The sequence below is a fragment of the Drosophila nasuta genome, chromosome 2L, assembly GCF_023558535.2.
Source record: "Drosophila nasuta strain 15112-1781.00 chromosome 2L, ASM2355853v1, whole genome shotgun sequence".
Classification (NCBI taxonomy): Eukaryota; Metazoa; Arthropoda; class Insecta; order Diptera; family Drosophilidae; genus Drosophila; species Drosophila nasuta.
The window spans coordinates 18380213-19438452 of NC_083455.1; the positions used below are offsets into that span (position 1 = coordinate 18380213).

The 1058240-nt window shown below is 39.9% G+C and overlaps 117 protein-coding genes, 3 long non-coding RNA genes and 2 other non-coding genes across 217 annotated transcripts; 59 read left to right on the forward strand and 63 right to left on the reverse strand.

Moving 5' to 3' along the window:
* Window positions 1–44971: 44971 nt before the first annotated feature.
* LOC132798472 (T-box protein H15) lies at window positions 44972–50689 on the forward strand. Its single transcript, XM_060810337.1, has 4 exons — window positions 44972–45578; window positions 47171–47648; window positions 48563–48848; window positions 49481–50689. The coding sequence occupies exons 1-4, from the start codon at window positions 45344–45346 to the stop codon at window positions 50297–50299; spliced, it is 1818 nt and encodes a 605-aa protein (XP_060666320.1). The 5' UTR covers window positions 44972–45343; the 3' UTR covers window positions 50300–50689.
* Window positions 50690–112296: 61607 nt separating this feature from the next.
* LOC132790285 (transmembrane protein 231) lies at window positions 112297–113649 on the forward strand. The gene has a single exon (XM_060798774.1). The coding sequence runs from the start codon at window positions 112469–112471 to the stop codon at window positions 113447–113449; it is 981 nt and encodes a 326-aa protein (XP_060654757.1). The 5' UTR covers window positions 112297–112468; the 3' UTR covers window positions 113450–113649.
* Window positions 112438–114741, reverse strand: LOC132790321 (mitochondrial import inner membrane translocase subunit Tim21). Its single transcript, XM_060798815.1, has 3 exons — window positions 114503–114741; window positions 114024–114442; window positions 112438–113796 (listed from the first exon to the last, which is right to left on the reverse strand). Exons 1-3 carry the CDS (start codon window positions 114633–114635, stop codon window positions 113629–113631), a joined length of 720 nt encoding a protein of 239 aa, XP_060654798.1. The 5' UTR covers window positions 114636–114741; the 3' UTR covers window positions 112438–113628.
* A 247-nt stretch (window positions 114742–114988) lies between these two features.
* On the forward strand, window positions 114989–116521 carry LOC132790349 (thioredoxin domain-containing protein 17). The gene is made up of 3 exons (XM_060798852.1): window positions 114989–115331; window positions 115423–115504; window positions 116240–116521. Exons 1-3 carry the CDS (start codon window positions 115181–115183, stop codon window positions 116391–116393), a joined length of 387 nt encoding a protein of 128 aa, XP_060654835.1. The 5' UTR covers window positions 114989–115180; the 3' UTR covers window positions 116394–116521.
* On the reverse strand, window positions 116429–118955 carry LOC132790235 (vacuolar protein sorting-associated protein 52 homolog). Its single transcript, XM_060798704.1, has 6 exons — window positions 118056–118955; window positions 117786–118001; window positions 117571–117726; window positions 117384–117502; window positions 117205–117325; window positions 116429–117147 (listed from the first exon to the last, which is right to left on the reverse strand). Exons 1-6 carry the CDS (start codon window positions 118788–118790, stop codon window positions 116518–116520), a joined length of 1977 nt encoding a protein of 658 aa, XP_060654687.1. The 5' UTR covers window positions 118791–118955; the 3' UTR covers window positions 116429–116517.
* A 114-nt stretch (window positions 118956–119069) lies between these two features.
* On the forward strand, window positions 119070–129310 carry LOC132790226 (uncharacterized). Its single transcript, XM_060798692.1, has 7 exons — window positions 119070–119877; window positions 125830–126095; window positions 126153–126959; window positions 127032–127195; window positions 127252–128441; window positions 128503–128774; window positions 128828–129310. Exons 1-7 carry the CDS (start codon window positions 119169–119171, stop codon window positions 129233–129235), a joined length of 3816 nt encoding a protein of 1271 aa, XP_060654675.1. The 5' UTR covers window positions 119070–119168; the 3' UTR covers window positions 129236–129310.
* On the forward strand, window positions 120024–121153 carry LOC132790310 (cytochrome c oxidase assembly protein COX11, mitochondrial). Its single transcript, XM_060798805.1, has one exon. The coding sequence runs from the start codon at window positions 120291–120293 to the stop codon at window positions 121056–121058; it is 768 nt and encodes a 255-aa protein (XP_060654788.1). The 5' UTR covers window positions 120024–120290; the 3' UTR covers window positions 121059–121153.
* Window positions 121358–123727, forward strand: LOC132790250 (glycosyltransferase 25 family member). Its single transcript, XM_060798730.1, has 2 exons — window positions 121358–121810; window positions 121864–123727. The coding sequence occupies exons 1-2, from the start codon at window positions 121626–121628 to the stop codon at window positions 123518–123520; spliced, it is 1842 nt and encodes a 613-aa protein (XP_060654713.1). The 5' UTR covers window positions 121358–121625; the 3' UTR covers window positions 123521–123727.
* Window positions 123915–125532, reverse strand: LOC132790265 (ubiquinone biosynthesis monooxygenase COQ6, mitochondrial). The gene has a single exon (XM_060798753.1). The coding sequence runs from the start codon at window positions 125423–125425 to the stop codon at window positions 124022–124024; it is 1404 nt and encodes a 467-aa protein (XP_060654736.1). The 5' UTR covers window positions 125426–125532; the 3' UTR covers window positions 123915–124021.
* LOC132790332 (protein lin-54 homolog) lies at window positions 129292–130118 on the reverse strand. The gene is made up of 2 exons (XM_060798827.1): window positions 129906–130118; window positions 129292–129847 (listed from the first exon to the last, which is right to left on the reverse strand). Exons 1-2 carry the CDS (start codon window positions 130069–130071, stop codon window positions 129333–129335), a joined length of 681 nt encoding a protein of 226 aa, XP_060654810.1. The 5' UTR covers window positions 130072–130118; the 3' UTR covers window positions 129292–129332.
* A 138-nt stretch (window positions 130119–130256) lies between these two features.
* Window positions 130257–132765, reverse strand: LOC132790256 (glycoprotein endo-alpha-1,2-mannosidase). The gene is made up of 3 exons (XM_060798741.1): window positions 131602–132765; window positions 131316–131544; window positions 130257–131248 (listed from the first exon to the last, which is right to left on the reverse strand). The coding sequence occupies exons 1-3, from the start codon at window positions 132573–132575 to the stop codon at window positions 130991–130993; spliced, it is 1461 nt and encodes a 486-aa protein (XP_060654724.1). The 5' UTR covers window positions 132576–132765; the 3' UTR covers window positions 130257–130990.
* An 88-nt stretch (window positions 132766–132853) lies between these two features.
* Window positions 132854–135806, reverse strand: LOC132790274 (ATP-dependent RNA helicase WM6). The gene is made up of 8 exons (XM_060798763.1): window positions 135671–135806; window positions 135203–135448; window positions 134916–135139; window positions 134671–134854; window positions 134487–134605; window positions 133487–133618; window positions 133017–133419; window positions 132854–132956 (listed from the first exon to the last, which is right to left on the reverse strand). The coding sequence occupies exons 2-8, from the start codon at window positions 135399–135401 to the stop codon at window positions 132943–132945; spliced, it is 1275 nt and encodes a 424-aa protein (XP_060654746.1). The 5' UTR covers window positions 135402–135448; window positions 135671–135806; the 3' UTR covers window positions 132854–132942.
* A 462-nt stretch (window positions 135807–136268) lies between these two features.
* LOC132790241 (lamin Dm0) lies at window positions 136269–140283 on the forward strand. Its single transcript, XM_060798717.1, has 4 exons — window positions 136269–136408; window positions 136985–137051; window positions 137130–137612; window positions 137678–140283. Exons 3-4 carry the CDS (start codon window positions 137150–137152, stop codon window positions 139075–139077), a joined length of 1863 nt encoding a protein of 620 aa, XP_060654700.1. The 5' UTR covers window positions 136269–136408; window positions 136985–137051; window positions 137130–137149; the 3' UTR covers window positions 139078–140283.
* Window positions 140284–140867: 584 nt separating this feature from the next.
* Window positions 140868–143477, forward strand: LOC132790296 (glucosamine-6-phosphate isomerase). 2 transcript variants are annotated; one of them, XM_060798786.1, is made up of 6 exons: window positions 140868–141045; window positions 141463–141592; window positions 141661–141788; window positions 141850–142391; window positions 142594–142651; window positions 143283–143477. In XM_060798786.1, coding segments are annotated over exons 2-6 (828 nt in total). In that variant the 5' UTR covers window positions 140868–141045; window positions 141463–141494; the 3' UTR covers window positions 143285–143477. The 2 variants fall into 2 exon arrangements, with proteins under 2 accessions (XP_060654769.1, XP_060654776.1); XM_060798793.1 differs by lacking the exon at window positions 142594–142651 and having other exon boundaries at window positions 140870–141045.
* Window positions 143469–144353, reverse strand: LOC132786954 (uncharacterized). The gene has a single exon (XM_060793746.1). The coding sequence runs from the start codon at window positions 144351–144353 to the stop codon at window positions 143469–143471; it is 885 nt and encodes a 294-aa protein (XP_060649729.1).
* Window positions 144114–146860, forward strand: LOC132790341 (uncharacterized). The gene is made up of 2 exons (XM_060798839.1): window positions 144114–146327; window positions 146783–146860. The coding sequence occupies exon 1, from the start codon at window positions 145059–145061 to the stop codon at window positions 145611–145613; it is 555 nt and encodes a 184-aa protein (XP_060654822.1). The 5' UTR covers window positions 144114–145058; the 3' UTR covers window positions 145614–146327; window positions 146783–146860.
* Window positions 146861–148551: 1691 nt separating this feature from the next.
* Window positions 148552–149665, forward strand: LOC132787256 (transforming growth factor beta-1-induced transcript 1 protein-like). The gene has a single exon (XM_060794192.1). The coding sequence runs from the start codon at window positions 148747–148749 to the stop codon at window positions 149344–149346; it is 600 nt and encodes a 199-aa protein (XP_060650175.1). The 5' UTR covers window positions 148552–148746; the 3' UTR covers window positions 149347–149665.
* A 4341-nt stretch (window positions 149666–154006) lies between these two features.
* LOC132787152 (proto-oncogene tyrosine-protein kinase receptor Ret) lies at window positions 154007–169353 on the forward strand. 2 transcript variants are annotated; one of them, XM_060794068.1, is made up of 6 exons: window positions 154007–154459; window positions 163113–163903; window positions 165569–165734; window positions 165863–167571; window positions 167628–167768; window positions 167832–169353. In XM_060794068.1, exons 1-6 carry the CDS (start codon window positions 154372–154374, stop codon window positions 168699–168701), a joined length of 3765 nt encoding a protein of 1254 aa, XP_060650051.1. In that variant the 5' UTR covers window positions 154007–154371; the 3' UTR covers window positions 168702–169353. The 2 variants fall into 2 exon arrangements, with proteins under 2 accessions (XP_060650051.1, XP_060650059.1); XM_060794076.1 differs by lacking the exons at window positions 154007–154459; window positions 163113–163903 and adding an exon at window positions 165086–165477.
* LOC132787215 (probable serine/threonine-protein kinase drkD) lies at window positions 156288–159022 on the reverse strand. Of its 2 annotated transcripts, XM_060794151.1 has the most exons (7): window positions 158964–159022; window positions 158369–158425; window positions 157803–158270; window positions 157568–157747; window positions 157190–157501; window positions 156951–157127; window positions 156288–156894 (listed from the first exon to the last, which is right to left on the reverse strand). In XM_060794151.1, the coding sequence occupies exons 2-7, from the start codon at window positions 158417–158419 to the stop codon at window positions 156535–156537; spliced, it is 1548 nt and encodes a 515-aa protein (XP_060650134.1). In that variant the 5' UTR covers window positions 158420–158425; window positions 158964–159022; the 3' UTR covers window positions 156288–156534. The 2 variants fall into 2 exon arrangements, with proteins under 2 accessions (XP_060650134.1, XP_060650126.1); XM_060794143.1 differs by lacking the exon at window positions 158964–159022 and having other exon boundaries at window positions 158369–158508.
* A 646-nt stretch (window positions 169354–169999) lies between the features above and the next one.
* Window positions 170000–172723, reverse strand: LOC132787167 (protein MCM10 homolog). The gene is made up of 2 exons (XM_060794088.1): window positions 171321–172723; window positions 170000–171261 (listed from the first exon to the last, which is right to left on the reverse strand). Exons 1-2 carry the CDS (start codon window positions 172525–172527, stop codon window positions 170096–170098), a joined length of 2373 nt encoding a protein of 790 aa, XP_060650071.1. The 5' UTR covers window positions 172528–172723; the 3' UTR covers window positions 170000–170095.
* A 2062-nt stretch (window positions 172724–174785) lies between these two features.
* On the forward strand, window positions 174786–178059 carry LOC132787206 (GMP synthase [glutamine-hydrolyzing]). The gene is made up of 9 exons (XM_060794134.1): window positions 174786–174893; window positions 174970–175274; window positions 175520–175820; window positions 175896–175992; window positions 176050–176419; window positions 176683–176875; window positions 176954–177358; window positions 177419–177610; window positions 177676–178059. Exons 1-9 carry the CDS (start codon window positions 174804–174806, stop codon window positions 177775–177777), a joined length of 2055 nt encoding a protein of 684 aa, XP_060650117.1. The 5' UTR covers window positions 174786–174803; the 3' UTR covers window positions 177778–178059.
* Window positions 175309–175439, forward strand: LOC132783801 (small Cajal body-specific RNA PsiU2-38.40.4). The gene has a single exon (XR_009632216.1). It is a non-coding gene; the product is annotated as a small Cajal body-specific RNA PsiU2-38.40.4 (non-coding RNA).
* A 571-nt stretch (window positions 178060–178630) lies between the features above and the next one.
* Window positions 178631–179546, reverse strand: LOC132787240 (uncharacterized). 2 transcript variants are annotated; one of them, XM_060794181.1, is made up of 2 exons: window positions 178969–179546; window positions 178631–178899 (listed from the first exon to the last, which is right to left on the reverse strand). In XM_060794181.1, the coding sequence occupies exons 1-2, from the start codon at window positions 179377–179379 to the stop codon at window positions 178813–178815; spliced, it is 498 nt and encodes a 165-aa protein (XP_060650164.1). In that variant the 5' UTR covers window positions 179380–179546; the 3' UTR covers window positions 178631–178812. The 2 variants fall into 2 exon arrangements, with proteins under 2 accessions (XP_060650164.1, XP_060650157.1); XM_060794174.1 differs by having other exon boundaries at window positions 178631–178921; window positions 178969–179531.
* Window positions 179547–179715: 169 nt separating this feature from the next.
* Window positions 179716–183417, reverse strand: LOC132787188 (probable aconitate hydratase, mitochondrial). Its single transcript, XM_060794109.1, is given in 6 exon segments — window positions 179716–180407; window positions 180490–180993; window positions 181062–181130; window positions 181132–181458; window positions 181460–182695; window positions 183318–183417. Coding segments are annotated over 6 exon segments (2358 nt in total). The 5' UTR covers window positions 183351–183417; the 3' UTR covers window positions 179716–180218.
* A 1331-nt stretch (window positions 183418–184748) lies between these two features.
* Window positions 184749–189153, reverse strand: LOC132787178 (probable aconitate hydratase, mitochondrial). Its single transcript, XM_060794099.1, has 4 exons — window positions 188996–189153; window positions 186135–187766; window positions 185563–186066; window positions 184749–185480 (listed from the first exon to the last, which is right to left on the reverse strand). Exons 1-4 carry the CDS (start codon window positions 189026–189028, stop codon window positions 185292–185294), a joined length of 2358 nt encoding a protein of 785 aa, XP_060650082.1. The 5' UTR covers window positions 189029–189153; the 3' UTR covers window positions 184749–185291.
* Window positions 189154–189470: 317 nt separating this feature from the next.
* On the forward strand, window positions 189471–191280 carry LOC132787229 (5'-3' exonuclease PLD3). Its single transcript, XM_060794163.1, has 2 exons — window positions 189471–190863; window positions 190992–191280. Exons 1-2 carry the CDS (start codon window positions 189601–189603, stop codon window positions 191268–191270), a joined length of 1542 nt encoding a protein of 513 aa, XP_060650146.1. The 5' UTR covers window positions 189471–189600; the 3' UTR covers window positions 191271–191280.
* Window positions 191281–191335: 55 nt separating this feature from the next.
* LOC132787267 (NADH dehydrogenase [ubiquinone] 1 alpha subcomplex assembly factor 2) lies at window positions 191336–192242 on the forward strand. Its single transcript, XM_060794203.1, has one exon. It carries the CDS (start codon window positions 191420–191422, stop codon window positions 191870–191872), a length of 453 nt encoding a protein of 150 aa, XP_060650186.1. The 5' UTR covers window positions 191336–191419; the 3' UTR covers window positions 191873–192242.
* LOC132787197 (nucleolar complex protein 2 homolog) lies at window positions 192232–194719 on the reverse strand. Its single transcript, XM_060794122.1, has 2 exons — window positions 193664–194719; window positions 192232–193607 (listed from the first exon to the last, which is right to left on the reverse strand). Exons 1-2 carry the CDS (start codon window positions 194633–194635, stop codon window positions 192345–192347), a joined length of 2235 nt encoding a protein of 744 aa, XP_060650105.1. The 5' UTR covers window positions 194636–194719; the 3' UTR covers window positions 192232–192344.
* Window positions 194624–196923, forward strand: LOC132787274 (uncharacterized). Its single transcript, XR_009632525.1, has 3 exons — window positions 194624–194716; window positions 195203–196269; window positions 196342–196923. It is a non-coding gene; the product is annotated as an uncharacterized LOC132787274 (long non-coding RNA).
* A 2411-nt stretch (window positions 196924–199334) lies between these two features.
* Window positions 199335–199913, reverse strand: LOC132793723 (ATP synthase subunit g, mitochondrial). The gene is made up of 2 exons (XM_060803782.1): window positions 199758–199913; window positions 199335–199704 (listed from the first exon to the last, which is right to left on the reverse strand). The coding sequence occupies exons 1-2, from the start codon at window positions 199795–199797 to the stop codon at window positions 199427–199429; spliced, it is 318 nt and encodes a 105-aa protein (XP_060659765.1). The 5' UTR covers window positions 199798–199913; the 3' UTR covers window positions 199335–199426.
* Window positions 199914–202485: 2572 nt separating this feature from the next.
* Window positions 202486–203983, forward strand: LOC132798575 (adult cuticle protein 1). The gene is made up of 2 exons (XM_060810484.1): window positions 202486–202643; window positions 202786–203983. Exons 1-2 carry the CDS (start codon window positions 202638–202640, stop codon window positions 203206–203208), a joined length of 429 nt encoding a protein of 142 aa, XP_060666467.1. The 5' UTR covers window positions 202486–202637; the 3' UTR covers window positions 203209–203983.
* A 4187-nt stretch (window positions 203984–208170) lies between these two features.
* On the forward strand, window positions 208171–209011 carry LOC132793049 (adult cuticle protein 1-like). The gene is made up of 2 exons (XM_060802650.1): window positions 208171–208277; window positions 208340–209011. The coding sequence occupies exons 1-2, from the start codon at window positions 208272–208274 to the stop codon at window positions 208760–208762; spliced, it is 429 nt and encodes a 142-aa protein (XP_060658633.1). The 5' UTR covers window positions 208171–208271; the 3' UTR covers window positions 208763–209011.
* A 2473-nt stretch (window positions 209012–211484) lies between these two features.
* Window positions 211485–217461, forward strand: LOC132785705 (sodium- and chloride-dependent glycine transporter 1). Of its 2 annotated transcripts, none has more exons than XM_060791925.1 (11): window positions 211485–211725; window positions 213263–214282; window positions 215117–215248; window positions 215319–215497; window positions 215566–215603; window positions 215666–215786; window positions 215958–216297; window positions 216356–216507; window positions 216570–216698; window positions 216758–216964; window positions 217028–217461. In XM_060791925.1, the coding sequence occupies exons 2-11, from the start codon at window positions 213940–213942 to the stop codon at window positions 217283–217285; spliced, it is 1899 nt and encodes a 632-aa protein (XP_060647908.1). In that variant the 5' UTR covers window positions 211485–211725; window positions 213263–213939; the 3' UTR covers window positions 217286–217461. The 2 variants fall into 2 exon arrangements, with proteins under 2 accessions (XP_060647908.1, XP_060647917.1); XM_060791934.1 differs by having other exon boundaries at window positions 213559–214282.
* Window positions 217462–218601: 1140 nt separating this feature from the next.
* On the forward strand, window positions 218602–222250 carry LOC132785717 (sodium- and chloride-dependent glycine transporter 1-like). The gene is made up of 10 exons (XM_060791944.1): window positions 218602–218835; window positions 219521–219652; window positions 219720–219871; window positions 219933–220045; window positions 220104–220242; window positions 220299–220626; window positions 220683–220831; window positions 220889–221017; window positions 221320–221526; window positions 221591–222250. The coding sequence occupies exons 1-10, from the start codon at window positions 218673–218675 to the stop codon at window positions 221873–221875; spliced, it is 1797 nt and encodes a 598-aa protein (XP_060647927.1). The 5' UTR covers window positions 218602–218672; the 3' UTR covers window positions 221876–222250.
* Window positions 221872–224854, reverse strand: LOC132785729 (sodium- and chloride-dependent glycine transporter 1). Its single transcript, XM_060791957.1, has 9 exons — window positions 224583–224854; window positions 223681–223976; window positions 223574–223626; window positions 223399–223522; window positions 223005–223338; window positions 222792–222943; window positions 222605–222733; window positions 222345–222545; window positions 221872–222286 (listed from the first exon to the last, which is right to left on the reverse strand). Exons 1-9 carry the CDS (start codon window positions 224764–224766, stop codon window positions 221996–221998), a joined length of 1764 nt encoding a protein of 587 aa, XP_060647940.1. The 5' UTR covers window positions 224767–224854; the 3' UTR covers window positions 221872–221995.
* On the reverse strand, window positions 224038–224229 carry Trnay-gua (transfer RNA tyrosine (anticodon GUA)). The gene is made up of 2 exons: window positions 224193–224229; window positions 224038–224073 (listed from the first exon to the last, which is right to left on the reverse strand). It is a non-coding gene; the product is annotated as a tRNA-Tyr (tRNA).
* A 479-nt stretch (window positions 224855–225333) lies between the features above and the next one.
* On the reverse strand, window positions 225334–235103 carry LOC132783475 (thioester-containing protein 1 allele R1). The gene is made up of 16 exons (XM_060788645.1): window positions 234558–235103; window positions 231413–231590; window positions 230874–231352; window positions 229701–230031; window positions 229351–229634; window positions 229100–229211; window positions 228881–229027; window positions 228698–228821; window positions 228507–228644; window positions 228036–228443; window positions 227839–227970; window positions 227353–227771; window positions 226946–227293; window positions 226344–226877; window positions 225835–226288; window positions 225334–225778 (listed from the first exon to the last, which is right to left on the reverse strand). Exons 1-16 carry the CDS (start codon window positions 234638–234640, stop codon window positions 225552–225554), a joined length of 4398 nt encoding a protein of 1465 aa, XP_060644628.1. The 5' UTR covers window positions 234641–235103; the 3' UTR covers window positions 225334–225551.
* Window positions 228948–252601, forward strand: LOC132783476 (C3 and PZP-like alpha-2-macroglobulin domain-containing protein 8). 23 transcript variants are annotated; one of them, XM_060788648.1, is made up of 8 exons: window positions 228948–229037; window positions 237346–238653; window positions 238715–238976; window positions 239039–239306; window positions 241262–241535; window positions 250206–250384; window positions 250449–251347; window positions 251413–252601. In XM_060788648.1, exons 1-8 carry the CDS (start codon window positions 229012–229014, stop codon window positions 252505–252507), a joined length of 4311 nt encoding a protein of 1436 aa, XP_060644631.1. In that variant the 5' UTR covers window positions 228948–229011; the 3' UTR covers window positions 252508–252601. The 23 variants fall into 23 exon arrangements, with proteins under 23 accessions (XP_060644631.1, XP_060644630.1, XP_060644637.1 ...); XM_060788647.1 differs by lacking the exons at window positions 228948–229037; window positions 241262–241535 and adding exons at window positions 235957–236295; window positions 244970–245228; XM_060788654.1 differs by lacking the exons at window positions 228948–229037; window positions 241262–241535 and adding exons at window positions 235958–236295; window positions 239392–239599.
* A 45-nt stretch (window positions 252602–252646) lies between these two features.
* On the reverse strand, window positions 252647–254737 carry LOC132783478 (uncharacterized). Its single transcript, XM_060788671.1, has 2 exons — window positions 254489–254737; window positions 252647–252824 (listed from the first exon to the last, which is right to left on the reverse strand). The coding sequence occupies exons 1-2, from the start codon at window positions 254654–254656 to the stop codon at window positions 252693–252695; spliced, it is 300 nt and encodes a 99-aa protein (XP_060644654.1). The 5' UTR covers window positions 254657–254737; the 3' UTR covers window positions 252647–252692.
* A 242-nt stretch (window positions 254738–254979) lies between these two features.
* LOC132795219 (protein Wnt-4) lies at window positions 254980–365477 on the reverse strand. 3 transcript variants are annotated; one of them, XM_060805824.1, is made up of 8 exons: window positions 365286–365477; window positions 340214–340244; window positions 305887–305965; window positions 289336–289553; window positions 289090–289268; window positions 256126–256624; window positions 255833–256060; window positions 254980–255765 (listed from the first exon to the last, which is right to left on the reverse strand). In XM_060805824.1, exons 5-8 carry the CDS (start codon window positions 289101–289103, stop codon window positions 255523–255525), a joined length of 984 nt encoding a protein of 327 aa, XP_060661807.1. In that variant the 5' UTR covers window positions 289104–289268; window positions 289336–289553; window positions 305887–305965; window positions 340214–340244; window positions 365286–365477; the 3' UTR covers window positions 254980–255522. The 3 variants fall into 3 exon arrangements, with proteins under 3 accessions (XP_060661807.1, XP_060661817.1, XP_060661799.1); XM_060805834.1 differs by lacking the exons at window positions 289090–289268; window positions 289336–289553 and having other exon boundaries at window positions 365286–365473; XM_060805816.1 differs by lacking the exons at window positions 289090–289268; window positions 289336–289553; window positions 305887–305965; window positions 340214–340244; window positions 365286–365477 and adding an exon at window positions 277237–279328.
* Window positions 314507–324823, forward strand: LOC132786964 (protein wingless). The gene is made up of 5 exons (XM_060793774.1): window positions 314507–315339; window positions 317272–317534; window positions 321125–321426; window positions 322450–322883; window positions 323173–324823. Exons 1-5 carry the CDS (start codon window positions 315239–315241, stop codon window positions 323477–323479), a joined length of 1407 nt encoding a protein of 468 aa, XP_060649757.1. The 5' UTR covers window positions 314507–315238; the 3' UTR covers window positions 323480–324823.
* LOC132798422 (protein Wnt-6) lies at window positions 344383–360656 on the forward strand. Its single transcript, XM_060810277.1, has 4 exons — window positions 344383–346082; window positions 356928–357148; window positions 359345–359829; window positions 359900–360656. Exons 1-4 carry the CDS (start codon window positions 346021–346023, stop codon window positions 360359–360361), a joined length of 1230 nt encoding a protein of 409 aa, XP_060666260.1. The 5' UTR covers window positions 344383–346020; the 3' UTR covers window positions 360362–360656.
* On the reverse strand, window positions 353207–355249 carry LOC132792903 (uncharacterized). 6 transcript variants are annotated; one of them, XR_009633055.1, is made up of 7 exons: window positions 354988–355249; window positions 354818–354933; window positions 354657–354721; window positions 353807–354594; window positions 353637–353752; window positions 353486–353573; window positions 353207–353412 (listed from the first exon to the last, which is right to left on the reverse strand). It is a non-coding gene; the product is annotated as an uncharacterized LOC132792903 (long non-coding RNA). The 6 variants fall into 6 exon arrangements; XR_009633052.1 differs by having other exon boundaries at window positions 353214–353412; window positions 354657–354747; window positions 354988–355248; XR_009633054.1 differs by having other exon boundaries at window positions 353215–353412; window positions 353637–353734; window positions 354657–354763; window positions 354988–355248.
* A 19636-nt stretch (window positions 365478–385113) lies between the features above and the next one.
* Window positions 385114–403114, forward strand: LOC132793519 (protein Wnt-10b). The gene is given in 7 exon segments (XM_060803484.1): window positions 385114–386215; window positions 394021–394168; window positions 394571–394649; window positions 399912–400237; window positions 400239–400295; window positions 400697–401132; window positions 402638–403114. Coding segments are annotated over 7 exon segments (1425 nt in total). The 5' UTR covers window positions 385114–386024; the 3' UTR covers window positions 402826–403114.
* Window positions 403115–403343: 229 nt separating this feature from the next.
* LOC132788785 (neither inactivation nor afterpotential protein C) lies at window positions 403344–410964 on the forward strand. Its single transcript, XM_060796363.1, has 14 exons — window positions 403344–403479; window positions 404302–404632; window positions 404696–405559; window positions 405824–406761; window positions 406823–407115; window positions 407366–407637; window positions 407704–407990; window positions 408059–408208; window positions 408267–408364; window positions 408443–408502; window positions 409097–409284; window positions 409348–409763; window positions 410004–410289; window positions 410351–410964. Exons 2-14 carry the CDS (start codon window positions 404348–404350, stop codon window positions 410732–410734), a joined length of 4521 nt encoding a protein of 1506 aa, XP_060652346.1. The 5' UTR covers window positions 403344–403479; window positions 404302–404347; the 3' UTR covers window positions 410735–410964.
* LOC132788792 (MTOR-associated protein MEAK7) lies at window positions 410956–415548 on the reverse strand. Of its 2 annotated transcripts, none has more exons than XM_060796386.1 (8): window positions 415525–415548; window positions 413560–413784; window positions 413179–413500; window positions 412724–413097; window positions 412623–412650; window positions 412484–412562; window positions 411816–411909; window positions 410956–411536 (listed from the first exon to the last, which is right to left on the reverse strand). In XM_060796386.1, the coding sequence occupies exons 1-8, from the start codon at window positions 415531–415533 to the stop codon at window positions 411432–411434; spliced, it is 1236 nt and encodes a 411-aa protein (XP_060652369.1). In that variant the 5' UTR covers window positions 415534–415548; the 3' UTR covers window positions 410956–411431. The 2 variants fall into 2 exon arrangements, with proteins under 2 accessions (XP_060652369.1, XP_060652360.1); XM_060796377.1 differs by lacking the exon at window positions 415525–415548 and adding an exon at window positions 414756–415009.
* Window positions 415549–417806: 2258 nt separating this feature from the next.
* LOC132793090 (uncharacterized) lies at window positions 417807–418941 on the reverse strand. The gene has a single exon (XM_060802760.1). The coding sequence runs from the start codon at window positions 418912–418914 to the stop codon at window positions 417919–417921; it is 996 nt and encodes a 331-aa protein (XP_060658743.1). The 5' UTR covers window positions 418915–418941; the 3' UTR covers window positions 417807–417918.
* A 3934-nt stretch (window positions 418942–422875) lies between these two features.
* LOC132798640 (short-chain dehydrogenase/reductase family 16C member 6) lies at window positions 422876–426004 on the forward strand. Its single transcript, XM_060810576.1, has 6 exons — window positions 422876–422973; window positions 423637–423751; window positions 424120–424273; window positions 425002–425156; window positions 425214–425574; window positions 425630–426004. Exons 2-6 carry the CDS (start codon window positions 423729–423731, stop codon window positions 425891–425893), a joined length of 957 nt encoding a protein of 318 aa, XP_060666559.1. The 5' UTR covers window positions 422876–422973; window positions 423637–423728; the 3' UTR covers window positions 425894–426004.
* Window positions 426005–426143: 139 nt separating this feature from the next.
* Window positions 426144–430627, forward strand: LOC132783594 (rab3 GTPase-activating protein non-catalytic subunit). Its single transcript, XM_060788852.1, has 6 exons — window positions 426144–426279; window positions 426342–426648; window positions 426708–428813; window positions 428872–430015; window positions 430078–430275; window positions 430386–430627. The coding sequence occupies exons 1-6, from the start codon at window positions 426204–426206 to the stop codon at window positions 430560–430562; spliced, it is 4008 nt and encodes a 1335-aa protein (XP_060644835.1). The 5' UTR covers window positions 426144–426203; the 3' UTR covers window positions 430563–430627.
* Window positions 430622–434738, reverse strand: LOC132783598 (WD repeat-containing protein on Y chromosome). The gene is given in 7 exon segments (XM_060788857.1): window positions 430622–431276; window positions 431336–431536; window positions 431999–432197; window positions 432252–432694; window positions 432773–433870; window positions 434062–434327; window positions 434329–434738. Coding segments are annotated over 7 exon segments (3213 nt in total). The 5' UTR covers window positions 434680–434738.
* Window positions 434699–435597, reverse strand: LOC132783597 (large ribosomal subunit protein uL30). The gene is given in 3 exon segments (XM_060788856.1): window positions 434699–434885; window positions 434947–435471; window positions 435473–435597. Coding segments are annotated over 3 exon segments (762 nt in total). The 5' UTR covers window positions 435596–435597; the 3' UTR covers window positions 434699–434771.
* Window positions 435598–436611: 1014 nt separating this feature from the next.
* Window positions 436612–441494, forward strand: LOC132783595 (large neutral amino acids transporter small subunit 1). Its single transcript, XM_060788853.1, is given in 9 exon segments — window positions 436612–436771; window positions 437487–437616; window positions 437618–437781; window positions 438408–438603; window positions 439363–439465; window positions 439533–439800; window positions 440180–440504; window positions 440564–440688; window positions 440748–441494. Coding segments are annotated over 8 exon segments (1503 nt in total). The 5' UTR covers window positions 436612–436771; window positions 437487–437568; the 3' UTR covers window positions 441022–441494.
* On the reverse strand, window positions 441122–444174 carry LOC132783596 (PI-PLC X domain-containing protein 1). Its single transcript, XM_060788855.1, has 3 exons — window positions 442200–444174; window positions 441869–442142; window positions 441122–441807 (listed from the first exon to the last, which is right to left on the reverse strand). Exons 1-3 carry the CDS (start codon window positions 443155–443157, stop codon window positions 441570–441572), a joined length of 1470 nt encoding a protein of 489 aa, XP_060644838.1. The 5' UTR covers window positions 443158–444174; the 3' UTR covers window positions 441122–441569.
* A 1614-nt stretch (window positions 444175–445788) lies between these two features.
* On the forward strand, window positions 445789–447358 carry LOC132786958 (PI-PLC X domain-containing protein 3-like). Its single transcript, XM_060793762.1, is given in 5 exon segments — window positions 445789–446482; window positions 446485–446649; window positions 446708–446966; window positions 447035–447258; window positions 447342–447358. Coding segments are annotated over 5 exon segments (1359 nt in total).
* Window positions 447359–448234: 876 nt separating this feature from the next.
* LOC132798432 (uncharacterized) lies at window positions 448235–451394 on the reverse strand. The gene is made up of 4 exons (XM_060810286.1): window positions 451273–451394; window positions 451105–451196; window positions 450331–450619; window positions 448235–449968 (listed from the first exon to the last, which is right to left on the reverse strand). The coding sequence occupies exons 1-4, from the start codon at window positions 451278–451280 to the stop codon at window positions 448291–448293; spliced, it is 2067 nt and encodes a 688-aa protein (XP_060666269.1). The 5' UTR covers window positions 451281–451394; the 3' UTR covers window positions 448235–448290.
* A 325-nt stretch (window positions 451395–451719) lies between these two features.
* LOC132798316 (gastrula zinc finger protein xFG20-1) lies at window positions 451720–453309 on the forward strand. Its single transcript, XM_060810129.1, has 2 exons — window positions 451720–452304; window positions 452371–453309. Exons 1-2 carry the CDS (start codon window positions 451777–451779, stop codon window positions 453298–453300), a joined length of 1458 nt encoding a protein of 485 aa, XP_060666112.1. The 5' UTR covers window positions 451720–451776; the 3' UTR covers window positions 453301–453309.
* A 23-nt stretch (window positions 453310–453332) lies between these two features.
* Window positions 453333–453937, forward strand: LOC132798318 (nuclear protein 1-like). Its single transcript, XM_060810130.1, has one exon. The coding sequence runs from the start codon at window positions 453598–453600 to the stop codon at window positions 453811–453813; it is 216 nt and encodes a 71-aa protein (XP_060666113.1). The 5' UTR covers window positions 453333–453597; the 3' UTR covers window positions 453814–453937.
* Window positions 453938–454403: 466 nt separating this feature from the next.
* On the forward strand, window positions 454404–457185 carry LOC132798315 (uncharacterized). Its single transcript, XM_060810128.1, has 3 exons — window positions 454404–456047; window positions 456106–456751; window positions 456817–457185. Exons 1-3 carry the CDS (start codon window positions 455458–455460, stop codon window positions 457159–457161), a joined length of 1581 nt encoding a protein of 526 aa, XP_060666111.1. The 5' UTR covers window positions 454404–455457; the 3' UTR covers window positions 457162–457185.
* A 141-nt stretch (window positions 457186–457326) lies between these two features.
* On the reverse strand, window positions 457327–458982 carry LOC132796705 (probable serine hydrolase). 3 transcript variants are annotated; one of them, XM_060807964.1, is made up of 4 exons: window positions 458782–458981; window positions 458476–458683; window positions 458358–458393; window positions 457327–458293 (listed from the first exon to the last, which is right to left on the reverse strand). In XM_060807964.1, exons 2-4 carry the CDS (start codon window positions 458479–458481, stop codon window positions 457412–457414), a joined length of 924 nt encoding a protein of 307 aa, XP_060663947.1. In that variant the 5' UTR covers window positions 458482–458683; window positions 458782–458981; the 3' UTR covers window positions 457327–457411. The 3 variants fall into 3 exon arrangements, with proteins under 3 accessions (XP_060663947.1, XP_060663954.1, XP_060663962.1); XM_060807971.1 differs by having other exon boundaries at window positions 458476–458551; window positions 458624–458981; XM_060807979.1 differs by having other exon boundaries at window positions 457513–457674; window positions 457814–458293; window positions 458476–458982.
* A 44-nt stretch (window positions 458983–459026) lies between these two features.
* LOC132796696 (endoplasmic reticulum lectin 1) lies at window positions 459027–460896 on the forward strand. Its single transcript, XM_060807953.1, is given in 5 exon segments — window positions 459027–459272; window positions 459335–459449; window positions 459510–459697; window positions 459700–460302; window positions 460367–460896. Coding segments are annotated over 5 exon segments (1509 nt in total). The 5' UTR covers window positions 459027–459149; the 3' UTR covers window positions 460847–460896.
* A 200-nt stretch (window positions 460897–461096) lies between these two features.
* LOC132790164 (UDP-glycosyltransferase UGT5-like) lies at window positions 461097–463582 on the reverse strand. The gene is made up of 3 exons (XM_060798618.1): window positions 463529–463582; window positions 462154–463068; window positions 461097–462095 (listed from the first exon to the last, which is right to left on the reverse strand). The coding sequence occupies exons 2-3, from the start codon at window positions 462876–462878 to the stop codon at window positions 461171–461173; spliced, it is 1650 nt and encodes a 549-aa protein (XP_060654601.1). The 5' UTR covers window positions 462879–463068; window positions 463529–463582; the 3' UTR covers window positions 461097–461170.
* A 303-nt stretch (window positions 463583–463885) lies between these two features.
* On the reverse strand, window positions 463886–465183 carry LOC132790190 (UDP-glycosyltransferase UGT5-like). The gene is made up of 2 exons (XM_060798651.1): window positions 465094–465183; window positions 463886–465038 (listed from the first exon to the last, which is right to left on the reverse strand). The coding sequence occupies exons 1-2, from the start codon at window positions 465108–465110 to the stop codon at window positions 464135–464137; spliced, it is 921 nt and encodes a 306-aa protein (XP_060654634.1). The 5' UTR covers window positions 465111–465183; the 3' UTR covers window positions 463886–464134.
* LOC132790200 (UDP-glucosyltransferase 2-like) lies at window positions 465131–465794 on the reverse strand. 2 transcript variants are annotated; one of them, XM_060798670.1, is made up of 2 exons: window positions 465407–465794; window positions 465310–465348 (listed from the first exon to the last, which is right to left on the reverse strand). In XM_060798670.1, exons 1-2 carry the CDS (start codon window positions 465764–465766, stop codon window positions 465343–465345), a joined length of 366 nt encoding a protein of 121 aa, XP_060654653.1. In that variant the 5' UTR covers window positions 465767–465794; the 3' UTR covers window positions 465310–465342. The 2 variants fall into 2 exon arrangements, with proteins under 2 accessions (XP_060654646.1, XP_060654653.1); XM_060798663.1 differs by having other exon boundaries at window positions 465131–465794.
* Window positions 465795–466243: 449 nt separating this feature from the next.
* LOC132790180 (UDP-glycosyltransferase UGT5-like) lies at window positions 466244–468545 on the reverse strand. The gene is made up of 2 exons (XM_060798641.1): window positions 467358–468545; window positions 466244–467300 (listed from the first exon to the last, which is right to left on the reverse strand). The coding sequence occupies exons 1-2, from the start codon at window positions 468041–468043 to the stop codon at window positions 466397–466399; spliced, it is 1590 nt and encodes a 529-aa protein (XP_060654624.1). The 5' UTR covers window positions 468044–468545; the 3' UTR covers window positions 466244–466396.
* Window positions 468546–468783: 238 nt separating this feature from the next.
* On the reverse strand, window positions 468784–470804 carry LOC132790173 (UDP-glycosyltransferase UGT5-like). The gene is made up of 2 exons (XM_060798631.1): window positions 470067–470804; window positions 468784–470000 (listed from the first exon to the last, which is right to left on the reverse strand). Exons 1-2 carry the CDS (start codon window positions 470753–470755, stop codon window positions 469091–469093), a joined length of 1599 nt encoding a protein of 532 aa, XP_060654614.1. The 5' UTR covers window positions 470756–470804; the 3' UTR covers window positions 468784–469090.
* A 1440-nt stretch (window positions 470805–472244) lies between these two features.
* Window positions 472245–474070, reverse strand: LOC132795353 (UDP-glucosyltransferase 2). The gene has a single exon (XM_060806022.1). The coding sequence runs from the start codon at window positions 473998–474000 to the stop codon at window positions 472417–472419; it is 1584 nt and encodes a 527-aa protein (XP_060662005.1). The 5' UTR covers window positions 474001–474070; the 3' UTR covers window positions 472245–472416.
* A 562-nt stretch (window positions 474071–474632) lies between these two features.
* Window positions 474633–476778, reverse strand: LOC132795360 (cytochrome b5-related protein). The gene is made up of 4 exons (XM_060806034.1): window positions 476485–476778; window positions 476098–476428; window positions 475290–475672; window positions 474633–475228 (listed from the first exon to the last, which is right to left on the reverse strand). Exons 1-4 carry the CDS (start codon window positions 476577–476579, stop codon window positions 474715–474717), a joined length of 1323 nt encoding a protein of 440 aa, XP_060662017.1. The 5' UTR covers window positions 476580–476778; the 3' UTR covers window positions 474633–474714.
* Window positions 476779–478158: 1380 nt separating this feature from the next.
* On the forward strand, window positions 478159–480325 carry LOC132798027 (cytochrome b5-related protein). The gene is made up of 3 exons (XM_060809756.1): window positions 478159–478650; window positions 478706–479088; window positions 479170–480325. The coding sequence occupies exons 1-3, from the start codon at window positions 478237–478239 to the stop codon at window positions 479681–479683; spliced, it is 1311 nt and encodes a 436-aa protein (XP_060665739.1). The 5' UTR covers window positions 478159–478236; the 3' UTR covers window positions 479684–480325.
* Window positions 480326–480420: 95 nt separating this feature from the next.
* On the reverse strand, window positions 480421–502206 carry LOC132797846 (myosin heavy chain, muscle). 33 transcript variants are annotated; one of them, XM_060809718.1, is made up of 19 exons: window positions 502119–502195; window positions 501077–501375; window positions 500288–500431; window positions 499061–499441; window positions 498923–498986; window positions 498755–498853; window positions 498384–498487; window positions 494399–494806; window positions 493389–493559; window positions 491790–492379; window positions 488906–489023; window positions 488094–488357; window positions 486310–486519; window positions 485156–486042; window positions 484444–484522; window positions 482939–484114; window positions 481965–482870; window positions 481083–481147; window positions 480524–480615 (listed from the first exon to the last, which is right to left on the reverse strand). In XM_060809718.1, the coding sequence occupies exons 2-18, from the start codon at window positions 501278–501280 to the stop codon at window positions 481103–481105; spliced, it is 5850 nt and encodes a 1949-aa protein (XP_060665701.1). In that variant the 5' UTR covers window positions 501281–501375; window positions 502119–502195; the 3' UTR covers window positions 480524–480615; window positions 481083–481102. The 33 variants fall into 33 exon arrangements, with proteins under 33 accessions (XP_060665687.1, XP_060665684.1, XP_060665671.1 ...); XM_060809715.1 differs by lacking the exon at window positions 488906–489023 and adding an exon at window positions 489635–489752; XM_060809711.1 differs by lacking the exons at window positions 484444–484522; window positions 488906–489023; window positions 498384–498487 and adding exons at window positions 484955–485033; window positions 490528–490645; window positions 496110–496213 and having other exon boundaries at window positions 502119–502194.
* Window positions 502207–512846: 10640 nt separating this feature from the next.
* LOC132798034 (degenerin del-1) lies at window positions 512847–514763 on the forward strand. 2 transcript variants are annotated; one of them, XM_060809765.1, is made up of 8 exons: window positions 512847–513192; window positions 513256–513409; window positions 513470–513673; window positions 513727–513875; window positions 513926–514056; window positions 514115–514265; window positions 514331–514447; window positions 514563–514763. In XM_060809765.1, exons 1-8 carry the CDS (start codon window positions 512959–512961, stop codon window positions 514725–514727), a joined length of 1305 nt encoding a protein of 434 aa, XP_060665748.1. In that variant the 5' UTR covers window positions 512847–512958; the 3' UTR covers window positions 514728–514763. The 2 variants fall into 2 exon arrangements, with proteins under 2 accessions (XP_060665748.1, XP_060665749.1); XM_060809766.1 differs by having other exon boundaries at window positions 512849–513192; window positions 514334–514447.
* A 17-nt stretch (window positions 514764–514780) lies between these two features.
* LOC132798008 (protein yellow) lies at window positions 514781–518594 on the reverse strand. Of its 4 annotated transcripts, none has more exons than XM_060809739.1 (3): window positions 518502–518594; window positions 516931–517219; window positions 514781–516251 (listed from the first exon to the last, which is right to left on the reverse strand). In XM_060809739.1, exons 2-3 carry the CDS (start codon window positions 517199–517201, stop codon window positions 515152–515154), a joined length of 1371 nt encoding a protein of 456 aa, XP_060665722.1. In that variant the 5' UTR covers window positions 517202–517219; window positions 518502–518594; the 3' UTR covers window positions 514781–515151. The 4 variants fall into 4 exon arrangements, with proteins under 4 accessions (XP_060665722.1, XP_060665728.1, XP_060665732.1 ...); XM_060809745.1 differs by having other exon boundaries at window positions 516931–517215; window positions 518502–518528; XM_060809749.1 differs by lacking the exon at window positions 518502–518594 and adding an exon at window positions 518464–518493 and having other exon boundaries at window positions 516931–517215.
* A 4915-nt stretch (window positions 518595–523509) lies between these two features.
* LOC132794151 (BUB3-interacting and GLEBS motif-containing protein ZNF207) lies at window positions 523510–530093 on the reverse strand. The gene is made up of 7 exons (XM_060804420.1): window positions 529920–530093; window positions 529372–529679; window positions 529041–529314; window positions 528493–528982; window positions 527148–527519; window positions 523836–523977; window positions 523510–523776 (listed from the first exon to the last, which is right to left on the reverse strand). The coding sequence occupies exons 1-7, from the start codon at window positions 529958–529960 to the stop codon at window positions 523649–523651; spliced, it is 1755 nt and encodes a 584-aa protein (XP_060660403.1). The 5' UTR covers window positions 529961–530093; the 3' UTR covers window positions 523510–523648.
* An 85-nt stretch (window positions 530094–530178) lies between these two features.
* LOC132786975 (U6 snRNA-associated Sm-like protein LSm7) lies at window positions 530179–530828 on the forward strand. The gene is made up of 2 exons (XM_060793786.1): window positions 530179–530280; window positions 530396–530828. The coding sequence occupies exons 1-2, from the start codon at window positions 530179–530181 to the stop codon at window positions 530714–530716; spliced, it is 423 nt and encodes a 140-aa protein (XP_060649769.1). The 3' UTR covers window positions 530717–530828.
* Window positions 530760–533677, reverse strand: LOC132794141 (chitin deacetylase 1). Its single transcript, XM_060804408.1, has 4 exons — window positions 533307–533677; window positions 531753–532521; window positions 531171–531693; window positions 530760–531115 (listed from the first exon to the last, which is right to left on the reverse strand). The coding sequence occupies exons 1-4, from the start codon at window positions 533548–533550 to the stop codon at window positions 530837–530839; spliced, it is 1815 nt and encodes a 604-aa protein (XP_060660391.1). The 5' UTR covers window positions 533551–533677; the 3' UTR covers window positions 530760–530836.
* Window positions 533678–534605: 928 nt separating this feature from the next.
* Window positions 534606–539242, forward strand: LOC132794131 (structural maintenance of chromosomes protein 4). The gene is made up of 5 exons (XM_060804398.1): window positions 534606–535997; window positions 536048–536672; window positions 536730–537040; window positions 537100–538780; window positions 538841–539242. The coding sequence occupies exons 1-5, from the start codon at window positions 534883–534885 to the stop codon at window positions 539240–539242; spliced, it is 4134 nt and encodes a 1377-aa protein (XP_060660381.1). The 5' UTR covers window positions 534606–534882.
* Window positions 539243–539260: 18 nt separating this feature from the next.
* On the reverse strand, window positions 539261–540427 carry LOC132794157 (cytosolic Fe-S cluster assembly factor Nubp1 homolog). Its single transcript, XM_060804432.1, is given in 3 exon segments — window positions 539261–539740; window positions 539742–539819; window positions 539821–540427. Coding segments are annotated over 3 exon segments (1056 nt in total). The 5' UTR covers window positions 540388–540427; the 3' UTR covers window positions 539261–539329.
* A 361-nt stretch (window positions 540428–540788) lies between these two features.
* Window positions 540789–541720, reverse strand: LOC132794173 (probable proteasome subunit beta type-2). The gene is made up of 3 exons (XM_060804458.1): window positions 541538–541720; window positions 541241–541466; window positions 540789–541182 (listed from the first exon to the last, which is right to left on the reverse strand). The coding sequence occupies exons 1-3, from the start codon at window positions 541626–541628 to the stop codon at window positions 540879–540881; spliced, it is 621 nt and encodes a 206-aa protein (XP_060660441.1). The 5' UTR covers window positions 541629–541720; the 3' UTR covers window positions 540789–540878.
* A 514-nt stretch (window positions 541721–542234) lies between these two features.
* Window positions 542235–545202, forward strand: LOC132794165 (serine/threonine-protein phosphatase PP2A). Its single transcript, XM_060804444.1, has 4 exons — window positions 542235–542583; window positions 543935–544498; window positions 544561–544751; window positions 544856–545202. The coding sequence occupies exons 1-4, from the start codon at window positions 542482–542484 to the stop codon at window positions 544926–544928; spliced, it is 930 nt and encodes a 309-aa protein (XP_060660427.1). The 5' UTR covers window positions 542235–542481; the 3' UTR covers window positions 544929–545202.
* An 8724-nt stretch (window positions 545203–553926) lies between these two features.
* Window positions 553927–555120, forward strand: LOC132798890 (uncharacterized). Its single transcript, XM_060810898.1, has one exon. It carries the CDS (start codon window positions 554015–554017, stop codon window positions 554627–554629), a length of 615 nt encoding a protein of 204 aa, XP_060666881.1. The 5' UTR covers window positions 553927–554014; the 3' UTR covers window positions 554630–555120.
* Window positions 555121–559248: 4128 nt separating this feature from the next.
* LOC132790619 (kinesin-like protein CG14535) lies at window positions 559249–568380 on the reverse strand. 3 transcript variants are annotated; one of them, XM_060799225.1, is made up of 7 exons: window positions 568134–568380; window positions 566407–566854; window positions 565534–565843; window positions 564886–565167; window positions 563657–564259; window positions 561627–562722; window positions 559249–561316 (listed from the first exon to the last, which is right to left on the reverse strand). In XM_060799225.1, exons 2-7 carry the CDS (start codon window positions 566806–566808, stop codon window positions 560488–560490), a joined length of 3522 nt encoding a protein of 1173 aa, XP_060655208.1. In that variant the 5' UTR covers window positions 566809–566854; window positions 568134–568380; the 3' UTR covers window positions 559249–560487. The 3 variants fall into 3 exon arrangements, with proteins under 3 accessions (XP_060655208.1, XP_060655199.1, XP_060655189.1); XM_060799216.1 differs by having other exon boundaries at window positions 566407–566859; XM_060799206.1 differs by lacking the exon at window positions 568134–568380 and having other exon boundaries at window positions 561627–562686.
* Window positions 568381–569467: 1087 nt separating this feature from the next.
* Window positions 569468–572593, reverse strand: LOC132790630 (uncharacterized). Its single transcript, XM_060799236.1, has 3 exons — window positions 572483–572593; window positions 572166–572386; window positions 569468–570451 (listed from the first exon to the last, which is right to left on the reverse strand). The coding sequence occupies exons 1-3, from the start codon at window positions 572498–572500 to the stop codon at window positions 570100–570102; spliced, it is 591 nt and encodes a 196-aa protein (XP_060655219.1). The 5' UTR covers window positions 572501–572593; the 3' UTR covers window positions 569468–570099.
* Window positions 572594–576363: 3770 nt separating this feature from the next.
* Window positions 576364–583793, reverse strand: LOC132790635 (uncharacterized). 3 transcript variants are annotated; one of them, XM_060799250.1, is made up of 3 exons: window positions 583572–583793; window positions 582374–582712; window positions 576364–577931 (listed from the first exon to the last, which is right to left on the reverse strand). In XM_060799250.1, the coding sequence occupies exons 2-3, from the start codon at window positions 582599–582601 to the stop codon at window positions 577671–577673; spliced, it is 489 nt and encodes a 162-aa protein (XP_060655233.1). In that variant the 5' UTR covers window positions 582602–582712; window positions 583572–583793; the 3' UTR covers window positions 576364–577670. The 3 variants fall into 3 exon arrangements, with proteins under 3 accessions (XP_060655233.1, XP_060655241.1, XP_060655251.1); XM_060799258.1 differs by having other exon boundaries at window positions 583568–583793; XM_060799268.1 differs by lacking the exon at window positions 583572–583793 and adding an exon at window positions 583475–583493.
* Window positions 583794–585036: 1243 nt separating this feature from the next.
* LOC132797417 (signal transducer and transcription activator-like) lies at window positions 585037–587289 on the reverse strand. The gene has a single exon (XM_060809192.1). The coding sequence runs from the start codon at window positions 587258–587260 to the stop codon at window positions 585503–585505; it is 1758 nt and encodes a 585-aa protein (XP_060665175.1). The 5' UTR covers window positions 587261–587289; the 3' UTR covers window positions 585037–585502.
* A 732-nt stretch (window positions 587290–588021) lies between these two features.
* On the reverse strand, window positions 588022–594720 carry LOC132798407 (protein spaetzle 3). The gene is given in 6 exon segments (XM_060810258.1): window positions 588022–588553; window positions 588613–588809; window positions 588812–589094; window positions 589879–590003; window positions 590570–590700; window positions 593001–594720. Coding segments are annotated over 6 exon segments (1887 nt in total). The 5' UTR covers window positions 593995–594720; the 3' UTR covers window positions 588022–588396.
* A 3659-nt stretch (window positions 594721–598379) lies between these two features.
* Window positions 598380–602473, reverse strand: LOC132797052 (uncharacterized). Its single transcript, XM_060808489.1, has 6 exons — window positions 601748–602473; window positions 601436–601604; window positions 601208–601370; window positions 599523–599656; window positions 598793–599457; window positions 598380–598729 (listed from the first exon to the last, which is right to left on the reverse strand). The coding sequence occupies exons 1-6, from the start codon at window positions 601909–601911 to the stop codon at window positions 598459–598461; spliced, it is 1566 nt and encodes a 521-aa protein (XP_060664472.1). The 5' UTR covers window positions 601912–602473; the 3' UTR covers window positions 598380–598458.
* LOC132797059 (probable small nuclear ribonucleoprotein E) lies at window positions 599728–600228 on the reverse strand. Its single transcript, XM_060808500.1, has one exon. The coding sequence runs from the start codon at window positions 600114–600116 to the stop codon at window positions 599832–599834; it is 285 nt and encodes a 94-aa protein (XP_060664483.1). The 5' UTR covers window positions 600117–600228; the 3' UTR covers window positions 599728–599831.
* Window positions 600304–600863, forward strand: LOC132797064 (mitochondrial import inner membrane translocase subunit Tim13). Its single transcript, XM_060808515.1, is given in 3 exon segments — window positions 600304–600505; window positions 600507–600554; window positions 600629–600863. Coding segments are annotated over 3 exon segments (255 nt in total). The 5' UTR covers window positions 600304–600397; the 3' UTR covers window positions 600728–600863.
* Window positions 602474–605387: 2914 nt separating the features above from the next.
* LOC132783415 (myb-like protein P) lies at window positions 605388–725249 on the reverse strand. The gene is made up of 2 exons (XM_060788558.1): window positions 723073–725249; window positions 605388–610845 (listed from the first exon to the last, which is right to left on the reverse strand). Exons 1-2 carry the CDS (start codon window positions 724027–724029, stop codon window positions 607774–607776), a joined length of 4029 nt encoding a protein of 1342 aa, XP_060644541.1. The 5' UTR covers window positions 724030–725249; the 3' UTR covers window positions 605388–607773.
* Window positions 725250–725868: 619 nt separating this feature from the next.
* On the forward strand, window positions 725869–726936 carry LOC132785975 (NADH dehydrogenase [ubiquinone] 1 beta subcomplex subunit 10). Of its 2 annotated transcripts, XM_060792325.1 has the most exons (4): window positions 725869–725978; window positions 726071–726171; window positions 726363–726638; window positions 726704–726936. In XM_060792325.1, the coding sequence occupies exons 2-4, from the start codon at window positions 726090–726092 to the stop codon at window positions 726829–726831; spliced, it is 486 nt and encodes a 161-aa protein (XP_060648308.1). In that variant the 5' UTR covers window positions 725869–725978; window positions 726071–726089; the 3' UTR covers window positions 726832–726936. The 2 variants fall into 2 exon arrangements, with proteins under 2 accessions (XP_060648308.1, XP_060648319.1); XM_060792336.1 differs by lacking the exon at window positions 725869–725978 and having other exon boundaries at window positions 726052–726171.
* An 88-nt stretch (window positions 726937–727024) lies between these two features.
* On the reverse strand, window positions 727025–729715 carry LOC132785968 (ATP-dependent DNA helicase PIF1). Its single transcript, XM_060792312.1, has 2 exons — window positions 728652–729715; window positions 727025–728580 (listed from the first exon to the last, which is right to left on the reverse strand). The coding sequence occupies exons 1-2, from the start codon at window positions 729615–729617 to the stop codon at window positions 727552–727554; spliced, it is 1995 nt and encodes a 664-aa protein (XP_060648295.1). The 5' UTR covers window positions 729618–729715; the 3' UTR covers window positions 727025–727551.
* A 5113-nt stretch (window positions 729716–734828) lies between these two features.
* LOC132785994 (eukaryotic translation initiation factor 4E-binding protein) lies at window positions 734829–735891 on the forward strand. The gene is made up of 2 exons (XM_060792356.1): window positions 734829–735158; window positions 735372–735891. Exons 1-2 carry the CDS (start codon window positions 735005–735007, stop codon window positions 735578–735580), a joined length of 363 nt encoding a protein of 120 aa, XP_060648339.1. The 5' UTR covers window positions 734829–735004; the 3' UTR covers window positions 735581–735891.
* A 1185-nt stretch (window positions 735892–737076) lies between these two features.
* LOC132785983 (eukaryotic translation initiation factor 4E-binding protein-like) lies at window positions 737077–738068 on the forward strand. Its single transcript, XM_060792346.1, has 2 exons — window positions 737077–737408; window positions 737604–738068. Exons 1-2 carry the CDS (start codon window positions 737255–737257, stop codon window positions 737810–737812), a joined length of 363 nt encoding a protein of 120 aa, XP_060648329.1. The 5' UTR covers window positions 737077–737254; the 3' UTR covers window positions 737813–738068.
* A 3112-nt stretch (window positions 738069–741180) lies between these two features.
* Window positions 741181–748664, reverse strand: LOC132783616 (phosphatidylinositol 3-kinase regulatory subunit gamma). The gene is made up of 4 exons (XM_060788895.1): window positions 748150–748664; window positions 747740–747921; window positions 746450–747192; window positions 741181–743324 (listed from the first exon to the last, which is right to left on the reverse strand). Coding segments are annotated over exons 1-4 (1626 nt in total). The 5' UTR covers window positions 748151–748664; the 3' UTR covers window positions 741181–742624.
* Window positions 748665–749046: 382 nt separating this feature from the next.
* On the reverse strand, window positions 749047–751660 carry LOC132783617 (stress-induced-phosphoprotein 1). The gene is made up of 5 exons (XM_060788896.1): window positions 751467–751660; window positions 751104–751386; window positions 750117–750994; window positions 749820–750052; window positions 749047–749756 (listed from the first exon to the last, which is right to left on the reverse strand). Exons 1-5 carry the CDS (start codon window positions 751473–751475, stop codon window positions 749684–749686), a joined length of 1476 nt encoding a protein of 491 aa, XP_060644879.1. The 5' UTR covers window positions 751476–751660; the 3' UTR covers window positions 749047–749683.
* Window positions 751661–751918: 258 nt separating this feature from the next.
* LOC132783618 (splicing factor U2af 38 kDa subunit) lies at window positions 751919–753652 on the forward strand. The gene is made up of 2 exons (XM_060788897.1): window positions 751919–752146; window positions 752256–753652. Exons 1-2 carry the CDS (start codon window positions 752103–752105, stop codon window positions 753055–753057), a joined length of 846 nt encoding a protein of 281 aa, XP_060644880.1. The 5' UTR covers window positions 751919–752102; the 3' UTR covers window positions 753058–753652.
* A 168-nt stretch (window positions 753653–753820) lies between these two features.
* Window positions 753821–754475, reverse strand: LOC132783619 (protein PET117 homolog, mitochondrial). Its single transcript, XM_060788898.1, has 3 exons — window positions 754351–754475; window positions 754089–754204; window positions 753821–754029 (listed from the first exon to the last, which is right to left on the reverse strand). Exons 2-3 carry the CDS (start codon window positions 754178–754180, stop codon window positions 753843–753845), a joined length of 279 nt encoding a protein of 92 aa, XP_060644881.1. The 5' UTR covers window positions 754181–754204; window positions 754351–754475; the 3' UTR covers window positions 753821–753842.
* A 955-nt stretch (window positions 754476–755430) lies between these two features.
* Window positions 755431–766238, forward strand: LOC132798608 (androgen-induced gene 1 protein). The gene is given in 5 exon segments (XM_060810537.1): window positions 755431–755582; window positions 756033–756278; window positions 763794–764014; window positions 764086–764161; window positions 764163–766238. Coding segments are annotated over 4 exon segments (744 nt in total). The 5' UTR covers window positions 755431–755582; window positions 756033–756080; the 3' UTR covers window positions 764412–766238.
* Window positions 759369–761415, forward strand: LOC132790915 (protein amnionless). The gene has a single exon (XM_060799677.1). It carries the CDS (start codon window positions 759481–759483, stop codon window positions 761056–761058), a length of 1578 nt encoding a protein of 525 aa, XP_060655660.1. The 5' UTR covers window positions 759369–759480; the 3' UTR covers window positions 761059–761415.
* On the reverse strand, window positions 764791–770431 carry LOC132798572 (protein smoothened). 3 transcript variants are annotated; one of them, XM_060810485.1, is made up of 8 exons: window positions 770082–770428; window positions 769635–770019; window positions 769092–769573; window positions 768307–768927; window positions 768074–768244; window positions 765664–768006; window positions 765329–765569; window positions 764791–765097 (listed from the first exon to the last, which is right to left on the reverse strand). In XM_060810485.1, the coding sequence occupies exons 1-6, from the start codon at window positions 770087–770089 to the stop codon at window positions 766506–766508; spliced, it is 3168 nt and encodes a 1055-aa protein (XP_060666468.1). In that variant the 5' UTR covers window positions 770090–770428; the 3' UTR covers window positions 764791–765097; window positions 765329–765569; window positions 765664–766505. The 3 variants fall into 3 exon arrangements, with proteins under 3 accessions (XP_060666468.1, XP_060666476.1, XP_060666484.1); XM_060810493.1 differs by having other exon boundaries at window positions 765660–768006; XM_060810501.1 differs by lacking the exons at window positions 764791–765097; window positions 765329–765569 and having other exon boundaries at window positions 767757–768002; window positions 770082–770431.
* An 86-nt stretch (window positions 770432–770517) lies between these two features.
* LOC132798590 (uncharacterized) lies at window positions 770518–772990 on the forward strand. The gene is made up of 4 exons (XM_060810513.1): window positions 770518–770864; window positions 770962–771138; window positions 771238–772431; window positions 772505–772990. The coding sequence occupies exons 1-4, from the start codon at window positions 770663–770665 to the stop codon at window positions 772807–772809; spliced, it is 1878 nt and encodes a 625-aa protein (XP_060666496.1). The 5' UTR covers window positions 770518–770662; the 3' UTR covers window positions 772810–772990.
* Window positions 772884–773883, reverse strand: LOC132798599 (circumsporozoite protein). Its single transcript, XM_060810526.1, has one exon. The coding sequence runs from the start codon at window positions 773773–773775 to the stop codon at window positions 773005–773007; it is 771 nt and encodes a 256-aa protein (XP_060666509.1). The 5' UTR covers window positions 773776–773883; the 3' UTR covers window positions 772884–773004.
* Window positions 773884–774990: 1107 nt separating this feature from the next.
* Window positions 774991–776854, forward strand: LOC132786980 (protein mushroom body miniature). Its single transcript, XM_060793797.1, has 4 exons — window positions 774991–775990; window positions 776070–776185; window positions 776246–776515; window positions 776573–776854. Exons 1-4 carry the CDS (start codon window positions 774991–774993, stop codon window positions 776852–776854), a joined length of 1668 nt encoding a protein of 555 aa, XP_060649780.1.
* Window positions 776855–777380: 526 nt separating this feature from the next.
* LOC132788182 (tRNA-dihydrouridine(16/17) synthase [NAD(P)(+)]-like) lies at window positions 777381–808269 on the forward strand. The gene is made up of 5 exons (XM_060795517.1): window positions 777381–777518; window positions 806445–806868; window positions 806929–807373; window positions 807433–807610; window positions 807676–808269. The coding sequence occupies exons 2-5, from the start codon at window positions 806454–806456 to the stop codon at window positions 808159–808161; spliced, it is 1524 nt and encodes a 507-aa protein (XP_060651500.1). The 5' UTR covers window positions 777381–777518; window positions 806445–806453; the 3' UTR covers window positions 808162–808269.
* LOC132788171 (uncharacterized) lies at window positions 777487–780135 on the reverse strand. The gene is made up of 3 exons (XM_060795506.1): window positions 779830–780135; window positions 778574–779728; window positions 777487–778314 (listed from the first exon to the last, which is right to left on the reverse strand). The coding sequence occupies exons 1-3, from the start codon at window positions 780025–780027 to the stop codon at window positions 777652–777654; spliced, it is 2016 nt and encodes a 671-aa protein (XP_060651489.1). The 5' UTR covers window positions 780028–780135; the 3' UTR covers window positions 777487–777651.
* On the forward strand, window positions 782061–806529 carry LOC132788160 (uncharacterized). Its single transcript, XM_060795495.1, has 2 exons — window positions 782061–786287; window positions 806442–806529. The coding sequence occupies exon 1, from the start codon at window positions 783248–783250 to the stop codon at window positions 786230–786232; it is 2985 nt and encodes a 994-aa protein (XP_060651478.1). The 5' UTR covers window positions 782061–783247; the 3' UTR covers window positions 786233–786287; window positions 806442–806529.
* A 201-nt stretch (window positions 808270–808470) lies between the features above and the next one.
* On the forward strand, window positions 808471–810786 carry LOC132786890 (ribonuclease P protein subunit p30). Its single transcript, XM_060793604.1, has 6 exons — window positions 808471–808936; window positions 808998–809171; window positions 809234–809972; window positions 810029–810097; window positions 810150–810424; window positions 810480–810786. The coding sequence occupies exons 3-6, from the start codon at window positions 809694–809696 to the stop codon at window positions 810769–810771; spliced, it is 915 nt and encodes a 304-aa protein (XP_060649587.1). The 5' UTR covers window positions 808471–808936; window positions 808998–809171; window positions 809234–809693; the 3' UTR covers window positions 810772–810786.
* Window positions 810787–811415: 629 nt separating this feature from the next.
* Window positions 811416–856936, forward strand: LOC132786868 (uncharacterized). The gene is given in 18 exon segments (XM_060793582.1): window positions 811416–811500; window positions 820230–820961; window positions 821478–829894; window positions 829962–830139; window positions 831740–831827; window positions 832033–832171; window positions 833149–833411; window positions 833413–833441; window positions 833606–833695; window positions 835248–835454; window positions 836165–837287; window positions 838221–838715; window positions 847820–850184; window positions 850253–850490; window positions 850570–850768; window positions 850836–851070; window positions 851178–851847; window positions 851920–856936. Coding segments are annotated over 17 exon segments (17592 nt in total). The 5' UTR covers window positions 811416–811500; window positions 820230–820917; the 3' UTR covers window positions 854732–856936.
* LOC132786879 (uncharacterized) lies at window positions 830172–831663 on the reverse strand. Its single transcript, XM_060793592.1, is given in 3 exon segments — window positions 830172–830937; window positions 830995–831367; window positions 831369–831663. Coding segments are annotated over 3 exon segments (1332 nt in total). The 5' UTR covers window positions 831582–831663; the 3' UTR covers window positions 830172–830191.
* A 1347-nt stretch (window positions 856937–858283) lies between the features above and the next one.
* On the reverse strand, window positions 858284–861215 carry LOC132789100 (TBC1 domain family member 15). Its single transcript, XM_060796880.1, has 3 exons — window positions 860990–861215; window positions 859980–860880; window positions 858284–859920 (listed from the first exon to the last, which is right to left on the reverse strand). Exons 1-3 carry the CDS (start codon window positions 861116–861118, stop codon window positions 858797–858799), a joined length of 2154 nt encoding a protein of 717 aa, XP_060652863.1. The 5' UTR covers window positions 861119–861215; the 3' UTR covers window positions 858284–858796.
* Window positions 861216–861920: 705 nt separating this feature from the next.
* Window positions 861921–864609, forward strand: LOC132789110 (homeobox protein Mohawk). The gene is made up of 4 exons (XM_060796892.1): window positions 861921–862186; window positions 863357–863414; window positions 863496–864203; window positions 864268–864609. The coding sequence occupies exons 2-4, from the start codon at window positions 863371–863373 to the stop codon at window positions 864461–864463; spliced, it is 948 nt and encodes a 315-aa protein (XP_060652875.1). The 5' UTR covers window positions 861921–862186; window positions 863357–863370; the 3' UTR covers window positions 864464–864609.
* Window positions 864593–865636, reverse strand: LOC132789118 (large ribosomal subunit protein uL10m). The gene is made up of 2 exons (XM_060796903.1): window positions 865464–865636; window positions 864593–865362 (listed from the first exon to the last, which is right to left on the reverse strand). Exons 1-2 carry the CDS (start codon window positions 865483–865485, stop codon window positions 864641–864643), a joined length of 744 nt encoding a protein of 247 aa, XP_060652886.1. The 5' UTR covers window positions 865486–865636; the 3' UTR covers window positions 864593–864640.
* Window positions 865637–866380: 744 nt separating this feature from the next.
* On the reverse strand, window positions 866381–943287 carry LOC132786616 (protein split ends). Of its 14 annotated transcripts, none has more exons than XM_060793262.1 (12): window positions 942100–943287; window positions 941981–941995; window positions 902032–902746; window positions 884696–886236; window positions 883601–884632; window positions 882716–883530; window positions 870170–882545; window positions 869997–870103; window positions 869792–869872; window positions 869481–869664; window positions 868678–869414; window positions 866381–868606 (listed from the first exon to the last, which is right to left on the reverse strand). In XM_060793262.1, coding segments are annotated over exons 3-12 (17163 nt in total). In that variant the 5' UTR covers window positions 902034–902746; window positions 941981–941995; window positions 942100–943287; the 3' UTR covers window positions 866381–868318. The 14 variants fall into 14 exon arrangements, with proteins under 14 accessions (XP_060649245.1, XP_060649181.1, XP_060649271.1 ...); XM_060793198.1 differs by lacking the exon at window positions 902032–902746 and adding an exon at window positions 937318–937858; XM_060793288.1 differs by lacking the exons at window positions 902032–902746; window positions 941981–941995; window positions 942100–943287 and adding an exon at window positions 937318–938581 and having other exon boundaries at window positions 868678–869006; window positions 869076–869414; window positions 882716–882822; window positions 882880–883530.
* Window positions 943288–943646: 359 nt separating this feature from the next.
* LOC132786701 (uncharacterized) lies at window positions 943647–944501 on the forward strand. Its single transcript, XM_060793321.1, has 2 exons — window positions 943647–943925; window positions 943989–944501. Exons 1-2 carry the CDS (start codon window positions 943737–943739, stop codon window positions 944415–944417), a joined length of 618 nt encoding a protein of 205 aa, XP_060649304.1. The 5' UTR covers window positions 943647–943736; the 3' UTR covers window positions 944418–944501.
* A 181-nt stretch (window positions 944502–944682) lies between these two features.
* On the reverse strand, window positions 944683–946319 carry LOC132786696 (U5 small nuclear ribonucleoprotein 40 kDa protein). Its single transcript, XM_060793307.1, has 3 exons — window positions 946108–946319; window positions 945889–946018; window positions 944683–945835 (listed from the first exon to the last, which is right to left on the reverse strand). Exons 1-3 carry the CDS (start codon window positions 946213–946215, stop codon window positions 945030–945032), a joined length of 1044 nt encoding a protein of 347 aa, XP_060649290.1. The 5' UTR covers window positions 946216–946319; the 3' UTR covers window positions 944683–945029.
* Window positions 946320–946465: 146 nt separating this feature from the next.
* LOC132784517 (NADH dehydrogenase [ubiquinone] iron-sulfur protein 5) lies at window positions 946466–947229 on the reverse strand. Its single transcript, XM_060790219.1, has 3 exons — window positions 947117–947229; window positions 946703–946929; window positions 946466–946637 (listed from the first exon to the last, which is right to left on the reverse strand). The coding sequence occupies exons 2-3, from the start codon at window positions 946913–946915 to the stop codon at window positions 946545–946547; spliced, it is 306 nt and encodes a 101-aa protein (XP_060646202.1). The 5' UTR covers window positions 946916–946929; window positions 947117–947229; the 3' UTR covers window positions 946466–946544.
* A 68-nt stretch (window positions 947230–947297) lies between these two features.
* LOC132784365 (putative tRNA pseudouridine synthase Pus10) lies at window positions 947298–949026 on the forward strand. The gene is made up of 2 exons (XM_060789978.1): window positions 947298–947511; window positions 947572–949026. The coding sequence occupies exons 1-2, from the start codon at window positions 947392–947394 to the stop codon at window positions 948943–948945; spliced, it is 1494 nt and encodes a 497-aa protein (XP_060645961.1). The 5' UTR covers window positions 947298–947391; the 3' UTR covers window positions 948946–949026.
* A 292-nt stretch (window positions 949027–949318) lies between these two features.
* On the forward strand, window positions 949319–962680 carry LOC132784173 (nicotinate phosphoribosyltransferase). Of its 2 annotated transcripts, XM_060789634.1 has the most exons (12): window positions 949319–949460; window positions 950666–951041; window positions 952923–953093; window positions 953169–953295; window positions 954161–954244; window positions 954352–954479; window positions 956952–957092; window positions 957147–957318; window positions 957630–957962; window positions 959584–959849; window positions 961287–961696; window positions 961760–962680. In XM_060789634.1, exons 2-12 carry the CDS (start codon window positions 950948–950950, stop codon window positions 961835–961837), a joined length of 2004 nt encoding a protein of 667 aa, XP_060645617.1. In that variant the 5' UTR covers window positions 949319–949460; window positions 950666–950947; the 3' UTR covers window positions 961838–962680. The 2 variants fall into 2 exon arrangements, with proteins under 2 accessions (XP_060645617.1, XP_060645705.1); XM_060789722.1 differs by lacking the exon at window positions 957630–957962 and having other exon boundaries at window positions 949322–949460; window positions 961760–962092.
* Window positions 962681–962776: 96 nt separating this feature from the next.
* LOC132784287 (zinc finger protein Xfin-like) lies at window positions 962777–964980 on the forward strand. The gene is made up of 2 exons (XM_060789849.1): window positions 962777–964602; window positions 964673–964980. The coding sequence occupies exons 1-2, from the start codon at window positions 963062–963064 to the stop codon at window positions 964803–964805; spliced, it is 1674 nt and encodes a 557-aa protein (XP_060645832.1). The 5' UTR covers window positions 962777–963061; the 3' UTR covers window positions 964806–964980.
* A 144-nt stretch (window positions 964981–965124) lies between these two features.
* Window positions 965125–966760, forward strand: LOC132784440 (tubulin-specific chaperone C). Its single transcript, XM_060790099.1, has 2 exons — window positions 965125–965354; window positions 965429–966760. Exon 2 carries the CDS (start codon window positions 965451–965453, stop codon window positions 966513–966515), a length of 1065 nt encoding a protein of 354 aa, XP_060646082.1. The 5' UTR covers window positions 965125–965354; window positions 965429–965450; the 3' UTR covers window positions 966516–966760.
* A 23584-nt stretch (window positions 966761–990344) lies between these two features.
* Window positions 990345–992692, forward strand: LOC132798838 (odorant receptor 24a). Its single transcript, XM_060810826.1, has 5 exons — window positions 990345–990869; window positions 991761–992133; window positions 992189–992287; window positions 992353–992505; window positions 992572–992692. The coding sequence occupies exons 1-5, from the start codon at window positions 990349–990351 to the stop codon at window positions 992620–992622; spliced, it is 1197 nt and encodes a 398-aa protein (XP_060666809.1). The 5' UTR covers window positions 990345–990348; the 3' UTR covers window positions 992623–992692.
* On the reverse strand, window positions 990909–991565 carry LOC132798839 (uncharacterized). The gene is made up of 2 exons (XR_009633980.1): window positions 991161–991565; window positions 990909–991092 (listed from the first exon to the last, which is right to left on the reverse strand). It is a non-coding gene; the product is annotated as an uncharacterized LOC132798839 (long non-coding RNA).
* A 54406-nt stretch (window positions 992693–1047098) lies between the features above and the next one.
* On the reverse strand, window positions 1047099–1050317 carry LOC132798568 (uncharacterized). Its single transcript, XM_060810477.1, has 4 exons — window positions 1050052–1050317; window positions 1048920–1049457; window positions 1047966–1048858; window positions 1047099–1047579 (listed from the first exon to the last, which is right to left on the reverse strand). Exons 1-4 carry the CDS (start codon window positions 1050293–1050295, stop codon window positions 1047206–1047208), a joined length of 2049 nt encoding a protein of 682 aa, XP_060666460.1. The 5' UTR covers window positions 1050296–1050317; the 3' UTR covers window positions 1047099–1047205.
* Window positions 1050318–1058240: the final 7923 nt, after the last annotated feature.

The following is a 1058240-nucleotide window of genomic DNA, read 5'->3' on the forward strand; positions in this document are numbered from 1 at the left end:
GCATGATCTACAGCTCCAGCGCTCCTCCACCTCAACATCGTCATCGTCATCCACTCACACACTCAAATTCACATTCACATTCACATAACCATGTCTTACGCTCGTCATTTGCGCGATTTTTAAGCTGATGATCAGCGACAAACGATCTTTCACTCGCGTTATGATGGATTCATACCACCAACAAATTTGCCACTGATGAATGGATTTCTGTCTGTCTGGCTATCTCTCTCGCTCTCTGCCACCTTCCTCTGCTCCATCTCTCCTCTTGCTGCTGTTGCTGCTGCGGCTGCTTTAGCAACTCTCCATGTCCATGTCATTCACGCAGTTGCGCAGTCAGCCGATAAACGCCAACATGGTGCAGAGATTTTGTTCAGCTTCTGGAATGCGTAGCAAGTTGTGGCAGACACGAGACAGTCGAACCCAGAGTCGGAGTTGGAGTCGGAGTCGCCGTCGCCGTCGCAGTCAGTGCTCGAAGTCGCAGCCTTAAATCAGTCAGACAAGTCGCAACTTGAGAAACTCTTGACTCTCCTTTCGTGTGTGTAACGCATTGTAACAAATTGATTTGGCATTTGTAGCGACAGCCACAGAAGCTGACAGTGCAGAGCACTCTCTCGCATAATGTCTAAGATTAGAGGCCAAAATAAAAGCAAAAATCTTTTACAGCTAAACATCAGATATTTTAAATGATAGCTTAGCAAAGCTCTACAGCTTTCAAATAATCAATATCAATCAATTAATCTATATTGCGACCACCCAAGCACTATATCACAATGGTCATCAATTTGTTGGCAGCACCTTTGACACTTTCTCCAAGTATTTGTCTTTGATTTCTTTTGATATGCAAATTGAGGCAAAAAGCTGCACAAAGTCAAAATGCCGCCGACAATTGTCAGTGGGGCATTTCAAGCTTCGGCTGTCTGCCGCTGTCTGTCACAATTGTCCGTTATTGAAATAGGTAATTTTCCAGGTACTGCGAGTGCCTCAACTCTCAGTCTGAGTGTGAGTACATTTCCCATTCAAGACTGGCCCCAAAGGCTAATGTCGAACATCAGACGAGAAGACCGACGACTGAGCGCGTTTAATCGCCACTTTTGTCAAACGCGTCAATCAAGTTTTGATGTCTAGTTGAGCTCACCACGCCTACTACAACCGCCCATTTCCAGGGGATATCTCTTTCTCCCTACAATTCATTGTGCACATTGGTTTGAGGTATTTATAGCTTAGAACATTTTTGAGAAATTCAGTATTAATTTGTTACTGAAATATTGTATTTTTGGCATAGTTGTTAGTATTATAATTGTAATGAATAAATATATCTTTTAATACGTTAACTCTCAAAACTACATCAAACAATTATTTACAAGTACAAAGATAATCTATTTTTTTTGCCTAGTTGCTCGTATTATAATTATACTGATTAAATATACTTTTAATTATCTTTCCTTTTTAGTTACCTTTAATAATACTTATGTTACAAACATTAAAAACAAGAATAAAGATAATATTATATTTTGGCGTAATTTTTAGTATAATATTATAATTATACTAAAGAATTATAATTTTTAAAAAAGTTGCTTTTAATAAATTTTAAAACACGAAATATATGAATTATTTTATTCTGAAATTAAGTCAAAATGTTTATAGAGTATTTTAGTTACCTTTAATAATACTTATGTTACAAACATTAAAAACAAGAATAAAGATAATATTCTATTTTGGCGTAATTTTTAGTATAATATTATAATTATACTAAAGAATTATAATTTTTAAAAAAGTTGCTTTTAATAAATTTTAAAACACGAAATATATGAATTATTTTATGCTGAAATTAAGTCAAAATGTTTAGAGAGTATTCAATAATTTTTCAATAAATTTTAAAACTCGTAACTTTAGCTCCTTATAAAAAAAATAGAACAACTATTGCGAACTAAATATGTTTTTCTTCTAGATTTATTTCTAGTAAAATTTGTTACTCTTTGCAAATATTTTTCGCAAATATCTCCAAATAAATATTTTGCTGAAAGTAATTCAAAAAGTTTTCATTATCTCCTTTATCTTATTGAATTACATTACAAGCTTCAAAAAGTATTATACAAATATTTTCTTCTGATATTTAAATTCTAGTTTCACTGTGCTTTCTGCTGCCAGGCAAAACCAGAACCTGTAAAATTAGTAACGTTTCCAATTACAAACATAGCGCGGTCAATAATGCTCTATAGAGGGCATTACAACAACACTCTGAATGAGCGTGTGTGTGTTGATGAGATATACTAGAGTGTCTATGTGTTGGCGTGTAAAAAGCGCCGCGCGTTGACGTGTCAGAATTTTCATATGCATGTCAAGTGTCAAATGCTGGAAATCACTCCATAAATGGCACCGCACAGCACCACAGACGACCCCCACCCCCTCTCTCTCTCTCTCCTCACTCTTGATCTGATCTCCCCTCTCTACTTCATCGCACGCACCTACAAAACGCTGATTACAGCAACTGTTCCGCTGTTGACTGTTGATTTCGTTTGATACGTTACGTCGCTTGTCATGTCAGTTTTGACAGTTTGTTTGTTAGCCCAAAAACCGAACAACAACAACGAAAAAAAAACCCGAGCAATGATCGAAATGATGCTGGTCCAGGGTTGGAATTGAAGTCAAAGAACTGGTGACTGTTTGCTGGTAGTGGACTTTGCCCATTCGTTATGCTTAACTTCAATTAGACGAATTGAGGTTTCTCTTCACACATGCATCTGCAGGCTGGCAGAAGCAGAGTCAGAAGCAATGAAGCCTGCGCCTAGGGGCCTATCGGTTAGAGACGGCAGGAGACGCGTCCGTTACGGCATTATAATTGCCATTAGATTAGCTGTCATGTTTTAGCGCGAGATTCTTTGTTTTTCTCAGTGCTCTGCGATTTGATGACAATGACACATTTTATTTTGTTGTAGTGACACCCTGAGGTTGTGAGTGAGACTGCATATGTGTTAGAGATGGGCGTCGTGTCGTGACACGAAAATTGTAGTATGGAAGTGTATTTGAATATTATTACTTAAGAAACTAAGAACGTATGTATTAATGAACATTTGACTCTAATATTTTATATTTTATAGATTGAATTTTATAATCCATTTTTAAATATTTAAAAGTAATTTGACAGCTTAAATATAAGTAGAATAAGTAAAATAAAGTAATTATAATATAAGTTGCGATCCTTCAATAAGGTGTAAAGTAAATAGTAAATAGAAGTAAATAGTTTTTTAGACAAAATAGAGAAATAGAAAATACAATAAAACAAAATTGCTTTTTTTTTTAGCACACTCCACTTTTTATATAATTTTTGGTAAGTTAAATAAATATTACGCATTTTAGGTATTTTAGAACTTATTTCTGAACTGATTTTCAACATTTTAATCTAGAAAAAAATTAGCTGCTTATTACAAATCGTTAATATTTAATTTCATTTTTTGTATAAATATCACATCGCTCCCATCTCTAGCGAATGTTTGGCTGCTGTGGATTGGCTGCCTTTTGGCTTGATTTTGATTTGACATTGATGTGTCAGCCCGTTAAATGAGCAAATATGACAGGGCTAACGGGCTTGCTTTGTGGTTTTGTTTAAGCACCCTTAGCTCATAGCCGAGGGGTTGATTGTGCATTGTTTGCGGTTTTTTGTTTCTCGTGACTTTCTCAGGATTTGTCAGTCGTTGAGCTTGATTTGATTTGATTTGCGCAACAAAAAAGAAAACCGTAACTGAGCCTAACCTTGAAGTCAAAGTTAATTGCAGATGAAGCAAATCTTTGCTTTCTTTTACACAAAGCAGCAAGAATTAGACGACTTTGTTGAACCTTTCAATTGAGGTTAGATTGCAACTTAGGAACTACTGAAGCAAACTTTAATTTCTACATTCTTCGCATGTCCAGGTCAGTTTTAATTTAACAAGAGTGTCAAAAATAGAAATGACTTTCTTTTTTCTTATAGTTTTCCCATCACCTTTTCAATTAGTATCGTTACGTTAATTCAATATAGTTTGTTCTTCTGTTCACCATGACAACACATAATCCAGTCAGTTTAATCCTCAGTAGTTACGCAATAAGATAAATCCAGCCTAAATCAATAATTCAGCTACTCGTTAAGCTGCCACACCCAGTCCTAAAGATTGGGTCACATTTAAAGCATATTAGATAACTAGCTTGGGCGCTTGGGACATGGAAAATAAAGCGGAAAATTTCGATTTCATGGCGATAATCATGAATCGTGATTTATTTAGCGGAACAATTTGTCAGTGTGGTGGCGTCGGCATCGTCGGCGGCGTTCTGATTTTCCTCTGATAGCCACCGGCTACAATCACGTACCCTTGGCAAAGTGCCCTCAAAAAAAGGGGTGGCTCTCCCTCTCTCTCTCTTTCTCTGCACATTCACATTCGCATTCACATGCGTATTCTAGTATTCGTACTGTTGACTTGTGAGTGCTTTGCACCCAGGCGAACCACGTACAGCGAGGAAAAAGGAAAAAGGATTTTCTACTGCGCAAATTCGCGCAACTATTTGTGAAATTTCGGCAAACATAAAATGTTGTTATCTATGGTCTCATTATCATCAACATGAGGCAGGCGGCGAGGGCGAGGGTGCACCGCCCGCCCTTCTACCCCCTTCTATGCCCTTCGTCAGAGCAGAGCACCCCGGATGCAGTCAAGTTGAAAATTAATTTTGTCACAGTTGCGCATCGTCGGATAGTGTCATTATGATATCGACAAGCGACAACCCGACGACCGACGTTGCCACGAGGTTGTCTCTGTGGACGGCTACAACCACGACCACGACAACTACGTTCACAACAACGACCACGACCACACGGCCATGAGAGCCATGATAATGATGAGCCTGTCTGTCTATCTTTGGTCTGGTCTGCTCTGCTCTGGTCTGATTGTGCGAGGGTCGCAACGAGCGTTGCCAATTGCAAAGCATACGCCGTTAGTTACTTTGCTGCAAATTGAAAAGATTTTTTGTTCGAGGCATGCGTCAGGTCGCGTGATTTCGCTTTTTAAGCCAATTCGACATGCTTGCAAATTTGTTTGGCATTTAAAACTCGCTCGCACAAAAAATGTATTGAGCTCATTTTGAGTTGCGCACTTTGAGACGTGGGAATTTGTAAATTAATTTAAATGAAATTTTCATTTTATTAACTGTGCAAATTGGTGTTAAAATGTGAGCGGGAGGCGTGAGAATAAAGTTGATAATATAGGAGGAAAACTAAAAAATTGTATATGTCGTTTTCTTCTCACTTTCTTCGGAGTTAAAGCGTCTAACATCAAATGCTGTGAGCGGGGGAAAAACTAAGAAAATGTATTTATATTTTCTTCTTACTTTATCAATTTTTCTATACAATTAATCCGTCTAAAATCAAACGCTGTTGAGCGCCTTTAACAATCCATTCCCAACTCAAAACGCGTTGTCAACGGCGGCACCTTTAAGAGAGGCGCGCTCTCTCTCAAGTTAAGAACTACTTTGCACTTCAAACTAATCGCATCTAATTTGACAGATTTACATAGGGATTAGTCGAAGGCAAAGAGCAAGACGAGGTCAGAAGACCCCGGTCATGGCTAAGTACATATTGATGACTTGACACTGACTGACTGTCAAATGTCACTCACAGCCAAAGACGAAAAATCGACGCTCATACACGATACGAAAGTGAAGGATTAGAGCAAATTGGTAAGACGAGCGACCAGACGAAAAAGACCAGACCAAACCAGACGAAGCAGACTGCGTTGACAGTTGAGACGACGCTAGGGTTATATGTGTTGGCAGTAAGTGGGAGTCGAAAGGGGGGCGAGACTCGACAATACACAAGTGGGCGTTCAAGCTCGGCGTAATTCACACTTTTGTCACGGGCAGTTGGTCAGACTGCACAGAATAGAAGCAGCAGCACCAGCAGTTGAGAGTGTTGTAAGCTAGCATTGGAACGGATATTGATGACACAATGTTGCACATTAAGTCATTCAATTCGAAATGTTGCACAGCTGTGACGATTTTTAGCACCCATCAGCAGCAACAACAAATCAACGACACATCAAGCGCGAAATAAAGGGGTTGGGTTCGATGCGATACGCTCGTGTTTTAGTATTAGAGATGAGACTTAGTCGTGAGTTGAGCTACGAGAATGCTAGCTTAAAAGTACTTCTTATAATATATGTATGTTATACGGAAACACTAGTTAAAATTTATCTTCTGTTATTTTACACAACTGAATATGTACTACAATACTTTCTATTATACTATTATACTACAATTATATATTGCAATAATACTTTCTTGAATTGTAATTGTACAACTTTTACTTAATTGTAAAATTCATGTTTTCATTTGTTGAAAACCCGAAAATAATGTAAAAAAATATATTTTAATATAATGAATAATCTAACTGAATCGACAAAACGTTTAGTTGTTCTTTAATAAAATTTGTAATAAATATTGAATATAAGTTTTATATATTTTGTCTTCTTTTTACATTTTTTGTAGACGTTCGTATTATTGTGTTCTATAGATCAATTGCCAATTTTTATATCATACTTTTTCTTTTCTATTTATTTTATTTTTCTTTTCACATTCTCTATACTCGTTCCTTTCATTATGTTCTATAAATCAATTGCTCATTTTTTACCCATCTCTAGCTATTTGTCAGTTACTAAGCGAGGGCGCGCTGGCAACTTCATTACTTTGCGTCATTAGGCACTCAAATTGTTCTTGCCATAGAGTTCAACTCTTTTGTTATGTTCACGCTGAAAAAGTCAGTCAAAAAAAAGCGAAAAAAGAAAAAAGTATTGAAACGGTTGCGCTTCAATGCTAAACGGAAGTGCGCGTCTCCAGCCGCCAGTTTTGAGTTGTTCACTAGTCACTACAGTTGCGTTCGTTTATAAGGTGCGTCTCAATATAGAGTGACAAAAGGTTGCGCTTGGTCAGCTCAATCGTCGAACACCCATCATCCGCTGTTGTATGCTCGCCCGTCCCATATCGAACACTGCGCTAATATTGTCGAGTTAACTGGCGCTGAATGTAGTTATAGCGTTGTTGCTACGTCTGTTATTAGTATTGTTATTGTTGATTCTTGGCTGGTTGGTAACTCGTAATTTGCTTTTAATTTTTATGACTCTTGCACCCTTTTTTTCGCCTTTTCCATTTGCACAATGCTGTCTGTCAATGCGTTGCCATCAGAGAGTGGCGTAAATTAACAGCGTTAATGATCGATTTTATGGCAATCGATACTTTGTAACAGACGCGACGACTATTGACAGTTGGTCAATTGTGAAAAGGGTGTGAGAGGCTTGACAATAACGTATTGCTGAAAATATGGCTGTAGCTATGAAGGAAGAAGACAGCTAAATATGAATCTATGTATTTGCCAACTTATTCGTGGTTTAATTAATCGCTTAATGATCCTTTGTTTCCACTCAATTAAATCGCTATAAATAATATATAATTCTCACCTGCAATCCATATTTATTTGTGTTCTCAAGTCATTAAAAAATTTGAATTTCGTATTCAAATCAATATTTTAAATGCATTATTCAGTTATGCAAAATAAATGAATGAATTGCTGTGTAAATCATTTATCATTAGAAATCAATTAATAGATATTATTCACTTGCAAGTGTTCTTGCTGATTTATGAGTCTGCCTGCTATAACTTATTGCTTCACACAATTAAAAATATACATTGAATTTTTTGCCGCTGAATTAGAAAATTGAAATTGCCCCAAAATTAGCTTGAGTAAATTATTGACCCAGATTTTTGTAGATTGTACAACAAATTTGCCATGATAGAGTCATTAATACCCATCCTCTCTCTATTGAAAAATATTCTGCTATTGCATTTGGTATCTGCTGCTGATCTGAAAGTTGCAAATAATGCGTCGAACTAGTTCTGAACTGGATTTTCCGCATGTTGTCGTAACTCGTTCCATTAGAGTTAAACACTTCCGCAGCTTCTGTGTGCTGGCTGTGTGGCAACCGGCTTCAAATGGTGACAACTTTTGCATGTATACGACTAGCAGATACTCAGTAAATTTAGAGCAAATATAATGACAGAAAATTAACTCAAAATTCAACATTCTCCTTTAGTTGTTTCTTAGTTGCGAGGTATTTAGATTCAACTTTGTCGGCATTGAAATTCTAGAAACTTTTCAGCAACTAACGACAGTGCACGATACTCTAATTTGCAAAGACACGTACCAAACAAAAAAAAAAAGAAGTATAAATCTGAACAAGAACCAGAAGCTGCTTCGCAATTCGAGTTGCAGTCCAAGGCGAATCTGTGGTCGCCATCATTTGCATTTTGTGTGAAGGAGCAGCTGACAACTTTATTTTGTTGGCCAAAATGGCCTCAAATTACAGAGGCCAGAACCAGGCCAGAACTCTACGCTGCATAGAGAAGGCTTAGAATTGGCCAAACAGACTTTGCTATACTGTTTTTTCTCTTTTTTCTTGCATTCTCTTGTGGATTTTGTCTGTGTGGTGCAGAGTGGCGCAGGCGCATAAATAAAGTTAGCGCCCAATTTATCATATTTTCCATATCTTTGCGTTGCACAAACTGGCGCCCAGACTGCGACTCCGACTGAGATCCAGACACAGACCGAGACAGCGACTGCCACTTTGTTGGCTTGTTGAAATCATGTGCATACGCTTGTCTGGGCTTTCACAAATCGTTGCTGGCCAAAAGGAGTTGAGTTTGAGTTTGAGTCGCCACACAATGGGTGGTGGTGGGGCACTTTTAGTGAATGCCACTTAATTACACGGAAGTTTGGCTCAGCTGGCAGCACAACTGGTAGCTGCCACAGCCGATTTAATGCCAACAGCAACTGCAACTGCAGCAGTTGGCGGTTCAAGGTTGAGACGTAAACTGATATGCAGCATCCGCCACGGTAACAGATACAGTGACAGCAAACAGAAACAGAAAACTTACTCGCTGGGTGGTGATGCAAAAACTAATTGCAACAAGCTTGCACCAAGAATGCAACACACATAAAATGACACGCACATGCAACACACACACACACACAAATCCAATGAGCAGCCATCTACAGCCAATAAATCAGCAAATATTTCAGCAATAATTCAGGTATACTCGCAATGCAATCCTGGAACTCAGGTGCTAGCCTGTTGACGCTGGCATTCACGCCTTGAGCACGCGTCTTCTCACTGCACTGATCTTCTCCTGCTCTCTGGTCTCTGGTCGCTAGCTACACATAGGTAATTAACAGCGACCAGATACGTTGCACATACAATACACGCAAAAAGCTATATGCACTGAGAGAAAACTGGAAGACTTTAACCACACCCTGTCATTTAAATGTGAAAGTCAATCAAAGAGAAAATTTCATAAATAAAGATCTAGTATACAAAAATATAAATCTGATGAAACTATTAAAGTATTTAAGTCAAATTAAAGTTGTAAAAAACAAGTACATAAATCTCTTTTATTTCAATACATCTGACTTAAGAAGAAAAGTTGAAAACTTAATAAATTTGGTTTTCGTAATTGGAATAATAATTATTTGAACTAAATAAGAAAATTATGAATCGTCTCATTTTTTGATATATTTGAAATATGAGTGTTAGCAATAATTTTGAAGAAGAAAGAAGCATAAAGTTCATTTAGGTGAGGTACATAATAAAATATTTACAAAATTTTTTGTATTATAACATTAAACCTTATTAAATTTGTTAGCTATGAAAATAAGAAGCAATTTATATTCACTTTGAAGCTTACATTCCTGATCTAATTGAGGGAATTTTACTGACAAGATGTTTAAAAACTATTCTATATTTAAAGATATGAAATTTTAAATCTAACTTTATTCTTTATTTCAGGTGCTGAAGGAAGAATTTATTTTAAATGTCAATTGTACATTTAACTGATTTATTAAAACTTATCAACACTTAAGCACATTTCTGTATTTCGTGACCCACTTTTTCTCAGTGTAGAATGCCATTGCATGCGACAACTGCTAGGACATGCAGAGAGAGAGAAACCTTTTTCACATTTCGCTTCTCGCACCTTTGGCGATTAATCAAGCAAGCCATCCTCCAGCCTCAAGTTGAGCAAAACACAAAACAGAACAGTCAAAGAAGAAGAAGCCACAAAAACACAGCCAGAGCTTCAAGTTGAGCTCCAACTGTAGCTCCAGCTGTGCCTTTGACACTGGCTTAAAATGTAATGATTTAGTTGCATATTCATAATTAACGTGTTCGGCGTGGGGCAGGCGCATGAGTCATGCCACAACTGCTGCTGCTGCTGTTGCACACAACATTTTCTAAAGCCAGCGGCAAATCGCAGTCGTCGTCTCATTAACTTTCAACTTGCCAGCAAGTTGTGTGTGTGGGGCATTAGCGGCATTTTGTTTTTTTTTTTTTTTGCCAGCTTTGCAGCCTAATTGAATGTCGGCATCATTTCAAATGCCCTGCCCCATCATTCAGAGGTGGAGTTGTGCCCTAATAGCCGCGCTATCTGCCCGAAAAACCGATGCGACTCCGAGTCCAAGTCCAAGTCCAAGTACGAGTAATTCCGGTGTTAATTTGTGCGCAAGATGCCCATCAATCATGTGTGTGGTAGAGGTAGCTAAACTTTGCTGCTGCTTCTTCTGCTGCTGGGGGCACCACGAAAAAAGGAAGCGCACTTTTGTGGGCGTTGTCGGTTGAGCTTTTTGTTGTTGTGATCGACGGCGGCAAACTGAAAGATGCGCAACAAAAAACAAAAACTAAAAAAAAAAAGGAGTAGCCAGACACAAAAAGAGCAAAGGAGGCAACCACAGTCAATTGAGAAAGATCGTGAGAAATTTAGCCACAAAAAGAGGAAGATGAAAGTGAACGCAGTTTAGCTTAATTATGGAATTATGGAAGTTGGACAACTAAATGCCATAATGAGAATATTGAAAACCCAAAAAAAAAATTTTCCATTTTCAAAGCAAAAGTTTTTCCATAGAAAAAGCTTCGAATGAGGGAGTGTAAAATGTCAGCAGCTGTGATTGTGTCAATGATGTGCCACACACGCACAGAATACACAGCACAACATGCAACATACAACACACAACAGACAGCAGAACAAGACATGAAACATGCAACCAAAATAGGCACAAGCCAAAGCACATGAATGAATTGTCATATATATTGTTTGGACTAACACAATCAAGTCAAATAATTAAACGACTGTCAGAAGAACATGCGGTGTCAGACAGTCACAAGATGGAGAAGGGCGGACCACACACACTTTCTCACACACACAGAGAGACAAAGTTGACACAATGCTGCGATAAATTTGCTCATCATTCACTCATTCAGTCGGTAAGTCATTCACGATCGCTGACTATAAATAAAGCGGGCCTCATCAGTCAAACCCCCCAAAGAAAAGCTACAAATCTGAGGTGCCAATGATAGTGTTGCAGAAGGGAAAAGCTGAAGTCTAAAGGGCAGGGCGACAATTTCCATGTACGAATGCGAGTATTTCCTCATACCAACAAAACCATCGCATCCAATTTGCGGTGATCATTCATGTAATGTAACAAGATCATTTGACGTTGTGTGTGGCACACAAACGAGTAAAAGTGTCAACATTTACAAGCAGCAAATGTCAAGTTGGCTGACAGCAGCAACAACAACTTATTGCCAATTGGCAGCAACTGTTGCACACACAGAGGCAACATGCAGCAGCAGCAACAACAGAAGCAACAACTCGAATGGAATTGTTACATCAATTTTACCTTTTAATTACAGAACATTTTTAGTTTTACAACCATATGCTGCACCCACTTGCCACACAGTCTTCATCTGAGTTTTGTATTTTTTGTTCTCTCTTCTCGTTTTTTTTTGCATTTCGATGGAGTTAATTGTTTTTATGCCCGGGGTGCCACTGACTGGGGTATGTCAAACAACTGTCAGTTAGTTCGTCATCATCATCATCAGCAGTCGAAGCAGCAGCAGCAACAGTCGAAGCAACAGTTGGGCCCCGAGAATCGGTTTGTGATCGTGAGGTTTTGTGATTAATTTGCAGTCATTTTAGGCAGAGGATCGTCTTATTGTTTAAACAAAATATTGACTCATAACTTTGTTGATTAATTAAATTCACCAATAAATCAAAAGATAGAAAAAAGAGACAGCAAATGCGGGAGAGAGAGAGCACAGCAGCAGCTGCGTCAGTTCAGCTGATGAGCTTCAACACCGCTGGCAGTGTTGAAATATTGACACCACAGGTGATTTTATATGGAAGTCAATATTTTTGTTTGTTTGCCTTGTTACACAAATTAGGCACAGCGCCAGACGACGACGGTTCTCTGACCCACACACACACACAGGCTTCTTTCTCTCTCTCCTTACTCCGTCTCTCTCCTTGACTTCCTCTTACTTACTGCCGATTTCAGGTGAATAAACCAACAACGAAACATTTGCTGAGGGCGCCATACGGGCTTGAACTCAGAGTTCACTTCGACATATCACAATCAGCATGTGTAGATCGGAAGTCTATCGAATGAAGCTCATTAATTCCACTCTAACGACTGTCTCTCTCTCGTTATTGTCTTTAGAAAAATGCTTAATTTATTGTATTTTAATAAGACATTTCCTTTTAGCCCGAGTGTGAAAAAGCACACATTTGCTAAAGCAGCCAGTCAATAATTATAGTTTGTCTGTTTTGCACAAAACTCTATTTGGTGAGGGCATTAAATACCAAAACAAATATGTATTGAAAGATGAGTATTAATGGCTAATTAATAATAATAATAAATTGATATATACAAATTTGAAATATATTGATTATAAATTAAAAAAAATATGTTAATGTGCGAGGTTAGTAGCAAAGAATATATAAGTCGAGTGTACTCGACTGTGAGATACCCATTTTCAGCAATGTGAAAAACAATAAAAATTATCGTTAAATATTATCAAACTAAAATACCAAAGATATACTAAAGTTATACCAAAAATGATATTTGGAATACGGATACAGTACGTATACATTCGGTATATAAATAAAGAAAAAATACTGAAATTATACCGAAACTTATATTATATTTGGTATATGGATATACTAAGTATATATTCAAATTTTACCATATACATAATATAAATTATACGTTATTGATATATTTGTATTTTTCCGTACGTGGTATAGCAATATACTACCACATTCAAAAATACCATTTAGTAGTGTATATACCAAATTGTCAAGGAAAGCAATAAATACCTGCTTGTTTATTTCTTGAATAACTTCTACACTCTAGATAGCGGGTATAATAAATAAGAAGCACATAACATAATTTTAGTTAATTTTATTTATTTTTGCTTTGATTTTGTTCGTCTTAACATTGGCTGTAGGAAATTACATAAATCGCTAGTTCCTGGCAGAAATTAATTTGCTAGCCCAATTTTCGTCAGCTGCTGGCAACTTGTTTGGCTCCCAGCGAAACAAGCGCGGAGCAATTTTCTGGCCAATTTTAATGCATTTTTAAACACTTGACAGAGTCAACTTTGAAGTGGCCAAGACTGTTCGTTGTCAATCCACCCGCTCTGTCAGTTAGTTAGTTAGTCTCGAGTCACAATCGCAGAGAGCTAATTATCTCGCCATTTTGTATTGAAATTTTGAATAATTCAGTTGGCAAATTAGCCACGCTAGTTGACAGTGCGAGCGAGTATCAAATACACATGACAGTGTGACAAATTTCACATAAAACAATTGACAACAACAAGACGATGGGTTGCGATGGACAGCACCGACAACAGCAACAACTGTCGCTAAATAACAAACGACAGGCAGTCAACGAAAAAATATTTAATTGAATTAAATTGTTTGCTGCTGTTACCAATCGCAATTGGCCAATTTAGCCAAACAGCGCTAGACAGTCAGACAAAAAACGTAAACGCAAAGTACAAATTGTTAGCCAAATGAAAGGCCCACCGAAAATAGAAAAAAGTAGAGAGGAGGATAAAAAGAGAGAGAGACACGACACACAAAGGTGGAAAGTGGCGTCGAGTGTCGCTTTTATTGTTTACTTTCAATCACTTTTCGTCACGAAGTAACAACAACAACAGCAACAACAAGAACAACAACAGCAGCAGCCGCATAAATAAATAATGAACATGACGGCGTTGAGGGAGTTGACTAACTGTCCATAGTGAATTGGGGGGCGTGGGTGGAGGCGAAGGTAAAAGGTGGAGGCGGTGCGTCATTTGCATAGAGCAAATCACAGCAATACACTCACACTCACACACACTTTTACGCTTGAGTGACTCTGTGGACATTGTTGACAAATTGCACATAATGACATTAAATTGAAAATGATTGTGTGCAATTGTTGTTTTATTTCTATTTTGTGTTTGACTTTTTTCCTCTTTCTTTTTTAATTTCTTTAGCTATCTCGCTCATCCTCTGCATACAAATTAAAATTAATGGGCAACGCAGTGGCGCGTAAAATGCCCAACACGATACATCACAAAAGTTCAACAACAACAGCAACAACAACAACCAAACACACCCACAACAGCAACAGCAACAACACCGATGAACAACAAACAGTCCAGCCATAAACAGAAGCTGCACTTGAGATCGAAAAAAACTACCCAAGTATCTTTGCCACTTACACGAAATCATTTCACTTTGCCTAATGTGCAATTAGAAAACGCATTTTCATTAGTTTTTATCGCAAACCATTTCGAGTTTTCAGCTTCAGCTGGTCCACAACACAAAAATCTATAGCACGTGTTGTGCTCTGTGCTCTCTTTCCGATCTTATGTAAATGGATGCGATATGGTTTTCAATAAGCCATCCCGCATCTGACATCCGCAAGGTATGTTGAAAATGCGCTTAATTTCCTTATCGCTACAAAACGATTTAGTAAAGCAACAACAAGCGTTAAATCAAAATTCAAATTTTGTACAAATCCAAAAAAACCAGATGACTAAAAGCATTTGGCGTCTGTAATGATGATGATAATAATAATGAGGGGGGCGTACTTGAGTAGCTGAAATTGATTGGCCAATTGAATAATTGGCGAGAGGCTTTTTGGTTTAAAGGTTTCTCAAAACTTCAAATCTGACAACTGTTGAAGGTTCATTTGGAGTCTGTTCTAAATGTGTTTAGTAATAATAACAATGAAAACCAATTTAACGCTTAATAAATTTTGCAAAGCAAGCAAAAAATCGAAAATCTATATCATAAAATCATTATTTATTTTCATTTAATTAATTAATTATCTCGTATAAAAACCTTTTAGTTACTGAGACATTATTTAACACTAAAAAAGGCAAGAAAAGTTTGACTTACTCCTTAACTCTCTTAATATTTAAAGGAAAACTTTGATATACTTAACAAGTAAGAAAGCTACAGTCGAGTGTTCTCTGTTAGATATCCTCTACCCATTTTGTGTAAAAGCAATACAGTGCGGTAATACTCTTAAAGTATGTATACCACTTCATATACCACAATTATACTAAAACATACCGAAGCTCATACTTGGTATATCGATGTATTACTTCATTCGAAGTATACCAAAAAAAAGTCAATAACACATGCCATATTGCCAGAAGAAGCAGTTGGCGTAATTTGCCATACAGAAGTATTTTCTAAAGTATCAGATCGCAATGAAATTCTAAAAATTCTATTGTCTGTACCAAAATGCTCTTGTCATACTCTTCTACTTTATGGGCATAAAAATCGATATCGAAAATAATTACATATCGAAATACCTATTTTCACATTACTTACAAATTTGTATTATATTAAATTAATTTATTGTTTATCACTTCATTTCCTTATATACAATATAAATGTCACTATCACTACAAGTATTAATTATTTTTACTCAAAGAGACTTTATTCATATTTAATAATTTAATGGCAATACAAGTTTTACATTTTTCGTGTTATTATAGAATTAAAATAATGAGAAGTGTTATTTCTAAAATAGTGTTTAAAATAGACATCATATTGAGTTCCTTTTTTTACTGCTGGTTTACATATTAAACATATTTTCATTACCAATTTTTATTTATTTTATAATATTTATTTTTTTATTTATAATATTACATTACATTTATTGTTTTTTGGCATTATATTCAATATCGTTTCGGCATGTTTGCATAGCTGCTTGTGCGCACAAAATTTCCACATTTACTTAATAACAGTGATCTATCCATCCATCTACTCGACTCGTGTGTTCGCTTGCCATTTCCATTTCAATTTAGCAGCCAGAGTTCAATGTCTTTGCTCTCACTTGGGGCTGAAAGCAGAAAACAGCTTTCGCCACACACTCAGCTCAAAGTAGTTGGCAAATTAGCAACGGCAGCGGCAACAGCAACAGCAACAGCAGCAGCAGCAACAATCACAGCAGCAATTACAGTATAAACAACAAACAACAACAACAACAAGTCGCATTCGTATTCATATGTAGTATTATTAACGTACGCTCAATCATACGATCGTGTGAAATGATTTTGATCATTGGCCATCTATCAATATTTCAATATATGCACAACAACAACAGCAATAATAATAACAACAGTTGCTGGCAACGTTTAATTAACGTGATAAATTGTTTGTAAATTTCTTAATTATTACGTAGCCGCCGTGTGGCCAGAGTTGGAGTCTGACTCTGAGTCAGGCAAAACAATTGTTGTTGCTGTTGTTGTTGTGGTTGCTTTTGCCATTCACCTTAGCACTTGCACGCGTATTTATTTTATAATAATTTGCCAACCGCCAACTATAATTAATTTAATATGCATCGAATCGCCTCAAATTGTTTTCTCTCTCTCTCTGTGCCAACAACATTTGAATTAGTTGTCGAGTGTCGCAAATTGTTTATGAAGTGCACAACACAATAGCCGCTGCTATAAAAGCAATTTCAACAGCATCAGCAACAACAAAACAATTATTTTATAATGTTGCTATTGAGAAACTGTTAACAAGTTAATTAATAATAAAACCAAAAAACACATGCATATAGAAGACCAATAAATACAAATGCCATGTTATATGTCTGTATTGTTGAGTGTTCTCGCAAACACACACGTCATACTATGGGATCAGGCAATTAAGCTTGTGCAATGTACATTACATAAAGCCTGGCGTTTTATCTAACTGCTGCTTAATGTACAGTTCAAGATGCTTTAACTGCTGCTAAATGTACCTATTAGATGTGCTGTACAGTTAAACGGCCTGTGAGAGAGTAGAATGCAATCTCCAGAGAACATTATGTTACATTAAATAAATCGTATAAACATTTTCTCATACTTTTAAAATATCATCTTCATGAAATTTTATAACTCAACTTAATTAAAGCGTACATTTAATATCATATTGATTTATTTTTCTGATGCAAACATTTTACAACCAGTTTATTATATGCTAACTACTTAAGAAATTCGTAGCCAACAACTTCAAAGCATTTCATTTATGCTTATTTTGTCATACTTTAAATATATAATTCTTATTTCAAAAAAACAATTGGATAACATAACTTAATTAAAGCTGACATTCAGCATCTTTTATACCCGTTATCAATAGGGTAGAAAGGTATTATAGAAGGCAGAAGGAAACATATACGACCCTTAAAGTATAATCTTGCTGATCAGCTAGCACGCAGACCAAAAATAACTAGATTTGGTTTATACAATTATAACTATTGTATTTAAGATTTCTGAATTTGGTTGTGATCAGAAAAAAATTGTAGAGCTTATTTAAGAAATACAATTGTATGTATTGTATGTATATTTTTAAAGTATATTTAAAATATATGTACATTTAACTACCTTGATTACAATAAAAATGTATTTAATTTTCTGAAGTATTAGTAAATAGTTTTAGAACTTTAATTATTAAATGCTAACGACCTTAGAAAGTATTGTACAAAATAGGCAATCACTTTCTAGCATTTGATTTATGTTTCTTTTTTCATAAATCATAAACTCCGTATTACACAAAAGAACATTAAGAAATAATAAAAAACATACATTTCTACTTATCATAAAAAAACATTCAAGTTGTTTCAAGGAAATGCTCAAAGCATTCTTTTACGACTAATAAATCTCCTATTGAGCTCCAACTTGAAAGTTGCAGTAAAGAAAACTTGTAAACTATTAGAAAATCGATCAAATTAATTTCAGCATTCGAACTTGCCAGCAATTTATTCGATTTGGCCAAATTCCAAGACAAGGCCAATAAATGCAGCTGCCAAAAGTTTTCCATCGCAAGCACAGCAGTAAAATGAAATGTGTGTGTGTACGTATGTTTGTTTTATATGTAAGTATTGAAGGAACTGAAGGACTAATTAATTAAAAGGAGACAGAAGCTGGCAGCAGCTTGGAGCCAGAGCCATCCGCCCACTTGTACAGCAAACTGCCTTACTAAGCGCCTTGTGATCCTTTCTTAATTGAAAAATGTCGTCGCAAACAGCAGTCGCAAAGAGAGAGATAGAATGAGAGAGAGAGTAAGAGAAAAGGAAAGGCAATGGAAACATTGCCAAGCATTCAGTCAGCCCAACCCAAGAAAATCCTTGTTAATCCTGCACTGAAATTGGAAAAACCTGCAGAGCCACAGAAAGTCTACTTCAACACACACACACACACTTCGGTTCCCTCTCTCTCTTTCCCTACTTCTGCTTCGTATATCATTCAATTGAGTCTACTGTAGACTTTGGCTCGTAAAACATCTCTTGAGCCGCACACGCAGCACCATAAAATTTCTACGGAAATTATGTAATAAATGCAACATAAAATTTGGCTTTGCCACACTAATTGGAATGCAATGCAGCAACAATTTGTTAAATAGAAACATTACAAGAATGCTCAGATAGAAAGACTCGCTCTCAAATATTGCCCTCATATATAATCCTTTGCGCACAATATAAAGTGTCACAATATTACACTTTCACAAACAAAACAAAACGTTGCTGGAAAAACAAATCGTTAAGATTTCTGAGTCATACACAAAGCACGCATTTTCCTCTATACACAAACAAAAACGTGGCAGACTTTATGTCTTCTGCTCTCGCCAGGGGAGAGACTCAAGATACTCTTCAGTGACTGGGGGGCTACTACCCGGCTTTCATTCATAAATCGCCCAACTATATTGCCCGTAGCTTCGGTCTGAACAAAAGAGGTCGTCACACCTTTCTTTCTTTCTTTCTTTCAGTCGGTCTTCTACTTCGCTTGGTAGGGAAATCAATATCTAAACAATGCGCTCAACGATTTTTCCGGCAACGAGAAGTTTGACACTTTTTATGACTGTGAAACTTTTGTGTGTGTATTACGAGCGTATTATAAACTTTGAGCCAGCTACGACAAATGAGCCCGCCCGTGTTGGCAACTGTGGATAGTTGTGGACCGCCGCGTCGCATTGTCTACTACGATGCTGGTCATCTGTTTGCACCCATAGGAAGAGATAGAGAGAGGGAGGGGGGACTTCATTCAACTCTCATTTGCATGAAAATTTGTTGAAAACACATTTAACTGAAATCGAATGCTTTTGAAAATATGTTGAAACGGTAATTTGTTGGCCAGTTTAGATGTGTTATTAGCAGCGTTTATATACAAGTTACGCCCAAAAATCGTAGACAAAACACAACAACAACAACAACAACAACAAAAAGTATCTATAAAATATCAAGATATTCAGATACAAAAATATATCCCTGGATTTTGTTACGATTTGGTTTCGTTTGTGCTCTAATTTATGCATTCGAAATTGGGTTGGCGTTCTGCTATTCAACGGCAGTGTAATGTCTGTATTCGTTGTCTGTTTAAAGTGCAATAAGCAAGTCTAAGGCTGATCTATGAGCCAAGATATTGAAGCTCAGATTCGGCTTGAATTTAGATGACAGTGCTTAGCTTAAGCTTACACATATCTGCTCTCTTTTCTCTCTATTTTTTGTTATTTAAAATGTGTCTGGAATTACCAGATAAGATGCGAGACTTGAGGTTTTGTAGTTTGATATTATAATTTATGGTTGTTGATCAATCAAGAAGCGAATTGGAGCTGACTTTTGTTGAAGAATAACTCTAACGTATCGCATGTGATCTCTAATTGATGGCAATTCAACAAGAGCTATGCAAAAGTAGAGTATGTAAGATTCATCTATAGAATTTCATTTCGTTTTCCTGAGTCCAACTTGACTCTGTTTCCTTGTGCTAAACTTTATGAAATACGCAGGAAACGTTCGTGTTGAAAAATGTGATGTTTAATTTCGCACATTAAAATCAGAAAATTATCAGACACGAAAAGTCATAAACCGCACACCGAATGCCATCATAAAGGTACCAACAAAAACAAAATACGATGCTGAAAATAAATCGAATGCTAAATACGCTGCACAATTTTTGAAGCATTTAATTAAAAATGAAAAAATATATTGAACAAGTGAATTAAATAATTTCTTATGTATAAAATTAATCATAACTAGAGTCTTTATGATTCGATTAACAAATATAGGATTTAGTGTATTTTTAGTACTTTTCGGTATATTAATTTTGTATATTTTAAGAATACTACTGTTTTTTTCTTGCTTATACTATAAACGGGTTGCGGGTATTTTACAATCGAAAACACTCAATTAGTTATTTGTTTTAATTTAAAAACTAATGAAAACGCTACTTATAAGACAACAAAGTTGAAATGTTATATACATGAATATAATTGTTTCTTTCAAATGATTTCTAATTAAATCTAAAGGGTATATGAAATCCTCGTCAGCAACTTTCGATCGGACAGGGCGACAAAGACGGAAGCACAATGCACGAAGAGGGAAGCAAGAGAGTCTGCAAGTCTACCACACAAGCAAAAAAAAAAAGCGCAGTGAGCAAGATTAAAATCTTCTGAGAATTGTGTACAAAGCAAACAGGCAAAGAAAAAAAAAAGGTAAGTAACATAAATGAGCAAAGGGGCAGAAGATCGAAAAGGCGGCAATGGAGGCGATGCCAGAGTCAAATCGATAAATTGGCAAGAACCGATGAGAGACAGAGAGAGATACGGAAAGAAAGAGAAAGAGAGAGATGGAGATGGAGTAGGATAAGAGACGACAAGGAGAATGGCATGTAAACAAATCGATTTGTTTCATTGATGACATTCTTGCCGAGATTTTTGCAAAATGTCATAAAGTTTATGACTTAAGTCTTTTGTTTGACGCTGACTGGGACTGCGACTGTGACTTTGACTGCAGCTCGGAAGACTGGGGAAGACTGAGCCCCCAGTCTCGCACAAAAATATCATTATTAAAACTGATCGAACCGTACCCAAGAACCGGTTTCCCCTTAGCTTGAGCTTCATATCGCTGTCGTGCAGCCAGCCCATTGGAGTCGCAAGGCACCTTAACTTTATATGCAGATTTTCCCGACTTTTGCATTCACACCTACAAAAGTGTCATCCGCTTGGCATTTAGCTGCGTCGATTGTGTGCGCTTCTTTATTTATTTATATCGTGTTTTTTCTGTTTTTTGCTCGAGCGCTGAGCAACAACCACAAATTTAACGATTAAGACGTGTTAAATTGTTAACAAGCCACTTGCAGTTATTGCCAATAAGCTGCAAATTTACGAGTCTTGCGTTTTTTTTGCTATGATGTCTCTCAGCCACACAGTCTCAGTCTCGCATTCAGTTTCTGCTTTTGTCTGTGTTCTCCTCTAGACATTTGCATGAGAAAGCTCTCTAGACGTTGCAATCGACTCGAGTCTTTTGTGCTCTCTGCCCCACAGTTCAAAATGCTCAAATATTCAAATGCTCAATGAGACATCGACACAAGTGATACGAAGTGAAATTTATGCAGCTGAAGTGTGGCCTAAGTTACGGTTTTGACAGATTAAAGAATTGTTGAATAACAAACGTTTGTTGATATAGAAATTTCGGATTATAGTAAATGCACAAAAGTTGCTCTAAATAGGATCAAAGTTGAATAGCTTACTTTTGTCTGTGTAGCTTACTTTTGTCACGTAGATCGCTAAAGTTAAACAAAAACTATGAAAATTCTTTGACTAGCGGCAATTTGGCAAACAAGCAGCAATTTGTATGATTTACGAAACCAGTTTTGATAATTTAGCCATCATCAATTCGAATATGTCATTTACATATTTAGCCATTAAAATTTATCCCCTGCCCCCCTCAAGGAAAACGCAATGCCTGCGGCAATGTTAACATATGTAAAAATGCAGAGAGGGAGGGAAGGAATGAGCTAGAACTTCACTGGCTGGTTGACTGAAATTAATTTCAAAAGCCCAAAATAAATAAACAGTCACAAATTATGGCCAAATTAGCAAACAACAACCACTTGGCCATGACAAAATACCCAAGAGCAGAAAGTGAGACAGAGAGAGAGAGAGAGACAAGTGCGTATGCGTATCTATGAGATACGTGTTACATGTGTTGCATAATGCCAACACAAACACAATTACCAAGCTCTGAGCAGGGGGTTGGGGGGTGGCAAGGCAATAAATACAAGCCGCATATAAAGCGACGCGGCGGTCGCTTAATCCCAGCAAAAGGCAGCAAGGCAGCAAGTCACCCCGAAAATGTTATTTATACACCCAACAACCCATGCCACAACAACACCCACACCCACACCCTCACACCCTTCGAACAGTGTCGAGCAGCAGCAGCAGCAGCGACGACCAATTACTCAACATGATTTCAATGAAATTACCACAGAAAACAAAGCCAAACTCTGGTAGGAAGCAGAGTCAGTTACACAAAACAGAATACTACGGCATACGGTAGACACAGGGATGTGGCATTCAGATACAGATACATCTACAACAGTAGTAATAACAGCAGCAGCAACAGCAGTAACAGCAACAGCAACAGCAGCCGCAGCAACAACAACATCAATCTCAATAACAATTCATAATTCATGTTTAACATGCGCTCCCCGTTGGCTTACCCGCTGAGCAATTTTGGCACAGCAACACCCACCCCACCTTCCACCTCCCACCTTCACCCCTCCACAGTCAGCACCCTCTAGGCAGACACCCCTTTGAAGTGAAGTGCACAACAATCATACACCCCTCGGCTTGGCTTCGCATAAATTGTTGATTGTTTGTCTATGCTCGGGTGTATTTATGAGTCGAGTTGAAGTCAACTTTTTGTTGTTGTGTTTGTTGTCTCAATAACAAATGACAGCATCGGGGGTTGCCCGACGACAACAACAACAACAACAACAACAATAGCAAGTGACTCCCAAAACCTCCCCCCTCCGCCACCTGGCTGCTGTTCTGGCACTGATGATCATCCCTAATTGGTGTTGAATGGAGTTGTTTTTTCCTTCCTCTCTGTATGTGTGTGTTGCCAAGGGTGAAAGGTGGCAACCTGCAGCCGGTGGTTGAGTGGTTGACGGCTTCAGGAAGCTGCGTGTCACATGGCAAGTGTATTTTGTCTTTTTTTCTTTATTGCTTAGCGGCATTTGGGGGGTTTTGTATTAGCCAAATGCTGTGGATGGGCGTGAAACTTATTAACATAATTGAGCTGTTTGTTTATCCAACAACTGAAGCTGTCTAGATTCTTATTTTTTGCCAAGCTGACAATAAATTGTAGATAGTAAAAAAAAATTGAGGAGAAACTAAGCCACTGAATCAATTTGAGGAATTTTATAGACTTGGAATTTAATGAATCTGATGTATTAGGATTGAGAAAAGTTAAAATAATCTTGTAATAATAATAATAATAATAATAATAATAATAATAATAATAATAATAATAATAATAATAATAATAATAATAATAATAATAATAATAATAATAATAATAATAATAATAATAATAATAATAATAATAATAATAATAATAATATAATAATAATAATAATAAAAAATAATAATAATAATAATAATAATAATAATAATAATAATAATAATAATAATAATAATTTTACAAAAATATAAATTTAATTTCATCATTAATTTAATTAATATTTAGTTATTTTAGTCACACCCTTGCATAATTTTAAATGGTTTTTTAGCCCCAAAATATGATTTCATTTGCAAGTATTAACAGCAAGCAATCTATTTAAATGTTTATTGAAACTTGCGAAATGCATTGTTAAAATCATGAAAATACGCACATTTTCAATAAGTTCAAGTTGAAGTTGGCAATTTTAATGCAGAGTTTTATGTGCGACATTTATGTGTTTTCAGTGTAATTTTGTGAAATGTATAGGCACTTTAACTTACGCACAAAGGAAACTGCCAACGCCCGACGAAAGAAGGAGGACAAAAACAAGATGAATAAGAGGAAGAACACAACACAACGCAACACAAATAAATACAAGGAATGATATAGGCCGGCCAGAAAGAAATCGAATGAAATCGACAGAAATTGTAATGAGAATGAGACAAACGCCGCGGGGGAGATTATTTCTCTGAGTAAGTGTGCGATTGTTGTGTATGTGTGTGTGTGTGTGTTTGTCTTGGGGCACACAAAGCGTTGAGGAAATTAGCATACGCTTATGTTATAATTTAATTATAATTTATTGATTTTAAATGTCTCTTTTATTCAGCAGTTTTTTTTTGGCATCGGCAGCGTTGAAGTCGCTTTGTTTACGATCTGTAAAAATATGAATTTTATGGAACATTTAATTTGCCAAACTTGCCAAAGAAACCGCACAAAAGAAAGAAAAAAGCAGTGAATTATGAATGAGTGGGATAACTTTAGTATAAACACGTTAATTCTACGGGCACGCCCACAACAATCAGTGTGACCATATATACCTAGAAATTTTCTTGTGTGTGTGTGTGTGTGTGTGTCTCGTTGCCAACTGTCTGCAGAATATATAAAGTGCCAACCGCTGCCACCCAATTACCAAATGACATGACAAAACCGCTTTAAGGCGTCGCCGGATGTCCTCTCTACACTCCGCTCTCCTCATGACATCTAACAAAATTGCAAATTAGAAACAGAGCGCAAAGCAAAAGCGCGACAAAATAACACATAAAACTTAGACAAAGGCAACAAGATAACTGCCAAAATAAGGGAACAACGGAGGACGGACAAAAAAAAAAAGCAGAAGATATATAAACAAATAACATAAAATGCAAGCAATAAAAACATGAAAAAAAACTCAGTGGAAAACCATGAAAATGTAGCATAGAATGATGAAAAACAAACGAAAAGGTAGCATGACTGAAGGTTGAGCTGTAAGTAAAGATTTTTGGTTTAGCATCGAAGTCAAATACATTTTATCTACTACATTTTCGCCTTTACTTTAATAAAATTATATAGAGCTACTCAAGCACTCCCTCTTTGTAATCTCACTTTTTACAGGGTACAATAAAAAAACGTCGTTCTGCTTTTTTTTTTGTACGTTTTTGCTTATCTTTAACTGCCATCAACAAGATGGCAACTTCCGTTCGCGCGCCATAATGTTTTCTCTACATAGAAACCAACACACACACACAAACACACACAACACAACGCGAGACAAGTCACGCACACTGAGCCGCATCCTGATCCAGTTCTGGGCAAGCAAAAGCTCATGAGAAGGAGGAAGGGTGGGGGACGAAACACAAATGGTCACCAGGGCGTGTAATTGAGTGCTACAGGACCCTTTTAACATTTTTATTTGCACATTAGCGAGGGTGGAAATGGCGAAATTTGCGCCCAAAAGTGACAGCGCGTTGAATGTGGGTGGCAAAAAAGACTGCAAGAGATCTCTTCTTGTTCCTCTCTTTCTCTCAAGCAGACGTTGTTGGCAATTTTTGTATATGTGTATGTGCGGGGGCGAAGGGGAGTTCGCCACGTCCTTATTGACTTTCAGTTAGATGTCAATATGCTTGAATGTTTGCTCTTTGTGCGTTCATCTCTGAAGTCGTAGACAAATTTGTCTGCGGTTCAATATGCGACAGTTGACGTGGTGTGAGTTTGATTGGGTCAGAAATGATGTGGTTGCGGTGGTTAGAAGACATTTCAGGGTGGGTTATGCAAACATATGCTGAAAAGCAATTGAAAATTGAAAAAGCGTAGATTTCATCGGAAAAAATATAATTGCAGAGGAAAAACATATTTGCAAATAATTCATTTTTCTTGAATTAGCAGCTTAGATTGGAAAAGCAAATGAACTAAAAATTTCAAATATAACTTTATTTAAATATCCAATGAGATATTTATATAGAGAATGGGAAAAATAATAATTAGTATACATATATAACTACAGTGGCGAGCACATGTTGATACATGATTTCTAATTCTGACTTCAAGATGGAGTAAAATTCGTAAAAATGTGTAAGTCGACTTTATTTCTTTTTTTCCTAAAATCTTCATTTATTTCTACTATATATGAAAGGAACTGATATTCAAATAAGTTGTTAATATTTTGAATTACTATATTTGTATTCACATTTGCACGTTTGCGCTTTTTTCTAAATAAGCAATGAAAAAATAAAATAAATTATTTTAAATGTTAAAATAAATAAATGAAGTGGTGCTAAAGAAAAACGTTATGTAAACAAAATTTAGTTTGTTATTTTTTGTTAAATTTAAAGATGAAATTTGAGGCTTGCAGAAACTTAATTTGATTTAAAGACCAAGCTCAAGTTATTTAAGCTGTAATCCCCAAAACTCTGTATATACAACTCTGCTGAATTTTTAAGGGCATCCCTTAGCTAGTTAGCGTCCGCTAGTCCTTTCTTTCTTTTTCGGTCACAACATATTTGTAACTTATAAATCAAATTTGCTCTTCACACCACATTCCACCGCAACGCACAATATGATAAAAGCCGCAAAAACACAAGCCGCAAAAAAAAGTAACGTAAACCCCAAATACCCCAGTCTCATAATTCAAGAGAGAAGCCGCATTCACGCAGTTGGCCAAAAACCCTTTTTCATACACGGCGTATGAGTAACATGGCAAATTTCATGAATAATTCGACGCCGCAGCTGATGATAAAACATGAAAATGGGCAAACATAAATCTAGCACAAGAGATAGGCCATAAACAGGACAGCAGAGGCAGCAGACGACAAGAGTTGGAGGAAACTACTTAAATATTATACAAAATTCAACTGATATTCGTTGGCTTATTAAAGTTGCCACTTTCACTGTGTGTGTGCTGCCAACTTTCTCCCTCCCTCATTTTTGGGGGGGAAGCACAAGCGAAGGACTCGGCACTCTGTCTCTGTCCTCGAGAGTCGTTGAGCAAAGTCAACTTTCGTTTAGCTTGTAAATAGCTCGTTTTCGCAGACTCAGTAACTCGACGCCATGTTAATATATAACAATTAATCTTGACTAAAAGTATCTTCTGAGCCGCCCACAGGCGCCACAGGAGCAACGGCAGCAGCATCAGCAGCAGATCCTTGCCACAATCCTCGCTCCCCCTGCACTTGCTCTTTATGCATGGCAATGTGACTTGGACGCCACTGTTTGCCGCCATGTTGTTTTCACACTCACACACACACGCACACATACATGCACACATTTTGCACATTACAGTGTTAATGTGCCTCACTGCCGCATGTAAAAACCCAAGTAATTTGAGAGCACCACCGAAAGAGATAGAGCGAGTGAGTGTGCGAAAGGGATGGCGACTAAAGGGGCTACGCAGCTCTCCAGCTTGCCATGTTCCATTTCTCCCCCTCTGTATCTCTCCTCTCCTTTCCTTTCTCGTTGTGGGTGTGCGTGTTAATGATTTTTTGCACACAGCTTCACAACTTGACGCGTTGGCTGCCCAGCTCACACAACTCTCATCCTCGGGATGTGGAGCTGACTTGTAGAGCCACCACTTGTGGGTGGTTTATGTTATACATATACTATATATACAGCTCACAGCTTTACAGGTAGATATAAAATTATATGGGCTGGCAGGTGCAGTCAACGCTTTTGGGTTATGTCTACACGTGTGTGCTGGCTGACTGCCTGAATGGCTGGCCCATTGGTCAGCCACAGCTGATTAACAGATACAAAACATGGCATATAAGTAAATAGGGAGCAGATTTTAAGAGATCTTGTTAATATAGTTAAAAAAGACTAAGGTGTAATAAAGAATAAAAGGGATAACATTATTTTGTCATTGCAGAGTAATGTTAATTAGAAAACTTTTAGGTTATAAAAATATTGAAATACAAAACATTAAAAAAGTTTAATATGCAAATACAATAAGGAATTAAAAAGAACGATATAATTTCAGGTTGCAAAGAAATTTTAATTAAAAAAAATGTGTAGAAAATTTATTCACTACAAATAAGTTACAATAAAGAATTAGGAAGGATGGATTGCAAAATATTTTTAATTAGAATAAATATGGAACATTTTTACGCTACAAATATATGAAAGCATAAAAAATTTGTTATTGTTAATGAACATATAAAAGAAAAGAATATGGCTATAATTTTCGATTGCAAAGTTATTTTTTTAAGTTCAGTATATAACAACTTTGTACACTAAAAATTAGATTAATTGTAATCAACGTAAAAGTAATATGCATACATTTTGATGATCTTAAGCTGCAATTGTAATATTATGAAATTCTTTCTTTTCGAAATGGATTTCCTTTTCAAATGTGTCTTAAATGTATATACATATAATATGTAAATTATAGATTTAATTTAATTTTAAATATTGTAATTTAAATAAATGAAAAATAAAGTATATATAAATCGACCGCTTCCAAAATAAATTCTTTTAAAGTCAAATACAAAATGAATTGTACAATTTTTGTTCTGCTTTAAAAAGTTTATGAAATAGATTTATGACTTAAAGATCACTTACTAAACCTTATGGCTAGCTCACAATTATTATGATTATTTCACAATTTAAATGTTGAAATGTGTTTAGAATTAAATAACAGTTTTCCCCAAATTTCTAACCCAGTTAAGCAGCTAAGCCGAAACACAACGGCTATCACAAAATTTTCATCTGTGGAAATTGCCCCCCGACAAAAAAAAAGAAGAAAATGTATATAAAAGTGTTTTGTTAAACAAGAAAGTCATGTAACGGATCGCGATGTCAGCTGGCGATTGCAGCTCTGCAATGCTTCGCTAACTGCGAAACCAAGGAAATGTCAAGTGTCAATCAAAAGCGCCGCTGGAGACTCCAACTCTGACTTCGACTCAGACTCTGTCTGAGACGATGACTGTGGAGCGGGTCGCATTGCCAAATACACAATACTTGGTGCAAAGCCACATTGAAATCCTTGGCGCCAGTTTGAGTTGTTGTTGTTATTGTTGTTGTTGCTGACTCACCAGCACAAAGTTGGCGTAAAAACTGTTTATCATTTGTAAGTCAAAAGTTGATGTTGTTGGCTAATAGAGGCGTTACCAGCCGGACAGCAACACAACTCCAGCTGGACAGCACCAGGTTATTAATTACTCTATTTCCCAAACCGAAAACCGAGAAACCCAAAAATAAAAACTGAACCCAAGTGCCACCCATTTCCATAAGGGAAACCCTCGAAGAGCTATGAATGCTGCTCACTGCTTATTACAATTTAATTGTTTTACAATTTTCGGTGGCGCTTATTAGCATTTTCGTGGTACACCACACGTGGTGCAATTCCCAAAAAAAAAAAAAAAAATACGAGACTAACCTGCGCTTGGTTGACTACAACTACAACAATAAGCATTCCATAATGAATATGAAGTACTGCGTACTTGGGTACTGAGGAAACCGTTGTTGCGTCTGATTTTTTACCATAAATTATGCAGATAAGCATAAGTGCCGGGGGAGGGACAAGAAAAGTTCCATTTTGTAGTTGTTGTTATTGCGTTTAATTGTTTCTTTTTTGTTTTTGTAGTCGGAAAAAGGGCGACCATTTTTGAAAAGCGTGTGCAGGGCTAATGAACAGTTTTGTATTGTCGTTGTTTTTGTTGTACTCTGTCTGTTTGTGTAACTTAGGTGTTTTTTGGGGAGAGAGACGACACAGGTGGATGGGGCAAGGCGCGAGAGGCGTGTAATTGCCAGTTGAGCTCTGCTCGAGCAATGATATAGTTGTAACATGTCAGGTGTGTTAAAAGCTAACAGGTGACTTTTGAATACTCTAAAGAAGAAGAAGTTAGCTTTCCTACATATGAAATAAAATTACAGAATTTTAAAACTCAACAAAATAAAGCAATGTAGAAAGAAGGCTAAGCTGATTAAATTGTTATTTATAGAAATCAGATGAAAATTGTTGGTTACGTAAGAAATATTTTTATATGACAAAAATCGCATACTACAAAGGGTCTAAGCTGCTTTGACTGACAATCTGGTACGTTTAGTATTCTACAGTATTATTATTTTTAAAAAATACTAAAATATATCAAAAGCTACATTTGGTATATTATACGGTATCAATATACCAAACATGTATGATGCCGTATAATATATATATTTGGTATATTGCAAAGAATTTTAGTATATATGTATGGTATATTATACGGTATTTTAGTATTTTGTTGGTATATTGATTTGGTATATTTGTAGAATATTAACGAACTGTTCCACTGTTATTCTAAATTGGTAGTGGGTATCTCACAGTCCAGCACACTCGACTGTATTTTCTCTACATGATCTTTTGTTGACTGTGTTTTGTTTATTTCTTATATATGTAATATATAGTACTATTTTAATACATTCGTATATTTGCGCATAAATATTTACTACCCACCAACTAATATACCCTTTAAAACAACTGCTAACAGGGCATGTAAAAGCTTCACTCTTATGTAAGCAACTCAGCGCTCAAATTTAAAATTCACAGCACATTTTCTCAGCGCTGCGCTGCAAGTAACAATATTGACAAAAAACACACACACAGACACACACAGTCAAGCAACATAAACGAAGCTGCAGAAGGAGAAGTGGCTAAAAGGACGAAAAGGAGTCGCTGCTGTTGCTGCTTAAAATTCCGTGAGCATCGTTTCACAACTTTCCAACTTGCCAAAAAATCGAAAAAAAACTGTAAGAAAAAAAAAATACAAAATACGTAAGAAAAAAAACGAAACAAAACGAGAAGAGAAAAGAAGAAAAGAAAAGCAAAGGAAATGTAAGGAAAAGTGGAGGGAAAAAGCGCATAAATTGCACGTCCTGGCAGCACTTTGGCATGGGTGTGGCAAGCAGACAGTAGCAGAAAAGAGTGACAGAGAAAGAGAGAGGGAAGTGGAGAGAACGAGTGAGAGATAGCGACGAGTGAGCTCGAGCAAAATGTGCGGAAAATAAATGAAAATGCTCAAAGCTCGTTCACAAGAGTGCTTACGGCGTCCGCAAGGAGCTGTTGAAGTGGCAAATTTGCGCAAGCGACACCCGAGGCAGCCGAGGAGGAGCGCGAATGTCGAGAAGACGACAAGCGAGAGAGAAGGAGGAGGATGAAGTGAGGGGGGGACAGCAGGACAACGACTCTGCTTTGCTCTGGCTGCTGGCTGCCATCGTTACTTACAACAACTACATGCCAGTGTCAACACATACTTGGCCATTTAAGTGGGCAATGGCAAAAACGCCCCAAATACATACATACAGACAGACAGACAGAGAGACAGACAGACAGAGAGACAAACTGACAGTCAGACAATGCCGCCATATTTGTTTGACTCCTCTTCTGCACACACACACTAACATACACACATTTTTATGGCTTTGACATAAAAACCAAATGCAGACGAGCAACAGCAATGACATTTATACGGGGGCCTCCTCTCAATCGCCATCTCATTCTAACCGCTTTTGGCTTTAGTATACTACTGTCTCTACTAGTATAATTAACCCCTTTTCAGTTTCATGATTTTTCTCCGTCTCGCTTTGTGTCAAGTCGCTGAGAAAAAGGCTTTTTTAATGACTTTGGCGACAAAAAGTTTTGCAATTTTTTCGCAATTTGCCGCCACAACAATTTGCGTTTAATTAACCAAAAGTTAAAGTTTCCATTTGTAATGCGCTTAGGAAAGCTAATGAACTTGCCAAATTGTTGTCGAAAGTTTTTGTCTGGCAATAAAATTAATTTTGATGACAACAGCAGTTACTACAACAACTGCGTCTTCAGCTTGTTGTTCGCTTGCTGTCGTTTATAGCCCGAAAATAATTGAGAAACCAAGTCCAAAAATCAACTGGGCAAATGCTTAAAACGCTTAATGAGCACGCTACTACAACATTTGCCGGAAAAGTTGTGGAAACTGAGTCAAGGAAAAGCATTAAGAGCGCTCACTTAATAGCTAATAGCTGTCGACTTTATAATCTAGCAATCTGATGAAGAACTCCCCGAATATTTACATTTCGAAATTGTTACTTGATTAACTGAGGAAAAGTGCTAAGAACTCAAAGTGAATAGTGTAAGTAAAGTAATATTATTAATGCTAAATCAAGTAGTTTCATATAAAAAAAGCGGAAATTTACAGCAAACATTATTAAATCCCATTTATATATTAGCTAAATGAAACTATAATTATTGTTTTCTTAAAACAATAACAGAACAAGAATGAATGAATGCTGTATAAGCAATACAGTGCGGTCTTATTCTTAAAATATACCGTACTAATATTCCGCAAATATACCGTAATAGATTACAACGTTCAAAATATACCACAAAGTACTAAACATACCAGATTGTCAGCCAAAGCTACTAACAGTAGGATTTTTTCCCTATTCAGAACTATTACTTTTATTTGCAAAATTTATATAAAGGTAATACTTTATATAAATGAATACTCCGATACATAATAATTCTAGATTCCCTTAGAAAGCAATTTTCAATAACTATTATTGATATCATCTGTGACTATTATTTATATATGGATATGCCGAAAACTAAAATTATTTATCTAAAAAAATCAATAAAAGACTCAATTTTGTAAATGCTACAATTCGAAATGAATGATTTTTGTTGTAGAGAAAATCCCTTAAGCTTAGCCAAAACCTCAGCCAAAGTTAATTTTAAATTGAGCCGTAAAAGGATTGTTAAATCAAATTAAAGCATACAACTTAAGGGCAGATCTTACCCCTCTCAAAAATGCTACAAAACTATGCACACACACAAAAGTAGGGAAAGAGAAGCAGAGCGAGAGAGTTCGTAGATCAACTTTAATCTGAAATGCGGCGTGTAAATGATGCCATCATAATATTTTGATTTGTGAACGAAGGCAGACGCGGCACATCATCAGTTAAGGGGTTAATAAAGCGCATAAAATGCCTTGAAAACGGATTTTCCGGCCACAAAATTTCCCCTCTCTCTCTGTCTCTCTCGCGTTCTCTAATCACATCCGATTTGGCGGCAGCATAAGGTGCGCATTACTCATAATGCGAGCGTGTGATATCGAGGACAAAAGCATGCCGTGTGGACACCTCGCTTTCTCTAAACTACAGCCCCCAATCAGGAGAAGACTATAAAACCAGACTAAGAGAGAGTGAGGGAGAGAGAGAGAGAAGCCACCCTTCTCAGTGTGGCCTACTTAACTCACACCCCTCAGAACGCCAATCAGCCTAATCGCTTTCGTTGCGCCGCATGGCTTAACTTTTGCTGTATCGTTGTTGTTGTTGTTGTTGTTGTGTGTCACACAAAACTGGCTAAAAGTTTATATTGAGCGACTTTCAACTTAAATAGGAGAGCATGTGTAGCACGAGTGCGAGTGTTGCATGATAATCAGCAGCAGCAGCAACAACAACAGCAATTTCCTCATCATCATCATCATCATCATCATCATCATCATCATCATCTTCGTCTTCGTCGTTGTCAAACTCACTTTCTGTTCATCTCCACACACATACAACGTGTGTCGCCATATTTGTTTTTATTGCTCTTCCTTTGTTTATTATGTGATTTTCCTCCATATGGCCAAAAATTGTGTGTGCGTGAGTTTTCGAGTTAATCGCACAAAATTTTATGTTAATTTTCATAAATTTTATTGCCGCCCCCCCAACCCGCTGGAAGTTAACCCAACCCCACCACAAAAAAGGTCTTTTTAATTAGTTTTCCTTTTGCGTGGGATTTATTTTATGTGCGTAATAAGTTCTTTATGGCAGCAGCAGCCATTGGGAGCAAGGCGAGAGGGAGGTGCTTGTTTTTTTTTCTCTTTTTTTTAAGAGTTGTAACCCATAAAGTTGACACAACAAAATAACAAAATACTCGTGTTTTCATTTAGTGTTATACGGTCCCGTTTTTCTCTCTCTCTTCTCCCACCTCTCTAAAATTTTTTATTTGTTGTATATAGTCTTGGCATAGTACTTCTATTTGTTTAACTGCCAGCATATTTCAGTTTTGAGGGGCAGTCAAGTGTCAAATTATTTTGAAGGCGCTTTGGGAGCTGTTAACATTTAGTCTACAACCAAAATACTTTGAGTTAAAAACACATAAAAGTAGCAACAAAACAAGCGAACAGGTTTCGTGGTTGTGGTAAATGGAGAAAATGATTTAAAAGATATAGAAACACTAGAAATGAAAGTGTGAAATAAGCCTACGAAATTACAATATGATTGATCAACATATGAAAAATTTTCAACTTCTGTAACATAGAGTGTAATGTTAATGTTTCTATAAATAAATACTGCATTAGTAAGAGATTGGATTAAAAAAATAAAAATAAAGGCACAAAATGTCTTTGTAATCAAGACATGAAAAAAAATCTTAAAGTAATCCTTAATTTTAAAATATAAATTCTATATTTTTAAAAGAGTTGGATCCTTCAAATATAAGTTTAAAACATCAATATAACATATATGTGTATATGAAATATTATAGTTGGGAATTGTAAAATAAGGAAAACATTTTATAATACATTAATTCTAAATTTTTAAATTATCTTAGAAAAATTTAAGATGTAATATCAATAAACTAAAATGTATGCAAATTCAAACAAATGTTTAACATTTTTATATCTTTTTAGAATAAATTAAATAATACCCACCACATAGTGATAGATAGTAAATGCTCTACTAAGAGAACAAGATGAAATGACACACATTCGCTTATGTATGTCTGTGTGTGTGTGTGTGTGTGTGTGTGGCCAGCGAGTGGTGAGTGTCAAAGCGTCGATCGATCATCGTCAGACTGATTTTTGGCATATGTGGTAAACAGAGAAGAAGGATGATCCTCCAACCCATGCTGAACCAGATCGATCAATGACGAGCGAGGAAGCACAATAAAAATCAAAGCAGACACACATTAAACACAAATGTGATTGAATGTAAACAGAATGATTTGATTTGAATACATGATGGACGGACGCATTGTTGTTACAATCGCAACAAAAGCGACATAGTTAGAGCCATAATGAACAGCTGTAGGATCCTAGATCAGAGACAACCCAGAGACATTACCAATATGATAGATGGACGAGTTAATTTGACTGAGTGCGTGGCGAGCTCGAATTATCGAACACCGGCTAATGTAATTACAAAAACAACAAGAGACGAGAGAGATAATAAAAAAAGGGCAGCCAAGGGCAAAAGTCGAGCGCATCAACTTAATCATTTTAACTAATTGCCAGAGCGAGAGAGAAAGAGCGAAAAAAATAAAACAAAAAGCGCTTAAAAGGCTGAAGTGGGCCCAAGGGACAAAACCGAAGCAACCAATTATGTTGATGGTAAACAAATTGCGCACGTTCCACGTTGGCATAAAAATTAGTAAAAAAAAAAAAAGAAGAGAATTGGTAGCTACTTACTATATATAGTATATTATATAGCTAAAAGGACACGCCAAGCAACTGGGAAATGAAAGATCTAATTACACTAATGACAGCCAAGAGTACATGCGAGAGAAGTCCTGGCTTCTGGCTCCTGACTCCTGTCTGTTGTCCTGTGCTGTGCTGTGTGTTGCAATTAAACGTTTGAATTGTGCTGCGTGCAACAACGACATAAGGTCAGATGCGAGTCAGCTGGCAAATGAATTGCACGAGTATTGAGTGTATTCATTCATTTAATATCGAACAACTAGCAGCAGTCATTTAAACAGCTTCTGTCTTTTGTGCAACGTGTGGCACACGCAACGCTTGGCATCAGCTTTCAATTCTGTTTGCCCCTTTTTTGACAAATGAAGCAGTAAGCCAAATGCGACCATCGATCGACTTCTCAACCGTGTGGATCCGGCCCAAAGCGAAGAAGAGAACTTCCGTCACACAACTTAAGCGGATTTAAGCGCCTGTTGACGCCTCTCAAATTTCCCAAAAGCCGCTTGGACACATTGCACATTGCGACCGCACACAACGCTCCTCATTAGCCAACCAGAAAAACACTCACACACAAGGAAACTGATCCACAAAAGTGTATCCTTTGCCTGAGAATTGCATCAGCAGAAAAGGGTCAAAACCTAGAAACCCTAAACGTGCTGAATCAAACACAAAATGGGGCGTTACACAGACCTCACATGAGGTCGGAGAATGTTGTCTATAAGGATAAATCTCTCTTTGTTCCGCTCATGTGTGAAAATGCATGTCGAATGCCTGTGACATTTAACACTATTAGTTAAAACAATTGAGAGGGTTATTAGAATATGAATTGAGTATTAAATTAACATTTTAAATATTATTAAATTGAACAGATATTTATTTATTTTAATTTAAAGTTTATTATATTGAACAGATATTTATTTATTTTAAGCAAAAGATTATTTAATTGAACAGACATTTATTTATTTTAAGTAAAAGATTATTTAATTGAACAGACATTTATGTATCTTAATTTAAAGTTTGTCAAATTGAACAGACATTTATTTATTTTAATTTTAAGGTGTCAGATTCACTATTAAAATAGTTTATTCCATATTGATTTTAATATGCAATAATTTTATATAATGACAGTTAAATCTTACAAATAAATTGATGTATTCAATATTATAAAATTGAGCAGACATTTAATTATTTGAATTTAATTTTAAAATAGATTATTCAACATTGATTTAAATATGCAAATAAGTTCAGCTAATGTGAGACAAGTATTAAAAATAAATCATAAGTAAAGATGAGCTCAATATCATGTTATATCTTATGCCAATCAAAATCCATTCTTAACTTATTTTTTCCTTGCAAAATCTTCAATTAATTATGCACGTATTGTTGAATTTTATGCTGTTCCATCTCATAAATAAAACCGCACTTATAACCCATTGATAAGAAAGCAAATAAAAATCACACACAAGGCGTTCTAATTATGATTGATGTGGCACGAAAAAAAAACAAAAAAGAAAACTACATGCAAACCATATTTCTGCGGCCATAACTTCAAAATGTGCTCATAAAAACCGCATCAGTCTAGGACAATGCCAAAAGACGAAAGGAGTCTTGAGGAACTCGAAACACACAAATGCAAATCAAATATGAAATTTTTAATATTTTGTTGGCACAACACAACAAATTTCAATATAATGAAAGGAGAAAGAGGGGACACAGAACAGAACCACACAGAGCGTGGAAAATGATCTATTGCCGAGACGAGTCAAAAAAGAGACCCGAGACGAAGGACGCAGGACGAAGGCACAAGGACATGATCTGTGCCTGAGCAGATGCTGCAGCATCTCCTTGCGTCTTGTCCTTGTCCTTTACCCCTGCAATTTGAATTCAATTTAGAGCAGCGTCTGAGCTCGGTTCGGTTCGGGTTGACTTGACTTGTGCCCCATGTGACAAGAGAAGAATGAAACGAAGGCAGCGTTTGGTTTGTTTGCTTTTTGGGAAATGCATGACAAAAGGACATGTGCAACAGCCGCAGGCTGCTCTTCATTTCGTTGTTTTTTTTGGCTGCATTATGGCAGCCATTTTCAAAGTTTGCCTCACTCGACGTTGACTCTTCATTAATCAAAGAACGCTGCACGTGTGCCGGGCGCTAAGAAGTCAATTTGTATCAAGGATAATAGTAGGCAGGACTAATCCGAATGTGTAGCCTACAATTAGCTGCGGCCTCTATTATGTTGTGCAATGAATGAAAGTGAAAGATTACGGCAAGTTCTATCCGAAAAGGATCTTTTCGATCCCTCACCATTGTTTGCCATTTTAATTGCGCCAACCAAGTGCTTCCCATTTTCACACTGTTTGCCTAAGGCTGCACCTGTGTATTCACTGTACAGGACACCACACACACACTCAGTTGGTGGGTAATTCTCATGGTAATTGCAGTTGTCCTCTGCGTGTGTGTAAAGGGCGTGGTCAACCCCTCACTGTGGTGGGTGTTGCGCCTTTAGCGGCTTAAGAGTTTTGACTGCGACTTTAAACGTTGCCGCTTTGCAGTCTTAAAAAAAAGGAAATGCAGAAAAAAAAACTCCTCTAATAGACACCTAAGGCAACCGCATTCCAAGACTTCTGTGCTGTCAAATTTAGTCGGTGCAAATCTTTGAAATACGCCGTAGGAAGTAGCCACAATTCGACGAATTTGGACAACAAACGAACCGACTTGCAAAATGAGGATTATCCGCAAAACATGAATTATTTGTTTGTCAAAGCGAGTTGTATTTAATTTACATGAAATAAAATTTCATTTCATTAATACCAACACAGAGAGAGAAAAAAATCTAGATTATAAAGTAGATTACCAATCTTTATTTAAAATTTATTTCGATCTAACAAAAACAAGTCTTGAAATAAAATTTGCACATGAATATTATTATGGTAAACTTGCATTTTAAGATTAAAAATATTTTATTTTGAGATTGAAATCTTTCTTCAAGAATTTTTTATTCTATATTGGAAAGATGATTGCAAGTTTTGATTTAAGAATTTTTCGATCCTAATAAAAAAAATGCTTAAGCAAAAATTATAAATTAAATTATTATATTATATAAGCGAATTATCTATAATACAATTTTACATTAAACTAAACATCAGAAATATCTATAAAATGTAAATATTCTTTCAGCTACAGAAATTCATTTTAAACACAGTTAAAATTGTTATAAAAATCGTTACTTTTGATACAACTCTTCCCCATTTTTCTGCTCTTCTACATATGCAATCGCAGCTGTTGATCGATCCATAAAATGTCCAGCTGTTCTGCCCATGTAAATTTAGTGTTAAGGTGCATAAAAAAGGCGTGGCACATTGACGGTTATTAAACGATTAAAGGCAGCCAGTTCAGTCAGTGAAGACTACAAAAAAAAAAAACTCACTGAAGTCTGGCATAAAAAAAGCGATCACAAAAAAGATGTTTTGAGTTTCTGTAAGTGTTGTTGCATGAGGCGTGGTACAACGCCTGTTGCAATGACATAAATTTAACAATATAAAGAAAAGAGGCAGCGAAACATAAATAAATAAATACAAGCGCGAGTTGTTGTTTTTTTTATTTTGTAGTCAGAGAGAGGCCTGAAGTAATTTAACGAAATTACGCATCGTTTAAGTTGTGATTTATGTGGCATGAGAGGCACATAGAAACCGAAACCGAAACACAGAAACAACAACTCAAGCCCAAACCCTTCACCCTGCCACACATATAAATATCTGTATATGTGCAGAGTCAGAGACAGAATCTTTGCCTCGGATTGTTAATGAGTCGAATTACACACCGAAAGCGAGCAGCAAAAGGAGAAGGACGAAGAAGGAGCTCTGGCTGCCTCTGCTGCTGCTGCTGTTGTTGCTGAGTGGCCGCCGAAAGGTGTGACAATTGTTACACACAAACACACACAGTCTCACACACTCTCACATCGAGTGAGAGGAGCATGACTCTGGCAAGTTGGCAAAGATTTATGCGACTGTTAAAGGAATTCCCAGAAATTGCAGACAATTCCTTGCGGTCTCTCTCTCCTGGCTAGAGAGCACCCTTTGTCTATTGCGCTGTTTGAGGCTTTTGCAATAAGCAAATTACGAGTACCCAAAAATGAAACAAAATAAACAGCATTGTGAGCGTACTTTTAACGGAATTGCTACCGGCAGAGTTTGGCGGCAAAGAGATGAAACAACAGCAAGTTAAAAAGCGGCTCCGGTAGCCGCCAATTCCCTCGAGCAGTCGGCGCACATTTATCAAAGCACACGGCGGCGGTTTGCGGTAGGTTTTGAAGATGCACCAGACCCACAGAGTATTGTGTTTGTATGTGTGTTTGTGCCCCACAGGTTTTGCATCCCGACTCTGTTATGCATCCCTGGGGCATTAGTGGTACACATGGTTTTTTTTTTTCGGCCACAAAACGCAATGAGTTTCATTAATAAATTCCAACAAACAAACGAAAAGAGAATGTCCATGTTCTGTGGGCGTTCACAGTGCAAAGAAAATTGAATGGAAAATATTTGGTAAATATTTGCGGCCTGTGAAAAGGCTCAAAAAGGTCAAAGGACATTTCGATGATATGTGTGAAAGACCGACGGACTCATAATAAAAGATGAGCAATGATTGTCCAAAAATTGCCAGACAAAGCGGCACCAGAAATGTCAAGATTTTCTTTGAGATTGATTTCAAGAAATAGGTAGAAGATATATTGAGATTTTTACTTTAAATATAATAAATAAAATGTATACTCCTCAAAAATTATCAAATTAATATTAAGAAACTTATTTAGATTACTAGTTTTTCTCCAAGTTACGTGCTCCAAAGATTTCTATACGTTTCTTGATTTCATAATTCTAAAATGTTTGTTATTTTTCTTAAAACTTTAATATTACCATATTTTATAAAAAACCAAAATTCTTTAAAATATTTAATGAAGTATATATAAAGAATGTTTTCTCTTAGAATTGTAGGAAATTGTTGCAAATTTTGAAGTTTATTACAAGAGAACGAAACAAGAAATAAGTTGATATATTTTTGTTGATTTGATAACAACTACAATTTTATATAAATGTACAAATTTCTTACCTTATCATGTTGCGAAGTCTCTGAAACAAAAAAGACAATGTAATGCATTATTTTTTTTGGGTTAAATTAAAGTCAAAAACATTCACATCAAAAATGTATGCTAAAAATAAATATATTTTGTAACAATTTCCGGCATTTGAGCTTATCGCCCCAGTACAACAAATCGCAGCAAGTGGCACAAGCCGGAAGCACACGTGCTCCAGCTGCAGAGAGTCCAAGTGCTTGTCTAGATTTCGAAACAAAGTCAAGTACTCGCATTTAATTGTAATGAAAATCCACTCGATAAGCAAATGAGTATCAAAGAAGGGAAAAGCGGATGTGCTGCAAATTGAAAAAGCGCTATCGAAATAGATTTTTTTTGTGGGGTTCTGTTGGAATTTCTAATCGTTTTCCTCTCTTTGCCTAAGCGAAGCCATTAGCTGAACTCTAGGCGCTGATCATCAATCAAAGTTGCCGCAACGTAGGTGGTCGAATATTTGGTTATTAAATGACCAACAAATGTCGCATTGTTTATTCACGCTGTCGTTGGACCAGGACGAATGCCAAAAATCGTCCTAGCGGCAATGTTTCAAAGTGAAAGTGTTCGATTTCGCTCCACCAACAACACAAAAAAGAAAATGCCGAAAAGATCTCGTTAAAATATTAATGAGCAATTGAGCGTATTGCCGACAAAGAAGATACTTGAATGAACAACAAGGAGAAAGTCAGAGTGACTACGAAAGCGGACAGTGTGACAGTTTACAGCACTAATTAACAAGCGAAATTTTCTGTTTATTTTTACAAGTGCGCCACAAGTGGCTCTTTGGCTTGGGCCTTGTCTCTCTGTCCCTAAACTGCATCTGGTTAAGAGGAGACCAATAAATTAGGGCTGCCAGCGGCTGCTTTGCTTTTGTTTTCACAACTTGTGTTTTTCTTTCTGAGCCCCTCTTGTAACATTCTGGTGACAAACGCGACTACCACCGATGTCACAAACACACTCACACTCACAATCACACACACACATATGTATTCATGTATTCAAATGCCTGACATCCTGGCTGAAGGAAGCTGCTAAAGCGCGAACGCGGAACACACACGACGATTTTTTGAGCATTTGACGCGGCTCCTTGGCGAAAGTGTCACAGTGACAGTGTGACATGCCCACTTCCCTGCCCTACTTGACGCTGCTATGATTGTTCCTACTTTACGAGGGTTGTCAGAGCAGTAGCTACATGGAATATAAACTCCTTTTTAAAATCAGTTTTAATCTTATAAGATATTTAAAATTAAATAAAGAAAAATTATAAAATTTTAATGTTTATATTGAATTCAATAAAAATAAAAGTTAAACTAAATAAAAAATGATTATAGAAAAATTAGTGTATATTTTTTTATGGAAAATTATATCACGATTTTGTTTTATGTAATTTTCGACGTTTTAAACTCCAATCAATATCCGATTTATATTTACATTTAATAATGAAGATATTTTACTTGATTATAAAACTATTTTAGCATATTTTTGTCTACGAAAATTAAAATATTCATATTGTAAACAATTTATAAATACTCAAATTCCGTTCAAATAAAAAATTTAATTTGAATATAGAATCATTATAAGCGTGCACATTTTTCTTAAAATACAATGAATGATCTTTAAAAAAATAATTTTCAAAAAAGTAGCAAAATAGTAAAATACCTATAGAAATTTCATTATATTTTCAATTTAATTTGATTTCACACTTGTTTAGAAACTGCATTTTATTTCCCATAATGAAAGGGCCAACCCTCGTCTATTGAGTTTGTTGACTCTCTTGAGAGTGTTTTGTTAGCGCATAAAAGTGTCAAATTACTGAAATCATAGGGAGAAAGAGGGAGAGAGAGCATAGAGCACAGGGCCAGCGGATAAGCGGGATTAGTGCGCTTGTTAGTAGCAGTCACTGTAACACAGTGAGTCTTACATCAGATTCGTTTGATAATTGGCGGATCTCTGACGTGTAATGAATTCTGACGGACTGTCACTTGCAAGATTTGCTTTGCTGCATTACATACAATGTCTTTGGGTTAATTGGCACTGACAAAGGTCTTGACTTCTGTGTGTTCCAAGTGAAAGACTGAGAACTGCAATTTGTTGACACCGTCCAATCAATGCAAAGGTTTTCTGAAAGTTGCAAAACCGTTGCGTTTGCGTTTGCATTTGAGTTGTGTAATTACACAAAATGACAGCGTACTGCAGAGCAAAACGAATGGGCGTTACTCTATTTGCATGCCAGTCATGTCCGGTTTTTACTTTGTTGAGCTGCTCTTTTGGCCTTTTGGTGGTTGCTTTTGTTTCAGCCATATTCCCGACCACACTCCATATTTACTTACAACTTGAAATTATTTGTTTTGCAATACCACAGTACAAAAAACAATATGCATACTACATATACACACACACACACACACACACACAGAAATTGCTAATGTGCTGCAATCAGCATTTAGCCGACTCGTAATTAGAGGCAATGCAAACATTCACTTACAGCAGCAACTCGAGCGACAATTTCCATAGAAATTATTAATGTTTCGTAATAGTTTCGATAATATGTAGGTTATAATCAGGTTCAAAGTGAAGGGTTGTTAAAATATATTGCTATCTTATTAAAACCAATATAGAATGAGGTATTACTACAACGAATATTTTGTTCAAGTCCACTATTAAAACATTTTAACAATAATTCTGATTACGAAATTCCACGTCATATTAATAATGTATTAACCACCTCTTAAGCCGTCTTAAGTATTAAAGATAAAAAATTACAGTTCAATACAATAATTTAATATAGTTCTCCTAATTGAAATTACAATAAATCTATATAAATACAACATACTTTCAGACAATCAGCTAAACATCGACATATAAAATAAAACACTTTATAAATTTATGTATTTATATTATTCATCAAACTAAGTATTTTATGAGTCTAAACCATAAAAGCAAAAAAAAATTGAACTGTGCATTTCTTTTAACTCTAAAAACTGTTGATAATACCAAATACTATATATTCTTTAGTAACATTAAAATATTTAGAAAAATTGTATTTACATTTCATAAAAATTTTCTTTGAACCAAATGCAAATATGCTTTAATTTAAATACAGTTAAAAATACTACAAATATATCATATTTTCTATAGCGATATAAAATGCATTCAATACAAGATGAATAGCAACAAGTTGCATTTTAAACATAAGTATAACCTTGAAATTGCTCCCCAAAAAGGAGGCAAAAAAGGATGCGACGCGTGCGATGCAAATGCAATGCAACTGTTGCTAATTAGCAGACAGGCGGGCCAAAGCGTTAAAAACGCTGCGAGTATGTGAGAAATACCAAAAAAAAAATTAAAGAGACAGGGAACGGTCAAAGAAACTCACTCAAATGTACAAAACAAAGCGGAACGTGTTGGAATTGTGTGAAACGAAAGGCACTCAACGGAAAGAGGAATAGCAAGAGAAACAACATCAGCAGCAAAAACAACAATAACTACAACGACAACGACAACAGCCGCAGTGAGAGATAACAAGAGACGACAACGGCGAAAAGTTGTCTAAAAAATGAACAAGAACAACAACAACTACGGCAGCAACAGCAACAGCAAGAGGAAACATGAAAAACCGCAAGCAAAACGTTTGCACTTCATAAATGCCAGCGCATGTGCCAGAACGAGAGCGAGATAGCACCCCAGAGTGAGAGCGAACGCAACGGCAAAGCGCCGACATTTTTAATTGTAAATGAGTTATGACGACGTCGAGCAGAGGCCGCGTATGTGTGCATGTGTGTGTGTGTGTGTGTGTCTGCTGAGTGGCCGTCAACACGCAGCGACGACGCGAGAGGAGCACAGCGACGAGCGCAACTCCCACTCAAGCACTTCGCTCCGACAGCAGCGCATGCGTGCGAGTGCAATGACAGCAAGCACCACAGCACACTTAATTGCCATCACGCTCTCTCTCTCTCTCTCACCAACACACAGACACACTCGCACTCGCATACAACTTCCCCCGTTGCCGTTGCTTTTCCCAATTGAAAATGTGAGTTGAATTTTTGTTTCCAGCACAAATTCAACAGCTGCCGCACTGCTCACTCCTGTGCGTTGGCATTGCGATGTCTCTTCGATACGCTGGCTCACTCGCACTTGTGGCGAACAAGTTGGAAAACTGGTTTCCCGCTGCCATTCGTCGTTGCTGCTGTTGTGTTTGTCGCTGTCGCTGCTGCTGCCGCTGCTGCCGTTTTGCCGCCGCAGCTCGCCAAGTTCCCTCACAATTTCCAACACAGAATTCAGTTCGTCGTCGCCTGTCTTACGTTGCGCACACACTCAATCCGCGTTGCGCTGCAGTTTCACAGTTACACACAGTTACAGCTAACAGCTAGCTACAACTACAAAAGAGAACTCGCGTGACTTACACACATACACACACACACACTAACAGATTCTACTGCCTATGCGTGTGTGTTGCATTTACACCGTTACACAGTTTTATATATACACACAAAGTGTTTACTTTAGTGCGAAAAATGCTGCAAAATTCATAAGTGTCTCAAGTGCTAACAAGTGCCGCGATCCACCAAAAAAGATACAATATCCATCAGATACAAATTATCTGCTGTGTTTTTAACTCTCTCTCTCTCCAATACACACTCTCTCCAAAGCAAAAAAGCTTTGCCAAAATGCTTGTCGGCTCACATCCGTATCTATGCAATGGCGTTCTGCCGCCTGTCTCCGCTGTTGTTGCTCCCAATAGTAACAACAACAACAACAATAACAACACAGCCACGGCAACGGCAACAGCAACAACAACGACGAGTAACAAAAGTGCCGCCGGCTCAGCAACGGATTTCTCCATAGCTGCAATCATGGCACGCGAGGATGCCTCCAGTCGGGAGTCCTCAGTGCGCAGTGCAAGTAAGTTGATAAACGAAATGATAAAGGGAGGAAGCTCCAATATAAATTGTAGTTGACAACGGCAGCATATGTTTAAAGTATCTTTAGCAAACTTAAAGTACTTCTTAAAGCTTAATGCAATTAACGCACATCGATTTAGCCAGCGAAATCTTTGCTTAATTAGAGAGATCTGACGTTTTAACAGTCAGTTCTTTTTATTCACTCTATTCTATTCACACGGAATAGAAATCAAAAAGTTTCAAAGCTCATTGCGTCATGTAATTAACCCCATATTAGCAGCAATTAAACTGTAGCACCAATTATCAGCTGCTGTGCTAGCAAAGTGCCTACAACTGAAGCCGTCGGCTTGCTTGCAAATTAGTAACTGTTTAAGTCCTATTAGAATATTGCTTTGCAAAGTGCACTTGCCTTTCAGCTGCAACAAATTAAATTGTTGCCACAATTACTCAACACATATATACAGAGAGGAACACTAAAGTTGCTGTCGCTTGGCGTTGCAATAGAAGAACAAGACAATCTATAATTATAATGCACAATTAACGGTCGGTCAATCGCTGCAATCAGAGTCCAACTTGTACTCGTATATAGGAAAAACGTGTTTGCAACTAGCCGACGGCATCCGCGATTAAATATACGCCCAAGAGGGGGGGGGATAAGAAGGGTGTGGTGGGGGCTGGCACACACAACGGCAATAATATTCGAAATTCAAATCACTTATTGAACTTTTGTACTAGTTTTGCGTATTCCGATTAGTTGCAAAACACAAAAAATTTAAATATTCATTGATGGCAATCAAGCAAAACAAAAAGCAGCTAACAAAAGCTGCTAATTATGTTAATTAGCGTTCACAATTTTTATTAATTTTACGAGGCGCAAAAATCAGCGACGGCAAATGCCAATGCTTCAAATTATTTATTAAATGTATGCATAAATATATACTTTATTTATGCATTTCTTGAGGCGACTCGTTTTTTTTTTTCACTGTGTGTTGACTCAAGCTGCGACAATACACACAAAAATAAATTTGAGTTTTTGTGCCGACTTTGCATTTTAACACCCAAAGGGCAAAGGCGTCGGTCGGTCTTTCAGTCGATGCAGAGCACACTATAATATTAAAGCTTATTAATTTTAAGCAGCAACTCGAACAAAGCAAATCAGCAGCAGCTCTATAAAGTCGTTAAAACATTTATAGAAATTTTCAAACATAATATAATGACTACAATGATTATGATTGCTGTTGTGAGACACCTTGAAACGAAGCGACTCGGTTGAAGAATACGTATTGAAGAGTGCCAATTAAGCGGCAATTATTCCACTGTAAATGGAAACGTAACGGAAATTACATATGACGCCGCAGACAATGAGGCGACGACAACGTTCTGTCGTGTCGAGAAGTTTTCAATTTTCTTGTGTCTTGTGTCACTGCAAGCAACATGTTGCGAGAGAGTGCAATTAATTAGCAACATGTTGCCGAAACAAATGGACTGCAGAATTACATGTACTTTCATTCAATTTGCAGCCGCTGCATTCATTTAATTTTCAATTTACTAACTCTTGATGTTTTTTCGTTGTTTCTTTTTGCTACTTCCCAGGTCCCATTTCGGTTGAGGATGAGGTTGACGTTGATGTTGTTGACTGCAGCGATGCTGAAGAGCCGCCAACAAAGGCGCGTCGTCTTAACCACCATCATCATCATCATCACAATCACAATCACACCAGCAACAATAACAACCACAGCAACAACAACAACAACAACAACAACAGTGTGGCACACATCAATTCGAATCACAAGAGTCGCCAAAGCAACGGCGCCAACAATTCAGCGACTGAATCGCAGCTAAACACAAGCTCCACAAGCAGCCAAGGACGCTGCTCGACGCCACCGCAATCGCCGGGCACCGAGGACAGCGAGGAGCGTTTGACACCCGAACCGGTGCAGAAGGCACCAAAAATTGTTGGTTCCTGTAATTGTGATGATCTCAAGCCGGTGCAATGCCATTTGGAGACCAAAGAGCTGTGGGATCGCTTTCACGAATTGGGCACCGAGATGATCATTACCAAAACTGGAAGGTAAGCAAAATTGGCATTTACTTAAACTGAGGGGGAAGGAAAAACAGTGAAGTGGAATGCAGCAGACAATTTCTAATTATATTCCAACACATCGTGTGTGTTTAGTTATCTCTTTTTGTGCAACTGTTGTCAGCTCACATTTCACATTTCCGTTGCACTTTGCGTATCCCCCCTCGCACCTTGACTCACTTCTAAGCATAGCAAATTTTTGCAATGTCAACACAAATTTCATGCAGTCGTCACATAAAAGAAACCATTAAACTGTGTGCGGTCCCCAGGATACAGATTCTCTACCTGTGTCTCGACCGCATTTTCTGCAACATGAGGAGAGATTTCTTTTTGGTTGCTCGTTTTTCGTTTTCGTTTTGTCGTTTTCTGGGCGTAGCTCTTGTCAGCAGGATAGGGCAGGACACAATGACCACGGGTTGTCCACACCTAGCTCCCACTGACCACACACACACACACATAGCTGAACTAGTGAACTAGTTTGTGGACCCAGGAGAGGAGGACACACGCACACACTCAATCTGTGCCCTTTAATGATATTGTAAAAATCACACCTTAGAGCACACGCAGACACACAAACAGGGCGGTCCCTGGGCCATTCTTTTAAGGCCAGGTTATGTCACACGCAGGCTTAGAACGCATTAAAACCACAGGATGCCATAGCTAAAGAGTTTGTTCCCCCTTTTGTGTGCACTTGTCAAAGCAGCCAACAAAAAAATAGAGAATAATACCAGTAATAATAATATTCCCTCTTTCTAAGGGGGGGTTATAAATTAAAGTATTTACTAGAAAGTGTGTGTGGCTCTCTGACTTTAATTAATAACAAACAAGGAGAAATCTTTGTGTACAAAACGAAAATCTTATTTTTATATTTATCCCTCTCTCTCTCTTTCTCTCTCGTTTTGCAGACGCATGTTCCCCACGGTGCGCGTTTCATTCTCGGGCCCGTTGCGTCAGATACAACCTGCCGATCGTTATGCCGTGCTGCTGGACATAATACCAATGGACTCGAAACGCTATCGTTATGCATATCATCGGTCTGCGTGGCTGGTGGCTGGCAAGGCAGACCCAGCGCCTCCGGCCCGTCTCTATTCCCATCCAGACAGCCCCTTCAGCTGCGAGGCGCTGCGCAAACAAGTTATCTCCTTTGAGAAGGTCAAGCTGACTAATAACGAAATGGATAAGAACGGACAGGTGAGTTGACTTCAGGCTAAGCAAAAACAGAAAAATACAAGACAGACTTTCAGGCAGACAGCCAGATAGAAAGAGAGAGAGAAAGAGAGAGTAGAGAGTAAGGTAGATTGATATCTGAGTCTTGGCATTGAGAATCGAGATTGTAGGCGCGATAGACGCGTGTTAAATGATTGATAATTGTGCCTGGCTTAACGCTGAGCAATGCAATAAAAATGTGCATAATATGCAAGCAACAGTTGCATTTCATATGAGTAGAGAGAAGCTTTAAGTATATACTAAACTTACGTTTTTTTAAATTCATCAAAGTTTAAGCTAATTCAAATGAAAATTTGACAGTTTAGCCAATAAGTTTTTATTCATTCAAGTTCCTAATAAACTAAAAGAACTTAGGAATTTGAGTAATCTAATTTATATGTAGATCAAAGCTAATTTTAAAACAGTTTGGCGAAAACTTTTCTGCAAATATAAATAACCAAAGACAACTTAAGAATTTGACTGATCCAGTTTTATATAGATGATTATCTTATGCTAATTTAAAAGGCAGTTCAGCAAAAATATTTCTATAAATCAAAGTCCCTTTAAAACCTCAACTAACTTGAAAATTTTCCCGATTCTTTTTCCCCTCTTCACAGATTGTGCTCAACTCGATGCATCGCTATCAGCCGCGCATTCATTTGGTGCGCCTGGCACATGGCCAGAGCATTCCCAGCAATCCCAAGGAGCTGCAGGATCTGGACCACAAGACCTATGTGTTTCCGGAGACAGTATTCACGGCTGTCACCGCCTATCAGAATCAGCTGATTACCAAATTGAAAATCGACTCAAATCCGTTTGCCAAGGGTTTCCGTGACTCGTCGCGTCTCACCGACTTCGATCGCGATCCCATGGAAGCATTGCTGCTGGAGCAGCAATTGCGTTCCCCGTTGCGTCTGTTCCCCGATCCCCTGATGCAACAGTTTGCCGCCCAACAAGGTGGCGCCGATCCCGCCTCGATGGCGTTGTTCGAGAAGGCGCGTCAGCATCTGCAAATGTTTGGCGGCAATTCACCGTACGCCCAGCTCATGATGCCGCAAATGTATCAAGCTGCCGCCGCTGCACCCCCGCCACCTGGTCTGGGCGCCTTTCACATGTTCCAGCAGCAATGGCCGCAGCTAACCGCCGGCTTTTTGGCCAGCGCCAATCAGCAGGCGGCCGCCGCTCAAGCCGCTGCCCAAGCGCAGGCGCAAGCTCAGGCCGCTGCCGCAGCGATGGCGGCGAATCGCACACCACCGCCACCGCCCACAGCCTCCACCCCCTCGTCCACATCGTCGGGATCGCCGTCGCCCGATATGCGACCTCGGCAATTTCAACGCTTCAGTCCATATCAGCTGCCAGCGCAGTCAGCGCCGCCGCCGCCGCCACATGGAGCGGGATCGCCGCCAGCGGCCGCCTCTCGCAGCCCCGCCCACTAGACAAACCAGGCTGGCATTTGCCCAAAAACAGTATTAATCCAAAAAAGAAGAAGAATGCAAAAGAAAAAACTCAACAAAGTAAATGTTATAAATTATTTGTTATACACTCTATCTATCTATCTCGTTCTCTCCTCTTTTCTGTCAACTCTCGTTTCTTTTTGTTGTATAAAATTTCATTTTCGACCCATGTACAGTTAAAATGTTGCGCTAGTAAATTTTTGTGTAAATTAGTTAAAACATATTGTAAAAATGTTTCAATGTTGTTCGAAAACTCATCTCAGTGTAAAGTTTAAAGCAAAATTCTAAAAAATCAAAAACAACAAAAAAAAAAATAAATCTGCTTCATCTTTGTAAACACTAAACGTTAGTTATGCTATCTATAAATATAAATAAATTAATAATATATTCATAGTATTAACATAAATTCATAGACGCTTCAGTTAGTTTTATTTATATGAAAATTCTAATTTAAGTCGAAACAAGAAAATACAAAGAAAATTCAACTAAAATAATACATATGTATATGTTTATTCAATGTGAACAAACACACAAAAAACTATTTAAAGAAAATTTATTAAACAAAAACAAAAAAAACTACAAAACATAAAAACACAATAAAAGTATAAATATGTGAATCAAATATGTCTCGCAATGATTTTTTTATTGAGTAAAATGTGTGAGAAAGTCGAAATCAGGAAATTTCGAATCTCTCTAGGCAACCGAAAATAATCTCTACTCGGATTAACATTCTCGTTCAGCTCGTTATCCTTAAAGCCTCCACATAAATTAGAGTCCCAAAAAATGCACTTGACTTGCCAACTAGGCAAATATCCTGTGCTCCTTTTTTGCTGCTGCTGCAGTAGTGAGGGAATTTCTCACACGTCTGCACTTGTTTCGTTACACTTTTCACTCTCGCAAGCATATCCTGAGTATCCTTTTTGCCCCCATAGGCGTAATTCCTCTGTTGCAAGTGACGCGTTGCGTTCTGCAGGCAGAACAAATTGAAAGCAGACAAGAAACGATACGAAAGAGCAGCAACAGCAGCCGTCGGGGAAAAATGTTTAACGAATGCATTTTCATGGTCACTCAAAGTGAACAGAACAGTTTTTCATTACCTTCTTTTTTGTGTGTGGTTGTTGTTGTTGTTGTTGTTGTGCCTTCTCTTGGGCTTGTTCGAGTCAAAGATGGATGATCTTGTCGTTGTGTGTGGATAAGCGTAACAAAATTGTATTGAAAGTTTGTTTTTTGGGTTAACTCTTCAAGCGTAAATCAGGCCAGGCAAATCAAGAATGCGCCACAGTCAAGTTGATAAGTTTATTTCAAATAAAAAAAACTACCACCAAATACAAAGCCACTTGAGCAGGGACTAATTATAAAGAAATTAACTTTTAATGTGCACAAGGATAAACATCAACGAACAAAAACACTTCCTCTAATTATCCTACAAGTTATTCAATATACCAAAAAAATAAATGATATTATATGTGAAAGGTGCAATCGACATTTGTCTATCTGCCACCTAAACATTGTTGTAATCGTAGTCACTCGACCCCTCGAATGTTTTAGTTGCGCTTGAGCATTATTTTATCAATGTTCGCCGATCTTTTGGGTGTCTCAGTTAATTACAAACTAATCACAAAAACAAACAAAGCATTAGGCTATCACCAGACGCTGATCTTAACAGGAGCCAGCAACGAGAACAAGAACAACAAGAACAGCAACAACAACAACCAGAGGGAATATGTCAAATGTTGAGCTAATTTATAAGCAAGGCCGCCAAAGATCCATGTAGTTCCAGTGTCAAAACAAACAGCTCGACGCGGCCCCCCAAGAAATGGTAACACATTCGACTCATTTGTGTCTGAAGTGGAAGTGAGAGCGAGAGAGAGAGAGAGAAAGATATTACACACACATTCACTGGACTGGTGCGTGGTGTGGACGCTGATGTCGCTCCCTTGGCATAAATTTTCCTTCCTTTTGGCGTTTTCGTTTTAATTTGAATGTAAATGATGCTGCGACATTGCCGAAGCACACAGCACATGGAGCAGCTGTGAATATGCTTTTGTTGCTGCTGCTGGTGTCTCCTTCCCTTCCCTCTCCTCTCTCTCTCCTCTCTCTCCCAAATTCCCCAACAACAACAACTACTTGCCTCATGTACAGTGTACACCCACAAATCAGCGTTGGCAGCCAGACAGACAGACAGACAAGGGAGAACTTCCATGAGGTTAAATGTCAAAAGGCGCTACAAACAGTGACAAAATATTTAATTTTTGGGGCGTTGGTAAATATTTGTGGCACTTAATTGGCCGCCGGGTGGCGGGTTCCATTAATTTATGACACCCGAAAAATGTGTATAAGCCTTGTCAAGGTAGAAACTTAATATACTTATTTAATATGATATTGAATTGGAGAAGGCTGAACATGAAGTTCTTATTACATTGTCAAGCGATGCAACTATTTATTTAATAAGTACAAATATTAGACCATTGAATATTTATTACAATAAATTGAATTTGTAGAGATCTTAGATATAGATATTTTATATTATTTTCAAATATTTTTCCCAATTAAAAAAAGATTTTTAAAACTATTCTGTAGAATTTATTTAAATATATTTATATGTTTATATTAAAAGTTCTTTATTTTTGCGAAATTTGTTCTTGTTTCTCAAAGTCTGAAAAAATATTAAACTTTAAATTTTCTATTATCTACAGGATGTTAAGCACTTTATCTGGTGTCCCTTAGCAAAACAATGCATTGAGCATTTATTGAATTCATTTTTTATAGATCTGAAATATTATCTTCTTATCAAAATTTAATAAAATTTTAAACATTTTTAAAATTACAAAAATTGATGTAGCGTTTTATGCTAATTTTTTTCAACATTTAAAAAATTGTCTTTTAATTCTTTATAAAGAACATAACTTGCAGTAGTACTATTCTCAATTATCTTTAGTTTCATCATGTTTAGCACTCATTCTAGTGTCATCCATTTCATAAATGCAACTTATAGATTTTATTATTATTAGCATACTTATTTTATATAAATTTCAAATATTTTTTCGCAGTTTAAATTGTAAATTTAAATTTTATTTAAAAAAGTCAGAATTCTGTAGAATTTTGTTGAGTACTTCTGTTAAAACTATTGTATTTCAATATTCATAGTCAGTCAAATAATTTTTAAATATTTTTAATGACGTTTTCTAAAATATTTATTTATTCATTTTACATTTTTTAAATACTTAAATCTTGTGTATCATTTCTTTACAAATCTAAAAAAGAGTTTACTTTTTCTATGCTCAATTATGTGCAGCTTCATCATGTTAAACACTTTTGATGCTGTCCCTTGGCAGCAAGATCAAGCGATACCACTAAAAGGTGCAATGTCTGTCTCTCTGTCAGTTTGGTTCTTTTTATTGCACTTTATGCTGTTCGGATGACATTACAAAGTGAACTAGCAATCAACGCGCTGCTGCCACGCCCCAATCATTAACCCAAACATGACCAAGCAAAGAGTGTTGGCCCTAACGGTAGATGGGCAAGTATGTAGCACTTGCAACATTATGCGGCACGTGCTGCATCAACCGACACGTGTGTGTGTGTGTGTGTGAGTGTGTGGAGCCCATTGGGCTATGAGTTAGTATACGAGTGTCGCTGCTACTGAACTCCCTTTTGCTACCTCTGTTGGACTCTGGAGCTGAGGACCATGACGTTGCCCTATCGCTTGGGCAATTCCCTGATCGCCCGTCCTGGCGCCCCGTCGAGTGAAAATTTGTAGAAATTAACGTTTTTATTCTGCGCCGTGCAGTGCAATGCAGTGCGGCAAGCTTGATTGTAATTAAATGAAATTGCAGAAAAATCAATAAATAATTGGCAAACACGCAAATTGAAAAGCGCCGCCTTTGCGATGATGTGCAGTTATCGTTGATAAACTCCTCCTTTTGACCCTCTCCACTCTTCCCAAAAAAGGTCTACCAAGCAGGTCTCGAACCTAATGCTAATTGAGCTGCCTGATAATGGCTTTATAAACACACAGTCCAAACTCTCCAAGTTGAACATGTCAAAGGCCAGAAAACTGTCCTAGGCTGTCCAGCTGTCAAGCGACGGCTAAGGAGGAGACGGGTCGAAAATCAATTAGATGGCCAGAAGAAAAACTCATATATCATTAACAATTTTCATGTCATATTGCATTTACGTGTGACGTCTTGAGGCCTTTCGCCTAAGGTTCCCCACACACACACACACACACACACATTCTCGTGTATTCCCCCTTGTTGTCAATTCCCCATCAAATACGAAATGAAAGGCCAGCCAAACAAGGCTGAGACAGACGACAGACGACACATTCATCAAATATTCAAATACAACAATTTACACATGCAACCCAAAAGCCCAGAAGAAAATCAAATTAAATAAAATTTTATACGAAAATTAGGAGAAATTGCTTGTGAACGCCCCTCCACACACACTCACACACATACAAAGAAACAAACTGATAACTATAATTACATTTTAGACGAGAGGAAAAATTGATTTTTATATTACAAGTTTTGCTTGGGCATTTTATTGTCTCAACTTGGCTGGCGTGTGAGGCCGTTGAGGTCAGGCACAAAAGCTCTGCTCTCACTGCACACGGTTCAGAGGAGAGGTAAAAGGGTTCACAGCACTTCTCCAACTCCCAAAAAATAAATCCCACTCTGTCTTTTTGCTGAGCATTTAATGCTACTCTAAATGAAAACTTTTTGCCCAAATCCTTGTGGTCAACGTCTGATGAAAATATCACTTCTATCTAACTTGTGAATACCCTAAGGAATTCAATGTATAATGTAAGTTTTAAATAAGAATATACACAGTATTTTGTAGTCAATCATTTACTGCAACTCGTTGTTGCTTTGCCAATTGATTAAAAGGCTTAGCATTTGAGACAATTGGCCATTTTGGGGACTTGCTTTTGGTGTCGGCTTGGTCCAGCAGCTATGGAATTAGTGGCAAATTAGTATCTGGCACTTTGTGCACAAAATGCCGTTAAATGTTGGGTGCCTAATGTGTGAGTTTATGGCCAGCAAGAAAAGTATACGTATCTTGGAAATACCACAGGGATTAAAAGCCAATTGTCGTGGCATGCAACTATGAAATTGTGCACAAATGTGTCCGAAGAAAAAACGAACAAAGTTTCGCTAAATTGTAAATTTAAAATTCGCATTTAATTTTACTTATAAAAAGCGCATAAATTCTCAGATAGATTACGTTAAGGCTAAAATGTGGCCATAATAAATTGTTATTCATTTCGAATATGCATATATTTGTTTTTCTACATTCGGTTTGAAGTCGAAATTTATTAATTTCTATGATATACGCTGACATTTTGATGAAACGTTGCCATTGAATGCAGATAAGCATAAGATATGTGATATGTGTGTTCCGGCGGGGAAAAAAAGAAGAATCACAAAAATATCAGCAAAAACGAAACCAAAAACAGCAGCAACAAAATATTTAAAATGTTGAACACAATTTGTAAAACAAGCAAGAAAAAAATACATAAAACAAAACGTGTTATTGGACACATTTATATAGATTGTGTGTTTTCGTGAATACGATTTGAAAATCAACTCAAATTACAAGTGAGGAGCAAGTTTCGATAGGAAGTTTGGGAAGCTTATGTTCCGACTAACTGCAAATGTCCAACAAAACCAACAAAAACAACTCAAACCGAAACAGAACGATCGCATAAATATGCATAACGAAAAAAAAAAGCCAAGCATTAAAAGATACAGATACACAACACTTCATTAGCAGCAGACGACACCGCAATGAAATTGTTTGGGAGCGAGTCGAAAAGAATGTTCGTTAAATATAAAAGCTCAACGAAAGAGAAAAAATAATAATAAAATGAAATAAAAACAAAATACAACAAGGTAAGTAGTAAAAATCTGCGGGTTCGACACGAATCTCTGAAAATGTTGAATTTTAAAATATGCAAAAATCGTAAAAGAGTGAAGAAAAAACTCAGCAGCAAAGTCATAACAAAAGCTTAAGAGCCAAATGATTTATGCGTGTGAGTGTGTGTGTGTGTGTATGTGTGTGGATCCCAATGAATTGGACATAAGAATATCGTAACGAAACGCCAAGACGATGCATAAAAAATCTTTTGTTAATAATGTCTTAATAGAAAAATAGTTGCAGAGAGCATAAATAATATCGATAGTTAGAGGCAGGGCAAAAAAGAAGAAAAAAAACAGAGCAAACACAGCAAACAACAAGAACAAAAAGTTGACAAAGTCATTAAGCATTTCGCAATGTCTTCGACTTGAGTCGTGGATATATATATATACTACTTATAAATGAACTGGGCTGGGCACAACCAAAACTTGAACTTGTCTTTCTCGATGAGTTGTTGTTCTTTGCCAACGCCCACAACGACGAATATGCTACACAAACAATTTTTTATTGGATTATGACAGTTGACACTAACTATTACAGACATTTCACAAGTAACTAAGAATACGATAAATATAAATAAACTATTTATAATATTAGATGCTTAGATGAAATATTATGTGATGAATACATTTCAAAATATATAATCAAAGTTAACTTTTGGGATTGAACATTAAACTGCAAATTTCTATTAAAATGAATATACCACAAAAATTCTAAAATACGCCGAATGATATATTTGGTATGTTGATATAGTAATACATAAAAATATACCATAGAGTACAAAATATATCAGTTTGTCATTCAAAGCTAGTCAAACCTGTAGTATGTATAGTATATATTATATACTATATTTTAATTATAGTTAACTATTGGTATTGAATATTAAACTGAATATTTTAATTAAAATATAGAAAATGAATATAAGAATAAATACTAAGATATACGAAAGGATATATTTGGTATATTCATACAATACTACATTCAGAATATACCAGAATGTCAGCCAAAAGTATTTCTTCAATAACTTCTAGAATTTTTATTTAATCCAACACAAATTTTTAGGAATCACAATATAATTGTATATACTAAAAATTTGAAAATTCAACACTAAAGAAATATATAATCGTAATTAGCTTTGGCTATTGAAAATTGAGCTGCAAATTGCAATTCATCAATAAAAAAAACATTCCCAAAAATGTTTCTATCTTTTCCTCAAACTAGATGTAACTCACTCCAGAATATATGAACATGTGCATGTGGGAAGGTGTGTGAGCACATCGTTAAGCGATTTGTAATATTTCCCAGGCATTACTCAAAGTTTGGTCACAAATTCAACCACCCAAAAAGAAAAACGACTCTGCGATATATAGATGTAGGAATACAAATAAAAATTTTGCTGATGGGAAATTGTCGTGTGTGCGTGTGTGCGTGTGTGTGAGTGAGTATGTGTTTGTCTGCCTGGTTTTTCTCCCTATTTTGTGGGATGAGTTGGCCGCACAGCTCATTCGGAAAATTATTGACAAACAAATGACATTTTTGCAAGTATGTTGCACTTGTCTCATTATTGCCACATGTGTAGCGAGTGTACGTGCCCCTGGTGAGGCACTTTGATGTTGGCCTGAGTTTGGCACTTGTCATTTTTATGGCTCAACATTTTTCCGATATTCGAGCAAACGTGTGGGAAAATTATGGTCGACCGCCCCGTTTTCTGGTGGGTGTCGATATGTAATTGCTAATTTTTCGAACCGAGAGAACAAGTGTGTGTGTGTGTGTGTGTGTGTGTGTTTGTTGTCATGTGATATGTTTGGGAAAATACGGAAAAACGGAAAATTCTTTTTATCCACACAATATTTTCAAGTACAGGATATATGCCACAAGTGCTGGCCAATCCTTTAGGGGTAATTCATCGTGTACACATTGTTTTTATCTGACTGCTGCCAAGCTGTCTGGCGTGTTTTCCTCAGTTGTGGTATTTAGACTTTGAAGTTGAAGATTGCCACAGCAATGTGCAGTGCAGATGTGAACCGTTGTTGTGTTGCGACTGTTTATTAACTACTAAAAATAATGGAAACAAGTAGTAAAAAGTATAAATTTACTATGTAAACAACAATTGGGCCCCTGAATTATGAATGAATGCAGCAAAGGCAAGCGCAAAAGAGTATACTATATACTATATTTAGTATATACATATATATAGTATAGGAAATCATTAAGTAGATGTTTATGTTGTTTCGCCCGTTTCGCTTGTGTCGCTGCTTTCATGTGGTCGTCGTCACATTTCAAGCCTTTGATGAGAGCGCTCGAAGTAGGAGTAGGAGTCAATCGAAGGGGCATGCCTCTGATGTGGCAACAAATTGCGCACACACATACAAACACATACCGTAGTTAATTATGGCGAGTTATATGAGGCAATAAAATATGAAACCCCCAGGGGTGGTCTATATAACAGACTACTACTATATACAATACTCTACGATGCACGGAGAAAGTGTATTTATATAGAGCTCAACGGCAATTGCGATCATTAGACGCATAATAAAGTTATTAGCAATTTGTTACGCGTCAACAACTGAAGCAAGAAATAATGCTAAAGGTGGCCCTAAGCGACTAATATATACCTATGGATTGTCAACCATTAAATTATTGGCTTATTGGATAACAATTCTTGAGTAGAAAACAGCTGATACAATTTTTTTAAAATTACAATTTACTTTAATATATTTCTTCTATAAAATTCTGTCTTCAGCTAGACCCTTTAACACATTCGCTTTTCTATAGGGTATTAAATAGACTTGAACTCTGCATTGGACATGTTCAACGAGTCTTTTGGCTTGCGTGCTTACGCAACAACAAATAACAAATAAAATATGAACAAATAATTTGCCATGCGTAATTTGTGCAAATAATATGCGTAATTGCCTTTAAAAATGACACACAAGCGTGAAGCAGCGAAATAGGGACAAACAAATGGGGGTCAAGAGGAGAATAGTGGAGTGAGTGAGTGAGAAAGAGTCAGAAATAGAGCGAGAGGAACTGATAGCCGTGTTATAGCCGACGGCAGAACATCAAAGCGCAGTCATCGAGATGCACACACACACATACTTTTTGTTTCTTTAAACAAAATACGCGCAACTGAAAATGTTCGTTTCGTTTTTACGAGACCAGCGACAATAAAATTTAAGGCCGCTGGCGACAAAGTAAACACAACAATAAACAATTGATTAAAAAGAGGCAACAAGACGAACAATGAGTACACTAAAAAGTAAGAGATTCGTATACAAAATATTAATATTAAATTTCGAAAAATAAAACAAGTGAAGATCTCTTAAAATGAATGGATATTATATATTTTTGTATATCTTAAAGTTTTCTATTCATATTGAAATGTATAGTATAGTTAGCATACCCTAACCACACACAACTAGTGCCGAAGCCACATCAAAATGTTCTGACTTAGCAACTGATTGCTGTACGCAATGATTGACTGACTAACTGGCAAGTGCTTGATGTGTGTGTGTGTGTGAGTAAGTGTGGGAGGGCGCCAACTGGAACGGAAGTAGTTAGAGCAAATGAATACATTAGGCGCAAGACCGATTAAATAACTCAATCAGTTGAGTGCCTTTTGCAGAGTAGAGTTCCAATCTTGAAGAGTCATAAGGATAAAGACGAAAGGCACATTTAATTATCAGATCGAACTGCGAGTGACGACGACCTTGGTGCTGTTGTCAAGGCTGTGGCCATAGTCATAGTCATTAACTGCGTGTGGCAGCTCATTATGCACATTTTGGTCAAACAATGGTCGCATTGATAGGCCGGCAATGGCTTTATGGCCATCCGCTTTATGACAATATCGTCCTTCGTCCTTCGAACCGAGTTGGTAATGAGTTCTACACGCCCTCGCTCACAAACTCACAACTCACCTTGATTTTTACTAGATGACATTTGACACGCGCATTTACAAAATTAATAATGGAATCTTACAGAGTTGCACGCGTGTTGCTTTCCAATTCCTGAGAACTCTCTCTGCTCTCCATTGACTTTGACTTTCAACTTTGGACAGGACCTCGAATGGATTCTATGGCAATGGCATCTGCGGGTGTCGGCAGCGCTTGTAAAATTTTATTGATTTCTTGTTTCGTCTTTTGATTTAGTTTCAGGCACATTTAATGCATTGTTTTGCTATCCTGTTTAAGTAGTCGTCGTGCTGCTTCAGTCGGAGGACACGCGACAGGAGCTGGTGACAAGTTTTTCGCTTTTGTCACAGCCATTGGGAAAGTTTTACAATCCATATATATCGGGAGGTACAACAAACTTCTCAAGGCTGCAGTTCGAAGCACAGTGAGGGGTGTGTCAATAAAAAAATATATGTATACAGATATAACCAAAACTGCAGCAAAAATGCGACAGAAGCTTCTTAAAAGTCCTTGGAGAAAATTGTTAAGGAGTGCGTTCAACATATAAGAAAGATAATGCTAGATAAAGAAACGTAGCTCAGAATTAATTATTCATACAGAAATTTCTTTTGATCATCTTTTTTTTAACATTGATTGAATTAATATTTTTTTGATATAAATTCTTTTTAATTTATATTCCACTTGAGAAAACATTTATTTTTCCTTCTTGGAATAAGATCACATCATCTGCAACTGTCAAGAAGATTATGTTACACGTGTAAGACAAGTTGAAGTACATCATTCAATCACATTTGGGTGTATAAAATCAAAGCTACCTGCTTTTTGATTGCTCTCAAAGATCAATACCCAAAGAACGCCCCGGAATTCTGATCAGACTCTAGACTCCAGATCATTAGAGTTGATTCGGCCCACGTTGACGACGATGTCGACTACTCCATAAGTTGGGTGTGATTAATGATTTGCAACAAATAGAGGCACAAATCTGTGGCCAGCAGCATAACAATAGGGAGCCAGAAGGCACACCTATTAACACCAAAACCGTACTTGGACTGGCACCTACATTAAATATATATATAGGAGAGCAAGAGAGAGAGAGAGAAGAAAAAAAACTAGCAGAACATGCTTCCACGAACCTCAACAACAACAAGATCAGTAGAAACAACATTATTAATTACATGCATTAATTTGTGGCACAATGCGAGGAGAGGAGGGAACTGACAAGTGATGCAATGCCTAACTACAGACTCTTGGAACCAGAAATTGAGCAAAACAACAGCAAGAGAAAACCTCCGGTCAGGTTTTAGGCGCCACTGTTGATGGATTCGTGGCTGTGTCTCAGCGCCGATCTGATGTGATGCGACGGTGATGTGATGGTGATGAAGAGCCGTCTAAATTATGGAAACGCTTGTCACCCGCTGCGTGTGAGAGCCAAGCCAACAGGAGGCAACAAGAAGACCCCACAGGCTGTTGTCCGACGTTTTCATGTGAAAGAAACCTGTACGTCTATAATGTTCATATACCAAATAACTAGTAGTATATCCATACACAACACACACACACACACTCATACACTCATACAACACTCGAGGAATATATGTATCAAAATGCAGCCGCCATGTCGTTAATTTAATTTGTGCAATTTTGCAGCCAAATATTTTCCACACCGCCAAACTGCCAATAAAGCCCACGCAAGCGCAAACCTGGCAACTTGGTTGGCCAGCCAGTTACCTAGTCCCCAAATCGCAATCGCAACAACATTTTCAAGCCATACAGTCATACACACATAAATACATACATATATTTAGTGTACATCACCATCTCTTTCTGGCATAAGTTTTGGCACCGCACAAAACATGTTTTTCCAGTTTTTCTGTCAATTTTCTTTTGTGCGCGCGCAATTTTTCATAATTATACCCAGCACTTGAAAGGTGCTAAAGAATATGATGTGTGGAAAATATATATATAGAAAAATATTGTAACAGAATTGTATGACAGATAAAATGTGATAAGATTGGTGCACGATTCTAAATGAAAACAGAAATTAATATACTACACTACAGTCAATTTTAATAATAAATTGATCATTTTTAAATTTTATATAACGCAGTGTATTAAAATGAAAGGAATTAAAACAATTAAGAAGAACTCCCCCGCACCCCATTTTGAATAAAATAGCAAAATATCAAAATAGTATATCACAAAATACTGAAATATACCAAAAGTTATATTTTTGGTATATTGATATAGTACCATTCAATATACTCTAGAGTGCAGAATCCTTAATAAGTAGGCGTGTTTCTTAAATAACTTTTATACTTTTTTTTTAATTGCAACCAAATTTTCAGAAATCATAAAGTAGTGTATAGTTATTATTGTATGTACCAAAAATCGTTTAATGAAAAGGTAAACTTTTCGAAATACTTTTTAAACATATGGTATTAGAATCTTAATACTTTTAAATTCTTTATTTTGCAACTTCAATTTCTTTGATTGTAATTCATAAAAATACAAAATTTGTGGAACAAAAAACAATTATAGAATCAACATTAAACATATATTACAATCTTTAAATTCTATATTTTTTGTAACTTAAATTTCCTTCTCCTTTAACTCCCAGGGCATTTAGCTAGTTCATCAACTGCATCACTGAAATTGGCAACTTGTTTTAAAGACACTTTCGACGCTTCCTGTTGGCAGCGTTGAGCGTTGAGTACTTGAAGTGCTTTCGCTGCACTTTAGTTGCATTGTTGTTGTTGTGCGCAACGCGCACGCTGCACGCTTCATAACAAACCAACACATACAGAAGAACAACAACACATCCATAGAAATATTTAATTCACAAAAGACTTTCAAGCTGTTATTTAATTGTTGATATGGCAAAAGAGGAGACAAAGTGTTGGTCTGTGTGAAAATTGTTGATCGAATTCCTGGAATTAGCAGCAAACAGAAACAGAACGGAAGCATTTTGGCAACGTAGTCAGTTGGTTGGACAATGTTTGCTGTTGTTGCTGTTGTTATTGTCGTTATCAATATGCATTTGAATTTGAGCTGACCCAATTTGTCAGCGCTTTGCGCTCAAGTGCAGCGGATATTCCAACAATTGTGTTACAAAACCGAAAACGAATCAAATATGAAAAAACGGATAACCTGAGACGCGTTGGCGCGTCAACTTTAGAGTTTGACGCGTGCCCGAGCTGCATGACTCTCGAAAATGTGAGTGTAAAAAAGATTTGTTGGATTTTTTGTTGTTATTTGTTGCACATCATTGTTGCAACATCAGCGCGAGCGCGCGCGCGCTCTCTTCTCGAGTACCCTTCAAGTCCTCTCGATCGAGTGTCTCGAGTGCTAATAAAAACCCACTGAGTGACTGACAGTCTCAACAACAATCGTGAGTTATTGAGTCAGCTAATCTGGGCTGGGCTGGGCTGGCATGGGGCATGAGAATCGATATGGACATGAACCTTCTTTTTAGCCACAGCAGCCTCCTAAGTCTGTTAGACAGCCAGGCGGGGACGATAGCCATGAATTGTGTGTGTGTGTGTTTGTGTGTGGGGTGAATAACAAACAAGCTATTTAACACCGCGGCACACAAATGTGCTGAGCCATTCGACAATGAGACGGCACAAAAGTGCAGATCCACACGCAGTATCAAGAAAGAGAGATATACAAAGATGCGAGTCGCAGAGGTGCACAAAGTGTCGAAGATCAAAATCAGCAGCGTTCGAGAGGCGGAATTGATCGCGTCGATTAATTTGTCTTGCAGCCAAAGCTTTAACTGCCTCGCAATGTCCAGCGACTGTTTGTGGCAGCATGAGTCTGCAACATGTTGCCCGCTTTGGCTGCCTCAGCCTCAGCAAACAAATGGAATGCACTTAATCACGATTAGTTGTAATCGATAAGCATACAGCAGCCCAGCTAATAACTCGACTGACATCAGACAGTTCGTTTTCTTGTTGTTTTTTGTAGTATTTCTGTTTAGAAATCAAACAGACTAAAAATTGAGTTGAGCTTCAGTTTTTTTTTTCTTCTCTGGGAAGCAAGCAGCGAGTTGTTGTTCGGGGTGGTCCTCGTTTTGGGCATTTGCATATGAAAAGCTCCACAGTTTGCCTTAAATGGCCTCTCAATGATTTCAACATAATATTGTAAGGCATTGTCTTCACTGACTATCTATACTGAAATGGAAACGATATAAAGACTCCGACCTCCCCTGCCGCTCATACCACCAATCAATGATAAATGGCGCAATTTATTAAAATCAACAAGCCCACATTTCCACTTTCCGCACCACACACACACACACAACACTCTTCTCCTCTTCCTTCTACTACTACTACGACGACTACTTACCAAATATCCAACTCAATTCGGGCTAATAATTTTGAATTTATCAACATTTGTTAGCCACGATTATGAATGACGTGTGAGGCCAGGTAGCCAAGAAGTCGCCACAGTCTCCACACACACACACACTCACTCACACAATCAAGCAGTTTTTTATTCATTCATAAAATGTTTCGTTTACCTTGTCTCGCGCTCTCGCTCGCGCTCTGCGGGTCGTCTTTCTGAAAAACATATGCAAAAATTTGTTTTCAATTATTTCGGATGCCCAAAAACTTGTATTTCGTATAAAGGTATTTTTTTGTCGAGGTTTCTTTCTTTCCAGGCATTTAAATTGTCCGATCCCCAAAACGAAGCGTGTGGAATGTGTTGTACAACACTTTTGACAATTGCTTTTAACAATTTGTGCGTGTCGTTTATATAAATGCATTTAATTTCACACACAAACATTTTTTTGTAATAATTATTGAATACTTCACACATTGTGTGTCGAATTATTTATCAGTTTTGCACTTAAACATAAACAGTAATAAGAAAACTTTTAGCAAAGTAATTTTTTATAAACCTTGAAGAATTATTTGAAAAAATAACTTATGGGAATAAAAGATTTCCATACATATGATATATAAGATTCCTTGCTATTATTCTAGTTATATATAATATATAAAGCACATTTTTAGACTCGTCTTTTTAGCACCTGACACAACTCATCAATGAGCGTAGCACATAATCCAAGCCATGATATATACAAATATAAGCAAATATACTGAATGATATAATTGGTATATTGATATAGTATGACATTCAAAATATAGCATAGAGTGATAAATATACCAGATTGTCAGCAAACGCAGATGCCTTCTTTTACCTAATATAATACTATTTCTGAGGGAGTACAATTTATAATACCCTTCTACCCTATGGGTAGCGGGCATGACAACAATAAAAAAACGTAAAATCCCCAAAAGCGATCTACTAAATTTCATACAAGAGGCGGCGCCACGTGTGGTCCGTGTTTAACATGAAGCGAAAAATGCATTAAATCAAACTTTTAAACAAGTGCAAAAATGTCAATAAAAAAGCAGAACGAAACAAGCCAAGCCAAACGAAACGAAACGAAACGATGCAAGATCTAAAGCTAAAGCCCTTTTTTTATTCGACAGAGGAGTGTGAAGCTGGAGACTCAGCATCTTGCTGGACATGGATCGTAGTATGGACTGGCATGCTGTGCATTTAATTTTCAGCTTTTGACATATTTATGATAACTTGGGTCATTTACGTGCAACCTTTGTCTTGTTGAACACCCCAAGTTGCTTGTTGTTGTTGGCCCGAACGCCAGGTGGAAGGTGCTGCGCCAGCGCAACGTGCCTCATCTCATGCTCATTGTGGCACATTCCACACACACACACATACTAAGGGAAGACTTGGTCAGGGTAGACAGTCAGTCAGCGACGACGCCGCGGCAGGACATCGTTTAATTGCGAACAAGTTTTTTAACACGATGTTGTACAACTTTGGCTTGTTTGCATAAGTCGCAAGGCAACGCTAAAAAAGTCAGTAAAAATGAAAAGAACAGCAAACGAAGCAAACACCAACAATATAAATAAACAGTCATCATGTGTGTGTTGCTTGCAACATGTTGCCAGTTTTTTTGAGGCACGTTTATTCTGCCTGATTATCCTGGACTTCGCGAGGAGTTGCTCTGAGCTGTGAGCTGTGAGCTGCGATGGGGAGACGGTGCCTTTGTTATAATGAGTCTTAACAGCAATTTTTATTGAAGGCAGCTGCCCTTGAGCTCAATGCCCGATCCTGTCGCGCTCACCTGATCCTGGCGCATTGATAACGCGCTGAAAGCCACACCACAAATTAATTAATTTATGAGACGACGACGGCGACGTCGACGACGACGACGAGTCAGCCAGCCAAGGCGAGGCAACGCAATGCGACGCGCTTTTGTCTTGGCATTGAGAAATGCGACTCGCTGATGAGCATAAAATTGCTCCCATTTCACACACACACTGCGAGAGAGTGAGAGAACTAACCCACATTCGCATGCGGCAGTCATAAATTCCATGTACAGCAACAATAACAATGAAAATTTTCATGCTAATGAGCAACACGCTAACTGTACAAATGTCTAGTAGTAGTCGCAGTTGGAACTGCTGCAACTGCAACATGTCCCTGCCCCATGGCTATAACTATGACTATGACTGCGCCTAGGCTTCTTTTCAAGTGGCGGGGCTTACCAAATGAAGCTTGGCCTGCCTACACTGAAAGAAACGAACAGTTTCTTATATCGAGAACATTGTTCTTAAGATTTATGTTTTTAAAATAAATCCACTAATTCATTAAACATTAGTATGAAAAATGCCAAATTCTCAAAATAAAACTAAAAATACTAGATTTAGGTTACAAAATTCTGTAATTCTGTAATCGAAAATTGCTATAAACTTTTTTAGTCTAGTCGAACTGTTGCGATTCATTCTTTATTGAAGTCAAAGATAGGAGGTCCTGGGTTCAAAAGTTGCGCGAGTCGAAGATAAGTATATAGTGAATAACTAAATAACTGAATAAATAAAAAAAAATTGTAAAATAATAATGAAATAGATCGAAAACAAACAATGAAATATAATAAAATTTTTTGGAGTTTATAAAACTATACCATTTTTTTCTTCTTATTAATCAGAACTTGGTCTTATATTATATAAACGTTATTGATGTGTTTTCGAACCTTAAGATTTTCATGTTATTGACACACTTTTTTGATTAAAATTTTTAGTACTTAGACCAAAGTCTTGATTTTATAATTCTTTTTCAGTGTAGCTGCCTGACTGTTGTCCTTGCATGGCATAACTCATAATTTTCTTTACGTCTCTCTCTCTTCGCTCTTTAGATATAGTTTTCTCTCTTTTCACGCTACTTTTTTTTTATTTTTGCACGTCCATTCGTCGCATCGGCCCACACACACGGGCATGGACTTAATTTACACTTTTGTGCTGGGGCGCGTGTTTATCGCACACACAAAATCTCTAAAGTTGTGCCAAGAAGGAGATTGAGGGAGGAGGAGTAGGAGGAGGAGGAGGAGGTTCAAGTTGTGTGGTGCTATATGACTGCATTTTTATAAGCTGCCAACATGCGAAAATGGGCTTTAGCAGTTGTTATGAGTGTTAACACTCTCATGGATACCTGGCACTGGCAACAACTACAAAGAACGAAACTGAAGCTCTGGGTTCTCTGCTTTATGATTATTTTTGGACTGCTGATATAATGTTTTTTTTTTTTGTGTTTTTTTTACTGCTCTCTATGTATGTGACCGTTGTAATTTGCTGTAAATGTTGTAAAATGCCTGCCGTGTAATTTAATTAATAACAACAACAACGACAACATCGCATAAGCGACAGAAAAACGAGCAGTGAAAGTTTTGCAGTTATTAGTACGTTATAAAAATAGTTTTTTTTCTCTTTTTTTTGTTGGTTTTTTCGGAATGAAATGGATACGCTTGGCAGGAGCAGTAAAAGGGAAGTAGGATTGTGTGCTTTTATTGTCGTGCTAGCAGGCAAGCATTTTTTATTACGAGAAATGCCAACTTTAGGCAGCTAAAGCTAAAATACATAGGTGAGGTCGGTTGTAATCTTAATTTTCGTTTTCGTCGTTGCTAATTTCGAAACCATATATCATCAAGGGGCGCAGCAGCAATTCATCAAATGATCATGTGCAGCGATAATTCAGGGAATTTGCATTACTAATTTTGCAGTAAGTAATGCACTAATACGAAGAAATCGACTTACACGCGCGATATTTTATTTAATCTTTGTATCAATAAAATATGAGAAAATCAACACGCTTAAATATATAAAATTTGAAGAAGATTTCTATTAAACTTTAAATTGATATATAGTATATACAAATAATTTAATATTCATTGAAAATAATTTAAAAATAACTCTTATTATAGATCTCTAATAAGTTTAAAATGGATAACAAATAATTAAATATTCACTGCAAATGATTTATAAATTAAAAAACTTTCTAATTACTTGAATAGTGTAAAATATATATATTCATTACATTATTGTTAAAATTCCAAATAAAACGCGATCTGAATTGTTAAAATTAAAGGAGATTTCTAATTTAATTAATGAGATACATTTTTGTTTTAAATAATTTAAGAATGAATGAACTTCAAAATAGTTAGAATTTTAAACTCAACTCCTGTAAAACTTTTAATATATATGTATATATATTTTTTTTTTAACTCAAAAAAACAGATCAACTCGAAAAAGTAGAAGTTAAAGGAGATTTTTAATAAGTTTCACAAAAAATAATTTCTGAAAAAATAAATAAATTAGCTAATAAAAAAATAAATTAATATTAATCTATAAAATTAGTTTAAATTTCAAACCCAGCGTTTTAAATATATGTTTTTCTCGACATTTATAACCACTTATAAAATAAAACGCAATAATAACAAAAACATTCAAGATATTAATATCAGTTGAATTTCTTAACTAAAGAATATCTTTGATTATTCCATAATAATATCCCTAGCCTGCTCACTCTCTTAGGAAAATATCTCAAGTGGCAATATGAGGCGTTTTAGAAGTTCTTCCTCATCTACATCCTCATTTCCCATCCCGTTGAGCTTGCATGTTTGGGTCTGTTGCATTCACTGGGTACGTGCAGAAAATAACACAGCGATAATATTAAATTGCTGTCAACAGGAAAATATGTTGGTAAGTTTTTAGCTTTTTGGTATGGCCCCAATTGATTTTCTGTCAGCGCACAAAGTGCATAATGCAAAACACTTTTGCAAGTGTTGATATGTGTTATATGGTATGGTTCTGTTATCAACAATGCAAAGTCTATTAGAGAGCGACTGGACTGGCTTGCCTGACTGCCTGACTAACTGACTGACTGACTGACTGACGGAATGATGGACTGACATGCACAGAACAAGCAAACGAGAGGCGAGAGGCAAACAAATAATAATCAACGGGCCAACATCAAAGGTGAAACAATTTCAAGTTTTCATGTAATTGCCGACATGCGCATATGCCATAAAGAAAAACCCCATAGAGTGAGAACAACGACTAACAACAGCAACTACAACAAATGTAACGACGATGAGCATTCCTTTGTTTAGCCAGGGCGCCAAACTATTAACCGAATAGCAGTAAATTTGTTAATGCCTTTGTCTAAACATGTGCGTTGGCAGGTGCCTGAAATTCCATAGACCTTGGTCTTAGTTCATGGCAAAAGCAACTGAAATCAGCCAAACTACGAAAAAAAAAGGGGTTAAAATGTGTTTATTTGTTTATGGGGCAACCTCCCGCAGCTCCCGCTGTTATTACTACTACCACTTTCTTCTGCTGCCCCTTCTGTTGCTGCTGCTGCTGCTGCCAAGAATAAAGGGTTAGGCTTATAGTTAGTTGATGCCCCAGTGCGTTTGACTAATGTCTCATTTGCATGCCAAAAGCAGTTAACAAGTTTTACCAGCGCAGCGAGCAACCAAAATGATGCCTTGTCTTGCTTTTAAAAACAACTTAGTGGATAATACACCCCTAGTGTTAAGCTATCCAGCCATCCATCCAAGCACAACTGCAGCAACATATTAAACAAGAGCAACAGCAACGACACATTCATTTCCTCCTTTGGCGCGCCTCAAGTGTTGTCACCTGTCATAATAAGTGCGGAAGCAGCAAACATCCAAAGGAGACCAAATGCAACAGCGAAGAACAAATTAAAGCAAGTAAAAACGCTATAGATGAGTATGCCCGACTGTGAGATACTCGCTACCCATTTTGAGTAAAAGCAAAAGTGCTGTTTTATTCATAAAATATACCAAATAATATACCTCAAACATACAAAATTATACTGAAGGCCTTATTTGGTATATCGTGAAGTATTTCATTCAAAATATACCAAATCGTCGGCTAAAGTAGCTAAAAACCGATTGCATACAGAAGTATTTCTTAAATTCATCCTACATACAATAAACACATTTGAGCTTATTTGGTATTTCGATGAAGTACTTCATTCAAAATATACCATAGAGTACAAAGTATACCAAATTGTCAGCCAAAATAGCTACAACTCGATTGCATACAGAAGTATTTCTTAAATACATTCTACATACAATCAACACATTTAAGCTTAGTAAATTCTTGAAATAGTTTAAAGTGAAATCTTTATCAAAGTCAATGTACCCCATTTTGTAGACCATTAAGAGAATATTACTGCATTTGCTTTCAATTTATAATTCGAGTCGACGCGACTCAACGTTGCCGACGCTAGTTTTCAATTCATTTTCATAATTGCAGCAAATGTAAATTGCAATATTATTTTTTTTCTCTCTTCTTAAGTTGTTGCCTCGGCTTTAAGAAAAAAAAAACAAAAAGTGCACATTTCTTTAGCGGCATATGCGTGTTGCACTTGAATTTGTATTGTCGACTGTCGCACTTGAGTTGAACCTGAAGCGAACCTGTTTCAAGTTGATTGCTGTGGAGTGGACCGACTGTATGTAAGTAAGAAGTAAGTATGTGGAGCCCCTGAAACGGAACCGCAAATTATTTTAATTTGCGTTAAATAATGCAACGAGGTGAGAAAAAATTAAGACCATTGCTGAATGAATTGTATATGAAATGCAAAATGAACAACTCAAAAAAAAAAAGGTTGAAATATAATAATCATAATAACGTTGAGAGAGTACAAAAAACTATGGGTTATTTTGACATACGAGTCGGATGAATGAAAGGAACTTGCGCTGCTATAACATACCCTACTTTATTATTTTTATATGCTCTACCTCTGTCAATATTTTATTTAAATCATCTTAATAATCAGTTCATCTACGATTTCTGATTTAGATCTACAACAACTTTTGGTATACTAACATTTTAATGTCCTTTCTAGCAACTTAAACTTTAGTATGCCCTTTGAGGCAAAAAATCATTTGAGGTACAGGCAGAAAACATTTGGCAGTCGCGCCCGGTAACACTCATTAGCTGACAGGCAGCTTCGTATCCAGTGGTTGTCTGCCCCCTTTCATATCCTGGCACAAAGTTAAATGCGCCGACCTGTAATTTGCCTGCAATACGGCGTCGCAATAAACTCAATTTACGCTGCCTTTTGTAAAAAGACGAGTGCCACATGCCCCGAAAAGAAATATAAGTGCGAGAGTTTTGTGAGAGGAGACCGAGGAGTTGTTGCTGTCGGAGTTTGAGAGCTCCTTGTTGTAACGTGTTCATTGGGCCAAACGACTACTATCGTAATGTTTATGTGAAATGGCTGTAGGGTGCTAAAAGCGAACAACGCCAGCATCGAATGCTACAACAATGCCACGCAGTTTAGCTCTTGACATGTTTAGCAACATTGTGGCCAAACCCATTGCCCATTGCCCATGTTGCTAAAGACCAAGAAGCCAAAACCAGGCAAAACTTACGGCTTCTTTCTGTCCCTCTCTCTCTCTTTCTTAGTATGTAGTATGTCCGTATGTATTTCTGTGTTATATGGTAAGCAGATGTTGATGTTGTGCGGTAGCTACCACAACTTGTTGTTAGTGTTGCGCTTATTCACAGGCAATTTATGCATGTTTAGATCGATCATAACTCTTAATTAGCAGGCAGGTAAACCTTGTCAACTGTTGATTGACAAGACTTTTAAGGTTTCGGCAATCACCGAATCCACAACATTTTTGCGTAGGTCGCTCAAGTGAAAGGCAAAAATACTCAAAAGTATTGTGTGTTGAAATATAGAAAGCGAAAATTTAGCTGAACAAAAACCACAAAACACTTTTAGTGCTGATTGCATTAAAATTCTCGTCACATTTCATCAATCTATGTAACAAAAAATCGATTAAGGCCAAACAAAAAATTCAACAGATTAATTAAATATTACAAAGACATCAATAAAGATCTTAATAAATATCTCGGAATCGACATTATGACTAGTTTTGACCATAAATAAAACTTTATTAAATAAATACAACATTTAAATAGCAATAAAAAATGCCTACACGTGTTATTTATACAGACACACATTTATTGTGAGCTTTTTTTATAAGCCAACTAATCCAAATGTTTTCATATTCGTAAACCTCATTCTTCTCGGATTGTTGGCTGCCCTAAGGCTAACCCACACGCAGACAACCCAACCAGACACAATGGCTCCAATGACTCAAGCGATAACAAACCAACCACCCACACACAGCGTTGTATGAGTACCCGTATGGATTCGTATTCGTAGTTCGAGTGTATTCATACCTTCGTGAAGTAAAAGCCGCCTTCAATCGAGCTGACAAACGCTGATCGATCGCCTGCGAGGCATAAATCTCCCAATGCTATAAAACTCGAGGCAATTATTTTATGATAACTATAAAAAAGCATGTACAAAGAAACGAATAAAACAAAAATTTATAGAGGTAAAAAAAAGAGAGAACTTGTAAGGACAACAAGTTGTTAGAGTTTTTCATTTGATTTTATCGTTTTTTTTTTGTTTTTTGTGGTACATGAATCAATTGAATGCGCATTCAATCGTTCAATCATCAATCATAATTTTCAACGATCAACAGTTTTGTAGGCAAACGTTTTCATGTAAAGTCTTAAATATTTTCACACCTTATAAACAATGTGCAGTCACGATCACGCTCAGTTCACTTCGCCTAGAGTTCGGGTAATGCGCCCATTGTCTCTTCAACAATGGAAACTAAGCGACAGTTGAACAAGGCCCCATATAGATCATACTCATAACTCGGGTCATTTCACAATATACAGAGAAAAAATAAAACATAACAAACTATATTTCTTTCTAGCGAATTATGACGCGCATTGAATGATCGATGAATAATATGATTTTATATGATTTGTAAAAGGTCTTTCTAAGACGTCATATTCTCGATGAGTCAGTGCAGCAGTTTTTTTTTTTGTTTTTTTGGTTTAATTTCTGTTCTATGTTGGAAAGTTTTTGGATGGGATGCTGCCTGCTGCCTTTCACTTTGTCATTGACTCGAACTGCTGACGGCTTCATTAATACTCCTCTGTCAGCTGTGTCTGCTGAACTCTATCTTCATGGCTGCTGGACCACAAGTTTGTTATATGGCATAGAAATTAGCATTCTGAATGATCACGAGTCGAGTGCGCAGTTGACAGCGTTGACAAGTGAGCTGGCTTATGATTTTTGACAGCCCACAAGGCGTATACACAACATGCAATCAGACAATCTCTCAAATACTTGCTGCATACTGTAAAACTCAACTAGTTAATAAATTTAAATTATAGTTTGTTTTATGCTAATCAAACGACAAACAGAGCCACAGCAATTGCAATTGACTCAGTCATAATTGGTTAGCAATGCGAACCGTAAATCAACACTCACAAACACACACAACCCCAAGATGGTAGATGGTGAGTTCAATGGCATATAAGACCCGAAAGGAGTGTGGGAGGAGGCTGGCGGGGAGACAGAGACAGAGACAGACACGACTGACACCTACACCCGGGCGGTAGCTTGAAATTGAAGCCAGTGAAGCGACTTAAGCAGCTTCCAAAGTTGTCAGCGCAAAATAAGACAAATGTTCAAAGCGGCGACGCGGTGACCAACCGAAAAAAATGTGAGGAAAAACAAATTAAGAATGGGACCGAACGGAGACGGGTGACAAAGGAGATACCCTGGAAGTACTTTCAATAAATGTGAAATGAATGTAGAACGAAAAAACGAACACTAAAAACCAAGCTAAAAGCATTGAAATAAACTTCAGTATAAATATAAGCTATTCTGTTATACTTGATCTAAGTAAACTTCAGCATACCCCTTTCAACATTCAATTTAACAGGGTAACTACACAAGCATCTGTCTTGCATCGCTGTGTGGTCCAATTAAATATGCAACCGGGTCTGAGAGCGCGGTTCGGGGTCTGTGATCGCGTCTGCCACCAATGTGCGAATGATGCGTGAATTTGGAAACCGAGCAAATCTTGCACCAGCCGCAAGCCTGCTGTTGACTGATGAGCGCGCGTGAGGCACATTAATTGGAATTGAGCAAGCCCCAAAGCCCAAAGACAGTGCAATGCAAGCAGCAGGGCAGAGCGAGAAAGCGACTGGCGCATATTTTATCGCTATTGAAGCGTTTGGCGTTAATTAAGACAAAATCAGGCGAAATTTTTGTCACATTGCCGAGTCCCCGCATACTCGACGAACTGCCTCTGAATCTGTATTTGAATCTGTATCCGAATCCAAGTCGGATTCGCATTCACATTCGTATGTTTTCCGATTCTCAGTTCAGTTACACCGCAAAACACTGTGACCGTGATTAATTGTGCCTTGTGCTGACTGCCAAGTTCTTTTCGACATTTTTGCTTTTTCTTGCATTTTTTTTTCTGCTTCTTTTTATTACGACTACAATTCGCCTTTGCAAGCAAAGAAAATGAAAAATTAGTCAAGAAAATCTGGCGAAATAAAATGTCGTCGGCGACATTTTGCAAAGAGTTTCTTTTTATATTTTGTATTCGTCTTTTTTTGTTGGTCGTTTGCCTTGCTTTACATGTGTGCGGTCTGTCAGTGAGTCCGTAGTCCGTGTGTATTAGTGAGTGGAGGGAGAGCTCAGCACACACAGTCGATATGGTCGCCTCAGACTTTAATCGTTGTGCATTAGTCAGCTGTTTTCTTGAACTGCGAATAGTTCGAGTAGATCTGCTAAATGCGCTACTTCAACAAATTTATATACCCGCTACCCATAGGGTAAAAGGGTATTACAAGATTAAATACTTTCCATTATTCTAGTGTATCATCCTTTAAATTACATTAATATACTAAATTAATTTCACTTTTCATAAAATTTCGGCTCTTTTCTTGGAAGAAAATCAAAAACTGATATTCCAAAGTGCAGCCAAAACGTGCTGCGTTTATGTAAGAATATCAAAATAACAGAAAAACTGGACAAATCTAATGGGATTTTTGCTTGTTTCCTATCTTGTTTCCAAAAATAATGTGTCAGTGAAATGAATGAATGAATGAATATGTAAAAAATCCGTTATTTAGTGTGTTTTCTGCCTCACTGCTATTTTAATGTTCACAGCTGTATGCGCATATGTATTTTAATATTCGAAGTATGTACATATGCATGTATTTTAATACTCAATATACCAAATATAACCTTTGCTATATTTTAGTATTTTTGCGGTATATTAATTTGCACATTATAGTGCAAGTGCATTGGCAAATTCATCTAGCCGACACAGACTTGTTGCAAAAATTGTTCACCGCAAGAAATATGTTCATTTATTGTTGTTGCTATATAAAAAAGATCAAAGCATTGACAAGATGTGGTTGTTGTCGTTGTCACATCAACGCGTTGCCATCGACAACAAAAATGCAACAAACTACAAAGCCAAAGACGAAAGAGAGACAGAGACACTGGCCGGAAAAGCGGCTAATTAATGTGCTTTTAATTATAAATGTGACCGCAGAAAACTGTAAAAACATATACACAAATTATGCATGATGTATTATATGATGAATGTAGGCAGCTTAAATAGTATTCGTACTTGTATGCAAAAACCGCAAAAGCTTAGGCAGGAGAATGATATGTAAGGACAGGTAGGCAAGAGGTGTCCTGACAACCGCAACTTGAGTGGCAGCAATAAGCAAAAAGGGTTCAATTCGACTCGCACACTGAGCCCCATTGCGACATGTCAGGACAATATAACAATAACTACTCAAGACAGCCCAAAAGTAACACATTCGCATAAGGACATGCAGAGCACACAGGACACAGAAGGTATCAGGTAGAGGGGGGATAATATACATGGATATGGACATGTTGGCTTGTTAGCACACGACACGCTGTGGTCAGCAAATGAGCCCAAAACAGCTGACCAAAACTGAACCCATCTTCTCAGCTCTCCATCTCTTCAGCTCTTCATCTCTCTTGACCTCAGTCTCACCTTTGGTAATTGTCGTGTCAATTTTGGGCAAACAACTTGCCAACCTGGCTTAGTTGGATGGCCTTTCGACTACGAGACATCGTCTATGTCAAATTTTAAACATTGATTATCTGGAGACATATTCAGCAATTAGCAAATCAACTCGACTGCGGCTTGTGGCACAAGTCCGAATGGTCAGAGAGCAGCTCAAAGTGCCTCAGCTGCTCCATAAATGACAATTACCAAAAGTGTCAAAAGCATTCTTGTGGTGTGAGCGTGAGTGCGTTTGAATTTTGTTAAGTTTTAATATGACAGCAGATAGATTGGGTCCAGGAGAGACATTGAATCAGTTCAACATATGACAGCACCATATTTGATATTTAGATGAGACAGAGCTACGAATTGCTTTCAATGCAAACAAACAATAAAAATTCAAATGCCTACAAAAATTGTATATAATTTAAGTAAGGCAACCAAAACGAAAGCTTAAAGAGAAGCTTTTTTTAAGTTTTTGTTTCTAAAGATAAAAGTACAATAATTGTGTTGTACAATTATCATCACTGAATGCAAAGCACAACTGAACTCATGTCCCCTTTTGCTGCAGAGTCAGTGCAGTTAATTTGCATATACCCTTGAGTGTGACAAGTCAGCTAGAGAAATCGTCGAGCCCATCCCAATGGACATGTTTAACGGCTTCATTTCACACATCATTTAATGCAAAACAAGTTCGAGTTTTCCATTTTTCGCTTCTCGTTGTTCGTTTTTCTCTTTGTCACTCAATTTAAATTTATACAACCAAAAAAGGGAGGATACAAAAGGATTCGATTGATTTATGGCACACTCCAACCTTAAAACGAAAATACGAGTAGAACCGAGAATGAGAGAATCTTTCACTTGTCAGAGTCTCGCATACAGTTCAGTGATTTTGCATTGTGCAATTACAAAGTGTTAACTAGAAACTGTTTGTTCTTTGGCTTGCAACATATGGCAAGAAAAGCATTTGGCTGGCAAACAATTTACAATTAATTGTGTGTGTGTTGTGTGCTGTCGAGCGAACTTTGACACATGGCGCAGTTGTCAGTTGTCGGTTGCAACTTGCAAAAACTAAACTAAAACCGAAAAGAAACGAAACGAAAAGTTTCAATAATTTAGTTTTAATGTGTGTGAGTGTAAATGTGAGTGAGTGTGTAGCGGCTCTCCTGCAAATAATATACAGTAAAATTGACAACACGCAAATGGCTCATTAGCCGCACCTTGAATGGAGATAGGTGTAGCACACCACCAACAACGATCCCCACCGCGCTGCTCGAGCGTCGCAACAATTCGCACTGGCAATTAATAAACTTTACAGCTCATTATTAAGCATTATTGTCTTTCAACATAGGCAAAACTCGACAGTCCACTCGCCTCACGACTTCAACCGCAGTTTGCAGTTTGCAGTTTACAGTTTTGCCAAGTTTTACGTTCAAGTTGTTGTGGTGGCCAACGGGTTTTCTGTGTTCCTTTGGTAATTGCCGGTTTTGGGCCAAAGCGGCGACTCATATTAGTTGCAGTAATATTTAATTTTGACTCATCTTCGCGTCAATTAAAAAGTAACATGTCTGCTATCACCTCTCGATCTGGTGATGATGAGTAAATTGCATGCATGTTGATAACGCTTCAGTTGCCAACTGAATCTACTTCGCCGCTTGCAACAAAACAATGGACAGTTCCTTAATTCCATCATTGTGTGTTGCTGTTTTTAGTTTTTTGTTGCCATTGTCATTTTCATTGTCATTGTCGCTGTCTTTCAACATTGTCATTATGCAGCTCCATGTCACAGACCCGCAAGGAACACATAAGATACATTTGCCGCTTTCAACACTCTGCAAAATTTTGCTGATTTCACAAGTTCTTCTTTGATATGCCACTACTTTCGAGGATAGATTAGGTTTTTACTATTTATACCCTCTACCCATAGGCATACGCCTACTTACTACGGGTCTTAGTTGCTTTGCCTGTAAATCTGGTATAGTTTAGTACTCTACGGTACTAGTATACTACATTTGGTATATTGCATATACAGCAAAAACAGTAAAATATACTAAATACTACATATGGTATATTTCAGTATTTTTCAGGTATATTAATTTGGTATATTTTAAGAATATAAGCTGATCATCCAGTTTCTATATTTATATATCACTATATATATACAGCAAAAATACTAAAATATACTAAATACTACATTTGGTATATTTCAGTATTTTTTGAGGTATATTAATTTGGCATATTTTAGGAATGTGAGCTGATCATCCAGTTGGTTTTCAACCTTCCCTTCTCGACTAATCCAGCCAATTATCGACCTGAGGTTAACACATTTGCGTACATTAATTTTACATGAGTTGCAATTAAAATATTTGTATATTATTTAACAGCATTGTTATGGCAAAAGTCACATTCGTGGCACATGTTCTATAACAAGTTCCTCAAACAGTTTTGCGAAATGTTTTAACACATGTTCAAAGAGTTGTATCAACAACTTTTTTGATAGAAAACTCGTACAGCGGATGCAAATCTAACACCAAATGCCTTAAAGTCACGTCGACGTTGAATGTCGATTAAGAAAAAATAATGTTCAAGCACGTTAGTTAACATCGCAAATAATGTGGGCCATAACAAATATGTAAGATTATTTGTGCTACAAATTTGTTAAAGCTATTCGTGAACACACTTTACACCATACTTTAAGCAATGCCACCAAAAGTTTTGTAATGCTTTTGACTTTCATTTTGTTTTGTGCGCTCTTGTGGGTTGTCCCACTGAAACTGATTTCAGACTTGAGTGCTTTTCGGCGAGAAGAAGATTCAAGACCAAGTCAAAAATCATTGAAGCATTCATAGCGATTTACCCCGTTAATGAGACCATAGATAACAGCAAAATAAACTGTCAACTTGGCCAAACAATGCCAGGAGAGCCAAAGAAGAGGCGCGTACTGATTAAGTCAACCCTAACAAATAGAGTTGCGTACGGGTAGAAATATAGGCTGTCTCTGTCTCTGTCCCTGGGTTGAGCCCTTAGCATTATACTGCGACCGCTAACAAAGGGGTAAAATGTGCGAAATATCACAACTTGGCACTCGTTTGCCTCACAATAACAACAACAACAATGAAGACAACAGTAGCAACAACAACAATAACATTACGCCGGATTAACAACCCCTTTTGTAAAGTGACCGGGGGATTCAATGCAATGAGCGTAATTTATAAAATTGTTACGCTTAATAAATTAAAATTTCGTTTTGAAGTATTGGGCGTGAAATTGAGCTTAGCTGGGGCGTTCCTCTACGCCAGCCCTGATGCCAGGGTTGGGGGAGGTGTATTTATACCCAAACAAATTAGTTCAGAATTGGTTACGTTCATTTTAAGCTCTCACATTTAAGATGTGGCAATTTTAAACTGTAAATTTCTAGACTCGTTTACTTTGCATTTCCGTTAAACTAATGTCGATCTGTTATATATTATTTATAGAATTTTTTATTCATTGAAACAAATAAGTTTAAATTTGGTTACGTTCATTTTAAGCTCTCTTAATAAATATTTGGCAATATTTAATAATAAATATTTAGATTTATTTACTTTACAATTAACTTAAAGCAATCTGTCAAAATCATATATGTTCATATGTGTGATATATATAAATTTATAGAACTTTTCATTCATTGATTTATACTCAAAGAACTTACTTTATATTATGCTACTTCCATTTTAAGCTCTCTCATTTTAAACAGCAAATATCTAGATTTAGTTACATTAATTAAATCTGTCTAAATCATATATGTAGATATATGTGATATATATAATTTGTATAACTTTACAATCATTGATTTAAACTCAAATTACTTTATTTTATGCTACTTCCATTCTAAGCTATCTCATTTTAAACAAATATCGAAATTTTGTTACATTACATTTTCTTTAAACGAATCTGTCTGCATCCTATAAGTTTATAAGTGTCATATATATAGTATTTAGAACTTTTGAAACTACCCATGCTGTTGGATCTGAAGCTTCTGTTGGCGGCAAGCAACAAAAGCCACGATCTAACCGACACACGCAAGGCTCGTAGTTTAGGCCAATTTCTAATCAAACATTTTCTCACCTCAGTCTGAGCCGAGTTGTAGTTTTACTCTTTTGCCTTTTTTTTTGAGTGTGTGTGAGTGTTGGAGGCGTGTTCGTTGTTGAACGTTCTGTCGGCGTCGGCTGCAGCAAACAGCAACAGCAACAGCGGCATAATTTTTGTGTTCTTCGCATGTTTTTTTTTCGTTTTTTGTTTTTCTTTGCTGCAGCCGCATTTAACTTGATTCCTTCTTTTTGTTGTTGCTTTTGGACTGACATGTGAGAATTTGCCGTAAATCAACCTGTTGCCGTTGTTGTTGTTGTTGTGGCTGTGGCTGTTGCCGCACACGTTTTTCGGCGTCTGCGGCAGCAACGACGACGACCACTTGGCTTATGAAGTGCCACAGAGAAACAGGTTAATCGATTTTAAATCGGTTTTGATGTTGTTTTGATCGCTGCTTCATGCTTATAATATATGTGAGAGTGTGTGTGCCTGTGTTGGCATACCCCTGATTGTGTGTAAATATGTGTATGTGTGTGTGTGTGAGACTGCTCTAGTTTTCTAGTTTTTGACGTTTGAACTTGATTACAGGTGATTTTAATAATGATGTGTCTGCTGCATGCAACATCACAAGCATCTTCAGCGCCAACAGTTAATTAAATGGAGAAACCCGCCAACTTCACTGGGCAGATGCGTCTCTTAATCCTGAAATGCCAGCTGGCCAATTATTAAGTACGAGTAGTTGCTAAATGCGTAGCATATTCATTTGCCAAGCTAAATGAATGGGTTGTGGTGCACTTGCTCAAAACAAAATATCCTAGGAAGTTGGCAGCGAGAAACGCCAGGTTGGAAAATATGGCAGACAAAATCAAGTAAAATTGCTACACTCAAGTAGGCTCGACTGTAAGATACCCGTTACCCATTTTCATTATGACCATAATCTAAAATATACCAAATTAATTTTCCGCAAAATACTGAAATATACGTAAAGCTATATTTGGTATATCGATATAGTACTTCATTGAAAATATACCATAGAGTATAAATAATACCAAATTGTCAGTCAAAGCAACTTAGACCCGTAGCAAGTATAATTAGATAATAATAAGTATATTAATTCAGTAGAATCACCATAAAAAAAGTAAATTCAAGTAAAAAATGGTCCAAAAAACATAAAAATAGATATGAACTTAAATCAATTTATTTTCATATTACTTATTCTATAATTAACGCTATTAATCAGACATTATTCCCCTACCATTTTAGTCACAATCCGTCTAAAACTATAACAAATCAATAAGCTGACACTGGCTGCAATTGAAGTGCCATTCGTTCCACATGGTGTCCCATTCAAGTGCCCACAAGTTGCACAGTAGTACAACATAATTTTCCGCAAGATTTCAAAACAAAACGCGTAAATAAGATAAAATACCAAAGCAGCAAACAGATGAAGTAAAGTAGTACAACAAATGAGGAGGGGAGTTGGAATGGAGGGAGTCGAAACTGAAAACTACAGAAGCAAAGCGAATGAGCGAGTGATGGGGTACCCCAAGATGATTTATTTGCGAACTCGTCTGTTTGGTTCCACGCGAGTGACAAACGCAACGATGATGATGACGATGCGCTGCAATGAAGCTGGCAGTGAAGCACTTAAAAGTGCTGTAATTGCTGCCGAGCAATCCCATCGCATTGCAACGCAACCCAAACCAAACCAGACCAGACCCCAACTCGACAACTGGGGATAGCAGGAAGTGCGCGCCCGCGGAGTCCAGAGACCGCATAACACTTAAGGCAGCGTCAGCTAACAGATCAGCATGAAGTTAACAGAGCTGATACACTGTCAAAAACAGCATTATGATGATATCAGCTGTATTAAGTAAGTTGTAATCGCATATTAAAAACAAGTGAGAGCTACAGTGTGAGTGTGCTTGACTGTGAGATACCCGCTACCCATTTTATATGAGATCTAAATATTATCCACGTTATATATTTGGTATATTGGTTAATACTAAATGCAAAATATTCCAAATTGTCAGCCAAATCAACTAGAACCCCTCGTAAAAAGGCTATTTTGCCCATACAAAATTCTTATATTTATAACTTCAACTATTTAAATTCACGGTGATAAGAATATACACACTTTATAGGGTCAGAGATGCGTCCTTCCGCTTGTTGCATATATTTAAGTTATACCCTTACAATAAGTTAGACGATTTTCTTACAGTGCAGCAGATCTCTTCATGTCAAATGATGAATTACAAGCGGAAGAGAGACATTTCAGTGGCAGTGGAAATGAAACTGAGAATCTGTGGCAGGCTCAAGTGCTCTTTATTTTAGTGCTCACTGACAGCCAAGTTGGCTTCTAGTCAACACACACACACGCACACGCACAAGCTGAGAGGACTGCTCACTCAGAGAGTTAGTTGCACACACTAATTACCTAGTTAAACTGTCAAATTGACAGATGACAGTTTTGTCTGTGGCCCGCGAAATGCAAGTAACATTTTGTCTGTCAAGTTTTTGTTGTGCTGCAACATGTTGGGCATCCTTTTCCTTTGTTTTTGTCGCTTTGTATTGTGCTCGGCATATTTTGCAATATTATTTATTTGTCATGCGCTCATTTTGTCAAAATGCTGTCATAAAAATGTCGCATATCCGCTGCCAAAGCCACAAGATCATAATTAACAATTTCGACAACAGCGGCGGCAAATAGCATCAGAAGCATCTTCTGAGAAATGAAAATTTGCAAACTGAACGATGGGGGCATACACAGTATTAATGGGCGCACTTCACCTCCATACGTCTTCGTCTCTTGCATCTCCTCGTGGTCAACGTACTTGGCCATGTCTGGGCGTTTCGCCGACAAGTGCGCGCTATTTGAGTATTAATTATGCAAACGTGTGAAACATTTTAATTGGGTGCAAAGCAGCAGCAACAGCCGCAGAAACAGCCACAGCAACAGCCACAAACCGCAGCAGCAGCAGCAGCAAAGACTGTCTCAACCGAGGCGTCTAACAAGTTGCCTGCCAATGCAAATTTTCTTTCAATTATATTTCCACATTTTCAGCCTGCTTGTCATAGTTTCTTCTCTCAACGTCTCTACCCCTTTCCATGTATTTTTTTTTGCGCTCGACATGTAATTGCGCGCTTTCCTAGCCACAATTAAACTGTCATAGACATGACGCTGCATTATGACGTCGCAATTATAGCTGTCACTTTTGACAGCCAAGCTCCTACAATTGCTTATGATGAGTTTTCCAAGAGCAAAGCATCGAGTACACACATTTCTCTAAGCTCAGACCACCCACTATTCTCTAAGTAAGCTAGGAATTTTTTATTGAAGTTCTTAAAAAATGTTTACAAGCTTTTATTTTCCAAAATTTCAGCACGTTGCCAGATTGCTTAGCAGATCTTTGACATCCTTTTTTGTTCACAATTTATAGCCAGACATTAATAAGCTGTCAACACATGCGTTAGACCCCTTTAAAAAAAAATGAGAATGTGGAACCACGACAAAACCTGCGAGTCGCTGAAATTTTTGGTAGAGAATCCTGTTTTTAATTTCACTTAACAAACTGCATACGAGCTGAACCCTAATGATGGCTCATAACTTTTGGCCGGCACAAAACAATTTGACAGTTTTATATGCGCTTTTAATGCCAAAAACTTTTTCGAGGCCAAAGGCTAAAAGCAGCCAGCAGTGAGAGCGAGTAAAAGATACACATACATCGCACATACTTTTACTACTTCTTCTTGCAGCCCTAAACAACACTTCTTTGGCCCCAGGTAGAGAGAGAGAGCCCCGACGTGTCGGGCATTTGCGTATCCCATACCCTCGTTTATATATTGATCGATCGTTCGACATGCAAAAAAGCCAACTGCAAGTCCCAGTGACCGTTGCCCATCGGTGTCGATCCCCTCACTGTCCGTTGTTTGTCTGCTCGTCTGCGTTTTATTAATTTTTTGTTTGACTTTTGCTTTATGGCGTGTTCATTGTGGCACCACAGTCAAATGTCAGTACGTTGTTCAACTTATTTCTTTACTCTAAGCTCTTGGTTAGCGATGCCGCAGTGTATGATCACGATAAAAGAGAAAGAAGTGCCATTGACTTGTGCCCCATCGTGTCACGTTAGAGCTGCAGACACGCGCTCAACTCTATGCTCTCCCCATTCTGCGTTTTGGCCATTTAACTGATTACAGTGCCTTGTGTCCAGGCCCAGCAGGTGGTTTTCAATGTGCCTCAGCATCGACGCTTCGTTGTTGAAGTTGTCGAAGTCGTCGCTGCGTCTGCTTCGGCCACATTGAGCAACACTTTGTTATCGACCAAAAACAACAAATGAAAATAAAAAAAAACTAAAAACTCATCAGCAGCGACACATTCCACAAAGCTGCCAACTGTTAGCAACACCCACGCAAAAAGTGGCAACAAAAAAAAAACAAAAAACGCAGCAACAACTTATTTTGTGGCAGCAAAAGCGATAATTGTGCGTGGCCAAATGGCATTGCTAATCCCAGCTAGCCAGCCACACCCATTACGTTAATCATAATAAAAACATCAACGTTCGAAATTTACAAGTCGCCCTCGGGCTGCGGTTCCTGGTTCCTGTTACCCTCAATAACAATGAAAGACTTGTTCTCTGTAGCTGCGCGCCTAGGCGTTGTAACTGCTTAAATGCAACAATTTTATTTGCAACAGCAACTCATGCAACTAACTTCAGATGGCATGGGACAATGTAGTTACACTGAGCGAAAAAGGGTGTTTTATTTGTAGAATATTTATGAAAAAAAGTGTAATTTATATCTGAATCTATTTCATTTCTTCTGTTGAATATTTGTATAGATCTTGCCTCGATTCATTTAACTCGAATTTTTCTTTCAGTGCAATCTTTGCGCTCCTGGCAGTAGCAGTTGCAAAGCTGTCGCACCGCTTTGTAGCGTATGTCCTCTATCTCTGGCTCTTTCCCACTTTGTGTATACAGTTTGTGCGCCTCTCTGTCTGTCAGTTGGTCTGTCAGAAATTGCCAACATGCCAGAGATTACCAACTGTCAGTTGAATGTCATGCCAATGGAACATGCCGTCAACTGAAGTGTTGAACTAATTTAGCAGCTGTTGAAAAAAGCCAAACCGAGCGAGATAGCTGCACATTAAATAGAGCACACCAGTAGTGAAAGGAAGACAAGGAGAGAAAGAGAGAGTTTTGCTGCTACTGCTGCTGCTGCTACCCAGGCGTATGTGTAATGTGCAATTGCAAAAGAAATTGAAATGAAGTGAACACAAAACCAAAAAAAAAAACCCAAGTATTTATGCTCAATTCAAAAATGTATTAAAAATTGCGGCTGTGGCGCAATTAAAATGCTTCACGCGCTCGTTGCACAGTGTAGACTGGTTTAAAAACATACTCGTCGTACATATGTACTAATGATTGCAATACAATTAGCTGCACATTAAAAACATTGATAATTATGGCGTGCAAAAAAAAAAAGAGCAGCTGACGACGACGACGATGATGATGATGTTGATGTTGACCAGCGGCAACAGCCCACGCCAACATCGTGACCATCTTCTAGTCAAATGAAATCAGCGCGACGACGTATCCGTTGATGTATGTATGCCGGGCGCAGGAGGAGAAGAAGCCGCCAACTGGCCACTGGCAAAAGTGTATGTGTTGATGGTCGTGTAATTAGAAAATGTTGTGCATAATTGGAATTGTAAATGAGCTCAACTAAAATGCAACACACACACATGGACAAAAGCGTCAGCAGCTCAGGAAGTCAGCAATCTTGTTGAGCGCTTTCCAACAGTGCTTCTCTCTCTCTCTGTCTCTCTCTCTCTCTCTCTCTCTCCGATATAGTCTTGTAAGCCATGTTCGTGTTTGCGTTATTTCAAATGTAAATCTCAAGTCGTTTCAATATTTTTCACTTTTGTTTCAGTTGCGCGCTTTGCTGATTTTTATCTGCAGTTAAAAGAATTTGTTGTCTGCATTGATGTTTGCTGTATGTAAACGTTGATTTTAATGATGTGCCATGCGGCCAGTCTACTTCAATATTCCCCACAGCCCGCTGACTCATTTCAGCTAGAGATGGACCATTGAATCACGCACGATTCTTTTAAAAGTGAAACCATATCTCTTACAATAAAAAATCAATATAATTTTGTCAAATCTAGCTTGAAAATCATAAAATATCATATCACATCATATTGTATGCCTTTTCTGAATTTCTTTGCAGTTAAAAGTCGTGTCACGTGGTATCAAAAACATCACGCTTACCACACTAAATTCATTCGATACAGCCACTGCCTTTCTGGTGGATAACTCAAGCATTTTATTAGCCGTTGAATGAAATGACCAACTCCGCTTGACTAACTTGGTTAAGTTGATTGTCTGACATGACTGTGGATAGCTGCCGCTAGATACCAGATAACTGGCTATATAGCCCACAGATACAACACACAGATAATCGCGCATATGCATGATATGTATTGTATATACATACATATGTACATTTATAGCCGCCGCCCCAGCTGCTTTTTTAAGCCAGTTTTGTTTCTAGTTGCTCGACTATGAGCATTAATTCGATTTGAAATTAAACCGAACATGATTTTAAATGTTGAATTTTAACGTTTTAATCGTCGCGTTTATATTGCCATAAAATAAAACTCAAGAAGTTGCCAGCAAAAGAAAACGGTTCGGTTCGTGTTACACGCTTTTTTAAAGCACACACACTTAAAATGTTGTGCTTGATGTGTGTGGGGCGTTGTCATGACAGAAGGTTGGTAAGATGTGTGAGATGATGGGTAAATAGCTAGTAGATCAAGATGAAAATCGAGATAATAATATGGTCAATGAAACGGGTCAGCTAAGAAACAAAATACCGAAGCTCTGTTTAAATATGTGTAAGCAATTAAAACAGCAAAAAATACATAAAAAATTAAAACCTATGAGATAAATTATTGTATAATTTTCTATTTGGTTGGCAAAAACTATATCGATCAGTTGAGTCTGAAAATTGGAGATATTGAAGCAAGCTGTCGTGTGGATAGAGTGGAAAAAATTGAGATTTTTACAGGTCATAAATTATGAGACACCTGTAAAATGAGTTTAATGTCATACCAAATACCAAATGCCAAACAATATCATTCAGTGTGATGCTGGACGTTGGGGGCGCGGATCTTAAGCTATAAAGCAAAAGCCGATTTACCGATTTACCAAAACAGTTACAACACGAAGCGAACTAAACAAAATTTTATGTGCAACGAACGTTTTGTTGAACATATCATTAAAATATCAAAGTTTATCACCTTGCCACACACGGTCGACACTAGATCCAATATGCGATCGAAAAGTCACACAAACATAGACTCACACACACATACACACTCTCAACACACATGTATGGAAACGACTGTTACAGACGGACAGTCGACTTAATCCGTTCATTAGGTTTACGGGCATAAGTCCATGTTGTTTAGTGAGGCGTTAGAAGCGCTCACAACAATGGAACGGATGGGTCTCTCTTACGTCTTGGGTCTTTTGGATCTTGAGAGTCTCGCTGTGTGAATGACAATCACAATGACAATAAGAGAGAAAAGAGTTGAATGCTTGACAGCATGACAGCCTTTTCGGTTCAAGCCGCGCATAATATTTTGACATTTTTAGTGCCGCTTATGAAATGCCAAAGAATTTCAGTTGGATCAATCTCAAATTTTTTTTTTTTGACTCTTAGTTTAATTAAATTCTAATTTATTGTAATTTATCGACGTTTAAAGTGTGTTTTCATGTTTGAAAATTATATTAACGTTGTCATGATTTTAGCTGTGATAATATTTCGATCTGATTTTCATATTATAAATTTTTAGTTTCACCAACAAAACTATTTGAATTTCAAGTTTTTGTCTTTTGCTTTTCGCCTCTTTTTAAACAAATTAACACTTTATATTTTTGGATATCTTTTGGCCACATCGAGCAAATATTTGTCAATTGTGCGTAAGCGGCTTAAAGTTTATGTGAGAGCTGGCTGAGATTTTTTTTGACCAGTAAGCAGCTTAAATAAGTTTGTATTTTTTTCTCGACTTTTTTTCAGTCGCCCCACAATAGTTATCACAATATTATGACTTGATTATGTGGAAAGACTAATTTTTATTTGCCTAAGAACTTTTTTGTGTGAGTGTCACAAAACGCTGCTCTGTATTAAGTGTTAAGTTGGCACTGAAATGAACATCAAGGTCATAAGACCTTTCACTTCTCTTCGGTCAAACGGATGGCTGATGGGAGTCTCATGGCAAACAATGCGAATCGAAATGATTTGTTGTATAGATTTCGTAATTGAGCGGAACAAAGATGTTAAAGAGACAGACAAACAAATGTTTGGGAGAGACGCTTTATAACGCGTGATGGCCATAGAAATATAGTTTAATGACTTATTATACCGATTATTTTTTTATTGACTGATATTCGATTCGAAATCGTTTAGCATATGTTAAGGTACATGATTTCATAGACGGTTTTATAGATTCAAACATTTAACAATTTCGGTATATAGTAAATATTTTTATACATATTTTACATATTCAGGTTTTCATTTTATCCTTTTCGCAACTTTTTTCGAGGGTACAGGGTATAAAAATGTAGATAAGCTCCCTACATACTTTTATAACGATTTGAGGCATTCACGAAAATAAAAAGACACACACACACACATACTTTTTCCTATCGAGTGCGCTGAAAAAGTGGACCCCAAACTCTCAGAGCTGAAAGCTGAAAGTGAAGCCCAAACACAAAGTCAAGTCAAAACCAAGTGGCGGCCTGCACGCGCTCCCGGAGCCAATTAAACGCGCGTTATCTGCGCCAAATTTTAAAGCGTTGATACATAAATCCTTTCGTTAAGCCCCGCAGCGTTCTTGACAGCCAAGGCACATGCTAACATGCCATTTTCCGCACCCCAACTCTCGCTCTCGCTTAACTCAAGGACCAACGACACTGACGCAGGACTAGAAAAGCACAAAAAAACGAATCGCGAAACTTTTTCGAAAGAGTTTTTCCTCTTGGGCGTAAACGACGCGTTCCCTTAAGGATAAGCCAACAGGACGACGATGCGTAGCGAAAGCGAATCTCTCGCTCACTCTATTTCTATATCTATCTTTATGTGTATGTTTATGTATGTGTGTGTCTGGGTGTGTGTGTCTGGGTGTATTTTAAAATTCAACTGTGGCTTAGCATGCGCATCATAAAATAAATTTTAAGCGCAAGTGGCGCCATTAAGTCTGCTTTTAACTTTTTTGCACCCACTACGCGGCTGAGGCGATTTCATAGAGGATTTCCGCAAACGGGTTGACGGCTGGGAAGGGGGACGAAGTGTGTGCAGGGTAAACGGGTGCTTTGCTGTTGCCATATAATGTGTAAAAAGTTTATCAAAAAACCCTTTCCACACCCAAGGAGCGTAAACGGTATAAACATATTTATATACGTACATAGACAGCTCTTTCGTTAGGGTGCCTCAAGACGTTGTTAAAGTGTTATCGATTCAACTGTTTACAGAGTTGAAAGTTCCTTCATTTTAAAACATTTTTTGAAATACGATTAATATATTTTAAAAAATCTGCATTTGATTTTCTTAAACCCAACGAACAACCCTACTTTATGAAGAGATACATCGTTGAGCCAAACAAAATGGCGGCACAACATAAAAGCATTTCTTTTGCTTCTCTTTTTCGGCTACACTTTTTGCAGCCACAAAACTTTTCGACGCGCTCTTTTACAAATTACCAACAACTTTAGTGCTATTTTTACGATCAGAATAAGCGTTGATGTGGATAGATATCTTTAAATGTGTGAGTTTGCGTGGGTAGATAAATACAGTGACTATGTAGTATGAATGTAGACAGCGCTTGCAGTTATTTATATTGAGTATTTTCCATTTTTTTTTTTGTTTTGGTAATTTGCCCCACAGCTTATTTAACCGAAAATGCAGAAATACCAAATAATTGAATTTAAATGCTGTCCACAGCAGAAATTCATGTTTTTCTCGCTGGCTTGTGGAAAAAAAAGAGAAGAGGAAGACATTTTTGTAATTAATTTTATTTGCCAAAATGCCGGCAGCAATAACAAAGACTTACGAACGCTTTTTAAAAGGCTATTAAAAGCTCGATTTTGACATTTATATTGACAGGCAATAATAGACAACATAACTAAGGAAACCATTCGGCAATCGGCAGTCGGCAGTCGGGAGTCGGTAGTCGGGAGTCCAGTCAAGAGTGGCGGCAACTGCTATACAAATTAAAACCCTTGCGGTGCTGCAATGCAAATGCCACCGAAAAAACAAAACCAGTAGCCAAAGACCTGCAACAGGCCTCAGCTAAAACAGAGAGGCAAGCTACAGTCAGAGAGCTGGCGAGGCAGGCATAAATCTTTGGTGCGAATTTTCACCGAGGCAGCGCCAAAATGACAATTGTGTCAGCTACTGTGTGCCATGTCCATGCCCCCACAGAGTAAGCAAGTAAGCGGCGGCTTAGAAGTCGCTGCTAAAAATAAATTATTTTTCCTCAATTTCAGTTTTTGTTTTTTTGTTAGTTAAATTTGCATATTGCAATTTTTAACACCTCGGGTGGGTCATCAAGCGCAGCCTAGGCAATCATAATTAAACAACAAAAGCGTAACCAAAGCATATGTGTATGTGTGTAGCAGATGGAAGCTGCATCCAGAAGCTGCAGCCGACAATTATGCGCCCCGTCAGACCGACAGACAGATCGTAGCTTGGCCCAGAGGGGGGAGGATGAAAGAGTGAGATAGCCAGACGGGCAGACATGTTGACGTACCTTTTGGGCATAAAATTGAAATCCCGAGCAGGATGCCACGTTGCCGCCGTCGTTGTTTTGGCATTAAATTTGCCACTTCTTCGACATGCGGCAGGCAAGCCAGGCATATCAGTGAGGCAGCAACACGATGGCAACGACAACAGCAACATACAAATTTATATGGCTGCGGGGCATGTTGAAATTATGCCATCAAATTGGTATCAACAACCAGCGCAGAGAGACGAGACTTGCTCTTGCTGCTAGAGGAGTTCTCGTTCCCATTCTGGTTTCTCTCTCTCTCTCTTTCGCTCTTGTTTTTTTCGATTCCTTTAAAATGCTAGTGGGCTGCGAAGCAACAACAACTAGCGACAATTTGTGTGCGATGTGTAAAGTAAAATGTTGTCTGGGTGTGAACCTAATGCGTGTTGAATGCCGCATGCGGCATCATGCGCAAAGTTGCCCCCGAACAACAGCAGCAACAGCAACAACAACAACATCACCGCTCAAAGTGGGCTTGTAAGCAAATTAGAGCAAACTTGTGCAGCAGCAGCAGAATTTATAATTGCTTTGATATAGACGTTAAGAATTTAGATGGCGATGACCTTGCATAGCAAAATTAAGCATATTTTAGGAAATACAACAACCAGTAATTATGAAAATGTCGCTAAAAACATGCAAATGTAAGCTTGTATTATTTTTGATAAATTTTCAAATTTCAAACTCTTATTTCCATCAATTTAATCTGCACTAAAAAGTACTGCTAAACATTATCGAATTACCATATACTAAAGAAATTCCTTATATTTTAAGATGTGCATTTGCCTGAAGCTCTTGCACATATCTCAAATTTTGTTGCTTCTCCACCTCTCGTAGTTTTTTTTTTTTTTTGGATGCACGCAACAAGTAATTTCAATAAATAAACCAAAGGCTGCCCCTTCACTTTGTCGAATATTGCGAAAATTAAGAGCACAAAAAATAATTACGCACTATTGCAATAATTTCATAAAAGCGAGCGATCCACTAAAAAAAAAAAGGATCGCGCTGGTAACACGAACCTGTCGGCAATGCAAAGGAGCCAAAGAGATTCAAGCAAAACAAAAGGAAAAGAAGGAGTTGCGCCACAATCAACGCCCCACGGCCTCGGCAAAATGTAAGAACGACGGCGGCCCCAACAGAAGTTATGATGAGGCTTTGGCTGGCGGCGACGGCGGTGGCAACAACAACAATAACAACAACAACACATTCAACGGACAGAGTCGAGATCGAGCCGATGGAAATGCTGCTTGGATGCTGACCGACGTTTTGGCAATTGGCGCGGCCTTTTTAGGCCCTCAGCTTGAAAATTGGTAGGAGTTGATGCGTTGATGCAATTACACCATAATATTCACACTTTGCGAGGTGAGAAAATTGCGGGCTATTAAAAGATCATAATAACGCTGTATGCCGCACGAAGCAAGAGCAGCAACAGCAACAGCAGCCAACGTAGCAGCTGTAGATGAAGATGAAGATGCTGCAAATTGTTGCCAACTGAATCCGAGCGAATCGCTTGATGTTGCAAGAGCAACAGCAACAGCAGAAGCAAAAGCAAAAGCATTGCCGCCGACATTTATGACAGGCTATGAAATAATTTTTGCACCCTTTTCTTCCATATAAATACGTAATATTCTTCCCCCCTTGTTCTTTGTGCGAGACTCTCGAGTTTGGTTTCTTTGTTAGTTGTGGCATTTCCAATGCCGAAAAAACAACGACAATGTTGCACACATGTCAAACGTGGAGGCGCTTCACTTGATTTAGAACTGTGCCAAGTGGCGTTCGCAGAAATTGATTTTAAAATCGTTTCAAAAACTATAAAAACAAAAAACCGAAATGAGTCCCATTCGCGTTTTGCTTAATACAAAGTTGTCAAATGACACAAATCCCAGCGAATTTCATGGAAATCAACTTTAATAATTCCCATTATAGCAAATAAATCATACACCAATATACCTTTTACGACTAATCACTGGAAACCTTAGATGAGTCCCAAATTGTTGAGTCAAATCTGTGAGATCATGCAGCCCTGTTTAGAAGAACTTGAATATCTAGATCATAATTCTAATCAACAGCTTTGACAAAGGTGTCTCAATTCACAGCGTTTTACCGAGAAACCAGTTTTGCATCCCTGGCGGTTCCCTGGAGTGTAGATCGTCTTATCTAACCAGCGCTTTTAACACAATATCACATTACGATCCGTAAATCCGTAACACATTCACAACGACCTTTAATCAAATCAGCTAGTTAACGTTCATTTCAATACATTTTATGATTATTAATATTATATGTTTATATTCAGGTTGATTATCGCTTTGTTCAAAACCAAAACAGCCAACACACGCTCCCCAGTTCCATACATATATTAATCCAAACTCAGACCCAACAACAAATGTATATACGATACGTATATATATCAAAAGTCATTAGAATTGTCAACGCATAAATTAATTGCTCATAAAGTAGCTAAGTTATGATTGCTTTATACGACTATATCTGCTTTTTATTTTTTCTTGTTCTCATTTTATTAATTCGTGTGAATGGAATTTTGCCGTTTGGCGAAATCAATTGTGACATATCCGTCGATTTATATTTTATTTTGCAAATCTTTTAATTACCACGACTGTTTAATAACCTATTATTAACTCAATACGTGTGTCAAAATTGCGATTTTTATTGTTAAGCACTTCTATCAGATGATATTCGATTGCTTATTTTTTAACGAATAATAAGTATAGTATAAAAAGTGAATAACAATTTCACATAAATATGAAATTTCATAATGCATCTCCAAGTCGTCTTTCTTTCCAATGTCATTCTCATTTCTTTTGTATTAAGTATGTATACATAATTAAGTGATATAAAAAAATGAATACAAAAACCATACAGATAAGTAGACAATACAAAGTGGGAATAGAATAACAGAAAACCATCAAAAGCACACATCAAAATGTCAATATATCAACAATAATCATCACTAAGTTCAATAAAAAATTAATTCAAATTAAAACACTACTTAATGGTGATCGATAGAATATCTTATAATACTTCATTCGTTATATACTGACCCTAATTCCTCCCTATACTACAGTCCATCTATTTGATTGGAGAGAACCTATACATAAATCGAAATTACACAGTAAACGAAGAAGAACCAATCGATTTGCAGTTACATTTTTGCCATCAACACTTAATTAAAAGTGTATGTTAGATTGATATATGTATGAATAATCAAAAGAATTCATCAAGGCTCCGCATAACGAATCGGTTTAATGCAATTTCATACATCACTTCAATCAATCAATACAATACATAAAAGTTTGTACATTTTACAATCCAGAAATAATGATGTTAAAGCATTTACACACTAAAATGCTGAAATTTATGGAATGTTGATTAAGAAGTGTCTGAAATGGGCGCCAGAAAGTTCTTCAATTTGTTGCACGTTGACTGGGTAAATGTTTCAATCGTTGCGGCAAGCATTTCAACGCAAATTTACAAAATTACATTTCAATTATTTGTGCTATTTTATTGTGGAGACTTCGTCTTCATTTCTTCTGATCCTGTCTCAATGTCTGGCCGAGGGAGACAGCGATCATCACACCTACTTTCTGGCAATGATAATTGCCCATAATTCAACAGCTTTATGCTGTAGATTCGAGCTTCAGTTGAGTTTCGAATTTGTTCAAGACCTCAACATGTGTTAGCCTAGCAGTGCTGTCAGAGCAGTGCTCATGCAACACGTGCAACATGCCAACTTCTGTGTCTGACTCTGAAAAGTCTCTGATGCCTTGCCTTTTCTTGAGTCTGAGTTATCACAACGCATGCCACTCTTTGAAGCACACAAATTAGTTTCGTGCTTAATGATTGCGTAAATGGTTGATGGAATTCGTGTTGCTATTGCCCATTAACTTGGTAGTCTTCTTCTCTTCTTCTTCTCTTTAGCTAGCCATAAGTCGTAAGATCTGCATGGACCTGTGTTATTACAAGACTTAGCCAAGCGCCAAGCTGGCAATAACTTGGCAAATTAGCTAGTAGTTTTTTGATTGCAAAGTGCATGAAAGCTAAATTCATCCTATAATTAAGCAATAGAATCTTTAATTGGAAGACATTTTAAAAATCATCTCATTAGTTTCGCTTAGACTGCATGTTTTGACTCATGCTCAATTCACGCAAACTAAACGAACTGTTAATTATGGAAATCAGCAAAAGCAAAAATATGTAGTATGTGTATTCGGTGAAAACTACAATAAATAAATTAATAGCAATCCCTTACAATTTCCACTGAATTATTTTATGAAATTTTATAATGCATTCCCATAATAATTATGAACACAATGTTGCAAGGATATTATGCGAAAGTGGCAACATTAACTCAGTGGCAAAGAACGTAGCCTCAATAGTCGGTATAACCTCAATTTCATACATATGATAAAAAAAAAAAAGAAAAACAATAACGTTGCGTGCCTTGACAAACACACGAGATACCAATCATCAACATGAAAATCAACGATGGAAAAAAAACAACGACAGAAAAATAATACAAAATTTTATTAAAAAATTACAATACCCAAATGACCACGCAGCCTGTCCCTTATGAAATGATGATCTTTCGATGCGATGCGATGCGATGTGATGGGATGCGATACAATGTCGATCCCAAAATATATACAAAACAAAAACAAAATCAAGAAGAGAAAAACCTGTGCCAAGCAACTGCACATTAAATTGTGATGCATCAATAAAATTTGCCTGCAGCAAGTTCCCAAAGCCATGCTACGAAAGTGTTAACTTCGAAATATGTTGCCGCTCTATAATTATGGATGGTTTTCGGTATAATTGCGCTGGGCCTTCAGTTAAGCTTGCATGATGCAGAAGAAGGAAGACGAACTTCGACTTTGAAACCGACTGCTTCAATCAAAGCAACTGACGAGCTGCAACAGCAGCAGCGGCAGCCACAGCAACAGCAGCAGCGGCAGCCAGTGGCTGTTGTTGACGACCCTCGACACTGCCACAAAACTTCAGTATCGCTATCTGCATCTGTATCTGTATCTGTGCCTGTGTATCTGTGTCTCTGGCTGGGGCAAGTTGAGCACGGTGTTTTTGGTAGCTGCCGACGCAACAACGCTTGAAGTAGCGCAAATTCATTTATCTAAAAACCAAAAAATGAAAAGAAATGAGAACGAAAAAGAGAACAGCGAAAAGGCACGCCAAGCCACTCAAAGGTGTTGGCCCGTTTGGCCAGCTTGCTTTAAGCCAAAAACGATCCCAAAAACGAATGAGAGCCAAGACGAAATACGAACAACATTCGAGTAATTCCGGTAATTTACGGTCCCGAAAAAATAATAATAAAAAAAAGAACAAGAACCTCGTCGACGCTTATGAATCATAATCACAATTTCTTCAGTCCACTCTCTCAGCAAAGCTGTCGCTCTCTCTCTATCTCTCTCTCTCTCTCTCTCTCTGTAGAGATATCTCTCTGAACTCGACGACTGTTTTTGGATGCTGCTGATGATGATCAATGATCTGCAAAGTGTTTTTCGTTGGAGTTATGACTCTGAAGGCTTTGCTCTCGAGCTCTCGAGCCAGCCGCAGGCTAAACGTGCGCTCGCTTTAATTTTCAATATGTCTGGAGATCGGAGACGACGTCGACGACGATGACGACGACGACGACGGCCACTGGGTCAATGCTGATGGCTTTTGTTTTTATGGCAGACATGTAGGCACCTTTCAACTAATTTATAAAAAGAGATTCGTGAATCGTTTTATCTTACTTCTTTTTTTCTTCACTTTTTTGTATTTATGACCGGGTGTGTGTATTGGGTGTATATGCGTGTGTGCCACTGCCAAAAGTCGTCGTAGAAAAAAACATAATTAAATGTTTTGAATTTTGAACACAAAATTATAAAAATCACAGCTTGGCGTGTTGTAGAAAAGCTGTTCTTGGTACCCAATATAATTAAATGTTTATAATTCGAATATGCCTGGGAATCTGTTTAGTAAATTCTTGATTAAGTAGAAAAAAATCCCAAGAAAGTGGAAAAGCATAAAGTAAACTTTTAAAACATAAATGAAATATAAATATAGAACCACAAAATAAATATGCTTTTAATCAAAATTGTTTGCCACCAATCAGAAAAATGTCACGGGAGAAACTTTAAAATAAAACATTAAATAATAAATAAATTAATGCACGTGCAACCACAACAAACTCATTATTTTACATATCACACATATTTTGACATAACCATAACCAGCAGACCAAATAAATTGCCAACAACCAATCGATTTTGGTAGCTCCCTCAACTGACGAACACACACATACATATAGTATATATACATATATGTATGTATATATATATCTTTTCTGCTGCTTTTCTGACCACCATTCCCAATTCACGGTCATAAATCGCTGGCTGGCTCCAGCTTCAATAATTCAGTGCGGGAAATTTTTGTGCTGGGTGTTCAAACAAATCAAACCGCAACAGGAGAGACAAAAAAAAACGAAACGAAACGAAACGAAGTCAACAACGCAAACAAACGTAAAAATCATTGCAGCACAAATTTATGAGCCAAATAACAACGGGAGATGACAAGAGCCCAGCAGCGGTCACCACCTACAGTTCAATTTGTGCTGCCTGGTTATTGGCTGTTGTTTGCTTGCTGATGCTGATGGTGGTGGTGATGGTGGTGGAGCCATCTAGCGGGTCATGTTTTGGCCACTTGGTCAATAAGTCAGTTACAATCCAAATATTCAAATGGGAGGCATCGACTAAACAATACTTCACAAAGCTCTAAAACTATGATAAAGTAACTTAAGTTCCCTTAGGTACAATAAATTAGCAATGCTAAAATAACATACAATATCTTACACACTTTTCATTAAATATCAATTACAGGGTATTAAAGCGTCTCCCAAATATTTGCTTTGCATTTGAGTTGATGCTATGGAACGTGTATAAATAATATTCGCACGATATATGTCCCCTTGGCAGGCAGACGACGCCATCGCCATCGCCAGCTCCAACTTCATCTGCAACTCTGGCCCTTGTGGTTGCCACAATGCCACAGCGCAGGCGCGAAACAGGCGCCTCTGGGCATCAGCAGCAGCGTGTTTTTGGCCTACGTGGGCGCCGTCGCACTTTATGTGCGGAATTCCATTTCGTTGTGCAAAAAGCAAAAAAAGAAGAATTCAAAACAAAATAATAATAACAAACAAAACAAACGCAAGTCGCCATCGCCATCGTCGTCGTCGTCGCCCAACTTGATATATGCGCTGCATGCTCATAAAAATGTCAAAAATTGTGTTGCGACTCTCTACCACAGCACAGAGAGCACACAGAGTTTCCTCCTCTGCCTCTGCCTCTGCCTCTGACGCGACGCTTTGTCTACCTTGTGTTGTGTCCTGTGCTCATGGCTGCTGAGCGCATGCGCGCATATTTCGCTTTAATTGGCAAACGCAGCCCAAGCCACCAGGGCACCGCCAACGATGACGCTAAATGTGCACAGCACACGCATAGGTGGGCTTCATTCCCTCCCCTCCTTTCCCGCTCCCTAGCAACGGCAGCAGCAGCTTTGGCTTCAGCGCTGTCTTGGACGCGTTTGTTTAGCGCTTTAAGCGCATTTAATGTGACACAGAACGAAAAGGATAACGACGACAGCAGCAGCAGCAGCAGTTACAGTTGATGCTGCAGCAGCAGACAGCAGACAGCGTAGCACGTGACACAATGGGCAATGCCCAGTAAATAAAAAGAAAGAAAAAAAATGGAAAAATGCAGAGACGACGCATGCGTGCCAAAAGCAAATTTCACGCAAATCAAAATGTCATAAATTCGTGGCTTATGCCCAGTGAGAGCCTCGGGCAGATCTCTGGTTAAATTTATAATGAAAATGATACGTCTGCGCGACGCCCCGTGCAAAGTACACATACACAAATATGCAAAGGTATAACACACGCATACAAAGCGAGATAAGCAAATGCGAACGCACAAAACGAAAACCAAATGACAAGTGTTAAATTGGCGCGCGAGTTTCAACATGTCATCGGCCGGCCACTAACAAAGAGCAGCAGCAACAACAACTGACGGCGCTCTCAAGTGGGAGTAGGCATGAGCAATGGTTGTTGTACCCAAAAGAATGCAAGAATGTACAATTTTCAATGCCAGAATGTACAATTTTGTTGTACTTAAAATTGTACTATTTTAAATATGGTAGAGCGTATTTTAATATCTGCAAAAAAGTAGAATATACGTACATGTTTATATGCGTAAATGTAGTTTTTAACTTAACTCGAAAATGTACCCATCCCAAAACAATGAAAAACGAACCCCTTTTTCATATAAATGTCCCACTTTTAATACAAATGTACCAGATTTGGTACAAATGTACCCATTTAAGTGCAGATGTACCCATTTGGGTGCAGATGTACCAATTTCACGACAGCTTTAACTACAAGCCGACACGAGCACACACCAACGTAATTCTCCAAAGAATTCGAGTACTCTCTTTTACGTGTGTGTGTTCATGCGACTTGCTTGTTGACAAAAATAATTAGAAATAGACATCTCGTCACTTACCCTCAGCACATGTTGTTGTTGCTCTCAAGCCGTTGAGCTGTCGAGTTTTGCACACTCACACACACCCACACGAAACCGAACACTGCGCTTACACTCTTCTTACTTTAACCGAAATTGACACCTTCGCCTTGCGCTCGCGTACCGTAGACTGCTTGTCTCACTCTCGCATACGTGATGTATGAAATTTTAACACGGCGCCAAAAAAAAACAAAAACGCGCGCACTCCTGAAAAAAAAACTTCTGATTTGCATTGCATATTTTACTGATGAACTTTAGCAACTAAATCGACCCATTGCGACGCATTAAGCAGACTTGCAACTTAAAAAACAGATATTTTATAATATTTAAATGCAACATAATAACAGCACATAATAACAGCAGCAGCACCCACTATGCCAGCCACTCATGGCCAGCGAAGCACCTTCAACACAAAACCAAAAAACAACACTTATGCATATTATTATGCATTGCAAATATGCAATAACTATTGCACTTTATAAATTTACCACTGGATTGCACTTTTTAACTGATTTAAGCACTTTTCACAACAAAAAAAAGGACATTTTCACCCACGACAAAATTGAGCTGACGGCAGCTTGCGAATCTAATTAGACACTGAACTATCGATGATTATCGATATCTCTAATAAAATACCAATTGATCTACATCCTGGACATCCGTGACTCACGGCCTGTGAGTGCGATAATGCGAATATCGATTTCAATAAAAAGGAGACAATTGAAAAATACTTATTCGTGTTTGTGTGTATGTGTGAATGTAGCTATGCTTAAAAGTGAAATATTCTTTGTTGTTGTTCTTAGCTGCAAGAAAACATTTATATCCATTTTGGACTGCATACAACGTTTATAATGGCCGTTAAGGCTTACAGATGCCAACGATACATGTGTTTGAATACGTAAGCGTGTGTTTGTGTGTAGTGTGTGTGTGCGTATAATGGACGCCCTGCTCTTAATCGCTTCAGCAGCAACAACAACAACAACAGCAAAAGAATGGTTGGAGGGGCTAGTTGGTTTGGTCCTTAGTCCTTGTGACTGTGACTCTGACTACGACTGCGACATTCATAGTCTGACCAACGAACAGCAATTAAAACGGATTAAAAAGGCAACAAACTGATTTATGAGCCAAGAAACTCAAATAACGACAATACGAGAGCATTTCTGTGGGCGGGTTTTGAGCCAATTGGGTGGCTGGCTAACTACATAATACAGTGGAAACTCTCTCTTACTCTACTGCGGTGCAGGAACTTTCCTTACTCTCTTAGCAAAAGTCTTCTGCTTATAGAGTTGTTCGTTATTTGGAGTCTTCACTGTAGTTTAGTACAACTGTCCGTTCACTCATTCGAAATTGAAATAATTGCGCAGTGAAGCAATTTAGAAGAATCACATTCACATGCGTTGCCCGTTTGTTGTTCTTGTTGTTGTTGTTGATCTAATTGAAAAATATTAGGAGAGCACAAAACGAAATGTGGCACAAGGCATGCCACAAAACCAGAAAAGGAAAGCCACTATTGCTACTGCTACTGCTGCTGCAATTTGGCGCATAGATCTCTCTCTCTCTCTCTCTCTCTCACTCTGGGCAAAAGCTATTCATGTATTCGGAATTTATAACCGCACATAGCGCACATAAATCCCATGCAACAGCAACGACAACAACAAAATCGAACTTTATGTGTTGCAATGCCAATGGCTGCCATATGCTGCCTGCCAGCTACCCCCTCTCCCTCCCCACCTACTCCTCTCGCTCCTCACACTTCTCATCCAACCAATTGCAACACCCTCTTCTGGCACTGTCGCCAAAGCTATTGCCACCGTTAGAAATGGCTGACGACGGCATTGCCTGGAAGGAGGGGAGCGGGGGCAAAGCTGCTGCTGCTGCTGCTGTGTACAACGCTTATAATTGCCTGTTGTTGTGTGCTGTGAGCACGCATCGGTCTAACACCCCCACAAAACCCCGAATGTCCGAATAGTAGTCCCAACTCACTGCTGCGATTGTAAAATGTAAAATTCCAAATAAATGGCCACGAGGTGGCTGCAGTTGCTGTTGCTGATGCTGCTGTTGCTGCCACTTAAGCGCCACAACCACCGGCAAACGCTGCTGCTGCTGCTGCTGCTGACCATGTGTTATGGCCTAAAGTAAATCTTCATTAGATTTGCCAGAGTAACCAAAAGGCTGCTGCTGTTGCTATTGCTGTTGCTGCTGCTGCGGCACGACCATAAAAAGCAGCGGCACTCTGGACATATCGGTATTTATGGCCACTTTTGTTGTCATTTTAATTGATTTCAATTTTTGTGCATTGAAAGAGTCTCCTCTCTGCGATAAGCCTGAGTTGCAAGACAACAGCGAATCTCTCTCTCTATCTCTATGCCACTTTCAAATTACACATTTGTTTCAATTCGATTTGCCGAAATGCTTCAGCATATGCAATCAATGCGAATCTGTTTGATTTTGCAATGAGAAAAACTTATCTGTAATAAATTTATTTTAATTCGGCATATAATTGAATATATGTAACTTAATTCATTATTGAACGTCTTAAACTTTACAATATAAATGGAATTGAGGGAGCAATAAATATAAAGCTGAAAAATGTCACATTATATTATTATTATTATATATAAAGTTACGAATAATTTCTTATTCATAAAAAAGGAGAACTAGAAAAAAAGGCTTTAAAAATTATATAAAAAGATTCATTTTTTAATGAAAGCGTTATTATTATAAAATATACCAAAGAAATATAAAATACTAAAAAGTATACCAACGGCTATATTTGGGATATTGATATAGTTTAAACTTAAAATATACCAAAGAATGCAAAATATACCGGAATGCCCGCAAATAATAATTTCTTATTGTAAATATTATTAAAATGCTCAAAATGTTGTATTATTAAAAAATAGTAGAACATATTTAGTAATTTATTTAATACACTTTTTCAAAATTAATCAATATACTTTACAACCTTATTGAAAATATTTGAAAGATATTTATGATTTACTTTCAAATAAAAAACACTTAAAAGATAATTCCAATTTATTCTATATATATATAACAGAACTTTTTCTTATTTTTAAAAATTTTGTTAAATCGAATTGCTTTCAAATTTAAAGCGTTTAAATAACCACTTGAAAAGTAATTTATATTTATTCCAAATGAAGTTGCTAGCAGAAATTGTGATTATTATTAAAAAAAATCTGCTAATTGTTATTAGTGTTTGCCCATTAATCCAAACACGTTTAACAGAAATTATAACTTGTTAAGAAATTAATTTAATTCTACAAACAAGTTGAAAATTGAAATTGCAATTCAATTGTCTAACCCGAATCACAATTTGTTGAAGAAATTGCCATTTACTTATGCTGAAAATTGATTCGGGCAACAAATTAAATAAAATGTTACTCAAGTGGGCAACAGTTCAACAGAGTTCAAACAGAACAAGGCAGATTAAGAAGAGTGGAGAGGAAAGAAGAGCTCCCCAATTGAAGTAAGTAAATGACAACAGCTGGTTTCAGTCACTTTAGACTCGGAAGTAACATCCCCGAACCTCAAGCGCTCCACTCATTAGCAATTGATGAAGCGCACAAGAAGTTAACAGAGAGAACAACGGGACAGAAACAACAAAAAAAAAGTTTATGAAATTTTGTGGTTGCTACCGTTTTACCAAAAAAAATGTCTGCGGTCTGCCGTTGAAGGTGGGGAGGCAATAAAAACGGACAACCGCAACCCCTAATTGTTGTGGCCAGTAAATAAAGTATATACTGTACTATACTATACTATACTATACTATATAATGCAAAAGCGACTTGTACATAACAGTAAACTTGTGAAAGAGCAATAAAGATGATTAAAATGTAATTATGCTTAATTTTCTGACAAACACAGGGTTGAAAAAACATTCACCCAAAACTCTAGAACATTTTAATTGATGAGCTTACAGGGTTGAACTTTTTTGAACTTTTCAACAATGCCCCGAAAGTGGGGGTGTTACGTAAGAGGTGGGGGGAGGAGGGATTGTAGCGGTACCTGCACTTGAGTGCGAATTAATTTGTTTTTGAAAATTTGGCAAACTTTGTCTGCGTGTGAGAACCTTTTTTCTTTTATTTTTTTTTTTTGTATAGTATAACGATGAGAAAATATCAAATGAAAATGTAAAGAAAAACAGAGTAAATATATATTGGGATATTTTCGGAGGGGTAAAATTGCGGTTGATTAGCCTTAGCTGATTTTGTGGCGTAAAATTTGCACTTGTTACGGCAATCATTGAAATTTTGTTCCACTGGGATTTGGGCATAAGGCAAAAGCTATTTATTCCAGGGGGTTGCTTATGCCATGGGGTTGCTTGAAATGATATCTATTCGATAGCTATATTAATCACATAGAGGCATAAAATTAATGTCTTGTGTGCAAGTGTGGCAAATTGATATGTTCAAGCTGATATCAATTGCGATGTGTGTGGAGTGTAAAGAGTGGGTGGGAACTTTTTATGATTACAGCAAAGTCGCATTTCCTGAGAAGAAATACAGAAAAATCATTTATCCTAAACTAATTATTAATTATAATTTCAGCTTAATTTCACAAATTTATTTAGACAACCAAATATTACAAATTATTTAAATACATTTTACGAATATCTGAATACAAAACTCATCTCAACTGGGTCAATTTATGCTTCCGCTTTTATTTTGAAGCGCAGACACAACAACCGCTCCAATTAGCTGTTGATTTTGATAAGATTTTGTTCGTTGGTCAAAAATAAACTATCGAATTATGTTAATGACCAAGTTAATACAATAAGCCAACTTCAAACTAGGCAGTTTTATTTCTCAGCTGCACAATAGCCTGCTTCAGGCTATTGTTTCATTTTATTAATCATTTTAATTATAATTTTTTTGTTGCTTTAGAAGAAACAATGCCGAACGAGTTCCTAAAAACTAATCAATGAATTTATAATAACTGTCATAAAAGCGCCAAGTGTGGAAAACATTAAGCGCGCTAAGGAGGAACAAAAAGAAGATAAAAAATCTTTGAACAATTTGCTCAACATGACACAAAAAACGAGAAGAAGTTGAGAATGGACACGACGAGAAGATACTCCTTAAGAAGCTGACAGCGAACTTTAAAGATAATTTTAGAATATTTAATATTTGAGTTCAAAAAGTTTTTCATAAAAACCTGGAAGAGAAAAAAAAGGAAGGAATAGTCTAAGAAATATATAATAACCTCTCTCTTATAGCGAGTTAATCCCCCCTTTAGACAGCGGTTAATATGCAATGAGTATCGTCATGCCTCTCGCTGATCGAAAGACACTTAAAACAGTTGGTGTGCAGAAGCATAAAACCTCGAAATTTGTTTAATATGCTCGAGTGGCTGGCAGATTAGAGAAAAGTGTGAAGAAAAGTATCAAATAACTCAAATATTTCAAGTTGAATCATAAAAACAAATTAAAAAACACATCTTCTCGCACAATCAGCGGCGATGTCATAAACTGAACCACAATTTTTATATGCTATGTAGTTTTCTTTTTCCTTTTTTAGATGTGTGTATCAGTCTTTCATTCTTTCTTTGCTTTTTTTTTTGAAGTGGCATTCTTTGTATGCTCAAACAATAAATGAGCTGTTAAAATAAAAAAGACGACATGTGTCCTTAGGCCAACGAAATTATAACGGCATTGTTGTGTGCCCCAAAAGAATTTCAGTTGTCCCCCCACTCTGCCACCCAGAGTCGCCCAACGAGTTGGCAACTTGCTCCCGCTGTGATAACTGCGATGCGCCATCAACTGCAGGACATAATATCTAAAGTTGATATCTATAAGCAAAGCATCAAATTTGGTGAAGCTTATGCTTATTAAAAATCTTTTGAAGAAATTTAAGAAAGAAGAAAACTCTTTTGTTTTATTTTGTTATAAATAATTAAAAAAAATTTTATTCTATGAGTTCTTAATCTATTAAATTCCATTTATGTATATGTGTTTCTTTTTAATTTAACCATTATTTTGATACACTGCTAGGATGTTAAAAGTCGTTACATATAACATATATGTACATATTCTATTGAGCTTATTTCTAGAATTAAAAAAAAAATTATTGCTGTTTTATGTTTTTATTACAATTTTTATATAATATTATTAAAGCCTAATATAAGTTCTTAATCTATACACTTTAGTTTTGATGTGATATAGTTTTATTTAAAAGAACACTATATTTTATCTCTACTATATTAATTAACTGTTTTAAGATCGAAAAAATCTTAAATCAAGATTTGTGTAGGGTGTCAAAAGTAATCATCCACATGTCTGTATATTCATGCACCATTGAACTTCTATCTAGAATAAAAGGAAATCGTTTTGTTTTGTTTTCCATTCTGATTCAAATTTATTATCTATTCAGTATATTTTTAAGTGTTACTTTTTGATCTAAAAATTTACAATATTCTTCATCACCATGGTGTCAAATTTAATATTTCTGTTAGAGTACTATAGATCTTAATTCTATAATGAATGATTACTTATTTGTTTTATTAATTTAATGAGTTTCATTTAAACTTAATCTACTTTGTTGTTGTCTTTTCATTTTAAAATTCATTAATTTCTTATTTTGCTAGAGTATCAAATGTACAAAATTTAATTAATTCCATTTAAACTTAATCTAATATCTCAATCAATAGAGTTTAGCTTTGTTGTTGCATTTTCATTTTAAAATTCATTATATTCTTCCTCTGTTAGAGTGTCAAATGTAATCATTATATTCATTAGCATTTATAGGCGTCGAAATCTTTATGAATTTAGTGCCCCGTCAAAAAGTGCCTTCAATTCAATTCGAATAGCGGAATGTCTATCGACTGTCGAAGCTGCCGACACCAAAGGCAGCTCCTACTCCTCACCAACTCCAATTCCAGCTCCAACTTCAACGTCATGTCGCAGCCTATCCAATTAGCTGGGGAGCAGCATATGCGTCATGTACTCCACAATTCACGCTAATTGCAAACACACAGAGAAAGAGACAGACAGAGAGAGAGAGCGCTTGAGGTGAGTTTTCGGGTGCTATGAGCGATGGCTGTGCTACGTGCTGTGGCACGTTGGCTGCCTCCTGATCAATATGAGAACGTGTAATCGCGGTAATCAGCCAAACCCTGATTAAATGGCAGCCTGACGCGTGTGTTCCACAAATGAGTAGCGAGTACGCACAGGTAGCACTTGGATGGCTCCCTGTTTATAACGGTGTTATGTCGTTAATGTGCAATTGGCATGTTGGCAACACGATTCGACACTTACACACACACACACGCAAATACACACATCCAGCAGCCATTAGCTCAAATTGATGCTGTTAAATTGTTAATGAGACAATTTCTTAAGGCAAGCCTCACTCAATATTTCTAAGCAGCATTAGAACCAACTGGCTTAGCTTCTTTGATAATCATCAATACTTACAAACTTTATTATACTGTAATGAACATGATCATTTATTACCTCTAAATTATACAATCGTAGCCTAATAAAGATGACCATTGTTTTAATCAATGGAATTAACTGTTGTTATATTTTTTCAAAATAAATGAGAATTTCTTACCTTTAAGTTAGGAGTCAATGAAAATGATATAAGAAATTCTTATTTATATTTATTTATTTTAAGTAAATATTACCACAGTTAATTCCATTGATCAAGATTAGCATATAAAACTTAATACATTTAAAAATTTTTAATTTCATTATGAAAATAACAAAAATATTATCAAAGAATACTTCATTATTTGTAAGTATCTACATAAAACAATAAAATTTAAACTGATTTTAAAATATGTTTCAATACTCACTTTATTATTATATTTAACAAAGAATCTCAAAATTTTGTCAATGCTAAACTAATAAAAATGTTTATTATTGGCTTTAAACAAAATATAAATGTTTCTCAAAGAACTTTCAGTATTTGTAATCATATATTTTTAATTAATTTGATATTACTAGAACTGTTTTTCTTGCAGCTCATGTTTAATTGAATTTTCCTGCTCCTTTTTTCCACCTTCACGCTACACTTACATGCATCGCAGCACTTTCAAATATTTTGGACATTATTGCCACAAATTGAGGCAGCAACACCTTATTAAATGTCTTTCCCCCGCTCCCAACAAAACATTCCATGCCATGGCATCCTTTCGGAAACCGCATGCATGCGATATTTAACCTAAATGATTATGAGAATATCGTGTAAAAAATTTAATTGCAGCCTACACAAAAAATGTAATATCCAAATTGAACATTTGGTTACAATTAAGGAACTCAAATGTGTTCCGGTATTTGGTTGAAAGGCGAGAAAAGTATTAACAAAAGAAATTGAAGGTGGTGTGAAATATTAAAAAAGAAAAACCGCAAATTACATGCACATGTTAACCGAATGGAAGATACCCTGCAGCAATTCGTATTTTCTCCACCGTTTTTTTTTTAAACGAACTGACTGGAAGCTGCTGCATTCATTGGCTTGGATCCCAGGTGAGTCGTTTAGAAAGCAAAGTGGACGCGGAAGTGTCGAGCTGTCACTCTCAAACTTTAACAGGTGTGCGCTGAGGGAGGCGCGAAAAAGCGAAATGTAAATAACACAAAATGCGGATAACAAACTGTCAAAGTTTTGCGCTTATTATCAAAAGCGAAACAAATGGAAAAACGGATGAGAGAAATGCAACAACACCAGCAAGCAATTTTTTTTTACGCTTATTTTTGCATGACATTTCTGGTCTCCCCTTGCCACCCAGATTTGGACAGTTGTCGTTATCGTCTGAGCTGAGACCTGAGGGACGAAAGCATTTGTTTTTTGTTGTTCCTCTATATTCTCTCTTCCGATTTTTACTCGGTATTTTTTCCAAATACGTTGCCAACTTCAAAGATTTCTCATAAGGTTAGTTGTCATCTTTTATATAATGTGAATGTCCACAATTTTGGGTTTCTTCACTTTACAACTTTTATATTATATAAATTTTCGTAATATGCATTCAAATATGCTAAAAATAATAATTACATACAATATAATAGTTAACTTTATTAATAAAACAGCCATTCTCCAGCAGCACAATGATATTTTTAAGGAAACGCATTTCTTCAATATAAAGTTAAGTTTTTAAAATGTAAGTAGGAAATTTTACTACCTAAATTAAATAAATAATTTTCTAAAAACTACTTAGAAATTCATTATTGAAATGGTTTTAAAATAGGTCTCTGAAAACTTAAAAGCATTTAAAATTATAGATTCCATAATTAAACGCATTACAATTTTGCCATCAAGTGAATAAATTAACATTCATAAGGAAGAAAGATAAAGCTAGTCGAAAGTTGAGCAGTAAAAATATCTTTGGTTTGGCATCCACAGATCTTGGCGTTAACCCAATATGCTAAGCAATATAATTATAATGCTTTCAATAGAAGAAAGGAAACGTTTGCATGGACATTATAATAAACTTTCAACAGATATGGTGTGAATACAGTTGCCAGCGGCAGCTCAAGCAATTGGCATTTATGAAATGAAATATGAAAATTATATAAAAGCAACCCTCCACACAAACACATTCACTCACCCGCACACACACACATACACAAGAAGAGAAGGCAATAACTTTTTTCGAGCTCATCAAAAATGACTTCAACACGAGCACAAAGCAGAGACACAAAATGGCGACAAAAGCTAACACACATACACAGCAATGGAGATAAAAAGAGATAGATAGAGAGAGAGAAAGATGGAAGCTGCACACACACACACACACACACAGAGATACACACTTATATAGTGGAGACAGTACGAGAAATGAGTCCCATGTCTTTCATTAAAACTTTCGGCAAATTATCGGGTAACATATGCTTGCGGCCTGATTGTCAAATATAGTGCACACTGAGCACTACATACATACGTACATAGAAATGTGTGTACTCTCCACCCTCACCCACTTAAATCCAATCCAAGGCTACCCCATTCATTTGGTATGTGTGCGAGTGTATAACACTTTAGCGCTTGAGTATTGCAAGGGGAATATTTTCATACATGCAAGTACATAGAATATTATCTAAAGGAAGCTCAGACATGAACTTTATATAAATATTAAAGCGCAACATCAACTAACGGCTATTCATACTATGTTTTCTCTTTGATTTCCTCGGGGATTCGCCCCTTGCGCGCAACTAAGTAAAAGTGCAAAACAATGAACGATGATGTCCAAAATTTATTTCCCCGTTTTTATTTCCAGCATCCAGCTAACATCGGCTAAAATATGGCAAAAAATCAAATAAATTCGCGCAGGCGTTGTAATTTTAGAAAAACCAAAAAAAAACGAAAGGAATTCTGAGCTACTCTACAAACCCGATGCTGGGGGTTGGAAAGTCGTCATTAGTAGTGCTATGTTAATTTGGTGCGCCTAATAAACTGCTACTGAACTGCTGCTACACACCTGTGCCTCCCCCCTCGAAGCTCACTCTCTGCCTGACTGGCTCTCTCGCCTTCTCTCTCTCTCTCCCCTTGTGCGCACCCTTGTGCAAATTTGCCACTTCAACAGCTCCTTTGCGGCAAGCGAGTCACGTGCGCGTAGCGAGTGAAAGCTGAAATTTTTGTTGAAAAAGGATATATGGGCACACTGCTGGCGTTGTACTGACATCGTGCTCTGCATTTCAAATGGCTGCTGTTTGTCTGTGTGTGTGTGTAGGTGTGTGTGCTCGCCATCTTGTCTGTGCCCTCCCTCACCTCTTCTTCTTCTCCTTTTTTTTTTGGCATTTTTAAATGGCGTGGCAAGAGCGCCACAGATAAAAACTCGTGCGGAAAGCAATTGTAAAGCGAAAGAGACGTAACAACAAAAATCCCAGAGCAATGTATTGATTTTCTGTGTGTATTTCTAAAGCGTGAATGGGGAGTGAAGAGTGGGAAATGGAGAGCGGAGAGTGGCGAGTGGGGAGTGTGATACTGCATTGAATCAATCAAACGAATTTTTATGTACACTCGCGCTCCCCGTCCTTGTCTAACTGTCAAAGTGGCTCACACAAAAATGTTGTAACTGTCAAACTGCGGTTTCATTTATTTATTCATCATATTTCTTAACTGCTTTTTCTTAGTTTTGACACGGACATGTCCATCATTGTACCATAAAAGTCAGAAAGGGAACCTCACATATCACAAAATACCGGAATATTCTTCCATCAACTGTGGCAAAACTGTGACAAGTCACGCGGGTGACAATTCGAGGCACCTGTAAAAAAAATCACTAAAATAAACATACAATAAACACAAAAGAATCAAACTTGACAATTGAATGACAAATTCATAATCCTTCAAGAAAAGAATATAAACGTAAATGACAATTTATTTCAAAGAAACTAATTTCAAACGCATGCCATCGCTTAATGAATCCATAAGCAATAAAATCAAACTTAGAGACAGACATTTATATACAATGAATAAAAATACAAATACAAATTCTTTCCTTAAAGTAACTCATTAAAATAAAAATATGGTACAGTTAAGACAATTATGAAATACTATACATTTTTTTTAATTTTTTATTCAGTAATTAAAAATTAATTCTTAAGAGAAATCACTAAAATTAATAATAAACTCAATAAAAAACTAAAACCTAAGAAAATAATATGCAACTTCAAGTAGCTCATAGTCAACATTAAATTCAAAACTTAATAAATGAATTAATCATTTAATCAACTACTTCATTATAACTAACTGATCGTTAGCGAACCAATTACAGTGAACAGAGAGAAAGAATTGCGCTGAAATCAATCGCAGCTGCGAAAAAAGAAGCGTACTCAATGCATCCGCTTTTATAAGAATCGATTGCTTTATTAACAACTGCCCAACGCATTTCTGTTCCAATTGATCCTCCGCAGTCAATGCAACATCCGTTGCGTTCCGTTTCACAATACGAGCATAAACATAAGCCGATACAGGAAAAGTATTGATTGCACATAATTATAGGATATCGATATATGAGAGACGCAGCAGCCCACAACATAAAGTGAAAAGTGAGCTTGCAAAATCGCAACAAAAATTTTGCGCTTAATTAAGAGCAAGCAACTGGTTTTTTTCACCATACTTTTTTGGGGGGTTTTCGCACACCGCTTAAATGTGCAACGCATAAAAATCGGAAGTTGGAGCTTTAAATTTAATGCGCTTACCGTTTAAAAAGAGAGTGTTGAAAGCAAAGCACCGAAAATCACGCTTAAATTGCCAACAGCGAAGTGATAGGCGCACAATTTAACGTCAACAATTTATGAGCATATAATTTTTTTAATTTTTTTCTCGTATCTACTATTAAAGCGTTTAAACTCGCAAAGTGTTTGAATTTAACGACATTTAATTACTATTGCTTAACGAAAATTGCTGCGCACTTAACGAATAACAAAAATGTCGCTGCGCAAAAGCTGGTTGCTACAGCCAACAGATGGCGCCAGCCACCAACTATCGTTGCCCGGCAACCATTTGAATTAATCAAAGCATAAACACAGTGACAGGTGAAGACCTTTTTGCACTGACAGCGAAAAATTGTGGAAAATAAATATATATTATGAAATTTATACCGCTGCATACCACAAATACGGCTATAGTGTACAAGAATTCGCTATGCTCGCTGGCATCGCTGTTGGTTGTCGTCTTCATCGCCTTGTCGGTCATGCTGCCGGTTCTATTGGTCTCCCTGCTCAGCCCCTACTCGGGCATCTCGGAGTCACGTGTGCTCTACGAACAGCCCAACGTGCAGTTCAAATATCAATACGTCTTTGTAGCCAACCTGGCCACAAATGAGGCATCTTCCTCGCCTGGCTTTGTGGCCTGCAGCAGCTTTGGCAACTTTAATGCGCGCACACAAAACTATTCGGGCAACTGTGAGGCGAGTAAGTATTGGACACAAGATCTGGATCGTGATACGGTCACGGATCGTCTACACTTTCGTCTGGAACTGAGTGAGCTGCCCACCGACCTGACTAAGTTCGATCTGCTGCTCTTCTTCGAGGCTCAACTGCGACACAAGTGTGTCTTAACTCCACCAGCTGTGCTCGCCTATCAACTGCAATTGCCGCAATCAGCACGGATGCAAAACGGACACATCCTGCTCAAGGGTGAGGTGAAACTGAAGCAGTACGTGGAGTTCACCTGTCCCTTTCCGGGCCGCAACATTCAGACGCACTTTCGTCAGGTGCAGCTGGACAGCAATTCAAGTCATGCGAACATTGCGCAATACAAAATGGAATCGTTGCTCGGCCAGGTCAAGGCCAATCCTGCCTACTTTCAGCTGGTGGTGCAAGAGACGTACTTCAAGCCAACGGCGCCACGTCTTGAGCCCGGTTTAATCATCGAACTGGAAGTGGATGTGCTGCAAGTGCCTGCGCGATACCACTTGAGCATTTGGGAGCGTTTGGGACAATTCTGGTTGTATTTCGCCTCATTTTTCGGCATCTCCTTCTACATTATGAACAAGCTGAAGGATTTTCTATTCGGTCGTCATATCATACGCTCCTGGGAGATTATACCCTGGAAGAAACTCTACTGACATCAGTCGGGCGCCATACTGGAGATGGACAACTTCTCCATTGGCGAATGAAGGAATGGAGAAGACGCTTGTCATTATTTCAGTCAATGTTTAAATTAAATAACAATTATACAATGAATTTAAAAACTTGTAAGCCAGGTTCAGTGTGGGGAGTAGAAAGCGGAAGACTTCTTCTTTCTCTACTTGTCGCGACTATTCGACATGAGGGCTAAATTGCCGAAGGCTGACGCAGTTGAAGGCTCTGGTGTGGGATCATAGGCTCGGTTATCTTCCAGCACAATGGTGGTGCGAGGGTAATGATCCAATTGCACAAACAAATAGCGAAATTCCTGTTTGCCCGTCGAGTTCTACAACAACAATAAAACAAAAGATTAATATAGTATATTCAGAAGTTAGCAATGGATAGTGGACAAACTAAAAGAGATTCAAAAAAGATGCTTAAGCTTATTGACATCAATGAAGTACATACATATATTCAAATGGTCGCTATTAATTACAGCATTACTTTAGTATCTCTCCCTAGCTTGATCAAAATTTAAAACACTGTCTGAAAACTTGGATTCTTAAAACGCACCCGTCGCGACTCCAGCTGCACGGTGGCCTTATTGCGTAGTCCCTGGACATAGAATTGCATGCGCATGTGTGGTACACCGTTACGATCGAAGCTGTTGTGTGCCACATGCTGACGACGTCCACGGCGCGATGTTTCTCCGAATCCTTTGATGGGAGCACCCAGTGAATCCTGCACACGCGGATCGTCGACGACACGTTTCAGCGCAGTGGCATAAATGTTGCAGGAGCTTTCCTTGGAGAAGAGCTCACGGAAAATGGCATAAAACATAATGCCTGTAACGCCTAGACCGGCTAAAATTATAGCCGTATAACTGGCTGTCTTTGTGTTCTCTTTGATCTTCTCGCCAATGGGACGCACATCTGTGGACACATTGCTGTTACCGCGTGACTCTTGCAGAGCTCTGCCGCCACCTGAAACGCCTAAAAAAGAAAATAATAATATTTGACAATTAAAAAAAAAAAACATTTTGTGTTACGCACCGCTGGAAGAAGCTTGTTGTGTTAAATGGGCACTGGAATGCAACGCTGCCAGGCATTTCAGGCGTGCCACTGTTGGCTGCAACACCGTTCGCCTGTGCAGCAGAAAACTGCGCAGTAATATTGATTGAGACATGTCTTAAAATCAATCAAAAAAATTGATAAATTAACTGCACGTAAGCGACAAACAAATAAAATAGAAACGTAAACAGCTGATTTGATGACACTGGCGATGGCACAGCAACACGATATTTTACATAAGCGAACTATCGCTCAGCGTGTACAAGCAGTGTGACCCCCAGGGGGCAAGCTGTAACTATTTTAAAATTTAATTTGTATTTAATTGATCATTTCAAGTAATATGTAATTAATAAATAGTGATTTTTATATATTTTATAATTTAAATGATAATAGAGACAATTTTTAAGCGACTCTGTATTTTGGTATATCTAGTACTTTTTTGGTCACACTTTGACACAGGGTGTCAACGTAGTCGGCAAGTCTTGTGTCACAACAACACAACAAATTTTAGTCAAGCATACTATATAAAGAGAATCGAGTGCGTAATCTTTACGCCAGTTACTAAAAAAGTGCGCAATCACGTCACTACTAACGCTAGTTAATAAAGTCGCCAAGCGAACGTTCGCCGGCGGTGTCAACAAGTTAAAAGAATCCAAAATCATGGTAGTCACACACAATGTTAAGGGCTGGGATGAGTTCGCCAAGAAAATGGAGGAATTGGAGACCACAGATGGCAAAAATCCAGTGCATGTCTTGTTCAGCGGTGGCAAGGATGAAGCTGGCGTAAGCTGGTGCCCCTACTGTGTCAAGGGTAAATAGAAGTGTATTATCAACCGCAAAAAGCATTCAATTACCATTTGCTATAAACCGCAAATCGGTTTTTTTTAATGTTTGTTTCGCAGCTGAGCCCGTGATACACGATGCCCTGAAGAAGGCTCCGGAGAATTCTCACTTTGTGCATGTGGATGTTGGAGAGCGCGCTTAGTAAGTATTGTGATGAAATCAACAACCATACATATATATTTGTGAGTCTGTGTGTGTGCACTTCAAGCACGCCCAGAACATTCATGATAAAACGTTAGCAAAGCCGATAGCTGATCGTTTTCATAGCTGTACCCGCAACGAAAAAGGGCATTATCACTTAGTGACAATCGAAAATTTAATATTTACCAGACAGTACGAAGTGATATATGTCATTATCTTTAAAGAAGAGATGTTTCTAATCATTATTGATAAAAAGTTGTCCAGGTCATTGGTTGACCATGTTTATCACCTTCACCCAATGTCATTTCCTATGAAACCAAAATGTCATTTATCAACATTCAATTTATCCGTCCCAAACAACATCAGAATCTCAGATACTATTAGAGCTAGACTCGACAATATTGCTAAAGATCAGAAGCACTTCAAGTTTATATTTCGGTCACGATTATTTCACTTTCGAAAAACCAATAACAACAGCTGTTAACAGACTTTTTAAAATTATAGCGTTCCAGTTGGTAGCTTACTTTAATAAGCTTATTTTTAATATAATTTCTAATTTGGTTTATTAACAACCTCACGATTATGTTATATATATATTTTTTAACTATATTTTAACAGGTATTTAACAGTCGAGCACTCTTGACTGTAGAATTTACTCGTTTATTGTGTCGTTTATCTGCCCCCACTACTTTTAAAAATGTGATGTGATAATGCTGATTAAATATTTACTTTCAGCTGGAAAGACTTGAATTGCCCATTCCGCAAGGATGTCAACACCCACTTGGTGTTCTTGCCAACGTTGCTGCGCTGGAAGCAGCCACAACGTCTCGATGGCGAACGCTGTTCCAACAAGGATCTGGTCGAAATGTTGTTCGAGGATGAGGATTAAGAACAAAGTTACTTATAGTCAGATTAAAAGAGTAATTTCAGTCCATGTGTAAACGTTTCTGCAGTTCACTTTTACAAATATTTTATTTCGGAATGCACAGTAAAAACAACTTTTGAATGACGCCTTAATAGTTACTCTTGTACTTTTTAATTTCGACCATAACCACATGGATATTCGTCAACTGTGCTCGCGCATTAGGCGTTAGCAGCTTGTGGAAACGATGATAATATTGCACCAAACTGGCCAACGCCAATTGCAACAGCTGCGAACCCGTCAACAGCGATGGAAAGGATAAGAGCACTTCACGATTAAGCTCCTCCAACGATTTCTTCCAATTCGCCGAGAAGCTGGCCACCAGCCCAAGACTGCGACGCTCCTGTTTACGCAACTCCTCCGGTTGATCCTTCTCAAAATACTGTTCACATTCCTTGACAAACTGTATGATGCCACCAAAGTGTGGAGCGAGTATCTCCTCGACATATTCGGCGCTGCGTGCGTTCAACTGCTCACGGAAAGCCTCGGCCTCTTTGGAGTTGTCACGCGTATGCTCCATGAGCACGCCCAGCACGAGATCATAGTTATTAATGAGATAAATGAGCTGATCTTTGCGTGTCGCAAATATGGCTGCCATACGCAGTATAAAGCACTCTACTTCGTTTTGTAGCTCCAGTAGCAGACGGCTGACAAGCTCGTTGGGAAAGTGCTCTGAGATGCCCACAATGGCAGCGCTAAACTCGGCATAACGACGTGTTATCTAAGAGGGTAAAAGAGTTTAATATATTATAAATTAATGGGGTAGATCAATACATACATAATGTGGACCCATTTCCTTGTTGAACTTGGTGGGATCGCAGTCGTGTATGCTTTGTATATTAAGACGAAAGACGTGCTCCAAACGTGGCCAAATTACCGCTTGCAAAGAGTCCCAATATCTGACAAAGTAGATAATGTTATAACTGCAATAGATAACTATCATTAAGCGCAAATTACTTATCCAATGCGGGCACACAGCGCTTGTGGCACATGAGCTGATAGCGAAAGATCAAATGGATGCACAGAAACATGGCTATGGTATCGTAACAATCGTGAATGGAAGTCTCCAGATTTTTCTGCAAAGTACAAAGAACAATTAGCGTTTAAATATAAAACTAAGATTAGCTTATAGAGATGCACATACAATCATCAGAGTCAATGTTTTGCCCATGATTTGATTGAACAAATCCTGTGCTTGGGTGCTGCGCACCATAAAGAATTCGGTGACAAAGAGATACTCTCTACAAGCGTTGTCCACAAGCGCATATTGCTCCGACCGAAATAGGGCCTCAACTGTATACTACATAAGAAAGTGGGATTAATAAATGGACAGCTAGAAAAGGGAACTCCAAATCTTACGCGATTCTTGAGCTGCGCATGAGGCACTATTATGGGCGCCTCCAGCTGCTGGTTGAGAATATCCCCACGTTTGCCAATGGTAAAGATGGTGCTCTTGTGCTTGAGACTTGTCGTCTTGGCAAACAGACCTTTCGAGGCATTGTCCTCGATGCCCATCAAATCATCCTTGGTGCAAGATTCTTCAAACTTGAGACTAGTCAGGCGTGTTGAGTAGCTCTATAAATAAAGGGAATTAGTGGTGTAAGCTGTGTAAAGAACTCTGTTGCTCACCTTAAAATAACTATAGTAGATCTTGCTCATTGTATCGATGTATTCGCTGCAGATTTCCTGAGCAACATGCCGCTCATTGGACAGTATGAATTCGAAAAAGAACTTGTGCTTTAACATGGCATTCTGTGGTATCTGATAGTTTGTCATTGGCTTGCGAAATTTGTAGATCTGCTCCAGAAGATAGCTACGAATCTTTGACATGGCTTTCAAGCGCAATTTATGCAGCACATCGCTGACGTCATTCGTCGATTTGGACTCCTTAAAGCTGAGCTCCTTCACCAGCGACAGCTTGTGATTTAGCACATTCAGTTGAGTGCTAAATTCACGCTCTGTTACCGCTGTATCCATAATGATGTTGATCATCTCCTCAGAGACAGCCATGTCCTCAATGAATTGTGAGAGTTGTGCTTTAACGGACTGTCGATTCGTCAATTGCAATGACATGGACACCGATTTGCGTTGCAGTTGTGTTATCTCAGTGCTAATGTTGTTGAGCACACTCTGAAAACTCATTAGCATGTTCTCCATCCGCTCCAAGACATCATCGCAGTCATTGATCTGATTGTGTAGATTGGCAATGTTCTGGGACTCGGCTATGTAATCTTCAATAGACTTGTTCTCAACATCCTTGAACTCCTTTTCGATTTGACGCGAATATTGGCGCAGATCTGTGGTATTTTTCAGAATCTCACGAACTTCGTCATTATCCAACGACGCTTCTTTTAGAGCGTCCATTGCTGACCAATGTTTTTTTGGGTGCAGCTTTTTTCACTGCTGCTGTTTGACACGACTTCTATGCTTTTCCGGCACTTTAAATGACTGACGTCATTAAAACACTGTTGGCCTAATATTATTGACAGCTGTCTGGCTATTTTGTGTGTCCCAGCAAAATATTTTTTTGTAAATAAAAATATATTTGCCAAGACCGCAAACAGCTGTTGGAACTTTTCAGTACAATCGCAAGTTGTCACTATCGATTGTTCGACCTCAATAGATAACGAGTAATGGCAAAAATGGTATTTTTATAGTACTACCGTACAGTCACACTGTCATGGATGTAAACAAGTGGCAAATCATGAATGGTGCGCGGAATTCTGTCGAAAATAAGCAAAAATGTCGGAGTTTAATCGAATATTCAGTGATATAAAGTTGCGATTCGCAACAAACATTAAGTGGACGCAGGTTGAAGACTTCCTTAGTGAGTATGAGAGTGACGAGGAGACACAACGCAAAGCCAGAGAATTTTGGGTTCTGCCAATGTGCAGACAACAACCACAAGATCAAGATGATCAACTACAAGCGCTGCGGGAATTGTCCAATTGTATTCGTGCTATCAGATGCAGTGATATTGAGAATCAATCGGGCTACGACATTACCTTTGACAATTGGTCAGAAATTGTGGACATTTCACCGGGAGACTATTTGGCTTATATCTATGCTCTTGCCAGTTTGGCGACATTACCACAACACACGCTAAATGCTGCCATTGCGCCTTTAAATACTCATATCAATATTCAACTGGCGCTCAATGCGGTTAGCACATATCTGCTAACGTTGACTATTCCTGGCGCCAAAAGTTATGGCGTCTTCGATGAGGGTGTCATTGAGCATTGCCTGAAGGTTTTTCGATTGCTGGAGCAGCAAGCTTCTACAGATGTGCGGTCAAGCACTATGAGCATACTATTTTTATCCATCTGCGATGATCTGAAACTGGTATTTCGCTATGTGCACTTCAAAGATCACAGGAAACCGCGTGACGATATTATAAAATGTTTGCTACAGCTGGTGTATAACAGTTTTCGCAAGGGTTATACAAACTCATGTAAGTAATACCGCTATACCACGCACGTGTTTAGCTTATAAGTTCTTATATTCTCCGCTACTTACGGAGAGTATCTCGTAGTTGAGCGCTCTAGCATTTGAATAGCACACCATATTTTTTATTGCATTTCGTTTAAAAATTTCCTTTTATTAATATACTAATGGGAAATAAATTGAAAATCAAATATCACTAAAAGGGCGCATCTCTTATAACTTCGCAAATCACGCACATCTCTAGTAAATTATCGCCACTATGTGTGCACACTGGCTGGCTGGTGGTAGCCGGTGAAAGCTTTGCTGTCACATATGTGGACACACTGGCCCAAACAGCTGCTAAAGTTATACAAACAGTTGTGTGTTTAACTAAAACAACCATAAATTTAACTAAAAAATAGCGTAAAACTGTAGCTATCAATGCTGCGCACATTTGGCTCACTGCGCGTGCAGTGCCAACAACTTATACGAGGCACGAAATATGGTTGTCCTGTCAAACCACAACAGCAGCGACTAGAGCTGCAACCATGCCGCTTAAAAGCAACACTAGGCACTGGAAGAGGACGAGGAGGCAGCGATGCTGAAGCAGCACGTAAATTGCGAACAAAGTCAACGCTTTACTACATAACAGCTGGCGGAGTGCTAATTGTGGGTCTCAGCTACGCTGCGGTCCCTTTGTATAGTATCTTCTGCCAGGCTTACAGCTATGGAGGCACTACGTCGCAAGGTCATGATGCCGAGAAAGTGGAGCACATGCAAAAGGTAACGAATCGTGTGCTTAAAATACGCTTTAATGCCGACATTGGATCTTCGATGCGTTGGAACTTTAAGCCACAACAGTATGAGATTAAAGTGGCGCCAGGCGAGACAGCTCTGGCCTTTTACACGGCCCGGAATCCAACTGATAAGCCTGTCATAGGCATTAGCACATACAATGTGATACCATTTGAGGCTGGCGCATATTTCAACAAAATCCAATGTTTCTGCTTCGAGGAGCAAATGCTGAATCCGCACGAGGAAGTTGATATGCCTGTTTTCTTCTACATTGATCCCGAAATAACGCAGGATCCGGCGCTAGAGTTTTGTGACACCATCACACTGTCCTACACGTTCTTTGAGGCCAAGGAGGGCTTGCAGCTAAATTTCCCAAGCTATGTTAAACCGCATACTGCCAAGCAAGCGGCATAAACTGCGCTTGTTTGTATATAATATTTTTAAATAAAACTGTTGACTTTGAAGTTACCAAGTAATTGATTAAAGGGCAAATTCATTGTAATTCACAATTGATGCACTCATCAAATAATTTGAGTTAGTTTCAATACAGTTTACAAGCACTTGACAATTATGTGCGCTTACTCAAATCACTCCAAATTAAATTCTCAACTGATATTGAGAATTGAATGCGATTGCAATTGCCGTAATCGATAACTGCAACTGCAGTTTTAGAGTCATAACAAGTGCATGCCAGTTTGATGGCTATTGACAACTGGAAGCGATTGCAATTGCCGCAATCGATAGCTGCAAGGCAAACAGCTGTTACACTTTAAAGGCGATAAGTTATCGCCAGTCAGGAGCTGATTAAAAACATATGGGTTGGCGTTCATTGTACGCGACCAGAGTTTATAAATAGAATTGAAGATCCGAAGACGCTCACTATAAACAATTGTCCAGCAGCCGCCGCCGCCGCTTCCGTCGATAGTGCGTGCGACCTATTTGAACTGAACTGTGTGATGTGCTTTATGGCATGACGTGGAAATGCGTTTACTAGTGCTTGGATTGCTAGCAACTTGCGCCTTGGCCGCCGGTTTAGCCGAGGATTTGGAGTACGAGAAGCCAACAGTGCTGTTAACGTTACTTGTGCGCAACAAGGCGCACATATTACCGCTATTCCTCAGTTATGTGGAGAAACTGGATTATCCTAAGAAACGCATAGCCATTTGGTAAGCAACAAAACTGATAGATTGAGATGTCGCTCTAATAAAAGAATTGTCAGGTTGCGCTGTGATCACAGCAGCGATGAAAGCAGCCAATTGCTACAGCAATGGCTTCGCAAGTCTGGCGATCTTTATCACAGCATCAACTACGGCTTCGATGATGACGATGCCACGTCGAGTTATGAGAATGAAACCTCCATTTATGATTGGCCGGTGTCGCGTTTCAAGCATGTGATTGCACTGAAAGAGCAAGCGTTGCAATATGCACGCGATATTTGGGCCGATTACATATTCTTTTTGGACGCCGACGTGCTTCTAACATCGCCACAGGCACTGACAGCGTTAACTCGTCTCCAGTTGCCGATTGTGGCGCCCATGCTGCACTCGGAGGGACTCTACTCAAATTTCTGGTGCGGCATGACGGAGGATTATTACTATCAACGCACCGATGAGTATAAGGAGATCTATCACAGTCGCAAAGTTGGTGTCTATGAGGTGCCAGTGGTGCACACAGCTGTGCTCATCGATATGAACTATGCTGGAGCACGTTATCTCACCTTTGATCGCGAGAAACTGCAGCAAATGCAGCAAGAGTCCGAACAGCAGCCGGTTTATAATGGACCCGTCGATGACATCATTGTGTTTGCCATCTCAGCGAATACTTCAGGCGTCCCATTGCGTGTGTCCAATGAAATCGCATTTGGCTATTTAATGCAACCTCTGGAAACCACAGATTCGCTGGAACACGATCTGCAGCAGGTGATAAACTTGCGTGCCAATATGGTGCATGATTTGGGCGCTGTGCCGCCGCTACTCAAATACTTTGAACGGCTTGTGGAATTGCCAACAAAATCGAAACTCAATTTTGATGAGATTTTCATGATCAATTTGCTGCGGCGCCCGGAGCGACGTGAGAAAATGGAGCGTTTATTCGATGAAATTGGTCTGGATGTGCAGCACTTTGCTGCAGTGGATGGCAAGGAATTGAATGCACAACGTGTGCAGCAGATGGGCATTAGCTTTCTGCCCGGCTACGAGGATCCGTATCATCATCGCCCCATGACAATGGGTGAAATTGGTTGTTTTCTCAGCCATTATCGCATTTGGCAGCAGATTGTGCAGCGTCAGCTGAAGCAAGTGCTCATACTCGAGGATGATATACGCTTCGAGCCGTACTTTAGATCGAATGTACTGCGTGTACTCGAGCAGGCGGAGCAAACGCCGTACGATCTCATCTACTTGGGACGCAAGCGCTTGAAGGATGAGAATGAACCGTGGGTGGAGGGCACCGATAATCTGGTGCATGTCGGTTACTCCTATTGGACACTGGCCTATGTGATTACGCTGCAGGGCGCCGAGAAGCTGTTGGCTGTCAAGCCACTGGAGAAACTCATACCGGTCGATGAGTTCTTGCCCATCATGTTTGATCGGCATCCGCAAAAAGATTGGAGCGCAGCCTTTGAACCGCGTGATCTGATTGCATTCAGCGCTGCTCCTTTGCTGCTTTATCCCACTCACTATACTGGTGAATCGGGCTATATTTCGGATACGGAAGATTCGAAGCAAGTGGAGACAACAGCGGCGGATGCCGATGAGCCACAACCGAAGAGCGATCGTCAGCAAATCTTTGCCAATGAGCCAATGCTCGGCGAGAGCAGCCATGTGAATGCTGCGTTGCCTCAGTTGAACGCTGGCAAAATCCATCAGGAGCTCTAATTACTCTCTTTTTAATAGACATATATATGTATGTGCAAGCAATTTTCCATATAATGCCAAATTTATTAGACTAAGTGTAAGCGTAAAACTCTCTGCCAAAATGTGCCTTGTAACAATTTAGTGTTAAGACAAACGGAAATCTCCAATGACCACCAAAAATCAAACTTATTAAACTAATCAAACTACTTGACGAGCAATTAAAACTAAGATACTTGATATTCTAATTTTAATTGAAGATTGTTTAATTAGATAACGTTGAAATTAATGTACAATTTAACCAAGATCTTAAGTTAACTTTTTTCTGTTAATGATAATTTTTGTCTGCTTCACAACATTCTTTTTATTTCAAATTCCTGATAAAGAACTAAATTAACTTAAGTTTTCTCCCAATTACAAAACAATTTAATACTGCTGTACACCTTTTATTTTATTGAATATTTTAACGACTATAAAACTGTAATCACTTAAGTGCTATGCACCCCTATAAAAAAGTCAGCTTCTTTAACCCATGGCGCTCTTCATGAACAACTTCTTGATGGGCGGTAGATTCTCAGTCAGCTGCAGTCCCAGACTGCGCAACAAAACCACAGGACTCAACTGCGTGCTGTACAGCGAATGCAGTCCATGAACTCCAATCATGATGGGAACATTCCTGGCCAGACTCTTGCGTTCGTATTTAATGAGATGTTGGGAGTCGCCCAGCTTGAAGCCAGCATATGCGCCAGTGGCCAAAGTGTCCACCAGCTCACGCACATCACCAAAGCCCAAGTTGACGCCTTGGCCAGCCAGCGGATGAATGCGATGAGCAGCATCGCCTACCAAGGCGGCGCCGTTGCACACATACGACGAGGCATGCAGGAAACCCAATGGGAAGGTTGCTCTTGTGCGCTCCTGGACACCGCAAACACGCGGCGGATATTGTCGCTGATGCTGCAATCCCTGATGACCAAAGAAGGCATTCAATGCTTGCAGTGCTTTATCGGCCACATCCAGACGTGGATATTGACGGCAAAACGCCTCATTCAAGGCATCCACAAACTCCGACGGCTGCATGGCGAGCAATTGACGCGCATGCGGCACTGTTGTGGTCCAGACCAGCGAGCTTTGCTTCTCGTTCAGCGGTAACAGCGCAACCGGACCGGAGGGCAGAAAACGTTGCCAGGCTACTGAATTGTCGCAGCCCTCCTCGATGTTCAGGTCCACATTCGCCACCAGACTCATGCGATCGTAGTTAAACGCCAAGACATCGACGCCCATTTGTTTGCGCACCACAGAGTTGGCGCCATCAGCGCCAATGAGCAAATCACACGAGAAGCTGCGTCCATCCTGTAGCTGGACACGTGTATTGTGCTCACCCGATTTGCCCGGTAGACTTACGCATTGTATGCGCGCCTTGTTCAACACCTTGTAGTTGGGAGCCGCGGCACGAATGCGAGCGTAAGCCGCATCTATAATCAGATTGTTCTCAATGATGCAGGCCACATCGCTGGCAAAGTTGTCGTGCTGGAAATGAATCAAGGCATCGCTGTTGGCATCCCACACCTGCATCTGCTTGACCGGCTTGCAGCGCGCTTTCTCTATGTGTGTCCAACAATCTATCGACTTGAACAGTTCAATGGAGCTTTGACTGATGGCTGAGACACGATTGTGGAAGGGAGCGCTGGCATTGAAACCTTTGAATTCAGGTGCTGCTTCTAGGAGGAGTACTTTCTTGTCCGCCAGGGTGCGGTTCTTGCTCAATGCAGCGGCAAGCGTTGTGCCCACCATGCCGCCGCCGCCAATAATGATATCATAGTGCTCCTCAGCCGGCGTGGATGCTGTTTCTGTGGCTAGCAGGCGCTTGACAAGGCTGCGCACTGGTGTGGCTGCCACAGAGCCTCCTTTCGGCCGCAGCATTAGCAACATGTGTCGAATTTTTTTTTTAAATATTTCGAAATTTCACAATAAAAACTGGTAATATTGCCAATACTTTGTTATCGTTCGTAAGAAGTTCGTTAGAGACGGCACACTTATCGTGATTGCTGGCAAATATCGTAACAGCTCATACTGCGTATCGTTTAGTTGCGTGTTATCGATTCTACGCTACAGTTTTAGAGTCGACAACTTACTGATTTTTTTTTTAAGATGTGGTCGTGGTCTACAGTAATTTATAACTACAATAAATATATTTATGCTAAAATTATGATAAATGTGATCGTGATCGGGGCATGAAACACATTTTTTTCTACAGTTGTGCGTTAAGAACGGTCGCATCTATCGATGCCAATTTCCGTTACAAATTCTGAAAAGCAATTTTATTTGTTTTGTAGGCGCCAGTCAGATGCATCAGCGATGCTTTGAAATCTTCGATGAGATTGCCAACGAACACAATGGCGATGTGCTGGAGACGCTGATGTTAATCATGTCCCAGAGTTTTCATATGCATAGTTTTCCGGAAAATGCAAAACCCGGTGGAGCTCAAAGCATTGGTCACATTTCCGATTGGTTTATTATGCTGCTGGAAAAGTATCCCGACATAATAGCCAAAGTCCTGAGCAAATACATCGAGTGTGTGATCACGAATCCCATACGAGAGGTAAGTGAACTTTAATCAATTTATAAGCATTTGAGATAACCATTTATTATTTTATAGTGGAAAGCTGTTGATGAGAAAGTTGCCATTGGCTATGCAGCCAAATATGATGCAGCGCTCTATGCCAAATGCAATCAATCCTGCTCAGACATTTTAAAGGAATCAATTAAAGCAGACGATGCTGTGAGCATACAAATACGCACGCTGGAGCTAATCGAACGCATACTGCAGCAGGAGACGCATGTGGAGTGGAGCATCTTTCGACACGATGTGTCCACAAAGCCTAGAGAAGTGACTTTGATCGCCGAGACCATCAAAAGCCTCGATGATAGAACGTTTACGGTGCGCAGAAAAGCCAGCCAGGTGCTCAATTTATCCTTGAAGCAGGGATCACCCACCACAACGCGCATACTCAACGAATGCCTTAGTTTTGTGCAATACAGCGATGAGAGTAGTGCTTCAAACCCTCGCGCTAGGCAGCTAAGCATGGAGAAACCACCTGTGGTGCATTATGCCTACAGCTTTGAAGGATACGAGGAATTAGAGCCGCTGGTCAAGCAAACACCACAAATCATCTACGAACGTTTCGTGGACTCCAACAACGGTTTGGCCCGATGCTCCGGCATTGCGCTGTTGGAGCGTCTGGCGTTGACGAATCAACGCATCATCTATGATACGAATTTTGAACGTGAGTTTGCTTGCTTTGCCGTGGACTCGCTGTCCTCGGTACGGAAGGCAGCGCTGGAGAGTCTAGACACCATGCTGCAGTCCTATTGCAATTGCACCATACTCATTGGTCTCTATTGCCGCCTCTGGCCCTGCTTGCTTAGCGATGAGGATATGGCACTCCAAAAGCTAGCAATGCAGGTGAGTTAAAGTTGAAGCCATGACCTGAAGTCATGCTAATTCTTTCAATAATTTCCTATTTTTTTTGTACAGAGCTTCAATCGCATTGTGTTGCTGAACATCAAACCGTTGGAGTACATTAATGAGCCAAAGAATCGCTTGCCCTGGCGCATTCTAGCCACCTTGTTGGCCGTTCAGCCACGCAATTATTTGCAAGAGCGACTGACATTGCTGCTGCAGACCGAAAACTTTGTGACGTGAGTAATAAAATATTGCCCTGTCCAAATTATCGACTAATTAATTTTACTTGCAGTCCGCATCTGGTGAACACAATCATATCGTATCTGCCCACTTCAATGGCCACCGAGGCTTGGGCATTGCTTGTGTTTATTTCCAGTCGTATTACTAACAACTTGGATGCACTTATTACCACCTTTAATAGCTTGTCGTCGTACAACATGAAATCGAATCAGTTGCTTGCACTCGAACTGATTATTTATTGCCTGCGTAACTTTTCCAAGTCCGCGCTCAACAGACTCTTCACACGTCTGCTGTCCGCTTTGAGGTCGGGAAGCATCTGGTTGGCTTTAGTAACGCCAGCAGTGCATGTGCTCAATCATATCGATCGCTTGTCGCACAGTCAGGCACCGCAGGACAGCAATCTGGCGGAGAATTGGCAAGTACAGCTACTGGACGATGTCACTGAAGCCATACGGAAATCTATGAATCATTTTCAGGAGGAGCACATAGCCATGGCATCACTGCTTGGCACTTATACAGAACTCATTTCAAAGTCAGAACAACAGCGTGTAGACAATCAAATTAGCAAGTTCGTTGTCAAATATCTGCAGTTGTGCTTAAAGCTGAAAGAGTCCAGTTTCGATACGGATAACGAACGCAATCTCAACTGGATGGTTGTCATCGCTGGTCGCCTCTCCCTGCGTGATCACAGCCTGGCGCATCGATTGTCTGCCATTTATGGACAAATATTGAGTAAAAACGATCGGCCGCAATTGATAAATAGCACATTGATTGGCATGAACGATTTGGGCAAGAAATATCCATCGATTCTGGAGAGCAACATGAAGTGCATACTCGTCAAACTTTATTCAAAATTTGCCACAACTCGTGTGCGTACCTACAGATGTGTCAAGGATGTGATACTGGCAGGTAACATTAAGCTAAAGGGTCCCATACTCATCTCACTGCTGGCCGGCCTGGTTGATGAGAGTGCTGAGGTGGCACGCGAGGCGGATGCATTTTTCATACGCTATAAGAAGCTGTATGACAAGATGTTGTTCCATCACTGCATTAAGGAGTGTCCCTTTGATTTCAATGATCAAACTTTCCTAAAAGGCTCAACACGACTCGATTCCAGCTTTCAGTCGCGTCTGAAAGGCGCTGAAAGAGCGAAAAGCAGACGACTCATTTACAATCATATCATTGCCTCACTGGATGAGAATACGTTGCTGTTGTACTTTGGACAGCTTAAGCTATTGGCTGGTAAGCGACAAACAACGCACAGACTAAATTTAGTAGTTTTAATTAATATTTATTTTATCAGAGAAAACAAAAGATGCTGAATTTATCAAATCGCCGGGTGCTTTGGATGTTGTCATCGACATGTTGTTCATAATGCGTCGCATTTGTTCGTGCACCAAGGCGAAAGGACAACAACAGGGCGGCGGCCAAGCTGAAGGCGGCAGTGAGGAGGCAACTATTGAAGAGGAGCCATTACCAGCGCCTGTGGAGCAGCTGCCAACGACAAGTGCAGCAGCTACGGCGCCAGCAAAAGGTCGTGGACGCGGACGTGCTCGTGATAATGGCGAAGAACCGGTACGTTATTGTATATAATTTCTTTAAGCTCGCTTCTAATCCTCTTTATTCAGTTGAAGCAACTGGAGCGCTGTCTACGTTATGTGCCCGAGACGCACAATAATCTGAGCGGCGTGATGAATTCGGAGCAGCGTTTTCAATTTGATAAGTTCTGCCGGGCCATGACTATGCGTTTCTCCAACTACACGGATTTTGCCCAACCAGCAAAGTTCTGGCAGAAGTATAAACAGTCCAAGACCACCGGTAAACCGAAGGCTAAACGCCGCCGCCTTAATGATAGTCGCACCCTTGAGATGGACGACGATGATGAGCAGTCGGAGTCGGAGAACAGTGATGGAGATAGTGACTCCGAAATGCCGCTAGATCGTCATACATTAACAAACCCTGCAGTGGGTGACGCGCAACCTGACGCTGGCTTCGATGTATTGGCAACGGAGCTTATTTTTCAACAGCATGACTAATTATAACGCATCTATGAGACACATCCGTTTACAATGTATCTGAATATAGACTGATTTACACAAATTCAATTGCAGTTAGTTTATTATTAATAGGTTATTAAGTCTTAAAGACCTTTAAAATAGTTTGCAGATTGCGTGAAAATTCGTGGCACACTAATTGTCCCACATGCAGTTCATTGAAACCAAAGTCCTCAGCTTCTAAGGCTTGGATCACCACGCAATCGAGCAATGCCGCATTGATGGGTGGATTCAGGACGTTGACATCTCTTGGCGGTGCTGACATTGAATTAATTGTAGGCTGCACAGCTTGGGATTTCTTTGTCTGCACATTGATATTCGGCGGCGGCAGCGTAATGATGTTATCCATGTCCACCTCTGACAATTGAATGGCAGCAGTCGCCGGCAGTTGCGGCACAACAATTCTCTGTTGCTGCTGCTGTACGGTGTAAGTCACTGGGCCTGGAGCCGGCTTCAGGTGGATGTTGGTGCCTTCCTTCACCGCAGCCGCAGCTGCTTTGGCATTAAGCGACACAGCACGTTCCCGTTTCACAGTTTGTGCTGATTTCTTGGGTGGCGTTTCCGTTGCAACGCGTTCCTCCGTATTGCGACAGCCTGGAGACGAAAATGTAAGCACAGCCCTGGGAGATAAAGCTTCAACTGGGAGTCTTACCAATACACTTGCAATAGATGGAGCAGGTGGTCATCGATTGATAGCAATCGCAGTAGTTTTTAATGCATTGCGAACGCTTGCAGCAGCATCCTTTGGGATTCTGCTGCTTAACCTGTCGCTTTACGGGTTTCTTGAAGCTATTATTAAAGGATGTAGAATGCGACATTATTACAAGTTTTCTGACAGTTCCGATTACTTTGTGTTATTTTTACGTCAAATGACAAAATGACAGGTAACAACAAAGGAAATAGGATACAATTGCCAGTTGACAAAGTGAAAACGGAAAACATCGCTTGTCAAATTTCCGTTTGTCTCTTTAATTAATAAAACCAACATAAATTGTCGCGTAATGACTTTTCAATAACCGTTACGGAAGTGTTGAGAAATGCTCGTTAAAAAAAACATTTAAACCGTTTTGTTTTTTTTGCTTGTGCCTTTGATCAATATATAATAAATGTTTTGTAGCACTATTTAATCTATTAAAGCTTAGATAAAGTAATTACAATTTGTTATATGTTGTACTTGTAATAAAGATAAAATTTGTTAAGTACCTTTCGTTTAACAAGTGGTAATATTCACGTTTTAACAAATTATTTAGTTGTTGCTACATTCTTGCTCTATATAAACTCGAATATGTATGTAATATGTATACATAATATGGCATGGCATGATATTGTTGTTGTTTCCGTTATTTTCAATACTTATCGAAAAGCTAAAAAAATGTTTAATAATCTGGCTCTGAAGCCCTAGTTAAGAAAAAGTTAATTGCATTTAGTTTTGTTGTTTTTTTTTAGTATACTAGTGTTAACACTACCTAAGAGTATATATTGCTTGCACTTTACATAGTTTTTTTTGTTTTGTTTGGCAGATACATAGATAATTGTATTGTTTGCTATATAGGCAGATTATGAGTATGAGAAGACTGGACTTATTTAACAGTTTTTAAGAAAGTAATTTCGTGGCATGCAATTTTCGATTTGCTTTTAAAGTAAACGCACACACTTTGCCCACATCCTCGGGGTAAGGCAACAGTTTGATTCTCGTCGATATGAATTCCCCCCGATCAGATCAATTCACTCATCCCCTCAACATATTGTATTGTTGAGCAGCTCATAACAGTTTTGAGCAACTCCAGCTGCCTCCTGACGTGTCTTTAAGAAGTTGCCCACCCAATGTGCGGTTAAATCCAAATACTTGGTCTTCGATCCCGGATTGTAATCGAGGAAACCAGCACGTGGCACCACCTCCTCAATCTGACTGCCGTCGGGCCAATTATTATAGCTGGCAATGCTGATGAAGCCCACATGATTGAGTATTGCTGTACGCCAAGCAACGCCATAATACTATAAATAAAAAAACGAACAATTATTAAATTAAAGTTCTGGTGAATGAGGCAGTTGCTCCACTTACGCGTCCGTTGCTGCGATGTCGTTGTATGTCGCCGTGCCGCGGAAATTTATTACGCTCCGCAAAGCCGGGACCAACTGTCGGCACAAACAGCATCTTGTAGGACAGTGCATACGACTTGAGATATGACCAATTCTTCCAGGTGCTGGCAAAGACGGCTCCATTGCTGGGCAGCTTGCTATAGAAGCCATCGAAGCATAGACGTCGCAGCACATCCGCATGGCTTTTAAGTCTGTGTAAGAAATAAAGTATTTTAATTACAGTTGATATATAGATTGTCAATACTCACCTGATGTGTCCTATGAAGAAAGCATCCAGCACACTCCGCAGTCCACCTGCATCCTCTTTTCCCGGCGGCTTCGACAGCGCTGTGATGTGACACATCTGACGACCCAAACTCTCACTCAGCTTGTAGGCATTGCTGACATAGAGGACAGGCATCAATGCGGCACGAGATTGGCTCCATACGCGATAGAACCCAGGCAACTCCACATATGTGGCTATATCCTGCAGCTGTTGACGCAAATACTCCACGGTTCGATTCCCAGCCACGCTTAGCTCAAAGGTGACGCTCAGATTGTGCTGCGGGGCCAGCTCAATGATTTGATGGAGCAGCGCTGGATCTGTGGGCTTGCTATAGCTCAGGATGAGCACTCCAATGCCACAGCTGCGTATGTTCTCAAAGTGCTGACCCAGAAGCTTGGCACTTGGCTTATACAGCCCTAGTGCTGGGTAGAAGGCGGTGTTTAGAATCTTCACGGGCTTTGGCGTGGTCAACGGCAGTGCCACCTCATTGGGATGCTCGGGTGCTGGCAATGGTGGCTTCTTGGACTTGTACCACGGTACGGGAGCTGTGTAGAAAATGTGCACAGCTGTCGCCAGTGCATCCAACGTTGTGCGTGCCTGTTCCGCTTCAGCGTCGCGTTGCTGTTGTTGCTTCAGCTGCTGCAGGCGATTCTGCATAATGCGTGACTTGATCTTTTGCTCATCGTATTTCTCCGGCACTATGACACCATGTTCACGTTGAGGTTGCAGCAATGCTGCCGCTACATCCCGCGGTTGCTGTTGTTGCTGCTGCTCCGATTGCGGTTGATAGGCACGTGCTATGAAGCGTTCGTCCAGCAAACGCTCCACATTCGAGCCACTCGTCGCCGACGAGGAACCCAGCAAAATGATGCAGGTAATTACGATGAGAGCCACAATGGTCACCAACAACAGTATCTTGACCTTGCGTCGCGTTTTCACATATTTTTTGAGCAGCATTTTGTTTTCGTTAATATTTTTCACATTGTTGTGCCTTCTTATCGTTGCGTCTGCTCTGCTTCAGCTTCTTTGCTACTGTCCACCCCCCAAAACAGAAAAAGGAAACCCCAACCCCGTCCCGGGTTAGTCTACAACATGCCCAGCAATTGCCGGAAACTCGGAATGCTTTGCGCATGTCCCAAAACGGACGTGCAGACTTCCAAAAAAAATAACCCCTTTTTCCTTTACATAACAAAACATCATATTTTGTGGGTTTGTCTTTGTACGTCAACATTATGGGTTTTTGGATTGTATTTTATTTAGTTATAAAGTAGAGTTTATAAAAATGTATGAATGCATTCTTGTCATATGCATATATTTTCAATTCTTAGCGTCCCTCGACTAAAAAAGAAAAACATTCTCGTTAGCTTAGAGTTAATTAAATTTAGCGTAAGAACTTACTGTATGTAGAGAGATCAATTTCTTCGGGCAATTCGCTGATGTTGACATCAAAACGATCCTGCACCTCATTCAGTGTCTTGGCATCGTTCTCATCGGAGACAAAGGTAATGGCCAGGCCTTTGGTACCGAAACGTCCAGCACGTGCCACTCGATGCAGATAGGTATCCGAATCCTCGGGCATGTCGTAGTTGAACACAATATTGACACGCTCAATATCCATGCCGCGACCAAAAAGATTTGTGGCCACCAAAATGCGCTTCTGGAAATCCTTGAATTGCTGATAACGATTCAAACGCTCATCCTGATTCATGCCACGATGAATGCCAATCGCAGGGAAATTCTGCTCAGTCAGCAGTTGTGCAAGTGCCACACAACGTTGCACCGACTTGACAAATATGACAACCTACAAAAAGAGAAAATATCTTAGTATAACAATCATCAAATTAATTCACATCGTGTGCAAGTGTTACTTGATTGAATTCGAGCACATCGAGCAGTTCGAACAGCTTCTTGTTCTTCTCGTTCTCCTTGAGGTTGACATAATGCTGCTGCAGGCCGTGCAACGTTAGTTTGGCTTCATCGTCCACATACACTTCCATGGGCTATTTTAAAAATATTACGAAATTTATGTGATATTTTATAGGAAACATAATTAAAATTGACATGATTGCAAAAGAAATGCAACTTAAGCTAAGGTACGCCTACAAATTCTACATACGGCCACGCTATTTTTTAACCATCATCATCAACTATTCTCGTATCGTATTTAATGTTGTTGTTTGGATGTCATTGTGCGGCGTGCTGCACTGCTGTGTGTGCCCCATTATCGTCAATATGCCCCCAAAGGCTGTGCGGCAAGTAGCAATCGCTCCATGCGGACATCAGACGTTTTTTCGGAGTATCGTTTTGAGTGTGTGTGACTTGAGGTTCAGTTGCTTATCATTGTGTGTTGATTGCGATTCCTTTTTGCATTTTCTTTCTTTGTTATAGCAGGTTGTTTTATATATTGCGAATGTATTTAACACGTTTAACCATTTAGAAAATGGTTTTAAGAGGTTATGTACGAGATTTTGATTTTTTTTTATTCGCATAAAGCGTGTTCTACGTTTGTAGTGTTCGCGTTTAACCATTTAGAAAATGGTTCTGGCAGTGACTGAATGAGGATTTTCATATATTTGTTATGCACGTTAAAGTGCCCAAGCATCGTTTACAATTAACGCGTTTAACCATTTTGGAATATGGTGTTTTGGAATTCAACGAGCAGGAAATCGATATCGTTTAATGAGTAATGGACATTTAAATTGAATTGATTCGCGTTCAACCATTTTGAAGGGAATATAGTGTGATGACAGCTGCTTTTGAAATTGATTACGATTGGCGGCGTGCGACGCGATTTGGTAACAGATTTATTATAGCTAATGGTCGTAAGAGTAGTGGTAGTAGTAGTAGTAGTGCGACGAAGATATTTACATCTTGCATAAACTTTTTGCAAACAGGACGTATCTCTTTGCTCAAAGTAGCCGAGAACATCATAACTTGTTTGCCGTGTGGTGTGCTACGGAAAATCTCCTGCACATCGCGACGCATGTCTGCAAAAAAGAATATAATATATTATTATTTGTGACTTTGAAATCATTGCAATAGATAAGCGTACCCAGTTGCTCCAACATCTTGTCGCATTCGTCCAGAACAAAGTGCTTCAAGTGCTTCAGGTTTAACTTCTTGTTGCGAATCAATGCCAAAATGCGTCCTGGTGTGCCGACAACAATGTGCGGCGTACCGTTCTTCAACGTCTCTTCGTCCTTTTGAATCGCCAGACCGCCAAAGAACACAGCAACCTAAAAGAACCTTAATTAGTAACTAATTCTAAAAACAGAACTGTTTCTATAGCAAACCTACCTTGACTGTTGGCATATATTTGGAGAAGCGCTCGTACTCCTTGCTAATTTGGAATGCCAGCTCGCGAGTGTGGCACATGACCAAGACGTGACAAGTGTTATTATCGGAGGGTTCCAGTTGCTGCAATGTCGCAAGCACAAACACCGCAGTTTTGCCCATACCGGACTTGGCCTGGCATAAAATATCCATGCCAAGAACAGCTTGAGGAATGCACTCATGCTGAACTGTAAATGAAGTATTTCATCATAAATAATTGTGCGTACACAACTGTACACAATTTCACTTACCTTCGGATGGATGCTCGAAACCGCAGTCAACAATTGCACGCAATATTTCCGGTTTCAGCAAAAAGTCACGGAAGCCCGAACTGTGTATGGAGACATAAGTTCCCTTAACGTCTTTCTTTGGTGCCTCTTGCGTCTCAACCGCAGTGGTCTCGTTCTGCTCCTCATCCTCGTAATCGAGAAGATCGTCATTATCGGCCATTTTTTGTTCTTTTGTCTGTGTTTTCTACGCAGATGAAAATTACAATTCTGGGCGAAAAGAAAAATGGCTTTTTGTAAAATTACAGGCGTTTGTATGTGTGTGTGTCATAAATGCCGCGTTTTTATGCGCCAAACCGGCGTATGTTTTCCGCCATCTTGTTTTTCACCACCGTGAATCTTGGATACACTTCGTAATTGCACAACTACACGAAATTGCATTTGCATTTCTTTGTTTTCGTACAAATTGTAGTAGTCTTTCACACTGCTTACCTTTTGCAAGAATTCTTTATTATTGTTTAAAGAAAATTACTGTCGCTTTACAACGATCAGAGAAAAAACGAGCCAACGTTAATGTGACGACGAAATTGCACAGCGTGACCGCAAGTGACTTTACAAAATATGCTGTTTATACGACTTGATTTAAATTATGCTTGATATGGTCACACTAAAATCGTAATTTTTTACGGCCCGTTAAGTAGTCTTTTCGATCTCCAATATTCGATAAGGTTAAAAAAAAGAATACGAAATTGTAAAATAGCGTTGAGGTAAATTAAAATTGCAACCTAAAATTACAACCTATAACTTATGTCCGATAGTTACATTTTGGAAGCTAAATATATATGTAAATTATAAGGTTAGCACAGAGATGTTATATTTTCTTTTTGTATTAACAGGGCTAAGAATTTATTTTAATTACTTACTAGTTTTAAAAATAATCAATCAAACAGCTATGCAAGCGCGTATAGTTTGTAACATGTTGTAACTTAACAAGGTGTAACCATTTTATTATTATTATTTTTTTTTGTATTTTAAGTTACCACCAGACCTGTAACCATTTTACATTTTGTTGTCGTAAAATAGTGCATTTTGTATCAAAACTTGCGGTAACACTGTGCACGCGAAGCATCAGTTTTACTCAAGAGAAAAATTTAACGTCGGCCGCGTTTTTCGTCGGTAATAAAGAATTTTTGGATATAGTGGAGTTTTCGATAAAATATTAGTGCAAACGTAAGTTTTCTAAATAACTACAGCTATAGCTTTTTCGCGAAATATATTGAAAATGTGCAAGTGGCCCTGTTTCCCTCCCAAAAAGAAAAGGTCTCAATGACAAGTCTCCCCCCTGCAGCCTGTAATAAAATGCCGAGATGAAATGGCAAATTGTGAATTAAAATCGCCATATTGTGCAATTGCAAGCGCCAAATTTCAATGCAACTAATGCCATGCATTGCTTATAAAGAGCTGTGTTATGGTATACAGCATAATTTCTATACATTTCGTTGCCGCACCCGCCTATATTTGTTACCCTACGCCTCCCATAAACAAAACGCCGCACAAAAAAGTCACTCGAATTGTTTTTTCATTCGTTCGCTTTAGTACAGTCGCTTGAGTGAAAATCTGTGTGGTAACGTGTTTGTGCTCTGAGAGCGCGAATGAGTGAGTGAGCGAGAGTGCTGCAGAGTAAACTCGTTTCGCTTTCGTTTTGTGTTTGCCTCGCTCTCTTCCGCATGTTTCAAGTTTGAGTAGTTTTTGTTATTTTTTTTGTATTTCATTTCAACATTTCTGTTCTGTTTGGAATTTTATCAGGCCCAAAAGCAAAACGATTGCGCGCAAAAATATCTCGAGCTGAGAGAGCATATTAAAACGTATTAAGGTCAGTTAAAAATGAGTTAAATATTTATTAGCTGACTTGAAATTAATTTATGTATATTTATTTTGTCGTCATAAACAGAAAGCTGCAAAACAAGAAAAATGTCAACTAAATCCCGACGCGCTGGCACCGCGACGCCGCAGCCCGGCAGCACTTCGACCCCGCTGCCACCAACTGCTCCGCCGCAACATCAATCGTCGCAGTCGCAATCTCAACAGGCAAATAGCCCATTGAGCCCCACGCGCCATTCGCGCCTCGTGGAGAAGGTCGAGCTGCAGAATCTGAACGATCGTCTGGCCTGTTACATCGATCGTGTGCGCAACTTGGAGACGGAGAACTCGCGCCTCAGCATCGAGGTGCAGACAACACGTGACACCGTCACCCGTGAGACGACCAACATTAAGAACATTTATGAGACGGAACTGATCGAGGCACGTCGGCTGCTCGACGAAACTTCACGGGAACGCGCCAAACTCGAGATCGATACGAAACGCTTGTGGGAGGAGAACGAAGAGTTGACTGCGCGTCTGGACAAAAAGACCAAGGAATGCAGCGCTGCTGAGGGTGAGTTTTATTACTAACATAAATCATGGCATTCCCAATAAACAACCCTCTTTCCGTCCCTCCAGCTAATGCCCGCATTTATGAGTCGCGCGCCAATGAGCTAAGCAATAAATTCAATCAAGCCAATACGGATCGCAAAAAGGCTGTCGATGAGTTGAACGAGGTGCTCAAGGAGCTGGACCGTTTGCGCAAGCAGCTGGATGATACACGCAAGAATCTCGAGCAAGAGACACTGGCACGCGTTGATCTCGAGAACAACATACAGAGTCTGCGCGAAGAGCTCTCTCTGAAGGATCAAGTGCATGTCCAGGAGATTAACGAATCGCGTCGCATTCGCCAAACCGAATACAGTGAGATTGATGGACGTCTGTCCTCGGAATATGAGGCTAAACTGCAACAATCGTTGCACGAATTGCGCAGTCAATACGAGGAGCAGATGCGCAACAATCGCGATGACATTGAATCGCTGTATGAGGCCAAGATACGTAGTCTGCAGGATGCCGCTTCGCGTACTCACAACTCGACACACAAGTCTATCGAGGAGCTGCGCAATTCACGCATTCGCATCGAGGGCTTGAATGCCAAGATCAACGACTTGGAGTCCACTAATGCTGTGTTGAATGCGCGCATTCGCGAGCTGGAACAGCAGTTGGACAATGATCGCGAACGTCACGGCCATGACATTGCACTGCTCGAGAAGGAGCTGCATCGTTTGCGCGAAGAGATGGCACTGCAGCTGCAAGAATACCAGGATCTGATGGACATTAAAGTCTCACTCGATCTCGAGATTGCTGCCTACGACAAGCTGCTGGTGGGCGAGGAGGCGCGTTTGAATATTACGCCAGCTAACACTGCGACTGTACAGTCGTTCAGCCAATCGTTGCGCAGCTCACGCGCCACACCCTCGCGCCGCACCCCGTCTGGGGCACTGAAGCGTAAGCGCGCCGTTGTCGATGAGTCGGAAGATCGCAGTCTCTCCGACTTCTATATCACTTCCAGTGCCAAGAGCAATGTGGAAATCAAAGAGATCGATCCAGAGGGCAACTACGTTAAGCTGTACAACAAGGGCAACGAGGAGGTTGCCATTGGTGGCTGGCAGCTGCAGCGCTCGCTCAACGAAGGTGGCCCAGCCACCACATACAAGTTCCACCGTTCGGTGAAAATCGAACCAAATGCCACTGTCACCGTTTGGTCCTCGGACTCGAGGGCCACACACGAGCCGCCATCGAACATTGTGATGAAGCAGCAGAAATGGATGGTGGGCGACATCACAAAGACGGTGCTCTTGAATGCCGATGGCGAATCGGTGGCCAACTATGAGCGATTGAAGCGTACGGTCTCCACACATGTGTCCTCCTCGCGTCTCAGTCGTCGACGCAGCATTAGCGCTGTTGATGGCAACGAGCAGCTGTATCATCAACAGGGTGAACCCAATCGGACCGATGAGAAGTGCTCGCTTATGTAAGAGAACGGAGAGAGAAGAGCGCTCTACGATAATAATTAAAAAAACAGCAGCCAGATTAACACATAGAGAACAACAACCGACAGTTAAAAGTATCCAGCGTTAAGGTTAAGCAATCCAATTTTTGTGGCTACCCTAAGCAGAAGACTTAATTTATTTATAGTTTGTCAACCCACCCTGCCATTGGAGGCAGTTTAACGATTTACATGTATTTCAAAATTTCTTTCACGTTTCATTTCTTTTTCCCTTGTTCCGTTTCGTGTTCTTTTCAAAATGACAAATATCAAAAACAAAAAAAATTTATTAACTATTAACGTTACGTGTTTCACATTCAAAATCAAAGATATTCACTTCCAAATTCATACCTGCTAAAACTTATAATAATAAGCTTGTACACTTTATTTGGTATGTTTATAATTATAATGTGTTCCTTCATACACTCTACGATTATACAACCACATAGAATTTACAAAAAAAAAAAAACTACATTTTCCGTTCTTTTTACTTTGTCCGTTCAAAATGCTTTGGAAATGCTGAAAAAGAAAACGCAGCATTTTCGATGCATTTGTGTGACCCCAATTATATCAACCAACAAATAAAAAAACAAAAGAGAAAATACATTTATATATATAGAAATATAGTTTTGTAAGCAGAATTAAACATACGACGAGAGCTCATGTTAAACTAAACAATAAAATACAACTTAAACTACACAAAAACACCCACATGTAAGCTCCTTAACCATACCGCGTATGTATAATAAAATTAAGTCTATATTTTGTACCAAGCAGAGAATATAAAAATACAATTCTATATAACAACAACTATATCAGCAGCAAACAATTTGGAAAAAAGAAAAAGATTTCCTCAAAGCACGCGCATAAATGTTTTTAGAGGAGAAGCCTGCAATATATTTTTAAAACGATTCATATTCTTAGGACAAATCTCCGTTCTCTTCTCCGACGTTGGCTGGTGCTCGTTAGAATTTTTTTTTTTATATTTGGACAACATTTTTCAGGGCGCTGAACCGGTTTTTCCCTGTAACCCAACTAGAAAGCAACTCAACAAGAGCAACGATACAAAGTGTTTTATTGCGTGGGTGTGGTCATGTCCAGAACTAAACTAAACTATAAACAAAATATGAAATTAAATTTTATAATTAAGAATGTAATTGCTAAATAAATAATAAAAACAACATGTTTCATAAAATTGGGTAGTGTATTTATTAAAAGTATTCCGATATTGTGCTTTACGTGCTTACGTGTTTGTTCTCTCTCACTCTTCTATGTTGAGTTATTTTTGGACTTTATTTATTCTGTGAGTCCGTGCGTGTGTGTGTATGTGCTTGTGACTTTTGAATTCCGCTCAATTATGCTCTTGACCGGTTGTAAACAGTCTGGCAACGCCGCAGCGGCATAATTCACTCAAACAGGCCACTCACTGTGTGATTGACTCAAACGGATAGCGGCAAGTTCATTCAACCAGTTGTCGCGCTGCATGTGTTGTTTTTTTTGTGTTTTAATCAACTGTGTGGTTCTGTTGTGGTTGCAGCTAAACTGTCACTTTAACTGATAATGTAGGTTTAATCGTTGTATTGGCAAATATGCGCGCGATAACGTTAAAGTATATCAAGGTTACAATTGTACACAAGCGTTAACTAGTATGCTTGGCATTGGCTGCAGCTCTGCTTATTATTACTCTCTTTATCGCAACAAAGAGCGCGACAAGAGCTAATCGCGTTTTGTGCATACATATAGTATAGTGTATATAAATTGGCAGCCAAATTAAAGCGTCATCCACAGCTCGTCGTCTCGCCAGTCTCGAACTCAACGCGAACGCTCCAAGTTGACCGCTAGCAATTTTTTTTGCTCTCCAGCTGCGCGATATTCACTGCCTTTTGTTGTTGTAGTTGTTGCTGCGGCTGCAGTCTGTTCGTTAAGTATTGTCAAGCGCTTCGTTAACATTGCTAAGGTGAGTAACTTGACGACCGTCAAGCGTCCTCCTTCAAGTACGAAGCTGCGAACTGTAGAGAGCGAAAGTGATGTAGCTGTCAGCTATGTACAGTGCACATTCGACATGAGGGTCAATTGAAACTAATTAACGAAAAGTGAAAAAGTAAATTCATGTTTTATTAATTCCAACTTGGAACTAAATTCAAACTTAAATTATTAATAGTCAATATACATATTAAATCACAATTTCAATGATGAATTAGTACTTGTCGTACATAATTATTAGCTTATTGATTAACCATATCGAGCGTGCACTGTTAATGTACTGAACTTTTATCAATGGATTGCCACCCATTGTGTTGTGTTTACGAGCCAGCTAGAAATATAAACACTATTCTGCTTGATCTAATCAGACCTTATCTACAATCTTTTTCAGTACTGTAATACATTTAAATTCCAAATTTCAATATGCGTTTAATCATTTTGGAGACGAGCGATTCGGTTGGCAAGTGGGCTGCCAAGTATGTGGCCAAGCGCATTAATGACTTCAATCCGGGACCGAATAAGTGAGCTCATTTCATTCCACTTCAGATATGGCTTATCTACAATAATTGTAATTACTTTCGTTTGGCAGATACTTTGTGCTGGGCTTGCCCACGGGCAGCACACCATTGGGCATGTACAGGGAACTGATTGAGTTCCACAAGCAGGGAAAGGTATCCTTCCAATATGTCAAAACCTTCAACATGGACGAATATGTGGGTAAGTAGTTTAACCTTTTCTCCCTTTTAAATTTGAAACTAATCATCAAGTTTATTTGCAGGACTTCCGCGCGATCATCACGAGAGCTATCACTACTTCATGTGGCACAACTTCTTCAAGCACATCGACATTGAGCCCGCAAATGTTCATATCTTGGATGGCAATGCACCCGATTTAGTCGCCGAGTGCAATAAATTCGAGGAACAGATCAAGGAAGCCGGCGGCGTCGAGTTGTTCATTGGTGGCATTGGACCCGATGGTCACATAGCATTCAATGAGCCTGGTTCATCGCTGGTCTCTCGCACACGTGTCAAAACTCTGGCCCAGGATACACTCGAGGCGAATGCGCGCTTCTTTGACAACGATATGAGCAAAGTGCCCAAGCAGGCGCTTACTGTGGGCGTTGGCACTGTGATGGACTCGAATGAGGTGATGATTCTGATCACTGGCGCCCACAAAGCCTTCGCTCTGTACAAAGCCATCGAGGAGGGCGTCAATCATATGTGGACAGTTAGTGCATTCCAACAGCATGCGAATACACTGATGATCTGTGATGAGGATGCCACGCTGGAGCTGCGTGTCAAGACGGTTAAATACTTCAAGGTAGCTACGCGGGCTTAGTTGATTGTTCAGGCTTATGAGACCTACGGTTTAGGGTTAAGATTTAGCTTGTAGAGGTGCTGGATTAGTTGGCTGTATTACTAACCTATTAGATGGTAGCGCGGTACACTTACAACATGGTTTATATGGTTTGGTGTTAAGGATTGCAGACCATCTGGCTAATTCTTGAATAATAATTTCGCAGGGCATTCTAAGAGATACAAACGAAGGCGACTCTCAGGAAGGTTACACGAACTTCAAATGTAATGTATAACCAAAGATGGTTGTGTCCCCTATTCTAGATAGTTTAATGTTTAAGAGAGTTATAGCTTAATTATATTCATAGTCAGAAATCAATATTTCAATGTAAGAATGTTTATGTTCTGACGGCGTTATAGAATTATGTATATACAAGCATATAAAACTGTAATGCAACTTTAATCTATTTGAGTTCATTTTCAGATGGTTAAAGCAAATGAAACTTAAGAAATTCAAGAAAATTCAAGAACTGCAATCAAGACTAATTGTATCACTTATCGATTTGACCATCCTAAAAGTAAAAGAACTGTTTTTGTTAAATCAAAAAAGAGCAATTAAGTATATTTTTTTGTTATTATTTTTATTTGTTATTACTTGTAGTGTATAAAAAAATGAAAATTGTGACTAAATACTAAAATATGCTTAAAACTAGATTGTTATGAAAATCTGCTTATCAGACTGTTAAGTTGATTAACAGCAGGAAGCAAATATTGAGAGCACTCGTAGCTTATATTAAGTGAAATGATTTGTATCAGAGTTAGTTTACTCATTCGTCAAGTGATTCTTATACTATGTAATGTTAACCACATTTTGTAGACTATTTATTCGATGTTAATAATTTTGTTTCGTTTGCAGAGCCTTATGGATGTTCATGCCAAGCTAATTGAACAGCAAAAGACGTAGCGCAAGGATGTGATGTGTGCTCTCAAGCAGGACGGATGATGGCTGTATGATGATATACTTATCTTACTTTAGGAAACACTGTGCATTGTATATGTTTTGTTAATGTGTGTGTATAAAGAGAAAGAAACTTCCTCCTTCTTAATAACAGCCATTCTCGAGTATTTGTTTCTCCGCATAGGCAAGCTCCTCGGGATTCTGAATGAGATGGAACAGTTGCTTGGCATAGATTACCGAGCGCACTGACTCCTCCAGAATGTAAGCTGTTTTCTCCGCTGCCAGACGCGCCTTCTCCTTGGCAAATATTTCCTTGGCACGCTCCGTTAGTGTTTGCATCACAGTGGGATTCACATTGAAGATGCGTTCGGCGGCCACGATGATGCCCTCGCAGACTGAAGGTGTGTTGATCATCTCCTGTGTAACGTTCTCACGCACCAGCTGCTGCAGCACATTGCGTCGCACTCCGGTGAGGTAGCTGCGCTTCACACGGTGACGTCCAATGTGATGGCGCAGATTCCTAAAGTTGGAGACGGTGGTGGTGCCCCAGTAGACGCTGCGATTGACTTTGCTGCGCAGTACTTTGCGTTCACGCTGCGATTCTCTGAACAATTGGCGCTTCACATGCTTCATTGCTCTGCCCTCGACAGTGAGACGCTCGGGACGCAGGCAATAGTCCACTTGTTGCCACAGTCTTTGGCGATCGGTCATCGGGAAGGTGGGCAGCCAATTGAGATGATGTGCCATGCCATTGATCACATACAGTTGGCGAATGCACTCGTTGAGGAAACTGCGCTTTGTCGGGCTCTTGTAGTCTGGTGGATTGCTGACGATGTAGTGATCGTGTTTGTAGACCACATAGTAACCATGAATGCCGTCGATGTGACCCGGGAATGGGGGAAATGTCATCAATTGCTGCTCCTGCAGCTGCTGGTCCGTGTAATGTACTGGCGAGTTGAAGATGAAGATCTGATTCTGAGCATCGATGGGAGACTTCACCACTGAAACTTGCTCCATTGAGTTGTCCATGATGATTTTAATGGATTTGATTGTGTTGAAAGTGTTGGTGATGTATTATAACAAAGTGTTGCTGACAAAGTCAAGATGGCACAGTTGTAACGCTCAAGATTCAGATGTAACTGATAATTTGAACAAATTAGTGTTGCTGACGAAGTCAAGATGACACAGTTGTAACGATGTTGTAACTCTGAAGATTCAGAAGCGACTGATAATTCGAAGGACATCGCAGTGAGTTTAAATACAGTTTGCGGTACGTGGATTAGCCTACAATCATTACCTGATAATTTGCATCAACAAATCCGAGCGCGCATGAGCCTGTCGTAACCTGCAAGGATAGGTAAGGCCATGCTCACTTCTACCCAAGCAGGTCAATAAAAGGGTCGCTAGAAATCAGTGTTCGGATGTGCGTTCGTTCGGTCGGTCGCTCGGTTTTCCAAGTAGGCCTTTTCCCTGGACTACATAAGTAGCAGGCAGGTAAATCGAGGGAACTTATTTTATGGCAAAACTTTACACCAAAAATTTGACAACGCATTTTCGCGAATGCCTTCCAAGGATCGTGACGTTAATCCACGGAGAGCAGATGTTAGAGTCGATGCCTGATTTATACCTGTTGACATATAAGATGGAGTGCAAATGAGTTGCAGCTGTCAGATCTCACTGAACTATTAAAGCATACACACGCATACTACGAGAGTAAACATAGAATCGAGCATTATGGGAGTCTCTGAAAGTAAAATGTCGCCTGAAAAGCCTTTGGCTGTTGTCAATCCAATGCCAGTAATTGATCTAACAGATGGCGACGATGCCAACGAGACGCAGAATCAGGAAGAACCCAAGACAAATGTATCGCTTCAACTCTTTCACTATCGCCAGCAAATGGGACTTAAGCAGCAGTCGGCTATTAAATGGGCCTCATCCAAATTGCTGCTCACCGAGGAGCTGCTCAAGCAGCAAAAGCAACCGCAACAGAATGTGACACTATCGCTGGATGACTTTGATTCGGATACCGAATGGGCTGAGCAACAATTGGCCCTGCTTACAGATGACGATGATGATGATGATAATACCGAGAATCGAGCTCCGTTGGCTGCACCATTGAATAGTGAACTGAATAATCTGATGAACTATCGGGTCAAGCTACGCAATACCATATTGCATTTGGCCCAAGAGAAGCTGCGGAAACGTGAAAAGACAAAGGTTAAGCGTTTGAAACGCCGTACGCTCATCTCCTCCAAGAAGCCCAGCAACAAAGACAAGTATCGGGATTAGTTATAGCCTACTTATATATATAATGTAAATGTAGTTAAGATATAGTTTTAGTTTTAATATTAGTCTATGTATTTGTTTTTGTTTCTCAACGCAATTAAACTGTCCTCTTGACACTGATTACACAAAAAATATATTGCCATCGCATTTGTCATTTGACCAACTTCCAAACACAGAAAGTTCAATGTGCCCCGTGTCGTTGTCCCTGGGCAACCGCTTAACCCCTATTGCATAATTAATGTCCCCAATTGGTAAATGTAATTGCGGATTTCCACTGCATCCCGACTTCGTTTGGTGTTGCGAGCCGTCAAGGACCAATGTCCTTTGCACACTCACACACACACACATACCGATTGACTGACATTTCTGGCTCCGCATGCTGGTGATGTTTTTTTATTTCTTTGAGGGTTAAAAATACTACTCGAAATACTTGGGACTGTGAATTGGGTGAAGGTGCTTGGCACATAAAGTTTTGAATTTTGCTGAGTAAAATGTGTTCCTTGTTAAAAGTTCTAAATACTTTCTCTTATTACAAATACTGTTCTTATTATAGAAAATTAGTCCAACTTTTTGAAGCTTTTTTTGTGTTTTATAATGTTCTAGTTCCCAATTCGCAAAAATTTCACTTGTACTTTTTATTGCATCAAACGACACACTCATTTTTTTAGTGTTAAAAAATAATTGGCAAGACCATATTTTCTTTTAAAAATATTACAGGTCAGTGCTTAATTTATTTCTATTTGAAGTTTTATAACACACACTTAACTTTTTATTTTTTTTTTACTTTTTACTTTAATAAACTTGTAATTTTGTTGTGTATTGGAGTGAAAGTCTTCATCAAAACATTTTTCGCTTTATGTTTGTCTTTTTAAAATATAGGTGATATTAAATAATAATTATAAATAATCTCTCGAATTGAACATCCACAGACGATCGTTCTTTTGTCATTACTTTAATATTCGAATTTTTAATTTTAATTTAGATTTTTAATCTTTTAGAAGTATTTCCTATGTTGAACCTACTTTAATGTTAGAGTTTTTCAAAAAGATTTTTATTCTACTAAAAATTATTGTTTTATTTTTGTATCGCCAAATGTATAACTTACATAAAATACATAAATATTTCACAGCAATATCTTAGTCACTTCTTCTGTTCTTTTACTTAATTTACAGGGAATCTCAGCTTTAAATATATATATTCCAGTTTTCAACATCATAATTTATAGCTGCAACTTTCCGCAATGCAATAGACCAGATTAGTCATACAAGAAATCGCATAAATAAATTGGCTTTAAAGAAAACTTGGAAATGAAAAGTCAGCAAAGATGCGTTTAAATTTTAAGGGTAGCTTTATAACACAATGTGGAGGCATCTAGATCTTAGAGCAAATTCTAAAACATGTAAGTAGTAAATTTCATAAAAATATTTAATTAAAGCATAAATACTTGTGGCTTCCGGCTGCACGGCAATTAAGAGGCGGCGCATTCGTATTTGTGGTCCAAGCCAGTTCAAGTAAGTAGCAATGCTCCCATGCTCCATCCAACAACCACTTGTCAGCGTGGAATGCGCCACATCTCTGCCACGCAGCTTGTTGTTGTTGATGGCTGCTTGGACGTTACGGAGAAGGCAGGCATTGTTTTTGGCTGACACTCATAATGCCAACAACTGAGGAAGGAGTGTGGAGTGGAGAGGAGTGTGCCATTGTGGATTGCTGTGTTGTACATGTCACCATTTCATTTGCTGTTGCTGTTGCTTCGAGGAATTCAAAATTACCAAGGGGGATGCAATAGAAGGAGGAATAGGAAATGGTATTGGGAGGCAAACGACCCGCTTGAGAGCTTGTTATGCAAGTTGAAAGGGAATTTGTGTCAGGCTGCACTCGCCTGGCGTCTGCTTCTGCTTCTGTCTGCGTATGCGGTGAGAGTGCGTGAGCGGATCGTGATGAGGAGCAGCTGCTGTGTGCTGTGAGAGCACAATTCTAATTATTTTATTAAAAGCATTTCATTTACAAAATATTTAATGCACGCCATAATTGCAGCGACGTTTTTCTAATTGCTTGCAAACACGTTTCTGGGACAAGTTCAAAGGATGCCATCGAGGTGGTCCTCCAGCTGCTCACAATTTAGCCCCTCGAGGGATTTTAACGGCAATTTGCATAGATTAGTGCTTAGAAAGTACCTAAAGAGGTATCAGTGACATAAACGTTTACTTACCTAAATCGTGAATCCAAATTTTATGGATTTGGAAAACATAATTTTATTTAATCTTTGACTGAAGTAACATCTGTCGCCAATTTACACTTTTATATACCTACTAGGTAGCTTTAAAAAAAAAAACCCAATAGTAATCCCATTTTTATGATGAGTTCTTTACCTGTTGGCGCGCTTCCTTACTTAGCTTAGTTTATCCTGCCAAATTCAAAACCTTCGCTAAATTTTACGGTTTATGGGTTTTCTTAGCTTACCTGTCAGATGTCCTCCATTTTGTTTCGGATTTTCGTGTAAGGAAATTTTGTAAAACTACTGCAGATTGTATAAACAATTCTTTTATTTCTTGAATCTATTTCTCTAAATGCAAATGTCTATTATGTACAATTTCATAAAAATATCACCTATAAAAAAATGTGTACCTTATTTTCTATGCGTACGAAATTCGTACTACGAATCGCTTACCACAATACCCATATTGTAAAATGTTCTTAAGATACTTTACAAAGCTTTCATAGAAACAGTGAAAATAAGAAAATTAACTAATAGGTATATTATTTCCCCAAAATTTCCATTTAAGTTATCACATACAATACAATGGATCATAACAATAATAGATTATTTATGTGCTAAGCGTGCTTTGCAAAATGTTCCTACACTTTTGTTGTAAGCCTTAGCAGCCTGTGATTATTCACAGACTAAATGTCAATCGGAGCTGAAGGTGTAAATGCGATATCGTATCATTTAGTTTTTGAGTCTCACAAAATTAACACGTCTTTCTGTTCCGTTTTCCGAATTTATTTCTATATATATGAATATATATTTTAAAATATCAAAATTGGAAAAAACAACTAAAACCTAAGAATAATCGTAATACAGTCCTCTATTCATCTATATATCCGATTCAATTGTGTGCATGTGTGTGTGTGAATGTCTGATCAACTGAGCATTCCGAGCAATCTGCAGAAAATGAGCAACGCGATGAGCGAGGAGAAGGAGAAGAACATTGTGTGCCACAAATGCAACGAGGCAATAACGAAGCGTGTGATCACCGCATTGGGCAAGACATGGCATCCGGAGCACTTCTTGTGTCGCCACTGCGATGAGCAGATCGAGGATGCCACCTTCAACATCCAGGACGGCGAACCGGTCTGCTCCAAGTGCTTTGTGGAGCGATACACGAGCACTTGTGCCGGCTGCAAAAAGCCCATCATGGAGCGGACCATCTGTGCCATGGGCGAGAACTGGCACGAATGCTGCTTTGTTTGCGATGGAGCCTGCAAGAAGCCGCTCTCGAATTGCCCGTTCTACGAGCGCGATGGCAAGGCCTACTGCAAGCAGGACTACGAAGATCTATTTGCAGTGCGTTGTGCCAAATGCGAGAAGCCAATCACGGACAGCGCCATCGTGGCCATGAATGCCAAATGGCATCGCGATTGCTTCCGCTGCAATCGCTGCGAGAATCCAATTACCTCGGCCACCTTCACCATCGAGGGCGACAAGCCCGTTTGTCCCGAATGCACTTGCTAGATGAAAGCGAAGGATCTGCAAATGGATGCCCTAGTATACAGAATGATTAATAAATTATGATTTGTTTATGCATCTATAGTTTGAAAGTGGAGCGACAACATAAAAACGAACAAGAAATAGTATCTGTGCCCATGCCATTGAAATTATAAATGTAACTGAGAGACCCTCAATCTGAATCTCAATTTAGTATTGTAACCATAATATACACAATAACACACACGCACACTGACATTCCCGCTCTTCCCCATTCAGCTAACTACTTATCTATATACAACCATCCATCCACCTCCTTAAATATACGCAACTTGTACCGATTCAAGTTATTCGTATTAATTCTTTTAAGAATTGTAGTAGAGATAAAAACTAGATAAGCTAATGTTGTTTAGCATCAAATTCTCAATTAATTATAGTTGTCAAAATTCACATTTTCCGATTGCTCTAGCTTCAAAAAAGATTAATAATAAGCTGCAGATTAGTAAGTTTTTTGGAAGTTGTCTGCTTAGCAAGATTTATTTGAATTCGTTAAATAAGATTAATACGGTTGCAAATGTTTATTTGAATACCAACAAACGTTACACAACTAATTCAAAACAAAAGTAATAATGATCATAATAATTAGTGATATTTCATTATTCTAAAATATAAAATATAAAATATAAAATAAATATGTACAAACCGATAGATGTTTTTCATATAATTAAAGTGACAGAGATTGCTAGATAAATAGTAAACAATTGAGAGATAAGCAACCCTTTAAAGATGTTCAAATGAAGCTGCATTTCCCTCAACAGAAGCACACAGAGAAACAGAGTATGAGATCATATTTCAGATAAAAGGGAGAGAAAGAGATAGTAACGGGAGGAAAGTACAGATTCACACAATCAAATCGATTATCTCTTTTAGTCGAAAGCAATTTTCGCACTCATATTCGAAGCAATATATTCATACTATATGTTGGCTATCAGTGCGCGTTGGGATAAGGATTAGCAGGCTGATAAGCAAACAGAGTCATCAGCATGGGGCACAGCAACAGAGCAACAGTGTGACTAAAGAAGCGGAAAATGCACTGGGGTTGTTTTTCCAACCGATGAAAATTCGCTGCTTCACACACGAAGTGAATGATGACGATAACAAGCGCAAAACGAACAGAACCCGACGACAAAGTCGACGAGCGACAAAAGTTTTGGGCTTTGTGGCTTTTCAGTTGGCTCGCTGCCGGTTTCAGTTTCATTGGTAAAGCGAAGCGCATGGAAAGCGGTTCCCAAAGCAGCTCGAATGCAATTACCAAGCGTACTAACTAACAAACTATCGTAACGTGGTTAAGGCATCGTACATTGCCAATTTTTGCGAAGTGCCGTTGAATTTTCTCGAGTGCAACGAAAAACCTCGCTAATTAATTGCAATGCAAAGACTATGGAAAACAATAAACAAATGTTGCAAGCCAACTGAATACAACAATTACTAAAGACACTGCAGCTGCAGGCGATAAATTGCAACAAACTGTAGTCGAAAAGACGTATGAGACACATTATCTGAATCTACGATCTGAATATCTGACTAATTTATAGCACAGTAGTGGATTTAATTTAAAAAAGAGTGTAAAAAACAAGCGTAACTAATTTGTAAAAACATAAAATTATTGAAAAGAAATTTATGATACAAAAAAATATGATTAATAACATTGAAGTGAGTGCGAATTCAACATTCATATTTAATTGCAAAAATTTAAGCAATTAAAAATTGTGCTTAGTGTGAAATTGAAAAGAAAAATTAATTAATTTTGATCATAATTGAATATATGTATAATCAAATTAATTTGCAAATTTGTGTCTTTTATACGCATTCTTATCATATTTCATTTAAACATAAACAAAATATTTAAAGATTTTATTAAATGGGGGAAATTTAAAAATGTGTTTTATTGCCTAAAAATATTTGTTTTGGATTTTAAATTGATTTAAAATTAAACTAAAATTCACATACTCTATAGATTATTTTAATGATAGTAGTGCAATTAGTTTTCGACGCAGCTTGTCATCCTTATCAAGAATACATTGATGACAACATATATGGTACATCGTTTGTACATACATAGAAGGTGATGAGGTCATGGGCGCTGAAATTTTAAATACGTGTAATTATATTACTAAATTCAATTAATAATAATCACATGTAATATTCAAGTTTTTCAAAATTATCTTTATTGATTAATGGCGCTTTAATTGAAACTATTTTAAAGCTATTGTTATTTATAATGTAACCTCTAATTGCATTAGTTATTTGTAGAACAAACAAATCCATGTAAATTCCAAAGTTGAATAAAATAAATATAAGCTTAAGCTCTTTAGCTGCCGTTCGCAATTTCCAATGCGAATGCGAATGCGAAGTGCAAATATTGTAGTTCAACACAATAATTAAATGACTGAGTGACACTTGATTAATGACTTTACCAATGAACAATCGTCTTAGCCAATTTGCATATTGCAATCTAGATGCAAATGTTATTACAAAATGTCCCACACAGTTGCCAAGGAATATTGATCATTTAATTTGCGTATATTCCAAATGAGTTTCTTTTGTTTTACGAACATTACGCATACGCAACATATGGAACAATTAGCCAAAAATATTTAAGAATTTTTGAACCCTTTTTCTTGGAAATCCACGACTAGAAAACGAAAAAAATCAAACAAGCAAGCATGGTAGAAGGGTTGCGGATACCCTGTAAAAATGTTAGGTATGTCTAAAAATAAAGTTAAATATGATTTCCATATCAAAAACGATAAAATTTTTAATTATATTACATTGATTGCTATAGATATTTGATAAGGCAATTAATTTAATTCAATCGCACATAGCTTGAAATATATATATATATGAATATCTGAAATACCTCATAGCCACGCTCTAGAAATTAATGAAGCAGCCCAATTTTTAAAGCTTCCAAATTTTCAAAAGCAGAACATCAATTTTTGTTTTTGGCGGCTGTGACGATGCGACTGCGAATTGGCAGCGATGGAAGCAGCAACAACGACAACGACAACGACGACTGCGATTCCCAGAAGCTTCAAGTTCATACAACTTGAAGCAGTCGTGCTTTGACTTTGGCCAGCGACGGTTGTCGGCTTTGTTGGCTGTCGTTCGGTTGGTTGTGGGTTGTTGGCTGTCGGATGAACATTTTTGCGGTTTATGGCGTTGCCTTTTTGGGGCGCAACAGGACGCACCTTAAAAACCAAACAAACGATTTCGTCGCGCTGCTATTTCTAACCTTTAATTGGGAAAATATAAAAGCGAAAGAGTAACAAAAAAAAAACAACACCAAACTATCAACTCGTAACTCGCAGTCAAAGCCAGTTGGAAGTCAGAGTCGAAGTTGAAGTCCACTTTGCAATTGGCAAGTGGCAAAGTGGTAAAGTGGCAAGTGGCAAATGGCTTTTGGTGCTTATAGAAGCCGGCTTTGTGTCAGTGTTGTGCACAGTGTGTCAAATGTGTTGAACTTTAAAGTGGCCCCAGGTACTGAATGAAGTGCTTGACACAACCACAACAACAACAACAACAAGAACAGCAGCCATAGACGGCAGTCGGTATTGTCAGTGTGTCAACCTGCCAGTCAGTGAGATAGACAGACAATTTGTATAAAATTTGTTTATCATGTTGTTTGACTTTGTGGCTCTTTTGAATTACGCTTCGCTATCTGCATATACATATATGTATGTATATGTATGCTATATGCCTTCCAGTTTTATTCTTTATCACACCTACTTTGAATGGCTTCACAGAACAACAATTGCCTACTGCTTCTCCAAACAAAAGAACAAACTCATTCTGCAAACCGAAAGCTTCATAAAGCACTTCACGATCAAACTCGTGATGATCCGCTTTTAAGATCACATTTCGACAATTATTGTTTAATAGGGTTTCCAATTGAGAAAAACAATTAAAAAGTATCCAAAATTGTAGCTGTTCAATGAGTTGGCAAAACGATTAAATACTGCGAGTACTCGTATTATTTCCAGGGGGCTTGCCACCAAAAGTCCAACAAAATCCATATAAATAATACTCGCTCACAACAACTGCCAAATCGATTGCCAAAAATAGCAAAAGAACCTTTCGAAATAAAAACACAAAATTGATCAAAAAATATTGCGAGACGGCACAAACAAACAAACAAAAAAACAAATCGAATTTATTATTAAAAATAATAATGATAAATAAATTCGGGGCTCATTTTTAATTGCAATAATCAGAAATTGTACGGAGAGTCCCTTGAGCTCGTTGGAGCTTTGCGTGGCCTTAGGTCTATGATAAATTGGGTTCAACAGCTCCACATAGAAGGGCAACGTAGACGAGGCGTCATTCGACTAACTGATACCCCCTTTTGATAATAGTGCTCTACTTCTACTTATAGAGCACTATAATTTATTAAAGTTATCAACTAAGATAAAAGTACAACTATTTTTGTTGATGTATATTTTATGCATTCGGGTATACCTCACATTTCGCATAGTTAAAGGGTATTCGAATATTTAGACCGATTGCAGACGTAGTTTATTATTATGAACTGGTGTTGTAACAATGCCTTTTATTTATTTAACAAAATATTCGATACATTTTTCTGTTGCCTTTATCATGAGCGTTGTGTTGTCTTTTTTTTGCACATTAATTGATAAATGTTCTCTTTATCAAATTGTGATCAAAAGTAATTAAGCGTCTGGAACGTGCAACAGCCGCAAAGCAAAAGCAAAAACAATGTGAAAAGTGCGTAAAAAGTGCGAGAGAAAAAGAAGCAGCAGATAATTGTCAATAGAATTAACAATTACAATTATAAAGTGAACAAACAATTTTGCTGAGTGGCGGCGAAGCAAACATTTAGACATAGCAAACTCAGACGAAGAATCCAAAAACAGCAACAACAACAACAACTGATAAGAACAAAAGCAGCAGCAGCAACAGCGGCTGAGGAGAAACTTCGTTTTGCTATTTGCGGAAGCAGCGCAGCGAAGCTGAAGCAGCGCAGCATTTAAAATGGCGTCGAAGTGCAGCAGCAGCAGATGTACCGTTACTGTGGCCGCCATTGTTGTCGCAGTCACACTGAGGCTGCACATCTGTTTGGGTAAGTTAACGAAGAGCCGACGCATGGCAACATTTTATTCTTTTCCGTTCTTGCTTTTATTCCTTCTTGTAATTGGATTACAAATATTTGATCATCACATGCAAATGTAAACAATTAGATGACGGCACTTGTCACACTGCCAACAAGTTGGGAATTCAAAGCAGCAACTGAGCTCTCTAACATATGCCAGATAACCTTCTATAAACATACACATATGTATATCCATATATGTGTACTCACATACGTATTTATCTGGCAATCTTAACTTGTGCGAGGCAATTGGCTTCAGTACTTTGAGCTCACAAACTGTCGCTTTGAGAGCTTAAAATGCGCAGCACAGACCAGATAAGCAGCTCCAAAGAAAGCTTTGCGAGAAGTTGAAAAGGAGATGGAGGAAGATAAAGCAAGAGAGTGCGAGGGGATAATCGAAATTTGATTTTCGGACTGTTTATTGGATGAACTGAGAATGGCAAGATTCGTAAAAATAAGTTATTGTGTGAAAGTCGATGACAGTTGGAAAAAAATAGAGGCAGAAGCTGATCAGAAATGAAGAAAAAATTATAAAATCAATTAGTAAAAGAAGTCAGCGAAATAAGCTAGTTGAAGAGAACAAGATTAAATAAGAAAGTATCCCATCAAATTAAGAGTAACCGAAAGTCAAGGTTATGACGATCAATAATCGGTTGATGGAAAGAAAACAAAGAGTGTTCACAAGAAGAGCAAAAGATTAAGAGATTTGTGGTAATCACAAGCGATAAACAGAATAAGTGCAGGAGCAGACACAAAGAAAATAAAAGTGAGATAGGATCAGTGAAAGAGTGCACCGAAAACACAATTATCGGACAATTATGAAAATTGATTGTTTTATTGCCTGAGGGTCGTATAATGGCAGTCGAGCAATGACACGATGTGCATACAAATTGCCGGCTAGGTGGCAAGCAGTCTGTAGATGGCAGCCAATGGTGCTTATCGCTGCGGTACTTCCCCACGTTGAAGAGGGGGAGTCTTCGGCAAACAGACGATCATAAAATCAATTACACTCATTTGCATCGAATCTCTCAGATACGCAGCGTGGGAATGCCATTGAAGATATAAATTCGAAAAAAAAACCAAAATATACAGAATACCTGAACCCGATTATATTATAGACTTCTGTTGTTTATTGTGGTTTGTGCCACATCAAATACGTGTCTCCGACTTGGCACCAAACAGGTGTGAGTTTGAGAGTCTTTTAGTTAACGGACAGCTCTGACAACGTAGAAGTAAACGAAGAGGAAAGCATTTGATGTCCAGCTGACGGGGTCAATGTGTGTGTTGATGAACACACCCAAAAATTATTACACCACGCAGACATATCAAATGTTGAATTCGCTTCGGGGGTTGGATCAGCTAGCTGACCTCAGTCATCCCTCTACCCTTCCCCTCTTTCGCTCTCTCTCTCTCTCTTTATCTTTGCTATATATTTAACTCGTCGTTTGCTTATACTATTTGCATTTTCTCCAGAGTCCAGAGTCGCGGTCTCTACTCTCTCCGTTTCTCAATTCAAAGGTATCGAAATGACAGACAGAGAGCGCAGCTGCTGCCCAATTTAAAATCGTATAAAATGATAGGAATTTATGTGAAATCAATTAAGTCAATAGGTGTACGTGCTCCCCAAGACCCCACAAATCACCAATCCTCACCAGCGTTTATTGTGCTTTTAATTTTCGCATTCTACAAGCATTTAAGTGGCCGTGGATGCTTGGCACTTGGCCCGGCTTCAGCTTCGACTTGCTTCGCCTTTTAAATTAGAGAACGAGTAGACGACTTTGATTAAATTGTTGTAAGTTTTGGTCATTTATTGTGCAAGCAAGTGTTTGACATATAGCTTAATCATGATCGCTTTTCGCTAAACACACTCGCGACTTGTGAATTGTATTAAGATATTTTGGAAAAACTCTATATTTGTCGCACATTAAACATAAAATTCTTAAGTATGATATTAATACAAATAACACGATGAATTGAATCGTGTTGCATTAAAAAATTATTAAAAGTATAAAATATAGAAAAATAAAATTTTAAAGTTTCAGCTCTTAGTTGGGGGCTTGATCTGCAAAGTCTTCATCTGATATGTCTTGCAATAAGTTTATCATATTATTGTTTGCGACATAAGAATTCGGATCAATGCTGAGAACTGCAACCAATGCTTTCATTGTGGGCCTCACGATCGGATTCATATCCCAACATTGCTCAATCATAGCTTTGATGTGCCCAGTTTCGTCTTCGACATGGTCAATTGAAGGTCGTTCATTTTGTTTTACTCTGTTTATAATAGCTTCAGGTCCGAATTGGTATAAGTGTGCAAACGGTTTCCTTTGGATCATTATTTCCCAGCATAGAATGCCAAAGCTGAATACATCACATTTCTCAGTGCTCAGCTCATGCTCAGATACCTATAATGGAAACTTACAATCTTAATAATTAATTTAAAATAGTTTTGTTAGTTTACCTCTGGCGCCATGTACGGGGCCGTGCCAACACAATGGATCGATAATGTGGCCAATGATCTTGCAGTGCCAAAGTCGCATAATTTCAATGTGCGATAGTCATTATAAAGTAGCAAGTTTTGCGGCTTAAGATCACGATGGATAACAATTGGTTGCTGTTGATGCAAAAAAGCAACACCCTGGAATATCCATAGAGTTAAACTCGAAGCAATATGATGTAACATATAGGGATGCAATTTACCTTGGCACATTGCAGCATCCAATTGAGCTTGCCCTTATTAGAGACAGTTCTGTTGCCATGGTGTAAAAAATGGTCAAGGGTGCCACCATCAGCATATTCCATAGCAATAATTATTCTCCTCTCATTATCCATTGTGGTGCCGTAGAATCTCATGATATTTTCATGTTTCGAAAGTCTCAAATATCTAACCTCTCGCTGATTGACCTCATTGTTATTGGAGTTAAGAAATCTCTTAATGGCAATTTCTCGAGTGCCATTTTGTGTCATCCACCTAGCTTTGTAGACGATTCCAAAACTGCCCATGCCAAGTATCTGTAATCATAATAATAATAACAAAAATAATATTAACAATAAGAATAATAATAATATACGGCTTACCTCGCCCAATTCCAAGTTGTTCCAAGAAACATTTTCCTTTAAACTGTTTTGATAAATAATTTCCAGAATATTTGCAATGACAATCATTTTCGGTGGTTGTTCGCAACAGCACAGTTTAATTAAAGCGTCTATCATATCTTTGTCATTTTCCATATCGTTATTGCTCTTCGCAACTAGAATCTAAAAGTAAACAATTTCCAATGTGAAATATGTAGTGGAAATTTTCTTAACTTACCTCCCAAAGTAATATTCCAAAGCTACGGATATCCTTCGATTCATCGTGCGACAAAGTCGCCTTGCTAAAATCAAATATCTTAACTGTGTTGAAATTGTCGCATAGTAGCAAATGACGTGCCCTTAGATCATTGTGCACAATTTTGGGATTCATCCCATGCATGTAAATTAGAGCCCTGGCACATTGCACCATCCAGCTTAGCTTTAAGGAATATTTATTTTGGTTTTTCACATTACAAAGGTAATTGTAAACAGTTCCGCGATCAGCATATTCATAGATAAAGAATAAATTGGCATTTTCGTCCTCCTCCCTACGAATCAATTTCACAATATTCACATGATCAAGCGAATTGTGGATTGTGAATTCTCTTTCGGCACGATTATCGGGGGAAAAGATTCGGGTTCTCAGTAATTTCCCTCCATATTCGTCCTCCACAATTATCTTATTGGTTTTCTTGCGAAATTGAGCCTTAAACGAAACGAAGTTATTATGTCAATACATTATTATCTACCATTTGGTGTGTAGATGTTAAGACTCTCGTTCTTCGCTATCATAATTTTTTTTACCTGATCTTCCTCCATCAACTCCAATGAATCATAATGAATTTCGCGAATCATTATCTACTTGGGGTTAAATAAAAGGAGTACAAAGTTATCAGTTTGATTTTGTTGTTGCTCTTTCTGATGAAATACATTTTAAATGTTGGTTTAAGTTTGACGAATTTCTCAAATTTTAGCAATCTTAGAAGAAATACATTTAATTATATTCTAATATGTATACATTATACAATATATTTTAGACATTCACAAACGAAATATACTTTATTTGACTTCCAATAAGTTTTCTTTAAATAGGTTTTTCAGATATTCAATTTTTGTGTGCAAATTAATAATTAATGAAATTACTTTGATAAGATTTTAAAAGCCTTAAAAGCGTTGAGAATTTTAAATCAAATAAATTTTAATTATTAAATCATACGAATTATACAATTATTTAATTATCTATTTAGCATATGTCTGCAAAGACATTCTTATACAGAAATAGCTTTTAATGGATTTCACATTGAGACATAGCAAATTATAATACAGTGCACTTATTTTCACTAAATAATTTAGAAACATTAACAATAACTATTAAAAACAGCTTTCCCATAGTATTTACTTTGTCGATTTTATCACTTGAAGATAAGACAGTTTTACGTTTGAACCCTTCAAAATGCGAAGACAGACTGTTATAGAAACGACGATAAAGTCAGTTCCTAAGCCGAAGATACTGCAATATTTATCGCCTTGATATTCAATGTGTAACAGCTTGACTTATCGATGAATGATCAGATACTTTTCTTTGGGTTACCTTTATAACGTCATGACTTCATATCAAAGTGTCTCTTAAAACTCTGCATTAAAACAAATTACAGCTGTGTTTGTTAGAAACAAGTTCAGTTATTAGTGGCGTTGTCTGACACACCCTGCAATGCTTCATAAAAATGCATTTAGTCTGTCGCTACGCATTTTATTCCTTTGAATCTTAGAATACTTCCATTTCAGATATCCTTTAGAGTCACCGACTTTACGAGTGTCTTTCCTTAAGCATCAGCAATCTACAGTCTAATATAATTTAACTGCATGCGTATTGCGATTAATTGATTGCTGAAATATATTCTGCCAAGAGGCCTTAAGACTCTACAGCTACAGAGTGTCTACCAGTTATGCATTTTGGTTTTTTTTTTCGCATTCCCGCTTTTTATGGTTTGCATGTGTATCATGTACAGCCCTCGGCATAAGATTAGAAACTCTTGATGTTTTTTTGTAACCTTCGCAAAGGAAGTACACTGAATATCTCACTCCCAGAGAAACTGTGTTTAACTAATTGTAGGCTCCATTAATTAGTCGCAATTAGCATAAAATACTCAGTCGCTGACTTTGACAAATGTGTTTAGAGCTCTACTGACAGTTAACAATTAGAGAGCAGGCAATCGATCACCTTTAGGAGCAATGTGCGCCTACTCAAAGTGTCAAATGTGTGAATACAACGGTGTGAATATTTATAGTATTCACATGCATAATACGCAAAGTGTTTCGAGTTCATTTGCATTTGCCTAGCAATTCAATTATGTTGTACTACCAAATATACTTTTCACAGCACACTGCTATTTTACCGTGAATCTTCTACAAAATGGTATTGAATTTTTTCACTTTAAGCTAAACAGCATTAAAAGAACTTTAAAATCGTTCAGTAGTATCGTTTTTCAATCATTTTCAAACTAAAATTAAAAGGAGGTAAATTCATGTATCCATTTTTGATTTTCTTATATAGTTCCCCTTAAAATAATTATAAAGACAATAACTGAAGAAAGGAAATATTAAATAATCGCTCATTGCATTTGGCTGCTCTCTTATTTGTTATTCAATTTGTTATCCCAGACTGGCAAAAAGAAGAAAAGAAAACTTGGCACACTGTTGGTCATAGGAACAAAGATATGCATTGTTGCTAGATATAGTGAAAGTGCGGAGTTGGAGAGAAACCAAGAGCGGATTGAGCGTAGCCAGATTTCGGCAATGCCAAGGCAAACAACGCAGTTACAAAGGAAATGCCAGACAGTTGAAGTTAATGCTGCGGTGTAAGGGTCGTATGAGTAATGAAAAAACACAATGCGCACATAGAGAAGGCGAAAAAAAAACAACTGTGACAAAGATAAAGTTTTCATTACGCTGTCTGCGTAGACAGCGAAAAACAAAAAGAATGAGAAACAAAATGACGGGAAATATAAAAACTAATGTCGGATGCTGAGCACATGACTCACGGCAACGTTCTGAGGTCGAAGGGGGCGCAATGCCTGCCAGGAGGGAAGGAGGAAGCGGGGTTGTGTTGGGTCAACAAACAGAATAAACAAAATCAACAACTGTCGACCTAATTCGATGCAAAGTCAATTAATTCGAGCAGATTAATTAGTTAAGTCAAAAAAAAAAACAAAACTAGTTGACATCGTCCCCGACACAAGCATCGAGCCGCACCTCAATTACACAGTTTTCAGTATCCTGTTTACCAAAACCCCTCCCCCCAAACTCCCCCGCCATTAGAGCTGGCCAAGTTCAGGTACGAGCCGTAATGGTGTCCGGACATTTGTTGACTATGCTGTCATTAGCGTTTTAGCCGTCCAATCACCCCAAAAAAAAAAGAGCGAGAAAAAAACTCGCCCTTTGACTTTTTAATGCGCCATTTGTCGACCTTTTTAATTGTCCTCGTGATAGATAGCCTTGTCTTCGCTGCACATTTATAACGTACACCATTTTGTTTTTTTCTTTTTGGTTTAATGCTCGCTTCTTGTTAACGTCTGTTGACTTGTGGTAACACCTCCCCAGACACAATCAATCCACCTGCCCAGGGGAGACTTCCGCAACGAGTTCAAGTTCCGTTTTTTCAAGCAATCACTAGTTAAGCACTTGCTTTAGCTGGTCAAGCTCGTTTACTTGGGAGATAAGCTGCAATCAGCTTAACTGCAGATTGCCGCAATATGAGTATTTAAACGTATACTTAATGCGACGTCCTGCTTAAGTGCCAATAAGTGGCTTATCCTTTGGTTAATTTCACGCACTTTAATCACGCTTATGTTAAGGAAATTTAAAAACATTTTGTCGCCTTCCTTGTGATGTCAACAGGAACCGTTGCTAATTGGATGTGTGTTTGATCATTATGTTAAAAGTAAATCCTTGGAGGCAACTAACAATCTAATATAAGTATAATATTTAACCATATACGTGCATGCATTCGTACGAATAGAAATATGAGTGCTCGCACTATGAATTATGAATGCATTCATTACAATTGTGTTGACGCTCAGGCATGCGAAATATGCTGATAAAATATGTAGTAGATGATACTCGCATGTTTGCGAGTTTGGGGGCGACACAGACACGCATTTATAATGACATTTTAAATGCTTGGGGCTTCCCCACTCCCCGTTAGTGAGTTTCCCATTCTCCTAAGCCCTCCATGTTCGTGTCCTTGGTCGGAAACGAGCTCAAATCCACCCACAAAATATTAATGCTGTCAGCGTTTCCTTCTTTTTTTTACGGAATTATGCGTAAGTGTGTGCTGCGAGGGGTCGGGTTCCGGATCTGAAGGAGTATTATGGTAACTGCCTCTGGGATAAGGCGGCGCCAGCGAAGTTTATGTGCCGAAGCATGACAAAGTGTTAAGTCCTTGACTCTAAAGGCAAAGAGCAGAGAGAACTTAACAGTCAGTCAATCAATACATTGAAAGACAATTTCAAGTAACTAGATATCGTTTTCAATTGGCCATCTTGACATAGTTTCAAATTGGATATTATGGGAAAAGTTGCAGCTATCAATGTTTGCAATGTAGTTTACAATGTAAATATTATTCATATTATTAATTTAAGTGTGAAGTTCAATATACAATTATAATAAAAAAAAGAAATTGAAAGCGTTCAGTAATTACAATCGAATGAAAATAAAGAGAGTACAAATTTAATATAGATTACGCTGCGTATCCCATTTCGATGACTCAAATTTCATGACCTAAAATCAGTGGCAAGCAGAGGGAATTGTTATAATTAGCCCCCTATTGAAGGCACTTACCAGTCCATTAAGCAGTTTAACCCCCTCGTTCACTCAAGTCTGTTCCAAATTTCCCTGGCAAAACATTTGTTACCAATTATGCATTCAATTGTATGCTATAGTATGTATTTTTCCGCTTTCATATTTCGTGAGGAGGGGTTTTTGTTTGGTTTTGTTATCACAAAATCAATACGCGATGACGCGGTCACTTCAATGGACGTTTACGTTTGTCCCCAAGCGGAGGGAGAAAGTGCGATGCGGAGGCGACGGGGGCTCGATAACCCATATGCTAATAACTAATATCTGTATTATATTTATTTATGGCTTGTATTAGACTTGGGCGTATGCAAGCACACGTTCGAACAAAACACAACAACAAGCGGCATCATTAGTGGGAAAAAAGAATCTTATCAAATTACGCATACGTCGTGTTGAATGAGCCAAATCGAATGTTGGATTTAAAGCTGTCCAGCATTGAGTCCCTGCCACTCTATTGAGGTCAGAGCGAGCTTATTAAACGACATTCATAATTTTATTGGTTTTGATGAGGATAAGCATGATGATGATGATGATAATGAGGGAGGAGGATGGAGAGAAAGAGATGGGCGAATACTTACTGAGTCATTGACAGACCCACCACAAATACGTGGTCAAATCATTCAGGGGTGGACAGCGTTGAAAAAGTGTTCGACTACTTTGTCTAAAGATGTCTTCTGCTTTTCCTTTGCAGCATTCGATGTTTATTTTCCCACCACATCCGTGAAATTCAAACTGCCACTCAACGAGGAGTCCGAGAGCATTTTCTCCAAGATACCACTGGCCCAGTTTCAAGTGTTGCGGCTCGACAACAATCAGCCAGCCACCGACTACATCTACAGTCTGGAGGATAATCCGCTGCTGCGTTTGAACACCAGCTCTGGCGAGGTTTATATGCGCAACGATTACCAAGCCATCAACGAGAGTGTCAAGTACGTGCTGACCGCATTTCCACGCAGCCAGAACGAGACTGAAGCTGACCAACTGTTGCAGCAGGTGGCACATTTGACACTCGAACTAGAGCCGCAGCCATTGAACGACTATTGCGCCGAATTGGAGCACATTTGCTTTTGGACTTCCGCCCATTACACCATCGCCGAGTCAAGCAGTCCGCTGGCCAAGAGCGACAGCGAATCCTTTCAGCCGGTGCTGGTTGGAGCGTTGAATTCGCGTGCCGCTAAATATTTGTGTGCACATCACAGCATCGAGTATGCATTGAAAGCGGGCAGCGCGCACTTTCTGCTCAAGCAGAATCGTCTTTATACGAAACAATCGCTGGATCATGATGAGCTCAATGGGCTGCAGGCGTTGGCAGGAGTTTTGCAGGCCACCGTCAGCTGCACTGTGAAGATATCTGCACAGGAGCAGCGACAATTCTGGCGTAGCTACAATGTGACGTTGCTGGATCGCAACGACAATGGACCGCGTCTGCAGGAGCGGCAGCCACACTTTAACTTTTACCTGGAGCAGCCCTACTTCAAGATGGTAAGCGTTCCAGACGCGGCCCAGACTGATTGTCTGGTCAATGTCTGCGTTGGGTGCGGGCTTATTGAATTCACGTTTGATAAACGTTTGCGAGACACGCAACATCAACCCCAGTGCCACAAAAGCAACACTGTGCTACACAGACAGGAGTCGAACTTTCTTGTTATTAGACTTCGCGTCATAATTGTGTCGGTGTCTGACTTGATGTTGTGCAGTGTAATTTGACCATTATCACGTCTGGCTGAGAGTTCGCCTCCGTTTCCGTTTTCGTCATTAAAAACGCGTAACGTTTTAACGAAGTTCCTTTTTTTTTTTTTTGATTGCCGAACGAAACGAAATGTGAAGGGTGTCAAGTGACTGCTGTGACTGCTGAAGTTGCCTCTTAAAGTTTACCAGCAAATGAAAGCTTTAAGCGCAACTTGGCCTGGCAAATTATGTTGTCATGTTTTGCGGCTGGAGACCCGTGCCAAGCCTATCTAACATCCCTGAGGTGCGCTAGGAGCCACTAGAACTATGTCATTTAGTTGTTAGTTAGTTGCAAGTAATTGCTCCACATGTACTACGAATATCTATAAAAAAAGAAAATGACTACGAAAAGTTGCCACTAAAGTTTAGCCATTACAATTAGTCGTCGGTAATATGTATTTAAATTAACAAAATAATAATAGTAGCCGCGTACTCGTCTGCCTAAATTACTGCACAACAATGAACCGAGGTGTGTTTCAGGTGACTCCAACAGTAATTGCTGTCAGGCGACTGGAATTTGTGTCAAAATATCATCAACTAAAACGCTTTAATATCGTTTGACAGCAATGGAAAGTCGGCGAGTTAGCTTGTCAAGAAATTATGTTTATTGGAGCTATCAAAAAAATTGTTATGACAGCTACATTTATCTATAAAAGTTAAATATTTAATGCAGAGATTTAAATTACCACTATTAAGACTAATTACATACCAATATCAATTCTAATTGGATTTACTACTCACAAACTTCTTTGTTAAATTATGGCATTAAATCGGAAGCAAACGAATTAGTTTATCAAAATAGCATGTTTATTAAAGAGTGTTCTAACAAATTGTAATTTATCAAAAACTTTAATTTAACGCAAAAATTCACTTTCAACTACGAATTCCAACTGGAGTTTAATTTGAAAGTCGATTACCTTTTTCCCACCCACTTGTTGATTTTGCAAACTATTAATCGCTTTGCTATCGATATGTGCACGCGCTGCATCTAAGTATGTACATAACAGCTGTTATTCGCACACTGGCATCGATATTTTTAGTGCAATTGCAATTTCTACACGATCATGACCTCAGGATACTTGCAATGCAATTTAAAAGCTGAAAAATTAAAGCATCGCTTAGTGGAAATGAAATGGTTTTATAATTGATAAAAGTCCACGCTCCAGGGAATAATTCCAACTATCACAAATGTCAGCTCCCAAAGGCTTTGGGCTGCTTTGCCCCATTTGCTGACCTTGTGCACAACGTGATAAACAAGAACCTTAATTATCAATTGGCCAGAGCGAAGCTCCTTGGAGAGCAGCAGCACTCAATTTGTGGTGCTGGAGGTCAGTGGGAGCGGTCCACGTAGTTTTTAATTAGTGTTGGTCAGTTAATGCGAATGCTAATGAAGTTAACCCCTTGACTGTTTGCTTACAGGATGAGCCGGTGGGCGAGAAAATCATCTATCTGGATAAGGACACGCTGGCAGCAAATGCGCATCTCGCTTACACCATACTAAATGATGCACTTGGACTTGTACGCCCGGATTGCCACGCCTTCGAGGCGGATCACACAGGCAGGCCACACACCATTGTTAGCTGTCGTAAGTACATATTTGCCTGAATTGTTTTACAATATAATTTCTATAATTGCAACTACATTTGCGATAATTACATAAAATTGTATGCAGCATTTTAGCTAATTACTTTTTACTTTTCTTATTCCATGCAGAGCTGCGATTTTCTAGAAGCGGTGTGCTACGTCAAACTCCTTACTGCGTCGACTTAATGGCCAGAGATTTGACCATACAGGCGAAAAATGTAACAACAACGGCCACAGCTCACGTCTGTCTGCACGTGGACACTGATCAGTTGCATGAGAGCGATCAGCCGCGGCCACAGGCGTTGCCATTGCGTCAGCGCCAGCATCGTATCTTCGATTCTACTGGCGAAGTGCTGCATTCGGATTTGGCCGGAAGACGCCGTATAAGCATTGACTATGAGAAAGATGTATTCGTGCATCGCTCGGCAGCTTCCTATTATCGAGTGGCACAGCCCGAAAGCTTTCTGGAACTGATGCGGCAGCGTTCTTGGCGCTTTGCGCTCGTCGAGGATCGCAGCAATGCTTTTGGCATCACTGAGGTGGCGGGCATTCTGTATGTGCGTGATGGCTTGGCACTGGAGCGTGCACCGGAAACAATTTACTTTCTGAATGTAACATGGCAGGATCCGGATAAGCAGGCGCATGTCTTTGTCGTCAATGTACATTTGATCGAGGGTCGACCAGCGAATGCCAGCTGCGAGGTGCGACTCAAGTCACGCTCTCAGACCTGTGCCCAAGTCAAGTATCGCAAGCAGTGCGGCAACTTTTGCGGTGTGGCCACTAATGGTGGTCCCTGTATGTGGCGCGGTTCCAGCTCGGCAATGTTTGGACGCAACTATGGCAGCTGTGTGCCCGATGCACGCTACTGTCCGGATCAGGTGTGTGATGCACTCGAAGAGCTGAATCCGTTTGCGTGTCCACAGGACTGCACGCGTTCCGATTACATTATGGGACCGCATACCAGCAATGGACGTGGCATACTTAGTGGATCGGGCACCTGTATCTGCGAGGATAATGGCAAATGCTCCTGTGGGCCACTGCCCGACGAGGATGAGATGAAGCCGAAACGTCAACGTAAGCGCAAGAATGAAACGGAAACGGAATCATTTAGTGCAATGCCTGCGCAGGAGCAAGATCAGAGCGCATTGACGGAGGGTGTGCTGCATGTGGCGGGTATGGAATGCAATCGATACTGCATACTTGTGGTGATCAGTTGCCCGCTGCTCTTTGTGTTGCTACTGCTGTGCCTGCTGCTTTCGCAGCGCAAGTTGTGGCAACGACGCCTTGGCAAACAGTCTGCAACGCCGGCGTCCAAACAAGTGCTGCCTCATAGTCTGGATGCCTTGGGTGGCGATTTGCCGCTGATGCCGCTGCAGAGTGGTTTCAAGTTCGAGAGTGCCGATGCTAAGTGGGAGTTTCCCAGGGAACAATTGCAGCTGGACACTGTGCTGGGCGAGGGCGAGTTTGGTCAAGTGCTAAAGGGTTATGCCACGCAAATAGCTGGCTTACCAGGAGTCACCACTGTGGCCGTCAAGATGCTGAAGAAGGGCGCCAATTCGGTGGAGTACATGGCTCTCCTCTCGGAATTTCAGCTTTTGCAAGAGGTCTCACATCCGAATGTTATTAAGCTGCTGGGCGCCTGCACACAATCTGATGCGCCTCTGCTTATCATTGAGTATGCTCGCTATGGCTCACTTCGCAGTTATCTACGTCTTAGCCGGAAAATCGAGTGCGCTGGCGTTGATTTCAGCGATGGCGTTGAGCCCGTTAATGTCAAGATGATGCTTACATTTGCCTGGCAAATCTGCAAGGGCATGAGCTACCTAACTGAGCTTAAGGTAGGGTATACATTTTAACCTATCATCATACATAAACTAATCAATTTGCCTTGCAGCTAGTACATCGCGATTTGGCTGCCCGCAATGTGCTGCTAGCTGATGGCAAAATCTGCAAGATATCCGACTTTGGACTGACACGCGATGTCTACGAGGACGATGCCTATTTAAAGCGTTCGCGTGATCGAGTACCCGTCAAGGTGAGCCATTAGTTATTTACCCTTTTTTGATGTTTTTAATATTTCATTAACTTCTCATTACAGTGGATGGCACCTGAATCGCTGGCAGATCATGTGTACACCAGCAAATCAGATGTTTGGGCATTTGGTGTGCTGTGCTGGGAGCTAATTACATTGGGTGCCTCTCCATATCCTGGCATAGCACCACAGAATCTCTGGTCTCTTCTAAAAACGGGTTATCGCATGGAGCGGCCAGAGAACTGCTCTGAGGCAGTGTATTCTGTGGTGCGCACTTGCTGGGCAGATGAGGCCAATGCACGTCCCTCTTTCAAGTATCTGGCTGCTGAATTTGAGAAGTTGCTGGGCAACAATGCCAAATACATTGAGCTGGAGACGAATGCCGTATCCAATCCGTTCTACTGCAGTGACGAAGCTGCTCTAATGCCCACGATTGACCAAATCGAGCAATTGGGCGAACCCGAGTCGCTTCAACATTTGTGGTCGCCACCAAAGATGAACCTCTACGATATGCAGGATCAGAGCACCAGTCGTGATGACTCCACAACAGGCATTCAGACGCCATCAGTAGCAGCCATGGTGGTGCCTCCTGGCTACGATTTGCCACGTCCTTTGATCGATGCCAGAACGACAGAGCAAGTGCTGCGATACGAGAACGATCTACGGTTTCCTCTCAACATACGCAAATCGAGCTGTGCGCCAAGTTACAGCAACATGACCAACGGCAGCCCGGCTACAGCGTTGCCCCACTATGCAGTGCCTGTGAAACGTGGTCGTTCCTATTTAGACATGACCAACAATACGCTGATCCCCGATAATCTCGACAATCGCGATTTTGAGAAGCATCTCTCCAAGACTATCTCATTTCGTTTCTCCAGTTTGCTTAATCTCAAGGAGCCCGAATCACCGAATGAACATGCTGAGGATGCTGTTTAAGCCCTGAGAAGGCTTCTTTTTTCTTCAACATTATAAACTGCGCCTGGTTTTTTAGTTCAAATTGTTTGTTAATTAGTTTTAGAATTATGCTGATGCCAAAAATAACTCGAATACTCTGTTCCACATTCCACTTTGACAATCTAGCCAAGAGATGCATTCCAAGAGTTAAGGATATTGCTGTCTACCAATTACTTAAATAACCTTAATGTCTAGAAACACATTCCCCAAATATGAAAGAACATTCTCAATTTTATAGTAAATCACAACTCCAATTTCCAATCGAAATATTTCATCTTTAAACTTTTGCTATCTATAATCTGTATTTACATGCCATTGTCATAATTTTAAATGCCTTTGAGAGAATTTTAGCTTTAAGCAAGAGTAATGTAAACCTTGCAAATAATTTCTAGTCCTAGCCTTATTTACTATACATAGTATATATAATATATGTGTCGACATTTCTATTCTTTATTTTAGTCTCGATTAATCTGGGCACAATGACAATTTCGAGTATTTTTCGCACTTGTCTCATAAATTAGATTAAGCATAACCATTGTACTTATTGATGTATATGCCAAAAAATAGACTGTATATAAATATATTCACTTGCTAACGTACAGATACAGATATACAAATAAATTTATATGCTACCTTAAAACTTCCCCGAGTATTATTATTCTTGAACGCCAATCAATTATACCAGTTATTTTTCTTGGTCTATAGCTCAAGAAAAATAGGTGATATTCACAAATTGCAGGATAAGTCAAGAACGATAAGGACGATTTGAATGTTCTTTGGTAAGATTATAGTCCTCATCAATACGCTTCGTTTGGCACAGCACACGCAATGATCAAACAGGATATGGATCAGATATGCGCATTTGTTCTCGTAAATTGGTTATTTGCAGGACATTCGTCCTTTTAAGTATGCCAATCAATTTATATTGATAAGAGCTACCTTTATGATAAAGATCATCATGATCGTCCTTCAAATGGCCGAGTTAGGGCGGATTCTTGGATTTTTAGCCTTTTTTCTATACCAACCCCCTTGAACAAATTTAAGACGAATTTTTTGGGATATCCTTAAAGTACTTAAATGTCACTCGACTATACTAGTTACCCCGATATCAAAAATTGACTTCCTGTCGAGAGTCACAAAAGGATGATCGCAAGGTCAATTTTGCATATCCTTTGATATGATGAAATCATTTTACAACTTTTTTTTACAACTTTAGCATTAAAAATCTTTTATATTCCAGTAAATTTAACTATTGTTCAAAGAATGCAAAACTTTTCACATACAATTTAAAGAATAAAAATTGAATCTATATATAATTCTTAAATATCTTACATTAAAAAGTATTGTCTAACAAAAACCAGTCAAATTGCTATTGATTACTCCTCGTCGGGAACAAGTAGATTAAGATTAGCAGTGCTGGACAGGCTGCCCATGAAGGTTTCCTCATCGCCACGTACCGATAGCGATTCACGGCCTGTGCAAACTTTGCGTTCTCGTATCATGGCTGTGCGCTCCCAGCGAGAACCTTTGCAACTGCTGCAGCTCTGCTTGGGAAGCTTAAAGACAGTGGTGGTGCGATTACCGCAGTCCTTGCATTGAAAGAAGCGCTTCTGTGCATCAACCACCTTCAACGGATGCTTCTCCGCCTTGCAACGTTCCGCAGCTGAGAAGGCTGTGTACTTGCAACGCTGACAGATGACGGCCTTGCAGGCCATCTTGTAGGTGTTTAGCATTTTCTCCTCCATTGCTTCTTTGCGTTCCAGCTTGTTGAAATAGTCGTCCTGCGCCTCCTGCTCTCGCATCTCCACCAGATTAGAGTGCGATGATGTGGCTGCCATAATGCGTTCAATTCGCGATTTACGCATCAGTTCCCGTTCCTCTTCCTCCAATTTCTGACGTTTTGCACTGCTAGAAAACTTGTCGTTGAGGTCATCGATGGCTCGACGTTTACCCGTCTCTGTGCCCCGCGTAGAATTCGGATTTACCTTCTCCAGTGGCTTCTTCTTTAGCAGCGCTGCTGCTCTCAGTTTGGCGCTCTGCGCCTGCCTTGCCCCCACATTTAAATCGAAGCTGAAATTCTCGCTGCCTGAGAGTTTGGGCGTTACGCTGGCGTCGAAAGAGAATCCACGATTCTTAAACTTGTCCGGCACGCTCTGCGGTGTGCTGGGTGCTTCAATTGACTTTGGCATGGGCGTCGATGGCGCCGTAGTCTTAGTTTCAGTCTCCTTTTTTGATGCCTGCTCAAATCGTTCGTTTTCGGCACGCAGCAAACGCAAACGCTCCAGGTCCTGATGCCGCTGCTTGCTGGATGCCTCCACATTGCCAGCCAGCCGGGAGACGGGTCCGCCACGCTCAGCATAGGGCACATCAGCTGGCTTGTAGGCCTTGGGCCTCGAGGCATGATCAACGCTGTGAGCAAACGGCGAGACGTCATAGCCAGCCAGCTTGCTAAGACGATCGCGCTCTTTGTTTATGAGCTTTGCGCTCTTACGAGCCGGCACCGCCGAGAAAGATTGTCCACCATTAAATACTTCGCTTTTGCCTGCAAAGTGTTGTAAACATGAGTACGCTGAGCATTAAATACGTAGAATCATAACTCACCCAACACTTTATTTCGCAGCTCGTTTAGACCGCGTCCTGATGTCGCCGACTGCAGCTCCGAGCGCCTGGACATCTTGCCATACTCCTGCTTCACATGGTAGACACAATAGTCGCAATCGGTCAGGTTCACCAGCGAAGTGCACTTCTCACCATTCTTTTTTGTTGCACGACACGTGCCCAAATCCTTGGACTGGCCCAATATCATCACTTTTTGTGAAGTGTCAATTGATAGACAGGCGACATCTTTGCTGCCTGCTCGCTTCTCAAATATGGTTGGATTAAGCACAGCTAAGCACATGCCTTCAGCAGTTTTCCAAAGCGTTTTGTGTGCTTCTTTGAAAAGAAATACTGTTGCTGTCTTGACCTCGCCGCGCAGATCCGATAGCGTCCACATGGAGTAGGGATCGCCTTTCTTTGTGTTACGTATCGGTTGCTTTGTTACCAAGGCCCCAGCAATAACCCAATCTTTGGCCAAATCACCACGTTCTATGTGAAAAGCGAGACCAGAGAAAGGAACCGCCTTGCGACCATTCATACGCTCTTGCAGCAATGAACTGGAGATCAGTGGATTAATCATGCGCAGCCCGAACACAGGATCTGTGTAGGTTGTGGCAACAGCAGTTTGTTGCAACGGTTGTTGGCTTGGTGTTTTAGCTGCGGCTGGCGGTGGCTTTTGGAAGGACTGACTAGTAAGGGATTTCCTTTGAATGGGATTGTGGGGATTTTTTAGGCGCAGCGCCTCCGGCTGTGGAGTTGAAGTGACCAGCTTTGTGGTTGACCGCAACGATTGATCGACCTCACGTGCCACTTTGCTTTCGTGTGCATTCTCACGTTGGTCTTTTAATTTTTTATTTATGTCACTGCCATATTCATTGTACTTTCGCTCCAAGAAGTTCTTGACTTCTTCGTCGTCAGATGAATCGAGTTCCGGCTCTGTTGGTTTTATTTTATCTCCATCGTTAGACTTACTTGATTTAATTGCCACCTCGTAGCTAAATGCGTTGGCAAAGCTGCTGTCTTCGCGCAGCTTGGGTACAGCATTAGTCAAAGTGGGTGGCTTTGATCGAGTTGGTGCAGTTGCTGAGATTGCATTTTCCGTGTTGTCACCATCATCGTTTTCAGCTTGTCCCAGCAGTTTTTCAAGTGCCAATATTTCATCCTCATCTTCTATGCTAATATCTGACTGGGACACATTTGCGGGACCCATTGTTTATGTTTTAATACAGAAAATTTATTATTTTTCACGTTTCGTCCGAAATAGCGCGCACACAATTTTTTTTTGGCGGGCTCAGCTCGTATGTAGGGAGAACACTTATTGCTGCATTATCCAGCACTAACATTGCGGCTATCGGTTATCGCGTGACTTATCGGTAGCAACGCAGCTGTATATTATTCAATAAGTGTTGAAAAGCTGCATTTGCTATGCGTTCGCTCATTTAGTTCATAATTTATGAATAACTCAATCGACTGCTCTTCTGACTGTAATTTATAATTTTAATTTTTCCAAATGAAAAATATCAATTGTAATTAAAAATAAAAATTATCGTGTTGGTTAATTTCTAAATACATTCATGTAGTTTCAGAAATGAGCTAAATGAACATTAACGCCTTGTTCAATTGAACTGAACGATTCATTTCGTTTTGGTACGTGACCCAACACTTGGTTATTCGTCAATATGTCATCTTTCGGCTTTTATTCACGAAAAGTTTAGTAGCAGAGCACCGTAATAATTTAATTTTATGCTCTGGGTAGTGCTAAAAACTCAGCTATTCGCCCGTATAAGCGACAACAAGAACACGGGACGTCTGTCAAACACCCACGCGCTTGCTGCAACGGCTCTCCGAACGCCCTAAAAATTGTCAAATATTTGCGGTTGGACGGAGACACGGACGCGGTGCCGATTTGCCAAAAAAAAACGAAAGAGTGAGCTGAAGACAAAGCTGCTGCTTACACCGGGCCCCAAAAAATACACAAGAAGAAGCGTGTATTTAGTGTTTAAGGAATAAAGTACTTTTGCTTCGACCGGCAATTAGTTAACAGGTAAGAAATGCTCAATTAACCAAGCCGCGAATGATGTCTACATTTTTTTCGTTTTGCTGTTTCGCGTTCGCAAATAAATGTGTGCTCTGTTCTGATCGACTTTTGTATTCACTTCCACAAACCGCATGCAATACACACATACATAAACATAATCGCTCTTGTGTGTTTTGTTTTTTTGTGGTTAGAGAATCTTGAAACAAATCCATTCCCCGGCCCCACGTGTTTCATCTCCAACATGCATATTAATTTACATTATTCGTTGTTTTTGTTGTTTCATGTTGATAGCCTTTTGCCTTATGTGTGTTGTTTGTTGTTGTTGTTTTGGCCTTATCGCAGTGCAACGGTGGCTGGAGAAACGGTCACACTGTCACGGTCGTCAAAGATTTCACAAAATGCACCAATAACAATAACAACACCAGTAGCAACAACAACTGTCAATTTCCGTTGCATTTTGCACTTTTCGTTTTAAGCATTTTCGCATTCCACGGCATTTTTGCATCGCCTGCGCGTTGTTTTGAGTTTTCATTCGCCTGCTGTTGACTGTCGCTGCTCTCCTTGCTCTTCCACATACGTATGCTACCATACACACACACATGCATACATCATCTGCTCTCTCATGCTCTTTCTGCATGTCATCCGTCGCGGTCAGTAGCCGGCCCCCCGACCCCCACCCCCGTCAAATCACGTACACACACACATAAGAATACTATTAAAGATGTGGCCAAGTGTGTGTAGTTTTTTATTTAGAAAAGTCGAAATCAGTATTTAGTTTTTTTTGTTTTTGTATCGACCAATGTCGAGCTCACCCCACCCCCAGCTTACACCCAAAGCAAAGCGCTTATTCACTCACCACTCAATGGTAATGAAAAAATATATGCTTAAGAAATAGGAAGGCATCGCCTTTTAGCCTTCTCTTCGCTTCTCGCTTTCCTTCTGCCTTTATTCATATTTTTTTGCTGCTGATCAAAAATGGAAATGTGTTTCGTTATCTATCGTAGAGAAATTGTCACAAGAAAAATACACGAGAATAGGACGCACTGCGTCGGCCTGACAAATTTGTCTGCATGTTGTTGAATGTTTCTACGTGTGATCCACAAGATTTTGCCGGTATGTGTTTCTCACTTGATACCTCACTTCTTACCAGTTTTAACAGAGTTGCTGTTGTTGCTCATTGCATATTTGATACCGCTTGAAATTCAGTTTTCGACCTTGATGCACCTGCTTCAATTACACAAATACATATAAATATACTGAGTCAGATCTGGCATTATAATTGGCATATAAAGAGGCTTCCAAATCGGCTGCACATTGGTAGTTTTAGTTAGTCGCTTCGTAAGATTGCATGACGTTTAAATAATAAATCCCTGTTCTCTCTCTCTCTGTCTTTCCATTTTTGTGTGTCCTTCTCGCACACACGAACGCAGTGCTGCAACGATAAAGATATGAGTTCAAATCTATTTCAAACGACAGCGGAGAATGGACTGCGACATGATAAAATTGTTATACTCGATGCTGGCGCACAGTATGGCAAGGTAAGTGCGATAATCGATAGCCATAACAATCGATATATTAATTTGAATTTGTTTTCAATCGCATCACATAACTTAGGTCATAGATCGCAAGGTGCGTGAACTTCTGGTGGAATCAGATATTCTGCCTTTGGATACGCCAGCGTCAACAATACGTGATAGCGGCTACCGCGGCATCATCATATCCGGCGGACCCAATTCAGTGTACGCTGAGGATGCGCCTACGTATGATCCCGATCTGTTTAAACTGAAAATTCCGATGCTAGGCATTTGCTATGGCATGCAATTAATCAACAAAGAGTTTGGCGGCAGTGTCCTCAAGACGGATATACGCGAGGATGGTCAACAGAATATCGAGATTGAAACATCGTGCCCATTGTTTAGGTAAGTCGACGTCAGGCTATAGTCTATCTAATGTTAGGCAGCAACAAGAAAGCGTGCTAGTTATGAGTTCTGCTTGCTTGCTGATACAATGCTGCCAGAACAAAATGTCAAGAACAGTTCAGTTTAGCGTAGTCTATAAACTGATCTACACGTGACATTACATTGACAATAAGCGCTATGATCCAATGAAATTAATTATTCTGCTCACATCGTAAATTGTATCTGTTGTCCATTGTCTATTGCAGTCGCCTTAGTCGTACACAGTCGGTGTTACTCACCCATGGCGACAGTGTGGAACGAGTGGGCGAGAAACTGAAAGTGGGCGGCTGGTCAACGAATCGGATTGTAACTGCCATTTACAATGAGGTCTTACGCATCTATGGTGTGCAATTTCATCCAGAAGTCGATCTCACCATTAATGGCAAACAGATTCTCTCCAATTTTCTCTATGAGATTTGTGAATTGACCGCCAACTTCACTATGGGCAGTCGAAAAGAGGATTGCATACGTTATATTCGCGACAAAGTGGGCAACAACAAAGTCTTGGTAGGTGTCTTAAATGATTCTGCCAACATACCTATTCAATGGCTTATCGGATTATTTTTTTTTTAATAATATTAGTTGCTAGTCAGTGGCGGTGTCGACTCGACTGTTTGTGCTGCGCTGCTTCGACGTGCTGTGGATCCCAGCCAGATAATTGCTGTGCATGTGGATAATGGTGAGTTTTAATATATAGAAATTTTAAATCGTGAAACTTACATTTATACATTTGCAGGTTTCATGCGAAAGAACGAAAGCGAAAAAGTGGAGCGATCGTTGCGAGAGATTGGCATTGATTTGATAGTACGCAAGGAAGGCTACACGTTCCTCAAGGGCACCACGCAAGTAAAGCGAGCTGGACAGTATTCTGTCATTGAAACGCCCATGTTATGCCAGACCTATAATCCGGAAGAGAAGCGAAAAATTATCGGTGATATATTCGTAAAGGTGACCAACGATGTGGTCGCCGAACTAAAGCTAAAGCCAGAGGAGGTATTGCTGGCACAAGGAACACTCCGGCCCGATTTAATTGAGTCCGCATCCAATATGGTCAGCAAAAATGCCGAAGCCATCAAGACGCATCACAATGACACGGATCTGATTCGGTAAATAGCATTAATTATCAAATGAATTTGGTTTTAGTTTTATATTTTGTTTTATGCTTTGGGAATATTGTTAGAAATTCACATGGAACATATTCCTGGAGCAAAACACTTAAAAGAAATTGAACCTACAACAAGTTGTAGGTAAGTTTCTGGCATTCACCCTTGTTAAATGGATTATTAAAGACTCCTCTAATCTTCTTATTTGTTACTCTTTAACATTCAGTTTGCAACTTGCCTCTAAAAAATGTTTTAAATCTTTGCAGGGAGTTGCGCAGTGCTGGACGCGTTGTGGAGCCACTATGTGACTTTCACAAGGACGAAGTACGCGACTTGGGCAATGATCTTGGCCTGCCAGCGGATTTGGTCGAACGACAACCTTTTCCAGGCCCAGGGCTTGCCATTCGCGTACTGTGCGCCGAGGAAGCGTACATGGAAAAGGATTACTCCGAGACACAGGCATGTAACAATCAGCAGAACTTCTATCCACACGCAGAATGCATTCACAATTAATTATACTTCTTTATTGGTCCATAGGTCATAGCACGGGTTATTGTGGACTACAAGAATAAACTGCAAAAGAATCATGCGCTCATAAATCGAGTGACAGGCGCCACCAGCGAAGCTGAGCAAAAGGAGCTGCTGCGCATCTCTGCCAATTCAGATATTCAGGCCACGCTGTTGCCGGTGCGTTCGGTTGGTGTGCAAGGTGATAAGCGCACGTACAGCTACGTTGTGGGTTTGTCAACGACGACCCAGGAGCCCAACTGGTCGGATCTGTTATTTTTGGCTAAGATTATACCGCGCATATTGCATAACGTGAATCGGGTTTGTTACATCTTTGGCGAACCTGTGCAATATCTGGTGACGGATATAACGCACACAACGCTTAACACTAGGGTTCTGCGGCAACTGCGAGAAGCGGATGCCATTGCCAACGAGGTGGGTTTCTGTTTTCCATTTCAATTGCTTAAACTCCAATTAATTTATTTATAATTTTAGATTATAATGCAAGCGGGACTGTACAGAAAAATCTCACAAATGCCCGTTATTCTCATACCCGTGCACTTTGATCGTGATCCCATAAATCGTACGCCTTCCTGTAGAAGATCGGTGGTGTTGCGTCCATTCATAACGAACGATTTCATGACTGGAGTGCCAGCTGTGCCCGGTTCAGTTCAACTGCCATTGCAAGTAAGACCTAGCTGTAATTGAGAAACATGAGAATTGTTTTAACTTCTATTTGGGTTACACAACAGGTTCTAAATCAAATTGTGTGCGATATATCGAAATTGGTTGGAATCTCGAGGGTACTGTACGACTTGACAGCCAAGCCGCCCGGCACCACTGAGTGGGAATGATGCGTTCAAACCAAAACTTACAACAGCCATTTCATAGAAATAGAAATATGTAGAAACAATAAACTACTGCATGGTAAACAATACAGAGACGCATGGGACAATAGCAGATGTCGCTGCCGCTGCTGCAACTGCTGCTGCTGCTGCTCATCTAATCTTGGGACAGCCAACAGCTATAGTGCTAAACTGAGAGCAACTAAGCGTAAATACAATTAGAGTGCCGCTTTAACAAAACATAAACAAAAAAAATAAGAAAAAACAAAATAATAACAACCAACAAAATAACAAATACAATTCAGGTTTATAATATCGATTAATGTTTGTAATGAGAATAGCGCGAAATGATGGTAAACAAAGAAAATACAAAAAACAAAAATAAGAGAAATAACACCACATGGCAAATTTATTGCTGTAAACATATAACATGTTCTATGCGACGTGTTCGCTTTGTTCCTTTTATGAAAAGGAAACTACAACATAAAAACAACAAACAACACACGTAACAGAAACATACAATTTATTTACGCATTTTTAGTTATTATACATAATTATCTATATATATATATTTATATGAATATATAAATGATATATATAAATATATAATATATATATACAGATATTAAACTAATGCAAAAACCATGTTCTGAACGTTGTATATTTGCATCAAAACTGTTTTCGAAGAGATCGTGTTTGCAAAACAGGAAATTGTAAGAAGTATGAAATAAAAAAGAAAAACTATTATAAGCTAAAATTATGAATTGTTATATAAAAAAACGTTTTACTATTTAAATGGCAAAAAAAACCACAGCAAAACAAATTATTATGATTAAAAAAAAAGCAAAACAAAAAAGAAATGTAATAAAATCGAAAAAGGCTATATGTAAATATATTGTCGAATTTTATGAAGGCACAAAATGTTCATTGTTCATCCTTCCTTTAAGTGGACGCACTTCTTTCCTGTAAATTTCAACCTAGCAAACGCTTCCGGCGACAGCGTGAAAGTTCTGCGTCGACGATTTCTTAAGTTTTCTAGCACCTTCAGTTTGTCTGAAAACGATATGCGACTTTTGAGTTTATCACGACCCAATCGCATACACTTGGCGGCCAAACTTTCTTGAGTAACTCCTTCAAATTTATCCACCGGAATCTAACCGAACTATTAGTAATATGTTAATATATTGTTTATTTACTTACTGAAGACATGGATTCGGGTAATTCCTTATCCTTTCTGTCGAACATATGCTTGAATAGAAATTGCAACTTATTCGAATAGCTAAGCCTTGGCGGCAATTCATTAAATTGATTACTGTAGTTGGCCTCCTGCTCATGAAGTTGTTCTAGCTTTACGCGATAGCTCAGTGTATGAATCAATCGCTTCCATCTATCGACATTCGGATATGGATGCCTTGGACCGACCATTGCGTTGGCAATCTCTTCCCACATCTCTTCTTTTAGTGCAAAATTAAAGAAGTCTTTGTGGTTCTCCATCCAAAGGCACTCACGACGTTTGTACAAATCGATGAGCTTCCCATACATTTCATGCCTTCGCTTAGTGCGCAAAGATTGCTCGTTTTTCAAAGGGTGCTGCACATTTTTACTGTCCATAATTGCCGGGGGATATATAATTTTATATATTTGTTAAACGAAACACACATTTAATTTTCGGAAATGTCTGTTTTAAAATAAATGTAGCACGACTCGATTTTGACATTTTATTTGTTTAATATCGCTTGTAATATATATATATAAATTTTAATATTTCATAATCGTGCTTGTCCGATACATACATAAATTATGCAATGCCACTTTGAAATTTAAGTAAAAGTAAATTGATTTGATTTTTTTCATACATACTTATAGTACTATACATTTTATTTATTTATTTATTATATTAAATCTAATATTAAATACTACATTTAATATAAAAGAGAGCTCTGGTGACTGGGGCCTTCGTCTTGAAAAAAATATCTGTACTTATCATAAATTAAGTTTAGTTTTGATTATAAAATTGACATTTTCATTACGTTTTCCTATGAAGGAGTTTGTAAGAGGTGGGATGGGACCTGGGGACGAAACTCGAAAACCCTAATGATCTTTAATTTTAAACAAGTATCAATGAGTGGGCATGGAGGCTGTGTTGTGCCGGTTATAGGTGTCCGTGACTATCAAGTTTATTCAGCAAAAAAAAAATTCGTAAGAAAACAATAGTCAACTAAATAGTTGAAGCAATTTAAAATAAGATTTTTGGTATATTATATAATTTGGTGTATATAAAGCTATTTCGCTTACATCGTTAACTATTAGCACTTTGACACTTATTAAAATCATTAAAAAAAATAAAATAAAATAAAAGAATACCATAATTAGATTGTCGGTTATTTGTGTGAACACACTGGGTGCGGGTGTGTGTATGTCTTGTCTGTCGGGAGAGGGAAGTAAGTAACTTATTTGGTCAACTCCTTGATGCGGTTGAGGGCGCTGCCAGCCTTGAACCAACTAATCTGCAGGTCATTGAGCGTATGATTCAGCTTGATCTTCTCGACCTTGTCGCCGTTCTTGATCTCGCATTCGACTTGCTTGCCAGGTGCCAGGCCATTCAGGTTGAGCAGTGAAATCTTGCTCGTGGGTTGAATCTGACAATAAACATTGATTTGATTAGCGTCAATTAAATTGATAAGAGTGCACTACGCGCACGGTCAGTTTTGAATTGTTTACCTTATCGTAATCAGCGGCATTGGCGAAGGTCAGGGGCAACAGACCCTGCTTCTTCAGGTTCGTCTCGTGGATGCGAGCAAATGACTTCACAATGATGGCGCGACCGCCCAAATGACGTGGCTCCAGAGCGGCATGCTCGCGAGACGAGCCCTCACCGTAGTTCTCATCACCGACAGCGACCCACTTGATGTTGTTGGCCTTGTAGTCACGAGCGACCTCAGGCACATTGCCCCAGCTGCCAGTGCGCTGGTTCTTGATGTTGTTCATCTCGTTGTTCTCGGAGTTGGTTGCGGCAATGAACATGTTGTTGGAGATGTTGTCCAAATGGCCACGGAACTTCAGCCAGGGGCCAGCGGCCGTGATATGATCGGTGGTGCACTTGCCCTTGATCTTAATGAGCACAGTCAAGTCGGTCAGATCCTTACCATCCCACTTGTCAAAAGGTTCCAGCAACTGCAGACGGGTCGACTTGGGATCAACAGCCAACTTAACGTTGTCACCGTTCTGAAAGATAAACAAAGCGAAACCAATTTTAGTGCTATCAAGATTCAAGCAATAAACAAAATACTTACAGCTGGTGGAGCAATGTAGGTGTCGTCGCAGGGCACGAAACCACGGGCGGGCAGGTCATCACCGAAGGGGAGCCTTCAACTTGAACTTTTTGCCATCGGAACCAGTAAGATCATCCGTCAACGGATTAAAGTCCAAGCGACCGGCAATCGACAGAGCTGTGACGAGTTCAGGGCTGGTGACGAAGCAATGAGTAGCGGGATTGGCGTCATTGCGACCGGTGAAGTTACGATTGTATGAGGTGACAATGGTGTTCTTATCGCCCTTCTTCACATCCTTACGATCCCACTGACCGATGCAGGGACCACAAGCGTTAGCCAGCACAGTGCCGCCAAACTTATCGAAGACCTCCGAGATGCCATCACGTTCGATGGTGGCACGAATCTGCTCCGATCCGGGGGGTGACATTGAAGGGAATCTTCGACTTCAGACCGTGGCTCATGGCATCCTTAGCAATGCTGGCACAGCGACCCATATCCTCGTACGAAGAGTTGGTGCAAGAGCCAATCAGACCGACTCTGATATCCAATGGGTAACCGTTCTTCTTGGAGTTGGCGCCCAGCTTGCTGATGGGATGACCCAAATCGGGTGTGAAGGGACCATTGACATGGGGTTCCAGTGTATCCAGATTGATTTCAATCAAGTCATCGTACTCGCAGTTGCTGTCAGCGGAAAGTAATTTGGTCTGATACTTCTGAGCCTCGGCAGCAATGTCGCTGCGTCCAGTCGACTTCAGGTAATCGACCATGCGCTGGTTGAAGGGGAACAAGGAGCTTGTGTTACCAATCTCAGCACCCATGTTGCAAATAGTGGCCATGCCCGTGCAGGAGATGGAGTCAATGCCCTTGCCGTGGTACTCAATGATGGCACCAGTGCCGCCCCTAACAGTCAGAATATCGGCCACCTTCAAGATGACGTCTTTAGGCGAAGTCCAGCCGCTGATCTTGCCAGTGAGGTTGACACCAATCACTTTCGGGCACTTCAGCTCCCAGGGAATGCCAGCCATGGCGTCGACGGCATCAGCGCCGCCCACACCAATGCAAAGGCTACCAAGACCACCGCCATTGGTCGAGTGCGAGTCAGTGCCGATCATCAGCAGACCGGGGAAGGCATAATTCTCCAAGATGATTTGATGGATGATGCCACTGCCTGGCTTCCAGAAGCCCAGACCGTACTTGGCACAGGTGGATTCCAAAAAGTCGTAGACCTCCCGATTCGAATCCTTGGCACGTGCCAAATCCTTGGGGCCATTAATCTGGGCTTCAATCATGTGATCGCAGTGCACCGAGGATGGAACAGCGACCTTCTTTCGACCCGAAGAAATAAACTGCAGCAGAGCCATTTGAGCAGTAGCATCGTGCATAGCCACACGATCGGGACGCAGACTCAGATAGGATGTGCCGCGCACAATATCCTGATTGGCTGGATCATCCAAATGCGAGTAGAGAATCTTCTCGGACAGTGTCAGAGGGCGGTTAAGGCAGCTTTTCACGACGTCGAGACGCTTGCTCATCTTATCATATGGCAGATAGAAGTCCAAATCGAGTTTGGACAACGCCACCTTAGAGGCGGTGTAGCAGGAAGCATGGAACTGACGCACCATCGGATCCACGACATTTTTGCCCAGTTTGCTTACCTGAAAAAAAGTTTAATCAATTAGTAATAATTAAAAAAAATGGATAAGCATTGCTGGTCGATGGGTCGAATAGCACTAACAGCGCGAATGCACATAAAACACATTTCACAATACTTCAAAGTTCAATCATTTGACTATCGCTAATTTTATAATTTAGCCTTTTGATTGCTTTGACAACAATAAACCACTTGATTTGCATATCATGTACACTAATAGATATAGAAGTTACAAACAACAACATATTTCTTCAAACAAGTGGAAAAATACGTATGGAACTTGAAGAGCGTATTAACAAAGTGACACCAGATAAGATCAAGTATACGACTAAGATATATGTATGGCTACCTAGCTTCTTATCAGTTCCATTGAGTAACAAGATGTAAATATTTAATAAATATTTAAATAACACGTTGTAAATTTTGTATCAATTGTTGTTCTGTTCTTGCAAACATACAACAAGCACTTGGACCACTACTATTTTCATTAATAAAAATATGTGTGTAAATATTTAAATAGCACGTCGTACATTGTGTAGCAATTGTTGTTTCATATGTTCTTCCAAACATACAACAAACATTATTACAACAAATATACAACAAATATTATTTAGAATTGTGCTAACCTGTGCCTGTGCGTTCATAAATCTCACTGCCATATTTACGCGATTTTTGAATATTGAATTGATATTGAACGTTTGTTAAATTTTACTAAACTATCACCAAGTCGTACATCAAAATTTTCAGCCCTCTAGCTGGAACATTTTAAAACAGACTGAGCGCAAATCGCAGAACGCTGCTGTTTTATATGCTGTGTAGAAATTTCGTAGAAATTTCCGTTAAGTAGAACCTTCCGCCGTATTATTCCTTAAACGGGTGAGTGTAAGAGAGGGACGACTAATGGAGCCGCATCATTGATCATGCGCCAATGATTCTAAAAAGGTGGCCGTATTTTGGCTAATATTTCGGTATATTTTTCGAATAAAATAGCGAAATCAGCTGCAAATTTTGGCGCCTTAAATTTATTTCAAATTGTTTTGCTATTGTTAACAAAATCAATTGAAATTAACAGAGGCATACGAAAATGTTAAAAAAAAATCGACAAGACGATCAATTTGAAAACTGTGTACATAAATGTAATCGTTACAGAGCAAGTTTTTTATTATAATGTAAAACAGTAATAAGTAGAGTCAATTGATGAAAAATAAATAAAATTGATTTATACTTTTGATATTCTTCTTCTTCCTGCCTGAGTTTGTTTGCTTTTTTACCCTTAAACAGATGTTCGCGTAATTGAGTTTTGGTGTTAAACACTTGTATCAATGAAGCAGATGGACTTGGTCCAAATAGAGTATTAGCAGTGAGGGTGATTTCGTATCAGTGATGCGCAGTCAATGTCGCTATAAATGGCAACGTGATAAGATGAAAATCCATCACTTCATTTTACTACATTTAAAATAAATGCCGAATGTCCGCAGTATCTAGTGCGTCAAGTACAGACATGCTGGAATGCGATTCACCGCAGACTTTGAAAAGGATTCTGTACCAGAGAGGCGAAGAACTACAAAAAAGGCAATAATTTCAATTGTCTATAAGTATTTAAAAAGGCGAAGGGACAAAAATCTTGCAAAATGTCTGGACAGTGGCAATGAATACAAAACAAGTGGTAATACGTCCAAATTTGTATGTCGGGCGACATTATCGCCGACAATAGATGACACTATCGATGGCTTAAAATTGACTATAGTCGAATATCGATTGTGCTCACTATCAATAGTTCGTTCCCCCTATTTATCGCGCTTCCATCTATCGACATTCAAATTTGGATGCCTTGGACCTTCCATTGCGTTGGCAATCTCTTCCCACATCTCTTCATTTACTGCAAAATTAAAGTCCTTGTGGTTTAAAATCGATTATCCATACATTTGAAGCTTTCGCTAAGTCCGCAGAGATTGCTAATTTTTCAAAAAATGTGCACCACATTTTTATTGTTCATAATTCCCGGATATACAATTTAAGCTGTTTGTTGAACTGTTTTAAAATAAATGTAGTACGAATCGATTTTGACATTTTATTTGTTTAATATCGCTAACAATCTATATGTAATTTTAAATATTTCATAATTGATACAATTAATTTAAACAAATGTTAATTGAATAATGGGAGGGGCGAGGTAGGATCGTGCTTGCCACTTATTGTCCGCTTCAGAAATGATGCAATGCCACTTTGAAAATTAAGTAAAATAACTAGAGTTGATTTGTTTTTTTTTCATACATACTCGTAGTACTATCAATTTTATTCGCATGGTCAGCAAACAAATTCGCAAGAAAACAAAATTCATCTATATAGTCGAAGCAATTTAAAATAAGATTTTTCGTATATAATGTATAATGTTGTATATAAAACTGTTTCGCTTACATCGTTAACTATTAGCACTTTGACACTGATTAAAATCATTAAAAAAAACGAAATAAAAGAACAATACCATAATTAGATTGCTTGCGTTTTAAGTCGGTTATTTGTATAAGTATCTATGTGTGAGTGAGCGTGCTGGGTGCGGGTGTGTGTATGTCTGTCTGTCGGAAGAGGGGGTAAGTAACTTATTTGGCCAACTCCTTCATACGGTTGAGGGCACTGCCAGCCTTGAACCAACCAATCTGCAGGTCATTGAGCGTATGGTTTAGCTTGATCTTCTCGACCTTGTCGCCGTTCTTGATCTCGCATTCGACTTGCTTGCCAGGTGCCAGGCCATTCAGGTTGAGCAGTGAAATCTTGCTCGTGGGTTGAATCTGACAATAAACATTGATTTGATTAGCGTCAATTAAATTGATAAGAGTGCACTACGCGCACGGTCAGTTTTGAATTGTTTACCTTATCGTAATCAGCGGCATTGGCGAAGGTCAGGGGCAACAGACCCTGCTTCTTCAGGTTCGTCTCGTGGATGCGAGCAAATGACTTCACAATGATGGCGCGACCGCCCAAATGACGTGGCTCCAGAGCGGCATGCTCGCGAGACGAGCCCTCACCGTAGTTCTCATCACCGACAGCGACCCACTTGATGTTGTTGGCCTTGTAGTCACGAGCGACCTCAGGCACATTGCCCCAGCTGCCAGTGCGCTGGTTCTTGATGTTGTTCATTTCGTTGTTTTCGGAGTTGGTGGCGCCAATGAACATGTTGTTGGAGATGTTGTCCAAATGGCCACGGAACTTCAGCCAGGGACCAGCGGCCGAGATGTGATCGGTGGTGCACTTGCCCTTGACCTTAATGAGCACAGTCAAGTCGGTCAGATCTTTACCATTCCACTTGTCGAAGGGTTCCAACAACTGCAGACGGGTCGAATTGGGATCAACAGCCACCTTAACGTTGTCGCCGCTCTGAAAGGTCAACAAAATAAAACCAATGTAATTGCTGTGATAATGCTAACAACAAGCAAAAAACTTACAGTTGGTGGAGCAGTGTAGGTGTCCTGGCCGGGGTCGAAACCACGGGCGGGCAGCTCATCGCCGAAGGGAGCCTTCAACTTGAACTTCTTGCCATCGGCACCGGTGAGCTCGTCCGTCAACGGATTAAAGTCCAAACGACCGGCAATCGACAGAGCTGTGACCAGTTCGGGGCTGGTAACGAAGCAATGAGTAGCGGGATTGGCGTCATTGCGACCGGTGAAGTTACGATTGTACGAGGTGACAATGGTGTTCTTATCGCCCTTCTTCACATCCTTACGATCCCACTGACCGATGCAGGGACCACAAGCGTTGGCCAGCACAGTGCCGCCAAACTTATCGAAGACCTCAGAAATGCCATCACGTTCGATGGTGGCACGAATCTGCTCCGATCCGGGGGTGACATTGAAGGGAATCTTCGACTTCAGACCGTGGCTCATGGCATCCTTAGCAATGCTGGCACAGCGACCCATATCCTCGTACGAGGAGTTGGTGCAAGAGCCAATCAGACCAACTCTGATGTCCAATGGGTAACCGTTCTTCTTGGAGTTGGCGCCCAGTTTGCTGATGGGATGACCCAAATCGGGTGTGAAGGGGCCATTGACATGGGGTTCCAGTGTATCTAAATTGATTTCAATCAATTCATCGTACTCGGAGTTGCTGTCAGCAGACAGCAACTTGCTCTGGTACTTCTGTGCCTCGGCGGCAATACCGCTGCGTCCAGTCGACTTCAGGTAATCGGCCATGCGCTGGTTGAAGGGGAACAGAGATGTAGTGGCACCGATCTCAGCACCCATGTTGCAGATGGTGGCCATGCCCGTGCAAGAGATGGAGTCAACACCCTTGCCGTGGTACTCAATGATGGCACCAGTGCCGCCCTTAACAGTCAGAATATCGGCCACCTTCAAGATGACGTCCTTAGGCGAAGTCCAGCCGCTAATCTTGCCAGTGAGGTTGACACCAATAACCTTGGGGCACTTCAGCTCCCAGGGGATGTCAGCCATGACGTCGACGGCATCAGCGCCGCCCACACCAATGCAAAGGCCACCAAGACCACCGCCATTGGGCGTGTGCGAGTCAGTACCTATCATCAGCAGACCGGGGAAGGCATAATTCTCCAAGATGATTTGATGGATGATGCCACTGCCTGGCTTCCAGAAGCCCAGACCGTACTTGGCACAGGTGGATGCCAAAAAGTCGTAGACCTCACGATTCAGATCCTTGGCACGAGCCAAATCCTTGGGACCACCAATCTGTGCCTCAATCAAGTGATCACAGTGCACCGTGGATGGAACGGCGACCTTCTTCAGACCCGAAGAAATGAACTGCAGCAGAGCCATCTGAGCAGTGGCATCCTGCATAGCCACACGATCGGGACGCAGACGCAGATAGGATGTGCCGCGCACAATATCCTGATTGGCTGGATCATCCAAATGGGAGTACAGAACCTTCTCGGACAATGTCAGAGGGCGGTTAAGGCGGCTTTTCACGATGTCGAGACGCTTGCTTAGCTTATCGTAGGGCAGATAGACGTCCGAATCGAATTTGGACAACGCCACCTTGGAGGCGGTGTAGCAGGAAGCATGGAACTGACGCACCATGGGATCCACGACATTTTTGCCCAGTTTGCACACCTGAAAAAGAGTTTAATCAATTAGTAATCTTAAAAAAGAAATATAGATAAACAATGCTGGTGGCTGGGTCGAATACCCACGCTAAAAGTCAACAAACTTTGTGCAACAACATTTAAACAGCTGTTTGCAGGTTTTAGCACTAACATACTATGTTAACTTGATGTTACTTATCAGCGGGAATGCACATACAATACATTTCATAATAAATCACAGTTCAATCATTTGGCCATCGCTAATTTTATAGTTAAACCTTGTGATTGCTTAGACAACAATAAACCACTTGATTAACATATCATGTACACTTATATAGTATTAATTGATTTGATTGATAGGCGATAAGATTGCACATTGGGAGCAGGGCAAACTGTCGTTAATCAATGGAGCAAAAGCAGAAGGCATGCATAAAGTAGTATATGCAAATTGTAGTGAAGCAGCGCAGTATAACAGTATTACACCTCGTGATCAACATCGGTTTTGAAACATAACAACAATAGCAAAATAAAAATGAATTACGTCAAGAGGTCAATTAACTCGTTGCAGTTGCGTGGCAAACAATTCAAGCCCCTTAATGATATTTTTAAAGTTACTAACAAACAACAACATATTTAATCGCACAAGTGGAAAAATACGTGTTACACTTGAAGAGCATGCGAATATTTTATATAAGAGTATTATTAATTAAGCGCATTATCAAAGTGTCACAAGATAAGAACAAATAAACGACAAAGATATATGGCTGCCTAGATTCATAGTAGCTTCGTTAAATAACGAGATGCTTATGTAAATATTTAAATAGCACGTTGTACATTTTGTAGCAATTGTTGTTATATTCTTTTTGCAGGCTATTATTATTCCAAACAAACAACAAGCACTTGTTTCGCTACTAATTTCAATAATAAAAATAAAAGCACTAGAACAAACTCGGTTAGGTAACAACTTTTCGATTCGTCTTTTTTAGGTTAGAAAAGCGCATCGCGAAAATTCCAAAAATTACAGTTGGGAAATGGTCCTACCCATTTGTATATGGAAATTTAACATTTTGCAACTGCACACACTGAATTAATATGTTGTTATTGGAGTTAAGTTGCGTTATCAGCAAATAAAATTTGTTCTTCTATATGTATCATATGCGAGTCTGCCTGTCTGTTATACGTATATGAATGTGTGGGTTGGTGGATGCACTGACTCCCGCTGTGAATTTAGTTATTATTTAGCATGGCATCACGTACCTGTGCCTGTGCGTTTATTAATCTCACTGCCATATTTACGCGTTTTTTATTGCAGTATTTTAACTTTGTATGCAACTTTTATTAAACTATCACCAAGTCGTACATCAAAATTTTCAGCCCTCTCAGCCGGAAGATTTTAACACAGACTGAGCGCAAATCGCTGAACGCTGCTGCTTAAGCGGTGAGGGTGATTTCGTATCAGTGATGCGCAGCATTGTCGCTGTGAATGGCAACATGTGAAAAGATGAAAATCAATCACTACATTTTACTACATTCAATAAAAGCGTTATTAATTCAAGAAATCAAGTTTAAAATACCGTTAGAATTATCTAAAGTGATATTTAATTGGGAAAAACATTGAATATATTATCACAGTGACGTGTCTGCACGTTCACGCTGTCATTCAGAACTAAGCGATATGGAATCGAGCTATCGATAACAAGAAACGTTGTTTGACAACACTGTGCAACTGTTTTGTTTGCATGGGAGATGGGCGGGCGCAACCATTTGTCACAACTGTGCGAATAATAGATCAGTTTTTTCAGTAAAACCCATCGGAAACTAAATAGAAATGCACAGTTGTTTTGCTGTTTTCACCTTAAGCTATGTCGGATCGTCGTCAACGTGGTTGCATCATGCCAGACACTGCCGTGGATTATCAGGCAGTGCCGTTACATTCAGCCGACGCAACGGAAATTCTCCATGCAAATTCAAATGCAACAACAACGAATGTATCATGTTGCAGACATCCGATGGCAGCAGCTGGGAATGAAGAACGCGCCCTATGCTGTGGACATGGCTACATTATACCAGTGCTGATACTTTTTGTGCTCGTGCTCATTGTTCTTCTGTTGCCTTGGGAGACGCTAAATCGCATGCCAGAGGAAAACACCCCCGTCGAACTTCCGTTGCCTTGTCAACTGCAATTGGTGGAAACGCTGCCACTGGGTCTCAACTATACGCCCGATAGTCCAAAATTCCTCAGCACATTCGAGGCGTGGCAACTACTTCTAAACACGGCAAAGGCTACCGTTGACATTGCTGCTCCATTTTGGACGCTGCGAGGCCTGGACTTTAACGATTCTAGCACTCAGCCGGGCGAGGAGCTCTTTCAGCGTTTGCTCTCGAACGGAGATGCAGGCAAGCCAAGGTTACGCATACGTATTGCGTTGAACAAGAGTGCAGATAGCTTTTGGCATGCGGATGCTCGCATCTTTGGCAACTATGGCGCCGCTCAAGTGGTGGCCATTAGATTGCCCGGCGAAGGAGCACTGCATTCGAAGCTCTGGATTGTGGATGACCAGCACTTTTATTTGGGAAGTGCCAACATGGATTGGCGCTCACTGACACATGTCAAAGAGCTGGGTGTGCTTGCCCAGAATTGTCCACAGTTGACGCGCGACTTATCCAAGATCTTCAAGGCCTATTGGCAGATTGGGAGCGCAAAAGATGCATCCATTCCCAGCCAATGGTCATGGCACTATCACACCAATTACAATCTCCGCCGACCTATGTTGATACGTGGCAATCGCAACTATACAATGAGTGCATTCATATCCACCTCGCCACCTTTGCTTACCGCCCAAGGACGCACTCCTGATTTAGATGCCATACTACATTTTATCGAATCGGCCAATGAGTTCATCTACATTGCTGTCATGGACTATTATCCCTTGATAGTTTATAGTACGCATGTCCAGTATTGGCCACCGATTGATAATGCGCTGCGCAAAGCAGCCGTGGAGCGGGGTGTGGCGGTCAAGCTGCTGGTTTCGTGGTGGAAGCACTCGGATCCCAACGAGGACAACTATCTGCGCTCGCTGCAGGAGTTGTCCACCTCCAACAACAACCAAGTAGATATACAAATTGTAAGTACTACTAAAGTTTTTTTTCGCACACTTCCATAATATTATTATATTTTACAATTTGTATGATAAATCTAATACTCATATTATTGATGTGCATATTATATATATATAATACATTTACCTTACAGCGCCGTTTTGTAGTGCCTTCCGATGAGCAGCAATTGAAAATACCCTTTGGCCGGGTTAATCACAACGCCTATATGGTCACCGAACGTATTGCCTATATTGGCACCTCTAATTGGTCTGGTGAATACTTCACACACACGGCTGGCGTTGGTCTCGTGTTGTCCGATGTGGATTTTGAAAATAATACACAGCAAACGCTACGCTCGGATCTTTTTAATGTCTTCGAACGAGATTGGCACAGTCCATACGCTGTGCCCTTGAAACACAATTTACAGCTTTGAATTTGTAAATTTTTTCCGCTTTCATTTTGTCACACCATTCACTCTGTTGTTATCGTTTTACAACACTGTCTCGCGCGCACAGCTGTCGAATGTCATAATAAAAGTTCGATTTTAACCTCAAATAATAATAAATAAACATTGAAATTATTATGGCGAATAAGCCGACGCGTGATATTTTGGGCATTATTTGGCAAAACTTTTGGAAATCGCTGCGTCCGCGACAATTTCGCGGCAATCTCATTGGCGAGGATTACTTTGGCAACAAGTACTATGAGATTCCAGCAAATCCAGCGATTGGCAAACGCAAACCATCTCGTTATTTCGAGCCAGCTGACAAGGAGGCATTTGATCAGGAATTGACGGCTGAATGGGAGGCATGGCTGCGTGGACGTCGTGAGGATCCTCCAACGCGTGAGGAACTGGTGAAGAATCTGCAAATCATGGAGATGAAGAAACAGAATGCCGCCCAGCTGGACGCTCACTACGCCAAGGGCAAGGACGCGGGTGCGCTGCCTAAGCAGGTGGAGGGCGATACCATTGGCACGTTTCCCAAGTACAAGGATTACGATCTGATACCAGGGAAGCATAGCATTAAGAAATAAATATGTTATTGTTAATGTGATTTTTTTGCTTGAATTAATTTGTAAATAATCTGGCACCATAATGTGCATAAGTTATGTTATAAACAATTACATGGTAATGATCATATTTGGATATTTGTTTTCCTCAACTATAATGATTTAAGAGTATAAATTAATAAATTATAGATTATTGTTGAGCAAAAACAAAATAAAACTCAAGAAAAAATGTTTACGCAGAAGTTACAATTCAAAATACAAAAAATGTGTGTTAAGCTGCACACAGAAGTCGTAATGTATTGTAACATATTTCATAAACTATGATCTATGAAACTATGAATTCTTGAAATTATCGATGAAGAGAAATAAAAAAAACATGATTATTTTGGTTTAAGTCTATTATGATTTCTTTATTAAAAAATCAAATCATTTTCGATTCCTGGTAAATCTACGTATTGCTAGTTGATGTGGTTATACTAGAATAACATCAGTGTTTTCACCAATCATCCAAATCCAAATCCTTAACAATATCCACAGCAGTTGCAGCTTCATCGTAATCATCACCTGCGACAGCAGATTCTTGCGACTTTTCGCTCTTGCGCTTCTTTTTGTCCTCCTTACGTTTGGGTTGTTTCGGCTGTGGTTGCACCTCCTCCTCTACTTCCTCGTCGTCGTCATCTTTGGGTATATCCATTGCCTCATCTTCAGAGTCTGATGGGAACAACTCCACTTCGCCCTGCTCGTTGCGAACTGGCACACCAGACTTAGCCGCCGGTTTCTTCAGCTTGGGTATATCGTAGTCTGCATTAATATCATCTGTTTGCGCCGCCTGGCGTCGCTTCTTGGTCTCGTGTGTCTTCAGCCAGCTTGCATAGTAGATATCTAATGGGGTGCGTTTGTTGCGCACCTGTTGCTCCCAGGCCTGCACCGCTTGAGCGTTCTTCAGATCAAAGTTGACACTGCTCTTGCTGCGCTGCTGCTCAATGAAACGGCTGCTCTCCTGAATCTTGTCTAGCAGTTGCTTCAGCTTCCGCGTGTAGTTGGCATTGCGGCACTCCTTGAGATACGCTTTGAGAGCCACCACAACTGGTACCACAAGATCGCTGAAAGCCAAGGTGGCAGACTCGTGAGCTAGATATTCCAACAGCAGGCCACACACTTGCTCCACAACTTCATCCCGAAAACCATTCTCCGCCAGCTGTGCTTTGTTCAGACGCAAAATGCAAGTGAATTGCAGCGGCTTCATGGATACCGAGGTGTGTTTGCGATTGAAGGTATTGCTGCGCAAAACTTCCACAATTAGTGGCAAGATCGGAATATAGGTGTTTGTCTCCTTGGCCAGCGAGATGAGTGACTGCAGACAATGGAAACGCAGTGGGAAATACTGCGCTGTTGGTATCAAGCGGATGACACCCGTTGTGATAGTAACAAGTGGATAAACCAGCGGCTGCAGCTGTGGCTTATTTGTGCTGGCTCCAAGTAAATCCGCCCACAGACGCAACGAATTGATGTACTGCCAATTGTACACTGCTTGGAAGCTATCCTTCTTCTTGAGGATGACGGCATTACGCAAATGAATGGCCAGCTGACGTATGTAGAGGAAAGCGTGCTGATAGCTGACGTTCAAGTCCAGTGCAAACATCTCCACAAGCGAGCGACGCATGAAATTGATGCCTGGCAACGTGTTGGGCGAGACAAACTTTGAATTCCGGACGTAAGCGAGATACATGGCTTTCAGCACATGGTTCAGCATAGTGGCCTAGAAGAGAATTTAGTTAAACAGCTGCAGGGATCAAAACTAAGCTCAAAACTCACCTGCTGCTTGCGTGTAATCTTGAGGATGCACAAGAAGGACAACACACGCACCGTCTCATCGCCAGTGGCCCAGAGCACAATCAGACGCTTCAGTATGGTTTTGCCGAGCGCAGTAAAAGGTGCCACCATGCCGGCCATTTGATGCAGATGCTTGAGCAGCACATTAAGAATATTTGAGCTGGATATTTGCTCCACCAGGCGTATCAAATCAGAGAGATAGTAACGCAGACATCCACGCACCTTCACCCACTTTTTGTGCTTGTGTAGCGGCAGACTGCTGTTTGGTTTCACACCCAGCACATTGATGATTGCCGGCTGTAGATGTATCACACACAATTGGATAACACCATTGAAGGCGGCCGCCCCGACTACCTTATATGCAGCCGTATTCGCCTTTTCGCCTTCATTGTCCGCACTGATGCTAGCCAGAGCTGAGTTGAAGGCTTGAATCACCTGACGCACTGTTTCAATTGGCACAGTGGGCTTGCTCAGCTGCAGTTCCCATTGTCGCAAGAGATTAAGCGTGATTTTCTGCACGCCTCCGGCTGCCACGTCTTCATCATCATCATCGCCTTCGAAATCACTCTCGTCACTGGCTACCTCCAGATCATTGCTGGGCTTGTGATATTTCTCTTCATCCTCTTCACTTTCTGCACCATCGTCTTTTTGCTCTGCCTCATTTTGGTCTTCTTCGTCGTCATCGCTGTCCATCAAATTGAAATTCAAGAGTTCCTTGTCGTTCTTTTTAAGAAAGTCATAGAACTCGGGATCTATGTCCTTTAGGCCCTCCAAATCCTTTTTGTGTGACTTCTTTGCCGCCTTCTGCTTCTTCGGTCGCTTTTCCTCATCTTTGACGGCTTTCTTTGCCACTTTTGGCAATTTGGGCTTTTCTGACACTTTCTTCTTTTTGATGGCAGCGTTTTTGGGTTTCTTACTGTCTAGACTTTTAACTTTTTTCGTTGCTAACTTCATTTTTATTTATCAAAATGAAAAATTCACAAATAACTAAATTCAATGCGCACTCAACACGTGCCGCCTAACACAGAACTAGAGGTGAGCTATCGTAACTCTACTGAAGCTAAAAAACATCGTTGCCAATATCGATGCATTGATGTTTGGTATTTTGTAGTATTTTATATAAAAAAACTGTATATTTCGCCGGTTACAGTGTCACAATGTATGAAGTTATCTTTTTTAACATATTATTTGTTTTTAAAACCACCGGTGTTAGTAATATTTGTATAAGAATATCAAAAACCTCGATATCCAGCCAGAAAGCCGTTGGAATTGCAGGGCTGCAATTTAACAGAGCTCTGTTATGTTAAGTACTGTGGCGGTCGATCGATAAATCGGTCTTTTCATTTGGCGGCAATTGAGATCGAATTTCAAATTTGCATTTCTTTAATGTACTTAGCTTTTGATCAACAGATAATAATATTGTCAGCAAGATCAATGATAAGTGTAGATAGAATAAGACTATACATTAAAATACAACTTAATTATAGCTTTTCATCTTTCTCGGGCTGTAACCTTTCTAAGTGCGCGGCAATTAATCAGTTCATAACGTGGATCAAGCGATGCAATGATTAGAGGGGCGTTAACTAAAAAGGAAAAAAAAACAATCTCTACTATCATTTCTCGGTTGCAGTTACGCCTGCAAACGTGGGCCACACATCTGGCTGGCTCAACTTGTTGCCAACTGCCGTTACAAGCTACAACTCTGTTGTTGTCACACAAAGACTGAAATCGAGAGTAAGGCTTAAGTGGAGCAGGGGCTGTTTGCCTTGATCGCCGGCACTTGCAATTATTAATAGAAAAATTCACGTAATGTTGAACGAACGACAAAAATAAAAAAACAACTGGATACCAGGTTAAATAATTGTATGCAAACACTTTGGGAGTAACAGATCCGTCTCAACACCTACGTGGCCCCCCTCAGTAGAGAGAAAGAGAGATTGGCTCTCCTATATGTCCAGACATCCCCTAGGCTCAGCTAGTTACGAAATTGTCGAGTGCAAATGGACTTAAATGTAACGCCAAGTCGATGCATTTGCGAGCATGATAAGCGGAAAGTCGACTGGTCGGTCAGTCGATTCAATAAAAGTGTCAAACAAACGATCGTCTCTGGGGCCTGCCAATCGGTTGCCCCCCGCCCACCACAAACTCAGTCTCGGACCCAGAGTCTCGGCATCAGCACCTCAGTCCAGGTGTAACGCAGGGGCACGCAGGGCGCTGGCTTGGAATGAGCAAACAAATAAACGGCTAACCGCGAACAGTGAACAGTGAACAGCGAACTGCAGTAGCCAAGTAGACAAGAGTCGACGCCGACGTCGTTGTTGTTACCGTGTCATGTTGGCAGCCAAGCCCAATAGCAATTGGCCATAAATCTTGCCTGGCCAGTTGAGTTGCCTGTTGGCTGCCATTCACTTTTATTCGCATACGGTTTTATTCTTCGCTTGCTGCGTGACGCACGACGCAGTTCATAGATGGAGTCGATTGCCGAAGTCAATGCAACGCAAATGATTTCCTCCTCACCCAACGAAACAAGTTCAAGTTTACGCACTGCAAAACGGAAAATTCAACGAAAAGGCTTCCTGCTCTACTCGGTTCATTGGACGCACATTGCAAACGCACTTTTCAGGTTTTAGTTTTATTTTTATTTTTTTGTTTCTTTGCAGAATGTGGCCCACTGAATGTGGCCAGCAAGATTAACACAAGCCAAGGCCACAGCATTCAGAGTATTCATTTGGGCCAACGCACAACAAACGCATTGCACTTTGCAGGCTGCCGGTTTCTCGATCTTGTTTTTGGCCATTATGCAGCTTGGCTTTTGTTTTTTTGCTTGTCTACATTACATGTTTATGTTTATGCTCATGTGCTCATGATAGCGCGTGGGCGACTCAATGAATTACTGAATAAGGTTAATGGACTAACTGATCCAAATACGGGAATTGAGTGTTATACGAGGCAAGACCAAATATATGACTTGTCGTATTTCAATTACTTGATTTTATGGCACATTATTGAGTCGTAGAGCGGTTATAACTGCGGCTTAAGTGACTAATTTAACACGACATTATGATCGAGGCAGGATTAAGCTTAAAGCAAATCGAAATAATTTCAATAAAATCCAGTCTAGTGAAAGAATTTAAATGGTATAATTATACTTTAAGCAACTATTATTAAAAGTATTACCAGAAAATAATCATTTTATTTTATTATACCATTAATATTTTTTGTATAAAAATATTTATTGGAAATATCCCATTCAAAATAATGATTAAAAACATATAAAAATTAATAATTTATTTCTAAAAAATAGTATTAATTAATAAACTACGGCATAATAATTTAATGAAATTATTGATTAAGTTTACTTTAAAGATAAATGTATATATATTACTACAGTTTTCAAATGAATTGTATAGCATTAGAAAAGTATAACTAGAAAAATGGTAGAATTAATCTATGAATATTATATTAGTATTGAAATGATTTCGTAGCAATTCTAGAATTATTAAACTAGAAAACTTATTAAACTCTTTAAAATAAACCTGTTGTTGTAAATTGTCGAATTATTGCCAAAGAAATATTTCATTATTAAAAATATTAATAGAAGAATAGTTGAATTATTTTATACTAGAAGCAGATCTATAAAAAAATATTACTAGATCAAATGCAGAATTAGTGCACAACAATTAATGGCCAGTCTCGTTTTATACACATATTTTTCTTGAATCCGTTTGCGCAATTTGAATACAAATCTCTCGGATTATTATAATAACAATCAAAATAGAGGTGAGCTGGTAAAAGTGACCACCAGTTACATATAGTGACACTCCCCTCAACTTGTCGTTGAACTCCATCGAATAGCAAACTAACTTTTATGGCCGTGGCAACCACCTGTGGATCAAACTGCAGTATGCTGTTTATGGACGGTAAAACTTGTTGCACTCCCCCAATAAAAAGATTTGTGGCATTCGCATATTTCATAAGTGCACCACCCCTCCTCCTTCCCCTGTTTGCGTTGCAAGTCGACCAAGTCAATGCAATTGGCATCCCAATTCCAATTCCAATCCCAATGCGAATGCGAAAGCCACTTGAAACTGTTTGCTGAAGCGTGTGCACTTGGGGCATGTCATAAGCATTTAAATTGGCCATAGAACGTGTTAAGTGCGCAAGAATCGCTTGTGATCGTTGTGACAGTTGTCAAGTGAGTTGGCCATTATTGAGTGGCTAATTATTGAGTTAACTTAATGGCTATTAGCAGTGCTCAGCATCATAAATATAATTGGATTAATTACGCCCCGATCTGATCGATTGTAGAAATCTTAAATGAGAATCAATAATTGAAAGTGCTCAAAAGCTGCTCGAAAGCGAGAGATATCCTATAAAATTAGATATAATTCCAGTTTTATACTTCGATGCGAGTAATTTAATTATTCGAGACTTGCCAGGAAGCACAATTGTAATAAATATTTCATTACAAGCAACTCCCACTTTTTATACGCCCCTTTTTAAAGGGTATTATTATTTGATTATTGCTTATTTAAGTTGCAGTTGCTGCAATAGCTCGGAGGCCACCCACTTGAATTGTTGCAATTAAATAAATGCGAATGCATTTAATTCGATTATTTGCAAACATTAAAATCACGTATACGCAGCGTATAAGTTACTTAGCTACCCTACAAACAGTAATACTTGTACTCTATGACTTTGATTTATGAACATATACCTCAAGTAATCGTTCTCTACGTGTAGGGTATGAGGTAATGAGGACCGTGGCAAGGTGGCGACGGTGGCGTGTGGGTGAATGAGGCGTTGCACAAATCGTTAGGCATTCAATGGTAATGCTATTGCTTTGTTGCCACATACTCTGGCGGCGGTGGTCGCAAGTGGCAAGTTGCAACAATCAAAGAGTCTGGTCTCGGACTGGGTTGGAATTCAATTTCCAGCATGGCCAACATTGATTATGCCAGATTAAGAGCAGACCAAAAGTACAGCACAAAATAATTCCGCCTTCATTCCAACGCTGGGCCCATATAATTAGTTTCATTCTTTTTATGCGATTTTAAATATGAAATTCACATTTTATCGAACCTGCTTCATGCCATTGGTGGGCGTTGAACATTTGCAGTGAATGATAAGGACTTTGTCTGCCATACTTTGTTGGCTGGCATGATGCAATCGCTGCACAAGATTGCCACAAACGTGGCTAACTGGCTTTTGGGGATTGAATTTGGGTGGTGTATGGTGCTGCTGTTGTTGTTGTTGCTGTTGTTATTAAAATGCCATAAAAATTGGGGCAAGCATTAAAGTATATCTCGGTGTGTAGCGCATAGCGTTCGTTGTGGCCGAGTCTAGACTCGCGACATGTGCATTGTTTGGAATTATGCAACTTTGTCGCTGCTCGCTCGGTGTCAAGCTGATTTACGCCGCCACTTCGTTGACCACAAGGGGCAGACACAGTTGGGTTAACGCCTTGCCGCTTGGACGCCTCCTGCAGCATGTCACGTATCATTTGACCATACAGCTGAGCTCAAAGCCGAGTTGAACTGTGTCCAAGATCAATGCCAGCCCAGCTTAGATTTGCATGTCCGTTCCTTAAGTTGCCACGTTGCAATTGGAATTTAAAGGCGCGGCCAGAAAACTTATTAAATGGGCGGAACGATTTGAACTTATGATCCGTGAATTGCTGCAGCTTTATTTATGCATGTTATGAATGTACAAATTTGAGACTGCTTTCGTTCTCTGTTGCTATGTTTAGACTTTATAGCCGACGAGGTGTCGACGACCAATTACCTCGCCCATGAAGAACCAGGTGATCACCTCAATGGTGACCAGCGTATTGAGCCAAGCCTCGGAGACAGTTGTCGAGCGCAGTCGATTGCCCGACGACTTCAAGTCCTTCTTCATGCTCTTCGCTGATTTGGCAGCCTGCTCTCGAAAATGCTTGAAATCAGCTGGAGTCGGTGGTGTTAGCTCCACCTTGGCGTAGTACATGAACTCATCAAAGAGCGGACGTGCTTGAGCCTTGGCAGCTGCGAATAATAATTATTGAATTATTATAAACATAAAATTATCGTCTACTTACCATTGATAAATGTGGTGATCTTTGTGCCTATCGAAGCCATTTTAAAGAATCCCAGAAAATCCCAGAGTTTAACAAATTTGTGTGCTACACGTTGAAATTATTTTTGGCAAGTGAAAATGAGAAGTGTTCGACAGGGCTGACAAGTTTTCAGGGTTACACAACACACACATACATATGGCAACAATGGAATGCTTGGAATGAAACAATATTCAAGGCATACAATTTGTTTGCCATTTTTTGCTTAATATTATAAAAATACTAATAAACAAGTTGCTAGTATGATTAAAAAGTTAAAAAAAAAATTAATCCAAAGTAATACGCCTAACATTTGCAACAATTCCAACATAACTTGTTTGAACATGTCCAGCTTGATACAAGAACAAGACCTGCAATCAATGTAAATGTGTCGAAAATTTGCATAATCGTCCAAAGCTGACGGCTTTGTTGTTGCTGCCTGCCAGTTTCATGCGGCTCTGAGCCAATTAGCCGATTTTGGGGCGATAACTGACCGATCATTACAATGTAGGCAAGATAGTTATTAGTTAAGCGCTTCATGCTCATAATCTCCACCCACTTTTTTCGAAAAACAAAAAATAAAAAATAGAAAACAAAACCATAGCAAAGCTTAAAACAATGCATAGGTTGGATGATCACGATTAGGGCGATGTGAACCAATAATTATTATGGGATCGAGCAGGTCTATTTCATCATAAGTTTGCTTGTTTTCAAAATAATCTATTGATTATATTATTACCTTTAAATGGTACAGTCAAATGAAATAAAAAACTGATTTAATTGCAATTAGTCTGCTTGACTTTCACTGGGTGAATTCTTTACACCCGGAACACAGAGAGCTAAAGGGTATGACTAAAGGTATAATGCATGAAAATTCCCTTAAAATGTTTATAGATGGTTTTTGGAATATACATATTTTTTAAATTATATTATTATTATAACTAACTAAATTAAAAATGCTTTTTCTTGGTAATATATTTTCGAAATATTTCATTTATTATATTGGGAAAAATGTGAATTATCGCAAGAAAAAATTAAATATTATGAATTCATTGTTAGTAAAATGCAAACACAGGATCTGAAATAAACTTATTTGTGTATTTGTTTTTCATTTTCCAAGCTTTTATGATTCCAGAATGGGTTACCGAGTGTAGTAAAATCGGAGCCAAACAATCATTCATAGTTATTGTTTACCAAGTTTATGAATATTGAAATTGTTATGGTATTTTCCGTAATAGTGCAAGTTTATGGCATTTTGAAAACACGTTATGGCCCTCTGCATTGCACTATAAATTGTGATTTATGCTTGTATTTTTTACCAAGCACCTTTACTTGGTTCTGGTTGTTTAATAGCATTGCGAATTCATTTAAAGTTTTAAATTGTCTATGACTTCTTGACCCTCGTTAGAAAACGGAGCCCGTGTTAAATTGCGATTTGCATCTTGTGTCAATCTCTCGAGTTGAAGTTGAAGTTGCAATTGGCTTGCATAGTATTGTTGGTAGTACAATAAGTGACCAAATATGGAAATGTGGTTCACCAATTTGATTTGCGATTTTGCATTTTTATTGTTTTTGCCTAACACTGCTGACAGCGTTTGATTATATTTATTTTTGGGCGTTGCCCATACATACACATACCTTCCTACTTTGAGCTTTGTTGTAACTGCAATTGTTAAATTGAGAACACTGAGAAAAATTCAAATGCAAACAAATAAAATAAAATTGCAAAATGAAGTGGAACATGGGAATAATAGAATTAATCGATATCAATGACACATTCCTGTGATGACACAAGCTTGAATCGATAGGAAACCGAGCTTGCCAAACTTGAGTTATCGGTTTCGATAACGATAAGAAATGCACAAGGTAAATTAAAATTGAAGACAATTGTTTTTGTAGCAGTGCAAGCACGCGACCATTTGCGCTTTAAATCGAAATCGAAATTGCTACATTGTAGTGCGATATGTGTATAATTAAAATTATTCTGACAATCACAATAGCAACGCTTACTATGCAGTCGAGCTAAACATTGGACTTCACTTAAGCACGGTTGTGGAGACAGGGACGGAGGGTGGGGCGTAAGTGCTGCAGGTCTCTGCTTATGGGTTTTAAATGTGTTTGCGGCTTTATCAATATAATTTCGATTGCTGGTTGTTGTTGCTGCAATTTTCGTGTTGTCGATTGGCTTTGCCGATAGTTTTCAGTGTGTATGTGTGTGTGTTTGTTTTGTTTGCTTGGTTTGCTTGTGTATTTCCTTCGGCTCTAAATTCTTTGCTTATTGCAATTTGCGCAACAATGCGGCCTCGCCCGCACACGCCTGACCCACCAAACGCCACCACCAGATGCTCCAGAGAGACGCCGACACCACCAGCCAGCAGATCTCAGCCGGACGATTTGCCGCTGACGTTGACTGCGACTGCGCAGCTGGGCAGTGAAAGGCTAGCACCAAAGGCATGGCAAGGCAACGCAAGGCAAGGCAACGCCAGGCAGAGCACTTGGCCAGAGATCTGCTCCAATTCTGCAGCAGCGACGTCGGCTGAGCCTCGCAGCCATTGGCTTGTGCCTGACTTTGGTTGGGCGTCGTCGTAGTTGTCGGCGTCGATGTTTCGAGTCTAGTTTTTGTGTGTTTATTCGAATTTGATATATATTTTCTTGAGTGCATTTGTTGTTGTTGTTGCTGCTTGTAGTATTGTGGTGTGGGGCAGGTTTTGTTTTTTTCTGCTGAAACGAAGTGCAGGCCAATTTTTTAGTATAAATGTGGCCACAATTTGGTAGTCGAAATCAGAATCAACTCGTTCGCTGAGCATTCAACAACTCTTCCTTCTACTCCTTCAACCTCCTTCTCAAACACTCAACAATATCAACATGAAGGTAAAGAAAACACACATCAAGAACACTGTCTGCACATCAGCAACACTGTTTTTTTTGTTGTGCACCTCTCCAACACTGTTAACTCACCACCACCACCACCCACAAACTCACCACACCATCTGTCTCTCTTCAACACTTGCAGTTCGCCGTTGCCGTAGTCATGTTCGTGTGCGCCGTTGCCGGTGCTCAGGCGTCGTGGGCTGCCATTGCTCCCGGTGTTTCCTATGTGAACTCCGTTGCCCATGGCCCAGCTGGTCTGTGGAACGGTGCCTGGAATGGTGCCTGGAACGGTGCCTGGAATGGCGCCTGGAACAACGGCTGGGCTGCACCTGCTGCCGTTGCCGTTCACGCCAGCGCTCCCTGGGGTCTGACCGCTCCCGGCTGGCACGGTGGTGTTCCCGGCATTGCCCTCGCTCAGGGTCCCGGTGCCGCCGCCCTTGGCCCCCATGGCCATGAGGGTGTCTACGTTGCCAAGACCCGTGGTGCCATCCACACCGCTCCCCTTGCCGGTCACATCAACTCGGCCACTTCCGTGAACGTGGCCCCAGCTCCCGGTACTCTGTAAATTTGAACTACCAAAACTACCGAACTACCGATATGCCAAAATGGATGTGGGGAGCAGGACGATGATGATGACGATATCGAGGGAGCAGCGAACACAACTGGCGCACCAATTTGTTGTTTGTCTCTGGCTGTCTATCTATCTATCCATCCTACTTCTCTATGTCCACGACTTTCAACGACTCTACTTGGATACTCTATCACCACCACCCATCACCACAACAACAACCACCCCAAAACATTATTGTTAAGAACACACCGATCTTAGTCCCGTTATGAACCAAGGAGTATCGCTTCGGCGATACATCCATCTCGTTCGCACACACACAAAACACACTCACTCACGCGCACATTTGAGTTAGTTCTGTGTTCAGCAAATAAGTCCAACAACAACATCAACAACAACAATTACAACAACTACAACCAACAAATAACAGCATGTTAATTTCTTATTACTTGAGAACTTTCAAACCACAACCAGCTTTTCCGCCTTTCCTTCTACATCTATCGATCTGTCTGTCTACTATATTCTTCTCCTTCCATCTAGCTATCTCTCTTTGCAACAATATACTTTCAATCTATCACCAAACTCTTCTTCTATCTATCTCTCTTCCACTTCTGAGTGCAGCACTTAAGCTGTGTGCACTATAGATGGTGTATATATACACATATGTACATAATACATATACATACATATACAAACCTTACTCTAGTAATTCGCAACAATTGTAAAATTGACAAAAAAATGTTTTAAATAAACTCGTTTTTATTTACTCGAATACTTTATTCTTTTATTGGAAAAGGGGGAAATGAAAGTACCAAATGGGATTGGAAATACTTTATTATAGTATTTACTACCTTGTATAAAATACTTGTAATTTTTCTTTTAAAAATAGCTAAATTTTATGATAATAATGGTGTAGCAATTTGAAATTAAAGATTGGTATTATACATATTTGTATTTTATACATATTTTAAATTAAATCATATCTATAATCTTTGCGACAGAGTCTACTAGTTATACACACTACCCATAGGGTAGAAGGGTATTATAACTTTGTGCCGGCAGGAAATGTAGGTAACAGGTAGAAGGAGACATCTCCGACCCTATAAAGTATATATATTCTTGATCAGCATCAACAGCCGAGACGATCTAGCCATGTCCGTCTGTGTGTCTGTCCGTCCGTCCATATGAACACCTATATCTCAGAGACTATAAGAGATAGAGAATTATAATAGATAATTTTTTTCGACAGCATTTGTTATGTTTGCACGCAGATCAAGTTTGTTTCAAATTTTGCCACGCCCACTTCCGCCCCCGCATATCAATAAAATCGAATAACAAGCGTAATTTTCAAGCTACAGCTGAGAATTTTGGTATACAATAATAATGGTAAACAATAATAAAAAATATACTGTTTGGTATATTTTTAATATATTTGTATTTCGGTATATTTTGAAAAAAATACCGCAATGTTTTGCTTTTATTCAAAATGGGTAGCGGGTATCTCACAGTCGAGCACTCTCGACTGTAACTTTCTTACTTGTTTTAAAGTTAGATGTATTTTTGCTCTTTAAGAACTAGAATTTTTTAAAGATACGATTTACAAATAGACTTTGTATATTTAGTAATTTAACTTATTTTCTAAAAAACATTATAAGGTAACCATACTTTTTTTTATTATTTTTTTTTATACGATTTTAAATCCAGTTTGTTAAGTCAACACTATTGAAGATTAAAATGAAAAGATAAGGACTACTGTTTTATCGATAAAAAGACAATAGGAAATCACTAGTTGTAGATAAACTAAAGTAATTGTTGAAATACTTTAGCATAAGTCGAGATGAATAATAAAAATAATGTAGTTTTTTTTTATATAATTGGGTCGACCTTGGGGTGCTAGAACTGTTTATAAACAATGTATATCTGTGTAACCTTGAAGACATTATAGATTGTTTAATTGATTTCATATCGAAATGAATGTCTTTGCAGTAACTTAAGTAATTAGATCAAACGTATACTTAGTAGTTAATAGTTTTGTGAATTGACTAATGCAAGGTATGTTTGGACACTTTGCTATAAACTGCCACTGATCGGTAGTCAAGAGCGGGCCAATGTTCATTTGAGCCACATTTCGTAGCGTACTTAATTGACCTGAAAGGCGTTGCCATGCGACTTGAATAGATTGCGACCACACGGCGTATGCTTAATTATGCAAACGCTTAAAGCTAATTATAGAGCAGAATATGGTTTGTTTATTAGTCAGTGCTCACCACCTGCGATCCGATCGAACTATATATGTCTCTATATAGCAGTATTACTGATTATTTATGGCAGCAGCTACTCGTAATTACAGTTTATCATCGTCTCTAGAATTCAACTTGAACTCTTTCAAAGCTATCGTTGCAAATTTTGTTGCGCGTTGGCGTTGGCGTTGTTGCCAACAACAAAACAACAAGTTGATACCACATATAAAGTTGCATGGCATTTTTTGGTGCAACGACACCTGACGGGTTTCGCTTTAATGGCTCTCTTTATATCTGCATCTAAGGGGGAAGAGGGGGCAATTCGGGGGCATTGAAACTGGTTCGCAATGCGGCTGCAATTGGCAAGGTTTCTCGGTTTTTTGTCCATTTGCATAATTGAATTGTTGTTTTTTTTACCATGATTTTTTTAAATATGTATATCTATATTTTTTTGTTTTGGTTTGCTTTTAGCGTGTGCGGGTGTCTCGCTTTTGTAGTGCGGCGTGAGTTAATTGTATCACCTAATGGTCTTCGTCGTCGATTCGTTGCAAGTTGCAATCTGAACCCGGCTGCAACTTTTAGACGCCCACGCGCCGGCTTCGCATGAAATGGCAAAGCCAAAATGCAAGGGAATGGCTTGGCTCTGGGTGGGTGTTATGTAAAACCATTTGAATTCGATCCATTTAACAATCAGCGACAAAGTAATTAAAAATACAACGAGGAAATAATCATGGTAGAGTGCAGACAATCCTAAATGCATTTAATGTTTCTATTCCTGGATTAGATGATGTTGCAATGCAAATGACGCAAGGAATGCTTTGCTTAAGGCAGAGTCTCTTTCCATGGACTTTTCTTTATTTAAAGGATTTATATAGATTAATTTTGTAAGTAAACATTTTGAAAGTTGACAAAGTTACACATAATTCAAAGCTTTGTAAATAAATACAAATGTTGATAACAATTGGGTAAAAACATATGCGAAATCCGACAAAAACTTTATGGTAAATTAACTGTTTTTGTCATTCTATGTTAAATTGAGCTTCAGACATCATAATTTAATGAAAGAAATATTTGGGTTTTTGGTATTTAAAAATTTTTTAATTTATGACAGTTTATAATTTACTGTTCAAATATTTAGTTAGAGTTATTTTTGATATAATAGTAAACAAGGTTGTTACAATTCTATTCAAATATGATACATATGAAGGTCAAGACATTATTAAGTATACGCATGACCTCGTCACAGCTTTTATTCTATTTCATGCATGATAGTTTATAAACTACACTTCAATTTGTTTTCTTTTATAAATATATTAAAGTGTCATATTTTTGAATGGAAATACGCATTACAATTTTACTCTAAAGAATGTAACAATTAGGGCTCTATAAAGTATACACAAGATTAAACTTCTCGCTATTTTATATTCTATTACCTTGCGGGTTGTTTACTTCCCAACTTCTTTATTTCTGTATATTCTATTAAAGTGCCATAATTTGGAATTGATAGAAAAACAAAGTGATACAACTTCCGTAAAAAGAATGTAACAGTTAGAATTACATCAAGTATACGCAAGATAGATCGGTACATTAAGTTTAACTCCACTCCGTATTCTACTCTATAGTAAGTAGTTTGCTCCCCATTCAATTAATTTCTATGTATTGTCCTATTTTTTGTGATGCAGTGTCAGTCAAAGCAATGTAACAATTATGATTATATCAAGTATACGCACGATCAATCTGTATTTTAAGCTTAACTCTACTCCGTATTTTACTCTATAGCACGTTGTTTACTCCCCATTCTATTAATTCCTCTGTACTGTCATATTTTTGAATTGTGATGCAGTTTCAGTCAATGCAATGTAACAATTAGGATTATATCACGTATACGCACGATCAACTCTGTATTCTGCTCTTTAGTAAGTAGTTTGCTCCCCATTCTATTAATTCCTCTGTACTGTCATATTTTTGAATTGTGATGCAGTTTCAGTCAAAGCAATGCAACAGTTAGGACTGTATCAAGTATACGCACGATTGACAGCAATGACGCTGTCAATCACTCGCGCCCTTGACAAGTTAATCATGAATTCTATGATTTATTGAGCATTTCAATTGAAATATTTAGAATGCAATGAATGACAGCAAAAGGGTTGAATGAGTTGATAAGTTTGTTTTTTTTTTTCGATTGTAAATCAATTAGCAGTACAGCATGTTCAGGATACGAATGCAAACCATAAATGGATCACAAGACAGTCACATTATATGCTAATGAATTGCGAATAACAATAATGGCGTTAACCACAACAATTAAGTAATTATTAAAACAGCCAACGCTGTCGCAGAGTGACGCAGCGTGGAAAGCGGCAACTTACCGGAACTGCAACTAAAAAGTGGGTTGGGTCTCTCTCAGTCTCATTCGGTCTGGGTCTAGATCGTTGCATTTGATCGATCGATCGACTGACTGACTGGCTAGGTATTGAGTGTGAATATGAGTTCACTTGTTGTTAGTACACTCATGCTGCCCACCTACAGAAACAGCAGCAGCATGTCATTATTTCTGTAATCACATGTATGCAAAAGATATATATCTAACAACATATTCACATCGTATGTATATAGCAAATATGTACATACATATGTAATTCTGTGTGTGAACTCGAACTCTCACTTGGCGTATGAACTTTTGCTGACCATTGCCGCTGTGGTTATTGGCTCAGCTCTTGGCTTGATCGACTGGCTATAAAACTGGCGACAGAATCAACAAGAGATCAGTTCAGAACAAGAGTTCAACAAGAGCACACACAACAAACCAAAACCATCAACATGAAAGTAAGTCCCTAACAAGGATTTCAGCAAGGATTCCAAGCTCACTCTCCCTTTTTTCTCTGCAGTTCGCTATCGCAGTCATCTTCACTCTGGCCCTCGCCATGGGAGCTCAGTCCTCGGTGATTCCTCTGATCTCTCAGCTGGCTGGCCATGGTCTGTCCTACACCGCCGTCTCGGGTCCCGCTGTTGCCGCTCCCTGGGTGGCACCCGCTGCCCACTGGCCCGCTGCCGTCTCTGTTGGTGCCTGGCCTTCAGCAGTTGCTGCTCACGCTCCTGCTGTTGTTGCTGCTCACGGTGCTGCTGTTGTGGCTGCCCACGCTCCCGCTGTGGTTGCTGCCCATGCTGCTCCCGCTGTTGTTGTTGCTCCCGTTGCCCATGAGGGTGTCTACACCGCCCAGACTCGTGGCGCTGTTCACACAGCTCCTCTGTCTGGCCACATCCAGTCGGTGGCTTCCATCAACGCTGCCCCCGCCCCCGGCACCATCTAAGAAGTTTCTACTCAGGACTCAGGATTTACGATATTGACCATGGAACTGCCAAAAGCTGATGCCAAAGGACATCACAACGATTTGATTACCATACTATGAATACGCATTGAAATGTTGTAAATACCCACATATCTACATATGTTATATAAACAGGGCACTCGCACCAGCCATTCCTAAAAATTTCCTTTCGACTCGCACTCGCAACTCTGATATTTATTGCAAAAAAATTAAAACATTTTCGTAACAAAATTCCCAAAACTGTGTAAATGATTTTATTTCTTAGACAATAAATCAACGTAAAAAAGTTAAAAACAAAAGTTTCTCAATTGAAAATACTGAATATACAAAAAATGTTGCAATTATCTGCAATGTGCAGTTAAATTAAAAATATTTAAAATTTTTTTTTATTTTTAATGGATGCACATCAACAATTGAAAGCCCAAACAATTGTGCAATATTCTTAGTTAACTGTAAATGTTATGCAAGTAAACTGCATTTAACGATTTGAGTACAATTTTCTGTAATTAAATGCAGTTGCAATTATCGACATTGTACTGTAGTATTCTAATATTTTATATTGCCGAACTAGAGCAACCTTTGTGCTTTGTTCGTAGATTCGCGTGCATTTTATTGGATTGATTAGAGCTGTAAGTGCAGGAATTTGTATAGTCATTAAGTCTACTTAGACTGTCGGCTGCCTTGAAGGTCTTGACTTTAATTGCGTGTTTCTACGTTAAAAACATAATTACTAGAGCATTACGCTCAGAGCTAGTGACAGTTTGCTTTTAAATTAAGCTATTATACGAGTATGCGGGGAATTATGAATGTGTAACAGATAACCTAGGTAGATCATTATTCGAGATTTTAAATACTGCTGATTGTTTCTCAAATTGAGCTTAGACTTTGACAATGAATTGATTCTATACGAAATTGGAATGTGTATAAGGTAAATTACCTATATTGAATACTCTTTACACATTTTTGTAGTTTATTACAGTACTACAAAAACTTCATCAATTCGTTAATTAAATAATTTTGTACTCTTTCATTTTAACAGAATATAAATTTTAAGTTTCTTTAATTTTACATTCTACAATTAAATATTTAACTTTACTCAACATTTTACTCCATATAATATATTTTGTCTTTTTGTTTTGTTTCTACACCGTGTGGTATTACCTGTCGTATACTTAATATTATGTTTTATTCTTGAATATTGTATGTTTTTTGGTAAACCAATTTTCATTGACTTATTTAACCATATACTTCTAGTATCATTATAAAGCAAAAATATGATATATATAAATCTATATTCATATTTTACCGTTGGGGTGTCTGATTAAAATTGATTAAAAACCACAAAATGCAAAAATAAGTAACAAATATTACAAAAATAAACTAAAATCTTTAAAATTAAATTTTATATTTGCAGTTCACTATGAGTATTATATTATATGCTATTAGAGATGGGCTACAGAGCATACTCCAGTTTTAACAGTTCGTGTATGTAAAACCCAGTAATTAAAATTGAATTAGTTATACTAGGTTATACTATGATTTATTTACTGTAGTACTATTTAACTCTCAGATCTCCTCATGTGTAAATTTCATAAGAAACGGTGTATTAAAAATTGCAATTAGAGCGAAGTCGAGTGCCAAGTTCATGCGCATGCGCATAGTTTTTGCAAAGGGGCGTTATGAGTACAACAACTATGTTACTATAGCCCGTCGTATAGCCGGAATACTACTACAACTCGGCACTCACCCCTCCTATATGAATATTTGATCTGTTTGCTGTGAAACACTCGACGCTTTTGCGACTGAGGCGTGATTTGTTTGCATGTGAATATTTCTTCGGTTGGTCGTATCGGGTCGTTTGGGGGCTATCGGTTACAACTGTACAAAGTTGCGGGTTTTTTTTTTTCTATTTTGCCGCATTTGGTGGTGTTGAATGATAAGCTGCAGCTCACTGTATCGAGTTGCGTGTGGAAAATGCGCCAACTGCTTTGATTTATGGCCCGCCTCTGGGGCCAAGAGTCAATCGGATTTAATTGCGGTTCGTCAGCAGCTGCAACTTATGGCGTTGTCTATATTTTTCTCCCTCTCCATATTGGGAGCAGGTCCTAAAATGGACAGCTATCGCTTACAAAGTGAAAAGATTGCAGCTTCGATACAACGAACGAAAACTACACTTAACACAATAGTAGTAAAATTAAGTACTTTTTGTGAATGGTTAAAGAAAATAATAGTTAAATTTACTGCTATTTGTGAGTAGTAGTAGATAGTTATAACTAATGTAAGTTATTTAATAGTACTTATTTTTATTAGTAGTTTATTCATTTTATTATGCACTACATTTTTTGTTAATTTGTGACCATTTACATTTGAATACTCTTAAACTACGATTACTACAATTGCCTTTACTACATACTATAACAACAACTACTAATGCAGCAACCTGGCTTTGCATTTCTTTCTCTTCATTTCTTCCTCTCACTGCAAATTCGCACAGCGAGAGAGCGAGAGCGACAGTGACAAAGAGATAATAGCACACTTGGCACGCGGGACTTGCTTGCGTTATTCGGTTTCTTTTTTTGGATTCGGATTCGCTGTCTCTGTCGTTGGCGCTCGGAGTGTAACGGCGACTTGCTGGCTCTGACTGTGGCTGGTGGCTGTTGGCTCTGTCTCTGCTGTCGCTGGCAGCGGCAGTTAGTCGTCGGTAAAGACGCGCTGGCAGCGTGTCTTGTAAATTGAAACGCAATCGACAGTCGGCAAACGTACGCTCAATCGATTTGGGCAGATTCACGTCGGTTCGGCATGATTTGAGTGAGAAGAGGGCGGTGCAGTTTCGTGTTATTTGCAAATTGTCGCCGGGTTTGCAATTGCAATTACAGTGTGTCGTTGTTGTTATTGTCATTGCTGCTGCTGATTGTTTGCTGTGGAAAGAGTGTGCAAATGAAAGTGTAAGATGCGATTAACGGCTTCCGATAGTGCTTTTCCCTTTCCATTGCAGCATTTGATTATGGAACGTGTTTAGCAACGAAAAAAAGAAAAGAATTGGCAGACGTTAAACATTTTGGCAATAGCTAAATACTTCTTATATGCGCACATTCCTTGGCATTCTTTCTTCGTTCTTTGTTGGCTCGAGTATTTCTGCAATAAATTTATTGCGCACACTGCTCAATGTTTATAAACACAAACAGCGCAAAAAATGCCGATTGATTTTGCTTGATGGCAAATTGAACACGTTTTACCGCAAAATGTATTTTGTGCATTCATAATTTCCACTCGTGCCTTGCACTCACTGAAAATAAATTGACGTCATCTCCCACACACAGACATACACACGCACACAAACGAACACACGCAGTCATGATTTGAGTGGAACTGAAGCGATTCAAATTACACAACGGTGTTCAAAACAAAGAACAGCTGATTGGCGCCGCTCCCATTTACATACAAACATATGTACATACATGCATGCTCACGACTCGCGAGTATACAAAAGCAACCACCAAATAAATCAAATAACAAAAACAACATTCACACAGTTCTCCTGCTCTGCGCTTTGCGCTAATTTGTTGTTACATTTTAACTTGTTGAAATGCCTCGCTCTCTCTGTCTTTCTGATACTCTCTCACAGTGTGTTGTTTATTTCGCGTAGTGAATGTCAAGTGTATTTATGGCTAGAGAGTGAGAGAGTAAGCGAGTGCGAGATAGTACGACTAGTGCATCAGCTGGCTGCCTGCCCGCTCTGTCGTCGCGTCGTCCATTGCCCTCGTCGCAATGCGTCGCGTCGTCCGTCCGCCATCATATTATTGAAATTCACGCGGGTTTTGCTTTGTTTTTAATTTTATATGCATTTCTGTTTTTATTATTTATTTTGTATTTAAATAGATTCTTTCTTTGTTGATACAACAATGAAAAATGATTAAGACCACATTTGTATGGCTGTACTACTACATAGAACTCTACTCTATAACTTTTACTTATTTGCGCTAACTTAAATGCATTGTGTTGTATTTACAATTATAGTGAATAGTGTGTGAGTGAATGAATGTGGGGGGTATTCACTCAATAACTTTACTCACACATGCATAGGGAAAGCACATAAAAGCATTGAAGAAGAATCAACAACATAAGCTCTATTATCGCCACTGCACAGTGGTGTTGACTGTGCTTGTAATTAGCGAAATTGATTATTTTTTTTAGAAGCTCATTAAAGTGTAAGAATTGAATATTTTATATATTATTAAAAATTATTTCTTTTTATTTGCATCAAAAAACTAGACAAACCCCAAATGCAAATTTAAGCGTCACTTAAACTTCAAGCTAACCATTAATTATTATTTTCGTAATGATATGTTGACAACATTCGTTCATTGTTTACCTATTAACTTGATGTCAATTACCTTTGCTTCAGTGTGCGTGCTTTATACCTACTACGTACTACGTATATTTAATTAAATCCGTTTTTTTTTTTCAAAATATTTTGCTTAGTGGCAAAAGTAGCGGCGACTGCGGCAGCGACTTCGACTGCGACTGCGAAAGCGGCAGAGGCGTAAGGCAGGAACAGCAATCAGAATCACAATCATCGCAAATCGCATCATTTGCTTTCGAGCATCGGAATCGTTTGGGTGTTGTTGTGTTTGCTGTGTGTGTTGTGCTTGACCGTTAATCGTGAGTAGAGAATTTTCGACGTCATCCCCCCCGCTGCACCGCGCGTTCGTTAAAAAACTGCTGAAGTGCACAAAGAGAGGAGAACAATTAAACAATAATAAACTTTGTATTAGCAGCAGCAGTAACTCCGTGCGTGATTCTTCGACTTTAACTTTATTGTCGACGACCCGGGCAATTTTATACTTACAAACATTCGCGGGATGACCCACAAAAAGATATAGCTGTTAACTGGGTCAGCAGCAGCGAAATTGAGTGCAATTTTGGTAAACGAAACGAAATGAACTTGAAACAAATAGCAAAGCTTCCCTCAACAAACAAGTGCAATTGACGCGTGAGTTTTCTATTGGCCTCGTCAGCCATTCAAGAGGCCTTTTTTAGCCACTTCAAATCGCGAGACAAACAACAATAATATTGTGCGTGTGCAACTTCAAATGACGAACTGACTTCCACTGATTAATTGAGTTGGTGATAGTGTGTGTGTGTGTGTGTGTGACAGCATGAAAGGCATCTGTGGTGATGCCAAGCAGCAGCTAAACAATTGCATGCTGCTAGACGACACTGAAAATGCCCCAGTAAATGGATTAGTAAATGGAAATGGATGTGGAATTGCTGCGTCACCTGCGAATCGCGGCGGACGCAAGTTTCGATCGCGTCAAGTGCAGAGTTTGGCCATCCGGAATACGAGCTCATATGATACCATGGAGCGACCCTTTCGACCCGATAATCTACGCGGCCGCTGGTCGAAAACTGCCGATTTCTATTTTGCCACCTCGAGTTACGCCTTCAGTACAATGGCCTTCTCCGATGTGTCTGTCTGGGCACTAATGATGGGCGGTTGGAGTAAGTATTCCATAACTAATGTATGTTTATACCTCATAGACAGATCGACGACATTGTCGACGAATTGGTGTCAGTTTAGTGTCATATTTATATTGAAAATAGTCGTCGCGCTTCATAGATTTCTTATCAAGGGAATTCAATTACGTTTAAATTCAATTGGGGTTATCACTTTAATGCTCTGCAAAATATTTCAAATCCAAGCTAGTTCATTGTTCAAATTAAAATTATTGTTATTGTCGACTTTAGTTCGCAAAAAACTCCAATATTACCTTCAATGAGATAAGATTAGTGCGTTTATTATTTGAACTTAATTTAAAAATTTTCGTAATTAAATATTCTCAAGAAATAATGAAATAAGGAATTCTGATGAATATTAATTAATGGAAATTTATGTGAAAACAGAAATGTGAAATGTAAATCTTGACAAATTTCTATTACTAGAATAATAATATCATTTTTAAATAATACTGATTAAATATTGACCTATTTATTTCAAAATATTGTTCAAGTTATATGAAATTCCAAGAAAATCTTATTTAAATAACGAAACTGATTAATTTTAATCACATGGGGTATGAGTAACAAAGCTATAATTGATGTGAAACAAGCCTTGAATATTTACAAGTTTTATAGAAATAGCGATAGTAGTTGGTGTAATTAAAGAAAAGTATTTATTTCCTTTGTTCGTACAAAGTGGCGTATGAGTAATTAATTAGCACAGATATCGAGTTGTCCTTTGCTCATGACTAACAACTTTTAAAACAGAAGTTTCTCTAGTGTCTCATATCTAGTTTATTTGTTTTTATAGTATATAATACTTACTATTTTCTTTAGAGTTCTATCTGACTACTTATGTGCTGGCTGTTTGCTTCTACTCGCTGCCCATTTTCCTGATACAAACATTTTTGGGCCAATTCTCCACATCGGGTGCGATATCAGCGTTTCGCGTATCGCCTATATTTAAAGGTCAGTTGGCACATATAATATAGCTACCCATATATATGAGTATTTTATCTTGGCGTAACTCGTTTGACAGGCATTGGATATTCGATATTGTTGCTCAACCTGGGCACACTCACCTACTACAGCGTTAATGCGGCAGTGCCGTTGATTTATGCCGTCAACACGTTGCACGATGTGTTGCCCTGGATGAGTTGCAACAACACATGGAATTCGCCCAACTGTTCCACACACAACAGTTACGATGTGGATGAAGTGAGTGCCCGCAAATTAATTAACACATCCACACTTTATTTAATTCTCTTTATTATTTCATTTTGTAGGACGATCAAAAGCCGCACTCAACTGTCGAGTACTTTCAGTGAGTTTCTGTTCGACATTCATTGGAATTTTAATTAAATAAATAATGTTTTATTGTTTCAGCTCCATGATAGGCTCTATTAGGGATGGCTCCGGTGCATGGTCGTTGTCCTGGTCCATGGTGTTGGCAATTGTGGGCATTTGGGTTGTGGTTCTTCTGCTGCTGCTCAACCGTGTTTCCATTGTAAGTTTAAACAATTAGCTAATCTAGAGTGATGATAATCTACCTAGAACACTTTGTTGTGACTGATCTATCAACAAACAGCTTAAACGATAAAAGCTAGGAGTCTGTGATTTTTGGCTAGTGCACTAAGGCTGGGCTTAGTAATATTTCATTTCTATAAATTAATTGCAGATAGGCAAAGTGATGCGTTGTGCTTGCGTGCTAATGTTCAGCTTCTTCTTGGCCGTGTTTGTTTATCTGGTGATACACGAGCAGTTTGGCTGGCAGACATTTATGGACTATCTGCATCCCACCATAGACAGCTGGATCGCCATTCGCTCCTCATTGGGCATGGCCATATTGCAGGCCAGCATGGTATTGGGTCCTGGTTGGGGCAGTGTCATCACTCTGGGCAGCTTCAATCGCTTTCGCAGCGATGCTGCTCGTCTCAGCATTTGGGTGTGCATCAGCCATGTGCTCATCACTGTGATGGCCACGATCTGTGCTCATGTGGCCAACGATCACTTCGAACGTAAGTAGAAAAGATAACACATTTTGTATTCCATTTAATTTGTATTATTTGTTTGTAGTTCATGTGGCCATGTGGCATGTGGAGAAGAAGCATTCAATGCAGTTCCTTTTTTTGTCCTTTGCCTATCTCTTTGGCAGCTTCACAACGTTGCCCAAACTCTGGTCTTTTCTCTTCTTCACCATCATCTTTCTAGCCGAGATGTGTGCGTTGGTAAGTGCAAAGTTCTTTGTATTAAAATGTATATATCTTTATTGACTTTAATGATCGTTCAGGTCATTCTGATGATGTCTCTTTTGACGTCGATCTTTGATGAGTTCGAGCAACTGCGCCACCTCAAGCGACGCATTACAATCGGACTCTCGCTGTGTCTCATGATCAGCTCCCTTTATTTTTGCACTCAAGTAAGTAGACTATACGATTTTTAAAAGTTCATTCGGTTAATGCGTTGTTTACTTTTCAGCTGGGCTTTAGCCAGGTGAGCGCCTTATCCTACATGGCGCTCTTCACGCAGGTTGTCTTCTCGGCACTCTTGATACTGATGGCAACCTGGATTTATGGCCGTGTGCGTTTCCAATGCGATCTGCAGTTCATGCTGGGCAAAACGATCTCAAGTGGCGAAATCTTCTTCATACGCATTATAGCTCCCTGCTTTATAGCACTTGCATTGGTAATTAACTCAACTATATTATTGTTTTTATACAATAATTGTCACTTGCTTTACTCTCAACAGTATCAGACTATCTATATGTTGTATGTGAATGGCGCAGACGACGTACTCATTTGGATTAGTCAAGGCTTCAGCTATCTGATTGTCATCGCCTATATGATCTTCAAGTTGACGCAGACAAATGGAACATTGCGACAGCGGGTGAGACAATGCTTTGCACCGCACGATTGGCATCCGGTAAATCCCGACAATCGTGCATTCTACGAGGAGATCATGGGCACCTCGGAAATGCTCGTCATCGACAATGGGAATGCGGCATAAATCCCACACGCATTACAAACACTGCATACTTCTAGTGCCTAATATGATATATAGATTGACGATTATAGAGATTTTGATTTGTTTTTAAAATGTACTTAAGTCAAGGACCCGCATCATCGGGTCGAACTGAACTCATTGTGTGAATAACCCCAGAACACCTAAAACAAAAAAACAAATACACGAGGAATATAGGCAAGCGTTTCTTCAAAAAATGTACTGATATTTTTCAAATCTAGTTATATAGAGAACAATAAACTGGTGATATTTGTAGTTGCATATGAATAAATAAACTAAAAGCTTTTGAACAATTTTAAGACAAAGTGTTGTTCACTTGGCGTATGAGTAATATTAAGACAATTTCAAATATGAAAAGCTTCAAGAGAATTTATAATAATACATTTAAATAGGGTTTCATTTTATTTGCGCGCCAAAACCTGCACACAATTTGTAATTAATTTGCATACTTTTTGGCTTGATCCGACAATTATTGAAATAGATATTTGCTGTATATAATATGTAATATAATGAATGGGGGATTCTATTTTTGCGATAAGCCAATAAAAACATGCACATGAACAGCAGCAACAGCAGCAACAGCAGCAAGCCAATGTAAAGTGAAAAATTTTATTATTCATTAAACGGTTTCGGGAAGAGCGAATACACTCATTGCACTCAATCTCTTTGCATTCGAATATGCGAACATACCCAATACGAGTGATTTAATTTAGTGTTTCGAATGTGCTTCTAATCATTACAATGTCATGTGGTGTGCGGTTTAGCTGGTTGTAATTTCAATACACAAAAAAGTAATAATAATTATAATAATAAGAATAATACAAATACGTGTCTCTGTCGACCGTCGACTGTCGACACAGTCTGTCTGCTGTCTGAAACTTGGCAATCTGTTGTGCTCAGAGAAGAGCAACAGCAAGAGCAAGAGCTGTGAGTACACGCGTGTGTGTAGACATTGTATATAAATACAGAGACAACGTTGATAATGAAAAGCCTCTATCCATTTTATTCTATGCTACTATATTCCATTTCCATTTCCATCGGCAGCACGGATGCACGGCTCTCGGATGCCTCTCAGTCACAGTCAGTTTGCCGGCATCGTGTCTTTTAATTAGAACGTCAATTTAAACCTAAACGGACATACGCGTATCTATTGCAAACTCAAATAAAACAAAAGCCTACGAAAAAAAACCCAAAGACAAACAAAAAAAAACAACACAATTCTAAGAAGAATATTTGAGAGGAATTGAAAATAATACCAAGTGCGCGTAATTAATTTTTTTCGTGTTAGTCGAAAGCAGAAACGTCGACATTTCCGACGTTCTTTATCAAAGCTGATTTTTAAAAACAATCTACTATATAATTCTGAGTCATCATGGTCTATGAATCGTCCTATGAGACTGGGCGCAAGCCATTCAAACCCGATTTGCAGCGCGGAAAATGGGAAAAGCCCACGGATTTCATTTTCGCCTGCTGTGGCTTAGCCCTCAAGCTGGATATATTTGTGATCTCCTATTGGCTCTATTTCGACATGGGATGTAAGTTATCTATATATACATACATACATACATACATGCAAATAATACACAAGTATATGTAGTTGCTGATTAGAGCACGAGAACAAGAGCTTCGACAGCTGATAAGCTAATCAAATTGCTTATTAATTGAAAGCAATGCATCATAATTTTGTAAAAAGAAATAAGCGTATTCAATTGAAATTGCATTTCAAGTTCAAGTCAAGTCAGGGGGAAAAACGGAAACCAAAATATATAATACTTTTAAGAAAAGATATATACCACATTTTCGAGTACTTTTTTCTCTCGTACAAAATTACATGCATTTAAAGCTTATGGTAATTAGAATTAATATAATACAGAATGCTTGTTATTTTAGTATATTTGTAAAAAAACCATGCAAAAAAGTGGAATAAATATCTTGAAAGCTAGAATAGTTTCTCTATCCTATTATTTGAATTTAGGGGGCGTTTTGTTGAAATTCAAAACTATTTGCAAAACAAAAATGTTTGCTGATAAACCGATTTCTATTTCTATGGGATTATGTTAATAATGTGTTTCTAATATGCTAACCTTGAGTTGAGCAGCTGAGAGATTAGAATGAAATGTGATAAGTTGTGTTAATGCTGAATAAATTTCAATTGGCTTGCGATTAAGTGAATATTGTGTGCATGCATTTGATATGACAGTTAATTTCATGTTCTTTCAGTATTTGGCATATTACCCTATTACTTCTATATGGCCATCTATATGGTTCCGCTGCTGGTGATCCACTCGTTTATGGGTCAATTCTCTAGCAGCGGATTCATCTCCGCCTTTCGTCTGTCGCCGTTCTTTAAAGGTAATTACTGCACACTTGATGTAAATATGATTACTAAGTACTCATACATATGAGTTTTTGCTTCAAGGCATGGGCTATATAAGTATCTTCCTGAGTGTTGCGGCTCTGTTGTATTATGCCATCTTTGCCGTTGTGCCACTTATATACATTTTGCACTCACTGCGTCCCACCTTGCCTTGGAGCTGTGAGGCAATGGCGCATATGAAGAATGTGACCACGGTAAGTGTGTAAATCATTTGCTACTATAAAATTTGGAATATGTAATTATTTTCTATACTAGATGTGCAATTTCAATCAAAGTGACGCGGATGTTATTAGCTCGCTTGCGGAAAATAGCTCCGAAGTTATGGTTGAATACGCTGAAGTGCACATACCTTCAGTGTTGTTCTTTAAGTAAGTCAACTGTCCACAACTAAGAATCTTAATTATTTGAAATTTTGTACTTTGCTAGGCAACATTTTCAAGCGAACGTCACCTCACTGATGATCGAAGAAGAATCCGTAACTATGTCTTGGACAATGGTGGGACTTTCGATTATCATCTGGGGAGTGATTGCTGGCATTTTCAAATACTGTTCAGATGCTGCCACGGTGTGTAGTTATTAAAGAGTATCTACTATAAAGTGTATAATATTACTTTTATTTAGTTTGGCAAACTGCTGCGGTACATGATATTGACTACTTTGGGCATTATGTCACTTTGTCTGGTGCGTTTTCTATTTCTGCCCGGCGCTTTGGATGGCCTGGTGCACTATGTGAAGCCTCACCGGGATGGAATGGTTGGAGGCACTTTTACAATGGTCATTGTGGTGCTGCAGGCTTTTGGATCTGGCTGGGGCAGCGTCATGTCTCTGGCCAGCTTCAATGACTTCAAAACCAATATTATGGGCTACAGTTGGGTTATTGCTTTTGGCCAGACACTTGCCTACATTCTCTTTGGAATGGTCAGCTTCATTTTGCAACATTATTTTCAATGTAAGTCTGATTAATGATTAATTAATACATTAATAATGAGTACATGCATTTCATAGCAATAAGTGTCCGCACTTACGATCTATTTGTCGAAGCCAATTGGGTGTTATACTTATCGAGTGCCAGTGCCATGGCCGAAATGGAGTTTGCCAACTTATGGACCATTCTCTACTACTCAATGCTGTTGATTGCCTCACTGGTTGTGATAGTATGTTATTTCCATTTAATTGTTACTTGTTTGACTGAGTGTTTAACTTACTTGCAGATCACACAAATCTTTACTGTTCTCACGAGTCTATTTGATGAGTTTGAGATGCTGCGAGCGCAAAAGGAGAGAACTACGTTTATTTTCATTGGTTTACTGGCTTTCTTTTCATTGCCATTTTGCACAAATGTAAGTGAAACTGTCTCAAGTGAGAGTAATTTTGATGTTCCTATTTTGTTTAATATTATTTTATTTAAATATCATCTTTAATTCTTTTGCATTTGAAAATTGTCTTCAAAACTTGTTTTCCCCTTAAAATTTCTTTCCTGTTTATGGGGCATATTTGAAATTTAAAAATTTAGCATATTAATCGTTCTCATATGTTTAAAATTGTATATGTATTTCTTTTGTACTGTTTTATGTCAATATTTTTGAATATTGATTAATAATTTAACTCTGTTATTAATAATTATGATGATTTTTCATTGCAGCACGGTGTTTTGTTCTTTTCCGCCGTGTCCGTTGACTCGTTAGTCACTTACAGCGTTATGCACTTTATGTTGATAATGGCAGTGCTTTGGATCTATGGTCGAGAGCGATTCCAGCGAGACATTGAGTTTATGCTGGGCCAACCTTTTGCCTCGTGGAAGATCTTCATATTGCGATTTATTGCTCCGTTCTTTCTTTTCTACACTTTGGTTTGAACACGACAAAAATTTCAACTGATTTCGGATTAAATAATAAGAAATTTATCGATTATAGCTCATGGGATTGTGGATGGCATTCGTGGAGCATTTTTACGTAACAACACCACTTTTGATCATCAGCTTTATTCTGGTCATTCTGCCAATATTATTCATACCGGGCTATGGCATCTATATCACTTATGAGAATACTGGAACATTTTATAATCGCATTAGACGCGCTTGTCGCCCAACCGATTGGTATCCGGTTGAAATGGAAAATCGCCAACAATACGAGGAAACGTTGGGAAACTCTGATATAACACATCAACTATATGAAGTAACCGAGGAGGAAGTTAATTAATTTCTATGTACATACACAGCAAATTGCATTTGCTTTACTTTCTGTATAAAATGACATTATACTCGTATCAATACTAAAATTTACAAACAAAAAAAAGCGAGAGTAAAGACATCATTTGCTCTATGCTTCAGTGTCTGACATGAATGCTGGCATTTTGCGTTCTCGTCTAAATTGATCGTAATCGGCCCGATCATCTGGATCTGCCGGTGTCCAATCGAGGGGCTTCAGTCGCTTCTTGAGGCTGTCTTTCATAGTATCCCGTTTGATAATCATAATGTAGACAACATATAGGGGTATCAATATAATCGAGGATACAAAACTCAGCCAGCCAATTGCAACTGCCCAGGTGGGATACTCGATGCCATTATACGTGATTTTGCGTAAAAAAATAATGCTCGTGAAGAGTACAAACTGCAAATGGGGGAAAATCAAATTACATCAAGCAGGGGGAAGATTCTGTTGCTCTTACGGTTAAAACTATGGGCGTTATGTACTTCCACGCTATTTTCCAGAAGAGCGCAGGACGCTTGCCCAGCATGAACTCGACATCGGTCATAAAATTATCGATGCCATAGATAAAGGCTACCATAATGACTTCCACCAGGCAGACAACAATGATGGCCAAGGCTGAGGAATACCAGTCGAACAGCTGCAAAATAAACATGCCAGCCTAGAGAAGAGACAGAGGTTAGGATTTTCTGCACTAGATATTGAATTATAGGCACTCACATTGGTACACATAATGGTTGACATGCTGAAGAAGAATATACATAGAATAAGAGTCACCTTCCATTTGTGGTTTCGCAGCACCTCCACCTCATCCAGTATCGAGGTGGTGATGGCCTCCAGCTGGACAAACTGCAAAAAGGAATGGAATGTATTAAACACTCTCAGTGTCTTAGTCCTGCCCACCCACCACACTGTCAATGCCCAGTATAAAGAGCATGACGAAGAATAAAACACCCCAAAGTTGGGGCAAGGGCAGCATGGAGATGGCCTGCGGATACGTGACAAAGGCAAGTCCAGCGCCTGAGGTGGCAACTGTAGCCACCGGAATGCCAGATTGCTCTAAATAGTAAGGAAGTTAATGATTATCTTATAGAATTGAATGTTTAACTGCTCTGATCACCTGAGAGAAAGCCGAGAACAGAGAAGACCACAAAGCCGGCATAAATACTTGTGAATACATTCACCGATACGACGAGAAACGAATCAAATTTCGCACTATTGCGAAAGTTATTGAAACTGGCCATGTTGACAATGCCGCCCCAACCGGGTCCAAGTCCGAAGAACATCTGTATGGCCGCATCGGACCACACCTTCAGATCGTAGAGACGATCCCACTGTGGATATATGAAGAACTTGATGCCACTGGCAGCTCCAGGCAAAGTGACGCCACGTATGAAGAGTATGGTCAAGAGCAGATACGGAAACGGAGCAGTAAAATAGACAACTTTGCCAACCTGTCGAGAAAATGTATAATCAATAAAGTGTTGAAATAGAATTTCAAGTATACGACTTGCCGATTTGATACCGCGCACCACGCAGAGATAGATGATGAGCCAGGTGATGAATAAGCTGAGCAGTTGCCCCCACACCATTGTCCCTAATTCTGCGATGCTGCTCGAGATACGAAGCACTTCAAGACTGGTGGAGGTGAGGATAAGTGTTAAAGAATTTTGTGAGCCATCAACTTACTGAAAAAACTCATCCGAAGACGTCTTCAGGGTTTCTCCCACGTGATTGTGCAGCTGCAAGAGAAGAAAGACGTTTATAAATTTGTAATACTTAAGGTGCAAACTCACATCCTCAATGGCCGTGCAGTTGGGCGTGTTCCAGTGATGATCGCAAGTGGACCAGGGCACAGTCTTCCAAAAGCAATAGTAGAGCATGCGTATGGGATACGAGATGATGACGGAGTAGTAGCACACACAGTAGGCATTCACCACAACCATGCAGTAGCCGGTGCCCTTGAGGATGGGCACCAGACGGAACATGCCCGTGCAGCCGGTGCCCGAGAATTGGCCAATTAGCACCTCCATGTAGAAGAGGGGAATGCCGCATAGAATGACCATCAGCATGTAGGGCACCAGGAAAGCGCCTGCAACAAATAGAAATTTAAAAAAGTGCAAAACATGTGTATCAGCAGCAAAAAGTTCAAGTCCTTCGAGCCGGATTTGAACCAGCGACCTATGGATTTCAACATATCGCGATTCAATAAACTGATGGTGTACAAGAGCGAGCGCTGTCTAGGCCAGGGGTATTGTTTTGGTCTAGAGTCCTGCCACTGCCCGCAACCCACCGAGCTTCGAAAACTCTACAGTCCACCGCTCTACCAACTGAGCTATCGAAGGCATTCGCTGGCCGCCAGCCAAAGTGCCATCAAGTGCTGAAAGCCCAAATGCCAATTGCCACACAGCTTTCACTCGAAAGCTATTTTAAGCTTTAAATAGACATTGCATTGCCCACATACAAACAATGAATGCTGACTCGACGCGTGACGTCACAGCATGCGCTATTTATGGAAAACTAAAGAGAAAGAGAAGCAGACAAAAACACGCACATAGCAGACAAACATGTGCTGTGCTTGGCAGTGGCTTAATTAATGAGCAATCAACTGTTTGCCATCTCGACTTCAGCATACCCTGTGTGCAATCGTGTAGTTCCCTTCTAAGTGATCTACCCTATTAGTTGTCGCTGAACTTACCGCCTCCACTGCGATAGCAGAGATAGGGAAACCGCCAAACATTGCCAATGCCAATCGCATAGCCAATCAGCGAGAGCACAAATTCAGCTTTCGAATTCCATTGTCCACGATTCGTATCACGACGAATCCTTTTCTCTTTACGTGGTGGTCGCGGTGGTGGTTGCGGTTGTGGTTGTGGTTTCATTACAACTAATGAATTTTGTTAAAAAACGGTTTTCTGATCATACAAAAATTTACACATAAAACTCATGAATATTTAGCTGACATAGAATGCCTTGCTGTTGTCAACTTAAAAACTAATAATTTTACTTGCTAAGGCATTTTCATTTCTACGATATACCCAGCGCGAAGTTTTTATTATTAATTTGGCTAAAGTGTTGTTGTTACTTTAGTGAAATGAATCAACAGTCACGGATTCTAGAATTGTGTAACAGAAAAAACTGAACAAGTCATGTTTTTCTTCTTTTCAAATAATATAATTATTTAATTTGCAATTCATTTTTCCATATAAAGGAACCGAAGAAAATAGTCGAAAGTCAAGAACTTATTCTCTTTAAGGTATTTATATACTTTGCTTCATGGTATTACCTACCTGTTATTAAAAGCCTTAACTAACTCATATTACGAATGTATGAATTTTCTTCTTTCTTGTTATACTTAAACTGAGAACTAGAAATAAAATCTTCAACAAATAATTTTTATTTATATTCACATCAAACTCATTACCATTTTTATTCAATATAAGCTTTAACGCTTCCGTTTTTCAAAAAAATACTCAGGAATGTTCCATTTTGTTGTTCGGGTTTAGTAAATGTTAAATACATATTTTATTGGCAACTTTTAGCATCGTTAAAGTTAATTGATTTAGTTCTAGCTTATGATTAAGATGAGTGGGTTTTGTATTGTTAAAGCTTCGTTTTGATGCAGTTCAACTTGGTTCGCTGCACTTCTCGTTCTCCCTTTCCGCTGTTAGCGGTAAAGTCGCTGAGTGATGGCAAATGATAGCAAAGTCAGCAAAGATGTGGCTATTAAATGCTGTTCAGCTGCACTGCGACCTGCCAAAAGAACATTCTCCTCATCAGGTCGACGGGATGCGCGTTTCTCCGCCTTCTCGCAGATGTCCCCACAATTGGCGTGCTCGCAAATATCGCAGATGTTTGACTTGGGGGCCCGATAGAACTGCCGGGCACGACGAGCTAAAAGATAAGGATTTAAGTTAGCGATTAGCTCGGTTACAGCTTTCAGGACTCACCATTGTCGTAGTAGTCGTACATAACGACAGGCACCGGCCGATGCTTGGTCACTTTCACGGTTTTATAGGCATGCAACGTGGGGCAGACTTCACGTCTGTCCAGGTAATCAAAGTAGATTACCACCTTGGTGTCGCGCTGTTGCGTCTCCACCTTCTTGATGCGCTCACTCGACTCCAGTGTTGGCAGCGTATCGGTGTCGATGACAAAGCCACTGGGCAGATAGACCTCCATTATGGCCATGTTAGAGCGCTCTGCATCGCCGGGAACGGCCACGAAGCTGGCGCAGGCTGAGAGATGCAGATAATCGGCATGGGAATTCCGATTGACAGTGGGATCGAGCACAAAGCGCGGCCAGGCGCTGGTCACATTCGTGTTGTACTTGTAGCTGATTTGGGCCAAGGCCATGCCACGTCCTGTGGCCGAGACGCTCACGTTCTTCACATTGCTAGGCAGCTGTAAAGGAGATGTTAAAACACTGCTCACGGTTGAAAATGTAGCGTAGACTTACCTCAACACTTTGCAGTGCTAGGGAGTTCTCGGCATTCACATTGAGTATGGTTTCGGCACCTTCGCCGTAGCGGAAACCAAGCTGAACATTGTTGCCCTGGCTGGAAAATCGCTCGGCAAACATGAGCAGCGCCTGCAGACCGACAACAGTGTCCTGGGAGCCAACAAAGCCGCCGTTCGCATTGCGCTGATCCATCAGCCAGTTGAGCACGGGCAGCGCATCTCCCACCAGATTGTTCTCAAGCAATGCCAGTGCAGCATAAGCTGAGATCTCAATATTGACACTGCGTGTGGCATTGTACCAAGGCGATGGCTGCTCATTGGCCGGCGCCGTTTTGTTCCACCATTTGCGTCCCTCGGCATTGGTGGCCTGTGAATCGAGACGCTGTAGGAATGCTGCCTTAGAGTTGTGATTGGCACGGGAGAGCACATAGGTGCCCAAAGCCATGGCATGCAGATTGCTAGAGATGTCCAGACCACGCGTAATAAAGTCCAAGGCCTTGTTGATGTTGTTACGATACTCGGCATGGACATCCTGTAAAAGGAAGTCAACGATTAAGCTAACTTCTGTGTAGTTAGACTCTTCCTAAAACTGCAGCTCACCACATTCTCCACCATGGCTAGAGTGACAAAGGCCGTCAAACTGATGCCGCCATCGTCGAACTGCTCAAAGATATCGCCGCGATCCTCGTAGCCACCATTGCTGGATTGAACGCTGGCCAAATAAGCCAATGCTGACTGCAGCACGTGCTCATCCACCTGAATGTAAGGCGCCGCCTGACGCAGTGATCGTGCCACATAGGCAGTCAGCCAAGTGGAGCTCTGCTTTGCTGACAAACCAAAGGCACTGAAGGCACCATTCTCATGACGATAGTAGAGCAGACGCTGGTAGCCCAAAGCCAGATTGCTGAGAGCACTCTGCTCTATCTCTGGCGTAAGTTGTCGCAGACGCTTAAGGTGAATTGATTAGTTTCAAAGATGTGCTTAGCAGGAAAACTCTTTCTACTTACACCCAGATAACGCAGCACCATTATGTTGGGCACAAACTTCACCATAGTCTGCTCGCCACAACCCGTTGGCAATTGGATGAGATCCTGCAGATTACCCACAATGCTGCCCATCAGATCTCCCACAGCCTTGACCTCAATGCTTGTGGAGTCAGCGATGGCATTGCGCGGCACCTTGATGGTGATATTCTGTCTGCGCTGCGCATTCGAGTTGAGCTCGAAGAGGAAGCCACGATTCACACGTTCTGTGGCACCAGGATGTTCCACGAGCAGCGTGTTCTCCACAGTGTCGCCAGCTTGGGAAGTGGTTGCTACTGCCTTAACTGGCAGCGAGCCAACACGTCGAGGAATCACAATGAAGGAGACTGAACGAGCTGATTTGGCAGGCACCTGAATAGTGCGGCGACTATACAACTCCACAACTGAGAGAACAATAAGAGAAATTAGGTGGTACTCTTCTAGGTAAGATATACCTAATCTTTGACTTACCCGGCTTGTTCGTCTGCCTCGTGTCGAGTTGTGGAAAATGAAAGTCTTGCGCGGAATTGTAGAGGGTCACATCTACGCTCAAGTCGCTATCCCGATTGTTGTGCACCACAAAAGGCAGTGCAATGAGTTCGTCTACAAAGCAGGAATATTATTTCCGTAATACAATAAATAAATTATATCTCCTAAGCATTACTTACCCTTCCTGATAGAATAGGGCAGCTCTGTTGCTATATAGAATTCTTTGTAGGCCTCCAGCTTGCTGTTTGGCGCATTCAGTCCCAGGCCATTCACAGGATCCAGCGCGAAAGCAGACATCACCCAGGAAGTCATTTCACTAGGAATGCGACGATGAATCGTATTGCGACCATCGCTGCTGGCCGAGATGTTGAGGAAGAGCCAAGTGTCGGCTGGATTACGCATGACATGTACTCGAGGATTGTGCCAATAGGGTTTGGGGGTGTACGAGAAGGCATAGCGACCTTTGCCAGGTGGTAAAGTGTTAACCTCGATCCTATGAGCTGGTCCAATGTCCGTTTTACGCACCGCTGTGAGTTTGTCATCCTCGACAGAGCTCTCTCGGTCAATGCTAGGAGTGGTTTCTGCCTCTATAAGATTAGTTTCGGAATTAATAATTAACTACAGTACTCTTAAAGTCTTCAATCCCTTACCTTTCTCCACAAAGTAATCAGTATTGGACATGGTGATGACACCCGATTCCTTGCCTGGTGAGCCAACTGGCGTGTTGACATCACTGAGCTCGTAGGCGTGCAGCGCATCCATCAGACGTTCATGGGTGAGGTCATTACCTAATAACCAATTTGTTGAGTAATTCAATAATTTAACTGTGTACTCAACTTACCCCTGTGCATAGCAGCCATGTTTTGATCGACCACCATTAGACCCACATAGGAGTAAGGTTTGGTGCTGATGCCGATGTCAATGTCTTGGCCAGGAGGTGCTCTGATAGGCGCCTCAATTTGCACCTGGTATGCAGATAAACTAGTTTAAAGACAGCACCGAGATGAAGAAAGAAGTAACTTACAGCATTCAACAGGTTCTCCTCGAATCGTATCACTTGCTCGTCGTAGACAAATTCACCGTTGACCACCATGTAAACGAGAAGTTTGGCACGGGGCATCATAGCAAAAGATGCCAGGAATTTGATGGTGTGGAATGTATTATCAGCCACCTGAAGCGAGGTAAGTGAAATAATTGAATAGAGCTAGAAATTAGTTAGAATATGTGTGTGCTATGTACTTACGTCCACAGTGCGGGATAGGATAATGTCACCACGTCCAACTATCTGATACATAAAGTACTTCATGGGTGCATTGGATTGCACTGCTACGGCAATTTCCTGATTGACAATGGGTCTAGATAAAAGGGAGAGTATTAGTTAGATTCGCTGTACTTTTTTGTATCAATGGATTCAAAAGTAGTTACAAAGATCTTTAAATTCTTAGTTTAAAGGATCGACTGATACAATTTATTTACTTTATTGAGTAAACTTACTTGTCATTGAGCACCTTGGCTGAAATGTAGTTGTTAGAGTGCAAATGCTTGCGTGGTACCTTGCCCACATCGCTAATCACGCCCAGATAGTCCACAATAATGGAATGATACTCGTCTCTGTCTCCCTCTGGCACTGTGAATTTCATCTGGAACTCTCCGCGTGCATCCAGGCGATAGACAGTGCGATTGTACATCTCACTGCTGCCATAGACATTAGTCAAGTAAGCTGTGATCTCAGGATTAAATTCCTTCAACAAGCTGCCATCGTTGCGTAGGATGCGAGCCTAGAACAGAGAAAATAAATCAATTATAATTCAAGAGTGGGAGAGAAGATTGTCTGTGGTACTTACGGTAGCTTCAAAGGGCACACCGGGTATATAGTAGCTGGGCAGCTTGACGGGTTCTACACGGAAGTGATTCAGATATAGTGTAAGCACCGTGGAATAGTTTTGCACCGATCCCGTGGATCGCTCTTCGACCAGAGCATCCAACAGATATTGACGCTCGTAGTCTTGCTTCAAGCGCAACTCCTGCTCGATGTCAAACTCGAAGTAGGCGTTGCCATCGATGGGCACCACTTTGCGGGTGATGAGATCATTCACGAAAGGCTGCAGCGAACCAAAGAATGTGGGATAAATGGACAGCGTTGCCTCACCCACAATGGGCTGACCATAAGCATAGCTGCAAAAGGATAAAGAACATGAAAGAACTCGCTTATAAGAGAAGTTCAGAATATCATTTTTATACCCGCTACCCATAGGGTAGAAGGAGGCATCTCCGACCCTATAAAGTATATATATTCTTGATCAATGTCAACAGCCGAGACGATATAGCCGTGTCCGTCTGTACGTCTATCCGTATGAACACCTAAATCTCAGAGACTATAGGAGATAGAGCTATAATTTTTTTTCGATTGCATTTGTTATGTTTGCACGCAGATCGTTTGTTTCAAATTTTTGCCACGCCCACTTCCGCTCCCGCAAATCAAAAAAATCGAATAACAAGCGCAATTTTAAAGCTAGAATTTTGCGAATTTTGGTATATACTATAATTACAATACTATAGTAGTTATGATTTCTGAAAATTTGGTGGCGATCAGATAAAAATTGTGGAAGTTATTAAAGAAATACTTTTGTATGGACAAAAACGCCTACTTACTAGGGCTCTTAGTTGCTTTGGCCGATAATCTGGTACATTGTGCCGTCTGTGGTATATTTTGAATGATGTCCTGTATCGATATACCAAACATACCATTTGGTATATTTTTAGTATTTTTTTAGTATTTTCGGTATATTTTGAAAATAATACCGCAATATTTGGCCCTTATTAAAAATGGATAGCGGATATCTCACAGTCGAGCACACTCGACTGTAACTTTCTTACTTGTTTTGTGTTTCAATATGATCTATGCATTATTAATTTTCGGGCTCGTATCTTCGATAAGCAAAGGTGGAAATACAAGCTCGTATTGTATTTTAACTTAATACCGTTCTCGTTTTATAGTTGTTTTATATTTTACTTACTGCGCTCTTACTGTGGCTGCAATCTTGCCATCCTTGTAGATGGCCTTGCGCGGTGTGTCAATGTCCACCACAAACTTGGGCAAAATGTGATCCAGCACCTCGAAGGTTTGTCGATGCTGCTGCTCAGCGACATCCACAACAATTGACCAATCCCCAAAGCGAGGATAATCCGCCAACTGCAGCTCATTGGAATAGATGGCATTGGTTAGACGAATATCCTTGTAGCTGCGTATAAGATTATTGCCCGAGTCCCTGATCTCCAGATGAACACGTCCATAGCCGCGAGCTGGCTTCAGATTCGGATCGAGCAAAAGCACACGATAGTGAACCAGATCTCCGGGTTTATAGATAGCTTTGTCGGTTTGCACTAGCACCGTGTGCTGTTTATTCTCAAAGTGCAGCTGCGTTTCATTTGTGAAAATAATGCCGCTCAGACCCTCGGCAGTTAGACGATATCGATCTGCTTTCAGAGCGGGAATCTGCGTGGGAAAAGCAATTTAAATCGGCGACCAATGGGTGTGTTGATATTGTAAGCAAACCTCAAAGTGCAGCAACTGGGTGGAGAAGGGTCGCAGCTCAACGGTCTTGAAATCTGTGTAGCTGCTGCCCAGGATGCCCACCTTGATGCGGGCGGACTCCACGGCCTTGTGGATGCTGACTGCCACATGGAACTGCGAGTTGGGTCGCAGACTGTTTGGCGCAATTATGGAGTACAGCCTGCACATGAAAAAAACAACAAAAACAAACGCAAAACAAAATGAAAAAAATCAAAAAACAAACCGTGTAAAACAAAAACAATAAAGTGTACTTAATAGCAGCACAATGAAATACAAAGACAATGTTTCGGGTTTCTGGGTATTACACCTATGCTGACATGGTGTCTGAATCTCTATTTCGTTTTCTATTCATTCACGCGCTTAACGGAAGATCAACAATGCGAGTACGTCGACGACGTACACAACGACTCACTACACAAGGGGTAATGTACTTTATAGACTTTGTCTCGCTACGTTTCGGGTCTCTGTCTCAGTTTTGGGTTCGAGCTGGGGTCAGAGTCTTGGAGAGACCGCAATTCGGTTTGATTCATGTCGGAAATGGCATAAGCTACAATCTTTGCTGGATGGTCTAGTAGGGGCGGCCAAGTGAGGCGTTGCGGTAGCTTATTGTTATTGTGGTTTTCCCCACGAATACAACTGCATCGTTTGGCGAATTTGTAATAACAATTACGATTGACAATTGCAGCTGTCGTAAGCTGAGTCAGCTCTTCTTTAACTAAACTCGTAGTAGACTACTCCAACTACTGATTTATGAGATTTGCAGATTTATTGTTGTGCAGAAAATTTGAATATTTTAAAGTCAGACCGCAGCCTTGTACTTCATTTCATTTCCGCCAAGAGATCATTGGAAAGGCAACTCTGCTTTGCAAGAACAAAATGAATATGCACAAATTCATAAACTAGATAAATCAAAGATATAAAAGGAAACCCATATTAAATTAAACTCATAAGAGTTTAAATGCAAAGCTATGTTCAACCAATAAATCATTTAACTTTTTTAACTAACTTCATAGTATCTAAAATATTTCCCGAATTAAGAGCAAGGCAAAAAAAAAGAACTAAGTATGTACATTATAAAGGTCAGTCGAGAGGAAGGGCTCACAAATATGTAATAACCAAAACTTATGTAATCTTCAAACAGTTTGTTGTTTATGGTAGTTTGCCTTTTATATTAAGTGTTCCATATTTGGCCACATTTCACCCATGATTGACAAGCGTCTGTCGAAAGCGAAAGAGTATTCCTGTTTCGGTGCACGACTTGCATAATTTCTACAAATTTGGCTCGTCGCTTGTTTTGGCTTTGATTCCCAGCTTAAAACTGAGCTCCAAGAAGTGAGCAGCGAGAAAGGGGTGGCGAAAGGGGAGGGGCACTAAATAAGTACTTGTTTTCTACAGTTTCGGGTGCTGCTCTCTGCATTGCAAAACGTATAGTAAGCGTACAGTAAAGTGTCTAACTGTGTCGACTTCTCTCTGTCGACGTGTCTGTTGTCTGCTCTCTGGTCGAGAACTCGCTGGTTTATGTCTGGTTGGTTAGTTGGTTGTTGTTTGGGGTAAGGCACAGTTTTGAGCTTGTTCTAATTCCGTTTGCTGCCGCCTAACCTGTTCCCACATTTTCTTTTGTGTTTATGTCACGTTTGTTTGGCCAAAACAGGTTACTAACTTTTAGCCGGTTAAATTGCAAAAACGATTTCGCTTTTTATTCGAAAATTGGCCATAAAACTGCAGCAGCAGCAACAGCAGCGTGTCTGGTTGCAACCAAAAGAGATCGGAAAAGTTTTGCGCATGATTGCTGCGCATTCACTTCATGGTGTTAAGTGTCGGCAATAGTTTACAACACTTGAATTAATAGAATTAACATAAATAATAAATACACAAGTATGTACATATTGCCTTGAAGAACTGCACCATATATGGTCAGTGAATGAACTTGAATACACATTGCTTGTACTCATTCAATTCGAAAATATTTAAGAGCTTGTGCCATAAAAAGAGTTGGGAGAGTGAGAGAGAATCGATACATTCGGACGATCAGCAGGAAAACAAGCTTGACGCCAACGTAGGTATCTCATTAATTACAAATCAATCAGAATTCTGCGAATCGTATTCGTAGATGTATTTCGAGTATATTCGCTTCGCTCTGCGACACTTAACTGGTCAACTTGACAGCCACTCAAGGTGAGGCATAGGAAATCAGACACTAAATAAATAGCTGTTGTGTCACCCAAGCAAACAGTAGGGTGATTCATAAATTCTACGTAAAGTAATTGCAATTGACATAATTAGTTGAACTTAATTTAGTCGCTTAACTTGAACTTGAGTTAAGGCATTTCAAAGTGATTACGAATTTCGACAACTGCGAACATTGCATCACCCCAATGTGTATGTGAGTGTGAGTGACCAAGAAACAAGAAGTCAATGTGTGCGTAGGTCGTCGTCTGAAATCTCGCCAACCTCAGCTCAGATAAAAAGTTATTTCATTCATTTTTTATGAGTTTCTTGCTTTATTTATACCCTGTGCACAAACAGGTTGCTCGATAAGGGGGAACGCCTCTGCTTTATCACATTTCAATGTATACATCTTGTTGTGAGATGTGTTCTGAATGTTAGAGGGTATTTACTCGTTGTGCACGCCTTTCTTGGGGCTTTTGTTTTTTGGCTTAACATATAACAGGTCGAATGGAAGCTGTGGTATTGTTGTTGCATGCTAATTTCTTGATTACACCTTGTAAATTATACGGCACATGGATGGGATGGATAATGAGTATTCGAGTTCGAGGGTTCGAGTGTTTGACTGTTTCATCTGCCGGCAAAAAGACAACCCAAAAAAAAAACAGAGTCAAACCCAAACCCATTTGCTGCGTGTCAAAGCAAACATCCAATTCGGTTCGTTGCTTAAGTCTTTTGTTTTCATATTTCGACTCAGTTAAGTAGCGTGATGTCATTTTATTCCCCGTTTTTTTGTTTCTTACTCTCATGTTTTTATTTCATTTTTACAATTTTTGTGCAACTCGTCACCTGTGTGTTTGTCACACTCGTCTACTTATTAGTGTGGGAGTTCGATAAATGTGCATATGCCATACTAACGAATGTATCTGTAATAATGTTTGTGTGAGTGATATTTACTAACCCCTGAGCAGCTGTGTGAGTTGGCAATAGAAAAAGTAAACAACTCAGTAGTGTAAGCACCCAGTTGACTCTCATTTTGCGCATTTATTATCACTGTTTTTGTTGTTAACTTTAATTAAGTATAAACACGTTTATCAATTAAATAGTCGACTATTATGTTTTGTTAGAGATTCGCAGCAGCACACATCATACACAAGTTGAATGGTTTTTTTTTGGCTGGTTGGCTTTTAGCCTTTTCGTGTGTGGGTCGACTGACCGCGCAGCTTGCCCCGTGCACTCTGCACCAATGTATTAATATTAAGGCTTAAAGCTCGTTGCGTCGCGTCTCGCCTCGTCTTGACTTGGCTTTGCTTGTGTTTTTTGTTGTTGCTTCACTTGTTTTCGAACAGCACCAAGCACCAAAACGATTGCGCCAGCTTTAAACAGACGCTGATCTGCGCGTTTTTAGAGCGTTTTGCTCACGTTTTTTTATATATTTCACTTTCGTTTCGATGCGCGTCCACCTGTTTTGCGATTCGCGCTCTGTTCGCTGTTGCCCGGTTGTAAGCTCGCGTTCAACTGATTTTTCTGTCAGCGCTTTGCTTTTGCATTAGTCGCGATTCAAGCTGACCGCTCAACCGGTAACAGCATTGCCAAAGCTTTGGCTTGGGGCCTAGCTTTGAGTGTGAGGTTCTTGTCCTAGCTAATGAAACGGTTTTGCATAGTCGTTTATACCCGTTAGGCTGGAAAGAATTTGTTTCTTTGCACCATAGATTGCAAATAACTCGCGAGGATTTTCGAGTTTTAAAAAAGCATGCAGTTCCCTTCTCTCTCTGAGAAAGTAGGAGTAGGAAAGTAGTAAGGAAAGTAGTGAATTTAATATAAACCTTAAGTACAACAATCAACTATAATTTGAATACTTAATTAGTTAATGAGTAAAAGTTCGATTATTATTATTGAATTTGTATGTAATATTGAACCAATTGTATATTAAACATATATGTACTTAAACCCTACGCATTTTTAAATTTAAGGGCTGTCAATAATGTAAGGCTGTCACAAATTAATTACAAATTATCTCGCTTAACCTTAAACCTTTCAAGCTGGAAATTTGACTCATTAGCGTCGGCCAAAAAAACAAACAAAAAGTGAAAACAAATTATCTCAGTTCTATAGAACTCTATCATCAGTGACGTACGAGCAGGCATCGATCGGGTTTCGGTATTTTCGGTGTATTTATTAAAGCTGGCAAAATTAACAGCGGGGAATTTCTCAGAGCAATTGTTTCACGTGAATGGAGATGTGCCGATTGGACAGTGTGTAGCATAGCGGTTATAACCGATTGCCTGATTACCCGTTTGGTCGATTGCTCTTCGGGCAGCACTGCAAATAGTATTAAAGCACGGTGCTCATTGAGACAAGCTCAGTGTGGATCCGAACAGCGATCGGTTCGCATCAAAACGTCTCTTGTGGTCGCCTGAACAGTTCAAGCCAAGCTTTACTTTGCTGTGCGGTGGTTTTTGTCTGTGTGTGTGCATGTTTGTGTGCTGATAGTGAAATAATAACTGTGAATCATTGATACTAGTTTAAATTATATTGACAAAGTCCCTTTGTTTTGATTGTTTTGCTTATATTTTAATTGCGTGGGCTCGTGTTTCCCGAAAAGATTTGCATTTTGCAAAACAATTCGCGAATATGACGCGTAGTTTTGCTATTTGTTTGTGTGTGCTTCAATTGGGGCTGCTCATAAATGCCACTGGGTAAGTACTAAATTTCGTTCTAGCTAACTGACTGACCATCGGTAATATACATATAGTCAAGGTTATCAGTCGTACAGCCAACCAGCAGTGCAACAAACAATTAACTAATTTAGACTTAGAACAAGTTCATCTTAGGATTATCAATTTTATTGCTAATTCTAAGAATACAAGATGCTGCACATATATAATATAAATGTGAATATGTATTTGTGTTGGCGTATGTATTTGGGGGAACAGAGATAACGAGCCCCTTACGAATCGAGTAATAAGAAAGGAGACAATGAAAGATAAACATTTCTTTTTATTGTTTTTCTCTCCTATTTTTGTCAAACCGGTCGAATAGTAATAAACCGAAGTATGCATACATTGTCAATCTATGTATGACGATTCCTCTGCTCTTTCGTTACGTTTCTCTTATCGCTCCGCATGTCTGGGAGAGATACATTAAAAACCTTTTCATTATGCTTACATTTCGGGCAATACCAGAAACAAAACCCCCTTCATCTCGCCTCTGCTTTATCTTCTAATGTGATTTGTGAGCGTTACGCTAATTAAATATTTGTGTTATGTAATTTTGTTAATTTATTTTAATTGAATTGCACAGAGATGAAAGAGAGGTAGAAAGCGAGTGCGAGAGATGATTAGAACACACAAGAGAATGATGGATGGATGATCGTTAGAATTTTAATAGTATTAATAAATGTACCTACGTATACATACATGAAAGCGGCATTAGATTCATAGGTTTCGCTGATTGATTAGCATTGAAAAATCCGGTTTTAGCACACCAAATTGCAATTGCTAATGCAAAGTACATAATATCAACAAATAATACAAATAATTTGATTACACATTATAAATTCAGTGGAATTGATTTGAATTAATAATTTTAAGTTATTTTGATAAACATCCCGAAAAATCAGGTTTTGTCTAATCGTAAATATTAAAACTGCAATCAAGATGCACATAAATTAATATAATACGTCATTTAATGGGAATATCAATTAACTCAATTGTTTGAAACTGATGAATATATTTAATATATTGCAGTCGGTACACCGTTATCGCTCCTGGAACTCTACGCTCCAACTACAAGTATAATGTAGCGGTGTCTGTGCATGACGTTGACGTGAAGAGTGTTATCAAAGTCGGCATTAATGGACCATCCTACAATGAGACAAAGCAGGTGGAGGTGGAGCCCAAGTCGACGGTTAATGTGGAGTTCGATGTACCGCATTTGTCGAGCGGTGATTACAATCTGACAGCAGTTGGCATTGAGGGTCTTATCTTTGAGAACTCAACGAAATTGACTCAGGCCGATCACAAGCCATCGGTGTATATACAGACCGATAAGGCAACGTACAAGCCCGCAGATCTAGTTCATTTCCGAGTGCTCTTCCTTGATGAGAATACACGTCCGGCTGTCATCGATAAACCGATCAGCATTATCATCAACGATGGAGCCCAAAATCGCATCAAACAAGTGTTGGATGTGAAGCCCACCAAAGGCGTCTATGCTGGAGAGCTTCAGCTGTCGGAACAACCCGTGCTGGGCAATTGGAATATTGTCGTCAAGGTTGGAGAGGATGATGTGAAAGAGACAAAGTCTTTCGAGGTGGCCAAATATGTGCTGCCCAAGTTTGAGGTAGCTGTGGAGTCAACCAAGGATATTGCCAAGCAGGATGGTGTCATTAAGGCAACAATTCGGGCTAAATACACGTATGGTAAGCCTGTCAAGGGCAAGGCCACAGTTTCCCTAGCACCCAACTATAGTTTCTATGGATCAAGTCGCGACAACGAGCAGATGAAAACTATCGATGTCGATGGCAAGGGACATGTGGAATTCGACATCTCGGACTTGAAACTGCCCACTCATTATACGCCCCCATTAAAAATCTTTGCCGAGGTAACCGAAGATCTGACTGGCAACAAACAAAACGCTTCTACTGTTGTCAATCTGCACTCGCAACGATATAATCTGGAGGCCCTGGATAATAGTGTGCGCTACAAACCAGGCGTTCCATTTACCTACCAGATGGTGGTAAAGAACTTGGATGGTTCACCTGTTCGAGATGCCACCAAGAAGGCAAAACTCTCCTTGGAGCCACCGCATAGATATTACCACTTTTCAAGCTCTTTCTCAACTTCGGAGCCTGATGCTGAGACCATTGAGTTTGAGGCACCCATCGACGAGCATGGCATTGCCTCATTCAATATCACTTTGCCCGAGAATACTGATCGTTATTTCAGCTTGAAGGGATCCTATGCAGACTCTACTTCGCAGCTGGGTTCACTCAATAAATTCCAGCCAGCTATCGATTCAAACGATCCACTAAGCATCAAGATCAAAACCAAATCGTAAGTGATTGAAAATAATTGAATCTAGTTGAAAATGTAAGACATTGGTTTCACTCTACAGGCCGAAATTGGGAAAACCTCTCTCGATTGATGTGAAATCTGACAAACCTATTCCATACTTCGTTTATACGATAGTCGCCAGAGGCAATATTGTGAAGGCTGAGTATGTCGAGGTGGCCGATGAGAGCAAGAGCCATACGATTAAGTTAGTCCCTACCTTCGAAATGGTCCCTCAGTTCACGATCTATGTGCACTATGTGGTCGACAATGAATTGCGATTCCAAGAGCATAATGTAAACGTTGACAGAGAATTTGAGAACTCGGTAAATAGTTGACGACACTTTCACGTATTTCATATTTTGTATAATGGCATTTCGTACTACAGATTGAAATCTCTGCTCCTTTGGAGGCAAAGCCAAGTGAAGAGGTGAAGCTTAAGGTGAAAACGGATGCCGACTCATATGTTGGTCTGCTGGGTGTCGATCAGAGTGTACTGCTGCTTAAATCTGGCAATGATTTGTCCCGTGACGATATTTTCAACGGCATCAGCAACTTCAAGACATCCACACCCTGGCAACGAGGTTATGGTCGCTATCCAGGAGAAACCTCTGGGCTAGTGACTCTCACTAATGCTGATTATCCCTATAATACCGGTAAGTGAATTTTATTTTATTGCTCAAGGTCAGTTTAAAGGAAACAATGAGATGATTGGGGAAATGAGAATAAATAAGTTTAAAGTGTATTTGAAAGGGTCGTTTCGCCAGCGGCCAATAGCTCGAGTGAAAACATTGGTTGCTGCACGATTTTCAGAACGAAGTGGTTTTGCCGACGATTTGGAAGATTATTATGATGATGAGCCTGGTTATTATGTAAAAGAGAGAACTGAAAATGTGCCATTGATACGTAAGAATTTCGAAGAGATCTGGATATGGCAATCGAATATGAGGTGGGTTTTGGGCCGATATTCTAACGCCTGATGCTCGCATATTCATTTTAGAGTACTTTATAAAAATACCTTCTATGTTAGCATTACATTGATTACACCATAATATATAAAATAAGGTTAAAGGTATATTTTTTTTAGACGACTACAATTATGTGACTTATTATGTATCTGAAGCAGAGCCTTTTGTTCCTGAACTGGAAATTCTAGATCGAGAGCAGCTTACTGAATCCTGAATATTTCAGTGAAAGTTCAATTTCTAAAACCTTCAAGTGTGTGATAATTTGTTTTATGTTACTGTTTAGATATTGTGTTTTTTTCTGGTGTTTAACTCATCAATACTAAAGTCACTCACTTGACTTAGAAATTATTATAGTAGACCTCAGAGAAGCAATAAGTAATTAAATGAATTAAAATTGAATTTGAGACAATAGTTTCGCTTGCGGCCAATAGCTAGATATGCAGCTCGAGTGAAAACATTTGTCGCAGCGCTATTTTTCGTTTTGAAAGATGATTATGATGATGAACGCAGTTATTATGTAAAAGAGAGAACTAACAATGTGCCATTGATACGTAATAATTTCGAAGAGACCTGCTATGGCAGTCGAATATGAGGTGGGTTTTGGGCCGATATTCTAACGTCTGATGCTCGCATATTCATTTTAAAGTTATTGCGAAAAATAACTTCTATATTAGCATTACATTTAACACCATAATATATAAAATAAGGTTAAAGGTATATTTTTTTTAGACGACTACAATTATGTGACTTATTATATATCTGAAGCAAAGCCTTTTGTCCCTGAACTAGAATTTTAAGATCAAGAGCAGCTTGCTGAATCCTGAATATTTCACAATGTCGAAAGTGCAATTTCTAAACTCTTAAATGTGTGATAATTTCTTTTCTGTTATGATACTCTTTAGATATTGTGTTGTTTTCTGTAACTCATCATTTCTAGTAAGAATATTAAAGCCACTCACTTGAGGTAGATAGAGGTAGATATTATAATAGTAGACCTCAGAGAAGCCGTAAGTAAATACATAAATTAAATTGGAATTTGAGAAAATAGTTTGGCTTGCGGCCAAAAGATGGATTTGCAGCTCCAACGATCACATTTGTTAATATGCGAATTTTAGCGTTACGTTCTGTTGATGACGAAGTAATGTATGAAGAAACAAGTTCTTACGATATTGAAGAAGACAGCGATTATGGTGAAACAGAGACAACTGAAAAGCTGCCATTGATACGTAATAATTTCGAAGAGATCTGGATATGGCACTCGTTGAATATGAGGTGGGTTCTGGATACCCTAACGTCTGATGCTTGCATATTATTAATTAGAGTACTTGAGTTTGCATTGATACTACCATAATATGGTCCACACTTTGGTATACTAAGGTTAAGGGTATTTCTTCTTCAGAATTCTACGACTATGTGGCCTATTATCTATCTGAAGGAGAGCTTTCTGTTCCTGAACTGGAATTTCGAGTTCGGGAGCAGTTTCCTGAATCCTGGATATTTCACAATGTTGAAAAGTATGCATTTTCTAAACCCTTTAAATGTATGATGACTTGGTTTCTGTTACGGTTTAGTTATTGTAAATTTTTCTGGTGTATAAACTATCTATACTAGTACGAATACTAAAACCACTCACTTGTCTTCAGGAAAAACTATTTATAGTAGACCTCAGAGACCTTACAGACGGCGCTGGCCGAATCAGCGTAGGAGGACCGGAGGTTTTTATCGGCCAGGCTCGTCCAGGAGATCTTCTGGGCGTTGGGGAAGTAGCTCAAGGAGTTCTTATTCACCCGTTTCATATTCATTTAGAGCGCAATCATATTCTGCTCCAAGAAAGCCGCAATTCTCTTCTGTTCCGGTTGTTGTTCCTCTAGTTCGTAAAGAATTTCTGGAAGCTTGGATATTTATTAACGACATAAAGTAATTCTGTACACTTACATTTTTCTATTGCTTTTGGACTAACAACTTAATGCGATACAATGCTATGGAATAAGAGTCGAACTAATACATTTGATTATATTTTGCGATTATACATTGTGGGACTCATGTATAGTTTAAATATTTAAGTAATTATCATTTATCGAATTGAAAGCAGAATATTTATTTAAGAATTATTTAAGTTAGAACAATAGTTATATTTATTTTTCTATTATTAGAAGTTAAGACTGATGAAGAAGAATTTAATGGACCAATACCATATGGTCCCGGGATAGTGTTGAACTTTGCAGTTGCGACGATTCCACCAACAATTTATACATCAAGGCGTCCGACATATGCAGTTGTTCCTAGTATTTCAAACATTCCTACTATTCTTAAAGTTCGTAAAGAGTTTCCAGAAACATGGGTCCATCTTGACAATATTACGTAATTGCAAATACCTTTTGTTTATCAAAGACATTTAGTGCTAATTGTTGAAAAACTAACCAAATTAAGATTCTCTTTACGCAATGTGCTTTGATACTAACTAAACAACTTGAATTTTCAGTGTTCATTTTCATTCTGTTGTTATTTAATATTTTTCATCTTAAGCTTTTGAAATTACAATAGTTTCATTGAGAAAAATATTCCTCATATTGGAAAAGGTAATTATCGATCACACTTCAATAAAGTTCGCAAAGAATTTCCGGAAATATGAGTAGATTATAACAAAATAATGTAATTGGGGTAATCTTTCAGAACTGAGCAAAATAAGCAGATATTATTATATATAAGATAAATTTTAGTTTCATATATCTGAGGAAAAGTTTTTAATTATTTTTATTACCAATCAAATTTTAACTCAACACCAAATTTATTTAGGTTATATAAATTATCCAGAGGGAGCACTACCACTCTTTAGTCCTGATACAAGTAGTATTGTGCTATATTCATTGGCTTCGGGGCCAGAATATTATGAAAATGCTGGGACTGCAGCTGCTCCTCAAGTTCGTAAAGAGTTCCCAGAGACGTGGATATATCTAAACAAAACTACGTAATTCCCATTAAATTATTTTCTTTCAACAATATTTAAGAGTTTGTGGGTTAACAGCTAACTGGATGGTAATACTAAAGCTTAATGAAAATCGCTTTGATACTAACTAACTTTCAAGCAACCATTTTCCAACTTTCCAACGAATATTATAATTCATTTAATGTTACGAGTATATTGTATTATTAGTTGAATTTTTTTAGAAGGAGTCTCAACTGAGGAATGGGATGAAGAAATAATGTACCATATTGAAGATAGGGCTATGTTCGGATGCTCTGGAGATTCTTTTGGACGCCCCATGTTTAGTTCTTCCGTTCGAAAAGAATTTCCGGAAACATGGATGTTTATTAATAACTTGACGTAATTTCGAATACTCTCTATTTATCCAACAGAAATCGAATGCAATTGCGTTCACAATTAACCACGTCTTGTAGCATTCAAATTTGTGTATATTCATAAGTAGAAGAGGGCTTCAATACAAGTTACCTCCTGTGAGCAAATCTGAACTAATTTTTCCCATTCACTCATAAAAAGTACCTAAATAACTACGAACGCGTATAGTTGTTATATGTTTTTTATTGTCTATGATATTTACGCAGTTATCTAAGCTACAATTGTTAACATAGGTAACTTGTGTAACGAAGAAGTTTACAAAATGAATTTTTGGTTGGCACTTTAAATCATTCGCACTAAAATATCTCTTTTTGGAATTTAAATTCCCAAAGTTAAATTTTAACTTGCATTTTAACGGCAAATCATTTAACTTCTTATCTTATTTGAGTAAAAAATAAAAAATTGAAAAAATACTACGTTGGGTGTCAAATAAGATTCTCAAATAATTTATCTATTAACATACATTTAATTACTCATATCCCACTATTATTAATTCTAATTTGAAAATCGAGAAGTTGTTAACAAAAACTTAGAGGATCAAATTAGAAAAAAGTTTGCAAAAAATGATATATTTATTTGATTTTCAAGCTATTAAAATCAAATATTCGTGCCTAGATTTTTCACCAAGATATGCGCATCGGCAGAGTTTTCCTGCTCCAATGTATAAACGACCTTCGTATATAACTCTCGATGTGATGCAAGAAGTTGGATCATTTGTTCCTCCCCGCACCAGTCTCACAGATTCGAAGAGAATTTCCAGAGACTTGGATTTTCCTTCATAATATGACGTAATTTTGTTTTTGTAACTATGTAACAGTGTAAAGCAATGGGTTATGGATAAAATGTACCCGGATTAATTTACTTTACTTTATTCAACTCGATAACAAATTGTTTAAGATGGTTTTCTGATTTTTATAACAGAAACTAGCACTTCAAAATGTTTGCACAATGCACTTTCATTTCATTTGAGTAGATTCGGTAAGAAAATACTATTACTAATTTTCTGATTATTAATTCAAATATTTATGCATAGATTTGCGAAGACACCAGGTTAGGCTACTATTTCGAGTATCTGAGAATTCGAATAGCCTGCTGTTATTCTAAATTATCTAAATTATGTATTATTTAACTTTTTAGCTTATCTTATAAGTCTAAAAAATAGACTATTGACTATTCTATAAAACCACTTACTTGTCTTCAGGTAGATGTAGTCAAAGACAGCGTAAGTTAGGAAGATGCGGAAAATTTTATGGTGGACGCACCAGTGGAAGACTTCCGGATAGGAGCTCTGATTTAAATGATGACGAATATGATCCGGTTGTTGTTCCCTCAATTCGTAAAGAATTTCCTGAAACATGGGTGGTTTATAACAAAATAATGTAATTGCGAAAGTTTTTAATTTAAAATGAAGATATCGAATGCAATTATACTATCAACTAATTGTGCATGGAATGTGCATTGAAACTAATAATTTTAGAGACCTAGCAAGAATCTTTTTTGAGTAAATTCGTATTTCAAAATAATTCAACACATTTTTGAACTAATTTATAGTATTAGTATGTTAACAAATTTTTCAGAAATGAGTGAAAGATTTATATGTTTACTTCGAAATGAGTATTAAATCAAGATAAAATTTATACTGGAAAATATTGGGACTGCAGCTGCTCCTCTAGTCCGTAAAGAGTTTTCATGTTATTCAAATCAATATTCATAACTAGGTTTTCCACCAAGATATGTGTATCGGCAGAATTTTTTTAGCTTAGAAAATACTATTACTAATCTTCTGATTATCAATCCAAATATTTATGCATAGATTTTGCCAAGACACCAGGTTAGGCGGCTGTTTTGAGTAACTGAGAATTCAACTAGCCTGCTGTTATTCTAAATTATGGGATCATTCAAAATAATTGTATATATATATATATATATATATATATATATATATATATATATATATGTATATATATATATATATATATATATATAAAAATAGACTATTGTCTATTCTACAAAACCACTTACTTGTCTTCAGGTAAATGTTATTATCGTATTCGTAAAGGATGGCCTAAGTTAGGAAGTTGCGGAATTTCTTATCGTCCACGCAACAAGGGATTTATTCGACGTCCGAAAGGGGGCTCTGATTTAAATTTATACATTTCCTATGGAATCAAAGGTATCCAATATGATCCGGTTGTTGTTCCCTCAATTCGTAAACATTTTCCGGAAACATGGGTTGTTTATAACAAAATAATGTAAATGTGCAAAAGTTTTTAATTTAAAATGAAAATATCGAATGCGATTGTACTATCAATTAACTGTGCATGGAATGTGCATTGAAACTAATAATACATAATAGAGACCTAGCAAGAATCTTTTTGAGTAAATTCATATTTCAAAATAATTTCAATACATTTGTGAACTAATCTATAGTATTAGTATGTTAACAAATCTTTCAGAACTGAGTGCAAGATTTATATGTGTACTTCGAATTGAGTATTAAATTAATTAAGAATTAAATTAACATAAAATTTATTCAGGAAAATGTTGTGACTGTAGCTGCTCCTCAAGTCCGTAAAGAGTTTCCAGAGGCTTGGAATATCTTGGCAAAACTACGTAATTCCCACCCCATTATATTCCATTTACGAAATTTAGGAGTGTTGGGTTAATAGTTTACCGAATGGTTATACTTAAGTTTTATTGAAAACTGATAGCTACTAGCTAGGAACAATTTTCTTTTTATAATAATTTAATATTACCAGCATATCTTACACTGCAATCTTCTAGGTGACTCTATTGATGAATTGGACGGATTAATGTTTGATGTCGAAGATAGGGTTTTTCAAATCTCCGGAGAATCTTCTGGACCTCTCATTTTTATTTCTCACATTCGAAAAGAATTTCCAGAAACATGGATGTTTATTAATAACATGACGTAATTGTGAATATTCTCTAACAATACTAGTTTTAAAACATATACATATATATATACAAACTACCTCATAAAAAAGTACTTATGTTAAGTATCTTCGAGCACAATTGTTATATATGTATTATATATAAGATTTACACACATCTCTAATCTACAATTGGCTTATGTGATATACGAGGAGTTCTAAATGAGAAACTCTTTCCTTTTTGTTATATAGTATTCTAACTATACTAATCTATAATATTATTATTAGCAAGGAAAAATTATTAGTGAACATACTAAATACGGGAAGATTTTTCTGAAATTTCTTTTCACATTATATTATATTATTATACACAATAGCACTATTCATATTATATTATAGAATTACAAATTTATGGGAGATTAAAAACATACGGAATCATCCAATTCCCCTTGAATTTAATCTCATTAATCGTTATTCGGTACTAACTAAACTAATTATTATCCCCCAGTCACACACTATTGGGGGTGGGAACCTATGCCTATGCCTTTGTTGGTGGGAGGTTTGGGAGCTCCCGTCTATCAGTTAATGGCAGCTTCACCAGCTTCCGGATTCGCTGGAAATGTGGTACCACAATCTCTTGGGGTTTATCCACATCGAGATCCCATCCCCCAAATCCGTAAAGAGTTCCCCGAAACATGGTTATTTTTTGACAAAAAAATGTAATTTTTAATGTTTAATTTATTTTTTCTAATGATATTACTTTGGGTAAACTAACTATGATAATGTCATATGGAATAAGCGTCAAAAATAACACAATTTATGTATACCATTACTTTTAAATGAATCTCCGAGAAGTCTGAACTAACTATTGTTTATTTTTTTACGCAGATGCGTTAATTCAACTCGAACTCGCACTCGATAGTTTTGGAGTTGATAATAGAGAACTCATCAACTTCGCGCAAAATTTACAAATTCGAAAAGAGTTTCCCGAAATTTGGATATTTGAACACATCGCGAAGTACGAGAATAACAGAGTTTGAATTAATGTTTTGGTGGATTTTAGGTTTATCACATATTATTTTATTCTTTACCCTCCCAAAGTTGTAAGGTTCTTGACCTTCTATTTCTTCCATTAATCGATTTTTTCTATTTGGTACATTCTGTAACGTCTCTAATTCTGTTTAAAGGTAGATGGTTTTCTTTATGTTATTTTTTTAAATTTTCTAATAATATAATTACAAGTAACTATTTGTGTTGAAAAGTGAATAAGCATTGACTCATGAGTTAGCTCCACACCTATAATTATCAGTTTTGCAGTTGTTCACAGTTTTGAAATAGATTATTTGTAATATATACTAATTGACCTCAGGGGGTTAGGGATCAAAATTCACCTGGACTTTTCACGGAATTAATATCTTTCGACCACTATCTTTGATTAATTTTTATACTATTTAAGTTTAAATGTTAAAAATATATGTAGACCTACATATGTCTACATGTGGAAATTCTAAGAATTATTTTATTGCAAAGTTTTTGAGTCGGATTCATCAAATTTCTCCCAAATTAATTCAAAAATCTTTTTTGTTCGCCATGACAAACTTTTTTTTATTTCTATAGAGGAGTATTTCTGGGAAGATGAACCTTTTTTAAGGTCTGCGGGAGCTGAGTATATAACCACTTCTTTGATATTTAGCACAGTTGCTCCTGCTTCTTTTATTGAAAATGTTTCAATACCAAAAGTCCGTAAAGAGTTCTCCGAAACTTGGATATTTTTTGATAACAAAATGTAATTGAGTTTTCGAATTTTCTTTTAAGTTTCTAATATTTAATACTATACATTTGTATATATAGCCTATATAAGTACGTCCTTTTATATATACCACCCGATGTGATGCAAAATGTTGGGTCATTTGTTCTTCCCGCAGTTGCTTCACAGATTCGAAAAGAAGAAGATTTTGTTATTGCTATTTATCAGTTAAAGGCAATGAGTTAATGAATGGAATGTTAAAATGAATCTTCCAGTATGACTACTATAAATAATTATTCTATTCCAAACCATTTTTAAGTCAATTTTAACTTGCACCCTAAAGACTTTAATTTGATACGATCACATTTAGCCAGATTACCTTATGATTATTACTACTATTACTACTATTGGAATCAACTAATTTACTCCAAGTCAACTTTAATTTTCTGCTTACCAAATATGTTTGCATAGATTTACGATGACATCGGTTTAGACCTTGCGGCTATTTGGAGTATATCGGAAGTCCACTAGTCCGCCGGTATTCTTTTTGAGAAATTCAGTATCATTTGATACTCCCGCTGTTGTTCCGCAGATTCGAAAAGAATTTCCAGAGAATTGGATTTTCGCTAGCAACTTACCGTAATTCATGCAATTGATACTTATCAAACTTACTAATGGGTTGAAGGGTCAAAGTGAGATGTATTTATGGATAACTCTTGAAACTAAATACTACTAATATTGCAGAAATAAATTAATTTTCCTCTATAAAGTCATATTTGATACTGCACATAGTATCAGTTGCAATTCATCTATATTTTTTAAATAATTTTAGACATCGAACCTGAGAGAGGAATAAATAAATTGGGTATTCAATAAATTTTACAAATGCTCAGAGTCATCTGAATGCAAATTAAGATACATTTCTTTACACAGGTGTCATTGTTGATGAAGACGATGTTGTACGAGTATTCACTAGCTCTGTATTAGAAAGCCCTGAAGTTGGTAATAGATTCCAATTCGTCTCCCGGGAAAATATTCAAATTCGAGAAGAGTTCCCAGAAAATTGGATATTTGAGAACATTGAAAAGTATGAGAATCAAAAAGATTGACTTTTAATTTTGGGCACTTTGGTTGCTTTTCAGCTTTCAGCTTCTACTTCGAAACATTAATTTTTACTGATAATACTTTGAAAACAAAAAACTTATATATCAAATTGTGTAATTATAACATCACTATCTTATAAATTTGAGATCTTTTTTTATTACCATTATTTTACGAGTAACTGGTGTATATCACGCACATTATCATTATCCGAATAAAATTTAAGATACGTTTCTTTACACAGATTTCATTGTTGAAGAAGAAGATTTTGAAGACGAAAGTGCTGAAGAAGATGAGGTTCAATACAATAGACTTGTTTCTGATACTTCTGCAAGTGCTGAAGAAGAGGATTTTGAGTACAATAGTTCTGATAGTCCTAAAGTTGCCAGTAATATTCAAATTCGAAAAGAGTTCCCAGAAAATTGGATATTTGAGAACATTGAAAAGTATGAGTTTTTATTTTGGGCACTTTGGTTGCTTTTTATTGGTCAGCTTTCAGCTTCTACTTCGAATCATTAATTTTTACTGATAATACTTTGAGTCCAAAAAACCTGTATATCAAATTGTGCAACTATAACATCTCCATCTTATAAATTTGAGACCTTTTTTATCACCATTCTTTTAACTGGTGTAGATCACGCAAATTATCATCAAATTGGAAATTAATATTCTAATGCATTGTTCTATTTAAATAAAATATTTGTGCATAGGATTTCCAAGATATCTAGTTCACGACGTTTCGATTGTTCCACGTACTTCGATAGGGCTACCTGGCCGACCTGGTCCACCTAGTATACGTGGTCCAGGTGGCCCTCGTGGTCCACTGGGGCCACCTGGATCATTTGCTTCACCAGTAGTCGTTCCGCAGATTCGAAAAGAATTCTCAGAGACTTGGATTTTCCTTAATAATTTGACGTAATTCTTACTACACACTTTTTGCTTAAATACCATGTTCTGGGATATTTAACAAAATGCACTCTTTAGCACTAACTGCAACTAATATAACATTTATTGTGTTTAAATTCTTTAAGTAAATAACATTAAATCCATGGAAACGGGTGTAGTTCCCATTATGAAAGTCAGTGGGGATGCTGTGAATCCCAATAAAAAACGCAAAACAACATTGAGACCAAGTGTAACTGAAAGTTTGCCCGATGCGGATAAGTATGAGTACCCAAAGATTGCTGGCTCTAGCATACGCGAGATATTTCTTGAAACTTGGATATATTTTGGAAATTATACAAAAATGTACAAAGGCTCGAACCCGTAACTCGTATTAACACCCAGTAATCGTAATCGTACTCGTACTTATATTATATTATATTATAATTGCATGCTTTTGGTTTGATGTAGTGCTGTAGATTTGGTAATGGCATTTTGTACATAAATTCATTGTATCCTTGCATGGTTCTATGTGTAGCTAAATGTTTGGTTTTATCTCTAACTATCGAGGCCTCTAACTGATCTACCTTATATTTCCAACACAGCACGGATGCCGATGGCTTTACTTTGGCAAGAAAGATACCAGACACCATAACGACATGGGTTGTTACTGGCTTCTCATTGAGTCCTAATAAAGGTTTGGCTTTGACTGAAAATCCAAGCAAGATTCGTGTATTCCAGCCGTTCTTCGTCTCCACAAATTTGCCCTATTCAATCAAGCGTGGTAAGTGCATCGCAAATTTATATTACTTCAAGAACACAAACCATAATATACTTCTGTTCTATAGGCGAGGTCTTTGCGGTCCCCGTTGTTATCTTCAACTATTTGGACAAGAGCCTCGATGCTGAAATCACAATGGATAACGCCGACAAAGAATTTGAATTTACCGAAGCCACAAACGAGGTGGAAGAGAAGTCCATTGATGAAGTGAGCCGCGTGAAGCGAGTGACTGTGCCATCCAACAGTGGCCAGAGCGTCTCCTTTATGATACGCCCCAAGAAGGTGGGAACCATAACCCTGAAGATCACAGCTATTTCTCCGCTAGCGGGAGATACGATTCATCAAAAATTGAAGGTCGATCCGGAGGGAATTACGAAATACGAAAATAGAGCTGTCTTTATAAATCTGCCAAAGGAGGGCGAATTTAGTCAAGAGCTCAAGGTTGATATACCCAAAGAAGCTGTACCAGATTCCGGATTCATTGAATTCTCAGTAGTCGGTGATCTCTTGGGTCCCACTATCAAGAATCTGCAGAATTTGGTGCGCATGCCTTACGGCTGTGGTGAACAGAACATGGTCAATTTTGTGCCAAACATTTTGGTCATCAAATATCTGGAGGTGACGAATCGTAAGTTGCCCAGCGTTGTGGAGCGTGCCCAGAAGTTCCTTGAAATTGGATACCAACGTGAATTGACCTACAAGCACGATGATGGCTCTTACAGTGCGTTTGGCAAGTCTGACAAGTCTGGCAGCACCTGGCTAACTGCCTATGTGATGAGGTCCTTCCATCAGGCCGCCAAATACACAAATGTCGATCCCAAGATTATCATGGACGGTCTCGACTTCTTGGCCTCCAAGCAGAAGGACAATGGCGAGTTTCCTGAAGTGGGAAAAGTGGTTGACTTTTCCCATCAAAATGCTCTAGGACTCACATCATTTGTGGTTATTGCCTTCTTTGAGAACGAGGTATGTTCGAGTCGACCTAAAGAATTTATCTGACTTTAATTAAATTTGCTTGTGTTTATTTACAGGAAGTTATTTCGAAATACAAGGAGAACATCGACAAGGCGTTGCAATATATCGCTGAGGAGGTGGACAAGTCAGACGATCAATATTCCCTGTCGATTGCAGCTGTTGCCCTTCAACTAGCCAAGCACCCTCAGGCAAAGAAGGTACTTGCCAAGCTAAAGACACTAGCCAAGGAGCAAGATGGTCGCACCTGGTGGTCCAAGACTCCCAAGAGCGAGGACTCTCAAAAGGAATCCTATTACCATCCAAGCAGCAATGATGTTGAGATCACTTCTTACGTGTTGCTGGCTCTTTTGGAAGAGGAATCAGCTGAGGCTGCAGTGCCAATTATCAAGTGGTTGATTGGTCAGCGCAGCAGCGTAGGTGGTTACGCATCTTCACAGGATACCGTCCTTGGTCTGCAGGCGTTGACCAAGTTCGCCTATAAGACTGGCTCTGGCAGTGGAAACATTGACATTGATTTCACATCCTCGGACAATGCTGGCAACGAAAAGAAGGATACCATTCCAGTGAAACCTGAGAATGCATTGGTGCTGCAGAGTCATGTGCTGCCGATGAACGCTAGCAAGATCGATTTCACCGCCAAGGGTCAAGGATCTGCAATGGTTCAACTCTCCTATCGTTACAATGTGGCTGAGAAGGACAAGAAGCCCAGCTTCAAGGTAACACCCACTGTAAAGGACACTCCACTGCAGCAGTTGACACTTGAAGTTTGTGCGGAATATGTGCCTCTCGAGGATTCAAAGAAGGACTCCAACATGGCTGTTATGGAAGTTGCTTTGCCCTCCGGCTTCGTTAGTGACTCTGATAGCTTCGGCGCGATTGAAGATATTGATCGTGTAAAGCGTATTGAGACAAAGAATTCCGACTCCACGGTGATTATTTACTTCGATAGCTTGACCCCTGGCGATGTTAAGTGCCTTGATGTTGAGGGCATTCGGGCTCACTCTGTGGCCAAGCAGAAGCCAGCCGCCGTTAGATTGTATGACTACTACGATACGGATCGTAGTTCTACTGAATACTACCAAGTCAAGTCCTCGCTCTGCGACATTTGTGAGGGCTCCGACTGTGGCGAAGGATGTAAATCGGAGAAGTAAGCCTCAGAAGAGTTGCTCCGCTATTATTATAAAAATTATAAAGCTCAATCAAAATAAAAATGCAATATATTTGTATACTTCATGTTTAATTCAATTAATTGTATAAATTTATGGCAGTTTGTTACCAGCATCAATTAATCTGAAAAATGTAAATTAGTTGTTTGTATTTGGGAAGGAGGTAGGACTTACGCTTGGACATTTGTTATCAAGAGCTCCGTTAACCATCCCTCTCGACTGACGATCCTTATAAAGTTTTGCAACTGCTTGGGATTTACCATTATATGCATCTCTTTTTGTCCATTGTGCCATAAATTATACTACATTTAATCCAAAGAACTTCATTTAGTCAAAAATAGTATTTCAAAGTATATTCGAATAGTATTAAATGATTTTAAGGACAAAGGAGATGTCACCTTATTTTCGAATAAGAACATTTTTTTTGAAGCTATAACTTGGCGAAATCCTTAAGGATCTCGAAAGGACCTACCTTTTTGTAATCAGAGGAAGCAGTACTGTCGATTTGCATTTAAAGATTTTTATCATCCTTCCAAAAAATATATCTTCAATTTTTTCAAGGGGGTAGTATAGAAAAAAAGCAAAAAAATCTAAATATCCTCTGTATCTCAGACATTTGAAGGACGATCGTGATGTCCTTTGGTACAAGGACAGCCCTAATTAATACAAACTTATTGCTATATTCAAAAGGACGAATGTCCTGCAAAATACAAAGTTACAAAGACTTTGTTCTAAACAAAAAATAGCTTATATCTTAGCCGTATCCTGTCTGATCCTTACGAATCATGTGTCAGACAAAGGACCTAGATGAGGCCTATCATCGTGCCAAAGGACATTCAAATCGTCTCTGTAGTTCTACAGATATTCTAGAATTTGTAATTTTTGCATCTTTTCTTCGGCCCCGAGACCGAAAAATTACAAGTGTTTGATTCTTAGATGACCGCATATTTTTCTGATGCAGATCAATAGAGGTGATTCTTGTGATCCTAGCAATATGTATCCTTTGAAAATATGGCAGGATATGAGCGTGATATAGCTTGTTTTTGAAAAAGGACATTCGTTTTCTAGCTATAACTTGGCGAAATCCTTAAGGATCTCGCAAGGACTTACATTTTCGTAATCAGGGGAAGTAGTGCTATCGATTTGCATTTAAAGATTTTTATCATCCTTCCAAAAATTCCACAAACAAATTTTTCAAGGGGGTAGTATAGAAAATTGGCCAAAAAATCGAAAAACCCACTGTATCTCAGACATTTGAAGGACGATCGTAATGTCCTTTGGTACAAGGATAGTTTTAACTAATACAAACTGATTGTTATATTTAAAAGGACGAATGTCCTGCAAGATTCAAAGTTACAAGGACTTTTTTCTAAACAACAAATAGCTTATATCTTGGCCATATCCTGTTTGATCCGTACGAATCATGTGCCAAACAAAGGCCCTAGATGAGGCCTATCATCTTGCCAAAGGACATTCAAATCGTCCTGGTAGTTCTCGAGATATCCTACATATTGTAATTTTCGCATGTTTTCTTCGGCCCCGCTATCGAAAAATTACAAGTGTTTGATTCTTAGATGACCCCACATTTTTTTTATATTAATCGATAGGTTTCGTCATGTCGATCCTAGCGCACCTTTTCTTAGTATAATGCGCAAGGATTTGGCCAAAGGAGCAGATTTTTTGTTATTAAATTGCAAGGACGCGTTTTTAGAGTACGTAAAAGTATGCAATATAGTATTAAACTGTTTTGCATTTGCCACGGCCTAAAAGTATGCAATAAATAAAATGGGGCAGCTTTTTATTGTTGAGCCTTAAAGTATGCAATAACTTAAGCTGTCTGGTGTACAATATTTTCCCTTCTAAAGTTAGAACAAATTCGTGATTCAGCTTAAAAGTATGCAGCAAAATATTTTCATTATTCTTCGCTTACGAAAGTATGCAACAGTTCAAATTACTAAAAACTTACCAAATCTGTATTTTTTAACAAACTGTTGATTATGTTTCGTTGCTGAGGATTAGTTACGTAAACTTTGTAAACTGCGAAGTTATCGTAACGTGTGGGTTTTTGAAAACCGTTTGGCATTGAAGCGCCGGTTTGAACTATCAACATAATTATTACAAAAACGAAACGCATTTCTGTTGAAATGTTTTACTCAATTACTTTAAATTCACGACACCATTCACCTTATATATGGTAGCAAAACAAAAGACGTATTGTCTTTTGACAGCTGTTTTTTTTTTAATTGATTGAAACATTTGCATTTATGTGAAACTTTTTATTTTATTTCATTTTCATATATTTGTTTTTTTGTTTTGTTTTTTTTTTTTATTTTTGTTTTTTTTTTTGGTTTGTTTTATGTTTAAATACTTATTAAAATTGTTTTGTTGCGGTGTGTTAGCTTCTGCATTTTGTTCTTGTTCGTATGTGTGATGGTGTCTGTGTGTGTGTGTGTGTGATTATTTTTTTTTTTATATTTTTTACTAAATGTAATTTTTGCAATTTTTTTGTGAATTTTCTTCGTGGATGCGACGGCAGCTAACTGTTACTATAATATGTAAGTATTTATAATATACTCGTAGATGTAAGTAGTTGTATCTATGCATGTATGAATGTGTGTCAGTGTGTGTGTGTGTGTGTATGCGTGTGAGAGTGTGTCAATGTTTGGGTGAGGAGTGTCTATGATGTTGTTGTTGGCCTTAGCTTAGCCTTCATTCTGAGCGTTTTATCATATCATTTTCATGTTTGCTTATCATTTCATTAAAATTGTAAGTTAGGAATGGAAAAAAAATACAAATATAAGCAATAATCGAAAAGAACTTTACAAATTACATTTAAAAAGTACAAAGAGAGCAGCGTTCTATGTGTTGCCTTTATCGATAAGGAGTGAGTGAGTGAGTGAGGGGGATAGTGATAGTGATAGTGATAGCAGTAGAAATAGATACTTAGTTAGACTGAGACAGAAGGGGATTTCAGGTAGGTGATAAAATGCACCCGCCCACTTATTTACAAAAGTATTTATCCTCATAGTGCTGGCAAAAGTCGCAGACCAGCTGACAGCAACGTCCATTGTTGAATCGACAGCGACACTTCTCCACCTGCTTGAAGACGCGCGTGACATAGCCACGCCCACAGCACAAGTTCGCGCAGTTGTCGGGATGCAGACACTGGCGATCCTTGGTGACCGCGCAGAACGGTGGCGATGTCTCCAGATAATACAGTGTTGTGTACTTCGATTGCTGCTGCTGCTCAAAAATATAAAGTTAGAAGAAAGACTTTTTTTGGAGCAGATCAAGAATATGATGGACTTACTTGCTTGCGTCGCTGCTTGGGCTTTTTCATGCGACTCGCTGGCGCTTGGCGCATGGTGCGCTGATTGGGGGCTTTTCGTATGGCTTGATTATATTTCTGGCGCAGCAGCGTGGCCGTAGCATTGAAGTCTGCCATTTTCTTCCAGCAGGTCTTCATCGAACAGGAGCCCGAGACGCCGTGACACTTGCACTTGTCCTTCATCAGCGTGGAGACGGCTTCGATGCCAACCTATACACATTAATAAACACATTTATTACAGCCATCTATTTGGAAATTCTTTTAATATTACTCACCTCAGAGTCATGTCGCAATATTTCAGTGACTTCGTCCCCATCGCCGCCGCGTAACTCAAGAAAACTGCGCGTTACTCGTTTGCCATGCTTCAGATTATCATTGCAGCCGCCCCACTGAAAGTCCTGATCGGCACGGTTCTGTTTGCGTGGCCCGCAGCTGCATTTAGTCATCCGTCCCTCGGCACAAGCACGGGCAATTGAGTGTGTCATGGCTGCCGCTGTCAGAGCGTGCACGAATGCCGTCTCCTTGTAGAGCTTCTTGAATATGTTGCGTTTGCCACGCGTCTCGATGGAACAGTTCCAGCGATCGTAGCGAAACTGATCCTCACAGTGTTGGGTGGCCAATTTGCGTGCCTCATTGAGAGTGCCGGGCAAACCTGTCTCCTTGCGACACTGATGATTCTGCCGTCGTGTGGCTGGCATATAGCGACAAGGGCCACCCACCTGTCCTTGTGATGTGAATACAGCCATGACAGTGTGCTCCGAAATGTAGTGTTCACTGCAAAAAAAAAGGAGTGAAGTCAAACAATTAGTTCAATAATTCAAAAATGGAAAAAGCATACGGTTGTTGTCAACACTAAACGTAACTTCTCTCCAAACGACAATTGATTAGCGTATTCTGCATGGTTTGTGACTCGGCTAAGCTAAGCGAGCCGTCACAAACCAGTATTGTGTCAACCAGTTTACAATATAGCAGCGAGCTTTTTGTCGCACACTCCAAATAGTTTGAATTGAATTTGTGTACGTTTTAATGCGAACTCGTTTAATATTAGAAATGCGTATATTAAAAATAGTACCATCAATTTAAGGGCCTACATTTTATTGTGTGGGAAACTGTGGTGCCATTGCAACATCATTAATTGGAATTTGTACAGCTGATAAGTCATAGGCATGAAACTAGTTGTCGCGGTTGATGTCGCATAACTTGGCCAAGCCCAAGAAAGTTGCGCTTATCAGTTGGCCCGCTATGCAGTTTCTGGGAATTGCCCACAATTACCACAGAATTTTTCAGAATCTTTTAGTCAACTATTTATTTGGGTCTTTCATACACACATATGTATGTATGTATGTATGAGGACGTAATATACTTAGATTTTATAATGACGCCGCTTTGCCGCGCTTCCTGTCCAGCTTTCGGGCATAACATGCAGACTCTATCTCTATCTCTCGTTTCTGATGCGTAGGAAATCTTAAATTCTCATAAAATTTAAGTGCACCGTAAATTGGCGTATGAATAACGATCAGAGAGTATTTCTAGTCTATTTCCGTCTCCGTTCCCCCCGTTTCCTTTAGTGTTCCGCTCTTTGGGTCAACGTCATCGATTGCCTGAGGTTCTTCCCATTTCAATTATGCTAAATTCATTTGATTTCAACTTTTTTTTGCCTCGTTTTCATAATTTTTGTTCTTTTTGCTGCGCGCGTTTCTAATGCGAAATTAATTTGCCAGATTTTCGCAATTAATGAATTAATCAAGTGGCTGCAACAAATGTTTACAACTTGTGTTCGAGTTCGCACCACACGAAATTTGTTTGGATTTTGGCCCAAGACCAGACGAATTTTTATCTATTTATCTCCCGCTGCTTTATTTCGATATTTGACGTAGTTTTCGATTTGATTAAATTATCATTTCCATTGGCCAATTGAATTACCTATACCTGATCCACTTGCCAACATTCCGCTTGGCCACATTTAATTGGCCCCCGCTCAACTCAGCTGCTGGGTGGCCTCTTTATGTAAGCGGAAATTTTGCTCAGTCAGTCAGTCAGTCTATAAGAAGGCAAGAAGAAGTGCGAAAAACATTTGACGGCTGTCAAAGTCGCAAATGCGGCAGCCACACTCCATATAGGAAGTTTCTGGAAAACTTATTTATGTGCTAGTGAAATAAGAGTCTCTTAACCTAAAGATTGCAAACTATATACTAAAGAAGCTCATTTTGCAATCTGCAAGAAATGAGCTTTTCAAACTAAAATTTATTCTTGAATATTATGCACAAGTGTGAGATTGTATATGAGAAATTGACTGAAATGATGGCCATAAAATGCTGAATATATAGTACCATGTGATCGGCAATTGCTTGCGGCATAAATTAAAAGTGCTGTAACAATTTGATGGGTATTTAAGTGAGTGCTAAAATTATGAAATATTCCGCATGTTAAAAAATGAAACGAATGCTGCTTATATTGAATGTGTTTTGATGTTATGTTCAGTATTTATTATTTTATTAACTCGCTAAGCCTTTGATGATCTATTGCAACTTGTCTCCATCAATCAATATTTGTATATTTATCAATTCAAATTTGACGCTAGAGCCTCAGCCAGAGCCAGAGCTAGAGCAACAGCAACAACAAATGGCAAGAACAACAATGGAACAAAGTCTTAAATTACGGCTTAAGGCTCATGTAAGTCGTCGGTAAGCTTACCCATTGGTGTTATTGTTGCTATTGTTGCTGTTGCTGTTGCTGCAAGTGCAATGCAAAGCGCATTAGTCAAAACCCACACATGAGAAGCTGCCTCCCCATTCTCCATTCCCCCCTCAATGACTCCCCGCCCCGCCCCGGCCACGCTCATGTTACCCACTTCAAGTTGGTTAATGTGTGTCGCCTTATGCCATGGAACATGTGGAATTACCAGCTCAGCTTCTGCTCCAAGAGTGCGGGGGGCAGGGGTGTGTCACTTAATCCTTTTGACAAAACGTTTACATGCGAAATGAAATACAATTAGCCATGTAGGTGGGCGTGGCTGGGAGAAGGCGAGTGGAGAAGGACAAAAGACAGACTCTGTGTGGATTTGTGTGCACTTTAATTTCACAAATTTAGCTGCCAGCAATTTGTATCTTTGAGATACAAAGTAGTTGAAAGCTATTAAAACAGCCGCAGAGCAAAACAAACTGTAAAAACGTTGTTGTTGTTGTCGTGGTTGTTGTTGTTGTTGTTGCTGTTGCTGAGGCAGGCCAAACAACAAATTGATAGGCAGACAGACAGACGGATGTGTGCCAGCAAACATGCGAGAGTCAGAGGAAAGGGCAACACGAGAGTGAGGGGAGGGAGGGAGAGAGCGATGCGAGAGTGCCATAAAACAAAAGTGTTGATGGATATTTTCCTCGTGCGCTGACTGACTGACGACAACGGCATTGAAGTCGTACCTAGCTGCTCTTGTTGTGATACCCTGTAATCACAGCAACAATTAGTGGGGTGTATACACTGTGTTATATGCTGCTGTAGGGTATCTGCAAGTCAAACACTAACAGACAAATTAATTGACTACTTTTAGTCATAGTTGCTGCTGCTTCTGTTTCTGTTGCTGCTGCCGTTTGAGTGCTTCGCATTTGTACAGATTCATCAAATTTTCAGAAACGTAAAATATTCAACACTCACACATAGACAGACACACTCACACTGAGACACATACACTCGCAGACACACATGCATGTTGTATATGAAAAAAAAATCCCTTTGTGCCGTGGCAAAAGCATTTTATGGACTTACAGTTTAAGTCGCCCCAGCAGCCAAAGAGCATAGCAAATGTACAACAGCCACAGCAGCAGCAACATCATCTACTGCAACTGCAACACAACTGCATCAACAGCAGCAGCATCAGAAAGCGATTTGAAAGCAGTTCGAAATTGAAATCGACACAGACCTATAAAATCTTTTTTTAAGTAGCATAAGCATATGAACTGCATCTCTCTCTCTCTCTCTCTTTCTCCCTTTCACTCTCTCTCTCTCTAGCTATCTTTAATTCTTTTCTTCATTTTTTATGGACTTTTTACCATTTGCATTTTATTGCCAAAACATAAATGCAGCTGATAGCAGCAGCTTCTGAACTCCATGCGCATTGCACTTTATTTATAAAACGTTGCACGGGCTACCGATTTGTGGCTATGAGATGCGTTTATATGCCATGCTTATGGCCATGGCTATGACTATGGATATGGATGTGGATGTGGATGTGGATATATATTAGTGGAATATGTGCATCTGTTGGTTTTTGTTTGTTTGCTTTGACCATTCCCTGTCACATAATTTAAAAGCAAAATTTCAATTAAAAAAGCCGAGTGCAATCAATGCAAGTCCAACTCCAACTCCAATCTTGCAACTGCAACTCTTGAGGCAGCCGAAGTTGCATATTGGAAAATTGAAACTTAATCGCATTGTTTTGCAATGGCAAATCGCAAAATGCCTCAAAGGCGCATGGGAAATTGGCAGACACAGTCCAAGAAGATATGCCACACAAATATATGCATAAAGTTGAATCGAGACAAGTCCAAACAACAAATCGAATCGTCTCGAAGAGTCGCCAAACTGAATTGACTGAGTTGCTTACGATATTCGTCGCTTGGTCTTCCGTTTAATTGATGCCTGCCTATGGGCGATGGCGCTGCAGAATCCATTAATTTCGAATGGAGGCTAATGAGGCGTCTGTCTGCTGCTGCTGCTGCTTTCGTTGCTTGAGCAATTTCTGTCAATCGTTATATTATACATACGTTGCTTTATAGATATTAATGAGTCCGGGTTAGTTGTTCATTTTTTATAGCGTAATTATGCCACTAACGAACTGATTGTCGATTCAAATTGAGACTGCTGTGCTTTTGTCCTTGAACAGCCAATTAATAAGTGATATTTGTAAGTGATCTAATTTTCATTTTCAACAAAAATAAAGTAAATAATGTCGCTACGAATATTCAGCTATTTGTTGATGATGTAAAATGGTTTGCATACATTAAAATGAATAACAATTTGTTTTCTTTAGCCACTAAAAAAGCTACATTTCAAAAGAAAGATTGGTTAAAGTTTGAAATTGCAAAATAAAATAAAAATTGTTGTTCGAATTTTCAAACAAATTTTTGCTTGCATAAAAAAGTAACCACTGAAAAGTTTAGTATCAAATTAAAGATTGGTTAAATGTGAATTAGTAGTACTTTAGTAAATAATCTTCATCAATTTTTTGTTTTCGTAAAACTCCTTTGTATAAATAAAAAAGTAACAGCAATAAAAACTAATTGAAAATTGAAATTTAGAAAGTTTTTTCCTAATTCACAAATAAGTAAAAAGATTGAATTTTAATTTACAAAATTGAGTATTTTACGATTTACAATTTAAATGTAGAAAGTTTTATTCATAACTCACAAGTTAAATTTGAAAATAAAAATGAAGTTTTATTTGTAAAATAACAAAATGAAAAAGTAAAAAAAATGCTCTTTATAAATTCACAAAGAAGGAAAAGATTTGCCAGAGTAGGGAACAAAATACTCGCAATCTTAAAAGCAATTCCTGCGACACAAGCTGTCGCTGTGTCAAGACAATGTCAAGGTATAAGATATATATATTTTAAAACTCGTCTGTCAGCTGCTCTCTTGTTGCTTGTTGCTGCCTTAAAAGCTTCTACCGAAGTGTGATTCAATAATATGTTTAATTTTAATCGCATTCAGTGCCCTCGTTTCGTGTTGCCAGTAATTGCCAGTGCAAAATGTCGTTGCTCATTGTGAAAGCATTTGGTGCATTCATCATTTGTTTGGGCAATCCCCAAGCCTCGAGCCACGAACCACGAACCTCGAGCAGCTTAAGAACAGCTTCCATTCAGAGCTCCCCAAGCTACCTTTGTTTTCGATGCTCCCCTTTGCTCTGTTTTCCAGTATATTTTATGAGCCAGCTACAGCAACACTTTGAAACGCGTTGTAAATATGCGCTTAAGCTGTTAAATTGCAAGCCGGCAACAGCAACAGCAACAGCAGCCACATCGCGGCAGTGGGAGCAACAGTCGCTGACAGGCCAAAAATTGCAAGCGCGAAACCGCAAGACAAACGTCCACCCCCCACGCAGAGAGGGGGAAGGGAGGAAGGGGGAGCCAGAGCAACCCCACATTGCGTTTATGAGGGAGGTTGTTGTTGCTGCTAAATGCTGATGTATGAGCTGCTGCTGCTGCTGCTGCTGTTGCTGCTATTATTATTGTTGTTGTCGCTGCCCGATTTCGACAGCGTTAAAACATAAAATATGCTACCACTCATAGTCGTTTCCGCCCTTGTTCCCGCCCCCGCTCTCGCTCTCGCTCCAAAGCAGCCCATGAATAATGTTGCAGCGGTCTGGGGGGCAGCAGCAGCAGTCGGTGGTTGTTTGGTTACTGCTGCTGCTGCTGCAGCGGCGCTTCATCATAAAAAGCGCATCCTTTGCCACCGGGTTTGGTCGAGTCCAGAGCGCAAAGTTGCGCTCAAGATTATGGTCATCAATTTTGGCATCAAGCAACGACGACAAACAGTTGTAACCGTAAACATTGTCAGCTGCTGCCCAACGGAACGCAAAGCAACACAACGCAGCGCGACGCACTTTCCTTCCCTTTCCCGATGACAACACCAACAACAAATGTGCCCCTCGAGAGTTTGCCAAAAGCACAAAAAGCGGTACAGAATGAGAAGAGGTTGGAGTGGGGCGGGACGGGGGCAGCTGTAAGCGGGGGAAGAGGAAAACGTTAAGGCATTTTTATGGGCTGGCTCATAAAATTTGTGCATGGGATTTGGTTGAACAGTAAGTAGACAATAAAATGACGTCGCCTTCGCTTTTGGTTTTTTTTTTATTTTTGGGTTTCCTTTTTGCCGAATTTTTAATAAAAGCTGTGGCAAATGATTAAAACCAGCAACAGCAACGGGAACAGCAGCAGCAGCAGCGATGGCAACAATATCGACTGCGCAGTAGCAACAGTAGCAATCAATTTATGCCCACCCAAGCAGACAACTGCGCTGACAACAACGAGGGTCGCTTCAGCACTTGTGCACAGTTTTTCTAACGCTCAAAATTGCGGCTCGCGTTGTTGTTGTTGTTGTTGTTGTTCATTGCCATGAATTTATTTTCGTTTTTAAGCATTTTTACAGCTTACTTAGGCATTGTTGTTATGGTATCGCTGCTGCTGTTGTTGCTGCTGCTGCTGCTGCTGCTGCGGTTGCAACCTCGTCGTTTATTTACTCAAAACGCTTCTTGCGGCAAAACAAATCCAAAATGCAAGCAACGTTAAAGTTTATCATTAAGCTGGCACATCCAAAAACGAAAAAAAAAAAATGCCATGTTGCTGCTTCCTCTGATGCGGATGCTGATGTGCTGCTGATGCGTTGCCGCTGATGTTGCTGATGTGCTGCTGCTGATGCTGCTACTGCTACTGCTGCGTGCGCGCCATAAAAATGCAATAAAAATCTTTACGACATTTTTCGCCCAGCAACCCCCTCATCACATCACATATCACACAAAACACAGCACATCACAGCATTTGTACACTTCACACCTTGGCAAGAACGCATCATCTTTGGGCGCTTCCTTCCTGCCCTCAAGTTGCTGTTGCTCTGGCTGCTTCTCTGGCTGCTGCTGTGCTGCAATTGCTGCTAACAGCGCCGCATCTGGCGAGTGAATTTAATGCCGACCACTGCCCGTCCCCATTCCCAATTCTATTCCCATTTGCAGCCCCCCAAGTTCTGAGTCTACCTCTGTATTTAACGCCATTACCGTAGCTCATTTGCCACGCCCACGACGACTACCGTGTTGCAGCAGCAGCAGCAGCAACAGCAGCAGCTGTTGCAGTAGTTATTGCTGCTGATCTCCCGCTGCTTGTGTCATCAGCAAACGTTTTGTTTGTGCTGCATAAATTCGCTAGATTGTTATGCTTTTTATTCGATTTTCATGCATTTGACAGCTTCATTTTCATCCTCCATAAAAATTGAATTGCAATTGCCAACAGCAGCAGCAACATCTGCAGTTAATATGGATAGCTTTGATGGCTTAGCTTAGCGTTGTAGCAATTTTCATTACTAGCTTTCAATTAAATAAAATGCAATTGATTGCTACTACAAAAGAGAATAAAAGATTGCTGTTCTTCTAAATATTTTTACTAAGAAACTCACTAACAACAATATGCGCTGTTTACTTGTGGAATTCTTTTGGCCACACGCAGCCTTATCAAGAAAATATAGATACATGTACATACATACATATATTAAGCTGCTTCTTTACCCTTTTCTTTGCCAGTCGATGTCTCTAGCAACACTTCTTTTTTGAGACAGGTGTCTTACATTTAGCAGCAGCAGCAGCAGCATTTAAGTTGCTTTCTTTCTTAGTGTTTTGCTTCTTTGAAAGTGCCAACAATTAGTTTCATTATATAATGCAGTCTTACTCTACACTTTTCAATGGGTTTGCCCTTTGGTTATTTCAATGCTTCCGCTTTGTTGCGACTGCTTGTGGTTGTTGGTGTTGCTATTGTTGCACAGCAGCAACATTCATTAGCCTTTATTGCCTGCTGCTGCGGCTGCTGCTGCTGTTGCTGCTCTTGCATTTGGAATACATTGCCAAACTATTTTTCAGCTAATATTAGCCATTGTTGTTGGCTGCTCTTGGTGTTGCTGCTGCTGCGCACTCGTATTTGTTTCTGCTTCAGCGGCATTCCGGCAATTTGTCTGCATTTCATTTTCCAGCAACCGCATTTCGTTTGCTCGTTTTTGCTGTTCGCTGCTGCGTTATATGCTTTCCTATAATTCTGTGGTTTGCCCTCTGTCTCTTCTTGTGGCTCGAAATATTTATCAGGTAATTTCTGAATGAGGAAGTTCTCGTCAGTATCTCTAATAAGCAGAGAGAATGCCTCTACTCCTGATTCTCCTCCTCCTTCTCCTTCTCCTCCTTCAACTGCTGCTGTTGCTGTTGTGATTTAATATTGTCAGTGAGCATTTCAGTTATTTATGAGACCTTCCACGGCCACTTGACATTTTCGTAGGGCTCTCTGCGCATTTTTCAAACGTATTTATAGAAATGTCATAACATTTTTAATGCTGCTGCTGCTGCTGTTGAAGCTGTGGCTGCGCTTATACAAGCATAAGCAATTAAATTAAACTGTTGGAATTTGGAATTCGCCCTCCCATAAATTTGTCTGCTTTTTCTGCCCCAAACTTATGTCGAGAAGTAACTCATCAAAATCGACAACGCATACAATTTAAATTCATTTTCAGTGCGAGTTTTCTTTTTATTAATGATTAATTTGGTTGCTCTCAACCAAGAACTTGGCCAAGACAAAGAGATTGAGAGAGAGAGAGAGAGAGAGAGAGAGAGAGAATAAATGATAAAGAGAATGAAACTGAGATAAGAAGAGCGTGAGTGAGAGCAGCATTAAAATTAAACAACAGCATCAACATCAACATTAACATTAACGCAAAACGCAATCAACATTAAAAGTTTTTGCTGCTCTCGCTGGGTTTATGCGTGCTATATCCCTTCCCCCCTCCCGTTCTATACACGATAGGAGGCGGGGGTTGGTATGTAAGCATTTTAAGCGCACTTTTATTTGCCTTCATAAAAAGCCCGGCTACGTTGTATGGGCCAGCGATAAGAAGGCCAAAATGCGTTTCGCATAAAATGCGTTTTTATGACCATGACGAAAATGCGAAACGCACCCAAACCCAAATACGAGTATGTACGAAAGCGGATCCCGACGAAAAACCAAAAAGGCAGTTTCAGCTCTGAAGCTGAGATGAGTGTTAGATGTATGTACATGTGTACATAGTAGGTGGTAGGTAAGCAAGTCATCACTCCATTGCCAATACAACACACATCATCAGACCGGGGTCGACGTCGGTTGATGATGTATTAATGGACGGTCACGTAGCGCACTTAAGCGAGGAAGATGTGTAAAAGCAACCCTCGCAAAAGCAAAAAAGCTGGCCATACACTCGTAAAGGCGGTCGCTGTGGCCTTGTCGATGCCATCATCCATCGAGTAGTAGTCAGAATGTGTGTGCTCAGTGCGAAAGCGTGTGGCAAGTATGAATATATATGAATACAAGTACAAGTACTCGCTATACTCGCACTTGTGGCTGCTGTTGCCGCTGTTGCAAGTTGAACGAGAGAGCCAACAGGCTCTTCAGCTCTTCAGCTGCTCATTGAGTGCTAATTAGGCAAATGCCCGCCTCACAAATTGGGGCCAAGTTGGCGCCACATGCACATTGAATACATTCATATGACTAGCTGCTACACCCACACATCAGCTGATCTCTCAGTGTGCGAGTGTGTGCGTGTATGCGTGTGTGTGAGTTTGAGTGCTTTATTTTCTAAACAAATCAAATGCCTGGCAATGCGAACAGCATTCAATCAGCCAAGTTGATGCTACCGTGAGGTGATAAAACAAGTTCATGCTGCTCTTTCGATTGCTGCCACTTTAGCTGCTGTTTTTTCCCTTTCCCTTTCTCTTTCCTCTGCCTTTTTTATAAACCAAATTATTGGCTAATTAGTTAAAGACTAAAACTCCAGAGTTTACATATTTCATATCATTAAATTTAAGAACTGCGCGAATGAAATTCAACTCCACCCCAAAGAAAATAAACTAAATATGCATTTGTAAACATTTTCAACAACTTCATTGACTTTTTGTTTGGAATCTTCTCGCATTAATTGTATATTAATTATGAACTCAACAACTCTCAGATTTCTTTTGATCTTCTACGCTCCACTCTCTACTCTCTCGGATATTCCCTTCAAGTTTTTGTAAAGTGCTTGTGCAATATTATTACAGATCCATTGTCTGTTTGGATATGCATTCCATTCGCATCAATATTCATTTTGTAATTGTTGAAACTCTAAATAGAATAGAGATAGAATTTCTCTAAGCAATAAACTCTTCTATTGAATTGATGTTGAGGAAAGTACTTTAGCAGAGATATAATGAGTAAGTTTATTATTATAGTTGGGCTAAATAAAAAGGTCTTAAACAGTGTATAAACTGATTACATAAATTGACAAAATAATGTATTGATTTGTATCACAAAAAATGTTGATGCATTATTTTATAATTCATTTTAAGATAACGAAGGCAAAGAATTATTTCTTGACTTCTAATGTAAAGCAATATTTGTAGTGTAAAATTCTTAGAGGAATTTTGAATGTATTAAATCAAGATACCAAATATTGCCTTTGGTCTATATTAAGTATTTCTGCGAGCAGAATCTTCTGCAGCTTTCTATTTTGTTTTATTAATGAATTCTGCTCTAAAATGTAAAATATTGGAAGGGTTTTTCAAATAAATATTCTAAAATTTCAAGCTTTAAAATGTATTCAATATTTTTGTAAATTTATTTTATAAATAAGTATGGATATAATTCTTTTCCTACACCTGTGCAGCAAAGTAAATATGATAAGTTAATAACTCATCATTGAGCGAATGCCACAGCTGTGTGGCAAAGTGAAAGAGAGAGATGGAGAGACTGCAATGTGTTGGCCTCCCCAATCCGTTAGCTACTTCCGTTTGTTGTACGCCGCATTTCGACACACGCGAACGATTTAAGCCAAACAAATGGCCAAACAACCGAAAAATGCAAGCCAATTTGAATGTGGCACGCCGAGGGCTCTTTCGGTGAGCCGCAGTGACTTGCAACAGCATGTTGCTAGAGCAACAGCAACAGCAACAGCCACAGCAATAACGAAGAGACCACAGTTGACTCTCTGCTAGGTTTGTATTTGTGCTGCGCCTGTCAACGCCAAGATGCGCTTAAGCATTATTAATTGTTTATGAAATGAACTGCGCCGGCCACTAAACAAATGATAATGAGCAGCGAAATATGCAAAACTTTTGCCTAAGCAAAGCTGCACAACATCGCAACGATCTGTAGCAGCCACAACGAGAGGAGATGGAGGAGAGAGGAAGTAAGACTGACTGTTGCAAGCACATTCACATGCCTCGTCTGCGCATCGACTGTGGCAACCGAAAACAGTCAGCAGGCAATTTTGCATAATTTCCGAAACACATGTTGCCTTCAATCATGCGCGAAGCTGCCACAGCAACAGCTACTGCCACAGGCTGTGGCAAGGGCAGCAAGAGCAGGGCTGTGGCAGGGGCAGAGAAGGAGTCAGAGTCACACAGCCAGCAAATGGTTAGTGTGAGCCCTCGGGGCACATAGACAAATTGACTAACTGACTAAACTGACTGAGGCCCACAACTCGAACTGTTCTGCTGCTGCTGCTGCTGCTGCTGTTGCTCATGTGGCATGCGGCATGTGGCATGTAGCATGGGGGCCTGCGACTGGGAGTGGGACTGAGTCTGGCACCGCCTCGGTCCGGTCGACTGGCAGCTGAAAATCAAGTGAAAATGTAGCGGAAAACATTTTAATACTAATTACAAAGAATTTGTGCCGCCGTCGTTTGGCACTTTTCCTTTTTATTTTCCTTGCTCTCTCTCTCTCTATCAGTCTCTCACATGAGTTTACTCTGCCCCAGCGGCATAGTAACTGCTACAGAGTACTTGCAACACTCGATTAAAATATAATTGAACTCGGACACACTCGGAGTGTTAAGTGAGCACAATTAATTCCAATGCTGATAAGAGTCTCGCAATTAAATTCGCAATCAGTTTGCATAGTGTATAGAAATTCGCCTTAGTGTATGCAAAAAAGTTGCAGCTTAATTTTGTGTGTGCTCTACTCTGAGTTCACTCTCACTTTCGGGGCATGCAACGCTCCCCCTTTTTTTCGATTTCCGAAAATAAATACTTGCTGCAGGACGACGATGTTGTTGTCGATGGTGACTCTGACTGCATTTTAATTGGAAAAGAGCGCTCAGCCAGTCGCAGGCCCAGGCTGTGAACTAGAGTCAACTAGAGAGCTGCGGCAGTCAGTATCAGCTGCTCGCTGGCGGCGTTTTTACTTTAATCAAATCGCTTTATGACAGCTCAAGAAATGCCGACAGCAAATGACACACAAGACACATAAACGTCATTAAGTAAACATACAACTAAAAGACTCGATGCGATCCCCAATGGCAGCAAATGGAATTGGAGTCGGGTGTCGTGAGTGGGAGGAGGAGGAGTTGGAAGGGAACTTAGTTGATGCCATGCGGGTGGCAGGTGAGTCGCTTTAGCTTGACATTAAACGCGTGTTAATTTCAGTTAATTTGGGGCGTGATTCCTTCTTCTCTCATTTTTTTTTTGGTTGAGTGTGGCAACTGAAACTACGTCCCATGGCTTTTGTGTCCATCCATCAACACGCGCTGCATGCTCCGACAGCAAAACGCTTCACTGCATTTGTCAATCAGCGCTTGCTGCAGACTGAGTGAAAGAGAGAGTGAGAGAGACGAGGGGAGGAGGGAGGGAGGTAATGGCATCGTTTGTGGCATTTTCATGCTTGTGCTGCAGCCTCAAGGTCCATTTCCATCACTTGTCTCGCGCTTTTAGACTGATCTGTTGCGGCGCCTTTTTGCTCTTGAATTTCGCCACAACCGACGGGGGAATAGATACAGATAGAGATAGGGAGAGAAAGAGGAAGAGAGCGCAATAGTTGGGGACAGCGACTGTGACTAGAGTGAAGTGCAGAGTCGTGTTGTTGTGCTAGATGATCTAGAAAGTTGCACTCGTCTTCAAGTGGGTGTTGTCCCAGTTGCAACATGCGGCAGTCAATCGAAGCTGCATAGAGAGAAATCTGAGTAAAGACTACGGAAAATCTGAGGGATGCATAAATATTTATCAATCTACATTCGCTTTCGTTTCGCTAATTAACTTTTGCTTCATTTTATATCACAGAATCTCTTTCATTTTTTTTGTTCATTCTCCACACTCATCATTTATCTTTTTTGATTCATTGTGTATCAGCATCCTTTTGATTTACATTCTGCACTCTCAGCAATTGTGTGTGTTGTTCGTGTTGTAACCAATTGCTGCAGTCATTTCATCTTTGGCCGACAACACATCGACGATGACAACAAATTGAATTAAAATACCGAAAATGTTTTTCTTACTTTTCGGCTTTTTTGTGGCGGCATCTTCTCTCTTCTCTTCTCTTTTCTTTTCTTCATTTCCATAATTGTTGTTTTCTTTTTTTTTTGTTCCTTTTATTTATTTGGTTTTGGTGGTCTGCTATTTGTAGCTTTGTGTTGCCGCCGTCTGTTGTTGTTGTTGTTGTTGCCAGCTGTGTTTTCAGGGTCAAATTGCCAATTTATATCGATCTGCAGACTCAGACGAGTCTCAGCCACGCCCCATAAGAGAAGAGAGAGAGAGAGCAATGCACATTAACACCTACGCAACTTCAGTTGACACAGCAAAGTGTGAAGTGTAAAGTGAGGGGAAAACAAAGTCAGTGTTGAAAAGGGGGAAAACAAAGTGACTAACGCTCAAAGCATCAATTAGGCCTTAAAGATCTGTCGAATGCTTCAAAAGACGCGTCGCGTCGCGTCGCGTCTCTTGACTCTTGTCGCTAATTTGCGCAAATTATGTGCGCGCCTCTTAAAGTACCGCAAGCCGAGAGTGTTGAGCCGTGACAACAACGTTCCACACACACAGAGGCAGACAGTGCAACAATGCCACAGTTCAACTTGGAAAAGAGTCAGCTCAAGCTGAAGCCCAAGACCGAGCCCAGCCGAAAGTCCAATTATGTCAACAGGCAACAGCAAGAGCAATAGCAACCGCAACAGGCGCAACATCAAAGCCTAGCCAGGTGCCACACAGCCTGCCCCAAGTGTCGTTGCCGACAAAGCAGCAGGCAGGCAACGACAACAACAGCATTGACAGCAACAACAGCAACTGTTGCTTGAAGCAAAGCCAAGAACCTGGCCAAGAGTCTTGCGCTTTTTTTTGCCTGCTTGCCTGCTTTATTGTTTTGTAGGTTAAACCGTTTAACAGGATGTGACTGCAATTTAACTGTTAGCTGCGTGTGGCAAACGCTGCTGTTGCTGTTGCTATTGCTGTGGCTGCTGCTGCGGCTCACTAAACTCCAACTTCCCCCCTTTATCCCTTGCTCTGCTCACACATTTGCTGCACGCTCGCTTTGATCTCTTTGATGTGTGTGCGTGTCTCCGCGTGCCGTGTGTGTGTCTGTGTGTGTGGAACCGCCTCAAGGTCCGCTAGAACTTCAAGGTCCCAATGTTGTATGTGCCACATCTGTGCGTGAGCGTATGCGAGGGGATATGTTTGTCTTTGATGCAACTTCCTCAATGCGCTGCCAAAACAGACGCAAACGCAACTTTGGACCACGGCAGCAGCAACATCAGCGAAGACATTGCATGAGATCAAAGGCAACACCAGCAGCAACAGCAGAAATGAAAGCAGCAACAGCAGCAGTCGAAGATGCAACTAAAAGATACCAGAGCTAAAATCTAATTTACACTCAAAAAAATCCATGGGAAATACAGTTTTGCCTTTTCAAAGAATCTTTCCTAAAGACAACTCTATCAAAAAATAGAAAATTAAATCAGTTACTGCCCATCAATCTTTACTTTTGCAATTCTGCAATTGATGTTCAGCAATCAACCATAAATTGCATCGAGTTGAGAGACAAATTAATTTACTTCATGGCAACAGTTCAGAGTCTATTAAAGTGTGTCTTCGTTAGATTTAAATCAGACATATTCAATCGCTTTTTAAATGCAGATAATATTTAAATTCCAATATTCTATTACAATAAATAAAAAATTTGTATTTCTCTTCGTTTTCTTTCTCTCAGTGCAATCGTTTCTTTGCAGCTGCCTTTTGGCTCATTGAAGTTTGTTTTACTTTTGACACCTTTAAAGATCTTTCAACATTGTTGTTTGATTTTCATTTTGGCCGAATGCAACGCTTGAATTGCTCTGACTTCGCTTCAACTCCAACTCCAACTCCAGCTCCAGCTTCATTTCCATCTATCGAGCGGAGTTTTATGGTTTGATTTTTTCTTCTTTTAGATTTGCTTAAGTCATTTTTGGGTTTTTACGCACTTTGCCACATTAATTACATGAAAATGCATTTTATGTCATGGGAACATTCAACAAATTTTCCCCGTTTTCATTGTGTGTGTGTGTTCAGGAATGCAACCCTCGGGCAACGTCAGTTGCTTGTCTTCAGCTTCAGCTTCAACTTCAACTACAGCTTCAGTTTGAGTTTGAGTTTGAGTTTGTGTTTGAGTTGCGTTTTTATTAGATTCATCATAGCCAATTTATGATGCGATCTCTTTGGGCTTCCAGCTGCTTTTTCTATTCACTGTTCACTGTTTTTCTTGATTTTATTTTCTTTTTCGTTTTCGTTTTCGTATTTTTTTTTGTTATTATTTTTATGGCACAGCTTTGGCCAGGGCACAACAAAGGACGCTGCATAAAAGAATCTAACCCAAACGGGGAAAAACTGAAAACCCCAGTTTATCATTAAGACAAAAAACCACGAGCAACGGAAACGTCTACAGGCAGCTGCTGAAGGCGAGAGACGAGAGACGAGGAGCGGATGACGAGGGGAGTTGTGGGAGGGGCAGCTGTTAGAAATGAAGGCAACGGCATCATAAAACGCAGCCATCAAAACGACAAAATTAAAAAGTTCAAATGGCAAATGGCAGGCAAATTGTTAGCTCGAAAACGGCTAGAAAAGCAAATCATGTGAACAGAAATCAACGACACCGAACCAACGAATGCTCTACTAATTGAAGGCAGCGAATGAAATTTTGAGGAAAAGTCTGTGAAATGTATATAAAAAATATAGTAAGAGCAAAATTAATTGTACATATCAAATTGGTAAACAAATGCAACAAATATATTTTATTCGATTATTTGCATTCTAAAACCTTTCAGAATCACAGTGGACTTTTTGAAAAATTGTTGCTCCAATGAGAAAACATAGTCACAGTAATTATTCAATATCTTTTAAAAATTTCTTTTTAATTCTATATATATTTCTTTTGTCAAAGGTTATAGAATTAGTATTATACTTAAATTCATATTATGTTTAATATAATATAGTACGCAATTCAATGCGATTTTGAAAGCATTATAATATTGATGACATTCCGATAAATAAAAAAAATGTTAATCACTTTAAATGTTAAGAAACATTTACTATAAGATAGTTATCTATTCTAACTTCACTCGCTAGTTGTTCTCTAATTTTAGCACCTTTCTCTCAAGCGTGTCGAACCACTTGACCATATCGTCATGCTCGAAGCACTACCAAAAAAATGCGAATACGAAGTGTGGGAGAGCAAAAGGGAATCAAATTAAATAAAAGACCACAATAATACAGTAAAGGCAAAACTTTATGCCTGCAATTTCATTTTGCAAGCGCCACACAGAAGTCATACCAAGTCCAAGCTGAAGCTAAAGCTAAAGCTGAAACCGAATCTGAAACTGAAGCTGAAGCTGTGGAGTTCCAGAGCTGTGCCTCCCTAGCGACGTCTTCATTGTCATCGCTGAGACAAATACATTTTTTCGGTGGTGCCACATGGCGATGACTGCAGCAGAAGATTTCCCGCATTTGGTTTTTTTGTGCTTCGTCGCAGGGATATTTTTAATTTTGTGGCAAAACGAAATAAAAGAAAAAATGAAAACAAAACCAAAAACTTTGCACATAATCGTTATCGTCAATTTGGGTTTGGCAGGAGGAGGAAGGGAATGGAAAATCTGACACAACCAAGACACACTCATAATTTGCGGCCTGTGTGTGTGCAACAAAAGCTTTTCTTTCTGTGTGGAAATTAACATTTTTATGTTTCCGCTAGGACGCCAGACACTATATAGTAGAGATACAGATACGCAGCAGTTACAAGATACAAGAAGCAGCACTACAACTACAAAGAGATACAAAGCAAAGCGAGGAGAGATATACTCCCAAAAAGAAACTCGCATAGTTAACTTTAAGTTGTTCTTTTGTTCCAAGAGGCCATGACGACAAGACAAGACAAGACAAGACAAGAGAATACAAGCCAGGACAGGACGACCCAGAGGCAACAGAGGCAACCCGGTAAGTAAGTAAGTTTTAATTACTGTTTGACAAATATTTAACATGACAGTAGAGGCAATGAGGGAAGGGATAAGGAGGGTAGACTTACGCACAATTAAGCAGATTTTTGCCGCTTGTAAGGCAAATGAAATCACAGCAGGCAAAAGGATTGACTGAACGAATTGTGAGCTCTGTTTGTGGCATGGGGTTGGCTCCTTTTGGGGTGGCCTTCGCTTTCTGTGTGTGTGTGTGTGTGTGTGTGTCTGTGTTACCCTGTAACAACATCATTTTGCGCCGTATAATGTCATAAATGTCTGTTAACAAAACAACAGACGTCACACAGCCGCAGAAAGAGACAAAGACAAACCGAGCGAGCAAAGGAGAGAGAGAGAGAGAGAGAATGCGAGACTCTGTCAAACATTATTACATTATTTGCCTTTTGCTGAAATTGAAACCAACCCTGCCCAACTCTCAAGCTCTTCACTCCACACACACAGCAAACTCTAGTCAAATTTTCAGTTTGGTTTTTTTTATTTGACTTGGCTACTGGTGGCGTTGCCTTCTTGTGTTACAGGCACACAACCCCGGACCCGGAGATTAATTGCGACTGGCAAAGGAGAGAGGAGGCAACAACATGATGGCTTTGTCTATTGAGTGCCCTGATGGCAATTATTAAATTTTCATTACATCCCCTAATCAGCTTTTCTGCATATTGATTCGTGTAAACAGGCCTTGTCCTCGGTCCTGGTCTTTGGTCTGTGCGTGTCACATTTGCCTCAACTTGTATTTACATTTGCCACACAACACTGAGATTGCATTGGCAAGCGAATTGTTTAAGCAGGTGTTGAAGTAGTCATATATCCAACTGGGCAGCACACTCAACTCGAACTCGAACTCAACATCGAACTCGAGGCCTGAAGGGGTCTATGCAAATACGCAGAAGTGCATCAGAAGAGCTGGACAAGAGCTTAATGCCAAAGTCTGCTTGGGAACAGCATGAACTTTAAACAGACAGCAAGAGACAGAGACGGAGACGGAGAGAGTGAGAGAAGAGATTCCATGAATTCAAGAAGCTTCAAACTGCGATCAATGGCAAATGCATTGCGCTATGCCAATTAGGGTCGCATCTCTTTGCCGGGGATCCCTCGTAACTTGGCCATCGGACTTCTGTGTGTGTGTGCTGCCAATTTGTGCTGACATTTCAAATCAATAAAGTGGCACATTGCAACTGCTCAACTGCTCAGGTAACAAAGACAACACACAACACACACAAGGAGCGAACTGAGGAGCAGCTAGCTCATCATAGCCAAATGGCTCCCGGTAAATAAGCCGATTAATTGTAATCAAACGGGCCTAGTAGAAAGTGGACAATGGACAAAAGCCAGTCTAATGGTTTGCGTCTCTATCGATTTGTCTGGCTCATCGTCAACCCGGCTGGGTCAATGTATGAGAGAAACTGAAACACTTTCTACCCCAATGCGACACAAGCAGAATTGCAACAAAATTAACAAGGAATCAAGCTCCCATTTGAGTGTTGTGCTATAAAAAAAAAGAATAAAACGAACAATTGCGAGGCAGGACTAGGGTGAAACAATTGCAACTGGAGATGGCTCAACTGCTGTTAAAAAATTAAGTTGGGAGTCGGTTGCTTTTCTAATGACAAATAATAACCGAGCGTTGCCGTGTGGCATGAAGAACTCCCCTTTTTTTTTTGATTTGTGGTCATCGTTGACGTTGCCTTTGGCTGTGGGCTGGCAAATGAATGTGAAGTGTAAGTAAAATTTACGTGGCAGCCGCCGCAGTGCTGCTAATAATCATAAAAAACCAACAACGCCGCCGACTTGCACATTTTTTGACAACTGGCTGAAGCCATCGAGTAAACAACCTGCTCAGTCTTTTAGTCTTTCAAGCGATCCTTGCAATAAAAATGCAAACGGTTTTTTAGCTGACAGCCACAAAAGGCCCGGCAAGTATAAATAATTGTAGTTTATTGTTGAAACTCGCCTCTGGGGCATGCAACAACAGACTGAATGAATGAGCAACTGCGTTGCTTTCGCAGTTGCTGTTGTTGCATACTTCGAGTACTCGCTTTTCGGATGGTCTTCTGCTGAGAATCTTTTGCACAGTTTTCACAATTATTTATTTGATTCTGAGGCAGATTGATCTGTCGTGACTGCTCCTCAAATGTAAACAATCATAAGTGCATAAGCATTTGCCATCATTAAAGTGTATAAATGTTTGGCAAACATCCGCGAAAATTCATTGGAAGCAAGTCTTTTTCTCATGAATTCGCAAATAAGCTAAAGACAACAGCAATTGTTATAGAAACAAAGAAATAATAAGAATTCTTAAAAATAGATTTTATGTTGCCAATAAATTAAAGTCTAGACTCTAGTGTTATGCAGAGTTTGCGATGATTTATATTTCACTCACTAAATTAACACTAAAAATTAATATACGATGTTTCCAAGGCTTTTTTCGGTATGTAAAAATAGCAAGTGGAATTATTTGTAAACATTAAATTGGATTCTATTCTAATCTTGTTTGCTTTCAACGATTTGTTTTTAAGTAACCTTTAGCATGAATAAATATAATTTTAAAACTCTTCAAGTGCTCATAAAAACTTTACTACTACAAGTAAGAAAGTCGAGTATGCACGACTGTGAGATACGCGCTTCAAATTTTTGATGAAAGCAAAACATTGCGGTATTATTCTTAAAATATACCGAATATACCAATGGCTATATTTGGTATATCGATATACCATTATGTACTATTGAGTGCCAAATATACTATAGCCAACCAAAGCAACTAAAAATCGACTGCAACAGCAAATATATATGTATATATACATTATAGGATCGGAAAAGTTTCCTTATGCATGTCACATATATTTCATATAGGCACAATAGCATAATACCCTTCTACATTATGGCTGCGGGTATAATAAAATGAATTATTTACGTTTTAGATTCGAATTAAAAATGTAGTTAAAGGAAAGTGTTTCGCAAGTTAAATCTTGGGCATTAAATCTTGTTTTTTATGGCAGCAAAGGTCGCAAGTGACTAGCAGGGTCAAGTCAGCAGAAGATAGATGAGCAAGCGAGGGAGCTGAAGCTGAAGATACACATGTAAATATATAGCTTGTTGTAATTGCAGAGTAAAAGTTGATTTGTGGATGGCTCAATCTGAAGCGCTTACAGCAACAACATCAAGTCAATGACAATTGGCCTCCGTCTCAGTAGAATGCCATAAAAAATGCATTCGATGTCTCCCCCAAGCCAGCCTCGATTCGACTGCTTTTAATAGGACAAAAGAATTTGACGAGCTGCAAGTTGAGCATCTTCATCATTCAATTGATGATAAGATTTCACTTGTGGCATGCCGTCCAATTAAGTGAACGGTTTGTATACGAAATGCAATAGCTGTTGAATTACTCACTAAGGGCTATCCAGTCCGCCTCCTCCTCCGCCTCCGCCTGCTCCAGCAGTTGCCACGCCTCCTGCGACGCCAGTTTGAAGCATAGTGCTGCCATAGCCTCCGACGCCAACGCCACCTGGCATTCCGCTCGACATTCCCTGCATGCCTTGCAATCCTTTGCTGTTCACAATGATGCCCAGATTGGCCAATCCAGCCAATGCATGTCCATGCGAGTGTCCGCCACCTTGTCCTTGTCCTCCCTGCATGCCCATGCCGTGGCCCACATGTTGGCCTACGCCATGTGGCATCCCATGTCCCACCATGCCGTGTCCCATGCCATGTCCCATGCCCATGCCGATGCCCAGGCCGTGACCCATGCCATTGCCGGCTGCTGGTGCGCTCGCCGTGCTGCTGCCCAGGCCCGCCAGGCCGCCCAATTGATTGATCATCGCTCCGCCGCCGACGCCGCCGCCGCCAGCAACTCCTCCGCCTGCTGCTCCTGGTCCAACTCCAACGCCTGCTCCCAATTGGCCAGTGCTGGTGAGGAGCGTGTTAAGCAACGTGCTGTTCAAGCTTGGATTGCTGTTGTGCAGTTGCTGTTGCTGATGCGGATGCTGATGTTGTTGCTGCTGCTGCTGCTGGTTGTTGTTGTTGTTGATGTTGCTACTGTGCTGCTGCTGTTGCACACTTGGATCACTCTCGATGCTCGGCAGCAACAGCTGCTGCTCCTGGCAACGTCCCAGCCGACAGAGCAACTGCAGCAGCAGCAAAGCGTTCACAAATATCGTTTGCATATTGTTATTTTTATTTTCTTATTTATCAGTTTAGAGCGGAGATTTTTCTAAATGATTTTCTTTTTTGTTTTTATTTTGGTTGCTGCTAAAGTCTATTTTTTTGGCGTAATTTGTTGATGTTGTAATTTGTTGTTGTAAGTACTCGTACTTTGTAGTTAATAAATTACTAAATGCTAAGTTCTAATTAATTAAATATTTATTTATTTATATGTATATGCTCAAAAGTTATTTAATTATTATTATTATTATTAATATTAATTACTGGGGACTGTTTTGGCGTATCAAAAAATTTACTTGTAAATGCTTTATTGAGATTATGTATGATTTGATAATCGCGTTATATATTTCGATTTATATATTTGTTTTGTGTGTGTTGAATTTAGCTCTTTTCCAATTGGTTTTCTTTTTTTTGCTTTTCCTGAACTTATTTGGATTGCCTAATACTTTTCGTTTGATTTGCGCGCATTTATTATTCTTGGCTTCTACATTTTGTTTTTTCCAAAAATATTTCTTTGCATTCAAAACTTTTTCATCAAATTTTCACGTGAGCACTTCAAACGCTTTTCTCTTGTTTTCCTTTTATATTTTTTTGTTGTTTCTTTTCACTTTATCGAATGTTGATTTATTTGGTTTAAAACAGCAGCCGCCGCCGCCTCCTGGCCAATCCAGTTGGCTTCCTGGAAACGTTTAGAGCTGCTGAGTTGCCGCTGTTGTTGCTGCTGTTGCTGCTGCTGCTGCTGAGGGCGCAACATCAAAAGGCCAACGATTCCAGACACCAGATACTCGACGGACTTGTGCTTGTAGATATATCCACTGATCGAGCGCAACGAAACCCGTTTGAACAGACGACGCGCCGCGTCCGCCTCAATGTCTCACGCCGATCCATCCATCTAAACAGGCTTAAAGGTTCCCCTCGTTTGCTCTTATTGTTCTAGTTGTTGCTGTTGCAGTTGCTGTTGTTGTTCGCTTTTCAGGCAGATAAAAAGAGCGCCGACTGCGTCTTTAATATGAGTAACAAAAAATTGTCGATTTTAACGGGGGCCGGCCGGCCGGCCACGTATCATAAGCGCCTTTGACTTGGGGATCGAACGCGCGACGGATTCGATCTCGACCAGGAAATAAACCAGAAGTAAAACGTTTCCGATTTCAGGGGCAGCACGACAAAAAATTCACGCGAACTTCTGAGGAGAATTCGTCTTCGTATCTTCGAAGTTTTTTGGTGTAACTCACAAAATTGCGAATGCGCTTTCAAATGCGTTTTTTTGTTTGAGTGTGCGGCACACACGTGCGTTCCACAGCTCGTTCGGAACTCGACTGACGACTGCGACGATTGCGGCAGCAGCAGGCGGCAGCAGCCTTCGTGTGCCTCGTGTGCGTTTCGTTCTCGTGTCTCGTGTATTTTTGTGCCTTGTGTTCGTTGCCTGCCTCTGATAGGCACATAATGTTTGGAGTTGTCGTTGCTGTTGTTGTTGTTGTTGTTGTTGCGCATGCTGAAGATATTTGCTGCTGCGCAGCTAGAGTCCGTGGTAGGCTGTCGGAGTCTCCTCTTGCGATACGCAAAAGATACAAATGTATCTGTGGCCAGCATGTTCATTAATAATCACGACAACTTGTCAATTGCTTGCATACTTTTGACATCCATTTGTCTAATCATTATTTATCAGCGCACATGCTCAACTGACACATTTAAAACAGCGAAATACACTAATATGCATACCAAATGATGCACTTCAAAGTGAGATTAATGTGGATGAGTTTGCAGTTTGATTTGTATGTGTTTAATTATGCAATTTGTGCCTTATTTATTTAAAGTATTTAATCTGTGTGTGTTGAAATTTGAATCTTTTTTTCCACCTTATTTTGTGGCTAATTTGTATTTTTATCTAGGCGCGTAATTGTGGCTTTGGCTGCAGCTACTGCACATCCCTCGGCTAGGCATTGCCTATGTTTATCCATAGATAAACGCATAGCTGTTGTTTGCTTGGTTTATCCACCCATCCGTCCATCCATCCATCAGTCACTCAATCTCCGTATGTGTGTTGCTTACACACATTTCTCTTTGGGCAAATCCCATCACAGTCCAAGTCTGAGTATTGCCAACAACTACTTTTCCACTTGTTGTCAGCGCGGCTCTACTATATGCTATTTACCTTTTGTTCTCTCTCTCTCTCTCTCTCTCTCTTCTGCGTCAACAGCATTCCCATTTCCCATACCCAAAAGGGCAAGGCACTCTACACTCTGCACTCTTCTCTAGAGGTTGGACATGGGATGTGTTTTATGGGACTGCAAATGAGGCAAAAATTGCAGTTACAACTTTTGACCCAAAACCGTAAGCGCATTCCGTATGCCAGTCAATATTTGCTCAAGGTAATTACAAAAACAACAAGCAAGAAGAAGCACTTGTAGTAGAGGAAGAGCTATAAGAAGCAGAAGTAGAAGAGGAGATAGAGATGGAGATGGATGAGGCAGAAATCATAGTCGCGTCGTTCGTCGATCATTCGGCTTGTTTATTTGTCCAAACATTTGTCAATTTCATTGAGCTCTGACCAGGCACATTTCCTCATGGCCCGATCATCATCATCATCATCATTATCATCATCATCACATGCTGACTGAAGCGTCGGCAAACGCTTTGATCGACAGCGTTGACTGCGACGTTTCAGTTTGGGTTCAATTAAGATTCACTTTAACATTGATATCACATGTGTATAGAAGAAGTCTAGTGCGATTACGCTTGCTACTCAGATACATTTTGTACTCGCACTCAAAACACGACATGATTGTGCGTTCTCTGGCGTTTATCTAATTTACTTTTACTTACACTCAATGCCTCCCTCGAGCACTACACGAAAATGTCGACTGCTGGGCGCCCCGCTGATAACTATCCAACAAAAAGATGGAATGGGTAGACTCAAAGACTTCTTTTAGTCAGCTTTTATTGGCTTGACAATGAGCCCGTGTCTTTCTCTCTCTCTCTATCTCACTCTTTCACACACATCTCTCTCTCTCTTTCTCTTTGCTTTTGAAGGTGAATTGTGAATGCTCCTCAAGTGTTTTCTTTTTACTTAAGCGCACTTTCAAAGCTCTACCCTGTGGCCACATACGATTGTGATTGCGGCCTAATGATTTTCAATGAGCTCAAAGCTTAAACCGCTGATAGGGAAATTAAATGAAGTATGATCATAATGCCTGTATTTGTGTTTCTTATTGTGGTTGTGGTTGACTCAAGTGCCAATAGCTCAATGAGCAGATAAGCACCTAAACACATCATCTTCGTCTTCATCTTCATCTTGGCATCTTCAGTGTGCCCCGCAGCTCGTTTATTTTTATAGTTTTCCTGGCGTTTAACGATTGTTCACATCTATGTCAGCCGAATAATATGCTTAAACCTGATGATCTCTAATACTTTGACATGATTCCAAAATAGATACAACATCTGTATCGAGTGCCAAGTTGCACTCGAGATACTTTTAACAACTTAACAATCAGTTTTTAGTGGTTTCTCTTTTGAAAATGTATTTACATTATTTGAGCTATTTATTGCATACTTTATGGTGCAAAAGCAGAAAAACTAAGATATCAAATTGATAAGCCTAATAATGACAATTTTTCTATAAAACATAAGCTATAATAACAAACTAGTTCTGCATTAAACACTAGCCATACATTTCAATTCAATTCCCAATTAAAGCAAAACTATGCGATGCATCGCGATGTAATCAATCAAATATACTAAAACACTATATAAAAAAGTACTGAAATATACCATAATGTATATTTGGTATAATGATATAACAAGTGTTGACACGGTCAAACAGATGGACAGATGAACATGTCTATATCATCTTCTTTACATCTAAAATAAATATTTCATAAATAATCTTTTGCCCAAAATTGGCTTATTTTAAACATTGGCATTCATTTTGAAAATATTGTTCGTTTTAAATATTGTCCCCTATTTCAAAAGTCACCCTTTTGTCTAAACTGCCCCGAAGTAAATGCAACTGCAATTATGAAAATGCCTGCGCAACCTTTATAAGCTCGACGTCGATTACCGAATGTTAAATGTAGCGTAAAATTGCAATGTCCAAAATGTTGTCATGCTAATCACGCCTTGACAACTGCTCAAACTGCCCTCTCAAACCCCGAAAAACAGAACAGATCGCTTCAGTTCAATGTGGTTCTAATGCGTCAATGGTATGCCAGCGAACCGTTTAACTCCACCTAACTTTTCAATTTTTTGGCTAATTGTCGCCAACTGTCGAGTGGCCTTTGAAGTGGCCAACGTTTGCTTCCCCGCCCCTCCATGTTCCCCTCTGCGCACTCCAAATGTGTCCACTTGAATTGAAAATTTGAAAATGTTGTAGCACATTTCCTGTGTTTGCTGTCGAAAGTAGCAGAAGAAAAAGTTTTCTTTGCGTATTGTTTATGAAAAGGCAATTTTTTTGGTTAAAAAACTGAGAGATGCGAGAGATGCTAAAGAAAAGCAACACAAATCAAACACTGGCCAAGTCTAAACATTTTTACAGACACCTGCCACTAATGACGTCTTGTTTTGCTGTCGGCTGTCGGTTCTCAAAATGCTCTGTAGAACTAAGAAGCAAAGGAGTATGCTCAACTTGAAAGTGAGTAGAGAGAAGATGTTGATATCTTACTCTAAATCTTTTACAGGGTATCAAAGTCTCCTCCAATTTAGTTTATTACCTGTTGTTTTGCTTGCTGTCTTACTCAGTTTGCTGGCCTGAATCGCTCAATCATGTGAAGTGGTCAACATCTATTCTTAGTTCTTAATTGGCGACTAGGCGCCTCCTGATGTTCCCATTATGATGCGTTCCGCTTTCAATGCTCCCGATGGTGCTCCCGATGCTGCCATCTTTTAATTTATATAGTTTATGTATAGATATTCATGATTACACGAAACGCGCGCGCAGTCACATCAAAGCAGAAGGAGCCACATTAATGCCTGCGACCAACTTCAAAGGGAGCTCCATTGGCGACGGCTTCCTCCTGAGTACGCCCAGGTACGATAATACATCCGACTACTGAATGCTGAATAGAGTGAATAGTGAGTACTGAGTACTGAGTGAATAGTTGTTCTATGCCACACACGTTGTGAGGCAAGTACTGATGCTGCTGCTGCTGCCGCTTGTTGCGGGTCGTCGCGTTGCATGCGACATTAACTTCAGTTCCTGATGCCGTTCTGTTCAGTTCAGTTAAGTTTTTTTTGCTCTCGAAATTAATTTCATAGCCAATTGCTTTGTGCGCCATAAAATGCCATTAAATGGCCGGCAGGTTCTTTCTTCTATACACCACAATCATTTCATCCACGTCTTCTTCATCTTTTTGTAATATTTGTTTTGTTGGTTTCTTTCCTCTCGGCGTTTTTATGGCCCTGGCTCAATTGGGAACGTCGACGATGGCGAAGAAGAAGAAGAATTTTTAAGGCACTCGCTGCAATTAGTGCGTCATTTATATTTTGCAATTCAAAAACTATGTGGGAACACAACTATGGGCTCTGGCAGCTTCCTGCTCCCGCTCCCGCTCCCGCTCTCTCTGTACTTTAATACCAACTCCAATATCAATTCCAATTTCAAATTCCCATCTCCCATTCCCTTCTCCGCATCTGCATCTCTGCATCTACAATAAGCCCGCATCGCTGCGACGGCTGCTGTCAAACTTATGACAAGTTATGAGCGGCAGCAGCATAAACAAAACACATTCAATCCCACTCATCATTCGGGGCATATGAAAATGATCTTCTACTGCGGCAGCAGCAGCTTAATTGTGCCACAATTCTGTGGCAAGCACAACGGGGGTCACAACTCGCATAGCTCTCTTTAGCTCTGCAATGTCTGCTAAGCAGCCGATAAGCCGCGAAGCACTTTAAGCTGCTTATGAACGTTGGCTGGCTGCAACTTTATGCGCAAGGATTTTCACCTGCAAAACACTTTCGATTCGGGAGAAAGTTCAACTCGATGCCAGAGACTAGACTTAATGCCACCAAAAGGGTTTCAATAGTCTAATTTCAAAATTACAATTTCTTTTTTTGCCAGGCGTTAGACAACCCGAAAAGTATGCTACAGGAAATGCTTAGATTTGGCGAGTTTACTTTGCACGCAAACAGCATCAAAGCAATTCAATAAACGCAAACATTTCTTAAAGCCTTCCCCTCAGGGTTTACCGTTTGTGTGTGTGTCCCGTTCCTAAGGTCAGCTTGTTTATGCGCCAAATATCCATAAATAGTTTTACGCTTTTACGAGTGCGTCGGCAAGGATACGGACACGGCATGTGTATGAGGATAAAGCAGGCACAGGTCCACTTAAGGTAGCAGCAGTGGAATGGCAGCTAGACACATTTGGCTAAAACTTTTGGCTCCTTTCAACACTTAGCGAGTGCGAGTGTATATCGACGAGCTCTGGGAACAAAGGGAACCAACAAAGGCGCCTGCCATCTCGAGAGTACTCGCACAGTTAGCAATTTAATCAGCCCCGCGCCGATGGCTGAGTGTGGCCGGGTGGGGTGGGGTGGAGGGTGTTTGCTGGGCAGGAGCACGGCTGCCAATGATGTTGTCAAATGGCTGCGCCTCTCCCACCTCTGAACACTCCTCTGGAGTCCACCCAAAACAGTTTGTGTGTTTAATGTGGCGCAAGCGAAAAATTTGCTCAGCTATACTTTTGCCTCATTGCCCGACGCCAACAGAATTTGTAATGCGTCCTATAATATTGTTTAAATGTTGTTGAATTTTGATTCAATTAAAGCGGATTTCAAGTATCACAGGCTACGCTTAATTAGCACTGCTTTACGAACCCAAACTGAACAACAAGCGAATCGTCGTGGCCTGCGGGGAAATGTGAAACAAAAAACCGAGTTGAGAGCCAGCAGGCGCGTGCAACACTCAATTAATAAGGGTTTCGAAAAACGAGAGCAGTCATATTAGGGTCGATGGTTCAAAAAACAATAAGCCTCCATCAACAAATATTGGAAATAATTTCAAATCCACTTAAAAAGGCTTTAAGCATATTTATTGAAATGTGCCAAGAAGTTTAGTAATGCTAATTAAAACTGATAGTAAAAATTATAAATTTTGTACCAAGTGGAATCATTCTTTTTAAATTAACGTGAATTACTGAAATAAATTATCGGTTGCATTCTTTCACACTGCAATTGGAATCCAAATGGAGTTTATATCATGAAAATTGCAGCATACTTTTGAGCTGCGCATACAAATTAAGCAGCTGCTTTGATAACTGTGTAGATGGCGCCAGCAATCTTAACAGAGTATACAGGCAACGTTAACGGCAAAGGTTTGTGACTCTGCTAAGCTGTTGTATATTAACGCTGCAATAACAGAACTGCTCCGCACTTAACAGATGTACAAGTGGTAGAAATGCCGCCACTAGATGGCGTTAAAATCATTTTTAATTTTTTTTTAGGTTTTCTTGCTTGAAGAGCAAAACGAGAAATCTAAATTAAATACAATAAATAATATGGTAAGAAAGGGAAATTTGAACACGCATGAGAAAGTGCAAGTAAGTAAATACTACGCACAATTGGATAATTAAATATTTGCAGCACGACAACACTAACAAATGCAACAATGGAAATTTCTAGAAGTTTTGTATTGCTGCTTACAAATGTTGCAGGTCTCGGCAGTGCGTCGCAATTTCGTTGCCGCTCTGTTTCTATTCAACAATCTGTTCATGGCACCATCACCCATTTCAAGCGCACTTCGGACCACAACGCTAATAATGACGACGCTGCTGCTGATGATGATGACGATGACGATGAGGATGACTGAAGTTGAAGGATGCGTGCGCCATAATAAGCCAAGCCACAGCTATAGCTAAACCTACAGCTTGTATGTGTGTCCTTGTGGATGCTGCATGCAAAATGCGAAATGCCTGCAGGGTCTGCCAATGCAGCAAGCACAAAACTCATAGCCACAGCCACAGCAGCAGCCACAGCCAATTCGGTTGGTGGCTTGTGGGAATGAGAGATGCAGAGATGCTGAGATGGGAAGGGGGAGAGTGGGAGAGATCGGGTAGCAAGTGCAACGCTGACTGCGCCCCGGTACACTTGACGCAATCTTAATAACCATGAAGCAGCGTGGCTAATTAGCACAAAAAGCTTGGCAATAACCATGCTCAATGAGGCAGGGCACCAACTGGGAACTAAACAACAATGCTGCCTCGGCGAGGGCGTGCAACACGCGTCGTATGCTCAACGAGCAGCGAGAGCTGTGAGCAGTGAGCAGCCTGTACCCCTGTGTGTGTGTTGCCAGGGGGGTTGACGAGAGTGAGAGCGAGCTAGAGAGAGAGAGAGAGAGAGCGATAGCGAGATGCCTGGCAATCTGCTGCACTTGAGCGCAACGGTCGCAGTACCTTCAACCACTCCCCTTCCCTTTCCCCTTACTCCACTCAACACTGCGCTGCGTGTTGATTTTTGGTTCTGCTTTCGGTTTACATATCAAAACAATTAGCTTTTTTTTTGCAGGGGGCCGGGGGAGTGCGAGTTGGTTGCTGCTTAGAGTGCATTTTGTGCGTGGTTGCTGGTGCTGTGTTGCCCCCAAGGCCACGCTCTGCCGCTCTGCTGATGAATTGTCCAGGTCGCTCGACTGTTCTCTGAATTTGTGTTTGCACAATCCAGCCGCAAGTTGCTCTCCAGCCTCCTTCCCTCCTTCGCTCTTCCCCTGCTGACTGACATCTCCCCTCTACCAATTGTTGCTCAATTGTTTACGTGATGTTTCGCTTAAATTAGAAACAGTGGCAGTCAGTTTCTGCAAAGGGAAAGCTTGTTCACGTCCAGTTATTGTACATTGCGTATACGCCCGTTGAGCCCGCTGCTACTGCTGCTCTTTTCAACTAGAAAACAAGTGTAACTTTTAGCCAGTTTCACCCTTACACATGGTCTTCAATTGCTAACTGGCAACTGCGAGTCCTCTGGCCTCAAGCGTGTTGGCGTGCACTTCCCTTGGTCCATTAATTGGTGCACATATTGCCAATTAAGTTGTTCGTGAAAAACGGAAAATTAATTTGGATTTGCTTCAGTTTCAGCTACAGCTACAGCTACAGATTCGTATTCCGTATTCCGTATTCCGATTCGAATCCAGTGTTGTTGCTGCAATGGCAATGTTTGTTGGCACAACGTCGGGGGTCGAATGGCGGGGTCGAGATGCGGTAATTGAAAACTGGGCCCATTCCGGAGGCAGCGCCATAAATTTTCTGACAGCGACGCAGCAAAAGCAAAAGCAAAAGCAAAAGCAACGCAACGAAACGCTAATGGTAATGGCTGATTGGAAACTCGTTTCGAGCATTAACATAATCGCTTTAAAATTGAAACTGAAACTAAAATGCAGTTAACAACAACAACAATAACCACAAGAAACGCACACACATTTGTTAAGCGATAGCGGACTATTGTTTTTGTTATTTCCCCTCACTCCTGCTGCTGCTGCTGTTTTGTTTTTTTTCCTTTTTGACCATATTCAAAACTGAAAGCTCAACGAGGGCAACTTTAGAAGTTGGAAAATCTATTTAGGCAAAAGATTCCTCTAAGATGGTATTTAATAACTTGTGAGACGACCCTCGTTTGATTTCTGTTTTGCATTCATATTAACATATCAACATTTGTTAAATGACGTTTGACTTTTGTGTGACAACGCGATATTAATTCGAAGTGGTCCCTCGCTGGCTGCTCACTGGCTCATTGGCTGGCTGCCTCCGTTTTTGGCCAAATAATTTATTTAAATAACTCAATTAAGCATAAAAAAACGCAACTGGTGGGCAACTCTTTGGAGCCCTGGAATTCCCAATGAAATGCCATGATATGTGGCTAAATAACAATAACTGTCAACCAACATTTTTTAATTAGCAGCCGAAGCGCTCGATATGTTCGATATGAAAAATAATCGAATAAAATATGCAACTTAACTAAATAAATAAATACAACGAACGAAAACAAAACCAAACACACAACACAACACTGAGAACTCAAAAAAAAAAAAAAAACGGGGGAGAGGCCAATCGACAACGATGAAGATGACGACGCCTCAAGGTGTGTCCAAATCAAAGGTTGTCGAAATAGAAACCAAGGAGAGCTTATCAACATATAGAACAAATTAGATACAACAATGATAATAATTAGGGTCATATGGTAAAGATACCAAGCACGATCATTTCTGTCTGGCAATCAGATAAATAAGTTTTAGTTTTTTGGAAATTATGCAAAAAGAAATATGAAAGTAATATGTAAAACATAAATCATTTGTAAATTTGTTGAAGGGTTAAGGGTTAGGCTAAAATCAACCAGAAATTTAAAATTGAAAAATCCAGCTATCTTATTAGACATCTAAAAAGAAGCAAATTAAAGTGTAATGCTGGAAATTATTTAAAAAGGAAGAGAAAACATATCTAATTTGTCGAATTCTATTAAACTACCAATTGTGAATTTGTTGATAAGGAGTGAGAATAGGCAATAATAAATCTATTCGCTGATCTTGATTGATTCATTGAAGGAAATTTGAAACGTCAGGAAAATATCATAAGACATATGACAAGCAGTGAAATAAAGTATCTTTTTGAAAATTAGGCAAAATAAGTGAAAAACTAAATGAATGTAAAACATCAATAATTTGTCGAATTTTGAATTTGTTGAATTAGAAAATAAATGTAAGAAGACATTAAACCTATTTGTTTATTTTGTAATTTTATGGAAGAAATTTAAAATATGGAAAGCCAAGAAATTGTAAGACTCCTATTCACCCCTTTGTTGATCTGTTGATTTATATGAAGGTAATTTAAAATTGAATGGAAACCTAAGCTATGTCATAAGATATCGAACATTAGCAGGGCATTAGCTGATTATATGTGGCCTAAGCCTTATTTGTTAAGCTCATTTTAAAGATATGCTAACGATTATGGTCTTAAGGTAATCGTCAGCTTCATAACATTTCGAGCAGAGTTTAAAAAATTGCTTATTAATATGAAATAAATGCTTTGGGCCACCAACGATAGACGATAAACGGGACTAAAAGTTTTTGGCATTTACATCTAATGAATATGCAAAAATTGTATCGACATACCGCGCAGTCAGCATTTGTTAGATTGAGATACACTCTCATATGTTATGTGTATGCATTTGTGTGGGCTCGTTAATATAAACGGTTTGCATATATTTTGTGGGCCTCTTGAGCTGCTTGGCTTCGACTTCGACTTCGACTTCAGCTTCGACTTGGGCGAAGTGGGCACAAAATGAGCGTAGCTGTTGAAATAAAAACATTTGGCATTTTATTTGATTTCGGATTATTAAGTTGTATGCATTTCATTACCTGACTCTGACTCTCGGGGGCAGTTTTATAGGGCCAAGAGATAGATACACAGAGAGTGAGACTCTGAAGTAGCCAGCAGCATTTTTGCTGTTGCTTTTGCTGACATTTTTGTGTTTTATGAATCAATTTGTGTGTTTTTATGACTTAATTTAGAGAAGTTGTTGTGAGTGCTTATGGATTTTTAATTAGAACTGAGGAATTTCAGAGTTACTGCAACGCTGCGAATGAGAAATTGCTTATTATATTGGGGAAAACATTTCAAAATAAAAATTATTTAAAATGTCAGCGTCGTTAATATTTGTACTTCAATCTAACATCAATCGGAATTTCCAGGAATTTTTATTCATTTATTTAATATATATGAGAATTAGAAATTGTTTATTAAATTGCGTAAAACACTTAAAAATAAAAATTGTTTAAAATGTCATCTTTTCCTTTCAAACTCCAACAGGAATTTCCAGCATTTATTTATTATATATTTTGATTTTTGCATATTTACGTCACCGAACTGAACTGAAGTGAACTTTAACAAACGTTTAGACGAGTGACTAGAGTATTGCCATTTGAGCTTAATTAAATTTATGGAGATTTTAGCTTGGCTGAAATATGTTTTTTTTGTTGTTGTTGTTGGTCTACTCAAATTCCCACACACAGCGCTAAGAGGGGGATATCCAATGAGCAAGACATTGGAAATAAATATTAAATGAAGACGAAAAAAACGTTAGTTTAATCAAGTTATTAACTCGTGAAATATCAACACATATGAGAGAGTAGAGCCCAAAAAAAAAAGATTAAATTATAAATATTAAATGACATAGAAACGAAGAGGCAAAAGAGGAAAAACAAATCGACAGCAAATAAATATATGCGATATGAAGATATTAAGACATGAATAATTAATATCACTGATGAAAACTTAATGAAGAAATAGAAACGCACAAAGACACAGAGACGGAGACAGACAAATAAATAAAGAGCGGAATCTCCGAGACAATTTGAAATATATTTGTCATAGTTTCAACGACGACGACGCAAAATGCTAAAAACCAGAGGCTACACAGATGATCAGAGCTCAACAGCTGAACAGCTGAACAGATGAGCAGATGAACCAAGAGCTGTGGACCACACACCGTTTTAACACAGCTCGAGAAGCTCGCGAGTCTCCCCAACCAGAGTAGCAAGTTTTTTGTTTTTCTGTGTGTGTTTGGCCAATTAATTTATTATTGGCAACTTGAAAATTTATCGAACCACATGCTGGAAAAGCAAAGCACAAACACAGCAAAGGAAAAAAACGCAGCAGCAATTTGTAGATCATAAAATTGGTTGACTGCTGCCGACGACTAGAGCATAACCCCTCGGACCTAGAGCTTGGCTGTAACTTATACAAATTTGACATTTTTACAACTGTGCCGATGATACGCATTGATAGTGGAGTGAAGAGGGGAAACTGCTTCTTGAACTCATTGATCAGCCGCATACGAGTTCAATCCATTAAAGGCGCAAAGCACAAAAAAATGCTGCCTCTAATCAGCCGGCCAAATAACAACTTAATTAAAGGCCCTAAAAGCCAACACACAGTCCTGCCACATCTGTCTTTATCTCCCTCTCTCTCTCGCTCGACTGTCTCTGTCTCGCTGTCTGTGTGGGGTGCACCAAAAAAAGCATTTCCAATTTACACTTTGCTGCTAATTTGCGTTGACGCTTTTAGAACCGCCCGGGGCGCTCCACAACTTCAGCTCATCATCACAATACCTCCGATACCCCCTTTCCTCTTGCCACTTGCTCTTACTCCTTCGATGCCATCCTTTGCGTTGCATTCCACAATGTTGTCCTCGCCATGTCCAAGTGTCTATCTGTCTCTCTGTCTGTCCGTCTGTCTGTGTGTGTTTTATTATTATGATGCATGCGGCGGCGACGTCGTCGTCATCATCGTCATCGTCATCCTCATCGACGTCTCCACGTTGCCATTGACATGTACCTTGTGCTCGTGCCCCATCCTTAGTCGGAGTTTGCTGTCGTCGCTGTTATTGTTGCTGTTGTTGTGTTGTTGTCATTCAGCGTCATCGTCAGCGTTGAAATTGTTCATTTCGAAAATGCCTCAATAACAATAACAATTGTCGTAAAACTGCATAGGATACTCTTCTCTGGCCAAGCACAGAGCTTTCAGTCTGTCTCTGTGTGTATGTGTATGTGTGTGTGTGTGTGACTGAGATTGTGTGTGATTATCTATAAAAGGATTTTGAGCAGATTAATTGCGCGTGATTGAAGCGCGCTGCTTATGTTGTTTGCACAGTGGCACCCATACAATTATAATTGGCCTGCAGCCAAAAGCTATTTGCTACGACACTCAAACTCTAGGGTTGTCGATTGTTGAAAGCAAACTAAATTTAGTTTCAGTTCTGGGCTTAAGTTAAAGATAATGCAACTTTAAAATGGAATGTGACATTGTTGTGCAATTCTGTTTATTGCTGATGAATAAGCTGAGGTAGAAAAACAATTGCTAGAAGAAGTTGAATGAATTGTCAGACAAATTATTGAATGAAAATTAGTTAAAACATACAGAAACTCTGTTCCTTTCCATATTTGACTAATAATAATAAATTATATAATTATAATAAATTACTAATGCCTATTAGTGGTGAAAATACTTTTTAAGCTTAAAATGATCAATTGATTTTATCAAAATTCCCATATATTTTATATAAATATATGCGATTTGATACAATTTTTACTGTCAATAATTTGCCTTCCTAATTTGTTAATATTAGAAATAATGCCCAATCAATTTAAAAGTTTAAATCTTTCTAAAATCACTGGGTATCAATTTTAACTCTTGCTTTCTATGCTTCTATTGCAACTTTCTTCTACCATTTTTATTCGCTAATTTGATAGTTGTATCTCATTTGATCCATTGACAACCACTGTGCCCCTTTGGGCGCTCTCTCTCTTTCTCTCACTCATTCTCAGTCTGAGTCTCGTGGTCTTTGGCCATATGTACACTCAACTGAATGTCGTATGTTTATATATACTACACTCGCATCGCATTGCCATATAAGTTTGTTGTCTGTATGCAGGAGAGTACGCGAAGGGGGGCTGGAGGGAGGACGGGGAGGGGCAGTGTCTGTCTCTGTGAGCACGGCAGTAATATGAGCAGTAATAAAATTTGAATTTATGACGAGATTCCATTAAAGCTTCTTCACCACACTCATCACACACACACACACACACACACATACACATACGCCAGGAGCAAGAGGGTAGTAGCGATGAAGAGGGGGAGGGAAGGGGGAGGGGAGAGCAAGGGAGAGCGATACAATATTTGCCTTTAGTGCCTCCACAATGCGCGATAAACAACTCGCTGAGGGGGGAAACAAGCTAAAACAAATTCACCAAGCAAAAACAACAACAAAAGAGAAAAGTAAAACGCAAAAGCAAAAACAATCAAATGCAAAGAAGCTGCCACAGATGTAGCTGAAGCAGAAGTTGAAGCTGATGCTGAAGCTGGACTGCAACAAAATGCTCGTAATAATGTGATTTGATGCGGAATCCCCCAGCCTCCCCCTTGGCCGCTTACTACCGTTGTGGTCCCCCCCTTTCCCCACCCTCCTGCTGATCACATCATTTGCACGGCAGCTGGACAACAACTTTGTCTGGACAAGTTGCCAGATATACTCAGCAAATACATTCAATAACTGTCCCACTCTCGGTCACAGTCGCGCTCCTTGCTGAGTGTGGAGGGGAAAGGAGAGAGAGAGAGAGAGGGGCAACTTTTATATGACTTCCATTTCATTACGCGTAAACGAATTGAAATGAATTTTTATTGCGCAACAACAAAACGAGCAGACAGCATTTCGATTGCTCTTGATGTTGGCTGCTGCCTTGGCATTGTTGTTGTTGTTGCTGCTTCTTCTCTTATCTTTTGTTTAATGTAAAAACTTTGTTCAATTGAGCTGCGAAATTAGTCGTCGATTAATAATTTTGCACGTTTCGATTAAGTAGTCGACAAATTTCAAATTATTACCTCACTTTTTATTCATATTTATTTTCGTTTTTCCTTTTTTTTTCGGTGAAGCAATTAGCATGCGTTAATTAAATAATCACAGTCATAAATACCAACAGCTTCAAGATATCAAGCGAGTTATGTTTTTTTATTTTGTATTTTTTTTTTTTATTTTCAACTCCCACGCTAAGATAAGGAGTCGAGGGTCTAGAGAGGAGCTCCCACGCTACAGAACTGGAGTAATTGTCATTAAACATTGGCAGTTGAAACGATACTCGAGCGTTTGCCGCACAAACGCTTTTCCAGGAATTTCACTCGTTTGTTGGAAATGTGGAAAAATGAAAAATAAGTCAACAAGAAACATTCGAATTGTGGCTCCTTTTGCGGCAACATCGCTTTCCCATCGAAATCAACTATATGAGTAAAAAGAGAGTATATACTGACTGGCAAACAATAACAACAACAAATTGTTTAACAACAAAATATAAATCTTAATTGAATTGTGATACTCTTCTGACAGAATGTCTGTCACACTCCAAACTGAAACTCAAAGTCGCACTCGCACTCTCTATGAGAAGGAAAGATAGCCCGATAGCAGCAGCAATATCCCAGGTGGAGCTCTGGACGGAGGGGCGAAGGGGGAACCGCGGTGCATTGTTTTGAAAGTGGGTGTGTTCTCCACAATCGCAACCAGCCACAACATTGACTTTTGAGTACCTCAAAGAAGACACACGCATATCTCTAGCTGTATCTAGTAACTGCTATCTGACTTTTTTTTGTGTTTTATGAATGCTTGCATTTTCAGTTTTCAGTTTTATGACCAGAGTACACATGTCTTTATTAATAACCATTATTGGTTGCGCACACAACTCGATTGTTGTTATAAACACAAGAAAGTTGCAAGTGGCTGAAGCATGCAACATGCAGCCATAAATTACTAATTGCTCGACGATTGTGCGAAATGCGTTTGCAATCGCTATGGGAAAAGACAATATTTAGATAGCGCAAGCTAAAGGCTTGTCAAAGTGCAAAAAAGCAAAATTTAAATCAATACTTAATTGAGCAGGAAATGCAAGTGAAAGTTTCTTAAAATACAAACTGTTATCTATAGTTGAATACATTATTTATTTTCTATTTTTATGCACATTCATTGCAAAATCTAAATTACATAAATTTAAGCTGCAACACATAATATAATTTGCTTTCATTTCGTTTTCCACTTGTTTAGGTATCCTCTCGAGTGTTTTCATCTTAATGCGAAAAATGAGTAAAGTAGAAAGGAAAATGTCAAGTTTTGTGTGTTGCACAAAGCATTACGGAAATCGCCTACGGCTTATGCCTTATGAAATAGTTCAATTTCGAGTACCTCAAGCCCTAAGAACTGGCCCTAGATCAAAACAGCACTAAATAGAGTACAATGGAAATAGAGGATGTTGCTTGAAGGTGGAGGAGAGGGAGGATTGAGGACCTGCTGCCAATAACATGCAAAAAGATTTGGATTTAAATTAAGCTAAATCCGCTGAAGCGCACAGAGATCAAGAGAAGAGAGGGAACATATGTGTGTGTGTGTTGCGCTAATAGACAACAACAAAAAGGTAAAAGATATACATATGCAGATACGGATGCTGTTACAGATACAGATGCAGATACACAGATGATACTTCTTGGCTGCATAAAACGGGTACCGCTTAAGTGCCACACAGTACAAGTACCTACAACAACAGAGCAGCAGAGCAGATACGAAACAGTTTTGCTCTTTGCTGGACAGCGACAAGTGCCGGGGCTAAAACTGAGACTGAGCGATGACCATAAAGTAGGCTAAAACCCACTTGGATGCAGCAGCTCGTTGCTGTTGCTGTTGTTGCTGCCGCTTAATTTGCATAAAACTTCACATACACGTTGCAGCAAGCAGCAAGCAGCGAGTCGCGTGAATGAGAACTGGCAGCTGCGAGATGCGGCGCGCGCACGCCAGGCGCAACTTCCTGGAAAAGGACCGCCAAAGTTGTTGCCGCTTCTGCGTCTCGCTCTTTTTCTCATTTCTCTCTCGTTGTTGTTGTACCTGCCGCGTGTGAAAAAAAACAAAACTCCGTCCCAGGTGAAGCTGGCCGAGTACCAGTTTTGTGCTGAGCCGACTTTTAGTTTTACCAACTGCAATCGATACTTTTGCCTAGCAGCAACAACAGCAGCAGCATCAGCACGATGAGAGACAAACTCAGAATCAAACGCAAAACACAAATCGACGAACTTGTTCTGTACGTTTGTGTGTCTTTCGTATATGTCATTGGCTAAACGGAGGCAAGGCTCTTAGCTCATTAAATCTAATATCTTGCTTATCTTTATGCATCTCAATCTTTAGTTGAGCAACATTGTCAACTCTGTAGCTGGCCATTTTTATGAATGAGTCGCAACGAAATAGAAACTCAAGAAGAACAACACACAACGATCGATCGTAATAGCGGCGATCTTCACTTAAAGATAACCCAAAAAGGGAGAGAGATGTACATACCTAGAGAAAGAGAGGGGAATGCGTGTGTTCGCCCTACTATCAATCTCTGCGCAATTCTTAAATCTTTTTCATCAAAGTTAATCATTGGAAAATCACATCCTGCTGTTCAGTCAGTCAACGATCCTTCTCACACATGTGCAGAGATTAGTGCAAATTTCATTTCGAGTGCTGCCAAGCGTATTATGCATGTGATGAGTAAAAGTATCTCTTGAAATGGTATTTCCTGGATCAACTTGAGCATCAACAGAAACAACAACAACACCAACAAAGAGAACAACCACACGTAAAGTGCTTAGGCAAATTTGCATAGGCATAGAGTCTGAGGTTTAAGGATACGCATATATTTGGAGTTCTTCCCCCAAAATTAAACGCTACGTTACGGTTCGCCACTTGACAGCTGTCAAAAGGCCAGGCAAATATTTTGTCAGCCAAAAAAAAACACACACACACCGAGCAAGCTAAGGGGAAGAAACACACACATACAAAAAAAAGGGATGCCTAATTAAGCCATTAACGGCAAAAGTAAAAAAGTGCATTCGCCGTGATGTTGTTTTAACAAATTCCCAAAAAATAGAAACGGAAAAATTGTTGGATCTTTAATTGTTTGTGTTTAGATTTGAGGAAAACTCACGAGAGAACGCGCGCGCGCGCCACATCACATCTTAACCCTATATTCTGTAGCCTTTGGGCTAGGCTTCTTTACATTTTTCCGGTCTGAAATCGGGGCCAGGTAGTTGAAGGTTGGGAAAAGGTTAAGAATGCCATTGTTTGCATTTGGATCAGTGTGCTGCACGCGTTCATAAAACGCATCAGCGAATTGAGAATTGGAATTGAGAAATGTATTGGACAAACAGTCGGCAAAACGCTAAAATCTCTGTTTTGGCTCTGTTTGCTCACATTCATGGGAATATGGGCAGCAGCCACAGCAACAGCGGCAGCAAGTGCCGACGCCAGCTCTTAGACTCTTAGAGTATACACTGCGATGGCCCATTGAACATTCCATTCGATCCTCAGCGAGCCCAATCCACTTGCCACTTGCCACCAACATAGCAAGCAAGCAACATAGCACGTTGTGCTGTGCACTTTACGATATTTGATTTCCTCATTTACGGATTTAATTTTCTTTTAAATTTACCGATCGATGCAACTCACTCTCGACTATCGCCTCTACCCGTTCCTCCTTCTGCTGCTGCAGTCATCCTCCCAAGGCAAGTTCCCCTGTCCTTGTCCCTGTCGATGTTTGCTTAGTTTTGGATGTTTTATCGCTTGATTGGTTTGGTTTGCTTTGCCTTGGTTTGCTTTGGTTTGCTGCTTGGCTGCTGTTGACCCGAGGGCACATTGCCATGTCCATGAATTAAGTTGTGTGCCACACTTGGAGCACTTAGCTGGCCATGTATTATGCATCTAGACGTGAGCTACAAACCCGCTCTTCAAAAATACCAATTTCTGTGTATGCAATAATCTTACACTATACGCTCTTGAAGATCCTAAATAGCCACGACTTCATCATTCATTTGTTTACCTCCCTCAAAGTCGTCAAATATTTGTAAAGTTCAATGGCCAAAATTTTGCACTGATCTTTAAGTTATTGACCTCAGTTTGTTGATTCCTTTGGCAACCTTTCTCAACAAACTCTGTGCAAACTAATTAATTAACGATCGATCGCCGTCGTCATTCTCGCTCTACCCCGTTGATCTTCACTCATTGATCCACACTCATCACACAGCATGAGATCGTTTCAAATGTTGCTCTCTCTCCCCCCAATTCTCGCATGCAGGTTCCCTTTCAATATACATAACCTCAATTTGTCGCCACATGTCACACCAAAAAAAAAAGAAGCAACACAACGAACGAACGAACGATGAAGATTCCGTTTCGCTTTAGGCGCCACCAGCTGCTGAAAAGCCCATACCCCGTCCCTTTCCCTTTTCCAGTGCGCGCTCTCTCATGTAAACGCTGTTGATGACATCTTTGGCACTGGCTGCCGCCTGGCGTTTCATTTAATTGAGTTCACAGCCCAAAAACAATAACAATAAAAATTAATTCAAAAGCAACAAACACCCTTGGATCCAACAACAGCAACAACAACAACAACAATGAAATTTTGGAACCTTTTAACCTTTTTCCCCGTGTCGCAGTCCCCGAGGTTCGGATCACATTTAATAGCCAAGAGGCCAAAAAGACGAGGCAGCGCTGAAGACCGCAGAGACCACTCCTTGATCTTCGATCTTCAATTCGTTGTCTTTGCTGTTGCTGTTGTTGTTGGCGCTACGCCGACGCGGACGCCGACAGCAGCTGCCGTTTCAGTTTTTGGGTTGTCAATTCAATTAAAGCCTAGCCAACGCACACGAAATTTGAAAAACAAAAAAAAAAAACAATATAATATAAAAACTGAAAAACTCTGAAGAAACCGAAACGTAGATCGTCTCAATTAGAACCTCTTAGGAGCGTGTGCGTGTGCCACACAAACAAATTAAGAGAATATTAACCAAAATATAAAAGAAATGTTACAAAAAAATTAGCTGAAAACATTCTTGTGGTCTACACTCTTGTCTCTTGGGACGGACAGTCAGAAAGAGAGTGTGAGCGAGTGAGACTTTGGGTTACTTGTAGCTTGTAGCTCCTAATGAAGCCAATCAACATCAACGCCTGCTGACTTGTTGATCTTTTGTCCATTGAATGGTGCAATTAATGCATTTGTAGATTTATTAATACGGGGCTGCACTTTGTCGATTGTTGATCGCTGATCGGTGTGATGGTCGATCGCTGATCGCACGATGAAGATATTTCCTTTCTCACACTTTCCACAAAAAAAGAGCCAAACGAAAAAGAAAAGAAGTATTGTAGATGGAGGCAACAAATACAAAAACAACAACAACAACAAAAAAGCGGCATGAAAAAGCATTCAGCATACAAAACATGACACGATGACAAGCAAAAAGAAGCGCCAGGCCACGGACAGCCCAAGATCACAGATCGAGCATTAAAACTCAGTCAGTTCAGAGATCGCACCGTACTGTTCTGTTCTGGGTTGGGTTGGGTTTTTGGTTCTGTTTGATTCGGTTCAGTTGACCAATGGAACAGGTAAGACAGAGAGCCAAAGACAGAGAGAGAGAGAGAGAGAGAGAGAACGAGAAGAGCTGGGTCAGAAACGATCGTGTGATCAGTTCAGTGAGATCGTGTGGAGTTAATGCGAGTATTAAAACCTTTTAATAAAAATCTTTAATGAATCAATGAAGTCAGCTCTCGAATGAATGAAGCTGAATCTCCGGCTGCAGTCAAGATCGAGGAGAGAGATCGCGCTGCACAATGTAGCTGGTAGATGGTAGGTGCTGATTAGGCGCATTAATCGATTTAAGCCACAATCATTTTTCCCCCAAGCATCGCCCAAATCCCAAATGGAATGTGGGAGCCTCAGCATCAGCATCAACTTCAGCTTCAGTTTGCGGCCTCAACTTACTTAGTTGTTTGGCGTCTGAGCTTATCAAAAGGCATTCTTTTTGAATAAAAATTAAATGAATTAAATTAAAGGCATGCAACGGTCTCACAGCCTGACAAGCTGGCAACTAAAAAGCTGCAATAAAATTGTTTTTAATCTTATCTGGCCAAGTGGACAGCCGGAGAGCCTTTTAGTCCAAGTCCAAGTCGAAGTCGAAGTCCGTGTCCCAAAACGCAGTCCTCTGGCTCTTGCTTTCTCACTCTTATTTTCACCCCAAATGAACATAAAACCCACTAAATATGCTCGACTTATGGCGCATTATTCGCTGTTGCAGCAGCTGCCCAACTGTTCCGCATTGCATGCAAAATACACTGTGAGAAATATTTAAATATAAAATCATTAAGCCAATTTATTAGTTCAACATTAAATTTACTTACGTTAACAATGAAAGTATAGCAATTCATTTAAAAGTTAAAACTGTTTGGAAAAGATCCTCTCTTAGTTTATTTTTTTTCCCATTTTAGTTTACGCCTCGTTTCTGGCAGTGTAGTAGGAATTGCTGATAATGCAGTCATATCAGTTAAAGTCGCTGCCATTTAGTTTTTAATACTCATTAGCTGACTTCGGTGCACTTTTTTGTGGCATATGCCGGAACTTGCTGGAACACACAGAACGGAAAGGTATAGACACAAAAAAAGGAACAGATCGGAACGCAACGGAAGCACTGGCCACTTGACGAGCAGCTGGCAATTTGCGATTACCTCTCGTATGTGTCTCTCTCATCCTCAAATGTTAACATATAGGTCCATTTATCTAGTCGGGGCGACGACAGCTCAAAGAATGCCATACACAACGGGCAGTCGCTTGGTCAGGTTTGGGTTCACTCTCAGTCTCAGTCGCAGTCTCAGCATAAGCATCAGCATCGGGTGCTGGGTGGTCGCTCAGTTGGCTGCTGCTCTGTCGCTCTGTCTGTCGGTCTGTTTGTTGCGCTGCTGTGCGGTTGGTCCGACATAGAGATACTACATACTAAAGACTACCACTGCCCATCGTTGTCCATACGCATATGTTGATGATGAGCAACAGCAGCTCTCGCTCTCAATCTCAATCTTGCAGCTACTGCCACACGCGGCATGCGGTCGTCAGTGGACGACTCAAAGAAGTGCTGGTCAAATTGCAGCACCAACAGAGGCAACAGCAGCAGCAGCAGCATCATCGGCAGCAGCAAATGAAGTGATAAAGCTGCGCACGCCAGGGGATCCCAGCTAGTGATGTGCACGTGACACGAAGCGATAGTCCTCAACCTCTTCAATCTTCGTTTCATTGCAAGATATTTTCCCTAAGGAGGAATTTAGTCTTCAAGTCATTTCTGATGTTTGATACTACTCAGCAAAGACTTGAATACACATATCGTAATATCGTACATGTAAACTATCGTCAGTCGTGCCTCTACACGCGCTCATCTCTAGTTCGAATCGCTGGTCGTTGATGGTCGTCTTGTGCGACATTCCCACCGTGGACCTTCGATAATGTTAATATGCCGCCTCATGTTGCGGCATTTGAATAAAAATTGTGTCATGTCAACGCAGCATCAGTTGCTTCTCTTATCACAGAGCAAAAGAGAGAAACAGATACAGAGAGAAAGAGGCAGCAGACAATTGTGGTGCGACAACTGTGGATCGCTTTGGTGGGTCCAACAATTATCAACGCTGTCTTCGTTTGGGCCAGGCTAATATGTGTAAACCATGTTAGTTACGCTTGAACAATAATGAAGACATTATTAACTTGTATTTTGGTTGAACGGTGAGCACAGCCTCTCGCTCTATCTCCCTTGTGTTTCCTGCCGCAGCTGACAGGCATTTTCACTTACTTACTTTCCTACTACTTTCACACACAACACTGCACCACACACGCATTCACTAGGAAACTCCTTATCGAAACTGAGGCTGAGGTTGCTGCTGCTTCAGCTTCAGCTTCTGTGGCCATTCTTTAGCTGTCAGTTGGGCCTCTGCCTGCGGTCCTGGTCTTCATTTTCATCGTCTTCAACGTGTGCGATTGAACAGTTAGTTCCTTTGTCGGTGATTTGCGTCGGCACATCCTTTTTTGTGCCCTCCCTTTTTCAATGAGGGTGGCCCTTGCACAATTACAACTGCAACTACAACTACAATTGCCACTGCCACTGCCAATTGCAATTGGCAACAATAAATATTTTTTAAATGTTTTGCGCCACGAGTGGCCTCTCTTGCCTTTTTTTTTTCCATGCAACCGAGAAGTCTTTTGTTTTCTTCCCGTTCACTTTACTCAGATTATCAGCCAAATCCATCCATAACCTCGCTCAATTCCAATTCAGAAATGTTTTGCATATCGCAGCGGCCCATTAGCCAACCTAACCAGATGATATTCTTTGTTCCACATGGCCCTCTCTCCCTCTCTCTTGCTGCTCACTTTATTTATATTCCTACTCCATTTCAATGTCAATTCACATTTTCATTTTCAGTTTCAAGAAATGGAAATCGCATTCGTTTGGCATAAAGTGGCCACGCGTTGTCTGGCAATTGATTACGGCAGCTAATGGCCCGTGTGTCTGCCTCGAAGTCTGTGCACAATTCGCAGTTGCTGCTTCCCCATTTGTGGCCAAACATCAAATGTGGGGTCGGCTGTTGACGTGGCCCAGAAACCAGATATGAGCTAATATCATTACGAGCATGAATCGCAAATGTGCAGAGATGCTTTTGAGTTGCGAAATAAGTAATGAAAGTACTTTGTTTGATTGAAAATGGAAAGAAACCGGAAAAGTGATCAAAAAAGTGATATAATGCGGCAGGTTTAAGTTGGAGTGAAGTGAATTAATCTATGATTTACTTTATAATTTAAGTGTAGTCTTAAAAAAAACGTAGAAAATGAATTTAAAATCAGTTTAAAATATGATTAACATAAATTTGATTATTGTCAATTATAATCAAAATGTATGTTGTTGATAAAATACGATTAATATAATTTGATTTCACAACTTCCCTGTGTTCAGTTTAATTGATATTTGATTGAATTGATGATCGGTTTCATATAATTATTCCCAGGAGTGTCTTTCGATCATCGCTCACAAATCCATTAGATGAATCAAAAGCGATTTCTCAGCAAAAATATAAGCGAACAATAAGCACACAATAGCAACAACAGAATGTCGCTATAGAATGTGGAACCCTCGTTAAAAAATGAATGAAAGCTTATTAAAAATATTTCTTTATTATTGAGCAAAAAAAAAGCTGAGGAGCGAAAACCAAACTTGGAATCAGTCAAGAACAAAAAAACACTGAAAAATCCCCAGCAACAAAAAAATTATATTAAAAAAGTAAAAAAAAACAGGCGTACAAATGTTAAACATTTGCCACGATGCCATGACGAGAGTTGACTGCAAAGATCGCTCCCGAAACTGAATCAACACACTGACTGACTGACTGACTGACGGATGGACGGACAAACTGTCCGTCCGGTAGTCATTCAATGCGATCCGCTGATGATGATAATGACAATGACAATGACGAAAGGCATGAGTAAGGCCCCGATTTTCGGTGGATCTGCAATGCAAAACTTTCCGAAATGCCAGAGAAATCCTTAACGAAAGAAATAAATCTCGAAAAGCTTTCTAGTTTTTGCTCACAACTGTGTCTCCGGAGAATTGCACGCTTTCCAGTTTCCAGTTCTTTTCATTCTGTACCTCAAAATTCACTGGCGACAAAAACTATGCCCAAAGCAAAGCAGGACTGTCAACCAACCAAAATGTGATGCGTACACAAAAATGCCTAAGGCAACATTTTTTCTTGTTTTATTGTTGTTGCTTACTTCAATCTGATGTTTTTTTTTTGCTGTCTACGTTCTTATATTTTTTTGTAGTTTACTGTTTGTTTTTTGTTGCTCGTTTTTGGCTATACAAAACTGTCACAAGAAGAGAAATTTTTTCGGGGTTTTGTGGCGTTTTTTGTTGCGCCCATCGCATATTTAAAATTATGGCCCAAGTTGTGAGTTGGTCTTGAACTTGGACACTGCGTCTCAGCCATGGCCATTTAAAACGTCTTCGAAATTAATATTGGAAGCAAAAACTGTGAAATGCTGTGAAAAGAACGCCAAAGCGAATCCCAAAACTGAAACAACGACCGACACAAAAAGCAATTTTTGCTCAAATCTCGCGAGCACCAACAAAAAAATGAAGCACCATGATGATCATTGTGAAAATAATAATGAGGAGCGTGATGGCAATGACGACGATGACGATGATGATGAGGATCATGGAGTTGCCGAGTGTACGCAAGACAAGCGAATGACGAATAGCCCATGGGCCCTCGGAACGAATGGGAAATTTACGGAATCCGCGACGTTCCACAATTCTGCAAGACGACAATTAAGCACGAACTTAGCCAAGGGCCAAAAGGAATTCTCAACTGGAGAGAGACTAAAACAAAAAACCTAAGAAACTAAAAATCAAAATCAACCGACAAAACTCCCACGGGCCACCCAGTGCTACAATTTTCACTCTTTCCGACACTTTCCCAGCCACACCCAGTCACAGTCCCTGAAGAAAACAGAACCGAGCCACACCAAACCGTACCCAAAAGAAACCTCTCCAAGTGTGCTAGAGTCGTAGTCGTGGGCAAAGTCAACAGCAACAACATCAGCACTAAACAAAGAGCCAAACACAAAGCAAAGACAAAAGATCGGGAAAAAGAAACTATAAAATTCTGTAGCCAAATGAAATATTTTTATGTGCCTGTCCATCCGTCACAAATTATATAATTATCACCTGTATATTGGATAGGCCGCTTATCGTTGCTGTGAATCTGCCGCTGCCGCTGCCGCTGCCGCAGTCGACGTCGATGTCGCTGCTGCTCGAAATTTTCGATTTGTGACGCTTAATGTCTTAATTTTGTTAGTGTATCGCGTCTATCTTGAATGGGTTGGACTACATAGAGCAGCCAGCACCCATGCGACCAGGTGTAGTAGTAGATATCGGGCAACTGTTCATCGTGGTGTCCTCTCTTTGGGTTTTCAGCTTGTCTGACCCCTTATCTCTTTCCACGAAATGCCACCCAAAATGCTCATCTTTATATGCGCCGACGAAGACGAAGACGACGACGACGACGAGGTCGCAGTCGCTGTCAATGGGGAGCAGAGAAAGTGACGCTGCAATGCAGAGCACAACTTTCATTCAAGAGAAAAGATCAGCAGCTACCGCAGCAACAACAACTATAATATGATGTCCAGCATTGAACTATCTTTAGGGATGCTTGACTTGAGATAGGAATTGCTGAAATGTTCTCAAGCAATTTGGACATGGGAATATTTTCACAGATAAATTGCCTACCATTTCCTTATTTTAGATTCTCTATTCAAAATTCTATTGACAACTAGCTTATTAGAATATGATATTGATATGATCATTTTTACCATTATTTTAAACGATATCGCTATGAATTTATTTAACCAACTTCCTTATAGTAAATTTATGTGATAACTTTCAAGATGGGAAACTTTTATGGCTTTGCAACAAAATTTAAATATCGAATAAACACCTATTTTATATGCTATTTATAATGTCCAATAAAAAAACATAAAATCTGTTGAATCTTCTAATTTAAAAGCTGTATAAATTCAGAAACTAAAGTATGTAAGCTTTAAACTCTTTCTAGAGTATTTCAAAATGTTATTTTGAAAGTCCATGACACTTTAAATTCGCACTAAATAGGGCTTAATTAATTATAAAATTAGCAACTGCTAAGTAAGTCAACACACTTTACTAACTTTTAGTTGAATCATTTAGTCGCTGACTAGCACGGACCACGCCCATGTCATTCGTCAACGGCTTTGATTGCCACACCACGCCATCCGTTGGCCAGATCTCGGACATTGAACATTGGGCTTGGTGTCCACTTCGTAGCTTCTTGATGTTCATGTGTGATTGTCTGTCATCTCTCGAACTGGGCGTGGCACTCATCAACTTGTCTTGTCTGTTTTCTGTTTTTATTTTTTTGCTATTGGCGCCATTTTGAAGGCAATTAATTTAAATTTTTCTGCGCGTTAATTGCACAATGACAAAGCTGTTGATGTCGTCGTCGTCGACGACGTTCGTTTATTCGTTTAGTCGGTAGCCAACGGCAGCAGCCACCGCCTCATCTTCATTATTTGCTGTTTAAACAACAGTTAAAGACAAGTTGCTGCCGTTGTCGCCGCCTTGGCATGCCAAAAGCACACAATAACTGGCAACTAGACGCTGTAAACTGCCGACTTAGTAGCAGCATCCAAAAAACACACACCGACACACACACAAAATACTAATAATAATATGACTATGAAAAGATTTATAGCCGTTGCTGAAATACTCTTACTAAGAAGGGAATCGGGCTGACTATTAACTATCTAATGAGCAGATAAATCATTCCAATAAAGAGATTTTGTGAATGGCCAAAAATCAAATATATTAACTGTTTTCCATAGTATAACAAACTTCAATTAAAAAAGTTAATTTCTAGTATTGTTGAAACTTTTCCCTTTTGCCAAAAATGTCAAATATTTGATGCAAAATTTGTGATAAAATAGAAGACATGTTTCACAACTTACCCACACCCAAAATATGTATCAATATTTTTCTGATGTTATCACTCTGGAATGCTGTTGTGGCCATTGATTGATTCAGCATCTAAAAATAATCAATAATGAAAGGAAATTATTAATGCAAGATGAAAATAGTTAATGATAACAATTATTCTGTTACTTTTTAGACATATATACATGCATAAAAATAAACTTAATGTTGTTCTACTATGTACATTTTATAGGTTTTAATAAAAAAATCAATTTTGTATTCACGAAATCATTCTCTTTAATCATTACTTTTTTGGCTTACAGACTGCTTTTAATATTCTAGCAACTTTTTCAGCAAAGAAAGTGTGTAAAAACACCAAACAGCACGGGAACAACAATAGCAACAACAAAGCTTTCTGGTGTTGGCCAAAAGCCACTCAGCGTCGTCTTAGCCATGTGATAGCGGCGGCGAATGTTTGTCTATTTGTTTATGGCCTTAAGCCAAGCAAGCCTGTCAATAAGTGTGGGAAAAGCCAACAAAGCTAGACGCGCCTCACGATCGTCACGAGATCACACAATTGATCACACACTCCAAATGAATAAAGAGCGCGGCGGAGAAGGAGATAGTAAGTGAATCAGACGGAGAGAGAGAGAATGAATAGACTGTTAATAGACCACCCAAAAAGGGGCTTTGACTTCCTGGAAATAGGACTATAGCTCAATTCAGTCCTATATGTAATTAGATGGCCATGGCTAATTAATATGTGGCCGCTTTTTGGCACAATTGTTGCGCTACCGAACAACTCAAACAGTTCCAGGAAGATTACACAAACACTCACACTCACATACAGACAGATCAAATAATTAAGTTGTTTTCGGGGTCATTATTTTTCACGGCTTTTGTCGGCACAAGTCACACAACAACAACAACAGGAATGAGGAGAATTGGAGGGAGCAGCTGGCCACTCAAAATCGATTTCAGGATCCTTTAGGCGCATCGAATGTGGCGTTTACAGTGATTTTTTGATCGAACGTCCTTCTACGTGGCTCGCATTGTATTGCGATGTGTGGCGGCCCGGGTCAAAGGTCGGGCAGCTGATGGCCTGCAAACATCGCCGAGCTGTGGCAATTGTGGCGTCGGATTCGGAGTCGGCGGCGTCTTCGAGACGCGTCGAATTTGTTTGGCGCCAAAAAGTGGGAAAAATAACAAGAGATTATCTGATTCGCACTCCATAAACTGCGCAACTTAATGTGCCCCCCGAAAATTAATAAGCATCGAGGAAATGCAGGAAATGCAGCCACACACAGAGCACAGAGAGTCTAATAAAAAGAGATCCAAAAAAGTGGCGCCTAATTCGTTGGGGAGTCGCCGCCTTTTGTAGTTGTTGTCTGACGCAATAATTAAGTCATTTAAATTATTAGATGACAACAATGCAACAACAACAACACACAATGAGTACAAACAAACACACAAACACAAGACGAAGCCGCCTCGAGAAACTCATTGATGACTTTTGACTATTTTTGGCCAAATAGAAATCCTCGTGGCAGAGAGATTTTTCCGAATGTTTTCTTTGGCGACGTCGCAGGTTTTTCACACGTTTACGTTTTTTCCTACACTCACGACACGGCGACAACTTGACGCACGACACTCAACGAAAAGAGCGAGCGAGTGAGTCAGAGAGAGAGAGAGAGAGAGATTTGGGCATCAGTTAATAAGTTTCCACATTTTATGCAAGTGTCGTTAAAATGTTTTCATTACGCGTATTTTTCTTTTGAGGCATCTGGAAATTTTACACGCTTAAGTGGCTGCCCGAGGGGAAAACTCAATTGCAACTCTCATTCACATTCCCATTCCCGTTCCCGTACACGTGCCTTTTAAACCATTCGCATCGAAGATCCGGTTCCGGCGTGCATTGACTTTTGCCAGACACTAGACACACTATAAATCCGGGTATATTATGCTAAACAACACAATCGTCCTTAAGTAGGGCTCTTCACTAAGCCCCTGTTTGGTTACTTTACTTTAGTCCTACTCATCGTTATATCCTTGACGTCTGTTCATCTTTGGTTGTTCACTGGCGTGTGACTGCTAGCAACTGATCAATATGCAGTGCCAATGAATTTTGAGAGCAATTTGTCATGCGAGTGGCATAAGTTTATGTATCGAATTACGCAAACTTAAGTATCCGATCATGGTGGACAAATGTTTCTTAAATGTTTACAAGTACAAGGTAATTTAAGGACATCTTAAAATTAGCGTATATAATATAGGATTCATATGCATTAAATTAAAATACGGTAATCATAAGAAGTATCTGTATATCTTTAGAATGTAGATGCGTTATGTTATTTTACCCGCTACACATAGGGTAGAAGGGTATTATAACTTCGCGAATCCAGCAAATGTGTGTAACAGGCAGGAGGAGGCATCTCCGACCCTATAAAGAATATATATATTCTTGATCATGGTGTATATTGCATGTAATACTATACCAATGTATCAAATATAGAAGTTGGTATTTTTCGTTATCTTATGTTATATTAATTTAGTTTGGTGTCTCACAGTCGAGCATACTCTACTGTAGCTTTCTTAGTTGTTTAGCGTGACCCAGAATAACAAAGAATTTACATCTTTTTATTTAAATTACGCTTGTCTTAGATAATGTTTTGTTGTATTTTGATTAATTTCATGTAAAGCGCAAATGGTTTTTGTTTAACATTTATTGTATTGATTTTTCTCAAATATAATACGTTCTTTAAATTACAAAATTATATTTTATAAAAAGAAATCATAATTACTACATTGTATTATTGTTATAATCAAGTTCAACTCAGGTCTTTTCTAAAGTTAATCTTTAACAATGATGATAAATGCTCATTAATTTAAACAAAAATAAAACTAAAATACAATATTATTTAAGTTTGCCCTAAAGTTTTATGTCCTTTTAATCTTAATTTTCCTAAGACTTTTACTACCTCTATTTCCTTTTAACATTCGCCAGTCTCGTTACCAATGAATGTCACCAAACAAAATGGCTTTCACTCAGCTGCCACCACCGAACACTTCGCTGCCCCTAGCATCGCCATATTCCCTACAATCATTCACTCTTTTCACTATGGCTGCTGCAGTTCGCACTTCCGGAAGCGGAGACCGCCAGCGTTGTTACAGTTGATGATAATGCATTATGCATTCCGATTCGGGCATTTTTAATTGTTATTAGAAAATGTAAAAAGCAGGCCAAAACAAAAAGAGAAAAACTCGAAAAAAAAGAAAAGCACTTTAACTATGCAGCGAGATAAAGAGAACTTTAACACCTCTGCATTCACCTTTACCACCTTTGCCTTTACTTTTACCCTCGATCCACAGCAGCACAAAAACGTAGCCAAGCATGCGAAGATAATTTCAACATTTTAAAGGCACTTAACAGCTCCAACAAGAGCAAACGAGAAAAAGAGAGAGAGAGCGTAGGTGAGAGCGAAAGAGATCGACTACAACAACTAGGCAAAAAAATGCGCGTTCATAATTTTTTGAAACATATTTTTTTTGTGGCACGGGAAATATAAATTGTCCGGTCGAGTCTCTAAAAAAAAAATTCTACACTGTCATCAAAGCGTAACTAAACGCCCATTTTTCTCAGCTGCGATCCGAGAGAAGTTGAAAACATGGAGCGGGTTTTTGGCCGCCGTCCATTTTCGGTAGTTATTAGTGGCATATTTTGGCCTAAAGTGCGTGAACCATGTCGAAAAAGTGGCCGAGCAACAAAATTTATTGTTTAGAGTAGTGAAGTTAACAACAAAATGGACCTCCCCATGAGTCCGCAGTCCGCAGCCAGCAGACACGCAACACACATTCGGCGAGGCAGGCAACACACAAAATATTAACGCCTCGAGCAAACTACAACACCAACAACAACAACCACGAAAGCAGTTGATCAGTGGTAACTGTTGTTTTTGGTAGAGAAGCAGCAGCAGCAGCAGAGGCAGAAGAAGTCAAGCCAAACCTCTTACCTTATTGGCCAAGTCGACCACCATCATCGTCAAATGCATGGCCAGAGAGGGAGCGAGGCAGAGGCAGAAGCAGTGGCAGAGACAGAGTCTGCGGCAGCATCGAGCCTGATGATGATGGCGTTGATTATGGCTTATTTTCAAATCTCTTTTCATACCTCCTTTCTACTTCTTGGAAGTGGCCAAAGCACAATTATGTGGAGTCATCAATGGCAGCAGCAGCAGCCAGCTAAAGATGAGCAACAGCAATTCGAATGGGAGCAGCAAGCAGCTGTGTTGCAGTTTGGTGGGTGTGGATCACCATCACACACTCTACGCTATTCTACTACAATTTTCCCCCCAAGATTCCTCAGATTAGAGTGCAAGGCAATGCAAACACAATCAGGAAGGTCAGTCAAATCAAAGCTTTTAATATCGGGAATTTGCCACAAAGTGGCAACTATAAAAATTAATTTTATTTGCCTTGATTATACACACAAGACTTTCGCTCAAGTTGTCATTTTCTAACCAATTTATAGAACAAGATCTCATCTTGTGCCACAAAACTCTAAAATTACATTGCAAAAAGAATCATTAAATCGGAGATTACCGGGCATAAGCTACGCTTATCTGCGCCAATGATCGTGCTGATCTATAGAATAGGCCCAACAAAACAACAACATTTACAATATGCCAGCCATAATCGCCTCATGTCATGTCCATTACAGATTGCTTACTCCCACTCCCAAATCTCAACTCTACAGCTGCTCTCGCTCCAAGACCGAGAGAGAGAAAGATCTGGGATCTTGAATCGAAGCGTAAAATCGAGTGCAATAAAATGTTTAGCCCCGACCAGCGTTGCTCAGCAAGTGCCCAACTGTTTTGAATCAACAAAATTGGCTGAGGCAACAAAGAGGCGACACGCTCGCTAAACGGCAAACAGATCGAAGACGAAGGCGAAGCGAGTAGAAGAGAGGAAAAATACTGGACGCGAGCTGTCCATGATCGTAGCAATCATTGGCAACAGCAGCAGCAGCAGGAGAAGCACCAGGTTCAGGCCAAGTTCTGGCAGCGCAACTAGCTGCATTTTTGCACGGCGCATTAGCAGTCAGCTACAAGAACAGCAACAACAACGGCAAGTCGAGTCAAGCATAACAAACATTATGGGCGAAGTCGTGGCAGGGACTCGAAGTGTTGCAAATTTTTATTTGGAAGCAATTTTCACACCCTGTGCGACATCGAGAAGAACGACAACAGGACAACAGGAACCATCGCATCCCAAATTGACCCCTGCAGGACACACAAACGCACACACAGACACACACACACACACACAACTCTGTTGACAGGACACAGCGTGGCGAATGCAACTGTTGACAACTTCATGGAGCGCTCGACAGTTTTGTGTGAGTTGTGTGAGTTTGCAAATGATGCCAAATGATTGCAGACCATATAAATTTCGATTGTAACTGATTAGCAACTGCGAGGAGAGTTACCTGCAACGTGCAACATGCAACTTCCAACGTGGTGGCATGAACACGCCTACCCCCAGCAGATAGCAGCAGCAGTCAGTTGTCCAGAGTCAGCGTTTTAGTTGCGCTTACCCAGCGATTATTTGCAATTATGAGCTGAGATTTTACAGTTTTAAGCGACGCCTACAGAGGAAATTCTTCTTCTATCTCCTTGCCACTCCCCCCTTGCACGTTGCACATTGCGCTGGGAATATTTTCTAACACTTTTCCCTTAATAGTTTTGACTTTGCGACTTGTTTCATAATCACCTGCAATCTGGTCAAAAACCGTCAACTGACCTTGTACAGCAAAAATAACCCAAGGACAGTTTGCTGCCGTTTAGCCGACAGCTCTGGGACATGGATATTATGATGTGACCTTCAGGTGGCTAGAAGAGAGCCTCGGGGGGTTTTGTGGGCGCTGGTGTGTGGTTGCCCTATGTTTTGGCTATTGTGTGGCGTTGCTTTGGTTTTGCTTTTCAGCTGCTGTGTTGCGTTTTTGCTGCCTGTGACCTTACAACATTTTTGATGGATTGGTTCCCATTCGCATTCCCAAAAACAATTCCAAGCACCACCAAAACAAACAAGCACTGAGACAAGGTCATTGGCTGAAATCGAATTCGCCACGTCTCGTTTGCGGAGCTGCGTCTGCGGCTAACCATATCGCATGGTAATACCAATTTATATAGCCTTCATTATGGCCAAATTAAAACAGCTCATCAGCCATTACTCACACAACAGAATAGCGCGCCTTTATGAGCCCCGCGAGTACAAACTGAGTTCTGAGCTCAAGACGACGATGTATGTTAGACTACCTACAGCGGTTTTATGATTTGTTTACTTGCTGCTGATGTTGCTGTTGCTCTTGCTGCTGCTGCTGCAACATGGCTCATCAGCTTGAGAAGACTGTGTTCTCATCATTTGGATTTTCCGCAGCAATAAAATTAATAAGAACGCGCTAATTTTGCAGCTTCGGCCCCTGCTCCGCCTGCCCGCCCGTCTGTGCCTAAGCCTAAGCAAATAGATTGATCGCGCACACACATCTAACTCTTTCTCTCGGTCCCAATGCCAGACTGTGCCAATATTTGCACAGGCTGTGGCTCAGAGACCTCAGGCCTCATTCCTCAGCTGCATCGCCATTTTGTGTGTGACGTCCAGGCGCGCTTTAATGACATTTACGATCAGCCCGCGGAGCATCTCAGCAACAGAAACAGCGACAGCGACAACGACAGCAACAGGAACAGGCCTTAAGTCCTCAAATAATGGCCCATTAATAGACTGACATAATCTTTAAAAATACATTCAATTCATTGAGAATGCAACGACAGCAACAACAACAACAATGCGAACAACAATTCGTTAGAATGCAATGGCAATATAGGAAATGAAATGCCACTGAAGACGCGGGATCTTCGTCACAGGCTGAGCGCCTTAGGTGCAAGGGAGCAAGCGCATGACCGAAATGTAGTCGACAGACGACTTGTCCAATTAGTTGGCGCAGCCAAGGTAGATATGCTCTGTGTCTGTATATGTATGTGTGAGTTTATGTGAGCGTACAGCGTATGTGTTTGTTCTGTTGAGTACATAAGCAGCGAGCACTCCGAACAAAATCGACTCCGAATAGCTGAAGCGAGCGTCAAGTCTACTTATGAATGAAAATTACAGGCACAACTACGAGACGATTATGAATTAACTTTTAAATTACATACAATAAACAACTCATTTTAAGAGTAGTAAAATAACTTATTTATTTATTTGAGTTTGTAATAATAAATTTGTTTTGATTTTGTATATACTGAAGATGAAATACTAATCGAGACCATAATATTTATTTTAAAAATGAAAACATGATTATTGTTTGATATTTAGGAATTTTGCGTTAAATGAAACAAACTTATTTTTCCGACATGTCCTCATTTATAAATATTCTCTAATAACAAAAGAAACTTTATCTTAGTGAGGATAAGAAACAATGAATTAATAGAATTAAATATTAAATGGTATACAATATATAATCATATTGCCGATTTCCTTAGTGCCAATCTGAATAGATCACACAACACATGGTGCTCAAAATGCGATAAACTTTTGCTTCAGTACAGCCAAAAAACCAAAGAGCAAAGTGCTCTGCAAATAAAGTGAGTAAATACTGCCCAAAGCTGTTGATATGGTAATAAACCGTTATTGAATTTTGTGTGAAATTGTGCAAAATGTGTGTAATTAAATGCTGTTAGTGCAGCACTATAAATTACAAACTACTATTAAAATAAATTCCATCAATCGGACATAACGATCGCCTCGCAGTAATACCGAAAAACTGCAGTCGCAACATTTACCAATATTTCCGCCATTTCTTATTGGGCCCAGGCCAGCATACCGTCTATATACCTCACACACACTCATACACACGTATCTATCTACACGCACACAATCGCATAACCACACAGAGAGTCGACACACACATACATACACAAGCAAACAATCTCACTTGGCAGCTGCTCCAAGCGTTTGTCTCTCATTGTGGCATGGCAGCTAGCTGCACTGCTCACACGCACGTAAAAGCAAGCGAGTGCGAGAACAGGCAGCAAATTGCTCCTCCTCCACGATCGTTAATCGTTTCGACGAGCAGCAGAGCTACGGCAATAGCAAATGCGACCCAACAGCAACGGTTTGTTGGAAAAACCTAGTGAAACTGGAATGCGAAGCATATGCAATACAACTATTTTAATGATAAACATATCAGAATATACTTGAATTTAGTGAAATTATTTACTATTTTAATAAAAAATTGATTAATGTAGAAATATATGTTCTCTTTTTTAAATTTTAATTTATAGAATTAAGAAAGTAAAAAAATATAAATACAAAATAATTATAAATCCAATAATTGGCTTGCATTTCATAGAAATTTCATATTTATTTATATTTACTAACGGCAATAGCTAATATCCCGCAGAATTTTCCCACTGGGTCTAACAAACTATGTGCACACGAAGCAAGGCAGCTCGGCAACTCGTGTAACGACGACGACGTCGGCGACGACTGCGACTGTCATGTCGATGCTCGAGCCTCTAATTTGGAGTCTCTGGTTGGTTGTCTTCGATCCGCATGTTGGCAGCGAGTCTCGTCCGTCAGTGTCTCTCATTCGCCTCTCGTATTCGCTGTCGTCAACACACACGCGCACGCAACGACTACGACAACTACAACTGCAACGACAACGACAGCAGCGACAGCTGAACAGGTTTAAATCTATTTGTCGAGTCGACTCGAGTCTTGATCGTTCCCAGGTAAAAGAACGCGCCGTGTGTTTCAGTTAAGCGTTGGCACTGAACCGGGTAACAATCTTTCACTCCTCCGCTCCGACTTCGTATATGATATTGTACAATCACAATACACACACAAAAACACATATCGTATCGCGTAAACTGTCTCTACTATGTAGAGCAAATGGAAAGTGTTTAAGTTCTTTATCCACAAAAATTTTCATTCATAAAACTGTTTCAAGTTTTTTTTGCTACAAGTGAAACAGAGCAATAAAATAAAAACAAAAATTTTCGAAATATTTAAAAATCAATGAAAGTAAACAAATAACCGTGTGATCGCAATATAAGTAAATAACAAAATTGAAGCCAATAAAATGCAAAACAAATTGAAATCGATAAAAGTGCGCATGCTAATGATGATTATGCCCAATTTATAGTGCGCTAATTGAACGTGAAATTGCCATAAAAAATATTTAGCTAGGGATACCAAACTAAATAAACCAAACAATTGACAAGCGAATCAAGCTAAATAAATACCATTGTGACTGACGCTAACTGCTCAGTTTCAGCCACATAACAACAGCATCAATAAAAATATAAAAAGCAACATAGTGAAAACATCTTAGCCATGGATTTAAGTTACATATTCATCTTCTGCCTGCTGGCGCTATGCAGCGCCGACGCCGAAAGCAAACAGAAATCGGGCAGAGGCCGAGGCTCAATGTGGTGGTAAGTACGACAACATAACGAACTCAAGTAGCTGAGGAGGAAAAGCGAGAGCGGGGTTCTATGTTAGGTGGGTTAGCAGGCCAGGCCTGGGGGACATGGGTGACATTGAAAATGCTAGATGATAAACCGCCCACGCAACATTTGCATAAATCAACAAATTCGTATGGGGGGACACACAGTTCAAACAATTAGCGAGCGAGCGAGAAGAACAAGCGCAAACAGGCGATGCGACGGGGCTGAGGCTGAGAGTGGAGAGAGATCCGAAAGCCGAAAGACCAAAAGTCACAGTCAACAATAACAGCAAACTTTGAGGCACGCGCCGTGACAACAGCAACACCAGCAACAGCCAAAAACTACAACAAGAACAACAATAACTTCATGAGCAACCGTTAAGAAAGCCACGAAAATTAACGCAAGATTTTGTGTAAAATGTTCCCAGCTAAAGGTCTTGACTTTAAAATGCCCAAAAAAAAATGTGGTTGTAGCCACTGCTAGATTGTTTTTATTATTGTTGTTGTTTTTGCTGTTGCACGCACAATGCGGAAGCCACAAAACGCAGCAGCCGCAACTTTGATGAAAGCAATTAAAAATTCTAAGCGCGCATTCAGCTTTTACCCAAGGGGAGGAACAAAAGCAATCTTTATGTCTATGTGTGTGTGTGTGTGTGGCAGAGATAGTGACACACTTATTGTAGTTGCCAAGAAGTTGAGCTTTAAGTGTGTTAGGAAAACGTTTTGGGAACTGCAACTGCAACAGAAGCTCAAGCTGTTGCTCTTTACTAAACAAGTTCGTTGCCTAAGTCTTTTGTTTTTAAAGCAGCAACAAAGAAATAAAAAACAATAATGTTTAAAATGTAATTGAAAATGTGGTTAGTGCCCTAATAACTTTTTATATCGGCATAAATTTGTGGCTCAAATTGTTGCCTGCTGCCGTCGCATAAATCTTCTGCCATCGATTTTAATCCGCCTGGGAATTGAACGGTGGAATCGCAACGCAATCGCAATCGCTGTTGCCGTCGCTTACTGTTGCTGTTGTTGTTGCGTATTTTATTATTACTTTTTATTGAAACAATTTCGTACGTTTTTTTTTACGAAGTTCAACGAGTTGTTTCTGTTTTTTTTTTTTTAGTCTCTCTCCCCATACATTACGCAATTGCCAATTGTTAACAGAAGTAAAAAAATAACATCAACACAAGTAAAACAATGAGCTACAAAATATGAACTTTCCCACCGCAATCAACGGAGCAATTGAATTGGCAATTAATTTGCATACAGCTCCGCTGTCAATAAACATTTGTTTATGCGCGTATTTATTTATTGCTGTTTAACAGTAATTTGTAACGAGAGCAATAACAGTTTAACAGTCGCACTCAGTATTCGTGTTTCTATTATAAATAAAAACATTTTCAAGCAAGGCCGTCGCTGTCACACACACACACACACACACACATAAGAAAGATGACAGTAAATGGAAGCGAGAGCCGACAAGTGTCATCAAATATTTGTCAGTGTATGTGCTTGCATGTGTGTGTGTGTGGCATGCATGAGTAACGCCGGCAATTGACGTGCTTAACAAAAAGGAAAAGCCGCAAGTGAAAAACCAAGAATAACAACGACAAGCGACACAAGACTCAACTCAAGTCAAGTGGAAATAAACATAATGCCAAAAAAATACAAAAACAACAAATACCCATAGAAAAACTTGTTGTAATGGAAATGTTGTTGATCCGTCTTTTGGTCTTTTTTTGTTTTTGTTTTGGGGTTTTTAGTTGTGCGTGTCGTCCAGCTGCCATAAGATTCCCGCTCTCAATTTGTAATTAGGCGCAAAAAACCAAGTGAAGCATTAAATAGTCTTGACACGCCTCGCCCCTCCACACACAAATATTTCCTGTCATATTAATTCATATGCATTTCTTCAATTGTCTTTTTGCAGGGGTATTGCCAAGGTCGGCGAACCGAACAACTTTTCACCCATTAGCACCGGCATCATGTACATCGATCCCGCCATTCATTCGACGCTGCGTCGCAAACAACGGCGCCTGGTGCGCGACAATCCCGGAGTGCTGGGCGCTCTGGTCAAGGGCGCCAATTTGGCGATTAGCGAGTGCCAGCATCAATTCCGCAATCGTCGCTGGAACTGCTCGACGCGCAATTTTCTGCGTGGCAAGAATCTATTTGGCAAAATCGTTGATCGAGGTAAGTTCTGGGGATATGAAACTCGCATTCAATTGCAATCTTGACATTGCATCAGGCAATTAAAGACACTCCAATTGAATCCTTTGCTCAAGTGAGCATTTCCCAAGTGAAATATGATATGTGATCGTTGTTGTATCGTTGACGAAACGAAAATATTGTTGTCAACGCCTCTTTGCAGGAGCAGCTAGCAAAACAATTTGTTTGGGTTTTCTTTTGGGTACTCTCCTGCTCTTATTTATGTTGTGAAATGTCACTACGAGTGTGTGTGTGTGTTGTCTTAGTAATACGATCGGGCTACTTGCCACATGTGGCAGCAACTGCAGCTTGGCCACTTTCGCTGCCGCCTGTCAACGAGTTGGAACAATGGAGTCGCCTTGTTTGGCTGTCTTGCTGCACTTGCTCCACTTGCATTTCAGCATGTTTATGCTAATTGGCGCAGGTTGGCAGCACCAAGACTCTCAAGTCCCAGTCTCAGTCCCAGCATCTCCTCAACTCGCATTCAAATCAATCAAAAGTGCTTGTTTGTTCGCCTGCTGTGACAGTTGCCAGTTTCGCAGATCCCAGGCGACCTGAACACAACACAATCCAACACTTTTAGCTCCCCGGTGACAGTCGTCAGACGCGTGAGTCGCTCGTCTTAGTCTCAGCTTCAGTTTCTCAGTCCCTGTTGTCAACAATAATTTTCATATAAATGTAAACAGCGTTGCGATGTTGTCCTGCAGTTTCAGTCGAATTTCGCCTGCCGTTTTATTAGCTACTGTCCTGGCTACTACCTGGCAATCACTTTCCTACCGTATATGTATATATTCTATGTATGTATATTCATTGTGGGCGTGCGCTGCGACGCGTGCGTTTGTCTCTTTAGAACCTTTCACTCAACGGCAGCTGACTTTTATAGCCGAGGCTCTTGACCTTATCAACAAGCAGCGGCAGCGTCAACGGACAGCGACAACGACTAACATCCTTTTTATGAGTTGCACTCTCTTGACATTTTATGGATTGTTGGGATTATTCGACTGGTGACAGCTTTTTATCGCTGCACTTTCATCGCTCTCCTTTTTTTTATACATACATATATTTTAATGTGCCCTTGGCCCCAATTAACACCTAGGCCATTAACACTTGGGGTTGCGTCTGTTTGTTACAGTGGCTGTCAAACTGTGCACTCATCGGTGTGCATGTGTGTGTGTGTGCAAGTATGTGTTAATACCCTGGAGACAAGAGCAGACAACGTATCAGGCATTGTCCAAGTCCAGTCAGTCACTCAGTCAGTCAGTGAGTTAGTCAGTCAGCAGGGGCACTTCTCAAACTCTGTTCTTCTTCTCCTCTCTATTCTATTTCAATTTCAATTTTCGTGCTGAGGGCAAGACAACTCAACTAACTTGTTTTCTAATTGGTGACACCTTGTCAATTTGGCATGCCACACGCTTTAATAGGCTCTGACTCCGATTAGTGTGTGTGCCCAGGGGTTTCTATTTCTCTTCTTCTCATCTCTCATCTCTCGACTCCTGTTGCTCTTCTTGGGCTCATTTTTTTTTGCGCATTCTAATCATGAAGGATGACGAATGGACACACAGCAGCCACCCCAAAGGACTCCTGACTGCCTGTGGCTTTTATATCAATGTCTAAACTATTCTTGGAAACCCCTTAAAAGATCCTTTTGGGCTAAGCTGCTTACCTCAACTGAACCAAATAGCTACCTGAAGATTGAGATTATGCCAACTCGGTGGCAGCTTCTGCTCTCAATTTCATCAGTCGCTTGCCACGCCCAGCAGCAGCGGAAATCCGTTTAGCAATTACCCAAACGAAAAAAAAGAGTCCTCGATAATAAAGGACAAGTTTGGTGGGGAACGAGTGAGCGGGACGAGAGATTCGAAAGCTACTCAGATTACATACGTAAATACATTTTGTGGGCGTTGTTCCTGTTGTTGTTGTATTTGTTGTTGTTGCCCCATTGCACATATATTTGTTTGTTTGGCTGGGCAAATTAAAGAGTACCTGCGACACACCCATTATCCATATCCAATGTGAATGAGTCCCATATGAGTCCACTCATTCTCTTTCACCACTTAATTGCTCAGTGTTCGCTGTTTTTATTGTCTTTTGTTCGACGTTGGTTTCTGCGAAACATTTGCCATGCTATTTACACGGCGTAAAAAATACAAAAAACCCACAAAAAGAGAACACCACCAAACACACACTTGGCAGGCAATGTAACGCGAATTCTTGCTAAGCTAATCACCAAAAGTCAGAGTCAAGTTGTTGTTGTTGTTGTTGTTGTTGTCGCTGTTGTTGCGCATGCGCCGAACAGCCGACCGCCTTCTCTTATCACAGATTAAACATCGCACATATTTACCTTTTACGTGAAATTATTTAAAGAAAACAAAACCGAAATGAAAACGAAACCAACGCACACATACACATACACACAGTTGAAACAAACAAACATTAACCGGGAATTGAACATAGCATAGCCAAAATAAAATAAAAATAAAAAACAAAATAGAAGGAAATTCCGGGAAATCGGGAATTCAAAAGCGGCAAAATTAGGCGGAAGTTGAATTGAGAGAGAGAGAGAGTGAGAGCACACACAACTCTCAGTTCACAGTTCACAGCTCGCTGTTGCTTGTCAATCGTCACCTGCCACAGAGACTGACAGTCAATCACAGCCGCATCAATCAACAGTTGCAGTCAAACACGATTGTTGCTAAACTTGTCGATAAAATCTGCTATGCAGCATATCTCTAACATATACTTTAAAGATCGTTACATAGAATTACTTAAACAGTTGTTAGTAATAAAAAAAAGAGTGCATTACATATTTCCATATCAAATTGCACTTCGAAGATTGCTCAACATTCCTCAAGAAATTCCAAATAGTTGTTGTTTGTCTGACGAGGACTACAACGACTACTACTCATAAATATTGAGTATGAATATGAGTGTACAAGCAGAAGCTACCTGACTGCGCGTTCATGTGTCATCTAGATACTGCTCGCATATGAATTTATGTATTTGTATCTGTTTCTGTTTCTGTATCTGTATCTTGCTCTTGAGTTGCAGCTCGCAAGCCACTTGAAAAATTATCTGCAACATGTAAATTCAATTTTCATTGTTCTTTATCTGTGATGGGGTTCTCCTTTTGCTCTCGAAATCGAAACGGAGGCAGTTACTAAAAGTAGAAAAAAAATAATAAAAACAGAAGAAGAAAACAACTACAGAAACTACAAGCAAAAAGTAAGGGCCACTCGACTGGGTTTTGTAGATGGAGCCAAGTGTTAAGTTGGAATTTATAGTTGAGCGTTTAATCTGTGTCAGTTTCTGCGTCAGTTTTCTGCAGTGAGGCCGCCAAGGTCCGGTGATAACTTGAAGTGTCATAATTGACCAGACTTTGGAAGACAAGTGCCATTATTCATAAGAAGGCAGGAATTTAACCCACGTCGCAGTCACAGTCGCAATCACTTGAACAAGATTGAGATCTTGTCTTTGGGGGGTCGTCGTCATGGGCTCCACACCAAAGTGGAACACCCAGAAGGCTGAAATAACAAAGTTTCTCATTCTCTCTCTCTCTTTCTATCTTTGTTTTTTAGGCTGCCGCGAGACGGGCTTCATCTATGCCATCACAAGTGCTGCTGTGACCCATTCGATAGCACGAGCCTGCAGCGAGGGCAGCATCGAGTCCTGCACCTGTGATTACAGCCACCAGACTCGCTCGCCACAGGCCAATCATCAGGCGGGCAGCGTTGCCGGCGTACGCGATTGGGAGTGGGGCGGCTGCTCCGATAACATTGGCTTCGGCTTCAAGTTCTCGCGCGAGTTCGTGGACACTGGCGAGCGTGGTCGCAATCTGCGCGAAAAGATGAATCTGCACAACAATGAGGCGGGCCGAGCGGTAAGTAAACCAATCGAGTTTCTATCCACGATTTATATATCTAATGCCTGTCGCTTTGGTTGGCTCACAATTTACGACTTGCCTAATAAAAATCAACGAGTTGCTTTATTTTTTGTTGCCTTCCCGATTTCCGCCCCAATTGGCGACTCTTTAACTTGTTTAGCAAGAAGAGGAGAGTCTTGGTAACCAGACGTCTTCTCTATGCACTCGTTTGCGCCCATGTAGCTCGTATATTAAAATCGTTGACAGCCAAACACAGCTGCTGCTGCCGCACAGTGGTTGTTATCGTTCAATTTATTAATTAAACTCACCGAAACTACCGCTTCGATAATTCTCGATTAATTATGAGTTCAACTAGCTAGCGATAAAAAATTGCCATCGTTATCACCCCATTTATTGACTTGGCCAAAAATTCCCAGCATAAATCTTCAGTTAATTTCCACACACACTCGCACATACATACATATATTTTATGAGTGGAAAGAGTGCAACCCACTGTGCGCCATGTTGTTGTCAGCTCCTCCTGTGCTAGCCATAGAAAGTAGCACACACAGAGCCAGAGCCTCCTCCAGCTAGTCGAGAGCTGAGCTCTGGAGCGCCACATCTTTGGGGCCACCATCTGTGTTATTATTTTATTACTTGTTATGGGGGCAACATTCATGATGATCATCATGTGCTTGGCTTGGCTCTTGAGGCTGGCGGTTGCCAGGGCCCCCAACTGCGTTGATTTCTTACTTTTGGTCAGGCCAATTACAACAACAGCAGCAACAAGCATCGGCAGCAGCAGCAGCAGCAATAACATGCAACATGCGCACAGCACAGCACAGCACAGCAAGTTGCAACAACATTTATTGATTTTTAATAACTGCAACATCGTGGCAGGCGGGCCGCCAATCGAAGCGAGCAAAAAACGGCAAAATAATTAAGTGAAAAAGATATTGGAGGAGCTGCTGCAGTACCTAATAAAGTCATACTAATGAATACCCCTCTCTTCTCTCTTCCTCTCTCTATCTCGTTTTGCAGCACGTTCAAGCGGAGATGCGTCAAGAGTGCAAATGCCACGGCATGTCCGGTTCGTGTACAGTGAAAACTTGTTGGATGCGTCTTGCCAATTTCCGTGTCATAGGCGACAATCTCAAGGCGCGCTTCGATGGCGCCACACGCGTCCAGGTCAGCAACAGTCTACGCCAGAGCAGCAACGCGGTGCCCGTGGTCAGTCCGAATGCGGCGGGCTCCAACAGCATTGTGGGTGGCGTGGCCAACAGCGGCAACGGACTGCCTTCGGCCGTGAATGGCTACGACGATGAGGAACGCATGCTGAACGATCATATGCCCGAGCTGCTGCTGGACAACAGCAAACAGCATCATCCCAATATGCCATCGCCCAACAGTTTGCCCGTTGCGGGCGCTCGATCACGCGGTCATGGTCGCGGTCGCCAGGGACGCAAGCACAATAGGTAAGCATCCTTAAGATATATTTGATATCCGTTTCCAAATAGAACAGACAATATCGATTTAGTTTGAAATACATATAATGAACCACACCGAATGTGCAGACAAAAAAAAGACAGTTAAGATCAAGTGTGACCATACAACAAAATGAAGGACATTTCAAACTAAATACGGTCACGTTTGTTATGCTAATCATGGGCACACTTACAACAAGATACAAATCTAGTTCTAGTAAAAGCTGTAATTCGGAACTTTAACTAACATATATTCTTTATTTTTTTCTCTCCATGGCAGATATCACTTCCAATTGAATCCACACAATCCGGAACACAAGCCGCCGGGTCCCAAGGACATTGTGTACCTGGAGCCTTCGCCCAGTTTCTGTGAGAAGAATCTGCGACAGGGCATTTTGGGCACACATGGCAGACAGTGCAATGACACCTCGCTGGGCGTCGATGGTTGCGATCTGATGTGCTGTGGGCGTGGCTATCGCACACAGGAAGTTGTTGTTGTCGAGCGCTGTGCTTGCACCTTCCACTGGTGTTGTGAGGTCAAGTGCAAGCTGTGTAGAACCAAGAAGATCATACACACGTGTCTGTAAGAGCAACTACTAAGCTCCCCCCTCCACGCCCTACTCCCCTCCCTCGTCCCCACAAAACTGTGTATGTGTTATGTATTGTCTACGCTTAGCCTTTGTTATTAGAAGTTAAGAGCCTAGACTAAAGCCTAGTTAAAGTCCATGACCCGCATACGAATATATATATATAACATATATTATATCAATATCAGCCTTCACTCACCACTTTTAGCAGTATTACACACACACATATATATACATATATATAAATATATACATACATACTATGTAGCGAGGACACGACTAAAGTGTACAACTTCGTTTTGCCCAGTTTTTAGTTCTATAATTTCCAGCACATTTTTGTAAATTACGTTGCTGTTCTATAAGTCGATAAGTCGAGTACTTAATTGTAGTTTTAGTTTATTTAGTCTTAGGTTTTTACAATTTTACAATGCGCGTTTACTACATTATTCTCTTCCCACTTTTTCCCCCTCTTTAAACGAAACGAAATCATTTTACGAAATCATTGAAAACAAGACTGAAATTCATTTGCGCGCAGCTCAAACTCTATCTATCCCTCTCACTTTATCTCACTCTCTCCCTCTCTTTCTGTCCAAGTGCAACAATAGCAACTGCTTCTCTAGTTATTATTGTTGTTGTTTAGTTGACAGCGACTTTGATGCTGACAGCGCTGCTTGCATTTCGCTTTGCCCCAGTTGCAAAGCAAATGTTAAGCATACGCCGTGTGTGCTCCCCCACTCCCTTTTCACTTTTCTCCTTCTCCATCTCCCACATGGAAAGCGGAACAAGTTTGACACGTGAACCCATCCGAATCGATTTTCCAAACAAATTTTTGTGTACATAAATAAGTTTATGCTAGTTTAATGAGTGTGTTTAGTGCGTAAGTTAGCCTCTAAGTAAGTTCAACAAAATGCACGATAGATGGCGCCACACACACATGCACAAAACGAAAACAATTCTGAGAAATTTTTGAAATTTACGCACAAGGCTTTGCAATGAAGAAGAATTCTGCATTTATTCACAAAATATTTTGTTTGCTTCCCTCCACAAATTAAATTAAATGTTGCCTTTCGGTTGTGCGTTCTAGGTATTACTAATAATAATTAATTAAGTAACCGATAATAATAACTATAATGAATGAATAATTATAAATTAGCACACTAATTCAATTATTTTTAATTAATTTATATTAGCACTTAGGCAAACATACCATTTTGTAAAGTATTAAAAAAAAAGATTTGAAATGATGACAAAACAACAACAACAACAACGACAACAACAACAAGTATTGCGCATGCAATACACAAATCAATAAAAAATTAAAACAACAACAAGAAAAACTTATATACGAATAACAACAACAGTGTGGAATTTATTTGAGCAATTATTTGGTTCAAGTGTGCGGCAATTAGTTGTGGCAACTAAAGCCGGACACGGGGCAGCTGAGGCAGGGGAAGAAGCGAATGTCGCTTGGGTCATGGTTGCTTTTCAGGTATTTCAATATTTGATTTAAGCAGCTCGGTGGCAGTTTCCCAAGCGCATTTTTTGTGTTGCGCATGTCAGACTGACCAGCAACAACAACAACAACAAGTAACGAGCGAGCAACAACAACAGAAAAAAACGACAGTTGCATCTTTTGTATATCGTCTTCTATAGCGTCTTCGTCGTCGTCGTCTTCAGCTTCAGCTTCAGCTTTGCCCCTGACAATGCGAACGACAATTCCGCGCTGTCAGCGTCCAGCACCGAATGGCTTTCAACTTTCAGCGACAATCAGCAGCCACAGCAACTGCAACAGCAGGAGCAACAGGACAGCTGCACAAAGGGGAGAAGTAAGGGGGCGGTGAGCATATTGGACATGCAATTGCCTTGGCAACAACTATGCAACTGACAGCGACAGATCTAGACGAGGCGGCTTTGGCATCGGCATTGGCTTCGTTCGGAATCGGAATTGGAATCGGCTGCGATCAGCCACAAGCACAAGCCCCAAGCAAGAGCAACAGTTGCCTGTTGCCAGCTTTGTGACTCGGCTTACATTGATCCTGATTCCAGCTACTGATCTGCCAGCATCGAGTAGATGTTACAGTCTGTATCTGTATCTGTACGAGTATGTGTGTAAAAAGTGATCGTGCTACATGTGTCCGCTTCAGTTGACAGTTTTGCTTCGCTCTTTTTGATACGTTGCAGCAATTCCGTATCATTAAATGGGTGGGAAAAAAAAGTAAACAGAACCGAAACATCCGGAGTGCGATGCGCAATGTGACGAGGAAGTTATCCTAGATTTTTCCGATTAACAATCAACACAAAAGTATGTTAACATATGGAGTTATTTTTGGACTAAAGTTTTTCGACCATATGAATAATTAACGCAATAAACATCAAGATCCTATATGAAAACAAACCTCTGATTAATTATAGTTATCTTTTAATAATTATATAGTTACACAAATTACTTAATCATTAAAAAAGCAGTTCGAGAAGGTAGAACTATAATTTTTTTTTTGTTAGTAGATCGCTGGCAATTTGTTTTTGTTAACTGAAACATACAGATAAGAAACCAGCATATACTCCACTAGATTTGGTTTGTTTTTCTGTTGTTTTTATAAACAATGAGCTTTTTATAGACAGCTTTTAATATTAATAAATTTACACAAATTACACAAATGTTATTGAATCTAAAAACTTCTTATGTTATAAGTAGAAAAATTTGTTTTATTCTGATCGCTGCAATTCAATAAAATAAATAGGTACGCTTTATTACTTAAACATTTTATGTAACTCTAAAATTGACTTTCCCATTTTGCAATATCTCAACTCCTGCCAGTTCCCTTTGACTCACTCCATTATGTCATTTGTAATTAGAGCACAGCTTCAAATATCTGGCAAATGATTCACAGCCTCAACACACATAACAAAGAGCACACACTCAAGCCCAGCAAGTGAGTGTATGAATGGTGTGGAAGGCGAGTGCGAGGGGAATTATTGTGGCTTGACCATTATCCATTAACATTAACATTACCATTACCTATTGCCCATTACCCATTATCCATTATAACCCCACGGGGCACATAGCATGACTGTAGTTGGCTGAACTCAACCGAGAGAGAACCGAATGATGAGAGGAGGCATTGTCTGAGTCTGTGGATGCCGCAAATATGGCACAGCGAGGCGACAATTGTTGTCTCCAAAGAGTCGTCTGCGTTTGCGTCGACGGTCTGACATTGCTCCTAATCAATAAAACTAACGAGCGGATTAAGATTATGTTGCACTCGACGGCGGGCCCACTGAGGCGGCCAAAAGCGGCGCACGCGCATCCCAAAATGGTCTGGCGGCCTAATGAATTGCAACTGCAACTGCAACTGCTTGGCAACAGGCAGCAGCAGCAGCGACGACGGCGGCGGCAACAGAAGGAGGCAACGTGCAGCATACGAAATCAAAATGCAGCAACAGCAGAAGCAGCAGCAGCAGCATCTCTTGTGTTTAGTTTGTTGTGGATGTGACAATGACAGTTGTTGTTCGTCATGTTTGGAGCATGTTGCTCGCTTTGACTCGACTCAACTCAACTCGACTTGCCTCAAAACGCAACTGGAGTCGCCTCTTTGTGTTGTAATTGCAGACGCCACACGTTTGCGCCGCTGTTTGATTTGGCAAATGCAACGGTTCGACATGGATATCGATCCATGAGCCAAGCAGGCAGTCAGTCTGGCAGTCAACAAGCCAGGCAGCGAGGCATTCAGGCAGCTTCTCAAGATCGCTTTTGCACCACACAATCTCACTTGTCATGCGACTCACGCGCCACTCTTGGCATGACAAAACTTTCAGCATTGCCACACTCCCTTTGCCCCCGCTTCTTCCCCAACTACTCCACCTCTGGCCCACAAAACAAAAGACATACAACTGGCAAAAGGGCCGAAAAATTTTCGACACACTGGCCCCGAAGTTGTTGGAGTTCGTGTTAATTAAGTGGCAATTGTTGTGCTCGAGGCGTGAACCGTGAGAATTTAATGGATTAGACAAATATCCAGTAAGTACACTGAGCAAAACAATTTGCTTGGCAACCAATTTGCACAAAAATTCAATTAAACTTAAAATAATATCATACATTTTTCACGCATATTTAACATACGTTTGGTGGTGCGTTTAATTAAATATATTTCACACAAAGCAAAAAATTTGATTCTTCAAAATGATATTATAATCCGAAATATATAATCAAATTCAATGAATTTAGAAAACTAAAATAGTGGAGCAAATTTATTTATAATATTTACATGCATTTTTATCTTGTATTGTAAAAATCGTCATTAAGCTGCAGTTCACTTAAATAGAATAAAAAACAAAATAGTAGTTAAAAATTTAATGTTAGTTGTGTTTGGGAATTCAATAAATTTATATGGTATTGAAAATATAAACAGTATTTTAGAGACAAAATATAATTTAATAAAAAGACCTCAGGAAATATTTAAAAAAAAATTTTTAATTCAGTTCTGTATAATACATTTATTTGTTGATAAAAATAAAAACAGTATTTTATAGATAAAATATATTAAAAGCTCAAGAAGAATTGAACCATCTCCTTTTGTATAGAATTTCAAGAAATGTAGTAGATGAAACTATAAACAGTATTTTGATGAAATATGATCAAATGAATTATATTTGTGACACTTATGAAGATCTTAAAAATCGATTCAAATTCTTTGACACTTTTGTCAAGTGTAGCTTTAGCTGTAGCCTACTCGCTTTGGAGTGCTGCTGCCTGTGCGTATGGCTATCAATCATCAGCTTGCTCTGCTGTGTAGCTGCTGCTGCTGTTAACTGTTTACAACTGGCGACAAGTTGAACTACCAGGAAGCAATGACCAAGCAGAGACCACCGACCAAGAAACGGAGACCCTCTGAGACCACAGAGACTAGACTAGATAGAGAGAGAGAATGAGCGAGAGCGAGAGATATAGAGCCACCTTGTGGCACCTCCCTTCGTCCCTCTGCTGCTGAATGACTGACTAACTGACTCGACCGCCTTGCCATGGTCATGTAATTAACAGCACGCAAAAAGTGTTGCCAACACATACATGGACATTGGCACATCCAATGGGGGACCCCATATCACAATGCATGCCACATTGTGCTTGCCACAGTGCGCGACACGCATGTAAACATTACCATTTTTGGCTAAAGACGCGACAGCTGCCGAGGGCCAAGAGAGCGACGGGGGCGAACGATTCGAAACACGGATGCGGAGGGGAGTGAATGGACTGAGCTTGCTGGGTGGCCAAGTGATCATAATTGAGTTACAATCGGGTTCAAAGTCAAATCGAACAAGTACTCGACTTTCATTTAGTCTCGTTTCTGTCTTTTTCTTTTTGCCTAATTAGTTTTAGTTTTTTGCTTTTTCTCTGCTGCTGAGTGTGTCTGTGTTTTTTTTCGAGTATTTCTTGTGGCTGCGGCAAAAGGTTTCCCATCATTTGGCTTCCATTATGCAGCGTTCGCGGCCACCGAATTCCAAAGGTGCGCGCGCAATGGGCGTCAGGTTTGTCCATATAACTCAGTGAGGAGAAGGGGAAGTGGTAGGATCAGTGGTTATGTTTGGTATGTCTGCGCCTGGGTGCCCACTACAAAATCACAACGGATGCGAAAGCTTTCAGCTCGAATTGTTGTTGTTGTTGTTGTTGTTGTTGTGTGGATGAGACTCGCTTTAACTGCTCAGCGATCATCTCATCGGGGCGCTTTTGTGTCCATAGTGCGTCCTCCTCTCTTTCTTCCTCCCTCTCCGTTCTCCAGTCTTTGGCTTGTCGACATCAACGCCGTCCTTTGTTTGCTTGCCCTTTAAACGAACCACGAACCCGTCGATCTGCCTTCTGCGTTGACCCCGCTTGCCCTTCCTAGGGACAGCGCAAGGAGTTGGATTTTTGGTTTTGCTTTATTATGCGTTGTAGTTGCATTTTGTTTGTTTTTGTGGCCTTGCCAAAAAAAAACAAACGAAGAGGAGGGAAACTTTGAGGTCATCGTTATGATTTCATAATGTCATTTGTAATGCTATCAGCGTTAGGGGAATAAATGAACCCATTTGATGTCTCATTTAGTAGACAATAAATTCATATGCTTAAGAAAAATTAAAGTAGTAACACAGAATAAAAATAATTAATTTGTAGTCAAAGAATTCCTAATGAATTTATTTCTAAAATGAGCAGCAATTTGTGGTCAATATTAAATTTGAATGTGTCCCTTGTCCCCTTTCCCAGGTTATTAATTTATAAAGTTAAGAAATGAAACTGAATTTAGATAATCCCGAAATATATTCTAGGAGAATTTTCTCATAAAATAAGAAACTTTCATATATTTCGTTGTGAAACATTAACTAATTAGCTCTCTTATATTTTACTAAAATCAAGTCTACCTTATGAGAATGATTTCAGCTTATCTTTACTTAACTTGACAGAACCGATAATGATCTTGTGCTGGGGACACGCCCCGAAAAAATAATAATCATAAAAGAAAAAAACTTGACTACAGGAAGTTTTACATATCTCAAACAAAAAGCTCTCTCATATCAGGCACTTGCCCGAAGATCCATTCGACAACTTCCTTTCCTTTTGCTTGGGGCACTCCACTGCGAGGCACTTGAGACAGTTTTTTGCACTTGTTGGCTGCACACACACACACACACACACACACACACACATACATATGGGAAGGTAGAGACTGCGGTGGCGGCAGAGTTTGTGGCGGTGTTCGGATATTCTTCGGCTTGGTGCACCTTGATTGTGAGAAAGATAACAACAACGCGAGGAGACAACAACAACAACAGCAACGTCAAACAATGAGAAGGCCGCAGGAATTTGCGCGCTGAGATTAAGCCAGTTATGGCGAAGACAACGAGAGAGGAAGGTGAACGGCAAAGAGAGCCAAAGGCGAGGCATGAACAGGTGCTGAGCAAATGGCAAACTATGCCACAAGGTATTGGGGCAATTAGTGCTCAACTAATTGATTTAAGGCATTTCCTTTGCTGCCTCGACCAACGCTAGTCCAATGCATTTGGGTTGCCATTGGCAATGGGACAACGCGGAGACAACGCAGAGACTACGGAGACAATGGGACACGGACATCGAGTTGCGATTTCCGCATGAGACAAAAGTCGTCGCCTTGTCTCCCGCTCAACTGTTTGGCTCAAGAGCGCGGCATCTCTGGCATTTGGCAAGTCGCTTTTTTTGTCGCAGCTGTGCTGATTTCCTCTCTCTCTCTCTGCTTCTCTCTATATCTCCCTCTCTCCCTGTCTCTTTCTCGCAGTAAGTCTCTTTCAAGCAATTAAAAGCAGCCGCAGCACTGATTGCAACAATTTCAAGCTAAATGAACAGAGGCAAACGATCAGCTATCTTGCTAGCCAGGCTCAGACTCGGACCTGGACTGTGGCATCATCCTGTTGCAGCCACAGATGCAACAAGTTGCAAACTGCAAACTGCAAGCTGCAAGTATTTAGTTTCAATTTGTTGCTTTGTTAGTGCGGGTTTTCAGATTTTTCATTTCAAGTCGCTGCTTCAGTGCACTCTCTAGACTCCTGTCTCCAACTCTTCACTTCACATTTGCCCCCCAATTCCCCCTTGCTTCACCGCTCCATTCGACTGATTAATTTTTGCGCTATTTACACGCTCGTTGGGCAGCTTCAGTTGCTCTGCTCTACACTCTGTGCTGGCTTTAATTTTCAAAATTAGTCACGCGATTTTTATGTACTCCATAAGGAGGCGTTCAGCTTGGAAATAGGCACGAGTAACAACAGCACCAAGGGGCGGGCGGGGAGAAGTAAGGGGAAAGGTAAGAAGGAGAGGCAAGCAGTTAACTAGTCGAGTCCGGGGTTCAGTCGTATGACAAATGATTTTATTAGCTTAGTTGAGTTAATCAATGTTGATGGTATTTATTAATTATGTTGTGTGTGCGAATGTGTGTGTGTGTGTTGTGTTATTCGATACTCGTTGAAGGAACGCACATGAAGTTCAAGTTGAATGCAGCCAGCTGAAAGGAAGGAAGTGCCCTGCTACATGCAACAATGCGCAGAGAGTTGAAATCTCTCTCTCTCTCTCTTTCTCACTCTTTCAGTTTCTACAAATATTTGTTTGGCGGCGGCGCAACAAATTCGTATGCCAAATTCAAGGCAATGGCAAATTACACGCGCCAACAAAATTGAGTTCAATAATAAGCATGAAGAGCAACAGATTCTCAAAGTTGGAGAGTCTCAGGAGCTGAACAGAACTGAACTGAACTGGACACCAAACCAAGCAAAAGCCGACACAGTCACGAAACGTCTTCATTCGCTGGCCATGCCAGACCTCCGGATGCGTCTGCCAGCCCCATCCAGATAGTAGTCATCAAAGCACACACACACACACTAACACACACAGACACACACAACACTCAGTTAGTTGGCCAGCGAGTAAAAGATACAGATACAGCGCCCTGGGCGTTGATTGGCCATGCAAAAGAAGCTGAAACAGACTCGGGCCTCGGCTCCAGGTAGTCCACGGGCATTCACGGCCAGTCACGGGTGGCATATGCTAAACCTGTAGTTGAAGCCAACACACACACACAACAACAACAAAAGCAAAAAACTGAAGCTCAGTCGCCCCCGCAACGTCCATCGTCCATCGTCTGAGTCTCAGTCTCAGTTCCAGTCTCAATCCCAATCCAAGTCTTGCATCTCCATCTCCATCTCCGTTTCAGTCTCAGTTCCAATGCCAATTTAACACACTTTGGCGCGTGAATTAAGGCCAATTTGGGAATTAAGTAATCTGGCGCTGGCCTTTGTTGTTGCCTTGTGTCTTAAGCCGATGCAGCTTTCGAGGATGAGCAGCACTAATGTTTATTAGTGACACTTTGCAAATTGCAGCAAATATTGAAATTAATGCTGCAGTTTTAAGTGTAGTAATAAGAATAATAACTAAATAAAAAGGTAATGTTTCTGATAATATTTTCTTAAATATTTCCAATTAAATAAGTTCTCTAAATGACTTGCGATTAGAGTCTATCAAAGAAATGTATCATCATATTTTACACTAAATTCGATTGTTCTGTTATCACTTCCTTGCTATTACTTGCTTAGTAAGATCTCATAGGAATTACACAAAAAGATTATATTAAAAACGAACATTTCCTATGCTTAGATCTCTAAGTACATTCCTTGCATACCTATTTCCTTCATCATATAGTTCAGTATGATCATTCAGTACTATCATTCGATAGTTCAGTAAATTTTTTATTTTGGCGATAAGAATAGAATTGAAATTAAAGCATAAATTTACATTATTATAAATCTAACAATTATTCAGATAACTTATGCTTATATAATTCTATAAATTACATTCCTTTATCACTTTTCTTAGCATCCTTATTTCCCTCATCATATTCTTACATTTAATTCGATTGTTCTGTCATCAATTGATTCGTATTATTTTCGAAAGCAGCTTGATTGGTAATGCTCTTAAAATGATCACCCGATATCAGCACATGCAGCTCTTCAACAAAATTTGAGACTACCATAATCAAAGCCCTTGTCAAACTAAATCTATAGCTGACTTCATTCGCTGACGATTGACAAAGTGCAACAAGCCAATAGCCCAAAAATAAGCAGAACCAGGGAAACTGTTAATGAGAAATGTCAGTTGTCGGTTTTAGGTTTTTAGGTTTTGTTTTATCTGAACGGAAGGGCTGAATTCTCCCTGTGAATGGGGCTGGCAAAGCTCATTTCGCTAATCGCATCAATAAAGCTTATCAAGCTCAGCAACCGTGGAGCAGCAGCAGCAGCAGAAGAGTCAAATTAAAGCCCTCAATGTCGCGATTGTCAGCGTTGTTGTCGACTGCCCGAGAAATGCGCTTAAGCGTGTTGATCGATAAATTGGCACTGCGAACAAAATGCGAATGAAGTCATCTGCCAGACAGATCAAACCCCTTCTCCCTTCCGCTCGCTCTCCCCTATTCGGCTCGAGTTCAAGTTCCAGTTGCAAAACGCTTTGTCAACCGATTTCGTATGTAGTTCGAAGCCTAAGCCGACATTGGATCGAACGAAGGATCGCCCTAGACCGATCGGGCCCTCGATCGCTCTCGCTTTTCGTTTGCCAGCCTTCTTCAGGCAACCGACAGTTGAGCGACATTAATGCCCACTGGCAGTCGCCCTGCACAAATTAGCAAAAAACTACAAAATAAAAGTTATCCAACTGCCGCTTTAAGCTTTTCAGCACATTCTTTTTTCTTTTTTTGTATTTTGTATTTTATGATTAAATTCATGTGGAGTTTATGGGCTATCTCGGCGATCGCTTATAATCGCTTATGTTTCTATGATTCAGCAGCCAGATTTTTGGTAGCCATCCATCCAGTTTCATTTCGCTTGGGTTCTCTTATAATCATTGAGTTTCTGTTTGTGTGTGTTTGTGCCCTTTTGTGATATGTCGACTTTGGCTTTTGTTTGTTTGCGGTCGCCGCATCATAATATTTTTGCGCATGGCAGATCTAATCTTTCTCCAAGTCTGCGGACTGCGCAGCAAAGGGTTCATCTGCGCATTTTTTCGACATTTTTATGGGGAAATTGTAACCCAATCTGCGCGGCCAAAGCGACGACCACAGAAACCTCGCATTGCATTTTGTCCTAACGTTGACGGTTTTTGCGGTTTTTCACAATATGCGCATTTCAGACCAAATCTAGACTGACAAATGCAATCGATAAAACGTGAAATCGATGATGAAAGCGAACTTGTTTTTGTCCCTTCGGTTGCACATTCCATAAAACACATCAGTAATTATATAGGTTAAAAAGAAAAAGCAGGAACAGTAAATTATGTAATGAAATCAAATTTTTAAAGATATTTGCTATCTTATAAAAGGTGATTTAAAATCTTGTAACATTTTTTAAAATTTAATTTTGTAGACTTCATTTGTTCTTTATTTTATATTTGTGAATAAACTACTTAACTTTTATATTTTCTTTATATCAAATGTGAATCCTCAATCCGCTCTTTATTTTCAATTTTCAATTGCTTACGTATAAACTCCTTAGACTCTTCTCCAAATCAAAGTTCAATCCTTTGCCCCACTGCGCATGCGTCACAATGGCCAAAAATAACGACGTCATCGCGGCAGCCAAGACGTTGACTCATTTCGATATGATTTCAAAGATTCACGAAATACTCATAAGCATTCCACGTGCCGCTGCCCTTGAATGTTGCCACAGACTTCTGACTAATACTTCCTTCCGTTGCTCGCAGCTGTAACTAATTGCCCCACGAAGTAGAGCAAACCCTCAAAAAAGCCAAAAAAAAATGAGAAAAACAAAAGCTACGAAAAAGAAGCAGCTAAGTTTGTAGCTTTCAAAAGAGCCGCAAACACATGTACAACTCAAATGGCAACATGCCACACGCACCAGGAGAACAACAACAACAACAACAACAACAGCAGCAGCAACAACAGCAACAGCATCAACTGTGTGTCTTTAAATTCAAGTCCAATTCGAGATCAAGTCGAGACGCGCTCCTAAAAAAGGCAAAGGCCGCCGTGCGATCAACTCAACTCAGCTGAGCTCAGCTCTGATCTTCGCTTGAAGACCGACCGCAAAGCCGCAACAGAAGCTCGAAAATTTTTGGTAATAGTTTGTTGTTGCTGCTGTTGTTATTGTTGTTGTTGTACGCTATTGTTGCCTGCGCATGCTGACGTTTAGTCATACAATATTCCATTTTATTTGAAAATAAATGCCTCGACACAGCAGCAGCAGCCTCAGCAGAAGACTCCCCAAAATCCCAAGCATCAACTTGTGGGTCATCGCAGCGATGATTTTCACACAACCTTCAGCTGAAGCTCAACCTGAGGATTGAAGCTGTGCCGAGTTTCCGGCACAAAGAGTTTTGTTTTACTTTTTTGGGGAGCAACTCGTAGTTTTGCGTGTGGTCCCTCCCCAGTGAACAGCTCCCGGCCAGAAACTCAATTAAGTCGCCCCGTTAGACACGCGGCGTGTCAAAACAAACGTTTTGCCAAATATCACAAAACGAAGAAGCAGAGAAATAACAGCAACAACAACAACAACAGAATGAACTCAAAGCCCAGGCGCAAGCCCAAAAGTCAAAGCAATCCCAAACACAAAAGAAAAAAAAAAAACAGTTCAATCCCAAGTGGTGGGTTTCAGTAAAAATGTTGTTGATCTTCAAATGGGAAGCATGGGGCATGATGGGGCATGGGGCATGGGGCATGGGGCATGCGGCACAAGTCGATTTCGTTTTCGATTTCAGTCTGCTGTGGGGCCTTTGATGTCATAATTCATGTATATTAACTCATAAATAAACGAATGCAACTCGAATATGCTACGAGTATTTGCGTAGCAGTTCGTTTTGCAGTCTTGTAGAGAGGTCCAGTTCCAATCGCCGCTGTCTGTGGCACGTCTGTGTGAGTCTGTGTCTGTTTGCCACAGCACAGACTTTTGCTCTAGTGCGCTGCTGTTGTGGTTGCTGCTTTGGCTGCCGCTGCTGCTGCTGCTGCTGCTGGCAATGGGTATTTAGTGCACTTAATCTACGCCAAAATACCAACTAAGCGAGATAAATAGCTGCGAAATAAGAATCCATAAAACTAAGCACAAAACTAAAAGAGAGTCCAGTTCAACAGAGACTGGATTGAGTCTGTGGCGCTCCATTCCATTCCATTCCAATCCAGTGCATTGCATTGCTCGTTGTTGCTGTTGCTGTGTTGCACATTGGCCAGTGAAAATGGCTATAAAATCGGCACGACTTTTCAATAAATGTTGACAACGGCGGCGGCAACGGCAACGGCAACGGGCAAATGCAATGCGCCAAGTTTTATGATATCCTGAAGGAAGTGAAATATGATATTATGAATCGCTGGGCCAGCTGGCGACAGTTTCCCGATGTGTACGCGGGAGGGTTACCTCAAAAACACAGCCTGTGGCTGCTGCGGTTGTTGTGGTGCTGTGGCGGCTCCATCTTCCAAGTCGCAAAAGCTTCATCAACTGAAGCGAGCCCTCAGCTTGTGGCCTGTGACTTTGTGGTTGCTTAACTTGAAACCTGTTGCTCTCATTGTTGTTGTTGTGTATGTCGCCAATGTTGTATTATGAGTTTGCGGTTTGTCATGTTAAAGTTAAATGCATGCAGCACATGCCCTGCATTCAGCGACTGAGTGCCATTGACAGGCAACAGCAACAAAAACAAAAACAACTAAAACAAAAATAAATAACAACAACAGAAAGTCACTTAAAGTGGCCGCAAACTGCCTTAAGTCAGTTTTTAGTCATTGTGGTGTTAAATCAGGTCACTTAATTACTACAAAATTAATTCAATTAATTATCAACTATGCAACACAAGAGGTAAGCTTAATGCAGCGGATTAACATTGCTTAAATTGTTGTTAATGTCGAAACATCCTACTACACAAAGAGCTAAGAAAAAATGCAAACTTAACTTGAACTATATGCAAAGTAGATGCTACAATTAATTCACAAAACAATCAAGACTCTGGGGAATAGTATGACCATGGAAAAGCATACAACCAAAAACAAAAAAGGAAACAATAAGCGACCATGGGTGACCAGCTGGTGAGTAATAATAACAATCTGGCCATGGAGTGCAAATTAGTGTTGACAGCAAAGACAAATTAAAATTCAAGTAAACATGAATGGCAACAGCGTGATAAAGAAAATTTATATAGCGGAGATATAAGTGATGAATAATGTTCAAGGGAAATAAATTTTGATTAGAAATAGTAGCAAAGAAATTTGCCCCTTTTCTATGACTATTTGGAATAGAATGCGGCACTTCCGGCATTTATTTTTGTCCCAAAAGAATTCTTGTTTGCCTTTCAATTTGCAGTCGAGTGTGGTTCAATCAGGGACTTGTTAATTTCGTTGTAGAAACTAATCAATCAACAATTTAAGCACTTAACAACTCAAAGTGACTTAATTACATGGGGATGACCCATTTTAAGCACGTGACACATCACAAGAAAATCCATTAATTAGTACTGTTATAAATGTAGACGAAACAGAAGAAAATCAAATCCATTCAGACTCAGATTGATGACTGTCAAACGCTCAATCAATTAGCATTGCAATAAAAAGTCACCCAAAATATCACATGAATGAACTCGACAACTTTCGCCTTGATGTCGAATCTTGTGAATTCTCGTAATTCATTTAAGTGATTAGATCAATGCAGCAGGTGATGCTTGATACTCGTGCCTGGCAACAACACCGCGTCGTATGCGCAATATTTATATTAAGTATATACAATCCACACCCACCACAACTCACATGGCGCATACGCAATATCAACTTTTGTGGAGGTACACATAAATTTGTTAACAATTGCCAAGCAGCCAAAGTTGCTATAAATTTGTAAGTTTTGCTTTTGAAATGCCCAAAAATACCAAATCGAATTGCAACCTCAGCCTCGAGGCGTATCGTAAATTTGCGTTTTAATGAACTTCGCTGCATAAATATTAAAATAAATTTTTCGGCATTGCCAATACTACAACTAAACGCGCCAACTAATGCTGCATAAACAAATCGTTAACAATAATTATAATTGCCATTTGGGCCTCATAATTTGTGGGCGCCAGGCAGGAAAAGCGCTGCCTCCAACTAAAAACAAATTATGAGCTGACAAAATATAAACAGAGTATAACAGAGCAAGCAGCACACGCCGTAGAAGAAGAGGGTGTCTGAAATATCAAGCAGAAGGGATGACGAAATGGGAAGAGAGACAGTTGAATGGGGGAAAAAGATTCTCAATCAGATCAAAGCCATTCATATCAACTAGATTCTCTTCAATGCGTGACATTTATCGCTTTTCACTGTAGCTTACAAAAAATTCTCATAAAAATGAATTTATTATTAATTTTAGCTGCATATTTCGCGATGCATTCAACCAATTTATAGCGTCTTTATCCCGAATGCCTGTGACATATTTAAAGTTAACGCCAGGTCAGGCAAATTTTTATTAATTTTATGCCAATCGACGCTGTGGTGGGTGCAAAAAAGTAATTTGTTTTAATTTGTTTAATCGCTTAATCCGGGCCAAGACGTTGCCAATGACCAAGGCACAAAACTAAAGGAGAAGGCAACTTCGGAGTCGGAGTTGCAAGTTGAAGGGGTGAAGAGCGTGCACAAACCTGTTCAGCAAATTAAATGAAGAAGCCCCCCAGCAGACGATCGATACGAATGGGGGGAGAATCTCTGGTGGTCCTGATCCAAGGCAGTCTCGGGCAGCCAGCGAGGCTGTGAGGCAGGCAGCAACGTGCGGCCTTTTGTTTTTGATCGGTTTTTTGTTTTGTTTTTTTTGCTTTTGCTGACTCGTCCGACAGTCGCAGGCAGCACTAAGGCCAATTTATGATGAGCTGCGCAGAAATTTGCGAATTTTTGTCCATGCTCGGAATTGGTTTGCTGCTTGGCTTAATTAAACTTTGGCACTTTTCAGTCAGCCAGTTTAGCTTTCTTTTGGCTGCGTTAATTTATTGTGGCCACTAAAAAATTATGCTGAAATTCATAGAGTTGAAGCTTGAACTTGAAGTCCACCATTCAGCAGCATCACCATCACCATCAGCAACAGCAGCATCTTCTCCCCCCCTTCCGACTGTCTGTGTGAGTGAGCAGCCGCGCAGCTGACAAAATGAGCATAAATCTCTTTTAGCACGCCGCCGTTGACTGTCCGTTTCAACACGCCTGTCATCACACACACACACACACACACACATACCACTCTTACACACATGCGCAAATGCTGAGCTTGAGGAGACGGCGAGCTGCTGACTAGTAAATCAACTGAATCGCTCGTAAAAAGTCGCGCAGTTGTTTTGAATGTTGTTTTTGTGGCTTTTGTATTTTGTTGCTCTGTATTTTATTTTTAATTGTTTAAGCAACAATGGGTGCTAAAGCAGATAAATAAATAATAATAAAAGCCCGAATAATATATAAACTAAGTTTTTATTCTTCCCTTTTTTGTGTTTTTTTTTCGAGAATCATTTCCTGCGCACTTTCTACAAGAAACATAACTAAAAATCCAATTAATTTAATAAGATTTTATAGCTGCCGACGCTGCGCACAATACACAATAAAAAGCAATTGAATTATGAAGAGAGAACATTGCGTAAATAATTAAAATGTGCCGAGAAATTAACAATGTTGTGTATTTCTGCTGCTGCTGCAGCAGTTTGTATGTATTAAATTTTATGCGTTTTTAATTACAATCAAAAAATTGCTGAGAAAGTTCTACTGGCAATCTTAGCGTGAGAGACGCCTCCAACTTATTGTCTAACTTGCAACAAGAAGTGTTGCATATTTCCGGGCTGTTATAGATCATTATACTAAATAAATTGTTCTTTTAAAATGATATTAGATTAATTATATTATTTTATTATTCTTAAGAAGCATGCGAAGAAAATTATTTTTCATAGTGTAAACTTAAAATTGAACTACATTCGAATTGTTCGATTAAACGAAACTTTCAAGGAAATTCCACATAAAAACCTTTTTTGTTTAATTATTTTTGCGAATCGTAAATTGGTCAGCTTTAAAAATTGAGATTTCAGACTAATTGTGATCAAAGAGTTTTAATTTGAACTCAACTTTCAGAAGGAAAATGTTCAATATCTAAATAACGGAAAACATAGTAGCGAAATTCTGTGTGATCTCCTAAAATTCGAGGAAAAATATCATTCGCAATGATAGAAGTTTTTAGAGATTGATTCTTTATAACTAAGGTATTTACCTGAAGAGATCAAAGGAAGATGCATTGCCAACTGTAAAGAAACATGATGAATTCATTAATACGGGTAATTTTAGAAACAGAAAACTTTCAGTTAAAGAGAAAATAATGATAATATAATATTTTACATATTTTTTATATTGAAACTTAAAAGTGTACATCATATGAATTTTTCGATCAAAGTACTTGTACATAAAAAACTTTCTTGCTTAATTATTTTTGTAAATTGTAAATTATCTTGCTTTAAATTAAAAATATAAAAGAAAGTGTATTCATTGCTCGACTAGCTTAATTTGTTTTCTTAGTATTTTTATTTCACAATTAAATTAAATTATACTGCTACTTAGTTTTATTATTCTCCATAAATATGGCACACCACAATGCGGATAAGATATTATCCCCACAGTAGTTTGCCATAACGGAGAGTAAACACTCTCATTTCTAACTGTTATTTTGTATTAGATCGCAATGTGCCTCAGAAGTAGATTTGAAGTAGGGCAGCACATCGAATGCGCTCCACTTCTTCCAATGCCATTTTCCAATTACGTTAATTGCTCATAACATGACGTTTTTGTTTGTTGTTCTTCTTTGGGTTTTGTGAGGAGCTTTGTGGCACAATATGAAATCGTTTCCCCGAAATACAAACACAACCAGAGCACCCCCTCACACTCACACACACACACACACACACGCACACTCTGATAGATGCAGATATCCATAGAGAAATGATGTGGATCGCTTGTGGTTTATTTTAGCTGACTTTAAGTTTATGAAGAATTACGAGGAAGGCACTTAAATGAATTGTTGCTGCGTATGCTGCGCGTATGGTCTGGTCCATAAAAATTTTATGACCCATTGATAGTGCGAACAAATCTACAAACCAAAATCCCCCTTCCACTCTCCACCTCCCACTCATATTGTGTCGATCTGCAAGCGATACCTGGTTACCCTTTTGGCCGCCCACTTTGCTGCTTGAGACAGGTGAAGCATGTTTGACAGTTGATTTTGAATTTGATTGAAGCCAAGTGCAATTGTTCGACCGATCGAGGGGTAGTCTGAGTACGAAAGAGTGATAGAGAGAGAGTATCTACATTGTTTATGGCATTTCACAAGCGTTGCGTTTGGCATCCATTAATCATGACCAGATACTGCGATGCCTTTCGATGCCTTTCGGATTTTTATTGTTTTTTAAGCAAGCAGCAAACCAAGACGGCACGAAGCGATACGGTGGTGGGCAACATTTTCAGCGCTTTTCCAGGTTCGTCAGTGTCTATTTTCATTTAATAGACATATTTGCTTGCCTCGGAAAGTTTTGCGCTTTGTTTATTTGTTGAATCAGCGCCGTCAAACCCATAACAACAACACCAACAACAATACTAACAGCTACACATTTACACACACACAAACGATCACATTTATGTCAGTGTTGGTAATGTGTTAACAGAGCAGATAACTCGCAAGCACAAACATTTTGACAACTTGTGAACTTTAGAACGCCAGCCCCAAAAAAAAAAGTAATATCGTTTGCATACGCACAGTGGTACGAATGTAGCCTAATAAACCATAAATACCACTCACTAAATAAAAATAAGCAGCAGCAACAACAATAACAACAATAACAAAACACATCAACGGCAATCACACAAAATGATGCTGAAATCTCTTAGCCACTCACAAAATTCAACGAAAAATAACTTTGAAATGTTCTATAAACAAACAAAATATAAAAAAAAGATCGCCAAGGCATCAAGCGTCTAACAAGCACCGATTAGCCCATATACGTAATGCCAGAGAGCTGGAAAGCTGGAGTGTCTATAAAGCTAATCGAGATCATCGAGCCAAGGCCTATGCGTCGAGTCAGCAAGTGGGTTGCTCTAAAAGTTATCCATAAGAATGGGCAGGCATAAAAAAAGTTAATAAATATGAAAAAGGATTGGAAATTAAAGGAAATAAGCTTCATTAAATCGATACACATTTGAAATAATATACGTTTCTTAAGTCGCTGAACTCCAATTTAGTTCTCTTGTGTTTTCAATTGAAAGATAAAGCAATCCCTAAGAATAGCTTTTCAATTAAGTGTTTTTTCAATACCAAATATGTATAATATTTTATCATTAATTTAATGATCAAATGTAAATCGTTTTAATTGTCAAATTACCATAAATTAAATCGAATCCAAACTGAAGACTTAATTTGGTTCAAATGTAAATCAAAATGAATACCTCAGGATTAGTAATACATTCCAGTGATTTTTCAAGCAAATATTTATAATTATTAGGAAATAAAATAGATTATAAAATTAATAATATATTTCTTTATTTTGTAAGAAGTCACATCAACTCAAAAAAGGAATTCACATAAAATGCAAAAAAGGAGTACATCATTGATTGAAAAGTAGATTGATTTTTTAAATTAATATTTTAACTCATTAACTTAGCCCTAATTTAGTTTCCTCACTTTGAAAACTGAAATAGAAGAGCACTCATTATTCGAGAAAGATTCATTTTTGTCACAAGTTGAGATGCGTTTGGTATACAACAGCTTAAGTAAAAGGGCAAATGGAGGAGGTGAGGGCGGTTTGTTATGTGACTGAGGCGCCGTCCGCCCGTCAGCAGCACGAGATTAACACGCCATGCTCTAAATTCTGCTGTCTGTTGACTGACTAAGCTTTTGGTAGCAAAATGCTGCTGCTTCTGCTGCCGCTTCTGCTGCTGCCTCCAGCTTCGACTTTTGCTGCTGACGCAGACGCCTGAGACTTAAGAGTCGAGAGTCGGAGCGAGCTCGGCGAAATGAAATCTGTTTTATTGTATTTGAGAATGATTAGCCCGGCCAGATACGAAAGCGAGGCGTTATTACGCGAACGTGTGTGTGCCCAGTTGGATATGAAGATCGAGAGATGGCGATGTTGATGAGGCGATGCCGATGTGAACCATTGTGGAATGGAATGGACTGACTGTAAGCAAAGCAGAGTAGAGCAGAGGCAACTGTGAAGTATAATACACAAAAGAGTACAAAGTGGCACAGTTTTTACGAGCCTGCGACTTTTGGGTCGACAATTTGTTACCTGCTGCTCGTTGCCCCGGCTGGCCTAGCCCAACACAACGCCACACAACACAACAGAGAGCAAAGTCGGAGACATCATCAACATGGCCAGAGACAAAGTCGCTAACCTTTTTTGGGGTTTTATCGCCGGGCCAGAGAAATACACACATAAAAAACACAACACAGATGACAAGTTTGTCGCGTGTAAACAATTTGCGGCTGCCCGAAAAAGGCGGTGCGGGTGGCGGTGGTGCAGCAGCGTGCGAGCGTGAGACAGAGAGAGAGAAAAAGAGAGCAACAAGAAGTGGGGGAAGAGCGATATCAGTGAGACGGATATCAAGAGATCTAATAATGCCTTTGGTAGGTTGGTAGGTAGGCGGTGTAGGAGTTAACAGTGAGTGCCAATAGTATTGGAACGTAGCAAATGTTGAGGTAGGCACTTATGCTAATAATTAAAATTGTAATCTTTGCTTAGAAATCACCAGTAAATTTACAAGTTTAAGCATGACTCGCTATTCGCGATATCTGCATCCTAATAAATTAAACATTATCTCATTGCTAATGTGCAATTTAGTATTTGGTACGCATACAATTGGCGGCAACTGTATGCCCAGTGGGCAGAACACACAGACAAACGCAAGACATCTACACATATCTACAGATACATTAGAAAATATCTCAAAAAATCAACAAATAACAGCGACGTCGACGGCGACAGCGACGTCGTCATTATTGTTGCTGTTGTTGTTGTTGTTGTTGGTTTTGCTGCCAATGTTTTGTTGCGGTTGTTGTTGTAGAGCGCACAGTACGCGCATGAGTGAAATAAATTTTCACGCTTCTAAACAGAGCGGCGAGAAGAACAAGAGCAAAAGCAAAAGCAACCGCAGCAGCAGCAGCGTCGGCGGCAGCTAAAGAGACTTTTTGACTGCGACAACAACAATAACAACAACAACAATAATCAGAGCAACATCAACAGAACGAAACGCGTCCGCGTCCGAGTCCATTCATAGCCTATAGCCGGCATTTTATTTTTTGTGTTGTGTTGTGTTGTGCTGTGCTCCCGATGCCAAACGCAGACGCAGATCAGTCAAGAGTCAGAGCAGAGCCAGAAGCGTCGATCGTCGTCGTCGTCGTTGTAGTCGCAGTCGCAGTCCGGACGGAGACGTTGACGTAGTCGGGAGACCGAAGATCGCTGATCGCAGAACGGAGACGGAAGACACACAAACACACACACACACACACACACCGTATTAGATGATTATTGCGAAGCGTTTTTCGCCAAACAAACACGAAAAGTGTGCGCCACTATTTTCAAATCCCGCAGAGCGTCGCGAGCTGTGGCCGGCAACGGAACAGAACACGAGAGTTTCGATACACCAAACAACAACAAAAAAAATACTTAACAAAAACCCGAAATTCACAGCAAACAGTGCAACAACAGTCAAGCAACACCAGCAACAACAACTACAACAAGATCGCGAGTGTGTGTTCCCCGTGAGTTCGTTCAACATCGCCGTTGCGTCGCTTTTTGCTGCTTTTGTGCATTTTTGTCGGGTTCCCAGGGCCGAGGAGCATGGGAAAAACTGGCTAAGGATACGCTAAAACCAGCAAAAAGAACAAGAACCACAAAGTACGAAAAATAAAATACAAAAAAAGAAAAAAAAAGAAAAAATGAAAGAAACACACACTAAAACAGTCTGAATCTGAAACTGGAAGCTGAGCTTCATCTTTTTAGCCAGAGCCTGCGCTTTGATTAAAGCGCGCGTTTAATTTCATTTTTTACGCTACTCCAAGAAGAAGAACTTGGTACCCCACACGTCTCTCCCTCTGTGCAAAAAAATTCTCCCTCCCTCGTGCTACCCTCGCGTCGCCGATCACCGATCACCGCGTCGTCCACGTCTGATCGTACATACGAATATATATATATATGTATATATTTTTTGGATGGGGCTCCACCCTTCCAACTATTTTTCAACATTTTGCGCTTTGATTCGCTGTTTCACATTTTGGGCCCTGGCTGGCTAACTGTGGCCGATTCGCTCTTTTTTGGCCTGGACAACACAACAACGGCAACAACGTCGTCGTGGCTGCCTCGACTCGGCTCCTTGGGCGCTGCTCAGTACGCCGCCAGCTTTCTCCGTGTGCGTACGAGATCACGCAGCAGCAACGTACTTATAAAATAAATAAATAATAAAAATAAAAGTGAAAGAATCCGCGAGAGATCATCTTCGTCGTCGCCATTAACTCGTTGTGATCTTTGTGATCGTCTCATGTTGATTGTTGATCGCGGTGGATCGTCGTCTTCGCGATGTGTGTGTTGTCGCCTGAATACGTCAAGTGCGCCTGTCTCACCTCCAGCTTCACTTTATGCTCACTTCACGCCACATCGAACTGAAAGTTAACTTAACTCAAACTCAAACTCAAATTCAACTCAACGCTTGATTAATTCGCGCGTCAGAAACTGAAACTTTTGTTGGTTGATTTCGTTGGTGGGGTTTGTGGGCCTTTTTTTTTATTTTACTTTAATTTCGTTTTGCGAAATATTCAAATAAGCAAATCTCGTGCTCGCGCACTCTCATCGTGGCCGCAATAAAAAGCCTTTAACTACCTGCCCAAATACTGAAATAATATAACAACAACAACTAAGCTACAACAACAACAACAACAGCAGCTGCAAAACGCCAACTAAAACATAAAAACAACAACAACAACATTCGAGAGACTGGGACACAATTGTTTGTTGCCGCTATTCGCGGCTTCGGACCGATATGCGGTTATTCATGGTAATTGCAATTTTAATATTTGCAATGCCAATGACGGGATTCGGCTGGTGAGTTTACAATTTGAGTCTTAATCATAAAATCGCATGTAAAATGTAGTGTAAGATCAATAACATAAAATACAATATATTCTTAACGAATTCCTAACTAGATGATTTTTACTAAGAAATTATAAATAGAATCCAAAAATATAAAATTATGATGCCTATCAATGAGTATCGATATTTTTGTCTAAAATGATTTTATTATTTTTTTATTCTTCCAAATGAATATATTTATGCTGCACAAATATAAATTTGAATGCCCCTAACAACAGTCCAGAATTGGATTCGTTGTTTTAGCGGACTTGTATTTGTTCTAATATTTGTAAAAGGAAGATGAGCTAATAAGAGATAAAATGGTTATTTCTGAATGATTCACCACACACAATACATCACAAATTATTTGTTTAGCAAGTATGAATGAAACCCACAAGCAGTTTAATTATTTAACGATTAGGAGCACAAAATAGGTAAACTTGGCTATATGAATTTAGTAAATGATCTAATAAATATTTATATTATGATACTCGACCAAAGCAATGGCAAAAATACTCTCTGATTATACTTGAAGCCACTTTCCCAGGTCCCAACGACTTGAGATCAGCCTTATTTATATAGATTGGCAAGCGACAAACCCGTTCAAGTAAAATTTATGTTGCTGTGCGTTTATCGTTGCGTTGCGTTGCGTTTGCGTTGATTTCAATGCCAAAAAACCCATTACAAACGCTGCTCTACAGTGTGTCAGATCTCATCAATATATGAGCTTGAGAGATTGGCGTAACCGTTTCCGGTTTGGGGTATGGGTCGCTGACGACAACAAAAAAGCAAAATCGAACCAGAAAAGCATACATAGAAAATTGCAATGCAATAAGTGGGAAATTGCAAGCGACATAAGTTCTACGGAGGTTTTGAGGTGAGTCAAAGCCAAAGCTAACAACAAAATTCGGGCAGAGCCAATCGAGCGGACGATGTCGTCTGCGAGGGACCTTCAAAATGTGACGTTTGATTTAGATTTAATTACATGGCAATTTTTGTAGGGGACGTGCAAAACGTGGCCAAAAATACGCAAAAACCCAAAATGCGAAAAAGTGCAGCCAAAATAAATAAAGAAATTTAAGAGACACCCCTCCACCACCATCACGACGGGAGGCGCTGCATTTGAATTTATGCGCGAAATTACAGGCCAAGATAAATAAAATAAAATAAAAAAAGCGCATGTTTGGGAACCGACATCAAATAGAATGAAAAGTGTCGCAAACGATGCAATCGCTGACGGGGAGAGCAGAGGCGCATACATAAGTTATACACGCTGCCAAAAGTATTTGCCAGCAGCAAAGTGGCATCAATGAATCTGCTGCAACTGAAACAGCAACAGCAACAGCAACAGCAAACAGCCAAACGGTCGAGGTAGAAAAATTGTCGCTGTCAGCGCCAACGAAATTTGCAATGTCTTGACTTTTGCCAGGCGCATTTGTCATCCGTTTTCCCTCACGCCAAAGCATGAGCAGAAAGAGGAGGAGGAGGATGAACGGAGGAACATTTCATAGGGGGCAGATGCTTTCGTTTATTAGGGGGCGTGGCGTGGCAGGGTGGCGTAGGCGTCGCGTGGCGTAGACTGCATGACGGGTCCCCCAGCAAGCCAGCAAAAGCAAACAGTTTTGCATTAATTTTATTTGAGTTTTGTGCAACTGGGCGAGGCAGCCGCAGTCGCAACCGCCACCAAAAGAGGCCACCTGCAACATTAAAGATCAGAAGAGGGGCGGAAAACGAGAGAGAGAGAGTTGCCTCTATCGACTGGGGAGCGCATTAAATTCAATTGAAAGCTTTTGCAATAAATTAATTAAATAATTAGAGCTCAAGTTCAGTTTCGCGAGCTGTCGACGCGTTTGATGTCGCCCCCAATCATGATGATAATGATGATGACAATCATCTCGTTGCCATCAAATACACAAACACACACACACAAAACAAAAAAGTCGCAATCGAACGAATGCGCCATTTTTACGCTTCATCTGTGCCGTTCAAGGGCGCCAGACTAAACCAACGAATGCGTTGACAACAAGCGGTCCGTGACGACAGAGTGACGGACTGGCCAGAGCAAAAATAAAAGGGTGTTAAAGATGTTGGGGGAATCAGTTAAAGGGGCCAACGATAAATCACCCAGATAGACTATAAAGTTGTTTGCATAATAGAGTTTACTTATTGATCAGCATTTTGTCATAGGATGTAAAATAATTTAGAAAAAATAGCTACAGTCGAGTTTACTCGTCTGTGAGATATCCGATACCCATTTTTATTAAAAACATATTATACAAATATACCAAAAATATACCTCACAACATAAATATACCGACTACTTTGTTTGGTATTTTAAAATAGTCCTAAATTAAAAATATACCATATAGTACTCAATATACCATAATTAAATAATCCGATTGCCATTTTCAGGAATCATAAAAATTATAATTTTTATTGTCTTTACCAAAATTCAAGAATCTAAGCCTTAAAATTACCTTTTTTATTTTTATTTTAATCGATTTGTGGGCGTGGTAAACATTTGAAACAAAATTAATGCCTATATCGATTCGGCTATTGATTTTGATCAAGAATATACATACTTTATGGAGATGTATCTTTCTGCCTGTTACACATAGTTCTGGCAGGTACAACGTTATAATACTCTTCTACAACATGGGTAGTGGTTATAAATATATATGATACAATAAAATTAAAGAATATTTTATTGTTATATTTTAAATTCAAAAATGTATATATGTATTTTTTTCTCATTCTTCGGGGTTTTGCAAAATATACCAATAATCAACTCAGATATTTCAGTATGTGTGTTGTTGTTTTCCAGCCGAATGCAGTTCATCAAATGATTATATTGCGATGCTAATCAATGAGTTTTTCTGAGCAGACGCTCGATGTGCCGTTAAATGAATGGAAATTCCATTGGCCAGCAGCAGTCGAAACCAATTACAGAGAACTTACAACAAATTGCTGCAAATGCGCTTTGCTGATGTGTCTGGAATTTAATTAAAAACAGAAACATCGCCACATCGTTCGGTTGTCTCATAATGATGAAAATCGCAAAATTATGATCTATTCCTTACAATTTGATTTCAAATTAAATGAGCTCATTTCCGTCAACGAATCATTTGACATTTGCAGCAATGCTCTGATCTGCATCTATTTTGATAGCCGTTTCCTGTTTTTCATTCATTCATTCATTCGAAGACACTTTGATTGGGAGGTTCTCATTCATTCAGAGGGTTCATTCATAGTATTTTTGTTTTTGGCACTCACAGCATGTGAAATGGCAATTAAAACCCGCCAGGCTTTAATGGGTTAAGCAGCACACACACACATACACACAGAGACACACAGTGTGTCAGTGGCACTTAGTCTCAAGCTGTGTGTTGGATGCGTTTGTTGTTCCAACATCGACTCGCTCTGGGAGGCAACATCAACAACATTGCGCATACGCCGCGTGCTCGTTCTTGTTCTCATTTTCTCTCTCTCTCTCTCTCTCTCTCTCTCTCTCTCTCTCTCTCTCAATGCGTGTGTGTGTGTCAGTAGAGCAAAGCCATCCACAAAATTGGCACAGTTTATGAGCCACAAAAAAAATACACCCCCAATATGATTAGGTTAGCCATACTACATGGGGCTAACAAGCGTACAAAACTCGGCCAATTGCCAAAATTTAATGCAGACGACTTGATTATGATGCCGTGAAGAGAGACTGACAGCCAAACCAACAGCGAGGGGCATCGACAACTTTCGTCACTTGGCAAACGCAGAACTGAGAAACGGATGCCTCTCAACAATAGTAGCTACTATTATTACGTTTGTAGTTACCCAACGAAAGTTGCAGCTGGGTACATTTGGCACGGGTTTCTAGTCGCTTTTACCTCGCAACCAACAAGATTTTTAATTAAAAGTCATGCGATTTGTTTATTTTGTTAATTTGTCTTTGCGCCTCTTGTCACATTGTCAGTTGCGTGTCTCACTCGCTGCATCATAATTAAAACGCATGACCAAGAACAATTGAGACATGGGTCAAGTTGAAGGACTGCCATCTGACAAGCCAACAGAAGGGTCTAGGTCTAGGTGTAGGCCCTAAACAATTCTTCTTGTCATCGAGCGAAAGAGTGTGAGAGTGACTCACAAGTGAGCAGAGAGAAAGGGGTTTAAAATAAACTCAGATAATCAAAGACAATTCAAGGAAGTGATTGAACTTTTAGAGAAAGATTGAAGCGACTTAAACTTGGGGAATCCTATGACCATTAAAAAACCACACAGATTCTCTGCGCTGTCATAAATATTTCATATAAAAAATCTCACTCCCTGCTTTCAACGCTTTCAGCACACATTTATCTAATGTCACATAAATTTGTGGCATAGCTTGAAGGAAGCCCAGATTTCTCACAGAGCTTCACAGCCCAAGACTTGCAACAAAACTGGACATGGTCATGTCCACGTCAACGTTGCAACGGTGTGGCAACGCCTATTTGAGCTATAATTAAGTTAAACGTTGTCGCAATTTGCGCGCCAGCCACCAAAAGATTGATGTCGTCTTTGTCTTCAACCACATCCATGGCTTTGCCTTGGACTTTGGGGTCCTGAAATTGTCGGCTGGATGTCAGATGTGTCGCCCATCTTCAGGTTTGCAGCTTGTTAAAAGACCTGACAACAAAGACAAAGGCCAAATAGTAAATATGCCTGAATTATTAGCTAGCCAGCCGGCAATTGGACATGCACATGCCCCAGAGCCTGGGAACATACGCTCTGCATTCCACAAGTGTCAAACAGGATGCACATTATCATTATTACCATCATTATGATCATAAGTTTAGCTGGCTTAATAATGAACTTATCTGTTCTTTTTTTTTTGGCTTGATGGCGGCGCTAACATGTTAATTTCCTAATTGCCAAATGACAAACACTTTGGAGCGGAGTGGAGCGAAGGTGCCAAAAAGCAGCGTGTCGCACGCTGAACGCCCACACACGATGTGGCTGCCACACCCATCATCAAAGCAAAAAAAAACCTGGTCTGGCTCTAAGTCATGTCAACACCTTTTAGGTGCAAGCTGCTGCTGTTAGCTGGCTAATCAATTGTCAACGCTGCCGCCCACATCAAACGCCAGCCTACCGCGTTCGCGTTCTCCTTAACGTTCCCTTCTATTCCCCGTCTCCCTACTCCCACTCCTTCGTTGCTTTGTCCAGTTTTCTGTGTGTGTGCACAAGAGATCAGCACTTGCGCTGAGGCATTCTGCGGACAAATATTTGTGCGCGTAAATTGAAAACTGACCAGCCACAACAGCACTTGACTTGTCTTGGCCCAAACGGCGGATCTGCGGCGGCCAGGCGGCCAACTGCAGATCGGAGCCGTAGTCGGAGTCGAAGTCGGAGAGGCAGCCAGCCATTCATTCACTTGTCACCGCTTTGTTTAAATACTTTGCCACTCGCATGTTGACAAGTGGTTTAAGTCGTTGATTTGTTTACACTGCAACGCACTCAGTGGCGCAGTGGCAGCTGACACGGGGGTATGTGTGGCAGGGATGCCAACTGGCAACGGGCAACTGGCAACGTCGACAGCAACTCACGAAAATGAGTCAATCAATCGAAGTTGCATCCATTGTGACTGTCTATTTACATAGAAAACAAGGCGGAAAGTAAAAACGTTAATAGGACAACGACTTAAACATACTCTGCCTCATACAATAAACCTCTTAATTATGCCATCAATAAGATGCGTATTAAGTAATCTCTTACAGCAAATTTAATGTAGTCTTTGCCACACTTAATCGACCAGTCGAGACGCCCTTGTGGCATTAGTGTATAGCACACAGCTGAGAGCACTGGACTGTGATCAGATTGGCGTGGCATGGGTTGGGTATGGGAAATTTCAACCACTTGTCAGTGGCTACCACCAAACCGGGCACTTTGATCAAAGAAAAAAATCACTGAAAATCCATTGAGGCCTATAACGACACCCGAACAACAAAAGCAACACAGCAACAGCAACAACAACAACATCAACACTAACACCAACAACTGCAATAGGGCACACTCTTGGATGTTGATGTTGGAGTCGCTTCTTTTCTTTCGTTTGTGTGAAAGCAAAATAAAGATACGTCGCGGCCAAGTGTTGCCAGTTGCCAGTTTGCCAGTTGCCTGGACTGGGACCTGGGACTGGCAGACTGAAGTTGTTTTTGCCGTTTCAAGTTGCCGACAGCTGCGCTGCTGGCGTCGCTGCTGCTGCTGCTGTCTCAGTTGCTGCCTCGACTTCTGCTGCTGCTGCTGTTGTTGCTGCCAAGCAAACTTCAACTTCAAAAACCAAAAAGTGTCGAACAGACGGGGAACGGACGACGACTGCGAGAGTCCGCCACATCTTGGCATCGGCAGCATCATCGTCATATCATCGGCCTCGGCTATTTTCCGCTTAACCAAAAACTCCCCGTGTTTGCTGTTGTTGCTCTTGTTGTTGTTGTTGTTGCTGTTGTTGGTGCTGGCTGCTGGCAACTTGTGTGGTTACGCGCTCTGCACGCTTGAAAGGTGTTTGAGTTGGAGTTCTTTAGATCTCTCCAGTCATCTGCGCATCGACTTCGAGATCCGAATCATTGCGATCTCATCATCATCATCTTAATCATCATCATCACCATCATCGTTCGCCAGTGAACTTCAATTGTTTTTAGTTCGCCTTATTGTTGTTGCTTTCGTTGTTGCTGTTTACAAGCGCGTCTATCATTTATGCTCTTGCTGTTTGACTTTTGGCGGTCTCACATATTGGTAGAGTTGTTGCTGAGGTGTGCGAGTTTGTGTGTTGTGTGTGTGTCTGTTTGCTCTATTTGTTTTCTAAAGATTTCGTAGCTATTAAGTTGTCATAATCTCTTAGCTCGCATCGAGATCGAGTGATCGCCACAGGGCCACAACAACCAAAGTAACAAACCAAGACAGAAAGATACCATGACAGAGAGAGATAGAAAGGCAACGAAGCAAGGGCATGGCCACCAGGTGGCCAGAGTGCGATCCAGGTGGGCAAATTGGAGCATCGAAATATTTTGAATTGGAAATGGGATGGTATAATAAAAAAAAAATGGATTCAATTATTGTTGGTCACAAATGTATTAGCATTGAGACAAATTTCACTGAAATTTTTATTAGAATATTTCCCATAAATGCAAAATATTCACATATTTACACAATCTTGCTTGTCTTCATATGACATTCAACAACTCGTTAGTGGATTTCGAAAATATATCAAATTTGGTACTCACGCCTCACACAAAACACAGATATCTGCAAGCGAGCAGCGTAAAGAGAAATTGTAGTACTGAAAAATAGAATAAAAACTAATTTAATACGAATATTTCATTACCAATAAAACACTAATAAATCACTCTTACTTATCATATACACTAGAACCGAATTCACAGTCACAATTGGCATTACAAAGCTTAATATAAATCCAGGTATATATATATACTTTAAACTCTAGTCAGAAAAATTAGAAAATAAGGAAACTTTACATAGTTAGAAACAGTATTCGAAACTTACTTTTAAGACACCAATTAACATCAAGATACCCGACATAAAATGTACCATTGACAAACCAACAAGCATCAAGTGATAGATACGTTTGTATTTCAAACTTTCTATATCCCATTGAATAACTGGGATAAAAATTAAAGGTCAAATCAAACAAATTTATCACATATTTTACTTACTACTTAGTGTTCCCAGGATAATTAGCAGAACCACACCATGGACAATTGTCCAAATACTAAAGAATATAGCCTGACGTCGCAGTGTAAAACCGGCGCATTCCATGTTAAGTTTAGATAACGAAGTAGGTCAGGAATAAATTTCTGACAGTACAATTTTAATTTCATTCTCGATTTACACGGACTATAATTTAATTTTTTTTTTTAATCAATTCAATCGCACCAATATCGATTTTGGGATATAATACAGAAACTTTTCAAACGCAGCAAAACGAATGATATACGAAAATGTTGCCACGTTTTATAGATATTTAGTTTTTGATGGATCTAAACTAGTTCAATATTGTAGTTAATGAGCTGTACTAAGCGAATCATTTTTCTGATTTATAACGAAGCATTAAAAAACTCAACTGTTCTAAATTAATCAGATCATTTTTATTACGTATAAATTAACGATCGCGAATGTCAGGTTAATTTTCTAAGATTGATTATCATATACTACATTTAATTTTAAATATAATGATTTTGCACTCAAAAATACAAAAAAATGTACTGTCAAATAAAATTTAATTGCAAATGCAAATTAATCAGACCAAGTGGAATTTTCATTTATGAAGCAATCTTGAAAATTGCACCAGGTTTGATAAGTTGCTTATAAAAAGTTTATGCTATTATTATTTAGCAAAAATTTGTCAAATTTTCAAAATTTTATGCAGGGTCCACGACGTTTTGATTTCGTTTCATTGTAGTACTATATCTCACTGCAAATACTATGAAGACAACTTGACATACTGAAAACAATTAAAAAACCCATAATAATCAGTGTGATATTCAATTTCCAACATCAACATACTAATCAAATACACCAACGGATAATTATGTAGAGCTCCCAGAGGAAATAATGTACTCAGAGCGACACTAAACAAAAATTGATTCTTTAAATTCTGTTCCGAGATATTGCTGCGAATAAGAAGAACCGAAGCATTTGATAATGTGATGTGAATCAACACTTACTGACAGAAAACTTATTAACATAATTATCCCTGCAGCCACATGGATTACAGATAACAGAAAGCAAAAGCCCTTATACAGATTAGCTTTGCAAGGTTCATCGTATTTGCATTCTGTAACTAGATTTTTAAATAAATATGTCTTTTTGCTGTGGAGCAATTCTAATGACTTACATGCTGAATACCCAAAGCCACCGAAAAAAATTATGGAATGTAAAATAGTCCAAGCACAGAATATCTTAATTTTAGTTCGAAGACTGCAGCAAAGCTGATCCAGCCAAGCCAATGATTGACAATTGCACATAATGATTTCGATCTATCAAATTTATTAGAATCAACTCTTAAAAGTGGATTTTCATAAAAAATTTTATAAAAGAAATGTAATCTTTTTATAGAATCACAGTGTACTGAGTGTTTAAATATAGTTTATATTATCAGAGACACTTGAAAACCCCATAAGAAAAAGGTTAATAGGCTTGCCCAATATCAAGATATTGCTCTTTAACCAAAGGTAGATAAGCGCCGTGATATCCAATGCAAACTCGATGACCAATTTTATGGGATTGGCTTGTTCCTTATCAGTTAACAGTTTTTTGTAATCGATGAATAACGATTTGACTGTGTTGTCGAAGTCAGCTGAGTCAGCTGTTGTAGAGCGTTGCAAATTGCTAAAAATAACACAAATTCCATGTAAATACACATAGACGTGAGAAGTGAGAGGTGGAAGAGGAGATGGTCAGACTGACACAAATCAAGTAAAACTATGGCCGCACATCAATCACAAAAACCTGAGACTGCTCAGTGTGGCAGTAGCCACATTGGAGCCCAATAAAATGCCAGGGATGCCATTATTTACCTCGCACTTTCCGTCCCCGAAAATCATAAACTTGCACTAAACACACTCGTAGTACGTACTTTAACAGAGAATTGTGCAAAGTTCACGAGCGAAGCAAATTTCACGCGAATGTGCAATGTGAAGAGCGAACAGAGCAAGCGAAAAATGTAAAGAAATACATATGGAGATGTATGTACATAAAGTATAACAATAACAACAAAAATGCGAACGAAAAACAATTGAGCTATTAAAAAGTCATAAATCTGAAATGGAAAAACATAAATCAGCGCCAAAGGCGCGCACACAAAAACAATTTAAACGCCGCCGCCACCGCCCAGTGGCTCGACACACACACACACGCGCACACACACTCAAATACTATATATAATGTATAGAGATGTAGTGGTGGGGAAGTGGGGGTCAACTTGAATCCGAACCCGAATCCCTGGGCAATCGGTAATTTGCCCTGGAGCAACGCATGCTCAACGGCTGATGTTGCAGTTGCAGTTGCTGCTGCTGCTGCAGTTGCTGTTGCTGCACCCACATTGTACGCTGGCAATAATAATTATTAATTTTCCAGCTAAATTAAATTTTAACGCTGCAGCTGAAATGAAAACGAAAATTGCATCGATTGAGAAAATTGCTAAAAAGTCAAGTGGGTGTTGCAAGCAACAGTCTCTCTGCAAGCGTATGCGTGTGTGTGTGTGAATGTGTGCTGTGTGTATTTACGTAGTGGCAAATTTTATTGAGCTCCGCCGCGTTGCTTTTGCTTTTAATAATAAACAAAACAATTGGCAACTCTGTGGCATTGTGTGAGTGTCTCTGCTGGAAGTATGTGTGTTTGAAAAGAGAGTACAGTGTGTGTGTCTATGCATGCCACATTAAGCACTGCGCCATATTGCGTATACGCCGCATCGGCTGCGCCAACTGAGAATATTTAGTTCAACTGCCGAGAACCATTTAGACGCCGTGTTTTCCTTTTTCAATGCAAATAAACGAAACACTGTTTGCTGCTCTTTGACTTGGCTGCACCACAGCATAAATAAATGCAACTATTTTGAATGCACTTATCCGCTGAGTGAAGCGTCTACTTCCACATTTCGGGCGCCAAGCAGCTGCTAAACAACACGCTATGTCAATACGACAAGCATAATAAATAAATCAATGGTGTTAAGCGTTGCAGCAATTAAGGAAATCAGATGTATTTTTAAAAAAAAATTTTATTTATAGAATATTTGCAGACTCTCGATTTTAATGAAATTCTTGCATTTTATTCTAGGGCCGAGGGCACAAACATATTACTCGATCCAAATCTAATGTGCAAAAAGACACGTCGTCTACGTGGCAAACTGGCCGAAATCTGCCGCCACGATTCGGCGCTGCTCAAAGAGATCATCAATGGGATTAATCTGGGATTCCGCGAATGCGAATTTCAATTTCGTAATCGCCGCTGGAACTGCACAGTGTTGCGCAAGAGCATGAGGAAAATTTTAATGCGCGGTAAGTGCGACTAAAGACCAAATGTATCTACTGCAAGTAGAAACAGATACCTGCTCTACCTTACCTACTTACTATATATGCATATGCTTCACATTAACCACCAACAACATCAACAACAACACCAACAACGACAGTGACAACGACAGCAACAACTACATTAACTGACGACAAAGGCCAAACGGCGCTGCTTTATTATGCAGCTCAACTTGGCAGCCTGTCAACACTTTGCTGACTCAGACCGAGAGGCAACTGCGATCAGTGTTGTCACTTTAGCGATAAAAAAGTTCAAATTAAGAAAATATAAAATCGAAAAATAGCTTGGCTTAACACCGAAGTTGTAGTTTAGTTATGGAAATCGCATTTAAATATTACACTAAATTTGGAACTACAAAAAAATGAATAAGTTCATTATTTGTTTGACCACGTTAACAATTTTAGCGAATTATTTGCTCTCATTGATTTTTGTATATAAGATTATTATTATACTTAAAACTCGATACTGTCCTATTATTTTGATGTGCACCATACATCAGAGAAAAAAAAGAAACATATTTGGCTTAGGCTTTGGAAAATTGTCAGAAATCCTGGTGAGAACAAAAACCAGCTAAACTTGAACAACTCTGAGTGGGACTCGCAACTGAACACCAGCTGGAGCTGCCTTGCACTGCTGCCTAATTACAGCTAAAGTTGCAGCGTCTTCGTGGCTGGCAAAAAAATCAAAAAAAAAAAAAAACCCAATGGCAAAGGCCCAAGTCCATGCCCAAAGGCAAACTGTCAGGCGGCAGGCGACCGCATCATCCATCAAATTGCATAATAAAAATGTTGCGCCCGCTGATGAATAGCGCCTGAAATGAGCCTACAAAGCTGTCAATTTTAATAAATTATTGCCCGAAATGGTCAAAGGTATAGCCCCAGTGCTCAGCTCCTTGCTGCTGTTGTGTTTGCCCCTCAATCTGCACTTAATGACAACAATGCGCAAACAAAACACATACCAAATTATGTGCAATAAATTCCACACACACATGTTGCACACTTCACACACACTTTTGTGGATTAAAAGTGCGGCCCTGTCACTTGTCAAGCTGTCAGTTATTGAGGAAGATCTGGCAAAGAGAGAGTGAGAGAGAGATAGCGAGAGGAAGAGGGAAGGAGAGACTTCCAACAGCTGTCTTTCGTCTCCAAAGCAAGGCTGTGCTGGCCATGTAATGATGCCCTTCCATTTTTGGGGTGGTGACTGTCCACAAAACCAAAAAAGACGAATCACCTGTCCCAGCTCAATCTACACTTCCTTCTCACTTCAGTTCTCACCATTCTGAACATTGGACACAACTCGCTCGCATTACGAGCGCATGCAAATCGTTGCGATTACAAGTGCGATTTTCGATTTCATTAAAACGTGACTGCAGAGTGCAGTGTCGATGTCGATGTCGATGACAGGGCAAACTTGGAGTCATTCGTTACTGATTTGCATAGAGTTCGAGCACAATCAGCGATCGTTTATCGTGGCAATAATAAATCATTTTGTCACCTAAGCTGGCAAATTGACATCAATCATGCGACGACGCGTGTTGACAACAGCTAATCACCATCGATTATACATAAATCGATATCGATATCGCTATTGCCATCGGCATCAGCATCGCCATCGCCATCTCCGGACAGATAATCCGCTCATTTTAAAGCCCTACTCTAACTCAATTGTCAATTAATGGCCATGCTTTATGGGCTACTTACAGGCAATAGCTGTAAATGTAAATATCACTTAAGTTTACAAACTGGTTTACGTGATAATTAACAGCTAAATGGACTGTAAATACTTAAGCTCAAGTTAAATCCCATACTTAAACAGATTTAATTGCTTGCAAAAAGTTTCTGCAATCTCAGAGTAGGTAAAGCTTGAAAATTATAATTTTTATCGAAGTGCTTGTCAAAAACTGATTCCATTTTAACTAGAAGAATATTGATAGGAAACATATTGACCCATTTTCGATAAACTATGATTAATGCATAATATATATATATATATTCTATTATTTTACCAGATTAGAACAAATTTTCATTAGATACTGAACTAAACTTAATGTTCTTCATTTCACTTTGCAACAATTGGACGATATATTAAAATATGTATTTAAATTTAAATTCGAATATCGTATTTACTTTCTTTAATTAAATCCTCCTTTCTAACTTCCACAGACTCCAGAGAAACGGGCTTTGTGAATGCCATCACAGCAGCGGGCGTCACCTATGCGGTAACCAAGGCTTGCAACATGGGGCAGTTAGTCGAGTGCTCCTGCGATAAATCGCACATGCGCCGCAATGGCGGGCAACCTCAAATGGTGAATGCGGCAACCGCCGAAGAGGCGTTGGAGCGACAACAGCTGCGCCAACAGTTGCCACCGCAACGTGCTGACAACGAGAACAGCCAAAATAACAGCAACATGACGGACATTATGCTGGGCAGGCAACGCAATAGAAATAGGCCAGGTGGCCGGCGAGGGCGACGCAAATTTTGGGACAACATCAAGTTCCCACAGGGCGAATGGGAATGGGGCGGCTGCAGTGACAATGTGAACTTTGGGCTGCGACATTCGCGTGCCTTTCTCGATGCCAAGCAACGGCAGCGTCGCAGCGATCTCGGCACCTTGGTCAAACTGCACAACAATAATGCCGGACGATTGGTAAGCAGCAGCAGCAGCATTTAACAGCTAAGTCAAGCCTCACTTTCAATTCTCTATTATGTATTCTTAGGCTATACGCGATTCAATGCGTTTGGAGTGTAAATGTCATGGCTTGTCCGGATCGTGCACGGTGAAAACCTGTTGGCTAAAGATGCCGCCATTTCGTGAGATATCAGCACGACTGCTCGACAGATACGATGGGGCACGCAAGGTGGCGCTACGTAATGACGGCAACAGTTTTATGCCCGAGACACCGCACACGAAGCCTGCAAACAAATATCAACTGGTCTATGCGGATGATTCGGCAGACTTTTGCACGGCGAACCCAAAGACTGGGGCCTTGGGCACACAGGACAGGGAATGCAATGCCACGTCGACGGGTCCAGATGGCTGCGATCATTTATGCTGCAGTCGAGGGTATAAGCATCGTGTTGTCACCGAGTGGACCAACTGCAATTGTGTCTTTAAATGGTGCTGTGAGGTGACGTGTAAGAAGTGCAAGGAGCATCGTGCGGTTAACACCTGTCTCTAGATGAGGTGCGGGGTCGTTGGGTTTGGGTTCGGCATAGTCATGAACATTATTTAAAAGCTTTCCATTTCGCGTGATAAACAACAGTTTAAAAACACACAACGTTTTGCTGCAGTCCATTTTTTAAGTATTAACTAACACTAGTAAAACAGGGTAAAACACATACACATACATACACAACACAAAAATACAAAAATCAAGTTGATTTTAGCCCGGCTTTAGGTCGTTCTAGTTGTAAATAAGTATCATCCGTAGTATGAACCATGTAAGCTTGTAAATAGTTGTAATAAAAAGAAGAAAAAGAACACTCAAAACTTTTTATTGTTTCCACAGCTACCGATAGACAGCTTGATATAGCAGTTAGTTTATATGTTTTCAATTAATTGCAACAAATTGAATATCAAACAGGTAAAATGAAATTAAATAATCTTTGACTTTATGCTAAACGGAAATGTATCTCAATCGCTTTGCCCATTGATTGAAATCTGCATAAATGATTAAACGTAATTTAATGAAGACAACAGCAAAAACCGATTGAGAAACAAGTTCAGCCAGCAAACATAAATATAGCTTTGTAGCTGTATCTCTATCTCTATCTGTGCCTGCAGCCATTCACGAGTAAGTATTGTCAACTATAAGTGGCGCGTATCTGTAGCTGTAGCTGTATCTGTATCTGGCAAATACAGCTAGAGTGGAGCTCAATGACTTTCCCATAAATTAACACAATTTTATTGTTGTCGACACGAGATAAAAATCTACAGAAATTTGCCTAAACAGCAACAAAACTGAAACCGAAAATCGCATTCGAACAAAACTGAAAATTGATTTGCCTTTGTGCATAAATTATCATCGATTGTCGACTGTCGACAGTCGACTGCCGATTGTAGATCGTTGATTTGAATGCATAAATTAAAAAATCAAATAGATGTCGCTAAATGCATGTAATTAAAACTATCATACAACGATTTTATGAAATAATCCCCAACAGAAGCCAATGACTCGTATTCAAAACGTAAACAACTTTTAATCAATTCACGATTTGAGTGATTTGAATGACTTCTATCAAATAGTAGTTAATGAATTTTCATTTTGTATTAATAATAGTTAATGCTGTTAAACCATCGCAACTTCAAGTGTAATTAGTCGAGTTGTTGTTCAGCTTAATAGTGTTACAACTAATAGCCAAACCATAATTCAATCTCAAACTAAAGCGATTTTTAAGTAGAGCAACTAATTAGACTTCTATTGATAAGAAACTCTACAGCTCATGCATATGCAAAGTCTTCAACTCTATCGACTTCAAAACAATTTCAATTGGATTATCTGAGCTTAGCATTCTCGGCAACAATCTCAGCTTAGCTTTGATATTCGAGGAACGCAATGAAATGCCTCAAGCAGATGCCCAACATGCCCAAATTCCATTCCATTACCTACTCTGTCTACTGACTGGGCCAGGTCAATCTCAGAGAGAGACAGAAAGAGAGAGAGAGAGAGAGAGACCAACAAGAGAGGCAAGCCCATGCGACGATAAGATACAACAGCAACGGCAGCAGAAACATCAGCAGCATCTTTAGCTCTACAGCAACAACTAATTAACAATCGCATTCATTTTATTTATCGTACAAATGCAAACCGCTTGACTTCCAAAACTGTATCTGCATGCATTTATATAAAGACTCGAATGTGTCGTCTTCTCTCCCTTGGCTTGCTGGGTTTCTCTGTGTTCCACAGTCGAGTTGAGTGTTCAGAGCTCTCAGATCGCAGCTCTCAGCCACCGATGTGGACAACAGATCGACGCGTCGTCGATCGCATCGAACGATCGCATCGCATCGCATCGGCATCGGCATGGTCTTCACTTCGTACACTTGACTGAACAAAATGTATAGTATGGTGAGATACTCGTCTCGGTGGGGCATTCAGATTCAGATTCAGTGGCTTTATCTTGGGCGCGTTAATGAGATTTGCTTGTATCTGGAGCCATTCGGTAGATGCATATCAGTGGGTTTCAATTAATTGTGGCGACGCTTATTAGTCATCCATCTAACAAACTAAACTCTGGGCACTGGCGCTGAAGCTGGCGCTCTGAAAATCTCACTATCTCTCAACATAAGTATCGCTGTATCAACTCTCCTAGTGTTATGCCATTGACCCCAAACTGACCTTGGCCAGTTGGGCATTTCTGACTCTGTGTCTGTCTGGCTGTCTGTCTGTGTGTGTGTGTGCGCGCCAGTTCCTGGCTGCCTTCACAGCTGCCTTATAAATGTGCATTTTATGTTAATAAAAATGCATTTTTATGCCGTTTCTAGATCAAAGTTCTTTTCAGCGGTATTTTCTTTCAAGTGGCGCTTAAAATGGCGCCAGATACTCGATGCTTCTATATACAAGATATATTGATAAGTGCGAAAGAACTTTCCCATGCGATTTTCGGCAAAACTAATGGCTTAATTTGCAGACTGTTACTCCTACTGCATTGACTTTGCAGAACCTTCCTATCCCAGATATCAGAACGCTTGATCACTGCAAACAATTTTAGCCAAATTGCAAGTCAAAGTCCGTACATAAAACAGAAAAAGGATAGAAAGAGCAAGAGCTAGTAAGACTCAGACCAAGCGAGAGCGAGCGAGAGAGTGAAACACAGACGGGGCGCTAAAAGAACAACTATTAAAACCGCTCGACCGACGCGTCGTCTTTCAGTGTTCGGTTTGGGCCGAGAACAAAACCTGAAACATGAAATTCCTGCGTAATTTGTAAGGAAAGGCGTGAAGAACACCAACGAAGGCAACACCTTAATTAATGTTATTAAAATGGAACGAACGACCGACGGACCAACGATTGGACCTGGACCTCAAACTCAAACTCAAACTAAAACCGAACCCCGAGACCTGCGTCTTTTTCAACTTGCGACTGAGATCCATTGGACACTGCTGCAGCAGGTCCAGGCGCAAAAAAATAAAGAAGGCAGACACACACTCACACTTGCACATAGAGACAGAAGAAGAATGTGGCAAAAGGGAAAAAGGGTCGGAGCCGAGGTCCGCTTGATCGGTTCGTTTTTGGGCTGGTTTGACTTGGCCGGCCTGGCTTGGCTTGGTTTGGCTGGCTGGTCTCACTCCTCAATCGCTTTGGCCATGCACGTTCCGGTTGAAAAACCGAATTGGAATGGGCAAATGGCAATGGGAAATGGCCTGTTGTCTTCATTTGGGGCTTGGCCTGGACTAAACGCATGGTAAAAGTGATTGGAAAGTGGCCAAAAAGTGTTGTTGCTTCTGGGGCTGGCCACTCTTCAAATGAGCTGCAATTTCTTAGTTTATTATACAGAGTGCTGTGCTCGCCATAAGTAATTGCTTTATTCCCTATGAATGGAAACTGTTGAGAGTCCATTAAAAACACACAAATTTAATTATATCAGAACTCCAACCTTCTGAATTTTTAAAAGAGTTGTAAAAATTTGTAGGGTGATTCCTTCACAATATTTATCATTTTGAACGCCTATTAACTGTACGTTTTTCAAAGGACTTTATTCCTTTTTCAGATATTTTATTTTAAGTATTTTATTTTATGTAATTAAAATTTTTTTAATTGAAAGAAAAATTTATTTTGAGTAACTAACTCTCTATGTTATAGTGTCATTTGGATTTCATATTTCGTATAACATTAAATATTGTAATAATGTTATCATATTATTGTCTTCACTTTAATGCCTGCCTCATGACTTATTAGGTCCTTTAATTTTTTTTATTAAATTTTATTACTAAGTAAAGACATCTGAAACTGCAGTTTTTGAAATATATGAATACAAAGTGAATACAACAACGCATCATATATACACAGTAAGGGACGAACAACGAAACTTTTGTGCTGTGAGATGCCGCTTGCAGTTAGTTCCCAGCCCATTCTAGGCTGACAAGAGATTTATCACTGGGCACTGAGCGTGGAGCGCTGACTACTTGACATATTCATTAAATTTGCCACATTGTTGCAGCAGCAGCAACAGCAATGCCAGACAGTGAGATACAGAGAGATGGTAGAGAGATGGGCATCATTTTGACACCTTAATGCGGTAATTAGGGTTTTCTCAGCATTAAGCCAGACAGCAGTAACACCCTGGTCATGCCCCGTCGTCCCGTCTCGAGTTGTTGAACCATCCTTAAAAGCCGATCATCATGAGCAAATATTAACACAGCGCAAAGACCAAAGGCGCAATCGCGATGGGCAGCCACAAAACCAGAGAACTAAACAACGAATGGCCAAATGGTCATGCTATGTGTGTCTGTCTGTATGCGTGTCTGTGCCGTTAACGGTTTACGCCGAATTGGCTTAAATTATTAAAAGATTACAGCCAAAGATCATCAACGCCGAACATGCACGGCGATCTCTCAGCACCACAGACAGAGAGAGATCCTTGCTTGGCGATTTGGGTGTGAAGATTATGACACAGCACAAAATAAAACACCAACTCAAATGAGAGAAAAGAGAGTAGCGGGAACAAGACAGAGAGAAAGAGAGAGAGAGAGAGAGAGAGAGTAAGCGAAGGAGGTGGAGACGAGTCAAAGGACCAGCAGGCGCAGCAATTAATTTCAAATTTTTAACATCTCTTCACAATGCACACGAATGAACAAGACGAAACAAACGAAACAGCAATCGAAGGCAAAGCAGCAACAACAACGCAGACAGCTGGGCAAGTGTGTGAACGAGATGGCAAACAGAATGAGACAAAGAAAAAAGGAAATTGCAGACAAATTAAGATAAATGAATTGTTTAATTGTTGCATGTGGCGTTCATTTTTATTGTGGGTAACTGCTAATTTACCTTGTAAAGTGACTGCGAAAAGGGTTATAAACAAATTATACGCATAAAACACATAAATATATGGACATATAAATTATAGTGAGTGTGTATGTGCTATTACTCTTTTCACTTACCTTACTTATACAATTTTATGGGAAATTTTTACGAAGAAGAAGAAGAATATCGCTTCTTAAATTTGCACACAACATTCACTGCACTTTCAACTTTGACACTTCACTTTCACTGCACTTTTGAGCTTTAGCACACTTTTTATGCACTGCGCAATTAAATTTCACTGCTCATCACTTGCAAAAAAAGAAAGAAAAAAATTTGGAGACGCTCAGCAAAAAGCGCTCCCCCACATACACTAGCACTTTATCTCTTGCGCACACACACACACGGCCATCCTATGCATTTAACAACAACTTGTGCATAGACAATTCTCCACATTCACTGAACTCTCCCGCTTACTTTGCACGACAATAGCGACTGTCGACTTTCAAGTCTCCAAATTTTTTCCGGCTGCTTGCAATTTTTTCACTTTGCTTTTACACGTGGTAAACGAATTGAATTTTAACAATTAACGACTAAACGCGATAGTTGTTTTGTGTACCTATTAGCAAATGCATATATTAATTATTTATATTGCACATTTAAAACGAAAATAACTTTCTAATTAGACACGCGGACCCCGCTTACAAATGCATCGAGGTGTTACTAGTGAAACTAATAATCAGAATAGTCGATAGCATATTGATTATTGATTATTATCGATTATTGAAAGTCGATTACCTATTAGCTGAAAATAATAGCCAAAATAATCATAATAAACTGTTTAATATTGTTATACAAAGAAGTGACGTACTTAAATGTATTTATGTGTGAGCATGCATTATTTATGCATTTAAAATATTCTAATTGTCAATGCAGTAAAACAGCTGGTGGTCAGCGCTGGTCGCCAAGAAGTGTGACCACACTGATGAAAAAGCTTTAAGCTCAGCTTGAAATGTTATTAGTTTCGCATTAACACCCATACAAATACCAATATAAATGGACTCACACATATACACTGCGATCTCTGGGCTCATCAATCAACGTCCTGATGTCTAAATAATACACACACAGCCACAGCCGCCAAACGAAAAAGCAATCTGCCATAAAGGACTACCACACTAATTAATACTGCCGCCCTGATCTGACTGATGGGCCCAAAACAGTTTCGTGTTGCAGCCACACACAAACAAACATCAACAATACCTACAACAACAATAACAACAACAGTGTTCTAAGCTAAATAAAGTTATTAAGCAGTCAAGGGCCAAAAGGGAAATGTTTTGCCAAAAAGAGCATGAGATAAAAGCACAAAATGAAACGAAAAGAAGAAAAAGCCCAAAACGCAGCATGTGTTAAAATAATATAGAGAGTGCGTGTGCTCAACAGACCCCCCGAATGGAGGAGCCAACAGACCCACAAGGATGGACAGATCAGATCAGACCAAGACCAAGAGAGCAGAGAAGTTAATAAAAAACACATAATTGCGTATGTTTGGACCAGGCACACATGAGTTCCGTGCCAACTTGAAGTCGCAGGTACCGCTTTTTCGGCCCCGTTAATGCCCACACTCCACAACTGCCGAACTTCATCTTTAGCTTCAACTCCAACTCCAACTCCAACTCCAACTTCATCTCCTCCAGGTTGAGCATCCTCAGCTCGCCGCGTGCTCAAGTGCGAAGTTCTGCGCAAACGCCAAGCGCCTGTGAAAATATGATTTTTGTTGCCATTTCGTGTTTTGCCACTTTGGAGGTCTTCATCATTTTTTGCCTTTCCTCTCTGCCAACTCTGCTGTGTGCATGTGAGTGTGTGTTTTTTGTGTTCTCATAAAACTGACCCCATGGGCAGTGAAATTAAGTTGATTTTTAATGCAGTCATGGTGGGTAGCCAGCAAGGTGGTTTCATTCCGAAGGCTCAAAGACACCCAAATTTCTGGTATTTTCATTGATTCCACAACTGAGTCGGTTAAATGTACTCGACTTTTTAATTTATCCAAAGAAATATCTTTTGTTTTGCAGTTGTAATTCAGTTTTAAGAGAATAATTAAGAATTTATTTACATTTATTCCAATTTCATTTAAATTTATAAATTAGATTAAATTTACTTCAATGTGCTTATGAAATTTATCATAAAAAATAAACATTTTCTTAGTTCTTAAAATGTTTCCAAATATCCAATAAGTAAATTTCTTCTTTTTTTTGGGGACTATCAATTTCTCTACGCTTTATTTGAAAAATAATTATTTTTAGTAATAACAATATTACAATATTATTAATATATAAAATGTACAAATTTATAATACTTTATAATCGCTAAATCCACTTAAAATAAAGATGTTTTAATTAATACCTTAGAACTTGTTCATTCTAAGTGGTTTGAATAGGATCATTAATATTGTCAATTTACTGTTGATATAATTATGATTAGCATTATTATCGTTATTATTAGTCATAATTCTTTTGGCTATGCGTTCCGTCATATCTACAAAAGTCCAGAATTATTAACTGTAATGTCTTTTGCATGAAGGCAACCCACGCTGGCATTCCGGCTGCTCATCTTGTGACGAACACCACGAGGTTCTACTCGTCTAAGCCTACTCTGTCTAGCTAACTTGCCGGCTCAGTTCAGGGCTGGGGTGGGTCTTTGGCTTCGACTGGGTAGTAAGTCATCATAAATTAAAGTGTAGACAGAGTGTAATACTAGGGGAGAGGGACAGTACTCATCTCGCATTATCTCAAACGCTCGCACATTCAGTGCCCAATTAGAATTAAAAGTTTAACACATTATTGTTTTCTTCTCCATGATATACAGTAATTTAATAAACATACTTCATTTTGTTTATAAAAATTATCTCTAGTTAACAATAGTGCTTGATTTATTGAGCCTTTATTTATCGTTACGTTAGTTTGTTTTACTTAAACGGTTGTCTTCATGACTTAATAATACGAAAGATAGAGAACCAACACGGAACACACGGAATTGAGAACCTCACAATCACAACCCCAATCAACTATAATATAGACACGGCTATGCCGTACTTACGCACTTTCCATCGATGTTAGCAGGCCTGATAACTGATGAATCCGTCGTAGCATATATGCTTGTTGATGTTAGCTGTTAAAGATGATAAAGGGTTATGGTTATCAGGCTTTCAAATCCCTATGAACCCCATGTTGGCTGTACAAAAGTCGAAAAATGAGTTAGTCGATTTTTGACAAGTACTAATACAAATTCAATTTAATTATTCAATTTAGCAAACCATGTTGGCACTCTTAGTGCATTTTGCGAACGAAAACAATCCAATGCAGATGGTGCCGGCGTGTTTTTTGTGGAGCCGTAGATCTCTCGCCGGAAGATCTACGCTCCTTTGAACGTCTCTAGTATCGCCTTCGCTGAGCCGCTATCGAATACCGTTTGATAATCTGCAGCGAAGATTTGCTGCCGCAAGATTATCGCCTTATTCCCACTCTAGCTGGCTGTTCGCAGCGAGGTTCGCTGCCTTCACCAATTCTCCCTTAGGCTTGCAGGTTAGGGTGAATATCCGCGTGCGCTTCACTAGTGGCACCTGTTCAACAGGTGGGGAAGGCGAGGACCGCAATGTGCAACACCTATTACACTCTATGGAGGGTCTAGCGTGTGCAATTGCCAGCGGTATGACCAATAAGCTGCATAAAATAACATTTTTACCGCAAGGTCTAATCAGATTGACACTACTTACCAATCAGTGGCAAAGAGAAAATTTAGCAATTCTAAATTCTCTAAAAGAGCCGGCCAATCCAAGTTGGGACAAAGAAAATCTCGAATGCCCAAAAGTGTTGGCATTCCTTTCTCGGTTGCAGTATTATTTTATATTTATTTTTGCAATTTTTCTTTGCAAATTTTTGGTCTGATGTATTAATGTTCTCAGTGAAAAAAGTGCATAAGTGAAGATGGCTGCCCTTAGTGAGTGCTCAAAGCATCTCTGTGTGGATCAATGCAATACTTACTCCCCGTTCGATAGACTCAACAGTTGAGCTATGCTAAGTGGAGTTGCCAACTTAATTAAGGCTTTGGCGCATCAGCTGATGCTTTGATTTGTGACAATCAGATGTTTATTTGCAACTTTGCAACTTTAATTTGCAACTTTAATTTAGACAACTACCTCACAACAGCAGATTTTAATCGAGAGTTCAATCGAAGACGTAAAATCTGAAAGAAGGTAGTTACTCTTTGAATTCCCACAAGTCTTTAGCATGAAATTGACCAATTTCCTTGCCCTCTAAATTTTCTAATAGGTATAAGGCCTGTCCAATTTTTCGTTTTACTCGTGCCTTAAGGCCGACTGGTGCAAGCTTAGCGTTGAAATTGTGTGCCATATTGCTCAGTGCCCAGTTACGCTTAATTACTGTCTGGCCAACTTCAAAGGTTCGTTGTTTAGTACGAAAGTTATACGATCTCTGATTCTTTTCATATGCCTTTTTCAGATATTTGTGAATATCAGCACGGATTTTAGAAAATTTGTCAGCACGATCGAGTCGAGCAGTTCCTTCACTTAAGAGATTCAAATTTTTAAGTACTGTGTAGTCTTTACCATGCGTCATCATATGTTGTCCAAATACAACATAGTACGGTGACGCGCCTATCGATTGATGTATGTTATTGCGTAGAGCACAATTGATACTGCTAACATATATATCCCATTCTCGCTGGTCTGAACGAATAAATGATCTTAACGCCGCATTAATGGATCTATTGACTCTTTCAGCTGCATTACTTTGAGGGAATATGCTCCAGTGAACATGTGTTTGATACCATACGAAGACAAAAATGCAGCGAATTCTCGGCTTTTAAACTGAGTGCCGTTGTCGCTGATTATGAACTCTGGTGTGCCAAAACAGTTAAATACAGTGTTGCGCAAGTGATCAATGATTATTAAAGTCGAAAATTTCTTAACTGGTATAAGAAATGTGAATTTTGAAAGATGATCTAGGATGATAAAAATTCCAATATTACCAAGTTTTGAGCGTGGAAACGGACCTATGAAATCTATGTAGAGTCTTTGAAATACTCGCTCACTAATTGTTTGAATACCCATTGGCGGCTTTAGATTTTGTGTCGGGTATTTTGAGGTTTGACATATTTCGCATTTGCTAATAAAGTCTCGCACTTCCACTACCATTCGTGGCCAATAAAAATGCCTACGAATGCGTTCTAGACACTTCGCTGTGCCGCAATGTGCTGACGTTGGGGTACAATGAGCTGAAACTATCACCGAATTTCTGAGAGATGTAGGGACGTACAGTTTCCAGCCATCGCCAATATCTTCGCTGACGTCGGAAGGCAATACTGCTCTGTAATATAAATATCCGTCTATGATTTTGAAATCCGGAAGATTGGATTTGCTCATCTTCTCTTTTAACTCGACATAATCACTTTCGAGAAATGCATCCGAGTTTAAATCTATCTCTGGTAGTATTTCGAGCTCAACAACATCTACATTTTCTTCGAATGCTCTGGAAAGAGTGTCAGCGACTACATTTTGACTGCCCTTTCGATGTTCGATCTGAAAATCCATTCCTTGTAGCTTTAACGCCCACCGAGCAAGTCTGCCATGAAGGTCTGTTTGATTCATCAACCATTTCAGACTTGCATGATCGGTTATAACTTTGAATGATTGGCCTTCTATATACATACGGAATCGCTTAATGGCTAATACAACTGCCAAGCATTCTAATTCCGTTGTAGAATAATTTCGTTGTGCTTTGTTCAACTTTTTCGACATATATGCAATGGGTAGTTCGTTGCCTTCTGCATCAAGTTGAGCTAATACGGCGCCGATGCCATATGTTGAAGCGTCACATTGCACTATGAATGGCAACTCATAGTTGGGATGACGCAAAAACGGAGCAGCACATAGTCTATGTTTTATTGCTTCGAACGCATGTTGGGCCTCTTCATTCCATTCAAATTTCTTTCCTTTTAGCAGCTCTGTTAGTTCAAAGATGACCGTTGAGTACTGGGGAATAAAACGCTGGTACCAACCAGTCATGCCCAGGAATCGTCTCAGTTGGCGTCTGGACTGTGGCACCGGAAATTCGGAAACGGCTTGCACTTTCATTGGATTTACTCGAAGTGTGCCTTCTCCTACTACATGGCCTAAGTAATCTACTTCTCGTATTCCAAACTGACTTTTGGTAACATTTATTGTTAGTCCCGCTTTTCGTAATCTATTTGCCACTTCGGTCAGATGCAGTAAGTGGTCTTCAAAGTTAGAGGACATGACCAATAGATCATCTAGGTATACGAATACGTGTTCCTTCATGTCATAGGGAATTACTTGATCCATAAGACGACACATTGTATGAGGTGAGTTACACAAGCCAAATGGCATCCGAGTAAACTGATACAAGGGTCTATTTGGTACCGTAAAAGCAGTTTTGGTCGCGCTTCTTTGTCTAGAGAAATTTGCCAAAAGGCATCTTTTAAATCGATTTTGGAAATGCACTTAACAGATGGCAATCGACTTAGAAGACCTTCTAAGCTAGGCATGGGATATGCGTCCTTCTTCGTCACTGCGTTTAGCTTTCGAGAATCAAGACATAGACGATCTTTGCCAGGTTTAACAATCAAAACCACAGGCGAGGACCATGCAGAGTTCGAAGCTTCTTCTATTACTCCTAAACGTAACATGCGGTCAATCTCGGCACAAAGTCGCTTTTCTTTAGCTGGAGATATGGGATAGTATCTTTGTTTAATGGGAGTACTATCTCCTGTGTCTATAGAATGTTCAAGAAGTGTTGTTTTTCCTAAGCCGTCCCTTTCGCATGACGGAAAAAATCAACAACTGCTTGTAATCTGCGTTTTGCATTACTGTAAGAGACAATTTGGGTATCGTTTCATTTTCAATTTCAGATTCAGTTACTGCATTAACATAACTAACAGAAATTCCAAATTTATTCCAAAAGTCAATTCCGCAAATAACATCTTGCGTGATGGCGCTAACAATTAGGAACTCAAACGATTGCTTTGTCGAATTATATTCGATTGGAAGATTAATGGTACCAGCGACCTTTTGAGGTTGTCCATCAGCAGTTTTAACAAATCCTTTGGATTTAAGATAGTTAATATTATTTTCAAGAATGTACTTTGCTAAGTTTCCTCCGATCACGCTTTTATTTGCTCCGCTATCGAGCAAGGCCAAACAACGCTGATCGAGAATGTTGAGGTAAGTAAAGGGTCGTATATCGTTGTCTTTATTTACGATAGCTGATATCCTATAAGAATTTAGTACACGCTTTTTCGACCAAAATGTATGCATACGATGAGCAGCACGCGATTTTGGAGATGTGTGTATTTTTCTTAATCGCAAATGATAAGGTATAAAATGTCGATGAATTTGTAAGTCAGGTAAGTTATTCGATATAGCAGGTGGTTGAGAATACTCTAGAGAATTTGGTTCTATTTTTAATTGCGGATATCCGCTTTTGGTGGTAAGCGAATACCCTTCTGCGAGTTTTCCTGTTTGGTTTTACATTTTGTACAGTTTGGTTTATATGTGTCAAGTTTTCCACATCCATAACAAAATATGCGACGTGATTTCAGGCAATCCTGGTAACGATGACCAATTTCATCGCAATTCCAGCATTTGAAATTATCAGAATACTTCATAGCATTTACATCTGCTGATTCTGAGTTTTCATCTTCAGAGCCTAACTCCAGGTCTTTTTCTAAAGCAATCTCATGAATAACTCGGTTGGGGTTATTCGATCGATTTTGATGTTTAGGCAGTTGGGAGTAGAATTCTTCATGTTTGTGACATTCTCTACGAAGGATAGCTAAATTTGAAATTGGAACATGTAACAGTTCATGTCGAAGATCTGGTTTCAAATTCTGTTTAACATAAGAGACCAATTCGGTATCGGATAGACGAGAATTAAGCGTATCTGCTATGTTCAACATAGCATCCAAATATTCATCGAAAGGTTCATTAAACTTTTGTTTCCTGCGCCGTAAGCTATCTTTTATGTCTTCATCGGTTCTTTGATTTTGGTATCTTTCGCATAAACGAGAACAAAGATTATACCAATTCCTATGATGAGAGCTACGATGAAATCTCCAATAGAAGGTTAACGCTGGACCTGAGAATAGTAAGTGAGCAAACTGATACAACGTATCAAAGTTTCCGCTCAAACAACGAGAGGTCAAGCAATTTATTCGATATATAAAGTCGTCGATTGGTATATCAGTTGGTGTACCACTGAACTTAAGATGCCAATTAACAATGGTACTAGAAATTCGGTCAGGCCGATCGAGACTACCAGATATATTTCCTGATTGCCCCAATCCTTCGTTATTCTGATCTGGAATTTCGTTATCCCATTCCAATTGCGGTTCCTCGGAACGAACTATTGGCGGTTGGGCGGCAATATTTAAGTTTCTAAAGGCAAATTCAACCTGATCAGCGATAGTAGCGACTAGTTCCGCTCGAAAGTTATCGAGTGAAGAAGTGATAAGTCCTTGAACTCGTTGTTCAGACACAGCTGGAACGGGTGTGGTTGTACTTCCTGTTGATGCTCGGGGTAAGCGACTTTCTCGCGCAGCATTTTGATGCTGCCTGGAAGTAGGTACATTTTGTTCTAAGCTTGCCCTATGTTGCCAAGAAGGAGATTGTGCGGCATTTCTCATGAGATTCTCTCTCTGATTAGCTCTTGTTTTTGGTCGATCTCGCGGTTTAGTGCCAGCGGCTCCCGAGGCATCGCGTGAAATTGGGGTGCTGCAACTGTATGAAGCATGCTTAACCCTTCAGATTGTTCTGAGCCAAAAATATCTCCTATCCTGCACGGCTTTTGCAAGTTGGACAAGTTTCGCTAGTATTGAGCCAATTGGATATACATTCGGAGTGAAAGTTATGACTACAAGGAGTTTTTACTAATTCAAATTCAGACGATTTTAAATCATTGCAAATTTTGCAAAGAATTAATGAACTAGCTGATGCGAGGTTTTCGTGGCTGCGAGTAACCGGCATAATGAATTTAAGTATGAATGTGAACTAGTACGGTATTCGATATTGACAAGGTAATTGACAAAAATAGGTTTACGATATGCGATAATATAGTGTTCAAGTTTTAAGTTTTAAGTTTGGGACTTACCCTTCAATGCGATTTTAAGACAATGCGAAGTGTGTACTGAGAGTCTGAATCTACTTTAATTAGTAACGTATTTGATGAGTGTTTGTGATTGAAAGAGGAACAGATCGATATTAACCAATACTGAACAATTCTCGATTTCAATACCACAACACAATATTGTGTACTGGGCCTAACAATGATTCGGTAGAGAATCGAAATTCATCCAATTCTACAAAAATTTCCTTAATCACATTATTGGCCAGAAAATTGTATTTAGCAGGTTTAATTCATTGATAACACTATCAATTAATGAATCCGCTATGTATGTTCTTTTCGCCTGGTCTGCTTCCGACTTTCTCATCAGTAAACAGCCAATCCAGAAGGCAGAAAATTCATACATCTATGTTTTCAATAAAAAGAATGAATATTTTGATGACGAAATTTTTATTTTGGGCACATTTTCCATAGGCCTCACGAGTTGGGCGCCATTTAATTATGTGACGAACACCACGAGGTTCTACTCGTCTAAGCCTACTCTGTCTAGCTAACTTGCCGGCTCAGTTCAGGGCTGGGGTGGGTCTTTGGCTTCGACTGGGTAGTAAGTCATCATAAATTAAAGTGTAGACAGAGTGTAATACTAGGGGAGAGGGACAGTACTCATCTCGCATTATCTCAAACGCTCGCACATTCAGTGCCCAATTAGAATTAAAAGTTTAACACATTATTGTTTTCTTCTCCATGATATACAGTAATTTAATAAACATACTTCATTTTGTTTATAAAAATTATCTCTAGTTAACAATAGTGCTTGATTTATTGAGCCTTTATTTATCGTTACGTTAGTTTGTTTTACTTAAACGGTTGTCTTCATGACTTAATAATACGAAAGATAGAGAACCAACACGGAACACACGGAATTGAGAACCTCACAATCACAACCCCAATCAACTATAATATAGACACGGCTATGCCGTACTTACGCACTTTCCATCGATGTTAGCAGGCCTGATAACTGATGAATCCGTCGTAGCATATATGCTTGTTGATGTTAGCTGTTAAAGATGATAAAGGGTTATGGTTATCAGGCTTTCAAATCCCTATGAACCCCATGTTGGCTGTACAAAAAGTCGAAAAAATGAGTTAGTCGATTTTTGACAAGTACTAATACAAATTCAATTTAATTATTCAATTTAGCAAACCATGTTGGCACTCTTAGTGCATTTTGCGAACGAAAACAATCCAATGCAGATGGTGCCGGCGTGTTTTTTTTTTGTGGAGCCGTAGATCTCTCGCCGGAAGATCTACGCTCCTTTGAACGTCTCTAGTATCGCCTTCGCTGAGCCGCTATCGAATACCGTTTGATAATCTGCAGCGAAGATTTGCTGCCGCAAGATTATCGCCTTATTCCCACTCTAGCTGGCTGTTCGCAGCGAGGTTCGCTGCCTTCACCAATTCTCCCTTAGGCTTGCAGGTTAGGGTGAATATCCGCGTGCGCTTCACTAGTGGCACCTGTTCAACAGGTGGGGGGGGAAGGCGAGGACCGCAATGTGCAACACCTATTACACTCTATGGAGGGTCTAGCGTGTGCAATTGCCAGCGGTATGACCAATAAGCTGCATAAAATAACATTTTACCGCAAGGTCTAATCAGATTGACACTACTTACCAATCAGTGGCAAAGAGAAAATTTAGCAATTCTAAATTCTCTAAAAGAGCCGGCCAATCCAAGTTGGGACAAAGAAAATCTCGAATGCCCAAAAGTGTTGGCATTCCTTTCTCGGTTGCAGTATTATTTTATATTTATTTTTGCAATTTTTCTTTGCAAATTTTTGGTCTGATGTATTAATGTTCTCAGTGAAAAAAAGTGCATAAGTGAAGATGGCTGCCCTTAGTGAGTGCTCAAAGCATCTCTGTGTGGATCAATGCAATACTTACTCCCCGTTCGATAGACTCAACAGTTGAGCTATGCTAAGTGGAGTTGCCAACTTAATTAAGGCTTTGGCGCATCAGCTGATGCTTTGATTTGTGACAATCAGATGTTTATTTGCAACTTTGCAACTTTAATTTGCAACTTTAATTTAGACAACTACCTCACAATCTCTTGTCCAAAACTATCGAATACTTCCGCGCTTGCTCACTCTGCCCACGTTCCACGTTCCCAGAACGTTGCCCATAATAAATTTAAACTTGTCTACACCTATTTTTACAAACATTTAAAAATTATTACACTGACTTTTTCATTATGCTACGAAAGCGACCAGCGCGAGACCACAAGAGACCAAACAAGCGACGCAGACTCCAGCCAACCACAAAACTCCAAGACCAAGTCCAGTCGAAGAGTCAGTCTCAGAGTCCGAGTCAGTCTCAGGCCTCTTCCCGTTCAGATCAGTTCAGTCCAGTCCACTCCAGGCCGGCCTGATGACCTTAAATTAAATGTGCAGCACATGAATTATGTAAGCTGTTTAATAAAGTGATTCCATTTGCATGCAAGAGCCCCGCACGCATGCTCAGCGGGCAGTCCCTCCAGGAGTTGGAGCTGGAGATGAAGGAGATGGAGGGGGAGGAGGAGAAGGAGCTAAAGTTGGAGCTGGACCCAGGCCAACAACTTACTCACAGCGCTGTTGCTGGAGCCCCAAGCGGAGGCATCGCGCAGCGCGCGCTGATTGTCGCTTAATAAAAATGGTTATTGTGTTTCTGCCCGGCTTGGCCTGGAAGCGCAAGAGGAAAAGGAAAAGGAGGAGTACAAGATAGTGACGAGGTGTGTGGGGCATGTGGTGTGCGGAGATTGCAACGGCTATTTATGTGTGGCTTTTGTAAGAATTATTAATGTAAATCTTTCATAATTTTCTTAAGCTGTGCGCGTGCGCAACCAAAGAGCCCCGGGGGGAAACTTTGGGCCTGGACCTGAATTCGAACCTGGGACTGTGGGGCATTTTTACAATGATTTATGGCGCCATCTGGCAAGGTTGTGTGGCATCCTGAAAGCTGCACCCAAAAGCTTAAGCTCCGCACTGCCTTGTTGAAGCTTTGAGCTTTGAGCTTTTCACGCTCTTTTGCTGTTGTTCTCATTGTGCGCCTCTCTTAATGTTCATTCTCTGTGCGTTGGCTCCACCCACACAGAAAAAGCATTCATTTTGTGTGTCGGCGCATGCGTCATGCCCCAAAGGGGGATGCCAACAAAATGAAGTTGCAAGGAACCAAAAAATGTGTGTGTGTGTGTTTGTGTCGTAGCAAACTGATTGCAACTTGACAGCAAATCAAAGCTCAAGTCGCTGTGAGCGCCATATGCTGTGTTGCAACCTGCAACGTGCGCCTTTTTGCCCCAATGAGAATGTGCCACACAGCTCCTTGTCTCCCATGCTGCCACAACCGAAAGGCAATGGCATGCCAAAAAGGTACGCCAACTGTTGCCCGTCAACTGCAACTTGTTGGGCTGCATTCGTCATTTACCACAGCGCCACATCAACGTCATAAACAACAATAAAAGCAAGAGCAAGAGCAAAAGCAAAAGCAACAACAACTGCAACTCCATCTTCAACTTCAACTTCTACTTCAACTGCAACAGATGCAACAGACAGGCAGACAGCTCCACTCCGGGCTCCACTTCGAGTGCTTCTTCTGGTTGGCTGACAGCCACTGCAAACTCAAGATGGCCGCCAGAGCCAACGAACAACGAGCGACTGTTGGGCAACTCTTGATGATCTCCTCATGGCAGAAGGGTTGCAGCTTTATGAACCTGCGATTTTTCACAGCTTGATTGATTGTGTTGTGTATGAGTCGACTTTTAATATTTAACATCGCATTAAATTGGATTTCAACTAACTAAAAATTTAAAGTTTATATATTTAACTAAAAGCTTATCCTATTTTCCACTTTAGTTGTTTAGATTTTGGAAATTTATCAACCAGTTAAATTACACTTAAAATTTCTAGTTTGAAGCTTCTATTAAAAAACAATTTAAATGTTTCCAAATAAAAGCTTAAACACTCATCGACAAACATTTATTTGCCTAGTTTATTGAGTAAAAGCTACACTGACTCATAAAAATATTGAATGTTTACCTAGATGATTATACAAGCTTTGCTATAGCTTGCGCATATGCTTAAGTGAAATGAAATCGTTGAATTTTAATCTAACTATGATCTAATATCCTATTTATACAGAATCTTTGTGAATCAGTCTGATTCATTGATGAATAAACATATGCTTAATTTATGCAAGCTAAAATTATTTGCTACTAATCTGAAAATCGTACTCATTCAACTATTTAACTATAGTAAAGAATAAAACCTTAAAGTTTCAGGTTCAATTCTAATTTAAATATTTTAATTGATCTTATTAAATATGAATTAATAACATCGCCAATCCTCAAAGTGATAAGATGCTTACTCTCATTCCCACAAGAAGTAAGACGCTTTTAACCAGTTAAATTATTTTAGAAAAGCAATTAATAAAATGAATTTTTAGTTGTCGATTGCTTTCAAGAGCTTAGTCTTACACAAGTACATTTTCCCATTACCTATATTAAAAGCTTCAGTATATCGGTATTTTAATAAACTTAAAAGCTCGATAATTGTATTCTTATATTTGCTAAAGCTCAACAATTTAAAAATTATATCATTGTTATGTGTTTCAAGAACTATGTTTTCAGAAAAGCTTTCATTACTCCAAATTCAATATTTTAATCAAATAAACATGAAGAGTAATTGTTTTCTCACATTACTTAAAATTCAACAATTAAAACAAGTAAAGCTATAGAAACTCGACTAACAAATTCTTTAAAAACCTGGAAACTTTTTGTCTGTCCTTTCGAGCTTAAGAGTTTTCGCAAGTACTTGAACTTTGCCCAGTCCTCAAATGTTCCGGTTTGCTGCTGAGTTTAGCTTGGTCTTGTTGTGCGCGCTGTGTGTGTGCTGCGGTTTGTAAACCACTTGAAACAATTTTTTAATTGTAATTTGCGCAAAGCAACGCCCCCTAGAGGGCAGAAGATAGCTAGCTGAGTGGAGTGTAGTGGAGTGGAGTGGAGTGAAGTTGCATAGTTTAGACGGAGGCATTGCTGGGATGCCAGCCGCGGCTGCGACGTTGCCAGGAATTTTCATAGAATGGCGCGTCCGGCATGCAGACGCTTTGTGCCAACAGCTGGGCGAGATTTGTAGGTGGGCCAAAAAAGCTGGCAATTGCCAAGCTGCCCAAGCTGCCAAACTGCCAACAACCAACAGCAAACAGGCAACGGAAAACAGTCAACAACGAAAACAACCAACAGCGATGAAGCGATGCCTCTTTAATGTGCAGCTTTTTGAGGCTTCTTTAAATTTCATCGCTGAGTCTGTCGCTGAGTTGCTGCGACGCCCTGTCGTTGTGGTTTATTTTTTTGTAGGCCTGGTCGAAGTGCAATTAAAAATGAAAAATTTTCCCACACATTTGGTCAACTGAACCCCGACTGAACGATAAGGACAAGCAGCATGAGCATGAGCAGCAAACCGATTGCAAAACCCATCCAAAAAAAACAAAAACCGAAGCGAAAACTCCAGAGTTCGAGAGCTCTTGCACTGATTTCTTTTTCATGTCAGAGCAATGCAAACTGCGTCCACTGATTGGAGGCCAACGGAATTTTTCCCATACTGCCGAAGCTGAAGCGGAGTTGCGACTTCACTTCACTCCACCTGAAACGCATCGAATTGGTAGCCCTTTGGGTTTGAGTTCGGGGTTTTTGGGGCTTGGACTTGGGCTTGGGCTTGGGCTTGGACTTGGGCTTGGGTTTACCTTGTGCCACTTTGGCCCAGTGGAATGCGTCGAGTTATGTTTGCTATGTCGTCAGGTTGGCCTCCACCTTGCCCCCCCCCCCATCTTCTCTGGCTGCTGCTGCTCCTCCTTCTACTTGGCTTGGCTCGCCTTGCACTTTGATTAATTTTCGCTTAATTTTTATTTTTATTTCTTACTTTTCGCAAATATTTGCTGTGCAAAATTTGCGTCATTTTGAAATGTTTGTCGGGATTTATGAACGTCGTCGTTGAGTTAATTAAATTCAGCAACAACAAAACCGAAAATTAACTAAATTACGTCTCTCTCTCTTTCGCTCTCTCACACACACACACTTGCTTTCTATCTCTCTTCATCTCTGTCGTTTCTGTAACCCTCGGCAACGCCATCAAAATGCTTGTTTTTCGTCATTTTTTTTTTTTTTCATTTTAATGAGCATAAATTGTTTTGGACTTTAAGGCACACCTGCAAAATGGCAGTGGAGCTCTTGAAAAACTTTTGGAAAACTCTATGCAAAGCAAAAGAAAAGCCACGAAAATGTTTCAGCGGTGAGGCGTGGGAATTTTCATCTTATGCAAATCATTTAGATTAATCTATTGTGATATCCATTACAACATGCCTGTGACAACCCTCAACCCCTGCACTAATTAAGGGCACAATTTTTGGATTGTGCTGCGAGAGGAGTTGACTATGCACATACCCTGCAATTTTATTGGATGCGGAGTTAAATATATCTTTAAATGTGAGGGTCATTTCTTGGGATTGAGCTGATTCTGTTTCCCAAAGAGAACTATGCCATACATCTAATTTATTTATATTTTATGAAAAAAAAGTTAAAGTTAATAATAATAATTCTTTCAGGCAAAATATCTCAATTATTTACTTTTTATATAATTCTAATAAGATGACAAATTCAGTTTATTTTCAGCAATTATTTCATTGGAATTTTCTTTCAAATAAAATTAAGTTAAATATCACATTTATTTATTTTGTATACAATTCTTATTAAGAATCAAATTAATTTTAATGTAAGCTGTATTTTTATTATCATCAGTATCATTATAGATCAAATATATTCACCATTTGAGCATCGTCTTGTAAATTTGGGAACCACGTTGAATTAGGAATATTCTTTTCCGAACAATCGAGTACTATAAAAATAGAAGACACGTTTAAATGATATTCTACTTCATTAAAATCATTGATATAAAATTTTGCATTATATTTAGCTAATATTCCCCTTTACATACCCTATAATCAATGCCTAGACAATAGCAACCCCTTCAACAAACAGAGATATCAACATCAACACTTGCCCCGGTTCAACAAAATATGTTAATATCTGTGCAATTGATCTGATTTTAATTTCAATGGCATCTCCCCCGTCTCCGCCCCGTTGGGCAACCCTTGGGCTGTTGTGGCTGCTATGCTAAACGAGCTGGGAATCCCTTACAGTTCACTGCACATTTTTCATGCTCAACAGCAACAACAACAGCGCGACAGCAAAAAACAACAACCACAACCCTTTAGCGATTGCAGTTGCAGTTCCAGTTACATTTTCAGCTGTCTGAGAGCCTGAATCCCAACTCTGTGCTCTGGGTCTTCGTCTCCGTCTGGTTGGTTAATCCTTTTGGTAATTTATGCGCACTCCTCTTGCTGCCACTTACCAAACTAATCATCAACATCATGATGCTGCTGCTGCTGTCCCTGCCCCGCCATGTCACGTGTCCGTCTGCTCTCTCTCTCTCTCTCTCTCTCTCTCTCTCTCTCTGTTTTTCATCCGCTATCATTATTGCTTCTTTGGCTGCTGCTGCTGCTTGTCGTCGTGGTTGTATTGTTTATTGTGACAATTCTTGTCAACAGCGCAGCAAATGTCAACGGCACATTGATGAATGTGCCGCCAGAGCCACAGTCACAGGCAGAGGCACAGCCAAAGGCACAGAGTCGGAGATCAGAGCACAGCACAGAATGAGAAGCAGTCTACAGCCAGGTGATGGTGATTCATGGCAATTGCATGCGGTAAAGAGATGCTCAAATTTGTTGTGGTTGTTATTATTGTCGTTCTTGTTGTTGTTGCTACTACTCAATGATGGTTTGTTTGGTTGAAAATACAATGCCAAAACTGGTTAATGCAAGTGCTAATAAAAATAGCTACTAACAGAAGCAAACGACAGCGATATGTATAATTTAATTAATGATGGAAAGAACCTCCCACAATTATTGTATTCATAATATAAATAAACAATAAGAAACAAATTGAAAAAATAAATAACAGAATATTTACTAACTCTGAGACAGACAATTTAAGCTAGAATGTAAAAAATAATTAGTGTAAATGAAATTTTTATGATACAAAGTTTTTTTTAAAATAAGAATTATGTATCGTGTTTTAAAAATGCAATAATTTTCCATATTGGATTTAAATGAATGAATTGTAAATTAACCAATATTGTGAAAGATATATAAAAAGTTTAAAAACTGATATGTATATGTACATACATATATCCACAAAAAGAGAAATACATAGATATTTAAATATTTCAAAAGAAATATAAAATATTTCTGAATTTAGAACCCATAATGATTGAAATATGAAATAGTTTTAATAGATTTGAAAGAATTCTGATAGATATTTAAAATTTTAATGTTAATGTGATAAAAATAATGCATCATGCTTCGTATTGAGAGTATAAAATATTATAATTATTATTATATATTTATAATAATAATAATATTATACTTTTATAAGCAAACTTTAAATAAAAAGTTCCCTTGGTAAGTGTATTTTCCAATAAATAAAAAAATACTTGCTGAATCATTGTAAAGTCTAGATAAACATGTAGAAAACAATTTTGAAATAAGTTCAAACAAATATTGAAATTTCATAATATTTAATAAACTAACCTTATTTTCATATAATGCTAAAGTGATGCCACAAATTTGCACAATTAAAACTAGTTGCACTTAGCCCCATTTGCCGTATGTTGCCACAGTGGCACATATGTTGCCACAATTTGTAGCAACTGCAGCTGGCAACAAGTGTTGTAGCTGTCGGAGTCCTTTGAAGTGTAACAAGTGTAGCGCAAGTGAAAAGTCAAAGAGGGTTAAGTTCAGCATTCACACACATATAAACCCACACACACACACTCGCACATACACGACCCACATTCGAGGTCGTTTGTCTTCTAAGAAACTAGGAAGTAGACGCGAATCAATTGCTTTATCCTTCTCACTTTGTTGTTGCAAGGATGCCGCCGCCGCTATGTAAATTAGCATATTTCAAAGACAACAACAACAACAAGAACAAAAACAATAGCAACAGCAACAAAAACAAAGGCAACGAATGCAATAATTGGAGTCCTTGAGTTGCGCCAGTTTCACTTCTATGCTTCTGGCTCTTGTTCCTGTTGTTGTTGCAGCCGCTTAAATCCTTTGATGTTCAACAGAAGTGGCACTCGGTCGCGTGTCCTTGTGTCCTTGCCCCCCTGCAGCAGCAGAGACAACAACAACAATGCCACTTAATCAGTTTTCATTTTTATTTCGCCCTTTGCCAAAGCTCTTCCTTAAAGCGCCTTTAAACAAACATTTTTGGGGTACATCAGGTGTCGAAGGGGTCACTAAAACCTTAATCATTCACAAATGCATTTTGTGATAATTAGGCCGCAAGTGCAACAAAAGTCAATGGGTGCGAGAGACCTGAGAGATCCCTTCGTTATATCGCATGCGATAAATGCACACGAAATCGCTTCGGCTAGCCCTGCCTCAATGTGGCTGGCTGTGTGTGCCCTTTGATGTATTGTACTTTCGCCAGCCAGTCGCTGCGCAGCCCGCAGGAGCACACACACACACACTCGCACACACACTCACAGGACACGCAGCCACCCCAAGGACGGGTGTACGTCAGTCAAGGCACGCGCATAACGACATCATCTTCATCTCCATCAACAACATTGTTGTCATCATCCTCATCATCATCATCATCGTTCATCGTCATCATCATCCTGATGCTGGTCGCTGCAAGGATAACAAGGCACACACACACACACATACACGTACACAGGACTCTGGCTTCAAGCGTTTTCAGCAGCTTCTGTTTCAATTTTGTGATTTTAATTTGCATTTAGAGGCTGTCGCACTCGGCTCTCGCTTCATAGTCATTCGACGCGTTTCGGTGACAGGACGTCTCGTGTCCTGTGTCTAGCCACTGTGTCTTCCGTCAATTCGGTGAAATTAATTTGATTTGGAGCAAACTAATAAAACAACTCATAAAATGTGAAACAATTAAAAAAAAAAAGTATTTTAATTAAAACAACTAGTTTAAACTTTTAAATTTTCGTTTTGGAATTATGAATTGAAAATTCAACAAACCATATTAAAAGCAGAGGAAATGTAAAGTTTTGAAACATTATCAAATTTATATAAAAATATATTCATATAAGTAATTTTATATAAAACAGAGAGTGAAATATTATATAATAGAATGAGAATAAAAAATGACTACAAATTAATATATTCAATATACCATAAATATATAACATAAAAAGTCAGTTTCAAAAAAGTCCTCAAAATCCAGTAAATTTAATTAAATCATCATCATTAAATTCAATAATAAACTCATCAAGTAAAATAAATAAACAGGAAAACAGGAAAAAAATGGCATCCAAAAAATTAATTTTAAAAATATTCAAAATGATTTAAACAATTTGATGTACTAAATATTTTTAATACATTTTTATAATACAAAAATTTTCAAAAAGAACAAACAAATAATATTGATGAAAAAAAAGAGAATACAAAAATTATTTGAATATATTGTAAAATTTATGAAAATATTAAAGGATGGAAGACAATATTTTGAATACATTTCAATAATACAAAATTAAAAAGAATAAAATGTATGAAAATGTGGAAAATAACATCAGTTTTTAAATTAAATAAATTATATTAAGAATATAAAAATTAAAAATATAAAATACAACAAATATGTTAAATATATTAAAAATGAAATAAAACGACAAATAAAATATTAAATAAAAACACAAATAAAATACACAAGGATGCTAGACAAGAAACCATTTGAAAAACTTAACAAAATAAATTAAACAAAGTTAAAAATTGTTATAATTTCATACAAAATATAAAAATAGTTTAAAAACATGCAAAAGTTAGAAACTTATCAAGTCTCTGTTGGCAATAAATGTTCAACGTAAAATTTAGTTATACAGCTACAAGTTTCCATTCATCAAGAAAGTGACTACGAAGAATATAACAAAAGCCTACAGCGAGCAAGAAAAGCCACCCAGAAGTAAACGACTTATGCCATAAAAAAGTAAAGAAAATAAAAAAAAATTATATGAAAGAGAAAAACAAAAAAAAGCAGCCAACTTGCCAACTGTGTGTGGACCAATCAGACCAGACTCTGGGCCAACAATCGCAGTAAAAACGATTGTAAATAAAAAGCACAACAACAAAAAGTAAACAAAAAGAAGGTAACAAACAAATATTACAAGAAGCAGGCACACACAAAACAAAAAAAGGGAGTTCCAGCCGGCCAGTAGCCAGAGAGCCAAAGCCCAAAGCTGAACGATCAATGTTTATTGGCGCTTTGGTCACGATCGAATCGCCAGTTGAGCTGAGAATGTAGCTCAGAGACATAGAAAGGCAAAACAAACGAAAACAGATCGACAATTGCAGCAAAGAAAATTGTGCAAAATGTGTGCAAAAATTTAGCAACCAAAAAAAATTAACAAATTAAATAAATTCAGCTTAAATGAGAAAATGTAAAGTGCGGTGCGAAAAGTGTTTTGCGAAAGTCTCTTCTCAATGTGTACTACAAAATGTTTGCTGTTGCTTGGCCTCAGCAAGCCAGCAACAACAAAAGAACTTGCCAACTAATTTGTAACAAGCAAAAAACAACCGACAACAGCAATGAGCAACAATTAAAAATTAGGCTTCAATTGTATGAAAATTTATGCAAATCAAAAACGAGCGATGGCTGCGTGGCAAGCAACAACAACAACAACACAGACGTGCAACCAAAACAACAACAACAACAACAGTGGAGGAAACAACATTGTTGCCACACAACCACCGTCGCGTCATTGCCATTTGCATTTAATTGTTGTGATTATCTTGGCCTGCTGCACACGCTGGTAAGTGTTGTAGTCTTGTGTGTATCTTATAGATACATCCAATGTATCCATCTACTACGAACCAGGTGTATCCATCAACACGCTCTCCGGCGTATGTAAAGCAAAATTCAAAAGGTGTAAATCGCCTGTCAACAAATTAACTCAAGCGTTGCCTTTTGTTGATGTGCTCGCTGTTGTTGCTGCTGTTGTCAGTGGCAAGTTAATTAATTAAACGACAAACCACAACAACTACAACAACAACAATCGTTGAGCAGCAGCAACACACAGCAGCAATAACAACGACAACAACAGCACTTCATGCTGTTGAGTCAACAGATTAATCAATTCCAAGACTTACACGTCGCCTCAACTCCGGAAAACTGTCAGCCAAAAGTGTTGGCATAATTAATATTGATCTAGCATTAAGATTGATCAATTTTAACCTAGCGAACTTCTCAGTTTGCCTGTTCACCTTGCAATTTGTTGTGATTCGCTTTTAGAAAGTTCATTTAACAATTGTGTAAGATCGTTTTTAATTTGAGAATTTATTTAAAAAACAATAAATATAAAATGGGTCTTAGTAATATATATTTCGGTTTTATACAGCTGAATTTTGTCAACGAATTTCTAAATTCGAAAAATTTTTGGACCATTTATACTTATTAATATAAGTAAATAGATTTTCCATCTCTTTATGGACACACATTTTTATAAAGAAGCGTATTTACTTTTCAAATTGCATTATTTATTTAAAGTAAAATTAAAACAGAACTAAAACATTACTGAAATATATATTATATTAATAATCATAATAATAAGGAAATACATTTCCATTATATAAACAAGTCAGAAAGCTAAGATCGAGTGTGCTCGACTGGGAGATAGCCACCATCTTCAACAAAATCATATTCTACAAATATACTATAAAATATTACCACGGAAATACAAAAATATATCGAAAGCTTCATTTGGTATATTTATATAGTACTATAATCAAAATATACCATAGAGTACTAAGCATTCCAGATTGTTAGTCAAAGCACAAAAGTATTTCTTAAATAACTTTTACAATTTTTATAATTTTAAAATTTTAATTTATTTTAAATAATTTGTTTTAAATAAAATAATAATCAATATACATTTTAATATTATTTTTATTTGTTTAAATTATTGTTTGTTATATTAATACTTTAAGTTATTATTGAATACCGAAACACAATTTGCATATTTTTATTTTTAAGCTCTCAACACTTATTTTATAGTCTGTTATTAAAATCATAAGCATGAACATCTATTGCCTGTCAATTGCCTTGATAGTTGTCTTCAATCACCTGCATTATTGAAATACAACAAAGTTCGCCAGCAATTTCTTAAAATAGTTTTGTTCAGTCAACAATGTACTACCAATTTCTATGCGTTTGCCAGCAACTATAAAAAAAATGGCAACTCAACTGGCTGGCTTTAGACCAAATTGCGAATTACCTGGCTGGCAAACAACAGACCAACAGACAACGCCATTTTAAACAGTTCATGGCCACATTGCTGAGCTGGTTGGAGTATCCAACCAGAGCTAACTTGCAACTGCCTGGCGACTGGCAAGTTGCAACAGCTTCGCTTGCATAGTTTGCCAGCTCCCTTTTGGCTGCTGTGTTGTTGTTCACTGGGCATATCCTCTGCATCTGCATCGCCATCGCCTTCGCCTTTGCCTCACTTTTGTGGCAAGTTGCAACTGCAGAGCAGCCTACACAATTGAGTTGATTTCAATTGCAGGGTGGTCCCTGGCACTGAGGCCTTATAATGCGCCTGGCGCTGTCAATCCGGCCTCCATCTCCGTCTCCGTCTCCAACTACAGCGTAGTCTGTGCGCAGTCAGGCGGACGAGAGTGCTGTCTGCCCATGTCCAAGTTCCAGGTGCGGCTGACTGACTGCCTGACTGCCTGGTTGGTTGATTCGTTGGTTCGTTGGTTGCTCGCTTTTGCCCTGCCTAGTAGTAGTTGCAGCTTGTTAATCTCGTTGCTGTTCTTGTCGTAGTTGTTGTTGTTGTTGCTGTTGCTGTTGTCAACAAGCAAAAAAGTATGTTGACAACCCCAAGCTGCAACAACAAGGAGAGCGATGCAGTCAACTCGAGACTGCAGCAATGCAAGTTGAAGAGCAGCCTGCAATTCGTTGTCGTCGTTGTCTTCCTCGTTGTTGCAACGTCATAATTGCAGCGCATAATGAGGCAACTGCAACTGCAGCATGCCACAATTTTTCGTTTGAAATGCAAATGAAGCACACACACACGCACACATGTTACACACCTGCCACGCCCCTCAAATGAGGCTGGTGTGGCAAGTGCAGTGCATAATGTGCAGCAGCCAAATCCTAATTGGGTGCAGCAACACACACAGTTGAAGTGTCGTTTCGCCACTGCAACACATGGCGTATGCGCAACGACTTGACTTCACTTTGCTGCTGCTACTTTAGCTGCCTGCTTCAGCATCTCTTAAGCACACCATCGCAATATGCAGCCACATTTACCTCTGGCAGCTCATTTAATTACTTGTTAAATTTGTTGCATTTCCTTATCGCACGCCAAGCAACGGCAATAAACTCAACTCGATCGGTAATCAACGATCGACGATCCTCAATCGGCGAGAAAGTTGCCTCCTTGCCAAGCACTTTGATTCTTCGCTTAACAGCTGTAATATGTTAGATAAGCGTCGATAGAAGTGTAGATTAGCAATCAGGAGTTGGTAATAAATGCAATTTGAGTGGAAATTCCACAGATATCCAGAATAATTTCAGATAATAATTCAGAAAGCATAATATGCGCTTTAATTGTTAATGAAACCCCGAATGACTTTAGAGGAAGTTCACATAATTGTTAGCAGCCAAAAAATCATTAATTGGAATATTGAAACATAAATTAAGAAAAGGAGTTTTATAGAATTACCCCTTTGATACATTAGAGAAGTTGAGATAATTTTTATAAGAAACAAAGGAAGAAGATTTTAAAGGTAATAAATAAAAAATCATTTCCGCTTTAACAACATTTTTTCTTATATACATTATATTATATTATATTTATTTCAATTAAGAAAAAAAAAACAGTGCGGTATAGCTAAATAATATACTGCATAAATACTAAAATATACCAAGGGATATATATGGTATATCGATGTAGAACTACTCTCCAAATTTGTAATTTGCAATACAAAAGAATTTCTTCAATAACTTATACAAATTTTATTCGATCGCAATCCCGGAACCATAAATACTATAATTATTGTATTTACTAAAATATTATAATTATTGTGTTTACCAAAATACTATAATTATTGTATTTGCTAAAATTCGTGACTCTGTATACAAAATTAAAATACCTTTCTACACTTTGGTTGGCGGGTATTTAAATATATGAAACTAAATAGATTCCACTTAATAAATATAGATTAAAAAAAATAATAATTTTAATAAATAATAATGAACAATGTCAATGAAAGCAGCGTTCTTGATCTTTCGTTTGAATTAAACTAACATAAAGTAGGTTTTTGAACTAATTTATTATTTACTCATTAAATATATTTAGTATCACAAGTGAACACTAAATTGCTTTTGAAAATTTCTCAACTTCGCAAAATGGTTTCAATTCCCTTTGGCAATCGATATCACAAAGTCGCAGCTCTATCGCAAGCAACAAATCAAGCAAACAAAACTGCAATTTAAAGAGCCGCAAAACTTGTGAATTAAAAAAAAAGGAAGAAAAAATCGAAAAGAGGGTAAAACAAACTTCTTGGCAAAATGCATTTTAATTGGTCGAAAGATATGCAATGCAGGGCATCGCATCGCATCGCATCGCATCGAGAGCCATCTGCCAGACGTCTTTCAGATAAAGAATTTAAACTGATGCACATTTTGTTAACAGCTTTATAAAGCGTATGGCTTTTAGTTGCCTTCTCGCTCGCTGTTATAGTTGTTGCTGTTTGCCAGTGAATTCAATAAAACTGATAAGGCAACAAAGTCAAGGAACCGACGACGATGACGGCGACGACTTCGACGCTGAGTCATGCAGTAGAGCAACCTGAACATGAGATCAAGTCTTCGATCGGATCCTTGGATGCGATGTCGAAGCTGTGCGTATTTCACGCGATGCGATAGCAGACGCAATTGAACCGCTTATAAAATTTATCGATCTGTTAGCCATGGCTTAAAATGTAGCCAACACACCAAGGATGTTGGCTTATCAGCCACACAAAAGTGTTGCCACGATAAATGCAGAAATCAAAAGTATATACATATGTGCGATGTCTGCAAAAAAAATTTCAATTTAATTTTCATAATTTTAGTTTCTCACGCTCAGAGAGTTCTATTGAAATGCCATAAAAAGATTGAAATGTGTGGCAAAAACGCTTTAGACTTTAGGCTTTAAGAGGCGCCGCCAAAAGTCGCTCTCAAGTCAGACTCCAATTCTGACTCTTTGCGGCTGTCAAACGGTAGCCCGTGCATAAATCAAGGATTTTTGTCGGTTTATGCCCCCGTCCAAGTCCACAAACTATATCAAATCAGTTAGCTATCTAAGCCAGTTAGGCATAAACATTGTTTCCCACACACACACACACACACATACATGCACGCACATACACACACATACTCAGAGAGTCAGTTGGATAACTTTGGGCTACGGTCGACGAGACGAGACGAGACGAGATACATTCCATGCCAGGCTGGCCCGGAGCCACGGCAACAGCTAGGAATGCTTTTGATCTGTGGCGACCATTCAAAATATATATATATATATGTAGATGTATACAGGGTGCCCACTGTATACTATTGTAGCATTCAATTTCCATAGCTCACTGTAATTAAATGAATTTATCACATTCTCTTTTTTTTGCTGTTGCTGCTGCTTTTTACTTTTTGCGTACGCTTTAAATAATACTCGCAATAAAATGCGCAAATGTTGTGTTGTGATTCACATGGAAAGGAAATGCCTAAAACTTGGCCAAGCGCATTCAGCAAACAATTCAAGCGTTCAGCTTTAAGCTTCATCTCATGAGCATTTATCATTTAATAGCCACCACTTCAACAACAACTATTCGTCTCTCATTTAATTGCTTTCACTTATAGCTATACTGAAATTTCTGCCGAATTCGCAATTGCTTAAGCAAACATACAATATTAGAAAAATAAGTAAAGTAGCTAAATGAGTCATGAAATTAGTGAGTTTTTTCAAAATAAAAGTTTATAATTTGAAATTTCTTCAATTGATTTGATAAACTGAAGGCAATAAGTTCTTAATGAAAAGATCACGTATAGGAAGAATTCACCATAATTCTATTAAAACTCAATATTACTCGATTATAGAATGAGCATCTATTAAAAGTTTCCAACGTTTATTATTTTAAATTCAACAAAAGTAAAAAAGATACAGTAAAGTGTGCTCGACTATAAGATACTCTGTACCCATTTTGTTTTTTAATTTTAAAATAAATCAAATTAATATAACGAAAAAATTCTAAAAATATACCAGACGCTATATATAATATATATCGATATAGTACATCACTCAAAATATACCATAGAATACAAAATACACCAGATTTGATGGGTTTTTTCCTATACAAAACTATTTCTCAAAAAAAGATTGTAATTTACTCTTGACTTGTTTTATAGTTCTATTCAACAACACTGAATTCTTAAAATAATATAATATCGAAAAGTAAATCAAAAACTTATATTCAAAGATCTTTAATGATTTTAATAAATATTATATTATCTGTCATTGCTAAAGTTAGTTTTTTAATCGTATTTAGTTGCAATGTTTTTCAAATAAGACCACAAATTAGATTTCGTTCATGATTCCGAAGAATGTAATCGGAAATATTTTTTTGCATTTGTACTCGAAAATTTATTTAGCTACTTAGATTAAAAGATTTATGAAAGCCGTTAATATTGTCGGCATAAACTGGGCAAAAACTCAGTCGCAACTTGCACCTCATTAACATGGCTAAAGAGTGTCGCAACATCAGCAGCTCCATCAACAAACTGCAGCTGTTGTGATAGGAGTTTGGGAGCAGGTTGTGAGCTGAGTGATCAGTTGATCAGTTGTTCAGCGTGCAGCCATGGCAGGCTCTATGGAGTGAATGCTGCGTGAATGGCATACCAAATGATGGGCTGAAGCTCCAACTACAGCTACAACTACACAGTTGAAGATGTTGATGAGAGATCCTCAGATGTGTCTGTCGTTGGAGTTGCAGTTGAGGACGTGTGTGAAAATGGCACGTTTCTACATTTGAGTATTTTTTACATGCGCTACGTGCCCCAATTAACAACCCTCTCCTCTCCACACAACACTTCGCAACAGTCGACAAACACGCAACAGGGATTTAACATTAAGAAAGAATACATTGCAGACGCCATCGTGGAGCGCATCACGTATACGCGCGGTATGCCAGGCTGCGATCTGCGTGTCATAGATCAACGCGATGCGATGTGCGAAGCGATGCGATGCGATTGTAGATGTGCAAGTGTGTGTCTGTGTGTGTGTGGATGAAGTTGTTCAACGTCAACGTCAACTGCCACTCGCAGCAACACTCTCAGCTCAGCTCAGCTCAGCTCAGCTCGGTATCTGTATCTGTGGCGCAAGATCAGAACACCTCTACGCTGACCTTGACTGCGAGTGGTGCGCTCTAAATGAGTTCAATGAGAGCCACAATGAACCACACTGAACCACACTGAGCCACACTGAAACCACACTGAGCCACTCTGTGAGTTCTTTGACAGCAATCGTCGCTAGCTTGGCAAATTTGTTGTTCTCTTGTGAGTCATAGACCAAAGATTTGAGACGAGATTTATGACATTGCTGGAATTTAATTTAGCTACTGTCCGTCTGTCTATTTGTTTAGGAGCTTTGTCTTCGCGCTTGCTGATTAAATCAGCCACAAAACTCAAATTAAATTTCACATAAACAAATAAAATGAAATTAAATTAAATTTGTTGCCAAGCATTTTGTTTTCTACTTTTTTTTAATTTAATTTTTGTTTTTTGTGTGTGCTATGTGTCTTGTCTGCGGTTTTTTGGCGCTCAAGGTTAATGGCGAAGTTGTCATTGTTGTTGCTATTTCTGTTCGCTGTTCGCTGTGTGTGGGGCAACTCGCTTGGATACAGTTTCGGAATTGAAATTGAAATTGGGAATTCGGTTTCGTATACGTATTCGAATTTAATTATTAGCTGCGGTCACTGTAATCATAGCGCTAGCTGAAGAGCTGAGCTGCAGATTTAAAGCTTATATTTTGATACTATCGAATGGAATTTTGCATATATATTTTATTTTTTTTGGATGACTTAAATACAACATTATAAGACAATTCTTGTATAATATTTTTGTAGTTAATGAACAAAAACTTTATGAGCAGAGTCCTTTCCCATTACATAAATAGACTTAAGTTTTTATTATATATAGACATAAAAATATAACCCTAAAATTATGACAGCCCTTTGTTATCATACATTTATATTAGATCTGTTAATACACATTAAATGCGGAAAATTAATATGTATTTGTATATTAATATATAAATATCTCATTTTAGTAGTACATTTTTCCATTCACATACTTTTTCTGCAAAAAGCTGTAAAGATGGAAAAATTGTATTAATTTCTTACAATATTTTCATCATCTTTTTTTAATCAAATTTGTTTCCACATCTATTAAATATATTTTATTTAGTGAGAATCAGCGAAGATAGAACATTTATATTACTTGCCTAATAACATTTAGAAAATGTTTTAAATATGTTAAAACCTCAATTACGTCTCTCGAATAAATGTCCATTCTATTTCGCAGGTTGTATGGCTTGCCGGATGGACGTGCCACATGCCGCTCAGTGCCTGGTCTGACCAAGGATCAGGTGGAGCTGTGCTACAAGGCAAGTGATGTGACTGCCGCGGCACTGGAAGGTCTCGACATGGCTATCCGAGAATGCCAGATACAGGTACATAAAAGCAAGCGAGCGGTTGAGTCGATAAATTTCTATATTGTTATCAATTGAGTGCATGTTTTATACCAATTTACATTCTACATTCTACTGCGAGTAGCATTACCAGATTTGCAACATTTGTTGCTGTTTTTATTTTTTTTACTTTTGTTAATTACTCTTCTAAAACTTTATCTGAAATGGCTTTTGTTTGTGCCATTAAGAAGCAAAACGATCTGAAATTGCCATCAAACAGTCGCCAAATTGATGCGATGTTGTTGTTGAGTGGCATTTCTGGTTCGTCAGTCAATGAAATAAGTGTAATTGTAGAATTTCAAGATTTGTTTTGCATCACTAACTAATCATTTCTTCTTCGCTTCTTTTACTATTTTCTGTTGACGTCTTTTTATGCTGATGTAGTTTCAGTGGCATCGCTGGAATTGCTCATCGCTGAGCACCAAGAGTCGCAATCCGCATGCATCGAATCTGCTCAAGAAAGGTGAGTTCCCCACACCAAGTTGCAAAGTTCCCAAGTAGCCTGGCCGAAAGCCATTAAGCTGACACTAAAATGTGCAGTAAGTGTGGCTCAGCTTTCACGCAAAACAAAATCGCTTTATGACCAACTAACGACAACAACAGCAACGGCAACAACAGCAACAAACTGTCAACGAGTTTGCGGTTATTCGTAGAGCAACGGCAAGCGGCCCACACGCAAACCGCTAGGCAAAAAAGTAAAAACCTTAAAGATAAACGATCTAACGACTTGCCGCAGTTGAATTACTCTTTCCACATTATAAACTCAGGAGATTCTCATCATGTTCTATACATAACTGTTTAAGGAATCGGGTCAATCAGTACAATTGGGAAAGAAAGCAAAAAAAGAATTTTGAGAATAGGATTTAAGAAGTATATGCAACTAAATAATTATTATATTAATAATTTTTATATCATAAATAAATTACATATTTATTAAATCATAGTATATTCTTATAAGATCCTTTAATATTTTCCATATTTTAAAATACTTTTTTGAATATTTATATTTTACAAGATTTAAATATGACATTTTTTAAACAAATTAACAATAACACCAAAGAAAAACAATGGAAATAACATAATATCATAATGTTTATGGTAAATATTTATTTAAAATCTAATTTTAAATAAATAATGTATGTTAATGTACTATTACAAAGGGACCTGCCTCTTTTTCTTTCGTACTTCATCGCATATTTCCTACACCCTTTGGCAAGGGTATTCAAAAAATATCTAATTAAAAGTGCGCAGTACTTTGTATGCTCCCTCTCAACCCTATTTCCCTCTTCGATCTGCCGGACAGTGTCCGAAGCTATTAGCCGTCGCATTATTAGACACGCCATGGAAACAAAACCACAGCAGCGTCTCAAGGCAGACGAAGCTGTGCTGCACCATGTACAATGTAGATGACTGACTCTCTAATGCCCCGGTCCAGTTGACGTGGTGGCTAGAGATCATGTTTCTAAGTCGTTGCAGCTAGTAAGAGTGTCGCTTTGGGGGACTTGTACTGAACGCACCTTTGTCACAGCCTAGTGCATCTCTAGTCCGTTCAGCAGTCCATCAGTCCAGCACAGTTCGTCAGTGCGGCAGCGCGAACTTTGACTTTGATATCTTAATCTGTTGTCGAGGCATTATATTACACACGACGATTCCCGACATCTAGGCGTGTGCCTTATGATGCTGTTCCAGCTGAGCGTCAACAAAGAGTTGCCGCTTTGTTAGCCGCTTTTGTTAGCCAGGTAGCAAGTAGCGGTAACTCAGTGATCATAGGCGCCGATCGTAGGACTAACAACGGTATCAAGCGACTACTGTTATGTAGCTCAGTTATAGTTCAAGTTATTGATATCTCTTATATATAATACAAGAGAGTAAGCCAAAACTTCTATATACTCGAAATTCCTGAAGCCATTTCAAAACGATATTCCTGGTATTCATGTATTCAAAGTGAAGCAGGACAGCAGCGTCTTTAGCATATAACTAAACCAATTGCTCAGGTGGCAATCAAGCGTTGCCTTTGGGGCTCAAGTCTGGCATGTTTGGGGCGCGTTCCCAAGCGCTTCATTAGTTAAATTATGCGTCATCCAATTGCTGTAAAAATGCCAAAACAATGGGGCGAATGGTCGACGACGACGACGACGACGAGTCAAAAGAGTCCAATGATCAAAATGGCGGCATGCAATGCAGATGCAAACGATATCTGCCCACAGTGGCAATGTTGAAAAGATTTCTCACAAATTTCAATGCGACTGCAATAACAAAGAGAGAGTTGAAGAGAGAGAAACGCAAAGAGACAGGCAAACAAGAGGAGAAGTCGATGATGATGAAGAAGAAGAAGAGTTGCCTGGGAGACCGACGAGTAAAAGGGAAAGGCTAACCTCAAGTCAAGTCAAGTTGACTCGAGTCCGGCGTAATTTATTTGCATTCATCGTATAAATTATATTGTAAGCAAACCACTTCATTCAATTTCAATTTAAAAAATTGTTATCTCTCTTGACGGATGCTGCCGCGGCCACTGACAACGTACTGCAAAACGACAGCGAGACATTTTCAAGAGACAAACAAAAACACAACCGAATCACTTGAGAGCCGACATAGCTTCTCAGTGGCTGCATAAGCCAAAGCTGAGTTGGCGAAGGATGCGGACCAGTAGATATGCTGGGAAACCTTGCCCATAGCCAGCAATAATGCAACATAACAAAAACAGAATTAAATTGGCAGGGAGTGCATAGACGCAACACAGAGTTATAGATAATTGAAACCCAAGATTTTACAAATTCCTTAAAAAAACCTCTAAGTGAAGAGCTTAAAAACGATGGGTGTTTTAATAGATTAGTCAGTTATTGGGAATAAACTTAAGATAATTTATTTTTAACTGACTTTAACTACTTTTTTTTTAACTACTTTAATAAAATAATATTTTGTGCGAGCTATAAAGTAATCTGGTTAATCTATTATGAATCGAAGCTTTGATTGAGTTTTATTTAGAAAGCAAGACTATCAGGATAAAATATCATTTAATAAGAAACATACTATGCTAGAAAGTGACAAAACTAAATAAAATATAATTCTTTTAAAGCTATAAACAATATTATATAAATTAGATCATTTATTTGTCTGCTTTTAAAGTGTCTCAGAGCTACAATATCCGCATACAACTTATATGATTTTAGTATCTATAATATTTTGAAGCTTTTGTAATCTATCATAACAGAAATTTCAGATACACTTAAGGGAACTTTAAAACTTCTCTATAGAGCAATCGTCGGTTTGTGGGAATGCATGCAAATGGCGAAAAAAAAATACCATGTCATTACAGCATATCTACACATAATTTGCATTTGGCCATAATCTTGTTGCTGCCATCAAGTGCGGAATAAACTTGATCGGTCCAAATGCGCGTACACAAAATGAGCCAGGTTAAAGTTAAAGCCACAGCTAAAGTTAACAACATTGGCCAATATAACAATGCCAAACCATAAATCTCCAAATGCATGCCACACCAGCAGCAGCAGCAGCAACAGCAGCCGTAGCACTTCCAAGTAACTTCTCTCTTGCTGTCGTCGCTCGTCTCTCGACTCTTGGCTCTCAGGTCTCGACTAGCCTTCAGGCCTAACCAATATGGTAAACCCAAGCTTATGTCAGTGACATGTCTGCTGATCTGTCCGCCCGTCCGTCCGTCCGTCTGTCTGTCTGTCTGTTTTGTCAACCCGCCCGTTCGTGTGTCCATTAAATAAGGAAGGAAACAGCGAACTGAACTCTGCACATAACGAGAGTCAATATTGACAGGCAACAGGCAGCAGCGGCAGCAACGCGTGCAACGTTTTGGTCGACTTGGGGCGACATATAAGGGCAGAGGCAACCTGAGCAACCAACAGCAGCCCCCAAAAACGCAAACGAAGGGGGAGGAGGAGCGAGGGAGGAGGAGATCAATGATCGGCCAAGTGAAACGAAACAAATCAAGTCAGAGAGCAACAACTGACTGACAATCGAATCGGCGCACGGACAGGTCAACTATTTTGCATACATCTACTATAACTTATGGAACTGGTCGCAGATCTCTCCGAGATCGTCCGTTGATCGGTCTGGTGCGCCGCTCTCTTCTCGCTACTTCGCCATGCATTATTGTCAATCAACTGGGTCGATGGAAGCGGGCGATGGAAGAGTCAGGCGGCAGCCATGTACAAAAAGTAGTAAAAGGATTACGTACGATCGTCGTCAGCGATCGACCTTTATCTTAGTCTCGGTTCAAGCAAATGCATGTGACAACAAGCGAGCGACGTATGTCGCAAACAATTACTTGGGATTGCAACACACAAGACAGCAGACAGCAGGAAGAGGGATAGGGAGAGAGTCAGGGAATCGAAATGGGAGTGGGGAATGGGAATGGGACAGAGGAAAACAGAGACAGGTCGTTGTTGTTATGTATTGTATGGGGCCAGTAGAGCGATCGCTTTGAGTCGATCGGTTGCCAATTTATGCGCAGTAAGAAGCACGTCACATGGCCCCAAGGCATTGTCAAATGTAACTCTCTGGCAATGATGTGATTTGGATTTGCAAATGGCCTGTGGGGGGAAACACAAAGCGTGCATAAATCAAGACTCCAATCGAACGATCACAGATCACAGAGATCTCGCCACAGATCGCGAATGCGAATGGCATGAGATTGCTGCAAGGCTGTGACTGTGACTGAGACTTGAAAATGCGACTCGAGACTGTGGAGAACACTGTAAAGGGGAGAGAGACTTGCGACTGGAGTGGAGTGGAGTGGAGCGTGGTGACTTGGCGTGGCATGGCATTGCTACTGTGCGCATTGATGCATTGATTGATGGCGTCTTAATCGTCAATCAAATGCGCGCTACACTTTTGCATTGCATCGCATCACATTGAAAACGATCGATTGGCTTTTGTAAGACGACAACGACAACTTGTCACAACATTGACATTTGCATTCGTGCGCATCCTGAGTGACAGACTACGAACGAGTTGACCATCTGACTGATTGTTTGACAGCTTCGCACACACAAACATCGAGCAACAGCTACAGCTACATCTCAACCCCATCGCCATCCAACGATCAACGATCCTCCTCCCGTGATGCAAACCTGTCACATTGACATATGTACTGTTGCCGCCGCATTGCATTTGCCTTGGCTATGCGATTTAGCTTCTCGTTTTTCCTTATTTGTTTTTTGCTTTTGTCTTATGCAAAGTGGCGCTGACAATTTGCATGTCAATCGATTGACAAATGTTGCCAACTTTGGCAACGCTCAATGGCGTTCCATGTCGATCATGATTAACGTCAATTTTGACAGCCGTTTGACAGCTATTGCATAAGTCGTCAACTAACCCACCTGGGTGGGTGTGGTCTCTCTTTCAACCTCTCTCGAATTTTGCATCATTAAAACTTGTCTGAACGTTCGATCAATTCAATCGCTTCGATCGCTCGATCGGTCGATCGATCGATTATCCACTGCTGAAAAAGCTGCTGAGTGCTCTGCCCACTTTTGGGGCTTGGCGGCTTGTCCAGGCTCATGTCAAAGCCGGCAGAATGTGCCGCACAATTCCCCATGGGCAATTCGCTTGGGCATTCAGTGTTAAAAATAACGCCGCATAACTTTTGCCGATAGCCATAGAGCTTTACGCCTCCCTTGGGGTAACACAATCACACACACATTCACTATAGTATATAGTTTCACAACTCTAATTCCATTTTGTGCTCCTTTAGGGTATCGAGAGAGCGCTTTTGCCTTTGCCATCTCGGCGGCTGGTGTGGCACACAGTGTTGCACGAGCCTGCAGTCAAGGACGCTTGATGTCCTGCGGTTGTGATCCCACAATTAATCGTAAAACGCTCAACAAGAACCTTCGCCAGTCGCTGGACAAGGAAAAGAAACAGTTTCTGCAATATCTCGAAACGAATCAAATTCTGACACCTGAGGAGGAAAAGAAATATGAACGCTCTAAGATCGCAAGTCGCTGGAAATGGGGCGGTTGCTCCCACAACATGGACTTTGGTGTAGAGTACTCGAAACTCTTTCTCGACTGCCGCGAAAAAAGCTGGCGACATTCAATCGAAAATCAATCTACACAACAATCATGCCGGCAGAGTGGTGAGTAAATAGAAGGAATGCAACTTAAATTATTCTATTTAAAAAAGTAAACATTTTTTAGTAGAAACTGTACATTATGCATAAAAGAAAACATTAATTTCCAATTTAATAAAATAAAATTCATTGAACGAAAGGCAATTGAATGGTTTCATCACCTAGGAATTCATTTTGATAATTATTTACCAGCAATTCAAATTGGAGAAGGCTTAAATTTAAAATTAAAAAAAAAAAAGATTTTTGTTTATAAAATAAAAGCAATTTTGAACTTAAAAAAATAAACTTAAAGATTTTAATATTTTTCTCATTGTAATTTAATTCAATTGCTTCTTTAAATTATACTCGATTGATCGAATGATTGTCAATTACTTTTCCCTAATTGGCTTTCTATTTTTGCTTACTAGGCCGTTTCCAACAACATGGAGTTTCGTTGTAAATGCCACGGCATGTCTGGCAGTTGCCAGCTGAAGACCTGCTGGAAATCAGCACCAGATTTTCACATTGTCGGCAAAGTGCTGAAGCATCAGTTCCGCAAGGCCATTCTAGTGGATCAATCGAATCTTGGCAATGGCGAGCCAGTTGTGGTCTTAAAGCGATCACGCAATAAGAAATCAAATGGTGGCAATGGAGCTGGTGTCAGCTCGGATTTGGTGGCCGCCGATGCTTCGGGCATTCTGGAGGGTCGAGAGACGCAACGCGATCTGGATGCCGAGCGAGGCACGCGACAGACGAGCTCTGATAAGAATGCCGCCCGCATGGCACGAAAACTGGAGACGTCGCTCTTCTACTATCAGCGATCGCCGAACTTTTGCGAACGGGATCTAGGTGCCGATATACAGGGTAAGTTTAAGGTGTAATTAGATCATCCAAAAATGTTGGCAATCAGAAAATTATAATAATAGCAAGCGAACATGATCAAAATTCTGCCAACATATCACAATTAACAAAACTGTTTTGGTATTCTTATCAATGCCGTCAATATTTCAAAATAAGATATGAATCGAATTAATATTAATCAGAACTGCAAAAGGAAATACCACAAATAAATTGGCTAATTATGAAAAATTGCAAGAATTCGGTCACACTGTAACAAGAGTCGAACTAATTAAAAATGATTTATTGGCATGGGGCTAAGCGATAAATTTGATTTGCCTCTAATAAATAAATCACAAATGCAAATTAACAGCAGCCAGGTAGCAACAAAAACAACCACAGCAACAATAACAACAAACGACGATTACAACAACAGCGATAACAGCAACAACAACTACAAAAACTGCAAAAAAAAAGCCATTTATTAACGGAGCTACCAAACATGCCACATAACTCAAAATGCGCGACGACAAAAGTCGAGAGTTGCGCATGCGCACGGCACGTACTCAACAGCAATACACCAGCAACCAGAAACAACAACAACAACCAGCAGCCACAGCAACAACAACAACGTAGCAAACCGGCAACGTGAACGTCTAACTGCCACTTGCAATTTTCGTTAGCCATTTTGTGGCGACTACTCGACGATGTTGTTGTTACTGCTGCTCGATGTTATGGTTGCTCGTTGTTGTCCGTTGCTGTTGTTGTTGTTGTGGTTGCCGCTGTTGACACATTTGCAAATTATCAAAAGCCGCTGCGACTGCGGGCCAGTTTAAAGTGTTAATTACGACGCAAATTTATAATTAATCGTTGACGCGGGCTACCGGGCGGATGATTGTTGCTGCTGTTGTCGTTCGTTCGTTCCCTGCCCACAACGCCACACAGCACATCCACCTCTTTTTGCCGCCTTCCTCTAGACCGTGCCCCCATTCAACAGGGGCTTGATTCATGCGCCGTGTCTAAGCAAATGATGGCAATTAACGTTGGCAATTAACATCTAACAATTATGATACTTTGCTTATAGTTGCACATAATTGTTTATTTATGGTTTTTTAATGGCCGCAACGTGAGTTCTCTCGCCTCGCTTCACGACGTGAGACCGCTTGCTATCGATAGTCAACACACAGACATTTTAATTTAATTAAGGAATATTTGAACTATCGATTGATTAATTGCTTGCTTCGGGCTATTATTCAATGTCAACGCTTCAATGCATTTGAATGAGACAAAAACTTTTAAAGCTAAGAAAAGAAGAGTGAGTTGTATAAACTTTTTGAAATATGATAATTTTTAAGATAGTAAGTAATAAATTGGTTGCATAAGTGAACATAGAACTTCGAGGTACATCGGTTAATCTAATCTGCTTAATATTCAAAATATGAAATTTGGCAATGACGCACAAATTTAAATTTGGCAGTATTGCATCGCTTTAATGTGCAGCTAACCAACACTTTAAACATCTTTCATTGCAGGCACTGTGGGTCGGAAGTGCAATCGAAATACAACAACCAGCGATGGCTGCGCCTCATTATGCTGTGGGCGTGGTCACAGCCAAGTTAAGGAACGACGAGCGGAACGCTGTCGTTGTAAATTTCAATGGTGCTGTAGTGTGGAATGCGACGAATGCCATGTGGAGGAATGGATAAGTGTGTGCAATTGAGCAACTGAGAACTGGATAAAAGACTTCTTCTCTTCAAATTAACAACGGCGGCAGTTACAATTTAAAATTAAACAACAGTATTAAAATATAATTAATTAACAACAAAAACAAAAGAAATTATTTAGTTTAAACAAATATTTCATATTGAATAGGACTACAAATAACTTGTCAACAGCTTATTGATTGATTGATTCATGATGTGTGAGTGTGTACATTATATATATGTTTAGTTTAGCAATCGATTCCCAATTTTCGAATACTTGTAAATACGAAAAAATAAGAAAAACAATTGGTCTGTCAATCAGCTGACTTTTATTTCATTTTTCCCTCATGATCCCCCAGTTTGTTTTGGACTCGCTGGGCACGTGAATGCCACTAATTCAATTAGCTAGGCTAATTAGTTACCCAAGGTGTCTATTTTAGCATACCCCTCTCTGGAGAGAAGGTCTAGACATGACTCGACGACCTTGCGGGGCTTCTGCAGTCTAGTAAAAAGTCCACGAGCCCATTTGCACAACTTTCAGTTGGCTTTCTGCAGCGATTCGTGCTGCAAGCGTGCGGTCGGTTCGGTATAACAACATTCAGGCAACGGAGAAGGGATTAAAAGGATAACCAAGAACTGTTTTGTGGATTTACAATTGTTACAGAGCAAAGGTCGGTACGAAAAGGATAATACTAAGTTGTTGCTGCAAAAAGCACTAATAAAATACCGAACTCTTCATAAACTCTTGCTATAGAGGGTGATGCATAATACGGTATCCTTGGTTGAGTGCAGTCAAGTTTATAATCGTCAAATCACAATAGAAATTATGAATAATTATAGATGGATATCAAAAACGCAGAATCAAAATGTGTTATAATATTATTAAGATAACGGACAATTTTTGGCTCTAATAAGGTTTGTTTAATAAAACAAAAAACCAAAACAATGTTCGCACCCGAAAAAGTTTCAGATATTTACTGATAATATAGAGAAAAAGAAATACAAAAAAATTAAATCAAAAACATGGTAATAAAAAATAATTAATACCAAGAGCAAATAGTTGATAGGTTTCAAGCTTTCTTAAACTAGGAAAACAAAATTTTATTTAAGATAGTCAAATCAATAATTGTTTTATAGTGTACACACAAGAATCTTGTTCACAATTAGTTTTTAGAAGCCAATTTCTTTATGAACTATACATTTTCCAAACTAAACTTAAGCGTCTATTTTTAGGTGTGAAATACTGACACATTAGTCTTCGGGTGGTATAAGAAGAGAACAAGAAAACTAAAGTCTTTCACGGTCCCATAATTTTAATATATTCACAAACCATTAGCCCCTCAACCTTCCTAGTGTTGAACCTAATTGGGTGAAGCCATTGCAAAGCACTTGACAGCTATGTTATGCAATTCTTGCTTTGCTAATGCGATTTGCAGCAATTACAGTGCAAAATAAAATAATTATATTACATTAAAAACAATAAAATACAATAGCTGATAGACTATAATATCCTGTGAGTGTCCTACGGAGTGTATCAATATGTATTTGCCGTACTCGCAATTGCCGGATCCTACGGATAAATTCGAGATCTACGAGGAGATTGCACAGGGTGTCAATGCCAAGGTCTTTCGAGCCAAAGAGCTGGACAATGATCGCATTGTAGCATTGAAGATACAGCATTACGATGAAGATCATCAGGTGTCCATCGAGGAGGAGTATCGCACGTTGCGCGACTATTGTGCACATCCCAATCTGCCCGAATTCTATGGCGTCTACAAGCTATCGAAGCCCAATGGACCCGACGAGATCTGGTTTGTCATGGAGGTCAGTAACCAAAGTCAACTGTCTATCAACTCTCTCAACTCCATATCTTGTATCTTTTTGCAGTACTGCTCTGGCGGCACTGCCGTGGACATGGTCAATCGACTGTTGAAGCTAGATCGGCGCATGCGAGAGGAGCACATCGCCTACATCATTCGCGAGATTTGTCGTGCAGCCATCGAGCTAAATCGCAATCATGTGCTACATCGTGATATACGCGGTGATAACATACTGCTGACCAAGAATGGACGCGTCAAACTCTGCGACTTTGGACTCTCACGGCAGGTGGACTCGACGCTGGGCAAGCGAGGCACCTGCATTGGTTCACCCTGTTGGATGGCACCCGAGGTGGTGGCCGCCATGGAGTCCCGTGAACCGGACATTACGGTGCGTGCCGATGTCTGGGCCTTAGGTATTACCACCATAGAATTGGCCGATGGCAAACCCCCGTTTGCGGACATGCATCCGACAAGAGCCATGTTCGCCATTGTGCGCAATCCGCCACCCACTTTGACACGCCCCACAAACTGGTCGCAGCAGATCAATGACTTTATTTCCGAGTGCCTGGAGAAGAATGCCGAGAATCGTCCGATGATGGTGGAAATGGTGGAACATCCCTTCCTCACGGAACTTATTGAGAACGAAGACGAAATGCGTTCGGATTTGTCTGAAATGCTGGAGTTGGCTCGGGATGTGAAGACGCTGTACAAGGAGCCCGAATTGTTTGTGGATCGCGGCTACATTAAACGCTTTGAGGAAAAACCGGAACGCATGTATCCCGAGGATTTGGCTGCGCTCGAGAATCCAGTGGATGAGAGTGTGCTCGACTCGCTGCGCAACCGCATGGAGATGGGCGAATCGTATAGCTTTATTGGTGACATTTTGCTCTCGCTCAACTCCAACGAGATCAAGGAGGAGTTTAGCTCTGAGGTGGGTAAAAGTAAAGGAGATCTTGAGGCCTTATTAAATAATTTCCCAGTTTAATATACGATCGATAACTAATTGCATCTTTATTATGCATTTATCTTTTCATTATACATTTATATTTGACTCCAACCTTCTAAGAATTTCTAGACAGCGCTTTATAGGCTCTACTTATCCCAAAAATATTCCTTTTTTTGTTTCAAATTTCTATCTCCTGCAAACAGCCTAAATTATATTATTGATCTAATGCAATCTGCTTTTACTTCACAGTTCCATGACAAGTACAGATTCAAGTCGCGCTCGGAAAATCAGCCGCACATCTTTTCAGTGGCAGACATTGCCTACCAGGACATGCTGCATCATCGCGAGCCACAGCATGTGGTCTTCTCCGGCGAGAGCTATGCCGGCAAATCGACTAATGCCCGACTGCTGATCAAGCATCTGTGCTATCTGGGCGATGGCAATCGTGGCGCCACCGGACGTGTCGAGAGCTCCATTAAGGCCATCCTGATGTTGGTAAACGCCGGCACACCAGTCAACAACGACTCCACACGCTGTGTGCTGCAGTATTGTCTGACCTTTGGCAAGACGGGCAAGATGAGCGGCGCCGTCTTCAATATGTACATGCTGGAAAAACTGCGCGTAGCCACCACCGATGGCAGTCAGCATAATTTCCACATTTTTTACTACTTCTATGACTTCATCAATCAGCAGAATCAACTGAAGGAATACAATCTGAAGACGGATCGCAATTATCGCTATCTGCGTATTCCTCCAGATGTGCCACCATCCAAGCTGAAGTATCGTCGCGATGATCCCGAAGGCAATGTGGAGCGTTTCAGGGAGTTTGAGAACATACTGCGCGATCTGGACTTTAATCACAAGCAATTAGAAACGGTCCGCAAAGTTCTCTCTGCCATTCTCAATATTGGCAACATTCGCTTCCGTCAATCAGGCAAATATGCCGAGGTCGAGAACACGGATATTGTGTCGCGTATTGCGGATTTGTTGCGCGTGGATGAAAAGAAATTTATGTGGTCACTGACCAACTTCATCATGGTCAAGGGCGGTATTGCCGAGCGACGTCAGTACACCACAGAGGAGGCTAGAGATGCTCGCGATGCGGTGGCGTCGACCATTTACTCGCGTCTCGTTGACTTTATCATCAATCGCATCAACATGAACATGTCCTTCCCACGCGCCGTCTTGTAAGTCCATCTCCTTTTAATTCTGTCTTTTGGAATTGCAATCAATATATTTTTTTTTTAGTGGCGACACCAATGCCATTATTGTCCATGACATGTATGGCTTCGAGTGCTTCCATCGCAATGGGCTCGAGCAGTTGATCATCAATACGCTGAATGAACAGATGCAGTATCATTATAATCAACGCATCTTCATCAGCGAAATGCTTGAAATGGAAGCTGAGGATATTGATACCATCAATCTCAATTTTTACGACAACAAGACGGCGCTCGACAATCTGCTGACCAAGCCCGATGGGCTCTTTTACATTATTGACGATGCGTCGCGTTCCTGCCAGGATCAGGACTTAATTATGGGTAAGTTTCTTCAAGGGATTATTCAGGGTATTGTCCAAGATTGAAGTTTATTCTAAGGTTATGTTAATGATTGTGAAATGCATACACACCTAGAAAGTACATTTTTTATACCAAATCAAAAGAACAAGGCGATAAGGGTATTTTCTCCGTCTGTCTGTCAGTCCGAGAAAATAATTAGCTAAATATTTAATATTTTAAAAGAATGGGGCTACTGAAGTTGTTCTTCTTCTAAATTATATTTCTTTACTAGATCGCGTGTCGGAAAAGCACAGCCAGTTTGTGAAGAAGCACACTGCCACGGAGATATCGGTGGCCCATTATACGGGCCGCATCATCTATGATACGCGCGCCTTCACCGACATCAATCGCGACTTTGTGCCGCCCGAGATGATCGAAACGTTCCGCTCCTCGCTGGACGAGAGCATCATGCTCATGTTTACCAATCAACTGACCAAGGCTGGCAATCTAACCATGCCCTTTGAGGCCGTTCAACACAAGGACGAAACTGAACGCAAATCCTACGTGAGTTCCGCATTTCATTGACTCATTTATCTGGTTCTCCCTTAATTTTCTTTGATGCCATTACAGAACTTAAATACACTGAGTGCTGGCTGCATCTCGCAGGTGAATAATCTGCGCACCATGGCCGCCAATTTCCGTTACACCTGCCTTTCGCTGCTCAAAATGCTTAGCCAGAATGCAAATCTTGGCGTGCATTTTGTACGCTGCATTCGCGCTGATCTGGAGTACAAGCCGCGTGCCTTCCACTCCGATGTTGTGCAGCAGCAGATGAAAGCGCTGGGTGTGCTGGACACGGTAATCGCACGGCAACGTGGCTACTCTACACGGCTTCCCTTCGAGGAGTTCCTGAAGCGGTAAGCTTAATTCATTTCTCATTAAAGTATATCCGATTATTCCTTGAACCGATAAATTCCTCTTTTAGATATCAGTTTTTGGCCTTTGACTTCGATGAACCTGTCGAGATGACTAAGGACAATTGCCGACTGCTCTTCTTGCGCTTAAAAATGGAAGGTTGGGCGCTGGGCAAGAACAAGGTCTTTCTACGCTACTACAACGATGAATATCTAGCTAGGTAAGTTCAGAAGACTCCTCCTCTTAAACTATCGATAAAACTTTACGTTTACTTACAGGCAATATGAGCTGCAGGTGAAGAAGGTCATCAAGGTGCAGTCCATGATGCGTGCGCTGCTCGCACGTAAACGCGTCAAGGGCGGCAAAGTGTTCAAACGTAAGTGGCATTACCTATCACCTAAGGATCACTAACTCAAACTAACCTTCGTCCTTTTTCTCTTCCCTTCTCGGTTAGTGGGCAAGAAAGGACAGGCAGCAGGACAACATGACGAGGCCGCTTGTAAAATACAAAAAGGTAAAAAAACACAAGTCGATAGGCTTAGGGAATACGATGAGGAGCACATCGACATTAGTGAAACACCCTCGGAAGCGGATGAAATGTTTCTGGAGGCGCGCATGGACGAAGCACTTGCTGCGGTGCGCATCTCAAAAATCGAAGAGGCCTCCAATGATGAATAGTACCCTTTAAATAATCACACTATATAGGGAGGCTTAGACAACGCCTCCTTAATACTACTACTACTACTAATACTACTACAACAACTATCAATAAAATATATCGCAAGTAACCGAGCCACAAGTCTACATTCATGTGGTTTAGGGTCTTCTTCTGTACAACTTAAGCCGCTTAAATGGGGCAACTACAACCCCCCTTATCCACCCCCTTCTGCTGCAACCAATCAATCAGCTTAACAACACCTGAGACAATCGACTTGACAGAACCGCCTCCCCACTGTCGTCCCTCCCCCCTTCCACAGCGAGATGAATTATAAGTGCTGCATAGAAAATAAATGAAAATTTAATTAAATTAAGGTGACTCCTCCCCCGTCATACTGACCGCAATTCTAACCCGCTCCCTATCTCTTTCTCCATCTCTCTCCTTCTCTAGCTTTTCGTGGGTTCCGTGAACGCGTACGCTTGCCCCCTCTGGTGAATGAGAAATCCGGACAGCTGAACGAGAACACCGCGGACTTTATACGTCCCTTTGCCAAGAAGTGGCGTGAGAAGTCCATCTTCCAGGTGCTTCTGCACTATCGTGCCGCACGCTTTCAGGATTTTGTCAATCTCTCGCAACAGGTAAGCGAATATTTATCAACTTCAACTCCAACTTTAGGCTATTTCTTTACTTTCTCTTGATAGGTTCACATCTACAATCAACGCATGGTCGCTGGCCTCAACAAGTGCACTCGGGCCGTGCCCTTTGAGCGCATCAATATGCGTGAGGTGAACTCCTCGCAGTTGGGACCGCTGCCCGTGCCCATCAAGAAGATGCCCTTCCGCCTGGATCAGATTCCCTTCTACGATACACAATATATGGTTGATCCAGCCAACTCTATATCGCGTCAAACATTCCCCAATCATTTGCTGCAGCAGCAATTCGAGGAGGACGAACCCTGGGACAGTCCGTTACAACGCAATCCCTCGATGACGTCGTGTCTGCTCACCTACAATGCGTATAAGAAGGAGCAGGCTTGCCAGACCAACTGGGATCGCATGGGTGAGAGCGATAACATCTACAATCAGAGCTTCTTTCGCGATCCACAGCAGCTGAGAAGGTGAGTTAGTTATAATGCACACATTTTTCACTTAGGGATAACATCGAGAAAATATCGCTTACCTTACTTAGCACCTACTTCCAACTACTATTACTAAACATCTAGGGAAAATGCGTAGAAAGAATAGAAAAAAGCCTTCGTATCACTTAGTGGATTGTCAATTCGGTTTAAGTTGTGGCCTTTAAGTGGCGATCGCTTTTAATTTAAATCTCTGAAATCTTTGCCTTCATACTTCAACAGAAATCAAATGCAACGCAATATGAATGCGTACAACAATGCTTACAACAGCTACAACAGCAACTATCAGAGCAACAACAATAATTGGGGAGTACATCGTTCCGGATCCCGTCGCAACTCGCTTAAGGGCTACGCGGCGCCACCGCCGCCACCACCGCCAATGCCCTCATCGAACTATTACAATCGCAATAATCCCAGTCAGCAGCAGCGCAACTATCAGCAACGCTCCTCGTATCCACCCAGCGATCCGGTGCGTGAACTGCAAAACATGGCACGACATGAAGGCGATGTAAATGAGATCAATTTTATTCATTCAATCCATTTTCAAGTAATTCCCATTTCCTGAACAGAGTTCGGAGGATGCTCCATTCAATTTCAAGGCCATGCTGCGCAAGACAAACTATCCACGCGGCTCCGAGACGAGCACTTATGATTTCCACAATCGCCACGACGCGGACCACGATCAGCATCAGCACACATTCCAGGCGCCCAAGTTGCGTTCCACGGGGCGTCGCTTCGACGATGATGATCAGCATAACGGTGGCAGTGGTGGCAACTATGGTGTGGCACGCAACTTTGGCCAGCGGGCACCGCCATTGCATCAGATGCCGGCGAGCGTGGGACGCAGCTTTGAGGATAACAGCAATGCACGTTCCTTCGAGGAGGCTGGCTCCTATGTGGAGGAGGAAATTGCACCTGGCGTCACACTCTCCGGTTATGCTGTGGACATTTAATGTGCCACATCGATAAAGTCGAATTGTTAATTGTTGCGGATCCCACCACATCATTAAAGTGCCTTAAATACTAAGTAATTTAATCATACATAATCAATTAGCTTAACAATTGTAGCGTAATAAATTTGAGTTCAGCAATAAACAATAGATGCGATTTATTTAAGACGCGGAGAAAGTAAAGTGAAAATTTACGAGTAATACAGTTTACATTAAATTGCTTTTGGAAAAGATGTTCGGTTTGTTTCATTCACTTTTTGTATGTAGTCCTAAAACGCAACAACAATACTCTCAGTATTACATAGACACTATGCATAATACTTATGGATCTATATACATATATACGATACGCATCCATATATATATATATATATGTATATACATATGTTATAATATGTATTTTTCTTTTTCGTTTGTATATGTAAAAACTTTAATAGCTACCCAAAAATTTGTAGGAATGGCATAGAGAAACACTGATGTGTTTCCTCACAGGACCTTTGTGTGTGTGTAATAATATTAGAATAACATAATAATCATCATCATAGTTGCTTCGACAACGAACAAGAAGAAATAGGATTCTAAGGCTAAAGTAGATATATGTTGTAAAGGTTTCATTTAACATCACACCCAATAGAGACATAGTACTATAAATTCTTGAACATGATAAAGCCAAGCCCATCCACAACTTTAGCATCCGCCATCAATCATCCATTCCAGGCTCACGAAGTCCATCCGAGTGCATTTGCTTGCCAGCTATCTCGAGCATGGCACGATCCTCCAAATTGCCATCCAGCACAGAGCGTTTCTAAAGTTTTTGAAGTGAATACAATCAGTAGAGTAAACAAATAGTCCAAACAAGGCTGCCTAAGCTAACTACATTGTGAAATAAACAAATGCCAAAGTGTAATTTCAATGTGCAGATGAAAGTGTGAAAAAGAGTGAAGTGCGATTTGAACGTGCAGTGAAATAAATGTATAATTTGTAGAGCAAATAATAGATTAGTGCAGCTTAAAGTTTGCATTCTAATTCCTGTCAGGTATTTCTAATGTGTCCAGTGTTTAAATGAAAAGCAAAGCGCACTCACCTGACCCTCACCACCGCCTTCCTCATCGTCCTTGACTGGCAAATCGCCCACAGCCCAGACCTCCATGTTGCGTATTTTGAATTGTTTGCGTTTGCTATAAATATAAACAATGAGAAAATATATATTAGATGCAAGTTAATAAAATAAATACAAAATTCATATAATAGATTACATTTGAAGGGGTATTAATAGTACAATGGCGATAATTGTAAAGAATGGTTCTAGGGTTTAATTCTATTTTAATATATAAAAGTCACAACGATTGTGCCATATATTGGACGAACTGATGAATACCGCAACTTTGTTGTGATTTTGTTAAGCTAACAAAAGGCGCATTGCGACGCAATTTTAAATGTGCAAATATATACAATGCATTTAAGTTAATCCACTAAGAGCACATAAATTTCAATTTGTGATTGTCATACAATTTTATGCAATTATCTTGAAAGTCCAATGAAATTGTACTGTTAGTACTGCCAAACATTGCTTCATTTCAATAGCAATTTCATTTAACAGAAACTTTTTCGGGCGTAAATTAAATCATTTTCTAATTCAATGAATGTTGTAGTAAAGAAGTAGATTGTAATAGATTTCATTTTGAAATCAAATCCATTGCTTCTATCGACAGCTTGATAATTAAAAGGAAAACTTTCACAGCTGTCACGCACCTTAACTGCACATAGTCGCCATATGTGGTACAGCTTTCCACGCTCTGTCCCTCGCCGAACATGCAGTCCAACCACAGACCTTTAATAAACGAAATAGTTTGAGCAAATGCCATACTAAATGCTAAGCAATGTCACTTACCCCAATACTCAAATTGGCCGCCCATGCCCTGCAAATAGATTGGATAATTATAGCATTAATCAATACATATATTGAGTATATGGTAAGTGGACAGTACTCACCAGGCCATTGGGCATGGTCTGTTGATTCAAATTCAGATACTGGTAATGATCGTTGTAACCCGTGGAACTAAAGCAGCGCATGGCTGGACTCAGTGTGTATAGCAATGAGCTATCATTGCCAGCAAATTGTGGACGCAATGCCCACGATTCAGGAGCATAGCCACCAAATATGTATTGATCCTCGTCCTCGATGAAGAAGAGCGTGGGACCCTTGTCCAACATTTTGCCCAGCATTGTAGAGAAGCTTTCGCCATGGATTTTTGATGAGAATAAGAAACGCCATTTGTGACGCATTTCACGCGGCAGCTGTGCATTGATATAGAGCACATGTGGCAGCTCAATGATGGGCCTATAGTGACTGTTCTGCGGTGCATCTACAAGATACGTAGCGTATGTTTGTTTAATAAATAGAGATTTACGATTGTTTTGACTAAGAGATTAATAATCAAACATACCGCACAGCTGTGGCAGAATGCAAATCTCAATTTCCTTAACCAGCGAACGCTTGCTGCTGCTGCCACCGTGACGTGTATAAAGCTGAACGAATACCTCGCGCCACAGCTGCAGAAATTGTGGGGTGACATGCAGCCAACGCTCGAGTGTCTCATTGGGCATGGTGTGCTCCAAATCTTTGCTCAAATTACGCATCAAACCCTTGGCAAAGGTGCAGGCCGAACGTTCCGTGGTTATAAAGCCCAGATCTTGCCACTCCTTAATGCTCGAACCCTTCGATGTGGTCTCCAGATGCACATAACTCTTAATAACCGAGTGTATATACTGCCAAAGTATTCAATAAGAGTTAATGAAGTTAGCTAATCAGTTATTTGAAAACTCACCTGCTCCAGCTGCTTGATATTGAAATTGTCGCTGGCATTGCGATTCAGCGAGGAGAGCAGAAATTGCATTTTCGTTTCAATGCTGCCACGCTCCATGATATAGTAGGGTTCACCGAACTTCTTTAAGGGTATATTGATGCATTGCTGGCCCGGCTTCTGCGGTATAAACAGAAACTGAGCCGTGCTTTCCGCCAACGAGCGTTCGATGGTTTGCGACCATGATTCCTGTTAAAAAACAAATCAAAACAAGTTAGAATGTCACATGCAAGCTTTGACTGTAATAGACCCTTCTTTTTTATTGGTATACAATTTAAGCTTTATAGTTTATATCTTAATCTTCAATATCTTCAATATTTTGTTTCCCGATTTTTATGAAATTTAGAAAATTAAATTGAAATGCCACAAATTTATCGAATACTGCTAATATAAGATATCTTTCAAAATATTGGCTTCGGGTGTTACTATGAAATTTATAAATTAAAAACTACACAAAAAATGTAAATATTCAGGTTTCTATAAATTCCGGTTTAGAGTTTCTGAAATAATTTAAAATATATTTGTATACTAGGTATATAAAAGTCTAAATACGTCGAAAATGTCTTCTGCGATTTCAACAAACCGAATAGACCCCTTTTCACTGAAGTTAAGGGTATTATAAAAGCACAGTGAAATAATTATGCGATCGTTTGCAAAAATTCTTCGTACTGACTTGTATTGTTTATTATCAATTCAATTCAATTTCAATTCATTTCGTTGCCATAATTATGAGCAAAGCCAAGCACCCTTGGAAATCACGACTAATTCGTTAGCAAGCAAATTAAAACGGAACCAAAAACAAACAAAACAACCAAACCAAACGCAAAACAGTCGCAAATGCGCAAAGCAAACAAATTAGACAGCGGCCACACCAGAATAACACATTCGTTGACAATCAATGCAAACTTTGGTTTTTCGTTTGTGATAATGCTGATAAGACATACTACAAATAGTATGACGATGACATGTCATGTGTAACTTTCACCTCAGGTATAGTTCGAGATAGTGCTCGAAATACATCAAGTCGCATGACACTGAAAACGTTTCACGCTGCTGCAGCCTTGAACTTGTGACCGGGAGGGAGTCGCAATGCAGTCTGCTGCATTGATTTTTGTTGTGTTGTGACAAGTGCATTGACCCAAGTAAAGCTTACTACGTACCACCAAACGATCCGAGGTTAATTTCTCCAATGCACCGCCGGAGGCATTGCGATATGCTGTCTCTAGAAAGCGCAACTCTTCCGATGTATACACATTGTCCGATTCCTTTTTGCCACTTGCATTGCCCATTCTACTTCACTGGCTTTTGGTATTTTTTGAATATATACAACGTGTAAACACACGTCTGACGCTTGTGATTTTTAAATTGAAAATAATGCAAACACAACAATAGAGACGCAAGCAAGCACACACAGCTGTTGTGCAGTGTGACCGCAATTCTCTAACTACGAATTACGCTGCGCATTCAATTCGCCGCAGAGCATCTTTGTGGCGTTAGTATTGTCTGCTCTGCTGGGTCAACAGATGGCGCCAGTGTAATATGTACGATGACCATTAGATGTCGCTAATAGTCGGCATTAAAAACAGTTTTTGCACTCCAAACTGCACTCTCAACCTTACGTTTGTTAATTCACATTTTCAAAGTATTCGAATAGCAATAAAAAGATTTTTTAAAATTGTCATATAGAAAAATTCGTGTATCTAAAGCTATTAATAAATAATTGGTTTACCAAATCTCTGTCTCTAAGTCAAATCTCGCTAAGCAGTTTTCGAATTCGACTGCTTGCAAGCAGTATATATTTATAAGCGCTTGCCAACGGCGTCAACTTTTAATTGAAATCAATTCCGACGAACAATATTAATCAATGATTTTTTATTCAATCGAGTTTTTAATTAATATTAATATTCTAGTACTTGTATAGCTACTTACTTTGGTCATAGAGCACCATCTGTTCTATAGACAATTAAACAAACGCACAACTAAACACTTTACTTCACAAACACAAAACAAAAAAAATGCATACGCTTGTATGCGTGATCCTCCAAGTGTTGGAGCTCCACTTTCGCACCATTTCAATTCACTTACAAACACACACACACACAAATGAAGTATGCACTCACGGTTAAAAGAACTTTACGCGCGCGCTTAGCGAATGAAAAAATAAATAAAAAGCATCGCACTTCAGTAATGCATGCAAATTGTTATTTATTGACGCTGCGACAACACGCCAATCGCATTTTTAATTACTCTCACACTTTTTTTTAGCAATTAAAGTCAATTTTATTAAAATTTACACCGCGAAATGCAGAAATAAAAAATCACGCGCGCACGCTGCAAAACTCTGCACAATACTGAATAAATTCGCCGCGACAGGCGACAATCGAAATTAGATCAGGCAAAAATTCACACGCACAATCGACGAGCTTAATAACCGCAGCTGCGAATTCGCCGCAAGCAGTTATGATTATTTCTTTTAACGGCGCGTTTGATATTGATTTTAAAATTTTTGGAAGGAAATTTAGGCTGCTTTAAATAAATATTTATTTATATATTTAAAAAAATGTGTAACACCGGTAATAAGAAGTACTCTTTAAATATTATATATAAAATATTGTCCATGTTAGCAAATAAATAAACAACAGACTAAGCAAGTCAGAATGTTTAGCATAATAATGCCACATTGGTTGCCTAAAATGGAAATTGGAAATTCGGCTAGCTAGTAAAATATATTCATAATGCTAATGTGTTCAACGGTGCGCAGTTGACATTATAATTAATGAACTTCAAATCGAAGTGTAGCGGACCGATGAAAGCCCATCAAGAAAGAACAATGGGCATTTGAGCATTGCATTATATGTTTATATACAATAGTAATTCTCATTCTGTTTCGATTTTCGGTACTCCACTAAAAGCAAAAGCAGTTTAGCTGCATAGCTTTAAGACTGTGCTTCTCAACTTTGCTGCTGCATATTAATATTAATGGTTTATTATTATGACCCGGTGCCTTAGTAGCTATAACCTGGACAATCTGCAGTTCGTATATAATACACATTCAGTACATTTAGGGTCTTGCCGTAACTTTGTTCACGCCGTGATTGCTTCACTGCACTGATGCCTGGCGTGACGATTTCAATTCTTGAATACCCTCTTAATCATAAATTGGGAAGAGTGAACCATTTCAACTATTGTATCTTATATGTTAAATATTCGAGTCAATTCTAAAGAAAATACAAAGAAACACAAGAAACTTAAATATTAAATAATATATTTTTTAAAATTTATTTTTATATTTTTATTCTAGAGATATCTTTTAGTCGAACCTTTATCAACTACAGCTAACTTAGCTGTTTTATTATTATGTATATTGCGGCACACGACGCTGCAACAAATGACTCGTTAGGAGAGTGAAAAAAGGAGAAGTTGGGAGGAAAGTTGGTGGAGAAAGTTGGTGGAAACAACTGTCGATGCTTGAGGAATTTGAGAATATGTTGGTGGGCTAAAATTTGCATTACGAGTTGCTTGGCCAACTTGGTTTTTATGTTTGCCCTCGTAATTAGTCGCACGTCAGCGCCACCTGGCGACGAGAAGAGTGTAACGAACGGCATTGCTCGACATTCCTTGAAAGCAGACCCCTATGTTAATAATAACGGTAGTAAGAACCCCTTTACCCCAATTACAACTAACCACAATTTAGCCTCAGTCTTGGAGTTCACTTCACGGACGCGTGCAAAATTCCATTGAAAAACGGAGTTAAACTTTTTACTTTATCTGCACTCCAACTGCAATTTATTTAGTTAAAGTTTCCATTTTTTTTTTTACTCAACTTCATATTGCATGCAAAACGTTTTGGTAATATATTTCATGTTGTATTTACATGTGTGTTTTGTATGCGGAAATAAAGTTGGACTTGTGTGCTGAAAAGTGACACGAAGTACTAACAGTTAAGGACTTTAAAGATGTGTTCCCTTGTTGATACTTATTAAATGTATAATAAATAAATTGAAGAATATGGAAATTTAATATTTGGAAATTTAAGTTTTGTTTTTGAAATAACCTTAATTGTAATCTTTCTTAAAACAGAAAAATTATTCTAAAGGAAAATAATTATTCTTAAATTTGTATATGGAATAATTCAGAGTTAAATGATTTTAAAAACTGTTACTTATTGTTTTCAAAATAAATCACTGTTTTCTTGCATTTTATTCAATTGTTTAATCGTAGCTTTTTATTAATGCAAAAAATTAATTCAATTATTTCATTATATCAAAGTTTATCAATATTTCAAATATATACAAAATATACACAAGCTTAGTTTGAAGCACTTCAGAAGATTGCAGAGCGACATCGACGCAATCCCACTTTATCCACCTCAGAGCGCTCCACGCCATAACCATGCCACAAAGTATCCGGGGGTTTATTCCACCTGACAAAGTAGGTTTTGTGCACAGCTGCCAATTGAGCTTTTGGTCTGCTGGAGGAACGTCGCCGGAAGGGCCAAAGGAACCAGTCCAAAGGTCCGCGACTTACTTGGAGAGCATCAGCCACAACAGGAAGAGGAGGCGGCGGAGATTGAAACGTGTCCAGCTGCAGCTGCAAAGATGCGTCCGGAAGTTGTCTCAAAGGTTGCGGCTGCTCCACAATCACAGACTCAGGCGAGGGTCTAGTTAATGGACTAGATATTGCCTGCAATTGCTGCTGATGCTGTGCGGAAATGATGCGAGTTTGCGAGTCAAAGATCTCCACATCGTGATCATCACTCGAGTGCCAAGTGCTATTGGGAAGCTCCGCCTCTAGTTCCTCGAGTATGGGCGAAACGCGACTGCCTCGATTGCATTTGAAGCAACGCGGCAACTTGGCACCAAACTTGCTCTGCACATCGGGCGGCTTTGGAGGCGTTTTGGGCACCTGACGATACTGCTCCTCGTGCGGCATCTTGACCAGTATGAAGTGATCGTTGAGCAGACACACATCCGACACCTTTTCGCACTTTTGTTCGGCGCCAAAGAAGGCGTCCAAATCGACACTTTGCGGATAGATGCGATATTCCTCGTTTGTCAAGGCAAACGGGTTTTGCCTTTGTTGCAACTGCAAGAAGCTGGGTGACTTTTGCAACGTCTGCAAGGTGCTGCTGCCACATTTCACAATACCGTTGGACGCAGCTGGACGCTCCACAATGGACGTCCTGTTCCCACAGATGCTGCGATTTTTCATGAAACTCCAGTGACCATGACGCTGCTCAAAGATTCGGGCAAAGATTTTGGCTGTCTGGCGATTACATGGTTGACACTGTTGTGGTATCAATGCCGTTGACAACGACATGCTGATGTGGCCAGTGAATCATAGAATCTGTTATTATTTGGGAAATATAAGTATAAGCCTTATTAACTGACAGTTTTCGCTTAGGCGAATTGTTTTGGTAAGAGATGGAAATTCGTAATATATTTAATATTTTATTTATATTTGCCCAATTATTGAATGTCCAAAGCTAGTTTTAAATCATTGAGGAGACTGACAACTTGTTAATGGTGGTGCTGACAATTTAATGACACAATGTCATACAATTTAAATTTGAATACAAATTTTAAATATTCTTTAGATAATCTTTTAATTAGTTTTATTCTTGCATAATTTAATTTCAGTGTACAAAATTGATTAAGTTTTAATAATAAAATGTCAGTGGCAAGACTGACAACTCGCTAACAAGGTGCTGCCAACTTAATGACACAATTACACACAATTTATGGGCTGGCCCTAAAGGTTAAATGAAATCGAAACTGCTATTGAAAAACTGTTGCACATGTCTTAATTCGATTGTAAATTGTACGTGCGATTCGTTCGTGTACTGCATTCTCTCTCTGCTCCCCGCAAGGCAATTGAATTCGAATTCAATCAAATTGCTTGATGCAATTTTCGTGTCATAGATTGTCTGAATTGTGAACTTGACGCTGTTTCGACATTGCAACCGACTGACTACACACATTATTTTTACTATCCTCTGACTTTTGACACTGCACTTGGGCCGGAGGTTCGAGGCATGTGGCAACTGCAGACTGGCGCCAAAGGCAGCCAAGGCAAAGTAAGTTGATGTTCGGATGGGGAGGACAACGCTTCCGCATCAACCAATGCCACAACAACGGCAACAGCAACAGCAACAATAATAATAAATGTATTTGATGCGGCATTGGCAACACGAAAGTTTTATTTATTATTTTGACAGGTAAACAAATCACGAGCTCAACACAAACACAAAGGCCACACACACACATTCGCACTCACGTTTTCATTTTTGACGTTCGAAATTCTTGTTTGCGCCGCTTACGAAGTTGCTCGTCGCTCGACTCACCAATGACAACTGAAGCCGACTTTTAGGCTGCGCTCCTCACACAGCTCACAACTTACGTCATCGTAGCGGACAACGTAACGTAAGATAAAACGTAACGTGCATGTTTTGAATGCGGCGACTGCTTTTAGTGCTGTTTTTGTTGTTGCTGCTGCTGATTTTGTGTTTTGTGTTTTTTCATTTGCATTTTCATTATTGGTTGTTAGTTGTTGCTTGTTTGTTTGTTGCATGCCCCGCATTGCCGGCAGACGATTGACAATTAACACACATACATTTGCATACATTTTGATGGGCACGTAAATGTAAGTGTATGTGTGTGTGTGTGTGTCGAAATGTGTGTGTGTACATTAATAACGTAAAAGGACAGTTGACAGCATTTAGTCAGTGGAGTTGGAAATACTTAATGTGTTAATGCACACATGAAGTCAAGGTCAGCAGAAGGCTTAGAAAGCGTGCTAGCCAAATACTCTATACATGGAAAATAAAAATGGAATTTTTATTTAAGCTTGAACTATAAATTTAAAAATTCCATGCTTGAAATAGTTAAATTCAGCTTAAGTTAGTGGATAAACATATTAAAGTCAAAATACAAATCATATAAATCTAAATTTATTTAACCTTTAAATAGTATTCTTAATATATTTTAATAAATTACTTTAATTCAAGTAAATGAAAATACTATAATAATCTTAAAAAATAAACGATGTTTATAATATAAACTTTATATTAATGATTCATTTTCAGTAAGTTCGTCAAAAATCATAATTTATGATACAAAAATTGAAATCACAAATAAAGATTATTAATGGTATATTATCAAATATAGAAAACCTTATCTTTTTGTTCAATATTTATTAATTACACTTTATTGTACAAGTCACAAATTTTCTGAATATGTATATATTACAATTTATTATACAGCTTTCATTAAATTCTACTTTCTATAAGAACATCATACTCTCCCTTTAGATTCAATCCATTTCGGATCGAAGTGCTCGCATTATGTCTACTTATCAACCATCTCCAATGCTTATCAGTTATCATTGTGCATGATAAATCCCGAAGTCAATCTACCCCCAAAATTCGTAACTCCATTGGAGCCCCAAACTCGCATTCATAATTGAGTTTGCTTTTGTCATTATTGATTGTTAATGCACGCAAATAATAGAGTCCTGTCACAGTCACAGGATATATATATGCATGTATATGGATGTACAACAGCGATAAGAACGGGGCGTGCTAGCAATAAAGACTGAGCATTAATTCAGCAGTTGCGTTATAAATCCCATTTGGGGAATACGAATGTTTCCATTACGTAGTCAAAGTCAGCGAGAAAGGGGAGATTTGTATTTCCGGTTCAGTTCTGATTGATTCAAGACAAATTAACCAAAAAGAGAAACAAACAATAGCAACAGACAGAGACAGAGAATGTTTGCTTTGATTTGTGACTAACAAAAACTGAAAGCAAAGTTGACTTGACAATTTACATAAATGCCATATTCTGATTTATATGAATAGATTTGTTATAATTGCTATACATGCTGAACTGTTGATTATTATTGTACTGATGGCAGATCTTAAAGCCATTGAAATAGAAAATCCATAATATATTTTTAGCTTTACTCGTATATTAACAGTGATATGTTAACTTGCGAAAGTATATAAAGAATATTACTATCACAACTTAGCTATTACTTCTTTAAACTGTATTATGCTTTCATTTTTTATATAACATTTTTAAGAGGTAAGTGAAAGTGACATAAAACGGACGAAGGAGTTTTTGAATTTTGAATTTGCTTATTAAAATTTTAATATATTTTTTAGGTCTCTTTTTCAACGTCTTAGCAAGTATAAATTTTATAGTTTTTTGTAAACAATCTACAGGGTATCAGCTCGTCTCTTTCGCTGTGTACTCTCACTTGAGTACTTGTGCACTTGCACTTATTACTTTTGTCACGTCACTTAATTAACAATCTGCAAATTTGTGCCTCCAACAGCTGATGATCAGCTCGACAGCAACAGCAACAGCAATAGCAACGGCAACTGAAGCAGGCAAACATCATCCAAATTGACACCAATTATGTCGGCTGTGAACGGGTCGTCGATCGGGTATATGCACGTACTCGAAATTGGCGAACATTGACGACGAACAGCCCTTTACTGACCTTCTCCAACAGAGCGAACCGATAAAACATACTATAAACACTTGAAGTGGCTTTTGTTTTAGTCTTTTATGAGCGAAAGGCTGTGAAAGAGAGCGAGATAAAGTGAAGGACACATGCCACAGAACCAGAGCTGCAACTGAGAAACAACAAAGGGAATGCAGCTCATTAGCAAGATGTTGATAAACAGTGAAGCCTGGCTAAGGTGAACTCAAAGATGCGAAATACTATTGAGATACAACAACAATCAATAATTTGATAGATTTAAAATGAGAGACAGTATTCAAATGTTGTAATCAATTTGATTTATTATGTTTAACTTTTTGCCCTGCTTTATAAGTTGACTGCAGAGTTGTTTGGCTGCTCATTATGTTTGTCATTTGCTGAACTTGAACTTGGACGCAAATCTGTTTGCTTAGTCATCGGCAATTGGTCCAAGCTTTGTCTTTGTAGACTGAAACGGTAAATCATGCGGTCACAAAGACAATAAGGTGTTAATGATGCGACGACAAGCTGTCTCTCTGTCTGTTGTTTTGTTTTTCTTCTCTTTTTCTTGTGTCGAACTTGAAGGTCGTTTGCTGGTTTTGCATTTGTTTTGAACTCTGGCGTCCTTCACAAGGATCAAGCAAGAAGCTTAAGCACTCACTCTGGCTCTTTGTCTCTCTCATTTGCTCTTTTTATCACTCTCTCTCTCTCTCTCTGACTATCTTTGCTGTTGCCTGCGCTTGGCACAGAGACTTCGTCGGTTTGCGGCGCACGCAGCTCAACTTAGTTGTTGGCGAGCAGCGAAGCGTTGCGGTTGCACAGCGTCTCCTAAATTTCAAAGTATATTCAGCTGAAAGCGCAGTGCAACAGCAGAGATTGCAACAACAAAAAGTAATTGTTTAGCCATCGTGTGGTATACTTAATAAACATACGCCGCGTGTGCTCAGCGAAAAGTATTGAAACGCACCTCGTATTTACCAATTGGCTGCAAATATCTATTGCAACACAAGAGAATCGCCAAAGCAGAGCAGTGCAAACGCAAAGAGAGACGACAATGTCTGCTTGCAACATGCCACATGCCGCATGCCGCAGTCGTTTATGGGTCTTCCGACGTCTCGTCTGGCCTGGCTCATTGATTGTCTAACAGCAAAAAGACCCCACTGAGATTTGTAGAGTGTGTGTGTGTTTTTTTGGCATAGCGTAATAGTTGCCCCATTGTGTGTGTGTGTGTGTGCCACATTGAAGTGCAGCGAAAACGAAAGTGGAAATGTTGCATTTCAGCTGCGGCTGTCGTCGCTCCCTCTCTCTCACTCTCTCTATGTTTTCTGCCGGTTGTAAAACCGAAAAGCGTTTGCAAACTACACTCGAAAAATTGGCTGAAAAGCAAAAGAAAATGCAAAGAAAACGACGCAAATACGGAAGAAAATATTGTTACTACGAAGTTACAGCACAAGCAGCTAATATTTTTTGTATTTGTCGTGACTGCAAGCAAGACACTAAAAAACAATTTGATTACAATCAAAATAAAAGATTTTCCATTAAACACTTTTGCAGCGTGCCGATTTTGGTTGAACTTAAGGCCAAGTGGAGTCATTCGATTCTTTTAAGCACACAAACAAAGGAGCCCCTTACAAATTGTTGTCATCATGATTGAACGTGAAATTATACAGTAAGTATTCAACACTTGTAATAATACTTAATACGTGTTTAGATTAAATACTACGAAGTGCTTTAGCGTATTCAGCATATTCATTAGTCAAAGTTCTAGCAGCGACCCAAAACTGGGCCAAGAGTTATCGCCAAAGTCCGCAGCTTGGCGATTGGAGATGTAGCTTGAGTTGCGTTGCATATGGATTGCATTATCATTAACATTGTTGTCATTGTCGTTATGCTCGATATGCTGATGCAAAGTCCGATGACCACTTGAACACTGCGCATACAAATAGATAAATTACACTTGTGCATTAACCATATTTGTTTGACTTTATTCAAGGGAATTGTTTTTGCTCATAAGTGATTCCTTTTCGTTATTTTCAGCACCACAACTGCCTCCAAGCGCATCTTTGCTGTGGTCCAAGATCTTTTGCAATTCGTTGTGCTCTTTGCTCGTGTGCTGTTGGAGCTGATTTTGTTGCTGGCTCAAACGTTTTTGCCCAAAAAGCAAAAGGATATCAGCGGTGAGGTTGTACTGGTAAGTGAATACATTTGCACTACAGTGCACTCTCGATACGGTGAACCAAAAGTTTTGGATAAAATCTCATATTCTGTAAGGTTATTAATATACAATAGAATGTCGTTAGTGTCTAGTTTTAATAATTTTCAAGTTGTAGGACAGAATAGCATGAAGGTAGACAGAAAAACAAATCTTGAAAAATACACTGAATGAAGCCCGAATCAGTGTTAATATATTATATATAATATATGTAAAATCCCGGAACTAAAATACCGTAATGTATTTCAGAAATTGAATTTTATTTTCGTTTTCATTTTACTGAATATGTGAAGTCTGCCCATTTTACTATTTTTATTATTAGCATTTGTTTTAATCAGTTGTACTTAGTTTATTAAATACTGCTTATGAAACACCTAATCACCGATTCGAATTGAATTGATTTGAGACAGCTAATAAACAGCACTATGAGCGAAAACACTGATCAATAGATTAAAATTGAAAGAGAAGATTCGATTTAATATACATTAAAGATCAGCTTGATGTAAGTTTAAACATCAGAAAGTTTTGTGTCCTTAGCTTTTATAGTCGGGAAGTTCTATATGCTTAAATGGATTAAGAGATAGGCAGTTACTTGAAGAATAAAGACAGATGGAAAAACAAGCAAACAAACCAGAAGGCGTTTAATGAATTAGACAGACTATCAGTTCTCATTTACTCGTCTTTTTCTGACTTATCTTCTTACCCAGATAACTGGCACTGGTCATGGCATTGGCCGGGAGCTAGCCTTGCATTATGCCAGCTGTGGCTGCACAGTGGTCTGCGTGGATATCAACGAACAGAACAATCTGGAAACTGTGCAGCAGATCAAGAATTTAAATCGTGGTGCAGTGCACAGTTTCAGGTAAGCCTTAAAGATAATTCAATTACAAGCATACCTAATGAAAACTATTTTTGACAGCTGCGATGTGTCGAAGCGAGAGCAGGTTTTGGCTCTAGCGGATCGCGTTCTGGCCGAGGTGGGTCCTGTGTCCGTGTTGGTCAACAATGTGGGCATTATGCCAACGCATCCGCTGCCTCAGCAATCGGCTGAGGAAATCCAGCGTGTCTTCGATGTGAATGTCTTCTCGCAGTTCTGGACTATTCAGGCATTTCTGGGTCAGATGAAGGAGCTGGGACGCGGCCACATTGTCTGTCTGTCCTCCATTGCCGGACTGATTGGATTGTCCAATCTGGTGCCGTATTGTGCCACCAAATATGCAGTGCGTGGCTTGATGGAGGCGCTGCACGAGGAGATACGCGAGGGGCCATACAAGGATCTGGTAATAAATTTTGAATTCACCCGTCGAATGCATATTTAACAATTTTCTTTTGCAGATAAAAACAACCACAATTTTTCCGTACATGACAAACACGGGTCTCTGCAAGAATCCCAAAGTCAAGTTTCCATCGCTGTTGGGCCTTTTGGATCCCAAGGAAGTGGCCAAACAGATTGTGGCAGCGCATCGTGCCGATTGCCTGGAAGTAACCATTCCCAGCACGCTGCTATACATTAACAACTGGACTCGGCTGCTGCCTAGTAAATGTGGCATTATGCTTAAAGATTATATTGATAGCGGTGTGGAGTCCGATTTGATTTAATTTGTATATAGTATATTTCTATTCAATTTGTGAATGAATGTGTAAGTGTAAATTTGTATCGTAAATTATGGAATATTAAAGTTATTATTGGTCGCCAAAGGAGTTAATAAACTCGCTGTGTCGTAATTTAAATTGATATTATGTTCGCGCCTGTTGATTCAAATTCGGCGCACAGATTTAATTTATCGAAATAGCTTTCGATAAGCTTGGGATAAAAGCTGGCCACACACTTGTTTACATGTTGCTCTAGCAACTTGCGACAGTCTGGCAACGCCGCAAGCTCACAGCTGTGTGATGACAACAAAGAAAAATGGCTTGCGAAGTGAAAAGTTTTGGAAATATTTTAGATTTTCGGAAGGTGCAAGAATACTTCGGACTTGGTCACGGTAAAATATAGAAAATAAATGTCCAATAAAGGTATTTCTTAAAGACTCTCATACCAATGCAGATGATAACTGGCTTAATGCCGTCAACTATGCAATGTCGCCCACTGGCGAAACAATTGCGCTGGCTCAAGGCGAAAAATTGGCTTTTCTCTCCACCTACTGGGACAGCAATGCCCAGGAGAACACATATGCGCTCACCTGGTGCGGCGAACTTGAGAACACGAATCAGATTGTGACCAGTTTACTGTGTTTGCCCATGACGCACTTGGTGCGCTCCACAGACGTTGATTGGACTTGTGTTGCCGTTGGACTTACCTCTGGAATGGTGCTCTTCTATACGGATACTGGCGTTAAGCTGTTCTCTCAATGGTAACATTAATTCTTAATCAAGTGAACTATTAAATTGTATACCTGTTCAATCCCGGCAGTTGTCAGGAGGACGCCGTGCTGGGCATCAAACTATTGTCGCCGCCACGTCACTCGGAGGCAGATGCTTTGCTCTACTTCATCTACAGCAGTTGTATGTGTTTCATCAATGGGCAGGACATATTGCCCATACTGGCCAATTGTCGCCACAATATGCAACGTGGCGCCTTAGAGCGTACTGGAGTTCAAATTGCCGACGTTGTCGCATTCCACAAATACAAGTTTAAACGGCAGCGCGAGAGCATTATCAACGATGCTGCCATAGTGACAAATCAACGAACGCCCAGCTACGATTTCATTGTACAACAAAGCATCTCCCATGGATACTTTGCCAAGGTGCAATCGATACCAGTGCGCAGCTCCCAAGTGTTGGCAGCGGGCGCTGAACCTTACCTTGGTTTCTTTGAGGCCGAGGAGGGCTACAAGACGGTCTCTATTGGTGAAGTGGCCAAAGATGTGATAGGCATGGCCTACAAGAATCTGCTAGGCGGTTTATTTCGACGCTCGCCGGAGGAAGCGCCGTCGGAACAGCTGCCACCCATGCCCAGAAAGGAGGCGCCGATGCGCACCCGGTGTCGGCTCTACGATGGCAAACGTGATGGGCTCAGCATGATCATAGCACCAGGTGCCAAGCTGGCTGCTGTCACAGATAATCTGGATCGTGTAATGCTGGTGGACACTCAACAAGCGATTATATTGCGTGTATGGAAAGGCTATCGTGATGCACAGTGTGCCTTTGTGCCCATCAAGGAGCGTTCGGTGCGCGGCATAAAGTCGCATCATCGCAAGGCGCTATTTCTGGTCATCTATGCGCCGCGTCTCGGTTGCCTGGACATTTGGGCGCTTCAGAATGGACCCAAAGTGGCTGCGTTTACTGTGTGCAAAAGTGGTCAACTGATCTACAACAATCACAGCCCGTTGGGCACGCCGGGTAACCAATCGCGCAAAGCGCCAGCTATTAATCATTGCCTATTTCTCGATCCCAGCAATGGAAGCCTTAAAGAAGTCATTATTCCATTTCATTATGCACTAAGTGAAACCAATTCGCAGACATCGCGGGACATTGAAATGTTGCGACAGCTCCGCAACCAGTTGCGTGCTTTGGCGCATTCTTCAAGCGAGGATCGATTGCAGCAATTTGCTGCCATTGCTCGGCTGGCTGGCAAGCTGGAAACGTTGGAGGTGCGGCAGCAGTGCCTGGAGATGCTGCTGAAGAGTAAACGCCTGCAACCGGAGCTGTTCCAAAGTATTGTGAATGCCTTTGCTGAGAGCAAACCGGTTGATGAAGCATCGGAAGAGTTTCAGCATCAAATTGGCAACTACAAACGCTTGACCGATCTCTACCTGACACTGAGCAACTATCAGCAGCCAAGCAGTGATAACATCACGCCCTTTGAGCTCTTGGAGCTCTCTGATGCGGATCTGGTGACCATCAATCAGTTGGTCATCTTGCTGGACGCAGGCAGCGAGAAGCCAGCGCCGCCTCGCGAAGTCACCTTTAATCTACAGGGGAGTCACAACATCGAAGAGTTTATCGCGTATTTGAGCATCTTTAACATCGATGCCCCAGATTGCGTCACATTACTAGCGGAGAAGCAGGACAAATATGGCTGCGTGAGCAACGATCTCTTTGGTAGATTCTTTGCGCATGGCATGTGTCTGGAGCAGTTCAAGCAGTGGGCCACAGATGCCTGCATTCCCAGCAAGGATTTGCTGACACTAGTCATCTACTTCTGGCTAGACAAGCCCTTTGAGTACACCAACTGTGATGAAGTTGTGGAGGATATGTCCCGCATTGCTGCTATGCTTCGCATTATTTGCGAACTGGCCGGCGAACACATCAATGACTATGCCTATAATGCCATTTCGCCCTGGTGGCAACAGGTGCGTGAACTGCTGCTGGAAAGCAAACAATTTGCTGGGTTGCTGGTGGCAATTGTCTGCAAGACGGTTGCCATACAATTATGGCGCGGTCGCAGAGATGGCTCCTGCGAAGAAAGCGCAGCGGAGGACGAGGAACGCTGGGAAACCATATCACACGATGAGGCACAGTGGGGACTGCTCATCGGCAAGCTGGAAGATGTGTCTGTTTTGGGAGCCATATTATCGTAAGACATTCTATGCCTTTCTTTGTAGTTTGTTTATTTAAGAGCTGTTTATTTTCAGACAACCAAAGATTTGTCGCGCACCTGTGGGCGCAGAGTTGACTTACGAGCCTCCCGATTGCAGCCTCAAGAACATACTCAGTGGTGGCAAAGGCATTGTGACGGAACTCACGGCCAAGTGGCTGAACTACAGTCGCATACACCCATCGCTTATTGTGGAGTTTACGCCGCCAGAGAATGAAACGGACGATGAGCAACCAGAGGGCAGCACTAAGGCAAAGCCAAAATTAAAAGAAAAAGCCAAGAAAAAGGAGCAGCCACCAGCAGAGGAGCCAGAGGAAAGCGAGGAAATCGAACCAGAACCGGGCAAACCTTGCGAGCCCCTCGAACCTGTCTTGGAACGCTTGGCACTGCTGCGTGCTCACTTTCCCTTCAGCCTGGAGTCGGGTGTGCTCCTCAGCGTGATGGCCTGGCAGCACATGGTACACTGGAGCAAACAGTTGGCCTCGCTGGAACGCATGCGTGCAGCTCTACTCTGTCTAGCACAATTCCGGCAAGCGGATTGGGCTCTCAAACATGGCATCTGCTGCATGTTGTGGCAGGCAACGCTCAAGTATCCGCTACAAGCAGCAGCAAAGTTAATGCAAAAGGTGGGCCGACTACCGGTGGATAAAATGTGCCAGCAGGATTTGGACATGTCTGCTGGACTGGTGCCGGACTTTCTGGAATTATGCCTTGAGTTCTTGCAGCATTTTACCACCTCGTTGGAACATGGAAAGAGAGATCTGCGCTTCGAGCAGGCCCTAAGCGAGGGTCAGCTGCCAGTCCAGTTTCTGGCACTGCAACAGCACAATGCACTGCCCGAGCTGCTGCAGCTTCACACACAACTGTGCGGCGTGTTGCATTTCATAGCCACGTTTCAGCTGCGTTTTCCGCGTCCAGTCACCACGTTGTTTGATGCACTGTCCAATCAGGCGCTGCTTGCGGACATTAACAAGGAGCTGCCTTATGTGCTGCCGCCACCTGATTTGGTGTTGCAGGAGAAGCGCACGCAATTCTTGTGCAACACTGTGGCAGCCACAATGGATCTGATACGTGAGGATTTGGAACAGTTGTACATACTCGATCATGTGTTTTACATGGCCAAGATATGCGAATTGGCCGACAGCTGGAAGCTGGACAAGCTGCCCATACTACGCAAACAGGTGAGTTAGAACTTTCAAGCTACATAAACAGATGGTCGATTGATAATTGATGATCTTTTAAGGTGGTGGAGCTGTATGCCTTTGGTTACGATGCGGAGGCGCAAGTGCTGCTGCATGATATCAGCGAGGATGAGGAGCTGGGACGCCTCCTGCTGGAGATTGCCGGTCGACGTCTTAATCTGTTTGCCGATGGCTCGCAGACAGCATTCCTCAAGATTGCCTCGGTGGGTCATCAGCTGCTCGCCTATTTGGATAACCTGGTAAGTGCCTGCAGCGTTTACTATCCACAAAACTGATTCAACAGCACAATGCAAACACAACCCATCATCATCATCATCATCAACCACATCATCATTTGTTGTAACTGCAGAAGGAGCCGTTGACAGACGAGAGCATAGCTATCAATGCCAACAGCCCCGATGAAATTGATATCGCTGCACTGGACAAGCTGCTTGCCCATGCCTACAAATGCCTGTCGAAGCGTGAGAGCAGATTACTGATTACCGCCGCCCAGATGTACAATGCGGTGCGCATGCTGCACTCCTAGAATGGATTCACTTTATAATTGCACGCGACACACAAAGAAATAATAAACAAGTTTTAGTATTAGGACGGTTTGGTTTTGGATTTGCGTGGCTTATGCTGACTGGAGGAGGAGGCAGCTCCAGCTTTGTAGCGCACTTGTGGCTGCTGTGGCTGCAACGGTTGCGGTTCTCTTATATTAATTGCGGACGTATTGGGATCGACTTTTCCCTCAACGGGCATGTAATGTTTCAAATAATTCTCGGCCTTCACCTGCCCAATAATAGGCGGCGTAGGCAGATTGTCCATCATCGTCGAGGGATGCACACGCAGATGCGTGTAGACTGGAATATAAAGCTGCGTTGTGTCCAGTTCGATGCGCTGCTCGATGGCACTGCGACCGGGCAGTGTAAAGTGATTGCCCAGAATGGGTTCTCTGAGCGGCTTGTCGAACATGCTCTTCAAATCGTTGGCCGTGCTCTCCTCCATCTCACGATCATCCTCTCGCTTCTCGCTGACTCGGGCGCGTTTGACCGGCGTGTGGTACTGTACGCCCGTAATGACCTTAAGCGTTGTGGAGCTGGCAACCTTCTTGATGTCTGGCGGCAGACGATAGGCGCGATTATCCTCACCGGCGCGCTCGAAGGGCGACAGCTTCGACCACGGCAGCACTGTGCCCAAGGTACCCAGGTAACGACCGCCTTGGGTCCACAAGCGACACGAGTAGTCGTGACTGCCACTATGAAGAGGATTAAAAATTGAAAGAGAAAAAAAATTTATAGTGACAGCTTCGCTTACGTGAATATTATCTTGGGCAAATTGATGAAACCAATGGAATTGATGGCCTTCAAATGTCCCTTATAGGAACTGACCAGCATCGGCTCCGGTTGATTTCTCACTATGCGCTTCGCTCTGGGCATAAAGACTTCCTTGCGCAGAAAAATGAACTCCAGTCGTAGTCTCGGCATGCACACGTGAATCTTCTCTGCCTCTGGTACACTGCAGAGAAGTCGCAGAATGATGTTTGAATGTCTGTCTTTATTAAGTCTCTCCTGCCTCAACTCTGTCTGCTTTGTGTTCTAATTATGAGTTATTTATTATTATAGTTTTTGGCAAAGTTTGCTGAGCTCGGAAATTCGGCTAGACACGCAAAGTGCCTGTCGGCCTTAAGGGTTGTTGGTTTGTTGTGTAGGCGGATGGATGACACGTATACAAGCTAATATACACATGTATGATAATGAGTCGTGTCGTTAGAACCAATTTCTGTGGTTTCTTTATGCCTGCCATTGAAGCGTGTGACCTTACAGTGAACTACCGCTAACGAAGTTGCAGAAATTCTAGAGTGAGTTTACAAATTCCTTAAGATAGACAAATGAATAAGTTGACTTTTACTTCAGTCTGATATATGACAAATGTATTATACCCTACAAGGACCAATAATAATAATGCCTCGCTACTCACCAATAATTGACAATGTGCCAGACCTTGATGTATCCGAAGGCTGTACCAGTATATAAAAAACGATTCTTGCGATCCGTAGCCATGGTGAGCACGCAATCGCCCAACTTGTGCACCGCATAGAACTGACTGAGGATGCCGCCATGCTGATGATGCGAATACACCTGAATAATACCCGTATCCAACGAGATAAAGACACTCCCTGCAAACAGTTGAATAAATAAAGGAAACTAAAATGATAAAGAACCAGATCTACCGTGATCCTTGGTCATGGGACGCTTCTGCAGAAAGAGCACCGCCTGCACAGAGACAGGTATATTGCTGCCGTAATCTTTAATCTCATCGGGTTTGTTGAAGCTACCACCAACCGTCGTCATGCGTGACATACGCGCGATTGCCGACAACGAGGACATGCGTTTGCTGCGTCGCTCATGCTTCTCCTCATCCCGACTGAGTTTTAGCTCAATAAAGCGCTTGGGATCCATGACATTGTAGCGTCGATATGGCTGACCTGTCTCCAGTTTCCAGAAGATAATCTCACCAGAATAGGTGGCCGTAACAACGCCCTCGCCCAACTTAACATCGGCGCAAGTGATGTCGTCTGTGTGAAACTTGGACCACTTCTTGGGATCGCCATACTCACGACCCACAACATCATTGAACTCGGTAACCTGTCGATCCCAGCCCATCGCGAGTATGCTAGGGAAATAAGTACCAGTAAATAAGGAAAAAGATGCGTTTCACTACCTTTACGAAGGTATTTTCAAGTTCACGCACCGATCTACAACCCAAATAACTGCTGTGACCTCCTGATCCGGCTGTATGCTCATGTTTCGTATCACCACTGAATTGTTGTAGTTCCAAATCTTAAGCGAACCATCCCGAGCACCCGTCAACAGAAACTGTTCCAGCGGATCAAAGCAGGCAGCCGTGATCTCAATATCAATGGTCTCACCGTAGATCATCTTCGTATGACAATTCTTCATGATGATCTTGCGCCTGCCACTCCACGGATCCCAGACAATAATATAGCTATCCAAACCACAAGTAACAATGTTCCGAAACAGACGATTATAAAGCACCACAGAGACGGGAGCAGCATGCGTATTGCCATCGGTGAGATCGACACGAACCCGCGGACAGCACTTGATCGAGATGAGCTTGCGACCCGCAACCATCAATTCCCGCAGATGCGAATGATAATAGTACTTGATGTCCATTTCGCTGTGGTGAATGATGCGCACCAGATCGCCATAGGTTTGAAGCAATGTGTGCTCTTGCAAATCCCACACCTTGATGATCTTGTGATAGTCAACACTGTATACTTTGTTCTCTTCCGGCTGCACAAAGACCGCTACGATGCCACCATTGTGGCCAGTGAGTATAGCCGATGGTTCCGATGAAACATAAACATCCCAGATGCGTACAAAAGTATCTGGGCCACCTGTGACTAAAATATTCTTAATTTCCGACACATAGAAGACGGTGACACCCAAAGGAATGCGAAAATTATTGCGATCATCGTTGCTGACCATGATAAGGCCAGGACAACGACCGCGATACTTCTTCGTGTTGCGATACTCCGCCGAAGCGAACAGAGTGTTCATGTGCAGCGAGTAGTAGACACATGAGATAAGCTCATTGTGCAGATTAATGTATTCCCGCGGCACCAACAACGGAATGCGACCACGTAACACATCTGCCCAGACGAGCTCGATCAAAGCAGCGCCCGGTTTGGCTTGGAATGGACCACGCAAATAAGGAGAATAGGACAAGATGCGCACATTGCCCGCATAATCACCCAGCACCAATTTGGAGTGCACTTTGCCATTGTTGTAGAAGGCATAGCTCATGCAGTAGACGGCATATGGCAGACTACGAATGACCATGCGCAGCGTGAACGTGGAGGCAATTGTCTCATGGAACCTCAACTCACGTTCGGTGGACGAGGTGCAAACGATGCTGACGTCGGACAGCGCTTGAAGTGCCAATATCCAAGTAGGCATCTTCAAAAGTGAACTGCAACAGCAGGAGTTTAAGCGTTATAGTTGCTCCTATTCATTTACTTACTGCTCTCGGAGACCGCACTGCGCAGCGGTTCCATGTGTGCGCTCCAGAAGCGCAGCTGTCCCTCATGACTGGCCGTCACCCACATGCCCGAATTCTCAGGCGAATCTTCGCCACCAAACGAATAGTTTGTGGTCTCTGTAATCTCCTCAAGCGGCGTCTGATCGGACTTCACCTTGAGCAATGCCAGACAACAGACTGCGGATCTGTGTTCGGTTTTTCGTACCGATGGCGCCGTTGAAATCGGCATAATGAGTGCTTCCTTTTTGACTGCTGGGATCCTCCTCTTGAAAACCAAAGATCAAATACGAAACAAACTCATTCCAATCGATCATGAAATCCCGATTCTGATTAATCTTAAGAAATAAACGATTATAGGTGTAATCACTAAACGTGACGTCCACATCCTCAAGCAATCTTCGCAATTCGGCGAAACCCACAACTTGATTTGGACTTGCATTAAAGGATTCGTGCAATTTCTCGAGTTGTGCCTTTGAAATCAAATCATGCAAACGCTCTGTTTGCTCAGGACTAATTTCGTTGGTAGCTGTGGAGGAGATGGTTTGGTATTCGACGTTGGCATTGCTGTCGCCGCTGGCAAAATAGATGCCCGACATAATGATCAGTGATGTGTCTTTTTTTGAGTTTATACATACAACTATTTATTTAAGTTTTTTAGGAAAATTAAAGTCTACTAGGGTTGAAATTTTTACAGGCAACGCGCAATGACATCGTTGATGCCATTGCCACGATCTCCATATTCGCCGCCACGCTTGAAGGAGACGGATACCTTTTTCTTCCAACCATCGCGAGGACTTGATAGCTAAAAAGTTAAAGTTTAAAATGAGCTCTACATATTGAAATATAGCATTTAGTTAACTTACAGAAAAGGCACACAGAAAATCATTGACTGCCGCGAAATTTGGTCCAACTGTGCAGATTTCATGTATGATATCTTCCAGGCAAATGATGCCCTTCTCGCCCAGTTGCTCCTCTACCATGGTGTTCGACTGTATGGCCGTCTTTTTGCCATCAATGCTAGCAAAACCCTTCTTAAATAGCAACTCTCGAATAGTGCTCAATGATGGATGACCAAACACAACAAATGGTTCGATGACGCGCAACAGCAGCTGATTCTCTTTGTTGTTCTCTAAGAAGACGGCGTTGTGACGCCTTGGCATACGCAAGGTGCGAAAGATGTTTGCGGTGGTTTTGTCGTAAATCATCTTGCCCGCATGACGCATAACCAACAGCAGTCTGGGATTTGTTTCCGCTGCCGCTTCGGCGCTCTGTTCGGTGACATTTGTGCGTAGAATTGTCCGCCGGATGCGATTGGATGTGCGCTCCGCTTTCAAGTAACCCATGACAAAGGATTCAGCGCGGCGAAACTTGTGGTGTGCCTTGGTTTTTTACAATGCGTTTGATACGATCATTACGCTTTTGGTCTAGCACAGATTTGTCCTGTTGAATGCGACGCTTGCGGTGCTTGAGCACTGAGACTGTTTTTCCAGGCAATTTATTGGGACACTGCATATCTGTGCAGTAAAGCATTAAATTAGTAAGCTTTCTCTTGTGATTTAGTAGTTTTTGTGCACTTACTTGTCAGACATTGTGATTAAATAGTTGTTTTCTTTAAAATGAAAACGCGGAACACGTGCAAACACAATCAAAACAAAAACTAAAGGGCTGCCAACTCGCTTTCAACACCAACAGATGCGTCGCTGTTATCGACTAATCGAAAGTCAATAATAAATATCAAATTTTGCGGTTTATTCAATAGTTTTATTTTGGTTTCTTACCGTTAATTTGCTTGTGGATTATAAAAATATGAAAAACTAATATCTATAGCACAAATTTTATTGGTCTACAACAAACTGGTAACATTTACGCGCCTTTTTGCAAGCGTTTTATAAACATATCAATATACCAAATTAAGTGTTACCAGATGATACTTCTTAGGATTTTTGCATTGTGGCCCTTATATGTAGATTTAGAAAATTATTACTTCGGTCACACGCCACGCAACCTAGTAGAAAAGCTCTTTTTCAGAAGAAAGTAGGTGAATGTTGGAGTGAAAGAGGAAAGGAAGGAAGTAGAGCCAAATTGAATGACATGTTTATTTTTGCAATCAGGTGTCTGCACATTTTGTTTAAAATTAAATTGATCTCCACCAATGGCCAAAAATAGTTTTGGCATTGATTTGAAATGCGGAACAATTTCCGGTTTTGCGCACTGGCAATTTGTCATTCACTCATTTTGATAAGGTAGTTCCCGCTCTCAGTGGAAGAGACACGCAGCAGTCTTATCAACGTGACACGAACGCAGTGCGTAAATTAATGCCATTAAATAATCAAGATTGATAACTTGTTGTCAGGCTTATCATTAATCAAGTTTGTCGTAAATTAGACAACATAAGAATTACATTTATCGTTTTTTGCTACTACTTTATTTTATAAAAATAATATTCAGCTGCTTTATGCTTCGTGAATGTTTTCGTGCTCGTGCTTCACGTTCGCCCATCACTACTACGATTCTCATACAATAATTGTTGTGTGGGGGGGGAACTGGGGGTTGTTTGGCTTGCTTGGCAAAAACGCCGGTCGCGCTCTCTCTGCTGTAACAACTTGTGGTGGTCTCCGCCGAAAACAGTCTCAACGCGTTCCTCGAGTCGGTTGTGAGTGTCGCGGAGTCAACTTTCAATTTATGCTGGTAAAGTAAATAAAACGAAAAATTACTATGGAATAGTGACGACATTGTAGGATACGCATAAAGAGAATAAAAAAAGGCGCGTGGAGGCAGTAATTTAATGTGAAAAATCTACATTTATCTAAAATTGTGTGCCTTAACAACTGCCAAAAAAGCTAAAGTTCAACAATGTGCGAGCGTTGGCAAATAAACAGCAACTTACAACATAATAAACAATATTTTTTGGGGGCTAACCATAATATTGGTTGGCTACAGAAGCATAAATGCACAGTGCTTATGTGGATAAATAAATTACCAAGAAAAATAAAAGTGGCACGCGACACTTCTGACACAGGTTTCACATTGCATCAAAATTGCGCGATTATTTTACATGTGTTTCACACACACATACTCAAACACTAGTGCGGGTATTTATGAGTATGCATATGTGTGTGTGTGTTTTTTGAGTTAACCAAACTGATTTTAGCTTAAATTCTAGAAAATTGAAGTGCTGTAGACAAGGCTAACTTCAATTTAACTTGCTGCTAGTTCTCTTAGCTTGTGTGCAGTTTTTCAATTAACTTCAACTACTTATCAGTTATACTTGGTTTCTGCTATCGCTCGACCTTCTTTAACGAGATGATAATGGGCTTGCCTGTCGAATCTTGTCTATATTGATAGTAAAAAAAAAGTACCTCTATATAAATTGTTTAATTTATGGATTTCCTCTTCTTTAAAGTGGCAATGTCAGCGTCGCATAATTAAATAAACCAACCAAGAATTATTCGAAGAAGTCACAAATAATATTATATCGCTTAACAATGCCCGATCGCTATGCTAATGGTGTGACCAACAGCTTGGTCGAGCCCCCCTGTTGCCAATGGAGCTGATCGAGACGCTGTCGAGCAGGACGATAATGACAAGATTGTGCTAAAACGGAAGCTTACGCTTATCAATGGAGTTGCCATTATCGTTGGCACAATTATCGGATCGGGCATTTTTATAGCGCCCACCGGAGTTTTCTTCTACACCGAGTGAGTAAAGACGTTTTTGGATGTCTCGAAACAGGTTTTTGAAACTGCATTCAAAACCAGTATTAATAATTTATCATCAATTGATTGTGAAACGTTTGAGATGACGATAAATTAACGAGTACGATATCATACTATATAGTTCTATATTCCTTTTGGTTCAATAAACAGAACGGGTGACCCACCCACTGAATGGGTCAATATCACTATAATTAATAGTAAATTGAACAACACACTAATTGATGCGAATTGCGAAAAACAATCTTTCTCAACTTGTTCTGCCGGATGAGTAATAAGAAAATAAAGCCTGCTGCCAATTGGGCGCCCTTGATGATGATGATGATGATGTGAAGAAATTGCCGGCAATAATTGCATCAGCTTTTTAAGTCGCCAGATACAATTACAGCAGAAAACCATCCGAAAATAAACAATTATCATCGATAGACACACACAAAATCACAATCATTCACACTATGGGAATGTCTCCACTTGAGCCACTTGGAGCCAAAAAGTGACCGCTACTCTGCCCATTGTCCAACCACTTGCTTATTTAGTTGTACCGCATTCCCTAACACACATCGTCCGTCTCTTCTTGCCCCCCTCCTTCTGACGCTCTTTCTTTTCTGTAGATCTGTCGGAAGTTCGCTCTTTGTTTGGTCGGCCTGCGGTATTCTTTCGACTATTGGCGCTCTCTGCTACGCTGAATTGGGCACAAGCATCACCAGATCCGGTGGCGATTATGCCTACTTGTTGGTGGCATTTGGGCCACTTGTTGGATTTTTACGCCTATGGATTGCATTGCTAATTATCAGACCCACTACTCAGGTGAGCCAACTATAGTATATAGCTATTGCCCACATGTTTTATTGTTTTATTGGTATAAACAACGAGCATATGCCTTTTATTGATTGTTTTACTGCTGCAAATCAATTGATTAAAGTGCTCTATTCTGTCAGAATTTAATTCAATTTGCTGAAAGTAAATGTATTTATGTCGCATAGAATATAGCTTAAGTGTTGTAAATCAATTATTGAAATGCAAAACTCAAAGCAGATTTAATTAAATATGTTTTGAATTTCAATTGGTTCAACTTTCTTTAAAGCATATATGTACATACATATATTGACAATTTGAAGATTGCAAAACAATCATAATTTAATTCAGTTTGTTGAGCATTTAAAGCAGCTCAACTTTCTCCATCGAAAGTAAAGTCAGATGCATTCAACTGGAATCCAGAATTCTAGTAATCAGCTAAGTTGCTAAGCAAGAAAGCAGTCGTGACGCATATTTATTGCTCTACCTGTTTGCTGTTGTGATATTAATTAGTTAAATTCTTTTTTAAATACTGTATCTTTCGTGAGAAAAGAGCAATACACTCCGTTTATAAGTAAACTTACTCAAGCATACAAAATATGCGAGTTCTCAATTTAGCATTTGCAGCTCAAGTTTATTTCCGATAGCGATTTCATTCTCCCACAAATCAATGAAAACAGATTTAATTGCTTGGAAATTTGTTTATTGAACAGACGTGCTCAAAATAGCATTCCAAAGTAAATATAATAATGAATTATTTTCCATTTCCAGACAATTGTGGCGCTAACCTTCGCACATTATGCGGTCAAGCCCTTCTTCGAGGATTGCGATCCGCCCCAGAATGCTGTAAAGTTGCTGGCAGCTGTTTGCCTCTGTAAGTAAACTATTTTAAACTTAGTATATTGATAATCTAGTAACTCCTTTAATTGTACTTTTTATAGGTTTACTAACGGCAATTAATTGCTTGTCGGTCAAGGTGTCGATGAAGGTGCAGGATATTTTTACAGTGGGCAAATTGCTGGCCTTGGTCATGATAATACTCGCTGGCATCTACTATATGGCCACTGGCAAGCTGGACAACTTTTCCAACCCATGGGAGGGTAACTACAGTGCCCGCAATATTGGCTATGCTTTCTACTCTGGCCTATTTGCCTTTGGCGGATGGAATTACTTGAACTTTGTCACTGAAGAGCTTCAGGATCCCTACAAGTGAGCTTAATACAAAGTGGCATGAATCACATTGAATGGGTGAATGCGTATATAGGGGAAAAGCGTATACAAAAAAGAAGCCTGTCAAGAAGACAAATAGCTGGTTGAAGTTTTGCTGAAAGCGTTGTGCGTCATGCGCAGGCGACAGCAACAAGTTGCGAGTCGCCCACTTGTTGAGCGTCCTTGAAGCGAGTGGGTGACTGGTCTGGTGTGACTGTGGAGGCGAATGCTGAGTTTGCTTTCGCCCCCTAATGAATTCAATTTACACATCAGATGCAGCAATCAATTTAAGTGCCGACGCTGCTTTAATTTCTATCCCAAAGCGTACGAAACGTGTCTAATGTTTTACATATTTTTTTCGCTTTCTTTTCCTGTCTAGAAATCTGCCACGCGCCATTTGGATTGCTATGCCCCTGGTTACGGGCATCTATGTGCTCGTCAATCTCGCCTACTTTGCTGTGGTCTCCAAGCCCGAGATGCTCAGTTCGTTGGCCGTCGCAGTTACCTTTGGCAATAAGGTATTTGGACCACTCGCTTTCATGGTGCCCATATTCGTTGCATTGAGCACCTTCGGCGGTGTCAACGGCGTGCTCTTCACTTCGGCTCGCCTTTTTGCTACTGGTGCTCAGGAGGGTCATTTGCCCAAGTTCTTCCAGTTGTTCCATGTCAAGCAACAGACGCCCATTCCATCACTTATATTTACAGTGAGTTGTCAGTCGAATTAATTGCTTAAATGCTTGCTAAATTCAACTGTTTATTGCAGTGCCTGATGTCGTTATTCATGCTCTTGACGGATAATGTCTACGAGCTGATCAACTACTTTAGCTCGGTGCTCTGGCTATCGGTGGTCGCCAGCATAGCGGGCATGTTATGGCTGCGGCACAAGAAGTGAGTAGCACAGTTATACCCTTTTAAATTCGTAACTAAATCGTTTAATTCTTTTGCAGACCAAATCTTCCACGACCCATCAAAGTGCATTTGGCATTGCCCATCATCTTTATGACCTGTTGCGTAACCTTGGTGCTCTTGCCCAATTTCGAGGAGCCCTTCAATCTGTTCGTTGGCATTGCCATCACACTCGCCGGCATTCCATTTTATTATGTGTGCATCGCCTGGAAAGATAAGCCTCGTTGCTATGGTCGCCTCTCGAATGGCATGGTGAATCTGTGTCGTGCCATCTTCAATACAACCATCATCGAGTCAAATGAATCGCTTAAGTAAATGTAAACGCACGACTCGAAGCAGCAGCATTTAGTTGGTTGGATCACTCAAATTAGATATTCTTTGCGAAGCATGTTTTTGTATGATATTTTGCGATAAGACGATAGATAGCATTTCTCAAATCCACAATGGAAACGTAAGGTATACAAGTAATTGTATATTAGCCATAGTTTATATTTTGTATTATCATGGTATTTATTGTAGCGATCGGCAGTCGCTGGCCTAGCTCTTAAGTTGTTGCTAATTTGATGCAGTTTTTTGAGTTTTTCATACACACAAAAAGTATATATGTATGCATCGACTTGCCTCAGTTGTGACACTTTTAGGGAAAATAAAGCATAAGCAAAACATAGTTCTAAGCTACAAACGAAAGTATCTTTATCCAAGTTCTGATGAACACAATCTACATATAAATGTTGTATGGAGCTTATTCAGATGAATTTATAAATGTTATTAAATGCAAAACCAATTTATGAATTGTGTGAGTCATAACTTCAACTTTCATTGATGTAAGCGTCCGATTGGCTTGTCAAAGAATTAAATTGTCTCTAGTAGACAATCTTGCGTCTATTGACATCGATGGCAGTCTCCATCAGCGTTGTGCCTCGTATAAAGTCAGCTGCAACAATATTGGCATTGTTGCCCAGTTCATCACGATACAGCTGTGAAATGCGCCAGTTAACATTGTCGGACATCTTTCGCAGTCCTCCATGTTTGTCCAGGATAACACCCCAAGTCTCGGGCGTAAGCTCGGCCATATCAACTACAGGACGACTTGAAAAGCGACTGCAAAAACGAATAATTAATTACTGGAGTATTGAGCATTTTTGTCTACTAATCTACTCACGATATGTCGTAGCTGTTGATGAAACGCAAATGGGTTTCGAGACTTGACCAGGTCTGGACATTACCCCAACGTTGTTCCACGCCGCCGAACAGCAGCTGTGGAAATTCCTGCACCATTTGATCCTTCTCGTAGGCGAGTATAACATTCTGCTGCCGCTTCCAGATGTCGTTCAAAGTAGAGCGCCAGGTGAGAGATGGATGCACAACTACATCACCGAACTGATCCCTTAAGTAGCTGACCAGCAGCCGATGCACGCCCAGATTCTTGCCAAAGCCTGCAAACGCAACGGATTAGCCTGGGAATGCAGCTTCAATGACTTTTATCAACTTACCCACTGGAAACTCTTTGAGGCCAAAGATCACAATCTCATTGGTTTCCAGCACAAATTCCTTGACCTGTTGAATCACCTCCTGCAATGGTCGTTGTTTCGTTATACCATGGTAGATGAAAAACTTCTCCTCCGATGGACGATAGTAGCCCACGCGAATGTCCAGATAACGTGCTCCATGCATCAACTGGCCTCGTATATCATCGTCTTGGGTGAGCGCGTATTTTGTGACGATACTTTCGCGCAGCAACGGATCGAAATTGGGACGATAAGAGCCAGAGTCATGTGTGCCAGGTATGAATAGATCTCGCAGACGCAGCTCACCCAGCTTGTCGCGCATCTCAGTCATCCAGCGTGGATAGGCGCGCACACATGTCTTGGCGAGAATCTTCCCAGAGGCATCGATATAACTAGCCCAGTAGCCATAACAAGAACTCTGTGTCGTCACATTGCGGGAGAGCGCGTAATCGAAGGGCACTCCCGTGGTGAACCATTGTGCCGCCAGACTAGGCTTAATGGCAGCCACAATGGGCGTGTCGCCGCCATTGGCTACCCAGAAGACGTTGCTCTTGCTAGGCTCTGGACTAGAAGAAGAGCTTGCAGGGGTTGTATAGCCATTGATGGGCACATAGGCCACATTCTCTTCTTCGTCAGAGCCGCTGCCTTCATCGATGTTGGTTTGAAACGAAGCCAAAGGTGTACCAAGTGTCGTGGCACGTTGTTCAAAGCTAAGTGGATCCTCTGCAGTCAAGAGGACATTGTCGCCTTCGCGTGATGGCGCATTCTTCCACGAGACCTCCAGAAAACGTTTGCGTGCGCTAATTGTAAGCCAGAGTTTGAGTTGTTGAGCATCTGTTGGAGGTTGTGATGAGCCTACAATATGCACTGCATCATCCGCCTCTGCCAGAGCATGGCCAGAGATGCTTAGCAGTGCCAGGAGAATGAAGGCGAATTGCAACATTTCAGACAAAATGTCTTTTTCGTTGAATTAATGCTAATTTGCTATGATTGCGTTTAAGGTTAATCAGCGTGTCGTCACTTTAACACTTGTTGAGACGAGACGACGAGCAATTGTGTGCAACACAACCCGGCAGCGCCTGACAACTGAGATCAACTGTTTGCCACAAGCTCTATGCTGCGATTACTTATTTCGAAAAGAGGCGACTTCTAAGTATCTAAGTATATGCATACATACATACATGTATGTATGTACATATGTATTTTAGTGTGCCTGCCACCTCCAAGTGCTGCCGATCATGTCGTATGCGTAACAATAGCTTCGTAAACAATAGAACAAATCAACTTTCCCGTCTCGATTTATGCTCAAGTTGAATGCCTCTCGTTACTGACACAAAACTAGAAATGCGTAATTCCTATTATGTTTAAATTTTGAATTTATTTATTCGTTATATTTTAAATAAATACAGCGGAAGTTTAAACGCGTTGCAACGTTGCCAATACTCAATTAGTTCAAGCTCAGAAATAGCAATGAAATTGTAACAAGTTTTGTCGATTAGATGATATACTAGTTAGCACTACTACCGATGATAATGATGCTGATGTCGATGTTCATGCTGATATGGCATGAGAACAACACGAGCAGAACAAAGACAGACATCAAAGTCTCACACGAATTCCTATAATTTAGTTGTGTGTACGCAAACTAAATACAATCAGATAAACAACAAATTGACGCTATAATTGTTTGATTGTTTTGCATTTGATCATAAATATTGATAGGCAATTGTGCCAATTCTTGTGAATTGTGCTAATTAAATTCTCCTATTCGAATGTGCTAATTAAATAAGTGTATAACAAGTTCACTACGCAGTATTAATTCTCACTTTTTGATATATTTATCACTTTTGCAACTTTTTTTTGTTATCTCTTTTTTTGTATTGTTTAATATTTCTGATGACTAATAAGCGGGCAACTCGCGTGTCCAACGTTCAAGACCCGGCTTTGTTCTGCGACTGAATCAAAGTTTAGCTGAGCAATGGTTTCATGGCTTGCTGTGCGATGGGGCAATAACTTTCTGTTTGCTTTTAGCGTTGATATGTGAAATCAAGCTTGAAATAGTACAATGATGTAAATTATTCAAGTGTGTAATTTTTATTAGTTCTCATCTTTACCTTTTTGATATGACCTATGCTTGGGAATAAATTTGAAAAATAACGAATTTGAACGTACAAATTACTGTGGCAGTTGGTAAAGCAAGCTTTGCGACAGTTGGCAATGCTAAAATGTTTTAGTTTTGTGTGAATGACAAAAAAGCCTAATCTTGGCGGGCGTTCAAATGAGTTTGATTTTATGAATAGCATGGGCTTAACATGTATTTATTTCAATGTATATAAGTATAAACTAAAATAAAAAATAAAAATGAAATAACAGGATTTCATGATTTCATAATTGAGTACTAGCCCAATTGTTGTTTTGGTTACGAAACTTAGGTTACATTCTAAGATTCTACTTCATTTGCAGAAATACCAAATTAAACGATAAAGGTTTTTGCTATTGAACTTGAGCATAAATCGGAAAGTTGACGTGTTGTTCTGATTACGAAGCGCTTATTACGCATGCGCCATGTGCGCAGACCACGCTTATGGCAAACAGTCGAACTCAGCTGCCAGACTTTGCGGATTGTTTAGTCTCGACATGTGCTACGTCGAGCTTATCCAACTTTAACTTAATCAGAGCAAATTAACCCAAAAAGACATTTTGTCAAAAATGTTGCAATTTGCCTTCATCCTCATGGCACTACGCAGCATCTTTGGCCATGCATAGGTTGACCATATATTTATTGTAATGTATGTAATATAAAGCCCATACAAAAGTATTTTGTAATGAAAATAAATTCGACAATTTTTATCTGATCGCAACCAAATTTTCAGGAATCTAGCTTTAAAATTACGCTTGTTAGTCGATTTTTGTTGATTTGCGGGGTGGAAGTGGGCGTGGCAAAAATTTGAAACAAACTTGATCTGCGTGCAAACATAACAAATGCTGCCGAAAAAATTATAGCCCTATTTCTTATAGTCTTATAGGATGACGGACATGGCTATATCGCCTCGGCTGTTGACGCTGATCAAGAATATATATAGAGGTAGAAGAAGACATATCCGATATGTCTTCTTCTACCTGTTAAATACATTTCCTGTCGGCATAAAGTTATAATACCCTTCTACCCTATGGGTAGCGGGTATAATACTATAAAAGTAAAATAGAGGATTTCATGAATTTCAAGTTCGTAATTAAGGGTTAGACCAATTGTTGTTTTGATTTCGAAGCTAAGCTTACTCTAAGATTCTGCTTTATTTGTAGAAACACCAAATTGAAAGATAAATGTGAATTACGCACTTCTTAGTTTGTGAAGAGCAATAATCGAGACCGGAAAATTGATGTGTTGTTTTGATTACGAAGCGTTGGTTACGCATACGCCATGTACTGAGCCCATGACAAACAGTTGAGCTCAGCTACCAGACAGTGTGTGTTGCTTGCAAACAATTGTCGGAAAGATTTAACAACTCGTTACTCCCTTATTAAAGTTCAACTTTATTAGAGCAAATTAATCCAAAAGGACATTTTGTCAGAAATGTGGCATTTGGCCTTCCGCTTCCTGGCACTTTTAAGCATCTCAGGCCATGCTCTGGCAAAGGAGGATGCAGTGCATAATGTAGGGGCATCACAATCTCCACCAGATGCTCAACAACTCAAACTCTGGCTCACAATTAGCGCACGCAAACGTTTACTGGAAGTCTCATGGAAAAATGCGCCATTACGCGAAGGCGACATTGTCATCTTGACTGAAGAAGATCCACTTAGCTTTCAACAGCGTGCCAATCATAGTAGTTCTGACGATGGTTATACAACCTCTCCAAGCACTGTTTCTAGCTCAGAGTCTACTCTATTATGGGTAGCAAATGGCGGTGCCACGGGTATTAAGGGTCACATCAAGCCTAGAAAGAAGGCACAATGGTTTACCACAGGAGTGACCTTCAATTACACGCTCTACCGCAATGTGACGACACAGAGTTCTTGTTATGGCTACTGGGCTAGTTATATCGATGCCACGGGAAGTATTCTCGCCAAGACATGTGTGCGTGCCTATCCACGCTGGATGACCGAGATGCGCGACAAGCTGGGTGAGCTGCGTCTGCGAGATCTATTCATACCTGGCACACATGACTCTGGCTCTTATCGTCCCAATTTTGATCCGTTAAAGAATGAAAGTATCGTTACAAAATACACGCTCACCCAAGACGACGACATACATGGCCAGTTAGTGCACGTTATCTGGACATTCGCGTGGGCTATTTTCGTTCGTTGGAGAAAAAGTTTTTCATCTACCATGGAACAAAAGGACAACCTTTGCAAGAGGTCATTCAAATGGTCAAGGAATTTGTTCTGAAAACCAATGAGATTGTGATCTTTGGTCTCAAAGAGTTTCCAGTGGGTAAGTTGACAAAAGGAATTTGAAGCTGCATTCCCAGGCTAATCCGTTGCGTTTGCAGACTTTGGCGAGAATCTGGATGACCATAAGCTGTTGGTCGAGTATTTAAAGGAACACTTCGGTGATGTCATTGTGAAACATCCTCTCACCTGGAATTCTACGTTGAACGACATCTGGAAGCAGCACCAGAATGTTATACTCGCCTACGATAAGGACGAAATAGTGAAGAATTATTCACAGTTCGTCTTCCAAGCCGTTGAGCAGAATTGGGGCAATGCACAGACCTGGGAAAAGTTGGAAGACTATTTGAATACCACTTAGTGAGTGAGACAATACAGATGAAATAGCTATAATAATATTTCAATAACTAATATTTATTATTTCGCAGTCGCATTTTAGAAGTTCCAGTGGCTGATATGGCCGAACTTACGCCTCGCGATCGCTCAACAATGTTGTTTGACACACTTGGAGGACTTCGTCAGATGGCCGACAATGTTAATTGCCGCATCTCGCAACTCTATGGAGGTGAATTGGGTGAAATTGCCAATATTGTGGCTGCGGATTTTATACGCGGCACAACTCTAATGGACACAGCCATCGATATTAATCTACGTAAATGGAATTTCCTTCGGGAAAATCCGGGTTTAAAGTACGAACCAACAAGTCTATCCTTAAAAGTAATATCAATAATTAAGGAAGTAGAAACAAGTAAGAAAGTTACAGTCGAGTGTGCTCGACTGTGAGATACCCGCTACCCATTTTGAATAAAAGCAAAATAGTGCGGTATTATTTTTAAAATATACCGAAAATACTACAAAAAATACTAAAAATATACCGATATGGTACCACACTGAAAATATACCATAGACGGCACAATATACCAGATTGTCGGATAAAGCAACTCAGACCCCCAGTAAGAAGGCGTTATTGCCCATACAAAAGTATTTATTTAATACCTGCCACAATTTTTATCTGATCGCAATCAAATTTTCAGGAATCATAACTACTATAGTTGTTATTGTATATACCAAAATTCGCAGCTCAAGCTTTAAAATAACGCTTGCCATTCGATTTTTTTGATTTGCGGGGGCGTGGCAAAAATTTGAAACAAACTTGATCTGCGTGCAAACATAACAAATGCTGTCAAAAAAAAAGTTATAGCTCTATCTCTTATAGTATCTGAGATCTAGGTGTTCATACGGACAGAAGGACAGACACACAGACGGACAGACACACAGACGGACAGACACACAGACGGACAGACGGACATGGCTAGATCGTCTCGGCTGTTGACGCTGATCAAGAATATATATACTTTATAGGGTCGGAGATACCTCCTTCTACCTGTTACATACATTTCCTGTCGGGACAAAGTTAAAATACCCTTCTACCCTATGGGTAGCGGGTATAAAAATAAAAAAAGCAGGAAAGAGCAAGAGCAAAGAGAAAGAGAAGATGAAGAATTTTAATATTACTTCACTTTTGTAGACATTACTTTTCAAATAGTCTTTAAACCACTTTTAATATATTTTACGATTCTTATTGAGTGATTTTTTAATAAACTAATAAATTTCCCACCGCATATTGTTGAAATTCTTTATAAACTTTTATTGGGAACATATTATACAAATATACATAAATGGTTTATAGTGTTACTGTTTCCATGTAGCGTTCAAAGGATTGTGTGAGCAATGTGTGATCTGGAGCCAGATGCGTGTCTGCCATTACGGCCAGTCGATATTTGTCGCCAAAGCGATGCAGATTCAATGATAAGCAAGTCTTTGATTGCGGCGGTCTAAAGAGAAGCACATCCTGCACCTGTTGCCCCCAGGCAGCCTTAAACTGTGTGTCTGCCGCACCGTAAATCTCTGTGATGGTCACAGGGAAATTGTACGAGAAAAAGTTGATGAAAATCTTTGTGAGCACATGCGGCAACAGCGCCGTCAGCAAACTGTACTTGGTCTGGCCAATGGAGGCCAAATAGATCATGATTTGTTGTCGCCTTATGCGCTCCACAATCTCGTGCAGTTGATGCGCCTTCAGTGAGTCTGGTGCGCCGAGTGGGAGCTGCAGAAAGACGACGCCACCAATGTGATCCGATTTGTCACCACTGCGATCCGTAAAGTAGCCCTTAGAGATAGTGCGACAAGTGGTATTCAATAGAGCTGGCACAGCAGCCGTATCGGCGAATGTCTCGAAGTAATCGTGGACTGCACCCGCCAGGCAGGCCAAGCTAAAGTCGGACTCACGCAGTTTTTGCCCAAACATATGCTGATGACGTTCGCGCAGCAAGGCGCCATCGATGGAGCGACTAAACGAGACAATCTTGCGTCCAGCATAGGACTTCTTGTGCAGAATATTTAGTTCCTTTGTGGGCTGCACAAAGAGCACCTCAAAGATATTGCGCGGCGCCTTGAACAGCTCATAGCAGATCTTGACTAGCTCAAGCTGAGCGTAGATCAAGAGCGGCACATAGAGATGCAATCGAGCACAGTAGGTGCTGCTGAATGAGGTCTGACCACGAAGCACAACATCGCGGAATGCCAACAGCTCGCAATAGCAATTGTATGGCACAAGGATCACATGGTGCAACAGCATTTGCCACACAAATCGTGTCCAGGCCTTTGCCATATTCATCGGTTGTAGACTATGTCCGAGAGCGGATCGTGCCACCGTCCAGTTGAGATTACGTTGCTCCAGTTCACGCAACAGCAGCAGATATATTGTCTGTAGTTGTCCGACCCTATTTCGATATCCAGGCGAACGACGATTGAGCTTGCGACGCATGGAACGAGTGCGCCAATAGTTTAAACTTACATTGACCAAGACGATGAGCGCCAGAGACAGCAGCTGACTGAGATTACGTGCATCTGGATGCGCCTTCACATCATCAGGTGTGTCCAGCGATTCGAATTCATAGATAAACTCCTGCCAGCGACAACTGATCAAGTGGAGCACATGTTGCAGCAGCTTACTGATGTGCTCTGGCTGGCGTACAAAGTGCGACAACTGATTGCTGGGCGTGGTTAGACCATCCTGTAGATTCAAGATGGACTTGCGTTCGGTGTCCTGCAGCAGCAGCATTTCGCTCACATGCAAGTCCTCCTCCTCGGCAATGATCAAATGATGCACCTTCACAAGTACATAGTAGGGTTGAGTGGCCTCTGAGTTGGGTATGACTGTCACCTGCCATTGGGGCAAATCCGAGGGAATATACTTGGCAGCCAGCTCGCTGACATACTCCTGGATGTTGGATTCGTGGACGGGGCGACCTCGATACTTGTCTGTGCCAAGCAGTACATGGTTATTGATGTTGAAGCCACTAAAATGGAGGAGTTGGACTGGTTAAATAAAGGAAATTACTTGGTAATTTTAAAATTTGTAAACTTTTTCTTTATGGTCTTGTTTTTAACGATTATAATTAATTTCAAGTGGATTAATCAATTTCAGGCCATAATCATAATTTTTAGTCTACAAAAAAAACAATTATTTTTATTTTTGATTATGATATGAAAAAATGAGTAACAAAGACTCTAACCAAGATCCTACAAAATCATAATTTAATTGGAGAGTTTATTATGCCTTTAGCATATTTTAAAGAAATATATAGTATAAGCAGACTGATTCATACTACTAGAAAAAAGAAATATCAATACTCTCCTCTGCTTGGCAACATTTACTCACCTGCTGTCATTGACCCAGGCATACTGACCCCAGCACGTGACCAGCTTCTGACGCAGTTTCGGGAACTTCAGCATACCCGTCTTATCCTTTAGATCAATTAACTGCTGAGCATAAGCACGCTTGATCCGTTCAAAGTCACAGCTTCCCTCCACCTGGAGCAGAAAGTGAAAAATGCCTGCATTCTTGGGGGTATCGATTAGGGTGCGAATCTTCTTTGACTTTGATATGGTTAGATTGGGATACTTGATACTAAGCACATAATTGGCCAGTTCGTTGGCAAAGTGTGCGCCTGCAACGAAAAAAAGTCGAAAATGATGATGATACCACAACAAATACTGATACTGATAAGCACTTGACACTACGACAATTTCAATGGGCATTAATCGAAACCCACGGAGCGGCCTTATCAATGGCAACGTTTTTATGAGTAATTCACTTGGTCAAGGTTCAGTTTTCGTAGCTCGTCTGGGTCTGGGTTCCGCAAAGGTGCAACAGGTAATCAGTAAAGGCATCATATAGTATTGTTATTATTTTCTTTTTATAAACAATGCTTATCAATGGGTAGAATTGTGTGTGCGTATGTGTGCGCATAAAGCCTCTCAAGCGAATCGTATAATGAGTGCGAAAGCATCCTTTGGCTTTGGCTGTGGCTGACTGCGCGGTTAGTCAACCCATGCCTCGTTTATTTATAGTCGGCCTCTTTGATCTGTATCATTTATTGACCTATCAATAGCATCGTATCTGGGATGGGATGGTAGGATCGATTTTACTTACACATAAATGACAGCAGCAACAATGGCAGCAGCATCAGTGTCACAACGAAGCACGCCAATGTCTTCAGGAATGATAAAAACTCTTGCCAAATACTGCAAAGTATTCACTATTAATATTTATATTATGTACGTATGTGCATTATTCCGGTTTGCTGGAGATCTTTGATACCTTTCCATGATTGATACTATATTTGCTGTTTATTATTATATGTTCTATATATGTATTTGCGTCTATAAGTTCACATTCGTATTTCACTTTTGTCTATCACTTGGCACGCCCGTTCGATTCTGTGTACTAAACACGACTGATCTTTCAGCTCGTCAAAGCTTTGATGAAGTTGCAAATTCTCTTATCAGCACTTTGATTATAGTGCTCCTGTCGCTAGGAAGATGAAATAGCAGAAGGATGAAGAATTAAATTTTATAATTTAAATAATTATGTATATATTTAGAAAAAAACTTCTTTAAATTTAATGTAATCTTTAACTACAATAAATTAAGACAAACGATTGAATCATTTACACTGTTTGAATGTGGCGCGCATTAATAGCCGTTTACACGCGAATGGTAAATGCAAGCTGTGGCCACACTGTGTCAACAGCTGTTGTGTATACAAACAACTTGTCGGCTTCTTACAATTGTATCTTTTGTTATTGTTGTTTATTAACGCGAAATGACTGCAATGCTGCAATCACCCATTGTGCAGCCCACGCTGCATCAACCACTTCACTCAAAAGTGTCAAATTATTTAAATAATCAACGTCGCACGGGACAATTTTGCGATCTTTTGCTCGAACTTGATTCGGATGATGCGAACTGCACTTGTAGTGTTCACTTTTGTGTTGTGGCTGCGCAAAGTCAGTTGATTGGACTGAAGCAGCAGAAGCAACAACAATTTTCGATACACAATCCATTAAAGGTTACCATACGCAACTTTAATTGCACCATTTGCTTGCACACCATCGTGGATTTTTTCTATGAGGACATCGTATCTGTGTCCAAGGAACATGAATCCCACTTTCGTGAGCTGGCCAAAATTCTTGAAGTGACGGAGCTGTTAAACTTGTATCAAATGGAAGAGTTTAGCGAAGTTAGTACTTGCATTGAGCCAAACACAGCTGGAGTTGGGGATGTCGAGAATAATGTGGAACCAGCTCAAAAGGCGGATGTTGTCTTTGAAAACCAACAGAGCTACTTCAAGGTAAGATACCTTTATTAATATGTATTTCATTCATTCATCTCATTAATTATTGACTCTTCCATGCAGTTGAAGAATCCACGTGCTGTTAAGTCCAGCAGTAAGATCAATTACTGTATTGGCTGCGATTTTAAATGCTATCAGGTGCAAAAGATGATCGATCACATGACCAGCTGCGAGCCATCGCATCTCACGTGCTCCCTCTGTGAAGTTGGATTCTTGGACTTTCGCGAATACGATGCACATTTGCGACGACATGGCTCAGATCTGCGCAAACCTTTCTTCTGCCTTCAGTGCGATAATCGCTTCAGCACTCGAGCAGCTTTACTCATTCATCAACCAAAACACTCGACGGAAACTCCTCACGCCTGCACACACTGTGGTAAGTCGTTCAAATGGAAGCAGGGCTTGAACAATCATATGTTGGTACACAATCCTGAGAAGCAGATGCTCTGCGACGTCTGTGGCTACAGCACCACACACATGAAGGCGCTCAAGAGTCACAAGCTGTTGCACACCGGAGAATTCTTTGTCTGCAGTGTGCCCGGCTGTAAGCATCGAGCAAATCGCAAGGAGAACATGAAGCTACACATTGAAACGCACAAGCAGGGTCGCGATTTCATTTGTGAAATATGTGGCTGCAAATTCAGCCAGAGTAAGAATCTCAAGCGACATGCACTGAAGCACACGGAGGGCGGCTTAAATCGCTACAAATGTCAGTTGTGTGGTTTCAGCAGCCATCGCTCAGACAAGATGAAGGAGCATGTGCAGCGCGTTCACACAGAGAAGGCTGTGCAATTAGAACTGTCGGAGACTGTAGACAGCTCATTTGAGAACAAAATGCCAGATGATTTTGATTTGCCACTGTTGGTGGATACGGCGAAAATTGTCAATGGCAAAGAGACGAAGAAAAGATCACGCAAAGTCGCAGCTGAAGTGAAGCCGGCATCGATTGTCAAACGCCTAAAGACACTGCTGCCAAAGGAAACTGTTGACTAAGAAGAAAAACTGTTAGTTACCATTAAAGATTTTCATGGACTTGATTATTTGACTAAGAATTGTCAAACTAATTAATGCTCTACTTGCAAATCGAAATAAAATTACGCAGCTGAGCACTTGTTTTTGAGAGTGCAGAGTGAAACACAGCTACTTGATGAATGTGATTGCTGTAGGAGCTTTCCTCTCGCACGCTGCAACGAAATTACAGTCATTATTGTGTCAGACATCGAGTCGTAGAGACGTAGAATTCACAAAGCAAAAGCATTTCTTGGGAACATCCGAAGAACTTTATCTATAATGTCTGAGGCACATTTTGACGAATATGAACACTATAATTTCGATCATGACAAGCACATATTCTCGGGTCACAGCGGCAAGCAGCGATCGAAGAAAGAAGCCAGCGTTCATACAAATCATTTTGATCCCTCGGGTCATTCTAGAAAGATTTTAACCAAGCTGATAAACACCAACAACAACAAAAAAAGCTTCCAAAAATTACATTTTGATGAATGAAAAGTGAAAAGTAACAGTAGAAAGTAAATGCATTACGTTCAACAAATTTAGTAACTATTTGTAGATACTGTATGTAAAAATAAAAAGAAATTAAAAAACCAATTATAATGATTTGTACACCTCAAATATAGTGAAAAGAAAATATTTTGTTTTATAGCGGAGATCATAGATTTGGTTGCTTAATCCTCTATACATTAAGAAACTTACCTGTTAAACTACAATCTGCAGCAGTCTATAATTATAGAGTACTCTTTTGAATGTGTAGAATATTTAATAGAAAACAGGTTCACCCTAATACTTGTAGTCTTTTTTTTCAATTGCTTTATATTATGTGGATGTTTATATTTGGTAAACAATGAACGAGTAGTTGATCAGGTGTTTTGTCTATGCATTAATAATTATTATTATTAACAACATTCTACATTTAATGTGATGCATTTCAGATGCCTAAATAAAAGTTGAAAGCTTTATGCCAATTTCACAATGCGAAATTCCGTACAGTTTACATATATTTATTTAGATTTATTATTTATCAATTTATTACTAACATTTCGCTAATACGAATTTATAGCTTTTATTTACACCTTCTTGTTAAACCTTACAACTTAATAGCTAATACGCTTTTAATGCTGCTACTGTGTTAATTGGTAGTAGGAATAAACGAATAGTAGTAGATTACCAAGTTTAAAATTTAGTATTATTTAAATGATCTACCATTTCGATATCTAAATAATTATAACTTCTCATTCATCTGTTTTCTACAATTTCAGAAAATTTTATATTCTCTAAAGCAGGGAAGAAACCTTTTATTACTTTCCCTTAGGTAAACAATTTATCGTTGTGGGTGGCTTTGGATCACTTGCAGCATTTTGTTGACACCAAAAGCTAACATCTTGATATTTCACTATTTTTATTGGTGGCAGATTTCTTTCTCCCGCCTTAATGAAATGCCCACGCTTCTAGTTTTTCTAGGCGTTGTATATAAATATAATATAACATGTATCGTGACAATGTGCATGGCACACGCCATGCCCCGAGATTAGGGTTGGGCTTGGCGCACGGCTAGGCTCATTGATATTAGGGCTTCCGCTAAATGCTCGGCAGATTGATATTAATATTCTATTTCTTTCCCTCTCTCTATCTCTTTCCCTCTCTGAAGGAGATCATGTTGCTCACTTTCACCGCGAAAAATAAAAAAGAATTTGAGATAAACAAGTGAAGGCACATGGTGAATTTTTGAGAAATGGAATGAATGGATCGATGTGAGTAAGCGAGATGGAAATAGAGATGGAGATACTTGTTAATTGGTAGTGCATTCGGTGTCGAATGAACCGTTAAATTGAAACTGGAGCAGTGGCCCAATATCGAAGTCTATGCGCTGTCCATAGATTAGCACCTTTTGGCGCTTGCTCGAGTCGAGACGTAGATGTTCTAGATACTGTATCTTTTGGCCCTGAGAAGATACATTTCTCTGGTGTTTAGCACCAATCACTCGATAGCATTTCAATTGACTTTTTCTGGACAATCACATGCGGTTCTATGCTCAGTTTGGAAGTGGATGCCCAGCCGAACGGCAGCTGTGCTCTTTGCGAAAAATAGGTTAACAATACCGATAACGTGCAACTAAAAGGATACTCAGCAATCATGTTAGCATACTCCGATATGTCGACAAAACCGCAACGAAAGCGTCTAACTGGCATCTGGGCATTTGTCTTGGCCCTGCTGCTCTTCGCATTCACACTCGTTGGCGTTGCCATTCTGGAAGCTGGTCGTACACATTCCCAGATGGAACATGAACCGAGTGTCGCGAATGTGTTTCTTGTAAGTCGCCTGTGGTCGCACTTTAGAACACCGGCCAATGAAACAGACGATGCGGTGACAGCCACAGTAGAGCGCATAGCGAGAGAAGCAACTAATGCCACACACAGCAATAACTACTACGAGGAGCAAAATGCTGTTGTGGTCAATTCAGAGAGTGCACAACCCATACTTGCCCAACGACAGGATGCATTTGGTCCGCCAGAAAGCAGATTGGATTCGTACGAGGCGGATCCGGTTTACGATACTGCTGAAGATTATGAACAGACGCCCGACGAGGGCAGAGCATCCCAGGCACGTCCCTATGACTCGTACTACGGCCAATGGGGCTACAACTCCAAGACACCAGCTCCAGCTACCGCAGCTGCAGCCTCAAGTGTCTACAACAATCGCAAGTTGCCGCCAACTTCCAATCGGTAAGAAATGATATGACGACAAAATCTGTAAAGACAACTAATAATTTCTTATTTACAGTTCTCCATATTCATCCTACGAAGACGATGTATATGACTATCCCATGGGCTACCAGCCTCGTCCACTAGCTGAGGGCGCTGCGAAGCAAGCAGTCGCTTCGCAAAACACTGCAATGACCCAGGCACCAGTATCTACGGAATCAACGCTGGTGGTCTTCTTGAAGAGTTTAAAGCAAATCTGGGATCTGTATCAGGCATTGACGAGTGCTTGGGGTGCTGTATCGCAGCGTCATCAAGACAATAGCGAGAAGCTGAAGAAGGAGCGCTTGGAAAAGCAGCGACTGCGCCAACAGCAGCAACAAAAGTTGAAGGCCAACTCTAAGAAACCGGCTCGCAACGAGGGCGATAAGAATAAGAAGCCTAAAACAACCACATCTACGACAACAACCACAAGCACATCCACGACAACAGAGTCTGACGAATCCGAAGAGCAGGCAACAGCAGCACCTGCCAAGTCCGAGCCGGCAAAGGGTGCTAAGGGAGACGATGCCGCTGAGAATTCGGTGCGTGGATTGCGTCAGAAACGTGAACCGCAAGAGGAGAACACAGATGTGGGCGAGGGACGTTATATCAAGGGTGATCCGCTCAAGGGCTACTACGATTTCGTCATCACAGAGGGCTCCTATAAGTTCTGGGCCGTCTTCCAGGTAAACTAGGCTTATTTAGCTAAGTTTTCTATTGATAATAACTGCATTATCGTCTTTCTTCTCAGGTTGGCACTGCGCTGTTGATCATCTACTCGACTTTCGCTGCCATCTACTACTCCAAGGTGAATCCATTGACCAGTGATTACGATTACCAAGATTACCTGGGCGCTGGTCGTTCGATGACTGGCGGCGATGATGATTTTGTCGACGACAGTGATACTCCAGTCCAGGCAACTTCACCCACATCTCGTATCATGGACTGGATACCACGCACAGCGCATTCTCTGAAATTTATTTTAGATGCCATTGATAAAATACCATTAGATCATGACCAAAAAGCGGAGAAGGGTTGGTCAACGGGGAGCAGCGATGAGACTGTGTCGTCAGTAGAGTCAACAGGGGATAACTAATTTTAAATATTTATGAAAATAAAATCTCGTGAAACAAAATCCGATTGCTGCATTTTGTTAATATAAAATGAGGAAAATCTAAAAGTTTTATAACAATAATTAAATTATTAATATTTACGTTGGAAGAGTTAGAATAGCTACTGAATTGTCGTAGTTTCTTATTTTGCAATTAATATATGATTGATTTATTTAGTTAAAATTGTATTTACAATGGAAATCACACATTTGAATTAAGTTTTACGAGATATTTTTAGAGCTTACTATTAGTTGTATGACCAGGATCTTCCCATCTACTGGGTGGTCTATACTTGTTTATAAATGGTACTATCCAAGCAGCCAACTGCTCTGGATTCTCGATATGTGCATGATGTGATCCCTTGGCCAAATGGTATTCAAAGTTGGGATTATTAGCGCGCAAGATGTCAAGAACTGGAATGTTCTCGTCATTCAGCAAATTCGAGCCATCCGCCTTGATCACCAGGTAAGGAACATTCTTAATGCGTTTGTACAGCTCTAAAGTTATATTATACTCAATTGTATAAGTAGTTATGTGTGAAGGTCGAAGATCTCTCGATAAGTAAAACTTGTTGGATTCTTGTGCAGCAGGCACCAGGCATCGATCAAGTAGATCTTGGGCATCCGCCTCACTGACCAAAGGAGCTGTTGGCCAGCGCATTTTTTGCAGTTGCTCTGCCGTAAGCAATTGGACAGCTCGCGGTGGCCTTAACATGCTCTCCACCGACTTGACCAATACTTTGATATAATACTCATTTGACTTCAAGCGTATGTTTAGCATATCAATAGCAATCAGCATATCCACATGATCTCCTGGATGTAAGGCAACATATAAATTACAGACGACGCTGCCTAATGAGTGACCCATTAGCGAAACACGCTTCCATTTAAAATGCAACACTACACGACGTATGACGCTGACCCAATCCTCAAGAGAATACTGCATGCCGTCCGGATAAGGTGAGGAACGTCCATGACCGGGCTGCTCAATGCAAAGCACGCCTAAGTGCTGGGGCAACAGAGGCAGGAGGCGGGCAAAGGTGCCCAGGTTATCCAGAAGGCCGTGAACGGTAAGCAGGGGCCGAACTTGACGATTGCCATACCAACGGCAAGATAGCTGCGGGTCATAAAAAACTCATGATGTTGGTTGACCAAAAGAGAATATTTGAGTTACAGCTTACTTGACCCCAAGGCACAGCTATCTCAATGTCTTCAAACTGTAAGTAGGAAATGTGATGGCATTACATTTACCATTATCAAATATTTTGTTAATTAAATTTATGAATTATGAATATTTACCTCCATATTGAAGACGCACGAGCTCTCGATTAGCTCAAAGTTTAATCTGAGCAGTTTTTGATAGTGTTCTTAGACCCTTCATTTATGAAATAGCCGAATAAGAGTCTAGTATTAAATCAGCAACTATTGTAAATCGGTCGCTACCTACACGAATTGATTATAGAATTTTTATTTTGCCCTTCAATTCTATAATAGCAATAAGTTTCGTCTGTATTTTCCAACATATTAATTTAAATTTTAGAAGTAGATTGGATCTCGATATTTTCCAGACCAAAAATGATTGGTGTATTATAGTCACAACTTAACTGTAGTTTTCTTATTTGTTTATTAATTAATAAATTTAGTTAGTTAGGCTTATTGCTTAACTTTATTTAGAACTTCGAGCTTAACAAATTCACGCAATATATTATTAATTTTCTTGTAAAGCAAATTATTGATAATAAATTAAAACATAAAAAAATAACAAATATAAATTTCAAACGAACTGAACTCAATGATTGGCATTCAGCATATAACGCGTGCATTAGTGACATTCACAGCAATTCAGCAGCTGATTTGCAGCTGTTTATTATTTTTTAGACGACGTGTATTTTGCATTTGTTATTAAAATAAATTTGTGAAAAATACTTCTACACGAATTTACCTGCAATTTCACTGCACAAATAACGAACAAAATGAGGTGCTTAATGTTGATATTTGGCTTAATTTTCGTGGCGACGGCGCACGAAGCCAAAGACTTTGACGATTCGGTGCTTTACAAAATTGACTTCGAAATACCCGATTTGTTGGGCCAACCGGTGAGTAAAGGCATTTACATTAGCTAATTTATCTTAATTGCAATAATATATGACTGCTGCAGGAGCTAAATAATCAGCTGCGGTCGTTCTACACACTGGACAAAGAGAAGTATGAATGCTTAATTCCCACTTTGGAGACGCCCAAAGAGGAGGAGAAATCCAATCAGCCAGAGCTGTGTAAGTTTTTTGCTGCACTATCATAACTGACGCTGCTAATGACTTTTCTATCTGCCACAGCACCAATTGGCATTCTACAGCCGATATTCTCGGGACCCACCTGCTCCTATCGCATCGAAGCCTATTGGTCATATGAGATATGTCATGGCCATCATGTGCGGCAGTATCATGAGGAGCGTGAGGGTAAAAATGTGAAATTCCAAGAGTATTATTTGGGCAAATGGAGTGAGGAAAAGACTGAGCTGGCAAAAAAAAAGAATGGGAGGCCGAACGCAAGGCTGGCGGTGGCAAGCCCAAGTACAAGACGCTGAAAATTGACAATACTCGTTATCCATATTTCGAAATGGAATTCAACGATGGCACCATGTGCGACATTATTGAGGCACCGCGCACAACAATGGTGCGCTATGTGTGCTACCCACATGGCAAGGATGATATTTATTCGTTTAAAGAGACTTCGTCATGCAATTATGAAGCCATCATTCTGACATCGTCGTTGTGCAGTATTCCTGCCTTTCATGCCGAGGAAACTAAGGAGATTTCAATTAAATGCTTCAATTCACCAACGGAGACGCACAAACCTTTGAGTATGCTGCGTCAAGAGCTCAAGGAATGGACGGATAGTGAAAGTGATTTACTCATTTCAAAGGAGAACAAAATGCCATCCAAATTGTGGACAAAGTCGGATGTAGAGAATATTATCTTAGAGATGATGGCCAATGACGAAATTGATAGTCAAACCGCATATCAACAGCTTGTCTTATCTCGAAATACACAAGGAACAACACCAGCACCTTTAAATGATATGACACCGCTTATTGAATTCATATCCGGCAAAAACTGTCTAACTGGCGTAAGTAAATAATTATATACTCTGTGTGGTACCTAACTAATTAATTATTAATTGGCGTTTGCAGGGCACTGGTTGGTGGAAATATGAATTCTGTTATGGTCGACATGTACGTCAATTTCATAAGGACAAAAACAGCGAAGTCGAACTGTTTCTGGGCTACTATTCAGAAGAACTGCATCGAGCTTGGTATGCTACCCAACCTGAGAAGGGGGCCCGACAAGCGGTCTCTTCGTCATTGTGGCATCACTACTCAAAGGGTACACACTGCGATCAGACTGGATTGCCGCGTGAAGTGAACGTTAAACTCACCTGCACTCCAGTTACGTCCAGCGGCACTGCAGTGTCTATGTATTTGATGGAGCCAAAGACATGCCATTATATTTTGGTAGTGGAATCGCCCATTATTTGTGGTCTTATGCAGTATGCAGATGAAAATGATCTAGTTAGTCTGGAACATTTACAAAAGATTTTGACTGTAGACAAATCAACGACACCACCCACAACAGCTCGGACTGCAGAATCCGAGGAGCAGATACGGTCTTAGATTCCATGGGGTAGTAAATTAATAAATAATATAAATACACATTAAATATGCTTTTGCTTGCATTCCTTTTTTTAAAAATATCTTTGTCTTATACAATTTTCTTTTCTAGTCTTTTGTTGAAACGTCGACGTTTTTGTGTTAATGGCAATAATAATAGCAGTTGCACAAACCACTTACTACGGGCTTGAACCTAGTGATGACTTTTGATAACGGTTGCCAGGGCTGGCAAACATATAAAATAAGTATTCGATCCGTATACAAATTTATTTATTGACTAATTTTACATCGTCTTTATTGCTATTCGTAAATATTTAACAGCTAAATTTAATTCTTCTTGACTTTCGATTTTTGCGCATTCTTCTTAGCGCAGCGTTTACCAAAGCATTTCCGACAAACGCACTTGAACAGAGCAATGTTTATGGCGATAACAATGCCAAGAGCCAACCCAAGTAGCACGTAGAGATCCAGGTTGTTGCTCTCAATGGCGTTCATTCTGACCAGAGGACTCTGCATATGGGCGGCACCATGATGACGCAGCACGTAGTTTGTCCAGTAGATAACCGATTCCCGCGCAGTCATGGGACGGTCGCGATAGAGCTTGGAGAACTGCTGCAGTTTCTTAGCGAAGCTCGGATTTTGTAGCACCTCCTCGAGGGCGGCCTTAAACTCAGCTGGTTCGAGTGAAAGCAAATCCACACGAAGTCCGTAACCCGATCGAACTAGCTTGTCAGCATTACCGGGCTGATCGGCAAACACGGGCAATGCCAGCATTGGTACTGCGTGATACTGTGCCTCGGCCACGCCTCCCTTGCCGGCGTGCGTAATGAAGAGCTTGATCTTTGGATGGGCAAGAATATCGTCTTGAGGCATCCACTTTTTGTAGAGTATGTTGGCAGACTTGCCGGGCGTATTCTTCAAATCATCCCATTTCCAAATAACGTTCTGCTTGAGGCCCGACAACACCTTGAAGATCTTCTGAATGGTCGACTGCTTAACGTGGTCACCTTTAAGGTTGCTGCCCAGACTGAAGAGTATTGCACCATGTTTGGAATTGTCTAGGAACTCCTTAATATCTTGCGGCAAAGCATCTGGCTTTTCCTTAATTTGGATTCCACCAATCTCTACAACGCCGGGCACATTTGGTCTAATGGGACCTTCGCTGATGCCATGACTATTGCAGAATATCAAAGACACGTTCTTCCTGGCATCCGCATAGCTAGGCATCGTTGGATCGTTTCCGAATAGACGACTGTAAAGTAAAGAATTCATTGTACCAAAAATGTTCACAACTTAACTTTGTAACTTACGTGTAGAATCCGGAATTTTTGTACTCGAGGAACGTTGCAAAGACACGGAAACCTAGTGTGGACAATAAGTTGGTCAAACGCTGTTTGAAGTTCATAGGCTGACCAGGCGTGACGGCAACATTCATAGTGGGCACCGATGAAGTTAGAATTGGATTGCCAATCACATTATCAACTTGCTCCATTGGTGGTCCAGACCAGCTGACAATGAGGGGGCAGTTGAATTTGGCACCCAGACCAACCTGGTACATGTTGAAAAAGAAGCCCACAAAGACGGCATCGAATTTGTTGCCCTTATTTTTGTATAGCTCCGTGAAACGTTCATCTTCCAGGACATCCACCTGCTTATTGATAAGCATACTAAGCGAACCGAACATTGTCTTCAAGGTGGTAAACATCGATGGTTTCTCCTTGGCCATAACGGCCATGCCATCATTAAGCGTCTTCTCCTCACTTTCGCTCAGAGGTATCAAAATGTGTTTGATGCTCTTGTGGGTGACCTTTGCTGGCATTGAAGATACCACCGTCACATTGTGTCCCTCCTCGGCCAGTGCCTTCATCACAGACATGTGAATAATAAGATGCGATGGACTGTGACTTGTAAACACGCCCAAGATGTTGGCACCATTCACTGTCGGTGCATGCAGCGTTGCCATCAACGCAACGAGCAGCACGCCGACAGCCGAGCAGGAAATGAGGGAGCGACCTTGTTTCATCATGTTAACCATGTTGCGTCGATTGCAAAGTAAAACTGAGTTGTTTGTTGGTAGCCCAACAGTTTATATATACTTGTTGCAGTTATCAGTTGCCGGTTTCATCAGCAATGTCTGGTATGAAAGATAAGCCCTGATACGCAGTGATAAGAGTCGTCCAACCGAAGGCATACACGCGGATTGTCGATAGAACTGGTTGTACGCACTGCAAATGTTATTGATACTATTAATTTCATAGATAGTAGGCTAACAAACATTTTGGGTTGTTAGGCAAGTTGTATTTCGAAAGGAATGGATTAGTGCAGTCATTTGTGTTCAACATTATTGAATGTACTTAAAGTCTGGTGAAATTCTCTATGCCTATTGATCAAAGACAAGGTGCTAGATATGCAAACACTTCGCACATAAGGTCGAAATGTCAGCGAAATATTTACACGTAATGCAATGGACTTTGCCTGCAACTATTGAGTTGATCGTTTTTTTAGAACAATTACGATTACGATAGTTTGTATATTCGTATATTCAGCTGATACCCGATTAGCTCACCCGGCCATATATGTATTTCAATGTTTTTTTTAGGGAACAACAACAATGGAGACATTAAGAATTCATATTAAATACTATGAAAGCACTTTGGAAAACAAAACAAAACTAAAAAAACAAACCAGAACCAATTGGCGTTCGACACACGCAATTCCAAAGGCAGCGAGATACTGGGCTTTAAATATATTAGAGAATTTAACGACAAAAGATGCGAGCGTGACCACAATGAGAGAAGTACACTGAAAGAAATGCTGGTCAAAAACACTAGCATGAGAATCTCATTCGTTGCCGTTATCAGACTGATGACCGATTACTCTGATATCTAAGGTAGGTCAAGTTAATTGGATGATGGGGTAGAGTAGTTAAATTTTATATAAAAAATGTTGGTTCTTTAGTAATATATTGTTAAAAAACATGTTATAAATAATTACAATAGTTAGTTTTAAACATTTTTCTGTTTAAATTAATTTATAGATTACATCATTTTGGCTCAGTGTTGCACATTTCAGAGAGCGGAGGAAGAGAGTAACAATCAGCACAAACATTTTATTTATAGTCAACGCGAGAATTGGAAACTTGTTGATGTTTTACATATGTATATGTATGTATAATCGTCGTATGTATGTGGGCTTGTTCAACTTGAATTTGTAATCATATAAATCGTTTAGTGTTTAATGACATTTACACTCCCCAACACGTCGAATGCGTAACGCGTGCCAAGTTGACAATTATTCTCTTTTGACCTTGGATTGCGTTTTCAATAGGATTGTGTTGACTAGAAATCGTAGCAGAAATTCGAATATGATCATCGAACAGGCGAAGATGAGCAGAAGAATGGCATAAACATCGAGATTGTATCGTGCCAAAAAGCCGAGTTTTACAATAGGACTCCGCAGATGGTAAGCTCCTTTATGACGCATCACATACTCCGTCCAATAGATCACAGATTGGCGAGCTGTCAGCGGTCGATCCCGATAGAGATCTGAGAACTTGCGGACATTATTGCGATATACGGGATTATTGAGCACCTCTTGAATGCCCTTCTCCAGACTCTCCTTGTTGAGCGTAAGCAGATCCATACTGATTCCAAAGCCTGATGCCATCATTAGTTGAGCGTTGCCGGGCTGATCTCCAAAGACAGGTAACGCCAGCATTGGTACAGCATGGTACTGGGCCTCAGCCACGCCTCCTTTGCCAGCGTGAGTTATGAACAATTTGGTATTTGGATGCGCTAGTATGTCATCCTGGGGCAGCCAGTTCTGGAAGTATATGTTAGATTCGTTGCCTGGCTTGGGTTCCTGGTCATCCCACGTCCAGATGTCACGCAATGGTTGACGAGAGAGCACTTGGTAAATGGTTTCAATGAGTTGGGGATCAAAGTACTTGAGTTTGACATTGGTGCCCAGGCTGAAGAAGATGGCTCCATTAGTTGCGTTATTAAGGAATCCGGCAAGATCTACTGGCAAAGGATCAGGCTTTTCCTTGATGTGTGTTCCGCCAATCTCAATGGACTGCGGCACTGTGGGACGCACAGGACCTTCACTATGCGAAAGATAATTGTAGAAAAGCAAGGAGAGTCGCTGTTTCACCTCATCGTAGCTGGGCATATTGGAGTCATTGCCAAAGGCCCGCCTGTAATTCAAGATATGGAAATCAGATTAATGTGTAGAGATTTGATTTTACGTACTCATAGAAAGAATTCATTTTGTACTCCAATGCTAAGCCTAACGATTTGAATACAAGCCATTTGCCAAAGAGAAGCTGTGTGTTGGATTTTCTGGGTCGGCCGCCATGGTTATGCCTGGCACATAGGAAGGATCGTAGATATTGCCAACGCTGTCGTCAACAAATGTAATGGGACCTCCAGCCCAGCTGAGGACTGCTGGCACATCTAATTTGGAAGCAATGCCCAACTGAAATTCATTTCCCAGATAACCTAGAACTAGCAGATCGTATTTGATCTGAGGATTTTCGTAGATGGCTTTTATTTTAGGATCTACCACAAAGTCATATCCCATGCCTAGTATGGTGCCTGCATTTATCACGGAATTGTATATGTCTGTCATCATGTTAAGTTTCTCTCTTGATAATTTCTCCAGACCCTCGTTCATGGCCTTAAGACGTTCGCCAATCGCTGGAGCATAAATAAATGTCATATTCTCGTGCGCTATTTTCGGTTTCAATGTTGTCACAATGATTAAGTTGTGTCCTTGGTCTGCCAGCGTCTTCATCATCATTGACATGTGCACAATTAAATGCGAAGGGCTGAAGGTGCTGAATAATGCCAGAATGTTGGCACTCCAAACCGGCGTCGCAACAAAGGCGAGCACAGACAGCAAAGTTAGCGATCTGTTCACCATTTCAATAACAATTGAATATAGACGGCTACTTTCACGAGAATCGACTGAACTCCGATGCAATGCGAAAGATGTGAGCGTGACCACAATGAGAGGATGAGGCGAGCGCATTGTGAGTGAGTGGCACTCTCTCCGTTCCGATGATCGAAAGCCCTCAGTGCATTTTCGCTCTCTTACAATGCGCTCTCTACCAAAACTCTCCACGGCAAGGCCGAGCGCCTTAAGGGGAAGGACAAAAATGTTATGGTGGCGCTGATAGATCAAAACCCTTATTCCTCTTGATTTTTGAATAAAAACATACACTAAGCCCTCTGAGGCCGTAGATGGTTTTTGGGAAAAGCGGCTGAAAGCACTGAAAGAGAGTGCCACTCAATAACAATGCTCTCGCCTCACACAATATATTACCCTAATAATTGCTATAGATTATTTTATTTTTTTTTTCTGTTTAAATTCATTTAAAGATTACGTCATTTTGGCTCAGTGCTGCACATTGCAGGGAGCGGAGACTGAAAGTAACAATCAGCACAAACTTTTTATTAATATTCAGCGTGAGAATTGAAAATGATGTTTAGCATATATGTATGTATAATCGTCGTTGTATATATGTATGTATAACGCGTATCAAAGTGACAATTAGTTAATTTTGGTCTTGAATTGCGTTTTCAATAGGATTGTGTTGACTATAAATCGTAGCAGAAATACGAATATGATCATCGAACAGACGAAGATGAGCAGAAGAATGGCATAAACATCGAGATTGTATCGTGCCATAAAGCTAAGTTTTACAATAGGACTCCGCAGATGGTAAGCTCCTTTATGACGCATCACATACTCCGTCCAATAGATCACAGATTGGCGAGCTGTCAGCGGTCGATCCCGATAGAGATCTGAGAACTTGCGGACATTATTGCGATATACGGGATTATTGAGCACCTCTTGAATGCCCTTCTCCAGACTCTCCTTGTTGAGCGTAAGCAGATCCATACTGATTCCAAAGCCTGATGCCATCATTAGCTGTGCGTTGCCAGGCTGATCAGCAAAGACCGGCAACGCCAGCATTGGTACTCCATGGTACTGGGCCTCAGCCACGCCTCCTTTGCCAGCGTGTGTGATAAAGAGCTTGGTGTTGGGATGAGCGAGAATGTCATCCTGGGGCAGCCAGTTGTGAAAGTATATGTTGGATGCGTTGCCTGGCTTAGGCACCTGGTCATCCCACTTCCAGATGACACGAAGGTGCTGGTGGGACAGCACTTGGTAGATGGTTTCTAGGAGTTGAGGCTCGAAGAATGTGAGCTTGATATTGGTGCCTAGGCTAAAGAAGATCGCTCCGTCAGTAGCGTTGTCCAGAAAGTATGCAAGCTCTTGGGGCAAGGAATCAGGCTGTTCCTTGATCTGTATTCCTCCAATCTCAATGGACTGCGGCACTGTGGGACGCACAGGACCTTCGCTTTGCGAATGATAATTGTAGAAGAGCAGGGAGACTTTTTCCTTTGCCTCATCATAGCTGATCATACTTGAATCATTGCCAAAAGCGTGTCTAATATGAAAAATCAAAATTTTAGATGAAATCATTTTGATAATTAATATTTCTTACTTGTACAAGAACGTCATAACAAAGTCGTTGCCAATGCTAAAAATCTTCAACATTGTCCAGCTAAAAAGGTTGTGCATACGCCACCATAGCCCTGTTGATTGCGTTGTTGTTTCTGTTACAAAGCTGACGATGGGCACATAGGAAGGATCGTAGACGTTGCCAACGGTATCGTCGACAAATGCTAGAGGTAAGCCAACCCAACTAAGGATTGCCGGTACTTGCAGCTTCGCAGCAATGCCCAATTGAAAGTCATTGAATAAATAGCCGAGCACCAAGAGATCATAATTAACATGGGGATTTTCATAAATATCTTTTACTTGAGAATGCAGCACAAAGTCATACTGTATGCCCAAGATACTGTAGATCAATGTTAATGTATTAAAGATGGCTTGAATGAAGTGTGACTTCCTTTTCATTGAGTTCTCTACAAACTCATTCACTCCTCTCATGCGTTCTTCACTTGCTGGCGCCAAGATTAATGTAATGTTGTCATGTGGCGCTAGTTTGGGTTTACAATTTGTCACTATTGTTACATTATGTCCTTGATCTGCCAGTGATTTCATGATCGACATGTGTACAAGCAAATGCGATGGACTAAAGGTGCTGAATAATCCCAGAATATTGGCTCCCCAAACGGGAGACAAGAAGACGAACACAGAAAGTGACAGCAGCAATTTATTCACCATTTCAAAAGTCGCGCAATACTCAACTGAACTACAAATTCACATAGGCAAGCTCAATGAGTGGCGTCGAGAGCGAAAAGTTTAGTGCATTGGCCTTTCATGATTGTAAAATGAATTTAAATAACTTAATACTATTTTAAGTAACAAGTTAGGCAATTCAATTTCAATTATGAATGGCAGAGTTCAAAGTGGATTTTTAGTATGCACACGCGTCTGTTTATGCTTCAATTATTGTTAAACTTGTCAAGATCACAATGTCAATGATATTCTAAATGCTGTTCAATGAATTCTATTCATATTTCATTGCTTATTGAGCAAACTCGCGATTGAAAGATAATTACACTAACAAAATATTCATGTAGCGAAACTTAACCATAAGCTTTTCGCTCTGTAAATTATAAGACTTTGAAATGTAAAAGATCATGTAAGCTCACTTTGTATAATGGATAACATGCTCAACAAAGGCGAGACAATCTCACAAGTAATAATATGGTATGTGAGTGATGTAGATCACAAGTATTATGAAAAATATCAAAAGGTAATAATTACTATTATAATCATGATAGGAAATGAAATTAACGGAACATGATTAAAGACCAGTCATATTGTTCGTGTATTGGGGTAGGTTTAAAAAAAAACCTAAAAATACTACAGCTGTTGTTATGAGTTGTTATGATAATAATTGTATATATACTAGTAAACATATAACTGTACATTTGTATACGTGTTTATTATACTAATATCGTCATATACTATGTTTAATTAAATTCTTTGTGTTTTTTTGTAGCCTCAATTGTTTACTGTAGGTAGACAATAGATACTATACAGAGACAATGACAGGCAGATAGAAAGAGTCAGTCGGTGTATTAAAAACTTGTTTGATACATATATGTACTTATATAAAATTTGTGTCTTGTCATCATTCTATATATATATATAATATATCTCGAATTGTAATCTTCCAAATACTCTACTATACTCGTGCAATACCCAACATATCGTATGCGTAATATTGTTTATAGCAATTGGATTACGTAATTACCTAACCAATTAATTTCGCTTGACCTTGGCTTTGGTTTGCTGACGTGCTCGAAGAGTTTTGATCACTAATCGTAGCACTATTAGGAAAATTATAAAAGCGCTCAACAAAATCAGTAGAATAATGGCATAAACATCGAGATTGTATCGTGCCACAAAGCCAAGTTTTACAATAGGACTCTGCAGATGGTAAGCTCCTTTATGACGCATCACATACTCCGTCCAGTAGATCACAGATTGGCGAGCTGTCAGCGGTCGATCGCGATAGAGATCCGAGAACTTGCGGACATTATTGCGATACACGGGGTTTTGCAGGACTTCCTGGATGCCGTTCTCCAAGCTCTCCTCGGTGAGCCTGAGAAGATCCATGCTGATGCCAAAGCCTGACGCCACCATTAGTTGAGCGTTGCCGGGCTGATCTCCAAAGACAGGTAACGCCAGCATTGGCACAGCGTGGTACTGGGCCTCAGCGACGCCTCCTTTGCCAGCGTGTGTGATAAAAAGCTTGGTATTGGGATGCGCTAGTATGTCATCCTGAGGCAGCCAGTTGTGGAAGTATATGTTAGATGCGTTGCCTGGCTTGGGTTCCTGGTCATCCCACTTCCAGATGACACGCAATGGCTGACGAGAGAGCACTTGGTAGATCGTTTCAATGAGTTGGGGATCAAAGTACTTGAGCTTGACATTGGTGCCCAGGCTGAAGAAGATCGTTCCATCAGTTGCGTTGTTGAGGAACCCGGCAAGATCTAGTGGCAAGGGATCAGGCTTTTCCTTGATTTGTATTCCTCCAATCTCAATGGACTGCGGCACTGTGGGACGCACAGGACCTTCACTATGTGAATGGTAATTATAGAAGAGCAATGAGACTCGCTGTTTCACCTCATCGTAACTGGGCATGCTAGAGTCATTGCCAAAGGCCTGCCTGAAATTCAAGACAGGGAAATCAGATTAATTTGAAGAGATTTTATTTACTGTGTAAATTACGTACTCGTAGAAGGCATTCATTTTGTACTCCACTCCCAAGCCTAACGCTTTGAATACAAGCCAGCTCCCAAAGTTGCGTATACGCCATGAGAAGCTGTGTGTTGGATTTTCTGGGTCGGCCGCCATGGTTATGCTTGGCACATAGGAAGGATCGTAGATGTTTCCAACGCTGTCGTCGACAAATGTGAAGGGTACGCCAACCCAGCTTATGATTGCTGGCACATCTAATTTGGCAGCAATGCCCAACTGGAATTCGTTCATCAGGTAGCCAAGAATTAGCAGATCATACTTGACCTGCGGATTCTCATAGATGGCTTTCACTTTAGGATCTACCACGAAGTCATATCCAATGCCTAACATGGAACCTGAATTTGTCAGAGAATTTATCATGGCTTGCACCATGTGGAGTTTCTCCTTTGATGATTTCTCCATGTACTCGTTCATGCCCTTAAGACGCTCTTCAGACGCCGGCGCATGAATAAAAGTCATATTCTCGTGCGGCGCTATTTTCGGTTTCAATGTTGTCACTATGGTTAAGTTGTGTCCTTGATCTGCCAGCGTCTTCATCATTGACATGTGCACAATTAAATGCGAAGGACTGAAGGTGCTGAATAATGCCAGAATATTGGCACTCCAAACCGGCGTCGCCACAAAGGCGAGCACAAACAGCAACGTTAGCGATTTGTTCACCATTTCAATTACAATTGAATGTGAACGGTTAATTTCACGACAATCAACTGAGCTCCGATGTGATGGAGCAACTGAATTTATTGTCTCTGAGAGAGCAGATATGAGTGCGATAGCCTCTCTGTATAAACAAAGTTGCTGCGGCGAGATGACGCCGCAATTTTGATCATAAACTGGTAGAACTTATAATTTCTTTGCCACGCGATTGATAAGCAATACTACGAGTATGCCAAGATAACCCCTTGCTTTGAAATGATCGCCTTAAATATACCCAAATACATGTTGGTAGTTATTCATCCGAACCTATTAAACTTTACAGGTTAATAGTCACTTTGATGTTATCGCAATTAAGTGTTGTAATACAAAACGAGTATATACTGTTGAAGTTTCTTACTCTTAATATTGATGCCGTTCCTTTCCATCTGTTTCAAGCACGGCAATATTGTCAATATACCCTTTTCGATTATTAGCACTAAGTAAACTTAAATAAGACCTTGTGATAAGCTGAGAGCACTGGCTAGACACGATTTGCAGAGGTCATTGAATACCTGCAATCATTTAGCTTCCTAATGTTGTGACGTATACTTGAAGATAAATGTAGTATTGAGAAACCTGCATCATAATGATTTACCGAAAATGAGAAGCAAACCTGATTGAATTGTGTTAGTAGTTTGATGCAATTTAAAACGTATAACAAAAGCTTTATAGAGCAATGTCGTCGCCCAGAGGAAAATTGCAACTCACTTGACCAATCATAGATTGCTAGACAACCTCAACATGAACATGAAGATGACGTGACATATATCAACAAATGTCACCCTTTAATCCAAAAAGTGTCAAGAAATTTTCATGATATTTCCTTGGAATTGCTACTTAAAGCACCTGAAATACCAGGCGATCATAATAAATTAGTAAGTGAATTCTCCCTGCAGTAATTTAGAACACTCTGATCTGTTCATATGGGAACCACGTTGTGCAATTGACTTCCAGCATTATTGCTAGCTGCTGATTTATGTTCTCCTGGTATTTTGCTTAATGATTTGACACTTTTTTTCTGTCCGCGACGACTAAAATTGTCCAAGAACAACTATCTAAGCAATGAGCTTTCATTTAACCTCTTTTTAAATTTATATTAAAAACGTACTTAATACTCCACCGCAATATTCGATTGCATACTTTTAGGGGCATGCGTGCAAATTATAAAAACAAAATGAAAATCAGTCATAGTTGCCAATATCAATACAAACTCTATTGATTGACATCGAAAACACATCTTCTGGATCCAAGGGAAATATGGGAAATTTTCAAATTACAATATAACACGATAGTTACAAACACGATTTGAATGCTTTTGGAAAACGTGCATAAATATTATTTTATCCTTCACTCACCTTTTTCTTTAGGTTGAGTGACAAAAATCAAACGCCATTTTCTTATTATATTGTTTTTTTTTATTTATTCAATTAATACTCCTTAAAGCAGAGTGTTCTCCTAAAATTAAATACTGTATTCAAATTAGTTAATTAAATTAGTTGATTTTATTTTTTGTTTTTAATTTTTAGTAACAAGTTTAAAATGAACAACAATGAACTTATCTAAATATGGCATTAAATAACATTACGAGTTGGCTTACAACTTAATTTCTTTTTTTTTATAGATAAGCTTATCTATTGCTTCTTCACCTTCTTGCTCGATTTCTTCGATTTGCTAGCTAGCTTGCGGACGATAAAGCGAACAATGACGAAATTGAGAAGGAGAAGAAGAGTTAATACTGTCGCCACCAGAATATAGATATCTATATTTAAGTATTCCACCCAATTCAAGTGCACCGATGGACTCTGCAAGTGGGGAGCACCGTGATGCCTCAGCACATAGTTGGTCCAGTAGAGCACCGTCTGGCGGGCACTTAGTGGCCTGTCCCGATACAATTGCGAGAATCCTCCAATTGCCTTTTTGTACTTCTCATTGCCAAGCACTTCATTGATGCTTGCGCTGAAGTTTTCCTCGGTGAGTTGCAGCAGATCTTGGGCAATGCCATAGCCAGACTTTTGCATGTTATCCGCATTCGCTGGCTGATCCCCAAAGATGGGCAGCGCCACCATTGGCACGCCATGGTATTGCGCCTCAGTGATGCCTCCTTTGCCGGCGTGGGTGATAAACAGCTTTATCTTGGGATGGGCGAGAATATCGTCCTGTGGCAGCCACTTCTTGTAGAGAATATTTGCAGATTTGCCAGGTGTGTTGTCCAAATCCTCCCACTTCCAGACCACGCGTTGCTTCAACGAGGAAAGCACCTTGAACATGGATTGCACTAGCTCGGGTTTCACTACCGAACTCTTGATGTTCGAACCAAGAGAGAGTAAAACACCGCCATGCTCTGCGCCATCCAAAAACTGAGCAATATCCTCGGGCAAGGGATCAGGCTTTTCCTTGATCTGAATGCCGCCAATTTCTGCATGTGCCGGCACAAGAGGACGGATTGGTCCTTCGCTGATCAGATGACAGTTGGTAAAGACCATCGAGATGTTGCGTCTTAATTGTTCAATGGACGGCAAGTTGGGTTCGTTGCCAAAGAGCTGCTTATAATGACGTTCAGCGCGTTGATTGAAGATGACGCCAATAACACGGAAAAATATGTTCTTCACGAAATTCTCCAGACGTTTACCGAATGCTACCTTCTCGCCCCGTTTCATAACGGTGCCTAAAATGGGCACATATGAAATCTCACTGGGATTTCCGACATATTCGTCGACGACAAACATGGGAGCCGACATCCAGGCAACAATTACTGGGACCTGTAGTTTATGGGCCACGCCCAGTTGGAAGTCGTTCATAAAGAATCCCATGAACATCAAATCGAATTTGGTTTCGTAAATGCGTTGAAAACGTGGATCCGTAAGTAAATCCACCTGTGACTCAACCATAGCACTCATGCCGTTCAGCAGACGGATCATGGTGTCGTATATGGAGTTCTTTTGGTTAGCCATCTCAGTCATTTGATTCTCCATAATGGCCTCCTTTTCATCCGAAGGTGGCACCACAATCAAATGGATCGATTTGTGCATCACTTTGGGCTTCATCATCGACACGACGGTGATATTGTGTCCCTCCTCGGCAAGTGCCTTCATCATGGACATGTGTAGTATCAAATGCGATTGACTGTGACTGCTAAACAGACCCAGAATATTAGCACCGTAAGTGGCGGGTGTCACTGCCAACAGTAAAACGAATAGAAACCGAAAGCCACCCATGTTGTTTGGCTAGTTAACGACTGTTTCACGCGACGTTTAATTGCCAACTGCTCGAACGTTTATGATCAATATGCGAAAGCAGCGAATCTATTTATATAACCGGTCTCTTATCGATCGTTATGGGCGCTCGCTTATCAGCCATATATCCGACTGTCTGCTACCGCGTAATCACGAAACTGTTATACAAGTGTCCAGATGTTAAAAATTTCTAGATAAGCACATTTTTAGTTGGTATGTCGCTGGGAGACTTGTGATGTCAACGCTGAACTGAAATCCGTTTTTGAGATTATAAAATTATTTTTATTGATTAGGTATGTTGAAATTCTAGGGTACATTGAATAACACACTAACAAGTACTCATTTGTGTCGCGTCACAATGATGCAGCAGAAAACTTCATTCTCTCTCCGAAAGCAAGTTTCCTTAATTATGTTTTTTGTTGTTTAAGCTCTCTCTTTGTGAATCATTCATCGGTTGTATGATGTAACAATTTAGTACATTTTGTTTGTTCAAATAACATGGGAAGAGAAACTTCCAGAGCAGCGTAAACTGAGTGCAAAACTCTTGTCTCTTATCATACATAAAGAGTAATCACTTTTTTGTTGATAGCAAATAAAAGAGAGATTGTGTAGCATTAAACTGGTTATAAATTTATACACACACTCTGTATTTATAAACACTTAAGAGCCCAATGACCAATCATAAACCCTGTTTATTTAAAGACTCTTGTTACTGCCTGGAGCAATGGGGTTTACTTCAGTGCGTAGCAGCTGTTGATTTTGACCCTTGATGTGACCCCAGTGATTAATTTCCCTCAGCTCACACTTGAACTCCCTGAGGGTCTGTTGTAGCTCCGGATAAAGCTGCTTAAGCACGCCATGATCCAAAGTGGGGAACATATGATGCAGTGCATGCTCGCCAAAGTGTGTGAGCACCAAAAGATCTGACCACTTGATGTCCCCGCGATCGATGATCGTGTCCAGCTGAAAGAGTCCCCAATCGCGATCAGGACGAGTTGCGTCGCCATCATGGTAGATGCGTGGATCATGATGCGCCGCTGTTAGACCAATGAAGCCAAACAGGAAGCTGCATATGGCCACAATAGTGAGCCATCTGGCGAGCACAGCTCCCAGGCTCAAGTTGGTGGACAAAAAGAGGAAACTGGGCAAAACGAAAGCCAAGAGATCATGCCAGTACATCACATTGCGTTTGCACAGCGAGATGATCAATCTGTGGTATGAAGAAATAGGAATTAGAATAGAAGATATACAAAATAGCATAACCTACTAACCGCTGTATAATCTGCACGAAACACAGCGCCGTGTAAACAATGGGAGAGATCAGAATGGAGATGATGCGATGCAGTTTGCTGGCATATTCTTTGCTGGGCACAAAGCAGAGGAGGGGCTCAAAGAGAGACATCTCGAGATCATGCAGCGAATTGGGATAAACATGATGGGAGAGCGCATGTGAGACGCGCCAACTGTTGAAGTTCATCAAAGAAAGATTAAAGAAATACATGCGCCAGTTGTCACGTTGATGGAAGTAATTGTGAGACGAGGTCGCCAGCCAGCAAAGCGATAATCCAGCAAAGGCACTTAACACCAGCGAATCCAGTACTGCAGCCGCCCAGCTGAACAGGAAAACAGCGAACAAAATACCAGTGTGAAGGAGCTAGAAGAAAATATATTTCAATTTTTGCAATGCAAATTTAAATTTTGTTGTCGACTATAAAAATTTAGTAGTACAAGCTGAAGGTCTAAGTTGAGCTAGCATATATTATTGAACTATTGAATTGAATTCCAAGAAAGAACAAAGTTCGCAATTCTTACTGAATCGTCGTACTTCCTTATATCAAGTTTAAAATCTCAATTCAATGATTAACAGTGATAAGACTCAACCTTGGCCTTAAAAAAAGAGTAACAGTATATTTATCTTAGGCAATCTAATAATCTGTATTAAAAAAATTAGTACTTTTCAATGCTAATCAAATATATTAATAAAGTGAAACCTCAACTAGTTTAAAGAATTTAGCATAATACATTCGTCTGTACATCTGCGTTACCTTAATCCATATCATCGCTAAAGTAAATACTTACATCGGTCTTCCGCGATGGTTGATAGTTGAGGGAGTGCAGCTTCTGCCTCACTCGCCGCTTCAACACTTTGTAGAAACCATCTTCGTGCAGCGTAAACTTGTAGTTCCTAGGCTTCGAAGCCGGACGCACCTCAAATTTGCTTAGCATGCGTGCGGCATGCTCCTCAATGTGATGCGACTCAAAGGGCTCGGTGATATCGGTGCCCTTGGTGGCTTCAATCCAAAAGGCGCCGCCCGGATGTCGTTTGGCAAAGTCCGACAAATCATAGAGTTTATCTTTGATGCGCCACAGTCCCTCGGCCTCATCGTCTTCATGTTTACCCTCCAGCCAGCTGAAAGCGTATACAAGTGGTTACAAATATTTGCGAGTTGGCTGCTCTTAACTGACCTCTCATTGCTAATGAGTATGCTCCGGCGATAGGTTGGATAAGTTCGCGATATGCCCGACACTCGCCACTCTTCCAACTCCACATTGGGTGCCATCGTTAATAAAATTGCTATCAATTAACCCTATTAATCGCTGAGCTTTAATTGCCCATAAGCTGTGTACATTCGAAGTCCAAAGCCAAATCCGAAAATAGACACTGTCGACCACTTGAGAGATATGTGGAGCCCAAATCCGTTGGCCCAGCTGCTTTGTTTACGTGTGGCGCACTAAAGTCACAACTGAAGCGACGCTTCGCTTGTGCATTGTTGTTATTAAATGCGATTAATTACGAGCGTGAAAGCTTTTCATGTTCGTATCAAAACACTAGAAGCTTTCGAGCTTTTCATTGTGATCGCATTTCAGTACTCAATCGTGCCTTTATCATGCTCCGACACCCCAGACATGTAGTGAACAAACTGAAAATGGGCCACAGTGAAACCACAGCTGAAATGCACTTAAAACACGAGACGAATCTTTTATGGATGCGTAAATAAAACAAACTAGTTTTCATCAGACAGGAAAAGCTTTCATTTTCTGACCTTAAAATCTGAACTATTACTGCTCGTAATTGTTACGCATTAAATAGACTTTAGAGCTCTATTAAAACTACAGCGTGGCAGAGGTCACAATTGCAATTCAAATGAGTCTTATCACATTCAAACTCATTCAAGAGAATTCACAAGTAAATGGGTGCCCAACAGTAGCACAGCTGTATCAAAATTGAGTAGGCAAATGGTCTTCAAATAACCTTCAGTAAATGGATCCCAATGCTGTTCTAAAAAAGTCCCCTTATGTGGTCACACTTATAAACATAAATATGATAACAGTATATGCCACCATACAACATCGTCAGACAGCAAATGTTATCTTGTCAAGACAAGCTAATCTAACAAGCTCCTTAATACCCTTTCCAGTTCCTGATAATATGGTATAAACGAGGTTCCATTTTAAAAAATGTTTTTTGAATATTTATATTACGAATTTACTTAATATTTTTATATTATTATGATGATTACATTTATTTGAAGATTTAATCCTAATAATTATTTGGCATGACTCTTAAAAAAGAAAAGTTCTTTTAGATTAACCCATTATAAATCGACCAACTAGTCGTATACATTTTATTTGAATACCCTTCCACTTAATAAGTATTTGAATAAATCTAATGAGTGTTGATAATCCATAAACCAATTTCACTTGAGGTAATCACTTTTCATAATCATGAAATGAAATACTAAAATATAAATAGCTGCCTTCGCATCACTACCCTATATTATTGGTTTTTGTGACAAGTGTTCATTGTTGACCGCCAAGGTTTGACCCTCGGAAACTTTTTGGTAGCTGCTTATCAGCCACACACCCCCCTTGTAAGCACCATAGTGGGCGTCTCTGTTTCTGGTAGTCGAAGTGATACGATACCACGAGAACGCGAGACACGTGCGATAACATAACTTTGTCTGGGATCGATTCACTTTGCTGGGTTTCTGCCACTGGGACCAAGTGGACAGATGCGACTGGCTGGACAGACTGAGCTGATAGGGCGGCTCGTCTTTGTTATCAACGTGGAAATGTTTTTATTTATTTATGTGAATATTATGTGAGATTTCAGATTTATTAAAATAGTTGAGACTGCGCGATTTGCAGGTCAGTTCGACTCGGAGTTAGCTCCAGTTAGGATCGCCTAGTGTTTCTCTTGCTCTATAATTTGGAAGGATGGTGATTGAAAAGTGGAAGGAGTGTGGCATTGCCACCAAATTTCCCACTTACCGCAACTCGCCGCTGGTGACGGTGCACAGCTGGCAGAAGGGCAAGCGACAGGATGACGAGGCCGAAGGATTGTGGCGCATACACGATGGCATCTATGACTTTACGGAGTTTATTGATAAACATCCCGGTGGTCCCTTTTGGATACGTGAAACCAAGGGCACGGACATCACCGAGGCGTTTGAGGCTCACCATTTGACCTCCACGCCAGAGAAGATGATCAGCAAGTACAAGGTGCGGGATGCTGCAAAGCCAAGGATCTACACGCTAACGCTGCACGAGGATGGCTTCTACAAGACGCTGAAGGAACGTGTGAAGCAGCAGCTCAAGACCATTGACAAGCGTCCAAAGCGCAAGAGCGATGTGAGTAAAATACAAATAAAACCGAAACTGATTAACTGATAAACTGAATTGTTAGCTAATCCATCTGGGCATCTTGCTGTCCACTTACCTCTTCGCTGTGGCCAGCGTCAAGTACAACAGTCTGTTGGCTTTGGTTCTGGCTGGCGTGGCGCTCTGCTGGACGGTGATTGTGTCTCACAACTATTTCCATCGTCGCGACAACTGGCAGATGTACACCTTCAATCTGGGCCTGATGAACTTCTGCGCATGGCGTATCTCACATGCCATGTCACATCACATCTATCCGAATTCCTACTACGATCTGGAGCTGAGCATGTTTGAACCGTTGCTCTGCTGGGTGCCCAATCCACACATCAAGAGCAAAGCATTGCGCTATGTCTCGTGGATCACAGAGCCACTGGCCTATGCCATTGCCTTCTTCCTGCAAGTGCTCACGCGGTAAGTAGCTGAACAGCAGCCAAATAATCTTGATCAGTCAATCAAAACTCACACAATCAACACAAATATGTATTCGTTTAGCATCTACTACTCGTTGCGTCACACGAATATTATGTATTGGCACGATCTTTTGCCCCTCACAATACCGCTAGTCATGTATTTGGGATCGTCTGGATCGGCGGGCTTGTTGTTCTGTGTGCGCCAATGGCTGGCGATGACGTCGATTGCCAGCTTTTCGTTTTGTGTAATCGGCTTGAATGCCGCTCATCATGACCCAGAGATCTATCACGAGGGCGACAAGAACCGTGAGGATCGCGATTGGGGCTTGTTCCAGGTGGACACTATTATCGATCGCGGCGACTTGAAGTGGTCACAGTTCCTGGTGCTCACACACTTTGGTGATCATGTGCTGCATCATTTGTTCCCCACACTCGATCATGGCCTGCTCCCTGCTCTCTATCCGGTGCTCTACGAGACGCTGGATCAATTCAAGGGTGAACTGCGCGAATGCAATCACATCGAACACATGATTGGCCAGCACAAGCAACTCCTGCGCATACATTCCAATCCTAGAGCTCCGGGTGAGGGCAAATAATTTAGCTTTAAAACTACAGCTCTATATTATAGCAAACTTTTGTATATAACAGAAATAAATATTTCATTTTTAGCAAAACATTATTTTAATAAAACACAATTTCTTTTTTAAATTGATTTACATTTATTTTGTTCCTTTTTTGTATACTTTTTTAATGTAGTTTTGATCTTTTCTTATAATGTGTTGATAAAATAAAAAATATTAACATAAGCATAAGCGCCATGTGATGCGAGTGTGTATGCTGTCTGTCTGTAGGTCTATATTCGATCTATTCGTACTGGTGTTCGGATATACAATAGTTTATATAAGACACACAATTCGATAACTAGATTATATTCAGGTGCGACATTTCCTCCCGGACACTTCACAGTGGACCTATTTGACGGGGCTCATATTTGTTGATGTTGTAATGCATGGTTTTTCATTGTTGAATGCGTTTTTTGTGTGTTTGTTTAGAAAGTTGTATAAAAATATATAAATACAATAACAGGACGTGAGAAGTGTCCCAAAGCAAATGTCGCGCTTACAAAGCTGCCACCAACTCCCTCACAAGAAACTTATGTATGTCGATCGTTGTAGTATTCTTGTCGATGTTTCTTGATCTTATTGCTATCGGGCATAACACCAACATTGTTTTGATTGGCTTCCGATAAAAAGAATTATCATACAAGTAGTAAGTATTTTTTCATGATGTTCTTTTTGCCTAAGTGCATAGTGCGTCTCCCGTCGTTTCGATATATATTTTGTTATAGTTTTATTATTTTGTTTAAATTAAGAAATTAATTTAAAATCATAAACATAATCATTATGAAATATCATTTAAAATAAATTAAAAAATGAAATGGCATTTAGAATTCGTTTTCAGGAGCAAGGTCGAATCTTGGTGGGAAAGCCAATCCGTCGAATTGTGGCCTAACGGATGTCGCACGGGGCTGTGGAAGAGAATAGAAAAGTTCCAGATAAGTATATTGCATAAATTATTTAATAAATGTGATTCTAAATGATCTATGTGATGATTGACGATGATAATGATTGACCATAACCATGCGTTGAGACGATGGACGATTGATTTTTTTTTTCTCAAGACAACAACTGAGAATGAGAGGGGAAAGAGCGAATATAGTCGCACGTTTTGTAGTGCACACATTGCCGGAGGGGAAATAATATACGAGTGAGCGAGAGCGCAACAAATGACGTAACGTAAGTGTTTGCTCACGAAGGGGAATGTATGAGAGAGCGACAAAAAAAGAGAGAACGCAACTAGTTGAACGACTGTACGATTTGGGGAATGTCTGTGTATGTGTGACACAACAACACAACAAGACAACAAGACAACGGGAGCGTAAACGTAAACGAGAACGTTATCGATAACGATTACATCATGGTTATCGCCACTTACAAATGTTATCAAGAAAGTTTCTACTGCTCCAGCGCGCTCTTGCGGCCACCTCGCGACGCTGCAGGCTGCAGTACACATGTACAAATACATATATCAATAATATAGTGGAAGAATAGTTTTCTATATTGTATGCAGAATGGTTGTAGAGAAAGCAAAGTCGATTGATTTGATTTGATTGATCATTTTCTTTTTTTGATTGTGCTTACTGTTGTGATCTTCAAAAGTTATTACAAAATTGTAAAAATGAACGCATTTTTGGTTGGTACTTGATATCGCTGAACGATGATCGATGATTCTTTCTTCTTTCTTTCTTTCATTCTTTCTTCTTGAATTTCATATGATGTTTAATATTTTTTATTTTTAATCGGTTTACTTCGCCCATGTGCGTAAATGGGGATATGTTGTTGTTGGGTCGCCTCTAATTACAATTCTCTGTTCTACCGAATGTCGTATGATGCATCTATATTATTATAATTGTATATTAATTCTTATAAGCTATAATTCTCTTTGCATGTTTTTGTTCTCTCATTATTATTACAAATATAATTGAAACCATTTTCAGATTTTTTCAGCTTTTTTTTTGTTTTTTTTTGGTTTGATTCGGTTGTGCCTCAACTTTTAGATTTAATTCTGTTGTTGTTTGTTGTTTTTGTAGAGATGATTTAATAGTGAAGAAGCAGAACGCGACCCGCAATATGAAAGGGAAGAATATATATATTTGTATATACATCTCAATTATTAAACTCTAATCTGGAGAGATATCGGAATACTAAATAATGGTAGCATTATGTTTTACTGCTGCATGAGTAGTGCAGACGAGAGAGAGAGATATATAGATGGGGCTAGGTATGGGATGGGAATAGAAGGAGTTTAGACACTTACCGCTGGGCTGGCACCACGACCGACAGAACCGGCACGTCCCTTGGCGCGGAATTTGCTAATGGCCTGTTCAGCCAGATCGGCACGCTCCTCAGCTTCCTCGAGCTCCTGCTGGGCCTTGCGGAATTTGGCCAAGTTGAGGGCAGCGATTTCCTCAGCCTCCTCAATCTGCCTCTTGTATGTCTTGATCTTCTGTTGCAGCTTGTCAACCAGATCCTGCATGCGCTCGTGGTTCTTGCGGTCCTCCTCAGACTGGAAGCTCAACTCCTTGATGCGACGCTCGGACTTGCGCAAGTTCTTCTGGGCATCGGCGTGTCTCCTCTGCTCACCATCCAGCTCGTTCTCGAGCTCGCGGACGCGCTGCTCCAACTTCTGGATAGCCTTCTTGCCACCCTTAAGAGCGTTGGCCTCAGCCTCATCCAGACGGACCTGCAGTTCCTTGATCTGCTGCTCAAGGGCCTTCCTCAATTTCTCCTGGGTCTGGGCATGATCCTGCTCAGCGCGGAGCTCATCAGCCAGGCGGGCGGCATCAACCATAGCCTTCTTGGCCTTCTCCTCGGAGTTCTTGGCTTCGTTGAGGAGCTCATCCAGGTCAGAGTGCAGAGTCTGGAGCTCAGACTCCAACTTCCTCTTGGCAGCGGAGATGGAAGCGTTCTGGGCGGAAACTTCGTTCAACTGTTCGTGGGCATCGGCCAGTTCCTGCTCGGCCTGGCGACGGCCGCGGTCGGCCTGCTCCAGCAGAGTGCGGGACTCCTCGAGTTCGTTCTGCAGAGCGTTGGCACGACGCTCAGAGATACCCAGCTGTTCACGGGCATCGTCACGGGCTCTCTGTTCTTCCTCAAGGGCGGTCTGGATGTCCTTGAGCTGCTGTTGGTAGCGCTTGATGTTCTTCTGGGCCTCGGCGTTAGCCTATTAGATAAATAAAAGAGTTTCAATTAGTTGCTGGCCATAATAGCAGTTTCAATAGGGTAGCCTACCTTGTTGGCATGATCCAGAGCAATCTCCAATTCGTTGATGTCGGCTTCCAACTTCTTCTTCATGCGGAGGGCCTCAGCCTTACCCTTGGCCTCAGCCTCAAGGGAGGCTTGCATGGAGTCGAGAGCGCGCTGGTGGTTCTTGCGGGTGTTCTCGAATTCCTCTTCCTTCTCCTGGATGCGGCGGTCGATTTCCTGGCGCACCTGGGACAGCTCCAGCTGGGCGCGGAGCACCTTGTTCTCCTCCTGTTCAAGAGCAGCCTCAGCTTCCTCAAGAGCAGCCTGGAGCTCGTCCTTTTCGGCTTCCAGGCGCTTGCGGGCCTTCTCGATCTCATGGATGTTGCGGCCACCCTCACCGATCTGGTCGAGCAGATCCTTGACTTCATCAGCCAAGTTCTTGTTCTCACGACGGACAGCCTCCAGCTGCTCCTGGCCTTCCTCGTAGGCGCCCTTAAGACGGAACAACTCGGTGGAGTAGTTGCGGCACTCCTTCTGGGAGGCATCGAGCTCAGCAGCCAAATCGTCGACCTTGAGCTTCCATTCGCCAATGATCTTGTCGAATGCCTTCTGCTTCTTCTCGGCGGCGTTGGCAATGGCGTTGGCACGGTCGACCTCCAGCTGCAAGTCCTCGACTTCGGTGGACAGACGCTGCTTGGTCTTCTCCAGGCCAATGCACTTCTGGTTGAGCGACTCAATGGTCTCCTCAGCCTCAGCAAGGCGGGCCTGCAGCTTCCTCTTGGCTTCCTCCAACTCCTCAGAGCGGGCAACACCATCGGATTCGTACTTGCTGCGCCAGACCTGAGCCTCGGCGTTGGCCTTGCTGAGTTGACGCTGCAAATCAGCCTTGCCCTCAGCCTCCTCCTCAACCTGCTCGCGCAAGTTGTCGAGGTCGTGCTCCAAGTTGCGGAACTTGCCCAAAAGGGTGGCACGCTCGCGCGACTCTTCGTCGGCCAGACGCTTGGTATCCTCCAGCTGGGTGGTCAAGGAGATCTTGATCTTGGACAGCTGAGACACCTGGGACTCGGCTTCCTCCAATTGGCGGAGCAGGTCGGAGTTCTCAATGGACAGCTTCTTCTTGCTGGCATCGAAATCGTTCAGAGTCCTGTTGGTCTCATCCAATTTCGATTGGACCTCGTTGAGGGTGTGCTGCAGCTGCTTGGCGATCTTCTCCTGGGCGGCCTGTTTTCATTAATAGAGGAAAACAGATTAGCAAACAAACACTCGACTGCGTGATTATCTATTTTGGGTTGTGTGGCATTTTGTTTTGTGTAAAAGCTGTACAGAATTAGTAAATTGACAAGGAGTGGGCACATTAAAAGCATACTCAAAAATTGTGGGTCGTTTTAGCGGTGTGGATTTCTTATTCTTTTTTTTTCGTTTTTACTACCAAAAGAGAAAACTATATACAAACAAATCGGCGGAGATAATAATAAACGATTCAGCAAATATAATTTACAGCAGCAGATCGCAGATGAACGAAGTAGAAAATCATATATTGTATTGTATACCTTCTCGTTGGTAATGTGGTCAACGCCGGCGCGCAGATCGTTCAGCTGGCCGTAGTACTCGTTCTTCTCCTTCTCAGCCCTGGTTTAGATAGAGAGTAGAGTAGAGATACGTGTGTGGTTAGTTAAAGGGGGTTACAGTCTGTATGGGGAGAACAGCAATTGTGACTAGCTTTATTGGCAAAAAGGCGAGAAGCGAGAGCTGGGCGAGCGATCGAGTCCAAGTCCACAGATGTTTCCTCTTCTGCTAGAGATATTTCTATTCGAATATTATTTTAATATTGGGGTACCATCAGTAGAAAAAGACAGACACAGAGAGAGATAGAGTGAGACACGCACACAATTTGTACTCTTGTTGTGGTGTGTGTGACGTGTGAGCAAGAGTTTCAAGTGTGTGTGTGTTTGATTGTTGTAAGTTTTGTGGTACATGCGTTGTGAGGTGTCTATGTGTGACCCATATGTGCGACTAGTCGGGGATCCCAACTATACGCCGCATATGTGGCTGACATATTACCTTATCGCGTGCCAACTGATCGCAGGCGGTACGAGTTTGATTCAACTCGTTGTGGCAAGTCTGACGATCGTGCTCAGCCCTAGATGGCAAAAAATAAATTAAATATTATTTCGTTTGACGCTCTTGATTGACGTGGCAAATTTGGCTCCTGTAAAAAGCTGGCAAAGATCTACGAAAATTCGATTAGACTGAGATACTTACTTGGCCTTCAGCTTGTTGAGCTGATCAACCTGCTCAGCCATCTCGGCGACGGCATCGTTGTGCTTTTTGCGCAGGTTAGCCAGGGTGGATTCGTGCTGGATGTTGGCCTCCTCAAGATCGCGACGCAGCTTGCTCAGCTCAGCCTCACGCTTCTTGTTGAGCTCAATCTGGGCAGAGGTGGCACCGCCAGCCTCTTCCAGACGCTCACCCAATTCCTCGAGCTCACGAGCCAAATCGGCGCGCTGCTTCTCGGCCTTGGCGCGGGCTTGACGCTCGGCCTCGACCTCCTCCTCGAGCTCCTCGATGCGGGCCTGCAGTTCCTTGATCTGGCGCTGGTGCTTGCCAACAACGACCTGCTCGTCTTCGAGCTTGGCGGTGATGGAGGACAGTTCCTTGTCCTTGCGCTGGATGGTCTGCTCCAACTCCTTCTTGTTGCGCTCCAGATCGGCAACAGCCTCCTGGGTCAGCTTGAGGTCACCCTCAACCTTGCGCTTGGACTTCTCAACATCACCGCGCACCTTCTTCTCACGCTCCAGAGAATCCTCGAGTTCGTCGAGGGTCTGCTCGAGCTTAGCCTTAACCTTGTTCAAGTGGTTGATCTTGTCCTCGGCGGCCTGCAGTTCCTCACCAGTCTTCTGGTTGCTCTCGCCCTGCATCTTCTTCTCCTTGTTCAACTTGTTGATGAGCTCATCCTGGTGGGCGATCTCGTCGTTCAAGTTGCGGATCTGGTGATCCTTGGTGGCCTTATCTTGCTCGGCCTTCTGGATGTTCAGCTCCAGATCCTCGATGTCCTTCTTCAGGCCAGAGATCTCCTGGTCGGCCTTCTTCTTCTGCTGGAACAGCTGGTTGCGGGCATCTTCCTCCTGAGTCAGGCGCTCTTGGATGTCCTACAAATGCAAAAGATGCAAACAAAATTCGATTAAATATAAAATATGGAATATATGCATATATATTCCGATGTTTCGATGAGCTCAAGTGGGTGTTGATCAATCATTCAGCTAATTTTAGCTAGGCACATCATTAGCTCGCGGATATTCTCGAAATAGCCGAGCAATTGATCCACTTGATTGCACATGATACATATTTTTTTCGCTGTGCGCTCAGATGAATAGTAGGTGATTTAATATGTATATATGTGGGTTGGGAATACTTACGCGCAGCTGGTTCTCGAGGTCGTTCTTCTGGGCCTGCAACTTAGCGTTGCGTTCCTGGAAGTCCTGCAGCTGACCCTTCTCGCCGGACAGAGAGTCCAACAGAGCGGTCTTCTCAGCCAACAACTTGGCGTTCAGAGCCTCCAATTCCTTGCGCACTTTCACTTCAGCGGCATGCAGTTCCTCAGCCTTCTTGGCCTTCTCTTCCAGACGCTGTAAGTCATTAGAAACATTCGTAGGATTACTAACTGCACTACCGCTCTCCACTGGCTGTGATTGCGGTGCTGCTGGTTCGACACTTGGTTCTGCTGCTGGAGCTTCTGCTGCTGCTGGTGGCTCTGCAGCCGGAGGAGCTGCCTCTTCAGCAGCAGCCGCTGGCTCACTGGGCGTTGTTGCCTCGGCAGCCTTTTTCGTTTTTTTGGCTTTCTTCTCGTCAGCCATTTTATTTAAATTCTAATCACAAAACTTAAACTCGAACTCGATTGAATTAATAATTGGATAAAATGCTTTTGCTTGCAGCAAGCAAAACAATTCGATTTGCAATTTGAATTGTGATTTCGATTGTTCGTATTATTCGTTAAGATTGGATAAACACGCGGCAGACCAGACGATTGGTCAAACACAACTGGAATGGCTGCTGCGAATGCACTGTGCACGATCGTTTGCCTTTTGGCTATGAAATTAGCAGCACACAGCACAACGCCCCAAAGTGGCAGGCAGCTGTTTGCTGCCCTGGCATATGTAATTGCTTCACATTCTTCGTGATTCGTTTTTTGGTTTTTTTTTTGCTTTGCCTTCATAATTCATAATGTGTAATTTAGAATTCGCATTGGTTGCTATCATTTCGCACTTGTGCGGTCAGCAGCAGGTGTATTCTATATTTGCGCTCTCGCTTGCACACGTCAAGCATTTCAATTAACACACACTCAAACAAATACACTCGATAATCTTTATGGATGTGGATGTGTTGCGTTAGCTGCTGGTTATTATTACTCATCATTCGAATTGAGCTGAACCAATGCGGCGTATGCGTATTAATCATACGCCCTGCTATACACCTCTCATTGCTTCACTTCAAGGCGCCGCCTGCCTTTTTATTATTTAATTAGCAAAGCTAATTGGCAACTGCTTCACACACACATACAGAGTGAGCGCAGCTACATTGTGCCGAGAATAGCCATCGAGATGGAGCTATAGATACAGTACCCAATATATGTACATATGGCATACGTGTAGTATACGCACTTTTACAATATGTATTTATGGATACGTTTGAGATTTTGAGGCGCAAGTGCGCAGTTGCCGAAGTGCTTATGTTTTCCAGTTAAATGCCTATGCTATGTATCTTCTTTTTTTTAGAGCGCAACCGACGAAATTCGATTAACACAGCATCTATTTTTGGTAGCTCGCAATTGCGATCAGGAATGATGATCATTAAGATCGATAGTGAAGAGGATGCGTAAGTGTTAAAGCATTCGTGCTGTAATCGTGGGCGTGGCTATTTTTGATCGCAATGATCAGCCAATGCGCTGAGGCATTAAGCATTTGTGGGGGGCTTAATTAAACCTAAAGAATTTTGTTGCTTGTCGCGTTAGTTGTACAAAATTATTGTCAAAATGCAGCAGCAGCTGCTTTCGCCTATCCAATTATGCACGTCTACGTCTACAATGGTGTGGTCCCAGGGCTACGCGTGATTTGCCAGCAACAACTGTTCTGTTCTTGTTTTGAGCATCGCCAAGTTCAAACATCAGACCAGCAGTTCGCATAAACAATGTATGTATACTCACGGCAATCTCATCCTCAATACGGCTGACGTTGAGCAGAGGCTTGATCTTCTGCCACAGTTTGTACCAGGGCCAGGTACGCAGCTGCAGGTATTTGCGCAGATTGCGCTGGACGACCTTGAGGGCAACACGCTGCTCCTGCAGCTTCTTGAAGCCCTTACGGGCCAGGTAACCACGAGCCCAGGCTTGCATCCAGGACATGATCTTGCCCAAACGCTCATCACGGAACTCTTCCATCTGACCCAGGACACCGGCACGGAAGAACACCTATTTATGCGGCAAGTGCAAAGTTGTGGGTAGGCAAATAGTTGGGGAAAAAATAGGTTAATTTTCGAGTCTCGTAAAAATATCGCGTGCAGCAAGCAATCGGATTTTGTCCAGTAAGACAATCCATTATATCATCTTTTTTTATTCTTTTTTGCTTAAGCAACAGCGATTCTTCAAAAACACTTTTCGACAGGTTGAACTGGGATAGAATAAAGGATGGATTTTGGTACAAACAAAAAGAAAAACATAAAAAAATCATTTAACGTAACAAGACAAACAACATATAGATGCATGATGGATTCGGTCAAAGATGAGACACATACTGATCTTATAACTAACATTGAGAGTGATATGTGTAAGTGTGAGTGTGCGAGCTGCCTTTTGTGGCAAGCCTCTGGACATCCAGTGATCCTGAGCCATGTACTAATAGCTGAAGGTTCACCTGGATGTCAAAAGAGCTTGCCAGTTTAGGCAAAGTGCATTTGATGATTTTGGCATGCTTGAGATGTTGAATGGATAGCTAGTTAAGTATATTGTCTCTGATATACCTTTGTGTTACCCAAACGGTATTGATCTTCGGGCAGATCGATAAACTTAATGATAATTTCAGTGGCCTTTTTGTCTTTGTCAACGCCAACCAATAGCTTGGGGCACATGATTTTGTAGCTGTTTGGGTTTGAATGGTTGTTTGAATGGTTTTTGTATTAATTGTCAAGTGTTACAGAACTTGGTTGTTTTTTGGTTTAGTTTAGTGCATATCTAGATAACGATTAGTATTCAACTACGACTAGTAGGTAATGTAATATAGTATTATAGTTACGTCTATGTAAGTTAATACTACAAATCATAATAGTATACCAATCTCAGGGGGGAATTGTGGATTTATGGGGGGAGAGATGTGCATGTGCTTGTGTTTGGTTGCTTCGACCTTTTCTGTAAAGGTTTCATAGCATGGTGCACCCCTTTTTTATGGATATGTTGGTTGTGGTACGTATGTTTCACCAACTCCAAAAAAAAGAGAGAAAAAGAGTAGAGAAGTAGATTCAGTCATGCGCACGGAACACACAGATCATGAACCATGAGCTTTCTGCCCAGTTTTTTAAGGTCCCAGATCTGTTTTATGTTTCCTGTGTGTGTGTGTGTTGTGTGTGTTTTGTAAAAAAAGTAATGTTTGTCTGGACATCTGTGTTGGAGCCATAGACGAGAGTGTTTTTGTTGAAGTTTTTGTAAAGAGAGCGTAAATGTATGTTGTATATAGGGAAAGAAATGTTTCGTGCCTTTGTGTTACCCAAACGGTACTGATCTTCATCTAACTCGGTCGATTCGATGAGGATTTTCGTGCATTTCTTGGGATCCTCAATACCCTTGATACCCTTAGGGTTCAGGATTTGGTAGCTATATGTTGTCGGTCACATTTAACATATATTGTGTGTATATATTCAATAAAAGTAAATATGGAAAAAAACGTAACGATGTGTTTAACTACGATTTGCCAATATACGAGACAATATGTGATATATATAAAGTATGTATATTATGTTAGTATAACTAGCTTACATCTAGGGTTACATACAGTTGACCTTGAAATTCAAATACCAAAAATAACTACGATAAACTCAAACCCATGCTTAAGAATACGGGTTTATAGACTACCAGATAAATACGATCATTATTTATCTTTATTTACGGGGTTTCTTGTACGTGTGCATGTGTGGATGTGTGAGAGTGTGTGTGTGAGAGAGAGAGTGAGTGGTTGAGGGAAATTGCATCTCATATTGGAGTGAGGGGGGTTCGGGGGAAACAATCAATTAATAATTGTGCTGAATAGCGCCCCTGACAAAGTTTTGTTTCTCTTTTTCTGAAGGGCGCCCGAAATAATGAACTTCTGCGTTCAGTTGGCAGAATTCTCAAAATGTATTGTATAAAAATATAATAAGAGAGATAGATAGAGAGAGAAATAGAAAGAGAAAAATATATACTGTATACGGATACGAGTTCTGTGTGGAATCCGTCAAGTGTACGGGAGATAGATATATAGAGAGAGAGAAAGAGTCGGCAAAATACTACTTGGAGGAGTAGAAAGAGGTACGCAAAATGCATAATTCAATAAATATTTGTTGGGAATGGAGAACTATGGAATATATATTCGTTTTGTGGAACGCGACTATGCCTTAGTGTGTCCTATACGATACATATCGGGATCCAATGCGGTGGATTCCAATATGAGTGAGCCACACTTCTTGGGATCCTCAACGCCAACAATACCACCTGGGTTCAGAATTTGATAGCTGCAAATGTTCAAAATGTTCATTTACACATCGATCGATCATCAAAACTTTATAGTGTGTGTACACTTGCGACCACATTTCGATTTTGTTAAAAATCGTATTTAGTTTTGTGTTGAATGTTTTGTTGTTCTTGTTTTGTGTGTATATTGGTTGTGTTTTGTGGGTGTGAAACTGAAGGTTGCCTTTCGCTTTGGCGTTTTTGTGGGCACCTTTCGTTTTGCGTATTTGGATTATTGACTACACAGAAAAAATAAATCAAAATATAATTCTCATATGTATAAATTGAGCCATCCACTCAATGAAGAATTTCGAAATTGAAATAGCCGAATAAGCGAAATAAATATTTGCATAAGGAAGAATTAGAGAATTTAATCATGCCTTGGTATGACCCAGACGGTAGAGATCCTCATTCAATTCGGTTGTCTCAATCAGAATCTTGGATGCTTTCTTGGGATCATCAAGACCCTTAATGCCGCGAGGGTTCAGAATCTGGTACCTGTTACATAAGATGTAAAACACAAAAACATGTATTCCTGATGCATATTGCCACACATAATCAACATCATTATCATCATCATCATCATCATCATGCTACACTAAACACTGAGAGAGAGAGAGAGAGACAGCTGAAGACAGCACTGGTTCTGGTTCTGGTTCTGGAACTGGTTCAATGGAGTTGGAGAATACAAACAAGTGAGGAATGCGTACTGAATACAATAATACAACATTTGGAGTTTTTGGAAAGTGACTACACTAAAGATGAGTTGGAAGTATGCGTGCCTTGGTGTTACCAATGCGATACAAGTCTGCGTCCAGTCCAACGGCTTCCAAACATTTGGTGGCAGCGTTCTTTGGCAGTTTTTCGGCTGCCATGACAGCTGGTGCCAGAATCATATAACTAGAGTAGTATTAATTGCAATAGAATTGTTAATTATTGTTGTACTACAATAAAATATTCACTAAATAATTGAGTTATTGTTGCTTTCTCCATTTTGTGTATGTACAGACTTTTGTGCTATGCTAAGATCTAAAGAGTTTATAGTATAGTATAGTTATGTCTAAGTATATATAGTATCTATAGTATATATATGTGCTAGAGTTTGTAGTAAATTTGTACAAGTGTTGGCTCATGTTGTGTACTTACCGCATCTTGAAATCGGGGTAGACCATTCTGTTGGGGAAACCTTTACGGCAAATACGGATACCTTCAAGCACACCGTTACAAGTCAGCTGGTGCATGACCAAGTGGGCATCAACCACGCCAGGTTGTTTCATCTCGTTGGGAATGATGCAACGGACGAAGTGAGGCTGTGTCGAACGCAGAGTGGTCATCAAGCTGTTCAACTGCTCCTTGTAGGCCGACGAGACGGTAGCGAAGCCACCACCCTTCTTGCCACGACCGCCCTTAGCCTGTTCACCGCCACCGGACTGACCAGCATGATCAGCGAAGATTTCGATGAGCAGCTTGTTCTGCGACTTCTTGAACTGGTCGACAACAGTGTCGTTCAGAGGATCCTTGTTCTTCTCCAACCAACCGGTGATGTTATAGGCGACAACACCAGCATAATGGCCAATGGCAAAGTGAGCAGCCTGCTGGCCGGGCTTTGGTGGCTTGGGCTTCTGGAATGGAGCTGACTTGCCCAAATGGGTGTTGGTCAACTTCTCCGAGAAGGTCTGATCGGTGGCCTTGGGGAACATAGACTCTTCTTCCAGGATGGACAAGATACCCATAGGCTAGAATAACACAAATATCACAAGTTAGTATCGCTCGTCTTACGTCGAGAGCTGCCAAGAAACAACGTGGTAGTAAAAAGCACGCATTAGACTGTAGAAGTAGTCGAGATAAGCGAAACATAACGCCATAATACTAAGACTAAACAAGCAAGAAAACATTACTAGACACATTAGTACTACGTATAACTTACCCGGCACGTTAGTTGATTTATGGCATTAGATCGATTAAAATATGCTGTTTTGTTGCTTTTAGAGAGGCGATCTTATGACTAGGTTAAAAGTGCAAAAAAATAAAAGTATTTTATAGAATACTGATTTGTGAAGATCTATGCAGCAATTGTGTATTATAGTTATTATTATTGTATTGGCGGTCAGTTGGCTATCTGTTCTCTGAGATAGTTGTGGCCCTGTACCTTTTCAATCAAATCAATACACAATTGCAGATCCATGCCGAAATCAATGAAGGTCCATTCGATGCCCTCGCGTTGATATTCTTCTTGTTCCAAAACAAACATGTGATGGTTGAAGAATTGTTGCAGTTTTTCGTTAGTGAAATTGATGCACAATTGTTCGAAACCGTTGTACTAGATTTTTTTTTAGGAAACGGAACAATGTTTAACATAAAATAGATGGGTTAGTCAATAGATTTGGATGAGATTCAGATGTGTGTGTATATATGTTTTGTCGTGTTAGTTACCCCCTTTTGGACGTGTGTAATTTAACACGTTTTCTCAGGTGCTTGTCGACACATATAAATTGATTTTTTTTCTTTGTGGGTGTGGTGTATAGAAGGTGAGAGGTAGTTACGCTTCTGGGCGCACTTGACCTCGAGGAAAAGGCTGTAAAATATATATATTGTATATGATATAATAGTCTTAAGTATATGCACTCGAATGGTGTCATCAGTTCTAGATGAGTTACCAAAGGAGTCGGAACAACAACTTAAACATTTAAAGGAGCAAAGTGCAAATAGACGTTGGAGCGTTGGATTGGAAAACCGTTGACGAACCTTTTCAATCAAATCAATACAGGCCAACAAGTCCATACCGAAATCGATGAAGGCCCACTCAATACCTTCCTTCTTGTATTCTTCTTGCTCCAAAACGAACATGTGATGGTTGAAGAATTGTTGCAACTTCTCGTTGGTGAAGTTAATACACAGTTGCTCGAAACCGTTGTACTAATCATTGTTCAAGTGAACGAGGGGAGGACGTGAAGGAGAGGTTAAACATTGTGCCACGTAACAAATACAAGTTGTGCAGTGATGGTGCTGGGGTCATTTTTGTACCTATTTCTCATGTACACATATAGTACATATAGTGCATGGGGGTGCGGAAGGAATAAATTGTTACCTGTCACCTGGTTGACATTATATCCTATACTGTATATAGATCGGTGCTAGAAACACACACAACAAACAATCAAAATACGGTGCAGTTTTGTACATTGAACAAAGAGAGATTCACACAAAAAAAATTAAAACGGCTTAAGCACCTTTTCAATCAGTTCGATACAGGCCAGCAAGTCCATACCGAAATCGATAAAGTCCCAATGAATACCCTCTCTGGTGTATTCTTCTTGTTCCAAGACGAACATGACATGGTTAAAGAATTGTTGCAATTTCTCATTGGTGAAGTTAATACACAATTGTTCGAAGCCGTTGTACTATAGATTTTTTTTTGGGGGGTGAAGTATTTACATATTATACAGAAGTTTCAATTTCATTTCGTGTGTGCGTGTGTGTGTGGAATGTGTGTGCGAAGAGTAAGTGCACGTAGAATGTATCTGAGAAATCAGATATTAAAAAAAAACCCAAGTTATCCCTTTTCCTAACTGTTGAGAGAGTTGTGTTAGCAAAGTCGACCACAATGCATCAGCCCAACCAGAAGCTAAACTGTGCATTGTTTGGCCACAGCACTGCTCAACAGCCAGACAGCAAGAGGAGAAGAGATCACTCCCCACTCTTGATGCACAGCTGATGAGCCGGCCAAGTCCGTGTTCAGTTCGCGGCATACTCACGTCGAAGATTTCAAAACCAGCAATATCCAGCACACCAATGAAATGCTGACGCTTCTGCTTGGTATCCAGAGTCTCGTTACACTTCTTGACCAGCCATTTGAAGAGACGATCGAAGACACCCTTGCACAGAGCACCGATGGAGTTGGTGACCTGCTGGACGTTACGGCCCTGGGTGACGAACTCGTTACCGACCTTGATGCGGGGCTTGAGCAAGTTCTTGTACAGCTCAGCGGTGTCGCAGCCGAACAGCTTAGACACACGGCCACCCTCCTCTTCACCGTCCTGCTCAGCCTGCTCCTCGCGACCACGTTGCTTGAACTTCATGCCACCCATGTGCATGACAGCGGCGGTGATGCGGTACACATCCTCCTTCTCCTGCTTGGTGAAGCCCAAGATGTCGAAGGCTTGCTACAATTTGCGCGAATCGATTAAGAAAATGATGACAAATTAATATGTGTTGCATTTACTCGTTCTTTTTGTTGCGGTTAATGGAAGGTTTTTTTTTTGTAGCATTATTTTTGTGGGTATTACAGCGTTTTTTACTTTCTAGTTTTGTTTGTTGAGTGTAGCTTAAAAGTCTAAGAACAATGCAGCATGCTGTGGTAACAAAAAAATGTAACTAGTTTAAGTATATCCAAAAATATTACTTGCAGCATCAGTATAGAAGCGCTTAATTAGTAAACCTACAAGAATTTACCAAATATATAACATGATAATGAATCAGTTTTTTTCGGAGGATTTTCGGTTGTCGGGTAGCTTAACTATTCCGGAATCGATAGACAGCGTTGACTTATATTTTAACAAGACCAGTAGATGGTGGGGTAAAAATAATGCGTGCTGTGGTTTTTTTTTTGTTTTTGTGGGGGGATTTCTTAACCTGAACGGCATTCAAGTCGGTATGGGGCCGTTGATATAAAAGTGCTGTACAAACTTATAGAAGAACTACATACAAAGGGAATAGAGAGAGAAAGAGTATATATATGTATATCTCTAAAAAAAACCAAAAAAAAATTGTTTGAGCGATTTGTACACAAGTCTCACGTAATTGGCTTTCTGGTACAAATCGAGCTAAACCGGGAGAATTATAGATAAACACACACAATTATCATATCGTAGTTACAACTAAGATATAAAGTATATAGACTAAATTGCATACACATTCCAGCAAGCTAAACACAATTCTATTAGATCAGTCCATTCGAAGAAAAATCCACAACATCGTGACGTCGTTTTAAAGTCGTCGACCGGCATTGCAAGCATTCGTATTAAATACAGTTACAGATAGGTATATAGATCTGCTACGTATAATAGTACGACTAGTTTTTGGTTTTGTCTCACTTGATCGATGCTTTCAATGAAACAAAACCGGGATTCACACACATTTTGGGAAAATATCGTCATTCGTCATACAAATCTTACGTTAAACTTTTGGGCATTCCATTCAAAAAAAAAAAAATTATTTATAAGAGAGACTAAGTACTGGCGATAAAGAAAGACGAAGTACTTTGTCTAGAACTTGGAACTGGAACTGGAAACTGGGTAACCAAAAACACATATATAAAATATAGTATCTGTGGGCGTGTTGGTGAGATTTAAAAGTAGAGCGGTGTTTGATACGGTTTCTTTTTTTTTGTAATTGTCGTTCAGACAGGAACCGGAAACATAAATAACGTATACGTCGCCAACAGCAGCTAAGCTGTCTGTCACTTACATCTGCAAGCTGGAATTCCTCAGAGTCATCAATACTGGGCACAGTAACCTTGCCCTGGGATACGTTAAAGTAGTCGTAAATGTTATCAGAGAGGAAGCACATTTCTACATATAGTCGGAGAGAAGGTTTTTTTTCGGTTTAGCGCAAAAAAATCACGAAACAAACTTATCGACTAAAGTCTGATGTGGTTTTGTGGACGGAGAGGGATACGATGTGTTTGTTCTTCTTCTTTTGCTTGTGTGTTTTTTGTTTTCATTTGTTCTGGGTGTGTGCGTGTGGCGTGTGCTGTGGTGTGCCATGTGAGTGCTCGGTATAGATTTGTGTGTGTGTGTATGTGTGTGAGTGTCTAATTGTCGATTTGTGCAATATACGAGAAAAGAGTATAGATAAAATTTTACTGTTTTTATTTTGGAGCCAGGAGCGGGCTTCTCTCAAGAACCTATGGCATTTCAATACTCAAAACATACTCGTGTTGCAACTACCCGGTGTCAAGTATGAATACGATTCGATAATTTCGGTAAGCTAGGTCTACAGAGACCTCCTGCTCCCAGCGGTTTGGGATTGTTGCAAGGTACGGTTAAGTTAACGAGGTGAAGGTGCAAAATTACAAAAGATCACAAAAGATTGAGAGAGAGAGAGAGAGAGAAATAGAATTACAAAAAGAGAAATTGAGAAACGCAAAGAGAGAGTGCGAGATATAGAAAGCGTAGAGTAACTCAAGATAATTCCGGAATAACACAGTTTGAAAATTAACACATTGTAATTACATATATACAATATTCAGATCTACGTTTACTTATTTTGGTGTTTTTTTTTAAATCGGAAGTCAGAGCGTGTTCGGATCAATAAACAACTTCAAATAATGGTGTACATAAAAAAAGTAGAATATATATAAAAAGATTTTCATAAATATTTTACAATAGTTGAGATATAGTTGGGGGGAATTTCGGTTTATTGTGAACAGATTTTGGATCACCTGCAGCACAACTTACATCGGTTAACTCAAATTCTTCACCATCGTTGACACCGGGTATCCGTGTTTTACCCTGACAAATGCCAGGATAATCACCAATATGTTGGGTAAGAAATACCATCTCTAGTTATTGATGGAGTTTTGCATTAAGTTATGTTCGTAATACTCCAATAATTCAATTGTTTTTTGGGTAGAATGAGTAAGGACCTGCCTATAATCACTTGCTAACTAAATACATTTTATAAGTTTTTAGTTGTTAATCCGGGTTAGGGTTAGGGTTTTAATTTGCGATTAGCTTTTGATATTTGCTTTCGGCATTTTTGAAGCATTATGAATTTTGGGTAGAGAGAAAGACATATTTATTGATATAGATATTACGAGACGGACGTGACAAGTTAACACATTGATAGATCGAATGTATGTATGTTTGATAGAGGACGCGGAATAAAAGTATCTACAACATTGAAGACACGACACATTGAAATGATAGTTGAAGCAGTGTTTGCTCCCGAAAGAGTTAACATTATTTAGATTGAGGTTAGGACACAGATGTTGTTGTTGCATGAGCACACATAGATAGATAAGTAACCATGTCTTGTATGGCCTTACATCCACGGCGACCCATTCTTCGGCATCATTAACACTTGGTATGGTCGTTTTGCCTTGTGATACAATGCGATAATCGTAAATGTTGTTCGATAGCAGACAGTAGTCTTTATATACGTATAGCAAGTACAAATATATATAGTGCATATCGATTAATCGAACAACAGTTGACGATTGTGGGGAGTACATATATTGAGAGGGTAGAGAATTTCAAAATTTAATATGGGTTGGCAATAGGTACGTTTGTTAATTTGGAATGGTATGAGTTAAACAGGTACATGAGAAGGGAGTGGGGGAACTGACGAGGGGTAGGGGAGGGGGGATTATGAAAAGCCTTCGACAAATTCCAATAATCCGTATCTTGGGATGGTTTTGTTGGCAATTTGGAATGATTGTCAGCTACACAGCTAGCCATTGAAAGCGATTGTTGATTGATTGTGATATTGTATGTATAGGCTGGCCTACGTAAACGCTACGATATACGTGTGAATAATTACGATAACGTTAACGATTACGATGAACGGCTACAGCTATACGGCAGCTATAAGCTAGCAAAAAAATAGAGTTAACCAACTATAATATATAAAATTACTCATTTTAAAATTTAGATATTACGAAAGTCTAGTGGTAAGTTCAACAAATACAATGAACAAGAAACACAGTTTTAGATCAAATAAGTGATAAGGGGCAATTACATCAGTGAGGATGAATTCCTCAGAATCGTCGATGCTGGGCACAGTAACCTTGCCCTGGGAGACAATGTGGTAATCGTAGATGTTATCGGTCAAACCACAGATTTCTAAACGGATTTGTTGAAAAAGTAAATTATATAGATATGAATTCGTTTTGTATTGTTAATCCTTTCCTTCGAATGTGTCTATGTGTGTGTGTGTGTGTGAGTGAAAGTGTATGTGATTGAGTGTGAATTGAGTGTATTCAGATGTTGAACCTAAACCACTGCTAGAAAAATATTTGTAGATCGAGACAAGTGTTGAAACTCGCTCGGGGAAAGAGAGAGAGAGAGAGGTGATCGATGGATTGGATGATAATGCTGGCGATTGTATACCTTTAACACCAGCGACGGCACCAGACATGATCTGGTAGAAGATGTGGTAGGAGCGCTCCAGAGATTGCTGAGAGATGACACGAGCCTTCTCCAACAGATCTGTTAGAAGAGAGCATTTCGTAAGTATCTAGCAAATGTTTCAAGTGTGGATGGGTTAGGGAAACTTACAGGTCTCAATATCAGCACCAGCCAGTTTACCGGTGGGGCCGAAGTGAATACGGATGAATTTACCCTATTCAGAGAGAGAATAAGAGAATTGCTTTAGTATTAAGAATCATAAAAAGAGAGCACAAGTGTAATACTTACGAAACGAGAGGAGTTATCGTTACGCACGGTCTTGGCGTTACCGAAGGCCTCAAGCACAGGGTTAGTTTGCACAACCTGATCCTCAAGGGAGCCCTTGTTCTTCTGGGACTCATCCTTCTTGGTCGAAGCGCCGACAGTGGCGAAGTACGCAATGACCTTCTTCGTGTTCTCAGTCTTACCAGCACCAGACTCACCGGTAATCAACATGGATTGATTCACGTGGTTGGTCAACATGTCGACGTAGGCACCGTCAGAGATGGCGAAAATATGGGGTGGCACCTCATTACGGCGCTTGCCACGGTACATCTTAGCGCAACGGTTGGTATAGACGGGGTAGCGCTTGTAAGGATTGATGGCAACGCAGAAAAGACCGGAGTAGGTCTGCCATGTTTAGCGTTGGGAGTAGAAGAAAATACACTTGAAAAGTTAATAACATTTTTCCAGTTGGTGATTCGAATTTGTTAGTTCTACAATTAGTGGAGATTGTCTCTAAAACATTTGGTATTCAAATTTGTTGATCTTAACGCTGTTTACTTTGTCAGTAGTTTCAGCGAGTTGCATAGATCGTTGCTTTAGAGACATCACCATAAGACAGTTTAGTAACAGTTTTGTTTGTTTTTCTTGTCAATATTTCTTTTTTTTTTTTTGTTTTGTTTTTCTTGTGGGTCAACCAGTTTTTGGTGTTCGTTTCTGATGTGGGTAACAACTAACTACAATGTTTTTGTACTTGTTTCAAGTTGTATTTTGTTGCTGGAGAGGGGGAGATGATGATGATCTTTGTGGCATCCTTTGTGTGTGTGTTGTTGTGTGTGCGGTGTGTTTGCAATAAAAAACCGTTTTCTTTCCAGTGTCACGTTCATCTGACTGGACGGCCAAAAGTTGTGTTTTCTTTTGTTCAGTAGAAGCTTGTTTTAGTGCGTACAAAATACATTTGATGTGTGTGTTAGCCATGGTTAAAAGTAAGAGCTGAATTCGTGTTTCTTTTTTGTGTAATTTGGATTTGTAGTTTCCAAAGTTTCATTATGATAAGTGTTAGCTAGACTACTCAAAAATAAATATGCATTAGATGTGTGTAAAGCCATTTTGTTTTTACTCGAATTTAATTTTGAAAATATTCTTAAAGTGTTTTTAGATGAGTTGGGGTAAGCGTTTTTTTTTTTTAGAAACATAGAACGTTGGTTGCAAAACGGGGAATGCCATTGCCATACCGGTACGGCAATTACTTACATAGATGAGCTTGTTGTAGTATCTCTGCCTCAAGTTATGGAGCACAGAGGCATCGTTAAGGTATGTCAAGTTAGACATATCCTCAGCTTTTTCGTATTTCGGAGGGTTCACCTGCTGGAGCTGATCTTTCTTGAAGTCTTTGGTCTATTTGTTGTTTTTGTTGTGTGTCATTTTTCAGTTCGTTTTCAGTTGACCCATTTATCAATATCGTATTTTTTTTTATCGTAACCCATTTTGTCGTTTTTATTATTGTTGGTTAGACGTTAGAGTTTTTGATTTGTTTTTGAGAGAAAAGAGACCGAAAGAGAAGAGAACCCATACATTAGTGAGTTGTTGACTGAGTACACTTACATAGATGAGCTTAGCATAATAACGTTGGCGCAAATTGTGCAGCACGCAAGGTGTGTTCAGCACGGTCATGTCGGCCATATCTTCAATTTTTTCGAATTTTGGTGGATTCACTTTCTCCACCTTCTCGGATTTGAAATCTTTTACCTAGTCATATAGAGTATGTTTGTGAAGTTTGATCGTGTTTTTTTTTTTTTTTCTTGAACTCTATAAAAGTGCATCAACATTTCAAAGTTTCCCCCATTGGAATCTACAAAATGCAAACACCATCAACTATCGCATTGTTGATTGCAATTTGTAGTACCAAAAATTCATCAGCAAAGGCTAGCTAATGTTGATCATTTTATAGTTGCCATCACGGGTTTCGTTTTGAAATGTTCTAGCTAGGTATGAATATTCTGTGTTGAAGTTTCGTTGTTGTGTTTGGCGACGTTGCATTACCTCTCCACCAGGCAGACCGACGGAGACGATATCACCCTTGGTAGCCTTGATGTCACCAAGGAGATAACCCTCCTTCTCGTCGGGCACCCAACAGTTCTTCTTCGAATCATAGGGTTTCGATTGATCGATACGTCTTTGTTCCAAAGACACGAACAGGTATGGGGTGGGATCCTCATCCTCCTGGCTAGCGGCTGGCTTCGGCATCTTGATTAAATTTCGCTTTTAAACTTAAAAACTCGAGAAATAAATTTGGGACTTTTAAAATTCTTTGTTAATCGCGTCGTGAGCCCAAAACTTCCCTGTAATTAGAGAAAAGAAATAATATTGATCAGTATATTGATTTCGTTGAGAAGAGGCCACTAAAACTTTTGGATATTCTCGTTTGCTTTATTTTTATTTATTTTTGTTTTTTAGATTTTATGATTTTGACCCATTTTCGAGATCAACAGCAACAGCAGCCACAGCAGAAGCATTCACATCGTTGTATTTGTATATGAATGTGTGTGAGTTTTCATCTTTTTCCCGATTATTTGCTTTCCAAATATGAGCATAAATTGGGAAATTCCATGTGAACTTCGAAAACACGTAACCGGATATTCCGAATTTCGAGCAGCTCCCCGATTCAGTTAATTAATTAGGCCTTGTTGTTGTGTTCCTATAAACACACAACAAGAACAACAACAAGTGACTTGTGTGGGTTGTCGCCTAAATATAGATCAGTGCCATAGACTCGCACATATATCGCGCCTCACATATATAGATCTTGCGTGTCCGCGTCGCCTCTCGAATACATACATATATACGAATGTGTATGTGGGGCGTTGCTATTATTACGTAATTTCGATTTTTCCTCAGCTTTTCCTATTTTCTTTCGTATTTTATTTATTTGAAATACCAAGTGATATTTTTTGAAGAAGAAGGCAAGTTAATTGGATTACATAACGTACGAAAAACGGGATTAATGCCGCTATTTTAATTCCGATTTTTGAATTTTGAATGATTTTTGCACTCCCTCTATTATTTATGAATAAAAATCACTCACACAATCACTTCGGAAAGCGATTTCGATTTCGGTTTCGATTTCGTTCTGTCGGCTTGGAACTTCTTCCCACGCTTTCAAAACTTGAAGACGAGCGATCGATGTACCAAAAGACACGAGTTGCGAGATTGCAATGATCGCATTTGACACGATTCTAAAGGCGATGCGATATTTTTTGTGTCGACAATCGGCAAATGGAATCGGTCGGTCGAAAAAGAAAACAACGGACACTACACGATCTTTCGACGAATGCGTTATTTTTAAAATTCTCGAAATTATTTCGAATTTAAACACACGTCTGAAGATGTATATGTATGCATAGGAGGCAGATATCGTATATATGTTGTATGTGTATTCGGTATTGGATTGTTGATGAGGAGCTTTTTCGTTTTCCTACATAATATATATACTGACTGCCGCATGCCGTTTCTAATACATTTTCATTTTCGTATTCTCCGTCTCTCTCCTTCTAATGGGTATGGGTTATTTTTAAAACATATTCGAAATATTTGGCTATATGTATCTGTAATCTGTGTAGAAATCGTTGCGACTTGTCTGTGCTCTTGGGCACACGCATATCTGAGGCACAGGTATTCATGTATGAAGTCATCTAAATAGTAATTCGAAATACCGTCTATGGAAATGCTAAAAGTTGATCAAGTAATTTGGCATGTTGTTATCTCTTTCTAGGAAATATATACAATACTGTGATAATAAATTTCACGTATTTCATATTCGATTGATCGTAAAGATCTGTATATCAATAGTCAATTAAAGTTCTTATGTTTTCTACTAGTATTATAGGAATTAATATTACTTAAATTTTCTTTTTACTTTATCCCTCTTTTAATAGTAACTTGGTTATGGTTCTTAATTGGGATCTATAAAGAAGGAATAACATATTATACAAGACGTGTATTATGCGTTTGCTCGATTCGAAACGATTTCTCATAGGTTAGATGAAGTAATGCAGAGGAATCTTTGGAGTTCGAGAGTTAAGAGTCGGCATAGGGATGAGTTAATTATAATCCAGTTGAAGGCGTTTCGTATCAGTTGTCATTAATCCAAAGTAGACAAGCGTATTATTATTTAGCAGTAGAATATCGCGATTCACTTTTCATTTATGCACTTTTTCCCGATTATAGTTTTGCAATTGGGCTGAGATCCTTTGACAGGATAAGCCTCAAGACATATAGTAAATTCACACACACATACACATATATGATTTCTTATCGAGAACGATTTGAATTGGGTAATTGTTTCAAATGTTTCAGATATATATATAAATTATTTCTTTGCCTTTTGCTCGACAAAAAGGTCAAATAGTTGTACTGTCTCTTTTACACTGTTGCTAATGCTATTCGATGCTGATTCGATGTTGCTGCTGCTGTTCGCTGTTGCTGCTGATGCCGCTTGAGGAATATCCAAAAAATTAGATAGCACAGCAAAGGTGTTGCACTTACGCGCTCGAAAGCCGTTCTGAACCGTGCAACCGGTAAACTTGCCTTTTATACGTGGCAATTTGATACCCATAATCTGTGCCGCACGATCGTGAAAAAAGCTCTCAATTCCGATCGTCCGTCGTGTATGTGTGTGCGTATCATCGAATGCGTGTGAGTGTGTGTGCGTGAGGGGCTAGTGTTCGGCATGTGCTGGGCATCATCTATTGCTGTTTTTCGCTACGTCTCGGTTTTTCTTGCTCCCTTTTTCGGTCTATCAGACAGCGGTTGGGGTTGGTCCGTCGCAGCCTCCTCGTGTTTGTTGCTGTTGTTGTTTCTTCTAGCAAGTGGGCAATACATGCCTTATGTCTGTGTGTGAGTGAGTAAGCTATGATGCAATCGTGGCAGTAGCATTGCGACCAGGATCGCACATGAGCGATCAAGAGAGAGAGAGAGCGAAAGCTCTTTGCACGATGATTGCGTGAGCAATGCGCTCTCTCACCACAAACACACTCACACACAGCTGATCAGCGTCAGTTGCGTGTGTGTTTGTGTGTGAGTCAAATTCATTTCAATGACAAATTTTGCATTTGTGAAAATCCTTGTGTATATTTTATTGTGTAGTATTTCGACTACTTATCATTCTCTCCCTATCTGTGCTCTCTTTGCGCTTGTTCCCTTTCCCTGTCTCCTTTTTCATCGAGATCGAGCTTTCACCAATTCTTTTCTCTACACATGCGAGTCGCTATTTGTTTGTTCTTGTGTGTTCAGTGATCATTTTTCGAATCTTTTGTTTTATTGTATTCTTTTCTGGTCACCTCAATGCCAATTTGATCTGCCACCGGTTTGGAGGTGTCTCTATCGAGAGCAGGGATCAGGTGTAGCATTGATCACAAAGCTCTCGACGTAAATTGTTTCATAAATGATCAAAATTATCCAAAACATAAATAGTTGCAATAGGAATCTATTCTAGGATCATTTCAAAACAAGTTCATTTAATGAGAGAAATGAGAAAATGTTGTTTGGCGTCAACTTTCTGCTGGCATTTTTACAAATCGCAAAAAAATAAAAGTCGAGAATCTTGTGAACTTCAAAAACATTGATCGCCCTGATAGACACACACACACACACATACACACACACACATGCAGCATAAATGGCCACAGACGCCACATCAATCGCAATCGCAAATGCTATCGCAGATACAGATACAGATGCAATTACTTATAGATACAATTGTCTACATGAACTAAGATACTGAGAAGAAGAGTCGAAATCAAATAAATGCTGTCGGCGTCCTTCAGAGCAATGCAATGCATTTTATTCAATGCTAAGCGAGAATCCACGAATATCTCATAGAATGCAGTATGTATTATAGTACTCAAAGAGCATTCGTAGTGTACTGCACTGCTCGACATTGTTCATAAGAATGCGAGTCCTTTCAACGCACCCACAATGTGTCAGATTCTTGAGTCTTTCACCAAAATGACTCAAAATACTTTTCATAAATGATTTGAATATTAAAATTAACAAAGAAAATGCAACAACAAAAAATCAACAAAAATAAAATTTTAGAAAATACAAAAACATAACGAAAAGAAATCAACGACGAGAAAATTCTCAACAAAATCAAATGCCAAGACAAACAATTTTCAAATTTTCTAGCTTATTTATAGTTATAAATTTTGATTCGCTTTCGCCACAACGTGCCTAAAAGCCTTCTTTCATTATATTTGTGTTGGCTCATCATGCGTTTGAGAGAAAAAGGGGCTTCTTTGGTTCTTCTATTACTCTCATATGGTACCCCAAAAAGATTATAGTAGAATGCCCCTTTATAGGACGCCACTGGTCCGCCACCACCGCCAACGCTTCTTGGATGGAATCTTAAAAAAAATCTTTATAAACGAAAAACCAAACATATTCAAGAGGCCAGCGGATCGGCCATCCACATAATATGCTTTTGCGTGTGGTGTTTTTTTCGCACATCGCACATAAGATAAAATGATCATAATTTTTCGTTTTTTTTATACACACGTACACACATATATAGATATTTATATTATATGTATATTTTTTTCGGTAATTTTTTTGTATTTGTTTCCTTAGCATTTCTAGTTGTGTTTGTTGAAACACAATCTGCGACATTGTCAGAAATAATTTTACGCAATTTTCACAAAAACAAATCAAACAGCAAGAGACAAGAGCAAGAAAAATACAAAACAACAACAAACCGCTGAAGAAGAACGTCAACATCGACTATTGGGAACATCAACACAATTTCAAATAAAATTTGCAAAGATTTTTAAATCAGAACGATAATCTTTTTGCTACATAAAAAAAGAAAAACATTTTATGAGTTTTGACACACGATTTTATCCAAGTAGATATCTACAATAATAATAATAAATTTACGGGTACACATGCCGTATACACAATATTCATCTTAATAGCTATACAAATGAAAAACAAATTACGCATACCACCCGTGGACTGAACTATTCTAAAGCATATCATATATTAGCTGTAAATTGAAGTTGAATATTTACACAAATCAATTAAGCATAGATCAAAGCTGTCTGCCCTTGAATTTAAACCTTATTGTAATCGATTTATAAAGGAGAACAAATAAAGCACATAGTTGGGACAACTAAATTATGAGCATGGGAATTGGTTGTGTTAGTTAAACGCTATTTTGGCTGGGCTAGATAGGAAAGCAGATCCCACAAAAGCGAACAAATGGATTCGCCTGTCCCCAATTGTCTTGCTGCTTATTGTTATTGTTCTGTAAAAGAGAGAGACAACATTTGTGGTTTTGAGTCATTGACGCAAAGCAATTTTTGCATTTTAGTGTCAAGATATTTTGGCATGCGCATCACAAATGGGGCGGGACAGCCACAAAAGGGGGGCCGAGATGCAGGGACGGTGGCACATGCGAGGCAGCAACAATTATTGCAAGCAATGGGCTATTTCAGCGGAACGGCCGTCCATCAAATGACCGCACCTGCATTGCACTGCCAACGAGAGAAAAAAGAGAAATTGAAGAGAGAGATCAACAGAGAATTGAGGGATGAAAGATGACTTTGAATGGAATGACAGATCAGATCGCGGTGTTGGGCTCAATCACAAGTAATGCTAGAGCTCTGGTTTTTAGCTTATTCTGCAGTTCAGCCAGCAATTGGTGCAGAAAATATTTGAGATGAACGGCAACCGTGACCAAAATACATACATATTCTATAGATAACTCTCGTCTAAATGCATTGGAACTTATCCAAATCGTCGATATAAAAATATCCATCGTCAGGCACGATGTTGTTGTCGCCATCGCCATCGTTGTCGTCGATGTCTTCGTTGTTGTTGTTGTTGTTGTTGTTGTTGTCATCGTTCGTTCACGTCGTGCACTCGGCCACATCTGCATCTCTCGTGCGCCTCCCGTGTGCATAGCCAGTGTTGTCCCTCCACCCCTCCTCTCAGCGCCATCCGCAACGCAAATTCCCCATCATCAAACTTTGTGCCTTAGCTTCGAGGCAGATTCGTTACCAGGTAGCCGATGTCTTGCTCCTCGGCTCGCGTAAATATCTCTAAGTGTGACAAATGAATGAACACTTCCTGAATTACGGCATGGCATTATTATATAAGATCTGGTATTGTCAACATGACAGATACGACTGCGCGCATCTTTTAAATTCTTTGGGAGAATTCGCCTTGCAGTAATCCATCCAAATGGAGACCTCAAATTTGCACTTGCAACTGTCAATCAACCAGATGCATATCAATCACATTTGCTCTGACAATTTATGGCAATGATCCAGTTTCATAAATACAATGTTGTAGACCTAAGTGTATTATAGCATATATGTTACAAAGAATCCAAAGAACAATATTTCATTTCTTTGATTTTTGCACTCCAGGTGCTTTAAATCAACATTATTATACATTCTTGCAGAATAATGTAAATAAATAGCAACAAAATGGGCTACGAAGAGTACAAAATTTAAAATCTTAAATAGTAATAAATATTTTTTTTAATAAGTCAAAAATGTTTAGCGAAACAATTAAGAAAGCTACAGTCAAGCGGGCTCGACTGTGAGATACCCGCTACCCATTTTGAATAAAAGCATAATAATGCAATATTATTTTTAAAATATACAAAATGAATATACCGCAAAAAATATTTACAACTACAATATACTAAATTATATGTTTGGTATCTCGTTGAAGTGCATTCTACATTAAAACAAGTAAGAAAGTTACACTCGAGTGTGCTCGACTGTGAGATACCCGCTACCCATTTTTAATAAAGGCAAAATATTGCGGTATCATTTTCAAAATATACCGAAAATACTAAAAAAATACTAAAAATATACCAAATGATATGTTTGGTATATCGATATAGTACACCAATGTACCAGATTGTCGGCCAAAGCAACTCAGACCCATAATAAGTAGGCGTTTTTGCCCATACAAAAGTATTTCTTTAATAACTTCCACAATTTGTATCTGATCATAACTACTATAGTAATTATTGTATATACCAAAATTGGTAAATCTAGCTTTAAAATTGGGCTTGTTATGCGATTTTTTTGATTTGCGGGGGCGGAAGTGGGCGTGGCAAAAATTTGAAACAAACTTGATCTGAGTGCAAACATAACAAATGCTGTCGAAAAATATAGCTCTATCTCTTATATTCTCTGAAATCCAGTGTTTCATACGGACAGACGGACAGACGGACAGACACACAGACGGACAGACGGACATGGCTATATCGTCTCGTCTGTTGACGCTGATCAAGAATATATATACTTTATAGGGTCGGAGATGCCTCCTTCTGCCTGTTGCATACATTTCCTGCCGGCACAAAGTTATAATACCCTTCTACCCTATGGGTAGCGGGTATAAATATACCATATTATGCAAAATATGCCAGATTGTCAGACATAGCAACTAAGACCCGTAGTTAGTACCCGTTTTTTCCCATACAACATTTTTATTATTCTTAAATAAATGCGAGCAAACATTACAATTGCTGCCAAAACGAATTATAGTTTTATCTCTTATAGTCTCTAAGATCTAGTTGTTCATACGGACAGACGGACATGCTGACATGGCTATATCGTTTTGGCTTTGACGCTGATCAATAATAAATATACTTTGTGGGGTCGCCCTTCTGTCCGTTACTTAGATTTCCTGCCGGCACCCAGTTGTAAAAATTAATTTACCGTACTTAATATTTAATATTAAGTTCCTAAAAAAATAGCCAACAAAAATTTCTTGATCTGCAAGTTTAATTGTGAAATAAATTAAAAAATTGGTAATATTCATTCGAAATTTGGAATACAGTTAATACACTGTTGATAACAAAAACGTTAATTTAAATTTTTTTTGTGTTTTTGCTTTTTAATATTTTCATCATAATAATCAGTTTCATGCCAAACGTTTAATGTTTCCCTGTTGTTTGATAACTCCAGGATTCTAAAGTTTTGACCTTATTAATATTTAATAATTTACATATTTTCGTTTAAAACAAAAACAAATGACATATTTCCTCTCCAATAAAAGAAATTCATATAATTTCCTAGACTATGCTTCTAATTACTATATCCTCAATAGCTATTCAAAATATAAAATAAAAGAAATAGTATATTTGAAAAAATGCTAATGTCTGCTCATAGTTCATTTTCTACAAATGTAAATTTTAAAACAAAATGTATTGTTTTTATATATTTTGAACTCACATATTTATGTGTAGGATAAATTCCCTTAATAAAAAATTTAATTCCAATAAATTCAAATTCCAATAACTAATAAGCCTTTTTTAAATATCACAATTTGAAATTAAAAGAAATACAACTTACCCAATAAGCCTGACTTGAAATCGTGTCTGCAATGCCTTGCAAAATTGGGCTATCATTACACTAAAAAAAAAAAGAAACTACTCATCCATTTTATTGATGTAAAATGTTGCTCATAGGTAGGTATTACAATGGCATAAGGCGCTTATGCATTTGATAATGTATTGATTAATTGCCTTGGCTCAATTGGGAATCGCACACGCGTAATTCAAATATATTTCCATAGGCACATAGCTTCTTAATTAGCCAATAAAAGCGAATCATTTCGACTTAGTCATTGATGTGTAGAGCATTAACAATATTTTGGTAAGCATTTGTCACCCAATTAAATTGGCTGCACTCAGCCCAGTCAGCAGGCAACTCATCCACTAACACAAAATACAAACAGATGAAATATATGCAATGTAAATATGTAAAAACGCATAACTCAAGTGCATCCAAATGCAATAATCAATGTAGATTTGCGTATAGAAGTACTTTATTCAGACGCCCAGACTTTTATTAATGATGAGTGAAAATGCAAAATGGAAATGTTTCTCAACTTGCCACAGTTTCAGCCTCCTAATTGCCACCCCATTTGGCATCCTTATGCCACACAGCCCCCCCTTGGCGACGCCTCTGGGCGCAATTGATTAATCATATGCGAAATGCTATAGACAGCATTGAAATGACTCAGTACAGCGCACATAGACATAGAGCAACCATATGTGTGTGTGTGTGTGTGGGCTCAGTTGTACACGATGATGTACGTCTATATGCCTGAAAAATTGTAAAAATATTTTACCAAATTTATTAGTGACATGCTAAAAATATACGCAAAACATTTTTCAGACTCCCAACAGGTAAAAAGGCAGACCCGATACGGTCGGACATAGGCGAACATAATAGACACTATATGGGTCATATTTTTGGGAACTGAGCCGATTCAATTCAATTCGATTCAAATCGATTCGATTTAGTTCGCTTCGCTAACACCAGAAGCTGGCCATGTGTGAAACTGCCCCAGTCGAGGAATAATAAGCAACAACACAACATCGACAAGTACATAGACCATGAGATATATAGAAAAAGATAGTGAGAGAAAGACAGAAAGATAGAGAGAGAGAGAGAGAGAGAGAGAGAGAGAGAGGGAAAGCGTGTGAGGCCATATACTTTGGCAATAATATATGCATACATAAGTATATGCAGGCTAGAGCTACTAAATCTAAAAAACATTCATATGCGTTTAATATAGCCGCTGCTTTGGTCTAAATTTAAAACAAAAGCTATTTAGTTGCGAAGAAGCGAAGAACTTCACACAAATGAAATTTTTCGCTGTGCAGCAGCCAAACGCCAAACGGACTGACGATGTTGTGGCCTGTGGCTATTTCAAAATACACTCGTCTATCTATACAGAAAGAAGAAAAAAACTAAATCTTAAATTTACTAGGCACACACACACAGAGTGACAGAGAGACACGAATTCGTTGGCTGTATCCTGAGCACAGCACGCATACGCCGTGTGGTACAACACAACACAGCACAGCGACGAGGTCCGTCAATGTATCTCGCATGCTGCAGCTGTATGCGAAAAGTAAAGCAAACTCTTGCTCCCGCTTGCTTGTCGTAATAGTCAGCACATCAGCCACAACTACATCGACATCTATAGCATCAGCAGCTGAAGCAGAAGCAGAAGCCGAAGCAGAGGCAGAGGCAGCAGCATCCATGTCCACAGCCACGTCCACATCCTCGTCCCGTTAATGTTGTCTGTTGTTGGATTTTTCATCTCGAAAACGTTTCAATTTGTCTATTTTTAGTCGCAAGTTTCTTTTTGTTTATTAGTTTTGTGCCTTCTGGCTCTCTATCTATCTATGTGTGTGTGTGGACTGTATATAGACAATACTATATAGCGAAGTATTCATGTACATGTTTGTAAAAAATTTTTTTGTATAGCTAGTGGGTCGCAATCGAGTCGAGTCGAGTCGATCCGACTGATGTTTCTGCTCTCTACTTTTGCTCTACTCTGCTCTGCTCTGATTTAACGTCACAACTATGGAATGCCTTGGCCATAGGGCTTCTTCTTCGACTGGATATATCTGTGAATGCGCACGCATTGTTTGGCTTGTCTTTCATTTGTTTTTCCCACAAATTGTTATTGCTGCAAAGCTCAAGGTAGATACATACAGCACTCACCTCCGCCTCCACCTCCACTTCCTCGTACTTTTCTACTCTGATACGTTCATATACATAACGTGTGTGTATATAGCCGTATCTGTGGCATTTATCTAACATCTACTTAGCATTCAAACAGCTTAACAGATATAAGGTCAATACATCTATATCTATAGCCGTGTCATAACTTATTGACTGTGCGCCTTTACGTAAGCTAAGCAGCCATAGGTATTATATGAGTTTAAGCTATATGATTTTAGATAATTCAAAATTCTAAACGAATATTCTAGAATTGAAAAAAAAAAGAAATAATTTGAATGGCTAGAAATATCATTTTTTTTCATTGAAGAATGTTTCGAAGAAAACAGTCCAGAATAAAGCAGGAAGAACACAAAATAATTATGAACTATAAATACCATAAGCAAGATTAAAAAAATAAGAAAATGAAAAATTCACAACGATTACTAAGAATTTATAATTGTAGTTGAGCTAAAATACAAATGAATGAGAATAATTTTTACAAGTTAATATGACAACTTTGAAAGAAAGAAAATCTATGTCCCGAAATTTAAATAAGTTTTTGTATTTTAAGTAACTTACTGAAAACTAAAGTCAAACACTGTCTATTTATTTATTCGAAAAGGTTAGATATAATTAAAATTAACATTATTACTAAAGCACTGGCTGAAAAGGACTTCGGTTTATCATTGACTTTTATTTCGCAATGTGCAGGAATAATAAAAAATCCTACATTTACTCCAACATTTACTCCAAATGGAAATATTTAAATATCTTCAATGACACAACGAAACTTTACCAAACTTTTTCGCGCATGCAGACGCTCAGTAAACACATAAAGCCATAAAATGTCTACTAAAATCGCAGATTTGAGATCTACAGGCTATAACGAGCTTGCAATCGCAAATCGGATATCAATTATACATACATATAAGCGTGTCCATAAACAATTATTAGTATGTATAAAAGTGTAGTGATAATTTAACGCTTCAATGTGTGGTAAACTGTGTTGGATAAACGGCTAAACGTATCGCAAACAAAGTCATAATTCAGAGAGCACCCATACACCTGTTTTGATACGGCGATTTGTACAGTTGCAGTTACACTCCATGAATATACTACGAGTATCTGGTTGTAAACAACTTGTATCTGTATCTGTAATTGTATCTATATCTGACTCGTTTACTCTCTCTGCTTTGATACCCGGAACTTTATCGAGTTTGTCGTTCTACTCGTAACACGGGACATAAATCAATATTAGCTTATCGTTAGCAAGTGTGGGAATTTGTGCAGACCCCAAAGATATTGCCATTGTGACCAGAGGGTTTTGGCTAGTCCAAAAATGTCACTGACATTCATTTGGATATCACTTGTCAGCGATTAAAGATGGGCTATTGGGGGGAACTCAAATCCTGGGTCCTACGAGATCCTGCCAAATTAATACGCTACCTTGTGCTCTTTGTGTGCAGCATTGTGGTTATTGTGCAGCTCTACGAATGCTTCTCCAAGCTATCGGATCCACCCATATCAACACATTCCTACTACAATGTGAATGAGACTATTGAAATGCCTGCGATTACGATCTGTCGTGAACCGCCTTATAAGGAGGACACTTTGACTGTGAGTTGTGTGTTTCAATGTGATTTCTCAACTGTGATTTAAGTTATATGTGATTGTTTATAGAATTTATCGAACGGCGGCTGTCCACATCCTAAATATGCAACCTGCTGGATGAATTATCCATATGATGAGCTGCCACTTGAAGAATTTTTCATGAACAGCACCTTCGAACAGGATCAAACCTTCTATTCATATGGACTTAACGGTGATCCGATTAGTAAGTCTAACTCCTGAAATTGACAGCAAGTGTATAAAAACTTTAATCCCTTAAACTTAGATGTGGATATCGATAGCAGCTTGCACTTTTACATGGGCAGATGCTACACTTTGCGACCAAAGATAGCCATGAAAAGGGTCAGCAAGCAAGTGGGATACTCCATAGTGCTGGAGCACAATCTATTCCAATCGCTGAGTGACATAGATTTGATCTCCGGTGCAGGCTGGCACGTTTTTATACATGACAAACGAGAGAATTTTACGGGTGGGTAAAAAATCGCTAAAATTAGTTCAATTATAAAGTATACACTTTCATAGAGATCAACATGAAGGGCTCGGGACGTGTGGAATACGTGTTTGTGAATATCAGAGAAGAGATCGAGGTCAAGCTGCAGAGTCAGATCTTCTCGAATGTGGAGAAACGCGATGAAGCCTGTTCAACGCAAGATGGTTACAGTGATCTTAAGGTAAGTATTATTCACTAGTGAAAGCATATGTATAATGAATTTATCTACAGTGTGGCGAAGTTTGCATTTGGAAAGATCTGACAGATGAGGTAAATTGCTCAGGTCCTTGGATGCATGATATAGATCAAGAACCTTGCAGCAACAGCGATTCCATGCGCACTCTCATCTCGGATTACAGAGCGTAAGGGCTTTTCAAATAACCTCGCCATCGTATGTGCTCTAATTACATCTTTTTACAGTGTCTATGAAGGCGACGATGACTACAACTGCAATTGTTTGCAGCCCTGCGAGTCTCGCATCTATACGACCTATATACAAAGTCGAAAGACGTTTGACCAACCTGAACCACGAACCCTTATCTACATTTACTACACAACCAAGTTGATATCGGTATGCCTATAGAGAGAGATGCTAAAAGGAGTTAACTTCTCAACTTTTTTCCTTCACTGTTCTAGCAGATGATTGAAGAACGTCCCAGCTATGATACCACACAGTTTATAGCCGATGTTGGCGGTTCATTGGGCTTTCTTCTGGGACTCTCTGTGCTGGGATTAATTGGCATATTGGAGCATGTAAGTATAATGCGGGAAAGGGGCTAACTTATAGACTAATTATAATACAGTCTGAGATTTTGAGTACTCACACATCTGTTCCTCTTCTTCATTGCGTTTACTTTTATCTTTGCAGCTGACGCTGTTCTTCTGTGGCGACTGCATCAAGCGTCTGCAGCAGAAGAACGAGAAACGCGCCCAAGCTGAAAATTCTGAAGATGCGCATTCACAGTCCAGTGATGAGACGCTAGACGTGGATTCTGTATACATTGTGGACAAGGAGACGCTGAACAAATATTGACAGCCAGCTGGCTTGGTTTGCCAATTAGTAATAGATTGAAATGCCGCACTGTGTCTAAATAAATTGCTTATATTTATTCAATATTACGCACTATGCAACTATAACTAATTATTTACGGGCACGAAATGAAAAGCACACAAAATAAAACCAATTTTCAACACAGCACGATACGAAACCGCCAAAACTGCGCATTAATTAAAGCTGCTGAGTAAGTGTTGTAAAGTTCTTCAATTAACTGTCGAAGCTGCTGATTGAGTGTTGTAAAATTCTTCAATCAATTATCGACAGCTCAAGATCGATCGGCGCAAATAAATCGATCGGTTATCGAACTTCAACCGCAACTTTTCAACGTTCTTGCATTAATTGATTGTTGATCTTATGTAACTAATACTAAGTTAAATAATAGATGGAGTGGAAATGGATCTTAGAGCAGCCTGGATCGCAGGAGTAGACAGCAAGAGAGCAGCATGGCACCCAGACTGTACGTCGTGGCTCCCGCACTGCTTTTGGATGTCTTTAACCCTGGCAATGGCTTGAGGATGTCGTCTATTCGGCTGATGATCTCTGGTAGTTTGCTGGCCACTACATTGCAGGAAGTTCCAGCGATGACATCTTTGACGCTGGCCGTCAGGATGCGGAAGTTAATGCTGCCGGGATACAACTCATCGTAGATGAAGACCTGCAGCTGATTGGACAACACCCAGAGGCGACGTTCATCATCCACCTTGACATCGCTAGGGAAGACCAAGTCATTGGTGCTCGTATAAACGCGATCCTGGGACTTGTAGCTGTTCGATGTTTGCCAGCAGCCGACAGAATTTTGATTGGGCAGTGCATAGAATAAAACTCCCGTCTCTGCGTCCAAGCACTGAGCACCAGCCTGGGCATTGAGGCCACGCGAACCCAGCACCTTGAACTCACGATAAATGTCGGATGAAGTGGCCAGCGTCTTGTTGCGCAGCACCGAGGTGCTGACAGAGAACTCCATCGTAGAGCTCAGCGGATGGAAGTAGAGAGTGGCAAGGCCATTAGACTGCGGCTTAGACAACGCGAGTCCGTACAAGCCATCGTCCCACTGGAATTCAATGCCTTGAATGCTAAAGTTGCCCGACATCGGATCCGGATGGAAGAAATGATGTTGTACACGCCAAGATTCCCGCTCTTTCCACGAATAGACCACTAGACCAGGAGCTCCCAGATCAGCCAAATAAGCAAAGGTATTCTCACAATCACCATCATCCACAGCCAGATTGGCAAAGAACGAGCTCTGCTTGGTCTGGCCCTCAGGCAGCACATGACGACGCAGCAGATTATCATTGTGCAGATCGTAGACCGACAGCTGAGCCGGACCATAGAGTTTGGTCTTCTCCAGCACACCCGAAATACGTGAATCGAGCACCCAAAGACGGCCACAGCGATCGGCACGCACTCGGAAGGGGGAGACGAGCTCGGGATCCGCTTCAGTCAGACTGTGGGCCACCCAGCTGGGGAATGGCGTCAACACGGGCATCGTTGTAGAGTTGTCTGTGGATTGAACGATAAAAGTGTAAACAATTTAATGACTATCAAGGTGAGTGCTCTGCTAAATCAAACGCTTAATTAGCTGATGCTAATTGGCAAAACGAATCTCAATGCTTGGGTGCTTTGGATGAATCATAGGACAAGTTTGACAAATTTGGAGTTCAATCAGCTTGCAACTTTATAGGTGTTGTAACCAGACAGCTGTTATTAAATGCAACGCCAGGTAAACATTTTTATTTGAATTACTTATTCAATTTAAAAACGTAGAAAATAAAAGTATAAGATATATTCTCAGAAATCTGTGCATATCTACTAGACTTACTTAGTATCTTTCTCTATATATCTGTCGATAAATCTTTAACTTGTGTGTGAAATGTGCACAATTTGTTTATTATGTTGTTGTGGTTGGTTCTTTAGCTTGTTAATGACGCAAGCGAGCGGAAATATTGGCATTAATAGCGGCCAAGTGCGAACGAAACCAAACTGAATTGTTTGGATTTAAGATTCAAGATACACAAAGCTATCAGATACCCCGCTAGCTAGCTGACTACGAGAATTCTACATAGATATATTCCACGTGCAAAACATGACAATGCAACTGTCGAGTTCGCAGCATAAACAAAACTGCAATTATATTCAAATTGCAATCGTGCCACCAAGGTTAACTGTGAATGCAACTTACCATTCAGATCAAAGTAGGCCAATGAGGCGGGAACACCTTCGCGCCATCTGGGCAGCGTTACGAACATTCGATTGCGATGAATCTCCAGGCCAAATGGCAGCACATTGGCCGGCTTAAAAGCACCTTTCTCAATGGCAGACCAGCGCTGCTCGGGACTATCGTATTTGAAATCCATTTCCCGCCATCCGTAGGCAACACGCAGATTATCTTTGCCGGCAACGAGGCCCACACAGAGCACAAGTGCTGCAGCCAAAGCCCAGCCAGCTGTCATTATAATTCTCTTGTCTAGCTGCAAATAAATGAGAAGATTAGTCTTGCAATAGCTGTGGGCCGTAAGCTGCTTCCGTTGAGCTGTGACCTTGACATGACCATAAACTAGCCAAGCTATAGATCAAACCTAAACACAAAATCTATTTTGATACTGAAGATTCAACTACAAAACCAAATCGAATTTAAGCCGCGCCTCCATTTTGAAAGTTGTTTGGCTGCTGGCCAAATACAAAGCACTCGAAAAACATTTGTAGACAAGAGTGAGCGACTCATATAAATAGATTATTAATTCACTGCATTGCGAATAGTGTGTGAGTTATTCAATAGCTTGTCAGCTTCAACAATTACCGGCCATAAAACATTATAACATACTTAAGTGTCTTTTATCATCATCATCATCGTCGCCACCATCACGATCTGTATCACAATTAGTTTAGCTATAGCTAAGCTATAGTGCACGTCTAAGGTCTTTTGCACGTAATGTAGGCTAAGTATAATATATAGACGTGTGTTTTTTGTTTCAGTTAGGTCACTCAAAAATCTCAACGCTTGTCTCACATCTCTTGCCAGGGCCATTGGCATCGAAATAAGTTAGATATATGTTATATAGTGTGTCTGCCAGCGGGCACTTGAATTAACAACTCAGCTCAACTCAACTCAAAATGAAGCCCGCACTTCAATTTGCTCGTCGTAATATTTCTTTTATTTATCGTGCGCACGTTCTGGACACATTTTTATTTCGTCTTTCACTTCAAATTTATTACAGGCCTGTTTTTGCGCTTGTTTTATGGTGTGTTTCGCCTTTTCAGGCCTTTTTTTGTTTGGTTGGTAATGTATTCATTTATTACTGGGAACATTTCAAGTTTTTGCTTTTGGGCCTTTAGTTTTAATTAAGTTGATAGCCGCTTTTATACATTTGTAATGGGCCAAGTTCTTTTCGCTGTTGTTGCTGTGCGAATCCATTTTAGATTGTCTTTCAATTAGTCACAGGCAACTTTTTGGTCAATTACCTAACCTATTTCGTTGGCCTTATTGGCTGCTGCTGCTCAACGGCGCAAAACTGTTCATTGACTAGTGACGGTGACAATTGAAAGTGAAGGCGTCGCAAGAGTTGCGGCAGTTACAGTTATTTTGGGGCGTGGCAGAGTTCGAGTTCGAATGTTATGCAAACGTAGGCGAGTTTGTGTCTTAAGTCTTTTGTTTTGCTAGCAAATATTTTGCTATGAATTTGCTTTACTTCAAAAAATTGAACTGTTGCTTAACTCGTTTTCTTGGCCAGCACTTTTCAAGTCGATACGCACCTTTAAAACACGAATAAAATAACAAAACACAACCGTCGCCAGCGAGGCTCAAAACGAAACTAAAAGTCAACACAGCAAATTGCTCACCATTAAAAGCCGAACGTACCCGAAACCGATCTTTGAATCCAGTGGCTCGAGCATGTCACTGAGCATTGAGCGGGGAGCGTGAGCGTTAGCGTTAGTGTTGTCTTTATAATTCCACTGAACTTGAATTAGTCAGTCCATCATAATTGCTGTAAAGCGTCCCCGCTCTCTTTTAACGCCGGGAATTACAGACCTGGTTTAGCGCATATTAAAATCGCAATTTGTAATAGTTCTCCCACGCCAACTCACACTTTTTAAAGACTAATGGTAATAGTATCTGCGGTGGGTGGTTAAAAGCTGAAAGATATCGGCCCTGCAATCGACAAGCCCCTGAATTTAGACCCACACTCCACTCTGCAAAAAGGCCTATTGAAAAGACTCTGACGTAGCGGCAACTCACTCTTCGGACTTATCCATGCGTCATAAACAATCAAGTCTTGGGTTTTTTTTTATTTTATTTCATTTATGAATTCCAGTCTGCCAGTCATTCTGAGCGTAAGATCTATTAAAAGAAAGCTTCAATGAATAGATATGATGCTAGATTGTTCCTTTAGAAATAAACTTAAACACGTTGACACATTTCTATGTAGTATATTTTATTTATTTAAATTCAATAAATTAATTTAAAATGAAGAGAACAATCAAAACATTAAACTAGAAATATTATCAGTATGTGATTTGGTTTTGTTTTTTTTTTTACGTTTAAAAGAATTTTAAACAATTGCTTATATAACTTGTTTGTTTGTAGTTTAGGTTTAAAATGTGTTATGTGTGTGTGTTGTCTTGTGTATAATTTCCTTTGCTTTCAATTCTATATGTATTTTTTTTTTATTTTTTGGTTTTTCAGTAGAAACATTTCTTGTATAAACACTAATTGTAGTATTTTGGTTTTTATATACTTTACAACATTAAAAACTTTTAACATATGCATTTCTTAAAGTTTTGTTTTTGATTTTATGCATTTGCACTAAATATTAATTTGCATTAGCTAAGTATTTGTGTAATTAATTTTATTAGCAAAAAAGTAAGAAAGAAAAAAACAATTCGAAAAGTTCTTAGTTAGTAAATGCAACGCAAAAGAAATGGAGAAAAACTATCAAAGCAATTAAATTTATCTTAATTTCATTTTTTCCTTTTTTGTATTATAATAAAGCGATTCCTTGAGTCCGACTGGAGAGAGGGTTCAATAATCATCTTTGGCAAAGGATAAACTAAACTTATTGATTTACTGAACACACCTCACTCTGTCGACTCTTAAAGCATTTATAATATATATATTTTCGAATATTATATCTGGGATAAAAAAATAAACAAATTCGAAAAATGTAATTTTTAATTCACAATTAACACTAAACACAACTCGAAGGGGAATTAATGGAAAAAACAAACTTCTTGATTTTGGCGTCTTCGATGCTTAACTTTGTTGTGGGCGTGGTCGCCTTCTTCGAATCCTGCAGTGCGGCAACTATTAATGTATGTGTTAATGGATGTACATATGTGTGTGTGTGTTTCAGACAGAAAGAGATAGACATGTGTATGTGTGTGTATGTCGATATACGATAGATACGAGTTAATTATTGTATTGGGCGCAAGACAAGGACCGAAAAGTCCAACAGTTGTTGTTGGCAACTGTGATGTGCTTATTATTTTTTTGTTGGCGTTCGCAGCGGGGGTTGGCCAGAGGGTTGTGATGTCTTAAAGGGGGGTGGTTGGGGTAAGCACATCGCCTGCGTCGTAAGATGGGACAGGAAGAAACGGGAGGAGAGAAGGACATGCAAAGTAGAGTAAAATACACATCGATTCGATATTGGTGTATTAAGAAAGAGAGAGAGAGAGAGGGAGACAGGACGCAGGGAACTTTTCGCTCAGCAAAATTAATGTGACACGCTTTCGCCTGGACGAGACAGACATTTACGAATACAATGAATCTAATTGTGAGTATCAGTTGTGTGAGTGTGTGTGTGTGAGTGTCATATGAGTGGTCAAGATCCGTACATGATCCAGCTACTCGCGTGTCGCCCAGCGCAAGGACAGACTTTGGTGGCTATTTGACAAGTCGACAGATATCAAAATAAAATAAATAAATGAAAATACACCTATGGAAACCATTTAGGCTTTCGATACGTTACGTTCTGCAAAAACAACGCGTGCAACTTACTAATTAGTTATTGTATATTGTTAGGTATGGTACAGTTATAGATCAAAAATCAAATCAATACAGCATGGAGTGTGGACCGTCACCAAGAATAGTAGATCAAAGAACTTTGTGAGTGTGTGTATCGAAAGTCAATTAACTAAACATTTTTTGTATATTTAAACTACGTGTACTAAAAAGAAGGCAAACCAAAATGGCGTCCATTTAAATGTAGAATATATTTACAGTTAGCTTTCACAATTCGATTGTTAAAATCGCACTTAACTAGTAGAATTATGAGTACGTATTATATGCGTTTATAAATTGTTTATAGCCACCAAGAAAAACAAAAAAATGAGCGAAGTTTTGTCTGTCCTGCATTGAGGTACTCTCGTCTGAAGCACGCCGTTATAACATCCCATTACGCCCATCAGCCGAGCCGAGGGCGCAGACGAAGAACGGATGCGGCGAATATGCCAGACTCGAGAGTCCAACATCAATTTTGCGCTAAACCGAGCAGGAGATGCCGTTGAACTTTGGCTTAACACCTGGCACAGTTCTTTCACTTGTCATTGCTTGCGATTAGTACTATATATAATATACATGATAGGTATTAGGCATATAGATACGAGTAGATAGACAAATATATATATAAGACAATATATATGTATGTTAAGTATGTGATGTACATATGTATGTGTTTGGTTTCTTTGTTAGATTTGTTAATTGGGTCGGGGAATCGTTCGTTGGTTGCTTGGGTTGTGCTACAATTCGACTAGTCTATAGGCTACACTGGGTTTGTTCTCTTCAGACCCTCGCCAGGTTACAATACAAACAAAACTATGGTGTGAAACAACTTAAGCTACAGATTTTTAGGTATATATGTTCTATGTAAGTATGTAGGCTAGCTATTAGCCAATAACAAACAAAGCCTGAGCCTAATTGTGTTAGACTTTGTTTTTTTTTTTCTATATTTTTGTTGCTAGGAAGCTGATTGTTTTGAGTATATTAACCAATGGAAGAGCGCTACATTAACAGAGGATTCAACTATATATGAATTTATATTTAAGTATCAATCAGAAGGAATTATGTATTTACTAACATGTGCGGTACTCTCAACTGAAAGCGTTCATTTATAAGGTCTATTATGTGTAACTAGTTTCTTTTTAGTTTAGTACAAAATACCATAACCAAATTGATCAAATTGATAGTTAACAGTTATAATAATAATAATAGTACATGTGATTTGTATAATAATAAAAGAAAATGATGTAGATACCTGATACTGATACTGCGGGATGTTCCCATTGACAGATGCTGATCAAAATGATAATAAAACGTACACCAAAAGAATTGTATTTTATAAAATGTTGAGTTAACTTACGAGTGTGCTTTTTTGTCGGGCTGATAACGAACGAACGAGTAACGAGTAGCGATTAACGAGTAAGTGAAATATGACGCTTTTTTTTTTGTTTTTTTGATTCGTTGAGGGAGAACATTGGGAGGAGAGAAAAACGCACATAGATGCTGTTATATAGACTACATATATGCATATTGTATATTGTATAACAGTTTAACAGTTTGTGGAGCATTGCAAAATGGACACAAAAGAAAGACTAAAAAGCTACGCACAGATAAAATACGAATTCACATAATAATACAATATATGTATGCTATATAGTTGATATATATTTATACGTGGTTGCCCGATTCTTACCCAAAGCGTATAGTAATCATTTCTTTCTGACACTGAAGACGTGGTGAATTGGAGAAAGAGTAGAAAGGTATAGAGAGAGAGAATAGAACAACGTACGTACGTGTTGTTGTTTTGCTTTGCTTTGGTTAGAAAATGGACAGGGCGTACTTTAATGTGAGTGATTGGCCCCAGAGCTCTAAATAAAATTAAAAAAAAAAAAAAAAAAACATAATAAACAGAAAATTGTAATGGAAAAAAGAATGTAAACAAAAAAACAATATTATTTGCGGTATATATTAGTTAGTTATGAATTATTTTTACTAGTTTTGTACAATTACTGATATATATCTAGGAATATATTTATATATATGTATATAGTATTAAGATAGATATAGCGAAAAAGGAGAGATAAGACGCTACAGAGCAAAGAGAACGCCAGATGAGAAGCGATGCGAGGGGAAGAGGGGAGACGCTTAGCAGCAATACATACAGGATGTACGTATGCTTTGTTATTGTAATGATTAGAGCAGTGTCTGTGTTATGCAAGAAGGCAGAGAATGCACAATACACACAAGTATAAAAAACAGAGTCGATTGAAGTTAGTCAAAACACATAAAAGACAAATAGATTTATAGAAAGCGCGAAGGGAAAGATGGGGGAGGAGAGTGTAAAGAATTTGTCTGTCAAATAAAACCAAAAGCAAAGATTGGGTGCATATTGAAATGAACTTTAAATATACTCGATTAACATAACTACGCATCGCTGTTAGTGAGTGTGACCTGTGTGTGTGTGTGTGTGATCGGTGAGTGTGGGTTGGTGTGTGTGTGTGTGTGTGTGTCTCAAAAACTGTTATACATTGAAAGAATAGCTTTTAGAGAATTGCGTAGCTTGAGTATGAAAACTTGCTTGCAGTTGTTGTTGTGATTGCATTTTGCTTGCAACTGGATGCTGATGTTCTGGTTGTTATAGTAGTTTCCTTTCTTATTTGGATTGGTGTTGATTTGTCGACGCTTATTGCAGCAGCCTGTGGTCTCTCTCTCTTTCTCTTCCTGTTTATCAATCGTGAAAGAGCAGCGGCAACGGCAGACCCACCAGCGAAGGCTGCGTCTGAGGATGCGGATGCGGATGAGGCAGTGCCGTCAATGTGGCCCGCTGAAACGTGGCTCGTGGTTGCGGCTGTGGATGCGTCTGCTGCGGGGGCGCCTGCAATAGTCCCGGCGCGGCAGGCAGGCATCATCTGAAGCGCGGCTGCATCATCTGCAGCATATTCGGATGACCAGGCAGCATCACACCCATCCCCGGCATTGGCATCGCTCCGGCATGCAATCCCGGCAGTCCAATCGCCTGCATGGGCAGCAAGCCTGTAAAATACCAGTTTATTATTACAAGTTTCCGTGCAACTCAAATTTGAAATACTCACCTGCTGGCATGCCGGGCAATGGGCCAGGACGCAACATATTGCTGCCGATGAGGGCGCCATGTGGTCCAATGGCAACGGCGCCAGTTCGCAGCTGCATCGGTTGCATGGGTTGCATCAGCTGCATGGGCGTGGGCAGTGGCATCTGCATCGAGGATTGGCGTTCAGAAAGAAATGTAGAAGAGAGAGCATGGAAGAGAGCAAAGGATTAATCGTTTTAGTATCACTTAGGGAGGTCATATAAAATGTGTATATCGAAGCCATTGTACACAAAATTAGCTAATATGTTATTATGTTTATCTTTTTGTTTTTGGTTTTGGTTTTTCTTTGTTGGTATTAAGAATATTAATAATAAGTTGGTTTTGCGTACTTATTTCATTAAATGGATAAATTGATGTACTGTGTTCTTGTTGGTTGTGTCTGTATTGTGTGTGTGTGTTTGTGTTTTATTGTTGTCGAAACTTTTGCATCGCATTACAATGTTACAATGAGGTATATATATATATATATATATATATAGTATATATAGAGAGACATATAGTATAAAGAGAGCAACTTATCTCTTTTTTTGTTTTTGGTATTTAAATTACAAAACTATCATAAGAAATAAATAAATATAAATATTGTAAATAAATGTAGATATTATGTAGAGAAATTAAATTGTTGTTGGTTTAAAAAGAAACGTACTTACAATTCGAAAACTGAACTGACGACGGATGGGGGAGAGTTGCGGAGGAGATCGATAAAATATACACGATCTCGACCTCTAAAACACTATTTGCAAAAAAGTTCTTAAAGTGTTTTGTTTTGCATTTTGCGCATTTCATTAAAATCAACTTAAAACAAATTAATTATTAATGATAGATTGAAATTCAATACATACTTATTACTTGTCTTGAGATTGGCAAAAAATTCGGGGAAAAAAATGTGTTTACTAACCGGGCAGGCAAAGTTCCAATTATTCTTTCACAAAATTTCGAATCACTTAATTTTGGTTCATACTTAGCTATATTAAGATGGGCGTGGTCGCCAAGAGGCGTGAATATATTAATCATAATTATAGATAGATATATTGCTGTGAGGTAAGGTTAGTAGTGCTATTAGAATAGAGCTAAGAAAGACAATCGAAAACAATTGTATTTCAGCTCTATATTTATCGACAGTTAGAAAGAGGCGAACACGCTAAGAATGGAGCTAATAATTCCCAAATATATGTATGTATAGTAGACTAAAGCTCACGCCACCAAGTGGAATTTTAGTGTTTTTCATTGTTGCTTGGCAAATGATACCAGATCGATATTAAGTGTGAGTGTATGTATGTGTTTGTATGTGTTATATTCATAGAAAATAACTTAAGATGTTAGTCAAGAATTTCCATAGAGGTAGTAGAACACGTAAGTAGTTGTATTATATAGTTAGGTATGATATGGTATGTATAGCGAGAGAGGGATGCTCGAGCACAGAAACTTTGGATTAAAACATATATATTGTATTTATAAAATGATAAGTTATAGTTGAGGTAATTTGTGGAATACGATGTACAATTTACAGATATAGTAGAGAACATTTAGATAAGATAGATTTGAGTTTGTGGATGTGTGTGTTGGTGTCTCTGTTGTATGTGTGTGAGTATGTGTGTGTGGGTTTTAAGAGATATTAATAGTCATATACAAATAGATATATATATATAATTATATTATATATGTATGTAGTCAATGCTTTGTAGTGGTGTAGTTTTCGTGTGTGGATATGAATTAATCAATCAACCAACCAATCAATCAATCAATCAATCATTAACCAACCAACGCAGCAACCATTACGACAAGTTCAAAGTAATTTTAATAGAATTAATTATACAAAATGTACTTACATGGCTTGCATTAGTTAACAACTCTCGACATTACGTTACGTCAACGCGCTTACGTTTGACGTAAGCGTGAATGCGCTTGCAAGGCAAAGTACGTACTATGGCAACTTTTCTTTTTTTTTCTTGTGTGTTGTTCTTTGCATTACCATTATCACTATTATTCATATATGGCATATATTCAATTATCGATCACAGCGATCAGAGGGATACGAAATACGGGATATGGGAAAAGTTGGGACTGGTGAATTATGGAATGAATTAGGTTAGTAAAATGTATTATAAGAATGCATGTTGTGGATGGTTTTTTTGGTGGGTGGTGTTGTTGGTGGTTGGCTTTTTTTTTTTTTGTATTGAGGAACTTGCTTAGACTACTACGAGTAATACTTGCATAGTAAGAAGAGTACAGTAAATGGTACGTAGTACGAGTACGATTACGATTACGAGTATTGTATACATATCAATATTATAATGAAATTTTGGCATTTACTTATCTTTCGTAATTTGCGCTTGCATATTTGGGCTACTTTTGGTTTTTTAGTTTTGTTGTTGTCTTTTTTTTTATATAGATATATGGAAAGTGAAGTGTACAAAAATACATACTGTAGTATTTAACTGTTTTCTCGGCCCTGCAACTGGCAACTTGTTTATCAACACTCAACTGTACTGCACTGCAATTGTAATGTTAACTTTTAATTTTGTTACTGCAACATATTAGATTCAATTCAGTTTGGTTTCATTTTTTTTTGTTTTGCTTAGAATATACATTAAATAGTAGATGGGACATTGTGCTAGAGCTGGTCTATATCTTTTATGGTGTATGAATAATAAGAAGTTAAAAAACCTTAATGATGGCAAAAATAAAGAATAGCCCCAAGTACCTAAAATGGTTTGCATACGATAAAAAAAAACAACTGACAGATAGCAGCTGCGAATATTGATCCCAAAATAGTTAATGAAAGTAAGATGGGAATTAAGATTAAACTATGGAGAGTGAATTAATGAATGATGCCCCCAAAAATATATCTACCCCCTATAATACATTTACAACTAGTTGTTGTTGTCGCTCAGCTGTTAAGTCGCGTTCATTGATGATAAAGAAGCTCTAAGCTAAGTTTAGATATCTACAAATGAATGACATTTTTTTTTGCTTATGATCATTGAATGAATTAAGACAGATGAGATCTACACTGGGATTATGGATATAAAAAGATAACTAATGTGGATGCTAGTCCCTAAAATTTAGCCCCAAAAACATTCTGAATGATTTGGTTTTTTTTGATAATAAGAGTTGGGCACGTTATCACATTAACGTGTTGACACAACGATTTCGATAAACTCTGATTGAGATTCAGCATTGAGGAATTTTAGACAAATTGTCGTTGTTGTTGTAGTTGGGAGTTGTTGGCAGCGAACGCTGTGCAGCACTGTGGCCACTGTTAGACACTTACCATGCCCAGGCCAGCGGCAGCGGCAGCAGCCGCCGCTGCAGCTGCACCAGGATTGCCTGGCTGACGCACCGCCTGAAGGCGTTGCAGCATCACGGCACGATTCAGCTCCTCCAGTTGCTTGGCTTGTTGCTGCTGCACTTGCTGCTGTTGTTGCTGCTGCACATGCTGTTGCTGTTGTTGCTGCTGGTGCTGTTGTTGTTGCTGCTGCTGTGCCGCCTGCACTTGTGCCTGCTGCTGCTGCTGGGCTGCAACAACTTGCGCCACCTGAGCTGCCTGAACTTGAGCCTGCATGTGTTGAGCATGCGCGGCTTGGACTTGAGCCACCTGTGCAGCCTGTGCGTGCGCCTGCGCCACGGCCACCAGAGCGGCGGTCTGTAAATAGATTGATTGTTTGGGGTAGTGTTTTGTCTTTATAGCAAATATAAACAAAAGGTTCTCGAAGGAATGTGGAATGTCGACTGTGATTGCAGTCTCTCACTCTCTCTCTCTCATTTATTGTAGACCCTTCACTTTTAAACAAAAGTGAAACGGAGTCTATTCAGTTTGTAATATCTTTGCAAATTCGAAATGCGCACTCGCCGAAGCAACTGCAGCAAAGTGACCTTTTGTGTTTTTGCTGTTTGTTGAAAATCATAAATGACTCGTGAGAGTTTATGTTTTTGTGATAAATTGAAAGCCGTCGTTCAGTTTTTGTTGCCATTAATTTGTTTGTTTAATTAAAAAATTGTACAGACATATATCATACTATATGCTAAGGTTTATCTTTTTTTATGTTTTTGTTTTATATGTTTTTCATTATCTCTTTTTTTTTGTTTTGTTTTGTTTTTTTGTATAACTCCGTAATAATCCATTTTGTCGGCCGTTTTGTGGTCGCGTGCACGCATTCTTCGAAATTGCAAAAATAATTGAACCAAAAGTCTCTTCGGTACAAAATGTAATATTCAAAAATAAAAACTACAGTATGTCCAGCTTTTTTTTTGATCGCGTGGATAAAAATGGAATTCATAAAAATGCGAAACAACAGCGCGTTGCAAACCACGACACAGTCTCTGTATAAAAAATTGGCAGATCTCTGAATCTGAATTGTTTTCATAATAAATTTGCAGTTGCAAGCAACTACTGCTCTTGCAACTGCAACAGCGTATTAGTTATTGTTGTTGTGTTTGTCTGTATTCTGAATAATAAGATTTATGTATGTGCAATTGAGTAAGGTTTTTTTTTTGTCTTTTTGTACAAGTCGAAAGTCAAAAGTCCAGTTGTCAGTTGCTGTGTCTGTGCGTTGGCGTCGTCATGTGTCTGCTCATTTATATTGACTATGGTTTCTATAACTATGATAAGAACTCACTTCCTGTGCCTTGGAGATCGCTGTGCTCACAGCGATTGCGTTCGCAGCGGCGGCCGCAGCGCTGCCTGTTGGCGAGATGCCCGACAACGACGGCGGAGGCGGTGTTGATGGCATCGATGAGGCAGCACTGCCTCCTCCGCCTGATCCACCACCACCAGCATTATTATTTCCACCACCATTATTACTCCGCGGACTGTTCGTTTTGGGCCCTGCAGCGATGGTTGCCAATGCGATCGCTAGACGCGCTTGGTACTTGGGTTGACGGGCACGCAATTCCTCTAAACTTGCGTCCTCGGCCGGATGCATAATCTTTGTGCTAACGGCGGCCACTACGCCGCTGCCTCCTGCCGAATTCCCGCTCGCATTCGTCGTACTTGATAGCCGTCCCTGTTGATGAGGATCTGGTGCAGACAGCGGCGTCGCATTTGACGTTGCACCGCCGCCAACACCAGCATTATTGGTTGTGGGTGGAGCACTTATGGTGGCGTTGCTGCAAAGCAAACAATTTTAATTACAATCATTCATAGTAAAGTATATTATCTTCATACCTATAAGCCGGAAACGTGGGTTTCTGATGAGCCATGGCTGCGGCATGCTGCTGTTGTTGCTGATGTTGATGCACCGCGGCGGCAGCTGCGGCCGCTGATGTGGTAGCCATGGCTGGGAATATGGGACGCGGTGGCATCATGTGAGGCATCATTGGCATTGGGTATGGAGGTAAGGGCGGCATATGCTGCATCATGCCCATGCCATACTGACCCAGCATGTGTGGTGGCATCATGTTGGGAGGCATCATCATGGGCGGCGGCACTGACATGGGATCTGTATGGGAAACATTATAAGTAAGCTGCACTAATACTAGTAAAATTTGTTGCTCACATTCCACTTTCTTCTTCGCCGCTGGCTCATCGTCATCTGAATCGGACTTGCCGCCATTCTTTTGCCGCTCATGATCTCGCAAGTCCTCCGCTGGAATGCCATCCATGCCAAAGATTTCGATCTCAATGTTGGAGCGGTTGGGCAGCGAATTTGGCACCTTGTCCACCGTCTCTTTGTGCACCTGCATGCAATGAATAGAGAGTCCGGGTCCCGTGTACAGTTTCTTGTGGCATATATGACATTTGAAGTGTTTCGCCTTCTGATGTTGCACCAGAATTTTCTCATCATCGAACTCTCGATTGCAGTACCTAAATAGTTGCGTTTTGGGTTAAGGAAAGAACCAAAAGATGCGACAAATACACGCACACACACATAAACTCGACGTTATATAAATGTACAAATGTGTAGGTGTGTTTAGATGTATGTGTGTGACTATGTGAACGTGAGTAGATACAAATTGTAATGAGTCTCGCACGCAAAGGTGACGGCGGCGGCGCTTGCAAAGAATTTTTTTTTTCTTTTTCATTTGTTTTGTTTAAAAAGGATACCAGCACCAGGGTTTCGATGCCTTCTTCTTTTTGCGACCCATTGTCTGAACTTTGTTTTAATCACACGCACTTAGCGGGGCGTACAATATAAAACTATAAAAATACAACTTTTCTTTTGCAAAAAAAAATAACACACAGTTCTCCAAGCGTCGTGTCGGTATCGTGAGAAAACAAAATGGAGTGTGCAGCGTGACCACAAGTCAAATTCCAAAAAAGATACCATAATTGCGACAAACGGGCACACTGAATGCGATTTATCATGTCATCGATAACCTATCGTTTTGGCAGCGAGCAGACGATACTACGAAGCGATACTATCTGCAAAGAGTTTCGTGTCTTATCGATAATCAAGCGTTGTGCAGTGTGTCGTTTTGTGAAACCGGCAAATCGCTATTGTGAAAATGGCTGATAAAAAAGGTAAATTTAAGAATATTAAATTCATTTAAGCGCATGTTCACTTATAAAACGTCAACTAGACAGGTGGCAACAATGATGGAAACAAGGAGAAACGCCGCAAAGAGTCCATTCTGGATCTGTCCAAATATCTGGAAAAACAAATCCGCGTCAAATTCGCAGGCGGCCGCGAGGCATCTGGAATATTGAAAGGTTACGATGCGCTGCTTAATCTGGTGCTGGACAATACTGTGGAGTACTTGCGAGACTCTGACGAACCCTACAAACTGACAGAAGACTCGACACGTAGTTTGGGACTTGTTGTTTGCCGCGGCACTGCCTTGGTTTTAATTTGTCCGCAGGACGGCGTCGAAAGCATTGCGAATCCGTTTATAACGCAATAGAGTCGGAAGTGGAGATGCCCCCGCCTAGGTTAAGGTACAAAGATTTCGAGAACTCGGTTTGCATATTAATTAAAATACAATACAATATATAAATAGAACTTACAAAACTAAACTATGTAGCTATTCTAGACCAAACTCATTGCGTATCCAAGGATACTGTGCCGGGCACTCCATACACGTGTAGAAATAGCGATCCTCCTGCAGCACACGACTGCGCACTTTGCACACATTGGGCATTTGACACACCTGTTCATGCGGCTCCAGTTGCTTGGGCAGACAACGCCACGGCTCGAATTGATGAAGCTGATTACTGGGTGTCGGTTGACGCATCCATTGAATAGCCTGCTGATTGGTCACAAAGTACACATCCGGCAACTTCTGCATATCATCCAAGAAACGCTAAAGAAGCAGCATTTAATTCACAAGCTCGGAAGAATTGTCGTTCTTTGCTCACCAGAAAGGCATTCAGATAGTCCGTCTTCTTGAACCAAGTGGAGTGGAAATACAGTCCAAATGGTGCACGATTGCTCAGATAATGACGCTTGAAATTGTATGTCAGCATGCGATAGATGTCCTCGCCTGTTAAATGCGGTGGACAGCTGTCAACCATGTTGCAAGTGAATTCCCCAGTCTCCAATTGATTCATGACAAGCTCCCAGATGCCAGGATAACTGCGTGTTGGGCAATTTTGATTGGCACCCAGGCAACTGTGGGGCATCTTATAGTCGAGGGTGTATGGCCATAGCGGTGGATTCGAGTGTGGCGCTACCATGGAGGCATCGTAGACAAAACCAAACTCCTTCATCATCAGAAACTGACGATTCCAACCGACGCGCAGGAAGGGTACACGTATGCCACGTATCTCCTCCATGCGCACGCCTGCAAACTTGTTGATTATGTTCGCCTGGCCCACCATCTCATCAAACCAATCTTCAATGGTGGCATTCTTTGACCACCACAATTCCGGGCCGCGATGTCTAACAAAAAGAAGTCAAAAATTGTAATATACAATGAGAGTTGTGAGGGCAAAACCTACGTCACCGAGTGCACGGCAATCTCATGACCATCGTTCCACAATTTCTGCACATATTGATAGTTTGTGAATGGATGCGACACATAGAAGGTGCTCCTGATAGGACAACCATTGGGGTTACGACGATTTGGCGTGAAGAGCACCTTGGAAAACAGCTCCCAGTTGTCATGATTGATGGCATCATCGAACGTCAGAAGTATCATCTGCGGCACAGTGTGGGCCTGGAGATTGCCCGGTATCTGCGTGCCATCCTTGGAGCAGTGGCAATGCGGCAACTGGCACTTGCGTGGATCACACGAGCCCGCTGCATTGGGATCATGCTGCATATCACACCAGCCCTCATCGGAGCCATCAGGGCAATCCACAGAGCCATCGCAGAAATAATCCTGTGGCAGACAAGTCCCATCGGCGCAACCTAGCTGCGTGTGATCCGCACAATCGGCCATTTCAAGCAACGGCTTGGGTGCTGGCGTCTCCGCTGTAATGTCACAATTGTCCACGTTGTTTTTGAAATCGCAAATCTGACGCACAACATCGAAGAGCAAACCCTCAGAGCACTTGAATTCAAAGACTTCGCCATCGAGGCAGAGGAAATACTTGGCACACTCGCTGTTTGTCCAAATCTTGTGCACCGGACGTTGAGCATTGCGATAGAAGCGGGCGTCTTGCATGCAATTCACCGACGTTGAGCTGGAGCGACGATGACGATGATGACTGTGTGTGTGATTGCTAGTTGTGATCGCCTCCAACTGTTGTTGCCTGGTGGCATTGTCTGCAATGCAGGTCGTGAGACAGTTTTGTTCATTTATTCATATGTCTGTAATTTGCTGGCAATACTAATTAATACGTTGACCCAAAAATGACGACGACGACTGCTCACGTTCAAGCACTGGACTGGTCTGAGCTAAGCTGACTTTTTGGGCTGCTCGATGTTGCAACACCTGCCTCGATCACGCAGTCCAAGTGGCAGTGGCGCCACGCCACGTCAAGGGGGAAGCTATTGACAGGCGCCCGCTATTAGTTTTTAAATATCATTTAAGCTGCTCCCAGAAAATGTTGTCTACGCCTCTGGGTGGCATGCCACTTTGGCTGGCAGACAAGTCAATTGCGTTTGCAACACGATTTCGCAGTAGCAAACTCTAGAGCAGATCAAACTCGTAACTCTCTGGATTGGGCAAGCGAATGCGTGTGTGTAAAATGCAAGATGCGATCGAGATCTCGAAGATTTTTCATTGCACTCGTCTGTGTTTTTGTTTGTTTGTGTGTATATTTGGAGTGGCAGCTGCAGCGTTTAGAAAGTAACTTTGTGGCATGTTGTGGAGCTGTGTTGAAGGGAGGTCAGGAAAATTTCAGCAACTGTCGTTTGGGGTTCAATGCACAGTCGCTTGGCCCCTTGCTAGTTTTTTGGTATTATATAACAAACAGATCAACAACTTTCACACCCAAAGCGCACACCAAAGACACGCATACACACACATACACACACACTTGATCGTAGCGAATCGAAAAAAGTCAGGTAGTAAAATTGGGTGTCAAACAAAAGCGAGGAGAAATTACCAATGCTTGTGGCATCCGACAGCGTCGACGACATAATCACTAGCGTCGCCAACATGGCAACAACAACAAACAGGGCCAATGGGGGGCGTCTGCTACTAGCCTCTATTGCCTTTAGCCATGTGTGGCAGCTGCCTCTATAACGGTATTGTTTGTAATCCTCTGCAGCAACACTGGCAGCGGCGGAAGCGACGACCTTGACTGTGAAACAAGTTTGGCCATTTGAATTTTCCCTGGAGCCAAACATTTTCAACTGATTTCCAGTTTGCTTGTAAAAATAACCGGCGCGAACACGATTTGTTACTTCTTTTTGGTTTTTTGTTTTGTTGTGGCACTTTTGCAGTGATCGTTGCCGAAGACGGAGACAGACTAAAGTTGATGGAGCGCCCGACTTGGACATTTATACTGCAATATAAAGCGAATATCTTGTGCCCGGCAAGCGAGGGAGAAAGCTCTCTCAATGAGAGCAGGCTAAACTGTTGCATTTATTGCTCTTTTTTTAATAGTTGCTTTCAATTAAACAAAAAATAAATAAGCATTAAACGTGTTCTTATTTCTGGTTATTGAGTAGCTAATTCGATAAAAACTTTTGCATTTAGCTCAATGGCAGTATTTAAAATGAAACGTAATGTATTGCTTTTAATAATATCACTATATTTATAATATAGTTATATTTTCTAGTGGCGTTCAAATAAAGAATAAATAAAACCCGCGATGTTAAGTAAATACATAATTTATATATACATATATGTATATATATGCTTTAAAGACAATGTTTACTATTCATGTACCATAGTAATATTGTAAATAAACGTGGTTACCTTAAGACATATTATTAATACAAAAAAAAAAAACTTTAAAGTTTCGGTAAATTTGAAGAATAGCGAGCAAGACACATACATTTCAAATGATGTAGTTATTTAATAATTTCATTTATTAAACAATAAATAATTATCTTAAGTAACATGGTTCCTCGCCATAAATTATATACATTTCAACAAAATTATAATTATATTGAATATAATATATTATTTGCAATATTAATACATACGATAAAATTTTTTTTTTATTCTCAGTATTTTTTGAATTTCATAAATATATTTAATAAATAACACAAATTATTGCTCAGAACCATTCAAATATTTAAAAGATTTTTACAATTCCAAACTTTTAGATTGCCCCTCGCACCGACTCAAGCAATTAATATAGTATTTTCACAAAATAGGCAACGTAATCTCATATTTACGTTTAAAAAACAAAGTTACCAGCAAACAACAATTAATATGTTTAGTATAATTTTTTGACTCGAAGGCAACCAGTTGAATTACTTCAATGCTCTGCTGTATATTTGAATTTAGCTTTTAAATTTGAGACCTGCAACGGTTTTTCATAAAGTGGCGCTGCCAACTTGTTGAAAACTAGGTGAGTTTTAGTACCAACGCGCGTCGCCAGTGGCGCGTACCAGCGCATGCAACCGTGCACAAGCGTCATATTTTATTTTAGCGCCAGGAAACCAAGAGCTGTTTTAAGGATTTTAAATATACACTTGTGAAATAGCAGTTTCCATCTTGTTGTGGAGATGCGCCCCAGTCTGGGAACACCACAATCGCGTGGCGGTGCACGCAAAGTGCCCGGCGGTCAAATGACACAACTCCAGATGCAAAAGGCTCAACAAGAGGCCGCCGACGCCGCCGCCTTGGATGCCTTGGACGAGGCTCTGATTTTCGACGATGAAGAGGGCGGCACTCGCATTGGCGACATCTACATACCGCCCCCCGTGCCGCCGCACTGCTCCATGGAGAGCGTTGGTCCGCGTCTGATTATCAAACGTATAGTCAACTACAATTTCAAGAGCTATGCTGGCGAAGTGGATTTAGGTCCATTTCATCACTCGTTCACCGCCATCATTGGTCCCAATGGCAGCGGCAAGAGCAATGTCATCGACTCCATGATGTTCGTCTTTGGCTGTCGTGCGAATCGCATTCGTTGCAAGAAACTCTCGACGCTCATTCACAACTCCAAGAATCATCCCAATCTCAACAGCTGCTCGGTTGCTGTACACTTTGAGCTGGTCGAGGACAAGTCTGATGGTTCCGCCGTAGTTGTGCCAAACTCGCAGTTCATTGTGCAACGCACAGCGATGTCGGATAACTCTTCGTACTATCAGATTGACAAACAGCGGGCACAGCTGAAAGATGTGGCCAAGTTGCTGAAGAAGCATCACATCGACCTCGAACACAATCGTTTCCTTATACTCCAAGGCGAGGTGGAGTCCATTGCCATGATGAAGCCCAAAGGACTCGCCGAAAACGAAACTGGGATGCTCGAATATCTGGAGGACATCATTGGCACACAACGCTACATTCGTCCGCTGCAGCAGATCAATCAGCGTGTGGATCAGTTGACCGATGATCGTACAGAGAAGCACAATCGTTGCAAGCTCGCCGAGCGGGAGATGAAGGATCTGGAGCAGCCGTACAACGAAGCCGTAGAGTATTTGCGCAAGGAGAACGATTTGACGCGCACCAAGAACTGGGTGACCCAGAAGTACATTAGCATTAAGAAACAGAAGCTGGAGCAGTACACCAAGGAGCACGAGACCTGCTCCGAGGAGCTAAAAACGCACGATGAAGGCACCGAAGCCCTAAAAAAAGAACGTGGCGAGAAAGAGTTGATAATACGCAAGGAGATTGAGTAAGTACGCAATAGACTATCTTTATGCTCTGGCTAACAATTTGTTTCAGAGCTTATGAAGCACTCGTGAAACAGCGTGAAGATATCAAGAAGCAACTGGTGGCCTCGGAGCGCAGCTACACCGAAGTCCAGAGCGCCATGGAGAATACGAACAAACAGCGCAAGAAGGATAAAACACAAATCGAGAAGAATCAACAGGAGCTCGACGAGCTGCACAAATTGCCAGAGAAGAATCAGCAGGAGATCAAAGACTCGGAACGTAAAATGGAACGTTTGGATCAGGAGAAACAGAAGGTCAGCGAGCAGTTGGAGCAGAAGTTGGCCGAACTCAAAGAGCTCTCAGAGCCTTTAACAGAGCAGCGTCTGAAGTACAGCGATGAGCTGATTGGCCTTAAGGAGGCGGTCAATGTGGCCAAGGAGAAGCTGACGCTGCATGAATCGCAGCTTAAGATACTCAAGCAGGTGGAGACAACAGAGGCGCGTAAATTTGAGACTCTTAAGAGCTCATTTGAGGAATCTGAGAGAAATCTTGCGGATATGCGCGGCAAATTAGAAGAATTGCAAGTCAATATGCCTGAGATACAGCAGGAGATGGCGACTAAGGCGGGTGAGATCGATAAGCTCTGCAAAGAGGAGCGCAACATGGCGCTGCAATGTCGCAAACTACGTGATGAGGTAATCAACTTAACCCCCTAAAGAAACACACGTATTTATACTTAATTTCTGTGGTAGATCAATGAACGCTCCTCCAATATGCAAGCCCAACGTTCCAATGATGCTGTGCTCAATTTTCTGATGCGTATGAAAGCAGAGGGCAAAATACCGGGTATCCTGGGACGCCTGGGTGACTTGGGTGGCATTGATGCTAAGTATGACATTGCCATTTCGACGGCATGTGGTCGTCTTGACAACATTGTGACCGACAACTACGATACGGCAACAGCAGCCATCAAAGCGCTGAAGCAGCACAATGTGGGACGCGCCAACTTTATACCCTTGAATCGCATGGAGCACTGGCGCAACAAGGCGTATCCCATACAAACGTAAGCAAGGATTACTTCTTTTAAAAGTAATCAATTAATCAATTGTGGTTCTTTTGAAGTCCTGGCAACGTGCCGCGTCTTTATGACTTGGTCCGCGTGGAGGATGAGCGCGTGAAGACCGCTTTCTATATGGCTTTGCGCAACACGCTGGTTGCCGACGATCTGGAGCAGGGCACTCGTATTGCCTATGGCCGAGAACGTTTTCGTGTCGTGACGCTGCGTGGCGAAATCATTGAACAGACTGGCACAATGTCGGGCGGTGGCAATCGTCCGATACGCGGCAAAATGGGCACCGAAGTGCGCACCAAGACAGCTCAATCAGCAGACAATTCGCATTGCTCGCAAAAGGATCTGGAGGATATGCAACAGCAGGCGGAGGAGCTGCAGTCGCGCATCAACTATTGCCAGGAACAACAGGGACGCTTGGAGCGCGAGCAGCAAATGCTGCAAAAGAATCTGGAACGTGGCGAGTCGGAAAAAAAGCGTCTTGCTGTGAGCATCAAATCGCTAGAACAACAAATGGCCAGCAACGTAAAGCAAGTGGAGGCGCAGCGCAAAAAGATGCTGGCCACCACAACCGATGAAGCCGCTGTCAAGGAACACGAGTCCCACATTGAAGAGGCGAAGCAAGAGCTGACTGAATCCGAGGAGAAGGAGAAGGCGATGAGTGACAAGATTAAGAAAGTACAGGACGAATACGATGCGTTGCGTTCGGATAATGTGAAACCACTGGAGGCACAGCTCAAGAAGACAAAGAATCAGTATGAGAAGCTGGCAGCCAACATACGTACGCTAACTGTAGCCTTGACCACGGCTCAGCGCAGCATCGAGCGGCTGGAGAAGAACAATGGCAATCTGCAGGAGAATATCAAACAGGCCGAGGATAAGTTGCGTTCACTGAGCGAGGAGCGTACACAATGCCAGGAGCGCAAGGAGGAGCTCGAGAAGCAGGTGGCCGAGGCCGAGGAAGCTATTGACAGCGCCAAGTCTCAATCGTCGGACATTAAAAAGGAGATCGATGAGTTGAACAAGCAGGAGAATCAACGCAACATGGAGCGCATCGAATTGGATACCAAAATGCAGGCAGCCGCAGCTAAAATGAACGAAGTCAAGTCCGATATACCGCGTTGGCAGCAGCAGCTTAAACCTCTCAAGCTCAACGAGATTCCAGGCGACACAGAACCGCCGGCACCGCTTAAAACACTTAGCGAGGAGGAGTTGGAGGCGGAGAGCTTGGAGGATATGCAGTATAAACAAACTCTTCTCGAGGAGCAGCTGAAAAAGAAACCGAATTTGGGCTTTATCAAGGAGTTCACGGACAAGCGTCTGGTGTACTTGGATCGCGTGCGTGTCCTCGAGGACATCACATCGAAGCGTAACGAGATGCGTGACAAATATGAAGAGGTGCGCAAACGTCGCTACACTGAATTTATGGAGGGATTCAACATCATCACACGCAAACTGAAGGAAATGTATCGCATGATTACATTGGGCGGCGATGCAGATCTTGAGCTTGTGGACTCCATGGATCCCTTCACCGAGGGTGTGCAGTTCACAGTGCGTCCGCCGAAGAAGAGCTGGAAATACATCTCGAATTTGTCGGGCGGCGAGAAGACGCTCTCGTCGCTGGCTTTGGTCTTTGCCTTGCATTATTACAAGCCATCGCCTTTGTACTTTATGGATGAGATTGATGCGGCGCTGGACTTTAAGAACGTATCCATTGTTGGCCATTACATAAAGGTACGAGACTTTACTCTCTTAAATTAATGTAAACTAAAACCTTTGACTTTTCTTTTGCAGGAACGCACCAAGAACGCTCAGTTTATTATTGTGTCGCTGCGCGTCAACATGTTTGAGTTATCCAACTATTTGGTGGGCATCTACAAGGTGGATGACTGCACGGATTCGGTTACTCTGAAGAATCGTCCACCCAAACCGCTGCCGCCAGCATCGCAGATGCTGTCTTCACAGCGTGAAGACACTGTGCGCATTACCATCAACGGAGGAGAGAATCAAACGCAACAAGTGCGGCAGGAATTGCTCACAGAGATTTCGAGACTGTGCGGCAGAGAGACAACATTCGCCCCGCCACTCGAGAGCACAGTGTTCTCTCAAATTTTAAATGCAGCCGGCAACGATGCGACCAACAGAGCCAGCTTGCAGAGTCCGCCTCGCTCGCCAGCTATGAATGTCTCGTCTTAAAGCGACCCTCGATCGTCATTAAAATACAAATTTACTTTTAATAGTACAAAATCATCCCATAATAAACGTTAACAATAATAATAAAACCTAAAAGCTAGACATGATTTTACTGCAAATGTTTGCCAATGCCTCCGTCGTCTCATTACGCATGGCCGTGATATCCTCGCCTGCGTCGCAAGCTCGCGTCACCATTGGATCTAGAGGCAATGAGCCCAGAAGTGGCACCTCCATCTCAGCGCACATCGCTGCAGCGCCTCCAGTTTTAGCCGGAAAGATGTCGGAGCTGTTGCCACAGTGGCCACAGCGAAAGCTAGCCATATTCTCGACCACACCCAGAATGGGAATACGTTGCTTCTTGCAGAAATTTATCTCTTTGCGCACATCCAACAATGCAACCTCTTGTGGCGTCGTTACAATGATGGCACTCAGCGATTCCGGAGCATCATCGTCTCGTAGATAGCTAACCACGGACAAATGCTCATCCGATGTACCTGGGGGGAGTGTCCAGCAGCAGCAGATCCAAGTTACCCCAGTCCACCTCACTCAGGAATTGACGAATCATGCCATTCTTTTTTGGGACCACGCCAAATGATGGCATCGTCCACAGAGCCAAGCAGAAAACCAATGGACATAAGGCAGACGTTGTCATCGATGCCCACCGGCGACCAACCGGAGCCCGACTGATGTACATTTTCGCCTAGCGCGCCCAGTAGACGTGGTTGCGATGGTCCACATATATCAATGTCCAGCACACCGAAATTGTTGTCTGGACAACTACGGGCCAGGTAGCGTGTCAGCAGCGTGGTCACTGTGCTCTTGCCTACACCTCCTTTGCCGGACAGTATGAGCAGCTTGTGCTTTACATCCTTCATGGCGGCTGCAACCAAAGCTTTGCCTGGATCCTCTAGTTTCTTGTTCGGATCACTGCATATACTCTGGTTGGGGCAGCCAGCGCAGGCGCTGACCCGACCGGCCTGTTCGCTCTCCACACCGGGACAGTGCTCTGGTGGTGGCGCTTCCATGTTTATTTTGTGTATTTTAAATTCACGTTGTGAAATCCAAAACAATAAATGCAAATCAACAATTGCGCTGATAAGACGTCCGATATGCGTCAGAGTATTTAGTGAATGGCACTCGACTGGCATTCGGAGACATTGATCGATTATCTATCGCAAATATCGATTATGAAAATCATTTTAATTCAATTCCTTTAATGAACGTATTTGCAAAAATTTGTTTGTGGCTCTACATTCATTGCAAATAATAAAAAAATTTGGGAGTCACATTTTGTAAAAAAAAATATTTAACTGTTTAAGATATTCCAATCAAAAATGTGCCTAGGCGTTAAAATGTATATTTTCAAAATTATGCTTACGGTCACATGCAAGACAAGTTTATTGCTAATGTAAAATTCCTCATTAGGTTTAACAACTTTTTTCATTTGGCCTTAGAAACCTTATAATAGTCGATTGTTACTGCAATAATAGTTCTGGCCAAAATTAGTATTTTAAATTCACCAGCACAATTGGAAATAATTATATCAATATTTTGTTATACCAAAAATCCATATATTTAGTTTTATTTCTTCGCAATGTTGCATTTAAAATGCTATAAAATTAGATCCATGGTTAAACTCTTAACTAGCGGCATTATAATCAGCCAAACTCTTGGCGCTGATTGGATCCAATTGGCGCACGCCGGAGCTATCGACGACCGCAACACTGAAGTTCTTCAAGTTTACAATCAAACGCTTCTGAATTTCCAAAACACACTTCTTCAGCACATCATATGCCTCCTCCTGTGTGATGTTGGGATGCCAATAGCGATCGAATATGCTGGAGCAGAACATGCTGCCGTAGCCATGACCGGCATAATTTAGGGACTGAGCAGACGCCAGATAATCAATGAAAGTCAGCTCGGGGCCTTCGACAGGGTCGTAACTAGAAGTGTATAAATCAAAACATTTGTCTATTGCGAATTGTGGTTATAATTACTTACCCAGCGACAAACATAAACACTTGGTATCTTGTGCGACTGCGAAGACTTTCGGCCAAATTCTTGCGCGTAAAATGTGCCGCAGAACGAGGACTTAGGTCGTAACCATTGCGCATCTTGTACAGTGCAATGTTCTTGGCAATGAACTCGGTAAATTGTTCAGTGTCGCCGGATTCGCCAACTGTTGAAATCAACAAGTTATCCGCAACCTTATGGATCTTGTTCTCATCTAAAACAGTTAGAGGAAAAATGCTAAGTTACTCTGTTGAACCCGGTCTAAGTCAGATTCCACACATTTACCTTCTTTCATCACTATTACAGAATTTGCGTGAGTTGTGTCTGCTGCTAGCATAACAAAATCAGGTCCCTTAATACCAAGAAGAGTTTCCATTTTCAAACAGTGTTATTTATTTTACTTTTGCTGGTTGTTAGGATGACTTGATTAAATTTCTAGCTGTAGCTGTCTCACGGCTTACTGTGGCGGTCGGGCGATAGATTTTTGATAGCTTTTCGATTTTGCGTCAATGCAACCATGGGTAATATTGATAGTTGTTCAACGATGTATTGGGTAGGGTTGCCCCAATAAAAATATTGCCGCTATTTAAATATGCCTGCTCATTATGCTATTACAAATATTAACGCGATTATTTATTATTCATATTTTATATAATCAATACTGATTTGCTTAGGGAAAGAAACGGTGTGACCATTTCATGTTATTTCTATATTCGCGGAATGAAGTTAAGTGAGTTATTTAACAAATAGGAGGTTATTCCCTCCCATGATTAAAATTATTGTCTAAGGTGACTCAAATTAAAAACAAACAACACAAAATAAAAAGGCTTTGTATTTTGGAAAAATTCCTATTAGTAATAAAATGTGACCGGCCCAGTTATTTCGTATTTCTGTGGATATATATATTTCTGTAGTGTATATCGTGTATTTTTTTATGTAGTGGTATATTTTAAAAATCGATTTACGGTCACACTGTACCCATCTCTACATTTTAGTCTTTCCTTCGTATTTTACTTCGTGTCGTCGTCGCTTTTGTGAACAAAAAAATACGAGAAAAGTTGTAAAAGCAACGAGATTTTGCTTCAGTATTTTGAGCAAAATTTCAAGAAAATAGTGCAACACATAGCTAGCAACTCACTGCAACTTATTTTTTTGTACCCCCGTCGTATACAAAAGCCGTCAAAATTGAGTCGACAAAGATTGACGAGACTTTTCCTTCCACAACTGCTATGGAGGATAAAGCAACAACAAAAGATCTAGATCAATGGATTGAGCAGTTGAACGAATGCAATCAATTGACAGAAACACAAGTTCGCACCCTCTGCGATAAGGTAAGGAGTCGCCAGCTTCGCCCTTATTCCCCATAAAATAAGATTTAAAAATAATTTCCATCATCATCGCGCTTGTGTGTGTCTCTCGGCTCTGCTTGGGCACTATAATTTTGCAAATGGTTGCGTGCTATATGCTCTCGCTCACTCCCATTAGGCCTCAGCTTTAGCTCATGAATCATGATGCGCTGCTTTTGCTTACTCGCAGTAGCGGCTATGGCGTCGCCATATTGGAATATTGGTAAATTCCAACAGCCAAGCGCCGCTATGCCCGCCGTCTGTGCAAGTGAGATGCCAATAAGCATTGCGTGAACGCGTGAATGAGACAACTACTGGATGCTTGCGCTCGATGCCTAGGCGAAAGATAATTTTCGTTTCGTTTTTTTATGTGTAAATTTTATTTTCTATAGAGTTTTGTTTATTTATTGATAATGGCAAACGTGCATTGTCGTTCTCGTTGAAATCAAAATTGCAACAACCTTGCTATGTCTCGTCTGTCCCACCCTGCGTCATAAGTCGTATTTTCTTTGCTAAGTAAATATTACTTAATGGTTTTGTGTGTTGGTGTGTGCTTAGAATATGTATCTATGTATGCACCGTGCCCAAATACACTTGTGCGTATGTGTTTGTGTGTGTATGTCGGAGAGGAGTGCATATGTATGTGTGTGCGTGTGTTTGTGTTTTTTCTTCTTTCCAACAATATTGGATTCAATTAAACAAATTAACGAAAAGCTCACGCGTATAGATATTTCACACCAAAGCGCATCGATATCAATTATTTTCAATTTGCTGATTTCGCCGTTATTGTGGCCGCTTTTTTGCTCATTGATTGCGGTGCCTATATAGAAGTGGGGTTATGTTTGCGTCACCCAAATATTTTGTTGTGCCCAATAAGTTCTATTCCGTCTGCCTTAATGAAACCCAAGGGTGACGGGAAACAAGGGAGAGAAATGTCTTCTTGATGCCAAAAACTATAGCTATATAGGATTGTATGGCGGAAACGGCCGCAGACGCCATCGAGACAAGGTAAAAGTTGCAAAAAAAAAAAAAATTAAATTGGCTCATATAAATCGTTGTTGTCTTCAATCCGGACCCGGAAGTTTGTTTGTCCGCCTGTCATGTCGCCTTCATACAATTATGCTATAAACGATAATTGTGAATTAGTTTTCTAAATATGTATTTTGCAAAAACCAGAAAAAATCTCTCGTTTTAGTGCCGCCATCTATTGTGTTTTTTCTTTCTCGATACTTCGTTGCTTTAGGTTCGATAATTAGCATAATCGATTTATCGAGCAGAATTGTTTTGTTTACAAAATAAATTAATGCATATATTTCGTAAATTTTCTTCATTTTAGGCAAAGGAAATTCTCTCGAAGGAATCCAATGTGCAGGAGGTGAAATGCCCCGTCACAGTTTGCGGCGATGTGCACGGCCAGTTTCACGATTTGATGGAACTGTTCCGGATAGGCGGCAAGTCGCCCGATACAAATTATTTGTTCATGGGCGATTATGTTGATCGTGGCTACTATTCGGTGGAGACGGTCACGCTGCTGGTGTCGCTCAAAGTGCGCTATCGGGAGCGCATCACCATCCTGCGTGGCAATCACGAATCCCGTCAGATCACACAGGTCTATGGGTTCTATGATGAGTGCCTGCGAAAGTATGGCAACGCGAATGTGTGGAAGTATTTTACCGATTTGTTCGACTACTTGCCGTTAACGGCGCTGGTGGACGGCCAAATCTTTTGCCTACACGGAGGATTGAGTCCTTCGATTGATAGCTTGGATCATATACGTGCATTGGATCGCTTGCAGGAGGTGCCCCACGAGGGACCCATGTGCGATCTGCTGTGGTCCGATCCTGATGACAGGGGTGGCTGGGGCATTTCCCCACGCGGAGCTGGCTACACCTTTGGACAGGTAAGCTGTCATTTCGAATTTATAATGCCCAGTTCTAATATGTAATGTATTTTGTTTGACAGGATATATCAGAAACGTTTAACAACACAAACGGCTTGACTTTGGTCTCGCGTGCACATCAGCTGGTGATGGAAGGCTACAACTGGTGTCATGATCGCAATGTTGTCACAATATTCTCAGCGCCAAACTATTGCTACAGATGTGGTAATCAAGCGGCTCTCATGGAACTGGATGATTCACTTAAATTTTCATTGTAAGTATTCCATACGCAATGATTCACACTCATTGTATTTTATTGATAACAGTACTAATCAATGCATTCTCTCTCGCACTTTTTGCTATCTGTGCCACTTGCAGCCTACAATTTGACCCAGCACCGCGACGCGGAGAGCCCCACGTAACGCGAAGAACACCAGATTATTTCCTTTAAGCTGTTTGCTCTCGGCACACGTGCAGCTTAAACATTTATACACACACATATTACATCGCATTATAACAACAACAGAAAAAATATAAACAAAACGCAAAACAGCAAAAAAATACATAAAAAAACAAAAAACAATAACCTGTAACAATTTCGATGCATTTTGTGTTGTACAATTGAGAAGCAGCTGCAGTTGCCACAAAGAAAAAAACAAAACTAAACAAAAAACAGAAACAGAAATATGAATGAAAAAAGATAACAAAATTCTTCTGCGCAAAAATTGTAAATGCATTGAATGTTGTTGAACGTGGGTCGAAAGACGCGCAACGGGGGGTGCCGAGTGTGAAGAGCAGAAGCGGGATTAGAAGGAGCAGCAGTAGCAGGCAGAAGCAGAAGAGCAGCAGCAGAGGGAGAAAGAGCGGGGCGGATAATACAATCCAATCAAACCTACCAACCAACCAACCAAGCAAGCAACAACAAAACACAACAACCAACAACAACTACAACTACTTAGCTAAATTTGTTAATTTATAAAATAACGAACTAAGCGTCGCGAGCAGCAAAAGCCAGAAATATGATGGATGGATATGGAAGGATGATGGAATAAATAGAATTGGAATGGAGTATAGAACGAAACACGGAACCCAACCGAATGAAGTCGAGTCCAGCAGCAGAGCCGAGCCAAGCCGGGATGTGGGTTGGGCACACGTTTTTTTGTCATTGACGTACAATGGACAGACAGAGGACTTTAGTAGGAGGACAAGAACATCAAAGCAAGCATCGCGGGGGACAGAGCAGAACAGAAACAGAACGGAGAACAGAGAGAAGGAGATGATAGCGGGGACAGCTGGGCGGGTTCAGCGATTCAAATAAAATAAAAAAAATTATTAAGGAATACAAACAAAAAGAAATTTAATATTACTGATTACAATTAAAAAAAGAAAAATTATTTAAAAAAAATTATACAAAAAAAGAGAACAAAACAAAAAAAAGTAAATTCATTCAGAGAATGTTCCTGTCTTCACTTTTGCTTTCAAATCATCAAATTTCATATGAATGCTTTTTGCAAACGTAATTAAAAAAAAAAAACGACGAAAAGAAAACAACCATTTAACAAACCAAGTTCACATTTTTTAAATTTCGAGGTGAAAGTGAATACAGGCACAGACCTGATTATAAATTAAGTTCATATGTAACTTTAATAATAATAAAAAGGAAAAAAAAACAAACACAAACAACGGTGAATGCGTGTAAACAGGAAGCTGCCAAATGACAAAAAGACAACGACAGCGACAGCAACAACAAACGATAAAAACTTGCAGACGAAGAGAACATGGCTTAAAGAGAGCGCGGCCCTTAAGAGAGCTTGCGATTGTTGCGCGCTCTCTGCGAAAGTGCCTCATATTCGATGTTGGCAATGCTGCGAGAGTTCAGAGAGCGCCTGAAGGGATTGCCAGTGAGTGGGCGAGCGTGAGAGCGCACACAGCTCAACCTGAAGAAGGTAAGGCGTCCTTAATTGAGACCTAGGACTTGCTCTAGCAGTAGAAGCCAAAAGTCAAAGCTGGCTAAAATAAATCTGAAATCTGAGTACAAGTATTTGTCAAAATTTTTGACACTTGAGCGAACACACACACACACACAGTTTGATACACCTAAGGACACACACACACATATGGGCACACACTTTTGAGGTATGTAGGTTGAAAATGTTTTTTTTGTTGGGGAGCAAAATTCACATTTGAAAACATGTTGGGAGCCCTTTTCCCCCCGAAAAAACTTGAAAGCTACACCTACTGAGACTTGCCATCTATCATGGCCCCAAGCTTATGGACTCGGGGAGGTAATTGTCGCTGTCGGAGGGAGGTTGGGGGCTGCTGTGTTTTTGGGGGTACATGATTGAGGGGAGGGGGCAGGGAGGTATGTTGGGGAATCGTTGTCGTGTTGGCAGCGACGTCGTCGGCGACAGCAACTGCGATGCGATGTATGCGACATGGAAAATCCATTATCACGAAGTGAATTTTTACTGAAAAATTTACATACCCGCGAGCTCCCGCAACTGTTCCCCACCCCCTCGCCGCCCCCTCGACTCGGTTGCCTGCCGCCCGCATACATATAAATGTGAAAATAAATCCTGAGTGCGTGTTCGGATGCTCAGTGAAGGATGCTGAATAAATAGCAGCAGCAGTCACAACAATAATAATAACAACAAGATACGAGGCGAAAAAAAAATTCAGAATTATTGGCTAGAAATAAGTAGAGCTCTATTTGATGGGCATTATTAAGTGCATATTCCAAGTTTGCTAGGTAGATTGTATTTAATTAAAGGCATAAATTCAAATGCTCCCTCCCTTCCATAGATGGGATGTGTTGGGGGAGCTGGGGGGAGCATAAAAACCAAAAAGTGAGAGACGACGATGTCGGTTCCGGAGCCGAAATATTAAAAATTTAAATGAACTGCTCACTTTTTACGATTTTGTCCTTAGTTTATGACTCTGGGATGTGGATGGATGTGATGGCATGGGATAGAGCTGAGCGAGGGGCGGGGCGGAGCGGGGCGAGGCAACTGAGGGGGCAGTCATTGAGGCCTGCCTAAACAAACGTTTTGTATTTTTATCGTCTCGTTTTGCGGGGGTTTCGGGTTCCACACCGTATGATATGACAGCATTTGGGCAGGGATCGGGGGACAGCGCGGGGGAAAGCAAGTAGTGCATGGGAGTGTGGGGAACGTATTTGGCCCGCCTGCAAGTATCTTTTACGATGCAAATTTGTTGCTATAAAATTGAAGAGTGTAGCCGCTGCTCTGCTCCTTGCCTAAATAAACTTTGCAGACTACAATGATGATGATGATGAGTTGCCTCGTCGCTTGTCTGCCAAACCAGAAGAGATTCAGCCTGATGATGATGCCTGCCTGGGAACACTGAACGCTGAACACTGAAAGCCAACGCCACGTGCCGCCTGTGCAAAAGGTTGAAAGGTCAGGCACGACACACAGCAAGCATCTTCCTTAGACGAATTGTGCTTTTTGGGTTTGGGTTTCGGTTTGAGCTTGGGCTCAGAATTGGGTTTGAGCTGCGGACGGAGTACGGAGTATGGAGTTGGGCATGGATGCCAAATCAACAAAAATCGATTGACGCTAAATACCCAAGTTGCTCAGGAGTTAACTCAACTTGGCATCGTACAACGTGCATAAAGAAAGTTTTTTGGGCCTCTGCTTTTATTTATTTTTGTTTTTCTCCTCCTCCTTCTTGTTCTCATTCTCATTCTTTTTCTTCTACTTTATTTTTTATACTTATAAATCCCCAACGAATTGTGCACTGTCTCAGGGACTTTTTTTTTGTTGGCTCCTTCTACTCGTATCTTCGATATATTTAAATTCTTTTTCAGCCACATACCCTCCAGCTATGCTCTGCAAGCAGAGTAGCTAACGAGGCACATCAGCTGCCCGACTTTGTGTGTAACCACTGCGACGATGGCAGAGATTATTTGAACTCATTAAAACTCCTGTTTAAATGTCTGAGGAATTTGGAAAGGTATTTTAATCAGGGCGCGAGATAGGAATGTCCCTTTAAAATTTTGCTCTGACGGTTATTTTTAAGAGAAGTTGACAAATTTAAATGAACACCACATGTTAATGTGATAAAAAGGAGTTACTTATTTTTTTTGTAAAAGGGAAATCTTAAAACTCTAGCCAATCATTACAGAGTTAATTCTCATAAAAGTTGACATATTTAAAACGAAAACAATTTTCTAATTTTGGGGTTTGCTTGCACAATATCTTGCCCATTATTTCACTACAGCAGATAAACCATTTTATCTTTTTGAGATACTGCAATGAATGTGCTAATTTGGATAGAATTGATAAGATTATGAGCAGCCGAAACCAATTGTAAGATAATATTATGTGGAGCTTTGAAGAAATTGCAAAATATCTTTAAGAATTTCCAACGCTTTGAGTTGACTTTTAAATGTATCATATTCATTCAGTTAATTCTTTAGCTAACAACAAAGTTTGGCAACTTTAAGGCAACAATTTAAGTAGCTAATTCGTTAATTAATTAGAGCTTATTAAGCACTTCAAAACAGAAGAGGGACTGCAAAGATAGCTTTCAGTTAAGAAGTGCAGTGTCTCGAAGATTGAGATAATGTAGTGCAAGGCTTTTCTTTTTCTTATCACAATGCTTTGCTCGTTTGTAGTTTGATTTCTTTTGATTTCATTTTTGTGTTTTCGTTTTGTTTTTTTCACCTGTTAAATTAGCTGAGATTTGGGGAGCAGGGCATTTGTAAATTCCCTCTCTCTCTCTCTCTCTCTCGCTCTCTGTCTGCCGCTGTCTCTATCTCTAGCCTCTATTGTTGGTAGTGCCAGGGAGAGCGACGAGCTTCGAGCTTCGAGAGGCGAGTCGAGAATCGAGTCGAGAGTTTTGGGCTTGTTTTGTTTTTGTGTTTACTTTGTCGTTTGTTGTTGGCCTTTTTGCTGCGGGCATTGACTGACTTCCTTCCGCTGGATGGCAATGTGGATGTGGCAGTGGCAGTGGCACTGTCGCTGTCGCTGTGGATGTGCCACTGGATGTGGCATGTGGCATGTGGATGTGGCGCCTCCGTCGGAGCAGTTTTGTGCGTGTTTCGCTTTTGTACGTTTTCTATTGCCGCTTCCTTCCGATATTCTTTGTATTGTTGCTGCTGTTGCCTTTGCTGTTGCTGTTGTTGCATGCCTCTCGCTTTTCCTTTACAACATTTTCTTTTTTTTTTTTTGTTCACGTTTTTTGTTCCCCATTCGTCCGTTTGTTCGTTGCTTTCGTTGTCGTTTTTCTTTATTTCGCAGTGAATTTGGTTGTCTCGCACGTGAGCAGCATAATGAAATTTGCTCTGACGACCACTCCCAATTCTCTATATATGTGTGTGTGTGTGCCCAGCTGCTTAGCTTAATCTTATGTGTGGCCGCCTTAAAGAGATGATGATGCCCCGTGTCGATTTAATGTGCTGAGAAATCTCAGCTTCCGCCCTCTTCTCTTGTCTTATTTGCATGCGCTGCGCCTAAAAGGTGACAACACAAAATGTTCAATGTGGCAACAGCACAAAGTTGAGACTTTTGGCTGCTCGCGTGGTCCATTGCCTTCAGCCCCGCCCCCTTTTTATTTGCCCAAACCAAATTGCAGCCAATGCTCGCTTCACACTTTTGACTGAGGCTTGAGCTCAAGCTCTGGCCGCCTTCGCTTGTGTGTGTGTGCTGTCTGTGTGTGTGAGTGCCATGCACTGTATATGTGTGTGTGTGTGTGTGTGTGTGTGTTGGGTGTTATTCGTGGGCCTCTGTGGCTGTGCTTTCAAGTGGAAAATTACTTTCGCAGCTTTATGATGCGGAAATTATATGAAAATCATGGCGAATTTGCCTCTCTTGCAAGCGAAGGAATGCCAGCCAGGACATCAGGACATGGACGAGGACAACGACAACGGCAACGACAAGGAATAAGGATGGCGAGGTCCTTTCACACACAGAGTTGTACACTACATATCTGCATACTCGACTCTCGTGTATAACTGCGACTGCGACTTAAACTTATGCCAGGCTACAGGCTACGAGTATTTCGCTATCTGTGCGGTCCGATCAAGGCGACACAGTCACAGTGCTGGGCGAGGATGCCACGCCCATGCTACACCGCCACCGCACTATGGTCCAGCCGACCACTTTATTTGGCATTAATCAATTTTTTAAAAGTTAATATATCATCGAGGTTTTGATCGCATTCTACAAGAAACAGTCTGACCATCAATGTTGCATACCAAGAATTTGCATAGGTGGCGCCACTTTCGCGAAATCAGCTGTTAAAGTAAGCTGTTTGTCAACAAAAGCACGTGCAGTGGAAAAGTGCATTTCTACGTGCAGTTTTCAATATTCAATAATTTCAAAGAAAACATTAATTTGACTAAAATTTGTGATGAATTCGAATAATTGGGGTTTGTACTACGTGTTTTGTAATGTGAAATGTCTCAAGTCGTTGTGATGTCTTAGTAGTGATGTGTAAAAGTTTGTCTTCAAGCAAGTGCAAATTTGCACTTAAGTCTCATTTTCCAGAAGCTGAACAAAGTGTCTTTCGACCTCGTTTGACCTTGAAACGTATTGTGTGTCGTAGATAAATTAATTCTTGATCAATTGTATATAGTCTCCACATCCACATGTGACCACAGTTCGTGAAATTTGCATTTATAGACCATAACCTCAATTGCAAAAATACAGAGTTATAAGTTATATGAAAATCAATGTTGAGAAAAAAAAGCAAAGTTGATTTTTTTTTGTTAACTATTATGGAATGGCTATAGGTAGTAATTGATATGAGTACGTAAACAGTAATTTTATCTAATAAAAATGGAAAATATTGGTCAAATCATTGCATGAAATATGAGACATCTTAAGACCGTTTCAATGAGCAAAACATGGCTCTGCTGATATTAGCGATCTTGAATGGGAACTCTATATAGTAAAGCAAATTGAATTAAACTCGCCAAGTGGAATTTAATAGTTGGCGATAAGATTTTTGGCTACGTAAGGCGACCGCAGAGAATGTGTTTAGTTTTGCTGAGCATGATAATGCTGAAAATTATAATAATTTTGATTTTACAGATATATATAGCCTTATAATCAATAAATATGTTTTAATTAGAGGTAAACGCTTAACAAAAAATGATTTTCCATTGTGTCTTAACCTTTTAATAATATGGAGCGTATGTCAAGGAGCAATTTTGTTAAGCCAGCAAAAAACTTTATTTTTTATGATCAGAAGTTAAAATAATGAAAATTTAATGATATAACACTCCAAATTTAGGTCAAAGTTAATAAAATTTTTAATTTTTAAAATCATCCGCATATGAAAAAAAAAAATTTTTTAAAAAAAAAATTATTTCTCGTAGGCGTGGACACGCCTACTTTTCCAAATTTATTCTAAGGACCTTCCTTAGTTAAAATAAAAAAACCGCATCAAAAAATCTTATCTAGTTCAGGAGTTATTAATAAATGCCACAAAAAGTGGTCGGCTGGACCATAGTGCACCGCCAAGTCGCAGCATATAATGAAACGAATGTTCGCACAGTTCGCACCCAGCTGCTAGCTTCACATTTCCCTCCTCCTCCTCTTCCTCCTCCACAATGCTGAGACTACATCTCCATTTGCCTCGTTCTCTGATTCTATGTCGCCTCTCCTTCCTCTTTACTTGCCTCGCCAGTGGCAGCTGCTGACTGGCTCCATTTCCATTTGAATTAGCATAAAACGAGGCGGCTTACGTCTGTCTATTGTGCGCGGGGGATTGAGCGTGGAGTCAACTGCCGCATTGCTTTGCCCAGATATCATCTGTTGCTGCTGCTGAAGCAGCTACAACTACAGTTTCTATTGCTGCTACTGCTGCTGTGGCTGCTGCCGTGTGGCGACACCAACAACAGCAACAACAACAGCAACGACTTCGTTATCTTTTTAACTTGGCGCTGTCGTTTATTTAACTGATAATGATTTGATGGCAGCTGGCTAAGCTTTCGACAAAGCCCTCTTCCTTTTTGCTCATCTCTCGCTAACATCGACGCCATTTGCTGAGGTCAATTACACGCTTTCGATTAAATTTGCCATGGCTGTTTGTTGTTCTTCTTGGGTGTTGACAAGGAACAGCTGCCCGTAGCTGCTTCTGCTGCTGCTGCTGCGATGTCTGCTGACTTGCCACATCCCCTCCTTCCACACACACACACACACCAAGACACACACACATGCTTGCCTAGGTATGTGGCACAAATAAAGTTGAATTATTATTTTTCTTTATGCCCAGAGTGTGGGGTGGATGGAAGTGCGTGCTCGGCATGCTCAAGTGTTGCCATTGCCATTGCTTCAGAGCTTCAGCCACATCCATTGCATATCCGCATCGTTATCCATGGAAGCGCCATTCCACGCCAGCCACTGGAATGACACGAAAAGCTCTTAAGGAATCTAGGTTTTCGATTAAACGCACCCAACCTAAACCCCAATTCTGCCCAATTCAAAAAAAAGAAGCCTCCCCTACTCTGTTCACTAAATGCCAATACTATTTACAAAGGTGCTTCACCATTTTTTCTTTTATGAATTCCTTAATATTTACAGCAAAGCGGCAAGCAAAAAGTGAGAGTGAGGAGAAGTGTGTGTGTGTGTGTGTGGGTTATTCAAGGATTAGAAAAGGTTCACTTACTTTTATGTTTTTATTTAAAGCGAGCACTGCAATTTCCAAGGAATTATTTAGGGAAAGCAAATACAAACAACGCATCTTTTTTTTTTTTTGGCGTTGGCTTTGTTAAAGGGTTGAGCGGGTCTTAAGGGCTTTAACAGCTTATTAGTCTGGCGACCTTATAAAGGTGTTAAACTTTGGGATTTACTTTTCATTTTCAACTTTGTTGCTCAACAATTCTTCTTTCACAATTTTTAAGCTGTGCCAATCTCTGAATTTCTTATGAGATTTATGAGATTCATAATTGTAGTTGGACGTGAAATTCTTTAACTGCTGTAATTTAATTTGACCCTTGTTTCTTTAATTTAATTTTAAGTTTCGTGCTCTTTGTTTTGCTGTGAAATAATCAACCAGGTTGTGAATGCATTGCTGAAGATATTCATTGATTCATTGATTATAATTATTATTTTATTGTAATAATGAATAAATTTACTTATAGCAATGAGTGACTAAGGTTTTCAGGCTCTTTCTGAGGATTTATTATCTGTGTTTTTTCCTTAAGATCAATAGCTATAAAAGTAGTCGTCAAATATTTCAGATCTATTTTAAAGTTACTCAAACTTTCTTTTATCGATTTAACGTTATTTACACATTAGAAAAAGTAATGTCTATTTTTCATATAACACTTCAGCTAAAACTGAATTTTAAACAACACTAATTCACAAATGCAAAACGAATTGCAGTTTCACTCGAAAACTTTAACTAACATGCATATAGTTTTTGCGTTGATTTATGAGTATTATTTAATGGCAAATATAGGAGAAAAGTTTAGCTCTATTTCAAATGCTTCGAATACTGTTATATCTGACTTACTTTTAGAACTTAATCAATTCGAAAAGTCAAAATTCCTGAACCGGCTTCGTTATGAGCGAACCGTTGTCAAGCTCTGGACTTCGCATCATCTACAACAGTCTGCTGTTGGTCACCTCGGGATTGACGGCCAGAAAGCTGTCGATGCTTAAGCATCCCTTTGCCTTTGGTGCCTGTGTTGTGGGTGGAGCAGTCGCTGTGCTCGGCCTGCTGCGTGGCTTCTATGGCAACGATCGTGATCCGGAGCAGTTCCAAATGCTGCGCGATGTGAGTCACGGTGTTCTGGAGCTGGTGCCGCTGCCGCTGGTCAACATGGAGTTATATACGATACGACTGGGCGTGGGACCTTTGGTCATCGGTCATGGCATCTTTGTGCTCCCGCTGCTGATCGATCTGCACTGCTCCGTGGTGAAGGAACGCAAGAATTGTTGGTTCGCCGAGACGCTGCGTGATCTGCTGCTGCTGGGCAACATTGTGTCACTCGGCTATCTGGCTGTGAGAGAGTCGAGTACGCTCTACATGCGCATGGCCTTCACCATGGTGGTGATCAAGTATACGCCAGTTGTGCTCGACAACATCCATGACAATACGGGCGAGGATATGCTGGTCTATGGCAGTGCATTGTTCTTCTATTTGCTTGGCCGTGCAGACGTCTTGACTGCCGATTAAATCGTGCTCATGTCTTGTGGTTAACCCGCCTCCTACTCCTACTCCTACTTCAAAAGGTGGCTTTAAGGCTTCGACCAGTCATTTCAATTCCCCGAACTCACCGGTTTCGTATTGGGTTTCATTAGACGCCTTGCAAGTCAATTGCTGTTCATGTTTTCGTAATTGCCAGCGCCCCTAATCAGCTGCCAACTTCGCTTCGCTTCTCACTCTCCAGTCCTTGACCTGGTCCTTGGTTTCTGGTCCCCTTGCTGCACTTGTTTGGCTTTCTGGCTGGTGTGTCATTGTGATTACCATAGCAGAAATTTCAGCTGCAATTCCAGCTAATTTTGAAACAATTTGCGTTTTTTTTTAGGGAGACAAATTCCAAATTATTTCCTAAATTCTTTTACTAATTAACGAGTGTTTATACTTATTTGGAAGCTACATTTATGGTTATAAATATAGAAATTATGATTCGAATTGAATAAAGAAGTGAAGCATTATTAATAAGAGATTTTAGATTTTAAATTTTTACATATTTGGAAGTTATTTTAAAGCACAAAAATATATAAATTATGATTCAAATTGTTCAAGTGAAGCATTAAGAAAGATGGACTGTGAGATACCCGCTACACATTTTGAATAAAAGCAAAATAGTGCGGTATTATATTTAAAATATGTCACAAAAATACTAAAAATATACCAACGACTATTTTAGGTGTGTTAATATTGTACTAAAATATACTATAAAGCGCAAACTATATTAGATATAGTGAGTTGCGAGTATAAAAACTCATTTTAGCAATATTATTAATTAGTTGTATTCCTTATTTTGCGCATATTGGGAAACATAGGAAATATATACTTGATACTTTATGTGATTTAGTTTTAAATAAGACCAAATTTAAAATATATTCCCTCGAAAGATTTCTATTGTATTGTATTAAATTTATCTGAGGCAAATAAGTTGTGCTTAAAAAACAACTATGCTAAAGTAGAGGGAATTTATTTCGCTTTTCAGTTTAACAAACTGCACAACTTTTTGCTATTTATGTATTTTCAAAATCTACATAAAACCCGGGCAACTCTTAACTTCACTATAAATAGCTCAAGACCGTAAATGAAACTTGCAATGTTTAACTAATTATTGACAGTTTTGTATTTCTCTCCAGTGCATGCTCTGAGCAAACAAAATACCCTGGAAGAAATGTCTATAAAGAGTGTACTTGCAATGTAAATAATGTATTCAAAGGGTTTTCTGGGTCTAGGGTATTTTCGAGTAAACAACATTTACATGTGAAAGGAGTGAAGTGGCAATTGGAGTCCGCAAAAGGATGCTGCCCAAAAGTGTCAATTTGTGTGTGGCACTAATTAAAGCAGCGTCTGGCTGGAAAAGGTATAGACAAATGTGAAGTAGACAAATACAAATATATATAGTTGTAGTTATATATCTCGGGAATGCGGGCTTGTTAACAATATATGTTTGAATTAACCGCCGCTGTCAAATGACAAACTCTAATTGCAAGTGGAACATATATTTTAATGAGTACACACATAGATATATCTATATATGTACATATGTGGTAGATATATGCTGCAACCTATATACATTTATGTATGTGCATATATAATATTTTGTGGCACGTTCCCGACTCTGCAGGGTGTCCCCCCTCTACCCCCTTCTCCCTTGTCGTTTGCTTTATTCAACTTGACAAGTGAAGTGAGTGTGAATATTTTTTTTTTAGGTCATGCCAAAGCACTGGACGGTACCTGGTGAATGAAAATGGATAAAAAAAAAACAACAAAAACAAACACAAATGGGGAAAAAACGAAGAAAAAATGGGAAAATTAAGCGAGCGAGCGAGAAGTTAGGCGGGTGCAAAAGAAATATGGTTCGAATCCTTTTGCCATCCTGTTTTGAGGGAAATTGCAGTCAGCATTTATTTCCGCAACTTGATGAAAAATTCGAAAATAATTTGCGAGCCATAATTAAAAGGTGACAGTGCTGTCCTCGTGCCTCGAAACAGTTATCCTTTCTAGCGTTATCCTTCTCCCAGTTATCCGAGCTGAGAAAGTAATGGGTATGAAGGGGGTGGGGTGGGGAGGGGCGGTAAAAGGGTCATAAACAATCCGCTTAGACGCGTTTTCGATTTTCGCCTCAATTGGCAACATATGGCAACGCTGCCGTAGCTGAAGAAAATGAAGGCAAGAAGTCTTTACTTTGTCGTCGTCGACGTCGTCGTTTGGGGGCGTAGGGGCGGGGCAGCATTTGCATTTGTGACTGCCAACTGCCAACTGCCAACTGGCAACTGCGAATTGCGAAAATGCGAAAATTTAAAGTTTTCCTGATAAGAGGGTTGTAAAAGCACAAAAAGAAACGACAGCAACGACGACGACGACGACGACGGCGACGTTTTTCTTTTCACGTAGTACACGAAAAGGGCGGCAGACAAAAGACGAAGCCAGCAAACAAGAAAAATCGCTGCGGGGTGGCGAGCCTGGCCATGGAAGGGGTGTGTGCCTAGGAGGAGGGTGGAGGGTGGGAGTAAGCTCTACTTATACGAGTATTCGCATTGTACCATAGCGCGGCATTCGCCAGAAGGTGCCAACACATTTTATTGCTCCATACTCTCACCACGTGGTCAACACAACTATCGCATCGCGTTTGACTAGACGCAATTCCAATTGGAAGGGCGTTGCAATTGGATTAACTACTTAGCCATAAATTAAAGGCTGACAATATTAATTGTTAGTGTTCATTACTAAATGAAAGCTGCTGCTGTTGCTGTTTTAAGTGACTTCCAATTACTCGTCCTGATTAAGCCAAAAATAACTATGAAATCCGATCTGATTTTATTTAATTGCAGCGAAAATTTATGTTTACAATTAATTGCTACGAGTTATTTGTTTATATTGCAAATTGTAAACGAGCTACAATTTTAAATATGTTTTGTTTTCATTAGGCAACTATTTCTCTAGTTTTGTTGAATTGTACACAGAGAGAAAAAGTCTAAATTTAAAGGCAAAAAAAAGATTTTTTCGATTTTACAATCTTGAAATACGATTTTTTTGTTAAAGAAATCTTAGATCAAAATTTTTATGTTTAATTTCAAATTTTAAGAATACAAAAATTTTATTTTTAGATTGAAATCTTAATTCAAAAATGTTTTATTTTAGATTAAAAAGTAGATTGCAAATCTCGATTTACGATGTTGGCACTCTTTAAAAATAAAGAAACAATATAGATATATTTATATTTATATTTTTCAGCATCGAATAAATCTTAAATCAAGATTTGCAATCATACTTTTTACCATTTCGTCTAAAGAATTATTCAAATTTAGTTCAATATTATTTCTGTTTATGTGATTATTAGCAAAGTTGAGCATTAAAAAAAAATCTTTGTAGTTTCGTTATGTCCATTATAAAAACTATTTATAAGTTTTGTTTGCTTGTTTTGAATACTTATCCTTTTTAAGTCGCATTGCAGTCATAAAAGCAACTCACCTTCAAGTCATAAAATCAACTCGATTAAAACTTGGCTCTAGAGTATTCGGTTCTTCGATGTTTCGACGCAAAAAGAAGCTGCCAGGTTTTCTAGCCTGTTTTATTGTTGAACTTTCGTCTTCTCCTCCCACTGTTGTTCCACTTACGAGCAGTCCAGGGGGTTGTAGGCACTTTGAGATATATGTCCTGGCATCGCACATGTCTCTATCTATAAAACGTCAACTTTATTTGGCCAACTGATGCACACTCCTTACACACACACGCACACACGCGCATATGTTTGTGTGATTCCCACACCTAGAGCACACAGATACACACATACAGAGAATGTTGCAATAAAACCAGCTGTCAATTTGTTTATATTATAAAAAATAATTAGTCTGTATTTCAGCGTCGAAGTCGACGAATCATCATCATCATACACATATATGATATTGTATGTATGTATGTATATGAGTGTGTGTGTTGTTATGTTGTATCTTTGTTGTTGTTGAAAGAATTGAGGGCGTAAACGGGGGGCTGGGTGTAGAGAGGGGGTAGCGGGTAGCGGTTTGTGATTAAAGTATAGCCTTGGTGATTACTACGCTTGATAATTGGAATAATACGAAATACATAATAATGCAATACAATTAGTGTTGATTTTTCATTCTCATCTTTTTTTTTGTTTGCTTTCGCTTTTTCATTTCATTTTTTTTTTTCATTTTCATTGTGGTTTAATTTAATATTCATTTATGTTTATGTTTTTTTTTCTTATGTGTGATGAATGCGACTAAAAAGGCAATGAAGGAATGTATTATTATTATTATTAAATGAGAAAACAATTGAAAATGACAATGATAATAATAATAATGATAACTCGCTGATTGATGCAAAAATTTAGCTATTATTGTATGAGAGAAACGCGCAAAAAACTGTTGCATACCTTGAGGCGTCTGTCGTCTGGCAATACGCGGCGTATGCATAATTTGTATTTGTATTTGCTGTATGTATGCATAATAATAAGAATACATAATGCGTATGTATTTAATGTATGTATATGTATATATATATATATAAGTACTCGTAATGCGTGTGTATTAGTTTATTCATTAGTTTAGTTTAGCTTCATAAAATTTGCATCTGCTCCTTAGACAATATCTCTCTCTGATAAATATACATATAATATATATATCGTTTTCTTGTTGTTTTTTTTTGTATTTTTTTGTTGAATTTTTTACGTTTCGTTCGTTTGTTTTGGTAACATAGTTTTATTAGGCAAAAATGGCAACAAAATTGTATGTTTAACATTTGTCTACATCGAAAAAACCGTTTATAGTCAGTGGTTCTTGTTCTTCATGCTCTTCTTGCAGTTGTCCCTTCGTTTTTTGTGTTTGTGTGTGTGTATTTGTGTGTTTCTTTTAGTAGATGTATAACTTTAGCTAACTAACAATTAATTTAAACATTTTGTAACTTATAATTGGCAATAAAGTGTTTGAATAAGCAAACATTTAACATTTAGCATACAATTTTCCATCTTCTCCTATTCTCTTGATTTCGTTTTCGTTCTCGTTCTCGAATAACCCAAAATAAACAATAAATAGCTTCTTTTTGTTGTTGTTGTTGTAATATTAATGTATATATATGCATGTATATATAGATGTATGTATGTATATATGATATATATATGTATATAATGCATCTCTTCTTCTCTTAACTTCCATTTTGTTTATCATATTTTTTCGCTTGTAAAGACATAGTGATTGTGGCCTGATTAAGTTGGAATATGATTTAAATATTTATGTATATATATATAGATACAATGGGGACACTCGTGTGCATCATTAAATTCTGCCGCTCTTAATTGTTACGAATTGATATCAGTGTTAAAAACTTGAGTTCGTCACTGGAGTGCCCCCGTCATAAAATTGTATTTCTCATTATGCTAGCTGGCAACTTAAGATGCTTAAAGCCCCGTTTGAACTTATGCGTGTATTAGTGAGTGAATGAGTGAGTGATTGAGTGAATGAGTGAATGAGTGTTGTGAATGGCGTCTCATTGATAGCATAGGTATATAAGGTATAATTAGGTAGTTGGGTTAGATTAGATTCGATTACCGATTCTTCGACTTTTGCGAATCGATTTAAAATTGATTTTTGTTTTTGTGGCTGCCGGCGCCAAGTAAAAGTTAATCAGTCGCTGTCAATATATATGTATGTGTATAGTTGAGATCCACCAAAGCAAGTGTGTTCTCCATATGTGATCATGATGTGTGTGTGTGTGTTTGTGTTTGTAAATCTCTTTGGCCATTTGAATGCTGGACTAGCTCTAGTTACTCTTCCTCTCTCTCTGTCTATCTTTTGGTGGGTGCGAACTTCGTCTTCTCGCTGCCAAACTTAGAAATCACTGATCTCGCCCTCAGTCTCGGGATAGGTGCAGGAGAAGGGATTGAGGAGCCAATTGCAGAGTCCTTTGTTGCCACCGCCGCTGCCATCGTGACGCGTTCGCTTCTTGCCCTGCCTCTGATAGTTGCCACCTTGGCTGCCACCCGATATGGTGATGCGATGTCGCTGATTCTTCGACATGCCCGAGGCAAAGCTGCTCTCATCCGAGTCGCGTACCGTCGCCACACTGTGATAACCGCTCTCCGCTCGCCTCGAGATCCCCGAATGCTTCGATGTGCGCGGCGTCGACGAATCGTGGCCACTGTCATAAGCCTCCGAGCTGGTGTTTAACGGCAGCAGCGGCAGTCGTGATTGCGCCGACAGTGGCAAGATGTTGGTGATCTCGTTGAGTTTGTGCTGTGCATCCTCGAGGGAGTTACGTCTACCGCCCGCCGTTGCCATCGACTTCTCCTCCAGCTCACTGATGTCGTCGTGCTGCGGCGCAAAGCGTTTCTCGCTCTTGGGCAAACTGGGATCCGAGGCGCCGTCCGGTTGACGCAGCAGCGCATAGTCATCCATGCCCGCAATCTCCATGATGCCATTCAAGCTGGGCAGCGAGCCCTGACTGGGACTGTGCGATGGCTGCTTGGGCGGACTGGGCGTGAGGCGATAGGCGGGCTCACTGCAGACGCTGCTCTGTCCGACGTTGAAGCGAAAGGCGGGCTCACTGAACACGCTCCCGACATCGGTGCGATAGAGTGCCGCCGAGGGCGTCACCTCGGCCATGGCCAGCTGGGAGGTGAAGATCTCATGTAGACGCGCCAGCTGATCGAATTGATGTCTGCCAAAGGGAAGAGAGGAAAAACATATAGAGAATGTTAGTTTGTAGAAAGAACAATTTGACCTAGATTTCAATTTTTAAGTTTCTTTACCAAATTCTAGAAACAATATTTCAGCATCAATACAAGACGTATGATTAAATAAATATGTAAGTAATACTTTTACCTCATACTCTTAGGGTATTAACAAAAGCACCTCATAGAAATAAATAATATTAAATCAAGTGTGTTTGGCTGAACTATTTCCTATGGCTATTGCTTTGCAATCAGAGTAAGTTCTTTCTTTATTTAGGGATTTATTTGGTTGCTTACCTCGCGCGTTCGCCACACTCGCTAAAGGACTCACAGGCCATGTTGAAGCTGGACACAAAGCTCAAGTTGTCGCAGTGACTCAAAGCCGCCAAGGGATGCGCTTGATCCTTCTCCTTGTCCCGCTCCCTTTCCCTGGCCATCGTGCGTGCGATTTCCTCCTCCGTCACCTGCAGTCCACAGTCAATGCTGCGCTGCGACGGATGCTGCGAGCTGCTGCGACTAGCAGCCAGCTCCGCCTCCTGAAGCTGCTCGCGCGACACATGACGCGACAGCATGCGATGCAGACTGTCGTGGGAAATGTCCCTGGAGCCCACCAAGGGGTCATCGAGCAACGGCAACGCTGGCGGCACTTCTGACGGTCCACTGTCCTGATCATCGCCATCCTGTGGCACATCCTGGCTGCCCATGAGGAGCGGCAGACTATCAAACTCCGCTTCCGCTTGAAAAGCAGTTCGCTCCGCTGGCAAATCGAGGGATTTTTGCTTTAGTTGCGATAGCTTCAAGTGCAGCGCTGTTGGCGAATTGCTGGCGGACGCTGTGTTCTGGAAGACTTGCGTGGTCTGATTCTCCACCCACTGACGTATCATGGTCTTCTTGTGCGCATCCATGAAGCCATAGCCCTGTGTCTGGTTGGCCGTCGGCAGATTGCCCGCAGTGAGTGAACGACACGACTGAGATGACTTCGGGCCATCCACCCAGGTCTCACACTGCTTCACGTGGTTCACCTCACGCATCAGATGCCTCGCTTCCGCCACTTTGGCGCGCGAGACACGCGGTCCATCGATCCACTGTTCCTCGGTAATCTTTCGCATGCCCGCCTCGAGCTGTTCCAGTGCTGCACCTGGCGTCGAACCGTGTGGACGCCTCAGTGGCGATCCCTTTGGCGTGGGCATATTGGATGCCTTGGAGCACATGTGACGCGGCAGCGGCGAGCCTGGTGGCACCTGTTCATGCACCAAGCTACTGTGTGCTGCCATGGCGGAGGTGGTGGCAGCATTGCCAGAATTATTATGGCGCTTTAGGCTACCAGTGGAGCTCAGCGTGGCCTGCTGCTTTTTGGCTGGAGAGGAATGCGAAGGCAGGTAAGAGAATGTACCTATGATTGGGGTGAAATGTGGGTAGAAATATGTTTAGTTATGATTATTGTATGATTCCTCTAGAAGGTTTTAGTCAGTTCGCTTAGTCAGCAATGAGATGAAAAATACACCCTTAGGAAGAAGGGTGAAAGTATTGTATCGTTTTAAAAGGGTTTTTATTAGTCTAGTTAGTCCTTAGGGTGCGAAGGAGGCTGTACTTAATGTTATTATATTCCTCATTGAAGAGAATAACTCATCAGATAGTTTTAAGGCATACCCTTATAAAAATATCCCATAAACTGTAAACAATCTAGGCTAACTGCGTATCCTGCTACTCTATTATTACCATTTCCACAGCCTTGAACTTATCTTGATGAAATTTGTTATAAATTATGTTCTTTTGATAAAGGCAATAAATGTGTCAAAGCCAAACAAATTGGATAACTATTGCATACAATAATTTGTAAGAAAATTGAGATAGTTAAGAGAAGTGTAAATAATAGATATGCCTTTTATAGTTTGTTGTACTGTTCTGAAACCACGTTGCCTTTCACTCATTCAACAAAAAGCCTTTGCAACTTGGGTGTTCAAAAGACTAGTGAAGCGTAGACAATGTCTGGTTAAAGTCAAGGCAAGCGAGCTGTGAAGCGTATTCCTCAATGAATCGATCGCATTCGCATGTTGTTGTCCTTGTGCAGCTGGCAAGGACTGTGTGAAGAATACCCTGCGGTGCATAGACCTAATGAGTTCAGGAATTTCAATTAAAATCTCATAAGCAATTCCCATCAATCGCATGTTCTGCTTTTCATCTTGGCAGCTTCACTGTTTTCTGTCTTTTCCGTTGACCTTTTCTTTTGTCTTTTGCGTTTTTCCTCTGTTGTACTGTGTCTCGGGTTAATGAATTGGGGGGAGTGCGTTGATGTTGATGTCGTTGTTGTTGTTGGTTGTACTTACCCTTTTCGAGGGCGGCCTTCTTCATCAATGGACTGGCACAGTTGGATTTGGGTTGTGCTTGAACTGGTGGCTTCTCTGCCCCGCTGCCCTTGAGCGCCTTGCTTAGCAATCCGCGATTGTCGCCGGCACTCAACGATGGCAAATAGACAGGCGGATGTTCGCCGTCGGTGGCATCATCATGGGGTCCCATGTATATGACTGTGTCTGCTGAGATCTCCGAGCTTGATGGATCCGCCCCCGAACCAGCTGAAGAGCCACCCGCTCCAGGATTCATGCCCTGAGCGAGACCAACAGCAAGGGGCATGGGAACACGATGTTTGCGACGCCGTAGGCGATGGATGCGCGAAGCAATCTGGATGGTGGAGAGTGCATCCTGATAGCTTTGCGCGTGCAGCACATGTGCGACAATTGCCACATGGCAGGTAATGGGCGCCAGGCAATCCTTCAGCAGAGGCGTCAGCGGGTGGTCCTTGTGTGGCGGATGCCTCTGGCCACTCAATATGGCCAGCAGTATGTTGCCAATTCCCGAGAGCGGCAGACCCCCGTTGCGATTGGCACAGCCGCCCAAGTCGATGATATGTAAACGGCTGCGACCGCCAGCAACTACAAGAGTGTGTGAGTGGAGTGAGTTGAGAGTGAGTGTCGAGAGTGTCAAGAGTGTGTGAGGGGGAAGTAAAATGGGAGAAAGGGGAGAGAAATGCGACACTTTAATGGCCTGGCGTCTAGTGAAACATTTAGCGTGCCACTTGAGTGGCAACAACAATGTACAGAACTGCGACTATGATTGCACTGAGAGAAAAGTTGGGAACGAAAATTAGAAGGGCTAAAAAGAAAACTAACAAACAAAACTAAATAAAAATAAATAGACGAATTTGGTATAGCTTAAATTTCAAATGTAAATTTCAGATCGAATTTCTTTATCAATAATAGGAAAGCATGAGATTGCGTCCGATACAATTTCATATATTTAATTTAACAGAAATCAAAATAATACAAAAATTATATCAATAGCAAAATAACGTTAAATGTGAGATACTTTATTCATTTTATTGATGACTAATTTATCTTTAAACACAAATCGGGAAAATATATTAAAGTTGAATCTAAACAAAAAAAACATTAAATTGTACATGCCTTTTTCTCTCTGTGTGCAATTGACATTGTTAAAGGGAGTGAGACGTGATGTAGAATAAAGAGAAGGAGCAGGAGTAAAGGAAGCTATGACTTACCACCCCCCTTGCGGGACAAGCTGTATTGGTAGACGTGCAGCGTAAAGATGAGGGCGGACTCCAGCGTCGTCGATGAGCTCGAGCTCGTTGCAGAGTTGGAATTGGTTGTGGAACTGGAGCTGGAGCTGGAGGCAGCGGCAGCGGAGTTGCCGGAACTTTTTAAGCGTCCGGCGAGGGCCGAGTCGAGGAAGAGGGCCGCACGCTCGGCGGTGGGTGCACGTAGTTCCGTTGGGCCACCAAGGAAGTCGTCACGCAAATAAATCCCCGGGGAGTCGTCAGATTCTGTGTCGGCGTCATGGAGTGAATGAAAAGGGCATTAGGTTTTATGTGCGAATAAATGCCACTCTATGTAGTTAGCAACCATTGGAGCAGGCAGCAAGCAGCAGGCAGCAGGCAACGTTCAGCCTTGGAGTATGGAGCCAGCAGGTTAACTTTATTCAAATTGGGGGTCGCAGCCCCTGACTATCATCAGCCTCATCGCCATGCTCATCATCATCATCAACATCGCTGTGCAGCGCCATCATCAGCTGGCCCAGGGGCAACATTACACGGGACCCACGCCCACATTTTTATAACCCTGGCAACGCCCCCTCGCTCTACTTGCCCCTCAGGCAGCAAACAGGTGGCGCTTGCTTCCTTAATGCTTACCAGCGGCATGCGAGATGAGCAAATCCGTGGAGAGAGCATCCGGTTTGGTCGCGCTAACGCCAACGGCACTCACACGCACCGAGAACCGTGCTCCGCTCTTCTGTCGTCGCTCCTGGATGCCCTTGTACAGCCAGGCGATGGCACACGGCGCTGCCCCTAAAGCGCACATCCCCGAAGATGAAGATCCCAGATCGCCCAGCACCGTCTGCGGTTGCCCAGTCCCCGGGTAGCCCATGGCCAGCAGACAGCCATCGGAGCCCTCGAGTACCGCAGGTATAACCTCGCTCAAAGCTGCCGCACACACGTCCGACTGTAGGGGAAGAAATTGTATATATGTACATAGGATATATAGTGCATAATAGAGGCTTGAATCGTAACGATATTTCGAAGTTTCAAATTAAGAATTAATCAACAAATTATACTAGATAAGCATTGTATACCAAAGATCCAAATGTAACTTATGATATAAGACCATGTATTATCTTCTAGTTATACCATAGGGTTCTTTTTTTCTCGATCATATTAAGACCTCTAATTTGGAGAATGTTTATTGAGAAATCTATCAATTGTATGTCAATTATTTTCTTTATGATTTTTAACTACCAAACTTCATCAAATAGGGAAAAGTCTTAATAATCTTAACCACCTAATGTTTCTATCCAATTTCTTATATTTTCTTTTGACTTATAATAATAATAATAATAATTTATTTCTTAACTTTCATTGGCATCTATTAAATTGTATTCTTCCGTAATAGTGACATCAACTATTCCATATTATGGTAAGGAATATTTTAAGTGCTTTACTGTTTTTTATTCCTATAAATATTTCCTATCTAACTCTCTTCTTTCTATGTTTGCAGCTTGCACTCACCTGTTTATCCTCTGCACTGAACAAATTATCGAATGCAAACATCTTGGGTGCGGCAACCATAGGAGCCCTTTCTTGGGCTTGTGGAACGCAGACGTTCTTGGGATCTGTGAGGGTCACCTGGCGCTTCTTCTTGTCCAGCGCCATAAAATGGGGTTCCCCCGAGTTCGTGATGGAGTTGGAAATGGAGGACGCCTTGTCCGCGACCCGTAGCATGACTTTCACTTTGCCCACGCCGTAGCATTCGCGACTGGCGAGTCGTCTGGCCAGGCCAGGGGGCATTGGGGGAGGGGCACGCTGCAGTGCACCACAGAAGCCTCCATTGCGAGGTATGCTGTTGGTGGCGCCACTGCTGCTGATGTTGGTGTTCATGGCTGGATGTCGTCCGCGGTTATCTGTGTCCATGGTTATGGAGTTTGTTTCTATGATGGAAGCACTTTGGGTTCCTTTACTATCCTGGCGAGATGACAGAAGACAAAGACAGAGTGAGTATAAATCCTCAATCCTTATGAGAAGAACATAAACATCTTCTCCACTTTGTATGTTTTATGCTCGTTTGCCAAGGATTTTATGGTCAGCATTCGCAGTGGCTGTCATAAATTGTGATTTTTGGCAAAAGGACGGCAAGGCAAAGGATGCAAAGGGACGAAGCTGTTGGCAAGCCAAGGAGGGGCTATAACACTTTCTCTTTATGGTTATTACCATCTGTTTATTGGGCATATGCTTCAGCCATGCACTATTTACCATTCACCATTCACTATCATCACACACTCATATGATTCACTGAGTCTGAGTACTTTTATTCACTTGTAGCATCGTCCATTAAATGCGGCAATTTGCTTTCAGTTCAGTTTTCTTCAGTTCGTGTTTCAATTTCGCATATTTGAGTTATTTTCGAGATGATTTTAAATTATTTTTCAGTTCTTTTTAAAAGGTTTATTTGCCAGTTAGTTTTAAGTTGACAAGTGTATTATTTATGTGGGAAAGAAATAAATACGAGTTTCAATTTCGCATTTTTGAATTAGATTCAACATAATTTTGAGTTTATTTGAAGATGGGTTTTTTTACAAATTAGTTTTAAGTGAGAGATGATAAATTTATTAATTATGTTTGAATTTCAATTCAGCATATTGGCGTTATTTTTAAGTTGTTTGTTAAGTACATTTTGAAGATTATATTTTAATGCTTTATTTGCCAATTAGTTTTAAGTGAGAGATGAGAAATTTATTATTTATTTGGGGAATGGAGACCTTTCTTTCTTCTCGGTTCTTCTTGGGGGACCTTGCGACTTGATCATCATTCAAATGGGGGAACGTGACATTTTTTGCAACGTCTTTTCATTAATATTGTCCCTTTTTTTTTTGGTGGCACGTCTAGGACGACAACGACACTGCATGACTGGCAACTTCAGGCTTAAGCTGAACTTCATTTTTCAGACTGCGCGCACCTGCCACATGCCACATGCCACCAACTTCCTTGGCGTCCACCTTTTGAGCTTTGGCTTTTCACACAAATCGATTGGCAATGCCTTCTAATTGTACGCAACGGCAACAACAACGATGGCGAACTGAATGATGTGGTGTGTGCAAGGGTGGGGAAGGGAAAGGAAGAGGTGGTTGGGGGGAGAATGCCATGGCATTGTATGGGCAACAATATTAGCACAACACAAGAACGAACACACACACACACAGTCACACACTTGTATAGAGAGCGTAAGACACACAACAAACCCTTTTTTTATGACTGGCAATTTCTGGTTGTTGTTGATTTCATCTTTGGCTGCGACGCTTTGGCTTCTTCTTCGATTTGCTTATTCATGATTTATATATTTCATTCAGTGTGCTCGATTCACGATTCTTCAAAATTCAGCCTGCGCTTGAACGACAAAAAACACACACAATTTCATTTTGTTCTCAAAGCACAACAACTCGCGACGCGAACGCCGAACGCCATTCGACGCGTGCCGTCAACGTTGGCATTACAATCGCAACTGAAACGCAGCGCGGCGCCCAACACCAAACTTCCCATTCGAAAGAGAACGTTGAACATTTGCTCTTTGCTGTCACACACGTCGCATGCGCAACTCAAAGTGAGAGAACGAAAGAGTGAGAGCGCCCACTTGCTTTAGTTTATGCTGGCAGTGCTGTGGCATTGTTGGGGTTGGACTTTCGCTTTTGGGCTGCTAAGAGAGCCGACGGAGCGAGCAAGTGCAAGCCAGAACAGAACAACAGACGGCCGCTGTGCGCTCTCTTCCATACTGCCTAGTGCCGTTAGAAAGCGCAGGTAAACAAAATCAGCGAGGCTAAAACAAAAGGAACAACGCAAATGATGTTTATATTGTAGACATCAAAATGCTAAAAAAAACACACACACCGACTCACACACACATTGGGGAAAGAGGAGCAAAAAGCACGCACACAGACACTCACTGACGATAGTTGAGAAGCTGAAGCGTCACTTAAGTGCCGCATGGGCAACGGGTAGAGGGAGGCAGAGGCCCCAAAATGCAAACGACGTGTTTTAAGTTCGCTTACATTTGACAGCCGAGTAGAGTCCGTTGAGTGTGTGTATTTAAAAGCATCTATCTGCGAGTGGATAGAAAGGGGCGAAGGGGGAAGAAGGGACAGCGGGGATTTGGGTGGGCTTTGAACAGGAAGCAATAAGGGGAGTCCTAAAGCAGTTAAAAGTGTTGTTATTGCTGCCGACTCTGACAATATGTCTCAATTAAAGTTGCGCAACTGAAGCCTGCTCTTAACTGCACTTCAAAGTGTTTTTCCTAAATGTCCAAAACTCTGCAAAACACTTAAATGTCTGTGTCCTATAAACTGCTTTTAAATACATCATCATCATTACAATTTTATTATGCTTATATTTGATAATCTCACCACATCATCAAATATTTTATGATAGCTCCAAGAGTTCGTATTGCGTATTCCACAGTTTGGCAAGCACTGTTAACTGTGAGAAATTCCGTTATTTTTGTACACCGTATGGCAACGCTTTGAATTTTGAAAGTATTTGAGGTTATGTAAGGATAGTCAAACAGCTAATATTTATGTTAAGTTGTTAAACTTTTTATTTCACTTTTTCCATTCATTTTATACACATATACAATATATACTTGAGTATCATTCTTCTTTTTTGTTTCGTTTTGTAAATTTTTTTGTTCGTTTTTCGTGTGTTCGCATTATTTGCACACAATTATCCTCGTGCTCAACAACAACAAAAATGTACTGAAAGTAGTTTGTTAGGTATTTGCCTAGTTGAAATGCATTTGCGATGAATGTATCGTGTGTACGAGCATATATAGTATCATATATATATAGTATATATAGTCGAATATGTGAGATATATAGTCGATAAATCTTGGTATATAACGCATGTGCTTAAACAACTATGTACTTAAGATTACACAAACAAATTGAAACAAACAGCCTATTGGAGAATGTTTAGAGGTAAAAATTACATAAGAAACAACAACAATAATGAGGGGAGTAATGTTTGGGGGATAATGTTCGTAGATCGTAAACTTTGTCACACGTTAAATCGTTTTTTTTTCTTTCTACTTCTTGAAATGAAACCAAAAACAAAAATAAAAGAGATGAACAAAAACCATGATGTGTAGCTTGTTTTTCAATGGGAATAACCATGATATATGGACTGGCTGAGGAGGATTCCACAAGTCCAACGCCCAACTTAGTGGGAAGGCGCACCATACGAGCTGCTGGGCGCCGAGGGAGCTGGCGGAGCGGCAGGAGCACCGTATTCCGAGGGAGGAGCAATGCTGTTGGGATATGGGCCAGTCTCCTCCTTCTGGGTCTTGTAGCGAATGAAGTAGACCTCCGGTTTGCTGGGCTGCGTGGGCGCTGGCGTTGGGATGACAATCTCGGGCTGCTCCTCTGGTTTCTTGACCAGCACATAGACCAAAGTCTTCTCCTCGTTCTGGGGGAACTGAGGAATTATGGGTGCAGTTGGTGCAGGTGGCGACGGCGCCTTGATGAACACAATCTTGTAATGCTTCTGTGGTGGCGGCACATACAGAGGTTTCCTATCATCGTTGTGATCATCATAATTGGGAATAGAGAGAAAGGAGAAGGGTTTTATATAACATATGCAAATGTGAATACAACAAACAAAATGCTTATGGCCAAGACCAAAGGCCCGACCCATAGAAAACTTGTTTATCGGCTGGCTAATAACGACCTGTCACAATTACCGCCCACAGCGCTCTAACGATTACCACAAGCGCAAAAATCCCTCTAGACTCTTATATAAAGTGGTGTGTACTCTCTATGGTAATTGTGTGTTCCTGTCCCCGAAGCGAAGCTAAAGTTAAAGCCGCCTGCACAGTGCACGAGTGCAATAATTAGCTTTGGAAATGCCTCGAATAAAGTAAAGTAAAGTAAAGTAAACTTAGGTAACATTGTAGTCACGCTTTAGCTGTCTTCATCACCATATCTTTCCACCGGTAATTAAGATTACCCGACTCTCACTCACCCGACTCTCCCTTGCTAAAGAAGAAGAAGAAGAAAGACGAAGACGCTACACAAATGACAAAACTAAGCAAGTGACTACTATTAAATACTGCGCTCAACACGTGAGTGCAACAGAGACAACTGGGGGTATTAAATAATTTACGAAGTGCCCGCCTGACAAATACCGCACATTAAATTTGGAATCGAAATGGAAATTACATTTGTAATTGAAATTGAAATTGAAATTCAAATAAAACCCCTTCACTGGAAGTTTGTCTGTCCGCAAATGATAATGCAAAAAACGCAATGTGGCAATCATCTGGTTGTGGATGGGGCCCTGAGCCAGATTAGATGATTAAAGTTGGGTGTTTTGCAACTGAGATATTAACAAAGTACTAACTACTTATGTATGTATTCAAAAACTGAAAAAACAGAAAAAAACTCCATCTGTGTCACAGCAGCGAACCCCATGAATTGTGGGAGAATTTTCGCAACACGACAACTCATTTTGGAATAACATATAATGGTAAACCAAGCGAAATGAGTGGCATCGTTATTAAAGCGAAGTGGATTATTTGGATAACTAGTTATCTTGCAGATTATCATTATGCAGAAGCGGTACATCTATTATTAAAATGGCACAAACATAATTAAAGACTTGCCAAAGGTGAGAAATTATAAACAAAAAACTCTTTTGATTCTATGGATGAATTGCATAAATTTAAGATTTAATAAATGCTATGGGGTAATATATAGGAAATTAAAAAATAAATTGCAGATAATGAAGGATTATTGAAATTGATGAGGTAAATGATGCTATGGAGATGTTTCAAGATGAAATAATAAATATTTTCATTGGAATTTAGACAAATAGTTAACCAAAAATATTCGATCCTTTTAAAGAAGCTGTATTGAAAAATGCTATGGAATATTCCAAATTTGGTTTAACTATGAGTCAAAGAATTTTAAAGACTTGCGAGTTTTTAGGAAATAAATGAATAAAGTATCCTTCGCTTCTTTTGAAAATGTTTTTAAAAAGCAGGTTTCATAAATGATATGGAATTACAACATTTTTGAAGTCGAATCTTTAAATGGGATATAAACAATTTACTTTGCAAAATATTTTAAGTGAGAAATCTAAATTCCCCAAAAACTGTGTCTAAATGAGGATTATATAAGTAGTGGTTATAATTCAAAAAACTCCCAAAATGTTATATAATTGTGCAATGATCGCTTCTACGATAGTTTCGAGCTATACTCGAGGTTAATTGGGATCGCTTGTCTCACCTGGGAGCCTGGTACTCTGGCTCTGGTGGTGGCACATGCACATAGACGTGCTTGTGCACCACTGGCGGCTGCTGAGGTGGTCCATATTGGGGTGCTGGGGCACCGTAGCCCCCGCTTGGTCCACTTGGCTGATAGCTGCTCGAGGGAGGAGCGCTGTAAGTGTCACGAGGTGGTTCGGGGCGAGCGGCAACCAACGCTGCGCTGGCCAAGACGAGCACGATCTGCATCAGAACAGACAAGAACAGAACAGAACAATATAACATCATATATTATATCACAGAGTCACGAGGGAGAAACACAAAACACACAGAACATACCACACAACTGGACTGCATAATGCTTAGTGATAGATCGAGTATAAGTATATATATCTATATATTGTATATCCGTTTAATGTTGGGAGTTCGTTCGTTCGACGCGGAACCTCTTACTCTTACTGCATGCCACAACGATTGTTGCAGTTTCTTTTATACGCGCCGCCGCTCTGTGGCGAGAAATAAAAATTAAGTAAAATTCAGCAGCGACGCCGGCGACAGCCGCAGCGCAAGCAGACGACGAAGCAGCGCAGCAAGCAGTTGGTAAAGAGCGCATAACCATGAAGAAATTGAAATGTATAAAACGGCAGCAGCAATAACAACAAGCCCAACTCTGCAACAATAACAAAACAGCGTAAAACAACAAGAGCACAAGCAGCAACAGCAGCAAACAACAACAAAACAGCAGCAACAGCAACCGCGGCAACAGCTCAGCCACCGCAACAATAACAATAACAAAAACACACGCAAAAGAGCAGCTGGCAAGTCATCTGGGTCTTGGGGGAAACTGAAGCTCAAGCCGAAGACGAAGCTGAAGACGAAGACGAAGTCACAGCAAAAGCCGAAGCCGAAGCTGAAGCTGAAGATCACGTTGGCGCTGCTCCTAGCTGCGACTGCGACGCCAACAGCTGCAGCAGCAGCAGCAGTGACAGAGACGTCGACTGCGACAGCAACATCAACTGACCGTTTCTTCTTCGTTTTGTTTTTTCCTTTTCAATTTTAACTGATTCGATACCCTTGCTCTACTCGTCATAGACTCAATTGTGATTAGAAAGAGGCATCTTCGATTTATATTAATTACACTTCAATATAAACTAAGCCTTGCTTTATGTGGGTCAATAGTTTAGTAGATCAATTTGTTAAAAAGCGAATTTTTATTGGCATGCTTTCATATAATATTTTACTGCGTTACTGAGTAATGTAAAAAGAGTTGTTACAAGTGCAAGTATTTTTTACATTCACCAGGAAGTGTTCATCCCAAGTTGTCTTGCAAAATTCAAGAGTATCTTGAAAGCTGCTTGATGATTACACCATTTAGATGTACTTCTCGCTCTTTGGTTTCTGTCTTTGTTTTGATTTTATGTTACTTGTGGTATTGTATTTGTATTTGTTATATTATTACGAGCAAGTATTTTGATCATTTGGGTTTTTGGAGGATCGCATCATCGTCGGACTGACTGTTCGGATCGTGTGGCACGATTCACTTTCAATTTCAATGAATGTGGACGTCGGAGTCGTTTTGTATCTCTACTTGTCGATGTGGATGTGTTGGTGTTGCTCTTTATTGTGGATTCACACTCTGGAAAGGGGGGCAACTGGACTCGACTCTCGATTGTAACTGGACTGTTGTTGCTATTATTTCATTTCTTCATGCACTCCAATCTTTTGTTATTCCATCTCTTTCTGTCACTCTCTCTCTCTCTCCCTGTCACTCTTTCACTCGCTTTGGTTTGTGCAAGCTAGCTAATAATGAGCTTCACGGTCTTGTTGGGATACCATCGTCATCGTCATTTCCATCTTCATTTCCATTTTTTGACATAATGCAATAGTTGGCTATGAATTTCTTTAATTTAGTTTTGTATGCTCTTGCTGTTGTTGTTGTTGCTGTGTGGCTTATTCAATAATTTGGAGCCCGGCAATGACATTATTTCGACTCGTACTCCCTTCCTGCTTCCCCTCCTTTACAAAAATATGATTGGCTAAAAGTAACTTTTGTTTATTTGCTTTTTGTCGTTAAGTGGCTTTTCCTTCTCTCACTTATTTTTTTTGCTGTTGTTGTTAGTAGTTAGTTGTTGTATTTTTGTTTGCTGTCACGATCGGTCTATTGACTGCCTGGGAACTACCTTGGATTTTGGCAGACGTCTTTCGCCCCCAAGGCGTTATCCATTTCGATATGCACATAATCGATAAAATGCAATCGATCGATTTGGTAGCCACTCCTGAAAATGGGAGGGGGGCACAAGGAGGCGGTTGCCAGCCGGAATTTAATGAAATCAGCATTTTGCATTTCGGCTTGAGGCGGGAAACGAGGACGACACTGCAACTGGAACTTGCAACTTGCAACTTGCAACTGTGGTAACGTGCAGGTTGCCACATGCAACAGCAAGTGGCAACCGTCACTTTTCCTCGATGGCATCATTTATAATGCCGTTAGCCAAATGGCAAGTGTTTTGGCCATGTTTATTTCAGTTGTGATGTTGCTTGTTGATTTTGTTGTTCATCTGCGGCGCGCGCGCGTTTCGCATTTCCTCAATTTCCAACTCTCGAAATCCTCGTCATCATCATCATCAGCAGCAGCCACAACATCAGCAACAGCAGCAACAGCAGCATAGCGAATGAAGATGCTTTGGTTAGGTATAGGTATATAAAATATGTTGATTGTTCCTAGGTCAGGCGGGGCAATTCCCCCTTTGCCATTGGCGCTTTCTTGAATACTCCCAAGCAGCTGCAGGCTCTGCTGCCACAAGCCGCAAGTGCCACAAACACGTTGCAAGCTGCAAGCTAACATAATTGATGAGACGGATATGGTTATTGAAATATTAGTACAAGCATCCGAACATGGTTAAACATTAATGGAGACACATAAGTATATTTTTAGATGTAGATAAAAATAAAGACATCATAATTACATGCATATCAAAAAAACATATAGTAAAAAGATAGTTCAATTATACACATTTATTTTCTAAATTAATAGAGACTTAAGTATATTTTTAAGCAAATATAATAGCAAATATAATAAAATGATTAAGAAACACAAATAAAATAAATACATAGTTAAATTATTCCTATTTTATTGACAATATTTTTAAATGCGCTATAAATAAAGTCATTACATATGAAAAATTAATAAATGGCTATTAAAAATATGTTTATTAATTGAGTGATAACTATAGTATTTTCATAATAACATAATCGATAATTAATTTATAACCACATATTCATTTTAATCATATCTTTAATCATATTTCATTTAAGTATTTAGCAATTATCTTTTGATTCACTCAAAGTAATCCTCAGCTTGCGTCGCGACGCGTTCCCGAAAACCATTTCTCATCTTTTTCATGGCGTTGAATCTTTCTGCTTTCTCCCATTGCAGAAGCAACATCATTTGGTTCGACACCTTGGCAAGCGCAGATACTAATTATTATTAAGTATCTTTCATGGGCTTTATGTAACAAACAGCAAAAGCAACACCAAAAGCAACCACAACAGAGCCGCGAAACCATTTAAATAATATCGTATTTACATAAAAATTAAAAAACAATTAAAATGCGTTTACACACAACAAAAAAAAAAATATATAATGAAGAAGCGGCCGAAGGCAACGGAACTTTTGGAGTTTTGGGACCGTTGAAGAGAGTGGAAGGCACTTGTGTAAGTAAATTCAGATACAGTGACAGCCGAGCTGAGCTGCAGATACAGATACTGTATCTGTATCTGTATCTGTATCTGGATGCTAATGGGCTCGTCTCGTCTTGTCTCGTCTGATGTCGGTTGTGAGGTGGGTGCGTTGGCAATCGCCACTTGTTAGTTTTAATTTGTCAAGAGTTGCACTTGAAGACGTCGCCGTGTGGAGTAAAGAAAGTAAATTGAGTCTTGGGAAGCATTGTGACCTGTATCTGCTTCTACTCAGCATTGTAGCTGCGTATCTCACAGATACACATGCTCGAATTTATATCTCTCTATGTGTGTGTGATGATGATGATGTAAAATGCCATTACATGTGTGCATTACATAAGACTTTTCCTCCCCGTTGCTTTTTGTAACTCCCCTCTCTCTCTCACTCTCTCTCTTTCTTTCTTTCAGGCGTATCAAGAGCCGAAGATCTAATTAACAAGAGGAGACCCGAAAAAAGCCAAAAAAATAAAAATAAAGGTAAGTAGTATATACAATTGTTGGCATTGCATTGAAAATGATTTTTTATTGTTTTTGATCAGAAGTAATAACGATAAAGATAACGTAAGTTAACAACAATTAAATGTACATTTTGTAGTTGTATCGCGAATATAAACGGGGCTGCATCGTTATCCCAAAAATGTATATATCTCTCTATATATATCTATAGGTATATGTGTATATATATTTGTGTGTATATATCGTATATAGCTAAATGAAAAACAGACAAAACTTGCGCTGCGTGGAGGCCAAAACCAAATTATATTGTTCCACTGCTTCTTCCCTCCAGCCTCATGTTGTTGTTGCTGTTGTTGTGGTTGTAGATTGTAGTTGTAGTTGTACTTGTAGCGGAAGAAGAAGAAGAAGAAGAAGCAGCAGCAGAAGCGCCGCCGTCGGTCGGCATTTTAATTTGTGGTAGTTGGTGAGTAAGTAATATACTCGTAATTTATATTTATTTGCCCAGCCTTGGGGCCCATTAAAACTCCAGTTTTATGCTTTCAGGGACGGGGTTTACATATTTACAATTGACTTTTTGTTTTAAACCATGGCAACACAAGAAGCACGGCAGCCACAATACACAAAGACCATAACACGAAAGACTACCACATTTATATACTTCATATAGTACAACAAAGTGCAACAAAAAAGATGACAACAACACAAGGGAAGTCAGAACATTGCGACTGAGTCTACGCGACCCTGTGTAACCCTGTACCCAAGTCCTTACAGTCCAAGTCCAAGTTCAATTTCGATTGTATTCCTAGATCTCCCTTTTCGTTTACAATATACATAAATATTTACTTAGCTTTTCATTTGTTTACTGTCCACATACTTATATTACTCACGTTAAATTTGGGTACAGGGTTTCAAAAAAAAAAAGAAAAAAAAATTTCGATTATCTTACATCGTTAATAGGAATAAACTGGGAGGTACATACATATATCATAATTTGATTCAATTTTTCGCATTTTCTTTTTGATTTTTTTGTTCGTTTTTTTTCTACTTTTTGTTCGAATATAATCGTAAAAGTTAAAAATTATTGTTCTAATATAGGAACCGTTAAGTCCTTTAAGTTCAGTGTTGCAAAGCGCATTAAAAACCGTTGAGTTCTATATCGTTCTTGAAGAAATGCAAGCAAATCCATTAAAATTGAGGAATACTTTAAAGTTGTTAGCATCTTGAAAAGTTCGGATTAGTAAGCAACCCGAGTTTATGAATGAATGTGACTGCATATCGAAATGGTTTTGCAGCATTCCTGTCTTTGGCTTTCTTGAGGGGTCTTGGGGGGTCGTCACGTAGTTTGGGTTTGGGTTCCGTTTCGTTTGGTTCCGTTGTTGGGGGTCTTTAGTAGCGTCCGTAGGCACCCTCGGTATCTAGAGCGCCCATTGCCCCCCAATTTCTGGAGCCAGGCGGCATTCGAGGCACGCTGCTGACCGTTCAACGGATTGTTGGCCTCGTTGTGCAGACGCATTTGGTGTTGCTGAAGCGGTTGCTGCTGTTGCTGCTGCTGCTGTTGTTGGTTTTGTGGATCCTCATTGCTCAACTCCAAAATCTGCAAACAAACAACAAAAAAAAGAGAGTTAAACTTGCAATTGTTATTGTTGTTATGGTTGTTATTATTATTATCATCGCAGCGTTATTATTGTTGTTTACATCAAGCGTAACGGATCTCTGAGATTGTGAGTTTGTTAGTTATTTCAAAAATCTGTTGAAATCTTGACTCGTATATTTATACAGCGCAACCAGACGCCCCCAACACCAGCAACCAACGCCAGCAACATTAACACCATCACCATCAGCAGCAGCTGCGACGTGTGGGAAGTTTGGTCACAGCTTTTTTTGGCGGATCATTAAATCGAATGAACTTTACTCTCAGAGCTCTCAGATCTGTAACGTTGTCTGAGGCTCAAGCTAAACCTCGACTTCGACTTCGACTTCGTCTTGGAGTTGAAGTTGCTGTTGTTGTTGTTGGAGGCTGTCTTCATACATCGCATCGCATATGAAACTAGTTGCTGCTGTGAGCTGTGTGTTGATGATGACTGAAAATGTGTTAATGGGGGGGTATTGTCGTGTAATTATCAGACGCTAGTCGTCTGTCCCCCTCCCCCTACACTGTTGGTCTCCCACTCTATCTCTCCCTTTTGGGGAGGTCTACTCCCTCTCGGACTCTTTTGTTTTTTGGCGAACGATGTGTGAACGCAAGAAAAACCTAAAACAATTTCGCGCCAAGTAATTATATTATTGCTAATTTAAAAGATTGTTGCTTTGCCTTGCTTTGCTTTTCGTTTGCTTTGTATATTTATCCAGCTATCCATCTCGCTTCAACTTGTTGTCATCTCCAGTTGTTTAGTTATTAATAACTTTTTTAGCTGAGACTGCAGATATTTTGGATTGCATTTAAACGTTCAGACACAAGGAAACAAACGATGCTGTTATCGCATGACATCTGGTTAGGAGGGCTAAATGTCTCCCTTCTTGCCACACTTCCCCCTCTGGCTGTTGCTGCCACTGCCACCCCGAGACAGCGATGTGGCAAGCGTCCTCACAAATTTGGACAGTTTAATTTGAGAGTTGGCGCTAAGTGCAAAGTTATGTGATTGTACAAGGAAGGGTCTTTTTATTATTTGTGTGAATTGTTTTGTGGATATTCGTAGTGGATGGGCAACGGACGTTTGGGGGGGTAGTGAATGATTTAACGAGGGTTGCTTGCCGCACTTGCCACACTTGCCACTTGCCACACGTCTGGCCATAAACACTCTCTCAACTATGTGCGCATAAACAATTACGTATCAATATTGTATAAGGGCATCATTGACTCCGGCTAATCGGCTGGGATGCCATCAATAATAATAATATTGTAATGCTAAGGTCAGACACCAATGAATATCGTTGAGTGTGTGTGTGTGCGAAATGCTTTATTCAATTTATTAATAAATTCACCGTGAAGCTGTATGAAATTCCATCGAATCATCGTGGCACAATTTGGGAAAATTAAGCGTATAGTAGTTTCATTTTTTTTCTCTCATTTTTTTTTTTTGCTAACTGTCTGACCTCAGATTTGTATTACTTTTTGTCTGGCTTATGTTTGTAGAGCTTGTGGAGTTATTTTTAGCCATGTTAATTTGATTTTTGATTGCTACCATGAGCATTTCTGCCCAAATTATGATCATTGCAATTGGGCCTACATCAAATTTAGATGTGTTTATTTATTTTTTATCCGAATCATCAATTTTCATCTATAAACACTGACTTTGAATTAACAAATTCATTTTGTATTATTCACAATTGATTGTTTTCTTGGAGAAACGCTTTGAATCGACGTATTCAATTTCGTATTAATTATAATATTTAAATAAATTAATTTTGCTATGAATTATTTCTTAATTATTTATTTTTATTTTGCAAATATGAAATTGGTATTAAGAAATTATATTTTTTTGTAATTTTAATTTGTTTAATTGATTATTATTTTTGTCTTTTGCAAAAACTGACTTTGAATTCAGAAATTACATTTTTTATAATTATCATTAGCAAATCCATTTATTTATTATTTATATTTATTTATTGTCTTCTGCACAAACTTTTCAATTAACTTATTAAATTTTGTATTTATAGAAACCTGTGACCTTACTCGAAAGTATTTCCCTGGCGGAAAGTTCTCATCCTACTTTGGCGCTGCGCTTCGTGACTGGCGCCGGGAAAATTGTTTTTCCCGTCACTAAGAGAAGTGAAGTGAAGTGAAGTCATGTGACATCCCCTGGCTAATTAACAATAAGCTGTGCTGTTTGCCGAGTCATGATCTCAGGTTCAATGCATTATTACTATCAAACTGACAAGTGGAATTTTCGTATTATTTTTCTGCGTGACGTCGCCAAGTCAAAGTCAACCTTCGTCAGCGGTCGACGTTGACGTCGACGTCAGCATCAGCAGCAACGCCAACGCCAACGTCGACGTCAACTTTGACGCGAACAACGTTCGCCGCAGCAGCAGTAACAACAGCAAAAACAACAGCAGCAACTTCGCCGTCATCGTTTGCTATTTTGACATTTGATTTTCCCTCCCCCTATGCAGCACATTTGTTTGATATTGCTTTTCGTTTTTCTTTTCCTTTCTTTTTTCTCTGCTTCTTTTCTTTTCTTTTTCTTCTTCTGTCAATGCCACTGGCGTCGCTGTTGCCTGTGTTGTCTCTCTTTTGGCCAAAAGCATCTTTTGTGGACGTCGCAAGTCGCACGTCAGAGGTTTATCGATTTCCAAGTGCCATAACATGACTCAGATTCAAATTTAGACTTCAACTTGGACTCAAGCGAAATGCGAGAGATGGCAAAAAATCAGAGGTTGAGATGCAGATAGTTATAAGTAAAGATTGAAGCAGAGATGAAGGTAAAAAAGTATATGTAAATGCAATTGTAAAATGTGTAGAGACAGCGACAGAGTATGAGAAGCAAGAGACAAAGAGTCTGAACTAAAGGTTAAGGCAAAGGTCAGCGAATACATTAAATTATAAGCTGAAGAAGAGGTCAGCTTAGATACGGTAATTAAACAGGAGCACTTTAGTTTAGATTTTCTCCATTATTTGAATCATACGAATACATTCTACGATCGTGGAAAGAAGACCTAGAGCTGTCTCACAACATTTGAAATTGAGGTAGCCAACGACAAAGTGAAAGATACTCTGCAACTTGTCATAGAACTAGTTATAGATGCAGTGTAAGAACCAAGGACAAACTGAGTGTCCAACTCAAAAAGACAATCTCGCTGAAAGACTCATCGAACCAGAAGCAGACTTAACTGTTAGATGTAGACGTAGATTTGGATTTAGCAGACTTGGCAACAAATTAATGACAATATTTGTTTAGTTTTTGTAGTTTCAGATTCAGAGGCCAGAGACCATAAGATGGCAAGAAGGCAAGAAGACAAGGCTTCAGACTGTGTGCAACTCATAACAGTGTGTAGCAAATGGTGGCAGTTGCAATTGCGATTGCAGTTGCAGTTGCAGCTGTGTCTAAAATCGAGTGGCAAAATAATATGAAGCGCGGCACCATCGAAATATCCACATTGAACATCCACATCCAACATCCATTAAATTGCCCCCCCTGGTTAAGCAGCATTTTTGTCTTTTGGTTGCGAAAAAGAACAGGAAACACCGCATAGTGCAACAAAAAAAGAAGAGGTAAAAAAAAACATAATAATACATACCAAAAAAAGAAGTAAGTATAAGTATGAGCATAATAAAATTGTGCAAAGATGAGAGCTTGAAGCTTGGCAGCAGGTTGGTCATTGCAATGGATTGGATTGTAGCCGAGCAGGCTCTGAGCAGCAGCGTGGTTGCAGTTGCAGTTTACAGGTTGCAGGTTGAAAATTCCATGTTGTGCAGACCTCGGATGACGCCGATGCGACCGTTAAGACCGGCCAGAAAAGAAGGCAAAAGTGCAAGCGCAAAAAAAACCAAAACTTGCGAAATATGTAAAATATTTTTGAAACGGTTGCAGACGCGCAACCTCAACAGCAACAATTGCAAGTAATGTGGTCAGAAGACTAAGGAAGACTTGTCTTGATATTGGTAAGGTATTGGAGTAAGTAACCCTATAGCCATATAGCCATAGCTATGCTCATTGGCCTGCCATTGATGGACCATGACGTAACTCTCTGCAAAACGTCGACAACAACAACAGCAACAACAACTGAGTGAGCAAAACAAAAACACGTTGAAAAATAAAACCTCAATAATTGGCGACATAATTGCAACTTAATACCACGCTTTGCCTCTTTTCATTTAGTTAATTATATCGCAAAAATAACGCACCAAAAACGTTGAGGGCACACACACATCGACATCTGCAGACATCGAGATATGATATGTGGGTAATGGTCTTTCAACAGGCTATCCACTTACTGAAGAACGTCGAGGGGAAATCGTAAGGGGGGGAGAAGACCCCATTGACTTCGTCTTCGACTTCATCTTCGACTACATCTTCGACTTCTTCTTCGACTTACCTGCAGCATGAGCTCACGCAACTTATCCAATTCATCGCCATGCGACCTTGTGGGCAGGTATCGACTCTCGCAAGGCTGCAGCGGCGTCGCCACCAGGAGCAGCACCATCAGCAGCAGCAACAGCATTGGCAGCGGCAACTGCAGTGTCTGCGGCAATTGCAACTGCAACCTGTGTCTTGCCTGCGTCTCTGTGCTCTGAGTCAAACTCTGATTCCTGCTGCTTGTCATTCTGCCTATAGTTGTTGGTGTTGTTGTTGTTTGCTGTTGTGGTTGCTGTGGTGTGATGTTGCGCTGCTGCTGCTGCTTGGGTCACAGGTGCTGCTGGCGGCTTTTTATTGCCTGCAATCATATAAGAAAGTGTGTGAACTTTTAAATGACTTAAGAGAACTGCAAGTAAGCATCACGAGTGTATCGAGAAAAGTACAGTACTACCTGACTAAAAGGTATGGTTAAGACTGCTAATTATTAAAGACAGTCAATTTAATATTTAGTGTTTGAAATATTATATAAAAATTAAGTATCTTTTTAAACTATTTAAGTTTTTGTACAACTTTTGATATTATCATTATTACTATTTTTATTATCAACTTTTACAATATATTGAAGAGTTTAACTTCTACTTTGACTATACCTTTTTAATAGGAAAATTCTTTGTATGTACAAATTTATTATTTTGGTTAATTTTAAATAAAACTTGAAGATTTGAATAGAATTTATATAGTGCCTTATGTACCAAATAAACTTTATTATATCAACCAATAACAAATTAAATATTGAATGATTATTATATTAACAAATTTCAAGAAATATTTCTTTAAATCACATTCTAAAATATTTCACCATCACGTAACAAGCTCTCCTCCCAAACATATTATCATCCCACTATCTAATATGAATGAAAAAATCTGCATAATATTAAACAATTTTCACCATAGCGCATATAGATTGTGATAGAAAGAGTTCTGCCTGAAGAGGTGGCTTAGCTTTAAAACTCGTAAATAGTTGAAAAAGGTAATTCAATTAATTAGTAATTTGCTAATGGCACATAAACAATATTAATGCAAAGTGGTTTTACAACCGAGGATTACGTGTTGACGCAACTTTTTTAAGGGGGGACAGAGGCGGGGGGTCAGTTTGCTGTGTGTTGGTGTTGCAATCCTGCCTCCAGCCTCTTTCACACGGATGCTGACTCACTCACTGGCAATAAAAACGGAGTGTACACGGAATTAGTTGTAGTCGCTGAATTGGGTTGGGTTTTAGCTTTTAACTGCGTCACGATTCTCTCCACTTATTATTATCTAATTTTTTTCGTTGTATTATTTTGCACTTTTTTCTTGCTTGCTGTTTTTATTTTATTTTTTTTTTTGTGTGCGCCGAGCTGAGCTGGTGCGATGTGCTGGACCAGGATAACAATGTAGCTTTAAGCAAAGCTGCGTGCAGACATTTGTATTTATAGCCAAAAAGCCAAAGCATCGGTCGAGATTTTAGTGGCACTTTGGCCGTGATGACACAGAACACACAGCACAGAGCAAAGGATATATGTAGAGGAGAGATGAGAGGGCTGGCCTTATGACGTCCAGCAGATGCGCTACGTATAAGTCTTTACTCAGCCTTGAGGCTGGAGCAGTCGGCAATGCCCCAAAGAATTCCTTTACATTTCACATTATGCGCGCGCAGAGGCGACAACAGCAAAACCGAAAGCAACAGCAACAACAATAACCACAACAACTGCCATATCATTGTCATAATACTAACATACATTCTTCGAGTGTATAAAAGTGAGTATGTGAGTGTGAGTGTGTGTGTGTGTTGTCTGTGCTGTGGGCGTCATTCTGGCACGCCCCAATAGAATCTGGTGAAATGTTTTCGCTTAGCAAATTTCATGGTTAACTTTTAGTAGCTTGTTCATGTTCTTGTTCTTGTTGTTGTTGTTGGTAACACTCTCGTTCTCGTTGTCGTCATGGCTGCACAAGTTGTTGACATTGCCGGGCGTCAATAATGTATCTCTAGTTCCAGTTCACTAACTAACCAACTGGCCAACAAGCTGCTGGCTCTCATGTCTTTACGCTCTACCCATGTTTGTTGCCTCCAAATGGAACCATTTGTATACCGCGCACGACCAAAAGCCCCCAAATTTTTGATATAGCGCACTTTTGTGTGGCCATTGCTGTGATTGAATACGTGTCGTGCATAGCAACTCCAAGTCAAGGGTTTTTTTTATAACCATATACGACTGACAGTCGCACATCGAACCCAGAAACTGAAACATTGATACGAGATAGAGACTGCGACTGAGACTGATATAGAGACAGATACTGAGACAAGAGTCATAGTCAAAGTTGGAGTCGGAGAGCTGGAGATGTGTAAGCATCTGGGTTATGCGTACGAATGAATTCATTTCGAAGCGCAGTCGAATAAACGCTTTATGAAGCAGCTTCAAAACAAAGCCATAAACCTTCACAAGATATCATAAGATACAGAAATATTAAGTATGTCCTTGCGCTGCTTTATTCTTATTTCTCTGGAGTACATTCATTAGTTAGTCGATAGATATGGAAATAAAAAAATAGTTGTGTAACATATTATAATTATGTACGGATTAATTGTGTAATTAAAGAAAATTTAAATCAAACGCCTACTTCAAAAATTCATTAAATGCAGGTCTTAAACAAATTAAATTAACAATATTCTTGTCAAATTTTAAATCAAATACGAATGTTCAAAAGCAGTAACAATTATGCATTCAAATTAAAATTAAAATTCACTTCAATTAAATTTCAAAAATACTTGATCGCAAGTTTTGAGCGTTTTCAATTAACTTAACTTTTTTGTTTATCAATTAACTTAACATTTTTCTTCCTTTGATATTTTTGTATGTATTAACATATTTATCCATACTTTTATCTTGTCATAATTCTTGTAACATATTCTTCAATTCAAATCTTCTCAAAAAAAAATCTTCACTTGGTCTCTTAAACTGGGAAGTACCGAGTTATGTTTAAAAATATAATTTCTTCCACTAGTTGAAAGTAAGTTCACATTATTTATATATCTGTAACCATGTGTTTAACGAGGTCAAAGAATTTAATATTATTTCTTTCATTGTTATTTGTAAATTAATATTTTATATTAAGTGAAGTTCTCTGAGCTATCCAGATTTTCAGGATTTTCCATTCCCATGATCGCATCGAACAGTTTCTGTTCGTCTGTTTTAGGAGCACGTTTTTTAATAGAGCGCAAGTTCCTATTGCCAGGCACGTCCACATGGATTGTGCTGGGCACATAACCGTTTGTGCGAGTTGATCTCAGAGCTGACTGCGAATAAAACTGACCAAAGGCATCATCACGATCCAAACTCTCTCCCTTGTTGTCGATCCGAAACAGGAAGCGCAGCATTGGCAGATCACGTATGCGATCGGCGAGTTTGATGATGCGCAAATCTTGGGCAGCCCATGGCGAGAGCATCGTTACGGATTGCTGCTCATTCACATAGGCAATGGAGATGCCACCTAATTTGCTCTCGGAGAAGCGCAACAGGAATGTTCCAGGTTCAGCGCAAAGTAACTCAAACTGAGTCCTGTGCTTGGTGATGAAGCCCGTGATAAGATTTGCCTTCCACAAGGGCATCAGATGGTCCTTGATCAGTTTCATGACGGAGTAGAACCACTCCCAGAAGGTGAATGTGCGTTCCGGCAACGGGTTTTTGCAGAACTCATTCCATGTTATGTATGCGAAGCGTCTACCCATGAGTTTTTCATGTAGAAACGCCAAGTTGTCTGCGGTTAATTGACGCTGTGTGCAGGCTGTAAATTTCATGTTGAGCACAGCAGATAACTCCAACCAGGTGGCATAGTGGCTGACCACAAAGGGATCGCGCAGAACATTCGCGAATGCATTGTCCCATATGATGGTTGCCCAAGATTTTGGCTCCTGTCTGCTATGCACAATCACCACCACGGGCAGTGAAAATGACCAGGTGCAAACATAGTTGCCATTCAATTTATACGTTGCATAGAAGAACAGCGTGAACTTTTCGTCCATAACACTGTTGGTGTTCTTCTTATCGGTCTTCGATCGCGTGATCTTCTTGAGCAGCATATTATTAAAGTTGGCGCAGAATATTTGCTTTGTCGTTTGATATTCCATGATGCTTGAATTGTTCTGCAGCTCTCCTGACCCCATTTGGCTTAAACGGCACTTGATCACATCCAAGTGGGGGTCTTGACAGTCCACAAAATGTTTTGCCTGCCACTCAGAAAAAATGTTACACACGATTGTGAGCGGATTCAAGCTATCGGCCGGTTGGGAGCCCAGAAGCCAGCGCACTGTGACTGCAAAGCGTGTATTTGTCATCATCACTTGTGGCGGCTGTTTAACCACAATCAATGCTGATCCTAGAAGATACTTTTGTGCCAGCTGCATTCGCTCGCGAAGTTCAGCGATTTCTTCATCTTCTTTTGGAATGCCCTCGATAGCAGCCAGTAATTGATTGATAAAGTTTTCCAGCAACTCGAAGCAACGTTGTATCTCATCCAGATTATCTTCATTGAACTGTGCTCCATTTGCCGCCAGCGCCTGTTGACGACGCCAGTTTCTTAGCTCCGTGATGATCATCTCCTGCAGACGCTCATAGTACAAAAAGCTGCGCTCCACGAGGCACAACTTATTCGCCTTATCTTCTGTAAAAAGTGTGATGGCTGTGGCATCGTCGAGGTTTTCCTTTAGCTTTTGTTGTTGCTCGGTGATTGTGGTGGTAAAGTTCGAGAGGCTTTGCACAATCTGACGATGGATATCAGTAAGCTCTAACTTGTCCGACGGACCAGAAGCCGAATCAAAAAAATCACTTTCAGCCATGTGACTGGTATTCACACCTTCAGGATTATTCATTTTTTAATGGCAAACAAGTTTATACGGGGATCCCAACTATTCCTGCTGCACGCTAAATGCGCAGTTCCGAAGAAAGCTCAAGAATTACAAGGAACTTATCGATACTTTCAGTTTAGATTACTAGCAGTAGATCACAATATCGATTGCTACTAAATCAGTGTACCTATTGCCCAAATTAATCTATCGAAACCTTTTGCAATACTGTGAATAAATAATATGAATACATTCTAAACTTTTTTTTATTTTTCCCTCAGTGCAAAACCAACGAATTAGGATGCCACGCAGTCGGAGCGAGACAACTTCATCTGATTGCGCGCGAAAGCTTTCAGTTGAAGACGGAAGCTGTCTGTTTGCCCAACAAAAGCTCGTTGCTACAAAGGTTGGCTGAAGCTTGCTGAATCCAAGGTAAACGGTGAGTTTTGCATTGAAGCACTGCAGTGCTTGTTCGAGGTTCGTTTCCCGGATAAATTATAAATTGTACATCTCAATGGGATGTAAATTAAATCAGGTAAACAATTAATTGTATTAATTGATCTTACACTTGACTTTCATAAATAAATAAGTTGCTATCATTATTATTCGTCAAGCACAAAATTAGGTGCCATAAACAAAGTTATAGAATGTAGCTCTCATGGTGCTTGCCAAAATTTTGATGACTTATGCAAGTCCATAATAAAGTTATGGGCGTGGCAATTAAGTCGTTAACTTAGCTTTAGCAATTAACCTTGACAAGTTATTATCGAAATGACTTTGTTTTGCACATTTTTATTATAATCTTTATTCAGTTGAATCGCTTTACAATTACAATTAAAATTACAAATACGAATACAATTACAATACAACAACAAATGAAGGTTGAAAATATAGCATACGATGTGGGTAGATGGGATATGGCTCGCATAAAAGTTACAACTTAAATTTGGGGCTTAACTAGAGCTGAGCTACGAGCTATGAGTAATGGTTAATGGTTATGTCTACCTTAAGAACAACTAAAATACATTCAGTGGCATTCAACGTACTTTTCGCTAGAAATCTTTATCGTTATCGTTATCGCTATCAATATCGTTTTTAATTCGAATTCTTTTTCTCCTCCCTTATGTTCGCATTCGCATTCGGGTCAATCATTGGCCAAATGCCTAGGGATTACATCTACAAACACAGCACGAAGGAAACAGGAACCAATCCATGAAAATGCCTTTGCAATCGTTATCGGGATCATAGGCGAGCAATCGATGCCATTTATACTTCTGTTCGCAGCCACATTCGCCCTCGCAGCGTGAAGTTTGTGTATTGCTAAAAGGCGGAATTTCATCAATTATTATCTGACAATCAATTGGAGAAGATTTACTCACCTGCAAACCTCCTGATGAATTGCCTGCTCAAAGTGCTGCGTGTTGACAATCGCCCGGATCTTGCCAGCTGAATTCGATGCCCAGTAGGGAGTTACAATTTCGATTTTCGACTCACAAGCATCGAGTCGTCCTGTGCCAGAATTGGCATTCGCATTACCCGGCGGGGCATTATTGCTTGCTCTGCTTGTCCCACCCCCCCTCCGACGCTGCCCCTATTCCGATTGCTTGCCCCACCGGCGGCTGCTTGACGCTTCTTTCGCAGCTCCCCGAAGTAACTGTCCCCTGCTTCGCCCGCTGTGGCTGCATACGCTCCGGGTGGTATGAAGATGTCCGGCTCGTCAATAAAGCGACGCTTTCGCACCTTCGCCTGTCCGCCACCTCCTCCTCCTCCGCCACCGCCGCCTTCCATGTTCATCTCAAAGTCTCCATACATGCGTCGCATCAGCGCTTTGTTGTCGTCTATGAATCTTTCGATCTTGTCACTGTGAGTAGAAAATGAGATGTTCGTTATAAACATTTGTACACATGTAAGTAATACTCATAATTTTTTTATAAATTTAATTGGGTTTACCAAATCAGCATTTTAATTAAGTTTTTAAATCTTATATTATTTTTCAATATTTGATTTTAAAATTATTATATGAACACTTCTTTCTTAAATACTTTTCCAAATACATAAATTAATTTAAAAAAATCTTCAATTCTTATTTATTCATAAATTTATTTTAAATTTTGTTCTTCAGTTTAATTTATTATTATTATCCATTTTAAAATTTCTACAAATGTCAACTGCTATTCTTCAATTTTGTTTAAATTATCCATCAATGAAGATACACCTTTAAATTGATTTATAATGACTAATAAACACATAATAGAATAGCACGTTTAAACTAGATAGAAAAATCTCAGATTTATCAATAACCAATATCAACTAATATAATTTGCATTCCAATATAATTAAATGTATCATAAACAAGACAGAGTTTTTTGTTCTCTCTTTCAAAATATATATCTGACTAATGCTGCGGTTATCACTGAGGCAATCAGCTGTAAATTTATTATCGCGAATTTAGTTATTAAAACATTCCGCTCTAATTAAGAATAAGCAAGTCATTTTTTTCCAGTTGTGAAATTGTGAAACTCCACTTTGCCCACATATGAATCAGATTTTACCATAAAATGTTATGGCTTTTCAGAAATCCAACAAACTACCGCTTCTAAACATGAAGGACAGCTGGGGATTTATAAAATGAATACGATACTCACATGGGATAACTATTGCCAGCCGTGGGGCAGAACAGCTGATGATATCGCTTGATGCAGGGCACGCCCTTGATCACATCGCCTCTCACGTCCAGGCCGAGAGCCACCGACAGCGCCGTCCACCAGATCTGGAGAAGTGAGATAGAGAGAGAGAGAGAGAAACAGGGAAAGAGATAGAGTGGGAGAGATAATTGGTATTAGCATTGGAATGGCGCCCATAACAATTTATAGCAGGGTGTGAAAATGACTCAAAGTAAGACATAAAATGGAGAAGAAGAAAAAACAAAAACAACTCACAACGGAGCGACGACCAGCACACTGTTCTACACCTCCCTCCCCCTTAAGCTGGTTGGTATGCTTTGCGTTGTAGTCTCTTAGCAGCTGAGTATGATGATGATCATCATCACACCTCTTAACGAAACGAACTCGCACGACCTTCGTGAGCCAGCCAAAAAGTCAACAACAACAACAACAACCACAGCCGCAAGAAGAGAAACACACGCACAACACAAACACACACACACACACACAGACAGAAGAGATCGTCAAAGTTATTTCCGCAAATGAGCAAACTCGATCGATCGATCGATCGATATACTCGATATACCCGTAATCGCTTATGACGTGAAGTGGAGGGGGGAGGCGGAGTTGAAGTAAACACACGCGTGCCCGAGTGAGTCGGGGGAGTACTTACCGGAATCTGCAAGAACGAGCCATTATTCGATTTTGGATAGGAAAACAAAGGCACCACCGGCACACTACCGTTCTTCAGATAGATGGGACCCTGTATTGGAGTTACAGTGGGCATCGGACTCTTTGACTTGTCTGCAAAATGAGAAAAAAAAACAGAAACAAGAAAGATAAGCAAAATATGCAAATTGAAAACTGGAGCTATGTGAATGATTCATGGCGAGACAAGGACAGGATAACGTGCAGAGTCTGATTAGTGTGGGCATTAATCAACTGGGTTAAACCCAAGCAAACTCAAAAGAAATAAATAAAATGCAAAAATTGCAATTCTGCATACAAAATCGAAGTGCAGTTGACATATCAATTTCATGAAATGAAATGCATGCTTGGCATTTGTAATGCCCGGATCTGAACTTAACGGAACTGAACTGAACTGGATTTGCATGTAAAGAGGTCTGAGATGATCTTGTCAACTTTCCCTTTCCCTTTTTTGTGGAATGCAATTGAAATGCGACAGGATTTGTCAATGGGAACAGTTGCATAGAATTTGTGAGAGTCCGTTAAGTTTTGTTTATTGAGTTACATCGTTCAGTTAAGTTTCGTTAAGTTTGAGTCTGAGTCTGAGTTCGTGTCTGTCTTCTGTCTGTCCGCGTTGAACGAGACTGCGCACTTCGTAACTGTTTCAGTTACATTACATGATGGACTCGTTTTAAGCTCACGTCTTCACTTGCTGTTGTGCTCACACATGCACACAGAGGTGAAACCAAAAGTCTTGAACAATGCGATCATATGTACTTGATCTTATATATATTACTGTTCGTATGTGTGTGTGTGCGTGTGCTCTCAGTGTGGTGCACGTCTTCTTCTTCGACTTCGTCTGTGGCTGCGACTTCGGCGGCATTTAAACGCAAGTGGTTGAATGGGGCCCGACTTCTTGCATAATACTATATGTAGCTTACTATATGTATATATAAACCCACACACACACACCAACACAACACCTCCCCCTTGCTGTCCAAGTACTCCTCTAGTCCTACGCCCCTGCAATCGCCCCCAACCCCTTGTGCTAGCACTTGAGACTTGAAGTCGGACTTGGCAGGTTGCTACAATTGAGATGAGATGCGATGAGATGAGCGCCGCTGAGATGAGTTAAGATGAGTTGGAGATGAAGTGAAACAAAGAGGCGCCACGCGAAACGAACAAAGCCAAAGCCAAAGTCGAGCCACAGAGCCAAAAAGTGAATTATCAAATGCGCTGACAGTTTTGTGTCTTGGACGAGGGCAGGAACTGTCGCTATCGCTAACGTTTCGTGGCTTGTGTTACTTTTCGAGTTGGTATTGCTGTTGATGTTGTTGTTGCTGTTTATTAGAAGACGAGGAACGACAGCGACAACAACAACAACAACAGCAACAACTGATACATAAATCGTGTTGCGTGTTAGTCAGAGACAGCTATAAAAGTCAAACACTGGCCATTACTGTCTCTACTGGCCATAGGCGACCTTGTCGCCAGGTTTGTAGACCTTTGACCTTGCTCCGTCTCTACTTGTAGTATTTGTATTTATTTCTAAACTATCGCTCTCACTGTTGTTACCATTGTTGTTGCAGTTGTTGTTGTTGGCGCTAAACAGCAATGTGCAGAAGTTGCTCTCAATTGGAAAGATACACAGAAAACACGCAGTAAACAACATGCAAACAACACACAAGCAATAGCAAGAGGAAGGTGCCATAACAACAGCAACAACAACAACTACAACATCGACAACAATCAGTTATACCATGACTTTGGGATTTCAAATAGGAATTGATGATAGAGTATCGCAATATTGCGTATACGCAGAATACGTATACGTATTACAGTTGAGCTAATAAGCTAGATATCTTCTTGTTTTTTTCTCTACTATATATTCGTAGTTAATCTATCATTATTTATCATTAAGTCAGTGTTAAAGTATTTATTTCAAAATGTAGAAATTTGGTTTAACTGAAACACAATTTCCTCCAAGAGTATTTGAACTTGAGCATGCTGAATACCATTAGCTTTTAATATAAATCTAATCTATTTATTTCCAGATAACTTTGTCAAGAATAATGATAACTTTTATATCTTTATTAGTATATTTAAATCTGCATTCGATTTCATCGAAGTTCTCTAGAAATTTAACAAGTTTAAGCAATATTGCTAATTGTTTTATTTAAACCGAAAGTTACTCTGTGTATGTATTATAAATCAAAAGCTTCAAAGTTGTACTTTAAATTAGTTTGCACATTAAATAAATACTATAAACATGAAATCAAAAGACAATCAAATATTTTATTGCCCTTTAAAAACAAGTTACTAATTTTTCTAACTCCTTTAAATACAGCTAATTAAAATCAACTTTTCAGTTTCGAATTTTGTTCAGCACTTTGCCAAAATAAGTTATTCATGCTTACCTTTATTGTGACCCTCGGCATCGTAGTACTCGCCGTCATCCTCTTCGTCCTCCTCTTCGCCCTCTTCCACATCGTAGTCGAGCACGGCGTGCACTTGAGTCCTGGAGCCTTGACCCGCCTGAACGCGGGTGAAGCCAGGAGCACGCTCTGGATAATTGTCGGGTGGAGCAACGCCATAAGTGGAGGCTGGCGTCTCCGTCTTACTTCCTGCTCCAGCTCCAGCTCCGCCTGCTTGTCTGCCACGTTGCGGTGGTAAAGGCGGCGGCTGCTGTTGCTGATGCGGTGGCTGCAGCTGTGCTGGTTGCTGTTGTGGATGCGATGGCTGCTGCTGTCTGCTGCCATAGCCCGTAATACTAAAGCTGCCGCTGTTCTTGGTGAACGTTGTGGTTGCTGTGGCACTCGCCGTGCCATGGGCATTGTAGTATTGCTTCTGCTGTTTCACCGGAAGCGCTGGCGCCTGGCCAGGATAGCGAGTGTAGGAGCCCTCGGCAGGACCCCGTCCAGCTGATTGTGTCAGCTGTAGCGTGCTCTGAGTCTGGCCAGAACTGCTGCTGGCACTGGAGCTGTGAAACGAAACCGTATTCTCGTTGGTCTCCACCTGCGTCTGTTGTGTGTGCTGCTGTTGGCTCTGCTGTGTCTGCTGCTGCTGAATGTGATACACGGAGTTGCGAGTGGCGCCACTTGGTGGCAAGTAAGCGTTGTTCTGCTTGCGTCTGCCATAAGGATAACCCTGCTGTGACTGTTGCTGTTGTTCCTGCTGCTGTTGCTGTTGCTGCTGTTGCTGTTGATGCAGTGCTGGGGCAGCGTAGGGATTGTTCTTGTAGTAGTCGGGCGCCGCATCAGCGGGCGACTGCGGCTGCTGATGATCCGCGGGTGAGTAGAGCAAGTTATTCGTATTACTGGCCAGCTGATGGATCGGATGCAGCGGGGCCAGAGTGGCGCCCCATGGCTGGGCGAGGGCTCCAAACGGAAGCGAGAAGTTGGCCAAAGCCATGCCCGAATGTGTGAGTAGAAATGTGAGTCAAGTGACGAGATGAGTCGAGGTGAGACCAGAGTCGAGTTTGATTACGTAAAGTTAATTGAAGTATTTCGTCAGTGCATGATACAAATGACTTAGGCAACAAACTTGCTGCATATCAATATCGAACAGCAATTTTTCGAAGCTGCCATAAATCGACAACAAATTAGAACAAGAACTTGAACTAGAACCAGAATTAGAACTAGAATTGGAATTGGTATTGGTATTAGAACTAGAACCGGAGTCGGAGTCTGAGTCTGAGCTGATGAGTTTACGTGATTTTGAGGCGTTTTGTGGAGCGCGCGCGCTTAAAATGATTTATGCAAAAGCAAATTAGTAGCAACGACGACGACGACGACGACGACGGCGACAATAGCACAATTTCAATCGCACACACTCGCACTCGCACACACACTTTAGCACACACACACACGACACGAAATCAAATCGAACGTCTCTTGCGAGTTATGTAGTATACAATAAATATGTGCAAATGTTGTTGTTATTATAAAGTTATCTTCACTGCTGTTGTTGTTGTTGTTGTTGTGGCAGTGGTTGTTGCTGCCTTTAGTCGTATGTAGTTGAGAGTGCCGTGAGCTGTATCGTGTTAATAACTTTGCACGGCAGTTGGCACAACTCGGACTCCGCGACTCTTGTGCTAAAAAACCATTCACGACAAGCTGACAATCGAGACTGAGCCGTTCTCGGCGTGCGCCTTTAAAAAACTTAATGGGAAAAATGTTTCAACAAGCCTCAATACTCAAAACTGACTTGAGTAAAAAAAAAACACATGCGAGTATATAAAACACAAAAAAAATAAAACAACAGTTGCTGTTGCTCCCAGCTGCTGCTGCTGCTGACGCTCAAAGAGTGAGCGGCACTCAGTTAAGTTCAGTTCAGCGTAAGTTTTTTTGAATGGTAAATCGAAAAATAAAACAAAACCGGAAAAATATGCACATTAATCAATACGAACTTTGCATGCTCTTCCATTTAAAATGTTCTTAAAATCAATTAATTAAATTGAGTTCTTAAAGTTGTTATTCAACAACTGAAAATGATTCTATAACTAGTAATACATTTCAATTAGAATTTATTCTCTTCAACTGAAGTCTGGACAAGTTTAAGGGCTACTCTTGCTGGGAGAGAGAGCATTTATGACCTAGGTCAATGGATGGGTCGACTCGACGCTGCAGTTTCTGTTCCATTTGGCGACTTGTTTGTTTCATTTTCGAAAAGCGCATATTAATCACCAAACAAAATCGTCGTCGTCGTCTTGAAGGCAATGAAAAGCAAAAGTATTTTTAAAGTGGGCTTTAAAAACAGGTTGTGAAGAGCAGTCTGAGTTACACTTGCGATCCGCTTAAGAGACAAAACAGAGAGTAAGCGAGAGCGTTGTGTCAGGTATGCTCTTTTTTCCGCTGCTCTCTTTTGAGAACTTTAAAGTTGGGTGCTAGTCATTACACATTCTTCAGAGGGGTGATGTGGAGGGGATGGAGGGGATGGTGCTGTGATTTCACAGTAATGTCGCTGTAATGCCGAGTGCATTTGGCGATGAGCTGTTGTGTCGCTAATGATGATCGCTTCGCTGATAATAATGATGATGATCATCTCTAGATGAGGGCGTAGACTGATGCTGCGACTGCGCTACGATTGCGATTGCGTCGCTATCTACGTCACAAGCAGCTAAAAGCAGCTCGTTTTGGGTTCACTTTGCATATTAGCACCTCTTAACTGGATCATTGCTCCCCTTCCCCTGTTCCGTTTCCCCTTCCCCTTTGCAGCTCTAGCTGTCGGGGCGAGCTCAACTTGTTGCGAATCGAGACAGTTTCGTGCGTATTCGCATTCACAGTCGCATTCGTATTCGATTTCAGTCGTTTACGGAAACGGATATTGCAACAGCTGACGACGTGCTTCTGATGGTGATTGAGATCTTTGCACATGAATGTGTCAGGGAAATACGCCCTATAGCTCCTGTTTTGTGATTCACTCGTCATGATTTATGCAATTCGGAAAATCTGCTCATTTAATATGTGTTGATTGATTTCAATAATATGTACAACACAGTATTGGAATGTCAGCGCTTTCCGTTTAGAAAGGTCTCTGCATGCCACCTACAAGGGTAAGCCAACTACTATATATACATATAGATATATATGTAAATAACCTAAACTGTAGCAAATGGGTTGGCCAGCTGTCCAGTTGACCAGACCACGCCATGGCCATATCGCCACATCGATATATAGCGAGCAGGCTTTTGTTTTATGACAGACAGACAGACGGGCGGACGGACGGACGGACGGACAACGCTGCTGACCAAGCCCAACAAATATCGCACATTTGTTGCAACCAGGGTTGGTTCATGATCCATTTCAATGGTCAGCAGTCGCCAGTCGCCCGTCGCCAGCCATTTGCTGTGTGACTTATAACAATTAATTCAATTCATTTAATTCGCTTTGAAGCATCTTTTTATGATCGCATTCCGAACTTCAGCTTACTCATCATTCGTGCAGTACAAGTTGTCGTTTTTTTATTTTGCAATTTAGTTTTTTATAGTTTCATGGCTATTAAGGAGTCGGATGACTAAACTGCTGATTGTTTGTTATTTTGCAACCCTACAATACTTCTATGCAGTGTGTTGTACTTATGTTTTTATTTTTTGCATACAGTCGAATCACAAGAACTAGTTTAGCTGCGGCTACTCGAGCACATAGTTTACCCCAACAACAACAACATCGAAATCTATATCCACGTCCACAGATCAAGATCAAGAGCGAGAACACAAAAGTGACAAAAGCAACAAGCGCCAATCAAGTGGTTGGTCTTTGGATTTTTTTTTTTTATTTGCCTTTTACTTTTTATGAAACACTTCTTGGCAATTGTCTGAACTTATCTAATCCACTCGACAATTAACGAAATCAACGGACGAATATCACACACAAATAATCTTTAAATGACATTCTTCTAGCGCCTGCCGCGACTTGGGCGCCCTCAGGCCTTTGCAGCTTGCTCAACAAACAAACAAGCGATCGATCGATCGATCGATTGGACTGATCGACAGACTGGCAGATGGAGGGACAGACGGACCGACAGTTCAACTGATCAACATTGGCAAAAACACAGAGGGAGAAAAAAATGAAAAAACGTCGCCTGTCAAAAAATTTAAATACAAGTACAAAAACAATAAACACAACAAATAAATCTGCCTTATCGAAATGTGCTCTCAAGCATTGGCCTTAAGTCGTTAACAAAATTTAACTGCCAATCTTTTGTGCAGTCACAATAAAATATAAAATCAAATCAAATTAAATACGAGTAAAGTAAAACGCCAAACATCAAGTGTTTGTTGTTTGATGCCATTGTCTCTCTATACACAACATCACATAGCTCGCATTTCAATTCCTTAACCAATTCAGATTCCTGAACTGAAATGACAATACTAAGTAGTGAAATAATACTCTAATATACTTCAATACGATCAGCTCATGGATGCCATAGTCGTTGATCGATTCGATCAGCATAAGAAAAAAAATCGCTTTAATTAGAACCAATTTAGAGCGTGGACCAATTTATCAGAAGCATTTTGAAAAGTAGTTGAAAACCAGTTGAGATCAACTTCAGCGCCATGTGCACAAACAGACAGACGGATAGAGTATAGACGGGGGAGTCACAGGTGTTGAGAGAGGGGTGCGGTTGCTGCTCTGGCCTTTTTACTCCACTATAACTCAGCTATTGTCATTATTATTACGGACCTATTATTGCTGTTGTCGTTGTTGTTGTTATTATTGTTGTTGCTGAACCGCGAACCGAACTCAATTCAAATTGCCTTTTACGCATTTGTTTTTCTTTGTCAATTGTCTGTGGTCCATTATACGAGGTGTGGAACCCAACACCCAGGTTCAAGTGCACACACCACTCGCATTGTTCCTTATTTACAATCACAACTACTATATAAGGCAGTTCAAGTGAGAATAGTTCAAAGAGAAGTTTAACAAAAAACTATTGAACTCTCAAGTATTTCCAAATAAATCTAAGATTTCGAATATCTTATGCTATGATGCGATCAATGAGGAATAAACTACAAAAATATTCATGATCTATATTTATATTCTACAAATAGTTTCCGATGTATGTCGAGCAACTATTGAAGCAACCCTGGGAAGTCACCGCCCAATACACTCTCGCAGCTTTACTAAGAAACATGGCAACGAGTTAATTATTTTGGTTCTTGCCAACCAAAATTTTCATTTCTATAGCGATCATTAATTACCTTTCCATTTCAGGTTGTGTTGTGTTACCTTGGTGTGAGATGTCGACGCTCAATTCCATTCGTGGCGTTCTAAGAACAGGGATTACAATGTGCGTTGTGTTTAAGGAAGTGATTTTAATTGGAATACGAGTGTGAGTATCTCTAAATGCTATCTTAGAAGTTTAAGGGGTATCTTAGTATCTATCATACTTTGTCTTGCTGGGCACACCCGGCGGTTGTCCATTTCCATTTCCGGCCAGGCTTTGGCTTTGATTGTGACTGTGGGTGGCTGCCAGAGTGTACACCTCATAATCACTGATCGTAAAGTTGTAATCGCCAAAGAGCGTCAGATGTGCGGCACTGGGGCCATCGTAGGAGTGCGGCAAATTCGAGTACGAGTCCGTGTTCACGTTACAGTTGCTCGATATCAGCAGATCAGCGCCAGCACCAAATATGGGACCGCAACTGTCGTTAGATGTGCAAATTGTGATTAATATGGGCTTGGACAAACATTGTTTCTTTACTTACTCTGGATGATAACAAATCGCATACGGCTTCTTAACAATATCAAATTTGACCGGTTGCTCGCCATTTGGGGGATTCAGCATGAAGAGAAACGCACGTTCCGAGTGCAAATAGCCACCCTTGCGACTGGTCTTTGCCCAGGCCACATCTGTGTAGCCGCCGCTGATCTCTCCATGTGCTCCCACACCGATTACCATGCAAGGTGCCACACCATCGCAATAGCGATGAAATGAACTCGATCCATGGCCATGTGTTGAGGCTCGGTAGACGAGACGCCAGCTCTGCTTGGGCACACCATACCAGCCATTGAGCACGCTTTGCAAAGCTAGCTTATCGTTTCGCAGGATTTGTGAGCCCGGAAACATATTGACGGTGAGTCGTGGTTGCAGTCGCTTGTCATTGTCCACCAGCTTATTGGGATGCAGGGCAGCATAGCGATAGCGTTCCAAGGATAGCTCCATAGGCACAGCCCCAGTTGGTTCCACTTCTTCGGCAAACACTTGGCTATCGATAAGTAGCAAGCGCACATGACCCATGACGCCACTTAAGTGCTGACAGACCCTTGCACGCTCCTCCTCGGTCCAGTGAGCGGTTGGCTGGGTGACTCCGGCCTGGTACTTGGCCCAGGCTAAAACACAACGCCAGACTTCTTCCTCCTCCAAGCAAAACTGAGTTGACAGAAAAAAAAGATTATAAGAAATACTAGATGGAAGTGCTGTTATGAATGCTTTACATAATCCGATGATATGATCTTAATCAATGCATCCTTGGTGAGCGTAAGAAACGAATTGGTTTTAACACATTCCCCAGCATTCTCGCCAATATAGATGATGCAGCGTTCCATAAACGAAGCCGCGCACTTGGCACCTGCAATAACAAGAAATGGAATTTACCAAGAGTAAAAGCTGCATTGCACTGCTCCCATTGAAAGTCGACGGTTTCATATAAAATTTGTTGCATTTTATTGTGGATAAGCTTTCGGTACGATTTACAAGTAATCCCTTAATAATAACTAGAGGCAGTTTGATGTGGAGTGTAGTTTTTAATCCTTGGAGGGGCTGACATTCTGTATGAGTGTGATGTTGTCGCCCTTAAGCATGATGCGGCCTAGATTCTTGCGTTGACGCGTCTTCACATACACTTCCTCAGCATCATCCAGCACCAAGTTCATGTACTCGTCGAATCCCACAATGTGGCCCTCGATGCGCAGCGAGATGTTCTCGTATAGCCAGACTTGAACGCGGGAGCGACTTTGCAGGTAACGGAAGATCAGGTTGATGGGCTGTACCATCACCTTTTGCACCTTAGGGTTGCCCTTGAAAGACATTTTGCTGGTCTTTTTTCAATTGAATGTATCTTTCGTTGATTTTATTTTTAATTGGCGAAAACGTTTCTGTTTTTTTCTGACGCCGGCCGCCTCTAATGTGACCGCAAACTAGTTTTTAAAAATAAACTATTTTACCTTGTAAAATATACTAAAACTAGCATGGTCACGCTGATAGCTAGCAATGCTATCGATTATATTCGTCGTTATCGAAAGTTCACTACCGACCGGTTGCGTCAGAAGTACGAGAATTTATATTTCCTTCTCAACATAAACAAATCATCATGTCGCACGGCACCGTTGATAAAGGTGAATTGATGGACCAGGTGAAGCAGCAGATTGCTGTTGCAAACGCCCAGGAATTGCTCACACAAATGACCACAAAATGTTTTAAAAAAGTGTGTTGGCAAGCCCGGAACTTCACTGGATGCCTCCGAGCAGGTGAGCTTAATCAACAACTGTATAGTACATTTCGGAAGTTTAATATATGATAAACACTTGCTTTTCGTGGATAGAAATGCGTATCCTTGTGTATGGATCGTTTTATGGATTCATGGAATCTTATCTCCAGAACCTATGGCCAGAGGTTGCAACGCGAACAATCGAAAATGTGAGCTACATTCTACACTGCCACTTGTGAATTAGGCTGAAAGTGGCGTGTTTTGACTAATCGTTGTAGTTAGTACTACTTAGTTCTACTTGTTAAAAAATAAATCATTTAAAACAAATTTTTCATACATAATTGTCGTTTTGCTTGACTAAAACGTGCAAAAACGATTAATAAAGTGCCGATAACATTGTTTTGCAGATTAAAATATACCAACACGATTTTGTGCAATGTAAAGTTAAAAATACCAAAAAAATGGTACGTGATATTAAAAATCCCGAGTGGCAACTCTATCGATAGTTATAATATCGCACGCGCTGTCTCGCGAACAGCTGAATGGCAAAAGTATGCTATAAATTTATCGAAATGGCGCGGAATTTAAATCGATTGATTAAAATTCACATAAATATAGAATTTAATTTAACTTAATATTTCTTATTTTGTTTCGATAAAACGAATACGAGTAATGTTTCTTGAATTAACTTACCAGCTTTCTCATGAATATCCATAACAGCAGTCAAAAATGTGCAAGCATTATCCACAGATAACGTGGAAATAACATGATCTTCACAAGCGGCGCGCAATTCAAAAACACCCATATCTTGAGCTAGTGTTAACATCTCGAAAACACGAAAATCTTGCAACATCAGCTGTAAATGATATTCAAATTAATGAAGAACACTATACACGTAATTTCTCAATGTTATTAACTTACTTTTGCAGTATAGACATATAGTATGAATTGGCGAAATAGTTCAGCATTAACATGTGGCAAGCGAATCGCAGTAGGTGTCCCAGTTCCAGGTGCTGCAGGTGAAACTGTGCAGCCGGGAATGGGTATCCGGCAGACTTCACCACGTTTAGCAGTCTTAAAGCTCTTGCAACTAGAGTTAAATCAATCTCTAATTAAGTGCTCAATCGCAACAAATGAGCAGCACGTGCTGATGCCACAAATGCCAACGGCAGGTGCGAGTCGATACCATAAATGGACAAGAAGTCCAATCGGGTTTTGGGATAATTAACTTACCGTGCCATAAGGATGCTTCGGTGTGCGTAGATTTTCTCATCATCACGGCCACATATAAAAACGACATCAGCACTGTCCTGATCTTCGCACAATCGTTGCAGGTCCTCAATTAGTTGTGGAAGTCCAGCCAAAGCTGGATCACTGTGTGGTGCACGTGTACTCATTGTTGTTGTATCTTTTTCAGCTTCGTTTGGTTTTGTTTATTTTGTTTCAAGTGAATGTGTGCAAATATTTTTCTCTGTTTTGTTTATGTTTTCACTTCCACGTTCCGCTCAGATCGAATCGTTTCGTTTTGGGAGCGTGGCCAAAGAGCGCAGAACCGGTTTCTGCTGAAAATGCTGAGCCAACACACAAAAACCCACGCCACGAACTAAAAAAAAGAGTCTGGAAAATAATTACCTAGTACTTTGCAAAGATATCTTGGGTTTTTATTCAACAAAACCGATTTCTTCACTTAACGAAAAACATAGTTTAACTTCTAAATCATTCAAATTGAATCAAAATTCCACTTATTTGTTGCAATTAACTTGTAGCAGGTCTTTTTCATTGATGCGCACACGCCGCGACTCGATTATCTCGCACTCGTGTAGTCATCGAGACTGAAGAAGAAGCCCCTGCTGCAGAGTGAGTGTGCCAGGTAGCCTGGCCCTCGCCCTCTTTTACCGGATTCTGTTGTTGTGATTGCGTTCTCTTCGGCTTTTGCAAGAGCGGCAGAGAAATGGCCAACATCTGAGCAGCAAGCGAACCAACTCTTTTCGATGTCGGTTACCTGAGAAATGGTTTCATTCAATTTTGCATTCCAACAATTTTAAAATAAATACATTATTGTGATAGCAGAAGAACTTAGTTGTCATGGCTTTTCTCCTAGTACATATAAATTTTTGTCTATTTTTATAAATAAAATACATAAATAAACCTTATTGTGATTCTATTCGGATAAATTTATAATTTAAAAATACAATTATTGTAATTCATTTTGTTTGAGTATTTAGCGATAATTTATGAACAATAACAAACAATAACAGCCAATATTCAGAACTAATAATAACAACAATTTACTGTGCATTTGTTATAAACAAATTAATTGAGTGCAATAATTGCAATATGTATGTCAAGTCATGATAAAACAGAGAAAAAAAACTAAAGAATGTTAGAATAATAAAAGAAATTTAAAACCAACCCATCTAAAAGGCAAAAACCTTTTTGTTGTGGTAAGTATCAAAAAGGATACGCTATGTCCTTATAAAGGTAAGTAAGGTCGGTTTGTATATATTAGAGTTATCCTTGTGTCAAAGGACATCACTATCATCCTTACAATGGTTGATTTACGACAGATTATTTTAATTTTTTGCATTTTGGTTTTATTTTGAATTTTGAAATTGGCGCTCAACAAAAATGATTTTTTATAGCATACTTTAAGGTTGTGCCAAGGATATTTTGTACGAAAACAAGCTTTATCTCGGGCATATCCTGCCGGATTTTCAAAGGACACATATTGCTAGAATCGCAAGGACCAACTCTACCGATTGGCATCCTTAAAATATGGGGTCATCTAAGAATCCAACACTTGTATTTTTTTGGTCCGCAGCTCATCCTTAAAATATGGGGTCATCTAAGAATCCAACACTTGTATTTTTTTGGTCCGCAGCTCATGAAAAAAACGAAAAATTTGCCAAGTGCAGGATATCTCGAGAACTACAAGGACGATTCGAATGTCCTTTGGTGGGATGATAGAGCTCATGAATATTTTTCGTTTGACACAGGACTCGCAAGGATCAGACAGGATATGGCCGAGATATAAGCTATTTTCTGTATTTAAAAATGTCCTTGTAACTTGGCTGTTTGCAGGACATTCGTCCTTTTTAATATGTCAATCGGTTTGTAGTGATAAGAGCTATCCTTGTGCCAAAGGACATCACGATCGTCCTTCAAATGGCTGAGATACGATGGATATTTTGAAAATTGGGCATTTTTTCTATACCTACCCCTTAAAAAAATTTCGGTCAATTTTTTTTGTAATAACATAAAGATCCTTCAATGCCAATCGATTGTACTTTTTGTTCTGAATACAAAACAGTATATCATTACCAGATCCTTAAGGATTTAGGCGAGAAATGTCTAAAAAACAAATGTCCTTTTCCGAATATAGGCTATATCTTGGATATTTTTTGCCGCACTTTCAAAGGACACATATTGCTAGGATCACAAGGATCAGCTCTATCGATCGGCATCAAAACAATATGGGGTCAACTAAGGATCCAACAATTGTAATATTTTGGCAGGCCCCATCATTTAACAAGGAAAAATTGACAGCCTAAAAGTATGCAGAGGAAATTTTTCATTTTTGTTTATGCAAAAGTTTGTGTCTCCGCTAAATTTCCATTATTACCAGCGGCCTAAAAGTATGCTTTGGCCCGTATTGATATTAAACTTCAATTGAAAATTTATTTTACGCTGCCTAAAAGTACTCCATGGTTTTTGGCTATTAACGCAACCAAAAGTATGCACCTGAAAACATTCTGTACAATTGAGTTGCAATTGCAAAAATGCAAATACAAAATCGTTAATGACTGAAATACTTAATATCCACACAAAATCAAAAATTCACTATTTTGAATTATTTTTTTAAATATTTATTATGCATAATATTTACCGTTTGTTTTATTGTTTTTAATCTTGACTTTACATATGTAATAATTTTTCGTTTGTTGTTTTATTTTTTGTATAAGTTATGTTTTATTTTATTTGTTTCTGCACTACTTAAATATGAAACGTTGAAGTCAAATTTGTTTGCTTTATCCATTAACTGTTTAATTTGATTAAACTTTTTATTCGCTTTGTGGGTGCATTTTACTTCCGTTTTTCCATTTTCTTCAACTACTTTACTTGTAATCTACCCAATTTGCTCCACAATTTGTACATTTTTTTGCATTCTGAATGTCACATAAATAAATAATAATAATAATCATAATAATATTTGACAAGACGCGGATTTGTTTTTGTTTTGTTTTATGTTTTGTTATTTATGTATATGCATGCTTAGTTGTTAATAACTAATGCCTTTATTTTTTTGCTGCTTAGCCTTTGCACATTTAAATTTCAATAAATCGTAACAGTTTTAAGTCGTTTTTTAAGCAAATATCTCAATTGTATATATAGTTTAATATATATGTTGTTGGTTGTTTTATATTTTCTTAAACTGTGCATAGATCTTTGGGCAACTCTTGTAGGCGGTTTTTTTTTGTTGTTTTTGTTTTTTATAAAATTCGTTAATATATTTATTTGTTTAATAAAATGATTGTTTTATTTTAGATCTCTTTGGGTTATTAGCAAAAATGATACAAAAACTGCAAATTCTGTTCGTCGTTTGTCTCTGCTCTGATCTGATCAACTATTTTCATTTGTAAAATTTGGCCATTAATATAAAATTGCTGAAAACCGTTTTGATTAACCATCATATTTTTGTTTTTTCTTTTTTTGTTTAATAAAAATGTATATTTCTTTTTTCAATATTTTCATTGTATAGATTTGTTCTCGTTCTTGTTCTGGTACTGTTTCTTTCTGGTTCTGGGGTTGGGAGAAATTCTCATAAATGAAACACAAAATCGACACAAAATGAATGTATAATACGAATTGTATATTGTTTTAAATATTTTTATTTTTATTTACTTTTGCATAGCAATTTGTAATTTGCTCTTTTTTTTGTTTGTTTGTTTGTTTGTTGTTGTTTTTTGTTTGCTGTTGCATATAATTTTTATAACTTTTTAAATTTGAATAACAATTGTTTATGTTTTTGTTTTACTTAATTTCTCACAATGTAACTCGTTTATCTTTAAATGTATGTATACATATGCTTTTATATATTTAATTCATATTGGTTTTTTGTTTGTTTTTGGTTTTTTAATTGGTAATTTATACAATTTTACACATTTTCCGCTGGCGACTCTTAGGGGCTAATTAAATTTTGGTTTGAAGTTGGGTTTTTTAGTTGGGGGTGTTTGTTTTTGTTGTTTGCTAATTTCGAAAATCACGTAAGAGAATAAAGGAAATGGGACTTACATTTCCCTGTTTCTTTTAGAAAGTACAAAACACACAGGCATAAATAATTTATGAAATATGTTTAACAAAAGTTTATAGATTTTTGAAATCTGTGCGCGCTTTCGCTTGGCTCTTGGCTTGGGGGTTTTCTATCTATCGATCGATTCTTTCGTCATCTGCTCACCATATTCTCCATTCTTAGTTTATTTTGTATTCCTTTAGGTATACCAAAGAATATAATTCTATAATTCACAAAATGTTGGCAACGAAATGAAAAAGTACTTTACGATATACATATATATAAATACGAGTATACGCTATCGATGATTATCGACAGAAATGATATTTACAAAAATTCAATTACGAGTATTTGCCATTCACATAGTACAAAGACAAAGAAAGTTCTTATATTTGTTTTCTACAAGCTAGATCATCTTCTTCATTCTTCCATTCCTTTTAATATTTGCAATTTCCATGACATTTGTTTTTGTTGTGTTGTTGTTTATAAACTATTTAACTAAATGCCTACAAAAAGCAAAGCTTACATGTGAAACAGAAAACTACAGTTAATTAAATTGTTCAATTAGAAGCTACAATAAATATTAATGTATCGTTATATGTTTGTTTGTTTGTATTTATGTATGTACGTGTACATATGTAAATATGCTTAAAGACGAGCGCAGAATTCTTCAAAATCGCTCGTACGATTTGTATATATAGCAGATATATATATAAGTATAAATTTTGTTTTGTTTTTTTGCTTTCTGTTTAGTTGTATTGTATAAATTTGTTCAATTTAACGCGGCAACTTTTCAGTGTTGTAAAATATTTATAGTACGTGTAAGTTTTCTTAGATTTGTTTTAGCAATTCGTTTTCTTATCGTTTATCTTGTTTATCTGGTTATTTACTCAGTGGTGGGTTCATTTTGTGTGTGTGTATTTTCCTCTCCTCTTCACTTCTTCGCTCTCGCTACGGTCTTTCTTTTACTTCTCGTTCTGTTTTAGCTTCCAACTTAGAGTTAGAATTAAACTAAAATAAAATAGCTACGATTACAAGTTAAGCATTAAACGTACTAATTAAATTTGAGGGGAAGTTTTTGGGAGTTGGGATCAATTGGGTCCGAAAAAAAACCCTTAACCGCTGTGCGGACTTTTTCACGAATCAGACAGAAATTGAAATAAGTTTTCTTTATGTTTTTTATGTTGAATAATTTGCTAAAAATTTTGCAAGCCTCGCTTTGAGTTAGTATCTCTTTTAAATGTCTTCAAAGTTTCCGTTCCTTTTTTTTTGTTATCTTAAAATGTACACATAATCACTAATTAGATTTAGCCATTAGAATTAGCATTAGAATTAGCTTTAGAATTAGTTTAAGAATTAGAGTAAATTATAAAATAATAATTCAAACACACGCATAAATTGTGGTCTCTCAAATATACAAAATCAATTTGTTTATACTCCATTTTGTTTTGTTTTTGTTTGTTTTTTTTTTTTTTTTAAAGCTTTGGTTTCAATGTTGATAATTTCTGCAGCAAAGTTGAAGGATTACAGAAAATAAGTATAGATAAGAAATAAGAAATAGAAATAGAACAGCGATTTGGAAGCCTAACAAATTTTGTGTTATACGTGAGATCAAAACAAGCTAAAATTGTTGGTAGAAAAGTTTCGAAAAGTATACCCCGTCATTTTCCAGGGTATTTTCAATGTGCGTTAAGCGTTGAGCATACAATAGCTGTGGGAAGAGAGAGGGGACTTTGGGGGCAGGAGGCGGAGGCAGGCAGGTCAGGGGCAGACTTAAAGCTAAACAGCGAAACTTCTAGCAAGTTTCCTGCATGCGTATATACGTGTGTACGTGTGTGTAAAAGAGACGACTATACGATCTATTGGCTAACTGTTTGTTGATTGCAATGCGATCAAGGCTGCGTGAGAAGAGTGTGGACATGCTGTGGGAAGGGGTGAGAGAAGGGGTGTGTGGGCTGCTGGCTTGTGCTTAGACAATCTCCTTTTTGATTTGTAATTCGCAGTTCGTTGTTGTTGTTGGGCTTATTGCTGTTGCTGTTGTTGTTGGTAATAATGTTGTTGATGCTGCTGCTGCAGTTGCTGTGGCTGTTGCTGTTACAGTTGTTGTCAGCATTGACGTCGGCGTTGGCGGCGTCTGCTTCTTGCTCGCCTTTGTCGCCATTAAAACTGGCGTCGGCAAATTCGGCGTCTCTGTCGGCGTCGCTGCTGTCGGCTCGCGTCGCGGGCGTCGCTGCTGCTGTTGTTGTTGTTGCTGCAGCTGCTGTTGCTGCTGTTGTCGCTGCTGCAGCGGCATCTCGTCATCGTCGGATTCATCGTCCGATTGTCGCTGCCGCTGTCGCTTCTTCTGCTGCTGTTGCTGCTGCTCTTCATCGTCCTCCTCCTCCTCCACCTCTTCATCCTCCTCGCCCTCCGCTTCCGTCTCCTCATTGTTGTTGTTGTTGCTGCTGCTGCTGGCAATCTTGGCCAGCGCATGGCAGGCGGACATCTGCGCCTTCTTCATGGATGACGCATCGCTGCTGTTGCTGCTGTCAAACAACTGTCCGGCAGTTGCTGCCGAATCTGGCGAGATGGGCGTGGTCGCTGTGGGCGGCGTTCCCAGCGCTTGGCTATGCGGCGCCTGAGCTGATCGCTCCCCATGCTGCTCCTCCTCTGGCTCCTCCTCATCCATGTCCAACTCATCGTCCATCTCCTCCTCCTCTTCCTCCTCGCTTTGCTCCTCGGTGGAGCGACTGACGCCACTTGGACTCGGGCTCTTGGCGTGTCCATTCAACTGCTGCTGCTTCTCCTCCTCCGCTTCTTCGTCCTGTTGCAGCTTTAGACGCTTGCTAGCCGGCGGCTGTTGCTCCTGCTGCTGGTCCTCCTCCTCCTCCTCATCCTTGAGAGGCGTGGGACTGCGTCGCAAGCCATTTGACTTGAGCTCGCCATTGTTGTTGTTGTTGTTGTTATTATTGTTGATGTGGTTGTTGTGATTATTGTTGTTGTTGTTGGCCTGATCCTGCGTGAGCGTCTCATTGCTGTCCGCTTCCGGCGAGCCAGCCAACATCATTTCCTCCTCCTCCTCTTCGTCCTCCTCATCTTCCTCCGCCTCCCCTTCCTCGTCCATCTCCCGCCGCAGCACCGTCTGTGTCTGCTTCAATGGCACCACTCGCAGCTTGTCCATTGCCTCCAGCTGTCGCCGGCAACGTTGCAACTGATCGCGCAGCTCCACAATGTGCGCCTCCTGTTTGTGAAAGAGTTCGCGCAGCTGCACATTGTTGTAGCGATACTGTTGGTTCTCCTGCAGCAATCGCTGCAACAGATGCAGCACACGCTCCCGATCCTTGGGCCGAGTGTCGCGCAACGCCTCGACAGCCAACTCCCACGGCGGCAACATGGCGCTGCTGTCTGGCTCCCCGTTGAGACTGTCGTCATCCGTGTCCGTGGACAACTCAAATTCGCTGCCCAAATGTGGTTTGCCATGCCCATGTCCATTGGGTTGCTGCTGCAGCTGCAATGGTTGCTGTTGCAAGTGCAATGGTTGCTGTTGTTGCTTGGCGTGTGGTGAACTGACCACATTGGAGGAGTGCGTGCTCAGGTTGAGACCGGAAGACTGTGTGGGCGAGTAGCCAGCTGAGGACGAAGGCGTCTTGTAGTAGACGCCACTCTGAGGTGGCTGCAACACATCCCTAGTGGCTGCTGCTCCTGTTCCGGCGGCTGCTGCTGTTGCGGGCTGTTGACTCATCAGGTTCTTGTTGATGCGTATGCGACTCGGTTCGCTGTGATTGCTGTGGTGACTGCTGTGATGGTTGCTGCTCGTCGGCAGCAGCTTGGCATGCTGATTGACGGTGGCAATGATGTGTGTGTTGCTGTTGCTGTGGTTGCTATGGTTGCTGTTGCTGTTGTTGTGCTGTGGCGGTGGTGTTGGTGGTGTCATCATTGTGGGCGTCGTTGTCGGCGTGGGCGTGGCACTTGGCGTCGGCGTCAACGTTGGCGTGGGCGTGTGAGTGGGCGTGGTTGTCGTCGTGGGCAACATTGGCACCGGCGATGTCGAGGAGGTAATCTCATTGCTGCCGCCCGCCGAGAACTCCTCGACGGAACTGGCGCGTGGCACGTGGCGCGCTCCATGTGGCGCTATCTGGCTGCTGGGCGGGGCGGCGGAGGCGACGACGGCGGGGGGTGGAGGCAGCGTTGGCTTGTTGGGCATCGGCGAGCTGCTGTTCGAGCTGTGGCTGCTGTGGTTGCTGTGGTTGCTGCTGCTGCTGCCATTGCTCTGCGACTCCGCCGAGTTTGGCGGCGGCGTCGAAGCGCGCTCCTGTTTGATGTGCAGTTGCAGCTCGCCACGCTGCTGTTGCTCCTGTTGCTGCTGCTGTTGCTGCTCCTGCTGCCGCAGACGCTGCTGTCGCTCCAGTTCACGCTCCAGCTCCCGCTCCTTGTCGCGCTCCTTGCTCAGTATGCTCTTTCGCGGCGCCAGCGCCACATTCGGCTGATAGGTGCGCTCGAAACGCTCGCGATCCGTGCTGCGCACCACACGCTCCGGATTCTGCAGCTCCGGCGGTTCCTGGCAGGCGTAGGGCAACGTTGAGAGCGCATTGTACGCACTGTGCCACACCGCTGGCGTTGGCTTGCCACCTGATCTCCAGGGTTGGAACGCACTGCTGGCCACCACACGTTCTCGCTCCCGTTCCCGCTCGCGCTCTCGTTCGCGTTCTCGCTCCCGATCCCGCTCGCGTTCACGCTCCAGATGCTGCTGCTGTATGCAGTGATACATCAGGTGGTAGCCCTGGATGTCCAGCGGATGCAGTGCACTCAACGCAGCCGCCTTGTGCTTCTTGCTGGGATTCTCCAGCAGCTCGGCGGCGGCCACAACCGCAGCGGCAGCGCCGCGTTGATGGTGATGCTGATGCGCATGATGTGGATGCTGATGGGGATGATGCGGATGCTGGTGCTGATGCTGATGGTGTGCGTGATGCTTGAGGCTGGCGGGCAGCGTCTGATGCGATGGCGGCGGCGGCGCCACCAAACCCAGTGGCAGCAATACGTCCTCCATCATAATTTCCGCCTGCTGCAAGAAGAGACAGAGAAAGAGAGAGAGAAAGAGAGGGAGTTAGTGAGCTGTGTCTGTGGTTATTAGAAAATTGATCGGCCATAAAAATAGATGCTGCAAAACCAGTAGCCCCTGCCATTAATTTGAATTGCCAGCCTCGTCACCATCCCAGTTCCCATTCCCCTCCCCTCCTCAGTCATTGCTTCGTGTCGCGTCGCCAGCGTCGTTTTCGAGTGGCTAATTATAAACAAACAAGTGCCCGGTAGGATCACATCGCATCGCAATGGATCGCTCGCATCTATGCCCCCTTTTCCCCCAACCCCCCACCCCCCACACATCGACGAGCTGCTCCTTCGATTGCCACTTTGCAGGCTGCGATCCATTCGATTCCTCCGCAGTCAAAACGCCCCGCGGTTATGGCGCCAATTGTCATTGAGACAGCCAGCCAAGCAGCCACAACACTGAGCGAAAACTCGGGGTAGCTTTAACTTTACATGAATTTCGATTTTATTCTTAAGATTTTATGTTGTTCAAAACGCAGAAATATAGACAAAAGTTGATTGATCTTTCATATTAATAAATACTTTTCACAACTAGACAAAAAAGATAATTAAAGAAGACTTCGTTTAAGAGAGGGAACCGTATAAAACTTTTCACTATAATCTATTAATTACAGTTTTTATCTGACATATATGCTTTACTTATATTCTAAGTAAGCCGATTATAATGTATTGAAAGTTTAAGTCCATTCTTTAATATTATTTTTTTTTTAGAACTCGAACAAAGCATAGTCATATCTGATTCCATTATTTTTTTGTAAGCAGTCAAAAGTTCTTTAATTCTTTATGAAAAAACTTAAGTTGTTAAAATCTTTATAATTATTTATTCAATAGAAATTCAAATGAATTGTTAAACAAAATTAGTTAGGTTAATCTTCCTAATTTTCTTTGAATCATGATATCTTTGTATAAGCGGATAATAATTGATAATTTTGCTGATCAGGTGATATGATTAGAAAGATATTTGATCACACTCTTATAGAGTTATTTATGTCTATATTATATTAAACTCAGCTTTTTATTGTGCTGATCACAATTTTATAAAATTATTGATGTCTAGGTTATATTTAATTCTGCTTTTTCATTCAAACATCAAAAGTAAACTCATATTTCATTCATTTCTTAGCTGAGTTTATTTTTCTATACTATAACTATACTTTTTAAGAGTTGAAAATTTCCCCAAGTGTAGGCGACTGTCAGACAACTGGTAGCATCTTTGACTGCATATTTTGCATTATCATCAGCGACATAGCTGGAGACATGAAGCATGCACAGCAGAGGAGGGAGAAGAGTAGCAGAGAGGGGGAGAAAAAGGAGGTAGAAGCAGGCGTCGACTGGTTCTGGTTTTGACTGCGGCTTGGGCTTTTGAGTTTGGTTTTGGTTGAGGTTTTGGCTGCAGTTGCAGTTGTTGTAGTTGTGGCCATGGTTTGCTTTCCTTTCGGTGTCTTGTCTTTGGCTTCGACTTCGACTGCGACTACGACTTTGGCTTTGGGTTGCGTGTTTACCTAGCTGTTAAAATGATTGGCACCGCGGCCAATTATGGTCCCCGATGACTGCGCCATAAAGTGATTTTGAATGGAGGCGGCGCCACTGCCACTGCCACTGCCAACTTGCAACTTGCACCTTGCAACTGCCACTGCAACAGCGAGTCGTCGCAGTGGCAGGTTGCCACTCGGTGAACCCCTCGTCGACTTGCGACTTGCGTCTTTATGATGATGCCCCATTGCTGAAGGTGTCACTGCGGCAGTTCAAGCAAATGGACATCGAACGATGCCAATAAGCACTCGCTGTCTTTGCACTCAGAGAAGCAATCGGTGGAGAGGAACTATTTTTTCTTGCTTGTCTGTGTCTGCTGCTTGTTGAGGCCATCAAATCTACAAGGCAGCTAATCGCTGCTTAAGCTGATGAGATGCTATTAGCTGCAGCTCATTAGAATAGCCAAATAGTCGAAGAGCGAACGGAAAACGATTACAATCATTCGATATGAATGATGATTTGATTATCGAAGCGACGACCATGGCCCGCTTGATTGTTTCGCTGACGAATATATCAAGTTGGCTAAACGTTAAGTAATTGAGAGATTAGTTGGATTAGCTGCGATAAGATCTTTTGCTAAATATAAGAACTCTTATTGGGTGAGCAGTGATGATCTTGAGATGATCTTTAGCTAAACACTTCTAATATGTTTGCTGTCAACTATATATAAAACTTTGATTCATTGATTTCGAGTATAATTATTGTTATAGAACTTAGCAGAACTATATCATTAATTAGATAAGTTATAGCAGAGAAATTAAGATTAACGCATAATATTTGAATAAGCTAATTGCTCACACTTAGGCATTAAAATATTGCTTCACAAGTTATTTAAATCTCTGATTTTATTATTGTCAAATATACTGTCGAAACTAAGCTGACTTATTTTACTATCGATATAACTATCGATTGATTAATTCAGCTCTTACCTTTGTATCGATACATTTAGATACGAAAGAATTCTCAATATATGTGCTTTCTATTCATTAAATACTATCTGTGAACTAGTTGCTTCGTTCGAAGCTCGCCAACATGAATTGCTTTCGATAGTAAGCCATAAGCTGAGCAGAGTATACCATAAGCTAGAAAGCCACAAAGTATGCAACATAAATTTGGTGATCAACAGCGCCAAAATAAAAGCAGAAAACAAGCGCGGAGGCAGTGAATCGAGGGGCGGAGATACGGAAAGAGGTGAAGGCAACCGCGCACTAACAATGCAAACAACAAGAAGCAAACAAACAATGCAGTTAACTGAACGCTTGGTCGTAACTTGGCCAAAACGATGGGTAAACAAGTTGGCCAAAACGTTGATGGCGACACGGCGGCGACTAGACTGCGTTATGCTCAAAAATGTTGAACAGAGATTAAGCCAGGCAGCTGCCGGATTGAGCACGAAGCGGAGGAGAAGGAGTAGATAGGGGAGAGGAGAGAGGAGAGGAAAGGCGAAGCTTGGAGGCAGTAGACCAGAGCAACACACTTAAGCCAAGCTGGCGACGATGTTGGTAAACAAGGAGTCCAAAATGGGTGGGGATTGTGCCACGCTGAGGGGGTCATGGAAGACAAAAGCCAGAGATATAGACGCAGCGATAACAAAACTGGAAGCTAGTCACACACACAGACACTGGAAGAATATAGAGATGAAGAGCGAGAGAGCGGGAGAGCAGCACACAAATGAACCATTAAACAGCAAAATCATAAAAATCAAGAGCCATAAAGAAGTCGTCGAAGGAGCGCCAGTCTCGCATCCCAGTCTCTAAGCTTACACACAGTCTCCCAGCTCTAGAGCAGCTCTCCATCTGTAACTCCAATCCCCAATCCGCAATCCGCAATCCCCATTTCCCAGTTCATGGTGCACACAGTATTTTGCCAATCGCCATCGGCATGGCCATCGCAGCAGGAGCAGAAGACGCCGTCGGTTTTTAACTGTACGCAGATGGCAGCCAGCGATAGAGATAGATGTTGCAGCCAGTCGCCAGTCTGCCACAGCAAACAGAGTGAGAGAGGGGGGAGAGGAGGTAGAGAAGTGGGAGCAGGCAGAGCCACCGATAGCCTCGACTTCAGTTGAGTTGAGTTCGAGTCGCGTTTTCTTTGGCGTACGCCTCTCGTCGTCTCGCTGACGGCGCAGTGACAAATTGCCAAAGACTAAAGGCAGAGCAGCATGTGGCAGAGTTGCAACAGTCGGGGGCGGGGGCGGGGACGGATCTGGGTGCGGGTGCCGATCGGTGTACAGTCAGCGGTGTCTCTGCCTCAACTGCATCTGCTGTTGCTGCTTAAGTCCAAGGTCTTTTGCCATAACTCAACACCCAAAGATGATGTGCAGCAGACACTGCAGAGCCACATCGTGAGAGTCAAGCTACCAAACAGATCGAAGCTTGAATACTCTCGATAAGTCAAGGAAAGCTCAGCTTGCAGGTACTTCAAAAAGATATGTGAGCATGTTAAAGTAATTATAATTTTGGAAATATTAAACAGTTCTGATTAAGATTTAAATAGTTGGGCAAATTCAACTATTTTAAAAGTTGCAAATGTTGTAAAAGATATAAATATAAATTGAATATAATTTTATAAAACTACTCAGTTCTTATTAAAATTTTTATAGCTGAGCAAAATAGTTGCTGAATAGATTACTCTGCTTGCATTGATCATCTACAGATTATGTTAAATATAATGTTTGAAGCAATTCCTCTACTATAGGCAAAGGCAAAACTTCTTTGAATAACTTTGTCATTTCTATCTAATGTTCGGTTTGCTTTAAATTAACAAAACAAGTGTCAATTTAGATCTGATACTAGGAATTTTAAAAATATTTATATAGAAAAATAGATTCTCAGATTTTGCTATATTTTAAAGAACGGTACAGAATTTTAAAAGTATATATTTTATAGAAAAATAGTTTCTGAGATAGAATGGTAAAAAGTCACATATAATTTGAATATCTAGTGTTATTCCTAAAACTTCAAACTCTAAAAAATATTTCAAGTAAACTAATCAAATATAAAAAAAATAATCAAATATTACATTTTATCATATATAATATTCATTTTATTATGAAAACAAATCAAAAATGTAATTGATATTATGAATTTTTTGAAATATTGCATAATTTACCTTGAAATATATTTAATAGGGTGCTAAGTCTCAAGATATTGCACACCCAATAATTTTGCGATTACAATCTTTGGAATTGAGCTCAATCGTACAACCCAAAATGAGACTTATTTATGTAGTTGCTGTTCAAGTACGTATTTAAAGTTGAAGTCGTATAAGTTGGCCACACCTTAGCCTAGGTGATGAGCAAGTTGTGTTGTCCCCAATTGCAAGTGTAAAATAAAATAATTGCGCCCAAGTGGCGACTGCAACCAGATGAGAGACCCGAACGAAAACCAAGCAACCCAACAACCGAGAAGAAGCAACAACTAAGACGAAAATAAAAACAAAAACAAAAGCCTTGGCAGGCGACATGACTTTAGTTGACGATAAGATCATGGCAAATATTGGAGAGGAGAGGCGACAGAGTGGAGAGAGAGAGATGAAGTCAACGATGGCGTTGACAATGAAGCTTCAAACACACACACACACACACATGCATGGGTGTGTGTGTAAGCGGGGCTTGGCAACAAGCAAAACGAGAAGAAGAAATTGCCATTGATTTAGACTGGCAATTATGCAGGCAGGGATCGCGCTGCATCGATGCGGATGGGACAACTCTGGGATCGGGGATCGACATTGTCGCATGTTGTGTTGCTTGTTGCCTGTTGCTTGTCCCGCTCGCTTGCCAATTGATGAGGATGTGGCTCCAATGGAAATGGAGCAGCGACCCATATGCAACTTAGCAAGCAGCCAGACTTTGCGCACACACTGCGAAAGTCAGATTCAGATTCAGATTCAGCGTCAGAGTCGAAGAGTCAACTGCTGCTGTCAGCTTCATCTGCATTTCTTGGCGTCCGTTTTTCCAGCGTTCACCACCTCTCCCACCTTCGCTCCCCCCATCTATAGCCTACTATATTGTATAGTAGTAGTCTGTGTCTGGCGCGGGCCGTAAACTTGTTTGCCAGTCGCTGCAACATTGCCATCCTCAAGAAGTCGCGACATTTACAATTTTAATTCGTGTTGTTGTTGCTGATCTTGTCGCTGCAGGCAGCTAGAAAGAGTCAGCGAACGAAGGAGCGGGAGAGGCAGAGAGAAAGAGAGCGGGAAGGGAGGAAGCTCGTCAAAATGTAAAGACAGATCTAAAATAAAACTGCTGCTGTTGGCTGCTTGGCGGACAAAAGCTTTGACCATGTCTGTTAAATACCGTGTAAAATGTTTGCAGTATTTGCAAATAAATGCTGCATTAAATACGGAATGCTAATTAAGTGTTATTTATGTGGTATATTTTTTTAGAATATAGTAAATATTATTTGTTAATGGTATATGTTTTGTATAATGCAAATAAATTCTGCGTTAAATACCGACTATGGTATATTTTTTTTATATTATGATGCATTAAATACGGAATGTTAATTGTGCGTTATTTGTAGATGTATGGTATATAGTTTTTATAATATGGTAAACATAACATTATATGGTATATATTTTATATAAAGCAAATAAATTCTGCATTAAATACCGAATTGTAATTGAGACAATGGTATATTTTTTATATTATGATGCATTAAATACGGAATGCTAATTAAGAGTATAGTATATTTTATATATTATATTATAGCATATATTTTATATTATGCAATTAAATTCCACATTAAATACGGAATGCTTATTGAGAGTTATTTATTTTATATATTTTATATTATAGGTACAAATTTATATCGTTATGAGGGAGCTTTCAGTTTTTATGCCGTATTAAAAGTTAATGTACATTTTTTATTATTCCTACCTTTAATTGTTATATTAATTTCATTAAAAAAGTGTCTTTAAAACTTTTTCTCATTCTCTATAGTTTGTCGCCCAGTTTTATTCATGTTTTATAAACACATTTTCCCAGCTTAATTTGAGTTTTCTTTAACTAAGGCAACTGCAAATTGCCAAGCCATTTGCTCATTTGCTTTATGGCACCTGCGGAACATGTGAAATGTAAATAGACGCCGCTGTTATTATTATTCATTCTCATTTGTAACATAAGTAGTAAATTTTTACGTAGTGCCTCAGTCATCCTTATCCGAATAGCTAGATTAATGACTGATTTAATTATAGAGGCGAGCGAAACGAGAGCGTAATAAAACTATAAAAAGAAAAAAAAAAACGGCGAGCGAAGAAACTAAACTCAATTAAACTAAAACTGTAAAGCAAAAGAAGACGCATAAAACGAAAAAAAAAGAAAAGAAAAGAAAAGAAAAGAGGGAGGGAAAATGCATCGTCGGCGAACGCATTTAGAAAAATATTTAAATCAACTTTAATGAAGTTGAAAACAAATTCCATTGCCGTTCATTCTATGGCTCGCTGGCTGCATTTTTGTTTATGTTTTGGAGCCACTGCATAATTAATGAGCTGGCCAAGACGCTGACGACGATGTTGATGCAGTGGAGGGGGAAGCGGAGAGGAGAGGAGAGAAGAGAAGAGGAAGTAAAGTGGGGGACAGCTGGTAAGCTGAAATTGAAACCGCGCGTAAAATAAATAAAAAGCTAATGTGTGTTGCGCACTAAATCATAGCTGCGGGATCCCCCCCTTCACCCTCCTCCCTCTCCCTTCCCCTCCCCGCTTGCCAGTTTTAGTGTCCAATTAGCGTGCGACGTTTTGAATGATGTCCGACAGTCAGACAATGCGCAGTCGCAACCGCGTTGCAACTTGCAAGGGTTGCATATGCGTCTAGCTACGGTTCTGAGTGCCCCTTCCCCCCTGCCTACTCCCCTTTCCAGCCTGCTCTCCCCCCTTTATGTTAATCTGTGCCGCGCTGCAACAAATTGTGGCCGCATTGCATTGGCCATTTTTTATGACAAGCTGCCGCGTAATATTTCTGAAATTTACGACTGTTCGCATTTATCCAGTGTCTTGACCTGCTCCTCTCTGCACCCCTCTGCTCCTATCTCCCCTCTCTTTGCTTTGCCTGCCATGATCTACCTTTTGTTGCAGCAGCAGCTGTGCTAATCAAGCGACTCCTTTGTCTGCTTTTCGCTTGGCTTTGCTAAAAATCAAAATTTATTGTCATTAATCATGGATTCAGCTTTGACTTCGACTTCGACTTCGCAGCCTCAGCTTCAGTTTCAGCTTCCACTTCGACATCGACATCGGCATCGAACGTCGACATCAAGCATTTTGCTGTTGGGCTCCACCAGAACTGCATTGTCATTATCATTGGTCATGGCTTTGATGGGCCAATGCCACTGCCACTGCCACTGCCACCGCTATTGGCTCAGTCACTGCCACTGCCACTGCCATTGAGATTGTGGCTTTTATTGATCGGCAACATGTTGCCGCAACATGGCAATTAAGGCTGGCTACCCAAGAAAAGCAACAACAACAACAGCAACAACAACAACAGCGGCAGCCGCCTAGGCGATCAAGCTTCACAATTTATTTGTTGCAGTCGCAACATTGTAGTTAATCTACCCTAACATTAAAGGTATCATTACATTGTCGCAAACTCTGCTTACTTATGCTATTGTAAAATTGCTTCCAGCACATGCCTCAGTTTTAATTTCCTCTTTTTGCATTTTGCCATTTATAAGTTGGCAGAAATGCTTAAATATTAACTGAATAGGATTGTGTGAAGCAGACATCATTTAACGATGATTAAGAGAAGTTTCTGGCAAATATCAATCTAAAATTCCTTAGCTTAATTATTTAGGATAAAACAATCAATTACCTTATCAAAAATTATAAATTTAAAATAATGTAATTGATTAATTTTTTTGTTCGACTATTTTGGATAAAATTATGTTAGGTATTTTGAGTTTTCTTTACAAGTTTCTATGCTTTTCGCCAAGTTCTTCTCAGTTTGAAATTCTATGGAAAAAATATTTTTGATAAGACCAGCAAAAAATTGTTTTAAATATGCTTAAATATTTCCTGAAGAGGATTGTCATTTTAAGATTATTTAAGAGGATTACTAAGAGAAGTTTCTGGCATATTAATATGAAAAATTCTTTTGTATAAAAATTTACATTAAACTACAACAAAATTTAAGCAATAATTTTGATAAAATTTGTTTTTTATATACTCAAGTATTACTTGCTTTACTTGTGTAAAGCAGACAGTATTTAACGAATATTTGAGATGACTTTTTGGCAACTTTCAATGAACAATTCTTTATTAATTATATTTTAAATGAAATTCTTAAAAATTGCTTTGCTTGTGCAGAATATATATGAAATTTACTGTGCGTTATATGGCATTTTATGTGAAATTAAATGAGAATAAATTTAAATCTCTAACATGTTTTATTATACATTTGTCTAATAAATGTCTCACTAGAAACTGTTGTGCTATTAATTAGCTATTCAAACTTTTTAGCCTAGAGTAAAGTGCAAGTCCATCACTTCTTCGAAAGTCTTTAGAAGACACTGAGATTGCTCTACTCCTTTATTATTTATTTTTTTTAACATTCCCATTTTTTAGCCAGCTTTTTTGTTCTTGTTGTGGCACAACGTATATGGCCAAGATAAATGTTGACTTTTGTCAGTTTTGGCTTCGACTGCAGCAGAAGCAGCAGCAGCTTCATTATGGGCCATTTGTTTGCTGCATAATTGGCCCGACAATTGGGCTGGCAAAATTTATGATTTGCAGAGAAAAAGCGTAAAGTAGAGAATGGAGAGGGGGCATGCAACTAGATGTGGTGGCGGTGGCAATTTGAAACGGTAAATGGCCAAGCAGCAGCAAAAGCAGCAGCAAGAAAAGCAGCAGCGAGTTAGCTTTGATAACTTCTACTTCGATACAGTTGTTGTTCTTTTGGCCTAATGAAAATCTTTGGGGCCTGGCATAGAGATCAGACTGGCATATCGTAGATGACGCCACGCCCACTGCCCATCAAATGTGGCAGGGGCGTCGCCAGCTGTGACTGCAGATGGAGACGGAGACTGAAAACTGTGTCCGTTGTTGCAGTTGTTGTTGTTGTTGTTGTTGCCTCGACCATGTCATGTCATTTAAATTAAAAAGTTTAAGCACAGCACAAAATTAGAGAAAAAGCCTGGGAATGCAAGCGTATGCCACGCCCCCCTCCACAAATGGGCTGACAACGTCAGTTGTGTTCTGTTGCCTTGAGTGGCAGAGAAGAGAAGAGAAGGGGGAAGAGAGACAGTTGTGTAGTATAGTATATGCTATAGATTCTTGAGTTTCGACTAAGTCAAACTTGTCAGAACATATGAGATGCACTTGACAGACAGACAGAGAGAGAGAGAGAGTGAGTGATAGCAAGAGAGATAGAGATAGAGAGGCAGGAGGACAGCTCAAGAGCTCTTGCAGTGTTTGTCAAACTGTCAGGTTTTTGGCTTGGAAGCCTGCACTTGAAGGTGTTTGGCATTTAGCATCTCATTGTTCGACTCCAAAACGCACCGCAGTTGACCACTTGACCCGATACAGCAATCACCACAGCAGCAGCAGCAGCCACAGCAACAACAACAACAACAACAGCAGCACAGTTGTTTGTACAGTTAGAATGCTTGAATGGCTTTTGCTTTGGACAGCGGAACTTTGCACAAAAATGCCATAAAGCGAACGGTTTTTTGTTGCGGCGATTTATGAAAATGTTCGAACCGCGCAACGTGTGTTGTCCTTCTTTAGAGAGAGAGAGAGATTTTCCAATGCGATTTATTTGCACAGCCAACCCAATGCCCGTAGATGGTCACAATAGATCGTTGGCGGCCTCTAAAACTTTATGATCAGTGCCGGATTTAGAGGCAAACAGCTGATTCACAATTGATCCGCAGATCCAAACATGTGGGCAAAGCAACATCCTCCACTTCGTGGCATCTTAATTGTGCACTCTCAGCTTAATTAGAAGAGGGGGGCAGTCAGAGGTGGCATGCAACGGTCAAGCATAGCTTGTCCAAAAACCATAAAGTCTCGCATTTAAATCTCACTCGAGTTGATGCTGCTGCGGGTTTCTATCTTTGCATTTGGGGCGTGCCAAGCAGCAGCAGCTGTTGTTGTTGTTGTTGTTGTTGCGTCATTTTGCGGCAACTGGAATCTCATTTTATGGCTCGCTTCGACTGCAATGTCATTGAACCTGCTAGCAAGTGATGTCGCAATATAAAACCCTACAGGCCACAGCTAAGGAGTGCAGAACAGAAACCGAATAAAATGAAATAAAATAAGAAGAAAACCCAGGCAAATTCTGTTCCCTCTCTTTTCGCTAGCTATCTCTGTCTTTCGCTCGCAGCCACCAAAAACATTAATGCGAAATTTTTGTGCGGCAACCGCTGCGACACCCCATTCTTCTTCTTCTACTGAGCTACCCTACACTCTTGCTGTACAAGCAAGAGGTATAGCCGGAGGGCAAGCATGTGATGGCATTTCCATATCACTGGAAAATTGGGGGGAAATTTCAAAATATATATTTAGCGATGTAATGTGAGATTCACGAAATTCTTTAAGGAAACTTTAGTATTTTTATATCTTAGACTTTAATTTAAGTTACCCTTAAGTTGAAGGTGAAATCAAGGGATTCAATATTGAGAAAGGTTTAAGCATTAATTGTGCTTCAATATTGTGCTGTTTAGAAATCTCTAATTTTCAATCTGTTTTTATAGTCAACAATCTTTCCGTAAGCTAAGCATTAATTTATATATAATTATTATAAGAATCAATAATCTGTTCTTCAATCTTTTCGCTAGCATATATAATTATTATATCAAATTAAATGAACGATGTATTGCAGCATTCTTAAAAGACAAATTTACATAGGTTTTTTATTAGTTAAAATAAATTATCAATAAGCGAGGTATAGAAATAGGTTTAGCAAGTTAATATCTGTTACTTAATCTTCCTATAAAATAAAGTATTAATAACCCAGATGTAGAAATATATCTTTCAACCTAATCTCTCCCCTTAAAAGTTATCTAGGGTATCTCGAATGCAACTCTATTGTTCTTACGCTTTGCTGCGTCTTTTGTTGTTGCTGCGGCGAGCAACGAACCGAAAGTCAAGTTTAATTCATTAATAATAGGGCAACACACAATAAGAGGGAGTGTGGCAAGTGGAGTGGGGAGTGGGGAGAAATGGGGTGGAGGCGACGCGCTGCAAGAGTTGATGTTCCTAAGCAGCGCGCCCAAAAGTATGCAATGCAATTAATATGCCCCTTGTTTGCTATGACTGGCCCCCTAAGCAGAAGCAGCAGCAGCAGCGACGCTTTTCTGCTCAAACAATGGCTCGGAAAACTCCACAATTTCCCACATTTCCGTCATGTTCATTCTTTTTGGCGGAGGAGCTTTTAGGGGGCGGTTTGGGTTACCCTTGAAACGAACGACATGCACAATGCGCACTTCACAATATCCTTCGGCTTTACTTGCTTCTTATCGCTGCCACATGCCACATGCCTTATGCCACACTATAGCCATAGCGAGAAACCCTTCTTAAACCAAAACTCTCTCTTCTTTTCTCCCGCTCCTGCTCTCTCCTTCCCTCTCACTCATCTCCTAAGCCGCAACTTTTGCTGTTTTTCTGCTTCTGCTTCTGTGCTGCTGTTGTTTTTCCCTCATGATTTTTCTGCTCAGTTGTCTAATTAAATTTTTCCAGGCGCATGCAATTTGCTGGCATTTAAAGGCAACCCTATGCATAGCCACGCCCACGCCTCTTAACCAGCGTGCCCACCCTCGACCGCCCCCTCAACCCCTTCATGCTGCATCCCATCCACTTGAAACAGCATTGTGGCTTGCAAATATACGCGTATTAAAAAAATATGTGCTGCAATTCTTTTCATTCGTTATACCCTGTAAATTGGATAGGAACTGCCTATGGCTATAATCGAATTTTATACCTTCTACACTGTATAAAATATTTATAAACTAGATCATATAGTTGAAAGCAGAATTGCTGATGAAAACCTGCATTTACAAATTATGAAAATGAAAAAAATATATGACCAACCATATTCATTAGGAATAAAATAAATACATATATGAAAAACATATAATAACATATCATAATTGCAAAGAATTTTATTACTATTATCTATTATAACGGCAGAATTCAATTGAAAGATATTCAAATAAATATAGAATATATGAGAGATAAACTCTTTCCTACCTATCCTTGTTATACACAAAAACACATTTTAATATTTTCTGCACTTCAGTTTACAGAGTAACTGCGCGTCGTTCATTAACAGCCGCTACCTATTTCTGTTTGTTTATTTTCTCGTATTTTTTTTGTGTGTGTTGGAATGTATTTGCATTGCCTGCAATCCTTCACTTGGTTTTTGTTTTCTCTCTCCTGATTTTCTGCCGCATTTTGTACTGAATCCTTGCGGGATTTGAAATGAAAGTTTGCACTAGAGTGGAACAGCGTGAAGAAGAAGCAGCAGCAGCATCAACAGCCAGAGATGAAGAAGAAGAGGCAACGCCAACAAAAACACACACACACACACATACACAAATATGTTGAGCCGAGAGTTGCAAAAATAAAAAATAAGAGAAAAAAAAAGTAATAAAGTCATTTAGATTTACCAGTGCTTGGGGTAGATACGGCAACAGCCCAGCAGCAACGTCAGCTCCCCTTCCCCTCTCCACCTCTTCCCAACACTCCCCTTCTCCCATACTCCCTTCCTCCATGCCTCGCCCCTTATTACTGTGGTAGTAAGTAGGCGCTCAGGGAGTTGCCACAGTTTGGCAGTCACTGGCACCTGGCAGCAGCAGCAGCAGCAGCGTTTTTAGCTTGATGTTAATGAACTCGGTCGCATTAAAAAAATATTATTTATTTTTTTTTTCCTGCTTGCACCACCCCCAAAACATTCACCGCCCACCGCACTCGAGTTGATTTTCCGTCTGTCGAGAGGTTTATGCAATTTCGCTTCACATTTCTGGCACTTCATTTGATGGTTGGAGTTGGTTGGAGTCCTGAGCCCTGAGCCCAGAGCCCTGAGAGTCAGTCCTGGCTATCCTGAAGCGAAAGCCCAGCCTATCCAGCCTGGCACGCTCATTAGCACGGCTCAGTAGAGCAGCGAGCAGTAACAGTTCACCTCCTTTCATCCTCTCGCTTCGTTCCCTTATCAAATTTGCCCCGCAGCAGCGCACAGTTTGCAGTTAGCGAGAAAAGGATTCGGTTTCAAGTTTTGCGCAATGATTTCACAATTTTCTGTTTTCTGCTTTTATTTTTATTTTGTTTTTGTTTTTTAGATGCTTTTTTAATTGGGTTCCACTGTACGTTCGAGTGCGACTCTCTTGAGTGCCTCTTCCATGGAAATCAGTTGCGATTTTTTTGCTCTTGTTCTTGTTGTTGTTTATTTTCGTATTGTGTGAGTTTAAATTAAGGCTCAGGGAAATTCAAGTGTTTGCTCTAATTGAAAGCCACGCTGATGCTGATGATGATGACGATGATGATGATGATGATGATATGCTCACAGTATAATAAGCACACAGAATGCAACATAACATCGCATAACCCAACATATCTATGGATTCTATATCAAAACAGTTGCCAGCAGTTGGCAGAACTCTGGCACTGAGTTAATTTACTTAATTTAGTTAAGTAATTCCTCATTCGCTCAATTAAACTAGTGTGTGTGTGTTTTCTGCTCCATTAAATGCGCGCCAGCCAACAGAACTTTAAGCAGCCGGCTGTCTTTGCTTTTACCCTGTACTTCTGAAGTTCAGAGTGTAGAGTAGTACTTTAGTTTTGAATGCAATATTTATTGGATGATCAGTGAATTCTTTAAGTATATTTGACTGTTCGATAAACTGTTGATCTGCATCTTTATCATCTCTTCATAATCCATTTTGTTATCCATTTTAAACTTATGTGTGGCTAATGGGCTGATTTTAATTATTATTTTACTTTAATTAATCTGATTTATTCTCTGAAATCTTTATCTATTTTTTTCTGTATATCTATATTTATATTTTTATTTCATTTATTCTTTGAATTCTTTGTCTTTTTTTTATGATATATCAATTCAAATTTTAAGCATAATTTGTAGGATTTCGTTTAGGTTTTATATCTCCATTTTGTATCTTTTTTCTATTTTAGTCTAAGTTTCAAGTCAAAACTAAGAATTTTCAGTAAAATTTTTAGCATATAGTACCATCTCAAACCACAATTTTGTCATACAGGGCATCTCTATGTCGAGCAGTCTTCAACTGAGACTGTGCGACTTGTCATCGTTTTAGGGTTCTATTTACTTAGAATGTTACATGGCTGAGGCACATCAGCATTTGATGTCAAGAGGAATGCTGTCTGCTCTTGTCAGTGTATGCATATAATATATAGGCATATATAGAAATGTGTGTTGAAGTGTGTGTGTGTGTGTGTGTGTGTGTGTTTGTGTTTGTATGTGCAGCAGCAACTTGCAACGTTGCAACACAAAGGCAAGTGTCTGTTAGGGGCGTTGCTTTTGGTGTTGTTGTTGCTGCTGAAGTTGTTTTGATGTTGTTGTTGTTGCTGCTGCTATTCGCATACACAAATTAGTTTTAATTATAGCGCAAATGCGAATGTCTGAATGAGAGAAATTAATTTCTCAATTGCATTTTGCCACGCATTTTATTATCGGCGTTGGAGGCGGCAACCAAAACGAACGCCAAACAGAAGAAGGAAGCAACGCTAACGGGGGCGGGATGCAGGTACTTGAGACTTGCAACAGAAGAGGGGAAAGCATGCAGCATAAAGGGGGAGTTGCAGCATAATCTGTGGGTCTTTAGCAGCAGCAAACTGTAGAGCGAAGAAGCGTCGGCTTATTTGGTGTCTGTAATTTGAAACGCTTCTCTGACTCGGAAAAACTGTAGCAGCAAAAGCTGAGACAGAGGCAACACAACATTTGGTTTCAAAGTTTTTCAACTTTTGTTGTGTTGTTTTATTTTGCTACTAGCCAAAAGCGCCGCTAAATGTCTGCTGAATATTTCAAATCCACACGCAGCCAAAGCCAAAGCCAAAGTTGCAGTTGCAGTTCGACGCGTCGCTGCATTTCCGCTGCGCCGGCGGCAATGCTGGAGAATAGCAGACGAGACTCTGACTCTGACTCCGACTCCGACTCCGACGACGACCATTATAAATGATGGTTATTTTATAATTGTGGAGTTGGCAGGCTGCAAGCTGTGAGCTGTGAGCGAGAGAGTTGCCAGTAGTTTGGCCAGCGCATCCGCCGCAGAGTCAAAAACGCATTTCGTGGCCATTTTTAATAGTCACAGGCAGCAACTTGCAACGACGGCAACGCAAGCAGCGACTGCAACTGCAGCAGCAACTGCTGCGACGCTGAAGCCGTAAATCCATCAAAGAGTTAATTGCCACGTTTGCCGCGATTGCAACTTCAACTGACAACTGGCAGCAGCCGTAGTTGCAGCAGCAGCAGCAGCAGCAGCAGCAGTAGCCAAAAGCCTGGCGGCAAAGATGCGCCACAGTCTGTGGCATGTAGCACAGCGAAGCGCAGCGCTGAATCTGCGTTGGCGGCACAGCGATGTCCGTTGATTGATTGTGGGAGGTGGGTTGACTGGGCCCACTCATCAGTCAGTCAATCCCAAATGCATCACAGTCTCTCTCTCTCGCTCTCTCTCTCTATGTTGAAAAATTGGCCCCGAAAAAAAATTACATCGTTTAGTCGCAGTCGCAGCAAAGCAGAAAGTCAGGCAGAAGGCTGGACAGTTTAAGTGCTGTTGCAGCGTTTTGATTGAGCGATTGGCACGTGACAAATATCGTGACTAAACGAACGTTTTGTAGTCCATTTGACAGAAGACAAAAAAGAATGGAAAAAATCCTAAACAGAAAGTCAAAATGATCAAATGCTGCACATCAATCGCAACTAAACGTTCTTTAAAAATGACTTAAGTGAGAGATTATACAAATTGCTATGCATAAAACTAAAGTGCAAAGTTGATTAATAACTATTTGGAGAGCGATAAATAAGGCGGAATAATAGATGTTATAGTTAAACTATCTATTGATTGTAAATTTAGATTTATTGCGAATTATTTACTTTATTTGAAGTTATTTGGAGTGGAATAAAAAATGTTTTAGTTAACTATCTCTTTATAATTTAGATTGATTGTGAATTATTTACTTTACAAGTTCTATGAAGTTAAAATCGAAATTTTAGAAGCATAACTTTCTCTACAATTGCAATTGCTCATAATCAAATTGATTGCAGTTGCATTGTTATCAATAGCTTGGCAGCTGGTCCATTATTTGCGCCTTTATATTTCACTTTCCCTGCAGGACAATTGCCATTTATATTCATTCCTTTCGTTTCTTTTCTCGGTCATCAACTGCAGCCCTTTCTCATATTTTCTTTCGATATCTTTCTTTCTGCTGCTGCTCTCTATTGATGGCACTGCCACTTGGCAATTGTATTTTTGTGGCGCTGCCCCGTCACACACTGCGTATGAGTTATGCGCCAAGCAGCAGAAGCGGCAGCGGCAGCGGCATTTCATGCGTCAAATGGGGCATGGCATAGAAAATGTTTCTTTGGCTCACATCGCTTCGCATCGCAATGCATCGCAATGCCAATTTTGAATTTGCATTTTCGCATTTTGGACTTTGGGCCCATAAAAAGAACACTTACTGCTGCTTAGTCTATGATTCTGACGAGTGAGGGGGCGAGGGGAGTACGCATATTTGTGGCACCTTCGCTTTGCAATAATATTTAATGTTTATTGGCAACGCGAGTGGCGCCAAGCCGAAATGCTCAATCGACTGCCTGCAATGGACACAGTGCATAAACTGTTGCCCCCTCTCCCTATTTCCCCACTCTTTTGGAGAGGGGGCAGCACTTGCTTGCTTGCACCAGCTGTGCTTAGTCGAGGCTGTCGGCTTTTGTTATTTTGCTGAAGTAATTGAAACCTTTTTTGCCGCAAAAGAGTTTTCGGTGCCACTACAAAGGACTCTCTTAATGCCCCTCCATTTCCTCCAACCCCTTTCCCTTTCACTCGCCCATGCTCAAGTGGCCTTTTGTTACCACTGTTGCTGTTGTTGTTTTTGCCTAGAACGTAATTCAAGCCGTGGTCTTTACACTCCCGAGGGGAGGTCATTGACAGGCAGCGCCAACGCTTTGATGTGCTGCCTGTTTATAATTTAAATACTTTACTTGCAGAGCAGAGAGAAAAAAAAAACAGCGAAGCTGCAGAAAAACAAAAAGCCAGGAGAGGGAGCAAAGCGAACACAACAAACAAGTGAGGGGTAAATCAAACTAAATTATTTCACTTTTGTTGTTGACTTTTGCCTGTAATGTCATGCGGTGCGGCTTTTGCCTTTGAAGTGCGTGGTCAACAACGGCAAAGCAGGAGGCGAAGTAGGAGGGGCAATGATATTTGATATGTGTCCAGTGCAGGCTAAACCATGTGTGATTAACAACTGTTTGAGCCGTGACTGCTAAAAGGGTCAGCAGCCAACAGCCAACAACCAGCAGAAGGCATCGAACATCAGCGGTCACATCGCGAAAAGTTCAATAACTTGGCCAACAAAGCGGCAACGCGGCAGACAAATGCCCCAAACATGGTCAACAGGAGACAGGGCCACAAAACCAAAGCCAAACCCAAAGACAAACCGAAAGCCAAACTGAAAACGCAAACCGAAAACAAAAGCAAACCAAACCAAACAAAAAGAAAAGCAAAGGCAATGCGAACCCAAAACTAGGTGTGTCTGGGCGCAAAGGCCACTCCATAACTGGAATGTGGCTCAGTTGTGGCTGCCACAGACGTGCGTTCCAAAAAGGGCGCAACAACGTCGACGACGATAGCAACGTGGAAGACGTGGACTTGGACGTCGACGACGTTTCCTTCCTTGTTGCTGAGTCAGACCTTGAAATGCCGCAGATGTCTGAAAGGCAGTGCCGACGCAGTCTCAGCCTCAGCTCCAGTCCCAGTCTCCGACTTGAGGTTTTACAGCTCCGGCACCGCCGTCTCCTCCAAGGCAAACCAGATTAAACAGCAAATCAGGTTTTCAGGCAACGTCCTCGAGAAAACCAAAGCGACCAAACAGAGAAAAAAAAAAACCAAACGAATGTAAAATGGTCAAGACAAAGTCGTAAAGGCGCAGTCCAAAATGAACAAAAACAAAAAGAAAAGAAATCACAAACATATATAACAAGTTGAAATGGCTTTGAGAAAAGCTGATCAACTTTTAGATGCCCTTTAATTCATGTAAGTGAATGGGAATGTTTAAGAATTACTTCATAGAAATTGAGATTAAAAATGTTAATGAATTACTTCATAGAAATTGAGATTACAGAATGACTTTAGTATATTATACTAAACCGAAATCAAAATTCGATAAATCTCTTTATACTTAAGCAAAACATTTGAATTTGAGGAATATGTAATACCAAAAGTTTCGTGCAGAATGTAAAACGAATTATATTTCGATCATAAAGTAACATTTTGATAGATTATCCTAAAAAGAAAAGTTTTATTACTGTATATTTGGTATTTTATATATACCATAAGTAAACTCTTCATTATATAAATCTCGCTATAAGCAAAACATATCAAAAATAAACAATTGAAGAGTCTTTTCGTATAGAACTTAAAACTATTTTTGTCTATGATCATTTATATTAAAAGTGGTTGTTTGGTAATATAACTATTATCGACACTCAGCAATATAAATACATAAAACAGTTTACTTTTAGATACCATAAGCTTTAGAATTTCTCATTTAAATTCTCGAATTTGATGAGAGAAATGTAATTTCTTAATATTCAAAATGAACTTTAGACCCCAAAGTTGTGTCAATAAAAAATCATATAAAATAATAAATCCTATTTTAGCCATTGCCAACTGCAAATGGGGGGGATACACTTTCAATTTTGGCGCATTGAGGGTATTAAAGATTGACCAAGAGGAGCCAAAGACAAAACGAGTTCTGCAGCAACAGCTCTTGGCCATGGCTTAAAGCTGCTTTGCGTGTCAGCAGAACTCGGATTCAGACAACGATGTCTGCGGAGTCTGCCCCATCTCCTGTTGCAGCAACGCAGCTTAAGCATTTCCATTTCCAGCTGCAACTTGGTTGCTTTTATTGTTGTTGTTGTTGTTGCTGTTGCTCCTCCATCGTCATCCACATTCACATCCACATCCACATCCAATGTTGGCCATGTCGAAATAATAAATGCATTTGGAATTAGAGACTCTTATGCCAATTACAACAAAATGGTTTCAGGCCGCATTATCCTCAAGTTATGACAGTCGACAACGGTGCCACACACTCACACATACACATACATACACACACACACACATATGTTTGTTGAAGTTTTTAGTGATTTTATGGCTAACTGTGACTGTCAAACTGTTGCAGAGGCGATGTTTGATATGCAGTTCGTTTGCTTGCATCTTCCCCCCCTAATTACGCTAAGTGCAAAATGCTTTAGGGGGGTTCAGCTACAACAACAGCCACGACAACTGCAATAGCAACCATAACAACAACAACAACAGCAGCAGCTAGAACAAGTGCAATGAGAGCTGTGGCAACAAATCTGCACGAGAGTTTTTCAAATGTCCCAGCAGTGCGTGAAAATGAAAAATTATGAAAAATCATATACACACAGCACAGTATATATATATATATATATATGTATGTGTGTGCAGCATACAGTGGAGTGCGCTCTCTTTAGCTCTCACTCCAGTTTGGTTTACTCCACTCTCCACTCTCCACTCTACTCCAGGCGAGAGTTCAACGTTCTTTGCACAACATTGTGTTTTGTGCTTTCCGCTTATTTTGCTTTACCTCACTCTCTCACTCCCCTTCCCCCCATCCTCTTCTGCTGCCTGCCTTGTGCGTCGGCACACGCGCTGCACCTTTAAGTGTGTCTCCCCGCTCCGCCCTTGCCAGCGGCACAGTTACAGGGCCAGCGCAGGAAACCAACTGCAGCAGCAACAGCAAAAGCAGCAGCAGCAAAACGGCAAACGGCAAAAACAACATAAAAGACAATTTTTTTTATTCACTTCACTTCTTTTCTCTTCTCTTCTGCCTTGCGCTTATTTATGTGGCATTGCATTTGTATCTGCCCATCGCTCTCTCCCTCTCTTTCGCAGTTTCTATTTGTCTGTTGCAGCTGCTTTGGCAGCAGCGCTGTCTGCGTTGGCGTCTCGTCGCTGCCCTTTAACTTTGACTCTTTTTTTTCTCCTTCTCCTTCTTCTTCTTTTTTTGTTGTTCCCGTTAGCAGCCACACCTCGGACTTCGCATCTAAATCAGACCCCAATCGCAACAGCACCTGATGATGATGGTGATGCACACACACACATACACACACACACACCACTTGATGCGATCGAGTCGCTGAAGCACATCGGGAATATATGCATACGTATCTATCATTAGCACCTCTCCATAATAAGCATCATTGGATTTCTATTATGCATAAATTACGCTTTTATTATCGCCAGCTGCCTTTTGATAGCAATTGATATCAAAGTGCAAGATGCATCATAATTCGAAATAAGCAACTGTTTCCGTTTCGCAATTAAATATAAACATCAAGTTTGTGTTCTAAGCAATTGCAATTACTCTGATGTTCTTTATTAAATTTGCTTAAGTTTCCTTTCATGAAATGCATCTAAATTTAATGAGATTCATTTACCTATTTTATTAAATTTCATTTTTCAAATTATTTGTTCTCCAAATTTAATGAGATTTATTTACTTATTTTATAATTATATTCGGTTTCATTATTTGTTCTCCAAATTTAATGATATGTATTTACTTATTTTTCAATTATTTTACATTTAATTACCTTTAATTCTATGTTCTCCAAACAGCATTTAATTGAATGTAATTATACAGTAGATGGATTTATTGTTAATCTCACGTTTCCCTTTCAAGCGCTTCGATCAATAAATCATGCTATAGATCGATTCGATCTGCGACCGATTATGAAAATTCGAGTCATAAACATTCATTAGCAGATTTGAAAGGCCATTAAAACGCGCATTTAACTAACGACATTAGCAATCTGAAAAGTGTTTAAAGGAACTTGGTAGCCAGAAATTAACTTAGATCAGATTGAAGTACGAGTTGGTACTTAATATATACAACACTGGACACTGAAAACATGACAAGCTTCTTAGCTGGTCATAAACTCAGTTTATGGCTAAGAAACTTCATAAAGTTTATGGTCAGTTAACTCTTAACAGCTTTAAGGCTTGTCAAAGAATCTTAAAGAATGCCAGAATGGAATAATCTAAACATTAAATTAAATACTGTATGAAAATAATAATAATAATAATGAGAAAACGAGCTGTGGAATCAAGAGATTTGAAGTCGCTAATTCGGTTTTAATGAGATGCCAAGTTGTCACTACAAATTACGCGAGTCTATTAATAAAGAATAAATTCATTTGCCACAAAATGAAGACACACACACACACAAACAAACGCACACACGCTCGATCTCCAAATGGAGCACTAAACTCGAAATGATATTTTATTTTTGGGCAGACAAGTTTCAGCTTCTTTTTTTCTCTTGTCTCTTGTCTGGCCATGTGGGAGGCTGATTAGCATACATGTTGTCGAAAAAAAAAAAACAAATCTGAAATCCAAAATCAGAAATCCAAAAAACGAGCACAAATCAAAATCTGTGGACACTTTGCAGAGGTGTTCCCCCGATTCCCGATTGAGAAGAATGGGCCCCGAGATCGGCGGCCTGCATTTTTGACACATATCATTTCTGATTTAACGATCGAAAATGAAATGCATATATCATGCAAGATCTAAATTTATACATTCAGTTTTCAGATTTCAAAAAAAAAAACATTACCAAGTGACCCACACGATGATGAGTCGACGAGTTGACATTTGTAGCCATCGCATTTTCGACTCTATAATTTATGGGCAGTTTGGTAGGCGGCAGTGGGCCCTCTTGCGGCTTTAACGTTGACACGTTTCTTGGAATGAATTGGGTCAGCTAGGCAGCTAGGCAGCCAGGCAACCTCAGCAGTTCAGACCCCCGGCCACACATCAAAAGAGCCTCCTCCCAGGCAAAAACCCGGGCGACGACCTACTTCCGCGAAACTCTGGATCTAAGAAACCGCCTACAAATCTCAGCCCCAACCCTGCGAAAAAGAAGAAGAAGCTGCTGCTGCTCTAACTACCCTTTGCCTTCGGCTTCGGCTTCAGCTTCAGCTTTAGCTTTTGCAGAGACAAATAAGACAACAAAAACCTGGCGCTGTAATTCAATCGACAACTGGCCTGGGCTATGAATGAATGGGCTGCCTCTGTCCTCGAATTCCAGGAAAACTCTCAAGTCTCATCTCTCTCTCTTTTACTCTGAATCTCTGTCTCGCTTTGTGCGTAGCCTTGTTGTTGTTGTCGCTATTATTATTATTATTGTTATGATTGTTATTGCTGTTGTTGCTTTGTTTTTGCTGTGCCAGCAGCAAGCGCGCCAAGAAATTCAATTCACAACGGCATCCAAGACAAAACACAAAAAGCGAATACGACAAAATGCCGCGCTCCATCCAGACTATAGTACTCTTCTATATATACAGACCTTAGACACCGAAAACAACAAAAGACGAAAACAATTCCCGGAATTTTTGCTCTCTGAACGAAGCAGCCCAAAGATGAAGCTCAAGTCACAGTCACAGACTTGAAGCCATCGAATAACCGAATTTGAAATCTCTCTCGCAAGCAAAAAACCCAGACGCAGACGTTTCGAGTACTACGATTGTCATTAGAGACGTTCCCCCCTCCCCATTCATCCCCTTCGTTTACCCCTCGTTCAACACCTTTTCTCATCTCCTTCAGTTTGGAATGCGGAGCAACGTTTTCGAAAATAGCAGCAGTCAACGGTCTAGGTTGCTCTAGGTATTTTTTTGGGGTATTGCGAAACAGACAAAAGGTTCGGCTTTTCTGGGAAATTATAAGATTGGGGATGCAAGAGGAGAGAAACTATAATAATTATTATATCATAATAAAGAGGAGAGAAACTTGTGAGGTAGTTGTCTAAATTAAAGTTGCAAATTAAAGTTGCAAAGTTGCAAATAAACATCTGATTGTCACAAATCAAAGCATCAGCTGATGCGCCAAAGCCTTAATTAAGTTGGCAACTCCACTTAGCATAGCTCAACTGTTGAGTCTATCGAACGGGGAGTAAGTATTGCATTGATCCACACAGAGATGCTTTGAGCACTCACTAAGGGCAGCCATCTTCACTTATGCACTTTTTTTTCACTGAGAACATTAATACATCAGACCAAAAGTTTGCAAAGAAAAATTGCAAAAATAAATATAAAATAATACTGCAACCGAGAAAGGAATGCCAACACTTTTGGGCATTCGAGATTTTCTTTTGTCCCAACTTGGATTGGCCGGCTCTTTTAGAGAATTTAGAATTGCTAAATTTTCTCTTTGCCACTGATTGGTAAGTAGTGTCAATCTGATTAGACCTTGCGGTAAAAATGTTATTTTATGCAGCTTATTGGTCATACCGCTGGCAATTGCACACGCTAGACCCTCCATAGAGTGTAATAGGTGTTGCACATTGCGGTCCTCGCCTTCCCCCCCCACCTGTTGAACAGGTGCCACTAGTGAAGCGCACGCGGATATTCACCCTAACCTGCAAGCCTAAGGGAGAATTGGTGAAGGCAGCGAACCTCGCTGCGAACAGCCAGCTAGAGTGGGAATAAGGCGATAATCTTGCGGCAGCGAATCTTCGCTGCAGATTATCAAACGGTATTCGATAGCGGCTCAGCGAAGGCGATACTAGAGACGTTCAAAGGAGCGTAGATCTTCCGGCGAGAGATCTACGGCTCCACAAAAAACACGCCGGCACCATCTGCATTGGATTGTTTTCGTTCGCAAAATGCACTAAGAGTGCCAACATGGTTTGCTAAATTGAATAATTAAATTGAATTTGTATTAGTACTTGTCAAAAATCGACTAACTCATTTTTCGACTTTTGTACAGCCAACATGGGGTTCATAGGGATTTGAAAGCCTGATAACCATAACCCTTTATCATCTTTAACAGCTAACATCAACAAGCATATATGCTACGACGGATTCATCAGTTATCAGGCCTGCTAACATCGATGGAAAGTGCGTAAGTACGGCATAGCCGTGTCTATATTATAGTTGATTGGGGTTGTGATTGTGAGGTTCTCAATTCCGTGTGTTCCGTGTTGGTTCTCTATCTTTCGTATTATTAAGTCATGAAGACAACCGTTTAAGTAAAACAAACTAACGTAACGATAAATAAAGGCTCAATAAATCAAGCACTATTGTTAACTAGAGATAATTTTATAAACAAAATGAAGTATGTTTATTAAATTACTGTATATCATGGAGAAGAAAACAATAATGTGTTAAACTTTTAATTCTAATTGGGCACTGAATGTGCGAGCGTCTGAGATAATGCGAGATGAGTACTGTCCCTCTCCCCTAGTATTACACTCTGTCTACACTTTAATTTATGATGACTTACTACCCAGTCGAAGCCAAAGACCCACCCCAGCCCTGAACTGAGCCGGCAAGTTAGCTAGACAGAGTAGGCTTAGACGAGTAGAACCTCGTGGTGTTCGTCACATAATTAAATGGCGCCCAACTCGTGAGGCCTATGGAAAATGTGCCCCAAAACAATAATTTCCTCATCAAACTATTCATTCTTTTTATTGAAAACATAGATGTATGAATTTTCTGCCTTCTGGATTGGCTGTTTACTGATGAGAACGTCGGAAGCAGACCAGGCGAAAAGAACATACATAGCGGATTCATTAATTGATAGTGTTATCAATGAATTAAACCTGCTAAATACAATTTTCTGGCCAATAATGTGATTAAGGAAATTTTTGTAGAATTGGATGAATTTCGATTCTCTACCGAATCATTGTTAGGCCCAGTATACAATATTGTGTTGTGGTATTGAAATCGAGAATTGTTCAGTATTGGTTAATATCGATCTGTTCCTCTTTCAATCACAAACACTCATCAAATACGTTACTAATTAAAGTAGATTCAGCCTCTTAGTACTCACTTCGCATTATCTTAAAATCGCATTGAAGGGTAAGTCCCAAACTTAAAAACTTAAAACTTGAACACTATATTATCGCATATCGTAAACTTATTTTTGTCAATTACCTTGTCAATATCGAATACCGTACTAGTTCACATTCATATTTTAATTCATCATGCCGGTTACTCGCAGCGACGAAAACCTCGCATCAGCTAGTTCACTAATTCTTTGCAAAATTTGCAATGATTTAAAATCGTCTGAATTTGAATTAGTAAAACCCCTTGTAGTCATAACTTTCACCCGAATGTATATCCAATTGGCTCAATACTAGCGAAACTTGTCCAACTTGCAAAAAGCCGTGCAGGATAGGAGATATTTTTGGCTCAGAACAATCTGAAGGGTTAAGCATGCTTCATACAGTTGCAGCACCCCCAGTTTCACGCGAAGCCTCGGGAGCCGCTGGTACTAAACCACGAGATCGACCAAAAACAAGAGCTAATCAGAGAGAGAATCTCATGAGAAATGCCGCACAATCTCCTTCTTGGCAACACAGGGCAAGCTTAGAACAAAATGTACCTACTTCCAGGCAGCATCAAAATGCTGCGCGAGAAAGTCGCTTACCCCGAGCATCAACAGGAAGTACAACCACACCCGTTCCAGCTGTGTCTGAACAACGAGTTCAAGGACTTATCACTTCTTCACTCGATAACTTTCGAGCTGAACTAGTCGCTACTATCGCTGATCAGGTTGAATTAGCCTTCAGAAACTTAAATATTGCCGCCCAACCGCCAATAGTTCGTTCCGAGGAACCGCAATTGGAATGGGATAACGAAATTCCAGATCAGAATAACGAAGGATTGGGGCAATCAGGAAATATATCTGGTAGTCTCGATCGGCCTGACCGAATTTCTAGTACCATTGTTAATTGGCATCTTAAGTTCAGTGGTACACCAACTGATATACCAATCGACGACTTTATATATCGAATAAATTGCTTGACCTCTCGTTGTTTGAGCGGAAACTTTGATACGTTGTATCAGTTTGCTCACTTACTATTCTCAGGTCCAGCGTTAACCTTCTATTGAGATTTCATCGTAGCTCTCATCATAGGAATTGGTATAATCTTTGTTCTCGTTTATGCGAAAGATACCAAAATCAAAGAACCGATGAAGACATAAAAGATAGCTTACGGCGCAGGAAACAAAAGTTTAATGAACCTTTCGATGAATATTTGGATGCTATGTTGAACATAGCAGATACGCTTAATTCTCGTCTATCCGATACCGAATTGGTCTCTTATGTTAAACAGAATTTGAAACCAGATCTTCGACATGAACTGTTACATGTTCCAATTTCAAATTTAGCTATCCTTCGTAGAGAATGTCACAAACATGAAGAATTCTACTCCCAACTGCCTAAACATCAAAATCGATCGAATAACCCCAACCGAGTTATTCATGAGATTGCTTTAGAAAAAGACCTGAGTTAGGCTCTGAAGATGAAAACTCAGAATCAGCAGATGTAAATGCTATGAAGTATTCTGATAATTTCAAATGCTGGAATTGCGATGAAATTGGTCATCGTTACCAGGATTGCCTGAAATCACGTCGCATATTTTGTTATGGATGTGGAAAACTTGACACATATAAACCAAACTGTACAAAATGTAAAACCAAACAGGAAAACTCGCAGAAGGGTATTCGCTTACCACCAAAAGCGGATATCCGCAATTAAAAATAGAACCAAATTCTCTAGAGTATTCTCAACCACCTGCTATATCGAATAACTTACCTGACTTACAAATTCATCGACATTTTATACCTTATCATTTGCGATTAAGAAAAATACACACATCTCCAAAATCGCGTGCTGCTCATCGTATGCATACATTTTGGTCGAAAAAGCGTGTACTAAATTCTTATAGGATATCAGCTATCGTAAATAAAGACAACGATATACGACCCTTTACTTACCTCAACATTCTCGATCAGCGTTGTTTGGCCTTGCTCGATAGCGGAGCAAATAAAAGCGTGATCGGAGGAAACTTAGCAAAGTACATTCTTGAAAATAATATTAACTATCTTAAATCCAAAGGATTTGTTAAAACTGCTGATGGACAACCTCAAAAGGTCGCTGGTACCATTAATCTTCCAATCGAATATAATTCGACAAAGCAATCGTTTGAGTTCCTAATTGTTAGCGCCATCACGCAAGATGTTATTTGCGGAATTGACTTTTGGAATAAATTTGGAATTTCTGTTAGTTATGTTAATGCAGTAACTGAATCTGAAATTGAAAATGAAACGATACCCAAATTGTCTCTTACAGTAATGCAAAACGCAGATTACAAGCAGTTGTTGATTTTTTCCGTCATGCGAAAGGGACGGCTTAGGAAAAACAACACTTCTTGAACATTCTATAGACACAGGAGATAGTACTCCCATTAAACAAAGATACTATCCCATATCTCCAGCTAAAGAAAAGCGACTTTGTGCCGAGATTGACCGCATGTTACGTTTAGGAGTAATAGAAGAAGCTTCGAACTCTGCATGGTCCTCGCCTGTGGTTTTGATTGTTAAACCTGGCAAAGATCGTCTATGTCTTGATTCTCGAAAGCTAAATGCAGTGACGAAGAAGGACGCATATCCCATGCCTAGCTTAGAAGGTCTTCTAAGTCGATTGCCATCTGTTAAGTGCATTTCCAAAATCGATTTAAAAGATGCCTTTTGGCAAATTTCTCTAGACAAAGAAGCGCGACCAAAAACTGCTTTTACGGTACCAAATAGACCCTTGTATCAGTTTACTCGGATGCCATTTGGCTTGTGTAACTCACCTCATACAATGTGTCGTCTTATGGATCAAGTAATTCCCTATGACATGAAGGAACACGTATTCGTATACCTAGATGATCTATTGGTCATGTCCTCTAACTTTGAAGACCACTTACTGCATCTGACCGAAGTGGCAAATAGATTACGAAAAGCGGGACTAACAATAAATGTTACCAAAAGTCAGTTTGGAATACGAGAAGTAGATTACTTAGGCCATGTAGTAGGAGAAGGCACACTTCGAGTAAATCCAATGAAAGTGCAAGCCGTTTCCGAATTTCCGGTGCCACAGTCCAGACGCCAACTGAGACGATTCCTGGGCATGACTGGTTGGTACCAGCGTTTTATTCCCCAGTACTCAACGGTCATCTTTGAACTAACAGAGCTGCTAAAAGGAAAGAAATTTGAATGGAATGAAGAGGCCCAACATGCGTTCGAAGCAATAAAACATAGACTATGTGCTGCCCGTTTTGCGTCATCCCAACTATGAGTTGCCATTCTTAGTGCAATGTGACGCTTCAACATATGGCATCGGCGCCGTATTAGCTCAACTTGATGCAGAAGGCAACGAACTACCCATTGCATATATGTCGAAAAAGTTGAACAAAGCACAACGAAATTATTCTACAACGGAATTAGAATGCTTGGCAGTTGTATTAGCCATTAAGCGATTCCGTATGTATATAGAAGGCCAATCATTCAAAGTTATAACCGATCATGCAAGTCTGAAATGGTTGATGAATCAAACAGACCTTCATGGCAGACTTGCTCGGTGGGCGTTAAAGCTACAAGGAATGGATTTTCAGATCGAACATCGAAAGGGCAGTCAAAATGTAGTCGCTGACACTCTTTCCAGAGCATTCGAAGAAAATGTAGATGTTGTTGAGCTCGAAATACTACCAGAGATAGATTTAAACTCGGATGCATTTCTCGAAAGTGATTATGTCGAGTTAAAAGAGAAGATGAGCAAATCCAATCTTCCGGATTTCAAAATCATAGACGGATATTTATATTACAGAGCAGTATTGCCTTCCGACGTCAGCGAAGATATTGGCGATGGCTGGAAACTGTACGTCCCTACATCTCTCAGAAATTCGGTGATAGTTTCAGCTCATTGTACCCCAACGTCAGCACATTGCGGCACAGCGAAGTAGTCTAGAACGCATTCGTAGGCATTTTTATTGGCCACGAATGGTAGTGGAAGTGCGAGACTTTATTAGCAAATGCAAAATATGTCAAACCTCAAAATACCCGACACAAAATCTAAAGCCGCCAATGGGTATTCAAACAATTAGTGAGCGAGTATTTCAAAGACTCTACATAGATTTCATAGGTCCGTTTCCACGCTCAAAACTTGGTAATATTGGAATTTTTATCATCCTAGATCATCTTTCAAAATTCACATTTCTTATACCAGTTAAGAAATTTTCGACTTTAATAATCATTGATCACTTGCGCAACACTGTATTTAACTGTTTTGGCACACCAGAGTTCATAATCAGCGACAACGGCACTCAGTTTAAAAGCCGAGAATTCGCTGCATTTTTGTCTTCGTATGGTATCAAACACATGTTCACTGGAGCATATTCCCTCAAAGTAATGCAGCTGAAAGAGTCAATAGATCCATTAATGCGGCGTTAAGATCATTTATTCGTTCTGACCAGCGAGAATGGGATATATATGTTAGCAGTATCAATTGTGCTCTACGCAATAACATACATCAATCGATAGGCGCGTCACCGTACTATGTTGTATTTGGACAACATATGATGACGCATGGTAAAGACTACACAGTACTTAAAAATTTGAATCTCTTAAGTGAAGGAACTGCTCGATTCGATCGTGCTGACAAATTTTCTAAAATCCGTGCTGATATTCACAAATATCTGAAAAAGGCATATGAAAAGAATCAGAGATCGTATAACTTTCGTACTAAACAACGAACCTTTGAAGTTGGCCAGACAGTAATTAAGCGTAACTGGGCACTGAGCAATATGGCAAACAATTTCAACGCTAAGCTTGCACCAGTCGGCCTTAAGGCACGAGTAAAGCGAAAAATTGGACAGGCCTTATACCTATTAGAAAATTTAGAGGGCAAGGAAATTGGTCAATTTCATGCTAAAGACTTGTGGGAATTCAAAGAGTAACTACCTTCTTTCAGATTTTACGTCTTCGATTGAACTCTCGATTAAAATCTGCTGTTGTGAGGTAGTTGTCTAAATTAAAGTTGCAAATTAAAGTTGCAAAGTTGCAAATAAACATCTGATTGTCACAAATCAAAGCATCAGCTGATGCGCCAAAGCCTTAATTAAGTTGGCAACTCCACTTAGCATAGCTCAACTGTTGAGTCTATCGAACGGGGAGTAAGTATTGCATTGATCCACACAGAGATGCTTTGAGCACTCACTAAGGGCAGCCATCTTCACTTATGCACTTTTTTCACTGAGAACATTAATACATCAGACCAAAAGTTTGCAAAGAAAAATTGCAAAAATAAATATAAAATAATACTGCAACCGAGAAAGGAATGCCAACACTTTTGGGCATTCGAGATTTTCTTTGTCCCAACTTGATTGGCCGGCTCTTTTAGAGAATTTAGAATTGCTAAATTTTCTCTTTGCCACTGATTGGTAAGTAGTGTCAATCTGATTAGACCTTGCGGTAAAAATGTTATTTTATGCAGCTTATTGGTCATACCGCTGGCAATTGCACACGCTAGACCCTCCATAGAGTGTAATAGGTGTTGCACATTGCGGTCCTCGCCTTCCCCACCTGTTGAACAGGTGCCACTAGTGAAGCGCACGCGGATATTCACCCTAACCTGCAAGCCTAAGGGAGAATTGGTGAAGGCAGCGAACCTCGCTGCGAACAGCCAGCTAGAGTGGGAATAAGGCGATAATCTTGCGGCAGCGAATCTTCGCTGCAGATTATCAAACGGTATTCGATAGCGGCTCAGCGAAGGCGATACTAGAGACGTTCAAAGGAGCGTAGATCTTCCGGCGAGAGATCTACGGCTCCACAAAAAACACGCCGGCACCATCTGCATTGGATTGTTTTCGTTCGCAAAATGCACTAAGAGTGCCAACATGGTTTGCTAAATTGAATAATTAAATTGAATTTGTATTAGTACTTGTCAAAAATCGACTAACTCATTTTTTCGACTTTTGTACAGCCAACATGGGGTTCATAGGGATTTGAAAGCCTGATAACCATAACCCTTTATCATCTTTAACAGCTAACATCAACAAGCATATATGCTACGACGGATTCATCAGTTATCAGGCCTGCTAACATCGATGGAAAGTGCGTAAGTACGGCATAGCCGTGTCTATATTATAGTTGATTGGGGTTGTGATTGTGAGGTTCTCAATTCCGTGTGTTCCGTGTTGGTTCTCTATCTTTCGTATTATTAAGTCATGAAGACAACCGTTTAAGTAAAACAAACTAACGTAACGATAAATAAAGGCTCAATAAATCAAGCACTATTGTTAACTAGAGATAATTTTTATAAACAAAATGAAGTATGTTTATTAAATTACTGTATATCATGGAGAAGAAAACAATAATGTGTTAAACTTTTAATTCTAATTGGGCACTGAATGTGCGAGCGTCTGAGATAATGCGAGATGAGTACTGTCCCTCTCCCCTAGTATTACACTCTGTCTACACTTTAATTTATGATGACTTACTACCCAGTCGAAGCCAAAGACCCACCCCAGCCCTGAACTGAGCCGGCAAGTTAGCTAGACAGAGTAGGCTTAGACGAGTAGAACCTCGTGGTGTTCGTCACAAACTATAATAATTATTATATCATAATAATTATCTAGCTTAGCAATACATGAAATTATCAAATCAACATATAGTTGACTAAGCTAGAGAACCAAGTAGAACAATTTAAATGCAATATTTCAATCTTTATCTTTAGAAGGTCTCAGGAAAGAAAGCTTCTAATTGAATTTATTGTTATAAAAATTGTTTCTCAAAATTTACATTATGTTAAAGATTTATTTTTAGTTTCATTAAGCACAAAATTGTATGCATTATTTTCATTCTACAAATCTACAACTTTTACTTTCCGTACTTTCTTTTTTAGTTTCATTAAGCACAAAATTGTATGCATTATTTCCATACTAGAAATCTACTTATGTATAAGTTCTACATTTGTTTAAAATTACAAAAATGAAAAATGAATTAATTAAACGAATTCTAATAATAATCTTAGTATATTCATATACTAAATGCGGACTTTCATTCATTTATTCAAATTCATTTTCGCTTCATTTCTCAAAAAGCGCATCAAATCTTCGCCTATAGCCAAAGTTAACATATCGCCTGCTTTATATGGCCAAAATATTCACACAATTTTAATGACAGTTTCTGGCAATGTGTTAACGTTAGGCGGCTACCAACAAAACCAAAAAAAAAAACACGTTCGAGGAGGTCTCTGCTCTGTGTCCGTTGCAAGTGGAGCAACAGCAGTTGACCGGTCACGTGTGGCGTTCTTTTTGCTTTTGCATTTATTTTTGTGGCTTTTGCATTCTTCATCACGATGCGACACATTCCACAGCACACAGCACAGCACAGAGCGAGTGTGTCCAGTAAATTCCGCCTACTGTCAGTCGCTTCGTTGAGCTTTTCAAGCAAAGCTCATTTGCAAATTAAACGTGCGCCGTGAAAAATCGCCGCATGAGATGATTGCGACGGCGACGATGGTAACGATGACAAGCGGCGGCGACAAAGTCACACAAAGCTGACAACGGGACAGACAGAAGAGGGACAAACAGACAGTGGGACAGACAGACAGACAGGCTGACTGGACAGTCAACTTATTATGATCATCATAATGATAATGACGACGACGATGACGATGACGAGATGACGCTGTGCGTTGCCTGTCCGCTGTTTGGTTGCCGGCTTGTTGTTTTTCGCTCTATAGTGTGTTGTCTGTTTTCTGCCTGTCGCTGCTCATTCATCACGTCCGAGTCAAAGCGACATCTGCACTTGGACTTGGGCCTAGACCTGGCGATATAAACTATCTGACTGTGTGTGGTCTCTTCAGTGTCTTTGCTCTTCTTTTGCGACGCTTCTGGCCGGATAGATGGACGAGCAGACAGACAGACAGACAGACGGACGCATAAAAAACGCAAACGTCGTCAACAACAACAACATCCACAACAGCAACAACATGGAAAAAAGTGTGAATTAGAAAAGGCACTCAAGCTTAAATGCCGAGCTGATAAAAAGCGCAGACCACACACAAAGCAGCAGCAACAACAACAACAAAGCTTCTAGCGAATCAATTGCCATCGCCGTTTGTCATTGTCATTGCGCATATAAAGCAAGCGCAACAATGTTGCGGCAACATGCGTCGCTAGCAACATGGAAATGAATTTACACTGTTGCTGCATCATTTCAACATTGTTGAGAAGCGTTGCTGTTGTTGTTGTTGCTGGGTTTGTTTCTTTGCTACGCTTCATCAATAAAAATAGCTTTTAATGCGCCGACGCCACAGTCGTTGTTGTCGTCACACCAGACAAACTGTCTGTGCCACACTCACTTACACACACACTCGCACACTCAATTTATACGTATGTCATTTGTGACTGCCGTCGGCATTTTTGTGTGGGCTGCTAATATATGTATGTGTGTGTGGACTGCTGCCTTCTGGCGTCTGTGTCTCAGAGTTTTGTGTCTTTGCCGCCGAGGTCAAGATGAAGTCATGCTTCAAACACGCTCTGTTCACTCTCCGAGTGGCCTAGCAACAATTAGATGTGCGTGGCAAACACTTTTGTCAACACCCACCAATCGTTTTTAGTCTTTTTCTTCATTTGCTGAGCGCCCATCAAAGGCAGCAGCAGCAAAGCTGCTCCAATTTACCACCCGAAAAAAGAAAAAAACAAGACCATAGCGAAAAGTTGAGCCAGGGCGTGGCATGTCAGTGGTCGGCGCTTGCCTTTGATGCTGATTGAAGTTGTCAGTTGGTGCCGCTGACGCTGCTGCCACACACTGCCACGCCCCCTACGGCGTCCCTCTTTCTCGGACTATCGAGCGACATGTAATATAAACAAATTGCAAAGCAAAAAAAAAATACCACCCCACCAAAAAAAAAGCGTATCGCTAAATGAAAGGAATAAGAGTGCGCATAGATTGTTGTGGATGGGCAGAGGGAGGGAGGAAGGAAGGGAAGGTGGAGAGCACAGCGGGGCAAACAAAGCCAAACACACAAAGGCATGCGAAATGGGCATGTCAGTCAGTCAGTTCAGCAGTCAGTCAGTCAGTCAGTCACTCAACTGAACTCAGATCAACTTCGTTTGAAGCGGCGGCCACTGCCCACTGACCAGGCGCAACGCCCCCGCGCCAATGTTTTGCAGCTCCATCGCCTTGCTCCGCCTCCCCATCCCCCTCTCCACCCTCTTTCCACTTCGCCTTCTTTGCTCAGCCTTTTCACAAGTATTTTGGCATGCACAAAGCGCAAAGCACAAACAAAAGAGAGATGTATGCATATGTGTGTGTGTGTGTGTGTGTGTGTGTGTGTGAGTGTGTGAGTGTCGAGCGGTCACTGCTCGAGTGCTGATGATGTTGATGTTGTGGTTGCTGTTGCTGTTGCTGGCCTGGTAATTAAATATGCGGTCTTCATCTATAGATCAGCATTACTTTAATCACTTATGCAACTAAGTGCGTTCACACATTAAATAATCACATACGCACAACTACTTTGAAGTCCCAACTCTTTGCTGAAGTAATAAAAGCTAATGAATAAGTTAATAATAAGTTAATCGCCTTAAATAATAAATATTTAGTATTCAATTAACTCTTTGAAAGTTTGCTGGAGTAATAACAGCAAAAGAATTAATCAGCTAATCATTACTTCTTATAATAAGTAAAAAGAAAAACTGCTTAATTCCAGAATAAAATCTTGAATCAAGATTATAAAATATCAAAACTGACCTCTGAAGGTTTATTCTTAAATTCTACAATAGTGCTAGATTGTCCAATCTTAAAAATGCAAGGTTATAATCTTGTTTTAAGAACCAAGTAGGAAACATTTTAAATCAATATCAAATGTTCTAAAATTTAGATTATTTAAAGTAAATACAAGAATAAAATGGATTTATGTGACTTTTTTTTTTGTCTAGATCTTTTCTCTCTGTATACTTATACTGTATACTTTCAATTTCTATTCGTAAACATATTTCAATTCATATTCATTTAAACACATTACTTATTCTACATTCAAAATGCAGTATATTTTAAATTAAAAGTCAAAAGCATTAGATAAGTTTAATTGTTGTATAAATAATGTGCTTCATATCAGCAGCAAAACGGATTCTTAAAGTGTCATAGTCACTCTAAATTTGTATTCTGAATAAATATATTTCAAGGTAAAACTTTCTTCTATTCTAAATCAATGTATTCGAAACCAAAGTTATATTTTATTAAAAATAAACGAAAATGTTAAACAAATATGTACATTACACCATAAATAAGTGTATTTCTTTAACATTTACTTATTTTTATTACTACCAAACCAACAAAAAAGTTATTTCCCTCTGCTTAAATTTTGTTGGCCTGCTGTTTGTGTTATCTCTTTGCAATTTGAAACAAAGTTTTGCCAAAAATAAATGTTTGTCAGTTGCAACTTGCAACACACAGCACACAACAATGACAGCGACAAGCAACAAACCATCCGCATGTCAAGAGCTGGCAAATTTGTTGCCAGCAACAATGTTGACAAGTGTCAGCAACAAAAGCAGCGGGCGTGACGACAGCAGCAGACAAAATAATAACAATGCTAAAACTGCGCCAGACTTTTGTTGCACATTCTGTGATGCGTTTTTTGTTTAATTGACAGCGAAGTATTGCAGACGGAAAAGCGTTTAAAAATTTTTACCGAGCAAAACGTGACAACAACAATAACAACAACAACGAAAGTTTCAGCAAATGTTGACAGAGGATGTTGGCATCGTTAAAACTAAGTCAGGCAGCCAGCGAGGCAAATAGCTAGTCCAAGTTAAAGCCAACAAAGACATTAACATAAACAGCAACTACAAAATAGTAATAGCAACTACAGCAGAAGCAGCAGCCACTACAACAACAACAACAACAACAACAAGAGCGGCAGCAACTGTTGCTGTCTCTTGTGAGCGCACTTGCCGTCAGTTGTTGCTGCTGCCTTATTTGGCAATCGCATTTGGCGGCTGAGCAATTAAAATTACATACATTTAAAGCTCGGCGTCTTTTGTCGGCCTCTTAAGAACAAGACGAACAACAATAAGAGAAACAAAGAGACAGCGCACGATTTTCCATTTAATTAATTTATAGTTGGTTCAAAATATAATTGCCACTGGCACGATGTTGATGGAAATGCTTCAAGTTGTTTGCCAGACTGCACTTATTATTGTTGTTGTCACTGTGGTTGTTGCTTGCAATTGCTGCTGCTGCTGTGTGTGGGCTGTGGCCACTTTGCATGCAATGTCAACGACTCAACAGCAACAACAACAACAACAACGAGTCGACGACGCGTGGGTCACACCCACATGATACCACATTGGAATCACGATAATTAGACTGATGTTTAACATGCAGATCCAGCAATGATCCACAATCTCGCACCCTCACACATTTACCCCTTACATTTCCCCGCCTCTAATTCGTAGCTTACCCCGATTCCCTTTCCCTTCCCTCTTGACAGGTTGTATTTTTGGTTCGCCTGCGACCTTCGTTTTGTGGCATGTTGTACAGTTTGAAAGGGCAACGGGTTGCGGCTTACCTGCAATGACAAAAGATTGAAGCAAATTATAGTTTAATTATAAATGTTGTTAACCATTTTGCATTGTGCATTAGTCAGACATTCAGACATTCAGCGTCAGCGTCAGAGTCTGAGTGAGAATAGCTGGCAAACAATACGAGTTGCAACAATCATGCAAATTGTTCACAAATCGAGAAACTAAAATACATAATTTGTGTGGCAACCAGCAAATAGCAACAATAAGAACAACAGCAACCATAACAAGCGAGAAACAATTAGTTGGCAATGTTATGTGTATATTGTTCGACGTATGAGATACCCTAGGAAAAGTTTATAAAGCTCAAAATTAAATTCTAATATAGTACACTCTTTTTATAGAAAATATATTGTTTAATTTATGAGAAGAACTATTACAAAACCAAAAAACAAAAACTAAAATGATTTTAAAGACAAATTTTAGGGAGTTTGAAAACACAGAAATCATACTTTAAATAAAACATTTCTTAACAATCTTTTTTTAAAGGGTTTGGGACAATTGAATTTAATTGAAATATATAGAAATAACTTTATCACAAAATTGAACCGAAAATATTTTTAAAGTCTTTGTTAATTTAAGAACTTTAAAATACTTTGTTTCAACCTTTTTATTTGTGGTTTTGCTAGAGTTAAACTTATAAAAGGTGTGTAGTTAAATTTTCGAGAAAAAAACGTAATAGGAAAATAAAAATAAAAATAGGAATAGAAAAAAATTATTATAGCTTAGATTTTTTTTATATTCTTCATTTATTTACAATCTATCTATCTAAAGGTAATAAGTAAGTTTTATGACGAAGTTAAAGCTTAGATGCAAAATAAAACATAGTTCTGAAAATACAGATATGCTATTGCAAAAACAAATTTAATTTACTATCTTTATTTAAACATTTGCAGCGCTAAAGATTTGAAGGTTTAAGCACTGCTTAATTTACTTGTAATTTACCCACATCTAATTTGGAACTTATTTCGTAGTTAATTTTGAATTCTTTTTTAAAACTAAGGCGGAGTTCTTGATATAGTTCTTTTGGTCGTATTTCGTACTTCGTTCTACAATTGTGATTGTCGAGACCCCCAGAAAGACGCACGCCTCGAAAACAATCAGAACCAATTAACCGAAAATTGAACAATCGAGCAATGAGGCAAACGCTGAATTGGTTTGGGCCGCGAACTTTGTGCGGCTCGATACCCAGCTAATTGCCCCATCGACAACACAGCAACGAAAAGAACTGAAACTGTTTGTAGACAGTTTGACGACGACTTCGTAGACGATGCAGTTAGTCATTGGCTATGCAGAGCGAACTGTGTGTTGAGTGTGTGTGTGTGTGTGTGTGTGTGCCTGGGACTGACCTCGGCATAACCCAGTTAAAGAGACAGACAGATAGATGATAGCCAGGAGGTAGACGGAGGGCGAGGGAAGGCAGAGAAACTGACACACATGCGAGTCCAATGCCAGGCCATGCCATGGCGAAGACTAGTCTCTAGTCTCTGGTCTTTAGTCTGCACAGTCTACCATACACACAGTCTTTGGCTCTTTTGTTAGTTTTTCATTGCATTTTCTTTTCTTAGTTATTTTTTTTTTTAGTTTTTCAGTTTTTTGGGGCCTGTGGCGCGCCCCCGTTGCGCTTGGGCGCATTTCTTGACTTTGAGTTTGAGTTTTGGAGCTTTTGGTTTCCTGCCTCCTCTGCGTGGGCGTCTGTCAAACATTTTTTGGGGCTTGGCTGCCCCCTCCAGTTGAAGTTGAAGTTGCAGTTGCAGTTGCACTGCGACGTCGTGCACTCTAACTGTTTCTGCTGTTGCTCGTGCCAAAAACAAAACAAAAACCAACCAAAAGAAGGCAGCTACAACAACTCGTAGACAATTATAATTTGACGTTTTGATTTGGCGGCGTGGTGCAGAGCACATGTGGCTATTGGACTGCTTTGACTTTGCATTTGGCTTTGGCTTTGAATTTCGATTTGGTTGCACAGTTTGGCTTGTGGCACGATTGCAGTTGTTGTCGTTGTTGTTGGTTTTTTGCGGCTTGCAATTCATGTCATTGACAGCTGGGGCAGCAAGCAGTAGGCAACTTGCCAGTCAGTCGTCTGACTACAAAAATATTTGTTTGTTATTCTCCAATTGCACCGCAAGCTACAATATACTATATATGAGATTATTTTTGAGCATAGCCAAAATCATTTAAAACTCAAAAAGGATAAACATTAAAAGCATAAGCAAATGATAAGCAAAGAAGTGCTTAAATAATTCCAAGTGTTCTGTCAATTTGTTTAAGAAGAAGTTTGCCACAGCATTCACTTTGCCTTAAAGATATTCATCTCAAAAATGCCAAAATTAATAATATGAAAACATTCATTCTGCCGCTGCTGCTGCTGCTGTTTATTGGCCCTAGTCCAAATTGGCAACCGAACTGTGCTCGAGAATTGCCGTTGTCGTTGCTGCTGACAGTTGCAAATGTTGCACGAAATGCTGAATGCTGAATGCAGCAAGCAAATGTGCCCCAAAACAAAGCGCAACCAAACCAAACCACACACATAAGATACTATGTTAGAATACACTCTCACACACACACATACACACACACTTATGGTATACACCCTCTCAGCACATCCTCAGTTGGTGCTGTTCTGTGTTTTTGTGTCTAAACTTCCGCATTTTGGGGGCGATGCAAAAGAAGAAGTGGAGGAAGTCAAAGCCGTTGCCATTTATGCTGCCTGCTTGGCTGGCCACAGATTTTTGCAAATGATATAACTTCAGCCAATATTTACATATGTTTGTATTAATATACATATACAAAAGTACGTGACATGCACTGTGAGAAATTTCTGAAGAAAGAATTTCTTGAAGGGAAGAAAATATTGATTCATCTTTCAACTTAAGACTTCAACTTTAGTTGCATCAACTGTTGATGAAGAAATGCTGTCTCATTAAATAAAATATCTAGATATATTGTAGCTCTAGATTATAAAAGATATTATTGATAAAGGAAAATATAAATTCATCTTTCAACTTAAGACTTCAACTTAAGTTGCATTAACTGTTGATGAGAAATGCTGTCTAATAAAATAAAATATCTAGATATATTTTTTGCTCTAGATTATAAACGATTTTTTCACAATTCATCTAAATAAGAAAGAAATAGATAAAGAATACCCATAAATGCTTGATATTTATTTCTAAATATTACACAAATTCATTCTATATTTTATACCGGATAATTTGGTTGCGAAGAGATCAAATTTTAAGTAATTCTTTTGTATAGAGAAAAACACTTTCTTACTATGGGTCTTATTAGCTTTGGCTGACAATCTGGTATATTTCGCTCTCTACTGTATAATTTAAATGTAATATTATACCAATATACCAAATATAACCTTCGGTATATTTTAGTATTTTCTTCGGTATATTAAGTTGGTATATTTTTAGAATAATACCGCACTGTTTTTCTTTTATTCAAAATGGGTAGCCAGTATCTCATAAATAATATTCCAGCTCTAATATTTTGAAATCCGTTTTCCAATCAATTTCACTTTAATTAGCATAAATAATAATAACATCCTTTTGAATTTTCTGCGAGTGCATAGAAAGCTCTGCATCAACTAAATGTTCCAATGTCTGTGCTACAATTGCACAAGCGGTCCACACACACTCGCCACAACTGGGGGATTAGGACAACAGCAAAGAGATGGAGCGCAAGAGGGAAGGGGAGGGGGAGGGAGAGACACTTTATAAGCAAAAGCAAAAACAAGTCGTGTTGCAGCCACGACGAGTAAAATCCATTCCAAGAAATGAAAAATTACACTGGGGAGTTAATTTTTGTTCGAAATTAGCTGCCAGCGATGGCTGAGATCTGCATGCAGATGGAAGAGTTGCAGTTGCATGTGGCAATGGCTGTGGATGTGGATGTGGCATGTTGCGTAGTGGGTGCGAGTGGCGCGGCGATGGGGGCAGAAGGAATGGAACGAAAGGCGATCAAGATGACGGATACAAATGTGCGATTCAAATGAGAAACAACAGCGCATACACATCGCTGGCATTAGAGCCAAAAAGGGGGACACAATTCATGTGTCACACACACACACACACACACACACACACAACGCTGGTGGCAAGTGCAACAGCAAAAGCAAACTACTGCCAACCCATTTCACTGTGCACTTCAGGTCATTTCAAAGTACTGCCCTCTCCTCTCCCCCTCTCACACTCTCTTAGAATGATGACAAGTTTGTTGCGGTGATCAAATGTCGGTCAACTTCAAAGCCAAAGTGCCGAGCACTTGTCTTGACCACATGCAAATGAGTTGCCCACAAAGCTTATTAATAATTATGACAATGCAGCGTACTTTACATTATCATACCCTCTACACAACTAGTTAATAGGGTGTGCTTAAAAAATGTACAGAAATTTAAAATACAATTTAATTGAAAATTAAGTGACATTTCTTATATAATTTTATTAAGAATTCAGTGAAAGCTAGAATCAAATTGTATTAGACATTTAGTGCAATTCATCATAAAATTTGATTTGAAATGTAGCAGATAAATAAATGTTCTTAGAAATTTAGTGGAATCTATAATAAAACTAAAGAGAAATTTGTTGGAATTTATAGTACAAATTGAATTAGATATTTTTAATAAAATATTTTTAGAAATAAGGTGGAATTTATAATAAAAATTTAGTTTGAAATGTTGTGTAATTTATAATAAAACCTTATAAGAAATTTAGTGGAGTTTAATAATAAACTGTTTGATGTTTAGAAATTGAGTGGAATGTATGATAATAAAAATTCAGAAGAATATTTAAATGAACCTTTAGAAAGCTGTGAATATTCCAAGCAGCGAAATATTGGTTATATATATTTTTTGCCTTTTGAAAAATATTCTGTAATTTATGGTAGATAGTTAAAATTGTATAACAATAAATGCAAACTTTAAGAAAGGAAACTGGATTTATTTATCATACAACAATGAAATATAATAATTATATTTCTGTCTTTCTCAAAATATTTACATGCTTAATAGTTCTATGCTTCAATAGTTGGATATATTATTAAACTATAAATATATTTATGAAATTTTTCTAGTATACTCTGGTATTTTTATAACTTGTAATATTTCAACCCCGACAGGTTTCATATAAATAATATAAACTTTAAATTAGAGCTCGCTTTGCTGCCAGTTTTGCAGGATATTTGGCGAGTCAATCAACTTACTGCCAAGTCTAATAATTTTCTATTGATGTTTGGCTTTGTTCTCAGGAATGTCAGAGCAGCCACAATGGCGACACTGTTCACTTTAAGCACTAAGCTGTTGTTGTTGTTGTCGTTGTTGTTGCTGTTGCTGCTGCCCACGATCTGAGCGAGAACTTGGGCCACGTTGTGACTGGCGATTGTCACACGACAATGTGCCACCATCGCCGTTGTTGCCACAAACTGTTGTTATTGCTATGGTTGCTGTTGCTGCTGCTGTCTTTGTCGCTGTCGTTGTCTTGACCGCTTTTGATCGTGACCACCATTGTGGTTGCCGCCTCGTAAACACGCCAAGTTAGGTTTTCAGCTCACTTTGGCCAAGTTTATGCGATGTTGCATTTATAAAGTTTTCAGCGCTTATTTACGATCATTTCGGCGTCCCGGTCTCTCTCTCTCTCTCTCTCTCTCTATGACACGTACACCGCAAGCTTGCATACAACTGTTTATGGGCGCCCCCGCATTGTTATCGATTGCAGATCTTTTTGTAGATCTAATGTTGTGCGGGTCGCTCGACCAAAACGCTACAGCAACAGCTAGAGATAAAGATGAAGATGAAGAGAACCGAGTTGGGTTCAAAGCGCAGCCAAGCGCTACTTCACCTGTCACTAGTTCTTGAAGGGTACTTCAATTTCGATTCGCACTAGCTAACTGATTATGGTAACTATGCGGATTAGCATTGAATATGAAGTTTGGTGCTAAAGAGAGCTTAAGCAAAGAACTGAAACGCGTAACTGAAAAAACAGTAAATCTTTTCAGGAATTAGAAGCTTCGCTTTTGAAAAGTTCTTAATTTGAAGTGACGGATTTGTTTATTAATATATGTAAGCATGCACTTTTCATAACCTACCATAAGGTAGTTATATCAATATACCAAAAGTATACCTTAGTATATGCTTAGAATGTCTGTGGTATATTATTTGATATATTTTAAGAATTATACCATTACGTAGACATATTAATATACCAAATATATCCGTTGGTGTATGCTTAGTATGTCTGTGGTATATTATTTGGTATATTTTTAAAATTATATCATTACGTAGATATATCAATATACCAAATGTATGAGTCGGTATATTTTAGGTATTTCAATGGTATATTGTTCGGTAATTTTTTAAATAAGCGAGCTTCCAATAGTCGGGCACACTCGACTGTAGCTTACTTAATTGTTTATAATATAAGCGATGAAAGAAATCAAACTAAGTTAATAGTAAGACTAATTTGTGGCAAGTTAGTCTTTAGTCTTTAGAAAGTGTGAAACAGAGAAAGACAATTCTAAGTAATTCGAAAATACGATCCTAGATGATAATAATACGATTTTTAAATGTGTTTTGCTAATGAGCTTTTTGCCGCGCAATGAGCTTGACCTCTTTGATGTAACCCATGCAGTAAAGGGTATTAAATTACATTTAATAGATGCACATTTGCCATCCATCCTTGCATGCCATTGTTTAAGCTGTTGGATTAGCTGCCAAAGACTTTACAAGTCATTTGGTTGTTAGGACAACGCCCAAATACCTTTTGTTGTGTGCTTATTATTATGCAGCTGTCAACGGTGGACTGACTGCTTGCTAAGCGGCTTAAAGCCGCTGCCCCCATTCACATTCACACATTTCCATTCACTCTCGATCTAGCATAGAGCACACCACACATACACATATATGTAGTAGTTAGGGTGGGTCTTGGGTAGTTAGAGGCTCTTGGCTTGGCCAAGAGCAGAACAATTGACTTCTAAGGCAACCATAAATGGCTAATTAAAATGTACAGTTGCACTGTGGGCGGCGGAGGGGGGCGCGGCCAAGCTCAGTGCCAACTGAACAACTTAATTAATGCTATTTATCGATGCGGAATATCTGCACTTGCCACTTGCCACTCCGACTCACTGTTGTTGCTGCCACTGCTGCGGAAATGCTAATTAAAGTAAATAATAAAGAACAGAACTGAGAGCTGAGAGCGACTGCGAGTGCAACAAGGAGCGGCAGCAGGAAAAGTCAGTTGCATCTTCTTCTTTGGCTGCTGCTGCTGCTGATGCACTTTTGCCTGCGGTGGCGGCGTCCTCTGTGATTAGCCAAGAGACGAGAGAGAGAGAAAGAGATCTTGGCAGGCGACTTGCAAGTTGCAACTTGCAGCTCACCTGCCGCGTCACATACTCGTAGTCATCATTAGATGGCCTCACGGTGGGCGTGTCCTTTGTGCCTGCGGCGCTTGGCAGCGATTATGCATCGATTTTAATGAACGGCGTCGTGAACTTTACAACTTCTACTTGAGGAGATCTCTCTCGGATGCTTCTGTGGCCAGCAGCAAGATGTGTCTAGGCCATATGATTTGAATGCCGCCTTGGCGCCAGCTGCAAAGGATGCGCCAGCAGCGCAGCTGGCGCCAATCGTTGACTTGGCTAAGACCAAAGCTTGAAAGCCGCAGCAACAGGCGGAAATCGCCTGTCAAATGGGCCAAGTTAAGAGATCTCAGCACAATTGTTGGAATTGTCGCCGCGCACAAACAGGAAGCGCCGCACATTGATCGGCTATCGAATTCCTAAAAAACATTGTCTCAAGCTGTTTACATTTTAATTGGTTCAGCTAGCCAGCTAGCCACAAGCGTGTGAAAAAAGCCAATTGGCGAAATGTACTAATTAAAATAATTGAGTTTTGGCTGCGGCAACAATTGTGCTTACAGCTGCCAATCAAGTGGCAGTGATGAACTGTAAGTAAGTAGAATCTGCCACGAGTTGCCAGTGATTGCTGTGGCAACCAGCAACGAGCTGCAAGTGGCAGCTAAGCGCTGCTAAATGCCTGCCTCGAGCCTCGAGCCTGTTGTCTGTTGTCTGTTGCCTGTTGCAAGAACAGTTCAACAGTTTGCTCCAGTTGGAACATTGTTATCATTATGCCAGATTATTATCAGTCTGCGAGTTTCAGCGAGTCTCGCTTTGGTGCCTGGCATAATTACTTTTTATTGCCGCGTCCAGCAAATACAAAACGAAGAAGAAGAGCAGCGCGGCGCGGCGCGCGTTGCACAAATTAGCCCTTGCAGGCAACAAGGAGGAGCTGCTGCTGCTGCTGTTAGATGGAGTTACAGTTGCAGTTGCAGTTCGCGCTGCTAATCCGCAGCAAGCACCTTGCTCTCGAACAAGGAAGTAAAATGGTCAAGTCGCAACTCGATCACCTTCTCCTCCACCTCCTCCTCCTCCTCCTTCGCCTTCTGCATCTTTCTCCTATTTTTGCTGCTGATTCTTCCTATTCTCCTGCCCATTTAATACTTGGCAATTTAATATGAAATTGTTGGCCAACTTTGGCCACTGCCACTGCCATTGCCACCATTGCTGCTGCTGCTGTTGTTGCTGCTGTTGCCACTGCAACTGTTGCTGCTGCTGGGTGCTGATAGCCTTGTCTAAGTGCTGGCATCAGTGGGCCAGTCCATGCTGGTCATTTACTGGCTCTGCCTGCTGCCTGCTGCTTGCAACCTGCAACTGTGCCCACTCGATGTCGATGATGTTGTTGACGTTGCAACTGCAACTGCAACTGTTGCTGCTGCTGCTGCTGCCTCAATGGCTGCCTACTTTAGCTGCTAGATAATTTCAATCATTAATTTTGATTATGAACAAGCGTGGAGCCACATGCCAGGCCAGGGGAGGCACTTTCATTCCATAGCATAGCAACCCATCCCAGCAACAGGCAGAGTCTTTGAGCCTGAGCCTCAGCCTCAGCCTTAGCTTGTGCCATGCCACACGATGCCACGCACGAGCTTTACGGGTTGGTGTTGGTGTTGCAACTGTTTCTAATAGCAATCACAGTGGTTATGACATTGTTAAAATAGACTTGGACTGTCTGCTTTTATTACTCATATGAACACATTCTTTTATAGTGTTGTTGACATTAAGTCAATTATTCTGACATTCATATGATACTGAAAAAAAAATATACACTTTAATTTCACAATTATTACTTGTTAGAAGAAACTGAAATCAAAATTTGACATTTTAATCTTTATTAATACATTGATATGATTTTCTAACCAATGGAAATTTCTAATGTCCAGAATTAAATTAAAAAGTTGTTAAAAAATACTGAAATCATAATTTAACATTACAATCTTTATAGATATTCTTTTCAGGCTTATCTATCTAACGATTATTCTTCACAACTAGTACACTATTCTCTTTAATTTGAAATCTCGTTCTAATCATTGATTGTCATTCTTGCCCCACTGTGCACTGTGGTCCGAAATGAGTTCATGAGGAGGTTGCAGGCAGGCAGCAGGCAGCAGGCGATATCGATGGCAAACTGGGCATCGCCTGCTGCTCGTTTGCAAAGTGAACGACACGTTGTTGCAACAGCAGCAACAGAGGCAGCAGCAGCAGCGAAATGTGTTGAAAGAACAGGCGACTAAGTGAGTGGGAAAAGGTAGAGGGGCGAGGCGAAGGAGGCAGACAGCAGAGGCAGGCAGCTAGTTGGCCACTTGGAGAGATGCTGATAACCTGGCCGGTTTGTTAGCCACGACGACGAACAGGTGGCGTAGTCTCCACCTGCTGCTCTTTCAGCCCGTCTGCCAACGCCACATTTATTGCCATGGCAATGACTTGGCTGCAATACGCGTGACACGCACCGACAACGTGAGCAAGGGATGTTCTATGTTTTATCCTCAAATCCATTGCTAAGGGTAGCTGCCTCCATCACTTCTTCTCCTCTCTACTCGACAAACTCGAATCAAAAGTCGTTCTGTTTGCTTATCACAGTGAGAGCGAAAGAGAGAGACAGAAAGAGCGACAGGCACTTGCCCAATGCGTTGATTGTTTTGTTTACAAGCCGCAGGCGAACCACGCAATACGCTTAGTTGTCCATGATAAGGCGCCAGCCTTCTCACCCCCCCCTCGTTGAGTGCGCGACTGCGGCGGCAACCTTTGCAACCTTATCACATAATACCCCACACAACGAACGTCAAATTTATTGATTAGCCAATGTATTATTTGTTGCTAGTTTTTTTTTCTAAACACCAGTTGATTGTGCCAAGATTCTCCATGGTGAAATCAACTGCAGCAAAACAGCAACAGCAACAACAACAACAACAGCAACTCAGACAACATATTGTTATCTGTTTTGCAGTCTTCTTGGCCATGGCCAAGTAGCGGTTTTCTGGGACGCGACTCGAGGCTACGTTGGCGTCCATTTGCCAGAGATTTTGTCTGCTTTATTATAGAAATTTGTCGTAATTCACAGTGGCCACTTAAGATAAACCGAAAGGTAGGCGCACATCCAAAAGTGGGCGTGTCCATTGCCATGGTCAACATGAAAATGAAGAAGTTGCCGCAGAAGCAGCAGCTACTGAAGTAACCGCTACTGACATGATCAAGCCATGGAAGAAGTTTGGAGGGAAAATAAAAAGAGTGCTGGGAATACAAAAGTTCAAAAACTCTATCTCTCTCTCTCTCTCTCTCTCCCAGCAGGAATACTTTCCTTCTCTCCCCCACTTCTACTGATGATGCTGCAAATAATCTCGAGTGAAGTCAGGCCATAATGAATTTGCGTTTGGGGAATTAGTCATGGCAGCACTAGAAATTAAAAGCAGTCGAAAAGGATTCAACAACAACAACACAACGCCACACTTTAAAAAATAACACCCACACACAAAATACACCCTGCAAAAAGTGAGATGGAGATAGAGAATAAGAGAGAGCGAGAGATATTGCTTGGGACAGCAGCTTCCCAAGGGCCAGCGCGACACTAAAAGCAACGCTGATTACCCAAAGGTAAAGTCTATAAGGATGGCAACGGCATGACAATAATGCAAACAACAATTTTGCAAAAATAAAAGTGATATTGCTATAGCTCAACTGCTAAATACTCACGACATTAGAATGATTACATTTTTGTAATTAGTAGTGGAATTAAAATTTAAAAAAATGATCAAAGTTTAATTTAAAAACAAATAAATGTAAGAATAATACAAAATTAATTAGAAAGTATAATCGAAATCTTTTTAACTCGTGAAATTTAATTACAAAAATAAATAAATATAAAAATGATATACATTTTTTAATGAAAATTCAATTAAAAATGTGAAAATAATGGAATTTTATTAAGAAAATGTAAAAATTATAAAAATTTTGATAAAACAGTTTTTATCGAATTTCTTAAAATGGGAATTCTTAATAAGGAAATTAAGAATTATTGAGAATTAAGTATATATGTGAAATCAAATTCATTCATTTGCGTTTTTAATGTTATGACTGCAAACTCCTTATTGTCAACTAGCTGCAGGGTATCGGAACTAGCAGCGACAATGCGAAAGGAATAACGATGACTATGGCTATGACGATGACGCGAGGAGAACGACGTAGAGCAATGGCAGTAGACAAATAAAAATTCCACTCAAGTAGATGAAAATAGAACGGAAGTGGGTGGCGCTGGGAGGCGACGGCGACGACGACTGAGAAGGAAGCGAAAGCTGTGAAATGGGAACACGAGCATGAAAATGTAAAGTTGCCAGGCGGAATAATACGAGTGCAAGAACTGGCTGTGGAAATAGAAGTAGAGAGAAGAACCCGAGGAAGAGGAAGAATAGCACAAAACTGGCAACAGAAAGAGCCAACAAAAACATCGAAAACCAACCCAAAAAAAAAGCAGAACAAACTGAAAAGAAGCAGGCAAATAAAGCGGCCAAAGCTATAGACAGACAGACAGAGAGACAGACAGAGGAACGGAGAGACAAACAGCGAGTGAGACAGACAAGAGACAGTCAGCAGAACAGTTAGAAACCGAGCTGAGAAGAAGAAGCTGAAGCTGAAGAAGAAGACAGCAGACATTGACGCAGATGTGGATATATTGCCACAGCAGCAGAGACCCCAAGCACAGGCCAGACTTCACAACTCACGCTCTTGCTCTTGCTTCCCCCTTTTCTCCACAACATCCTGACTGACAGACAGACTGTTAGACAGACAACGGGGCGTATGATGGTTGTTGGTTGGAAGGGGGCATTCATTGCAAGTCAGCTTCTTTCCAAGAATTTCAGCTTTTCCCTTCTGTCGCTGCTTATAAAACCATAGAAAATGCCAATGATTGTGGCAAGGCAGCAGCAGGAAGAGGGAGAAGGGAAGAGGGGCAGGGCAGCCAGCTATGGGCTGGGTGGCAAAGTGGAAACAAAGGGAAGCGAACTTTAAGTGAAGCGAAGGGAACGAGCGCGAAGGGCGTGTGGCATGGAATTTGTAAAGAGCCGAAGCCGCATGAAAAACTTTTTGCGCTTTTCGGTTTCAAGTTGCTCACAGAGAGACGACTTTTGGAATAGTGACAGGCTTGAGGAAGGCAAGCCCCAAGAGGGGCGGAGGGGGTTGACAGTACGCAATGTACACAACTTTTGGCCGCGGGGAGAATGAAGTGGAGAGGCCGAAAAACTTTAATAGAGCAAAAGGGAAAAACGAATAGGAAAATGCGAATTGCGGCTCACAGCGGGATACCCTAAAGAGATTTTCCTTTACTTTTGTTAGAATTGTTGTTGTGACATTGCCATGAAAAGCAATTAGAGCTGACGACTGTCGAGGGTTCGCCCCAGTCACACACACACACACACACACACATATGCATATTCCAAGCTTATATTAAAGGCTAACTGCTCCATCAAACTCATTGCAATTGCGCGTAAAGTTTTCAATTCTCTTTCCTTTCCTAGAGTTTTCTTTTTTTTATTAGGCACCAGAAATAAAATAAAATAAAAGAAAAGAAAGAGTTAAGCAAAGTTTTCTAATTAATATCATTTCCGTTTAAAGTTACCAAAAGTCTTCTCATTAACGATAGACTAACATTAACGCATTTACTTTTTGGCTAAAGTTTCGATTACTTTTCATGCACTCTCTCTCAAATAGTATTTGTTTTGCCTCGAATTAATCTCTTAGTTAATAGAACTTTTAGATACATTTGCTTTGTGTAGGAGTTGACATTAGAACAGTGTAGAACAATGTTAAATGTCAATCTTAAATATTAAATTGATTTAAACTTATTTCATAAGTAGATTTTATTTGCCATTGTGTAAATGCTTTCTTTTAAGTAAGCTTGATGTTGATACTTTTTGCCTTTGTTGCTCATAATTATCACACGTTTGTATCTATCTCACGGTACATTTAAATTGAGAGAGAATAAGAAGAGATGAGTGACCAGACCTAGCAATGCATCCGAGGCCAAAGAAAGCCTCAGTTCTAAAACTGAGAAGCAGAACTAGGATCTACGAACACAGCCGATAGTCACACCTTAATTCCGCATACCAAACATTCCACTGCATTTCATATTCCCTGACTTAAAATAAAATTTGTAGATAAGAGATTTTCTCCTTTTTGAAATCTGACATTATTTGTTGTTAGTAAAGTTTATCAATAAACTATTCATGTTAACTATTGCTTTGTCTACAAACTTTAAATGCATTTCTTTATAGAAATCGGCTTAATATTTTGCTTGATTTATGTTAGAGCTGTCTGCTTCATAAAAAATAAAAAAGATAACTTGAAAACATGTCCCTATTGTAGTCAATATGTAAGAGAGAACTGCACTGCTTAAAGCGAAGTAAAACAAAACGCTTTGTTTCGTCGCCAAGCTTGACATTAAAATGCTTCTTGGCTGCAGTTGTGTTGTAGTTGCATTAAAATGCATTTGCCTTTAACCAGCAGCCAGTATTCAGTACACAGTACTCGGTACTCAGTACTCAGTAAGCAGTATTCAGTAACGAGTCGCCAGTAAGCAGTAAAACAAACCAGTGTATGGCAACAGCAACAACAACCCAACGAACTGTGCGCAACGCAAGCAATGCCAGAAGCAGGACGAAGTCTATTTGGCGAAATTACTTTCATTGCACGGCACTTTCAAGTGGGTGTAACTACGTGTGTGTGTGCCGCTGTATATATGTGTGTGTGTGTGTGTGTTTGTATAGAAGGGCTGGCATAGTGTGGGGGGAAGAACTCTGCTGCACTGGCAAGCTGAAGAGTCCTTGAGCGTCTGATTTTGTGTATAGACGCGGACGCTATTTGTTTTGCCGAGTGCCGTGTGACGACGACGCTGCAACACTCCCCTTCCCCCTCCCCCAATCTGGGCGTGGCAAGCGGACAGTACACTCGCACATGTGTGGATGTGTGTGCAAGCAAAATAAATTACGCAAAAAGGAAACAAGACGAGGGGCCTCAGCACCTACAATCTCCAACCTTCCAAACACTTTTCCCTTGCCCAGGGAGCAAAAAAAAAGTAGGAAAAAAAGAAAATGTGGTACAATTTTGTGCTTGCTTTTCACTCTTTTTTTGCACTCACTATCTCTCTCTCTCTGTCTCTCTTCTTTCAGCTGTTGCTATCTCAGTCTCTGGAGGGAAATGCAAAGCTTTAAGTATAAACACAAAAGCGCAAAAAAAAAAGTGAAAAACGTCATGAATGTTGCAGCAGGCCACAGAAGCGAAAAAACCTAGTGAAAATGAAGTAGGCATGGCCAGCATCAAGGATGTTGCAGCAGTAGCAGCAGACTGCCTGCTGCCTAATGAGCAGAATGGACCAGTCAGTCGTCTGATGAATCCTTCAGCAAATGCGCCTTGTCTCCCCTCTCCTTGCGCTGTGTTGGATGATTAATGCAGTCACATGTCGAGCGATGGCGCGCTCTTGCCTGCCAGTGACATCAACTGAAGTGGAAGTCCGGCGATGACGAGCTTGATGTTGAAGTTGATGGGAATGGGAATGGCAATGGGAAATAGAGGTGGAAGTGACAGTGAAGTCGGAGACGGAGACGTTGTTGGACTAACCTGAGTCCGAGTTCGAGTCAACTTCAGACGCCCGTTTTCATTTCCATGTCATTGTCATAACAAACAGCAACAGCAACAGCAACATCAACTGCAACAGCAACAAGAACTACAACTACTCAAAATCAGAGCTGACTTTGTTGCCACCATTTGGGGCAGAGAGGGAGACAGAGCGGGACACAGGCAGTCGCATTCATTATTAGCCATTGCCAGCTGAGATTTCCCTTTGCTTGGCTCCTCCTGGTGTCAGTTGCTCTGTCTTCTCCGTTTTCGTATCTTTTTTTTTTGTGTAAGTCAAGCGAAATGAAATGTGAAAAACGTGCCCAGACCTTTAGCTGTGACATTTTCCCTTTTTCCGCCTCAAACCTCACTTCACTTCTCGAATGAAACAGTTACTTCCTTTCTATTCCCTAGCCTGGCATCATCAACTTTTTGCATACCGTCTAAGCTGCTTCAAATGCTCTTTGGGTATATCAGCAATAATTCTTGGAAAAATATTGCCAAAGTTACTGCTTTAAGTATTGTTGTATGATACTTTTTGGCTGAAAACTTTATTCACATTTGAGAAATTTTATTCAAATGGCTGTTTTAGGGATTTTTTTTGTTCAAGTACTTTTTAAAAATATTCATGTGTTGCTAATATTTTATTTGAGTAGCTAAAAATAAACTTTGGCTGAAGTTCTTTGAACATTTGTTAAGCAAAAGGTATATTTAATGTCTATTTATACAATGTAATAATACATTTGATGAGAGAATTTCGAAGTGTACAAAATGAAACAGTTTTACATTGAAGCAGCTTTGATTTAACTAAACAACATTTCAATCAATAATATTTCTAGAATATAGACAATTAATTTTTTATTTATATAGACAATTCGAATGAGATTTAATAAATCAAAAATCTATTTAAAGCTAAATATATTTTCTAAATTATTATACAACATCTTCTTCAAAACTTTCTATTTATTTGCGCCTAAGCGTAAATATTTAATGCAATTGCGCAGTAACTCAAAGTCGTTCCATTCGCAAAAAAAAAATGCTAAATGCCACTTTTGCGGTTGTTGCCAAAGTAACTTGGCAATTCGCAGGCAACGTTAGCTATCGCTATGGAGGGAGGGGAAAGAAGCATGGGAAGTAGGATAAGAGTAGGAAATATGTTCGCTGCTGACGCGGCGGTGGATTAGCTGAAAGTTGCTGCCTGTTCATGTTGTCAACTAGGCGCAGGATTTGCGCTTAAGTAGTTCTTTGGTAAGGGAATGAGGCGTGTATATGCTTGTGTGTGTGTGTGTGCGTCTGACTTGGTCGACAACTTTAAGCAGCTGTCAGAAATATTGCGCATACGCCACGCTTAACATGCGATAAATATTTGTCTGCGTTGTCTACGATTCCAAAGCTGTGAACGCGACACGCAAACTCACACTCAAGCAAACACACACACACACACACACATAAATACGTTGGCCAAATTGACCTTGAGGCGCACGCTACGTATACGTAACGCAACGCTCAACTCGTGTGATTTGAGCAATCAGACAGTGCGTCAGTCAGTCAGTCACTCAAGTAGTCAGTCAGTGTGTTTGCCTGTCAGTCATCCAGCTTTAAACAGCAACAACAATAAATTTGTGCGTTCGCCTTAAAGCCAGAAAAGAAAAAAGCACAACATCAAATCCCAGACAATTATAAACAAAATGGAAAGCAGCAGCGAGCAAGAGAGTGCGAGAGACAGAGAGCGTAATCAATAAATTATACACACATACACACACACAGACACAGAGAGTTGGCCAAATGGCAACCACGTGCTGGCATTTTGGTAGCCGAGCCTGCGGGAAGGACGAACAGAAGAGGCGACTTCGCATAGCCAAACAAATTTCATTTGCCGTCGACGTCGCCGACGAAACAATTTTGCCACGTGCAAAGCACAGAACAAATACACACACACTCACACACATACACAGACAGTGAGGGGGAGGTAAGTTGGCTAAGTGAGGAGGAGAGGAAGGGCAAAGGCAACTGAGGCAAATGGCAGACACGTTCCAAACTTATGTAACACGTGCGTGACGCTGGCGACGTCTGCCAAACCCAAAAGCCAAATGAGACGCAAGATAAGAGAGAGCGAAAGAGAAAGACGTAGCATGTGCGAAAGAGAAAGAGTCGAGGAGAGAAAGGAGGTAGCAGTAGACATCATCCTCATCGTCAAAGGCTCATTGAATATGCAAATTGTGCCGAAATAATCCACCAGGGGCGGCACTTGCGAAACTTAACTGAGCGAAGACGCCAGGCTGGAGAAACAGACAAAAAGGGGGCAGGGGGAGTGTAGAGGCAGCACATACAGGTGTCTATGTGTGTAAGCCCAAAGACAGACAACGCACAGTGGCAAGCAAACGAAAGAAAACTTCAAATCAATCGAAGCCAAACAATTTGCAATGAAAGGAAAATGAATTTAAAATGAAAATCTGCTGCGAAAAATTTTAAATATCGTTAACAATCACTTTCGAACCACTGTGCAAAGGGACTTAACTGTCTAACTGGCTGACAGACAAATGTCAGAGAGTCAAGGCGACAACGACGGCGACGTCGACGGTTGATGATTAGTGCCGACTGCGCAGCAGAGCAAAAGGATGCGTAGGGAGAAAAGGGAGAGACTTGAGACTGCAGACTTGAGCACAGCGGAAGCGACGGCTGTCAAGTCAAGAGGAACAACACAAGATGCTGGCAAATCGAAAGCCGGAGATGGCAACGGATATGCAGACGGAGACAGCGACAGACAACAGACAACAGAGCGATGGAGACAAGCGACAGACGACAAACGACAAACGACAAGATACAAGCGAATGACGTAAACCCCAAAAAGACGCCCAGGGCGGGGAGGAAAGCTGATTGAGGTGGAACAAAGAGTGTGTGTGTGTGTGTGTGTGCGGTGTTTCGCGACAAGCACCGCAAGCAAAGCGAACACCAAAAAGCGAAAGGGATACACACATTAATGTTTGCAGGCATAATCAACCAAAGCCCGCAAACGCAATTGCCTTCAGCTAAAAAGTGTGAGCAAGAGTGTGCGAGTGTGTGTGTGTGTATATGTGTGTCTGTGGCGTGAGCTTGTGGTTAGTTCACGAGTTAACTGCGCGTCGCACTCAGCGCGTGCGAAAGTTAAGCCAAACTTTTGACACTTGCCCACGTCGACAACGTCGCTTTTTGGGTTATTTTTTGCCTTTGCCCGCAGGACATGGCGGCGGCTGCTGACGTGACAGGAAACCCTCGCAACTTCCCACATACCATCCTTTCACAACTTCAACTGCCTGCCATCCTGCATGGAAAAACACTCGAAGAAAATGCTTTCTAAGTAGGCCGCAAAAACCAAAGCGAACAACTTGGGCGTTAAGTGGAGTAAGACAACGCCCATAAGTAGGCTACATTTTAGGCTACGATGCAAATGTTTGATGCGCAGAGCGAAAGTCATTAAATAAATTGATGCAGAAGAGCATAGCTAGTGTTGGCTTATAGATAGGAATATACTTGTTATTGAATATATGTAGATACGGTACAGAATTTCTTTATAAGGTTGCCCTGCTTCTTAAACTAAAGGATTTTTCCTTTCTTCTTTGAAGCAGTGAGGTTTTCTACATAGTAAAAATCCACTTTTTATACCCGCTACCCATAGGGTAGAAGGGTATTATAACTTTGTGCCGGCAGGAAATGTATGTAACAGGTAGAAGGAGGCATCTCCGACCCTATAAAGTATATATATTCTTGATCAGCGTCAACAGCCGAGACGATATAGCCATGTCCGTCTGTCCGTCTGTCCGTCTGTGTGTCTGTCCGTCTGTCCGTCCGTCCGTATGAAACACTGGATCTCAGAGACTATAAGAGATAGAGCTATAATTTTTTTTCGACAGCATTTGTTATGTTTGCACGCAGATCAAGTTTGTTTCAAATTTTTGCCACGCCCACTTCCGCCCCCGAAAATCAAAAAAATCGAATAACAAGTGTAATTTTAAAGCTAGAGTTACGAATTTTGGTATATACAATAATTACTATAGTAGTTATGATTCCTGTTGCGATCAGAAGAAAATTGTGGAAGTTATTAAAGAAATACTTTTGTATGGGCAAAAACGCCTACTTACTATGGGTCTGAGTTGCTTTGGCCGACAATCTGGTACATTGTGCCGTCTATGGTATATTTTGAATGGTGTACTATATCGATATACCAAATATACCATTTGGTATATTTTTAGTATTTTTTAGTATTTTCGGTATATTTTGAAAATGATACCGCAATATTTTGCCTTTATTAAAAATGGGTAGCGGGTATCTCACAGTCGAGCACACTCGACTGTAACTTTCTTACTTGTTTCAATAGGTATAGTGTTTTGTTATATAAAAATAAAATAAATCAGTTTTCACAAAATTATGTTACATGCATTTTCGGCACTTTTCGTGAAACTGCTATTTCAGTGTGCATAAATACGAGAACAACAGAAATCCAGAAGTGTGAAATAATAAACAATAAATAAATTTAATTATAAAGAAGTCTAGAGTAGAAATCATATGCTTTGGCTGCCTTTAATTAAAGAACAAACAAAAATTTCATCATATTTAAATGGAATGAATAAAGCAGAATAAACTGCAAATTCATTTTACATTTCGCTAAGCTTTAATCCTCTATATTCTCTTCGTTTCAAAATAATTCCCTTATTACTATTATTATCATGCCCATTCTTAAGCAGAATCCCAAACAAATGTTGTTTTCCCCAGACAAACACAATTCTTTACAGTCATCTTGCTAATTAGAAGTGACATTTCTGCACTTTTGTGCAAATATTTAACACTTATATTTATAGCATTGTAATAACACTTAACTAGATATAGGCGAGATCTATTTCCATTGTCAATAGAATAATAAACATCATTGAGAGCGGGATAGGAGGCACTAATTCCAAATATAATTCAATTTTCAACTGGCACACGCACACGAACTGCTGCTAAGTGGCAAAGTAAAGTATCAAATGGCATTGCGCATACGACCTGTTAGCCAAACATTTCGAGTTCATTAGCTGTCGTCAGCTGAGAGTTGGGCAACAGTTGCTACTATGAATACCAAAATATTCCGAGTTAGTTAACATTGTTCTTGTTGTTGTTGAGAACTGTAAATTTAGTGAATTTTTTAGTAAATTTAGCGTTGCGTCACTTGAATGCGACCAGGCAACAAAACTTTATACATTTTTCAATATTTATTAAATTCCAGCAACGCAAAAAAATGTTAGTCGTCGCATAATTGTGTCTGTGTGTGTGTGTGTTTGCAAAGCCCGAGGGAGCAAAGAGAGAGAGAGAGAGCTTAGTCAACATAGCAACGTAAAAATATGAAACGCACATGGCACATAAATTCCCAGCTTAGACGACGACATCGTCGACCGCCTCCCCCACTTGCCACCTTCGCCTTCTCCTTGTTGTCGTCGTCGTTGTTGTCGTTGTTGTCGGCAACGTGCCAAAAAGGAAGCAAAAGCTGCAACACAAAACCAGTCAGAGGAAAATTTCAAGCGGAGCGAAGAGAAAAGAGCTGCTGGCATGTGGCAAGAATAAAAACCAAAGCAGACAAAAGCAACACAAAAAAACGCACCAAAAAAAAATGAAAAAGGAAAAACAAAAACAAACTTCTGGCCAAAACGAGCGCACGAGCCAAACACCAACACAGCTGAAGCGATCAGAAGTAGGAGTAAAAATTGAAGGAGAAGCAGCGAGAGCGAAAGAGAGAGAGAGGAGGTCAGGAAGCGGGCACAATGCGGGCCACGCTGTGTGAGCAAAAGTCCTCGTCTCCGTCTCCGTCTCCGACTCGTGACTGGCAACTTTATGCGCCAAAAGCAACACCAACAAAAAATAAAAGAAAAAGAAAAACGAAAAACGAGCAAAAAGGAAAAACCCAGCAAACAATTCACGAACCAAAAATCCACACGGACCAAAGCAGACAGCCGTCTGCTGCTGTCGCCGTCGCTGCCTCAGCTGCTCAGCACAGTAACGACAATAAAACGAAATGAATGGAAAAAGACTTGTATATATACAGCACACACACACAGCAGCAAAAGTATATACTATATAAGCACACAATGTCTATATACAAAAACACAGCGTGTATATAAAAGCGAAGGAAGGGAATATTTTTTGGGTACATAATCCGAAAAAAAAGAATAAAAGCGGGCGCGCCATCTGGCGGTGGCAAGCGGCACTCTAGACAGCTGTGAAAGCGAAAGAGAGAAAGACCGAGAGAGGAGAGCGAGAAGAAAAGTGCAGAGCGGGAAAGCGAGAGAGAGAGAGAGAGTGAGAAGCGAAGAGAGTGCGCGCGCAAATGTTGGCAAAAAGAATAAAAATAAAAATAAAACTAAAAGAAATAAAAATAAAAATGACATAAAAACTGGTTCATGTCTAACCAAATTGTAGAGCAAGCTAGAGAGGGCAGTAAGAGGGGAGAGAGGGGAGAGAGTTTCTAGCCAGTTGAGGATTGTTAGTTGTTGCGGGGTTTTGGGTTTATCGGTTGCGCTGTGGCTGCGGCTGCGGCGACTGTTTGCTGTTTATAACGAGCGACGACGACGACGACGACGATGACGTTGTTGTTGCTGCTGCTGCTGCTTTTCCTGTGCTCTGTCTGCCATTTTGTTAGCAGTGTGTGTGTGTGTGTATATGTGTCTGCGAGTTAACGATGAGCCTGAGCCCAGCCAGCCAAAGCAGTAAACGTTTGTCGCTCTGACGTTTACGCCAGCGACCTAAAAATCAGTTACTCTTGTCGGGGAGTGAGCACACAAGTGTGCGTGTGCGTGTGTGTGTGAGAGTGTGTGTGTTTGTACGGCAAAAAGGAGTGTCTGCTCTAGAGACGAGACAACAACAGCAGCAACAGCAACGGCAACAGCAAAGGCAGCAAAGTAACAGCAGCTGCGCCAAAAAGTGTAGCATACATTTTAGGGCAAAGCATATACTACATGAAAATACACATAGCATATAGACACGTGGATGTGTGAGTGGGATTGTGCTTTTCGGCATGTGTTGCAGAGTATGTGTACTATGTGCCATTTAATAGCCGGCAGACAGACAGCCACTGAGCCACATAGACAAACAGAGACCAGAGACAGTCGTAAAAGCAAAAAAGAAAACAAGAACACGAGTAGCAGAAGCAACATTTTAATGGCCAATCCCGAACTGAACTCAGCATCCATTACCTGTGAGAGGAGGAGGAGGAGGAGTAGAGACTGCGACGATATATAGCAGAAGTAAGGCAACACCCAAGGGCCGTAAGACAGCATTTAAAGGCAACGCCTTAAAGTCGCGCCAGCAATAAAACGAAAGAGGAAAAAAGCATTGCCTACTTATGAGCGCACAAGATGCACTGCACCGCTAAAGTGCCCCCCTCAACAACAAATGTGTATGCGAGTGCCACCATTATATAGGTTATGTAAGTGGCATGCGGTTGTGCTAAAAGTGGAGCACTGAGCTGAGTAGTGAGTGTGCAACGGCAACGGCAACGGCAACCAACCTACGACAATGCAGTGCGCATTTGGCCTGTTAATTGGGCGTGGATGTGACCGCAAAAGCGTGGGCTGTGGCGAGAAGGAGGACGAGGAGGAGGGGGCATGCAGCATGGCAGACATGCTGGCGGCCAATCAGCCAATCTTCCACATGATGACGACAATAATGATGATGATGATGATGATGATTGTTGCTGCCGCTGCTGCTGTTGCTGCTGTCGTCGTCTGATCGATGGCGTTGTGGTCACGCGAATGGCAACCGCAGCGACATCAACTGGGGGCGACCTACATTCAATTTGCTGGCGACCGCAAAACGCGTCTGACAGATGACGATTAACATTTATGTGTGTGTGTGCAGAATAATGATTACGTTGCTGATGACGTTTCAACTGCCGGACAACGAGACATAAAACCGGACAGCAACAACACGAACTGCAGGGCATGGATGACATCTCGACGTACCCCAAGTGAACGACAACAACGGAAATATGATTTGACGGTGCATCTGCATCTGGGGTAGGTTCACAATGCTGCCCCATTGTTGGGGGCAGTGTCAGTGGGTCAGGTGGGGTCTATGTCGATGTCGCTGTCGCTTGGAAAATTGTCGTGGGTGCCGCTTTGTTGTTCAGTTCAGTTCAGTTCAGTTCAGTTCAGTTCTTTCACTCTTTATCTCTAGGCATTTGTTCCAGCTTTTTCCTCTATACGCTTAAAAGCAACGCAAACAAATGCGCCACAAAAGCTTTACAAAGTGAAATGACATTTTGCAAATTCTTTTCACTATTTGCTTTAAATATAACCGATTTAACTGCGCAAACATTAATCGAAAATGACGATTTATCAGTCTGAAATTTAAAGCCAGCTGCCAGACGCTTAATTATCGCTCGCTGCTTGTTAATTGTCCAGACGTGCTTGTGGATAATTTGGCCATCACATTTTCATGTCTGATTGATACCAATTTGAAAGCAGTGCACAAACATCGCGTATACGCAATGTGGTCGCCTTTAGTTGCGTTTATAATGTGAGATGACAACAACGAGAGAAATGTGCACATCTTGTGAGCGAAGAATCCATGCTTTGATCTTCAGATGAGAGAACCGCAAAAGTTGTCAGAGCTTCGTCATTTGTCTGTCAGTCAGTAGCGTCCCATTTCAGTTTGTGCTTGACTCTGTCGACCAGTTTTATGTGGTTGTGTTCTGCATGTGTGTGTGTGTGGCAAATGTATTTGCTTTGCTTTCGCTTCAACTCAGTTTCTCGACCATACAAAGTTGTTAGTTACAATTCGGTTTTTAGCACGCCCCGTGCACCGCACACCACACCGCATCGTACCACCGCACCACCCCGCACCGCACCACATCGCAGCACCCGCATGACCTGATTCAGCACTTCTTTTGCATTTGGTTTGGGGCAGAGAAGTGAACGCTGAAGGTCGCTGGCTTGTAATGAGAAACCAGCAGCCTGAAACCAACTTGCCTGGGCTTGGGCCCAAGAGTCCTAGTCCCACTTTGTAGCAACCACACACACACACACACACACATATACACATTCACTCACACAGTTGCAGAGTGAACCACACTTGTACATCCGAGTATTCGAGGCTCTTTGCAGCCGCTGGCTAAATGGAGACCCAAGCACCACATTTTTGACGAGGACCACATAATGGAGAGCAATGCGCATACAACTACAACTACAGCTACATCTACAAATGCAAATACAAATACATTTGTATATACGTATGTGTGCTGAGTGCTCGACTATTTACAATGGAATTGCAGTCGCTTTTGTTGTGACATCAGCGCAAAATGCTTGCAACATTCTTTGCCTCCCCCTCTCTCCCTCCCTCCCACTTTCGTCCTGCTCCAGTCTTGTTCCAGTTTAATCTTTATCATCGATGACACAATGATTGCCAGCAGTCACTGTGTTTTTTTTCCTCTCCCTATCTTTATTTTTTTTTATGTGTGCACACACTTTTCAAAATGGCGACGCAGTCCATCGTCATCGCCATTATATCTCCTCCCCTCTGCTGTTCAGCTTCCTCTTCAATATTCCTCAATTTGGTTTTTTTTTGCAACTTTATTTGCGAGCCACCCGCTGGCTGTGTGTGTGTGTGTGTTCAACGCTCGCTTCGCTGGCCGCGTAATTCAAGCGGAACGCGTCGCTAGCAACCATAAAAGCCAAGTGCAGAGCAGAAACAACAGAACAGCATACAGACAACAACGCAACAAAATCTATATAGTTGAGTGTGATCGACTGCGAGATGTCTGCTAGTTATTAGTTTCTAAATAGTAATGAAATTTTCAGAACTTTTTCAATATGTGTTTACTATACCAATCTCAGCTCAGTCTCTAGCTCATAATAGAAAAAAACTTGACATATATATAAAGAAAATAAAGAATACTATAACTAAATCTGATAGTTACAGCTTTCATCATCTCTGAAATAAGAATGCCTGATTATTATATTTCTTATTTTAGGTACCAAATAGTAATACCAATTGTAATGAAATTTTTAGAACTTCTTAAACATGTGATTATTATGCTGTGTTATAACTCCCTAACTCACAACAAAATAACCTTACAATATATATAAAAAAAAAAAGAATATTAAAGTCTGATAAGAAGCAAAAACAGAAATAGAATATTATACCAAAAGTTATCTGTTTAATATAAGGATAACGATTCTAGTCTCTAGCCTTTAATAAATAATTGAAAAATATATAACGAAATGCCGAAATTTAATGGTTTCAGTTCTTAACATAAGAATATATAAAGTACTTGTCTATTAATTCTAAGTACCAAGAGCTTAGCTTCTTGTTTATATTAAATAACTCAAAAACACATATAAGGTAATCCAAAAGAATATTATCCTCAAATGTGTCGAAACTGGTTTTCTACATCTACTTTCGAACTTCATTCCTTTTTCTTCCATTCCCTTGCCACTAAATTATCATACCCGGCTGTCACTTGAGTGTAGCGGGTATCAGAAAAAAGAAAATGAGAATAGCGACAAGCGAAAAATAAAAATGGTCCCAAATGGCGTCCGAGCAGCGACAACAACAAGAACAACAACAAGGGCGAAAATGGCTGGCGCTTTTACATTTTGTTATTATTATTATTTTCTGTTGCTGTCCTTTCTTTTTGTCGTTGTCGTTGTTGTTGTTGTCCTTTCGTCCCGCCATGTCATAAAAACATGCCTCATCCACAGCACAGCCTCGCCCCGCCCAGCGCCCTTATGCCGCCCACATTTGGTAGCGAACTGCGTCGCGTCTGAGTTTTCATTTATTTTGCCGTCTTTTTCGTCTCTCTGCTTTGGCCGACATAATTTGCTAACTGAAATGGAAAACATTTTCGACAGACGCTCCCGGGCGTCGGTGTCGCGCAGGACGTGGCAGACACGCGCACCAATACACACACAAAACAGTAGCACACACACACACACACACAGACAAAGAGAAAGAGAAAGAGAGAGAATTTGACACACAGACAGGCTACAACAGCAAACAGGCTGGACACAGACAGGAAAAAGGATGTCGTCGCCGACATTGTGCTATATATGTATATATGTGTTTGCCTCTGTTTCTCCCTCTCTCTCTCTCTCTCTCTTTCTGCCCCTTAGCTGTTGCTGGGTCAGCCCATTGTCCATTGTGGCCCCAACTGTTTCGCTGCTTATCGATGTTGCCGGCACAGGACATAACCTGCTTCCCAGTCACACTTATGAAGTCCTGACCACCAGCTCAGTCCACAACTCATCCCAGTTTCCAGTCCTTTCACTGCTCGTTCTTACGTTCATTTTGTTTGTCTGTTTGTTAGTTTGATTCCTTTTATGCTATTAAAAGCAAATGCTTGTTGTTGTTGTCCTCCGTTCCTGTCGTTGCTGTTGCTGCTGTGTCCTTCACGACATGTCATAAAAGCGAACAACGACAACGACAACAAAACACGAAACTTGCATGCTCTCTTGGCATATTCGAGAAGAAATTCTCAAAGAATTCTTTAATAAAGATTATGTAGATGCTCAACAAGAAAAACTAAAGCTAATGCAACATTTTCTTCAAAGTATTACAGATAAAAAAATAAATTATTTGAAAAGAAGAAAAGAAATTCTGTCAAAATCTATGAAAGACAAGGAACTTTTAGTTAAAAAGCAATCCATGTTAGTGATGTGTTAAATATATTAAAAAAAAGTAATATGAGCTCAAAAAATACAATCAAATTAAAGTCAATCAATTAAACACAAAAAAGAAACGAAGATTAAAATAATTATTTGCTATAAGTGATAACAATTTAAGATTTGTTGAAATAGAAATAGATTTTAAAGATTATTGTTGTAATTAAATTGTGAAACTCTTAAGTCTGAATAATTATGATTAATTTCAAATATTTTATAACAAAAAATTTTAAGAAAATTACATTTTAAATAATTTTGATTAACTTCAAATGTTTAGTATAGAAATAGTATTTAGAAACTTTCCATTTTCAATGATTATGATTAACTTTAAATCTTTAATCTTTTATTAACTATAATTACTATGATTTAATCATTTAATAAAAAACCATCTGATAACATAACCCATGGCAAAGTATATGTTGCCCTCAGTCAGCTTATACTCTATTATATTATAATACCAGCGAAAATGGCTGCGTGTGGAAATGGTTTATGGTCTGGGCCTGGGTCTAGGTCTGGGTCTGGGTCTGGGTCTGGTTCAGCGACTGAGACTGAGACTGAAAATGTTTCTGTGGAAATGAGAATGGAAATGGGTCTACTATGGCTGAGACTGGGATTGGGACTGGGACTGGGACTGAGAATGCGGTCTTGGGTTGGGCTCTGACGCCGAGTCTGAGTTCGTTGTTGTTATGTTGGGGCTTGGGTTCTTGGGCTGTCTGGACGCCACATCCACCAAATGTAACGACAGTTTTTTTTTGCTGTTGTGTTGTCCTTTGAATGGCGTGCCAGGCGAAAGAGGAGGCGGGCATTCATTGTGTCGCTGCCCCAATGCCCTTTCCTTGTGTACTTGTTGTACTACATATATTTTTAGGCGCAAATGAATGTCTAGCCAGGGACAAGCCAGGGACTAATTCAGTGGCGGAGTTGGAGGCAAATCTCATTACCAGCCATTGCGTAATCACATCCTTACGAATTCCCTCAACTGGACGACATTTTTTTATATTGCGCGTGCGACCCACAAAAAAAAAACAACAGAAGAAGAAAGGAAAAAAACGTAAATAAAACAAAATGTGCCAAATTATTTGCGAGCAAATATTTCGTGTGAAATTAACGTCAAGTCGCTAATATTCCGCAATTTGGGATCTACAAAGCACCACAGCATGAAAAGCAACAACAACAAAGCAATGCTAAACGGGCGGGGGCTCCTAACTAATTAAAACTCATTCGAGTTGGGTTGTTAATGAGGGCGCAAGGAAAAACAGTGTGCACACGTGAGAAGTTCTCGCTCCCTCTCTTTCTACCTCTCTATTGCCAGCTCTTTCGCTCCTGCCAAAGATAAAAGTAACGAGCATAATCCCCAGACAAACTATGGAAATAAGTTGCGTATGTTTTGTTTAAAGTTTTTGGTTTTCACTGTGCTTCAAATATTATGAAAATTAGCTAAACGGGTTTTCCATGCGAAAGCGGAAATTAGAATAGATTCAAAGAGCTGGTTGCATTGGCATGGGAAAATTCATAAAGGAAAAGGACAGTTAAATTTGCTAGTCTGACTTATCTTCTTATTATAATATTCTACGAATGAAATGAAGACAAGTAACTTATAATTATCTGCAATTCTTCTTGATAGAATTAATAGAATAAGGAAAACTGTCATAAACCAAATGATATTGACATTAAATATATCTTACTTCTTTCTCGAAGATTCTAATAACAATTATATAACCATTAAGGAAGTAGTTTGATAAATATACCTTTTAGTTATCCGTTAGCTTATTGCCATACTCAAATTAAAATAAACTAGGAAAGCTACAGACGAATGTGCTCGACTGTGAGATACCCACATATACTGAATATACTCTTCGGTATATTTGAGTACTTTTGGTATAATTTTAAGAATACCGGACTTGTTGCTTTTTGTACAAAATGGGTTGAAGTATTTTGAAGTATTGTACTAGAAATGTACCATATGATAAAGGTAAAAATATACCAGATTTGTAGAGATAGCAACTTTTTTCCGACACTAAGTTATACCCTTCTACCCATAGGATAAAAACTATATTTTGCTTATCTAATTTTCTAATAAGCTAAACTCCTGACGTTTACTTTACGTAGAGTTTCAAATAATTTACATTAAAATTATATATTCTTTTTTTATCCTGATTATTATTTTATTATTTATACTTCTTTATAGATAAAATATATTTTAGCTAGATATTATTCTTTATTTAATATTATAATAAATTCTTTAGGCTTAATATTGTCTTTTATTTTATTATTATTCTAATATAATATTTTTAATTTTTTTATATTACAGTTTCTAACGTTTTTCGTAACAATATTTTATTATTTTGTATTTCTCCGTTATTCTAATCGAGTTACAAGCTCCGTTATTTCTTTTGTATTTCCTCCAGTTTTGTGGCACTCAAAACATAAATCTCTATGCTAACTAGTAAAAAACAGACAGACTTGAGCAGCATCTACTTGAGGAGCAAGAGCAACCTCTTTGCAGCTCTCTCATATGGCACTGACAAGGGCCCATAACTCTAACTCTAACAGAAATCAGCTTTTCATGGCCGCCAGGCTTGTGAGATGCGCCTGCAGACAAATGCGATAGATGCAACTGCAACTGCCACTGCCACTACAACTGGCAACTGGCAACTTGCAACTTGCAACTTGCAACTTGTAGTTGAAAACAAGGTCTGAGCCGTCAACAGCGACCCAAAGGAAGTCGAGGTCTTCCACGTTGTTGTTGCTGTTTGGCTTTGGCTTTATCTTTGGCACAAGGTTTGCCTTGCAACTCTTGCAACGCGGTGGCAGTGGCCGCTGTTGCTGTTGCTGTTGCTGCTTTGGGTGTCTATTTGGCGCTGTGTGTTCAACTGTCGGCGTCGCCAGGTGATGAATGGTAATGAAAATGTTGCTGTGGCAGTTGTTGCAACGCCGCTTTGTCTGCCACGCCGTCAGCTCAGCCAACTGCCTCAATAAAAACTAATGCAGTGGCAGTTGTTGTTGTTGCTGTTGTTGCCCATGTTGTTGCTGTTGTCGGCCCGACCGATAATCATCTGCTGCGGTTGTGGCCATGGCTGCTTTTCGCCGCCGTTGTTGTTGTTGGCTTGGCCCACTTGTTGCCACCGTCAAGTAGCAGAAAAACATAAAATTTTATGCATTCGTATTTCTTGTGAAGCGCAGCGCGCACCCCTCACCTGCCCCCCTCGTTTCCCCTCCCGTTGCGGCTTCTCCAAACAATTGTCGGTTTTCTCTAACGTTTTTTTTTTATTTTTTGCTGTTGTTGTTGCTGTTTTGTTTTTGTTGCTTGTTCGCTGCTTGGCTTCGTTCGTTTTGATTAATCTGACATTGTAATGCAAAAATCCATTTGGCAGCTACAAAACAAGTTATTACCAAACGCGTCGAGGGTGCGGAGGTGGAGGCGTAGGGGGCGGGGCACTGAAACACAACAAGGCTCGTGTTCAACCCAGTTAAAAGGCCAAACTTGACCTAGCCATGGAATTTAGACATCGCTCTTGCAGTTGGTTGTTGTTGTTGTTCGAATAACAACAACAACAATCAAAAATCACAGCTGCCTGGTCGAAAAAGAGTTATGGGCAAGTAGACGCCTTCGAATTTCTTTTGGCTGGCGACGCCCACGTTCCTCTCTCTGTGGCATGCGGCATGTGGCATGCTCCTTGGTGGCACGAGAGCGAAATAGGCAATAAAATTGCGGAAATGATTTCAACAAATTGATAGGAATCGCGCCAAAGCCGGACAAGCTAGCCAACTGCTGTTACTGTTGTTGCTGTTGCTGTTGACCAACAACTGGCCAGCTCAACTAAGTAATTGCTGGGCGCGTCCCCAAGAAAAAGAAAAACGTGCACAGAAATCGCACGAGAAACGCTAGAGAAACGCAAGCAAAACGCGCGCACGCTTTGCAATGTGCGTGACCCGACCAAGGACACAAAAGCCAAATAAGTTGTTGTTGTTGTTGTTATTATTGTGGTTGTTGTTGCTAATGCTGTCGCTGCTAGCAAATTGAGTTGACACCACCCGAGAACGACAAAAAGTCAGCTAATAATTTATGATTATGGCTGGCAAACTGGAGTGACATTTACTTCAAAAATAGTTTTACTCTTGTGTTCTTGTTATTATAATTATGGTGGGATGTCTTCATTGAAACGAAACGACGTCAAGAAGTTTTCGAAAAGTTAAAGAATAAATAATTGCTGGGTAGGGATATAGAAATGTGCTCATAAGAAATGCAAAACCAAATGGAATATGAATGGAGAATATAGTTAATGAATACATATAAACAGTAAAAGTTAAGCGGAACCAATAAGCATTTAAATTAAGTTTCCCAGAACAAATTAATATCATAACTATTAATATAACTATAGTAATTTACGAAGAGCGGTCTTTAATTTTAATTATAAAACAAAAGAACTTCTAATAGATTTTACTATGTTAAAATTTGAGCAGAAAATCGAGGAAGCAACTATTCGTTGACTGAACGAAATATTTGCATTATACTTAAAGTAAAGAGCAAGTAAAATATTGCTATATGAAGTTGGGTATAAGTTCTTCACATTTAACGCAAATTTCCTTATAAGCAAGTTCCACTGTACTTCCGCAAATTTCGCATCAAATTGACCCGAGTGCTTCAGCTGCCTACAAATGAGGCTGGAATACGTTTTAGCATTTTTTAGGACAAGTGACAAAAGTCAGCCCCCGAAAACTAATGGGCGCCAAAGACATTAAAGTTCAGTGCACAAAACCAACCACAAACTACTTAGATAGACCCCAATTGAGCAGAACCCAGAAACCAAAAACCCACGCAAAAACACACACAAAAAAAAACCCTTATCTTAATTATGCTGTGAGAGTCGTGTGCTTAAAGCTGAGAGTGAAGCTTTAATGTGCTTGAACAAGAAACAACCGAAAAGGAAGACGAGGAAGAAGGGAACGTAAAGCATGTCTGCCAACGCCTACAGTGCCACGCCCAAAAGAAAGAAAGGCGACAACAACGAGGACTACGACGACATAAACTTGGAATGTTGAATGTGAATGTGCCTCAAACTTTTTTGCTGACATGACTGTCACTAATGCCAAACACGCGCCAAAGTTTCAGACACAGACGCACACAAACACACACACACACACACACACACACACACACACACAGTGATATATAGCCATGCATACAAGCACAGAAAACGACCGACATTTGGCACAGAAAAGCACACAACAAAGTTTTAGATGAACACACACTCAAACACACACACACACAAACTCATGTCCGCACACAGACATAAAACTGTGTCGCAGAGCGTGCAAGACAGGGACAAAGCAAGAAAGAGAGAGTGTGGAAAAGAGACGCAAAGCGGGGCAGAGCAAGCGCGTCTAGTAATGCAGGCAAAGGCAGACAGCGTCAGACACACACACAAACAGACGTACACTCAGTTACTGAACACACGCACACTCAGCAAAGAAAAGCAACCCACCGACCGACCGAACGACACACTTACGAAGCCCAGCCGAACACTCAGCTTACGACTCGTCGTCCCCAAAAATACAAAAACAAAAAAAGAAGCAATTTCCCTTGGCTGTGTCGACGTCGTCGCCGTCGTTGTTGTTGTTGTCGTTGTCTCGGCAGACGCTGCCCAGCCACCCAATTAAGTAAGCCATGAGTTGACCCAGCCCACAGTACAACCTCCCACCTCCGTCTCTCGCTCTCTCTCTCACCCACTCTCTCTCTGTACTTTCCCTGCCCGCCCTCTGTTGGCTGTCTGTAGCAACTCCATAGCCCAGCAACGCACACAACCTACAGCAACAAAATTTGTCTGAGGACGTGACGCTTTTGGCACACGCTATCTCCGTCTCTCTTGCACGCACACACAACCAGTGCTTGGCAGCCCAACCCACCCTGTGCACACGCAAACCGAACCCAACCCAAGCCACCCTGTGCCCCACCATACTCAACAACAGTCAGACGCCAGGGCAGACAAAATAAAGAAAGAATCGTTAAAAGTTCTGCGATGTCTGTGTGTGTTCGCACACACAAATACTCACTCACGCTTGAAGTGCGTGCTGGCTGTCTGTGTGTGTATGAGTTGGTGTGTAAAAGTTTTTGCCTGCTTTTGCGTCTTTGCGACTTTCTCGCAATGACATTTTGTTGTCATATTTTGTTTATCAGCATCACAACGGGGAGTGCATGGGTTTTGTCTCAAGGGTGTTTGAATATTTGCTATAGTTACTGCTCTACGGTATACCCTGTAATCGATGTTGTTATACAACATTTTCCCTACGATTATTATTATTCAACTTGGTTTACAGGGTAATTCGTCGCATATCATTGTCCATCATTTTTGTTCGTAATTTGTTTGCTCCAGTGCCCGAAGCCCTGAAGCTGGGCTTCATCTACTCCAGTTGCCGCCTTCAATGTTTCCTGCGTTTCATATTAAATTTATCGATGGATGGCAAGGAGAGAGACGAGAAGAAAGAGAAGGCAAGTTTGCTGCTTTACATATTTGACTGCTGACCTGCTGGCAGAATTGTTGCCATCTCGCTCTCTCTTTCTCACCCTAGCTGCTGTCTCATGTTTCCAATGCTGAAATGGTGTCAGTATATTTTTTTTTTGCGCTAGCTTTTCAATTTGAAGACATTAAATGGATAGACTCAAGTTTAATAAGCCCACGTGCGTTGTTGTTGATTTGTTGTTGTTTGTTGCTAGTTGTTTTTTGTTGTCACTTTGGCAATTACAAATGTTGTCTGAGTGTCTATTTGCTTTTAAGTCTCCAGTCGACAACGACACGTGTTGCTGTCAACTCTTTTATTTTTTGCGGCGCAGCTTAATGATTTACGGTCACACATAAACACACTCACACACACACACACGCATGAAAACAGGTGCCAAAAGAGAGAAACAACAACAACGAGTCGAGTCGAGTCGAGTCGAAAACTAGTTGGCCAACAAAATAAACTGAATTCAATTCAAAACTTTGTACATTGTACATAAGCTGCTCTAATTGTTTATAATCTGACATAAAAAAGCGAAGAGGAAAAAAAGAGATACAAAATTTGAAATACATTTCGATTGGCGTTCCGGCTTGTTATAGGTATTATTTATGAATTGCGTTGTTATTGTTGTTGTCCGCTGATGTCTGTGGGCAACATCAATTTTTTTTTGGGCATATTACGCGATTGCGCAACATTTGTTTTCGAAGGCGGGGACGAATCCGTGTAAAATCTATATAAAGATGCGATTCGTGTAATGGTGCTCTCGATCAATTTGCTATGCTATGGTATTTATCATTTAATAATATTTACAACAATGTTCAATGGAATTGCTATTTGTAGCCTAAGAATCCAAATAATTGTGATGTAATTGCAGCGAGAGAACGAATCAAAACAATAACAAGACATAATAATATTTGAAGTAGCATCTTTAAATAGAAAATACCTCAATAAATCCCAAATGTAAACAAAAGTGATTATAGCATACCAAAAGTTAGGGTAACCCACAGTCGATCATAGACAATTGGCATATAGATTACAGTTGCTTTTAACGGTTCGCCACACAAATGAACTTGATTCAAACTCACCTGCAAAAGAGAAATAGATGAGGGAGAAATATAAGTAAAAAGCGAAACAAATTTTTAGCTACATACAATATATAAAAGAAAAGTTATAATGCCAACAAACAAGAAATTTCATTTCAATACACAAAACACACATTACACACTTAAATTTCTGGTATTCTCTAATTTTGTTTTTGAGATATTTCTTATTGCGCCAAAAGCAATTTTAATTGCAGCATTGCCTGCAATTAATTTGTCAATAAAATTCATTTGGCTTTTAGTGAAAGAGAAGCTAAACACACGCAAAAATTGCATTAGCCTCTGTCCCAACAAAAATGGGAATGAATTGAAGTGCGGGAAAGTGGAAACAAGTGTTGGCAGAATGGGCAAAGAAAAAAAAAACTAACGAAAAGGGACTGAGAGAGAAATGATCTTTGCATGCGCTTCGCTGGGCCGCGGCCCGCTTGACTTTAGTGCCAAGATTTATGTTGTACCGCATGCCAGCAACGTCAGCCAAAACGCCCCGCCTCCCGCCCCTCTCTCTCTCTCTGCACTCCCGCTGCCAACAGATTGTTTGACTCGTGGCCTGGCAAATTATTTTACAATTTTTGTTGCAATTTCTATAATACTTTTTTTAGTTTTGCGAGCAGCTCTTTGACGTTGGGCGTTGATATTTCTAAAAGTGTTTCGGGCCAACTACCCCATCTATAATGTATCTCCATCTCTGTCTCGCTCACCTACACACACACACACACCTTTCTCTTTCATTCTTGAAATATTGCTTGTGCCTTTTTTGCCATAGTGTAAAATGCAAATAAACAGTGTCGAAAAATGGGCGAAGAACATAATGTAAAGTCTCAACACACTTTATAGGGCAGCGAATAAGGAAATCATAATTTAAGCCACGAAACTATAAAAGAAAATATATATTTGTATACAAAGATATTTTATTTATTTAAAGCAGACTGTATAAAATTGTCAGCTGTATATAAAATACAATGTGTGCTTGCATATTTTATATAGAAACGAATAAATATGGCACACAATTGACGAAAAAGAACAAATATTATGCCAGATGTGTCTAGCAGGTGCGAAACCAAATTAAAACAAGTCTTACAAAAATTATAAATTAAGACAAATAATAAAATGAAATGCCAAAAAATGAAAATAAAAAAAATAAAGAAGATAAAGAAAAAAATCCTTGAACTTCTGAAATATTTTTTATGACAATCAAAATGTTGAAAGAACTTGTATAAATATCTTAAATTAGTTAAGTCAAGAAACAAATCCTTGAACTTATATTGAATTATTATGATAAACAAATATTTAAAACAACTTGTATAAATATGACAATCTTAAATTAGTTAAGTAAAGAAGCCAATCCTTTATTATGAAAAAATATATTTAAAGAATTTAAAGTATTTTTATACCCGCTACCCATAGGGTAGAAGGGTATTATAACTTTGTGCCGGCAGGAAATGTATGTAACAGGTTGAAGGAGGCATCTCCGACCCTATAAAGTATATATATTCTTGATCAGCGTCAACAGCCGAGACGATATAGCCATGTCCGTCTGTCCGTCTGTGTGTCTGTGTGTCTGTCCGTCTGTCCGTATGAACACCTAGATCTCAAAAACTATAAGAGATAGAGCTATAATTTTTTTTCGACAGCATTTGTTATGTTTGCACGCAGATCAAGTTTGTTTCAAATTTTTGCCACGCCCACTTCCGCCCCCGAAAATCAAAAAAATCGAATAACAAGCGTAATTTTAAAGCTAGAGTTACGAATTTTGGTATATACAATACTTACTATAGTAGTTATGATTCCTGAACATTTGGTTGCGATCAGATAAAAATTGTCGAAGTTATTAAAGAAATTCTTTTGTATGGGCAAAAACGCCTACTTACTGGAGGTCTTAGTTACTTTGTCTGACAATCTGGTATATTGTGCCGTCTATGGTATATTTTGAATGCGGTACTATATCGATATACCACATATACCATTTGGTAAATTTTTTTAGTATTTTTGTAGTATATTTGGTATATTTTGAGAAATATACCGCAAAATATATTGCTTTTATTCAAAATGTGTAGCGGGTATCTCACAGTCGAGTACACTCGACTGTAGCTTTCTTACTTGTTATTATAATAATTTGCCTCCACTTTTGAATGCCCATTTTTCATTATTTGCATGTCATTTTACACCAAAAAACCTCCTTTGAAATCAAATATGGTTTGTTATTTCTGTAATTTCTAATTAAATTTCGTCACATTTTGCGCTGCACCTCAATTATTTGATGTTATAGCAGTCCATAATTAGCAGTCTAGTTAGTTAATTGGACGCCTCCTATACAGATTTAATGTCTACATTAAAGTTGTATTTTTGTTTAGAGCTCTGGGAGGGAGAAATTCACATAGTTTGTGGAAGGGGACACCACATAAATTATGGCTTGCAATAATATGCAAATTGCGTTGACTTCTTTGATGGGCAAAACGCAATAAATTAACACAATAAATTCATTGAAAAAAGAAAATAGTACAAAAATGTCAAACAAGCGCGGGGAGGGGGGAGGTGTTGAGAGAAGAGAGAGAGGGGGATAGGCAATTGGCGACAGTTTTGTTTGTGTCGCCAGTCGCTGGGCGAGACATTGTCATTGTTATTCGCGTTGCTGTTGTTGTGGTTGTTGTGGTTGCTGTTGTTGTCGATTGTCCTTTGCGTGCGACGCGTCGACGTCGACGTCGGCGACAGCGTCAAAATGGCGTCGCCAATATGTCGCCCCGGCATTGGAATATGGCGACAGCGTCTATCCCAAACTCCGGACAAACTATTTTCCGCGCCGCCTGCCTCACAACAGCCACGCCTTGTAGTTGCTGCTGCTGCCCCGAGTTGCTGGGCGCGTTAATTGCCCCCTTTGAGCTGACTGACAGCAACGATAAACGAGCAAACAGTTGGGAATGGTACATGGGGCATGCGGCATGTGGCATGCGGCATGCGGCATGTTGTAAGTTGTATGTCTCTCTGTGTCTGTGTCTGTGAGTGTGTGTTGGGGGAGCCTTTTGTGCGCCGCAACATACACACACTAATGCCTCTCTAATGTTGCTCAAATTTGTGGGCAACAACAACGCGATCATCATCATCAACATCATCGTGATCATTATCATCTTCAACCTCAGCGGCCTCGAGTTCACTGCGTTTGTTTTTTTGTTGCCATTTTTAATTTAGCAAATGTTGTAAATTTACGCTAATTTATTGCGTGTCGCCTGTGCCGCCAGTCGTGGCATCCACACAGCCGCCACACAGGGACATTAGTCACTTGCTTGGTGGCCAGCTAATTGCCCCAAAAAGACGAAAAAAAAACACAAAACAAGTGAATGAGAGAGAAAGACAACAAAGAAATGCAGAGACAGTCACGAGTGGCCAAGCAGACAGTGAGGCAGCCAGGACATCTTAATCGCCATTAAAAAATACAGTTTTTGATTTACAGTTCAAAGGAGGCGAGTGTGAACATAATTTCACAATGTTGCAGTCTAGATAAATTATAAGCTCAACTCGGATTCGGGTTACAACTAAGAGAGAGAGAGAGAGAGAGAGAAAGGCAATCGAGGTAGCTGTGGCTAGTTGAAACAGTTGTCTCTGCATGATAACAATAAATCACGCGCTGCAGCAACAACTGCAATTCTGCAACTGCGCGACAGGTGCAACTTTTCCCATCTCTCTCTCTCGCTCACTCTGCTTCCATCTTCCTTCTCTGTCGCTGCTCTTCTTTACGGTCCATGCAAAGTGAGCTAATTATGAGCATGATGCAGTGACAAAAACAGCGCAGCAGTCAACATCAACATCAGCATCAACAACAGGAACTTTGGCCACAGGCCACAGCGCATGAAGTAAATTGAGGGAGTCTCTGCATCAAGAAATATATGTATTAAAGCGAGATGCCTAGCTAGATAGCGAATAGCGGATAGCGGGACAGCATTTAGTTGGATGAGCAGGCAACACAACAACAGCAGAGCAACAGAGTTGCCAGGCAAACATTCAGCGCAGACCACATCAAAGTAACTCTGCCACGAAAATGACTTCTAATTACAACTTGCGCTTGGCAGCATTTTCCCCCGTTGTTGTCAACAATGTCCGTGGTTCGTTGTAACCCCCTCACCCCCTTTTTGCGAGTTGGTCTCTTGTCTTGCATAATTTATTGTAATGAGTTCGCGATGCCCGCGAGATACGCAATGTGGCCAAAAGACATTGGCCCCCGAGGGGATCGACAAATGAGGCTACGGTGGGTGAGCTGGCCAAAGCAACGCTTTTCCCAGACTGAATATCGGTTTTGATAAACTTCAAATTAATCGATGGCTCAATTGAAAATTATAAAACTATAGCAAACTCTCATATACACTAAAAATAGTAGATAATTTGCATAAAATGTAGATAATAGCAAAATTTAGAATTTTAAAAGTGAAGTTCATTCTCAAATAAACTAAATGTTGTAGTTAGTTCTTGAACTATGAATGGGCATTAGATACTAAGATCGATATATATCGATATAAATTTATATAGTAAACTTATTAAAAATAATCAGAATTATAAAAGTGAAGCAAATTCTCAAATTAATTAAATGTTTTACTTAATTCGTTGACTATCAATTGACATTATTTATCAATATAAAATACAATATATTTATATACATCACTTTAAAAGAACTACCGATTAATCGATGTGCAATACTATCGATATAAAAATATATTAAAAACAATCAAGTTAAATTAAAATCAATCAATAAAAGAAATATGCAAATAATGTTGATCGATATTTAAAAAAAAAATTTAACTTTCAATGTAAAAATTCTCTACTTTCAGTTTTCGATTTCTGCTACCCATTGCCCTTTGCTGTCGCGAACGCGTCGACAATTATAAATTTGCATTTTGACTTGACTTTTCATACGCAAATTTCGTGCATCCACAAGAGCTCTCCCCTCTGTTTCTCCCCATCGCAACTCCCACTACATTTTATCTGTCGCTTTTTACTCCCCTTTTCTTTTTTGTTGGGCACCATTGTAATTTATGATTGCGTTGTCCCATTTGAAAGTCTTCCTTGCCGCAGAATGCCCTTAAAATAAAGTCATGTGATTAATTTAAATTAATGCGTCTCGTTCGCATTGCGCGATGGAAAAAAAACGCAGCAGAACCTTTTTGCAATACAGCAAACAGCAAACAGCAAAAAAAAAAACGACGCATAAAATTTTTCATCAAGTGGCAAAAATCGTGAAAAACCCATGGCAACAAAAAAGAAGAAAAACAAATAAACGTCAAATAGGAAATGCACACACAAAAAAAGAAAAACAAACAACGAAAAGCGAAAAAAAAGAGAAAAAAAATTGGAAAATGTGGCGCAGAAAATGTGCAATTATTGTGCGCCGCGAATTGCAATTGAAAAGCTCGCAAGGAAAAATTCTTAACGCCACTCAAAACAAACATCAAATGCAAAAGTCAGATCTCGCCCCCGCTCCCTTCCTCCCACCCTATTCAATCCCCTTTGCAGTCGCAGATTGTTTTGTTAGTTCAGCAACTGCACTGAAATATTAATTAGCGCCCAAGTCAAATAAAAAACGCAGCGCACTAAAAATAGCAAAAAAAATCAACGCCAGCAAATTGCTTCTCTATATATTTTTTTTGGGGTGCATAAAAAAATGATGAGAAGGTCGCTGAGGGAGCAAGAAGAGACGGAGGCGGAATAAAACTATTCTATGGCAAATTCTATCAGGCTGAGTTCCCCAAAAAAAAAAAACAGACATAACAAACGTTGGCATGTTGAGTTGAACAACGACAGCCGCAACAAAAGTTGCAACAACAACAACAACAGCAGCAAGGACATCGCAGCCCGCAGCAATTAAGGACACCGGCAAACTGGGAATGTGATGCAAAGCATGCGCCCAGCCTACATAGCTGGAAAATCTGTGAAAATCTGTGTGTGTGTGTGTCTGCCATAACAACAGCAGAAGCAGAAGCAAAAGCAGCAGCAAAACTTGGCCAGCAAACCCATCACCGTCATGTTCCAAATCCTGTGACTGGGCCAAGTATCCGAAGGGAGCGAAGGACGTGGATGTGGATGTGGCACTAGTGAATCGCCACAAACTGGGTCAAAATTATAAACACGTTATCATCATGCAAATGGCACAGGGACATGCTAGCAAAAAGTGGGCCACAGCACAGCGGAGAAAGCAGAGCAAAGAGAGAGAGAGAGAGAGAGAGATAGAGTTAGACAGAGCGAGAATAAACAGACAGCGGCTGGCATAGAAATTATCCTAGCCAGGCGTAGAACACATCACAAATGGTCGCTTGAGCTGCACCCATGTTGTCTGTGGCACTGAGTTATCTGTTTCATTCTCGTTGTTGTTGTTGTTGTTGCTGCTGCCAGGCCGCAGGACATGCCAAACTGTGGCATGTACCTCCTCACACACACACACACACACACACACCCACACAGAGGCAAACATATCATCGTCTGCTCCCATTGACAATTCCCATGTGTGTCCAATTTGGCTTGACTTTAGTCGAGAGTCTACTCCAAATTTTTTTTGGTAGAGGGAAAGCTCTTCAATAATTATGCGATTTTAAGGATTTGAAGATTTTATAGGAGACTTTAGGAGCCTTTGTGCACATTGCTGTATGATAAATATTTATGGAACTTTTTGCTGTTAATTAATTGCATTACAAAATTGAAGTTATGCCTAGATCGTGTTCTAAGCATTCCTAAGATATATTATGCATACAAATAAATTTGCTTTCGATTAGATACAAATTGTAGAAGTTAAGCAAGAAATTCTTTTGTCTCAGATTGTCAGCCAAGGCTAGTATATTTGGTACTATATAGTATATTTTGACTGTACGCTCACAATCCGGTATATTTTGTACTCTATAGTATATTTTGACTGTACGCTGACAATCTGGTATATTTTGTACTATATATTAAATGCTGTATAATATATCAATATACCAAATATAGCACTTGACATGTTTTAGTATTTTTGTGGTATATTAATTTGGAATAATTTAAGAATAATACTGCACTATTTTCGTTTTATTCAAAATGGGTAGCGGGTATCTCACAGTCGAGCAGTCCATAAATTACAACAATTAATTAAAAATTGAGTATGAGTGATTAATATGCAACAGATAATAGAATTTGATAGGATTTATAACTCCTTTAAACTATTCCGTAATTTTTTAGTTTTTATTCATAAAAATTACGAAGTTATTTAAAGTATCTGTAAGTTTCAAATAGCCCATTAAATAAAAAAACAGATAATTCAATTGAATTTAAAATTTAACTTAACTTTTTAATTTGTATTCACTATTTTCTTACAATTTTCGATTAAAGTTTGTTTCACTTTCTCGCAATAATATTAAATTTTTGGCAGCTCGTTAAACTTTCCCAATCATTGAGCAGACCTTGAAATCAGTTTTGTAGCTGCCAGACACAAATATATCAAGCACTGAATAAGGGGGGCGTGGTCGCAACCAATGCGCTTCGCTGCCCAACAAAAGACAATAGCAACAACAACAACAACGAGAATGGCAAACGGACAAGAGAGCAATTTGATTGATGTAAATGGCCGCACAATTCGCACAATAAAACAAGTTGTAATTGCAGCTGACGGCAATTCAGATGCAAGATACATTTCTATCTCTATATCTGCATCTGTGTATCTAAGTATATCTAGAGCTCTAGAGCTGTGGATTTACTGCTCCATGGCTCTGACTCAGACTGCAGATTGCGTGTGTGTCCAAGTCCAAGTCCAAGAGCAAGAGCTCGAGTCCAAGTGCAAGTTCGCGTCGCTGATACTGATGCCTCACTGTAATTATAAAACAACAAAAACTACAAAAACAAAAAAAATGTACAAATTGCGTGAGCCAGAGGTTTCGGAAACTGAAACCGGCCACTCAGCTGCGGGATTAAGCATTTTTCCGTTGAACTAATTGCAAATGCAGACTTTAATTAAATGATTAAAATCGTTTTGGTCAGACGCAGCAAACGAATAGAAGAGAAAGAGAGAGAAAGAAATAGAGACAGAGACTGACCATCATGCAGTCATTCATTTATGCACACACACACACAAACAGTTCTTGGAAAATTCTCACACAATTTTCGCGCGCGCTTTTCACGTCAAAACGGAAATGGTAAACTGTACACAAATTGGCCACAGTAAACACAGGAGATGCAGTTGCAGTTGCAATGAGTCTGCTGCTGTTGCTGCTGTTGCAATTGATGCGCATTCGTCACAGCAATGTCCAAGATTGTGGCACATTCTCATCAGCATGTAGGGAAAACGCTGCTGGAAAAGCTAATCAACCAAGTAGCCGCAAAAGCTTCTGCAGCGCATTCTGATGTCTGGACGAATATGGACCTGAAGTGGAAATTCAAATATTTGCGACATGCGATGTGGCATTGAGGATCGGTCATTGGGCATTCGTCGTCAATCGATTGCAATATCTTCAGTATGTTCTCTCTACAAATATATATATTTATATATATAGGTATATCACGTAAATTGCTGCTCTCCTGTCGAGTTGTTTAATTGCCAGCTCACGTTTTGGCTTTGGCTTTTGACTTGATTGCTGCTCTGCTCTGCCTGTCGCATTGACATTTGCGCTCTGCATTCTGCCAGACAAATCGCTCAGACAGCAACAGCCGCAGCAACAACAACAACAACAACAACCACAACAACAATAGCCAAAAGAGCAACAACAACAGCAACAGCAGCATCGACAGCACGAGCAACTGCAACAATGGCATTGAGTCAGATAATCAACAACGACGGGCAACTCCAAAGGTAATGCCAATGCAAATGCCAATGCGGTGCACACACACACACACACACTCATACATGAAGACTTATGCTAAGTCTATGCCATAACTATGAAGAGGCCAATTAGAGATGACAGCGTGACTCACACTAAACTACGAAAAGAAGCAGCAGATATTTGGACATAAAACTAAGAAAATATGCATATAAAAAAACAACAAATATATTAATCAAATTAAGATATATAAACTTCACAGTTTAGAGTTTAAAATGCATAGCATTTATCGCTTAAGTTAAAACAAATAATTAGTTAAATGATCATTCTTCAGTGAAGAATCTTCACACACTAAAAACTATGAACCCTTTGAAGTCCGAATTAAATTACAGTTTTTGGTGACGGATTAGAAACAATATGACAATAAATATAATAATATTAATTTTAAACGACTTTTCTAATGTCAAATTTAGTCCAAAATAAACAATTAACTATACGAGATAAAGAATACAAAACAGAAAAAGAATAAATTAATTTAAATATAAATATTTACAAACAAAAATTAAAAAAAAAATTCAATAAAATAAAATAAGAAAGAATATACTTAAATAAAGTTAAAATTTAAATAACAAAAATTTATAAAAAAAAAAAAAACATAAATAACGAAAATTAATAAAAAAAAAAAAAAAAAAAAAAAAAAAAAAAATAAAAATAAAACATATAGTAATTGTGAACCTTTTCCAATCGTTGCATAAACAAATAAAAAAATACAAAGAAAACAATTAAATGACGAAAATAAAAAACAGAAAATGAATAAAAAAATTATAATTTAAAAAGAAAATATAAATAAAACAAAAAAAAGAATTAAATATATAGTAATTGTGAACCTTTTTTAATCGTTGCATAAACAAATCAAAAAATAAAAATACAAAATTAAATAACAAAAATAAAAATGGAAATAAAAAAGGAAATAAATAAAACAAATACTATAAAAGAAAAGATAAATAAAGCAAAAAGAAAAGTATTAAATATATAGTAATTGTGAACCTTTCTTTTAACTTTTGTATATAGCCAATTGGTCTCGCACAGGTTAAATAAAATAATCAGCAACAGCAACAAAGTAAAGTTAAATTAATCGATATATCGCCACGGCGATAGTAATGCCAATACGCTCATCTCTAGCGCTGGCATAGATGTTTTTGCTTGGCATCGATGCTTGCCGCCGCTTTGGGCTCTTTGGGGACGAGTTATGTATGCTCATGCTCAGTCTCATGCTCAGGCTCAAGCCCAAGCTCGAGTTCGAGTTCGAGTTTGAGCCACAGCACGTGTTGTTGGCCTTGGCTGTGGATGTGGCAATAGCGAAGACAACGACAACTATCGACGACTATCGCGACGCCTGCAGCTTGGTGGGTGGGCCAACGTCAAGCCTCGTCGTCGCCGTTGTCGTTGTCTTCGTTGCCGAAACGTGTTTAGTTTTTAATTGCAAATCAGCTAATAGCAAGTGCACCAAGACTCCCAAGATTTTTAGGGGGCGGAAAGGGGTGAAGACAGTCTAGGCGAGGGCATAACTGTGTAAAAGCCGCAAAACGCGCATTGCAACGCTCTCTGCAACATTGAAAACAAAGTTCAAACAAAGCGAGCAGACACGCCCTTCTTTGCCTGCTCCTCCTCCTCCTTTGGCACCCGCCGCCTCGGTTTATGCCTAACCACTGACTGACTGACTGACTGACTGAGTGAGTGAATGACTGACAGACGAGGCATGGCACATCAATTCCACATGAGTTGAGGCCGCGCCGCGTCCGCATTGCATGCCGCCTCATCCGCCACCTCCATCTCCTCCTTCACCACAACCTGCTCCTCCTCCTCCGCCTTCTTGCAGGCGGTTGCCACAATTTTTTATGACCACCGTCGACGACTACGACGATGTCGTGGTCTCTGTTTGCATTTTTACATTGTTGCAGTTGCAACAGAAGTTGTTCCTATTGTTGTTGTTGTTGTTGTTGCTTTTTCCGTTGCCGTTGCCGCTTTAAATGTAGCGTGCAAAACTTCAGTTTTAATTGCCAACGCATGCATTGGGCCGCCACCTGGCCAAGTTCTGAACTGTTGCTGCTGTTGCTTTGCTTTGCTTTGTATTTCGCTCTTCCTCCCTCCCCCTCAATGTTTGTTCTTGTTGCTGCAGATTTTTTCCATAAATTTTGTCAAACACAAACACACACACGAATACATACGCAGACTGTCACCTGGCGCTGCGTGGGCGGAGACGCGTGTCGTTGTCACAGGTTTTCTGTGCAAGCAGCTGCAGGTGCCAACAAGGCCAAAAGCGTCCCACTATTTCCCTCTCTCTCGCTCTCTCTTCCGCTCTTACTCTCTGCCTAATGCCCATTATCACTGCATGGGTATACAAATAAATACATGTGTATATTTCGCATTTCATGCAGTTCCTTAAACAAAAATCATAAATTTCCGTTGGCGTGCCGACAAAACGAAACGTATACGTAATAAAAAAACTGCACTAAAGCCATATCGCTGACAGCATAATAAATAAAAAATAAAAAAAAAATAAATAAAATATAACTAAAACGAAAATTTAAGAAATTGTAATCAAATAAATGCAAGGCAACAATAAAAGTAAGTATACAAAAATACTAATAATAATAATAAACGAAAATCATAAATAAAAATTATACTAATAAAAATATTAAAAATTGAAATAATAAAAAATATAAAAATATATTAATAAAAAATTAAAAAATACATTATACTTCAAAAAATTTCAACATTATTGGATAAACAAAAAACTGAAAATAAATTAACATTAATAAAAAAGTTATTGTCAGTATATTTATTTAGTATTAACAGTATTTCATTTAATATTCGAATAAAATAGTAAACAAAAACAGTCGACTGTTTTGCTACCCATTTTTAATAAAAGCAGCAAATCAGTGCGGTATATATCCAAAAATATACTATTAATTTGGTATATTTTAGGATATATACCATATACCATAAAAATACTGAAACATACCAACAAGGTTTTGTTTTTGATACCTTTTTTGACCTTTCAAAATATACCATAGAGTTTAAAATATACCAGTTTTTCAGCCAAAGTATCTAAAATCCTTAATAAGTAGAAGTTTTTCCCCACACAAAAGTATTTCTTAAATAAATAAAAAAAAGAAACTAAATTATAACACAATAAACTACCAAAATACTATACAAACTACATTTATTATTTGTCTAGACAAAGTTATACTATATTATGGTATTTATTTAATTGCTCTTCACAGCGTGCACTATCTGCACTCATCTCTCCTTATTTATGTCTCTCCAAACAAAGTTTAGGCAAGTTCTCAACGATAGACGCTCTTTCAAGAACCGCTTAGCTGAGTTTTTTATCATTATTATGACTCGTAGGACAGACGCTCTTGAGTGCTCATTAGAGATTAGATGTGTCAACTCATGCTGCGCACATGTATTCAACTTCATATTCGCAATCGCAATCGTATTCATATACGTATTCGCGCATTCATAATAATGAGTATAAATACACAGATGATAAGCCCAATGATTACCCCTAACGACAATATTACTTATTATGGAGTTTTTGTGTTTGTTATGTGTTGTTTATAGACAGCACGATCCACAATTATATCAGCAATTATGCACAGGTGATGGCTTTGATGACTGCACAAAGTGACTGGCTGATTGCCTGATTGACTGACTGACTGACTGACTGGCTGATTGACTGACTGACTGTTTGTTTGTTTGTTTTTCGTTGTTATACGCATTGTGTGTGTTTTTGTGTTTGGCTTACTTTGACTTTTTGTACCTTGGTTTACATTGGTTTGATTTGATTGCCTGCTTTGTTGGTCTGTTTGTCGCTTTAGCTTTGGCTTTGACTTTACACCTGTTTGCACAGGTAACAAACACATTGCACACCGGACGCGGTATCCGCAAAAGCAAAAGCAAAGCAAAGCAGCGCATTTGCATTTGCTTCACTGACACCTTTACCATTTTACCAAGTCGAAAGTCCTTTTTCGCCCACCAACTGCAGTTTTTTGCCTCAGCTCAAAGGCTCAAAGCAAGTGCCTCGCAGCTGTTGTTGTTTCACTGCTCTCTTTCAGTTTTTCCTTTAGCGATTTTCCTTTGACGATAAACTGCTTAAGCTTTTCCCTGGCGCCTTTTGCGCTGCAGTTTGTAAATTCCTTTATATTTGTATATGTGTGTGTGTTTATAAATGTTTGTGGGGGGAAATTGATCAATTGAAATAAACACAATTAAATGTGTAAATGCTGAAAATTATATGACAAATTTCTTTGCATAGAATATAATTAAATTTACAAATAGTTTGATACATTAATTTATTATCTACACATCAAAATTGAATTTATTTCATTTATTACAACATTTATTAAAGCAAAATAAATCAATTCATGTAATCATTGTGTTTTTAAAGTGCGCTTCTAACGCAAAGCTTATTCAACTTGATAAAGTCTTAAGTAAATATTTTGAAAATGCATTTTGCCGTAACACTTTCGACTGCTTTTAAGTTCAGTTCAATGCTCAAATGGCTCAAGAGTTGTGTGGCTTATTACAATAACTATTACTCAATGTTCTTCTCGATGCTGACTCAGCGCCAGCAGCAACAACAAACACAGCAACAACAACAACAACAGCGATTGGTGAAAAGTTCGTTGTCAAACATTTGCATTTCGCTTGAATTTCTGATTGCAGCAAGCGACAAGAGTGGAGAGTGCAGAGCGGAGAGTGCAGAGTGGAGAGTGGAGAGTCGAGAGCGCCAAGCAGCCAACGAGTGAAGAGTGGAGAGTGAAGAACGAAGAGAAGAGAAGCGGGGCGCCGCTGGCCACTGGCAAATTGCAGACGGCAAATTAATGCCAGCGCATTTATTTTTGTCACAAATGCAAACAACAGCAACGGCAACAGCAAGAACAACAACAACAACAACAACAACTGCAGCAGCAACAACAACAACAACAGCAACAACAACGATGTTGGCGTCTGGCGCTGCCAAAAGCGAAAGCAGCGCCAAGAAATAAATAACGCAAATAAATAAGAAAAGTGCCCCAGGGCACAAATAAACACAAACACACACATAGAGCAAGAGTTAGAGACAGCGAGAGTGTGAAAGAGAGATAGCGCAAGCAAAGAGGCAATGAGCAACAGCGGGAGATGCGTCAATGTTGCAGCTGCCTGCCAGCATCCATCCCGTTGGCAACATGCAACATGCAGCAAAACGGCGGGCGCAAAGGGCCATCAAATGATGAAAAATGTTTACAAAAGATTTTTAGGCTTGCGTCCACGCCCACAACGGAGGCGCGAATTGCGAAGTGCTTTGCTCGCTGCGCTGCACCAAATGACACTGCGATGCAATGCGATGCGATGCCAGGCAGCACATTTGCCAATTAATTTGAAGTTGTTGCACCCTTCCCCCTCTCACTTGTGTTGCACAGTTACTGCTGCTGTCAGTTAATGCTCAACTCTTGCTGTTGCTGTTGTTGTTGTTGTTACTCTTGCTGCAGGGGCATGAAATGTTGAACAAATAAATAAAGCAACAGCTACAGCTACAGCTACGGCAGCAGCAACAATAATAATATGTGGCACTGTGGAAAGAGTTCGACGGAAGAGGAAAGAGAGACAGAGAGAGGGATCGGGGTGGCAGCTTTGACAAGCCAATGCCATGACAAAAAACCCTCGGCAATGCTAAAAGCCACAGCAACAACCCCATTTAAAACACACACTGCCACACTGCCACTGCCACATTGCCCCTTGCCACCAACAAAATAAAAACACTCGCCGCAATCTGTAAATTGCAAAAGTTGCACGCGTTTCCCTTCATTTTGCATACGTTTCATATTCATGTCGTGGAGCCGCAGCAGCAACAGCAACAGCAGCAACAACATTGAGTTCGTTGGCCGCCCACTTGATGCCACGCCCCTTTGGTTTGCTGACAGTGTTAGCCCAGACATGGCGACGCTACCGACGACGACGCTGACGCTGACGAGTTGTGTGTGTTTACAGTTAGAACGAACGCCGGCAAATTGAATGTGCGTAAGTTGCACAAAAAGGGGGGCAAAAACAAATTGCAATTTCAAATTGCACCAGCAACAGCAGCAGCAGCAACAACAATAACTGTGTGGAGGCCATTGCAATTTTCAAATTAAACAAAAAAGAAAAACAACAACACTAACATCAAATGGTGAAACGACAACAATGGGAAATTGCTAAGTTTGCTGTCATATCAATTAGCATATTAAGCTGAGCAAGTCAAAACATTGTCTAGACAAAAGCGCCATCTAGCGCCCAGTTTGACCTGCTGCTCGCTCTTCACATTTCGATCGTTTATCGATTAACCATTTGCACCCGTTCGCTTGACGTCACAGCCCCATTGTTATCGACGTGTGTTGATTGATTATCGCATTAGAAAAAAGAAGAAAAAAAGAAGAAGAAGAAGTCATACACACAGTGTGAAAGAATTGCAGATAAGTAATTAATTAGTTGCTAATTTTATTATTATGCAAATTGAAAACAATTTTATATTGATTGAAATTGTTCAGCTTAATAAACACATTTTTAATGCTCTAAATTTCATAAGCATTTATGGCAAGCTGTTATTACTATTAAGGCTAAATTCGGAAAGTTCTCAGTTAGTATTCTATTAAATTTCTTGCTCTTCTCTCACCTAAAAATACTAATTTATATTCTGATCGCCTTTGTCTGGCAAATTAACCTAGCTTCGAGCTGTGAAGCATGTCACATAATTGGAGTTTTGTCATTAGTGCTCTCAGTTCCCTTTCGCAAAGTTTAATCTCTGTCTCACTTCCACCAGAGAAAAAAAAAGAAACAAAACAAAATAAAAACATTCTGATTGTTGGCCACGCGTTTGTTGCATGTCTGCAGCCATTTGAATTTTGGCTTTTTTGGATACATGTCACTCATTAGCGCTATTGTTAGCACCTGAGCCTGCGGCGCATTTTTTGGTCGGTGTTAATGGCGGAAAAGTACTCCGAAAAACTCAACTCGAAATGACAGACACAAAAATATAATAATAATAATAATAGAAAAATGGCAATAATTATGCGGACTGGTCTACTAGTGAGTGAGAATTGACCTTGAACGTTCAGCAGTCGCTCTATGCTTTTTGTTTATCGGTCAACGTGTCGTATGCGCTACGTATTTTGCACCGTACTCACATCTAATCTCAAGAAATTCAAAACAAAAAATGCAGTGAAAGTATGTACAATGTATATAAGTGAGCAGGACAACTATAGTTGGTTTCTCAGTCAGTGTTGTGTAATGTCGTGTTGTGTTATCGTCGTTGTCGTTGTTGTTGTCCCTTTCGTTAGCTTTGTCTGCGCGCTGCGTTTTTGTGTGTTGTGTCTGTTCCTTGTCGCTGTCAGAGTTTTGCCTTTTTGTCGGTTGATGTTTATTTTAAAAGCTCTACATCATATTCGAAAATAAATTAGCAAAGCAAACAAGCAAAAATAAAACGTGAAACAAAAACACGTCGAAACACAAAATTGTCGAAAGGCAGCTCATTGTGTTACTCGGTCTGGTCTCTCTCTCTTTCGCTCTCTCTCTCACTCTCTCTCTCTCTCAGTTTTGTAGTCTTCTCCCGGTCGTCTCACACATTCTTTTGTTTATTTTTGCACTTTGATGGAAAACTGCGCGAAAAGAGGAGGCAACAAATCAAAAATTTCAGTCGAGTTGTCGATTGTCGATCTTGCGATCTGATCAGACAACGCGGCAGACAAACAGACATTTAGATAGACAGAAGCGAGATAGACAGAGGGAGAGACAGATGCTTTGATGTTTACATATCCGTCTGTTTGTCCAACTGTCTCTGCTTGTCTATCGAATTCAACTATCGAACACTCTGCTCAACTGTATCTGTTCGTATAATTTTTTTTTGTTTTATGTTTGTATCTGTGAGCATTACGCGCAATAGTTTAGCAAACATTTCTAGCGTCTGGGCAGCGGTTATTCAATGGCAAATTTATGGGCTAGACGTGCTGCTGAATTAGCTGACTGTCTGACTTTACGTACCTCTCTCTCTCTCTCTCTCTACAAAGCACTCCCCTCCTCCTCCCACACCTTTTGCTCATTTGACACTGCCTCCACTCCACTTTGCTTTATGCCCCCAAGCAGAATACTTGCACGCGCGCAATTTTTATGCCCTATCAATGGGAATTGCTCTGAGAGAGTTGCATAGACTATGATCGTTTTTAAACAATAAAACTTAAACTCATTCTAGTAAAGAATTTAATGCTTAACTGTGCTTTAAAACCAATAAGTTATCTCTTTAAACTATAAAATATATAAATAAATGTATATAAAGAGATCTTAAGATTAGTTCAACTTAAATTACTTATTTCATAAGTTTCATATTTTTATCGAAATGAATTTCTTATCTCGCCTCATTAATACCTCTTAAATATTTCACATTGTTCGCTAGTTTTCTTTCTGTATTTGTAATTCCATTAATATCATTATACAGATATGGCGTTGTCTCCGCTTAATAGCCGCACATAAACTTGATTACTCTGAAGTTTATAGCATTAATTTCGCAGGTTGTCCAAAATAGTCACAGTGCCTATGTTTATCTCGTTATAAACTTTGGCACAAATAATCCCAAAAGTTTCAGTTGAATCGTAAAAGGTGAAAGTGTTGGCTTTTAACCATTTATAGTATTGTATTTTTCTAGTGTATCGCGTTTCGTATTTCCTAATTACTTTGTGTAGAGCATTGCTGTAGTCGTTGGTTTATTGTCTGGTCTTTTTATTTCATTACGGCGCTGTTACTTGTCACAGTTTGATTGATGATGAACTGAACTTGAAACTGTTATTGCAAAAATCAATGAATGCTTTGATTTTCACAGCAGCAGCAAGCGAAACTCAAACGAGTTCGAGTTCGAGTCCGAGACAAGTTGAGTTGCGGCGTCGCGTCGCGTCGCTTCGAATTGAGTTGAGTTGAGTTTGCGTCTTAAGATCAGCAACGAGAATAGAACTGTATATTAGATGAATGTACTATGAAGCTGTGGCAACGCTTTTGCCACAATGCGAAGGCCATATATCAAGCTGAAGTTGAATGAGAGATTGACTGACTGAAGCCAGACGAGAGGCAACAGCTGTCAGTCCGTCGGTCCGACTGATAATTGTAACGCTAATTTTGCGGCCAACCTAACAGACGTATCTATGAGTATCTCTGCGTATCTGTGCGCTTCATATCTGTATCTGTATCTGTATCTGAATCTGCATTTGTTGTGGCTGATTTTGATGTGTCTTTGCTTTTGCTTTGATTTGTTAATTGCATTCTGTGATACTTGTTTCTTTATTCACTTGTTTGTTCAAGTGCACAAGCTACAACTTGTGATTGACACTCTGAATTATAGTTGTAGTTGTTGTTAGTGTTATTGTTGCTGTGGTTGCTATTGCGAATGCAAATATTTTAATTAACTATATGCCATTTGCAATGTGCGGAAACTCAAATCAATGTCATGCCTGCAATTGCGAATTGCGTATTGTGCACATTAAAATGATATTTTGAACCTTAGATATGGTCCGCTTTGGGTTTTGGTTTGCTTGGTTTCTCTGCCACGTGACAGCCGCACAATTTCGCATGCCACATGCGGCAAGCATAATAAATAAACAATGAAACACCGGCCAAGCGAAACAAGTCAACTTCCAAGTCAAGACAAGTCCAAATCAGAGTCCAACTCTAACTACAAATTCGTCGTCAGTTTTGCTGTGTTTCTGTCGCGAATATCGTCGTCACCTTCTGTTGATGTGTGCAAAACTTTGTCGCTTCGCGCACCGCGGCCAATGACCAGACAATGACCCAACACAGCGAACGCCATTAGCATTATCATCGGGTCCGGGCCAGTCGACAGACAGACAAAGCCAGCTACAACCACAGCAACAACAACTACAACAACAATAACAAACGGCGTCGGCGACAACGGAGCGGCAATAAAAATTATTAACATTTAAACGCTGCTTTGAAAGAGCCACACGCAGCGACCGCCAAACGCCGCCGTCAATTGACCAAGCTCCACGGCACGCACAGTGGTTGAAACATCAGCGAAAATCAACCATTTAATTTGCAACATTTCTATTTCCATGCAACAGACTAATTTCCGGTTCTAAAATTATAACTAGAGACTATTTAAAGTGACCTCATTCAATACACAAAAAATAAATTACATTGATTGATCAGTTGCGGCTGCTTTTCAGTGTCTCATAAACAATAAATTCAAATCAATTGAGAATTAAACGTAAATACTTGCAATTCTTAATGTATAGATTACATACGACTTTATTAGGTTAGACAACAAGCTTAGCTTTTAATTAAAGGCGGCTTTGTGAAAGATAGCTTAGAGAATGTCTATATTGAATCGAATAATAAATAAGAATTTCTTTGCAAACAAAAATTATGATATATTTAAAGTGCTCATATTGTAATAAATTAATCTGAATATAAATTTACATGATTAGATTGAAATATTAAATCTGATATTTATGCAATATTATCATCATATAGAAATAAATTAATTTGAATAGAGAATTAAAAAAAAATTGTATTAGATTTAAATATTGAATCTGATATTTAAATATTTTTCCTGAATTCATTTTAACTATTTTAATTATTGAAAATTAAAAATTATTATTGAAAATGATTATAATTATATAATTATAATTAATTATAATTAAAATTTAATAACTTCAAAATATTTTGCCAATTTACAGCAACTATTTTTGAAGAATTTATTTATTTTTTATATTTGAGTTACTAACAAACTAAATGAAATATTTTCCAAGAATTAATTACTAATGCAATAAATAAATTTATGAGAACAAAGAAACTTATGTAATTTAAAAAATTGTCACTAACTTTTTATCATTTAAATTATTTTTAGTATTTACATGTGTCGCAGTTAATATTCCTCTTATCAGAATCACTATCTGCTTTTAATAAACTTGAACGATCAATCAATGACTTGTGATCAATTATCAATAAATATCGCTAAATTTTAAGACACCTGTAGTTATTGTTTCGCTAATTAACACCACTGTGCCACGACACTGTCATCGTAATCATGATGTTGATGATCATCAGCAGAAACCATCAACGCTGAGGTACTTTAAGACACATGCGACTAGCCGCGGGCAAAGCTCAGTCGAAAGCAACAACAACATTTGGGTTACTAAAACAGCAAAACGACACCGAAGAGTGAGAAAAAGAGTAGGAGAGAGAGAGAGAGAGAGAGAGAGAGAGAGAGACAAACTAAACCGAACCGAAGTGAACTGAAAACCGAATAGCCGAAAAACGAAAAAACGAAAACCGAAGCCAAAAAGCGGAACTTGTAATTTCAATTCGTGTATTTCACGTTTAGCGAGGTGTTGCTCTCGCTGTTGTTGCTCTAAGTGTTGCCATTGTTGTTGTTGTTGTTGTTGTTGCTGGCTTAATGAGCTAGCAGCTTTTTTTCTACTCTTTTCTGCTAGTCTCACGGCCCAATTGCAAACTAATTGCAAACGCAAAAGCTTCAGCTTCAAGCAGGGGTTAAGAGAAAGAGAGGGGAAGACAGGGGGGAGGGAGGGAGAGCAGATCTGAGCTGACAGCTGAGATGCACTTGAGCGCAAATAATGGCACACGACATGGCCCGGTGATTTGTAGATGTGGTCGCCCCGCCGTCTTTTTCGGCCTGTGGTCAAGTTGCAACAGCAACAACAACAGCAACAACAGCAACAGCAGCAGCGGCAACAGCATCAGGCGCACATGTTGCCAATTTGAATTAGAATATTAAACGTCAAGCGTGTGTTTTGGGGCGTGGCAACAATGTGACAGCTTTTATCTTGTCTCACGTTCATTTTTAATGTCAACATAACAATTTCTGCTTATCTAATTGCAAACATTTTCATGCAGCAACTTGCAGTTCGCTCCATCGCCGGCCAGCAAGGCAGATGAGCAGGTGTTTTGCACTAAGTGCCAGGCATGTCACAGACCAAAAAAGACACAAGGCAGAAGACGACACAAGAAAAAAAGCAAGCCATCGTTGAGGATGCAACGTCGTTGCAAACGTCGCCAGTCTAACGTCTTAGCTGGCGACTTTTATCTTTCACTTCGTCTTCGTCGTCGTCGTCGTCGTCGTCGTCGGGCAGAAAACAAAGTTTGCCTTAATTTGACTAGACTTACGCATTTAGAACCGGAAATGTACGAGGCAACTGTCATTTTGTGCAAATGACACAAAAGACGACAGGCACAGGCACAACGGCGACATCGCGGACAGCAAGAGACAGCCAAAAGCAGTTGCTCCAACGACTGAGATGAATGGCTCTGCATGCAGCTGCCCGCTAAGGGGAGAATCTACTCTACCTGGAACTTGAACTTGGACTCGTACTTCTTTTTGTATTCTTATACATACTTGTAACTGCTTTGGGATTAACTCTTGGACTGCGTTAAGCTGATTGCAACAATTGTCTACATACCTGCAATTGAAAAAGAAGACAAGAAGAATTAAGATTTAGTCGCTTGTTGTGAATACATTAATGTGTTAGGTACTACTTAGCGTATGCTTAATCAGATATTAAGTATACGAAGCAACAATGCTTAAGAAGCATGCAAAATATGGAATAATTTATAAAAATACGTATCGTATTTTAAAACTAAGAAATGAAATGATAAATGCAATAATAGTATAATAAATACATAAATCAAATAGAATATTAATATAAATAATACCATGGAATATACATGAAAAGTATATGTATAATAAGTATTACATGAAATAAAATATTGAATATTATAAAACATTAAACGAAATAATAGTATAATTAATAAAGTAAATTAAAAAAATAAATTAAATGCAATATTGAATAAAATATAAAACAAAATAGAGTATTAAATGAAATAATAATATAATTTATAAATTAGTACAGTATTTTATAATTCTAATATTAAAAAATAAAATAAAATACAAAAATATATAGTATAATAAAAATAAAAATAATAAAAATATAAATAAAATAACATAATAAAAAAAAATATATTAAATGAAATATAATATTATATATGAAATAAAACATTCTATGAAGTAAACTATTTTATAAAATAAAATTGTATGTGAGATGAAATATAATATTTTACATGAAATAAAATATATCATGAAATAAATTATTAATGGCATAAATAATAATATATTTCGTAAAATTTCATTCATTACTTAAGCTTGCGATAATTCAACACTCATTCTGACTTTTCAACAAACGCGACGCAATTCAAAATTCGATAACAAAAATCAAAAAACTGCTTAAACATCACACTTCAGATGCAATTGGCAATTGTAAGGTGAAAGCTACTGGAAATGTCCATTGATAAGGCGCTTAAGTGATACTCTGCAGCACTTTATTCTTCCGCCCATTGATCTTTAATGCGCAGTTCTCCCCTTCCTGGAATTCCCCTAACTGCGACCCTTTCCCCTTGACACGCATAATTAGATTTTGACTGCGGCTGGCTGTCAGCGTGCCATGACAAAGATGCCAACAAAAGTCAAAAGAGGAGCCATGATGTTTATGTTAATGTTGATGTTGATGCTGATGATGATGCGGTCCATTTGGCAGCTCGGAGAGTGTCAACTGATGACATCTCCCGTTGACCTTCAAGCGGGCGGCATTTCTCAATGAAATGTGGATCATTAAGCTAGAAGCTTAACAAATTTGTTACGTCTGTCGTAAGTCTTGTGAGCAGCAGAAAACAACTCAAGTGAATCTTATCAACAGCAAAGAGCAGCAACAGCAACAACAGCAACAACAAATGAGCACATACTCAAAGATACGACGTTCAAATTTCTTATCAAGCGAAACAACACAAAATGACAAAATAAAAGCAAAGAAAATAATAATAATAAAACAAAAAAGAAACCAACAAAATATTAGACAAGAAACTTAGAAAATAAAACAAAAAATGGAAGAAAAAATTGGCGACGATGTCGCGACGACCAGACAAAAATAAAATTCAGCGATAAGCAAAACCAAATGAAATAAAACAGCCGCAAAAATACAACAACAACAAGAGTAGAATACAATAATAATAATAACAATAAGTAGACCCCAAACGGAACAGCAGCGCAAAGCAAATAGAAATGCTCTAATTGCGAGTCAACGCGACTCGCAGATACGCTGCTTATTTAGCTGGAAATTTAACTAAATAGCACAGTTTTAAAAGTAAAAAAATATAAGCTTGAATAATAAAGAAATTTACATAATTAAATTTAAATTATATTTAATATTATTTCTGAAGAAAAAAAGGAATTATATTAAGTAATAATGCTCGAAAAAAAAGATAAAGAGCAAAAAGGCAACGACAGTAGCGCAGCAACAAAAAAAAAATGTATAAAAATCATTGGCGCTTGGCCAATTGTCAGCAGCAGCAACAACAACAACAACAACAACAACAGAACTGTCGACAGCAGAGTGGAAAAAAAATAAATAAAATATATATCAATGTGTATAATATTCATAAATGTATATACTAACAAATAAGCAAGAGCGAGTGTGTGTGTGTGTGTGCAAAATTCAAATAGAGCAAAGCAAATGAGACGCAAAAACGCCGCAGACAGAACAACGCAGCGTATCTTGCTCTCTCGCTCTCTCTCGTAGTGTTCTTTTTTTGGAGGAAGGGGAACTGAAAAACCCAGCGAAATGTTTTAATTAAAATTGTCTTAATTTATAATTTATGTTGGCGGCATTAATTCGCAGGCAGTCCGATTGACGCGACGCCACTAATTCACAGCTGGCCCGAAGTATCTGATAGATACACAAGATACAATTCAACTCAAACTATTCAAATTTACGCCGCACTCGAATTGAATTACTATCGATACTTGTACTATCATTACTTGTAAGTTTTATTGAATTTTACACAGCTGCAATCCATCTAACTTAACTGAAGGATCACAAAATGTTGATTAAAATTAAATTATGAATCATTTTATGAATTTTGTCGACCAACTTTGAATTAAGTTGCTGTGACTCACAAGCATTTCATAAAATGGAAAACACAGCTACCAAAGATTAAGAACATGTTAGCTGAAAATATGCGATGATTGAAAAGCTCTTTGGGCAAAATTTTTGCCTCTATTAGCTGTTGACAGAAAAGTCATAAGACAAAAACTTATCAATCTTTTAGTTTACGAGAAAGAGAGCAAAAACACATTCACTTTAAAATCTTCCCGTTGCTCAGCATGAACTGAAAATTGGCTATAAATTGTTTGGAAAACTCAATTTTGTCGTCAACAAGAAGATGAAGAAGAAGTAGTGGAAGAAAATGCAATGAATGCATGATTTCTGTTCTGTCACGTGCCCATTCCTCTAATAATCTTTCGCAAAGTTGAAGTTGTAACTGGAGTTGCAGCTGAAGTTGAAATGGAATGTGCGCCCCTACGCAAAAGTGCCACCATCTAACCTTATACACTTCCATAGCAAAAAGAAAAGGATTTCAGTGCACGCTGGCGTCCCTAATGAAAACGAAGCCAGGACAGACAGAAAGACAGACAAGGGAAAGGAGAAAGAGCTAAAGGAACAGCAGAGCAGCATCGTTCGCTCGTTTGGTTGAGTACAACGCACTGACAATGAGAGGACGACATGTTGCCCCCCAATTTGGTGAGAAGAAGAGCGAGAACGCATTGTCATTGAAAGGAACTTGAGCGGCGAGTAGGAAGCAAAAACAACACAATGAAAAACTTGGCTGCTGAGCCATCTAACAAAAGGAAGAAGCAGCAGTAGCGACTGAAGGCGGCCAGGGGCAGCGACCGCAGCAGCAGGTTCGGTAAACGAGTTCAGCAAAAAGACGATGAGGAAAACAACGACAAGGAAGGCGACAGCAACGATGGCGACGTCATCGTGTCCTGTGCTTGGCTAAAGTCTTTAACCTTTCAAGGATTTTCTAGACATTGCCAAGTCGCATTTATTGAACATTGGTCTAACACACACAACTCTGGCACAAATGTTAGCTTGTTAGCTTGTTAGCAGCAGCCTGAGAAAAGGGGATCGTCGTTTCGTTCGTTTTCTGTGTGCAGATCTCATATCTCTGGATAAATGCTGTGACGAGTGCAAAAATCTAATAAATTCAGACTTTGCCAAAGGGGATGATGCGAAAAACGAGAGAGAATACGCATAAGTGTCCCGCACAAAAGTTGATGAACTTTAAGCTAAACTGAGGGCAAACTGACAGCAAGAAAATGAGACACCAAAGACAGACAGTCATAGAGGGGAACGATTCCATGGAGATGGAGATGGCGATGAAGATGGTGAGATGGGCAACTGCGTAACGCACGAAAGGTAGTTTGAGCTACCTGAAAGACGTGGAAGAGGAAGAAGAAGAAGGAACTCCTACCCTAACACACAAATGATAATAACAATGAGAATGCCCTAAGCCAAGTGCGAGCAGCAGCGAGTCTATAAAGAAATCATATAATATATAAATGGCAAAGCTGTTCGCGAGGGAGGCACTTAAAGTCAACAATAAGTCGACAATTGCGTCTTTTAGAATATTCATAATCTTTGTCAAATGTAAACGAAAAGCGACATAAGATTATTATCTTTAATCTGAAGGAAATGATTTAAACATATCATTTAAGATTATTTTTAATCTTAGGGAACTAAACTTTTTAAGCTTCATATTATTTAAGAATATTATTTTTAATCATACGGAAACATTTAATACATTCTTTAGCATTATTATCGTTAATCTTTAGTTATTCTTATTCAGGATTATTATCTTCAATCTTACGAAAATAGTTAAAACTGTTGAAACTATATTTTATTTGCGATTATAATCTTAAATCTTATTGAAATAATTTAAAATGTTTCGGCTTTTTTTTTAGATTATCCTAGATGATTAATTTCAACTGTCTAAACTACATACTATTAAAGATTGTTATCTGTAATTTTACATAACATTTAGAATTATTATACTCAATCTTTATTTACATAATAAAAAGTCAATTTAATATAAGAATTCAAAATATTAAACTACAATTATTAAATATGTATATAATAAATAAATATTTTTAATTTTAAGGAAATAATTAAAACTCTTTATGAATATTATAATTAATCTTGCGGATAGAGATTAATCTTGAGAATTTTCTTTAGCCTACATATCATTTATAATTATTACCGTTAAACTTCATTAAAATAAACAATGAACACACTAATAATTTAAGAATTCTGAATGTTAAATTAGAAATATATTATATAAAAAATAAGTTAGTGAATTGAAAGTTAATGTACATATAAACTTACATCTCTCACTTCGACTAAAAGAATTTATTCAATTTTATACAATCTAAGCACTATCTAAGCAATTAATGTTTAATCACTTCTCAAACAGCCCTCTTTCATTAATAGCAAAGCTATAGCGCATCCATATAAAACTACACATGTGCACACACTTATATATATATACTATCTATACCGTATATAGTAGTATATATAATAGATCCAAGCAACCCCCAGTATTCCAAGGTGTTGCTTTGTCCTGATGCTACGCATTTTGCCAAACTGAAAAGCAACGCAATTTACTTTTGTCTTTTGGGGTTGGCTTTTGTGGCTTTTGTGTGCAGCAGAAAAAAAATGAAAATAAAAAGGAGGAAAAGAAATGAGAAGAGGAGGGAAGGGAAGGGGAAAGGATACACGCACTCGTTATATTCGTACTTGGTACACGTTTGTTTACCAGGGGTTGTCCTAGTCATTGTTGTTGTTGTTGTTCTTGTTGTTGCTGTTGTTATTCCATCTCAAATGGTTCGCTTAGCTTGCCTTAGGTCAGGCGAAGTAGAGAGCGGAGAGTGGAGAGTGGGAAGACACGCACTTTCGTCAATATTTGCGATGCGTTTGCAATTAAAAATTTAAAAAGCTGCTAAGCAAAAAGCAGATAAAACCATCATTAAAAATTAGCATTGCCCCAGGGGAAGTGCATTGCATTGCAGAGAGGGTCGCAATGCATTGATGATGAACACAGAACAGAAGGAGCACAAACAGAAGAAGAAGAAGCAGAAGGAGAAGAAGTCGTATGGGTTAATTGCCTTTTTTGCCAAAGATTAATGCTCGACGATAGAGCGCTGCAAATTGCTGCAGATAAAGGATGAAATATACGATACGGCAAATGCAGTACTGAATTTTGTCATAAAAGAAAAAAGGAGGTAAACGCTACAAAAAAGCAAGTGTAACTTGTAATATTACGTATACGTAATACAGTTATTAAAAGAACTTGTTACGTGCCGCTCTTTATTAGTATTCCATACCACTTCTATACAGAGTAGATAGATAGATAGAATGTTTTCGTATGTTTTGCTCTCACAGGCTTTTCAAATTTTTGTATTTTCGCCATTTTACACATAAATTTGATTTATTTGCTGCCTATTTTTAACGTCGTGCCAAAGGCGACGAAGACTTCGGCTAATTGTTGCTGACATGGCTAAGAAAAGCCAACACACAACCGAATGGGAAAAACAACGCCAACTGGACTGTACTTATAACTAAGAATAGAGATATTCCTCTAAAAAAAAAAGAGGCGCGCAAAAAGCTCTCTAAAGGGTGAGAGCAAGATGTCTCTAATTATAGAATTATATTTTATTGACAGTGTTTTAACACTTTAAATAAATATGATTTCAATAATTTCAATTATTTGCCTCTTACCAACCTTATCGAACTAATATGCCCCAAAATTTGTAGCGCAACTTGAGAAATTCCCATAAATTTGAAATATTTTGCTTGTTTGCACTTTCGGCATATTTTTTCGAAAAAAAATTATTTCACTTTGTTGTTATATATTTTGTGCGAGCTCAAAATTGTTTGTCGTTTGTCGTCGACGTCGACGTCGACGTGGACCACGCCCACATCAATTTCTCTGCTGTCTGTGAGTTCTTTTTTGTTGTTCGCTGTTTTTTTTTGTTGCCTCTTCTCATTGCAATTTTTGTACACACAATTTTTTTAATGAACAAAATATTTGCGCTCAAAAAGAGAAAAACCGCCATGCGGGAAAAATAATAATTTTTCAAACGAATTTCATGAGAATTTTTCTGCATAAGACATGAGGCATGAGGCATGAGTTGTTGTTGTTGGTATTGGTAATTTCTGTTGGCAACTTTAACAAACATCCCGGCAAAAGATTTTGGCAAGGTTGCCGCCTGCCTCGTTGAGTCATTCAATGAAATGAATGACAACAATGTGCTACAGCCGCCATAATTAAGTTGAGAAAACGCGGTAATCTCTGTGGCAGGAATGGAAAATTGCTTGCGCCTCGTTGTTTGTTTATTTGCTTGGCTTTTTAGTGGGTCAAATGCGTTGTGTTTCCAACCTTAGCTTACTGTCAATGGACAAAACCACTTAAAATGCTTCGACCAAAATAAAAACAACAACAACAGCAAAAACAAAAAGAATACTTGCACAAAAATTGCATAACTCGCGACAAACAAACAGCTGCAAGCCAAATGGCAACAGTGTGCAACGTGGTGGCAGGCAAGTGGGGCAGCAAGTGGGGCAGCAGACAGACAGATTTCCATGTTGCCTTTTTAAGGTCATGGCGCAGCAAGCAGCAACTGCAATTGGCATAATTGAGCTTCGCAGCAAAGCAAGTAGGCGGCAACACATGGTTGAAATGGCAATGGCAACAAGTTGTTGCCAGCAAATGTTGCATGCAACATTTATTTATTTCAATTGTAATCAAAAATTTATTAGAAATGTTTTCAACAAATAGTTAACGACAAAAAAACATTTTAGCAACCGTTGATAAACCGGCTCAAAGCGGTTCAAATAAATTTTGCCAATTGCGTTTCGGAAATCAAGTTCAAAACTGCAATTGATGACGACAACGAAGAAGATAATAACGATAACGATAATGATGATGATAATAATAATGTCGAGGACTTTTTCGTGGGAACAAAAATGCGATAGCAACAGTTGACGCATTGGTCGTTGGCTTGTCGCTTGCATAATGCCAACAACAAGGGCTCTCAGGGCAGACGTGTTGTTGGTTGCAGGCAATTAGACGACAACAGCAACGACGACGACGACGACAGACAACACATGGCCAACAACATCAGCAGCAATCTTGAGAGTTGCCTGTCACGTGTAAAAAGTCAATAGATTGCACAATGCGGCGTCAAGTGCGCGAGACAGAGAGAGAGAGAGAGAGAAAGAGAGAGAGACAAGAGAAAGAGAAACAGGGGCCATAAAGAGGTCGCTCGCTTTTGCTTTACTTTGCTTTGCTTTGGCTGCGTCAATATTTCCGTAAACAACAGGCAGGCGAGCAGAAGAGAGTAAGCGAAAGAGAGAGACAGAGAGAGTAAGCAAGTGAGAGAGAGAGAAAGAAGTGAGACAAAGCGAGAAGGTGTGAGTCGAGACACTTGAGAGAGAGACAGACAAACATTTCATTAATTACAACAACAAAGAAATGTTAAATGCACGTTACATTATAATTACACAAAATACCCCCTAATGCCCCCTCGAAGCCCCCTCCCCCAAATCCCCTTTATCCCCCACAGTTTTCTGTGGTATCGTCTTCGTCGCGTTGTCAGCTTCTAATATTTCATTAGCCGGGTCGCGTGCCTCCTCCTGGCTGACTTGAAGCCGCGTCATCAACGTCACTGCGAAAGAGACACACAGAGAGAGCAAGAAAGAGAGAGGTGGAGGGTGGGAGAGGGGCTGGCTGCTCTAGGGTTTGGGGCCAGCCATGTTGAGGTTATGTGCGCGCAATTTGCGTGTGCCAATTAAAACAACAACAACAACAATAGCAATGCAGAGGTACGCGAGGCTTCTCGACATAACAAGAGGCAGGGAATTGATCAGAGAGTGGGCGGGAAGGCGTAGAGAAGGGGATTGCTGACGAGGAGGAGGCGGAGGAGGAGGAGGAGGAGGAGGAGGTCTAGTGCATTTGGAGGTTGGGCTGACAACAATGCAACTGGCCGCAGTGAGCGCATTTTATAGTTCAGTGCCTGCGACAACAACAGCCACAGTGGGTAAGGCAAAACCCTAAGAATCAGTTCAAACTAAACACGAATCGCAGATGCACTGCAGTCAGTTCTAAGCTATAGACTATACATATAATAATCGGTAATAATAATTCCACAACTTTATCTTCATTTACTTAATCACATTAGTAGGTGAAGTGCTGCATTAAGTATAATGTTCTATACTAATATTAATTGTTAAAAAGCTTGATAAATTTATGAATATAATGAAATGTTTGTTACTAATATTAACTGTTAAATATTTTCCTAAATTTATGAATATAATGAAATATTTCTTACTAATATTAACTGTTGAAAATCTTGCTAAATTTACGAACTTAATGAAATGTTAGTTGCCAATATTAATTGTTAAATATTTTCCTAAATTTATGAACATAATGATATATTTCTTATTAATATTATTATTTAAAAATGTTCCTAAATTTATAAAGATAATGAAATATTTGTTAACTGTTAAAAATCCTCCAAAATTTATGAAGATAATGTTGCAATTATTAACTGTTGAAAATCTTTTTAATTTATGCATATTTTAAAAATACTTTTCCCCCTTAAAAATCGAATATTGTGTACCCCACAGTAATTCCCATGTAATTGATCAGTTTAATATAAAACATGTTGTATTGTAAAAATTGTTTTTATATTATTCTAATGAAGAACTTTAATTGATTATCAGTTTATATCAGTTTATAGCGGCAACATTCACATTAACAGCTGTCATTTAACAGCTGTTAAACGTATGTTAAAAAAGCTTTACATATTTTAATATGCAATTTATACTTTTAAGCTACATTAAGAACATTAATAAAGAATGCCATAAGGAAGATTTAAACATAATTATGAAAGTCATCATAAATATATTCCTTTAATCGACACTTTTTATGAATAATAAGCGGAAAATATTATCATCATTGCAAATAAAAGGAAAATAATTATTATCTGTGTCTTCATTAATTTCATTTAATTAACAATATTAAGCATTGAATTATTGAAATTATTATCAATTTATAAAGTTAAACCTTATGCTAATTATTTGTGCAATAAGTTAAAGCAGAGATTTAGTTTTCTAAAGCTTATTTGCTTGTTAGCACACATCTTGTGCAATTTCCGACCGAAATTAATCATTTCATTTTATGCCCAATTATTATTTTGCTTATATTTGTTGAATTGTTGCTGCTGTTGCTGATTCAAACATGAATCGCATTCTTCAGCAAAGCCAAATCGAGGCGAACTGTCGCTATGCCCCAAATGTGTGTGCTTAAGTCGTTGCATTAACTAATGCAAATGTTTGTTAGTGTATCAAGCGGCAGCGTCATTGCTGTTGTCTTCGGGGCATTACATTTTGTGGCATCTACGGCGTCACCCGTAACAACAACAGCAACAAGAACAACAGCAACAGTAACATGACGGCACACTATGCAAATATGTGTACAACTGAGTGTGTGTGTTGCTGTGTGTGTGTGTTGGTGTGACGACAATATCATTTACAACAGGCAAATGCCGTTGACGTGTTGCCTGAGAGGCGGCTGGCTGGCTGGCTGCGGGTGGTGTTGCAGCCGCTTTGGGGGCAGTTGTTGCTACTGCAAGCAGTGGTTGCTGTTGTTATTGTTGCTACTGTTGTTGTTGCTGCTGTTGTTGCTGCTGTTGCATTTGCCGCCATGTCGCGCGAAATTTACAATTGACGTCGTTGTCGACGTTGCTGTTGTTGTTTTAGTTATTGTCTGTTTTTTGTTTTGGTTTTACTTTTTGTTGTTGTTTTTTGCTCTGCTCTCCCATAGCTAGACACACGGCTCAATGTTCACTCATGCGCAGTGACAGGCGGCTGCAGCAACAACAACAATAACAACAACAACAATAGCTGCCACATTTGACGTGTAAAACGTCTAGAATTTCTCTTGACGGCTTTTGGTTCGATGCTCAACACGAGTAGCCGTTTGAAATTCAAAACACCCACCCAACAAAAAAAAAAACCTACCTACGACAACAGCAACATCAACATTAACAATAGCAACACAGCTGCACACGCAAATCCGGCACAATTTTTTTAGGGAACAACAACATCGATTGCCACGTGTGAGATTTTCAAGCTAAACACACGACATTATCAAGATTTGATTTGCCCAAAACAGTTTTGAAAAGAAAAGGCAGTTTCGAAGTGGTTTCGGGGTCAGATTGGTGCGTGAGCTTGGCTATCTCTAAATGGCCCATAAAATGCATGTGTCAGTTCTCGTCTTACAACTGCTGTCAATCAATTTGCAATTTGCCTCTTGACAAGTGCAACAGCAGTGTGTAACCAAACCCAATTGCAAACTGAAACCACACCACATACATACATATATACACACACTCACACACACACACACAACTGAGGCAATCGTTACACTTTTGACAAGGTTGCAGCTCTGTTGCTGCTGCAGACACAAATGCTTTGTGGCATTTTCCTCAAAAATTTGATCACTTATCTAGATATTATTGTCAAAAATAATGGCACCAGCAATTGAATCAAGCAATTTAACTATGATTTAAATTCAATTTATGCAAGTGTTTGGCAAAATTGTCTGGCTTTAAATGATAATAAAAAGTTGAACAGACAATTACAATTTTGATTGGAAGAAATTTTATTATTTCAGTGTTGGCAATCAATCAGAAATTATTTGCCAATTCTAACAAACTTAGTGAAGCACTTGATAACTTGAAAATATATTAATAATGAGTAGAGGAAAAGGAAAGTTTATTTTCCTATAATGTAGTAGAGCATAAAAAATATATTTATTTTGATTTGATAATATAACAAATAAATTCATAATCAGCATAAATTATTTTGAATTCTAAAAACTTATTGAAACACTTGAAAACTTGAAAATATATTAATAATGAGTAGAGGAAAAGGAAAGTTTATTTTCCTATAATGTAGTAGAGCATAAAAAATATATTTATTTTGATTTGATAATATAACAAATAAATTCATAATCAGCATAAATTATTTTGAATTCTAAAAACTTATTGAAACACTTGAAAACTTGAAAATATATTAATAATGAGTAGAAAAAAAGGAAAGTTTATTTTCCTATAATGTAGAGCATAAATAATGTATTATTTTTTGTATAATTTTGTGTTTCCTTTTTCATTTGATATAATAAATAAATTCATAATCAACATACATTATTTTAAACTCTAACTTGAAAACTTAAGAATCAAGTCAATTAGTTTCAAGATCTTGAAAATTGAATAGTAAATACAGTTAGAAGTTGTGTAAAAGGAGTATTTAATTCCCTATTCTGTAGTTTAGATCTAATATATAAAAAAATTAAAATAAAAAAATAAAATAAATAAAATAAAATATAAATGGAAACAGCAAAATTTCCAATATATTTAAAAATTCTGTTTATTCTTAAAGATAAATTCTATTTGCCATTTTTTTGCATTCTTCTTCTTTTGCGGATCTTTGAATTTGTAAGCATATATATTTTTATTTATTTACTATGCGAAAAATTGCAAAAAAAAAATATTTGAAAGATATTCGATTATCATTAAAAACTTTGTAGAAATACTTTCATGTTTCTCTTCTGTCACTCTCAATTTCTTTCTCAGTCTCTTTCTCTGTTTCTCTGTTACAAGGTCATTAAATTATCAATGCTTTAATCAAAGTCGCCTCTCTCCTCATGCTTCACTCTGTTTTTTTTTGCAAAAAAAAATGAAATAATCACAATAAAAATGTGGTTCCATTGTGGGCGCAATTCCGATTGTTGTTGTTGTTGCTTCTTTTATTGCTACCACAACTCTTATCGAATAGAAAAGCAATTAGCGGCTGAATGAAATAAAAGAGGAGAAATATGTATGGTATGTAGGTAAGTATGCACATTTATTGTGCCCCCTTTGGTCTTTGGTTTATGTGATTGTATTTTCTTCTCCTTCTACTGATTCTTCTTCTCTTTTTTTGCCAATTGAAGAAAATTGAATGGGAAATCGAAATTCATATCATTTAATGGCAAATTATTAACAATTATCAAGTGTATTATTGTGTGTTGTGCATCTGTTGTGATTTCATGGACTTCATGGTCGATGCTCTTCTCAATTGCCTGCCCAATTAGCGATGATTGTCAAGAGGAGGGCTGCTTGATAAGCAATTTGATAAGTTTAAGACGACGTTGGAGGAGTCGTTGCACGTTGCAAGTTGCACGTTGCGAGTGGCGAGTGGCGAGTTTCCGCCTAGACGAACGAACGACCGTTAAGCAAATAGGAAGGAAATCAACAAGGTCCGAAAGCAGACAGAACTAGAACCTGAAGCCTGAAGAGGAAAGGGAAGAGAGCGAAAGCTGGCTGAACCAGTGAAGCAAGTCGCCATCGTCATAGACCGTCACCTGTGCCAGGTGTAAGCTGTCAGATGTTGCACACCGAGGGGGCAGAGAGGCAGAGGCAGAGGCAGAGGCAGCAACAGCAGAAGGAATAACGTCTGACGGAAACGTTGGCCAGCGAGAAACATGGGAAATGACACTAGGAAATCGCTTGTAAACAACTCGCTCAATGTGTGTGACTCTGAGTGTAGAATGGCCAACATTATTATCATCATTATCATCGTCATCAACATCGTCATCATCATCGTGGGTTGCGTAGTGAAATGTTGCAGAGCTCAACTCTAGATTTGCGATGCTATCGCTTTAATCGTGTGGCATGCAAATTCAGTCACGTCTCTCGCGGAAGACGACGCTTAGACGTGGTGCTGTAGCTGAAGGTGCTGCCCGGATAGATATGGATAAATGTATATAAGTACTATATGTATACCGAAGCTGTGCTCTCGACAACATTCACATGCGATAAGAAACAATGTATTGATAAGAAAAAGAGAGAGAGAGAGCGAGAGAGAAGCATAAATAGAGGTAGGCAGCGATAAGAAGCGAATGCGCAAAGCGACCTCACAAGTAGTACTTTATATTATTATTATTCTAGCAGAAATCTTATATTGCGAGTTATATGAATTCGCCTTATCACCAACCAGCTTCAATTCAATTATCAATTATATATACTACACGATTTAGTTGAGACATTTGTAACACATTTTAAGTTTGCTGGCAACACGAAAAATCAACAACAACAACAACAATAGCAGCAACAACAATGAAAACAAGGTCATTGCCTATTAGCAAAATAAGTAAAAATAAATAAAAATTCCAAAGTACAATGTCAGCAGCAAAGACGACTACGCAATGCCCTACTTATCTACAAAATATTCTAAGCAAATGAATTTCAAGAATAAAGCAACAACAAAACGTTGTTTAGAACTTTTGAAAGAGCAACAGAAATACGATTAAAGAGAAAATTTGTAGTAATGATAATACAATAATGTGAATATATAGTATTTTTGAATAAAATAAAAAAAATAATTATTAAATTCTTTTCGCTCGATTAAAGAGAAAATTTTTAGTAATCATAATGCAATATGAATATACATATATTTTTAAATGAAATAAAAAATAATAATTAAAAAATTATTTTCTCTCGATTAAAAAGAAAATTTGTAGTAATGATAATATATAATACTATATTTTTGAATGAAATAAAAAAATAATTGATTTTTAAATTCTTTTCTCTCGATTAAAGAGAAAATTATTAGTAATCATAATACATTATGAATATATAATATTCTTAAATGAAATAATTAAAAAAATTCTGTTCTCTCGAATTAAAATAAAATTTGTAATAATGATAATATATAATAATGTTAATATATATTATTTTTAAAAGAAACATAAAAAGAATTTCAAAATTGTTTTTATCTTTCACAACATATAATAATTTTCAATAAAAGGGAAAACAATTTCTAAGCATTTTGCAACAAATATCAATTAAAATTATATATGTATAATAGATATTATACATATTATACAGTAGGTTATCTCTCAGTCAATCAATTTACAGACATAATGGCTTAATTAAGGCTTAGCTTTAAGCCAGCTATCAAGTGAGATTGTAATCAGTTAAGGGTAACTTGCTTGTTGATCAATTGTAAATCGAAAAATAAATCTCTCGACTCGCCTAACGATACCAATAATAACTGCAACAATATTGATCGGAATCGTTGGCAAAATATTTACATAATAATTTTCACCTTTGCTCAACCAGAAACAACAACAACACCAAAATCATCAAATGTTGAAACACGTTTCGATTATTTAAATATTTTCACTAATTTGTGTGTGTGCTAAAAAAAAACAAATAACATTTCTCAAGTCAATTGAACAACGATACACAGCAATAACAATAACAACAACAACAGCAACAACAACAAGAGCATGCCAATATCATTAGCAACAAAAGATCGAACGTTCAAATTTAATCGTTGGGCTTAATTAAAATAAACATGAGAATGATTTTTAAACATTTGCTAAGTGGGCAGCAAAGGAGACGCAACTCAGGGCGTGGAGCGAGACTCTGAAAGACGGGTCTCAGAATCTGAGTCTGCGTCTGCGTCTCCGTCTCAGACTTAGTCTGAGTCTGAGTCTGGATCCAGTCTCCCCAGAGGGGCCACCAATGAAACTGTGCAACAACAAGCAAACTATTTAGATTCGAGATCAGCGATAAACGACGCATAAAACTTGCTCGGCGACAGCGAAGCAAAATATAAAAAAAGCTGAGGTTCAGCCACGTAGTACAACACACCTGTCCCAACAACAGCAACAACTACAGCAACAACAACTACAACAACAACAACGATAGCGAGTACTTTGAGAAGAACAACAACTTATGCAAAAAGTACTCGAAGAGTCGTAGCTAGACCTGGCCACACCTTGACAGACTTCGCCTTCGCCTAACTCTCCCTCTCTCTCTCTCTCTCTGTGTCTACGTTTAAGTATTTCGCATTAGCAAAAATAAAAACAAAAACATATACATATATATAAAACTGCACGGTGAACATCATCACATGACATGATGATGCGGCGAGGAGGTTTCGGTCTCGAGACTTGCCAGCGGGCTTTTTAATAGATCAGCAGCAATAAGATTGTGGGATCAAGGGAAGCGACTGCGGGGAGAGGGAGGGGCTGCTTGGCTAGCTAGCTAGCTGGCTGGCTGGCTGGCTTATCGCGCTTATCACATCGCCAACTGTCAGCTCTCCCAACAACAAGAGCTCAACGAAGCAAATCCCTGGGGTTAATAATCATCATATACACATACAATATTCACATATACACTAACATACACACATATATATAACTATATATATATTTAATTAGAACGGCAGTCATTGGACTTGGGAGCCAAAGTTCTGGGAAGGGGGATAACAAAAGATTAGATCTACTATGGGCAAATATTGCATGAAAAATTATAGAACCGCAAAAAATCCTATGCAAATCCGATAAATATTTCGAAACTAAACTACGTCATATATATTCGATTTTAATAATTATTATAATTGGAACTGAAATTTGAGAACACATAGATAGGAAAGGTGATTAACCAAATTTGAAAATATTATATAAAAATGTTAAAACTGCGTCAGCGAAATAATTATATTTAAGCAAAGTTATATTCAGGACTTATTCGTAGATCGATTTCAAATTAGTTTGAAAAATTTCGTTATTTGCCAACTTCAGCAATATTTTCTTAAAGTCCAAGGAAGTTGAAATTGGTGCTCATCATGACAGTCCAATTAGCTGATCACATTGCTGATCACTAATCAAATTATACGCCAAGCATTATATTATTAATGAGAGAGAAAGACCCAGTGCTAAGAGAGGGACACGAGTTTGCTTCATAACGTGTTGTTTCCTCTGCGTATTCTTCTTCTTCTTGTTTTGTTGAATTGTAAGATTCTGTTGTTATCAGTTGAAGTCTTCATGGATTGTTCGATTAGAGTTTAGCCCTGACCAAATGAGGGGTTTTTTTCTCATTTCTTTTGTTTTCTTAATTTTTTAATTTTTTTTATTATTTTTGGCAATTCACGAAACGTGGTCAAAGAAAACTTTGTGCCGACTTTATCAGGCTGAAACTGGGCAGATAAGATAAACAGCGAATGTCCAATGAATTACAACAACTTGCTAACTTTTATGGGACGTGCTAAGCGTTAAATTTTTCGATTTGTAATTTCATGCATACAACCAGAAAAACACGATGACTGACAAACAAAAAAGCAAGCAAAGCTGCGCGAAATCGAGACTTACTATATGTTGACTATATATTCATATATACATAAATATATTTAAAGCAGAGATATTTGCAAAAGATTATAGTCTTTTATGTAAATTTTCGTTAATTTTATGAGCGATAAGCACACGAAAAACTCGTTGATACAGTTTTGTTTCGTTTTCGTTTTCGAAAACAAAAACATGAAATTCCATAGGCAAAAAAAAAACAAAACCAAAAACAAAAAGCAAAATCAAAAACAATAACAACAAAGACACTGCGACTACGACATTTGCGATTCGAAATTATTCTACTTGCAGATCTCGAATGCGTTATGTAAGCAGCTGATACTGCTTTGCTGTGAGCGAGAGTGAGATGGCGGGATCATGCGCAGAGCAGACAGCGAAAGTCAACAGGCGAGGGCTGCCAACTTGATTAGTCACAAAATAGGCGCCGATCACCAAAGGCAAAAACAATAAAACCAAAATCAAAAAACAAAATGTGCTCCGAGACAACTCTTCGAAGGGCAGGCAGAAAAATACACAATACACACACACACTCGCACACAAAAGGTCTGCCGACGAATGCTCAGTCAAAGTCTGCGCCTCGTGACAACGTCGTTGTTGTTTTTGTCGTCGTCGTCTATCACGTTCATTGGCATTTCAAAGCTTGTTTGTTTGCATGCTGCGCCTGTGTGTGGGGCTCTCTTTCTGAGCTTCGCCCCTCTCACGCAAACTCTCTGTCTACTGCTATTTGCTATTGCTATTGCTGCTTCTGCCTTCGCGTCTGCTGCTGCTTGTTATTGTTATATCTATGTATACGTACATACTCACATCCATATACATACATATACATTTTTATGTTTGATTGTGTACTCCTTGTTTTTTTTTTGCACAACAAGCACCGCTGGCGTTTGCGACTGCGCGGCGCCCAAAGAGAGTGGAGAGAGAGAGAGTACACAAGGCGCAGCAGCAGCAACAACAGAAAGACGACGCGTCGTCAACCGGTTTTTGCGATTTATATTTGCCCTTGCTCCCTGATCAGCCACCTCTCCTCCCCTCTCTCCCCAACCAACTGCTGATCAACCATGCCCTCACGCCCTTTGCTGCTTATTATACTATAACATATTTGCTGAATATTTAACATTGAAGCTGGTGCGATTTTTTGTAGCAGCAAAAAATTGAAAGGCTGCTGCTGCTGCTGGCGCCGCAGCCAGCGTCGCTGCGACTGCGCAAGCAATACAAAATGACAGGCGAAAACAAGAGAAGATAAATTGGTGCGCAAAATGTTGAAAAGCTGTCGATGACATGTCGAATTCCGATAGCGATTTATAAATAACTACTACTACTACGATTAAGCGCTGTCGTAGAGTAAATTATCGATACTTTTGATCGATTTCAACTAATTAATGTGGATCACAAAAATGCTTAAAAATAATTAACGCCACGCTTCTTCTTCTTCTGCTTGCTAGTTTGCCAGCAAACAGACGTCAGCAGAGACAAGCTGTCGTCGCTGTCGCAGCGCCGCTTCTTTAGCCACGGCCACAGCAACAGCCACAGCAGACGCGCTGGCAGCGAATTGCACTGGCACGCACGCAACTAAAAAACAAAGTCTACAAAAAAAAATGCAGAACAAAAAACGCTTTGGGCCAAACACAAAAAAACGTTGGTTTTTATTGTAACCAACAAAAAAAAAACAAAAATCGAGTGCGCTGTTTAAGCATAAAATTAAGTAGTTTAAATAAAAAAACAACAAACAGCTAAAAGAAAAACGCCAGTTGAGGGCGTGAAAGAGATGGCAAGCGCAATATTGAAAAAATATGAAATTTTAATCCATAGATATTATAATTTTAAATGCTTGTCTGCTGCGCATTTTTTATGACAGCGCTGCCTACTGCGACGCCGACACCGACGCTTTAGTCGCTGTCAATGGCGATGCCCCGCAAGTAATCTCACTCTATCTATCCATCTCACTCTGACAACCGCTATATGCGTATTTGACTTGCCTTTTTGTACTTTTATGAGATTTTAACGGGGCACAAAAAGCAAAGAGCAAAGCAAAGCGACGAAATGTCGTTAAAGAAGATCGAATTGAATGTGAATGCGAAATGCGCGAAATGTGAATGAGAATCCAGCAACAACAATAACACAAATGTAATAACAACAACAGCAAAGACAACCAAATATGGCGCCGCCTCAGCTGCCGCTGTCGGCGTCGCTAGTGGGCGCTGCGCTGCTGCAGTAGCTTTAAGCTTAAGGTGTGAAGAAGCCGACGGCGCCATTTATTTCGTGTGATGTGTGTCAAAAAGCAATGAGGGGGGCAGAAGAGAGCATAAACTGGGAAGCAGCGGGATGCCAACTTGCCAAACGAAGCGAAATTTCTTACGCATTATTTCATTACCTATGCATATGTGTTTGTTGTTTTATGTATTTACTATATGCACATGTATGGTTAATAAGCGTATCGAACACATTTTAAAACGCAGTTAAATCTAAAAAAGTAATAAATTGCTTAAATTACATACACAAACATGCATATGGATATAAATATAAATTTCTTGTAACTTGTCAAATTCAACAACTTCATTAAAGGAAGTTGAAGAGGGAATTTGAAAACTTAGAATATGCTTGGCTGCATATAATGTCTGTTACGCATATTTAGAATTAAGTGTGACCAAAGTAATAGTTTAAGATGTATAGAATCATTCATTAAATTCTTTCCGGCAATACAATAATCAGAAGTTAATTAAAATATTCAAATTAGAAGCCTCCAAGTTTAAGCTGTGATCATAGTAAAATCTTTCATCAAATAACTTGTCTTAAAATCGAAATAAAGAAGTCTTACCTTGCGTTTCTTGTGATCCAATTCACACTGCGCCTTGTGCATCTCCTTGAGCTCCACCTCCTTAAGCTGATCCAAGATGCGTTGATATTTCTCGCGATTCTCCACATCCAACGCCACATGCAGATAATCATGCCAATTGCGCGAATCGAAGCCCCAATGACAGGTGCGATTCTCCGACTTGCGATGCACATGACCCACAAATTTCTGGGGTGAAAACCAACCATCACACTCCAGGCACTTGATGCACGTGGGCTTCTGATACGAATACATATCCGGCGTACAGATGCCCTCGCATTTGCCAAAGCACTTGTGATAGACCTGAAAGCTCAACGCACCCTTTGGCAAACACTCCACGGACACATAACTGTTGCGATCCGAATTCTGCAGCATGGCGGCACACAAACGTTCTGCATCCGTGCGTGTGATCAAGCCACTCGCCTTGACATCTGATGGCAGAATTTTGGCAGCCTTAAATTCGACAAGCTGATCAGGTGTGCATTGTGAACAATAGATGCCCAGCTCATCGAAGATCCGATTGATTTCCTCCAGTGTAAAATCGTTCAACACATTGTTGAGGAATTGCGGCAAACACAAACGCATCTCACCGCCCAGTGAGAAGCAACCGATTGTTTTGCCCTCCAAGCGTGTCTCGTACAATTCGCCGCATCCCGAATCTGGTTGCGATAGTATCGGTTGCGATAGTTCAGGTGGCAGCGGCAGCGGCGCTGCATAGATTTGTGTGCGTTCGCTGCTGCCGTTGCCCACGCCTCCTGGTTGAGCACCGACCCCTCGAACGGCGGGCTGCTGATGATGATGACTGTGGAGTTCATGGGGCTCGGGGGAGCTGAGTATTTCCTTTTTGATTAGGGCCACCGCCGGTCCTTGCAAACTTTTTGTTGCGCTGGTTTGATACTTTTTCAGCACGCTGCTGATCATTGGCGTCACGTATTCGGTCATCGTATATCGGGTTATCGATAGACAGCGCACTACTATCTTGTTGTTGTTGTTATTGCAGTCACTCTTTTATGCTTTTTGCTTTCTTTACTCTTTTGTGGTTCTATTAGTGTGATGTGGTTGTTGTTGTTGGCGACAACATGTTTGGGTTCTCAATTATGCTGCTTATTAAGAAGAATACATATTAACAATTTTTTGGCACTTTTGTCATCTTTGATTTTCGCACATTTGCCGACGGCGATGCGCTGGGGCTGCTGCTGCGCTCTTTCTCTCTTAAGCGTGAGAGCTTTTTATTCTCGACTGTTAGGCGCGCGTGTTGCGCTCTGCCCGCGTCGGCGTTGGCGTCGACGTTGACGTTGCAACAGCAAAACGTATTTGTAAATTTGTCTTTCTTTCTATGCACTTATTAAATTGGTTGCCATAAATTAATTGCCACTTTTTGGTGCACAACAAATAGAATTTCCTCGCATTTGAATTTCTCGCAATTCGCAATTCTTAACGGTGCAAAAGCCAGCCACACGACGACGATGGCGACGGCGACGACGTCAGAGAGACGGCGGCAAACGAGACGAAACCGACGAGACGTCGCTGCGGCTGCGGCTGAAGACGAAGGCCGGCAGCAGACGCACACAAACACACACGCAGACAGACGCACACCGGCCGGACACCAACACACGCACACGTATACGCACAGTCAGTCGCACGCACACTAATGCAAGGCACGCCACGCACACACGAGCACTTGCATTCACGCACACAGATACAGCATGGACTGAGTGAAGGAGGAAGGGAGACAGACAGACGCAAGCAAAAAAAAACGCCGCCGCTGCCTGACAAATTCTTAATGCGGCTGCTGCTGCCGCCTTGTTTGTGCACTATTTATAAACTCTTTTTTGTATTGCTTTTATTCTTATTTGCGCTTCTTTTAATAATATGCTTGTTGTGCTTGCAAATATTTTTGCATTCTTAACGATTTGTCGTTATTATTGAATATTTTTATTTCGAATTTCGCTCTTTATACTCTTTAAACACTCACACACACGATATACACGGCGTTTTGTTTCTGCTTTTTTCTTATTTTGAATGATTTTGTTGTTGTCGTTTTTGTTGTTTTGTGCTTCTGAATGGGAAGGCGAACTTTGACGTAGCGACGACGCGTTCGCACGTGCGAGCTTTCTGACGACCGCCACACAACTGTTCGAATAAAACGTCCGTTCGTAGCGGCAAATCAAAAGAGAATGACTTTGGGTTCTCTTTCAAAAATATAAACTTTCAGATACGGCGCGTTGTTCGTTCATACGGTACGAATGCGTATTCTCGCTCTATCTCGCTCTCCGCCATGCTCTCGCTGCCACAGACCAAAGCCAACCACCATTTGGCGCTCTGTGGCGCTTTATGGTGTCTCTCTTTCATTGCTTTTTTGTTTTTGCACGAGAATCCTCACTGGATTAAAAGCATAAGTGGCGAGAGAAACATTGCCAAAAGGAAAAAACAAAACTCGTCCAGTTTTATTGCCGGAACGATATAGCGAGATCAGAGTGGAACATTAAGATATTTCAATAATTTAATGAAAAAAATAATTGCAATAAGTAAGATTTAATCTCTAATATAACTAAATCCCTATTTTGTATTCACAAAAATTTAATGTGCAGTATATTGCATAAATTGAAGCAACTTTGGCGCTGACCCTCGCTACCTACATGTTGCTGCAACATGTAGCTATGCTGCTTCGATTAGCGTAACTGTCGCTATCGCTGTTGTGCAAATCGATAATTAAAATCGATGTTGTGCGCAATAATTCTCTCCCGCTAAGTTGGCTGCACGCAAAACGGAGCACAATGAGTTGCCACCTATTTGACATACTAAACGTTTCTGCTCTTTACACACTATATATTCCATCTCTTTTCACAGCCATCAGCTGTTTGTTGTTTTTAGCTGCTGGTTGAATTCGGGTAAAATACAAATTTTAATTTAAAATTGCATTTAAAGTAGACAAAAGCAGTAATTCATATAATTCAGCTACTGTTCTTGTGTTCGTTTACAGTACGCAGTCAAGCTAAAAGATGCCGGAACCGCGCAGTCCAATGGCGAGCTTCGCACAATCTGTGCAAAATGCAATCGATGGTCCTGTCACTTGGTTCCGTGGTAAGCAGCGAATGCACTTTGATGGCGCAACCAAAGTCGAGATGGTTGAACACTGCTATGTTCCCAACAGCTAATACCAGCCTGTAATTGCAATTGTTGTCGGTGGCTTTGCAGTTAAAAACCAATTTGCAATTACATAATGACATAACCTCAAATTGGCTAAAGCGGTTGTTTGTGTTTTTTGTTTACAGAGACAATTGTCGAGCCGAATCAACAGAAATACAATTGGTATCATCAACGCTTCCGCCGCGTGCCCACCATTGATCAGTGCTACACGGACGATGCCGTCTGCCGCTTTGAGGCCGATCAGCAATTCCGTCGGGATCGCATGGTAGACAACGAAGTTGTCAACATATTGAGACAACGCTTCGAGGATTGTATGTTGTACGAGGCACCCGATCACATGGCCAAGTGCAGGCCCCTGCTGGAGATCTACGAGAAGGCTGCCGAGAACTGGTTCATTAAGTGTAAGACCGCAAATCCGCTCAATTACTCCATTCCCATCGCTCTAATGCTCATCCTCTTATTTCAGATGGAGATCTCGGTGGTTATGCCAATGCCAAGACCGCGTACATGAAGCAGAAGCATCGTTTGATCTGGGAGCGTCGTCATGGCCCAGTGGGCAGCGGCAAGAAGGAAGATGAACATGCTGCTCATTAATCCCAGCTCTGCTACAATTCAAATTATTCACTATTGAAGGATTTACAAAATATATCTACACACAAGCTATAGAAACATTAAAGGATGTGCATGTCGCCTAGTAAATTGCGTCAGCTGGCGCTTTTTTTAATACATTATTAGTTTAGTTACATTCTTAAATCTTAAATATAATAATTGTAAAGTCGACAAGGGTCTGAACTTTGAGGCGTCGTTTTGAAGCCTCAAAATGCAAAGCCTTGTTATCAGTCGTTAAAGTCAAGAGCTGGTTCAAGGCAACTCCATAAGAAAAGATTTCTATAAGAGAGCCTTGACAGCCTTTAGAAGAAACCTTCAGAGAGGAACAACTCCAAATAAAGAGCCTTGTGTTCAGTTGTTATAGAAGAGAGACATCTCAAGGCAATCTTCAAGTGGAGAGCCAAAAGGCAGCCTCAGAACTTAAGGAATATAAACTTAAAAAAGTAAGCATTCCTTAAATAGTGGCTTGTTTTGTAAGCTGTCTTTACACAAAATTTGTTTGTCGTCATTACATCGAAATATAAAAAGTTCATATCAGGCTAGTTTTGTTAGCAGTCCTTACTGAACAAGTGGATAGTATTGTCAGCAGTTCTAACTTAACAGGTTGGTAGTCTAGTGGCTAGTATTGTTAGCTGTCCTTACATCTAAATTATTAGCAGTCCTTACATCGAAATAATTGTCTAAAGTTCAGGCTAAAGTTCCTAACTAGCTTATAGAGACGAGCGGTTTGTTCATGAGGCTTTTCTTGAGCTTGGCCAGCGCACTTGTTGCTGAGCCGTCGCCTGGTTTCTTGTCCTTGTTCCTCGGTCCCAACGGAATCATGTTGGTGTCAATGAGACGACGTCGGAAGTTCTTGTAGAATTGCAACACCTGAGGATTGGCCCACACCTGCTTGGCATCAAAGTCCAGAATGCGCACCGATTGCAGCGACTTGGCACGCGACAATGCCACATAAGCCTGCCCGGCTTCAAATACTTTCGATAGAGACATCTCCACGCAGTCCAGTGTCAAGCCCTGACTCTTGTGTATGGAGAAGGCCCAGGCAAGTTTCAGAGGCACCTGGCGACGTGTCATGACGCCGCCGGTGGCCGTCTTAATGGTCCATTTCTCATGCTTGCAGGCGTACTCCTGATTGTTCTTGAAACGGACCACCGGCAAACCCTTCTCGATGCGCACCACAACGCCACGGGCGCCGTTGACCAGCCCATTGGTTATGTTGATATTCTTGAGCAGCATCACCTGCGCATTGATCTTGAGAAACAGTTGCGATGGCGCTTGAATTTGCTGGTCGAGTGTTTTGCTCATGCTGCCATCGGAATCTTCAGCACGAAACAAAACTTTGTCGCCCTGCAGATTTTCTAGTTTGGATTCATTAATCGAGTTGGCATCGTTGGTGTGGGAACAGAGCTGTGTGGCCAGAATGCCATTGCCCTCGATCTTTTGCTTTGAGGTGGACACCAGACGTGTCGAGATGTCCTCGTTGACGTGGCCAATGCGCAGATGATTGAGTATTTTAACAAACTCTGGATCGGATTGACGATGCACCTGCTTCAGCTCAAAGACACACTGAATGCAGCTCTCCCAGGCGCTCGACTGAAAGCAGAAACGTTGGGCACCCGACTCGCTGCCCTTAACCACCGGCGGCAGCTGCAGAAAGTCACCGCAGAGTATCAATTGAATGCCGCCAAAGGGACGATCATTGCGTCGTATGTGACGCGCCACAGCCTCGATTTTCTGTAAGTAATTAAAGAAGGAATGGGACATCAGATGACACAACCTTAAACCAATTGAACTGTCCGACTTACCTCAAAAAACTGCCCGTCCACCATGGAGATCTCATCGATGATCAAGCGTTTGCACTTGCGCCACGTTTGACCGCTTGCTGGGCGCGAGGCGAGCTCCAGGCAACGCTTCATGGTAGCATCGCCGCCTCCAATGCCCGCAAAGGCGTGCAGCGTGGTGCCACCAATCAGGCAGGCTGCCACGCCCGTGGAGGCGGTGGCCACGGTGCCATCGGGTGGCAGTGCTGAGATTATTTTGCGCAGCAAAAAACTTTTGCCCGTGCCCGCGGAGCCGGTAAAGAAAACATTTTTGCCAGCGGTGCAAGCGCGCAGCACTTCCATTTGCTCGGCGCTCAGACGCAGTGCATCCTCCGAGTCTGCAGTGGGAGTGGCAGCCAGTGGAGATTCCTGATACAGTTTTTTGGCAGCGGGCGGATTAACATCGCCACCTTTGAGCTCCTCGAAGCGACGCTTTTTAGCTGCTTGCGGCGATGGTGTTGTTGTTGTGCTACGCTGTATTAAACCCGCTTTTTTGCGCGCCAAAACCATTTCCGCCGTCGTCACGGGTGAGATCTCCTCAAAGCTGCTGGGTTTGCCCGACAACAGATGTTCACGCAGCTTCTTTTGCATCGCTGCCTCATCCTGTGAAGCGTTGCCTTCGTTGCCATTCATTTTGATAAAAAGAATGCGTAGGAAATACATCAAAGGTCCTGGCGGTGCATTGGACAAGTAGAGCGCACATTGCTCCGCTTTGAAGTTGAAGGTTGCCTTGCCCTCGGACATAAACTTCTTGTGCACCATAATGTCCTTTAACTTGAATTTGAGGGGTTTCAATTTTTCGGGCGTCACTTCCACAAACATTTCACGCAACTCGTTGCGCACCAAACGTAGCGTGGCCGTTTTGTATGCCAGCTTGCGTCCCGTAATTCCCACGCCATTGGTCCATTGTATGTTAACTGCGCACGTTAGCACAGCATCGTTGAGATCCATTTTCTTTTTAATTTATAATTAATTAATTTTTTTTTTTAAAACTTTCAATCCCTGGACTCGCGTAGTCTGAGTGTGTGCACACCTCCCGCCAAAAAAAAAAAACTAGAATGACTGCTGCTCGATCGATAAACAACACGCCCCGGTCACACTAAACGTCTATCAACATTCTCGATAGGCAGCAGCAGCAATAGTTAATAGTTTTGTATGTCGGTAGATGGCGTTAGACTTACGCGCGCTTGGTTCGTTTAAAATTATCTCACGCTGGGGCAAGAAATTCACGTTGAATTCAAGTTTCTTTAGCATTAACATATCATTGCACCGTAAAAGAATTGTATTGTTTACTTCATAGGTTTATTTGTTATTAATAATTATTAAACAATTACCGAAACACTTTTGTTTGTAGTTGAGAAGCAGGCAACGGCATATGAATAGTGTTGCCTGCCCACAGATGGCGCTGGCTTATCGCGGGCATTGTTTATTTGAATTGAGCTCACGTTGCCGAGCCACTCATTTTTGTTTGACAGTTCTCGTTCGAATTTAAACCACTTCTATTGAATTGTCTATGTGTTATTAATAATTAAAACTTGCGTACATTGGCACTGACAGTTTAAACAAATTCCGATACGCGTTTGTTTGCTTAAAGTTTGCAGTTATTCTTATCACCAAACAATTAGAGTAATGTGAGATACAAGAAGAACTTTGCTTCACAAGAATTGTAAAGGTAACAAACCAGGAACCTTGTTAAGCAGAACTTATGTAAAGATGTCAAAACATGTGGGGGGAAACCACATATTACATGAGTGCACTTCACTCTCCAATTAAATCCATAAATATCGGATGATAAGAATTGACCTTTTCCACAACATTTGTTTTGCCTTTTTTTTTCCTGGAATTTGACGATCATCAAGATTAATTTAGGATAAGCTTGAGCAATAACGGGGGGCTGGTGGAACTATTTGTTTGTTCAAGATATCGTCGTCATCGATTGTATTATTGCCATCAAAAAAACAGACCAAGTTCATGAACCTCTCGCTCCCGCATTTCTCGTGTGGCTGAAAGTGGGAAGTTCATTGTTCGTCGTGAAGGTTTCAAGTTCGATTCAAGAAATTTCCATAGATTCTGTTTCATTTTATTTGTTTGTTTGTAGCTTTCTTTGCATCATACTCCCCCATGCATTATTGATGTGTCGCAATGCAAACATTAAAAAACGAAACTGAAAGCGAACAGATATGCTTAACTTTTTCTCATTTTTTTTATCAAAACAATCGCATCGATTTGTGGTGTATATAAAAGAAAAAGAAAAATTGTGCACTTCCCTTATCAGTTTTGACTATTGAACTTTCGCGGATGTCTTTACTTTTATTTTAGTCTAGTCATTATGTAGATTGGGGGAATGACTTGCGTTTGCGACATGCAGTCTGGATGACATAAAAAGGGCGACAGGATCGAGACTTTTAAAAGGTTGCAAATACTTTCCAAGTCCAAGGTTGAGATCTGCATCTGTGATTACGACGAGCCGCTGATTTATGAAGGTCTATGAAATTGCGACTTTTGTTTATGTTAGATATATTCTATTTTGTTTATTTTTGCATCACGTTGGTTGTTTTTCATATTTTCAATAAACAAAGTCAACTGATTCGCTTATTTTTCCTTTTTGTGCCTTTTGGCTATGGCATTATTGCGGCGGCTTTCGGGGCCGGCGTCATCTTAAATCACATACAAACAAATAAATATATGTTTTTTTTTGGGGGTTCCAATACAGATTCACTTGAGTATGTATGTGGGTCATCGACGCGTCGACGAAGAAGTTCAACAAAATGTGTTGTTTATAATACCCTGTAATTATAAAATAGTCTACCATTGATAAGAAAGTCGCAACATCAAATTAAAATTATCTGCATGGACTAATAAACCGGTATAAACATAATCTCTTCCCAGAAAGATTTGGGTTTCTTTAGTCATAATTTTTAGTTGCTTCTTTAATTCAACAAAAATAAAACATACAAATGCACAATGATTCAGTTCAAATTTGTATTTAAATATAGCAAAGAATATAGCATATCAAATCTTGAATTTTTGTTAAAATAAGCTGTCGCATCATTATAAAGATATAGTATAATAGATATAGGCACATAGTATTCTGGCTGCATTGTTTATAAACAAATTATCAGTCTGGCAAAAATTACAAATATGACAAATGTGAATGGAATGAATAGACGGAATTCGTCTGAATTGATAAGTGCCACAAATGCTGGGAAAAATGATAAACGTATCAATAAAGCAAAAACAAAGACATTATTCAAAATCAAAACAAATAGATTGGGAATCACGACAATTCTAGGGTATTTCATAGATCGTTACTCAGTGACAACTTGTTGATTAGCTTGTTTTATTCTGGTTTTTGCCTGAGAGCTGAGAGCGCTCTGCGCTTCATTCATAACAAACTATCAACGCATTGAATAGAAACGACTAAAATTAAAGATGCTAATATTATAAAAACAGATAGACAGACATTTAAATATATATAGAGACGGATAGATAGTACTTTTTAGAGCTGCCGCAACTGAAATGTGCAATTTCATCAGCCATGCCGAATTCACGAAAAACACATTTCGATTCGAGTGTCTGGCATCTTAAGGGACAGGGGGGTGGGGTGCGCGTGTTTTTTGTTTGAGGGACGCTGCAGACGACGTTACCTGTGTCCCCATTTATAGAATCGTACAACAAGTATTTCCCAAGACGCATTTCCCTTTTTTTTACAGCCACTGCGCAAGTACAAACAAAAAAGCGAAATTAAATCCAAACTGGTTTACTCTCAATCTGTAGAGAGGGGTTGATAAGTCGCATAAGGAAATAGAACAACAGAGAAAGAGAAAGAGTGCGAGAGAGTGTGCGCGAGAGAGGGAAAATTAACGCATAAGCAACCTGCACCCGCATAGCACGTAGGGCTGTTTTATGCTGTGGGCTACGTGCTAGATGACACGGCAAAACAGTTGCCCGTTGTTCTACGCCAACTATGCTCATGCTCTGCCTGTCTTTGGGCTTGTTTATCACCTGATTTTTCGGGGTCAGCACTTAAGCATACGCACATTTAGAGATATGGATATTCCCCGTGCTCGATTTACCAGAGAATTAGGTTAATTGCAGAGGTGTAAATGCAATGCATATTATATCCAATTGTTTTTAATAAATCTTAAATTTATGAAGAGGAAACGATGTACTTAATATAAATATTGATTCGAATGTAATGTGTTTAAAATCTTACATCTTTTATTTATAAAATGGAAGCGATAAATACTTTATTATAAATATAATAATAATGAGGAGGAAACGATGTACTTAATATAAATATACATATGTAATGTGTTTAAAATTTTACATCTTACATCTATAATTTATGAAAAAGAAGCGATATATGTGTACTTTATTATAAATATAATAATAATGAGGAGGAAACGATGTACTTATTATAATTATTGATTCAAAATGTAATGCGCTTAAAATCTTTATATACTTTATTATAAATAATATATATATTATTATATAATAATAATAAATAGTGATTTGAGTCTAAATACTAGCTTATGAAATCATATTGCTTGTTTTTTATTAATCTTATCCAGTAACGTGACAATTGATTGTTTTTACAATTTAAAAATAGGCATGAAAATTCATTTTCATATTGTGATTCACAGCATTATTCAAACGGAATCTTATCGATATTATTATGAAATATTTTAAATGTAATACTTAAACCAAAAAAATGGCATTAATTTTTTGATTTATTTTGTTTGCATTTAAAGTTAACTTATAATGGATTCCTTGAGTACTTTTTTCTATTTTATTTTTAGAAAAATTAGTAACATTCATAAGAAATTATAAAAATGATGAAAAATTCTGTTGTTATAGAAAAACAGCTAAGAAAACAAAAGCTTCCACGAATTGTTGCTGTCAAATAATTCATAGCAAACACGACTGCATGTCAATATTTTCTTTATGGATGGAAAACTTTAGTTCTTATATGTATAGTTCTATGCACTTAATTAGCTGTCCACGGGATCATCACGCATCCATCGAAATCAAGGCCATGCAAAAAGTGTCGATGCCACAGATCTGTCCGATGTTTATAATAAATTAAAGCACGTGGCATTAGTTTTGTCCTTGTTCCATAGATATTCTTAGCGTCAGCAGCTGAGTTCGTGGGCGTTACGTGTGACATCTATTGTCCCACATCGACAACGACAAAGCTAGCTATAGATCTTTAAGGGGGTCTCACACGTGGCGCTATTACAGCAAAAAGATCCCATCAAGATCAACAAGATCAGCAATTAAAACACTATGGCCAATGGCCAAAAGCTGCAAACTACGTCGAATTTCGAATTCCCACGTAAATCGCAAACATTTTACATGCGTCTCTTCTCTACACTTCTCTACACTCGCAGCTTTGTAGAGAACGCCCCAAGTGTCGTCAATAGCGCCCCCGCACGTTGTGATCAATGTGGAGACTCGTGCCGTACAATTTAATTGATATGCTCACTCCATACGTCAGCAGCAATTAGCCGGCGAGCAGCAGGCAACGTGTCTTTATGCTAATAAATCGTTTATTCGTTTGCCGCATAATTTTTGCGAGCATGCAAATTTTTTATTGAGTCATCCATCCAATGTTCTGCTGCAGCAGGGCAGCTATCGATATCAGGCATTATCGATCGATAGACACATTTTATGGATCTTGTTGTTTGTCTCCCAAGTATTTCTAAATAACTCTTGTTTACCAATAAATACACCAGCGATAAAGGTAAACACAATATTAGAACCGGTCAACAAAAACCCGCTCCCGCTACCGCCGCTCAAGGCTGATATCGTCTCATTTCCCCCACAACAACATCAAATGACTCGAACGGTCTGGGGCTGCAACCGCGAAAGATATAGAAAACAAACACAACAACAATAACAGCAAAGTATGTGGTGAAGAACAAGCACAGTTGTCGTTTTGTACTACGCAAAAATTCAGTAGAAAAACAAAACAAGCAAAAAACCAAAAACATCAGCCGACCGCTACCCCAACTAAATACAGAGAAAGAGAGAGAGCACAAAAGCGGAGAGAGCATTCGTACGTGCAGGTGTATGTGTGTGTTGTTGTTTTGCTTGCCCACACTGAGTGAGAGAAAAGAGGAAGAGCGCTCAGTATAAATAGAGCTGCTCATTGTCGTTGGGTGTCAATTGGACTCGCTAAGCGAAACCGAGAACGTGGTGAACAACACAAAAAAAAAGCAAAACAGCTGATAAGCCAACAACGCAATTTAACTCGCGCAATCCAAACAAAAATCGTTCGATTTACAAGTGCAATAATTTTACAAAAGTAAAGCAAACAATTTTCATAAACCAAAATGTCTGCATCACCTACTGCTCGTCAAGCCCTCAATCATGTGCTGCCCATGGCCATGACCAAGACCAAGAAGATTGTTATTACGGACCCCATTCAAATGCCCGAGGTCTACTCATCGACTCCCGGTGGCACTCTCTACTCCACGACACCTGGCGGTAAGTTCACGAAACACGCCTCTCACACATTGTGTGAATCAGTCAGCAAAATTTCCTATTGATAACAGTCAAGTCTAAGCGAGAGCGATCACTTGTGAGTCACGCTGCCATGTGCTCGCTTATCACCTGGACTGTGATTGCGACTGCAATTGCGACTGATGCAACCCTCAATGACATTGACTAATAGTTGTATTTCATTTCTTTCGCTTGCAGGCACTAAACTTATCTATGAGCGCACTTTCATGAAGAATCTGCGTGGTTCACCCTTGAGCCAAACGCCACCCAACAATATCCCCAGCTGCCTGCTGCGTGGCACACCCCGAACACCCTTCAGGAAGTGTGTCCCCATGCCCACCGAATTGGTGAAGAAGACGCAATCGCTAAAGATTGAGGAACAGGAACAGTTCCAGCTTGAACTGTAACCGAGATAGCGAAAAGCATTTCCCAATTCCAAGCAGCAAACTGCCAAAACTCATTTGCCATACTGCGACATCACTTTATTTATCAGACACCATCAACCTAGTTGTATTATTAGTGATAATTCTCAATCCCTCACATTTTACCAATTTATCACTAAATTACTCATTTAACTATTAAGTTTGTAGTTCTTCCCGTTGATAGAGGCGATTGTTTTAGTTTTTAGTCATATTGACTGGATGTGTTCTTTGTATTTTATATTATACTATTATAGTTCTTAAGAAAAACTCAAATAAACAATACTACTTAAATTAAATACACGTTTTGATTATATTCATGTTATATATTATCAGCTAATGAACCTTGAAACGTTCTCTAATAAGTTATCAAAAGAAACTGCTTAAATGATTGCCACTTTACCTTGGCTCAAATCTATATGAAAGCATATTTTTGGGGGTTTGTTGAACTTCTGGAAATACCGGCCGGTTTTGTCAATAGAGAGAGAGAGAGGGAGAGAGTAGAGAAAATAAAATGCGTTTTCAAAAAACTGCGCAATTTGCATTCTATTCTTTTCAATTTCAACGTCTTTCCCCTTTGCAATAAACTGGTTTATGGAATATTCTACTCCATAATTTGTAAGATTAAATGCAGATAAAAACAACGTAGTCTGAAATATTCAATTTAAGTAGTTTTAAATATTATGAAAAGAAAGAACAGGATCAGGTCCATATGCAGACATTAAAGTAAATGACCGATTATCAAAGAAATTGGCGAAAACTTAAGAAATTATCTTTCAGGGACATTCTATTAAATGACATTAAAATATATGACCGTATATCAAATCAATCGCAGAGAAAACTTAAACAATTATGCGGTTTATCTCTCAGGGTCGAGAGATTAAATGCGCAAGAATAGATTGCCTTGCCTTTCTCTCCTTCTATTGGCAAAACTTTCCTATCTTTCTTTAGAAATGTTCAAGAACAAACAATTCGACTAGGCAAAATAAAAATGTTTTACAACATTCTCCTATTAAGGGCTTGAGTAATCAGTAAATAATGCAGACTAAACAAATTAATCACATTTGTGATGCACGAGAAATATTAGAAAATACGACAAACACGGAAAAACATTTAGAAGTTCAAGTAGTTGAGAATTTGTAACCTTAGATAGGAAGGGATTAAGCTAATAATATATATTCTAGTCGCGATCCAGATGTTGTTTACATTGATAAACACATCCATAAATACGTACTTATTATTGTCCCTTTGTAAATTGAGCTTATTGATAGTACAGGCGCACCAATCAATTGGCTCAGTGAGAGCGCGAGCGAAAGAGAGAGATAGAGAGAGAGTCCAACGGTGAGAGCGCATTGCAGTTACGCCATCGTGACACACGTGTGCTTGTATATGTATGTGTGAGTGCCCCTTTTGTTTTGTTTACGCTTCGAACGTCAGCAAGAGGAAGAGCGCGCAGTATAAATAGAGCTGCTCATTGTCATTGACTATCATATTGGACTCGCCCAGCGAACCGAGAACGTGGTGAATAAACGCCAGAAACAGCTGATAAGCGAACAACGCAATTTAACTCGCGCAACCAAAACAAAAGTCGTTCGATTGCGTCTTACAAGTGCAATAATTTTACAAAGTAAAAAGTTATAAAACTCAAAAAATAAAGCAAAGATGTCTGCATCACCTACTGCTCGTCAAGCCCTCAATCACGTGCTGCCCATGGCCATGGCCAAGACCAAGAAGATTGTTGTAACGGACCCCATTCAAATGCCCGAGGTCTACTCATCGACTCCCGGTGGCACTCTCTACTCCACGACACCTGGCGGTAAGTAGCCGAATTATTTTGGCACATTGTGAATCAGTCACACAATGTGTGATAACTGACTGTCTAGCCGAGCATTGTTATGTGACTCACCTGCTTGCGCAGCTGTCTTATCACCTGGACTGCGACTGCGTCTGATGCAAGAATTTCATTCGGCTCTTTGACTAATAGTTTAATTTCGTCACTTTTGTTGTGCAGGCACCAAATTAATCTATGAACGCACCTTCATGAAGAATCTGCGGGGTTCTCCGATGAGTCAAACGCCACCCAACAATATCCCCAGCTGCCTGCTGCGTGGCACACCCCGCTCTCCCTTCAGGAAGTGTGTTCCCGTGCCCACCGAATTGGAGAAGAAGACGCAATCGCTGAAGATCGAGGAACAAGAACAGTTCCAGTTGGAACTGTAAATGTGCCAGCGAAAAGCTTCAAAATTCCAAGCAGCTACTGCCAAATCTTCTCATATACTTTAGTTGTAGACTGATCTTAGCCGTATAGTTCATCACATAGTCGTTAAGTTTTTTAATTTTGTATATAGAGGCGATTACTGATTTAGTCCGTCTTCAGTCATATTGATTGTATCATGCTCTCATCAATTGTATTTTATACCGTAAATTTAGCACTTAAACAACACTGACAATAAACAGTAAATAATATTCATAATTATCGGAACCGATCAACTTTGCTTTGATTATTTTTCTTTATCAGCTCGAGATACTTTCTAACGAATCGAGTTATCACCAAAAAAACAAGAAAGTGAAAAAAAAAATAAACAAAAAGCTTTCAAATCACCTTGGCAATGTGCTCCATTTGTGTATTTTTGGGGTTTGTTGAACTGCCTGGAATTACCGGCCGGCACATGTCTGCTTTGGCGCCTATTATTAAGCACAAAATAATAACAAATACAATAACTAACGCTAGTGGGCGGGGGAGGGGCGACTTTGCAAATATGCGCGTGGCAGTTGCTTGGCTCATAACCCACATTCTACATACACTCATATTTATTTACATAAATATAAGAACACTTATACAGATTTATGCGAAACGTGCGAGTGTGTGCACACCCATTTATTTATATATAATACATACAAACATACGAAAATACATACTCACAGTTAAGAAACCGGCAGCGTGAACACAAAAAATAGATTTTAAACAACTGCGCAGTTTGCGAGAATCGCCCCCCTCAGCGAACGCGTTTCGCATCACGCATTTTCTCTTACCGGCGCACATGGGACGCCCAAAGCAAAGCAAAACCGAAGCCGAAGTCGTCTAATGCGCATAATGCAAAATCCTAACAATGTGTCAACAATTTGTCAACTTACACACGCCCGCATACTCAAATGTATTGTACAGTCAAACAATAAACAAAATTCTAAATTCTTACAGAAACTTGCTTGATGTATTCCACTGATTACACTTTCTTCTTTAATTATATATTTCGAAATTGCGAATTCGAAAAATAAATAACGGCATTTCATTCAAGCTGTTGGCAGTTCGAAAAATACCGAAATACTTTTGCTTTTAGTATTTTAATACCAAAATGTTTATTCGCTGCTTCTCTCACACTGTGCTATGATTTGTTAATTGAAAACTCAACGTGCTGCTGGTAATCTGCCTATATAACCGTTCGCAATCTTTAACGAAGTAAAATTTAAATGGTTTTTTTCACTTCAAACATTTTATTGTTAACTTTATTGCTACGAACTTTCAAAGCGAAGCGCACGCAAAAAAAAGTATTGCATACTTTTGAGTGTCAGCTGAAATGGTAAGAAAAGGCATTTGCCCGCGAAAGTTTAAAAAATGAGACTATTAAAATGAATACGACACAAACTAAATTATACATATATCACAACCAAAAGCAAAAGGAGAAACTAGTTTTATAGTGCTAAATTGTGTTGTTTTGAGATCGCCTGAATAAAACGAATTTACTTAAATAATATACTTTGTCGGTTCCAATTTTAGATTTTAAAAATATTTCAGAATAGTTAATTTGCCCAATAAGCAAAATAGAATCACGTGATAAGAACAGTTGGGGTATTGTTGTAAAATATCTGATGAATAATCCAAAATTTGATAAATTAAAGCATACCTTGAAAATGATTGCAGACAACAAATTCTTCACACTGAAGATTCCTCCAATCTGAATATATTCCAACTAAAATTAATGAATTAAATTTAAAAGATGATTCAGCCATATGTATGCTATGGAATACACTAACATTTATGCTGGCATTCTTTTAGCTATGAGAATGATGATAATGATGGATTTGGATAGCATGAGCTGATCTCGTGTGCGATTCGGTTTAGAGTTTTTTAATGTTTTTGTTGTCATTCATTTGGGAACAGAGGGCGCGTGATATCCATTGGATTCACTGACTCGGATCGCGTTTCGTTGAGCTAAGCAGAAGCTCAAGCTCAGCTCATCGGACTGAAGTGCGACCGCTTGCTTCCATTGAAAGAAGAAACCCGCTAAAACGAAGTCCACATGGAAGAGTAGAAGAAGTGTATGGCGAATTCTGTTTATATGCTCTTTTATTTTTTCATTTCATTTTCTTTTTTTCATATAGATTTTCTTTTCTTTTTTCTTTTAGTTGTTTCTGTTTCGTTTTCGTTTTCATATTCTTTTTCCATTTGTTATTTACGAACATTCGTTTGCTTGTTGTTTTTTGTTTTGCTTTTTTAGACACAAATACAAATAGATACATACATATTTAAATTGTTCTCTCTAAAATCTACTACAAAAAATTGTTGTTTCTTATTTCTTGTTTTGTTGAACCAATTTTTGTGGCAGGTTAGCTCTTAAGATACTAAAACATACGGCATATCTATCTATGAATATACGTACATATAATATATATATATTTCATATAAAAAATACAACAAATTTGCAATTCGTTATCAATTTGTCGGCTTAGCACAGCGCCTATAATGTTTTTTTGCTTGCCCATTGGGATTTATTTGTTTATCGTTCACATTATGTTCTTCTCCAACTTTCCATCTAACATTTAATTATGGCAAAAAACGTCATCTCGTTTTTCTTCTTCTTCAGTTTCACAAAATGTAAAATACAAAGTTCATTTTTTTGTTTGTTTTGTTTCGTTTTTTTTTGTTGTTGCTTTTTTTTTAGTTATTTGAAAACGCATTTTACATACTAAATGTTTAAAACTTATAAAATACTACAACGTACGAGATCCGACGAAATCTCATAGCATTAGAAATAAAAAAAATTATTATTATAAACAGATGAAATTATGCATTACATGTTAAATAAATTAAATTACAGTATTACGAATACATATACATATTTAATATATAAAAAAATAATAATAATATATTGTGAGTGTTGCTGTTGTTGTTTCTTGTTGTAGGTGTTGTTGGTTTTGGTTTTTTTTGTTTTTTCTGTTGTGTTGTGTATGTTGTTGTCGTGTGTATAAAACAAATTGCCTGATTCTGAAGAAAATGTTGTAACAGGAAACGTGCACCGCAAAAGTAAATTCATTTTCATTTACATTTTGCGCGCACACCGAAAACTGTTTGCCCTTTCCAAAATATATTCACACTCTTCTTTCCAACAATGACGGGATTTCACATTTCTATTACTTTCAACTGTTAAACAAACACAAATTGCACAAAACTTAATAGTTAATTGATTTTGGAAAGAGCATGTAAAAAACGCATAGCAGGTGGGTTAAATATGCATAAATATATTACAAACTGAAGCTTCTCTTTGTTTTTTGCATATTGCAGCAGATTTCGATTATGGTTTTTTTTTTAATTCTTTTTTTTTTTTCTTTTTGTGGAGCATTTTTTAATGACCATCTTGCATTTTTTGTATAAATAACAAATGTAAAAAGTTTGTTTTCTTTTTTTCATTTTCTTTTTGCCGATTGCACTTTTGTAGCTGCACGTGTGTGTGTGTGTTAGTGTACGTGTTGGTGTGTGTGTGTCTGTATTTGAAGTTGTATTTTAAGGTATGCTGTCGTAAATGTTAAGTTTTTAAGTAATATAAAACACACAAAAGGCTATAGAACTATATGAGATGGTTTACAAAAAGAACCACGCACAAAAAAAAAAACTAAACAAAAAATGATTATGATTATGATAAAGTAGCAACAGACAACTAACTGATCACATCGAGTAAACGTACCATACGTATTTTGTAAATTGTACTTAAAAACTATTTCAAAATCATTTAGACTCCGTAATATAACAACAAATAATTTGGTGGTCGGATTGGATTATCAAAATCTGCAAATATCGGCTGACCGATCGACCGAATTTCAAAAAAAGTAAACCTATATTTATATAGATATAGATATATATATATATATGTTTTGTATATATACATAAATAAATATATACATGCATATATATTTATTTACTATGAACACGACAAAGAGTTTTTCATCTTTTTGTTTTTGTTTCCAGTTAAAGTTTTTAGTATTTAGTTTTCTTTCTTTTTTGTTATCAGATCCGATTTTCTTTTCAATCGGCAGCTGTAAAGGACGCGCAGCGTGCAAAGCTTAACCGATTTGAATGGGGAATAATTAATGTTATTTTTTTAATATACGATTAGTTGCCTATTATGTGGACCGTGCCACTTAATTTACATTAGCAGTTGGCCTGACGTTATCACTTATCAAGCGAAATGCATTTGTTAATTGTTACCAACAAAAAAGAAAAATTGAAAAAAAAACGGAAAAAACGGAAAACACGTACACATATACATTATGGAGATATATAGATAGAAACACACAGATATAGTATACAAATATATATATATATATATATATATGTATATATATGTGTGTTATAAACAACATCAACATGATCACCAAATTACTTGTTACTGTTTCGTTTTTTAACGGTATTTTGTTTTTTTTTATCGCACGGGTCGATGGGACAGTTGAACTGTTCGCCATATCAAACCCCGAGCTTGGCCACTGCCATCACACAAAGAATTGTTGCATTATACGATTAAGAGAGATACGACACATTATATAGAGGGACACTGTGTTGGGGGTTGTGTTTTGGGGGTGGGGGGAAGATAGCGGGAATCAGTTGCATCGCAGATGATGAATCCTACATATGAGAGAATATAATTAGCTGAGCCTGAGGTTTATGGCCATGGACTTGAAGCACAGGGAGATTTTGTTTTGCAGTTTTGCCTGCATGCACATGCATCAATCAATCAATCAATCAATCAATGAATCAATCGCCTATTGCGATGTGCTAAAATTGGAAGGCGATGTGGACGCTGGCGGTGTTTCGGTTTCGCTGCTACCCAGCGATGCATCCACCGTGTCATGGCCGCTATGATGGTGATGATCGCGCACTCTTGTCATTGGTATGGGCGCACTACTTGGCATAGCCATCGCTGCCGCTTGCAACGATGTCACTGCTGGCGGCGGCATTAGCTCCGTGGATTCCTGTGCCAGCCGCTCCTGTTCCTGTTCCAGCTCCAGCTCCTCCTGCATCTGTGCGAGAATATGCTGTTTATTCTGCACCCAATACAAGACGGGTGTGCGCAGCACTGTGGTCAGTGTATCGTTGTGCTCCTCCAGCGAATTGCTCGCATAATGCTCGACGAGTTTCTTCAGCGATGAATAGATATTGTATGGCGCCGCAAAGCCAAAGCCCGTCTCCGTCTCATAGATGATGCAGTGATGAATGCCCGCCTTGCACACAATCGAGAGCGCATAGTGTCCGGCATCGCGTGCTCGTATCAGGAATGTGCCAGTCGGTGCCTCCTTCAGCAGCTCCTCGGCATCGCGTCGCTTGGCATCCTTGAGGAACCAGAGCGCCTCGTTGCGATGCGGCTGATTGGAGGCCTTCTCAAAGTATTGCTTCCACTGATCGAAGCCCATCTCTAGTATAACATTCAGATCGTCTTCCGTTAGACCAAAGCCTTTCAGGCGCCTGCAAAGACGAGCAAGTGCGAAATGATATTTTTAGTCAAAAGATATTATTGCAATCAAGCAAGCAACCAAAGTGTTACTGCTACTGCGATAGCTACGTGCTCTTTGTCGTCGTGCTGTCTACAAATAAAAATATATAACAAAAAAAAAATAACAACAACTCGATTCCAGACTAAGCGGCTAGGCGACTCTAGACTAATAGGTAATTTCATCATCCCGCTGACGAAGGGAACCGAGGTGCTGATGGTGGTGTGAGTTTTGACTCAACCCCCCTCATTTTTTGCCATTTGTTCACAAGAAAATGAAATAAATGCATATAGAAATATATATGTATATATACACAATGAATATCTTTCTATATGTATAACTTATAAAAAAATTCTCTTATCAGCCTTTGTGATGTCATCACAGTCTTGCTGGCGATTTTGGATCAAGACAAGCGACTTTTTTTTTTTTGCAAAACTCAACCACCAATGGAATAGATAAAGCAATGCGCCATTGCTCAATCGACACCCCACATATGTCTTTATTCTCTATGAATATGTGCGCCAATAAAAGGGAAGGCATTATAATACTCTTCTACATCCATACATATGCATATATATATACCATATATATGTGCAATCTTATCGAACCACTCGAATCGAATGACTATAACATTCGATTGCAGACCACAAATGATGATGCACTTTAAAAAGAGGACGTTTGATAAAAAACTATAATAACTTCCTTTCAACCACAAATATAATATATATGTGTATATATGCAGTTCTCTACACATTAATCGAATGATTATAATTGCTGTCTGAATGTGATGGCAAGAAAGCTATTTTCAGCATTATTATATGCGCTCTTATCGTTTTTGATAATAATCAAACATTTATAACAGAATAAGTGTAGCTCAAGGCTGAATATATAAGACGACAAATAAATGTGCCAAGCCTAGAGGATGTTTAGTTCACAGATAAAACTATTTAACTACTATATTTTGCAATCCTTACTCAATCCTCAATCCTTACTCAGTCTTATCGTTTCGAATATTTAAGGAATATTACTCAGCAAATAGAATTCAACTTAAATCTGTAAAACAAAACTCTATACTGTACTATAGTTTCTTAAAGAAATTCCTTGACGAAAACTGATTAATCAATATATATTATATAAGTGTAAGTGTCGACAGCAGAACTGCATTTGATAATAGTTCTACTTAAAGATCTTTTTGGTGATACTAAAGCTGTTCAGTTAATTCTCCCACTTAATTGTGATTGAAGCGAGAAGCGCACATGGGATTGCGATTCGCACATTTAACGACCTCTCCAATGTGTTATCTGTCGCGGCCAGCAAAACTATTGCATGATTTTAATCGCTTTCCACGGACGACCTAGGTCTCATATACCCAAACTGCTTATGACGCAGGAATTCATAGAGTACAAGAGAGAAAGAGAGTGAGAGAGAGAGGGAACATGAACGGGAATTGGAGAATGTCCAAATAGAAGAATGAGAAACCACATGCCGCGAATCATGTATGCCACCATAATTGAGATGGGCTCGCTTAATCTTAATTAAAATAAAGACATTAAAAGAGCACAACAAAAAATGAAAAAAAAGAAACAAAAGGTTTGCGAATATAAAATAAAGAAATGTCAAGCAAAAGGAAAAAGCAACAACAAAAAGTAGAAAAAAATTCATTTTTTTTTTTAAATACTCGGCAAACAATAATGCCCGTCAGCCAGATAACGATAGTGCCTCCTTATCTGGAGCTCCCAACAGAGGTATACTACGCACAGTGCGGAACATGACAATAGAAACCCCCCAAAAAACAAAAAAACTCAACTCAACTCAACTCTACTCGCAGAGCAGCTGCGTTTAATACAATCATCGATGACAAAACCTCTTTTAAAATACAATGTAGCAAAGTGTAAAGCAAATTTCTTGTTGCTAGGCAAAAATTAAAAAAAATAAAATAAAACGTCGACGTATTAAATTGCAAAGATTCCCACAAAAGATAAGCGAAATGTGTAATAAGACTGATAAATGTAAAAACGAGGTTCGGGTTTTCCTAGAGCTTTACGACACTCAGTAACTAATCATTTTGAAACAGATAAAATTGTAGATAGTGCAAAAAAAAAATCGCCATACAAACACATACAATAGAAGATGCGTTCCTAATATGGTTCAAGGTTCGACTAATTACCATAATCTTCATCATCATTATCGATGACGAACGCTAATAAGAAAATGTCACTAGACTTGCATTTATATAAATTTCAATTGATTCTCCGAGATTGTATAATAAGTGTCATTTATTTTTGAAATTCAGTTCAAGTATTTGAATTATAGTTTGAGAACAAAAATAAGGAAGAATTGTACATGCATAATTCTTATGCAATATGAAAATCGCTTGACCATATAATTGAACGTTTATTTTTAAAATTGTCAACTTCAAGTTAAAGTAATTGAATTACAATTTGACAACCAAAATAAGGAAGAATTTGGCCTGCATAATTCTTATGCAATACGCAAGTCGCAAGTTGGTACCCTGCCTCAATTCTATAAGCCATAAGTTGATCATCATCAATTGTCGGGCCAGTCAGAAGATTTGGTTTCACAAAAACACATTACATGACGGGCACGTAGGCCACAGTCAGCGTGGCGAATTGAAAGCCGAAGCCAGACGAGCGGTTCTAAAATGCGGCAAAAGGCATTATTTCTATTATATAGTACACTATATGTACAATATATATTTAAGTATATACGTATATATATTATATATGAAGTTTTATCGGTCAAACGAAGTAGCAGCCAGCAGCTCATGAATGCAGCCGAACCGCGTGCAAAATGAGCCAGAACTCTGCGGGGCATTAAAATTCCTTGGCTGGCATAAAAATTGCATGAAGCAAATGAATGTTTGTCTAACTGACTAAATGACTGACTGACTGACTGAGTGATCAACTGACTGACTCTTCAGCTTGGAGTGCTGCTCGTCTGCTGACTCGACGCTAATCAGTTTTGGCACTTCAAATACTATATACAATATAGTATATGTGCAATGTAAATGACGTCAGTTCGATATGGAACTACTTAACAAAAAAAAAAAAATTAAATTAAATAAGAAAAGACACTCACTCAATGTGCTTGTCCTTGCGCAATTGCAATTCCTGTAGCTCCGGCTTGGTCGCATTAATTTGTCGCTCCAGCAACTGTTCCTCCTCCTTACGCGTCTTAATGTACAAATTCAGAGTTTCCATTTTATTGTGCATGCCCTCGAGATGGCATTTCAGTTTCGCCAGATTATCCTGCATATGTTCGTGCTCCTCCTCCCACTTGGCGATGTTGCAGCCACCCACATTGTTGACACCACCACCACCCACAATACTGCCGGTGGTGCCACCAGTCGTTGAACCCGTCGTCGTTGTGCCACCGCCAATATTCACCGGCTTGATCATGAACGATTCAATCAATGCAATTTGACTGCGAAACATTTTCTCGGCATTGCAGAACACGCTCTGATGCAACTTCTTTTCGACCAGCTCTTCGCGTATCTCATTGAATGCGGTCTTCTTCTGGTCGAGCGCCTGTTCGCGTTGCAACAGCAGTTGGGAACAGCGTATAAATTCATCGCTTAGCAAGCGTATATCACCCTGAGGCTGTGCTTCATCATCGTCATAGGGACAATAGATGGGATTGCTGAGCGTTATGTCCAGCGTTTTATTGTACATTTTCAGTGAGTTGACTGTGTAATAGTTGATCATTTCCACAACCGAATTGAATGGATATTTCTCCACGAAATAATAGTTGCCATTCATGTGGCATATTTTGATCAGTTTCTCGTTGCCATCCTTCATCAGGGTCAATGTGTATTCACCTTTCTGCAAGTGCAAGACAGACGGGAAAAATATATATGTAATTGTTAATCGTTATTTTTAATTTTGTTGATTTTTATATTCGCTACAACCGAATATTGGATTGAATGGGTATTCCAAACTAAGATCCAATAGGAAAAGTACATAGTAATACCTATTTCTGACAGTATTTAAAGAAAGTATCAAATGTGTTTCAACAATTGTTCACCATTCTTAAGAAACAAAATCGAAAAGTAGACTGTTCAATTTCGGTCTTCGGTTTAGTTAATAAATGTCTTCGGATAATTTCATTGTGATCGAATAATAAGCTTTAAAGTTATTGAAGTTAAATGCAATATTAAAGTTATAATGCAGTATTAATTGTAATGTAAATGATACAAGTGCTGTCAATTTTAGATCTTGGCAAATAGGAATAAAGGCGAATTTACAATGTTAAGCTAGGTAACTCACAGTCGAGCATTCTTGACTGCAGCTTTCTTACTGGCATTTAATTTTGTTGTTGTTTTCTGGCAATAAGTAAATAGAGCTGCTGTGTGTAGTTAATTTTAATTACCTTGGCTTGCGCATCGCGCACTAAAAAACTGCCGTCCGGCTTGCCGTCCAACACATTTTTGGCCGCTTCTCGAGTGATGTTGCCCCAGTACCACGGTGCCGTGCGTAACAAATCCTTTTTTGGATCATGCACTGGTGGTGCCAGCGGGCTCATCGTTGAATAGTGCAGCGGCGAAGGAAGCACTAAAGAGAGAGATAGCAACAACAAAAATCATATTTATACATTAGTTTTAGTGTTTGCTGCTTAACACACACACACACACACATGTAACGCACATACATATGCATGTATTAGTGTAGCGGCTTTTGCTTGTTGCCAAGCGCCCCCGAAACGCATTTCAAATACGAATACGATTGGAAGCAAAGTAGCGACAATTTTTTTCTCTTTTTTGATCATTTTGCCATACTCACTTTTGGATGTGCTTCAATTCCAAAGAAAATATTAGCTGAAGTATTTCCTTAACTCGCACCGAAATACAACAAAATATTGTTGAGGTATTTTATTTTATTTTTGTTGTTTTCTATATATTACTTATTTTCACGCTTACAATTTACCGAGCACCATCTTTCTATTCTCAATTTTGCGATTCAACTGAGAAACTCGGAGCACACACACACTTGTATCACACTTGTATACTCGCATACAATACACCTATATAAATCATACACACACACACACAGTAGCATACATGTAGAGTAACTATAGTTAAAACAATTAACAGCAGCGTGCTGGAATCTCTCGGTTATTTAGGGAAGCGTACACAAATGCTGTATTTTCGTTGCAATATACTTTTGAAATTAATCACTGCAATTGTTTTGTGGTTTACTAATGTAGTAGTTAATAAGCAAATCACACAATCAGCACACCATTTCTTTTTTATGTGGATGAAATCGTCCTCAACACTGCGCTAGCAACTGGCACTGAATAGCATGTTGCTGTAATTTCACGCTGCGCAACACTATCGCTGAAATTTACTAAAAAATGCCATAGCTTTGCAATGCCGCAAAACAGAGTTGCATTTTATAAGGTATTTTGAAGACTTGGTTTCCGCAATTTTTGTTAACGGTCGCATTTTCATCTAAATAAAAAATAATAATAAATATTTTAAACTAATTTAAAAAAAAATAGACAATCAAGCTACTATAGCATAGGATTTTATGCACCCAAAAATTCAAAAAATAATCTATTAGGTCAAGCAGATGCTGGCAATACTGTTGTACATACGAATTGCGCGACCTTGAGCATGCCAAAAATTTTATATTATTCAAGTCCACAAATAAAAAGATATACATATAAATAAGATCCAATTTGTTTCAATTTTAAAAAGTATTGTTTACTTTGGAACGTACTGTTATTAACATTATAATGAGGGTTTTAATGATCTAGTGCCGTTCTTGTAAAGCACATTGGAAATAAAAGTCAATAGTAATGTATTATAAATGGGGAAGCGAGTTTGAGGTTGCTGTTGGCAAAAATATAAAATCAAATATATATATTCTAATATACAATTACCGTTTTCGACTTGCATTTATTTTACATTTGAAAAACTTATTTATAGAGCTAAGCTACAGCGAATTATGTAGATTGAAAAATGTGGACCATAGCTTTATCTTTAAGAGCTGTGATCTCAACTTCATAAAAATATCTGCGTAAGTCAACTAGGCAGACGAGTTGAATCGAGTTTCAATCTTGCGTTCTTTAGTGAGCTTGTAGTCGAGTTTTAGCGTTTAGCGTTTTGCAATATCCAATATATAGTTTCTTATTTTCTTTTGGAAATGTTAACGTTATCTCTTTTTGTTGCATAGTTTTTCTTTTGAGGCTGCGCAGCGCGGCTTAGTAGTTCAATTAGTTAATCTTATATGCATATATTGTTGGTTGTGTGTTTGTTTTGTCTCCTGAATGTTAATGGTGTGTTTTATAATGGATAAGGCTTGTGTGTTAGTTCTAATGTATCTGTATGATGCCCGATTCCAACAGCTTCATTATCTTATCGGCAATAGCTGGATTTTGTAAATGTCTGCAAAACAATTAAATTAATTAATAAAAAGATCGAAAATTATAGTAATTAAAATGAACTTACTCTTTGACAGCGTTTGGATCGTTTTGCATCTGCTCGAGAATCATACGCATGGCTGGGTCTTTAAGTATTTGCTGTATCTCTGGATCGGACATGGCATTCTTGAGCACCTCTTGTGGATTGCGTTGGAAGTTCATGGAGCATTGACGATAGCCATCAATTGCCTCGGCATTGTTAGGATCCAACTCAAGTGCTTTCTGATAAGCCGTAGAAGCCTTTGAGGTTTGTTGCATACCCTAAAATCAAACAGAAACAATAATTAATAGAATTCTCGTATAGTGCAAAACTTAAGGCACTTGCCTGCAGAATTTTGCCCTTTCGTATGTAACCCTTGATGAATTTCTCGTCCAGCTTGATGCAAGTCTCGCAATCCTTTAGACCGAGATCAAAGGCAGCTAATTTCGTGTAGCAGGCCGCACGATTGCTGTACAATTTAGGATCATCGGGATTGCGCTTAATGGCCTCCGTATAATGCTTCACAGCATTGCTATAATCGCCTTTCTTGAAATACTCATTGCCCTTTTCCTTCTCCTCCTCGGCCTTGGCTGGATCAATGTAGGCGCGACGTTCCTCCTCCTTGATTTTCGCTTCCACTTCGCTCAACGAAGTCTTAATCTCAGGCGTACGATGCTCCGACATAGCCTTCTCGTAGTAGAACTTAGCCTGTTTATAATTCTCCAGTTTGCGATACGTATTACCTATGCGTGCCAACGATTTGGCAATCAATTTGAAGTCAGCACGATTCTCACGTCCGACTTCGATACCCTTTTCACACTGCTTAATACAAGCATCGTACTCCTTGCGCTCAAAATACACAGCTGCGATATTGTTGTGAAACGTAATGTCAGTCGGATCGTGTTCAATGGCAGCGTTATAATGTTTAAGGGCAGTTTCAAATTCCTTTTTTTTGTACGCGGCATTGCCCAGTTCCTTCTCCTGCTTGGCAAAGTACTTTTTGCGATCTTCCTCGTTCATTTCTTCGGGCTTGGGTTCAGCGGGCTTAGCGGGCTCAGCTGGTGCTGCTTTAGGAGTTGGTTTGGAAGCTGACTCAGCTGAACCGGGCTGTGGATCTACATCCATGGGAAATTCACCTTGTGATTGCATATAGTTCAGCACTGAGGCTGTGATCTCCTGACGTCCTTGCAACAGTATGGCATTCTGCGGATCGTACTTCAAACCTGTTAAAAAGATATATGAACATACACACAAACAAACACACGCACAAAGATACATGCATTAGTGAGGTTATGTCTGGCTGCAGTGGAGTCAAAGGTGCTTCATGCTTACCCTCATTGTACGCCTCAAAGGCCTTCATGTAATCACGCAGCCCAGCGGCTGCCGCTCCCTTGCGTGAATAACCTTTGGGCCAGCTGGGGTTCAGTGCAATGGTCTTCTCCGCATCCTCCAGAGCATCCTTGTACTTTCCGGCCTTGGCAAAGGCGGCAGACCGATTGCTATAGAGCACATGATTCTTGCCATCCAAGGCAATGGCTTCTGTGTAGGCGGCCACAGCCTCATCAAACTTTTCGGCATTCAGAGCTGTGTTGCCCCTTTCTTTCAGTTCGTTCACCTGCAACAAACACAGCGTGCAATACAAATGCGTTTATATTTTCTTTATGCACTTATTTTTTAGTTACTTTTGTCACTCACCTTATCCATATTATTAGCGTTTCAATGTCTGATCTTTAACTAAATTAAATAATTGAATATTGCAATAAACACACGCCGCACGTTACTAAGCAAAGGTTTTCTTTCGGGAACCTAAAATTGCAATAATGCCGCTGTCGGACTTTTCTAGAAATACATGAGTTGTGTTCTCGCGTGTGCTCTCTTTCTCTCACGCTCTCGTGTCAAAATGACAAACTGCGCGCGTTGCCAGTGCGATATTTTCTGTAATTAGCGTTGCCACACTGTTTTCACTGTTAAATAAATGTGCAAGACAACTCGTATTTAATTTGCTACAAATTGTAGCCTACAATTTGTTTACTAGCAAACATATAATGCAAAAGATAATAAATGAAAATTTGTAAAGATTAGACTTTGATACAACCGGCTTGCGGCATAAAACAAGTTGGCATCACCGACAAAAATTACATTTGATTATTCTCGCCTGGCAACGTCGTTTGCAAATACGACAGACGCTGCTTTTTGCGTGCGCCTGGTAGGAAAAATATATGTTTCAATTTTGTCAAAATATTGAGAAACGGCGTATAACCAATTTTGTGGCGCAACGGCTCGAATCACAGTTAATCCCAACACACAGCAGTTGATTGCAGCAGCAGCGTAATGGCCGAGTATTTGGCATCAATTTTTGGCACAGAAAAGGACAAGTAAGTACAACAAAAAAAAGACGAAAAAAAACACATGCTATGACTACGATTAGACACTTCGGCACTTTTCCGTCTGAAAACATTGATACGTTTTTGTGTTCTTTCACAGAGTCAACTGCTCGTTTTATTTTAAAATTGGCGCCTGCCGGCATGGCGATCGCTGCTCTCGCATACACAATAAGCCGACATTTTCGCAAACGGTGCTGCTGCAGAACCTCTACGTTAATCCCCAAAATTCAGCCAAATCGGCGGATGGCTCACATTTGGTTGCGAACGTCTCCGATGAGGAAATGCAGGAGCATTATGACAACTTCTTCGAGGACGTCTTCGTCGAGTGCGAGGACAAGTATGGCGAAATCGAAGAGATGAATGTCTGCGACAATTTGGGCGATCATTTAGTGGGCAATGTGTACATCAAATTCCGCAATGAAGCCGATGCCGACAAGGCGGCGAATGATTTAAACAATCGCTGGTTTGGCGGTCGCCCCGTCTACTCGGAACTGTCGCCAGTCACCGATTTCCGTGAGGCCTGCTGCAGACAATATGAGATGGGCGAATGCACACGCTCCGGCTTCTGCAATTTCATGCACCTTAAGCCCATTTCCCGGGAGTTGCGACGATACTTGTATTCGCGCCGGCGACGTAATCGCTCAAGGTCTCGTTCCGGTGGCCCAAGGCGTCGGTCGCGCAGCCGCTCGCGTTCGCCACGACGACGACGTGAGGATCGTGGCATTGGCGGCGGTACAGATCGTGGTGAGCGCGGCATTGTCGGTGGCACAGATCGTGGTGGGGAGCGTGGCATTGGCGGCGGGACGGATCGAGGCGATCGCAATAATGATCGTGATGGCAACGATCGGGATCGACGCAAAGGAGGTGGTGGAGGAGGCGGTGGCGGCGGCGGAAGATATTAAAGTGGCTATTCTGACTATTGGAATTGCATTCAATTTTGGATGGTTTTTCCAAGCGAGAGAAACGGACAAAACAAAATTGTGTGTGTACGCCAAGCAGCAAACGTGTATTTCTCACTCGCCTCATCTTTTGATTTTGTTTTTTATATATATATTAATATATTATATGATTTAGAGAAAGAAAGAAGGGGTGTCCTCCACACCACATCATATATTTGTATTGTACAAACCACCCGAAAAAATACACTATGTGAGTTACTTTATCGAGCGCCCATTAGAATTGTAATTACTTATACACACATTCGTAATAATAAAATTGAGTAATAATTATACAGATTTACACCTAAAAGATACATCTTCGAAAGCAATAGATACTCGATTGTAAGATACCTTAAAATTAAGTGTGACCGAACAGTCAAATGTTTTGCAACTGTAAAACTTTTGCTTTCTTTTGATTATTTAACTTATAACTTAATTTTTGTAGTGGACTATTTAACATCTGTGTATATACAGTTCAGTAAACTCACCTGCAACGAACATATTTAACCTTGCAAACTGTTGCATCTAAGTTAATCAAAAAGAAATTTGGCAGCGTTAGCTGAATTTAAAGGTAGATTTTTGATTGATACTACGGCATTAACTTTATATAAACAGTGCTCTCTTCTGCATCTTTAACAATCTTAAAAAAGGCAGTCATCAAATATGAAGTTTCTTTCAGTAATTAGCTTACACCTCTAATACTAAAATTTACATTCAACTACATATATGAAAGCTAAATAACTTTATTCTTATTCTGGGGGCTGTACAACAATCGAGTCAAGTTTTTCGGGTTTCTTGGGACCATCCTCTGTCTTGGATTCCATCGCTTTCAGCTGCTTTGTTATGTCAATCTGCTGTTGCAGTGTATATCTGTTTTCATGTTTGCGTCGTTGCTGCTGTTCCACATCGCGTATTACACCTTGATGTAGCTTTAGTCTGTCAAGAATTTAGTTTAGCTGAGTATTTTCATAGAAGACAAAGAGCAGAAATCTTACCGGTCTTCGGACTGTTTATAATGGACATAACCTATAATGGCACTAGAAATACCAATTGCTACTCCCAATGTAACTTTAGCCGGCAACGACATGATTTGGATTTAGCTAAACATAAACTGCAAATTTTATTATTTAATTTAATTTTATTGCATTTGGAATTTGGTTGTAATTGCCGGCTGTTACGACACAGCAAACAAAACCAATGAGAAATTGGAAACAAAACAAATAGCGAACAATTATTGTTGTGTCGATGTCAACGAACCTTTTGATAAGCCCTCTATGATGTGCTACGATTTGTAAGTCGTGCATATATGTTTTATTGTTATTATTTTATGAAGTTATTTCATAAAATTGTAAATTTAATATAAACAAAACAATAGAGGTGGATAAAATTCCGTTGAGCTATCGATGATGCATCGATTTTAATTTTCTCATTTTTATGATCGATTTTTTATTGCAAAAAGCTAAATGTCTTTAGTAGTTATATAATTATTTTATTTATTATGAAATAGATTATACTTTAAGACAAATAAATAAGTCTTTGTTTTCACAAGAGTATAAAATATATTTTTCTACGCCGTGACTTGACTTTATGATTTTTCGGTATATTTGCAAATCGCATATTAAATTAGAGTCATTTGGAAAAAATATTCACGTAAAAAAGTAATATATTTTGCACTCTATATTACCATCTTCTACTGATGAGATTTCCGTTGCAATATAAATATTTTTCAAATATTTAAAGATGACGAGAAACTGTTTCTGTTACTTTTCCGTATTTTATACCAAGAAGTATTTTTTATGTCATTGAGTGTTGCTGCCAGGGTTGCGATACAACCTAGTTGCTATTTAAGTGTTCGATTAGTATTTCGCAATGTAGGCGCGCAACTTACCAATTCAAAAATGCATTTGTTTGTGCTCATTGTTATCTTTCTAATCTATCATTTTGACGCAGTGTATGTTGTTGGCGTTTTGTTTGTTTATCGCTATCCTTCATTCAGCCAGAATGACGCAGTTGCATAGTCCAATAGTAAAATCAGTTTATATCTTAATACTACACACATAGCTGTTTTGGTTATCCAGCAACAAGAAAAACGTTGACCTGCTGCCACAGTAACGTCTGGGCCCTAAAGGCCTCAAACCTCGGACCTGCCACACGCAGCTGAAATTCTGGACATGCGCATCAAGTTGCACACAATGCGAAGAAGCAACAGCACAAGTACCACATACGAATGTACGGTTGTGTGTGAGCGTGTGTGTGTGTGTGTGTGTGGACGAAAGTAAAAGCGACAACCAGAGCAGCCAATGCGGCGTATGAGCAATATTATTTATCCAGTGCGACTCCAGTTTTCCATACGCCAAGTTGTGCGCGCCAGCAAACGGTGCTGACGGATCAAAAAAAATCAAAAAAAAAGAAAAGAAAAATAACATTAACCAAAAAGGGACAACAAAAAATACAGAAAACTACTCGTAATATAGAGCAAAATTTTTGACGTGCGTTCCAGCTTGCGATTTGTTTAAAAATATACACAAAACAATCAACAATTGCGTCGACCCAGCGCAATAAAAACTATTAACATATTAACATATGTAAATTATAAACACGGACCCCAGGCGCCAGGCAAACTTCAATTTGTGGGCTTCCTTTCGTTTGCATTTCCATTGCCGATTTCAATTCATATTTCATTAGCTAGTTTATTTGAAATATTTATGTCAGTGGCGCAAATATTGATTTCAATTTTTATGAGCGCTTTTTATGTTCGCTCTCGCCCGTGGGAGTCTTTAAGTGGGTGCTAAGTCTACGACTTTCGTGACACCTTCACAACAACGAAAAGGTCGCTTTAGGCCTCTTGAGACTTATACCTTGCGATATAACATACATAGCAGATACCTTTCTAGCTTTGTATCCTTGTTGCCATTACAAATTGAAAGTTTGCTTTGCAGTGTACTCGGACCAATAAAGAAAAGACTTTTTTACTGTGACCAAGCAAGATGACCAAAGTGGAGCTATATAAATCTCGTGTCTTTGTTACAATTATACATCTGTGTGCATTGGGACAATTTGCCTATGGCTTGTACTACAGCAGCTTCGAGGTACAGCGCAGCTATAAGCTCAAGACCAGCGTCAGTCGTCGCCTGGTTCCCGAAACATTTCCCCAGAAGCTGCGACTCCTCAGCTATTGGTCGCTGGTAAGTGCAGAAAACGCAAAAAAGCAATCTACATATACAGAACATTAACGTAGCTCGTCGTATATCATGGTCATTATAATATGACGGAAATGCGGCCGCAGCCGCAATCGTTTCAAGTGTGTTCCAGTTCCATAAAAAAACGTAAAGAGAAAATTAAACATTGGTTGGTTATTATTGTCTCCCATTTATGTGTGCCATATGTTTATGTATATACTTTTTATCTTTCCGTTTTTTTGGCTGGGGGTCAACAACTGCCGCCTGCTGCATCCGCGTATCTTTTTGCAGATACATTTTTGAATTCCATTCCATTCAACCATTATCTCATTCATTTGTTGTCGTTGCAAAGTGTGCTGTGTGTGTGTGTGTGTGTTTGTTTGTGTTTGGCACGGAAAATAATTCGCCGTATTTATTTGCTCAGAGTGGTGAGAAAAACCTCTTTTGCTTTATTGAATTGTAAAGCTGGGCCACAAATCAAAAAAACACAAAAGGCCGAATTTTTATTGGTGCTGATAGATGCCAGATTATCTTATTGGCGTGAATGTAAATATGCCATACGGTGTGTGTGAGCAGAGGGAGAAGAATTTCAGGTCTAGCCTCCTCTGGAGGCAACACTTGTCTATGGCATTGCTGGCAAACTCATTTACATGTCGTAAAATATTCTCAGAATTCGATCATCAATTATGGATTTTCACGCACAGTTGGCAACAGCAGCACATAAGACGCTTGTTCATCGCGGCTCATAAGAGAAGGCGTCTGCTGCCTTTTCTCTGGTATGCATAATTCATGTTAGAATTATTCCATAATATTCTTCAAAACATACTCTCTTGATTAACTTGCTGGCTTGACAAAAGTTATCATCCTTGCATAGGCAATTTGAGCGAGAGCATTTCTCTGTCCAAAGTGACATTGAGATTGATGCATTCGACAGTTTGATGTAGTATTGAATGCTAAAGACTATTTCAATTAGTGTAGAATATATGCATGATTTATTGGTAAACTGAAAGCCTGTCAATCTAAAACATTTATAGAGAAATTTTGTATATCGTTAGGAAATTATAGTAAGTATAGTCAAACAACCACATTATTTCATTCCGTTAATTCTTGCCCAAGTGAACATTAATCTTGGTGCTCAATCTAATTATTGTTGAAAGAACGTAAAACATATAAAACTAGTAAAAAAGCTATAGTCGAGTGTGCTGGAGTTTTCAGTGAGAAACTTGTTAACCATTGCGGCATTCATTTTAAAATATACCAAATTAATATACAACAAAATACTAAAAATAAACCGAAAGATATATTTGGTATATTGACATATTTGGTATATATAGTACTACATTCAAAATATACCGAATTGTCAACAACTAAAACCCGTAGTAAGTAGCGTTTTTGCCCATACAAAAGTATTTTTTAAATACCTTGAACAATTTTTATCTGATCTCTGATCTGATAATTAGAAATCTTAAATACTATAGTTATTATTACAATATGTACTGACTTCTTCTGCCTGCTACATACATTAAATGCAGTCAGAAAGTTAAAATTCCCGATGGGAGCGGATATAAAAATGATTAAATATAAAAGTGCTCATAAAAATTTCTTAACATGTTTACTGACTAGAAGAGTACTTTTTTAAACTTGAAATTCTGGGAAGAAATAAGTAAATAAACTATATTCTATTTATAAGTGAAATAAAATAAATTTGTAGTTTAAAATAAACCATAACAGGAAAATGTTATAAATTAAAATTAGTTGTCTATAGCATCATAAATTATACATATATGCACCAATCATTTTTTACTTTAAACAATAGCTAGGGAAAACTACTTTAAATTCCGGCCTTTAGATGTGGAACAACACTCTCACTATTTATAGTTTGTTTCCTCGAAAGAAAAACATTGTAAAGTACTTGGTACTTTTACTTGAATTCTATCTGCACATTTAGTTCAATTTGCAGGCAACTTTGATGACCTTGCGTGCCCTTGATTTATAATCTCGATACAATTAAATACTTTTGATCTTGGCGTAAAGTGCTTTATATCTTTCTTGCCTTTACTATACTTGTATACATATATAGTATCTAAACGTGGGACATGAGTGCCGTTAATGCTGTAGATGCTAGATGCTATATGTTAGTTCTATAAGTTTTGTTTTTTAGCAAATATCTTTCATGTGGATTATCCATGGAATACCATGACCAGGTCATGCACACGCACCATTACCATCCGGTTGTGTTGTGTTTTTTTCGGCTGTTTGGCATTCCAATGGCTTCCGTCAAATCCGCGCGCCTCCGTAACGCGAATTGTTTATGTATGAAAATGAAAATAAACGTTTTTCCCGTTTTTCGCCAAACAATTGCATTGTAATAGTACACAAGACTTGATTTGATTATTCAATGATCGGCATATGCTTCAATCGCCCCCTACAGATATATTCACTTATGTGTATTTCACGATTTGTCTGCTCTGGAATATGTATATATATAGTACTATATATGCTATATAGTATGTTGCGTTGGAGGCGCACGTTCGTCTTCCGTCGTTGATTTTGAGCAATTTATTACTTGCAAATTTATTAGCCAGATTTATGGAGCAGTTTGTACTGAAATCTTTTTTTCTTTCGCTAATCTGCCAACACCGAATACTTTCTTAGCTATCCGAAAGAAAAGTGTATATTTTTATTTACTCAACACTTCTCATTTCAATTCACACTATTTTTTGGCATAACATACAATTAATGTTGTGGTTACGCGTCAATCGCAGAAATTATTAAACATTCTTTAGCATTTAATAGGGATCACTTAATGCCTGATTCATTCTGATATACTTTCAATATTGTGATTAATGTTTGAGTGTCAAAAATGGTCATAAATATTTATTTATTACGAATTTCCGTAATAACTATAAGTACAGAAATTTTATAATTCTATTTTTCCTTCTTCTGGCAAATCGCACCACATATTGATTATACTCTACCTCAGGATTGTTTTTGCTGCTTGGCATTGAGCAACTCATTGGGCATTTGTTTAGTTCTGTCTCTGCCATTTGCTTAATTTATTTGCTTCTATATTTTTTTTTAGCTTATTTTGTATTGCTTTCTCCTCGCCTCATTTGATAATTATCTGAAAACGCCCCCAAAAAAATTACAGAGCAACTGAAAATTGTCGCTGTTCATTCTTCAGTCTGTAAATTGCTGAGCTGTCATTATGTTGCAGCCGAAACACATCTCTAGTTTGTTGTTAATCTTGCTGCTGCTGCTGGAGGCGGATACAACCTCGATTAAATGGCATAGTGCTGGCGCTCCATTTGGCAATCCAGCTGCCTGGCTGGACAATTATTTGCCCTGTGTGCACGACTTGGTTGTGTTTCCGGGCAATTATCCGGCCGTGTTGCCGCTGCCGGCGGACATCTCGGTGCAAGGATTTCAGCTGCCACGAGATGGAGCCATGTTCTTGGCATCAGATGCTACCATTAATCTGGTGACTCCAAAGGAAAGTGGCAGAGGTCTAAATCCAAACTGCGAAAGCAGTGAGAAACGCGCCTACTTAGGAGCACCGAAGACGAGCAAATGGTTTGATCCCAACAGCTGGAGCGTCAACTCAGTAGTAGGGAGCAACAGCGATAGTGGAAGTGCTCCTTATATCCCTGAGCTGGAGCGCGTACCCTGCGATGATGAGTTAGTGGTGATACCCGCCAACAATGCTCCAATCTCTTTTGATCTGGAGCATGTTCACACGTTGCGTTTGGGGCAGCTGATAATGTCGGGATCATCGCTTTCTCGCACTTATCTGCAGGAGTTAATGAGTCGCGAAGTCGGTCAGCTGTTGTTTCACAATGCTGAAGGCGTGCAAGTGGATTATTATCGCGGTGAAGTCTGCGGTTGCCATAGCCAGCCCGATTTCCTAATTCAACCCGTCTGCGAGAATGTCGAGTGTCCGGTACCACATTGTGAGTCACCCATTCGACCCTTGGGCTCGTGTTGTTTGCTCTGCGGTGCCCAATTGTTGGCACCTGTCGCCAATTGCTTGGAGGAGCAGCGCAAGCAAGTGTTCGATTACTTCAATGCCGCCATACTTAAGGAGGATCGTCAGGATGAGCTGCAGCTGCATGTGAGTCATGTCAACAATCGTCTGCAGGTGATTCTCTTGGATCGGGACAGTTACAGTGAACGTAGCACAGCGCTAATGCATTGCCTGCAGCTGGAGTCCACCTCGAGTAGGGTGTGGAAAAAGATGCCGCAGGTCGAAGTGCGTTATGCGGGTCGTCCATATAATCCCAATATTAGCTTCGGCTCCGTCCTGCTCATACTCTTCTGTGTAGTGCTGGTGGCCATTGTGACGGTCATTATCTTGGCCCACTTTATGCCCGAGAATCCGCATCTGCGACGTATTCCACAGTGGATCAATGATCCACGTCGCGGCAATTGGCTCTTAGCTTTGCGCAGGAATCTGATATTTAATCGATTTGATGAGGCAGCTGTTTCTGGCCCTGGCTCTGGTGTGGAGCGTTTGGCAGTGATTGGCTATGATGCCGAGAGTGGTGAGGTGCGCGAACGTTCCTTCAATAATCCCATGTTTGAGCAGGAAGAGGTGGAGGCGGAAGCAACGACTGCCGCAACAACTCCTGCTACAATCAAACCGGATATAGAAGGTGTGGGTGTCTTGTCGCCCAATGTGGAAACGGGCGAACTGGACAGCTGTAGCGTGGAGGAGCAGGAGCTTACAGAAATCCATTTGGAGTCCTCGGAAGCGGAAAGCGATGAGGAGGCGGAAACCAAAGAATAAATAAATCTAATGCATATTTCATATTTATATTTCCCTTGCTTACGCACACAATAAGGTATCTAATGTAACTCGATTATACTATTCAACAAACAAATAGTGCGGCTCATTTAGCTATTTTCCCGCTAGATCAGAGCAAACATACAAGCTTATACTGATGATATACATATGTAAATGTTATCTTACTGTTGACTTCATTTTAAAGAACTGTTAGGGAAACCACAAATATCAAATCGCAGTTTACTTCAATCCTTAAAATTCTTTAGTTAGTTCCTTAAAACCTGGGCAAAACATAAGATATTACGAATATTCTAGCTTTTTATAACATTTGGCAGCTGGCAAAGATTCTCAATAATTGGCAGCACTACAAAGGAACGGTCCTTTTGATTTATGTCAATAATAAATGGTATCGATTCCAATTTGAGTACAGTAGACTACAAGCAAATATCACGTTCGATTCGTGGTGCACTTTAAAGCTTTTAATTATGCTGTTATCTCTATTGTGGAATGAGGATGGGAACATTATTTATATTTAGCGCTGCGTCAATGTGCAAGGCTATGGCCCTTGACCTTCGCAGCATTTTAAATTAAATCGATAGTTCGCATTAGTTGTGTGTGGTGAGCGACAAAGTTGATAGCTTTTGTGCTATTCATAGCATGTCCACCTGTCACCAAACACACGCACGCACAAACAGACACACATGCAACCAGATTACGGGTCAACGCTGCTGTTGTAATATTGGGCGAAAGTGTTTCAATTTTTAATGCACTCCCCAAATGCATTTGCCGGCTATATGTAGCATTTATATGTATATATACTTATATATAATGTACTGTTGCATTATCAACAATCACCTAATCTCAAGCTCGAAGCGTCTTGTCACGGTGATAAGCAGTCTTTATCAAACGCGACCCAAGCAAAAACCGGTGTGGCTGGCCACAAACATTTAAACATGTATTAATGTATGTGTAATGCACATATAAACTACTATGTATGTATAAACTTAGATTGTGCGCAACCGCCTGTTAATCAGTACGAAGTGGACTTTTGTGCGTTAAACATGGCAAGAACGAAGTCGAAGAACAAGGGCTCCACGGCGCCTGGTTTTAATCGTGCTGTGCAACTTTTGCTGCACATAACGGCAGTTATTCAGTTTAACTATGGCGTCGTCTATTTCCACAATTTGGAGTTGCCATCATCAACTTTCCATCCGTTTGCTGGCAAATTTAAGTTTTTAACATTTTTGTGTGCGGTAAGTGAACCAATCGAAATTGTGCAGCCCTAGAAGATTATCGATAAGTGTTGCCTATCTATTGCTCTCGATTGGCGCACATTCACCAAATTTTTAAAAGTATGATAAGAAAGCAGCATCAAAATGGTCGCTAAAGTTTGTTTTTAGAATTTAGAACGAACTCAGTAAGTTGAAAAAGTTCCTCTCAAATTTTAAATAAAGTTAGATTATGCTAAATATGATCGGGATAGCTAATAAATTTAAATGTTTTTATTAATTATTTATAATAGCTTCAAAATAAAATCTAGGATAATACATAGTGTACACAGGGCAAATGAATTTTTCAGTCTCAAAACTTAATATTTAAAAAGTTGTTCTGGTTGGAGCTTTATTTACACCTATCCATTTTTGGTTTTGTTTGTTCTTAACTTCCTGTACAGTGAGTGTCAAAACTATGCTACCTTATATGAGATAGTATGCCATATAAAGCCGGGAACGCAGGCGTCAAGCGACGCTGTTTGATTTCTACCACTCTAAAATCATCCCTTCTACCACAAGCATCAATATAAACTATGTTTTGTCGATAAGTCTTCTAGTATATTTAGTATTTTTAATTTGTTCACTTATGCATATACATATATTTATTTGATTTGTTGACTTCGCGATACTTTTGCACCCTCAATTTATTTATCATTGAAGTAGCCAATTGTGTTTTTTAGTAATCAATCAACACCAGTGCTTTGCTGCTGATTATGTCAATAACCCACTGCTGCTAATCTAAATAGGGCTAATCATGAATCACAGCCATTCTAACAAAATCATTTGTAATCATTTCACGCAAACAGCAATTTTGAATTCATGGCGTCGAAAGCTAATGTGGACAGTGTGCCCAAAACCTAAAAGCGGACAGGGTACAAAATCACTGCAGTGAACTATCGATAATTAATTGATTGAAGACCACGGTCACACTGCTTCCAAACCGTCTTCAGTTTCACTTTTATGCTGGCCGGCTGCTGCTGTTCTGTCGTTGCCGTGAAAAAATCAATTACCATACTATATTGAAAATGGCCACAGGCGCTGCAACGCACTCGCTATTGAACAGTGTCTTTGGCGCCCTACGGACGCTACTCCACTTAACAGCGGCGGTTCAATTCACGTATGGCATCTATTATGATTACACATACGTTGAGTTTCCAAACTCTGATCCAAATTCGAAATTAATTCATCATCCGTTTGGGGGGAAAATTCAAATATTTAACTTTCTTGGATGCGGTAAGCACTTGAAACGAACTTTTGGTAACTAGTCTGTTGTACTTAGTAGTATCAGTCTTAATCGTTACAAGTACATCGTGATAACCGGTTTCAGCTTCAATGATTTAGCGGTTTGCAATCAATTCCACTTCAATTATCAAACACTCTTCCACCCTCCCCAAATAATCTAACAACCCGTTGTTAAACACACGCACACACGAAACTCTCTATTTAACCGCCATTTGCCTATTACAGATAATTCAGGCGCTTTATTACATTGTCTCCCTCGTCAATGATTTTGTGGGTACAAATGAATTGGTGCCAAAACGTCCACCAGCAATACGCAAGTTCAAGGACTGGCTGATGTCTACCCTTGCATTCCCCGTGGCCATCAATGTAGGCGTCACCTTCTGGACTTTATATGCCATCGATCGTGAACTTGTCTTTCCCAAAGTCTTAGACCCCGTCTTCCCCAGGTGAGTCTAATTTTGCTGATTACCTTTTTGACATTAGCAATTACTCTTGAAATTTCTCTTTTCTTTCGCAGTTGGCTGAATCATGTTCTGCATACAAATATTGTTGTCTTCATTGTGCTGGAAATGTTTACCTCATATCGTGCGTACCCCCTCGCGCAGCAATGGCTTGACTGGTTTGGGCATCTTTATGGTTAGCTATCTGGTTTGGATTCACATCATCAAGCACTATTCTAATGTCTGGGTCTATCCGGTGCTGGAAGTCCTGCAGCTGCCACAGCGTATTGTCTTCTTTGTCGCCGTGCTTGGATTCACCTTTGCCCTTTATTTGCTCGGCGAATTCTTGAACAATGTGGTGTGGGCCAAGGAGGTGAAGCTGTCGCAACGCAAGTCCAAGTAGGCTGTGTGAATGTCTTTTAAGTCTGTAGTCAATAGAATTGTCTGTGTGTGCTCGGTCTGTTTAACTAGCAACTACTTAAATCAGCAAAAGATGTCGCTTATAAATATATATTTTACACAACAATCTATTTAAATTATATAGTTGATCTAATCCTAAAAGAATGAAAATTAAAAACAACAAATTAATAATGAATAGTAATTGGCTTGAATAGCAATAAATATACAAAACTTTTGTAGCATTTCAATTAGATTGCACTTGCAATTTGTCGAACAACGTTTGGTTCTCAATTAGATGAGCATAATTAACGTTTCAAGTATTTCAATTGCATAATTCATATCAATCAAAGCACAGCAACAAACACCAACAAAAACCACTGTAATACCTGTACATTTCGATTTTAGAGTCATTGCAATTCTACAATTATTATTACAATTACAATAAAAATTAAAAGAAATCTAACTTATTAGAAACAATCGATTTTAACTTTTCAAAATGGCGCCAACGGTTATCACAATCTAAGCTAATCGATTAGCAATTCCAATTAGCAAAATCTTAAAGCAGCTGCATTTGCATATTGTGAGTGGGAGGCTGTGGTTGGTCTGCCACACCCATTGGTAACTTGTCTCGAAAGCTTCCAAAATGCAACTCTGCGTTGTCAATCAGCTGTTGGGCCATCTTGTTGTGATCTACGCGCCCAAGCAAAGGGAGTGAGAAGAATATTTAATGATACTTGCTGTGAAGAAAGTGCGTATCAAAGGTAAACCAGCTGCCTCATTACCCCTCGTGCCTCTTCCGCACCGGACATTGTGTGTGTGTGTTTTGTTTTTAGCAGCCAAGTGTAACTTTTCAACTTCTGTGGAAAATGATCTAATGCTGGCGAGTTCAACGCATCTGCTGTTGATGCCCCTGTTGCTTACCTGCTGTTTTACCACCGAAACGCCCTCGTTCTGGGCTAAGGCGTTGTCATGCTACCTGCTCTATAAGTCCAGAGGTTATTTCCCAAACCTGTACTGACCTTTTTTGGACTATCATCTTTCTTCATTGTTTTAATATGGTTTCGTTGAATTAAGCTATTTTCAGCTTAAACTGCAACTTTTGAATATTGTTTGTTGCTTTAGCGAATGCTTTACTACTCCACACTGTTCTATTTTTATACACCTATTCAGGGGATATTATAAAAAAATGTATATAACTTGTAGTTTCATACGGGTTCACTTTGAGTTCTAGGGCAAACAAATACATACATACATACCATAAAGGGTGATACTTTTCCTAAAAATATAATTCTGCATAATTTTATAGTTTTTAATGAAGATATTTGATAAACTTTTTCCTCTATGACATTTTGAGTCATTAGTTTATAAGTTCCTCTATGGGACATTTAAAACCAGGTTAAGCATAACACATTTCCACAATGATTAATTTGTTTTGCTTGATCTTGAGAATAATTGATGTTTTAATAGTTTGCTTTCGACAATAACAAACTTCATTGTATTTTATCACCAAGACATCATTTATAGTTGAGATGAAATTTAATTTGTTTATTTTGCTTGTTAGACAAATGAAAATAAACGCAACGGAATTAGAACTTGTGCTGATTTGTGATATATCTGTAATGTAAACAACATGTAGCTATAATTGAGATTTCCCTCTTGGTTCTAAAAATACAACATTTTAGTTGGGGATGTTTAAAATAGGATTTAAAATCGGTTTATTAGTTACAAAAATCTTAATTGTAATCATTTTTTTAGGCACTTTTTTGTAACACAATTCGTTTCAGTTTTCGTTTTTTGTTTGTGTGAGTTTGCCCAATAGGGCAACTTATTTGTACATTTAAAACAACATACATAGATGCTAAAGATTCACTAGTCTAGACTGTCAATATAGCGACAATATATAGTATATATAAAATGGGTAACACACAGACAAAAGCTTAAAGATACTAGTTTTCGTTTGAGATTTGTAAACACTTTTCAAAAACTTAATGGCTATGAGTATTCGTTAATTCGTAATTCGATGTTGTAGTGGAAGAGTAGAGTTTTTGAAACTTAAGTAAATGCATTTCGTTAAGTGGGATGCAAGTTGTTGCTCTCTCTATTTAGAGGGCAGTAGCAGCATTTTAAGCTTGTCCGATTCGCTCATAATCGTTGGTTCCTTCTGATGTCGTGGTCCAAGCAGCGATTGCATTTCCGTAGCTTCCTCCGACAGCAGTTCATTGCGCTGACGACTTGCCGCATTGAGCAATCGCATCGCCTGCTGCAGTTCATCGTTTCCATAGCTGGGCAACGTGTGTGTGGCAATGTCGAAGGGATTGGCCTGTATGCCCACATCACAGCTAGTCTTGCTGTTGCGTGAATTTGGTTTGCCTGTTGAGAGTCCCGAGTACGAGCTGTGCAACATGATGTCGAGTGGAATATCGAGTTCAGCCGAGGAGCAGCTCAATGAGTCACCGTTGACATCAATTGCAGCAGCCAATTGTCGTGCATATTTGTGCTTGAAATCACTATTCGAATCCATATCGAGATCGAGATCCAACTCCAAGCCGCCGTGTTTGTGAGACTTGTTGGTAGATTCCTTATTGCGTGACTTGCGACTACGCTGCGAGTTGCGAGAATGACGATTGGATTCCCCAGACTTTTGCATGTGCTTCAGAAAATGTTCTAATGCCGCCGCCTTGTTGCCATTGTTGGGCAGCTCTTGGATTTTTGGCCCAGCATCGACATCATCATCATCGTCATCGTCGTCGCTTAACTCCTGCTTGACCACCACATTGAGATCTTGTATCTTGAACGAGGCACGCGAATTTTCTTCCTCGTCTGAGGACGTGGTCATGCCTTGATTCTGCAGAAATGGCAATATAAACTGTCCATTCTTTTGTATGAATTCGTTGATGATTGTGGGGTCGAGGCCCCCATTGCGACGCCGACTGCTGTTGTGCTGCTTTTTGGTGCTCTGGGCAAACATGCCCACTTTGTGACTAGCATTTGGATACGTGGTCTTCTTCAGCGCAATCACTTGCGACTCCACCGAGGTGCTGCTCTCCCGTCGTCCACGTCCACCGGCGCTGCTGTATTTGGTGCGTCCGCTGCTGGCCGCAATGAAATCGCGACGCCGTTGTGTGCGCTTATTGCTGCTCGAGGCGTAACCACCATGTTTGCCATGTTGTCGCGAACGTGAAGCAACTTTAGTTTTCATTTCGGCAATCTTCACTGAGACCTGCGAGTCGACTGAGTTGCGACGCGATTCCACAGACACGTGACGCACGCTCACACTAATCTCCGAGTCCAGCGAGTTCTTGCGTCCAGCCTGGCCTTGACTGGAGGAGTTTGTGTTGCCTGTTGTGACGCCAGTCAGGGCCATGCGACGTTTCACACATTGCGGCAAATAATGCACCCAAGTGGAGCTTATCTCGTTCGTTTCGGACGAGTTCAAATCGTTCACATCGAAATTTAGGCCCACTGGATCGGTGTGCGTGTTGTAGAGAGTTATAGATAGTCGGCCCTTGTCCTCAAAGTCCTTGCGCTTGGCCCAAGTCTGTGCAATGACCTTGTGTTTGGGCATCTTGACTTCCTCGACGACCTCCTTGCCACACTTTCTAGAAAACAATCCATTTCAATGTTACAGAGCATACAACTGCCATCAGGGAAAGCATATGTACATACTTTTTGATGTAACGCTTCCAGGTCTCAATGGAGGACGGAGTCCAGCACCACGTGGACATTAAAATGCCCGAACTGAATAGGCAAAGCAAGTGCAGCTGAAGCACGCCGACGCTGGGACGATTCTCGATCTTACACACGCTGTTCTCATCAAACACCGAGGTGATGCGACAACTGCAAAGGGAAGAATTATTCATTAGAAGATTGCAAGTGGATTGTAGTTCGCTTCTACTTACATTATGTACTGCCTAAGGCTTTCGGCCCATTCGGTAGAGTGGCGAAACTCCGTCACATGACAGGCGATGGCAACGAGAATGAAAATTAATGTTAACAACGCACAGACGCCCATGCGCATAATAATTAAATGGATTTTATTGCTAGCCGATGTGGATTTAATGTCGTTGGCAAAATGCTTTAGGCCAAACAGCATTATCATGCCACGCGTTATGAAATAGCCACCAATTAGAATGACGCCGCATAGAGGTCCAAGCAGCAAACCGGCACGCATCGAATGATTTGTGTAGCCAACAAAACAGATGCCCACAATGCCGCTGCCATCAACCTCACTCAACGCCATCGTTGTGATCGTTAGCACCAAGGGCAGCGACCAAGCCACCAGATGAAAGTATGAACCCTTCTTGTCGATGCGATCTTGCACATGGCCCATGGCCCGCCAATGCCACGCATAGGTGAGGAATACAAACCACACCATGCCGGCAGTCAAAAAGTAGTATACAAGCACAAATATCACAATACAGGAGAGATTCTCGCCGGCCGTGGGCTCCGAGTGACGCAGTGTGCCATCCTTGCGACAGACGATATCCTCGCGAGAACCCGACGTGAACTGCACAAGCCAACTGCAACGGTATAATAAATAGTTTATTAATGAAAGAGTGTTAGTAATCTAAAACGTATAATAAAAATTACATGAATATGTTTGTAATGTTCAAAGAAACAATGAATTATATTAAGCAATTAAAAAAGTTCAGTAATAATTATAGTATTCTAATATTTAACTCACCCAAAACAGGAGATAAGAAAGCACAGATTGATGTAGAATACAATGACAGCTGGATATTTGTTGGCATTCTGCCAGTCAATGAGAAAAGTTGCGACCACAAACAGATTCGACAGCAGGCATAAAGTTCCACCATATCCAATGAGCTTGTGAATCTGTCTATGCTCATCGTCCGTGTACAACGGATCCTTGCATTGCACGCCGCAGCCCTCAATGCCGGGATAATAGCTCGCCGCGTTGTCGGCGGGCACCAAAGGTGCCAAACATTTGCCCGTTACATTGAATTTCATTTCGCGGGCATCATTACTGCACTTCATGGGAAACAAGGTTTCGTTGCAGCGCAGAAATTTCGGGAAAAATGTTGTGTTGTACAGCATGCGGCAGGGCTCGAGGGTAATCTTGCACATTTCATACGAAGGCAGGTAGACCATGTCCTGACCATTGATTACCTCGCACTTGGGCTTGAAAACAGCGCACAAAAATGGCTGCCAAGGCAACACATCAGTTAGACAAACGGATAAATATGGTAATTGGTCGATTGCTTACCTGTATAACAGCCCAGCACTTGGGCACATGTCTTAGCGCATAGTAGCCACTCAAGGCCTCATCCAACTCCTTCTCCTGGCGATAGTCCGTCAAGCCCAGACTGGTAAAGCCGTAGGGCAACTTGGAACCCAAGCAAGTGTTGTGTGTCGCATTGACTTCGAGGCATCGTGAACGACGCACACAGTGTATGTGCCGGCTGTCGAGATCAATCAGCCATGGCTTGTCGTCCTTGCCCTTTTTGCCATACAGTCGATAATTTGTTGTGCCATTGATTGCTTCTAGATCGCCTTGAGTTGAGCTCGCTGGCGTGGAGCTAGAGGCGGGCGTGGCAAAGAGGGCAGCGGGCAGAATGAAGAGCAACAGGCAGCTAGCAATGAAAGTGCTCCTAGCGAAAAACAAAAAGATATCAATTAACATTTAAATGAGTTACGTTTTTTGCATACTTACGGCATCATAATGTTGTTGTGAGGTGAATATGCCGCGATCGCTATTAATATGTTATAGTATTAAACGCAGGCTTTGTGAATATTAATGTCGAAGATGGGAAGACAGAGACGCAATGCAAGCGCCTTCTTTGGTACTAACAAAATCTCACAGTCAATGCATTTTGCTGTCGTTTTTGTGTATTGCTGCCTAATGCTGCTGCTGCAGCGTATGCAAATTTCAAATGTATTCGAAGCACTTAATTCACAAAAATTAAAAAAATATAAAAACTAAAAATACAAAATGCAGAACGCGCGCACACAACGAACGAAAAAGCAATTGCAGCAACAAATGAGCGTTTTGTGATTGTTGTTTGCAGACCACCCACACGGCAGTTATCGTTAATCGTGTACATCGACCATCTATCGAAATGCAACCAGTCGCGGTTAATGGTTATCGATGTCTGGCGTTTCTTTACAACCCTGGCCGCAGTTTGGCTTGTGCAAATTTTTATGAAAAAGAAAAAGAAGAAGGGCTTGGGAATTTAAATTAAACTTGTGCGTCTATTTTGTACAAACAAAGCGGCCAAATTCTCAATTGAAGCCATGGATGCCACAGCTCCAGCCATAGCATCGCATGCTCCAAGCGAGACAAAATTACAAATACTACAACAACCCCCGGCGACCGCGGCGGCCGCTGCGGCAAATGAAAATGGTGTACAAACAACAGCAGCAAAAAAATCGGAAACACAAACAGCAAATTTAGTTGGAAGTGGAACTGCTGGGCCTGTGACTGGAGCTTCTTCTGGTAAGTATATACGAGATTAAGATAGAGGGAGCGGTATAAATGTTATTGTTTTGGGTTTCATTTACAACAACAATTTTTGTTTACTTACCTCCCGCAGCAATGCATTCCAATGTTGAGGCTGGAGGAGAAAAAGCGCAAGAGGCGCAGAAAAATGCGAAACTAAAAACAGAGCTAGCGCCCACTGAAAAGGTATTGATTACCATATGCAGTGCGGACCGCAAGAATAAAAAGACCTTCATGTCCTTGCCCAGCCGCAAGGATGTGATTGAAAAAGGTAAGTAAAACAAAGTTTTGTTTTTAATGTCCAGTTAAACACAATTCACGTTATTCACTCTTAAATATGTGCTAATTTATGTTCCAACTTTTCTTACAGCACACAAATTTGGACTATCGGGCAGCACAATTGTGCTGGAGAGTAATGGCTGTGAGATCTGCGAGGATGAAGTGCTACTCTTTGCAGCCAAAGAAAAAATCTTGTTAATGCTGCTCGCCGAAAGCGACGAATATGTCATATTACCTCCACCCTCGCCATTGAATCGATCTGAACGCGCTGGCAGCTCCATTGATCCCAGCTTTGTTTCGAATGCCAACGATTCTACAGTGTCTAACGATGAGACACTGTCGCTTGCCAGCGTTACACCCAGCAACTCAAAGACATCGACAACGGCTCAATTCAAAGAGTTTGCGATACCTTGGACAAAGGTACCTAATGACATTATGAAGCTGTTGCGCGGTAAGACCAGTTTGGGCAAGCGTCTCAATACGCTGGCCAATCTGCTGGTAGATGCACTGAGAGAGCGTTCCGCTCACATACCTATACGCGTATTTCGTGAGGTTGCCCAGCAGGCGGCGCAGAAGTACCCGGACTCGTTACTGGAAAAAGATCGTGAGGGTCAACAGATTGCTACTTCGCCACAAGCGCTCATCTCAAAGATGATCAATCGTAACAATGCGCTCAATCGTCCACAAAAGCGTGCGAGCTCTGGCAGCTCTGACATACACATCAGCAACAGCAGTAAGAAACGCAAATCTACCAATGCAGGAGGCGGAGGAAGTGGATTGGCGTCCAATGGCAATGCCAAGTCAGCTGCACTCAATCGTGACCTGGAGGAGAAAAAGGAATTACTCATTGCCAGCTATCGTGGCAGTTCCAAAGTGGAGTTGGCCACCATTGCCGAATATATGAAGGAATGTTTTCCATTGCAGCGTGCATTCTTCAACAATAGCGAAAAGATACCCGATATTACGGCTATCAAGGCCAACTGGCCGTATATTTTTAACAAAGAGCAATTGTATCAGCATTTTGAGTTGCTTATGTCAATTGATCCTCGTTTGTTGGAGCAACGTTTTGCGAGTGAACGGGAGCGCATCTTTAAGTTTTTTAAGACGTCCAAAAATAAGAAAGTCAATGCACTGGAGGAGAATAATGCGAATCTGGTGCGTGGTTTGGCCTATCATTTCAATGAGGATCCCGATTACATATTCAAGCACTTCGAAAATGGACCCTTGCCCAAGGATGTGCTGCAGCACATCAATCCAACCAATGCACCCTGGGTGGCTCTAGTCAGTGAGTGATCGGAATGCTTTTACTTTATCACTCTTTATTCATATATTAATTTTGTGCTATCATCGTATTTTAGATACACCAGCTGCTGCTGGAGGCACTTCAGAGGCAACCTCAGAGGCAATGGTGTACATTGAGGGGCAAATAATGAGTACATTTGCTGCCACAGATGCCGATTTACCCGACATCATTGCGCAATTGCTCTGCTACTATTATACCTTCAACATGATGTACCCCAAGGAAGCCAATCAAACACTCGAATTTATTGTCGTCTATTTTGTGCAGCATGCGCCGGAACAGGCGCGTAACTCCAAAAAGAGCATCACATCCAACAGTAAATTCAATCAACTAATTGCCAAACTGGCCAATGCGAATGGTTGAGACCAGACACCAGTCTAATTCTCATCTAACTGCATCGTATCGAATCAATCGTCGTCTCTAATAACAAAATACTGTTTTTAGTTTACAATATTTATTATTTTTGCAAAGAGAAAAACAATTTCACTTATACTCTCCCCCTATGTCTAAGTTCTGATTTACATTAAAGTGTGTAGTACTTATATATGTATGTTATATTTAATTTCGAAACTTATTGTTTGGATTTATGGCATAGTTGTTCCTCAAATCGTTGATCATGAAGTCCATATCTTCTCCTTTATCATATGCACGATTCGCTACTCGTGTAAGCTTCCTGCGCATAACATTACGTTGTTTATCGTTTAGTTGCCGCTGATCTGTGATGTTTATCATAGACTTTTGTTTTTCAGAGTCGTTGGGCGTCGTCTGCGCGAAAGGCTTCCCTTTGGCATAAGGCTTTCCGTGAGCGTTGAACTTCCCGTTTGCGTTCGGCTTTCCCTGAGCTTTGAACTTCCCTTTGGCATTAGTCTTTCCGTGAGCGTTGAACTTCCCGTTGGCCTTCTGCTTCCGCTGAGCGTTGATCTTCTCCTTGATATTGGGATTTTCCTGGGCGTTGGATTTCGCCTTCGCCTTGGATGAGCCATCAGCGTTGTCGTTATCATTGAAGCTTTCCCAAGTGGTTGTTTGATTACGCTGTGCTTCGATAACATTGCGCCTGTGATTCTTCTCGCGTTCTTTCAGGATATCCTTAGCCTGCTGACTGTCCATATTAAAGCGATCTGCACTGCGCGCTTCCTGTTCATCGCCTACAATGTCGTTCTTCACGTGCTGCCAGGGTTTCGCCTCCTCGGGCACTGGAGGTGGTGCTGCGCGCACATATGGCGTGGGCCTGAACTTTTGTTGGCCCCATGTTTTGGAGCGTTCTTTTATTTGATTTTTGTGTCTGTTAAAGTCACGCTGCGGATTGTAATTATTTTTTCTATACGACATTTTCGCCGTTTATTTATAGCCTCTTTCCACCTCTCGGTTTTCTTTGGTTTTCTTTGGTTTTTTCACGTTCAGGCCGAATGTTACGTTCGCCCCATGTAAAAACCCATAAGAAAAAAAAGTCGGTTTTTCTACGTTCGCGAGCTACGTAGAAATAGCGAACGCACTTTTTGGGTAATTATGCGATATTTTGATCGATATGACAACGAAAAAGAGCTCACCACTAACAAAACAGCTGACATTAAAGTGCGCCAAGGTATGAAAATAGAAAAATAAAAATTTTATTTTGCTTTTTAAAGCAAATTTTTTATATTTTAGATGAGCCAAAAAACTCGAAAGCCGTCAATATCGTGGAGTGGCATCCACAAGGCTATGTTGTTCGAGTTATGGGAGGAGAAATGTAGTGCCTTTTTTGGCCAATCCACAAAGGCGCTCCACAAGGATGCCAAACTCCTCCCTATTAATTCGAAAATTATCTTCAAAAAATGATTCGTTGTTTCCAGGAACATCGCGCTCCTAAAAACACCCATGCCGTTGCTAAAAAGTAAATGTATTTATGTAAATATTACATTGCTGCCAGCAATGGCCTATACTCTATACTTCGCTAATTTTCCCTCCACTTCGTTAAAATCCTCATAAAAATTCTGCAATTTAATAAAATTTTCCATCTTCAAATGCGCGTGCTGTTTTTTGAAATGTTCGCCAACTCGTGATTTGAACAGCTGATATTTCAGAGCGGCCATATTGAGAAATTTACCGTTGCCCATATTTTTCGGTTCGTGCAGATGGAAACCCCGAAACGGGACTTTAAAAAACGTAGAAAAACTGAGTGAGGTGGAAAGAGGCTATTATTTACTTTGCCTGTCGATGTTTCGATATTTAAACCTTTCGATAATGCGACATGCGCTATTTAGATACTTTTCGATAAATGCTGCTACATGAGAGGTAGTCCGTAAATAAAATTTTTTAAATATGCTTTGTGAAATGAATGAAACCTTTTCAAAACGCGATATTAAAAAATAAACTTTTAGAGTTATATAGAATATATATATAAAACAATTATCTCAATTACAAACATTATTTTTAATTATTTAATATCCATTATCGAAAGATTTTTGATAGGCAATGTTAACCTGCCGCTTTTATCGATATACATATTCGCTTGAAACACGTGCGAGCGGAATAAATAGTTGTTTTTTGACCCAAGGCGCTTAAGAAATGCAAGACGGCAGAGAAAGACGTTCCAGCGGCAATTGGCAAAATAATTCCGGCTCCCAAAGCTACCATTACTTAAATAATAGTGGCGAGCAGTTAAACAGAAGCTGGTCGGATGCGAATCGAGGCAATAATCAACGCGGTCAGCAGCAGCATCAACAGGGACCCAACTTTGGTCAAGCGAATCACGACTTTCCCAAATTTCGCGATCCCAGCCAGCAGAAACAACAGCACAATCGATTTACACAAAACCAGCAATCGGATCGAGGAGCCGGCGGTGGCGGTGGTAATAACAACAATGATGAACGCAAGCATCGTCGGGGTGGCAATCAAAAACGTGGTGGTCGCAATGGCGGGGCTGGTGATAACGGCGGTAATGGCGGTGGTGGCCGTCGCCGACGTAACGGCGGTGGTCGCGGTGGCGGTGGCCGTAATAATCGATCTGGCGGCCGCGGCGATCGATCTGGTGGCGGTGGTCGCAACGATGGCGATCGACGCGATGGTGGCACTGCAAACGGACCTTGGTATGATGAGCCAATGGAAAGTGACATTTTTTATTTTACAAATGGCCATATAAATAAAATGGACCAAATGGAGCCACTGCCATCAATATCTCCGGCACCTGCAGAAGCGGCACATGTGCCAACTGCAGAGGCAGCTCCAGCACCAAGTGTTGAAGCTCCCAGTGAATCGACGCCAGTCAAGCCAGCAATACCACCCGCCGCCCTAATTAATGTGGCCAATATCAAGAAGGAGAAGAAAGATTCATTACCTAAAGCAGCGGTTACAAAGCCAGCGGAAAGCAGCGAAGAGAGTTCATCGAGCAGCTCGGATGAAAGCACTGAAGATGGGGAAATTGTCACCAAACAGAAGGCAGCTGCAACTGTCTCAACGATTAAGAGCAAGCCTGCTTCATCGTCCTCTTCCTCCTCCGAAGATTCATCCAAGGAGGACACGCCGCCGCCTGTTAAAACCAAAACTGCCAAGGAAGCGACAAAGTCGAGTAAAAAAATTGAAAAAAGTCCCATCGGAAGAAGACGTTGTCTGCATTGGCAATCAGTCCAATAAATTCACAATATCAGATGAGGATAACGGCGAGGAGGAGACGGAGGACTCAGATGCAAAAAGCGATGCAGAAGTCAAGAAGGATCCTGCGAACAGAAAGGGCGGCTTGTTGTGCTTGCTCTGCGATAAAAAAGTAGGTACTACTAAAAAAGCGAGTTCTTAATCATTGCTAATGTTCACTTTGTTATTGCAGGGACACAGCTCGTTTGAGTGTCAAATGATTTGCAGAAATTGCTCGGGACCGTATCATAGTCTAAAGAATTGCCCACATCCGCCTAACCTCAACATTGCTGTGCAGGCATTTATGGAATTTACAATGCAGCAAATGGCCGCCTTTAACATGGACAAACGTTTTGCATTTCCAGCTGGCGTTGTAGCTGCTGCAGCACCAGCCGTTGTGCCACCTGTGGCACCTCCTACTCCAGTTAAGTCCAAGAAAGAAAAGGAGAAACGTGCTGCTGCAGTGGCTGCTGCTGCTAAAAAATTAAAGAAAACTCCAAAAAAGAAAATTAAAATGGAGGCTAAAGAAAGCGATGATGATGATGATGATGACGACGATGCAGATGATGCTTCAGAAGATGCAAGCAGCGATAACGTAACAAGCAGTGATTCCAGCAGTGAGCCACAGCAGCCGGCAGTAAAGGCGAAACGTAAGCGAAACACAGCGAAAGCAGTACCCACTATAAATCCAGCAGCGGCAGCCGCAGCCGCGGCAGCTTTTCCATTTCCCTTGCTGGCAGCTGGTGCACCATATAACTCCATGATGTATCCATATGCAGCGCCGTTCAATTTCCCTAAATAGATTTACGAATAAAATTTTTGTTTGTATATAAACAAAACAATTACTAATATAAAACTAAGTGACGACTGCACTTGCAATTCATTAAAATCTGTAGAGATTTCTACAAACATTTTATTTTAAATGTTTATATCTTTTCATACATAAATATAGTTTTGTTTTGTATGTATTTAAGAAATAAGTCATATTAAAATTTGTGCGACAACTGGAGTTAAAATCATTTTATTATTTTGATGGTGAAATTGTTCAAAATATGACCGTTAATTCAAAATTAAAGGTAATACTATATTATTTTCTTTATAAAAGTGTTGAAATGCGTAAAAATGCACTTATGCATATGTGAAAATAGGCAGATAATAATTTAAAGTTTACATTTTCTTTAAAATTGTCATCTAGTTTTTCTAATAATTCAAATTAACAATTTAAAAGTTGGCGCCAATTTAAGCGTTACCAAAATTTTAAATAAGGCGCATTTTGAGCAGATTGTATTTTTTTGAAATACTGTATGTGGTCACACTGCAGACCAGCTGTTGCTCGTTCACCATGCTGCAGCAGTTCGCAGCTTGTTTTGTGTTTACAACGCTCTAAACGTGTGTTTCAAGTGAAAATTGAAAAAAAAAAACAAACGGTTAACATTCGTTCTAAATATTTATCGCACACTCATACAGTAAGTGGATACTACATATATATTTACTTACAATTTGTACTATAACACACACACTACAAAACCTGTGGATTCTGTATATGTTCCTCCTGATTGGGCGGGTAAAAAATTGCGAATTGGGAGGGAATTTCACACGCTAATTTGAGCATAGAGAACGCCGTTCGCGATCACGGTCACTTCCGCAGCTAGTCGGATGCGACATGCCGCGTGGATCGATGCCAGGCTTGAGCAGCGACTGCTGCAGCTCCCAAATGATTTCGCTAGCCAGCACATTGACAGCCAGCATCAAAGCCGTCTCAAAGTTGAGAGGATTGACCGCAAAACTCAATATGCCAACGGCAATTTGCTTGTAAAGGAAGTCTTTGTCCAGTTCGAGCAGCTCCTCACGTACCTCCATGATGCGATTCTCAAAGTGACACTGTATGGCGGCAAACACTTGTTTATCCAAGCCGACCAAAAGTTCGCGTTTAAACTTGACCAAATAGTGTTCAATGAACACCACTTGACTGCGATTCAGATGCGGCAAGTGAACTTTCTCCTGCACGACCTGGTCACCAATTTGACTGACCACCAGCGAGGTAAGCGATCCCGCTGGCGTTGGACGGCGATCGGTGCAGGGACGCACATCGACAAACGGATGGATCTCGTAGCTGCCCATGCCAATGGTGCAGGCAACTCCGCTGAATGAGACGTGCGAGACACGTGAATTATTCTTGGGTTGCATGGGAATCTTCACTGTAGTCGAGGGTATCTCCATGGCCTTGTTATCACGAGCAAAGCCAATGATTTGAACCGATTTCTGTGGGAGAAAGAAGTGAGATTTAATGTCAGTGCATAGTCAAGGGGATAAAGTTATTGCCAGAATTCTCAGGATTAAATTTGGAAAGATATTAGGGAACTTATTTGGTAAGAAACTCTGAATTCTCAAGAAAACTTTAAAGCGCTTTCAATTATTATACACGCTTAGTTTAGTTTTTTTACCGCATTTGGGTATTTTCTAAGATTGCGATTGATTACTACTGTTATTATCTAAAAGTATTCATCAGATGAGTACTTACATAATTCACATATTTCTTGGCATCGCACATAAAGTTCATGATGCGACTGATGAGCACAGACATCGCACACTCATCGTCACTCAAATCGATGTTAAAGTCCTGTAATATGTGATTGAGAATATATTGGGCAGCCTTATAGATGGGATCATTGGTAGCGAAGGTAACAGGAGCATGTCCATCCAAGGCAATGGCTGCGTTAAGGGCATAGCAAAGTTCGCTGTCCAGCAGACCATCAAAGGTAGCCTGGAACTCGTCACAGAACGAAGGTTGTGTGCGCTTGGACACAGGGGGTTTCCTTGATTTCTTGCCCTTAGAACGCTTAGGCTTACGGGCTTTGGCCACCTGGCGTGAACGATCCTTAATGCTATTCTGAATGGCTTCCCATTTGGCGCGATATCGCTCCTTGTGGCTCTCAATGAAACTCTCGCGTTCCGTTTCCATTTCACTGAGCAACAAATCGATACGTCGCTGATTCTCAATGCGTTCATTGAGACGCTTGTGCCAGGATTGTATTTGGCCTTCGGTGTGCTTCATTAGTCGCTGTTTGTGCAGATTGCGCATGTTCTTGTTATAGCGATCCTTCTTGAACTGAAACAGTTTCTTCAACTTGATCAAATGCTTGCGCTGCAAATCCTGATGCAGTCCAATGTGCGTCTGCACACGCATATTTGTGAGCATCTTGCGATGCTCCAACAGCATCTGTTGCATGGCCGCCATATTCTCCAGCCGCTTGAACTTCTCCTCGGTGATGTTGTATAGTTGCACTTTGCGCATGTGTCGCTCCTCGTCCAGACGTTGCTTTCGCGCCAGGACCTCTTCCTTGGTGTGATGCCGTCCTGCCGGATTCAGATCATCGCGTCGAGAAATGCTTTCAGCATTGGCAATCAGCAAACGATCATGACGCTCGGCTTCGCGTTGCCTGTATGCCTGCAGCACATAGTACAGCTGCGATTTGTGCAGATCCTCGCGATACTGATTAAAGTCCTTCAGGTTGCAAATGACCTCGTTCTCATCTGTGATCTCGCCATTCTCGCGCAGTCGCTTTAAATTACGTTCGTTCGAGTAAAAGGTCTTCAAATTCGAGTCATGCAACGGATTGTACTCTGGGATGTGCACCGTCATTGAAGAGTCAAATTCTTGCATGCTGCATTTGAACTAGAAAGGGAAGCGACGTTAATAATACTCAATAAACAGCAATATCGTTATCATCATATTTGTACAATTTTGAATTTATTTTTATGTTTTGTACCACTTACCGTATTGCCAATCTTATCCTTTGAGAATATCACCTGATTGCCGGGACACTTGAGCATGGGCAGCTTACAATTGAGCGGTATTAGCTCCCAGCCTGGCAAACTATTTATGGGTAATCCAGTCTTGTAACTAGGTTGCTTGGACGTCACTTGGCCAACAACCACTTTGTTGCGGCGCGGCAACGATAAAATATCAATCATTTTTGCGATATATGTATGTTTAATACTTCTATTGATTTGAAATAGAAAAAAGATTTTTTTATGTAAAATGCTTACATACTTATTATATTCGAAAACGACTAAATGTAATATTCTGAAATACTAAAACTCGTAAAGTTTGTGTCTTAGCCTACTGTGACAGCTTTTCAACTCTCTCTTACTCTCAGTTAAAGTTTTTTTGTTGTCGCAAAGCTTTTTCTCTCTTCGAGTTGAAAACTCGACAGCTTCCGTTGTCCTTTTTACTTGTTACTTTTGCTCTTGCTTGTTTATATTGTTGTTCTTTATGTGTCCGCTGCTTATCAAAGCTTTCCCTGTTGTCACTTCGTTTAGCTGTTGTCTTTCTCTCTCTCTCTCTCTCTCTCTCCCTCTCTTTTGTGACTTGCCTTTGTTCTTGTTGTTATCGTTGCCAAGGGGCACATTGAACCGGAAACTACAGAAAATGCAATTTATTTCGAAGCATAATTCAATCTACATAGTATACAGGTAAACAGGACTTTCTAAGCCTTTTTTCAATTTACCGAATGCGATTTAATTTCTTGTTACATGACTTTTTGTTTTCATTTTGCAATTTAGAATTGAAACGAAGTTGTTTTTAGGTTTACTCTCATTATCTGCATCTAATTTATGACTTATGGGAACCTGATAAAACAATATTTATTGTGTCGTTATTCCTAATCGATAAAATTGTAATAAGGACTGGATGAAGGAATATTTGGTTTAAAAAGAACCAAAATGGTTTACAAAAATAAAATTAATTCAGTTGATATATTTCTGTTTATTTCCGAATGATTCATACAATTTTGCTTCGTTTGCGTTCCACTGTTTAAGATGGTCTCCCGCTCCTTAAGTTTATCTTATGCAAAATAAACAAACTTTGTCATTTTATTGATACATAATTTTTGTATGTTTGTTGTTGGAATTTGCGTTACGATTTTACGATGTGATTCACCCGCAATCCGCAACCGCAGAACCTATTGGCAGAGTTATCTTCTGGCTCCTGGCTGCCATTAGACGCGCTTGATTTGATATTGGCAGAAAGATTCCAGCAGCGGCAGCAGCGAGTTATGTAAGTCGTCGTCTTGGGGGCGTCCTCGTTGTTCTGCATTCGCCGTAGTTGCGGCATCATCAGAGTGTGTGGCATCAACATGAATATTTGCCAATAGGTCGGTCAGCAGTCGACTAAGTCGGCCAGTCTGGCGTCGTGAAGTCTGTCGTCTGCGGCATTTCTGCTGCTCACGGGTGCCATGTAAATAAAATCACATCAAGTGCTGAAAGTACTTACTGCTCGCACGTGCTCCAAATACGCTCTCGAGTGTGCTTTCCATTTCAGCTAACATCCCAAACATGGATGGCCTCACCTCAAAGGCAATGCGATATAAATAAAAAATGATGCCTAGCATCCTGTACACAAAATCAAAAAAAAAAAAGAATAAATGGAATGTGAAGTGAAAGGTGCGTGCCAATTTCTGGTGATAAGTTCTTACCTAGCCTGGCCCATTTCCTCTTATATAATAGTTACTTCCTGTTGCCAGCTAGTTAATCAGCGATGACAGCGTGAGTCGTGTTAATGCGTCGTGAACTGATTGCGTATACGACAAGTTGGTCGCTGAACCAATAGAGCTACTTTGTCTTAAATCGTTTTTGAGAGAATCCAACAAAAAATACTGCTGCTCATAATCATTTTTAAAATTGTAAAACCATTTCTTTTCAAATCTTTGACCTTGAGATTAAGTTGAGTTTATTAAAAAATGTTAATATCTTATGTGAAATAAGTTAATTTTATAGATTTAGATCCTTACAAAAATAACTCTTTCCCAAAAAGTATTTACATTGCTTTCTAAAAATTATTTTTAAGTCAAATTTCTACTATCCTTCTCTATCTCTACTCAAAATTATTACATTACATTATTTTTTAAATTATATATTCTAATCGAAAACTTATTTCATAGCAAGTTTTTCACTATGTTTAGCAAATTAAATCAGTGCATCTCTAAGTTGAGTGATTTTCACGCGTTCATCTCAAATTCATAGGTTATTTTTTCCCATTCCACAATTGACAGAGCAACTCCCACTCTAAACTCCAAAATCTACCCCAAAAAGCATGCCACACATTCACATATCAGGATAGTTAGTTTACACTGAGTAAATGAATGTGTGTGTGTTTGTGTTATGGCGCTCCAGACCGGTCTTTAAGCTTCAAACGTTTTACCGGCAACCAGACAGCTGTGACAAGTCGCTCTCTCACACTCGTACTCTCTTTCGCTCTGTCTCTCTTTCTTTCTGCACACTTCCCACTCTCCATTTGCTTTCAATTGTGAAAAGCTTTTCGCTTTCAACTTCAATCGCTTGAATCGCACTTGTGCTTTCAATTGCATCAGGCTGTCGTTTTGGCTTTGCCAGAGCTTTGCACACAGAGCATTACTCAGTTGCTTCGCGTCCGTCTGACGAGTTGGTTCGTTGTGTTTTTGGTGAAACGCCACTTGTGCGTTACGGTTTTGCTCCCCGCTCTATTTCTGTCTCGCTTGCTCGTTCGTTCTCTGACTGTATTTCTCGCTCTCGCTGTTGTGACTGTTGTCTGTGTGTTTCTGTGCGTGTGCGTACGTGTGTGTGTATATGTGGGGGAGCAAACAACAACAACCACAACGACAACAACAGCACGCAGAAGAGGAAGAAAAGCAAAAGCAGTTGGCAAAGGGAATCATAGAGCAAAGCATTCATATGAATTGGGGGTGGGCGGCGAACAAGCAAAACGACAACCCTGTAAGCACCACCACCCCCTCGGAACGTGCATAAAAGCGTGATTCTTAACTGCGCCATTCACACAAACACACATGCACACACGCATACTTACACGCACACACTTATAAGCGCGAGCATATTCACAAGTGACAACAAACAAACAAACAACCAACAATAACAAAAAAAAAAAAGAAACAAGAAAAGGTGACAACAGACAACGACAACGAAGTGAACAACGCGCAGGATAATTGCACGCGGATTACATAAACAGCACTCGTCGCGCCTGTGGGCGTGGCATTCAAAAGCAAGCAAACAAACCAAAAGCCACAAAAACAACAACAACAACTACAATTGGAATAACAATAGCAGCAACAAGAGCAGCTGTAATGTGCCATTGCCAGCAAACGAGATTAATTCACATCATTCACTCATCAATTTCATCATTATTATCATCATTAACACAATGCGCAACGCGTCCAGAGCGACGCCACTAGCAGCAGCAGCGACGCCGCATCAGCAGCAGAAGCAGCAGCAGCAGCAGGAGCAGGATCACATCATCACCATCAGCACTGCCAGCTTAAGCGAGCAGTCACAGGAGGCGCCACTCAAACATTATCAAACACCAGCAACTGTAGAGGGCGCTGCAACTGGAACGGGAGCAGGAACTATTATCGGAGCGACAAACGTACAGCAATCGATAACACAGGGATCACAACAACAATCGTCGGACTCCACAACGAAACGATCTGGTGGCGCCCTCTGTCGTCTCAGTCAGCTAGTCAGCTATCAGAATAACATTGCCGATGTGCAGCATCGACGGGGACGTCGTCTGCATGGACTGCAGTTGCCGCTGCATCCGTTGCAGCTTTTCGGCTGGCTTGTGCTGCTGCTCTTCGGTGTGGCCAGCTATTGGGTATTAATACCAGCATTTCATGCACCCATTCAAGGACCCCTCTATGGTCTAATCTCGGGCCTGTACGTGGTGCATATTGCCGCCCATTTGACCGCTCTGCTGACCGATCCCGCCGACAAAGAGTTGCGTCGCGTGCATCGCAACGATCGCATTGTGCCCGAATTCGATCGCAGCAAACACGGTCACGTCATCGAGAACGGACGGTGTCATTTGTGCAACATTCGCACCTCGACGCCGCGCACCAAACACTGCTCCGTGTGCAACAAGTGTGTGGGGAAGTTTGATCATCATTGCAAGTGGCTGAATCACTGCATCGGCTCGCGCAACTATGTCGCCTTCCTAATGTGCGTCGTCAGCGCTGTGGTGGCCACGCTGGTCATTGTGGCCGCCGTCATTGGCCAAATTGTGCTGTACTATGTGCAACCCGATTGGCTCAGCTTCTATTGGTGCAACAGTCGCTTGGAGTCGACGGAGTTGGAGTCCAGTGACTACATCAATCTCACGCTAAGTCTGAGCAATGGCACCATGATGCTCTTGGAGCAGGAGACGGAGGAGCAACAGCTCTATGTGGACACACAACTGGATAATCTAACGGTGTCCACGTTGCCCACGCTGTTGGACAACTTTACGGCGCTTCTGGAGCAGACAACGACAACACCGACAACGACAACGTCGCTGGTGAATCACACACAGGTGACACCGCTTGTCGCTGGCATCGGGGTCCATGAGACCATCTATCTACTGCTCCTGGGCGTGCTGGGTTTGCTGGCCGCCATCAGTGCCGGACTGCTGCTGCATCTGTGCTTCTTTCACATCTACATCTCGTTCCTGGGACTCACGACGTACGAGTACATTCGCAATCATCGACAGGCGCAGGAGGCGAAAGCCAAACAGCTGCTCGAGCAGGGCAAAAATGGTGGTGTACACTTCAATCCGCAGTTGCCCACACTGCAACATCCGTCCAAGCTGCCTGCTGCAGGAACTCAGCTCTACTGCTGCTCCAGCGTTCCGCATCCCAATCAACAACAGCAGCAGCAGCCGCTGCCCGATGCAGCGGGAGAAGCAGGAGTAGCACATCAGCTGCATTGTTGTGCCAGCTCGAGGGAATTCCATCAGCAGGCACGCCAAGCGGTCTATGTGTGCTCGCTGCTGCAGGAGCGACGCCACGATCATCTCCAGCAGCAACTGGATGCAGTGGATGCTGCGCATGAGGCGTCCTCGTTGCGTGCCTCGTTCCACTGCTGCTCGAGCTATGCGGCCAGCGCCATGCAGCGACGTGTGAGCACGGCGGCTAGCGCGAAGGCGGCGCTTGAGCCGCGACAGCGTGCCGCAAGGGGCGTGGCAGGCAGCGCCGCTGCCTATTTGCAGTACACGGAACAGTGCACGCTCTGCACGTTTCAGTTGCGGAGTCCGTTGCGCGGGGGTCGCGGAAGTGCAGCGGGCAGCAGCAGCACACGGACTCTAGCCAGCCAAACGGCCACGCCCTCGGCCTCGTCGTCGGCATCGGCCGCTGGGAATATATCGAAGCATCAGCGCTGGCGTCGAAAATGGAATTGTTGCGCCAATGTGCCCGACAGTCCGGATGTGCCCAACGATCTGCTCGCTGCGTTGTCGTATCGCGAGCACGCCGCCACCGTCAGTGGCAAGATCAATGCCAGCGAGCTGCCCGTGCAGTTCATACGCAGCCTCGAGGTGCCACATGGCAGCGGTGGCAACGAGTTGCCGCTGCCCCTGAAGACGCCGCGCAGCTCCCGCTTGCGGCACATGCTGCGACTGCTGGGACGCTATCGTCGGACACGTTGTCAACGGGGCGGAGCTCATGGGAATCACGGTGTGGCAGCGGCGGAGCAGCATGTGGCCGCCATCAAGCAGAATCAGATACGTCCGTTGCAGTTGCAGGCGGGACGTGGCTACGATGCGGGCTACGATGCCTCGACGACGACGCCTCCACCGCAAAGTTCGCCGAGTCGCAACAGCAGCGACAGCATCAGCAACAGCAGCGAGCTGAGCACTGATCACGGCGGGAAGGAACTAATGCTACTGCCCACCAGCGTGATTCGCGACGATTGTGTCACGACCAGCTATCAATTGACGCTGCCACCCGCATTGCCGCCCCCCACGCGTCGCAAGATGCCCAATGCCAGCGAACTGGCTGAGCTCGCCGAAACGTTGGGCTTTGTCACCTCGCATTCACCGTCATCGGCATCGTCGCATTCCTCGTCCAATTGCAGTCGCCAACTGCCGGGATTGGGCAACGTCTATCGACGTCAGCGGCGCAAGCATTTCCTGCGCACACGATCGCCCACCTTGTCGCCCATCCATGAGTCGGGACTGTCGAATCCCACATCGCCGCAGCCGTTGCGTCACAGCCTCGTCAGCGGCAGCGCCAACAGTGTGGCCAAGTGTTCGCCGGATGTGGCACGTTCCTCGGCGTCGCTGGTGCAGAATCTTTGCGGTCTCGCCGGAGAAGCGTTGCGCAAGACCGCCTCGAATAGTTCGCTGCAGAGCATCAGCTCGAACTCGAGCAGCACCTAAGTAGAAGATGGTGGATTGTAGACAGTTCCTTGCATGGTTTCTGCTTAGTCCATAGGTTAGTCATTAAAAGATGCAAAAAGAGGAAACTCCGTTTAAATCCCAGTCCAGTTTCCAATTATGGGAATAATACGCATTCAATCCGTCGGTTACCAAATTCAAATTCAAAGTTTGAGGCTTTATTTCACTGTAAATGCCCCCAAATTGTCTAGGCGCTATAAGTACGATATTATTATATTATTATTAAATACGCAGTAAAAGCTAAAACTAGTTCTATTATTTAACTAATTCTTGTTGAACTTTGATGTCGATTTTTTGGGCATTGCTTTTGATGTGGTTTCCTAATGAAATTCCAAATTAGTTCACTGAATTCTTGCTCATTTATTTAAAACTTCTCTATTAGAAAATTATTTCTTAGCTAGAACTTTATGAAATTACTTGCAGAACGAAAGATTTCATTTTTTGTTGAATTTTTAAATATGCAGTAAAAGCCAAAATAATTCATAATATTTCATTTTTAACTAAAGTTAATTGCATTTTTTTATTTATAATTATTAAACATTTATTTGGTGCAAAGTCATGGAAGAAAGATTTGATTTGATGTATGCAGAAAAGACAATTTATATTCATCGATTTTCTCTCATTGCTTTTGATGTGGTTTTCTGATGAAATTTCAAATAATAAATGAAATTTGTTTCCTCACTGCAAAGTCAAAAAATAACTCTTTGAATATTGTTCAGAGCGAAGGATATAATGTTACTTTCTATTATTAAAGTTAAACTTATTTCATCTTCCTAATCTTCGACGCAGCATTTGCTATTTGATGTGGTTTCCTAATGAAAATTCCAAGTTATTGATTGAATAAATTTCTCTATTATTTAATAACTTAATATTTGAGGCTCAGTTATTTTCGTCTTAAAAATTGTACTTAACAACTCCTGACTGCTTTGGATTTCCCACCGTTTTACTCTTTTAATTTTATTAGAGTTAATATCTTTATTTTTTCTCTTCTTGAAAAAAATCTGCGGAAATGTCTCAAAATGTAAGGAAATTCTATATTTATGTTGGTTGGATAAACATGTTTCTTTTGAATCCTTAAAGTTTAGTTTAAACTCTTGCTTCTCTGCTTGTGCTAACAATCTCTTGGAGCAATCTATCAGAATGCAAACCTTGTATTTATTATGCAAAATGCTTAGTATAGCAATCTTATGCAAATTGCTATGAGTAATAACTTTGTCCGTCTATCCATCGACAATTCCAATCCAATTCCATTGCTGTTGATTTGTGTGCGATTCATATTTTTGTGGCATTAGTAGAGGAGAGAAGACACTTGTTCGCACTCGTTCGCAATTGCTTTGAATGCGACGAAACGCATTCAACTGTATTGAAAAGGTTTCGCTGCCTTCTCCACTACGCTCACAAATGTGTGCTATACAATGCGCATATATTTTTAGTGATTTGCACCTGAATCTCGCCTCCCACATCACTCACCTCTCGCAATAGAGAGAAGACAACACTTAACCGCACACAAATACAAACACAATCACAATACGCTTTTCAACTAAATATCGTGAGTTGTATCTGTTGGATGGCTTCGCTTCGCATTCAAATTCGCATTCGCGTTAAATATGCAACAGCCTGTCATGTACAATTGATTGCAAGGGGGAGGAGAAGTATGACTAGAGAGGAGGAGGAAGTGGCATGCGGGGAATATGCAATTGTATTCACTCACTCTGCTAGTCGATATTGATTTTCATTTTGAAAACTGTTAGCTGGGGCGTCGCTGATTACGGTTACAAGTATCTCTTTAGTTCTAGCTTCCACACACAGCGCAAAATTATGAAGCACTTACCGAATTTCATTTGATTTGAAATATAAGCGAAAAAAATGGTATAATGAATAATGAAAGGGTTTTTTATTTAGTATTTATATTTATTATTATTATTATTTAGAGGTTAGTTATAATTAAAATTAATACTAACACTATTGGTAAAGCATTATTTAGTATTTATATTTATTTAACTTCAATAATTATAAATATAATATTTCCACATTCCTTTTTTAATCTTTTTTACAATTTAAATTTTATTTTAAATTCTTGTTTAATTTTTTATTTTATTTTAATTTTGTAAATTTTTTTGTTAATTTACTAAAGATTGCTTTGACTGAGAATAATTACGAAAATAATATTTTTACATTTTAAATTCTTGTTACATTTTTTATTTTAGTTTTATTTTTCTACAATTCTTTGTTAATTCACTAAAGTTTGACTGCAATTAAAATGATTAATTATTAAAATAATACTTTCACGTTTCTTATTTTTACTTATTTTTACTTAAATTTTATTTTAATTTCTTGTTACATTTATTTTGATTCTACTTTGCATGATGTTTATTTTGAAATTAAATTAAAAATATATTTTGTTTTAGATGTTTTATGGTTATATTAATATTAAAATTATTTGTTTTCATTTTTTTTATTTATTATTTATTTTATTTTATTATTATTTTCTTTTCTTTTTATATATATTTTCATTTCATATTATTTTTCATTCACTTCATTTTAGTTAATCATAATTTTTCATGTTTATTTTTGTTTTATTTTTTATTACTTAATATTCTCTTTTAGTTTTATTTATTTCTTTTTGTTATTTTCAATTTTCTACGCAGTCTATACTTGAAAAAAAAAAAAAAATGTTTAAAGTGATTTTTGGTTGCTTGATTTAATTTCCCCATTTTATTTCCCCATTTTACTCTCTGTGTAGCTGCCGATGTCGATGTCGATGTATCTGTATCTATATCTCTGCGTCTATGTTGGAACAGAGCTCCATCTTGTTGTGACTTTGCAACATTTGCGCAAACAAAAGCCACATACACAGACACACATAAAGGCACCAAACACACACACCCACACATGTGCTGCAGTTGCAAAATGGTTACGCAAATGTTTTCATTCAAATTCAATTCAAATGCACTGGCAAAAGTTGGCAAAGCTCCCTCTAACAATGCCCCGAAATGTGTGGGCAGCTATTGCGTAATACCCACTGAGCATAAACATGTGTGTATGTTAAGAGTGAAAGAGAGAGAGAGAGAGAGACAGTAGAAGAGAGAGTGGGAAAGACACTTTACAAACTTGACAAGGCTAATGAAAAAAGTTCAACTCCATAGTTCGGCATTTTCACATAGGACACAAAACAGGAATAGAACTCGTAATGGGAAAAAGAAGTAGGAAGGGGGAAAAAGAGTGGGGAGAGGCAATAGAGGAATAGGGAGCGGAAAAGGGGGACAGGAAATAGGGAAATTCCTGGCTAACATTAAATATGCCTCAACATGAATTATTAATTCCGCAGCTGAAAATGGAAATGATGCGTCAAAAAATGTGATTGAGTCGGGACTGGCAACGCGACTGACACGTACATACGTCAGACAGACAGAAAGAGAGAGAAGAAGAGAAGGAGGAGAGCGGGTACACGAAAAGAATGGATTGCTGCAGATACTCGTCAAGACAGTTAGAGAGACAGTCATAATGCACACAAGAGAAGAAGGCAGAAGAAGAAAGTGTAGAGTGTAGAGTGAGGCAGACAAACAACACTCCAATCTACTCTTAAAGTCGACAGCTCATGCCATTGAGACTGACAGCAGCAGCACTGCAAGATTGGTTGGCATACTCACTCGATCCCTCAGCAATTGTAGCAACTTCGAAACTGATTTGCAACAGCAACAATTTGATGTATGTGCTTTGCAGTGCTCAGATTCTAATACACTAAAAGGGTATTAGCACCGAAAGCAACTCGAATTGTCGACAAATTAAGTTATCAAGGAACTTATTTCATTGTCTAGATATGATATATGGGTAATTCTTCCTTTTTTCTTCCTTTTCTAAACTGAAAAAACACATACCAAAACATTTTTTCCTTTTTTGAGTAAAGATGAATCTTTTAGCTCTTGATTAGAACTTTAAATAGAGCTACAAATGATTTTGGAACTATTTTTCTGTTAAAAGTTAATTGCGAAAATGAACGAAGAATATCCTTTACTTATTATTAACATGATTTTTACTGAAAATAGTTTTGAAAAAGAAATAACTAAGTTTATTATCACCTTAGCAACTATACTCTTTAAATCTCTTCAAGACATTTTTTTTAAATACTTTGACTTTATTAAGATGTTATATTTTATTTCAATTTTGATTATAAATGCATAAATTAAAAAAAAATTCATAATTTCAGATTTTAAAAAGGAATACTATATTCACTTCAATTAGTTGAAAGATAGTGCAAGTTTTCCACTCTTACGTTTAAGCATAGATAAGTAATTGTTGACAAACAAAACTTTCAAATGTATCACTATCAAATTTATAGCTGAAAATTCCAAGAATTGTCTCTTATCATACTACGAATCTGTTGCAATCTCTTCGAGTGTGTGTCTCAGATTTTATCTACCTTTCTCTCTCAGTCAAACGATAATTATAATTCTTCACTCTGCCCTGCCTTCCCTGTCTCTGTCAGCAATTTATAGCAATTGTTTGTTCTATTAGTCTGAATATAGATGCCCAAATTGTAAACGTAATCACTTTGCGGCAGCTGGTCACATTGTATCCAATTGTGCCACAACTGACAGGTTAATTAAAGTTGCTAAGCTGGGTCACTTTACTCTAACACACACACACACACATGGCTATATGATTGCTATATATAGTTGCATTGTTGTTGTGTCAGCCATAAATGTTATTTTACCTCATCCTCTTGCTCTTTTCTCCGTGTGTGCTGCAAAAACATGTCGACTCCTAGACTAAGTCGTGTCTCTCGCACTCTAATTTCGACTTCAGTGCAACAACTGACATGTATTTTCATTCTATCGTCTCGTGTGACATGAATAGAAAATTGCAAAAATGGGAAAAATGGGTAGAATATATGGGAAAAAGTCGACTCGCAACAATAATATTAAATGGAGTTTGAATTGAAGTTCTGTTGACTGCACTTCAACTGGCAAAACTCACAAATGTGTGTTGTCCGTGTCTGTGCAAAAAGTCGAGCAAATTTCCACTGCACTTGCTCATTTCCGGTTGGAGTATGAAAAAGAGAAACAAAAAGAGCACAACAAAAAAAAAGTGTTGCATACTTTTTAGCGCACATCTTCCTACTTTCCCTGTGCTAAAATGCTTAATTTGATGGCTCTTGGCATTAACAATTTAGCGCTGCACCTGCTGCCACTCACACTCACACACACTAACACAAACACCTTCACACACACACGTATACACATTTTATGGTGTTGCTGCTTCATTATATTTAACTTGCTGTCAAGTTGTTTATACCTTCACATTTAGGGCCAAGCGAAGAGCTCATTAACTTGGCTTGTCGTTCGTTCGGTTTGGCAAACATTGTTGCAGCTTAAGCCAAATTTTTTATCGCCATTATAATTGCATTAAATCATCTGTAAAATTAACAACAAACAAGTCTAGAGAAGGATTTACAATGTTGCAAAGCTACTATGTTGGTTCTTAAATGAAGTGTGAAGAATTAGTAAACCAGAGTATAGAACTTATTCTAAACGAATATTCTTATAACTTAGTTATAATTTCGTTAACTTAGAATCTCTTAATGCACAACAATTTTCTCATTAATTGTATTTTTATACCCGCTACCCATAGGGTAGAAGGGTATTATAACTTTGTGCCGGCAGGAAATGTATGTAACAGGTAGAAGGAGGCATCTCCGACCCTATAAAGTATATATATTCTTGATCAGCGTCAACAGCCGAGACGATCTAGCCATGTCCGTCTGTCCGTCTGTGTGTCTGTCCGTCTGTCCGTCCGTCCGTATGAACACCTAGATCTCAGAGACTATAAGAGATAGAGCTATAATTTTTTTTTTCGACAGCATTTGTTATGTTTGCACGCAGATCAAGTTTGTTTCAAATTTTTGCCACGCCCACTTCCGCCCCCGTAAATCAAATAAATCGAATAACAAGCGTAATTGTAAAGCTAGAATTACGAATTTTGGTATATACAATAATTACTATAGTATTTATGATTCCTGAAAATTTGGTTGCGATCAGATAATAATTGTCGAAGTTATTAAAGAAATACTTTTGTATGGGCAAAAACGCCTACTTACTAGGGGTCTTAGTTGCTTTGGCTGACAATCTGGTATATTGTGCCGTCTATGGTATATTTTGAATGCGGTACTATATCAATATACCAAATATACCATTTAGTATATTCTTAGTATTTTTTAGTATATTTGTAGTATATTCGGTATATTTTGAGAATAATACCGCAAAATATATTGCTTTTAATCAAATTGGGTAGCGGGTATCTCACAGTCGAGTACACTCGACTGTAACTTTCTTACTTGTTTAAATTTAACCAATATTATTGATAATTTAATAGTATTTTTGTAGAATGAGCCAGAGACTTAGGAAAAGCATACATATATTCTGAAAAGTTATTATTGTAAACATTGTTGTTAAACACTTCTGAAAAATGTTTTTTTATAAAACTTTATTATTAAAACACTTCTCTAAAGACCTGAAGAGGTTTTCATTGTGAAACTTTTATGTATTTAGTTAAACTTAATTATTTTAAATTCGAAACCATTCTTTAAATATTTGAATTGATTCTTCAGCGTATTTTAATGACAGAAAAATAGTAAATTTTTATAGTTTAAGAAATTTATATTTCATTTTCTTTGTACCTTTAATAGTGTATTCTTCTTAAAGTTTTTCTTAAATTAATTTAAAGACCTTTACTTGGCATTTTCTTGTGCACTTATTTGAGGTGTTCTTCTATTTTCTATTGAAATTCTTTACCCAAAGTTTTTCGAGTACAGCAAAAGGTAAAACGTAGTATCATAGTTAAATAAATAGAAAGTTGTTCTTGTTGAGGACTCGCCCATTTCTAGCGTTCTAGCAATCCTCCAGAGTTATCATCATGCAATCGGCATTCAAGGCTGCTTAACGCTTGCTTTGTGTGTGTGAGTGTGTGTGTATGTGTGTGGCACCTGCCACACTTTGCAGTCTAATGCTGCTGCAACCTGCGTCGCTTTTCAAGGCTGCGCTTTAAATATATCCTGTTAAATTTTGAACTGTCAAGTTTGTGTTGCTCCTCCCTTGACCTTAGTTTGCCTCAAAGTCTGACCGCTCACATGTGTGAAAAATGCACTGGGGCGATTTGTGACTACACTTGACTGCCAAAGGGGCGTGGCTTTGGGAAGGGAAATGCCAAGGTTCTCTGTCTCTCTCTTACCTGGGTTTGGCTTCTCACACTTCAGTTGTTGCTTTATTTTTGTTTTTGTCTGCCGTGTGAATTGTGGCAAAAATTCCACTTTAATTACATGTCCAAGCTGAAGTCGATGTCCATGTCATGTGTGTGTGCACGGCCATTAAACTCGGCGCATATATTCCTTTTTCCTTTTTTTTTGTCTTATTTTTTTGTGCTCCTGCCACTCTCGAGTTGAGCCTAGCCTAGCAACGCCCTCGAGTAACTCAAGTTGATTCGATGTCTTCTCGTTAAAGTTTGTTTATGGCTCCAAAGCGAGCGCCTCCCTCACTCCACCTCCCCCCCCTTGACTGACCCATGGCAACAGTTAGTTGTTGTCATGAGCAATTGTTGTCTGTATGTTTTGTGTTGCAGCCGCATCAATTATAAATTTAACGTTGCGCCTTCATTTGCAATGGACACGCAACGAAGAGCCCGCCCCCTTCTCACAGACAAGAAATCTACATAAATCGCAGAGGGGCGTAACGAGGGGAGCATAACGATTGGGGCGTGTCAATCGCCTTGCAAAGCTTGCAAAGTCTCGAAAGTCTGCCCAAAAAAAGATGAACTACCTGCTTGAGTGTTCGCTGTCTATCTATCAATAAACAGTGCGAGGGGAGGGAAGGGGAAAGGAAGGCCTTTAGGTGCGCCACATAATACAATTTCCATTACCAGGTTACCAAGTGGAAGAGTGGAGGGTAAGAGGGGGGCTTGTGTGGAGTACTGCACCCATTTGACGGCGCTTGAATTATGATTGATTTCCCTGGAAATTGGGCGTCGCTGTCAACGGCCAGACAGACAAGACAGAGAGAGAGAGAGGGAGAGAGAGATACTGCCACGCCTCTGTCTACGCCTACTTGAAGCACAGACAACTCACATGATAGCTCGGCTCCTGCTGTGGCATAAATAGGGAATCGAGACTGCAATTGTTTTTGCTCCGAGTCCTTTTAGTCCTGTTCCTCCAACTCCTAGCTCCAGCTTCTAATTCAACTAAGGACCCCAACTCCAGGTTTAACTGGTTGTCATTAGCAATCGCCGTTTGGGCGTTTCTATTAGTTTGGCTAGCTAACCTGTAACAGGATACGTCAAAGGTCCTGTTTCAGCTCCGCTTTGTTTGCGGCTCGTTTTTGTTTTATTCTCTTTCGGAGGAAGAAAGGAAGGAAGGAAACATGCCACGACAATTTTTTGCTTTGCTTTTTCTACTTTTCGTTCACCCATTTTTATTTCGGTTGGTTCAATGAACTCTTCACTCTTTGTCCTGACTGCAACAGGCTCTTCAGCATTTAATATGATTTTTCAATTTAGTTAATGACTTTGCTTTGAAACTGGATTGGGTTTGATTTGTTCTATTTCGAAGCCTACTGAAAACAAAACACCAAGTGAATGAGACTGCAAAATATGCAAGCGAGGCAAGAGTTTGAGAAACAATGAAAATAAATTTAAATATTAAAAACAAAATAAAGTGCAGCTAATTAAACATTAATTGTAATTAGAGTAAAGCAAACTTTAAACATATATTTTGGTAACGAAAAGTTAAGCTACAAAAATTGCATATATTGTAATGCAAAATTAAAGCAGAAATAAACAAAAAAATATATACAAATAAATGTAAAACAATAGCCAAGTCAAGGCAATAACAATTTCAGTCCAAAAACTGTGCAAATTAAATAGAGATTATAGTATAGAAATATCCCTGCAGTTGTGTTGAAAACAAAAAAATCTATAAAAATGTCGTCAATTTGGGTAAAATTTGATTATAGAGCTGTGCCAAGCCAAGAACGTCAGACTGCAGGGGTAAATACATAAATATATATATTTTTAGTATAAGGAGGCTAAAATTAGATTTGTAGTTGAAAGCAGCAAAGTTTGACTATTCATTTTTTGGTATATTACATGTGCTTTGATATTTTTGTCTGGTATTTTTAAGTAAAACGAATGAAATAAAAGCAAAACATAAAAAGGTTAGCCCACAAAACTGTGTCATAAAAACAATTATTGGCCACCAGGTGACGACACAATGAGTTCAGTTTGTGTCATGAAACTTGATTCTCGTGTGGCCTTTTTTCCCCTTTCATTCTGTTTTTCAGTGGCATTTTAAATATTTAGTAAGCCAACTCAGTTGTTGTTGTTGTTGTTGTTGTTGTTGGTAGTTGACTCACGTTCACGTTCATATGTGTTGACACGACCATTGAAGGCAGAAAAAGAGAGTGACCCAACCCAGTAAAACTCAACTCAACTCGACCCGTTGTGGTCATCATGGTCAACATTAAGGGGCGTCATCATGTCGGTTGTCATTTGCGTTTAACTCAACTCAGTTTAGCTCATCGTCTCATCGTATATTCCTATGTGACTGTTTGGCCCTTGTGTGTTTGCACAAGGATTGTGGCCTCGATTAACGACTAAAACAGCAGCCAGCTTTTGATTGAACTTTATGCGCACTGTGGCAACTTTATAGCAGATAACAGAGTAGTGCTCAGTGCTCAGTGGTCAGTGTTGTTGCAATAGTAAACAAGGCGTGGCAAGTCAAACACCAAAGTTCAACGTAGCAGATAAAACATTGTTATAGGTTTGGGTCTGAAAGATGGTATCTGAGCATCGAAGTAGGTAGCGAAATCTGAAAGTGATCCAGGCAGCTATAAAATGTAATTAACACACTCTTTAAAAGCATAACAAAAGTCCAACATTGCTTTGATTGACAATCTGGTATATTTCAATGTAGAAATATACCAAATATAGCATTCGGTACTATAGTTAATATTTAGTAAATTAATTTAGTAAACTTTTAGAATAGTTTAGACATGTTTAGCTTTGCTTTAAAAGAAGCTAGATCTATCTCTCTAGTCTTAGATAATCTAACAATTTGATTTGCTGAAGCATAATAGAAATTTAACGGCAGAAAATCGTTTATTATTATGCGTTTTGTTATATTAAATTATTGCACAATCTTGTATTTTATGTTATATACCAAATATAGATTTCGGTATTCAGTATTTTTGGGTTTTGCTTTTATTAAAAAGAGGTAACATCTATCTCACAATAGAGCTCTACTATACTATAGCTTTCTTATTAGTTTCTTGCTGAAATACAAGACAAATTTTATATCAGAAATTTGTTTAAGGTGATTCTTTTGCAGCTTAGAAGAAAGCTGGGATTGTAATAAGGACAACTGATAAATAGAATTAAACAATCGGCTTTAAAATTACTTCCGCATTTAAAATGCTTTAAGTAATTTTTAAAATGAATTAGATTACTACAACATTCAAAGATAATCTTAAAATGTTATTTACTTAAATAAAAGAGAAATTCAAAGGCAAAAAATAGTTCATTGTTTATACTTTTTGTTAATTAAATTACTGTACAAGCCATTGAAGCTTTAGATTAGAATGTTGAGCAACTAAAAATAGTAAATAATCGAACATTAAATTAATTGCATTTCCCATATTAGTAAAAAGACAATTCTTTTCGACAATCGCTTGTCACTAAAATTGATTGCCTCCTTATTCAAAAGTACTATCTCTGTACATCTGATTAATGAGTTAGTTCAATCATGAAATCAGCAAGGACATGTCGTCAGTCAGTGAGTCATTGCGATTGTCCAGCTCAAGGCTTATAATTTCGATTAGTAATAATATATCATGGAAACTAATAAATAGCCAATCGATAAGTCGTTTGTCTCGCATATTTCGGAAACATTGAAGCAACATTAACGTCAGCTCTAATTCGATTTGAAATATTCATAAATATTGTTGCGTATACGCAGCGAATGCCGAATGAAAACAGCCGAAGCATACACAAGTAAATATCGATAAGGGAGGAGGGGTGGAAGAGACGTCATCTGGAGGAAAACTTAACTCGCATATGTATTATTTATGCAAATACATTGCGTAAATTAACAAAGTAAATTGTTGTTTGGCATTTTATATTTCCTGTTTGCCTTTCGTCGTTGGTCGTTTGGCATTTGAAGCGACGCGACATCATGTGTTTGTCCCGGCCAAACAAATCACACAAATGTGACAGCACACACACACACATGCACTCTGACACACATACACTCACACATGTACACATTTGGAGCCTTAAGCCGAACACTCGGCAATAAAACGTCGGGGATTTATGGGTACGTGTCATTTGGCTTGTTTGTCCCTCGTTCCTTGTTCCTTCCCCCTAAGTATGCAACATTATATCAGCTACAGTACATATGTATTTGTATATTGTACACACACCTTTCGATTCACACACACACACACTCGTATCGAACACTCACACACATTTACTGCTGCAAGGCAGCAAAATAACAAATAAACAAATCCAACAACTAAACTTCGTTTGCTCCTCACCTCCGATTTTTTTTTCCTTTTCTTTTTCTTGTCGTGCTCGCAACTCGCATTCATTCAGCATTCGCTTCAACAGGCTAACAAAGTAAACGACGCCTTTTGGCTAGGCAACGATTTCCACTTAAAGATACATCACGATATAAGAAGTACATTAGCTTGCTGCCAAAGAAAGTCGCAAGCAGCGTCATAAATTCTTTATCTTTTCTTTAAAGGAAGTTCTTTAGCATGCTAATGGAACTCAATAAATTGACTAAATTTAGTCGCTGTATACAGTTTATAAAAGTTACAAGTATAAGAAATTAAATCAGATATAATGAAAAATTTAGTATATATTTATGAAATACCAAACCAATAAAAATATACTAAATGCTAGCTCAGCATTTGTTATTTATATGAATGAGAGTTTAACATTAATCAGGTTAAATTCTACTTCATCGATGTTTAGAAATTAAAATATATTAAAGAAGAATGTTCTCAAAAAATTCATAAGTTTAGAAAAAAAGGAAACAAATTTAATAAGGTAAGAATAAACCAGCCTGAAGATAATAAAACAAAATAGTACTTGAAGAATATTGAATGCTTTATAGATAAAAATGGTATACAAACATTTTAAGAATATCTTATTTGACAAATATTTAGATTTAATAAATTTATAATTAAAAAACCTAAGGATAATAAATTAAAATGAATAAAAAATACAATAGATTTGTAGGGCTAAAAATAAGAATGAATATAGTAAAGTAAAGTAAATATATTTCAAATGTAGAAAGATAGATATTGCATGATGTATAGCACAGTAGATAAACCAATATTGAATTTTGTGTTTAGTTACGTAAAATTAACCTTTAATTAGCTCCTTTTCAGTTTTATAGAGTATTTCTAAGTCAGCTTCACTGCACATTAGTTTTGGATTTCTTAAGCTGTCAACTCAAGAAGTGCAGCAATAAAATGCGCATTAAGAAGCTGCAACTTGAACACCTCGCAGCACTTGGCTCTCTCTTTCACTTGTCTCTTGGCTCGAGAATTTTAAGCACTGATTTATCCTTCATATCCCTAACTCTTCGCAATTCTCTATCCCTTGCTATGCCTCTGTGGGTGTTGCATGAAGTCAATCAGTGGATTTCACGTTCAATTTGCTTGTTGGCCTCATCTGGCGTTGTTCTCGTTGACGTTGACGTTGTCTGGGGCCTCATACGAGAAAGTACAAATATAATTAAGTGCCAGCCAGCCAGACACACTCACACTCACTCACACACACTCGCAAACACTTAACTCACACACTCACACACACACAGCCTTGGTCACATGTGAGTGGTTGGAGATTGATGCTGGCCATGGCAGTTGCTTCATTATCGCCTCTCTTCTTCTTCTCCGTCTTCGTCCTCGGCTCAGTCTCAAGGCTCAAGTTTGCGCAATGCTTCATTTTATTTCCATTTTAATACCCGGCACCAGAAAATTATGCAAGGGTATAATGAGCAACGAGTGTTGCCTTCAGAATTACGTGTATTTCACTAATATTTTATCTGTCTGGCTGTCTGTCCGTCACTTTGAACGCTTAAATCTCAGAGCCTATGAAAGCTACACACACCAAAAATTGTCACAATACTCTAGGAATATCTTACGTAGTAAAGCATGTTTTATATTTTGCCACGCCCTTTAACGCCCACCAAAAATCTATAATGTTGAATTGGAATAAATACAGCTAACGGGTATTTCTCAGTCGAATACTCTCCTCTTTAGCTAACTCGATTTTTTTGTTATATATTTGTTTACTTGTGTTTTTTTTCCTGTGCTGATGATTTCGGCCTGCTAACTTTGAGCTGACAGCGCGGCTCGACCAACAAGCATCATTAGTCCTAATGAGCTGTGTAATAAAATTTCATCAGAAGTGTGCAAACAAAGTTGGGAACCGCGCTCGAAGGGGAAGCAAAGAAGTCGCGGCTGCGTCTGCAGATTCCCGAAAAGTCTTGGCGCCCAAAATAATTAATAAACCAATTTTAATTGCCAGCACTGAAGGTGGAAAGAGAGAGAGTGAGGCTGAAGCAACTGTCATTTCAATCAATACACGTTGATTACGTGTTCACTCCCCCGACAAAAAATGCAGTTAGGCTGCTGATGCTGTCTGCATTGCAAGAATTGCCACGCCCTATAAAAAAAGAAGAAAAGTCGCCAAATTGTCCCCCAGTTTTGCAAGTTCTTGTTGTCATTCGCCATTGTCCTTGAGCCCTGAGCACAATGCGGCCTTTGATTATGGTTTATTGCGTCAGCGGCGCTTGCAGGAATTACTTCTTCTTGCCACTCCCCACTTGCCACTCGCTTGCTTGCCACTTGGCAGTGCGCCCTGACTTTGACCTCGTTGCATAACACACATCGCACAACACATAACACATAGAGACATATGTATATAACAAAAGGCAAACGCGACCACGCCCAGCAAAATGCAGTGCACACAATGCTTTAGCCCCTTTTTTGCTTCTTCTTCAACTTAACCTCATTAACTAAAGTTTCAAATTCCTTTCAGCGCATTCTAAGGCAGATTTTAGATAGTATACACTTGCCCCAAGGTGGCTTCAGCGTTGCATAAAGAACTCCTAGTTGCAACAAGAGAAGTTGCCTCTTAAAGGGAAACCCTTTGTAAAGAAGCTTAAAGGCAAATTGAGTTGAATGCAATGAAAGAGCATCTCAGATTACCAAGTTTCTATTTAATTATTTATTCCACTTCTTTGGGTATAGTCTGTAGAAAACTTTCAAGAATATTTCTATTTAATAATCATCATTCCAAATTATTACCTTTAATATTTTTTTTTTGGATTTTATCGAAAAACTGTTCTTTATTTTAAACATAACTACATACTTACTAGGATAATAAATTATTACTCTAAAGGAAATAAAAAGAAAAAGTCATTTATGACCAAATAAAAATTAATTTGTAAGAGAAAGGAAAGAAAATATTTATCGTCTAACTAAAATTTAATAAGAAAGAAAACTGACAGATAGAAAATAAATTGAATGCAATAAAAGAGCATATCAGATTACTTAATTTTCAAATTTATTCATTCCAATTTTTAAGGAATAGTCTGGTAAACATACTTTTTAAGTAATTGAATATAGGAATTAAATTCAACTTTAAATTATAGCTTTAATCAATGCTGAATAACGACAATAAAAGTGCCTCAAAGCGTTGCAATAAAACTGCCCCCTAAAGGTTCTCAGAATAAAGCAATTGTTGTGTAATATAATGCTATGGTCAAGCTATTATCTCAATCAATAGTTGTGCAAAGCTGCAAAGCTACGACGCAAATTGATAATCCTTTTGGAAAATGTTCAATTACTGAATGTCCTTCGCTTCGCTTAGCATTCGTTGTTGCATTCGCATTCAGTGAACAGCTTGTTTGCAACACGCGGCACAACAATAAAGCTCTGATTGGGTTGCAGACGACAAACAAGAGCAACAAAAAAGTGGAAATTAAATGGAAATGAAAATGAAAATGGAATTTTCATAAGTATAAGTATCTTGTTGTGGTCGAATGGAGCAAGTTAATCTACTTTGGGGTAGAGCGCTCTCTTTTTTAATAGGTTAATCGCAATTTCCACCTTCGTGTAAGTGCAATACAATGAATTAATGGACATTTCTGGTTGCTGGTTGCTGGTTGCTCTGTTGTGGTAGCACGCAAAGAGCTTTTTCTTTCGTTTTTCGCATTTTTCTGTTTTCTGTTTTTTTGTGTTTTTTTTTTCTGTTGCCCTGTTTTTCCATTAACATTTGGTTGACTGGCCAAGCACGCCAACGCCTGGGGAATTGCAACGCGGCACTTGAAATGTCATTGCGTTTGCAGGCTGTAAAACAAGTAAAAGTTTTTACTACTATATATGTATAATTTTTGCATTTTGTTATTGCTTTTGTTGGTTACATTTCATTATTTGACTTCAGCCTTCAGACTTCGGCCCACAGCGCGTATGCGTAATGCCTGACTTTATATACGTACGTATTGTTTGTGTGCTTGCAAGCGTATGAGCGTATGTGTATGCGTGTGTGTGTGTGTGTGTGTGTGTTGGACTGAAATGAGGTCATATTTTGGCGCCGGCATCGCCATCTTTGGAATGTCTGACAGATCCACGCAGAAAAACAGATACGTATAAGCATAAAGCCAGAACCGACAATAAAACAGCAGCAGCTGAAGCAGCTGCGAGTCACAAATTGCGGGTAATTGTGGATAGCAATGTAGTGCGGAGGAAGGAGGAAAGAGGGAAGGGGAATCTTGGCTTAAGGATTGTAACAACGTCTCATTGGGACGCTCTCTTCTACCCTCGACGGTCCCATAAGTAAACCGCAAAAATATGTCAAAGTTGAAATGCCAAGCAGCCAGTGACTCTCGACTCTCGACTCACGACTCTCCATGACTCTGACTCTGCTTCTGCTTCAGCGTCTGTCTCTGCCTCCACGATTACGATTCCAACTCTGTGTCTTGGGCTTGGGCTTCGGTGTCGGCTGTGGCAAGTGCTCATGGTTGTGGCTTGAAAGGATTTAACGCCTCGTTGAATGCAATCCAGTTAATTCACATTTTCTGCGCATTGGCAATTCCTTTATATTTCTACTTATATTTCATTTTTTTTTATTGAGCTTCAAAGTTTCTGCTAGTGTTTGGGCTTTAACATGCGGGGCGTGGCCGCAACAAACACATTTTGCTGACTGGGCAATACTTTCGCCTGCAGCAAATAGATATCAATACCCTCTGGGTTTAAAGTCGACGAGTATATAAAGCAAATGAAATGTATTTTACAATTTTCACTTATTATTAATTGAATTTAAACTTTTGATTTAATATTTCTTACCTAAACACATTTTTTTTTAGTAAAAGAAATAGCTCTAAAAAAAAAACTATAAATATACCATCTCAATTTTACTTTCAAAATTAAATTCAATTTATAGTTTTATTACGTTAAAAGATATTTAAGGATAAAGGATATTAAAATTACTATTTTGAATTAATATTTTAATTCACAATATTCACTATTTTACCATACATTTAAATTAATATAAGTTAGTCCAATTTAATTTCTAAATTATATTTTGAAAAATTAAAGTAGTACAATTTATTAGTTTGTTTAATTTAAGAAAGTTTGTATATATTCATTAAAGAACTAAAGTTTTCACACATCTGATAATTCTTGCAAAGCTTAATGAGTTTAGTTCATTCATTCGATCATAACTTGTTCTAAATTTATTTCCTCCTCAAATTGCAGTTTAGTTCATTCATTTGATCATAACTGGTTCCACATAACAAGTTCATTCATTCGCTCATAACTAGTTCCACATTTAATTCGTCCTCAAATTGCAGTTTAGTTCATTCATTCGCTCATTAGTAGTTCCACGTACCTAGTTCATTCATTCGCTCATAACTAGTTCCACATATAGTTCCTCCTCAAAGTGCAGTTCAGCTCCACTCAACTCCAGTGCATTTTGCAAGGGAACCGATTTGTCGGGTTTTCTTGCCAGCCCTGGTTTGTTGATTGTTCCCTTTGCGTTTTTCAATTTTTCCTTTTGCATTTTTTATGTGGCGACCAGAGAGTGCTGGAAGGTGACCATTAAATAAACAGCATTGGACCGCTGCGATTAGCCAGTGAAACCATTTTGAAAATTGGAAAATGGACGCGTGCCGCAGCAATGGCAAAATGAAAATTGCTTGCAGCGTGGTCAAGCGCATGGCCAGGGACGGGCGGAGAGGCAGAGGCCAGAGTTTGCAACTGCAACAACGCATGCAACAACGTGCTGCAAGGGAATTTGAAGTGTATTATCCATTGCTTCAAGCTTGAGTGCCCGTCTGTGTAGTCCATTTGTTATCTATTGCTTTGGCGAGTGAAAGCCACACCAAAAACGAAGAGCCAGCAAAATGTGGCAAACCTTGGCACGCTCTTGGCTCTTGGCTGCTTGTACACTTGATATTGATTCGGCTTAATTAGTGCGGAAATTATTAATTATCTGTTTTTGCTGTTTCTGCCAGACATGCGAAACGAACAACGAAAACATTGCTTAAATCAGTTTTGTAGCCACAATTGCAAACAACTTCCTTTTTCGTTTTTTTTTTGTGTTTTGAGGAGGATGAGGGTGAAGTTCAGAAAAGTTACTGCCATGATTTGGAGACATTATCTGCGGTCTTTCAATTACTCGAGAGTACTTTTGGCCACTTTGTGGTAAGTAGTTTTATACGCTACACTCTCAAGTGGATGTTGTACTTTTCAGATGCAGAAAACGTTGAATTTATTAAAGAGAAAAGTACTAATTTTCAAACATGTTAGAAATAATCTACGAACATTCTGTTGAGAAAATTAATTTGGGAGTAAGTATGAAAGTCATTCTATGAAGTGCACATTAAATATTAATGTACTGTGATGTTAACTTTATCAAAAAAAATAAATAAAAAAAAAAGGTAGAATATGGTAGAAAAGTTAGTAATTGTTCCAAATATTATTTCCCACAAAAAAGCAATAACTGCGAATTATAAATAATTTTAAACGAAATGATATTCCTGCAAATAAAATCTCATTTTACATAAAGTAAGAAAGTAAATTAAAGTAAAACTTTTCAATAGAATTTCTTGCTTCAAAATACTGCTGTGTTTAAATATTGATGGTTACTTGAACTGCATTTTATTGCATGGAAAAGTCATAAGTTAATAAATAATACTCATATTAAATTCAACTTAGATCAAAGTTGACACACAAAATTTCGTCTATAAATACTATTTGATTTTAATTAAAGCTTGCTATGCGGTAGACAAAGTACTCTCATGACTTTTACACTTTGAAGCAATTGACAAATAAACAAAAACAAGAAATTGCTGAAATTTGCTACGGCAATTTGATTAAAACGCTTTGCTGCTCTAATTACTAATAAAAGGCGACTAGCAATCTGCATATTTGAGAAACTGCAATTAAATGAAAGCTTTAAAGTGTGAGAGAGACAAACACATTTGCTGAAATTTATATAAAGCATTTTCTGTTTGGTGCCGAAAGAGCATTTGTATTAAATGCAGACTCGAAAAAGGGAATTTCTGCTGCTTTTACAACATTGTTTTACTTGCTGCCTCTGGTTGCAGTTGCTTGTTCGCTTTCTCGCTCCGACAACTGGCTTCTTTTTGCACAATTTGCAAAAGTTTTTAATTGCAAAATGCGCATTTCTCTGCGGCAGTAAAGTTGCCTTGTCTGGCCAGATAGAGAGAGAGAGAGAGTCGTGTAGTTGTGTGCCTCCTCGGTAAGTTGCTTGTAATTTGGCCATAATTATGACACAAGCAACATCTGTCATGGCTGCGCCACGCCCCCTTCATGCTATTGTAATACGCCTTCATTTGATTCTTATACAATTTACGTTCTCACAAAACTTTTCACTACATTTTCTTAACTTTAATTACTGGCAGACATTGGCAACCCAAATAAATAAAAATAAAATAAGAAAACTTTTGCACATCAGCAAAAGCAGCAAGAAGAAGATGAAGAAGAGGAACATGACTTCTTGCAATTACAACAATTGCACAAGAGAAAAGGGTGGAACGCCATTGATAAAAATTGCATGCCATTTCCGGTCAGTAAACTTTCAATGTAAAAAGTTTTCGTTTGTTTGTTTGTGTGCACGTCGCACGGCAAATCAGATTTACAATCGAGCCAAGTTATGCAAGTTCTTGTTGCACAGGTAAAACTTCTCTTTCTCCCTCTCTCTCTCTCTCACACTCTTTCACTATTCCCATTTTTCATAAGTATTTTAAGCCGCTTTAACGAACTTTGCGCAGATTGAAAATCATATTGAAAATGCAATTAAGCTGCGTAACTTCCCAAGTAACTCAATTAGTCGAGTCATTGTTATAGCTGCCGCACTGTTGCAATTGGACTTTAAGCGCTTTTTTTACGCTGCTTTGCACGAAAAGCGAAACCCATCGCGTGGAAAGTGAAATGCAGTCATGTACTGTAAAGGCCTGTAATCCACACACTTACTCACACAACTTGTATATGTGTGCGTGTGTGTTTGCAGGCCGCCATAGATGCGTGTAATTGGAGCATGCTGAAAGTGAAACGCCCACAACTCACACACAACTCATTCTATATGGCTACTCGCATATAAATTTGTTTAGCTTTGAGCTGCCGCACGACTGCGCCCAGTTTTTTTTTTTTTTGGCTAATGTGTCGCTAATTAGCTTACCACAGCAGGTGGTCCCTGCTGGTCAAGCTAAAACAAAAATGGCCCACAATTTGAAGCAACAATTTTTTGCATTAATCAAAATGGCGACGTGGACTGCAAACCGTTGCGAAGCAGTTGACAAAAAAGGATCGATGGCGTTAATCGATTGTTACTGTTTGCGATAAAAATATCAAAAAAGAGTTGTAGATTACAAATGTCCGAAAATATATGTATAATTAATTTGTTTAACTTTTATTGAAGAGCTAATTTATCAAATAGCGACAAAAACACCACAAAACAGTTGCAAAACTGTGAACAAGTAATGATCGATGACGATTGTCGATTACTACAACTGCTTCCGATAAAAGTTGAATATGTGGCAACGCTAAACTGATTATTTCAAATATTTAAACAGCTGTGAAATGTATTGCTATTAATTTTGTCTTTGCAGCAGCTACGTGAAATGGTGAACGAACATCGCGAAGCTAACAACAAACTAGCTGGCTATGAGTTCTATCATCGCGTGCTCGGCTCACCGCGCTACATTGTCGCACCGATGGTGGATCAAAGTGAGCTCGCGTGGCGCATGCTCTGTCGCCGTTATGGTGCTCAGCTTTGCTACTCACCGATGTTCCATGCGAATCTGTTCGCCAACGACCTCAAGTACCGAAAGGATGCTCTGCAAACCTGCACCGAGGACAGGCCATTGATAATACAGTTCTGTGGTAATGATCCACAGCAGATATTGGAGGCAGCGCTGGCGGCACAGGATTACTGCGATGCAGTGGATATTAATCTGGGCTGTCCGCAAGCGATTGCCAAGCGTGGACATTACGGCTCCTTCTTGCAGGATGAGTGGGAGTTGCTGACACAGATTGGTAAGTCTTTCGCATTCCCAACCCAAGTGAATTTGGTATTAATCCCTGCCTGCATTTTAGTGCGCACGCTGCACGAGAAGCTATCGGTGCCGGTGACCTGCAAAATACGTCGTTTCGAGGATCGCGAAAAGACAATTAACTATGCCAAAATGCTCGAGGCTGCCGGCTGTCAACTGCTGACGGTGCACGGCAGGACGCGGGAACAAAAGGGTCCGCTAACGGGCATTGCAGACTGGAGCTACATTAAGGATGTGCGGCAGCAGGTCAAGATACCCATGTTTGCCAATGGTAACATTTTGGGGCTAGACGATGTGCATCGTTGTTTGGAAGAGACGGGCGTCGATGGCGTCATGACAGCCGAAGGGAATTTGCACAATCCCGCACTGTTCAAGGGCATCGCACCTCCTGTTTGGCAAATGGCCACCGAATACTTGGAATTTGTGCATCTGTATCCCTGTCCGACATCCTATATACGCGGCCATCTCTTCAAGCTCTTTCATCATATGTAAGTTCGACAACTTATAAAGTAAATTAAGTTATTTGAAAGGCTTGTTTTGTTGTCAGCATGAATGTTAAACAAAACTCGGAATTACGGGAGCAACTAGCGACGGCGAATCAGCTGGAACAATTCCAAAGTGTGGTGGCCAAAATCAGGGACAAATATGAACCGTATCAGTCGGGCAAAGTTACTTACGAACCGGAAGAAATGGAGATCAACATGAGCGCTGACGGCTCTGAGGAGGTGAGTTTTCATTAAAAAATAAGAGTCATTTGCAGACTGTTACTGATGTGTTTCTTGTCTTTCAGCTGCCCGCGTTGCCTCCTTGGCTCTGCCAGCCGTATATACGCGCTTCGCCGGAATCGCATCGCCAGAAAATCGCCGAGAAGGAACGTGATGCCAGTGATCCGAATCGCGCTAAGCGACAGTATTTCGATAATGCCGGCAACGAAATCTCGCGAAAACGCATGAAGAAGCTGCGAAGGCGCCAGCGGCGACCGAACAAAACGGAGGCACAAATTCAGCTACGGCATGAACGACATTTGGAGTACTGCACACAATGCGCCAATCCGTTGGGTTCCAAATGCGAGTTTCGATTGTGTCGCATCTGCTGTCGCGATAAGTGTTATGCTGAGGACTCCGATTGTCCGGGTCATGGCATATTGATAAAGTCACGCCGTGCAAAGGCCAAGAAATTTGAGGAGCATTCCAAGCAACAAAATAATAATGGGACACCGACGGAGGAAACTTCGCTAAGCATTGAGAATGTAGCTTTAGGTGGGAATATTTCTTGATATTTTCATTTTGTACATTTGCGAAAATTTGTATCATCTACAAATATGGGAAAATACTTTTTTCTGTTGTTCCTATGCTCTTCTGTGCAAATAAACAAAAATCTTATTACAAAACTTTGAATTTGCGCCAATATTGAATTAACAGCGCTCTTTTAAGCAGTGTCATAACATTAACAGCTGATGCGCATAACAGCAATCATTGCTGAGCAACTGAACTGGTTTAAATGAGCAAATAGAGCGTAGATGGCGGCAACTCTGTAAGCAGATATCAATGCGAACACTATCGTGTTATCGATATTTTTTGTGTTTGTTGATAGCAGTCGTCGATATTATCCCAGCACTAGTCTAGCAAGCAATAAACAAAATAGACTAATTTCGTCAATTATTTAGCAATATCTCTATTACAAGGCTTAAAAAACAAATCGCAATGGCACAACGGCAGCTGACTATTGCCAAGTGACACAAACATGCAGCCGTAATTGCTGTCAAGCAAACCACGCATCAAGAAGCATTGAACGTGCTGTCAGTGCGAAGAAATCTGTACTTGCCTTTGTTTTTGGCAGTCGAGTTTGTGAATTATTGCCCATATGGATGAGAATAAGACTTTTAGATGCGACGTGGATGGATGCGGCAAAGCGTTCTGGTTCAAAGCCGCATTACAACGCCATCGGAAAACGCACATTGTTGAGCCACCCGATACCCCAGTTGTGACTTGGGGTTGCAGTGATTGTCCTAAATTCTTTTGCAATGTGGAATCGTTGCGACGACATTTCAAGTATAAATAGTAATCTTACAAGAGGCTTGCAAGTGGTAATTTTTTTTTTATTCTATTGCAGAACAACACACGGCAATGTTGTCCTCTATCCTTGCGATTTCGAGGGATGCAATCAAATGTTTCAGCGCAAGGACAATCTAGTTCGACACGCAAGGTCGCACAAGGATGGAAAGAACTGTTGTGACATTTGCGGTAGATCATTTGCTCGCAAGGATGCCCTAACAAGGCATAAAAAGTTAGTGTTGACATCAGATTGTTTTTAATCAATGTATAAAACTTATCTTTTCATTTATATAGAGTTCATACTAAAAAGAAAAATGTTAAAATCGAAAGAAACTGAAAGTTGTGGCACAACTGGATCTCCTGTTTCCGCTATTGAAATTAATGCAACTATTGCCATGCAACTAAGGTCACTATGAATTTTTAATGCGTTTATGGACCAGCGCATTCAAGGGCTTTCACCACATGATGACAAATCCTTCACGCAGACAAGTACGTGAGAAATTATTACATCAAGAGTGTTTTAATATGTAAATTGTATAAAAACTAGAAAAAGGCAATCAATTAAGAATAAATTATTCGATTAGTACAATATAAACACAACATGCAATTCAAAAGATGCCGCTTACTACTTGTAAGTATGACCAGTCTTCATATGGCCTACTCAATGTCGAATAGTATATTTTCGATATAAACATGCGGTCTCATTGTCGTGCACGTTTTGTTGCCGCTTTGCAAGATAATAATAATAATAATAATGGAGCAAACACAAGCTTTTTACGACTTTTGCATACCGCACAACAAAGATGACAAGATTATGAGAGCTACGCTATCGGAATTAGTTGACCTTGGCTATAAGACAATAGCCATTGACCAAACCTTCGATCACAGTAAAAAGGAGGCGGCAAAACGTGGAACCGAAATATTTCCTGAACCGCAAAGCATTCAACATTTGCGCAAGGAATTCGACAGCAAATTAAAGATACTGCAACGGATAACGATCGTGTACGTGGATGTTAATGTCGCGCACGCAATGGTAATAATGTTGTTTTCAGTTAAAATTTAGTTAAATAACTATACTTCAATCTATAGAGCGTCTCGATGAATCTGCGAAAGTTTAATTTGATTGCTGGACAACCAAAAACAGATGCTGCCTTGACAGTGAGTTATTATGATAAATCATGTGGAACACCATTCAAATGTCTTCTTGCAGCATTGTTGCACCTCGTTTAATGGCGACATTATCACATTCGATTCGTTGGCCGGCTCTCGTTTGTTAGTCAATCGCAAAGCCTATCAAATTGCCATCAGACGTGGGATATTTTTCGAGCTCAAGTATTCGCCAGCCATCACAGACTCAAACTATCGAAAGGACATGATTAAGGTGGCCCAAAACTATTGCACCAAAGGAAAGTCGAAGAACATTATCTTCAGCAGCGGCGCAGCCAACGAATTCCAAGTCAGAAGTCCTTGCGATGTTGCCAATCTGTAAGTTGTGCTATCCCATCACTTTCCTTAATTTTTATTGAGAACTCCATTGTAGTGCCTTTATTTTTGGTCTCTCGGAGGATCAAGGCAAGAATGCCGTCAATCGCTTTTGCCGTCAGCTTTTTTTGCGAGCCGAATCGCGCCGTTTGGGCAAAACAATCATGTTTGTCAAAGGCAACGGACCAATTGTATTTTCGGATAGCTCTTCGGATGACAACGAAAGTGCTGCAGAGGATGATGAAATGGATAGCATGGAAACTGGGGATGCCGAAATTGAAGACTTCCAAAACGAAGTAGAAAGTGAAAACAGTCAAGATAGAGATAGAAAAAGAATAAAACTGGCGTAGCCAAATCAAAATGCATTATTTTTTAAAGTCCTAACATTTGGTGTGGGATTACATATTTATTTTATTTAATGCCAGTTTGGCTATAATCGGCGATATATGTATGTTTGCAAATTCATTCGTTATTTAAAAAATTGTTTATTTCGAACATCTGTTTAGCAGTGTGACCGCAAGCTATATTTTTAAAATGTACGACAAACTACCACCAGACTTAACTTTAATTAGTATATTGGTACATTTGTCCAACGCTCATTAAAAAAGCAAAGTTGTTTTTCTGAAAATACAGAATTCGAATAAAATATTTTTTCTTAAGTTTTAAGTGTGTTTCTCCCATTTCTTTGCAAAAATGTAGAATGTTTCGATGACTTAAGAAAATTAAGTAGTTGCGGTCACGCTGTTATTCCGTTCATTTGCTAGATTGTTCGTCGCCGAAACCAGTTCTTCTTGCTCAGCAGATGTAAACAAAGTGTTTGCTGTGAGTAATTAGTGTTTGTTAAGTATTACGGACCACCTTAGTAATCTTAAATGAAAATCTATTTCATGAACAACTACTAAATTATTAGCTAGATTGTTCTTGTAACAATTAGATCTATCGTTCTAGTTGCGTTGTATCCGATATGCGGTTCCGGGCGATAACTCATTCGATAGGATATTTTTCGATAAGTCCGTTCAACTGAACTTGTTCTGAACGAAGCGAACACAACTCTAAACAAAATGGAGGTCTTTGATGTGGTGCGTACATGTCTGACAAAGTGCTGCTAAATAATTTGCGTAAAACGGTGAAAATAAATAGAATTATTAAACAAAAGTTGGAACAAAATGCCAATGAAGTTGCCGGCAACAATTTGCGCTAAAAATCCAACAAAAATTGAGCGTATTTCAAGTGTTATATGATTTTCCAAAAACCAAAAAAAAAACCAGACACTTGAGCGAAGAAAAAAATGTGAAAGAAGTAGAGAGCGAGAGTACAAGACGACGACGGCGGCGACAACGCAAACGACGAGAAAAACGGCAAAAGAAATATGTATTTCGCGACGACCGCAGCAGCAGTAGCGGCGGCAGCAGCCAATGTTCAATTGTTTTTTCCGAATTATGGCCAAGTGCATATGTGTATATATAATATGGGAATGTACGTGTGTGTGTATTAATTAATTGGCGTAGCTAGACAAACTGTATGATATAAATCGAAAAGTAAAACGAGAATTGTGATTTGAAATGTAAAGTCGCCTCTTACACATACAGATTTTTCGTTACCTTTACGTATAATTAAAAATGGACCTCGCGCTGTCTGTACATTTATAATTTATGCATTTCATTTGCTATCTGTGCTCGTGTTAGTGTGTGTGATGCTCGATTTTCGCTTGATAATGATGTTTGATTGTAATCATGATTGTTGTTGCTGCCTCCCTCTGTCTTTTTTTTTCTTGTCTGCTTTATGGTTGTTTTCGCTGACTAAATAATTATTGTGAGGGTGGCGGCGCTTAAGTAGAGTTTTTTCGGCTTTTATATGATAATTTTCAATTGTGGTAAATTCTTCAATATAAATAAATAAAATAGCAGCAGATATGCAGAAAATATGTGTGTCTGTGTGTGTATGTGAGTGCAATACAATGTCTTATATTTGTTGTTGTATATTGTAATTATATTCGCCGAGGCGAGTTCGCCATTTATATTTTCTTTTTCTTTGTGTCCGCCTGTTTCTTTTCGACATTTGCCGTGTGATGTTGTTGTTATTGTTGGTATCCGCTTTGATTTTGCAATGCTTTAAAAAAGAAAAAGAAAAGCAACAATAAAAAGAAAAAACATTTTTCGCAGGCCAGCATACAATTTTTTTTTTGTGTATGTATTGGTTGCGCTTGTTGGCAGCGTTGCGTTGTGTGCAGCGTTGCCACACAATCGTACAAATTCGCATGCAGATGCACTGCACACACCTGTGCAAAGCTCTCCAACAACAAAAATGTTCGTTCAGTTTGCAGCGCGCCCCCGCAGTGTGACCATTTGTTCCTATTGCTGGTGCTGCTGCTGCTCTTCTTCGCCTCTATTCATAATGAGTGCGTATGTGTCTTTGCATTAGTGAGTGTATACATCTTCACTGATTTACGCGTTTAACGGTATCCATTTAACACATGCATACTTTTACAAATATACATTTCAGTGTGTGTTTAGTGCGATGCTGCTGCTGTTCCGGCAATGACAGTGCACAATTGTTGTTGTAGTTGTAGCGGATCCATTGCCTAGGAAAAGCGCATACATTGTCTTTAGCTCAGAGCCATTTGATTTGTCTCGTCTCTGTCGCTGCCTGTCATCTGTCTGCCTCCTTTGCACACATTCATACTCACACATGCATAGACAGCAGCCACACGTTTTTCTAGCCGGGGCACTCGCTGCTGTCTCTCTCTCTCTCTGTCTTCCGTCTCGAACTACGCGCAATTGATGAGAGCGTAAATTTCATGCTGCTCTCGGCGCCATCAACGACGACGACAGCAGCGGCAGGCAGAGCAGAGACAGCAAAAGCAGCAGCAGTCGCAGTCTCGTCGTCTGCGGCGGCTGTAACATTTTTTTTATTTCATGACTTCTTTTTAGTTGCTTCTCTGCCTCATTCCACTGAGTGGCTGCCTGCCACACGGTTGCTGCTTTTCCAATTACACTACACACACACTTTAAACGTTTTCACGTCTTGCAGTGTCTACACTTTTTTTTTAGCAATATCTATCGATTTCTTTGTTTGGGTGACAGCCCTGGTTTACCTTCCCCTTCTTCCAATCAACTCTAGGCATATATCATGTTTAATTGTAATTATCGCGTGTGAGTGAATGTGTATGTGAGAGTATCTTGTTTGTGCGAGTGTGAGTGTTTGAGCTATTCGCTCAAGTCACAGAGGAGAAAGAGCAGAAAGAAGAAGAAACAGATGAAGCAATGGGCAGCAGCCTCAATCGTCAGTCATTGCGCTTTTATAGTTTTTGAGTGTGTGTTTTTTTTCAGTGATGCAGTGTGGCATTCATTTGCCGTTTTTGCTACTTCTGGCGTTTCTGTTGTTGTTGCTGCAATTGTGCTACAATTATTATTTCGCATGTGTTGCGCCGTCGTGTATCTACACTCAAATTAGCATTGTTGTTCTTATTGTCGTCGTTGCCATTCGCACTCGCATTCGCCGCCGCCGTACGTCATTGTTCGTCATCATTCACAATTCAAAGTTGTCGCCGCTGCTGCGCTGCATGCATAAAAACTATCGATAGGTTCTGGTTCGCTTCGTTCAGTCAATCGGCAAATAAATAAAATGAAAACACAAGAAGCGACTGCATAATCACTAAAAAAAAATGTCTAAAATCTGTGTGCGTGTATGTGAGTGTGACTGTGGTTGCGCGAGTGTGAATGTGAGTGTGCAATAAAAAATAAACACTTAAAAAGTCAAACGGATTAGCAGCCCCCACCAACAGTAATGCGAGAGAAAGAGAGGTGAGTTCGAACAGCACATTAATTGTAATATATAGATATAGTAAATAGTGTGTACACACTGGACACGTAGTTGTTAATTAAGTGCGGTGCGCGGCAATGAAACTGTTAAAATGTGAATACGAATGCTATGCACAGACGAATCGTGAAATTGCGAGAAATTTACAACAATGGCAAGGCAGAAAATGCTTTTTAGAAATAATTATGTATCTTTAACCAAAAGCAGATACACACACACAGACAAGCAAAGCACGCCAGCAGTCACTCAGCCAGCAAATAAAAATGAACGAGCACACACACGTACACGTTCAAACGAATTGAGCGAAAAACGAACTCACACACATACAGACAAACCCGAAATAATTTCAATCAACTCTTTGCTTGCTTGTACGAAATAAGAAAAAATGAAATAAACGTCACACGCGCCCCCAAACAACGTGTCGTCCCCCTCTCCCCCACCACCACCAAAAACAACATCAACATACGAAGTCTCTGTCTAAATGAGAGAGAGAGAGCGAGCGAGAGTGTAAGTGAGAGAGACCGGGCGGAGGCCGGCCAAGCATTTGAGTTTTGGGCTTTTGTCTGTGTCTTTGGGTGTTGTTATTGGAGCTGCGGCGAAAAATTAAAGTAATAAAACTACAACGCGCTTTACGTGACGTGCAAATGAGACCGACGACAACAGTACACAATCGCATACAAACACACAAAACTGAAGCAAACAATTCATCGAAGCGAACACACATACACACAGATAGACACACTCGCACTCACACTTACACTCATGCATGACCGGTCGTCGTCGTTCCGCGAGAGCCAAAAACAGCGCAAATGGGGAGAGCGCGAATGCGACGGATGAAAAGCAACAGCAACAGAGCAGCAAACAGTAAGGAGAGAGGGAGAAACGGGCAACAGTGGCGGCGATCCAAAGCCAAAGCATATCATCCATCCAGAAACCGAATCAAAACCGACCAAACAACAAGCAAAAACATATGAACGACGACGACCCCAACGCACAAACACACACACACCAAATCACACGCATATATACGCGCATACTACGACAGGCAAATGCTCGCACACAAACACACACACGCGCGCGTAAATACAGCCCATGCCCAACGCACACATACACTTGCAGAAACGATATGCGAATGCGAATAAAATAGCAACAACAAAAGCAAACAACATACCAATGGCAGCCGCAGCAGGGCAACAACTATGCGGCGAATTTGCACGAATCATGCGAATCTCCAATACACACGCACACACTCTGAAAAGCAAATACGCGCATACACATGCATACTTAATACATGTTTTGTACTTGTCGCCGTTGCCCGTCTTCGTCGTCATCATCATCATTGTCGTTGCTGGCCGGCCATTCTCGCCTTCATCATCATCATCGTCATCGCCATCATGGCTCTGCCTGCTATACGCGCTTTGATGTTGTTGTTGTATCTACGCGACGCTTTGTTGATGTTGTCGCTCGTTACATTTTAACTGTGTCTGTATGTGTGTGTGTGTTTCTGTGTGTCGCAAGACACTTTCAGATTTCGCTTTTCCCCCATGGAGATAAGTACATATACTTTGCTTTGCTCCCCCTACTTCCAACTGTCTTTAACTACTCTAATACTAATAAGCAGCGTCCGTAGCAGAAGCAGTCGCAACAACGACAACTTGAAAAAGTTATCATCATGTCTATTTTGCCATGCTTTTCGCTCAGTTCATTCGCTTTTTTGTTTTGACTGCTCTTGTCAATTGGTCGTCTCTTTTCGACGCTCTTTCTATACGAAAAGTCGCCGACGTCGCAGTTGCCGTCGCCTGTCTGACGTTCAGATGCCGTCGACGTCGCTGTCGCCGTCGACTCCAACATTGTCGGCCATCTGTCTAACATGACGCTGCTGGCGTCGCTGCCTTGCCTCAGTTACAGTCTCTGCCGCCAAAGGCCGGCACACACATTGTTGTTGTTGCTCTGCTGCTCCCACTCCCACTTCGACCGCTCTCTCTCGTCTCTGGCCGCCCCCTTTGTCATGCCATCTCTGCGGGCAGCACGTGATATACTCGCTTTTGCTTTTGTCATTTTGCTTTTGGTTGGCTCTTTAGCGCACGCTACGCTTTCGACCGCACGTTTTTGTTGTTTTACGTTCTTTTTCGTTTCTTTTATTTTTTTTCACTTGTTGGGCTGTTTTTTCTTTTTCTTCTTTGTGCTGTCTTCTTTTTACTCGCTATTGCGCTGTGCACTCTCTTGCAGCCGGCGCTGAACTCGCTCTCCCGCTCTCGTTTGTTAGCGGCTCTCGTTCTCTCTATAAGGTCGTAAAACGCTCTCTCGTTATCTTTCGCTCTCAGCTAAGCAGCGGCTGTTTGCAAGTTTGTTTCACCTCTGCGATGTGTCTGTGTATGTGTGTGTGCGATTGTTGTTGTTGTTGTTGTTGTTATTGCACACACAATGGCACTATCCGGTTTAGGTCCAGGTGCAAATTTTATACAACAGTTTAACTCGATAATCGGGTCAGGCTATGGCTTGCTATTTGTTCTTCTACACGTTTTTTTTTCTTTAAATTTTTCGGCAATTCTAGCGGGAAACATGGCGTCAGTTTTTGTCACTGTTGTCACATGTTCTTGTTTTCTTCTTCCTTTGGGCAGTAATTGCAACGTCAACAACAGCGGATTTCAGTGTTGCCAACCATTCAAAATGCTGAGACGTCTTGAAATTTATGTATTTGTTGCTCTTTGGCTTTTCCGAAAACTGAAGCTCTTACTTTACCTATTTTATTACCATTTTTATACTCCCAACAAATTGCTTAGAAGGGTATATTAGTTGCACCAAATCTGCATGCATCGAAAAATAACTAATTGTGAGGTCATATTCTAAATGGGTGCTGATAAATATCGCATGATCAACTTATTCAAGAAACAGTTGAGCAATAAAAAAGGGCATGTGCACCAATTAGTTGCTGTTTAATGCTTAAATATAGAACTTTTCCAAGCACATTCCGAATGGTTGCTGATAATGATTTTATTTCGATCAGATAATAAATACACTTGGACAATCAACGTATTTTCTGTAGCTACAATTAAGTGCAGCTTGACTAATTTAGTTATTTTGGTCACACAAAGATTTGTTGATGTTGGTAAAAACAGTTAGCGGGTATCTCAGAGTCGGGCACATTCGACTGTAGCTTTCTCACTTATTTTTTTTATGTGTGTGGTGCGCTCACAGCACCCATCAACATCATCTGCCGCTTTTGCCGTTTGTTGGTCGCTGTTGCTTTTCTTACAAAAACCAACTGTACCATCTCAGCCGACACACGACGGCCAAAAGCCACTTGACTACTTGACTTGATTGCCATTAGAGCGCAATGTGTACACACTGACAAACACATACAAATGTACAAACACATGTAACTCGCATTTCTTTCTATTCTTCTTGAGTGACACTCCGCACTACACACAACATTCCATTTCCATCATCTCCATTCCCAATTCCCGTTCCCGTTCCGTTTCTTTATTATTTATTGTGGGTCAAATGTTAGTTACATTTCACAACGAATTCCTCCAACCACAATCAAAAGCAAAGCTCAACTGCCGAAAAAAAAGACAAACGCTAAAGCAAAAGCAACTATTTTTGGTTTTTTATTTTGGGAAAAAAGGTTAATGAACTTTTGTTGCTCACGGCTCTCTCATTGTTGTTACAGCCGTTGCAAAATGTTTAATCATATTCTGCTATTGTTAGTAGTTGATGTTGTATAGTTGAAGTTTGATGCGATTTTCTTTCATTTGGTTTTTCTTTTTGCTGTCTTCTTCTTAAGCGATGGAACTTTTGTAGTTGCTTAGCTCTTTGATCATATAGTTTTTGCTACAAATTCGCGATTACTTCTCACTTGTTTGACTTGTGTACTTTTGTTATCGATACTCCAAGAACATTTGCCTATCGTTCCTTGAGCACTTACAAAAACTGTGTGGGGCAACGACAACACTTGCTCTTTTTCTCGGCACGTCTCGCGACGGGCATCAACTGAATTTCATGGCCCATAAAATGTTGTCGCACAATAAGAAAAAATACATACACACATATATATTAAAAGAGACAAACCAAAACCGAAACCTAATGCTGTTGCTGCTGCTGCTGTGTCTCGCGACATCGTCGTTGTCGGGTCACAGCGACGAGGGCGACGGCGGCAGTGGCAGCGACGTTGTCGTCACCAAGTTGGACACACAGAAATTTGCTTGTCTATTATCACCTTTAATCGATTTTTCGCTTATTTAAAACAAAAGTACAGTTGCGCCCATTGCCAATATACAAACGTATATATCTGAGTACATATAATTTCACAATTTTTCAGATGCTTGCGCCTTTGTTGTCGTAATTTTTGCTGTTGTTGTTGTTGCTTTACATATTACTCTGGGTATTGCTTTAAGTTTATTGTTTTTGCAATTACTTGGCTGCGACTGCGACGCCGCCAAATGAAGAAGAAAAACACAAAAAAAAAAGAAATATAAACGTAAACTCAATGACATGAACCGGGCATATCTACATACAAACATACATACATACGTGCATATGTATGTACAAAAACTCATACGAACAAAGCTAGATACAAACTTTGCCCACACACAGCACACAAACACACTCATACAGTTACAATTATAGCGCAAATACCTCGACTAATAATAATGGAAAAAAGCTGAAACTAAATAAATAAATAGCTGAAATTGCAAAAGCAAAATGTAATTGATTACAGACAACAACAACAACGAGACAATCGTAATAATAACAATAACAACGACAGCTACGACGACGTCGACTAAATGATTGCCCAATGAGAGCGAGCGCGAGAGAAGTAAAAGACAGAAGAAGGTGGGGGACAGACTATGGGAGAGAGAGCGTATGGGGGATGGGGAGGGAGGTATTGCTCTAAGCTCGCTTAGCGCTCATGTCATGCACTCCACATAAGTTTTGGCTACATGTGTGTGTCTGTGTGTGTGTGTGGTTTAGTGTGCGGCTGTGGTTGGCTGACTGCCTGTCTGCCAGACGAAAGATGTTTGTGTGAGTGTGTGACTTACTAACTGCATATCTAACATTATCTCTACGTATGTATTTCGCTCACTGTCTCTGTATACTTGTCATACACTTTCCATTTGCGCACACACACACCTTGACTTCACTGAGCTGCTGTTTGCAACATTTGCATAGCTTTTTGCCCACCCGCATCATTTCAGTTATTTTTACCATTTACTTTGCCGCTACTTTAGATTTTTTGGACTAACGCGCAGCAGACAATGCGAAAAATCGATAGAGTTACCATTGTTTTTTTTTGTGTGTTCTCCTTTGCAAAGATGTCGCCACCATCCACCAACACCCCCTTATCATTACCCATCACCGACATGAGCAAAGCCCTAAGAAATCCCAGACTGAATCTAAAAAAAAGGGGTTCGACCATATCTATACATACAAAAACAACAAGCAGGCAGGTTTAATTCACGGCTCATTAATTGGTTACACTTTTCTTTAGACCTTTTCCTACACATTTTTCGCTCATTTTTATGGGGGATGGTGTTATGCTTTAAGTACAGCCTAGTTCAAAAGCTTTCACACACAGCTATCAAAAGATACACTTGGAAACTACGCGCAAAGAAATGAAGCTTTATTTTAATGTAATTAAATAAAGTTGATGAAATCGGTTAGCCAACACTCAAATGTTTAAGGGGTCAAACTGTACGTTATATGTGTAAATACAGAAATTCATAAGCGTATAGCTTTTCCCCTTAAAAGTTGATGTGATTACACCAACCACTTGTGATTAATTCTTAACTATAATGAAGATTAATTTTGATATATGTATTATCAATTAAAAACTAATTCATATTTTTCTGTTTTTCTTTATCTTTACAGAATCGACACTTGAAATACGCTCAATATTTTTGATTAGTTTACCGTTGTGCACAAAAGCTTTAATGTGCTTTTTTGTGAACTTTAATGTGCTTAATGAAAATGTTTTCTCTTTTTGCAGCTGTAAGCAAATGTTTAACAGCGAATATGTCAAAGGTCGGCCATGAAGTGTGCAAAATCAACAACAAACAAACAACATCAACAAATGTGCAAACATTTTAAAAGAAAATAACGATAGAACGTTCCAATAATATTTAATTTGCACATGAGCTGTAATTAAGTTTAGTAGTTAGAACAAACAAAAACAAAATCACCAATCAAAATCAACAGAAATCAAATACATAAGATACTATATAACATCCAACAACAATTGCAAATTGACCAAAACGCAAAGAGCCGCGTTCATCGAATTTGACAGAGTTATTTTTGAGGGATTCGCGGACAGTGCGCGCATCCTTCCAGCACTGCGCCGTGGTTAAATGAGTCAACGTTGCGGCAGAACACAAGCTGCTGCGAATCGAAGACTGAGACCATAAACGACGAATCCCAACCAGTCGACTACAGCAGTCGTCAGTCGACAACGTCTCTCATCCCCCTGTGCAACACCTTTTTGCTGAGGCGCGCACAGTGCAACAGAAGCATCAGGCGTTGTGGCAACAACACAAACAAGAACAACAGCAATTTTGACAACGGCCACGCGCAGAGAGCAGCATCAAAATTAAGCCAATCGACGAGCTAACCTAAAACGCAGCGTCGCGTCCATCGACGCGGAACGGACATTTCTGTGTGCGCTGCGTTTCAAAAATCTGATGGATGGAAATGCACAAAATATGTTTCACGGAAATCATCAAGGGTGAGTTTAATATTATACCTCTTCGACTTTCTGCTCCTCGTTACATGGTTATTCTTTCTCCCTTTGCATTCGACTTGACTCTTGTCGGGGAAAATCCAATAAAATTATTACACGAAAAATCAACTTGGTTGGCAGAAGGTTATTACTGTAGCGCTTTATGTGGATATTTCCCATTTAATTGACTAAGGGATTTCTTAAGCGAAATACTCGTTTCTTTATCTTAAAACCGTTTTTAATAGTTCCCAGAATATGCTGAGTTTGATAAGAAAAATTTTTATGTTTCGGCTTATTAAGTTTCCAGTTTAAGATATCAACAATTTCAAAATATATAATGGAATAGTTTAACAGGAGCATGCAAAATATAAAAACTAAATTTATTGATTTGAGAAATATAAATTACAGGTCAAGTTAAAAAGAACCTCCCGTATGTGGAAACTGATTATTATTCCTCAATGCATCTAATTTGCAAACATTTATTTAAAATACTTACACATTCTATCTTAATTGTGCTTACAGAGATCCCTATTACCGTTATGATGCGGCCGCCGCAGCAGCAGCCGCCGCGGCGGCAAATCCTCGGGCCATGGGCCCACCCGGCGGCTATCCGCCGCGTCATCGAGCGCCGCATCCGCTACAGCAACAGCCACAATATCCATCGTACCAGCCAACGGCGGAGAACCTCTATGGTTTGGGCGCCACGGATCAGCATGCCGCCATGGGCGTCGGCATGGGTGATCTAAGTGGATGGGGTGCGGCACCCTCCGTGTCTGTGCCCGGCCAGGCGGCAGCCTACCCGGGCGCTGGGTTAGGAGCCTATGGACATCCGCAGGCGGCGCCGCCGACGCAGCAGCAGCGTCAGAGCAACGCCAGTGCCTATCGCCAGCATATGCCCGCCTATGGACAGCAGGAGCAACAGAAATTGGCGCCCTACGGCGCACAACAGAGCATGATGGGTGGCCTGGGTGCCAGTGGCTACGGCAGCCTGGCGCCCCAGCAGCAGCAACAGCAACAACAGCCACCCACGCCACAGCAACAGCAGCAACAACAACAGCAGCAGCAGCAGAGCCAGCAGCAGGCTCGTCTGCCGCAGCACTATCCCCAGGCGCCCGGACAGCATCCGCTGTATCCGGGAGCGCCGGCGCAAGCTGGCCAGCCGGCAGCACCGCAAGCGTATGCGCACAGTCCCTACGGCAGTCCGATGCAACATCAGCCGGGTCGCGGGGCACCGCAGCATGTGGGCTACGGCGTGGGCCATGCGGCGCTCGATCAGGCCAGCGCCTATGGGCAGCATGTGGTGCCCGGTGCGGCGCCACCGTCGCATCATCTGACCGCGCAGCAGCAGCAGGCTGCGCAGTTGGTGGGTGCACATCCCAGCGCACACATTGCCTCAGCCCAACAGCAGCAGCAGCAGTTGCAGTCGCAGCAGCAGGCACAGCAGCAAGCCCAGCAGCAGCAACAACAGCAACAGCAGCAGCAACAACAACAACAGCAGCCCAATCATGTCAGCCTGATGCAGCAGCAGCAGCTGCCAGGCGCAGGATTGCCGCCGCCGCACATGGGCATGCCGCCCAGCTACGGCAGCCACCATCAGCAACAGGCACAGCAGCAAGTGCAACAACAGCAGCAACAAGTGCAGCAACAACAGCAAGCGCAACAGCAGCAGGCGCAGCAGCAACAACAGCAGAGTGCACCGCCCTATGTGTCCAGCAGCAAGCATCAGGCGGCGGCACAGCTCAACTCCTCACCACAGTATCGTGCACCATTCCCACAGCTCTCCCCGCAGATGTCGCCACGTCCGCCGACCATGTCGCCGCATCCACAGATGTCGCCACGGCCGGTCGGTGTCTCGCCAGCGAAGCCGCCGCAAACGGCGCAACAAGCGCAGCAGCAACAGGTGCAACAGCAGCAGCAGCAGGTGAACTCACCCAGCCAGCACAGCATACAGGGCATGGTGGGTCTGCCCTCGCCACGCCCTCCACCCACGAGTGCAACGTCCGGCTCCAAGGTGCCAGTGAGCGTGGCCCCTGGCGTTGGAGTTGGAGTGCCGCCTGTCGTGAATACGCTGCAAGCACTCGAACAAATGGTAATGCCGTCACAAGCACACGGACTGCCGCCCATGGATTATCCTTCGTCGTATCGCAGCGCCGCTGTGATGGGACCGCGCATGCCCGCCTCACCCTCGCCCCAGCATCATCAGCAGTGGGGAGCGCCGCACATGGCCGCCATGCAGCAGCAGCAGGCGCCACAGCAGCCGCCACCACAACAACAACAACAGCAGCAGCAGCAACAACAGCAGCAGCAACAACAACAGCAGCAGCAACAGCAAGCGCAGCAACAACAGCAGCAAGCGCAAGCGAATGCGCTGCTACAACAACAACAACAGGCGGCAGCAGCGGCCGCGGCAGCTGCAGCAGCAGCACAGCAACATCAACAGCATCAGCTGAGCATGTACGGCCAGAGCATGGGACAACAACAGGTGCCAGTGCCGGTGCCGGTGCCAGTTGCAGTGCCGCCGCAGCAACAACAACAGCAGCAACAGGCGCAAGCAGCAGCCACAGTGCAGCAGCCAGTGCAACAGCAGCCACCGACACCAGTTGCTGTGCCTGTGCAGCAGCAGCAGTTGCAATCACAGCAGCAGCAACAACAATTGAATGAGCAACTGCAGCATTCCATCAATGATATTGTTGGAGGCAACAGTCAGCAGCAAGCGCAGATGTCTGCGCAAATGTCATCGTCGCCGTTGCATCAACAGAGTCTGCCAAGCATGCATCATCTAAGTGCAGCGCATCACCAGCAGCAGCCCTCAATGGAGGCCAACACAGCGGTTGCAGTATCACAGCAGCAGCAACAGCCGACACATCAGCAATTGCAGCAACATCAGTCGCCCATACATCAACAGCAATCGCCGCTGCAGCAGCAACATCAACAGCAGCAACAACAGTTGCCAAGCTATGCGCAGTCGAACAACCAACAACAACAGCAACAACAACAACAACAACATCAGCAATTCGATGCATTTGCCAATATACTCGGTGAGACGCAGCAACAACAACAGCAACCAGCTGCTGCAGCTGCAACTCAGCAAATCTTGTCACCAGCGCATGTCAGTTCTCCAATACCGCAGCAAATGCAACAGCAACAACAGCTACAGCAGCAGCAACAGCAGGCAAGCGTGCAACAGCAACAACAGCAGCAGCAACAAGCATCTGTGCAGCAGCAGCAACCACAATTGCAGCAACCAGCGACGCCAACGCCGTCAACATCGTCGCATCATCTGAGCAGTATACTCAACGAAACGGCCAACTCGAATGATTCATCCACACTCGCGGTGGCTGCCAACGACAGCAACAACAGTAGCAGCAACAGCAGCACTAACAGCATCGTCAACAATCAGCCCACCTCAGTGCACGACAGCAACTCACAGAGCAGCATCAACAGCAATAATCAACAACCGTTGCTCTCTGGCATGGATGCGGTGGCCAGCAGCATGCTCAACAGCAATTCAGAGTCCGCACACACCACACATCATGTAAGTGGCGTCGATGTGGGACTCTTTGACAACAACTCGATGAGCTCGACGAGTGCAGCGGCTGTGCAGGCTGCCTCTAATGCCGCCTCAGCAGCAGCTGCTTTGCTCGACAGCAATTCGCAATCCTCGAATGCGGAGTTTGAGAAGAGTGTCTGCGAGCCGGAGGCACCAAACGCTGGCGAGCTGTGTGCGCAGCTGGCGCAGGATGAGAACAGCAGCGTATCCAAGACGCAGACGGAAACACTGAACGAATCGACGTTGCCAGTGCATGAAGACAACGATTCCAGTCACAAGCAGCAGCAGCAGCAACAACAGCAGCTGAACACAGAGGAACTCTTGGAGCAGACGCAGCAAACGCTGAGTGAACTTTCTGCCGTCGCTGGCGAAGAGAACAAGTCCGTCGATGACATGTGCGTCGACGAGAAGGCAGCACAGCAGCAAACACAGTCGCAATCGCAGCAAATGGATCCATCGCTGACGCAGCCAACGCAGCTGGGTCAACAGACGCCAGTTGGCATGGGCATGCAGCCGATGCCGCCTCATCCCATGGCCGGCTATGATGCCCAGCAAGCGGGAGGTGCCGCAGGACCTCAGGGACCAGCCTCGCATATGCCACCATCAATGATGCCACCCTATCCGGGAGCAGCTGGTGGCATGTATCCTCCGTATCCGATGCTGCATCAACAGGAGATTGCAGCGCTGCAACAACAAATACAGGAATTGTACTGCATGCCGCCCGGTCATGAGCATCAGCATCAGGAGAAACTAATGCGACTGCAGGAGCGACTCAATCTGCTGCAGCAGCACGAGCTGGCAGAACAGTGTGCCGGCGGACCGCAGTGTTTGCTCTACCAGAACATGCCGCCAATGTATGGCAACAGTGCGATGCACAACCAGATGGTCGAGAGCCCGCAGGTCTCTAGCACAACGGGACGTGGTCGGGGCAAGGGCGCCAACAAGCCGCGCAAGCCACGCGCCAAAAAGGGCGACAAGTCGCAACAGCAGCAGCAACAACAGGAGTTGATGGATATCAGTGGCAATGTTGTTGTGGCGGCAGCAAGCGCCAGCAGCAGCAGCAGTGGCATACCCACCACTCAGTTGCCAGTGTCCGAGGATTGTGTGACTCAAGGTGCGGGAGATACGAGCGTGGTGGGTCTGCTGGAGTACAGCGAGGGTATGGGTGATTTGTCGCAGGATGTGCACTCGGCCAATGAGCTGGACACCTCCACCGATGGCAGCGGCAAAAAGAAGAAGCCGCGCAAGCCACGCACTCCGAAGGATCCCAACAAGCCACCTAGAGATCGCACGCCCAAAGTGAAGAAGCCACGTGATCCCAACGATCCCAATTCAACCGAGTCGCCAGCAGCTCGCAAGCGTCCCAGTACAAGCAAACGGCGCAAGCAGTTTGGCGATGAGGCGTCGGAGCAAACCGGCGAGGGCAGCGAACAGGAGGACAACAAACCGCTGCTGCCCAAATCGGGCAGTGGTGGTGACGGCGAAGCTGAGACCAGCGGTGGTGCTGGTGCCGGTGTCGATGGTGAATCACCTGACTACGATGATATACCCGTCTCGAAGATACCCCGGAGCGCCAACGAGGATGACAAGGATGCCGAGGCCGGCGATGAGACCGTGGACTCGGTGCCCGACTCTGCTGGCGATGCAGCAAGCACACCCAGTCGTCGGGATCGCAAGCGTTCGACGGCACGCAGTCGTCGCAATGCCACCTCTGAGGAGGGCGGTAGTGCACGTCGCAATCGTGGATCGCTCAGCGCCAAGGCATTGAAGAAACGACGCAATCGCGGACGTATTGTTCCCGAGTCAGATGGCGAGGATGATACCATGGATCGTACGCCACCGCCATCACCTCCACCCGACTCTGAACTTGACTCGAATAAGCGACGTTCCTCTCGGAATACGCAACGCAAGAAGTACATTGATGATGTGATGCTGCGCTTCTCTGACGATGAGAACTCGCTGCTAGTCGCCTCACCCGTGAAGAAGGAGAAGAAGTCGTCATCATCTGCGAATGGTGCCAACTCGAATGCCGGCAGTGATGTGGAGAAGGCTGAGCCACAATCTGGCGCAGAGGGCGAGGCTGGCAGCTCAGCTGGTGAGGAAAAACCCTCGCTGGCCAACGAAGACAACAACAGTCAGACTGAAGCCAGCTCTAGTACAGCAGCTGCAGAGAAGGCCGAACGCCAAAGCGCCGCCAACGAGGCAGCCGCAGCAGCTGCAATGTCCTCTAAGCCCAACTATGTTTACATCAACACTGGCGACGAAGACAGCATGGTTGTGCAATTCGTACTCGCTCTGCGCATGGGCAAACGCGAGTTAATACCAGAACAGCCAAAAGCAAAGACGCCTGAACCTAAGGCTGAAGGTGAAGAGCCTGAGGCAGAAGCAGATAAGTCCGAAAAGGATGCTGCGGAGAAAACCGAAGAGAAGGAAAAATCTGATGCAGAGGATGTTATCAAATCAGATGAGGCCAAGGAGCCAACAGCTGAGGCCAAAACTGAAGAGAAGAAATCTGAAACCGAAGAGAAAATGGAAGTAGAGGAAAAACTTGAGGAGACAAAGCCGGAGGAGTCCGATAAAGCTCCAGAAGCCTCAGAAAAGAAAGACGAAACTAAAATGGATGTAGACGAACCTGCCGTCGAGAAGGCGGAGAAATCAGAAGAAACTGAGACCGACAAGGTAGAGAAGTCGGAAACTGAGGAGGAACAAAAGGAGGCCAAGACTGATGAGGAAGAAACCCCAGCTGAGCCAAAGACCGAAGATGACACTAAAGAGGAAAAAGATACTGAGAAAGAAAAAGAGATCGAGAAAGAAGAACAGCCCGAAGAAGCAGCTGCTGAGAAAATGGAAGTAGATGCCGAAGTCAAGGAGGGCGAAGATGAGGCAACTAAAGAAGAAAAGCCTAAAGAGGCCTCAGATGCAGAAGCCACAGACGAAGCAAAGGCAGAGAAAGATGGCGAGGCAGAGAAACCCGCAACAGAGGAAACCGCCACCGAAGGAGATGATAAGGACAAAGCCAAGACTGAGTCCGATGAGCCTAAGGGAGATAAACCGGAGCCGGTGTTTATCGATGTGGAGGAGTACTTTGTCAAATATCGCAACTTCAGCTATCTGCATTGCGAGTGGCGCACTGAGGAGGAGCTGCTTAAGGGCGATCGTCGTGTGGCTGCCAAAATTCGACGCTTCCAGCAGAAGCAGGCACAGCAGATGAACATCTTCGAGAACATCGAAGAGGAGCCGTTCAACCCCGACTTTGTGGAGGTCGACCGTGTGCTGGACATGTCCGTGCACACAGATGAGAACAGCGGTGAGACCACTAAGCACTATTTGGTCAAGTGGAAGTCCTTGCCGTACGAGGATTGCACCTGGGAGCTGGAGGAAGATGTCGATAACGACAAGATTGAGCAGTATTTGCGCTTCAACAAAATACCGCTGCGTTGCGAGTGGAAGAGCCGCAAGCGTCCACACCCGGAGCAGTGGAAGAAACTGGAAAAGACGCCCATTTACAAGAGCGGCAACAGTTTGCGCCCATATCAGCTGGAGGGTCTCAATTGGTTGAAGTTCTCCTGGTACAATTCACATAATTGCATCTTGGCCGATGAAATGGGTCTGGGCAAGACCATACAGAGTTTAACGTTTGTGCACTCGGTGTACGAATATGGCATTCGAGGTCCGTTCCTTGTCATTGCTCCACTCTCCACCATACCCAATTGGCAGCGTGAGTTCGAGGGCTGGACTGACATGAATGTGGTTGTCTATCACGGTTCCGTGACCAGCAAACAGATGATACAAGACTATGAATTCTACTACAAAACAGACAGTGGCAAGGTGCTCAAGGAGCCCATCAAATTCAATGTGCTTATCACCACATTCGAAATGATTGTCACCGATTACATGGATCTGCGTACCTTCAACTGGCGACTTTGCGTAATTGATGAGGCGCATCGCCTCAAGAATCGCAACTGCAAACTGCTCGAGGGTCTTCGTCAACTGAATCTTGAGCATCGCGTGCTACTCTCGGGTACACCGCTGCAGAACAACATTAGTGAACTTTTCTCACTGCTAAATTTCTTGGAGCCCAGTCAGTTCTCTTCTCAGGAGGAGTTCATGTCTGAATTTGGTAGTCTGCGCACCGAGGAGGAAGTCAATAAGCTGCAGGTGCTGCTCAAGCCCATGATGTTGCGTCGTCTCAAGGACGATGTGGAGAAGTCCCTCGCACCCAAAGAGGAAACTATTATTGAAGTGGAGCTAACAAACATTCAAAAGAAATACTATCGCGGCATTCTGGAACAGAATTTCAGTTTCCTCAAGAAGGGAACAACATCGGCGAATATTCCCAACTTGATGAACACCATGATGGAGTTGCGGAAGTGCTGCATTCATCCGTACCTCCTCAATGGAGCCGAGGAACAAATTCAATACGACTTTAAGGCACAGCATGGCGAGGATCCCGAATCCTATTACAAGAATTTGATTCTGTCCGCCGGTAAAATGGTCTTGATTGACAAACTGCTGCCCAAGCTGAAGGCAAACGGACATCGTGTGCTTATCTTCAGTCAGATGGTGCGCTGCTTAGACATACTTGAGGATTATCTTGTGTATCGCAAGTATCCGTTTGAACGCATCGATGGGCGCATTCGTGGTAATCTGCGACAGGAGGCCATCGATCGATACTCCAAGCCCGGCTCTGATCGTTTTGTGTTTCTGCTCTGCACGAAGGCTGGAGGATTGGGCATAAATTTAACCGCTGCTGATACGGTCATTATCTATGATTCCGATTGGAATCCACAGAACGATCTGCAGGCGCAGGCTCGTTGCCATCGTATTGGCCAACGTAAGATGGTCAAGATCTATCGTCTATTGTGCCGCAACACCTACGAACGCGAAATGTTTGACAAGGCATCGATGAAACTGGGTCTGGACAAAGCTGTGTTGCAGTCAATGAACACGCAGGGCTCCAAGGATGGCAACAACAAGCAGTTATCCAAGAAGGAAATCGAAGATTTGCTCAAAAAGGGCGCCTATGGCGCAGTCATGGACGATGACAATGCAGGCGATAAGTTCTGCGAGGAAGATATTGATTCGATTCTGAAGCGTCGCACCCAGGTTATTACCATGGAGTCGGAGAAGGGTTCCACTTTCTCGAAAGCCTCGTTTGCCGCCTCTGGCAATCGATCCGACATCACCATCGATGATCCCGATTTCTGGACCAAATGGGCTAAGCGTGTCGACATTGATCCCGATGCATGTGAACGCGATGAGACCGAAGATTTGGTGCTGTCCGAACCACGACGACGCACGCAGATTAAGCGCTACGGTCACGAGGATGTGATGGAGATAAACTCAGAGGATTCCTCGAACGAAAACAGTGACGAGGAAGGCGGTATAGGTAGGCTCTGTAAGAATTGTAAGCTCTCTGAAGAATTATTAATACTAATTATTGAATTTTGCTTTAGGTCTACGATCGCGTCGGCGCAAGGAGAAGCGCAATCGCAACCAAGAAAAGAAGGGACACGAAGAGTATATACCACGGGAGCGCGACGCTTTGGCTGCTTTGGGTCTGGAGGAGATTCAATACGGCAATTGGGCCAAATCAGAGTGCTTCAAGGTGGAGAAAGGTCTACTCTCTTACGGGTAAGTTTGCTTGCAACTTGAAACTGCAATTCAAATTTTAATTTAAAACCAATTATTCATCCCGATATCGGCATCGGCGCATCACATTGTTGAGCTTCATATTAAGGATGTAAATCTTGCGCTGCAACATCTTTTCCTCTTTCTCGAGATACAGTGCCTCTTCCTTTTTCTCAATATACTCGGTGACGCTCGGTGCCTCAAACTCGTCCAACTGGCCACGCAGCTCGGACAAAATAACGTTGTCCTTGTCATTGTTGGCCTGCACAATGGCAACCTCTTTCTCAAGCTTGGAGATCGTGCGTGTAATTTCTTCAGTACGATTGAGAACATTGCGCATTTCCGTTTCCAGATTCATCATGGCCTGCTTTTCCTCGGTCATTGCCAACGATGTTTTGCCAGTGATGCCTTTCAACCCCGCCATATGCGTGTTCTTCTCCTCGAGTTCGTTGATCAACTCGTTGCGTTTGATGATTAATTTCTCAAAGTCGACGGCTGTCAGGATACCACTAAGATCCGCCTTGGTGATTAGATCCGCACGATGCTGCTGACACGTCTCCTGCAGCGATACAATCGTCAGTCGCATTGTGCCAAGCAAAGCTCGAGCGTTTTTGAACCAATTGGCTGTAAACTTGCGCAGTTTGCGCTCTATTTGCCGCTCGGTGGCGCTCTCGAGAAACGCTTTGTCGTTATCGTCTCGCAGAAAGTGCAGCATGAAGTTCTTTTCGGTCTCAATCGTTTCCTCACTGCGATATCGCAATTCTTCGATCTTCGCACGCAACTGTTTTACCTCCACAGAAGCTGCAAGCAAAGGAGATCATTAAGTTTTGTACGATTAATCTGAACATCTGTGCTTACCGTTCCTTTCAATATCCGTGACTCGCTTCTCCACCTCGGAGGTTGCCTTCTCGGCCAGCTCGGCCTTGGCCTTGTAGTTGAGCTTGTACTCCATGGGCTTGCGTCGTTCACCCACGGTGCTGCTAGCCATGTGTATTGACATGGAAATGGAACGCTTAGAACTAGAATGACGACTCGAATGTTGTAGATTATCCTGAGGGATCTTGCTTTTGCTGTGCAACTTCTTTAGGATGGAAGTACGACGATGACGCAATCCCACCAACAATTTGGGGTCATTCTTCTCCAGAAAATCAACCATTATATGATTCTCAAGCTTATAAATGGCCAACTCCTTTTGCACCGTCTCAATGGTCTGCAACATTTCGAGGGCATCCCAAACTGTGCAAGCGACTGCGACGTTCGTCATCCGGGAGGTGGGCAAATTCATCCAAGTAGAACTTGTAGGCAATGCTCATTATATCCAATTCTGGATATTGATCTTCATTTATCGTATGCACTGATCTCTTGGCATTCACATTTAATTGCGTATTTGTGGTTGACTTGATGTCGGAACGTGTAGAGAAAGCTGCTTCCGATGCGCTATGCATTTTTGGGCTGTAATTATGTATCCTTTGCTTCAGGTTAAAATAAGGAAAAAAAGTGTATTAGAAATATATTATTTTGTAATTGTTTAATAACTTATTATGAATTATAATTGAAAGCCAACTAAGCTAATTTAATTTTTATTCACTCATATAAATTGCAGTTGGGGACGCTGGTCAGAATTGCTGGAGATGGGACAATTCAAGCGTGGCTGGCGTGACATTGACGTCGAGGACTGCGCACGCATCATTGTGAGTGAAGGAATCCATGATATACAAATATATATATTAGTTTTATACACTACTATGATGACCATCATGCTAATATTGAGAAAACTTTAGGTTTTCGCTGAGTAAAAACACAACTTCTCAACTTGCTGAGTTCCAAACTAAGACAAATTTAAATACTTGATGCTTAGAAGTGTTCGAAAATTAACGAATAATGTTCTCCTTACAGCTGCTGTACTGCCTGCAAGTGTACAAGGGTGACGAGAAGATCAAGACGTTCATTTGGGATTTGATTACGCCCACAGAGGATGGCGAGGTGCAGAAGATCAGCAGGGATCATAGTGGTCTACACAATTTGGTGCCGCGAGGTAGGAATGCCAAAGGTATGGTAAAAGATACATTCACGCACTCCAACTGCTGCACGGACGTAGAGAGTTATTTACAAGAAAACCAAATACAAAACGAGCTGCCTTGAACTAGAAATTACTATTTCGTATTGTACAAAGAACTTACTAGAACATACTCTGTCGGGGGTTGGACTACATATCTCAAATCTATTGATCTAAATCTATCTTCTAAAGATATATAATTATATCCATAATATAAATGTCATTCTACTCGTTGAGAGTAGACGATTCTCGCTCTGGCAGCTATTTAATGTAATATATTCGTTTGTTATGGGTTCCTCAATAGCCAATTATAAGTCTGTTCAAATGCCAAAAGTGTAACTACTCGAAAATAGAATTTTACTACCAATTACTGACTGACGTGAAGAGACTTGACTTGACTTGTCTTAACTTGACTGACGTACGCCAGACGGAAACAAAACTGGTAAATAATGAAGAAAAGTGTGTGTATGTTTTGTTGCCATGCAATTGTATGCCTTTTACTATAACCTTTTATAATTTATATAATCATTAAATATATATATTTATATATCATACCCATGTACATATATTAACTAACATGTATCATAATCTAATCATAGCAAATTATCATTTATTAATGCAATATATTTTTCATTACTAAACAAATGTGGGCTTGCAAAAAAAAAAGAATATGTGAAACAATTAAATTGTTGCATTAAGAATAGATTATTGCAAGTCCATTTCTACTTCGTTCAATAATCCAACTTGTATATCATATAATAATAATTTGTACATCAATAATCTGTATATAATTAGAACACTGATTAGTTAACTCATAACCCTAGCTCAGCTCATTATCATGCTTCCCAATCATTCCTGGCAGCTAAGCTTGTCCAACTTCGTTTGGCACAGCTCGCTGTTGGGTTGTAATAGAATTGTAGTTAAATTTGTTTTCCTGGTTTGTAACACATTTACAGGACGCAATGGTGGCAAGTCCAACAAGGAGATGACTGGCAGTTCAACGCCAGCTCCTGGCACCGCCTCGGGCAGCAACAGTGGCAACACAACTCCGGCTCACAAGTCCAGCGCTCTCGAGGGTCCTGGCGATGGCAAGGAGGGCGGCATTAGCGCCAGTGCTGTGGCCGCTGCCGTTGTGACGGCACCGATAAGCATCCACGATCCGAATCATTGGAGCAAGAAGGAGAAGTACGATGCGGATGCGTATCTGGAGGGCGCCTACAAAAAAGCATTTGGGCAGACACGCGAATAAGTGAGTCGTGTGGAATCGAATTTGTTTAAACTAACATTCGTTGCATTTAAGTCAGGCTGACCATTGCTAACATCAAATTCTTCGTCTCTTTTCCTTTCTTTCCCCCTCTTCTCTTCTTTTTTTTTCTTTAATTTATATTTTTTATTTTTGTTGTGATTTCACAGGGTTCTGCTGCGTGTTCGGATGCTCTACTATATTCAGCACGAGGTCATTGGCGAGTTTGTGCAGCAGATCAAGGATAATACGCCCATCAGGTAGGCGTTGAATGTCAATATCTCATACATCATCATCGTCACGTCATCATTATGATTATGATTGTTGTCGTTGATTGATTGACTGATTGTTTGTTGTTGCTCTCGCTATTTATTCGGCGAGCGCTTTCAGATGCATTCGTTATTTATTATCATTATTCATGATATATATTTATTTATTTTTTTTATTATCCATTTTTATTTATTGCTCTTATTTGGTTTGCCATGTTTTATAGTCGTTAATTAATTGTACCTACTACTAAAACAAAAAATGCCAATTTGTTTGTATCTCTTGCTAATTAATAACAAAATAACTAAATATTTAAACTCACAATTTATAGATTTGCAATTGATAATGTACGTTTCCTGATCAGTTGCAGTTTTATCTGTTGTGTGATTAATTTCGCTTTGAGAGCTAGCGAGTTTGACTCGCTACTCGTTACTAACTTTGCTCCTATCTCTCTCGCTCCTAACTCCTTACTTTTTACTCGCTCAGTGTGCTTAGACGAATAGACTATTACTCTATCTCTCTACAAAAGTTTGTTTAATAACTGCAACTTTTTAACTACTTACGATTCACATTAACATTTACCCAAAGCATTTTCGTAATCCTCTATCAAAGTACAAGTACCACAATGTTCATCAATTTTCTCTCGCTGTGTTTTGTTTAATAATTTTTGACGAATATTCTAATTGCTAATTTGAATACGAATATATATGTATATGTACAATATATGCGAACATATATACCAATATATGTACAAACACATTCACTCACAACCTTTTTGGAAACTACAACAACAACAACAACTACAACAACAACCACCTACAACCAACAACAACAACTGCAGCAGTATGAAATCAAAGCAACTAGCACTCAATCTGGAAAGGTAATATCTATCCACACCCATCTCGCTCGCTACTTCGTTCGCTCGCTCGCACGCACGCACGATCGCCCCGCCACGCCACGCCCACCATAAAACAAACGCCCATCAGCAGCGAATAGGCGACTAGGGATATTGATTTGATAATCATGCCCTCAATTATCAATCATTCCATTCATCTTCGATCGATCCAAATTATAAACACAACACAAAGGAAAAAAAAACGAAATTACAAAAAACCAGCAGAAGAAAAACGATTTTCCAAATTCCAAATTCTCGATATCTCCGATTCTCGAGTTTAACCAAATATATATTTTCTTAACATAATATTTTTCAGTTGCATTCGTAGTTTTGTGTAATATCTGTAAACTGTAGCACAAATTGGCAATTAACAACAAAACCAACACAAAAACTTTACAAATTTTATGATTTGTTTATTATTATTTACAAATTTTCATTTATGCTTTTCTTTTAATTTCTTACATTTTTTTTATTTCAAACAAAAACAATGCATAGAATTTGTTGAAAGAACAAAACCAGCAAATAATTTTGTGTTCTTATTCGAAAAAACCAAAAAATAAACTCATTCTCAATCTTCTTCCCTCTCTTTCATCCATATAATCTCTCTCTTTCTCTAAATAAATATATATCAATGTGTGTATATCATGTAGCGAGCTCCCCATTCGCCCGCCGCCAACGCCCGATCAAGTGCCATCCTCATGGTGGAATCCCATTTGTTGTGATAAGAGTCTATTGGTTGGAACCTACAAGCATGGCTGTGAAATGTATCGTCAAATGCGCGCCGATCCTAATCTGTGCTTTGTCACTCACGTGGGCGCCGGTGCCGGTGACGATTTGGCCGTCACGAATTTGCCGATGTAAGTTTGCCCCACCCATCATAAGGAACAAAATTTAAACAAACAAAAAAAACTACCCACATTATTCCACATTCCCTCTCCCCGTCCCTCATCCATTTTAGCTATAGCCCAAGTGTTTAGGTTAAACCATTTGCCATCTCGTAATACCACATAAGCCACAAGTACTAACCATATATAACATAAATAGTCAAGTATTTAATGAGACCAGTCGCTGTCCACAAATGGTTAGGAGTGGCCAAGGTAGCACCAAGAATTGGGAATGTTCTTATTTTGAGCATTCATTTTGCATATATAGCATTTATTATACTATTAACACCACATCTAGAAAAGTGCAGTGTGACCGTATACTGAAAAAGGATTAAGGAAAAAATGATCAGCATTTTTTATTACTGAAGGGAAAATTATACAATCCGTCGTCCGATCCGAAAATAATCCAAAAATTAATACTTAAAGTATTCGAAATTTGTACCACGGTCACACTGAACATACATTTGCTTGGATCCATTAGTTGCCTCCCATAAATATGTGTGAACGTGTACATCTCCTTTTTTTTGCCAGTGTAATCACAACATTGTTGCTGTTGTTGTTCGCGGCATGTGATGAGAGAAGCCCATTTGACCCCGTTGTCATTGTCAAGTTGCATTTTAAGCGCAGAAAAAGAACTAACGCATGCTGTTTTTTTTCTCTCTCTTTGCTTGTTGGACTTGCAGAAATGAGGACGATGCAAATTCCAAGCACGATGACGGCGATGAGGTGGACGATGATGGCACCACCACGACAAAAGACTCGGACTCCACCAAGCTAACTGCGGGCGATAACAAGGACTCACTAGATCCAGAGCGTCCCAGTTCGTCGGGTAAGAGCGAAAAGAGCGAAATCAGCGGCGCCGCCAAAAATGGCAAAAATTCAAATTCAAATCAAAATCCAAATCAAAAAGCCAACGAGGAAGCCGTCACGGGCGAGGGCAATGGCAGCGCCGTCGAGGCGGACGCCCAAGCAGCGTCAGCTGGCAACGAAGCGCTAACCGAATCGGCACAAAATCCAGAAAAAGACAATGCTAAAATTGATCAAGAAAATGAAAATAAGGATCATAAAAATGATAAAGTGAAAGACGACGCACAACCGCCCGCCAACGAGGCATTAGCTGCTGCCGATGCCGATGCAGATGCCACCAAAGGCGCCAGCGATGCAAAAGCCGAAGCTGTCGTTGATGCCGACTCCTCGAGCACAACGCCAGGCGGAGGCACTGATGCTGATGCGTCGGCAACTGTTGAGGCGTCTACGGCAGCTAATGTCGCGTCCGCGTCCGGGTCGCCGTCAACCACAACCACAACAAGCGCGGTGGACATTGAAATGGATGAGGCTAAGAGCAAAGCCCAAACGGCCAAGGCCGCTGCGCCAGCTGATGGCGATGCCGATGATGCCGCTGCCATTGCTCCGGTCGAGACCGGGTCAGACTCATGCACTAACAACGCCACCACCACAAACATCAAACCAACCACCACCACCACCACTACTACTACTACTATTATTACCACCATTACCAATCCATCATCCACCACAACAACAACAACTTCGACTACTGCAACGACCCCTGCGGGGAGCGGGGAGTCGTCGACGGGTCAAAACTCCGAAAATGCTAACTCCAACTCAAATTTAGGCTTGGACGAGGAAGAGTCCGTTGCGGGCAGCTATCCACCCACTCTGGTGGCCGTCGAAGATGCCACTCTCTGGCCATCCATGCAGGATCTCAACACACGACTGCGACGTGTCATCACCGCCTATCAGCGCAACTACAAGAAGGAGGAGCTCAAGCAACAGCAAAAGGCCAAGGTAAGTGTCAAAGTGCCATCAACTCAACTGCACCAATCTCCCATCCCATTCCATTCCATTCACAACAACATCCGATCACAACAGTTTATCTGTATTATACATACATCATTTTATCAGCATCGATTCTCGATAAGTTGTTCCGATTTTGGGTTAATTCGAACAGTGTGTGTGATCACTGAGACCTCACATATAATCTGGAATTTAACTGTTATCGTTTCTTTTTGTATGTTATACCTTGCACACCACAAAATCCTAGCAAGAATGATGGAAATTGTTTCTCATTTTACCATTTTAGTTGACAAATAAATCGTAAATCCATAGCAGATTTATTCAGGACTGTTTTTGCAACTATATATTGATAGTCTCTTTAATTCTTTTATTATCGATCGCGTGATCGATAACCCTTTCATATGTGTTTTCCACCATTCTTGCAAGATCCACCAAATTTGTCGTTCCACACTTTGTTTTTGATTGTCCTTATTGTTTCGTATTTTGAACATAACACTAACTAAATTCACCAAAAGAATAAGGTGTTTAACCTTTCAAAATTTGTAGAGTATGTAGTTTTGTTGCTTAGCTGTTGGCCGTAGTTAACTACTTGGCTTAGATTGTACATGTAGTAAAAAAGTAGAAATGCGACTGAGGACAACTGACGATTGACTTTCAAGAACGAACGAACGAACTGAACCGAAGGACAAACCAACAGCTGATTAACAAAACTACCTGCGAAAGACTCAGGAAATATCCCCCCAAGCAAATGCCGAAGCAGTTGTCTGTCTATATATCTATCTATCCATATCTCTCACACACTCGATTTCTCTCTCACACTCTCACCCACTCATTCTGTCATGCTGTTTAAATGTGCTGTTCTAACCGAGTTCTTACCACAACAAAAACACCCAAAATCCTCCCACTCTCTCTGAATCCCAACAGCTACAGGCGCTGGTCTCATCGACACCGCCGCTGTCGGTGCCCACCACACCGACCCTGCAATCGATGCAAATGCAGATGCAGAGCGCTGGCGGCAATGTTGGCAATCTCGGCGTCGGCAATGTGTCGGCCCAAGGCGGCAGCAGCGGCGGATCAGTTAGCCAACTGCAGCAGCAACTCGACTCGAGCAATCGCAGCCTGCAGGCGCTGATGCAATCGCAAGGTGCCAGCACCTCGGCAGCCGCCGCCGCAGCGGCCACGGGTGCCGCATCCTCGATGCAACACGGATTGAGCCAGCATCAACAGCAGCAGCAGCAACAACAGCAGCAACAGCAACAACAACAGCAGGTGGGAACTGTCAGTGGATCAACAGTGCCGGCAATGCCAACGGCTGCTGATATTAGCCTGATGCTGAGCATCCTCAACACCACCGACGTCAGTCAATTGGCCAATTTGGATATCAACAAACTGGCCATGTATTTGGTCAGCATGAATAATGTACGTGAATCGCCCAACAACAACAATCTGATGAGTACAAACTCTATCTCTATAATATGCATTTAAAAAAACAAAACTTTACAAAACACTATCCAAAAACATAACCCTCCTCCAACTACCCCTCAAACTCCCGATAAAACATAACCTAGCTATTCGGCAAAAACAATAAGCAGAACTTAACACACCCTCGAGTCGATGCCAGTGGCATCGTTAATAGACCATGACCACCCAACAAACCACTTAAACTCCCCCCAAAACATTGACAATAACTTACCACAAACACTTACCACACAAAAGTTGCGTTGAGAACTAACCCCCTATATAAAGTGTACAAATTGCATACTAACCTGCATGATTTTAAGTATTTTAAATCGAAATCTATATTTATTATGTTTATTTCAATATTTTTTACTATTTACATTATACAAATATTTATTATTTATCTTCAACTATATACGAAATAATAGGCAATGGAGAGACATTTTCTATAACATTTAATATTTATAGATTCCATAAATTTTTATTCTTACCAAATATCTACAGCTGGTTTGCGAAAAATCTCGAAATAATTTCTTTGGCCAACTCTTTCGTTTCTTACCTCATTTCCCTTAACTTTAGTATCCGTTATGTCTCGCTTTTCATATGAGGGGGTGTGAGTTGATCATTCAGTAAGGGTGTCAAGGCTAAAGATCCGGAACCGGTTTTCGAATGCAACCCTTAAATTTTAAGTGCTAATTGAGTCAAATTCGACAAAGCAAACCGAGTTAATCTTGATATAATGCTTTTGGCTTATTTGCCCATTGTCTGATGTTGTCTCTTTCCCTTACACACTGTCTACTTGGCCATTTTCGATATGTATCGATAGACTCCCGACTCCTTTCGCTTTGTGGTGGAGTGTGCGAAAAGCTAAAAAGAGGGAATCTGGCAAATGAAAAGGAAAAAAGATAAATAAATAAAATAAGTTACACCCACCGTGTGAGGTGGCAATGGCGGTGGTAGATGTCGTTGTCTATGTGTGTGTGTGTATGTGTACTTCCGAATGTTCAGACAAAAGCAACGATGACAAAACGAGACGAACGACAAAACGAGGCGAGAGCGACGACAACGACACGGGGCAAAAATACAAATACAAATACACTTATGCTTAATTTATGCAAAATAAAAGAAATACACATAGAGTTGCTGTTGCTGCTGCTGCCGCTGACTCGTCGTGTTTGCCGAACTGACTTCGCCCCAAAAATGTGGTGCACACGAGATGCTCTTGCTATGCTCTGCTCTGGCCGCGAATGAGCAGCCAAAACGAGCCAACGAGAAAATGTCAAACCACTTTGCACACTCAGCAACAACAACAGCAGCATCAGCAGCCTCCCCAAAAAGGTTGTTTGTTGGTGTTGCCACCTATCCCCAGAAAACAAAAAGAAGACGGAGGTGGAGAAGAAGGCGCAAAACACAGTGAAGCCACCGCCATGTTGGCCATTTTATGCTCTTGGGTCAAATTATGAGATTCCGACTTGTCGAGATGTGGAAGTCAATTGTAGAACCTGACGCGCATTTTACTGTAGCAGCAGCAGCATCAACAGCGACCATGTCGACGCCATTATCAAAAGGCAAAACGAACGCCAGCGCCATCAATCAAGCGAAAGCAGCAACAACAACCAGCAAAGAGCAGCGCAGTCGACGTCGAAACAGCAGCAGCAGCAGCAAGAAGAGCAGCAAAACAGTCACACAGGCAAAACGCAAAGCCAAAGCCGCATTATGGCAAATGTGCGCCATGTTGTTGTTGTTGCTGTCGCTGCTGCTGTTGCTGTTGTATTGACGAAGTTCTTCTTTGGTGACGATGATTGTTGCCGCGACGGTGGCGACTGCGGCGTTGGCGTTGGTCTCTGACTCGACGCTGTGTGCTTGTTGTTGGGCATATTGGGTATCGGTAACGGGTGGTTGTTGTTATTATTATTGCTGGCTGTACTTGTGTGTGCGCCATGCTGTTGTGTGTATTAGTTTTCCATGAGTGTTGTGTATCTATGTATTTTGTATGCTGGTGTGTGTGTGTGTGTGTGTGAGTTTGTAATTTTACATTTTGCTGGATTTATCCAATGTTTAATTTTTTTGCTTCATGCGCCCACCCAAAAGCCAAGCAGCCGCTCTCAATGCGCTGTCTTTCTCGTTGCTTTTGTTGTTGCCTCGGCTCTCACGGGGCAAGCTCAGCTCGTTGAGCGAGACGCGATGGCGATGGCGATGTCGAATCTATATGTGACTCCGCTGTGGTGACCTGTTCCGTTTCGTTCCCTTTCCTGTCGTTTCTTTTTCGCCCGCGGCACGTCAATAAAGCCAAAGCCTAATTGTGCTCATTTGAGCTCATCGTTATAGTTGTTCTTGTTGTAGTTGCTGCCTGCTCCTTTGCTTTTGCTCTACTGTTCGCTTTTCTCTACTTGCAGCAGCCTACAAGAATTTCGATACCCGCTAAGCATGAGGTTGAGGGGTATCTTCACTTAATAATAAGTAAGATGTAAAACATTCGTTACCATATGCATTTATTCTTAATTACTCTACATTATATATTTGTAGGTTTTTTTTAATTTCGAAAGGAATTTGAACTCTAGTACTGACTATTCATTAAGTATACTAATGTACCTTATGAGGTCACATGTGTCTAGTGCATTATATTTTCAATAAACATAAAAAACCTCTTTCGTATGTAAAGAGGTTCATGAAAGTATATTCGATAAATATTCTGTCTGCCCATTTTGAATGATTATGAAGAGGGTATCTCACAGCAGGGCTCATTCGCGCTTAGCTTTGTGACTTGCTTTTTATTCCCTTTTTGCATTTTTGCAACGTGAATTTAGAACACAGACAGGCATAGAGTTAGCTTACCCATACATATATATATATATATATATATATATATATATATATATATATATATGTGTGTGTATGTCGTTGTTCTCTATGTGTGCGTCTGTGTGTGTGAGTTTGGCATTCTTTTTGCGCCATCTTTGGGGTCTCGGCGATTTGCTTGGATGCTCACATGGCTGGCTGGCTGACCGCTATTCGATTTATTATTTTATTAGCATTCGGTTGTTCCCGTGTATTGCATTGCACAGTGGTGCAATTACCATTTGTACGACGTGTTATGCAAAACGTATCGTTTACTCGTTGTCAGCACTGTGCGCGTGCGATGCGGAGTCTCACGTGTTGCTGTGTAGCTGTTGCATTTTGTGGCAGCTGCCGCCGCGTCGGCGCATTCGTTTCACACCTGTCATCCATCCAGAAACAATTCGTATCATTTACAAAACCTGCCCAGTGTGCAATGGTCACTTCATCGATATATATGAAGTGCATTCATACATATAGACAGACAATGTATGAATGTATTAGTGGGGGGCTACGTGTCTTAAATGAGTAGCTGCTTTTTCTTGTCTTGTTGTCTACCTGCCTTTTGATTTAGTTTTGCGTTACGCTTTAGTCAAATTTACGAGCATACATGCACACACATAGGAGAATCGTCACACATGTACACAGCATGTGAATGTGTGTGTATGGTACATTTACGCATACTAGCGCAATCGTAACCTCTCACGTGCAGTTGTATTTACTTGAGCTCTCTTTCTCTCTCACCAACTGATCATGTGTGAGTGTGTTTGGTCATATGCATTTGCTGAAGATGTGTCGCTGTCGCCGTCGATTGGCAGCTTGCTTTTGTTGTGCTGAGAGGCTGCTGCTGTGTTCAATAGTGTTGGTATTGGTGGTGGGATTGTTCGTTCGATGCGAGTTGTATAGATGTATCTGTATCTGTATCTTACAGATTGATTAATAATCTCGTTTTTATACAGCGACGGTGCTACGTGCTTATCGCACTTTACTGCATTTTCTATCTTTCGCATTTACTTGCCCAACAATCTGCGCATTACGTACATACAAACATACAAATGCACACATGTTCTTTATGTAGATTATAGTTATAGTCAAAGGTCGCATTAATTAAACAATCAGTTGGTGTGCTCTAATAATAATGGTCAAGAACTTGTGCCCTGCTGAGCTTTTTTGCATTGTTCACACAATGCCCCCATTGTCCTTTCGCATAAAAGACAAATTCGCTTCGTCTCTCTAATATCCTCTGTATATGTGTATTTGTATGTATGTTCACATTTTATACCTGAATTTTAATCCATTTCTCAGGGCTCTAGCCTCTAAGCGCATGGCTGGCTATTATTTTATGTTATCCCTTTTACGCTATGTGTCGCAGTCGTTGCTCTGCTGCGGCTGCTGCTGCCGCTGTCGCTGCTGCTTATGCCGTCTTGTCGTCAACAGTTTTTGTGGTACATTTGTTTCATTGCTTGGCTTTTTTGCCGTGTATGTCATGTATATCCCCCCTTTCGTTTCCCTGCCTCCCTCGCACTCACGTGTGCGAGTGAATATATGCGAACGAGTATGCGTACATCTATGTGTCAGTGTGCGGATGTGTGTGTGTAGAGCCTGATGCCTGCCTTTGCCTTTTGCTTACATTACACACAGTTGACACAATGTGCGCTGCCTCCTCATTCTCATTCTTCTTCTTTTTCAACTCGTCCATCCAGTGCACAGTACAACACTCCTCGCACACAGACACACACACACTCAGACTTAGTCTCAATATAATATGTGTGCTCTCATTCGCTCTCGCTGGCTTCGCTCTCGCATCCATTGCGCTCTCATTTGCTTTCTCGCTCTCGCTCTCAGTTTTGGCTGCTTTGGCACTGCAAGTGACGCTTTGCTTGGCTTGGCTTGCCATGCCTTCTTTGCCGCTCATTCACCTCTGAGGACAGGCTGTGACTGCCTTTCTGCCTGCCTGCCTGCCTTGTTCGCTTGCTTACTTGCCTGTGTGCCCATCTCATTCATATTCACATTCACCCAAAACGGCGTTTGGCTTAATCTCACGATTGTTTGGTTTCGTTTGGTTTGGTTTTTCTGCTCTGCTCTGACTCTGACTCGACTCTGGCTACAGCCACAGCTATGGCTATAGCTATATTTTAGCTATGGCTATGGCTATGGCTCTGCTTTGCTCCCTCGCTCAATAGTAGTTGCTTTTCTGACGACCGACCTCTCCCCCGTGTTCTGTGTGTTCGTCGCTGTCGCTGTGTTGCTGTTGCTGGCTGATTCGCATTCGATTTTAGCTGCTAGTGCCGCTCTGCCGCTGCCGCCGTCGCTGCTTCCGTGCGCGCGTATACGTCCCCGTTGTGGTCTCGACTGTTTCTCACTGTATACATGCATGAGTGTTTATCTGTATGTGTGTGTGTGAGGAGTGTTTCTTGTATTTAGTCCGCAATGCGCTCGCTCATTATTTGTTTGAGCGCCGCGGTGTAAAGTTGTAAAAAGTCCAAGTGCTTGAGCAGCAAACGCATCCATATCCAAACATCGTTGACGTCGACGTCGTTGTCGTCGTCGTTTCGTCGGGGTTTTCGTATCGGCATCGTCGGCATTGGTATCGGTATCGGTATCGGCGTGACCCGTCTCTTCTCTATGCATGTCGTCTCCCTCTATCACCCTCTGCATATGTAGTGTATGTTTGTTAGTGTTGGTGTGTGTGAGTGTGGAAGAAATAATAATAATCAAACGAATGGAAAAATGTAATTGCTGAGGCAAAAGTAGACGACGAGACGAGACGAGTGCGAGTTGCGAGTGTGGCGAGTGCAGACGTCGTTGACGAAACACAACGCGACAACATCAACAACAACAACAAGCAACGTGCAAATGGCAAAATGTGTCGCCGTCGTCGTCGCAATGAATGATAATTAGTGCTTAATTAAAATCAATAATGCGGCAATCGAAATCCAATTCAATAATATATATTTGTGATATCTACCAAGTGTTTGTGTATGTAATATATGCATTGTAAATTGCATATCTTTGAATCGATGTTAGTTTCGATTGTTTAGTGTTTGTGTGTGTGCCTATGATCTAGCAACAAAATGGAGGTTATTAAACCCATGGATTTTAGCAGTTTCTCTGCATTCTGCGAGCATCTCAATAAATCATCAACAGCCGCTGCTGCCGCAGCAGCCGCCGCATCAGTGGCGCCCACTTTAAACAATGGCATTTATTTGGAGGTAAAAACGATAGCAACAACAATCAGAACGATGACGATACCAATAATATCAACTAAACTAAACTCAACTGAACTGAAATGACAATGACAATTTAAATTGTATCGAGAATTTGCAAATCTTAATTAAAATGAAGGCAAATGCGAATGCGACAGACATCAACGAATGTGAATGCAAAAGAAGAAACACAAAACAGAACACAAGAAGTAGAAATAAAAGTAACATCTCTGCACACACAACTTCAAAGCAGTAACCACACGAGGTAGATAATGGCAAGAGGTGGACGGGGGCAAAACAAGAGAGTGGCAACCAGTCGAGCTGCACAGTTAAAGCGAAATACAAAACAATAAATTTATGCCTATAGATTTCACATGTACTACGTACTGAACGTTGCCACTTACACGGCAAGAAGCAAGGCATGTGTAACTTATTCACTCACTCACTTTACTCGGCGACTCTCTCAGCAAAGCGACGCACTCACACATGCATGCAAACAAACAAATATACACGGTAACCAGTTGTCTCAGTTCGATGTGTTTGTGTGAGTGAGCGAGCGCTCATTTAAATTCGTTTTTCCGCCTGGTCTTCTACCCCATTTCCATGCCATACCATTCCATTTCTTTGGACAGTTGCCGCTCTGCCAGCGACTGCTTTGCTACTTACTAATAATCATAATCAATCGCTCGCACTTGTATCGTTGTTGTTGTTTGTATCGTGCAAAATGCACGAAGAGGGCGCTGCCTGCCTGCCAATGGCGAAGGCGTCGCGTGTCTTGTGCGCGAGAGAGAAAGATAGTAGCTGGAGTATGTCAAATGAGGGGGGATAGAGAGGTAGAGAGGAGGAAGTGTAAGAGGTCGTTCGTCGTTCATTCGTTGCTCGCTCTTTATCTTGCTCGCTTTGTCGTTTGTTTTTGTTTGCTGCTATACCCCCTCACCATCTTGGGTTTTTTTTTATTTTTTTTTTTGGATATCGTTTGCTTGTTTGAAATTTGTATATCAAAAGCCGTTAGTCTCACATACTAGAAAGAAGTACACGAGTACATAAGCTGCAGCAGCGCTGCCAACCTGCGCCAATTGGCATCCTTGAGGGCAAAGCCGGAGACAGTGCTGCCAACTGCAAACTGAGAGCAGCAACAGCAGCCCCCAAAGGCAGCATTTGACTTGACTTGCATGTGCATAGTCATCATAGAGACAGTTATTTTTGTTGTTGTTTTGATTTGCATTCACATTCACAACCCGAATCATATACAAAATAGCAGCCAAGTATGTGTATGATTTTTGCAACCACCTGGCAACTCTCTGTCTGAGGAGTCGCCTACTGGTAGCCTAGCCACCCACCATTATTATTATTATTATCATAACTAACTACCAAAGGGGAGGAGGGCGGTAAGTCAAAGCTCACCCACGAAATGTGTGTTTGCTTTGAGTGTGTGTATGAAGAGAGCTTCTTGCTCTGTACCGTGCAATTGGTCTCGCAGGATTCATTTGTTTGACTCCGGCATTGGGACTACCAATGGTGGGGTTGGGGCTGCCATTGCCTCCTCGGCTTGCGCTCATTGTCGCGGTGGCCTGGCCTGGCATTTGCCCTCTTTGATACTCTTCTGCTCGTCTCGTCACGTTATTAGGGGTGTAAAATGGATTTTTTACTTTTATTATTATGATTTTATTGTATTTCCAGTTTCACAGTTTTCAGGCTCTCGCTCGTATTTAGTCGTCGTCGCCATTGTCTCTCAGTTTTGCCCCTTTGCTTTGCGTTCGCCATTCGCATTTTGTACTTTTCGCAAAAATTGTAATTCAAAAGGCAGGCAGGCAGAGACAGAAAAGCAGGAGGAAAGGCGGGCAGACGGACTGAGACCACCAACTAACCCCCTACTAAAAGCAGCACCCACCCCTGCTATGCATCCCGTCCATGGTGTTGATATTAAGGGGCCGTTGCTTTTAATTTCTCTTCTCTTCACTCTCTCGAAACAAATTGTGCACATATTCGTAATGAATTTGCGTTGCGTTCCACATTTTTTTTCGATTTTCGGTAATCAAATTGAATGGCCATAAAACATAAGCATACATTTATTATATATTATGTATACTATATAATAAGATTCTTATGTACAGCTCTGTAACTTTTAAGTCGTGTTGAATTATTTATTTATTAGTTATTATAGGAGAAAGAGAGACGAAACCTTAGGTCTTATCTTATCGTCCCATGCGTTGGGTATATGTCATGAATGGGTAACGATTGTAAAGTAGCTAAGATTATACTTCAAGTCTGATGATGTCTCTTTAATCTATTAACAAGCCACTCACTACAAACAATCGATGTGAGTCACACTAAACCAAATGAGAAAAGAATTTATGAAAATAAAATAGAAAAATTAAATTTGATTAGCTGCGGTTATTACTACAACAGGGGTTGTAATAAAATTGTGCTAGATATGCAGTTGGTGAAATACGCCATTTATTAAATGCAAGCATATAATGTGATAAAAGCAGTTTGAAACGTATTACGTGAGATACGAAGAGCAAATTAAGTAAGTTTAGTTTATGGCATAAAATGAAAATATTTCAGGTCGTTAGGGATATTAAACTTGGAAATGTAATTACTTAATTCGTATATTACAAATATTCATCCCAAATATATATTTAATTCTATCATTTAGTTTTTATAAATAAATTAAGAAATTAAAACAATATTATTTATTTTTAATTATGTTTATCATTTTAATACGTCTTAACAGAATTTTCTAACCTATCCTCGCTTTCTATTGTGAAATACGCAATTTACTAGATACTAATATAAACACTGCGATAAGAAGCAATTATGAATCACATTACATGACTGAAAACCAATCATAACAAAATATCCCCAGTCTCAAATCTCAATTCCCTACACATCACTTTGCATTTTATTTTACTTGACTGTACTTTAACAATGTTATCAGGCTCTACTCAAGAGACTGATGATATTATTTAATGCTTCGTGATGCCCTACTTATGCAATGAATTTACTTTTCCCCTTTTACAGAAAATGGAACGCCAGGGCAAGATGGAACTGGCGGCCAAGGAGCGAGAGTCTCAACGCCTGCAGCTGATACCCAAAAAGTGGAATCGTCGCGAGGAATACGAATTCCTGCGTGTGCTCACTGGCTATGGGGTCGATATGCAACTTAGCACGCCTATGGGCTCCAACAATAACAACAGCAGTCAACAGACACCAGACTGGACCAAATTCAAGCAAATGGCACATCTAGAACGCAAGAGCGACGAAACCCTCAGTGACTACTACAAGGTCTTTGTGGCCATGTGCCGACGACAGGCAGGCCTCAAGCTCGCTGAAAACGAGCGTGGCTTGGAGGGCATCATCGAGGAAGTGGAGAAGGAGCATGCCAAACTCATACTTGATCGTCTAGAGCTGCTGGCCAAGCTGCGTGAAGTAGCGCGCAATCCACAGCTCGAGGAGCGTCTAAAACTCTGTGGCATGAATGCAGATACACCTGACTGGTGGGAACCGGGACGCCATGACAAGGAATTGATCGCTGCCGTGCTGAAGCATGGCTTATATCGCTCGGAGACCTTTATCTTCAACGACCCGAACTTTAGTTTCTCCGAGTCAGAGAAGCGTTTCATACGCGAACTCGAGGCTCAACTGCAGCGCACCATCAAACTAGAAGCATTCAATGCAGAGGCCGAAAAGGCGGCGGTAGCAGCTGCGGCTGCAGAGAAAGCAGCTGCAGCGGAAAAGGCCGAAAATGCGGCTGCTGTGAAGCACGAGGTTATCGACCTGGATGATGAGCTGCTCACCAAGGAGAGCGTTATCAAGAAGGAGTCGCCTGTGAAGGCTGAAGTCAAGCCAGAAGAAATCGCTGAGAATACAAAGTCTGAGACGGAAGACAGCAGCACCGAGCAGGAGAAGAGCAAGGTGACTGAGAAAGTCGAGGAATCTGCAGAAGCTGTAACCGCTGAGAGCGCAGAAAAAGAAGCCTCCAGCGAAGACAAGCCGAGCAATGAAGCCGCTAAGGAATTACCCGCTGAAAAGGTCGACGCTGAAGTCGAGGAAGTTAAGACGAAAGACAGCGAGGAGAAAATGGAAGTAGACGAACCCATTGCGGAGAATGGCAATGAGAAGGAAGCTGCAACAGAGGGAGAAACCCCAAGCTCAACCGAAAGCGACAAACCCGCAACTAAAACAGAGGCTGAAGAGGAGTCTGCAACGGAGGAGAAAAAATCCACCGAACAGGCGGAAGAAACCAAAATGGATACAGAGACTACCGTCGAGAAGTCAGCAGAGTCTGATGAGAAAGAAGCAGTCGAAGCGACCGCTGAAAAGGAAGAAGCAACTCCCGTTAAAGCTGAGGCAGCTGGTGAAGAAACCGCAGCAGTTGAGGCAGTCAAGGAAGCTGCTGCAGAGCCCGAGAAGGCAGCAACTCCCGCCCCTGAAGTCGTTGAGGCCAAGAAGACCGAAGTTGTCGACGAAGTCACAGATCTGACAGAAGATGACAAGCCGGCTCCCGAGGAGAAGCCCACTCTCAACGCAGAGAAGCAGCCTAGTGAGCAAGAGATACTCGATCTGGTTGCTGCACCCACCGATCCCGACGACGACGAGGTTATGAAGGAAAAAGAAAAAGCCGTCGAGGAAGAGTGCAAGAAGCAGGCAGCCGAACTAAAAGCTCGCTTCCCCGACCTTGAGGTCATACAGCCGGCAGCTATTAAACAACAGAAGCTCGAAAAGCCAAAGCTGGAGATGTGCATGATCCGTTGGTTCAAGGACTTTGCCCTCGAGCGTCGCATCGCACACATCGTCTGCTGCGTGGAGAGCAACAAGTGGCCGGTGGACAAGCACTATAGCGCTTTTGCCGGTTTAAAGGGTGCCACCGATCTCAACATTGCATTGCACGAATCGATACCACACCTGAACAGCATTGAGCGTCGCTCGACGACACCCGATGTCATCACCATCACCACTGATCAGGGTGTAACGAAACACCTGCAGGCCTCCCAAATGCAACAGGTGGCCAGCAATGCTGCCGTCGGATCGGCAAACAATGTTGTCTCGGCGAACGTGATGCCCACGGTCAAGACACCCACAGTGGTGCCGACAGCGACATCGTTGCCGGGTCTGGATGCCAACAGCATCAATGCAGCGGTTGCTGCTGCTGTGGCAGCTGCTGCCAGTGGCGGCAATGCCACCTCGTTGTCCGCTTTATTGCCGGGCATGTCGCTGAGTGCGGCAACCGGGGGCACTGGAGCAAGCGGTGTGAATGCCGCGGGATTGAATGTGCCCAGTGGTGTTGGAGGCGTCTCGACTGCAGGCAAAAAGCGCAAGCGACACATTGCCATCGATGTGGAGACGGAGCGTGCCAAATTGCACGCGTTGCTCAACAGCTCATCAAGTAAGCGCTTCAGAAAACTGTTTTCAATGTATTAAGATTACTAATTAATTTCCTTATTCACTTTGCAGTGGCTCCTAAAGACTGGGAAAGTGAGATTGCCAACATGGAGGCGTTGACTGGTTCCTCAGGACGTCGTGGTGGCTCAGCGGCAGCTTCGTCTGCAGCCCTGAGTGGCATGCAACCGCCACCAGCGCATCAGCATCCCTCACTCTCCCGGCAATCCTCCGGGCAGTTCAATAAACCCGCTGTGCCGGCTCTTAAAACGCCGCCACCGTCAATGGGCGCACCCATGGACCTGTCATCCAGGTGCGTAATAACAAGCAAAACATGCAATCTAACTAGTTGTGGGCATAACTAATTCATATTCTGGACTTTTTCGCAGCAGCTTGCCCAAAATGAACATGACAGAGATGCTTAAAACGGCGTCCAGCGCCGGAGCTATCGATCTTAGTGAAGTGCAGGACTTCTCGATGCCCTCGAAGAAGTCGAGCGTGCATGCCGCGCTTAGCTCAGCCTTCCCCTCGATGGGCAGCAAGAGCAAGCTGGACGATACGCTCAACAAACTAATGAAAAAGAACAACTGCGTAAGCTTAAGAGAATCTCATTAACTAACACTAGCAATAGTAACCAATATAATTCCCACCACAACAGACTATTGAGGAGCCTGTAATTGGCAAGGAGAAGAAGCGCAAGAAGCTGGACGAGATTGTGCTCGGTCTTTCGGCGGCCAAGGAGCAAAAGACCTTCCCGGATCCCTCGCTGCCATCCTCAAAGAAGCCACAAATCCCACCGAGTGTGTCGGTGACGCCGGCTAATCTGCAAGCGCCAAGCCAGCAGCAGTCGAACCAGAAACCCTTTACCATCACTGTTACGACAGTGCCCGGAAGTGAGTTTGAGTCTCTGCGCTTTCATTTCTAATCCCCCAAGCTGAAGCTATCCACAACACGCACTAAACGACGTTCTGTCTCTCTATATCTTCTCTCTTCCCTACAGAATCCAAGAGCGGCAACCAAGGCAGCGGAAGCGGCGCTGGTGCAATCAGCAGCTCGACGGGCAGCGGCCTAAGCGCCCTGCAGAACATGACCATGGGCGGCTTGTCCAGCAAGGACAGTCTGAATGCCCTGTTGGCCCAGACAATGGCCAGCGATCCGCAATCGTTCCTCAAGCAACAGCAAAAGATGATGCAATATCTGCCGCCAGCGCAACGCAAGGCTTACGAAAACATGCTGGCCGAAATGGAGCAGGCCATGAAGCTCAGCTCCAAGTTCAACGCACCACACGACGTCAACAAGGTCAACAAATGGCTGTCGGACATGAGCAGCCCACTCGGCGATCAGCTCAGCATTGACTACGTTGGTGCAGCCGGCGGCAGCGCGAGCAGCAGCAACAGTCGACGAGGCAATCGACAACAGAGCAGCAGCTCCAGCGCCCAACAGCAGGCGGCAGCGCTGCAGAAACAACAGCAGCAGCAACAACAACAGCAGCAACAACAACAGCAGCAGCAACAACAACAGCAACAACAACAGCAGCAGCAACAACAGCAGCAATCAATGAGCGGACCCCTCGGCCTAACAGGCGAGGAGCCAGTTCCGGTGATCAACAAGCAGACGGGCAAGCGTCTGGGTGGCAACAAGGCGCCTCAACTTAAGCGTCTGATGACCTGGTAAGTGTCCCTTATTAGGGTTTATACATGAAGCTATACGTTACACACGAAACTAACCCCACCGCTTTGCAGGCTCACGGAGAACCCCAACTATGAAGTGGATCCCAAGTGGCTGGAGCAAATGCAGAACCCCATGTCGGCACCTTCGCCCAAGCCCAGCGTCAGCAACATGGACAACAGCGGCAGCTACGGCGCCAGCAAATCGCATGGCGGTCGTCCCTCCTCCAACTCCAGCAATGCCTCTTCCAGCAGTCACACCCAGCAACAGCAACAACCGAGTGCAGCCCAATCGCCAGCTGGCGGCAATTCGAGTGGCTCGTCGAAGAAATCGTCGCGTCAATCGCAATCGGCTGCAGCATTGGATCAGGCAGCGTTGCAGTTTGGTTCGCTGGCCGGTCTCAATCCCAGTTTGTTGGCCAATCTCCCAGGACTCGGAGCATTCGATCCGAAGAATCCGCTGGCCGCCTTCGATCCCAAGAATCCGTTGCTCTCAATGGCGCCATTTGGTGGCATGCCTGGCATGGGCAGTCTACCCGGTCTGGGCAATCTCAACAATATGAATCTGTTTGCCAGCCTGGCGGGCATGGGCGGACTGGGCAATCTGGCCGGCATGGATGCTCAGTCGCTGGCTGCGCTCATGGCTGCTGCGGGACCAACGCTCGGCGGCCTCACGGGCAGCTCGGGCGCGGGCACCGGCAAGAGCCAATCGCAGTCCAGCGCTGGCAACTCCGCCTCCGCCTCATCTTCCTCCTCGGCCGCCAACAAGAAGAAGCAACAGCAGCAGAACGAGGCCGCTCAGTTGGCTGCAGCAGCAGCCGCCGCAGCGGTGGTGAACAGCGGTGCTGGTGGCAACTCGAGCGGTGGCAAGAATGCTGCCGCTAATGCTGCTTCTGCCGCACAACTGGCTGCCGGTTTTCCGTTCCTCTTCCCCAATCCGTCGATACTGTATCCGCCCATGAGTCTGGGCGGTCTCAACCCGTATTCCCTGGGCTCTAGCGGCTTGGGATCTGCGTACGATCAATTGGCACAGCAATATAATCTGCTCAATGGCGTGACCACATCATCGGCCGCACTCACCGGAACCACGCAGTCCTCCAAGTCGCATCAGTCGCAGTCCTCGAAGTCGAGCAGTTCGCGTGGCGCCGCCAATGCGGCTGCGAACTCGGCAGCCAATCTGATGAACGCTATGGCGAGCATGAGCGGCGGCACGGTAACGACACCCTCCACCAGCAGCAGCTCCAGTCGCAGTCGCGGCCAGAGCAACAGCCAACGCAATTCGTCCGCCTCTGCGACGCCCAGTGCCGCCGACATGGCTCAGCTGTCCAGTCTGCTGATGCCCGGTGCTGATCCTCATCTGCTGGAATCGCTCAGTCGCATGAGCAGCATGGATCTGGCGCAGGCAACGCGACTAATGAGCTCCCTTGGTATGCCACCGTTGCCCACGCCTAGCAGTTCCAACAGCAATAGCAGCAGCAGCTCCAGCGCCGCCAGCAAACGTGCTGCGGCAGCCGCTGCTGCGAATGAAGCCTCTGCGAAGGAGCAACAAAAGTGGCTAGAGAGTCTGGCACGCAGCGCGTTGCCCACGGATCTGGCTGCGCTGCAGGCCTTCTCACAGGGCAAAATGCCGTCGACCAGCTCGGCTAGCGGCAGCTCGAATAGCGCCAGTTCCTCAGCGGCCAGCAAGAGCTCGAAAGCGATGGCAGCAGCGGCTGCTGCTGCGGCACAATTGCCGCAAATACCCGGCATGTCCAGTGACTTCTCGCAGGCGCTGCTCGCCGAGATGGCTGCCCAGGCGATGGCAGCCGCAGGCGGGTCGTTGCCGCTCAGTGGTCCCGGCTCACTGGCCAGCTTGGCTGGCTTGACAGGAGGCGCCTCCAGTTCAGCGGGTGGCAGCAGCAGCAGTGGCAGTAGCTCAGCGGCGAAGCGACAACGCGAACAGGATGCGTTCAAGCAGCAGATGGACTTCTACACCAAGTCGCTGGGACTGGGATCGGGCATCTCGCTGATACCTACATCTTCGGCCAGCAGTAGTCTTAATGCCGCAGCTGCCTACGCAGCAGCTCTCGATGCCGAGCAACTGCAGCAGCAGCAACAACAGCAGCAGCACAAATCGAAGCGAGCTCGCAGCGAAATGCATCCGACAAAGGATGAGTTGGCTGCTGCCGCCTTGGCTGCAGGATTGCCGTTGAATCTGGGCGCAAGCATGAGCACCATCGAGAAGAGTCTGCGTGGCGTCGGCTCCTCGAGCAGCTCCTCAACACCAGCGCCGACGCCAACGCCGGAGCAGGACAAGGTGACACTAACGCCACTCAACAGCGGGTCGAATGCCGCCTCCAATGCGGCAATCGCTGCTAATTTGCCCTCGCAGACAACCATCACGATTGCGCCGCCCATCAGCAGCGGAGCGAGCACCAGCAGTGAACGTTCCGAGCGCAGCGAGTCGCGCATCTCGCTGACCATCACAAATGCCGCCGATGCCGCAAAGTTGCCGCCACCCTACGAGGAGGCCGACGAGCTGATCATTCAGCCCATACTGAAGAAGCCAACGGCGCCGAGCAGCAGCCATGGCGGCAGCGTTGAGGATCTCGATGCCAGCGGTGGCGGTAATGCAGTGGCCAACTTGAGTGGTTCCAGCAGCAGCAGCTCATCGGTTGCAGCAGCAGCTGCTGCAGCGGCCGCAGCAGCGGCAGCTGAAGAGAATCGTCGCTCATCGAATCGTTTGAAGCGCCCGCGTTCGGGCACCGAACATGGTGGCGCCTCAGCGGCTGAGCAACCGCCGGAAAAGCGTCGTGAGCTGCGCTCCACACGCCACACACGGCAATCGGCTGATGCGGCAACGCTTAATCTGTCAACGGGCAGCGAGTCAGAGGAGCGGAATGAATGAGTAAAACGATGCTCCTAGCCAGACGACAGCGCCCCAGCGGCGGGCGTTCGAACCAGACAAGGCCAGAACAACAACAATAAGAAGCATATGAAGATGATGACGAAGACGAAGACGAATATGAACCAAAAGCAGAAGCAAACGGCGGCCAATAACGCAAGCAGTAGGCACCGCACCAGAAACGCAAATCGAGGTGCAACCGCAACAGCATCCAAACTGAAATCAAGGCTAAATGTAACGAGTACGCGCACTAGAACGAGAGCGAGTGCCACAACGAGCACGAGCATGCTAACGAGAGCGAGTAAAGGTAGTCGACGGAGAACAAGTTCTAGTAAACGAACGAGAACGAGTGCGAGAAGTACGCGAACTCGCGCTAGATTGAGTAGTAGATCCCTTAAGCTTAAAGTTGTGTAAAGTATAAGTAAATAACCCCATTACATATATAAATATTTATATATATAGTATATACTATATGCATCTATATATATATACACATTTATATATAGATACGTTTGTATGTAGCGAGTAGGAGGACTCAGATATTGCTGCTGTGCCAAGCTGCAGCTTCTGTTTGTGTGGTGGCGACTCGCTTCTCACTCTCTCACTTCGGGATCCTATTGTGCGTTCAACAACGAGCACTGCTGCAACTACGCTCGCTGCTGCAACGACACCGAGGAACATGGAGATCGAGAGAGAGTAGCGAGAGAAATCTCCAGCAGGAGCAGGCAACTGGCCAATGTATGTGATCCTCGGCTGAACGGAGAACCTAACACAGCGGGAAGCAACATTAGACTGAAGCCCCGCAACTGCTGCAACTAATTGCGGGACATTCAGACTAATGATGCTGCCACACCACGGTTCCCTATATTATATATTAAAAAAGCGCTTATAATTTAATTGTAGTTGCGAGGCAGCGAGAGAGGAGAGGCTGCTGTACTCGCTGCCCCGCAGAGAGGAAAAGGAAGAAGACGCAGAGTAATCGGTTTAAATTATTGCAAATTATTATTGTAATCGATAAGCAAAATGGCAAAAAAGCAGAATGTTTCAACAACAACAAACTATCTTACAACAGTTTCAAATCCACACACCATACACACATAGATACATACACTCATATACACACACACCTATTATTATGTATACACATATATAGATATATAGGATTAATTGGGTTCAAAGCTGTCGTCCTTCACAAGAGTTAATCTTAATCATAAAACGAAATGAAAATGAAAACAAAAACAACCTGTACATATTTTAGTATCTTTAAAAGACTCGTGTCACTTAAACGTTCTCGTCGATCACATCAGATCTTGGATCGCATCATGAATTCTCTCTCCATCTGTTTTGAATACTTATCTATTATTTTTATTATGCATATATATATATATACATATATATATGATTGTGTGTGTATGTCTAACCCTCCTTCAACTACACAGCACCCGATCTTTAAATCATCTTCGTGTATCCTCCGCACCCTTTTGTCGTCCTGCCTATGTTATAATTGTGTACTCGCGCAAGTCCTATATCTATATATATATATATATACATATACATACATACCTTTATATATATATATATATATGTATACATATACAATATACTGACATTATCATTGTCAAGATCGCTTTTAATTTCTAATTTTAATTATGTAATTAGTGAACAATTTATATTATTGCATAAGTTTTAATTTGTATTTTGTATGTTTTTAACAATTGAAAATGATTTTTGTGTACTTGGAACGTAAAAAAAACCAACCAACCAACAAACTAATCAGTAAACAAAATTATAACAACAAGAAACAAATCACACAAATGTTTATTGAAAGAGAAAGAAAATAGAATTTTTTTTAAAAATTAAATCAATAATTTTATGTATGTATATGCAATTGGCGCGATTATTAGACAGCAAAAACTGGCTCCCAAAAACAAAAGCATAAATATATAAATATATATATATTGAATAATACATAAACTATATAAATCAAAATGGAAATACTATTTTGTTTGCACTTTGATCCACTCAACAAAAAACAACAAACAAAAGAATAAAAACATTAACAGTTGCACCAACAGACAAGAGAAAATAACAATTTAAATTAGAGATGCTAAGTATAAATCTTAATTAAAGTATGATAATTACAACACAACTACAGCAACAACAACAAGATAAATATATGAAAAATAAATTTCCAAAATTACAACAAAACATTGCTTTTATTTCCATGATTTTTTCAGCAAATCGAAAGGATTTGTGTTTTTAGAAAGCAAATAAAAAGTGTTGTCAAATGACATTCAAATATTTCAAGAAAATTACAAAAAAAAAAGTGAAAAATTTTTAAGGGGTATGCATGAAAATTTTTCAAAAGCTGCTCAAATGCTAAATATCTCGGCCATTTGAAGAACAATCGAAATGTCCTTTGGCATAATGATAGGTCTGATCAATAGAAATACAACGAACTAATAAAAAGGACGAATATCCTGTAAAAAACGAAGTTACAAGGACTTTTTTGTATCGAGAAAATAGATTATATCTCTCGCATATCCTTTCGGATCCTTGCGAGTCCTGTGTTAAACGAAGTATCTTGGTAAGGGCTACCTTCTTACCAAAGGACATCCAAATTGTCCTTGTGGTTCTCGAGTTATCCTGCAATTTGTGATTTCGGCTCGATTCCTTTGGCCCTCGGACTGAAAAATTACAAGTGTTTGATTCCTAGATGACCCCATGTTTTTTTGATGCCAATCGATAGAATTGGTCCTCGCGATTATAACAATGTAAGTCCTTTAAAAATGTGGCAGGGTATGGCCAAGATATAGGCTAATTTCGAAAAAGGATATTCGCTTTTAGCCCTAACTCTTCTATGTCCTTAAGGATCCTGCAAGGATAAGTATTTTTGTAACCAGGACATCTAGTTCTATCGACTGGCGTTCAAGGATTTTAAGGATATTACAAAAAAAATAGCTTGAAAATTTTTCAAGGGGTAGGTATGGAAAAATTGGCAAAAAATCAGGAAACCCGCCGTATCTCGGCCATTTAAAGGACTAGCGGGATGTCCTTTGGCATAAGGATAATTGTAATCAGTAAAACCCGATTAGCAAAATCAAAAGAACGAATATCCTTAAAACAACCAAGTTACAAGGACTTTTTTGTTTATAAAAAATTGCGTATATCTCGGCCGTATCCTGTCAGATCCTTGCAAGTCCTGTGTCAAACGAAGTATCTTGGTAAGGGCTACCTTCCTACCAAAGGACATCCAAATTGTCCTTGTGGTTCTCGAGTTATCCTGCAATTTGTGATTTCGGCTCGATTCCTTTGGCCCTCGGACTGAAAAATTACAAGTGTTTGATTCCTAGATGACCCCATGTTTTTTTGATGCCAATCGATAGAGTTGCTCCTCGCGATCATAACTATGTAAGTCCTTTGAAAATTAAGTCGGATTTACCCGAGCTATAGCTTATTTTTAAAAACCCAAAATCACTTGGTGGACTACCAGGCGAACATAAATCAGCGATACAGAAAGTCACTTACGTGATTGTGCAATAAATATACGAAATATAAATTTATGTTTAGATTTATTCACAGTAATTGAGTTAAACTTAATTAGAGGCAACTGAAGCTGCTTTTAGCATTGTGATAACCCAAGTTTTTCGATAAAATTGACAATAAACAAAGTTAATTCTAATTGATACGTGCGCCGAATTTGCTTCGCTTTTGAAATATCGTTGAAAACGCAGTTTCTTATCAGATTTGTTTTTTGGGACCGACTGCTTAAGCCAATGGGGGGTTGGAAGGGCAAGGTGCATGGTTCAATGGAAAATCGAACTTACAATAAATACAAAAAGTACAAATATGTATAATATACAATGTATAAATCTGTCTGTTATTAGCATTTAAAGCACTTCACCAGCAATGCCCCCCCCTGCCATGCGAAGAGGGATGTTGCCTTAACGCGATAGTAAACTTTGAGTCTTAATAGCTACAGCTAAATAATTTGCGCATGTTTTGCCGTAGGCTTCAGCTTCAATTCTAGTTGTTTTTTTGGCCTAGTTCCTGGCTGCCACTATTGAACTATATATAATTCATGAACATGGATCGCTCGAGTGCCTCCTCGAATAGTGCTTGATTGCGCAACTTCTCCTCGGGCGTCATATCACGCAGTTCGTCGAAACCATCATCCGAATAAGCAGGTTCCTCACCCTCACCATCAGCAGGCGCCTCGCCAGCCGCAGGTGGCAGCAAAGGCTCGCCAATAATGTGACGAATGTCGTTGGGTAATGCCTCAGATGCCTTCAGCTGCAGGTAGATGGCCTCAGCCGTTTCCAGCGTACGCTTTAAATCGATGGTGCCGGTTAGTTCGTTGATATGCTTCAATATATCGGTGAATTCGTAATTGCGTTCGATAATCACACTAGTCTCCTGATCCAGTATAGCTACGGAGACGAGCAGATGAAAGTTGGCACAAGGCAATCGTGTCCACAAGCATTCCCATAGCTTGAGCACATCGTCGTTGTCAAATTCTCGCTTGTACCACACGAGTAGCCAGCGGAAGCAGAAGTACATGTTGTCCGAGTCGTGGCTGCACATGTAATTGAAAAGCGGCGCATTGGCCACCTCAAGAAGGCGTCGTAGCTGGGCAAACTGAGTCTTCATGCCAGCTTGATCCATGTCAAAGTTGGTTAAGACCATGTTCATGAAGCCAACAAAACACCAGAAGGCATCAACCTCATTCACCTGAATCTCCAGTATGGGCGCTAGTAAATCGGACATGCCTTGCACATAACCCAGATCAAAGTTATACATCACATAGGTCATTAGTATGCCTTGTAGCAGCGCCAGATTGGGATTATCCTCGCCGGCGAAAAACTGTTGTGTGCGATCGGTGCGCTTCACATCCTTCTCGATTTGGCACTTGCGATCACGATATCCGCCAAAGTTAGCCTCTTGCGATTGAGTCATTGCAAGCCACTGGGCCTTCATTTTGTAGTATTCCATGGATTTTTGTTTGCGTCGCTCGATGCGTTCCAGTTGTGTGTCAGACCATTGATAATAGTTCAGCAAATACTTCCAGACCTCGGCACGCAAGCTCGGCACAATGCCGCCACGGAAAATAAGCTCCTTGATGCGCTCACTGTCCAGAATGCGGCCATCGGGTGTTTGAAACTCCAGCCACTGTGTTTCATTTAGCGGAAGACCTAGAAATGGAAAATTCGAATGAGTCACGGCACCACATTAAAGTGTAATCTCTACTTACCGCGATAGACATTCTGTCGAGCTGGTAAATTGTTAACAATCTTTTCGTCCTGCGCATTCAAGTTTTCCAGTTCGCTATCCGCTGGCGATTTGTCAGCGCTTTCGCCGCGACTCTGACTGTTAGAGGAGCAAGCGCTATTTGTGCTGCCGCTCAGCTTGATGAACTGATAGTTGTCTGGCGACGTCTGACGATCGCCTTGTATCAATGTGCTGGGTCTGTTCTTTGGCGATCGTTGAAACGCCGATGGCTGCACATAGTCCGGTATGGTGCCCAGAAAGCCAGCCAGCTTGTTGGGCAACCAGCTTTCCCGGGGTAGCTGACTTGCCTTAATCTCGCCGATATCCAGTTCAGCAAATGTTTTTTTGAGCTTTTGATTTTCCGTATTCAATATGGCATACTCCTCGCCGCCGCCGCTGCGACTCGTCTCTGAACTCTCGATGAAATGCTGCTGCCGCATAGAGCGCACAAAGAGATCAGCATTGCCGTGCTGAAAGAAAAACTCACAATGCACGCCATTGTCTGATTTCCGCAGGAATCGTATTATCTGGCCTCGATGTCGCACTTCAACCGCCGCCAAATCATCTAAAAGAGCGCGCATAATTCGATTTCGTGAAATTCCAGAATTCCCATTGCTGCCCACTACATCCAAGGGCTTCGTATTGAAAGCATTACATTCGGACGTGGTGCGAGTGCGTCCCGATATTCTATCGACCAACGCCCAGTCGCCCTGATCCTGACTATCGTCGGCAATCATTATGCTATCGTTTGGCTGCCATTCCAAGTACAGACGACGTCTGGGCAGATTGTACTCCACCAGGGACAAGGAGCCGCTGGTATTCATTTCGGCCATGTGCTCGGCATTTGCCTTCTTTAGCAGCACGCCATCGTGAGTGCACAAAATCTGTAGAAATAGTTGAAAATATAAGGAAGGGAACGTAAATATACAACATGAGTCAGTATGTACTATGAACAAAGAAATATTTTTACAGCGAGCAACATTTTTAACTTACGTTACCAGTTCCCTGGGGCAACTCAGACTCCGATCCACCGTTAACTGGCAAATCAACGCCCACTTGGGATTCGGTCAGCACGCCCAGCTGAATTTGCTGGCAGCGCTCATAGCGCACCGATTCGTTCATAGCAATCAGCCGTATTGTTTTTTCCGACGCAACAATAAAATTTTCAGCGAATTATTACGTTCTAGATATAAACAATTGAATTTTCTCCTCAATTAGGTGTGTACACACTTTCGATACGAAGCTGCCAACTTGCGTCAAACAGAATATACCGATTAATGACGAGTGCATTTCATAAACAAATAAATTGCAATTTTAAAACTTTAAGCAATTTCGAGTTTTGAAAACATTTATTACTTAATGTGCTGCGTTATAAATGTACAATTTACTATGTTGGCAATTTTTCAATCAATTTGAAAATGTAACGGACAAATTAGGAATTTTATTTTCATCTACTGCGCGTTTTCCAATTGAACTGTGGTTGCAATTTAACTATGGTTCATACAAAATGTATTAAATTTAGTACATTAAACGGTAGTCTCAAAAGGAGCAATAATCAATTAATGCGCTATCCATTTGTCAACCAATTTAAAAATGTAACGCCCAAATTTAACGATTGATTTTCGTTTTCATTCGAAATGCACTTTCCAATTGGCTTATGTTCATGTAAAAATTCTGATACGACTTGCGACACAATTTAAATTTAATTGCATCATGGCCACCGACCGAGGAGCAAGCGACCAATTGATCGAGAGCGAAAGTATATGCACTCCTCTTACGTGGGCATATGACACTTAACCGTTAAAGATGGCTGCATTTAGGTAGTGTATGCCGGAACTGTCACGTTCGTTGATTATTTGAAAATAGGCAGCATTATATATATGTAGCATACGTATTTTTTTTCTCGCATTTTGTAAATAGATTAAAAGTGCCCCATTCGTGTGATAAGTGCGAGTTTTCAATTCGTTTTCGTTTTTCCGATGTCGATGCCGAAGGAAAATCGGCACGACGAACGAGCGATTCGAAAACATCTTTGTCAGTTTTGAAAAATGGACGAGCATTTAGTTTGCAGTTCGCGACTACGTCGATCGGAAACGTTTCGATTTGTCTCATTCGTGTTTTTTTAGGTGTCTTGTGTGTGATAAAAAGAAAAACATTTTTTCACTACAGACTGAAACCGTATATTTACAGGTGGGTGAACATTTATCCATGGTGAGGAACTCACTTTGACCCACTGTGTCATTCAAATATTTGGCAAAAGTTCTTGTTTTTGAAATGCCATTGGAGTAGCGAAATCTCTCAATTGTGAGGAAAAGAAAAACACAGATGAATTAAATAACGATAAACAAGTCCATTGTTCTTGTGCTGTTATGTTCGGATTATATAATTTTAGATGTTTAGCGCAAAACACTAAAAATACTCTGTCAACAAGAAATGCATTAACTATTAAATATTTCTACTTTACTGCATTAAATATCAGCGCCAATTAAAAAAAAAAGGGTCAAACTGTGAATATCTGCTGTGTTCTTGATTTTGAAATTAGCTGAGCAGCGTAAACAGATTTTTAGGTATAAATAAATGTGTGTATATATAATATTCACACATCCATACATATTTGTATATTGGAAAAACATGGTCATTGTGTTTTATCAATGAAATGTCGGACAATGGGATAAATCCCAGACGTGAGTTATTTAGAAATATATTTTTGAGAACGTAGCATTATAAATTGTTTAATTCCTTGTCTCTACTTTAAAAAAAGTGATAGTTCTATTAAAAAAAAATTCGAAATTAATTTGTCCAATTAAATAATGTAATAATTAATTTTAAATCCTGAGCTAATAACTAACTGTCTATCAATATATGTATATATATATAAATGTGTATATATTACCATGTTGACATTTCGACTTGATGCCCTTTACAATTCCATCTGATATGCTGACCAAATTTACATTTGATCGTGTGATATCTAACGCCAGTTTCTCCCCCTCTCCTCACTCACACATCCACATAAGAGGCACCTCTCTCTCTATCACTATCCTCACTTCGCTCTCTTTCTGTGTGTGTGACACAGCCGAATTGTTTTTCATTTATCGGATAAAAACAACGGCAACAGAGCAAAAAACATGAATATTTTTCGGCGTTCTCAGTTCGTGGACAAAAATAGCGCCACCCACGTATAAAAAGTTTTGAAACTGTATTTTGCCTTACAGCGCCTACGAATGAATGCGAGTATTTTTCGGCCGATTGGCTTAATTAGGATGAGCAATAACAGTCCGAGCGAGGGGCTGCTGCACACGATCTACTAAATTCCATTTAATGTGTGTATTTATTTATTTATTTTTACTTACCAACCAGTTCGTTGCTGCAGCATGGAGAAATCGTGTCGCCCCAAACGCAATCGTCGTCACAGCAGGTGAGTGCGACATCGAAGAGAATCACACACAATGCTCCGATTCTCTTGTAACCCAATTAATTATGATCTCTTCTTGTTTAGACGCGCATGGCCACCAGAAGATGATCTGCATCACACGCGCGCCACGAAGCGACTGTTTACACCGGATATTAAACGCATGCTCAAGGATTGGCTGATACGACGCCGCGAGAATCCTTATCCGAGCAGGGAGGAGAAGAAGCAGTTGGCTGGCGAGACGGGTTTAACGTATACACAGATTTGCAATTGGTTTGCCAACTGGCGACGCAAGTTGAAGAACTCGGAGCGTGAGAAGGCCAAAAAGTCATGGGGTCATCTGATCAAGAATTATAATCACAATGCCCGAGGGAATGTGGAGCAGTTTAGCATCTCGTCCGAGGATAGCATTTGGGAGGAAGACATGCGACCATGTGTTGCTGATGATGATGATGAGAATGAGTATGACGATGAGTTGTCCAGTCGCAGCACAGGCAGCGATGGCAATGGCAATAATGCCAACACGACAACGCCATACAAGCCCAATTTCTATGTGGAGTCTGCCATGGAATCGCACACAGATCAGAGTCATAATCAGAGCGTCGATCGGTTGCCCATGGCCAAGTACAAGCAGCAGATGATGGAGAAATATCTGCGTGACAGTGGCATGCAGCAAAGTGGGACTGCTGGAGCTGATAGCAATGGTGGTGGCGCACAGCTGAACAAGTGGCTGGAGAGTGCGGCCAGGTTCACACCAGACAGGCACAACTATCACATTGAATGGAATATGAGCAGGTACTCTTTTTATGCAGCAACTATTCTATATATCCATTCTAACAACGTCTTGTTTGGTTTGCAGGCACAAATGTGGGGGGCAGGAGCGTCCTGTTCAGCACCAGCTGCTGTTCACCAACGATGCCACAGCAGCAGCGGCTCGTGGCGAGCGTTGGCTTCTGCATCACAAGGACGAACTGGATGCGGCTGAGGCACTGGCCAATTTGGCTTTTAACTGCAGACAACGCTGGCATCACATGGCAACCACGATCAGCTCCTAGACACGACTAAGGCAGGCGACTGGGCCACTGACGCCATCAGCATTCCAGCAGAAGATTCGGGCCGGTTGGAAAAGTGCAATCTAGTCATAGAAGCAGTTTAAGATTCTATTTTAGTATGAAAGACAAATATTATTTGCTGTTATTATTATTATTAAATAAAAAGAAAACAATTACAAGTTACGTCGCCTCCTCCGTCGAGGATGATTCGCCCTTGGCGTGCACGTCCAGCACTTTAACCAGATTGCATTGATGCGCCTGCAACTGTTGCACCACAGTACCGGCGGCTTGATTCAACGTCTGCACTAGCTGCGCTTGCGCAACTTGCAGACTGGGCATCTTTGCAAAGTCCATCAGATCATTGCGACTGAGCAACTTGCTTTCCACAATGCCACCCAACAACACCATTTGCGGCACTTTGCGTGTGATGCGCAGCAGAGCACCAATCTGCTGCGGATTAGGCGAGAACACAATACAGTGATTCGAGTGAAACAGCGGCAGAATGGCCTCATACGCTGTGCCGGTGACAGCCTGTCCAATGATCTTACGACCGTAACTCTTCAAATGCATGTTCTGTTTATGCAACTGGACGCGAACACGAAATATCTCGTCAGCGTTGATGGAGTTCAAGTGAAAGACGGCCGCGAGTCGCGAGTGATTCAGCCAGTTGAGCACTTCACGGGCCACAATCGCATTGTAGGGGTTTTCCAGCTGTGTTCCTGTGCGTTGGGCTCGTGATTGAAAGCAGGTTATTGCCTTCGGAGGCTCCGGGTATTTAGGTTGTGTTACTGCAATGACTCGTGCACGTTCATAATGCGGCTCCTTGGGTCGCTGAATATTGATCTTGCCGCGATAGCGCAGAAACTGCAACAATGGCGAACGGGCCGATGTCAATGGCAAGCCTGTAAAGGCAAAGGCGTCGTTAGGTAAATAAATCAATTGTATAACCACAGAGCACAGCTGTTTTGCTGCTAAGGAAATCAGTTGTAGCACGTGCACTCACTTTGTTGTATAAGGTTGGACATTTCGACGGACAGTTGCGGTTTACTTGCTTCACTCTTAATTCACTAATGCTCTTGTTTTTGCAATTATAATTTACTAATTGATTCCCATAAATATTTGTTAAATTCCGACAGCCGGCCAGTGTGACTGCAATAGAATTTGTCAAATCTTAGAGGTGTGAGAACAGCGATGACACTATCGGTGTATCAATGTTTTTACATTTTTATAAACATCGATATTTCTTGACGGACATAGGATTTTTTCCTGGTATATTTTCTCTAGTATTTTTGTACTTTGTAAGATGGCGGGCCAAAATGTTAAGCGATAAGACAACCGCAATTATAGTGGTTTTTATATTATGGCATATCTAAAAACGTATTTTAAGCAAAATAAAAAACAATGAACTTTATATATTTAGGTCAGGAAGCATTGCCATTAAAACAAGAGTTTAAAACATCCCACCACATTTATAAAACCTTTCTTTAGCCCGTTGTTGCTTGCTTGATTTGGAAATACAAAAACTTTCAGACATAATGCATAGGTATAGAATTTATTTAATTACAGGTATAACATTAACATCTATATATATTTATATATATATATATTTATGTGTGTTTTGTGTGTGTTTATATATATAGGCTGTAATTAGCTAATAGGGGTTACCTGGGACTGTCTTTGATCAGTCAAGAACTATTGTGATTGAACTGAGAAAGGAAAGAAAATATTGGGTTCAGTGCGAAATGAAACAAATCGTTTAACAGAAAAAGTTTATTGAATTTGTTTATTAATTCACTTAGAAATAAGTGTAATTTAATCGGGTTCTTCATCAATTAATTAACTTAAAAATAACTAAAAATGTCTTAAAACAATAGCGTTTCATCTGTTCTTCATCTTCTTGTGTTACTGACAAAATGTTTGTTTTTGTTTTTTTTTTTAATTCAGAACTCTTCTCATATCATCATCATACTCGTTATCTTTATCGTGTTATATAATGTACAGTTTTAGTTTTAAAACATACAACTAAATACGCGCTAAACACTAATTAAACTGTATTTACATGTACATGAATTATCCGTTTCGACGCTAAATAATTTAAATATTTTACAGTTTCGTCACATCATTTACAAGTGGGGCGTGAAAACGTTTAAGTTTTTAAGTTTAAGGAGTGTACAGAGGGTTTTTCATTTCATTTCATTAATTCTTTTTATAATTTATATATATGTATAGGTATCGTATATTGAGTGTCTGTATATTGTGTATGTGTATGTGTCAGCATCAGGCTTAAAATATGCGTGTATAATTGTTTACATATATAAATACGCTCCCAAGCTATTCACAATTTACAAAGTTTCATTCTCGAAAAAAATTAAACAAGTTAAATAATAAGAACAGTGTTGCAAAACAACGTCTGCTTGAAATAGTTGCGTGTTCAGTGTTGTGGCAGTGGTGGTGTTGTTGTTGTTGTAGTTGTAGTCACTGTGATTGATGGTCAAGCAAACAGGTAAAAGAAATGAACAGAGAAACAACGCAAGGACAACAACAAGAGTGTAAAGACTTGTGTTGATTTGCGGAGGAGGAAAAAGTAACGAAAAACTTGTATCTAAGGATTACAAAATATTTGGCTTAACGTATTTGTTTATCATAATTAAATAGATGTTTAATATGTAATTTATATGTAGGTATGTATGCGTGTGTATGTATGTGTTTCTAATGTATGTATGTATTGTAATTGTAGAAAAAAAGCCTCTGGGCGCATCTTTAAACCTAATTGTGCTTCTTAATACACAGTAGTTGGCGACAGGTGGCGCTCATGGCGTTCTTCGGGTCAATGCAGCGACGATGGCGCGCCACATGGAGCCGAGGAACAAATTGAAAATAATAGCGAAAATTCTCTTTTGCTCTTTACTTAATTAGCGTTTCGAAACTTTGTAAACTGCGAGCAGTAATTTGCGTATACATGTGTATGTGTGTTGGTGTATGTGAGTGTGTTGGATTATTAACCAATCAAAAACTTAAACGTGTTTTGTTTGCTTTCTTCTTTAGGGGATAGTAGGTATATATGTATGTATGCTTGTATGTATGTATGTATGGTAGTAGTAGTACAGTAAACAGTTAGGTTTTTAAGCTTTTCTTTCACATTTCCTTTTGTTTTTGTTTTCTTTCATTTTCGTTTTACATTAAGCAAAAATAAAAACTTTCTTGAGATCAAACTTAACGATACTTTGCAAGCTTTCAAAAAGTCGGGTAAATTATTATAATGTTAATTACAGAAACCAAATTTCGACAGATAATTTTCAGTTAGCATTTGCGTTTTTCTTTTTGTTTGTTTACGTTTTACATATGTATCTTAAAAGGGGAATAGGGGACTCTGTTTACGTGTGGTTTTTGTAGATTTTTAGAATTACGGATTTACATTGGATCGTGTGTGTTTTTGTTTGCCATTAATCATTTGATCATTAACTGTATGAGCTTGGCCTCAAATGTTATCAATTTCTTAATCATTTCTTGCATTTATTTAATTCAATAAAGTTTGCATTTTCTTCTTCTCTTTAACTTCTTTACTTGTTTGCGTTTTTCTTTTGTTTTGCTTTTGTTTAAACTTTTTTTTTACTTTTACTTTCTTTCTTCGTTTAATCACTATTTAAAATTACTTAAAATACTAGAAGAGCGTAACTTGTTTTGCTTGTTGTTGTTGTGGTTGGTTGTTGTAGTTGGTAGTTGATGTATTATTGGTTGGTATTTTGTTTACTTTACATGTGGTGTTGTCTCTCAGTTAGCACTGAAATTGTTATATCCAAAAATGTTAAGTGTCATATTCCTGGGGGTTGTGTAGAGCTAGTTGAAGCCTCCGCCTGGTTAAACGGTGGCAATTACAATCAATAGATGTGCCAATTCGGCAACACGATTCTTGAGATCGGGCGCAGCGCGTTCCAGATTCTCGTTGGCAAAGTCGCAGGCTGGGAAAATGTGGACCACATAGGCAGCCTGTTCGCTACCCGGCACTGGAATGTTCACAATGCCTGCGGCCATCTTTTGTTGCAAGTAGGTGATGAAGCCAGTTTGCAGATTACGCGAATGCTGCAACACATCCGCATGATCGCGACCACAAGGCAACGCAAGAAGCATACAGTGCTCCGATTCCACCTGTAAGTCGAAAATAGAGTTAATTATGAAACTCTTTGTAGTAATATAGTAAGCTTAGTATCTTTACATACCTGCATCTTCTTGGCAACACCCTCCAGTTGCGTCTGCTCCAGACGCATGCGCTGTGCAATGCGCAACAGGGGCGTTGTGCTCTCCGCCAAACTAGGCAACGAGGCCCGTGCCACATTGGGATTGCCATGCACAAAGTGCATTTGAACCGCCGCCTGATCCGTCTTCAGCGCCAACAGACCCTGCCACATTACCGGATAGCGTTGCAACAGCGTTACAAGTGAATCTCCTGGTGGTGGGCCAATGGCTGGTGGCTGCTGCTGGGCTGGCGGCATCTCCTGCATGTTTTCATGCATCACAGACGCAGACAAATGCTCCTGCTGTTGCTTGGCTGTTGTGTAGGATGGGCGAGAGTAAGTCATGGCAATTGCTTGCTGCTGCTGGTCAGTGGAGTACTCACCAACTGCTGCTGCAATGGTGAGCCGTTCGTTCTCACGCTCGCGTTGTTCACGCTCACGCTCCAGTTGCTTGGCCTGGCTGGCATGCAGACTGTGTGGTGGTCCCGGTTGCACCGATACCGACACCGAGGCGCCGCCACTGATGTAGGGACTCACACTCGGCACTGATGGCGGTGGCGGTGGCACCACAACGCTTATCGAGGCAGCTGCACGATGTGCTGGCGGTGGCTCCAGCTGGATGCCAGCGCTCTCGTAGTAGCCGCCACGTGTCGCCATATCGCTGAAGTGGGCGTGTGGAATGCGTGCGTTATGCACATAAACTTGCGCCATTTGCGGCGAGTCTACAATTGAGAAATTATACAATTTAGTAAGGATTGCGCTTTCGGAATATTCTCCACTGAACTTACCTGCTGCTGTGCGATCTTGTGGACTCTGCAGGCTGTGCGGCACGGCAATAGTGCGCGGTGGTCCGCTGCCAGGGCGACGCAACTCCAGCGGTGGACTGGCTTTGTCGTCGTAGTCGCTGCTGTTGCGTATCAAGTGGTGTTGATAGAACATGGCTGCTGCCACGCCACGATACGCTGTATCATTCTGCAAAGGGACAATTAAAGATCAATTAGTAATTTTGCAAAAAAATAGAGTTTTTTTTAGTGTGTGAGTTGAGGGGCGACTTGGGTTACGCTACTTCAAAGTTCCGCATGTAAAACTTGTGCATTACCGGTGTTATGGGCGATGCCTGCTGATGCGCTGGCGGCGGACTCTGAGTACGTCGACCGCTGACATATGCGCCCAGATCATGCTGCGTCCATTTTTTGAGGTGGGTGACAAGTTAGCAAGTTTAATGTTAGTACAAGTTGCGAGTTTAAGATGGTCATTAAATGTTAAAATGCTGCATGTAGAACTAGTTGAATGTGTAGACTTACCATGCTTGCGTCGAAGGGCGGCACGCCTTGCATGCCAGGTGGCAGCACCAGCGGCGAAACACGCGGCTGTCCCTGCGGACTGATGTTGGGTATCGCTGTGCGCAGCACTGGAAAGTTGAGAAAGTAATTAGTAAACATGAAGTCCCTGTGTGATTGTGTGCTGTTTATTTTACCTGCTGCTTGATTGGGCTGCGGCTGTCCGGGTTTCATGGGAGGTGGACTGCCTACGCTTCCGGGCAGCATTTGACCCGCTGCCTGTAGGTTGTGCACCACAGGATTGGGCTTGCCGGGTGGCGGCGATGGCGTCAACTGATGCTGCTGTGGCTGCAGATGTGCTGCTGGCTTCGGTTGCAACAACAGCGATGGATGCGACAAGAACAAACTATGCGGCGGCAACTGGACAGGTGGCGAAGTCTTCTGCTGCTGTTGCACAGGCTGTTTGTAGAGCTGCTGTGGCTGCGGTTGCGGCTGCTGTGGTGGCGGGGCATAGCCGAAGTTGGGCTTGCTCAGCTGCTGCTGCTGCTGTGTTGGCACTGGCTGTTGCTGCTGCTGTTGCGGTGGCAACACCGAGGCCTTCGAGCTCACCACATGCAGTATTTGCGTGTGGGGTGTTGGTGCAGCTGAAGATGTTGCTTGTTTGATGACCAGTGTCTGCTGTTGTTGTTGTTGCTGCTGCTGTTGCAGTGGCACTGCATTTGGCTGCTGCTGCTGTTGTTGTATTCTGGGCGAGTGCTGCGAATGCGCTGTTGGTGGTGGTATGTTGACCAGTAGATGCTGTTGTTGCTGCTGTTGTTGGCCCAACATGTGACGTGCAATAATGTTAGGCTGCAGCAGCTGCTGATTGCCGGCAGCATCCGTGAGCAACATATGCCCGGGATGCGGCTGCTGCTGCTTGCTGGGTGTCAGCGGTTGGTGCTGTTGCTGTTGTTGCTGCTGCTGCTGTTGGAGATTCTTTTCGCGATTGAGCACATGGGCCTTCAGCGGTTGCGGCCCACGCACATTGCTGTGCTGAGCATGGTGCAACACGGTTGGCAGCGGATTCTGCTGCAATACCAATGGTTGCTTATTGGCCAGCACATGTTGCTGTTGCGGCATCTGTGGCTGCTGCTGCTGTTGTTGCTGTATGACCATTGCCGGTTGCGTCGGATTCACATTGCTCTTGACCAGCACACTGACTGGTTTATTAATCAGTGTGGCTGCCGCTTCCTGCACTTGCAACGGTACTGGCTTGCTCAAGGGTGTTATGGGCGTGGCAGGCGCTATAATTGTGGCGCTGATTTGTAGTTGATGCTGCTGCTGTTGTTGCTGCTGTTGCTGTTGCTGATGCTGCTGTTGCAGCGGCGCCACATCGTTGCCACTGTTTGCAGGCGCTGCAGCATTGGCTGCTGGCAGATTGCCCTCCTTGCCCTGGGGCATGCCTGCTTGTATGACTCCAGTGACGGGATCGATCAATGCCTTGCTGACAGCATCTGCTGCACCGCCAGTGATCTTCTGTGTGGCCGCAGGAGCAGCTGTCTGATGCATGGGCGGCATGGATGAGTTGATGGCCTGATACGATTCGATCTCGGCGGCTGCAATTGCCTTCTTCTTGGGATGCTGCGGCGTTGGCTTGGAGACGACAACAGGCGGCGCTGGTGGAGGCGGTGTTGGTTCCACAGGTGCTGGTGCCGGTTGTGGAGCTGGTGCTGGCGCTGCTGCTTCCTTTACCTCCAACACGTGCGGCATCTGTTGTTGTGGCGGTTGCTGCGGCTGCTGTGGTTGCTGTGGCATTTGTTGTGGCTGCTGCTGCTGTTGAGGCTGCATCGATGGGGCCGGCGCCTCAACAACAATTGGCGTTGGCGCTGGAGCTGCTGCAGTTGTTGGAGGTGGCAGCAACACTGGTGTGACATCCTCTTGCATGCTCGCTGGCGGATCACAGATTGTTTTGCGGTCTTTAGAGCGCCTTGGTCTGCCCACAGCATTCGGTGCTTGCGCTGTGTCTGCTTTCTTGGCCTGCGCATTGCGACCAGAGCGACGTGGTGGTGTTTGCGCGCCCTTGGGCAATTGTTGTTGCTGCTGTTGTTGCAATTGCTGCTGCAACAGTTGTTGCTGCTGTGTGTTGGTGTTGCGCACCACATCCTCAATGATGTCATCCACAGTGCTTCGATCTTCTTTCTCCTGCAAACGTCGCGACTTGCGAGTATTCGTCGACTCTGAGCTGTCTGTGTTGGGTTCCAACTGGGGCTGTTGCGGCTGTGGTGGCTCTTGCTGTTGTTGTTGTTGCTGCGGCTGCTGCTGCTGTGGTTGCGGTTCCAGTTCGCTGCTATTCTTCACCTTGTTGATGGTGAGAATTAGACGCGGACGCGTATCGTCGGCAGCTGCTGCTGCTGTTACCGTAACCGGAGGCACCTTCACCTTGGGCTCTGCATCGTTGGCATCGTCGTGGAACTCATAAATGTCCTGACTGGAGCCACTTGCCTGGGTCAACGCTTGGTTGCGCGCCTTCTTCTCAGCCGCTGTGGGCACAGGCAGCACATTGGGTGTTGCTGGTGTGATCAGCTCCTTCTGCTGCTGTTGCTGAGCAAGTTGTTGTTGTTGTTGCTGCTGTTGGGCAATTTGCTGTTGCTGCAACTGTTGCTGCTGCAGCAAAAGATTACGTGGTGGACGTCCCTTGCGACCACGAGTAACGGGCACCGTTGCCGGCTTTCGCAGTCGCGTGTGCACTCCATTGTCACCAGGTGAAAGCAGCACACTTGGATCTGTTGCTTGTGGCAACGGCAAGCTAGCTGCTTGCTTCTTGCCACCTCGTGGCTGTCGGCCACGTTTTGCACCTGTTCCACGTGTGCTGGGCGGTCGACCAACCGTCCCCGTCGTCTTCACTGGCAACTGTCGCGTTTCGGTCTCATCCTCTGTATCATGATCATTGGCCAAGGCGGCTGCCGCGGCCGCTGCTGCTGCAGCTGACACTGCTGCTGTTGGGGATTCGCTGACTGCTGCTGATGCTGCTGGCATAACATTTGCTGTTGCCGCCTCAGGTGCTGATGTTGGCTGCACCTCAATCGCCGATACTGGCGGTTGTTGCTGTTGCACTGAGCCACGCTTGTCCTCCTTGGCAGCGGCTGCTGCAACTGGATCCAGCTTCTTGATGACACTGTCAATGTTCACCTCCTTGGCAGACCAATAATCGCTGTCTACCTCCTTCGAGTCCTGCTCGATGAGCTCATCCTGCTTCGGCTGCGATATCTTGATCACATTCTCCTCCGTCAGCAGCGATGTTGCAGCTGCTGCTGCTGCCGCTGCTCCAGCTGCCTTCGAGGCCTGCGGTGAGCTGGCCAAGCTGATGGTTGGCGTTGGCGTGCGTATCACAGATACACTTTCTGAGGTCTTCACCGGCAACACGACTGGTGTCTCGACAACGTTTGTCGCCTCCTTGGGTGGTGGATAGTGAATGGCTGCCGTTGGTGCGGGAACAATTTGCTGCTGCACAATAATCTTTTGCGCTGGTGGCGCGCTCTGTATAACATTGAGCGATTGTTGGTGCTGCTGCTGCAAGTGTTGCTGTGGTTGCTGCTGTTGTGTGGAAGCACGCACCAATATGGTCGGGGGATGAGGCGGCTGTTGTTGTTGCTGCTGTGCCTGTGGACTGTGTGAACTGTGCGCTGGAACATTGCTGCCTGGCGAGCTCAGCTGCTGTTGCATGTTACGTGGTAGCTGTTGATGTTGCTGCTGTTGTGGCTGCTGTTGCGTAAACATGGGAGGAGGTGGCGTGAGATGCGTCAGAGGCTGTTGTTGTTGTCGCTGCAGTTTCTGTATATGCAGTTGGTGTTGCTGCTGTTGGGCCTGCTGTTGTTGTAACTGCTGCATTTGCTGCTGCTGGTGTTGTTGCTGCATCAAGTGCTGCGTCTGCTGCTGCATTGGATGAGTCAGTCCACCCGGTGACAAAGGTGGATGCTGCATTTGCTGTGGTAAGTGCTGAGTATGTGGCATCTGCAGCTGCAACTGTTGCATGTTATGCTGCTGTTGCTGTTGTTGTTGCTGCTGCCGCTGTGCAGGTTTGCGATCTACAACCTGCTGATGCTGTATATACTTTTGCACTTGTGGCGCATGTTGCTGCTGCTGCTGTTGTTGCTGATGTGCTGTCATCTTCGGCATTATTTGCGGCGAATGCTGCTGCTGCTGTTGATGATGTTGTTGCTGCTGCGCATTCACATGCAGATTCTTGTGTGGCGGCAAACTACCCATTGGCGGCGAGCTGGCAACCTGCGATTGCGTCGCCTGCTGGGGCTGCACGGTGACCACTTTGCTGATGATGGTCGGATGATGCGACACCGGCAATGGCGGCATCTTCTGCAATGGCAGCGGCATCGGCAGCAATTGGGGTCCTTGTGGAGCAACTGAACTCGATTGCAGCTCAATGACAGACTTTGGCATGCTGTGTGAGGCTTGCTGCTGTTGTTGCTGTGGTGGTAGAGCAGCCCGAGGCATGTAGCTGTTGGGTGTTGGCAACTTTCCAGCTGTTGTGGGTGAGGTTGTTGTTGTCGATGCAACGCCGCGTGATGTGGGACTGGGCAATGGACTCATGTTGCCTGTGGGCGATGTCAACAACGGATGCTGTTGTTGCTGCAGCTGAGGTTGTTGCTGTGGTGGTACCACAGTTCTGACTGTTGGGCTGAGTTGGCGATTAGGCGTACCACGTCCCGGGGACAACAACGGACTATGCGGCGACGGCGCTCGCATACCCACCATAAAAGAGGCACCACCTGGAGCAACCTGTTGAGCTTGATGTTGCTGGTGTTGTTGCTGCTGCTGTTGATGCGGCGATAATATCAAGTGTGGCACCACAAAGTGCGGCGTCTGCTCCGGTATCGATATGGTTGGCGGTTGCATGATCAACGACTGCGTGCGCTGTGGCGGCAACTGATGCAACGGTTGCTGTTGTGCTGGAGCCGGCGCTTGCTTGGGTGTCGATGCCTGAGGCATGATCTTCTGTGTGGTTGTCGGACTGCCAAACGATATCGAGGTAGAGCTGGTGTTGCTGGTTGCCGTCGAGCAGTTGGCCATCACATTCGACAGGTCCAAATTGATGACTGGCGTCGTCGGTCTGCCTGCAGTTGGCACCGCAGCAACGGCAGCAATTGTTGTCGTTGTTGTTGGTGTGCCAGGCACTGGGAGCACCGTCTGCACGGGCTGCACCAACGGCTGCTGCAGCTTGCTGATAGTTGGTGGCTCGATTTTCAGTGGTTGCTTTGCCGAGGTATTCAACACCGTTGGAGCAGGAGCTGTTGTTGCTGCTGCAATTGGCAACTTGGTAATGACCGAGGGTTGAGGCGATGCTGGTGTCTGTGCTGCGACTGAGTCAATGGACTTGTTGCTTGCCATTGGCGAAGATTTCTCCGAAGAGCCGCTGCTGTGCTGCGTGGCAGTTTCATCAATCTTGAGACTAGGTCCACTGCTATCGGCTTCGTCGGGATTTTCCTCAGTGTCCGTATCGATTTGCAGATCCCTTTCGGACTGCGGTGTATCCGCCTTGATGTCCATGTCTTCGTTGCGCAGACTTTGCACCGCCTTGTTCACTTCCTCAGCATCAAGTACCACGCCTACCGAGACCACAACTGGCTCTGGTTCGGGCTCAGGTTCCGGCTCGGGTTCGTTGACGACTTCTTCGACTGCCGATTCAATTGCTTTGGCTGCGAGTGCTGCTTCCTCATCGGGCTCGGCGACAACCACTTCCGTGACGGCTGCGGTCATATCATCCATGCCGTCAAGCGAGTAATCTGCCGTGGATGAGGTTCCAAAGCTTTCACCCAGCAATGCAGACACGGCGCTCTCAGTCTCCTCCTGCGAGATGGTTACACGCGACTTGCTGTCCTCCATCTTGTCCATAGACTTGATGGCACCAGGTGGAGAGGCCACTGGAATCTTAGGCTCATCTGCCAGTGCATCCAAGAGCGCGTTATTGAACTCTGCAGAGATTGATTGCACGGCTGACTCACTGATCTTGTCATCGAGTTGACCATCAAATCCAGGTATAAAGATCTCCTTCTTTTTGTTCAATCCAGCACTGGTTGGTGAGGTGTTCTCCTGCGCAGCCTTTGCCTCGGCCGCTGCTGCGGATGTGGACGATGTGGGCGTGGTTACCAATGGAGCTACAGTACTGCTCACGGGGGTTTCTGCAGATTGTGTCGACAGCATGGAGCTGTTACCCTGGCCAATTGTTGGCGTCTTAGGTATAGGACTGATTAGACGTGGCTTCTCGCGAGTTGGCGACAACGCATCCGACAAGCGATGCTTGTCTGACAGGCTGGAGCTAGCCGAGGGTTTAATCACAGGCACCAAGATGGGCTCCTCATCGTCATCGCCAAGCAGGCAAGGCAGGCTAGGCGATGGCTTACAAACCGGCGAGCTGCGTTTCGACTCCTTCTCGAGCTGTTCCCCAGCATGCTTGCTGGCTGCCTGCACGTTGATGGTTAGCGAAGTCACCGAAGAGGCAGCGGCACCTGTTGTGGATGCTGTTGGACAGACAGACTCGCGGCGCAACTGCAATTGTTGCTGCTTGTCGAGTTTCTCCTGCTTTTCTTCCTTGGAGCGCTTCTTCTTTTTCTTCTTATCCCGACTCTTGTGCGCCACCGTAGATGTTGTCTCCTTGGACTCAAGCTTGTCGTTTGGCGGCAACGGTGGCTGATGTGGCTGCTGTTGTTGTTCAACGGAGTTATTATCCTCGTTGTCGGAGAAGCGGAACACGTCCGTCATGTCGCTGCGATATGTGGTTGCAGTTGAGGGCGTTGCATCCTCGGGCAGCTTCTGGGTGTCAAAGTCATCCATCAGCTGTGCCTCCAGTGCACGTCCTGCCTCATCCATATCGACACTGTTGTCGTCATCCAGCTTACTGGCAGCTTGTTGCTGCTGCTGCTGTTGTTGTTGCTGCTGTTGATGTTGCTGCTGCTGCTCGCGTGCAGATTTCTCACGTCGCTTCTTCTCGCGCTTCTCCTTGCGATGTCGCTCTCGCTCACTGCGCTCCAGCTCCAAGTCTTCTTGCTGCTGTTGTTGCTGCTGCTGTTGCTGGTGAGATTGCTGTTGCGATTGCAGCTGCTGCGCTGGCTCCTTGTTGCTGCTAAGCTGACTAAGCGGAGGTTCTTGCTTGTAGGTTTGCAGGGCAGCCGAGACCATAGGTCCTGTGGTGGACAGCTGTACTTTGGCCGCCGGGTCTTGCTGCTCGTCTGTCAGCTGAGACTCCTCCTCTTCCTCCTCCTCGTCAGAGATGATGCCAAAGATGTCCTCCATCTTATCCTCGCTGCTGCGCTTCGTTGGCTCCCGAGCGGGCGTGCTCAACGTGGGCGTTGGCGGTGAGGCATTCGATGTATTGGCATTGTACAGCCTTGATGAGGTGTCCAGGCTCTTTGATTTCTTCGACTTCTTCAGCCGATGACGCTCTTCCTTGGAGAGTTTTTCGCTCAGCTGCTCCACTGAGCCACTGGCATTGGTTTCGCTGAGATTGCGCAGCTTCTCCCGCTTCTTTTCTTTGCGCTCCTTGTGCTTGCGTCGCTCGCTGGCAGCATTTGGTGTTGTCACTGCATCTAACGTGGCAGCCATCACAACATGTTGTTGCTGTTGCTGTGGCTGCTGCATCTGCTGTTGTGGTTGCTGTTGGTCTGTCTTGAGCTCATCGAAGCTATCGAATTTGTTGGGTTTACAGTCGGATATATCAAAGATGCTGCTGCTGCCGCCGGCACTGGATGTCGCCACAGTCGACACTGCATCGGTTGAGGTCTTGAGACGCTTCTTGCTCTTCTTATGCTTCTTGCGGGTCTCCGGTGAATACTCCTTGATTTTGGCAGCGGCATCGCTATCAACGTAGTTTGAGTAGCTGGCGTTGAAGTACTTGAATTCCTTCTTCAGCTCGGTTTTGATCTTGCGTTCCTCGTTGGAAGAGTGCGAATCGTGTCGTAGCTTGGCAAACTTGGGTAGCTCAGTATCCGATAGTTGTTCCTGCTTGATTTCCGGCTCCTGCTTAATGCTGCTGCTGTTAGCATTGGCAATCATCTCGGGAGCTGGCAGCGATTGCGATTCTGAATCGGAAGCAATGCGAGTTGAGTGGCAATTCCTTTTGATGGAATGGCTGAGGACATTGCGACGTATTTCATCCTCGGAGCTGTCGTCGCCATCACACAAATTTCTCAGGTGTTGCATCTGTTGACGCATGCGTTTCGCATTGAATGCTGCTGTCTTAGCATCCACTTCGGCATCCGAATCGGAGAAGATACGACTGTGCGACAACTTGCGGTAACCTTCGTCATCCTCGTTGCCATCGTCGCTGCTGCTTAAGCCGTGATTGCGCCCATGGAAGCTGCTGCTGCCGCTATTGCGATGATGATGACGATCCTCAAACTCGGTATCACTGTCACCGTCATAGCTAGTGGAACGCTTCTTCTTGGCGCGCGACTGCTTCAGTTGCGAGAACTTCGCCTTGATCTTCTTCTCTTCGGCCTGGCGTTGCATGTTTTTGCAGCTGCGAGCCTTCACTTTGTCGTACATGGACACGTTGGGACAGTCGTCGGGTATGTCAAAGATGGAATGCTTCTTGGAGGCATCATCGGTGTCATCCGAGTCCGCCGAGCTGAGCATCATTTTGCGTGGATGCGTGGAAGTCTCGTCAGATCCCCGAGAGGATTTGCGCTCAACGCTGCGACGATGATGGTGATGATGCTGTTGCGACTGCTGCTGCTGTTGTTGCTGATGATGATGTTGCAACTGCTTGCTGCTCGAGGTGTTGTTGGTATTCGTGGAGCTCAGCTCACCAGCAGAGCTGCCAGCTGCCGAAACGCGTCTGTGGGGATTGTGAGAGGACTCTTCATCTGTGTTTGTCGACTCGGCCACCGAGTGTCGTTTCTTCTCGCGATGATGATGATGATCCCGCTTGCTCTTATGACGCGACGACGAGGAACTACTGCCGTGATGATGATGCTCGCGTTGCTTGGGCAATGATTGTTGCTGCTGAGATGGCTGCTGTGATTGTTGCTGTTGTTCCTCTTCGCTCGTGTTGAGCGTGTGCAACTGTTGCTGCTGCTTGGATGCAGCTGCACTTGCAGCTGATGCGGATGTGTCCAACTCAGCATTGGCCAACTCACTACTCGAAGCTTTGCTGTGATGCTTCTCACGGCGATGATGCTTAGAGCTGCTGCTGCCATGCGACTTGGAGCTGCTGCTTTTCTCCTCCTTGCAACCGCCTCCGCTGCTGCTGCTGCTCTTGTGCTCCTTTGAGTCACGACGGTCGCCAAGACGCTGCTGATTGGCATTCTGATTGCTGTTCTCCATGCGTATACGCTTCACATAATCCTCATGATTCTGGCCCGTGCGATCGCTGCTGTGATTGCTGTCCTGTGAGCTGAGTCGTCGCTTGTGCAGCCGTGGAATTGGCACAGGAGAATTGCGCGACGACTTTCGAGAGCGCTCTTTGTTGCTGCTGCCTTCGACACCAGCATTGGCGGCAGTTGCAGCCGTTGTTGGAGTCGTATCGCCAACAACGGTGGCGGCGTTCTCCTTGTTGTTCTGCCGTTCACAGTCGCTGGGAGTGCTGGCAGTATTGTGAGCATAGAAGCTGCTCGCTTCAGAGCTGGCATCGGACTTGTTTTTGTGATAAGCGGACATGTCACGCATGCGCGCCAGTCGAGCCTCCTGCTCACGTTGCTGCTCCTTTTCACGCTGTTCTCGCTCGCGTTCTTCTCGTTCCTTTTGCTCACGCTCTCGTTCGCGTTCTCGCTCTCGTTCCTCTTGCGCTTTTCGCTCGCGTTCACGCTGCTCTCGCTCTCGTTCGCGCTCTTTTTCCTTTTCCTCTTTGGCCTTGCGCTCTTCGCGTCCTCGCTCCTCCTGCACTTTGCGCTCCTTCTCCTCGCGCTCCTGTTGTTTTCGCTGTTCCTTTTCGCGCTTTTCACGCTCTTGTCTTTCCTTGTGTTGCGCCTTCTCCTTTTCCCGCTCCTGACGCTGCTGCTCCTTGTCGATTTTCTCAACTGGATCGTCCGACTCGCTGGAATCATCGTCCACTTTTGGCGTTGCCGACTTAGAGGACTGTGACGTGACGGAGTTTTTGCGTTTATCGGAGCTGGAACTTGAGGAGGAGGACGAGCACTTTTTGGAGGACTTTTTGTCGGCATCGGAGCGATTGTTGTGCTTGCTGCTGCTGCCATGCGTCTTGTCGCTGCTGCTCTTTTTCGATGAGGATGTGGAAGATGTCGAGTTGGTGGCACTTTTGCTGCCAGCTTTGGTCTCCATATCATCCATTGAGTTGTTTGGCGGTTGCTTTTGTACGTGTGTGGTTGTTGCTGAGGAACTGTTACCGTTAGAGGAGGTAGAGCTGCCACTGCTTGTAGTGTTGCTGCTGCCTGTGGTGCCCACGTTGGTGCTGCCAGGCACTGAGGCCGACTTCTGCAGCGTACGTGGCTCGATTGCAGCGCCAGCTGGCACGCTGAGGCTCTTATTAAGCTGCTGCTGCTGCTGATGTTGCTGCTGCGGATTGCCCGTTGACACTGGTGGCTTCGTCTTCTGCACCTCTGGGGGCGGTGGTGGTGCTGGCTGCACCGCTGGCGGCGGCGCTGCCGTGTTTGGCAATGGCGGGTGTGAGGGAAATGGATATTGCAGACCTTTGGTGGCTCCGGCACTGCTGCCCGATGTGGCGGCAACTGTGGCTGCCGCCGTCGGTACTGTTGTTGTTGTCGCTGTAACGCTTGTACCAACACTTGACTTGGCCAGTTGGCCAAGATTGCTGGCCGCAGCGGCATTAACCACACTGGGCGATGGCGACGGACTGTTGTAGGGCGACATCGATGCCTGAGGCGAGTTCATGGGCGACAAGCTACTCAGACGTTGCAATAGGCCGGTCGTCTTGCAGCTGCTGCTGCTGCCACTGCCACTTGCATTGCTGCTGCTGCAGTTGCCAATGATGGGCGTCGTCTTGGTGGCCGCCAAATTGGGCAATGCAGGCGAAGTGTTGCCACTGCAGAGACCATGTCGTGCACTGCCAGCGATGGCGGAACCACTGCCAAAGTCTGTCATTGCAGGCTCGTACCATTGATTCTTCTTCAGTCGCTGGAAGTCATCGTCGAACACGGATTTCTTGGCCAGCAGTGACTTGACAATGTCCGACGGCTGCAGCTCATCAATGTCGAGGAACTTGTGACGGGAATTGCTTGTCGAACTGGACACAGTGCCGCTGGAACTGTTGCTATTCCCTGAGCCCGTCTGATGCGCCGAGCTCAAGCCACTGAGGTTAGTCGTGTGCATCGAGAGCTGCCACGACGGCGTGTTCGATTGACTGCCGCTGCTGTGGCTGTGACCATGACTGTGACCGTGACCATGACTATGACTGTGGCCATGGCTGGGATTTGTGTTGTTGCTGCTGCTGCCACCGGACCAGCGCTCGTAGTTCTCCTCAAAGTTCCGCAGTCGCTCATCGAGCGACGGACTGCCGCCTGTCTGACCGCCAGGCACATCCGAGTCACTTGAGTTGGAGCTGAGGGAGCGTGGACGCGCAGGACTTTGCATGAGACCAACCGACAGCGATTGCTGTTGTTGCTGCTGCTGAGGCTGGTGATGTTGTTGCTGCTGCTGTTGGTGGTGGTGGTGATGATGATGATTGGAGCGCCAGTAGCGAGAGGAGGGACTGGGCAGAAACGCCGAACTGGACGCAGTCGCTGAGCCGCTCATTGTAGCGGCGCCTGCACTTAGACTAGAGTTGTTATTGTTGTTGTTGTTGCTGCTGCTGCTGTTGTTGTTGGTGTTTAGCAAATTGACCGTCGTCGTCAGCTGTTGCAGATAACTACAGACGCCGCTAGTCAAGCTGCCGCTGCCAGCATTGCCCAAAGCATTCCGCTGTTGTTGAAAGAACAGCACACCAAATTTGGGCAACGGCAGCCACATGATGTCGCGCACTCGCTCTCGCGCCCGCTCCCTGGGAGGAGGCAGACGACGCGGCTCTGTGGGCAGCACCTCGGGTCGCTCATCGCACAGCGGCGTGCCAGGACGTGAACCGTCGGCGCTCTCGCCACCGCTGGCCTCGTGTGAGTGATGGGAATGTAGCTGATGGCCGCGTCCCCGCGACGCATGATGATGATAGTCATCGTTGGGCGTCGGTGCGGCCAGTGTGGGCGTCAGAGCACCACTGCTGCTGCTGTTCGAGGTGGCGGTGGCTGTGGAGTTCGATTGCGACAGCGGTTGCTGCAACTGTTGCAGCTGCTGCAGTGAGCCAGTGACACGACGTCGCTTCGCCGCCAGCGAGGCATTCATCAGATGCTGCTGATCCATACTGCTCGCTCCAACCAGACCGTGGCGAAATGCCGATGAATTGGACAGCGCTGACAAAGCGCCCACATCGATGGAGGGCCGGCGACAATTAATCATCATGTTGTGATGCTGTGTCGGCGGCGGCGCCACCGCTGCAAATTTGCCAGCCTCGGAGACGCGTCGGATTTCGCTTTTGCGATTCAATGGATCGTGTATGACATCACAGTTGGACAGCGGATTCGGCTTGTTGCTGTGGCCAGAGGACGATAAATCGTTGCTCGTATCCATCAGCTGCGACTGCAAACAAAAAAAATAATGGGGAAGCCATGAGTTGAGCTCAAGTTTATTAAGAAATCCGACAAGCAATAGGATTGATTTCCTTTATCGATTATCTTTTGAAAACAATATAAAAGAGAATTCAACTTTCTAACTTAATTTGCCCAATTAATAAAATTCGGTGCACTTACCGCACTAGCGTTGGAATGATGATGATGATGGTAATCCATTTTGATGCGTTTGCGCGGACTGACCACGCCCTCATCACCACTGGACGGGCATTCCTCGAGTTGTTGTTCTGGCAATTGGAAACGTTGATTGTGCACATGATGGCGCAAATCTACAGATGTCTTACCACAACGTCGCCGACTGTTGCTGCTGCTACCATTTCCGCTGTTGTTCAGCGTCACCTCGAGCGTTTCACTGTTGCTGTTGCTGCAATTAACGGCCGGTCCTAGACGTGCTATCACTGGTGAATCGGAACGCAACCCCATACTGCCAGCATCATCGTCCTGTGCCTGACTGTTGTTGCTATTGTTGCCACCACTGCTGCTGTTGTTGCCCGAGTACTCGTCAAAGTTGCGAAAACGTCGACCCACATCGTTAAAGTCAAAGTCGATGGTGTGTCGTGCATTGCGCGCCATACGCATCCTTGCCTGCACCATTGCAGCCGGCGACATAGGCATCGAACTCTGTCCCACCACCGATGGCAGCGTTGTCGACGTCGATCCACTGTTGCTTACAATTGCCGAGGCAATGCTTGGCGCGGGCATTGCGTTGCTGGACGAGCTGCTGCCGCTGCTGTTGTTGACGGGTGTGCCACTGTTGCCGTTGTTGTTGCCAGTAGTACTGCCAGCTCCGCTGCTACTCCCTGGTGTGCTGCTGCCGGGTGAGCAGCCATCATTGGAGTTCTGATGCCGGCTAAAGGAGGAGGCGCGCGAACGTGACTGTGACGATTCATAGCGATTAAAGCGTGACGCGGATGTCGATGACGTTGAGGAGTTGCCTGCAAAGAAACATAATTGATATAAATAAGAGACTTTTCTCTTAGCAACTCAAGTAAGCTTTATACATACCCGCATTTGGTTGCTGCGCCGTCTGTTGTTGTTGTTGCTGTTGCGGCTGCTGTTGTTGCGGCTGTTGTTGCTGCTGCTGTTGTTGCTGCTGCTGCTGTTGCTTCTCCTGCTTGTCATAGAAGGCATCCTGGCATTCGCGCGAGGCAAAGTCTACTTGCAGCTTGCGACCACGCATGATCGTGCCACGCATATCCTTGACCGCAGCCTGCGCATTCTGCACCTGATCGTACAACACCAGTGCCAACTGGCGACTACGATCGATGCTCACTTTGGTCACTGTGCCGAAGCGCGTGAACTGCGATTGCAGAAATGATTCGGATACCTTTTCGCCAACGCCATCAATCCAGACGCAATTCGTTGGCATTGATTTGCCAAAGCCAAGCTTAATCCGATTGCTGCCCAAATGTTCGCCATCCATTTTACGCATGGCCTTCACCACGGACACAATATCGGAATACTGACAAAAGGCATACGCGTTGAGTCCTTGCTTCTTGATGTCGATCTCAATGATCTCGCCAAAGCTCTCAAAGTGGACGCGCAGCTCACTGGCCGTAATGTCCTTCTCCAGGTTGCCAATGAAGAGCGTACGCGTCGATTTCGGATGATATTCATCGAGCTCAGCTTCATATGGCCGAAACTCATTGTCCTCGACATCGTAGCCCTGATAGGGTTCCACTTCGATTTTACAGCCAAAGAAATGTTTGTCGTGTGAGACCTCGAGCGCTTTTTCCACATCGTCCGGTTTCTTAAAACAGACGAGCGCATAGCGTTCCGAGTTCTGACCCACGACCTTCACCCACGTGACCTTGCCGTGCTTTTTGTACTCGTGAAAGAGACCATCCTTAAGGGATGTGTCCGAGGAACGTGCGGGCAGGTTGCGTACTCGTATCGCCAGCGGTCGATTATCTTCGGAATGCACCACCGGATTAGCGGTCAAGCAGCCGCTGCTGCTACTGCTGCTCGAACTACTACTGCTGCTGCTGCTCGAACCGCAGCCACCGCCGACATTGCCACTGGGATTTGAAGAGTTGCCTACGTAGAAGATGGGATTGTTAGTTGCGTTATGAGCGAGTAAATAGTTAAAGTGGTACTTACTGGTAACTGCTACGCAGGACTGCAGGCTGCGTGAGCTGCGCGATGAGGTGGATACACCACCGCCAGCGCCTCCACTGCTGCCTCCAGCACCAGCGACACCGCCGCCAACGACAACATCAGCACAATTGCCCGAAATTGGGCTGGACGCGTGCGAATGCGACGATGAGTGCGACGACGCCGACGATGAGCTGTGCGAGCTGCTGTAACTGCTCGGCGAACGCGAATGCGAGCGACTCGACGATGTGGTGCTCCGGCCATGTAAATGATGACGCGGCGCTCGACCACCACCGCCGACCATTTGCGGCGTCGCATTCCCATTATCGACGGCTGCTGCCAAGGCGGCGGCCACATTTAAAATGTCGCCGCTTCCGCTAACTCCGCTTGCTCCACTTGCTCCTCCTACACCGCTGTTGCTGTTGTTGCCACTTGAAGCTGTTGCTGCTGCTGTTGCAGCAATTGGCATCGTTGGAGTGGCCGTGTTTATTGTATTATTTAAACTATTACTACTAAAACTATTGTTTGTGATTGTACTTGTCGTCGTCGCTGCTGCTGCCGCCGCCGCTGCCTGTGCAACACTACTTCCGCCACCGCTTCCTGGGCCGCCACCCGGCGACTCGGAGCCACTGCGTCCTGTGGCCGATTTGAGCAGCTTATTCAGTTTACTGACGCCAGCAACGTTTCTACTGCTGCTGCTGTTGCTGCTACTACTACTGTTGTTGTTATTGTTGTTGTGTTGCAGGTGGATTTTGCGTAACGATGTTTCATCCGTAGCACTGCCCGCATACGCAACACTGCGATGCATGGCGGTTGTTGTTGTGGTGGTGCTTGAGGATGCTGATGCCGCTGCTGCTGCCGCCGCAGCCGCTGCCACCGCCGCGATCGTGGTGTGCGTATGCGGCGATTGCGAGTGGGCGGGTGATGTTGCAACTGCTGCGGTTGCTGTTGTGTACGAGGCGGATGTGTTGTAGTGATGATGATGTGGATGCGAATGCGGATGATGATTGATCGGTGAGCTGCTCATTATTATGCCGCCAGCTGCTGAGACGCCGGCATTGCCACTGCCACCAGGACTTTTCAGATGCGCTGTCGTCGCAGCAGCAGAATCGTACCATGACTGCGGTACGCGTGTGTTTTGGTTAATGTTGTTGTTGTGCTGCTGCTGCTGCCCTGGAGAGGCTTGCTGCTGCTGCTGTGGCGTTGTTGTCGCTGCTGTTGACAGTGCACCGCCAGCTCCTGCTGCACCAGCTGCTGATGCTGTTGCCGCTGTTGTCGTCGTTGTCGTCGTGTTGCTGCTGTTGCTGCTTGTCGCTGACGCACCAACTGCTGCTGCTGCTGTTGTGGCTGCTGCTGCTGAACCATTCCTATACAAGCGATCTCGAGCGCGTGATCTTTCGCTGCTGTTGCTATTGTTGTTACTGCTGCTGGTGACAGTTGCTGCTGCTGCTGCGGCGACTGCGTTGCTGGTGGCTTGTTGGTAAACTAGACGGCTGCGATCGTAGTAGTTCCTTTCGAAGCTGTTTGTCGGTGGTTCTTCTGTAGACCTGCAATAGAATAAATACAATTCGATTTAGTACAACAAAAACCACAAAACAGTTGGCAGCACTTTGTGTTAGTTTTTGGTTATCGATATGCTGTTGATTACATGTATCGTTGGTTATATCATTATCGTTATTATATTTATTCTGATTATTGATTGGCCCCCACCCACCTCCGCATAATACGTTTGTTTTTACACAGAAGAAAACCTTGTCAATTTGCGGCTGCAACTGCTGTTGCTGCTGCTGTTGCTTCTACTTCGGCTACTGCTCCGGCTGCTAGTCGAGTTCGAGAAGGAGTTCATCCGGTTGAGGATCGATTTTAGCCTCGCGCCAAATGGGCGCCTTTTGTTTTCTAACATGGAGGCAACGATCGTTGCTGCATCTGCCGACAACCCATGGAATAATTATTTTATTTTAATTTTTGTATTTTTTGAGCACACGAGACACAAGAGCGAAAAATTTCACCGGCGAAAAAAATAAACGGCGCCAAATTCAACGTCTGCCGACGTCGTCGTCGTCTGTTTACGCGGCAGAACTTGGCGAGTGTTTTAACTTTTTTCTCTTTTTTTCAATTCGTTTTTTTTTCTTCTTTTTTTGCGGACACACTCAAACACACACGTACACACGCATACACATAAACATGAGCCGGTGCCGGGTACAACACAGAAGAGGAAGACTGCTGCTTCGGAGAGCGAAAGAAAAAGAGACTGCTGATGCTAGGAAAGGCAAACCGGTTTCGTATTATTTATTTACACACACACACACACTAGTTTTAAATTCGCTTTGCTTCAATAACTATTTTAGTTTTGCAACACATCAAAATATAATATGTTTGGTTTTCGTTTTTCTGATTTTCTACAGTTTTTCGTCAATCGTTTTGCCGCCGCTTCTACTTGGTGATCTGCTTTCATGCCGTGATCAGGGTGACCGCAAGTGCTCATTTCAAAATATACTATTTAAAGCCGCACAAATATACCGCTTCGCATAACCAACCACGAGCATCGGCGAGCAATGTTGCCAGACCGTTAAGGCATTGTCGCATGCTACTTAACAGCTCTGTAAACGTTGGTATATTTATGCTTACATTTGCTTGGCATTTGCCACTCGCATATAAATAAACTGCTGCTATTAAATACAAGTTTTATTGTATACAAATCAACGTGAAACAATTAAAACAGCAAACACAACTAAACAAGAACCAATAACAGCACGCTGTTAATTCAACAGACTGTTAATGTTATTGCAGCGCCTATCTCACTGGTATTATTAGGGTGGACACAAAACGACTGTTCACACACGCAGTCAAACACAAAAAAAAAAAGTAACGACGCATTTCCCAGGTAAAAATTAGATGTCGCGTCTACCTGAATGAAAATCAACCCTGTCATAAATTAACTTGCGACGCAAAAGAAGGAAGGCACCCAAATGACAGGCCTATATTTTCACACAAGGGAAAACGGGCGCGACCTTAACTAAAGTTGTCTCTATTGTTTCCCTTTGAAGGGAAAACGTTTTCTAACTACACCAGAAAAAAAATAAAGCAGCAATAACAGTGGGTATTATTAAAAATGACACACACATTTACATAAGTACGTGTGTGAGTGTATCGAACCGCCCTTGTGACCTTAGCGATCGATTTGCAGCGAAAGCGTTCAATGGCATCACAGTCGGCTTATGACACAGTTCGATAATCTGCTGCGGCTGCATTTATTTATACCCAACTGGAAGACATCACTGCGATCACTTACAGTTCACACACACACATGCATATGCTACTGTGCATTTACATGGAAATCATGGCGTAATGTAATTAGAAATTTCCCATAGAATTGTCATTAAAACTGAAGGGCAACAACGCAACTGCGGCGACGTGTGAAAAATGCTGTCAACAAAATGAGCAATTTACTAAGGCTACTTCGCATACATTTAGCACGTCGAACAATAGTTTAGGTCATCGTAAAGCAAAGTGCAATAGCAGAAAATATCATGCAATTATTTCTATTTAAAAATCGCATTATTAGGAACAAATTTCAGTATTGAACGCTAAAGGGTATAGAAATCTTTTGAAATTAATGACTAAATGGATACATTTTTCTTTCTGAAAAATAATATCGTTTAAGGCAATTTAAATATGTCTGTTCTAATGTCGATTTCACTAGAATACATTATAAATATTATATATTAAATTACTTATATTTAAGATCTAACAACGGAGTCAAATGTTTAGAACTTCTAAAAATATATATTATTATAATAATGAGTGTTATCTACTATACAGATTTTCATAGAATTCATTAGATATACTGAGAATATTAAAGATATTCAGCTTTATTTGAAATTGGTAAATATGGAACTGCTTTAAATATCCTTGACTTGAATTTAAATGTAATTTATTTGAAACAAAACGCGTACTTCAATCGCAGCTGCAAAATTTCTGAGAATACTCAGTTGTTTGATGAAAAGATTAAAGAGAATGCCATCATCTATAATAATCAAGGGATTAATATTTTATCCTTTTTAAAGTGATTATTTCTGGGTGAAATTGCTTTTGTCTTTTGTGAGGAGAATACAATTTGTTGTGTTAAAGTTAAGTAAATATCCTGGCTTACTGTTTCGCCAAATGCAATTTTGTATTTGTATTCCGCAAACACACACACACACACATATGCACAGATAAGCACTCTCGCACACACACACACACACACACACACACACATACATTTGATGAATTGAAGCCCCATCCGAAAGATTTTTAAAGCCGCATTAAGCGCTTTAAGCGCGCCAGGACTAACAAAAGGGGAGCGAAGAGGGGAAGGTGCTTAAAACATGCCCATGTATAACATACACGGGATATAGTATTATATAGATATATATATGGTTTAAATGTATGCATAAAGCTGCAGTTTCCAGTTTCAGAAACTGCTGGAAATCATCATATGTGTGTGTGTGTGTGTGTGTGAGTGGGTGGGGGAGAGTGTTTACTTGTGTGTGTGTGCGTGTGTTGCAGGCAACCTGAGAATGAGTCAGGCGGTTGGGCAGCTATACATGGTAAATAGCCATTCACATATACACATGTATGTAGTTAGTTACAGACGTGAGTCCATATACTCAGCTATATGCTAGATATATATTCTATATACCAAAAGCAATTGCATTCACAGAGCTCAGGCTGTGGCTGTGGCAACTGCCGCTTGCCCCTTGGTGTTGCTGCTGCTGCCACTTGCCCGGCATGCGCAGTGAGGCGGGCGAAAAATCAATTCAGCTAAAAGTGCGCCCGGTTAGGGAAGTGCAGGGCCAGGCCAAAGCACAGTGTCGGAGGAGGCTAGGACAGCACCGCAGAGCAGAGCAGAAGAGAACAGAACAGAGCAGAGCTGCGGCAGCTCTCCAACACAATGGCAACATTTGTTGCGCCGCAGCAGAAGCAGAGCAAAGTAATCCCCGAGTTCTAGAGACGATTTCCCGGCATCCTCCTGCTCTCCTGCTGTTGGGAATGAAGCTCAGGACATTGCCGTAAATTGCATTACTGCGACGCCCGACAGTGAGTGAATGTGTGGGTTTTAAGGGGGGAGGGACACTCTTATGTAATACATAGAAAGAGAGAGAGAGAGCAACAACGACAACATCACAGGACAAGGCTTGGTCCTGGGCTAAAAAGATTTGCGGCTGCTGCTGCTGCCAACTCAGCGAACGTCCTTGTTTGAGGTTATTTCTGTGTATAACTGAGTATTGTGCATGTGTGTGTGTGTGTGTTTGGGTGTGTGTTTGTATATGTGTACAACTTTTTTGCAACTTGAAATTCCTGAAATCCCTTTTAGCCTTTCATTCAATCATTGCTGAGGCTGACGGCAATGGCAACGACAACGACAACGACAACAACAACAGCAGCGACAGTAACAACGACAACACCAACAACGACAACGACGGCGGCCCCATTGGATATCAAATGCGGGAGCTTCGCTTCGGACTGCAGCAGTCAAAGTAATTTGAGGACTCTGCCACAGCCCGTGGGGCGTGAAATTTATCAACATCAAGCAAAAAAAGGGAACAAGAACAACACAACAGCAGCAACAACAGCAACAGCAGCTACATACAGCAACCGCTTCTGGCAAGTTGAAGGACACGGGAATGACAGCCGCCTTCAGGACATTGCAGGCAACGAACGTACGTAACGTAAACACGAAATACGAGACTTATAAATAAGCAGCGCTCAGGCTCAGGCTCACATCCATTCACACCAATCAAACCCTCTTTTGGCCAGAGATATTAGAGATATTTCAGTCTGTATCGCAGGCATATCAATCATCTGCAATCGTGCTTAGAATCTTTTAATGATCTGATAAGGCATTGTTACAAGTATTTTCGCAAATTGTGTGAGATATTTTTAAGCAGCGGAAAGAGGAGGATTCTAGAAAATATGATTCTCTGAATATAATATAATAGAAATATCCAAATTCATGTGAAATCCATTTTCAGAAATATTCTTAAACATTTTGATATTAGCCAAAATTCTTTTCATCGATTCTTTTCAACTATTCTTCAACGTTTTCTTAGTTTCCCTGGTATTTCAATAATATACGTCCTTGATCATATTAAAAATATTGAAGACAATTTCCCTCAATTCTTTTTCAACTATTTGCTTAAAAGTTTTGCTGACTTACTGTATTTAAAAAAGATGTTACTCTTATAATATTGAAAGCTTTCAGTTATTTTGTTTGATGTTTAGTTTTTCCAGTGTTTAATTAAGGGACAGTTTAAATATTATTTCAAATCTAGAGCTATCTTCTTTTGTTTCATATTTAACTCTTGCATAAACCGAAATGTTTACGAGCTTCAAATAACTTTATTAAATGTTGTTACACCTTATAAATCTCTATACGATAAATTTAGTAACAAAGATATTAGTTATTTACTCTTTATGGTATTTCCTTTTCTACTCTAATAGATTTTGTGGAATCTTATATTGATAAAGCATTCAAATTCAATCATGTGAAGTCAGAATGCATAGTAAACTGAAACACAATATGGTTGTATTTCAGGAAAATATTGAAAATAATAGCTACTATTTCAGTTATGTTTTTAATACTAATCATGCCCAATCATAATATAATTTCTTTGCAAATTAGAACTATAATTTCAGTTTTTCTTTCAACCTTTCACAGATTTTCCTGACTCAAATTACTTTGCTTTAAGCATAAACAAATTTACAGTTACAGTCGCAATGAATACTCAACACTGATTTCGACAGCAACTGTCTGTCTATATGTATCTGTATCTGTGCTTGCTGCTGGTTTCGAGGCTTTTAGGCCAACTTCTGATATAAACAATAAAATTTCAGCCCGGCAAAGAACTGACAGCATTGAAATGAGTTTTACTTGAAATTTGCATTTTACATAATATTATGCGCATTTAAAGCAATGAAATTCGATGTAAAGCTCTGCTGCTTCTGCTTCTTCTTCTGCTGCTGCTGCTGCTGTCGACGCTGGCAGCGGCTTTAAAAAATTACATAAAACCTGCAACGACGACGATGTCGATGTCGATGTCGAGTGGGTGGCTCAACGAGCCCTGGGCGGCGGCCTAAAGAATGCAACGCTGCAGCAACTAGGAACAACAGCAAAAAAAAAATAAAATGCAGCCAGCTTTTTGCAGCAGCTCTTTTGGGTCTTGTTGCTGCTCTCTTATTAACTTAAATGCTGGCGACCTCAATTAAAGCTGTGGAGATGTGCGTTGCGTATGCAGATGGGACACAGCGGGGCAGCTATGGCCGCGGAGGGGGGGAAGGAATGACAAAGTCAGAGGGCAAAGTTGAATAAAAGTTGAAGCTACAACGACAACGACGACGACAACGACGACAACAAAAAAATGACGCAGCGCTGCCTGGCGAAGAAGTGAAGGCAAGTGACGCAACCGGAAGCAGATGAGGCGTTCTCTGTATGTGTGTGCGTGTGTGTGTGTGTGTGACTAAGTGGGCTGTGACTGGGCGTAGCAGAAGGAGCTGCCTCTCATCCTGGGCCCGGCTTTGTCGCGCTATTGAATGAAACTTGTGTCTACGATGAGGCGACGAAATGGGCGGAGGGAGGCGGGGCAGGAACATGCACATGGACAGGAAACAATTTTCTGTTGTTGTGACGCTGACAGCAGCTTCGCTGTCGACGTAGCAGTCGCAGCTGACGTCGCACGAAATAAAAAACAAGCGCATGCGCTGTAATATTATGTATACGCACACGAGACCATATACAGTCATATATATAGGTATGTTGGTACATAGTTAGCTAAGTGGTATGCTTGTGTTTGTTGTATATAACATTTGCCACCCACAGCCGCGGGGCAACAACAACAACAACAATAAGAACAACCACGATACCAATGACAACAATAACAATGAACGACGCTACATAAATTGCAGCGGGCAAAACGACGAAAATAGACGGCAGAAAATTACTAAAAATTTGTGCAGGCAACTAAGCAACAACAACAACAACGACAACACTAGGGACAACAACATCGGCAACAACGACAACACTAGAGACAACGACGACGATGAGAACAATAACATTGCGGCCCATGAGAGAGGCCAACATCAGGAACTGCCGCAGCAGCTACTAAAATGAGGTCGTGGAAATGGAAAATGAAAGCAGTTCGAGCCAACGGCTAAAGGCAAGCATTCGCCTCCTCCGCTCCTTCCTCCACCTCCTGCTTCTGCTCCTCTCCTGCAGCTAATGCCGGCAAAATGAACTCCACGTAGTCACACAGGGCAGGCAAATGTTTGTTCTGTGCAAAATCTAATGAAGCTTTTGGGGGCGCTCTTGGCAACAACAACAACAACAACAACAACAACAAAAACAATAACACTGACATGTCTCTCATTGTTATTGTTGTTGTTGCTGCATTACATTTTATGTATCATATGCAACTTGGGAGTGGCTTTAAAATACACAGATGCACAGCGCATCACAGAGAGAGTGAGAGAGAGAGAAAAGTTCTGGATGGATGGACGAACAAGAGTCGAGGACAATGGCAAACATTTTCATTGCCTACTTTTCAGCGTGTGTTGGGCTAAATAAATATTAAGAGCAGCAACAACAACAACAACAACAACAACAACAAGAACAACAGACACAAAGACCACTCCCAAATACGCACTTTATGTATGCATATATGTTTTATATATATACATATATATAAATACAAAAGTATATAAGTTAAAGAGCAGCATTTACATTTAATGGAAGGCCATTAACAATGGATTACAGACATTATGTGGTAGATTCCTCATTCGTATATCCTTCCTGTCTGCATTGCAATGGGCTAAAAACATGTACTTCAACTTGCTGCAAATATCTGTGGCAGACAGATAAACGAAACTGCGAAGGTAGAAAGCACATTGCTTTATGAATAATGTTTATAATATTAAAGATATTCAAAGCAGAAAAGTTTAGCCTAACGAGTTTGACATTAAAGAGAAAAATTGATTAATAAAGAACTTTTATCTCTTTAAATAAAAAACTTGATTAGCATGGCTAATTGTGTAGAAATTCCAACTAATATTCTATAGACTGATTAACTTTGATATCACAGTAAAGCAACTATTAGATTGAAGCGTATAACGTTTCAGAACAAGAGCAAATTGACAATGCAGCTTTCATGAGCTTTAAAACAAAGTAAAGCTCTTAAATAAGTATATTAATTTGACAAGATTATTAGATTTTTGTATATTACACTTGAAACGTATTTATTTATTATTGTTTATAGCATTGAATTAAATTCTAGTGCAAAACTGTAATGTCAATGCCTGAAATTAAGTATATGGCATGAGCTTTTACAGCTTTCAGAAGCTTTAATGTGCTTTCAAGTATAATTTACATTGTACAACATTTAAGACAATTAAAATCCTTTCAAAGCGTAGAAAGCGCATTAAACTAATGCACTTTGTATGTTCTTTCTTATTTGGTTTGAATATTAAAATTAGCAATAATGTTTGTTGATAATAAATACAGTTCACTCTCTATTCACATTACGCTCTTAAGCATAATCTGATAATGTGCAATTTTTCACATATTCAAAGCCCTTTCAGTTTACAGAAAAAAATTCAATCGATGTCCCTAAATTATACCATTACTAATACATAAGTTCATCTAACTTTCTATTACATAGAAAATATCAAGAGCAAAAAATGTATTTAATAAAGTATAAATCCCTAAAGAATTCCACACTCGTTGTGTAATATATTCCTCGCATAAACTGCTTCGCTTAAAGTTGTTATTCGTGTAAAAATGAATTAATTAAGAGTACAGCAAATGGGATTAGTTCGACCTAAACTAAGCTGGGCCCAGCTGACTAATTGGATATGCTGTAATGGACATGGCTAACAGCAAATGCTGAGGATGAGCTGCAAGGATATCAAAGGAGGGGACTTAACGTGAACCGATTATGAGCATTGAAAGCAATTCGCTCCAAATGCAAATGCAAATGTCAAATGCAAAATTGAATTTGCAGAACGCAACGTAACGCAATGAAATGAAATGAAATGATGGCCATGGCCGCGTGGCACGTTTAATCCTGCCAAAGGCAGGAAAAGCATTTAGTGATTTATTGCAAGCTGATTTTAGTCAGCAGGAGAGAGAGAGAGAGAGAGAGAGAGAGAGAGAGAGAGAGAGAGAGAGTTTGTAAATTTTGTTAACCGCATTTAAAATGTGAAATTCAATTTGGCTGGCAAACTGTGCGTAACTCGATGCAAATCAAGTGGAGGACGGACAGAGAGACAGACAGACGGCAGGCAGGGAATGCAATTACAAGCAGATACATAGTCAGCGAAAGAGAGAAAGATATAGAGAGAAAAAGAGAGGCAAACACAGGTGCATAATCAGCTTTGGCACAGCGTTGTTGACAATTTAATTAGAATTGATTTTCCGTTCGATATTTTCCAGGGAAATGCACACAGCCACATGTGGGGAAGTGGGCGTGGATGAGAAGGCGGCGGCGGCAACTGTTATATAATAACACACACACACACACACACAGCTATACATATATGCATTCATGTGTGTTTGTCATTTAATTGCATGGCAACAACATTTCACTTGCATTGCTCTGCTCTCCTTCTCCCCTCTTTTTCTCTCTCTCCTTCCCTCGTTTCTCCAATTTAATGAGCAATATTTTGAGCTGCAAGATTGCTCTGCCTCCCTCCTTCTCCTTCCTTCTTCCTTGCTTCCTTCCTTTGGGCAAAACCGCAGCGCAATGAAGCATTCCACATGAAGATTGATTATGGCCCAAGTTTTAATGCGTTTTGCCATTTATTTCAATGCAACGCAACGAAACGCAAAAGGATGCGCCACGCCACGCCCCTTTCTCCATGGACGCTGCAGATACTTTTCTCTCCGAAAGAGAGAAAGCAAGATAGAGCATGCGAGCGAGAGTGAGATAGCCATGTGATATATGAGCGTAGATAAACATCCATAAGCATCGATATGCTACACTGAAGACATTGATTACATTCAACGTGGAAGGGGTCGAGGGGGAAAGGAATTTGAAAGGATATTGAGATTGGGATATTGCATTGAATGGGACACTTGCAATCCCAATTCATATCCACTTACGTGCACTCGCAACAACGATAATAATAACATCGATTGTAATGAATAGAGGAGACGTAACACATTCCAAGAAGAACTTATTCAACAGCAGCAGAAATGTCTATAAGGAAATAAGAGACTTGAGGAAAGGAATAGAGAATTATATTTTGAAATTTTCAATTTAAATCTTAGCTTCAAACAAGAATTTCAAAGAACAGTTTTTGTTCTAAAAAAAAATGCAGCCTAAAAGAGCAAAAATTTCAATAAACGATAAAGTTCCATTTCCATTTCTATTCCCAACTTTAAACTTTCAATTAAAATTTCATCTTCACACAGAAATTTTTAATAAAAGTTCTATATCCCAAAAAAAAAAAATGCAGCCCAAAAATTGAATGGGCAAGAGTTTCACATATGAAACACTTTCATTTCCAATTTTCATTTTACTACATTAAAAATAATGTTTTATTTTTGTTATTTAAAAATTTTTCTTTCCAACTTCAATTTAGTTATTTTAAATAACAATTAACGCCTCCTTCTTAAATCCTTAATAAATTATCGTATATATTTTTAGCATAAATAAGTCATACATACAATATTTATGTGGAAATCTTTCTTCTGTTTTCCTGTAAATATTGATATTGCAGCAATAGCAAAAGTAGGATACAAAGTAAACCACTTTTTGTTCTTTTCATTTCTGCTAACAAAGTAATAAAAGCAATTGCCAAACATTCTAGAGTTTATTTAATTTTGACAAGATTTCCCCTTTTGCAATTTTTCAATTTCCTTTTGAGAACTTTGTCTATTGTTTATTCAAAAAGTAAAGTGATTTCCTCCCCAAATGATTTATATGCAAGTTATTGAAATGAATTATTCCATGGGCAAAGAGTTGTAACCAAAAAGCAGAGGAGTATACAAAAATTCAAACATGAATATATACCCCACTAAAGATTGCACAAATTCCCAAAATAGACGGGAGGCGAGGGCGCATTATAACCATAAAGCAGCCAGGGGGCAGTGGGTAATGGGCGATGGGCAATGGGCTAAAATGGGCGTCTGTTAACCACAAAATTGTGGCCTACCCGCTGGCCCAGCTCTCAGAGAGAGAGAGAGCACACACAGAGGCTTGGCAGCTGCCAAAAATTAAAAAAGAAAATAAATAAATAAATAAAAAGGCCAGGCGAAAAAAATACAGCAAACATGAAGAAATTTTGTTGGATATACACATACATATATATATTTTTTTGGGCATGTATTTATGGCCATTACTCAATGCCCCAGCAGTCATAAAAGTTTCAAATGCATTTTTACGACACCAGCACAAAACATGGCAAGTGCGCTCTCCCGCCAGCAACAACAACAACAACGAAAACCGCAGGCTAAATGAAAATTGTCCCCTGCAGCAATTTCCCTTCCAAATTTGCCGAACACCATTTGCATTTGGTTGGGCGTGGCACTTGTGTCCGAAAGAAAAAACATGCATTTCATTTGTATTTTCTTATGGCTAATTGAATGTTGCAAATACAACACACGCGTCGTATGCGCAACTTTCAAACGAAATGTCACGCATACGACATGTTGTCCCTTTTTTCCTTTTTTTGTTTTGTGTGTTTCTGCTCCGCTATAAATAACTGAGCAGATCAACTGGCAACTGGCAACTGGCAGCTACATAGCAGCTGTCCATTCGCTTGTCCATTAGCCGCGCATCATTGAAATTGACATTTAGCCGCGCTGCAGTCGAATTTGCTTGCAATCTATTTCCACAGAGTGCCACATTTAGTCAAATCAATTTCCAATGCAGCGTGCACTGCAATAAAACGAGCAACAAATAAACAACTGCGATCTCTGCATAAGATGTGAAATAATTTATGATGGCTGTATTTTTAGTTTCTGCAAATCAAATTTGAATTCGTTTTAAACTTGTTTTTTTTCTCACTTCAATACACAGTCAATTTTTATTAACTTTAATCAGTTTAGCTATTTGTAAATAAGTTGATGGAAATTGTACGAATTATCTACTAAATTGTCTACTTAGAATTTCCGTCGTTACATTAAAATGATTTTAGATTGCAAGTCGCATTTTGAAGACAATTATAATATTTTTATTTCTTTGTTTATTGGTGTCAGTTATTATTAACTTTACTCAGTTTACCTATTTGTAAACAACTTGAATGGAATGTTACTATATTATCTACTAAATTGTCTACTTAGTTATTGTTTCCTTAGTTTGCAAAGCTTAATTTTAAAGATATTTATAATCTTAGGATTTTTTTGTTTTATAGCAGTAAAAAGATCAAATAAATGAATTTAGTTATTTGTAAATTAGAATGAAATGTTGTAAGCTATATTTTGAATTTAAGAAATACTTTCCTAAATATTCTATATAGAATTTTATAATGTATTATAAATCTGAATTTAATAAATATTCTCCTAAATATTCTTTATAGAACTTCATTTTTTTATTATAAGTTTGAATTTCAGAAACATACTTCCTATTATTGTATTCTACATAGAATTTCATTCCTTATTATAAGTTTCTTCTCTAGTTTCAATCTTTTGAATTAATTAAGTTCATAGAATTTCATTCCGTATTATAATTTTCGTTAAGATGTTTTTCACTCTTTGAAACAAATTAACTGCTTGTCATCAAAATTCATTAGATATTCATTTATATTTCACAATTCTGCTGCTCATATATTATTTCCCTGATGCATTTTAGTTGCCAGTCTGTTTGCGCATAAATTTCTCTCAGTGTTTACACTTGACATTTTCAGGTTAATGCAATTTTCAAATGCAGCCACACACACACACACACACACACACACACACACACACACACACACACATTTCTTGTTTTGCTGTTAAATTGTTAATGCAACTGTTATTTGCAGCAGTTGTTTTTTTGTTGTTGTTGCTGAGCATTTTAATTAGGTTCAGAGTGAATAGCATATTACATAAGTCAGTCGCGGTGTTGTTGCCCCTGTTTCCTTGGCGTACCACACGTCGTATGTGTGTTACAGCTCCACCAAAGAGAGAGACCTCAGCACTGAGCTCTCAGCCCACAGCTCCAGACGCAGTCAACGCCCACACATTTGTCTGCCACCAACACCAAGTTGAGTTGTCTTGAGTCTTTGACGTTGTCGAAGTCGAAGTCGATGTTGTGGCGCCCGCCTAGTGTGAACAAATAAATAGCAGCAGTATTTTTTTTTTGGCTTGCGCACTTGTCAATTATTCACATTCATTCAGTCACTCACTCATTCATTCATTCATTTGCATACGCACATTGCGTAAAGTCCGTTGATGTGACTGCACTTTAAACGTTTTGCCATTAAATGGGCCAAGAGAGACGACAGCTGCCACCTGCCACCAGCTGCCACTTGGCGCGCCACTTGTGTCGACCCCACAGTAACAACAGCAGTTGCAACTTTCCGTAACTTGCAACGTGGAAACATGGAAACCAAATCGAGTCTCACGCACTCCAACAGATGCGAGTTAGTGGGCGCATTTTGAATAAATTGAACGTACAAAATTCAATACGATTTGCTCAACACACACACCCACACACACGCACATACATACTCACAACAATTCATTCACACACTCACACTCATAACTCTTAAGTACACTAACAAAATAAAAAAATTAAGAAGCTGTGCTTTAAGCTTGCCCTCAAGGCTTCAAAGCGAACGCAATCGCATTACAACAACTTGTCGTTTTATTGACAACAACTTTTTGTTGTTAGCATATCAAAATATTATTACTATTTATTGAAAGAGCAGCCGATGATCAAGCCAGCTGCCTACGGCTGATGATTGGAAATAAACGTAGTATTTATAGATCAACAAACGTTGTGACACTGAACTCAACACACAAATCTATTATTAAGCTCCATTTGATAACTGATTACGAATGCGAGAGAGCGTTAAGCTCCATTGAGGTTATTAGAAATAATAAATATTTTAATAATAGGAAATAATCGAGAGGGGTCAGCATATAGAATGTAGATGAAAGACAGAGATGGGTAGAAGAAATATGAACTGCAATAAAAAATATAAATAGTTTTACTTCCTTGAAAAATTATCTTTGTATAGAACAAAATATACTTAATAAAATCTAGTCACAACGGAGAAATGTTATAGCATAAAAGATGCATAAGTATTTATAAAAGTATTTTAATCTAAGCATCTTCCATAACATAAAATAATTTTCAAATCGGATCTTAGTTGCTTTTCCTGAATATATATCTATGGTATATATTGAGAATATAATACTACATCGATATACCAATTTGGTATATTTTGAACTCTATAGTTTTTAATCTATTTTAGTATTTTTGTGGTATATTGATTTGGTATATTTCATGAAAATATATCTATGGTATATTTAGAATAGAATACTACATCGATATACCAATTTGGTATATTTTGAACTCTATGGTATATTTAGAGTGTTGTAGTAAATCAATATACCACTTATAGCTTTAGATATATTTTAGTATTTTTGTGGTATATTAATTTGGTATATTTCATGCATATTACTGAACTGATTTGCTTTTATTCAAAATGAAAAGCGAGTATATCACAGTCGAGCACACTCAACTGTAGCTTTCTTACTTTTTTCGAATGAGATGCACTTTATACTTGACTGAAATTTGTTAAAGAAAACATTTTCCATTATTTTTGCATTTTATGCACTGATTTCATTTACTTCAAACACAAATAATTCATTAATTAAGTAGTCTCAACATAATGCAGACATTTTCAGCTCTCTTTGAAAAAAGTTGAAGGATATCTTTTGGTATTTTGCCATCTTGAAACTTTTGCCTTTGATGGAACTGCAATAATTACGCATCTCTTCATTAGGAGGAAGAAACTCTAGTCGTATTCATTTCATTTCGTTTTTTTTTTTTGTTTAAATTACTCGGCGCAATCCATCAGGCTCATTTCATTTATTTTGTCAAGAAGAACTGCAGCTGCAACTGAAAAACTTTTGCCGCAAATTCAACAGAAGACTAATGAGCTTGGCGAGGGAGAGAACGAGAGAGAGACAAAGAAGGGAAGACGAGTGACGAGAGAGAGAGGTGCATGGCGTCTAATTAATGCGCTGATATTAATCATGAGGCCATATGCAATGTGTTGCATTGAAATACAAAACGAACAATGAACGTAGAAAGAGACAGAAAGAGAGAAGAGAGAGAGAGGCAGACTTTGAGGAGGCGCCTCCGGGTTTGTCTGGGCATTATTATCAATTGAGCAACACATTAAAAAAAGGGGCAAAATGTCAACTTGACAACTGACTGCGAAATTTCATAATGCAAATAAAGTTAATGATGATGCCAATGATGTGGGAAATGCTCCCGTTGCTGCTGCTGCTCCACCTCTCAGGGATCAGGCTATCGATTGAACACTAATAAGCTGGGCGTGGCAGCCGCCCATGGGACACAGACACAATTCCATGCGCTTCGTTAGCTGTCAGTTGGCAATTGGCAAAAAGGCAGAAACCAGAAACGAGAAAAGGGAGTGAAGTGGATTGATTGTGGCGAAACCCAAATGCCACGCAAATTGGCTTAGAGAGCCTCGACACACAGGATGAGCCCAAAAGGAAGTGCACTGATTGGCCTGCCTGTCCAATGCCTTGGGGGATGCACTTGCTGAGATTGCTCAGGTGATGCTCAGCACACACACACGCACGCAAACGGAAAACATGCTGACCAATGGTGCGTATGATTAATATCTTCCTGTCCAGCATTCAACAAAGCTCTGACTGTAAGCTATTCAAGCTGGGCTTGTCTGTCTTTGAATAGTGTAAATTTAAATAATTCGATTGAAAAATTCGATATCTTGAGGTCTTTGTAACAGATCTCTAAAATATACTGAATTTTTTTTGTATATTTAATTTTGTCAACTAATCTTAGACTTCTGTCAAATGTTTTGACTTTTGTTTCCAAAACTTTAACAACCATTTTAATAAAAGCAAAGAAAGGAATATTTTTCCATAAAACTTAATACTAATATTAGAGATTTCGAGACTTTTTTTTTAGCCCTAAAATCAGAATTTCTACATTTTCTCAACTGACAATTTCTCCTAAAGAAAATAAATATTTCTTCACGTTCGAAGACAATTATTACACTCATTCCTTAACAGTGCCTGTCGTCATTTGCCGTCCAATCTATGCCGAGCTTATAGACTACAATGGTAATTAAAAGAAAACATTTGGTTCTTTAAAACTTACATCACAAATATTCAATTCAAATTTCAATATTGCCTCAGTTTCTTTATCTTTTTACTTGTTTATGCTTTTTGTTTTATTTTATGCTCTTGATGTCTATTGTTTTATCTCTTGGGCTTCTTGCTTCTGCTGTTGCTGCTGCTTCTTCGTGAGTTTCTTTATTTGGTTTTCTTTTGTTTGTTTCAATTTGCAATCACTTCTGTATGTTTTGTTTTTTTTGTTTGCAATGTTTGTTTAACACTTGCCACACGTTTATTTCAATTTTCATTTATCTTTTGCATTATTTTTTGTTAATTAACTTGTTGTGTTGTTGTTTTAAACAATGTACAACGTTTTTTTCTTCGGTTTTCGCATTTGAATTCTTACGTCGCGGCTGCCTTAGCCGAGACAGAGATGCAGCGAAAGAGAGAGAAAGAGAGGGAGATATTGCGATAACGATCGCGATAACGTGATATCGATCGAACAACTGATAAGATACAATTCAATGCACGGTCATCGATATTGTCGTTGTTGTTGTTGCACTTAATGTTGCTGTTGCAGTTGCACTTAATGTTGCTCTCGTTGTTGTTTCTGGTTGCTGCTGCTGCTGTCTGCAATTTGTTTGTTGTTGCTGTTGCTCTGGTCGCATTGCCTGGCTGCGATTGTTGTTGTTGTTGGTGTTGCTTTGTTCTTGTTGTGGCTCCATTTTAATAAAATTTTCTGTATGTGTTTTTATCACCTGCAAAAGATACACACAAAGATCTGTGAGTGAGGCACAATGCAGCGTGTGGAAGTGGAATTGGAGTGGAGTGGAGTGTGTGGGGGAAGTAAAAGAAGGTTGAAGGTGAGATGTGTAAACTTTGAACCGATCTCTTTTTTTTTTTTTAGAACAATAGCCACAGCGCAACAGTCAACAGAACAGAATATTGTCAAGTCTATTGACCCAACGAGCAGCAAATAAAAATGAAATAAAAGACAAACAGACAAGATGAAGAGCAAAGACCACAAACATAAAGATGGGCACAGATCTTTCTATATAAATCAGTTGCGAGAAGACGCCTTGAAAACTAAACTCATTTGGCTAATTTATTGAATTATGCTAATTCAGTGCACACAAAGAGCCGGCAACTGAAATTGTTTGCACACTTTTATGACTGGGGCGTTGTTGACTTTTTTATTTTTTGATTTTTGTTATTTGTATTTGATTTCCTCATTATAACCAGTTTCAAGAATCGATCGATCGGTTTTTTCTGTGTCCAAAGTGGGTCACAGTTTTCGACACAACACCAACCGCAACCATTAACGATTAACGATCAACGATCAACAATCAAACTAGCCATCAACTTTTGGCGCGCACTGTGCCCCGCGTCCACAGTTCAAAGGAGGCAACAAAACAGCTGATCACAGTGGCAAGTGCAATAAAAGTCAATGAATTGAGCTCAATTGAAAGCAATTGAGGCACAAGAGAGCTGGAGCATAATCTGTGCGACGTTGCACATACGACACGTTGCACAGCCATGCACAATGATAACCAGCACTAGTCTTTACTGCTATCGTACTTTATTACTCTTCATCGCAATTGTAGCGTGCTTAATAAAGCCATAATGCACACCACCTCATTTCTTTCTTCACTTTAGACTAAATATAGTCAAGAGTTCGTGGTTCATTTATCTATTTGAAAAAAGAAAACTACGGTCGAGTGTGCTTGACGGTATATTTGGTATATCAAAATAGTACTATATTAAAAATATACTAATTAGTACATAATATTCCAGATTGACTGACATGGCTATAAAATATACTAAAAATAATAAATTACAAAAATACTCAAAATATACCAAATGTTATATTTGGTATATTAATATAGTACTATATTAAAAATATACCATAGAGTACATAATATTCCAGATTGACTGGAAAAATGTAAAATGTAACATTTGGTATATTGATATATATATACTATATTCAAAAATATACCATTGGCTGATCAAGAATATATATATATAAATACTTTATAAGGTTAGGGAGATGCATCACATATCCTGGAGGCACAAAGCTATACCCTTTTACCTTATGGATACCGGGTTTGAAAATAATAAATATCAACATATGATAAAAAAAATTACAACTATATTTAAGGCTATCTACACATACGACTCTCGTTATTGCCCTTCGAAAAAGGAAATAATATTGTTCTGACTGCCAATTTTTAAAAATAAATTTCACAATTTAAACAAAATACAACATAATTAATATTCACATATTTTTCGAGACGTTGACACATTTGTATGTCAAAGGAAATTTCAGAAATTCGAGCAAACAATTTGTCACTTATGATTTGAAAAACTAATATGGGAAATCTTTTGAAGAAAATACAAACAAGAAAAGGACAAGGTAAAATCACCAACCAAAATGTCACTTCTAAGGTAAGAATTGAAAATGTTTTGTACTCTTCGATTTGATGGGTTGAAGAGGGACTTTTTTTTATTATTATTATTAATTTATTAATTTATTATTAATAAACAATTTCTGTCGAAGGAAAAAACTGAGCTGAAGAATATTCGGAAAAAAACTAATTTAATTAGAAACTTAGCTCACATTTTAGAATCAAGGATTAAAGCATTAAAATAATGCTTTAAATCATCTTGCCCAAAAAAATAAATAAATATTATATTTTGCATTGGCAAGCAATGATTAATTTGAAAATAATATAATTTATTAAAATAAAATCTCTAAATTGATCTCTTCTAGTTTCTGTATATCTTCCAATATCGCACTTATCTACAATTCTTTGTAGAGCATCTGCTTGTCGATCTGTGATAAATGTCGCAGCTGTTGTTGTTCTCACATATAGAGATCAATTCATGCTATGGCGTGTAGCGGACTTTATCTCTACGACAGTTTGTGTTTTTGTGTTGATTATTCATGCCATGTGTGAATGTGAATATGAATATGTATGAATATGTATCGTATATGGCACATATCGTAGATATTTGTAGTGTGCTTAGACGTTATTTTATTTGATTTACTCATCGCTTGTCTAATTTGAAAAGTCAGCGAAGCAAGACAGAACAAAAAAACAAAATGAAATAAAAACTTGTCGCAAAGGTCAACTTGATTAGCGTGTCTGCAGCAGTGTTTTGTGGCAACAACCGACGACGACGGCAATTGACAAATTTCATGGACGATCGATTCGTGGAGGAAGGGAGAGGGAACGGTGTGGATGGAAGAGGCAGGTGGGGAATGTGTGTTTGTAACTTAGTTAAACATGCAGACTTACACATGTACAGCGTAAATTATATAACTAACATATTAACTATATCTATTTTCATGTCTGCCTCAATAATCCAGGACTTGAGGCAGTCATATGCGACCTTCGTTAGAATACACACCTGCAAGTAGAAAGAAGGAGAAAACAAAAAAATTAATATCACTTGGCTTTCAAAACATTTGTCATTATAATTATGTATTATTTTATTTATAAATATATATATTTTTGGGGGTTACTTCTATGAATGTTTAATGAGCTGTGTTGACATTTGAATACCAAAAAAAAAGCACTCACAATCAGCAGCAAGTAGGAAGCTGTCTCACGCACGCACACTCCACTCACACACACGCACTCACACATAAACAATAGCACACACATACACACACTTTGGCAGTGCCCCACCCAAAAAAGCGGCAACACTTTTTGTCTATTTGCAAAGTGCAAAAGTTCAAAATGTTAAAAAAGCTACAAAGAAACGGCAAAGACGAGAGAAAAAAAAACAGAGAAGAAAACGCTCAAAAACAGACAAAAATAAATTATATTCGCTTGTTTATTATGTGTAGGCAAAAAGAAAACCAAAGTGAGACAAAATGAAAAAAAGCTGAAAATAATAATGAGTAGACACAGCAAAAATGAAACCAAATTTTGAGAAAAAAGGAATTAAGAAAAATGTTTAAAAAGTTAAAAATAAATGGAAACCTTTTCAAAGGAATACAAATTCTTAGTTTCTCAATGGTTTTAAAAGTAAGCCAAGCCTAAGATTTAAGCTTGTTTAAATTGTTAATTATCTCTGAGTTGTTAAACATGATTTAAGCTCATCTCGAAACTAATTTAGGCTCATTCAATTATGTCAAACAAATAAATATCTCAACTATTTCATCGCCACAATAAAATTTCAAGCCATAAACCTTATCCGAGTAATAAATCGCATACCAAAATAAAATGAAAATAAAAAAAAATGTAGTTCACGCTAAAGGAGTGTTGGTAAACAATATATGCGTAATGTTGTTGTTGTTGTGTTGGATAACATACCGAGTCATGCATATCGATCAATATGCTCATCGTATTAAGCAAATAAATCGATAGACCTTTGTTGACGCTAAGCGGCGAAGAAGAGGAGAACATCGAGAGCTAACGATAATATCGGCAGTGTAAACATCGTGAAAAAGTCATTATTGCTAGACAACAAGAAATGTAAATTGACAGACGAAAAAGCTTAGATGTTACAAAGGGGAAAACAGAAAAGAGATGGTAAAGAATTGCTGGTAAAAAATAAATAAAATAAAATCTCTGAGAGAGACCGGCAAAAGTTTAATGATGATGACGCAGATTTGACTGCCAAAAAAAAAAATAAATAAAATAAGTTAACACTCGCATACATAAGCAACTGTTTGTGCGTATTGGTGTGTTGTCTGTGATTATATAAATAAAATAAATAAAAAGCCGCATTGGAGACTCAGAGAGCGCGATATGTTTGCCATGACCAGACAACGAGACAACGTTGACGCTGACTTCCATGACAATCGGCCGGCATTCACTTGGCTGTCTCTCCCTCTCTATCACTCTTGCCATATGTTGCTGTCACTGTCTCACCACTTTATGGTTGGGCTGTAATCTTCTTTTTTTTTTATATGCGCTTTACTTTGTTTTCTTTGCGATTCCATTTTCTTGTTGTTTGCCAAAAGTTTATTGATCTCTCTGCTCTGACATTGCGTGGCAGCCGCAGTAGCAGCAGCGGTGAAGAGGGGTAAGGGAAGGGGGTTTCACTATGCTGTAGAACCCCGTCTGCGATTTCCCCCCTCCCCACCACCACCACAACAACTTTCGCATTTTCTTTGTTAAATTTACGAGCAATACAAGAAATCATGTCAAATATTCCAAGGGCAATGCCAAAAATACGAATAACAAAAATAAAAAAGCCAAGAGAATGAATAATAAAAAAAAAACGAGAATTTCACGCAATCGTTAATGGCAATCTGTGGAAAAAGAGGAGAAGGCGGGGTCAACGGGGGGCCGGCCTGCCTGCCTGTGAAGCATTGCATATGGCACACAGCAGCAACAACAACAAATCATAAATAGACAATTTAAGAACGGTCCGAAAATTTATGACAGCGTAAACAAAACAGAGAAAATATCTTGAAAAAAAGCATAACCAACAGCTGTTGTTGTCCATAAAATAAATACAAATAAAAAAAAAACACGAAGGAAAAAAACACATTTAAAAATAATATTACAAATAATGAAAGATCGACAATGGGATAAACGACTCGTTAGCCAGAGAGTTCTATAACAAAACACATCACATCACATACAATGACCCACTAATCAGCGCAGCATCCTTAAAAGCAACTTCCAGAGACCAAAAGCAACACAACATTTACAAAAATAACAAATAACAAAAAGCGACAAATATGCAAATGAAGTTCAGGTCGGGTCAGAGGAGAAATCATAAAAGAAATTCAAATAAAACAATTCGAAATGCTTCAGGCACTTTACATACGACTCAACAGCAGATGCCCTGTAATCAAGATAAGATATTTATGAAAGTTGCAGATGGTAACTATGAGATTTTATAAGACTCAAAACAAAAGAAGCGCTTCTTGAATAACTCGTATAATCTTTAAGAAACCTTTTGGAGTATACAGTCGGTAATCTATTCTTTTTCAATTAGTTAAGAAAAGATTCTTTGGGTCTTAAGTTTGTCTTAATTTAGAATACAAAGAGAGTATGGAAAATTTTGAAATAATTGAATGGGAGATTATTAAATGATATATGAACGAAAAGCATATTTTTGGGAAGCTTTCCGATTCATAGATTTATGTGTTATTAATTATTATTTTCGAAAATAATTATACTAAAGTTTCGTCTATCAAGCAGCTTTCAGACTTCTTATGTTTACAGGGTATGCAAATATACTAATGCAAACATGAAAACATTAAATGCATGCGTCGCGGTCAGCAACGACGCTGACGTCGACGTCTCTGTCGCCGTCAACCGCTGCATTAGTCAGCAAGAAATGAAAAAGAGAGCGGCCGGCCGCCCAAAAAGAAACTTGCAAGAGACCAAACAAAGTCATTGACACCAAAAGCACACACAACACACAAAAAAAAAACCAATAACAATAACAAAAGCAAAAGCAAAAAAAAAAAAATAAAACTTTAAAAGATGCAAATGATTTCAATTTTAATGTGAAAACTTAGCTAGCGCTCAACAAGCTGTCTCGCTCGCACTCACGCAGCGCAAACTATGCAAAAATGTGAGGAATAAAAGTTCAATTTCCGCATAGAAGGAGAGCGCTGTAATTAGAAAAGCGCCACCTGTCGGCCTCACGAAGTGTACCTCACGTCGTTAAAGCTGCTTTCTGTATTTGTTATTGTTGTTGCTGCAAAGTTCGTGACAAGCTTCAAAGCGAACAACTACAAAAACGAGGAGTGCAACGACGCTTCCCCTTCCCACCCACCGTTGCCCCATCTGTTTCACTCTCCTTTAACGCCTCCTTCGCTGCTGCTGTTGTTGTTGCTGCAAAACGCAAATTGAAAACTAGTTAAATGTTCGCACACATCTTTTTATTTTTCGTTGGAATCGTTGAACTTTTCGGCTAGTCAAATGCACCACGCCCACACTGCACACACACAACTATGGTTGGTGATCTGGTCGACGCACTGCAAATTGCATATTCAATGACTCTACTGTTGTTGTTGTTGTCAAATGCATTAGCATTTCTCAGTCGTTGTTGCTGTTGACAAAATTACCGCTTTTTGGCGCAATGAAGAAAGCAGCACGACAAACAACAATAATGACAACAATTCAGACTATAATTTGGCACAGCTCAACTTGGAATTAACTTGCAAAGGTGGAGAACAAAAGTTCCTTAGATGTGTATAACTATAAAGCGAATTATTTCTACACTATTATTAGGCATTATAATAAAAACAAATAAATAAACCTTTATCCTTCTTTGAACATTGAGAACTTGTTAAATAAACAAAAAATTCAAAGAAATATAAAAACATAATTTTTTTTCAAATATTTTGTAATTGGGAAACTAATACTTAAAAAAAAATAGATGAAATTTTTAATAATTAATTAATTTTTAATTTCCGAAATGTTAAAATTTCTAAATAATTAGGATATAAATAATTGTATTAATTTTGGGAAAATTATGAGATATAATTTAGGGAAATGTTAGCATAAATCCTCGCCTGATTTAAGAGAGATGTACCTAAAATATTGGTACATCTCTTTTAAATAAGAAAAAGAATTGGAATTTGAGAAAAACAGAAACTCTAAATTATAATTCGATATGTATTATACAAAATTTATTTATTTTACTATATTAAATTTAGTATTAAATAATAAATTGATACTATTTGAGTATTTAATACTAGATTAAATATAGTAAAATACTCAATTTGTATTAATATAGTATTAAATACTCAATTCGTATTAATCTAGTATTAAATACTGAATATTACTATACAGTAAACATAGTACTGGTTGCTGGGTTCTCCTTCGACTAAAATACTAAAAATAAAACCGAATTGTTATATCAGAAAAGAGCATGAAAACTTCGTTGCATCTTCTTCAACTGTAGTTTAGATTTAATAAAAAATGTTCGCATTTATTTTTTTAGTTTGTTGCTTATGCAATTTCCAAGTGTATGTGGCATGCAGCGCCATGTCGCGTGCAGCCAACAGCAGAAACAGCAACAGCAAGGCAAACACAACAACAACAACTTCAACGTGAGTTTTGGGTGAAATTGGGTTTAGTGTTCAATTTAACACCCACGTTCTAGTTTGGGTTTGTTGGCCCCAGCAAAAAGAAAAAAAAACTGAGAAACATTTGCAATTGTTGTTGTTTCGCGTTTTGTTGCAGCAATTGCTGTCGCAGCTGCAGCAATAACAACAACAACAACAACAACAACATCAACAGCAGCCGTTGCTAACCGAATGCAATCTTGTTTAATTATGCATTCCACATTGGATTTGTTCTGTTCTCTGTTCACTGTGTTCTGTGTTCGTTTCGGTTCTCTTTTATCCGCTTAACTGTTATATGAAAACAGCAACAGCAACAACAACAACGATAAAAAGCAGCTGACAACGCCCCCATGAAAACAGCAACAGCAGCAACAGCAACAACAACGAAAATTAACTGTCAGAAGCAGCAACAAACAAACTGACAACAGCTGACAATGAACAGCAGCATTTCTTTATAGTTTCCCATTAATTGATATTGATAAACCAATTTTGGTCATAAGCCCCCCTCAAGGGTCGGATCGATCCACTAAAAGTCTCCATCGTCGTTCCATTTCCTTCATTGCTGCAGTCGCCCACTTCAGCAATCAACTCGAACTCGAATAGAATGAGAAATCATTGAAGCAATTCATAGACAGACAGACAGACAGACAGAGAGAGATATAGAGAGAGAGCCCACGTCTTGGAAATTAACATAAATACAAGTATGTTGCATAGATTGCTTTTTATAGATATATAATAGATTGTCAGCCAGACACGCATAATTAACAAAGCACACAACACAACTCAGGCCTCAGACCTCAGATACCAGGTGGGTTGGGTCTCTGTGTCTCTCTCCTTTTTTCTGTTTTTGTTTTTTGGGGGGCTGGTACCTCAACTTCAAAACTTTAAAATAAAAAAAGACGCATTTGCTGCGTGGGCTTCAAGCCTCTATTCCAATATTGACTCTAGGGTCAGGTCAACGCCCTTCTTTTTATTTGCATATTTTTATTATTCTCAACATTGTTTGTTGTTGCATTGCTTGGCTGCGTCGAGTCTTTTATGAAGCCTAATTAAAATTGTTTAAAAGCTTGTTAAATTTCGTCATAAAACACAACATTTTACTATAAATACTTATCAGCATTCACTTTTTATACACATACAATAATATATTTAATTGTTTATGTATATTTTTAGTTCAATTATTTGTTATCAATCTGTCTCGGGAATTTCTGAACGAACTTGATCATCAGATATGGGTGCTTCTAACGGAAATTGGGTTTGTTTTTCGATGAAATATTTATTTAATTGAATACGGTATTTCCCAAAAAAGAAATAAACAAAACGGAATTACATTTTTTCATGTTATACAAATTTTACCAAATTTTGATTTACATTACTTAGAAAAATGTATAGAACATTAATCATAATTTTTAGTTTGGGAAACTTTTTAAATTTTAGTATTCAACTATGAAGTGAATTTTTTTTTTTTTAAGTTTTATCAGGAATTTCTATGAAACATTAATGTGTTCATCTGAATAGAAATTTGTTATATTTTTTTCGATAAGAAATTGATTGGTTTTGTTTTATGCAAAATATGATATTTGTTTTTTAATATTAGAGGTCGTTATTTCTCTAGAACTTATTTTTGTATTTCTTAGAATGCCAAAAAAAAAAAAAATGTCAGCACAGTTATAGCAAGCGAATAACTTGTAGTTTCCTATAATGTTCATTATTATATTTAAAAATCATCTTATTAATAATAGAGTTGTACTCGTTATTAAAATGAAGTAAATAAAGAAATAGATAATTTAAAAATTTCGTTTACAAAAAGTAAGCTCACATAAGCTCAAAAATTTCGTTTATCTTGTCTCATCTCAGTTGTCGTTGTTTTTTATTTTGTTTTCAGTGTTTTTCTCTTTTATTTTTCGAATGCGGTGGCGGTGGCTGGTTTCTCGCTTCTCTGTTGAGCGCACAATTAGTTCAATGCTCATCATTGCCAACGCCAGCCGTCATAACAATTTGCTTCGAAATGAACACAACAAAAGCAACAAATTATTATGGTTATTATTATTATTATTAGGATTTTTATTTTGCTGCTTGTTTTTATTTATTTATGTTTTTTTTTTTGTTTTCTGTTTTTTTCTCTTTTTCGATTGTAACTGCTTTTTGCTTGATGAATCATAATTATTATTATTGTTGTTTTAACTGCACAACAAAAGCAGCAACAACATTTGCGATCTGCAACTGAGTGCAACGCACTCAAGTGTCCAAGTCGATTTTATGTGTTGTGTGTGTGGCACGCTTGTCTAGCGAGGGATAACAGCAGAGGGGGTGAGGAGGGGGACTTGACGCAGCTTCTCATCGGGTGAAAGCTACGAAAACAAAACTAATACTACTACAGTAAACACTTTGATGGCAATTAAAGAGCTGCCACCAACTGCAATTTCATTTAGCTTTGATCACTGTGATCAACGTGTTGCAGCAGCAACAAAACGGGGCAGAGCCTGGGGGCATAATTGATTGGGTGGTGGGAGGGCGGTGCTGTCAAGGCGTCTGTGATTAGCAGCAGAGTTGAGTTCATTGGGTCACTGTGCTGCCAAAACAAATGGCAAATGATAGTGAAATCCTGGCATTGAAATAATGCCCAGAAATTAGTTAAATTTTAGTATAGTTATAATAAAGAAAATGTAGGGAAACTCTAAAGGTAAGTAAATGCATCTTTTAGATACCAGCGAGCACGAAAATAATTAAAGAATTAAATGGTAATGCTTTTCACTCAGCAAGTTAAATAAATAATGGCATGAAATTACAGAAACAATACAATAAGTTAATTAAAATGTTGGCAGTAGATTTTCAGTATTCCCACTATTTACTTTTTATATCCACTATCTATAGGGTAGAAGGGTATAATAACTTTGTGTCGAGAGAAAATGATTGTAACAAGCAGAAGAAGCAGAAGTTTTTTGATTGCACTTGTTATACTAATGTACCAAATATACCAAACATACAGTTAAGTATTTTTTCATTAAATAAATTTGATATAAAATGTATATACTTTTGATATCAAGGAATATACCAAATATATCAAACATACAGTTAAGTATTTTTTCATTAAATAAATTTGGTATAAAATGTATATACTTTTGATCTCAAGGAATATAACTGAGAAATGAAAAATATACCAAATATACCTAGCATGAATTTAAGTATTTTTTTCAATATATTAATTTGGTACCAAGTATAATTATACTTGTAATACCAATATACAAAATATACTAATCATAAATAAAAGTATTTGTTCGGTATATTAATTTGGTATATACTTTATACCAAGCATACTTATACTTGTAATACCAATATACAAAATATACCAATCATAAACCAGAGTATTTTTTTTTTGGTATATTCATTTGGTATAAAGCATACATATGTATGCACATATTATTGTAGCCTCTGAGCTACAAGAGATATAACTATAATATTACCAAATATACCAAACCCTCATTTAAGTATTTTTTCGGTATATTAATTTGGTATAACGCATGCTATTGATCTAGACTATAAAAGATAAAGCGATCTTTTTTCACAGCTCTTGTTATACCAATATACCTAACAAACATTTGCGTATTTTTTGGTATAATATCATGATAATATCGAAGCTTTCTTACTTATTTTGGTTAAACTATTGATAAAAAGTTAGTAGTTGCTTAAACTCTAATAAACTGCACTAAAGACTTAAGTTTTCATGGGGAGAAAAACAATAGAAATTTGTTAGACATAAACTATGCTTTTTGGGCATCAATCAAATAAATTGTACAATAAACTGAATAAAGCACAAAATGACAATTGAATCTGAAACAAAAATGGAAAGCCAGGTAGGCAGGCAGACCAAAAATATCAACACTTGGTCAGGCCAACCTGATGACCGGCTAAAACAAATACGAGAAGTTGAACAACAACAACAAAAAAGCGTCACAAGACAGAAATGGCAAATGGATGTTGGCCAAGTCTTCAAGTTGCAAGATTTATGTGGGAATGGAAATAATATTGGGGGAATGGGAATGGGCTGGGAATGGAGGAGCTGCTGCTGTTGCTGTTGCTGCTGCCATTGATTGCAATTGGCCACCCTTTTTGGCCAGGCCAACAAACCAAACCAAGCCTAAAAAAAAAAAAACAGCGAATCGCACAAATAAATTGAATAAGTCATAAGTTATTCTGTAGTTGTTTGTTTGTTTGTTTGTTGAGGTATTGTGTTGTGGTTGTTGTTTGCTGTTATTGCTCCTATTCGTAGTGGAACCGGTTCGACGCGTTGCAATCACTGCAGCAGGTGGCAAGCTGCCCCAACTTCAACTCCAACTCCAACTCCAACTGCAAATGGCCAGTGGCCAATGGCCCCCGCTGCAATGGACAATGGAATGAATGTGAAGTGTTGCTGTTGTTGTTGGTGTTGCTGTTGTTGGTGGGATGTATTGGGGCATGACTTGATGAGTTGCCAACCGGTTATGCAAATTAGAAGCAGAACCAGCAACAACAATAATGACAACAACATTGTTGCATATCATGCATTTTAAATGCTCTGCAAAGTAGCAACGACACAATGAAGGGGCAAACGCACACACACACACACACACACACAGTCTCAATTGAATGCTGCAATTTTTTATTTTTGGCAAGCGGAAATTGCCGGTGCACGAGGCGGGTGGGGAAAGAATGAGAGGGGGCATGCCACAACGACAACCAGAATCAACAACAATTAAATTTGATTAACGAAAAATAAAATTAAAGTGTTTTTGCCCTGCTTCAAACCGAAAAAAGGCATAAATTATGCTGGTGGTGCCACTTGAGAGAGAGAGAGGCACAAACACAATTTGCTGCAAGTAGGTAGACAGAGCCTTGGGAACAAACTGAAGATGTTGACGTTGCTGTGGTTGTTGTTGTGGTTACTCAAGTGGTTCCTCTCTGCTGCTACTCGAAGCGAAATTAAAGAAAATATCATAAAAAACAACAACGAAGGAGGGTTTCAAGGTTAAAAAAAATATTGCCTTAAAATCGGTAGGATCTACAACAACAACAACAACAACAAGAGAAACTACTCAGAAAACCTTGGAGAGGCTTCCTTGAAGTGTTGTGTGTTCGTATGTAAGATCGCTTGGTACAAATTTAATGAGCTCAACTCATGGAAATATAGACAACAACAAAGATAACAACAGTGTGCGGCAGAGAAGAAGCAAAAGGCAAGACAAAGGCATAAATGTCGCTTAAGCTGCAAACTGGTTTTTGGATACAACTACAATAACAACAACAAAAGCGACTCCCAGACTGCGCAGCGCAGGCTGCTGACTGCGCAGTCGACGCAGCTCTTGATGCTGTTCGTTCTTATTGTTGTTGTTGTTGTCGTTGTTGTTGTTACTCAGCGACCGGTTTCTTTCAGAAGGCAACTCTTTATAACTTGAATAACATTTTCTGCCGCTGCTTTGGCTGTGGCTGCTAAACAACGCACAACAGGTACATTTGTTGTAGTTGTAGGCATACATATACAATAAATACATAGCCATGATATGCATATACTTATGCATGTACCATCTACTACAACGACATGTAATTGTGTTTGTGTGTTGGTGTGGGGGTCTGCTGTTGTTATATGAGTGAGTTCCTCTTTCGTTAATTCTCTCGCACTCGCACTCACGTCTTCTTTGCGCCTGCTGCTGCTTGCCTTTTGTGTTTCTGTCTGTCTGCTTTGGTCGTTTCTCGATGTCTCGGTTTCTTTTGTGTGCAAAGAACAACAACTACAACAACGAGAACAACAGAAGAAGCAGCAGCAGCTCCTTTTGCATGTGTTGGTAGAAAGCCAAAAAGAATAACTCAGGCAAACAACATTTGAGAATTTGCTTTGTCATGTGTGCGCTGCCAGTGGCCCCTGTTTGTTCTCATCTATATATACTCACGCACACACAGTTATGTGTATTTATATACACACATGGGTATATAAGGCTGTTATGATGATGATGATGATGCGCATAATGCTTGTTTGTTATGCTGATTTGTGCCTTTTATGAACACGAGCAGCAAAGCAAAGTAAGCAGCACCACAAAAAGCTTGTTCTCATCAACTCAAAAGCAGCCATTGTTGAGGATACCCTGTAAACGTGTTGCAAGCGGTAATAAACGTGAACAGCACACACACATCAAATGACATTAACCATCATAAATGTCATATTTTTTCGTTTGTTGTTTAATAGAAATGCTCATAAATGTTAACCACTTTGGGACTTTTGGGATACTTCAAATGAGCTCAAGAGCTCATGGCAAATGGTCTTTTAATCGAGAGCAAAAGATTCTTTTTGGTTTTTTAATTGCTTTGTTTGACTTCTATAGAATTAGCATGTTTGCTTATAGCTAACAGTGCTCTAACAGAGCAAGAAAAACACAGCAAGGTTAGCTGTTAAGCTTTACTGTTATCTAACAGTAGTATTAACAGAAAACATGAGGTATTCTGGTACATTTGAATACTAGAATGTTAATTTACACACGTTAAATTTATGAAAATAACAGTATTATTTTTAATGTATTATAGTATTATAATTAATTTTGTAATTGTATTATATATATTTGTACTTTATTTTTATTACGATCTGAAAAATCTATTATTCTCCGTAATTTAATTTGGTTTTGAAAAGGTGAACTAAATAAATTTGGTATTCCAAGAAAAAACAAACTTAAACTGTGCAATGGAAAAATATTGTTTTTATTAGATTTCTAATTTCAAAACAAGTAATTTTTTTTTTTTTGGAACTTGATCAATTTCATTATAGACAAGCTTAATGGCATGTTATCTCTCTCCCTCTCTCTCGGTATTTTCCAGGAAAGTGCCTAAGGTCAGCGTGGGTCAAAGCTAGATGCTGATAGGGTCACATTAGCTAATTAATGCCGACTTTATAATAAATTACCATTAGTAACGCATCAAGTTCGCTTCAATTAGGGGAAATTCAAGTGTACTCGCAAATGTGTATCTTTAATTTAAGAAATAGAATCGAAATGGTGCTTGGCACCGTCAGTTACCAGTTTTGGTCTTAGCCACAGCAAAACAATAAGAGAGAAAAACAAACAAGGCACTACGAAAATAGAATGTACAACAAAAAAAAAGTTAAAAACAAAACGAAAAAAATAACTAAGCAAAAATTAATTGAGATAGAAGCTGAAAATGAACCCGAAGCCGACCTCAAGAAGGCGTCGCAATGCTTTCACTTGAACGAATTTGGGGATTGGATCGACAGCCAGTTAATAACTAGTTAAATAGCCAGTTACTTCTTGAGTTCAATGTTGTAGAAAGAGATGGAGTGTTATAATTTAAGGGGAATAAATTGAGCATGGTAATTAAGCGGCGGCATTAAAGGAAAGAAAGAGACGAGAAATGTTTAAGAATTTTAAGAAATTACTTCACATTCACTTTTATGAATTCCTAAATATAAGAATGTTGAATAATTTTAATAAATAAAACCTGAAGAAAAGGGAATTTTTTCTTATTATTTTAAGAATACAATTCGTGTAAATGAATAACAATATTTTTTTTATAAGGAATTTTATAAGAACAAATTGAGAATGATATATGAGCCCCATAAAAAACAATATGACAAACACAAAAAAATATTTAAGAATTTTAAGAAATTGATTCACATTCACTTGTATGAATAATTTTAAGAAATAAAATCCAAAGAAAATTTTGACCTATTATTTTAAGAACACAATTTTTGTAAATGAATAATACTTTTATAAAGAATTTCATAATTGCTTTTGATTTATATTTGTTATCCTCATTTCCAGTTAAACTAAAAAGAAAACCCACATATGATATCATAATTGCAATTATTATAGGGGTAATACAAGCCCCTATATATTGTAACAACTACAGAGTTGTAACTAAATGTGGAATAACAAGAGACTCAAAGATTACGCACTAGCAAGTGACCCCAACTGATGACTCAAAACTAGAAGATGTCTATGTCTAACTATTATTATCTGGACAACACAAAAAAGCCTCGTAAAATTTGTCCCACATTCAATTCTGTAATCTCTACATCAAGAAATTTGCCCAACAACAAGAGAACTGTCAGAGTGCTTATAAACTGAAACTGTCGAGAGGTCTGACTATATACGATTTCAGTTTTTCCATAGAGAGACAGAGTAGAGATATGCAAACATATGCCGCAGTAAATCCGCATAACGTCCAGAGAGCTCTCCCTTGACTCCCTCTCGGTTATCTAATCGCTGCTGGCATAACAAAAACGCATTTGGTAATCAAATATGTATGTGTGTGTGTGTGTGTGTGTGTGCACATTTTAACATTTTACCACCATAGACTAAGTCAATGTGTAATCAGAAAGTGGCAAGACGACACAAGGCGGGGGCGAAATCGGGCATATTGTGTATTGGATTAGAACGTAGCTCTTATCTAAGATAAGATAACCACAGTCGCAGTCATAATATGATACGACTAAAAAAAAAAAAAGCCAAAAACAAAGACAGCAAACGTACTTCGCTTTTGGCTTGGACAGTCAAATCCATTCAAAGGTTGAAGGCTTTGCAATTATCGTTAAGGCCAACTGGCCCAGTAACAATTATGACTGTGTGAGAGTTGAGACTGCTCGACTGGGTTGTATGCTGCAAAAAAAAGATTTCAACTATTTATAGTTGTATTACTGCAATATTGGGTAAAATCCGAAGAAAATTATTTCAGATTTCAGCTATAATAAACATTAATTGCTTATTAAATAAGTTCTACGTTTTTAAGTGAATCGTTCTGAAATTTTCAGAATACAAATACAACAGAAAATATCAGAATTTTATTAATAAACCACATTGCTGTTCAATATATTTCTTGAACTACCAATAGATGTTGTATTACTTCTTTATTTGGTCAAATCTGAACCTTAAAAAAAACCTCTCTACAACTTGGTAAATAAATTCTACATTTTTAAATGAATTGTTCTGAAATTTTCAGAATACAAATTTAACAGAAAATATCAGAATTTTATTAGTAAACCACATTGCTGTTGAATATATTTCTTTAACTATCCATAGATGTTGTATTACTTCTTTATTTTTATTTTATAAAATAGGAATGAACCTTAAAAAAAAAAATTTCAGATTCAGATTTCATAAATAAAATAGGAATAGGAACCTTAAAAAAAAAAACCTCTCTCTACATTTTACTTAATAAATTCTACATTTTTAAGTGAATCATTCTTAAATTTTCAGAATACCAAAAAAGCAAACAGATTAAACGAATTTTATTAATAAACACCACATTTCTGTTCAATATATTTCTTGAAATATAACAAAATATGTATTTAAAGATCTGCTGAAGTGATTTCAGTATATGGAAAATTATATGCTTTCAAAGAACATGCTGATTTTGCAGCTGTTTTACGTTTTGCGTTATCGGGTACTCTAAAGCGACAAAGCGCATTTAGCAATCGATCCACTTAGTCATAATTCCCTTGACTCGACTTGAATCCTTATCAAGAACACAACGTTGCGTTGGCATTTAATGTTGCTATTGTTTTATATATTTTATCAAAATGGCACACATATTGTGTACGTGTGTGTGGAACGATTTATGAGTCTGAATTCCAAACACCCAAACACCGAAAAAAAACAAAAAAAGGCCCGGGTCCGCAATTAGACAACAACAAATACCGGACAGATAAAGCCTCATAAAGAAGAAAAATAAAAACAACAAATGAAAACTGATAAGTGGCCACATGGCATGTGAAAGAGACAAGAAGAAGAGCACGAAGGGTATGTGTAATCACAGAACCCAAACCACCCAACAAACTAAACCACCCTCCTCAATGGATCTGTGTTTAGGCCATATGCGAATGGAAAAAACAATCGTTGCCAATTGACGTCAAAGATCTGGGCAAATAGCAGCAGCAGGCAACGCATGCACAGCGGGCAAATGAAAATTAACGCATATATGGCAAAATCTCACACACACACAAACGAAGCCCCTATGCCCGCCCCCAACCACCCAGCAGAAAAAAAGAGGCCCCGAAATCAATAAAAACACACGCTGAGATGCGCAGACAATGTGCGGGCCAACAACAACGTAATGGAATGGAATGAAATGGAATGGAACGGGAGGTACAAGTCAGCACTATACTCTATTATATAGTAGACTATATATGCATACATATTAGACAAACACACACACACAATGCAACGATTTAGGTTAATGAGTATTTGCATTATTAAAGCTATTTCGCTACTTCGCAATGGGGAGAAACCTTATCGAGGGACACGTGCAAATGACACAAAGAACACGCTGTATAGATATAGCGATGAGATAACTGAACAATCGTAATAACTGCAGTGCAATATGATATGCAAGAAATTACTAATCTAGAAATACTTAGGTAGATTGCAATCAGAACAAAAGCTTGATATATATTTATATTATTTAAGAATCCCTGAACTCTAGAACTTTTAAATCGAAATCTATACATTATTTACGTGGACACATATTTATATTATTTAAAAATCCCAGAATTCTTAAATTTTTGAAATTGAATTCCAAACTTATAAAAATGGGACACTCTAAAGTTTTTATTCTTTAATTTAAAACTAAGAAAAGTAACAAAGCTAAACAAAGCAAATAAATAACTTAGATAAAAATGAAACTACTATAAAAGTTATAGCTAAAAGAAGCCATAAAGTTTATATTCTATAATTTCAAAATCAGACAAGTAATAAAGTTAATGAAGCAAATAAATAAATCAGAAAAAATAAAACTTCTTCAGATCATAGTAACAAATAGCAAAAGTAAAAAATTAAATATTCGAATAAATATTTTTACTGAAGTAAATCTGCAATTTGAAACACAAAATTCCAAAGCCAAAATTCTAGTTTCAGTTTCTTCGTTTCTTCAGATGCCTTCATAAAATTTTGGCTCTTAAGATCAAAATTACAAATTGTGAATTTTCCGATGAATTTTTTAATTTGAATTGTGGAAAATTAAATATTCTAACAACTGTTTTTGCTGAAGTAAATCTGCAATTTGAAACACAAAATTGTAAAGCCAAAAATCTAGTTTCAGTTTCTTCAGATGCCTTCATAAGACTTTGGCTCTTTAAAGTTGATTTTTGATGCCCATTCACAGTGTTTATGTGCAGCCTTTGAGCATTACAAATGTGGATGCATCCGCCGCTCATAAATTTCCGACTTTTTGGCAAACAGCAAATCATTTTCGACTTGTTTTCCCGACACAAAACAAAATGCATCTCAAGGGGCGGTGCAAGGCTGCCCCTTTGTATACGCAGAAAACATCTTTTTGTTTTTGGCAGCCAAAAATTATTGAAAAATATTGCAAAATTTGTTTGGCCCATTGCAAAAGCCATGAAATATTGCACACATGGCCAGCTTTCAGTTTCAGATCATTTTCAATTTACATATAAGCGAAAACACATGAAGAATAATTCTCCTAGATATAGATATACACATCATTGATATATAGTCGTATTTACCCGCACCATATGAAATAGATTTTATTTCTTTGACCGCATTACGAAATACACACACATACCTGCAATGGAAAGAAATTGAAATAGATAGTTAGTGTTATGATCAATCATTGATATAAAGCGAACACAAAAAAAAAACATGTGGCACATTAATTTGTTTTTTTTTTGGAATTTCATTAAAATGAAATGTAATTGCAGAAGAGAAATGAAATTCCAAAAATGCTGTTATTATAAATTACTTTTTATTATAAATAGGTTTGAAGTATACATCAAAATATTTGAATTCGAATATATACTTCAGTTTCAGGTAATTTATTTAATTTGTTTGCTTAACTTCCATTATCAAAATGTTGTTACAAAAATTTCTTTTGTTTATTTATTCAAAGTATACAAAAATCGAAATCTGTCTCAGATATTTAATTTCTCTGCGTTGTATAATTTCCTTTAGCAATTACTTGAATTACAATTTAAATAATTTATGATTCTTAAGTTTTCCAGCACTTCTAAGAACTGTTAACATATTCCGGGCAAAATCCCAAACCTCTTTTCACTTAAACTTTATTTTCTGCCTTCGCCTAAAATACTTTGTAAGGTCATTAGGGGAAGCGGCAACAAAGAACGCGGCTTGTTTCAATCATCGGTTACAAAAGAGTCAAGTCGCAAGTCGCTTTATCTTCACGCCACATTTGGCTAGAGTTCCCTCCCAAAAGAGGCGGCCAACTTCTTTGTGCCTACAACTATATCTCTATATCTTCTCTGGCTGCAAAATTAAAATGAATAAAGAAGAGGAGCAGCAGCAGCAGCAGCCACTGAATGGTTGAGCATTGTCTTTGGACGCTTTTCGCAAATGTTGTTTTATATAATGCGGAATATTGTGAGAGATACTTGTAGTTGTTTGTATAGTACTATATATGTACATATGTTATGGTAAATATGGTATATGTATACGACGTTAAGGGCAAGCCTTTCAAGCGTCTCGCTTGTGGTTTGAAGACGATGACGGAGGCAACGACAACGACAACAGCAAAGGCAAACCACGAGGGACAAGGTTGCGAAAATATCAAATTACGTAGAATGAGACAAGGAGAGGATAGAGAGAAGGGTATGAAGACAGGCAGGCAGCAAGCGGGGTCATAAATGTCACAGGCTGCAGCCATAAGGGTTAAACTAGAAGTATATATTGCGCATACGCCACGTAGCACAGACGGCAAACAATTAAGCGACCTCATTTGCGGAGCACAAGCACATGCAACCGCAACGACAACAAACAGCAACAACAACAACAACAACAGTTTGGGGAGACATTTAGACGCATTTGAGTGACAGCTGCACTTAAAGAGCAAAAAACAAAACAGATAAAAAAAAAAAATAAAGAGCAGCAATATAAAATAAGCAAAAGTATGCGACAGATGAGTAAGCTCAACAAAAATATACTAACATTGCAATGCATTGCAGTGTTCAGTATATTTAAATACTATGGAATAAATTGGTATTAAAAAATTGTTTTAAAAATATACTAGTTATTAGTAACCTCGACAAATTTCAGTATATTTATATACTGCAATAAAGAATTGTGGTATTAAAAATATACTATAATTTACTTGTTGCAGTTTTTTAGTTTCAACAATAGAAGTAGTGATATTCCAAAGCAAAATTTTATTGGAGGACTTTCGAGCGTGAGGTTTAATTTTTCAGTATATTTTGTATACTATATCTTACAGTAAATATGTAGAATGCTCAAAAAGTTCGGGATTTGTTTTAAGTTTTTGGAAATTAGAGAATTCGCATTAGAAATAGAGAGATTCTAGAACATGTCCAAGTAACCTTTGGTCAATAGGAATGTTGTCAGCCGCTTTCGAGAGTTTTTGAAGCATTCGTCTTACTTGTTACATACAATGTGAGTAAGTTATTGCACTCTGCTTGGTTAGCGAGTGCAACAAATATGCAATGAAGATGGAGGCAAAGCGTTGACGTTGACAGTTCACGAACTCGTCGAGCGTTCGCTGAGCTCATTCTTAAGCTACAGATACAAAGATACAGATACACGATACGTTTGGCCAGCTGCGCAGGCATATATTATATAGACAACAATGAAAACTAGTTGCAACTAGTGCAACGTGCAACAACGTTGCAGCATTGCGAAGCCAACTCGTTTTTCTTTTTCTTTTTGTTGTTGTATTTTGTTTTTTTGCGCGCGCTCTAGAGATGCAACACTCGATGGGGGCATGAAGCAGAAGGCGTTGCCCAAGACCAAAGCCACATTCTGTTGCAGTGGGTGTTTGTTGCCTATGCGTGTGTGTTTGTGTGTGTGTGGGTGAGAGCTGTGAGAAAGAATGCCACAAAAGCGGCCTTTAAGCCACAGCAGCAGAGACCAAGCGACCGCAGCAGCTGCAAAGTATCTGATAGATACTTTTTAAGGCCCGCATAAGCCGCCTTCAGTGCTAAGCGCAAAGCTCATTAAATTGATTGACTGCTCGCTATTCTCTATTCGCTCTGATTTCTGATTATATGTGATCTATGTATATGCATCGCAGCAGTGGGAAAACATTTTCACTGGAAAATAAAACAGCATTTTCAACGTCCGTCACCTCTCGAAATGCGATCAGAGCAAGTCGAATTAGCTGACGCAGATATCGATTTCAAAAGAACCTCAGCTGCTCTTCTCCTTATTTTATTTTATTTTTTTTGCCTTAAGTCTCGAATTCCATTTGTGTTTGCAGCAGTTGTGGAAAAACAAAAAGGAAATCCATATTGTGTCTAGCAGGCAGCTGCCTGATTGATTTCATTAGGTGGAAATAATGACATGTTTTTGATGTATTGTTTTTCATGCTAAATATTTGTATCTTTCATAATTAAGACGTTTTTATTTTTAGAAATTGCAGCAAAAATAGTTTTTTTTTTTAATTGGTAACTTAATTATACCCGCTTACTATAGGGTAAAAGGGTATTATAACTTTATTCTATAGAGCATATATATTCTTGATCAACGTTAACAGCCGAGACGATATAGCCATGGCTGTGATCAGAAATACTTTCGTATGTGCAAGAACTTTATGGTATATTGACAATATAGTGTTATATCGATATACCATGAATAGCCTTTGGTATATTTTGGAATTGTTTGGTATATTTTAAAATGAATTAATTATTTACATAGCCATGTGTGCGAATCTTGTATATTTTACACCATATGGTATATTTTAAATATAGTAATATATCGATATAACAAAAGTAGTCTCTGGTATATTTTAATTTTTTGGTATATTTGGTATCATTTAAAATTAATTCAATATTTAGTACTATATCAGTATACCAAATATACACGTTGGTATATTTTTAGTATTTAGCGGTATATTAAGTTAGTATGTTTTAAAATTAATACTGCACCGGATATCTCACAGTCAAGATCACTTGACTGTAGCTTTCCGACTTGTTTTTCAAATACCATTAAAAATAGATATTCATTAATATTTTGAAGACCACGTCAATCTTTGCAAAAGTCGCAGCTAATTAAGCAAACTATTTTAAGGAAATTGCACACAACAAAATGGGCTTATTTTTGGTCAAGAATTAAGCAGCCAAGTGAATGCAAATAAAAGCCATGGTCAACACAGAGCTGGTCGAGGGGGTCAAGTCTAGAGTCTAGACAAATATCGAATCAGATTTGCAGCAACAATAACAGTATATTTTTAGTGTGTGGGAGGTGCAGCTCAATAACTGTCTGATGGGGAGACAAATTTCCGCCACGTAGAAAGTTGGCAAACTACAAAGTGCGATTGCGATTCATGAGTCAGAGTTTTGCTCATTTAACGGCAATTAGTGCAAAGTACCAAAGGTGGCACAGCGACAAATAAAAAACAACAAAAAACAACAGCTGCTTGTTGTTGTGCGCGGAAACTCTCAAGTTCATTTGCATAACTTAACCTACGATTTATTTTGCATACGCGGTACGCACACACACAAGCAAAACAAACGCAGCTATATAAATCAAAATGTAGTCAGAACAAGGAAGGTTAGACTGGAATTATGGCAGCCAACGAACGTTTCATTCATTGAATGCAAATGCAGAAAAATACATATGGAAATTGTACATAGGAATACCCCTTTTTTTTTTGTATACAACCAACTCTCTCTATGTGTGTGTGAGTGTGTTTGTGTCGACACAGCTGCCTCTTGTCTAGAAGTCTTCGCATTTTGCCCCCCCTCTATATTCGGCGAGTTGTGCGGATTTTCTTGGGCATGTCGCAGACAAAATAAATAGAAGGAAGAAAAAAAATGTTTATAAAAAAAAGGGGAGGAAACTCGCATTTGAATGTCAAGTTTTGTTTGTGTTGCGCTTAAAGATGCAAGACGCAGAAGCGTTGCTTTAAAAAGACGCGACGAGCCCACAAATTTGCCCACAGGATGCAAAACAAGAGAGAAGAGAGTGAAAGAGAGGCAGATGCAGCTCTCAAGGTCTAAAGCCAAGTCCAGCCATACATCATCATCGTGATTAGCATGCTCATTATGCTCATTGTCTGCACTGTGATTCATTGCGACACAACACACACACACATCGCAGGAAGCTCCTCATGTGCTGCTCTCTCCCTCTCTCTCGATATATATTTGTATCTTTAGCTGAGCTGGACAGCAGTTTTATTATAAGTAGCCGCTGGCTAGCTGGGCTGGCATTGTTCTGCCTCATGAAAGCGAAAGGCTTAATGAATAAGAAAGCAACTCAGTCTAGAACTGGACTATGGAACAAACAACCACGTCGTCTATTCAAAGAGCGTCTGACAGCAAGGGGCAGATCACCACATCATCATCATTATCATCATCATCAGCGGCTCAAAGGGGAGTACTTTTTTCTTTCTTTGCAGGAAATGACCAGGCGACAGGCAGAGTCAATTGAATTGCTGACTCATCCGTCGTCACCTGACACTAGAGATGGCACTTGAGAGATGAGCAATAAAAGCTCTAAAAGTTAAAAGCGCAATTAAATTACGTATGAAAAATGTATATTGCAACATCTACATAGATGATGCAGTTATAAACTACTACATTTAGATAGATTTATTACGATTTTCTAAATGTATAATTTGCAGTGAACTTTGAAATAGCAGTGCGACAGAAACAAAACTTCATAAAGGTTTTTTTTTTGCTTATTCCTTTCCGTAAATGGAAGATAGAGTTGTATATTATAAAGTTATTAATGTATAAAGTTTGCACTCTTTTTTCTAAATTAACTCATGTTTTCTTGTAAAATTTGTTTTGCTATTATTCTAATACAGTTTGCTCATTATCATCATTATTTAACAACATAAAATAGAAGTGTAAAGATAATTTTTAGATTACTTTTGCTGTCAACTATACATTAATTCTAAGACGCAGATAATCTATATTAAAAATTTTTGCTCAATAAAAATAACATTTTAATAAACAAGAATTTGTATGCATTTTAATTTTTTTCGAAAGAGATTTTTTAAATTTGAATTTTTTTTGAGAAAATATAACAAAATAAATAGATCTAATTTTTTTATTTATAAAATAATTTCCAGTTTTAAATTTCTTTACTAGATTTGCTGTTGTTACCTACTGTAAATTTAAGACACAAATATTATTTTTATTAGAATTTATGCTCAATAAAAAACATTTTTATACAATCAAAAAATTCTATAGATTCCTATTTATATTTTTTTAAAAGAACTTTCCAGTTTTTAAACTTTTTTTTAATAAAGTACAACAAGCAAATAGATTTATATTTTTTTTTCATTTCAAAAGTTCATAGTTGTTATAATTTTTTTCTTAATCAAATTCAAGAAAACATTCATGAGTACTATTAATTTTTAGTTTTTAATTTATTTGCTACATTTGTATATATTCTTGCTCTCGTCTTCTTTTAAATGTGTTCAATTACAGGACAGGACAAAAATTTTACAACTTTTGGCAATTTTTTTTTAACTTATTTTGAATTTATGATTTAGCTGTTTTTTTGTTTGTCATCACTAGCAAAAGTCGTGAATTGCAATATTCGTCAATTTGACGCCATTCAAAAGCAGACAGCGCGCATCCTGTCCAGCCCAACAGCCCAACAGCTCAGCTAGACAGGCTTTGGCTTTGGCATGAAACAATTGGCCAACAGCAAGTGCAGCTCGTCAGCCACATTTGGCATTTTGTGGGTCTCTCTCTCTCTCTCTCTCTCAAAGGTTTTGCACAAGAGCGTGTGCCCAAAAAAAAAAAAAAAAAAAAAAACGAAGCCAATGAGTGCAATGAACTCGACCATTGGCCAAGCCAAGTGACTGCATAAAAAAAGCTGAATGTAAAGTGAGCTAAAGATCGGGAGAAACATTATGCGGGTCGTCCGCCCTCAACTAATCAAAATCAATTAGCAATAGGGCGCGAATACGGAGCTTAAGCAGACCAAACTAGTAAATCCAACATATATACCATACTATATACTGAATATACTATATATTAGTATCTAAACAATGTATCTGAATTGCGCGCAATGATGAACAATGTTCACGTACAAAGTTGCAAAGGGCACGTGATGGGCCTGTCAATTAATTGACCAGCGATCTGATGGGGAAACTTGTCAGCGTATGAAAATAATTTTCAGTTTTGATAATTGCGAGCGAAGGGGGTTTTTTGTGGTTTTTATTTTTTATTTATTTCGACGTTTTTATTAATATTACAGTGACAGCGACAGAGGAAGATACAAATGTATCTATAAATAATTGCACGCTGATTGTATATCGAATTTTTGTTGCTACCACAACGGAAGTCCGAAGGGTGTGCGTGTGTGTGTGTGTGTGTACGTGAAATAAAAAAATCAAAGTAATTTTCAACAATAATTACTTAAATTATTGTCAATTATTGCAATTGCAGTTACGGGGGCGTCACACGAGTCGTATACGTGTTTTCTTTTTTGGGTTGCAATCAACAGCTACCCTGTTTTGAAGGCTATTGAAAAAGAGTTTCACTAAATTACTATTAATTTTATATTTTTTTTTAAATATAAATATTAGAGCTACAACTATTAACTATTAAAATATGATAAATTTCGTAATGAAAACTTTCTTTCTTTTCACATTTCTTTGTTAACAGGGTATCTGTTAGTTGGTCAGCTGCTTGTGGCATTTTTATTAACGTTGATTGTTGCAATTTCGTTGCTCATCGTATATATTTTATAATTGAACAAAATATAATAACAATATAAAGCGTGGCGTGTGTTTTACGCTTTACGTAACATTTTTGCTGTCGTTTTTGTTTTTTTTTTGTTTTATTTTATTATTTGATTGTTCTTCTCAGTTCAGCGTGCACTTGTCAGCTGTTTTTTATTCCAGCTCTCTCACTCACACTCCCACTTCTCTCTCTCTCTCTTTCTGTCATTCCAAAAAAAGGGGCCGCATATAAGATTAATTTTTAATTATTATTTTTAATTGCAACACTAATTGCAAATGGAAGGGAAAATAAAGGAAAAATGCGAATTGTAAATTGTTTGTTGAATATGAAACGAGGCAAATGCAATGAAATATGCAAATTGCTTGCACGCATCGCAAACAAAGAGTGCAAGTGAGAGATAGATGCAATGAGAGAAAGAGATGCAATATCTCACACATGTGTAAGGCACATGCGTTAGTTAGTTAGTTGGAAATGAAAATTGCCTGGGAAGTATCTTGCTGAGAAGTGAGTCAGTGTATTTCATATAGCACACACAATTATTAGAGTGGGAAGGGGATGGAAATAGAAATGGAAATGGAAATAGAAAACCGTTGCAAAACGCATATATAATCGATTATCGATTTCCTAATGAGAATTGATTGTTTTCATTAGTTATTCCATACTTTCAATTGCACAAAGCGAATAGAGTAAGCACAAAACACGAGACAAAGAGAAAGGCAAAGGGAATTATTGAGTTGTAAACAACAAACTAACTTATATACAATTGGACTTTCGATTATTTAGTTTGAATTGTAGTTCTCTATTTGAATTGTATTTCTTGCAAATTAAATGCAACATTTTAGCTTATCGATAGTATGACAAAGCGATTATTTTGTATAGTCATTGAATATAATAGTTTTCGACAGTTTTTTTTTGCAATAAATTGGTAATGTTCTTTATTTTATAGATAGAATTATGTATAGTATATATATTTATTGATAGTAAATTAGTAATCGATTTTAATAACTTTAGCTCGATAATTTTGTATAGTCATCATGAATATAACAATTTCAGACAGTCTGTGCAGTTCGTAAAGTTCTTTATATAATCGATAGTAACATGAATAGCTATTCCTAAGTTACTTATCGATAGTAAATAACTTATCGGTTTTAATAACTTTAGATCACAACTTGAACTTTTTACTAAAATGTATGAGACTTTCGACAAAATGTTGAAAATACTTGTAAGTCTTTGTCAAATAAAGACAACATAATTTTTATCGAAATTATTAATCTAAATAGCTACCATTAAGAGGGTTTCTATGTGTGTGTATGATCAGAGTATTTTCCCTGCTGATTTTCTCTTTTTCACTTGAGTTATCTATGCCACACACAACTTGACATTTTGCGAATACTTGGCCCCGAAACAAATTCTCTTGCCTGGCTTTGATCTCTCCACTTGAACGCTTTTGTTTCGCATTGTCCAAAACAAAAACAACAGCAAAACAAAAAAAAATGAATAACTGAAAATAGGGGGGAAGACAAAAAAATAATAATAAAATAAAAACTCAATGGGGCTCTCTGGCTAATCTGGCTAAAAGCAGCAGCAGCAGAAGCAGACGCCATTGACGATGAGATTTACTTGTTCAGCTATTTATTTATTTATTTTGTTTATATTTATTACGAGGAGCCGCCATTAAGCGGCTGCTTCCTGCATCCACAATCCAAGACAGATCTCTGACGATGGATGGATAGTAGATAGAGAAAGAGGGATGGATGTGTATGCTATGCTCATAAAGCAAAAGTCCAATTGATTAAAGTAACAACACACAAATTGCTGCTGGCCATGCGGACTTTGAATTGTAGCTGTGTGCGTGCGTGTGTGTGCATGACTCATTTGCAATTAAACGACAAAGGCAGGCAGCGGCAGCAGCAGCAGCGACAGCAGCAGAAATACACAACTCTCACACACACACACACACACACACATACACATAAACCCTAGCACACAATCGCACACAAACACATGTGCAAAATTCAAGAGACGCAAAAATGCCAGCATAAAAATAAAGTAAACGCTGCGCCAAAAAAAGAAAACCTACAAAAGCAGCCGCAGCCGCAGTCGCAGCAGCTGTTGGCAGCGACAGCGGCAGCGACCACAAAAGCAAAACTGCTACAGCGACAACGATGTGAGCGACAGAGCGCGAAAGAGCGACAGAGAGAGAGACAGAGAGAGAGAGCGCTTGTCGTGTACGTCGTCGCTGCAAAATTCAAATTGGCTCAGACGAGCGGCGGCGGCGACGTCGACGTTAACAGCGACAGCGACTGATGTTTACACAACGTGCGGCGTATTCGCAAAGTTGCTCGCAAACAACAAAAGCAACAACAACCACGACCGACGACGACGACAACGGCCGCTGCTTGTATTTTTCTTTTGCCGCTGCTGATATTTCTGCTTCTCTTCTTCTTCATCTTCTGCTTTTTTTTTTGCTGCTTTTTGTAGTCGCCTCTAATTGAAAACAAGCAAAGACGGCCAAGTCTCTGCTTGTGCATGTGTGCGTGTTGTGTGTTTGTGCAAAAGAAACAAGAAAAACAAGCAGCAAGCGAGCGTCTACAGCTGGCGCTGTCGTCGTTGCTGCTGCTGCGGTTAGATGCGACGTCGTTGTTTTCCAGCGTTGCCAAACTTCACTTCAGTCAGCGCATTTGTCGCTGTAGCTTTGCAGCAGCAACAGCAGCCGAGCAACATAGTAGTTGTTGTAGATCTCGCTCTTGCTATGTGAGTGTGTGTGTGTATGTCTGATTGGTTGTGTGCTCGTATATATTTTTGTATCTTTGTAGCTTTGAAGCCATACATTGTGCATTCACATTTGCAGCAGGACACAAAGGCTAATTTATGCCTGCTCCAAAGAGCATTATTATGTATGCATCTTGTAGTTGGTGTGGTATGCGTGAGTGTGTGTGTGTGAGCACCTGATCGATACTTAATGATAGGCCCAAAGCATTAAACCGGTTCTTGAGTGCCTGGCAAACGTCACAAGCGACATAATCCCCAACAAAACGAAGAAAAATAAAATACACAAATAGTAAATACAACAAGACAACAACATCAACTGGTTTCATTGGTAACAGGTAATAATACACATATACGACGGACTATTTGGTATAATAATCGATTTGTGCCTTGGTCTTCATGATAATCTTTTTTTTTTTAGTCTCTCTTTCTCTGCATCGCCGCCTGCTGCTTCTTTAGCACCTTTTGTCAACGTGTATAAGAGTGTGAAATGCGGCAACGTCGCCTGACTGCTGCCTGTGAAAGCCTTCCTTCCACCCTGCTTCCCTTTTGCGACAGCTCAACTCAACTCAAGTGTGAAATTATTTCGGAATTTTCTAATTTCCCATACGAAATACAAAATTGAGTTATCGCATCGCCAGGCGGCAGACAAAACACAAAACAAAAAAAAAACAGAAAACAGCAAACAGCAAACAGCGACGCGTTGTCACGTTCCCTCTTCTTCTATCTCCAAAAAGCCCCACTCTATATGGCATATAGCATTACGAAACTACAGTGACAACAACAAAAACAATGGCAAATGTGCAATGCAAGGCACAAAAATGTAAAACAATAACAATGCAAATAATAATCAAATAATTGCACGACTTGCAAAACAAAAAGCAGTTGTCGAACAACAACAACAACATCTAAAACAACCGCTAGCTAGCAGCACTCGAGGCGTTCCTGAACGTACTCATAGATACCTTTTTGCACATGTGTGTGTGCAGATACAATAACTCATTCGCCCCACACAAAAGGCAACAACTCAATTTTAAAACTCGGAAATATTTTTCTGCTTTGCTTTTTTTTTTTTGTATATAATATATATTAATTATTCTTATCAGCTGTGCACAAAAATTGACCGCGACAGGGAAAACAACAATAAGAAAAACAACACAAATTCTGGCTGTAAATGGAAAAAAAGAAATTTAGTTGTTGTAGATATGAGTCAAGAGTTGTCGTCTCCCAAGGGAGAAATTAACAACAATAACAATGCCATGAGTAACTCCATGTGTGTGCTCTATTAGTAATTAACTACCACATTAAGTGCACAATGCATTACTATAAATAACTTCCTTTTTTATAATGAACTACTACACGTTGAGGTGTTAGATCACCAAAGTTTATGTCTAGCAAAAACAAAAACAATTATAAGTGAATTTATTACGAGTCTATAAATAAGGGTTGAAATATTGCAACATACTCTATAAATATTAATGTAAAGTATTATATATATTATTATTATATATTAGGTAGTTAAGTATTATATTTGATATACTTGTTTTTCTCCCATATTCTATAATAAAAATTAATAACTTTATTTCAAAGTTTAAAGTCTGAAAGATTTATTCTTTATCCATTTTAGCAACGTCTTTCGTTTTTTTCTTTTATTCCTCATTATTTCAGCAACCAAATTTAAACATTATAAGTCACACAGTGCCCAAGATATTATGCCAAATAAAATAGCAGACACATAGTTTTTGTTAATTTATTGTATTTTTATCGCCTAGTGTCATAAAATGCTTTTTGCAGCTGACATACCAGATTTTTAACAACAAAAACCATAAGTTTTCAATATGAGAGATTAAATGGAATTCTTTATTTTTTTTTTGGTAGCGTTTCAAAAACATAACCTATGACAATTTTGATTCCTGCTGAGTGATATATGCGCAAAGAATTTATGAGACTTCCAAGATTAAATAATATAATTATTTAAGTTTTCCATTTGCCAGTTGCACTTGTAGTTTTTACATAACTTGGGTAAGGACGGACAGGCAGGTGAAAAGATAACTAAAACGTTAGAATTTCTTCCCTGTCAGACAATTTACACACACAAAAATAGCAACAAATTAAAAGCGCACACACACACCGATACAGATACAACATTCACTCACGGATACAGATACAGATACATATGGCATAATAAAAATGGAATCTATCTTGCGTGTGAGCAATTACAATTTGTGGGGCGCATTGCTCTCTGTTCAGTTCAGTTCTGTTCAGTTCGGTTCTATTCTGTTTCTGTTTCGGTTTCTACATTTATTCCATTCCATTCTCTTCTCTACAGTTCGCATTCACATTTTCTCTATCTCTTTCTGTTCTATTCTGCGCTGTTTCACACTCTATCTAATCTACTTTTTTGGCTTTGCCCCACAGAACTCGCGACGCTGTCAATGCCAAAAGAACATTGAAAAAAAAAAACAAAATAATACAAAAACACACACAGCAGAGAAAAAAGAAAAACAACAACTATGAGTAGACTCGATGTGTAGTATATGCATTAACAACAATAACAATAACAGCAACAATAAATGTAACATGACATTGAAACAAGTCAAATGCTTTTGCGCTGAAACAAAAATTTGATACCTCAATGCTGATATTCTTGTTGTTTTTATTGTTGTAACTATTTTCAAGTTTTCTTTCTGGCATTTCGTGTGTTAAAAAAGCGAAACACGAAATCAATTTGATTGAAATTGAAAACAGAATCCGCAAACGGGGAAGCACAAATCGACAATATCTCTTCTCTTTTTAGGCCTAAGAAAGAAACAAAACCAATCAAGCACAATGCCAAATCCATAAAAAGAACTGTTTAAATTCGTATATTTTGCCGTATTATAACGTAAGCAAAAACCAAAAAAAAAGCGTGTTGAAAGATTTGACTGGTAAACACATTGTACAAATCCACTTGAAAGCTGCCACAAATTCGAGAGGTGCCCCTGCAACACGACGTTGAGCAATTCTACAGCGGCAGAATTGAGTAAACTAAAAAAAAAAAAGAAAAGTTTGATTTTTGGGCGTTGTAAGTTTGTTATACTACAAAAAAAAGTCTATAAATTGCAACTGAGTTTAGTTTACACAAGAATTTTTAAAAGTCTAGCTAAACTAAATGTCTAAAAAACTAGTAAGAAAGCGAGTGTGGACGACAGAATCAATACAATAATCAATACACCGGAAAAATATTGAAGTAAAGACAAAGTGCTATATTCGGTATATTTATATAGCATTGCATTTAAAATATATCATACTTCTTAAAATATTTCAAAATAATATACATAAAAACACCTTTAAAATACCAATAGTTACAGTTGGTATATTTATATACAACTACCCTCAAAATAAACCATGGAGTGCAAAATATACTGAATTGTCAGTCGTTTTTTTAAAATACCAATGGTATATTTATATACCACTACCCTCAAAATGAACCATTGAGTGCAAAATATACCGAATTGTTAGACAAAGGAAACTAATACTCGTACAAAAGTATTTCATTAATTTCCTGGAATCATAAAAAATTATAGTTATTATTGTTTTTACCAATCATCGCGACATTATTTATAACTATCTATTTGAAAAACAGCATCAAAAACACAGAAAAATATACATTTAAAAGATACTACATTTCTCTTGCTTTTGCTTATCAAATCTAGTGCTTTCAACATCCTTTTGTTTTGATTTTCAACAGCAGCGAAATGCCAAGTGTTCACGTCACTGATCTTTCACTTTTCTAATTTGTACAATCTCCATGGAATTCGCTTTATTCTATGCGGTGGGGATAAAGCATTTTGGGCCACATGCGTCATCATCAACACTCACAGCTGGCTTTAATGGTTTATTCGGACGAAATGTATCCCGCAGATACAGAGTGAGTCTAGTGCGTAATTTATCTATGCACATTTTGGCCAGCCATCATTTGTTGTTGTTGTTGTTTCTCTCGCGTTCAATGCGCGGTTCATTGTCAATGTCAAAAAGCTGTTGACTGGTTTTTTATGTTGGCTTTTTTCAAACATTTTGTTTTTTTTTTTTGAGCTGTGCTTTGACGATTGTCTTGTAATTAACCGAGACAAAACTACCAAAGAGAGTGGCGCAGTTGTTGTTTGCGGTTGTTTTGGGCTCTGGCTCTGGCTCTGCTGACATTGATGCGGGTTTAATGCACCTCAACTCAACTCAACTCAAGTCTCAAGTATCTTGTGCGCTCATGGGCCGCTTTAATGACTTGGCCAGAAAAAAAACAACAAACATACACAACAAACATACATTTTGGCCACAATGTATAGGCCCGGCTAATGAAGCAATTAGGCGTCGACTTTTGCACCAAACCAAAAAAAAAAGAAAAAAACAGAAAAAATACACTAAACAAGACGAGACATGAAGGAAAATAAATAAATAAATGTATAGAGCAGCGGCGAGCAGCAAAACTTGTTTGGCCAAGAGAACAACAAATGAAAGGCAGACAGAGGCGTCTAAGCAGACACACACACACACACATACGATTCTTTGGGCCCAAAAACAACTACAACAGAAAAATATTGTACAAAATTACGTAATAACGCAAAATAGACGTCAACAACAGCGCCACATGTCCGTCGTCTAGGTCCAACACACAACGTTTGTGTCTCTCTTCGTTTTTGGTTTTTTGGGCTGAGGCTGATTTTTCTGTACACGTCGCCAGTTGGCTCACACACACAGGTAGAGAAGATGCGGTCCAAGCTACAACAAGATACAAGTCAAGGTAAAAACGTTACGCACAAGTATCTCACAGATGCACACACACACACACAGATGCTAAGCTGCATCTGCATCTACTTAAAATACTTTTCGGGAAGAAAAAAAAAAACGAAAAGACGACGTGTCAGAGATCTATGACGGATAAAATTGAACGAACTGCGTGACTCGCCAGTGGGCGCAGAGAGCACTCTCCAGTCATACTCATAGTCATAGTCACTGACTGTCACACAAAGTCAACGTCAGACCCACGCTCTGCATCTTTCAGATACACATGGCTCTAGCTGACGTCTCTCAGAGCTTTGTGTCAACCGTTAGCTTGAATTTAGGGCCTACGCAGCTCTGCTCTTGCTGCAGCTGCCAAGCAAACGCATTTGCATTTCTCAGATACATTTGGAAGCAGCTATCTCTGACGGTTCCGCGTATGGAAAATTCCAGGTATCTGCAAGATACACGACCACCAAGTAAATGGAGCTTTTCTAGGCGCTTCTTGTGGGCAATTTGAACTTCGGTCGAGAACTAGATTTTATTTTGAATAGAATTAGTTAGAATAGAAGGGAAGGATGTTCATTCTATAATATCTATTAAAAGTTTAAGAAATCTGTCGGAAGCTTAATTAAGCAAACATTTCCGTTGACTTCCAATTAGAAACCACGTAAATAAAATATGCAAAAAGGTGAATGGAATATTTTAGAAAAAAGATAAAGGTACTGCACTTTGACGTGTTGTATCGCAAAATACTTTCACAAGGAATTTACTCGAGCTTAATCAACTGTATGTATGACGAATTGTTTGAAATTTATTAAAACTTGAATGGAATATTTTTTTAAAAATAGATAAAGAAACTACACTTCAGTGTCTAGTGTCATGCTTTTAATGAGTGAATTTATCTCAAAGTCCGAAATAAATTGGGAGTTTCAGGTTAAAGTATGATACAACTGAGATATTACTTAAACACTTTTATAAAAAGTTGAATTGTATTATTTAGATCCAGAATAGGAAACAACTGGAAAGAATTCCTTGAAGTCTGGAAACAATAGAAGTTTCTTTTGTTCTCTCGGGTATCTGTAACTGGAACTTACCTTTTCAAAGTATCGCGTAGTAGTTTCTGGCTATGGTTATTGTTAGTGTTGCTGTTGTTATTGTTGTTGTTGTTGCTGCTGCTACTATCCACGGCTATTTGTTGTTGTTGCTGCTGCGTAGTTTCGGCTAATTTTCCAAAACAAATGTTACGGCTGCTGTCGCGTACCATGTTTCGATAACTCACGATCTATTGAGCATTTCCCGTATGCCGTCGTTGTGGAGGCGCATAATTTTAAATGGGCGCGCTCCTCCCATTGATTGAATATCCCGCTTTCAAGATTTAACTCTCTCTCTTTCTTTTCTTTTTTCTCTTTCTCTCGGTTCACTCGCACATTTTTCGAGATACTTTCAATTTGCACTAGATCTCTTGATTTCTTAATTTTTCATTGCATTTTTGCTTGCTTTGCTTTTTCCTTTTTTTGCATTTACTTTTTGCTCACAGTGAAAACACACGACGATCGATTCAATCAATCGATTCGATACATCGATTCGAATTATTTTCTTTTTTTTTACTTTTTCATTTATTTTAGTATTGGGGGGCTGTAAATAGATTGAGGGGGAAGAACGTTTGGGGACATGAAGGGGAGTGATTGAAGATTAGCATATTATTAGATTAACATTTCTTTTTCTTCGAAGAGCAGACACAGCATTTTGCACTTTTCTTTTCTCATTTCTCATTCAACTTAATTTTTGCCACACATATATGATTTACCATATTATTTCGCTGTTATTATTATTATCATTATTATTATTATTTATGTTATAATACATATTTGTTGCTTTCTTTGAGTGCACCAAGAGAAGAAGGCGAACGACAAAGCTGATGCCAATTTATGTTAATTTAGTACTAAAAATATACACAACAAATGTTTTAATTTAATTCAACTAGAGAGCAATTTAAATTTATTGAAATTTCAATGGGACGCTCAACAACAATGTATGTGAATCTTTCGGTGTGTGTATGTGTGTGTGTATCTATGAGATACGCAAGATCTTTGCGCTCAATTTAAAAGGCAAGGCAAAGCAAGTCGCTGCTGCCTGGACAACAAGGGAAGAAGAAGGCATATTATTTTATATAGCAAGGGACTGCTGAGCGCATTTCCTCTACAACAACGAAGAACAGAAGGTGGAAATGCGAGCAGCGACGTCGACAGCACGTTATTATAATCCAGTCAACGTTACAAGCCAGGCAATGGCAACCAGGCAGCCGAACCGGGGCCGGGTCCAAGCAAGAACCAACAACATCGCCATCAATCCACAAAACCGGCCAACAACAACAATATACAAAAAAAAACATTTATATATATATGTATATATACATATATATATGTACATATAAGAAAAGCAGCCAGCCAAGCCAAGCGGGGCGCATGTTAAAAATTCCAAAAAGCAGCAACATGGAAATACAAGAACAACATTCATGCTTTGCTGCTGCTGCTGCTGCTGGCTCGCTGCCTTTTGTTGATGGCGTGAAATTTGGCAACAGCGTACAGTGTTTGCTGACTCCCTCTGACTAATGCGCTTAATCGCACTCTCTCGCTCACACTCGCTATCCCCTGTCTGGTTCACACTGCGTAGCGTGAGAGAAGTTTGGCAACATTGCCTCGCTGCTGAGTATGTTTGCTTATAATTGACGTTTGCACTGAACTGCTGCGCTGCTGCCTGCCTTTGCTGCTGCTGCTGCCGCTGTCTGACGTGGTTGTTATAGCTACTCATACACACACATACAATCTCACATATACACATTGAGTAAAGTGGGGTGCCTGTGGTGAGAGCGAGATAGAGCGACAGGTTTTAATGGCCCGTTGTTGCTGCTTCAGCGCACACACAGCATTAAAATACACGTTTAAGCATACATACATGGACATACATACATCCATATAGATGCCAGTAGTATGCTTGTGTGTGTACGCTATGTACTTTTATGTACATAAAGAATTTATAGCTGGTACTTTTTGAGTGCTGCTTGCTCTGCTGCTGCCTCTGCCTGGGCATGGCATGGAAAAACGAGTATCTTCTGTGAGTTTGTTTTTGCCGTTCGTCATTGTTGTTGTTCGCAGTCGCTGCCGTCGTTGCTGCTGCTGTTGTGTATTTATAAATGGTCATGTGCATGTGTACTTATGTACGTATGCGTGTGTATGTGTCGAGAGGGGTGCTTCGGGAACTCGCGTTGTTATTTCACGTTTTTCAGCCATTTCGTCCCCCTTCCCAATGTGCCATGCCTTTTGCCAGCGATGACGACGTTGTGATATGGCCATACATAAAATGTAGTTTTGTCGCTCTGCCTAACCATTGTTGTTTTTGTTGCTGCCATTTGCTACACTTATAGGGCCCTTTTGTGTGTTGTTGGGGCGCAGCAGGAAATCACAACTACACGCAAAATGGAGCCCATAAAAATAATCAAATACATATGTACGTATGTATGTACAACCCATATATGAGTGTCTGTGTTTGCTGCCTGTACAAAACGCGCAGTCGCTAGCGGGCGTTTGGACTGGCGCTCTCCTCTTTCTATCTCTTTTGCAAGCATATACACAACGCTATCTCTCTTTCATTCCCACACACACAGAGAGGCCCCCGAGTTGGAGAGCTTAAGCGGCAGGCAGCCATTGCTGCTGCTGCTTCTGTCGCTGCTGCCGTCGTTTGGGGCTGCCAATCGATCGTGAAAGTTTTTGGTGCTGCCTGCCTGGCTGTACTTAAACATTGCTGCTGCGCATCAGTCGCTTTGTATGCTTGGTGGGGTGCGGTTCAATTCGCTTCATTATTTTTTTGTTGTTGCTGCTGCTTGCGTTTTTCCTTTTTTTGCCCCCCTTTTTGTCGACGTGTGCAAAAAACAAACTAAAATCTCTACCTCATTTTGCTCAAAAAGTAAACTAAACTAAAACGAAAACAAAATACAGTATATTTTATGCTGCTTGAAATTTGTGCGTTTTTTCTATCCTTTTCGTTGGTCTCTTCTACTTGTACATTGGAGGTGCTGGCGGCCATTTTGTTTTTTTGTGGTGGTGGCCATTGGAAACGTATTTGGTTTAAATATTACAACAACTGCTACGACATTTATGGCTAAAAGCTATGACCATTTATAGAGATAGCGTTTATTTTTCCTTTTTTTTTGCAAAAAAATCCCATTAAAAGAGGCGGCTAGAATTCGAAATTCATTAATATGCTAGCGCAGCTGTCGCTTTAGCAGTAGAAGAAGCAGAAACCAAACCAGTTTTATGCTTCTTCTTCATTGTCGTTTTTGTAGTCAGCAAACTATGCAGTCATTTTTGTAGCGCTGCTACGTGACCACACACCAATATACTCGCACACATACACATTTACACATACAGCGACCGCATTTGCAATATACAGGAGTAGGGGGAATTGACGAAGTGGGGCGGTGGCGGATGCCACCACACGCCGCGTCGCTTCAACTTTGTAGTTTTTGTCGTACAACGACGTAGTTTCTAGCAGCTCACACACACACATACATGCGCACGCGCACGCACACGAAACGGGTTAAATAAAGTTTTTTTTACCGCATCGTGCTGCTCGCTTGCACACATACACAAACACGACGACCATTATTATTTTGATATTGGCCTCTCGCTTGCACGCGCGCGTTCTCGTTTCGTGCAGCTGAATCGATTTTTCAACGACAAGCGACAAACGAGCGACGACGACGACAAACGACGATGATGACGACGACGCTACAAAACGCGACACGACAATTTCTCTCCATGTTCAAGCAACGCCATCTCACTTACTCACACGCGACAAGCTTTGAAGATTTCCTTTCTTGCTCACACCTTAGCTGTTTTGCTTTATTTGCGTTGTTCGTTTTGTATGCGGCTGCTGCTGCTGCTACTGCTGTTGTTGTTGGAGCTCAAACTAATACACACGTACACATATATACAAATCATATACACTCATACACACTCAAGTGCACACAGGCCAGCGCCATGTTACTTTTCTTTGTTGTTTTTTTTTTTTGTTGAGGGGAGCTGTCAGCCTGGATTTTTGCTACAACACATTTCAACGACGCCGCCGTTGCTCTGTCGCTGCGCTGCTTGTAGCCGCTGCTTGCGTCGCTGTCGTCGCTTGCCTCGTTATTATATTTTTTTCAGCCCGTTGCACGTCATCCGTTCGTCGCCTTATGTGCTTTGAATTTCTGATGAAATTCTTTGCTTTCGAGTTAATTGCTGTTGTTGCTGCTGCTTCTGTGCGGTGGCAGCGACGCCAGCAGTGAGCTCCCCAGCTCAGTCTCCAAAACGTTGTGCCATTTTTCTTTGTGCTGCGCAGCTTTGTAGATCGGAGACTCTGCAAAATCAACGACACACACACAACAACGAAGCGAGTCCTGGGCGTTTACACAAACACACACACACATTCATACATACGAATTTTGTATTTGTATGTATTAAATTATGTACTTTAAATTTAGTTTGCTCTTTGTTTTTGTAGCTGCAAAATTGGCATCAACTTTGTGGGCCGCCTTTAACCATTCATTGCAAACATTTTAAAACATTGATTTTGTTTTTATTTTAAACACTTTGCAACACTTTCTAATTTGCAGGGGCCAAATCACTATTTTTTGTTTTAATTTTATTTTTTATATTTTCTTATTTATCATCACAATTTTATATTTTCTCATTCCAGTAGTTTTATTTTTTTCCTTACCAATTGCGTTGAGAGCTGCAAAGAAATGAAATGAATTAGAAATGTATAGATAAAAAATGCTATTAGCGCTGTTTAATAATTAATACAAATATCGAATGTTATATATTTATACTACTTACACCATTGAAGCGAATGCTTCCATCTGCTGATCGTCGGTTAATTCCAATCCGTTTGATGCTTTATTCGAAATTTCAGCATATTTCTCCAAGAAAATTCCTTTTTGTTGTAGTTCGATTTGTTTTTCTTATTTTTCACGATCCGGGAGTCAAATATTTATTATATATATATATTTTATAATTTAATTCACTTTGCTGCAATTTTTTTATTAGTGAATTTTATTCAACAACAAAAAACCATCACAAATTAAATTTTTTATGAATTTTTTTTATTTCAAATTTTTCGCAAAAAACAATAAAAAATTTGCTTCTCAATTTGTATCATAATTAAAAATTTTGTATTTAGATTGCATTTGAAATACTTTTTTTTGGCTTTGCAATTTTCCTTACGTATTGTTTTTGTTTGTATTTGATTGTATTTGTTATTTGTATTTACATTTCTTGTTGTTGCTGTATTTGCATTTGTATTTGTGTAATTAATGCGTTTCCCACATAAACACAATCGCCCACACACACAACATACACTCTCTCACACACGTATACGCGTACACACACACAGCGACAACCGCGCGCGTACGCTTCGCTCTTCGCTCCGACGACGATAAACCGCCGCACACACACTCTCACATATGCATTTACACAATTTGCATAAATAGAAGAGACAGAGAAGCACGGCGAAGCGGTGCGAGGGGAACTGCAGTGGGGGGTGTGTTTAATTTGCCGTTATTTAACTTTTAATCAAATTATATTTACGATTAACATATATATTTGTGTTTAGATATTTTTTGTTATACTTTTGCGTGTGTTCGGCGTCTTGAATATTATTATCAATTATACTTGTAATTTGGATTTCAGTTTAATTACATATCTGACGCGCGCGCAGCGACAAACGAACCAACCACGACAAAAATTCAACTGAAACTGAAAGAATTAGCGGGTTGCCAGATTTGAATCGCGATTGAAGCATTTCTCTGAAATATGGCAACTCCCGCACTTTATCAGGTCAAAAATTGTGTTATTTCGTTGGTGCCAACGTTGGCAGCACCACAATAGTGCTGTAAAATTCATGTAGCTACCAGAAGTCTGCTGATTGTGACGTCAGTATTGCTTTGATTGAAAAAGTTAGCATTTAAATTTTGTTCAAATAAGTAAATACATTTATTTATATTATTTTAAAGAATGTGACATAATAAGATATGTTACCATTTATTAACGAGTTGTTACTTATCTTATTGGATGTTTAATAAAAATCTAGCTCGTCAGTAACCCAAAGGACATTAATTTTTATTTTATTCAAGAATATTTACTACTAAGCAGGTCAAATGATGTTTTTAGGTATTAATAAATCTTATTGATTGTTTAACAAATTTTCCGACTCAATAAGTTTTTCAATTACAAACAAATATATCTTATTGCCATTTATAACTTTTATAATTGCAAATAAAAATTTCAAAGTGGACGCCGATACGCCAAATGAGCTGCCAACTCGGCCGTTTACAATATGCTGGTATTTAAATACTGACAAGGGCTAGGAGACGTACTGTCAACTGCCTCTCATTCATTCTTACATGTTGTCAGGTTGGCAGTAAACAAAAGAGAATTACGATTATTACAAATATTTATGCGGTGGCACAAAAACAATGAGCAATCTTAAGCAAGATCTCGATGAATATTTACTGCTGCAAAGCGATCAGAAAAAGAATTTCAATGTGAAACTGCCACAGCTCAAAGTGCCCTCCGGCCTCTCACAAATCTTCTCGCGCTCCGATGAGACACCCGAAGCAAACAGTTGGCTCAAGGACACACAGGATTCCTGCTGTCCCAAGCTGGTAAATTTACAACAGCTCTTAATATATATTAATATATTCATTGCATTTTCCATTTATCAACAGTCACGACTGCAACGCATTGTGGGCTTTGTAGCCTGTCTCGGCATGGGCTGCCTTTGCATGACACTCTCCACACTTTACATACCCGTCCTGATGCTGAAACCCAAATTTGCGCTGCTTTTCACATTGGGCAGTCTCTTCTTCATCATTAGCTTTTGCTTTCTCGTCGGCTTTCAGACGTTCTTCAGGCAAATGTTCTCCAAACCGCGACTCCTCTCATCCATCTCCTACAGCGGTTGTCTGATAACAACGCTATACTTCGCCCTGGTGGCAAAAAGCACCGCGTTTACAGTGCTGTTCGCGGTGGCCCAGATTATCACGCTGCTCTTCATGCTGCTGGGAATGGTGCCCGGTGGAGCGACGGGTCTCAAGTTCTTTGGGCAGCTGTTCAAGAGCAGCGTTTCAGCGTCGTCCAGTGCGCTTCCCGTTTAACATCCACGAATCACTTGCAAATTATACAAATTATTTATTAAACGTTAATAAACAACTTTTATGTGATACTTGGCTGATCTTCAATTCAATCACTTTCAGTTATGACACAAGCCATAGCATGTAATTTAAATATTGCTTATCGCAGACATGAATCATTACTGACTTACTATTTTTCCTCAACGATAATTAATTTTAAGTAATTTATTTTTGAGCAAAAAATAAATAGGAATCATTACGTCTTATGTATAAAAATTCTTTGTCATGATTGTATTTTAATTTTCAATATATTTGTAGACTAATAATTTGATTTGAGTAACAAAAATGCAACTAATATTTATCATAAATTAAAGAGTCAACTGAAATATATTGGTGTAATGCAAAATCGAGTACCCTTATTTATTCCTCAATATTGTTTTCAGCGAAAATATAAAAATTATAATAATAAATGTTAAGAAAAATTAATTAATATAATTATAAATTTTAAATCAAAAAGCCTGATTTTGGTCTAGATAATTTTGGTTGAAGACGGTTTCAAGTGTCTGATTTTCGTTATTTAATTAAAACAATTGTTATTATTATTTTCGATTCCCTATTTATTTGTGCCACACTCGGCTAATCTTCAATTTCACCCAGATACAGCGTCTTATCGCTAGAGGCGGACAATATTAAAGGCTCTCGAGGACTAAAATCGACGTCGTTTACGCTGCCATTGTGTCCCGGCAGCTTATAAAGAATACGCCTCGTATTCACATCCCAAACGTAGACATGACGATCCGCTGATCCAGCGCTGATTTTATCGCCACCCGGTGACCAGGCGCAACGCAAAAGATTCTTCTCAAAGTTATGCTGATGTCCCTGGAAGACTTTGACGCAGCGTTCCCCTGGGGCATAAGGACGCACATCCCACACACGCAACGTGTTGTCCATGGCATTGGTCAAAACAAAGTCACCTTCAGGGGAAAGCGCCACACTTGTAATGGTGTCTGTGTGGCCACGCAGATGATGCAACACCTGATTTTTGCGTATATCCCAAATCTTGAGCTCATTATCAATGCCGCCGCTGATTACTTGTTCGCTAGTGTCGCCGAAACAAACCGCTGTCAGCTGATAAGGTGACTCGAGAACATGGGCCGCCTGCTTTTTGCGGGCATCCCAAATGCGAATGGTTCGATCATCGCTGCCGGAGCACAGCAGTTGCTGACCACGTCGCGAACCCTGTACACTGTTCACAAAGTTTGTGTGTCCTTTGAGACGTCGCACACGTTGCCCGCTAACAATGTCCCAAATGGCGAGCGTTTTGTCTGTGGAGCAGGTGAAAATATGGGAACCATCGGGTGTAAAGTGCGCTTCCATCACAGCGCCACTGTGTCCCGACATGGCCATAATGTTCTCGCAGTCGCCATAAACCTGCCAGATGTCTAAAGAGTATGTAAATTAAGTTGGTAATCAAAAGAAAACTGAAATCTCTTACAAAGTTGTCTATCGAAGCCCGAGGAGAGCAGCATTTCGCCTTCAGGATGAAATTCTGTGGTAAATATTTCGCCCTCATGTCCCTCTAGTTGCATTATGGGCGCCTGCAGGTTGGAAGTACGTCGCACGCCCTAAAAATTATAAAATTTACATCTTATTAATAAAAATGCTCCACAATAATTTTGTTGCTGCTTCTTCTTCTTGTGCATGTTTTGCTTACCGACTCGAGCAGCGCCTTGTCGCGATTTGTGTAGGCCACAATTTCGCTCTTGCTGCGCTTGGACTCCTGCGCCAGCACCACACTAGTATTGGGACGTTTTGTGCCCATTTTATTGATAAAATTCTATTTATTTATTAAACGTACACCGGAGCAGCCAATTTTTCAGCCGCAAAAACAAAACGTTGGTGCTGCCAACTAGGTATGTAGATGTATGTTGCTAAAATGCATGAAAGTTGGACCATTGTCCAACACTACATGAACAAACGATTTTTTGTAGCATTCGATGGCAGCGATAGTGCTAGCCCGTCAATAATAGTGAAGGTGTTATCGATGTTTCTCCACTTTTAAACAAGACCTCTTTGTAAATTGTACATAATTGTTTATTTTAACGACATTTCGGCTATACATATGCAATTTTTTCCCAATATGGTAGCTTCCTAGAAAGCATCCACCCGTGGCGCCTCAGCATACAAATTCTCCTTCTTGCGTTCACCAGTCAACCATTGCCTGAAGCGCTCGTTTCGCATGGCCTGCAAATGCAACAAATAACATTTAATAAAACGACCAATGAAGGACGCTGGATTTGCAAACTTACGTGGAAACGTTTCAGCTGCTTATCCATGCTCACGCACTCCTGGAAGTCGCCAATAAGATCGGCGCATTGCTTCTTGCCGCGTTCCAAGCCATATGCCTCCAGGCAATCCATCATTTTCATTTCGAATTGGCCGCATTTGTCGTAGGTTTGATGGTTGATCAGACAACCGGTCAAATCGGTCAATGGCAGGCGCAGGAACGGCGACAATGACATTTTGTTGTTGTTAGCTGCAAAAATACAAATACAAAATATTTATATTATTCCAATTGGAATCGTGTAGTGTCTTCGCTGTGACGTAACAATAACAACGCTGTTATTTAAATTTTGTAGCCTACAGCAAACAGCTGCTGTTGCTTAGAGTACACCTGTTGTCTAGTTACGGACATATGAAGAGTTTTAGGAGTTGTAATTTACCTTAAATTCCAATCCAAGTGAAAAATAAGAATCTTTGAGAATCTATATGAACGACAGCTAGAGACGGGGAAAAACACCGATGATGCAATCGATGTATCGATGTTTTATAGTTTTCCGAATCATCGAAAGCAAGAAATATCAATTGCTAGTATTTTAATACCAAGTCGAGTGCAAGTGTTGGCAAACTTTGTGTTGACTGCACGTTTTGTTTACAATTGCAGCGCATTCCACAACGTTGCTGCATTTAAATTAATTGAATTAATTTGTAAAAGAAAATGAAAAATCAAGAACTAATTGATTATCTAGAGAGCTGCGGCGTTTGTCGCGTGTGTCAGTTGCGCTACCTAAAGGCGCGCGGCACTGAATACCGCGACATGCAGAAAACCTTTCAGCGCGTGAGCAGAGAACATATTGAGACTTGCTTCCTGAGCGGCTATTCAACTATTTAATTACAGCTGGATGTAAAAGTGCCTGCAGATGGTATAAAGGATGAACCAGCCGATGAGCAGCCCACCAAAAAGCCACGTCTGGACATTTGTTCCACTTGCCTGGGACTTTTTTCCGAGGACTTCCAGCAACAATTGATCGATGGCATTTTGCACTCGGATTTTGCCAAATACGACAGCGCAGGAATCGTTTTAGCTTTCAGTTTGCCAATGGCGCTACAGCTGCGTCAGCTCTCCATGTGGTTTGCTTTGCAGCGCAAATTTGGCGCCGCGGTGGACAACAACTTTGCACCTGATGTATCCATCAAGGAGGCTGTAAAACTCATATTACATCCTATTGTTTGCACGCAGTTGGACAAGGAATACGATGCCAATGGGCTAATGATTAACATTGAGTTGCGGCATAGCACAGAGGAGGTGGATGTGGCCAAGCTGGTGGAGCTAAATAAGGCAGCATTTCCCGCAAAGGCGGCACATCAGAAACGCATCGAAATCTCGCGAGGTCTGCTCGAAAAACAGTACCAACCAGCACGTCTCAAAGCTGAGCTCTTTGAGAAGTTCCTGCCAATACCTCCGGCGCCTGTTACGGATCCTCTGGAACTGCAGTCCATAGATCTATTGGGTCCTTTGGTTTGTGTGGCGGGACGCTATCGCAAGCTGAGCCGCGAACTCTCGCATACGCCTTGGGTGCTGGATGGGAAACGCATCATGGAGGACAGCATTGAGGAGATTATCATACGCAATGTAGGAGGCCACTTTAGTGAGACGCCGGAGAAGATTACGTTCATGTCCAGCGGTCGTGAGGATGTCGATGTGCGTTGTTTGGGCAAAGGACGTCCATTTGTCTTGGAAATTCAAAATGCACGTTGTGGCAGCTTGACCCAAGCACAAGCATTGGCTATGGAGCAAGCTGTGGATGCCACGGGCACGGTGTCCATACACAATCTGCAGGTGGTGCCGCGTGAAGAATTGACGCACATTAAGACGGGTGAGGAGCAGAAGCGTAAATATTATCGTGCTCTCTGTGTGCTTGAACAGCCGGCGACGTTGGACATACTACAGAAATTGCAAATCTCGGAGAGCTTTGACATACAACAAAAGACGCCCATACGTGTGTTGCATCGTCGACCCCTGCATACGCGTCCTCGAACTATATTCGAGGTAAAGGCACGCGTGCAGCGCGAGAATCCGCGTTTGTTGGTCATTGATGTTGTGAGTCAAGCGGGCACTTATATCAAGGAGCTGGTGCATGGTGAATTTGGACGCACGGCGCCTTCGATAGCTTCGATAATAGGCCAGCCCATTGACATCTTGGCATTGGATGTGGTGGGCATTGACTTGGATTGGCCGGCCGATGTAAATAATGCAGCTGCTGTTGAATAATCGTTACCTTTTTGAATTTAAAGCTTGTACAACACTGGAAATCAGCTATCAGAGGAATAGGACTACAATTCCAGACAATAGCGAATTGGAATTGCTACATAGAATGTTATATGCTTTACAATAAATATTTGTAAATATTAAAAGCCATTTTATTACCTATTTAAATGCTGTAGGAAAGGTTGAACAAAAGCTACTTATCAATATTACCGTTTTGCAACACTTCTGTAACAGATGGAGCAATATATTTGTTCAATAATATTGCAATTGTGACGTCATGCCCAGAGTGAGAGAGCAGAGCGCAAGAGCTGCGCACTCGCATATAACCTGTGGAGGCGAGCATTGCAAACAAGTTGGCAGCACCGCGCTCTTATCAGCTGAGAGCGCTTTGCAAAGAGTCGCACACTGATATTATAGTTTAGTTGTGTTATTTAAAATTTGTTAAATAAAATTCTTAACGTGCGGCATATGCAACATATTCTAAAGCATATTACTAACTAAGTGCGGCTATTTAAAGTGTAAGCATGCAGCAGCATTTTGAATGTCGTCGGGTCTATGTTGTGAAATTAACGAGCGAACTATGTATGTAAACTGTGTTGTAGTAAAGAATTTTTGTGGATTTTATGAATTGAAACGTGTGCAAAAAGTGAAAGTGAAGTGCTGCAACAATAGCAGATTGCAACAGTAGGGCATTGTATAGGAAGTACACATTTTGTCCTGACATGTCTTGTCTTGTCTTGAGCGCAGCGTCGTTTCGCCTGCTTCGCCTCATTTTTTTTTGGGGTGTCGACCGCCGACCTTCAGGCAACCTTCACTAATGCCTAATGCTGCGCTGTCGCTGCTCAGCGGGCGTCTGTGTGCAACATGTTGAGGCCAACGACGACATCGGCTCACGTGTGTAATCAATATAATCAGCAAAGCAGTAGCAACAGTAGCAGCAGCAGCCGAAATAAACAAATCCCAATGCATAGCCAAACTCAATGAAACACACACATACACACTATTCTGCACTAATGCACTCATACACTCACATATATGAGGGCTCTCTTTTGGCGCTCTTCGCCCATGCCCCCGCATTAGCAAATTTGCCCGCCAGCTGGCGCTGCTAAGTAACAACAATCAACAAATTCTCCCAGCAAACAAATTTCCTACAATCATCACAACGCATAAAACGCGCGCTGTGCTCTGTCGCTGCTCTGCTCCAATCGTGCCATCTCACTCGCACGCACTGACTCGCCTCGTTCAGTTGTCTCTGCTCGCGACTCAATTTCGAATTTCAATTTCCATTCAGTTCAGTTGAGCTTGAAACGCTTAGCGGAAAAGTTTTGCCAGCGCGCGCGATAAAAATCTCAAATATCAGCACAACAATAACAACTGCTCCAATATATATATACACAATATATATATACAGCATTATCGGTAGCGTACTGACCCAGTGCCGCCTTCTAGCCAATAAGTGATAAACCCCATTGATGATAACTGACAAAACAAAAGGCATTCAAAGCACGTTGAAGACACAGAAAGAGAGACAGAAAGAGGGAGAAAAATTCAAGTGTTTATGTTTTACATTGCTTACTAGAAGTTTACTATAAAGATATGCAAAGAATTTGATTCAGGGTGTGATCTAAAAACGATTTTTGCTTACGTCATACACCGTCAACAAATTGTAATGTTAATTAACAAAACAAAAAACAACACTAATTTAAACATTTGAATCTTACAGATACAAATACAAATACAAAGAGATACAGCTGAAAAACAAAAAACAAAACATACACACACACATATGAATTAAAAAACAAACATATAATAAGAACAACAAGTTCAACGGCTTTTCGGATTCAATTGCTGCAATATAATAACTTAATTTATTTATTTGGCACGTTCTGTGTGTGTGAACGACCTACAAACGTGTCAATAAGAGACTCGCAACAACAACAACTAAGACAACAACAAATATTATTAATCGAGTAAGAACAATAATAGCAACAACGAATTTGTGATCATGAATGACCGTGAAATGAGCTGCAATTCGGGTGGACAATTTATGGATCGCGGACGAATGAATCAGAATGGCGTTGTCCAGCCCCTGCTCACTGGTGAGTCCAATTTCGCTTTCATCATCATCACTGCAATTCATCATCATAAATCGAGTTATAAAAATATTATGTGACTTTGTGTGTGTGCATATAAATAGGCTAAAGTTAATCTTGAGGGCAGTGCAAAACAGAAGTCAGAAGCCAATTATAGTAAATGTAGTCAATTGATTAGCAAATATGGCTTGCTGGATGTACACATAAATGAGAAATATAATATAAAGTAAGATATGGTTTAATATTCAGTTGGGTGTACAATATAGAGTACATCAATATAAAAATTACATTACTGTTGTAGAGTTTATATTTAAGACTAAATTCAAAATTTATGTTACATATGTTATATACATTTAATTATACTTTTTTTGTTAATACTCTAATCTTATCTAATTTTTTTGCATAAATAATTTATTAAATGTATTATTTCATTTATTAAATTTATAAATCAGTTGTATAAGAAATTAAATGAAATAATACATCAATTAAATTTATATGTATATGTATTTATTAAAAAATCAGTTAGTATTAACCCAGAATATAATATAGTATTTTAGAATAATTTTATTGAATTTATTTTTGGATATATTCTATTCGATTACGAAAAAATATTTACTTTAATTTATTTTTTCTATGAAAGTTTTTCAATTTATTAAATTTTAATATGTTTAATTTGTTTAATACTATTACGAATAAGAATGTTATAATTAGATTACATTTTTGAATTTCTTATATTCTCTTTTATATCATTACAATAGTTACTTTAATTTGTTTTTTGTATGACATTATAAATTTTTGTTTTTTTATTTATAACCACAAAAAAAATATTAAAAATAAGAATGCTATTATTAGATACATCTATTTTAATACATTTTGCCATACAGTTTTATTATAGTTTTATGCTCAATTTCGCAAATATTCTTTCTACAATACAACAATTCTATTATTGTCGCATCATTTCCTATAAGAAACTTAATTTCCTATACAAATTTATTATCTTTTTATTATTACTAATAGATATGGGTTATATTTAACTTCGAGAAATTTCTTATATCTAATAAATAAACTTTTTTTTTGCGCATTCAACAATTTCATGCAATTGTTCAATGTCAATTATGAAAGTCATTACTATAATATCTGCTCTGTTGATTAAAGTAGATTATGATTACGCAAGTTTCTGTGCTGAAAGTCGAGTAGTCTACAATTATCAAATAAAAACTATCAAAGGATTTTCCACAATATTTTTGGAGTACTTAGTATAAAGTTTAATATTAATACGATAAGAAAGTTTGCAGCGTTATAATTAAATTTAAATAAAATTTCAATAGCAAACAAAAATATATACAAAGTAGGTCGTCATCCTGATAGTGCGAAGTATAATAAACATAGATTTGTTTTTGTGTGAAAAACAAAATATTTATACAAAAATTATATTAATATTTCTCTCCTTATAAACTCTCAAATGATTTTGCACTAGTTTCTTGCACAATTTTCTTCCATATGGCAGCGTCAGTCGGTCCAAAATAGTCGAAACTTTTTTGCATGACATTTACATTTTTAGTTGTCTCTATTTCTGTTTAACCGCACGAATGCAAATAGACGATCTCTGAGGCTTTAGTAATTACAAATTTAGATAAGAATTTAACAGCGTTGACTTTCTGCTGTTTGTTTTGCCAAATACAACGAGTGTGTGTGCAATTATGCACATGTCTGGGGAACTTTGACCATATCTTATCGGTCGGTCGGACGTGTAGTCAATCTAAAAATGGATCTCTTCATTATCATCATATCACGATCATTAATTATGGTGGCTAATCATGTCTATCACTCGTGCTTATCGTGTTTATCATTCGTTTTTTTTTTCTGTATATATTTGATCAACCGCAGATTTATATCAAATTACAATGGCCTATGCCTACTGGAAGTCGGGCAAAACGGACGATCAGGCTGTATTCGATTTGTTCTTTCGCAACAATCCATTCCATGGTGAATTCACCATATTTGCCGGACTCGAGGAGTGCCTCAAGTTCCTCGACAGCTTTCATTACTCCCAAAGCGGTAACTATATTATTCACTGATAATGCAAATACAATTTATTTATTTATCTACTCAACTCTTTTATGATTATTGCAGATATTGACTATTTGAGGCAAACATTGCCCGAAGGCATCGAGAATGAGTTCTTTGAATATTTGGGCAATTTGACAGCGCATGATGTGACACTTTATGCTATCGACGAAGGCACAGTTGCGTTTCCACGGTAAGTTGACAGTTAACAGCAATGTTAACTTACTGTTAGTGAAGAGTTAACAATTGAATGTTCACCTAAATGTGTAGTAACTTGCGTTTCTATGGTATGTTAACAGCTAACAGTAATGTTAACTAGTTGCTAGAGGAAAATTAACAGTTAAATGTTAAGATCAATGTTAACTAGCTGTTCGTTAAGAGTTAACAGTTGAATGATAACCCAGTTGTGTAGTAACTTGCATTTACACGTTAAGTTAACAGCTAAGAACAATGTTAACTAGCTGTTAGTGAAGAGTTAACATTTGAATGTTAGCCTAGCTAAGTTAACAGTTCACAGCAATGTCAACTATCTGTTGGATAAGAGTTAACAGTTGAATGTTAACCTAGCTGTAAAGCAACTTACGTTTCCACGATAAATTAACAGCTAACAGCAATGTTAACTGGCTGTTAGTGAAGAGTTAATAGTTCAATGTTAGCCTAGCTAAGTTAAATGTTAACATAAGTGTTAACTAGCTGTTCCTTAAGAGTCAACAGTTGAATGTTAACCTAGTTGTGTAGTAACTTGCATTTCCACATTAAATTAAGCTAACAGCAATGTTAACTAGCTGCTAGTGAAAAATTATCAGTTAAATGTTAACATATTTTTAACTAAAGGTTCGTTAAGAGTAAACGGTTGTATGTTAACCTGTGTAGTCCACGTTAAATTAGCAGCTAACAACAATGTTAACTAGCTGTTCGTTAAGAGTTAACAGTTTACATATTAAACTGTTAGTTAAGTTAACAGCTAACAGCAATGTTAACAAACCGTTAGCTAACACTCAACATTTGAATGGTATGTAACTACAACTTCGTTTAACGTTTTGATCATCCCCTGACAGCGTGCCCATCATCAAGATCGAGGGACCTTTAATTATCGTACAGCTGCTGGAAACGACGCTGTTGACGCTCGTGAACTATGCCAGGTGAGCGATAAAGCATTATGCCAATAACCCTAATAATAATGACCAATAAAATGCTAACGTATTCTCTTTTTCTTTCGTTCCTTCGTTTGCTTGCTTGTTTTGCACAGTTTAATGGCGACGAATGCAGCGCGATATCGCATGGTAGCTGGGAAACATGTCAAACTCTTGGAGTTTGGACTGCGTCGAGCGCAGGGACCCGATGGCGGTTTATCCGCATCAAAGTATTCATACACAGGTACACAATAATGAAAAAAAAATGTTCACACCAGAGATAGAGAGAGAGAAGCGGTGTTGGAGGTGACAACTAAGGTCATACGTGTGCGATATTTCCTCGTTGCTTTAGCCAAATTGCATGCGCCTGGGCCATAATCAATTAAAAAACAAACCCGAAAACGCCGTGAAAATAGCGCCTACCAGAGAAACCTTAAAGGCATTGATCGATGCAGTTGGATTTTCAGCTGTTTTTTTTTCGGGGTAGTCATCAATTTCATATTGTTTGTCTGGTCTTTTATGATGTGCTTGCATGCAAAGCACGTGTCACTGTCACTCGATGTGGCTCCTACCTTGTTACGCCAAACTTCTTTTCTCCCCGAATTCTCTTGCCCATTTCTCCACTTCTCTGTAAAGTTCAAGAACTCTCCATGTTCATGTGTTAAAAGTGGGTGGCACACGCAATGTGAGTCTCCAAAAAAAAAAAAAAAATAAACACAAGTCAAACTTTTTTGCCGCCTGCTTCAGTTCCAATCCCAAGTTCCATGCTCCATGTGTGGGTCGGTATCGGTGCCAACCAGCGGCTGGCACCTTGTTTTCAATTGGCGCTCACACATCGTAACTTTTGTTACCTTTTCCGCTTCCTAGACAGCCAGAGAAACAAGGAGAAAGAGAATGAGAGAGAGGACGAGAGCGAGAGCTGCGCTTAAACTTTGTAATGCGTTTAATTATACATAGGATCAGGGTTTTATTTTTTTTTTTTATTCACTCAATTCTCAATCGATTGGGTCGCGTGCGGCGTCGTGACTCACGCGCGCTTCCCTCTCAAGGTCCCTAAAGGCTTCCTTCCGCTTCTTCGACACAGCGGTGCAGCCATGACACAGTGGTGTCATCATCGACATCGACATCGTCAGTCCCCATGCCTCTCAATTTTAATTTGCCTAATGGCAACTGCAATGTTAATGGTTATTGCTAAATAGCAATCGCTTTTGAAACATAATGCACCAATTTAAATAATCACAGGAGTTGTAAAAAGCTGTAAAAAAAGCAGCAAAATTAACATTTTTTTAAATGTTACTAAAGTAGTAAAATGTTAAGGACTCCGGGATTTTAATGCCACAGCGCAATGTTAGTAGAGAAACTATAATAGCGGTGAATTTATATTGGATTTTGAATAAACCAATAGTTTAGAATGTTAAAAAATTTGATTTTCGGCATTTTGAATTTTATATGAATTATTCTAAATTCAAGCAGTCACTTCAAATTATTATATATTAAAATTTGTATTTTATTTAAATCAACAATCTAATCCAAAATTAATGCAATTTTAATGTAATATCAAAGTAAAAGATCTTCAGATTGTTTGTTAAATATTATTCAAAGGCAAATGCTAATAAAATTTAACATTTTATATCAATGAAGCAATTTTTCGAGGCATACGTTTACTTAAATAGTATAAATGGGAAATAAGAAAGTAATGTTAAACTATTTCCGAAGCTTAACAGATTTTAACATTAGTTTTTGTTATATTTAGAAATCTCTATTTTAATAATGATAAAGTAAAAAAACCAAAGCAAACATTTTTATATTTTGAGTAAAGATGATTCTTATAAATAGGAACAGAAAACGTTAAGAAAAGAAAAATATAGTGCCAATCGAGAGCTATAGAAATATGCATTGCTATTTTTTTGATTGTCTCTCATTTTATGTTTTTCACTGTTAATAGTGTCGTGACAAATTCCGCCAGAGAATAAACTGCTTTTGCAAACTTTTTCTACTCAAACTGGAACATAATGAATGTTTGTTAACAAGAAAGTATTTACAGAAAACGTAATTTAACAGGATTTCCCACTGTTCATTTAACAGCATTTACAAGACTGTTATTAATGTGTGGCTATTATGTTTAACAGTCTGCTTACTAACAGCAACATAACAGAAAGCATTTGAGACGACACATAACTAACAGTCTTGTAAAGTGACTGCTAAATTAACAGTGAAAACATCTGCTAAATAACAGTAACACATTAATAGCAGTCCGTTGACGTATACTTAATATTTTATGCCATCTGTGCTGATTTCGACACAAATTACTACTTTTTAAACCAACTTATACGTAATAATTGGAAATCTATCTCTTTCCACTTTTAAATTCACTGTTAAATTAGCAGGGAAATTCTGTTAAATAACAGCAGCAACTTAATAGCAGTCTGTTAACGTATACGTAATGTTTTGTGTAATTTTTTTGTGCTGATTTCAACACAAATCTTTTAAACCAACTTATACGTAATAATTGGAACTCTATTTCTTTACACCTTTAAAGTGACTGTTAAATTAACAGTGAAACATCTGATAAATAACAGCAATACATTAATAGAAGTCTGTTAACGTATACTTAATATTTTGTGTCATATTTCTGTGCTGATTTCGACACAAATTACTGTTTTTTTGAAACCAACTTGTACGTAATAATTGAAACTCTATTTCTTGCTACTTCTAGGTGGCTTTGATGGCACCTCCAATGTGTTGGCTGGCAAGCTGTTCAACATCCCAGTGAAAGGCACGCATGCTCATGCGTACATCACCAGTTTCAGCAGCGTGGGCGAGTTGAAGACGCGTCTGCTCAAGCACAAGCAAACGGGTAAAACTATACATCATTAAAAGCAGTGATAAATATTAATACTTCACTTTGTAGGTGTAATGGAGGATCTGCTGGAGCATGCGATCAAGCATCGTCAGATGCTGTCGCATGTGCTGGACGTGTCCACGGAGGAGTCAAGCGAAGGGGAGCTGGCTGCGATGGTCTCCTATGCGATTGCATTCCCGGATGGATTTATGGCACTTGTCGACACGTACGATGTTAAGAGGTATTTCGCTTTTAGGCAGATTCTCTCGGAACGGTTTTGGTTATTCAAGTATTATTCAGTTGTGCGTTTCAATCGTTTGTTACTTTCGTTTCATTTCGTTACGTTTTGTTATTATTTTATGTTACAATCTCTCTTATCAAAAAAGTACAGCAGCAGCAGTGCACGAATTTCAGCAAATAATCGAGCTCAAGCTAGTCGTAAACATTGTGTGTGTCGTCTCCTTTCTTTTGCTCCCCCTCTGCCCTCGTCCGCTCTCTACTCCCGATCGATTTATGAGTTCGTCATGTAATAATTGAAAGTATTCCCAACAGCCGAGATACAGAACAGAACACACAAGTCCCCAATGATACCAAATCAAGAACTTCTAGTCAGCTAACGAATGGCGTTGCTCCTCTGACGCCCCCAACCACGCCCAGCAACGGCACAAATGGTCATCACCAAGAGAAACAACAACAACATTCGCCAAAGCTCAATGGACACACAAATGGTCTAAGCAAAAGTGTAGCGAAAACAGCTGAAAAAGAGCAACAACAACAACAAGCAACAAGTGTAAAAGATCTCTCAACAACTGCAACAACTACAGTGATAACCACAGTGAACAACACTTCAACGTACCTTCCAAAATATGTCGAGAAGTCATTCAGGTAAATGTCACGTACCAAAAGCAAATTTACAATGGGATAAACAAACTAAAAAACAACAACAAATTTCATTTGCCATTCGTCTTGGTTTCGTTGATATAATTTTATTTTTTTTTTACTATACTAATGCTCTCTAATATTTAAAATTCACTCCACATGTTTTTTTATTTTTATGATTTTTTTTGGGGGGCCAGCATGAGTGCCCCGCCTCCTTTTACTCCTCCTCTACCACACTCACGCATTTTCCGCATTTCGGGATCGTTTTCCGATCCACAATCATCATCGATCCAATATCATGCGCTATAACAAACGAAAAATACTTGCTGCTAAATTCAAAATAATTATTATGCATTCGACATGTGCATATACAACATTTATTTACTATATATGATATATGTTTGTATGTATGTGTATATGTGCTCTCTATTGGAACTAAAGTCCAGGCTAAACATAAAAAAAAAAACACTTAATAATCAATCAAGGTATTGTCAGCTCATTTAGGGAGACTCGAAACAAAACCAGGTGAAGTGCATTCCTATTTTATTTCTTTCTTTCTTTCTTAATTTTTATTCCCATTCGATTTATTTGCTGAATATTTTCCACGTCTTTTGCTCTCTCTTTGCTTTCCAATACTAACCAACTCGAAACTGGCTCATTTTTCATTTCAATACTTTAATTTCTCTCGTCTGGTCGTGAATTGTGTGACATTTTTAACGAATTAACCGAATATTGCAACATAAACATAAAGAAAAGAAAAACGAAAAAAGAAAAGAAATTATTCCATCTAACATAGTAAAAATGACTTCCCGGCACTATTTTGGCAGAGGTATGTAAAACACGTCTTCAAACTACAACAAACAAAACAGAAACATTTATACGAAAGTAAAGAAAACAGAGAAAAACATTTTCATATACCACCCACGTTTAACATATTTTAGGAATACGAGAGAAAGCAGTTGAATGAAATACTCAAACTCTGAACACACACTGAATCTCCTCTCACCCTAATCTTTTATTATGTGTCTAGTGTATTTGTCATATCTTTTAATTTTTTTTATTATTTATTGTCATTTTCGATTTCCCCACTCCAAAAAAAAAGAGAAACTATTTCATTTGTGTGTGTGTTTAATTGTTAATTGATTTTTCGTGTGTTTCGTTTTGATTGTATTACGAATATTTAGTATCTACTATAATTACTCATAATTAGTTTCGATTTTCCAAATAAAAAAAACAAAAACAAAGCGTCCGAGAGAGCACACTGCATGGCTTTCAGTAACTGAAGCTTGAATTGTGATCTCCAAAAAATAAAAATAAAAAAGAAAATGCGAGCGCTGCCAGCAAAAAATAGAAATAAAGTCTTAGATTATAGTCAACACACAATAATGCATAAACTATAGAATTTAAGAATATATTGATGGCACCTCAAAGCGCACTCTTTGCATTCTGCACTTTGACAAGCTTTGAACTTAGTTAGCAACAAAACTTATTGAATTGAATTGAAAACCAAACCCAACAAAAAAAAATGCAGCACTTGAAGCTTCTTTAGTCACCTTGTTTTAATGCACGCTCACTTTGCTCTCTCTCTCTCTTTCTCTCTCTCCTTCCTTTCTCTGGATTTCTTTAGGAGTGGCTTGCTTAACTTTAGTGCTGTGGCTTTGGCCCTCAACGATCTGGGATATCATGCTCTGGGCATTCGCATCGATTCTGGAGATTTGGCTTATTTGTCTTGCCTCGCACGTGAAGCATTCGAAAAGGTTGCGGAACGCTTTAAGGTGCCGTGGTTCAACAAACTGACGATCGTCGCTTCGAATGACATCAACGAGGACACCATTCTCAGCCTGAATGAACAGGGACACAAGATCGATTGCTTTGGCATTGGCACGCACTTGGGTAAGTTCGGAAATTTCCTAATAATATAATATGGGTAAGGTTCTATGCAAAATTCCTAGATCTCAGAAGAGTAAAACAAGCAAGAAAGCTACAATGGACTGTGAGATATCCTCTATCCATTTTCTATAAAATTCTATTCTATTCTAAAAATATACCAAATGAATATATCGAAAAAATACTACAATGTACCAATATAGACTTTGGCATATTTGAGTATATTTTGGTATATTTACATATTTGAATATACACATCTTTGAATATATTATAGATCAGCTCTAATTTAATTATAGAAAACCCCTTTCCAAATTTAATAAATTTATATGATAGATCAATTGTATGTATTCAAACTATAGTATATTTAATATACCCTAGAGGAATCTGCTTGTTACATACATTTCCTATGACACAATGTTATAATACCATTTTACCTTTTGTCTAGCGGGTATAAATATTGTTTAAAAATTTAACAGAATGTAATTTGATTTCTAGCTTAACCAAGTTTTTCGAATTTTTCAAAATTATAGATCAATTCAAATTAAATTTAAAAAACACATTTCCAAATTTAATAAAAATATATGTTAGATCAATAGCTTTAAATAAATTTAAAAATATTTATATAATATAATATATATATAATATATAAAAATTATATTATATTTTACATAAATGATCAAAAAAAGCTTTGACAAAAAAATCAGTTAAATTATTTCACTCTTACTCAAAGAAAATTTGAAATTCTTTATTCAATCTTCGCTTTTTATGGCTTAGTGATAGCTTTTGCAGCTATAATATATATACTATTATTATATATAAGAATAAAGCATTTTGTCCAATACTATGCAGATTTCACATTTTAATAAATAAGCAAAAATTCTTATTTTATATATTGTATGTATTTTAACTTAAAATAAGTATTTTATAATATGTTTAATTTAAATATTAATTTTAAATATTTTATAATAGTTTTAAAAATTCTTATATATATATATTTGTTTTATATAATGTATGGGATATAATTTTTAACATAAAATAAATATTTTATAATAGTTTTAACTATTTAACTATTATAAAATATAATTTTATAATAAAATAAATATTTTATAACAGTTTTAATTAGTTAACTATTATAAAATATTTAAAATAAATACATATTTTATAATAGTTTTAACTATTTAATTATTATTTTATAATAGTTTTAACTATTCAATCATTATAAAATATTTTACAATATTTTTAACTATTATAAAATATTTATTTTAAATTTTTTTAGCTATTTAACTATTATAAAATATTTATTTTATGTTAATAAGAAAAAGATTTAATTTCAAATTCTGTTAGACGAAGTTTGCTTTAAAAGAGTTCATATTAAGTAAGAAGTACTCTATGAAGATAATATAAATTGATACAAAATATCTCACTCCCCCTCTCCCTCTCCAGTCACTTGCCAACGTCAGCCTGCCTTGGGCTGTGTCTACAAGCTGGTGGAGATCAATGGCCAGGCACGCATTAAGCTCAGCCAAGATGTGGAGAAGGTGACGATGCCGGGAAATAAGAATGCATATCGATTGTACAGCGCCGATGGACACGCCTTGATCGATCTGCTGCAGAAGGATTCAGAGCTGCCGCCAGCTGTGGGTCAGAAGGTGTTGTGTCGCCATCCGTTCCAGGAGTCGAAGCGTGCCTATGTGATACCATCGCATGTGGAGTCGCTCTACAAGATCTACTGGCAATCGGGCAAGATATGCCAAATGTTGCCAACGCTGGAGCAAGTGCGTGAGAAGGTTCAAATCTCGTTGAAGACACTGCGAAATGATCACAAGCGAACGTTGAATCCAACGCCATATAAAGTAAGATTGATAAATTCATATTTTGTAGAAATATAATTAATTTCTTAACCCCCTTTTTTGCAGGTGGCTGTCAGCGATAATTTGTACAACTTTATACACGATCTGTGGCTGCAGAATGCGCCCATCGGGGAGCTCTCATGATCTATATAAGCAGCCAGTGTCGGGCGCTGCTTTCGAAAGTAATTCCGCAAAAAATTCTACGCCTCAAACCCCCCCCAGAAACATAATGAATTGGTTTTTTTGCAAAATTTAGTCATTTGCTGGTCATATGAATTAAAGAATTAATTGGAAACCAGACAATTTGTTAATCTTCTTGTCAAAAAACAAATATTGTATGTGTATCATATAATGTGCACAACTCAAATTAATCTACTTAAAACCAAAAAAATAGACAGCTTATATATACTTACATAGAAGAATATAAACCTAATATTCAATATTATTAAATATTATTAACGATTATTATGTACGCACATCATATTCAGGAATGTGTCATGTGCCTTACACAACAACAAAACAAAACAAAAAGAAAAGAAAAGAAAAGAGGAAAACAAAAAGAAAAACCAATATCGAAAACTGTAACCAAATACTTAAGAGCGAAAGAGAGAGAGCGAGTGTGGTGAGAGACGAAAGCGAAATGTATTTAATATTTATAGTCATTAAGTGTTGTATGTTGCTAACCAAAATCAAGTAGAAAACATAAATGATACAAATCAATTGTAAACCAAAAAACACAAAAACTAAAACTAAAATACGATATACGAAAGAATCGAAACAGTTTGAAGTACAAATGATTGCTAATTAGGTAATTAGTAGAGTTTTGCATGTATAGTCGGCACACATCAATGCACACATATTTTACATACAATCCTAAATGCTTATATACTAGACTATATAAATAATAATCGAGTGTAAATATGTTCAATATTAATTTAAAACTGTAAGCAGCAAAGCAATACACAAACACACACCAAACACTCACAAGTTTATTAAATGAGCGCTTCAACAAAAAACAAATTGTGTTGTTACTAAAAAAAAAATGAATTAGATGCTTTGCAGAGGAACTAAATTGGCTATTTCAAATAAATGCGTTTGGCGCGCAATTTATATTTATAATTACTGACGCCATCTATTGATTTCACTTGTTCATAAGCGCCATCTGTGGATTCAACCGGTTTAAAACGGTTATTAGTACTTGCGATGGTATTTTCTAGTACATCAGCAGATTTTGGTATTTTGTACTGTTTGCCAACACTCCCGTGCAGACAGCTGTTCCTCTGCGTAAATTGTTTATGTTGGCTTTGAATTTTGGTGTATTTATGTTTTATGATAAAAACGCGTTATTTGTAAACAAACTGCACAGCCATGAGTGCAATATTGGATATAAGCTGCATAAAAGTAGAGCCGCGGCAAGAGGAGGAGACGGAACCAAGTTATGGCATAGAAATAGATATTGGACCAGTGAAAATTGAACCCGGGACGTCCAAAGAAGTCTTGAGCACTGCCAAAACGAAACCCAATCAGTGCCCTCATTGTCCACGATTTTTTGAGATGCGCGCCGAACTTGAGATACACCTGCAAATCCACACCAGCAATCTGCTATACAAGTGCAGCTACTGTCCCAACAGTTTCTCCCACAAATCCGTCTACACGATGCATATGTTTGGTCATACTGGCGAGTTTCCCTATCAGTGCACCCAGTGCGAAAGCGGATTTATTCGACAACAAGAATTCAAGAAGCATATGCAGATGCACAAGCGTAAATCCAGACTGCAGACACCACCAAGTCCCGTGAAGAAGGCTTCCCTCAAGCAAGTTCCCAGTACAAAGAAGTTGAACTTTACATTAAAGTGTCCTCATTGTCCACGCTCTCTCAAGAATAACGAGGAGCTCGCAAAGCATTTGCAAACTCACGGCGATGGACGAACACGCAAGGAAAGCTATTCGTGGCGCAATTCCCTGCATTGTCCACACTGTCCACGCGACTGCATGAGCAGCCAAGAGCTGGCTCAGCATCTGCAAACTCACAGGCAGAGAGGGCACAATAAGACGTTCCAGTGTCCGCGCTGTCCACGCAGTTTTAAGAGTCCCGATGAGTTGGCCATTCATCTGCAGATTCACAGTGATAGATTGTCGCACAAGTGTCCGTATTGTCCCAGCAGCTTCTCGCATAAAACGATTTATTTGGCACATCTTTGCGAACACACAGGCGCCTTTCCTTACAAGTGCTACAAGTGCACGCAGGGATTCATGAAGAAATACGAGCTAAAGAAGCACTTTATGAGTCATTATGAAGTAAATAGCAAAGAGAGGCAAATTATTGACAGTTGCATTAAAATGAGACAGAGAAACCAGGAGCTAGAGAAGCGAATGCTGGAGATGGAAGACCAGAAGAAGCGAAAGATGGAGAACCAAGAGTTGGGGCGAAAATCTAATTATCGCAGTAAATTACATAATAAATCAGAGCTTATAGACTTGAGATGCATCAAAAAAGAGCAGATAGAGGAGGATACGCCTTTTAAAGCTGCCGAAAACACAGAAAAGCAAGCAGAAGCTATGGAGGAAGTAACAAAAGACAAGGTGCAAAGTGCTTTAAAGTATGATGAGACTAAAAAGCAGCTGGGGAATCAACCTGATGGAAATGAACAACTCACGGAGGATCCTCTAAAAGTAGATTCTTTGAAAGAAGAGTCTGGCAAAGACGAACCTCTGAAGGAAGTACCTTGTAAAGCAGAACCGCTGGAACAAGATTCTCTATCTGAAGATCCTCTGAAAGAAGGAACTTGGCAGGAACTACCTCTAAATGAAGAATCTATAAAGCCACAACTTTTGGAGCAAGAATGTCTTGAAAAAGAAGCCTGCATACAGAAAGCTCCAGGAGAACAACCGTTAAGGCAACATGAAAAGTAAGCATTTAATTCCATCTAAACTGTAACCAAGTCTTAATAGCGTCTTTTTTTAACTCTTTTTTCACAGCTACAATTTACACTCTAGTCGACAGATGCGTCGGCGTCCTTACAAATGCGAGCTCTGCTCTATGAGTTTCACCAAGCTCAACAATCTCAATGTGCATCGCCGCAAGCACTCAAAAAATAAAATACAAGTATAGCTTTCAATTGATGTGCTTCATTTTTGAATTTGGCGCCTATTCGTAGCTTGTTTTCCGTTCACCAAACTGTTTCAATCGAGTTGGCAGTCTGTGAATAGTGGGTACGACCGTTGCAATTCAAATAAACTTAATTAACTAACAACTGTCAGCGAAATAAAATGCAAATATAAATTTCATAAATACTTTAACATAGTTTCAATGCTTCTAGTGTATTTAAATATGTCGCCCGTAGTTGATTTTCTTCTGGAGTTGAGCACAGCTGTTCCTGCTTCTTCTTCTCGTTACAGCCATTCACTTGTGTAATGTGAGCACACAGCTGTGTAGAGTATTTGCGGTGAGTTGGCAGCTTGACATTAACCAGTTGTTCGCAATAAATTGGTTTGTTTTGTTTCTTATAAGCTAAAGGAAATAAAAGTTTCTGCAGTTCATTGTGTTATTTTGGGTACTAACGAAGATACCCCATATAATTTAGCCAACACAGTCACATTTACAACAATTAGAGCTGCAGCTGCGCGCAGTTGGTGACGAGATTTTACATTTGGAGCAACGGTTTGTCACACACACATACACACTCCCCAAATACTAATACAAAAATGAATTGATTTTTAACACATTTCTTGTAGTTGTTTTAAAAGTCACAACAAAATGGATAATGAAAGTGACAATAACGATGTGCTGGATGCGAGTGCACGCAAAGATTTCATGCTGGAGCGCCTGAACAAACGCAACAAGGATCGTCAAAACTATTTGGACGTGAAGTTGGAGCAGCGCAACAAGGAGACGCTGCACAACGAAGGAGTCGACTTCTTTGCCCAGACCTTTGGCCAACGCTCCTATGACATTGAACAGCGTATTCAGCGCCTGCAGCTGGAAAGCGGCGATGCACCGCCGCCTGATCTCGCCCAGCACTTTGCTGAGATTACGATGCAAATTCAGGAGTTGCAACGCTATTTGACCACATCGACGATGTTTCTGTCAGATTTCAAGATCAAATCGTGTCAGCACATGCTAAATGCACTGACATCGGCCAGCGATGAGGCCCGACAGCGACTGCTGCCCAAAAAGAAGTTTGGCTTCAGTGGAAAGAAGCTGGCAGCGAAACAACAACAGAAGCCACTGCAACCCAAAGTAGATGTAGTGGACAAGTCACCGGCAAAGTCATTCAACTGGACAATTGCCAACGAATCCAACGCACACATTGTACTCCATGGCGCTCAGGTCAATGGCCTCGATATAACCATTTCCAATGTGCACAAGTGCTTCATTGAGCTGCAAGGACATCCCGGCTCGGTGCAGATCTCGAATGCTAGTCAATGTACGCTGTTGTGTGGGCCGGTGGCACGTTCGTTCTTTGCCGAGCAGCTCGAACGTTGCACGGTTGCCATCGCTTGCCAGCAGCTGCGTCTGCATTCATCGCATGCCACACGCATCTATTTGCATGTCACGTGTCGCGCCATCATCGAGGATTGCCGGCGCATCGACATCGATGTCTACAACTATGATTATCCCGAATTGGAGGCGGATTACGCTGCCTCTAGGTTGAATAAGTCGCAGAATAATTACACAGATGTGGCAGACTTTAATTGGCTGTCGCCGGATGTGGCGTCGCCCAATTGGACGCTGCTCAAAGATCATGCGGCGCCTAATTGGAGTGCGTTGCGTCGTGATTTTTTGAGCAGTGTGTCAAAGGATGATGCTGCATTGATATAGTGTCGGTTTGGGCAGAGGAGGAGAACGGGGACGAGGAGGAAGCGACGTCGATTTAGGCTGCTCCTGCTGTGCATGCTGCTCGCCTACGCTTTGCCCTTGGGTTGGCTGCTCCTGGAGCTGCTGTTGCCGCCGCTGCCCAACAAATTGATGTGCATATAAAATACTATATACAGCCTAATAATAATGATAGTAACAATACTTTACATAAGCTCAATAAATAACCGCAGCTAATATAGCATATAAAAGGAAGTTAGATGAATTGAAGTAGTACATATCAGAGAATTAAGCACACATGACAGATACAGCATAAATAGAATTGAGTTCTTAACAGCTTCCGAACGTATGGAAATTAAGTAACTAAACTGTAAGCAGCGAACAGTAACAGAAACTGTAAACAACGAGCTGTAACAGAAACTGTAAGCTGACTTTGAACTCCTGTTCTTCATTAGTAGAGGCAGCTAAATAACAGCGCTGTTAAGTTTTGCATTGACTTAACATTAACTTCCATGTTTATTTTCCGATCGCCAGAAAATTTGAGAAAACGATTCTTGAAGAAAATGAAAAGTAGTTTTTAAATTGAGATTTCCCAGTTAATACATAGGCTTAACTAAATTCAAAAATCAACTTTAACTTCACAGTTCAACTACAAGTCAACAAGCTTGGTGTCACTAGTGCTTATAATCGCTGAGATATAAGTTCTCATATTACAGGACAATCAGACGGACACATGTATCATATAGTAGATTGTGATTGCCGGCGGGTAATGGGAGAAGTTGAAGATGGGGAAATCGGCTCATCAGTCGAAAAGTTGACATGTCTATTTGGCTGGAACATAATCAGTGGCTTGCCAAAATTGCTCTGCGGCAACACACACACAAATTACAGCTGCAACTAAAGATGGAACAGGAGACGTCTCCGTCTCAGAATCTCCACCTTTTCCTTCGCCGCTAACTAATGTCTGATGTTCTTTGGCAGGCCTCATGCAAGTTTCATGTGACGCTACTTGCTACTCTTTCCAGCTTAGCGACACTAGCGACTGGACAGCAATTTTGGTAGTTTCTTGACTAAATTATTTATGAGACTTCAACGCATGAAAACATTGAACTATCTGGGGAAAGTCAAGTTGCCCTTCCTTAACAGTGCAACGCAGAATGAATCACAGATTGGCGTGCGTTTAACATGCTTATGTTAAGCCTAACATTGGTGTATTCTATAACATTTTATTTGTAGCACATTTTTTTTCAACTTTATATTTTTATTTAATATTTTTCCCATTTTTCATTCGTCTTTTCTTTATTATTTTGTATAAAGGGAATTCAAATTGAGTTATGATAAGTAGAAGCTGAATTCAAAATTAAATTCAGATTTATATTATTTAAAAAAAGTACATATTAATAAAATGTATATCTACTAATCATATTTATTTATTATTTTTTCTTTACAACTTAAATCTTAAAAAAATACGATTAAAATATGTTCCTTGTTTTCTGTTCTTGCGAGTGTTCACCGTATGTTTTCAGCTTAAGGGAAAGGGTATAAGGCAGGCGACATGCTGCGATAGACAAATTGACTGTTTGTGACTGTTGCTGTCATTGTCAACATGGTCGACTGTCAAAATAATTAACGAATTGAAGTAACATGCCAACTTGTGGAACAGAGAGGGGGCAAGGGATAGGGTAGGCGGGGTAACGGACACCGCTGAGACACTGTGGGCCATCGTATTAGCGAGGTAATTGAACTGCAAATTATACAACAACATAATATTGTGTAGTAACTGTTTGTACATGTATGTATGTGTGTCTGGTGTTTGTGTGGTTATGTAATGAGCTGTCAGTGTTACAACAGTTGTTCTCATTAGCTACACTCACTGACAAACATACAGTTAACTCTGCATACACTATTGCCGTCTTTTTTCTGACTAACCAAAAACACCGATATGAAACAGAAGCAAAAGAAAGAAAGGTACGCAAGGAAAGGAATAAAAGCAAAGTGTGATACAGGTTTGGAAGGTGTTGAAACATGCTGTGGTTGCTGTGGTCAACAGCACAAGACAAAAGAGATAGATAACAAACACAACGAAAGAAACGGCAACTGGGATGTAAACATTTTGAAACCCTCAATTAAAGGGTATAAGGGCATGCACGTGGTTTTGAGACTTGGGCATGAATTGCATGCTACTCGAAGATTGCCGGTTAATGTTGCCTATTGCTGTTCTCTTCTTACCCACCCTACACTGCCAATTAAATGCAATGCAAGAAAACTACAAAGAAGAAGAAGAAGAAGAAGAAGCAGTGGAAACTGCTGCTGTTATTGTTGCTGCCTGCTGTTGCTGTTTCGTGCCATGTGCTAATCAAAATTGTGGTTACAGCAGTTCTGGGATTACAACCAAACACAGTCGTGACTGACACAAAATTGTTGTCGCTTTAAGACACCAAAAATGTTCACAACTTCTTCAAATTTAAATGCATTTAATTGACTTGGTGGCCAACAGTTTAGAGCTGCCTCAATAAAAGCAGTTCCTCTACAACTGTAAGTCAAAAGAAAGATTTAAAGTGGCTTAATAACAGCAGTGTCATTGCAACTGTAGGCAAGCTTACAGCGACTTAAAAAAACAGTAGGCAGGTTTGCAGCGGCTTTGAGAGCACAATGTTTTCAAAACTGTAGGTAGCTTATAGCTGCAGTATCATTGCAACTGTAGGAAACTGTTTACAGCAACTTAATAAAAGCAGTGCTACTACAACTGTAGGAAGGTTTAAAGCGATTTTATTGCAACTGTATGGTAGTTTAGACACTGTAAGTTTTAAAATATCGATGCCAAAAATGTAACGGTCAATCGAACTCTTTATGAAACCACTGAATAGAGTCATCTTAATAATTAATGTGCGCAAATGAATATGTGGGATACAAACGCCAACAACAATTAGCTTTCAATGTGTGTGTGTTTTGCTTGCTATTGTATTTACTAGAGAAATTTGGCTTTGACTTTCAGGCATAGCTTTTGCTTGTAGTTGGCAACGTGTGTGCAATTTGCGGTTGCCTCCCCTCTTTTCCCACCCATGTCGCGCTGTCACAGCACGCAGCTCATCTCATGCTGACAGCCCAATTAAGTTGCGTTTGCGACGTCGACTGCGTCAATTTTGTGCCTTACGTCGGGATCAAGTGCAGGCTGCGACATCAACATTAGTGTACTACGGTCGTTGGTCATTATCCAGTTTTCGACTCGTATTCCACCAATCCTCTCAATTCTCATTTCCATTAAGTATGCCGTTGCCTGGAACTGAGATGCATTCGTTTCGCGCACTGTGAATTATAGCATCGCGTTGCCAAGTGCAGTGGCTAAAGTAACAGAAGATGAACAATTATTAGCAGATGGGACTGCCAACTTGCTGCAGAGTGGCCGTCTAATTTCCGTTTATTTAAATTAGTTGCGATAAGCCATCAAATTTAATTGGCCTACCACTTAGCCAATGTCACACGCATACTCTCACACATACTCTCACCTGCTATGTGGTCGCACATTTGCATAGCTCACAATTAGGTTTCTCATTATCGCAGATAATATTCGCCGCATTTGCGATAAGCATACACACAACACACGCATACATACATGCATGTCGACTTAGAGTACGTGTATGTGTGTAATTGCCATTCATCTTTTCACATACATACATATATAGCGTAAGCTCGCAAATTGCATTGAGCTAAGCTTTAACGGTTTCAATTACTGTCCTGCGAAATCAACCACTTTCCTCCCTCCCTTCTCTATCCATAATTTCGACAAATGCTTTTGTGCAGAGAACAATATATACATACATATATATGATGAACAATATAGCCCACATAAATGACCTCGATGCATAAATGCATAAAATGGTCACACTTGCTGCATTTAAGAGGTTCAATTAAATCGATAAGATGCCGTTGCTTTGCAACTTTAGATGGCGTCTGGGTACTTGAGCACTGTCAAGTCTACAAAAGAAAACAAGTGCGGGACCAAAAGCTGCTGCGTAGATCGCTCTCTCCAAAGAACTATTGTTGTTGCGCTTTTATGCATACGTAATACGAGAATGTCAAATGTGCTTGTCTAGTTTGCATTGGCAGCTCGTACGATCAACGCGTCTTTTTTCTGTGGCAAAACGTTTACAAAAAAATGTTTTGATAACACGTTCGAAAGAAAATAAAGCAACGAGAAGTGTTGATTAATTAATCGAATTACAATCACAATGCAGTGCAATTAAAACGTCAGCACTGCAGCGCAGCTGGCTTCATTTTTTTTGGTCATGAAACTTCATTTTGGAGTGAGTGAGACAGCGCAATCAATAGCACTCTGTGGGTGCCGTGTGTGTGTTTGTGTGTGTGTGCAGCTCAAATTGTAATTAATGATGCAAGACAGACGTCGAAGCCGGGGCTTTTCAACCGCAGTCGGAAGCGCCGCAGCAGCAGTAGCAGCAGCTACCGAAATCTCAGTGCTGAGCTTTAGCAAAGCCTTACGTGTGAGAGTGCGAAGGAGAGCGAGTAAGTGAAGGTAGGCACTGACAGAGCGGTGTTGCTGTTTCAGTTTGTTTGCTTTAATCATCGACGCGTCGCGCGTTTAAAAGACAACACAAAAAAAAAAACGAAAGTAAAAGCAAAAAACGCGTTGTTTGGGCTCTCGTGCGTTTCGCGTAAATAAATGAAAAGTTCGTTTAATTCTCGGCGATTCTTTATATTGCGTGCACACAAGAAGTCGAAGGCTGAGGAGAGTGGTGGATTGGAGGGGTGGTGCTGCGATGGGGTATCGTTTACTTTGGAAATGAAAAATTATGATTACATCAACAATAATCGAAATGCGCTTGTAAGCTTCGCATTCTGCTTCCTTGCTTCCTTCATTCCTTGTCCGTCGTCTGCTCGCTCTGTGTGTGTTCATGGTTATTCCGTTTTCTTTTTATACCCGTCACTAAGTGGCATGTAGCGCATTATAAGTTGGTGTCGATTCAAAATGTGAAATTTATTTGTAGTTGCTTTGCTGGACTACCGGGTATTTAATAGTCAGACACATTGGACTGCAGTTTTCTTACTTGTTCCGTTCTGTTTTTGGCTCTTCCGCTGCTATCTTTTGCTGTTGGTTGCTGCGCCGACGTCTCTGTCGGCGTCGTTTTTTGCTGTTCGCGTTTTTGGCAATTTTTCTTCGTTGCTTTCGTTGGGTTCGCGTTGCTGACTTGCAATGCTTCTCATGCGTGCAATGGCAGCTTGGCCTGGGTAGCACCTCTCCCTTTTTCTCACTCCCCACACTGTGGGCACAGTGTGCAGTTTTTGTGTGAAAATGTAAACAGAGAAATGGTATGTTAACGAACTAGTTGTAATTCTGTTAGATTGTGTTAACAGAGATCAAAGCTGTAATAATGATATCTGTTAAATCGGAAGTGCAAATAATTCGTTTGTAGTGCGTAAGTGAATAAAACGGTAATACGGTATAAATATAGCCTGCAATAATAAACAACGCTTAAAATGGTAACATAGTGCATAGTGTGATATATAAAAGAAGATAATCAAGATCAAAATTAAATTGGAAATTTATCTAAGGTGAGTTTTAAAAAGCATTTTTTAAAAATGTATACTTTTTTATTTTGTTTCACTTTAATTATTATTATTTCTTAAAATTCTTTTAAATTAATTGAACTTGACATATATAAATATTAGCATTGATCTCCATTTCATTTATTAATTAATGCCACATAAAGTCGTTTTTGATCCATAGTGCATATTAAAGGATGATTTTGATGGGTTGTAGGGGCAATAGGGGAAGCAGTGTAAACGTTCAATATTTGTGCTCAAAGTGAAAATACAATGCAAAGGCAGCGGTAGAGCCCAAGAAGCGTTCAGCCAAAAATATTTCAATGCAAAATCGAAAATATATAGTACACGAGACACAACACGTTTCCCCCACTCTTTCCCTTTGCACGGTTATTATCTCCATTGTCTCCCATGCCGCTGTTACTGCTTCGCCATGCATAAATCAGCGTCGTCTGGAGCGACAATTCCCAAGCAGCAGACGACGACGTCGACACAAAACACAACATTCTTTTTTCTCCATGTATTTTTTTTTTGGGTTTTTTTATGCTGCGTCCGTAGACACTGCAGAACCTCCAACATCTGCTGCCCCCGCTCGCTGTTGGGGACACTTCCATCCTCATCCTCTTCGCCCACCTCCCCTTGCACACTCTTCTAGCCCTTCCAGTGCATTTGGCATTATGCTTTGCGTATTGTCGCTTTATGAAGTCATCTTGGCGGAACGCTCCAAAAATTTATGACCAACTACACTTTATTTCTGTCACTTTTTGGCCAACTCGAAGATATGCAGTGACAGTTTTTGGCATCTTCTGCTTATGCTACTCCTCCTACTTCTGCTGTTAACTGCCACAAAATGTTGTTAGCTGAAAATTTTATGCAGAACGCTAGATAAGCTGTAGCATAATCGCTTTACACAATTATCTGTCACTAAGTATTATACAGTATTAGGTTGCTTTATAAAAATTAAGTTTTGTATTTAAAGTGGCTACAAACTGGCAACTCTATTTGTAACAAAAAGATTATTTTAATATCGCAGATATAAAAATTTTGTAATTTTAAAAGCCATTTGCTTCAATATTGCTTTGAAAAATATGCAGCTTTATTTTCAGTCGGAACTCGACTTGCAATTTTATTTAAAGTTGATTTTTCCATATGAAATGTTTTCAATGAAATTCAAGATAAACTTAATACAATAGAAATCATATGTATCTTTTAAAGCTATTCTTAAAGCAAATCCACTGAAGCATATTCATATTGTCTGTGGCCAGGTGGAGATTGAAATTTTTTCAGGGTCGTTACATGGAGTCAGACTATAGAGAGGGTCTTTTGCTTGAGGTCCAACAATGCGTTGCAAATGTGGCGACCATTTTCATAGCATACTTTAGCGGGCAGCGAGGCATTTTGAAGCACTTGCAGCAATTGTCAGGCCAATTACGGGCCGCAATTATGTCATATGAGAACATAAAAGCGGATCGCATATACACGGAATGCCTTTTATGAGTGTTTGTTTGTGACTGCGTGTGCGAGTGTATGTGTGTGTGTGTGTGTGTGTACAGCAAACGACCCTTTAACCATAAAACTCTTAGCTGGGGATTTAAGGCAGACCCTCGATTTCGTCAGGGGATTTCGTGGCCAAGATGCGTCTGTCTCGATCTGAGACACACGAGAGATGAGCTCGAGAGGATAGAGAGAGCTGCGACACGCGGGACGAATAGAGACCGAGTACAGAGAACTGGCCCGAAAGTTATCAGCCTGTTAATTGCTTAACTTTTTCACTTCAACTTTTTCGGGGGCAAGAAACAGAACCTGAAATGTGGGCGAGGAAATAAGAGTGAAGTTGGAGCCGAAAGCGGCCGAAAGATAAAAACCAAAAAGCGCAAAAACAAAAAAACAAGAGGAATAAAAACGTCGAAAGAGAAAACCATGCAAATATGCCTCACTGAGTTTCTGGCCGAGACAGAGGACAACGACAACCACGACGATGAAGCAGAAACAGAAGCAGAAGCTGAAGCTGAAGCTGAAGTTGTGGCTGAGGGGGTCGAGGCCAATGGGTCGGTCATAAAGTGTTTGCAGTTTTATTTTTCTTCGTTTGGCCTTTCAAATTTAAATGACAAATGGAGGCGACAGCAGTCAGAAGGCGCAACTGCAAGTGTCCTCTGTTTGTCCTGCAACTCTTTGACCCTTTGCCCTGACATTTTGCTTATCTCGCGTACATGTCATAACAGAGTCAAGTCCAACAAAACCAAAAAACGAAACGAAAAAAAATGAACGAAAGAATGATAATGCTTATAAGGGAAGTTGCCAAACTTTGGCCTCTAATCTTGACAGGCACCTAAGTAGCCTCTGCTACTACTTTCTCCTTTCTCTTTCCCTCACCCCATTCCCATTTGCTCTGATCTGTATAATTACGGTTCTATGACAGCGACAGAAGCAGACAAACTCTGTTCCCATAAAAAGGGAAAGAAAGTAAAAGGGAACTTAAAAAATCAATGCGGCACACTAAACTCTCATTACTCATATGGAACATACCGAATTGAGGTCGTGGTCCTGGTGTTCCTGAAGCTCCTGGCTCAGCTCAGCTGCGATAGGTCAGGTAAGGTGAGATGGCGGCCATAAAAACCACATTAAAAGCATTTAAAAGTTGGCTAATCGGTAGCGGGCCACCGGCAAAGTTGGCTTAATGTTTTATGGCCCTAACCGTTGCTTCGCGTTTATTTTTTTTATTGGTCCTTTGCAAATTGATTAAAAGATCAATGATTATATGCCTTTTAATGGCTCATTGCATTTAATTTAATTCTTTTTCTTTAGTTACCAGACTGCGATTTAACAGTTCGTAATATCGTACAGTCGTTTTCACTTGATACTTATTTAATTGAGATTGCACAAAATTGTGTGAGAAATTCAAGTGGCAAATTACTTTAAGTTGACTTCTAAATGAACTCTCTCAAATTACTTGCAAACACATAATAATTAATGTTTTCTAGCTTCACTAAATGACAGCTTCAGTGACATTAAAAAATAAGAAAATACATAAAAATCTGCTGATTAATGAAAAGAGCAGAAGGGATGATTTCGTTGAAGTGGCCCTGAATATTATTTCATGGCTCATAGGCAGTCTAAGTCGCATTCGCATTCGCATTCACAACTCTGGCTACTGTCAAATGTCAAGTGTAGCAACTTCTTATGAATCAGCAGTCTATGCCGCAGTGAAGCAGATACACTGAGGCGTCAACCTCATACTCCATTAACATTATCCAGTCCTCGAGTTGAGTCGAGTTTGGGGTTAAGCAAGTTGGAAAAGTTTTAAGTCGAGTTTTTTTCTGCGCAGATTGATGCAGTGTATGGGAGTGTATTCATTTCATGGCAAAGCACTTGAGGCAATCTCAACCGCAATGGGGCATACTTCATTTATAAATTACGCAAGCATTAAATGCGCAGATAGAACCATTCAATGTGCGGCTGCAACATCCTCCCCTCCATGTCCCCCCTCCCATCTCTCCTAGTCAGCAATTGATGCGCCACATAAATCTTCAAGTATGTGAGTGCCTGCCGACCTGTTCAGGACTGCTATTTATCATTTAAGGCCAGGACAGACAGCTCTCGTCAGATAGACAGACAGACAGTCAGACAGTCGCATAGACTGTAGAGAGGCAGTCGAATAGACAGTTAGTCAGGCAGTCAGTCGGAGAGTCAATCATTCAGTCAGTTGAGCTATTGCAATTTTGTTACAATTTTTCTTCTTTGAGCGCCGCTGGGCACTTCAACGTTTTTTTTTTATGCGCGAGGGTCGTTTATACAATTGATTGTAGATAACAATAATAATTATGATTTGCCACTTAGCGAAGCTGTTTATTTTTTGTGCATTCCCTAGATTGTAATTTATGATTGTGATTGCTTAACTACTAATGTGAAATGTATCTATAAAGCTTAAGAGATTAAAACTGTTCACATTATAATAATTTTATTTAGTAATCACGAGTGCCAAAATAACCTTTCAGATTTTAATATTTTTAAAGAATAGTCATGAATAACGTTAGCTTAAATTAAAATGAATGCAATAAGAACTTTAAAGTAATAATATTAGTTCAAATTTATTGAATTGATCTAAATGATTCTAAATTGTAAATGAAATATTATAAATTTATAATTGAATAATCTAGTTATTTGTCGATCGACCCGCGTGTCATGAATACTTTGGAAAAGGATTGCTCACAATGACGGCAGGTGTTCATTTTGAAGATGGTGCGAGTAAAGAGTCCAGTTGCATGGGGGGGTGTTTTGTGATTTTAATGCCGATTGGCAGACAGGCGGCATAATGCCCAAGGAGCCTGGAGCCTGGAATCTGCACAGTTATCCCTCTGAGTGTGTGTCTGCTTGTGTGTGTCTGCGTTATCCTGGGCAGGACTCGTAATGGACTTGGCACTTTGCAACTTGGCCATTGAAAATGTGTGTGTAAGTAGTTTAAATCGCATTCGCCACGACTGCGCTGCTGCACTAGGATGGGGACACAGTCACAGCCTGATGCTTACACTTGAATAAATACCAGTTGGATGAAGAAGAAGCAGCAGCAGCAGCAACAGAACCGGATGATGATGACGGCATCGCACACTTCGCACTCCTTCTCAGCGCTGTTGTTGTTGTCGTTGTCGTTGTCCTTGTAGTCGTCATCATTGCGATTGCAAATAAATAAGAATAAGAAAGCGTTGCAAGGATGATGCTGACAACGTGCAACGAGTACAACGAGTGTAGGAGAACAAAGTTGTCAGTAGCCAGGTGGAGGAGGTGGGAAGGAGGGAACAACTCACTGAGGGATTGGGATACGAATGGTTTTTAAGTTTCTTGTTACAAAATTGCAGCAGCAAGCGAAAGCTGGAACTTTTGTGTGAAAAGTGCAAAAATGAAGTGCAGATGCTTATCAAGAACTATCCCACGGGGAAAGCGAATGCGGATTTCACAGAATCACCCGTTGTACTGTGATTGAAGCGACACCTGCTATCAACGGACAGGTGTCAAAAAGATAGAAAGGAAGCATGCGAAAGAGAGAGAGGGAGTGGGAGAGGGAGACAAATGCTCGCAGATTTACACACTGCACTGCGCTTCATTATTGCCTGCTTCTCGTTCTCTTCCTCGGTCGTGTTTGCGATTATATTGCGTGTTACGTTACGTAACGCTTAACGCTTAACGTAAACGTAATCCACAGTCAGCGAGCAGAAGAAGAGTGAGACCCGGAAAAGACTCGCTCATAATCAAGTGTCTCGTCTAGTTGTGTATGTGTGTGTGTTTTTCTGATGTATGACTGTCATTTTTACTTGTACCTGCGATAAGCTCGGCTAACAAGCGTTGCGTTTAACAAGCGAGTTACTTACATTTGGCATATTAAAACTCGTTAGCTCGCATCCTCAGCTAAATCTGTGTATACCCTAAAAAATGTGTGGATTGGCGAGCATTGAGCATGTTGTTGTATAGAACTAAATTTATTTCAATAATATTATTTTCAACACGCCTCTTGTAATCATTCATGCGTATTTTATTTCCTTATTTACTTGAAACTCGATATGCGACTGTGAGCCAATGAAAGCTCACAAATTCAACAATTTTTGGTTTAATTAAAATTGTTTTCTAGAACATAATAAAAGGAAATAGGGAAAAAAATACACAAACAAACATTGTATTTGAATTGTTGCATTGTATGCCTTGAAAAAGCTGACTAGTTATTCTGCATGCCAGACTCTTTTATTTCCCGGATAAAAATGTATTTGATTTTTTTACGAAATTTTATTTGCTGGTATTTACAAAAGTAAATTACGTTTTATTGCACACAATTCCAAATAAAAACTAAATAAATGGAATATGAACAAGTGTGTGCTTCAAACAAGAGGTGCTTCAATTGCAAAAATTGTGCATCAATCAAGGGGATAATCTATGGGCTTAGTTTGAGCTAGAGAGATGAGAAGCTAAAAATACAGTTTATTAGAAAATCCATTCTGTTTAAGATTTTCAATTTAGTTTTGTTTGCATATAGAGAATGTCGCAAGTCGATCAGTTATTATGGCTAAAATACTGTTTATTATTACTGAAAAACATTTTTATACCCGCTATTCATAGATATTATAACTTACTACGGATATTAGTGGCTTTGGCTGACAATCTGGTATATTTAGAACTAGATTCTAAATACTACAATATATAAATATGTCAAATATAACCTTTGGTTATATATTCTTTAGAAAGTATTTTTGCAGTGTATTAATTTGGTATTTTTAAAAATTAATACAGCACTGTTTTGCTTTGATTAAAAATGGGTAGCGGGTATTTCATAGTCGAGTACACTCAACTGTAATTTTCTTTTTTAATTTCATTTCATTTTGATTTTAATTTGTTTGTAGAGAATATCGCAAGTCGATCAGTTGTTTTGACGTTCAGTTAACTGCGCAAAAGTTTTGCCAAAGCAAAAATGCTGCTAAATGGTTTATGCACACATGGAAAATTAAGAAAAAATGAGGAAAATAAATATACAAAAAAAAACGAAAACATTCATGGGTGGGAGAAAATTAATGTAACATGTAATGATTGCAAAAGTTACGAGTATAAAACGTAAATTAAGTTCAACGAATGAAGAGCTACGACTGAGCTGCGACTGCGAACAGTACGCTACAGTAAAGTATAGTAAATAGAAAACGCGAATAATGTAATGAAAATGCTTGAATTTCCCATGTGCTGCTGTGGGCATTAAAACTCAGTCCACAGTTCACAGTTCGTTCCATAGTGAATGAGCGTTTCCCTGGGAAGCAGCTTCTCATGTTTGTTTGCAATGTTGTTTTGCAACTTTTATGCAGAAAGCAGCAGCAAAGCCATAAGAAGAGGCAAGGACGAGCCTGAAGGACGAGAAAGAAATGAAACAAGCAGCAACTGTTTGCAAAACTATGAAATTAACTGCTTATTAAGGCAAAGGGACGGGTGGAGGGGTAGATGGGAACAGGTTCGGGTGCAGGGAGAAGGAAGAAGGGAGAAGGGGCAGTGGCAGAGGCAGGGGCAACTTGTGGTTGTACATCTGTGAGTTACGAGGTTGCGACTACTTTAAGTCGTCAAGTGAAAGTTTTACCAAATGGCATGGAAAATGTTTCGAGAGATATGAGAACCGGCATCATTAATTATTTTGCTCATTAGTGTTGCAATGTGCGTGCCTCAGTATGGGTGTAAGCGTACATGTGTATGCGTGTGCGTGTGTATTTATGCTTGTCAGCATCACAAAGAAAATGCCAAGGGGCAACAACAACAGTTTGGCTTCAAAATGATACTAATATGCATGCAATACCAACAGAAACTCGATATACCATAAATTGAAAGCCCTATAACCCAGACAACTTTATGCTTGACAATGTCGATAAAGCATGTATCTCTTACAACATAAATCCAAAATGATCTGCAATGTGCAATTAAAATGAAAATATGTTTTAGGTTTTTGCTTGGCTTTAATTTGAAATTTAAATGTGGAAATTGCCAATCAGAAAAATTATACAAAAATAGTTTGTCTTTAGTTTTGAGCGTAAAGTTGTTTTTAATTAATAGTAGAACTAAAGTTTTCATAAAAAGAATCAAATATCAATTTGAAAGGTGCAATTAAATGTAATACATGAAACAGTTAGAGAAAATTAACTTCAATTATATATAATTGTGTGCAATTAGCTTACTTGTACAAATAAACAAAGACAATGCAATTATCGACAATTTTCTTACATATAAATAATGTTATTATAAACTATATATATTCTTGACCAGCGTCAACAGCCAAGACGAAATAGTCATGTCTGTCTGCCCATCTGTCTGTCTGTATTGAACACTGGTTCTCAAAGATTATAAGAGATAGAGCTATAATAATATTATTCCTGAGAATTTGATTGCAACCGGATAAAAATTAAAGAACTTATTTACGTCTACGGCAATCTGGTATATTTTGACGTCATGATATATTTTGAATGTAAAACTCCATAAATATACCAAATATGACTTTGGAATGTTTAATTACATTTGCCGTATATTATTGGGTATATTTTAAGAATAATACCGCACTGTTTTGCTTTTTTTCGAAAGCGATAGCGAGTATCTCATAGTCGAGCACATTCGATTGTAGCTTTCTTACTTGTTTTTACTGATTCACTTCGTCTTATTGCTCACTTATAATTTCTCCGCTTTGTATGATACTTTTGTTTTGACCTACTTTATCAAACCTAAATAGACAAATTCTCTTTAATTTTGAAGTGTGCTATAAGCGAACATATTTTTAATATTCAACATCATGATCGATGTGCATAAAGCACTTTCAATTTATGTGAATGTGCAACGGAAGTAATGCGTATCAAATGCAGCAAAAGCGGCAAAAATTGCTAAGCAATTGAGAGATGGAAAATAAGGATACTGAAGAACGACATGTTGAAAGATATTGACATATTTGAGTTGAAACTAACTGCAACTGCAACTTAAACTGCAGCTGCAACTGCTCCAACATGGCTTCAACCTCAGCTTCATCATCAACTTTTGCCTTCATCTTCATCGGCATTCTCCTGTGCATATACATTTTTCTTCTACTTCCACCGCGTCTTCGTTTTCGTTTTCGTCTTCATCTGCGTCTTCAGCGTCGTCACGTCGCATGTGGAAAAAATTGCGTTCAAAGTCAAATCTACACAATGGCTGGAAATGGGTTGAAATGTGTGCTTAAACATTTTATTTATCACGCAAAATGCTCGCAATGCTTGCCATCTATCTTATCCATACGTTCTCTGAGTGTGCTACAGCAAAGGGGTGTGTGTATTTGTGTGTGTTTGTGTGTGTTTGTGTCATTCTTGTTGTTGCTCAGCAGCCAAAAAGCATGCAATCGTGTTTTTGATACCCTCTATCCATATGATATGTAAGCAAGGGGATTCAAAGATCCTTTGATAAAAATAATAAATTTATAGACAATTTGTAAATCAATTATTTTTCTACACAAAATGTTTCTTGTCAATTTTGTAAATATTTTAAAATAATAAGTTGACTTTGTTATATATTTATCATATAAATTTCAATTTCATTAAAGCTACAAGAAAACTGATTTGTACTAATTGTTTTCGAAGTTTATCAAATTAAATTCAGTAATTTAGTAAAATATAAAAAAAAGTGTAAATAATTGAATTAGAAACTAAATATTCACAGGGCATCTTCTAGTTACACTCGCTGCTCAATATTTGTCAGCATTCTCGTTGTTTTTCCCTTGCTGGTTGCAAAATATGTATGCAGACAGCGCGCATTGAAAGTTTTCAATGATTTTCGAGTCGCATTTATCGCAATTGTCTGCTTTTTTACACTCTACAAGATATGCACTGCAAATTGTTTGTTGTTGCAGTTGCAGTTGCATTTGCAGTTGTAGTTGTAGTTGTTGTGCCATTTTCTGTTGAAGGGCGTAATGGAAAGTACTCAAAAGTAAGGCAAGTTTTGAAGTGTGGCCAAAGATTCATCAGTTTACAGCAGATTTAAAGTTAAGGCAAAGTACTCAATAATACTTGGATATAATAGCTTTAAGTGCATTAAATCATTTGGTCGGCAAATTGATTTATTTTGCCCGATGCAAGGTCTAAGTCAATGTAACTGGGCCAAGCTTGCCACACACATACACACTCACACACACTCACGCACAGTGAATGGCTGCAGGCCATTCTCAACACTTGCAACATGTTGTGCGTGCCTTTTTAATTAACATAAAAATCTAATTTGCAGCACTTTTGACTTGTGTATGTGTTGTGTGTGTATGTGTGTTGGGGGCGTGCGTGTGCTCATGTGGGTGTGGTCGCCGTGTTATGAAAACAACTTAACCTTATGGCCAACGATGTGTGCCATAATATGCTACCTAGGTGCGTGTGTATGAGGTTATGTGTGTGTGTGTGTGTGTGTGTGAGCCTCTGGCATTGGCTTTGGCAAGGACAACTGCTTCAAACACCTGGCCAGGATGGCCACATACGGTGACAGCATCATCGTCGTCGCCGTCATCGTCGTCCTCGACACATTAGCGACATTTACACGTCGCAGCAATTTCAAACAGCAGACGACATCGTTTCCCTTGATTTTTCCCCTCAGGCTTCGTCTCCTTTTGGCGCCATTAGACGCGTGGCACCCCTGACTGTTTTCCTGGCTGGCTGGCTGACTGGGAAGTCAGTCATAATCATTTTCATTGTCGACATTTTGCGACACATGACAAGCTCACGAAAAATGTGAAAAACTCTTCACGTGTTCCCTTTCCCCGCTCCCTCCATCTCTTGTTTTTTGGCTGCTCAATTTGAGAGGCTTCTATGCGAAGCTCATTAGACGCAATTAGTAGCCGTGTCGCTGACGCTGTCTGGTGAAATGGGTAATGTTATTCCCAACTTGCGGCTACTCATTTAAATTGCTTATTTACAGCAATGCAAATTTGATTGCCTTTAAATTAAAAATGTTGAAACAACAACCAAAGCACTGACAACAAGTGTAACAGCACAAGCAACAGAAGCGGGCAAATAACAAACATTGGGGCAATGGGCAATGGGCACTTGTCGTTGGGCAAACATTTGCTAAATGGCCAACAGTCTGACAACAACAGCATAAAGCGCATAAAAGAAATTGAGTATCAAAAACGAAAAACAAAAATTTACAAATCGAGGACAACGAATGTGAAATGCGCTTGTGAAAGATTTTTTTTAGTATATACATATGTATGTATATTTTGTAAATAATGCAACAGGCTGACAGCTCTAGAAACATAATAAAATGCCAAGGCTAGCACTATTGTAATGAGAAGAATTAAGTACTATTAAGATATCTGTAGAACTATGCTGAAAGAAATATTAGTTAATCTATGTTTGGAGGTAAATGGGGACATGCGCCTACAATAAAAAACAAATGTTTTTTTCCTTTGAAGTAATTTCAGAAACTACAAAACTATAAAATATGTTTTATTGTAAAAAACCCAGGCTTTATTATTTAATAAAATCATTGAAGAACTTGCTTTATAAATAGTGTAAGGACTTTGGCTATAATTAGATCTTCTCTCTTCCCTTTTAGTCTCAAATTTTGTTAATTTAGGTGCACTATTTGAAATAAATACAATTCCACAAAACTTCAATTCAGCTGTAGTCAAAAGTCAGCTAAAATTATTCTACATTAATGTAAGTTTAGAAAATAAATGTGCTGACAGTTGTATTTATTTTCTAAACTTACATTAATGTAGAATAATTTGTTATATTTTACATTTTATGAAATCTTAGCTATGTATCTTGTTATATTTAAATACAATTATCAATACAATAATTAATTAAGAAAAAACTTTATATAATTATGTCATTGTTAGATGAAGGGCATCCTTGTTTACTTTTGTAATCCCTAATCCACTTTTGTAAATGAATTAAGGAAGGAAATTAGGGAATTTATATACTTGAGTACAACTCATAAAACTCCTATTCACCGTTGAAGCTAACGAACTTCTTTGAACATAGTGCAAGCAGTTGGACATTGAGCTGAACTGCATGAGTTGCGACCGCATTTGCTGTTGTCCGCTGTTCAAATTTCATGCAAATTTAGTCATTTGCCGCAAAATGTACACTCACCCAGTGCACACCCACACCTACACACACACACACACACAGATAGTATCAAACATTGCGTGTGTGTGTGTGTTGCAGATACGCCTTCCCGTTGAGCCGCGTCGAGCTGAGTTCTGGTTGCCACTTCAACTTGCATTTGCATTTAAATCTCATTAGTTTTTAATGGTTTTAGGTTACAAATTTGGTTCAACCTATTTTTTTTTTTTTTGGTAATATTTATTTATTTATTTTGTTGTTTTTCCCGCGTTTGGCTTCTATTGCAGGCGGCATGGCAAGTGACAACTTTGTGCGATTTCCGGCGGAAACAGCATGGTCGCTGTTTTCACACACACACACGCACCAACACATATAAAGGCACAAACCAAACGCGTAATTTGACAACCGCAAAATGCGTTTTAAATGTGTCACCACGCCCACCATTTCAACCCATGCGGCAGAGGCAGGAGTAGAGGCAAGGACGCTGTCTAACAAGCTGGGCGCAATGTTTTCGCTTGCCATTTGCCATTTGCCGTTTGGCTGTGTTTATTTAATGAAATGCATATTAAACATATGTTTCGAGAAAAAATAGCACAAAATATGTTGCATACTTATTTGGAGGTTGTTGCTAGAATCAGTTGTTTTTGCTGCTCTTGGAATACCCTACAGAAAAGAAGGTTATGAATAGTTCATGGGATATAGTATTCTTTTTGATTCTAATTATTAACTATACAAAATAAAATAGTAAAAGAAAATACTACCACAACATCATAGTTTAAAATACATATTATGGATTCTTTCTCAAAACCTCACTATAAGAAATAAGAAAATTATAAAAACTGGATTGAATTTTATAAGAATTGAGCTGAATTTTATATAAACATACATATTATACAAATTTTTTATAAATTTAGGTTATGAAAACATTTTCTTTAGGGTTATTTGTAGTTCAATTTTGTGTTTTATTTTTATTCACGTTAAATTTTTGTTCACGTTAAATGAAGTCATTAATACTGAACTCAATATTTTTTTGCTGATGCGAAAATTACCTCTAGAAAATGTTAAACTACATTAGTTGTAGTTGATATTCTAGCAATAAGTTTTTATACAGGGTATTTACCTATCGATCACTGCAGAAATATGTGGCAGTCCATGCATAATTGCTGCTGCTGCTGCTGTTGTTGTTGTTGTTTTGCTGTTTGCTGTTTTGCACTTGACGTCTAATGACGTTCTGTTCACATTTGCTTGTTGACCTGTTGTGCGTGTGTGTGTGTGAGTATTTTTTGTGCCGCTGTTGTTGTTGTTGTTATTGTTGTTATGGCAGCAATGTGATGTCTGGTTGTCTGGTTTGGCTGTCAGTTGTTGGTTGAATTTATTGTGCCGCTGTAGATGATGCCAAAAATGTGATATATTCATCTCATGTGGTCAAGTTAAAAGTGCCCACAGAGCGTTTAAAAAAATTGCATGTTTTAGTATTTTTTGTTATCCACTAAACAATATATTTTCAGTATATGTTTATTCAAAATAAAGTGGTTATGAGTCGAATGTGCATTAGATTGAATCCTTGTTTGTTTTATCGCCACATATTTCAGGTGTATTCATGCGATATGCTTTAAGTGAATATGCAAAATTGTTTGTGAAACTTATTTGCATGTGCCTCACTCTATCTCTCTCTCTCTCTCTCTTTCTCTTTTTGTCTTCATTTATCTTACTCTATCTATCTGTCTGGGAATTGCCTCTTATTCGCTCTGGCGTTATCTGATGCACCTCACTTCACTTGGAACGGAACGAGGCCTATTATTAAGGCCAGCATATAGCGTTCATTAATGGCGGCTGTGAATGCGTCCGTTTAAATTTTCAATTCGCATGCAATGACTTAATTGTTCATAATTTTGTTATCTGATTAACACAAATTCCGCTTAACGATAATGACTTTATGCAGTTTATGGCCAGCGCGTGCCACGCGGTCCACAGCGCGAAACAAACCCAATCGCCAAAACGACATGCGACAAACAAGGACAAACGAGACACGGGACACTGAGCACTGAACACTGGACAAATGCGACAAACGTTGATGATGACGACGAGGCAACGTTGCCACTTGCAGCTCAGCTTAACCATTATCAACTGCATGTCACAGTAGATATATACGCTGCATATATAGTAAAATATATATATATATAAATATATTTATACCCGCTAACCAAAGGGCAGAAGGGTATTATAACTTTGCGCCTGTGGGAAATGTATGCAATAGGCAGAAGGAGGCATCTTCGAGCCTATAAAGAATATATATCATTTATGGTATTCTTGATCAGAGTGTACAGCCGAGATGCTTTAGCAATGCCCGTCTGTCTGTCTGTCCGTCCGTCCGTATGAACACCTAGATCTTAGAGATTCTAAGAGATATAGATATAATTTTTTATTGATAGCATTTTTTACGTTTGCCCTCGCAATTCAAAAAAAATTGAAGCTAGTGAGTGATTTTTGGTGTGTACAATAATAATTACAGTATTTATGACTTCTCAAAATTTGCTTGTTCGAATAAAAATTGTCGAACTTCTGTACGAAATACTTTTGTATATCCACAAAAATGTTTACAACAATCCGGTCTTAGTTGCTTTGGCTGACAATCTGGTATATTGTGTGCACTATGGTATATTTTATGCACTTTGGTATATTTTGTACACTGTGGTATATTTTAAATGTAAAACTATATTGATATACCAAATATGACCTTCAGTATATTCTATTCGGTATATTATTTTGGTATATTTTTAAAATATGGTATTATTGATAGCAGATATCTCATAGTCGAGCACACTCGACTGTAGCTTTCTTACTTGTTTGTTTCATATATGCATCTTTGCATATTCAACATATATTCGCCCATTCATGTATAGTTTATTGTGCTTGTGGATTGCCGGGCGGCTCTCTCCAGAGGCCATTGCATTTTATCGCCGTCCTGCGCTGATTAAATATCAACGTAATTTATTATTCAAATTAAGTTTATCGGCGAACAAAGGCGTCCCACGTCCCTCACACCTTCACACACGGCAGCAGCTCAGCCGAATCGCTGTTTGTTTTTATTGTGAGTGATAGAAACAGAGAGAGAGAGCGAGGGAGAGAAGAGCATACAATAAATTTGATAGCCTATTCAGGCGTGTGTTTAGTTGTGCGTGACATATTACTAATACTGAAACATGCTGAAATTAGCCAAAACACACAACGAGAGCTGCGTGTTATCAAAAATGCATTTGGTATTATAAATGCAACCAATTTTGAGCTTGCGGCGCTCTTTAAAAAGCCTTCAAATCTATGCAAAATATTATAAATGGTTATGTTTATCGATCTAATGCAAAATTGACAAATGTGTGGTTTAATTGAACAATGGAATTAATGTTTTGCCTGACGGCGGTATATTTTTGAAAAGGTATGTTCATCTTGTTGAAATAGTTTGTTTACATTGATTTCAGCTACGTCTTTAAATTATTGGTTTATTGAATTAAAATTAATGTTAGTGAAACTAAATATCAATTCTGTAGTCTCATCGTATTTTAAAGTTTACTAAAATTAATTTTACTCTATATAATTGATATAGTATATTAAAGTGAAAATGGTCTAAGGTGTTAACTCATCAATGTAGTTTAGTTTAAAATGTTTTCCAAATAAATTTTATAAAAATATGGAAAATTATTTCAAAATATATTCATATTTTAAACAAATCTAGATTTATTTCTATACGATTTTCATTAAATTTAAAAATACTGCTTTCATTTTTATTACTAAATAACACCAATTATAATATGTATAATAGATGGTAAAAAGTACGAACAAGCTTAATACATTATCGAATTAAAATATCAAATTTGAAATCTAAACAATTTTTTAACAATCGTATAATAAAGTCCCCAGTTATGCACGCTACACGCAATCAGATCTGTTTACTTTGATTATGTGTACTATATACTTGTTACATGCGAGTGCAATTTAATGTTATCTTGTAAGAATGTTAAAGCATTATATAGTGAAAATCGCAGTCAAAACTCGCATAGAGTTGTTTTCGATTGGCGGCCTTGCTGAGAGCTGAGTCATTGAGTTGACAACTGGTTTAATATTCAATTATAAATTCATATGGCCATCGACCGTTAAAGCTTAGCACACTTACCTGTGCCAGGCCACGCCTACATGTACACTACCGCCCCTTTTTGCCTCCCTCTCGCTTGGTCGGTCGTTGTGTTGCCATTTTGTTGTCGAGGCAGATTTGTGGCACGCTCGAAACGTGTTCAATAATTTTGTAAATAATTTTGTGTGGCACGACTTTGCATCGCGTTTGCCTCTCCCCCTGTCTAGTGTGTTGCATGCCACACACACAAAAAAGTAACGCCCATTGTTCCTTTTTTTTTGTGTTCATCGCTCCTGGTTTTTTCCTTTATTATGTTTTTTTAGTCATGTGGCCTACAAATCGAGTCATCAATGTTGGTTGTCGCTGCCAGGCCATAAGTTTTGTTCAGGTCGAGTTTTTGGCATTTTTTATTTCGCTCCTCTTTCAATTTTTTTTTTTTGTGTTGTGGTTGTCCTGTTTGTTGCCTCACACGGCTTGGGGCACATTAAACTCATTGTGTTTATGGCATAAATTTGCATGTTTTCCACGTAAATTTTTCAATTTGAATAGGCGACCGCGCGTATTCGTCGATTCTCCCCGCCCTCTCCCCCACCACTCAACTGTGTGTTGTTGTTGTTTGGGCTTTGTCGGACATAGCCTTTGTAGGGACTCTATATTTTGGTTGGTTCTTTTGAATGCGGCATGTGGTTTGCTTGGGAGACTAAACTGTCATTTAGACTATCCGAAATTCTGTCAACTTTGATTATAATGCTGAACGGATTACCGAAAGCGAAAATGAAATTGTCGGAGTCTCTTTTATTTACATATTTCTTTCAATGTTTATTAATTTGTTATTAAGTATATATCTTTTGTTTAAAGTTCATCTCATCCCACCTCCCTCTTCCCTACACGTATATATAATTTGTATAAAGATCATTCTCTTTTTGCCCTTCAAATTTGTCAATTCCTTGAAGCTATCTTCATGCGCAATGCATAGACTAATCTATAATATATGTAGCTTTATCGAATACCCGTCCCAAAATGATCTAATTTATAGTGTATGGCTGTGCTTATAGCCTCTGTTTATGTCGTCTATTCGTTTTTATTTATATTTATCGCTTTGGGTCCCCCAAGAACATCAAATGCCATACACAAAAATTTGCAGTTCTTTTTATTTGGTTAACAATGTTCCGTCCCCCATCTCTCTCTGTCACTCTCTCTCTGTCTCTTTACTTTTATTACTATATGAGTAGGTGTGTAAGTGTGTTCACATGCTCATGTGTGTGAATGTGTGTGTGTATAAGTGTCAAAGGCATGTGTTTAGCATGCCTCATTTGAGCACAAATACACCTGCAGCCATCAATTATGCAAAGAGCTGGTCCGTTCTGGGTTCTAGCAAGTTCGAGTTGGGTCAGAGATTGGGCCTAGTCCGGTCTGCTGCTCTGGCGCAAACACAGCAAACACAGCAGGCGCCGTCAACGCCATTTCCCGGCCACGCCCGCCTTTTCCGCCTTTCCCCAAAAGAGGCCTTTAGGCATGCAGAGCCAGGTCGACGTACGAGAGACGAACGAACGGCTAAATTAATTTATTGGCCTCCTCGCATACACCAAATAACTGCAGTTTGCATAATCATGCCAGCGAACACACATATATACTTACCATATACAGTCACACACACACTCGCAGTTGGATAGCTTATAAAATATTTATTCAAACTGCAAGTTTGGTTGGTAACACTTGCAACTGAGATGCAGCCACAGTCGGAACCAAAGCTAAAGCTAAAGCCATAGCCAGAGGCTCCAAAGCCTCGTGCCTACTCTCGAGTCAATTTGTTTACCTGTCATCCATTTTACCCCATAATAAGCATATACAAAGAACATAGAGAACGGAGAACAGAGAGAGAGAGAGAAAGTGGCTGAGAGGAACTACAGTATTTGTGTGGTCTAGCCAAAGTTTTAGCTAGTTTAGTTAGTTAATTTAAGGAAAATTCAAATATATTTTAAGAAGACAAAGACACACCTTGCATATACGCAATGCGCCGTTGATGCTACCAAAATGCGTATACGTAATATGCATTAAGGTTTTGTTTGCCATTAAAATAGTTAGAGGGAGATACAAGAGAGATTAAAGAATAATCTGAATAGCAAATCAATAGTATAAATAAGCTTGCACTATGATTTATATTCATATAACGTTTAAAATAGTTAAAGAGAGGTAGAAGAGTGATTATAATCCGAATAGCAAATCAATAGTATAAATTAGCTTCCACTATATGATTTATATGCATATAATGTTTCTCGCTTAATACAAAACTGAGCAACTACATACAAATTATTATTATTCTTGAGAACTTGCAGGCGTGTTTGACAAAACTTTAGTTTAATTATATTAATACATAATCACGAGCACGATGACGCCTACTGCTAAACGTTGCCTAATTGTGGGTTAAAGCTCAGGGCTCTTGATTCTTTTTGGTCGAGTGAAACTTATTGAACAACGCCCAGCTCATCAATTATGATTGTCGTACACTACACACATTGAAGGTATAAAAGCGAAGGACTTAAAATGCTGCCCAGAGTCAAAGACGGCAAGCAAGATGTGGCCACGCTTTCTGAGCAGCTCGTATCCAATGGAGCGACATTATTTTCTGTTGCCCAAGTTTGCGCTCAGCTTGATTGGCTTCTATCCGGAACAGAAGCGCACTTGGGCGCTCCGTGCCTGGAGTTTCTTTAACTTCTTCATACTCACCTACGGCTGTTATGCCGAGGCGCATTATGGTATTCATCAGATACCGATAAACATTGCCTTGGCTTTGGATGCACTTTGTCCGGTGGCTTCGAGCATTTTGTCCTTGCTCAAGATGGTGGCAATTTGGTGGTATCAGGATGAGTTCAAGTGGTTGATCCAAAGGATTCGTAAGCTCACAGAACAACAGAGATCAGAGCGTAAATTGAACTACAAGCGACGCTTCTATACGATGGCCACCAGGTTGACCACGCTGCTGCTCTGCTGTGGCTTCTGCACCAGCACTTCGTACTCGGTGCGGCATCTGTTGGATAACATGTTAAGGCGGTCGCATGGCAAGGATTGGATTTATGAGACGCCGTTTAAGATGATGTGAGTTGCAGTTGAATACAGAGAAAAATGTGAAGAAAATAGTAGAATAGGAAATCTTATTATGTTGCGGATAAGAAACATTCTCAATTCAAGTATATGTTCTTAATTAAAAAATGGAATAAGCCAACATTAAATCCAGACAGGAAAACTCCTAAATTATGATCAAACATTCTTAATTTGAGACTTTGATTTCCCAATAATTTTTGTATTTTCTTATATTTAGCTGCGATTAACATTGTTATATATATGCACATATATTTGGTAGTTTATTTTGTTTTTAAAGTGACTTACTATTTTTATTCTTGGTTTTGCACTTTTATTTTGAAATCGTGCACCAAATCTGTTTTTTTACGGCTCACGTTTTGAAAATACGAGTCAAGCTTTTGACTTTGATAAATATTCAATCTTCTATCAAGAATTCGAATCCCATAACGGTGCTTAAAGATTGTAATACTTTTTCCAGAATTTTAAAAGATTTTCTTAAGATCGAAAAGTTTAGAAACTATAGATATTCTTTGTTGTTTTTTCCTAAATCGAGACTGTAATTTTAGAAAAAATGTTTAGTTTTGAACCAGGAAATTTAATTTTTGTTTTAATTTTGTATTTTTCGTTTCACCACATTTATTGATTGTATTTATTGTTGTTCAAATAACGAATTTTTGATTCAAGATTTTTGTTTTTCATGGCTTACTTTTAGAAAAGAAAAACCAAACTTGATAAATTTTCAACGAAAATAATTAATTTCAAAGCGATAACTCAAGAATAGTCTCAAGAATCGTCTCGAGAATTTCATTAATTTTCGAAAAGATTGCAAACTAAATTTTATTGTATAGTTATTAGACCATTTTTCTCTGTGTAGTTCAAGTATTGTTAATAATGCGTGGCTTGCAGCTTTCCAGATGCCTTATTGCGCCTGCCTTTGTATCCGCTGATCTATATGCTTGTCCACTGGCATGGCTATATTACTGTGGTGTGCTTTGTCGGTGCCGATGGCTTCTTTTTGGGCTTCTGTTTGTATCTGACAGTGTTGTTGTACTCACTGCGCGACGATGTCTGCGATTTGTTGGCCCTAAAGGAGAATGCTCCGATGCCAACTCCCCAGCAGGAGCTGCGCATTGTGCGTCGCATGGAACAGCTGGTGGATCGTCACAATGAGATTGCCGAGTTGACGGAGCGCTTGTCGGGCATCATGGTCGAGATTACGCTGGGACACTTTGTCACCTCCAGTCTGATTATTGGCACCAGCGTCGTGGACATGCTGCTGGTGGGCAAATTCAAGCTTAACTTTCCGTTCTTTAATGTTCCCTTTCTCTTAGTAGTTCTCGGGCGTGGGCATCATTGTATATTTGGTCTACACGTGCGCTGTGGGCACTGAAATCTTTTTATACTGTCTGGGCGGTACCTACATTATGGAAGCGGTGCGTGCCTTTAACTCCTCCTCAATTGCATTGTTCGAAATCATCTCTCTCTCTTTGTTCTGTAGTGTTTGGAGCTATCGAGAAGCACTTTCAGCAGCCATTGGCATGGACACAGCGTGCGTGTGCAGAAGATGACGCTTCTCATGATTGCCAGAGCTCAGCGCGTGCTCATCATTAAGATACCTTTCTTTTCGCCATCCCTGGAAACACTCACTTCGGTAGGGCTTCCATTTTGCAGTTGCTTTTGTTTTTTGTTTGTATTATAGTATTTATTTATTTGACAGATTTTACGCTTTACGGGTTCACTCATTGCGTTGGCCAAGTCGGTGATTTAGAAACAGAGCCAAATTATTGTTATCATATTTTGTTGTGTTTAGAATGAAATTGATGAACAGTGAAATAAAAAAATACATATAAAATATATGCGGCACTTAGGAATGTGTCCTTTATTGGCTTGCAGCTGGTAGTTAAGACTTTTTAGAGTCACGATTTTTTTACACAATATTGCAAGTGTATTTGAGATAATATTTTGGCGTGAGATTTTCAGTTCTTGTTTTTCACCATTTGAAGTAATTTATTTTGATTTAATAGTTGAGTTTGGTGCCAGGTTTAAATTGTTTTACTACTAATCAAAATAAATTGAAGAAAATTACATTTTTTTTTGCTTTGGTTATTAGTTGTTTGTTGTTTTTCTACTTGTGAATCTCTTTTTTTTATTTTTGAGTTTTTCAGATACTTTACAAAAAATTGATGAGATACCCGCTACCCATTATTATTAAAATATACCAAATGAATGTACTGCAAATGTACAAAAATATACCAAATAAAAATAAAATAAACAAAACAATACGGTATTATTCTTAAAATATACCAGATAATGTACCACAAAATACTATGATATATATATTTGGTATATATACCAGATTGTTAGCAGCTAAGACCCCATTGCAGTATACGTAATTTGCATATGAACTTGTTTTTAAATAATTTCTACAATTTTTATCCAATGGGTAGCGGATAAAAAAATTAAAATGCAATGTTATAAGTCTAAGCTTTATTGTAGCAAAATAAATATATATATACTTATACAAAACTTGTCATTTGAAAAACTAGAAACGAATGTATCAAAATGCTTACCGGTTTTAGTTTCCCTATTTGTTGTGATCTCGATCTCCGTCATTCTATTAAAATATGTTGTTTCATATTTTCAGCACACATGTCTTTATAAATATTTTTCTGTTAATTTCCATGTTGCTTCGTTAATTGCACTTGTTCCTCTGCTGTTTGTGTTCTGCACTTTTGCCTCTTTCTTATTACTTTTGCTCTGTTGTTGTTCTCTTTTCCCATTGACCTTTCAGCTGCTGCTGCTGCTGTTGCTGTTTCGGTTGCTGTTTGGATTAAAAGCCGTTCTGTTTAACAGCTCTGGCAAATTGGTTTCTTTTGCCGGAACTCATCATGTCTGACACTCGCATGCACCCATGAACTTACTGCGCTCCCCATTTCACCTCGTTCACCCCCTCTCTCACTCCCTTGCATATTTTCCATTCACTTTTGCCGCTGCAATGCATCGAACTGTGCATTTCTGTTGCCTACTTTTCAGCTGTTGCTGTTGCTGCTCCAGCTGCAGTTCATTTTCATGCAAACACACACATACACTCGCACACCTTAATGACATCCGTTGTGCCCCTCTCGCTTGCCAGTTGCTCTTCATATCCCGTCTGTTGCATTTGTTTGTTGCTCTTGCCCTCTCTCAAAGAGCAGCTCCACTTGAGTTGCTCGTGCGCTTTGCCTTTTGGCATTGTTCATGCACAAATTCTTTTGGTTCTCACTCGCTGTTGTTGCTGATGTTGTTGTGGCTTAATGTTGTAGTCCTTGAAATCCTTTAGCCCACACGCACCATAAGCGCGCCTATCTGCCACGCAATCTCTGGTGTGCTCTTCGTTTATCTCTCTCTCTCTCTCTGTCTCTATCGCTTTCTCTCTCTTGACTTATGTCTGTCCGTCTTTGTTTCGTTTTGGCATTTGTTTGTTTATTTTCGCTGGCGCCTCCTTTTGTCAAAAGTGCTTTTGCTTGTAATGTGTTCGACGATGGACCGCAAAGCGGCTGCCATAAGGAGTTCCCCTCTTTCCCTTTTCCCCTCTCTCTCTCTTGACCCCTTGTATTGTCCATAGAGCTACGCCTTACTTTACTTGGCAGCCCTTTAGTGTGTTCGGTTTCTGAGCTTCTGTTTCAGTTCATTTTTCCCTTTCTTGTGTTTGTTGCTTGTTATTTTTATTTCGTTTCATTCAGCTGGCTCTTGGACTGCTTCTTCTTATTTTGCTTGTTGTTGGCATTCGTTTTCACATTTTTATGTGCATTTATTTTGCCATTTTGTATACTGTATGCATACGTGTGTGTGTGAGTGTATGTGTGTGTGTGTGTGTGGATGTAAACTCACTCCATACGCAATTTTTGCACTCAAGTTTACCTACTTTTTATGGTAAACATCCCAAGGTTGCTTGTTTATTCTAGCAAAAATGTATTTAGGTGCGCTTAACTACATGTCCGTCTGCACATGTGTGTGTGTATTTGTGTGTGTGAGTGTGTGTGAGTGAGTGAGTATTATTGCGAGCGGGTCAAAGCGGTTAGGGCCACGCTTTAACCCATTGACATTCGCAGAAGGAGCTACAAACACATTAATGTTACGACAAGTGCAAACCAAAAGTAAAAACGAAAGCACAAATAAGTTGTCAAAATACTTCGAACTGAGCTTCAAGCACAGACAATTTGTTGGAGGCTTCCTTCCAATTTTCGCTGTTACTCAATAAAATATTACATTTAATTCACTGCCAAATGAATTAAAACAAAAACAACAAGTAAAGCAAGACGAGGCCAAGCCATATGAAAATATGTCAAACGAGGCGCATAAAACGTGCCACATAAACACACACACACACACGCACTCATTTCCAGGTGCGAATAATTAAAGGCCAAATAAAAAAACAAAAACAAAAACAAAAATAACGTCTGAGAAAAAATGTCATGTGGAATTATACAAAATTGTTTGAAAAACTGAATTTGAAATACTCTTTAAATTTGGTATTTTCTACCCTTTATATCTTGTATTTTTTAAATCAGACTTTAATTGATTGATTAGAAACAGGTAATTTTTATTAAAGTCACGGGAATTTATTAATATTTCTTTATTCTATTTCAATTACCTTAAAAGCTCTAAGAGTTTTATGTTTGTTAAGATTTTCTATAATGTTTTCTTAAGTCAGTTTTTTGATATATCATCTTAATCTAGCTAAGGGTTCAAAAAATTTATATTTAGTATACTATTTTATATATTGTCTCAAAAGTCCTAAAATATTTCATGTTGTCATCTTCGTGTATTTTTGTTCCTAATTTGAGAGCAATAATTTCATTTAATAGTCGAAAGTTAAGGAGCATGACAAGCTCTTGCTTCGGTGGTACCAAAATAATTTCAAATGTCATTTTTACCTACACGACTAATTAAATTTCGCATTTTATGAGTTGGCAAAGAAAAGCTGTGGGAGGAGGAGAAAAAACCGGGAGAAGTGAAAAGTAAATAAAAACAGGAAGCGATGCTGAATTAACGAAAACAAACACGAGCAGCTGTAAAACTGCGGGCGAGTGAATCCAAGAGACAAGATGAGACAAGAGGCGAGAAACGAGAGAAGAGAGAGCAACGAACGAGATGAGACGAGACGAGACGAGACAGAAGCGACGAGTGAATGAATTGTCAAGTGAGCGTCATGCTTTAGCTGGCAGCGCTGTCAACGTCGTCGTCGACGTTGTCGTCACATGAGCGAAATTTTAAGCAGGCGCCAAAGTCTTTGGCCAATTTTTCGAAACCATAGACACGTGCTCGTCGGCGGGGGCAAACAAAAAACGGGGAACGATCCATTAAAATTCCGTTGGGGCATTGCAAAATAAATCCACTTGCAAGTGGCGCAAGACACAAAACCAAAAACAACAAGAACCACCCAAAAAAAACGAAAAAAAAACAAAAAAACTCGTCATCGTCAGCATTTTGGCGTCAAATGCCAATCGCATGTGATTCCTAGTTACCATCTTCCCCTACCCTTCTCCTGGCTACCCCTTCTCATCAACGCTTTTGGCCTTGTGATATGCGAAATAGCAAACGAATGTATTTTCCTTTCTTTTTTTTTTGTTGTGTGTGCGCTGTTTTTTGCCGCTTTCTTCACTCATCTCTCTGATGTTTACGGCCTAAAAGTATGCATTGAAATTCAACACGCAGCGTGGGAGATGTTGCGACTGTGTTTTTGGGATTGTCGACGGTTTGAGGGCGTCGTCCCTATAGGTGTAACGGTGAGAGTGTGTAGATAAATGCTGTGAGTGTCTGTCTGTGTGTGAGGGGAAGTTAAGAGCCGCTTAAAATTAGCGTAAGATCTGTGCGTGTTTAAAGCGACATGTGAACTGCGAATCAGAGACGAGATGAATTGCAAAATGCGAAAATAATTGGTATTTTACTGCAGCCAATTCTTGTCTAGGTGTGCGACTTGGAGATTCTTTTATCTTTCAAATTATTTAATCTGATTGTGGGCAATAAAGCTTCAACAATTCGTTACAATCAAATTAAAATTGTAGGGAAACTTTACAAATATTTCAAATAATTGCTGTAAAAACATAATAAATTGATTGTAGTGAAACAAAGAAAGTTATTCTTCAATCGAATCTCTTACAATGTGAATAATATGAATTTGATTGAGTTTAATTTTATTTATTTTCTATTTGTGTTTCACTGTTTATCATGACTTTTACTAATTCCTTTGTAAAATAAGTTACACGAATAATTAAATGAGTGAGAAAACTTATTTATTATAGTTTTTGCCATTCTAATTAAATTAAATTGTATATTTCTATATGATGTAATTTGATTCTAACAGAGTTGTATTGAGAAAAAGTATATAATATAGTTGCGTTCAGTTGCATGTTGTGTCGTGCGGATAACTTAAAAGACACTTCAAAAAGGATTCTATCCAACTATCGATACTAATTGACAGTGTGCCCAGAAGAACAAGCACTATATTATAAAATATATATAACTCTTATATATATATTTACGATCGTAAAGGTTAACATTACGCCCTCTCACATTTTATTTCCATTTGATTAAAAATACTTGTTACATTTGAATTTTAGTTTAATTTTAAATTAACATATTTCTCTTCGTTTCTTTTTGTAGGTAATCGTACAACTCTATCTCTAATTGAAACCTTTCATTTGCACTATTTCTTCGAAAGTGAAAAGCGTATGTATGCTAATACCTTGCACTAAATGCTAGTTAGTTAAATAGTTAGTTGGTGTATCTATTGCTGTGCTGCTGATAGCTAGATCATTGCCTACGAGTTGCTGTACTTAAGTGTTGTTGAAGTCTTTATTACGTATACGCCGAGTGTAGAAGCTAACAGACTACGCGCAATTAGAGACAACAACAGCAGCAACAACAATTGCCTCTTCTTTTACTCCACTTTGTGTGTGTGCGTGTGTTGCCCGCTGGCACATAATCTGCATACAAATGCGTTGATTTGCCTAATCGACGCCTATTTGTACGGTCCAAAAAGCGTCGAGGAAACTTTTGCGCCATGTTTAGATGTGAAATTATCAAAACGAGAGCGCGCGCAACGCTATATTGTATGGTTAGGAGCGGGGGGTTGGAAGAGGGAAGTAAGCGGTAGGCAGAAAACGAAACGGAAAATAAGCCGGCGTTTAATTTTTGGAAGCGAGCGTGCAACACGCATTAAAATTAAAAGCGAACAAACAGCGAAGACGCCACACACACACAGAGAGAAAGAGAGAGAGAGAGAGAAAACAGGGCCAAGAAGGCGTCGCTGGCAACGTGAAGCGTACGTGCTGCAGAGATCGTTACGGCCAGCAACAAAAGCTGCATGACAAAGGGGACAGGAAGGGAAATGAAACTAGAAAGGAAAGAGAAAGAGAAAGCGTCGCTAGTCTCGACAATGTTTTGCATTTGCATGAAAATGTTTTGCATGTCAGTCTTATTCTTTTTTCGTTTTTCGTTTTCATTTGCGGGAGTTATGGTTAATTTGCCAGGCAATGTTTGACTGTTAAATACTCTGTAAAATGGCAAGGTAGATGATGAATGTTTAGAAGAAATATAAAAAGAAATGGAGAAGGATATACTTAAGTTTTCCGACATATTCTGGTATTACTCTTAATATTTGTAAATAGAATTTGAAAATTTAGTTTCTATAGCATATACCTTTTGTGTGGCATATTGAATAACTGAGTATCTTCAGTCTTCAAGCAGTCAAAATCAATTGACAAACGTTGTCTGCCAACTCTCTGCTTGGCTTGCCCCTGGCGCAAGGACATTGCCACACATATGGCATCTAATGATATAGATGCTCGCATTCTCATTGTCTTCGATATGTCTGCGGCACGTGCGACGTCGTGCGTTGCTCCAGCTGCTCCAGCTGCTGCGGCTGTCTGCTCCGCCCATTTTGGGAAATGTGTTGTACAATTGAAGAAAAAACGAATCCTTTCTGGAATCGCGTCTGTTTGAAATTCCTTCTTTTTTGTTTGAATGCTTTTGCTTTTGCTTTTGAGCTGTCGCATTGACGCTTCAACGCTGCAAAAGCCGCGTCGACGTCGTTTGAGAGATAAACGACGCTTGGGGAACCATTTTCATTTGCTGCCCCTAACATTTGCGCATTTCCGTTTCCGCTCCGCCTGCTCAGTCGCTGACTTCCGCTGCGATTTTGCCTTCGACGCTCTGCTCTGCTTTCAGTCGCTTTCTTTCCGCCGCTAATCGCCAGGCGACGATTCACATTGTTATTGTTGTTGCCGGCGGAACACAAATTACAGCTTCGAGTCAAGGCGGTAATTACTATTTTATGCGAGGAGAATTGATTTGTCGAAGAGTTAGTTGGAATATATACCAAGATTTATATATATAGATAAAAAAATCTGAAATGTTTTCATAAAAGTGATGAGAAAAAGAAATGTGACTTTCAGCGTAGATAATGATTAGCATAAATATGTTTTCTTGAACAATAATATAAAACAAAGAAATTAATGAAATAAATCAATAACTTCATTGCATAACATTTACCTATACGACTTAGATAAATTATTTATTAATTAAATACTTACTTTTTTAAACATAAAAGCTGAGATTTAATACAAAAATGAAATCTAAAGGAACATAACTTAATTCTAAAGGAACTTTGGTATATTTTTTTATTTTTGGTACTCAACTCGATTTATATACATCAATATACCAAGAATATCCTTCGGTATATTTTTGAATTTTTGGCATATAATCTGAAGGAACTCAACTCTATTTTTGATATATAATCTAAAGGAACTCAACTCCATTTTATACATCAAAATACCAAGTATATCCTTCGGTATATTTTTGGTATAAAAACTAAGGGAACTCAACTTGATTTTTATACATTAATATACTTAGTATATCCTTCGGTATATTTTCGTATTTTTGGTATATAATCTAAAGGAACTCAACTCTATTTTATACATCAATATACCAAGTATATCCTTTAGTATATATTTTTGTATTTTTGGTATAACAACTAAGGGAACTCATCTCGATTTTTATACATTAATATACCAAGTATATCCTACGGTATATTTTTGTATCTTTGGCATATAATCTAAAGGAACTCAACTCTATTTTTATACATCAATATACAAAATACAACTATCTGTATATTTTAGTATTTTTGAGATATAAATTCGGTATATTAAAAAAAATACCTCAATGTTTTGCTTTTATTGAAAAGGAGTATCATGTAACTTTCTTCCTTGTTTATTATAATACATCCTACTATTATATTTATATTTGAATATACTTTTTTTTCTATACAAATCATGAGATAGAACAAGAACAAAATTCAGTTAAAGTTCATAAAACTCACTTTGACTCTTAGAACTTTTGAAGCCACTCGTGCTGTTTAATTGTTTTCGCTTGCTGTCACAACGCAGCGCATAAATTGAATGTTCTCTCTATCTCTCTCCACTTTGGCACATCTCTCATCACAATTCTCAAATGCATTAAGCGATAATCGAATTGGTGCTTGGCAACGCGAATTATGCGTGGCTTGTGTTGACCAGCGCGGACTATCTATTCTCTCTTCTCATCCTGTAGCTCGTTCGTTCTTGCGTAATTTATTGGCTATCCGCGACACTCTAACAGCAGCCTCTAAATATGGAAAATCAGAGGCGCAATTAAAAGCTGCACATGGCATAATTTAGCGACACCTCTGGCCAGAGTTCAGCGCACACATAAATCCAGTGCAGCGCTCACTATGAGCTGGAGCATGGCGATATATTTCTACTCAGCCCGAAATGGCTGAGGCGATAATTTGCAATTTGTGTGTGTATGGCAGCGAACACAAAAATGGTTTATATAAATTGCACTCGCGTTTAGCTGGAAGAGAAACAGGGAGGAACAGAGGAAAATGAGCGCAACAGGATACAGGATGCAGGCTGCAGGACTGCAATTGGGCAATTTTCACTCGCCAGCTTGGCAGTCGACATTATTCTATGGTTGACCGTTTTTTTTGGGGTTCGTATCGCTTTGCGGCTTGTTGCAGCAACAAATCTGTTGGCCCTGTTGACTCCACTTGACTTGGCCTTGTCGCCTGGTTCTGGATCAGTTGTTGTTGTTGTTGCTTGGCCTGTCTTTAACCGGTTTTTGGCCGCCGCCGCCGCCATTACGTTAAATATTTTATGAACCATTAAAAGTTTTGCAAATTTTATGGCCGCTTTGCATATAAACATACCCGAGCATAAAATGGAGCGCCAAGAGTGCGCGTCAAGCTGCCGGCATAGCTCGCTTTCAATACACGACAGTTCTCTCTCTCTCTTTCTTTTTATATCCCTCTCTGTCTTTCTCTCTGTCACTGCCTGCAGGCTACAAGTTGGCTACAGGCTGTGCTCCAGTATGTCACGACTTGTGCAAATGACTGGGCCATCAGAGAGTGCCAAAGGAGCTCATAAAACATCCTTGGTAAATGTATGCATACATACACACACATATGTATGTAAATATATATGCTCGAATATATATGTTGTAAGTATTTTTGACAACAAAGTGAAATGTCGAAAGTTTGCCCAAAAAGCAACGAATGAAAGTTGCAAAGAAAGAAACGGAAGCTGTCGATGGCATTGTAACGATGTCAAAGGCAATAAACGTTCACAATAACAACCATCTACAACAGAAGCAGTAGCAACAGCAGTAACAACAACAACAGCAGCAACAACATCAAGAGCAACAACAACACAAAGCAGATCTCTGCGTTTATGCAAAAATCAACTCATGAAATTGGGTCAAAATAGCGTGAATACGAGTTATAACTATACGCAGATTGAACACAAATTCAGGCTTCATGTTGCACCATGAATTGAAAAATATGTATGTGTGAGCTTGTGGAGAAAATAGGAAAAAACGAGATTGAGCAAAATTGAAAAGGAAAATCTGAAATGAAATAGCAAGTAATCTAGTCGGATTGACAACAATAGCAGCTTGCCATTTTTGAGTGGCAAACTTTTATTGTTAACATATTTTGTTTTAAAGAAATATATATATAAAATGACGTCAGGAAATTATATGAAGCAGAAGTTGGTTAGCAACTTCATTGGCTTGTCAAACTTTTCATCAATTTAAATGCGTGCGAGTCTCTCAAGTAGCAAAACAACTTCATTTGACACATGTTGATAAATAGTTGCAATAACAAGTATTATATTATTTATGGTTGACAAAGGAATGCCTGCAATTTTAATATGACCCTTGGCCCATTTGATTTTGCCTTTGACTTCTCCACTATGAATGATCAACGGTTTGTCCTTTTCCTGCCGCAAACTTGCGGCTATGTAAACACTTGAAAATTTGCACAAAACATTTTACAGATTTGTGTGTAGGCATAACAACAACAACAACAACAGCAACAAAAACTAGAGCGATAACAAGAGCAACAACAAATATGAAGCATGCCTTGAGGCAAAAGTTTTATAGTCGCCTTCGGGAAGTAAAAGTTGTGCTTTGCTTTTGGTTTGGGCAAACAAACCGAAAGTCGCCAGAGGCAAGAGGAGCGAGAGCAAAAGGGGTAAACTGAAAGGTGGACAGGTGAACAGGTAAACAGTTGAGCAGGTGACAGGCGACAGGTGTAAAACTAACTGAGTGACTGACTCGACTGACTGACTGGCTGACTCGACTGTGTGTCACACATGCAGATGCAATGCCAGAGAGTGTTACAAGGCCGCCGGCAGACAACAACACACAAAAAGTAGAATGAGGTGGAGGCGGAGGAGGAGGAGACAGCTGGTTGGTAAAGTTTAAAGCCGTGAGAAAGTTTTAATTAACAAAATTAATGTTATGGCATCGTTGCAATACACACACATACACCCACACACACACACACACATACAGACAAATGCAATCAGGCAGCCGCCTCTGTTGGTAACTAAAATATGCCGCGCCTGAATGTTTATGCATGAGCATTGACGATGAGGCGCCGCATGAATTCTATCTTTCTATTTTGTTGAGCTCTTCGCTGTGCTTTACTCGGTGCTGTGCCTCTCATTAAAAACATTACAACAACGAGCAGCAACAACAACTACCCAAACTACAACAACGACTACAAACAACTGCAACTGAAACTGTAGCCCTGCAGTGTGCAACTAGCAACAGCTGCGCGTCTCACGCTGCGTATGCTTAATTTCTGTGCAATTTTTTAGCTGCAGGTGGCGTATGTGAAATGTGAGGAGGCGTGGCTCGTCTGATGTGGTGTGGTGTGCTGTGGTGGTGGAAAAAGAAAAGAAACCGTTCGTTGCCAGAAACGTGCGTAAGCCTTCAACAACGTCGACTATTGCTCATTTATTTTGTTTCAACATTCGCACTTGCAGCGTAAAAGTGGCAAGCGAAATACCTACATAAACAACTAAGAGAACACTTGCTGACGCATGCTCGACTATTAGATACCCTCGCTGACTGCATAAATAAGCCACACATTTGCAATGCAAAGCCAGGGTATGTGAAAAAAGCGAATGCAAATTAATGTTGCCTACTTTTGTGCGCACATTTAATGAGCAGCAAGTGAAAGCTGCGTTTGCATCTTGCTTCAGTGTTCGTCGTCGGCCAAATTGATGACGCTATGTGGATGAATTTACCTTCAATGTCAGCTTTGAGATGCTTGCACAGCTGCAACAGCATCTAAAGTAAATGACAAATAAATGAAGGCAACTTCGAGTGAAAATGTTGGCAAATGTTTAACAAAATAATTGAAATATTCAAGGAATTCATATGCTAAATGAACAATGATTTAAACATCAGTTTGCTTTCAGTTGCATTAACTTGCCATTTATAATTGATATTATTGTTATTAATTAACAATAGAATTTAATTCAACTCAAGCTCGTTGTGCAACTACAACAATGCAATGTACCATTAAGGGGTTAGTAATAGATAAGTCTGTAAGATGCTTGAATATATAAATTATGTTTAATGAGCGTTAAATTAGAGTTTTATCTGAACATCACAAGCCTGGTTTAAAATTCAAAATTTTTTAATAAGCTGCTACTAAAATCGAGCTCAAGTCTCTAATATAAAACAATGAACAGAGTTAAAATATCTAATAATGGGCTAGTTTATAGATTAAGCTCAATGGTATATTCAATAAGCGTAAAATTAGAGTCTTTATCAACAAATCGCAAGCATATTTCGAAATTACTAATTTCTTAGTGAAATTTGATCTGAAGTCTTTAATATAAAACAATGAAGATAAAATGCAGCACAATATTAGCGTCAATAATACATTTTCATGACAAAGGACATATATTAATAGATTATCTATATATTGTATTTAATGTGCGTTAAATTAGAGTTTTTACTGCACAGCTAAAGTTGCTTGATGAACTTCGATGGAAAATTGAGGCTGACAGACAATGCGAGTGAAATGAAAATGATAATTTGATTAAGCTGTAAGCTTGGGTTGCATCATTGGCTCCCGGTTTGCACATGAGAGGAGATATTCTTCTGCTCACTTTTCTGCCAATTGCAATTCAACTTTACTTCTACGCCTGGCCACGCCCACTTAATGCGTATCAGCATCATTCTCGTCGTCATCAGGATTCGTGTAACGTCATTGTAAATGTAAATGTACAACTCGACGCATTAATTATGCAACGAGTGCTTGAACATGCATATATGCAGATATGTGTGTGTGTGTGTATTTAAGTAGGATGGTTTTGGTATCCCACAGCTACAGCTTCAGATCTTTTCACAGAGCATTTATGTGTATTAAATACTTTTAAATGCATGATTCCATGGCCCATGATTATAGCGCCCTGCTCAAGTGGATAACATTTCAATTAAATTGCAGGCTTTTCAAGTTTCCGCGAAACTTGAACTTTAAATGCGCTCGACACATCAAGTATACGCCAGTTTGTACGAGTCAAAGCGAACATCAGCGATAATTTAAAGCTTGACACTGTGCTCGTTGAAAGTTAGTTGAGTTTTTATACCCGCCACCCATAGCATAGAAGGGTATTAACATTGTGTTTGCAGGAAATGTATGTAACAGGCAAAAGTAGGTATTTTCGATATTCTTTATCAGCATCTCTTCATTTTTATATGTCCATATTTTTTTTTTCTCACTAACTTCCGCCTCCGCAAACGTAAATTTGAACTTACAGTATAGAATAATAACTGTAGTCTATATAATTCCTGGAACAACAGACGTATACTTGATGTGTTGCGATGCGATAAAAATTATATAATCTAGTATTTAAAAAATTCTTTTACTTGGGAAAAAAACGGGTCTTAGTTGCTTTAGCTGACAATCTGGTATGTTTTGTATTTTATGGTATAATGTTGTACTATATAAACATACCAAATACAGTATTTTGTATATTGTATATTTTCAAAATTATACCACACTGCTTTGCTTTAATTCAAAATGTGTAGCAAGTATCTCAAAATCAAGAACTTTAGTTTTCTTACTCGTTGTCAAGTGTTACAGCATGAGTAAAGATTTAAAGAAAAATGGCAACGTTTAATTTTGAGGCAGTTATTATTGCGTTTCCCTCTATAGGATATCCGATCATCAAGCAGTCTTCCTTTTGAGTGCCTTGCGTACACATTGTTTATTGTTTTTAAAGCCGAAGCAGCGATTGCTCTGTCTGCTTCAGCTGGAGTCTCTTACTTTGTGGCCCTCTTTCACTCTTGGTTCGGCTGGCCGCAGCAGCTGTCGCATTAACCAGCGGCCATTTTGCTGCTGCTACTGTTGCTGCCGGCCTGTCCGCCATTGTCTGTGGCAATGGCAATGGCAATGGCGTCCGTCTGCTTGTTATTAAAATACATAAATAATAAGCGGCATGTCAGCAGCGGCTTTTGTTGTTGCTTTCGATGTTGCTGTTGTTGTTGCTGTACAGGGCGAGTAGTTACTGCTTTTGGTTACTGCCTGCCACGGTTGCCAGTTGTTGCTCTTGTTGTATAGTATATTGTTATAGCCCCGTCAGGCACTTAAGCGGCCGCATACGCATCCACATCCACATCCACATCCACATCGACGTCGACATTCGCGTGGCCAACATCCGCAGGCCGCCGGTTTCGGTTTGGTTTGCTCTGACTCTCTTGAGCTGCTCCTTTTGAGTGGTCTGTTGGTCAGCAGCTTATTGCCAGCCTCATTTTAAAGACTGCCAAATTAGCTACAGATAATATGTACATACTTGCTCTTGCTCTATAAAAAGAGTAAGTACTTGAAATGTAAACGAAAGTATGTAAATTTCACTTATTGTTGTCTCTGGCAAGCTGATTGATCGCCTTAAGGTATTTGGCTTATTGGCATTAAAACAATTTATTCCTTGCATCTTAAATGGGACTTACGAAAAAATTGCCTTGCTATATTTAAACGTTAATCAATGACCGACTGGCCAATTGGCTGATTGATTGAGTCATTGCAATTTATGTAATATAAGGAAAGCAATTAATTGATATTAATAATTTAAGATTCTTTTCTTGGCTTTATTCTTTGTAACTTAAGTAGGACTTAATATGAAATTTATAGACTATTTATATTTTCAAGAAAGATCTGCTGAGCGACCAACTAATTGAATAAAGAAAGGGGATTTAAGGAACATAAACAAAACAATGTTTAAAAATGAATTAATTGTTTCATCGATTCATATTCAAATTCTTTACGAGACTTTTGTGCATGAAAAGATCTCTTTATAATAATTTGGTATAGTGACAAAAATTAGCTCTAAACTCAAGATTTTGGCTTTAGTACTAAGAATTTTTATCTAAAAAGTGCGTCAAGAACATACAAATCTTAATGTTAGAAAAAACCTTTAGAGAAATTTCTATGGATTACAGAATTTTGAAGCTTAAATCTGATATTTTTAGTCAAATTTTAAGATATTTGCATTTTAAGACAATGGTCTTAGTTCTAAGAATATGTTTTTATATTTGATTTGGTCTTTTTCAGTATAGATCAAATTCTATAAAATATTAAAAAGCAAATTTCATATTTTTCTCGATTTTTTTTTTTTCAAAATTATGGCAACCGTATTTTCTTAAATATTCTTTATTTGTAGTATGCAAATATTTATTGAAATTGTTTACATATTATTTGTTTTTATATTGCTGCAGTTTCGAATGCATTTTTTACGATTGCTTAAACAAGAGCAACCAGCAGGCGTTAATCATATTCAAGTCTTTATAATGGCTTCTCGATTGTAAACAATGCCCATGCCAGATGCTCGTAAGCTGCAAGCAAGTATTATATCTATATATATATGAATGTATATGGTAAGTAGAGTACAGCCCCTGGTGTGATAGTAGCCTTATTTCCATGGTCAATGTTTTAATGTCCGCCAGCAATAAAATATATTTGTTTTAATTTTCACATTCTCACTTGATGCTCATCATTATAATCTGCATACGTTGAAAGGGTGTTTATGTTTATCCCTTAACTGGAATTCTTTTGTTAGCTTCTCTAAAGTTTCTTTTCATTCTACAGGATATTCAGAAAGCCCATCAGCGGTTTGTGCAATATGCTTTTGCAATCTTACTGGTTTTATTATAGTCATGGGCAATTTTTAATTTGTGCCTGAGTCGGGTTCAGCGTTTGCTGTTTTTCCATTTATTTGCCCAGGCTTTCTCTGCGCTTCGTTTGTCCCTGGAGAGATAGAGAGAAAGAGAGAGAGAGTGGTGTGTGTGTGTGTGCAGTTTTATAACTAGCATATTAAGCCAGCGATTTCAATGTGTAATGCTCGCTGAATATTCTGCAGCACATGCAGCAATAAAACAACAACAAATTGTAAATATGCACGACAATCGCGTGCTCTATAATTGCAATTATATGGTATGTAATTCTTAAAATAATTTATAAATAATATTTACTTTACAATCTTTATATTTTCTAATTACATGACTTCAACAAATATTTTAGCATTGAGACTGCCCCAAGAGCTAATTGATTATAGGGTATTAAAATATATATATTTTACTAAAGAGTAATGTACGGTTTTTTTTTTATGGCTGCTGTTGCATTTAATTTTATTGCACTTGTTCTTGTTCGCAATGTTGTTGCTCTTGTTTTTATGGGCGAAGTGCAAAAATCAATTGAAAAGCTTTTTATTTTCGAAGTATTTCAAATGTAAAATGATTTAAATGAAAGCCGCGACCATTTTGCATATTTTGATGGCCTCATTTCTTTTTTTTTGCGTTCATTTTTTGGAGGGCAGCAACAGATCTCGAGCAAGGTCGAGCGGGGAGTGTGTGTGAGTGTTAGAGGAGCTGGAGAACTTGCTGACAGGGTCGTTCTCGGCACATAATCGACATGTACATCAAATTTATGTGGCAGCAGTTGTAAGCGGCAGACATGACCATAAAATGGCTTACCAACTAGGAAACTAACTGTGAGTGGGCCTCCAGAAACAGAACAGAACAGAACTTTGAACGAGGTCCGACCCGGGGGTCATAACATTTAAAGTCAAATTACGGCAAATGGTCGCAAAGTGTGTGATTTAAATGCACTTGGGCGACACTTTAAGACGCTCAATTGCTCGCTTTATTGTGCGGCCATAAAAAGGCAATGCCTGGAGTGTTTGGAGCACTGCTCCAAGAAGACAGAGGAGAGAGAGAGAGAGATAGAGGCTGGAGAGAGAATGAGTGCGTTGTGGCCCCCGAAAAGCCGAGCAATTGTCGCCTGAGTCACGTTTGTCACATAAACTCAACGCTCGACTGACGGCGGTCAACGGAACAAGTGAAAAACTATTATTATTTGGCTGCAGCACCCTCTACTCAGTAACCCCCCTTTCTCACTCTCTCTCTCTCTCTGCTCTCTCATCCTTCCAAACTCTCCCACTCAAGCACTCAGCACCTCCTTGGCTAAAGTGAGTGTTTTGGCCCTCAGTTCGTAAATCCATCAGCTTTATGTTTTTTGTTCAAATTTTATGGGCGCCTGTTCAAGTTTCTCTTTTTTTTTCTTTTTTTGAGACAGCACCAAATGAGGAAGGCGGCTGGGCTTGTAGAGCGAGGGGAAGGCGGTGTAGCTTGAGGGGGGCGAATTTCTTTGACGACGCTGCAGTTTTTTAGAACTTGAGTCAGCTGAGGCAACCGAGGCTGAGGTTGAGGCTGCGCTCTCAGCACAAAAATTAATTTGATATTCTCGCTGACAGACTGGCACATAATAACAAAAAAAAAAAACAAAATCCCACATTCGGGTTAGCCGAGCTCATCAGACGCGGCGAAATTTACTCAATTAAATTTCGATGCAGAGATGAGCGAATTCAATACGGTAAAACAAATTATAAATTAACTTGAATGTTATAAGATTATTCTATTTATAAGTGTCTGACAAATTTTTTTCTGCATTCAAATTAATTTATATTAAAACATTTTTTTTTTACAGAATACAAAAATGTGCTTTGATGGTTAAGTTAAAAAAGGTGAGTTAATTTTATGATGAACGTGTTAAGGTGTCATATAATAATAACGTACATAGAATAAATACTGCAGTATTTATGATTTTTAAATATTTTGTTGCGATCGGATAAAAATTGTCGAAGCAACTTAAGAAAAATTTTGAATGACAAAAAAAGGCCACTGTAATTGGATCTTAGTTGCTTTGGCTGACAATCTAATATATTTAGAATTCTATTTTATATTTTGATTGTAGAATTATATTGATATACCATATAATCCAGCTCAGTATATTTTAGGTATATTTGTGGAATGTATTTTATATTTTTTAAGTGGAAACAATTGGGTATACCAAATATAGCTTTCGGCATATTTCACTATATTTAGGTATATTTTCGGTATATTTTCAGAATATGGTTTTATTGAAAATGCGGTTTCTATTTTCTATTTCGACTATATCAGCATTCCAAAAATAGCCTTCAGTATATTTTAGTATATTTTCGGTATAATTGAGGCAATTTGTGCATACTTCACTGGAGCCCTCTTATTGAATTTAAGGCACATGATTTGCTAAGTAAATATGAATATTAAAAAAATTTATTTTATATTTATTATTCATCTAGCTGAACATCTATAATATTCAATTAGTTTGCGGAGTACTTATATATTTTAATGTATATTTATTGTGTTATTTTAACTAATATTCTTAACATACAATTTGCTGAGTAATACTAAAAATTAGTAAATTGAAATTTTGATTTAAAAATTGTGTTCTTTTTAGGAACTAAAAGAGTTAATAAGTTGGCTGTATGAAGGGGTGAGTAGCTTTTGCTTTAAATTCTAAACACTCGTATTCAATTTTGTAAGTACAGTCAAACTGTAAAGGAACCGCATGACTATTAAATATAGTAAATAGCTTCAACTGCAGTTCTGCTTTCCTGTAAGTAACTTACAGGAACACATAAATGTGTCACAACTGAATTTTAAATGACTTTATGAAGAGCAGAGAATCTGTAGTATATTTTGTATTGAAAGGGGAGAGAGAGAGAGATAGAGAGAGAGCAAGAGGGAGAGCGTGAAATTTGCTTACACTTGTCGGGTAATTGCTGCCAAGTGGCAATGGCAAGTGGTTGACTGAGGTGGTAGAGCAGAGCAGAGTGGAAACGAAGAGTAGGAGGATAGACGAATGGATGGATGGATGGCACTGGGACTCGTTGTCGAGGCTGCTGCTGCTGTTGCTGTTGCTGCAGCAGGCTGCTGTCAGGCCCAAGTCAAGCAATCTACGAGGCGAGGCATCACTGGAGACGCAACCGCATTCATTTGCCAAATTAATGGCATTTCATTTGGGCGCTTCATTCATGCAAGGATGTCGTCATCGTTCTACTCACTCGCTCCGTCGCAGTCGTCCTAGTGTTGTACTCCTCGTTCTCGTTCTCGTTCTCGTTCTCGTTCTCATCGTCGTCGTCGTCGTCGGGATGTCTGCGTGCGCCCGCCAAATTTACGTGTCTGGCGGCCGCTTGAGGCGAGCAGAAATTTGCATGCAAGTGGAGTTAGAGCGAGAGGCGGCACTCTGTGGAACGGTGGGCGTTGCTTGCCACGCCCCCCAGCTCAGCTGCCAGCTGGCGCCGAGCCATGACACTCCAGCTTGGAGGAGCTGAAGCTAGAGATCTAGCGATTTGAGCTTGTCGAGCTACAGCAGGATGGGATTGCAAAGGCGAATGCGAATGCGAGTACGAGAGCGAATAACGGATTGGTTGAATTTCCAGGCGAACGAGTTGGCTGCCAGTTGTTTGTCAACGGCGACGATTATTCAAAAGTGCAACATGCAAATTTATTTGGTGCATAAAATGTTATGAGCTCGCATGAAAATGTCTGACAACAATTGTAAATGGCAGTCCAAGTTCTTGCCAAGCATCTAACACACAGCACACAGGACATTGGGATACAGAGAGCTGTTGTTTTTTGGGTCATTGCAAGCATAGCTAGGCAGACAGCAAAGCACTCGAACAATCCACAGACAGTGAAATTCCAAATCTATGAATTCTAACTGCCGTAGCAGAACAAGCTCTGAAGTTGGCAGCGTAGTCGAAGGAGTTAAGTGTGGAAAGAGCGTGAGCACTTCATAGGCAGTGGCAATAATAGTAAAAGTAACAGTTACAGCTGCTGTTAGCAGAGTATAGTTAACAGAAAGGGAAATGATGCTTAAACGAATGACGAAACTGCATTATAAATATCAATAGATAGAAATTCATATTGCGATCCAATTTTTGAGGAAAACATTCAGCAAGAATTGAGAGTAAAGTGTATAAGAAAAGTAATAATACCATAACTATAACAGCACATGTTAGGAAAATGTTACAGAATGTTAACAGATTATGTTAGCGGAATGTATAAATGTTTGGCATTTAAATCAATATTATAATTCTGATTGTTAATCATTAAAGCCGAAAGAGTTAGTATATTAAATAACAAACAAATAAAAGTTACAGCTGATGTTAGCAAAGTGTAGTTAAAAGAATAAAATACGAAGCTTAATCAAATGCAGAAACTTTATTCTAAATATCAATATCAGATCAGAAAGAGTTATGAGTAAAGTGCATTATATAGTGCGTATATTAGCAGAATGTTAAAGAATTTTAACAGAAAAGGTGTTTGGAAGATTTTAGAAATATTGGCATTGAAATATATAGTGTAATTCAGTTATTTAATCGTGTTACAAAATCATAATAGATAATGTTAACAGAAATGGTTCCTAAACGAAAGTTGAGATGTTTGACATAGAAACTTATATCAAAATGTATATTTTTAATTGGCTATTTTTCTTTATATGTATTAGATTTTTATTCTGATGCTTTTTTGCTTTTCTTACAACATAAAATACACTCGACAATTTAATTCAAGTTATATAAAAGCCGTAAAAATGCAATGTAAAGTTCTGAAGTGTTATTTAGTAGACTGCATTTAATATGTGTCAGTTACATTTAAATTATGTAAAGCCAGCATTCGAAACAAATAATGCAATTGAAGCTTATTGCATTTTAATAACTTCTATATAAGTATTATGGACTGGCATTTATTTTTGTCTGTCGCACACAATACAGTCGGATAACGGTGATATTTGAATTAAAATTGATATTAAATGCACAGATCCTTTATGGATCAGGTAAAGCCTTTCTGGGTTAATTGGATGTTGTTCAGCAAACCGCCTTTTAATTATTGAATTTTTCCCTTTCATTAAAAAAAAAAGAGAACAGCGTGGATGAGTGTGTGAAAGGGGAGGGTGGAGAGTGAAAGAGGGATGAGTAAAAGCGACAAATGGGAAACCAGAAAAGCCGCCAGTGATTTGCACTTTTCCAGCTCATTAAAAGCGAATAATTTGTTAAATATTTACGGTGTTGTTAAATCTGGCGCCATCTACCGGCCTTGTGCGGCTTCATTTACCTAATAAAATTACTGTCAATTAACGCCTGACTAAAAAGGCATCCTGGCATCCTGGCATCGTGGCATCCCCACAAGCCACCTTCAACTTCGTCGCGCTCGCTCGCTTGGCACATTTATTTGGATTATTATTTATTTTACGGCTCAACGAGGAACCCCGGAAGTACAAACATGGCCAGGTGGAAGGTGATTTTTGGGCTGGTCGAAAGCGTTGCCAATAAATTATATAAACGGCTTAAGCCGCGAGCCATTCTCAAATGCTGTCGCATAAATCAGGGGCGTGACTTCATTTTTGGTTGTGAATTATGCGAGTGCATTAAACATCGCAATTAGATTGTAAAATTTGTTAATTATTTGCACTCTTCCCCCAAATGTGAGGATGACGATGACGATGATGATGATGCTACACGGCAGCGAATGTCCAGCCATCAATCAAGCAAGTCTAAGGGTCAAGTGGCCGCCTGTGCAAGTGCTGCAATATTTCTGTCATATTGTTTAATTACCTGATTCCTGGGCAATGCATCAACATCATAACTTTTGCGTGCCGTTTTACATCAAAAATGTTTTGCCCCATGCCGCCTTCCACATGTGACGTAGCTAAAGAACTGTTTGTTACACTGTGGACATCGCGTGTTGGCTCAGCTGACGGCTGTCGGCCTGGTCATAAATGAAATCTGCTGCCACTTTGTCGCCCATTGTTTAATAATGAAATTAAATCGTTTTGCTACTGACCGATCCCAGACTGAACGAGGGTAGAGAGAGGGAAGAGAGTGTGGGTGACCATCGCCTTCAGTCAGTTGTCAACGCTCTTGTTGACTTTTGACAAATGGCACAGCCCAAGGCTGGCGCCACCTTCTTCAAGCTTTCGCCTGCTGCTGCTGCCTTTGATTTACTGTGCCGGCAATGCAATGAGCCACATTTTGTTCTCTTTTTTAGTGTTTTCGTATACATTACGAGCCACTTACTTACGTATATTTGAACTAATTTCGTGTGAAATGAGTCAAGTGAAATGTGGAATTGCGATTGCGATTGTGAATGTGCTGAGGTTCGCTGAGCGAAATGTCAGTCAATCGTTCAACGTCGCTCTGACTGCAACAAAAATGAAAAAAAAACTTGATGCCGTTTTTATGCAGTCGGTTGACGCGTCGTATACGTCTTTTTGTGCACTTGATATGCAACTGAATTGTACTTCATTCTAGAATTTTATGCAAAATTTATTATGCGTTACTTTGCAGAGTTTATTTATTGATTATCCATATCAATAATCATATTGAGAATCTCTTAATATCGACTAGTTTTGTTATTAGTTTGGAGTAGGTTGAAGCGTCGTATACGTATTTTTTGTGCAGTTCATATGCAACTGAATTGTACTTTAATCCAGAACTTTAATGCAAATTTATAAATCGAAATTTTGTTGTATTTATTTGTTGATTAACATGGTTTGAATGAATTTGTTATGCCTATAAAATCATATTAAGTCATATTAAATGTCGTTTATTTTTATTATTTGTTTTTAGTCGGTTGACGAAGGCGTATACGTGTTTTTTTGTGTAGTTGATATGTAAGAAATTTGTACATCATTCTAGAATTTCATGACAAATTTATAGAGAGAAACTTTGCAAAGTTTATTTGTTCATTAACCATATCTCAATTCCAAACTATACTCGATGGATTTGTTATGCCTTTTATATCATATTGAGGACACATTTTTAATGTTGTATTTACGACAATTTTTGTTATTATTTTGCCTGGCTGTTGTGCTGTTGTTAATTTGCGGGCTTGTTGATTTGGCAGCTAATTGCATAGTTGCATTTTACATAAAACAATTTACGAGTTATTTGTGTTTAATTTAATGTGCAAATTTGCTGAACACCAATTGGCCGCAGGAGCTCCAGAAAAGTGCCGCTGGCCACAGGACCAAATGATTGTTGTTGTGTGAAGTGCTTAAAGTGTGACACCAACTCAATATTGTTGTTGTTTTCGTCGTCGTTGTCGTTGTTGTTGTGGTGACATAAAATAACAATTACGCAATTAATTGCAGCATTTCAATAATATTTAATGAAGCGCAAACAAAATGAAATGACAGCAAAGGGCAGCCGGAGGGGCCGCAGCGACATGGAAAATAATTACAAATGGCCAACAAAAGTGGCAAAAACCCATTTCGATATGGGAATCAAAACTAGCCATGGCCAAGCCACTCGCACATATATCAAATGACAATGATAACTATTTTTGAAAGGGCAGATGATGAAGAGAAACGAGGCGAAGGACTAGCGAAAAGTTCGATTTATATGGCACAACAAAAAAAAGTGGCAGCAAATGGAAATCCAAAACTGCTTTCAACTGCTGCTTGCTGCTGTTGTTTGTTGTTGTTTGCTGTTGTTGCTGGTGGGTCAACATAAATCTTATCCACTTAATAGACGACTGCATAATTTAACAGATAAACAAACAAACGAGCCGAGCTGGAGCGATTGCACACATACACCAAGAGAGAGAGAGAGAGAGAGAGGAGAAACGAAGAGAGAGAAAACTATGGAAAAAAGTGAACACTATGCAACACGGACGAGAGCATTGTGGACAAGTGGACTAGTGGCTAACTGGGCCGAAAGCAAAAGCTAATTGCCAAATACTAAATTACCCATTCAGCAGTAAAAACATTCCAAGAGCCTCACAACGTGCCAAGCTGTAAAGCAAACAGCCAGCCACCAGGACAACACTTGAGCGAAAGAGTGAGATGGTAGAGAGATGATAGAGTGAGAGAGTGCGAGCATGAGACTGTTGAAAGCCATATCCTTCTCCTTCTACTTGTGGTGTAAAGCGTGGCAGGCGGCAAATGCTGGGCAAATATATTTCGAATTTTGCTGTCAATGCGAAAAAATCGTGAATGCCGATGCCAGACATCGACTGGGCCAGAGGGGGGATACTATATGTGTATCAAAGGGGCACCCAACTTGAAGGCAGAAAAGCAGCCAGCACTTGGTGTATAGAGGGGAGATGGGGAAATGTTGTTGATAGCAAAAACGGATGGGCAGAAAGTAGCTGTATAAATGTGTGAAATGACTCTAAGGACACACACATAGCGAAAGAGAACAGTGGGGGGAAAAAGGGAGGAGCAAGCAGGATACCGACTAAAGGCAGTAAGTGAATTCAACAAGGAATCAATACAAAAAATATAAAAAATGGAAAAAATGAAACGAAACGGGAAAGAAAATTAACCATTTACTTTGGTATGAGTAGCTTCAACTGATACGAATGATATTGAAGAACTAGCGCAAAGAAAAAATTGCCATTGAATGGGAACTTGTGAAGTTAATGTAAATAAAAGTGAAGGCAAAGTGCGCGCACAAATTTGATTAATTGAATGATCAATGCTGCGACGGAAATGTTTTTGTAGATGTGGCTTTAAAGAGCTGTCTAATGAGAGCAAAGAGTGCTGCTTTAAAAGTTATTAAGTTGCATGAAACTTTGTTTAAGATAGCTTTGAAAAATTGAGTATATGTCAGTAAAGATGTGTATTTTAAATTGAAGTAAAATTTAGACAGTTTCAAAAATGATTGCATAAGCTGCTTCAATTTAATTACAAGTTAACTATAAATGAGTTAATATAAAATTTAGACAGTTTCAAAAATTAATAAATAATCTACTTCAATTTAATTACAAGTTAACTATCAATGAGAAAATATAATAAAGAATAGCTAAACTTAAAGTATATGATAAAATATAAATAATATAAATTATTTTATAAATACATATATCAATTTTAAATATAGTTTATATCTCACTTCAAATATGAAATATGAGAGGTTTTTCTTAAAATGTCTACAAAACTTTAAAATTTGTCCTTAAAGCTTAAAGCCAATGCAACTAATGATCCTGTTCGTTCTCACTGAATATTTTACTTAACTGCGTTAAATAGTGTATTATTATTATTATAATAATAATATTGCATATGAATATTCTTGACTTTCCAAACCTTTATTAATAATACGATAATAATAATAGTAATAAATATAAATATTTTCGTTGCATTCACTGTTAATTGCGAATTTGATATTCATACACCAAATAATAAATATTGTAAATAGTAAAAATATATATATTTTTTCTCTGAAGTTTTCCTTTGCAAGTTTAACACGTTTTCAAAGCATTTGAGAGAGTTGTTGTGTGTGGCGTAAACTTTTCCTCTTAGATGAAAAACAAGTACTTGTATCATCATAAGCGAGACGTTTTTGCAGTTTTTATCGCACTTTATTTTATCACTTTTGTGGCACCTCACAGTTTAGCTATAGGCTTCTTTTGAGCAGGAGCCAGAAAGATAACTCGCTTGGCTGAAGGGTGCTTCACACGTTGCTTACATGGAAAATGGAAAAGTAGTTCCAAGTGCAGAAGTGTAGTCGTGGTAGTTGTATGTGTGTAGTGAAATACATGTTATAAGCAATAGAAATGGGAATGGGAATGGAGATGGGGATGGTGAGGATGGGCTGCCATTTCGGTCATTTCCGTGTGGCGTCTCTTGAGCGTGTGAGTGTGGAGTAGAAGAGTGTGTGTATGTGTGTCTGTATGTGTGCTTAGTTGTTGGTTTCTTTCAGTTGCCATTGCCTGAACGGCTCGGCGCTTCCGTTTGTCAACGAGTTACGGAAATGATGATAAAAAATGACTGCCACAGCTGCAGCTGCTGTTGCTGCTGCTGTTATGTGCATGTGTGTACATGTGTGTATGTGTAAGTGTGTGCGTGTGTCTGTGTGTGAATTTGACTTAGTAGCTATGCTACTCGTTGAGCTCGACTACAGCTAAAATTTCATTGCACTCTACTGCAGCGACTACTTAGCACAAGTGGCCCCCAAAGGCAACAGAGCGTGTGGGCGCAAAAGTTGTGGGCGTGGCACTTGCAAAGCTTAAGCCTGACTGGTCGTGTGTGAGAGGGAGCGAGCGGAGATGAGGGGCAGTCAGGGGAGCCGATGGAGAAGTCACAGCGCAAGACAGCTGCTCATTTCCGCACGGCACCGAAGCTGGCTGGCAATGACTTGACAGGAATTGCTTGTGGGCCAACGAAAGGCGAAAGAAGGCTAAGAGCGGACAGGGACAGGGACGGGGACGAGGAAGGGTTGCTGCATAATAAGCAACTAAGACAGCTTAGAACTTGTGGCCATGTCGCCCAACTGTTTGCACAGTTAGCTTTGGGTTTCGCCAGCCATGACAGGCACTTTCGAATGCACTGTCCCTTCTCTCCCCTCCGTCTAGTTGTTGCCCCTTGGCTGTGCCTTGAGCTTACCCCCTCAACACAAACACACACAGACGACTGCCACAATAAATGTAAAGTGCTGCCAAGTGTTGGCTACACTCTTACTCACACTCACACAAAGTCAGCCATACATGCATAGATTATTACCTGCCACTTGCCACTTGGCACCTTTTTCTTCTTTTACCGCTTTCCCTGACTGCTCCTCCCGCTGCTGCCGCTTTCCTACAACTTTCGGACGAGTTTTTCACGATTTTTTCCTACTTGCTTCGCTCGTTTTTACTTCTTTTTGGTTTCGTCCAGCCGGGAGAGCTGCCAACACATGTTGAAAAGTTTTCGCTTCGTTTCTGTGACATGAAAATGCTTTGAATCCATTCAACAAGCCCAAGCAACTCGAGACGTTCGAGGGGCTGAAGAATAGCTTCAGTTTTCTCGGAAGTATTGAGGGGGCAGACTAAAGGCGTTTGCACAAATTAAATTTGGCAGCTTGCTGCCATTTTGTTGTAACAGTCAACTAATTGACATGTTGCATGGTGGCTGAGGCACGCGCCTAAACAAATCAACTCAACTCGAAAAAAAGTAGGAAAAACAGTCGAAAATTCTTAGGTGTTGAAATTGTAGCTGTTGAAAATGTTGAAGCATTCAAGACATTTTCAACACTCGACACTCTCCGAGATGCAGAAGGAACCAAACCACATGTGGAAAATCTAACAGAGATTTGGCTTTGAATGCCATGTTAATTACACGCAGAGACATGAACATGCTCTTGGCTATGGAGAGGGGGAGAAAATGGAGAGAGGAATGGAGTGAAGTGCAGCGGAGTAGGAGGCAGCTGGCACTAAGCTGCCGCATTAGTCGGCCACCATTCGAGTTCCATTGCATTCAGACAACACTTAGAGCCCAGGGGTAACGGTTCCCCACTCCCTCTCTTCACTCTGCCAGATTCCCATTCACATTTGCTTCACCATTCAGTGAGCAGCATCAGCTCAGAGAGCTCAGAGCTCAGAGTTGAGCTGAGAACAGAACAGTATAGAGCACACCCGCAATAATGTTTATACGTTTTAAAACCACTGCAGGATGCTTCTTGGAAAACCTCTGCTCTTATCACACAAGTAGGACACAAGGATGAGAGTGCGGAGAAAGTGGGAAAAGAGAGAAAGTACGAGTGAAAGACGACTTAACTGCCAGACAATGGCAAATTGCAGGCTGCTGTTTCGAATCCTTGTTCTAATCTCATAACTATAAAATGTTTATCCATGATTCGCAATGACTCTACAAGTATTTGTTTTTGTTCATCCCCAGCTTATAAATAAATTAATCTCTTCGCAATCTCTGCTTTATACTGTGTGTAATGTAAAAAGTCAGTTTGTCAGTTTGATTTTCTATTCGAGAAATAAATATTATGTGATGGCTTTTGTTGTGTGTCTTTTTCTTGAAACTTGCATTTAATGTGGGAATTCCAATGTTAGAATTATGGCTCAACGATATTTAATTTGCTCTAGCATCCAATCCTTTTCACAACCATTAAAATAATTTATTAAAGGTCAACTGAATGCGCTATAAAAGCCATTGTAAATTATTTTCATTGATATCGAATTTCCCACCGAAATAGTTATTTATCCTTTAATATTCATTTAAGCTTATTTCACTTCCATTTGAATTGCCCTAATGGCGTTTGCAATGCCTCTATTTTATTATAATTATGTCATTCTCGAGCACTACATAAAATATATCCTAGAAATCTCCCCAAAATCGGACACCTGAGTTGAATCAAGCCTTAAAGCGCTGAAACTTTCAATTGCTGTGCGAAAGTGTGTGTATGTGTGTGTTTTATTTATGGGTCGTGCTTGACTTAATGATCCCCGCCACTGGGGCTAAACCCCTTCCACTCTCTCTTCCTCTATGTTATTCGCTTTCGATAGTGCGGCAAAAGACAAAGCGAATTGTTAAGTCAAAGGCGTTGAGGGCACTTTATGAGCTGGTTGCCTTACTGGGTGACTATCTGGATGGCTGACTCGATGGTTGCTTGGTTGGCTACTCGGTTGGTCAGCCTGGGCAATCACTGTGCAAATCCCGGCCATTGAAATCAATAAAAGTTAACGGCCTGTGCCGGGGCGAGACGTCCACGAATCGTCCCGGAGTCGTCCGACAGTCCAGGATGTGGACGGGAGCACGATTGATGTGCCATAAAAGTCGCAATTGAAGCGCACGCCCCGCAGCGCCAATGTGCTTGGTTGACCAGAGGGACGAGCCTCTGTTTGACAGACAGAGACAGAGACAGACTGAACAGAAGAGAGACAGATGTGGAGACAACGACTGCGACAGACACAAGTTGAGTTTTTTTTTTGGGGGGAAAGGGAATCAGAGTGCGGAATCAAAGTGCGGAAGTGCGTCATCATAAAAGCTTTCACGGTTGGACGTTGGCGCTGCTTATTGCGGCGCATAATTTATCATTTAACTGCTTAATAGTTCCGTTATATTGAAAATTGTACAAAAAGGTCAATAAATTGTAGACCAACTAATGGCCCAGACAGCAGCAAAGTCGTTTCCCAACCCAAAACCCACGTTCAACCCAATCCATTTCCCCTTGCTCGATTTCGATGGAAACCCTTGAGTGAAACCCGATGTCTGGCCTTGTTGTTTGCCTTGTTGCGGCGCCTCGTTCGTCACACTTTTGACTAATGGCCAGGCAACAGAAGCCAGAAGCAGTAACATCAGGACATGGATGTGGCCTGCGATGTGAACTTGGCTGCTGGACAGGCCGTGACAAATTCACCTGCCAAGGAGGAGGCAAAATCTTCGCATCGCCTTGTCGATATTTATGATTTTGCCACTAGATGACTTGACTCTGAGTCGACTTGACTTGGCCCTTGGCTCACTTTTTTGAACGGACTTTGGCAGCCTGTCTGAAGCATCGATTTTCTTCTTCTTCTTCATTTTTTTTTTGTTGCTGCTGCTGTTCTTTATGCTGTTGGCTTCACACCTAACAGCAAGATCCTTCGTTTCATTTTGGCCCTCATCCAAAATGATATGTTGTGTAATCTATGGGCATGCGACAAGTCAATTTTTTCTTTCAGCTGCCAGTCAATGTATATAGGCATGTGTGTGGGCTTGTGTGTGTATGTGTGTGTACGTGTGTGTATTGCTTCGACTTGAAGTTTGTTATTATGGCGAGTTGACGAAATTTATGAACTACACATCCGTTTTGTCGTTTTCTGTTTACTTGGCTGCAGCATCCGGCTTTGACTTGGCACCGCCTTTGCTGCCACATGCCTCATGCCTCATGCCACATTTTGAGGTTAGGCTGCACGTGCTTCACATGCCAAACCAGCTTCAACCGGGAAGAGTGCCTGTTGACACCTGTCCTGCTAAGGTTGACTACACTACGTTTAGTTTATTGTTCCAAAAACGTTTGCACTTTAACCCTTGGAAGCCAAGACGAAAACCGCCTTTCTTAGTAAGCAACTCATCTAGTGTCTTATTTTTAGTATATAGTTATACTGAATCGACTTTGAGATATACAAGTATATTATTTTTATTAAAATTAGAATTCCCACCCTTGAAGCAGATCTGTAAGTTAATTTTTATACCACTTAGTATTTTCTTTTTAGTATTTAGATATACTGAATATAAAGTTAAGAAGTATATTATTTTCATAAAAATAGTAGTTATTTTAATCATTAAAGAAGCAGATCTGCATGATGATTCTAAATGCCAATATTGAATTTATAATTTATGAATTTTTAATAAAGATATTTGGTGGGTGAGGGTAATATATGTGGTCAATTAATTATTAATGTAATCATAAATCATTTGACGCTGTTCTGCGTTAACTTTAAAATAAAACGGATTTACCATTTTGCATACTCTTTCTTTCTCGTTTTGAATATTCGTCTCCATTTATTTGCCTTTATTCATTGACTGTCCTAAATTATACCCCTATTAATTGCGTATGGGTTAAAAGGCATTTCAGCCAGCCTCAGTTTTGTGAGCTAGTTGGCCAAATCACAGCCGAGCTGTGAGATACAATGAACTTGAGCCGCAGTCATGGCAACAATTTGTTCACAAAAGAATGAAGGCCTCAAGGACGACACACAACACACAACGATGATGGCAAGCAGCTTCAGTCTTTTGGCTCCTGGTGGACCAGACAAAGCGACTGATGTTGGCCCTGGCTGACTTGTGTTGTGTGTGTTATGCTTGGGCCGGGCATTTTGCAGGCAGTGTAGTGTGTACGTGTGTCTGTGTGCGGGCATTTGATTGCAAAGATTTACGACATAACAATTTATGGAATGACGAAATGATTTCCTGTGTTTTTACGATACGACGAAAGCAACAACAGCAACAACAGCAACAGCAATGACAGCGGAAAAGCCGATCGCCCACGCACGCTTTGGCCATTGCCAACACGCCTTTGCAATATCATTTCAATCAATTTCAAGTCAAGGATTTTTCGTAGTTCAGCTCTAGCTTCGAATAAAATTAAAACGTCAGCATGTGAGTGGCGCAGAGAGAAGAAGAGAGGATGGAGTGTGTTTGTGTGTGTGCGTGCTGTTGAGTTGCCATGCAGTTGATACATATGTATATGTATACACACTGAGTATGTATATGCGATATACAATAATGATATACACGCCACGTACATGCATCATCCGAAAGCCAAAGCCAAAGCCAAAGCTGTAGCCAAAGGCCCAATGGCCCAGAGACTCGTGCCTAGTCGACTAGGTCCAAAGGGCCGTAGTCCCGTTGCTGCAGTCTCGTTGCCAGCGGAAGTTCAATCGAATTTCAACGGAAATTTCCGGCATTTCATGAGGTGTGAAATGATTTTATTACATCATTACGTGCAGAGGCGCCAAAAAGACCAAACACACACACACTCACTCTCTCTTACTCACCCTGTTAACTACCTTCACTCACATCCAAAATCACAGCTACTGCTGCTGCTGTTGCTGTGTAGAGCTGACTTTGCAACAGCGTTGCATGTCGACATTTAATTATGGCCACGTAACTGCCCAGGAATGGAGACAGAGGTGGAGGAGGAGGAGGAGACCATTGTAGGGGACAGCTTGATGCTGTTGACTACAGTGAATATTGGCTAATATTGATTTCACATGCGAAATGAATTCATTATTGGTCGACTATTGTTTTTAAATATAATATTAAATAGAGCTAATGAATTCACACAGCAATTTGTTAATGAATTCATAGTGTTTTCATATCAATAGAGAACGCATCATAATTAATAAATGCTCAATAAATACGCGTGGATAAATTTGCTGTTTAATTTAAGAATGAAGGAATTCAAATTTTCCATTTCAACGCTGTGTTCAATGCTTTTTGCTCTATTTAAGTGCCAACACAGACTTACTTACAACATTTATTTTTATTTTTAATTTTTTCGAAACATAAGAACTTTGTTGGACAGCGAGAAAAGCGCATTGTGCTTTTTCGCAGTCGTAATAAATAAAACAAAACAAAAGATAGGAATGCTCACACAGTAGAGCAGATGAATAAATATTCGATTCTATTCATATTGAGACCCCCAAATGTTTTCCTTTTGATGTGAAAACAGTCAATGTACGTTTGTAAAATCCACAAAGGTTGCCGCTTTTCAATGTTGATGCAAGCTCTATTATTTAATATTTTTTTGCTTAATTTTTTTTCTTTTTGTACTGTTGTTACTTATTTTTTTCGTTTATTTTTTGTGTTCACATTTGCACATGACGTGATATAGCACAATTTAATTGATTGGTTAAAAACTTTTCACGTGTATGTTCGTATGTGCAAATGAAACGATCAAATTTTATACAAATTGAAATGTGCAAAGCGAATGCTGACGGCAAGAAGAGATGTCGTGTCGGCACGTTAAATTTTATTGTAATAGCGAGACAATGATATTTTTAGTGCGCAATTGCAATGTTTTTTGGTGTTATTTTCATTTGTTTATTACATGCAAAGTTTTTGGGTGACATTGTTTTAGATGTTGATAGTTTTACAATGCTTGAGGATTCAACTTAAGTTTGTAGTTAAGTTTATGTTAATACTTGTAGATTTGAAGTAAGAAAGTAAAAAAATAAATTCTCGATACCCTTTACAAAATTCGCTTTACATTAATGCTCTAGGTTCAATCTTATATTAATAGAATGATTGTAGCATTTCGCTGGTTGAGGTTTCAATTTAAGTTTGTAGAAAAATGTATTCCATTAGAATTGAAGAAAAAAAAACCAATTCTATAAACCTAAAAAAAATTCGCTGTACATAAATAATTGAGGTTGATTCCCGATTTAAAGAATGATTGTTTCACTTTCAATTTTTAGAAAAGTTTCTATCATTTTTTTAATTTTTTTCTCAATACTCATAATAATTTCGATCTACATTAGTGTAGAAATCTTGACAGTTTCTGAGTTGCAATATTTTTGGATGATAAAAGCTATAAGCTGCTTTAATTTTTTAAAAAAATGTATTCCATAAAAGAATTTAAAGTCGGAAAAGCAAAGATAATGTTGGATTTTTTCTTATTTATATTATTTTTACTTTTCTTATTAAATTAGTTGAACAGTTCATGACAAATACAAATTTTGATTTCATTTTGCATTTTCTACGATTTTTCTTCTCCCTTCTTGTTCCCCTTGCATTTTGACTCTAAATAAATGCAATTTTCAAATTCTTTGTTCGTTTTAGTAGAATTTTACTGTTTTTTTTTGGTGCAGTAACAGTCGTGGACGTAATTTTTTGTTGTTTGTTTCCACGTATTTTTTTTTTTTTGGTTCACTCAATCAAGTTGATTGGTTGCTGCCAAATCAGAGAAAGAGAGAGAGAGTTGCTTTAGTGCTCGTTGTTGCAACGTGGTCGCTTGATGCAAGCAGAGCTGCCACTTATCAAAACGATGAGCGGGACTAGAGTAAACCTCATTTCTCATCAGCTGACATTATTTTGAAGTGTACGAAGAGTGTGTGTGTATGAGTGTGTGTGGTTGTTGTTGATGTTGCAGCTGCTGACTGGCAAACCGCAGAAACTTTGGCAATTAGAGCGTAATTATTTAATAAACCAAATATGCAAAATGAGTATGTCTCTATGTGTGAGGATAACTTGATGTGTCGGTGTGTGTGTGTGTGTGCAGTATGTGTCGAAAAGTCAATGGGATGATTGAACGAGATGCCATCGAATAGGGCATGAAATTATTGAACAGCCATCGAACGAAACCAAATGACGAAGCACCTGCCTGTTGACTGAACTCAAAATGGCTGTCATTCCAATGCCACTGCATGCTCGTATCTGTGTGTGTGCGTGACTGTGCGTGTGTGTACTTGTTCATGCTTGTATGGGTTATTTAGTGAGCATCGCGCTGTTTGCCTAATTAAATTTTGTAAATGTTTAGCTGCTGGCCAAATGGCACCAAATATGCAGTCAGAGCTTTAGCGCAACGCTATCATCATCATCATCATTATCATCACCATCATCATAATCATCATCAGCAGCAGCAGCATCGTAGTGCAGTGTGGAATGATGAGAATGACATGGAGAACGTTTCGAGGGCTGCTGATTCAGTTATCGATAGATGCATGGACACAGGATATGCGTGTGCACACACTGCGAAATTGAAATGCGAAACTGTGCAAATATATCTTTATGTGCATACATTAGATGCAGCTAGCGACTGTGTGTGTAGGTGTGTGTAGGTGCGCCTCTTTGCACTTTGCATTGAAATGCGTGAAGCATACTTTTAGGCGCATTCTTGACAGTGCAGGGATGCGGTTAGTAATATGTCAGACAAATAGACAAATGTGCTCAAATATGCGTTATATGTTTACGCTTTATGCAATAGAGCCACCGCCCTATGACCTTATCATTTTTGTGGCCCATTTATGACTTAAGTAGTATACTAAAACACACAAATCATGCTATAATTATATACAGTACCTTTAATATAAATTTATTTTTATTTTATTTTATTTTTTTTGTAAAATAATAACGAAATGATAACAAAGATAGGTGCACTGTTACCTAACTGGGCAACTTAAGCAAATCAGAAATAATAAACAGGAAATTAATTATGTCAGCAGCACATAATAAATATAAAGTAAATAAACATTATATAAATTAAATCTAAGGATATACAAGAAATGTATGAATATAAATTTATGGAATGAATATTGTAATCTTACAGATCTTAATATTATTTGTTACTAAACGCCTAAACTTTCATAAGTTGTTTTTTACTGTATGACAAACTTGTTTTTGGTTCACAGCTAATCTAGTGACATTCTGGAAGTTGTTTATATATAGGGTAGTAGAGTATTATAACTTTGCATCTCTAATCTTCTTTATCAGCGTCAACAACCGAGACGATATAGCCATATCCCTCTGTCCCTAAAACTCAGAGACTAAAATAGATAAAGATATCATTTTTCTAAAGCATTTGTTATTATTGCACGTAGATTAAGTTAGTTTTAGTTTGCATCGCCCACTTCCGCCCTTGCGAATCGATAAAATACGAATAAAAATCGGATCGGATACATCTTGTCTCGGATACAAATTGTTAAAGGTTACTTTTGTATGGGATTTTATAGTCTTTGCGTTCTTATTGTATTACAAAGCAGATTGGTTCCCAGCTTGACACGCCTACACTTTTGTATGAATAGCGATCGCTGTTTATTTATCTTATCAAAATATAAGCCAAAAATAAATATGCAAATTTAGTGTCTTGACATGAACTTATTTAATTTGATTTTCTGGCACAAAAAATTAAACTCTAATTACCTCACCTATAATTTCGGTGCATAAGATTGGATTGCGCACCTTTTGATTTATATCAATAGCTTTTACCATGATTATCAACTTATGTCGTCCTTCAGGACCAATTATTGGTACCTTAAGCATCATATCTACTGTAAATGTTTCATGAATAAATTTTGTCTATATAAATGGAAATTAACTTTAAATACATTTAAATTAGGGTTTTTTTCGTGAGAACTTACACCATTTAAAAGACATTTATCCTTCACGTCATTTTCGTTTACTATATGCTTGGTCCAAGCCTTGTACCATTCCTGTTGTTCATCATACATGACTTTGCAGAAGTCATTAAATACCATGCTTATCAAGGTATTCTCCCATTCTCGACGATAAAAACGAAACACCGTTATAGAAGCCTGTAAAATATTTACAGTTTTTGCTTAAAATCATAAGCAAAACAAAATTCAAAATAAATTACTTTAAGATGATCGGTTGGATCGTAATTCCATTTAGACGTAACATTTCCTGATATTTGTACTTTATCACCATTCTCTTGTAGCGTTACTTGCGAAAAATCTAGCAATTCTCTAATATCCTTGAAGTTTGCTGATTGTTCTTTGCATGTGGTAAATATTTCTTCATTTTCGAGTTCTAGGCGATAGTTCCTTCCACTTGCGACTCCTAGTACTGAGATCAATACTTTGAAAGACAAATAATACTTGTAGAACTTTGTATTATCCATATTTATAACTGATTTGATCTTGGGCTTGTTTACGATATTTATACAAAAATATAAATGAGTGTGTTTAATTATATAGTATCTGGGATTCGATTTTTATCTTTTAGTGATTGTTACTTAAATTATTGTAGCGAACATCATTCAGTTACTCGATAATTAAATATACATATAAATAAAGTGATTGCAACGCGATAATGTAATGTACATATATGTTGCACTGTGATCTATAGATCTAATTGTGTCGGACAGTCAGTTTCAAAATGTGTATATCTATATATAGTAGATAACTATACCCATCGAATAGCGCAGATCAAGTTTGTCTTCTATTTTTTGCCTAGCTCAATTTTTCTAAATAGGGTTACGATCAGAATAATATCTTAAGCAATAAAGTTATATGACAAAATGACAATAAAGTGTCGCGTTATTATTGTTTTTGCTGATAATTTGATACATTTTGCACTCTTTGTGTGGTACCGTATTCATATATTATACTAAACATAGTTTTCAGTATTTTGTATAAAATGGTTGGCAGGTATCCCACAGTAGAATGTAGCTTTCTTACTTGTTCAAATTGTTATTAACTTGTTATAAACTATTTTTATTTTTATTTCTGTTACATTTTGCTGCAAATATTCCATTTCGATTTGTTTATTTTAGTTCATAGTTCAATATGGTATATTTTTTACTCTATGATATATTTTGAATTTATATACATAATATAAATTATATAGTCAGGTATAGTCGAGTGAAGTTTTCTTTCTTTTAATTACATTTAATTTTCAATTTTTATTGTTTTTATCTGTAACAAACATTCTGATACATTTCGTCGTGCATATATGTTATAGTATAGTATAATTTTCATTACATACCATATTTTTAATAAATTCATTTCGTTTTAAATGCTTTGGCAATTTAAAGATTTTTATTAAGCATTATCATACTACTGAATTTGTTTAAAATGTTCTTTGCTTGACACAATCTACACTTAATGTGTTTTTCTTATTTCCGTTTCGATTTGTATGCGATGGCAATTTAAACTTTTGCCTCGCTGTGATTTACCAAGTTTTGATATTAATTGTTGAAGGTCGCCTACTTTGTGGCACTTTTGCCGATGCTGTTGAGACTCTCTCGCTTCCTCTCTCTCTTCCACTTGCTGTGGCTGCGGTTAGCGTGAAGCACTCAGTTATCAGACTGTCGTCGTTCGGCTCATGTACATAATTCAAGTTGTTGCACATGCCGCAAATGACACTCAAGCGGGTGGCTGTAGCAGGCAGTAGCAAGCAGTATGCGAGTTGTCCTGCCGAGAGCTTGGCGAGAGTGCTAAGTGTGTCCTTTGGCGAGTGCAGCGTGCAGCGTGTGCAGCATGCAACATGCAACATGAAAGCAAAAAAGACGACTGAAATTAAATTAAAACGAAATGCATGCAAAGTGTCAGCCTGCTCTCTGCTTGCCATCTGTATACCCAAGAGTCGAGAGTCGGCAGTTCTTGCTGATTTAACTGATAAAGTGTGTGTGTGGGTGGGAGATGGCAATCCATATGCATTGTAATTAAGCAATCAATGGCATATAATTATCGCCACATGAGAGTCACTCGATTTATTAACACGCCCAGAGCAATATAATGTGAACGTGAACAATTTCAGTAATTTAAATACGCAATAACAAAAGACCACAAAGTGTTCTGAGTGCAAGTGTGGGAGAAGAGGAGGCTGAGGTCAACATCTGTCGCGTCACAAAGCGGCCAAAGGAATGCCAAAGGAGTTTTTTTCTTGCTGTGCAGACAAAGCCAAGTTTGAGGCGGTGAAAATGAACCCAGAATGTCAAGAATCGAAGTGAAGTCAAGTCAAATTTTAAGTAGATGCTCGACCGAGCTGAAACAGAAGCCAAACAAGTCAATTGCCAAAACGATTTGATTTCATTTGAATTGATTCGATTTGCATTGAATGAATAATTTGCATGAATGATGTGCTGAAATATGAGACTTTCTGCAAGTCAAATCATTTAATTTTTTGGGCGAATGACCCCAGCGACTACCACAAATGAATAGAATCAAATGAATTTCGAAGAAGAAAACAAATATTAAATCTTTAATTCATTTTATACAATTTAAGCAATTTACTTGCTTGTTTCATTGTTACAATTTTATAATTATCGATTATAATTTTTGCCACATTTTGCTGACGACACTTTTTTGTGGTGAGAAAGTGTTCGACTTCCTAAGAAGCAACCAATTTATTAACTGTGCTAATTATGAGAGCTCAGCAAAAATTTGACCCCATTCAGTTTGGTTGCTGACCCGACTGCGATTGATTTTCGTGAAAGGGGTTTTCTGCGAACGGAATTTTACGGGGTGGCTTTAAAACGTTGTCGTTTGCAACCATTTGGATGCCATAAAAGGCGGATAATAAAAAGAAAATGAGAGTCAGCCACGCGTTGCAGCTTAGCCAAAAAGACGAAGCATTCAATTTGATGACAATTCCGTAGATGATTTGCCGGTTGCCTCAGCGTTTGGCATTTTTTTAATATCCTATGACTCGGGCATTTTTCTGGCCATACTTGGTACATCTTTTTCCGCTTTTCATTTTATTTGTGGTTCATTCGTTCGTTTTTTCCCTGTTGCGGGTTATACAACTCGTAAAACTGGAACTGTGGCAGCTGAGCTCATCGCTTTGATGTTGCCACGAATGCCACCAGCAACAATAACAATTTGAGCATTTTCAACCCCATTCCCTTCGCATCACTTGAGTCGCAGTTGCTGTTGTTGCTGCTGTTGCTGTTGCTGGTCCCCTTGAGAATGCATTTTTCCCTCCTATTTGTGGCTTTTATTTTTATTCCTCGTAATCGCATAAATCGTCAAGAATGCGTAATAATCTAATCGTCATAATCGTTCTCAACGCAAATCTCCCACATGGAATACGAGAGTATTTCGCTAACTGTCTCTGACTTGATATCCGAGTTGCATTTCTAGAGCAACCCCAACACAAGGGGTAGTTAAGGGATGGATTTGGGGGCTGGGTGAGTGGGAGTGAGGTCTTAGCCTACTTATGACTTGGTTTGGAATAAAATTGAATTATGCGCCCATCTCGTGTTTGCAATTTTTAAATGCTTTTGATGACATTTTTATACTCGCACACTCGCACACTCGTATGCTCCTATGCTCTTGTACTACAAGTATACGAGTGTAGTCAGTGCGTTGTGTATTCCTGTATATTTATGTGCGGCTTTTGTGCCTCTTAAGACTTAAGCACCAACTGGGGAAATCACTCGAATTGCTCTACGAGGACTTTAAAAACTGTGATACACACAACACACAGTTTCACAGTCGCTGGCTTTGCGACAAATTTAATTGCAACGATGAAAATACGTTTATCTTTATGCATGACAAAATATTTACGAGTATCAGAGTCATCTAGAAACGATTACTTGACAATCTAACAAGCAACTGTTAAAATCAGTAGAAGAATTGTGCAAGATATGATTAATAGTAAAAGAGAATTAAATGCTCTTAAATAATTTAACTAAAATGCAGTGAAATCATAACAGCTGCGAAAAATGATTGAAATATTTTATTGATTGAAAAGATGTGTTAACAAATTTAATTTGATTGTGATTATTTTTATTTGCTTTTAATCTTTAAATGATAAATAAGGATGCTCGACTGTGAAATACCCATCACCCATATTGATTAAGAATAAAACAATGCTGTATTCTTAAAATGTACCAAATTAATAAGGTTATATTCGGTTTATTGATGTAGTACAACATTTAAAATATACCATGAAGTACTAAATATACCGAATTGCCAACCAAATCAGCTAACAGAGATTACTCTGCGTGTTACATACATTTCCTGCAGGCCCCAGAAAATAGAATACCCTTGTAACCTCTAAGTAACGGGTATAAAAATACCTGTAAGGTATTTATTTGTAATTAAGTATATATTAAACTGATTGCAGAACTTTGTCTTCTACAATATTGAATTAAATATTAGTATTCTAAGTCTAAGTGTAAGTATAAGTATTTTCTATTTATTTAATAATTTTATGCCTGGGTCTACTTAGTTATTTATTATATTATTTGTTTATCTTTTCTATTTTATTATTTATTTCATTATTTCTTTATTTCTTAATTTTTTTGTTTGTTTATTTTCTTAATTTTTTTTATTTCCGTATTTCCTTACTTCCATGCTTATTTATTTTTTCTATTTAATATTTTTTATTATTTCTAATTAATTTTTATACCCGCTACCCATAGGGTAGAAGGGTATTATAACTTTGTGCCGGCAGGAAATGTATGTAACAGGTAGAAGGAGGCATCTCCGACCCTATAAAGTATATATATTCTTGATCAGCGTCAACAGCCGAGACGATATAGCCATGTCCGTCTGTCCGTCTGTGTGTCTGTCCGTCTGTCCGTCTGTCCGTCTGTCCGTATGAAACACTGGATCTCAGAGACTATAAGAGATAGAGCTATAATTTTTTTTCGACAGCATTTGTTATGTTTGCACGCAGATCAAGTTTGTTTCAAATTTTTGCCACGCCCACTTCCGCCCCCGCAAATCAAAAAAATCGAATAACAAGCGTAATTTTAAAGCTAGAGTTCCGAATTTTGGTATATACAATAATAACTATAGTATTTATGATTTCTGAAATTTTGGTTGCGATCAGATAAAATTGTCGAAGTTATTAAAGAAATACTTTTGTATGGGCAAAAACGCCTACTTACTAGGGGTCTTAGTTGCTTTGGCTGACAATCTGGTATATTGTGCTGTCTATGGTATATTTTGAATACGGTACTATGTCGATATACCAAATATACCATTCGGTATATTTTTAGTATTTTTGCAGTATATTTGGTATATTTTGAGAAAATACCGCAAAATATATTTCTTTTATTCAAAATGGGTAGCGGGTATCTCACAGTCGAGTACACTCGACTGTAGCTTTCTTACTTGTTTATAGATGTTTTTGGGTTCTCAACTGTTTCTTCAAATGTGCAGAACATTATCGATGGTTATCATTTAATATTCTATACGCTCACTTGATCTTTCGTACTCTCGCTTTACATTTTGGCTTCACTTACAGCCTTCATCAGTGTTATTTACTTATTTGACATGCAAAACATTTCTTGAGCGATTTATAATTAATTGCAACATTTTCGTTTTGCACGCTAATTGCAATTTTCGGCAACGCTCCTGGGGCCAAAACGCGAATCATAGTATTATTGTTGTTGCGTTAGCTACACTCTAAGTTTTTGCTTACAATGCAGTTGCAACTGCTGCCTCTTTCGATGGGGTGGAGGGGGGGAGGAGAATCACCTCCCCCCGTTGATACCCTTGATGTTGCCCCTTTCGACGCATTTGAATTGTTTGAGTTGCATTGATTTGTTGACTTTACCGCTTGCAGCTAATCGAAAACAAATGTACAAAAAGCAGCACATATACAGTCACATACACACATACAGTCACACACACATTCACGCACTTTGGCTGGCAACAAAGGGACTTTTGCAGCGCGTTGATTTTGGCTCATAATTAACGCAAAACTTTGGCAAATTGGCAAACAGACGGCGGGACAAATTGACAAAATGTGAATGCGACAGACAGAAGATACAACAACTGACAATTACCTTTGTGCTGTGCTGTGTGTGTGTGTGCAACTCTGTGGGTGTGTGTGTGTGTGTTTATTTGTGTGCTTGCCACTGGCATTTGAACATGTTGAGCATGTTTGTTATGTGTGTGCTTCGCACGCGGGGGGAAATGTGAAAGACAAGGAGAGAGAGAGTTGGGGGAAAGAGACTGGCTGGCAATTTGCCTGGCGGCTAACGCGAGTTCAGCAATGTCCTGTGCGGTTTTATTATTGCAATTGAGATGAAAAATAAATATTTCAATTACCGCGCAAACGCACACAGTAACGAAGGCAACGAAATGCGGGGGGAGAAGAGGGGGCCTTAGATGCTGCCCAAATAGACAACACGACAAATACAAAAATTCAATTAATATGCTAAAAGTAAATTGATATTTGCATTCATTGCATTCACATTATTCGCTGTATTACATAATATTTGCGATATAATACAATGCGGCCACAAAGCCCATGAATAATATATTTAAAAGCGGCAAATAACAACAATAACTGATGTCCCAACAATAACAACAACAACGTGAACAACGACAACGACGACAACTCCTCATTTAACTGTCTGCGCTCGCAATTTAAATTTATATTTTCCAACACTTCTACGACCCGCAACAAGCACACACACACACACACACACACACACACACACACACACAGACACAGCGCATTTTAATCGAATTAAGCTAATTGCCATATCAAAAGCAGCTGTGCTCATTCCGCCAAAAAGCGAATGAATGCCTATCGAAAATCGGAGAGGAAAACTGATTGAAAACTGATGGAATTTGCAATGCTAATGTCGATGGGCAATCGCATGTGTGCTGCAGCGCTTACAATTATTACTATTAGATGTTCCACAAAGCGAAATTGCGCATAGCAAATGTAATAACAAAATTGCTTTTATCGAAAAATTCGTTTCAAAAGTGTTAAAAAGGGATCAAAAATTTTCATTGCCTACTTTTGAGCGCAAGCCTCAAAAAAAAGAAACGTAAGGGAAACTGATAAATTAAAGAGTTGAGTATAAATAAGTAACTCTAGAAACTGCTGAATTTTGAAATACTTGTGTAATATAAATAAGTAAAGAAGAACTTAAACTTTATCTCTACATCAAAATACAAAACTGTTGGCTTTTGAAATATTTAGTAATATACTTTAACTCATATTGAGATTTAACTATGAACTTTTATTATTTCGTTAAAATCACATTCAAAACTGATTCAAGTATTCAGCTTAGCTACCAATCGTTGAAACTACAGCGAAAGTGTTTTAAGGAATAGCTTAGTGACTTAGTTGGCAAAAGCGGAGTTGATCTACTTAGGCTGAGTTGAGTTGAGTTCAGCTGAGCTATGCACAAACTATGCATAGTAAAGTAAGAAAGACCTTTCGGCTTTCTCTCTATTGAAAGCAAATATTTTTACAAATTACATTTGATAGCTAGAGATAGAGGCCAAAAGATGCGACTGCCTGCTGACTGCTTTGGACTTCTATGGAGTAGTAGTGAGTGCTGCTTTCCTTCCTCCTCTTTCCCTCCTTCCCAATACGTAGTTGGAATCTACATGCTCGTATTTCTCACTGTCCATTGCCGAGCAATTTGTTTGATTAATTTGAGCTAAAAGGGAGTGAGAGAGAGTGAGTTTAGAAGGCGACCTTCATTATGTAAATTGTATGCGAAATTTAAATAATCATCTGCAATTTAAATGCAGAGCAGCAACACTTTCGTGTTCGAGCCTCGGAAAAAGCCTCGACAATTAATCGACGTCGACGCACGCGGCCTGGAAATATGCCAAATGGTGCGCCTGATGTTCATTTTCTATTTTAAGTCTGCAGGATAATAACATATAATATAATATCTAAGCTCGTCTCGAGCTGTTTCTGTTGTCTGCCTCGGCATTAACTGCCTACGCATTCTTCTATCTGTATTTGTATTTATATTTGTTATGCGTGCAGCCGGCTGCCATAAATAATTATTCATATTTGGATAAAATACACACAGAATTTAATTAAAAATTGTTTCGCTCCGACTCGAGTTCAGACAGCAGCCAAAGATAACCAGAGAGACACTGAAATCGAGCTCAACTGCAAAACCCCTTGGAACTTCATCTACTTTAAATTGTTCTTGTTGTTATTGTTGTTGTTGTTCTTGTTACCCTACTGTTGAATCTCTTTTCTCTCTCTCTCTTTGTGTGTGTAACAAACCCTCGCCCTCGACTGGTCCACTAGAGTCCTGGACTCGGTCTCCGTATCCGTCTCCATCTCCGTCTCGGTCTTCATCTCTATCTCTGCCTTTGTGTCGGTCCTGAAGCAGTCTCCATGCCACTTTTGGCTCATAATAAAATTAAAACGAAATGAAACGAAATGAAAAAGTAATAAAGTCCTTATGGAAAACGCCAGCGTTGCAAGAGAAAGTGAGAAATCTACGACTACCGTCCAGCTCCAACTGACTGTCCCTCTGCATCCAGTTGCTCTTCACTCCCCTGAATCCCTTCAATCCTGCATTCAATTTCCCGAGTGGCAGCTCCAAGAGTGGATGGACAGTATGAGAATGAAAGACTGTTCCGCTTGTTGCTAACAACCCTTCAAAATTCTTCTTCAGCTGCACACTGTATTCACTGAATGACAACATTTCGGGTATATAGAATGTATTCAATGAAAGTATAAAGTAAAAAGTTAGTATTGAATTCATTTAATTGGATTTGAAGTCAGGAAATCTTTTCCTTAAGAACAATTCCTGTTTAAATCAAAATATGATATTGTATCACAATCTATAATTGAAATATATATTTTAATATATCATCTATAATTGAATTATATATTTTAATATATCTTCATAATAACTTCATCCATTATTATATAGATGATAAGTAGATGTTACAAACAAAGATATTTTACAAACATTCCAGAATACTTATTATTCTCTTGCCCTTTTCCTTCTTCACGAAAAATGTGTAAAGTTAATTCATAGTATTTAATTAATTTTATGGAATTTATATTGAGGAAATTTTTACTTCAAAAATTTTTCTGTATAAATAATATTATGAATAGTATAATATAACACAATCCATTATTAAAATATTTAATAATTTTTTCCTATTTTCTGGATTGATGCTTTAAAATTTGAATTTGCTTAAATAAATTTCTGCTTTCAACATAATTTAGCTTTCTTTTTATAACAATGCGATTCAATATTATTAAGATGATAAAGAGATTTTCAAACAATCGATTATACTAATTATTCTTTTTCCCATTTTTACAGATGCTTTAAGTATCAACGAAATCTTCATCTAAGGTATGTACAAAAAATCAGAATTTTTTTAAAATTCAATTCACAATTGTTTTATTTTTTGGTGTTGTATTTTTGAATTAGTATTTTGTAATCGTGAAAAATAGTATTTGTCTTTTTTTATTTTATTTTTAAATAAGAATGTTTTAGTCGTAAAAAGTATTTTAATTTTTTGTTCGAATAAGTATTTCAAAGTCGTTCACATCCCAATTCGAGTCAGCTTAATTATGGCATTGTTATTGCTAGTTGATGCAAAGGCAGCTTTTGCTGTGCACAAATTTTTGAATGTCGAACACTTGTAAGTTGTGTATTTCTCTAGCCCTGGTGTGTGTGTGTGTGGGCGTGTCAGCACAGTAGGGCGGGGCACAGTCTGCTTGTCTGGCTGCGCATAATTAAGCGGCCTGTCGTCTCAACTATTGTTAGATATATGAAATGTATAAATTGAAGCATCTTTTTGCCTAAATCTATTGCATAGAGGGGAAAACTCGTGTCGAGTTGAATTTGGCAGACTGCATATATTAAATCATTAGCGAGTGTGCTGGCGAACTTCTGTTCTGTGCGAACTACCTGGTGGAGAGAAAATCAAAACCCAAACAAGTAAATCAACTGAAACCGAGAGCACGAGAGAGGCACAACAAAATTGTTGCAATTACCTACGCGCACTAAGCAAAGGACAATGCCAAAGTCGGGCCTCGGATATTTCCATAAGCACAATGCCAAATGATGACAGGAGGAGTGAGGAGAGAGGATTGGGGGGGAAATTTACGGGGTAACAACTACGATGGCTGTCAAAGGCAGCAGCGACGTCGGCGTCGGCATCGGCATCGGCTGAAAAGTGCCCGCTGTCAGAGCTGCCACAGTTGCCAGTTGTCCCGGTAAACGAGTCATGCACAAGGGCGGGGGCAACAGAGTGGAAGGTTGGAGGTGGCAGGCAACAAAACGTCCAGAGGGGTGCATACATTTGTGAGATTTACGAGCTGTCGTCTCTCACATACACACACGACATTGGAGGACGGCACAACAGAAGCTGCCGCAGGGCACGAGAGGTGTCCAACGGATGACGCACAATGGCAAAATGTTGTCAACGCAATCAGCGACAGTTCTTCTTTGCCTCCCGCTGCTGCTGCTGCTGCTGATGCGACTGTGGCTGTGCTGTTGATGGTGTAGTTGTTGTTGTTAGTGGCAACAGAAGTGGGCAATACAAGGCAGCTTTCTGAGAACTCTAAGAATGCCAGTCCGATGAATCAAAATGCGTCTGGCTCTGTGTGGGATGCTTGGAAGGTTGCTCGCGTTTGGGCTTTGAGTTTGGGTGGCTTGTGGTATGCTTCAAATTGAATTGTGCAGAACACGTGACCAGGCGTAGGCCAGAGCCAGCCAGCCAGCCTTCTGCTTTGGTCTGCTGGATTGAGTTTCGGTCTTCAGTCGGCTGCCATGTCAATAAAGTCAAAATGAATGACAGGATTACAAACAGTCCACAAGTGGCATCATCTCGGCGACGTTGATGAATGCCATATTAAAAAGTGTAACAAAATGTGTGAGTTTTGAGGGGTTGACCAAAGACCAAATGCGACACAGCGTATAAAATGAAAATACGCAAAAAAAATATGTACACAAAATGTAATTTGCGTAAAAGGCAGACGGAGTGCGGGTGTCTGTCTGTCTCTCTCTCTCTCTCTCTCTCCTCTCTGTGTGGGTGGGTGGGGTGTGCGCATAGAATTGCACAACACTGTCTAGTGGCCTGTGCACAATCAATTCCCAAATCGCATTATGCTGTGTGAGCTTCTCTCGCTGGCAAATTGCTTGGCGGCAAGCTTCTCAGCTGCTGCCACCTCCCTCCCTCCGCCACTTGCTTTCTGCTGCCGCCTCGCTGCATTTCACATTTTATGTGCGTCAACATCAGCAAGTCACCAAGTGCATTGCGTGCCAAATGGTTTACGTGTCAGACGCCAACGATTGCTCCAGCTGCTCAGCTCCTCAGCTGTTCAGCTCTTTGGCGTCGAAGGTTGCTTTGCTCCATCGACTCCTTAGACGACGCCCCATCACTTCGGCATAGTCTACTTTATGGCGCTGACTGCGACACGAACCGCTTTTGTATTGTCCACACTTCACATCCAAAGTTTTGCTTAGCATGCCAAAAATTTCTCCCCGCCCTCTTGCTCTCTGCCTTCGGGCTGCCTGCAGGCGCTGACTTTGTTCGACATTGTCATCGAAATTTGATGCCAAACATTGTTGCAGTCAGTCAGTCAGTTAGTCAACAAAATAAATACAAGTTTCGCAACTCTTCGCTTTTGGTGTAATGATTTTGCCGTCGAAATCAGCAAATTGCCATCGAAGCCATACAATCCGCAAAACGAACATAGAATTAATATTTTGCACAGAAACCGCATTCAATAATCTATGAATTTTAGAACGAAAATTTTTTTGCTTTTTTTTTGGCTTTTCAATTATAATACAGTGATTACTTTTGAATCATTTAAATACCTCATTTTATTTATCTTTAAATTTTCAATGCAATTCTAAATCATTTTTAGTTTCTTTGACTTTATTTTTATGCGGCTTCTTGTCGCTGGCATTGTTGGGACTTCAAATCGAAATCGAATGTGCAATTTATAATTCATATTTGCAGTTTGAAATTCTCTTGACAAATTTTATGACAATATATCGTGCATATTTCATAAGCTCGTCGTGGTTTCTATACCCTTTCTATGTAGGTTAGAAGAGTATTATAACTTTGTGCCTCCATGAAATGCATATAAGGCAGAAGGAGTGATCTCTCTTATTTGCTTTAGGTGACAATCTTATATGTTTAATACTCTGTGGTATATTTTGAGTTTAGTATTATATTATATATTTTTATTAAAAATATAAACATCTCGTTATTATACTTGTTCCTTTTATATAGAGTAGAAAATAATGTGGATTATTGTAAAAAGAAAATGCAGGTAATTAACATATTTTTCGAATTTAACATCGCCTTGAAGTCAGAAGTGACAAACATTCTATAAAGTAAAGTATTATTATTATTATATATATATATATTCGCTTAGTTTCTTTGTTGCATTATCTGACAATCTGGTATATTTTGCTCTCTATGGTATATTTTCAGATTAGTACTGTCTTAATATACCTAAATAGCTTATTTTTAGTATATTCACGGTATATTTATTTGGTATATTTTAGGAATAATAGCGCATTATTTTGCTTTTACGGCAATGGGTATCTCATAGTCGAAAACACTCAACTGTAGCTTTCTTACTTTTTTCATTCTCAGTTCGTCAGCACAAAATGCATTCATAAATAATACAGACATTTACATCTTGACGTGGCTTACTTCTAGATTAAATTTCATGCGCATCTTATATGAAATATGTTTATGTTATGTTCGATTGATTCCTAAAATCCAATAATGTATTAAAAAAAATAGTTATTGAATTGTGAATTTTGCTAATTAAACATTAATTCATTAGTATAAATTCTCAGCAGCATTTAATCAGAGCTTAAATATTGTATAATTTCATTTGGAATCCATTCACTTCATAATTCATTTCAGACATAAAACCAACCGAGTTTAATTAAGATAGAAAGTTGCAACAATAGCATATCTCTAATCTGAGGCATATTCCAATTACTCATCCTTTTTGCAGGACATTAAATGAGTTATAAATTGTACGTGATGGAATTTCTAGTTGGGCACAACTCCCAATCAGTTAAAGAGAGTTATATACAAAGTTGGTAGAGTCATGGTTGCCATGGGAGTGGAGAGGAGGGAGGAGGAGACGCAGATTGTGGCAATCGGAGTTGCACAATCATTTTTAGTGAGTTTTCCCCGATAAGCGTTGCCAACTTTTGCCGCCCATTCAGCTCGGCATTGTCGTTGTAATTTCCACTGTTGGCTAAACACAAAGTTTGTCATGTGTTGCAATTTGCCAAAGGCTGCCTACAACCGTGTGCCAGAGTAGGAGCATGAGGTGGGAGGTAGGATGGAGGAGGGTTCGGGAAGTGGCATGTATAATGCATGTGGCCAAAAACCCGCAAATGCAGTGTGACGACTGCAAAGGACGACAATGAGAATGAGAATGAGGACGGAGTGAGGACGATGGCTGCTGTCAACGCAACTTCGATGCCGAGACAATGTAACTCAAAAGTAGATACATTGTAACTTTACCAACAACTACAGCAACAACGACAACAACTACAAGTTGTGCAACACTGCGGCATGCAGCGTTGAGTGGGGCAGGCACAAACTGCAATGACTGTGCGATTATGCCAATGGCAGCGACGTCTAAAACAAACGATTTGTCACAGCAACAACAGCAACAGCAACAGCAACTGTCTGAGTTTTATTGCCAGCGAAGGGTATTTGCCTCGAACCGCAAACATTTGCCCAAAATGCGGGTGAAGGGCAGAGTGAGGGCATTGGAAAGAGAAAGAGAAAAGGGAGTTAAGGCAGAGGGGCGTTTGCCACACGCTGAATGGCCGACTCTGTAGCATGTAGCATGTAACTGCAGCATGTAGCTTGCCTTCGATTTCAACGCTTACTCCTTCCACTCCTTCTACTCCAATTGCAACTCCAACTACAACTTGAACTTCGTCGCAGCATAGAGAAAGAGAGAGAGAGAGAGAGAGCGAAAGCGAACATGACACCGTCCAACCAGAGGCAGAGAGACATTCGTCTCAGTCCCAGCGTCCGCCAGCTGCAAGTGACAGTAATTGTTTTATTGACATTGATTGACATGGCCAAGGCACTGCGACTGCGACTGAGAGACTTCGGCACGGGCGTCATGTATTTTTGTGGGCGTGGCTGCCGCCTCGACAAGTCAACCCAAAGACAAACTGCAACTGCCACTCGACTGCTGCTGCCAATCCCAATCCCAATCCCAATACCCAATCTCAATCCGTATCCGTATCCCACTGTTTTCTGCCAGCTCAAAAATGAGCAAAAGATTTCAATTTCATTTTGATAGATCGCATTTTCCTTTCGGTTATTGAAAGTTTCGCATAATGCACTTGCTTTTACCCTATAAAAAAAACTTAGAGGAGATAAAACAACGAAAAGGAGTTCTTGTAAAAGTTTTTGTTTTTGCTGTGTTGAAATATATTTGCACAAAGAAAATACAAAGTGTAGAATAGCAAGAATATTGAAATTCTAATTTATCACAGATGCAAGAAAGCATAAAATAGAAAAATAATAGAAATTCATGTTTTAAATGTTATAAATTATCATGGAATATTTATTTAATTTAAAAAGTTTTATATATTATAATTAAAGTTTTGAATTAAATTGTAAAATAGCATGCAACAGAAGGTGTCTTTAGGCTGCTCTTCTATTTTATTATTATTTTACTATTTACTATAAATAATACCGCATAAGGTATATTTTATCTTTTGACAGTTCAAATAAATGAAGAAACACATTTGTCTAAAAACCACATTAAACAATTAAAAAATACTTTGAGCTGGGAATATTAAATCATAGAAATATCTCTTTCAAAGCTCTTGTAGCAGCTGAAAACAAAGTGAAGAGCTTAAAAGCAAACTGATTTGAGGATATTTGGTATTCGTGCAATGTGCATGACATTCTCCACAACGTATTTTTTTCACTTTCTGACTTTGGCTGTCCACTTGGCGCTCCCGTCTCCATTGTTTACCCTTGTAAGCTGCTGATTAAACCAAGCAAAGCTTCTGCTGGTACTGAATGCGACTGCAACTGCGGGAGCCAAGAGTTGGTGCAGCAGGCGGAAGAAGTGGCAGGCAGGGAGGCAGGCAGAAGGAAGAAGGAATACATCACTTGCTGGGTGTTCTCAGCACAATGAATGCTGTGTTCCATTGTACTAAAGACAATTGTTTGATTTTCGATATGTTTTCGTTGGTCGTTGGACTGCTAGATGATGGCAGATGACGACGACGACTACGACGAGGACGATGATGAAGCTGGGTGAAGAAGACAGAAGCAAGTCGAAGCATTTTTGCTGTCGTTGCACTTTTCATTCATTTCGCATTTCGCATTTTGCTATTTGTGTTGCAGTCGAGAGCAGGGCAGCAAAAGAGAGTGGAGATGTTGTGGATGCGGAAGTGCGGATGAGGAATTGGATGCGGATGTGGATTAGTGCTTATGTAATGCACACATCAATCCAAGACAGCAGCTGCCATGTTCAATTTTTAGATATTTCTTTTTCGCTTCGATATCCATTACGACGAGCTCTCAGTTTGCTTATTTTTGGGTTCGACCAGTTCTAGTTGTTGGTGTTGTTGTTGTTCTTGCCCTTTGTAATTGGTTCATATTAATTATGAAACCGCATTGGCAACAGAAATTTGTTTGGCTTATATTTCGATTTCACTTCCTACATACAATATTCTTCTTCTTCTTCTACTTCGGTCTGGTATTTTCATTTGTTCCGTCTTCTGATTCCTTCGTCTACTTCCAACCCGTCTGACTCCCCAGAGCAACCGAATTGGAAATGAAATGCGATGCTTAATTAGTTTTTCGCTGCTGACCAATCCCAATCATTATAATGATGACGCAGACAACGAGTATGACTTTTGCTTAGCCCACGCCCTCATACAATTAGGACTTATCGGCGCAAGACTAATTCTCGGAGAATAAAACAGAGACAACTTAGCGGGCGAGGAAAAGAAGTATAAGTGTGTGTGTGTGTTTTTTTTTTTTCGTTTTTGAAAAGCGGGCTCTTATCGAAAGGGTTTCGGCTTTCATCCAAAAATAGTATGTCTGGGAGAATTTCATCTTATTTTTACTATATCTAAAATTTTATACTTTAACATTATATGATAAGATATGAAGAGTTTAAAAATAATTTGAATTACAATTCATTGGAAAAACACTGCATCCCTACTTACTGACTTATTATTAACAACACCAAAAATTGGGTTCTTACTTTTAAAGAAGGAAATTCCAACATTTAAAAAAAGAACGAAATTATTTTTCTTTTAAGATCTTAAATCAAGATTTGCAATCTGCTTTTCAATCTAGACTAAAACATTCTTAAAGCACGATGTATGTACTATTCAATCCAGATTTGTTTCCCTCTCACTCCATTATAAGTATATTAATTTAGAGCATGTATTTCAAATTTTAAAACTCTAATGTAGCGCGTTTATCTTTCTTTGCACTTAAATTTAGCATAGTGAGTAACTTTGACTTATCGGCAAAGTTTCCCAAATACTTGCCAAAATATATAAACAAATAAGAAATGAAAAGAAGAATAGCAATAACAGCAAAGTGCGGGAATAAAACAGCAGAAGCGTCGACAACAACATGAAATTGTTGTGCTGATAACGTGCAACTGCAACAGGAAGTGTCCGGAATGGAGCAACAAAAACAGTAGCAAGAAGCGGAGAACTGCAGACAAGTGTGTAGAGAGAATAGGGGCCAACACTGTTCGTTCAACACTGTCCTACACTATGGTCACTTCTGGCCACAAACACAGCAACAGCAACAGCAACAGCAACAGCAACGGCAACAAAAACAAACAAATAAAGTTGCCTTCTGTGACGCCATAACTCGGGTGCATAAATCTTGAACGAGGCTTTCGGTTAGGCATGCGACTCGTATTGCAGCCAGGTGACATCTTTGGTGAGTGGCCCAATGCAGAAGCAGGAGCAGGAGTAGCCAAAGTCCAGACATCCCTCGACAGGCACTGCAGCAGTGCCAGTGCATAATAAATTGCAGCCATGGCATTATAAATATTCCAGCTCTCCTCAACTTCCACTCTCCATCTCTCTTTCTCTCTGTCTTTTTCAGACTTGCTTGGCGTCTGCTGATAAGCATCTCGGCAACAATTTCGCACATGACCAATGCATGGTGATTGCAACAGCTAACTGAAATGCTGCTGACATAGATAAAAAAAAAGCAACGAAACACAGTAACAACAAGTATTTTTTGTTTGTTATATCAATGAAGAATTATTATGGCATAGTCGACGATAGCGTTGCCCTTCGGCATTATTCGTCTCTTATCTGGGGTAAGTTGAATAATTGTTATTAATACCATATAGTATTATTTTTATTTGCTCGTATTTTTAAGTGGATCATTAATCTGGGAATAATGGCATGGGAATATTTAATTTACATAAAAATAAATTCAATATTTTTATATAATTTTGAGTTATGCAAATGATTGAAATTGTATAAAATTTAATTAAATTTCCAAAGTTGGGACTTCACTAAATAGAACAATAATAAGAAATCTATTTAACCAAGATGGTTCAAATTCTCATATTAGGGAAGGTTTTTTTTAATGTAAAGTTTATGCGATAGTTGGTTAATGATAGTATTTCTTAGATATGGTCACAAATAAATATAAGTTAAGTTGACAGTTCTGCACTTATGAAAACATACATTAAGATGACAATATTTGTATTGCTCTATTAAGTGTAACATTAAAAATGTTAACTGAGATGATCCGTTTAAGATCTGTACGATCTGATTAACTTTTTATACACTTCATCGTCAGCTGATCACAAAACTTTGCCTTCTTCTTAAGTACAACACAAACTTTGCTGCCAAGTTTCGGAACTTGCCACACGGGAGATTTGGTGGTGCAAGTTGTGCATAGCTTTTGCAAGTTTTTCTCTCGCCTGCTGCGTTGCGGTTTTCCCTGTGACATGTTGCACACTACATATGTATATAGTGTGGCATACATGCATAACATATATGTATGTTCGTATAGTATGTGGCATGTGGGTAGCTTGCATACTTTCAGGTGGCCAACTAAAAAGTGTTAAATGAAAAACAATAATAACATGGTTGGGCAATGGCTTTGGGCGGTTATTGTGCCACACACACACACACTAACACACGTACAGGCGACGGACAAGCCCATTAAATTGTAACTGGTTACAGTGAAGCCCCGGCTCAGTGGACAAAATATGCGACGAGGACAATAAATTAATGCGATTTATTGCAGCGATAAGCGCGCGACTGTTACTGTAACTCGAATTCGGATTGTGTAAATTGTGTGTGTGGTTATGGTTGTGGCTGGGGCAGGAATGTTGCCCCAAGGGGCTGTGCTGCATGGGGCGCGTCTTCTAGTGTGGGCTTGCCCCGAAGAAGATAACGCGCAATACGCTTGCTGCGGGTGGCATGCAAAAATGTGTTGAGTTGTGGGCTCCACAACATGCGTGTCTTTCGTCAAGCAGCTTGAATATTTACGATGCCACACCCCCCCACATGGAAATCCCTCCCTGTCTCTGAGCACTGCCAACCCGATAAGCAGCCGTACTTCACATTTAATTAGGGCTCAATGCGCATTAGCAAAATGCCCCAAAAGCGTCTCGAGGCACGCCCCTTTTTGTCTACTCAACTGCCCCATCTCCACTGTCTGCGCTGTTGTTGTCGCCATCGTCTAAATATTTCCCGTCTTTGCATCCGCATCAAAATGCCATTTTAATTAAAAAAATTTTCGTCAAATGATGTGTGAGAAGTCGATAGAGCAACGGGCGCTAAATCACAAAGGCAAACAGGATAAACATAGCACCCAAGAGGGGTAGGGGTAGGTAGGTTAGAAGTGAGGGTAGTGAAACCAACCGGGGGGAAACGGTTCGTTGTTAAAGGAGCTGCTAACTCTGACAAGGGTGTGCAGCTCTCATACCAACCAAATGTAAAAAACCCAAAAGCGTAAAGTAAAGAAAAAGAAAAAAACAATATTCTAAAATCCGCGCAATTGGGCAAACGCTTTTCCGAACGCTGTGAAAATCTTGTGAAAATTTGTTGAGCGTGCAAATGTTGCGATGCTGCCACTGCTGCTGGTGGTTGCGCTCGGATTGTGGCTGGAGTTGGAGATTTCCACTGACTGTCTGTTGCCGTTGCCCAGCAATAATTGCATGAAATGCCCAAAAATTGTGCTGAGTGCCGCACAAAACGGTTCTACGTTGCAGAGGCAAGCGGGGTGGCAGGCAGCAAGCGACCATTTTTGAGGGGGGTGAGCTGGTCTGGCCAGACGTTAAGCCGACGTCGTCGTCGTCGTCGTCGTCGTCGTTGGGCAGCCACTAAATCACAACCAAAAGCCGCTGTTAAAACATGAGCCTGGCCTCGTAATGGGTGGTTGAGGCAGCAGCAACATCGCAAGACGGGGCAAGTGGGCGTCTGGTGGTTGCAGCCGCAGCATAACCAGCAACAACGGGCCACGTGCAACAGTAGCAGCAACAGCAGGGTGTTGCCCACGGCAATGCAAACTGATATCCCAGAAATTTCATTAAGAAATTTAGCGAATCTTGCTCGTTAACCATGCACTACTTCATCCATTATTCGAACCCTAATCGATCTAGACATCTATGAGAAAAACTTATCTGATTTCCCTTTTGTAACAACTAAGGAAATTTACTGCTTCGCTGGTCGTATGATCTAATGATAAAGGTCTTCATAAGATTATGTTGTAGCTATTTGTGGAACCCTTTCAAGATTGCTTCGAATATCAACACTGTAGCTTAGTGATCCATTATTTTAATACCGGCTTCTCATAGGATAGAAGGGTATTATAACTTTGTGCCTGCACAAAATGTATATAGCATGCACAAGGAGGCATCTCCAACCTTATAAAGTATATATATTCCTGATCAGTGTCATCAGGCGAAACGATATAGCAATGTCCGTCTGTTCATCCGTCGTTTAATATGGAGAAAGAACGCCTACTAACTATGGATCTTACTTGCTTTGGCTGACAATCTGGTATTTTAAAAGTATTACTAATTAATTATACCAAATATAGTTAATAGTATATTTTAGTATTTTATATTTTAAGAAATATACCGCACTGTTTTGCCTTTGCTCAAAATGGGTAGCTTTCTTTCTTGTTTTTTATTTAAACAGATGCTTTATTTGTATTCATTTATAGTACATTTAACAAGTATGACGAGTTTTGAATTTATACAATTAATTGAGTTAGAATAACTTGAGTTAGAGCCGCGTCACATCCCGTATATCCACGCCCATTTCCTCAAACTGCACATCGTCATCATAGCCATCATCATCCTCGTTATCATAGAGCGGAGCACTCGCTTCACTTCTCCTCAAGCGTTTTCCACCCGCCAGCGCGGCGTTCTTTAGCTTGGTCGCCAGGGTCTTTTGAAAACTGACAGCCTTTTCGATGGTACCGCCGTTGGGTCGTCGCCAGCGATAAAGAACGCTTGCCAAAACAATGATCAGCATGATGGTCAGAAGTGAGTACCACATAAAGCGTCCGTAACCCGAGGAGCTCTGCCTGTCGCTTTCTCCTTCGAGATCCTTCGAGCTCACTGGCCAGCTGTATTTACCATGCGAACGGTTGGGTGCTAAAAAGAGAGGATACAAAGTTATATAAATGAGTATTGCGTTGTCATTAAACTCGATTTGTGACTTATTAAATTGATAGAATTTCTATATAAAGATTTTATATTTTACCAGTTAGCATTAATGATGTGCAATGTTTTTTTTTGAATATTTGTTGAGGATTTTCATTTCGCTAAATGAATTAATTTACTTTTCGATAGAATAGATCATGTAATAAAAGTTATTCAAAAACATAAATATTAAATAAATATATGATAGATTATTAGATCTATCATTATTTCCGAATTATTTTGAACAATTGATGTGGGGTTTATCATTTCCCATTTGCTAAAGAATTTATCAAAATAATTCGGAAATATAATTATTAAATACGTTGAGGAACATTTACCTTGCGTTGTCTTTGTTGGAATTGCTTTTGTCGACTTGGCTTGACTTGTTGTAGTTGTTGTGTTAGTTGTGACTGGTGTCGCTCTTGTTGTTGTTGTTGTTGTTGGGGTTGTAGTTGATGGTGTTGTTGGTGGCGTTGGCTTTGGCGTTATTTTGGTGGTAGTCGTGGGAGTAGTCTTGGGAGTAGCCTTTGGAGTAGTCTTGGGAGTAGCCTTTGGAGTAGTTTTAGAAAGAGGATCGGGAGTAGTCTTTGGAGTAGTCTTTGGAGTGGGCTTGGGGGTGATCTTGGGAGTTGGCTTAGGAGTCGGTTTGGGAGTCGGTTTGGGAGTGGGCTTGGGGGTAGTCTTAGGAGTAGTCTTTGGTGTTGTTTTGGGAGTTACCTTTGGCGTTGTCTTTGGTGTTGCCTTGACAGTTGTTGTCGTTGGTGTTGTCGTCGTTGTTGGTGTTGTTGTTGGCTTTGGCGTTGTAGTTGTTGTTGTCGTTGTGGTTGTTGTTGTGGTTGTCGTCTCAAAAGGAAATACACAGACTGCAAAGTAATCGGGACAGCAGTTGCCATTATCAATACACCGCTCATCGCATCCGCAACCCAGAAACAAATATAAAGTCCGAATTTCATCTGGTATATACGAGGCATTACAACGAGATTCGCAACTTTGAAAGTCAAAAACAAGGTCAGTCTCCGTAACAGGCTCCTCCGTGGTGGTCGTAATACTGCCCATGCCGCATTCTTTTCCCGTAATGAGACTAACATCATCGATGGCAATGTCTCCCAAACGCGAGTTGGCATTCGTGACCGTGAAGACCACCTGAAAGTCCTGGGTCATCTCGTCGATTCGAATCGTATGCTCCCGCCATTCATTGGCCAGATTGCCAGTGACGTTAAACTTTTGATACCTAAAGAGAAGCAAAAGAGAATATTAGCTTATCCGGTATCCGGTTTCCGAGCTAAACATACCGTGCATTATATTCCCACATTTCATCCAGTCTCATCTGGGAGGGTTTAACGGACACCACCAAACTGCCAACACCGGAGCCATACATAAAGTAATGGAAACGGAAGCAGCAGGCTGTCTTCAGACTGAGCTCACGGGGATAAATGGGTGAGACGAAGTGACGGGCGCCATAGGCATACGCATTGGTCTCCATCAGCATGTAGTGTCCGCCATAGGAGTGCTGTAGTGTGTGATCGTGTCGCGGACCCGTGCGATGCATATGGAAATCGCCAACGGTGGCGACACGTCGCCAGGGCTGAATTAGACCCAGTTCAGTGGTCCAGCCGCATAGATCTTCGGTCTCAAAGTCACAGGCGTGGCCCTGCGTGTGATTGCGATGCCGGCAAATGCCCAGATGGCGATCCCAGTTAATGCCATTGCAGTGGGCCAGAGCATTGCCAGCGACCACAAAGTCCTCTTTGCATATGACCACAGCACTCAGGCCACGCTGTATTTCAATTTCACCATTCTCCGGATGCGGCGGGTTGACACATCCCGCCCCTGGTTGAGTTGAGATAATAATAATAAACAAGCAACATGAGTCACGATCACCCAGAGAGAAGAATGAAGTTTTATATGAAACCATAAAATTCTTCAACTTTACGCGGTAACTTTATTTATTTTTTCTAGTCTTCATTCCTAAACGATCTTTTCTAAACTCAAAAAAGTAGTATTATCTCCAAAATTTTTAATTTGCAAACAGCATTTAAAAGTTATCAATTTACCGAACTTTTGTTGAGACCTTCATTATTCTTTAAATACGTGTTTTTTGTGTGCTTACATAAAAAAAAAATATAAATTGAAGAAAATATTTACAAATAAGAACGTTAACTAACTGTTGATAAGTATTACTCATTGGTATATTTTATATATTTATATTTTTTAAGTATAAGTAAGATTTTAAATTTTGTGGTTGCGATTAAGTAATGAATCGTTTTTAAATTTAAATTGCTGAATTTCAATTTTTGTGCAAAGAACTTTTGCTGTCGTTTTCATTATGCCTCTCGATTGAAGATTTCATGCTTGCATTTATAAATGATTGATTAAATGAATGAATGATTTCTTTATCCAATGTATAACTCTTCCGATACTTACTGGCACAGAAAGGGACTTCGCCTGTCAAACGTCCATCCGAGGTACAGCTGACGATTGATCGTCCTATGAGAGTATAGCGGGTGTTACATCGGAAGCGCACCATGGTGCGTCTCATTATTGTGTTGCCATTGACCAGATCATCGGGTCTGCTGCAGCGTGCTTCAACGATCTGCAGCAACGACTGTTGCAATAGCAGAGCAAGCAGCAGCTGCAATGCGATGTATCCTCGACAGTTGTGCGACATTCTAAACACGAACTAAGACTGAAGCAACGCGACAACGCGGCATGCTTCGCGCTTTCTTCTTGCGGCACTGTTGATAAGTCGCTTTCCGATAAATCTGTACATAAGCATTATTATTTACATATATACTCGTATTTTAAGTCATTCATTCTTGTTTTTGCACAAAGTCTCTCTAGTTCGAAGTGCTGATAATGAGTGTTTACATATATGCAAGTTGTTTAGTGTTAAGGCGCATGGTATGACTGGCAGATACCCTTTGATAAATACCAAGTAGTTGCCGTAGTTGCTTAAGATTATTTTAGAATGGAAAATACCATTGAACAAAATGTTAGAGGGTAAAAAGAATACGAGATTCAATGAAACGAGCACGAACGAGCACGATGAGCCGACGAATGAATTGTATTTTATTAAGTTACATTCTACATTTAATACATTTCTTACATTGTTTAAATTATTCTTATGTAAGACACGATAACTTAAGAATTTGAAAGCAAAAAATCAAAGAAATGTTAATTGCGAAAAAATTGCAATAAAACATATGTGAACAAATCAGATGAGAGAGTTTTAGATAAATAATATATGTGATTTCATAAATTTAAATACAAAAATTATAATGTAGACTAACATTAATAGTGAAAGAGTGTAGAAAACTGATAAGGGCAGAGAAAAATAATAAAAAAAGGGAGAGACAAAAGCGGTTTGATTGATTACCCAATACATCACTCCTCAAATAAGTTATCGCTAACTAATTACACCAAAAAATATGTCATTCAAATGAAATAGTTGCAACCCTCATCACCGTTTAGATGTTATATCTTACTCCCAACCAAATGACAGCTTGGAGAGTGGTGAGTGTGTGTGTGTGTGTGTGTGTGATATCAAGATGCAATTATGCGCATCTCCTGCAAGTGCAACTAAATAGCAGCAGCTTCTTCCTGTCAACTGCCGCCCATCGTCTGTCTGCTTTAAATTATTGCCATCTCCTGCTAAATAATTGCATTGCCCGGGCTTACTTTCCCTCCCTTCCCTCTCTCTTCACCCATTTCGTTTATCCCCTCCCGCTATTACTTACTATCTTCGCTGTGATTTATGTTTACTTCCGTTCAAGTCTGCAACTACTCGCAATCATGATTCGCTGCCTTCCAAGCAACGCCCCGCTCCTCCCCGGACTTACTGCCTGCCTGCTTTCGTCCCGTGTTGAGATAATCAGTCAATATTGACAACTACTTATTGGCACTTCCGAGCCGCCATTCGCTGGCAATGAGGACACGTGACCAGGCAGGCGCAGCTCCTTTTGCTCCATGTCTCCCGGCTTCCGTCTCCTGTCTCCTGACTCCCCATCGCAGTTCCGGGGCACGTGCAGCAGCAGCTTGAAATTTCGCTTTCATTTGCTGCCACGCTTGCAATTCAAATTTCATTCATAATTACAATCACGATACCGAGGGTTGCTTAACCATAAAAGCGCTTTCCCCATTTGCAATTGCCATTGACTCTCGTGTATTGCCTTTGCCTCTGGGTCTCGCGCTCTCGCTCTCGCTCTTGCTCTTGCTCTTATCGCCAGCGCTTCGTCTTTCCGGCGCCGCAAAAATTTATGCAACTCTCGATGTGACTTATAATCCCCCGCCGGCCGTGACCATCGTCGTGCTCTCGGCGTGGGCATTGTTTAAACATTTGCTCATTATGATTATAACATTTATTAGCGCTTCTGGTTTTAAACTTCAATATTTGCGCTCAAATTACGCCGCTGGGAATAGATCTTTCAATAGCCCCCGATAACGCCACAGTGCAAAGCCGGCAAACGCGTGCGAGCAACCCTCCTCAACCTCTCACATCGCACATCTGATGCTGTATGCCCTCTTATCCTCTGTGGTTGCAGTCACACAGTGTGGTTGCCAGACAACCGAACCTCACCGTACCAAACCCTGTAAGTCCAATCAGTAGCTGGGATTAGCCTGCTCCACAATAAGCAGCTGCTACTGCTACTATTACTCTGCTGTTGCCAGCAAAGACAGAAGCAGAAGCAGAAGCAGAAACAGCAGCAGGCCAACTCGAGGTCACCTCTTGGCCTAATTGGCCGCTCTGTTTCTATGCCAGCCAGCCAGCATTCAACATCACATTCCTAGTGACAAACAGCAACAATATGGCACAATTTCGACGCCACACTGTTTTCCAAGTAATCTGATTCTATTCGTCGGTTCTTTTTCCCATGTGACTTCATTTTTTGTGCTTGTTACTATTCATATTACTTTCGAGATTAACTAACTTATTTTAGATTTTATGATTAATGCATGCAATTTCGAATTTTAGATTTTCTATAACATATATGGGTAATTCCATTTGTCCCGTGATAATTGCAAAAATTAACAAATTCGTGCGCAAAACCAAAAAATTAATGAATTTATATATTTTATCGTAAAACAGAACAAGTTCCTAAAAACAATCTTAGCTCTAAATATAGTGCTTATCTAAAGTTTTAGGAATAAAATTCACTTCTTTTTAAAATTGTTTCAGTTTATGTGATTTTCACTTGAAAGGGTCTCGCACGGCACAAATTCCATCATGGAATTACCCATATAAATTTAAAGTTTTTATACAAATTACTCATGGGTATATTTTAAGTATAGTATATGCATATTGGATTCGGAATTTTGTAGTATTTTGTTGGTACAAATAAATATGTTGTATTTTAAAAATATAATATTAAAGATTTGAAATATACTAAAGTTTATAAATATACTATATAAATCCTCTGGTGTATTTCAATATTTTTTGGCATATTCATTTATTATACTTGATGTTAATGTTTATAAATATATATAAATACCATATTATACCTTTGGTATATTTAAATAATTTTTGGAATATTCATTTATTATACATATTTTTTTTTATTAATAGTCCCGACAGTCTGATTCAATTCTCAAACAAATTTTTTAAAAAAAATGGATATAGATTTTGTAGAATTTATTAAATTTAAGCAAAAAACTATACACAACATTTTTATTAACCATCAGTATGAACATAATCAAATTACATAAAAAATATGTCCAACTTTTTGCGCATATTCATAAATAAAATAAAATCAAAGATGTGAATTACTACTTTCAGCTTTTGATTGATATGCAAATGTGCGACTATTGATGAACACATTTTTTTAACGATTTGCTTGGGTCACGCAATAGTCGAATTTCCGGAGACCCGTGCATAAAATGCGATTAATTTAAAAATGAAATTGTGAATTAGCAAAAAAATGATTATTATACAATGTGTATTTTTTGTTGTTGTCTGAAATGAACTGTTATGCATGGCTGCCATTTATTTATTTAGCTGTCTGCATGTTGATATTCAGTTCGAATTGTACGAGTATGTATTTGTGTGTGAATCAAATGTCCTGGGGGGCTTGGCAAAAGTTTCTCCAACTTTGTGCTTGGCATTTAATACACAGACAGACACACGTACTTGGCTGATGCGATTAATGAATGGAGCTCAGTAGGAGGGGCAAGCCTCCAGCGAACCAAAACCACACACAAAAGCAGCTCAAACAGTGCCTCACACACACATGCACATTTACACCTCCACACTTGCAGGCAGACAGACAGACAGACAGACAGAGAGCCATTGGCAGTTGGGCGGACAAGAGGCAACTTCAAAGATTACGCAGATAATTAATAAAATTAAACACAAAAGCACTCAACACTGCCTCAACCACGAGCACCGCAAGTCGCAGCAGGAGTCAAAGTCGCAGTCGCAGTCACAGTCACAGCGAAGCTGTCACCGTGACTGGAGTGAAGACAATGCGTCGTGTTGCTCGCGGCAGTCTCGTTGCCACATTTGGCGACCGCTGGACGAAGTCAAGGCTACCTTTTGGTCGCATTAATTACAAACCAATGACCGCAAAAATTCGCACAAAAGGTCGACTACAATTCTTGGTTCTAGCTACACGTGTGTGTGTGCGTAGGTGTGTATTTGTGTGTGCTTTTTGGGTGTGTGTGGGTGTAATGTAATGGCCGACTAGTGGCGCCCAGAAGAGAAATCTTCGAATAGGTAAATTACTTGCTCGTATCTTTAATTTGTGTTAATTTATGAAACTCATTATGTGGCACAAAGTTGTTGTTGCTGCTGTTGCTGCTGCTGTTGTTGCTTCAACTCAGTTTGGCCAAGTTGCAAGTGCGTGCCTGCCGCAACCGCAATAGAAATGCCATTTCCCTGTCGAAAGCCAACTTCACTCCACACAATTATTCCCCGCCTCCATGTTGCCCGCCCCCTCCACTCATTGTGGCCTGGCTGATCTCTTCAAAAAGTTGGTATTGCTCGGTCCGAAAGTTTTGCGCGTAATTTCATTTAAAGTCCTCGAAAGTTGCTCGCAACGGCAACAACTTGCAATTGTTGGCCGGGTTTTTCGAGTCGCGTCGAGTTTGCGGTTGCCACAGCTTCGCTTCGTTCGCAACACGCTGCCACGTTGCCACACCATGCCGCCCCGTTGCTTGCCGTTGCCTCATTATCCCACTGATTTTTAGCACGAGCCTCGCTCGCTGCGCCGCAATTCCACGAATTTGCACCTACACATAAATGTGGCATAAATCCAATTAGGCGGCACCGGCAGCGCTTTAATTGACGTTGCTACCGCACCGCACCGCCTTCTTTCTCTTTCCTACTTTCCCGCTGGCAACGTGCCTCGAATGGGCACGCCCCCAACACACACGCCTCCATAGACGTAGAAGAGTGGGCGTGCACTGAATGGCAGTAAATGAATTGCATATGCCGCTTTTGTTTGACTCGCTGACATATGAATGAATGCGGCGCTGGGTCGCCAGGTCGTCAGGTCGACAGGTCAGCAGTTTTGCTAGCTTCGAGTTTGTATGTGCGCCACAATATAAACAGGCTTGCCTATAGGGCTTTTTGGCCTAGATATGTGTGACATGTGGATATCCCATACTCATATTCCTACTCACATCGCGTATGCTGCATCTGTTTGCACCGCCCTATGAACTTGCCACTCGTATGTCATTTGACATTTACCATTTGACAACTCTTCTTTTTTTCTGTGCCAAATATCAAAATTCGAGGTCCACTTTTATGCTGCTTCGTTTTGGGCACCTGAATGGATTTTAAATTTATATTTATGCATGGAATTGAAGCGGTTGCAATTAGACTACGTTTTCATTTTCTTTTAAATAAATGAATTTCCTATGTTGCTTGGACTATTGAAGATAAATAAAATAATATACAATAATGAACTCCATATAAATTACTGATTATTATTATTATTTGTATTGATTTAAGTTGAGTTAAAAAATGTAAATTGTACTATATGATTTAGACTGCATTTGTACTTTTTTACTTTCTGTATTTATTTGTTAATGCATTGAATAACTTCTTATTAATATTTCTTTACTCTAGCTTCTACCATGAAGGAAGTGCGCTAATTGCCTTTGTTATGAACGGAAGCATCGTCGAATAATTTGGTTTTTAGTGAGTTATGGAAAAAGGAGTTTACGTATATTAAATTTTTTGTCTAAAACATTCGCTCTTCGAGTAAATATCTTTGTTAAATTGTTTCAATTTGATGTAAACAAAACTAACTCAATTTATAAATAAATAATAATGGAACCCTAACAATTGTGACTTTAAATCTTAAACAGGACAGCATATAACATGTAATCAAATCTAATTGTACTAATTCAGAATATGAAAAACGTAATAGCTTGTTTTTAATAAAGATCTTTGGCTCACACTTAAAGTATGCTTTAAAAATAAATATAAAAAAAAACAGAAAACCGTTCAAATTAAAAAAAAAAATTCTTTATTATTAGTATTTTATTGCCACATCTCTGACAACTTCTTTTGGAGGTGGCCAGAACTTATCTTTTTGTTATCATGTTAACTAGGTCTATCGATTGGAATTCAAGTTTTTCGAGGATCTTAAAAAAAAAAACATTCAATTTTTTCAAGGGGTAGGCATAGAAAATTTGGAAAAAAAAAAGAAAAATTCGCGGTATCTCGGTCATTTGAAGGACGATTGGAATGTCCTTTGGCACATGGATTATTTTTATTAATACAAACTGATTGGTATACCAAAAAGAACGAACGTCCTGGGAATAGCCAAGAAGCAAGGACTTTTTTGAATAGAGAAAATAATGTATATCTCAGTCGTATCCTGTCTGATCCTTCCGAGTCCTGTGTCAATCTAGAAATATTGAGGAGATCTTCCATCCTGCCAGAGAAAATTCGAATTGTCCTTGTAGTTCCCGAGCTATCGTGCAATTATACAATTTTACTTATTTCTTAAGAGCCGCGGACCAAAAAATTGGAAGTGTTGGATCTTTAGATGACCCCATATATTTTTGATGCCAATCGATAGAGTTTGTCCTTGCGATCCTAGCAATACATGTCCTTTGAAAATACGGCGATATATGGCTGAGATAAGGCTTGTTTTCGAAAAATTGTCCTCGGTGGATCCTAAAAGTATGCTACACAAATTCAATTTTTTCAACGCCAAGTTCAAATTTAAAAATAACCGACAGAACAAAAAAACATCAGTTAAAATTTAAAATGGACGAGTTATGACTGGTTTTATTTAGCTTATATACGATTTTTACCTATAACTCTGTCAAATATTTAAGGATCTAACAAGGATATGCCTTTTTGTATTCAAATTAATCAGGACTATCGATTGGTATTCAGGGATTAAAAGAATTTTGAAAAAAAGAGGAACTTAAATTTTTTCAAGGGGTAACCATAGAAAATTTGGAAAAAAACGGGAAATCCGCGGTATCTCAGCCATTTGAAGGACGATCGGGATGTCCTTTGGCACAAGGATAGCTCCAGTCAATAAAAACTCATTGGCATACCTAAAAGGACGAATATCCTGTGAACAACCTAGCTTCAAGGACTTTTTTATATAGAGAAAATAGCGTATATCTCAGCCAAATCCTGTCTGATCCTTGCGAGTCCTGTGTCAATCGAGATATATTGATGAGGCCCATCATCCTGCCAAAGGACATTCGAATCGTCCTTGTGGTTCCCGAGTTATCGTGTACTTAGCCAATTTTACCTTTTCCTCATGCGCCGCAGACCAAAAAATAACAAGTACTGGATCCTTAGATGACACGGCATTTTTTTAATGTCAATCGGTAGAGTTGGTCCTTGTGATCCTAACAATATGTGTCCTTTGAAAATGTGGCAGGATATAGCCGAGATATAGCTTGTTTTCGAAAAATGATCCATGGCGGGTCCTAAAAGTATGCTATAAAAATTAAATTTTTGTAGCGCCAAATTTAAATTTGAATGTAACTAACGAAAAAAAAAATCGTCGGTTAAAATTCAAACTGGCTAAAATATGACTGGTTTTCATTTAACTTGATTGCCCCTAAAAGTATGCAATGCTAACGAACAATTCTTGGACAATATTTGTTTTTTAGCCATAACTCCACCAACTCTTTAAGGATCTGACAAGGATGTAGCTTTTTGTAATCAGTGTAATCAGTACTATCATTTGGAATTCAAGGATTTCAAGGATATAACAAAAAAAAGGACCTTAATTTTTTTCAAGGGGTAGGCATAGAAAATTTGGAAAAACACGGGAAATCCGCGGTATCTCAGCCATTTAAAGGACGATCGGGATGTCCTTTGGCACAAGGATAGCTCCAGTTAATACAAATTCATTGGCATACCAAAAAGGACGAATGTCCTGCGAACAACTTTGTTACAAGGACTTTTTTAAATAGAGAAAATATCGTATATCTCAGCCAAATCCTGTCTGATCCTTGCGAGTCCTGTGTCAATCTAGATATATTCATGAGGCCCATCATCCTGCCAAAGGACATTCGAATCGTCCTTGTAGTTCTGGAGTTATCGTGCACTCTGCCAATTTTACCTTTTTCTCATGAGCCGCAGACCAAAAAATTGCAAGAGTTGGATCCTTATATGACCCTGTATTTTTTCAACG

Coding starts and splice junctions, on each gene's coding strand:
- LOC132786980 (XM_060793797.1), top strand. CDS start 774,991: ATGCAAGACGGCAGAGAAAGACGTTCCAGCGGCAATTGGCAAAATAAT. Junction 775,991..776,069: donor CAAGGAAGCGACAAAGTCGA/GTAAAAAAATTG, acceptor TCACAATATCAG/ATGAGGATAACGGCGAGGAG. Junction 776,516..776,572: donor AGGAGAAACGTGCTGCTGCA/GTGGCTGCTGCT, acceptor ATTAAAATGGAG/GCTAAAGAAAGCGATGATGA.
- LOC132790226 (XM_060798692.1), top strand. CDS start 119,169: ATGTCGGAGTTTAATCGAATATTCAGTGATATAAAGTTGCGATTCGCA. Junction 126,960..127,031: donor TCCAAAAGCTAGCAATGCAG/GTGAGTTAAAGT, acceptor TTTTTTGTACAG/AGCTTCAATCGCATTGTGTT. Junction 127,196..127,251: donor CAGACCGAAAACTTTGTGAC/GTGAGTAATAAA, acceptor TTTTACTTGCAG/TCCGCATCTGGTGAACACAA.
- LOC132786964 (XM_060793774.1), top strand. CDS start 315,239: ATGGATTTAAGTTACATATTCATCTTCTGCCTGCTGGCGCTATGCAGC. Junction 317,535..321,124: donor TGGCAAAATCGTTGATCGAG/GTAAGTTCTGGG, acceptor TTTGTTTTTTAG/GCTGCCGCGAGACGGGCTTC. Junction 322,884..323,172: donor CAGGGACGCAAGCACAATAG/GTAAGCATCCTT, acceptor TCTCCATGGCAG/ATATCACTTCCAATTGAATC.
- LOC132790200 (XM_060798663.1), bottom strand. CDS start 465,766: ATGGTGAACAGATCGCTAACTTTGCTGTCTGTGCTCGCCTTTGTTGCG.
- LOC132798568 (XM_060810477.1), bottom strand. CDS start 1,050,295: ATGTCGCACAACTGTCGAGGATACATCGCATTGCAGCTGCTGCTTGCT. Junction 1,049,458..1,050,051: donor CGAAGTCCCTTTCTGTGCCA/GTAAGTATCGGA, acceptor CAACTCAACCAG/GGGCGGGATGTGTCAACCCG. Junction 1,047,580..1,047,965: donor TCCAACAAAGACAACGCAAG/GTAAATGTTCCT, acceptor CTCTCTTTTTAG/CACCCAACCGTTCGCATGGT.
- LOC132789110 (XM_060796892.1), top strand. CDS start 863,371: ATGGAGAAATCGTGTCGCCCCAAACGCAATCGTCGTCACAGCAG. Junction 863,415..863,495: donor CGCAATCGTCGTCACAGCAG/GTGAGTGCGACA, acceptor CTTCTTGTTTAG/ACGCGCATGGCCACCAGAAG. Junction 864,204..864,267: donor ATTGAATGGAATATGAGCAG/GTACTCTTTTTA, acceptor TTTGGTTTGCAG/GCACAAATGTGGGGGGCAGG.
- LOC132789118 (XM_060796903.1), bottom strand. CDS start 865,485: ATGTCCAACCTTATACAACAAA. Junction 865,363..865,463: donor GTCCAACCTTATACAACAAA/GTGAGTGCACGT, acceptor TTGCCTTTACAG/GCTTGCCATTGACATCGGCC.
- LOC132798640 (XM_060810576.1), top strand. CDS start 423,729: ATGATTGAACGTGAAATTATACA. Junction 423,752..424,119: donor ATTGAACGTGAAATTATACA/GTAAGTATTCAA, acceptor CGTTATTTTCAG/CACCACAACTGCCTCCAAGC. Junction 424,274..425,001: donor TCAGCGGTGAGGTTGTACTG/GTAAGTGAATAC, acceptor CTTCTTACCCAG/ATAACTGGCACTGGTCATGG.
- LOC132787152 (XM_060794068.1), top strand. CDS start 154,372: ATGGCGTCGAAGTGCAGCAGCAGCAGATGTACCGTTACTGTGGCCGCC. Junction 163,904..165,568: donor AGCAGCCCTACTTCAAGATG/GTAAGCGTTCCA, acceptor GTTTGCTTACAG/GATGAGCCGGTGGGCGAGAA. Junction 167,572..167,627: donor GCTACCTAACTGAGCTTAAG/GTAGGGTATACA, acceptor TTTGCCTTGCAG/CTAGTACATCGCGATTTGGC.
- LOC132786954 (XM_060793746.1), bottom strand. CDS start 144,353: ATGGACAACTCAATGGAGCAAGTTTCAGTGGTGAAGTCTCCCATCGAT.
- LOC132798316 (XM_060810129.1), top strand. CDS start 451,777: ATGACTGCAATGCTGCAATCACCCATTGTGCAGCCCACGCTGCATCAA. Junction 452,305..452,370: donor ACCAACAGAGCTACTTCAAG/GTAAGATACCTT, acceptor TCTTCCATGCAG/TTGAAGAATCCACGTGCTGT.
- LOC132793723 (XM_060803782.1), bottom strand. CDS start 199,797: ATGGCTTCGATAGGCACAAAGATCACCACATTTATCAATG. Junction 199,705..199,757: donor GATCACCACATTTATCAATG/GTAAGTAGACGA, acceptor TATTATTCGCAG/CTGCCAAGGCTCAAGCACGT.
- LOC132798027 (XM_060809756.1), top strand. CDS start 478,237: ATGGTGATTGAAAAGTGGAAGGAGTGTGGCATTGCCACCAAATTTCCC. Junction 478,651..478,705: donor GTCCAAAGCGCAAGAGCGAT/GTGAGTAAAATA, acceptor CTGAATTGTTAG/CTAATCCATCTGGGCATCTT. Junction 479,089..479,169: donor TTCCTGCAAGTGCTCACGCG/GTAAGTAGCTGA, acceptor GTATTCGTTTAG/CATCTACTACTCGTTGCGTC.
- LOC132790274 (XM_060798763.1), bottom strand. CDS start 135,401: ATGGCCGATAATGACGATCTTCTCGATTACGAGGATGAGGAGCAGAAC. Junction 134,606..134,670: donor CAAGATGTTGGAGCAACTGG/GTACGCTTATCT, acceptor TCTTTTTTGCAG/ACATGCGTCGCGATGTGCAG. Junction 133,420..133,486: donor ATGTGCTCGAATTCAATCAA/GTAACACTTGCA, acceptor CTCTTTTTGTAG/GTTGTCATATTTGTCAAGTC.
- LOC132789100 (XM_060796880.1), bottom strand. CDS start 861,118: ATGAACGAATCGGTGCGCTATGAGCGCTGCCAGCAAATTCAGCTGGGC. Junction 860,881..860,989: donor TGCCCCAGGGAACTGGTAAC/GTAAGTTAAAAA, acceptor CTATTTCTACAG/ATTTTGTGCACTCACGATGG. Junction 859,921..859,979: donor TCGACAGAATGTCTATCGCG/GTAAGTAGAGAT, acceptor TTCCATTTCTAG/GTCTTCCGCTAAATGAAACA.
- LOC132784440 (XM_060790099.1), top strand. CDS start 965,451: ATGGATAATGAAAGTGACAATAACGATGTGCTGGATGCGAGTGCACGC.
- LOC132786975 (XM_060793786.1), top strand. CDS start 530,179: ATGTCATCGATAACCTATCGTTTTGGCAGCGAGCAGACGATACTACGA. Junction 530,281..530,395: donor CGATAATCAAGCGTTGTGCA/GTGTGTCGTTTT, acceptor AACGTCAACTAG/ACAGGTGGCAACAATGATGG.
- LOC132790173 (XM_060798631.1), bottom strand. CDS start 470,755: ATGGTGAACAAATCGCTAACGTTGCTGTTTGTGCTCGCCTTTGTGGCG. Junction 470,001..470,066: donor AAAATGAATGCCTTCTACGA/GTACGTAATTTA, acceptor CTTGAATTTCAG/GCAGGCCTTTGGCAATGACT.
- LOC132783619 (XM_060788898.1), bottom strand. CDS start 754,180: ATGTCGTTGCCGGCTAAAGTTACATTGGGAGTAGCAATTGGTATTTCT. Junction 754,030..754,088: donor TATAAACAGTCCGAAGACCG/GTAAGATTTCTG, acceptor AATTCTTGACAG/ACTAAAGCTACATCAAGGTG.
- LOC132790180 (XM_060798641.1), bottom strand. CDS start 468,043: ATGGTGAATAAATTGCTGCTGTCACTTTCTGTGTTCGTCTTCTTGTCT. Junction 467,301..467,357: donor GTTATGACGTTCTTGTACAA/GTAAGAAATATT, acceptor TTTTCATATTAG/ACACGCTTTTGGCAATGATT.
- LOC132790619 (XM_060799225.1), bottom strand. CDS start 566,808: ATGGACACAGATAACCGCGGACGACATCCAGCCATGAACACCAACATC. Junction 565,168..565,533: donor GCTCATCTCGCATGCCGCTG/GTAAGCATTAAG, acceptor ACGCCGACACAG/AATCTGACGACTCCCCGGGG. Junction 562,723..563,656: donor GAAGGCCGCCCTCGAAAAGG/GTAAGTACAACC, acceptor CCCCAATCATAG/GTACATTCTCTTACCTGCCT.
- LOC132794141 (XM_060804408.1), bottom strand. CDS start 533,550: ATGTTTGGCTCCAGGGAAAATTCAAATGGCCAAACTTGTTTCACAGTC. Junction 532,522..533,306: donor GTCGGATGCCACAAGCATTG/GTAATTTCTCCT, acceptor CCTGCATTGCAG/ACAATGCCACCAGGCAACAA. Junction 531,694..531,752: donor ATTGCCGTGCACTCGGTGAC/GTAGGTTTTGCC, acceptor TCTTTTTGTTAG/ACATCGCGGCCCGGAATTGT.
- LOC132788792 (XM_060796377.1), bottom strand. CDS start 414,884: ATGGGCAATGCAAGTGGCAAAAAGGAATCGGACAATGTGTATACATCG. Junction 413,098..413,178: donor CATTCTGCCACAGCTGTGCG/GTATGTTTGATT, acceptor CGTATCTTGTAG/ATGCACCGCAGAACAGTCAC. Junction 411,910..412,483: donor GGCGACTATGTGCAGTTAAG/GTGCGTGACAGC, acceptor TTATATTTATAG/CAAACGCAAACAATTCAAAA.
- LOC132790285 (XM_060798774.1), top strand. CDS start 112,469: ATGAAATTTATACCGCTGCATACCACAAATACGGCTATAGTGTACAAG.
- LOC132786616 (XM_060793198.1), bottom strand. CDS start 937,487: ATGGTACGCGACAGCAGCCGTAACATTTGTTTTGGAAAATTAGCCGAA. Junction 869,665..869,791: donor AGGCATCGCCCATAACACCG/GTAATGCACAAG, acceptor GTCCCTTTGCAG/AATGATACAGCGTATCGTGG. Junction 868,607..868,677: donor GTGTTGCCAAGAAGATGCAG/GTATGTAAAGAT, acceptor TTCGACTTACAG/GTGGAATCGGAGCACTGTAT.
- LOC132790265 (XM_060798753.1), bottom strand. CDS start 125,425: ATGTTGCTAATGCTGCGGCCGAAAGGAGGCTCTGTGGCAGCCACACCA.
- LOC132783618 (XM_060788897.1), top strand. CDS start 752,103: ATGGCCGAGTATTTGGCATCAATTTTTGGCACAGAAAAGGACAA. Junction 752,147..752,255: donor TTTGGCACAGAAAAGGACAA/GTAAGTACAACA, acceptor GTTCTTTCACAG/AGTCAACTGCTCGTTTTATT.
- LOC132790241 (XM_060798717.1), top strand. CDS start 137,150: ATGTCAACTAAATCCCGACGCGCTGGCACCGCGACGCCGCAGCCCGGC. Junction 137,613..137,677: donor GGAATGCAGCGCTGCTGAGG/GTGAGTTTTATT, acceptor CCGTCCCTCCAG/CTAATGCCCGCATTTATGAG.
- LOC132798838 (XM_060810826.1), top strand. CDS start 990,349: ATGTGGCCACGCTTTCTGAGCAGCTCGTATCCAATGGAGCGACATTAT. Junction 990,870..991,760: donor GAGACGCCGTTTAAGATGAT/GTGAGTTGCAGT, acceptor CGTGGCTTGCAG/CTTTCCAGATGCCTTATTGC. Junction 992,506..992,571: donor CCCTGGAAACACTCACTTCG/GTAGGGCTTCCA, acceptor TTTATTTGACAG/ATTTTACGCTTTACGGGTTC.
- LOC132790915 (XM_060799677.1), top strand. CDS start 759,481: ATGTTGCAGCCGAAACACATCTCTAGTTTGTTGTTAATCTTGCTGCTG.
- LOC132795360 (XM_060806034.1), bottom strand. CDS start 476,579: ATGGCACCCAATGTGGAGTTGGAAGAGTGGCGAGTGTCGGGCATATCG. Junction 476,429..476,484: donor ATACTCATTAGCAATGAGAG/GTCAGTTAAGAG, acceptor ATACGCTTTCAG/CTGGCTGGAGGGTAAACATG. Junction 475,673..476,097: donor AACCATCGCGGAAGACCGAT/GTAAGTATTTAC, acceptor ATTTTCTTCTAG/CTCCTTCACACTGGTATTTT.
- LOC132796705 (XM_060807964.1), bottom strand. Junction 458,294..458,357: donor TAGCTGTGCCTTGGGGTCAA/GTAAGCTGTAAC, acceptor TATGACCCGCAG/CTATCTTGCCGTTGGTATGG.
- LOC132787167 (XM_060794088.1), bottom strand. CDS start 172,527: ATGGGTCCCGCAAATGTGTCCCAGTCAGATATTAGCATAGAAGATGAG. Junction 171,262..171,320: donor GCTGCGAAATAAAGTGTTGG/GTGAGTTATGAT, acceptor AACACTTTGCAG/GCAAAAGCGAAGTATTTAAT.
- LOC132798034 (XM_060809765.1), top strand. CDS start 512,959: ATGGGCTATTGGGGGGAACTCAAATCCTGGGTCCTACGAGATCCTGCC. Junction 513,193..513,255: donor ATAAGGAGGACACTTTGACT/GTGAGTTGTGTG, acceptor GATTGTTTATAG/AATTTATCGAACGGCGGCTG. Junction 513,410..513,469: donor ACTTAACGGTGATCCGATTA/GTAAGTCTAACT, acceptor CCTTAAACTTAG/ATGTGGATATCGATAGCAGC.
- LOC132788182 (XM_060795517.1), top strand. CDS start 806,454: ATGGTGAACGAACATCGCGAAGCTAACAACAAACTAGCTGGCTATGAG. Junction 806,869..806,928: donor GGAGTTGCTGACACAGATTG/GTAAGTCTTTCG, acceptor CCTGCATTTTAG/TGCGCACGCTGCACGAGAAG. Junction 807,611..807,675: donor GCGCTGACGGCTCTGAGGAG/GTGAGTTTTCAT, acceptor CTTGTCTTTCAG/CTGCCCGCGTTGCCTCCTTG.
- LOC132790164 (XM_060798618.1), bottom strand. CDS start 462,878: ATGGTTAACATGATGAAACAAGGTCGCTCCCTCATTTCCTGCTCGGCT. Junction 462,096..462,153: donor AAAAATTCCGGATTCTACAC/GTAAGTTACAAA, acceptor TTTACTTTACAG/TCGTCTATTCGGAAACGATC.
- LOC132790250 (XM_060798730.1), top strand. CDS start 121,626: ATGCGTTTACTAGTGCTTGGATTGCTAGCAACTTGCGCCTTGGCCGCC. Junction 121,811..121,863: donor AAGAAACGCATAGCCATTTG/GTAAGCAACAAA, acceptor AAGAATTGTCAG/GTTGCGCTGTGATCACAGCA.
- LOC132785717 (XM_060791944.1), top strand. CDS start 218,673: ATGGTCTATGAATCGTCCTATGAGACTGGGCGCAAGCCATTCAAACCC. Junction 218,836..219,520: donor GCTCTATTTCGACATGGGAT/GTAAGTTATCTA, acceptor ATGTTCTTTCAG/TATTTGGCATATTACCCTAT. Junction 221,527..221,590: donor TCTTTCTTTTCTACACTTTG/GTTTGAACACGA, acceptor TATCGATTATAG/CTCATGGGATTGTGGATGGC.
- LOC132784365 (XM_060789978.1), top strand. CDS start 947,392: ATGAAAAATCAAGAACTAATTGATTATCTAGAGAGCTGCGGCGTTTGT. Junction 947,512..947,571: donor TGCAGAAAACCTTTCAGCGC/GTGAGCAGAGAA, acceptor ATTTAATTACAG/CTGGATGTAAAAGTGCCTGC.
- LOC132790310 (XM_060798805.1), top strand. CDS start 120,291: ATGCTGCGCACATTTGGCTCACTGCGCGTGCAGTGCCAACAACTTATA.
- LOC132797059 (XM_060808500.1), bottom strand. CDS start 600,116: ATGTCTTTCAAGGGCAACCCTAAGGTGCAAAAGGTGATGGTACAGCCC.
- LOC132797052 (XM_060808489.1), bottom strand. CDS start 601,911: ATGAGTACACGTGCACCACACAGTGATCCAGCTTTGGCTGGACTTCCA. Junction 601,371..601,435: donor TATATGTCTATACTGCAAAA/GTAAGTTAATAA, acceptor TATCATTTACAG/CTGATGTTGCAAGATTTTCG. Junction 599,657..601,207: donor GGATATTCATGAGAAAGCTG/GTAAGTTAATTC, acceptor TTGTTATTGCAG/GTGCCAAGTGCGCGGCTTCG.
- LOC132794165 (XM_060804444.1), top strand. CDS start 542,482: ATGGAGGATAAAGCAACAACAAAAGATCTAGATCAATGGATTGAGCAG. Junction 544,499..544,560: donor CTGGCTACACCTTTGGACAG/GTAAGCTGTCAT, acceptor TTTGTTTGACAG/GATATATCAGAAACGTTTAA. Junction 544,752..544,855: donor GATTCACTTAAATTTTCATT/GTAAGTATTCCA, acceptor TGCCACTTGCAG/CCTACAATTTGACCCAGCAC.
- LOC132794131 (XM_060804398.1), top strand. CDS start 534,883: ATGCGCCCCAGTCTGGGAACACCACAATCGCGTGGCGGTGCACGCAAA. Junction 537,041..537,099: donor AAGGCGTATCCCATACAAAC/GTAAGCAAGGAT, acceptor GTTCTTTTGAAG/TCCTGGCAACGTGCCGCGTC. Junction 538,781..538,840: donor TTGTTGGCCATTACATAAAG/GTACGAGACTTT, acceptor TTTCTTTTGCAG/GAACGCACCAAGAACGCTCA.
- LOC132787206 (XM_060794134.1), top strand. CDS start 174,804: ATGAGTTCAAATCTATTTCAAACGACAGCGGAGAATGGACTGCGACAT. Junction 175,275..175,519: donor ACATCGTGCCCATTGTTTAG/GTAAGTCGACGT, acceptor TGTCTATTGCAG/TCGCCTTAGTCGTACACAGT. Junction 175,993..176,049: donor TGCTGTGCATGTGGATAATG/GTGAGTTTTAAT, acceptor ATACATTTGCAG/GTTTCATGCGAAAGAACGAA.
- LOC132783475 (XM_060788645.1), bottom strand. CDS start 234,640: ATGCGCAAAATGAGAGTCAACTGGGTGCTTACACTACTGAGTTGTTTA. Junction 230,032..230,873: donor GCAGCCACAGTAAGAGCGCA/GTAAGTAAAATA, acceptor ATCCTTTTGCAG/CTATGCTTATGGTCAGCCCA. Junction 229,212..229,350: donor GCCAAGGTGCTCAATGACAA/GTAAGTTTACTC, acceptor CCTTTTATCTAG/ACCCATTGTCAATCAGGAAA.
- LOC132783617 (XM_060788896.1), bottom strand. Junction 750,053..750,116: donor GAAAGGGCAAAATTCTGCAG/GCAAGTGCCTTA, acceptor GTTTGATTTTAG/GGTATGCAACAAACCTCAAA. Junction 749,757..749,819: donor GATCCAAACGCTGTCAAAGA/GTAAGTTCATTT, acceptor ATTGTTTTGCAG/ACATTTACAAAATCCAGCTA.
- LOC132790630 (XM_060799236.1), bottom strand. Junction 570,452..572,165: donor CCAGAGTACCAGGCTCCCAG/GTGAGACAAGCG, acceptor CAACGATGATAG/GAAACCTCTGTATGTGCCGC.
- LOC132787267 (XM_060794203.1), top strand. CDS start 191,420: ATGGCGAATAAGCCGACGCGTGATATTTTGGGCATTATTTGGCAAAAC.
- LOC132798422 (XM_060810277.1), top strand. CDS start 346,021: ATGCGGTTATTCATGGTAATTGCAATTTTAATATTTGCAATGCCAATG. Junction 346,083..356,927: donor CCAATGACGGGATTCGGCTG/GTGAGTTTACAA, acceptor ATTTTATTCTAG/GGCCGAGGGCACAAACATAT. Junction 357,149..359,344: donor GAGGAAAATTTTAATGCGCG/GTAAGTGCGACT, acceptor TAACTTCCACAG/ACTCCAGAGAAACGGGCTTT.
- LOC132798599 (XM_060810526.1), bottom strand. CDS start 773,775: ATGTCGTATAGAAAAAATAATTACAATCCGCAGCGTGACTTTAACAGA.
- LOC132790256 (XM_060798741.1), bottom strand. CDS start 132,575: ATGCTGCTCAAAAAATATGTGAAAACGCGACGCAAGGTCAAGATACTG. Junction 131,545..131,601: donor TTCTTCATAGGACACATCAG/GTGAGTATTGAC, acceptor TTTCTTACACAG/ACTTAAAAGCCATGCGGATG. Junction 131,249..131,315: donor GACATCGCAGCAACGGACGC/GTAAGTGGAGCA, acceptor TTTTATTTATAG/TATTATGGCGTTGCTTGGCG.
- LOC132785983 (XM_060792346.1), top strand. CDS start 737,255: ATGTCTGCATCACCTACTGCTCGTCAAGCCCTCAATCACGTGCTGCCC. Junction 737,409..737,603: donor CTACTCCACGACACCTGGCG/GTAAGTAGCCGA, acceptor TTTGTTGTGCAG/GCACCAAATTAATCTATGAA.
- LOC132786890 (XM_060793604.1), top strand. CDS start 809,694: ATGGAGCAAACACAAGCTTTTTACGACTTTTGCATACCGCACAACAAA. Junction 809,973..810,028: donor TTAATGTCGCGCACGCAATG/GTAATAATGTTG, acceptor TTCAATCTATAG/AGCGTCTCGATGAATCTGCG. Junction 810,425..810,479: donor CCTTGCGATGTTGCCAATCT/GTAAGTTGTGCT, acceptor ACTCCATTGTAG/TGCCTTTATTTTTGGTCTCT.
- LOC132790635 (XM_060799250.1), bottom strand. CDS start 582,601: ATGACAAGCAGCAGGAATCAGAGTTTGACTCAGAGCACAGAGACGCAG. Junction 577,932..582,373: donor TGCGTGAGCTCATGCTGCAG/GTAAGTCGAAGA, acceptor GTTTGTTTGCAG/ATTTTGGAGTTGAGCAATGA.
- LOC132785705 (XM_060791925.1), top strand. CDS start 213,940: ATGAAAGGCATCTGTGGTGATGCCAAGCAGCAGCTAAACAATTGCATG. Junction 214,283..215,116: donor ACTAATGATGGGCGGTTGGA/GTAAGTATTCCA, acceptor TATTTTCTTTAG/AGTTCTATCTGACTACTTAT. Junction 216,699..216,757: donor CCCTTTATTTTTGCACTCAA/GTAAGTAGACTA, acceptor TTTACTTTTCAG/CTGGGCTTTAGCCAGGTGAG.
- LOC132783616 (XM_060788895.1), bottom strand. Junction 747,193..747,739: donor TGCGCGATGCGCAAGCCAAG/GTAATTAAAATT, acceptor TTGCACTTGCAG/AAAGGTGAATACACATTGAC. Junction 743,325..746,449: donor CGCAAGGACAAGCACATTGA/GTGAGTGTCTTT, acceptor TCGTCTTTGCAG/GCGCCTGAAAGGCTTTGGTC.
- LOC132798008 (XM_060809739.1), bottom strand. CDS start 517,201: ATGACAGCTGGCTGGGCTTTGGCTGCAGCACTTGTGCTCTGTGTGGGC. Junction 516,252..516,930: donor GGCCTACTTTGATCTGAATG/GTAAGTTGCATT, acceptor TTCAATCCACAG/ACAACTCTACAACGATGCCC.
- LOC132794173 (XM_060804458.1), bottom strand. CDS start 541,628: ATGGAAACTCTTCTTGGTATTAAGGGACCTGATTTTGTTATGCTAGCA. Junction 541,467..541,537: donor TGTAATAGTGATGAAAGAAG/GTAAATGTGTGG, acceptor TAACTGTTTTAG/ATGAGAACAAGATCCATAAG. Junction 541,183..541,240: donor GTGTTTATGTTTGTCGCTGG/GTAAGTAATTAT, acceptor ATACACTTCTAG/TTACGACCCTGTCGAAGGCC.
- LOC132783476 (XM_060788646.1), top strand. CDS start 236,231: ATGACGCGTAGTTTTGCTATTTGTTTGTGTGTGCTTCAATTGGGGCTG. Junction 238,977..239,038: donor ACAGAGAATTTGAGAACTCG/GTAAATAGTTGA, acceptor TTCGTACTACAG/ATTGAAATCTCTGCTCCTTT. Junction 250,385..250,448: donor GCCCTATTCAATCAAGCGTG/GTAAGTGCATCG, acceptor TCTGTTCTATAG/GCGAGGTCTTTGCGGTCCCC.
- LOC132786701 (XM_060793321.1), top strand. CDS start 943,737: ATGAGCAATCTTAAGCAAGATCTCGATGAATATTTACTGCTGCAAAGC. Junction 943,926..943,988: donor ATTCCTGCTGTCCCAAGCTG/GTAAATTTACAA, acceptor ATTTATCAACAG/TCACGACTGCAACGCATTGT.
- LOC132790349 (XM_060798852.1), top strand. CDS start 115,181: ATGGTAGTCACACACAATGTTAAGGGCTGGGATGAGTTCGCCAAGAAA. Junction 115,332..115,422: donor GTGCCCCTACTGTGTCAAGG/GTAAATAGAAGT, acceptor TTTGTTTCGCAG/CTGAGCCCGTGATACACGAT. Junction 115,505..116,239: donor GATGTTGGAGAGCGCGCTTA/GTAAGTATTGTG, acceptor ATTTACTTTCAG/CTGGAAAGACTTGAATTGCC.
- LOC132787240 (XM_060794174.1), bottom strand. CDS start 179,379: ATGGACAGTAAAAATGTGCAGCACCCTTTGAAAAACGAGCAATCTTTG. Junction 178,922..178,968: donor TACCCGAATCCATGTCTTCA/GTAAGTAAATAA, acceptor TAGTTCGGTTAG/ATTCCGGTGGATAAATTTGA.
- LOC132785975 (XM_060792325.1), top strand. CDS start 726,090: ATGCCGGAACCGCGCAGTCCAATGGCGAGCTTCGCACAATCTGTGCAA. Junction 726,172..726,362: donor TCCTGTCACTTGGTTCCGTG/GTAAGCAGCGAA, acceptor TTTTGTTTACAG/AGACAATTGTCGAGCCGAAT. Junction 726,639..726,703: donor CGAGAACTGGTTCATTAAGT/GTAAGACCGCAA, acceptor CTCTTATTTCAG/ATGGAGATCTCGGTGGTTAT.
- LOC132793090 (XM_060802760.1), bottom strand. CDS start 418,914: ATGTCGTTGTCAACGGCATTGATACCACAACAGTGTCAACCATGTAAT.
- LOC132784287 (XM_060789849.1), top strand. CDS start 963,062: ATGAGTGCAATATTGGATATAAGCTGCATAAAAGTAGAGCCGCGGCAA. Junction 964,603..964,672: donor CCGTTAAGGCAACATGAAAA/GTAAGCATTTAA, acceptor CTTTTTTCACAG/CTACAATTTACACTCTAGTC.
- LOC132788171 (XM_060795506.1), bottom strand. CDS start 780,027: ATGATTGATATTTTATCGTTGCCGCGCCGCAACAAAGTGGTTGTTGGC. Junction 779,729..779,829: donor AGGATAAGATTGGCAATACG/GTAAGTGGTACA, acceptor TTCCCTTTCTAG/TTCAAATGCAGCATGCAAGA. Junction 778,315..778,573: donor CCAAGAAATATGTGAATTAT/GTAAGTACTCAT, acceptor TTTCTCCCACAG/AAATCGGTTCAAATCATTGG.
- LOC132785994 (XM_060792356.1), top strand. CDS start 735,005: ATGTCTGCATCACCTACTGCTCGTCAAGCCCTCAATCATGTGCTGCCC. Junction 735,159..735,371: donor CTACTCCACGACACCTGGCG/GTAAGTTCACGA, acceptor TTTCGCTTGCAG/GCACTAAACTTATCTATGAG.
- LOC132785729 (XM_060791957.1), bottom strand. CDS start 224,766: ATGAAACCACAACCACAACCGCAACCACCACCGCGACCACCACGTAAA. Junction 223,627..223,680: donor ACTGCACGGCCATTGAGGAT/GTGAGTTTGCAC, acceptor CTTCTCTTGCAG/CTGCACAATCACGTGGGAGA. Junction 223,523..223,573: donor TCTTCGGATGAGTTTTTTCA/GTAAGTTGATGG, acceptor CACCTCCACCAG/TCTTGAAGTGCTTCGTATCT.
- LOC132783596 (XM_060788855.1), bottom strand. CDS start 443,157: ATGTTGCAATTCGCCTTCATTCTCCTGGCACTGCTAAGCATCTCTGGC. Junction 442,143..442,199: donor CCTCAAAGAGTTTCCAGTGG/GTAAGTTGATAA, acceptor TTGCGTTTGCAG/GCTTTGGCAAGAATCTGGGC. Junction 441,808..441,868: donor ATCAACAGCTACGACATATC/GTGAGTAGATTA, acceptor TCGTTTTTGCAG/TCGCTTTTCAAGTCGTCCTG.
- LOC132798590 (XM_060810513.1), top strand. CDS start 770,663: ATGGATGCCACAGCTCCAGCCATAGCATCGCATGCTCCAAGCGAGACA. Junction 770,865..770,961: donor TGTGACTGGAGCTTCTTCTG/GTAAGTATATAC, acceptor TACCTCCCGCAG/CAATGCATTCCAATGTTGAG. Junction 772,432..772,504: donor ACCCTGGGTGGCTCTAGTCA/GTGAGTGATCGG, acceptor ATCGTATTTTAG/ATACACCAGCTGCTGCTGGA.
- LOC132787197 (XM_060794122.1), bottom strand. CDS start 194,635: ATGAAGTTAGCAACGAAAAAAGTTAAAAGTCTAGACAGTAAGAAACCC. Junction 193,608..193,663: donor AGATTACACGCAAGCAGCAG/GTGAGTTTTGAG, acceptor ATTCTCTTCTAG/GCCACTATGCTGAACCATGT.
- LOC132787229 (XM_060794163.1), top strand. CDS start 189,601: ATGTCGGATCGTCGTCAACGTGGTTGCATCATGCCAGACACTGCCGTG. Junction 190,864..190,991: donor ACCAAGTAGATATACAAATT/GTAAGTACTACT, acceptor TTTACCTTACAG/CGCCGTTTTGTAGTGCCTTC.
- LOC132798315 (XM_060810128.1), top strand. CDS start 455,458: ATGTTAGCATACTCCGATATGTCGACAAAACCGCAACGAAAGCGTCTA. Junction 456,048..456,105: donor TTGCCGCCAACTTCCAATCG/GTAAGAAATGAT, acceptor TCTTATTTACAG/TTCTCCATATTCATCCTACG. Junction 456,752..456,816: donor AGTTCTGGGCCGTCTTCCAG/GTAAACTAGGCT, acceptor CTTTCTTCTCAG/GTTGGCACTGCGCTGTTGAT.
- LOC132788785 (XM_060796363.1), top strand. CDS start 404,348: ATGTATTTGCCGTACTCGCAATTGCCGGATCCTACGGATAAATTCGAG. Junction 406,762..406,822: donor TCCTTCCCACGCGCCGTCTT/GTAAGTCCATCT, acceptor TTTTTTTTTTAG/TGGCGACACCAATGCCATTA. Junction 408,503..409,096: donor CGCTTGTAAAATACAAAAAG/GTAAAAAAACAC, acceptor CTCCTTCTCTAG/CTTTTCGTGGGTTCCGTGAA.
- LOC132787256 (XM_060794192.1), top strand. CDS start 148,747: ATGTCTGATCAACTGAGCATTCCGAGCAATCTGCAGAAAATGAGCAAC.
- LOC132784173 (XM_060789634.1), top strand. CDS start 950,948: ATGAATGACCGTGAAATGAGCTGCAATTCGGGTGGACAATTTATGGAT. Junction 953,094..953,168: donor CTTTCATTACTCCCAAAGCG/GTAACTATATTA, acceptor TGATTATTGCAG/ATATTGACTATTTGAGGCAA. Junction 954,245..954,351: donor ACGCTCGTGAACTATGCCAG/GTGAGCGATAAA, acceptor TGTTTTGCACAG/TTTAATGGCGACGAATGCAG.
- LOC132797417 (XM_060809192.1), bottom strand. CDS start 587,260: ATGAATAATCCTGAAGGTGTGAATACCAGTCACATGGCTGAAAGTGAT.
- LOC132798432 (XM_060810286.1), bottom strand. Junction 450,620..451,104: donor GTTGCTGCTGTCATTTATGT/GTAAGTAAAATC, acceptor TTTTCGTTGCAG/GCGCACACTTTGCCAACGAA. Junction 449,969..450,330: donor GCCTGGGTCAATGACAGCAG/GTGAGTAAATGT, acceptor CCTCCATTTTAG/TGGCTTCAACATCAATAACC.
- LOC132795353 (XM_060806022.1), bottom strand. CDS start 474,000: ATGGGTGGCTTTCGGTTTCTATTCGTTTTACTGTTGGCAGTGACACCC.
- LOC132797846 (XM_060809704.1), bottom strand. CDS start 501,280: ATGCCGAAGCCAGCCGCTAGCCAGGAGGATGAGGATCCCACCCCATAC. Junction 494,807..498,383: donor AGGAATTCATCCTCACTGAT/GTAATTGCCCCT, acceptor CGCAAATTGTAG/CAAGCCTTCGACATCTTGGG. Junction 492,380..492,792: donor GTATTGATTTGATTGAAAAG/GTACAGGGCCAC, acceptor GTGTTATTCTAG/CCTATGGGTATCTTGTCCAT.
- LOC132790332 (XM_060798827.1), bottom strand. CDS start 130,071: ATGTCGCATTCTACATCCTTTAATAATAGCTTCAAGAAACCCGTAAAG. Junction 129,848..129,905: donor CATCTATTGCAAGTGTATTG/GTAAGACTCCCA, acceptor TTTCGTCTCCAG/GCTGTCGCAATACGGAGGAA.
- LOC132788160 (XM_060795495.1), top strand. CDS start 783,248: ATGCGCAACGCGTCCAGAGCGACGCCACTAGCAGCAGCAGCGACGCCG.
- LOC132786696 (XM_060793307.1), bottom strand. CDS start 946,215: ATGGGCACAAAACGTCCCAATACTAGTGTGGTGCTGGCGCAGGAGTCC. Junction 946,019..946,107: donor ACAAGGCGCTGCTCGAGTCG/GTAAGCAAAACA, acceptor TATAATTTTTAG/GGCGTGCGACGTACTTCCAA. Junction 945,836..945,888: donor GGGCTTCGATAGACAACTTT/GTAAGAGATTTC, acceptor CATACTCTTTAG/ACATCTGGCAGGTTTATGGC.
- LOC132790235 (XM_060798704.1), bottom strand. CDS start 118,790: ATGGACGCTCTAAAAGAAGCGTCGTTGGATAATGACGAAGTTCGTGAG. Junction 117,503..117,570: donor AAACATTGACTCTGATGATT/GTATGTGCATCT, acceptor TGTACTTTGCAG/AAAAATCTGGAGACTTCCAT. Junction 117,148..117,204: donor AGGAAATGGGTCCACATTAT/GTATGTATTGAT, acceptor TTACCCTCTTAG/ATAACACGTCGTTATGCCGA.
- LOC132795219 (XM_060805816.1), bottom strand. CDS start 278,009: ATGCAAACGATATTTGTGAACGCTTTGCTGCTGCTGCAGTTGCTCTGT. Junction 256,625..277,236: donor GGCGGACTGGATAGCCCTTA/GTGAGTAATTCA, acceptor TTTTTTTTGCAG/TGAACACTACATTTCGGAGC. Junction 255,766..255,832: donor CCAAGCAGCGACGCAAGCAA/GTAAGTCCATCA, acceptor ATTTTTGAGCAG/CAGCAGCAATCGAAGTACAC.
- LOC132785968 (XM_060792312.1), bottom strand. CDS start 729,617: ATGGATCTCAACGATGCTGTGCTAACGTGCGCAGTTAACATACAATGG. Junction 728,581..728,651: donor TGGACGGGCAGTTTTTTGAG/GTAAGTCGGACA, acceptor AATTACTTACAG/AAAATCGAGGCTGTGGCGCG.
- LOC132790321 (XM_060798815.1), bottom strand. CDS start 114,635: ATGTCTCAATCAATATTACTGCGCAGTTTTCTGCTGCACAGGCGAACG. Junction 114,443..114,502: donor ACAACAAGCTTCTTCCAGCG/GTGCGTAACACA, acceptor TTTCTTTTTTAG/GCGTTTCAGGTGGCGGCAGA. Junction 113,797..114,023: donor TGCAGCTGGAGTCGCGACGG/GTGCGTTTTAAG, acceptor TTGTTGTTGTAG/AACTCGACGGGCAAACAGGA.
- LOC132783478 (XM_060788671.1), bottom strand. CDS start 254,656: ATGCGTTTCGTTTTTGTAATAATTATGTTGATAGTTCAAACCGGCGCT. Junction 252,825..254,488: donor TGTTAAAAAATACAGATTTG/GTAAGTTTTTAG, acceptor GATTAAATGTAG/TATAATTTATGGCACAATGG.
- LOC132783594 (XM_060788852.1), top strand. CDS start 426,204: ATGGCTTGCGAAGTGAAAAGTTTTGGAAATATTTTAGATTTTCGGAAG. Junction 426,280..426,341: donor ATACTTCGGACTTGGTCACG/GTAAAATATAGA, acceptor ATACCAATGCAG/ATGATAACTGGCTTAATGCC. Junction 428,814..428,871: donor GTTTTGGGAGCCATATTATC/GTAAGACATTCT, acceptor GTTTATTTTCAG/ACAACCAAAGATTTGTCGCG.
- LOC132798472 (XM_060810337.1), top strand. CDS start 45,344: ATGCTTGTCGGCTCACATCCGTATCTATGCAATGGCGTTCTGCCGCCT. Junction 47,649..48,562: donor ATCATTACCAAAACTGGAAG/GTAAGCAAAATT, acceptor CTCGTTTTGCAG/ACGCATGTTCCCCACGGTGC. Junction 48,849..49,480: donor AAATGGATAAGAACGGACAG/GTGAGTTGACTT, acceptor CCCTCTTCACAG/ATTGTGCTCAACTCGATGCA.
- LOC132794151 (XM_060804420.1), bottom strand. CDS start 529,960: ATGGGTCGCAAAAAGAAGAAGGCATCGAAACCCTGGTGCTG. Junction 523,978..527,147: donor CTGCCGCTGGCCTGGGCATG/GTAAGTGTCTAA, acceptor TCCTCGATGCAG/ATGCCACTGCCCACGCCCAT. Junction 523,777..523,835: donor ATTGCCCGGCATGCCAGCAG/GTGAGTATTTCA, acceptor GGTATTTTACAG/GCTTGCTGCCCATGCAGGCG.
- LOC132787178 (XM_060794099.1), bottom strand. CDS start 189,028: ATGGCAGTGAGATTAATAAACGCACAGGCACAG. Junction 186,067..186,134: donor CCTACACTGCTCCACCAACT/GTAAGTTTTTTG, acceptor TTGACCTTTCAG/AGCGGCGACAACGTTAAGGT. Junction 185,481..185,562: donor ATGCCGCTGATTACGATAAG/GTAAACAATTCA, acceptor GTTTATTGTCAG/ATTCAACCCACGAGCAAGAT.
- LOC132784517 (XM_060790219.1), bottom strand. CDS start 946,915: ATGTCATTGTCGCCGTTCCTGCGCCTGCCATTGACCGATTTGACCGGT. Junction 946,638..946,702: donor AGCAGCTGAAACGTTTCCAC/GTAAGTTTGCAA, acceptor TTGCATTTGCAG/GCCATGCGAAACGAGCGCTT.
- LOC132790341 (XM_060798839.1), top strand. CDS start 145,059: ATGGGAGTCTCTGAAAGTAAAATGTCGCCTGAAAAGCCTTTGGCTGTT.
- LOC132790296 (XM_060798786.1), top strand. CDS start 141,495: ATGCGTTTAATCATTTTGGAGACGAGCGATTCGGTTGGCAAGTGGGCT. Junction 141,789..141,849: donor CAACATGGACGAATATGTGG/GTAAGTAGTTTA, acceptor GTTTATTTGCAG/GACTTCCGCGCGATCATCAC. Junction 142,392..142,593: donor AGACGGTTAAATACTTCAAG/GTAGCTACGCGG, acceptor ATAATTTCGCAG/GGCATTCTAAGAGATACAAA.
- LOC132798572 (XM_060810485.1), bottom strand. Junction 769,574..769,634: donor AGTGCTGGGCTGTTATACAG/GTAAGCAATCGA, acceptor TTGCCTTGGCAG/CCATTTTTGTGCGCTGTTTT. Junction 768,245..768,306: donor AGCCTTAGGCAGTACATAAT/GTAAGTAGAAGC, acceptor TTCCCTTTGCAG/TTGTCGCATCACCTCGGTGT.
- LOC132798890 (XM_060810898.1), top strand. CDS start 554,015: ATGAGCGAACCGTTGTCAAGCTCTGGACTTCGCATCATCTACAACAGT.
- LOC132783415 (XM_060788558.1), bottom strand. CDS start 724,029: ATGACCGAATACGTGACGCCAATGATCAGCAGCGTGCTGAAAAAGTAT. Junction 610,846..723,072: donor TGGATCACAAGAAACGCAAG/GTAAGACTTCTT, acceptor CTCTTCTTGCAG/CAGGCGGAAATTATGATGGA.
- LOC132787215 (XM_060794151.1), bottom strand. CDS start 158,419: ATGATTCGCGAAATTCATTATGATTCATTGGAGTTGATGGAGGAAGAT. Junction 157,748..157,802: donor TTGGAATATTACTTTGGGAG/GTAAGTTAAGAA, acceptor GTTTACTTTTAG/ATTCTAGTTGCGAAGAGCAA. Junction 157,502..157,567: donor ACAACTTGGAATTGGGCGAG/GTAAGCCGTATA, acceptor TTATGATTACAG/ATACTTGGCATGGGCAGTTT.
- LOC132798318 (XM_060810130.1), top strand. CDS start 453,598: ATGTCTGAGGCACATTTTGACGAATATGAACACTATAATTTCGATCAT.